Source organism: Rhipicephalus microplus, unplaced genomic scaffold (genome assembly GCF_043290135.1).
Source record: "Rhipicephalus microplus isolate Deutch F79 unplaced genomic scaffold, USDA_Rmic scaffold_16, whole genome shotgun sequence".
NCBI classification, from domain to species: Eukaryota; Metazoa; Arthropoda; class Arachnida; order Ixodida; family Ixodidae; genus Rhipicephalus; species Rhipicephalus microplus.
This window is the reverse complement of record NW_027464589.1, coordinates 6,416,478-7,555,703: the sequence shown is the minus strand read 5'-3', so window position 1 is coordinate 7,555,703 and position 1,139,226 is coordinate 6,416,478. Positions and strand designations below refer to the sequence as shown.

General features: G+C 46.1%; 4 protein-coding genes and 1 long non-coding RNA gene across 13 annotated transcripts; 3 read left to right on the top strand and 2 right to left on the bottom strand.

Moving 5' to 3' along the window:
- The first annotated feature begins 202,772 nt into the window (after nt 1-202,772).
- LOC142784928 (uncharacterized) lies at nt 202,773-206,235 on the top strand. Its single transcript, XM_075883290.1, has 4 exons — nt 202,773-202,886; nt 203,710-203,850; nt 204,004-204,132; nt 204,617-206,235. Exons 2-4 carry the CDS (start codon nt 203,761-203,763, stop codon nt 205,655-205,657), a joined length of 1,260 nt encoding a protein of 419 aa, XP_075739405.1. The 5' UTR covers nt 202,773-202,886; nt 203,710-203,760; the 3' UTR covers nt 205,658-206,235.
- Nucleotides 206,236-214,613: 8,378 nt separating this feature from the next.
- Hel89B (histone acetyltransferase 1) lies at nt 214,614-1,128,494 on the top strand. Of its 9 annotated transcripts, none has more exons than XM_037419311.2 (39): nt 214,614-215,173; nt 243,723-243,846; nt 245,721-245,841; nt 266,547-266,699; nt 313,896-314,113; nt 345,495-345,710; nt 363,705-363,869; nt 382,352-382,447; nt 412,268-412,495; nt 422,710-422,850; nt 443,801-443,931; nt 453,169-453,379; nt 470,407-470,511; nt 486,525-486,632; nt 500,399-500,446; nt 514,476-514,666; nt 560,152-560,329; nt 596,824-596,993; nt 619,535-619,628; nt 658,919-658,995; nt 697,358-697,475; nt 727,969-728,154; nt 746,694-746,810; nt 770,037-770,193; nt 785,334-785,443; nt 796,897-797,098; nt 811,922-812,070; nt 829,426-829,584; nt 919,700-919,837; nt 921,455-921,606; nt 921,669-921,810; nt 954,191-954,398; nt 973,041-973,171; nt 986,978-987,094; nt 1,012,010-1,012,176; nt 1,047,454-1,047,585; nt 1,058,126-1,058,333; nt 1,065,006-1,065,097; nt 1,123,673-1,128,494. In XM_037419311.2, exons 1-39 carry the CDS (start codon nt 215,163-215,165, stop codon nt 1,123,935-1,123,937), a joined length of 5,736 nt encoding a protein of 1,911 aa, XP_037275208.2. In that variant the 5' UTR covers nt 214,614-215,162; the 3' UTR covers nt 1,123,938-1,128,494. The 9 variants fall into 9 exon arrangements, 7 of the variants coding, with proteins under 7 accessions (XP_037275208.2, XP_075739455.1, XP_075739454.1 ...); XM_075883340.1 differs by having other exon boundaries at nt 243,720-243,846; nt 363,708-363,869; XM_075883339.1 differs by having other exon boundaries at nt 243,720-243,846.
- Nucleotides 225,997-392,745, top strand: LOC142784951 (uncharacterized). Its single transcript, XM_075883345.1, has 2 exons — nt 225,997-226,416; nt 388,355-392,745. Exon 2 carries the CDS (start codon nt 388,925-388,927, stop codon nt 391,088-391,090), a length of 2,166 nt encoding a protein of 721 aa, XP_075739460.1. The 5' UTR covers nt 225,997-226,416; nt 388,355-388,924; the 3' UTR covers nt 391,091-392,745.
- On the bottom strand, nt 331,407-339,565 carry LOC142784953 (uncharacterized). Its single transcript, XR_012888775.1, has 3 exons — nt 333,672-339,565; nt 332,872-333,575; nt 331,407-332,670 (listed from the first exon to the last, which is right to left on the bottom strand). It is a non-coding gene; the product is annotated as an uncharacterized LOC142784953 (long non-coding RNA).
- LOC142784952 (uncharacterized) lies at nt 1,022,660-1,025,402 on the bottom strand. The gene has a single exon (XM_075883346.1). The coding sequence runs from the start codon at nt 1,024,481-1,024,483 to the stop codon at nt 1,022,693-1,022,695; it is 1,791 nt and encodes a 596-aa protein (XP_075739461.1). The 5' UTR covers nt 1,024,484-1,025,402; the 3' UTR covers nt 1,022,660-1,022,692.
- Nucleotides 1,128,495-1,139,226: the final 10,732 nt, after the last annotated feature.

The window sequence follows — 1,139,226 nt, the reverse complement described above, 5'->3', positions numbered from 1 at the left end:
GACCAGCACTATATAAAGAAAAAGTGGGGTGAAAATTACAGACACAGCATGTGCGTCCATCGCCTTCTCTTTATTTCATTGACAGCGCTGTTGTTCCCTCCTGAAAAATTCAGCAGATCCCACGTACCTGAGAATCAACTTCATGCGAAGCATGCGGAGGGAAGGTGACTGTGTTGCATTTTTTTGAGCGACACGTCATGAAATGAGGCTAAATATATGTACAAATGTTGCACGCAGAGATATATGTTGAAGCGTTGCAGATGTTTATATAGCCAGTTTTTCACTTGCACAACGATGTCAGCTGGAAATGTGTTTTATCAACACCAGAAGCTGAGATGAAGAGCTGATGCTCGCGAAGATGCTGGCCCTTGACACTGCTACCTAAATCAATTTCGGCACATGGCACGTCACCACATTTGACGTTAACCCGATGTGACGGCTGTATGAAAGGAGTACATATGTAATGTTTATAAAATTGGGTAGGCAGCACTGCAACCACTATTGACGTTTCCCGAAGATTAGTGACTATTTGAAAAGTAGTTCCGAGACCTAGCGTAGCTCTGTGGTAAAATGCTTGACTGCCACGCAGAATGTTTGGGTTCAATTTCGGCTGGGATCATGTGCATTCGTCGGGTGGCCAACGCTGCCTATGTAAGGTTTTCCTTAACAATGAAATTTATTCTATGCCTTCATAGGGTCGACGCTACCGATGTCGGGCACTGCTTAACGCTCAAGCGTTAAAATTGCCCATGTGTGTTCTCGTCGTTCCTGGGTAGATACTAAGTGTCAATCACCTGTGGCACATACCATCTTACCAGCGACACATGCCCGCCCGTGAGTATGTGGCTCTGTCTGACGGGAAGTGTTTGACGATGTACGCAATGAGATTGTGACAATATTCATGTCTTGACCAGCGCTTCATATTCGCCAAACCATCTTACCCTCCCATGCTAATTTTGGTTCACGCCAAGTTAAGGGGGTGACAACGAGAGCATCCAAACGTAAGTGGTTAGATAGATAGATAGATAGATAGATAGATAGATAGATAGATAGATAGATAGATAGATAGATAGATAGATAGATAGATAGATAGATAGATAGATAGATAGATAGATAGATAGATAGATAGATAGATAGATAGATATGCTCAAAGTCGCCGAAGTTCACCAAGAAATGCTTCGCATTTAAAAGTGGTATTCAATACTACACCTGCATACACATGTGCATGTGCCACCAAGCACATTCCAAACAAGTGATTCAGAAAAATTACGTAAGTCATTCCTTTCGGAGCCAAATACATCTAGTATGTAATAAGTATGTCACTTTTGCCAAAAAGTTATAAAAGCATATGCCAGCAATTGTAAAGCTGGACGGAAAGGACTTGTATTTCAAATGCTAAGTATTTATTTGGTGAAAAACTTTGAATATAGTTTTCTGAAAGGACCATACTTGCAAGGATTTGCAAATTTGCAAGATTTGCAAAATTAGTAATGTTTAGTTAGTACTGCAGAAGACTTCAAGTACCCATGGTCACATATCGCTTATAAAGTGTACTGGGCACATAACGTACATCGTCACTGCACAACAAAAATCATTGCAGTTGGTGAATCACGGAATCGTTTTCAAGGCTAAGCATTTCTTAGCGAACTTCGGCGACATTGAGGGTATCTATCTATCTATCTATCTATCTATCTATCTATCTATCTATCTATCTATCTATCTATCTATCTATCTATCTATCTATCTATCTATCTATCTATCACTCTATCTATCTATATATCTATCTATCTATCTATCTATCTATCTATCTATCTATCTATCTATCTATCTATCTATCTATCTATCTATCTATCTATCTATCTATCTATCTATCTATCTATCTATCTATCTATCTATCTATCTATCTATCTATCTATCTGTCTATCTATCTATCTATCTATCTATCTGTCTGTCTGTCTGTCTGTCTGTCTGTCTGTCTGTCTGTCTGTCTGTCTGTCTGTCTGTCTGTCTGTCTGTCTGTCTGTCTGTCTGTCTGTCTATCTGTCTATCTATCTATCTATCTATCTATCTATCTATCTATCTATCTATCTATCTATCTATCTATCTATCTATCTATCTATCTATCTATCTATCTATCTATCTATCTATCTATCTATCTATCTATCTATCTATCTATCTATCTATCTATCTATCTATCTATCTATCTATCTATCTATCTATCTATCTATCCAGCCGCTTACGACTTTTAGCTCTCCTAGCCGTTTCGATACCAAATTTGGTCAATACCAAATTTGGTATGGCATAGCATGACTGTATGAAGAACATATTTGACTAGTCATAACATGTAAATCATGACATGTGTGTCATGTAGCAACATGGCTACATGCCATGCTCATGATGTGCTCGCGGCCGTTTCGCTACCGTCACATATACCAAATTTGGTATTACGGTACGTGAATGGATGACGAAGGTATGTGACTGGTGGAAACATCATAATCATGAGATGCCTGTCATGTAACAACGTGACTACATGCCATGCTCATGATGCGCTGGCAGCCGTGTCGCTAGCTTCACTTATACCAAATTCGGTCTTACGGGACGTGAATGGATGACGAAGGTATGATACTGGTGCAAGCATGATAATCATGAGATGCGTGTCATGTGAGAACGTGACTACATGCCACAGACAAGGCGCCAATACATTTCGACGTTACGCGGTGCGCGTGCTCGCCGGCGTTCATTTCGCCGCGTCACGCCGGCGTTGTCACACCAGGAGCCGCTCCTGCCATATTCTCTAAGGCGCGCGCCGCACTGCATTACTTTGACGCATGCGCGTTTCATGGCGTCCAGCGTCCATCCATCACGAAAAGAGGGAGATGCAGTGTAGTCTGAGTAACCCATCGGTGTGAAATGCAGCATGTCGCATTTCGCGCCGGTTGCCGTCGGGCAGCGCCGACGGGCGCTGGTCACGCCGGTCGTGCCTGGCGTCAGACTACAGAGTGCTCGCGTTTTGCTAACGTAGCGTCGCGGTGCCCGGCGTGCGCACCCGTCGAGGCTACATAGGAGTATATTGGGTCGTTCGTGATGCTCTCGCGGCCATTTTGCTAGCTCCACATATACCAAATTTGGTGTTACATGACATCAATGGATGGCGAAAGTATATGACTGGTGCAAACATGATAATCCTGACACGCGTGTCATGTAAAACATGACAAGATACCACGCTCATAACGTGGTCGCGACCGTTTGGCTAGCTACACATTAACTAAATTTGGTACCGCGTGACGTGAATGGGTGACGAAGGCAAACGACACACCCAAACATGATAATAATGACACGGAAGTCATGTACAACATCACTTACCTCCACCTCGTGACTTTGTGCGGATCCTAAAGTGACATATCAACATTTCTCATTCGTGCTTCGCATATAATCAATTCCCGCTGTACGTGGGATCTGCCATTCTTTTTATTATTGCAGTCACCTAAACTGCTTAGTTCATCTTGGGTTCCAAAAGATACACTTTGCACCCAGACATATATATTGTTGCAAGAAATACTTGTACTGCGAATGAAACAAGTCGTGTGAGGAATACGTACAGGGTATAATTAACAACATGATGTTGTAAAACCAACATGACTATCATAACTGTATTAGTTATAACAGCCGAGTTTATTGTATGACTTAGTTTTTATGGTTGATTTTTTTCAGTGGGTGTAGAATTGTGAGTGAGTCGTTGAAAGAGATTTAAGTGATTGATTGATATGTGGGGTTTAAGATACCAAAAACATCATATGATTATGAGAGACGCTGTAGTGGACGGCTCTGGAAGTTTCAACCACCTAAGGTTCTTTAACGTGCGCCCAAATCTGAGCACACGCACCTACAATTTTTCTGCCTCCATCGGAAATGCAGCAGCTGCAGCCGGGATTCGATTCCGTGATCTGCGGGTCAGCAGCCGAGTACCTTAGCCACTATACCACCAAGGAGGGGCGAAAGAGATTTGGTTGTATACAGTATAGCGGTGATATTCCCCGCTCACTCATTTCTTTTTTTATATGATCATGTTGGTGCCATGAAAAATTGATCGGTGCAGGCCGCGCCAGAATGTTTTAGAAACTTCTAGATTGTTTTAGACGATTTGCTTGTACGATGCTTAGTAGAGGTTACTAACTAAGCTTTTATTACTGTGCTCCCAACGCGAGCCTCCACGATAACGTTCGTTCCACCGATGGTTAGATTATTGGTGGCCGTGAGCTACTGCGAGTGTACGTGTGATCGGGTGAACTTAGTTTTCCGGGCACAAGTCAACTCGATTTAAAAGTTTCTTCTATAAACACCTCGTGACCGAACGGCATGTCGTCATAAACACACATGACAATAGATACGGCACTATTTAGATCGTCAGACGAGAAGCGGCTCTGAATGCCTGACGAATGATGTAGTACATTGAACTACGTACTGGATGCAAAGCACGTGAGCTGAAGTGCGTTGGCAGGCTAGTTTGTTTATCATACTTGTATGCTTGATAGCTTGAGATAACCACGCCATGTCATCACGAATCTGGCCTCTAGAGATAATGTTGACTCTGAGCTACTCGTTCGAGTAAAAATTGCGATGTTGTGACCAGAGTTGGAATAGGTGGAAATGAAAACATGTGCGTTACTTAGCCTTCAATTGTCATGTTACCATGCGTGAATTTGTGTGTGTATTCATGCCCGTAAAAGTGCATGGAGATATAATTTGATGCGCAAGAGGTGCTAATTCTTATTAGTCTGCTTGTCATGAGCAACCCAAGAGGTTCTGTACCTTCGGTTACATAGAATTTTGACAGGCACCACTGCGATCAATGATGGTGCACTAAAGATGTTTTTTCGGTGTTGGTGTATGTGCGTGTTCTCTTCTGTCCGCATTCAATCGCGCTGTTCAAACTTAGTGGGAGCTTGCGCACGAAGCTTCTAAAAGTTGTATACATCAGGGATTGCCGCTCTCGGTATGCTCACAACAAACATGCTTTACCGCAAAACAAATATGCTTCACCGTGTGACATTTTTGTCCTGCAGTTAAGCCATACAAGCGCTACGTTGGTTTTGGGTGCATATACGATCAGCCCTTCCCCATGCATGAGGATATGTATGTGTTTAGAGATCACGGTCATATTCTATGATTGCGACAATACATGTATCTCCATCCCCATTTTCTATCTCGATAAGGGAAGTTTATTTTGAATTTAAATTGAGAGATATTTTGCATGCGTTGCGTGCACCTTTGTTACATCCAGCGTTTAAATTATGACTGCCGTTTTATTAATTTAATTTACACCTAGAAGCGAGCAGCTAATACTGGTCGGCTAGACAGTGAGTAGATAACGTCATGAAAAACTAATTAGACCATAGCGGGTAACATGTGCAGAGAAAAAAACGCACGCAAATACGCAACAACAAAAAACAACAAAAAACTTGATACGTCTATGTGAAAATAAAAGAATACTCTGATAAATGAAACTGATACACACATATATGTTTAAATTATATATAGTTCATATATGCCCAATAATTAAAATAATAGGTACACACCACAACTGCACTAGGGAACAAAAATTATGCACAATGACGAATAATCATGTGAATCTGTGCCAGCACACGTGCATTAAATATTCATTGTGAAACATTGCAGCACGTGAATTCCTTAATAAATGCGAAGGAAATTTATTTTTGCGCGAATGCTGCATGCAAATGACGCGTAACTTGATCATATTACGTATTGATGAAAGTTAATGCCAATATGATTGAGTGCATGCTAGCACTCAGTTATAAACAACTAAGGCGAATATATTTTATTTTAGATCTTGGAAGTTAAGCATGTTGTGGAAGAGAACCTAAACAATTGCGGGTTAGACTGTGGCTGGTGCGAAATTCTAAACAAACTGCATGCACGAGCATTGATCGAAGCTGTGGTTAACTAGATATGACAAAATCATTGTCGGACCTCTGTGATGTGGCTCTCGACAAGCATGCCAATAAGAATTATCACCTCGTGCACATCAAACTGATATTTTCATGCGCTTTTATACAGGTATAGTTGTACAGCACTCTGAATTGAAACAGGATAATTTAGGGTTAAGTAACGCACATACTTTCGTTTCAACCGTTTTCACCTCGGGTTAAATCTGCTGTAACGGGGTTTATTTGCAGAGCATAACGCAGAAAGCGTAGCAGTCAGCAGCGTCCGGCCAAGCGCAGCAAGCACGAGCTTATGCTGATGGCGATGCCCCTGATGCGCCGAGAAATGCCGCTGAAGCTCCTCTTCTTCACTACAATCGCCCTCCGCACAAAAAGACGCCATCCTGGCGGATTAGGGAGAAGAAACGACTAATGGGTCGTAATATGGCTTGAGACGAGAGACGTGGACAGTGTCGCGGCCGCGGTAGCGTAGGTCTGTGGATGGGATGATGGGCTCCACGATATAGTTGACGAGTGACGTTTGCTCTACTACGCGGTATGGCCCGATGTATTTGGGAAGAAGTTTTGCGGAGCGGCCAGGCGCGGTAGCAGGTGCCCGAAGCCATACCAATGAACCAGGTGGAAAGTTTGGAGCCAAACGGTCCTCAGTCTGGCGGGATTGCTGCTGCCACTGGTCCTCAGTAGAAAAAGAGCGGGCAAGCTGGCGGCATTATTCAGTATGTCATGTCGGGCAGCTTCGGACAGAGTTGTACTTTCGGACTCATAAGGTTTATATGGAAGAATAGTGTCTACTGTATTTGAAGGTTCTCGTCCGTACAGAAGAAAGTATGGCGAAAACCCAGTAGTAGCTTGTACGGCAGTATTATACGCGTAGGTGACGAACGGGAGAACTTGGTCCCAATTTGAATGATCAGAGGCGACGTACATCGACAGCATACTGCCAAGAGTATGGTTGAAGCGATCCGTCATGCCATTCGTTTGAGGGTGGTAGACTGTACTTGTGCGGTGCACGATTCGGCATTCGTTGAGTAATGCCTTCAAGGCGTCAGAAAAAAAGGCACGGCCTTTGTCACTTAAGAGCTCGTGAGGGGCACCATGACGCAGAATGAAACGTTGCAACAGAAACGTTCCAACGTCACGGGCTGTGGCAGTCGGCAGCGCGGCTGTTTCGGCATAGCGTGTCAGATGGTCTATCGCAACAATAATCCAGCGATTACCAGCTAGAGTTGATGGTAGTGGTCCGTAAATGTCAATGCTGACGCGATCAAAAGGTCGACTAGGACAAGGAAGAGATTGTGACGGGTAGAGTTGCCCGGGAGGTAACTTTTGTCGTTGGCACTGAGCACACGAGTGAATGAATTTTCGCACGTAGTTATACATGCCACGCCAATAAAATCTGAGTCGAAGCCTAGCGTATGTCTTGAAGAGGCCTGCGTGGGCGCACTGTGGGTCCGCGTGAAAAGCTTCGCAGATAACAGCTCGAAGATGGCGGGGAGACACTTGCGACCGTCAGAAAGGTAGTTGCGTCGATTAAGAAGATCATCCCCTAGGCAAAAGTTGCTAGCCTGGCGGCGGAGAGCGCGAGACGGCGAAGGAGTGAGAGGATCAGAAAGAATGCTTATGAGGCCACTGATCCGGGGATCCCTTCGTTGTTCCACGGCCATGTTGCGCAAGGCGGATGACGCAAGTGCAGGCTCGAGGGAAGAGAGGCAAACACCTTCATCCGATATGGGTGAGCGAAAAAGGGCGTCGGCGCCCATGTGCTTACGACCAGATCTGTAAATAACGCGGATGTCGTATTCCTGAAGTTTGAGCGCCCAGCGAGCAAGTCGTCCGGAGGAGTCTTTAAGTGTGGATAGCTAACAAAGGGCGTGGTGGTCAGTGACGACGTCGAATGCGTGACCATACAGGTAGGGGCGAAATTTTCCAAGGGCCCAAATAATAGCTAAACACTCTTTCTCGGTCACGGAGTAGTTAGCCTCGGCTTTCTTCAAAGTTCAACTTGCGTAGGCGACGACATATTCATCAAACCCTGCCTTTCGTCGCGCGAGCACAGCGCCAAGTCCAGCACCGCTGGCATCAGTATGAACCTCCGTGGGAGCGGCAGGATCGTAGTGGCGAAGGATGGGTGGTGAAGTCAGCAGGTGGCGTAATTTGGTGAATGTATTGTCGCATGCTGGTGACCAGGTGGAAAGGTCGTTGTTGCCGCTAAGAAGGTCCGTAAGGGGCGCACATACGGAAGCAAAATTTCTAATAAAGCGTCGGAAGTATGACGACAAACCGACAAAACTTCTAAGTTCCTTCAAGTTCTTTGGCTTCGGAAAATCGGCGACTGCTCGAAGCTTGGCGGGGTCGGGAAGTATGCCGTCCCGCGATACGACGTGGCCAAGAATGGTGAGCTGCCGGGCACCAAAACGACACTTCTTGAGGTTGAGTTGAAGGCCGGCGTCGGTGAAATGTGTGAGGACGTGCTCGAGACGATTTGAATGGGTGCCGAAATCGGTGGAAAAGACAACTACGTCATCGAGGTAGCATAAACATGTGTTCCACTTGAGGCCTCGTAAAATAGTGTCCATCATTCTTTCAAAAGTGGCTGGAGCGTTACAAAGGCCGAAAGGCATAACGGTAAACTCGTATAATACATCAGGTGTGACAAATGCTGTTTTCGGTTGGTCAGATGCTTCCACAGGAACTTGCCAGTATCCAGACTGTAAATCCAGCGAAGAGAAGTATTCTGCTCCCTGCAAACAGTCATGGGCGTCGTCTATTCGCGGTAACGGGTAAACGTCCTTGCGGGTGATCTTGTTTAAACTTCGATAGTCCACACAGAACCGAATGGAGCCGTCCTTCTTCTTAACAAGAACGACTGGTGACGCCCAGGGACTGTTAAAAGGCTGTACAATACCCCGCTGGAGCATGTCAGCAACCTGGTCGTCAATAACACGGCGCACCGACGCTGAGGTTCGGTAGGGGCGCTGCCGTAGAGGCGTATGGCTTCCTGTGTCAATCTTGTGAGATATGTTCGATGTGCGACTGAGGTCAGTAATTTTGACTCCAGCCTGTAGATGGTAGTCAGCATTTTCTTCGGGGACCGAATTCGTGGTGATGTGACGTGGTTACCTCGAGCTACAGCGCATATAAGTATGATAAACAAACTAGCCCACCAACGCGTCCAGTCCCTGTACTATGTTTAAGAAGTGGTGACAGTACCTAGCCCATGCACCGAGTTGACTGATTTGGACCTCTTGGAAAACACGTCGTCATCGCGGAAGCTCACGCTAAGACTACTCGTGCAGTGGCCGCAAATAGCCTAAAACGATTCAGTAGAAGTTTTTTAAGGATTGTGGTACAACCATGGTTGTCAAATGCCTAAAAATGAGCATGCCCAGTTCTTGCAGCAGAAGCAATGATAAAAATTATACAATGAACTCAGTTGTTATAAACTACAGTTGAGGCTCTCACGTGGGCTCTACAGCAATTCATAATATATTATGCAGTGAATTATCATCTGTATGTCTTGAAGCTTCGTTCACGCTTTCACGTAAACGCCATTAATTACTTTGCACAACTCGTTTCTCTTGCAGCGGGAATCTACACCTTAAGTAACATATTTCTAGGTTCAAAAAAAAAAAAACTCGTGGCAAGCCGTGTTTCTGTAGCTGCCACAAATATGTACAGAAAATTTTGTTGGCTGAATTTATTGCAACAACTTATGGTGTGAAGTGCAGATGTGCATGCACAATATGTAAACCGAGATATCTGACGTACCATACTTTCAGATCATCAGCAGCACAAATTAAAAAGTTCCTATAGCCTTGCAGTTCCCGAGAATCTGTTTCTCTCAGAAAGATGTGTTTGAAGTTTCCCACCAATACATATAGCACTGGGAACCCTTGTCCTTACTTTCCAACTCTAGAATTACTGACATTTTTTTGATCTTCTCGCAAGTGTAGTTTACTCATTTTATTTTTCAATGATGCAACCCATACATGTCAGATGTGTTGCTTATACTCCAGTACTTTTAAATGAATTCCTCCAAATTTTGGAGGAATTTCAAATATTTAAACTGTGCCATGGAATGTTTGATTAAGAAATCAAACTGTTCATGGCAGCCCACACTGCAGGTGTACTACTGAATATGAATTTTTAGGAGGGTATCAAACAGCGCAGTAGATGAATTTTAGAGAAGGCAAAAAACACATATGTTGTGTCTGTCATTTTCACCCACCTTTCCTTTATGGCGCTAATAAACTTCCTCCCCATCAAGTAATGCACAACTCAATCCAGTTCAATGCGAATGCAGCCTACACACCAGCTAAGTTAATGTTCCCAAGAAAACACAGCCCTAACTTGACATAGAACATTTTGGCACTATTTTGCATCATAAGATTGCCTGGCTGTAATAACTGGATAGTCCTGGGCCATGCCGGTCGCTGGACCGAATTACACACACGTACGTTGGCGGGTTCCACACTGACTGGCTGGTCATGTGCACCGTATTTATTTATTTATTTATTTACTTATTTATTATACCTCAAAAACCCCAGGGAGGGGTGTTACATGAGGGGTGGGCAATACAGGGTTTCTTCCATGTGCGCTTTGAAAAGAATGGGGCTGGAGTGGCGCACGACGTGGGACGGAAGGTCATTCCAATCCTTCGCTGTCTGAACGAAGAATGACCGAAGGTGAGCAGTTGTACGGGCATACGCAGGGTAAACTGGGTTGTTGTGGTTAGTGCGGGAAGATATGCGATGCGCGGGCATGATAACAGATGCGTCGGACAGTGAGTGAAAAAATTTATGAAAAAGAGCTAATCTAGCGACTTTGCGTCGCAGTTCAAGGCTGGGAAGATGGGCTTTAATCTTTAAGTTAGTAACGCTTGTGTGGCGCGAGTAATCGGAATATATAAACCTAGATGCTCTATTTTGGACAGATTCTAATGTTTTGGATAGATTAGGTTGGTGGGGATCCCAGACGGCGCAAGCGTATTCAAGCTTCGGACGGACTAGTGTTTGATATGCTAAAAGTTTAACAGAAGGGGGAGCAAGTCGTAAATTTCTTCTTAGGTAACCAAGGACTTTGTTTGCTTCGTTAGAAATGTTTGTTATGTGGGAGGACCAAGTAAGATCTGGCGTAATGTTTATACCTAAATATTTGTAGGAATTCACCAGGGATATTTCGCAACCAGAAAAAAAGTATGAAGTAGCCGGGTGAGATTTCCTGCGATGAAAAGAGATGACGGAGGTTTTCCTAATGTCCAAAGTCATGAGCCATTTTTTGCACCAAATTTCTATAGTTATTAGATCATTTTGAACGATCTGGGAGTCATTAGGGCAGTTAATAGGACGATAAATCACGCAATCGTCAGCGAATAGACGGATTTGGGATGATATATTGCTAGGTAGGTCGTTAACATAAATTAAATATAGAAGGTGATCGAGCACCGTACCCTGAGGTACACCTGAAAGCACAGGACGCGTGGTAGATGATGTCTGGTTGGAGTAAGCGAACTGTTCCCGGTTTGACGAAAAATTTCGTATCCATTTTAGAACTGCTAGGTCAATGTTTAAGCGGGAAAGTTTAAAAAAAAGGCGTTTATGGGGTACTTTATCGAAAGCTTTTTCAAAATCTAGGAAAAGGGCATCTACAGGAACATTCTGATCTATACTTGAGCTGATGTCGTTAATAAAGAGCGCTAGTTGTGTGTCACAGGAGAGGCCTTTCTGAAATCCGTGCTGACTGGGATGGAAAAAGTTTACAGAGATCAGGAATTTGACTGTTTGAGAATAAATTATATGTTCCATTATTTTACAGCACACGCATGTTAGTGATATGGGCCGGTAGTTTGAAGGTGAGGATGACGGACCTTTTTTGGGTATCGGAATGACCTTGCCAACCTTCCAGTCCCGTGGCACCACTCCAGATGACAGTGATTGCTGGAAGATGTGCGACAATGTGACAGCACAGAAATGTTTGGTATTTTTTAAAACTTTAGAATTTTTACAATCAATACCAGCTGATGACGTCACTTTTAAGGAATCAATGACTTGTATAATGGTATTTCGTTCGAAAATGACACTGGGCATAGCAGGGCAATCATGGGATGGCACACATGGAGATACATTGGGAACACATGAAAATGCATTGTCAAGTTCATCAGTAAACACTGAGCAAAACGTGGAGTTTAGTGTTTCGGCGACCTTGAACTCCGGGATGGGAATATTATCTTCATCTAGTAAAGAAATGGGTTTAGCATGGGTTGGGTTGATAGTGTTCCAGAACTTTTTGGGGTTTGTGCGTAGCATGTCTGGTAGGGTTGACGAGAAGAACGTCCGCTTAGCGTCCGAGGTCATGGATGCGTAAAGTTTTTCAGTCTCACAATATTTTTCCCAAGCGTTACTGGATTTTGAACTTTTGGCTGACCGAAATTGTCTTTTCTTTTTGTTGCTAAGTCGTTTCAAAGTATTATTGTACCATGGCGAAGTAGGCCGTTATGTGATGGTAACTGTGGGGATGTACATGTTTATTAATTGCTGCATTTTGTTTTTGAAGAGCTCCCAGTTCTCGTCAACAGAACGTTTGGAAAAATTCACGAGGAACCAATCGAAAAAGGAAGCTAGTTCATCATTCATTCCTTGATAATCTGCTTTGTTGTATAGGGTTATCGTCTTTTTTACTTTTTTTTGGATTAGGCAAGTTGCATTGAAAAGTGGCATGAATGACGGCATAATCACTGAAGCTGCTCGGACTAGAAACGGACGAAACTTTATCTGGTTGGGTCGTGAGAAATAAATCCAGTAAGCTTGATGAATTAAAAGTCGTTCACGTAGGAAAGCTAATCATTTGAGATAAGTTGAAAGTAAGGCAAGTATCTATGAAGTCACTTTCAGTGTTCGGTTTTGACATTGCTAATGCTAGATCAGACCAAGTTATCACCGGAAAGTTAAAATCACCAAGGAGGAGAATAGGGGCGTTATCCGATGCTGACGTTAATAGTTGTAGAGCATCATGAAGCTCACCAACGAAAGAAGGATCGGAATCAGTGGGGCGATAGCAGATGCCAATGACAACGGGTGGAACGGCAGCTTTGCAGTGAATAAAGACTACTTCAAGACTCGAAGGAATGTCGACAGCGCAGCATTGTAAACTGTGGTGAGCGGCGATTAACACTCCACCACCCCGCTTGTTTTTGCAATCGCAACGGAAAATATCGAAGTTGTTGAACAGAGGAAGCAATTCAGAGTCCAAGATAGATGCATTAAGCCACGTTTCGGTTAGGAGAACTAAGTTACAGTCACTTGCTTGAATTAGGCTGTGCAAGGCATCGCGTTTGGGCAGTAGACTCCTAATATTAGTATAAATGAGCGAAATAAGGTTTACATTAGACTCGGTACGGACTTTAGCAGATAGCTACGGGGCACGTGGGACTACCGTTTGCGTAGTCGGATCAAGAATGTAGGTGACCTTATCGATGGTTAATTTTCGGTATGCAAGTTTATAGGGTCGGGACATCGACGCCCCCGGGCGCCGGAACAGCAAACTAATCTCATCACATCCCTCCGCCCTTTATTAATGGTTGCAAACAATTGTTTAGGGTGCGTAGCGCGATACTGGTCGTTAAATTCTGGTACTTCGACGCAGGACAGGAGTACTGGGTGCTGTGACAGCAAGTTCCGGTTCCCTCGCCACGTCTTCCCTGGGATCTTGCCTAGACTCTGTGTCGTAAAGACCATCCGGAGATAGCTGCCTCTGACCTACGTCCAAGCCTGGAGCAAGACCAGTTAGCTGCGTCTGACCCACGTCCAAGCTTGGAGCAAGACCGGTAGATACTGGGCTGCCTGACTTTTGGTTGTCTGCACTCAGTTCCTCAGGGGCCTGGCGGATGTGATCCATATGTCGAGTTAACCATCGTCCGTATTCCAGTAGAACATCCATGGACGAAGTGCGTTGTTTGGTGACGACTGCAGGGAGCCACGCAGGTCCTGGACGGAAGTTCCTTGCGAACACCTGGTCACCCGGGTGGCCCAAAACCCTGGGTCTTGTTCCTTGGTCACATCTGATTTTCTGCTTAAGTTGCTTCTGTAGCACCTTGGTCCTGAGGTATGGGTGTAGCAGGTCCAACGCAGTCCTCAGCTTCCGCCCCAACAACAGCTCCGACGGACAGCAACCCGTGACCTCGTGAGGCGTTGACCTGTATGTCAGGAGCATGCGGGCAATTTGAGTCCGAATATCTCCAGGGCCAGCCTTCCGCAACTTGTTTTTGACAGTCTGCACGGCCCGCTCTGCAGCCCCGTTTGACGCTGGGTGATACGGCGGCACCAGCATTCGCCTCACCCCGTTTTTCTTGAGGAATGTGGAGTAAAGCTCACTGGTAAATGCTGGCCCATTATCCGACACGACCACATCTGGAAGGCCTTGGTTTGCGAACATAATGCGCATGCAGGAAATAGTTGCTTCAGCTGAGGGTGTAGAGACCGGGAACACTTCAACCCACTTCGAAAACGCATCGACTGCGATAAAAAAATAGGTGTTCCTGTAAGGACCGGCATAGTCCACATGCAACCGTGACCACGGTTTCTCCGGGAACGGCCAGGGCATGACAGGCACTGGTCGTGACACTCTTTGATGCTCCCGGCAAATACGGCACCTTTGAATGGTTATCGCTATATCATTATCCAAGCTAGGCCACTACTAATGACTACGCGGAACTGCCTTCATTTTGGACAGTCCTGAATGACTCTCGTGCAGCAGCTGGAGGACTTCCTTTTGCAAGGATTTTGGAAGAATGACTCTTTTGCCCCACAATAGACAGTTCCCTTGCACGCTCATCTCATGAAAGCGCGTCTCGTAGGATCTTTCCTCTGACCCTAGGTTTATCTGGCAGCCTGACCACAACGCTGCTCTTACTTGTGACAGCACCGCGTCTCTGGAGGCGGCTGCCGCAACAGCATTTAACGACAGCACTCCTGGATGTACTCCTTCCAGCATTAACACTTCGGCAGGGCAGTCAACAACAAATTCGGCAGTTGGCAGACGTAGCCGGCTTAACCCATCGGCATGTGCAATTTGTGAACCCGGCCTATACTTCAGGTCGTAACTGTACCCTGACAACAGCAAGGCCCACCTTAGCACTCTCGGAGAACAAGATTCGCGAACTGGTTTGTCTGCTGCGAGCAGGCCGAGCAGCGGTTTGTGATATGTGACGGCTTCGAATTGCCGGCCCCATAAGTACTGCCTGAACTTTGTAACGCCAAATACAAGGCTCAATGCCTCCTTATCTAATTGGCTGTAGTTTTTCTCCGCGGTTGCCAGGCTGCGGGAGGCAAAACCATTGGGGCGCTCTTCTCCAGACGACTCTCGTTGCGCCAGTACCGCTCCAGTCATGAAGGGAGATGCATCAGTGACAAGCACAGTTGGCTTTCCTGGGTCAAACTGTGCCAGTATAGCAGCAGAGGCCAATAGCTCCTTGCTTCTCTGAAATGCCTGCTTTTCATCAGTTTCCCAGCGCCATGGTGTTCCCGACGCCAACAAACTATTGAGAGGCTGTAATACGGCAGAAAGGTTCGGCAAAAACCTTCTGTCAAAATTAACCAACCCGAGGTAACTCTGAAGCTCCTTGACCGCTCGGGGTGCGGGGGCTTCCAGCACTGCTTCAGTCTTAGCCGGGTTTGGACGCAGCCCAGCCGCACTAATGATATGTCCCAAGTACTGGACTTCTGGTTTCATGAGTTCGTATTTGGATATCTTCAGTCGCAGTCCCGCGGTCTTCAGGTGATCCAACACTCGGCTCAAATTTTCCCAATGCTCTTTGTCACTGGTTCCTGTGACCAGAATATCATCAAAGTACACTACGACATGGTCAAGGTCATGCAACAGATTTTCCATCTCTCGCTGAAATATAGCCGGAGCTGATGAAACCCCGAACGGCAGCCTTGTGAATTGGTATAACCCCTCATCTTGCATTGCAAGTCATCTTGCAAGTCATCTTGACTTGCAAGGCATCTTGCAAGTCAAGCTTTGTGAACTTCTTGCCCCCTGTAAGTCGCGCCAAAAAGTTCCTCAATCCTAGGAATAGGGTAGGACTCGACGACTGTCACCGTGTTTATGGTAGTCTTAAAGTCGCCGCAGACCCGAATCCGGCCGTCACGCTTCAATACAGGAACGATGGGCACGGCCCACTGAGAAGTTTTCACCGGTTTGATAACGCCTCCCCGTTCCATCCTCTGTAGTTCTTCAAAAACCCTATCGCGCAAAGCAAATGGTACCGGACGTGCCTTGACAAAACGTGGCTTCGCACCCTATTGTACGGATATAGACTCTGTAACGCCGTGAAACGTGCCAAGCTGCTCCGAAAAAACTTCGTGATATTGGCTTACCAGGTCTTCCGTAGACTTCACGACGTTGACTCCCTCCGTCTGAGCGATGCCTAGCTTGAAGGCCTTTATCCAGCTTCGTCCAAACAGCGTAGAACACGCCCCTTTCACGACAAATAGTGGTAGCTGGCGCTCCTTGTCGCTAAGTTTGACCATTGCTTCCAGCTTTCCCTGGACGCGTTTCATGTCGCGGAAAAAAACTTCTCAGCTGCTCACTCGATGGCTCCAACAGCACCGACGGAAAAAGCTCGGCAAACTTGCCATCATCAATGGTCGACACACTAGCACCGGTGTCCAACTCCATATCGAGCATTATGCCATTAACTTCAACCGCTATGCGCATTGGCTACGAACTAGCCGTGTGAAGCGTCCACAAGTCAAAAACTTCCGGCTCTTCAGCAGAGACAGGCAGGTCGCCCAGGTTGTTCACGCGACTAGACTGGCTCCGGTCGAAATTTCTACTTCCCGGCTGAACTCTGCAAACTCTTGCAAGGTGCCCTTTTTGGCGGCAGTTGTTACAGATCGTGCTGCCGTGCTTACACCGACGCGCAGAATGACCTCCCCCGCAACGGAAGCAACAGCTATCATTTTTCCCCGAGGTGCCAACGTTCGCTTGCTCCGGAGCTTCGTGAGATAGTAGCTGTGCTTGCTGACAGCTCAATGTGCGTGAATCTTTACGCGCAGCCTCCATAGCTACGACGGTGACCTTTGCAGTTTCGAAGGTTAAACACGTCGTTTCCAGCAGCCGTGTTTGCATGGTTACGTCCTTGATTCCACTGACTATCTGGTCGCGCAACATGCGCTCTCGAAATGTTGCGAAATTACAGTCTTCAGCTGATTTCTTCAATGAGGCAATGTAGTCACTTACGGTCTCCCCCTCTTTTCGATGTCTTGAAAAAAACTTGAAACTTGCCACTACTTCTGATACGCGAGGGGCGCAGTGCTTGGCAAGTGTGGCAAAAATTTCGGTCAGTCCTGCTTGGGTGGGCCTGCTTGGTGCTGGGAGGCCACGTAGCAGAGAATAAGTCTCTGGACCGCAGCATGTCAAAAATACGGCTGTATGCTTGTCGCTCAGGATGTCGTTCGCGATGAAGTACAGCTCGGCCCGCTCACGGTATTCCGCCCACTCCGATGTACTCGGGTCGAACGGATCCAACTTCCCGACGACAGGCATGACGACGTGTGATTGTGCTGTGCCCGTCCGGTTCGTCAGTCGACCTCGTCGCCACTTGTAATAACCGGATAGTCCTGGGCCATGCCGGTCGCTGGACCGAATCACACACACGTACGTTGGCGGGTTCCACACTGACTGGCTGGTCATGTGCGCCGTATTTATTTCCTTGCAACATCGACGCCCCCGGGCGCCGGATCGGCAAACTAATCTTATCACACTGGCATAGCCACATATGCTAAAGAATGACTGGAGAAATCAGTCACAAAAAGAAATAATTATATTGAGGATGGTGGAGATGCAATATTGCTTCTCACCTTGGTCTCTGCTGCTTTTATATGCTTCCATGCTGACACAAACGCATAACTCTGCTTTCTCGAGTTAGTAAGAACCTAATTGTAGTTCGAAAGTAGCAGAGGCTGGATGGGAATAGAGGCTCAGCAAAGTGGCCTCATTCTAAGAATCCCCTTAGCAATTTGTCACTCAATCTCTACTCCCGCCTACATGTACCCCCGCCTTGAAAAAGAGCTTTTGTGTGTGTGTTTCATACAACTTGGCTAGAGCTGCACAGGGACTATGAATGCATCCTGGCATCAACAGAGCCATAGAAGAAATCAGGTAATAATATCACTTTATTGTATTACATTTATTCAGTGTGAAATTGACATAATACTGTCACATTCTATTATGAAGCTGACAGGATACAAACCTTTTTAGTACACACTGTGAATGAAATACAAGTAATATTTTCAACGAGCTCATTGAGCAAGAAGGCAAAAAGTGAAGGTGCACCTGTAATTCGGAAGCATAGTAAACAAATAGCCGATTAAGGCGCATCGAAGGTAGGCCAGGCCTATTATAACCCACTTTGTAGGTGGCTTCCAAGCACACACGTGGAATTCCAGATAATGCACCCAGAATCTAAGACGTGAAAGTGTGCACGCAGAAAATGAGAAATAATAAAGAAATGAATCTGTTAATGTAAAAAAAATGACAGATCCCACGTACAGTGGGAATTGATGATATGCAAAGAACGAATGAGGAAGGTTTATATGTTGCTTAATTTCAGAAAAACGTTATGAAGTGGGTGTAAATTATATCAAACATAACTTCCACGTCACGATTATTATGTTTGGACATGTAATTTACCTTCATCGTCTATTCAGGTCACGTGATACCAAATTTGATATATGTGGTGTTAGCGAATTGGCCGCAAGCCCACTATGAGCGTCATGAAGTGATGTTTTAGATGACATGCACATTATGATTATCATGTTTGGACGCGTTATTTACCTTCATTGTCCATTCACGTCACATACTTACCAAACTATATGTGAAGCTAGCGAAATGACCACGATTGCATCATGAGCGTTGTATGCGCTGATAAATCAGTCTAAATAATCATGAACCAACTCGCCCAAGCAGCAGTTTTAGCGGTACGATGTCATGTTTATCATATTCGCACCAGTCATACACCTTCATCACCTATTGATGTCTCGTAACACAAAATTTGGTGCATAAGAAGCTAGCAAAATGACCAAAGAGCACTATGAGCGCAGCATGTAGTCGTGTTTTACATGACATGCATGTCATAATTTCCTCGTTAGGGTCTGTTGCTTATAGTCGCCATTCAGTCATGTCATGCCATACCAGTTTTGCAATATGTCATGTGAACGAAACCGCCACAAGAGCAGCAAGACCATGAAATGTAAATCATGACATTCAGACATACATGTAATGATTTTAATGTTATGACTAGTCGTTTATGCTCGTCATACAGTCGTTTTACGCCATTCCAATTTTGGTGTCGATACCATTATCGAAACGGCCAAGAGAGCTAAAAGTCGTACGCGGCTAGATAGATACGGTCAAAGTCGCTGAAGTTCGCTAAGAAATGAATTGTATTTAATAAACTCAAAGAGTGAAGCGGCAAAGCATTATGGTAATGAGTGGAGCACAATTTATGGTCGTGGTCTTTTCATGCTGTAAAGGAAGGGCAGGATTGGAAACAGCTATGCATGATTGTGGTTCACCAAGCCCAGTGCTATTCAGGTGCACTGGGAACTCTTCAAGGAGAGGACAACGATAAATCTATTTGAGAAAAGATGCATCGGCCTTTCAGTGAATGACGATGTACCTTCTGCTGCTATCCTATTAAAGCAGAGTCATTTATGCACGATCGTGTAAATTACATAGTATAACACTTGCATGGCTTAACCGACCGAGAAAATCGGCCTCGTTGACCGATAAAACGGCAGTAATGCCACTCAATCATTAATTGATACATTTGATGAGCAAGTGGCAAAACAGTCAAAAGCAAGTTGCCGAAACATATGATCAAGCAGAGTGAAAAACATGCTTTCACGCTCAGTAAAATTTGTACAGCGAATGATGCCACCTCACATGAAAAAAAATCAAATATTAGCAATCACAAAAATAACGCTGAAGCACGCAGTGACAGTGCAAGTAAGGTCTCTAGTAGAAGGAACCATAGTGCAACTTCAAGCGCTGCAAACACCATCCGCGTTCGTCAAGCACATGGGCAACGATAAGCACAATCGCAGTACTCGTGTCCACCACAATGACACCACAATCAGCACACGTCCAGTACAACACAAATGTGCAGAGCTCGTGCTCACGTACAGCCACAGAATACCTATACACTCATACCACACACGCACGCATGCCCACAAGCCATGGAGGAAGGAAAGGTAGGAGAGAGCATGCGCAGCCGGCGCGCTACGTGAAAAGTGTGGAGGAAATCACATCATGGCAGCCATATTCATTGGGCATTGCTCTGGTTACAGGTTACGCAGTGGAGCTGGTCTAGCAGTGAGCGGCCACGGCTGGCGGTGGAACATAGAGAAATATGCAATATTAAGAGTGGCCACTGGAGCTTATCGTGGCCCAGCAAGAAAGGGTCTGACCAACCGATAGATGGCGCATCCATCCTTACGCGAATGGCACACCCATCATTACGCAAATATTTTAATAAATACCATGAAAGAATGGATGAGTAGCGTAGTGGTGAAGACACTCGCCTTCGGAGCGTGAGAGTACGGGTTCAAATCCCAATGTCGGAAAGAAAAAAATATTATTTTATTTATGCCAAAGACATCATCGGGTCTGACCAACCACTCGTGGCGCTGAAAGCAGCGCAGTAGCTGGGTCACAGAGCCCTACGGGGGAGTGTCCGCTCTTTTTGTATGTTTCTCTATGGGCGGCATGTGTGGCTCCCCAGGTCTCGTTCTGAGCCGTGGTGGATAATATCCATGCTCTGTGCCGCGTTATTGGTTACACAGTGTTCTCCTGGAAGTTACTGTACTCTTAGTAGCGTTTACAAGTTCTTTTGTCCTTCACGGGGTTTCAACAGCGCGTAGACGAGTGCAAATTCATGTGTCGTGCGGTGGATGACGCGGATGAAGCAAATAGTGTTCAGCGAAATTGCGTTGAGCACCATATTGTCACGTTACAACGTAACTGTAACCTGTAGATAATGGCACACAAGGACGTCAAACTGATTCGAACAACGGCAGTATGACTGTTGGTTTTCTCTGCACGCGCATTTTTGTCCTCTTCTGTACAGCGGCACATACAAGCATGCCAGCATCTGTGGAAATAATACTTTCAGAACTTGTACTAGTGGCATTACCCCCCTTCCCAAAGGACATCGTCCCGATGTCATTACATAATTACCAGATGAAAAGAAAACACGTACGATAAGCAGTACACAAAGGCGTGTTCACAATCACTGTAAGTCTACTCAAGGTCAAGGGAGTGTGACGAATAGTCAGCGTTGGTAAAATGGTTTCATCCTCGAAACATGGACGACGTGTGGTTGTTGTGAACGGCGGGATTGACGAGCCATGTCCTCGTCAAGAACCTCGTAGTTCACTTCGCTGACACAACAGAGAACTCTATAGGGACCAAAATAGCGACGTAACAACTTTTCCGACCAGCCCCGTTGTTGAATGGGAGTCCACAACCATACTCGTTCTCCCGGTAGGTAAGAGACATCGCGATGACGAGCGTTGTACCGCAGCGAGTCGATGCATTGTTGCTTATGGATTCGTTCGACTGCAAGCTTACGAGCCGTGTCTGCCAGTCTGATAAATTCGTTCGTCTTGACACTAATCTGGCGTATGTCTGGTAGAAGCATGGCATCCAGCATTGTAGTGACCTCCCTGCCGTGAAGCAACTGGAGTGGTGTGAATCCAGTTGTTTCTTGCACAGCGGTGTTGTAAGCGAACGTGACGTAAGGGAGAATGTCATCCCAGTTTTTGTGGTCTTGGTCAACGTACATGGATAGCATGTCGGCGATCGTCTTGTTTAGTCGCTCTGTAAGGCCGTTGCTTTGTGGGTGGTATGCAGTAGTTTTTCGATGTACTGTGCCGCTAAGCTGCATGACGTCTTGTATCATCTGGGCGGTAAAAGCTGTGCCACAATCAGTTATGACAACTGCTGGGGCTCCATGTCGGAGAACGATGTTTTTCATAAAAAAGTGGGCAGTCTCAATGGAGGTGCCACGTTGTAATGCCTTCGTTTCGCAGTAGCCCGTGATGTAATCAGTAGCGACTACAATCCAGCGGTTGCCGTCACGAGACTTGGGAAAAGTCCTAGTAGGTCCATGCCAATTTGTTGGAATGGTTGTGTCGGAGGAGCGATGGGCTTGAAAAAGCCGGCTGGGTGCTGATGTGGTGCTTTACGGCGCTGGCACTCGTGACACGTCTTCACGTTATGCTTCACGTCTCGACTGAGTTTAGGCCAGTAGTAGTGTTGGTGAATCCGGGCCAAGCTACGTGTGAATCCCAAGTGGCCTGAGGAAGGCTCATCGTGACAGGCGGACAAGACATCGGCTCGTAACGCTGGCGGGACAACGAGCAGGTACTCAGTCGCGTAAGGGTCGAAGTTTCTTTTATAGAGGATATTTCTGCGGACGCAGAACGATGATGACGAGCGGGCGAATGCTGGTGGTGGATGCGGCGTACGGCCTTCGAGATATTCGATGAATTGTCGAAGCTCGGAATCGTTCTTCTGCTGTTCAGCCAAGTCGGATACACTAACGGCGCAAAGAAAACGGCCGTCGAGATCGTGATCACCTGACGCTGTCTTAAGAGGAGCTCGGGAAAGGCAGTCTGCGTCAGGATGCTTCCGGCCAGACTTGTACACGACTGTCAAATCGAACTCCTGAAGGTGTAAGCTCCACCTGGCCAGACGTCCAGAAGGGTCTTTAAGGTTCGCCAACCAGCAGAGCGCATGATGATCGGTAACAACTCTGAACGGGTGACAATACAGGTACGGTCTGAATTTAGCTATTGCCCAGACAACAGCTAGGCACTCCTTTTCAGTTGTTGTGTAATTCGCCTCCGCAGATGATAAAATCCGAGTCGCATAAGCAATAGGGCGTTCGACGCCGCCTTGCCACTGGACAAGGACTGCACCAAGGCCGATGTTACTGGCGTCTGTGTGTAGTTCAATGTCGGCATATTCGTCGTAGTGTCCGAGTAAGGGCTAAGACTGGAGACGCTGCTGGAGCTCGGAGAAAGCGCGTGTTTGCTCAAGGCCCCACACAAAGGGAACGTCGTCTTTTGTCAGACGAGTGAGGGGTTTGGCAATGTTTGCGAAATTTTGCACAAAGCGTCTGTAGTATGCGCAGAGGCCTAAAAATCGACGCACATCACGTTTGTTGGCAGGTGGCGGAAAATCTGCGACAGCCAATGTTTCGTCTGGGTCCCGCCGAATACCATCAGGGCTAACAAGGTGGCCGAAGAACTTTAATTTGTTGTAACCAAAATAACATTTTTCTGGTTTCAGTGACAGGCCTGCCGTGCGAATTGCAGCAAACACAGATCTAAGTCACTGCAAATGCTGCTCAAACGTTTGGGAGAAGACAACGACGTTGTCTAAGCAAACAAGGCATGCTTCCCACTTGAGACCGGAGAACACTGTATTCATCATCCTCTGGATTGTCGCAGGGACAGAACACAGACCGAAGGGCAGCACCTTGAATTCGTACAGACCATCAGGCGTTATGAATGCTGTTTTCTCTCGGTCGCGTTCATCAACTTCGATCTGCCAGTAGCCACTGCGTAAATCCATAGAGGAGAAGTATCGGGCGCGTCGGAGGCGGTCTAGTGAGTCGTCGATGCGCGGAAGCGGATAAACGTCTTTCTTTGTAACTTTGTTGAGTTTGCGGTAATCGACGCAAAATTGGAAAGTGCCGTCCTTCTTTTTTACTATATAGTACGACGGGGGACGACCATGGACTGTTGAAGGGTTGGATTACGCCATCTTCGAGCATCTGCTTCACTTGAGAACGTATAGCCTCTTGTTCCTTTTGTGATACTCGGTAGGCGTGCTGACGTATGGGTCGCTCAGCATGGTCAGTGACAATGCGGTGCTTTACGGTTGGCGTTTGTTTTATCTTGAATGTAGACGAGAAACAGTTGCTAAACATGCGGATGATACAGCGGATTTGCTATTTCTGCGCACATGACAGCTTCGGATTGACATCGACTGCATCGGCTACCGTGGTGTCACTTTCAACGGCTGCAGAAATTGGGGCTATCGTCGTACACGCTTCATCGTCAAGGGATTCGAAATGAGCGATAGTTGTTCGCTTGGCCAAATGTTGGTATGCTCCACTAAAATTGGTGACCAACAACTCAGTCATCCCACGTTTGAATTGAATTATGCCGTGGGCACGCATATTTGCTGAGACAAGAGCACCGAAAGGTTGGCTTCAGCGATACCACTACTGTCATGGTCTATGTCGCCCTGTACAGTAACGAACATACTGGTGCGTGGCGGAAGTGTGACGGTGTCGTCGACAATGCGAAGCGCAGTCTTCTGCGGATTGGTATTTCTAGGCTTCGGGCCATAGTCGTCAGCAAACGTTACGAGGCAATCTCGAAAATTTATAACAGCGCCGTGTTCACGAAGGAAATCCATGCCAAGGATAACTTTCCGGGAGCATTCGGGAAGCACAACGAAGGAAGCAATGAACGTCGACTCACAGATTTGCAGCCTTGCGGTGCATCTTCCGATTGGTGTCAAGAGATGACCACCGGCTGTCCGAAGGCTTGGTCCATGCCCCCAAGGAGTCGTGACTTTCCTGAGTTCAGCCACAAGTTCAGCGCTGATAACTGAGTAGTCGGCGCTGGTGTCGACCAGAGCAGTCACTGGATGGTTGTCGACACGAACGGCAATGTCAGCAGAAACGGGTTCGTCAGCGATTTGAGGTGTCGGCTGAAAGGAATCGTCGAAGGTCGGCGGATTGGTCGGAGGAGGCTGTTTTGACGATAGCTTAACAGTGGTCCCACCCCCGGAGGCCGCTGATTCTAGTTTCCCCAAGGTGGACTTGGGGACCTAGCGGATCGTCCCGCAACAACATCGGCGAAAGCGAAGTATTGACTCGCGGACGTAGAGCGTCGAGGAGACGGAAAGCGTGATTGGCGTCGCTGAAGATTTGGAGACGGTAGACTTGCCAAGTATTCTGCGATGGCGTGGGATCGTTCGCCGTCCCTGGGCCGACGAGCGTCTGGCCGAAATCCAGGTAGGCCCATCTGTCTGTACGAGCACTCCCGGTACAAGTGACCTGGCTCACCCCAGTGGTAGCATAGTGGCCGATTGTCGGAAGCACGCCACACGCTAGATTTCCGCATATTAGGTCGTGGATTCTCATAGTGTGGCGGGCCCGAGAAGTACTGCGGCATCTGCAGGCAAGTCGGTCGTTGGTTTTCCTATAGTGCGGCAAGCCCGAGAAGTGCTGCGGCGTCGGCAGGCTGGTTGGTCGTTGGTTTTCATAGCGTGGCCCGCCCGAGAAGTGCTGTGGCGTCTGCCGGCTAGTCGGTCGGGGGAAATAGCTGGCTGCCGGTGCAGGAGTACGTACAGCTTCCGCATACGTTAGCAGAGGAGCTTCGGTTGGAGGTGGCGCTAATGGTCGTACCAGCTGCCACACCTCTTCATGGACGACGTCTGTCAGAGCAGCCACTTGAGGCTGTGAAGGCACTGCGTGAAGCTTTTGCAGCTCGTCGCGTACAATGCTACGGACTAGCTCAGCAAGGTTTCTCACGCTCGTGACATCGGGTGTTACCAACACAGTAAATGTTTTACACCCAGAAGGGTGTAAATGAGCTTGTCCCGTGGACGACACCCTAAGGGTGTTAATTCAGCACCTTCCAGAAAGGGTGCCTTACCATGCACCCTTAGAATAGGGTGTACATGTAAAAAAACTGTAGGGTGTTACAGAAACACCCTTAAGGAAGGGTGCCTTCGATGTCCTTCACTTTTTTAGCACCCTCTGAGGAGGGTGCGAGAAGGGTGCACAAGGGTGTTAAGTGCCCATAGCAGGGGTGCCAGTATTCTTTTAGACTGCACTAATAGATATCAGCATGCACTGATTACTGACTACTTGAAGAAAGTGGTCCTGATTATCGATGGTGCGCCACCTGTCGAGCTCCATTCATTGCGTGCGGGCAAAAATATAAACACCTAAAATCGTGTATGAACTTGTGCTGGATCTATATATATTTCTCAGTATATGCATAACCCGCATTACAGAAAATGAAGCTTTGCTGCCCTTGCATATTGCATTTATTTAATGGGCAAATAAAACATAAACTTTTCTTCTGCCACACAACTTTTTCACCAGATATACGTTCACGTATACATACACTACACATGCAACACCTCAAATGTTTATTATATTTTTTCAGTTTCACTTTATTGACAATTCTTTGCAACATACAATTACACTGGTTTCAGTTTAGTGGACTGCTTCAATTACATAGAGACTACAAATGAAATGCACGCTAATATATCCCTAAAATTCTTTCAAGTATCTACAATCCCAGTGGTTTCCAGTTTAATACTCCTTCATGTACACAATCGGTTAAAAGGGATAAAATACAGGCAAATATATACTTATAATTCTTTCAAATATATACAATCACCATGATTTCGCTATATACGCCTTCATGTACACAATCGTTCCCAAGAAGTGATGTACACAAAAATATATATGGATAGTGTTTTCAAATGTATACAATCACAGTGGTTTAAGCTTTGTATTCCTGGATGTATAACAATTGGTTATGAGAAATGATGTACATGCAAACATTTACGCGTTTTCGCACATATAACTTTAGTGAATACTTAGAAACCAATACAATAATCAGAAACACAATAAGCTAAAAACGAACACAAAACTGAGTCAGGACACACAAAAAACAAAAGAGGTAATGCATAATTATGGCTAATGACACAGCTGGGTCACTTTATGCCCAATGTCCCAGCCATTTTGGCAACCATCTCAAATGTATTCGAAAAACTCGTGCTGCATTGGAAATAGTGAACTTCTGGAATATTTAGGAGATGAAAAATATTTAGTCACGTGGCTGCCTTCTGAACTTCCTGGAATGCCGTCTAGGTGTTGTATGTGAAAAATTTTATTTTAAAAGCACCGCTCCTTCTTTCTATACGAAACTTGGTCTACGTGTTACGTAACAGGAGCTTAATTTGGGCGAGTTGGTTCATCGTGGTTGTGTGCTAGTCACAGCGCGACAACTTTAGGAAGAGACAGAAAGGACAGGAAAGAGCACCGACTGTCAACTGAATTTAATGAATGTGCTACGTGCCCTTTTATACGGAGTACAAGAACCGTGTTCATGCGCGACGACACGTGTGAGCACTAAAAAATAATCTTAACTGTGAAAAGTATACTCCCTCTCGGAAAGGATAAGTGAACATGTAATGATGCACTGATCATTGGTTTACCTGATAAAAAAGACTTCTACAAACGCTAAATTGGCATTAAGTAAACCTATTCTCGTGACGAATGGGGCAAGATTGACTATTTCTGTTGCTGTTTAGTACACACACTTTTGAAAGCTTGTAAAGTGTGGAAAACAACACGTTAATATCATATCTGCTGGCTATTTTTTTATTGTGAGACACGTGATGTGGTATAACATGCAAAGGTTTTGGTCATTGTTTTTTGTTGGTCCTGTCTTGTTTAACTTTACTTTCTGCAGGAGGGTTTCGCAAACGGGTGTGATGATTCTGTTGGGATATCCAGCATCTTTTAATCTGGTTTTTAAGCCTGACCTCACCCTTGTGCTAACATGACTTCTGAAGGGTGGTCTGAATACATGTGGTATCAATTCCTCTTTCTACTCATTTTGAATGCCCACTATCAAAAGGCAGAACATTCTTAGCACTCCTGGGCTGATAGCACCAGCCAATACCCCAACAGCATCATCACACTTGTTTGCGAAACCCTCCTGCAGAAAGTAAAGTTAAAGAAAACAGGACCAAAAGAAAAAGAGAATGACCAATGACCTTTGCATGTTACACGGTACTACGTACATAAGGTGTCTAACAATTTTAGAAAAAGAGCCAGCAGATATGACATTGTTGTTTTCCACCCCTTGCAAGCTTTTAAAATTGCATGTACTTACAGCAACAGGAATAGTCAACCTTGCACCATTCGTCCTTAGAATAGGTTTAATGAATGCCAATCTAATGTGTATGAGATACCGCTAACATGTGGAAAAGAAAACATAGGACAACTGGGCAATGCTTCAATGACCAAGCAAAACAGCATGTTTTAAATGTTAAAAAGGGCTATGGTAGTCTCATGGCCGGACACCGTAAAAAATGTAAGTGTAGTCCTAGGTTTCATAAAACACGGTTTTTGAAAAAAAAAAACAGGCAGACAAAATGAAAGATTTTAGAACTCTTTATCAGGAAGGCCAACGATCAATGCATCAGTACACCTCCACTTATCTTTTCCGAAAAAGAGTATTCTTTTCTCGGTTAAAATTACTTTGTCATGGTCACACATGTGTTGTTGCAGATGAGCCCTGTTCTTGTGCTCAGTATAAAAACGCTCGTAGTACCTTCAATAAAATTTAGTTGACAGCGCTCTTTCCTGTCCTTTTTGCGATAAGATTTTTATTATAGAAAGAATTCCATTTTCTTACAATTTAGGTATAATGATGAGTTTTCATTGTATCACAACATGGAGCAAATTGCATCTCAATACGGACAAAAATCACGATTTTGTACAATTCGTAATATTTTCTCGTATATTTCAGCAGCTTGAGAGGTCTAAAGATATTTTTTCCTCAAAATATACCTTCTGTGGAGTGAGTATTCACTGCTCAGGTATTCATACAAAGCGCAATATTGCAATAAAAAATGCAAACAGAACACATTTTGGCTTTATTCTTGGAAGCGAATGTGGCAAAAAAATTGCATTAATATTATTGAGCTTCAAATGCCTTACAAAAGCACATTTATTTAACAGGCAGACCGAGTTTGCTTTAGAAAAAATAAGCGGTACTTTTAAAACGAAATTTTCCACAAACAGCACAGAGACGGCATTATGCCAGGAAGTTATAAGCCAGCCACATGAACAAAACTTTTTTTCTCGCTGAAATATTCTGGCAGTTCACTGTTTTCAACGCAGTAAGTCAGCACATTTTTTTTCAAATACAATTCATATGGTCGCCAAAGTGGCTGGGACGTCTGGCATGGAATGGTCCAGCTATATTTAAGCAAAATAACTTACACAAATAACAATATTTGTTCATCTACCATGACCACACTAGAAAAAGTTGTTCAGGCATTGTGACACTAAAATTTTCAGCGTCGTACTACCTGAACAACTTCTTTGATAAACTCTAAACTCACGCCGAGAAAAAGCCGCTTAATCACGGTGGTTGTTAAAGGCCTTGCGGCCGTAGACAATGTTGAAAATAAAAAAAAAATCAACTCATCAGTGCTGTCACTCCTTCTTCGTCATTACTGACACGGAAGATTTTTAGGTCATCCACGTGGAGGCTCAGGAACTAGGCTTGCTCTAGGCTGGGGCCGGGGTAGACTACGCAGGACATCAGCGGCACCCTCTCATCCTGTAATAAGAGCAAATATGACCTCCCATAAATGGATGTTCATGCTGTTCTGGCAGCACCATATATAAACAATGTGTAGTGTGTATCCTTCGAAATGGCGTGTAATTGACATTACACTGAACTCGAAGCATACAACCCATACATTCGTATGATAAAGATAAGAGTTTTCCAACATACAGCAAATTTCTGAAATGAGGTGAAGTCTAAGACTACAGCTCGAAAATGGAACCTACGAAAGCCTGAACTCACCTAAGAATCAAAGTCCTTCTAAGGTAGTGAGCCAGTGTGAAAAACAATTCTTAAAGTACAACTTTCAGAACATGTAGCATTAATCAAAACGCACAAGAAACGTACCTCTTCATGTACAAACAGTGAAAACATCTCTGCTTTCTCTTTTACATGAGAACAAATGATCTTGGGCGTGGCACTAGCGAAGAGGTCTGCAAAAAAAGTAAAAGATTTACTGACTTTAATCACGCCTCTAACAACCTGAGGAATTGTTACAATTCAGCAATCAGTGCAATTCTGACTGCCTCTATAAGGCCATCAAAAATGAACAATTTTCTCGCTCTTTCTACCCTCAGAAGACGCTCCGTCAGTGGAATCTAATCCAAATTTGACGCTGTGCTTCCTATTTGGCGGCTTTCTAGACGTAGGGCTGCGAACATGTGTTTTGTGAACCTAATCTAGCAGAGAAATTCGTCATCTATAATTCAATCATCTTAATTAATTGTAATTTGATAAAAGATGTGATAGCTCATCCAGTTTTTAAAGAGTTGCGGGCCTGCGATAGGCACTGCCTAGCACGTATGAAAGTATTTCTTTTAAAAAAATTCTTCAAAGCTTGCTTTCAGAAAAAGCGTCTGGCACATTTCGACAACCAAGCCCATCTTCTGATGGCAATCAGGGGCACGCTATTAGCGATTATTGACCGCGGGATTTACAAACGTAACCCGTGCGTAAATACTCAGTTAAACACAATCAAGCAAGTAGGAGCGCTCGAATGACACCAACGCGCGCGGACGCCGTCTACGTTGCAGCAGCCATGGCTTATGCTAGAGCTACCGCACATAGCTCCCACAGTGACGTATACTCTCTCGATTTAGTTGTAACGCCGAACTTTCTCGCAGATGAAAGCAAAGCACGAAAACAGCAAACAGAAACGAGGGAAAACAACGCACGGCGATGGCCACAACAACGCGCCTTTGGAAGTCTGCTAGATCTTTCTCTGTTGCTGGTGACACTTGTCCTAAATATTTTAAAAGACCGACGCGCACGTGCTGGGAACATCGCGGCATATCAGCACCTCAAACTATACCGTCTTTAAGCAAAAAAAAACCATTTCGTACAGTGCGTCTCTGTACATAATTTTTTCTTTTTCTTTCTTTTTTTACGCTTACACCTACAGAAGCACGTTGCACATTTGAGTATTAATAGAAATGTTATTACGATGTAGCCTAAAGCGCATCTTAAAACAATATCAATCACTTTGAGCAGTGTAGAGACAATGTGCGATCAGCAACTAATCCCGCCCTTGTTAAGTCACTCACTCTTTGTTGATACATCACTCACTGTTTGAGTGATGCAGGCACTTACACAACATCGCGCATAGCAGTGTGAACTCGTTAAGTCACACGTTTAATCGGGCATGTGCAACAGACCCGCGAACGCATGCTGTTGTAAATGGCTGGCAGCCTACTTCGGCAGAGCTGCTGCAGGCGCCCAGCTAGCGCTGTATGATTACTACCAACGAAAACAGTACACTCACCGTTAACAGGCCCACGTTGTCCGTGTCCGCCGCTCCATGAATATTCCTTAATCCGAGCGTCACTTCGAACATGGTGTCATGCGTGACCACCATTGAAGATGCGCCTGTTCGCTAGAACTCGCACAGCGACCAAGACCCCAGACCAACGCAACACATTTGAAAGACCGATGAGACAGAGAGAGCGACGTTGAGAGAGAGAAGGAGGAGGCACTGGCGGCAGCCGGCGCCGCAGCTGTCGACGCAGGTGTTCGGTGACGCAACTATTCGCTTATCTACGCCGCTGTTGTGGGGGAAACGCTGGCCGGGGTGAGTGGGGGGGGGGAGCTGGAAACCCGCCAAGACGGCGCCGAAAGGCAAACGCTATGGCGCATACGGCGGACGGCGGTTCGACGCGGAAGGCAATCGAATTGCCCTTCAAGAATGACTCCTTGTAAATGGCAACTCTCCTTCCAGCCAGCCGCACAGTGACGCAGGTTATTTACCAGCCTCGGGTTCTTTGAGTATTTTGACGGAATGCGATTGCAGTGGGCGAAAAATAGTGAAGCAAAACTTGCGGAAAACAAAGTGCACCAATGGCCAGAAACAATAATTATTTCGTCCTTGGTGGCATTAGCGGGAGGGCATCGCTACACCTTTTTCCAGAGGAATTTCTTTTCGCATTGTCTGTATCTGGCTATTCCGCGTATGGTGCCGCAAACACTGAATGCGTAGTCGAAGCTGGAACAAATTAATCCACAGTCGTGGATGTTTAGACGGCTTGTCACGCACCACGAAACGTGCCGAGGTTGTTATAACAAACTTTTTGCTGACCACATGATCAGCACAGAATTCCATATGGTTGCCCAATGAGCTAGCTAAGTACCTGTAGCAAAGGCAGGACACGTTCTTGTTAAACGTTGTTAATATAAACGATGGTTGTGCATAAGTGCAGTGAGAGCTTTCCGTGTGAATTGGTCATAACCCACGTTTTCGAGCGTAGAAGCGCCTCAGCGGACCTAATCAGCTACCACAGCAAGTTCGTAAGCAATGATGAGGTACGAAAATGTGCAGCTGTTTTCCATGTACTGAATAGTCCGCCGGCAGTGCGTTGACCACCACCATTTCTTAAGCCACCTCCCATATAGACTCTCAGTCTGAACAGGTGTGGGACCTTAAACAATAAGAAGCAGTGCTTCCCCCCGCACACACACACACACACGAAATTCGAGGGTGCACGGGCTGATACACACGCATACTTATTCACAGGCGCACACACATACACGCATACAAACATACGGCAACACACACACGCGACCGTAAATGCACGCATGCATGGGCGTACACATGTGCACAGGCACGCTTAACACAAGCACGGACTCGCACATACACGCGCACGCACACATGCACGGGTGTACACACAATCGCGCTTACACGCGAACACATGCGCAGGCTCACGCACACACACCCATGCTCGGGTGAACATTATGTTCCTGTATAAAATCCGTACCAAACATGTAGCTTATAACCAACGCTAAGGTGAGCTTTCGTAACGTGGATTGCAGTTAATTGCCATTATAGATGAAACGCGATTTGCTTCTGCTGGCATTCTGCTGTATTCGGAGAGCCCCTTCACATATTCTAAGTCTAGGCCGTCATTTAACGCAAGGTCCACATATTTGTGCAGTAGCTACGCTGCTCGGCCGCCAATCCGAAGGTCGCGGGTTCGATGCCGGCCGTGGCAGTCGAATTAAGATGGAGGCGAAAGGTAGAAGCCTGTGCACTGTGCGATATCAGCGCCCATTAAAGAACATCAAATGGTCAAAATCTCTAGAGCTTGCCACTACGATGACCCTCATAATCATATCGAGGTTTTTGAGACGTAAAATCCGAAATATTATAATTATGTGTTCTTCTTATTCTGCATGTTCCATCTGATGAATCATCACCTACACCCTTATCAGGCACAAAAGCACCCTTGAAGCCTATTTTAGGGTGCTATCGAGGCAAGCACCCAAACAAATGGGTGCTTTTTTTTTCAATCGACCATTTATGGGTGTTGAAGGGTGTTGCAAAGGGTGCTTTCTCGTAAAAGCACCCTTTTGCACCCTTTTGGGTGTAAGTTTTTTTACTGTGAAGGGTGCTATCAGACATGCAAGGTTGTCGGAGTGCTCATACTGCGAAGACCGCTGTGTTACCATTCGCTCCATTGTCATCGCTCCACGGAGGAATTCTGCCACGGTAGCTTGTTGGTTTCGTACAAGTCCTGCAAACAGCTGCTCCTTGACACCCCGCATCAGAATGCGTACCTTTTTGTCTTCCGTCATTGCAGAATCCGCTCGACGGAACAGACGAGACATCTCCTCAACGAACATGGCCACGCTTTCATTGGTCTTTGATTGCGAGAATTGAGGAGAAGTTCGGCTTGTTCTTTCCGGTCGGCGCTACCATACGTGTTCCGCAGCTGAGTGCAAAACACCGGCCAGGTTGTCAGGGCGGCCTCGTGGTTCTCGAACCAAATACGCGCCGAATCCTCCAGGTAGAAATAGACATACCACAGTTTCCGGTGCTCGTCCCACTCGTTGGCGACGGCGACTCGATCGTATTGGTCCAGCCAGTCTTCAACGTCTTCGTAGGGCTCCCCATGGAAGGGCTTTGGCGTTCGAGAGGCTGGTAGCCATGGAGCTGGCGGAGTCGTGGTCTGTTCAGTCTGGCTTGCAGTTGTCGCATAAGCCATGGTTCTGGAGCATTCCGGGAGGGGGCTGAATTGGGGTGGTAGGCCTAGTTGCTGCCGACTGCATCGAAGGTTGGCTGTTTTTACCAAGGCGTCGATGTTGGGGCCGAGATCTTCTTCGTGGTAACAGTGCATTGACTATTACCCAGCACCTCCACCAGTGTCACGTTACAACGTAACTGTAACCTGTAGATAATGGCACACAAGGACGTCAAACTTATTCGAACAACGGCAGTATGACTATTATTTTTCTCTTTGTTTGTTTGTTTCTATCCTCTAATCCATGGCTCGTACCCACTCTGTGGGACTGGCCAAGAGAACATGTAGTCTCATATGGACGATAACTGCATTATCGCTTACAACGAAAAAAAACGTGGGGGGGGGGGAGTTGTATAGTGAAGACAGTATGTTAAAAAAGAAAGAAAGAAACCAAAGATTTAGATAGTGAGAAAAAAGAATCAACAACAAAGTAGACACTAATAGCTACAACTTGATTTTGGGAGCCGACCAGACAGCTGGTTTTGCCGAACCCGATTAATTTGGTATATCACGGATTTATCCAGAATTGAAAATTACTTTTCGCCCCGGTTTTTTTAAATATCTGTTAACGTGGGCTTTATGTTGAAAAACGTTTAGAGTCTTGAATAAAATTACACACCGCATCGAATGCATCTCTGTGGCAATTGATTGATTGATTTGTAGGGTTTAACGTCCCAAAACCACCATATGATTATGAGAGACGCCGTAGTGGAGGGCTCCGGAAATTTTGACCACCTTGGGTTCTTTAACGTGCACCCAAATCTGAGCACACGGGCCTACAACATTTCCGCCTCCATCGGAAATGCAGCCACCGCAGCCGGGATTCGAACCCGCGACCTGCGGGTCTCTCTGTGGCACTTTCCCAAAACTGAGGCACCAAAACTTAGAACATTTTCTGTGGTTAAATTTAAACCTAGTTTCGCAAATCGAATATTTAAAAGTCGTTTCCTAATTAATGCATAGTTACGACATGAGCCAAAATAATGTTCAATAGTTTCTGATTCTTCGCAGAACGGACAAATGGGGGAAAGTGTCAGACCAGCTCTGTGTAAATAAAAATTTAAGGGGGCGACACGGCACTGGAATCTGGAGATTATAATTCCAAATTTTTTTGACGGACTCCACTGGGCTTTCCATGGAAATTTGAGGTGCTGATAATCTGTCCATTGTGTGATATTTTCTAAAATATCTGTAAAAATAGCGAATTTCTTATATCTAACCCCTGATAAGTATTCTAACTCAGGAAGTACTGAAATTACTGGTCCATCGAGTGATGCTCGTGCCAAAGCATCTGCCAATTCATTTAATTGTAATCCGCAGTGACCTGGGACCCACACTAATTTGAGGAGTTTTAAATGAGGTGGTGCTAATGTGTAGAACGCTGCTAGGGCACGAGATTGTTCAGAGGTTGTCAGAGCTGCACACACCGAAAGTGAGTCTGTTCGGATGATTGCAGTGGTCTCGGTCGTAGGAATTTTACGAAAAGCTAAAATAATAGCTACTAGCTCGGATTCAAATATAGGAGTGAAATCTGGAAGCCTTACTCAAAAAGACCAGCCGAGGAAATCAGACGCAATTCCTACGCCTGCCTTTTCATTGTTGACAGAAGCATCTGTAGCTATTACATTTTTTGTTTCTGCATGTACCAAGTAATCGTTTAATGTAGTGGTCAAAAAACTAAGAGATTGCAACTTGGCTTGTGGGGGGAAGATTTCATCGTACTCTATTCTAATGTTGATGGTTGAGGAATTGGTTTCAATTAGTGTGCTAATGTCTACATTCATGCAATCGAGTTTATTTTTAACGAAAATTATCTGAGGGGTATGAAATGGAGGCCAATGTGCAAGAAAAAAACAGTCAGGGTCGCTGATAAATGCGTACTCTGATCTTCGCGCTGGTAAACTGTAGAACTTTAAGAAGGTTTGAACCGTTAGAATGCGGAGTTGACAGAGGAGTGTTGGCAATCGCGCTTCTTGATACAATACATTCGCCACGAACCTGGGAAGTCCCAGGCATATTCGCAGAGCTTCTCGCTCTAACATTACTAGCGGTTATTTTATAAGCAGCGGCCCCAGAGAATAATACGCACCCAAATTCCAATATTGGTCGCACATACATTTTATATATCATTAACATCGTGTGTCTGCGCAGCCCGTATTTTCTGTTGCTTAACCTGTGTAATAAACCTAACGCCCGTTGTGCCTTTGCTGTTATATATTCAATGTGTGGGCTCCAATTTAGCTTTTCATTATAAATCATTCCTAAGTACTTGACTGAATCTACTTGTGGAATAGGTTCCCGATTATACAATATAGAAATTAAAACTGTATCTGCTATAGGAAACACCAAGAGCGCACTTTTACTGATGTTCAATGACAAAGAAATGGATTGCAACCAAATTTTTAGTGTATTAATATATCTTTGCAGTTTTTGATGTAGTGAGTAAATGTCGCTCTCTGCAGCGAAGAACGCGATATCATCTGCATAAATGTAGACACTGACATCCTGAACAATCAGAATAGAGCTCATCAGTATATTGAATAATGCTGAAGATAGGACGGACCCTTGGGGAACACCTCGTTTCTGTTTGAATTTATGCGAACAACATCCATCCTTCACGCAATACAATTCCCTTGATTTTAGGAATTCTGCTATCCACTCAGTAATATACTGAGGAAACTTTAGACTCTGCAAGGTGGTCAGTAGAATAGGGTGCTCGACCCTGTCGTACGCTTTAGGTATGTCTAGAGTTACTAATGCGGCGTACTGTTTCCTTTTACGAGCAAGCTGTATTCGACTCTCTAAATCCGCATGGGCGCACCAAATTGAGCATTCGCAACAAAAAACAATTTGATTTGGCTTTAATATGACCTTATTTGTCATCCAGGAGTTTATTCGGCCCTTTAGAACCCTCTCTGCACGCGCATCTTTGTCCTCTTCTGAACAGCGGCACATAAAAGCATGCCAGCATCTGTGGAAATAATACTTTCAGAACTTGTACTAGTGGCAATATGACGAAGCGGAACGACGACGAACGCCTTGCAGGTCAGCGACGGTTAGGCAGTGCTCCTGCTTGCGACAACGGACGACGCTTTTGAGTCCAGCAAGATGCAGCGAGGATCATGTGCGCATGCATAGTTTCGTGTTGTGTGTGTACAGTAACAACTTGAATGTGCGTTTTAAAACACCTTTTCTGTTCCGCTTCGTACACTCTGCACCAGCATTGCATGTAATCTCAACGTAACAGCAACCACGTTCAGGTGTCACTTGCACCATGCTCAAAGTCACCACGGTCGCAGAATGCTGGCGCTGGTGAGTTTCACGCGGAACACGGACACAGTGGCCGGACGCTGCGTCGGCCGCGTGGCGGAATGCAACCGTAGAAGGCGCTCGACCGATCGTGTTGTCTGTACAGTTGCTGAAATAATGACGTGAAAACACTCGCCGTTGTCAGTGCATCTAGCACGCGTTCTCTTGTAGTTGCTTCGTTGTCGGCGAGCCGTTACTCGCTGTTATTACTCAGACGAAATGATTTCGCCGAAGGTGTCCCGCTGGCACAGAGTGATGAGCCCAGTTCCATTAGTTTCGGATCGTCACGACACACGCGCTGCGCAGCCCACGTGCTTTTCGAGCCGGAGAGAAAGTCGCGCCTTCTGCTTTATATATGGATGTAAACAAGATAGGAGAATTTGCCTAGGCAATATGGCCGACTTCCGGCTTCATCACGGCTCTACAACGAGTGACGTCAGGGCCTCTCCTACCGTTTCTTCTTCCGTGGAAGCACGCTACTTTGCTGTCTAAACAAGATGGCGGCTAAGTGAATCGCTCAAATAGATCCAAGGAGGTTCTGTCGAACCTCTGGAGTAACTAGTCCCGGCCGCCACCAGCGGGAGCAAGTGAAGCTGCTGGCGGCTGTATTGCTAGATGAAGAACAGGGCAGAACGGCCATAGATCGCAATGAAATACGCGTGTTGCGTGCGTCAGTTCACAGTTCCAGAATAAAAAAATACCATGGAAACCACTTTTAGGTTACACCAAGGAATAGATGCCTCTTCTCGTTTATGGAACAGATTATTTCATAATCTCATTGTCAGCTGCACGCTTTCAGATCAATCTGTTGTCGAGAGATGCTTCGCATATCGAGTTTGCTGACCCATATTGCGCTACAAAAGGGTTGTAGTATATATTGGGTGTTTTAAGAAGTGTGCCTGCAGATACTCAAGATCATGGGGAACGCGACATTTGCTCGCCTCTTTCATACTTGTGCTTGTGTGTGTCGGCAGATTACCGGAGAATATATATAAATAAGTTTAAATAAATAAAGCTAAAGTTGGAAAAGAGAGGTAATTGGGTAAACTGGGAGTCACCAGTAATTTTTCTAGAGTTATCGAATTCGAACCGTCTTACCAATTTACAGGCGGAACCAAAACTGAAGCACCGATGTCGCGTTCAACCAACAAAACTCCAGGAGGCGTGCCCCAAAGGAACCGTTTGTAAGAACGATTGCAGTGGCGTTAGTTATGCAAATTATTTATCAACTTCCGTTCGCGACGTGTGTTGTCATGGCAAGCGCAGCATTCAGAGCCTAGAAATGAGGTAGCTCAATGTTTGATATGATGCCACTCACTCGATCATTGTGGCAACTTCGTCTATCGGCATTTTGGTTTCGATTTCGTCGGCAATATAGAACGGATTTCAAATGGCCCTTATCTTGTTTTAGACGCAATTGCTTATTTTTTCACTAGATTCTATTGAAGCTGCGTCAAAGAGGTAGCAACTAACAGGTTTTTGCAGATGTGCTCGGAAAGCAGGAAAAATCGGAGGTGTACTGCCAGGCCGCAGTCTGGTTGTGTGCCCCGTTCTGTCGAAGCAGCATTCTTCGAAGTGAATAGAACAGAAGTGGTCCCCGTACGTAGCCCTCCAACTATTCCCTCGAACATCACGTACCCAGGCACAACGCAGCACACTCTCTTTCGAAAACCTGTAACACGGATAATCACGGCATGGAATTCTTTTCTACGTTTGCGAATTCCTCGATAAACATGCGCTAAGTTCGATATTCACTCGACAAAAAAAATGAATGCACGCAGTCAGTCTTGCGTTGTAAGACAACACCAGAAAACTTGAAATTAAAAGGGCATTCAGACGTTCTAATCGTTCCAATGTTTGATACGTGCAGCCATAGACCAATACTTCATCCATAAACTTAAAACTCATGGATAACGTCGTGTCAGCGGGCATTTAAAGCTTCAAGTTACCTTCCATTCAGATATACGTTGTGTTACACGCATGCGTACCTTTGATATTGTTTCTAAATTAACAGAATACGCGAAAAAAAAAAGGCGATCGCCAACGAACGAAGCGAGAATACTTACACATGAAAAGTGATTCAAGGCGTCTTCTTGTTGTGATTTGTGCAGCCATGAGAGACGCACGAGCTCACCATGGCCTTGTAAAATATTTAATGCTTTACAAAAGCATGTCACAGTCTCCAAAGGCCACGGCGAGGGCGCAGCTATAAGCGCACTTTGTCGTCTGCTTCCGAGTCTTTCCTTTTCCAATATGGCGGCGACCGGCGTCACTTATTGGGTACAGTGGCTGGAATCGTAGAGTTTCCCAAAATTAACTAGAGGGCAGTCTGGCGCTAAGATCGTTCGGACTGTCGCGGTGGATGGACGCGTTTTTTGAGCAATCCCGATCGACTGCGCAAATAAGTGGTTTATCATGTTTTGAGCTTGTCTTTATAATTAATAAGGCAGCAGTTAAAATCTTTGTAGCACTTATTACATTATACGGCTTTTTCGTGGGTCAGTCATCAGGTATTTATTAGTTCATGCATGTGTGTGTTTGATATTTTGGTTTTTTGTTGTTGTTTTTCTTGCCAACCCGTGGAGGAGGTGCACGTACAATGAACACAAAAATTTTTGTAGTAGAGCTTAGACTTTCTCTTTTTCGTAGGGCAGGGCTCGAGTTTTGTAATTATCGAGTGAGACAACTCATAGGGACAATTGGTGTCAGAAAGACATGGTTAAAAAGACTGCAAAGTGCTCAGGATGCGGGGTGGGTTTGAAAATGAACCCAAGTGCAGAAGCTGATAGAGAAGAGGCTGACGAAGTGTAGGCAATGTGAGGTCGAGGAAAAAATGGAGAAAATGATGGTTGCCCAGAGTGAAGTGCAGATGAGAATCGCCGAGCTCGAGAATGCATTGGCGCCAGAGCAAGAGAAAACGAGGGTAATGGGAGAAAGACTGAAGTCCGCCGAGGAAGCACGAGCCATGGTGAACAGAAGAGCGGCCTACGGAGAGAACACTAGGGAACCGGCAACCATAACGGCGGAGAAGAAAGAGCAAGCAAGTTTGGAAAAACAGGTACAGCCAGTTCGATTGTCGCAAGGCCCAGCTTCAGCGAAGTAGTGGTGGGGCTCGGAGGGGACAAAGCAGCTGGCGTCACAGGTGCAAGTAACCCCCAGATGCAGGACGCTCCAGCTGAAAAGTCACAGCATGTGATAATCGCCGGGGACTCCAATTGAAATCGATGCGCAGAAGCAATCAAAGAGAGGGTAATAGGTGACAAGAGAGTTGTAGTAGAGGCGTTTCCAGGACACAAGCTGGAAGCAGTCATGAGGCAAGCGAGCGCAAAACTCCAAACTACAGCTGATAGACGAAACCTCGTGATAATTACAGGCAGCTTAAACGATGTCTTAAATGAAGATACAGAAGGACTAGCAACCACACTGGTGAAAGGGGTCGATGACATGCGCGCCACTTCTCCTCAGGTACAGGTAGTGATATGCGCGATACCGGAGATACCGGTGCGTGACAGCAATGTGCAAAGAGCGGTTGTCAACGCATACCAAGAGATATGGCGGATGAGTCGAGAGAAAGGCTTTGAGGTGGTAGAAAGAAACAGAGAGGTGCATAGGGGGAGGGGGGGCGGGTTCAACGAGACAGAGTTCACTTCGATGGGCGGCTAGGTCATGAGGTGGGTTGGCGACTTGCAGGACGCGCTGTAGCTTTTATGGGGGCACGCGAGCCCTTCGGGGTGCAGGATAGCTAGTAACGAGAAAAACAACCAGGGAGACTCTTTGACAGCTGGTATGGACAGGTACGATTCCAAAGTGGCACCAGTATCAAAGATAGGTAATGTCCGGGGCAGAAATAGACGTAGCCACGAGCGCCAAGCCAATTCAGACATAGGGTATATTAACATGCAGGGTGGCAGGAGCAGGCTGAAGTGGGAAGAGATAGAAGAACAGCTAAGAGAGGAGAGGCCGATGGTATACGGTTTTGTAGAAACACATCTCAGGGACACGGAACAACCTCCTAACAATCCGTACTACGCCTGGGAATATTGTAATAGAAGTGAAAGCAGCAGAAAGGGTGTTGGTATGGAGCATTCATTCATAAAAGTACAGACTGGCAAAGGGTCAAGCAGGAGTGCAAGGAACATTTATGGCTAAAAGGGAAAGTGGCAGGGCAAACGGCACTCCTTGGTTTCGTGTACTTCTGGACAGGAGCAAAGGCCAGAGAGGAAAACCAGGCAATGGTAGAGTGTATATCAAAGGACATTGAGGAGTTAGGAGAAGAGTGCGAGATAATTATACTAGGAGATATGCTGAATGCGCACATAGGAGATACAGATGGGTATACCGACCCGACAGGCAAAATGATCATGGATATGTGTGAAAGGCATGATATGATCATTTGCAACTGTACCGAAAAGTGTGAAGGGCAAATAACATGGGAGGTAGGAAGGCTGCAGTAGACGATAGATTACGCACTGATGTCACATAAGATGTATGATAAGCTCAGGGGAATGCACATAGATGAAGGTGGCTCGAGAAGTCCGGGTAGTGATCACAAACAAATCAAGCTAAGTTTTGGAAGAGCAGTGAAAGTGGGAAGAAGACAAGATGAACAACTACAGGAAAATTATTTATTCAGAAAGGCAAATAGAAATAGCTACTAAACAAATTGGGAATGTAATCACTTAGGATAATAAAACAGTGTGGACATACTCGAATCTAATTAGACTGTTTGAGCTAGAGCTTGCTAAGGCACGTGACGTGTCACCCCGTAAAAGAAGACACAAACCAAAAGGTTGGTGGGATCAGGAAATTAAGAGAGCCATATCAAAACGTCAGGAAGCCTCTAGGGAAGAGAGACATGCTAAGCAGTGGAGTGAACCGACAGATAATGTTGAAAGAAAATCGGAAATCTTTCTAAGCTGTAGAAGAAATGCATCCCTTCTGATCAATGAAAACATTAGAAGAAAGGGAGATCAGTGGTTGGCAGAAGTACATAAGAAAGATAGAAAGGGAACTGCGAAATTTCGGAAGCATCTAAACTCCCTAACAAATGAGACAAGCCTAGAGCAGAGGTTTATAACTACCGCTCAAGGCTCTAGGCTAGAAGGGGACGAAGCTATTGAATTTATCAGAACAAGGCTGACAGAAAAATTTCAACAAAGAAGTACTTTATGCACCACTATAGACAAGGACGAATCAAGTGGTGCAATGGCTCCATTTTCACAACGAGAGTGGGAAAGGGCTGAGAAAAGGGTTCCTAGAAGTACATCAACTGGCCCAGATGGCATTCCAATTATGCTGATAAAGACGTTAAGTCTGAAGTCTGAGCAGGCTTTGAGAGAAGCAGTGAGCAAAATAATGATCAATGGTGAAGTTCCCGATGGATGGAAACTTAGCAGGATGAGCAAAATTTATAAAGGAAAGAGGGACAAAGCTGACATAAACAACTACCGTCCTATAACATTGACATCAGTGGTCTACAGGCTAGCAATGCAGATTAAAAAGGAAAGACTGCAGGCATGTATAGAGGATGAGGAGGTGCTGGGGGAACTGCATAATGGGTTTCGGAAACACAGGAGGTTGGAAGACATGTAGTCACTAACCTTTTAAAGGATATATATGAAGGTAACAAGGTAGTTATAAAGTGGGAAAAACAGGTATCCAAGCCTGCAGAGGTAAAACGGGGGCTTAGGCAGGGGTGTCCCTTGTCACCCTTATTATTCATGATGTGCCTACAAGGAATGGAGGCCAAATTAGAGGGATGTGGACTGGGCTTCAACTTCTCTTTAGTCAAACAAGGAACACTCATTGATCAGGCACTACCAGCATTAAAGTACGCAGATGATATAGTGCTAATAGCCAACAACAAGGAAGATTTGCAGAGATTGATGGACATCTGTGGCAATGAGGGAGATAGGTTAGATTTTAGATTCAGGAAGGAAAAATCAGCAGTCATGATTTTCAATGACAATGACGGTAGTGAGCTTAGAATACAGGAGGTCACGCTAGAGATAACAGATAAATACAAATATCTGGGCGTAGGATAAGCAATGGGACCGATTACCTGAGGGAACACGAAATATACGTGACAACTAAAGGTAACAGGAATGCAGCAGTGATGAAAAATAGGGCACTGTGGAATTATAATAGGTATGATTTTGTGAGAGGATAATGGAAAGGGGTCGTGGTTCCTGCGCTGTCGTTTGGCAATCCGGTCTTGTGCATGAGATCAGAAGTTGAAGCAAGATTAGAGATTAAGCAACCTGGAATAGGTAGGCTTGCTTTAGGAGCTCACGGGAATACACCAAATCAGGGAGTACAAGGTGATATGGGATAAACATCATTTGAGGGCAGGGAAGCTAGCAGCAAGATAAAATTTGAGAAGCGATTGAGAGAAAAGGGGCAGGAGCGTTGGGCTAGGAAGGTATTCAGTTATTTGTACATGAAGAATGTCGATACAAAATGGAAGAAGCGAACCAGAAAATTCACTTGTAAATACTTGGAAAACAGCAGGGGGCCAAACCAAAAGGAGTTATCGGTTAAGAAGAAGGTGAAGGAAGCTGAGACAGACGTGTGGAGAATCGGCATGACTAAGGAGTCCGCACTAGAGATCTATCAAACTTTTAAGCAGAAAATTGGCCAGGAAAGGATATATGATAATACTCGGGGTAGTTCTCTACTGTTTGAGGCGAGGACGGGAGTATTGCGAACCAAGACATATCGCACCAAATACGAAGAGGTAGACACGGTATGCAGTGCGTGTGGAGAGGAAGAAGAAACTGCCGAACACTTGATAATGTTCTGTAAAGGGCTTCACCCTGTAGTTCAGGTTGATGGCGCAGAGTTTTTCAAAGGACTGGGGTTTAGGGACAGTGAGGGAAAAGTAGACCCTAAGCGGGTAGAATTAATTAGAAGGAGGTTATCTGATTGTGGCTAAAGTCAAAGCCCGAGTGAAAATTGAACCCTTCGCTGCAAAGTACAAATCCTGAACCTCACTATTAAAAAAATCTAGTTTTTGGTTCATTAAGTATAACGGCTTGGTGGCTCTAGCCACCGCCCGATCTAAAGGGTACAGCCATATCCATCCATCCATCCATCCATCCATCCATCCATCCATCCATCCATCCATCCATCCATCCATCCATCCATCCATCCATCCATCCATCCATCCATCCATCCATCCATCCATCCATCCATCCATCCATCCATCCATCCATCCATCCATCCATCCATCCATCCATCCATCCATCCATCCATCCATCCATCCATCCATCCGTTCAGCGACCATGGGATCGATGGGTAGTACACACATTTGCCTAGTCTTCGTACTTTCAGACGGCGAATCGTACTTGCGGCTTCATTTATTGCTGTGTTTCGGTTTTTTTTTTCGGGAGAAAGAATCAACCCTTTTAAAGTTCATGTCCCGATTACGAAAGGTAAGTCTAAAAAAATAGGATGCCGAATCGCAACCGCTGAATCTTTGCTAATATTTGTTTCGTGAAAAAACACCTTCAAGCCACACCAACACACACGGAGCCAGAAGCAGTCCACAAGAACGAATAATTGACAAATTTGTGTACTACCCATCATTCCCATGCCTATGGTGGCTAGAAGGTGAGGTGTCTGAATCAGCGCGCTGGAGAGCGAGCGAGAATTCATCCAGATGCGGCGGCGGTGCGGTCGCTTTCAAGATGCCCCTCCTCGCGACCACGCACGCGTATCATTCATTGTTTTGTTTCAAATATTTCACGCTACCTGCGGATTATAACAAGGTCTACCTGTTCACAATTCCGGCGGTGCGCTGCAAAGCGTGTATTGGCAGTGAAAACTAGTGTTTTGAAGTCACTTCGTAGTATATCAGCTACGAAGTTTAGGAGATAGAGAATCAATTTTAGCTTGACACGAAAAACAAAGTCCGGGCAGTTTTCAAATTTGATGCCGCAGTGTTCTCCGTGATGTCTCAATGCGCGCAAAGGTATCGGCAACCGTTATTTTTATGACTTGCGCAATCAAGGTCTAATTTTACAAGCAAGACATTTATTTTCTTGAGAGCGAAAGACAACATAAAAAATAAACACAGCATATGCATTAGGGTGAAGAAAACTGCAAGTTATATGACACTCAGCTAAAGCAAGTGAATACGGCTACTAAAGAGCCTAACGCAAAGAGCCTAGCGTACATATACGATGATACAATGAGAATACATACACACATGATATTGAGATTTCATTGGCAAACATAGGCACAGTCACAAACCAGTTCACGAAAAAAATGATTTCTGCACATGTGAAACACAGGCAGACAGTGACATCACAATTGTTGATAGGGGATTTATAACAATGTAAACAAGGCTATAGTTGAATCAAAAGAAGCAACAGAGTGTGAGTACTGCACAATAACATAAAATAAAACCTTGCTCACTGAGTTAACACTATGACAGTTAAGTCTTACGTGTCGATTTCAAAACTTTATTTTTTCTCTCTTTTTTTTATTGGACGCATTTTCTCCAGCAACAAAAAATGCATCCTGGTCCATGTTAAGAATCTAATTATCTGATTTGTCACTTCCAGTTTGTGGTGTTCACAGCCGACCATATTTAACCTCTTCACAGAAAGGCAAGAGATAAGTTTTTTTATGATGCCACTTTTCAACTTGCTGAAGCTGAAGAAATAGGTGAATGCATGTTCCATAGCTTTGAGCAGGTCTGTTGAGGACTCGAACGGGTACAGAAAGCATGACTCTGCCGGAAGCAAGCTGGAATTTTTAGTGAAGCAACAACCAGCTACATTCGTTGCACTTCGTCTTTTTCACCATCTTGCAGGCCACATAGCCATGCACTGACCTAATAAGTGATCAGGGAGTCACTTTCGCGTCCAATGAGATCAGTATGGTCAGGGAGGGCTTCACAAGCAATAATAATTTCATGAACCTCATTGAGGTGCCCCACATCTAGCAACTCATCCAGCTAATCCTGCAATTTTATTGAATTATTGTGGATGCCAGGACATAGAAGGCTGCTCGGAACTTCATAAGGTATGTTTCCACTGGAGGGTGACTGTGCCAAACTGTATAATCTGAGGCAATTCACAGAGATCGAAAATTGTGTCGGTGAAGGGTGATCATTCGAGTCAGACATTAGAATTCCAAAAAGATTTTAAGTGCGTTATGGCCTAGGTGAGACGTCATCAAGTATTTATAGCCTCAGGTTTTCGTGAATTAGTGCCGGATAGAAAGGATGCTGGTTAAAATGACGTGGAGTCCTTCGGCAGTTGATTCACTCAGGAACCCACCCTCCTTAGGTACAGCTTCTTCCCAAGCTGCTAAGAGCCCGTTGATAACATGCTTATAGCTACGGATGATGAATCTTTCGTGGAAAGGAGCTTCGTACACAACGCAGTTCTTTTCCAGTGGTTTGTCAGCGTGAGCAATCACACGCTCCCAGGCCTTGCGCTGTTCATCGTCAGTAGGAGCAGAGAAGAAAGACGCTTTCTTCGTTTGTTTGCGGGCCGGAGCATATTCCGCATTGCATCCAGGTGCAAAGCAGTTTCTTTGCTGTTTACTCATCACTGTTGCATGGTCACATTGACACGTATTGATCCCAAACAAATCCAAATAGGCAAAGCGCAGACGTTGTGGCTTGCGAGCACACGAGCAAGCGACTAAATGTGCCGCGCTAGCGGTGGGCAAGCGCTCTCGACCGATCACGGTGGCGACTTGCGCGCCGCTTCATGGCCGAATGAAATGCCAGCACGCCTCCTTTCAAGGCGCGGTTGGGATGATGCTGACACCTCACCTTCTAGCCACCATACCATGCTCGCTGAAACGCCGAGTGTTGCAGCTCCCATAGAAACTAGCGCCGGAGTTTCCTCTAGCGTATAGTATAAGGAAACTCTATGGCTGGAATCAGAGTTATTCAATCATATGAGTTGCGAAACAGCGTTCCGAAACCTGGACGCGACATTACATTCCAGCAGCGTTCCATGAATGGATGGATGGATATGGCTGTACCCTTTAGATCGGGCGGTGGCTTGAGCCACCAAGCCGTTATACTTAATGAACCAAAAACTATATTTCTTTTCTTAAATAGTGAGGTTGAGGATTCGTACTTTGCAGCGAAGGGTTCAATTTTCACTCGGGCCTTGACTTTAGCCACCAATCAGATAACCTCCTTCTAGTTAATTCTACCCGCTTAAAGTCTATTTTGCCCTCACTGTCCCTAAACCCCAGTGCTTTGAAAAACTCTGCGCCATCAACCTGAACTACAGGGTGAAGCCCTTTACAGAACATTATGAAGTGTTCGGCAGTTTCTTCTTCCTCTCCACACGCACTGCATACCGTGTCTACCTCTTCGTATTTGGTCCGATATGTCTTGGTTCGCAATACTTCCGTCCTCGCCTCAAAGAGTAGAGAACTACCCCGAGTATTATCACCATAGATCCTTTCCTTGGCGATTTCCTGCTTAAAAGTTCGATAGATCTCTAGTGCGGACTTCTTAATCATGCCCATTCTCCACATGCCCGTCTCCGTTTCCTTCACTTTCTTCTTAACCAATAGTTCTTTTTGGTTTGGCCCCCTGCTGTTTTCTAAGTATTTACTCATCAATTTTCTGGATCGTTTCCTCCATTTTGTATCGACATTCTTCATGTACAAGTAACTGAATACCTTCCTAGCCCAACGCTTCTCCCCCATTTCTCTCAATCGCTTCTAAATTTTATCTTGCTGCTGGCTTCCCTGCCCTCAAATGATGTCCATTCCATATCACCTTGTACTCCCTGATTTAGTGTATTCCCGTGAGCTCCTAAGGCAAGCCTACCTATTCCACGTTGCTTAATTTCTAATCTTGCTTGAACTTCTGATCTCATGCACAAGACCGCGTTGCCGAACGTCACCCATGAACCATGACCCCTTTTCATATTTCTCTCACAACATCATACATATTGTAATTCCACAGTGCCCTGTTTTTCATTACTGCTGCATTCCTGTTACCTTTAGTCCATGGATGGATGGATAGATATGTTTGTACCCTTTAGATCGGGCGGTGGCTAGCGCCCCCAAGCCGTAATACTTAATGAACTCAAAATTATTTTTATTTATTTTTTCCTTAAAAAGTGAGTTTGAGGATTCGTACTTTGCAGTGAAGAGTTTAATTTTCACTCGTGCCTTGACTTTAGCCACCAATCAGATAACCTCCTTCTAGTTAAGTCTACTTGCGTAAAGTCTATTTTGCCCTCCCGGTCCCTAAACCCCAGTGCTTTGAAAAACTCTGCGCCATCTTCCTGAACTATAGGGTGAAGCTCTTTACAGAACATTATCAAGTGCTCGGAAGTTTCTTCTTTTTCTCCACACGCACTGCATACTGTGTCTACCCCTGGGTATTTGGCCCGATATGTCTTGGTTCGCAGTACTCCCGTCCTTGCCTCAAACAGTAGAGAACTACCCCGAGTATTATCATAGATTCTTTCCTTGGCAATTTCCTGCTTAAAAGTTCGATAGATCTCTAGTGCGGACTTTTTAATCATGCCCATTTTCCACATGTCAGTCTCCGTTTCCCTCACTTTCTTCTTAACCAATAGTTCTTTTTGGTTTATGTACAAGTAGCTGAAAACCTTCCTAGCCCAACGCTCCTCCTTCATTTCTCTCAATCGCTTCTCAAATTTTATCTTGCTGCTAGCTTCCCTGCCCTCAAATGATGTCCATCCCATATCACCTTGTACTCCCTGATTTGGTGTATTCCCGTGAGCTCCTAAAGCAAGCCTACCTATTCCACGTTGCTTAATTTCTAATCTTGCTTGAACTTCTGATCTCATGCACAAGACCGCATTGCCGAACGTCAGCCCAGGAGCCATGACCTCTTTCCATATTCCTCTCACAACATCATACTTATTGTAATTCCACAGTGCCCTAATTTTCATCACTGCTGCATTCCTGTTACCTTTAGTTGTCACGTATATTTCGTGTTCCCTAAGGTACTCGGTCCCATTGCTTATTCATACGCCCAGATATTTGTATTTATCTGTTATCTATAACGTGACGTCCTGTGTCCTAAGCTCACTACCTTCGTTGTCATTGAAAATCATGACTGCTGATTTTTCCTTACTGAATCTAAAATTTAACCTATCTCCCTCATTACCGCAGATATCAATCAATCTCTGCAAATCTTCCTTGTTGTTGGCCATTACCACTATATCATCTGCGTACGTTAATGCTGGTAGTGCCCGATAAATAAATTTTCCTTGTTTGACTAAAGAGAGGTTGAAGCCCAGCCCACTTCCCTCTAATTTTGCCTCTAATCCTTGTAGATGCATCATGAATAATAAGGGTGACAGAGCCACCCCTGCCTAAGACCCCGTCTTACCTCTGCAGGCTTGGATACCTGTTTTTCCCACTTGATAACTACCTTGTTACCTTTATAGATACCCTTTAAAAGATTAGTGACTACATGTTCCACGCTTAGTGTGTCCAGTATTCCCCACAATTTCTCTTGAACTACGCTATCGTACGCTCCCTTTATATCCAAGAATGCTAGCCACAGAGGCCTGTGTTCCTTTTCTGCTATTTCGATGCACTGCGTCAGTGAGAACAGATTGTCCTCCAACCTCCTGTGTTTCCGAAACCCATTCTGCAGTTCCCCCAGCACCCCCTCATCTTCTATCCATGCCTGCAGTCGTTCCTTTTTAATCTGCATTGCTAGCCTGTAGACCACTGATGTCACTGTTATAGGACGGTAGTTGTTTATGTCAGCTTTGTCCCTCTTTCCTTTATAAATTTTGCTCATCCTGCTAAGTTTCCATCCATCGGGAACTTCACCATTGATCATTATTTTGCTCACTGCTTCTCTCAAAGCCTGCTTAGACTTCGAACCTAATGTCTTTATTAGCCTAATTGTAATGCCATCTGGGCCTGTTGATGTACTACTAGGAACCCTTTTCTCAGCCCTTTCCCACTCTCGTAAAAATGAAGCGATTGCACCACTTGACTCGTCCTTGTCTATTGTGGAGCATAAAGTACTTCTTTGTTGAAACTTTTCTGTCACCCTTGTTCTTATATATTCAATAGCTTCGTCCCCTTCTAGCCTAGCACCTTGGGCTGTAGTTATAAAACTCTGCTCTAGGCTCGGCTCATTTCTTAGGGAGTTTAGATGGTTCCAAAATTTCGCAGCTGCCATTTTATCTTTTTTATGTACTTCTACCAACCACTGAGCTTCCTTTCTTCTAATGTTTTCATTGATCAGAAGGGATGCAGCCCTTCTACAGCTTACAAAGGTTTCTCATTTTCTTTCAACATCATCTGTCGGTTTACCCCACTGCTTAGCATGTTTGTGTTCCCTAGAGGCTTCCTGACGTTTTGCTATGGCTCTCTTAACTTCCCCATCCCACCAACTTTTGGGTTTGTGTCTTCTTTTCCGGGGTGACTTGTTACGCGTCTTAGCAAGCTCTAGCTCAAAGAGTCTAATTAGATTCATGTATGTCCACACTGTCTTATTATCCTTCGTGATTACTTTCTCAATTTGTTTAGTGGCTATTTCAATTTGCCTTTCTGAATAAAAGTTTTCCTGTAGTTGCTCAACTTGTCTCCTTCCCACTTTCACTGCTCTTCCAAAACTTAGCTTGCTACGTTTGTGATCACTACCCAGACTTCTGGAGCCACCTTTATCTATGTGCATTTCACTGAGCTTATCATACATCCTATATGACATCAGTGCATAATCTATCGTCAACTGCAGCCTTCCTACCTCCCCTGTTATTTGCCCTTCACTTTTCTCGGTACTGTTGCAAATGATCAAATCAAGCCTTTCACACATATCCATGATCATTTTGCCTGTCGGGTCGGTATACACATCTATATCTTCTATGTGCGCATTCATGTCTACTGGTATAATTATCTCGCACTCTCTTCCTAACTCCTGAATGTTCTTTGATATACACTCTACCATTGCCCTGTTTTCCTCTCTGGCCTTTGCTCCCGTCCACAAGTACACGAAACCAAGGAGTGTCATTTGACCTGCCACTTTCCCTTTTAGCCATAAATGTTCCTTGCACTCCTGCTTGACCCTTTGCCAGTCTGTACTTTTATGAATGAATGCCCCAATACCACCCCCCTTTCTGCTGCCTTCTGTTCTATTACAATATTCCAACGCGTAGTCCGGATCGTTCGGACGTTGTTCCATGTCCCTGAGATGTGTTTCTAGAAAACCGTATACCATCGCCCTCTCTTCTCTTAGCTGTTCTTCTATCTCTTCCCACTTCAGCCTGTTCCTACCACCCTGCATGCTAATATACCCTATGTCTCAATGGGCTCGGCGCTCGTGGCTACGTCTATTTATGCCCCGGACTCTACCTATCTAAGACATTGGTGCCACTTTGGAAACGCATCTGTCCATAACACCTGTCGAAGAGTCTCCCTCGTTGTTTTCCTCGTTACTAGCTATCCTGCTCCCCGAAGGGCTCGTCTCTCCCCAAAAAAGCTACTGCTCGTCCTGCAAGTCGCCAACCCACCTCATGACCTAGTCGCCCATCGAAGTGAATTCTGTCTCGTTGAAAACCACCCCACCTATGCACCTCTCTGTTTATTTCCACCACCTCAAAGCCTTTATCTCGATTCATCCGCCATATCTCTTGGTTTGCGTTGACAACCGCTCTTTGCAGGTTGCTATCACGCACAGGTACCTCCGGTATCGTGCATATTACTGCCTGTACCTTAGGAGAAGTGGCGCGCATGTCATCGACGCCCTTCGCCAGTGTGGCTGCTAGTCCTGCTGTATCTTCATTTAAGACCTCGTTTAAACTACCTGTAATTATCACGAGGTTTCGTCTATCACCTGTAGTTCGGAGTTTCGCGCTCGCTTTCCTCATGACTGCTTCCAGCTTGTGTCCTGGAAACGCCTCTACTACAACTCTCTTGTCACCTCTTACCCTCTCCTTGATTGCTTCTGCGCATCGATTTAAATTGGAGTCCCCGGCGATTATCACATGCTGTGACTTTTCAGCTGGAGCGTCCTGCATCTGGGGGTTACTTGCACCTGTGACGCCAGCTGCTTTGTCCCCTCCGAGCCCCACCACTACTTCGCTGAAGCTGGGCCTTGCGACAATCGAACTGGCTACACCTGTTTTTCCAAACTTGCTTGCTCTTTCTTCTCCGCCATTATGGTTGCCGGTTCCCTAGTGTTCTCTCCGTAGGCCGCTCTTCTGTTCACCATGGCTCGTGCTTCCTCGGCGGACTTCAGTCTTTCTCCCATTACCCTCGTTTTCTCTTGCTCTGGCGCCAATGCATTCTCGAGCTCGGCGATTCTCATCAGCAGTTCACTCTGGGCTACCATCATTTTCTCGATTTTTTTCTCGACCTGACATTGCCTACACTTCGCGTCAGCCTCTTCTCCATCCACTTCAGCACTTGGGTCCAGTTTCAAACCCACTCCACATCCTGAACACTTTACAGTCTTTTTAACCATGTCTTTCTGACACCAATTGTCCCTATACTCGATAATTACTAAACTCGAGCCGTGCACTACAAAAAAAGAAAGTCTAAGCTCTACTACAAAAGTTTGCGTGTTCAATGTACGCGCATCTCCCCCACGGGGTGGCAAAAGAAAAAAAACAACAAAAAAATTTCAAACACACACACCCGCACTAACTTATAAATACCTGGTGGCTGGCCCCCGAAAAAGCCGTACCATAAAATTAGTGCTACGAAGATTTCAACCGCTGCCTTTTAATTATAAAGACAAGTTCAAAACATGCAAAAACCTTATCTTCGCAGTCGATCCGGAGCGCTCGAAAAACACGTCCATCCACCGTGACAGCCCGAACAGACAGGTGACTGCCGCGCCACGGCGGGCCATGGCGCGAACTAATAAGAGTAGCCTCCCCGCTAGGTGCTTTTCTCACGACCACGCACGGCCTAGGTGCCAAATTTCGCGAACATCCCTAGGCATTTTAGTCCTTAGCGGTGCTCCCGCACTGGCTGGAGCGGTGCGGGTATGTAAAGGCGCCGCTGGCTGTGGTATGTGTGTGTCAGCGCTTCCTCTATTTCGGTGTTGTGCGGCGGTTTGTATTATTGCGATATTATTCCTTGCGAATATGGTGATGCATGAGTGCTGACTGTTCTGTATGGACGTTAGTTCTGAATTCGCGGTTCGCTCTGACGTGCTTTAGTGAACTCTGTCACACGGGTACTTGCTGCGTGTGGTAACGCTGCACTGTACTTGATCCGGACCGTGTAGCGGTGACTAATACCAGTTTTCCTCGAGAAATTTTAATCGCGTAACAACTTTATCGCTGCTGCGCTGTACAGCATCAAGTTTGGCGCAGATGCCCTGACCGCGATCACAAGTGTCTGTTTGACACCGGCGGTATGAATATCGCATTATTTCCACTACTCGCACATGTAGTCCAAGTAGCACAGAGAAAAAAAAAGCTGTGACTGCGATATCCCCTGTCGGTGATCACACGTGAATGCTTATACCAAGTTAAACCGTTCAGTTCTGTACACTTTTGTGGCCTCTACTTCTTCGGCTGCTGCTTACATGACAACGCAAGAAAAAAGCAGTCTTCTAATTACATCAAAATTACGCGGAAATGGTGCATCATACTTAGGCAAGTCTCTAGAAAATATAAAACGTCTGCAAAGAAGCCCATGTACATGTTCGGTCTTGCAAACAAGCTTATTGCTCACGCTTTTGGCAAATTTTGTTGTTAGGGTTCTGCTGACATGAGCCACTGTGGACCCCTGCATTATACATATATAGTATGATTGGTGTGTCAAGTGGTCACCTGTAAATTGGGATCTGCATAAAAAGCGAGTGTTTGCCTTCAGCGCAACTTTGGCATGCTCACTTTTTGCTTAACACCTAAATCTAAACGTCGTCGTACATTGAAGGTGTCATCATCATCAGCCTGACTACGCCAACTTCAGGGCAAAGGCATCTCGCATGATCTGCCAATCCACCTGGTCTTGTGCTCTTCGTCGCCATGTTATACCTGCAAACTCTTTAATTTCATGGACCCACCTAACTTTCTGTCTCCCCTTCGTGTATTTGCCTTCGCTGGGAATCCAGTCAATTACCCTTAATGATCAGCGGTTATCCTGCCTGCGTGCAATGTGCCCGGCCCATGTCCATTTATAATTCTTGATTACAACTGTGATATCCTGAACCCTGGTTTGTTTGCTGACCCACTCTGCTCTCTTCTTGTCTTTTAAAGTTAAACCTATCATTTTCCTTTCTTTCGCTCACTGGGTCATCCTCAATTTAAGCTCAACCCTCTTTGTAAGCCTCTAGGTTTCTGCTGCGTAGGTAAATACTGGCAAGATGCAGTTGTTATATACCTTCCTCTTGAGGGTTAGTGGCAGATTATCATTCATGATTAAAGAATGCTTGCTGAATGTGATCAACCCCATCTTTATTCTTCTAGCTACTTCACTCTCATGGTTCGGCTTCGCGGCTCCTACCTGTCCTAAGTAGACATATCCCTTTACAACTTCCAGCGTCTCTCCATCAATCGTAAAAGTGAAAGTGCTGTTTTCTGCCGAGACTGTAGCACATTACTTTAGTTTTGTGGACATTCATTTTCAGACCTACTTTTCTGCTTTCCATGCTCAGTTCTGTAATCGTGAGCTGTAATTCATCTCCTTAGTTACTCATCGAGGCAATGTCATCAGCTAATTGCAGGTTACCAAGATACTTTCCATTAACTCTTATTCCTAACTCTTCCCAAGCTAGGGTCCTGAAAACCACTTGTAAGCACGAGATGAATAGCGCTGGAGAGATTGTATCTATCTGCCTTGCACTCTTCTTTATTGGAATTCTGCCGCTTTCTTTGTGGTGGCTGTGCATCCACTGTAGATTTCTTCCAGTATGTTTATGTAGCGTTCTTCGATGCCCTGATTCAGTAGTGCCTGCGTTACTGCTGATGTATCGACTGAGTCAAACACCTTCTCGTACTGTATGAAGGCTATGTATAGGTGTTGATTGTATGTGAAGGTGTTATTTGATATGTTTATGGCAGACGATAACAATAACATTATGGTACATTCCACAGTGCAGTTAAGTGCGGCGTATTTCAATCGGTGCATCTTCTTTTCATGATCTAGCAGTAATTTATTTTGGGCAAAAAATATCAGTTATGGTCTTGTTGCTTTTTCCCACTTCATAATGCAAATTATTTATTAAAAGGCCACATCTCATACATTATTAAAAGGACCAGGACAGTGGAGGGCCTTGACACTTAGATCATGCACTACCATATTGCAATTTTCAACTGCAACTGAAAGACCACTACTTGGCAGATTTCATGCATAATAAAATATATGGTTGTCACAATTGTCTGTGTAAACTATTGGTTGTGAAAACATGCTCAGACGATTGACAACAGCTGGTTCATTAGTTTTTAAAAAGCACTCAAATGGTACTCCATGCCTACTGACTATAGCACAGCATAATAGTATTTGTCTAAAAATATGTGGTCAATAGGTACGAAACAACAGCTGTGGCACTTTAAGCAAGTTATTTGCAGTTAAATAAAAGCTGGAAGCACTTGATCAAAGCACTATTGTGAGTCTGTTACCATGTACAGATCTTTTGTAAAAAAATCCTTTGCTAGTATTTGGCAATGGAGTTTTAACGCCCCTCGCTAACACCGAGAAATGCCAACTGTTTTTCTAGGTCTTAAGTTCTTTTGCTGGCCTCCGAACAACGTTATACTAAGCTCTTTTTTCCTCTTTATATAGCTTCTTTCCTATCCTTTTATAACAAACTGCTAATACCTGAACATTGAATGTCTAGAAATTCAAATACTTGTGAAGTCAAGGTTGTCACAAATTATTCAGATTTTCTTTAGCGTGTCAGGATGGTGTCATAACATATTGAACTTCACTGTAATGAATAGAGTATTTTTGCTCTGATTTAACAGGTGCTGTTTCAATTGCTACGCATTTTCACAGATTGTCAAACACATCACAAACGATCTAATAACAAATGCCTCAACTTAGTAAACAGAAATTTTGTTTAGTTCAAATGTGGTGTTTTATTGTATCTCATGAAGAGGGCAACATCATTCAGTAAAAGCATTGCTGGTGGTCTCCATAGTCATAGAACTATATGAATTTAAGTAATTAGTATTGAGGTTCCACTTTGTTGCATGTACATGTAGTAGCACCATATTTATCCTCTTCTTTATGTTTCTGCATTTCAATATAAACATTTGAACAAACCGGAAGTGTCGTATTATTATTGCCTGTCTTTGTCATATTTCGCTCTGACTTAGTATAGTATTTGATGCAAGATGCCAAAAAAGAGATTAATATGTCACTTCTCCTATTCACCACGAAGAGGTTTCTTTTTAAGCTATTCTTCAAGGCGGTGATGTTATTCAGCATTCTGCTGTAGAGCCTATGAGCAATACTGTTTGTTTGTACAGGATGCTATACCATTGGTCGCATATACATGCTTTTTCGGTCTACACATGTAGCTTTAAAAATCATCAGTGAAAATGCGGCTGTCTTTATATAATTATGAAATTGTGCATTAAAAGAAAGAAAGTTTGTATCTCTAATCTGACCCTAAGCTGAAAGGAAATGGTACCGTACAATCAGTGGTTGATCCAGCCAATCATTTTACGGGGAGGGGGGTTGCTTAAAGTAATACCGGAGAGAGGGGCCTGGTCATTACGTTTTTTTTACTAGCTCAAAAACTCTTTTATAGCATAAATACTAATGTTGTGTACTTAAAGAATCCCAGTCATTTGTCCTAATTGGTGATAACAGGTGGACGGCAAGCACTGCAGACAGGGGGAGGGGATACTGACAAGCTTTCGGGTGGGGGGCGATCGCCTCTAGCGCCCCCTTGTGGATCCGCCACTGCATGCAGTTCTGCACAGGATCACAGGATTGATTCCGAACCTCAGGAGTCTCATTATAATAGTTGTAATATGTACTAGTGCCCTAGTTCAATGCAATCAGTGAGATTATGAGGTCAAAATAACTAAGATTTAACTTGAAACAGGGTCGCCGCTTGGGGGCCACGGAGTGCGGACGCACGTCGTACCGGCTCCGCAGTTTTTCTATGATTATCGGCACGATATTGAAGTTCCTAGCACCACTTTTCACACCAGTGGACGACGGAAGTTCTGGGGATCTTCTGGACACCACGTTTTGACAGGTGGGCTGCATTTTTTTCGTGCAACAACCATGTTTTCTGGGTCGCCACGTCAACGCGGCAGCTAAGCTCAGCGAACGCGAACTGGACGCTAGTGTGCACCACCGCGGCGGTGTGGAGAGCTCGGCCAAACGCGCCGTCGGAGCTGTTTGGAGTTCCCCGTTCTTCTTCGAAGGCCCGATTTATGCCAAAATGGAGGTCGTAACTGTGGATGGAAAAGATTTATCACCAGAAGAGTTTGAAAAAGGGTCAGGCTGGTGTGAAGTGCAAAAAGGCGCCAAGACGCAGGTCGACCGGGAGCCAGGCTCAGCGGGAAATACGCAGCGAGAGACACCCTTCGCAGAAAAGGCGCCAGGAAACAAATGAAAGAATGAGCGAAACGCTCGACAAATCATCAAGGTGAGTCGACTGCCTAATCTGCCAACGGAAGACTATAAGGCTAATGTGCGTCCGCGTGGTGGACTTAACGTCTCAGAATACAGGTAGCATCGCATATATTGCTGCCTGCGCAACGCTGCGGGGGTCGGCCGGGAGGCGGCTGTGGAAGACAGTATGTGCATCAACAACACGCAGAACATACTCGTCATCAGTACACCGTCCGAGGATCGAGCCCGGCAGTATGGAGCTATTACCAAACTACGAATAGGTCAGCAGGAATTTGAGACCTGTGCGTACAGGGCGACCCCGGAGAACACGTCAAAGGGACTTATACGAGGGGTGTCCAGGGAAGGGAGCCCAGAAGACATCCTCAGCAACTTGGTCACTCCACGTAACACAGGAGTCCTTCATGCAAAAAGAATGTAAAACACGGACAATATTATTGTGCTGTTTGAGGGGTTTCGCGTTCCGAGATATGTGACGTATGGAGCAATGCTCGTTAAGTGCACGCTATACAGAAAACACTTCGATGTCTGCTACGGTTGTGGGGACTTGGACATAGAGCAGATGTGTGTCCCTACCCCAATGACAAGGTGTGCAGGGGATGTGGAAGCGGTAATCCAGCGCAAGATCACCGTTGTGAAGTTAAATGCAAGTTATGTGGCAAAGATCACCCCACTGGAGACAAGAGATGTAGGGCAAGATACAAGATACCGTACCTGGTTAGGAGGCGAGACGAGGAGGAAGCACGGGCAGCGTGCGCTGAAGCCTTCTACCAGTACAAGGTAGTCGGTGTATGCCATGACGAGGACCACAACACAACAACCGGCCTGCAGTCGGACAAGGACACTAACTGGCAAAACAGTGCGAACGGCCACGCACGAGAACACTCCGCATCCTTCTCAAATCTTACTGGGGGAAAGAGTCTAAGACAGCCCAGGTCCCGCTACAAAACGAGATCAAGATCAAGGCCAAGGTCCCCCTCAAGAGCCACTCGAGGGAGCGGCAGTACGCAGGTGAACTTTCCAAGTGTGGTCTCCGGCACTGCTTCTCTAAGTAATGTTATAGGGTCCGCCTTAGAAAAGGAAATGATGCAGATTTAAACAAATGTTAGAACAGATCACTAGAGAGAACCTAACGCTTAAAGAAGAGAATAATCAACTGAAAGAAGAAAACGCAAAGCTTCCGAAGGTGTGCTACGCGGGTGCGACACCTAACACTCCCTCTGATAGCAAAATACCAACGCTTAATCGAGCCCCCACATCTGTTCCCTCGCAAACGAGTGGGGAGTCACCGCCACTAAAAAGGAGGGCGCAAGAAGAGGCAGGAAAAGCCGGTAATTTTTCAATTAGTCAGGTTAAGGGATTGTTCAAAGAAATGTTTCATGAAATACAAAACCAAATTACTTGCATGCACGCCGAAATAAAGCAGAGATTTCATGGACTAGAGCACAGGGTATTAGCGATAGAGAGCACGCCGAAGGACATTAGGTCGTCTGGTGTGGGGCCGGTTAAATTAAAACCGTATAGCAGAACAGCCACAGTAGAAACTAGCAAGACCACCGGGGAGGATTCCATAAATAAGCATGGCGCCACGTAACCAGTATATTATTTGGCAGTGGAATCGCCGCGGGTACCGTAAGAAACGAGGGAACCTGCAGCAATTCGTGATAAACAAGGAGGCACCAGATGTCGTCGCCCTGCAGGAGACCGGGGGGACGGCAAAGTTATCGGGGTACAAGTCGTATAGTACTTCTGGTGAGAAGGCGACTGTCACAACTCTGGTGCATAGAAACCTCACGGCTGTAGAGCATGATACCGGAGTGCACAGCATAGACCACGTCCTTATAGAAATATTACCCTCCCGTAAGAAAGAAGGAAGCCTCTTCGTGCTTAACATTTATAGCCCACCGCGACAGAAGCTCAAGTTTGGTACACTTTTCCACAAAGCATTGAGCATAGCGGAGAGACAGGCTCTCGTCATAGTCGGCGACTTCAACGCACCGCACGCTGCTTGCGGATACACTGTTGAGAATATAAAGGGACGCAACTTATGGGCAGACGCTCAACACGAGGGCCTTACGCTGATAACGAATCCTGAGGAGCCCACAAGAATAGGCAACAGCGTTAGTAATGACACAACACCGGACCTAACTTTTACGAAGAACGTAGCAGACTCGCGATGGGTAAAAAAAATGGCAGCATATCCACCGAGTGAATGATGGAGAGTGGGGCGAAGCATTCGTCCGTCCATGCGTCCGTCTGTGTGACTGTCCACGCGTCTGTTCATGCGCCCGTCCCTGCGTTCGTTCATGCATCCGCCCCTGCGTCCGTTCATGCGTCCATCCATGCATCTGTCTGTGTGTCCGTTCGTCCATCTATTCAACACTTCAAGTCCCACTATTTCGCATATTTTTATCATATATTCCCGATATAGAAGCACCGCCATTCAGTGGACATTCCAAGGACTAAACGAGAGGTGGCACACGCACACTTTCTTACGGCTTGCGCTTCGGGTCTACTTCCCACCTTCAACCACCTTGAGTTCATGGTATATACTAGTTCATTGTATTCATGGCCCTGCGGCTCAACGCTCGCTAAACCTTTCTAAAACTAAGGAGGTTACACCAAGCGAGTATAATGTAGCGAACATTTCTTGTCCGATAGTGCTCAATGTACATGCCAATGGCTGCTAATGGGGATCACAGCGTGCGCGTTGACTAAAAGCCAAATGCTCCCGTCTCTCATTCCCCATTAGCAGCCATTGGCACGTACATTGAGCACTAATTTCTATTGTTAAACAACGCACAGAAGAAATCTCTCACCTGCACCACCTTGGAGGTCAAATGTTATACCTATTTCGGGTATGTGCCACTGCTAGCCTATGTGCCACTGATAGCTGCTAGCCTCCTTTCTAACATGCATTCATGAGAATTGCATTAATTGGCAACTGTAAAAAGTTTCACCCTAGTAGTAAATTTATTATGCACAACCCTTTCAGAAAAAATAACTTCCTAGATATGACGGTATCTATTGAAACATTCGTTAATGTGAGGTATGAAAAAAAAATACAAATCCTCTGCCCACACCATAAACATATAGCAGGCAATGCCAATCAGAAAAGAAAAATGAACAGGGCAGATGCAAGTGAAATTTTGAGGGGGAAGGGTGTGCAGGAGAAGTGGACTCTACCCCAGGTCGAACTGGACAAAAAGAAAGAAAAAAAGATCTTCGTTTGGTTGTACAACGTTGTTCTTGCTGCTAACATGTTTGGCGAAATTTAATCTTCAGGGGTGAATTCTTGTGATGCGCATCTTAATGGGGCTGTCTTGGGGTTCTTTCTTTTACAGAGAAATCAAAGGCTAAGCTCTCCACAAGGCCAACGAATAGCCAACCATAAGACATTGACTATACAAGCCATCATCTATGACATGGCAAAGAAGAAATATTCATCAGACAGGCAAAGCGTTTAAGTAGCGTATGTAGCGACAACGATCACTATGCTCATCAATTAAGCAAGCCAAAGGAGACATTTGGCGAAATGACCTGCACAACACTCTGAACAAAATCCAAAATGAAGCTTGAAAAGGAGGAAATCATCACTAGCTGAACATTTCTCATAGCACAGCCTAACCAGCCGCTAGCCTTTGCAATCAAATACCAAAACGCACTTCCGAACTTAAATATTATCTTTCGCAAGTACTACCTAACATTAACCAGCAACGAGCTGCTTCGGAAAACGTTCCCCGACATGTTAGTGCATGCACAAGTAAACCCGCATTTTTTTTTGTACACATAGTACCTAGTTGTCATCTAAGATTTAAGACCTGCGAATACCTTCAAGATCATGTTAGAATTAAAAGCACTAGAAGTGATTTATGCATAGTATAAAGTCTAGTTTTACCTGAACTAGTTCAAACATTATCTACATGAGTAACTATACATATTGTCACAAACAGGACAACATTTTAACATGGTGTAGTAGCACAACTTTGACAGGGACACAAAGTACAAGAAAACACGCACTTGCTTTTCTTGTCCTTTTTGTCCCCGTCGAAGTTGCGCTACTACACCACATGTTAAAATAATATCTCACCAACTAGCCCAGCTCTCAACCCTACTGAACAAACAGGACAAACTGTTAAAGTTTCATTAAATAGGCATCAAGCAAGCATGGCAAATAACTGCCAGCAATGGCGCAGCATTTTATACTGGCAGGACATATCTTCAACGATCTTTAACCTTAAATACAGTAACCAGCTTTTCGAAAAAGAAAAACTGCCGCACCTTATTCACAAGTCTAATACATTCCAGCCAACAAGTAGAAATGTTTCAAAGGGGGCACTTGAACCAATTTGACATGGCACATACACAACGAAAACCTATAAAATATAAGCCATTCTTCAAGGAATTTCTAACGCTAATTATCCCCATTGTCAGGTGGTGCTTCCTTGAGGCAAAGATAATTCAGCAAAATGTCTTCTCCTTTTCCACCCATTCATACAAAACACTTTCTCCCTCCTGCCCCTCATTTCTTCCTGTTTCATGGGCTTTTGATTGATTGCCCCTTTAACTTTGGCGCAACCAATTACGGGGGATTGGCTTTTAACTAACCCAGTTCAGCATGCCGACTCCTCGTTTTCATCTCCCCGTCTTTGCATGTGGCCTTCCTTGGTTTGTTTAAGTTCGAGGAGAGGGTATGAGAATATACAAAATGCACTAAGGTAGGCAAGGGATGAATTTTGGCCTTGTTGGTACAACATATGTGAAATGTTTTGTGGTGATATGCTGATTGTTAGCACCAGTGTATGTGGGTTCCCTTCATCTTGATAAATCTGCCCTACACAATTCAGATAGGTCGGCAGTTGCAGCCGTTAAGAAGTCTGCATGTTGAGACGATGGCTGTAGTGACAACCCGTGTTCACAAATGTTTCATCTCTTTAAGCTTGTCTTCCTCCCAACTTCTGTGTTTTTTTTTTGGTTTCACAATGTAACACAGCTGGCTTTAAAAATAATAAAATTGGTACTACCTTGTATAATCCAAGTTAATAATAGCTCATTTTTGTCAGTATTTTGGTAGATTTTCAATGAACCCATTCTTTTAGTTACTTTTGAGCAATAATTTGACGGAGTTAGTGAACTAATGATTGCTGTTCATTTATTTCCTGCCATCTTGCGTCTACAGACTATTCCGTACTGTACTAAGACTGAAAATATGAAAGAAGTAAAAAGAATGAAGTTTTTACACTGTAGCACCGAAATTAGGATATCTAGAAATTGCGTCTTTTTATTTTATTACCAGCATGTCAAGTGCCGGAGGTATGACTGCTGGCTAACCACTGAACAGTTCTTTCCTGGGCAAAAATGAACCCCCCCCCCCCGCCGACGCTCATCTGTATTTTTTTCGGTGATTTATTAATTCAAATAGCATAACAATTTGAAAAGTGGGCCAAATGTGACGTATCACTCTAATTTGTTATTCAGCACTGAGCAGCTGACTTGTCCGTCACTCAGTGTCAGCGCAGCCGATTTTACCTGGTTGAAACACTCCCGCTGTAGATCGGGCACAGCAGAAGAGCGACACGTGATTCTAAAACCAGCAACATGTTTAAATTACACATGCAATTAATGTACATCATAAGTGCACGTATCGCAACAAGAGAAGTACGCAACACGTATGGCGGAAGTATGGTGCACAATGAAATTCTTACCTTTATTGTCAAAAACTGTATCAGCCTTTACATTAATCTCATCACACAGCTGTACAAACTGAGCAACTTGCGCAGCGACAACGTTTTTGAATTGTGGTACATTAACACATTGTGCTATTACCATCACTGCCACGAAATTAATGGTGCAAAAGCGCGTTCACCCGGAGATTAGTTAGAGGTTGACAGCTTACCCGTCCTTGACACGAGGTGCACTATGAATCTGTGAACATTTGTGTTCATCACTGTCGTCACTCAAGAGTAGATTTATCGCGAAGAAGAGTGCTTGCCGCAAATAAACACGTAGCTTGAACTTTGCGCTAGTCCAACGACAAAACCGGAAGCCGCCATGAAGTTTCCCTGACAGGAAACACACGCGGTGCCAACGTAGGCCTAAGTTGTAGCAAACAAAGTTCAACGCAGCTACCACCTCAAATACAGCAGCGATGACCGGCGATTCGTGCTTAATACGTTTTCGTTTTTAATCTTTCATTTTAAATGTTTGACAAAAACGATCTCTTCACATGCTTGAATACAATAGTCATCATCATCAGTAATCCTGCAAAAATTGAATGCGGAACATTAAGGTACTCAAAAATGCTATTTATTATTATTATTATTATTATTATTATTATTATTATTATTTTAACTTGCAGAGAAATTGCAAGGCTCCTCTGAAAATGGAGCAGAGCCGCAGTCATAGGCATTCTCAGCACTGCCCTAGAACACTCGTATGCGAGGCCTTAACAAGAAAAAAATTATGACATAGAGGAAATGGACAAAACCTTAACTACATTGAAACACAACTGCAGTTAGGTTAAAGCACTAGGTCAAGAAGTAATCGAACTCTCCCAAATGACAAAAAAAACAATCTACAAAAGCTACCCACTCAAGATCTAAAGTTGAACTAACTGAACTGAGGGGGCTGATTAACAAAAAGAAAATGGCCGACATGGGGATTTATAGCACCAAAGAATTAGATGAAGAATTCAAAGAAAGGCCAGAGTATGACAACAGGAAACTAATTACGAATGCACACTCCAACAAGGAAAGTAACATAATCAGCAGCCTCAACATATATAGTAAGGTGGCAGAAGACTTTTACTACAGCTCACGAATAAGCCACCTAACAGAGAAACAAGCCAAAGCTTAACAAAACACTTAAACTCCGTGAGTAAATATAAACTAACTTAGAAAAAAACATAAAATCAGAAGCCAAACCAGGAACGAATCTCCTTGGATACCCTACCCTGAGAGAATGGAATAGAGCCCTACAATACATGACCAACGAAAAATCGTGCAGCGAAATTGTTGACCCGATGAAAGATGGAGATCTCGTGTTTAACAAGCTTGTGACACTTTCTGCACAGTGCCTCACGTACTGGCGAATCGAATGTACAACCGAACTGTAAAATTGTTAATACCAAACAAACACAGAAAAAAAAGAGATGAAAGATTTGAAGAATTATACACAGATCAACAGATGTCCGACTGTTGATCATAGTCATGCGCGGTCAAACTGAAAAATCTGCGAAACGGAATACATCCATTTACTTAGCTTGCAGAGACTAATGAATGGCATTGGACTCGGTAGAGATATCAGCAGTCTTAGATTAGCTAGTACATAATGCATGCATGAATACCCTAGCCAACATCGACAGACAGACAGACAGACAGACAGACAGACAGACAGACAGACAGACAGACAGACAGACAGACAGACAGACAGACAGACAGACAGACAGACAGACAGACAGACAGACAGACAGACAGACAGACAGACAGACAGACAGACAGACAGACAGACAGACAGACAGACAGACAGACAACGAACTTTATTAAGGTCTTGAGGGGCGACTACAAAAGTCTCTTTATGGAGAAGGAGCTGTCGCAGAGCAGAAAAATTTTATTCATGAAGTGGGACCTTCTCCGTCGGCGACGCCGCCGCTGGGAGGCGGCGCTCAGAAGCTCGGAGCTCAACGACCAGCTCTGGGCTGTCCGGCAGGCCGAAGATGCCGCCCGAGTTCAGGGACTCAGCGCCGCCATCTGAGGCCACCAAGACCAAGCTGCCGGCCAAGTTCTAATAAAGTTTCCTCTCTCTCTCTGAAGTGGATCTGGCAAGGAGACGAAATCTGAGCAATATTTACAGCTTGCTTAGCAGAAGTATTTGAGCCACCATGTTGATAATAAACACGAATAAACATTTACAAGGAATATCTCGGTACTTGCGCTTAGCAAATGACATTTTGCTTTTCAGAAGTGGTGCCGTTGAACTACAATGAACTGAGGGTCCAAACCGAGAAAGTGTTCAAGTAGGGTTACAGATAAATAAGTAAAAGACAAGGATCTAATATTAGGAGGCCAAACAAGAGAGTGAGAGTTCGCAACGGCACACTAGAGTCCTTACAATATATATGTATTTAAGTCAGATATTCACAGGACACACTACTCATGAAAAAAAAATTCACCAAAACAATGTGGATGGGCTAAAGCTTTAATTGCAGACATTCTCAAATCATAAAAGGCAATTTACAACTGTCCCTAAAGCAGAAAGTGGTCAACTATTGTATGCTGTGAGTACTAACATATGGTGCAGAAACTTGAATGATAGTAAAAAAATAAGAAGAAAAGAAAAAAAAGTTCAGAACAGATTAAGAACCATGCAAAAAAGAAACAGAAATTAGTTAGCATAACATAGAGATATTAAAAAAGCAGAGCACGATAGAGAACAAACACGGCTAGATAACATTCTAGCAGACATTAAGAAAAAAAGAGGGTGGACCTGGGAAGGTCAAGCAATGTGAGGGAGAGACAAGCGACCAGTTAGAGAGATTGTGTGGCTACGGAAATATGGGAAAATAACTGAGAAAGGCAGAAGGCTAGATGGGATTTGCATGCATAAGATCGAATAAGCTTGCACAGGGTTGGGAAAATTGTAGGTAACTGGGAGAAGCCTTTGTATAGCATTGGACATAAAAAAAGGCTGATATACAAGAAGAGCATGCGTTATCGAGCTGTTGCACATCGCATGTTGGTTTCAATACCAACAGGTTATTCAACTCGCATCGCAGTGCTACTGCTTACGTATTGTAGTTGTACTACCAACTACTTTTCGACATGTTTCTAGCAACGTTGAAACATATCTGGAAGATTTATCAGAACCATGTACAGCCATGTCTCCGTCTCTGTACAGTACATCTGCAGCCAGGCGTAATCCGCGGAACCTTGCAGAAGTTGTGGGCTGCGACGTGGTGTGGTCAGGAGCACGCGTGACCTAATAGACATGCTGGGCTGCTTTGAACAAGAGAGACAACGTCGAAAGGTGTGCCTGTTTAACCGTAGATGCATGGTTCCTCAGGGTGCTTTCAGCATGTGAATTCTGAGAGATGACGCGTTTCGACTGATAACACATGCCTGACTAGACACTTGCTACTGTGCCTGGTCAAATATGATACGGTTGGCATTGCAAAACTTCTCTAGCACGAACCACTCCAGTTTTAAACTAAAGCACACTGTATGAAGGAAGTGAAACAAGCGCGCCTGCCACGATACTTCGGATTTTAAAATTTTACATATTTGCTAACACAACGAAACGAAGGCATGACTTCCCCGAAAGACCATGTTCTACAAGAAGTGAGTGCACTTTTCGGGGAAGTTGCACCTTCATTTGGTAATGGTACGAAAGCTTGTGAAATCATAATTTGTGGCAGCAGGTGTGCTTTCTTTACCTGCTTCGTTCTATTTGCTTCAGTTTGGACCTGGAGTGGCTGGCACTGAAGAAGTTTCGCGATGCGAAGTGTTCAGCAGCCCACATCACTGAGGCAAACTGGAACCTGAAGATGAAGCATACCCACTGTTTCATACTAAAGAAGCCTGCTCGCACGACCCGGGAGGGCCTCACTGGGCTGGGAAATGTTCACCTTGCAGAAAGTGTACGCTATGTAATCAACAAAGGCCCAAAATTTAGCCACGAACCTCTGTTGCTGACTCACTAATTACTGGCATTGCACCAACGAGTTGCGGCAAAAGTCGATGTCGCAGTTTGGGACTATTGCTTACAAGACAATGTCTAAGCTCTAGCAAGAACAGGGGAAAAACCCGCTTCGTCAGTAGGATACGTTGCTGGGTGTTGTCATTCTTCAAGTGCAACAATTTGTGCCCATTTCAAGTGGATATAAGTAGTGGCTTCGAAGTAATGAATGTAGATTTCGTTAACTTTCAAGGCAATACAAGCAGTCTACATGAACCTCGCCAAGTTAAAAGTCATCAAAACAATAGTTTGAAAAGCAAGGCAGTGGCTCTGAGTAAGGACTTGGAACTTGCACAACTAGCAGAGTCTATAGCATACTACAGCTAGCAAAAAGAACACCCTTTCTGTGTTTGCTACGGCCAAGACGCATAAGCCGGGTGTTTCATTCAGGACAATTGGAGTGATTGAGGTATCTGGCAGAACATGATTCGTCAGTTTTTAATGAAGTGGCTAGACTCAGTTGCCATGAGAGACCCGTTTTAAACTGAGAATTTCTCAGCGCATCATCCAATTTTTTCAAAGAATCCTTCTATGGGTACTTGTTCTTGGTAGATGTTGAGGACTCAATTTATTCTGTCCTGCACGGTGAATTGTTTTTCTACATATGAAGTTGCACAGACGAGAGTGGTGTGGTTGCCTTCAGAAATGCCGCGGGCATGGCAGTATAAGCTTTTATGACCCTTTTAAAGTTTTATGGTAAAGGTAGCTCGTATGTTGCTCCTGTGTTGCGGAATTTCTTATGTTTGACCATAACTGCTTTTATTATGTTCCACCAACATTTTAATTTGTGGGAGCTTTTGGAAGTTCTTACGTATGATCATATTTTTTTATTATTTTAAAGAAACTAACCACCATCTCATATTAGCCCATTGTTAACAATGTTATAGCAGGCTTTCGCAGACTGAAAAAGGATTGGTGTACACATGAGTTGAAGGCTTGTGTCTTTTTGCAGTTTTTGGCTTAGCGCATTGCCTTGCAGAGTCGTCACGGCTGTTGGCTTTTTTTGTCTAGGTGTGCTGAAAAATTGCTTCCATACAAGTTGACGCATTCCAAAACTCTGAAAAGGGCCATAGCTGAACAGTGTCCACAGTATGCATGTGCAGGGTCGTGCTCAGAAGTTATGCAGAAGACTTTTCAAAACCGATTGGACAGGTTGTCTGTGGTTGGTTTCCTTCGCATGCTCTTTAACGCTGTAGCTGAGTTGCTCCACCAGACTATCAAGAGAGGACACCACGGTACTGGGGTAGAGCAAGAGCGCAGAACAGCGAGACCTGAGGGTGTACCGTGTATGCACTTAGCTGCACATGACCTAAAAATGGTTGCAAACAGAGATGGTATGCCGATTCTTTTTTCTGCGCCACGAAACTCATGTCAGTTTTCTCATGTATACTATATGATGGAAGCAAAAAAGGCACACCAATCATGCACAAAATGTGTCAACGTGGTCGTTTATGAATTTGCACTATCCTACGGCAAAAGATGAACGTTGGCCGGGCAAGAATATGCGTGAATGAGCATGCACAGAAACGTGAGCTTTCGTTAAAAGATAAAAATGGGGTACATTTGCTGACACAATGCGATTCTCATAAGTGTGAGCCGTACCTGGATAAGATTTGGATTATTGTGCCCGCATAGTGGTGTGCTGTGTTGAAATATGTTAAAGTACTGTCACCAAGTGGCCCAGCTTTCACTCCTTCTGCGTACAAGTGCTTATTAGCGGACGTCCCATTATTACATACCTAGCTACCCAGTATTATGCACCTTTTCTGCATAAGTTTGATAGAATAGCTTTGTATATGTAGTAAACTGTTTTTCTTGCATGCTCGTCTAGTGACGCAACCAGCAGCCAAGAAGCTAGATACTACAAGAGCGCACAGAAGGGGTTTGCGCACTTGCACATGCGATCATGCCGGTGTCACACGGGCACTTTTGATTGCAATCAGCTAGGGCGTCTGCGCCAAACTCGATCCAGCGCAGCAGCGACAGGCCTGTCGATCTCGATCAAAAGTATTCGAATGACACCAGTATTAGTCACTGCTAACTGCCCAAACTAATCGGATCAAATACAGTGCAGCCGTCATCTAACTGCGATATAAAAGGGTACGACATAGCAAACAAGAACCCGTGTGACAGTGGTGTTGTCAGTACAGTGTGTCAGACCCTAAATCTCATTCGGAACTATGTCTGCACAAACATGATCACGCTTACGCGGGTGTAATTCAACGCCACGGCTCGCATGAACCAGCCCACACAAAAGTATAATCAAATGTGCATGAAACTAAATTTGTCAAACCACCACACAGCACACACAAGACAGCCAGCACTTGAGCATATTACATTGACGCGGGATGTTGGTCATTCAACGCTAGCGCTTGTACGAAACACCCACGGCGCTCGATCTCCCCCCTCTGAAGGATCGGTCGGCCGAGAATCACTGCCACATCACCAGATTCGCTAGGAATAATACCACGATTCGGAAGCCACAGAACACCTGCGCTGGCAGTCGACGTCGGTGCACAACTAGAGACTGAAGCGCCTAGGGATGTTCGCGCGATTTGGGTGCCTAGGCAGCGCGTGCTCACCAGAAAAGCACCTAGGGCGCGGCCACTCGTATTTGTTCGCTCCATGACTCGCCGTGGCGCTGCAGACACTGTTTGCAACGGTGCTGGAATGTAATGTCGCAACCCGGACACGCCAATTGCCGACCTAGCGGGAGTGAGCCGATTATCGCGGCAGCTGGGAGCGACAATACAAAACACTGCATCGCCACTTGTGCTTGCCCCCCCCCCCCTTTTATTTTAGGCGGCTCAGCGCCGCACGCAACGCTGGCGGCGCCTTCCGCCACTGTCAGCTGTTTTCGTTCTGCAAAGGCGTGGTCAAAGCCGGGTGAAAGCGTCAAGGTTTGTTTCGACAAAGGTGGTGCTTGCAACTTCGTGCTACCATGGTGTCAACGCTGCGCCCTGATTATTTCTATTACTCCTCGTTTGCTCGCTGGAAAATGTGCACTTGAGATCAATTGCTCTCGGGAAGTTTGACGAATCATTTTAACTGTTCCACTCTGCGGTTCACGATGTGACTCACTAACACGACGAGAGTGATGGCTGCACAAACAAAACACAGATACGGTATAGAGCAAACCAAAGCATAACAGTACCGATCAGTACTTACCGCGAATTAGCTGCTCTGTCTTGCACGCAGCGGTTGAATTCCACTAATCACGAAATCAATGAGACACCGGCTGGGATACCATATATTTATGAAAGTCCGATGACAAGAAAGTGGGAACATTGAATATTGTTATTTACTTGCAACTAGCACTGCAAGCGTTCTTTTCTTTTCTCTTCAGATGCTAATGTTCGTGGATTCTTTCCAACGGCACCGGCGTTTGCTGTTCGGGCAACGTCGTCTGCTGCAGTCGACAGACTCACAGGTTGGATCCACCCGGATCAACGATGCATCCCACTTGCATCATGCCTTGCCGCTCACTATTTTGCCGAAATGTAAACATCGTGGGCTCTCCACATGAATGTGATGAACTACCAACTTCACTGCACCGTCCATTACACTGTACTAGGTGTGTACCACACGAACATGCCGCTTGTAGTCACGTTACTTCTAGCGCAATGCGGCAAACATGAAAAAAGGACACAACATCAAGGGAACAAGTAGCTCCTCTGTCCTTTATCGCGTCTCCATCACTGCGACACGGTAACATGTTCAGCACCTCTAGGCACCAACTCACCTAAGAACAAGTTCTAGGCGCTGCCATGCTGCTGGGCAGAGAGCGGTGGCACTCACAATAACGCAAAAACACAAAATATTGCGCTTTATAGTTAGTTTTTTTGTCAAGAGATGGCGCTACATTCAACTCCCGTCATTTCAGCCAATGTCGTGTTTGGATTTTGATACATGGAGCCTATGGGGAGTTTCGCAACTCATATGATTGAATAACTCCGGCTAGAATAAGAAAGTGTCATGAGTGGCAAGCGGCGCCTACGGAGCGCACTGAAACCTCTGAGAAGATGCCGCGGGGTGGGGGGTGGGGGGGGGCGCACATCTACTTATACTTTGTTTGCATGTTTTCAACGGCTTCGTCGGGCGCGTTCGTCCTCGTTTTTTTTTTAATTGCGGTGGCACTCTGACACCAATGCTTCTGTATGCACTTTCATGGCGCGAAAAGAAAGTTATTGTTTCGGCCCGGGCTTCACTACAGGCCATACAGGTCAGCTAAAAAGAAGCATGCGTTGTTCGGCGTACCAAAGGAAGAAGCTCTGTTAGTGCAGTGGCTAGTCAATGTATAGTGTCTAGTCAATGTATAGAACAAGCTTGACGACCCCCTCCCAGGTAGCCAGCCCCCTTTTCGCCCCTTGTGCGGACGCCTATGTGTATGCCTTTCGGAGAAGCTTTTCGAATTTGAAGGCGCCCTTGAAATCACTTCTTCAGAGTGGTTTAGCTACAACGAGCTTCACAGCGACCGCTTGGAAAAGTTTGTTTCCTGCCTGAAAAAAAGAAGTCCCGCTGGGCTGCGCACAACATGGTCCGAGCCTCACCAATCAAGTAACCAAGTTTTTTTCTGCTCACCCATCGCAGGCATATGTATGCCTGCGATCGCAGGCATAACACATCGAAGTCCCCATTGAGAGAATGGGAAAACAGCGTGTCCCCCATGAATGGAGGCAGGACTTCATCATCAAACCACTTCCACGCAACATGCATCCTCAGTTCCACGAACATCGACGTCGGGCACGGACAAAAGTTCACGACAACTACTCAGATACTGAGGGCGCCTTCTTTGTCGATGCAGCAGGACCAGTGAACGGCAAATATACAGCAAGCGTCATTCATTGTAGAAAACAGGTTGAATAAATATACGCCCAGGACATCAACACAACTAGTATGGATGAAGCAGGATTCGCCCTCGCTTTACAAAACCAAAGGTCCACTTTCGTTCTAACAGATTCAAAAGCAGCCTACCGAAATTTTCGTAAAGGCTACATTGGCCCCATTGCGCATCGACTTCTTACACAACTCTCGTCCTCACGCTCAGAGGGCGAATGGAAACAGCTGATATGGAAACCTGGCCACTGCGCAGTTAGAGGCAATGAGCTCGCTCATGCATTAGCCCGAGAATAACTATTCCGGACCTCCAACCCCAGCATATCGCACCCAGCCTCGGCTATGCGTATGGATCCGTTCCTAACAGACACAGACATTCTAGAACATCAAAGCCTCGAAAGAAGGAAACTTCCGCCCCCGGCGCCAAAGCTCAGTGAAGAATCTCAGGTAGCGTGGCGTCGCCTGCAGACCTTGTCTTGCGTCCCAATCCATACATACTGGCCAAGATAGATCCCAACACATACACACCACAGGGCATGTTCTGCGTCACTATAACAGCAACCCTGTACCACATGGTATGGAAATGCCCACAAAATCCACCTCTACAACCCAGAGCCCAACACAACACTGTAGGGTGGGAGGCAGCTTTGTCCAGATCGGATCCGAAGACTCTCGTAAGACGATCGAGGACAGCGGCCCGTGCCAATGGGATCCCGGACTAAGGAGCCCACTCTCTGACACTCCTTCCTCGGTCGCAAATAAATGTTTTATTCTCTCTCTCTCTCTCACCCAAGGCAGCGATGCGCTGCGCAGAGACAGGAAGCGAGCACGTGCGCAGGCAATCTGAAACATTTAAAATATATTTTTTGCTCGTGCATGGCCTCAAATGGTGACCGAGAAAATATGTTAATTAGCTTCTGGAAAACAGGATGCCTACGCGGGTGCACGACTGAACTTAAATACCGTAAGGTCGACAGGATACCGAAAGTGAGTGCGTGACGGCACTTAAATATTTTATCAATGTGAAGTGGTAGAAGAGTGGAATGATGAACTCAGTTGTGAGGCATTGCTTGCAACACCTTCCACGGTAAACCATCATTTCCTCAAGTACTAATCTGTAAATAAAGCCCCATCATTCATAACGTCATACTCAGAGACGAGAATCACGAGTGGTATCTGGATGAAAACCTTTTATTTTCTGCACACTGGTCATGCAACGCATTTCTGAGTAGTGACTCACTATCTGTTTAAACAATGCATTCCTAATAATTGGTCGCGCGTGCTTTTGCGGGTAGACTTAACTAAAAGAAGGTTATATGATTGGTAACTAAAGTCAATGCACGAGTGAAAATTAAATCTTTCACTTCAAAGTACCAGTCCTCAGCTTCACTATTTTAAGGGAAAAAAAGATGAATCTAGTGGTTAGTTAACTAAGTATTACGGCTAGGTGACGTTAGCCGCCGCCCGATCTAAAGGATAGAGCCACATCCATCGATCCATCCATCCATCCATCCATCCATCCATCCATCCATCCATCCATCCATCCATCCATCCATCCATCCATCCATCCATCCATCCATCCATCCATCCATCCATCCATCCATCCATCCATCCATCCATCCATCCATCCATAAGTCCAGAAGTGTTTTAATGCTCAGACAGCATGAGCTCGGTGCTGTCTTCTAAGCAGTCTGCGTAGGCTGTCTACGTGCTGTCTAAGAATTGGAACACAGCCACTGTTAATCCCCGTGCTCCAAAGAGGTGTGCGCCGAGGGGTCGGCGGCGGCCACCGACAATTTTTGCTACTGCACCGTCGCCGACGCCAACCAATCAGCGCGCCGCCGCTGCTGACGTGTTCTCTCGGTGCGATTTAAATATTACTTTTTTTTTCAGCTTACCAACGTTTATACTGCACTTCCTGTCACCAGTCTGCTCTTAATTTTGTCCACTTCACAAACGCATCAAAATTTATTCACCTGCGATTTCAAGTTAAATAAGTGGACTATTAAAAAAAACTTCTGTAGTGCTCTTAATCAAGTTGGCTAAAATTTAAACGTGAATTTTAAGATACTTCTGAGTTCACTGTATTTCAGCGAATTTCGGTCAGTGACAGGGCCAACGGTGGTGTGTGACGATGACTGTCGACATGTTCTAGCTGATGAGAATATGTAATATATGAGGCAGGCTTTGAACATTGATGAAAAGTGTGGATGTCAGGTACTGGAATATTCATAATTATGACTGTGCAAGCGAGTCGAAGAACAAAGGCAGTTCAAATGTGAAGGGTGGGGGCCAGATCTGGGGACGTGCAGGGTAGAAGCGCATTGTGTATGGAAGATATTGTTATATCGAGAAAGGGCTAGCGGTTTAGGGCATATCTAGAAAAAAAATCAATTAAGAAACTGGACCACATGCTTGACCTTTAATTAATAAAGAAAGGTAAAATGACAGGTAGAGGTAAATAGCCAGTCATATCAGGGGACCCTACATAACGCCCCGCCGCGGTGGTCTAGTGGCTAAGGTACTCGGCTGTTGACCCGCAGGTCGCGGGTTCAAATCCCGGCTGCGCCGGCTGCATTTCCGATGGAGGCAGAAATGTTGTAGGCCCGTGTGCTCAAATTTTGTTGCACGTTAAAGAACCCCAGGTGGTCAAAATTTCCGGAGCCCTCCACTACGGCGTCTCTCATAATCATATGGTGGTTTTTGGACGTTAAACCCCACATATCAATCAATCAACCCTAGATAACGAAATTCACAGCCGTGAATAAAAATCAAAGGTACGCTAACGCAGTAAGCACCAAATTGTTGAATGTGGAAGGCTTCGCTGATCTCGCGCTCGCGCTGATTTTTATATCGCCCCATAATCACACACTTGTCAAGAATTGGCTGGCAGCCACACTTTTTACAATGGCCTGCCAAGTGGCTGAAAACGGAGCCTTTTAGAGAGTAAGCGTGCTCTCTCAAGCGATCATTATTTCTTTACAGCTGTGAATTTCGTTATCTAGGGTACACTGATATGAATGTCTTTTGAATAGGTAGGCCATTCGGCACATGTATGTCCGATTTTGCTGATGTTGCGTGGTTACGCGCAGCTTATGTTTTCCAATAAATTGCAGTTGGATTGCAATAAAATTTGGTTTTTAGTTCAGCGCTCTGTTCTCGTATCTTCTATCCCCTCCTGTCATTTGCGCTGTTAAGCACTTTCTTCGTCTACCATGCAGCACCAACCAGCCCATCAAGCACCATGCTTCGTACCTTTTGTTGTGTCGCGTGAAGTTGTCGAATGTCTTAATAGCGTAGATGAGCTTTGTTACTAAATGTTTAAGAATAAAACCAGAAGCGATTTTTGTAATGCTCATGTTCGAGAATCATATGGTACGGGGTTTTTGCGCAAAATTTACACAAGTTTTGGTATCTGCTCCTGAAGTGTATAGCACCATCTATTTTCGTTGTGTGCGTGACGTTCTTTGTGAACATTTACGTTCAGACGCGTGTTTAGTGGTGCCTAGGTTATAGAGATATGACCTATTGTTAGGTGTGTTAGTATGCTAGCACTCTTCGGATGAGAGTAAGATGTCGAGCTAGGGTGCATAGCTGAACCCTGTACGTTCTTTAAAAAACACGAGCTGACATGAAGATACATTCAGCAAATGAGCGTGTAGTACGAGGGGTTCATTCCCTTTACTTGTTGTTTTAGTGATTGCTTATAGGGATCATATTGTCACGTGCTGGTCAAAAAGAAAGACAATGACAGTTGTGCATGTGCCATGAAGCACAGAAATGGATAAAAAAGAAGAACTCTCTTGCGCGTTCTAATAAAGGAACCTACCTGCTTCTGGTGTCTCAATTTCTGCGGCAAGACCTCTGTTTTGACGTCGTGACCCTGGTGGAGGTGCTGGAGCCTACAACCTGATGCAGGACAGTCTTGCTCGGACCCATTCACCCAGTCCAGAGACTCAGCTCCTCGTCACCACTCCAGTGCACCGATTCAGTCAGCGCCTACTAGGCCTAAGTCCAGAGTCCGCACCTGTTCCGCCTCTTTCCAGCATGACAGCTCCTATGACATCCACGGTTATCCCGCCATCGCAGACCACTCTTCCCTCGCAGGTAACTCTTGAACATCCTCGCGTTCCTGAAGTTTTCCGTGGGGAAGAGTACGAGGATGTCGAGGACTGGCTCGAACAGTATGAACGGGTCACTGTATCCAACCACTGGAGCGAACAGCACAAACTTGGCCGTGCATATTTCGCACTGGAAGATAGCGCTCGCACGTGGTATGAGAATCGCGAGGCTACATTCCAATCTTGGGAAGACTTCCGTCGAAAGCTCCTCGCTACATTTTTGAACTTGGACCGACGGGATCGCGCACAGCAAGTGATTTAGGCCCGCGTGCAAAAACCCAATGAAACAGCCGCCATGTACGCCGAGAATATGATCCGTCTGTTTCGACGAGCTGACGCTGACATGCCCGAGGCGAAGAAGGTGCGTCACCTAATGCAGGGTGGTAAGGAACAAGTTTTCGCGGGCCTCGTACGAAATCCACCTACAACAGTAGATGAATTCATAAGAGAGGCGACAGTCATCGAGCGCGCACTGCAACAACGACGCCAACACTTTGACCGCCTGCAGAACCGCACGGCAGTAAGTGCTGCAGCACAGAACACTGCCGTATGCGAAAGTTCCCTGCGACAAATGATTAGGAAAATACTGCGTGAGGAACTTTGGGCCCTCCGCGTTCCCCCTGCCCAACCGCCAGTCGCATCTGTTGCCGAAATCATCCGCCAGGAGTTGAGGCAAGCCATCACACCACCACGCCAAGTCCTGAGCCACATCCAGCGAGCTACGCTGATGTGGTCCGTCGCCCTCCACCGACATTTTTGGCGACGCCCTTCCAGTCACGACCCACTGCCGTACCTTGGTGGCAACGAGATTCTACGAGACGACCACCAGTTCGCCGAACTGACTTGTGGCGAATGGCCGACCATCGACCTATTTGCTACCGCTGCGGAGAACCTGGTCAAATTTCCCGCTATTGCCGTCACGGCGATTCTGGGTTCGGGAACTTTTCTCGTGCCGCTTCTTTCCGCTCCGAAGACCGTCGTGCCCAAGATGCCGATCAACTATCGCCCGCCCAAGCAACCCCACCGCGTCACTGGTGATCTACATCACCAGCGCGTCACCGTGACTTCCCTCAGAGCTACGCGGACGTCACGAGAGGCCGTTCGCCTAGCCCACGCCGGGGAAACTAACTGATGCGACCTCGGGGGGCAAGGTTGCACATCATCGAGACACTGAAAAGTTCCCCCAATCGTTGCAAGAAGGTATGACGACAACGACGATGAATACGGCGACGAATAATAATGCCGATGAAGTTGTACGTGCCGATCTGAGCGTTCTCATTGACGGACATCACGTTACAGCACTGGTCGACACTGGCGCCGACTTCTCAATCATGCGACAAGAGCTCGCCGACCGCCTTAGAAAGGTCAAGACACCGTGGACAGGGCTGCACATAAGGAGTGCTCGTGGTCAGCTGATGACACTTACGGGTAAATGCACCACTAGACTTCGCATCGGGGATTCTAGCTCCGTGGCCACTTTCGTCTTGTTGCCAGACTGCTGTAAAGAGTTAATTTTGGGCATGGATTTTTTTCAAGATCATGGCGCTGTTATCAACATCCCTCAACGTATGGTGACGTTTTGCACACATCCTTATGCCGACAACAGCAGTGAAGAACCACGTGGTTGTTTGCGAATAGCCGACGATGTCACACTCCCACCGAGATCCTGCTGCCTTGTGTCGGTGTCCAGTGGGTGTCCTTGCTATAAAGATGTGATAGCAGAGCACATAGTCGCTCTTTTGTTAACGCAAGGCATTTACATCGCAAGGGGCGTCTTGGCGCTTACTGGTGGACAGACAGAAGTGCTCCTCACAAACTTCAGCAACGAGCGCCGTCAAATCCAGAAGGGTACCGCAATCGCCTACTACGACGATGTAGACCAAGCCGGGGATTGTTTTACCTTGCAACCAGATGACGCGGCTGTCCCCGCCTCGACAACTTTGTCGGTGAACATCTGCTCTACGCTACCGCCCTCTGATAGGAAGCGCCTGCTTGAACTTATACACCGATTTGAAGACTACTTTTCGCGTACGTCAAAGGTCTAGCAAACACCATTGACCAAGCGCCGCATTATTACTGAAGAAAACACGCGACCGATTCGGCAAAACCCCTACCGTCTGGCTCCGAAAGAGCGCGAGGAGATTCAGAAGCAAGTACACAAGATGCTCGCGGATGTCGTCATACAACCTTCAAAAAGTCCTTGGGCGTCCCCCGTGGTTTTGGTCAAGAAAAACGACGGCAGCTTGCGCTTCTGTATTGATTATCCCAAGTTCAACCAAGTCACGAAGAAAGACGTCTATCCACTGCCCCGCATAGATGATTCACTCGATCGGCTGCGTCATGCGCGCTATTTCTCTTCAATGGACCCCCGAAGCAGCTACTGGCAGATAGAAGCCGACGAGAGAGATCGTGAAAAAACGGCCTTCGTGACGCCCGATGGCCTATACGAATTTAAGGTGCTTCCTTTTGGGTTGTGCTCGGCACCAGCCACTTTTCAGCGTCTCATGGACACCGTACTATCAGGCCTAAAGTGGCAAACATGCTTGGTCTATCTGAACGATGTTATTGTATTCTCAGCAACATTCGAAAAACATCTCAGCGGTTTATTCACCGTCCTCCAAGCCATACGTTTGGCCGGCCTTATTTTAAAACCGGAAAAATATCATTTTGATTCTAACAAACTCAGCTTCCTAGGCCACGTCATCAGTCACGAGGGTGTTCGACCTCACCCGGCCAAAATAGACGCCGTAGCGCAATTTCCTGCACCACGCGACAAAAAGGCCATGAGACGCTTCTTAGGGTTGTGTGCCTATTACCGGTGATTTATCGAGCACTTCTCGTGTAGTTCGACGCTATTGACACGACTCACACGTGAAGACGTCCCCTTATTTTGGGGTGAACAACAGCAAATGGCGTTCAATGAACTACGACAACGCCTGCAAACACCTCCAGTCCTCGCGCACTTCGACTAGTAAGCCCCTACAGCACTTCACACTGACGCCAGAAACGTAGGTCTGGGTGCCGTTCTGGTGCAGCGGCAAGACGGCTGTGAAAGAGCCTACGCCAGCAGAACTCTCTCTCGCACGGAGGAGAACTACTCGACTACCGGTAAGGAGTGTCTCGCCGTGGTGTGGGCGGTCATCAATTTCGTCCATATTTGTGCGGCCGCTCCTTCAAGGTTGTTAGCGACCATCACTGCTTGTGCTGGCTCACCAACCTTAAAGATCCATTTGGCCGTTTGGCGCGCTGGAGCCTAAGGCTTCAAGAGTTCGACATGACCATCGTCTATAAATCTGGGAAGCGGCACACCGACGCCGACTGTCTCTCACGGTCGCCAGTGGAGACTGTCGCTCGTGATGACGAAAACATCGACGTGGCGTTCTTGGGAGTTGTCAACGCGGCCACTATTGCACGAGAGAAGCGCAGTGACCCTGAGCTGTTACCACTCACTGAATATTTAGAAGGACGACGTAAGGACGTGCTGCGGTTATTTGCCAGAGGACTGCCATCTTTTTGCTTGCGAAACGATGTTCCCTATAAGAAAAACTTCTCACCAACCAGTAACCCGCACTTGCTCGTCGTGCCTGCCTCTCATCGAAAAGAAATTATGGAAGCGTGCCATGATGAAGCAACTTCTGGTCATCTAGGCTACACCCGAACATTGTGCCGACTACGATGCAAGTGTTACTGGCCAAAGTTACCCGCTGCTGTTAACCATCACGTGCGAACTTGCACCAACTGCCAAAGATGCAAAGCACCTCCCAGCAAGCCAGCCGGTCTTTTACATCCAATCGAAGCACCAGCGAAGCCGTTCACCCAGATTGGAATGAACTTCCTGGGCCCCTTTCCAACTTCCACAACAGGGAATAGATGGATAATCGTAGCCGCCAATTACCTCTCCTCTTATGCGGAGACTAAAGCTATGCAGCGCGGCGCAGCAGCAGAGGCCGCTCAGTTCTTCATCAAAAACATCTTCCTTCGGCATGGCGCTCCGACAGCAGTGATCACAGACAGAGGACCTGCCTTCACCGCAGAGCTTTTGGAGTCGGTTCTCAGACTCAGCGGTACAGCTCACCGGAGAACAACTGCATACCATCCGCAGACAAACGGACTGACGGAGCGCCTCAATAGGACCCTCACAGACATGATCAGCATGTACCTTGACACGGAACATAAAAACTGGGATCCGATATTGCCGTACGTGACCTTTGCCTATAATACCGCTCGACAAGAAACCACTGGAATGACGCCGTTCAGTCTGATCTATGGTCGCGAAGTCACAACAACGTTGGGCGCGATGTTGCCGCATAAGTGTGACGACATCCATGTAGATGCCGAAGAGTTCACTCAGCGCGTCGAGGAAGCCAGACAGCTCGCGCGTGTGCCCATCTGTCATCAACAGCATCAAGATGCACAACTGTATGACTCCCGACACAAGTTTATTAGCTACACACCAGGCGACAAGGTCTGGGTCTGGATTCCGATACGTCGCCGTGTACTGTCGGAAAAACTGCTAAGACGATACTTTGGTCCATACAGCGTCACGCGACGCTTGAACGACGTAAACTATGAAGTTGTTCCCGACACTGACTGTATTTCTAAGCGCCAAAATCATTTACCCGAAGTCGGACACGTCATGCGTATGGAACCGTATTTATCCAGTTGACGCGACCACTTCATACGCCTGGTAGAGCACATAAGTGGCGCATCAGGACGATGCCTCTTTCGGGGGGAGGCAAATGTCACGTGCTGGTCAGAAAGAAAGACAATGACAGTTGTGCATGTGCCATGAAGTACAGAAATGGATGAAAAAAAAAGAACTCTCTTGCGCTCTATTAAAAGAACCTACCTGCTTCTGGTGTCTCAATTTCTGCGGCAAGGCCTCTGTTTTGACGTCATGACAATATGATCACTTGAGCTGAGAGCATTGCGTTCACCAATTTTGAGGCTAGAGATACATTTCTTATTTATAGGACGCAGTTTAAGCTGCTGTGAGTGAAGTTTTCGTTGGCATCAGGGTGTCCTACAAGTAGGTACTCTTGACTATGCCTTCAAAAGATGTAATGAGAGAATAGAGACTGAAATACGTGGCACAAGGTTGACCAAGAGAAAAAAAGACGAGACAGAAAGAGCGCCAACTGACAACTAAGTTTACTTTCACGAAGCATTCACAATATATAGGCTCTTGGAGGACATGCGCAGACCATTTCATTCACCGCACGTGCAGGCATGAACATTTTTATGATGTATTAACGGATAATTGCAAACATGATATCTGGGAACCAGCAACAAACAGATATGCCTAATGTAAAGACGCCAAAAAAACAAACACACTCAAGCCTGCGCAATACAAATGCGAGAAAAAACCAGGAAAAAGGACTGACAGACACTTCGTAGCACCCAACTAAAGTACATCCAGATCCAACAGTTGGAATTCCCTGTTATTTAACACAACTGAAGGCACGCTGATGCACAAGTCACCTTTCTTCATTATGTAAAAGGCTTCGAGTAACTCCCGCGCCAGCGCATCCCGGCTCCTTCCAAGTACTCGCGTGCGATCGAACTGCGGCGTGCAGCCACACGAAGCACAGTGAAAGGGCAAATGAGACCCTGTTTCATTCCTAATTGATAAGGCATGCTCCCTTAGACGGTCATATGTACAGCGCCCTGTCTGGCCTATATAGACCTTGCCACAGCTCAGGGGAATTTCATAAACAGTGCCTACAGCACAACGCAGGAACAGCTTTACGTGCTTCTTATTGCACACCGCCTTGGCACCTCCTGAAGAAGTGCGGGCACAGAGCCTTGCAACCTTATTCGGAGTAGAGAAAACCACCGGCACATGGTGCCGATTTGCAACCTTTTTCAGGTTGTGGGAGATTTTGTGCATGTATGGTACAACATGCGGTCTTTTCCTCTGTCCTTGCAATGGCTCTGGCCTTCTGCGTTCCCCCTTCAGCCTCTGAAGCAATGTTTCAGACACACTGACTAAGACCGAATAAGGAAACCCGGCTGCAGTGAGCCGTGATACCTTAATGAAAAAACTATCAAACACTGTGTGCTGGCATGACTTGGACAGCGCAGAACGAAAACACATAGCAGCTATAGACCATACATGCACAAAATCTCCCACAACCTGAAAAAGGTTGCAAATCGGCACTATGTGCCAGTGGTTTTCTCTGCTCCAAATAAGCTTGCAAGGCTCTGTGCCCGCATTTCTTCAAGAGGTGCCAAGGTGGTGTGCGATAAGAAGCACGTAAAGCTGTTCCTGCGTTGTGCTGTAGGCACTGTTTATGAAATTCCCCTGAGCTGTGGCAAGGTCTATATAGGCCAGACAGGGCGCTGTACAAATTACCGTCTAAGGGAGCATGCCTTATCAATTAGGAATGGAACAGGGTCTCATTTGCCCTTTCTCTGTGCTTCGTGTGGCTGCACGCCGCAGTTCGATCGCACGCGAGTACTTGGAAGGAGCCGAGATGCGCTGGCGCGGGAGTTACTCGAAGCCTTTCACATAATGAAGAAAGGTGACTTGTGCGTCAGTGTGCCTTTAGTTGTGTTACATAATAGTGACTTCCAACTGTTCGATCTAGATGTACTTTAGCTGGGTGCTACGAAGTGTCTGTCAGTCCTTTTTCCTGGTTTTTCCTCGCATTTGTTTTGTCCAGGCTTGGGTGTGTTTGGTTTTTTCGACGTCTTTACATTAGACATATCTGTTTGTTGCTGGTTCCCAGATATCATGTTTGCAAGTATCGGTTATTTCATCATAAAAATGTTCATGCCTGCACGTGCGGTGAATGAAATGGTCTGCGCATGTCCTCCAAGAGCCTATATATTGTGAATGCTTCGTGAAAATAAACTTAGTTGTGAGTTGGTGCTCTTTCTGTCTCGTATTTTTTTTTCTTGGTCAACCTTGCGCCACGTATTTCAGCCTATATGTACCAACTGGCCCAACATAACGCACTATTAAGAGAATAGAGAGTGCGCACAGATACCATGTGTATAGGGTCTGGGAGCATTCATGTGAAACCATTGTAGTTGGTTGTGTTTCATGAAGCTAATCATAATGTAAGTTACAACTTAGTAGTGCGGATGGTAGGAGAAAGCTAGTTTTGAAAGAGTGTGATTATGATTATCCGGGGCCAAATTGTATTTGCCTTTGTGTGCTTTTCACGCATGGCAGAGTGTTCCATCTTTAGTAAGCATCTCCACATCCATGATTGTTGTAACTTTGGCGACACGAAATTTTGTCAAAATTGTAGAATAGAATTTGTTGGTGTTTCTTGAGAAGCCTGGAAGGTTTTAAGCGAGTCCAATGTGCTTGACTGCACCATGGTATTGTGTTGTGTGGTTTGTTTTGCTGTGGTCAGTCATTGTGAGGTGGTTTGGGAGTTGGTTGCAAGTTCGCAACTGAAGGTTAAAAGCCAGACCATAATCCTCGTCACCAGCCATTGCCTTCGTGCCCAGCGGTTGGGAGTGCTGGCCAGCCAGCTCTTCCGGGTGGTGGAAGAGCTGTTACGTTTGGCCCCGCAATTCGTCTTGGCAGACGCCATTGTGCGTAAGCCGGTCTACTAGGGAGGCTTTCAACCCCATCGGCGCCCAGTCTGCAAGACGCTGTCCCGTAGATATTCCAGGAAGCAGTCGGGTCTCAACGAAGGCTTCGCGAGACAAGCCTTTTCTTGAACAGCGGGGGGGGGGGGGTGGCGCCACTGTTACGGGTCTCATTAAGTCAACCTCTTGACTACGCTATTGTCATATACGTGATGACATCGCGAAGCACCGACAGCCCAGAAGCGTGGGAAGACGTCGAAGGAGCCGTTCTCAGGGATCGAGCGTTTGGACTGCCTGAAGCTGGAAGCAGCATGGACCGCTGCTGACGTTCGGGTTAGCGGCCATCTCCCCTGAGGAGCTCAACCTTCCCTACCCAGACTCTACCTCATCACCCTGCAGCGCTTTCAAGGTGGGGACCGGGTGCGTCATTGTGTGGTGAGCTCGTGCTCCCATTGGACCATTGAGACTTCGTCACCTGATTTGTGGCGAGAGTGCTCACCGCCTTCTTCGGATCTCGGTGTAAAAAAGACGGTGGGCTATAAAAGCGAAAGAATTTGGTGGAATCATGAGCTGAACCATGAGTGGAATCATGTGATGAATCATGAACTGACTTTCTGTTGTACATAATGTAGGATCTTTTGAATCAATTTACAGTTCCCATCTTTCATCTATATTGTAAATAAATCTTCGTTCTACCTGTCTTCTAACGGCATCTCTGTCTCGTTCTAACGGCATCTCTGTCGCCAATATAAGAAACCACGCAGCTGGATTGTGCACATCAGAGTGGTCCTGGCAGCCGTACTTCTTGTATGCTAAACCGTTTATTTGCGTCATTTCAGGTAGGCAAGTACGCATTTACCCTAATTATCAATTTCTAAAATTTCGTAGCTGCAGAACCGCTCTGAAAAACGCATTTGTTCACTGTCTTTGTTGTGCAATCATGTCGTGTGCAACAGCTAATTTGTCTGAATTCGCAAAGTCCCTAGCTGACAAACCCCCTGGCAGCATCGAGGAAGTCACAAAGGTTTCGATAAAATTGACTGCGCAGTTGTTAAAGCTGTGTCTGACCTTACTGCTACAATCAAGAATCAGGATCCATCCATCAATGCTATGAAGGCCGAATCGACAGCTGTCACAAAGTCGATGGGGCACATAAATGAGTGCTTTGAAGACTTTAGAAACGAAATGAAAAGCATGCACTCGGAACTTTCGGAGGCAAAGACACGCAGCATAGAGTGTCAAAAGGAAATTTCAATGCTAAATAAGGAATCGAAGGAAACTAAGAAGCAACTAATTGAGCTTAAACAGTACAGTCGAAAGGAAAATATTGAACTGAAGGGAATCCCACAGGCATCTAATAAGGACCTATCTCTGACTATCAACAAAATTGCCTTGTCGCTGGATGTAAGGCTTGATGAGAACGCACTTGATGCTGTTCATCGTGTTCCAATGCGTGGTAGTGGCCCTCCAAACGTGGTGGTGAAGTTTTTGTCTAGGTCGACATGAGACAGGATCTTGAAGGCAGCCAAAAAACACAGATTGAACAGATCGACCCTTGGTTTTGAGGGAAATAAGCCGGTGTTCGTAAACGAACAAGTTTGTGTGGGTGGTTGACGGCAGGATTCTGATGCGTAAAAATAAAAATTCGCGCGTGTTTAAAGTGACATGCGAAGACGACCTTGGCAGCGTGGCATAAGTGGTTCTCTGGTGCCTATACCCAGTGCACGTACCCAGTTCAAACAAATTGTCTCGCCTAAATCAACAAGACAGTTCCACTCGTAGATGCATGTCGATATTTCACAGCAACATTCGCAGCATAAGAAAAAACCTTAATCAGCTTCTCGCATTTATTGCCCAGCAGCCACGACGCCCTGACGTAATCGCTGTCACTGAAACTTGGCTAAAAAGGAACGAAAGCATTGGTATTCCTGATTACACAATGCTATCGCAGCCACGTGACTCCCGTTCTCGAGAGGCGGTGTTGCTGTATTTGTAAAAAATGAGCCTTCATATACAATTCTTCCTTCACTATCATGCAGCACACGTGGCGTTGAATCCCTATTCATCAGGTTGGAATTTTCAGTTACAGCGGGCGTAGTTTATCGTCCCCCCAACGCGTGTTTTCTCTCCTTTCTTTAAACGCTTGAAACGATCCTGAGTCAACTAACAAACAATGTCAAATAATCTGCTGTTATTGTTGGTGATATTGTCACGGGCTAAGTAGATGCCTGAGGATGACGACGACGAAGTGCTGTGGGGGAACGTACTCGGACTGCAGCAGCGTTCTACGCATTTGCTCGCCGGTATATTCATTGTGTATACTTTATTACCCCGTAACATCATTGGTGGAAGGTGCGGTGTACAACTCGCTATAGAGCCCCACGAGCTGCATCTTCGCAGCGGACGGCGCATTGCAGCTACCACGATGACTGACCTGGCTACTCAATGTCAACAAGATCCGTCAGCCCCGCAACCGATCGTTGTGGTGCAACCTCGTGACCCAGGCCCATTCAACGGCACAAGTGGCATAGACGTCGATGACTGGCTGGTTCTATATGAGCGCGTCAGCAGCAGCAACCATTGGGATTTGACGCTTATGTTGGCGAACATCATCTTCTACTTGCATGGCACGGCAAAACTCTGGTACGAGACACGTCAAGAAGAGTTGAGCAGCTGGGACGTCTGTAAGCAGAAATCGCGCTATCTATTTGGGAAACTAATCGGAAGTCAAGTGGCCGCAAAGAAAGAGCTTGCGACTCGTGCACAGACATCCACAGAGCCGTAAATCGCGTACATCCAAGACGTGTTGGCTTTGTGCCGCAAGGTCGACAAGGACATGCTCGACGAGGACAAAGTTGGACACATCCTGAAAGGAATTGCCGATGAGGCCTTCAATTTTCTGCTGTGCAAGGACTGCTCGACGGTGGAGTCGGTCATCGAAGCATGTCGTCGATTCGAACAGGCGAAAAGTAGGCGCATAGTTCACCGATATGACCGCCTTCCCAACACGGCGGCTACGTCCTCTTGCGAAGATTTGCCCACACTACATCAACTACCAGCGCCGAAAACGTCACCAGAATAATCCGTCAGGAACTCGAGGCTATGGCACCCGCTATGTCTAGTGTCAGCGCGCCACGACACAACTTCGATGCTGTTTCAATGATACAGGCTGTGGTTCGCCAAGAGATCGCGAATAGGGGCATTTCGCCACCTCATCAAAATGCTTCTGCTACTTCCAGCTCGGCTCCAGTCGTTGTGGCTGCCACTACGAACCGCACGTTCGCACCAAGATGAAACCCAGCTGAATGGCGCACTAATGATGATCGGCCCACATGTTTCACATGCCATCGTGTAGGACACATCACTCGCCATTGCCGCAGCCGTTGGACCTCATCACCTCGACCGAGCTTCTATGATTGGGGACCTCGCTCCGAAAATGCACCTTATGCCCCATCCTGCCGTGCAGAGACAGGTGCAGAGCATAATTCAGAACGTCGGACCAGCCGCTCACCATCGTCCGTGCGTCGTCAGTCCCGCTCGCCCCAACCCCACCGTTGTCGGTCTCCCTACGACCGTCGCTCGGAAAACTAGCCGGTGCAGCCCCCGGAGGTGACGCTGCATACACAACTCGGACTGCAAATTCTCTGATTACTCCCGACCAGCGGTGCAACCTTCTTACAATTCTCGTTGATGGTTTACCTGTAACTGCTCTTATTGATACCGGTGCGCAAATATCTGTGGTGAGCTCAGACTTCCGCCGCCGCCTCCAAAAAGTTTTGACGCCTGCGATTGCACCTACCGTTCGTACAGCGGATGGGAGTACTCCTGCTGTCCTTGGAATGTGCACTGCGCGAATAACGATTTCTGAGCATCAAAATTCAGCTCTGTTTGCTGTACTGGAAAATTGCCCTCATGACCTCATCCTTGGACTCCACTTTCTGACTTCACACGCTGTGCTCATTGACTGTTCCAAAGGTCTTCTTCGGCTCGAACTACCATCCTTCTCAGAGAACGTCTCTACCAGCCCACCTCGTCTACGCTCTGTTGATTTCCTCAGACTTCCACCGCAAGCCGCAGTCCAAGTCCAACTCTCGCCATATCCTCCAGTACCCGATGGTGATTATGTTGCTGCCACAATTTCTGACGTGGCCATGACACGTAATGTTGCACGCCCCAACACGGTGGTTACCGTTAAGGACAACCGAACTTCATTTCCCGTCCTCAAGTTTGGCTTCTCAGCGCAAGTTATTCCTCGCGGCATGCCACTTGCGCATCTGACACCACTGCTTGACCACACAGTTTCCGCCCTAACCACCAATTCACCATCTGATTTTTCATCAACGTTGCTCTCGTCACGTTCCTGTTCCGACCTTTTCAAGTCAATGCTATCTGAAAAGCTCACCTCTGAACAAGTCTCTGCTCTCTGCTCTCTCAATTTTGACTTCGGCGACCGTAATTTGGGCCAGACATCCGTGGTAACCCATCGCATCGACACCGGTGACGCTCGACCCATTCGCCGACGGCCTTACCGTGTGTCAGCCCCGGAGCACGCTATTATACAGCGAGAAGTTAATAAAATGCTTCATAAGGGCATAATCAAACCCTCATCTAGTCCCTGGTCCTCACCCGTTGTACTTGTTAAAAAAAGGACAATAGCTGGAGATTCTGTGTTGAATACCGCCATCTCAACGATATTACCAAGAAAGATGTCTATTTCTTACCGTGCATAGATGATGCACTCGATTGCTTACACGGTGCCAAATATTTCTCTTCAATAGACCTTCGCTCAGGCTACTGGCAGATCACTGTGGACGACAAAGACAGAGAGAAGACGGCCTTCGTGACTCCTGATGGACTTTATCAGTTCAAGATGATGTCTTTTGGATTATGCAATGCCCCCGCCACTTTTGAGTGCATGATGGACTCTCTCCTTCGAGGCATGAAGTGGACCATCTGCCTCTGCTATTTTGACGACGTTAGTGTTTTTTTCGACTACTTTCGACGACCATCTTACTTGCCTGTCCACAGTGCTTGATGTTTTCCGACGTGCCAACTTGCAGGTTAACTCGTTTAAATGTCGCTTTTGGCAACGCCAAATCTGCGTACTCGCCCATCTTGTTGACGCTGCGGGAGTTCAACCAGACCCTGCGAAAGTCCGAGCAGTTCGCGACTACCCCACACCCCGCTCAGCCGAGGACGTCCGAAGTTTTCTGGGACTGTGCTCCTATTTCCGTCGTTTTGTCGAGAAGTTTGCTGAAGTAGCCCGTCCTCTAACCGGCCTCCTCAAAACGGATGTCGCATTCACCTGGGGCCAACAGCAAGCAAACGCCTTCTCGTCACTCGTCGAGATTCTCACTAATCCACCAGTCCTAGCACACTTCGACCCATTTGCCGCCACGGAGCTTCGTACTGACGCCAGTGGCCACGGCATAGGCGCAGTGCTGGCGCAGCGGCAACAAGGAATGCACCGCGTCGTCGCGTACGCAAGCCGACTGTTCTCGCGCTCAGAACAAAATTATTCGATCACAGAACGCGAGTGCTTAGCTCTCGTCTGGGCAATTGCGAAATTCCGACCGTACCTCTATGGCCGACCATTCTCAGTTATTACGGACCATCATGCGCTTTGCTGGCTCTCCTCACTCAAGGACCCTACGGGACGCCTTGGTCACTGGGCACTGCGCTTACAAGAGTACGCATTTTCCGTATCCTATAAATCCGGACAACTTCACAAGGATGCCGACTGCCGTCGATCCCCCTGACATGATGGAAGATGGATAAGAGGTCCTTGTTCTTTCAATTACCGACTTCACCGACATAGCTGCTGAACAACGCCGCGACCCCTCTTTGCGTGCTATTATCAATGGTCTGCACTCCCCCCCCCCCTGACCACTCCTTACAACTGTTCGTTCTTCACAACGACATCTTGCACCGCTACAACGCCCGCCCAGATGGCGCTCAGCTTTTACTCGTTGTTCCTGCGCATCTCCGCTCAGACGTTTTGGCCCAGCTCCGTGATGCCCCCTCTGCTGGACACCTAGGGGTGTCACGCACGTATGACCGCGTTCGCCGACGATTCTTTTGGCCGAACTCTACCGTTCTGTCCGACAGTACGTTGCGGCACGCGACCTCTGCCAGCGCCGCAAGACACCTGCTCTGGGACCTGCTGGTACCCTCCTGGCCATTGAAGTACCAGATGAGCCATTTTTCCGAGTCGACTTCGATCTTCTAGGACCTTTTCCCGTGTCAGCCACCGGTAATAAGTAGATTGCTATTGCTACCGACTACGCAACGCGGTATGCCGTTACATGCGCCCTCCCCACCAGCTGCGCTACTAATGTAGCCGATTTCCTTCTTCATGACATCATTCTGCGTCATGGTGCTCCTCGTCAGTTGATCCCCGACCGCGGCTGCTGTTTTCTATCTAAAGTAGTCGACGAGCTCCTACGATCCTGCTCTACCCACCACAAGTTCACTACAGCGTACCATTCGCAAACCAACAGCCTCACGGAACGCCTCAACCGCACCCTGACGAATATGTTAGCGACGTACGTCTCCAAGGATCACAAAGATTGGAACATCCACTTACCTTTCGTTACCTTCGCATACAACAGTTCACGTCACGATACAGCTGGATTTTCACCTTTTTACCTACTGTTTGGTTATGACCCACCTTTGCCCATGGACACCATGCTCCAAATTTGACGCCCCCTCATCGACTGCTTATGCTCGTGATGCCCTGGCCCAAGCTGACGTCGCCCGCCAAGTCGCCCGGGATCGGTTATGTGCCTCGCAGCTTAACCAAAAGAGTGCTTACGATCGCCGGCACCGCGACGTACAGTACTCTCCGGGGTGGCTCGTGTTGCTGTGGTTACCATCGCGCCGTGTTGGTCTCTGCGAAAAACTGATGTCCCGTTACGTTGGCCCCTACCGCGTCATACGCAAGGTCACCAACGTGACCTATGAGATAGCTCCACTCCATACCACGTCAGTACCAGCTTCAGTTCCGACCGATATAGTGCACGTCTCACGGCTTAAAGCATACTATTCACGCCCCGAGAATTGATCGCACCGGGACGGTGCTTCTGCCGCCGGCGGGTAATGTCACGGGCTAAGTAGATGCCTGAGGATGACGACGACGAAGTGCTGTGGGGAACGTGCTCGGACTGCAGCAGCGTTGTACGCATTTGCTCGCCAGTATATTCATTGTTTATACTTTATTTCCGCGTATCAATATGAACATTGATACCTGTAGTCCAGTGAACGATGAATACATCTACGTGCTAAAATCGTATCACTTTCGCAACCTCATCACTACACCAATTCGAATAACAGCGACGTCTGCTACGTTGACCGATAAAGCACTGACAAATTCCGAGAAATATATTAGTGCCGGATTGTGTGACAAGCCTATCACAGATCATTTCCTAATATTTGTCTCTGTTGATTGCCTAAAGAATAAAAAACGTGACGGGCCGAGGTTTGTAACAAAAATAGACTACTTGGCTTTAAGGAATATTCTTCTTAGATCCAGCGTTAATCAAATATACCATGATGACGTTACTATTGAATTTTCGAACTTGATTACTCTTCATAAAAACGCGATCAAATGAAGCAGCAGAAAAGTTTCGGTTCATTCACGGGAAACGCCAATATGTCCCTGGATGAATAAAAAAATCTTGGAAGTCATAAGAAGCAAAGTTTAATGGCATGACAAATGAAAACGGCGCAAGCATAACGAGTTTTATTTGCGCCAGTTTAAAACAATGCGTAATAAATCAGGTGCATTGATGAGGATGAGTAAAAAGGATTATTATGCACGACAAATAGAGCAGGCGAATGGTAATTCGGTAAAACTTTGGCAAATTGTAAAAGACGTTGTCGGAAACCCTCCCGCTTCTAAGGTGCTTCCTGATGTCATCGACTCCTATACGGTTGAATCGTTTAACACTTATTTTGCCTCCATTGGTCCAAAACTAGCTAAAAAATTCAAGGAACCCAACCAAGAACATGGTCTCGCAGATTCCAATCCCAATTCTTTTATCATGTATGACATCGACGTTGAGGAAATCATATCAATTATGTCAGGAATGCCAATTAATAAATCGGCAGGCCTAGATGGGATAACTGTAAGGCTTCTCAAAGAAAATTTAGACGTCCTCGAACCAGTTTTATGCCGACTATTGTACCATCTGTTAGAGCAGCCATGTGCCCTTCTTGTTAAAAAATTGCAAAAGTTATTCCGATGCATAAAAGTGGCGATCACTCTCAACCGTCAAACTACCGACCAATCTCAATTTTGAGCATAATTACAATATCTTCGAAAAAATTCTTGCCAATCGTCTCTATAAATTCATTGCGAAATATAACTTGCTCTATAATCAGCAACCCGGATTTAGACCAAATTATTCTACCTCCACCGCCATTGCGACCTTTACTCAAGCAATAAACAGTATACATTGAATGCAAATAAATTAGTAACAGTTATCTTTCTGGACCTCAAAAAAGCCTTTGACACCGTAGAACACAGATTACTGCTAAGTAAATTACCACAATATGGTTTCCGTGAGACCATATTTCAGTTTCTTTCAGATTACCTGAAAGATCGTCAACAGGCTGTATTAATTAACGATTTCACATCTTCTATGAGCCACTTGAGTACTGGTGTTCCCCAGGGCTTGGTGCTAGGACCATTGCTCTTCTCCTTGTATATTAATAACCTTCCGCAGATATTACAGCCTTCTAACATACTGATGTATGCTGACGATACTTGTGTCATAGTAACAGGTAAAAATCTAACTGATCTTGAATCGAAGTACAATATAAAACTGGAAAAGGTCGCTCATTGGTTATCAAATAATAAACTATCTATAAATAGCGATAAGACTAAATGCATCACACTTCGCTCTCGGTTAAGATTCATTAATGCTAATGACATACACATAAAAATTGGCGGTTCCGTGATCGAGCAAGTAACCACAAATAAATATCTGGATGTCACTACAGATAACAACTTACATTGGCAGACGCAGATTCAAAATGTTGATTGACTTCAGTTGCCTAGTACATTGTCATAGTTCATCAACTATATACGTCACTGAAACCTGGCTTAATGAATCCATCTCTGAAAACGAATTTCTGTCCTCTGGTTACTCGGTTATTCGAAACGAAAGGTCGAGTGGTCGAGGTGGTGGCGTTGCGCTCTTTATCAAAAACGACATTGAATATACAACACTGCCTGATCTCCTCGAAACAGAGTCTGTCTGGTGCAAGATCACGTATGCGGCGTGTTTTTAGTGATTGGAACTGTTTACCGGCCACCAAGTGAAGATGACCATTGCATATTGGTAATCACGGACTATATCGTTAAGCAGAGACTACTTGACAGCAAACTGATCCTATGCGGGGACTTCAATGTACCCCACAATAACTGGGAGTTCTTCACCACGACCGGCCGTGACAAAGTTCTCTGTAATTCAATGATTGAGACTTCGCTGTATTGATTGATTGATTAAAACTTTATTTTCGTCCTGAGAAGACGCAGGGGAGACCCTGCGCCACCCGGCTAACCCCACGTTGGGACCGTCAAGCCGAGCTTGGCGGCCCGTTCGCGGGCACTCTGGACGGCCAGGGTTTGATCCTTAAGTTCGGGGCTGCGTAAGAGCGCAGCCCACCTGTCCTCGCTGAGGGCGGGGCCGATGGCTTCACGTTCCCACAACACATGATTGAATGTGGTTAACAGTCCACAAGCGGGGCAATCTGCACTTGGATACCGTTCAGGGTAGATGGCATGAAGAACCACAGGGTTAGGATACGCACTGGCTTGCAATAGTCTTAGGGTGACTGCCTGTGCCCTGCACAAGGCCGGGTGTGGGAAAGCGAATACCTTTCTTGACAGATAGAAGTGCTTTGTTATTTCGTTGAACGTAAGTAAGGGTTCCCAACGAGGCAGAGGGACTGTGGAGGCAGCGCGGTCAGTGAGTCCTCGCGCGGCCTCGTGTGCACCCTCGTTCGGGTTAGAGGTAGGGCCCTCAATCGACCCCAGGTGAGCGGGAAACCAAGTGAGAGAATGGGGCGTGATACTCTTGACGCTTTGGAGAATGCGGAGGGCCTGAGGGGCTACCATCCCGGTTTCGTAGGCTTTAATAGCCGCCTTGGAGTCGCTGTATATTGACTCTCTGCGACTATCTAGCATAGCCAGCGCGATTGCAACCTGTTCGGCTATCACGGGCTTCGATGTGCGTACTGTGGCGGAGCAAGTGAGCCTGGAATTTGAGTCGACGATGGAAACACCGAATGCCTCTTGTTGGACATATGGCGCAGCATCCACAAAGCTTGCATCAGTGGGGTTGCTACGGACGTGCTCGAGCAGAGCTCTACCCCTGGCCCTACGCCGACCGACGTTGTGCGCAGGGTGCATATTGCGGGGAATCGGTGCGATGCGCAGCTGAGACCTGATGTTTTTGGGAATCTGCATGGAATCGGGGCACTGGTCAATAGAGTCGAGGCCCAAATCAACGAGTATCTTGCGGCCCGATTGGGTTCCGGAAAGCCTGAGCAGCTGTGAGCGCTCTTGCGCCTCGATTATCTCTTCAAGTGTATTGTGAACACCGAGCTTGAAAAGGTTTTCAGTGCCAGTGCTTACAGGCAAGCCGAGCGCGAGCTTGAAAACCTTTCTTATAAGGGAATTGAGCTTACTTCTTTTTGCAACATGCCAATTATACATGGCCGCCGAGTACGAAAGGTGGCAGAGCACAAACGCATGTATGATGCGGATGAGATTGTCTTCCTTGATTCCGCGGTGTCTATTGGTGATCCTCCGGATGAGGCCGAGAGCACTTTCCGTCTTGGTAGTGATCTGTCTCAGTGCAGCTCCGTTAGCACCGTTGGGTTCGATATACATTCCCAATATTCGGAGCGAATCCACTCTTGGCACTGGGGACCCGTCACTAGTGAAAAGCCGTATTTCACTTTGAGACGCAGGTTTCCAGTCACGGTGGCCGCCGCCTCGGGGTCTTTTCTTGTAGAGTAGAAGTTCAGATTTCTATGGGGAGCACTTAAGACCGGTGGGACGGAGGAAACGATCGGTCACGTCAATTTCGTGCTGCATGGCTTCCTCAACTTTACCGTTGCTCCCGCCGCTGCACCAGATGGTTATATCATCTGCGCAGATGGTATGATTGATTCCTTGAATCTTCGCGAGTTCTTTGGAGAGCCCGATCATCACGATGTTAAATAGTGTTGGTGAAATAACTGAGCCGCGTGAACCGAGGTTGATCTCTCGTGAGCAGTACCCTTCGATCTTGAGCTTGGTAGTTCTCTGGTAAAGAAAGGATCTCACGAAGTCGTAGACCCTGTTCCCTAGCCCTAGGCTGGCAATAGACTGGAGAATGAATTCGTGAGAAACGTTGTCGAAAGCCTTCTCCAGGTCTAATCCAAGGATGGCTCTGGTATCTCCTGTGCTCCGGTCGATGATCTGATGCTTTATCAGCTTCATGGCATCCTGTGTCGAGAGACCAGCTGTGAAACTAATCATATTGTGGGTGTACATGTCATTGGTCTCGAGGTGCACCTTGAGTCGGTTCAGAAGGGCGTGATCTACGACTTTACCGATGCAGGAAGTTAAGAAAATCGGTCTTAGATTATCTATTCCTGGTGCTTTACCAGGTTTCGGGATTAGAACTGTGTAGGCCGTCTTCCATTGTGCGGGAACCTCCCCACTGCGCCACACCTCATTAATCTTTTCCGTAAGGAATTCGATGGAGTCATCATCAAGGTTCTTGAGCACCTTATTGGTTATGCCATCAGGGCCAGGGGCGGATTTGGCGTTTAGGGAAAAGATAGCCTGCCGTATCTTGGCCACAGTATAGTCCTGGTCCAACTCCGGCACGTTGCACCCCGCGTAGTCCGGGAACTGTGTGGGTGCAGAGCTATCCACGACTCGCAAATACCTGTCTATAAGCTTGTTGACAACCAATTCGTCCGGGGTAGAGTCAGTAGCAAGATGGATGGCTCACGCGAGGGATCGCTTCTGACTGGACCTGGTGCTGCCCTGATCGAGAAGGTGCTTGAGAAGACCCCAGCTCTTCCCAGATCTGAGCTGACCCTCGATGCTTTCACAGAGCTCATGCCATTGTTGTTTACACAAGGTTTTGCAGTGCTCCTCGATCACCCTATTAACCTCGGAAACCTTCTTGCGGAGCCTCCTGTTATGCTTCTGCCCCTTCCACCTCGTGAGTAGGGCTTGCTTGGCTTCTAGTAGGTGTGCCAACCTGCTGTCCATGTTTTCAACATCGAGGTCAGTGACGACCTCCTTGGTCGCTGCCGTGGCGTCATCTTTGATTCCTTTGTACCATCCTTCAAAGTCTGTCCCCGCCGTCGGTGCTCTCTCAGTTCTGACTTCGCGAAAAGCGTCCCAGTCGACCACCTTGAATTTTTTCGTCCTAAAGCGGGCAATCGCGAAGGATACCTCGATGATGTAGTGGTCACTTCCGAGGTCTAGAGCCGTGTTGACCCATTTGACCCCATCTATATTCTTCACAAAAGTCAGGTCCGGGGTGGTATCCCTACATATAGAGTTACCTCTCATAGTGGGGAAATCCTTGTCAGTTATAAGCGTTAAGTCAGCTTTTGTCCCAGTCTGCCATAGCTCGCGTCCTTTTGGGGTATCATACATGTATCTACACGCTGTGTGGGGCGTTGAAATCCCCTACAACTACAAGGGGTAACTACTGGCCATGCTCACAGCCCTTTTGAGGAGAGAGTTTTCTCGCGCCCTGTGATAACTGGGACTGCAGTATACGTTGAGAATAAAAAGGCTATTTCTTCGAAGACCCTTCTTGGGTGAATTCATTATAATTTCAGTCTTTACGTACTCAATGCCATCGGCAACTGCACCGAGGTCACGCGATAGGTAATTGTACCTTTTGCTGATTAGTGTGGCAACTCTCCTACTTCCTGAATGTGATGACGCTTAGGTAACCCGGGATTTTGATAGGGGTTCCAGACGCAACTTCCTGAACAGCGATGATTTGGGACTTAAGATCGAGAGTTCTTAAATATTGCTGTAGAATGGGCTTTTTGTGAGTAAACCCGCCACAGTTCCATTGCCAGTTTCTGAAGTTTTCGTCCACACTATCCATGTTTAGGCTGAGGGGATGGTTCAGCAGCTATAGCAGCCCGGATGATCGCGCCCTCAGTCGGTGGCGCTAGTACATTGCGTTGTGCTGGGACCTGCAAAGGAGTCGGACCGGGGTCTCTCCTCGCATCGACCTCTTCTAACTTGCTTATGCGTTCACTCAGTGCTCCTAATCCCATCTTTGGATGCGCCACGGCTTCTTGAATTTTCGCTAAGGTAGCCTGCATGTTCACAAAGCAAACCTTTAGTTCCGACAGTAAGTATACCGCCTCTTCTTGTGTGTTCTCAACCGCTCGGCGCTTAGTTCCGCTAGGCCTATGAAGTGCCTCAGACGTATCCATGGTGTCCGGGGTTTGGGCAGGCTGCGCCGAAGGGGGCGAGGACGCGAGCTTTCTAATCTCCGCCATCTCCGCTGCTAGCCTGCTCATTTCTTGCTTAAGCTGCGCGTTTTCTTTCCTCAGCTGCTCGTTAGCTCGTCGCATCTCGTCGAGCTCACTCGCGTGGGGAGAACCGCGATTCGATTCGTTGCCTCTAGGAGACTCACGTCTTCTTCGGGCTTTGTCGGCCCAGGAGAGCGTCGGCTTCTTGCTGTTAGAGGTGGTGGGCGTGCGGGAGCAGGACCTGGTCGGCCCCGCGAAACGTGCCCCGGCTTTGAGTTGGAGCGAGGCTGAGAAGTGGAACTTCCCCGGGCACGTTCTGTCGACCTGGAGCGCGAGCCGGAACATCCCTTGGAGGCACCACGGCGCCTGGATCCGGAGCGGCCTCCCGAGCGTCCCCTGGAACAGGGGCGTCCTCTGCGCTGAGCATCAGTGGTGGGTGACAAAGACTGGAACTCGTCCGCAGTGTTGAGGTGACGTTACGGGGACGGTGACGCAGCACCAGCCATTCTGGCACGCTCAATGTGATGACGGCACACAATGTACGGGATCTTGAACGTTTGAGCACAGTCTTTGCTAGCCGTGAGATGCTGGCCACCACAGAGTTGGCACTTGGGAGTACACACATGTAGCTTGTCAAGGCTTGCGGCACCACAACCTCGGCAAATTGTGTCACCGGGAGTGGGGCGCACGTCAGCGCGATGACCAAGATGGCCGCACGCATAACACACGTCGATTTGCTTGCGGTAGAGTGAGCACTGCATTAGCACTGGTCCATACCTGACAAAGTTCGGTACACGATACCCGTCGAAAGCGATGATGACCGTGCCAGTTTGGGCTATTCTCTTGGCTGCTAAGGCGAGTGGATTATTTGTGTTGACAATCTTCGCATCGATGACGTCAGGGCCGTCTTGAAGTGGGACGTTGCGAATCACCTCTTTGCAAGTGGAGTGTGGGGCAGTCTCATAGGCACTTAGCTCGTGCACCTTGCCTGAAATAAGTATTTGCTTCATCCGAACGTATCGGTCTGCGTTTTCGCGCTTGGGAGTACTGGCAACCATAATAGTTTGCTGCAGATTCGGGCATAGAGTATCCTGGCACAAATCTTCCTGGCTTATGCCAGCGGCAACAAGTATTGCATCAGCCACCGTAGCTGCGCCAATTTTCGAGATATTGAGTCCACCTCTCGGCCGGATCACAATCTTGATGTCATCTTGAGGAAGGGAGGACATCTTTCCCGCGCGTATTACTTTGGACTTCAGCGCAGCGCCTCTACATTTGCCGTGGCGTGCGCCCGGCTGCGACGATGGCGCGTTAGAGTCAGCAGTGCGTGTTTTGGCGCCAGCTCTTCTGGCCCAAGCGGACTGCCACTCTTTATCTTGAGTGAACTCTTCTTCTGAAATATCCTCTCCGTGCACTTCATACTCCACCGTGAGCAAATATTTCCGCGGACCGGGCCTCCGAAGGGCCGGCCGCAGGCGAGAACAAGCCCAGCAAAAGCGCGGTCTCCCGAGCCACTCGTTAGGGTTAAAGAGGGCACCGCTTCACAGGAAAAGAAATGGTTCCTAACTTGACAAAAACTCACTCACTGTGGTCAAATATGGTATCGGTAGGATCCTGATGACTTCTCGAAACCGATGCGAGCAACAATTCATGAACACTTGAAGAAAAAACTCTAGAAACACAGATTTAGTTGCGCGTCCACAGGAGCCGTACGAACGCAGCCTCCCATTCCGCGTCTCTCCACTTCGCTGTATCCCATGATTTTACTCAAGTTGTTCAAAGTCCCACCAGAGGTGGTTCAATCCTGGACCTTGTTTTCGTTACAGCTGACCTTTTGAATGATGATTCAGAGTGCGAGGTTGTAAAAGGTATCTCGGATCACAATGCAGTCTTTGTCCAATTTTCTATTCACTACGAACTTAAGAAACCAGAATACAAAGTTCTTACGGATTTCTCACGTGCCAACGATGAAGGCATACTTTCCCTGCTAGCAGATTCTTATGCAAATTTTCTTCTTGCCAGCAACAGTTGTGGTGTAAATGAGTTGGCGAAACACTTTGGCACGATTGTGTTCGACTGCATATCTAAATTCGTGCCAAACAAATGCGTGAAGCGCAATCCTAAACACCCATGGTATAACCGAGAAATAATACAGTTTATTCGCCGCATAAAGCGACTGCGTCGCCGATGCCGCTCTAATCCAAACCACCCATTCCCTTTGTGTACGTTAAAGGTAACGCTCAAAAATAAAATGCACGAAGCTAGAGATTTCTATTACAATAACACGCTGTCAACGTTCATTAGGGAAAATCCGATCAAATTTTGGAAGACAATTAATCCACCCTGCAGGAGAACCTCCTCTTTCATTATTGAAAACGAAATATTTTCAGATGCTCAGACAATTTCGGAGGCCTTCAATAGTTATTTTAAGTCAGTTTTTACCGCTGATAACGGTAAAGTTCCTTCTTTTGTCGCACCCTCTGTATCGGTAGCTATTTTGGATATTGAGTTAAGTTGCTCTGGAGTTCGTAATCTCTTACTCATTATAGATATTACTAAAAGTGCTGGCCCGGACGGTATCCCTAACGCTTTTCTGAAAAGGTATTCTGAATGGTGTGCACGGTACCTCATAATTATATTCCAGAAATCGCTTGACTCCGGACAGGTCCCACGAATTTGGAAGATCGCTAATGTTGTTCCTATTTTCAAATCTGGTAAGAGGGAAATAATTTCTAACTACAGACCAATCTCATTATTATCCACGTGCTGCAAGCTACTCGAGCACATCATTCACAAGCACATTATTCAATACCTAACTGACAACAGTATCCTTTCAGAGCATCAGCATGCTTTCCGCAGTGGTTTTTTGACTGTCACACAATTGATCGAATTTACACATGACATCGCCTCATCACTTAATAACCACGAACAAGTCGATGCCATTTTTAGTGATTGATTGATATGTGGAGTTTAACGTCCCAAAACCACCATATGATTATGAGAGACGCCGTAGTGGAGGGCTCCGGAAATTTCGACCACCTGGGGTTCTTTAACGTGCACCCAAATCTGAGAACACGGGCCTACAACATTTCCGCCTCCATCGGAAATGCAGCCGCCGCAGCCGGGATTTGAACCCGCGACCTGCGGGTCAGCAGCCGAGTACCTCAGCCACTAGACCACCGCGGCGGGGCGATTTTTAGTGATTACTGCAAAGCTTTTGACAAGGTATGTCATAAAAAAAAAACTTCTGCTCAAACTTGGTAACCTTCTTACAGGCCCAAATGCTGACAAATTACTTGATTGGATTACAGATTATTTGTACCTGAGGAGTCAGTTTGTTCGCTACAACCATGAACAGTCATCACAAGCTCATATTTCCTCAGGTGTTCCACAAGGCTCTGTCTTGGGACCCCTTTTATTCATAATTTACATTAATGATGTCACTCAGGTTGTTATTAACACTCCAGTTAAGCTTCGCCTATACGCCGATGACTGTGTATTGTATTCCAGTGTACGTAGCGTCACTGACTAAGTTTTGTTGAATGATGTGTTTTCTTCCTTTTGCGAATGAAGTAGAACTTGGCAAATGGAGCTTAATTTTCAGAAAACTGTGACAATAACATTTACAAATAAAAATGAGCCATTGCAATTTAGATATGGCGACTCCAATCACACACTGGAAAAAGTTCAGGAATTTAAGTATCGTGGTGTTGTATTCTCTCCAAACTTGAAGTGGCACAGACACATCAACTTTATTTCTGCCAAATCGCTTAAGAAACTAGGTTACTTAAGAAGAACGCTAAAGGGCGCCACAAGGGAATGCAAGCTTATAGCCTTCAAATCACTGGTCAGGCCTCTTCTTGAATATGCTTCTGTTGTGTGGTCACCACATCTTGCAATTGACATAAATATATTTGAGGCCATCCAGCGAAAAGCGATAAGATTAATTTTTAGCCGTTATGACCGTGATTTCTCCCCTTCTGAGCACTACCGTGCTTTATCGCTAAACTGTTTAGAACACAGACGTATGTGTGATCGGCTTACCATGCTACATAACATCGTGCACAATTCCGTCCGCACAGCCACACCCATTTCGTTCACCAATCATCCTACCCAGGTGACTCGCCGATACAATCCGTTGAACATTGTGCCATTCAGATGTGTTATTGATTGTTATAAATACTCTTTTTTTCCGTGCACAGTTGACACTTGGAATAATCTGGACGCTACTTTGAAACGACTACCGCATGCGCTGTTTGTTGAACAAGTGTCCAATTATGTAAATTGATGTTCTTAATTCTGCCGTGGTTCCTTTTGTTTGATCATTTATTGTTTGTTGAACAAGTGTTTAATTATGCAAATTTTATATTTTTTATTTAATTGTGATGTTTTTGTTCGTTTATTGTAACCACTCCTGCAATGTCTCAAACATGAGCCAGCAGTATCTTTAAATAAAATAAAATAAAATGTGTGTTCCAAATTAGCCTCTGGGTGTCATGCACTTACTCAGGCTCGTCAATATTTTAATACCACTGCTCTACAAATGCTTTATTGTGCTTTCATTCATTGTCCTATCTCATATTGCATTGAGTCTTGGGGCGGCACGTACACAACTTACCTGGACCCGATTAGACGACTGCAAAAACCGGCTGTAAGAATCATTACTCATTCCAAGTATGACGACCCCAGCAAGCCTTTGTTTTCCAGATTACTTAATTTGCCCTTCGACAAGTTATGAAAATTAAAACTAGCCAGATGCGTACACATAGTTAATAATTACAAGCACCCTTTTCATGTGTCGATGTTTTCCGCCCCTTCTTATTCTACTAGACAACTAACCTTTGGTAAATGGAATATTCCACGAACTAACAACGTATATGGTGAACGGCTTTTACAGTTTGTTGGTATTAAAATCTGGAATGTTATTCCTTTTGAAATAAAAAGGTGTTCAAATTTCACTAAGGCACTAGAAAAACACTAATTAGAAGAATGTACTGATTTATTAATGTCCTGTCATAATTAGTATGATGACTGTCTTGATTTCAATATGTAAGTAGGTGTTTATTCCGTTTTCGTTCTCTCGTACATTGTAACGGTTTAGTGCGGTCATTTCATGCACTGTAATGTTTCTTCGCCGATTCTTTATTACATTACATTGTAAAAACTTTAGTTAATTCTTTATTGATATTGTATACCTTTTGTAGTTACACTTTTCCGAAGTGCCTTTATAAAATCCTTCTTTTTTGGACCCAAACAAGCCTATGGCTATGGGTTCACGCAGTGTACGCGACTTTTTTGTAAAAAGTGTGACCAATAATATTCAATTAAATTCAATTAACGCGTCCCCTCTCTGGAGAAGATTGGCTATGCGGACGACGGTGGGAAACCAGCTAGCTTAAAGAGTACCCGTCATACCTGCTCATCGACCTCGAGCCCTTAGCAACTGGTGCCAGTGGTGGGATGCCATCATTCAACTTCCTACCTCTTACAAATGTCATTGGCAAAGGAAAAAAAATATTGACCATGAAACTCGTGAAGCCTTCGAAATAAAAACAAAGCGAAGTGTCATGTGTGAGTGATCCCCCAGCTTTCTTCACAAATAAAAAAGTCGCGCTTCAGATAGCGGGTATACTTGGCGTTGACATTTTGGTGTGCCATGGGAATCGGCTGCTGCATACCACCTTGAAACATTTGTTGGACAAAAATGTACAGTTAATTGTGCAACTGTGGTTTAGATAGCCTTATTAAGCATGCGCTTCTAGTTTATTTTTGTATGGGCTTTTTTTTTACCACATTTAGTTTCAAGTGAAGCACTTGTTTTTCGTGGTTCCTACGCTGCATTCGTGTTTTTTGATAGTTTTTTTCTTACGTAGATCGGTAAAAATCATCCTTATTATCGTCATGTGGGCATAGCAACCACCTTTCTCTCTTCTCTCTTATTTTACCACCGTGAACGTACAAAAAAGGCCTTCATAAGCGCGTAACGTGAACGAGAGATGTATTTCGATTATAACTCGGCAAACTCACTGATCAATCTATCAGAGGAATCAAAAGACTCATGTTGTGCGTGAGTCAGAGTACGAGTGAGCCCGGCGGAGTTTTACCACGGTGAGTCTTAGTTCGATCGAGTTCTTATATAGTTCGATTTAGCAAAGTTTCATTTAGTCTGGGTCCTTGTGAGTCCTATGCGAGAGAAAAACGTGTTTTATGAGGGCGTCTTTTTATTTTGCTGACCTAAGATTAAAAATATATTCCGTCTCATTTTATGGCGTGCCTTGTAATCGTGTATGTGCCGGATTCTAAAGCCACAGAATTCATTGTCCAAATTGTAAATCTGTCTAATTCCTCACAACCTTGGAACTCTTTCCAGGGAAGGTCCTTCATAAAAATTACTTGCTTCTATCTTCGAATAAAAGTGCTAACCTTAATTTAAAGACACGCAATGAAATGGCGACATAAAATGCACCACTGAGATGAGATATCAACATTAAAATGCTAGCATGACTAAGAAGCTAATGTATATGGCCTACTTCCGATGTGCACAGCCATTTGTAAATTTGTTTGCAGTTTATTTGGTCACGGAGCTAATGCCGTTCGCGCCGGCGTGATATCACAATTTGAAGTTAGAATTTTCAACAAGCCGTTAGAAGTTTCTCCTAAAACTTGTGATTTTTGGGGATGTAATAGTCATCTTATGCACCACACTGGCTTCGACTTTAATGCTAATAGGTAATGCATTTTTAGAGTACACCGTTCGCAGACTCTGACAAAGTTTATTGAGAAATTTATGCTCATGCATGCTACGAAACTCTAATGACATTTTCTCAGAGAAGAACGCATATCGGATTGCGATAATAACGAGAGGAAAAAATTGAATATTTATTCGTAACTTTATCATTGTGTATCTAGTGTACTTCACAATTGTTCGAAATAAATGAACATGACTTTAAGAGGGCATGAAAGTGGGTTGTGCAGCATGTTCTCGCTCATGTGCAACTTTCGGGAATTTCATTACGCGACATAGTGATTTACATTGAGTTTGATCTACAATTATGTACCAAATCAACGAAGAATGGACCCTGTACTCCACCTTCATAAACCATGCGGCTTTCAAGGCGACAGAGCAGCACGATTCGCGAGCATCGAGAGTTCCTTCGCTCTCTCCTGCATTGAACTGCTTGTCCTCAAACGCCGCTTCCGCTTTTGCATGAATAAGTGGGGCGATTAGAAAATTACGGAGTGCAAAACAAAATATTCACAAGAACGAGAGAGACGGGACGGGTGCTTGGGAATGTCCTTTCGGTGTATTGTTTTGCGCTAAAAAAGTTAACATCTCGACGAATTTCAAATTTCGTGAATTTAGGGACAACACATGCTACCAGCTTTTAATCATTTCCTGCCATGTGATGCGTTGAAAGCTTTCCGAGTGGATTCTAAGGAGGAAGAGGGCAGGAATTGACACACCGCTCCTTCCGTGCGCGACGCTTAGTTACTCGCAAAAACAAATTCCTTCAAACTGTAATGAGGTCAAACATTTTTGTGACCCCCTGAGAACTTGAGGAGCTTCTAAACATTTGCCAGCACGCCTTCAGTTCAGGACTCTATGCCGAGACAGCATAGCAGCACCCGTTTTTTTTGTTTTTCTTTTTTTATTCAAACTCCTTTCTACTGATAGTCATGTTTGAGACGCTGAAGCAATTTCGGTGGTTGCTCACCCGTAATTGTGTTCACGCAGTCCATTCTGCGAAAAGCTTGACGCCACGGGCTTTTCCCACACTCAAGTTACTCATACCTGAGCTTTTGCGTTCTTTGTACGCCCCAAGGAATGCATACAGGCTACAAAATGCACCAACAAGCTCTCTCTGGTTTTACGGTGCGAAGCACAGATAGGTGTATTATTTCAGAGGTGAGCATTCAGCATATGCCTGCTTGGTCGGAATAACAGAAAAGTAAAAAAACAGAAAACTTCAGTCAATATTGCCGCGAACCATGCATTGGGTTTGTTTATTTGCGTTTTGTTTTTTTGGCCTGGCTGCGCCGGCCTGTGCTATCACTGTTTTCACAGCGTTTCGAACAAACGCTATCACAGCGTTTCGAACAAACGCTATCACAGCGTTTCGAACAAACGCCATCGAACAGCGCTTCGAGCGTTCCGAACGAACAGCGTTTCGAAGAAACGCTATCACGGCGTTCTCAATACAATTCGACTATTCGAGAAACGCTCGCGCCGAGGGATATAAATTCTCGCACAGCCGATGCCGCGACATTCGATCGCCGACGCTCACTAGCGTGCACGTCGTTTTGCCGGCCGCTGCTTCGCCGCCTGTGTATTCTTTCAGTTGTTAGGGGAGCACAGGTTCGCTCCAATAAACTTGTTTTCTTTATAGACAACTTCGTCGTCCTTTGCTGCGTGACATCTGGTGGAGGTGCAGGGTACATGAACCCTAAGCCATTGCCAAGCCGACAAGCAAGCCCAACACGACAAGCACGCCCAACTCGTGTCAGCCGCCGACAGCAAGGCCTTCAGCCAGAGTTTGGACTGCTCCCGGATAAAAAGAGGAAAGAAGACGTAAAAACTACGATGATCAACGCAGGCACCATGACCAGCACTACTAACCCTCCCGTCGTTCTGCAACAACCTCGTGAGCCCCCATCATTCCGAGGATCTCCTGGTGAAGACCCGGAAGAGTGGCTGGAGAAGCTGGAGCGCATCCGCATCTTTAACAGGTGGGATGACGAAGAAACGTTTCGTCATGTCTTCTTCTATTTGGAGGATGCAGCTCGAACGTGGTATGAGAACCATGAAGGCTCCCTAACCGGCTGGATTGTCTCTAAGAGCAAATTCCTCAAAACATTCGCTACGATTGCGCGGAAAGAACGAGCCGCCCTTTTGTTGGAGACGCGAATGCAACACCCTAACGAAGGTGTTGTACTGTTCGCTGAGGAGATGAAGATGCTGTTCCGGAGAGCTGACCCCGAAATGGCAGAAGAGAAGAAGGTGCGCTTTTTGATGCGGGGAGTTAAACAAGAGCTCTTTGCTGGACTCATCCACAACCCCCCTAAGACCATCGCTGAGTTCGTCACTGAGGCTTCGATGATCGAGAGGACCTTGGATATGCGTTCGCGGCAATACGATAGACCATGAAGATAGTTATAGCGCGAGAACAAAACAACGACACAGAGACAAGAAGGACACGAAAGCGGCATTCTTGTCTCTGTGTCGTCGTTTTGTTCTCGCGCTATAACTATCGTCATGCCATACCAACTAGCCCAAGCTGCCACACTTCTACGATAGACCACTCAACACCCTTTCGGTGAACCCGGTAAACGCCCCTGGATTGGCGACGGAAGACTTGCGGGAGACCATCCGCGCCGTCGTTCGCGAGGAACTGAGGAAATTGTTCCCAGCAACGCCGCAGCCCCAAGTCGCCTCCCTCACTGCCGTCGTCCGCGAGGAGGTTCAGCAACCACTGGGGAATTCCACGCCGTCAGAAGCACCTTACGAACCACAAGCGATGAGCTACTTCGCTGCTGCTCGTCGACCCCAACCCGTCCCAACCCGTTATCAAGAGGCCCCGCCGTACCGCCGCCCAATGTCGCCCGCCCGACCCCCTGTAACCCGAAACCAGGCGCCCAGGAAGACCGACGTGTGGCGAACGCCAGATATCGTCCGCTGTGCTACCACTGCGGAGAGGCCGACCACGTCTACCGCCGCTGCCCGTACAAGAGGCTGGGTTTGTTTGCGTGGGTTCTCCGTCGACGCACCCACCCGCGAGCCGGCCAACGCCCATTTGAGATCGAAGAATACCTGTCGAACACCAGCCGTGGACCATCCCGTTTCAACCGTTCGCCGTCGCCCTACCCGTACCAATCCCCCAACCGTCGCAGCAACGCTGACTTCGCCCGTGGAAGGTCCCCCAGCCCACGAGGGGGAAACTAAAAGCAGCGACTTCTGGAGGTGAAGTTGCACACCGGCGAGAAAATGAAAACCCTCCAGCGACGCAAGGCCGCGATTCACGACATGCCCTCATCCCGACGACCCGACGACACCCTGACGAGACCCCCGAAAACAACGACAGCTACGCTGCGTGACGCGTACCCGAAATGACGAAGCCTGTCGCTGAGAAGACGCCGATGACGACGCATAGTGCCCGACCATCAACACGTGCAAGCCGCGATACGACGCCCCGACGCACCCGAAATTCGAGGAAAGTGGCATCCGACGTCCAGTTGTCCATCGACGGCCTTGACGTAGTCGCCCTCATCGACACGGGAGCCGACTACTCGGTCATGAGTGGGTCATTCGCGTCCAAGCTAAAGAAGGTTACGACCAGATGGGACGGTCCGCACATACGCACAGCAGGAGGGCACCTCGTGACCCCAAGTGGAATGTGCACATCGCGCGTCACCATAGACAGCACTTCGTACCCTTCGGAGTTCGTCATTTTGCCTAACTGCTCCCGCGACGTAATTCTCGGAAAGGACTTTTTGACGGACAATGGCGCAATAATTGATCTGCAGACCAGCTCGATAACGTTTTCTTCCGATCACTCCACGATGCCGCAGCCGAACCTCGGACACCGTGCTGCTGTAAGGATCGCCGATGATCACGTCGCCCGGCCACCCCGCGCAAGCTTGATGATCGCCGTCTATTGTGAAGGTGCTGCTCCTGACGTCGACGCTATCGTGGAGACTGACCAAAGGTTCCTTCTAGACCGTGGTGTGTCTGTCGCAAGAGGCATTGCGCGGTTTAAGCAACGCAGATCCCACATTTTGGTCACCAATTTCACCGAGGAGTACCAGCATCTAAACAAGGGCACTGCAATTGCGTTCCTCGAAGAAACGCAAGAAGCGAGTCAAGTGATCGCGGTCGCCACCTTTGAATGCGCACGCGCAGATGCTTCCAGGCTGCCACATCCTTTCGACGTGAACCCGGCGCTGTCGCAAGAAAATCGGGACAGATTACTGGAATTGCTCCGTCGCTACAGCGAGTGTTTTTCCTCGAACTCGAGGTTACGTCAGACACCTTTGGAAAAGCACTGAATAATAACCGAAGATGGAGCCCGACCTACCAGACAGTCACCGTACCGCGTTTCTTCACACGAGCGTGAAGCCATCCGGACTCAAGTAGATGACATGCTCAGCGATGACATAATACAGCCATCGAAAAGTCCGTGGGCTGCGCCAGTTCTACTCGTGAAGAAAAAAGATGGCACTTTAAGATTCTGCGTTGACTACCGGAGACTAAACAAAATCACCAAAAAGGACGTGTACCCCCTGCCACGAATCGACGACGCCCTCGACCACCTATGCCACGCCAAGTACTTCTCATCCATAGATATGAAGACCGGCTACTGGCAAATTGCAGTGGACGAGAGAGACCGAGAGAAGACTGCATTTATAACCCCGGACGGTCTATACGAGTTCAAGGTGATGCCGTTTGGGCTGTGCACGGCGCCCGCAACGTTTCAGAGAGTCATGGACACTGTGCTAGCAGGCCTGAAGTGGCACACTTGCCTCGTATACCTCGACGACGTTGTCGTATTCGCCCGGACTTTCGACGAACACCTCACAAAGTTGGAATCTGTACTCGAGGCCATTCGTACGTCGGGGTTAACGCTGAAGCCTGAGAAGTGCCGTTTCGCGTACGAGGAACTCAAGTTCTTGGGGACGTCGTGAACGCCGCGGGAGTCCTACCTGACCCGGCAAAAACATCAGCCGTTGCGAACTTCCCAAGGCCGGAAGATAAGAAGGGTGTGCGAAGATTTCTCGGACTGTGCGCATACTACAGGCGCTTCGTCGCAAACTTCGCACGCATTGCAGAGCCACTCACGCGCCTGACGAAAAAAAGCACCCCTCTCAGCTGGGAAAACGAACAAGAAAAGGCATTCTGCGAGCTGCAACAACGCCTGCAAAACCCGCCCGTACTCGCTCATTTCGACGAAAACGCCGAAACGGAAATGCACACGGACGCCAGCGATATCGGTTTGGGTGCCGTCCTCGTCCAAAAGCAAAGCGGTTACGAAAAGGTAATCGCCTATGCAAGCCGTGGTCTGTCGAAGGAGGAGAGAAACTACTCTGCCTCCGAGAAAGAGTGCCTGGCTATCATATGGGCCATTTCAAAATTTCGCCCATACGTCTATGGTAGACCGTTTAAGGTTGTGACAGACCATCATGCGCTGTGTTGGCTCGCCAATTTGAAGGACCCCTCTGGCCGTCTTGGGCAGTGGAGCTTGCGCCTGCAAGAGTTCGACGTTACAATATTCTACAAATCCGGCAGGAAACACTCCGACGCCGACTGCCTGTCCCGCGCCCCCGTCGACCCACCACCACAGGACTCCGATGAAGACAGCGCGTTCTTCGGAGTCGTGACAAAAGAGCGACCTAGCCGCCCAGCAGCGTGCCGACCCTGACCTCCACGCCATGATCGACTACCTCGAAGGACGCAACGTCGCCGTGCCTAGGGAGTTCAAGCGCAACTTACCAGCGTTCAGCCTCAAAAACTCCATCCCAGTGAAGAATTTCAACCCCGGAACGAGAACGAATTATCTACTTGTCATCCCCGCAGACCTTCGTGACGAAGTTTTGGAAGCGTGCCACGACGACTGGTCTTCCGGACATCTCGGAACAACTCGCACGATTACAAAAATCAAGGCGAAATACTTCTGGCCCCGCCTTACATCCGATGTCACCCACTACGTCCGGAGCTTCCGTGACTGCCAGCGACGAAAAACACCACCGACGAGACCCACCGCACTTCTGCAGCCGATCGCCGTCCCAACGAGGCCCTTCCAACAGATCGGAATGGACCTTCTGGGCCCGTTCCCTACATCCCGATCCGCGAACAAAGGGATTGTCGTAGCGACAGACTACATGACGCGCTACGCAGAGACCACCGCTCTTCCTAGGGAAACTGCACAAGAAGTTGCAAAGTTCTTTATTAACCAAATTGTGCTGCGACATGGAGCCCCTGAGGTCCTAATCACGGACCGCGGAACGACCTTCACTGCGGAGCTCATGCAAGGAATCTTACGCTACAGCAACACAGATCACCGATCACCACCCCCAAACGAACGGACTAACGGAACAGATCACCACCCCCAAAGGAACGGACTAACGGAACGGCTGAATAAAACAATCGCGGATATGCTGTCTATGTACGTCGACGTTGAACATAAGACGTAGGACGAAGTCCTCCCGTACTTCACGTTTGCGTACAACACGGCTATCCAAGAAACCACGCAGATGACACCGTTCGAGCTCGTCTACGGAAGACGGCCGACTACGATGCTCGACGCCATGCTTCCGCACGTAGAAGACGACGACCTCAACGCCGACGTCCAAGGATACCTCCAACGTGCGGAGGAGGCCCGCCAGCTCGCTCGAGTTCGTATAACGGACCAGCAACTGGTGGATGCCGGACGCTACAATCTCCGACGCCGAGACGCCGAGTACCATCCTGGAGATCGTGTGTGGGTTTGGACTCCCATTCGATGACGTGGACTCAGTGAGAAACTTCTACGACGCTATCTCGAACCCTACCGGATTCTATGACGTGTTGGCGAACTAACGTACGAAGTGATCCCCGATGGTGACTCCCGTACATCACGACGACGCACGCGGCCCGAAGTCGTCCATGTGGTTCGCTTAAAACCTTTCTATGGACGATGACGAACTTTTATTTTAATTTGTTTGGACTGTCCCTTATGTTAGCATCGGGTCGATGCACTCTTAGAGGGGGGGTAATGCCGCGAACCATGCATTGGGTTTGTTTATTTGCGTTTTGTTTTTTCGGCCTGGCTGCGCCGGCCTTTGCTATCACTGTTTTCACAGCGTTTCGAACAAACGCTATCGAACAGCGCTTCGAGCGTTTCGAACGAACAGCGTTTCGAACAAACGCTATCACGGCATTCTCGATACAATTCGACTATTCGAGAAACGCTCGCGCCGAGGGATATAAATTCTCGCACAGCCGATGCCGCGACATTCGATCGCCGACGCTCACTAGCGTGCACGTCGTTTTGCCGGCCGCTGCTTCGCCGCCTGTGTATTCTTTCAGTTGTTAGGGAAGCACAGGTTCGCTCCAATAAACTTGTTTTCTTTATAGACAACTTCGTCGTCCTTTGCTGCGTGACAATATTTATATTGAGTAACCCGGTGTTTTGAAGCCTTATCGACTTTGTTCTTCTGGGATGAGGGCCCGAGATGTTCGCCACGACTCGTTTCAAGCCCTATAAGTATTGGGAGGGCAGTCTCCCCAGAGGACACTTTGGCAGCAGCAGCGGATCTGCGCACAGCCTACTGAACCATTGCATATTGTTTTTACAGCGCATGTCGTCGGTGCACTGCCCCGTGTCAAGGGAAATACGGTGGTCATCGTGGGAGTGACTGCTGACCTTTCAAATAGCCTCGACGCATCGCCCCGTATCATATCAGGGCACGGCTGTGATCATCGTGGTCGTGTTTTTGTTGTGCCCCGCTGTGAGCGCCACCTGGATAGCTGTTCAGCTCGGAGCATCTCCGGGTGTACTGAACCACACTTTGGCAGCAGCAGCGGATCTGCGCACAGCCTACTGAACCATTGCATATTGTTTTTACAGGTACTAAAGTTCTTCACTGCTGTTGCTGTGGGTTCTTGACGGAACGTCCCAGCTGCTTTGGAGGTTGACATCGCTTTTCATCGCTGCGTGTGCTTTTTTCAACGCGCAGCGCATGTCGTCGGTGCACTGCCCCGTGTCAAGGGAAATACGGTGGTCATCGTGGGAGTGACTGCTGACCTTTCAAATAGCCTCGACGCATCGCCCCGTATCATATCAGGGCACGGCTGTGATCATCGTGGTCGTGTTTTTGTTGTGCCCCGCTGTGAGCGCCACCTGGATAGCTGTTCAGCTCGGAGCATCTCCGGGTGTACTGAACCACACTTTGGCAGCAGCAGCGGATCTGCGCAGAGCCTACTGAACCATTGCATATTGTTTTTACAGGTCAGTACTATCGTTGTTTCTTTCCTTAGTGTTCTGTTGCTTTCTGCTGCTGCTGCTGCTGCTGCTGCCATAGTGTTTTTAGTGTTTTTTGATGTCGCCAGCCGAAATGGAAAAACATTTTAAAGAGTTGAAACAAGAGTTTCGCGAAATGCGGACTGCCCTGGAGAGAGAGCTGCGTAAGGAAATACGTGATGTGAAAACAAGTCTAGACTTTTTTAATAAGCAGTTTGAAGAAATTTCGGCTCTGTGCTCGCGGCTTGAAAAAGAAAACGGTGAGCTAAAGGCTCAAAATGATGTTCTGAAGACTGATTGCAGTCAGCTGAAGCAGGTCGTTCTCAACAATGAACGTAGGACTACCGCCCTAGAACAGTACTCGCGAAACCGAAATATTGAAGTGAAAAATGTTCCTTTCGTGGAGGGTGAACGGTTGACCAGGGTCGTTCAGAAGATTGGTGAAGCTGTCGGCGAATCAGTGAAAGAAGATGACATAGAAATTTGCCATCGCGTGACTGCTAAGGATGCATCTTGCCCTCATATTGTTGTGCAGTTCAACAACCGGTCTAAGCGAGACGCAGTTCTGGAAAAGGCGAAAAAGTTGCGCTTAACGACAGCTGATATTGGTTTCCCAGGAAAGACATTTGTCTACGTCAATGAACACCTATGCTCACAGTTAAAAAAACTACTGGGACAAACTGTAGCGCGCAAGAAGGAAGCCGAATGGCGATTTGCCTGGACGAAAGGCGGCAAAATTTTTGCGCGAAAGGATGAGAAGTCGAGGGTGCTTCAGATAACTACTGAGAGCGATCTCGAAAAGATTGTTTAAATTTGTTGAGCTTCATCCTTTAGCAAAAAAAGCTAGAAGAAAAACAGGGCAAAAAGAAAATGGCTGCAGACTGCTTAACGCCACACCAGTTGAGCCTATTGGTATCTGGTAGAAAACACCACATTTCCTACCTTCATATAAATGCGCAATCAGCCAGAAACAAGGCAGATGAGATAGCAATACTGCTTGAATCGTTTGAGTTCTCCTTTGACGTCATCATGGTTACTGAAACCTGGTATCGCCATGAATCCGACGTTCTTCGTATACCTAGCTATGCCACGTATTTCTTGAACCGCAGTGATAAATTAGGTGGTGGTGTTATGCTCCTGGTCAAAGATGTGTTTGAGTGTGAAATACTCGAGGCTTTTTCTGTGGTTACTGACGATTACGAGATTATGACTGTAAAATGTTCTTCGGGTATTTTTTCTGTGGTATACCGCCCCCCCCCCAAATGTAACATGTGCAACTTTTTTACGTTTTTAGACACTTTCCTGTCGTGGGTCAATGAAAATGGTTACAATCTTACTATCGGGGGTGACCTAAACATTGATATGCTAACTTCCAGCCCCCAACGTCTTGAACTTTGCAATATCATGGAATCAAACGCATTTAAAAATGTTATAAAACACCCCACTCGATTTCATGCCCAATCCTGCACACTTATCGACGTCATTATAACAAATAGCACAAGTGCACCTCTTTGCTCGGGTGTCCTTAAGACACATATTAGCGACCATTTGCCTGTTTACTCAATTTTAAGTCAAAAGAAGCTTCAACTTAGGGATGCAAAGCCACCGCCTACCCCATTCCGGTACATATGTCCTAGCACAATTGATATGTTCGCTGCATATATATCCAAGATAAAATGGGACGCTGTTTTCCGTGAAACTGATGCAGACACAGCGTATAATGTTTTCATCGAACGTTTTAGTGAAGCCTACAACAAGTGCTTTCCGCTCAAAGCAAAACGCAGACCACGCAAGGCAAGAAAGCCTTGGATTACTTCGGAATGCCTTCAAGCTATAAAAGTAAAAAATGCACTTTACCAGAAATTTCTAATATCTAGAGACAAAGAAGACTTGAAGACATTTAGAAAACATAGAAATACTACAAACTCCTTATTAAGGAAAAGCAAACTTGAATATTTTAGCAACCTTTTCAGCCCTGAAAAAACCAAAACGTCCGAAGCCATCTGGAAAAAGTTAAACATGTTGCTCCACCCACACTCGGATGATAGCACATACCCGACTAAACTCATTGTAGACAACCGCGTTCTAACTGGTGATGACCTTGCTGAAGCTTTCAATAAATTCTTTACCTCTATTGGAGAGAGCTCACACGACAATAATTTTGCGCGATTCATGGGTTCGCAAGTAGGCGAAAGTGCATTTCTATTTCCAGTGACTACACAGGAGGTTACGGCAGATTTCATGTCACTAAAGAATAGCAGGTGTTGTGACGTAGACGGCCTGGAAATCCGTCCAGTTAAGCATGTTATTCATGTCATATCTCCTATTTTAGAATACATCATTAACTTAATCTTCTCATTGGGCACGTTTCCTAGTCGTCTTCAGATAGCCAAAGTTTCTATTATTTTCAAAGGTGGTGACAAAAATAGCATGACCAATTACAGACCAATTTCTATTTTACCTGTATTTTCTAAAGTAATTGAAAAGTTGTTACATAAACGAATAGTGTCATTCTTAACCAAGCACCACATTATGACGCCTTTTCAATTTGGTTTCACAAAGCAGCGCTCAACAGAAACTGCCCTACTAATGCAAAAAGAAATCATACTCGATGCATTTGAAAAGGAAATATATACACTTGGAATTTTTGTAGATTTCTCAAAAGCATTTGACAGAATCAACCACATTACATTAATTAAAAAACTAGAACACTACGGTTTTCGGGGGAACTTTATAAGTGTCATAAAAACCTATTTGAAATACCGACAGCAAAAAGTAGATATAAATGGCTACGCATCTAGTTTTAAAAAACTGTCACATGGCGTGCCCCAAGGAAGTATTCTGGGTCCCCTGCTTTTTAATCTGTATGTGAACGACTTGACAAACATCGATAACAATACAACATTTATTATTTATGCAGATGATACCAGCTTATTTTTTAAAGACTGCGATTTGCATAAACTAGTTGACAAAGCAAATAGTGTCTTGAAACTGCTGCACATTTGGAGCATAAGAAATTCGCTAATTATAAACACCTCAAAAACAAAATCTGTGCTCTTTCGTCCAATAAATAAGCCCGTAAACTGCGATTTATCATTAGTGATTGGCTCAGAATCTATAAGGATTGAACCGATAGTGAAAACTCTGGGAGTTTTTTTCCACGAAAACATGCTATGGAAGGATCAGGCTGAGTTTGTCCATGCTAAACTTTCTCGTACTGTAGGTATCTTATCGCGCTTACGTTTTCTCTTGCCACAAAAAATTAAACTCTTACTATATAATTCGCTATTTTTATCTACATTAAGCTATTGCTATCTAGTATGGGGCACCACATCGGAAAAGAACTTAGGCCGAATATATAGATTACAGAAAAAGGCTGTGCGCATAATTACAGGTGTTCCTCGCGATGAACATTCCAAACCCATTTTCGAAGCCCTTAATTTACAACCAATGCCTGAGATATACAATACAATTTTAATGAAGCGATATCGTACTTCCTTAAAGAATCACGACTCTTTTCTTACTGATTTAGCGCGTTTGACACCCTATACCTGCCCCTATAGCACACGAGCTACCGATGACTGGAAAATTCCTTACACACGTACTAACTATGGTCGCCAGATGATGAGCTACTTACTGCCACTAACCTTAAACAGTTTCTTACAATAAACCATTTATACTGCTCCGTTCTGTAAATGTTTTTCAACGTGTTAATAAAATGCAAATCGGCATGACCTTGAAGTACATGTTTTGATATTGTATAATAACTGATGATCTCATGCTGCTGTTGCTGTTGCTATGTTGTCAAATGGTGCGAAAGCCTTCGTCAAGCCTTAATGGCTTTTTGCTTTCGCCCCACAGCATCACTGTTGTGACTTTTGTAATGTCTCCTGTGATGTCGGAATAAACTGAATTGAATTGAATTGAGGTGCGGTTGTTGTCTCGCCACTGTCTGCTGACTGTGCTAGAATTCAAAGGGGAGCGGCCGAGGAAGGCTTCTTTCTGTTTAGAAGATCCGTGTACTGTCTGGACTGGTATGGTGGCACCCGCTTGCACTGTTCTGCCTCGGAGCTCCCTTCACTGTTCATTTCATAGAAGTTCTTGGTTTAGCTGGCACACAAATCCTGCACACGATGCCCTGCACTCTTCCCGCAGGTGCAAGGTCTTTGGACTAGCGGATGAAGCTGCCGATGGTGGTGGAAGGCTTGTGTCAACGTCGACACCTGCCTTTTTACCTAGCTGGCGCCCATGATGTAGAGGATCGACACGTAGCGCTGTTGCGGAGTGGTTGGTGTCACATCTTACCCTTCTTTTTTCTTGCGGAGGGCTCTGCGAATAAACGCCTTTGTAAATAACCATTCATGCCGAGGTCATGGATTATTTTCTCCATTTTACCACAGTGGTGACGAGTGGTGATTGTATCATTGGTTATTTTGATTGGAGTTTTCACGTTTGTTAATATTTCTTAATTCATGCCCGAGAAAGGTGATTTCGAACATTTTTGTTCATGTATGTTTTTTTTTCAGGAGAAGCCTGCAGTAACTGATCTGTGAGGCTGGTAGTATTAGCTGAAACTCGCCTCACCCACATTTGGCAAGCACAAAACAAAGTTTAGCTGGGGAGGGGGTCATGAGAAGGCATGGAGATAGCACTGCAAGATGAAAAGAGAGGATCTTTCGCGCAATGAAGCGGTGCTAAAGCCTTTGCGGCAGCCATTTTATCTACGACCATCCCGACTTCCAGTCGTACATTACGTCCTATCCCCCCATCCCCGACACACTGTGATAGGAGATAAGACTGGTGCGCGTCATAAATAGGCCCTATTTTGGGCTCTATGAGCAAAGGAGCACTTACGCGAAAATGTCGCTTTTTTTTTGCAACCCAGGGCCGGAAAGCTTGTTTGCCCGAGCACGCGATGGTAATTGTTGAAGTCTAGGTTCCTCAGAGCGCCGAGTGAGGTGGTACCCAGAGTGATTTTCGCATGGAGAAAAGGAATCCTGAGTTTTCGTGCACAGTTGACTGGCTAGGTGATGCACAAAAGCGCGTGCACAGGAATCACCATGTTGACATGTCTTTTCAACGAGGTTTCTTGGGTGCTCCTGTGATCTCTCCAGCGTTGTAACTATGCGTGATCCCTTCAAAAAACGCCGCTGAAGCTCGAACACCAGCCTTTGTATTCCCGTACTAGTCTGCCCCTCTTTCCTTTGAAATGGTTCGCCAGGAGCAGCCAACCCAATAATCGTGACGTGGGGGGTGGTTGTTTGTTTACCCCAATGACGAATGCATAAATAGGATGCCGTAGGGCGGCACGCGATTGAAAATTAACTTTGAATACGTCCTGGGCGAGAATATTTGTTTACATTCACTACATCATTTGTGTACGTACACAAATCTATTTGACAGGTTATCTCGCTTTCAAAATTTTGTTTTAGTACTCCTTTTAAGGGAAAGAAAAGGGGAGGGTGGATGGGCTAGTATATAGATAAAAGGGAGTCTCACAAACAAACGAGACTCGAGCACTGCTCTCCACTCCACCCCCCTCCCGCACCTCCTTGCGTCTTACAAGGCTGGAGCCTTTGAAAATAGAAACGGAGAAAAAAGCGCGTGTAGTCCTATATTCATTTCGCTCTTATTGTATTCGTTGCGTTGTAGCACTTGCATGGTAAGTCGCTGAGCAGTGTCCCCTCATGGGAAATGAACTAGCGCCTTTCTCGTGTGTTTCATGAATCACTATGTGCCATTGTGACCTACATAAATTGCCCACATGTATGTTACTAAAAAAAGCAGTACGTTACACATGAAGACTGCGAGCTCCACTTCCCCCTACTTACCCGTTGAAAAGAGGATCCTCCATTATTCAATTATTCAATAGTAGCCTCAAGGTCAGAAGGCTTTACAGAGGCAAGTGGTACATTTGATAATAAATAAAATATTAACATTTCTTTTCTAAGTTTTTCTCCTGCCCTATCCTGTTTTCTTGAATAGTTGAGAGAGAGAGAGATAAAGATGAAAGGAAAGGCAGGGAGGTTAACCAGACGCACATCCTGTTTGCTACCCTGCACTGGGGAAGGGATAAAGGGGAGAAAAGAGGTTGCAGAAAGATGAGAAGGTACACACAATCACGAGCACACTCGGGGAGCACACACAGTCTACAGGCGGTCGCTCAGGTTTGTTGACTTAAGGTAAAGTAGCAGTGCTTTAGTTGCTTTCTGCGCAACTGAGGCAGATGCCCAAGGTCCTCGTATCTTCTGCATACAAAATGGTCTGGGGTCAAGTCGATTCAAAACCATCCGGAGCTGGCATCGCTGTGTGTCGTAGCAAGCGCAGCTGCACAGGACGTGTTCGATGGTCTCTTCAGCTCCGCAGTAGTCGCATGTAGGAGTGTCTGCCATACAAATGCGAAAGGAGTACACCTTTGTAAATGCAACACCCAACCAAAGGCGGCATAACAGTGTCGCATCGGAGCGGGAAAGTTGTGATGGTAGCTTTAGCTTGAGCGAAGGATCCAGTTCATAAAATTGACACCTTTGGAAGCTGGTAGACGACCAGAACGTGCGTGTGAGATCTCGAGCCAGCAGGTAAAGTTGTCTTGGTGCATCATTCCTTGATAGAAGAATCAGGACTACACGGGTTTCTTCATGGGCTGAGCGGGCTGCATCATCGGCTAATTGATTTCCGGTAATACCGATATGTCCAGGCAGCCATTGGTATATAATATCATGCCCTCGTGCTAGAGCTTCATGATGGCAATGTCTTATTTCTTGTACCAGTTGGTCATGACTCCTCCTACGCATGGCAGACTGCAAACTCTGAAGCGCGGCCTTCGAATCACAGAATATGACCCATTTTCCTGGACGTTCTTGAACGAGATATTGTAAAGCAGCCCTTATAGCAGCAAGCTCTGATGCCGTAGATGTAGTCATATGCGACAACTTAAACTTGATTGTCATTTCTGCAGCCGGAATTACAGCGGCACCTGATGAGCTGCTGGATGAGACGGACCCATCAGTGTATATCTGCGTTCGGTCTAAGTACAACTCATGTAATAATAGCAGTGTTGCCTGCTTCAATGCTACTCTGGAGTGACTGCTTTTCTTTTTGATTCCCGGAATTTCTAGACGTACTTGCGGCTGGTCGAGGCACCACAAAGGACATGCCGTTCTTGCAGCTGGCGTATATCCTGATGGAATGCTGTTTAGGTGCTTGGCTATGACGTCTGAAAACGTAGCACGTGGCCTTCCGAAAGGTAGAAGGGCCAAGTGGTGGTCGGGGACACGGCTAGCATGTCGAATGTGCGCTCTGAGGCAATCCACAACTATATATGTCCTGACCGGATGGTCTTTGGCAAGCATGATTGTGGCATAAGTAGAAGCGCATCGGGGCAGTCCTAGGCAGATACGCAGTGCCTGACCCTGCAAACTCTCCAATGAATGAGTATTCGATTTGCAAGTGTTAGTCAGTACCGGCAAGCTGTAGCGCAATAGACCCAGAAATATGGCCCTGTACAGCTGTAGCATGGAGGCCACAGAAGTTCCCCATGCTTTACCGCACAAGAATTTCATGATATGCACAATAGATAGCAGTCTCTTCTTCAAGTACGCACAATGTGGGCTCCACGAAAGACTTCTGTCGATTATTATGCCCAGGAAACGATGCGTTCGTGCATATTTGACACTCTGCCCATTGATGTAAACAGAGTATGGCGTCATTGGTTTGCGTGTAAACGCCATCAACGCGCACTTCACAGTTGATATATTTAGGCCTTGTTTTTGAAGGTAGGCTGTTGTGAGGGTTGCTGCCCGCTGTATTCGTGCACACACCTGAGGGCGAGTAACTGCAGCACTCCAGAGGCAAATATCATCGGCGTATATGGATAGGCACACCGACTTTGGCAAAACCTTCACCAGACCAATGAGGGCCACATTGAACAATGTGGGGCTTAAAACACCTCCCTGAGGTACTCCGCAGTAGGTGTAATGTTGGGCAGTTGTACCCTCATATGTTTGTACAAAGAAACCCCTGCCAGTAACCCCTGCCAGTTATATAATCTTTTATCCATTGAAACATTCGTCCACCAATGCCCATTGCTGCGAGAAAAGTGAGGATGGCATCGTGAGCTACATTATCATATGCACCCTTCACGTCAAGAAAGAGTGCCACTGATATGCGCTTGCGACTTTTTTCTTGTTGAACAAATGTCGATAAGTCAAGGACACAGTCAATGGAAGAGCGGCCTCGACGAAAGCCTGCCATGCAAGAAGGGTATTTGGTGTATCGTTCCAAGTACCACTCGAGACGAAATAGAACCATTCTTTCCATCACTTTTCCGAGGCAGCTTGCGAGGGCAAAAGGGCGATACGCTGTCAAGCCCAATGGTGATTTTCCCGATTTCAAAAGTGGTATTAATCGACTTATTTTCCATTCTCGGGGAACACTGCCGCTGAGCCAGGAGTTGTTGAAGCATGTTAAAAGTTCTTTTCTGGCTTTTTGTCCAAGGTGTCCCAACGCACTATAAGTAATACCGTCAGGACCTGGCGATGACATGCGCTTAGAAGCGACTAACGCACCTTCCAGTTCTTCCATGATGAACGGAATGTCCATTTCTGGTAATCGCGTCTCAGGAACGATCACGGCGTCGATGCTCTCGTTCATAATATTCCCGGCAACTCTCGTGCAAAATTCTTCAGCCACCTCGAGTTCTGTTTTTCTATGATGGAGTGCCAAAGCTTTAAAAGGGTGCCGTTGTTGTGGAGAGGAGCGAAGAGCACGAACTGTTCTCCAGATATATGACAGCGGTTTATAAGGGTCTAGAGATTCGCAGAATGCTTTCCAGCATTCGCTCTCCAGTTTGTAAATGCGTCGTTGAATCTTTTTCTGGAGCCGCCTTGCTTCCCTCAGATCGTAAATTGATCTTGTGCGTCTGTATCGTCGTTCAGCACGCCTTCGTATAGCTCGTAATTTTTCCAGTTAATGTCAAACTGTGTTACTTTAGACGAAAATGGTAATTTACATTTGGACGCTTGCATAGCTTCCGCTATGGTATTTTCCAGGCTGCAGGCGAGGCCTTCTTGGCAAGCGTTCTCAACACGCGATGCAAACATCGACCAGTCAGTGCCGATTGCAACACCGGAAGAGAAATTTTTTATGATACCATTGATCGTCACGTAGGTGGGTATGTGATCACTCTCATGAGTCTCAATATCGCAAAACCACTTAACTTTGTGAGAGAAGCACCGTGACACCAATGTCAGGTCAAGGCAACTGCCATACGTGAGACCCCGCAGATATGTGGGGGTACCATCGTTCATGATGGAAAGGTCGTAATCGGAAGCGAATGTAACAATGTTCCGGCCCCTGGCATTCATCCTAGTGCTCCCCCAAAGCATGTGATGGGCGTTGAAGTCACCGGTGATGATCCAAGGCCCATCGGTTCTCATTAGGTTGTCTTTTAATCTGTCGCAGTCAAATCTCGATGACGGAGATATATATCCACCAATAAGCGTGAACGAAACTGCATTCTTCCTCACACGAAGACACACGTACTGATTGTCGTCGTTTGAACTTATTGGGTGCGAAAGATAAGTAAAGTCTGTGCGAATGTAAACAATTACTTTGCTTTGTTCTTCGCAAGCGGCTGAACAAAAAGCTTCATAACCGGACAATCTATAAGGCGTTGTTGATACGTTTGGTTCACATATGACAAGTATAGGAAATTGATTGGCCCGAACAAATTGGCGAAAGTCCGAGATACGGGACTTCATGCCTCTGGCATTCCACTGAAAAATCGACGTACTTTTAACTTCAGTGCGGAAGATGAGATTTTGTTGAGCCATTGTGCTTATACAAAGTTAGCAACAAATGGATTCAGTGCATCCAGTATTTGCAGTGCACTCTTAGCAGACGGAGATTGTATGCTGCTCAGTAGTGTGCGAATCGTGGCAATTAATGATTGTACAATTGCAGCCACTTGCCTGTCTTGGTTGGAAAGATCTCGAACCGGGACGATTGCAGTCACTTGCCTGTCTTGGTTGGAAAGATCTCAAACCGGGAGCGCGGACTGGCCGTCATGAAGCTCCTTCGGTTCGCTTGATGCTGCTTCCCTTTGAAGTGCAGGCCACTCTGTCGCAGTTAGGGTATGCTCACTGGCTTTGTCCTTTACAGCCTTTCCCACGGCATGTGGTCTGGGAGGCAAAGGAGGTGGTACTGATGAGGGATCACGCAAACGCGTCGAGGAGGTTGCGGGCGTCCTCGAAGACCGACGTCGACGTGAACGACGCCTTCTGATTTTAGCTGCGGCTTCTCAATGAGATGAGTGATCGCGCACCATCTCCTTCAAGATGGCAATTTCCTTCTGAATCTGCGGGCAGTCCTTCGATGTGGCTTCATGGGATCCATTGCAATTAGTGCATTTCTTGACAGTTGCGACGCACTTATCCACTTCATGGTGCTCGGCGCAGCGGTGGCATACCACCGAATTCTCGCAGACGCTGCTCACATGTCCAAGTTTCATGCATTTACGGCACTGGAGAGGCTTTGGAATGAAAGGCCGCACAGCATGTCTGAAGTACCCCACCTTCACATGAGAGGGGAGTGATGTGCTCTTAAACGCAATCTTCACACAGCGAGCCTTGCCTAGCCGGGTGACATCAACAATTGGAGTATCAGTTGTTGACTTGACAAGAAATTGTAAGTCCTTATCGGAAATAGCGACATTAATGTCGTAGATCACGCCGGTTACTACATCACATCCCAAGGGAACATGAGAGCGCACCTGGTTGCCGTCCAAGTCAGTTACATTGCGCAGAACGCCCAACGCACTTGCGTGCGAAACGTCCACAGCCAGTATATTCTTTCTGGCGTTCACTCTTATGTCCGTGATCTCATTTGGCACGAGCGTTTTCAGAGACCTCGACACAGACTGTCTGTTAAGGCGTTTCATGCTGACGGTAGGAAGTGCAGGCAGAAACAGGATGGTATAAGTGTTCGATTTTGGCGCTTCACTTACAGTTTCAATAGTTGAGGATGAGGATGTCCTCATGTTCCTTCTCTTCGCCTTGCGGCTAAGCTCAGGTTGGAAACCGTCATCTGAGAAGTCCTCACTGCTAAGATAGTAAGCATGAGTATCTTCACTGTCGCTGTCGCTCGCTTGTCCCATCCGCTTCCTGGAGGCGGCCGCCGCTGACGCCGCTGGTGCCGGCAGGCGCCCGGGATGGTCTACATCCATCCCCTCCAAGGGAGCAGCGAAAACTGATCAACAGACTTAAATTACAACTGAAATACGCCGGAGTTAGCAGAAGTAGGTCCTATTCAAAACACACTTCTTCGTCTTCTTTTTCCTCGAATAGTTGAAAAGCTTAAATAGCTCACACGCATTGGTATGTGCCCGTCGGTGGGGGCGCGGTACTAAAAAGAAAGAAATTAAGCTTCGCCTTTAAGAGCCAACGCGATAGCTAAATCCAGCCCCTAGTGCACCGTTCAATCGCTAAGCGCACACTTATTCATGTTTTCTTACATACACACGCACGCACACAAACATGCACACAGTAGATTGGACCAGCATGCGCTATTATTGCCGAATGGGCTCGTTTTCGTCGTGACGCCTGTCAAACAAAATGCGTTAAAGTGGCCCTGAAACGCTTTTTCAAGTAAATATGAAATGAATTCACTAGAATAGCTAATTGCCTCACGAATTCAACGCCGCAAAAATTTTAAGACTCCGGCCAGTACGATTGGAATTATAAAGGACTGTCGCATACTGCGATTGCTTTATCTATTTTCTCATCCCGACAAAAGCGCTGGAAGCTAAGCAGGGAGGGATGACAGGGAAAAGAAACTACCACGCCTCGTGACCTTAGGCACTTTTTTTTTCCTTCGAAAGCGCGGCTTTGTCAGTGTGATCGCGCGCGCGCGCGTGGACAAGTAACGGCTTCCCACGGCAATCTCAGTAACTTGATTTTTCGGTCACAGACGCACAGGCGATTTTTCGCTCACAACCTACGAGGCTGAAGTCCACGGCGGGTTTTCTGCGACACAAACTCTTTAACGCTATCGAGTTAGAAAAAGCCCCAGGTAATTGGCCTAAGTCTAACATCTCGTTCAATTGGTTTATGATTGGCACCATTGTATGACCATAACACGACTGGACATGTTTCCCTTTTACGCCACCATTAACAATAACAACTCGCAAGGTCATTGTGCTGTCACCTTAGACAGCTCGATAGGAAATACAGGTTGTTTTACTTCAGTCGATAAATTTATTTTACTCCCCCCCCCTCACGAGAGTTTTCAGCATCGAACGTGGTTTTGCACTACCTGTAGGGTCTTAAGTAACTTAATTCAAGCTTCTGCACCTCACTTTGTTTTGCACTGCATTCGTGATTGGTTGGCCGATCACGGAGACGGTGTAAGCGACGATGCCATAATGAGGCGACATGAGGGTGTCACAAACTTTGGCATTGTTTATGTCATGGTGACGTCATCACATGATAATTTTTTGCACCACTCGTATGCACTGGCGTGCTCGCGGAGAGGTGGGGGAGGGGGTGCCTCCCTACTCTTCTAAGAGAGGGGGGGGGGGGGGGCTCAAAGGTAGCCCCAAACGTTGACTCAATAGGGAAGGGGGCATGCTGCGATGAATCTTCACCCCCTGCCCCCTGACGGGGAACAGTACAACCATGTGTGCACGCTTCTGCTCACACGTGCTGTCGCCGCCGAGGCGGGACACCGACACAAATTAATGTCGAATTAGCACATTTTATCAAGTATCCAAGACTTTCGTCTTAAAAAAATGACGTGTGGTCTTGTTTGACTCTACCGGATGATGGAAACATGGTCATCTCCTATCTCGTTTTCAAGTTACCCATAGATTTTGAAGAACTTTGTGCATTCGTAAAATTTCTGCAGAAAAATATTAGGTACGCATAAAAACAAAACAAACTAAATATATAAACGTCATGTTACGAGCAAGCATCAGAAAACAAGCGTACGTGGGGCAGTAATTACTAATACGACTTTCTGTTAAAAAAGCGTAACACTCAGCGAATCTGGACGTGTGAGTAACTTTAGGGATTTATTTCGTATACTCGACGTTTCGGACACGGTAAATATACATTGCTATGAATACTTAAATAGTTGGAGTTATGAAAATGGATGACTAATAACAAGGAAATATTCCTTTCATGTTTTACCTCGTTCGAATATTTCATGCTGATGCGATTCTTTTAGGCAAGGACCATCCCGACACATAAGTGACCCCCGATTGCAGCGAAACATACAGTTGCTATACCTGTTTGAAATTTATGGTAATGCATGGAACATTTTTTTCAAGCTAGGGCATGTGGGAAATAAGTATTTCTGCAATTTCCTAGAGTGACGGAATACCTTTACACCTGTAGTTGCTCAACGTATTTTGTTACAGCAAGTTAACTTCCGCACGCTTCTGAGCGCGAAAACATTACATGAATGAATGGATGGATGAATTGATATGGCTGCAACTTTTAGATCGGGTGATGGCTAACGCCACTAAGCCGTCGAGTGCAGCAGCGGCGCGACGCGGAAGTTCACCGCAAAGGTCCACGTAGAGGCCAATATTCTAGGCTTTCCAGGCTTTGAACAATATTATAGGTCACTCTACTCATGCCTAGCATCTTCAATGAAATTGAATGGGTAGATGGACGTGCCCACTAGATTGGGTGATGGCTTGCGCTACCAAGCCGTAATACTTAGTGAACCAAAAACTAGATTTATCTCTTTTTTCTTTAAATAGTAAAGTTGAGGACTGGTACTTTGCAGTGAAGGGTTTAATGTTCCCTCATGCCTTGATGGTATTCACCAATCAGAGAGCGTCCTTCTAGTTATTTCTACCCGCTTAAAGCCTATTTTATCCTTCATGTCTCTAAACTCCAGGGCTTTGAAAAACTCTGCATTATCATCCTGAACTATAAGGGGAAGCCCTTTACAGAACATTATCAAGTGTTCGGCAGTTTCCTCCTCCTGTGCACACAAACTGCATTCCGTGTCTACCCCTTCGTATTTGGCCCACGCTGCAAGCATTTTTAGGTGAGTGAACGAAGCGGAAAGACCGCTTTGTGGGAAAGACGGATTGTGTACTCCTTCTTCTCAGTGTCGAGAGGTGGCGCGCTAAACTCAAGCCTGTAGTTCAGTTCGGGCTGTCACGGTGGATGAACCTGTTTTTTGAGCGCTCCGGATTCACTGCGCAGATAAGTGTTTTTTCATGTTTTGAGCTTGTCTTTATAATTATAAGGCTGTGGTTGAAGTCTTCGTAGCTCTTATTTTATGGTACGGCTTTTTCGGGGGCCAGTCACCAGGTATTTATTAGTTAGGGCGGGTATGTGTGTTTGAATTTTTGTTGTTGTTTTTTTTGCCAACCCGTGGGGGAGGTGCGCGTATATTGAACACGGAAATTTCTGTAGTAGAGCTTAGACTTTCTTTTTTTTTTTCGTAGTGCAGGGCTCGAGTTTAGTAATTATCGAGTATAGGGACAATTGGTGTCAGAAAGACTAGGTTAAAAAGACTGTAAATTGTTCAGGATGTAGAGTGGGTTTGAAAGTGGACCCAAGCGTAGAAGCGGATGGAGAAGAGGCTGACGCGAAGTGTAGGCAATGTGAGGTCGAGGAAAAAATGGAGAAAATGATGGTTGCCCAGAGTGAACTGCTGATTAGAATCGCCGAGCTCGAGACTGCGTTGGCGACAGAGCAAAAGAAAACCAGGGCAATGGGAGAAAGACTGAAGTCCGCCGAAGAAGCACTAGCGAAGCTGAACAAAGAAGCGGCCTACGGAGAGAACAGTAGGGAACCGGCAACCAGAGTGGTGGAGTAGGAAGAGCAGGCAAGTTTGGAAAAAAACAGGTTCAGCCGGTTCAATTATCGCAAGGCCCAGCTTCAGCGAGGTAGTGGAGGGGCTGGGAGGGGACAAAGCAGCCGGCGTCATAGGTGCAAGTAGCCCCCAGGTGCAGCACGCTCCAGCTGAGAAGTCACAACTTGTGATAATCGCCGGGGACTCGAATTTAAATCGATGCACAGAAGCCACCAAAGAGAGGGTAAACAGTGACAAGAGGGTTGCAGTAGGGGCGTTCTCAGGACGCAAGCTTGAAGCAGTCATGAGGCAAGCGAGCGCAAAACTCTAACTACAGCTGATAGACGAAACCTTGTGATAATTTCAGGCGGTTTAAACAATGTCTCAAATGAAGATACAGCAGGACTAGCAACCAGACTGGCGAAAGGCGTCGATGACATGCGCGCCACTTCTCCTAAGGTACAGGTAGTTATATGCACGATACCGGAGATACCGGTGCGTGATAACAACCAGCAAAGAGCGGTTGTCAACGCAAACCAAGAGATATGGCGGATGAGTCGAGAGAAAGGCTTTGAGGTGGTGGAAATAAACAGAGAGGTGCATAGGTGGGGTGGTTTTCAACGAGACAGAATTCACTTCGATGGGCGGCTAGGTCATGAGGTGGGTTGGCGACTTGCAGGACGCGCAGTAGCTTTTGGGGGGGGGGGGGGGGCAAGCGAGCTCTTCGGGGTACAGGATAGCTAGTAACGAGGAAAACAACCAGGGAGACTCTTCGACAGGTGGTATGGACAGATACGATTCCAAAGTGGCACCGATATCTAAGATAGGTAGAGTCCGGGGCATAAATAGACGTAGCCATGAGCGCCAAGCCAATTCACACATAGGGTATATTAACATGCAGGGTGGTAGTAACAGGCTGAAGTGGGAAGAGATAGAAGAATAGCTAAGAGAAGAGAGGCCGATGGTATACGGTTTTGTAGAAACACATCTCAGGAACATGAAACAACCTCCGAACAATCCGGACTACGCGTGGGAATATTGTAATAGAACAGAAAGCAGCAGAAAGGGGGGTGGTATTGGGGCATTCATTCATAAAAGTACAGACTGGCAAAGCGTCAAGCAGGAGTGCACGGAACATTTATGGCTAAAAGGGGAAGTGGCAGGTCAGATGACACTCCTTGGTTTCGTGTACTTGTGGATAGGAGCAAAGGCCAGAGAGGAAAACCAGGCAATGGTAGAGTGTATATCAAAGGACATTCAGGAGTTAGGAAGATAGTGCGAGATAATTATACTAGGAGACATGAATTCCCACATAGAAGATATTGATGGGTATACCGACGCGACCGGCAAAATGACCATGGATATGTGTGAAAGGCCTGATTTGATTATTTGCAACAGTACTGAGAAGTGTGAAGGGCAAATAACATGGGAGGAAGGAAGGCTGCAGTCGACGATAGATTATGCGCTGATGTCACATAGAATGTATGATAAGTTCAGGGGAATGCACGTAGATGAAGGTGGCTTCAGAAGTCTGGGTAGTGATCACAAACGTATCAAGCTAAGTTTTGGAAGAGCAGTGAAAGTGGGAAGGAGACAAGATGAGCAACTACAAAAAAAATTTATCCAGAAAGGCAAATTGAAATAGCCACTAAACAAATTGAGAAAGTAATCACGGAGGATAATAAGACAGTGTGGACATCATCATCATCATCAGCCTGACTACGTCCACTGCAGGACAAAGGCCTCTCCCGTGTTCAGCCAGTTAACCCGGTCCTGTGCTTGCTGCTGCCAATTTATACCCGCAAACTTATTAATCTCGTCTGCCCACCTAACCTTCTGTCTCCCCCTTAGCCGTTTCCCTTCTCTGGGAATCCAGTTAGTTACCCTTAATGACCAGCGGTTATCCTGTCTACGCGCTACATGCCCGGCTCATGTCCATTTCCTCTTCTTTATTTCAACTATGATATCCTTAACCCCCGTTTGTCCCCTAATCCACTCTGCTCTCTTCTTGTCTCTTAAGGTTACAACTACCATTTTTCTTTCCATTGCTCGCTGCGTCGTCCTCAATTTAAGCTGAACCCTCTTTGTAAGTCTCCAGGTTTCTGCTCCGTAGCTAAGTATCGGCAAGATACAGCTGTTATATACCTTCTTCTTGAGGGATAGTGGCAATCTACCTGTCATAATTTGAGAGTGATTGCCGAATGTGCTCCACCCCATTCTTATTCTTCTAGTTACTTCAATCTCGTGGTTAGGCTTTGCGGTTATTACCTGCCCTAAGTAGACATCGTCTTTTACAACTTCAAGTGCACTAATTTATTTATTTATTTATTTACAGGTACCTCAAAAACCCCAATGAGTGGGGTTTTACATGAGAAGTGTTGAAGCACGAAAATTACACAACTGATCAACAAACACAAAAAAAGAAAACGAAAACTGCACGGGCGTATCACGAAAGGGTATCAAGCACGCTCTGTTAATAAAAAGCGTACAATGCCAACCAACGAAGCATACCAACGAAGCATAAAAAGCATACGATGCCAACCAGCGAAGCAGATAACACCACTAAGGATAATCGCATACATGACACAAAAATAATCCGTACAGAAGTTTTTCAACGGCAGCTTTGAACAGAGTCGGGTTTGTTTTGGTGACGACACTTTCAGGAAGGCTGTTCCATTCGGTGGCTGTCAGAACAGGAAATGAATTTAGATAGGCGGTCGTGCGTGCACGAGGTGGGTATACTGCCTTTGAGTGGTTGTGGCGATTCGATGGGTGGTGAGCAGTTTTTATGTGGAGGCTTTCGCATGATAACAAGTTGTATAATTTGGTGAAGAGGCAAAATCGTGCTACTGTACGTCGTGTTTTGAGACTTGGCAATTTAGCTTTACGTTTAAGAAGTGTTACGCTTGTGTGGTATGAATAATCGGAAAAGATGAATCTGGCCGCACGGTTCTGAACGGATTCAGGGATGGTACTTGAGTTAGCTTGTGGTAAGTCCCAGACTGCACACGCGAATTCCAGCTTTGGGCGAACAAGCGTTTCGTAGGCCAATAATTTAACTGTGGACGGAGCCAGGTTAATGTTACGTCAGAGGAAGCCCAGTGCGCGATTCGCGTCACCGGTATTGCGATTTATGTGGGACGACCATGTAAGGTCATGAGAAATACCTATCTCGAAGCGCTGCTCCTTTCCGAGGTTGTTGTACATTACTTTCGTTTTCTGCAGATTAATTTTAAGACCCACCTTTCTGCTCTCCTTCTCTAACTCCGTAATCATGAGTTGCAATTCGTCCCCTGAGTTACTGAGCAATGAAATGTTATCTTCTAAGCGCAGGTTACAAAGGTATTCTCCATTAACCCTTATCCCTAACTGTTCCCATTCTAGGATTCTGAAAACCTCCTGTAAGCACGCGGTAAATAGCATTGGGGAGATTGTGTCTTCCTGCCTTACACCCTTCTTGATTGGTATTCTGTTGCTTTCTTTACCTGTTGCACACTGTTAAAGAAAGCAACAGGGTTGACATACACGAATCTAATTAGACTCTTTGAGCTAGAGCTTGCTAAGACGCGTGACAAGTCACCCTGTCAAAGAAGACACAAACCCAAAAGTTCGTGGGATGAGGAAGTTAAGAGAGCCATAGCAAAACGTCAGGAAGCCTCTAGGGAACACAGACATGCTAAGCAGTGGGGTGAACCGACAGATGATGTTGAAAGAAGATGGGAAAACTTTCTAAGCTGTAGAAGGGATGCATCCCTTCTTATCAATGAAAAGATTAGAAGAAAGGGAGCTCAGTGGCTGGCAGAAGTACATAAAAAAAATTGCCCGCAGCTTCCCTCGGGGGAACACTGAGGAGGATGCGGAGCATATAATTGGTTAACGGGGTGTTAAAGTGCGACTTACTTGGGTCGATGGCTAAATTGGTTAACGTGGTTGTGAAATGGGGTGTTAAATTGCGACTTACTTGGGTCGATGGCTAAATTGGTTAACGTGGTTGTAGGAGGGGGTGTTAAATGAGTGAACACGTACACACGTATGCGAAAGGGCGGCGCTGGTCGAAGGGACGTCGATCATTGTGTTTGTGGATTCGTTGGAATTCATTTCACCGCAACCTTGGACGTCGACGCGCCGTACAAACCAACCGACGAGCGGCAACTGAGCGAGCGAGCGCCGACCTTGAGTATATATACAGCACGACGGCGCATGCACTGTCAGCTGTTGAATGTTCTCGAAGCGCGACGCCACATGCGCGTCCACTGGAGAATCAGGAGAATTGTAGATGTCGAACGCGGTGTGTAGAGGAGGAAGGGTGCACAGATGGTGGAGGAGTGAAGCGCGCGCGGTGTGTAGAGGAGGAAGGGATGCACAGATGGTGGAAGAGTGGGCGACGGCGCGACGGCGCATGCGCGCGCGTCAGCTGTCGAATGTTCGAGAAGCGGTGCGGACGGCGCACTACAAGGCGCGAGTATAATATGCTTCCGCATCTAAAAAGATAGAAAGGCAGCTTCGAAATTTCGGAACCATCTAAACCCCCTAAGAAATGAGACGAGCCTAGAGCAGAGTTTTATAACTACAGCCCAAGGTGTTAGGCTAGAAGGGGACGAAGCTATTGAATATATAAGAACAAGGGTTACAGAAAAATTTCAACAAAGAAGTACTTTATGCACCACAATAGACAAGGACGAATCAAATGATGCAATGGCTCCATTTTCACAACGAGAGTAGGAAAAGGCTGAGAAAAAGGTTCCTAGTAGTACATCAACAGGCCCAGATGGCATTCCAATTATGCTGATGAAGACATTAGGTCCGAAGTCTAAGCAGGCTTTGAGAGAGGCAGTGAGCAAAATAACAATCGACGGTGAAGTTCCCGATGGCTGGAAACTTAGCAGGATGAACATGATCGATAAAAGAAATGGGGACACAGCTGACATAAACAACTACCGTCCTATAACAGTGACATCAGTGGTCTACAGGCTGGCAAAGCAGATTATAACGGAAAGACTGCAGGCATGGATAGAGGATGAGGGGATGCTGGGGAAACTGCAGAATGGGTTTCGAAAACACAGGAGGTTGGAAGACAATCTGTTCTCACTGACGCAGTGTATCGAAATAGCAGAAAAGGAACACAGGCCCCTGTGGCTAGCATTTTTGGATATCAAAGGGTACGATAGCGTGGTTTGTGGGGAATACTGGACACACTAGGCGTGGAACATGTAGTCACTAATCTTTTAAAGGATATCTATAAAGGTAACAAGGTAGCTATAAAGTGGGGAAAACACGTATCCAAGCCTGCAGAGGTAAAACGGGGGCTTAGGCAGGGGTGTCTCCTGTCACCTTTATTATTCATGATGTACCTACAAGGATTAGAGGCCAAATTAGAGGGAAGTGGACTGGGCTTCAACCTCTCTTTATTCAATAAACAAGGAAAACTCATTGATCAGGCACTACCAGCATTAAGGTACGCAGATGATACGGTGCTAGTGGCCAACAACACGGAATATTTGCAGACATTGACGGACGTCTGCGTTTATGAGGGAGATAGGTTAGATTTTAGATTCAGTAAGGAAAAATCAGCAGTCATGATTTTCAATGACAACGAAGGTAGTGCGCTTAGAATACAGGAGGTCACGCTAGAGGTAACAAATAAATACAAATAGCTGGGCGTATGGATAAGCAATGGTACCGAGTACCTGAGGGAACACGAAATATATGTGACGACTAAAGGTAACAGGAATGCAGCAGTGATGAAAAATAGGGCACTGTGGAATTACAACAGGTATGATGTTGTGAGAGGAATATGGAAAGGGATCATGGTTCTTGGCTGACGTTCGGCAATACGGTATTGTCCATGAGATCAGAAGTTCAAGCAAGATTAGAAATTAAGCAACGTGGAATAGGTAGGCTTGCTTTAGGAGCTCACGGGAATACACCAAATCAGGGAGTACAAGGTGATATGGGATGGACATCATTTGAGGGCAGGGAAGCTAGCAGCAAGATAAAATTTGAAAAGCGATTGAGAGAAATGGGGGAGGAGCGTTGGGCTAGAAAGGTTTTCAGCTACTCGTATATGAAGAATGACAATATACAATGGAGGAAGCCAACCAGAAAATTGACTGGTAAATACTTAGAAAACAGCTGGTGGCCAAACCAAGAAGAACTATCGGTCAAGAAGAAAGTGAAGGAAACGGAGACAGACATGTGGAGAATGGGCGTGATTAAGAAGTCCGCACTATAGATCTATCGAACGTTTAAGCAGGAAATTGCCAAGGAAAGGATCTATGATAATACTCGGGGTAGTTCTCGACTGTTTAAGTCCAGGACGGGAGTACTGCCAACCAAGACATATCGGGCCAAATATGAAGGGGTAGACACAGTATGCAGTGCGTGCGAAGAGGAAGAAGAAACTGCCGAACACTTGATAATGTTCTGTAAAGGGCTTCACCCTGTAGTTCTGGATGATGGCGCAGAGTTTTTCAAAGCACTGGGGTTTAGGGACCGGGAGAGAAAATAGACTTTAAGCGGGTAGACCTAACTAGAAGGAGGTTATCTGATTGGTGGCTATAGTCAAGGCACGAGTGAAAATTAAGCCCTTCACTGCAAAGTACGTACGAATCCTCAAACTCACTTTTTAAAGAAAAAAATTGAATCTATTTTTTGGTTCATTAATTAGGTATTATGGCTTGGTGGCGCTAGCCACCGCCCGATCTAAAGGGTACAGCCATATCCATCCATCCATCCATCCATCCATCCATCCATCCATCCATCCATCCATCCATCCATCCATCCATCCATCCATCCATCCATCCATCCATCCATCCATCCATCCATCCATCCATCCATCCATCCATCCATCCATCCTTCGAAGGACCGGTTCGCCCGCCACAGAAAACTTCGCGCTGCATGATCAATGTGGAGCACGTTCGTTTGCTGCTGTGCTGGTGCTGCGTTTTTTCGTGCTGGTCCTGCTCCTGGTGTTTGTGTGAAGTGGAATAATGGGCAAGTGTTTTGTGCCGTTTTGCAACAGCGGCTACAAATCCTGCAATGAGAAGTACGCTCTTTTCACGCCGCCAGCGAACGAAGAAAGACTTCAGGCGTGGAGGCGTGCGATACCTCGAAAAGACCGCATGTTGCAAAGGAACGACCGTGTGTGTGAAAAGCTCTTCGCTCCCCATTTCGTGCTGAAAACGTGGTCCTCAGAATTTAACAGACATGTTTTAATGTCCGGGAAGAGGAGAGCCGAGCTCACCAAGGATGCTGTGCCATCTATTTTCGATGTTGCTCCTGGCTACCTGTCAAAAAAGATTAAGAACCCTTGAAACAAGACAATACGGCAGACAAGTGGCGAGCTAACCCGCACTTTTACCCGCGCTGAATGCTGTGAAGAGACCGCGGAGCAAGAGAGCCACCTTCGTTCGCTCGCAGAAAATGCAGTGCCGAAGCTAAGTGCTCGTGCAAATGAAGTTGGCGACACCACCGAAGCCGCAATTGTGCATTCTACTCACATTTCTACCCTGTCTGTGTTTGATCAACTGTTCGCGTCAGCTGCAAGCCTTCCCTTGTCATTGTGGGCTGTCCATCGAATTGACAGCGACGGGTTTAAGGATGTCCTGTTCAATGACGCTTCCGTGCCTCGCAACAGCAGTGACGGACCTGGTGTGCCGTTTAACAGAAAGTCTGTGCACATCAGAAGTGACATGACTGTGCAATTGTTTATATTTGGAAAGCCTATTCAACCCAGTGATGTTGGCATAAGATCACTTGCTACACCGGTGCTTGAAGTTGAAGAGATGATACAAGCTGTGGCAAATTTAGACGTTTGCTCTGGAGGGCCAAGCTTGAAAGATTTCGCGAATGTCTCTCCGCAATGCGTGTACATCGATTGTGAAAGGAAATGGCGGCACAACAAATGTCCGTCCACTTGTGCCACCCGGTAATGCCACTTGTCGGTCATGCAGAGCCTTAGTTGACACTGTGAGAATACATAATGACCGGCGGATTGCAAGAGCTCGACAGAGGCAACCACCTAAGTACATCAGGATCTCTGTACTGCCTGATCAGAAGGGGAAGCTGGACGCTTTGCGGAAAGCGAAGTCTGCATTGCGATGATCATGCGCACGACTGGTGAAGCGCAACCAACTGCTTGCGGGGCAGTTTCAGAATACCAGACAAGAATTAATGAAGTTGCAGGATGATGAAATCAGAGAGAAGCTCTGAGGGTTTAACATTCCACCAATGCAGCTTGTTCTCCTGAAAGAGTGTATCTCTGCTGCTAGAGCAACAAGCTCGAAGAACAGAAGGTATTCCGACGACTGGCTGCTGATGTGCCTTTTGATGCATATTAGAAGCACTGCGTCTTTGTCCTTTTTTCTAAATAATGAAGTACTACCTTTGCCAAGTGTCTCCACGATCAGAAAATACATAAACTTGGTGGGACTGAAGTGTGGCCTTGATGATGAGTTTTTCGAAGCCCTAAAGGTTAAAATCTCCAGTAAGGCAGCCTTCCAGTGCAGAGGAATGCTCATCCTTGATGAAATTCAGGTCAGGAAAGAAATGTGTGTAAACTCAAAAACCATGACTTATGCTGGCCTTGTCGATCATGGAGAGGGTATCGGCCAGAAAGACGATTTGGCTGATCATGGGTTGGTGTTCGCATTCGCACTATTCGGTGAGCACTACTTGCAGCCAATAGCTGTGTTCGCTTCCAAAAAAACGACGAAAGGGACACTTTTAGCCCAGTTATTGCTCCAGTGCATTGTACGTTTGGAGCAAGCTGGCGTTATTATTGATGGCGTTGTTGCGATGGTGCATCCACAAATAGGGCTATGTGAAAGACATTAGGTGTCAGTGGTGCCACAGGGCATGTGGTACATTCATTTGAGCATCCATCAAATCCATCAAGAAGAGTATATGGGGTCGCAGACATGCCCCACCTTTTCAAGTGCATTCGGAATTGTTTGCATGACAAGAAAATCCTAAATAGGAAGGGCAAACTGATAAAATGGTCCTGCATGATGCTCTGTTTGTAGCAGACTCGAAAAATGCTGGAGAGATTCGAGTGTGCCCGAAAATTTCATACAATCATGTGAATTCCTCAAATATGCTGCGCATGAGAGTTAAGTTGGCTACTCAAATTTTCAGCAGGTCTGTTGCGAAGGGGCTGCAGTTTTACGCACGTCGAGGAGCACCGCGATTGTATGATGTGGAACCCACTGTGGAATTTGCATTGCTGTTAAATTATACGCTTGATGCCCTCAACGCTTTCCTGCTGAAGGATTAACACCAAGGTGCATAGATTTTGACGTCCTCATCAAGGATTCTGAGCGGCTTGATGATTGGCAGGAAGAAGTGTTGCGGGGTGAAATACACAAAGACCTCTTTCTTACGTAGTCTACAGCCGATGGACTACGGGTTACGTTAAAATCAGTGAGGGATATGTCACTGTAGCTTCTGGAGCACTGTGACATTAAGTATGTGCTTACAGGTAAAATGAACCAGTACCCTTTAGAGTGCTTCTTCGGCATCATCAGACAAGCGGGTGGCCAAAATGAGCATCCCACTTTCCCTACTTTCTTGCAACTCTACCGCATGCTGTCGCTGTTTTCGCTGCTAAAACTACCACGGTTTGAAAACTGTGGGGCACCAGAAAAGAAGTAGTCTGCCTTTATAACTCTTGCCGACTTTAGGGAAATATTTGTCTTGCTCAGCGAAGCACGCTGGAAAGCTTGAAGTGCTGAAGCAGAAGCTTGATGGCTTAGTAAGTACAGGAAAATGGGAGTGTGACGAGGTATTCGAGCATGATTATTCAAATGCCACTGTTGTTGAGTGCATCGTCTATTATGTGACAGGATTTTTCACACGGAAGCTGAGCAAGGAAGCATCTTGTGCTACTTGCAAACAAGCTCTCGAAGGGAAAACTGGCATTTGTGGTGCTCCTGTGGCAGCCTTTGTGAACTGCAAGACAAGAGGCAACCTGAAGCACCCAAACATCCACCTTTATCATCTCTTCAAGGAAGCTGAGGAACATTTCTCGAAGTATGCCAGCGAGAGAGATGTTTATGACAAAACGACAAGTGCTGTTCTGGAAAACTTTAATTTCACGTTTCCGTGTGCTCTCCACAGAGAGGATATGCTAGCCAATGTGCTACATTATTACACATGTCTCCGCATGCGGCAGTATTGCCGACAACTCAAGAATAACCAAGCCAAGAAAAGCCAGGGTTTGCGGAAGATCTCGAAGCTTGTGTGAGAGCTTTGTAACCCAATGAACATTTGAAATCGTAACTTTTGTTCAATTTGTGTTATTCATTACACAACTATATTTTCTGTACATCGCTAATTGTGTTTGGAAATTTCGGTGCCTTTTTGAACGCTTGTTCTCTATAATAAATTTTCATGAGGTCACTAAGTTGTCGGGTACTTGTTTACTTATAACAATTTATCAGGCAGTCATGTATCGCCCACCATCCGCATGAATCTGTAATCTAGTTAGCGCAATCTTTGCCGCACACGTCGAAAAAATTCAGAGATTTATTCTCTCTGGTATAAACAAGCACTGTGTGGAACCGATATGCTTGATGTGAAACCGATCCCTACGCGCAGTGGGTAAATTTAAATTACGAGTTTTAAGGTAATAAAATTCCGAATTTGTAGGTGTCTTACTGTGGGTTTCTGAATTGATTGCGGTCACTTGTGATTCTTACAAAGGTAAGACGTCGAAAGAAACAGTCGTTTCACTATGCCGCTTCTTTAGGAACGCAGTCGCTGCACATGCGAGCGCCTGACAAGGGGATGTCCTTTGCTTCAGCGATTGTACAAAGTGGCTAAACGTGATAACAGCGTGCTAAGTTTTCTGCGAAATAGTTAAGGCACCATTGCATTTAAAGTATTATTCATTTGCATACTTATGAGTGAGCAGAGTTTCAAGTGAACTCCAGGCCACGATGCTTCCGCCCGCCTACCGAAGCGGCCGGAGCATCGTTGGCTGGGCAGCGAGTTTACAAAGGAGAGCGGATAGAGCCCCCCACAATGCACCGCGACTCAGAGCTCTTGGAGGCTATGCATTTCCGCCGGCCTAACTGTGTCATGGCGTCGTCGCTCCCCGCAAATCGCATAGCGTTGCCGGGAGGCTGCTGCACTAGCGGGGGCCTTGTTCGCAAAGCCCTGCCAAGGCGTGGACCTGCGCCGAGTTGAGTTGGATACTCGCGAAGAAATCGTGTGCGCCCACCTGTCGCCTCTCGCAACCGAAAGCCGACTCGTTCATGACGCAAGTGGGCACTGGAACGATGTGATCAAGAAAAGGAAAAGCCTGTACGATTGACATCTCGCAATCAGTTCATGTTTCGAGCAGTGCGCGCGCCTTGTATCGCCGCTGCGCTGCGCTCCTCGCTCTGCCCAAAGTTTTGTCGGCCTGTTATCAACAATGTAAGTTTGGATGTTTACTAAGTCGTATGCAATCAACACAAAACGACGCGATGACGTACTTGTTGGAAGCCTTGCCTCGTCGCTGGTCAGAAAGGGGGTTTCGGAAAAATGACACTCCTCTACGTCGCGGTCGTAACTTCAGCGTTAATTAGCTTTAGCTGATGCTCAGCACTGACTTCTAAGCTACGCATTATGAATGGGGAACATGCCATGCAACACTAAAACCTTCCAAACGCCATTGTGCGGCTTAAAACAAGTAAAGCTTCTGGCCTCGCCCCGTTCAAATAATCAACGCCTTCTTGGTATATTACACGGACAAGATAATACGCCATCATTAAGGCAAAAGAACGCCGCTGCCTAAATATTGCCTATCATCGCAAGTAAGGTTCTAACAAAAACAAAATTTTTTCTGGCGCGTCCTGCAGAAAAAAGCGCCCGTGTTTTCTTTTCTTTTTTGGCGCTTCAGTGCAGCATGCATGTGTAATGCGGTGAAGCTGTGGGGGTACGTGCAACGTTATAATATGCGACCGAGCACCTCGACATGATGTTTTTCTCTTTTTAGATGCGGAAGCATCTTATACTCGCGCCTTGTAGTGCGCCGTCCGCACCGCTTCTCGAACATTCGACAGCTGACGCGCGCGCATGCGCCGTCGCGCCGTCGCCCACTCTTCCACCATCTGTGCATCCCTTCCTCCTCTACACACCACGCGCGCTTCACTCCTCCACCATCTGTGCACCCTTCCTCCTCTACACACCGCGTTCGACATCTACAATTGTCCTGATTCTCCAGTGGACGCGCATGTGGCGTCGCGCTTCGAGAACATTCAACAGCTACAGTTGATGCGCCGTGGCGCTGTATATATACTCAAGGTCGGCGCTCGCTCGCTCAGTTGTCGCTCGTCGGTTGGTTTGTACGGCGCGTCGACGTCCAAGGTCGCGGTGAAATGAATTCCAACGAATCCACAAACACAATGATCGACGTCCCTTCGACCAGCGCCGCCCTTTCGCATACGTGTGTACGTGTTCACTCATTTAACACCCCCTCCTACAACCACGTTAACCAATTTAGCCATCGACCCAAGTAAGTCGCAATTTAACACCCCATTTCACAACCACGTTAACCAATTTAGCCATCGACCCAAGTGAGTCGCACTTTAACACCCCGTTAACCAATTATATGCTCCGCATCCTCCTCAGTGTTCCCCCGAGGGAAGCTGCGGGCAATTTTTTTTTCTACAACCCGCCCTTGTCCAACAAGCAGTCATGCAAACTTGATGGCAAATAAAAAAAACGTACCTGGCCACAAGTGCCACATAGTTGTCACATGAAATTGAAATAAAAGCAGGAGTGCAGACCATGCATAGAGATACACTGGAGGATGTTCTAAAGCATAGACCATGCTCTGAATGAAACATAGAGAACTTTGATGCTAGTGTCTGTGGCAGCTGCAATGCACAGCACTTCAGCTAGCATGGCAGGGATGGGTAGTACACGAATGTGTCTAATGTTCGTTCTTTTAGCTCTGTGTGGCCTGAATTCACTTTGCCACAAGACAAAGTTTAGCAAAGGTTTAAAATCAATGCATTGCTCTAAACACAGCCACAAGTGCATGGAAAGCCTGCAAACACAAAAACTAGGCCAAGCTGTGAAGTACCCATCATTCCCATGGCAACTGAACGACTGCAGAGCCAGAGTTACCTTTAAAAAACTATGAGACCATAAAAGTCACCCAGGATCTTGCAATTACACCTTGTTTTATTTTTGCATCATTTAAAAACAATGCTTTGCTGGGGTGAAAAGCCATTCGAAGTATCACAGGATCATTGCTTGCTCAGACCCCTCATCATCCAACCTTGTATAGGTGAGAGCCAGTCCTTACGCATGTACCTGTTCAAATAAACATCCGTGCATATGACTGCCTGATTTCTGCAAAGATTATAAGATGCAATAAGACTTCACAATTCAATAGTATACACTTTAGAAACAGATATTAAATTCAATGCAGCAAATAGTTCAACTGCCTCTTGCAACACAGCATATGCCAGGTAGAAAATGCTGCAAAGGCAAATGTATTCTGGAAATTGTTTTGCAAAGCCTTCACAGGCATGGTGGCAAATATTTATTTATTTTATTTTTTTATTTATTGATACTGCAGTCTCGAACAGAGACTATAGCAGGTGTGAGACAGAGGTACAGAGTATTCTGAAAGGGCAAAATAATACACACGCAGAAAATGCATAACGCGGACAATATAATGCATACAGTTAAAGCAACACAAATAGGGATGCAAAACAAAATTCGAAGTAATTAGTGAAATGCCAAGTAGGGTATATAGAATATACAGAGGATACATCGCTGGAAAAAAGATTCCGTTTAACTGATAATCGAATTTTACAAGTGACACACAAAAAGGAACAAATGCAACAAAAGATATAATCAGTGGTACTAAAGAACTACTCTAAGCATTTTTCAAACAATGAAAGTGATTCTTGCGTTACAATGTTATTAGTTAGGTTGTTCCAATCAGCAATAGTTCTACAGAAGAAAGAGTATTTAAAGCAATTATTTCGTGCAAATAAAGGAGCTATCATCAAAGAGTGTCTTTGCCTGGTAGCATAACCCTCAGAAAAAGTGATAATGTGGGAGGTATCTATGTTGTAATGTCCTTTCACTATTTGGTACAAAAGTTTCAGTCGACAAATTTTATTTCTCTTCGTAACTGTGGGAAGCCCACTTTGTTTGATGACCTCAGTAACTGATGAACGACCATAAGAATTATAAATATAACGCACTACTTTTTTCTGTATTCTTTCTAATTTGCTGATGTTTGTTTTGGTGTAAGGGTCCCAAATTGGCATGGCATATTCAAGCATGGGGCATATAATGGACTGGTATGCAAGGAAGCGTACAGAAGGAGTTGCTAATTTTAAGGATCGTCGCAAGAAGAATAATTTACGTAACGCTTTATTTGTGATGACATCTATATGTTTTGACCTTGATAGATTATTTGTGAACCATAAACCCAGGTATCTATATTCAGCAACCTCCGAGAGGCCTATTCCATTAGCTCCGTGGTGAAATAAAAGTGGCTCCTTTTTGTGGGTTAATAATAAATAATAATAATAATATTTTATTCATCAAGTGTGAACATGGAAAAGTGCATGGGTACAGATTCACTGGGAGGTCCCAAGGTAAGAACCGCAGGCGGGACCTCCCACGAAAAAAAAAAGGTAATCATCAAGCAACACTGAAATACATTGTCAGCAAATAAACACAGCATAAACACAGCATAAAAAAGAGAAAGATGAAAAAAAACAAAAGAAAACAAAAAAACCATTAGAATATAAGCAGGAACACTAAAAAACAAGGAATACATCGTCAATCTAATTAAAAAAATGTGGATATGAATACCACAATAAAAAAAGACATGATAATACAGTTACAATTCAATCAGACAGAAGGGCCTAACAAGAAAGTCTTTAGTTTGGATTTAAAAACGCAAAGTGATTTAGAAGATTTAATATCAGAGGTAAGTGAATTCCAGAGCGAAATGGCCGAGAATAGAATCATTTGTTTGCCGTAGTTAGTGTGTATACACGGAAGTAAGAGATTCTGGCGTGAGGCAAAGCGCGTCGAATTGAGATTATTAGTGATGCAATGAGGGAGAATATCTAAGACAAGGTGATCGTGCAAGACGTTAAAAAATAAAATACCAATGCTGTACCTAAACAGATGATGAAGGGGCAAAACACGGAGCTGATAGAACAGCGGGGAAGATTCTGCTTGTCGATGGGAAAATGTAATGATGCGTAACGCTTGTTTCTGCAGTGTTATTAATGGGGCGATGTGGGTATGATACGTACCACCCCAGGAAGAAATGCAGTAATTTAGGTGACTGTGGACAAAAGCGTACTACAAAGTTAGGAGAGTTTGCAAGTTGAAGTATGGTCTAGCTCTAATCAAAATTCTTATGCCGAACATAACTTTCTTTGAAATGAAGATTACGTGCTCATGAAATTTAAGGTGAGAATCGACTATTACGCCAAGAAAATTAGTGCTACGACGAAGTTCAATTTTAATACCGGAAATATACAGGGAAGGGAACTCGGAAATTTTTCTTTGCGGGGAACTAAAAAGCAGAAAGCAAGTTTTAAGAACGTTCATAGATAACTTGTTGAAGAGACACCATCGCTCGAAGGAAAATAGGTCAGCTTGGAGCATTTGCGTTAAGGTACACATGTTTCGGTGGGAGTTAAAGATGGTAGTGTCGTCGTTATTCGCATAAAGACCGTTTTGTCATAATTAATGGTCATCTGCCACTGTTCGCACCATGAAATTATTTTTTGAAAGTTTTCATTTAACCTAATCTGGTCCTGAATTGAATTGACTGTTTCATAAATCACGCCGTCGTCTGCATAGAGTTTAATCTTAACAATAATGTTGGTGGTGATGTCATTTATAAAAATTAAAAATAACAGAGGCCCAAGCACGGACCCCTGAGGTACGCCAGAAGCAACTTCAACTCGGTTGGAGCAGGTGCTATTTAGGGAAACGTATTGATACCGGTTTGTCAAGTAAGCTTTAATCCATGCTAATATCGTATGATTTGTTACAATAAGGCCCAACTTGTGAAGTAATTTATTATGAGACACTTTATCAAATGCCTTACTAAAATCCATATAAATAGCGTCTGTTTGTTTTCCTTTGTTTATAGCCTCCGCGAAGTCATGTGTAATTCCAAGTAATTGTGTGTTAGTAGAATACCCACGTCTGAAGCCGTGTTTTGCATCTGTTAGGACTTCATGCTTTTCAAAAAAATCTACTATGTGCTCGAAGATTTTGCATGAAGTAGATGTCAACGAAATAGGCCGATATTTTGCAATGTTGGATTTATCACCAGATTTAAACAGTGGTTGGATTCTGGCGGTTTTCCAGTCCTCCGGCAATGCGCCGTCACTCAGAGATTTTTTAAATAATATGGGCAAATACTTTGCACACCACTCTGAATATCTTTTTAAGAAGGCGTTTGGAATATCGTCCGGGCGAGGAGATTTTTTAGCATCTATATTAAGCAGAAGGTTAAAAATGCCCTGCTCGGAAATTTTTACATCCGGCATAGGTGGAAAAGACATACTAAGCACTGGAAGAAAATTATTATTTGTTGTAAATACAGATTTAAAATGATTATTGAAGGCATTGGACGCCGCTGTGTCATCACTTATGACTTTTCCGTTAAGGGAAAATGAAGTAGTGCCACATGAACTCGGTTTAATAGACCTCCAAAACTTTTCTGGAGACATCTAAATAAAGGAAGGAAGTGATATACCATAGTACCTTGCCTTGTCCTCCTGAGTTTGTAGTTTTAGTATTGTTGCTAATGTAGCAATGGCTTCGTCAAGTAGAGGACAAACCGAATTTCTGGCCTTTTGCTTTTTTAGTCTCCTAAGTTTTCGTTGTAGCTGGAGAGTTTGTCGAGTGATCCAAGCACTTTTACCAGCTGATTTTTTAGTTATTAGTGGTACATAGCATGCTATATATTCCTGAACAATGTCTTTGAAAGTTAGCCATAGATCGTTTATATTGCTGGTGTTTTCTGAGAAAGCATTGAAGGAGAGGTCCAGAAAATTGAGGATTGACTCCTCATCAGCGCGAGAAAAGTTCGGGTACTGGCGCTTGACAGTGGAATCAACATACGAAGCATCAGTTAAGGTTAATATGACAGCTTCATGATCAGATATTCCTGGTACACCATTACACAATACATGATTTTTTTACAGTACTGCTAACAAAGAAGAGATCTACGATTGAAATTGCACTTTGAATTCTAGAAGGTTGAGATACAATCTGTAGCAAATCATAACTAAAAATCATGTCTAGTATTTTAATGTCACTTAGATCTGAAGACTGTGCGGAAAAAGTATTCCAATTTATACTCGGAAAATTGAAATCGCCCGCGAGAATTAACCTGCCATTTGGTTTTATATAAGAGCACATGTAATCATCAAGATTTTCTAGAACCGAGACAGAGGAGTCAGGAGGCCTATAAATAGCTCCGAGAACAAATTGCATTTTATTTATATATTGTGAGCGCGACAAGCGAATGACTCTTTATTCTTTTTGTAATCATCATCATTTGTACATCTTCTTCATCTAAGGATATCATCACCAGCATTATTGAGCTAGAGGCTGGCCGAATAAACCGGTTCCTCACAAGTGGTGGACTGTGCTTTTCGTTCCCTCAAGTCCTCTCGCCCGTTCTCGCTGGAGATCCGCTCGGGTCGTCGCATACAACCCCCTGCCATGGCGGCCCAAGAAAACCCTGGCCCATCTAACGTCGCCGTCTTACTGCAGCCACCGCCACCCGCTCCGCCCAACAACACTCGCCTGCGTGATCGACCTGTGTTTTCCGGTCTCCGAGGTGATGATGTCGAAGACTGGATCAAGAACTACGACCTCGTCAGCGATTTGAACAGGTGGGACAATCCACACAAGTTGCGCAGCGTCCCATTTTACTTGTCCGATGTTGCGAAAACTTGGTTCTGGAACCACCACCCGGATCTTCCCGACTGGGACACTTTCGAGCAGCAAATTCGTCAGGTATTTGGTGCCCCTGCAGTTCGCACTGAGGCAGCAAAGAAGAAACTCGCTCAACGCACGCAGCTGCCGGGTGAATCTTACACCTCTTATATTGAGGATGTCCTTGCACTGTGCAAGCGCGTTAAGACCGGCATGTCTCAAAACGACCAAATGCGCCACATTATTAAAGGCACTAACACCGTCGCCTTTAACGCCTTCGCCACGCAAAATACTGCCACCACCCAGGACGTGATAACCATCTGTCAGTGATTTGACGAGCTTCAGTCTCTTCGCCTTTGCTACGATGCCACCGACGTTCGTTTGCCTGCACCCCTCGACTTGCGTGCGCTTATTCGCGACATCGTTCGTGAAAAGCTGCACGGGCGCTGCTCTTCCTGTGCTGCAGAAGTTACTTTACCTCCTGAAAAAGATAGCTTGCGAGACCTGATTAAACAAGAGATCGCCTCCGCATCGCGTGCGACGTGTTCCAACAGTCACTGCGTGCGCCAGACGCGCACGTACGCCGAAGTTGCCGCGCTCTCTGCCGCACCCACCGTTTCTGTGCCTACAACAGCAGACCATACGCCTGTGGCTTCGTTATCACCGCCAGTGCGTGCACCACCTTACTACGCACCTCAGCGCCCACCTCGACCAATCTGTTACTACTGCGGCTATCGAGGACATATCGCTTGGTTTTGTCGAAGGCGCCCACAAGACGAGCAACGCGGCTACGCTCCCGAAGAACATCGAAGCTTCCGTCCGACCATGAACTACTTACGGCCACCCTCCCGATCGTCCTATTACCGTTCACCGTCACCTACTTAATATACGGACATGCCTGGGAATTCCCGTACGTCTCGCCGCAGGTCGCCTTCGCCAGGTCGCCGTTCAGTGTCGCCTCTACGGCCCGCCTCCCATTCCACGAACGCCCACGCGGAAAACTCCCCAATGCAGTTTTAGGAGGGGAAACTGCATCCCTTGGACAGCTAACAATTCCTCCAGAGCGGCCATCGAATTTGATAGTAGTGTTTGTAGAAGGTGTACGTGTTGAGGCTCTTGTAGACACTGGCGCTGCCGTTTCGATTATTCGTGCTGATTTTTGTTCCCGCCTTCGAAAAGTCACCACACCTTATGGCGGCCCACCTCTACGTGCGGCGACCAAAGCTCTCATTCGTCCATTTGCACAGTGTACCGTTCATGTCTGCGTCGAAGGCATTCGTCACCACATCGTTTTCGCGGTATCGTTTTCGTGAGTGCACCCACGCTCTCATTCTTGGGTGGGATTTCTTGTCTTCTGCGTCCGCTTTCATATCATGTCATCAGCGCCTCCTGCATCTAAACGCCACTGACTCTTCTCCGCTTGAACAAGATGGACGCATCCGCCTTGTCACCAAGTCAGATTATGTACTTCGGCCATACATCGAAGAAATTATAAGTGTTAATTGCACCGACATTGTGGATGGCGACGTACTAATTCTCCCTTACGGTCATACCCTACGTAGGGGCATTGTGATCACACCGGGCCTTATTCGCTTCTTCGATGATTCTACGTACCTAACCGCCATAAATCAAACGCCCGAGTGTGTACTGCTCCCCTGTGGCTGAACAGTATCTTGCGCGGTCGACAGTGAGCCTGTTGCGATTGTTACTCTTCCGAACAACCACAACGATGTTCCGAAGTCGCAATCATTGCCATTCAATGCCTCTGCCACACCTGTGTCGGCTACAATAAGCAATGACTTAACACCTGATCAAACTGAAGATTTGCTCGCCCTGTTAAATAGACACCGTTCTCTATTTGACGTGAACTCGCCCGCCCTAAGCATGACAACCACCGCTACTCACAGCATCCAGACTGACGGCTCTCGTATTGTACATCGGCGTCCATATCGCGTGTCTCGGGCAGAACGCAAGATCATTGAGGAAAACGTCTCAGACATGCTACGACGCAACATCATACGTCCTTCCTTGAGTCCCTGGTCATCCCCAGTTGTTCTCGTTCAAAAGAAAGATGGGACAGTGCGTTTCCGCGTCGATTACCGTGCGCTAAACAAAATAACGCGCAAGGATGTTTATCCCCTCCCTCGGATCGACGATGCACTGGATTCGTTACAGGGCACAGAGTATTTTTCCAGCCTCGACCTTAGGTCAGGCTACTGGCAGATACCAATGTCGGAGTCTGACAAAGAGAAGACCGCCTTTTTAACGCCAGCTGGGTTGTACGAGTTCAATGTGATGCCTTTTGGACTCTGTAATGCGCCCGCCACCTTCGAACACATGATAGACGGCGTATTGCGTGGTTTGAAATGGAAAACATGTCTGTGCTATCTCGATGACATAGTAGTGTTTTCATCCACGTTCTCGCAGCATCTACAACGTCTTGACGAAGTCCTCACATGCCTTGCAAAAGCCGGTCTACAGCTTAACACCAAGAAATGTACCTTTGCTAGCAAGACAATCAAGGTTATCGGCCACCTTGTCAGCAAAGAAGGAATTCGGCCCAACCCCGAGAAGCTTGCCGCTGTCCTCAATTTTCCTCGTCCACTACGTCAGAAGGACCTGCGCAGCTTTCTTGGGTTATCTTCTTACTTCCGGCGCTTCATACGTGGTTTCGCGGAACTTGCGTCTCCGCTCCATCAACTCCTCGCAAAGAACGTCCCCTTCATTTGGTCCGAAGACTGCGAAAGTGCTTTCACGGCATTGAAGCAAGCCCTCACGTCGGATACGGTACTGTGCTACTTCGATTCCACCGCACCCACCATCCTTCACACCGACGCAAGTAGTCATGGCCTTGGTGCGGTACTCTTTCAGCGTAACAAAAACTCACGCGAACGCGTCGTTGCTTACGCAAGTCGTGCTCTTACCGCTCCAGAAAAGAACTACACTATTACCGAGCAGGAGTGCCTTGCTGTTGTTTGGGCAGTGCAAAGATTCTGACCATATCTTCACGGCCGTCATTTTACCGTTGTGACCGACCATAACGCCCTATGCTGGCTTTCATCGCTGAAAAACTTATCGGGTCGCCTTGGCCGCTGGGCGCTTCGCTTACAGGAGTATGATTTCGATGTCGCCTACAGATCTGGGAAGAAGCATCAAGATGCTGATGCTCTATCGCGCTGTCCTTTGCCCAGCGGAAGCAATTCACCATTGATACTCCAAAACAACAGCACCTCTTCAATCGCAGCGCTAAGTTCATCACCTGCCACCCTATCCGTCCTTGTTTCACAACAACGTGTCGACCCATACTGCCGCACCATTGTTGACCGCTTGACCGGCTCTACTACTCCTCCAGACGCCAGACTCCGTCGACAACTTAAACAATTTAAGCTTGTCGGTGATGCTTTATGTCGCTACATTTACCACATCGATGGCAACAAGTGGGTACCCGTCATCTCACGTTCTCTGCAACGTGAAGTTCTGGAAGCCTTTCATAATGATCCAACCGCTGCTCATCTAGGCTACCACAAGACTTACGACAAAATACGAAGTCGTTGTTTTTGGCCTGGCCTCTCTTCAGCCGTCGCTAAGTACGTCGCCTCCTGTGTCCATTGCCAACGGCGAAAACGACCAACAACTGCTCCGGCTGGCTTAATGCAACCTCTTCCTTGTCCCGCCTCACCTTTTGAAGTCGTTGGAATCGACTTGTATGGCCCTCTTCCTATATCATCCAATGGGAATCACTGGATTGTCACGGCAGTCGACCACCTTACCCGCTACGCAGAAACAGCTTCTATACCATCTGGGACTGCCACTGAGATCGCCGATTTCTTTCTTCGCCACATCTTTTTGCGTCATGGAGCTCCACGCGTTCTCCTCAGTGATCGTGGCAAAGCCTTCCTATCTTCCATTGTCGAGCAAGTTTTGCGTGCCTCGAACACTGTTCACAAGACCACTTCTAGCTACCACCCGCAGCCCAACGGATTGACTGAAAGGTTTCATCGGACCCTATCGGACATGATCGCCATGTACATTCACCCCAACCACATGAACTGGGATGCAATTCTACCCTTCGTGACATTCGCCTATAATACGGCTGCTCAACGCACTATCGGCTTTTCTCCATTTTTTCTCGTCCATGGTCGCTCGCCGAGTTTCGCTCTGGATGCCTCTTTCCTTTCGGCCCCTGCACCCTCGACGGCTCCTTTCATTGAAGAATTTCTATCTCGTCTCGCACACTGCCGTCACCAGGCCCGTGTTAACACCGGCCTCTCTCAAGACACTCGAAAATCTCGCTACGACTCGTCTCGCCGTGTTGTGAGTTTTTCCCCTGGTGACGAAGTTCTTCTATGGACTCCACTACGCGTCCCCGGCCTATGCGACAAATTCATCAGTCGCTTCATTGGGCCTTACACGGTGGTCGAACAGACATCTCCTGTCAATTACCGCGTTTCTCCTCTTAGCGCTAGTCCTGATCATCGTTGCCGAGGAACAGAGATAGTGCACGTATCTCGTTTAAAGCCTTATGCGCGACGCATTTCATAATACTGTCAAGCGACCAGGCGGCCGCTTTCACTGCGCAGGGGAATTAGCGTGAGCGCGACAAGCGAATGACTCTTTATTCTCTTTGTAATCATCATCACTTGTACATCTTCTTCATCTAAAGATATCATAACCAGCGTGATTGAACTCGAGGCTGGCCGAATAAACCGGTTCCTCACAATATTTAGTGCAAAAAATGCTTTCAACACCTGGAATATTAGGCATTCTAACGAGTTGTAAATATGCTCTAAATAATATAGCAACCCCGCCACCTCTCTTGTCCCGGTCTTTACGAAAGCAGGCATAGTTTTTCGGAACAAATTCGCTGTCGGATACCTCATCGTTTAACCAAGTCTCTGTAAGCACAGCAATGTCTGGTTCATGAGTAAGAAACAGGACTTCAAGCAGGACAGGTTTATTAACAATGCTACGGCATTTTACATTAAGGATATTTATTTATTTATTTATTTACAGATACTGCAATCACCTTTGGTGATTTTAGCAGGGTGGTACATGAAGTTAGTCATGAACAAATGGCAAGTACAATGTCATATAATATATACAGGTTATACAATGTCTATAGGGCAAATACAAACTTCAACTGGCAATATCATACAATAAAAAATAGAAGACTACAATTATACAAGCATGTACAGTGGTATGTAATACGGGATAGATAGATTACGGGTACTTGCTTTCTGGTGTCATTTGTTACGCTTTGAAATTTTATACCTTTTATTGTTGGTTTCATCCCAACCATACAAAATGTCGTCTACATGCAGCTTATCATATACCAGCTTTACTTTTGAATCATTTGCCTTTTCATGCGTTGCCGTTTGCCACAATTTCTTCCTGGTTTCTCTAATACCGGTAGAAAAGTCCTCAGTGACCGAAACAGGAGATCCCTTTAGCTTGAAACATGCTTCAAGTATTGAGGCTACCCCGCTGCCTTTGCGCGGGCTTTGGCACCTTTTCTGCCGTTCTCATGTCCCGACATGTCTGTCCTCCTTTGCTGTCTGCCGTGGTGGGAGAGCGGAGTGACGTTTAACTCCCTCACCCGGAAGCGGATGTTGACTATGGCGCCGCGCGCGGGGACTCCCGAGAGGTTTTCGCGCGCTGTTCTGTGGCTGCGTCGGGAGCGGTCAGATACTCTCCGGGACAGCAAACGGTGAGCCACGCAATCTTTTCCGTCCGTCAACTCCCGTCACTCGGGGGCTCGTCGGACTTCGCTGACGGCGCCTCGCGCCCGCGGCGAACGCTCACCTTTTGTTGCCCCGCTGCGTACGCACGGCCGAAGAACGGTACGGTGTCCTAGCACGTGGCCTCGCTACGCCGACCCGTCTCCCTTCGAAGCCAACGCGAGCGCCTTTGCCCTCGCTCGAGCAACCGGGCCTTTGTTCCGGTGTCTCCATGGATCACCTTTACCGCGGAGACGTGCTCGTGGAACCCTGTGTAGTACTTTGTGCCCGTGGCGTGGATAAGCCTACTTGCTTTCCCGCCGCGCCTTTTGCAACGGGCTGTACTGCGTTTGGTGTTGCCACAATAAAGTGTTGCGACTTGAGCAGTATCGTGTTCTCACCACGGCGACGGTTAACGCGTGGCCTGCGGCTCGCTAAGACCGGACCCACGCTGGTGGCCGTACTCCTTCGGGATACGTGTACACCACACTGGCGCCCAACGCGGTATCAAAAGCTCTAGCTTTTGACTGCTCTTAGCGAGTCAGTTCGCCTGCGCGATTCGGGCTCGTCGCAACATGGTTGCTTCGCGTGACTTTTGTCCGCTGTCCCTTTTAGCGGATGCCGCGTTGCATAAGGAGGCCATTGCCTCTATTGACGGGAACCCTTCTGCACCCGTCTATGTCGGCACCCCCTATTGCGGTGACGACACGAGGCGCCTAGCCGCTCCCTTTGGAGATGGCACGTCGCTTCGGAATGGGCCTCTTGCCCTACCCGAACGTTACGCACAAGCGCCTCCGACACCCGTCCGTGTCGGCACCCCCTATTGCGGTGGCGACACGAGGCGCCTAGCCGCTCCCTTTCGAGATGGCGCGTCGCTTCGGAATGGGCCTCTTGCCCTACCCGAACGTTACGAACAAGCGCCTCCGACTGCTAATGCGCCCTTCGGCATGCATGGCAGTTTGTCGGCGCAGCGCTCGCAGTCGGTTCCCTGCGGAATTGACGGGGCGCAGGCCTTGGCCCTCGCCGACTTTTGCCCGCCATCAGCCGTGCAACCGACACTTCGACCGCACACTGAGCAGACGCCTGAATTGTCGATGGTAGCTGCACCAAGTGCGCCTTTGACTCGACAACGGGCTAATCCCACAAGGATTCTATTTTGCTCTGGGAATGGCGCGCAGGGCGGTGGTCTGTTTGAAACCGCCCCACTGATCGAGCTGGGCGACTGCTCGCCTTCGCTCGACCGCGCCGCTAACGCACCAACGGCTTCCTACGAAGCCGGTGCGACGACGCAGACCTTGCTGCAAAACGCCGTGCAGATGATTCAAGCACTCTCGGGAGCTGTGCAAACGCTTTCAGCTGGTCCGAAAAGCGGTCACCCCGCTGTTATGTTGCCTTTGCCAACCTACAGCGGATACGGTGATTAGCTCACCGCCCGAGATTACCTCGACTCTCTGTCACGTTATCAGAGAGCGATGGGTTTGGATGAAGAGGTGGTGCTCGAACGTGTTGTTCCAGCTGTACTGACTGACACGGCGGCGAGATGGTATCGGCTTACCAGTTACCGTGCAGCAAACCTCGAGGAATTTTGTGCGGTCTTTTTGCGCGAATTCCTACCCGCTGACTACGGAAGTAGGATGCGGCGAGAGCTCGAGCTCCGTACACAAGCTCCTGACGAGTCTTTACAGGAGTATGTATGTGCGATGGAGGAACTTATTTCTATCGCTGAGCCTCGAACGAGGAACGCGTCGAACGGGTGATACGGCAGGCACATCCGACTTTTTCGGCATACCTGCGCGGCGGCCCCTTCAGTGACTTGGAAGCGTTGGCCGCCGAGGCGAAGCGCATCCAAGGCGACATTCTCGCCGCGCGTGTCTATCGCCCTCCGCCGCCAGCCAGCGATGCCCTTGAGCCGCGCTGCGCTTGGAGAGGGGCCATGACCCTTCCCCAACGGCAATAGCCTCTCGGCGCCGCCTTTGCGGCTGCAACCGGCTGTGCGTGGGAGTTGAGCGATCGCGCTCTTGACCCCTTTACGCATGAAAGGCGAGCAGCCTGCGCTGCTCCGCCTGAAACCTCCACACAGGGACGCTTTCCGACCCCACGTAATGTGGGAGGTACGGCTCGCAGAAACGTATCCTACGATGACGTAGCGAGCCGATCGCGACAGCTCGAAGCTGCTCCGTCTGGGAATACAGACCGTGATGGAGTGCGCTGTTACCGCTGCCCTGAAAGAGGGCACATAGCAAGGGAATGCGCCGGATCCAGGCCTCCTGCGAGGCAGGGAAACGGGCTTCCGGGTCGTTCGTGAATGCACGAGCGACCCAACCTTTGCTTCTTCCCTCTGCGTGCAGGGCAAGCACTTTTCTTGCTGATACGCACGCGCCGTTCATTCCGGTCCCCATTGCCGGTCGTGACTTTTCGGCTTTGCTGGACACGGGCGCTAGCGCCTCGTTGTTTGGCGAACAGGTGTTGTCCCACTTGCAGAAGCACTCAGTGCGCTTGCGGGACAGCCGAACGACATTCACCCTTGCGAAAGGCGTGGCCCATATGCCTGGCGCTGCAAGGCTGACTGTCCGATGGGGAGATCGAATGAGACGCTGCCGTCTTGTTCATCTTCCAGGGCTCAATGTTCCAGTGATTCTCGGTCGGGACTTTCTCCTTAAAACCAGTATCGTTGTGGACATTGTGAATGGCGGCTATCGTGATGGCCCATTTTGCCAACTCAAGCCGTTCATCAGCCCGCCGGCGCTTACCGTCGCCTTTGCGGCAGAAGCGTCGGAAACGTGCCTTGCGCAGAGTTCGGGGCCAAGCCCCCGCTCACCGCATTTGCCCTCTCACAGTCCCCTTCGGGAACGAGAGGCGCGGCACGAACCGTGTCGTGCGCCAACTCCGGGGTCGTACCCTGGCGTTCCGCGCTCGTCGGCTCGAAACCCCTGTGTGGATCGACCGACATGACACGAAGAGGCACTACATTCTTTGGTCGCCTGCGCGACTCAGTTGTATGAAGCACAGAAGGCTCGTCTGTCGACACTGTTACGTAAGTACGACGAGCTCTTCACCGATCAACCTGGCTGCACCGATTTAGTGAGCCATGTGATCGAAACTGGTGACGCGCTTCCTTTGAAGTGTAACCCCAGGCCCGTCAGTCTCGCCAAAAGGCAGATTATCGGTGGGTTGCTAGATGACATGCTTGCGAATGGCATTATTCGCCGCTCGTCTAGCTCCTGGGCGTCTCCAATTGTGCTGGTGCCTAAGAAAGATGGCAGTCATTGCCTGTGCGTCGACTATCGCCGTCTGAATGGAGTGACTCGTAAGGATGCCTCTCCGCTCCCCACGATAAACTCCATCGTAGGTAACCTGGGTGATCCACGGTACTTTACCATTCCTGACGCCTCTAAAGGTTACCTACAGGTCCGGATGGGTAACCGTGACCAGTGTAAAACTGCGTTCACGTCCCACAGAGGGTTGTTCGAGTTTACGCGTATGCCCTTTGGTCTTTGCAATGCTCCTGCGACGTTTCAAAGACTCATGGACCGCGTCCTCGGGGAAGCAAAGTGGTCATACTGCATGTGCTACCTCGACGACATCGTCATTTGTTCACGAACCTTCGACGAGCACTTGGCCCATGTTGCCGATGTACTCGAGAGGGTGAGGACCGCCGGGATGACATTTAACCCCGCTAAGGTCCAATTAGCGCAGACCCGTGTTCAGTTGCTCGGGTTTACGCTGGGCGAAGGCTCCATAGAGCTGGATCGGGAGAAACTTCGAGCTATTCTCGATTTTCCCGTGCCCAAGGACGTACGTGGCCTTCGCCGCTTTTTAGGAATGGTCAACTTTTACCGTTCCTTCATTTCGTCCTGTGCCCGACTGCAGGCGCCCTTGAGCAAACTCTTGGGTAAGTCTGCTGAGTGGCAATGGGGACTTGAGCAGCAGGAGGCGTTTTGCCGACTGTCTAACGCCATAGCGGAGACAGTGCAGCTCAAGCTCCCCGACCTGACCAGACCGTTCGTTGTACAAACTGATGCGAGCGATCTGGGTTTAGGAGCTGTTCTCCTACAAGAATACGATGGCGTGTTGCAGCCGTTGGCCTTTGCCAGCCGCTCCTTGGTCTCTGCGGAGAAAAATTATTCCGTGACCGAAAAGGAGTGCCTCGCCATCGTGTTTGCACTGCGGAAGTTTGACGTCTATCTTGATGGGACGAAATGCGTAGTGCAAACGGATCACAGTGCACTCAGCTGGCTGATGCGGCTCCGTGAGCCTGCCGGCAGGCTGGCGCGCTGGGCTCTCCTGATACAGCACTATGACTTTTCGGTGCAGTATCGAAAGGGGAGCACCAACGTGGTAGCTGACGCGCTATCTCGTGCCCCATTGTCGGCCGAGGACCTTGATCCCGATGCGACAGCCGCTAGCGGTGCCTTAGCACCTGCAAGCGTCGGGGGCGAAACAGCAGCTTCGCCACCATTCGGCGTGAAGGGTGAGTCCCCATGCGAACAAACCTTGGCTGCTAACCAGGTAAGCGGCGCACCGCGAAGCGGCCGAGCGGGGGAGCTTTCCGAAGGCCACGAGGCCGAGAGCGAACCCGTAACGCCGACTCAAGTGGTTGTTGCTGCGGTCCTGAGTGGGCGCGATACCAGACTCTCCCATTTTGGGAGAATGGGCATCGCTTTCAGCAGAGAAGAGCTTCTGAAGGCCCAGCTAAGTGACCCGTTTTGTCGCGAAATATGCGACGGTCTCAGAGAGATGGAGCGCCATGACGCTGCTTGTCCTGCAGCGGGTGCCGATAACGACTGTCTCGACGAGACGGAGCGCCGTGACGCTGCTTGCCCTGCAGCGGGCGCGAATAGGGGGCTCGAACCAGCGTGTGTCGCTGAGTCCCCGGCGGATTCATATTTGCTGGACCATGACGGGCTCCTGCTGAAGTATATAGCCACTGACGACGAGTCCATAGACCCGTTTTAGGTCGTTATGCCCAAAAGTCTGAGAGCCGCACTGTTGCGATCCTCTCACGACGAAGCCATGGCCGGTCACCTGAGTGGCTCGAAAGTTTTTGCAAAACTGAGCCGCGTTGTGACTTGGCCCGGCACGAAGCGAGACATTTTTCGCTATTGCCGTTCTTGCCGCGTCTGGCAAACGGTGAAATCAAGGGGTGGCAAACCACCCGGTCTGATGAAACCGATTGTCAGTGAGCGTCCGTGGCAAGTGGCCACCTGAGATCTAATGGGACCATTTCCAAGAAGTAAGCAGGGGTTCATTCACGTGATGGTAGTCGGTGATCACTTTTCGAAATGGGTGGAACTTTTCGCACTTCGGAAGGTGACAGCGCGAGCGGTGCTTGAGAAGCTGCAGGAAGTGTTTTGCCGGCTCGGCTTCCCGGAAAGGCTCATCACTGACAATGCTTCGTATTTCACCGCTCGGGTGTTTGGTGTCACGTGCCGTTCCCTCGGAATCGATCACTGCACCACTTCACCCGACCATCTCCAGTCCAATTTGACGGAGCGCGTCAATCGTACGCTCAACCCGATGTTGGCAGCCTTTGCCGAAAGTCAAAGGGACTGGGCAGACCATTTGAGTGAGCTCGCGTTCGCTATTCGAACATCCGAGAGTCGCTCAACTGGTTCCTCGCCCGCCTTCTTAAATTTTGGAAGGGAGTTGGCAAGTCCGGTGACCAGCGTCACTCAATGCGAGCTCGAGGACGAGGAGGCGCCGGCAGACTGCTCTGCTTGCGCGTCGGCACTTCGGGACAGGCTTTGTCGAGCTTTCTGCAAAGCAAGGCAAAGTTTGGCGTCGGCCAGGGCTCAGCAGAAGGCCCAATATGACCGCAAGCATCGCGACCTAGTTTTTGAGGTGGGCGATCTTGTCCTGAAGCGCAACCACGCCCTTAGCGATGCCAGTAAGGGGTTCTCAACCTGGCTCGCTCCTAAGTGGCCTGGTCCGTACCGAGTAGAGAAAGCTTGCACTCCACTCGCGTACTTGCTGAAAGATCCCCATACGGGAAAACTCAGCCGTGCCCATATCGCAGACCTGAAACCCTTTGTATCACGGTCTGACGAGCTCGCGCAAGAGCCCTGCGGCACCTCGCGCCAGCAACGAGGCACACCCGGGGCGGCGGACCGCATTGGGACCCCGCACCGGTATAATCTGAGGAAGCGGTCACCTTTGTGATTTCGCGCCGGACGGCGGACTTCTCCGCAACCGAAGGTCCTCAGTTTACTGTCTAGCCTCAGCATATGTTAGCTTCTTTACGGCCTTTTCTCGCAAAGAAGTTGACCCCACCCTGTCTGCTGCCAGTGTTTTTTTAAGTGTTCATGTGTATTTTATGGTTTTTGTCTAATATTAGGTGTTATTTGTGTTTTATGTTTTTTGCCAGATGTTGAGTGTCGTTTTTCTCTGTTTTTACTTCTTTTTTTCGTGTTCGTTTCGTCTACCGCGAAGGGAGCTGTGTGTGACCTTGAGTGTCGGTGCTTGCCGGGAGAGAGAGAGACGAAGGACGCTTCGCCTACGCTCGCGCAGCTGTCGGCGGTGTGTGTGCATGCGTACTTCTGTGCGTGTGTAAGTGCGTGACGCTTCAGTGCGAGCCTGCGAAGAGTGCGTCATGGCTCCCCCCTCCCCCCCCCCCCCATCGACGCGGGCACTGGAGGTGCTGGGGGGCATTGACCCACTGACGTCAGACCATCCGGCTGTGCTCTGCTCTCGGCTGTCGCCGAAGAAGTCGTGCTGCCTTTCCCACCATGGCTCCTGCGTGAGGCCAGCTGAAAGCAGCTATATGCTGCCGGCCAACGCCAGGGCGCCTCGCAGCCAATTTTGGTTCGGCCTCCCTGACCACCGGAGAGGCCCGGCTTCCCGCAACGTCCAGCTCCGTCATCGAGCCAGAAATGCGGGACCTCAGAACAACCGAAGCGGCTTTCGTCGGACTCATGGCTTATCAAGAGCAGCAACAAGCCATCAGTGAGCCCCCTCCCGTACCTCTGACCTCGCACTCGGGCATCGCACCCAGCGGACATTGTCACGCCCTTCCGCTCCTCCGCGCAGTTGACGCTATTCCCGCTTCAGCACCACGAACACTAATCCCACTTTTCTGTGCTCCCTTTCGCAACTGTTTTATAGTGCCGTGTGTTTATTTTGTTATTTATGTTTTTGTTTTTCCTTCGTAATCATTCTTTAGCAGCAATAGAAGGGCTGGACTGAGGTTAGCTGTCGCTCATAGCAATTTTAACTGCATGGGTGACGTCCGGCTGCCATTTGCAGACCGGTAAAGGGCAAATTTAGGAGATGGGGATGTGGGAATTGAGGCTAGCCCGCTGCCTTTGCGCGGGCTTTGCCGCCTTTTCTGCCGTTCTCATGTCCCGACATGTCTGCCCTCCTTTGCTGTCTGCCGTGGTGGGAGAGCGGAGTGACGTTTAACTCCCTCACTCGGAAGCGGATGTTGACTGTGGCGCCGCGGGCGGGGACTCCCGAGAGGTTTTCGCGCGCTGCGTCGGGAGCGGTCAGATACTCTCCGGGACAGCAAACGGTGAGCCACGCAATCTTTTCCGTCCGTCGACTCCCGTCGCTCGGGGGCACGTCGGACTTCGCTGACGGCGCCTCGCGCCCGCGGCGAACGCTCACCTTTTGTTGCCCCGCTGCGTACGCACGGCCGAAGGGCGGTACGGTGTCCTAGCGCGTGGCCTCGCTACGCCGACCCGTCTACCTTCGAAGCCAACGCGAGCGCCTTTGCCCTCGCTCGAGCAACCGGACCTGTGTCCCGGTGTCTCCGTGGGTCACCTTTACCGCGGAGACGTGCTCGTGGCACCCTGTGTAGTACCTTGTGCCCGTGGCGTGGATAAGCCTACTTGCTTTCCCGCCGCGTCTTTTGCAACGGGCTGTACTGCGTTTGGTGTTGCCACAATAAAGTGTTGCGACTTGAGCAGTATCGTGTTCTCGCCACGGCGACGGTTAACGCGAGCCCTGAGGCTCGCTAAAACCGGACCCACGCTGGTGGCTGTACTCCTTTTCATTTCATTTCATTTGATTTCCTTAAAGACCCCTTGCGGGGCGTTACATAAGGGGTGGGTACATAAAAATTGAGCAGAAAACAATCGTTTGTCCTAAAGTGAAAGATGATTAGTGATACTGGTTGTGAAGGTAGAAGTACAAGTAATGGCAGGAATGTCGCCTGAAAGGCCATTCCAGGCAACTGCTGTGCGAGGAAACAATGATGTTGAAAAAGTAACGGTGCGTGCACGTGGGCGTGTGACTTGAAGAGGATGATTAGTTCGGTGAGAGATGTGCGCTAGGGGAACAAAATAAGGTGGCATGCGCATCGAGCTGTGAAAAAACTTATGAAATAACGAAAGACTGGCGATACGGCGGCAGAGGAAAAGGAGGGGCAGTTGAAGTTCTGCCTTTAGTGAAGATACACTGACGTCATGGGAGTAAGAATTATTGATAAACCTAGCGGCACGGTTTTGAATACACTCAAGGGCGTCTTCAAGATAGGCCTGTTGCGGGCTCCAGATTGGGGAAGCATTATCAAGTTTAGTTCTAACAAGGCTTTTGTAAGCTAATAATTTTAAATTTCTAGGTGCGTTACGTAGATGACGTCGCAAGAATGCCAATGTTTTGTTTGCCGGTGATATGACTTTCGTGATATGCAAACCCCATGAAAGATCGTTGCAGAGTGTGACCCCCAGATATTTAAAAGAATTACCAGTTTCAACTGGAACATTACTGATGGAATATGAAAAAACAAGTGGAGAACGGCGGCGGGTGAAGGATAAGGCTTTGCATTTGTGAGGGTTAAGTTCCATTAGCCAATCATCGCACCAGTGTTTTACATTGTTAAGATCACTCTGTAGAGCTAATTGATCAGAAGCGTTACAAACAGTGTGGTAAATAACACAATCGTCGGCAAACATTCGGATTTTACAGGATACATGAGTTGGGAGATCGTTAATAAATATCAGGAATAAAATCGGGCCCAGAACCGACCCCAGCGGGACACCAGATGTTACCGGAAGTGAAGTAGAGGTAGCATTGTTAACAAAGACAGCTTGAGTGTGGTTACTTAAAAATTTACAGATCCACTTTAGGACGTCAGGGTGTAGGTTTAAGCGGGAAAGTTTCAACAGAAGGCGTTTATGGGGTACTTTATCGAATGCTTTCGCAAAGTCCAGGAATATGGCATCAGTCTGTACGTTAGAATCCAAGTTATTATGCAAGTCGTGCGAAAACATAGCCAGTTGAGTCTCGCACGACAAACCTTTGCGAAAGCCTTTGCGAAAGCCTTCGGGATACGTGTACACCACAACGTTTTCTCGCGATAGTCCAACAACATTATTATCTCAAGACGATTTCTAGCGGTTTTTTTACCCAGTCTGTGGCATCACTCTATGCCGTTTACAGTAATTCCAAGTTTTTGTAAGTACAAGCTTTCTTTGATAATAGTTGTTAGACTTTCAGTAGTTTGAGAGACGGCCTCTTCAATGTCATATATAACTAGATTATTTCTCCTGCTCCTATTTTCAAGTTCTTCATTTCTTTGCGCTGCAAGACCTACAGCTTCTTTAAGTTTAGCAACTGTTTTTTTTTTCATTTCGTCCACTTCATAATTAAGTGAAGGTAATGGGGCTAGTTAATGTTCCAAATTTCCAATACGGTCGTTTAATTTGGTAATGTCGGTTTAAATTTTACCCTGTTTATCTAAAATGTTAGATTGACCTGAAAGTAACTGCATCAACAATTCCTTTTCTGTCGGCCCAGGGTTAGGTTCAACGTCACCACATGACAAATGGCTAACTTTAATTGTGTAAATATCTATAACAAATTTTTGAATAATCGGTGGGCATGGCAGCAGCAGCAAAAAGCGGTTATCGCTTCTGAAGCAATGGGTAGGCAAGTATATACTGACCTGAACGATAAAGCAGAAGGTGCTTAGCATTTTGCTGGAAGCGCCTAGTGCGCTGGTGCCATGAACACTGATCGCTGCTTATGGTGTTGGTCTTCTTATAGCAGCAGGCTTGTCCACGTGATGAGATGTTATCCAGCAAAGAGCATGCTGTTACGACTGGCCCCAACGTTGGGATTCTCCGAAGGTTTGCGAACCCATCTGGGAGATCGTCGACGCATTCCCGGGATGGCCTGCACCTGAGACGGCCTTGCAGCCAAGCGAAAACAAAGGTCAACGCACTGGTTTTGCGCTAGGGAACCAAGCAAGAGGAGTTGCGGGGAGAACCGGTTCTTGACCGACTGTGTCGTCAACCCCCACCTCCCCATTCAGGCTCCTCCCTCTCGCCGGGAGAATTCCGGAATCTGCTGTGCGTTCATGACCATGTTTGGGCATCGTTTAGGGCGGCGTGACCATATTTGGGCATCGTGTTAGGTTGTGCCCCTCCATGTGTTGTGAGGTGTATTTCCCCTCCCTCGTGGCCGAGGTGCCGGGGCCACCGTATTGGCTGACGATGCGGACAATGCGCCTAGTGTTGGCAACGTGGCGCTATAAAATGCCGAAGACGTTTTTTATCTCTCTCTCTCTTCTCTTTTTGGATCAGTTGATCACTTCTCAACATGTAAATAAATCTCTGTCGGTCGTGCGGGCACTTCTTCTCACTGAATTGTCGGACGATGGATCCTGCTAGTGGGCCAGCGACCGAAAACGAGACCGGCAGGACCCGGAGTCCCAACAACTGGATGGCAGCGGCGGGATGCCGATAACCCCGAAACCGACCACTGGACGGAGTTAGCCCGAAGTCCAACAACGGGACGACAGGAGAAGGATGACACGAGCTCATCGACTTCCAGAGGGAATCGAACGGCACTTCTGAGAGGCACGACGCCGGAGACATGACTGCGAACTGGGTGAGTGCCGGCTTTCTCTATTAAATTTTACCAGGCATTTACTCTATGTGTTAAGTAAAAGCTGGTAGAGAGGGGCTGTCTTGGTCATTGGGTTAACAGGTAACTTGCGTCAGGCAGAAATTGTGTGATAGCTTGGTTAAGCTCTTTCTGTCAGTTGCGTCAAGGTTAACAGTGACAGGGCAGGATTCCGTGTAAGAGCTTTTTGAAGCTTTATTTGAAGACTAAGTTAACGGAAAACTTGAGGCAAGGCAGCAATCTAGAGCTGTCATTGCCGTCAAGGTTAATTAGTTGCAGAACAGGAATCTTTGTGGAACAGAGACAGCGGTACTGGAGGCAGCCATGATTCTGAAATCCCTGTGAAAGTCCATGTTATTGCTACTTGCAAGGGAGTTGAATCTGGAGGTGCCGGACTCTCAAAGAAAGCCAGAGCTGATAGAGGTGATTCTCGCATTGGGGGCGGAGGATGACGAGCTGTCAGAATGTGTCGAGGAGATTCAGGAGAGGCAAACGGTAGAGGCCGAAAAAAAGGCGGCGGAGGCCGAAAGGAAAGCGACAGAAGCCGAGGCAGATAAGATACGAAAGCACGAGCTTGAAATGAAGCGCCTCGAGCTAGAGATTAGCCATAATAGTAGAACAGGAGGCAGCGAGGCATCCGGTACCGAAGAGTGGGTCAGGTTCAAAATGACGGACCTATTGAGATCGTACAAGCTAGGAGAGGACATTGAGCTGTTCCTCGTCAACTTTGAGAGAACTTGTGAAAGGCAAGGTTTCAGCCAGGATACATGGCCTCAACGCTTGTTGTCCCTACTTCCAGGGGAGGCCTCAGAAGTAATCGCGCGCCTCACGAAAGAGGAGGCTGACGAGTACAGTGAGGTAAAGTCGAGCCTTCTCAAGAAATACAGGTTGTCAGCGGAAGGTTTCAGACAAAAATTTCGCAACGCCGTAAAAGAGAACAATGATTCATACCCGGAGTTTGCTTACAAGTTAATGGCCAACATGGGGGAGTGGCTCAAAGAGGCAAAGGCGTATGGGAATCATGACAAGGTGCTCGAGTGTATCGGTCTGGAACAATTCTATCAAAGGTTAGCAGAAAAGGTTAGGTTCTGGGTGCTGGATATACGAGACGTGAACACCGTAACGAAAGCCGCAGAGCTCGCTGAAGAATTCGCTACGCGCCGCGCCCTAGGGGCAAGCAGCGAGCCTAAAAGGGAAAAATTCCTACGACCAAATAAGGCGCCGTTTAGAAAACAACCGACATGTCTTTCACAAAAGGGTGAGGAAAACAAGGCATCTAACCATAGGGCGTCGGCAGAGGCAAGCAAAAGGAAATTTGAGGCAAAAAAAAACCGGCGGCTTGTTTCAATTGCCACGAAACAGGGCACTTCGCGATACATTGCCCGAAAGAAAAGGTGTCCTTTTTATCTATAAATGAAGCCGACGAGAACATGAAGTTGTTAGAGCCCTATATGTACGACCCTACCGTGAACGGCAAGCAGTGTCGGGTTCTTAGAGACTCCGCAGCCACTATGGACGTAGTTCATCCGTCCTTTGTTCAGTCCGGACAGTATTCAGGAGACTGTGCCTGGATTAGACAAGCCGTAGAAGCAAACAGTCAGTGCCTTCCCGTAGCTAAAGTTGTCCTTAAAGGCGCATTTGGTACGTTGGAAACGGAAGCCGCAATATCGCCATATCTACACCCTCAGTATCCTTACTTATTTTCAAATAAGTCAGATCAAATGCTGAAGGAGAAAGGTCTAACGTTGGGAGAAGGCATAGTGCAGACACTGACTAGATCGAAGGCACGTGCGCTGGCTGCGAGAGCAACATTCACTGAGGCAAACAAGCCTCAAATCGACAATGGGCCTGGTTGCGAGTTGGACACCACGGTAACAAATCGACTTGTGCGAGAACAGGCTGCAGAAGCCGTAGTCGCGGAAGCAACCATTCCTAAAGGCGACGATGAACCTCCTCCCGAATCGGAAGGGGTCAATTAAGCCTCGTTGACCGAGCAAATAGAAAATGCCGTTGCTCCCAAGCCGATTCCTGGTAGTACAGAGGATAGCACAGAGGGTGACACATTCCAGGTACAAGGAACTACAAAAGAGTTGTGTGTCATGCCTACTTCGGATAATTTCAGTCGGCTGCTGCAGGTGAGCCCCGCTTCATTAATAACCGAACAAAAGGGTGACCCGACGCTTAAGCAATTCCAGGACAGTTCGAAAGAGGGAATCGCCAAACGAAATGTGAGATTCCAAGAGAGGAGCGGCATACTCTATCGAAAATATCTAGATAGGCGAGGAGTAGAGTTTGACCAGGTAGTCGTACCCCAGGCGTATCGTCAGGATTTGCTTAGTTTAGTGCATGAAGGATCATGGTCAGGCCACTTAGGCGTAAAGAAGACGAAAAATCGTCTTTTACAGGAATACTACTGGCTTGGATGCTTTAAAAATGTAGAGAGATTTGTAAAATCTTGCGATGGGTGTCAGCGAGTGGGTCAGCCGGGAGATAAGGCGAAATTTCCAATGAAGCTGGTACCCGTAATCACGGAGCCCTTTCGTCGGTTGGTAATTGACACAGTAGGTCCTTTGCCCAAGACAACTTCAGGCTACCGTCACATCCTGACCTTAATCTGCCCAGCTACTAAATTTCCAGAGGCGGTCCCGCTAAAAGAGCTAAGTTCCGTGGAAGTAGTGAACGACTTCTGTCCGTGTTTGCCCGGGTAGGCTTTCCTGCCGAGATACAATCAGACCAGGGCACCATTTTCACGAGTGCCTTAACGACAACCTTTCTAGAGCGGTGTGGCGTGAAATTATTGCATAGTTCAGTCTACCATCCGCAGTCGAACTCGATAGAGAAGCTTCACTCCGTGATGAAGCGAGTGTTAAGAGCCTTATGTTTTGAACAAAAAACTGACTGGGAAATGTGCTTACCTGCAACTATGTTTGCACTAAAAACTGCACCACATGAGACAACAAGGTTTACGCCAGCGGAACTTGTTTACGGCCGCAGACTGCGATCTCCTCTTCGTATGCTCAGAGAGTCGTGCGAAGGTCTGGGTGATGATCCTGTAGTAGTGGAATATGTTCTCACCTTGTTGGATCGTCTAACAAAAGTCCAAGAACTGACCGAGAGTGCGATGACCAAAGCACAGCAGAAGGCTAAGCTTTACTACGATCGAACAGCTAAAGCGTGACACTTTGCTGTAGGAGACAGGGTCATGTTGTTGAGGCCCTCCCAAAAAAATAAGCTTGAAGTGCAATGGGTCGGCCCGGCCGAGGTTACTCGAAAATTGTCTGACACCAACTATGTGGTAAAATTACCAGGAAGTCGTAAGGTACACCAGGTGTATCATAGCAACTTACTCAAGCCCTATAAAGAGAGGGAAGCTATCGTGAACATGACTTTAAATGTTCCAGAAGAGGTTCCGGCAGAAATTCCTGAATTAGCTCCCGAATCGGACGAAGTCCCGATCGAGAAAAGAGTTGAGGATTTAGTATCAAAGTCACAGCTGACAATGAAGCAGAAGCAGGAATTGCGTGATCTTTTGACCGAGTTTCAGGACAGATTTGTAAGCGAGTCAGGCCGGACATCCGTCATCACTCATGACATAGAGCTTACCTCGTCGGAACCGGTAAGATCTAAGACGTATCGGGTGTCACCTCGCCGGCTTGAGCTAATAAAAGCAGAGGTTAATTGGATGCTGGAATTGGGCGTGATTGAGCCGTGTGAAAGTGATTACACTTCCCCGTTAATTCTTGTGGAGGTACCCGGCAAAGATCCGCGTCCTTGCGTAGACTATCGTAAGTTAAACCTCATCACCAGGGATCAGACATACCCAATTCCCCATATTGAGGAACGCGTCGAGAGGTTAAGCAGCGCGGAATTTATCTCAACGCTAGACCTAGTGAGAGGTTACTGGCAGGTGTCGCTCACCGAGAGGGCGAGCCGGTATGCTGCATTTATTTCACCATTGGGGACATTCCGCCCTAAAGTGTTGAGTTTTGGCCTAAAGAACGCGCCTTACTGTTTTTCAAACTTATTGGATAAAGTTTTGCGGGGTCAAGAGGACTTCGCAATGCCTTACTTGGACGACGTCGCCGTGTTTTCCTCGTCCTGGCCAGAACACTTGGCGCATTTGAGAGCAGTACTGACACGCCTACGCGAAGCAGGTTTAACGGTAAATGCGCCCAAGTGTCAGCTAGCACAAGCAGAGGTACTCTATCTCGGGCATAATATCGGTCGAGGGCATCGCCGTCCCTCTGAAATGAAAGTGGCAGCTATCCGAGACTTTCCCCAGCCCCGAACGAAAACCGATATTCGGGCTTTTCTTGGAATAGCTGGTTACTAACGTAGGTACATTCCTAGATATTTCGACATTGCCAGCACTCTTACTGACGCGTCGCGCAAGCCCGAGCCCCAAATGGTCGACTGGGATGAGCAGAAAGAAAAGGCTTTCCGCCTTTTGAAAGCGGCCTTGTCGAGCCAACCTTTGCTTAGTTCACCGGACTACTCGAGGCCTTTCATAGTTCAATGCGACGCTAGTGATAGAGGCATGGGGGCAGTTCTTAGTCAAAGGGATGAGGGGGATGAAGAGCATCCCGTCCTCTATGTTAGCCGGAAACTCACCCTTCGCGAGCAGGTTTACAGCGCTAGCGAAAAGGAATGTGCGTGCTTGGTTTGGGCAGTCCAGAAACTGGCTTGTTATATTGCCGGAAGCAAGTTCATTGTGGAAGTGGACCATTGTCCTCTCACCAGGCTACAGACCATGTCCTCTAAGAACGGCCGCCTGCTGCGTTGGAGCCTCGTTTTGCAACAATATACGTTTGAAATACGCTACAAAAAGGGTGTACTCCATGGCAACGCTGATGGCTTAAGTCGATGCCCCTGACGCGAGAGGATGTCTCGAGAACTCTGGCATTTTTTTCCTGACCTAGACAAGGGCTAGTGATTGTTTTTTTTTACTCTTTTAGGTGTACTTGTTTGAAAACGTTGAAGACACGGATATCCAGGGTTTCGGGTTCGGTGTGCTTCCAGTGTTGTTGTTTCGTGTCACCTTAACGTATGAGTAACATTTTGAATAAATTGCGTATTTCCTTTAATACCAGTTAAAGGGGAAAATTGCCTGGTGGAGTTTGGCGGCATTGTCCGGCGCTCACCGGCTGAGTAGTTGTGTTTTCATGTGCGTATGTGATGTCTGTTGAGCCCACAATGAAGCAGGTGGTGCCCTCTACTTCATCAAAGACGGTCGTCACCAAACCGACTGCCGGCGCTGATCCCTCCGGACAGTGGCTGCAAACCTCAGCTCATCGAGATCTTTACCCCCCCGCGCGAGAGACTGTTACGACCGGCCCCAGCGTTGGGATTCTCCGAAGGTTTGCGAACCCCTCTGGGAGATCGCCGACTCATTCCCGGGATAGCCTGCACCTGAGATGGCCCTGCAGCCAAGCGAAAACAAAGGTCAACGCACTGGTTTTGCGCTAGGGAACCAGGCAAGAGGAGTTGCGGGGAGAACCAGTTCTTGACCGATTGTGTCGTCGACCCTCACCTCCCCATTCAGGCTCCTCCCTCTCGCCGGGAGAATTCCGGAATCTGCTGTGCGTTCATGACCATGTTCGGGCATTTTTTAGGGCAGCGTGACCATATTTGGGCATCGTGTTAGGTTGTGCCCCTCCATGTGTTGTGAGGTGTATTTCCCCTTCCTCGTGGCCGAGGTGCCGGGGCCACCGTATTGGCTGACGATGCGGACAATGCGCCCAGTGTTGGCAACGCGGCGCTATAAAATGCCGAAGACGTTTTGTCTCTCTCTCTTCTCTCTTTGGATCAGTTTATCACTTCTCAACATGTAAATACCACAAAAAAAGAAGTTAACTTCTTTGGCGCAAACAATACGGAAAAAAGGAAAAATCAATCGTCAATCAAGCGTCAATCTGTTTCTTTCCTCGCCTTCTTTTTTCCTTTTTTCCGTATTGTTTGCGCCAAAGAAGTTAACTTCTTTTTTTGTGCTATGTACCAACTAGACCCAACGCAAGTTTTACTGAACATGTAAATAAATCTCTGTCGTTCGTTCGGGCGCTTCTTCTCACTGAATTGTCGGACGATGGATCCTGCTACTGGGCCAGCTACCGAAAACGAGACCGGCAGGACCCGGAGTCCCAACAATGCGCAGATTCCAGTGCGTTCGGCAGAGTGACTTCACATAAAGTGAAGATGCGTGTGTTCGGTGAAACGTTGACGCTGCCACTGTAATCCACGCAGATGTTCAGCATCGGTTGTAGGTAGATCCACGCGGCCGACACCTGAACGATAAAGCAGAAGAGGCTTAGCATTTTGCTGGAAGCGCCTAATGCGCTGCTGCCATGCACACTCAATATATCGGTTAATGCCAGCAATGTCTATTTTCTGCGAAGCTCTGAAAGCTCTTGCACGAGTTGTCTAAAATGCCTATACACCTCTTCAGCTTACGAACTTGGCGTTTCACTGCCATGTAATGTTAAAATCAGAGGAAATAGTAAACCGACTCTAAGATTTATAAGCTGTTGTAAAAAGAAAAAGCAATATATTTCTTAATTTTGAAGAAGCATTCTGAACACAAGTAGACCAACTGAGGCTGCCACAAGTGGCCTTGAAAATGTAAAAATACTTGCCAACGGAAGCTGCTGGTCAAATGAGGAGGCCACGCATTTCAGTCAGCTGTACACATCGATGCTAAGTCTTTGTAATGCTATGAAAATATTCATAATAGCACCTATAGACACAGCATAATACACCCAGTTTATTATGTCTTTTGGCATTGAGAATAAAAGATAGCTTAGTCCTTTGCATACATTTCTAATATTTTTGCAGTTATGAAGATTAGAAGCTTGACGACTGCTGGCATACTAGTTTATGTTCCTCAAAGAGATGTGGACATCCAAATTCAGAAGCCCCAAAATATAAATTTCGACAAGTGAGAGGATATCCAAATGCAGAGCTGTGAAATGTTATGCTCACACCTCTTATTTATTCTCTATACGAAGTGTCGATTCAGCAAGGCATTATACAAGTCTCGATGTTCATATGCCTCATGACTGTCATGTGTCTTTGCACAAGTTTTTCACGGCCATTCAGGGTTGTTGCAAGTATTGTACTGAGCATGTGTTCCTCTCTCCCCCTAAATTATTCCTGGTGACAGCACTGTTGCCAGCACCATAAATGAAGCAATGCAGGCAGTGACTACAGTGCCAAATGCATGAAACACCTCGACATTGAGGTCTCGTCATACAAACTAGCTAATCTCAAACTTTGCGAATGATTGGGCTACGGCCCAAGTGGTGCAAGGGTTTCTTGAGAGAAGAAAAAAAGTAATAAATGTGAACTGCCCTCTTAGCCCTTTCAGATACCACCTATGAAGAACTGTATGTACTTGTGTGAAACTGACATTTCAAGGCACTCGATATTTTATTGCAACAAAAATAGCAGCATAACACAAGGTGCGTTCAAAAAGAAACCAAACTTGTGCTTTGCTGTAGTCTTTGACTTTGTTTCTCGGCCACAAGTATGGCCAAACAAAAAACTTCATCTTGGAAATGCCGCCTGCTGTATTAGTCTATATCAGAACTATGCGATATCTGGTGGAGGTGGTTTTTTTCATGTTCTGGGCGCCCCCATCAAGCCATGAACCCAGCTCCAGTGCCAAAAACGATAGCCGTCGCCAACCTTGTGCCTGACATCATCAACTTCTTCAAACATTAATCTTTTTATATTACTGCGTAATTTTCAATAAAATATTAAATAGTGGTAATGACAGTTCATTCCTCCAATCTTACCTCATCTTTTTTAGATTACTGCATAATTTTCAATAAAGTAAGTAGTGGTAATGGCAGTTCATTTCTCCAATCTTACCTCAACACTGTAGCAGCTTGGTGCAGCACGTGGCAAATAGATTTAAACAGGCGTAAATGTAAGCAAATGTGCGTAAGAAACTATGCAGACATCTTGCTAACATACTAGGTAAATGTCCTACACAATCGGGTCAGCTCATATAAATAATTAGGTGTTCTTATCACATTGAAGTTTTTTCAGGCACCTCACACTGAATATGTTACTAATAATGCCGATTACAAGTTAGGCTACATACATTGCAACTTCTCAAAACCACGATATACACTAAAACTACTCCTATATGAAACATTATTACGTCCCAAACTTGAATATGCCTCTTCTGTGCGAGACCCTTGCCACGACAACTTGATTGACTTGTTTGTACAGAATAACTCCATCCACTTGAAACCTTCTCACTGTAATTGCATTGCTGGTATAACTTCAATGAAATCTAGCCGAAGCCTTGCTTCTTTTGCACCCCCTTGGAAAATATCCTATTTGGCTTCATTTCACGAATTATTCTGTCATACCACCATGCATGACCAACTAATCCTGAATCCTCAGTACATATCCCATTGCAGTGACCTCGACATAAGGTTGGCATCGCATTATGCGACTCCCAGTGTTTTCATCTTGTACATTGATAAATTGAAACCAGCTACCTGAAGACATGTCACTATGAGTAATTGTTTTCTAATAAACTTTACTCAGTATTCTGTAATTATCCAAAATAGACTAACTAATATTCTGTATTTACAGGCTGAATTATGTATTGTGTTTGTCCTTACACAGCTAACATTGTATAATGATGAGTTTATTCTTTGTTGAATAACTTTTTATGCTGCATTTTCCTTGTCTACTTTGTAACCAGTCCCCTCTATTAATGCCGTAAGGACTTTGAGAGTAAATAAAATAAAAATAAATATGCAACTGTATGCTGCAATACGAAGGTAAATGAAGACATTAGAAAGTCAATATATTTTGATGTTTCTTAGCCCTTACAAATACAAATAGAAAAATCAAGTGGTGTACACAATTGCGTACATAGCGTGTCAAACGGTTGACATTCACCCAGAATTCCTTGCAAGCACTGAAAGCCGATGCTTTAGTCTTTTTTATGCCAACTTAGTCAGATTTCAGGGGTTGGCACTCCTGTAAGAAGTGGAGTTCGCTTGTTTGGGATTAAACAAAACCAACTTCATGCTTCAAAAACTAACATTTTTCAGGCAAAGTAACATGAAGTATCAACATTTTCAGGCTTGCTCTTGTAATTGTTACAGTTCATTTATAATTTTAGTGAAGTAAAAGGTTATATTATGTGACAGCTTTGTGTTAGTAACAACAACAAAGCATTCAGAAATACTACACAAAGGCAGCTGCTGTCCCTATCACAGTACATGTCCACAATGAGGAGAACGATAGTATACCTTGTGTAGCACATGTGAGAAAAAGACTCGGCAGGTTTTCACACAACCAATGTTTTCTTTATTTTCTGTCCCCCTTGTGCCAGTATTGCGGCTGCATTGCACGTGATCACGCGCATGCTCTTCTTCCATCACGACGGAATCCCCTCACTGTTGGTGGCACTAGAACCCAGTGGCATTCAAGCCCTTAGCACCGGGGTTCACATTGTTTTTGGTGGCCAGCCTGCAAGTAGGAAAGATACCAAAGTCTTTTTAAGTACCGAGTTCTGCGACCTGCTTTCAAGTCAATTTTTATTCTAGTTTCTCAGAACTTTGCAAGGAAATATGAGGAAATAGAAACAGTCAGCAATCCTAGATGTATCGGAATTATAGTACAAGTCAAAAAGAAGGCAGGAAATTGAACACACAGAGAAGCACACTAGCAGCACAATAAAGAGGACCCCAAGACATAATGCATACAACACTATGAGAAGTGCATTGTCGATGACAGATTTTGATCACTAAGCTTACCAGTTATATTTTCGGCAAGCAGCACACCTATAGAGTACTGCACATGGACATGCATGTCAACTGTGGGCACACAGTATTGAGTTAACATGGCTCACATTTTTCTATGCTTCATGGGCATGTAGGACTGCCTTGTGGGGTACGTGGCAATGGATGGCGGAGCTTGTGCGCCGAGAAACAGGAAAGGTGGCTCAATAAGGAATGGAAGCACCATTTGCAAGAAAAAAAGAGAGAGTTCAATTATTTTGTATTAACAGTGTGTTACTATTATGTCCTTATTGTACCAAACTCATTAAAATGAACATTGGTGATTTTATTATTAACAAGTAAGCAAATACACAAGTGAAATAAAAACTGTCTGTTTGCATCATTTTTCACACACCCCACGGGCATTGAGAGGCTAGACGAGACCATCTGAAGCTTCTGGTGGGTAGGGTACAATGACGATAAATCTATTCTAGCTTTATTTAGTGCTGATAAGTATGTAGGATGACTGCCAGTTGGGCATGTTGGTAAAGGTTCATGATGAAACAAGCGCAAACAAGTGCAGCGTCCTCTCCAAGTCTGGGCTCATAAGTAACTCAGTCATTCAAATGCAAGCTCTGAAGGCCAGAATGCAAGGCAGCACCCCAAGTAAGTCTTTCTCTTTCAAGTGACTATGATAGTCCTCCACTGCTTTGCTGTTTTGTATCGCGATAAAAAGCATACGTCTGAAGTGTCCAACATTCCAACGGCTTCTATGGCAAGTGTGTAGAAATTCTGAGAAATTTTTTTTATTCTGCGTTCAGTCTTCTTCCATCGGAGTGATGAACGCCCAGAACGATGGCTGGTGGACGTGATCACAATGGTGTGAAAGTCTAAAACTGAAACTGTGTGCAGTTTTTTCAAGGCCTTCACCAATAATACTACATACACCGTACTGGTCGTATAAAGCATGGAAATTGTCAGATAATGTATTATTGAAGTTTCTCCAGCTTTGTTTAGTTAGCCTCAAAAACCACCACAGTTTAGGGGAAGTGTTTGTTCCAGCAACACTGGTACGCCAGCATTGTGAAACGAACTGTAGTGGTTTTACTCCTGCCAAGTGTGTATGCAACTAAAACAAACATGAAATGTCCTTCACAAAACAGCAGAAGGTCTCCGCTGTCTTGCAGTTGTGTTTAGGTGTTCTGCGTTGCGTATGGGACACATGATTAAGCGAAACGTGATGGCAAAATGTTCTCCAATGTAGAACTTTGGTAAGTACTGTTGTGTACTTTAAGCACAAAGGCTCGTGCAACATTACTAGATGACATTGGACCCACGGGCAAGGTTTGAAAACTTACTGAAGTCAATTGTGCCAATACTTGCCGAAGACATTTTTTTTGTTGTTGTTGAGAGCGGCGCCAGACGCAGCACTCGCTTTTCTCCGCCGTAGGCAAGCACGCGACCGTCTCGCCGGCAGTGGAACGGTGCCTCTTTGAACGCGTGATAAAACAAGCAAAAATACTCTCTTGTGCAGTCTAAAGTTGCCTCAAGGGAATGAAATGCAATTTCAAGTTAAACATGTTTGTTTTTAAGCAAAATCAGCCTACTTGCGAGCATTTCTGTGTAAATAAATAGAACCACATAGCTGCTGGGTGATGCCAGCAGTTGCTTTGTAGATTTTCAACATCAAAATTACTCCTTTTATATGGTACAAAAACATGCTCATTGGTGCTGATGAGATTAACAATCTTCTCATTTTCACCACAATGAGCAAAAAATTCTTTGCAGTAGACAGTCCCTTTAAAAAATTGTACCAGTACATTACAGCTTCATTGCACTAAAAATGCTGGAAATTGATTACAAATGTCGAGCCCTCCTCACAGCAAATTTCGAATATGCATGAAACCTGACAAGACAGCTTGTATATGCTTGGTAATTTTCAGTTCTACCATTTAACATTTGATTGAAAAATATTGGCCTCCAACAGTTCGCCCTGTCAGAAAACATGCATGTGATTTTCGGCCACAACTTCTTCCACGCACCTGTCCAAAACAGCCAGAAGAAGCAAGAACTGCAAAGTTTAGTGATGGGCAAATAGTTATATGAGGTTGAAAAAGTAGTATTTTAGTTGAATCATTAAAAATCAAGTATTTTTATTATGATCCGATAACCTTAAGAATTTTACGAATAAGAACTAGGCTTGTACGAATATCACATGCACTTGTGTAATTTCCTCGCCTCTTAACAGTGTCCTTTTCGGCTCTTATACCAGGAATGTCTGTTTCTTGTAGATATCAGCGAACTCACTTCAGAGTCTACTCACTCTAACTCGGATCGAGGCGCTAGTCTCAGAATGAGAGAGTCCAGTTTAACATTTCTGTGAGTGTGCGTCCAAATTAGTCCGTCTCTAGAAAATTTTGGCGATTCTGAGTCCGAGCGAGTCCAAAGTGCAAGATACATTTCCTGGGGGAATCTGAGTTCGATTTTTGTTTGCCAAGCTATGGTCATATCTACTCTTCTTCAGCATTACTATCTGCTTTACCTAAATCAGCGTTCATACTCACGTCAGTGCTCACATATTTCAAAGCTGTGTCTTTTATATACCATTTGAATATCTATTGATCAGTGGCATGAATTACATGGTGGAAGGCCTTGATCTTTCCCTTACCGTTGACAACTAAAGGAAGTTGGTGACGAATATATATTGCGCTGTCATCTCTTTCAAGAAAAATGACCTTACTGGTTTACGAGCACTCGTAACTCGTATTCGAAGGCACCATATGAAATGGTGCCAAGAACATCGATTACGTGAATTTTGATGTTAAAAAGCACTGCCATTGTGGTCGAAAAAGACAGTGAGTCCGAGCGAGTCCGGTTGAACAAATTTTCGTGATAGTGAGTACGGCTCCTAAAAAAGTTTATTGAGTCACGAGTCTGAGCAAGCTCCACAAGTTTTTCTGACTTACGCTTTCTTGGGTTGAAGCAAAGTGGAAGCAAGTTTCTATTAAATGTATTATTTAATAATGACTACATTGCAAGTTGTACACAGTAAAATATTTGTGTTTAGAGGTTTCCTACTTGGCCCATATAACAAGCTTTTAAACTTAATAGGGCCCTCCAACACTTCGTAAAGTGCACTGTTGTAGCCAAACACTGTCAGCAGCTAACACGAGAGATTATGGAGGCCAATGAAATGCAAATGCTGGGTGATCGATGTATCAGCCTGCCTTCGCTTGCTCTGACTAGAAAAGAAAGCGAGTTTCTGGCTTTGACACAATTGATTGTGAACTTGCGCTGAGCTGTGGCGTTGTAATCATATAATGAGATGATGATTGTCTTGCTGTGATGCAATACATTGTGTGGTGGTGTTCCGTCATGAGTATATATTTCCAGCATTTTGTTAATTAAATTTCAGTTGAAGTCAGCGCTCTTTCTGTCCTTGTCTCTTCTTCTGTAGTTACGTCGTAACTTCTCGTAGTCTTGCGCTGTACAAATATGTTGATTCCCTATCACCAACTAGCCCAAGCATCTGTCTTATCAAGTTACGAAATAAAAACACTGTATACCCAAAATTTCCAAAACAAAGAAAATTCAGAATATACATTTTGAGAATAGCGATGACCGAAGAACAGTACAACAAATTTATAAATGATGCATATAATGGTTCTATTCAAATGGACGAAGAAAATTGGAAGCGAGGTGCCACCTCATTGCTCGTGCCGTGCGGTATAAAGCATTGCTTGATTTTTTTTGTAACACACATGAACTCAGTTTTCTCAATAAATTTTTGTTCTTATTGCGATAAGAGCCCAAAAGTGTTTTAATGTAGATGGATGATATGATATGATCCCACTATAAATACAAATGTCCAATGAACTTCGCTGTTTAAAATTAACAGGGTTGCAGGCACTATAACCTAACTCAGTCTTGAAAGGTCGCTTCACGGCATTGTGAATATTCCCAAAGTGGTTGGTTTCACCGCACAAGTAACCTATGCGGCAGTGAAACCACCTTTCAAAGCGCTTACACACGGTGAAGTATGTCTCACAGGCGCAGCCACTCAGTGATGTTCCGTGCAGAAAATTTTTGCTTTATCAGGGAAATTTCGCCTGTCATTTTGAGCCAAAAAGAATCTTCGCGATATTGCAGGGTACTTCAGGAATGATTAAATTCTCATATGACGACCGATAATTAGCGGTCACAGTGCGCCTTCATCTGCTGTAATCGGTTCTGGTGCATGCACCACGCTAGCAGAACCCTTGAGATTTGATATACGTGGAGTGATTTCTAGTTCATTATTGGTGTTGGACTTGAAGCCCGGAATGTGCAGTGTACTATCACTATATGAATGCATTTGGTTCTGCACTACTACCTCAGTATCATGCATACAGCCTTGTCAAAGCTGATATTAAAAAATGGTGCCCACTAATCCCACTAGTCCCTTGGATCCACCAGGTGTGGCCCTTACAAGTCACAATCAGATACTCATCAATGTTGTGCAGTAACATTGTGCCATTACACCATGAGTGACTTTTGTTTCGCCTTACCGTCAGGAGTTATGAGGGCTTCAATTGCGTTTTTTAGGGACGGGGGGGGGGGTTAATGTCCCAAAACTACGACACTGACAGTATTGTTATGTGCCGCTTACCTAGAAACCGAAGAAGTGAGAAGACTAGGTGGTGCCTGCCCTGGCCATCGTGGTTGTTTTTACCCGCAGTACTGTTACTGTGAATATTGTAAATACACTCGTTTTCTGTCATCTCTCCGTAACATCTTTGGTGGAGGTGCAGGGCACATCAGGAGCACACAACGGAACTTCGCAGCGGGCGTATTCTTGGACAGTCCATCATGTCGGCAGACAATCCTGCTGATCCAGCCCCCGCTATGCCGAATGCACTCAGTCACGTTGTCGTAACCCACATCCGTGACCCAGGCCCCTTCTGCAGTACTGATAACGGTCACGTGGAGAAGTGGCTGGCCAACTAAGAGTGCAGCAGCCAGACCAATAGCTGGCATTCGACTTTGATGCTTGCAAACGTCAGGTACTACCTCAGGGGTAGGGCCAGTGTGTGGTTCGACACACACGAGGAGAATGTAAACGTACGTAACAAAAAAAGACGTATGTAAACAAAAAAATGAAACACCTTTTTGGAAAGCCCATTGCACGCCAAGAGAAAGAACTCTGATGCCGTGCCCAAACCTCAAAGGAGCTGCACATGGTTTACATAGAAGATGTCTTAGCCTTGTGCCGGCAAGTTGATAGCCAAATGGCCGAAGCCAACAAAGTCACCCACATTAATGAAGGCATCGCTCACGACGCCCTTCACTTGCTCGTGTACAAAGACTGCTCCACCATTTACGACATTATCAGGGAGTGCTGAAGTTTCAAAGAAGCAAAAGGCCGACATGTTACGCAGCAATTCGTTCTGCTCCCTAACACTGCTGTCACGTCGTTGAGCAAAGGCGTCTAGATCCAGCCGCTGCCCTGTACCAAAAACTTCCTGCGTCTCGTGCGGCGTAAGATCGAGGCAGCAACTCCATCTGCTCCCACGAGGAGGCCCACCCGACAGTGTCATTAATTCAGGCCGCCGTGCGCGAAGAACTGGCGAATGCAGGCATCCAGCCTGTATGTGCCCAAAGTCGTTCTACGTCAGCCCTGCTCCATACTAACAGCCACAACTGACTTATTCCTGGTACCATGATTCGAACCAGTGGCGCACGCGAGATGACGAGTCGATATGCTTCAACTGCAATGGCGCCGGTCACATTTCCCTCTATTGTCGCTATCGTCGGCCACCGTCTCCTCGTGCGCCATACCGTCCAGACGACACTTCATCCTCCCCTTTGCACGGCAATCCACTGAACACTAATGCCCGAACATCGACCCCACAATATGACCCGTCAAGTCTCCTTAGACCCAACGACTTTCTCGGTTGCTTATGTCCCGTCGCTCCTCTCGCCGTACCTCCTCGGGAAAGCAGACCAGTGCAGCACCCGGAAGGTGATGCTGCCTTGACTGATCGACTCGGAAATCCTCTGTTAACTCTCGCATCTCGACAAAAGCTTATGGATGTAGATGTAGAGGGCATGCCTGTTCCAGCGCTCATCCACACAAGGGCCCAATCATCATTCATGAGTGCTCACCTTTCTCGTAGTCTTCGTAAAGTCGTTACACGCACCTCATCACCTGTTGTTCGCGTAGCCAATAGCCGTACACCTACCGTCCTTTGACTGTGCTTTGCGCATGTGAGCTTCGATTACCACAACACACGGAGCAAGAATTCTTGAGGAGGCGAAACTGCGCTCGCTCGGGCGTCCTAATAAAGTCAAGGAATCGGGCACAGCGCTCACACGCCCTCTGTCGTGAGATTCCGCTAGCGGAGAAGGAAAAATGGGCGCGTCCCTCTCACCACGCTCTCCGACGAAACTCGTCGATTCAAAGCCATTCGTCGCCGATTCACCGTTCGCGCTTCGCGCCCGAACGGATGTTTTTGTGCGTCCTCGCCGGCTCCAAATTTTAATGCGATAGCGTTAAAGAGCTCGTTTCGCAGAATTACCGGTGTCTGAGTCGGTGAGGCCAGCAATTGAGAAGGCGATGCGCACGGGGCCCGACTACTCTATTGCGTTCTGCTCTAGAAGGCGAAGCTCAAGTGCGCTCCAAGTTTTTTCGGTAAATTAATGAGAAAAAATGGCGTCACATACAGGAAAATTACCAGCGTGATATATATTATACAACGCAAAATCTATAATTTTTGATTACGTGGTTCCAATGAGTTAGGTATAATTTATTTCAACGAATAATGGGACTTAACCTACATTCCATCAATTTCAGATTTGGGAGGTTGTGGCGGCCCGATTTAGATGAAGGCGAAATGCTAAAGACCCGTGTATTTACATTTAGGTGCACGTTACAGAACCCCAGGTCTGCCTGCACTTTTGCTTTCGAATTCGGTGGACTCGTAGTGTGTTGAACAACGTCTTGCACGTGCCGCACTGATCTTCTGAACCATCAAGAAGAATGGCACACCTTCTATGCCGCCAAAATCCGGTCGCGTCGACAAGGCCACATTCTACTTTGATCCCAGGAAACTTTTCCTGTGTCGGACCGCCGCGACATACAAGTTTCTTGTGGAAGACCTCGAGCGTTTGCGTGACGTCAATAGCATGCTGGGTTCCTACGCAAGAGTTCACTATTCTGCTGCTGACCTCTCGCTGTAGAACGCACTCTGTCATTGTTACAAGCTGCCACTCTAGCGTCGCCAGCGCGAAGTCAGCGACGGGAATGACAGCAGGTTGGTCCGCTCCGTACGCAAGCAGAGACAGTGAAGAGATCAGAGACGTGAGAAAACAAAACAAACTTTACTCTAGTGATCTTGCAGCACACGGGATCTAATACAACACTTAAATACAACTAACAAAATACATCGACACTTGATATAACTAAAGAAATATATAACAGAAACAATAAATCAGCTAACGCGAGAGAAATATTACAAGCTACACAAACTAACACAACAGAACTACAGAGGAGAAAGTTCGAAGATAATGTTACGTTCCATTTCCCAAGTTTTTGTTATCGTCCCAAAACACCACACGATTCTCAGCGCAAACCGCGCCTGCAGTTTTCGAGAAGGTTCCGGACTGTAGTAGATCATTTCGATAAGATCACGCCCACTGTGCAAACGGTACAGATTGTTCTGGAACCTACGTTACCGCCAGCGATAACGCTAGAACATTCGACGGCAAGAGTATAAATGCCGACGCGCTTCGCCGCTTGTCAGTTGTTGATCGTAGGCCGACGCTCCGTTCGCCGCTATCAGTCCGAGACTGCTATCTGTGCGAGACTGCTGCTGTAATTGGACTTTCCGTTTACCGGGCACAGGTTCGCCCAAATAAACAGTTATATCCCAACACGAAGTCTCCTGTCTTCGGCCACGTCACGACCCCGTGACATCTGGTAGAGGTGCTGCTTCGTTCATATACCGGACGCCCCCGTCAAGCCGTGAACCCAGCCCACGTCGCGGAGAAGACACCGACGCCAACCAGGAGCAGCGAACAAGCCGCCGACAGCAAGGGCTACCACCGGAGTACGGGCTTCTACAAGACAAGGCGCGAAAGACCAAGGCCATGACCGCGACTGCAGCGACAGTGACAACCACAGCGTCCCAGCCTACGATGGTCATGCATCAACCAAGGGAACCACCAATTTTCCATGGGTCATCGTTCGAAGACCCGGAGTCCTGGATAGAAACATACGACCGTGTGGCCGCCCTCAACCACTGGGACCATGACGAAAAGCTGCGTCGTGTGTTCTTCTATTTGGAAGACACCACAAGGACCTGGCTCGAAAATCGGGAGTCCACGCTCCGAACGTGTGATGTTTTCTGCGGCGCATTCCTGCAAACGTTCGCGAGCGTCGCTCGCAAAGAGAGGGCCGCTGCTTTAGTAGAGACCCGGGTTCAGCTCCCAAATGAAAATGTCGCCATTTTCACAGCAGAAATGACCCGACTATTCCGTCACGCTGACCCAGACATGCCTGAGGAGAAAAAAGTCCGTTTCCTCATGCGAGGGGTCAAACAGGAGCTCTTCGCGGGACTGATGAGAAACCCACCGAAAGCCGTCCAAGAATTTGCAGCCGAAACGACCACTATCGAAAAGACCCTGGACATGCGCACCAGACAGTATAATCGTCGCTGACTGCAGACTGCGCTGCTGCTCAAGCCAGTAACTCCGGAGACCTGCGTGAAACGATCCGAGCGATCGTGCGGGAAGAGCTGCGCAAGCTGTTGCCTTCGGCGCAGCCTCAAGTGGATTCAATCACCGACATTGTGCGAGAAGAAGTTCGGCAATCGCTTCAAATTCCCCACGCACCGCTGCCAGAGCCGGAAGCTATGAGCTACGCCGCTGCACTGCGCCACAACGCTCCTCCCCGTCCACGCCAAAACGCCGCCCGATCGCACTTCCGTCGACAGACGCCACCGCCGCCACCACCCCCACCGACGTCATACCGTTCGCCAGCGGTCCAGCGCAGTGCACCGAGGAAGACTGACGTCTGGCGCACCCCTGACCATCGCCCGCTCTGCTACTACTGCGGCGAGGCCGGACACACATACCACCGTTGCCAATACCGTCAGATGGGACTGCGTGGCTTCGCCGTCAATGCACCGCGTCCACAGCCAGGAGAACAAACTCGTGACATCGCCGACTACCTGACAGGAACTCGGTGGACACCACGAAGCCCTTCGCGTTCGCCGTCGCCCAGCCGCCGCACGTCACCGCACCACCGGCAGTACTCTGGCCCAACGCGGGGCCGGTCTCCTAGCCCGTATCCGGGAAACTAAGGGCAGCAACCGGTGGAGGTGCGGTTGCTGTGCGACGAACTACCGAAGATCCTCCGACGACGATGACGCCGCGACGGAGCTTTCCGAACACAACGCCAACCAGGCAAAGCCCTGACGGCGAAAGCTCACTTACCGAAGGTGGCCTGACGACGCAACATGGAAGCAGCGGAACAAGCCGACGCAGCCGTGACCCGACGCCACGTCCTAACTGTAATGCGAGACGGTGAACTAGCGACCTCGACGTTCTTATCGACGGCCACACTGTGACCGCTCTCGTCGATACTGGAGCCGACTATTCTGTCATCAGTGGGTCGTTCGCCGCGAAGTTAAAGAAAATTAGGACAGCTTGAAAAGGCCCTGAAATGCGCACAGCCGGAGGTCATCTCGTAACGCCTGCAGGAATCTGCACAGCGAGAGTCACCATTAACGGCCGTATTTATCCTACAGACTTCGTAGTCCTACAGCGTTGCTCGAGAGATGTCATCCTTGGCATGGACTTCTTATGCCTCCATGGTGCTGTCATCAACCTAAAAACAAAGTCAATAACGTTATCCACAGAAGAAGCACTACCGCCGCGCACGCCGTCGGGACACCATACCTTGAATGTGCTGGAAGAACAAGTCACCATTCCGCCTCGCTCAAGCGTCTATATTTCAGTCGGCGCTCCTAAATCACCTGACTTGGAAGGCGTCATTGAAGGCAGTCAGCATCTGTTGGTCACCAGAAATATTTGCGTCGCAAGAGGAATAGCAGAGCTGCGGGGAGGCAAAGCAACGGTTATGCTCACCAATTTTAGCAATGAGTACAAACATGTGAACAAAAGAACAACGGTCGCATACATCGAAGAAATTGTCGAAGCCACCAGTGCTTTCGCCCTCGCCGATTCTGCGAACCTGCTCAGAGGAACCAAGCACCTCCCATAGCTTTCGACGTCAATCCCAGACTTCCGAACGATAAGCAAGAACAGCTCCAGGCCCTTTTCCTGCAATACGAAGATTGCTTTTTGTCGTCATCGAAAATTCGGCAGACCCCAATTACGAAACATCGCATCATAACCGAAGAAAATGCCAGACCACTCCGTCAGAGTCCGTACAGGGTTTCGACGCAAGAACGTGAGGCCATAAAGAGACAAGTTGATGAAATGCTGCGGGATGACATTATCCAGCCATCCAAGAGTCCATGGGCATCCCCCAAGGTGTTAGTGAAGAAAAAGGATGGGACCCTACGTTTCTGCGTCGATTATCGCCGCCTGAACAAAATCACAAGAAAGGACGCGTATCCTCTCCCACGAATAGACGACGCACTTGATCGGCTCCATAACGCCAAGTACTTTTCGTCAATGGACCTCAAGACTGGCTATTGGCAAATCGAAGTCGACGAAAGAGACCGAGAGAAGACGGCGTTTATAACACCGGACGGCTTCTTCGAGTTTAAGGTGATGCCCTTCGGCCTTTGCTCAGCGCCTGCAACTTTTCAACGCGTTATGGATACAGTAATGGCAAGATTGAAGTGGCAGACTTGCCTTGTGTACTTGGACGACGTCGTCGTGTTTTCCTCGAGTTTTGACGAGCACATTCGGCGCCTTGAAGCTGTACTTCAAGCCATCAAGACTTCCGGACTCACACTGAAGCCAGAAAAGTGCAGATTTGCGTATGAGGAGCTCTTGTTTCTGGGGCACGTTATCAGCAAGTCTGGTGTTCGTCCCGATCCACGGAAAACAGCCGCCATCGCCGACTTCCCGCCGCCCACTGACAATAAAGCCGTACGCCGATTTCTGGGCCTGTGCGCCTATTATAGGCGGTTCGTGAAAAACTTCGCCCGCATCGCCTATCCTCTCACTAACCTTACCAAGGCCGACGTGGAGTTTAAGTGGGAAACGCCACAGGAACACGCTTTCCAGGAGCTTAAACATCGCCTCCAGATGCCTCCGTTACTTGCCCATTTCGACGAATTCGCCGAGACAGAAATACATACTGACTCAAGCAGCGTAGGTCTTGGCGCCGTTCTTGTGCAGAGGGCTGACGGACTTGAAAGGGTTATTAGTTACGCCAGCCGATCGCTATCCAAAGCAGAAGCAAATTATTCCACAACAGAAAAGGAGTGCCTCGCCATCATCTGGGCTACGTCGAAATTTCGCCCCTACCTCTACGGCAGGCCCTTCAAAGTTATGAGCGACCACCACGCCTTGTGTTGGCTAGCCACCTTGAAGGACCCTTCAGGTCGCCTCGCACGATGGAGCCTGAGAAATCAAGAATATGACATTACTGTCATTTACAAGTCCGGCAAAAAACACTCCAACGCCGACTGTCTCTCTCGTGCGCCTGTCGACCAACCGCTACCCGACGACCCGGATGACGACTACTTCTTGGGAACGATAACTACCGACGACTTCCGATAACTACCGACCCGGAACTTAAGGCCCTAATAGAATACCTTGAAGGCAGGACCGCCGAAGTCCCGAAGGTATTCAAGCGCGCACTTGTGTCGTTCTTTCTACTAAACGGTCTTCTACAGAAGAAAAAAAAAATTCCGCCATATCCACGAAGTGAATGATGATGAGTGGGCGAAGCTCCGGAGGTAAACCTGGTAAACCATGAATCCTCTGTACATTTTGCCCACTCGATTTTATTACATCGCTCCCCCTAGCGTACGTCGCCACACTAAATCGAACGATTGCCTTCAACCAATGACACGCGCCATATGTGACATCATTCCTATTTTATAAGATCTCGCGTCTTTCATCAACTACAAGTACCGCTTTCTAGTTTATAACATCTTGCATCTTTTCATCATCAGCTACAAGTACCACCATCTAGTAAACACTACAAGAACTAAACGAGAGGTGGCTACATAAGGAGATGGTACCGCCATCTAGTGAACACTGCAAGAACTAAACTAGAGGTGGCTACATACAGGGGACCGTACCGCCATCTAGTGAACACTGCAAGAACTAAACTAGAGGTGGCTACATACAGGCTACAGGGGACGCACAGCCCACGCCCTAAGGAGCTTCGCCCCTAAAACTTTTCACCGCTTCGAGCTAAGTACCTCCTTGTGGTGCCTTCAGCTCTGCGACCAGAACTCCTGCAGGCCCTGCACGACGATCCGACGGCAGGGCACCTCAGTGTTTCTCGCACGCTCGCGAGGATACAAGAAAGGTACTACTGGCCACGTCTTACTACCGACGTCACTCGTTATGTGAGGACATGCCGGGACTGTCAGCGACGCAAGACACCGCCGACAGGGCCAGCGGGACTTCTGCAGCCAATTGATCCACCTTGCCGACCTTTCCAGCAGATTGGTATGGACCTACTGGGGCCGTTCCCGACGTCGGCTTTCGGAAGCAAGTGGATCGTGGTAGCTACCGACTACCTCACCCGCTACGCCGAGACAAAAGCCCTGCCAAAAGGCAATGCATCCGAGGTAGCTAAGTTCTTCGTCGAAAATATCGTCCTACGTCACGGCGCCCCGGAGGTCCTTATCACCGACAGAGGAACCGCATTCACTGCCGACTTAACTCAAGGGATCTTGGCATACAGCCAAACAAACCACCGCCGGACGACAGCCTACCACCCACAGACCAACGGCCTCACCGAGCGGCTTAACAAGACGATCGCCGACATGCTGTCAATGTACGTCTATGTCGAACACAAGACGTGGGACGCCATTCTTCAGTATGTGACCTTCGCATACAACACGGCGATGCAGGAGACGATGCAGATATCTCCATACAAATTGGTATACGGAAGGAGCCCGGCAACGACGCTCGATGCCATGTTACCCAACGTCACCGACGAAGAAAACCTCGATGTGAGCGAGTACCTTCAACGCGCCGGAGAAGCCCGACAACTTGCGCGTCTCCGTATCAAGAATCAACAAACGGCCGACAGCCACCGTTACAACCTTCGACGACGCTTCGTGGAATACCAGCCCGGTGAACGTGTTTGGATGTGGACGCCGATACGCCGACGTGGACTAAGTGAAAAGCTTCTGCGACGGTACTTCGGGCCGTACAGGGTGGTTCGACGTCTCGGCCCACTTGATTACGAGGTTGTCCCCGACAGCATCACGAACTCTCAACGACGCCGATCGCGACCTGAAGTCGTGCATGTCGCGCGCCTCAAGCCGTTTCATGCACGTTAACAAACTGAAACAGTGTTTTTTTGTATTATTGTTGTATCGTAATTTATTCATTGTACTTTCTTGCATTATTATTGTACCTTCATCTTTAGTTAAAGCATCGGGACGATGCCTTTTTTTCAGAGGGGGGCAATGCCACGTTCCATTTCCCATGTTTTTGTTATCGTCCCAAAACACCACACGATTCTCAGCGCAAACCGCGCCTGCAGTTTTCGAGAAGGTTCCGGACTGTAGTAGATCATTTCGATAAGATCACGCCCACTGTGCAAACGGTACAGATTGTTCTGGAACCTACGCCACCGCCAGCGATAACGCTAGAACATTCGACGGCAAGAGTATAAATGCCGACGCGCTTCGCCGCTTGTCAGTTGTTGATCGTAGGCCGACGCTCCGTTCGCCGCTATCAGTCCGAGACTGCTATCTGTGCGAGACTACTGCTGTAATTGGACTTTCCGTTTACCGGGCACAGGTTCGCCCAAATAAACAGTTAAATCCCAACACGAAGTCTCCTGTCTTCGGCCACGTCACGACCCCGTGATAATATAAACAGGTGAAGGCATACGTGTGATGACCGGCAGCGTTGCGTCCCCGACGATCGGATGCGAGAAGTCGAAGAGCGCTCTGGCACGACTGCGATGTCGGCGGTGTTGCAACGCTGGTGGCTCCGGGAGGCTAGTGCTTGCAGGTGACTTCGAGCAGGCTGAGCTAACTCGAGGCGAAGTCCCGATGTCTACGTTGCAGACGTTAATATCGCGTCACAACTAGACGAACGGCTAAGTTTAGGTGGCCAGCCGATACAGAGCCACACTAAAAACTTCTAGAAGAGATGCTTGTTGATCTGTTTCTACACCATCTTGGTCAGCGACTAGTCTGCCTAGCAGGGCAAAATCCTGCGCTTAAATCCCCCTCGTGTCTCCTCGCTCTCTTCCTTGCGGACAAGAGACCTCTACCTGGGTCCAATCATGCGCGTTTAATTGATGGGAAACTCCGCCCCAAAAATATTTTGACCCCACCCCTTTTTAATTGGGAGAGGGCCCTCAACTAGCGAGAGTGACAACCTGTCGGGTTGTTGTCATACGGCTTGGCCACCAGAGCGTTTCCCACGCTTTTCCCCGTGAGAACGGTCAAACGTTTGGCTCTCAGCCGGTGTGTCTCGTAGTCTAAACCTTGTTCAGGGTATACCGCGGCCTTCTACGACCTTGCAGACGCCGCCACAGTTACAAAAGGATTAACCTTCGGCGGCGACGTTCTAAGAAGAGCACCCCATTTTGCACTTCTCGGCTCCCTTTCATGCGCCGCCGTTTCTCACGGTCAGTCGGGGAGTACGGCGCCCGTTAATTGCCGTGACGCGGTGTCGCCAAATATGGCCGTCCGTGACAGTCATCTTCACACCTTCTTTGCACATTGTGAACTCGAGGCTCTTATTTACGAAAATCGGTGTTGTCGGTGATGCCTTCTTCAGCTGGATGAAGCAGATGCTCGGAGCTCCTTCCACGACGTCTTGTCGGCTCCAAGCAGCGCTGGGCATGACGATTTCTCGTTGTCCCGTGAACTTGTCCAAGACGCACATCTGAGATTAATTAAGTTGCGAAGACTCTATTTGCATGTTTGTCACTAGCGCGTCAGCGGCACCCGAACTACCGGCACAGAGCGCAGTATTGTATCTTTCAACCTCGAAGACGCCGGTACTTGTTTCTTCGTAGTTCAATGCAGTTAACTCATGCGAAGAGGCCGTTACACGACACACAGTCTCAATTTCCTCACCCTTGCAAGCAGCGGGTTTGTTCGTACCTCGAGCCACCGAAGTATCTGTCCTTGCATGCTTTCCGCACTTCACGTCAGGTCCAGTTCGTTGTCTTTTTTTGGGAACAGCAGACAAGTAGCTGGGACAGCGCGGAAAGATTGAAGGCACGGCGTCTCGTATTAACACTGGCCGTTTCTGTTTGTCGAGAACTTCGCCACCAAGCTCACCATAATAGCGCCGCCTGTCTATGTTACTGTCCGAGAAGTGCTTCTCGCAAATGTAGTCACGAGGCGTCAGCTGTCGGTCTTTTCTTGGTATGGCGCGAGCCCATGCTTCCAACCTCACTGGGTCACTAGGAGCTTTGAAGGTAATTACCTTCTCCTTGCTGGACGCGTACCCGCTGCTGAAGTTCGGCACGAAACATTTGCGCCCCATCCTTGAGAACCACTGGTCGAAATCTGCAAAGCACTCTCCTTTGTCGCGGCGTGAAAAACGCGCGCAAACATCGGAGTTGGCGCCGCCGGGGAAACGCACGGAAGCCACTGAGAGCGCTAAAGAGAAAGAAAACCAGCAAATCGCGAAGGGATGCGCGAACTTGTTCGGAACTCTTCCTCCCAAGGCCACCTATGCATGCGCGCGCAAAATATGCGAGCGAGGAGCGAGGGGTGCGTGCATGCGGCGGCAGACGTCGTCTGCTCAGGGGCCACTATTAGCAGTTCGTTTCAAGCGCTGTACGGCCTATAATTCTGGCAGTATAGATTAGTGACTGCAGCTAAAATATCTGTCATATCTACCGATTGATGTTACAGACAGAAATCTTAGAAATTTTACAATGTACGAGGCGCTATCACGATTTTTATGCGTCCCGTTCATAGAAGAGCATGTAAAAGATGGATGGATGGATGGATGCTATGAGCGTCCCCTTTATAACGGGGTGGTGACAAGTATATTGGGGGCTGGCTGGTCCAGACGAAGCAGAAGAAGACGGCCGACGGAGACGTACGCGGCTGGCGGGGACGCCGACCAGCCCGAACACGCGGGTTGGCGCAAAGCGCCGAAGAGAAGAACAACCGCTCTCTACGGTTACCCAACACACCTGGTTTTATTTTACAGTCGCCTTGAAATCCGGGATGCTAGAGCGGCGCCCCCTGGCATCCTCACATGTCATTCCGAAACCAAAAACCCAGAACACAACAATCATCCCCTCCTCGAAAAAAAGTTCACCTATACACTGTTTATATTTATACATGATCGATACCAAAGTATATACAAGGTATGTACGTTAGAACACATGAAAATTCAGAGCACGGCACACCGAACTCACACACTATGAGTCCTGAAAATGCACTGAAAAATGTATGCAACTCTGTACAATATAGATTTGGATGCATTGGACCTTTGTACAGAACAATAATGTTCACGAACAGTAATGAACAAGAGTTTTACGTCCCGTAGTCTTCGAACCGACGCGGCTTCTGCCGCTTCCGCTTAGGGCGGGCCCTTTTGGGTGTAGAATCAGGTGTCTCTGCACCTTGGTCACTTGTGCTCTGATGTGACACATCAAGAGCAGTAGAAGATTGTGAATGCTCTGAACGAGCGTTAAAATTCACGGTCTCATCAGAGCTCGCAGCATGAGCTTCGGAAGAATTTTGCGGACCGAAGTCTGGTTCAACGATCTCAGCCAAATATGAAGGTTCGAAGTGAACCGTAAGACTTCGTGTACTTGAACCCGCGACACAGACTGGTAACTCCTCCCCCCTTGAAGAAGAAATGCCTGTACATGGAGGCCACATGTAATAATCTGATGGATAGTTGAAAGGCGCGGACGGAACGTGATGGGGAAGACTTTTAGGTGTTGAAGGCGAATCCGTATGAAAAATAACAAGGCGCGAAGCATTCCAGATGTTACCATCACTTAAGCGAAACGAAGTGGGGCTAACCTGGCCCAAGACTTTGTAAGGACCCCGATACTTAAGGCGCTTGCCTGGCACACAAACCTTGACTAGATCGCCAGTGAGAACTTTGGACTGCTTTGCACCTCGACGCGTGTCGACATACTTTTTCATTGCTTGTTGATGGGAAAAAACTCTGGTACGGATTTGATCAGGAGAAGACACTGCTATGTTACGAGGCAAAGAGACTATGTCCAGAGCAACTCGCGGTTGCCTACCATGGAGAAGTTGAGCAGGAGACACTCCAGTGGTGCCTTGTGGTGTGAACTTGTACGAAGCTCAACATTTAGTCAAGACTTGCTTGAGGGGACGGTGCTCTAATTGGGCGATCTGGATATGTTCCTTCAGAACACGATTAAAGCGCTCGATTTGCCCATTTGATTGGGGATAGAAAACTGATGACCTCAAGTGCTGAATTCCTCGTTGGGAAAGAAAAGCCTCGAAATGTTGGGACTGAAACTGTGGACCATTGTCCGTAACTATGGCATCAGGAAAACCTTCCCGGCTGAAGATTGAAGACAGAAACTCAATGATGACCTCAGAAGTAACCGTATGTGTGAAACAAAGCTCTGGCCATTTGGAATGGTAGTCGATGAGAGAAACAATGAACCGGGCATTTTGCGGAACATTATGCAAAGGACCGATGATGTCCATGCCGAGTTTCTGCCAACGCCGATCAGGCCACTGGACTGGCTGCAATGGAGAAAATGCAGGTTTGGCAGACTTGTCAGCTGCCTGACATATATGGCAGTTGCAAACTGCATGCTCGACCTGCTTGTCTAAGGCTGGCCACCAGTACCTGTCTCGGAGATTCTCTTTGGTGCGGACAATGCCTGGATGGGCCTCATGGGCAAGCTGTATTAGCTTGTTACGGAAAAAAGCAGGGGGAATCACGCGGTCATCGCGGAAAAGCAAGTCCTCGACACAAGACAGTTCCTGTCAGACTGCGAAGTAAGGCAAGAATTCAGAAGCAAGAGCACATTTGGAAGGCCATCCTTCACGTAAATATTTGAGAACTTGAGACAAAGTGGAATCTGCAGCTGTAGCTGCCTGAAGCTCAGCTTTAGTAATGCAGGAAGTAACTAATGAAACAACTTCCTCATCCCGCTATTCAGTAATCGGTATCTGAAGAGGAAGGCGCGACAGTGCATCAGCAACCACGTTATTAGAACCTTTACAATATTGAACACTGAAATTATAATACATGAGTTTGTCACACCAACGGGAAATGCGAATGGGGCGGCGGCCTTCGGATCCTGCAGAAAGAAGAGCAACTAGTGCTTGGTGATCTGTACGTAATGTGAAGTGCCGGCCCCACAAGTTAACATGCCATTTCTCACAGGCAAAAAGACACGCGAGAGCTTCACGCTCTCCTACTGAATATCTGCGTTCAGCAGGGGTCAATGTACGAGATGCAAAAGCAATAGTGATCAGCTGATCATCTCTGAGTTGTTGAAACACTGCTCCCAGTCCAACATCGGACGCATCCGTCATGATGACGATGGGAAGCTTCTCATTGAAAATACTAACAGCTGGCTTTGAGGCCAGTATTGACTTAACTCGAAGGAAGCTCTGCTCAGCTTCAGCTGACCAGCTAAAAGGCTGTGCTTGACGAAGTAGAGTACGCAGTGGTTCAACAACATCAGCATAGTGAGGGACAAACTTGGCATAATAACCAACAAAACCTAAAAAAAGATTGCAAGGTTTTGGCATCAGTAGGCCGTGGGGCATTGACAATGGCCTGAACTTTAGATTCAACAGGTGTCAAACCGCGGGAACTGACATTATGTCCTAGAAATTGTTACTCATTCACAGAAAAAAATGCCCTTGTTATTAAGTTTCATACCACATTCACTGATGCGGTTGAGAACAGTGTGCAAGTTAGCATCGTGCTCTTCACGAGTACGTCCCCACACCAAAATGTCATCTAAGTAACAGAGGGCGCCATTACAACCCTTAAGATTAATTGACATCATTTTTTGAAACACTGCAGGGGCAGATGCAAGCCCGAAACACACGCGGTGAAACCGAAACAAGCCTTCGTGCGATACAAATGTGGTTAAACCTCTACTACACTCAGAAAGTTCAACTTGGTGATAAGCAGACGCGAGGTCCAGCTTGGAGAAACATACCGCTCCGGAGAGCTGATGAAGCAGTTCCTGAATGTGAGGAAGTGGAAACACGTCTACGACGATCGCCTTGTTCAGTTCTCGTAAGTCGACGCATAGTCGAAGGGATCCATCTTTTTTCTTGACGACGACCAGTGGAGAAACCCAGTCGGAAGCAGAGACAGGCTCGATGATTCCGCTGGCTTGAAGGCGAGACAGTTCCGCAGAGACTTGCTCACGGAGAGGAAGAGGAATGCGGCACAGCTTGGCACGCACAGGGCACACACCTGGTCGACGCATCACTTTATGCACAAAACCGCGCACACAACCCAGTTCACAGGTGAACATGTGGTGAAATTCAGAAGGCGCGTTGGCCGGAAGATGATCTTGGACGTCGACTTGAGCACACGTCATAGACGCACTGACGATGTTGATGGACGAAGCCCTGATGGCATCACGTCCCAAAAGCGAGCTGCCATTGGCAGTTACATAAAAAGTAATGAAAGCAGTGCGACTGCGATAGGAGACCTGAGCTGTAAAATGATCTAAATTATCAATCGTTTCCTTGGAATATGTTTGTAGAACGACGTGTGAAGGCAAAAGCCGAATGTTGGAAAAATGACTATGAAAGTCAGCGGAACTGATTAAAGAGACGGGCACCAGTGTCCACGAGAAATGACAAGGGCACATGGCCCACTGAAGCTACGATGCTGGGCTCGGACGTAGTGTGGAGGCCATCCACATTTAAAACGGTGACCGTATTGGTCTCGAAGTGCTCGAAGGAGTGGACGAAGAAACTGGTTCAGGAAGATTTGCTGGACGGGAATTGCATACGGACTGAAAATGTCCGATTTTTCCGCACGGAAGACAAGTGCGGTTTCTCGCGGGACACTGCGCGAAATTGGCTAAATGCCGAGCCGATCCGCAATGAAAGCAATGCGCGGTAGCGCTTGGAGAAGATAATTGCGAACGCGAGTTAGGAGCTCGGTGCTGTTCCTGAAAACCAGAATTTGGCGGAATGGGGTCGCCATATTGCCGGCTTCCTCACCCCCGCGACGGGTGCGACTGTTCTCACAACAAATCCATGCAGGGCGGGGCGTTGCCGCGATGACGTAGCCACCATTTCCTTTTTCCTCTCTCTCTCCCTCCCTCTCTGTTTAGCAGAGCGTTCGCTCAACACGACCTAGACTTGGTTCGCTGTGTGCTGTTCTGTGGCTGTACACTGTGCGCGGCGTCTTCCTGTTCTGTGGCGGCGTGCGCTGTCTTGTCATATTAAGCTGTTGAATATTAAGCTGTTGAGAGGTCCTTGGCTGTTGTCAACGGGAGGTATGCTGTGCGGACATCAAGAGACCTACATGTAAGAATGTCTCGATTGCTTCCTAATGTTTTGCTCTGCACGTAGATTTAGCATTGAAACACGTAGATGAAGGGACTCAACACGGCAGGACAGGCTTGTTTGCAGTTGCGGTTAGTGCAACACTAGACAATTGATTGGTTTTCGCCTTTTTGAAGGTCGGGTTATCATTGTTCTAGTTGCCGGTTCAGTTTCCCTGGCACCGATTCATTTCGGTTTGAGTGGAGTACCGGGTCCGGGACATGACCCGATCTTCAGAAATTTTAAGAAACGTTATTGGAAGTGAACTGTTTTAGTTTCGGGCTCCAGTCATGATTAGAACAGCGCATGCAAGCTAGTCATGACTTTAAAAAAATTAAAGGTCTGCCATAGGGTCACATACCTTATCTATTCTGCTCCTGTGCTCTTTAGATAATTGCCTTGAATTCGAGGCAGAGCTGCGCTTGGGCGTTTATTTTGTTTCCATTTGTGCGTTTCAGAATTAACATTTATGTTATTTTCAACACCGAAAAAGCAATCGAGCACAACACGAGACACGAATTGTGGTTGGGTTATTCGTGACACATCCGTATGTGCCATCCCTGGTCCTGCTAAAAGTGTGAATTACACGTTAGAGCGAGGCAGGCCCGATGTTGAACTCATATGAGAAGCTGAAGCGTCAGCGTCGAGCTTTTTTGTAGTGTTGTATTAAGAACCCAAGGCCCAACCAAACTGTAACGTGTTGGTGCTGCTTGTAAGCTATAACTTAAACGCCATACGAAAAACGTCTGGGTAATTATTAATAATAATGATAATTATATTTATTATTCTGGTTGAAGAAAGCCAGCCAGAATTTCTTGCCAGAGGCAGCGCATCTTAAAGTTTTTTGCTGCCATTACACAAAAACTAAAACGAGGTTTGATATTGCCCTCTGCCATGCATAAAACTAGGTGCCTTCATTAAATCCTCTTTATTGTTTATTCTCAGCCAATGTCGTCTTCTCCGTGATCCACTGCAGATTTCAAATCCCTCTGGACAATGTGCCATTTCCAGTTGTCAAGGGAACCGTCAAAGTATGCATATCTGAAATGGAATACTAGCAGAAGACACAGGAGAAAAAGAAGACCACATATGTTACATCGTTATGCACTTGCAAACGTTTCAATCTCATTCAGATATGCAGTAGCCTTCCAGTTCAAAGATTGTGTGCATTCCGTGTAAGGTGCATACTTTGCGGCAGCTGTATTTAACGTATTTTCTCTTATACATATGCCCCTTTTGGGGCCCTTAGGGTATTTCTAGCCAATGAATACATTTAGGAAAAGCCCAAGAGCATTATGACTGTGAACAAGACACATAGCCGGGGGTTGCTGCACACCGAAATGCTCAGTTTTGCTGGGACCTCTTGTACCTCCTCTCCCACCTTTGACGTTTTGCCATGCCTTCCCTCCATCAGTAGTTGCGAGCGAAAGAAAATCATGGCTACATCCCTGGTGTTAACTATAAAAACATGGGCTTGTTTTTTTTTTCACTTATCAAAGCCGACGTGTGTGTCTGTTACCATGCAAAACACCAGAAATGAATATTCTTCATTTCATTTACAGCATGCAAGTACCGCTGATTGGCCGAAGGAGTGTACGGAAAAAGTGAACAAACCTCCAAGGCACAAAGAAAAGGGTTCGTGAGGCTTCTCTCCTTTGCATGGAAAGGCGATGTAGTATGCACCATACATTGGGTTGCATGTTTTGTATACATGATGGGCAAAAACTAGGCAGCTCTACGTTGACCATTTCTATTTTCACGACACTAAATGTACATGTTAAAGATTTTAGTTCAAAAATACTAGCTGATAAATGCTAACTTGACACGATCACCTTCCGGTAATATTTTCTTGTGCGTTCGTGTTCCTTATGCAACCCCTTTTTATATCCCCATTCCCATATGGTGCCATTTAAAAAGTTTTCAGATCGAATAATTAAGCAGCTCGCCCAAGTCAGTAGTATCAATATGGACCAGATTTAGGGGAAACCCCCAAGGTGGATTAAGATTCTGCAAAGAAAAGTTTGACATCCACATTTAGGTGGACGCCAAACTTTCCTTTGCAGTATCAATATGTATACCTAAAGCGTTTCACTGAGGGGGTAGTTCCCATAGTTGCCCTAAAAAAAAGGCCAGTTTGTTTGCCCACCCTCTACATCAACCGGTCACAGCTGTTGCAGCAGTCTTGATGAAATTGCTCTGCTGTGTAGGTAACCATACTTCACATTTTCACAGTAAACTTTCTGTGCACAATACGCATTCTCTCACATTTGGTTTATTTACAGTCTATGGATATTACAAGCACGCTATGAATACATCTTGAAATGACCACCCAAAAAAATGTACCAGCATGCTTTCACATAAAACAGGTACTATATCAAAATGTCAAAAGGAAAGTATAAAAGCAAGCACGTCCGTAGCAAGTACAGAAAGAATGCAACTTTACAAACAGTTTTATACACATAGATTGAAAGCAGAAGCCTAAAAACATACTTTCACACACTCTCTGAATTGAGAGTATCACCAACACAAAAAATTACGGCTGCATTTATACACATACACAGTCGTTGCCAATGTCACAATTGCATGACTATAATGAAGTCTAGTATAAAACTTACCATATTAATCTTAAAAGCTCTAAACATTCTAAAAATTATTCACAAAGATGTCCAAACACTGTGTTTAGGCCAAAGTTATGAATGGTAAAATAGTCTTGCAACAATTGCAATTTTTCAAAAAATAATGAAAAAAAAATCACCGAGTGGTCCATCTCTACCGTTTCCCCCGATCCTTTCCTAGCAGTCAAATCTCCCGTCAATGGCAGAGTGACAGCACACTATAGGCGTCTTCTTTTCGGAAGAGGCTTCAAAGACGAGCATCCTTTTGTCGGTGAGCCCCGAATGTAAAGGCCAGAACTCTGTGGCACAGATTCAGCCAGCTTACGGAAGGTGGCTTGCAATAAGCCCCTAGCCTCCACCAGTGTTTGAACGTCATGGCAGCAGTAAATGAGGGAACTGCACTTTTCCAATTCCTCGGTTATACTTTTGTGTAGCTCTGACACTGAGAGGGCTGCTGTCCCAGGAAACATAGTAACCCCAGGCTGTAAAGGCACTTCACAAAAGCTGGTCTCATTGACAAAGGGAATGTCTGACTCTGATGCTGCTGTACCAAGATCCTGTGAAGACACTTCAGAAGGGCTGGGCTGATTGACAAGGGGAATCTCGGAACTTGTTTCGGAGTCTGGACAGCTTCCAAGAGTAATTTGCGGTCGATTCAGGTAACTCTGCGGAAGAGAGGAAAAGCCCCACCTGTCGCTGTACTTAAAAACAACACAAAAGTGCTTGCATGGGTACTTGTGCTTCCTGAAATCAGGGCAGGTACACGATGGCTTGGTGAAGTCGACAGTGTACAGATCGTCATCACTTCTTTCAGAATGAACCGTAAACACACCTTCAACGGGGAGCTCTTCCATGTCTGTGGGGGTGTATTCCTTTGCGTTAACGAGCCGTCTCAGCATATGCTTAACGAACCCATGAGGCCGGTTGTGCAGGTATGCAGGAACATTTTCACTGTACTGTCTGTACAGTGAAAATGTATGAATGTACGAAAATGTATGAATGTATGAAAATGAATGTTTCACTGTACTGTCTGTACAGTGTACTGTCTGTACAGTGAAAAAATGTGGCGGAAATGACATCATGGCGGCCATATTCACTAGGCACAATGGTGGCGTTGCTATGGTTACGTGTTGCGCAGTGGAGCTGGTCTAGCAGTGAGCGGCCGCGGCTGGTGGCGGAATGGGTGCCTCCCCAGCTCTCGTGCTGAGCCGTGGCGGATATCTGTGCTCGGCGCCGCGTTTTTGGTTACGCAGTGTTCTCCTGGCTGTTACATTACTCTTAGCAACGTTTACAAATCCCTTTGTCCATCACGGGGTTTCAACAGTGCGTAGAACAAGTGCATATCCATGTATCGTGCGGCAGATGACGCGGATGAAGCAGTTAGTGTTCAGCGAAATTGCGTTGGGTACCATGACGAAGCTGAATGACGATGAACGCCTTGCAGGTCAGTGACGGTTGAGCAGTGCTCCTGCTTGTGACAACGGACGACGTTGTTGAGCCCAGCAAGATGCCGTGAGGACCATGTGCACATACGTAGTTTCGTGTTGTGTGTGTACAGTAACAACTTGCATGTGCGTATTAAAACACCTTTTCTGTTCCGCTTGGTACACTCTCCACCAGCATTGCATGTAATCTCAACGTAACAGCAACCACGTTCAACTGTCACTAGCACCGTGCTCAAAGTCACCACGGTCGCAGAATGCTGACGCTGGTGAGTTTCACGCGGAACACGGACACAGTGGCAGGACGCTGCGTCGGCCGCGTGGCGGAATACAACCGTAAAAAGCGCATGACCGATCGTGTTGTCTGTACAGTTGCTGAATTAATGACGTGAAAGCACTCGCCGTTGTCACTGCATCTAGCGCGCGTTCTCTCGTAGTTGCTTCGTTGTCGGCGAGCTGTTACTCCCTGTTAATACTCGGACGAAGCGATTTCGCCGAAGGTGTCCCGCTGAAGGTGTCCCGCTGGATGAGCCCAGTTCCATTAGTTTCGGATCGTCACGACACACGCGCTGCGCAGCCCACGTGCTTTCCGAGCCGGAGAGGGAGTCACGCCTTCTGCTTCGCATTCATATGTAAACAAGAGAGAAGAATTTGTCTAGTCAATATGGCCGACTTCTGGCTTCATCGCGGCTTCACAACGAGTGACGTCAGGACCTCTCCTTACCTTTCCTTCCTCCGTGCGCTCGCCTTTGTAAACTCGCGGCTGGACAGTAGTTGGTAGCGCCATCTGTGAGGGCTATTGAGAAGGAGAACTTTACGGGGACGGCGAAAGTGGCGCCGTTCTCTCACCTAAGTATTCTTGCACCGTGATTTGGCCCGATGTGTCTTGGTTTGCAATACTTCCGTCTTGGCCTCAAACAGTAGAGAACTACAAATTATTATCATAAATTTTTTCCTTAATAATTTTCTGCTTAAAAGTTGGATATATCTCTAGTGCGGACTTCTAAATCATGTCGATTCTCCACATAATGGTCACTATAGAGTTTTTCTTGTGTACATTTAAAAAACTTTAAGTATTACATATTTGCCTTTAAGATTGCAAACACGCCACACGTTTGTAATTTCGGAGGCCGTGATTGCACTTTATGATGTAGACATTAGTAGAGCGTTCTAGAAATGTTGAGTGGCGTGACCACGCTCACCGCATGCCCGCAGCGGCAGCGCTGCAGTCGAATAGTACTGAAAGAGCCGCGCGCCGCGTGCAGGTACTGCTATGCGCTTCGGCTCCTCCGTCGCGCTTTCTTGATGCAGATTTCTTTGAACCTGCCCATAATTCATGTCTAGCACATGATGACATAGCCCTTGAAGTATGACACGCCAATATACCGAATTAGAACTCCGTAAAAGCCCTTGCGAGATATTGAAAATGATTTAGACAGGGTGTGCATTAACCTGATTTTGTCTCTCTTAACTCTTTCTTCGTTGGTTAGGAGTCTACAATATTCAGGAGTCTACAATAATATTCAGGAGTCTACAATAACTGAGCGGATTTATTGGAAGTTAGCTGTGCTCAGAAAGCTGCGACATTAAAAAACAAATAGTGTGTTACACGCACGCAGAACCAGAAAGCCATAAGTAAAGAGGAGAGAAGACGGGAATCTGAACACCACGAAATGTTTCCGTAATTTAACTTTTCAGGGTATACTAAAATATATACACGCATTCACAGTGACCACCAATTGCCAAAGTTAGGCATTCTGCTGCCCACCCCACCCCCTAAGAAAATCCTGGGTAGCCTTGCGCTAATAGTTTACAGTTGGCGAAGCTGAATATAGCTTGTCTCTACAAATTAGCACTGTAGATTCCACCTTTTCGACAGTATGAGGTCTGAAAACTAGTTCAAGTCTAACGTAGTCGGACAAGAAATGCACCAGCTAAAATTAGTAGCTGTGCTAAGGGGCATTGCGCGAATATATATATATATATATATATATATATATATATATATATATATATATATATATATATATATATATATATATATATATATATATATATATATATATATATATATATATATATATATATATATATATATATATATATATATATATATATATATATATATATATATATATATATATATTTATATATATATAGGCAGGCATGGTGGTTGAGTGGCCGTAGCGTTGCATATAGTCCAGTAGATCCTCCGTGAGCGGTCACAACGTGGTTTATTTCGACGTTTCGGCCTAGAGTCTGGCCTTCATCAGGATTAAAGATACAGTTTGTTGGTGCTCAGCTTTATACAATCTCAAATTAGAGGGCGAGGAAAGAGGAAAAAAGTCAAAAAAGGAAAAAACGAAAAAGCAAAAAAAAGAAAAAAAAGAAAGAAAAAGAAGAAAAAGAGAAGAAGACGAGAAAAATGATATACGGTGGACGCCCCTCGGGTGCCCCCCTTCCACTCTTCCTTCCACTTCCCCCTTCATCTCTCTCCCCCTTCTCCCCTTCACCTTTCTGATGTCAGCGGTCTGCGTATGTTTCCGTTCACTAATGCATTCCTCCCGATCAGACGGCCCCTCCGTGCACTGACGGTTCAGTGTGGGGCAAAAAAGAGCTTTTCAGGAAGTCCTAAGCCTTTCACTACTCGGAGTCCCGTAAACAATTCGTCGTAGAAGGAGGGGTGCCGCGTATTGTGGCAGAGGCTGGTAAGCGGGCATTTTAGGAAGTTCTAAGCCTTTAACTACTCCGCGCCCTATATATATATATATATATATATATATATATATATATATATATATATATATATATATATATATATATATATATATAAAGTAAGGGAGAGAAATGTATACCTAAGGGCTCGTATTTCCGTGTTTTAACACAATATTAATGAGATATAACAGACAGTAATGCCAAGGAATGTACAGGGGAAGTTATTAGAACCAATGGAATGTAAATAAGATAAAGAAGAAAAAAAAGTGGAAGAAAAAATTACCAGCTGTGAGCAGGAATCGAACCTACGACCTCTCTCTCTCTCGATATATATATATATATATATATATATATATATATATATATATATATATATATATATATATATATATATATATATATATATATATATATATATATATGTGTGTGTGTGTGTGTGTGTGTGTGTGTGTGTGTGTGTGTGTGTGTGTGTGTGTGTGTTGTGTGTTTACTGTGTACATATACAAGGAAGGTACATTTCTCAAAACAAGATGCACCACTGCCTGCCTACACTTTTGAAACTTAATAATAGAACTACGCTTATAATACAAAACGAGAACTGGCTGCAATGAATTTACGTAGCGTACCAGGCAGGCTATATATACATTTGGCACTTTTTAGTATGTTTGTGTGTTGTTTTTAATAAGCTTAATATTTTTTAATAAGCTCAATATGTAATAGGCCTTTCAGAAAGCAATAATTATTGTCTTCTACAATAATGGCATTATAAAACAGCGTCACCGATTATTATGGCAATGTTACTTATACTCGAGATTCTCGTGAAACAATCGAGTGCATGTAGGCTCATAAGAGAAACACTGTGCTCTGCATGTCGTAGAGACTGCCGACCAAACGAGCGTATGATTTATTCACGGTTCTGATACTGTTGTGTTCTGGGTTTTCGGTTTCGGAATGACATGTGAGGATGCCAGGGAGGCCGCTCTGGCATCCCGGATTTCAAGGCGACTGTAAAATAAAACCAGGTGTGTTGGGTAACCGTGGAGAGCGGTTGTGGTTCTTCTCTTCGGCGCTTTGCGCCAACCCGCGTGTTCGGGCTGGTCGGCGTCCCCGCCGGCCGCGTACGTCTCCGTCGGCCGTCTTCTTCTGCTTCGTTGGGACCAGCCAGCCCCCAACACAGCAATAACGACGAGGATGGGATAGAACCCATTTCGTTCTCCGTGTTCGTCCTTTTTCTTGCTTCTAATGGACCCACCCTGCTAACCCTAGACGCTCTTTGTTCCCAGCAAGGTGGCTACTGCGTGCTGCGTCGCTTCATTCCTTCTTCATTCAGCTACGCTGCCTTTGTCGTCTTCTTCAAACAGTGTATTGGCGTCATTGTCTTCTCGTCTGCACCTCTCCATTCTTGTTGCTTGAAATGGCGTCTCCTATTCCACCTCCCCTATTTCTTCATTCGCCCGGAGACCCGCCACTTCCATGGGCGGACTGGAAATTGGTGTTTCAGGCCTACGCAGACGCGGCCGGGGAGGACGCCAGCAAGCCCGAGCTTCATAAAGCCCTGCTGCTCAATGCGTTGGGCCCTGCCGGGTTAAAGCTCTTCTATACTTTGGAAGCCACCAACGCGTCGCCGACGCCAGCGTCGGGCGATGCCTTCAAGAATGCTGTTGCTCTTTTCGATGAGCATTTTAAAGATGTCTCGTGCGATTATCTCGCACGCGTAAAATTCCAAGAAAAGCGACAATTGCCGGGCGAGCCAGTCGCCGAGTTCATTTCTTCTCTTCGAACTCTCGCCGCGTCGTGCGGCTTCGGCGCGCTCGAGGATGATATGATCCGCCATCAGCTTTTCACCGGGGTAGCCTCGCAAAACGTCCGCTGCCGCATGCTCCAAAAGGGCTCCTCGATTTCATTATCCAAAGCCCTCTCGATTGCGCGAGAGGACGAGCTTATTCGCTCCCAGTTGGAGCAATTCGCTCCGCATTCAGTGCAGCAACTTTCTGCTGTGGGGGGGCCAAGGCGGCGGCTCTTTGTTTCACGGGACGCGTCAACATGGCGGCCCTTCATCTTCGTTTCGGCGCGGCGGCCAACATGGACGCCCGCCTGCACAGTCCTTCCGTGGCGGCCAACATGGCGGCCTCTCTGCGTCGCGGGGGGGTGCGACTGTTCTCACAACAAATCCGTGCAGGGCGGGGCCTCGCAGCGATAACGTCTTTTTTTTTTCTTTCTGTCTCTCTTTCTCTCCGTTTGACGGCGCGGTACGCGGTCGCTGTGGTTTATTTTATGCGGACGATATCGTCTTATTTGCGGACAGTCGAGATGATATACAACAGCAGCTGGCGAATATATGCGGAACGGAAGGTGAAGCTCTTGGACTAGGATTCAGTGTAACGAAGTGTGGTTTGATGGTATTCAATGATCCCTGTGATCAGACGGTGTCCCTACAAGGCCAAGAAATACCGAGGGTAAGTGAATACAAGTACCTTGGAGTATGGGTAAATGAGAGTGATAGATACATGGAGGTACAGGAAAAAGCCTCGGCAGCAAAAGGAAAGAGGAATGCGGCAATAATGAAGCACAGAGCGTTGTGGGGATACAATAGGTATGAGGTGCTTCGAGGTCTGTGGAAGGGTGTAATGGTTCCAGGGCTTACTTTTGGGAACTCAGTGGTGTGCATGAGGGCAGAGGTGCAATCGGGAATGGATGTAAATGAAAGGACTGTGGGACGCCTCGCGTTGGGTGCTCACGGGAAGACGACAAACGAGGCTGTAAAGGGCGATATGGGGTGGGCAGGTTTTGAGGCGAGGGAAGCGCAGAGCAAAATAAGGTTCGAAGAAAGGCTAAGAAATATGAAGGAGAGTAGATGGGCAGAGAAGGTGTTCCGTTATTTGTATAGGAAGAGCGTGGACACACAGTGGAGAAAAAGAACTAAAAGACTCACTAGTAAATATACGGCTGGTATTGTGAGCCATATGTCAACAAAGAGCGTTAAGGGAAAAGTCAGGGAGGCGGAGAGGATTTACTAGATGGCAGCTATGGAGAAAAAACCGGCTTTGAGTAACTACCGAAAGGGCAAAAATGAAATAAGGAGGGAGGCATTTTACGATAATTCAAGGGGAAGCGCTTTACTGTTTGAAGCGAGATCGGGTTGCCTTAGAACGCGTAGTTATAAAGCAAGATTCAGTAAAGAAGAAGAACAATGCACATGCTGCGGGAAAGATAAGGAAACGGTGGAGCATGTTCTGATTGAATGTGGAGATATCCACCCAGGTGTACGTTTGGGCACGAGCCTACAGGAAGCCTTGGGTTTTAGGGACAACAATGGAAAGCTGAACACACCCGCGATTGAAATAAGTAAGAGACGGTTAGAGTATTGGTGGCAGAAAATTAGAGAGAAAGGACAAAAATAAATATTGGAAAAATAAAATATGGACAGTGTGCCGTAAATGGCAGAGAACTTAAGCTGAAAATTTACCTTTTTTCCATTAAGATAGAATTTATCGAAGTAGAGGCATTAGGCCAACATAAAAAAAAGAAAAAAGGTTTTTTTTTTGTCGAGCCTGGTGGCATACTTGTCACCACCCCGTTATAAAGGGGACGCTCATAGCATCCATCCATCCATTCGTGGTGGCGTGCACTCCACGTGAGTGAGAAGCGTGCACTGTCTTGTTAAGTAGCCGGAAAATCGGAACGCAACGATGAGCGAGCCTCCTGACCGACAGAAGGTGATCGAAAAGTACTTCCAAGGATTACGTCATGACGACGGTTACTCTCATGGTTACCTGAAGTCAGACGAAGAGCTAAAGCTTTTTGAGAGGTCCCTGGCTGCCGTCAACGAGAGGTATGCTGTGCGGACATCAAGAGACCTGAGCAAGTCGTCTAAATGTGAGGATGTCTCGATTGCTCTTAATGTATTGATCTGCGCGTAGATCTAGCATTGAAACACGCAGTAGTAATTTAAACCAGCTAGGGACACGACTGGACAGGCTTCTTCTCAGTTGCGGTTATTGGTTTTCGCCTTTTTGAAGTTAGGGTTAGGTATCATTGTTTTCGTTACCGGTTCACAGTTCCCCTGGAACCGATTCATTTCGGTGTGAGTGAAGTATTGTTCGGATTACCGGGACATGACCCCATCTTCAGAGATTCTCTAAGTATTATTGGAGCTGTAATTGGCGCCTTGTCTGTGTCTGCGTGTTTCTTTGGTCCCCGTTGCTTAGCGCCCCAAATTTTTCAGTTGTAACTGAACTGTATTTTTTCGGTTTTAGTCATGACTAGCACCGCGCTAGAAAGCTAATTGTGACACGGCCGTGCGTGCCATCCGTGGTCCTCCAGGAAGTGTGAATTAGACGTCTAGAGCAAGGCGGGCCTGATGTTGAACGCTGTATATGAGAAGCTGAAGGGTCAGGGTGGAGTTTTTTTGCCCAATTAAATTAAAATCCCAAGACCCAACCAAACTGTAACGTGTTTGTACTGCTTGTAAGTTGGAACATAAAAACCGCATAAAATGTCTGGGTAATTGTAAATAATAATAATGATAATTATATTTATTACTCTGGTTGACGAAAGCCAGAATTTCTTGCCAGAGGCAGCGCATCTTAAAGTTTTTTTTGCTGCCATTACACAAAAACTAAAACAAGATTTGATATTGCCCTCTGCCATGCATAAAACTAGGTGCCTTCATTAAATCATCATTATTGTTTATTTTCAGCCAATGTCGTCTTCTCCATGATCCACTGCGGATCTCGAATCTCTCTGGACAATGTGCCGTTCCAAGTTGTCAAGGAAACCGTCAAAGTGTGCATATTTGGAACGGAGTACTACAAGAAAACTCAGGAGAAAAAAAAAACAGGTATGATACCTGGTGATGCACTTCCAAAAGTTTCGATCTCATGCACATATCCAGCAGTCTTCCAGTTCAAAGATTGTGTGTAGGCAGTGTAAAGAAGATTTACTTTAAGTTACTACAAGTTTACACGAGAAATATTGTTAACTTCATTTACAGAGTTCAAGTACCACTGACTGGCAGAAGGAGGTGTACGAGAAGAAGCGGGTGAACCTCCAAGGCACAAAGAAGAAGCGGTGCGCAGCAACAATGAATTTGAAGTGGATTGAGTTGTACCCAGATTTCCAGGTATGTAATGTGCAATGAGAAGTAAAAAATAATTCCAGATTAATTTCTCGGAATCTTTATCATGTCATTTATGATTGTGCAATCCGACACAACACAGTTGGTTGAAGATCATTATGGTTTCAAGCAGCGCAACAAGATGAGGGCAAAGTCAAGATGAGACAGGATGAGACAGAAGACAGCGCTTTATATTTCCACCATTGCCAGTATGTATATACCTGGGAAATAGCAAGATAAACAGAGTGTGAAAGATAAAATGAGCACAACGCATACAGTCTCGGCATCTAATTCAAGACTGTATGTGTTTTGTGCTTTGCGCTCTTATTTTGCTATTTCCCACATGTATACATACTGGCAATAGTGGAAATATACTTCAAGCTATTAGTTCAGCGCTGTCTTATGTCTCATCTTGACTTCGCCGTCATCTTGTCGCACTGTTTGAAACCATTAAATATGATCGGTGTACTTAACAGTGCCTGCTTTCTAGGTGGATGTGCCCCAGCCATGCGGCCAGACAAGAGAGGGTCGTCTGAAAGCCAACAAGGCCAAGGAGCTGCAGGAGGCACTTGACGCACAGCAGCAGACTGTGGCCAAAGAGACGCGGGTATATGTTAGGATTGCCGACTGCAGTTCCCATCAAAACCATGGTTTCGAGGACATGGAAGCTTTCAGCCAAAACATGGACAAGAGCGTTGCTGAGCGAATTCAGATGATGGCAGGAGACGGAATTACTTCTGTATCAGATGTGAAAAAGTGCCTTCACTATTTTGTGCAAGACGTACTTTTTGCGAACAAGGAGAAGCCTGATAGCAGCTGCAGGGCCTTTTTCCCAACACATCGTGACATCAGCAACCAGATCCAAGCTGTGCTTAAGAAAGACCGCTTCAGCACAGTTGATAAAGAGATTGCTATAATCCTAATTGAAAAGATCTGGGGTGAGCAAACCGAATCCTCCGTTGTCTATCGGCCGTATGCAGCACGCAGCTTCGTGAGTAGCAGCGACTCGGACAACGTGGAAGAGGGCGTTGCCAGCGAGTGTGAAGACACGTTGCTGTTTTGCTTCCAAACAAAATTCATAAGGAGCATGCTTAAAAAGTACGGAGGCTCAGTAGTTTCCCTGGACGCAACGCACAAGACGAGTGACTATGCCCTACTACTTTTCTTGCTTGTCGTGAAAACACCGTCGGGATACACACCAGCTGGTGTGTTTATCATACAGTTCAAGACGGCCCACTGTATCGCTGAGGCTTTAGACGTTTTCAAGCAGTGGTGTGACAACTACTCCCCTCAATACTGGATGGTGGATTATAGCAAGGCAGAAATAAGTGCCATCAAGCAAGTGTTTCCAGAGAGTCAAATCTCCATCTGTGACTTCCAAAGACTACAGGTATGGCAGAGGAGGCTGCGCAGAAAGGAAAACAACATATCCCATCCAGATGAGGCCCTGAGACTCATGAAACACGTAGCCAGTGCTTCAAATCAGCATGACTTTGACAAGGCGGTTGAAGTCCTTGTTGACTCTGAGTAATTGAAAAACGAAAGATTCCGCAGTTACTTTGAAGAAGTGTGGCTGTCAGTAAAGGAGCTGTGGGTCATGTCTTACAGGCTGGAGTTTGACGTTGTGTTGACCAAAAATAACGGCATTGAGGCCCAAAACCGCGTGTTGAAGGCACAGTACGTGAAAAGTTCCAGCGGGAAACGGTTGTTAACATCCCTGATCATGACTGTCGTTCATGGCTACCTTCACCACAAAGAAGCGAAATTCCATGAGGCAGCAAGGAGGCAGTTATCAGCGTACAGACAGTACAGTGAAAATGTTCCTGCATACCTGCACAACCGGCCTCATGGGTTCGTTAAGCATATGCTGAGACGGCTCGTTAACGCAGAGGAATACACCCCCACAGACATGGAAGAGCTCCCCGTTGAAGGTGTGTTTACGGTTCATTCTGAAAGAAGTGATGACGATCTGTACACTGTCGACTTCACCAAGCCATCGTGTACCTGCCCTGATTTCAGGAAGCACAAGTACCCATGCAAGCACTTTTGTGTTGTTTTTAAGTACAGCGACAGGTGGGGCTTTTCCTCTCTTCCGCAGAGTTACCTGAATCGACCGCAAATTGCTCTTGGAAGCTGTCCAGACTCCGAAACAAGTTCCGAGATTCCCCTTGTCAATCAGCCCAGCCCTTCTGAAGTGTCTTCACAGGATCTTGGTACAGCAGCATCAGAGTCAGACATTCCCTTTGTCAATGAGACCAGCTTTTGTGAAGTGCCTTTACAGCCTGGGGTTACTATGTTTCCTGGGACAGCAGCCCTCTCAGTGTCAGAGCTACACAAAAGTATAACCGAGGAATTGGAAAAGTGCAGTTCCCTCATTTACTGCTGCCATGACGTTCAAACACTGGTGGAGGCTAGGGGCTTATTGCAAGCCACCTTCCGTAAGCTGGCTGAATCTGTGCCACAGAGTTCTGGCCTTTACATTCGGGGCTCACCGACAAAAGGATGCTCGTCTTTGAAGCCTCTTCCGAAAAGAAGACGCCTATAGTGTGCTGTCACTCTGCCATTGACGGGAGATTTGACTGCTAGGAAAGGATCGGGGGAAACGGTAGAGATGGACCACTCGGTGATTTTTTTTTCATTATTTTTTGAAAAATTGCAATTGTTGCAAGACTATTTTACCATTCATAACTTTGGCCTAAACACAGTGTTTGGACATCTTTGTGAATAATTTTTAGAATGTTTAGAGCTTTTAAGATTAATATGGTAAGTTTTATACTAGACTTCATTATAGTCATGCAATTGTGACATTGGCAACGACTGTGTATGTGTATAAATGCAGCCGTATTTTTTTGTGTTGGTGATACTCTCAATTCAGAGAGTGTGTGAAAGTATGTTTTTAGGCTTCTGCTTTCAATATATGTGTATAAAACTGTTTGTAAAGTTGCATTCTTTCTGTACTTGCTACGGACGTGCTTGCTTTTATACTTTCCTTTTGACATTTTGATATAGTACCTGTTTTATGTGAAAGCATGCTGGTACATTTTTTTGGGTGGTCATTTCAAGATGTATTCATAGCGTGCTTGTAATATCCATAGACTGTAAATAAACCAAATGTGAGAGAATGCGTACTGTGCACAGAAAGTTTACTGTGAAAATGTGAAGTATGGTTACCTACACAGCAGAGCAATTTCATCAAGACTGCTGCAACAGCTGTGACCGGTTGATGTAGAGGGTGGGCAAACAAACTGGCCTTTTTTTTAGGGCAACTATGGGAACTACCCCCTCAGTGAAACGCTTTAGGTATACATATTGATACTGCAAAGGAAAGTTTGGCGTCCACCTAAATGTGGATGTCAAACTTTTCTTTGCAGAATCTTACTCCACCTTGGGGGTTTCCCCTAAATCTGGTCCATATTGATACTACTGACTTGGGCGAGCTGCTTAATTATTCAATCTGAAACTTTTTAAATGGCACCATATGGGAATGGGGATATAAAAAGGGGTTGCATAAGGAACACGAACGCACAAGAAAATATTACCGGAAGGTGATCGTGTCAAGTTAGCATTTATCAGCTAGTATTTTTGAACCAAAATCTTTAACATGTACATTTAGTGTCGTGAAAATAGAAATGGTCAACGTAGAGCTGCCTAGTTTTTGCCCATCATGTATACAAAACATGCAACCCAATGTATGGTGCATACTACATAGCCTTTCCATGCAAAGGAGAGAAGCCTCATGAACCCTCTTCTTTGTGCCTTGGAGGTTTGTTCACTTTTTCCGTACACTCCTTCGGCCAATCAGCGGTACTTGCATGCTGTAAATGAAATGAAGAATATTCATTTCTGGTGTTTTGCATGGTAACAGACACACAGGTCGGCTTTGATAAGTGAAAAAAAAAAACAAGCCCATGTTTTTATAGTTCACACCAGGGATGTAGCCATGATTTTCTTTCGCTCGCAACTACTGATGGAGGGAAGGCATGGCAAAACGTCAAAGGTGGGAGAGGAGGTACAGGAGGTCCCAGCAAAACTGAGCATTTCGGTGTGCAGCAACCCCCGGCTATGTGTCTTGTTCACAGTCATAATGCTCTTGGGCTTTTCCAAAATGTATTCATTGGCTAGAAATACCCTAAGGGCCCCAAAAGGGGCATATGTATAAGGGAAAATACGTTAAATACAGCTGCCGCAAAGTATACACCTTACACTGCCTGCACACAATCTTTGAACTGGAAGGCTACTGCATATCTGAATGAGATTGAAACGTTTGCAAGTGCATCACGATGTAACATATGTGGTCTTCTTTTTCTCCTGTGTCTTCTGCTAGTATTCCATTTCAGATATGCATACTTTGACGGTTCCCTTGACAACTGGAAATGGCACATTGTCCAGAGGGATTTGAAATCTGCAGTGGATCACGGAGAAGACGACATTGGCTGAGAATAAACAATAAAGAGGATTTAATGAAGGCACCTAGTTTTATGCATGGCAGAGGGCAATATCAAACCTCGTTTTAGTTTTTGTGTAATGGCAGCAAAAAACTTTAAGATGCGCTGCCCCTGGCAAGAAATTCTGGCTGGCTTTCTTCAACCAGAATAATAAATATAATTATCATTATTATTATTAATTACCCAGACTTTTTTCGTATGGCATTTAAGTTATAGCTTACAAGCAGCACCAACACGTTACAGTTTGGTTGGGCCTTGGGTTTTTAATACAACACTACAAAAAAGCTCGACGCTGACGCTTCAGCTTCTCATATGAGTTCAACATCGGGCCTACCTCGCTCTAACGTGTAATTCACACTTTTAGCAGGACCAGGGATGGCACATACGGATGTGTCACGAATAACCCAACCACAATTCGTGTCTCGTGTTGTGCTCGATTGCTTTTTCGGTGTTGAAAATAACATAAATGTTAATTCTGAAACGCACAAATGGAAACAAAATAAACGCCCAAGCGCAGCTCTGCCTCGAATTCAAGGCAATTATCTAAAGAGCACAGGAGCAGAATAGATAAGGTATGTGACCCTATGGCAGACCTTTAATTTTTTTAAAGTCATGATTAGCTTGCATGCACTGTTCTATTCATGACTGGAACCCGAAACTAAAACAGTTCACTTCCAATAACGTTTCTTAAAATTTCTGAAGATCGGGTCATGTCCCGGACCCGGTACTCCACTCAAACCGAAATGAATCGGTGCCAGGGAAACTGAACCGGCAACCAGAACAATGATAACCCGACCTTCAAAAAGGCGAAAACCAATCAATTGTCTAGTGTTGCACTAACCGCAACTGCAAACAAGCCTGTCCTGCCGTGTTGAGTCCCTTCATCTACGTGTTTCAATGCTAAATCTACGTGCACAGCAAAACATTAGGAAGCAATCGAGACATTCTTACATGTAGGTCTCTTGATGTCCGCACAGCATACCTCCCGTTGACAACAGCCAAGGACCTCTCAACAGCTTAATATTCAACAGCTTAATATGACAAGACAGCGCACGCCGCCACAGAACAGGAAGACGCCGCGCACAGTGTACAGCCACAGAACAGCACACAGCGAACCAAGTCTAGGTCGTGTTGAGCGAACGCTCTGCTAAACAGAGAGGGAGGGAGAGAGAGGAAAAAGGAAATGGTGGCTACGTCCTCGCGGCAACGCCCCGCCCTGCATGGATTTGTTGTGAGAACAGTCGCACCCGTCGCGGGGGTGAGGAAGCCGGCAATATGGCGACCCCATTCCGCCAAATTCTGGTTTTCAGGAACAGCACCGAGCTCCTAACTCGCGTTCGCAATTTTCTTCTCCAAGCGCTACCGCGCATTGCTTTCGTTGCGGATCGGCTCGGCATTTAGCCAATTTCGCGCAGTGTCCCGCGAGAAACCGCACTTGTCTTCCGTGCGGAAAAATCGGACATTTTCAGTCCGTATGCAATTCCCGTCCAGCAAATCTTCCTGAACCAGTTTCTTCGTCCACTCCTTCGAGCACTTCGAGACCAATACGGTCACCGTTTTAAATGTGGATGGCCTCCACACTACGTCCGAGCCCAGCATCGTAGCTTCAGTGGGCCATGTGCCCTTGTCATTTCTCGTGGACACTGGTGCCCGTCTCTTTAATCAGTTCCGCTGACTTTCATAGTCATTTTTCCAACATTCGGCTTTTGCCTTCACACGTCGTTCTACAAACATATTCCAAGGAAACGATTGATAATTTAGATCATTTTACAGCTCAGGTCTCCTATCGCAGTGGCACTGCTTTCATTACTTTTTATGTAACTGCCAATGGCAGCTCGCTTTTGGGACGTGATGCCATCAGGGCTTCGTCCATCAACATCGTCAGTGCGTCTATGACGTGTGCTCAAGTCGACGTCCAAGATCATCTTCCGGCCAACGCGCCTTCTGAATTTCACCACATGTTCACCCGTGAACTGGGTTGTGTGCGCGGTTTTGTGCATAAAGTGATGCGTCGACCAGGTGTGTGCCCTGTGCGTGCCAAGCTGTGCCGCATTCCTCTTCTTCTCCGTGAGCAAGTCTCTGCGGAACTGTCTCGCCTTCAAGCCAGCGGAATCATCGAGCCTGTCTCTGCTTCCGACTGGGTTTCTCCACTGGTCGTCGTCAAGAAAAAAGATGGATCCCTTCGACTATGCGTCGACTTACGAGAACTGAACAAGGCGATCGTCGTAGACGTGTTTCCACTTCCTCACATTCAAGAACTGCTTCATCAGCTCTCCGGAGCGGTATGTTTCTCCAAGCTGGACCTCGCGTCTGCTTATCACCAAGTTGAACTTTCTGAGTGCAGTAGAGACCTAACCACATTTGTATCGCACGAAGGCTTGTTTCGGTTTCACCGCGTGTGTTTCGGGCTTGCATCTGCCCCTGCAGTGTTTCAGAAAATGATGTCAATTATTTTTAAGGGTTGTAATGGCGCCCTTTGTTACTTGGATGACATTTTGGTGTGGGGACGTACTCGCGAAGAGCACGATGCTAACTTGCACACTGTTCTCAACCGCATCAGTGAATGTGGTATGAAACTTAATAACAAGGGCATTTTTTCTGTGAATGAGTAACAATTTCTAGGACATAATGTCAGTTCCCGCGGTTTGACACCTGTTGAATCTAAAGTTCAGGCCATTGTCAATGCCCCACGGCCTACTGATGCCAAAACCTTGCAATCTTTTTTAGGTCTTGTTGGTTATTATGCCAAGTTTGTCCCTCACTATGCTGATGTTGTTGAACCACTGCGTACTCTACTTCGTCAAGCACAGCCTTTTAGCTGGTCAGCTGAAGCTGAGCAGAGCTTCATTCGAGTTAAGTCAATACTGGCCTCAAAGCCAGCTGTTAGTATTTTCAATGAGAAGCTTCCCATCGTCATCATGACGGATGCGTCCGATGTTGGACTGGGAGCAGTGTTTCAACAACTCAGAGATGATCAGCTGATCACTATTGCTTTTGCATCTCGTACATTGACCCCTGCTGAACGCAGATATTCAGTAGGAGAGCGTGAAGCTCTCGCGTGTCTTTTTGCCTGTAAGAAATGGCATGTTTACTTGTGGGGCCGGCACTTCACATTACGTACAGATCACCAAGCACTAGTTGCTCTTCTTTCTGCAGGATCCGAAGGCCGCCGCCCCATTCGCATTTCCCGTTGGTGTGACAAACTCATGTATTATAATTTCAGTGTTCAATATTGTAAGGGTTCTAATAATGTGGTTGTGATGCACTGTCGCGCCTTCCTCTTTAGATACCGGTTACTGAAGAGCGGGATGAGAAAGTTGTTTCATTAGTTACTTCCTGCATTACTAAAGCTGAGCTTCAGGCAGCTACAGCTGCAGATTCCACTTTGTCTCAAGTTTTCAAAAATTTACGTGAAGGATGGCCTTCCAAAGGTGCTCTTGCTTCTGAATTCTTGCCTTACTTCGCAGTCTGACAGGAACTGTCTTGTGTCGAGGACTTGCTTTTCCGCGATGACCGCGTGATTCCCCCTGCTTTTTTCCGTAACAAGCTAATACAGCTTGCCCATGAGGCCCATCCAGGCATTGTCCGCACCAAAGAGAATCTCCGAGACAGGTACTGGTGGCCAGCCTTAGACAAGCAGGTCGAGCATGCAGTTTGCAACTGCCATATATGTCAGGCAGCTGACAAGTCTGCCAAACCTGCATTTTCTCCATTGCAGCCAGTCCAGTGGCCTGATCGGCGTTGGCAGAAACTCGGCATGGACATCATCGGTCCTTTGCATAATGTTCCGCAAAATGCCCGGTTCATTGTTTCTCTCATCGACTACCATTCCAAATGGCCAGAGCTTTGTTTCACACATACGGTTACTTCTGAGGTCATCATTGAGTTTCTGTCTTCAATCTTCAGCCGGGAAGGTTTTCCTGATGCCATAGTTACGGACAATGGTCCACAGTTTCAGTCCCAACATTTCGAGGCTTTTCTTTCCCAACGAGGAATTCAGCACTTGAGGTCATCAGTTTTCTATGCCCCATCAAATGGGCAAATCGAGCGCTTTAATCGTGTTCTGAAGGAACATATCCAGATCGCCCAATTAGAGCACCGTCCCCTCAAGCAAGTCTTGACTAAATGTTTAGCTTCGTACAGGTTCACACCACAAGGCACCACTGGAGTGTCTCCTGCTCAACTTCTCCATGGTAGGCAACCGCGAGTTGCTCTGGACATAGTCTCTTTGCCTCGTAACATAGCAGTGTCTTCTCCTGATCAAATCCGTACCAGAGTTTTTTCCCATCAACAAGCAATGAAAAAGTATGTCGACACGCGTCGAGGTGCAAAGCAGTCCAAAGTTCTCACTGGCGATCTAGTCAAGATTTGTGTGCCAGGCAAGCGCCTTAAGTATCGGGGTCCTTACAAAGTCTTGGGCCAGGTTAGCCCCACTTCGTTTCGCTTAAGTGATGGTAACATCTGGAATGCTTCGCGCCTTGTTATTTTCCATACGGATTCGCCTTCAACACCTAAAAGTCTTCCCCATCACGTTCCGTCCGCGCCTTTCAACTATCCATCAGATTATTACATGTGGCCTCCATGTACAGGCATTTCTTCTTCAAGAAGGGAGGAGTTACCAGTCTGTGTCGCGGGTTCAAGTACACGAAGTCTTACGGTTCACTTCGAACCTTCATATTTGGCTGAGATCGTTGAACCAGACTTCGGTCCGCAAAATTCTTCCGAAGCTCATGCTGCGAGCTCTGATGAGACCGCGAATTTTAACGCTCGTTCAGAGCATTCACAATCTTCTACTGCTCTTGATGTGTCACATCAGAGCACAAGTGACCAAGGTGCAGAGACACCTGATTCTACACCCAAAAGGGCCCGCCCTAAGCGGAAGCGGCAGAAGCCGCGTCGGTTCGAAGACTACGGGATGTAAAACTCTTGTTCATTACTGTTCGTGAACATTATTGTTCTGTACAAAGGTCCAATGCATCCAAATCTATATTGTACAGAGTTGCATACATTTTTTCAGTGCATTTTCAGGACTCATAGTGTGTGAGTTCGGTGTGCCGTGCTCTGAATTTTCATGTGTTCTAACGTACATACCTTGTATATACTTTGGTATCGATCATGTATAAATATAAACAGTGTATAGGTGAACTTTTTTTCGAGGAGGGGATGATTGTTGTGTTCTGGGTTTTTGGTTTCGGAATGACATGTGAGGATGCCAGGGGGCGCCGCTCTAGCATCCCGGATTTCAAGGCGACTGTAAAATAAAACCAGGTGTGTTGGGTAACCGTAGAGAGCGGTTGTTCTTCTCTTCGGCGCTTTGCGCCAACCCGCGTGTTCGGGCTGGTCGGCGTCCCCGCCAGCCGCGTACGTCTCCGTCGGCCGTCTTCTTCTGCTTCGTCTGGACCAGCCAGCCCCCAACACAGCAGATACTTCTCCTCTCTTTGTTGTTTCCGAGTAGCCACTTATGATGTCGTGCAGCTCAAAGCGCTGATTGAGTAAAAAGCTAGGCGGATCGGTGCAAACTTTGATTGGCGTTTTTTTTTTTTCTGAGTGCAGGCTTTTGAAACAGTAAATGTATCGACGCAATTTCGGTGTGCATGCATATTCACTCTGCCACTATGGCGCGTAGCAGGTGCGTCCACTTATAAAGGTTCAGAAACGCTTTAAACGCGCTAAAAACTAGCAATTACACGCTTTCGCAGGGTCGGGCGCGCGCGCTCCCATCGCAGATGCTCCTGAGATTTTTAGTACCATGGGACTGCAGCGCCGCCGCTACTATCACCTGCTGGAGAATCAGCCAAGATGTGGCGCGGTCGCCTCGTTCACTCTACTGCCCCTTTTAGTACACTGTAACTCTGACTAGCGTCATATTGCTCTCTAGGCATTATCGGATAAAATTTTACGCTTGTAATTTACATGGCAGATGTTTGGTTTGTTTTTTTGAAAACGTTTACTCTATCACTTTATTTTGTTGGAAGTATGTTTAGCGCCACCTACAAGGCTGTCTCTTGTTCTCCTGTTTTGAGGCTACGCCTGGCACGGACCAATGGGAGTGCCCTCTCCTGGTATATCTGGCATTTGAAGCAAGATGGCTCTCAGTATAAATATAAGATCGGTTATTTCCACATCAGCCCCGATTAATTACCAGGCTGATGAGTTTTCTCTGTGTTTACTTACCGCATACATCGTCCACTCGCAGTGGGACGTTGGTTAGGCCCGTTCAGGGCATGAGGACGTGACCCGAACGCCCCAAAATCCGCGCATCTCGAAGTAGACGACGAAAGCGAACAGCAGGTCTCCAATTGCACGAGGCAGGCACGCGTTTTGTCTGGAACAGAGGCACCACTGGAATTCGGCTTCTTGTGGCAGTGCTCCGTTCTAGTGACCCTTGAAACGATGGCGGCGTGAAGTGTTTTCGTGCGCGGCGATCGCTTTTTGACACCCGGCCGAGCGGGTGCCAAGGCGACCGAACAAGAGCAACACCAAAGGAACACGTGAACCGCACCAGTGGACGACTTCAACGCCGACGCGCTCGAGTTGTGCGCATGATTCGACACAGTCGCTTCCATTCTGCATCGGTTTTCAACAGGCATCATGACGAGCAGGTATCGTAATACCGGATATATGCACATCATGATGGCGTTGATGCCAAGCGAAAATGCCGGGTGTTTTTTGGCTGCAGCTACGCTGATTGTCTTGGCGATGCTAAACCAGTTATTTTCGGTACAGTTATACTCGCCAGTATTTAATGAGGTAAAGTGTGGTGAACTGTGCGGTGGGATTCGTTTGCACCGCTTCGCCTATTTATCCTTCGATCGTTTCCCGCACCAGCAGTGATCGCGTGCGATGAGAAAATACGCGTGATGCATCGGGAAATGCTACGTACGCTGATTTGCATCGTCAACAGCAGTTAGCGAATGAAATAGTTCTTCCGTCATGCTTCAGTGGCGAGTTATTTGTCAAGCGTTATGCTGTTTAGGTAGTTGCAAGAACGCCGGAATTTAGAAGGTGGAGAGGGGAAGTTGAGACAATAGCAAGTCTGGATAGCAAGCATCAGCTCTTTCACACGATCGTCCTATAGTCTAGGTTTCCTTGGCACTCTATAAACCTATTACATTAGAAAACTCATCAAATTTTTTTTAGGGGGGGGGGGGGGCATGAGGTACTGTAATCTCTAGCCAAATTACACTTGGAACCAAAGGCATTGCTGACTCTTGCATTGAGCTTTCATTCATGAGAGAAGTATGTATAATATTGGATGTACAAACATGACATACATTTGAGCAGTGCTGAGATTGTTCTGTTTGCAGAAAAAAAAATGGTGCAAACAAAAATATGGTTATTTGAAGTTTGAGGAATGAATACAACACAGACGAAAAGAAAGCACACACACACGTATTCGTACTCACGCCTTAAGCTTCAAAATGTTAAACCAACAAGCCTAGTCTTACACCAACATCTGCCATTCTTACACAAACATTGCAGTCACTGTTCCTTATAAAGCGTGCATACCAGGTAATCTAAAGCTGGGTGTTTCAATTGCACCTGGCTAAGAGCGCTAGAAGGGCTGTGTTTCACACAGCTCTTCACAAACTTTCACATAAGTTTTTCAAAGCTAAGCAATTTAGGGGCATGGCTTGTCTAACCACTGTCACGTGGTCACGCTGTGGTCAATACAGGGATTGCTTCCTAGACTAGATACCTGCCACATAAGAAAAAAAAAAAAAAACAGCTGCCACACCCTTTTTCTCTTTCTTTTTTGATTAGTGTTGGTCGCTGGCGAACAATGCAACAAATCGACATTTTTCATGGCCTCCGAAATGGTGGTGTACAGTCGCAGGTCTCTAATAATTCTGGACTGATGCGCGCCTACGGGCCGCAAAGTAAAGAACTCCGTAATGATAGTGTTGGTCGCGTGTGCCACCGCACGATGCTTGCTCAGAACTGAAGGCAAGCCGACTCAGCTGGGAGTACAAGCCATTCATCAGGCATCTTGATAAAGGAGGCAGTGGCCAAGGCTAACAGGACTCAAAACCAGTGCAAGGTCCAACACAGTAAAAGCTGCAGAAATAACCAAGATTTCTTATAATTCTCCTGAAATGGAAAGAACAAAAAAAAAAAAACATACAGCCGGAGTGGACAAGAATTCGATTTGCTATGGGAATAGCAGGGCTACCCATGCCATGCATTTCCTCTAGTTTCATGCTTGTGGATTTAGAAGTACACCAACGGCATTATTATGCAATTTGGAACAACGTCAGGGCCTGCACAACAAGAATAATTTTCGCTAGTCATTACGTAGCTGGGTGGAAAGAGGAGTAACAAAGGACACGCCATAACATGAATGGCATGGTTGGAAGATCATGTGATAAAATGAATGGGAGAGGTAATATGGTTGCGGTCATTGATATAGCAGCTGTATTATCACTGCTGCTGTAATTATGGATGCTGCTCTAATTATTTAGGTGTCAATATTCTAAGCATTAAAAAGTATCTTTTAGATGCTGAAAATGGGCTGACCAAAGGGAATTTTTGGCATCTGTTCTAAATATAGGCACAATAAATTTTTGCATGAATGCCCCTAATTTCAAACCAAGACGGGCCCAACCTGCATCTATGATCGAAAAAAAGTATTGTTGAGAGTACTCAAAGGACGATGCAACATTTGGCTGGACTGGCAACTAAGAGCCTGGCAGAGTTTTATGATACTGTACATAAGGGCTACTTAATTCACCTACACTGGTTAATGGCGCATTACAACACAATCCTCGATTATTGGGTGCACTGCACCGCAGTCCCCAATTGCAGCGTCGTGCCAGGAGGGGTGATGTTGCGGTGCAGCTCAGAAGCTGACATGTTTCACTTATGCTCGTTTGAACATGGCGTAGGTTGTAGGTGCAAATGGTGTGCAAAAGAAATGATTTCCTGTTGTTGATGAAAATGGTTTGATACACGTAGACGGCAGTGCCGAGATACGTGAAAAGCTGATGAGTGAATTTATGCATTTTTGACCGAATGCGGGCGTAGGGGAAGCAACGTACAGGTTATGCATGAGCGCCCTCGATGAAATAGAGAGAAGAAAAAAAAAAAGAACGCGATGACATTGCACCTGCATCATCTGCACCGAGCTTGCACTGCAGCGGCTCTACCTGAACTTTTGCAGCACTTGTAGCAGGCCATACCGAAATTGATTACACCTATATACACATCTCTAATGCTTTAGTGGTGCCCTCTTTTAGTGGGTTAGTGTAAGTGGTACCACCTAGAATTTGCATGACAAAATACAACACTACATCTCCCTTTCATTGATCTACAAATTCAGTCAAATTCTAAATTACTACAAGTTCACTCTTTTGGGTGGGATTGCACGCCTACTGGTAACCTTGTGGGGTATACTGTCAGGGTCTGGCCTGATACTCGTACCGTGCTGGCCACTTGAAGGTTCCTCCTGGCTTGACCCTGGGCTCTGAAAGGACACTGGGGATGGCACACGGGGATCCAAGAAAAAAGGCTTGAGATGCTGTCAGTTTTTGTGTAAACTCTAGTGGGAGTTTTCACCATGTACAATCATGGAAGCTGGGCCCCATAAACTTCAGCCGGGCTCTCGGCATCAGTTACCTGCACTTCATCTCCTGAAGAGGGGTCACGGAGCTTTGTCACCAAATACTGATGGTCCAAGTCCCGAGTTTGCCTCTTCTTGGTGGTGGTGTCTTTTTGAAAGATTATGTCTGGTCGCGGAAGTCTGGTGACAGCTTGCCCTGGTCTCTGGGAATGCATGTCCGTAACCATTGTCCCATGTTGGGACGGACTGTACCTGGTGACGCCAGGTGTGTCATAATACGGCAGGAACCGGTCATTGCTCTTGCGGTAAGGATCTTTTACAGTCTAAAAAGCCCGTTCCACTGCACCATTCAATTGAGGGTAACCAGGACTGTTAGTTACGTGACTAAAGCCATAGTTTTGAACAAAGCTTGTTCACCACAATCTATCAATCAGGTAATACAGAAATGCTCAGAATATAGTCAACCACTATACATAGCCTTCATAGATTACGAGAAGGCGTTTGATTCTGTAGAAATATCAGCCATCATGCAGACACTGCGGAATCAGGGTGTAGATGAAGTATATATAAACATTCTGGAAGAAATCTACAGGGGATCAACTGCTACCATAGTGCTTCATAAAGAAAGCAACAGAATACCAATCAAGAAGAGTGTAAGGCAGGGAGATACAATCTCCCCAATGCTATTTACCGCGTGCTTACAGGAGGTTTTCAGAGGCCTAGAATGAGAACAGTTAGGGATAAGAGTTAGTGGAGAATACCTTAGTAACCTGCACTTCGCCGATGGCATTGCATTGCTGAGTAACTCAGGGGACGAACTGCAACTCATGATTACGGAGTTAGACAAGGAGAGCAGAAAAGTAGGTCTTAATATTAATCTGCAAAAAACGAAAGTAATGTACAATAACCTCGGAAGAGAACAGCGCTTCGAGATAGGTAATAATGCACTTGAAGTTGTAAAAGACCTGAAGCGTGGAAACTTAGGCAAGTTGGTAGGACATAACTGAATGTAGAAACAGTGCAACCTAGAAGTAGTTACTTCATAACTACGGAAGCAAAAAAAAACAAGAACAGAAAAGAGCGCTGACTTTCAACAAAGATTCAATATCGGAACATATATAAGCGAAAAAAAAGGAGAAAATTGGGCATGCATAGAAGGGTGCAGGAACAACCACTGTAATACAATGTCAGCAAAACTCTTGTTTCTTGTTGAATTAGCTGAAAACGAATACACATGTAGCTTAAAAAAAATCGAGATACGCAATCTCTTTTTGCAACTACGCAACCGGTGGGCAACTTACACATCTACCTTCAAACCTATTTATTTGATAAGCTTCAAATATCTCACATGTGGCCTGCGAGTTGTGCTTGCTTAATACTTCGCAACGCTCAAAAACTGGCATGCAGTCGCAGTCTCCACAGTGGATTCCGAGGTGTCCTTGAACTACATTGTGCACATTATTATTGTGCTCTCTTAAACGGTCATTGAGGCACCTTCCGGCTTGCCCTATGTATACCATTCCGCACTATTTATTTATTTATTTATTAGAATACCCTCAGGGCCCGTAGGGCATAACAGAGGGGGTGGGTACAACATTTGATAACACACAAGAAAAAAAGACAAAGAAAAGAAACAAGTGTCAGATGCGCAAATCACGAAGGCAACATAAATCAACTAAAAATGTATAAGTAAGAATTCAAGCACATACAAGACAAAGATAGATAATGGAAACTGCGTATAGTTACAAACATTGCTGAGAAATTGCAGTCTTGAATAACAAAGGGTCTGTTATTGTTACAACGGAAGAGGGAAGGTGGTTCCAATCGACGGCTGTTTTCGGTAAGAAGGCTGCTGAAAAGAATTTGGTGCGGCAAAACGGAATGGCAACCTTATGCTGGTGATCAATGCGCGATGAGTGGTATGACGGTTGTGAAATGAGGTCTCGCTTTATTGATGGATTGTGAAAAAATATCTTACTAAAAAAATGCAGTCGCACCAGTTTCCTCCGGACAGTTAAATTGGGCAGGTCAAGGTTAGATTTCATTTCTGATATGCTAGCAGTACGGGAATAATTAGAACAAATGAACCGAGCTGTGCGGTTCTGAACAGATTCTAACGCGTTGATTAAATTTTGCTGCACGGGATCCCATATAGCGGACGCGTACTCAAGCTTTGGGCGAATTAGTGATCGGTATAGTAGAATTTTGAGGGACAGCGGAGCGCGAGAAAAGTTGCGGCGTAAGTATCCTAGCGTTCGGTTAGCGTTATTACAGATGTAGGGAATTATTCCACTATAGTGGAATAAGATATACGACACCAATAACACTAGGTACAAAGTGCGTTCTGTGTTTCACAGTGCATCTTCCTCTAATAGCAGCTGGATTATTCACCAGTTTACAAAGCTTTGAAAGCTTTTCTGGGGCGGAAAATACAACAGTGACACCAGCACGTTTACGGATTTTTTTTCAGCCGATGCGACACGTTATGCAGATAAGGAACTGCAACACATTTCATGGGAACTGACACGTTTAAAGGTTGAGATCGCCCTCCTTGATTTTTAATTTGCTTCAGTAGTTTTGCTTTCAAAAGATCATTTGCAACAGTAGCTGAGAAGTTTGAAAGGCAAAGAACATGGTTGGTAGGAAGGCTGCAGTTGACGATAGATTACATACTGATGTCACATAGGATGTATGATAGGCCCAGGGGAATGCACATAGATGAATGTGGCTCCAGAAGTCTGGGTAGTGATCAGAAACGTATCAAGCCAAGTGTTGAAAGAGCAGTGAAAATGGGAAGGAGACAAGATGAGCTACTACAGGAAAAGTTGTATTCAGAAAGGCAAATAGAAATAGCTACTAAACAAATTGAGAAAGTAATCGCTGAGGATAATAAAACAGTGTGGACGTACACGAATCTAATTAGGCTATTTGAGCTAGAGCTTGCTAAGGAACGTGAAGTCACCCCGAAAAAGAAGACACAAACCCAAAAGTTTGTGGGATGAGGAAGTTAAGAGAGCCATAGCAAAACGTCGGGAAGCCTCTAGGGAACACAGACATCTAAGCAGCGGGGTGAACCGACAGATGATGTTGGAAAGAAAATGGGAAATCTTTCTAAGCTGTAGAAGGGATGCATCCCTTCTGATCAATGAAAAGATTAGAAGAAAGGGAGCCCAGTGGCTGGCAGAAGTACATAAAAAGGATAGAAAGGCAGCTGCGAAATTTTGGAACCATCTAAACTCCCTAAGAAATGGGATGAACCTAGAGCAGAGGTTTATAACTACAGCTCAAGGCGCTAGACTAGAAGGGGACGAAGCTATTGAATATATAAGAACAAGGGTGACAGAAAAATTTCAACACAGAAGTGCCTTATGCACCACAATAGATAAGGATGAATCAAGTGGCATAATGGCTCCATTTTCACAACGAGCTTGGGAAAGGGCTGAGAAGAGGGTTCCTAGTAGTACATCAACAGGTCCCAGATGGCTTTCCAATCATGCTGATAGACATTGGGTCTGAAGTCTAAGCAGACTTTGAGAGAGGCAGTGAGCAAAATAATAATCGATGGTGAAGTCCTCGATGGAGGGAAACTGAGCAGGATGAGCATGAGCTATGAAGCAAAGGGGACAAAGCTGACATAAACAACCACCGTCCTATAACAGTGACATCAGTGGTCTACAGGCTGGCGATGCAGACTATAAAGGAAAGACTGCAGGCATGAATAGAGGATCAGGGGTTGCTGGGGAACTGCAGAATGGGTTTCGGAAACACAGGAGGCTGGAAGACAATCTGTTCTCACTGACGCAGTGCATCGAAATAGCAGAAAAGGAACACAGACCTCTGTGGCTATGATTTTTGGATATCAAGGAAGCGTAGGGTAGCGTGGTTTAAGAGGAATTGTGGGGAATACTGGACACACTAGGTGTGGAAGATGGAGTCGCTAATCTTTTAAAGGATATCTATAAAGGTAGCAAGGTAGTTATAAAGTGGGAAAAACAGGTATCCAAGCTCGCGGAGGTAAAACGGGCGCTTAGGCAGGGCTGTCCTCTGTCACCCTTGTTGTTCATGATGTACCTATAAGGATTAGAGGCCAAATTAGGGGCAAGTGGACTTGGCTTCAACCTCTCTTTCGTCAAACAAGGAAAACTCATTGCAGAGGCACTACCAGAATTGATCTAAGCAGATGATATAGTGCTAATGGCCGACAAAAAGCAAGATTTGCAAAGATTGAAGATCTGCGATAATGAGGGAGATAGGTTAGATTTCAGATTCAGTAAGAAAAAATCAGCAGTCATGATTTTTAATGATAATGAAGGTAGTGAGCCTAGAATACAGGAGGTTACGCTAGAGATAACAGATAAATACAAATATCTGGGCGTAGGGATAAGCAATGGGGCCGAGTACCTAAGGGAACACGAAATATACGTGACGACTAAAAGTAACAGGAATGCAGCAGTGATGAAAAATAGGGCACTGTGGAATTACAATAGATATGAGATTGTGTGAGGAATATGTAAAAAGGTAATGGTTCCTGGTCTGACGTTCAACAATGTGGTCTTGTGCATGAGATCAGAAGTTCAAGCAAGATCAGAAATTAAGCAACGTGGAATAGGTAGGCCTGCCTTAGGAGTTCACGGGAATACACCAAATCAGGGAGTACAAGGTGATATGGGATGGTCATCATTTGAGGGCAGGGGAGCGAGCAGCAAGATAAATTTTGAGATGCGATTGAGAGAAATGGGGGAGGAGCGTTGGTCTAGGGAGGTTTTCAGCCACTTGTACATGAAGAATGTTTATAAAATGGAGGAAACGATCCAGAAAATTGATGAGTAAATACTTAGAAAACAGCAGGGGGCGAAGCCAAAAACAATCATCGTTTAATAAGAAGGTGAAGGAAACGGAGACTGACATGTGGAGAATCGGCATGATTAAGAAGTCCGCACTAGAGATCTATTGAACTTTTAAGCAGGAAATCGCCAAGGAAAGGATCTATGGTGATAATACTAGGGGTAGTTCTCTACTGTTTGAGGCGAGGATGGGAGTATTGCGAACCAAGACATATCGGGCCAAATGCGAAGGTGTAGACACGGTATGCAGTGCGTGTGAGGAGGAAGAGGAAGCTGCCGAACATTTGATAATGTTCTGTGAAGGGCTTCACCCTTTAATTCAGGATGAATGCGCAGAGTTTTTCAAAGCCTTGGGGTTTAGCTACAGGGAGGGCAAAATTGACTTTAAACGGGTAGAATTAACTAGAAGGAGGTTATCTGATTTGTGGCTATAGTCAACTCACGAGTGAAAATTCAACCCTTCACTGCAAAGTACCATTCCTCAACCTCACTATTTAAAGGAAAAAAAAAAAGATAAATCAAGTTTTTGGTTCAATAAGTATTAAGGCTTTGTGGCGTTAGCCACCCCCCGATCTAAAAGGTACAGCCACATCAATCAATCCATCCATTCTATCGTGGTGCTTGTGTACATAAAAATGGAGTTCCTGTTCGGCTAGCGGCTGCTGCGTACTTGTCGGTCGGCCGACAATAATGTCACTACAATAGTGCCACTACAACAAGGTGCTTGATTGGGCTGGTGGGTGCTGCATGGTAGACGAAGAAAGTGCTTAACAGGGGAAATGACAGGAGAAGACTTCCTACAGTCTTCTGCTCAGCGCTCTGTTCTCGTCTCTTCTATCGCCTCCTGTCGTTTGAGCTGTTAAGCACTTTCTTCGTCTGCCAGTGCCACTACCATAATCAAGCAAACCATGACACTTTCGATAGCTGATATCCCCGCATAGCTGAAAGTGTTGCATAGTTTGATAAGTTCTGGCAGCAGAAAGTTTGGTCCCTCCATGTGGAACAAATCTGAAACTTGTTGCCATGGGTATCCATTGAAGGTGTTGGCAGCAGAGGCTTGGCCTTGGTAGTTACTTATTGTTCACATGATTTCACCATAGGCACGATATGTTTGCCTATATGAGGCCACCAAACAGCATCACACTTACGTGCTTTGCATCAGTTCACATCCTGATGACCCTCGTGTAAAGTGAATCCAATGTCTCTCTGCAGAGCCTCTGTAATCGTCACATGCCCTCTTTTAAAGGCCCTTCACCAGGATTGACAATTTGGAGCTGACCAGCGTAATGCATACACTGGGCGTTCACGATCACATCTGCCAAAATTCGCGATGCCAAGCGTCGCAGAAATGAGTCTAATTTCAAATTGAATGCCCCTTGCCCTTCTCATGTGCTCGTGCCTAAAGATTGAGGGGAGGACGTAGGTATGGAATTGCCCTACGTAGAATGTGCTTTGATGTTGCCAACAGTAGCCTGTGACGTGGTGAAAATTATTTGACACGTCATGTGTAGCGTGTGCAATTAGTTGCTTGAATAGATCAATGAGACACAAAGAGAATGTGTGCGTCTCTTTCATTTTGTTCCAGTGAATTGCATCGATATGCGGGGCTTGTGTGCTTCTGTTTTACATGTGTTTGTTTCTCCACGGGTAATGCATCGAGCAGACGCCAGTCCTGGAAACAAAAGTAATCTTCTTGCGCATTTCAGCAATCATTATGCCTATTTATTCTTTTGCATCTAAGTAAACGTTAATGTGGTACTGGCTCACCATACCGCTTCTCTTGTGCCAATGAAATGTATAGTTGTCATCACGGTATTAGGTAGCAAGCCGGATGATGGGCGAGGCAGTATAACACAAAATAACGCTGGTCAGCAAAACATGACCGCACGCGTGTTATGGAGCTGTGTTTGCTTGGGCTCGTAATGCACACGTGCCCTGACGTGCTGCCCATTACGTGTCCCTTTCGCTCGGATTCCAGAAAGAGATATCGCTTGCTAAGACTATGTGGGCTGTGTGGCTATCAATTTGAGCTCGCCTTCTCACATTGTGCTTTCGTGTCGCTTCAGAATGATGGTTTTCTCAGCTTCTAATGAACTGATCAAAAAAATTCTTGTGGGCCCGTAATGCACACGTGCCCTGACGTGCTGCCCATCATGTGTCCCTTTCGCTCGGATTCCAGAAAGATATATCGCTTGCTAAGACTATGTGGGCTGTGTGGCTATCAATTTGAGCTCGCCTTCTCACATTGTGCTTTCGTGTCGCTTCAAAATGATGGTTTTCTCAGCTTGTAATGAACTGATCAAAAAAATTCTTGTGGTATAATGCACTTCATCGGAAATAAGGGTGTCTACCAATCTGGAAAACCTGAAAAAGTCGGAGAATTCGTACCCTTCCTGAAAAGTTCGGGAATTTCTGGAAAATCTGGCCTTGTCATGGAAACTATATGGCAGTCTGTGGGATCGACACAAAAATAAACATCACCATTGACCAAAGCCTAAAAAGCCACTCCTTTGGCTACAACTACAGTGAAAAGCAAGAAGACGCGTGAAAAAATAAAAAAAGCAGTGTGTAACTGTTGCTTCTTAGTGTGGACTAGAAAGGATACGCCTACCAAAAAAATACCAAGTTTACTGATGTTTCGACACCCGCTATGGGAGCCTTGTTATCAATAATAGCCATAAGAAAGGCACAGGGTATTTAAGTACGCCTAAGTACGTGACTTCAGCACCAGGACTATATTTTTATAAGTGTCCCATCACTCCTGTGCAGTTGTGTGTATGTGCTGGTATTCTAGGTGCAGGCAGATGCAAGCTTTTCTTTGGCCAGAATGCACGCGCTTGACCAGTCAGTTTTGGTGGCCTGTAGATTCCACGTGTTCAGCGGAGGTATATGAGGCCACGCATTGTTTCCTGATGTCATATTCGTGTTGTTTAACTTTTTTTCTTGAAATCAGTGGTCTCATTGATGTACTGGTTGTCACAATTTTAGCAGCCTAAAGCAAAAAAAAAAAAAAAAAAAAAACGCGGAAATTTTTGCTCGGCAACTTGTCCTTCACATTGTCTAAAACGTTCCTTAGCTTCCATGTAGGTGCATTCACTATTTTGATGTGTGTTGCTTTAACATCATCAGCATCATCCTGACTACGTCCACAGCAGGACAAAGGCCTCTCCCATGTTTCGCCAGTTAACTCGGTTTTGTGCTTGCTGCTGCCAATTTATACCCGCAAACTTCTTAATATCATCTGCCCGCCTAACCTTCTGTCTCCTCCTAACCCGCTTGTCTTGTCTGGGAATCCAGTTAGTTGACCCTTAATGACCAGCGGTTATCCTGTCTACGCGCTACATGCCCGGCCCATGTCCATTTTCTCTTCTTTATTTCAACTATGATATCCTTAACCCCCGTTTGTCCCCTAATCCACTCTGCTCTCTTCTTGTCTCTTAAGGTTACACCTACCATTTTTATTTCCATCGCTCGCTGCGTCGTCCTCAATTTAAGCTGAACCCTCTTTGTAAGTCTCCAGGTTTCTGCTCCGTAGCTAAGTACTGGCAAGATACAGCTGTTATATACCTTCCTCTTGAGGGATAGTGGCAATCTACCTGTCATAATTTGAGAGTGCTTGTCAAATGTGCTCCACCCCATTCCTATTCTTCTAGTTACTTCAATCTCGTGGTTCGGCTCCACTGTTATCACCTGCCCTAAGTAGACATAGTCTTTTACAACATATCGCACAGCATATCTGACTTTCCAACCAACATCATTACACACGTTGCTAAATTTGTGCATGTTTGTCTTGACCATTCTTTTGGCTCAGTTTGAAGGCCTTCTAGTTTGGATAGAACTATCATTAGCAGAGGCTTACTGGGATATGTGATGCCATTTATTATTATTATTATTATTATTATTATTATTATTACTACTACTACTACTACTACTACTACTACTACTACTACTACTACTACTACTACAACTACTACTACTACTACTACTACTACTACTACTTTCATTATTCTTGTACCGCCGCGGTGGTCTAGTGGCTAAGGCTGCTGACCTCAGGTAGCGGGATCGAATCCTGGCTGCTGTGGTTGCATTTTTGATGGAGGTGGAAATGCTGTAGGTCCATGTGCTCAGATTTGGGCGTACGTTAAAGAACTCCAGGTGGTCAAAATTTCCGGAGCCCTCCACTACGGCGTCTCTCATAATCATATAGTGGTTTTGGGACGTTAAACCCCACATATCTGCTATCATTATTTTTATTGTGATTCAACATCAAATGTCCTCAGCTATGCACTTATTGCTGGTAGCTCGCATTTCAAGGGTAGAGTTGGGTGACTTCATCTAAATTTCTCTTTTGAGTTCTTGAGATGGCATTAATAAATTTGTGACTAATTTTTAGCATTATGTCCATAGAAGAGTATACAAATGAAGGTAACCTACCCGCATGTGTGATGAATCTGTGGAGTCGAGGGAGCTGTTGTGACCAGACAGATTCCTTCTTGGCAGCACACATTTGAACGTTATTGCTTTAAACCCTACCCCTCGCTTTCATTGCAGGCATCTGAGGACTTTTTCGAACTCTAAGCGTCAGAGCCCAGAGAAATAAAACATCAACATGCATGTGCTCATCGTAGAAAAAGAAAAAAGAATGATATGCAGTGCGGCTCTGTTCTTGCGATGTTGTTAGACATTGTCAATGCAAAGTGCACAGAATACACAAGTAGTATATAGTTATTATTATTATTTTACTGAAAAGTATATTTTTGAGGTGTACAATTTAGAAGGGAAGGCAAATCAATAGTAAATACAGCAATCTAAGTTAATCAGATCCAATCCAATCCACATCCTAAATAGTAAAGTTGGTAAATACAGGTTGATCCAATCCATATCCTAAGTAGCCTGGGTTCTAACCATTATAGTGAACTAGAATATACTCCAGTGGCAGAACCGGCCGGGCTCAGGCATCCTCCTTTTACACAGATGCCACGAGATGGTGCCACTTCTTCATTTCTTAGCAGTTTTGGCAGCGTTTTAGGACCATCGTGGTATTCTTCAAACTCTCAGCTGAAGTTAACCTTAGCTCATATGTTTGCACTCTCCCAAACAGCCATCTTACTGACTCTCTGGCTCGGACGTATCATTTTGGCCATACTTACATATTCTTTCATATTTACCGCAGGCGCTCGGAACATTCTGAGCACGTGCATTACATTTATTCACTTACTCTAAAGGATTGCCTGATTTTTTTATCACTCGTAGGTCTGTTTCGAAATGTCGAAAAGCAATTTTCAAATGTCAGGGAATATTGAAAAAGCAAATTGGTAGACACCCTGGGCACACATCTGCCACCGTCTAACAAAAATTTGTTATGCGGCCTGGTGAGGGGCCCTTTAAGAAGCAGTCCATGGAACATTGTTTTTTTGAGGCCAACCATGCCGGCAGCACTTCACGAGAGCAATGCACTCACCATTCTTCAAATGGTGCTGACAGACGCTTTAGGGCTAACTGGGGTGCATGCCTTAATGTTGCTGACGACCTCGTTGTCGTGCAACTCCACTTGGTTTTCTTCTGCTGGGGACGCTGATGCGACGGGGTCTCTCGAGAGAGTATCAACTGTTGGCAGCAGCTTTCCCAGAAGGAACAATACGTCGTACTGGTACCTCGTGAATTTCGGTCAAAGCCTTTGGATCCTTGGTGGTAAAGCATTGACGTCCATGGAATCAAGCAAGGACGTCAGCAGTAAGTGATTGGTTTTTGTGGTGAAAAGTAAGCCCCTGACATACTTGTCAAACAGCTTGACAGCCCATGTAACTGCCAAGCCCTCCTTTTTCTACTCATTCAGAAACTCCCATTGTTTCGGTGCGCAGTTAAAACACTTGTGAACGAGCACCCAAAGGTTTTTGGGCGTTTAGTACTTATGAGAATGGAATGAAATGGAATGTTAAAACTTATGACAATGAAGCACAATATTACCAATGAGCTGTATTACATAATTAATGCAACGAAAACCGCCAGGCCTGCACGCCTAGTGCAGCACAGTTACAGTGAGAACTGCAACGGTGGCCTTTAAGAACTCTTAGGGAGACTAGCAACAGTACACATGCATTGTATCTACTACGCCATAAATCATCATAATTTTCGTTTAAGGTATTGACAAATTGCACATTTCCTTTTGGAAGAGCGCTGAATAGGATGGATGTGTAGCAATGATACATTGCAGGAGCTAATCACAGAAGTTAGTGTTATGATGCATTACTTCACGTCTCCAAGATGCCGACAGCACCATGCTGATCAAGATCCATGTGAGAGCAAAGTGTGGTATATAAGAGACTCGTTGCTGAAACGTCCAATGTATCGTGCATTGGATAGCATGCCCGGCACCTGTTCTTGCTGACTGAGAGGTCAAGAGTTTGACTCCCTATTATAACTTTTCTGGCGCACACAAAAAACAGCACAAGGAAGAGACAGACGAGCACTAACTCTCGGCTAATTTATTTTTGAAAGGAACAAAAACATAGTACCTGGGTACCAGCACAGCGCATGTGTAAGTCATGTGACTGGTAAACATGAAAAGATATGTCTAAACAGAGTTTAAAAAACTGTACTTCCTATCTGTTAGAGCCACCAAAGGTTGACTAAGGCAAGGTTCCTTTTGGCGTTGCATAAGTGGTTGCCAGACTGGAAGGGTGGTTGTTGCCAGACTGCCGCTAAATTTGGCTAACATTTTTTCTTCTTTAATTGTGGCTTCTCCGTAAGAGTTTGGTGCTATCCACAGTGCATTTTGCGAGTGCATGAGCGACGCTGGCCCTTTTAATTAACGGAATGGACCGAGCCTAGCAGAAGTCGAGCGCGGCGCTGCCATGTAATTAAGAGGCCGTTTTAATTCCGTTTTAATTAATGGAATGAACCATGCATTAGAGAATTCGTTTTATTTACGGAATGAACCGCGCCTAGCAGAAGTCGAGCGCGGCGCTGCTGCGCAATTAAGAGGCCGTTTTAATTAAAGGAATGAACCGCGCCTAGCAGAAGTCGAGCGCGGCGCTGCTGCGCAATTTAGAGGCCGTTTTAATCAACGGATTGAACCGTCCATTACAGAGGCCGAGGCGCGTTCTCTTGCTGTGTGCGCAGATGTGCGATTAAGATATCGCGTCTCCGTATTAGGGATGACGGGGAAAACTGAATAGAGTCGCAGGAGGTGATGCGCTGCCCCCCTCCCCCTTACTTTTCTTTTTTTTCCTCTCAGCTGATCGTGTCGCGTCGACCGCGCGCTACGACGGGGGACGCTACGCTTCGCCTAGCTGTGTCAGCACAAGACATATCGTTCGGACTCGTATATACATGTGATGAATAAGCGTTCCAAGGCTGGTTAATTAGGGTATGTCGGATATGCTACAGCTATGTACGCCTGGACTCGCGAAATGCACCGCGGATAGCACCAAACTCTTACGGAGAAGCCACAACTACAGGAGAAAAATTTTCAGCCAAATTTAGCGGCAGTCTGGCAACAACCACCCCAAAGTCTGGCAACAAACTTATGCAACGCCAAAAGGAACCTTGCCCCAATTGCCGTTGACTAATACATTTGTTTGTACAACTATTTATATGGAAGGCTTCCGTAAGTTCACATGTTAGGTTATCTTTGTATGAGAAGTACCGTGATAAAGCCTTCGAACAGCAAAGAGTAGAAAAAAAGGACTTCATGGAATTAGTTATTCCAAAAGCACATGCACGTCCTCACCCGCTGAAAGCAAATGGTGCATGTGCCATAGCGCAGGCCAAGGGTAACACAAATTAAAAACCTGATTTCCCTTGAAGTCCTTGAACCTAATCTTATCTTAAAAGAAATAAAAAAACAATCTCAGTATTGTGGAAATTATGTTTAATGATGTTTCTGTTAACTATATACATTGTTATTTTTGTATGTTGATAGATGTATATACTTTTCAAGGTTGCCTGGCACTTTATACACTCTAGATGTGTTATTCTACACATGATTTTCATCCCGCTCCTTCGACATGCATTGTATGAGCCAAGCCGAATCAAATATTGCTAAGATTTAATTCGTGCATGGCTGGTTGAGGAAAGGTTTGGTCAGTCTGCAAGTCCGAGTGAGTTCGTGTCAGGAAAATTTTGGTGAGCCGGAGTCTGAGTGAGTCCGATTGACAAATATTTTGTTGAGTGTGAGTATGGCTGAGTTATATTTTCATTATATTTTTGCAACTCTGAGGTTATGTGAGCCTCGGGAAGCAATATTTTCGAGAGTCTGAGTCCAAGTGAGTCGGGCTAACTTATAATTTAGTGAGTTTGAATCTGAGTGAGTCCACCTGAGGAAAATTTAGGCGAGTCTGAGTTCGAGTCAGTTAGGTGTACGAAAATATTCCGGAGTCTGAATCCGAGTGAGTATGCTTCAGAAAATGTTTAGTGAGTCGAAATGACAAAAAAATTGTTGAATCGGGGTCGGACTGAGTTTCATTAGAGATAAATTTCGCAAGTCTTAGTCCGAGTGCGTCTTGAGCAAAAAATTAATTTACTGAGAGAGTCTGGGTGAGCTCCATTTGTTTTGCCTACCTATGGTCACTATCGGTGGCATCTGTCGCCCAGGTTTTATCCATTGCGCGACGTTGAAAAGAAAGTTTGAGGGCCCTTTCACTCGCTCGTAGAGATTCTGAGGCTTGATTGACGATGATAGTCAGTAAGATTGACTTACGTTCTTATCAAACTATCTCTTACAGTTGAGTTCAGCGGAAACCTGCAAGGTGGTGGAAGGGTTAGTAAAGGGAAAGAAGACGATCTCCCATTTGTAGCACGAAGCCACAAGGAAATCAGTAAATTTCTCCGTAAAAAAACCTCTTAGTTGCCAAAATATTCGTCGTGGTCTGGGGTTCAAAACTGGGACCTATGCCTCTTCGAGGTGGTCTCTCTACCAATTGAGCTAGCCAGGAAGCTAGCAAATAACAGCGCAAGGACGAATTCATAAACAACTCAGTCTGTTGCTAGCTTCCTGGTTAGCTCAATTACATACTGCCGGTCTATCGCAAGAGGGCAACCAAAATACACAAAAGATACACATACATTGAAAAGTGATAAATGCACGACTACAGAAATACTATATTACATGAAGTGTAGGCAACAAAAGCTATGACATGGATGTCGGCATTCTTCCAAACACACTCGGTGCTGCTGCCAACTCGATTCTGTGCCATTTTTTACCCATTGCCATTCTTTAAAAATGGTGTACATCTATATCATCTCTTTTGTCATTGAATGGAGCCACTAGCGTCCGCGGACAGATGCTATAGAAAGCTCCCACTTGACAGAAGCAGATGGTCTAGTGTCATCGTCTCTTGCGTAAGATGTTCCAGCTAAGGGAGACTTTAAGATGAGTATCTTCTTCTCGGCTTCATGTGCCTCGCGAACTTCCTTTTCTGTGCTCTCGAACAATGTGACTTCTCTCAACTGAGTCTCAGTGCAGTCACGATTCCCAACAATTTTTCGTAATCGATGATCCTGGGTCGTGAAAGACCAGTTGGAAAGATAAATAATCCTGGCACACTCCAATATTGCCGTATGTTGTTAGACACCAGCCGAAGTCTTGCGCCGCTTCCTGCTCTTATAAATTCCGCCACACCAACTGACAAGCCAAACGCGCCATGCAACGCTGACTGCACGTGTCACCACACCACGGGCTGGAAAAAGAAGGCTGGTGGCTTTTCGAAGGAGCGGCACGCGGCGAGACACAGAAAGAAGAAGTTGACGAGGTTTTCACTATTGAGATCAGGACCTCCTCTGTGTATTCGGTTGACGGGCACTAGTTTGCCCCAAATAAATAGTTGTTTTAGCTTCCAGCGTTGTATTTGTTCGTTACAAACTGGTGGAGGTGCTGGGTATGATTCCAAGCCCATCTCAGGTTAGGGAACATAGCCCAGAACCTCGAAGGTTGGAGTCGGCGCAGTTGACTCCTGTACACCAACGCACGAGTCACCACCTGCGAGGCGAGCAGCTCGAGTTTGGTGCCGTCTTCGATTCTTTGAGACCAGTGGAGACTAAGTTCCGGAGACTCTGCAATGGCCACCCAAGCGACTTCATTTCCATCTCATATCGTCATGGATTCACCCCGAATACGAGAGGTCTTCCACTGTGATATTTTCGAGGATTCCAAGGACTGGCTCGACGGTTTCGAACGCGTCGCCAAACTGAACGGTTGGAACGAAGGCACGAAACTGTGTTACGTCTACGTCGCACTGCAAGATTCTGCGCGTACATGGTTCAAGAACCATGAAGCGTCCTTGTTGTTGTGGAACGACTTTCAAAAAAGGTTCCTTACTACGTACTCAAACACGGACCGCAAAGAAAAAGCAGATGCCGCTCTTCAGACGCGAAGCAAACGAAACAACGAGAGGGTTGCCATGTACATTGAAGACATGTCCCGACTGTTTCGCCGGGCCGACCTGAACATGACTGAGGAAAAGAAGTTGCGGTACCTGATGCCTGAAGTGAAGGAGGAGCTTTTTGCAGGCCTGGTGCGTAATTCACCCCACTCCATTGCCGAGTTCAGAACAGAGTTGACAATGATAGAAAAGACTGCAGCAGGGCGTGCGGCAATACAACAGGGAAGTAAGCGTCTCATCTGTTGCCCGGTGCCGACAACCCCCACAAGCAACATTGACCTCTTGCATGAAATAGTGAGGGTTGTGGTAAGGGAAGAGCTTCAGAAAATGCAAATGACTCAAGGTCATCCAGTGATGTCCTCGCTTGTCGACGTTGTGCGCGAAGAAGTGCGGCAAGCGGTTCTTTAACTACAACCTGAGGTACTACAGCGCGCACAACCGGAGCCTCCGCCTCAGTTGTCGTACGCGCAAGTTTTACAACAGGACCTCGGACGCATGAACCGGACGGCTACGACTGCTGTGATGCCTCCGACGTTTTCTCCGAGTACGCCGCTACCCATGCCAGAAGCAAGACCACGTAGGAGTGATGTATGGTGCAGTGTAGACCGGGGCCCCTCTGCTACTACTGCGGAGAAGCAGGTCACCTTTACCCGGCGTGCCAGTATTGTCGAGCAGGACTGCGTGGTTTTCCAGTCAATGCACCGTGCCCGCGGTGCGGTGACCGACCCTACGAAATCGAAAAGTATTTGTCTTCACGCAATTCACCTCAAGACACGCAACAATGGGAGTCACGTTTGACAGCATCGATGCGCTATTGGTGGCTGAGTCCTCGTCCGTCATCGAATCTCCGAACCGAAGACCACGCGCACCTAGCCCGCGGCGGGAAAACTACGGCCAACGACCTTTGAAGGTGAGGCCACTGATATACTGACAACTAAAAACCCTCCATTGTTAGCCCGACAGGACAGCAGCAGTTATGCAATGTCGGACAAGTGCAGTAGTAGTGACGTCATCTCCGAACTGTTAGTCACGATCGACGACGTCGAAGCCATTGCGCAAATAGACACTCGGGCACACTGTTCTGTTGTCATTAGTGCTCTCGCAAAGAAGGTGAAAAAAGGTGATGAATGAATGAATGAACCAGACCTCAGATACGTACCGCTGGAGGGCACTTAGCCCCGTAAGATCATGCACCGCAACGATAGGAATAAGAAGATTCATGTATGTCAGAAGCTTCATTCTGCTTCCTGAATGCTCCCGTGAACTGATTATAGCATGGACTTTTTGTAAACAAGCAATGCAGTCATCGACTTGCAAGAATCTTAGGTTTCGTTTTCTACAGAGAATGCCGTCGCCATCTGTCATGCGGAGAACCTAATCGTTCTATCTCTCCACATTGTGGACGAAGATGTAACCCTGCCGCCACATTTCAGTGTGACCGCTCTTGTGAGGAGTGAAGCTCTCCGTGACTGTGACGGATTAGCGGTTGGAAACATCGGGCTGCTACTAGAAAAAGAACTATGCATGGCAAGAAGCCTGTGAGCCTTTGTGATGGATGTGCGTAAATCTAATGAACTAACTTTGGAAATGAGCTGCGGCATGTCACGAAAGAAACATCTGTAGCATCGCTGCATGAGTACGGTTAAGTCTCAGATGTTTGCATTCTTCATAAAGCTTCAGAGACAGTAGATAATGTACTCCAATCAGTAGACATTGACAGAGAGCTCTCGTCATCTCAGAAACAACAGATTGCTGACCTCATCAGAGAGTTTGCCGAGTGCTTCTCTACCTCGTCGAAAGTCGGACGTACTCCCGTCGTAAAGCACCGCATCGTGGTTGAAGAACATGTGACACCTGTGCATCAGCCCCCATACAGAGAAGCGCCAGAAGAAAGAGAAGCCATCAAGAACCAAGTGCAGAAAATGCTCAGCGATGACGTGATCCAGCCATCCAACAGTCTGTGGGCATTACCGGTAGTGCTTGTCAAAAATAAGGACAACACTCTGTGATTTTGTGTTGACTACAGAAAGCTGAACCAAGTCAAAAAGCGTGATGCTTACCCGCTTCTGCGAATCGATGATGCCTTGGATAAGTTACGCAATACTCACTTCTTTTACTGATTGGACTTAAAAAAATGGATATTGGCAGATCGAGGTGGACGAATGAGATCACGAGAAGACTGCGTTGGTGACCCCAGACGGGATTATAAGAGTTCAAAGTTCTTGCTTTCAGTTTGTGCTCTGCTCCCACTACTTTCCAGAGGATGATGGACACTGTGCTCTCCGGACTCAAGTGGCGATTGTGTCTTGTCTACCCCGACGATGTAGTGGTTTTTTTCCTCTACCTTCGAGCAGCACATTCACCGACTGAGAACGGTACTGGATGCCATTCGTGTGGCAGCACTGACCATCAAACCAGAAAAGTGTCACTTTGGATTTCGTCAGCTTCGGTTCCTCAGGCACATAGTTAGTGCGGAAGGCGTCCGCCCGGACCCGGAAAAGATCGTAGCAATTGAAAATTTTCCGAAACCGCAAGACAGAAAGGCTGTCAGACGAATCCTGGGACTCTGTGCCTACAACAGATGCTTCATCGAAAACTTTGCTAAGGTCGCTGAACTTTTCACAAGGCTAACGAAAGAAAGCATACCATTCTCCCCATTTTGATCAAGAAGCCGATACAGACATACATACCGATGTGAGTACTGTTGGTCTCGGTGCCATCTTCGTTCAGTGGCAGAATGGAGAAGAATGTATCAGCGAACAACACTTGCGTACCTGTCCTGAGCTTTGGACGCTGTCAAGGCATTGTGAAGTTGCCAGAGTTAACAGTGAACTTCTGGGTCGATAGGTAAATGCAGCATTACTTCCAGGAGCTGCAATGGTCAGTTTTCTGAGGAGTGATGACGTGGGAAAGGCGAAGGGGAGTGATGAGACATAGGTGACCGAGAATGTTGCTGCTTATGGCGAGCGGTCGTAACGTGGGGTAGATTTCGAGCATTAGGGTTCGGTGGATCCTCATGGCCGTGAAAAGAGGAGGATCAAGTGTTGTCTGGACGGTATGGTGCACAGGGACCTGATGGCCAATGATAACAACAATAGTGGTAAATGTGGCCAACACCGTTGCAGTTGAAGCATATCGGCCTGTCTTCACACGTGCGCCACTGCTTCGGATCAAGGTACCTGTAATAGGTCAGTTGTAACTGGTAGTATGAAACAAGGCTAACTGAGGGACGACTTAGGGCACATACAGGCTGGATAGCTGCATTAGTCAGTTCTTCGTGCACAACGGCCTGGATTAGTGACACTGTCGGGCGGGCCTCCTCGTCGAAATGAGCCTGGGGAGCAGATGGAGTTGCTGCCTCGATCTCTTGCCTCACAAGACGTAGAAAGTTTTCGGTACTGGGCGGCGACTGAATCTGGACGCCTTCGCACGACGACTTGGCGGCAGTGTTAAGGAGCCGAACAATATGCTGCATAACTCATCGGCTCTTTGCTTCTTCGAACCTTCGGCACTCCCTGATGATGTTGTGGCATACTTTTCTTCTTCTTCTGGCACGACACACTTGGGACGTAAGCTAGCAGAGGGTAGTCTGCTGAGGAGAAAGAAGTAGTACTTCGAACAATGACTGAGATGCATTAATAAACTCCGCTCTCTTTTCGGAACCGCGTTTCAGAGTGCTATATTTATTGGTGACCCGGACTACGAACGCGACCTTTCATGGAGCAGCGTGAGCATCTCGACAGCCTCAGCCCTGGTACCGCTGCCACTGCACCTGGCCATGTACCCTCCTCGGGTGTTGTTGGAGGTAGTACTACCATGACGCTACCACAGCTGTGGCTTGCCGATCCCTCCTTACGGTTCATTCAAGTCGAGAACAAGTTCCGCATTCATCTCATCACGTCAGAAGTTCGCAAGCATGAGCTCCTTGTTGAAGCCTTGCCGCCACAGGCAATGGCCGAAATACGTGACATCCTCGTGGGCCCGCCTAGTGACACTCCATATACGACAGTCAAACAGGCTCTTCTTCACCGACTCGTTCCGCCTTAGCATTGGCGCATTCAGCAACTTCTGTGCAACGAAGAGCTCGGGCACCGTCGTCCCACACAGTTTCTTTGTCACCTGCAGCACCTGCTTGGGGACCAGCCGGACAGCTCGGAAACATCCATACTACGTGAGTTGTTTCTACAGCGTCTTCCACCTACCATGCGAATGGCTCTTGTCCCAGCTCAGGATATGCCGCTGTTGGAGCTGGCAGAAATGGCCGATGACATGAAGGACGTTGCTCCGGCAGTCATAAACGCTGCCCACACCTCTCCGATTTCCGAAGCGGATTCTCTCCGAGAAAGGGTAAAAGATCTCGCAGCTGAAGTCGCCAAGTTGCGTCTGCAATTGCTGAGCATTCGCAACTTATATGACCACCCTCGTCCACATCGACCATCTCTCACGTCGGCTGCTCCGCAATGGCCCCTCCACCAGCCCGAGCACTGCTTTTCTCCGCAGAACACATGCTATTATCACCGGCGTTTTCGTGCCGCGGCTCGCAGATGTGTGCCACCTTGCTCATGGTGCATGGGAAACGCTCCGGCCGATCGTCAATAACAGTGGCGGGCGATCAAGGCCAAGCATCAAGCCGCCTGTTCTACATCACTGACAGAACCACAGGTCTGCGCTTGCTGGTGGACACTGGAGCAGAAGTCAGCATAATTCCAGCGTCCAAAACTGACTGGCGTCTTCGCGAGAAGTCAACTCCTTTACAAGCGATCAATTCTTCGGTCATCGCAACTTACGGACAGAAGCCTCTGACCCCCGATCTCGATCTTAAGAGGAAACTGCAATGGTTATTTTGGATAGCAGACGTACACTACGCAATCTTAGGCGCCGATTTCTTAAGGCATTTTCATTTGCTCGTGGATATGAACCGCTGTCGCCTGGTGGATAGCTATACCGGCTTATCGGTCAATGGTTTTCTGTCCCGCGCAACGGCCCTAAACCCCACTTTCGTTAAACCGCCCACGTCACCATATACAGCTCTGCTCAACGAGTTTCCGGAGATTGCAACGCAGTCTCCCATGAATAAGACCCCCAAGCACACTGTGACCCACTGCATCGTTACCACAGGCCCACCGGTTCACTGCCGCCCTCGCCGACTTGGCCCTGATAAACTTCGAATTGCTCGCAACGAGTTTGAGCGTATGTTACAGTTGAAAATCATTTGTTCTTTATCAAGCTCGTGGTCGTCGGCGCTACACATGGTTCCCAAGAAGAACAATGACTGGCGGCCCTGTGGTGATTGTCGGGCTGTCAATGCAGTCACCGTTCCAGATCGATACCCGTTACCCAATATTCAGGATTGTACTGCCTTTTTAACCGGCACAACTGTATACTTGAAGATTGATCTTGTGAAAGCTTATCACCAGATCCCCGTTGAGCCTTCTGACATTCCCAAAACTGCAATAATTACCCCATTTGGGCTCTATGAGTATTTACGAATGCCTTTCGGTTTGAGAAATGCAGCTCAGACATTTCAGCATTTTATAAACGAAGTCACAAGAGACTTACCGTTTTGTTTCGCCTATATTGACGATCTTCTCGTTGCCAGCGAGGATGCTGAAACGCACAAGGCACATCTACGTCAGCTTTTCGCTCGATTGCGTGATTGCGACCTTGTCATCAATGTAGAAAAGTGTCAGTTTGGAGTCTCGGAGATAGCATTCCTCGGACATCAGATCACTAAAGATGGCATCACTCCTCTACCTGACAAGGTTCAAGCTACGTCCTCGAGTACCCGCCTCCCACGTCCATACGCAGTCTACGACGTTTTCTCGGACTCGTGAATTTTTATCGCCGCTTCTTACCTACATGCTCTACAATGCTGCAGCCTCTGGAAGCACTACTCTCGACTTCGCAAGCCGAGTCAGCCGCACTTCCCTGGGACACGGTCGCGGATCAAGCTTTTGCCGCCGTTAAGACCAAGCTCGCCCAGGCCACCCTCCTGCACCACCCTTCACCAACGGCTCCCACTAGCCTCATGGTGGACGCTTCTTCAGAAGCAGTTGGGGCCGCTCTTCATCAATGGATCAATGGTGCATGGGCTCCAATTTCCTTCTTTTCTCGCAAGTTACGTGACACTAAGCGCCGGTATAGTACTTTCGGACGGGAGCTCCTCGCGGCCTACCTTGTGGTGAAGCATTTCAGGTACTTCCCTGAAGGGCGACAATTTGCCATTCTTACCGACCACAAGCCCCTTGTTTCGGCTTTACGTTCCTGCAGCGCCAAGCACACTCCTAAAGAACTTCGACACCTTTATTTCATTGCCGAACTCACCACAGACATACGTTATGTAAAAGGCAGCTTTAACAGTGCAGCGGACGCTCTCAGTCGTATTATCATCAATGCTATGTCAGGCACCACCGGCCTTTCATTGTCCTCGCTCGCGCAGGCACAGGCATTAGGCATTGAGCTTCCACGACTCCGATCCTCTACTTCCCTCCGACTGGAACAAGTCAACTTCCCCGACGACGACGTTACGCTCTGGTGCGATGCTTCACACAACTGCACTCGAATCTATGTTCCTTCACAGCTTCGTCGTGCTGTTTTTGACACCCTCCACTTCATGTGCCATCCAAACGTAAGAGCTCCGCAACATCTGGTCACTGAACGCTATGTCTGGCCGCGCATACACGCTAACATTCGTGACTGAGTTCGCACTTGCAGAGCATGTCAGCCTATTAAGGTGCAACGCCACACCAAGCCTCCACGGGGAAAATTCTCTCTCCCTGATGCACGTTTCGACACCATTCATTTGGACATTGTCGGGCCATTACTTTCATTCGGGGAAATACGTATTTGCTTACGTCTATTGACAGGTACGCTAGGTGGCCTGAAGCAGCTCCAATGCCTGACATCACGGCAGAAACAGTTGCTCGTACCTTTCTTGCTACTTGGATAAGCCGTTTTGGTGTACCATCAACGGTGACTACTGATCGAGCCAGACAGTTTGAGTCAGCGCTTTTCACCTCTGTCACATCTCTACTTGGTTGTGCGCGTATTCGCACAACTGCGTATTATCCAGCATCAAATGGCTTAGTGGAGAGACTCCGCCGTCATCTAAAAGCAGCACTCTCCTCGCAGCCTCACGCCGAAGATTGGGTATCACACCTCCCCATCGTGCTTCTCGGCCTGCGTTCAACACTTCGGCCAGAACTTGCTTGCTCTGTAGCCGAAATGGTTTATGGCTGCACACTCCGTTTGCCTGGTGACCTCGTCAGCCCCTTTACTGCGCAGAGTGTTTCAGATCCATCTTTTTTCGTCCAGCGTCTGCGGATCTTCATGCAAAACTTGTGCCTATCGCCAACTTCAGCCCACCCTAAGAACGACGTTTTTTTGCCGGCAAACCTACATACATCTTCACATGTTTTTGTTCGTGTCCATGCGTCTCGCCGTGCTCTTCAGCTTCGCTATGACAGTCCTTTCCCAGTCATCAAGCGTTCTGAACATCATTTTACAATCCTGCGTAATGGGCATGAAGACAAAGTCAGCATTGAATGGATCAAGCCAGCACTTATTCTGACAAGCTCCGTCTGATCATTTTTTTTTCTTCAAGTGCCCACGGCTACTTGTCTGCAGGGGGGCCTATTTGTGGCATACTTTTCTTCTTCTTCTGGCACGACACTCTTGGGACATAAGCTAGTAGTGTGTAGTCTGCTGAGGAGAAAGAAGTAGTTGGAACAATGGCGGAGATGCATTAATAAACCGTGCTGTGTTTTCGGAACCGCGTTTCTGAGTGCTATAATGTCATCAATGGTGGAGCAGTCTTTGTACAGAAACAAGCAAAAGGCGTCGTCAGCGGTGCCTTTCAGAATGTGGCTGACTTTGTCGGCTTTCGGCATTTGGCTATCAACTTGCCGGTACAAGGCTAAGACATCTTGTATGTGCCTCATGTACGGCTCCGTTGGGGTTTGGGCACGGCATGAGAGCTCTTTCTGGGCGGCTCCTTGGCGTGCTGTAAATAAACTTTACTGTTAACAGCTTCGGCTAGTCTGCTCGACTTCTTCCTGAGAGACTTGACCAGTTTCGGTCCTACGAGCCGACCCCCCACTACATTTTTTTTTTATTCACATACTGCAGCCCATTAAGGGCTATAGCAGGAGTGGGTGAAAAAAAAACAGCAGTGAATTACAAAAGTATCACTTCCGGGAACACACTACAATATAACACACGAACAAAATACAATATACATGGCAATTCCATTCAGTACAAAAATAAACATCCAATGAATGGGCACTGCGGGGCGTACATATTACCAGAACAAAGCAAGGAACTATTGGTTAGATACGACTTCCAAGAGAAGGCAGGAATTGATTTATCGATGCACTCCTAATCTCACCCGGCAGTAAATTCCATTGTTCTATCGTTCTAGGAAAAAAGCTAAATTTGAAATATTGGTGTGTGCGTAAAAAGGGGCGAGGTTTAGGGCATGATTATTTCGAGTAACGGTTGGCATAGCATACGTAAGATAGCTGTTATCGGAGAGACGGTTAACTGAGTGAACGATGGCATGCAAGAATTTGAGCGACTCGATATCGCATCGAATAGAGAGTGAGGTTAGATTTAAAGTAGTAATGGCGGATGTAGGCGAAAAATGGTGGTCATAGCGTCGACAAATGAAACGGATTGCTTTTTTTTGCACAGATTCAATTTGTTTTATTTCTCTTTTTTTTGTACGGACACCAAACGATAGAGGCGTAATCAAGAACTGGACGAATTAGTGTTTTGTACATTAGTAATTTAGTTTCATGTGGGGAAGTTCTGAGGGTACGTCTTAGGTAGCCTAGTTTTTTTAAGAGATTTGGTGCAGACTGAATTGATATGATTAGACCAGGAGAGATTAGTGGTGAAAATCACGCCAAGGTATTTATAATCTGAAACCCTTTGGAGCATTAGGTCATTGAAAGAGTAGTTGAAAACGGAAGTCTGCGTTTTGGTAGTGAACGACATCGAGACAGTTTTACGGAAATTGATATTCATTTGCCATGTGTCCCACCAAGAGCAAAAGGCACTAAACGAATCATTGAGAAGATAGTGATCTTGAACGGAGTTAATGGTGTTATATAGAACGCAGTCATTGGCGTAGAGACGTAATTTACAGGTAATAGATTGTGGTAAATCATTAATAAAAATCAAAAATAATAAAGGGCCAAGAACGGACCCTTGTGGTACCCCTGATGTGACTTTGATTTGAGATGAATTGCCAGAGTTAAAGCTAACGTATTGGGAGTGATTAAACAGAACACATCAACACTATTGTTCAAAAAAAGTCACAGCTTTGCCGCAAAGGTGGAGCAATGAACTTGAAAGCAACAAATTGGAAGGTCGTGCAAAGAATGACAAGAAGATCGAAATGTGCCCCGCGTTTCTCACACGCATATGATGCACGAAACGGGCTCACAGGTACATATGAACGCGAGTACGTGTCTCAGTTGTTACTTTGCTGTGTCTGAAAAGCACGCCCATTTCGCAAACGAAGACTGTGCAATGAGTGCAGTGACCTTTGTGCATCTGGTGGCTACAACAGAATCGTTCTGGTGAAAGCCCAAGGCGTACACTTGTCTCCACCGCGAGATAAGCGAACGCACGCGTGAGCGTCCTCTTTCCGCGGAGCAAAGTACGCGTGGGAGATGAAATTTAGACCATTTGTTCTTTCAGAAACCTGAAATGTGAGAGCGGAGATTATTTTGTGGATAGATAATCGCAAAGCTCATCTTGTTCGCGTTTAAAGTGAAAAGGGCAATCGAGAAAAAGAGCGGGGGGCAGTTGCGGAGAAGGTGCTTTGCGATGGAAAAACAGTTCCGGCACAGCGTCTATGTTTTGGGCTTGAGTCATGCTTTGCATCTGCCGCAAAAAGAGCGGGGGGCAGTTGCGGAGAAGGTGCTTTGCGATGGAAGAACAGTTCCGGCACAGCGTCTATGTTTTGGGCTTGATTCAGGCTTTGCATCTGCCACGTCCGATAGAAAGCTTTGTAGCCCAAGCCCGGCGCGGGCCCAATAGGAGAAGACGTCTGCGCACCCAAATCCGGTCAGCGGGCTGGGCTTTTAGGCTACCTGAAGCCTGTGCACATCTCTAGGGCAAATCTCTGCAACTTCGCTTGTATTTGATGTATTCTAAATGTTTTCTGGTGGTTGATTCCTGAGGCAATGAACTCTTTTAATGAAATCATGCGATAGTTACTTGGAAAAGTGTTGCCGGGCCTCTTTAGCTTATGAAGTCACATTTAGGCCATTCTCCAGACACAGCTCCTCTTTTATTAGTCTTTGTGTGTCATGAGGGGATGCCACTGGAACGTGTGCTTCATCTTTCTTGCCAGCAGGCTGGACCGTTTGTTCCTCCTTTTGGACACTGGCTCCTCACCTGTGACGCGGCGAGCAGCGGCTGTCCAGCTGGGCGAGGTGCAGAAGCTGCATCCACATGAACTGCACAACCTCCTGGCCAAGGTTCGTTATGCATGAAATGGTATTTCATAAAACAGTAAGGAAAACTGAAGATACAGTAAAAATATCAGAAATCTGCTGAATTGTGTACATTCAACTCTTGTTTTCAGATGCGAAATTGAATAACCGATGACAGATATCGGTTATTGGTAGTTGCTTCTGCTGGCCGAATCTTGATGCAGAAAACAAATTCTGCAGGCTGTGTGCCTGAGTGGTTCGCCAGCCTTGCTCTATGCAGCAAGAAACCACTGCGTAAGGGCAAGGCCACTGCTGTAATGTGCTGACACGGGCTACTTAGCAGTGTTTGCTTTTTTAAGGCGCTATTGATGCCTGTACCCAAGTTCGGTGCCACACATATATCTATTGATAAAGGGAAGAAGTGAACATTCTAAGGGCTCGTTTTTTTGTTGGACACAATATTAATGAGAACTAACAGACGACACTGACAAGGAAAGTGCAGGGGAGGGGGTTATTAGTAAATGAAATCTAAGTATGAAGAAAGAAAACTGGACAACTTTCCGCGGGCAGTCACTGAACCTGCAACTTTTGAATAACATGTCCGATGCTCTGCCAACAGAGCTGCCTTGGCTGCTAGCCTTCTGTCCACTTAATGGGGTATATATGTAGCGGTAGGTAGTGTTGTGCTCGCGAGCGTGTATCACCACCATCATCATCATGGTTAGAACGGTAACGCCGGCGAATGCACCTGGCGGCAAGCCTGCGGGACGACTGATGAGAGAGAAGCGGGCCTCTTTGGCGCTTGGTGGTTGGCACAAACGGTTGTCTCTCGCAATGGGTCCCCGGTGCACGGCAGCGCGGGTTGTCTGCCGTGGGCCCTCGTGTTGAGCCAAGCGTTTGTCGCTTGTGTTTGTCATGTTGTTGAGTGTTGTGGAATATTGTGTAAGGACGTTTTAGCGTGGGGATCACAATTGATGTATATTAACTCAGCTGATATCGTCCATCTAAAAGCAGTTAAATAAATGTGTGTTGTTTGGTTCGTTCCGACCCTGTCAACTGTGTCCGTTCACTCCAAGAACGTGGCGCTTTCTCTATTTCAAGACCCCACAGAGTGTAGAGCACTCCTCTAACTGTTGGTGTTCCGTAGCAACCCTGACTACGTAACTAAGCGAGTGGATCATGACTTAAATGTAAAAGAAGTATCCTGTAAAAGTACCAGCAAATCCTTTTTCCCCAATACAATTATAGCCTCGAATCGGTTACTGGCACACATTGTTAGCATAAATACAAATGCAGCATTTGTCCAGTCGCTACGAGGTGATAGGCATAATCATGTTATGTTGTGATGTACTATTATAGTTATGATCAGGTTTCAACGTTTTCTCCGTGTAACCCATGCTTTGTGTAATGTCCTTTATTTACCTTCCCCACCCACTTTTCCCCCATTGCAATGCCTATGAAAGTGCTGTATGTATTCGATAAATAAATGAATAAAGTAAAGCCCAAGGGAATGTGCTAAACTATTTTGGCATTTCCCCAGGGCACTGCACAGTGCAGGGTCTATGCACCCTTGAACTGCCTTGACAGTACTGTGCTGAATGTGGTAATTCAGAATAGTACTTTTATTCAAATAGCAGTGCTCATGTTCACTCTGCATGATTTTGGTTGGTTGAATGTTTTTTACATGTGTGTATAAGCCTTATTTTTTTACTGCCCTAAATTTTGTTTTTTTTTTCATGATAAAAAAATTTGTTTTTTTGTATAAGCTATTTGAAATTGGGATTTTAATGCTCCAAAAGTAGCAATTTGCTGCTTCGAATTTCATTTTGGCTGTTGCACCCCTGGCCTTGTAAAAAGAAAAAGTGTTTTTTGTCCATTTTTATTTTCTAATGGCCAAGCCCTTTCTTGTGGTGTTACAGGTGCGAAGATACCTGCACAGCTCATCATGGGACACACGCATCGCAGCCAGCCAAGCTGTGGAGGCCATCATATCCCATGTGCCTCAGTGGGATCCCCCAGGATTGTCCAAGGTGGAACAAGGTGATCTTCATTTACATGTGCTATTATTATGTAGTGATCTATAGGGATCATATGGATCTGTTGAGGTATGTTTGACTGTGGCACTAGATATTTTCTTTAGGCGCAAATTAGGGTGCACTAGATACTGTCATCAGACTTCAAAAGTGCAGGGGTTAACCACGGTGTAGCCAGCTCTCAAAAAGCATGTCGGTCACGGGTGGCTTTCGAGCGAAGAAGGCGCACGCAATCTTCTTTTTTTTTCTCTTGCCCTCGAACTTGCTCATAACATTATTCACCCTTCAGCAAAAAAGACAAGAAACCAAAGAGAGAACAAGAAAAGAATGTAGTGCCGCCATGATTCTATAACATAGGTGCGTGAAGGAAAAAAAAGGAAATTAAAACTCTGATTAAGGGAAAGTAGAAAATGAACGTGAGAAAAAAGTCAATGAACAAACAAGCAAGTTTGCAAAAATAAATGAAAACACAAAGACCATTGAAGGAAGACAAAATGTTACCAACACGCAATGAACGGCTCATGCACTCAACATGAACTATGTCTGAGCTTGGTATTGCGTGGTTTGTGCCTGTGGTGTTAAGTCCGGGACCACTTTGTAGTTCACGTCACTAACGCGGCGTAGCACTTTATACAAATCAAAATATCGGCTGAGTAACGTTTCACTGAGGCATCAGCGCCGAACGGGCGTCCACACCCAAACTTGGTTGGTCTCCGGAGTTGCAGACCTTCCCCGTGGCGGGTGTTATAGCGTCGTGCGTCTATCTGCTCCTGCTGGCTGACGTGTAGTCTCGCAAACTGTCAAGCTTCCTCGCTACGTTCTACAAATTCCTCGGTGTCGGTTGCCAACTCGTCATCTTGACAAGGAAGCATAGAGTCCACTGTCTGCACTTTGAGGCTATGGAGAAGCCGAAATGGCGTAACTCGCGTGGTCTCTTGCTCGGCGGTGTTACGCGAAGGTCACGGCAAGATTCGGTCGTGTGTTTTGTGTTTCACAGCGATATACATTGCAATAATGTCTGCAAGCGTCTCATTCAGTCACTCGGTAAGCCCGTTGGTTTACGGATGGTACGTGGTTGTCTTTGGATGCCTGGTGTTGCTTAGTTGAAAAACTTGGACCATAAGCTGTACCGTGAAGGCTGTCCCTCTGTCTGTTATCACGCTAAAAGGTGCACCGTGATGCAATACGATGTGGTGCATGAAAAATTGCACTGCCTCGAAAGCCGTAGCTCGCGGGCATGTCTGCGTCGCAGTGTAGCGTGGTAAGTAGTCAGTGACTGCGATCACTTATTTGTTGCCATCAGCTGACAGGGGAAATGGCCTGCGAATGTCTATGCCGACTTGGTCGAATAGATGGTTGCTTTTGGCACTGGCATTCCCGAGAGCCCTTGATCTACTGTTTGATGCTTGATGAAATCCGGATCAATAGTATCTCTCACTCACTCTAGCAAGTGCTCTTGAGTAGCCCACGTGACCAGATGTGGGTTCACCATGACAAGCGAAGGAAACTTCGTCTTGCATGTGTTGAGGAACCACCAGGAGGTAAGCACAGTCGTTGAAAGGGGCGTTCTTCTTGTGTAGCACGCTGTCTCTCAGTCAACGAGCGAGACAGATGATGTGGTACGGTTGTGTCGTGGCTCTCTTAATGATCGATGATTGATCGAATCTCTTCGTCATAGCGCTGTTATCCGCTCAATTCTCATGAGCTAATGGCAGCCAGGAAACCTTTGTCATCCTCTGCTCCCTGACTGACGACACAAAGGGGAGTGTGCAACAGTGTGCGAGTGTCTTCATGCTCACGGTCGGACTTACAAACTATGGTGATGTCGAATTCCTGCAGCCGCAAGCTCCACCATGCTTGTCTTCCCGAAAGGTTGTGCATGTTTGCCAACCAACAGAGGGCATGGTAGTCTGTCACTATTTTGAAGGGACGACCATAAAGGTACTGGCAAATCTTGTTGATTGCCCACACAACTGCAACACACTCTTTTTTCGTAGTGGAATGATTTGCATCAGCATGGAATAGAGAGTGGCTGGCACAGACTATGACTCTTCCGATGCCATCTTCAAACTGAACGAGCAGTTTACAGAGACCAATGTTTCTAGCGTCAATATGCACATCTGTGTCAGCATAATGGTCGAAATTAGCGAAAATGAACACTGATTGCATTTGCTGTCACAGTTCAGCAAAAACTGCTTGTTGGGCATTCTCCCAAACAAATGGTGTGTCGTTTCTTGTGAGGCGAATCAACGGTTTCGCTGTCTGTGAATAGCTGTGCATGAACCTGCAATTGTAGGCACACAAACCAAGAAAGCGCCAGATGGCAATCTTATCGACAAAAGATGGTATTTTGGCAACAGCAACAAACTTGTTTGGATCAAGCCAGACCCTCTCGTCGTCAACTACATGTCAAAGAAATTTTGAGTCCCTCATAATCGAAGTGGCACTTTTGGGGTTTTAGTGTGAGGTCTGCCTCCAGCAATTGTGCGCAGGTCGTGAAGGTGCTGCTCGAACGTGGCAGAAGAGACCGGCAAATCATCAAGGTACACAAGACAAGACTTCAGCCTTGTGAGGACAGTGTCCATCATTCGCTGGAAAGTTGCAAGCGCTGAACACTAGCCAAAACTAAGTGCTCGAAATTGGTAGAGGCCGCCTGTAGTTACGAAGGCTGCTTTCTCGTGGTCTCGCTCATCTACCTTGATTTGCCAGTACTCACTTTTCAGATCGAGAGAATAGAAATAGTGGGCACAATGAAAACTATTCAACAAGTCGATACACGGCAGTGGGTTCACGTCCTTTTTGGTCACGTTCTTAAGCTTCCGGTAGTCGACGCAGAAGCGTAATGTCCAGTCTTGCTTTTTGACAAGGGTGACCGGAGACAATCTCGGACTGACTGTTGGATGGTTCGATGACGCCATTGTCAAGCATCTCTCGGACTTGCGTACGAATTGCTTGGCGTTCTTGTGTCGACACGTGGTAAGGGTGCTGCTGGTTGATCGGGTGTGTGTTGTCGTGCGTGATTATCCTGTGCCGAGTGATCGATGTCTGGTGCACTTTTGAGGAACTTGCGAAGCAGGACCTGAATTAAAGCAAGAGCATGCACAGCGCAGTCTGTGGTGCAATTTTGTATGCATTTCAAATTCAGTGTTGAAAAAACAGGTCACTGACCAATGTCAAATAAAAACAAAGACGTTTCGGGATCCGTACGGATCCCTTGTTCACAATGGGATGACGGCTGAGCACCAGGTTCTTATGTAACGCTGAGCGCATGACGCAAAGTCCGGGAGTACACGTGGTTTAGTGTGCCAGATGATCTATTGATTGTGTTACTTGTCGTTTGAATGATTAGTGAAATCATTCAAACGACAAGTAACACAATCAATAGATCATCTGGCACACTAAACCACGTGTACTCCCGGACTTTGCGTCATGCGCTCAGCGTTACATAAGAACCTGGTGCTCAGCCGTCATCCCATTGTGAACAAGGGATCCGTACGGATCCCGAAACGTCTTTGTTTTTATTTGACATTGGTCAGTGACCTGTTTTTTCAACAATGCCTTTACCTGACCAGACGGCATTCCGTCGAACTCTCGACTACATTTCAAATTCAGGTAGAGGCGTGCCGTTCGTGAAGTCAAAAAGGGGACAGTCCGCATGGGTTGCGAGGACGAGGGGAAGCAAGCAGCCGATGAGGCAAATGGAGGTCTGCGTCACTGTTTTGACGTCGGCTTGGGGACAGTATAGCAAGTTGAGAAGTGTTTCTAACATGTTGAGGAATGTTTAACTATTATTGCTCACTTCACTAGTAAAATGTGTAGATACTAATTTTCAAATGTTGAATATGGAATCTGGCCCAATTGCAACATATTTTTCCTGTTATTGTTTTGAAATGACGCTAGGTGATGCCGCTATTTAGCGGAACATTTAGTGATGGCATTAGGTACTACCCCGTTTCAAGCACTTGCTGTAGTCAGTTCTCCACCACTATTTAAATTCAAACAACACGACTTTTGAAGTAATTGGCTCAGTCGATCAAAATCATGACGGAGGGCACCTCAACCAGTAGCCAAAAAGAGCGTCTCCTCTGCTTTTCCGAAGCTCGGCCCGCGATGGCACTCGCCTTCATGGAGGAGCATCCCCAGCTTGCAGCGAAATCCATCGAGCTGGAGCACGGCTTCATCGTCACCGACTGGCGGCGGTTGTGGCAGGAGCTAAGTGACGTGCTTAATTATGTCGGGTTTGGCCAGAAAAAAAAATAATAAATTGCAGCATATCCATGGAGTGAAGATATGAGTGGGGCGAAGCCTAAATGGGTTTCATTGGTGACCGTCTTTCCGTCTGTTAGTCTGTCCATCCATCCGTCCGTCTGTCTGTCCGGACAATGGAGGAGGGACTGAGCCACAGCGTAAGTGCATCAGGCCCGCTGCAACGCCGCCGCTATCAAAGAGGCACAAACGTGAGTGATCGTCTAATGGTCTGGGCGATTCGTTTCACATTGGTGTATATTTTCAGGCCACTGGCTCGCTGGCATCTAATGATAGGGCCAAGTTCGTCGCACAAGATATGTACTGTTCGTTTCGACAGATGAAAACATTGTCTGAATTCCTTTTTAGTAAACTATTCAAATGCATCATTTACCTCGCTTTGTCGTTTCTGCTTGGCTGTAGAAGCTGCACAGGCGAGACGAAGAACTGTGGGAGAGAAAATATACGGCATGTTCTCAAAGTGCCCGGATAGGATACTGAAAAGGCACGAAGGACTTTTTTTTCAATCCACTTCATACCACCTCGCAGCCATTTCAATCCATCCGTTTCGTTTCGGACGGTGTCTCCGGCCGTTTCCTTGCCTCTGTTAGAAAAATGGACGAAAACAGATACGTGACACCTTGGCTCACATGCCATAGAACGTCATGGCATTCGTCACGGCTCAAATGGGCCGATTGCATACAACTCGATGGAACAGAATGCCTCTGCCCGAATTCGGAATGCGTACAGTATTGCACCACTGGTTATCGGTTGATGGCGCAAGATTGATGCTGATATTGTCACGACGTCTTGCCACAGAGATTGAGACACCAGAAGCAGGTCGGTCTTTTAATAGAACGCACAAGCGAGTTCTTCTTTTTCGTTCATTTCATAGTCCTTCATGGCACATGCACAACTGCCATCGTCTTTCTTGAGCAAGCACGTGACATTTGCCTCTCTCTGAAAGAGGCATCGTCCCGATGCGCAACTTGGGCACTCTACCAGGCATATAAAGTGGTCGCAGCAACACAGTAACCGGGAGCTAATTAACTCGATAAATACGGTTTCATATGCACGATGTGCACGACTTCGGGTAAATGCTTTTGGCGCTTAGAACTACAATCAGTGTCGGGAACAACTTCGTAGTTCACGTCATTCAAGCGTCGCATGACGCTGTATGGGCCAAAGTACTGTCTTAGCAGTTTTTCAGACAGTCCATGTCGACGTATCGGAATCCAGACCCAGACCTTGTCGCCTGGTGTGTAGCTAATGAGCTTGTGTCGGGGGCCATACCGTTGTGCATCTTGATGCTGCTGACGACAGATGCGCACGCACGCACGCGAGCTGTCTGGCTTTCTTAGCGCACTGAGTGAATTCTTCGTGGTCTACGTGGATGTCGTCGCACTCGTGGGGCAACATGGCGTCCAACATGGTCGTGACTTCGCGACCATAGATCAAACTGAACGGTGTCATTTCAGTGGTTTCTTGTCGAGCGGTATTCCAAAAGCTCTGCGGTGAAGGTAGGTCCTTTGTCTGCGATTACTGCTGTCGGAGTACCATGCTGAAGGACAATGCTTTCAATGAAGAACTGAGCAGATTCTGCTGGTGCGCCTCGCTGCATAGCTTTAGTCTCCGCATAACGGGAGAGGTAGTCGGTGGCCACAATAATCCATCTGTTCCCTGTTGTGGAAGTTGGAAAGGGACCCAGGAAATCCATTCTAATCTGGGTGAACGGCTTTGCTGGTGCTTTGACTGGATGTAAAATGCCGGCTGGCTTGCTAGGAGGCGCTTTGTGTCTTTAGTAGTGGGTGCAAGTTCGCACGTGATGGTTAACAGTTGCAGGTAACTTTGGCCAGTAGTACTTTCATCGTAGTCGGCACAGTGTTCAGGTGTAGCCTAGATGGCCAGAAGTTGCTTCATCATGGCACACTTCCACAATTTCTTTTCGAAGAGAGGCAGGCACGACGAGCAAGTGCGGGTTGCTGGTTAGTGAAAAGTTTTTCTTATAGAGAAAATCGTTTCACAAGCAAAAGATGGCAGTCCTCTGGCAAATAACTGCGGCACGTCTTTACGTCATTCTTCTAAATATTCAATGAGTGGTAACAGCTCAGGGTCACTGTGGTCGTGTTGACAACCCCTAAAAATGCCGCGTCGATGTTTTCGTCATGAGGAGCGACAGTCTCTACTGGCGACCGTGAGAGACAGTCTGCTTCAATGTGTCTCTTCCCAGATTTATAGATGATGGTCATGTCGAACTCTTGAAGCCTTAGGCTCCAGTGCGCCAAATGGCCAGATGGATCTTTAAGGTTAGTGAGCCAGAACAAAGAGTGATGGTCGCTAATAACCTTGAAGGAGCAGCCATACAAATATGGACGAAATTTGATGACCCTTCACACCATGGCGAGACACTCCCTCTCTGTAGTCGAGTAGTTCTCCTCTGTGCGCGGGAGAGTTTTGCTGTCGTAGGCTATTACTCTTTCACAGCCGTCTTGCCACTGCACCAGAACGGCACCCAGACCTACATTGCTGGTGTCAGTGTGAAGTGCTATAGGGACTTCCTGGTTGAAGTGCGCAAGGACTGGAGGTGTTTGCAGCCATTGTCATAGTTCATTGAATGCCGTTTGTTCTTGTTCACCCCAAAAGAAGGAGACGTCCTGTGTGTGAGTCGTGTCAATGGTGCTGCAATAGACTAAAAGTCCTCGATAAATCGCCGGTAATAGGCACACAGCCCTAAGAAGCGTCTCACTGCCTTTTTGTGGCGTGGTGCGAGAAATCGCGCTACGGTGTATATTTTAGCCGGGTCAGGTCGAACACCCTCGTGACTCACAACGTGGCCTAGGAAGTTTGGTTCGTTGAAACCAATATGACGTTTCAGGTTTTAAAGTAAGGGTTTGGGAGTATGCGTGCGACCAGCGCACGCACTGCCTTCTACTGTGTGCATGGTTGTTGTTGCCACAATCGCTGTGGACGAAACTGCGGTTGTTTAACTCGATCATGTATGGTGACGACGTTACTGACAGAACTCCGAAAGTGTTTGCGCGGCCAACGCTCGACCAGTCTAAGCAATGCAGCTTTCCATAAACTCTGTGGACAAAACCGTGGTAGTTGCGATCATAGATAGCCTAAAACGACTTAGTTTTCAAGGCTCGTGGATTACCATTTGCCGCAACTGCCGCGCACTAAACCGCGGTTGCGGCGATGCGATACGAGCTCAAAGGGCACGTAGCTCACGCAGCGGTAGATTGAAGGCGATAAAGACGTAAAAAAGGCTAGAAGCGTTCTGGCCTTTCTGTCCAAAGAATCTAGTAGAGAGCGAAGCCAAAGCTGTGACCCGTGCTTTTGCGGCAGCCAGCTGCGCTGTCCCGTCCGTTCACGTCTGAAGACATACACAAGTTTTGATGGAAATCTATTTTTTTGCTACAGTCGAGCCCGACTATATCGAACCCGTTTATATCAAATTATTCCGTATATCGAATCATTCCTAAACACGGTAAGTTTACATTGAGAATATATAGCCAAACTTACTGTTTTATCGAACGAAAATAGCAACGTTGCTGATATATCAAACTTCAGGTGCCTCAAAAGTGCCCCAGCAAGTTGGCTTTTCCTCGCGGTGGCGGGAAAAACTGCCGGCGCCACTCTAGAAAAAGTTGGTTAGACCCGGTTGTGTGTGGGCGAACACCCCCCTCCAACAAATGATCCTGGCCCGCTCGCAGCGCTTACAGCCAATCGGAGGCCATCGTGCTTTCTCCGAGGCGCGGAGGCGGTAGAAGTGAGCGCCATTTTTTTCTTTCTTTATACTTGTGTGCCTGCTGCTGCCGATTCAGCATGATCTGTGCTGTTGCCTGTTGGTGCTCTGTGAACTGTTGGCACGCTGTCATCATGGCTTGCGCAAAGCGGCAAAATTTGCCGTTTGCCATGAAACTCGAAATCATCAATCGGGTTGAGCGCGGTGAAGAGAAGTCCGACGTCGCTGCCGCGTACAAAATTCCAAGGAGCACCTTGAGTACTATCCTGAAGAACAAGGCAGACATCAGGGCCAAGTCGGACAAAAGGCCAGGTGCCCGTGGCGCCCGACGTGTGCGCGCTGTTGTGTACGAAGATGTTGAAGCGGCCATTTACAAGTGGTTTGTAGACGTTCGTTCGCGAAACATCCCGATGTCCGGCCCTATGATCGAGCAGAAAGCCAAGGACCTTGCTTTTCTGCTTGGCAGAAATGATTTCCAAGGCGGTTCAGGCTGCCTTCAGCGGTTTAAAGAACGGCACAACATCGTTGGCAAAGCTGTTACGGGTGAAAGCAGAGCAGCGGACCTGGACAGCGTAGAAAAATGGCCCGAGGAAAACTGGCGAGATATCGCAGCAAGATATAGAGCCCAAGATATCTTCAATGCGAATGAAACTGCTCTATTTTGTCAAATGTTGCCAAACAAGACACCGGCAAGGCAAACAAAGCTTGTGTGTTCGTGCTGTTGGCAGCTAATTAGGCGGATCGAAAAAGCTTCGACCTCTGGTTATCGGGAAAAGCGCGGCATTGCGGTGTTTTTGAAATGCGCTGTCGCTTCCAGTTACCTACCGAGCAAACTCAAAAGCGTGGATGACCGGGGAGCTTTTCAGCAGATGGCTATTGTCGTGGAATGATGAATTGGTAGGCGAAAATCGCAAGATGTGCCTGCTCGTGTACAATTGTTCATCGCACCACTGCAGTACGACCTTCAGCAACATCGAGCTGCGTTTTTTTGCCCCCGAACACTACCTCTGTACTGCAACCACGGGATCAAGGCGTTATACGCGCAATGAAAGCCGGCTATCGGAAGCGCCTGGTGGAGAGGCTGTTGCAGAACCTTCGTGTTGGCAGGGAGCTTAAGATCGACTTGCTCGGAGCTATTTCTATGTTGAGTAGATCGTGGGCTGATGTCAAGGAGACGATCCAGAACTGCTTTAGGCATGCCGGCTTCCGCATGCCTGGTGATGGCACCCCGAATTCTGACACCACTGAAGACACCGCAGGTGTTTCCGTCGAAGTTTGGAACGAGCTGGCAGAGTTCCCGGTTGCTATCGACGGATCGACATTCGACGAGTTCGTCAGTGCGGACGATGATGTCCCCATCATGGGCCAATTACAGGATGAGGATTACATTGCAGACGTCATGCCGACCACGAGCCAAAGTAACAGCAACATGGAAATCGACGACAACTTATTGCCTACATCCTCTGAAGTGATTAGTGCACTTGCGTTGGTCCGGCGCTATTGCTTGGATGTGGAAGGTTGCGGCCTCAGCTGCTCCGACTCGTTGGACAACGTGGAGGCGTGCGTGCTGTCGCAAGCAGCGAAGTCGTTGACACAGAAAAAAATCAGCGACTATTTTGTTCCACAGTAGGGCACGCAAGTAAGCCAACATATTAATAAAGTACTTTTCTTCTAGTTTGTGATGTGCCTTTGTGTCAAGACCTATACCAAGCCTATATCGAAATATGCCATATATCGAACTAATAAACGTTTTTTGGTAAGTTTGATAAACCCGCATTTGACTGCAGTTGTTTTCATGACGCTGAATTACGGGAGCATTTGCACGCCGCTCTTCCTTGAGAGTCTCACATTAGTGGGAAACTCTACTCTCCTGTTTCGGCCACTCTAAGCCATTATGAGACTGCAACTGCAACACCTACGTTTGCGCTTGTGTGTGGGACCCCCTCCCCCCCTTCTCGTTCCGTGATTTTTTTCGTTCTTTTGGAACCATAAATAGGGGAAAATAATTCAGCCCGTCAGTTTGACTTATGATGGCAAAACATTATTATGCTTGTCGCTAAAGGCAAATCCATAAACTCATCACAGCTACAAACTGAAAAAAGTCTGTAACCCCCTCCCCCCTCTACCCCACTTGAGAGTTTTACAAGTGTTTCTGCTCTCTGGTTGGCATGTATGATTGCTGGTATGTTTAGTCAAAGCCCACGTGATTATGTAAAAATAGGTGGTTTTCAAAGGAAGTGGCTTTCTATTCTTGAATTAATCTGTAATGAAAATGTAGAAAAAAGAAGGATACAAAGATTCAGAAATTGATGCAGTCTCTTTTTCGATATTTTGATTCAACAACAGAGCTACAAGTAAGCAAGCTTTGGCTGCAGGAATGCCATTGATGCACTCGGAACTTTAGATGGAGAGGGTGAGGGCAGAGAGAGAACTTTGAAGAGGGTGAGGGCACTCAAAATGGCTGGATTGGATTATACCTTTACTTATGGCCAGCAGAAGTGTCAGTATTGTAACAATATTGATTGTTGGCCTATTTGGTGCTGCTTGTGCTTGTCTTTGTGTGTTTCTTTACTTTGTGTTTGTGTTATTTGAGGCCAAAGCATGTCATTAAGTCAGTAGTGGAGTATGCATATATCGCTTACTGTCGCACCATTCTGTTCACTCATTTTGAGATTCTGGTGATATGAAGGCCACTAGTATTGTCATGTGGTTGTTACGTTCACGAAGGGAGCAGTTGGAGTATTCTTGGTGAAGCTCTTTATATGGCCGAGCTTGTAGCCACGAAACAGAAATTCAAATTAATTACAGCAAGCAATGCACGGGATGCGGCGTACGGCCTTCGAGATATTCGATGAATTGTTGAAGCTCGGAATCGTTCTTCTGCTGTTCAGCCAAGTCGGATAAACTAACGGCGCAGAGAAAACGGCCGTCGAGATCGTGATCACCTGACGCTGTCTTAAGAGGAGCTCGGGAACGGCAGTCCGCGTCAGTATGCTTCCGGCCAGACTTGTACACGACTGTCAAATCGAACTCCTGAAGGTGTAAGCTGGTACTCGTGACACGTCTTCACGTAATGCTTCACGTCTCGATTGAGCTTAGGCCAGTAATAGTGTATTAGGCCAGTAAAGTATTCTGCGATGGCGTGGGGTCGTTCCCCGTCTCTGGGCCGACGAGCGTCTGGCCGAAATCCAGGTAGGCCCATCTGTCTGTACGAGCACTCTCGGTACAAGTGACCTGGCTCACCACAGTGGTAGCATAGTGGCCGATTGTTGGAAGCGCGCCACACGCTACATTTCCACAAATGAGGTCGCACATTCCCATAATGTGGCGGGCCCGAGAAGTACTGCGGCATCTGCAGACAACTGGTCGTTGGTTTTCATAGTGTGGCAGGCCCGAAAAGTGCTGCGGCGTCTGCAGGCTAGCCGGTCGGGGGAAATAGCTGGCTGCCGGTGCAGGAGGGCGTACAGCTTCGCTGTACGTTAGCAGAGGAGCTTCGGTTGGAGGTGGCACTAATAGTCGTATCAGCTGTCGCACCTCTTCACGGACGACGGCTGTCAGAGCAGCCACTTGAGGCTGTGAAGGCACTGCGTGAAGCTTTTGCAGCTCGTGGCGTACAATGCTATGGACTAGCTCGGCAAGGTTTCTCACGCTCGTGACATCGGGTGTTACCAAGGGTGCTGACAGACATGCAAGGTTGTCGGACCGCTCATACTGCGAAGACCGCTGTCTTACCATTCGCTCCATTGTCGTCGCTCCACGGAGGAATTCTGCCACGGTAGCTGGTGGGTTTCGTACAAGTCCTGCAAACAGCCGCTCCTTGACACCCCGCATCAGAATGCGTACCTTTTTGTCTTCCGTCATTGCAGAATCCGCTCGACGGAACAGACGAGACATCTCCTCAACGAACATGGCCACGCTTTCATTGGGTCTTTGATTGCGAGAATTGAGGAGACGTTCGGCTTGTTCTTTCTGGTCGGCGCCTCCATACGTGTTCCGCAGCTGAGTGCAAAACACCGGCCAGGTTGTCAGGGCGGCCTCGTGGTTCTCAAACCAAATACGCGCCGAATCCTCCAGGTAGAAATAGACTTACCGCAGTTTCCGGTGCTCGTCCCGCTCGTTGGCAACGGTGACTCGATCGTATTGGTCCAGCTAGTCTTCAACGTCTTCGTAGGGCTCCCCATCGAAGGGCTTTGGCGTTAGAGAGGCTGGTAGCCATGGAGCTGGCGCAGTCGCGGTCTGTTCAGTCTGGCTTGCAGTTGTCGCATATGCCATGGTTCTGGAGCGTTCCGGAAAAGGGCTGAATTGGGGTGGTAGGCCTAGTTGCCGCCGACTGCGTCGAAGGTTGGCTGTGTCTACCAAGGCGTCGATGCTGGGGCCGAGATCTTGCTCGTGGTAACAGTGCATAGACTATTACCCAGTGCGTCCCCCAGTTGTCTTGTTACAACGTAACTGTAACCTGTAGATAATGGCACACAAGGACGTCAAACTGATTCGAACAACGGCAATAGGACTTTATCCTCTGCACGCGCATCTTCGTCCTCTTCTGAACAGCGGCACATACAAGCCTGCCAGCATGTATGGAAATAATACTTTCAGAACTTGTACTAGTGGCAATATTACTACAAGTTACTTTTGTACATAAAAAATAACCAACTATACCCCATGTTAGATTATTTTCGGTGTGTTGAGTATTGTCTTTGAACACCTGGCATTAGAACACAGAGAACTAGGACCACCTATGGTCAGCAACATACTATCTAATACCCAGTCTCCTCAACAAGCTTGAAAATGTTGTTGACCGAAATAAAAAAAAAATTCCAAAAATACATTCAAGAAAATTCTTCTTCATGACTGCATTGAATATGTTTAATATACTATTTCGATTAGTGCATTGAATATGTTTAATATACTATTTCGATTAGTTATAACTTTAACTGTAGAGTTTCAATGCTAGTTTGCTTTTGAAATGTATATGTCTGTAAATGTGTTTTTGATCTCACTTATTTTACATATTGCAATAATGATGTTTTTCTTTAATGGTATTTTGTCTTTTGTTATGCATATTGTTCTGCTCTTTTTCACATTGTAGCGTTTATTTGTCTGATTATGATTTGCTAATGGTTAGTCTTTGTGTAAAAAGTTGTTTTTTATCCGTGTCTAAGTTGTGTACCAGACTGTATTTCGGAGCGAAAGCCTCCGCCAGGTTTTACAGCCTTTTGCTTTGTTTTTTCCCATGCACAGAAAAAAGAAATAAACCTCAAACCTCAAATCAGTTCTCGAGGTGAAAGACAGTTTGTTGTTTATTTCGAAACAAAACCAAAACACAGCAAATTACAAGTGCGTTGTCGCTCGCAAGCTTGTAAGACTAGGCAAATCCGTGTCATGCCCATAATTCCCATGGTTGCTTAATGATCACAGGAACTCTATGCCACAAACATACCTGCCAAGTCTCCCGTATTGTCCAGGACTCCCAGATGTGGACAGTTTCTTCCCGTTGGTACAGTTGCCATGAAAAATTCCTGGAAATCTCAATTTCTGTGCTTGATTTGGTCGCATTGACAAAATTGCAGGCCTCCACTCTAGGCTTTTGCGAACCCACCACACTTTATTATAAACGAATTTAAAGAGGCATTCATCTAAATTTACAGTAGAATCTCAGTGATGCGAAACTGCGGCCGATACGAAATCGTGTAATTCCTAAGCGAAATTTCACTGTGTCCGTTAGGCCAAGACTTGAATGTTCCATACAGTTTTCTTAATTGTGGCGGGTCATATATACTTTAGTAGGGATATTGTCGCATGAAAGCCGAGAGCAGCGTGCTCGAAGCTTTAGAAGTACACGAGCGTTCAGCGCACGCACTGTCATCTACAGTGCGTGTGGTTGTCGTTGCCTCAACTTCTGGGGACAAAACCACGGTAGTTCTTCACACGATCATGTATGGCGACCCGTTCGATGCCAACAGTGTTGTCTGACATGTTAGTTGTTTCCCATCTAATGAAAATAAAAAGACATATCGTTTGTTGGATCCGCATAAGTCCGCTATATACGTTCTGTCCAAACAATTTTTGTCCTAAATTTAGTCTGTTCTAATCGATAGTCTGCTATAGGAGGGTCTGTTGTGAGCGGAGTGGATGCAATTTAAAATGCATGGTGAGTAAACAAACATACGGATGTGGTTTATTGTAAGCGGAAGTCTGTTGTAGCCAGATCCAGTGTAACGGGTGTAGATTATATTATTTTGTAGTTCTTGATCTCACGGCCACGATTGCAAACTTCCTATCACGCACGCTGCTCTTGGTTTTGTGCTTGAGTACTATCTTTTCGACACCTGATCCTCATGTTGCCTTAGACAAACTTCCCATAACAACAAGCTGAATGGCAGGCTAGGTCTAATCAGCATTGGTTGCGTTTTTGTAGTGGTCGAAGGCAATCAAAATTGTGGTTTGGTATGGAATAAATCAACCTCTTTGCGGTGGCTGCACTTGAAGAGAAGGGACACATATAATTTTGAGTATGAGGCTATGGGTGGCACTTGTTGGACAGAATTTGACATAGTTTCTGTTTAATGCACATCATCGATTCGGTCTGAGAGGCAGCTGTGGAATTTATGCTGCGTTGCTTGTTTTTGTTAGTCCCCCCCCCCCCTCGCTCATGTTTGTTTCGTTGGCAATGCATCGATTTAGACATTAATGTATTAAAATGAGGAAATTTAAATGGTTGTTAGCATTATGCATTCCTTGCTTCAATTCTCTTACATGTGAGGATGCATGCTCAACGTGCTTTGCATGTACTTGCCTAGTCTTCAGGGTCTCCCGGATTTTCCCCGTTTCTTCCGTTTGTAATGTCATAAAAATCTCCCGGAAATTGAAATTTCTGTGCGTGATCTGGCCGCATTGACAAAAATGCAGGTCTGTCTGCTCCAGGCTTTTTGGGAACCCACCGCATTATATTATGAACATATTTAGGAGGCGTTCACCTAAACATTCAGCAGTCTCAGTGATGCACAACCGTGGCAAATATGAATTTGTGAAATTCGCCAACCAAATTCCATTTTGTCCGTTGGGCCGAAATTCGCATGTTCCGAATACTTTTCCTAATCGTGGGGTGTGATATTAACTTTATTACCGAAACCGTCGAACGAAGGCCGATCGAGAGCAGTGTGCTTGAAGCTTCAGTAGTATGCGTGCGACCAGTGCATGCACTCTCTTCTACAGTGTGTGTGGTTATTGCCACAACCGCTGTCATGGATGACAATCATGGATCAAGACGATGTTACTGATAGAGCTCCGAAAGTGTACATGGAGCCAACGCTCGACCAGTCAAAACAGTGCTGCTTTCTGCAAACTTTGTGGACAAGACCTTGGTAGATACATGAAACGACTTTTAAAGGCACATGTGCAATCAATGCACGCGGATTTAAAATGGAACCACAGTCATGCTGCAACTGCCACGCACAAAACCGCGATCACGGCGACGTAATAGCGATCTACGAGCTCCGAGGGCACTTGGCTAATGCAGCGGTAGGTTAAAGGCTGTAAAGACACAAAAAAAGGCTAGAAGCCTCATCAATATGCTCGAGAATACTCATCAATACTTAACGTATTTTTCTTCAGGTCATTCATCCCGCCACCGTCACTCGCTGAACTTAACCCCCTTCCAGCCGAGGATCAATGTCTTTAAGTATTCTTTTTTTCCAAGAACAGTGAATGAATGGAATAGCCTTGAAAGTCATGTTGTCGAGCATACTGATATTAACAAATTTGAAAGCCTACTTGACTTTTAAACTTTTCTGTCTTGTTGATCACTTGATACGCGTTCTGGTTCTCTGTGTATATTGCACTCGCCGGACAATAATGTGTACTCTTCTTTTTGCAGTGTGTGTTGTTGCAATGCATGTATCGGTTTCTTCTTTTCTTTTTTGTGCCCTTCGCAAGATCTTATTCACGCGCCACTGTGAATTGGCAATCAGTTCAATCAGTTTTTTTTTTATGTATGTTATGCGTTCGTTTTGTCTGTTTTATTGTGAAATGTAGCACACGTTTCTTTCCACCCTGCTACGACCCCTTAACTGGGGTCAGCAGTATTGTAAATAAATAAATAAATAAAGCGTTTTCGCGTTCCTGTCCAAAGAACCTAGTAGTGAGCAAAGCCAAAGGTCTGACCAGTGCTTTCGTGGCAGCCAGCTGCGCTACCCCGTTCGTTCACGTGTGTGTCAGAGGACGACATACACGAGTTGCTTTGATGGAAATAGCATTTGCTAGTTGTTTTCATGACGTGAAATTTCGGCAGTATTTGCGCTCCTCCTTTCAGACTCTCACCTTAGTGGGAAAACCTACCTCGTGTGGTCGGCCTTTCGAAGCCTGCAAAAGCCGATTTTGGCGCTTGTGATAGGGACACCCCCCCCCCCTTTTCTCTTGTTTTTGCGCAATGTTTTTTCCTTCTTTTGGTGCCAAAAAAATGGAAGATAATCTAGCGCATCGACCCCCCCCTCCCCCCCACTCCCACCTTCGTTTGCGGAAATCTCCTTGATTCAGAATTCTTGAACTTCGCAGGTATGTTTGTGCAACTGCGGTCTTTGAAAAAGCCATTATGATTATAGTGTGGCACCCTTATAGTGCAGATATTCGCAACTCCTGTGAGTTATGCTATAAGCAGTCTATGCATTATTTTTTGACCTGAGCTTATCACTGGCGAATATTGTGAATGAAGGTGTGCCTTCGTGCGTTGTGTTATAGGGGATGGCAGCATGCACAGTGATTGCTCATTACATGTGCGACATGCTTGAAAAAAGTATGAATTTACTACAGAGAAATGTATCCTTGAAGAAATAATTGCTGGGCTTGTTGGTTGTTCATAACTGATTGAGCGCAAATAAAAACCGACACATATTGGAAATGTTGGAAATAAAATAAATACTAAAATTTTGGGTGCAAGGGAGGATCAAACCCAAGCTATCTGCGTGGCAAGCAGTTGTTCCAGCACAGAGCCACAATATTTGCTGTATCTGCCTTTGAAAAAGAAAGAAAGATGTACTATATGAATGTCATGTAGGGGGAGGAGTCTCCTTACTGCTTTATGTTGTTACGTCTACGAGAGGGGTTTATTCAGAGGCGACGTTACGGTCGAATCGAAGGTATATAGTTACCGTGCACCAGGGACCTCTTGCCAAAAGTTGAACGTCCTCTTCTTCTGCCACCACCCTGTTCCCCGCTACACAGATGCACATACCTAAATTACATACGTGGTAACATTTCCCTCCGCGCAGATGAAGCCCACCGGGCGAGTCAAACATTCTCTTGAGGAATAAGGTGCTTCAAACGCCCAACATGGGCAAGTTCAGTTTGAGCAGACTGTCGGCCGTTCGAATGGAGACGCGCTACGTGGTAAACTAAATCACTGATATGGTCTATAAGTAGATAAGGTCCCGCATAGTGCGCTAGCAGTTGCTCGCTCAAACCGCATTTTCTAGTTGGTGTCCACAGCAACACTAGGTCGCCGCGATTGTACGTCACGCATCGACGTCGGTGGTCAAAATGTGCCTTCGAGCGGTCTTGCGAAGCAAGAGTGCGCAAATAAGCAAGGTGTCTGGCTTCTTCTGCCCGACAGATGATCTCGGATATGCAGGGATCATGGTGGTCCATACACGGGAAGATGGTACTCAGGGTATGAGGAGGCGGTCGAGCAAATAGAAGAAAGAAAGGACTGTAGCCGGTAGTTTCATGCTGTGCAGTGTTGAATGCATAAGTGATAAAAGGTAGAATACTGTCCCAGTCCTTGTGATCTGATGTGACATACATAGACGGCATGTTTGTGAGAGTTCTGTTTATTCGTTCAGTTAGACCGTTCGCTTGGGGATGATATGGTGTAGAGTGCCGAAACCTTGAAGAGCAGACACGAAGCATTTTTTTTCCACTATGTCTGCTGTGAATTGTCGGCCACGGTCACTGATTACAATTTTGAGAGGTCCATGTCGTAGAATTACGAAGCGTAGCATGAAGAAAGACACATCAGCTGCAGTTGCCGATGGTATGGCAGCTGTCTCGCAGTTCGTGTTAAATGGTCGGTGCAGACGACTCTCCAGAGATTTCCATGGGAAGACCGGAGAAAGGGCCCAAGAAGGTCAATGCCGACTTGCTCGTATGGAGTTTTAGGGGGCGGCACCAGGTGTAATCGCCCTAGAGGAGCACTTGCTGGGTGCTTATGACATTGACACTCGTTACAACCAGACATGTATTGTTCCGTCGTCTGGCTCATCTTGGGCCAGTAGAATCTTTCTTGAAGATTGCAAAGAGTTTTCGCTGTGTCTAGATGACTGGATGTTGGGTTATCATGCATAGCCTGCAAGACATAAACGTGAAGACTCTTCGGAACCATCAGAAGATCGTGAGCCGGTGCTGGTGTAGTTCTCTTTGTAAACTAGCCCGTCTTGGATGAAGAAGCGCGTAGGCGATGATTTTGGTTTGGTAGCAAGAAGTTGCTGTATGGTGCTGTCCCTTTGTTGCTCAGCCTTGCACGTCTTGGTATCGGGAAATGGTTGATCCAGTGATGCGATGTAGGTGTCGGAAGTTGTCCGCGTCACATTCCGTGTTGGAAGTGGTAGTCGCGAAAGACAATCTGCTTCAGCGTGGCGTCCGCTGATTTTATAGGAAACCGTGAAGTCATATTCTTGTAGACGAAGTGCCCAGAGCACGAGCCGACCAGACGGGTCACGCAGATTGACCAACCAGCGAAGAGAATCATGGTCGGTCACACATACCGACAGTGGCAAAGGAGCTAATGGTGCAGCCGTGTAGTAGGATGGACTGATAGACGGATGAGGAATGGTTTCTTCAACACAACCACCTTGTCGCTGCAGTTCTTCACGCACTATTGCCCGAATAGTAACGGCAAGGTCGGTGAGCGGGCTCGGTGGCGACCGTGGATTTCGGGGCAGTGTGCCGGGTCTTCAGTTTTTCAAATGTGCGGCAGTGATGTTGGACGTCGGCAACAGAGGTGAGGTCATTTCTGTCTATCAGAAAAGTATAAACGTCTTCCGCAATGCCTTTTAGGAGGTGTCCGACCCTGTCTTCTTGTGACACCTGCGGGCTTATAATCTTGCAAAGCTTAAGAACGTCCTCTATATAAGCAGTGCACATTTCTCCAGGAGTCTGAGCTCTTCCAGTAAGAGTCCGCTCCGCGCTTTTCCTTTTTTGAATCAGAGTCGCCAAAACACTTCTTCATTTCTTCAGCAAGAAGAGCCCATGTTGTCAAGGACTCTTCGTGGTTTTGATACCACACCAGGGCAGTGTCCGTGAGAAACAGCACGATGTTATCCAGTTGATCGATAGAGTTCCAGTGGTTGTACCGGCTCACCCTTTTGTAGTGCGTTAGCCATGCGTCCACATCTTCTCCTGCCATTCCTGCGAACGGGCGAGGTTCCATGTAGTGATGCCTAGGTGTAGCCAGTGTAGACCTGCGCGTAGTTAAGGCGGTTGATTCCTGATCTTCGCTCTGGGCCATGACGACTGTTGTCGGTGGCAGACCGGCAATACGACGGCTCCGGCGAACTCCGAGCAGCTGTGGCTCCGTGGTAGGTCGAGGCGCCCTACCCAGCACCTCCACCACTCTGTTACGTCTACGAGAGGGGTTTATTCAGAGGCGACATAATGGTCAACTCGAAGGTATATAGCGAACGCGCACCAGAGACCTCTTGCCAAAAGCCGAACGTCCTCTTCTTCTGCCACCACCCTGCTCCCCGCTACACAAGTGCACATACCTAATTACAAATGTGGTAACAATATATTTCATGGCAGAAGCATAGAATCATGCCAGGTGTCAAAATATGGGAACTGAGCTAAGAGGGGGTGTTTTAAAGGCCCACCCATTACCCACCCATTACCCACCCATAATCATTATTAGCATCAGAACCATCAAACGATGTGAGTAGCTGTATGCGTGTTGCTCTATGGACGCGTCGTAGGCCCTTCTCTTATTCACAGAAAGAATAATGGGCATTCAATGATAGTTTGAAACGGCCAATTTCATGGACAGCATGGCATGCCCCGAGAGCTGAAGCAGGCTAGCAGTTGTGTGTTGATTACAGGCGCGCAGGGAGGATGTTCGAGGTCATCGCCAAAGAGGCAATGAAGGCATAAGCGCCCTGTCGCTGTTTTTAAAAAAAAAAAAGCTCGTGACCAAAAGCTTTTTTTTTATTGTACTGTAAAAAAACCAGTTGGCAGTTAGTGCCTGTCCTTGTGTCACTTTCCTTCGTCCCATTGTTGCGCTGTTTTTAAGTTTACAGTTATGTACTTTATCGAGCTCATTGCAATAGCCACACATTGTCATATTAAGGGTGATGCACTTATTTTAAAGGAGAAAATTGACCACACGTTATCGTTGCTGCGGTGTCCAGCTCTGGTGGCATGACGTCATGAAGCTGCTACCAGTCTTAGGCTGCAGAGGGATTCTCGGTGCTGCCTGACTCATGTGAGGCATGTTTTAGCCAAGATATGGTTATTCACTCTAGTTTTTTCAAGTTGTCTAAGTGTTCTTTGAGCTTGCCCTACGTGGTTGCTGCATGGCTCGGTGGTCACAACGTTCTATTTGAATGTGGCCAAAATGTCGCAACAATATTACATAATGTGACACCACAACTTCCTTTTCAGTGAAAAGTGCTAGATTTTTCCTTTGAGAGGCCCATTGGAGTGTTTCTTAAGGCCTACTTGTTTGCTTGCTGCAGACAATGAGCTGGCCAAGCGAGGAGCAGCAAATGCAAGGGCTGCATCGCACTGGATGCGCTTTGAGAATTTCGACCTCCACCAAGTGTTGAAACACGGTGGTGACCTCCTTGCATCCGAGGGTACCGAGTTTGATCTCGAGGATGGACTACTAGGTAAGTGCTTCTGCTCTCCCAGTCATGTGATAGCATCCAGATCTGTAACGTGCGACGAGCACAGTGAGCATAGACTTGAGCCCTCTACGTGCCACTGTACACCTTTAGAAATGAGTTTATGTATTAATAGTAAGTTATAACTTACACGAAGCAGCACACAAAGGGCTCAATTATGCACAAAAAAAATGACGCAGTTTTTATGTGTGTGTGATTAGATCCTTTGTGCACTCCTTTATCAAAACTGAGGGTTACCTGGTCTAAACACAGACAGCGAAGTTTTACTTGTCATTCACTGTGACAGCTGGCACATGCAAGCAATCATGCCTAAAGCAGCTATCTGGCATGACCTCCAGCTTGGATATTTCGTGTGCCCAATCTAGAGATCACACCAATGTTTTGTTTGCTATATTGTAGCTTGTATTGCTATTTGAGTGTACAGCACTAAAGGTCACATGCGCCGAGGGGTGGGCACGTTCCACATATATGCCCTTATTTTTTAATTTTGATGTGATTGATTTTTACTCGATAACTACCGTGTTTACTCGAATCTATGCCGACCCCAATTGTTAGCCGACCCCCCTTATGTCAGTAGCCCGGGAAAAAAAAAAAGAAAGATTACCTCGAGTGTAGGCCGTGTGGCAGCATTCACAGAGGAAAAAAAAAACATTTATTGAAAATATGAAGATGAAATGAAGCAGTTGGTTCATCAAGATGCCGCGCTCATTCGTTCGTCATTCGAGTCGTCGTTGCTGATCTCTTTGTTGCTGTCCTCAAACAGTGGGCAACTCTTGGTGCCATCAAGCGCATTTGATATGTCGCTCTTCTTGAAAGAAGGTTATCAATCAAAGTTCCTAGGATGTCATTCCACGCTACAGCCACTCAGCCTGCCAACGGAGACTGTGATGCCCTCTTGATGCAGCCCGTCGGCATCAGCTGGTGGTCCTCAGTGCTTAACCAGTCTGTGTATGATCCCCGCAGGCTATCCTTAAATGGCTTGTTAATGCCAACATAAAGTGGCTGCAATTGGCCACTTCCATTCCACCTGGTGTCATGGCGAGGTCAGTGTCCGCGGTACGAGTTTAGCACAAAGAGAGAATGCCTGCACAGATGGGCACCTGGATGCCGCCGCCATACGGTGCCACTCCTCGACCTGGCGCGGGTCATCCAGCCATACTCGTTAACCCACTCAGTGATGTTTTGCTGGGAGGCGTCTGTGGCGGGCATCGCCTTTCTCTTAAAAGCAATATTCGCAACTCTCACGACTTATAGGTGGCGCGACTGTACATCCAACATGGCGGTTGTTGAGATGGTCGCCTAGAGTAATGCAAGGAGGTTTAAAAAAAACTTCTGGAGTGGAGGTCCCCTATTCACGCCTACGCAAGCGGGTGAAGCAGGGGAAACCAGTTGGCGGCCATCTTGCTCCAGGCAAGAGAGAGCGCAGACAACGTATCCAGCGCGCTTCCGTGGCGGCTTTTTCGAATGAAACGGGGCACTTAGTGTAATTAATTTCACTCGCATTTTTTTCTTCGTGTTAGATAAACAAGATCTGTACAAAGCCGTCAGTTACGATATTACACGTGAGCCGTACGCGATTACGTATTAGCGAATATGCATTACAACGGTTAGCTGCTGTAAGTGCGGATTCGCTTGCAATTCTCGAAATGAGGCTCACGGTGGAAGCAACACAGGGGTATATGAGTTTTTATTCATTCAAGGCTTTATACAATTTCCAAAAGCACATACAATAAAACAGAAACAATTCACACGAAAACGGCCTGATTCCCAAAACGCAGGTTATATCAGGCAACTCTATAACAACACACTAAAATTGCAAAAAATATAGAATATACCAGCTGCTCCGCTTTGTTCAACGCTGGTTCTCATCTGTACCTTACAGATTTTTAAATATAATAGTCCTTGTCAGCTGGGTTCGTACCCCACTGCGCGAGTTCTTGCGGTTGATTTCTTTGGAAATGTGGTGAAGCCTGATTGTTATATACAGGTTGGCAATCTTTCTCGCCAAAACGTAGATGTGATTGTCGAGTGGATCGCAGTCCAACAGATGAGGCTCTAACTCAGAAAATAATGCTTGTTCAAACACCTCCGTTAACACCTCTACCATGAGGCGATCACTGTTTGCATGCAACGATTTTAGGTCCTTACATTGAACCTGTAGGGCACGAAGCCCTTTCTCCACAGTGTGGCAGATCTTCAAGACGTCTTTCGATGGCGCCACCAGACCACCGTTTGTTTTCACAGCTGTTAGTGGTGGCAGCTCACTAGAGAGCAGTGCAGAGCAGCATTCATCGCAAGATGTGCCACCATAGACTTTCCGTGCCACAAATCCTGCTATATATGGCACTACTGCGCCGACAACAGGCGAAAGGCTTGCGGGGAAGTCCACTCGCTGGGTGCAATCGTTATCATCGTCGGGTGGCTGCAACAGTGATGATCGTCTTAATGACGCCAGAGACGTTGGTGACTCAACAAGGCTTACGTCGCTTGAGGGACAGAGAACAGTCACAATATCCCGAGAACAGTTTCCAGCCTCTGATGATGCGACCTCTGTTCTAATAAGAAGACGCTTGTAGGCAGCTGTAAACTGGCAGGCAGTGGGGTTGTTGTTATAGCCGCCCTTTCCTCTTACGCAACCAAAAAATGTTTCCAGGTGGTCTTGAGACATTTTGTGGGTGAGCATGTACTGCAGCTTCCCTGTTGCCACAAGCCTATCGTAGAGTGCTGTGACACTGCGTATACAGATCAGGAGTCCCACAAATCCGGTTTTCTTGAGGCTCTCGATCACTGGTTTTTCTTTTGCGTCCTTGAGTTTTGTTATGTACAATTCAGCCTTCTCAAAAAAGGTCCTCATGGACGCCTCATTTGCCTTTCGCAGAGCTGCGTTGTACGACCTGCCAAACCGGTTTCTTGAGTTGAGGACATCAAAAAGACGGTCAAACATTCGTATGAATTCAGCCGTAGCATGTGCGCCTTTGAATTGCGGAAGCTTTAACGTGGACTCGCAAAAGTCGAGTGCGTCTGCCACAGATGAACTGAGCGTTTGCACGGCAAGGCGAACTTTCATCTTTTGTTTTGCTCACTCAATATGCTCTTGTCAGCCTGTTCCCTAAGTGTAGTCCCTCATCCCGTTGCAACTTCTCGAGTTCTTCAATAAAGGACCACCTGACTTCTGATCCATTCAGGTCAACAAGGTGGTCTACAGACCCTAGGCAGTTTCGGATAAGCTTTAGCATGTGACATGCATCTAGAATTACAGACACCTTGTTTGGAGAATCTGTTTGTTCTGTTGAACTGTTAAAGCTTGTGTCAAATTTAGGGGAGCTGTACTTGAGATCAGCCCCTAGGCACCGAGCCATAGTGAAGTTCGAGGCGGCACCATCAAATGTTAATGATGCTACTTCAACATCTGTTGACGAGAGTCTCGACAGACATTCTTGTGTTAGTGCAGCTCTTTCAGATCCAGAAAGAGACTCGATGAAGAAATACCCCAGAGGTATTTTTAGTCGCATATTCATGCCGACCAGCATAAAAACGCAGACATTTGTCGCTTCGGGAGGGCTATCATCGGAGATACCTGTTCCAAGATCTATGTAGCCTACCGCTTTCTTCCCAACAAGCTGAACATGTTTTTTGATGGCCATGTCATCCATCATGAGTGCTGCGATCAGAGGCTTGTCCTGGCTTTTGGCTAAATTTTTAATAAAATCAAAAGCCTCAGAGGTAAAACCCGGATCGCCATTTACAGATTTGTACCACTCACGCAACGTACGTTGCGAAGGCAAAGCGTTGTTAAATTTCGACCGCACATACTCATATGCTGCCGCAGAGTAGTAGTGCAGAGTGAGTGCGAATGCACGTAGCTCTGGGGGGTACATCTTGTTTGTTTTTTCATGGGCTCGGACAAGAAGCTGTTGAATTTCAGGCGAGAAAGTTGCTTCAAAGACCTCAAGGCCTTTTTCTGACAAAAGTTTCCTCTCTTTTAGCTCCTTGATCAAATTTTCTGACGCATCACACTGCTTGCTTAGCCTTCTTTTGGATTGCTGCAGTGTCTTAACTTTCTTCTTTAGTTGGAGAACCTCTTGTGCAGACTCCTCTGCCTTGGAACGGTACCAATCCTTCGCCGGCGAAGAAGGCTCAGATGGCATTTCAACCACTGCCTCAGCACTGACGACAGGTGACAGCGCAGTCCGACACTTAGGGGCCTCTCGCTTTCTTTTCGCCTGCAAGAAAAAAAAAATCAGTTATGCTCCAAAGTTCAGAAGCCGGGTATAATGGTCCCACCCACTGCTTAGACTGACTAGAAACGGGATTACTACCTCGGGGATCTTTTTATAGTTTCGGTGCGGAAGTTTAGCGTGCCAGCGTGCCCGTATTTATGCACGCACAGTGAAAAAAAAAAAAAAGTTGGACAAGTAAGTGTACGTGACGTGCGCTTTGTCAGAGAGTGGTGTGATTTTGAATAGCACGTAGGAAACGAGAAACTGTGCCTACACATTTGGAAATCTATAGCCTATTTACCGTAACGAAAATGTACATTCGTGATGGTACTCACTGGTTTCTGGAGATGCGCAGGGAACGCAGGAAAAATGGTAGGAATGCTCCCTGGTCGCAGTCTGGTCGTTTGGCCCGTCCTGTCAAAGCAGTTGGCTTCAAAGTGCTCCGAGCAGAGAACGTCCGCATTCTTAGGCTCCCAGCCATCCCTCCGAACAGCACACTGCCATGCGTCACGCAGCGTCTTGTTTTTCGGAAACCTGCGGTATCACACGCACAAAATAGGTTATTCAACTTCTACTCGCCAGCTGAAAAATGCTAATGAAAGTAAGTTTTCAGCTGAAACCGCGCTTCTCGAATGAGGTAGCGCGCCGAAGGAGACAAGCGATTGAAAGCGCTTTTTCCCGCGTACTTACACGTGAAAAGTGATTCCTGGCTTCTGCTTCGCACGATTAGTGCAGCCGAAGGCGACACACGAGCTCACCATAACGTCCGGAATCGTGTCAACTTCCTTTAGAACTGCACAAAATCCGCACAGAACAAAAGAACGAGGGACAAACGCGACAACTGTTGTTCAGTGGCGCGAACGGCGGGGGCCCAAACGACCGACGGCACGTTTTTTGCCTGGAGCAACATGACGGCCGTCGGCGTTACCAGAGGGCAGGCGCTTCCACTCCAGAAGTTTTTTTTAAACCTCCTTGGAGTAATGCCCCGTGAGAGACAATACCCGAAAGTACACATTTGGTAGAGAGTGCAATTTTTCCTGCTCGGTGGCCCTTCGATTGATGTTTTTGAAAATAGAGAAGCGCTAACATACTGTATTAAGTGAATGATAGCCGAGTAGCATGTTCGGTAGATAAATATGCACAAAATTGTAAGTAAGGCATACACATATTCTTTTCACATTGCTGGCTGTGTGTAATCACGCACAATGCTTGGTGTCATGTTGAAAAAGTATAATGGGAGCCTCGGTGCAGATTTTTCAGTAATATAAGAAACATTTCTGGAGACACGCTTTATCTTATAAATTTACTAGCATTGCATTCTACGCGAAGCTTGTACAGCTCACCCAAAAAGCACGAAGTAGAATAAGCAGACGAAAAAAAAATTGTTTTTCAATACTGAAGCTCAAGCACTAACAGAGGCATGTCATACTACTGGCGTTATGATTTTTTTCTTTATTAAAAAAAACAAAACAACAGAGTATGAGAAGTCTGCAAGCAGTGAACAAAACTAGTGGTAATATGAAATTCTCACGTTTGAGAGGTGACGTTCTCATTACTACTCTATGTTTCGGTGTTTGAAAAGTACAAAAAGATAGCATCGTGTGGGGCAGAAACAACAACAAAAAAAAGCGCCATCCGCAAGTAAGACCGAACACAAGTAGCTGCAGATTTGAAGGACGGGTCATTTAATTTTATGCTAGAGGTGGAACGCATTCTTAAGGGGAGATGCTGGTCGAAAAATCGCGTTTTTTGCGAAAATTTCCATTTTTGAGATAATGTTTCTAAAATCACTTTTGATCATTCAACTATCATTTCCCCAAAGGTCATAGCTGAATTTAAGTGAGATAGTGGTAAAAAGTCTATCTGCACTAGCGAAGGTAGCTCCCGAAGTCGTGAATTCACGCATCCGACGGCTATTTTTGAAAATCCGCCACTCGGCAACACGATGACGTCCGTCATCTGGGTTTGTTCGGTGACGTAGATCAAGGCTCCTTCTAGTGTACAGGCATCCCCTTAGTTTCGTATTTTAGTGAGGAATATCAGAAAACAGTCGTTTACAAGTCGGTTTTCAGCCAAGTTGTAGCCGCTTCGGGCATCTCTACTGGTCACATGGTATGGTACCGAGGCCGCCATTGGCTGCATCTGATCGGCCTCGCTCCCTGAGCGCTTGCGACGATCGGCACTTGCCGTGCGTTTCTACGTTTTTCCGAGTTCACCATGGATAACTCGAAGAAGCGAGACTTCCGAGCACGAAAGTTTGCAAGCAAGAACAGTACCGAGGGCGTCGGCGTAAGCCGAATCGCAAAGCAGCGGTAGAAGAATGCGAGCCGCCGGTTACTAGGCCTAATCAAGGCAGCGGTAATACGGCGGCTTGTGGGAACTTTGCAGCGGGAATACGGCGGCTTGTGGGAACTTTGACGAAATCGACGCCGTAATCAAGTTCATCAGCGCATCGGAAAAAAAGATTGAACAGTTCGAAAGCGAGAGAACGAAGAGTGTTGGTGGCTCTGTGAGCGGAGTATTTTGTGACATCGGCGCACTGACATCGATGGTAAGCCGTGCTGTTTGTCCAACATGCCACACCGCTGGACTCGTCGCTCGCGACACCACAAGTAAACGTAAGGGCCTCTCTTCGTTCTTCGAGCTGCACTGTTAGAACAGTGAGTGTCCTGAGTCAGTGGTTTCTGCCGCGCATAGTTCGCGGCGTGTTCTGCCGGAAGGACAGCCCACTGATGCCGGTGATGACTGGAGCTACCGAAGCGGCAGCTCGCGCGACAGCTTCGCCGTCAATGTGAAGGTAGTTGTGGCTGCGTATGCAATAGGCATTGGGCATGAACAGCTGTTGCGTTTTTGCGCTATTCTTAGATACATCATAAGACTTTTACTGCAATCGGCAAAAAAGTTCATGCTGAAGCTACCAAAGCTGTGCAAGAAAACCTGGCGAAGGCACGGATGATGACTAAAGAGAAAGTGGAAGGGGCTGATGTTGCTGTCATGTATGATGGCACATGGCAAAAAAGAGGGCACAAGAGCCACAATGGCATCGGCACCTCTGTGTCTGTGGACACTGGTTTGTGCCTAGATTTTGAAGTGCCATCGAATTACTGCCTCGCCTGTAGCCGGCACCAGGACTTGGGTGATGAGGAAGAAATATGGCAAGCATTCCACACACCTGTCCGCGAAAAAAATACAGCATGTTCCTCTCATGCCATGGAGACTGAGGCAGCTTTGCGCATATGGGGCAGGACATCCTCATACACAACACCATTGCGCTTCACCAAGTTCCTCAGTGATGGGGACAGCAAAGCTTATACCGCTGTCGCTGAGGCCAAGGTATATGGTGAAGTTGTTGTGGACAAGGAGGAGTGCACAAACCATGTGGCCAAGCATCTAGGCACTGCACTTCGGAAACTGCCAACATTACTTCCACGAGGGCGAAAGCTGACAGATGGCACAATTCAGAAGCTGCAGAACTATTACCATATTGCAATCATAACAGAGGTGATATTCTGAAAATGCATCGTGCCATCTGGGCCTCATATTTCCATTCATCATCGAGCAACACAGCAGGCAGCCACCGATACTGTCCAGAAGGGGCGACTTCCTGGTGCAAGCATAGGCGAGCCGAAGCGCTTAGGGAGGCCCTACCTGACCACACACCAATCTTCACCAAGGCTCAAGGATTGGCTGTGCTTCCCATTTACAAGCGCCTCACAGATGAACAGTTGCTGGTACGTTGTATTCAAGGGAAGACCCAAAACACTGCAGAATCTTTGAACAGCAAAATTTGGTTGTTGTGTCCGAAGTTTGCCTCCCGGACAACAGTGGAAACTGCAGCTGCTATGGCCGTGCTGTGGTTCAATAAAGGACATTCAAGCTTTGTACATGCGCTAGAAGAGCTTGGTGTAGTCCCACCAGATCAACTGATCACCCTGGGCCAATCTCGCGACCAGAGGAGAATCGAAAGAATCTCTGCGTGTGAAACAGCTGAGGCAAGGGCTTAGCGGGGGAACGTGGCGAAGAAAGCACGCCTTGATGACTCCCTTCTCAAGCGGCGAGAAGGATCCAGATATGGAGCAGGATAATTTTAGGTGCTCTAGCTGTGTCCCTTCTATGATCTCACCAAGTTTTGTGCAAATCGCACTGTGTAATCATGAGTAAACATATTTATAACTCTCAAGTTTCATTTAGAGGTAATTCTCTCATCTTGTGCACAATCATTTTTACACATAAAATAGTCCTATCTTGATGAAAGTTTGCACAGAGCTGAATCAGCCACTCTGGAATACAAGTATCTACTTCAGGTTGCAATATACATCACAGATTTTTTTGTTGTACAACTTGATTCACTGATAGAGAAATGTAAAATATGCATTTAGTACTTTTAATTTTTTTAATGTAGCAAATAAATTTCCTACTCGAGGTACTTTTCTGCATTGTACTGCTCAAGTGCAGCAGAATGAGCCATTTTGCAATTTGTGTGAAAATTTTTGGTAAGCTTTATTATGCGTACAAAAAACCCTATATTTTTATATCAAAGTTGTAGTAACTCCGGAACTACTATAGCTATCAAAAAAATAATTGCAGTTATGAAATCAGCACTGCAATCTTTACTAACAACTAAAATTTCAAGGAGCTGAGTCATGAAATAAAAAAAACGCTTTTTCGAGTAGCATCTCCCTTTAATTTAGTTCTGGTACTGTTTGTACAGCCACTGTGTCGAGCAGAAGAACTAAGTGGTGTAACTACAAACCTGGCACTTGCTGTACTTGTACACAAAATAGGTGCTACATACATTCACGTGCCTTGGTTATTTGCCTGCCAAATTTAATCCTCTTAACCTCTGACGGCTTTGTGAGGAGCTAATTTGATTGGGAAGCTTGCTTTTTTCCTGCTGTATATAGGATGCGAGAATCGAGGCTTGCAGCGAAATCAGTCAGCTTTTTTTTCTCTCTCTCTACTTTCGCTCAAACCTGAGAAACTAAAAGAGTTAAGGTAATATCAAGGCCATTCACATTGTAGAAAAACCACCACAAACGCGGGAAAACAAGCAACGACATCTGCTGTTTGAAGCAGGTCCAAAACTTTAATAATCTCAATAGAGCTTCCCGCCGCCATTGCTCAGCGGCGCCAAGGTTCCTGGAAGTTGCGAATAAAGAGGGAGCTTGCGCCTGTCTGCTGTGCAGCACAGTTGCACGCTGCTTTTCATAGCCTGCACCTTCTCTTTCTTGGCCACTTTTTCTGAGTCGCCACTGGCATATCGAACTACACCTGGTCTGCGTTGCCGACTTGGCCTAGCAGACAAGCTCTTGCTTCTTTCTTCCGAAGCATGAAACACTGGAACTCCAGCTGTCAGCCGGTAACTTTTGGGTGATTGAGGAGCAACGAGGGAGGCTGAAGCGCTTCTTGAATTTTTTGAGCCAGCCTCGGCTGGTTTTGAAGTCTGCCACCAAAACACCTTGCTCCCTTGACAGCTTCCTCGCCTCTGCCGGAAGCACTTCTGTTGTCACTGGAAGGGACATTGCTCGCTGTGTTCTAACGAAGCCTGCTAATGCCATCTCCATTTCAGGGTGATGGCCTTTCCGTGGACGGGTAAAAGCCATCCTCATTGCGGCGCACGCAAAGAGCTTTTCTCGTTGGCCCCTCCAGTGAGGAGCATTCTTTTCGTCCACTCTAAAATTATGCCCGGCTTGAACATTGGAGGATGACGTATACGCTGTAATACATTGACTACGCTTGTTTGGCACCATTGAGCTATGCCACACACAGCCCACTCGAGCAAGACTCGTACAGATGAAGGGCTCACCTGAACACTTGCCACAAAGATGAAAATGGCTGCCTCACGTGCATACTCAAGCCAGGTGTTGACTCGGCTACTAACGACTACAGTACTGTCTAGGTGGCGCTGGTTTTCCATCACTTTTCTCGATGAAAAATGGTGCGTTTCTCAAAATCCTCGAATCTAAGCTGACCCTGGAGTGTGATACAAATATATTCCAAAAAAACTATTGGTCTAGATTCGAATAAATACGGTATTAGCAGTGCTTGCTGGAGGCCACATAGCATTGTTTGGAAAGCTTTGTAACTGTTTTGAATTGTTCTTTTGAGGTAACATGCAGGATGCGACCGGTCAAGTTTATTTGAGAGCTTATGTGAGCAACAGCAACAACACGGGAAGGTTCAATCACTAATGTATAAAAGACTACGTGTTCTACGAGTGATTAGGGGGTTTATGAGTGATGAGGCTAACAGCGTGTATTGCCTGTTCTCATCAGTACAAGTGGGTGTTCTGCATACTTTACCATCACAACCACATGATTGCCACTGCCAGTGTGCCGTTATTTCTATCTCCAGCAGTGGCGCTCGGATTGGCAGCGGCGGGAAGGGTAGGTTCAAGAAGCAGTGGCCGGTGCGTCTTGCATGCCGCTTTCACACAGAGAAAACTCTTGCACCGCTCAGACGTGACGTCGTGCCGTAATTATGGTGGCACCATATACTGCAGGTTATGTGCCATAATTCGCTGAACAAGCACATGACCTGCAGTATGTGGCTGTGTGCCGCCTTATTGGCCTCTCCTCAGCCGGACTTGTCCGGCTGCTTATCTGATTTCGCATGCTTGGCTGATTTCGGAAGTTTACGTTTCGTCATCTGTTTATTGTTTTTTTTACTTCCGTGCGACTATATATACGGCAAAAGTGAAGCTTGCTGTTATGAAGTTTGCTGAAGACTGGAACTGTGCCACCACCAAGCACTTCAGGGTGAGGCTCTTGAATATGTGACATTCAGAATGGACGAAGCAGAAGAGTGTACGCTTGGTAATAAAAGCTTTCTGTCGTGAAAGAAGACCCTTTCAGTTATGTGCGAAAGCTTGTGTCGTGGACCTGGTTTTTGTTCGCACTGGTGAGAGAAGCTTCAAGGAAATAGAGCATTCGAACGTTTTTTACCAAATTGAGGACGATGTGCTTTGGGAGTGCAGTGACATTGGCTGGAACGATGATTCGCAGTGAGACCGCTTGGCCAGTGATTTGAACTAGGCTGTGCCTGATTGGACCTGGCTGGTTAAAGTTTGTGCGAATTTGGGTTCCAGTTTATTATTTGCTTTTTAAAATGTATATCCTGCATGTGGGAGGACTATATAATGTTACACATAATTTGAATGTGTTTGTGAAATTATTGCATAATTTTTATTTATATTTTTTAATTTACAGTATACTGCGGTCACAAAGGACCATGCAAAGGGAAAATATACAGTTTCAAATTTACAAGCACAAATGGCGCCGTAAGGCACACAAGCTCACAGAAAAGGGAAACAAGGCAATCTTACGGCATATCTAGAAGTGTTACCAGCGCAGCCTGTCAAGATAAAAAAAATAATACATTTCTTAGGAGAGTGACGCACTCTATAAGAAGTATAAAAGTGAACAAAAAAGAACTCTTCCCAGAATACGTCGGGTGCGTAAATGCGGTATTCTCAAATTATGAAGTAACACTGCATCAATAAAACACGTAGTGAAAAAAACAACGAAATGCAAAAGTGAGAGCGGTGAACATTCACTGGTTTACTGCATTTCCAAATCAATAAGTAGCGCACTTTCAAATGCACTTGCAGATTTTAAAGAAACAATATTTTCAGGCAGCGAATTCCAATCAGAAATGGTTGGCGGAAAAAAAGTGTACTTAAAAAGATTAGTGTGCGTTTGATAAGGAAGTAGATTATGTGCGGGTCGATTTCTCTATGTACGTGGCAAAAATGGCTGAATAAATGCACGTGCATTCACATTAAGTCTGTTGTGATAAAGTATAAATAAAAATTTAAGTTGATATTTTCCTGCGCTGCTCTAAGGTTGAAATCTTATTTGCTAGCATTAAAGACGATGGTGAATCTGTTCTCTTATATTTGTTGAGTTTGAAGCATACTGCCCGCCTCTGAAACCATCTCGAGCCTATGCTTATCTTTTTTGTAGTGGGGATGCCAAATTACGCTAGTGTATTCAACTTTAGGCAAAACAAAAGTTGTGTAGGCGAGAAGCTTTGCATTGGGGGGCGCGTTTTTCAGTCTGTGCCTAAGTAGGCCAAGTTTGCGAGTAGCTGCTGTTTAGATGTTTTCAATGTGGGAGGACCATGTGAGTTTGTTGGAGATCGTCAATCCCAAATATTTGTACTCCATGGCTTCTGCGACGGTGTCAGTATTAATTTTATACGTGTATAAAAAAGGTTCTTTTATTGCTTACGCGTAGCAGTACAGTTTTCTCGGAATTCAGGGACATTGACCATGTTGTGCACCATTCATGGATTTTAGCTAGACTAGAGTTTAAAGAAATTTGATCATTTTTGCATGTTACCTTTTTGAAAATCAAACAATCATCGGCAAACAGCCTAATTTGCACATCAGGACACACAGCCGCGGTTATATCGTTCACATACATGAGAAAAAGAATTGGTCCCAAGACGCTTCCCTGAGCCACACCAGACATAACTGGCAAGTGCGTGGATGAGTATCCATCAACATCAACAAACCGAGTTCGGTTGGATAAATACTGTTTTATCGAAATTATAATAAAAGATGGTAGGCCAAATCTTTGAAGTTTGTTTAGATGTTTACTGTGGCATACACTGTCAAAGGCTTTGCTAAAATTCAAAAAGATTAAATCAATCTGACAGGCCAAATCAAGGGTTAAAGCAACCTCGTGAATAGTGGTAGTAAGCTATGTGATTGTTGAAAGGTTTTTACGAAATCCATGTTGGTGATCAGATAGCAACTTATTGTGTTCAAGAAAATCGGTTATGGAATGTACGAGTATGTGTTCAAGTATTTTGCAGCAGGAAGATGTCAGGGATATCGGGCGATAATTTTCTTTGTTTTAAGCGGCCTCCTTTTTTGTGAACTGCCGCTACCTGGGCGACACGCCAATCATTTGGAATAATGGCTAGCTTCAAACAGGAATGAAAAATCGCAGTGAGAATGTATGATGCAGGCTCGGCATACCTGCGCAAAAAAGCATTGGGAATGTTGTCTGCGCCACCTGAAGATCTTACTTTAAGGTTCAGTAAGAGAGAAAGGACACCTTCTACAGATATAAAGTTATCGTCAAAATCTGATGGCCCGAATGACTGGACGCTGCTGTCGGCTGAAGAGAATACAGAATGGAAGTATTCGTTCAACACGTCAGCTATGCCACTAGGTTCTGTTATAAGCACATCCGCTTCTTTTATTTTATCTATTTGTTTAGATTTTGAGCGGAAAAAACGCCAGGAGTTTTGAGGATTTGTTTTCAATAAAAGTAGGCAAAGTAACCTTAAAATATTTGTTTTTTGCGCAAGACAGCACACGGTGTAATTCTTCTCGAAGTTTACGCAGCGATTAATTATTGGTGACCTTTTTTTTTTCTTTTCTCATTTAAGCGTGCGCTTCAAATGAATAATGTTTCTATCAACCCAGGGGTTGTGTTGATCTGACTTAATACGCCTTGTAGGAACAAAATTTTCAATGCACTTTTGAACAGTTGCTTTAAACTTATTCCGCAAAGTAATACCATCATGGTCGCGCAAATTATCTGCTAGTTCCCACAGCTCGTCGAGAATAGTGTCATCATTCGCCTGATGAAAGTTTTTGACAGTTTTGCTCTTTGGCCGAGTTTTCTCGCAGTTATTTAGGGTGCAAGAAAAAAGAACTAACTTATGGTCCGATATACCATCCTCTACACAAACAGCATAATCAGCAATGCTTCTGCTGACAAATATAAGATCTAGAATTGCGCCACCCCCTTCAGATTCACGAGTGGTTTTATGAACAACTTGAACCAAGTCGCTTGTCAGCATTGTATCTTGTAATGCATTGTCGAGCAAGTGAAACGTAGTGCTACAAGCCCAATTGATTGATGGCAGATTAAAATCTCCAGCCATAATTAGTGTTGCGCAAACATTCGTCGTCATGTAGTCTGATAAGGACATCAAGAATTCAGGGGGCGAAGACAGAGGTCTGTAGACCGCACACAGTGTAAGTGCATGTCCCCAGCAGTTTATCTTGAAAAAAAGACTTTCATGATTTTCTACTTGTGGTAGTAATGCAGCTGATAGTGTGTTTTTCAAGATAACTGCGTCACCACCTCCCCGTGACGTGCGATCACGAGGGAAAATATGGTGTGATTTGTCAACTATTACTTCGTCTGGCACGCCATCATGCAGCCAAGTTTCCGTTATTATCATGATATGGGGATTGTGGCTAAAAACGAGGCACTCGATTTCATTTGTTTTGTTCACTATGCTACGAGCATCAAGGTTAAGTATTCTAAGACATTTCGGCCTCGCGCATGCATGGTTTCATAGAGCATTTGACCTTGTGTTCTGGCTGAGTTTCACGGATTTGCTCCTTGCCTCTGCGCTATCGCGCATAATTGCCTTCGGTGCAAGAACTGCTCGATCGTTTCTGTCTTCATCCCACATGCAAAGTACGTCATCTACTTTTAGTTTGTCATGATTAAGAGTCACCTTCTTGCCGTTTGCCCTGTCTTCTTTCCTGGACTGCCACAGAAGCCGTCGCTTATGTCATATCGAAGAACTGTAGTCATTACTAATCGATATATTAGTTCCTTTCAATTTTCTTGCATTCCGAATTATGGTCTCCTTGTCTATGAAGTCTTGGAAATAGACAATGACTGGCCTATATTGGTGACTCCTTCTAAGACGATGAATTATTGCCACCGATTTGCAATTGTGTCCTAATTTTCTGCCAAAAAGATCCGAAATCACCTTCTCTCATAACATTTGTTCATCCTCTCCGCTTTGTTCCTGAATGCCATAAATTACGAGGTTAGATCTTCGACTACGGTCCTCGAAATCAGTAATTTTTTCATCCTGTTGGTTTAGCTTTTGCTCAAGTGAAATTATTTTGTTCTGAAAAGTTTCGATTTGCGAAGATTTGTCACGAATGTCTGCCATCATTTTGTCAAACTCATTCCAGCGATTGCTGAGGGCATTTACTGTGGTTTCGATAACTACTAGTCTACTCCTTATATCGGAAAATTCTCGAAGTATTGCGGATTGGCTAATTTGAAGTTCCTTAAACATTTCCTCGACAGTATGTCCGAGATTTTCCTCAACATAGCTACATAAAATTAGTTTACAAGCACACAAGCAACTATTCGCCATCAGAACACATGTCCGTGGGCACGGCACAATCAATAACGTACGTTCGTCACTTCGCATGCTAAATGAATTTGAACAAACCTGGACAAAAAACAGTGTCTACTTTGTTAGCAGCATTGCTCCTGCCGTATCGCCATGCCCACTGCCGAAGAACCGTTGCAGACTTTCTTTTATTAGCAGATCTTGTGACGTCGTTGATGACGGGAAGGGCAAGTGAGTGCTGGTGATTCTGCGCAGAACGGTCTCATCCGGACGCAAGGGACAGCGCTGAAAGCCGGAGCCATCCACGCTATCACCCATGTTGAGCTCTGAGCATGTGCCGGCAGTCGATGATGCGACGGCGGGGACGAGCAGAAAGGCCTGGACAAAAAACAGCGTCGACTTTGTTAGCAGCATTGCTCCTGCCGTATCGCCGTGCCCACTGCCCCAATTTAAGCACCCTCCTTCCAAAGCTCCAAAATTGGGAAAAAAGAGCCTAAGCAATGCGTGTAAATATGGGAATACGGCCCCGTGCGCCGTATTACTTCTTTGCAGACTAGTGTAAGTTTTGTACGGGGTCCGTTTTATGTACGGCTGATGCAGAAGCCTAACTAATGTTCCAGCCGCACACAGTCGTACCGTGCACGATTAACGTCGCCTATCCATAGCTCGTCTCACTGCAGCTACACGGGTTCGGGCGAATAAGGCAACAGGCTAGGTCAACATAATGGCATTTTATTGCTAGGCGTTAGCAATAGCGCGCGAATGTCGCGAGGAGAAAGTACAGAAAACAACGGTAGACGCTTACTCCTTGGTCGTTGATGTCCTAGGCTCGCAAAGGGGGGGTGGGGGGGTGGGGGGTGCGAGTCTGACCTTCTTGGTTTCCTGGCCGGTGTCAGAGAGACTGCGCGGCCGTCCGCACGCCAGTTTTGGCCCCCGTTTCGCGCGCCGGGTAAGGGGGAATCGCAAGCGCCGGCCGTGCGGGTATTTCCGCAGCTAGGCTTTCGCGCTGCCGTAAAAAGGAATAGGGAGGCTGGGCACGCGTGATCCCCCACGGTTTGCAGACTATACTTCTTTGCAGACTAGTTGGTTGATACTTGAAAACTCGACTTGCAGCGCAAGATGAAGGAAACCAAGAAGGGAGATGGGAAAAAGCACAGACTACCAACTGTTTATTGTTGGTCATGTGGGAGAGTGCGTAAGGGCGATACCTCGACGAAGGCATGCATGAGCAAAGTCTGGCCGTAAAGGGAAAAAATGATGGTCGCTTGGATTTTCATTGTAGGACATGTGGATGCACCGCCCAATTTGAGAATGTGACAGTCATGTCTAAGGCATGTGAAAAGACTCATTTTCACTTCAGGACAGAGAATTGGTGATCCTACATGGCCATGTTTAATTTTGTGGGTAATGCTTTGCAAGGTTTTCTTCTGCTTTGTTGTTCTTTGGTGTGTGGGCATTCGCTCTTCTTGTTTTTTTGTTCATGGGATGCTTAGAAATCTTTCATAAGGTTTTATGTTTTTGACTCTCTCGGCGTAGCGCTTCACTGTTTTTGCTCGCTTGTTGCTGGCTTAGAGTGATTTGAAAGGATAGGCATCCTGAACAATAGCAGTGTCTAAGCGGCGATAGTCTACGCACAAACGTGCGGTGCCATCTGTTATCGATGCTAGAACGATAGGTGACACCCAAGGGCTCTGTGACAGTCTCATCACACTGGTTTCGATCATCTCATGTAGGACGACATCCAGTAGTGCCTGCTTGTGAACGCTCGGGGGCCTGGAGTTGAAACTCCAAGGGCGCGTGTCGCCTGTGTTGATGCGATGGCACCAGACGGGAGGGTGGCCAGGTTACTTAGTGAACATGACCGCAAATGGCTCCAGTGTGCGCATGAGCTGGTATTTCTGGGTATCCTAAATAGGACTTTTTTTCTGCAGCTTCAAGTTTCTTGAATGGCAATGTAGTTTTACCGACACGATTGAGGTATGCACGTGATGAAAGAAAAATGAAGCTATGAGAAAATGATGCAATGCCCCTGTGCAGGTAATTCGGAAGCCGCCATTTGCCAAGTCCAAAATGACATTTGCACGCACGATGAAGTCCCGACCGAGTAGTATAGCAACTGCTTATTTCGGGCAGTAAATCAAACGCTGTTTGCAGGTTGTGCCCGCTGTGAGACCTCACGGAATCTGGCAGCCCTGTGCTCCATATTGAGGTAGTCGGGACGCGGTTTCGTAGTCGTTCCTCGGCACGTGCGTGCTCAATGACTGCATTGATGCCGTAGCTCCAGTTTATTTAAGTCGCTTTTGCCTTATCGCCGCCTTGTCTACGTTGCCGAGCCCTCACATTTGGCGCAGTCTTCGAAAAACCGTGCGGCGGAAGCCCGAGCCACTCGTTTATTTTGTGTGAGTTGGTGTTTGGGAACAGCGGCCCGCATCTCTGTCATTTGCCTGCGTTAAGCCTTATTCCAGCTTTGCCGCCTGTCAGTCGACCGCAATGCCGCTGATTAACTGGAATGAGGCCACTGTGGAAGACCTCCACAGGTTCACAGCGGACATCATACGTCATGAACTTTCGCGCCGTAACCTGGAGACGACTGGCTCGAAGGAAGACATGATCGAACGCTTGCTTCATGACAGCGCCCGGGACTGTCAACCGTCTGGTGAGCTTGACTCGACAGCTGCGTAGTCCGTTTTAAGTACGAAAGTGCTGAGTGATCTACTGCAGCAGTTTTTGATGTTATCACAACGGCCGACGTTTCCAATTCAAGCCACTATGTTGCTCGACCTTTCCGCTTCGCTGCCAACCTTTAGTGGGGACTGTAGCATCTCAGCTCACCAGTGGCTTGAACAACTTGAGCGTACTCAAGGCTTAGCGTCATGGACACCATCTACTCTCCTAGCTGTAGCGCTTGGTAAGCTCCGTGGTACTGCTGCAGATTGGGAAAGCGTGGAAGAAAACCATTTGGACACGTGGGAGAATTTCAAAGCTGCATTTGAGAACCAGTTTGGAGACAAACTTATGCTTTTACAGTGGCAGCACATAGTCACCAGACGCGTCCAGTCACCCAGTGAGAGCCCAGTTGACTACTGTTTGGCAAAACTGCATGTGATTTCAAGATGTCTGGTCCAACTAACAGATCCTCAGCGCATTGAATATGCTATACAGGGCGTGCGCGATGCACACATGACAACAACTATCGCTGCACAGCGGCCACTAACTGTGAGCGCATTTCTAGCCATCCCCACCCAACTCGACAGCACTATAGAGCATGCCTATGTTTTCCCAAGTCAGCCGCCCTTTGCAGCCAGATCGTGAACGTTATGAGTGCCACCCTTGCCAGTGCTGCAGATTGGTTCTAGGAACGACGGAGCATCTTCACAAGTCAATCTGCCTGCTTCATCAGCACCACATCAAATTTCATCATTACCCCTGGATCAACAAGACACTAGTAGTTATTTTGCAATTAGTTCCCGAAATGGCGCCCCTGCTTATCGCCCCAGGGAAGATATAAGCAAGGCCATATGTTACAACTGTCGCCAACAGGGTCATCTTGCATCGAAGTGCCCCCGTTCCAGAACCAGTGTCCCGCTATCCAGCCAGCAAACAATTTTTCCCTTCCTGGCGTGTCTTCAACCTTCAGAACCACTCGAAGGATCCCTTGTATAGTGCACTGTGATTCAAGCAGACTTTCCACTTATCGGCACTGTAGACGCATTTCCGGACAGTGATTAAAAGCATACCATATTATCGCTAGACATCATTGGTTCTGCCAACCTGCTATTATGGACAAAACCTCCTATATCTGTAGTAGGTGGTGGTACTGCCATGCCAGCTGGTACACTTTGGACTCGTATCACTGTGAAGCCTATTTCGGCAATACTTGAATGTCTCGTTCTGGCTAGAAACCCCTAGCCTTTAATCATCGGAGAAGACTGGTTTGAGGCCACCCGCGTTGAGCTCCTTGTCCGACCGCTTCATCCAACAGAAATCCACCATCTTGGCACGGGTATTGTCATGCGATGCCTGGAAAACGTACTACCATGGATCTCCAATGCTGTTGTGTTGCCCAATAGTTCTATGTCTTTTTTTACACAGACGACGTCTTCAACAGCCTGTTCGCCGTTTTCGCCGTTGCCGCACAAACTCCAGCCCACATGGTTATTTCTCGAATCAAATGAACGGTTACCGGATGTGCTGCCACATGAACCAAACACGGTGCGACTTTACTCGAATGATACGGCGTTGGAATTGCCATGGCTGCAGCTACGTGATGCCCATGCAAGTCCCCAGTTACAACAAGAAGACACTGCAGTTCAACACATATTGCACCAGCATGTAAACGTTCCTGCCACTGGTGACAATTATTTTGGGCTTTACAAAGGTACTGACCACTCCATTGCATTTTTTCAGGATATATTATCATACATATGTCGCCTATACAGATCCAGCAAGGAGGATGATGATTTCATTCAAAGCCATTGTCAAGAGCTTCATGCTAAGAACTCAAACGTCAATATGGGACGACTGGACTCAAAACATTTCCAGAGAGTTAGCCGGCCACTGCAAGCTAATGAATTGAAAACGGAGACACAAAAAGAAGCCGATGGAAGCATGCACTCGGCCCTACTAAAGCGTGTCAGTTTTCTGGATGAGCCCCGACGGCATCTCAGCTGTAAGATAGAGGCTCTCAGAGATGAGGGACCAGCAAGTGGTGAGCGCAAGGCAAAAAAGCAAGCCACCAAGCCAGCTGCTAAGCCAACACAGAATAAGCGACCCAAGCCAAGTCAAGGAGGCCTAGCTGCTGCACGCTACGTGAAAGAGGAAAAGACATCACACGAGGCTGCTGCCTTCTGCCGTGACAGCTGTGCAGAAGAAGCTCAAAAAAAGCAGAAATGTCACTGGGCTCTGGACAAGAAAGAAAAGATCAAGTATCAAGGTCAGAGGTGTCCATATTTTTGATGAAGACATCGCTGAAACGGTGCGAGAAGAGGCAGCAGACCAGCGCAAAATGTGGGATTCAAGCACTGAGCAAGTGGAACGTCGGATAGAGCACCAGCAGAAACTTCGGGACTACATTAAGGCACGCAGAAAGACCAAGCCTCAGACAAAGATGAAGAGTTTCAAGAAGGAGGACCACATTGTTCTAAGATGCTGGGATGATATTGGTATTTTGGTTGCTGCTAGTCTTTGAGACAGGAAAAAAAAAAAAAAAAAAAGGTGGGTTGTAACTTAAAAAGCTCATCGACTATTAAAAAAGAAAAAAAGAAAAAGTGGTCGGATGTGAAACCTCACGGAATCTGGCAGCCCTGTGCTCCATGTTTAGCTAGTCAGGACACGGTTTCGTAGTCGTTCCAAGGCGGGTGCATGCTCCATGACTGCATTGATGCCGTAGCTCCGGTTTATTAGTCATTTTCACCTTATCGCCGCCTTGTCTATGTTGCTGAGCCCTCACACCGCAAAGAAAAGCTGGAGACGCACCGCAGCTCGCGTCGTTATTAATCCTCCGTTAGCAGTTCTCAAGCGTGTGCTGCAGTAGGCAAGCTTTGCGCGTATCTGGCACAGACAAAAAATGTCATCACTAATGAGAGAGACGCTGCCACCAGTGTCCAAGAGTGCAGGTATTTTCGTGCACTAAGTGTCCACCCTGATGAAATGTACTTGACAAGAGCTAGCATGTTCGACACGGCAACAGCAAACGGATAAGAGATCGCTTTGCTCACCGTCAGTAGATTTGGTCTTGGGTGATGTGGGGGAGCTGATTACCACCGCAGACCAAACGGCACGGTGGCCACATGGACTGTCTTAGATTCTGCGGACTGCCCCGTGGCCTGGTCATCACACCTCTCGTAGGAACTACAGCTTTGCCTTCTCTTTGGCGACCCACCCCTCAAAGCTCTGGAGCCGTTCTGCGCACTCCTCCTTTCGGACCGCCACCAGATCGAGCCTCCACAGCCCTATGCAGGCGAACAGTCACGGATCCTCTGTCCCATCTTCCACGTGTCGTAAATCTCCTGCCACACACATCAAGACAGTATCCTCCACCGCAGCCGTCTCCTTGCTGTAGCTCTTCGGGACGCTATCCTACGATTACCTTGACCGCCGCCACTTCCAACAACGGTCAAGGCCACCGTCGCCCTTTTTCGATCGGCCCGCCCAGACCTCATGGCACAGGGTACCCTGTCCGTGCCACTCCCCCAACCCACCACAACCTCCAGTCGTCAACCTCCTCGACTTTGAAGAATTAGCTGCCGCTCACAGAGGGGGATGGGGTAGTGTGGGTAGCACCCTAGGTGGTTTGGTGCTCGAGCACATGAGCTCACGTTCACATGGGGAACGATCACCAGGCAGTTGAGCTTGGGCCTGCGGTCAGTAAAGGCCATTTTCCTTGCGCTGCCTCTGTCTGCTTTTCAAGCACTTCAGCCGACCCTTAGCCCTGAGCTTACATTTTGTGCCCGCGAACCCCTACAATCTACAGAACTCTCTTCTTACTGCGAGCGAATCAAACTAATACTGACTGGGGATTTTAGTATGCCAGGAATAAACTGGGACACTTTTGCTTATCGGAAATACTGCTATTAAAGGTTCAAATATACTTTTTGACATACTGTTCAGTTTCTCGTTGACACAGCTAGTGAGGTAACCAATGCGCATACACGGGTTGGCATGTTCAGTGTTTCATCTTGCATTTGTGTCTGGCTCATTCTGTTAAAATTTTATGGCATGGGTAGCCACGTATCACATGCAACGACGTGCATATTAGTTAAAGATTACTACAGAGCAAATGACAAAAGTGTTATAGACTTACTTGAAGCATTACAAGACGATTTCTTTAATACATCATTGGGTGTCGTAGATCTATGGAACAAACGAAAATCTGGAATTGTGCATGATGAATCAATTTAAGCTAAAGAAAACTAAGCGCGAGACATCGTGGATTATGTGAAGCATAATCCACCTAAGAAAAAGAAGTACAAGGAATCCGCAAACACAAAAATAAGCCCGTTGAGCTCAGTGAGCTTTTTTGCCGAAATAAAGATGGCAAGAGAACTTTTTTTCAAGCACTCAGACTGAGTTTATGACAAACCAACCACCTAAGTTTTGGAAGTACTTATCCAAGCCACATAGCTCAGCCTCTAAAATTGAACATGCACACATTATTGCAGATGCTTTCAATATGTAATGAGAATGCAAACAGGTTGTAAGGAATGGACACAAAAGTGCTGTGTTTAGGTACGATTTGTGGCTAAAAGGACTTGCAAGCGCCGAGGAACGCCAAACCGAAACTAAAGAAGACGAGCGGAGGGCAGGTGGCACGAAGGCGATAACAAGAAATGAAAAAGAAGAGGAGAAGAGGAAGGAACGTGGAAAAAGCGAGCTCGAGCGTGGAGGCCTCGAAGGCAGACGAAGCAGTGCGCCGCTCGAGCTGGACGAGTTCCTGGGAGCGTTCCTGAGCCGGACGTGGGACCCGTACGTGTCGGCTAGGTCGAGCTCCGGCGTGTTCGCTCGGGGTCGAGTCCGCCGGCCGGTACAAGGTGCAAGGACGGGGCCTGCTGAACGGCTCCTGCCTGGGTGCAGTGGCCGGGAGCAGGTTCGTGGCGAGGCCTACCGGGCGTGGTCCTCGTGAGCCGGGGCCTGACCCTGAACCTCAGGAGTTGCGACCCTGACTGCTGGCCGCGACGTCTGACTAAACGGCGCTGCACACGGTAGCGCATCCGTGTGCCGTCAGCCGTTCCAGCCGCTCCAGCCGTGCCACCTTTGCCCTCGCGCACGTCGACGATCGCATCATGTCGGGACGACGGGGACCCAAACTGTGAGGCAGCGTTTTTCTCTTGCGAACTGAGAACTCTACGCGCTGGACTCGGAGTAAGCGTAGCCGCGAGCTCCCCGCATGCTAGAGGTCTGACTCTCGTACATGTTGCGTGACGCGTGGCGTGTAGGGTTGGACATATAGTTTTATTTTCACCTGCCACTTCGTTCTCTAGTGTATAATATAACGCTTCTTTTGTTCGCATCCATTGTTGATGTGAATCCTTTCTCGTCCGCTGTCAACAAACACAGTGACGAACGTCCTTAACCATCACAATTTCTGGCGTCCGCGAGACAGGACTAAGCTCTCGCGTTAGATCTGAGAGCCTCACGTTGTTTGTGTGTGGCGGACGAGGATGGACGATAAGAGAAAGCTAGTTGAGCTAGGGAAGGAGATGGGGCTGAGTGGTGAGGCTTTGCTGGCATGGGTGAGCACGGAGGAAAAAGAAATGAGGGACCAGAGAGCGAAAGATCGAGAGGAGGCACGGCTAGCAGCACAGGTGGAGCATGAGCGTGAAATAGCTCGCATGGAGGCTGAAAGGCTCCTGCTCGAGGAGCAACGTCGTGTCGCAGAAGCGCAGCGGCCGAGCACGAGTTCTGCGGACGATAGTATGGGTGGTGGTCAGAGTTTTCGCAGCCCGCACAAAATGATTCCGCCCTACAATGAGAGTAGGGACGAACTGGATGCGTACATCCAGAGATTTGAGAGGGTTGCCATGAGCCAAGGCTGGCCAACCGACAAATGGGCCCTATCACTGAGCTTGTGTCTAACGGGAGAAGCCTTGACCGTGGTAGGACGGATGTCTGCTGAAGACTCTACGGACTACGCAAAGCTCAAGCAGACGCTCCTCCAGCGGTTCCGTTATACAGAGGAGGGATACCGCACGAAGTTTAGGGATGCCCGGCCCGAGAATACTGAGACAGGTCGACAGTTCGCGGGACGTCTCTGTGGATACTTCGACCATTGGCAGGAGCTGGCGAAGACTCCCAAAACATATGATGCACTGCGAGACAAGATGGTGTCCGAGCAATTCCTCAGGCGGTGCGACGAGAAGTTGGCTGTCTTCTTGAAGGAGCGAGGATGTCATAACCTGGACACGTTGGCAACGACGGCTGATCAATATTTGGAAGCTCAGGGAATTGTGAATCTCGCTAGAGGAAAAGACGAAAAAGGGAAACCGATGGCTACAGCTAAAGTTGACACTGTCAGCGAAAACAAAGGAAAACCGCTTTGTTTTCTGTGCAACAAGCCGGGTCATCGAGCTTCCGATTGCTGGACAAAGTCTCGAGCGCCCAAGTCGACGTCGTGCTGGATCTGTAAGAAGTCAGGGCACAGATCCGATAGTTGTCCCTCAAACTCGGGAAAACGTAGAGGCATCATGTTCCGTCTTGGGGTACCAGAAAGCGCAGCATGAGAAATCAATGGAAGATGCGCCTGACAATCAGGATGAGAAACATCGTCATGACATGTGTGATGGGACCCAAAGCAACGCAACTTGCGACAACGGGTCAAAACAAATGCCAACTGTAAAGGGCTATCTCGAAGGGAAGCGGGTTACCGTATTGCGGGATACCGGTTGCAATACAGTAGTGGTGAAACGATCGCTAGTTCCTGACTGCAACTTGACTGGCAACACCCGTACCGTTCGCTTATTGGACCGATCTGCAAAAGTCTTACCAGAAGCAGAGGTGTACATAGATTCTCCGTTTTTCAGAGGTCAGGTGCTTGCTGTTTGTATGGAGAATCCATTGTATGAAGTCGTGCTTGGCAACATTGCGGGTGTACTGTCAGCTGCCCGACCAGCCCCGAAGCAGCCAGCAGGACGTCCAAAACTAGCACAGATTCACCATGATCCAGTATGCACTGAAGAAGAACCTGAAGATGCAACCTCATCAGATAGAAGACGACAAGATGACATGTCGGCGGCTGCAGGAAAAGAAAGGAAAAAGCCCAGTGAACTGATTGTTCCTCGGATCCAACCCCTGGATATCAGCCGGGAAGCGCTAAAGAATTTACAGCACGCAGATCCCACGCTGGAAACCTGCTTCGCCGCATTGGGGAAGGTCATATCTAAGAAGCCAGCAGTCACTGAGTTTGTGCTGGTACGCGACATTCTTTTCCGGCGCCACCGCACGGCAGAAAGGCGAGACTTGGAGCAACTTGTAGTACCCAAGGATCTTCGAAACACCGTAATGAAGATGGCTCATGAAGGCCTTCTGTCTGGTCACCAAGGGCAAAGAAGGACAACAGACCGTGTCCTTACAGAGTTTTATTGGCCGGGTGTACGGGCTGATGTGATACGGTTCGTGAAGTCGTGCGACGTATGTCAGAGGACCGTGCCTAAACACCTCGTCGGACGAGTTCCATTGGGAAATATGCCTATCATAGACACACCCTTTCAGCGGGTCGCCATCGATATTATTGGCCCGCTGTCACCAACGTCATCCAAGGGCAACAAGTATGTCTTAACGATGGTAGACTTCGCTACGCGTTACCCGGATGCGGTGGCACTACCGAGCATCGAGACAGAGCGCATAGCGGAAGCACTAGTAGAGATGTTCTCCCGCGTTGGGGTGCCCCGTGAGATAGTGAGCGACCGTGGAAAGTCGTTCACCTCGAGTCTCATGCAGGAACTCGGTCGGCTACTTTCATTTCGTCAGCTACCCACAACGCCTTATCACCCCATGGCCAACGGACTTGTGGAGAGATTTAATGGAACTCTCAAACAAATGGTTCGCCGCATGTGTCAAGAACGGCCGCGACATTGGGACAGGTACTTGGCTCCCCTGCTCTTTGCATACCGTGAAGTTCCCCAGACGAGCCTGGGATTCGCGCCGTTCGACCTCCTCTACGGCAGATTTGTACGCGGGCCAATGTCGATCCTTAAGGAACTGTGGACAGGTGCCAACATCGATCCTGAAACGAAAACAACATACGAGTATGTTATAGATCTCCGGGAGCGACTGCAAGACACCTGCAAGGTAGCGCATGAAGAACTCCTGAAGACGAAAATGACACAGAAGAAATATTACGATAGGAAAGCAAGAGTTCGACACCTATCACCCGGCGACAAAGTATTGCTGTTGCTACCATCAGATAAGAATAAATTGATCTTGACATGGAAGGGACCCTTCGCAGTGCTTGAGAAACGCAGTGACTATGACTACGAGATAGATCTCGGAACTCGGAGAAGTCTTTTTCACATTAACCTTCTCAAGAAATACCACGAAAGGGAGCCTTTTAATGCAGCGTCACGACGGCATGTTGCATCCAGTAGCCTACGCAAGCCGTAAACTGCTCGAACGGGAGTCACGGTACACAACAATCGAAAGAGAGGCGCTGGCTCTTGTGTGGGCTATCCAAAAGTTTCATGTGTACCTCTTCGGAAACCGATTCGTGCTGCAAACTGACCACCAGCCTCTTGCTTACATAAATTCCGCAAAACACATCAACAGTCGAATACTCCGCTGGAGCCTATTGCTTACTGAGTATGACTTTGTGGTTGAGTACATTAAGGGCTCCGACAACGTAGGTGCCGACTACCTCAGCCGCATTTGACTTCTCCGCTGGTTAGCGTTTACTGGTGGCACAATTTCTTTTCATGTCAATTCACCCTTTCCCTAACAGAATGAACTTCTGTAAATAATGTTTTTTTTTGCTATGTTTTCGCTTTTGGGTACTCCACCTCGCGCGCTTGTGAAAAGTTGTTTTCCCCCTAAACAACTTTCTTGAGCAGGGGGATATTTGTAAGGAATGGACACAAAAGTGCTGTGTTTAGGTACGATTTGTGGCTAAAAGGACTTGCAAGCGCCGAGGAACGCCAAACCGAAACTAAAAAAGACGAGCGGAGGGCAGGTGGCACGAAGGCGATAACAAGAAATGAAAAAGAAGAGGAGAAGAGGAAGGAACGTGGAAAAAGCGAGCTCGAGCGTGGAGGCCTCGAAGGCAGACGAAGCAGTGCGCCGCTCGAGCTGGACGAGTTCCTGGGAGCGTTCCTGAGCCGGACGTGGGACCCGTACGTGTCGGCTAGGTCGAGCTCCGGCGTGTTCGCTCGGGGTCGAGTCCGCCGGCCGGTACAAGGTGCAAGGACGGGGCCTGCTGAACGGCTCCTGCCTGGGTGCAGTGGCCGGGAGCAGGTTCGTGGCGAGGCCTACCGGGCGTGGTCCTCGTGAGCCGGGGCCTGACCCTGAACCTCAGGAGTTGCGACCCTGACTGCTGGCCGCGACGTCTGACTAAACGGCGCTGCACACGGTAGCGCATCCGTGTGCCGTCAGCCGTTCCAGCCGCTCCAGCCGTGCCACCTTTGCCCTCGCGCACGTCGACGATCGCATCATGTCGGGACGACGGGGACCCAAACTGTGAGGCAGCGTTTTTCTCTTGCGAACTGAGAACTCTACGCGCTGGACTCGGAGTAAGCGTAGCCGCGAGCTCCCCGCATGCTAGAGGTCTGACTCTCGTACATGTTGCGTGACGCGTGGCGTGTAGGGTTGGACATATAGTTTTATTTTCACCTGCCACTTCGTTCTCTAGTGTATAATATAACGCTTCTTTTGTTCGCATCCATTGTTGATGTGAATCCTTTCTCGTCCGCTGTCAACAAACACAGTGACGAACGTCCTTAACCATCACACAGGTGTTTCGGGAGCAGTAGCCGGAGCGCATGCTGGAAACATAATCAGCTTAAAAACATAACTAGGGCAAAGTTTACGGCTTATCTTTCTTCCTTAAGCATGCCGAGTTTCTCTCTGTGTGCAGCAAGGGACACAGAAATACGCACCTCACGTGGATACGCCTTATGTATTCGTATACGTAAACACACGCGGACTGTGCGGACTGGGCCGCGTTCGAGCATCTAACATGGCGGCATGCACATGACGGCCGACAGATGGCAGCAATTTCGCATAAGGTCTGTTGGCTTTGTCAAGGCAGCGGTAGGCAACGTAGGCATATCCAAAAGTGATAGCAAAGCCAGTAAAACAGCCTCTGCTGGCAAACAGCCAAAAGAACAACCTTTCCATTCTTTGAAGGAAAATTGTTCTTGTCTCCCCCCTTTTATCTTTTTCTAATCGTCAAAATAGGGTTGCGCTACAGTTTTGTAGTTAGAATGTGGTAGCAATTCATGAGCTTATTTATTATGAACTCGTAAAATCAAGTACTCGTCAGATTAGTCTACTCTACTCTACTTAAAAGCGTATTTTCTATCAAGCTGAGCCAAATAAATGCTTTTAAATGCGAAGCATTTCTTAGCGAACTTCGGCGACTTTGAGCGTATCTATCTATCTATCTAGCCGCCTACGACTTTTAGCTCTCCTGGCCGTTTCAATAATGATATCGATACTTAACTTGGTATCGCATAAGATGACTGTATGAAGAACATATTTGGCTAGTCATAACATGAAAATCACGACATGTATGTCATGATTGTCATTATTTACATTTCATGGTCCTACAGCTCTTGCAGTGGTTTTGCTCACATGGCATGTTGCAAAACTGATATGGTATGACATGATTACATGGCAAACACAAGAGACAGACCCTAACCTGAAAATCATGACATGCGTGTCATGTAACATGACTACATGCTACGCTCATGATGCGCTCGTGGCCATTTCGCTAGCTTCACATGTACCAAACTCGGTATTACGCGACGCCAATGGATTACGAAGGTATGTGACTAGTGCGAACATGATAATCATGAGATGCGTGTCATGTAACTGCATTACTTCATGCCACGCTCAAGATGCGCTGGCGGCCGTTTTGCTAGCTTCAATTATACCAAATTTGGTATTACAGCACGTGAATGGATGGAGATGGTATGATACTGGTGCAAACATGATAAACCTGAGCTGCGTGTTATGTAACGTCATGACTACATGCTGCGCTCATGATGCGCTCGCGGCCGTTTCCCTAGCTTCACAAGTACCAAACTCGATATTACGCAACACGAACGTTCGAGATAGGTAAATGGCACATACAACAAACATGATAATCACGACATGTGAGTCATGTAACAACATGACTACATGCCACACTGACGATTCGCTTGCGGCCGTCTCGCTAGCTTTACATATGCCCAATTTGGTATTACGTGACGTCAGTGGATGACGAAGTTATGTGACTGGTGCAAACATGATAATCATGAGGTACGTGTTATTTGGGAACATGACTACATGCCACAGTCAAGGCGCATATACATTTAGACGTGACGCGGTGCGCCTGCTCGCCGGCGTTCATTTTCTCGAGTCATGACGGCGTTGCCACACCATGCGCTGATCCGGTCATATACTCGCAGGGGTGCGACGCGCTGCGTTGCTTTGATGTATGCGCGTTTCAGCGCGCCCAGCGTTCCTTTGTTACCAAAAGAGAGAGACGCAGTGTTGTCTGGGTAATGCATCGGCGCCAAATGCAGCATGTCGCATTTCGCACCGGTTGCCGTTGGGCCGCGCCGACAGACGCTGGTCACACCTGGCATCAGACTATGGAGTGCTCGCGTTTTGCTAACGTAGCGTCGCTGTGCCAGCGTGCGCTACGCTGTGCCAGCGTAGCGCACGCTGTAATTATACCCCCCTTTGTAATTATACTTTCTTCAGTGTTTCTGAGCAACATATTTGGGTGTACTTAGCATATTAGCATTTGGTTTTGGGGCACACTTTTGATAAGACAAACTTCTGATAAGACGAACAAATTATCATGGTCTCTTGGAGCTTTTCTTAAATAGAGTCTGCTGTCCTTTTTAAATTACACGCTGTCTTAGGCTGTTATTAGTTCTAGTCATTCTAGTTCCTAAGACTTCCCATTTTAGACCTCTGAAAACCTCCTGTAAGCACGTGGTAAATAGTATTGGCCCCCTGCCTTACACTCTTCTTTAATGATATTCTGTTGTTTTCTTTATGAACCACTATGGTAGTAGTTGATCCCCTATAGATTTCTTCCAGGATGTTTATATTTGCTTCCTCAACGCCCTGATACCGCAGTGTCTGCATGACTGCTGATATTTTTACTGAATTGAACACCTTCTTGTAATCTATGAAGGCTATGTATAGTGGTTGACGGTATTCTGAGCATTTCTCTATTACCTGATTCATTGTATGAATGTGGTCGATTGTTGAGTAGCCTGTTCGAAATACTACTTGTTCCTTGGGTTGAAATAATTCTAATGTCTCAATTCTATTGGCAAATACCTTTGTAAATAGCTTGTATACTACTAAGAGTAAGTTGATCCGTCTGTAATTCTTCAAGTCCTTGTCATCTTCTTTCTTATGTATTAAGATGATGTTAGCATTCTTCCAAGACTCTAGTACTTTTTCCGTCAGGAGACGCCTTGTAAACAGGGTGGCTAATTTTTCTAACTCAATCTGTCCTCCATCTCTCAGCAGATATGATGTTAGCTGATCCTTGCCAGCAGCTTTGCCTCATTGCATGCTCTCCAAGGCTTTTCTGTCTTCTTCTGGGGGGGGGGGTGGCATCATCTTGACAGATAGATTGCCACTATCCCTCAAAAGAAACGTATATAACAGCTGCATCTTGCCCGTACTTAGCTACGGAGCAGAGACCTGGAGACTTGCAAAGAGCGTTGAGCTATAATTGAGGACGACGCAGCGAGCAATGGAAGAGAAATAGTAGGCGCGACCTTAAGAGACAAGAAGAGAGCAGAGTGAATCAGGGAAGCAACCGGGGTTAAGGATATCATAGTTGAAATCAAGAAGAGGAAATGGACATGGGCCAGGCATGTAACACGTAGAAAGGATAACCGCTGGTTATTAAGGGTAACTAACTGGATTCCCAGAGGAGACAAGGGGATAAGGGGAAACGGAACGTTAAGTGGGCAGATGAGATTAAGGAGTTTGTGCGTATAAAATGGCAGCAGCAGGCATAGGACCGAGTTGACTAGTGGAACATGGGAGAGGCCTCTGTCTTGCAGTGGATATAGTCAAGCTGATGATGATGATAATGATGAGTGAACCGTCTGGCATTATTGCTGAAGGTTGCATTAGATAGCCAGTAAGTATCAACCTGCATGTAATCTTCATAGAAAAATTATGAAACAATAATAGTTGAGCTTACCAAACATTTCGGCGCTGCAAACGCTGAGAATTGCTCTCAGTTTTTTGCTAGCTGACGCCCATTGATTCATAAAACAGTGATGCTACAGCTGCACTGATTGCCCCAAACTGCGCCGAATTGTCCTGGCTGCTACATGCTGCATTTCCTCAAAATTTAGTGAGTCTGCGCCCAGCCTGTGCCAATGGGCATGCCCCGACTTGCAGAAACGAAACTACTTGAGGTTCTCCTATTCAAAATGACATCGTGGTGCACCTGCATAAGATTCAACCCGAGCCAAACCAAGCCAAACTGGGCCAAATGTCACTGTCAGGGCTAGAGTGACCTTGAATAGGGGGAGCGTGTAAAGCGTTCCGCAAATACATAGGAGGAGTTAGGGTCTTTCTCTGTGAACTCGCGCGGCACGGCGCTGCAGTGCTGGACCCATGGGCTTTCTGAGCGGTGAAAGCCGCGTCCGAGCGGTGAGCCTCGGCTACGTGTGCGGTATTTCGGTCGTTATTAGCTAGCTTTGCAGCAATATGAACAAGATTTATTATTGTGTAATTCCAACGCTATACTATAATGACTCACGACACAGATAACACGTTTGGTAACTCTGGAGTGGGGATCCTATATATATTTTCTTTCAGCTCTTTTGTCACAACAATCATTGACATTTACGCGCCCGCTTGAAAAACGCATTCTGCGCGCACCCATCGCGAGCGAAGGTACCTGATTTAGTTTCATGTGGAATGACGAATGGGAACGTGCTGCAGAAGAGAATAAGCTGCAGATCGCAAAGATAACCAAAACGTATGATGCGGTACGATGTGGGTTCGGTAGCCGTCCGGCCTGTTCTGACCGTATTCCGAACTGTCTTGTCTGTGCGAGCCCCTCCCCCCCCCCTCCCCTTCGTTTTTGGTCTCTGAAAAACGAGCTCGCTCTTCTTTCTCGTGTTCCAGTGATCGGCTGCTCCAATTCGTATGCTCTCACTGGCTCGCATTAGCGCGCATATCTTCACACAATCATATGCACGTAATAAATGTATATCTCATGATAATGTGCTTACACACTTCATATAATTTACTTTACTTCATGCAATTGATTTGCTTAAGTGGCAGCGAGTGTTCTGTGTGTGCTCTGCTGTTTCAAGCCTTTTCATGCGAAGGGGAAAGTCCTTGTCGGCGTCACCGCAGTACCAAAAGTAAAAATTATCTCACATAACTCTCGAGTCTCCTTCACTTGATAAGGTTATGGCATTACTGAATTGACATGCTTGTGGTTCGCTTAACGACTAATGGTTATAATATGGTGTTTGGCGTGCCAACTACTTTCTTCGGCCAAAAATCATTCAGACGATGCGTCTGATGATTCTTTTCCGCCAGGGTTAAAATTGTGGTGATCAGCAACACCAATCTCCAGATTTAGGACTCCCATAGAATTTGCAAAAATGACCGTGTACGTAAAACATTCGAAAGAAATGAAACTCTCAAGGTCCCTATGCATTCGCCTGAAACAACTCGACGGCGAAAGCCGCATTCATATTTGTCTTCATCCGAAGCCTCGAACTTACCCTTCCCCCTTCCCTTTGAAAGCTTTCTGCACCTAATGTGGTTTCGCCAAGCCTTCATGATCAAAGGCATTGCAAGGTTTGTGCATATCACCTGGTTTAGCATGACCTCCGTGATTGAGCCATGGAGGTAACGCAAAGTGACTGTCAGGTGATGACGCCATCATATGACCCACGCTGAATGACGACATGATGCCATCACGAATTTTATCTATCTGAGATGTCATCATGTGATATTTTTCTTGCCTCATTCGTGTTGATGACACGGGTCGTCAGCACTCAATTCGCCTTTTTCATGGGGCAGCGAAGGATATTTCCTTGAAAAAAAAAAACAAAAAAAAACAGAACTAACCAAAGTAATTTAATTGACAACAGTGCATAACCACGTATACGCTTCAGTTCATGTTACGAGTGACCACCCAGAAACAAACGGGATGGTTAGCTCTACAGCCGTCACACACAAGAGGTTTGATCTACCTCTCAGGTCTTCTCTCTATATCTATTGAAGAGATGACAGGCACACTGCGTCGGTTAATGGCAAAATTTAGAGCTGTTTCGTAGTATTACGAAGCCTAAGAAAAAAAAGTTTGTATACACTATATTGAACTTATCAGAAAAAAAGAGTACGCATCACTCAGGTGCCCTGTTAATGTACAGTTAATTACCGCGAGAACAACTGCATATCATGTAACTTTGCCACATCTTTTTTTTTTAATCTCTGAGCCGGGTCAACCATAACCACCAAGCACTCGCGTAATGCACTCAAACCTTGTCATAACGGGATGGGATATAACGAAATAATGAATATACCGAAGTAAATGGAATTTCCTTTGAAAGGTTCATTGAGAACCATGCATTTTAAAACTAGTTGTAACGAAGTAAAATTGACCGGTAAATGGATATAACTAAATTGACTGGGACGGCGGCACCGAAAGAATACGGTTCGCTGACAAACCTCTGCTTTTTGCTGTGCAGTTCCTCGGCCTCCTGCGCACTGCGTACTGCAGTGAGCATACCATTGTCGAGGCGGCTAGGCATCAGTCCGGGGATTTCTACTGTCATGACGCTGGGTATCAGCGTTTGACACCGCCCATCAGACCACCACTTCATTCTACGTCACCAAGCGCAGAAGCTGGCACGCAACCTTCGCATGGAGCGACACCATGCGGAACTAGTATAAAGGGTCATCCTTTGGAATGCGCTACCACTGGGCACGGCGGCACCGAAAGAATGCGGTTTGCTGACAAACCTTTGCTTTTTGCTGTGCAGTTCCTCGGCCTCCTGCGCACTGCATACTGCAGTGAGCATACCGTTGTCGAGGCGGCTAGTCATCAGTCCTGGGATTTCTACTGTCATGACGCTGGGTATCAGCGTTTGACACCGCCCATCAGACCACCACTTCATTCTAGGTCACCAAGCGCAGAAGCCGGCACGCAGCCTTCGCATGGAGCGACACCATGCGGAACCAGTATAAAGGGTCATCCTTTGGAATGCGCTACCACTGGGCATGGCGGCACCGAAAGAATGCGGTTCGCTGACAAACCTCTGCTTTTTGCTGTGCAGGGGAGGAAATGTTACAACAAGTGTTTCCGTTCAAGCGATCCTTTTCTGCTAGTGTTGCCGTGCCCATGGCTGTGTTGCTTGCTTGATATTGCTGTTATCTGCCTCAGGAAATTACTGCTTTTAGGGGGGGACATTGAAACTAACCCCGGTCCCGACACTGCACTAATATTAAAGCAGCTTAGGGAAATTGCAGCTGATATTAAAGATATAAAGGAAAACTGCTTGGTAGAAATTGAAAAAAAGGTGGACGCTTTGTCAAACCTTGAAGAAAAAGTCACTTCATGTCAGGACCGGCTCACGCATATGAACCAAGTTGTTCTAACGCTTGAAAGGAAGATAGACGATTTAGAGAACCGCAGTAAAAGACCTAATTTGGTCATTTTCGGGCTACCAGAACCAGAGGGTGAAAACGGTGGATCCCTGGGAACAGCCGTAAATAAAGGTATCTTTCAAGACCTTCTCGAACTGGAACCAGTAGCGATAGAACGCATTCACCGATTAGGTCGTCCATCTCCGAATAAGAAACGACCGGTCATCCTGAGACTGCTCGATACGAGAGATAAAACATTAATTTTTAAACAATGCCACAAACTGAAGAACTCTCCTATATCAATAATCTTAATTAATAAACCTAAAGTACTTCAATTCAATGCATAATCTTAAAGTAACTTCTCCTTGACTGGACGGAATTCACTCGTCCTACATTAAGCTAATTGCCAACCATATTGCCGTCTCTCTATCCCGCATTATCAATCTAATATTCAAGACAGGTACATTCCCATCTCAACTAAAACAGGCCAAAATAATACCAGTGTTCAAAAAAGGCGAGAGAACTTTCATATCTAATTATCGCCCCATACCTATCCTATCATCTTTTAGTAAAATAATAGAAAAGTGTATTGAGAAACGTATAACTAATTACTTGTCTAAGTTTTCCATTTTAACCCCTAGTCAGTTTGGTTTTCGACCTGCTTTCTCGACTAATCTTGCATTGTTATCTTTCACTGATAAAATTAAAAAAGCTATTGATTCTGGTGAATTAGCTGGAGCATTGTTCATTGACCTAACCAAAGCTTTCGACTCACTTAATCACAGCATCCTGGAAACCAAACTCACGGCCATTGGTATTGTTGGACCTGCCCTTACACTCATTAAAAGTTACCTCTGTAATAGACAGCAGGCTGTTTATGTTCGCTCTACTTTATCAGATTTTCTTACTACTAATCAGGGTGTTCCTCAAGGGTCTATTCTTGGCCCGCTTTTATTTTTAATTTACATGAATGACCTTCCCCTCTCAGTTACTAACTCTCTGCCTTTTCTTTATGCCGATGACACTACAATACTTGCCACTGGTAAATCAATTGACTCTTTAACGCAAAATTTACAAAAAGACCTAAATAACATCTTAAGCTGGTGTCTCACGAATTCCCTCAGTATTAACCCTAAGAAAACTATGTTCATGATATTCCACTCAGCTAACAAAGTTCTTCCCTCCCAAATTTCTATTAAACTAAATGGCTCACTCATTAACCCTGACAATGAATGCTCTTTCTTAGGAATCGTTCTCGACAGCAACCTAAAATACTCTAATCATGTTATTCATTTGCACAAAAAACTAGCATTTGGTGTCAGGATTCTAATCAGAGCACGTTACTATTTTAACATTTCAACTCTAATCAAGTTATATTATGCTTTTATTCACAGCCATATTAAATATTGCATAACCACTTGGGGAAATACATACCTCACCCACTTATCTCCCATTCAGCACATTCAAAACCAAGCCATCAGACTAATGACTTTCAGTTCATATCGTTCTAGTGCATCATAATTACTTCGTAACTTCGAAATACTTTCTACTGTTAGTTTATTTAAATATCACCTCATTATCATGCTGTTCAAATCCTTGCACCATCTTGTCCCATCAAGCGTCTGTTATCCTAATGCTTTGTCTAACTTAAACCGTACTAGATTCGCTTCAAATGGAAATTTTCTACTTCCTACTATCCGCACTAATTTTGGTCGTCACACTGCATATTTCTCAGCATTATCATTATGGAATTCATTGCCATCTCACATCAAACAATGCTCGACTATTGGCACATTTAAAAAACAATTGTATTCGTACTTAATAAACTACTAGATGTTTTTATCTTGATATATTGTTTATTCCACTCTTCTTTTTACTTGTTTCTTAGTTAGTGTTGGTTTTATCAATTTACTCATCTCTCTGTTTTCACTGCTACTGCTAAATTGAGTAAATTTTGTAATCCCATTTTGAACAGGAGGTCCCCCTGCAGCCTTGTGCTTTCGGACCTCCTCCTGTATATATACTTTGTATACTGTTCCTTTTTCTGTACTAATAACTGAAATAAACTGAAACTGAAATAAACTGAATAAGTGAGGACTATTCGCAGAAAGTTCGTGAAGTTAGGCGGAAGCTTTGGGCAAGTGGGAAGGAAAACCGGGAGAGAGGGGACAAAGTTTCCTTAGCTTTTGACAAATTGTACATCAATAAAGTGGCATATGTTTGGAACGAGGAAATAAATGATAGAGTTGCTGCTCAAAAAAACGACGAAGAAAATTTACGCCGCCAATGACCCGTCGTCACGTGCAAAAGCTAAGGTAGACGCTAGTTTCGCTGACTGCCAAGACAATGTAACCTAGAAGTGTGGCAGCTTGGGCTAGTTGGTATGGCAAGACGATAGTTATAGCACGAGAAGAAAACGACGACACAGAGACAAGAAGGACACGAAAGACAAGAAAGCTCGTGTCTTTCGTGTCCTTCTTGTCTCTGTGTTGTCGTTTTGTTCTCGCGCTATAACTATCGTCATGCCAAGGCAATGTTTTAAAGATTCCGTGTTTAGAAATCAACCATCCATCCTACATAAATTCGATTTCAGCTAAAGAAAAACACCTGCGTATCGTCAATTTCAACGCTCGTAGCGTAGTAAACAAGACAGATATACTTGAAATTCAACTGCTACGGCATGATCCACACATTGCAATCATAACAGAAACTTGGCTACGTAGTGATATAACAAATGAACTAGTCTTTCCACCCAATTACGTAGTGTTTCGCAAAGATAGAATGCACAGAGGCGGGGGTGTGGCCGTTCTAGTGAAAGATCAGATAGATGCGATGCTTATCGGTGACACTTCCGACCTGGAGTGCTTATGCGTCAAGTTATCATGTTGGGGCCATTGCTTCGTGTTGTACGCATGTTACAGGCCACCTGACGCTACTCCAGATTATTTTATTAAACTTCAAGAGCACATGTCTTCTTACGAGAATAAGAAAATTTTATTGATTGGTGATCTGAACCTGCCTGGTGTCAATTGGGAGCTCCTCCAAGCAAACAATAAGAGTGATGAAAACGCTAACATTATTTTCAACATTATGCTGACACATGATCTAATCCAAGTGGTTAATGAACCCACCCGTGTGCAAGGGTCATCCTGTTCTGTATTAGATGTTGTATTTCTAAACCGTGCATTTACTGAGCATATTGTGTCAATTGAGGATGGTTTGTCGGATCATTCACTCGTTGCGGTTTCTGTACCCATTGTCAAGATTGCTGTTCGCAAAATTCCCAAAACGATATCTATTAAAGATTATTCGAGAGCTGATGACGCCAGCGTCGTTGACTACATGGAAACCTGTCTTACGGGCTTTTCTGACAGTGGCGGTGAAGTGAGTGCTCTGTGGGCAACCTTTACTACAATGTGCAAGCATTGCATAGATACATTCATACTTACTAAATCTAAAAAAGTCAATAAAAGTACACCATGGATGACGCGTGGCATAATTCAATTGAAGCGCAAAATCAAACGAATAAAGAAGAAACATGCGCGTACAAGGATTATTAGTGCGCGTACGAATGTTATCAGTGAACTACAAGACAAGCTAGCATGCGCTGTACGTGATTCGAAACACCTATATTTCACTGCAACATTGCCGAACTTTGGAAAGAATGCACCGGGATAGGTTTTGGGAATACCTAAGCGAAAGCAAGAAGTCTGTCACGGAAATCACAATTAATGGAACCATTGTTAACAACTTGAATGCTATTGCACAACATTTTAACGATTTTTTTTATAGCGTATTTACCAGTGGTAGTTCAGGGTTATCTTTAGACTCTGTAGTGTTTCAACGCCATGAGGCGAACTTCATCTCGTACAATGGCATTGTGTCTATGTTGTTAAACTTAAAAACCAAAACAACTCCTGGCCCTGACGACATACCAAATGTGTTCCTTAGGCGATACGCTGAAACTATTGCTAAATTCCTGGTTGTGTTATTCGGTGAATCTTTGCTATATGCAAAAGTACCTAGTGATTGGAGGATGGCTCGAGTTGTCCCAGTCTTTAAGAAAGGCGATCGATCGTTAATACAGAATTACCGCGCCATATCACTGACGTCATCATGCTGCAAAACTTTCGAGCACATAATCGCAAGCCGCATTAATGAATTCTTAGAAGAAAAGTCGATACTAACCACTTGTCAACATGGCTTCAGGAAAGGCTGCTCGACTATCACACAATTAGTTATAGTAATCGATTCATTTGCTAAAGCTTTGGATGCTAACGGTCAAATTGATGCTGTATTTTTGGATTTTAGTAAAGCTTTCGATAGGGTCATTCACGAAAAATTTATTCTAAAGCTAAAAACATTAAGCTTCCTGATATCTTAATTTCCTGGATCGCAGACTATCTGAATAACCGTAAACAGTATGTTTCAGTTGATGGACACAACTCGGGCTGTCTACCAGTTACTTCAGGTGTGCCCCAGGGCAGTGTCTTGGGTCCATTACTCTTTCTTTTATATATTAATGACATCATCACCGTCGTCACACCTGGAACACAAATAAGACTGTTTGCAGACGACTGCGTCGTGTTTCGTACAATTAAATCTGTGGATGATCAGAAGGAACTAGATTTCAGCTTGAATAACGTATCCTTGTGGTGCGAAAAATAGGGCATGGCTGCAAATACCGACAAAACAGTCTCTCTTCGCATAACGCATAAAAAGAATCCCCTCGATCACGTGTACAAATGGGGTCTGTCCCATTAAAACAAGTTGATAGCTATAAATACCTTGGCGTAACCTTCACTGCCAATTTATCTTGGAACATTCATGTAGAGAACACATGCTCTGCTGCATTCCGCAAACTAGGTTAGCTGCGACACAAACTTAGAAATTCTCCTTCAAACGTTAAGTTACTCGCCTACCTAACATATATCCGCCTAAAACTAGAATATGCCTGCGTAGCATGGGACCCGTATACTAAGCTCAATATCAACAAACTTGAGAGAATACAAAGAAAGTCGGTTCGTTTTATTTATTCTAAATACAAATGTTCGGACTCCCCGTCACAGCTAATGTTGGCTAATGAGATTCCTTCTCTTGAATCAAGAAGACAGAAGTACCGCTTGGATTTTTTACATAACCTAATTGACCACAAATTCACCCTCAACTCTTCGCTTTATGTAAGCCCTCTTTCCACAAGGCAAACACGGCACCATCACTCTGATGCATTAACACCTATCTATGCTAGGACAGACACATATAAGTTTTCCTTTTTTCCACGGACCATTTCAGAATGGAATTCTCTGCCTGCCCTGTAGAACTTGTGACGATGGGTGACATGTACTTTTCTGTACCTTTTTATGTGCGTACTATCACAATTTTGTTAAGTTCTTTTGAATATGTTTGTATAGGCATTTATATTGTCACGACGCAGACACAGCAGGAGTTCGATATAGAAGAGCTCACTTTAATTAAAAATGAAAGGCGCTCGTAAAGAGGACCGGGCAAGAGCTTCGTCTTCTTCTCTGGCTGTGCGAGCTCTCCTCTGCAGGTTGAATGCGGCATTTGCCTCCCTCCAGGAAGAGCATCGACCCGATGCTCGGCTACAGAATACGCGGTGTATGTAGTTGACGTATTATGCAACTGGCTCACTGCAATATGGCTTCAATATATTAGTGTATATATATATGTGTGTGTATGTGTGTGTATATGTGTATATATATGTGTATGTATGTATGTATATGTGTGTATATTTGTGTATATATATGTGTGTATGTATATATGTGTACGTGTGTATATTTGTGTATATATATGTGTATATATATAGTGTACATATATGTGTACGTGTGTGTGTATGTGTATGTATATGGATATAGATTTGTATGTTTATTTGTGTATGTATATACATATATATGCTTTAGTTTTGTGTACAATTATGTATGCCTTAAACGTAAACATTTTGACAGCAATCTGTCTGGCTGGGTAGAAAAGTTTAGAAAATTGAAATAGCTCCAGCCACAGTTCAAATAGAGTCCGACGTTTCGAGACCGACTCGGTCCCTTCCTCAGGGGGTGACTGTCTTGGTCATGGAAGTGTCGTCGCGTCGTGTTCTCTCACCGCGGCTCCGGCTTTCCCTTTCCACCACGTTTCGGAGACCGTGAACGTACACCGAAGGCATTGTTCCCAGCGAGCGGTTCACGTTGGCAGGCGTATGCTGAATGTGCCAAGACTCGAGCAAGAGCCTCTTTCCCAAATTCCGTTCTGTTTCAATAACAGAAGCGCCGTCTAAGTCAATTTTATGGTCGTGCTTCTCGCAGTGCTCCGCCAGAGCGCTACGTTGCACTTCCATCTTCCTGACGTCGTTCTTGTGTTGGCGCATTCTTTCCGGGAAACACTTGCTCTCGCCTATGTAGCAGGCTGGACACCCAGAACACGACACTTTGTAGACAACGCCCGGGTGTAGCTCCCTCGGAGGTCGGTCTTTCGGCCGCGGTAGCAAGCGAGCGAGCGTCGAAACAGGTTTATGGATTATCCTGGTCCTGCAAGGACCACGTCGTGGTCTGCAGTATGTTCTAAATAAAAAAAAAAAAATTGTCTATCAAATAGTCCATCAAAAAAAAAAAAAAAACGACCGTAGTGTGTTAAGTATATAATTTTTTGCAGAGTTTGACGCTTGTTCTGCGCTGCTCTATCAAAACTACCGTGCCGACCTTACAGCCGCGCCTCGCACGACCGAGAGAGCTGTTCTTCTCACACAGTCAGCGAAGAGGATATAGGAAGCGCTCAGCGGGTCACATGACTGAGAATCGGCGCTGCGGTGCAAAGCGATTTTCCTCTCTAGACGCCAATGACTGTGTCTCCGCTGCTACCCTCTGCACCGAGAAAAAAGGACTCTCCACGACAGCTTTTTTTTTCCTTTCTCTTCGTGCGCAGCCTTGAATGGAGAAGGGTCTCTACGTGCAGAGACGAAAAAAGGAGAAGCGTGGCACAGGCGCTTTGCAGATCGGTATTTGAGAGAGAGCACACGATCCGCCACAGTCTTTTCTTTCTCCTTCTTTGTGCACAACGTTGAGAGCTGCCGTCGCGGGATTGGGCATGGTGCTGAGAGCATTTTCAGAGCGTGGTATGTTCGAATCAACCGTCGCAAGTGCTTGTGCGATCGAATTACAGGGTGTTTTTGCCCATTGGAATACACATAGCTTTGATGGGACCTCAGCGTAAGTTCTAATTAACCAAAAGTTCGAATTAAGCAAGCTCGAATTAAGCGTGCTTGAATGAATAAGGTTTGACTATGTTTATTTTCCATCGCACGCGTGGTCGCGTAGGGGTACATCGTGCCTCAATGTGATTCCCTTCTTTGCATGCTTATAGGTGTGCGCCCATCTGAGCATTTATTGCAACAAACTGTTATAATCAATATAACGAAATAGTGAATATAACGAAATAATTGTGGCTCTCCTTCAACTTCATTATAACGAGGTTTGAGTGTATCTGGAGTTAAAAATGGGTTGTTTGAAGCTGCTTACATTTCGTATGTTGAAGACTTGAAGCAATACACACACATTTCACGAAAACATTCAGTGAAGTCTGTTGATAAAAACATGCCCAATGCATGACGCATGAGTGATCACTGCTGGTTTTCTCAAACAGCTTCTTTCTCTCTCTGTATATATATCTAAAAGTCTCCTCTTGCATTATTCAAGTTCAAGTACATAAACGACCTCAATATTTGAGCCATTTTTATACTGGTTTAGATATTACACTACCAAACTTGCTAAATTTTTTTTCAGACAGGTATTCAGCTTGTACATCAAGAAAGGGGTATTTGAAACTTTCATGGTACTTGGATATTGGTAGCGCAATAATACGTCTTTCATGCACAAGCTTGTCAAGTATTGTAACTTTACCTCGCATTCGTTTTCTTTCAAACTGTGTCAGAACTTAACTTAGACTTTGCGCTTGGTAAGCCTTGCAGGCTACCTCAGAAGCAAAAATAAGACACCGTTATTGTGTTCTAACTCTTTATTTTGTTTCCATTACAACTTCGCAATCTGCTCTGTTCATAATATTTAGCGCTAGTCGAGGCTAACAAATTGTCAAGTAAAGTGGCTTGCATATGGCTAGTAAACCAATCGTATGAGCTCTGGTGCTAGTATATAATGTCGAGCGATGTAATCACTGCGCGTAGCTGTTTCAGCTGACTGTGCATGTAATTTCTTGTTTTCATTACTCCTAATTCTTGCATGTGCAACACCATTTCTCCATTATCTGTGCGAACAAGTTTCCTTTCGTTCTTTTCTTGTGTTTGTTCATTTGTTGCATTTTTACGCGGGCACTAAAATTCTCAAGCTTTATCACTAGATCCTGGCCATGCTGATGCCGCTTGTCACTTGAGTTTTTGCATTCTCTTGTTGCCTCAGGCACAATGCTTAAAAGGTTAATAAGCTTCATCACACATGGCATTATTAAAGCTAAGTAGACTTCAAGTACCGTTTGTCGGAACCGAGCGCAAAAAACTACAGCCCGTAGCGGACACCCCTGGCTTTGTGCGCGCCCGAGCGCGAAAAGCCCACGGGTCCGGCTAGCAGCGGCGCGGCGCAGGAGTTCACCGCAAAAGGACCACGTGGGAGGCGGCGCTTTGGACACTGGCCCTATTATAGGTCACTCTAGTTAGGAACATGGATGGTTGGGACGCAGTGAATGCCCGATTTTTCAGATTTTCCAGGGACATGTAAATCGTCCGAAAAAAGATTCATGACTTCTTATTCCACTCAAGTAATCGAATCGCCACAGCTCTGTCTGAAATAGCTTCGATGCCTCCTAGAGTACACTTATCAGGCATTTCGGTGCACGCCCAGGCTGTCGTAAATACATTGAGAACCTGCCGACGTCCATTTATAAATATCCGTCATGTGATGAGCGCCGCCGATACTAGCAAAGTGCGGAATAATTTGAGGATTTATCGCATGAAGCCTGTGGAAACGATGATGCAAAACATATAGGATGTGGCAGAACAGAGAAATAAATATACGGACCTCTGCGATGCATGTGCGCACTTAGAAGTTGTGCCACTGTGTGAAAATCTCCGCTGACGCATAGCACTTGTTGCCACACGAGACCGATCGTTCCTAGTTGTGTGCAGTGCATTGCCTACTCAGCCGACACGTTCTTACTGGGGCGCTTTCGTACGCACATGTTTGTCATACAAAATGTGTTCTTGATGCCCACTCTGTTCCTGATCGCACACGGGCGCGGCGATAACGAGCTGCTTTTGTTCATGAAGGTGTGTGTGGCGCACTCAGCCGATTCGCACAGAAAGCCAGCGTGGACGGCAGTGTGCGTGTGTGATTAAAAGCGTGCAGTACAAAAACAACTGTACCTCATACAGTAACAAGAAGTTAGCTGTAGGTGCTTATCATAAAGCAATTAAGTCTTACTGGCATGTTTTACGCACCTCCGCCATCACGCCTCCGAGCATTTCTGGTGCTTATCTGTTAGACATCACCTCACTCCGTGGTGATACTGGCGCCCTTCGAATTTTTTTTTTATCTGCTTCACCCCATAGCGCTTGGGCAATGTGGCAAAAGCCAATTGTCAGACATTTTTGTGACGCCTAATGACACTTGAAAGCACTCGTTTTAGCCTAGGAGGTCATAGACCTAGCAAAGGTAGGGACTTTAAAGTAATGCTGTTTCATACTCGGAATGTCGGCTGAAAGCTCCAAAAAATCGGATGCTGAAGAGTTTCAGCGTCGAAAACTTCAGATGTTTTTATCCATAGATGTCGATAGGTCTTGTGATGCTGTCATGAAATCGTCTGAATTTTCAAGCATGTCTGAAAGATCTGGCTTCTGAAAAATTGGCAGTCAACTGATCTTCAGTCACGTTTTAATAAAGTGCTATGGTTTTAAATTTTATCATTGGCTTTGTCTATTAAATACGGTCAGTGTATCTGTCAGTGATACACTTTTCTTTCTTACTTTATTAGGCTTGAACAAGGTGCAGCTTATTGTAATTTTACCATTCATGTGTCATGAACACAATATTAAAAAAAACGGCAGGAAGGGGTGCATGAGATGAAAAAATCCGTAATCAGGGGTAGGGGGGGGGGGGGGGGGTGTTGGGTTGACGTTTCGACAAGCAGACTTGTCTTTCTCAAGGCTAGAACAGAACACTTTTGTTCAAAGGAAGACAAGGCCACTTATTGGAACGTCGGCTCGACACAACCCCTGTATACAGATTTCTTCTTGAGCCCAATAGGTGTCTTAAAATTGACTCTAGCAATATCTGCTCCAAAAACCAGTTTTGCTGCTCCAAAAGCTACTCCAAAGCAGCCTAAGCCAGTAGATAAAAAGATTGAAGCTAGGTTACACAAGCCTTGAGACAGGGAAACTAGGCGATTCTGAAGACTGATATGATTGCTTCAATGGTCAGACACAACTTAGGAGGTCTAGAGAGGCTTCGCTTGGCAGCGGGAGAAAGAGTGCCGCTTATGCACTTAGTGGTTTTCTGCAAAGGTGGGTTCACCGGCCGCCCGGCTCATTACAGATGGCGCTTGTTGATGCAGGCTTGCATGCATCTGCCCTTGAGGAAGAAATGTCGTGGAACATTCTACCAGATTGTAGGTTTTTTTCAGGCCTTAGCTAGGTGATTCAGGTTGCTTATAGCTTGCTTCTATAGATTGTTGTTAGGCTTTAGCTAGGTGATGTGAAGTTGTTCCTGTGCAGAGAGGTTCTAGTTAAACCATGGACTGTCACAGACGTGACACGGGTACATTATTGTTTCACGAGTTTTTCATCCCTTCAAAGTCTCCACGCAGCTGCTGTTTATTTTGTTTATTTTTGCCGCAATAAGTACAAAACTTCAAAAATGGTTTAGAAGTGAGAAAGAAGCTACCTATATGTAGCCTGACTGGCCCCAGCAGTGAACACTTTAGCAGAAGCAAATTAAAGCATGTATACTAAGGCTGTTTGAATTGCAAACAAAGGTAATAAAATGTGCATATATAGCAGAAACTTTTGGAGAAATAAACAAAACATGCACACAAAAGGGAACAACAGTTTTTGAAAATTACAAGTCAGATAGTGGCTACATCATAACCAGAAAGTGCCTTTCCTTCTCGTGTGTATCTATGCAAATAAATAAATAAATAAAATCTTCAGCTTGCCGATGTCAGCCATTTGTTGGGCTAACCGCTGCATGCGTATTGGTAATGACCTTATTTCTGTGGGGCATACACGTTTAAAATGATATTTTTTATGATATTTTTTTGAAAGTGCACACAATATTCTGTGGCACGTGGTAATCATTTGGTGAACTAGTGTTCTTTTTGTTTTGGCTGTGGTGAGTAGCTGGGCTTTCTGTAGCTCGTGCTCATCTTTTTTTTTATTTACAAGATACTGCAGGCATGGAGCCCAAGCAGGAATGGTACAGGCAGTAAGGCAATCAAGCCAAGCATCACACAGCATACAATAATCCAATCATCACACACATACAACAATAATGCAACCAAGCTTATCATAACAGCAATGAATTAAGTGGGATTGCGAGAATCGCATTTGCGAGAATCGCAAAGGGAAAGCAACATGGCACTGAAAGTAAGCAATCTACAAAAAGGATCAGTGGATAATAAAACTGCAAAACATTTTTACATCCTCAGGAAAACATGTGCGTCAATAGAATCTGTCGACAGCAGGGCGGCAAACGGTAAATTGTTGCACTCACAGATTGTGCGTGGGAAAAACGAAAATTTGAAGAGATTAGTTTTGGAGAAATACGGAGTTAAGGCAAGGGAGTGTGAATGACGACCGCGCCGTGTTTCCAGGCGACTAATGTAGGGGCTGTCGTCAAATAAGAGCTTCCGGTTAACTAATTGGTAAAGTAATTTTAGCCTAAATGATTTACGTCGTGATTCTAATGTTGGGATACCATGTCTTTCCATCAGGGCAGAAACGGAGTCTATTAAACCGTACATACCATAAATAAAGCGGACGGCCCTTCTTTGAATTCCTTCGAGGCAGTCGATATTGGTTTTAGTGTGAGGATCCCAAATAACGCAGGCATATTCATGGTCTAATTTTTTAGAAGTATATGCAAGTTTCGGTCTAATTTTAGAAGTATATGCTAAGTATTTAACCTCAGAGGGAGCGGTTTTGAGTTTGTGTCGTAATAAACAAAGTTTACGGAAAGCGGCAGCGCATATGTTAGTAATGTGAGAGTTCCAACTTAAGGTACTGGTTAATGTTCCTTGGTGAACAAGGAATGATTTGCTAAACAGTATGGCCGTTGAAAACAAACTAAGCATGCATGGCAATATATCTCCACTTTAGTGAGACGAGGCTACTGCCAGGAATCATAGGGAGCTTTACGAACAATAACGCACACTTTCCTACCTCCTCATGACTATATTACACTCTAGCCTAGAAAATTTTGACAAAAAAAGGAATGAGGAGAACACATGTGGCTTCCTCTGATTTCTCAATCAGATGTTTCACATAAAGCGCTGTGTTTGAGTGCTGCAAGTCTGTCATGTGTGCTCTGCGCAACAGGTGGCTCACAGTCCAAGGAGGTGCTACTGCAGCAGCGGCGGCTGCTTAATCGACGTTTGGGCCTCGAGATGGCTGAACGCATTGGCTTGGACACCTCCAATCTCTTCTCTGCCGAGGATCTCAGCCTGAACTGTAGCAGTGGTAAGGCAGAGCTGCAGACGATGCCACGTGGGACTGCGCCCCAATCACATGCCAAGCTGGAGTGCAACACTACATCAGTAAGTTGCTTGTCCAGACCTGCCAAGTCTTCCGAATTTCCCTACAATGTATGGATACGGTGCACTTAGCACGCTTGGGCGATGACATTTCCTGGGAGGCATGGAAAAACATACAGTGAAATCTCGATACAACGAATTTGAAGGGACCGCGGAAAATAGTTCGTTATTTTGAAATATCGTTATAGTGAAAACATCGAAAATTCGCATTAAAAATCGTAAATGCAACAAAAGGAGTCGCCTACCTTTGCTGTGTACACATCCGCAAACGCTTGATTTTATGACGAGCGTGAAAAGAAACAAAACGCGAAGTATTCCGGAATGAGCGCACGTTTATTTGAAAAAGTCGGTGATCTTGGCCTGGCGGGTGCCGCTCAACTGCCGCAGGACGAACGCTTCGAAGTTGTCCACATTCTTATGCTCCGCTTCGGTGGCATTGCTGCACCTGCCAAGGTAAGTGCGCACCTTTCGCACGCATTCCATGATGTCGGCGTTGGAAAGCGATTCTTCTGGTTGGCTAACGGGCGCGGTCTCAGCGTCGTCTTCGCCATTGGCATCCTCGTCGCTGTTATCACCACGAACAGCACTGACGATGTCATCGGTCGTCAGTTCGGCTGACGTGCATGCTTCGTCGTCGCACTGCACATAGTCCTCGAACGTCACCGAGGCATCCATCGCGAGTCTTTCGACGACTTCTTGCCACATGCCACTCGCGTCGCTTTCTTCGCTGCCTTGTTCAGATTCAGATGGCATTACTACCAAGCCTGCCTTCCTCCAGCAGTTCTGGATGGTGGTTGATGTAACGCTCCACCAGGCCCCGGTAACCATTTCTGTGGCCTGTCGCACATTGATGGAGGTAGGCAGCTTCATCCGAAGATTTATCAGCAATCGCTGAACCAGGCGTGTCCGGTAATGGGCCTTGACACTTTTTATGATGCCTTGGTCCAGTGGCTGGAGCAAGGACATACAGTTCGGAGGCAAGAATTCCAGCTGTACATTTGTCAGCCTGACATTAACAAGATGCGCCGAGCAGTTGTTGGCGATAATCAGGATTTTCCTACCTGCGCTCCTCATCTCATCGTCCACCTTTAGTAGCCACTCAGAGAATAATTCTCGTGTCATCCACGCGTGTGAATTAGCCCGATAATCGCACGGCAATGAAACAACGTTCCTCATGCAGCGAGGCTTCTTGTATTTGCCGATCACCAAGGGCTTCAGCTTCTTGGTGCCTGTGGAATTGCAGCATAACAATACCGTAATCCGGACTTTGGACTGCTTGCCGCCTTTGCAGCTGTTCCCTTTAAAATGCATGGTTTTATCAGGAAGCGTTTGATAGAAGAACGCCATTTCGTCCGCATTGAATATATCATCTTCGGAGTATGAAGCGACGATTTCGCGGAACTTCTCGTCCCTCCATGCAGCAGCGCTTGCTGCGTCTGCCGCCTTCTCTTCACCAGACACCACTTGCCAGGTGATTCCATTCCTTTCACGGAAACGATGAAGCCACCCCGTGCTTGCTTCGAAGCCTGTGATGTCCAAAGCATCAGCGAATTGCCGGGCTTTTTCCTGCAGCATGGGTCCCGACACCGGCACATTTTGAGAACGTGCGTCCTTGAACCAAGTCAGTACTGCAGCATCCACTTCTTGGAAATTCCCAAGTCGGAGCCGTTTTCTTGACGGTGCAAGTTGGGACCCTCGGTGCAGCTCGAGGATCTTTTGTCGGTCCTTCAGGATGGTTGCGACAGTTGATGGTGCAACCCCCATCTCGTTCGCAACGTGGATTTGTTTTTTACCGGCGTCCACTTGAGAAAGAATATCCACTTTTTCTTTCAAAGAAAACTGCCTCCGTTTCTTTTTCGCGCTGCTTCCGGAGCTCATCGCGAACGCAGAAACGAATCACTCTAACCTTTAAAACGAGAAAGCCGTACGACAATCGTGCGACGTTGCCGGTCGACGTAACAAAACAAAGGCGGCGAGGTTAGGCTCAACCAGGCTCAACGAGCATGCAAAAAAAAAAAAAAACATCGAAAACAAGGTACTGGCGATGGCGATAGGGCTAGCCAGGCTAGTGCGCGTTTAGCATAAGGCAACGCATAGAGAAATAGCAGGAGCTCTGATGATGATGATAGTGCCACATATGGCGCTGGGCATTTAGACCGCCGCACGTAATTTTTACGCTAGAAATTCGTTATTTTGAAGTGCTCTTAAGGTACCAGGGTGATAAAATTTGATACGTTATTCTGAAACATTCGTTATATAGTGAAATATTTTACATTGAACCAATGGACATTTGGAAGGGGATTTCCAAAATATTCGTTAATCTGAAAAAATCGTTAATCTGAGGTTCGTTATAACGGGATTTCACTGTAGTTTCAGGAAATCTTTCAGCAGTTTTTAAAACAAAATTTTGAGTGAGCTTGGTCATGTTGAAATGTATGCCCTAAAGGCTGACTGGCAACAGTATTGTAGCGTTCTCGTAAAATCGTGTTCCAATACTTGGCAGGCTTTCTTTCCATTGATGGCACTGAATAAGGTTAGTTGATTCTTGATCGCAAAATAACAGCGAAGAAACAACAAACAAGCACAGAGACCAGTGAGCACTGGTTCCAGCTGGTTTATTTCTGAAGAGACCCTGACACATCACAAGAAATGAACAATCACAACATGCGCACGAACACCTTTTCTTGATGAAGAAGAGCTATTGAGGCAGTGCTAACACACTGATCACCAAGCTTATCAATCAAGTCTGCTTCTGCATTGTCACGTGTGATCTGTTCCCAGTTTTCAGAGACCACACATGAATTGACATACAATGCAATGCACTGTCAGTGAGAACAGTGATGAGCTAGGTTGCCTTGCTTTTATTTTTCTACATTATACTTGAACTCGGATAACTTAGAATTGAGTTGCCGGCCCGTTTAAGCTATGTAAAGTTTTCCACACGATAATGGTATACGATATACAACATTTATGAGGTACGGAACAAACTTGATCTTATGTTAAAAAAAGAGAGAGAAGAAACTTTAGTAAAGTGTCGCTGCTGAGGTTAAAGGTGGCGAGGGGCCGGGGGATGGGCCATGGTGATTGTGAATGTAGGGTTCGTGTTGTATTTTATGGCATTAGAAGCTGTGGGGCCAGCTCATATGAAAGGTCGAGCTCGGCGTGAGGTGCATTGCATGCCTTGCATTGTGGTGGTGGACAGCAGGGTAAATGCAGCTGTACAGTGACGGACAGGGGAAATTGCGTGTCTGTAATACATGCCAGGTAGTGGATTGCTGCTTACTAAGGAACTTGTGTGTGTGTTGGGGGGAAGGGTGTTTAAGTCAGGTCTTACGGTAATACATTATGACTTCTCCAAAGGTAACCATTCTGTCCTTCGCAAAGTCCATTGTCTCTTGCTCAGCTGCATCGGGTCGTGAGGGGTGCTGCTCTGTTGTATGAGGCACCCGGTGGACGAGAGCTCCGGCGGTTTCATGAGTGTGTTCGTTCCCCGCGAGCCCCGAGTGGCTCGGAGCCCAGGTGATCTCAATGCAGTGGTGACCTAAAAGAGGTGTACTTGATTACAGGCAGCAACGTTTCTGTGATTAGGAGAAGTGGTCCTGCATATCTTAATAATACGACAGTAGACTCTTAGTCAAGAGAAATATAATAAACAAAACTGCTGCTTAAATAAACTGGTTGTCTTTGGATGCCTGGTGTTGTCTGACTCCAAAGACAACAAATAGGCACCCAAAGACAACCAAATAAACTGACTTAGATCCGCTGTGAAGACCCTACCTCTATCGGTAATGAGGATCTCTGGGGCATCATGATGCAGGACAATGTTCTCCCCAAAGAACTTTGCTGCATTGGTGGCAATGCCTTTGGGCAGCGCCTTTACTTGGCATAGCGGGCGAGGTAGTCAGAAATGTGACGATGCATTTGTTTCCGGAATTTGACGTCGAGAAGGGTCCCAGTAGGTTCATGCCGATTTGCTGGAATGGCGGGCGAGGGGGCTCGATGGGCTGCAGAAGTCCAGCTGGACAAGTTACTAGTGTCTTCTGGCGCAGCAGTCTCGGCAGGTTTTTACGTAGTGGCTGACGTCGGCAGTGAGGCGGGGCCAGTGGTACTTTTTTTGTATCGTCGCTAGCGTATAGAAAAATCCAAGGTGGCCAGCCATAAGGTCGTCATGCAAGGCATCCAGAACTTCTGTATGTAATGCCAAAGGGACTACGGTGACGTAGTCGGCGCGATGTGGCGAGAAGTTTTCGTTACGAGGATGCCGTTACGCAAGAAATCGCTGGAATACTTTTGGAACAAAGGCAGCCTTGCCCTCAAGGCATTCCACAAGGCTCCTAATTTCAGGGTCAGCTCGCTGGTGTTCTGCAGTCATTGACGCTTAAGGTTCCCATTAAACGGTTGCCGTCCTCGTTGTCCTGTGGCATTGTGTCAATAGGGGCGTGGGACAGGCAGTCAGCATCAAAGTGCCTTCGTTCCTACTTGTAAACCACCGTATTGTCGAAATCCTGAAGTTGCAGACTCCACCTTGCAATACGACCTGAAGGGCCCTGTTAGATAAGAAACACAAGGTGTGATGGTTGCTTACAACTTTGAAAGGCAGGGGTGTAGCAATTTTTTTTCGCCATGGCATAGAGAGTGAAAAATGGTCATTTTAAGGGGGTGCATCCCCTGAAAGCAAGGTGGTGCTCCCCCCCCTCTCGAAAAAAAATTTCTGGCTACGCGCCTGTTTGAGAGGCCTGCCGTAGAAGTAGGGGCATAACTTGGAGGTAGCCCAGATGATGGCAAGGCCAGGGGAATAACAGCTGCGCCAATTGCGTCAATTTTATATGAATTCCGATTGTTGCACCGAGGTGCGCCAATACCGTGAAATTCGCTGAAATTGCACCACGCTGCACAAAATGCCCAGCCAGGCTCAAAATTTTTTTAGGTGCGCTAATTTCGGTGAAAAATGCGGGCCACGTCGGCCACTTGCAGTTTGCGCCATCCGTCGGAGCGTGCAGACCCCAACTTTTTAAGTGCCTAGAATTTACTTAAAATAAAAGCAGACAAAGTGACATCGCTGCGAGCCCATCGGTCCATTGACCGTACCAGGTGCCTATTGGCAGGACGACGGAACTTCAAAAATGCATTGCTGTATCCACCAGCGCTTTGCAGGAAATGTAAATTTAGCCTGAAAACAGCTATGGCTTGCTAGGAACCAAAGCTGGAAGCGTACGCTGCGTTTTTCTCACGCAAACAAGCTCGACGTGCTGTGAACGCCGGAGTTGCCAGCAACCATATTGATTGCCTTAGCAGTGGCCCATGAAGCAGTTTTTTTTTGTCCTGAAGTTGCGTTGATCCGGCTACGGTCCTGGCAATAAATATTCGGAAACGTTGCTGGGCAAAGTGGCACCTAAGTTCACAGTGAAATGAAAAAAAAAAGGGGAGGGGGAGGGGGGGGTATAGCCGTTAGAAAATTGCTTCACTTTGGTTCTAACGCTGCTTGAGCCACACCACCCTCACTGCAGTACACTGGTGCACTGCGGAAAAGTGTATTGAGATATAGAAGGGGTTGTTAGCGCTAGTGGGAATTTGCACATTTCGCTCTGTTACTCATGCCTTCATACGCTGCACAATTCTGAGTACCAGTATGATGACTGACATCTAAATAAGGTAACGGCGACCATTTGAAGCAGAGTATGACATTTTTGCTGCCCTGAAACAACAAACTAATTTGTTTGCCAGTTTTTTTTTCCCACCCATACTGCTCGGTTTTACGAATCTCCCAAATTTCTAGGTCGCAAGCTTGGCAGCTTGATATTTCAATTCGCGAAGTCTGTCAAATGATTTGACAGGTGCAGCAAATGCTAATATTGATTTTATCATTGTTTGCTCTGTGAGGTAGTTCAAAATACTGTTTTCATTGAAATAGCAGTGCTCGTGTTCACATTGCACGATTTAGGTGATGTTGAATGGTTTATATATATATATATATATATATATATATATATATATATATATATATATATATATATATATATATATATATATATATATATATTTCTTCAAATGTAAGCCTTCTTATTTTTACTGCTCCAAGTTTGGTATTTCATGATAAAAAAATGTATGATTTCTTCCACATAAACTGCTTCAAATTTGGATTTTAGTGCTGCAAAAGTAACATTTTGCTGCTCCAAAAAAAATAGTTTCAAATTGTATTTTGGCTGTTTCACCCCTGCAAGGCACTTCTTTTTTGTTGTGGAATAGTTGACTTTCGCCTTAGCGACTGGCTCGCATAACTGATGACTCTTTCAAGTCCGTCAATCTTCTGCACCAGGATGGCTCCGAGGCATACGCTGCTTGCATCGGTGTGGATTTGCATGTTGGCAGAGTCCTTCAATACTTTTACTGGTCATGAAGCTTTGGTGAAAGTTGGTTATAGAGACAGGAGCAAATGCTAGGGGCGTCAGAGTGGCCGTGGTGCTGCAATTGTACTGTACGCGCTTAAGCTGTGAAACGTTATTAAACGTAGCCGTGTAGGTTGAATACATCTTCAGAGTGATGTTAGCTTCAAGGAAATTCGGGAAAGTTCTAATACAGTGAAATTTAGCGTCGAATCAGGCCTTGAAGCTAGAAATTTGACGGCATGCTGATTCCTCTGTAAGACATGCTTCCGCTATAAAAACATGCTTATCTTGTTTTCCTGAAGCATCTAGTGAACATTCGTGTAATATCTAGAGTCCTTCAACGATTGGTAGTTCTTAACGCATCGCGGAAATGCAGCGGTTGCAACTTTTGACAGCGCATGTCCAATCTTCCAAGCCATATATACATTCGGTGTTTCTATATACGAAGATATACAGCTTAAAATTGCCTCATGCTTATTAAACCAACGGCCAATTTGAGTGAATCAATGTTTTTAATTGAGCGAGTGATGAGGATCAAGCAATACTTTATATGACGTTTGCCTCGTTTTCGTATTTTGTTTTGCGTTAATTTATCTAGTGCGTTCAGTCGCCATGCAATGTTCGGTCGATCATACAATGTTTAGTGCATTCGGTCGCCATGCAAGTTCGGTCGGCCATGCAACGTAGTGCGTTCGGTTCTTTACTCTGCTGTGTAGCTTACTCATGCTGTGTTTTCCCTGTCCTTCTTTATTGTGTTTACTGCAAAGGCGGAAGCCTTATATGCCTCCTCAAATGTGCAAATTGACCGACTACGTCCCGCTTCGGAGGCGTCAACATGTGACACAAAAAGTTATCTTCTCGAGCTCATGACGCATTGATATAGAGAATTAACTTTTCACGCTTTTGCAGGTTACGCAAGTTTAGTACAGCATTGTGGTGCAACCTCTCTTGTGTCGTCACTCTAGCAAACTTTTATTGGTAGCGTTGAAGCCTCTGTTGCATGCAACATATGTGTGCTATGATTTTTTGAAGCTGTGAGGAGCTGCATTTAGCTCCGCCATTTCGGCATAGCACCTCTACATTTTTGGTCATCTCAGTGCCTGTATAAAGGAAAACTGCGAGCATTTCACTCATCGGGTTTCTGTATTACCTACTGGCAGGAAATGAGGAAGAGGCAGCTAGTATGCTCACTTTCATTAAATACGTCATTATTCATTGCAACTATGTCAGAAGGGCTCATCCACGATGTTAATGCAGTCACAGTATCCAGCTCAGCTGATGGTTCTCGTCAACGCTTGCTATGTGAGCGAGCTCTGCATCTTTTAGCACTATGCAAATACATTGTCAGGCCATGGAAAATTCTTGGCACAGTGTTGGCAAGGTTTCAGAATGTCGCAGTGGCTTCACAACAACGATTAGCCACTGGTCAATGCGAACGATGTCACTCTTATCGAAGTGCTTTTCCCACACACGCACATTAGGGAAAACACATGTGAAATCGCCAGTTTCTTGTCGTAGCACTGTGCACTTCAACTTTTCCCACCGATCACTGTAGGCAGCGAGAACTCGGAAACTTTTTCGTCAATTCTTTTGTAACCGCATTGACTACCACATACCCAGCAGATATACGGTATCTTTCCCGATCTTCAGGCACAGCACACTACGCCACAATAATAATCATATGGTTAAAAACTACGGCATGGCACGCCACGATATTATGCATCGACCCCATAGCGGCACCAGCAGCTAGCTTCCCTCCGATCTGCCTGATGCCCCCGCAATGATGCAGCGCCGCCTTATGGCCTCAGCTCGCAGCGCACAAAGCTCTTCCATAGAGTTACAGCGAAGCTTCACAACCAGTAAAAGTATTGAAGGACTCTAGTGTCTGCATATTAGTCGAAGTGCGCAAGTGTCAGTGAACTTCTGGAAGTGGCATTTGATTTCTTTAAATGCTTCCTCCTGCAGCGTATTTCATCTGAACTCGACGTCGGTGTTTGCAAGGTTAGCAAGTGGCTTGGCGATGCAGGCAAAGTTTTTGATGAAACACTTGTAATAGGCACACAGGCTGAGAAATTGACGCACGGCCTTCTTTTCGGTGGTTTATTTATTTTTTTATTTATCAATACTGCAACCCTCAAAGAGGGTTTTAGCAGAGTGGGTATACATGTCCTAATTTTATAAATTGGCAACACTATAAAAATAAAACGGAAAGTATGTACAGACTTTCAGAAAATGAAAAAGACACAAAAAATGACAATTTGCTATAAACGGGCACTAGGGTATCTAATAAAACTTATAAACACTGTATTCAAGATTACCACCAGCGCAGAATAAACACTGCAGTGATTAAAATAAACAGTTCTACTACATGTAAAAGAGTATACACAGCTATTGCTGAAACTGCTTAGTATAAAAGATACAAAGATGACTGTGAAACATCGTTATTAAGATTATTCCATCCAGTAATTGTCCTAGGGAAAAACGAATATTTGAATGTGTTATTACGGTTGGTGAATGGACTCACTGTGAACATGTGTGTTTGCCTTGTGGCATATCCAGTCGAAAAATTAAGCATGTGCGCAAGTCTACCTTAAAGCGACCTTTAACTACCTGAAACAAAAATTTCAATCTCAATACAGTGTTTCTCTGTGTTGGAGTTTGGAGGTGGGCTTTTGCAAATAAACAAGTTATTGAAGTACAGTCGAAACTGTTCTAAATAAATCTAATACCTCTCTTATAATAAATTTTTTCCGTTTCTTTGATATCGGTTTTAGTGTGAGCGTACCAAATTATTGATACTTAATCTAGTGTAGGTTAAACAATAGCCTTGAGTGGAATAAGGTGAACGGCGGGAGTGAGAAGCTTGCGAGTCTTTTGCGGGTATGGGCGTTTTCTGGACTTGCTTATCGTGTGGCCCATGAACAAGAGTTTCTCATATGAAAAGCGGCACTTTTCTGAATTCAGAGCGAGTCCAGGGGTCTTGATTTGCTTGGAGTACAGCTTCAAGGCACCAGAGATGCTCGTCCAAGCACATGAGGCAAGCCTTCCACTTCAATCCAGTTGGCAGAGTGTCCATAACACACTGGAATGTCGCAGGCACTGAGCTAAGACTAAAGGGCATGTCCCTGAACTTAGAGAGGCCGTCTGATGTTATGAAGACAGTCTTTTTTCGGTCTCTCTCGTCTAATTCTATTTTCCAGCAACCTGTCTTGAGGCCCATTGATGAAAAGTATTTCGTATTGTGTAGTCTATTCGGGGAGAGGACATACGTCCTTCTTGGTGATCTTGTTCGGGAGGCGATAGTCAATGCAGAAGCGTAGTGTTTCATTCTATTTCTTCACTTACACCACAGGAGTTGCACACGAGCTCTAGGATGGCTGAATAATGTCATCATGTAGTATTTCGTCAACTTTTTCCCTTGGAGCCTTGCACTCTGATGTCAAAACTTTGTACAGGCTTTGACAAAGTGGTTTCTCACTTTCCTTTGTTATGATGTGATGTTTGGCAGCTGGGGTCTGCCGAATTTCTTATGACGACGAAAAACAGTTGTTGAATCGCAGAAGCAGGGCTTTAAACTTGTCCTGCTTGCAGTTCGGAAGGGCCGAGTTTACGCTGAAACTTGGTTGAAGAGCTTGGTTTTTACAGTGAAAGCTGGTATGAGATCACAACTCGGGTCTCGCGCAGCGCCTTGGCCGTAAGCACTGTTGCCCAAATTATGAAAAAAAAAAAAAGTTGTTATTAAGGACACAGCGATGGCTCGAAGCTGCATGCCAGCCTAGTATTCTACCACTGAGGCACGCCGGTGCATGGGACTTGTTCGCAAACTTGCCTAAGGCAGGCTTTATGTCAGGAAATGAGTCGTGTTAATATGAGTAATCAAGCATTCTAGAACAGCAAAAGGACAACCACGCGTCACACAATGCGAATAGCACAACGAGTGGGTCGTCCAATGCTTCAACCCATTACAAAAGCTTGTTCTTGATCACCTATTAACTGTGGTGCCTACCCACTTCAGGCATAATTCCTCATTGCCCCGCCACGGTGGTCTAGTGGCTAAGGTACTCTGCTGCTGACCCGCAGGTCGCGGGAACAAATCCCGGCTGTGGCGGCTGCATTTCCGATGGAGGCGGAAATGTTGTAGGCCCGTGTACTCAGATTTGGGTGCACGTTAAAGAACCCCAGGTGGTCAAAATTTCCGGAGCCCTCCACTACGGCGTCTGTCATAATCAAATAGTGGTTTTGGGACGTTAAACCCCACAAATCAATCAATCAAATCAATCAATAATTTCTCATCTTCGTCAGCTACTGCATGAACAATTGGCACGAAATTCCTTGCAAGTGTTTAGCGGGTACTACGCTTCTTAGAAGAATGATGAAGGATAACACAGTGAGTGCCGGCCTACTACCCAGAAATTATTATTAATAATACCGTAATGGGTACCCAGCAAGTGTGCTTGTAGGAGTTACCCAATGAATGTTCAGAAAAGCTTCTGAAAGGCCACCCTTCTAGCTTTCGCTGTGACTGTGCTGCGCCTTCTGTGCAGGCCTGGCTTTTTGGAGTCTGATTTGTAGATTCACTGAGTGTGAAAATATTGGTGGCTCCCAAAATTTTCTCTATGCAAGCGACTGTCGTGCATTTGTGGACTTGCTTGTACTCATTGCTTAAATTCGTGAGCATCACTGTTGCTTTTCTTCTACAAAGCTTGGTGATTCCTCTTGCAACGCAAGTATCGCGGTGGACCAACAGGTGCTCTTTGCCTTCAATGATGACCTCGAAGTCTTCTGGTTTTGTAGTGCCGACAGAAATTTCGATGCTTGCGCGAGGCAGAATGGTGACTTGTTTTTCCAGCACATTCAAGGCTTGGCTTCGTGGTTGCCTACTCAGCAGTAGTGCTTTTTCTGTGGATAGTGTTATTGACTTTGTTCTCTGGACTATGATGGCACTATAGCACTCTGAAACGCGGTTCCGAAAACACAGCGCGGTTTATTAATGCATCTCCGCCATTGTTCCAACTACTTCTTCTTTCTCCTCAGCAGACTACCCACTACTAGCTTATGTCCCAAGTGTGTCGTGCCAGAAGAAGAAGAAAAGTATGCCACAGATAGGCCCCCTTGCAGACAAGTGGCCGTGGGCACTTGAAGAAAAAAAAAATGATCAAATGGAGCTTGTCAGAATGGGTGCCGGCTTGATCCTTTCAATGCTGTGTCTTCAAGCCCATTACGCAGGATTGTAAAATGATGTTCAGAACGCTTGATGACGGACGAATGATTTGCAACTGTAACATATGCTCAAACTCGTTGTGAGCAATTCGAAGTTTATCAGGGCCAAGTCGGCGAGGGCGGCAGGGAACCGGTGGTCCTGTGGTAATGATGCAGTGGGTCACAGTGTTCTTTGGGGTCTTATTCATGGGAGACTGCGTTGTAATCTCCGGAAACTCGTTGAGCAGAGCTGTATATGGTGACGTGGGCGGTTTAACGAAAGTGGGGTTTAGGGCCGTTGCGCGGGACAGAAAACCATTGACCGATAAGCCGGTATAGCTATCCACCAGGCGACAGCGGTTCATATCCACGAGCAAATGAAAATGCCTTAAGAAATCGGCGCCTAAGATTGCGTAGCGTACGTCTGCTATCCAAAATAACCATTGCAGTTTCCTCTTAAGATCGAGATCGGGGGTCAGAGGCTTCTGTCCGTAAGTTGCGATGACCGAAGAATTGATCACTTGTAAAGGAGTTGACTTCTCGCGAAGACGCCAGTCAGTTTTGGACGCTGGAATTATGCTGACTTCTGCTCCAGTGTCCACCAGCAAGCGCAGACCTGTGGTTCTGTCGGTGATGTGGAAGAGGCGGCTTGATGCTTGGCCTTGATCGCCCGCCGCTGTTATTGACGATCGGCCGGAGTGTTTCCCATGCGCCATGAGCAAAATGGCACACATCTGCGAGCCGTGGCACGAAAACGCCAGTGATAATATTATGCATGTGTTCTGCGGTGAAAAGCAGTGCTCGGGCTGGTGGAGGGACTGTTGCGGAGCAGCCGACGTGAGAGATGGTCGATGTGGACGAGGCTGGTCATTTAAGTTGCGAATGCTTAGCAATATCAGACGCAAGTTGGCGACTTCAGCTGTGAGATCTGTTACCGTTACTCGAAGGGAGTCTGCTTCGGAAATCGGAGAGGTGTGGGCAGCGTTTTTGACTGCCGGAGCAACGTTCATCATGTCATCGGCCGTTTCTGCCAGCTCCGACAGCGGCTTATCCTGAGCTGGGACAAGAACCATTCGCATGGTAGGTGGAAGACACTGTAGAAACAACTCACGTAGTATGGATGTTTCCGAGCCGTCCGGCTGGTCCCCAAGCAGGTGCTGCAGGTGACATGGAAACTGTGTGGGACGGCGGTCCCCGAGCTCTTCGTTGCACAGAAGTTGCTGAATGCGCTGATGCTTAGGCAGAACGAGTCAGTGAAGAAGAGCCTGTTTGACTGTCGTATATGGAGTGTCACCAGGCGTGCCCATGAGGATGTCGGGTATTTCGGCCATTGCCTGTGGCGGCAACGCTTCAACGAGGAGCTCATGCTTGCGAACTTCTGACGTGATGCGATGAATGCAGAACTTGTTCTCGACTTGAATGAACCATAAGGAGGGATCGGCAAGCCACAGCTGTGGTAGCGTCATGGTAGTAGTACCTCCAACAACACCCGAAGAGGGTACATGGCCGGGTGCAGTGGCAGCGGTACCAGGGCTGAGGCTGTCGAGATGCTCACGCTGCTCCATGAAAGGTCGCGTTCGTAGTCCGGGTCACCAATAAATATAGCACTCTGAAACGCGGTTCCGAAAACACAGCACGGTTTATTAATGCATCTCCGCCATTGTTCCAACTACTTCTTCTTTCCCCTCAGCAGACTACCCGCTACTATCTTATGTTCCAAGTGTGTCGTGCCAGAAGAAGAAGAAAAGTATGCCACAGCACCATGGAGGCTGACGAGGTTCATGCCCAGGATGAAATCTCCCGAGCAATTCTGCAGCATGACAAAGCTTGCGGGATCAATCTGGCTGTTAATGGTGACCCTGCCTGTGCAGATTTCTGCTGGTGTAACTAGGTCACCTCCAGCTGTTCGAATTTTGGGGCCTTCCCAAGCAGTCTTAATCTGGCTGTTAATGGTGACCCTGCCTGTGCAGATTTCTGCTGGTGTAACTAGGTCACCTCAAACTGTACGGATTTTGGGCCCTTCCCAAGCAGTCTTAACTTTCTTCAACTTTTTGGCAAATGTCCCACTGATGAGGAAATAGTCGGCTCTGGTGTGGACGAGAGTTGTGACGCCGTGGCCGTCGATGAGAACGTTGAGGTCGCTAGTTCATTGCCATGCGTTGCAATCAGGTTGTGGCATCGGATGATGGCCACGACAGTTTGTACAGCTGCTTCGACGTTACGTGATGAGGCCTTCTTCTGGCCACGGAAGTTTGACATCGGGACTACGTTGACGTTGCGGCGGGCTCTTGAAGTTACATCGTGGCGGCGTCGTTAGCAGCGGAGGTTTTTCGGTAATTCGTTGTACAGCAACTGCACTTCGATTGGTTGCTGCTTTTAGTTTTCCGAGCACGGACTAGGCGACCGGCTTGAGTTGGGCTAGGGTATGGCCATTGGTGAGGCAACATGTAGCGGCGTGGTGATACTGAAGGGGAAAATTCTCCGGGTGTCCATTGCGCTGCTGCGAGGTAGTCTGCCCTGTCGCGCGGTCTTTAACCCGACTACATACGCGGTGTGTCGATGGCGAAACCACGCAGTCCCATCTGGCGGTACTGGCAGTGGTGGTAGGTGTGGCCGGCCTCCTTGCAGTAGTAGCAGAGTGGGCAGTTGTCAGAGGCGCGCCAGAATATCGTTTCTTTTTTTGTGGTGTGTAGCGCTGCCCTACAGGTGGGTGCTGGGGATGATGGTGGCGGTGGTGTCTGGCGGTGAAACTGTGGGGGGCAGAGTCCTGACGTGGTTGTGGAGGAGCGTTGCGGCACACTGCAGCATCGTAGCTCATAGCTTCCGGCTGAGGCAGCGGTGCTTCGGGAATTAGAAGCAAATGCGGAATCTTCTCATTGACAATGTCGGTGATTGAATCCACTTGAGGCTGCGCCGTAGGTAACAGCTTGTGCAGCTCCTCCCACATTATCGCTTGGATGGTCTCGCGCAGGTCCTCGAAGCAGAATGCTTGAACTTCTACGCAGCGATTGAATTGGCGCGTGCACATCTCAAGCGTCTTTTCAATAGACGTTGCTTCGGAGATGAATGCCTCGACAGCGCACCGTTAGTTTCGCATCAGACCCGCAAACAGCTTTTGCTTTACTCCTCGCATGAGGAAGTGGACTTTCTTGTCTTGAGGCATCTCAGGGTCGGCGTGGCGAAAGAGTTTGGTCCTCTCTTCGGTGAAGAGCATCACGTTTCCATTTGGAAGTGGCGAACGGGTTTCGATCCTCTTGGTTTTCTCCTTGCGGATGATGGTCATGAATTTAGCGAGAAAACTGGTGCAGATTATGTCCCAGGTTGTCAGGGTTCACTCCTGGTCTTCGAACCAGGTACGAGCGGCGTATTGCAAGGCAAAGTACACATGACAAAGCTTGTCCTTGCTTGTCCAGGTATTCAAAATGGCGACTCGGTCATATACTTCCAGCCAGCTTTCTGGGTATTCAAGGGCTGAGCCATGGAAGATCGGTGGCTGCGGCCGAGGTCGGGGTCTTAGTCTGCTGGGTCTTCTCAGGTAGAGGCTGGTGGTAGACCTTGTTGCCTGCGGTATGTTTGCTGGTAGAGGTTCTTGTCGATGTCTTCACGACTGGCTCTGGGTTCATGGCTTGGCGGGGTTGGCTGGTAGACCTTGTTGCCTGCGGTATGTTTGCTGATAGCGGTTCTTGTTGATGTCTTCACGACTGGCTCTCGGTTCACGGCTTGGCGGGTATGGCTGGTACATGAAAGGAGCAGCACCTCCTTTAGATGTCACAGGGCTGTGATGTCGACGAAGGAAGCAAGCAAGCTGTAGGTCCAAGATGAAACTGTTTATTTGGCAGAACTTGTTATTACCGCGATACACACTGGCACTGATAGCGGCGAACAGAGCGTCAGCCGTTGGTCAACTAACAAATGGGGATGTGCTTCGGCATTTATACATGTGCGGTCAAGTGTTCCAGAGCTATCGCTAGCAGTCACGTATGTTGCAGAACAATCTGTATTGTTCACGCTGTGGGCATAATCGCATTGGAAGGTTCTGCTATTATCTTGGTGGTCTTAGTCCATTGGCGCGGTTTGCACTAGGAAGCATTCACATGTGTAATGGGGTGATAACAAAACATGGCAAGAGAGTGTGGCAATATTTTAGACAACTTGTCCGGTTCAGGAACTGCAACATGCCACTATTCGCTCAGGTCAGCAATTTTAAATGCAGAGCATTTTATAGTCTCATCTACTTGCAAATCTGGCGGCGACACCCTCGACGTAGACTGCGCATGCTAGCGTCTTGTACCACATGCTTGCGTCTTGTGCCAACTGCCCCTCCCTCGCCTCATCGATGCAGGCAGCATCTGCTAGTAAAAAACAGACTGCTCGCGCTGCACGACCGTTCTCTGACCACCTCGTACATGTAGGCACTGGATCGCGTGTTCGGAATTCAGTGAAGGGCGTTATAAAGACAATAGTCTTTCTTGGGGACTTTCAATCAACAGAAAAATTTTGGTCCGTCTGTCTGTCTGCCTGTCTGTCTGTCTGTCTGTACATTTGTCTGTTTGTCCGTCCCAACGATACTTTTATTGGCACCAAATGGCCGAACCCATCCGCAGCGCCCACCAATATTGCTCAAGGTTTAGCGTTCATAGTTGTGCGATTGTCAATTAAAAAAGCAAATATTGCGCATATTTGAGATGCCATAACAACATGTCTATGTTTTGTATGTCTGCCTTTATACTAGAAGAGGCGCATACAAGTAACTCTAAGCGCGTTTGACACGCTGCGCTGACAGTGCAACGCGATGCTCAAGAAGGTGTTTCCAACGCTTTGCTACGACGGCACGGTGGTGGCACCTGCTTGTCATCATAGTCCTTCAAAACTTTTTTCTGGTCACGAAACTGCCACCTTAGTTTAATATAGAGCTACCGCCGGCCGCTAGAGGCGCTACAGTCAAAGAAAGGCCATCTCGCCGAGCGGCCGCAGCAGGCTATGCTTGCATTTTTTTTCTTCTCGGGTACATCGCAGCCGAAAGTCCGGCTCCTTCTAGACATTATTTACATAATATTTTCTCGCTGAAGTTATACCAACATACTAACTAAACTTGAACTTCTGAGAAAGTTTTCTTACCGAAGACAAGACGCATACAGAAAAGTAAACAATCTCAGTCAACTGGCGGCTCCGTGTGCCAGGAGACGTCGCGCACGGACCTATTCCTACTGCGAATTCTGAGTTTTGTTGGCCCAACAGGCCTCGAAGAAAAACATTTGACGCGACTGTGATACGCTCAGAGTATAAGACATCAGCAGCGCTGTCAGTAAATGAAACCTGGGCTTAATGTCGTGCACTGTTATTTTCAGGACTCTGACTGCATGCGAGTCCTTGCAGCAGTGGTGACGGGCTCTAATTTTACTCAACATAAGCGTCTCTAAGACGTGAGCTTGCACTTGACGGCACGCTGTTTGAAACAGCTCGGTTGACGGCTTGTAGCCCTCAATGAAACGCTTGCTTGACGGCAACTATTGTCGTATTCAGGCCTCGCAAGCTTTGCTAACTTTCGTGCGTATCAGTCCAAGTGTGCGACAAAGTTTTCTCGCGATTTTTTTTTTTAATGTCCCCGATAAAAACCTCATCAATCGGAGTGACACAGGGGCATATTAATGCCCCCTGTCTCAGCAGTGCGCTTTTTTTTATCTCCAACTCATTCCGAGCAGGAGCCTCTGTCAGGCTGTGGTGCCTTTTGCTCTTGCCACCTTAATGTAATGTTACAGAAGAAATAAAGTATTTTTCTTTCTTTCTAACTCGCTCGAGCAGGGTGACGAGGATTGACGCGTGATTGCATACAGTACCATATTTTCTTGGTGAACGAAGACGCATAATGGGATTGTAATTGCGAGCTTATTTATTTATTTATTTATTTATTTTTGAAGGAAATGAGGCTGTGCAGATGCTTGAGAATTAGCATTTAATTTTCGCCTTCACTCGGCACTTGGTTAGTGTAAAGCCAACAGCAATGGTAAAGGAGTATTGACACAGAAGTCTTATATCTTGTTTTTTTTCCTGTTGCCATAAGTTACGAACGGCCCATTTATCACGGCTGGAAGCATACTTTGCCTAGGAAACGAAGTCACTTCCGTGGGAGGGCCTCTTTTGCAAGCAGCGCAGAGCTGCAGTAGCAAACTTAAGGAAATGTTAAAATTGTCAATAGCTTTTGATGTCAGCATACAAGATGCATATGCAGGAACTGAAAATTATTGGTTATGCAAATAATTTTACTGTCTATAAATACTGACACACAGAGAATGCATTCAAGGTTACAGGACGAAAATATTTTATTGCTCAAACAGCAAAGCCGAGTATTTTTGTTTGTGTTCGGGGGTGTTTCTATTCGCAATATTCACGCAAAAACAAGTTACGTAGGCAGTGCAGGGCCGACATGTGCCTGCTGCTTTGGACAAACAGATTTTTTGCCTCCGCTTGCTGGACAGGCTGTTCGCACTGATGCTCACATGCGCTTATTTTTTTCTCTAGTAAAGAAATGCAGGCGAGTCCTAAGAAAAGAATGAAAGATATCACAGTGATGCTAATGAAATGCAGTGTGCAACCAACTGCTGCCGAAGCTGTGCGGCCGTCCAGCAAAACGCCCTCAAGAATGCTCATGTATGCATTGGCACATGCCACTTTTTCAATTGTTAACAGTTCCAGGTGATGTTCCACAATTTTCAGGAGCGTAAGCAGCTGGTAAGAGGGCACTTGAAGATGACCTTTGGATCTTGGAAGTATTAGGCGAGCTGGCACTCGTTCAGACTTTAGCGTTGCGACACAGCCGGAGCATTTCAGAGAAGAAAACTTTTTCACCACGTAGCCTGCAAGATATCCCAGAATGTGCTCTTTTGGCGATTCTTGGGAACACAAATCTGAACCTTCCTCCACACTGTTGTCAGGCTCCATTAGGACATCGTCTAAGAGAACTGCCAGAGAGTCGGCCTGTAATGTAAACTGCAATTTTGTTAGAAATGCACCAATGAGAGAAATGCACATTTGGTGCTCTATAGGTAGGACAATATTGTTTGACGTGCCTGAGTTTTTTAGATTTCAATTAAAGCAATTTTTGGGTGCCCATAATTGGTAACAATTATGCACTCATGTATCACCCAACAACCAACTTGTTAACAAAGCTTTGCTCACATGATTTATGGGTGCTTTTGCTCGGTTGAAAATGTCCTGGAGCTTGAGCAGCAACTTGGCCCATCTCCAGCCACTGACGCTCGTTTAGGTGGTTGTACCAGGTTGTTAACGGACAGCATTCTGTATATAAACAGAAACTGCTGCACCGTCGGCTGCCCTCCATCACCAGCAACATGTCTCACTATGCCGAAGGATCTCTGGAAGAATGGGCATGTGTTACGAGTGAAAGCTTGTGAAAAAACGGTTATTTACCTCCGATGGATCCTGCCCGAAGTTTCCAACCAGCACATAATGAAAACCATATGAAAGCAGGCTTTCAACAAGAGAAATGGTGCTGAGGAGAGTTATGTGCAGAGCTTCACACGTAGGTTTGCTTAGGAAGCAACTTCTTCTCTGCTTTGGCAGTTAATCCAGATATTTGCAGCAGCTATCGAGCCACATCAAGTTTTGTTTCAGTGGCTGCAAATTGGTCACTTTTCAGCCTCGAGTACAAAATGTTTACCAAATGAAAAGAACCGATTTTTTACAGCAATATGCTCGGCTTCTTTATATTGTACCTGCTCTGGCCGTTGAGAGTTTAGGCAGTCAAAAAGGCTGTTCATTCGTCTTGTGAACTGCCATGTTGCAGAGGAATTGCGGAGTTTCTTGCAGCCATCCTGTGTACTGTAAAATTCCATTGCTGCAGCAGTGCATTCACTGCATAGCTGAAACATGGAAATGCCCTTCTGATGAAATTGTTCTTAGCTAAAATATCATTATCAAAAACATCCTCGGCTGAACAAAATTTTAATGTTTCTTACCTGAACTGCAAGCTTCACACTCAATTTCTGAAAGGCGTTTGGTGATACATGTCCCTTTGTAAGCTTTGGCACTGCACGAAGACCACCCTGTTCCTCTTCATATTCAAGAAGATCTCCATAATCAGAGTGGTACGCTTCTTGTCCCTGTGGAAGCTACACACAAATTTCATTAGCACTAAATAGTCATTGAAAGTTCATTTCAAACAGGCAAAACTTATTTCTAGCTTACCAAAAACTTCCCAACCTTCTGTAGATTGTTTCGTATACGCCTGAATATGTGGGGTGGGTGTATCACTGAATAGATCGCTCTGGAAGGGTCACATGGATGTTCGAATGATGTTCTTGTGTTTTCTATTTCACCGCGTATGCCTAAAAATGATATATCATATGAGGTTAGGCAGTTTATTTTATCACGAATACTCTAGATACACATATGCACTTTAGTAATTGCCCTACCCAATGATCTCAAAGCTGACCAGTTGCTTGTTGAGTTGTCACACGTCACCGCATCAACGATAGCTCCGGAATTGAACAAGTTCACAATGCACTGCAGCAGCAATTTTGCAATGATTGAACCTGGAGCAGAACTTGAAGTACAGAATGTGCCTACTGTCTGAAACCAACCGGCAAGGAAAAGTCGGAATAGGAAAGCTAGCACGTGGTCAGCATCTCGCTCGTTATCTGATGGTCTGGTGTGCTCCCCAAAATCCACTTTTCCCATAAGTTTCATGTCAGACTCCTTTAGATGCAGACTTTTCCGTGCACTGATTTCGTCGAACATTAACACTCCTACAGAAGGGAAAAAAAAAAATGAAATCAACTTGTTGAAGGAATATAAGGAAAGCAAAATGAAGTGATGGAGACACTGGTTACAAACCTTGTCGTTCTCTTACGGGCAAGCAAGCAGCTTTTTCTTTAGCATAGAAAATAAATCTGAATCAAACCCAAAGTCCACTTTAAGGTTCTTCATGTAGGTGTACAATGTACGCACATTTGGTAAAGGCAGGTAGTCATTCGCATGAAGAAATGTGTACACTGCAGTCGACTTAATCTTCGAAAGAAGGCAGTCATACAGCCAATTTTCGTTGTACCTGATGGGAAAAGGCTGCAAAATTGTTTTGCATTAAAAAACATGTTGAAATGTGTTTGGAAGCATACAGCCTTACCATAATAGTGCTTCTCACGCTTACTGAACCATGCAGCTTTGCTGTAAATGTAAAGACACCTTGCATATAGTAAAAATCGCTAAAATGCCACAATGCCCGATTATATACACACTCACAGGTATGTGCATGGATCACACGCCTGTAAACAGGCTGCCAAACGTGCAAGAATCACAAAAATCCATCAAGCCATTGGTCCAGTCACGAGAAATTTATTGCTTTCAATGCTGAGTAAAGCAGTTCTGTTGTGATCCTTGTTATGAACACAGATAGGTGTTAAAGTGCGTAGGTGTCAGACCAATGACGTCCTAATGTAGGATACAATTTCTAGTAAGCAAACAATTAGAACAGTCACCGGCATAACTTACAGTATAGGCTGTAAAAGGGTCCCCCGTTTGGGGAATGGTTAACAACCTTTAAGGTGTATAAAGGCACACTATATTTAAATATTTAGATAAATTCCTTACCGCACAGCTTTAGCAGACTTCGCATTTCCTTTCATCACTCATTGATCTAGGACAAGCCTCCTGCTATCAGTAAGTTTCTGAAGGTTCTGCTTCAGCATTTTTTGTCTGCCAGCCTGCACCCTCAACCTCGTGAGCATTGTTTGGCACCGTGCAAGCTGCTCTTTGACGGCCCGAAGCTGACACCGCAGAGCTGCCTTTTCCGCTGCACAGCAACAGCTGAGTTCGTTATTCGTTCGACAGGCGGAGTCATAACTCTGGTCACTGCTGGTAATATTACAGGCTGCTGCATGTGTGAAAATGTTGAAAACAGCAACAGTAAGTACATACTTCATACCAAACACCATGTATACACGCCATGCAAAGTAAATCGCACGCACAAGAAATGCAAACAGCCGCCTTAGCGCAAACGCGCAAATTACGTATCGTCATCTGCCGGCGCAGTACCCAACGTGCTCGTAGGCAGCGCAGGAACTTCGACTGCTTCCCTTGCAGGCGACGGCTCCCTAGGCCGCTTCCGTGGCGGTCGAGCTGTTCGTGGTTGGGGCTTCGGCGTCGTGAAGTATGCTGGTAGGCCGTCGAAAACAAAGGGAATGGCGTTAGGCCTGAGGCGCTGCTTGTCCCCTGGCAACGACACGGCATCGCCGTATATCATGAAATCATCCGTACGGATGATGTCCGATGAGTCATAGTGCTTTGCGCACACACGCACATGCTTAGAATCGAAGCTGAAGTTGTCCGTTTCTTGCCGCGGTATGGCTCGCTTCCAGTGCTCGAACTGCTCGCGAACACTCGGCATGCCAAACAGCGATACCTTTTCGCTAATGCCATTGTAACCGGAACGGCACCCCTGTACACAGCACCTGAAAGGCATTGTCACGCGAACGTGCCGCTTCGACTGTACAATACTAGAAGTGGGCTTTCATCTAAAAAGAAATCACAAACACAAAGTTCCCGTGCAGACTTTCCGCTCGCGCCTGCTGCATGTGCGGTCTCTCTAGAACACGGACAACCCGCGAAGTGTGGCCTCTACGCTGCAGTGGCGCCGCGGTGCGGCATCTTTGGGGGACATATGAAGCTCCCTCATAGCGTGACGGAGAAGTTTCGTGACCAGAAAAAGTATTGAGGGACTATGCCGTCGCTTTGGATTCTACACCTTATCACTGCCGTGACTGGCACGCATCTTTCTCCGCGGTCGCGCACACCTTCGATTTTGAAGATAACTGCCAGATGGCGCTCATGTATAACGTGCCTCGATGCACTTGTTCGCCTCCGTTACACGCTCGAGGCACTCTAAGTTGGATATTCGCTCTCTGTGTCTTTGGTTAGCTTGTCTTTGAACTCTTGCCTTCCTTATTAGAAACTATCTTAACGCTTTGAGGTGCTATAAAAGTTCTTTTGCAGTAAATAATAATAATAATATAAGAAGACAGAACTGCATCACACTGCAAGCTGCAGCACATTTTTTGGGAAACCCGTATGGCTGGACTTCCTAGTCCTGAATGCCACAAACGTGTAAACAAGCCTAAACTGCACACAAAGTTGTCAATAACCAATGACGCTGACTAGGATTGTTAAGTAGGCTTCTCAATACAGTATTTACAATTATTCCACTTCTGCTCCAACTGCACCAAAGTGTGCCAAATTAAATTTGCTGCACCATCCTGACAGAACCAACGTAAATTGGGCCAAACTGCGCCAGAGTCTTTGGTGTCTATTACGGGCAATCACACGGCTGCGGAATGATCTTCGGGTCGTCAAAGTCACAACTATGAACAATTATTATTCTGCTGAATAAACAGCGCTCACGTGTGCGTCCGGTCCATGACACCATGACTGGTCCTGACACTGCTTCTGTTGTTGAAGTTGGCTTGATGATAAAATTAATACTCCATTGAGACTCATGACACGTAGGCCATTCACTAGAGAAAAAGTGTTTTGGAAACTTATGAGCGGATGTAGTCTCTTCTAGAAATGCTGCTGATAGCTCATTTTAGGAACAGCACAAGACGTAAATAAGCAATGTTCAGCTGTAACCATGCGCATGCTGCTAATAGGTCTGTTACTTCTGTTTTTAGACATCGCCAAACAAAATTTGGAAACCTAAGAAATGTGTATCAGTATTAGGTTTTCCCTGCATTATGTCCATTGAAGAGCACATAAATGGTGGGAACGTGTTGAAATCTCCTACCCATGCATCTTCATCGAGAAGAGCTGTTTGTAATTTGATTCCATTAGCATATCTGGGTTAGTAGTTACTCTCTGAAAGGCCCTGCCTTTTTGAGCTCATGAGTATTCAGACACCAGTTTGTATACTTTGCGATTTTTTCTTTTTATAATGACATTTCATTAAAGAGACCCTGAAACTATTTTGATGATTTTGTACAAACACATTGGACAGGTAGACCAAGTCCAAACGGTCATTGACAAACCAATTTGTACACATTTGTACAATTTGTACGCAATTTACAAACCAATTTACAAACCATTTAAAACCCTTTAAAGCTGCGAATCGCTGCATATTGCTGCGACTCGGCAAAACAAGTTTTCAACCGCCCGCTCACTGAGTGACATGCTCTGCCCCATAGACATCACCGGGGCTGCTGATCTTATTGGCTGTAGACCGCGGGGCACATGCCCCGTGAAGACAAGAGCTTAGTCTCGAGCGCTCGAAAAAAGAGTTGAGGTAGTTGCAGGTGAAAGGCGGAGCAGAGGAGAAGGGTACCTGGTTATTACTCGTAGCTCCGTTAATAAGGGGTGTTTCGATTGAAAGGGGTATTTCGATTGACTTATGGTGCCAAACATTTGCCCCAGTAGTGGTCTAATCTAAAACGGAATGTGAAAAAATTGTTTCAAGGACCCTTTAATATGTGTATGCCTCTTGGTTGGAGCAGCCTTAATTATGGTTTAATATGCGCGACTGTAAGTAGGGGACCCGTCGCTGACAGCCTTGGCGTTGGAAGGCCTACCGTTGAGCAGTCACCCTGTGTTGGTTTTGAGGGTCAATAACTGACAGTAAAAAAAAAAAAAGGGTCACTTGAAGGCGGAACAGTAAATGCGATAGCAACAATTTGTAACTAACACTTTTGGACCTGATCTCGTGTAACTCTATGAAATGCACGGCCGCTTGGAAGCCTGCAGCAGTGCTTTTCATAGTATCAGTTTTCTGTACACGCACATCAAGTTTAGGACCTGTCTGCTGATGCCTCTTGAGATAGAGCGTGTACCAGCGACACCCTTTAAGCTACGCTGCACGTTCCTGCCTCCACTCCCGTCACTTCAGCCTCCTGATGAAAGATGGGCAATGTGCTTTATTTCTTTCATGAGTGATCGACAATAGGTCTCAAGGACAGGGGGATGTTATCGCATGCGCTTTTTGTGCGATGGGCATAGTCGGCCCATTTGATCTCCACTTCAGCCATGTTCGTAGCCAATGAATCGCGAGCTTTTACTTGCAGGTAAAACATACAATGCGTGGAGAGATGTTATCATGCGCATTGTCATGTTAACGATTTGAACATAAACCTGCTGAGTATCCATATGCAGAGGTGGAAGTGCTGCGCCAATTGCGCAATTCTGCACCACGCTGTGCATACACTGCAATTTTTGCGATAATTGGTAATTAGAAGTGTAAACTGCCAAATCTAGCTGAATATTATTCTCGACCGAGCAACACTGAGTGTTAGTTACACCAAAGACGCGACTGCATCCATATCCAGTGGAGTTCAATCACGTAATTCAGTTCATTCATGGGCATGAGTATCTGTTCATTATTTAGTAATAGAGTGAAACCTCGATAATTTGTACCAGCGGGGAACATAGCACGATCGTGCACTAAATGACAGTGCACGTTTACAAGTACAAATACGCGTATCCTGACGTGCCCCATCCCCACCAATAAAGAAATACAGTACCACAGCAGATGTCCAAAACTATTACAGGGTCCCGGATATGCAGCGACTGAAATAGCAATGAAATGGACGCTATCAGCTTTCTGCAATGAAATGGACGCTATCAGATTTCTGCAGTACATATATGGGCTTTTCCAACATGATCTGATACTAAGCGAGAACTGATAGTTTCATTGAAACGTAAAGGGGTCACATGGACTCTGATCGTCTCCTGGCTAGTTGCGTGCAGCGCGGCACCTATGCTGCCCACGCAGTCTCGACCGGGCGGCTTGCTGTACTGTATGCGTGGATTTGCTGCCCGAATTGCTCGTCACCACTTCGCTCTGGATCGAGCATAGATGAGCAGAATAGCGTGTTTAATTAGCGTGGGGCAGGGGAGTAGCAAGCGGGTGGCACACCGGGCACGTGCCTCCTCCCTCCCCCCCTGAAATTTTTTTTCGCCATGGCACAGAGAGCAAGAAATGGCCATTTTAAATGGGTGCCGTCCCCCCCCCAAATTTCTGGCTACACGCCTGGCCAAGGGTAGCAAACTTCTGCCAAGTGAAGTGCGTACCTGCGAAGTTTCCCGCATTGGCCGGGAGACTCCTGGATTTTGTTCGGTGTACGGTTGTCATAAAAATCTCCTGGAAATCTAAATTTCTGTGCCTGATCTGGCCGCATTGACAAAAAAAGCAGCTAAGTCCGCCCCAGGCTTTTCGAACCTACCCCATTTTATTGTGAAGGAGTTTAAGAGGCGTTCATGTAAACGTACAGTATAATCTCAGTGAAGCAGAACCGCGGCAGATACGAATTCCTAATTCCCCAGCCAAATTTTACTATCTTCATTGGGCCTCATTTCGTATGTTCCGAACACATATTCTATTCACGGCGGTTGATATGAACTTTAGTACGGAAACCGTCGAACGAAGGTTGAGAGCAGCGTACTCGAAGCTTCGGAAGTACGCGTGCGACCGGCGCACTACAGTGCGTGTGATTGTCGTTGCTACAACCGCTGACGACAAAACAGCGGTCGCTCTTGACACGATCATGTATGGTGACGACGTAACTGAGAGAACCTCCAAAGTGTGCGCTCAACCAGTCAAAGCAACGCTGCTTTCCTCAAACTATGCGGAGAAACCTGCGGCAGATGCTATCGTAGATAGCATAAAACGACTTAGTTTTGAAGGCGCGTGCGCAGCCAAGTGCATGGGGATTGTAAAATGAACCACCGTTTGCTGCAACTGCCGCACACAAAACCGCGGTCGCGGCGACGCGATAGCAATCTCTGAGCTCCAAAGGCTTGCAGAGGTACAGTTCCGCCGCAATAAATGCGACAGCAACTTGGAATGTAATGCTGAGAATGGCAAGCAGATCAAAACGTACAGCGCGCTGCTCACACACAAATGACGCACGAAAACGATACTCGCGGGACGAGAACGAACTAACGGCGTTTACTGCTCGACACGTAACGTGCTGTTTAAACAAAACGATGCACGATAGGTAATCACAGGTACAGATGATTACAAACTAACAAGTGTCCCAGTTGTTATACCTCGCTGTGTATGAAAAGCGCGCTGTTTTCGTAAAAGGGGCCTGTGCAGAACCGAAGTGACCTTTGTGGGCCCGGCAACTAACGCTTTCGTTTCAGAGAAAGCCGAAGGCACACGATTCCCCTACTAAAGGATAAGCGCGTGTGCACAGGCATTCATTTATGGGGCAAAGTACGCATCAGAGATAAGCACGCGTCGGCGCATCGGGATGAGCTCGTCGCCGAGCGTGGGTGGCTTTTTTTCTTTGAGTGTTCATGTATATAGATATGTACATATACGGTGAAGGACGGCGGCAGTGGCGACGGCAAAAAAAACAGCCTGGACTGTCCATATAATTGCTATCCCAATAAAAAGGGGCTAGAGGCGTTTAGGCATTTCTGTTCATAGAATCTAGCAGGGAGCAGAGCTTTGACCCGCGCTTTTGCGGCAGCCAGCTGCGCTGTCCCGTCCGTTCACGTGTGTCCCAGAAAGACGCACGCAAGTTGTTTTGACTGAAATAGATTCTGCTAGTTGTGTTCATCCTTTGAGACTCTCACCTTAGTGAAAAACTCTACCCTCGTGTGTTCGGCCACTCCTAGCCACTATGACACCGGAATGCTGATGTTGACGCTTGTGATTGAAACCCCCCCTTCCACCCCCTTTTGTTTTTCACAATGTTTTTTGTTTGTTTATTCTTTTCCAAGTTTTTTTAATGCCCTCCTCCCCCTCCCCCTCGTTGCGGAAATCTTCCGGATTCAGAATCCTTGAACTTGGCAGGTATGGAAGTGTATCGTGATTATCTATACTCCGTTTCACACATCAGGTGGGATATCAGGTGGAATGCTGCGGAGGCCAGCGAGACTCCTTGTAATCTGGTGCCATATTTTTACCACCCAGAACATATATATATATTTTTTCATTTCAGCTGAGTGTTTGAAAGGGCATGTTTTGTCTCTCTCTTTTCTGTCGCTCACAAACACACACACGATACGCACACTTGTAGGTGGTAATGTGGTAAGCCGATTAATACTGAACGCATAGAGTTTCTCAGAAAATTACCTAGAGGGTAATCTGGCATTAGTGAGCTACTGGATGTAAAGGAATGCCAGGATATGTGATCTTCGAACTTGTCTCGGATTTGTATACCTCTAAGACTCTCTTGGCGTCACGTTAAAATGGTTCATTTCTTATTAAAAAAAAAGCACGCACTAAGCTATTGATGTGATCTTCGAACTTGACTCGGATTTGTATACCTCTAAGACTCTCTTGGCGTCACGTTAAAATGGTTCATTTCTTACTAAAAAAAAGCACGTACTAAGCTATTGATGTTTTGCCATTGCACAGAAACGTGTTTTGTTTAACACTGGAACCTTCTACGTCGATGTACAAGAAGTAACCTACGGCCACTAAACTTGGCAGGCAGATGGCAGTACGAGTGTTTTCTCTACCACTTTATATCATCTGCTTCTTTCTTTCGCTGCTGTGTCGTCAAGGGGAATGGACTTTTTTTTTAGATTATAATACGTGGGGATAAGATCCGCTTAGAAACGTTCTGTTTTAGAGAAGCTTTATTTACCAGTCGTATTCCCTTTTGAGCTGAAGGCTCACTCAACACAAGCCAACTCAAGCCTCGTAGACACATATAACGTCATCCCCTGGACTGTGTGACACCATAATTCCCTCTAGGTATTTTTGTGAGAAACTCTATGACTCAACGTTTAGGCAGACCTATCGGAATTTTTTTTTTCACCAGAAATAAATAATTTTGATTGACGATGAGGTTTGACCCTAGGAAACTATACCAAAACTAACTTGCACTGCTCCAAAACGCACCTTTTGGTGCTCCTAATCTGCCCCAAAGCTTCCATTTTACTGCACCAAAGCTGCTTCAAAACAGCATTATTCTTGCTCCCTGAGCTTCTCCAAAACACTGAAGTCCACCTCCAACCCAGCATATGTTTAATTTCTTTAAACAAAGTAAAAAAAGCAGCTGAATGCAGATCGTAACTGATGGGTGTCTCTTCTTTTTTTCTTGTTTCTTTATTTTGCATATTCTATTTAATTTTTTTCTCCCTTTCTCTTTTGCACGGTGTTTATCTTTCTTTGACTTCTCTTTGTCTCTCCATTACCTCTTTTTGTCTTCTCTATTTTTCTTTTTCTGGCTTTCTATATTCTATGTCTTTGTCTCTCCCTTTTCTTCTGTTGCTTTGTCTCCCTCTCTTTTTTACGTGCCCCGTTTTGGCACGCATACTTTTCATTTAACATTAGTACCTGTTCTACCCAGTAGTAAGGCTTGCCCAGTTTCTCTGGCACAAACCTACCTGAAAGGTTTTGCACTACGGAGTACAATTTACCAATAGTTTAAACAGCTGCACTATTTGGAGCCACTTCAGTTTATACGCTGGACAGTCAGTGCAGCCCTTCAGCACTTGGCACAGATGATGTGGCCGAGGCCTGCTTGGTATGGAAGGGTAAGTTGTTAAGGACAGGGCTGTTAACATTCTGTACACATTATTTTTTGCACTGCCTCTTTGGAGAGAACCCATTGCACTTCAGGATTGGAAATGAGTTGCTATTGAGCGCTTTAATATGCAAAATGAGCTGCTCCAGAGTGTATGTGTAACTTGACATTAAAAGTAATAAGCAAAGAGGAGCATGAAAAAGCCAGATCTTTGCTGGCCGCACGTGTTGCCCATTTTTACAATGAAAGCAGCACTCAACTGTAAGTGAAAGCTCGGACTTTTAAGTTTGTGGCAGCTAGCGGTCAGGAGTCTCTTAGTGAAATTTAGATGGAGAAGAAAATTCGGTAAGAATTGCCACAGATATGGCACCTGGGATACAAAGGGTTAAGCACATCAGTGAAACATAAGTTGCAATATAAGCTGGACTATAGGCCGAGTTGGAATGTGGCTTATAAGTTAATCCGAAATTGACGAAACATTTATTTGCTGATCGGGCGCACCGCCCACCTATCGTCTCAGACCTCCCCCCAACCACTATTGCAGCCGTTCTCAATCGTCAGTTGAAGCATCACTGCCTTCTGAAGACGAAAGCTTGTCGCTGGTTGCCTTCTACAGTGCGTTGTCTTCGCTGCCATCCAGAGAGTTGCTGACGCAGCATTTCCTAAAAGCATTTTTCATAATGGAATCAGGCAAGGAAGGCCAAGTGAAAGAACTCAGCAGCAGACACTTGAAAGCGGAGGCCTCTGTAGGTAGGCTGTTGGCATCTTCGGGTTGTCGCTGGGCATCCACTCTTAATACTCCAGCAACACTCGATCCTTAAACGGCTTGTTCGGAACAACGTCAAGTGGCTGGAGGATGTGCAGGATACCACTTGATATTGCATCAAGGTCAGTCTTTTCGATTGCCAACTATGCAGTTCATAGTGTCGGCCAAGTGACTACGAAACGCATCCAACACAAGCATGCTGCGAGGACGCAGCAGTGCACCTGGCCAATGGTTTCAGACTTCTGGTATCCATTCGAGCATCAGGGCCTCATCTATGTATCCTCTTTAATAGACACAAAAGATAACTCCGGGTGGGAACGCTTCCTTCAGCATTATTTTTCATTCGAAAATGAGGAAGGGTGCCAGCTTTCTATTGTCTGCCGTGCAAGCCAACGTCATTGTGAAGTTCGAGTGCTTGTTGCCTGTGGACAAGGGAACAGCTGCCTTAATGTGTGATTGTGGTCGACGAAGGCAGGCCAAACCTAATGAGAATCTCAATGGCATTGCCAATTGCATCATCACATAGTTCTGTTCCTGAAGCCGGTTCACAAAGTGGTGGAAGTTCATGAGTTTGTCCTCAAACTCCTTTGGCAACTATTGGCAGATGGATGAGTGTGGTGGAAAGAAGAAAAAAAACTCTACTCTCGTGAGCCCAGCTTCTTGAGCGAGCTCCACGGCTTTGTTGGGATAGTATCTTTGGTCATTAGCAGCGGGCGCGCTTGAACTTCCCGCACTAAGTTTGCGAGAATATCCTCCAGCTGCAGAGGAGCTGCACTTCGCCCATGAAATGACGTTTTTCTAAGGTTGCACTTATGTACCTTTCCTTGCTCCGCTTCGGATAGCACATGTTCCTTTTCCGAAATGCCAAAGCAGGGCTGAGAAGCCATGTTGCCGTTCACTTCAGCAAACTCAACAACATTCAGTTTAAACGCAGCTGTGAACTGCGTCTTTGTGTTGCTACTGAACACAAAGACGCTTTGTGTTGTGTTGAACGGAAAAAACAAAAAAAAACACTAAAAATCAAATGCAAAGTCAATTGGAACGGAAAACTCGGAACAGATTGAAAGCACAACATGAACACAACGAAAACGGAGCAACTAAAATATAAATGCTTGCTATTTGATTCGGATGTTAATATGGCTGTGTGTGGCTTTTCACACGCATGCAAACCACATGTTCAGAAACGGCGACACACTTTTGGCTAAACAGTGCTACATAAGGTGAGGGGCTACTTTAGCTCCTTGCTTTATTGAAAATATCTCGACTTACATTTCAATGTATATGGTAGCTAAGCTTTGCTTGACGAGTTTAGTAGAATTCGTGGGGTCATACTAAAGCAAAGGTTTGTTTGTGTGCGGTTCATTTATCCAACACGTGCGTTCATCAGTAAAATTGAACGTCGAAAAACATTGTTTGTCTCTGTTTGTCAGTCGTTCTTTGTGTTGTTATTTTACGATTTTTACTCTGTGAAGAATCGCGCGAGCTGAGCATCATGATGACACTTTTTTTGCATGGCGAGCTGGAGTTTACTTTCTTTACTTTCCTTGCAGGGAGGTCATTGGGAATGTGGCACAGCTGTTGGCCATGTGTCTACACCCTTACTGCCTTGTCCTTCGACGGGCATGTTCCGTGGCCTTAAGCGGCGTGTAAGCAAGGATGGGTCTAGCCTGTCCAAGAAGCTCTGCACAGCTGGGCCCAATGCTGTTAGCATCAAGGAAGACGCACCATTTGATGCTGTGGTAGAGGAAAACCTCTGGGAGCATGAGGTGAGACTTCTTCAAGCCAGTTCTCGTAAAAACAGCAGCGATAGTACCGTAGAGGCCCACTTATACACTTGGTGCATGGCGACTGGCGTGATGCCCCGCGGCCGTCGGAACTAACAGCCGTTGAAAGCCCGAGCAGAACCAAACGCTCTCCCGCTAGCACGCAGTTGATCGTAATCAAGAACTGCTGCATAGTCTATTGAACCAACAGTTGCACGTTGTGTTCTGCGAGAACCATGTTTTACAGTTTCTCGACTCATCTCTGCTTTATTTGGCAGCCTAATAAGCAGATAACAACTGTGTGACGTAAAAAGTGTCTGGTTCCCACTCCTTCTGTCATCTCTCCTTCTGCCGCATGTTAGCTTCGTAGGGCTTTCTTGAAGTAAACGAGACTTGTAATAAAAAAATAATTTACTTTCGCATAATAAACACACGCTACACAGGCTATACTCAAACGCCACACAGGCCGAAATTGCTCGTGCGTCTCTCTGAATGTCATCCTCTTCCTTCACTATCTACAAAAAGGTAGGGGCATTTCTAACATTTGGCCATCTTGCAATGCTTAACGTCCTCTTTAAGGCTGTCCTGACAATGTTCGTGACTGAGTTAGCATACAAATGTTCAGCCATCCTCATAATTAAATACCTAATAAATGACACACGAATGTAAATGTGTTTTCTGTATAAACTGCGTGTGTTCATGGTTCGTGTTATTTATTGCTGTGTTTGCCTAATTCAGTATTTCACACATGCTATTGGTGATGTTGTCATTCTTTATGCTTTAATGGAGCGTATGCTTGTAGTAAGCTAGATTGAATTTTATTATACTCTTGTGACTCCTTGTTTCCTTCCATGTTTAGATCAATTTTATTATATTTTTTATAGTTTCATTATTGTTTGACTCATATTATTTATTCTGATTATTTAAGATTATGCAGTAAGAATATTGACCTTATATTTACTCTAATCTATTCAGCAGCTGTGTAGTGTTTAGTTTGCATGTTTTCTAACACTAATAATAATTTCACGTACATGTATGTGTTGTAGCCTCCCCTATGTAATACCCCCCTGTGAGAGGGCCCTTAGGGGTATTCTGAATGAATAAATAAATAAATAAAAATAAATAAGATAAGTAAGAAACAAACAACACAGTAAAACAGCTACACCTTATACACTTGAGCGTCAAGTTTTTTATGGCACGCAAAAGTTCGCCCGTTTGTAGCGTGAGACATGCAAGGAGATGTCGTAGTTTGCGGTCATTTTGACTGGCTTGACCTTGGGGAAATTCACAACACGCCCGATGCTGGTGTCTTCTTGCGTAGACTTCGGCTTCGACGCTTGGTCCAGCTCGGGCTTCAGCTTTTGGCCCGTCTACGGTGAATCTTCTTGAGGATTTGCTCTGACGTTTCCCATTTTCTCAGTGTTATCTGGTTCTGTTGTTTTCGCCTCAGTATCTTCCTTCGTTTCAGTCCGGGACTGTTCATTATCCTTGCTTTCCATCTGCTCTACGCGCCCCGCCGCGGTGGTCTAGTGGCTAAGGTACTCGGCTGCTGACCCGCAGGTCGCGGGTTCAAATCCCGGCTGCGGCGGCTGCATTTCCGATGGAGGCGGAAATGTCGAGGCCCGTGTGCTCAGATTTGGGTGCACGTTAAAGAACCCCAGGTGGTCAAAATTTCCGGAGCCCTCCACTACGGCGTCTCTCATAATCATATGGTGGTTTTGGGACGTTAAACCCCACAAATCAATCAATCTGCTCTACGGCAATTTTTTCTGATTCTTCCGGTTGCTTGTCTTCCGTATGGTCGTCTTGGATTAGTTGGTCTTCTGGCTTTGTGTCTTCTGTAACCTCGCCTTCCTCCTGCTTATTCTTATGTGTTGCCTTTTGTCCCTGGGCTGCTTCTTCGTCATCTTTTTTCTTTACTTCTTAGCCGCAATGTCCTTCTGTTTTTTTTCATGGTTTCAAGTTTTTTCTCGATGTTGTTTTCCGTAGCACTGAGTTGGCAGTTAGTGAGTGAGTGAGCAAACTTTATTTAATCAGCTGATTGAAGGCGTGGGCCTAAGCCGCGCCAGGGGCGGTGGAGAGACCCTGTCTCTCAGCCGCCTCCCGTGCTCGCTGGATGGCCCATATTTTATCTGTCCGATCTGAGCTGATCAGCGCGGCGCTCCACCGCGCCCCAAACTGTTTTGGGGAGACTGAATTGGCGTCCTGTATGTGTGTGCATTCCCATAACATATGCTCTAGGGTGGCGCGTCTCATGCTACATAGCTTACACGAGTCATCTGGGTATAGTTCGGGGTAGATGCAATTTAGGTGCTTCGGGTTGGGAAATGTTCTAGTTTGAAGTCGCTTCCAATCAACCTCCTGAGATCTGTCTAATGTGGAGCTAGGTGGTGGAAATCTGCGCCTCGACTTTTGGTAGAATTGGATAATGTCGCAGAACCTAAACATTCTGTCCCTCTCCCACAACACTACTCCTCCCAGTACCTCATGTGAAGCTCCATCGCGAGTGCGGTAAGTGAGACCTCGCGCTACGCGGTGAGCCTCCTCGTTGAGGTTGGGAATGAGGGACGCACACGGGGTGTGGGCTGGGAACCATATAATATACCTTTCTTCGAATTCCTCGGATGATATGAGATTTGCCTTGCGGAAGAGTATGTTGGCTGCCTCGGGAGATATTCTTCCTCGTGCATAGTTACGAATTGCCGACTGCGAGTCGCTGATGAAATACCTACACTTTGGGGAAATTATGGCCTGTGCAATAGCCACCTCTTCCGCGATTTTGAATTATCCGAGCGTATGGAGCACATCTTTATGCATTTGCGGTCGGTGTTTATTACTGCCACAACGTAGGATTTGTGACTAGGGTACTCCGCTGCGTCTACCAACTGCGCCTCCTTGTCTCTGCCGTAGGCCTTAAGTAAAGTTCTAGCGCGGCTTTCTCTTCTGCCCTGGTTAAGTTCGGGGTGCATGTTTTTGGGCAGATTGGGGACCTGGATCTTTTCGCTGACCACCTTTAAAACCGACACTTTACTTCCTTGTTGCCTATGGGTATTTATCCCCAACTTGTCAAGGATACACTGTCCTGTGCGCGTGCTGGCTAGTCTCTCCAACTGTGCAATCTGTTGCGCTTCTATCAGCTCCTCTAAAGTGTTATGTAAGCCCAGTTGAAACAGTTTTTCGTTGCTGGTGCTATCTGGAAGGCCTAAAGCTTGTTTGTACGTCTTTCGTATGAGTGCGTTTATTTTGAGTTTTTCGGCTGTATACCAGTTTAGATATGCCGCTACGTATGTAATATGACTTATGGCGAATGAATAAATAAGCCTGATGACGTTAGCCTCTTTTATGCCCTGGTGTTTGTTTGTGACTCTTGATTAGCCGTATTTCGTTGGTGACTTTGGTTACTAACCTCTCGACCGTTTCACCATTTGTATTCTTAGACTCAATGATGAGTCCAAGGACTCTGATTTGTTGCACCATATGAATAGTCCTGCCGTTTTTGGTGTGAATTTGGATCTCTTTGTAGCACGGTCCCGGTTGTATCCCTTGGGTGGTCTGCCTTTAAGCGTGGGGCGATAGAGGAGAAGTTAGGATTTATCTGGCGAGCACTCGAGGCCAGTACCTTCAAGATACTCCTCAATAGTGGTGACGGCCTCCTGTAGTCTCTGCTCTATCTCTCCGTCACTACCTTCACACGCCCAGATGGTGATATCATCTGCATATATAGAATGATGTATTCCGTATATTGAGTTCAACCGCGCCGGGAGTCCTATCATTATGAGATTAAACAGCATTGGCGATATGACCGAACCCTGCGGGGTACCAGCACTGCCCATAAGCCTTTCCTCAGATCTCAGTTCTCCCGTTACGATGGATGCCGTTCTGTCTGTTAGGAAGTTTTTGACATAGTTATACGCTCTCGATCCTAAGCTTAATTGGCAGATCTGATGTAATATTGCCGTATGCGATGCTTTGTCGAAGGCTTTTTTAAGGTCTAATCCTAAGATCGCCCAAGTAGCCCTTGTATTGTTGTCTAGAGTCTACTGCTTAATTTGCAGCATGGCGTCTCGCGTGGAGAGCCGTGTGCGGAACCCCAACATGGAATCTGGGTAGATTTCCTTCTCCTCAACATAAGTGTTGATTCTGTCTAGAAAAGTGTGTTCCATCAGCTTCCCAGCACAAGACGTTAGGGATATGGGGCGTAAATTCAATAGATCGGGAGGTTTCCCGGGCTTGGGAATGAGGATTACTTTAGCTTTTTTCCACTGTTCTGGTATAGTGCTTTTTTTTCCACTGCTTGGTCGTCAAGGTTCTGTAGTGTTCTGTTAGTGATCCCGTCTGGTCCCGGTGCAGATTTGGTGTTTAGCTTCTGTAGTGCAGCCCTGATTTCAGCCACAGTAAACTCTTCATCTAAAAGCTCGTTCGGGCCTTCGGAATATGGTCCGTGCTCTATGACAGGCATGGCGGTAATGTACGTGTTTCTAGCCTCAGCAATAAAGTCCTCCTCACTGCCGTTATACTGCCCGCAGGGGCGCCTGCGCAAGTAGGCGTTCGGTGTGTAGCGACACCACGGACCCGAGCTAACGGGGGAGTTTCTACTCCCTCCCATGCCTAGCCGTGCGTGGCTTTGCCGTGTCCGGGGAAAAGGGGATCCTGGGGGTTGAGCCGACGCTGGGTGATTGGACCTTTCAGGCCCCCCGGCAGAGGCAACACACCCCTTTGGCCCCGGCTTCACGTAGACGGCACCCCTGGGCTGACCCACCCAGGGGAAATCGGCAGTCGCCTTTTCCTATCTCTCTCTCCCTATATCTTCGTCTTTTGTTCTCACTTTACATCTTTCCTGTCTCCTCCTCACTTCATTTTACTTCCAATTTTTCCTGGCGGCAAGGGTTAACCTTGTGTGGCTATCCAAACTAGGGTAAACCATATTGGGTTATAGTAACTGCGTACTGCTGGCGTTGCGCAGACATGCCCACATGCTCTGCCACGTCCCCTTGTTGGACTCCATGGTGGGTGGTAGGCGCCGTTACCGAAAAATCCACATTTTCCCATGGGATCCTCGACCCCCTCGCTAACTGATCGTGCCTCGAAAAGGGTACGCACCGACGCAACTTTACTACTTTGGCCTAAAAACAGAGAAACTTTCCCAAAATACCATGTCCTTCACTGCGAACAATCGTCTACAAAAGCTAGAGCAATCTCACCCTTCCTTGTAGCCAAGTGCTTGAGAGAGACTATTGGAACCGGTTATAAGGCCACAAAGATGGCAAGTGGTGATCTGCTTCTTGAATTAAAAGACAAAGAACAGTACAATAAACTCTCGCACCTTGTAGCCTTTGGCAACATCCCCGTCTCGGTGAGCGCACATCGTACCATGAATACAGTGAAGGGCGTGGTATCGGACGAAGATTTGATGACGCTGAGTGAAGAAGAGCTTCTTGATGGATGGAAGGACCAAGGTGTGATACATGTCCAGCGCATCAAAATCAGACGTAACAACAATGAAATAGCAACAAAGCACTTGATACTCACCTTCAATTCAACCACTTTACCTGAAACTCTCGAAACTGGCTATGTAAAACTCCATGTCCGACCTTTCATTCCAAACCCGAGGCGTTGTTTCAAATGCCAGCGATTTGGTCATGCATCCCAGAGCTGCCGAGGGCAGCTGATCTGTGCTAAGTGTGGCACAACCGGCCACAATGCTGATGAATGTAGACATGATGAGGTCCTCTGTGCTAACTGCGAAGGTAGTCACCCCGCATACTCCAGAGCGTGCCCAGCCTGGAAAAAAGAAAAAGAAATAATAGCTATAAAAGTAAAGGAAAATATCACATTCAGGGAAGCAAGACAACGGATGTCGTTAACATTGGCACTAAAAACACCTTTCGCCGAAGTGGTGCAACGAGGGGTGGCACCACAAAGGCCCTTGGCAGTTGCCCGGACCGCGCCTAGCGTGCCGAGGCCAACGCCACAAGCCCCTACGGCGGGAGCAGCCAGCGCTGCCCTGCCCACATTCACCCTGTCCACACCAGTGGCCTCTACAAGCTCTGGCAGCAGCCAGGGCAATCACGAGGCCAAGGGGGCTTCATCAACCCCCAGCTCGGTGGGGACAAAGACTTCGTCGATCGAGGCGAAGTCTAAGCGACGCACAGATCGCTCTTTAGAGCGGGTGTCCAGAGCCTCGCAAGAGGCTATGGACACCAGTTCAAGCCAAACGGCGCAGGAAGCGCCGAAGGAGCGGCGAGCTTCGCTCGACCGCCCCAAAAAGGACAGAACGCCGATTACAGGGCCTGACAAAGGCCCTGTAAAATGAGTTAATCCCCGTCTTCTTTGCACACAGCACTTTTTCCTTTTTTATTTCCACAATGGACAAAATCATACAGTGGAACGTAAGGGGAATGCTTAGAAATTTAGATGACATCCAAGAGCTTCTGTGTAAGTTTAACGCGAAAGTGCTATGTGTGCAAGAAACGCACTTAACTCCTAAGCACAAGGACTTTCTACGACAATATATTATTTTCCGGAAAGACCGGGAGGATCCTGTCGTACCATCTGGCGGTGTAGCCATTATAGTCGATCGTAGTATAGCATGCCAGCATTTGAAGCTCCAAACGGCCCTGGAAGCAGTGGCCATTCGAGCTGTACTTTTTAACAAACTCATTACCATATGTTCTGTGTACATACCACCGCATCAACAGCTACGCAGACGTGATCTGGAATCATTAATAGATGAACTCCCAGAGCCATTTCTGGTTCTAGGTGATTTTAATGCACACAATGTCCTGTGGGGCGATGCTCACTGTGATGCGCGAGGACGTCTCATTGAGCAGCTCCTTTTCTCTTCTAGTTTATGTCTTTTAAATATGAAGGAGCCTACATATTTTAGCCTTGCAAACAACACATACTCCTCCATAGATCTTAGCATTTCATCACCGTCCCTTTTACCTGTTTTTAAGTGGAACGTTCTTAAAAACCCTTATGGGAGTGATCACTTCCCAATCATCCTGAGTGCGCCGAACAAAGATCAACTACCCCCGCAGGTTCCTCGATGGAAGATTGACTCAGCTGACTGGGAAGGGTATAGAACTCTTACACACATGACATGGACTGAGCTGTCTGCCCTGACCATAGATGACGCTGTCACGTATTTTACAGCTTTTATACTTGATGCCGCATCTAAATGTATTGCCAAAACGACTGGCATGTGTTCTAAACGGCGAGTCCCATGGTGGAACGACGCATGCAGGAAAGCGCGGACCACTCAGAACAAAGCATGGGCGTTGCTTCGCGATTCCCCTACAGCATAAAACCTGGAAAATTTCAAGCGGGTCAAATCGCAGGCAAGGAGAACGCGTCGACAAGCTAGACGAGAGAGCTGGACAAAGTTTATATCGAGTATCAACTCGTACACAGACGAGGGAAAAGTGTGGAATAAGATAAAGAAAATTAAGGGCCAACAAACGTATTCTCTTCCACTAGTTAATAGCCTCGGGGAAAGCTTGGAGGATCAAGCCAACTTTCTTGGCACACATTTCGAACACATATCGAGCTCCTCAAAGTACTCCGAATACTTTCAGAATTACAAGGCACGAACAGAAAAACAAAAGTTAGAAAGAAAGTCCGCAAGAAATGAGGCATATAATGCACCATTCTGCTTAGCAGAACTGCGAACAGCACTCAGCTGCTGTAATACATCTACCCCAGGTTCTGACAACGTAATGTAAGCGATGCTGAAGGAACTACCCTCCGAAACTAAAGAAACCCTCCTCTCTCTTTACAATCGCATATGGTTTTCGGGTGTGATCCCCTCCTCCTGGAAGGAGGCTGTTATAATTCCAATTTTGAAGCAGGGAAAAGATCCCTCTACTGTATCAAGTTACAGACCTATAGCGTTAACAAGCTGCCTCTGCAAGCTATTTGAAAAAATGATTAATTGCCGCTTACTCCACTACTTAGAAACAAACAATTTGCTCGACCCATACCAATGTGGGTTTCGAGAGGGTAGATCCACCACCGACCATCTGGTGCGTATCGAGGCACAGATCCGAGACGCTTTCGCCCACAAACAATACTTCCTCTCTGTGTTTCTCGATATCGAGAAGGCCTACGACACAACATGGCGTTTCGGCATATTAAGAGACTTGTCTCACCTGGGTGTGCGCGGTAGAATGCTTTCCATAATTGAGAGTTACTTGTCCAATCGGAAATTCCGTGTCCGTGTGGGCAGTATTCTCTCCCAAACATTTGTGCAAGAAACGGGGGTACCACAAGGTGGTGTACTTAGTTGTACACTTTTTATTATCAAAATGAATTCCTTGCACCTGTCCATCCCCCGCAACATGTTCTATTCCACATATGTCGATGACGTCCAGCTTGGCTTTAAGTCATGCAACCTAGCAATGTGTGAGCGGCAGGTTCAGTTAGGTTTAAACAAGGTGTCCAAATGGGCAGAGGAAAACGGATTCCGGCTGAACCCAGAAAAAAGTACCTGTGTCTTGTTCTCCCGAAAGAGAGGCGTGTACTCAGAACCTGACATTGAACTGAACGGTCAACGTCTGTCTGTCAATGCGGAGCATAAATTCTTAGGCTTAATCTTGGACAACAAGTTGACCTTCGTACCGCACATCAAGTATTTAAAAACAAAATGTTTAAAAGCCATGAATGTTATAAAAGTGTTGTCACGTACTACGTGGGGTAGTGATAGGCAATGCCTCATGAACCTCTATAAAAGCCTCATTCGCACCCGCTTAGATTATGGGGCCGTTGTCTATCAGTCTGCTACTCAAAGTGCCTTGAAGATGCTGGACCCCGTGCACCATTTGGGCATCCGCCTTTCTACGGGTGCTTTTCGCACCAGCCCCGTAGAAAGCCTTTATGTTGAGTCAAATGAGTGGTCGCTTCATCTGCAAAGAACCTACATGTCCTTTGTATACTTCCTTAAGGTGAAAGCAGACAAGAGGCACCCCTCATACTCTACTATTAATGACTTGCCGAGCTCCATTCTTTTTCAAAACAGGCCTTCAATGAGGCAGCCCTTCTGAGTTCGCCTGAAGGGTCTAGCTGAGGACACTGGAGTGTCACTCGAACACAGTTTAATGGCTCCTGTAGCATACCCGCCACCGTGGCAGTGGCAGACTATAGACTGCGATGTGTCTTTTCTAGAGGTTACAAAACATGCGCCCATTGCCCATATCCGAACATATTTCCTGGAACTTCAACAGAAATACACACGTCCTGAGTTTTTTACAGATGCCTCCAAGTCTAACTCCTCTGTGTCCTACGCTGCTGTTGGCCCTTCCTTTTCGGATGCTGGCCTTCTACATCCAGGCACAAGTATCTTCACAGCGGAAGCTTACGCGATACTTGTGGCAGCTAAACACATTAAACAATTACAAATACAAAAAGCAGTAATTTATACAGACTCCCTCAGTGTGGTAACGGCTCTGCACAGTCTTAAAAAACAAAAAAACCCTGTCCTCGTTTCACTTTACTCCATTTTATGCACACTCTACACACTCAACCAACATGTTGTAGTGTGCTGGGTGCCAGGGCACCGTGAGATCCTAGGCAACGAGAGGGCGGATCAGCTCGCTGCATCCGTCCATGAGAGCACCGCCATTACATCCATATCAATCCCGGCCCTTGATCTTAAGCCGTCTCTCAAACGAAACCTCAGGGACTACTGGCAGAGCAAATGGGATACACACACACAAAACAAACTACACGTTATCAAGCCACACCTTGGCCATTGGCCACCAGTATCAAAATCACGTCATACAGAGGTAATACTAACGAGACTCAGGATAGGACACACATACACGACACACTCATATCTTTTGTCCAATGGCGACCCACCATTGTGTGACAGATGTGGTGAAGCACTAACAGTTCTTCACATTTTAATTCAGTGCAAGCAATTGGACAGTATAAGAAAACAACACTTTCCATTACCCTACCGACAACATATACCTTTACACCCTGCAATGTTCGTCGGTAGGGAACCTCTTTTTAGTTATAAATCATTGCTAGCGTTTTTAAAAGAAACTCATAGTTTTCATATCATATACCCCGGCATTCCGTAGCACGACCTCTCCTGAGAGGTTTTTGCTGCGGTGGCTACACAAGAAAGCACGTGCCTCACGGCCCTTGGACGCAAGGGTATGAACGAGTGAGGCACTTGTGCTAATGCCATACGTATCCACCATCGTCTTTTATTATCACCAACTTTGTTCATCTATTCGCACCACACACACCTTTCACGGCATGGTCATGATTTTATCACTTGTATGTTTTTACCCGCATTACCGTGAGGAATTCTATGGCCCTTATACAGCCGCTAATCACAATCATTGTCCACATTCCTGTCTCATGAACTGGCGCTCTTTGGCCATCAAATGGCCCTTGCGCCAAAAAACACCATATATCATCATCATCATCATCATCATGCCGTTATACTGGTGTGCCAGTTTACACAAGGTTTGCTTGTGTGCTGATTTGGTGTTATCTGGGTCTAGCAGGTGTTTGAGCATGCACCATTTGAGCATGCACCAGAAACCAACGGCCGTACGAATGTGTATCCATATTTGTCGAGGACATGCTTCGGCTCTTCAAGCGTGCGGACCCTGCCATGCCCGAGGAAAAGAAGGTGCGGCGTTTGATGCGCGGAGTAAAAGAACAGTTTTTCGCTGGGCTCGTGCGCAATCCACGGACGACAGTCGCCCAGTTCATCAGTGAGGCAGCCACGATGGAACGTACGCTGCAGCAGCGGTCGTCACAATACGAACGCCAGATCCCGGCCACCACATGCTCTATCGGCTCTGACAGCGAGAAACAGGCCCTCGCAGACTTCATTTGAAGTATCGATCGGGACGAATCGCGACAGCTTCAGACAGTGGGATCCCATCCACCTGTGTCAGCCCTCGCGGATGTAATCAGACAAGAAGTCCGGCAGGCCGTCACACCCCTGGCCTCAATCGCACCACCGATTCCCGAGGCCCCAGTCCTGACATAAGCAGCGGCATTGCGATCCCCTGCGCCACCGGCTACAGATACTGCTATGCGGCCAAGGTACCAGGCTATGCAGCCATTCCACGACACTGCTTCGAGCCCGCCTCTCGGCTCAAGGTTTTCGAGCACACCCACCTATCTGCTGTCTACCTCAAGACAAAGTGGTAGCAAGTCAAGCACGTGGCGCACCTCGGATAACCGTCCGCTCTGCTATCACTGTGGTGAAGTGGGTCACGTATACCGGAACTGTCAATACCGGCAACTAGGCCTCCGTGGCTTCCACCCTGATGCTCGATGCCCGCGCTACGGTGAGCGCCCCCGCGAAATCGAAGCCTATCTCACGGGCCAACATACTCCTTCGACTATTCAGCACCGTCTTCCGCTCCTTTCAGGAGCCGGTTACCAAGTCCCCACAAGGGAGACTAGGAACGGGGACTTCTGGGGGTGAAGTCGCGGCCCGGCGAACTGTAAAAGACCCTCGTTCGACGCAACCACCGGACGAGAACGATTCCGGTTTTGCAGTGATCTCCGACAGCAAAAAGATTGTTTCTGCCGAAATCGCCTTCTTCGTCGACAATCATGCTGTTAACGCCCTCGTTGACACCAGTGCCGGCTATTCAGTAATGAGCGCCACACTGGCATCTGAACTGAGAAAGGTTACCACGCCATGGCAAGGACCCCAGTTGCGCATGGCAGGTGGCCATCTGGTGACGCCTACTGGTATGTGCATGGCACGCATTCGAATACGTACGTCGACATTTGCGGGCTCTTTCCTCGTATTGCGCGTCTGCTCTCAGCCAGTCATTCTAGGAATGGACTTTTTTCGTAAATACGGCGCCGTCATCGACATCAGTGAATTACTTGTGTCGTTCGAGGATCCTTTTTGCGCTGCAACTGATAGTACGCAATTCCGGAAAAGAGCACTCCGTGTTACCGACGATTCACTGACTCTCCCACCTCGAAGCAGCCTCTTTGTCAAAGTAGAATTGGGACAGGACGTGTCTGACGCGGTAATTGCAGAGGCCAGTTTGTCTCTCCTTATTTCACGACAAATCTGTGTTGCCCGAGGAATCATTCAGCCTAGCAATAGGCATGCTCACCTGCTGGTCACGAACTTCAGGGACGAATATCGCCACCTAACGAGACACACTGCCATTGCATATTGTGAAGAACTTGTCGATGACGATGGTCCGTCCACATTAGCTTCATTTTCATCGAATCGCCACCCTGACGAGGCCTTCGCGAGCACTCCCGACGTAAACGAGAGACTACCTTCAGCTCAACGAGAAAGCCTTTTGCGTATACTCAGCTCATTTCAAGACTGCTTTGCCACTACGTCAAAAGTTAAACAGACACCATTTGCTCAGCATCGTATCATCACGGAACCCACCGAGAGACCCATCCGACAACTTGCCTATAGGGTGTCGCAAAAAGAGCAAGACGCTATACGTGACCAAGTCCAGCAGATGCTTCAGGACGACGTCATTCAGTCATCGACCAGTCCCTGGGCTTCGCCAGTTGTGCTAGCAAAGAAGAAGGACGGTATGTTGCGTTTTTGCGTTGATTACCGTAAACTGAACAAGGTCACCAAAAAGGACGTTTATTTTCTACCCCGGAGTGATGACTCATTGGACCGTATACGCAACGTTAAATATTTTTCCTCCATGGATTTGCGTAGCGGCTACTGGCAAATCGCAGTGGACGAGTGCGACCGCGAAAAGACGGCGTTTATTACTCCCGACGGCCTGTACGAGTTTGGAGTGTTGCCTTTTGGTCTATGCTCAGCGCCAGCTACTTTCCAAAGAATGATGGATACGGTTCTCACGGGGCTCAAATGGCAATCATGTCTTGTTTACCTTGATGACGTCGTGGTCTTTGCAGACACGTTTGAACAACACACCCAACGCCTTCATGCAGTTCTTCAGGCAATCAGAACAGCGGGGTTGTCTCTCAAACCCGACAAATGTCATTTTGGATTTCAAGAACTGAAGTTCCTTGGTCACATTGTGAGCCATGCCGGCATCCGCCCAGATCCGGAGAAAACCCGTGCCGTTGCTGCCTTCCCTGTGCCCACAAATAAGCGCGACCTACGCCAATTTCTGGGGCTTTGTGCGTATTACAGGCGCTTTGTCAAAAACTTCTCGAACATTGCTGAACCCCTCAACAAGCTAACAAAAGACGGTGTCTCGTTTGTTTGGGGTCCCGATCAGTGCCATGCATTCGACACCCTCCGAAACCTCCTCCAGGCTCCGCCTGTACTGGGTCATTTTGACGAAAGCGCTGACACAGAATTACACACTGACGCCAGCAACGTTGGGCCAGGAGCGGTATTAGTTCAGTGGCGTAATGGCGTAGAGCGCGTGATCGCTTATGCGAGCAGAACCTTATCCCCAGCGGAGAAAAACTATTCTGCTACCGAAAAGGAATGCCTCGCTGTTGTCTGGGCCATAACAAAGTTCCGCCCATACTTGTATGGACGCCCATTCAGGGTAGTTAGAGACCACCATTCCCTTTGTTGGCTCGCAAATCTCAAAGATCCCTCAGGTCGTCTAGCACGATGGAGCCTTCGGCTACAAGATTTCGATGTCACCATCGTCCACAAATCTGGGCGGAAACACACCGACGCCGACTGTCTCTCACGTGCACCGGTCGAAAATGCTAACACTGACATTGAAGACGACGACACTTTTTTTTCTGCCGTATCAGCAACCCGCTTAGCTGAGCAACAGCGTCACGACTCGGAGCTCATCCCGCTCATTGACTACCTAGAACGACGCAATTCCCACCTTTCTCGAAGCTTTGCACGCTCACTATCCTCCTTTTGTTTCCTTGATAGAGTGCTTTATAAAAAGAACTTTCATCCTACATAAGCTATGTATCTGCTTGTTGTGCCAACTACGCTTCATGGTGACATTTTACGTGCGTGTCATGATGAGGCATCATCCGGACACCTCGGCTATATGCGCACGTATAGCACGTATAGCACGTAGCTGCAACGTATTTAATGCTCCTACTACTGGCCACGTCTCGCAAAGACTGTGAAGCACTACGTTTGCACAGGTCGCGACTGTCAGCGACGTAAGATTCCACCTTTACGACCAATAGGCCCACCAAAGGCGCCCTTTCATCAGATTGGCATGGACTTGCTGGGGTCATTCGCCACGTCTTCGTCTGGAAACAAGTGGATTGTGGTCGCTACAGACTACTTAACACGCTACTGTGAAACCAAGGCACTTCCAAAAGCCACCGCAGCAGGTGTCGCCCATTTTTTCGTTAACAGCATCGTCTTACGTCCCGATGCTGCAGCTGTCGTCATAACTGATCGTGGGACAGCTTTCACCGCAGAGATGCTGCAGGAAGTCTTGCGATTAAGTGGCACGGAACATCGTAAAACAACGGCTTACCACCCGCAAGCAAATGGGCTGACTGAACGACTCAATAAGACAATAGCAGACATGCTGTCAATGTATGTGGACATCGATCACAAGAACTGGGACGCCATACTTCCCTATGTAACTTTTGCGTATAACACTGCTGCTCAAGAAAGTACCGGTCTCACACCTTTTCGCTTAGTCCACGGTCGCAACGTCACGACGATGCTCGACGCCATGCTTCTGCCCGACAACTTAGGAATATACCACACGGATGCCGCCAAATTCGCGCAGTGCGCAGAAGAGGCCCGTCAACTTGCTCGTCACCGTATTCAACATCACCAAACCGCAGACGCGCGCCGCTACAAGCTTCGCCACCGTGAAGTTATTTTTAAGCCAGGTGATGAAGTCTGGGTGTGGACCCCTATCCGACAGCGTGGACGTTCAGAAAAGCTTCTTCGCCGCTACTTCGGCCCTTACAAAGTCGTACGACGTCTCAGCGACGTCACTTACGAGGTTCTCTCACAAGGCAATTCGAGTCGTTCCCGTTTCACCCCGCAAACTGAAATCGTTCACGTTTCACGTCTCAAACCATACTTTTCGTGCTGTGAATCGCCAGTGAGTGACTAACTTTATTGGTAACTTCGCGTCTTTCTTTTCGTTTCGTCTTTTCCTTACATTTTTCCTATTTTTCTTATTTCTCATTTAACTTTTGTCCCCACAAGCAACTACGTTATTCCGCCTTAGGCCATTCATTTTGCTCGCATGCTAATTTTCATCTTATTTTCTTTTCTTTTGTTTTGCCTTCATGTACAGCATCGAGACGATGCTTCTTGGGAGAGGTGGTAATGCCACCATTGATGAACGAGCCTCTGTGGCTCATACTCGTTTTTGGGCTGTGAAGAAGAAGAGAACATCTTCCTTGCTCTGGTTCAAGTGAACTCCTGGCTGCAGGTCTTGTTTTGCTCGTGACAATATGGTATAACCTGTATATAACTTGATAAACTGTCAGAAAAACTTATGAAGAGAATTTTGTTATATGCAAGTTCGGTACAAAATTTAAAAAAAAATGAACGTGCAAATTAAGCAAAAGGAACTGAAAGCAGAGCTAAACCAAAACAGATATTTTATAGTACGAAATTGTGTTAATACTGCGATAGAAATTATATGGACACTTTCCGTGGGTTTTTGGCGTCGCCACCACTTTCCGTAACAAGTCCAAATTGATAGCACGTCCCCACGCATCAAAACTTTCACAAGCGCGTAAAAGTGCGCAAGCGCTGCTGAAGCAGACATCAAATGAGTTCGTTCATCCCTATCGCCTGGAAAGTGCATAAGATAACATCTCCCGTCTGGTAGAACTACTGCCGTCGAACGCTCAAACAGAAAGTAAACCACCCGTTTTGATCGAGCACGAAACAAGGGGGGGGGGGGGGGGAATTGGTTGAGTAGCAATAATGAACTTTGATTTTAAGGGCGGTCGCGATCGCTGGTGCGCTTGCTATTTCGGCGAGCATCAGTGCAGTTTCTACGCGAAGGGCCTGTGTGAAAAGAGAAGTTCTTCCTGGAGCGGCTGTATCCGCTCATACCAGCGTTTTGTAGGAGTTCCGTGATATCGGATACAAAAGAGTTGGCTGCTAGCCTTAGATCTTCTAACATTACAATTTTTTGATATCGCATTTATTGCATTGCATTCATTGTGCGGCCGTGTTGACAGAACTAATCGGCTAATCGCGAAAGCTATCAACCTGCAAACTTTAGGTGCGGCGCAAGACGGAAGCGCATGACGAGTTGACCTTCGAAGATTCGTCGTCACCATGGTCTTGGAGAGTTTACACCAGCGCCTAATCTAACATCCCCTCAGTGATGATGACACGGTTTTTCTAAGTTAAAGGAGCACTGACATCAAATTTCAAGATTGAGATGTGCCCATCATTCAATCACTTGGTATGCATAGGTCTTCTTGGCCAAATTTGAATGGCCTCCGTCGTGTCGAAGTTATTTTATTTGAACATCAAACAGCGTAAAAAAGCTAAGCAGAAAAAACGAAAAATCGGCTGCCCTGCGACATCGACACTAGTGCTACGTGTTCGGTGTGATACATTACACAAATACCATTCTGAGTGACGATGCCTTAGTAGCGATGATGTGTACGATCCGAGTGTTCTTATCGTGGCGCGCCGAAGCGCAGAAACGCACTCGCTAGTCACATCTGATCTTCGTCGCATTGGTTTGAATGGTTTCGTGAAATTATCGAGATAAAATCTACCTTTAAAAGAACGCCAAAAGAAAAGAGCATGGTTAAACGTGTGCTTGTCGCTCAGCAAGTCGGGGAATCGTTGCGAGTTGCTGGTGAGTTGCAGTCGTTTAGTTTGAAGCACGGAAAAAGTGCAGTGAGGGTGTCTTCATATCCTGTATGTGTTACACATCAACACGACCACAAGCTATGAAAAATGGAAACGCGTATAGTCAAATATCATCGCTAACAAGTAACACGTAGGTGTCGTTGAATTTTAGTTTATCTGTAGACTTTGCGTCCATGTTAAAGTGGTAACCGCGTTAACCGCGTGAGGCAGAATAAGTGGGGCCATCTGGAGGCGCAAAAAGGAACCTGGCAAGCAGGAAACGTATTCTATTTCTCCGCTGATGCTCATTCGCAATAACTATATTGCACTGACCGCTCTGCGTATACCTGAATGATTTGCACGTCAAAACACACCTATGTAGCTAACTGAGATACACGAGCGAACATGGCTGAAGCGTGCATCCTCGGGCACCTCTGCAATGCGGCTTGGAACGGCATCCATTTCGGAATCAATGTTCTGCAAAAGGTCGATCGAAGCAAAAATAATTCGCGACGTCCCGATTCCCGGGGATTCCAAGCTCCAGACTATCGTATAGAAGTGCACACTTTGTAGGGCGACGACACCAACCCAGGTGACAAGGCATGACTGAATGTGTCCGTCTAGTAGATGAAATGTTTGCAAAGCAGCTGAGCCTGACGTCATTCTTTTTCATGCTGATACCCACTGCCACTGCTGATACTTCCAGCACTAGAAATGGCGGGATTGCCGGCCGTTTTGAATAGTGCTAGATACCAGTGATATAAATCCATAAAAGTGATAGTTATTCATCCCTCAGTTGCGTTTTAGGTCACGAGTCACTGCTACGGGGTCTATAGTTAATCGCTCAACATATTTTCATGTTCTGAAAATGCATCAAAATGTTAAAGATTAGGTTTGCTGTATGCAATAAATATCTGAGCCCGAAATCATATCGTGAAATATCGTTGAAGCGGGATGGCAGAAGAAAAGGTCTTCGTTGGGACGATAATATTTGTGCATTGACTCCTACGGACTGCTGACGGGGAACCGTGAATTTTTCGTTGTAGCAGGAATTTTGTTGAAACTGCATTCGTTGTAGCATGGTTCGACTGCATATATGTATTTTGTTTTTTTTGTTTAATAGATTCATTATGAATGAATGCTTGTGGCGTGTATGTCCTTTGTCCTGTGTTGTTTATTTGCATTCACAGTTTCATATGAGAAAGTTGTGCCGACTAAGCAAGCTACCTGTTCTTCTCTACGAGCGATTTCAAATTATCTTTTTCTTGCTGCAGCAGTGTTCGGATGAATGGCCCCTGGAGGCTTTTGTGGAGGCTCTCTGCCAGGACCTGTTCAGTGCTGCCTGGGAAGTGAGGCACGGTGCAGCCACAGCCCTTCGTGAGGTCATCCGGCTGCATGGCCGAGGAGGTGGACGCTCCTCCAGCACACCTGCGGGACAGGTGCTGCTTACTTGATTTTCTGGCGGCGATAAAAAAAAAAATTGGATCTATAATGTAAATGTTTTCAATCCAATGTGTTTGCACAAATCAGGGCTCATACAAGTCTTTCAAAACCTGGGAAGCCGTTGAGTTTGAGAAGCCTCTAAGGTCCTGGAATTGTATAGTGTGCTTGAAAATCCTTGAATTTCAAGTCTAGGGCTGCGTGAAGCTCACGGTACAATGTGCATTCTATTGTCTGTTAGCGTCAATGTGGCGAACTTTTTATTTACGAAGCAATACACTTTTGTATTATGTATTGGCAGGGGGCGCGATGTAGGCGTGACCCACCGATGGAGAGGCCTAGCGACGAAAGTATGCGTAGAGTGACACACAAACAGGCTTCGGGCCAGACTGGCGAGTCTTTTTTTCAAAGTTCATTCATCAGTTTTTAAAGAGGGGGAAAAGGAGTAATTGATTGTCGTGACAGGGGTCACATGACCTACGTGGAGCAGCTGGGTTGGCTACAGAAAATACATCATTGGAAACCTAGCCCCATCCAGTGGTTTGGACAGATAATGTTAACACGTTAGTTTTTTTCATATGACACCGAAAGTCACATGACACAACATACACCATCCAAGTTTGCATGTATTCTTTGGAGTACAAATAGTTTCATATATTTCTACATAAAGCTCACAGGAATGCATGTAAATTCTTGTTTCTGTATGGCCAATCATCACTGACTGATCTATTATTTCTGTTTGCTGTTGTAACAGCAAACAGAAATTTGTAACAAGCACCATGAGCTTGTTACAAAATCACCTGATGCAAATGTGTTTGCAGCACCTAATTCCTGGTAACGAGCCAAGAGTTCTTGGGTTCAAGAGTTCTATCAAGTCAAGTCGAAAGTTTCAATGAGTCAAGTTTAGAGTTCTAATGAGTCAAGAGTTTCTTGATTCTGCTTACGCAGTGTGGCACGCTGTTCATTCATTTTGTAGCCTGGCTGCAAATTCGAACTCCACTTAATTCAAACAGTTTTATAGTCCCGTTCGAGTTTGAATTCACGAGCTTTTACTGTAGTTTTCAATCCAGACTAAAAATTCACATTCTTCGGCAGGTACTCATGAGGAACATTCAACGCAATTGGCAACATGAATTTAGAACAAAGACTGATTTAACAAAGCTTTTTCAAAGATAAATTAAGAAAAGAAGCAAATTTCAATTTTTCTCTCATAGATGGCTTTTTTCTTCAAGCGCGGCTACTTATGCTATTGCGGTAAAACATCGCTAATTCATATTGTGTGCATATCATTCTTTACTCTTTCATGTTTTGTTTTATGCATCAGGACAATGCCTTTTTAGAGGGAGGCCTGTTTCTTGCTTAGTATTTTATGTATTCCAGTTTCCGGCGCAATAGGAAGCCAAAGCAACGCATGGTGGCGCTGCGACTCTGGACAGGCAGCGTCATCTTTGATAGAAAGGTAGAAATCGGGGATATATACCCTGCGTTTTTTCTTCCCGCCAACGCGCTGCCGCTTGCTTACGTTCTTGTGCAGAGAGCGCGCGGTGAGTTTGAGTCACATCTCCGCAGGGGCGTCAGCGAAAGCAGGCGTTTGGTGTGTAGCTCAGCATGGACAAGAGCTAACGGGGGGGGGGGGGGGGGGGGGGCGGCTTTCGATTCTCTCCCACGCCTAGCCGTTCGTGGCTGAGCCGTGTCCAGGGAGAAGGAAATCCTGGGGGTTGAGCCGACATCGGGTGATCGAACCTTTAAGGCCCCCTGGCAGAGGCAACACACCCCCTTGGCCCCGGCTTCACGTAGACGGCACCCCTGGGCTGACCCACCCAAGGGCAATTGGCAGTCGCATTATCCTATATCTCTCTTCCCTGATCTTCGTCTTTCTCTCACATTTTTTATCTGTCCTGTCGTCTTCTTTCTTCCATTTACTTTCTGATTGCCTGGCGGCGTGGGTTAACCTTGTTTGGGTATCCAACCTTGGGTAAATACATTATGTTATAGCAGCGATGCATGGCTGGCGTCTCCAAGTGTTTGTGAATCAACCTTGTAGCGTCCCCTAGTTAGGCTTGGTGGTGGGTGGCCATCATCGCTGCCCAATATTACATATCCTGCATGGAACACTTTTTCCCCGCATTCGCTGCTTCACACACCTAGAACCAAGGCAGTCGTTCCCAAAACACCATGTTGTGTGCTGCTAAAAAGAAAACAAAATAGTCCGATCAATCTCGGTTTTCCTTGTTTCGAAAACGCTCACAGAAGCCATTGGCCCAGGCTACAATGTAACCAAGTTGTGAAGCGGCAACCTCCTCCTGGAGGTATGCAACAAGCTCCAATATGATAACCTATCTAAACTTGTAGCATTCGGAGACGTCCCAGTTTCAGTAGGCCCGCACAGGTCTATGAATACAGTGGGCGGTGTGGTGTCTGATGATGACCTCCTCCAACTATCTGAAAGTGAATTATTAGAAGGCTGGCAAGACCATAATGTAGTCAAGGTCCAGAGAATGATTATGTGACGAGACAAAAAGGGAATACCCACCAAACACTTGATTATCACCTCTGGTACTAGTGACTTGCCCGATACCATTGAAGCCGGCTACTGTAAGCTTCGTGTCAGGCCCTACGAGCCAAATCCCCGTCTATGTTTCAATTTCAAATGCCAGTGCTTTGGGCATGGATCGCAAAGCTGCAAAGGGTTTGCAACTTGCGCAAATTATAGCTCCAACGAACACTTATCAGACAAACGTACTGCAGCAGCCCGCTGTGCAAACTGTGAAAGAGATCATCCCACCTACTCACGATAGTGCCCATCCTGGAAAAAAGAAAAACAAATCCTCGAGCTTAAAGTGAAATTCAATCTATCCTTTCAAGAGGCATGCAAATGGCTTGCACTCCATCAGTTCATTCCCTCCGTTGCTGATGTGACGCGCTGAGGCGCTGCGCCACACTTTTCCGTGCCCGCAAGTGTCACACAGAGCGTGACTGCGGTCGCGCTATGAGCATCCCCGGCTGGAACAGTCTGTACTGCTCCGCCACTTGACAAACAGGGCCATCAGATTCCTGTTCCCATGTCTGCCGCACCCTGGGCCACTAAAAGCGCAGTTAGGTCCAAAACTACTGTGAAGGTGCCTGCTGGACAGGCAGCATCCGCCTCCTCACAAGAGTTGATGGATACAAGTCCACCTACTCCGGCGCCTCAGGCGCCAAAAGATAGGTACAATTGAGCACGCCAAAAAAGAAAAACCCTGAATTATAGGGCCCCCAAAAGGCCCTGTAACATAAAGCAATCACTTTACACAGCACCACACAACAGTAAAATGACGCAAATACTACAGTGGAACGTCAGAGGACTGCTGAAAAGCCTCGATGATATCCAAGAACTTCTACACAAACATACACCAAAAGTGCTGTGTGTGCAAGAAACACACTTAAAATTCAAGCACACAAATTTCTTATGCAGTTACACTATTTTTTGAAAGGATCGGGATGATGCTGTCTGGCAGTATTGCCATCGTAGTTGATCAAAGAACAGGTTGTGCACATTTACCGCTTCAAACACCCCTTGAGGCAGTGGCCGTCCGAGCTGTTCTCTTCAACAAACTGGTCACAATTTGCCCTCTTTATATACCTCCAAACCCAAGTTCTGAAAAAAAAAAAACAAAACATGAATTTCAGTCATTCATAGATCAACTTCCAGAACCCGATGTTGTCCTAGGATACTATAATGCGCATAATAGCTTATGGGGCGACACTCGCTGCAATGCGCAAGGTCGCCTGATTGAACAGTTCCTTTTTTTTTTTCCGGCGTGAACCTCCTGAATCGCAAAAAGCCCACATATCGCAATATATTTAACAATACCTAGTCGTCAATAGATCTCAGCATAACATTTCTATCACTCCTACCTCTACTTAAATAAAAAATCATCAATAATCTATACGGTAGTGACCATTTTCCTATAGTCCGCAGCACATCAATATCAAATGCATGTTTTCCACAGGTTTCCAAATAGCTCACCATTAAAGCCGATTGGGAACAGTTTCAAAAAATGACTCCCCTAACTTGGACTGACATGGGATGTTAAGCATAGAAATTGCTGTGAGCTACTCGACAGCTTTCTTGATTGATGGTGCAACGAAATGTATACCACAAACATGCGGTTCGTCAGCCAAACGATGAGTCCCATGGTGGAATAATAATGAGTGCTGTAATGCGCGCAAATAACAAAATAAAGCATGGAAGTACTCAGAGACTCACCGATGTCGCAGAATCTTATAAACTTTAAAGGGGCACTGCAACACTTTTTTAGCATGGTCAGAAAATGCTACCGATCGGTAGTAGAGGCTTCCGACAACTTGCGAGCCAAATATTATAGTGCAGCACGTGGCCTTGACTTCACAATAAATTATCAAGGTCAGCTAAAAATAGCCTTCTCTTACCTCGACAGATGACGGAAGACGCTCGAAAATTACACATAGATTGCCTATCTATTAGCCATTGGCTGATTTGAACATGGCGCGCTCGGTTGTTACAGAGGTCGCCGCGAGAGGCCGTCACTTGTCCACGCGTGTGCGCTCGATCGCACTGAAAAAGCGGCGTGTTCGAAGAAAAAAAAAAGAAAAAAAATGCTCAAAGTCACGAGGTGGGTGTGACGTTATTTGTTTGTTTGCCTCTCTCATCCATCCCTGCTTAGCTTCCAGCACTTTCGTTGGGACGAGAGAAGAGAGAATGCGATATCAGCGTGTGACAAATCTTTGTAACTCTGCTCGTACTGGACGGATTCTTAAAATTTTTGCGTCGTATTTATGAGGTAATACGCTTTTCCAGTGAATTAATTTTATGGTTACTCAAAGAGTGTTTCAGGGCCTCTTCTACAACATTAAATCGCAAGGCAGGAGAACGCGTCGACAGGCAAGAAGGGAAAGTTGGCACAAATTTTTATCGGGAATCAACCCATACACAGATGAGGCGAGAGTCTGAAAGATGGTCAGTAAGGGGGCAGGATGACAAGCACACTCACTTGCCCTAGTGAACACACAAGGGAAGAGTTTGGAAGACCAGGGAAACACTCCCAGGGCACATTTCGAGCAGGTCTCTAGCTCATTCCATTACAGTGCAGCGTTTCAAAGGTACAAAGGAAGAATGGAAAAACAAAAAATAGAACGCAAATCCACAAACACTGAGGCATACAATGAACCATTTGTCTTAGCTGAGCTACAACCATTGCTAAGCTGTTGCAACAAAACCGCTCCAGGCTCTGACCGCATAGTACACGAAATGCTGAAACGTCTGCCCCCTGAAACCCAAAAAGCACTCCTTTCCTTGTACAGCACCATTTGGCTTTCCGGTGAGATCCCTTCTACCTGGAAAGAAGCCTTCATTATTCAGCTTCTCAAACAGGGCAAAGACCCGTCTTCAGTTTCCAGCTACAGACCAATAGCGTTACCTAGTTGCCTTTGCGAGGTATTGTAACTAGTTGCCTTTGCAAGACAACTGGATGCGCTTCCTTGAAACTAATGGCCTACTTGACCCATGCTAGTGTGGGTTGCAAAACAATTATTTCTTTATGTGTTCCTCGATATGGAGAAGGCATATGACACTACATGGCGCTTTGGCATACTCCGAGACCTGTCACACTTAAGAGTGCGGGGTAGAATGTTCTCAATAATCAAAAGCTACCTGTCCAATCGGACATTTTGTGTTCGAGTGGGCGCTGCTTTGTCCGGTACATTTGTCCAAAAAACAGGAGTGCCACAAGGAGGTGTGTTGAGTTGTACACTATTTATAGTTAAAATGAACTCCTTGCGCCTCGCTAACCCACGAAATGAGTTTTACTGCACATTAGTTGCAATGTATAGGTCGTTTTCAAATCGTGCAACCTCTCCATGTGTTAATGCCAGGTACAATTAGGTTTGAATAAGATAGGTGATTGACCGTTACTATCAAAATCGCAACACACAGAAGTAACACAAGGCTAAGAACAGGACACACATACTCTGCCCATTCTTATCTTTTATCTGCCAGCGATCCACCATTGTGTGAAAGATGTGAAGAACCACTTCTCCACATCCTCGTTCACTGCAATGAGTTGGATGCTCTAAGAAAAAAGCACTTTTTACTGCCCTACTGACAGCAGCTCCAACTACACCCTGTAATGCTCATCGGTAGGGATCCGCTTTTCAAATTTCAATCACTTCTCAGGTTTTTAAAAAAATGTCCATAGTTTTCACGCCATGTTTCGAGGCGATCCGTAGCTCGACCTCTGTACAGAGATCGCGGCTGCGACGGCCCTCTCCACGAACATTGTCATTTATTCCACCTTCATGCATTTCACGTCACCGCCATGATTTTATCATTTTTTTTTTTTTAGTTTGAACCTGTCCAGGGCATTGAATTTTAGGCCCTTTTACAGCCGCGCAACACTATCATTGTTCATATTCTGTTGACATTACTTCAATAACGCACCATTGCTTTTCGCTGATCATTGTTCATGGCGCTCTTTGGCCATCACATGGCCCTTGTGCCAATAAACACCATACATCATCATCATCGAGTTTGAGCCACCTCACAATGTACCGCCTGCAGTGCGGTTTCATAAAGATCTCCGAGCTGGGCAAGCCCTTCCGAGGAGCGAATCTAACAAAAGGAGTAAAGCTTGTTGGTAGAGCTTATAATCTGGAGTAGATGACGGAAGACGAAGACGCCAAGTCAAATGTATTTCTCAGGTCCGTGACAATACTGTGTACGACGCATGCCTCAAAGTAAGTCTCATTCTGCCGACATGAAACCGCGTACTCTATCGATGTGCTGCGTCAATGTTTATGAAAACCATATAAATATTGTGTTGATGTATTATCGAGCAATAGCAGCCGTGTACTGTCAGTTGCAAACATTTGCGGCGTGCTAAATAAATAAATAAATAAAAACTAAAGTTATACGGTCATGGCATTAAAATATCCAAGAAGTTTTAGAGTTATGTCCTTCGTGCCGCGGTAGCATGACCCGCTGACTTCGCTGTGAAGCAGCAAGCTGAGCTCTAACTGCAGCGAGTCAAGTTGAAGTGTTCGTCTGTTTTTTTTTTTTCCAACTATTTTGTCATGCTTGCTCTATCTTTCACGAACGCGGCTGTGTTTGCGGGCTTTGACTTGCTGGGAAACTGATACAACTTTACATGTGGAAAGCGTCCCTCGGTGTTGTCTGCATTGTTGTGGCAGCCGCGGACCTCGCCGACGCTTCCATGGGGCCGGTTCTTCCATCGTCGAAAGGCAACTTCGCACAGCGAGCGTCTCGTTGTAACGTGCCAAGCTGAGGGCACGGCGCTGAAGTTCTGCACACCAACTGCAGAACGCATTTTGCGTGTGTTGCATGCGTTCCCATTTCGGCGAAACACACTGACTCACCTGTGCCCTCTCCCGCGCCTATCCTTAAGTTTTCCTGAGCTTGCCGCCAGAGCCAGGCGCGGCATTGTCGTCGCTTCGCAAACTTGAGCTTCGGTTCCCTATAACGAATATCAACGCTCAGCACTAACCGCTCTGCAATGTTTGTGAAGCTTCACAATAATCTGAGATCACCGTGTTAAGATTATGCACGGGATGCAAATAGTCAAGCTCTTTCGAGAGTTCTCATAAGCCATCAACGTCGCCAGTATACATACTGATGCGCCTTACCGCTGATCTGTTCTATCGATGGCCAATGCTGTGTTCACTGTTATCAGTGTACAGCGTGCACTGCTTGCTTGCAGCCTGACGATCCAGTGCCCGGCCACAAGTTTGGCCAAATGAAGAGCTTCGTCTTGAAGCCGCCGACTGCCGACAATCCTGTGCCGACAATCCTGTGATGTCCCCTGACAATCATGTGCAGTAAACGTTGAGTTGTTAGTCAGCGCTGTGTCCTTTTTTGCTTTCGCTGTCTCGGTGATTTGTGCACTACTGCCTGAATTATGAAGCTTATACAATTTAGAGGTGAGTGAATAGCAAGATTTTTGGTGCGGAGCAAGTTTTAGTGGGATTTGAATTTTTGGAATAGTTAGCAAATATTTATTTAATATTTTTCGAGTACATGAACAGGGGTGAAACAGCTGCACCCTTTGCGCCAAACTGTCTTGCCTTCGCTATCCTGTGCCGAACCAACCCTGCTGTGCCAAACTAGCTTATCAGAGCCATACTGTGCCGCAGCACCTAACTTTAGTTTGCAGGTGCCACCATACCTGAAAACGTGGCTTAAATATCATGCTTTCAGCTTTATAGAAACAGTCATATCAACGGTTTTGTCAAGGCTGTGATCACTCGAGCAGCAGCTGTGAACTCTACAATTAAAGTTGACATTGATGGCACGCGCGTTATCTCTGCAAGCATCAGCACGAATGGTCCATAAACCCTTAACGTGTTGCGCTCTTAGCGCAAAGAGACCGCTAGAAGAGCACCTCTCAGTGATGTTTAGAGTTGCGCAATATTGGATCTAACAGAGTTAGCTGCCAGCTGTACTTCGTATAACATAATACATTCTTGTTGCGCGGTATTGGATCTAACAGAGTTAGCTGCCTGCCGTACTGTGGGGGTGTTGACACTTCCTGTATTGTTGTTTGCGCTGTGTGGCGCACGTGCCTCACCCAGAAGCCGCATTTCGGGTTACAACTACCGGGTGGTAGGTGGCGTTGATTACCACTGTCATTATCATCATGGTTGTCACAGTGGTAGCGCCAGTAGTGACCCCTGATGGAAAGCAAGCCTTGCTGGCGGGCGAGAGTTGAGCGAGCCTCTTCTGCGCGTGGCCGCTGCCGCGAACGATTGTCTCTAGCGTGGGTCCTCGGCGCGTGGCACCGCGGGCCTGCGCGCGGGGGGCCCACGTGGTAAGTCAAGCGTTGGCGACGCCGCCTTGGGTGTGTTGTTTTGTGTTTGTCATGTTTTGGAGTGTATGGTAATATTGTGTATGGATGTCATAGCGTGTTATTTACTATTGATGTATCAATCAGCGGACAATATTGTCGTTATAAATTAGTTAAACAAATGTATCTGTATGTTGTTTAGTTCGTACTGACCGCGTCTGCTGTGTCCGTTCACTCCAAGAGCGTGGCGTGGCGGGCGCTTGCCAATTTGAGACCCCACAATGGCGCCCAACGTGGGGCTCTTGGAGTACCGGACGACAGTTTTTGCGGTTCGGTACAAGCTTTTGTTAGAGCCGGGGTGGAGTAGGCCTCATTGCTAGCAAGGGCGGTGTGCTTTGTTGAGAAGTGAGGAGATTGGTTTTGTGACATGTTTGAACTTGTCGGCAGGTTGAGTTTTTATTTTTTTCTGCTCGCAAGTGGCTTTTTTTTCTCATTTGTGTTATTTTTCAATACCGTTGTTGAATTGGGACAAGAGCCATGTCGTCTGCATCCTGAGGTGAGCAAGGCCTAGAGCACGTGGTTTGTAGGCCACGCCCGAAGCGAATGAGTGCGGAAGCCTCGTGGGTGGTCCGATTTTCCGTAAATAGCTTCTTCTATTTTTTTGGGCTCAGGGAGCCGGGCGTCGTTGCTGGCTTCTATTGCGGCCGGACGCTGGGGCGTTGTGACACGGCCCGGGGCGGTGGACGTCGATCGCTCGGTAAGCTGCTGTGTGCAGCGAGCGATAGGGCCCCCTCACAGAGTGGATGTCTCCTCGCGGCTGCCTCTTCTGCGCCTAGGCTGGATGCTGGGTGGATGCCGGTTGTTGTTGAGCGACTCATTAGGCCTAAGGCTCTGTGCAGCCGCCTGTTGCACGGGGCACAACTAGGTGGATCGTGGCGTTGTGGTGCTGCGTTCTGCTTCTCTCATTTTTTTTATCTTGCCATGCACGAGTTAGGAAAAGTGATTTTTGTTTTATATTGATGGGCGTCTCGGCCGCCGCCGATGTATTAGCTAGCAGTACTGACCATCGTACCATGTGGCCGAAAAGCCCGAAGCTCCCGTCCCCAGGCACTGCTCCATTTTCTTAGAGGTTTTTTTTTGTTCATGTATTCAGCGGCAGGGATGTATGCTCCCAAATCTATGTGCCCTGTTCCACCCTCGGATGCCTCGAAGTGAAATTACAGTAAAAAAAGTTGCAGAGGATGTCTAAGCACAATCTTTTGAGATGGGAACATGGAAGTGTTCCTTTTGGCTAGGTTGGTGAAATGCTGAAGTGGTGGTTTTTAATCAAGGATGAGGCATTGCAGAAACCAATTTGTATTTAGATGATTTGGTGCAACCAATCTGGTGTTGACAACACTTTTCATGCAAAAACAAAAGACTTGACTTTCTCCACCTATTCAACTTCTATGGAGGGCGTAGCTGATTTGGCGGGCAAGTGTGTGCTTTTTACAAATTTGGAGTTGCTAATCTGCCCTGTAAATGTCAATGTATAAAGACATCTGGAATTTTGGATGCTGAAAATTTTTGTCCGATTTTGTTCGGACTTTCTGGTTGAAAACAACATTAATTAAAGCCCTTGCTTCTGCCGTGTAGGTTTGAACCATCGCTTTCGTGAGTCTATTCGTTTACGGCCACAGCGGAGCCTTAAAGGCAGCTTTGGCCCAATCCTTTTGTGGGATGCGGTTACGAAGCAAATAAAAATTTGAAGGGGCCGCTGTAATAACGTAGTGCATCTTCATGTTGGAGCCAGCACTTTTTAATCAATACATTCTCGAATGTAGCAGAGTCTAAAAGGCAGCTTTGGCGCAGTTCGAGAGTGTGATGGTGTTAAACATGTGAAAAGTTTGTAGGGGTCACTGCCAATAGACCCTTTTCAAAACTCAGCGCGGCCTATCGGACGGAATCGAAAACAAATTTTTTCCACAATGTCTTGTTCACCAAAGAAACGCTCATTGTGTACCGTCTAAACGCGGTACACGTCCTGCAAAAACGCAAGTGGTGTTCATGTGCGCTGCAGGGAAGACTCATTGGCGTCGCTGGAACACACAGCTCGCCAGCTCCCACGAGTGAACAAAAAATGGCGGAAGAGCCATGTTGCCAGATTGAATTTTTAAAGGGTCTATTTCACATTGACTGTATTTGTCTTCGAAAGTGTATTGGGGTCTCGAAGTAGAGAGCACTACACTCTTGAAGTGAATGGACACAGTAGACGCGGTCGGACCAAACCAAATAGCACACGTTCAAACCATATCTCTAAAAAAACATGAAAGAAGTCGGCTACACAAGCTCTAATAAAAGATTACCACACATGTTCTTGAATAATGTCCGCGCACCACGGTACCGCCGCCAGCCAACACTGCTGTACTGTCCGGCTCGACGACTTCACCTCAGTAGTGGTCCCGTGACGGCAACGTTGCCATTGGCGTAAGAAACCGTCACTCATGCCGACACGGCTTCTGGTTGCGACCAGCGCAAGTGTGGGGTCTCAAAGTAGAGAGCGCCACGCTGTTGGAGTGGACGGACACAGCAGACGAGGTCGGAACGAACCAAACAACACACATTTATTTAACTACTTTTAGATTGACAATATTGTCAGCCGAAGTATTACATCATTCGTGATCAACACGCTGAAACAACGTTACACAATCATATGCAGCACTAAACAGCATAACAAACACAAGAACACACACGAGGCGGCGTCGCTAACGCTCGACTTGCCACGAGGGCCCACGGCAGACGACCCGCGGTGCCATCTACTGCAGACACGCCGCAAGAGACAACCACTCGCTCCAACCACCACATGCTAAAGAGGCTCGCTCATCTCTCATGCGCCCCCACCCAAGCTTGCCAGGCATCACTGCTAGCGCGGCCGCGTGCACCTTGGTGATGATGGTGGTGATAAACATTGAGAGCACGACGCCATCTACCGCTCAATAGTTTCGACCCCTGAATGCGGCTTGAGCCTGAGACACGTGCGCCTCAAAGCGCAAACAACTTTACAATGGGTGTTAGCACCCCAACAAGCGTAAATACCTAGTTATAATAATAAAATTACGGTATGAATTGAATAAACACTGCTAGAAAAATATTTGAAAGCTTGAGTGTTTGCGCGTTCCTGTAATCAATGCACAATTCACAATTGGGGCAGTTTGGGCATGTTAGTAAGACATGACTAGACACCGGATTATAGGCAAATGCTTATTTTCTTCCTTGAGTACCTATCGTGCCATTTTGCCTTGCGGGAGAACTTGGGCTGAAATACTAAAGTTCAGAAGCGGAAGCTGAACGTAGTTGTCCACGATAGTCGCGATGGTGTGCGACACAGCAACACTTCGGGCCAAGAGCACATCCACTAATGGAGACACTATGTAGTCACCGTCAGGAAGAGCTGGTGATATCGTTAAGGCCACAAACGTGGTGGCTTGCGGTGACAGCCGAACATAATCAACAGCGCACAAGCGGTGTGACGGTGAGGACGCCACAGCCCCAAGTTGAGGCAGTTCAAGTTGGAGAACGCCGGTCGCACAGTCGATGAGGGCGGCATGAGTAGACAAGAAACCCAACCAAGAATCAGGTCATTGGGGCACTGCTCAATAACTGCAAAGAGAACAGATGTGGGGTGATAGGCGATTGTGATGCATGCTGTACACATTCCTGTGATGGCAAGACTTCTTCCGTCGGCGACACGAATAATGCCAGGGGCAGCCAGTGTGAGAACTTTCTTCAGGCGGTGAAGAAGTTGGGCACTCATCACAGAAATATGCGCCCCGATGTCGATAAGTGCAGAAACAGTCAGGCCGTTAACGTCGACGTCAATCGAATTTCGTCGTGTCGGCAGTACAAGGAGAGTTTTTGAGGTCGGTATCGAGGATGCAACTTCACCTCTAAAAGCTGCACCGCTTAGTTTTCCTGATGAGAATTGAGCGGGAAGGTCGGGGGTCATCGTAGAGAAGGAAGACAACGGGCGACGTCCAGGTGGCGAATGAGACTGATGATGTCGAGGCGACGGTGAGCGGCTGTGCTGCGTATCAGGGGCATCGAAGGCATTGGAATCGAAAGGTGTAAGGCGGCGGTAGTTGTCGGGGATCGGCGCAGGAGGCTGGAAGAGGCGGTAGCTGTCGGTGCGGCGAGCAGTGTTATACTGTGTTTGGGACGAAGACCAATGGTTGTGGCAATACCGTGCGACGTGCCTTATGCGGTGGCAGTTAAAGCATATTGGCCAATCATCCGCAGATCTTCATTCGGCCGGATTGCGAGAGCGTGAATAAGACCGTTCCTGGGGCGGTGACCTTGAACGGAAGCCAATTGGTCGAGACTGAGCAACGGCGCTGACATCGAAGCCCTAATTGCTGAGTTGTTCCCGCACAATCGACTGTACCAAGCAAACCTGAGATGCTTGCGAATCGACGTGGCCGTTGGTGGGAAGAACAAGTGTAATTGCTTTGATTTCCCGCCGGACGATTCGCGTATTTTCAGACGCAGGGGAAGACTGCCGGTGAGAGGTCAGTCAATCTTCGCAGGAGGACGTCGCAGCGGTGTTCGGCAGTCGAGTGAATGATCTTGAAATACGCCTGCTTTTGGCCAGTTCAAAACGCCGGCATTCCTGAATAATTTCCTCGACGGTCGCGCAGTTCTGGCACATTAGCAGGTTGAACGCATCGTCTGCTATTCCTTTGAGGACATGGCCAGCCTTATCAGACTCGGACATGTCGTTGTCGACTTTACGACTTAGAGCCACCACGTCCTATATATACGAGATATATGGCTCTGTAGACGTCTGAGCATGTATAGACAACTCATTTTTTGCAGCCGCTTTTTGACCGATGGGCTTCCCAAATAGGTCGCGAAGCTTCTCCTTGAATGTGTCCCAACTGCCGATCTACTCCTCATGGTTCTCGTACCAGACTTTGGCTGTGTCTTTCAAACAGCACGTTGGCCAGCATGAGAGTTGGGTCATACTGGTTGAGCGCACTAGTACGTTCATAGTCAGCTATCCAGTCGTCAACGTCAACTTCGTCCGTACCACAGAACGTTCCTGGATGCTTCCGATGCATCAGCACGTACATGGGTGGGGGTGGGGCCGGTAGAGGCGTTGCCATGGATGGTGCAGGCGTTGCCGAGGCCATTGGAGAGGTGGCCGTGGGATCAGTTTTGTGTTTCATCACGGAAACTTCGATTTGACGACCACTGCGGAGCTCCGTTGTATGGCGATTCGTCACCCAGCACGTCCACCAACTTGTTACGGGGATTACAAACACACGGAAAAAAGAAACGAGTGTATTTGCAATATTTACAGGAATGTGTGACACCCCAGGGCTGCTAGCATCTCGCGCTTTGAGTCCGCTTCTTCTTCATCGATTCGTCTACGACGGCGGAGCCATGACCACTGCCTGGTAACAATATAATCAGGAGATGGAGTATTTCCAGTCATTTGTTTCGAGATATAGCTAGCATTTATCCAAGTTCTGATGAAGAGTCTACAGTGGGCGACGTCAGATCACCAATGTCAACGTGAAGGAGTGACGTAAAAGCAGGACCATTCGTTTCTGTACATCACTCCTTACATCTTGGGGCGCACGCCCGCGAGAAGAGCGAGTGGCAGTCAGTAGAAATTTAGCGTTTTTTCGCGACATGTAGCGTTGCAAATTTTAACAGGCATGGTCATGCATGCCCAGTGCATGCATCACGCTTGTTAGTTCGAAATGGCCATACTTAGCGAGGGGCCCTCTAAGGTGTTCACTGACAGGGAACAAATTGATCCTACGCAATTAGACCTAGCATTTATCTCTTCTGGGGTATGAGTGGCATGTATTTGCTCCTGCACTGCCCTTTCCAGCCATGACGAAATGAAATTGACCTAAAAGAGGGTTGATTTCACTGTGGACACTTGACTTGCAATGCTAGAAAATAGAACAAAAGAACGTAATCCGCTAATTGCATGGAAAATGCATGCCCATGTTCAACCGTTGGTGCCTTTGTGTTATCTTAAACAATATCTTTTCGTTTTGCTTCTTGTCGTAGATACAAGTCACCGACATCTTCTTTTTATACTATTTCAATTTTTTAGCAATTTATTGTGCCAATATTTATTATTTTTAAGGCCTAAATTGTGTTTTACCTGCCTGTCTTTGGTGCCTAGAACTCACTATTTAGTGCCTAAAAATCTGGCCTCTAGACATGACCAATGAAGCCTACAATCAGACAAAGACAGCAAAGAACACTGAAGAGTAATGAGCATTAACCATCAACACTGAAATGAGGCTGGCAGAATGGAATATATAAAGGCACACCTGACTGTACATCACACAGATGGAGGAGGCAAAGTATGACACAATTAATTTTTATTTGTAAATACCTGCAATACCAGTGGGCATTATTATAGGGCGGGCGAAAAACAAAAATAGAATAGTTAGCTAGTGCAGCGGAACAAACACAAAGAGGCACGTAAACAGGATGGAAATACACTACAGCATAATACAACATAAAGTTGCTTCTTGCCATAATGGTGCATTTCTTAAGGATTCTTTCTCGCATGGTGATCTACATTTTAGTCAGCATTGGAAATAACACCAGGATCAACAGTTTGGCCACACTGTCTACACTGTAGTACATATAGGAAGCCACTGCACTTCTTCCTCACAGTATTTCCACACACACCGTTCGCACACCTCCTACTTTTTTACGTGTTCGAAATGAGCAAACTGTACACGACTGAATCTGCACAAACGACAAATTTCTGTATGTGCTTATGGGAACTTGTTGTTTGGCTAGTTGGCAACCCATCATATTTAGGTACTCTGCGCTGCTTGGTACCCATGAAAAACACACTCACATTCGCACACGCATCTAATAAAAAATTCACCTCACACACAGCTCTCACTTTAACTGGTGTGATGGCTTTTCAGATGCAAAAGGCATATATCCCTACTTTGCAGGCTGCAGTCTCAGCTACAGGATAGTCGTGTTGAATAAAGCTTGTAAGAATGCGTTGCTGGGCTTGTTGGTTCATAATCTCTAAGCTTGGAAGTGCAAAAGTGACGAGGACAGGATACACCCCTATCCTGTGGGCCCTGTCCCGTGTTCTTTCCTGTCCTTGTCGATTTTGCACATCCAAGTTTTAAGATACCTTGAATGTCTTCAAAGAAGGAGGGCTTTGTCTGAAATTTTTTTAAACTTCCAAGGACCAGACTATTTAGTTCCTCGACCTGCAGCTCGTGCTAGGCTGTTTGCACATGTCATGTCCCATGCATCAGAAGCCCTGCATGACTGGCGGTCTGCGCAATCCAAGCTGGTTAAAAAAGTGGGATTGGTTTTTCTTGTGCCCATTCAGCGGTGACCGAGTCATGCTGGCATTCAATGCGTGGGAGCGCATAGGCCATGTAGAAAACCTGTGTGAGGCTGGCTACCCTGAAGGCATCATCACCATCGCAAGCTAAAAATGTCTGAGGCTTATTAACGCACAAACGAATGGCAAATCCGCTATTTGCACAGGTAGAGATGAGAAAGAAGTACGCCGTCGTAGCTTGAATAAGCCCTGTTGTATATGTCTAGCTGCTCTTCACAAAGGCCAAAGTAACAACATACATGTATTGCTGAGTAAGACGTATAACACTAACATCGATTTCCGGCGCGTGCAATGGGGTTTACCTCATTCCTTTCTCGTGTGTCAAAGCAGCATCTGCCTGAATATTAGGCTTAAGGCCCCCTTAAAGGTTCACACCAGCCACAACAATGAAATATGTGAAATCCTTTCAAACCGGCACCAAAACAAGATAAGAGAAAGAATCGGAGCCTTCCATATTCGCACAAATGCTTCCGCTTATCTTAAACCATCAGCCGCAGCCATTCGCACGTTTCACCACAGTTGTTTTGGGAGCACAAGAGGTAGTTCTTGGTTTTTTGGTATGTTTTTATCTTTGAGGTTCTTCTGTTATTAGAATGCGATTTACGTATGCGTTCCCCGATTTCTGTTGCTGTTTGGTGAAAGATAAAACCTGACATTTTTCTGTGAATAAGCTTCAGTTGGAAGTGAGCGCTTGTCTAGTCTAGTCCTTCTCGTGTATGTTGTCTATTTTGTGTTTTCAAGTACCATCATGCCATATGCTGCACTTCTTGAAGGAACGCACGATCAAAGTTCTTCTAATGTCGTCCCACGCTGCAGCCACCCAGCCTGCCACCTGCGACAACAATGCCCGATTTTTGTGGCCCGTTGCTGTCAGCTGGTGGGTCTCTTCGTTCAGCCACTCCGTGTAGAATACCCACGGGCAATTTTTGAATGGTAGATTGATGCAACTCTGCTGGCTTTGAAATCTGCCAGTGATAAGCCTCACTCCCTCGAAAGCTTTTGCTTGGAGCTCTTGTGTCCTTACTGGAAAAACAGCCGCTCGATGTCTCTGAAAGAAGTCGGCCAATATCATATTCTTTTCGTGGTGACAGCCTCTCTATGGTCTGATGAATGCCATTCTCCTTGCGTAACATGCAAAGTTGATTCCTCCAATGATGGACATTTTGTTGATCTACTCTGAAGTCTCGCTCGGCTTGAACTTTGACGATGACTTAGTGGCTGCAACAACTTTTCTTGTAAAAGCAACACTGTAATGGCATCGCCTGTTTAGTGCCATTGCACTGTCAATAAACTCCACGGTGCACAAAGACCACTGACAAACTGGTCAAAATGGCCGCCTTGCGTATAAGTCACATGCTGACTGGGCTAGTAACAACTACAACACCATCTTTCTTGGGTGGGGGCTAGTTATGCACCCCTTTTCAAAATCCTTGACTCCAAGCCAACCCTAGGGTTTGATGCACGAGAATTTGGGGGGGAAAAAAGCAACTTCATTGGCCTAGATGCGAGAATGTATGTATGGTAATGCGCATTACTTATGTATTCCTATGGCTCCGTAATCTGTAGTAGTCAGTTGTTGTTTGTCTCTGGAGCAATGCACCAACAAACGCTACTTATAATATTCATATAATCTGATTAGAAAGCTTTATTGGGCAAGTATGTGCCTCCTTCTTGAATGAATAAACAGGAAAAATTAAACTTTCGCATGCTACAATGTAAGAAAATTGAAGAAAATAAGAAACTGCAAAATACAACAGTTGTGAGTTCGCGCTTGTGTTTTCCCATTTCTTACTTTCTTCATCGATTTTTTTTTCATTGTACTGTACAAAAGTTTACACTATGTACAACCAACTGGCCCTTACCCTTGCTCTTGAAACAGCTAAAGTTTCCTTTGCACGTCCTCATATTTTTGCGCTGTTTATTTGTTCAAGGTGCATATAATCACACCCTGCCAATCATTACATTTCTGTAAAATAGGCTTCTATGCTCTAACATGAGGGCAGACGTTACTTCAGATGTTAAACTGCCCTTTAGGCGTCGGCGTTATTGATATGTTTGGTAAGCCCTAGGTATGCACCCAACTAACCTAAATAAACAAGGATCTCAATCTACTTACTGTAGAGAGAGAGAGAAAAAAAAAGCATGGTGTAGGTGGTTTACTGCTTCGCATGACATTGACTTTCTAAATGCGTGACATCTACTGTAATTTTCCTGCCAACACATACATACCTCTTGGTGGATTGTGACATGGGACTTATTGGGCCACCCATTTCTGCAGATGGAAGCAGCCAACCAGCTGTTTCTGGAAGACTTGTCTCTGCGGCTGCTGTGTGTGCTTGCACTGGACAAGTTTGGCGACTTCATTTCTGACCAGGTGAGCTCTGACCTGTGACAGTGGATGAATTGCTTGCAAATGAGTGTGCGAGCATTTTATTGCAATAGTTTTTGTGAACTCTTGCTTGATTTGTCACGATATGTGCCTAGAGGCAACTGAGCCCCTTATGCAGTGCTGATATGTGCTACTGCACTTTGGTAATTCGTGAAATTGCATCCAGGAGTCTATGCCGGTAATTTTAATGGGGTCACCCAAAAACATGTAATGGTGAAAGCTGTTATGAAATCGAAACACAGGTTACGTGCAGCGCCGCCGTAGTTGTTCGCCACCTCCGGGGCCCGTTACTAATATCGCAAGAAATAAAAAAAGAAAAAAAGCTCAGTAAATGAAAAACACCAAGGACACAATGGGATTCGAACCCGGGTCCGCTGTGTGCCAGCCCAGTATTCTACCACTGAGCCACGCCGACGCTTGAAACTCATTTCAAAACTGGCCTTAGGCAGGCTTGATGTCAGGGAAGGAATCGCACTAATATGAGTAATAAAGCGGTTTAGAACATCAAAGGAACAACCAGGCATCACAATGCGTATTGCATAAAGAGTGGGTCGTCCAATGATCCAACCCAATACAAAAGCTTGTTCGTGTTCACCTATCAATTGTGGCAAGTACCCACTTCAGGCATACTTCCTCAACGTCATCAGCCACTGCATGAAAATATTTAACAATATTCCTAGCAAGTGTGTAGTGGATACCATGCTTCTCCAAAGAATGAGGAAGGATAGCGCAGTGCATGCCAGCCTACTACACAAAAATACGATTTTTATGGCCGAGTGGGTACCCAGCAAGTGTGCTTGTAGCAGTTATTCAGAGTGTCAAAAAAAGGCTCTGAATGGCAGCTCTTCAAGCTTTTGCTGTCACAGTGCTGTGCGTTCTGCGCATGCCCGGCATTATTTATTTATTTAGAGAAACTGTCAACCCTCAATGCGTCATTACTGAAGTGGAATAAGTAAAAAAAAAAAAAGGCACACAAGAGTGCTACAATCCACACAAAATAATGTGCTGTAAAGATGAAACATTGGTTACAGTATTTTTCAACGTGAACTTCAATAAAACTGCTGATCCTTGGTGCACATAGCAAAAGAAAAGCTTTGCGCACAAAGACATGCAAGAGATATGAAAAAGTGATTATAACAAACACATAAAATGTTGGATTTCTTGCCAGTAATTAAATAGTAAGTGGTCATACAAGTGAAACACCAGTGCAAACAATAGCTCCTGAACATAGCAGTCAGTGCACTAAAATGTAAAATGAATAATATTTTTACAGCAAGTTGTAATGATATGATTTCATTTACAAGAGGTGAACGATGGTTGTACACGGTAGTGCACTGGGGGCTTGTCAAACTCTTCGTCTTCCTCTTCTTCTCAGGCTTTCGCATGTTCATTTCATTCCTTGCAAGCAGACAAAGCTCGAAGGGTGAGTCATGCTGAACAAGGAGGGTAGAAAGGCGAGCAATGTGAATGAGCGACATTCTGCTCGATCGTCGACCATTGGACAGGAGGCCAACTATTACGTAGGTGAGCTGGCTGAGATGCTCCAAAACTACAAATGGGCCTGAATATCGTGACAAAAGCTTTTGACACAATCCACGCTTGCGTTGCTGTGTCCGAAGCAACACCAAGTCACCTTTCTCGAACTGTACTTGTTCGCAATAGTAGTCGCATTGTTCCTTAGAACAATGTTGGGAGGCCAGAGTCCAAAGAGCAATTTGATGGGCTCGCGAAGCACAAGGTGTTCGATACTGAATCATCATTGTGTAGAATGAACAGTAAGAAAGTGTCCAGAAGGCTTAGTGGAAACCCGGCGTACACCAGATGAAATGGGCGAAAGTTCGTTGTTTGATGTTTCGCCTTGTTGTACGCGTGCGTGATAAAAGGGAGCACGTCATTCCAGTTCTTGTGATTGGTGAAAACGTACATAGCAAGCATGTTAGCGTTCTGTTCATTTGTTCAACGAGGCCATTCGTCTGGGGATGGTACGGTGTTGAATGATGGAACTGTGTTGTGCTCATGCGAAGTAATTCTTCAACGGCATCAGCAGTGATCTGGCGGCCACGGTCCCTGATAAGAACGTGTGGTGGGCCATGGCAAAGGTCCGCCGATCGCAGCAAGAAGGTCGCCATAAAAACAGTAGTAGAAGAAAACACAGCTGTGGTTTCGGCATACTGCGAAAAATGGTCTATGCTTACGATTATGATATCGGAAGAGTTCCTGTCGTTGGATCACTAAAATGGACCTAGAATGACAATTTTCACTTGTTCGAAAGGCGAGCTGGGTGTGTCGATTGCTGAAGGGGACCTGGTGCTGCGGTGGCAAGACGCTTGTGACATTGGCACGTCTCATAGCTAGCGATGCCACGCCTTGCTGTTTCGTACATCTTGGGCCAGTAAAAGCGTTCCTGCATGCGGTGCAGCGTTCATATGAAGCTGAAATGACTGGATGCCGCATGGCACGTAGAACATCAGAGCGAAGGCTCCTGGAGACAACTAGCAGAAAACGTGCTCCAGGTCTGGACAGAGTCTTATAGAGCAAGCAGCTTGTCTCGAATCGTCAAGCAACCGCTCTCTTAGGTATGGGTGGCGGCGAAAAGCGGATCCAGGTTGAGCTCATTGTGTTCTCGCTTAAAGTCAGCTGCATCGAGAAACGGGCTTGTAACAGCAGCAAGGCAGTTGTCGAAGTTCTCAGCATCGCAGTCAGTAGTCGCAAGAAAAATCCGAGAGAAGCAGTCTCCGTCAGCGTGACAATGACCACTTTTGTACGACACCGTAAAGTCGTATTGCTGAAGGCGCAGCGCCCAACGTGCGAAGCGGCCAGAGGGATCGCGTAAGCTGACTAGCCAGCAAAAGGAATAGTGATTTGTTGTTATCTTGATTTGCCTTCTGTAAAGATAGCAACGAAACTTCTGTATGGCGAAAACAGCTGCCACACATTCCTGTTCCGTGACTGCATAATTGCGTTCAGATTTGCTTAGGCAACATCTGGCAAATGTGACGACATGCTCTGCATTACTGTGACGTTGTACAAGCACGGCTCTTATGTCGATATCACTAGGGCCAGTGTGGACCTCAGTCGGGCAAGATGTATCGAAGTGACCCAACAGTAGTGCAAACGCTAATACAAAATTAAGTTGGGAGAATGAGGCATCACACTCTGGTGTCAAACTGAAGGCCACATTCTCTTGCAAGATGTTTGTAAGTGGGTACACAATCTCCGCAAATCAGGGAACAAAACGGCGGAAGTACGAGCATAGACCGACAAATAAGCAAAGTTCTCGTGTGGACTGCAGTGGTTTGAAAGAGCTCACTGCTTCTATTTTGCGAGGATCGGGTCTCATGTCATCGTTGTCGACTAAGTGCCCCTGCACCAGTGTTTGGCATTCTCCAAAGCAACATTTTTTGCAATTCAGAACTAGCCTGGCTTTTTCGATGCAGACGAGAACAAGACTGGAGCCGGTTGTTATGTTCTTCAAATGTACGACCAAAGATCACAAAATCGTCAAGGTAGCACATGCATATCTCCCACTATAGACTAGTGCACATAATACATGTCCATAAATCTTTCAAAAGTGGCAGGAGCATCATAAAGGCCAAAAGACATGACATTAAATTTGAATTGGCCACCCAGAGTTACGAAAGCAGTCTTTTTTTTGTCGCCTAATTCCATAAGTATTTGCCCATAATCGGATAGCAAATCAAGTGTTGAAAAATAGGAGGCGGCATGCAAGCGATTCATGACGTCATCAATTCGCGGTAAGGGATACATATTCGTCTTCTTCGCAGTGTTTAGACACCTGTAGTCATGGCATAACCTCCAGGAACCATTTTTTTTTCTGACGAGGATTACCCCTTCTGGCCACAGACTGGACGACTCTGGCACGGCACCTTTGTTCAGCATCTTCTCTACTTATTCAACAATAACGTTGCACTCGGAGCATTATACTCGATATGGCTTTTGGCTGATGGGGTGTGTTGAGCCGGAGTCTATTCTGTGACGACCATGGGATGAGGGTGGTGCATCTCCATGTTTGAAGTCTAAAGCAGCAACATGCCGGCAAAGGACCTGTACCAGTGCTTGCCGTTTCATTGTGCTGAGAGCCTTGCTGATTATCATCATCATCATCAGCCTGACTATGTCCACTGCAGGACAAAGGCCTCTCCCATGTTCCGCCAGTTAACTTAGTCCTGTGCTTGCTGCTGCCAATTTATACCCGCAAACTTCTTAATCTGATCTGTCCACCTAACCTTCTGTCTCCCCCCTAACCCACTTGCCTTCTCTAGGAATCTAGTTAGTTACCCTTAACGACCAGCGGTTATCCTGTCTACGCGCTACATGCCCGGCCCATGTCCATTTCTTATTCTTGATTTCAGCTATGATATCCTTAACCCCCGTTTGTTCCCTAATCCACTCTGCTCTCTTCTTGTCTCTTAAGGTTACACCTACCATTTTTCTTTCCATTGCGCGCTGCGTCGTCCTCAATTTAAGCTGAACCCTCTTTGTAAGTTTCCAGGTTTCTGCTCCGTAGCTAAGTACTGGCAAGATACAGCTGTTATATACCTTCCTCTTGAGGGATAGTGGCAATCTACCTGTCATAATTTGAGAGTGCTTGCCAAATGTGCTCCACCCCATTCTTATTCTTCTAGTTACTTCAATCTCGTGGTTCGGCTCTGCGGTTATTACCTGCCCTAAGTAGACATAGTCTTTCACAACTTGAAGTGCACTATTACCTATCTCAAAGCGCTGCTCTTTTCTGAGGTTGTTGTACATTACTTTCGTTTTCTGCAGATTCATTTTAAGACCCACCTTTCTGCTCTCCTTGTCTGACTCCATAATCATGAGTTGCAATTCGTCCCTTAAGTTACTCAGCAATGCAATGTCATCGGCGAAGCGCAGGTTACTAAGGTACTCTCTATTAACTCTTATCCCCAACTGTTCCCATTCTAGGCATCTGAAAACCTCCTGTAAGCACGCGGTAAATAGCATTGGGGAGATTGTGTCCCCCTGCCTTACACCCTTCTTGATTGGTATTCTGTTGCTTTCTTTATGAAGCACTATGGTAGCAGCTGATCCCCTGTAGATTTCTTCCAGGATGTTTATATATACTTCATCGACGCCCTGATTCCGCAGTATCTGCATGACGGCTGATATTTCTACTGAATCAAACACCTTCTCGTAATTTATGAAGCCTATGTATAGTGGTTGGTTATATTCTGAGCATTTCTCTATTACCTGATTGATGTACGAATGTGGTCGATTATTGAGTAGCCTGTTCGAAATCCTGCTTGTTCCTTTGGTTGATTGAATTCTAATGTTTTCTTTATTCTGTTAGCAATTACCTTTGTAAATAGCTTGTATACTACAGAGAGCAAGCTAATCGGCCTGTAATTCTTCAAGTTCTTGTCATCTCCTTTCTTATGTATTAGGATGATGTTAGCGTTCTTCCAAGACTCTGGTACTCTTCCCGTCAGGAGACACCTCGTAAACAGGGTGGCGAGTTTTTCTAACACAATCTGAACCTCCATCTTTCAGCAGATCTGATGTTACCTGATCCTCACCAGCAGCTTTGCCTCTTTGCATGCTCTCCAAAGCTTTTCTGACTTCTATCATTACTGGGGGGGGGGTGTCATCGGGGTTACTGCTAGTTATTATAGTATTGAGGTCATGGTTGTCCCAGCTACTGTACAGATCTCTGTAAAACTCCTCCGCTATTTTAACTATCCTATCCATATTGGTAGTTATTTTGCCTTCTTTGTCCCTTAGTGCATACATCCGATTTTTGCCTATCCCAAGTTTCATATTCACTGCTTTGACGCTTCCTCCGTTTTTCAGAGTGTGTACAATTCTCTCCATGGTATACCTTCTTACATCGGATACCTTACGCCTATTAAGGGGGGACGCGGGGATCAAATCGCGAAATTCTCGCAAAAAAACGAATTTTGGATAAGGGCAGATTTGGATTCTGCATCACCATTTCTATCATATCTAAAAATATTTCCGCCGAAAACGATCTCAAAGTAAGCTTAAAAAATGTTTTTCTGACCGCGGATCGCAAAAAGCTGGCTGAAATCTGCGCGAAAATGGCCCATTTCCGAGCGCGATACTTCCGCGCCTTCGCCGCCGCTCGCGGAAAGCTTGGTGTCACTGGAAAGCTTGCTTCACCGCCGTACTTCTCCCGGTGAAACCTTGACTCTACGAGCTAAGATAAACGCACAAACAGAAAAAATGCGAAGGCATCCGCGACGCCTTAGACGCGCACCCATTGGTCGCTCCTGTCACGTGGTACTGAGCGCGCTCTGTGAGTGGCTGCTGGGACGCGCTTGCTTGCGCTGGTCGTCTGCTCCGCGCACGCACGTCTGCTACGCACACGCTGGCGCACTATAGTTTGCGAATCCCCTGCCGATACGCCGATACGGTCGCCGATACGCCAACTCTTCTCTAGCGCGAGGCTTAGCACCCGCAATGGATCGTCGCGTGGACCGGAAGCGCAGGACGAAGTACCGGACGAAGTACGCTTACGGGAAGCGTAAACGCAAGCCTCCTGTTGGGAAAACGAAGCAGTCAGCAGCGATTGAATCAGACGAACCGAGTACCGCGTCGCCACCAAGCTACGTGTCGTCGGAAGCCGACACCTGCTCGCTGCCGATGCTCGGCAGTGAGGCCTATGACGCGGGGCCGTCAACTAGCCGCGACGTTGCGGTGCGGCCCGAACGCGAAAGAAGTTTCGTTTTCGCTGCGGCGGGTGACGATGCGGTGCCGGCTGTTCAAAGTGACGGTGAATCGACGCCTGGCAGTGACACTGAAGACCCGGGGCCATCAACTAGCCGCCGCATCACGGTGCGGTGTGAACGCGAGAAAAGTTTCGTTTTCGCGGCGGCGGACGACGACGTGGTGCCAGCTGTCCAGGATGTCGGCGATCGTTTGCCTCAGCGGAAGCGCACCGTTCAAATACACCTGGAACCTCGTTTCGTGTCCTCGGAAGGCGCCGAGAAGCAAGCCAGCAGTGTCCGCGATGCACTTCGCGAGGTGTCGGCAACGGAGCGGAAGTTCGGGTTCGCGCAGCAAACGGAGCAAACATCGGCAACAAGAGAGGATGAGTTCACCCTAATTCAGGTTTCTGCCATGAATTCCCTAATAGGACCTGCACTCTGCCCAAAATGTTGTAAGAAGACTTTGTCAGTGCAGCATGGGACAAAATTGGGCCTGGAAGTAAAACTTGTACTTTTGTGTGCTTCCTGTGGCCCTATTCATTCACCTTGGTCATCCAGTAGAAAATCCGAAGGAAGGGCTTTTGAAGTCAACCTAAGAGCCATGCAAGCAATCAAGTCCATTGGAAAAGGGCCCACTGCCCTGAATGACTTCTGGGCTACAACGAATGTCTCTCATCGGGGCATTCATCAAAAAACCTATCAGGAACACCTAAAAAAAACATTCAAACCAGGAGCAGAGGAAGCTGCACAAAACATCTTTGCAGATGCTGTGCTTGCGGTAAAAGACGTGTACAGTAAGATGCAGCCATCAAGCCCAAACAACATCACAGTTGTGTATGACGGCACGTGGCTTACAAGAGGCCACAGCTCACACATTGGGGTAGGATGTATTATTGAGTCTTACACGGGGCTTGTGCTGGATTGCACAGTCCTTTCCAACTTCTGTCTTGGGTGTTGTCAACAACCAGCAGAGAGCGACCCCAACTTCGTCACTTGGGCTGAGAAACATCAATGTCAGAAGAATACTGATGTTGGCTCCGGACAGATGGAAGTGGAGGCTGCTCTGACACTTTTCAGGCGCTCTGTCAGCAGGTATGGCCTCCGCTACACCAACATTATATGTGATGGTGACAGCCAAACCTATCGTGCTCTGTGCAGAGATGAGGTGTACGGCTTCATACCACTGACCAAAGAAGACTGCGTGAACCATGTGCAGAAGAGAATGGGCACCGCTCTCCGCACACTGGTGACAAGAGCTAAGAAAGGGGAGCCATTGGGTGGGAGAGGTGGACTGACGCAGGAGTTGATTAAAAAACTGACCAGCTACTACGGGTTAGCCTTGCGAAAACACACAAGTGTCCCTGACATGCAAAGGGCCGTGATGGCCACTTTTTATCACGTCACGTCCACCGACGACGAGCCTCACCATGAGCTCTGCCCACCTGGCCCTGATAGCTGGTGCAAACATCGTTCAGCACAGGCCAAAATGGAGCCAGCACCACCTCACAGGTATAACCTGTCGAAACATGTAGCGGAGGCTCTGCTGCCTGTATACCAACGTCTCTCTGACCCGCAACTGTTGGAGCGATGCAAAGGCAACAAAACTCAGAATGCGGCGGAAAGCTTGCATTCAGTTATTTGGTCGCTGACTTCAAAGGACCAACACGCTTCATTGTTCGCAGTGGAGACAACAGTACATGAAGCAGTTGCACGCTACAATTTTGGGAATTTGCGAGCCTACACTGAAATGTGCAAGTCCGTGGGCATCAAACCTGCTAGCCTCGCCCTTCAAAGAGCTGAAGAAAAAGACCAGCAAAGAAAACGAAAAGCACGCAGTGCAGAAAAAATGAAAGAGAAAGGACGTAAGAAGACCCTCGCAAGCAAAGACACAAAGTATTACAGTCCCGGGGCATTTTGATGGACCTTTACTGACTGTTCAACTTTAACGCCAGTTTTCTCAGAAACGTGTTTTGACCCGACTGTCCAGCTTGCCACGATGCTTGCATGACTATGGCTTGACGGATTTTCATGTGGTTTTTTGCATTGTGTTCCTTAGTGAATTTTCTATGTCGTGACGTTTTCATATTTGTTAATTACTACCTCAGTATTTTTACTCCTAAGCTAATTTCACATTATGATAACGACCACATTTACAAGCATGTATACAATGTTCTCTGTAAAATAAAAACAGAGTCATAAAAATATTTGCAGAATGTCACGACATCAACCATCCCAATGGCTAAAATATAAGAGCAACTATAGGCTTCTACCATGTTTTTTTGTCACACCAGGCTTTGGGCAAGTTTGGTAGTACACTGATGGATAAAAAAATTTATAATGCCAGAACTACTGGAGATAGCTGAATGAAACTTTGTCATTTATCATTTAGCGCAGTTTCCAGTAAGCATGCCGAATTTCATTGCTCTACGACAAAAACTAAAGAATTTCACTTTCGATCCCCACCTCCCCTCTTAATTAACTTCGAAAGCTCTGCCAGTTCTATTTTGTCTGTTGCACTTGAGACTTTCATGATTTGACGCTTCCTAATTAGATTCTTCGTTTCCTGGGTAAGCTTGCCAGTGTCCGGTCTAACTACCCTGCCTCCAACTTCCACTGCACACTTCGTAATGATATTCGTCAGATTATCATTCATTGTATTTATGCTAAGGTTGGTTTCCTCATTAAGAGCCGAGTACCTGTTCTGAAGCGAGACTCTGAATTCCTGTGCTTTCCCTCTCAGTGCTAGCTCATTGAATGGCTTCTTGCGTATCAGTTTCTGTCGTTCCTTTCTCAAGTCTAGGCGAATTCGAGACCGTACCATTCTATGGTCACTGCATCGTACCATGCCAACCACTTCCACATCCTGCACGATGCCTGGGTGTGCACTCATTATAAAGTCTATTTCGTTCTTATTTTCGCCATTAGGGCTCCTCCATGTCCACTTGCGGTTTTCTCGTTTTCGGTAGAAGGTATTCAAAATCCGTAAATTATTGCGTTCTGTGAATTCTACTAGTAGCTCTCCTCTGGCGTTTCTAGTGCCGATGCCATGATCTCCTACTGCCTGGTCTCCAGCCTGCTTCTTCACTACCTTTGCATTAAAGTCTCCCATCAGTATTGTATACTGTGTTTTCACCTTACTCATATCCGATTCCACGTCTTCATAAAAGCTTTCAACTGAAGCGTCGTCATGGCGTGTAAGCGTGTATGCGTGTAAGCCTGTACCACCTTCACCTTGTATCTCCTATTCAGTTTAATTACGATACCTACCACCCTTTCATTAATGCTATAATATTCCTCTATGTTGCCAGCTATGTTTCTGTGAATTAGGAGCCCCACTCCCAGTTCTCTTCTGTCAGCCAGGCCCCGATAGCAAAGGACGTGCCCATTCTGTAGCACCGTATAGGCCTCATCTGTCCTCCTAACCTCACTGAGCCCTATTATGTCCCATTTAACACCCTCTAGCTCCTCGAATAGTACAGCTAGACTTCCATCACTAGATAAGGTTTTAGCGTTAAACCTTGCCAAGTTTAGGTTCCAATGGCGGCCTGTTCGAAGGTTTTAGCGTTAAACCTTGCCAAGTTCAGGTTCCAATGGCGGCCTCTCCGGATCCAGAGATTCTTAGCACCCTCTGCTGCGTTGCAGGTCTGACCGCCGCCGTGGTCAGTTGCTTCGCAGCTGCTGGGGACTCAGGGCCGTGAGTTATTTGACGCATGCATGTGGGAGGTAGTGGCCAGATGCTGCACCAGGGTGGCCAATCCTTCTCTGGTGAGGGAGCGCGTTCCCGGCGGTGGTTACCGGTGAGGCCGCACCCCAGGCCTCGTAATGCAGTTCCATCACTACGCGGATTTTTTTTTGACCTGTTGGGAACTGCGCGGCACCGGGATTTGAACCATGGACCCTTTGCATGTGAGGCAGATGCTCTAACCACTATGCCATCGCTGCTCATTACCTTGCTGATTATATCGAGCATTAAATCTTCATATGGCAAATATCGCGAGGAGAGGAAGAGGTGGTGCGGTCTATAATTAGTGTCGCTATCGAGCTGCATGAGGCTTCATCGAAGAGAGCTCTTCTTGCCCCGAGGACGCACAAGTGGTATGGCAGAACCGTTGAGTGCCCACACTGTTTCCACTTTTTTGTCATGCAAACAACAGAACAGGGCGCAAGTATGTCCTTCTTAGAACAGTTCTTAATAGAGGCCCCACTACAAGGTCAACACAAGCAGCATCAACCGCTGCGGAAGAGACTTGAACAGTTGTCACGCACCAAGATGGTGCTATTACTTCGTCAATCACACTGTGTTACTGTCTTCGCCACCAGAGCCTTGTTCGGAAAGCGACAGTAGAAACAAACTATTTAACAATATTGATACGTGTATGGAACTGTCACATACAATAACAATTATTTTGTAACAATATTTTCCCACTACTACAGTCAATGGAAGCACCGCATTGCTTAAAAAAATTGATACCAAATATGGCATCGTGCGAACAACAAGGAAGAACCAGGAATTCTGACACGAGCACTTTCCCAGCCAACGAAACACTCACAAGACATACACCAAGAGGATAAAGCCACTCGCCACCTACACCACGAAAGGTAATGGTATTGTTCCATGAAAACGTAACTTCGGGACCTAAGCGGTTTCTGAAGGCGAGGCACATCAGACACAGTCACTCCACTGTCTGTTAACACCATCGTCGGTATTCTGTCATTCAGCACATTCACTTTGTTTTTGAGCATAATAACAGGCAGAGGTGTATCTTGAAAAGACCACACGGCGACTTTACCTCCATTGGCTGTGGATGCCAGTTTCTCAGCGGCGGAGAGAAAGCAGAACGCACAGGAGACGGCGAGCGAAGGACGGTTGGATGGTGGTGTTAAACTGTGCTCGGATGTTGGCGAATCGCTCCGTGTGGTCTGGCGCGATAAGTGTTCCTTTGGAAATGAGTCGGTCGTCCGTAGGTCATATCATGCACCAAGTCTTGGTGGCAAAGACATGGCTGATGACCTTTGTGGCATTGTTGATGGCAGTACCGAGGGATGTACCCAGTGAAACCACAGTTGTAGCACATGGGAGGGTCGTGGCTCATACTATATTCATCGGATCTTAGGCCATTGCTGTCGGTAAGTTCGTTATCATGTGAATAACGGGTCTCTGCCTGCCACTCTCTGGAATCCACTGTATTGGTCGTAAGTCGCATCTTGGTAATTGGGTCAGTGCTGTTGTCACAGCGGGACGTAGTCAGGCTCAGGGTCATGAGTATGAGGAGGCGGCTGTCCTCGTTGTGGTCGAGCTTCGTAGGTAGGGCCTCTATCGTCGAGGCATGAAATCACAATCCTCAATGCCCTCCGCCGCTCGGTGTAAGGAGAAGGAAGCACTGTTTCCCTCAAACTGTGGTGGCAGGAAGGAGGAATGAGTGCTTGTGTGGTGTGCCACTTGCATGGACAGGCCGAGCTCTTCACGTACTATTTGCCAACTCGTAGACGCAAGATAAAGCGACTCGTTGCTCTCTATACTTGAAACAGTCATGACATTGGCTAGCCTGCTGAAATTCGTCGTGGTGTGCCTAGTCTTTAGTTGCTCAAAAGTGGAATAGTGCCAAATGACATTGGCGACGGAAGTCAAGGTGTCTTTCGTGATGAAGAAACTGTAAACATCCTCGGCGATTCCTTTTAGGATGTGCCTGTCTTTTTATAACTTCCTCAATGTAGGTTTTGCGGGTTTCGCGTGGCACTTGCGCGCATTGCATCAGCGTCTGTACTGCTCTTTTGTTTTTCATTGTGAAGCTGCTGAAACTCTCTTTGATCTCAGACACAAATCTGTCCCACGTCGTTAGTGTTTCCTCACGATTCTCATACCACACGAACATGGTATCCGTTAAAAAAACATGATTTTAAAAGCTGAGGAGCAGCATTCCATTTGTTGGCAGCGCTCACTCGTTTGTAATGGATGAGCCAAGCCGTTCTGAGGACTTCATCTGGTCTGCCGGCGAAATGACGGGCATCCCTCAGTTGTGGAGCCGAACTGGTGGGCGCAGAAGTGGAGAGAGGTTGATGTTCATCTGCGTTGTGGGACAAGTCAAGCCCAGATAAATGTGCCGGAAATCCAGCAAGGCGACGGCTCCGTCGGAGAACTTGCGGTTCAACCTCCGTCTTTGGGGTATCAAGTACCCAGCACCTTCCGCCACAACTGTTACGCGAGTTCTGATGAAATGGTCTTACACTCAAACCTTGTTTTACTGAAATCGGATACAGCCGAACACGGACATATCAAACTCGAAGGAGATCACGAATTAGATCCATAATGTAAAATTCAATATAAAAAAATATAGGCTCTGAGAGCTTACCTGTAGCGGATCATCACCTACAGCGGGCACATTAAAGAATGACAACTAATTCCACACAGACGTCGCAACAGAATGATTTATTTGCGTGATTTATCGCTTATCTTGGCCTGCTTCGTATTTGAAGTGTTGAAGACGCTAGTCTCGATCTTATCAAGGCTGTCCAGGTGTGACAACCCCATTCCCTCCATGTGGCTGATATAATGGTGAATGATGTTGAATGCTGCTGCCACTTAAGCGGAGTACGCGGGTGTAGCCAGCGCTTCGTCCGGACGATCCTCCTCCTCACATGAGCTGTCGGCCTCGGCATCCCGGGTCCCTGCGACTGCAGCTGCTATGTCCTCGTCAGCGAGGATCGCAACGGCCCGGACATTGCAGTCAACTTCCACAAAGTTGTCTGCAGACACTTCGTGTGGAACTGCTGCCGGGAAGTAGGACCACAACTCGCGAAACGTTTATGCGCTCGCCGTCGTCGTCTTCACCGGTTTTCGCATGTTTCGCCGTTTCGAAGCTTGCCTTGCGAAAGCAGTTGACCACTTTGTCTGTCTTCACGTCTCGCCAGGCATTGAAGATCTTTTATTTATTTATTTGAATATACTGCAGCCCTAATGCGGGGCTATAGCAGGAGTGGATGAGTTATACAAAACTAATACAAACAGAGCAAGAACAATAAAACAACAATAGAACTGAGATACAAAAGAAAGCGTCACTATGGTATTGTAAACACGATCTTTACCTATTTTCTAAATGGGCAATAGTGGCATCAATGAAATTTTGTAAAGATAGTGAACGAATACTGCCTGGTAGGGAATTCCAGAGGTCTATAGTACGTGGGAAAAAACTATATTTGAATGTGTTAGTATGAGCAAATAAAGGCTTCATGTTCAAGATGTGGGAGCTGCGGGTGCAAGATTCTTCCATAAATGCGATGTAGTTACCACCAAAGATGCCAGAAGAGGAGTTGATGACTGTATATAATAGTTTTAAAGATTCGATGCAATAACGAGAATGTAATGGTACAATGTTCAGTGATTGTAGAGCCTGTGTTGGTGAGAAGTTGTGGCTGTAGTTACGGCATATGAAGCGGATGGCCTTACGTTGAACGCTATCGAGGATTTTTAGGTCACCTTGTTTGTGAGGGTACCAAACGACACATGTGTATTCTAGAACAGGGCGAATCAATGTTTTATACAGAAGTAATTGGGTATCACGGGGGGATTTAGCCAAAGTACGGCGCAAATAACCTATCTTTTTTAGAGCTTTCGCGCTGATATATTCAATGTGGTTGGTCCAGGAAAGATTTTTTGTCAGAATCACACCCAAATATTTATATTGTGAGACCCTTTAGGGTTGTATATCATCCGAGTAATAATCAAACAAAAACGTATTCTGTGCATTGGTAAATGACATGACGACTGTCTTAATGCAATTGACATTTATCTGCCATGTTTCACACCAAGAGCTGAAAGAAATGAGCGATTGTCAAAGACGGTGATGATCTTCCGCAGAATTAATGGGTTCGTATAATACGCAATCATCAGCATAAAGTCTTATTTTAGATGATCTGCAGTCAGGTAAATCATTAATGTATATGAGGAATAATAATGGGCCTAGTACAGATCCCTGAGGAACACCTGACGTGACGTCAACAAGGGATGAATCCACTGAGTTGAAGGAAACAAATTGTGAGCGATAATGAAGGAAACTGGCGATCCAAGAAACAAGATGGGAATTATTGAGTATGGTATCTAATTTCACTAGCAACTTAGAATGAAGAACAGAGTCATAAGCTTTAGAGAAGTCAATGGAAATGGCACCTATTTGATTTTCTATGTCTAGGTTAAAGGCGACGTCATGAACAAAATCGACTAATTGTGTAACCGTGCTGAGCAGACGTTAGAATTTCATTGGAGTCGAGGAATTCAATGATATGCTTGTGAATAATGTGTTCCAACATCTTGCATGACTGTGGTGTAAGAGATATTGGCCTGTAAATAGATAACAGTTGTTTATTACCAGATTTATACAAAGGCAGAACTTTAGCTGTTTTTCATGAAGCTTCACAGTCTAGAGATTTCTGGAAAATTACAGTGAGGTAACGGGCTGTCCATGCGGAGTATCTCACAAGAAAGGAATTCGGTATACCGTCAGAACCGGAACATTTCTTGGTGTCGAGATTCAAGATTAAGTTCAATACACCTTCAGTGCTTATTACAATATCACCTATTTTATTGGTTTGTACGTCATGATTAAAAATTGGAACAACTGACTGAAAATAAAAGTTAAATGCATTAGAAACTATATGGGGTCGTTTGTAATGGTGTCATTAATCTTGAAAGAGGAACTGGTTGTTGTACGAGGCAAGACTGAAGTCTAGAACCTGCGAGGATTGGATTTAAGTAATAAAGGAAGTTGTACAGAAAAATAGAAGTCTTTTGCATTTTTCGTGCAAGCGCGAAGTTCTGCTTTGGCCTTCTCAAAGGAAGCTTGAAGCTCAGGGTTAGCATGTCTGGTTTTACGCAGTCTGGCAACACGGCGAGATAAATGCAATATATCCCCGTTAATCAAAGACAGATTGTTATTCACCTTTTTTGTTTTTAATGGCATGTAATTATTGATGCAGAATTTCACTAATGTCTCAAAATAACCAACAACATTGTTGACAGGAGACACAGTGCTAAGTGACAAGAAATGGTCAAAGTTATCCGCAGGAGTATCATAGATAGACGTATCATCAGCTTTGTTGAATCCCGAAATGTAGAGTAGCTGTAACGTTCATGCGGGATAGGACAATTTATGTGTACAAGGACGGCGTCATGGTCCGAAATTCCTTCTAATATATCGTATTTAAAGCCTAAGTTAGCAAGACTGTCACTGATAAACTGTCTTCGGGAGAAACTTCAAGACTGTCTTCGGGAGAAAACTTCACGAAGATTTCCGGCCACTACGTCATCCACTGCTGGGAGTCCTGGCTGCTGACAGCTTTGATTTTGCGAGAATTGGTTTTGCCTATGATGTTGTAGCACTGCTTAAATCCGTGATGCAACCCGCTGTTGTCGGCGAAGTTGTTTCACTGAGTGCAGGGGCAGACCATTTGGCCTTGGCAATCAGCATCAGGCTATCCACCAGAATATTCTTCGCGCGCACTTCTAAAAACCAGGCATAGAGTGCCTTTTCTACATTCCCATGGGCAGGAGCGCACACATGACAGGCTTATGAAGTTCGCTGCTCCAGCGTCTTTGCCTCAGAGGTACTAGGAGTGCTCTATGGTATCCCGAAATCATCCGCGACGGTCAAACATTTCTTGCCCGCCTCAACACAATGAATTGCCTTCAACTTTGTCGCAAAGTCAGTCTTGCATTTCTTGACGCTGGTCATAGCTACACCAAAAGTTGACAATTCAAGGAGTCAGCAGCGGCTTCGCACACCATGCACGCACAAGAGAAATGCTGCACATGCGGTCGTACGTAGGCGACGCCCTAACGGAAGCAACACAGTGCTTGCTAGGTGATGGCCATTTGCTAGGGCAACAGTAAAAGGCACAAGCTGTGGTTGGCTGATCAAAACTCGCAAGACAGCAACAAAAAAGTAAAAAAAGGCAAAAGGAGGAGGACATTGTCTCCTTCATTTCTGTCGATGGGTATGCGAAGAAAGAATGAGAAAGAGGAACAAAAAAAAAAAAAAAGCCGTTCCTCAAGTTAGAGATTGTGCAGTCCAAGCCCTCTCGCCCTTACCTTTTTTATGAGCGTTTCGGGTTTTGGCGGAGGCGTGGGGCCGCGCAAAGGTCGCCGAGGGCCGCAAGTGCCGAAGCGCATCTTTTAGCTCGCGCGGCATTTGATATATCCGAAGGTGGGTAAAAATATCGTTGAATATAAACATGCGAATTTCTATACTTTTACAAAGGAATTTCAAGGGGATAACTTACGAGTTTGATATACCCAAAAATTTGATATATGTGGGTTCGATATATCCGTGTTCGTCTGTATAACGAAATATCTGTTGTAAAGAAAGAAATGAAGACTTGTGTTGCGATAGATATAGTGTTAAAAATTAACCTTTATCACGAATTTTCGGATATAACAAACTGATTTTGTGTAAGATGCAAGTTTGTTATAATGAGGTTTGAGTGTATTTACAAAAAGTGAATGATGGTCGTTCGTGGTAGTGCACCGCGACCTTGTCAAACTCATCATCTTTCTCTCCTTCTCTTCTCTGGCTCTCGCGTGTCTGTTACAATATACAGTATAGACTGCTTATAACTTAAGTCGCGAGAGTTGCGAATATCCGCACTATATATAAGCGGTACTGCACTATAACCAAAACAACCTTTTTCAAGAGCTGCAATCGCGTAAAACGTGTTGAGCATGCAGCTTCGCATGTCCGAGAATCGAAACATGCGATGCATGCTTGCTAACATTTGAATTCCTGAATGTTAATATAACGTCCAAAGACATGCGTTGCCAATAAAATGAACGCGAAAGGGGGGGGGGGGGGCAGTGTCTAACAAAAAAAAAGTACCATCGCAGAAATTCGCCGACTACCAGACCATCTCAATTGTGCGCATTACACAGAAACTATGTCGAATCACGTTCAAAATTTGATGCCTTGAAAGATGCCAATCATTTGATTTCACGGGCGCGCACCTGATTTAAGACTTCACGATCGAATCGCGAACCACTATTTGAGCGCTACACGAGCCGCACTCGTTTTTATTAACTGTATGTTCCCCTTCTCGTCAAGTGTGGCCACTGCGAAGAGTTTTGTTGATTCGCCACCAAACCGCAACTTAGATTGATGCGACTACTACCAATCGAAGCTCAACCAATGCCGATTAGGCCTAGCTTGCCGTTTGGTATGTTGTCGCGTATCGTTTGTGCAAAACATGAAGATTCAGCTTCAAAACGTTCGCACTAGCAGTAAACGAAGCATGATACTAAGTTCGCGGTCGCGGCCTTGAGATCAGCAACGATAACAACTCGCAAAGCTTACGTGAGACAGTGCCCTGGCAGCAAAATTGAAAGCTCGCGTCATAAAACCGTAAAAGGTTTTTAATTCAGGGACGAAAAAGCAAGCGCAATATTTGTTGCAAGCGACATAACGACGACGTATTTCCTGACAGGAAACTGTTAAGCGCATGTTGTTGATAAGGACGGAATCGCAAGTGCCTTGTTTAGCGGCGCGGGGCCGAAGCCACGCTAGCGACAGTGCACTGGCAGCAAAAGTGAAAGCTCGCGTCATAAAACCGCAAAAATGTTTTCAATTTAGGGATGAGAAAGCAAGCATAATATTTGTTGCAAGCGAGATAATGACGTTGTCTTTCCTGACAGGAAACTGTTAAGTGCATGTTGTTGATAAGGATGGCATCGCAAGTGCCACGTTTAGCAGTGCGTGGCCGAAGTCACGCTAGCGGCCTAGTACGCTGTAGTTGAATCAGCGCTGGTGCAAAGGCTTATCGGTCACCGAGGCAACCGTCCTCCTCCCTTACTCGGTGAGCCCATGCAGTGTGCCTCTGTCTTTTTCATTTTCTTTTCCTTCCCTCCACCCTTCGTGCGTTCACCCTGTGTCCCCTCCTGATGCAGTTCACACCAGACCGCAATAACCTTCCTTTTCACCGTGTTGTCACGTTTTTCAAAGAGAATTCACTAGCTTTGTTGACTGCGGATAAGGATGGGGGTTTTGCTGTGGTGCCGAATGAAGTGCTCCACTCAAAAGCCAGCAATGCTATAAGTTTTATGTTCGAATGATGAAGGGACTTAATGCTGACAAAAGTAAAAACTGAAGCCAATAAGTTGCGCAACGCACTGAAAATAAGTAAGCTTGCAAGATCCGCTGATAAAAGCAAGCTTAGTTTAGATTTATTTTTTACGGTCAAGACTCACAAAATAGACTGACTGGCCGCTTTGAGTCATTGTTTCGGAAAATAAGACGTGGCAGAAGGAAGTGGTCTTGTTTTTACAAGATAGATAAGCTAAACTTGCTGACCATCAATGACCCTTTTCTGGTGAAAGATTCTAATGACATCATTTCATTTCTTTCATGTAACAACAGTGGCTTAAGTGCCTGCTCCGTTGACATCAAGGATCTTTACTACTCTTTACCACATGACTCGCTGCTACGGTGCATTGAGGACTGCATTGACAACTTCGGTTCAATTGCGTTCCAGAATGCTGCGGGTATAACGGTCAGTGGCTTTCTTGAGCTCGTTGGCTTTCACTTAAAGACAACGTTCGTATCATGGAACGAAGGCGCTTTTATTCAAAAAAGAGGAGTGTGCATCGGTTCATGCATAGCACCTGTTTTAAGTGACATTTAAGTGAATAACCTCGTCGTTCGCTTTCCAGCAGCGCACCCAGCGCGCCTCTTTTCAGAAGCGCACTCGCTACCACGTTTGTCACAAACAATTTCCGGCAACCGCATTATAACCAGTCTTTCATAAGACAGATGCTTGGGCTAGGTGGTGATTGGGAATCAACATATTTACACAGCGCAAGACTCACCACGTGAACATCACCGCGCGAACGTATTTGCACATCACTGTGCAAATATGTTCAGTCTTTCATCTTGGGGGAACTGCACAATAAGCGGTATGCGTATACATGGGTTCTACGGTAGGGTTAATGGGAGTATAAAAAAACCGCATGGTAAGGGGTTCTGCACTATAAGCAGTTATGTTATAAGTGGTCTACACTGTATATAGACTTGACTTTTTGCAGAATTTCATCTAATGAGGATATTTGCACAATAGCATCAGGGAGTTCGTTCAATTTATTGATGGCTGTAGGGAAAGTACTGAACTTGAAACAACAACCCATAAAGGCAGAACGTGGAGAAATGTATGTATTGTGTCTATGCCTGAAATTTTATTTTTGTTTATTTTTTTAACGATACTGTCAATCCCGTCAGAGATTTTTACAGGAGTGGGTTTACAAAATTATAAACATTGTGACATTGTGAAACATACTCATTAAAGTTTACATAACAGAATTACAATGTTAACAATAAGACTTTATAGTCTTTGTCGACCTATATGTTAAAGAATGCAAAAAGGTAACACAATAATTTTGTATCTGTTTCATAAAAGAAGAAGGAAGAAGAGAGAGATAAGTAGAGATGAAAGGCAGGGAGGTTAACCAAGCTTGGCTCGGTTGGCTACCCTACACTTGGGGTGGGGGAAAAGGAGAATAATAGAACGTAAAGAGATAGAAAAGAAGAGGAGTAAGAAAGAGAAGCATGAATAGTCAACTCGAGACTACACAGCACGATCTCGCACAGTTCTTTCACAAGCGGTCGTGAAGTCTGGTGGTCCTTAAAAAGTACAAGAGGGCTTTCGTGGCTTTGCACGTATGGGAAGCCGTCGGCCAAGGTCCCAGGATCTTCTCTTCTGTAAGGGGCCGTGAATCCAGCTGACAGAGCTTGGCTTCCATAATACGTCGTTCGGTCTGGTATGCTGGGCAATGACATAGAATGTGCTCAAGCGTTTCCTCGCAGGCGCAGATGTTGCATGCCGAAGTGCTCGCCATTCCAAGGAGACGAGAATACGAATTCGTAAATGACATGCCCAACCTCATGCGACACAGTAAAGTTTCAGCGCATCGTGGGAGCCCGGATGGCAAACGAAGTTGCAAGTTTGGGTGGATCGAATACAGGTGCGTGTTGGAGAAACCCTGCGTATTCCATTGTAGGAGAGATATACGGCGAGCAAGTGATCGTAGTAGCCTTGCAGCGTCCGTTCTCAAGAGTGGTATGGGCGTGCGCTGGTCTTGGTCATGAGCCGATCGAGCAGCTTCATCTGCGCGGTCATTGCCGACGATTCCGCAATGACTCGGCAACCACTGAAATACAATATCATGACCTTCCGTGAGCGCTTCGTGGTAGTCGTGCCTTATCTGATATACTGATTGTTCATGTAACCCGTGCTGCATAACACACCGTAGTGACTGTAAGGCTGACCTGGAGTCGCAAAAGATGGCCCATTGGTTAGGTTTCTGGCGAAGAATGTACTTTACTGCACCTTGAAGTGCTGCGAGCTCTGCTGCTGTCGACGTCGTGGTGTGAGAAAACTTGTACTGAAGCAACACATTTTCAGATGGAACAACCACTGCTCCTGTAGAGCTGTTGGAATTAGTGGAGCCATCAGTGTAAACATGTATGCGGTCGAAGTACCTTTCGTCCAACACACGCAAAATCAATTGCCTCAGGGCTACTGTTGACATGCGTGCCTTCTTAAAGATTCCAGGAACTGACGGGCGCACGTCAGGTTGACGAAGGCTCCATGGCGCAGTTGCTGGATGCGTCGCAAGTTTGAAGCCAGGCGGTAGTATGTCCTGATATTTTGTCACGATACGGCAGTACGAAGAATGGGGCCTCCGAGCTGTCAAACACGCTAAATGATGTGACGGTAGCCGTGATAAATGCCGAATGTGCGCTCTCAGCGTCATAAAAAGTTTCATAAAAAGTGCAGCAATAGAACATAACTTGAAAAGGAAGGCAAACATACGATACAAAATTGATAACTTTATCAGGTTGCATCACCAACATCAAACACACAATGATAAATGCAATAGTTGTAGCGTTGTTAACGTGTTGGTGATAACACTGCTTGGCTAGCAAATTTTGCAAATTTTTTCACAGTGGGCTGAGTGACCACCGTTTCCGATAAGGCGTTCCACTGCCGAGCAGCCAGTGGAAAGAACGAGAAACTAAACGCATTGTTGGAGCAAAAGTATTCTGGAAGTGTGAGGTGGTTTTTCGGGTTTTTCTGGAAGTGTTGTAGGAAATGTAGGCATTTTTTTATTTTAGTTTTGTTATGCACGATGAGGTACAAAAATTTGAGTCTGAATAGCATTGCACGAACAGCTGATGTATGAAGACCGAACTTTGATAGCATATAAGTGTCTCCTTGAATGTTAAAGTAATCAGTTTTGTTTATTATAATGAGATTATGAATATAAAAAAAAGTATCCTTCAAGTGATGTTTAAGATTCTAGTGTGGGCAGATTGGCAATTTTAAGTTCGGTGGGGGAGTCATGCCTCGGATATTTTTTGATAGAAAAACCTTAATTCAATGCATTCAATTTGATCAAGCTTAAATTTATTTGTTGCCCTGTAAGGGTTCTATATTGTTTTGATATACTCCCAAATGGGTCTGATTAATGTTTCGTAAGCCAGAATATTTATTTTAGGAGGTGTGCTGTAAGCTTGTATACTTAAGGACATTTCGTGCTATTCGTGATTTGATACTTGTGTCATCAATATGAATATTCCATCTTAAGTTGGACGCAAAGGTCACTTCAAGATATTTATGCGCAGGCACTCTTTTTAAAGGGAGATGCTACTCGAAGACACTTTTTTTTAAATATTCACGCTAGAGCAATAATACTTGAGTTGTTTATGGAACTTTTTATGCTGATTTCTAATATATAGTTAGTTTTCTTGCTAGTTGCACACTTTTAGCTCTGCAACATGACAAAGTGAAAACCTTAACCCTTTTGCCCCCCCTCTTTTCATCCCTAAACTTCTGTAATTTTTTACATTCAGAGCTCATAATGCTTCAGATAAAGTATAGAGTGCAAATAACAAATTGGGAAGCACATACAGAATATGTAATACGCGTGAAAAATTATAGACGTAAAAAGTCCATATTTCACCTATCCTAGTAAAGGTATACACACATTTTCTTTATTGTACAATAAAATATTGAAATTTAAACTAAATAATTGCATTTGTCATACTTTGGAAAAATTTTTAGCAAAATTTCATGCAGATTCGAGCACTAGAAGTGCCCCAAAAAGGAGGGGCACATTGGAAAAAATGGTAAAATATGTGTTTTGAGAAAAACGAATTTTAAAGTTAAAAATGAGTTTTTATTTATGAAAGATATCGTTAAATCAGATGAAATTTGCACACCAAAAGGAACAATCCTTCTTGTAGTGGCCACTGCGACTAAAATACGCCAGCACCACGAGTTTGCCCTTCTCGGCTTTTTCGAGCCGACTTTTCGCAGACATTTCGTTCACAGACAGGGCCATGAAACGCTTGCCAAACTTCCGCTTCATCTGGCAGAGCCTTGTGCCAACTGCAAGCTAGGAAGAAGTTCGACAGGACTTTGAAATCAAAGCTAAGTCTAGTGTTATGCCATTTTGCAGCCATGCTTGTGCCACATACCGTCCTACATAATGGCATTGTCGTCCCTGCTAAGTTTTCTCACTGCGAGCTCTTTCGACCTCTCAAGATTGGCACTGACGTCATCCATTGCCGCAGCAAGAACTTTCTGGCTGATGGGTATGAATGACTTTTGATGCATTGGCTTTTGCAAGCCAAGAACTGCCGCAAATTGGACCAGCTGCTCGTAGCCTATTCATACAGAGCGTGCCACACAACGGCTTTCACTTGCAAGCAATGTTTTTTTTTTTTTTCATTCATAATAGAGATAATTACACGAGAAAAGCATTGTTCGACTGCGCTGCTCGACAAAACACGGACACCGCAAATAGGTTTCACAGCACATACACGCGCGCAGCGGCCAATGGCGGTTTCGGATTCGTACCATGTGATAAGATAAGCCAGTCGCAGCGCACGAAGAACACGCAGAAGAGTGCTTCTTTTTCTTATTTCTTGCACTGCATCAGCGAGAAAAACTGTTGGTATTTGAAGAGTGAGGCTCGACTCTTCGACTCATGCGATCAACAATGGCGAACGGCGGCGCATTATCGGTGGCAAGGTGCTCGAAGACTGCACATTTTCGAACTTTTAACAGGCACCTTTGCTCTTTAGATGCAATTTTAAACCATTTCCAGTCAAGTCTTGACCTGTATTAGTTTTTTCATAACAGTAGAGGTACTAATCTTATTAAAACAGGCGAAAATAAAAAATCGGTAATTTTGAAAAAAAAAAAACTCGTTTTTCGACCCGCATCTCCCCTTAAGACGGTGTCATCAATGTAGTACGAATGAACGATAGCTTTATTTCTTTTCATTATCAGCATAACAGTTTTTTGTGTGTTTAATTCCATTTGGCAGCTATAGCACAATGTTTTAATTCTTTGCAAATTTAATGGTGTCATCGCTTGGCAGATTCGGAGTGGCCGATAAACTCTCAGCTGGAGCACTCCACTCTCGCGGAAGGCAACAGAAGGGAATCCACCAATGGAACACACGCGCTCCCTCTGGAGCAAATGGCAGGGTCCGAATGGAATGCGATGCGCATGTCTCTCTTCTTGCACGAGTGGGCACGCTGGGCACAGCGATGATACACTAGTAAAACGCGAGCTCCGATGGGAGCTGAGACTGACACGACCGGCGTCCGTCGCCTCGCCCAAAATCAGCACTGATGCACAAAATGCACAATTTAACGAATGCGGGATGAGGATATAAGTAATAAAAGTGCTCAATACATGTAACGTTAGCAGGATGTCTCGGTTGCTTGACAAACGCAAGTTACAACGCATCATGATGCGTGAAATGCGGTCAGGAAGTTTTACTGGCATCATTCGAATAAAAGAAGCCGTGCAACTGGCGCTCTAGCATCAGCGTAAAATTTCTGCTCGTAAAATTATGTCGAGAAATCTAGTTTTGTTAACATTAAAAAATGCTTAGAAACAAAAATATCATATGCGTGCAATGGCTCAAACTAGTTACATCAGTTAAACTGATATTTCATGCTTTAAGCATGAGCAGTGTTGCACAGCAAGTGATCGCATATACAGTAAAACCTCATTAAATCAAACTCGGTTATTTCAAAATAATGCTTAATTCGAAGTATTGCAACGGTCCCATATTTTGCAATTTAAGTATGAGTGGATAATTTAAAGTGGCCGCCAGCACCAGTCCCGATTCCCGATACTGATTTACCACAAAATCGTGGAAACAACAGCCCTTAAGAGCCACTAGGCAATGTACTGTAGTAATATACTGAGTGGCAGCTTAAGTACACCGGCCTCTATTCTCCTGGCACGAAAGAAAAAAGAAAATTGTTAAAAAAAGAATGGTGTGGTAATCAGCTGAAACAGGCGCCTGCAGAAAACAAGATGTGCTTCGCTGCAACACAGCAGTGACGCGCAGGCAGCATGTTGCATGCTTCTGGCAACGTCAGCGCATCATGGTTTACCCATTCTCTGCAGGAATATAAAAAAATCAATAAAGAACAGTCTGGTAGAATTCGTGATGTAGGTGAACTGCCGAATGCTGCTAGGCTTACTTCGGAAATTCCGTTCGAAAGCTTTATTAATGATGTTTTTCAGCCAAAACATTGTGAATTTCATCTCACTGTTCATTGTTAAATTCTGTGTTTTACTAGCAAGAATGGGTGAAGGGTCACATCATGACGAGCCGACGCAGCGAGGAGCTGGTGATATGCTGCCGGCGTGGTACTACTGTGTTGCAGTGAAGATGTCTTATTTTTCGCAGGCGTGCATTTCAGCTGATTACGATGTCTTTTTTTTTTTTGGGATCGCAGCAGCGAGGCTTGACGTTCCCCTCCCCCGCCCCCTTTTTTTGCTGTAAAACTGTGATTTTGTATTGCTGGAAAACGTAACTCTTGGAGCCACAAACTAACCAGCACAGCGAACGGGCAGCCCTGATTATACTTTGAAGAAATTCATGTTCTTTGCATCCCATTTTTTGTATGTTCTGTCAATTCGAAAATCCGCCTAATGCGAACATTTCTCACAGTCCCAGTGACTTCGAATTAACGAGGTTTTACTGTACATGCAGGTCAAATATGCATGTTTATCTCTATCGAGCCTTATTGGGTTGAGCATTCCCAAATGCAATTTAGCCCCTCCCACAATTAGCGCACGGGAGCCAAATGCAATGGAGAGATACCATGATATTTTGGCACGATGGTAAACTAAAGAGTAAAGATAAAAGTTGTTTATGATTTATAGCACCTGTGTTTGTTTGTCACATGGGCTATTTGGGGCAATAATTACATACTAGAAGCATCAGCGTGAAATCACGGCTGGTAAATTGAGCCAACTGTTCTAGTTTTACTAGCATTAGAAAGAATTAAAAAAAAAAAACGTACTCGCAACGTTCTGTGAGCATGGCTTCTACGTAGACGGAAAGTAGCTTTCCCCCATTTTGACGGAGCCCAACATGGCGTACCTTGGCGCAACTCTGCTACCTAGGTCGCATATATAGTAACAATAATGCAGCACCTCTAGACAGAAGACTTTTCATCTGTCGACGTCCTTGGCAGTAAGCCATGCAGATACGGGACCAATTTATTTTCTTTCCTTTTCCTCGCTCCAGTCAACATAGAGGACACCAAATTGCATCCGTGAAAATTGGGTACACAACTACTACTGATCCTGGCCAACTTCGTAGTGCATCTATTATGCTCGAAAATGAAAAAAAATTATTTCTTGCGACCATACTGTGCATGCGCCTATTATGCGAGTATCTATGGTATATCATACAGAACTAAATGGGCCACTGAGCATGTTTGCACATTCAGATAAGGCACATTTTGGCCTAGTGTTCACGAAAGGCAGCATTGGACAGATATTTTTTTTCAAGTGAGACGGTGATACATCTGCTCTTAACACTCTTTCCGATTGCTCCAAGCTTGTTAGAAAAGGTGTTTCTGGTTGCTCCAATCCTACTCCAAAACTTCTTTCTTTATGCTTCAGTCTGCTACAAAAGACACTTTGCCTGTGCCTAGGGCGGCTCCCGAACCTATGTGCCCTATTTCACCACTGAGATTATTTAATGGGTAGAGAAGAGAGGACGACGACGAAGCACATGAGCAAGCTAGCAAGCCTTAGTGCCAGCAGTAGCGCTGGTCACGAGCTTGCGCTTGCCCTGATTTAGGCTGCTTGATGCTTGCCGCTCTTTGACGTTCCACACTCTTCGCCGCTTGACGTCTCCAGACTTTCGCTAGGTCAACTCATCAATAAACCATTTGGTAGAAGCTTCCCAGTACCAACCTGGACCATTGCTCTCTGAAACTACCTCGATTACCGACATAGCCAAAGACGCCTCTCTCCAATCATGACCTTTGGCAGTCCACGTCTTATGCCGCGTCGTGTATCGCCGGTAAGGTCCGCGAATCTTAACTGGCTCAGGAGACTGAGACTTTGATGATTGGCTGTCCAAATATGAATGTGTCGGTGCCAGCAATAAATGGAATGACCAAATGAAACTTGACTACGTCCAGTTCTACTTGGTAAAAATGATCCAACTGTGGTATAACAACCATGTGAGCAACATTCCCACTTGGTCCATCTTTAAGGCTCATTACGGACATCTTTGGTAGGCCGGCGACCCTTTGGCTCCGGGCAGAGCAGGGCTTGCGTCAACAGGCACTGCAACCAGGTGTACACTTCATGAGCTACATTCCTTTCGTTCCTTCATGAGCCATTCTGTCTGTTCCTTCCAAGAGTGCGGATTTTTCGTTTCGAGACACCCTAACTGGACAGCGTGCTGAGCTGTTCACTGTGAGCGCTTGGTTCGATTATCTCTGCTTCTTAAACTTGTTGCATTTTTGCTGATTACTTTACCTGTCCATTTACGAACAAAAACTTGCACATTGGCATTTGCAGCCTTCGAATATATGTGACATAATTAATGAAGTGCTGGTTGGCATTTTGAAAGACTTGTTTGGTCGTGGAAGCCTCCGTTTTTCAATGACTGCCGCAGCTAAATCGAAGACGTCAGCATGGCTACAGATAGCTTACAGAAATTGAGGTTGCAGACTTTAAAAACAAGGAAGCAAGGATCAAGATGAGATGCGATGCGAAGGCAGTGAAATGAGGTGACAGTTGAGTCGAGAGAGAACAAGAGCAATGAGTCGCTGCTCAAGAGATCTGAACTCTTGGACCGAACAAGCACAGCAGATGCAGTCGAACCAAATGTTGTGTTCATTTATTTAACTGCTTTTACTGACGACGATATCGCCAGCCAAATAAAAAATGTCACTAGTGGCACGCTTAATCAAACTTATACAATATTCTCATACACTCGATCAACAAAGCCAATACTAGATAACACCGATATGCCATCGCTGATGTTCGACTCGCTGTGGGGGACGTTACCTGAGGTTGCTGCATCTCGCGGGACCTTGTCAGGAGACGACCATCCACACTAGGTGCCACATGCCAAAAAGAGAGAGAGAAATTTTCCATTCTTTTCTGTCTGGCCAGCGTTACTGCCAGCGCTACTGCGCCAAACGTGATGATGATGATGATAAATGAGCGCGTGCACAATACCACTTCTTGTTCGAGAGTTGAACCTAAATGCGGCCCATCTGCAAGACACGTACACGCCAACTTTCAGAACAAGTCGACGCAGTCAATCCAAAGATTGTGTACCTTTATTCAACTACTTTTACAAGCAACGAAATTGTCACCTGAATAAAAAAACATCACTAGTGACACGCTAAATCAACCTTATACAATATTATGGTACACTCTATCAACATAACTAATACAAGAAGGAAACTAGTGTACATTTAAGGGCTTGTTATTTTTTGTTAGACTATATTAATGAATCATAACAAGTAATCATGCCAAAAAAAGTGTGGGGATGGAGGTAATTGTAATGTAAATGTTAAAAAAAAAAGTGGATGAAAAGATAATGTGCAGTGGGAAGGGACTGAGCCTGCGACCTTCAAATAACGCATCCGATGCTCTACCAACTGAGCTACCACGGCGGCTATCCCCCTATGCACTTTATTGGGTATATGTGTGAATGAAACTTGGAAGTGTTGGTCAGCGCCGCCTGTAGTTATGACCCGGCATGAGCACTTTTTTCTGTCCGGCCACTTAGCCTCATCGACAAGTGTCACTGCCGGCCCTGCTGCACCGTTCATGATTATAATGATAAACGTGTGCGAGCACAATACTGCTTCTCGCTTGGTGATTAAACCCAAATGGAGTCCGTCCACGAGACATGTACGTGCCACGAGGCATGAACGATTTTACTGGGGGTGATTGCATAACCCAAAAAATGCAGTTAAAAATTAGTGTTAGTGGCAGGTGAGCAGGTGGAATACATTTTTATTGATGGGAAAACAATTGAAATAAGTGGCATATGAATATCTTGTATGATCAGTTGTTGACTGTTCTAAGAGTTCTGCTGTCATGACCTTCCCATACACCAAAGTGTAACAGTTTCTTTCTGTGAAAGTTATTGAAAACAACAGCCAGTTTTGGTGGCGTAATTGTTTATCGCTACCACAAAGGTCTGAAACCACTGTCGTGCACAGTATTAAAATAAATACCCAGTATGAGGCTCGATATAAATCCTTGCCCTTTCTATGGTAGTTCATTATTTTACCACAAAGCCATGACGGTGCTTGAATCTCCTTCACGGAAAGACCTTGTGCAGGTATCATGTTGGGTTCTTCTCTTATAAGGGCAAGCCACAGCATCACCATAGTGCACATGATGCTTTACACATGCATAGTGGGTTCTTTACTTTAGCACTGAAGTGTAAACAGTGGCATAATGAGTTCTTCTTTCATTCAAAGAATCATGGTTAATTATGGCGGAGGGGCTACCTTGCCACTAAGAAAGTTTAGAACAGGCTCTAGGAAAGCTGCTTCTCCGGCTTTTACTGTGACTGTGCTGCATCTTCTGTGCATGCCTGGCATTTCTTTTCTTCTAAATTTGTGTGTGGCCATAGTAGACACTAAATATAACAGTTATTTTTGTGTATGATGGGACTTCGTTATAGTGACATTTGTTTGTTAGGAAATCAGCCAGTTGCCCTTGCTATATGTGTAACATGCATGTTCTGCCATTGCAGGTAGTGGCTCCTGTGCGTGAGACCTGTGCCCAAACCCTGGGCCATGTTCTCAACTTCATGACGAGTGACAAGCTGAATTCTGACGTAGATGGTGCAGAACATTCTTCTGCTTTAGGGGAAGGCATCTGTGGTGTGTTGCGGGTGCTTCTGCAGTTGCTGCAGCGGCCCGAATGGGAGGCTCGTCACGGGGGCCTACTGGGCATCAAATACCTGCTGGCCGTACGCAAGGTGGGTGATCATGTGTCACTAAATAACGAAACGACGTGAAAGCGACTCTGCAATATTTTCAAATGTATTATTTTTTTATTTATTACATACTGCAGACCCTTAGGTCCAAGCAGGTGGGCAGTTTCAATAGGACATGGGTAATACAAAAAGTGACATCACAGATTGTTTATGGTTACTTTGAGATGCAGTCATAGCAAACAGAAAGAGCGACATGAAAAACTTTTTCACAACAATATGAATAATGGGCTTAATGAACAAAAAAGAAAGAGAAAACACATGTCAATACTATATTATGTTTTGGGATTACTGTAGGAATAAATACATCATTAAGGGGAGACGCGGGTCGAAAAGTCACGGTTTTCCGGAAAATTTTCGCTTTTTTTTTTTCCGGCTGTATTGGCATCCTTGGACTATAATCTATTACTTCTGAAAATATCAAGCTGAAATTCGCACGAGAAATTATCAAAAAATGCTTCCAAGTGGGCAGCGGTGACGCGAGAAATGCGCGAAAGTCGCGAAAAACGGCGAAGTTCGCGTCGTCCTGTTGCGAAAACGACGCGTTGGCCGCCATTTGCAATCGTGCACGCATGCTGCGAAGGCCGTATCCTTCATAATCCACTAGTAGCCAGTCTCGTGCCTTCACGCAGAATAAACAAAAAACGAGAAAAACAATGCGTACGTCACGCGTTTTGAATATCGCGGCACACAGCGCGAGGCCGCCATTGGACGGCGGTGCGCTCCACGCTCCTCCCCCTCCTATCTCTCCGGCAAAAGAGCGAAGCCTCGGACGTCGCGATCGAGTTTTTCTGCGTTTCTCTGCATTTTTGCGTCATGGCAAGCCCGAAGAAGTGCAGTTCAGATAATCGAAAGTTCAGAACTCGCCACAAGTATCGAGGGAAACGGCGTCGGACGCTTCGCAAAGCGACAGCGAACGACGATGTCGCCCCCGACCAACGCCCCGACGCTCCGACTTCGGATAGGCCTAACACCGTCACCGAACCCTGCGACAGTGGTTGTGAAATAGCCGCTGCCGTGGAATTCGTCAGTGCATCCCAAAGGAAGATTGGATTCTTCGAGAGTGAACGTAGACCGGTAGATGCTGCTACTGCGAACATGCTGCTTTGCGAAATCGATGCTCTGACGGCACTTGTGGCGGGTGCGCAATGCCCAACCTGCCGCTAACGGACGCTCGGCGTGCGAGAGGCAGCTGGAAAGCGCAAAGGACTTTCGGCATTCCTCGAACTGTGCTGTCAAAATTCTGATTGCCCTGAATCTGCACTTTCGTTCACGCACACGTCGAGACGTACTGCTTCGGCCAGGGACCAAGGAACGAGCGCTCGTTTTGACAGCGGCAGCTCGCGTGACAGCTTTGCTGTAAACGTGAAGGCAGTTCTGGCAGCACGCGCTATAGGCGCAGGCCACAACCAACTTTCACGATTTTGTGCGATTATCGGTCTTCCGAGCCCGATGCATCACAAGACATTCAACGGCATTTGCAAGAAGCTCCATGGTGCGGCGATGACGGCAGTGAGCAAAAACTTGCACCAGGCACGAAACATCACGAAGGACGCAGTCGGCGGCAGATATGTGCCAGTCATGTTTGATGGCACCTGGCAGAAAAGAGGTCATAAAAGCCACAATGGAGTGGGCACAGTCGTGTCCCTGGACATGGGGCTCTGCCTCGATTTTGAAGTTCTTTCGAACTACTGCCATGCTTGCAGTATACACAGGGACCTTGGGGAGGATGAAGAGATATGGTGAGCTTTTCATCTTCCAGTTTGCCAAAAAAACACTGACTGCTCATCCCATGCAATGGAACCTGCGGCAGCTGTCAATATATGGCAGAGGACCTTGTCTTATGAAACTCCACTGCGATTCACCAGCTTCCTAAGTGATGGTGACAGCAAGGCCTACACTGCAGTCTGCGAGGCAAATGTATACTGTAGAAGAGTGCACGAACCACGTTGCAAAGCGCTTGGGAACTGCCCTACGGAAATTGGCAACGCCACTGCCACGAGGCGAAAAACTGAAAGATGCGACAATAATAAAACTACAAACATATTACAAGATCGCCATCACGAGCAACAAGGACAGTGTCCGAAATATGTACACCGCCATATGGGCATCGTATTTTCATTGCTGCTCCAGTGATGGTGCCAGTAGCCACAACTTTTGCCCCGCGTGACCAAATTCGTGGTGCAAGCACAAGCGTGCGGAAGCACTGGGGGAGCCTGCACCACGCCACACCCCACTGTTGACGAAGGCTCAAGGATTGGCAATTATGCCTATCTACAAGCGCCTTACAGAGGAGAAACTCCTTATTCGGTGCCTTCATGGCAGGACACAGAATGCAGCCGAATCGCTGAACAGCAAGATATGGCTGCTATGTCCAAAAACAAAGTTCGCCTCCAGAACAACTGTGGAGACAGCCACCGCTCTTGCTGTACTCTGGTACAACAAAGGCCACAGGGGCTTTGAAGAAGTGCTCGAAGGCATTGGAATTCTCCCCTCACAAGATCTGGCCACACATGGTGACCACTGTGACGTCATGCGCATCAGGAAGATGAACCTGAAGCAAACTGCAGAAGCGAGGGCACACCGTCGCAACACAGCGAAGAGAGCTCGTGTTGAGGACACTGACCGCAAGAGCCGTGAAGGACCAAGCTATGGTGCAGGGGACTTCTAGACACTTGCAGTGCATTCAAGGCAAGGTACTTTTCATTGTGCCCCAATTTGATGCAAAAAGAATGATTTCCTAATAAATGCCAACTTTGCGAACTTTCAAACTTGTTTTTCTCATTTTCATTTTTTCTGACAGTTTCACGTTTTCCGGGCAGCCTTTTAGAAACTTATATTCATTGTATAGTAACGAAACTTGGCACACATATTCTTCAACACATGCAGAATGCAAATATCTACTCTAAATTGCAATGCCTACCAGCATTAGTTGTGAGAATATTAGCTTATTGTTTCAAGGGAGATTGAAAATAATAAGTCATTCAATACAATTTTTTTTTTCTTGGTTCCAATATTTCTGTGACATATCTATATAGATATTTGCACTTTTCAATCTACCAAGAGTCAAATAAGATCAGACACAGTGCTTTTACTGAAAGTTTAGTACATAAAAGAGTGCCCGCAAAAAAAGTAACTTTTTGCTATTGTTTATGGCATAACTCAATAATTATAGCAGCTACACAAAAAATGATTGCATATTTGAAATCTGCATAAAAAACTATACTAATAACAAACTTTTCAAGTCTCTATTACTAGAAATAAAAAAAAAACTTTTTCGAGGAGCGTCTCCCCTTAAATGCAAAACAACACGATCATTTTCACTCTTCAGGGTAAAAAAATAATACATATGCATAGAATAAAGACAATACATATAAGACAACAAGAAAACACTGTAATGAAAAAGATCTGAAACCTGAATTGGCGAGCAGTGCTATTTTGATGCAAAGGAAGAATAGATGCTATGAGGATGCCTGGGTTATTTCATTCTAATCTGAGATCGTGCATGCAAAATATGAGAACTTATGAGCATCTGTTCTGCAGAAATAAGGTTTTAAGGATATAATGTGATGATTCCTTGTGGGTCTGGTTCATAAGGTTGTCGGATACGGAAAAGTGTCCATCACAAGTTTGCGGTTCAGAAGAAGAGAAAGAAGGCAAATGCTTATATGTTTGTCATCATGTTCTTATCATGTTTGTCAAGCGGAGATGCTACTCGAAGACACTTTCTTTTTAATATTCACCCTAGAGCAATGAAACTTGCACTGTTTATGGAACTTTTTTGCTGATTTCAAATATATAATTGGTTTTTTTGCAAGTTGCTTACTTTTAGCTCTGCGAAATGAAAAATTGAAAACCTTACCCTTTTTGCCCCCCTCTTTTCATTCCTGAACTTCTGTAATTTTTTACTGTTCATAGTTCATAATCTTTGAAATAAAGGGTAGAATGCAAATAACTAATTAGAAAGCACATACAAAATATGTAATAGGCATGAAAAATAATAGACGTAAAAAGCCCATATTTCACCTACCCCAGTAAAGGTTTACATAGAAGTTCTTGTTATTATACAATTAAATATTTAAATTTAAAGTAGGCTATTGCATTTGTCATACTTTGGAAAAAATTTGGGCAATATTTCATGCAGATCCGAGCACTAGAAGTGCCCAAAAAAAGGAGGGGCACATTGAAAAAAAATGGCGAAATTTGTGTTTTGAGAAAAACGACTTTTAAAGTTAAAATTGAGTTTTTATTTATGAAAGATATCATTAAATATGATGAAATTTCCACACCAAAAAGAACAACCCTTCTTGTAGTGGCCACAGCGACTAAAATACGCCAGCCCCATGAGTTTCTCCCTCTCGGCTTTTTTGAGCCGACTCTTCACAGACATTTCGCTCACAGACAGGGCCATGAAACGCTTGCCAAACTTCCGCTCCATCTGGCAGAGCCTCGTGCCAACCGCAAGCTAGGAAGAAGTGCGACAGGACTGTGAAATCCAAACTAAGTCCAGTGTCATGTCATTTTGCGGCCATGTTTGTGCCGCATACTGTCGTACATAATGGCAATGTCGTCCCTGCTAAGTTCTCTCACTGCGAGCTCTTTCAACCTCGCAAGATTGGTGCTGACATGATCCAATTGCCGCATCACGAACTTTCCGGCTGACCGGTGTGAATGACTTTTGATGCATTGGTTTTGATTTCGATGCATTGATCGCAAGTTTGGCATTGGTCGCAAGATGGTTTACTGTGCATTGCTCGCAAGTGCATTGCTCGCAAGTGAAAGCCGCACAACGGCTTTCACTTGCGAGCAATGCTTTTTTCCTTCATAACGGAGATAATTACACGAGAAAAGCAATGTTCAGCTGCGCTGCTGGACAAGACATGGACCCTGCAAATAAGTTTCACAGCACATACAGGTGCGCAGCGGCCAATGGAGGTCCCCGATCCGTACCATGTGCTAAGTCAGTCGCAATGCTCGAAAAGCGCGCAGAAGCGTGCTTCTTTTTATTATTTCTCGCGCTGCATCTGCAAGGGAAACTGTTGTTGCTTGAAGAGTGAGGCCCGACTCTTCGACTCATGCGATCAACAATGGCGAGCGGCGGCGCATCATCGGTAGCAAGGTGCTCAAAGGCTGCACACTTCTGACCTTTTAACAGGCGCCTTGTGCTGTTTAGGTGCAATTTCAAAGCATTTCCAGTTAAGTCTCGACCTGTATTTTTTTTATAACAATACAGGGACTAATCTCATCAAAACAGGCAAAAATTAAAAATCGGTAATTTTGAAAAAAAAACTCGCGTTTTTCGACCCACATTTCCCCTTAAGAAGGAATATGCTATTGGCTTTCATTATTTCAGAAGGAGGGTTAAGCTCGTGAGAACTTGTTAGAAATGAACCAGGCTGCTTTCCTCTGTATTCTGTCCAGGTACTTGATGTAGGTTTGAGTGTGTGGGCCCCATAATGCTTTGGTGTATTCTAATTTAGGTGTAATTAAAGAATAATAGGACAGTAATTTAACATTGCATGGGGCATCGGGAAGCTTGTTTTAGAAAGCAGAGCTTTCTGAGTGCTGATGAGCAAATGATATTGATATGTGTATTCCAAGATAAGATAGTTGTTATTGCAACACCTAAGTACCATATTTATTCACATAATGAATGCACTTTTTTTCAAAAAAAAAAAAAAATCTGAGCAAAGTTTGGGGTGTATTTATTATGCGGGGCAAGTTTTATGAAAACTTCTTTGGGATGAGCACAAATGCCGTAATGAAAAAAAAAAAAAGTCAGGTAACTGAGCCTTTCGCTATTGACCTACGCATACAGTGTTAGCGAACAGCTTCCTTTTTGCACTTCACTCATCTTCGGTGGTTGATGGCACTATCTTTAACAAGCTGTCCCTGCGCTGCCTGCGCATGCCATAAAAGCGTTTTGCGGCTATCTTTTCTCGCAATTGTATAACCTCAACAGTGGTATCTGCTGCAATCTCGAGGGGCGCCCAGAAGCTTGCGCTAAGACGCACTTTGCCAACTTTGCCGCAACCTCGCACGATGACTGCGCCACTGTCGTTGACATTGTAGTAAGTGACCAACATTGCAGCAAGCTACCCCTGAATCATCAAAACGAACTGGCGATAACAAGATTAATCACAGAATATGGCCGTTGCCTTGCTGTCCACATGACAGGTACTGTGGATAGAAAAGGTAGCCTATGTCTTGTGTTCGTTGAAGTATGTGCGGGTAACAAGCACAAAAAGCAAACTGCAACCAAAGTGAAAGTCGGGGGTGCTATCATGTTACGATATTCGTCATGATCCTTTCTAGATGACTAGTGACTTTCTTCTGGTTTTCCAGAAACCTGGAATGCGATGGCAACCCAGGGCCCTTTGCGACAGCCATGGTGACAGCGAATGCTGTCGTTGCCGTTCAAAAATTGTGTGCATGTGGTTGGGCCTTGAAGCTTTGTAATTGCAAGAAGCGACCCTCGGTTGGCGCAGGCAGTTTCTTGACCTTCGCTCGCTGTGTGCTTATCAGCTGCGATGTCTCTACACTTGCACCGTTCGTGAGCCCCGCTGTGGTGCATAGATAATTAAAAAAGACTAAGGACGTGCTGCGCGCAGATAGAAAGATAAACAATATGGTGTGCGGCAGCGTGCAAAGATTGGGAGGGGCGAGCCGAGGTGGCCGGAGGAGGTCGGCATAATAATAAAAAAAATGGAAGAGATCTCGCTGGCAAGGAGCCGCCATGTTTTGGTTAACAGGACCGCTGTGGATGAAGGTAGGGGGTGCGTTTATTATGCTAGTGCGCATAATAGGGTATTTATAACTGTCGACTTGTCTAAGTGGCGAAGAAACAAGCCGATGTGTTGTTTTACACGTTATAGGGGAATGCAGTTTTATGGCCGTTGAGAACCATCCCCATTTTTCACACCACTGGAATACGTTATTTAAATTGTTGTTTAGCTCAACTTGATTGTTGGGATGAAAAATGTGTGAATAATATGCAGTCATCTGCAAAAAATCAAATTAGAACACCAGGCGTCAATATGTTTACTATATCATTATTTTAAACTAACAAAAGCTGAAAGTTTAGGACACCGGCTTGTGGCACCCCTGATGTGGCTGGTAAACTTTAGGAAAGTCGACCTCTAATGTCAATATATTGCTTTCTGTTAGTCAGGTACGCCGAAATTCATCTGATGTGTTCAGGGATGCTGAGAATTCCAAGTTTTATAATTAGTTTATCATGCAGAACCTTGTCAAAAGCTTTGGTAAAATCAGGAAATATTAAGTTTTCTTGGCCGTTAATATCAAGAGATGAAGTGAAATAATGAACCACGATTATTAGTTGGGTTATCGTTGAATACCCTTTCTGAAAGCCACGCTAAAATGCATGTTAATGCAGCGTTATTTTACTGCGAAAGCTGTTATGAGATGACAACTCGGGTAACGCGCAGTTGTCCGCCACCGCCGCCGGCGTCCGTAACCGCATCGCGTGAAATAAGAAAAAAAGAAACCTAGCACTAAAGACTCAGTGGGGCTCGAAACCCGGGTTTACTAGATGCCAGCCCAGTATTCTACCACTGAGATACGCCGGTGCTTGTGACTTGTTGGCAAACCTAGCACCAAAGACACAGTGGGGCTCAAAATCCAGGTCTGCTGGGTGCCAGCCCTATTTTCTACCACTTAGCCGCGCCGGTGCTTGTGACTTGTTGACAAACTTGCCTTAGGCAGGCTTGATGTCGGTAAAGCAATCGCGGTAACACGACCTATAAAGCGGTTCAAAACAGCGAAAGCACAACTAGTTGTCGCGCAAAGGGAATACTATAACGAGTGGGCCGTCCAATGCTCCAACCCATTACAAAAGAATGTTTTTTCGTTCTTCTATAAACCGCGGCACATACCCACTTCAGGCATAATTCCTCAGCGCCGTCAGCCACTGCATGAACAATTGGCACGAAATTCCTTGCAAGTGTTTAGAGGATACCACGCTTCTCAGAAGAATGAGGAAAATAGCATAGCAAATGCCGGCCTACTACCCAAAATTTTATTAATAATGCCCTTGTGGGTATCAAGCAAGTGTGCTTGCAGTAGTTACCCAATGAATGTTTTGAAAAGCTCTGAAAAGCCGCTCTTCTAGCTTTTGCTGTGACTGTGCTGCGCCTTCCGCGCAGGCGTGGAGTTTTTTTCACAAATTTAGGCACACAATTAGCTATAATATGCTCTACAAGTTTGGAGCATTGGGATGCTAATGGAATTGGGTGATAGTTTTGTATAAGTGATCTGTCACCTTTTTTGAAGACACGGACAACCTGGGCTATCTTCCACTGATTTAGCTATTGTGCAGTCATGAGTGAGACATGAAACAAAATGAAGAGAAATTTGACAAGAAGCTCGCCATATCGCTCGAGAAATAAGGTACGGATTTCATCGGAACCACAAGAACGCTTTGTTTTCAAGCAGAGAGGGGTGAAAGTTGGAGCATGCGCAGTAAGGGTGGTCAGGCTGGACACCGCATCTAAAAAGCAAAGCAGAGCGTTGTCCGGGGCTACACCATGTGGGCGCAGTAAAATAACACGGATAACACAGAAAGATATGCGGTAAAGTGCCCTCTGTATGCATCGCGGCCCCACATATGTTATGCTAACTACATAAAAGCATGGCACTGCCAATGCAAAAGTGTTTTTTTTTTTTTTCGGTTTGGAGGGAGGAAAAGGGCACATACGCACGTGTGCCTGCGATGGCAAAAATGGCGGCAACGCCGGCTCAAGGGGTGCAGGCCTGCGTGCCCGCTTCGTGCACAATCACGTACAATGAGTGCTCACTCTCGCTTGGGAGTTCTCAGGAACACGAGCGTGCTCTGTGCGCCGCCATTACTTCATGCTTCGTCTGCGGAAGGGCAACCGCGGAAAATGCATGCTCGTGCCACAGTGACGAAATCCCGGGCAAAATTTCAATATTGTCCGTGACAAAATTCGTTATATCAAGGATGAGGTGCAACAGCTATGCCACTTGTGCGAATTTAATACAATTTCCGACTGTTGCACCGAGCTGTGCCAAAACCTTGAAATTTGCTGAAATTGCGCTAGACTGCGCCAAAATGCCGAGCCAGCCTCAAAACTTTCTCAGGTGCGCTAGTTTCGGCGAGAAATGCAGGCCACATCAGCCACCTGCAGTTTCCATCCGTCAAAACACACTGACCCCAACTGGCGTGCTTAAATTATGATCAAGGTGACGTGCTTAAATTATGATCAGATAAAGTAACAATGCTGCGCGCTCATCGGTCCATTGACCGCAGGGGATACCCATTGGCGGGAAGACGGAACTGCAATACAAAAATTCATTGCTGTAGCCACCAACGCTTCGTGAGAAATGCAAATTTCTTACCTTGAAAACGCGGTTATGGCTTGTGAGGAACTAAAGCTGGTAGCGTATGCTGCGTTTTTTTTTTTTTTTGCGCGAACAAGCTCGACGGGCTGTGAACGCTGGTGTTGTCAGCGACCACGTCGATTGTCGTAGCAGTGGCACATAAAACATTTTTTTGTTTTGAAGTTGCATCCTGCCGACCGCGGTCCTAGCGATAGATGTCCGGTACTGTCGCTGGGTCAATGGGTGCGCGCCGTTGTTACTTCACCTGATCGAACATGCTTTTCAAGGGAGCCGAAGCAGCAGCACGTAGCCCCTCTGCCCCCCCCCCCCCTCCCCGTGAAAGAAGAAAAAAAAAAAAGGTGGGAAAGGAGGGGTGGGGAGGTGTGGCGGTTAGCGAATTTCTTGCATCTGGCGCAGTAAACTTTTGCCCAGTGGAAAAACGTATTGAGATTTAGAAGGGGCTCTCAGCGCTATTGACGGGACACTGCTCGTTTTGCTAGGTTGGTTACTCAGTCTGCCTGCCAAATGATTGACAGGCGCAGCAAATGCTAATAAAGACATCGCTCCTTGCACAGTGGAGGGGTTATAAATACTACTTTCATTGAAATAGCAGCGCTCATATTCACACTACACAATTTAGGTGATGTTGAATGGTTCGTTATAAGCAGGTTTTACTGTAACAATAGCTTCTAGTCATAGTGTATCTTTCAAACGCCAGGGCCAGCTGGCCGCTTGTTATCTGATATATACATGCTTAGGAAATCTATCATCATTGATAGTAAACTCTCGCAGTTGAATATCGGAGACTAAACGTTTGCCTCGACTCTGCTTCTTTGCAGGATCTGACATCTGTTCTGATCCCAGTCGTGTTTGAGCCAGTGTTTCAGGGGCTTCAAGACCAAAATGATGACGTGAGTGCTGTGGCAGCCGCGGCATTAGTGCCAGTCACTGAAGACTTGGTCAAGATTCTGCCCCAACAGGTGGGTCCTTAAAATTTTGAGCGTGAACCGAATTTGAATTCTGAAGTGTGAATATAAATCGAATAGAATACAGTCGATACCGGATATACCGTATTTACTCACATAATCCTCGCACCCCCCACATCGCCCCAAAAAAATACGATTTTTTTTTTCCTCGAGTAATTATAGCACCCCCGAAAACTGCCGCAATGATGTCGTCTGCTCGTTCCAGCCATTGATCATGATAGCGCGCACCATCTCGCGCCATCTCTTAAACATCAAACGTATTGCACGGAGATCCAATCAAATCCAAGCCAAGCCGAAGTGGTCAGTGCGCGTTGCGGCGTGTTTTGTGTGTTGTGTCGGTAATCTTGGTACGTTATGGGGCGATACTGAAGCCACACGGCAGCTTCAAGTTGCAAGTGATAGATCATGCGCTAAACAACGGCAACAGGGCCGCCGGTAGGCCCTTCGGAGCCTACGAGTTTTGTGTTCGCTACTGGTGACGGCAGCTGAAAGCCACCAAGATGCGTTGGGCCTGCCGTGTGCCTAAAACTTGGATTGATAATAAACTTTATTTCTTCAGAAGGGAACTGCGGACGATTCTGTTAAATAGCCATCAGCCCAATACTGACGTCCTAGGCTTATTTTTTGAGGGCTCCTGTTGAGCGCCGACCATTACCTCTATGCCCGCAACGCCCACAAGCTTCGCGTATGGTATTCTAATTCTCGACTATTTGCTTCCATTTTTGTGTCTCAAATAAATCTTGCCTTGTGTTGAACCTCTGCTTTTATTGTTGAGTTAAGTTCTAATTAGTACTTCTTAAACCTTGCTGTAAGGTGTTTTTGTGAGAATTCCGATTTGCAGCCACTTCGTTTTCTTTTTCGCTCTCCGAGTTTTCGTAGGAAGCTTTCCCCGCGTAATTCTCGCACCCCCCAACTTTGCATCCGTTTTCCGGCAAAAAAAGTGCGAAGATTATGCGAGTAAATACGGTATATGGAACTCGAAGGGATTGCAAAATATATCGAAATATCGATAATTTGAAGTACAAAATATGTGCATTTAAAGCCTAAATTGAAGCATTTCATTCAGGTTTCAGAAATCGTGAAAAGTACGAATATAAAACGATTCGCTCATTGTAAAACGAAGAGCAAGGTGTTAACAGCAAGTTCCTGCGCTTTATTTCACATAAAAATAGTCCGTAATTTTGTCTTGCTTCTTGTAAGCGGTCAAGTTCCTGCCATCCTCAATATCATTGAAGCTTTTCAAATAAGTGAATTCAGCTCCTTCAGCCACAACAGCGTTGATTGATCTAAGATGCTGATGAAAATTTTGTAGCATGGCGAAACGGTTGGTTTGTGGCGGCAGCAAAGGCGTTGGCATATTCATAACCGCGCGGGTACACTTCCAGGGCACGGGCTACGACAACTATTATTTCAGCATCGATGCAGTCAGAAACAGCTATATCATCATCTGCACCGATGAAGTTGCTGACTGTCTGGGATCGTGCCCGGATAAGTCGCAGAATTCTCCTGTGCTGCTTCCTACACCCATTCACACTACTGGCCGGTGCGACAAATTTCAGTTACGCTTCATGGGCCCCTTACACTGTCTTGGAGAGAACGACTCTGGTTCATCATCATGTGGCACTGGTTTTTCCAACGGACCACTGCTGCCGGGCAGCAGAGATATTCCACGTATCACGCATGAAGCCTTTCACAAGACCTTCGCTTTAAACTGCGTCAGGATGATTGTTTTTGCATGGGAGGGGGAGAGCTAGTCTAGGAATTTATTTGGCACATCTACTTTCTTCATACATGTTCATCATCACGAGTGTTCATGTAAGTTGTCTTCATCGGTTGTGGGAACTGTGCTTGCTTGTGATCTCTGCCTTGGATTTGGTCCCTTAAGCAGCAGAATGATTTATTTGCATGTAAGAAATCGCTAATTTCCGCCAGCGTCTTCCTTTTTGAAATGTTGAAGACCCTAGTCTCGATCTTATCAAGGCTGTCTAGGTGCGACAGCTCGGTTTCTTCCATGTTGCCGATACAACGGCAAATGATGTCAACGCTGCCGCCACCTCAGCAGCGGAGTACACACATGTAGCTAGCGCCTCGTCTGGACGATCCTCCTCATCACATGAGAAGTCCGCCTGAACATTGCAGCCCGCTTCTGCGAAGTCATCCGCAGTGTGGAATTGCTGCCAGGAAGCGGGACGTCAACTCGCGAAATGCATATGCGCTCGTCGTCGTCGTCTTCACCGGTTTCTGCAAGTTCCGTCGTCTTGAAGCCTGTCTTGCGGAGCAGTTGACCACTGTGTCCCTCTTCACGTCACGCCACATATTGAAGATCTCAGCGGGAAAAAACTTTGCGGAGATTTCCGGCCACTCCTTCGTCATCTACTATTGGGTGTCCTGGCTGCTGACAGCTTTGTTTTCGCCAGAATTGGTTTTGCCAACAATGTTGTACCGCTGCTTAAATGGGTGAAGCCACCCTCTGTTGTCGGCGAAGTTGTTTTCTTGAGTGCAGCGGCAAACCATTTGGCCTTGGCGATCAGCATCGGGCCATTCACCAGAATGTTCTTCACGCGCACTACTAAAAACCAGGCATAGAAAGCCTTTTCTATATTCCCGTGCCACGGCTACTGGATGAAAGAATGCACGAGTACGGCCCGCCGTGTGCTCCAAAACAGGCGTGACAGGTCTAGTTCCCGAACCACCGCTGCGGCGCCACCAGGGCGAGACAGTTTTCGCTAGTGCCCATGGAATCGCATGCGCAGCGCGCTTGCGGTAGTTATGATTGAGCGTGTGCATCTTTGTGTGACGCGCGAAATCTTCTTTTAATATTTGTCTTGCGTAAGCCCACCAGGTAATTACCGACCTTTCTTTTAGATACCTGCAGTCCTTGCAAATTTTTTGGTATTGTATTACCCGAGATGGAACCTTGTGCACCGACGAGTTTTCGCGGAAGTAAGAATTGGGAGCACATTTTACTCGGATCCTATAAGATCACATCAACAGATCTGGAAGAGCTACACCTTTCTAATGCATCTAAATTGATGATTGTAGCTGTGAGTATGTCGCTTCAGAAAATGTTGCTTCAGATTTAATCATTTCATTTAGAATAAGTAACCTCAGCAATTGCAGTTGCCACTGTTCCTTTAACACAAAATCAGATCGACTTTTTACTTCCTTCAAACAGGTCTATAAGTATTCATACAGTACAGTATGAGATGCAACAGCCACGAAATATACTTAGTATGTATGTGTACTCATAACAGTGGACTCGAGTCTCCGAAATTTCAGTGACAGTAACTTCAATGGTGGCAATTGAGAGAGCAGTTATGAAGTTAATAATATTAAAACTTGACATGAAAAGAGCAATTAAATTCTGCAAAATGCAAACACAACTGCTTGTGTTCCTGCACTTTTGAATGTTTTCGTCTTTTTCCGTCCTGACGTTCTTACGATAATGCAACTAATTCAACAGTGAACACATACTCTTAAACCTCGTTTTAATGAAGTTGAAGGGGAGCCACAGTTATTTCGATATATATATTATTTTGTTAAATCGATAATAACGGTTTGTGGCAATGTTTGCTCATATGGGCGCACACCTGTATGCATGCAAAGAAGGAAACCGCCTCGCGGCCTGATGTACCACTACGCGGCCACGCATGCTACGAAAAATAAACTTAGTCGAATCTCATTAATTCAAACTTTCGGGTAATTCGAACTCACGCTGAGGTCCGCTCAAAGCTATGTGTATTTAAATGGGTGAAAACGCCCTGTAATTCGAACGTGCAAGCACTTGCGACGGTTAATTCGAACATACCGCGCTTCGAAAATGCTCTCAGCACCATGCCCAATCCCGCAGCGGCATATCTCAATGCTGCGCACAAAGAAGGAAAAGAAGAAAAGGAAAGAAAAGACTGTGGCGGATTGTTTGCTCTCTCTCAAATGCTGATCTGCGACACGCCTGTGCTACGCTTCTCTCTTTTCTGTCTCTGCACGTAGAGACCGTTCTCCTTTCAAGGCCGCACGCGGAGAGCAAGGAAAAAAAAAGAGAGAAAGCTGTCGCGGAGAGTTCTTCTTTCTCGGTGCTGAAGCTAGCAGCTATGGTAGCAGGAGAGACTCAGTCATTGCCGTCATGAGTGGGAAATCGCTTTGCACCGCGGCGCCGCTTCTTCGGTCATGTGACCCGCTGAGCGCTGTGTGAGAAGGACGGCTCTCTCGGCCACACGAGACGTGGCTGTAAGGTAGGCGCGGAAGTTTTGAAAGAACCGCGCCAAACGAGTGTCAAACTCTGCAGAAATTGATATACTCAACACACTACGGTCTGTTTGTTTTTTGATAAACTAATTTGGTTCATTATATCCATTGACTGGTCCGACTTACTAACGTTATGAGCTTTCTTTGCTAGTGAATTGTCAAACCACTGAGTTGAAAAGCACTCTTGTGCCTATGCCTGATTGCAGCTCACAAAAGCCACCATAATCAGATCTCAACATTCAGGTGTTGGGCTGCTAAATATGCTTTCCAAATATGCCAGCAACAATGCAATTGGTGATGGAGAGATTTGCTTGAAGAAATAAAGAAGCGTAGAAAGAATTATACCAAGCAGGATTTGGCAGCATGCTGTCTTCTGAAATGCAATTTTCCTTTGGCACCTAGTCAAATGTAACTTGTAGACAGCTTATCTGAAAGCACGTTTCTTTTCATTCTCTTGACCGTGTCTGGCAAGCTAACCTCACCAAATTTTTTTCAACGTGTTTTCTGTTGTAGCAATAAAACACAACACTTGCAGAGAGAGGTGACATGCTAGTGCATAAATTGATCCTCACCTAATTTTTTCAGCGTGTTTTCTGTAATAGCAACAAAACACAACACTTGTAGAGAGAGGTCACATGCTAGTGCATAAATTGATCCTCACCAAATTTTTTCTATTGTGTTTTCTGTAAGAGCAACAAAACACAACACTTGCAGAGAAAGGTGACATGCTAGTGCATAAATTGATCCTCACCAAATTTTTTCCAACTTGTTTTCTGTAATAGCAACAAAACACAACACTTGCAGAGAGAGGTAACATGCTAGTGCATAAATTGATCCTCACCAAATTTTTTCCAATGTGTTTTCTGTAATAGCAACAAAACACAACACTTGCAGAGAGAGGTGACATGCTGGCGCATAAATTGATCCTCACCAAATTTTTTCCGTGTTTTCTGTAGTAGCAACAACACACAACACTTGCAAAGAGAGGTGACATGCTAGTGTATCAATTGATCCTCACCAAATTTTTTTCCACCTTGTTTTCTGTAGTAGCAAAAAAAACACAACACTTGCAGAGAGAGGTGACATGCTAGTGCATAAATTGATCCTCACCAAATTTTTTCCAATGTGTTTTCTGTAATAGCAACAAAGCACAACACTTGCAGAGAGAGGTGACATGCTAGTGCATAAATTGATCCTCACCCAATTTTTTCCAACTTGTTTTCTGTAATAGCAACAAAACACAACACTTGCAGAGAGAGGCGACATGCTAGTGCATAAATTGATCCTCACCAAATTTTTTCCAACGTGTTTTCTGTAATAGCAACAAAACACAACACTTGCAGAGAGAGGTCACATGCTAGTGCATAAATTGATCTACACCAAATTTTTTCCAGCATGTCTTCTGTAATAGCAACAAAACACAACACTTGCAGAGAGAGGTGACATGTATAAATTGATCCTCACCAAATTTTTTCCAATGTGTTTTCTGTAGTAGCAACAAAACATTGCATCATTGCATAAATTGATCTTCACCAAATTTTTTCAGTGTTTTCTGTAGTAGCAACAAAACACAACACTTGCAGAGAGAGGTGACATGATATTGCATAAATTGATCCTCACCAAACTTTTCCCAACGTGTTTTCTGTAATAGCAACAAAACACAACACTTGCAGAGAGAGGTGACATGCTAGTGCATAAATTGATCCTCACCAAATTTTTTTCATCGTGTTTTCTGTAGTAGCAACAAAACACAAGCACTTGCAGAGAGAGGTGACATGCTGGCGCATAAATTGATCCTCACCAAATTTTTTTCATCGTGTTTTCTGTAGTAGCAACAAAACACAACACTTGCAGAGAGAGGTGACATGATATTGCATAAATTGATCCTCACCAAACTTTTCCCAACGTGTTTTCTGTAATAGCAACAAAACACAACACTTGCAGAGAGAGGTGACATGCTAGTGCATAAATTGATCCTCACCAAATTTTTTTCATCGTGTTTTCTGTAGTAGCAACAAAACACAACACTTGCAGAGAGAGGTGACATGCTAGTGCATAAATTGATCCTCACCAAATTTTTTTCATCGTGTTTTCTGTAGTAGCAACAAAACACAAGCACTTGCAGAGAGAGGTGACATGCTAGTGCATAAATTGATCCTCACCAAATTTTTTCAGTGTTTTCTGTAGTAGCAACAAAACACAACACTTGCAGAGAGAGGTGACATGATATTGCATAAATTGATCCTCACCAAACTTTTCCGAACGTGTTTTCTGTAATAGCAACAAAACACAACACTTGCAGAGAGAGGTGACATGCTAGTGCATAAATTGATCCTCACCAAATTTTTTTCATTGTGTTTTCTGTAGTAGCAACAAAAACACAAGCACTTGCAGAGAGAGGTGACATGCTGGCGCATAAATTGATCTTCACCAAATTTTTTCAGTGTTTTCTGTAGTAGCAACAAAACACAACACTTGCAGAGAGAGGTGACATGATATTGCATAAATTCATCCTCACCAAACTTTTCCCAACGTGTTTTCTGTAATAGCAACAAAACACAACACTTCCAGAGAGAGGTGACATGCTAGTGCATAAATTGATCCTCACCAAACTTTTCCCAACGTGTTTTCTGTAATAGCAACAAAACACAACACTTGCAGAGAGAGGTGACATGCTAGTGCATAAATTGATCCTCACCAAATTTTTTTCATCGTGTTTTCTGTAGTAGCAACAAAACACAACACTTGCAGAGAGAGGTGACATGATATTGCATAAATTGATCCTCACCAAACTTTTCCCAACGTGTTTTCTGTAATAGCAACAAAACACAACACTTCCAGAGAGAGGTGACATGCTAGTGCATAAATTGATCCTCACCAAACTTTTCCCAACGTGTTTTCTGTAATAGCAACAAAACACAACACTTGCAGAGAGAGGTGACATGCTAATGCATAAATTGAGCCTCACCAATTTTTTTTCGTGTTTTCTGTAGTAGCAACAAAACACAACACTTGCAGAGAGAGGTGACATGCTAGTGCATAAATTGATCCTCACCAAATTTTTTCCATCGTGTTTTCTGTAGTAGCAACAAAACACAACATTTGCACAGAGAGGTCAGAGGCTAGTGCATAAATTGATCCTCACCAAATTTTTTCCAACGTGTTTTCTGTAACAGCAACAAAATGCAACACTTGAGAGAGAGGTCACATGCTAGTGCACGAATTGATCCAGCCAGAAAATTACACAAATAGATTTCAGAGCTAGAATTTTAAATGATTTAGATCCGCACGTCTGTTAGTCATTATAGGATTGGGTGCTGAAAGTCGCAGCAATTTGAGACTTAATTTGTGGAACTTTATCCACTACTTGACAGAAACAGTCCCCTCCCCTTACTTCCCTAAACGGCAAAAAGTGATATTAGGTTTTCCTACTTTTTTTAAAACTCTTCCTCACACGTTCCTCAGCGCCAGTCACAAAAAACATTAAAATAAAAGCCTGTTAGTTTGACTGTCATGGTACCAGCAAAGTTATTCAAATTAAACTAATTGCTGAATTACCCAAAGTAATTAATGAATTACCCAAAGAACACAACAAACAACGCTATTACAGATTGCATTTTCATTTCCTCGATGAACACGTAAATCCAGTGCCTACTTGCATAAGAGCAATGTAAAGCTGCCACTTTTGTCATTCACAACATTAATCTCGCGAGTGCAGCTGAAGACTGCTGTCCACAGCTAAAACATGATCTAACCTGCACCACAATCAAGCACATGAAACACTTTTTCGCCGCAATGATTGCTGCACACTTATTTTAAATCCAGATGAATTCTCTACAACAGCAGAGAACACCTACTACTTGACAACAGCCGTAGTACCCGAGGAGAGCGTCAATATCGCGAGGCTGTCTGCGACACCTCTAACATGGCACCGATACGAACAGGCCCACGAAACACCTGCCGGTATCTCGTATTGGCGCATTCTAAACACTGTACCACAAGTTCGAAGGCGATTAACATACCTCTGTATCCGCTCTGAGGCCTTTCAGAGTTCTCAAGGCCCACAGTATCGCTATACAGAAGATAAGCCACAAAACTCAGGCCATGATGGGGGTAGGAATCAGGTGGGTCACTCTCGCGTACACAGCTGCTTTGAATAAAAAGGGCGAAACAACACAACTATGGCAAATTGTTTTGCTAAAGTTAATTAAGTGCGAAGTTCATATGTTTTATTTAAAAACAAAAATCTTATCAGTTAATTACTAAAAGCAAGTAACACGTTTTTTTCACAATGTTTCAGCTTTTGAAAGATTTATGAAATGGCGCAGTGTTTAAACTAACAGAGTTGATCGTAATTTCTGTCATTCACTAACGCGCACAGCTTTCCCATTTTCAAGACAGGAAATTTCAAATAAATAAGTAATCTGTATGCTGAAAATATACCTCTTCCTTATTGTTTATTCATTTTCACGATATTTATATTTTCCTCACTTCTTTTTTTGCTTCCCTCGATGATCATCTACGAGTAAAGCAAAGTTTAGCTAGTTTTATTTTGCGTGCGATAGGCGCAAAGCCGCAGCCAGAATTACTAAAACTGGTTGAAAACGCAAAACGTGCACGGGACTATATGTTTTTTACGGATTCATGAGAAGGATATTTTTAGGATATTCCTTTTGGGAAATTATATACTCAAATAATGATGAATGTCCATTTGCTATCCTTCACAGGTCCGTTGATGCCCACAGATGTTCGGAATTGTTTCAAATGTCTAACGAATATTGTGTTTTCATTGGGTACCGAAAAGACAAGAACTAAATAAGGTGGGAGAAGTTTTATGATGATTCAAGGAGAAGCGCTTTACAGTTTGAAGCTAGATTGGCTTGCCTTAGAACACGTAGCGAGATTCAATAAAAAGGAAGAACAATGTACATGCTGTGGAGGAAGCTAAGGAAATGGTGGAACATGTTCTGATTGAATGTGGAGATATCCACCCAGGTATACGTGTGGGTACACGCCGACATGAGGCTTTGGGTTTTAGGGACAAATACGGAAAGCTGAACACGTCCAGGATACAAACAAGTAAGAGACGGTTAGAGTATTGGTGGCAGAGAAGTAGAGATATAGGACGCTCATAGCATCCATCCATTCATGAATTTGTTCTTGTTCGTGCTGCTCACAACTGTTTACCATGGTTATTAAACAGCTTTGACATTTATTGCGTCATTATTTCATGATATAATGACTTGATTTAAGATTGTTTCGATTGTAAACAGCACTGGGTATCGCATCAAAATAAAATGAACAGATACATTGAAAAAACTTTTTCGTTTTTCAAGGACCAAGGGCGGGGGGGGGCGGGGGGTTACGCGAGTAAATACGGTATTCCATATTCCTTTCCAAGCCATCTGTTGTTTGCAAATCACACATTGGCGAGTGTTGAGTGGCGCTATCGTGGGGATTTCTCGCTGTTCAGACTCCATAACAAGCTGTGTGGGGCTTCATTATGTCTAAACTGCAAAAAAAAAAAAGAAAAAAAAAACTAAATTAAGTTTAGTTGCACTACTCCTTGGCACTTGCTGCACCCTAAAATTTTTATCCTATTCCCCATCTAAACTGGCTGAAAATTTAGTTGAGTTTTGTTGGCTAGCTTGAGGAGGGTACGGCAGGATGATGTTTCATAGTTGTCTTATCAAGACTGAGGCAATGCAGAGGCTGTATTGTACTTATGCAATTGTTTTGATGCAACCAGAGTGTTGTCGACAATGCTTTACACATAAAAGGGAAAGATGTTATTTCCTGAGCCTCTCCTTCTTCTTCAACTTCTGTGAAGCTCGGCTGATGTCGGGAACAAGGGTATAGGCCGTTCCATTTGGCGAGAAGAATTGGACTGGCAACCAGTGCTTGCCTCCTTTCTGGAGCGTGCTGACGGCTCGGAGTGTATGGGCTGGTGATTAGATGAGCAGCATTGTTGAACAATTCAGCATGTTTCAGGCCGAACTGCGGATTTTCTTTTTTTATAGCGAAATGTCTGCCAGCGAGAGGTCATTCGAAACTGTGCAATGTTTGGTTGTTCTAAGAACTGCAGTAAAAAAAAAAAAAAGGAAACAGCTGTCTGAATAAGTATGCAGCAAGCATCAGTAAGCACGCAGCATTTGCGGCTGTTTCGGGGTACATTGTTTGTGGTACGTGTTAAGTGCTGCAATATATCCAAATTATGCAGTTTTCCACTCGGCCTAATGACCATCGGATATGGTTAGACTGACGACCAAACATCAGCGAACAAGTACGGCCCTGTCCGTTAAAGTGTGAAACACCTAAGCACCACTCAAATAGCCACCTATGTTGTTTTTCCTGTGTTTAATTACAATATTATTTTAGTATGACGCACTTGGTAAAAAAAGTTAGCCTGGTAGCTCAGCTCAACAAGGTGATCATCGTAGTTGATGTGGCTGTATTAACACGATTGAGAAAGCCCTCACTGACATGACTCGTTTTAATTTGGGTTGTGCACCAGCCTTGTGCAACCCGAATTGACATGAAAATGATGAGGCGGAATCCTTGTCGGGAGTGTACAACTGAAGTAAGACGGCTGGATATATCGTGCAGGTTGTGCGATATGATAGCCGAATGGTGACAAAAAAAAAAAAAGGGCGGGGGGGGGGGGGAGGGGGAGTTCTTTTACTTCGTGTTTGGAATAACTACCTGAGGAAAACCAGTAATCAAGAACCGTTTCTGAGAATACGCGCAATAATAAATTCATTATAGGTAATTTTCTAAGAGCAAGACGAAATTAAACTACGTTGTTGCTGTTGTCTATTGTTTTTATAACTGTCAATTTCACTGCTTATCTTTGCGAATTACAGCCAAGATTTCGCAGGAGCTGTACAACTGGTAGACAAATCTTTTTAAAAAAGTAAACACAAAATTAAAGTGCCAATCATAGGCTTGAGCCCATGTGCACTTGGTGCCCTATGGCGAAGCAACTCTATCTTCACTTCATCGCCACTGCAGTCTAATCAAACGCCACGACTCTAAAAATAAAAAGAAACGTGCTGGCATGTAAACACCAGCATCGCTTTTTGTGCACCAGCACTTCCCTGTAAACAGTTCTAATTTCGTCCACACCGGTGAGAAATAAACGAGCAAGTAATAAGGGTTCATTAAAAGTTTGTGAGCAACAAACAAATGCTCTCATTGCCAAAAAATTTCAACTACGTGCTCTCGGACAATCACATGTACGTTTATTAGTCGCTGTGACAGCATATACAAACCGGGGATGAAAAAACAAACTTGAATAGTACAGTCCCGAAAAAAATACATTCTATTCTCAAAGGATGCCAGTACTTGCTTGCCTTGCTAGAACGGGTCGAAGAATTTACTTTTTCTAACAGAAAGAGTGCTGCTGAAAACTACGACACTGGCCACTTGTGACATGCTCGTGTCATCGCATATTGTGATATTTCACCTCGAACAAATCAAAACCTTTGAAGGCGCCCCAGAGACTCGTTTCCTACCTATATGTATCATTTGAGACGTAATTCAGTGGACCAGGATTAAAAAAAAGAAAGACTGCAACTGCAACCATACGGTTACCTTCCATAAAAACGCAGAGCTTCTCGTGGTGTACATGCGCTAGTGGGTTGTCAGGCTAGAGACGGCACCACCCGCTAAGCAATTTGTTGGTGCCTACGTTAAAAATGCTTTTAAGAACATCTGAAGTTTTGGAAATCTTTAAATATCTTTGATATTGACTATATAAGTTCAAGGTTCCTTGAAACTCCTTGAACTGGTGAACTCTTTGTAATTCTTGAAAATTCTGTAGAATTGGTCCCATTAAAGGAACTTAATCGTGTATCTCTGTAAGTCATGCTCATTTCAAAGTCCCTTTCACTTATGATTGTCCATGAAAACAAGCTGTGTTGACTAGCGGTGTCAGGGAGTATTGGTTTTAAATTGCACCGCCGTTACAGTGTCTCGCAGGGGTGCAACAGCTGCACCAATCGCGCCAATTTGATATAATTCCCCATTTTACGCCGAGCTGCGTCAAAACCATGAAATTTGCTGAAATTGCACCACGCTGCTCTGAAACGCCTGACCACCCTCAAAATTTTTCAGTTAAGCTAATTGCAACGAAAAATGAAAGCCACGTTGCCCATCTGCAGTTTTCGTCATCAATAAGTTTGCGTCGTCAAAGATTCCAGGCGGGAGGTGCAGGTTTCAGCCTGCGTGGCTGCAAAATACAGAATATCGTAACTGGGTGCGACTGGAACTAAGCGGTCCTTATCGAGCAATAAGTATGCAATATGCCAGAAGATGGTCGACATTGCAATGATAAGGAAATCTGCTTTGAAGAGCCATCAGAAAGCTGCGAAGCACTAATTCAAAGCAGCAGCAAGTGAGAACTGCTCATCTGTCGGCAGTTTTATGCAATTGGCAAATCTGATGTCTGAGGCTACTTGTCGGCGGGAAAGCATGGCAACTTCCTCTCGAACTGCGGCACTTGCTGAATGCAGAAAGCACAATTCTGTAATCAAAGTAAAAATATTGTGGACGATGAAAATTGTGTCGTCGCATTACTCATATAAGTTCAGTATGCCCATTTCGTACTAACCTGTGCAGAGCGCCCCTTACACCACCTTTGCTGCAGAACACCGGTAGGTGCTTTAGCCACTGGTCTCGGGGCACATCGAAGTTTTTCAATTACTCATGCATGTATACACAATATAATTGTGAGTACTAAAAAATATGATTGCTGATGTCTAAAAAGACTACTGGCCAACATTTAGAGCACTGTATGACATTTCTGCAACCCTAAAAAATCAATCTAAACTGTGTGCCAGTTACTTTTTTTTGCCACTCCTACACCTTATTTAGCTAATCTCCTGAATCTCAAGGTCACTAGCTTGGCTGATCCACATTTCAATTCTCAGAGTCTGTCAAAAGATTTGAGAGGCATGGCAATAGCTAATGCGGACTTTATCATGGTTTGCTGAGTCGGGTGGTTTGAAATACTACATTTATTGTAACAGAAGTGCTCCTATTCACTCTGCATGATTCAGGAGATGTTGAATGGTTTGTACATATTTTCTTTTCCTAAATGTAAGCCTTTTTTATGCTGCTCAAAATTCGTTCTTTAATGATAGAAAATGTTTTTTTCCCTTGTAACATGTTCCAAATTTGTATTTTAGCACTCCAAAAGTGACATTTTGCTGCCCCAAAAATTTCTACAAATTCTATTTAGGCTGTTGCACTCCTGCTTGTACTACTGGAATAGGCGCTCCCCTGTAGTGTTAAGAACGAGAAGCGTCTACAGTTTAGATTGCATGTCATTCACTAGATGGTAGCACTTGCTCAACGATTCAGTTAGTATGGAAAAATGGCGTGCGGTGGTGGCGAGCTATGCATAACTGGCCCTTCAACAAGAAAGAGAAACTTTTTATTATGAGTGCAGCTCCTTAAGGCACCACCCGTTCGTCCCCGTTATCGTTTGTAACCACCCGTAGCACACACCCGCTCACTCGGGCACATATCCGCATGTCCACATGTTACGGAAAACGTAGCATAGTGTCGTTATCATGCTCTCGGTGTTAACAAAGTGCTGACAGCAGAAACGTGGTACATACTATCGTTTAGTCCTAAGATTGTCTGCTGAATGGGGGTACTTGTATATGATGAATATATGATAAAGAGAAGCGAGGTGCCGGTTCTTGATGTTCACTAGATGGTCGGACGGACAAACAGACAAGCAGACAGACAGACAGATACACAGGCGGGCGGATGGACAGACGGATGGACGGACGAATGCACGCACGTATGGGCGGCTGATGCACGGATGGAAGCACGAACGCATTGGCGAACGCTTCGCCCCACTCATTGTCATTCATTCCGTGGATATCCTGTGATTTTTTCGTTGTATTCTTCGAGCGATGTCAATTTGGACACAGATGTTTATCTTGTGTCGAGAAGGGAAGACAGCGATGATAGTGAATTGCGCAGTTCCTCCGGTGGTGATGAAGACAGCTGAAAAACGAACACCGTGAGTGCTCGCCAGTAAAGCTGCCATGCTTTATTCTGAATTTTGGAATTTTCCATGCAATCCTGATTCAATCTCAAGAGAAATAGCCCATCGTTGCTGAGCCTACACAAAAATGTAAACATTGACTACCTACTTTTTAGTTCAAGCCGACTTGAAATCAGTAGTAAAAATGGGCACTTTTGTCGGTAAATTTTCAAAAAAAAATTGAGTACTTAAGTGGTTAAGTGGCTTGTAGGCCCGTGTGCTCAGATTTGGGTGCACGTTAAAGAACCCCAGGTGGTCGAAATTTCCGGAGCCCTCCACTACGGCGCCTCTCATAATCATATGGTGGTTTTGGGACGTTAAACTCCACAAATCAATCAATCAAGTGGTTAAGTGGCTGTTGGGTAGTCTGTAGTTCATCAGCTCCCAACTGGTGCTTCATTTATTTTAGATTAGTGTTCTTAAAGGGGCTCTGTAACACTTTTTGAGTATGGGCAGAAAACACTGCCGATTGGTAGTAGATACTTCCGAGAACACGCGAGCCAAATGTTGTAGCACAGCACGTGGCTGGGAATTCGCAATAAATTATCAAAGTGAGCTAAAGATTGCTTTCTCTTTCCTCAAAGAATCACAGAATATGCCCAAAAATCAAACTTAGATGACCAATCTATCAGTCATTAACTTATTTGAACATGGCACGCTCAGTTGTTACAGAAACCGCCATTAAAGGCTGTCACTTGTCCACACGCGCGTGCACGATAGCACTGAAAAAGTTGCATATTTCATGGAAAAAAAAAAGTGCTCAGGGTGAGAAGGCGAGCGTGAAGTTTTTTGTTGGCACCTCCCTGATTAGCTTCCGGCACTTTCCTCGAGAGAAGAGAGAATGCGATTGCAGCATGTGGCAAATATTTGTAACTCCGCTCGTACTGAACTGATTCTTAAAATTTTTGCGGCGTTCAATTTGTGAGAAAATACGCTTTTCCAGTGAATTAATTCCATGATTACTCAAAACAGTGTTTCAGGACCCCTTTAAGCTTCCACATCAAAATAATCATGTTGATTCAGCACTGTAGGCTTTGCGATTAGTTTTGCGCGCTTTTGGGGTCTTGGAGAACATAGAATACGTGTTTTAAGTTGTTTCCAGGGGTGCAACAGCTGCGACAATTGCGCGAATTCAATACAATGCCCCGTTTTTGAGCCAAACTGTGTTATAACCATCAAATTTGCTGAAATTGGCCACGCTGTGCCAAAATGCCCGACCAGCCTCAAAATTTTTTCAATTGCACTAATTTCAACGAGAAATGGAGGCCACATACGCCACTTGCAGTTTGCGTCATCAGTCAATCCAAGCGCACCGACTCTAACCTTAAACCACGGTAACCTAACCGAGCTAATCTCAAACGACCTTAAAGGGCCTCTGTGGTGTAATATCTGGATTTGGGCCCAGGAGCACTCACCATGGGACTAAGTTGAGCCATGGGTGTGCACACACAAACATATATTTACAGAGAAAGATGATCTTATAACGCGTAACGCGATAGGTATTCTGATATATGCCGTCCCAACTGCGCGGATTGACTTAGAAGGGGCTCGCCGTGTTTGAAGTCGTTGAAGGGCGTCGATGCTTGTGGCTGCAAGATGATGTCCCGCCTGGCTGGTTGACATCGCTAGCGCGCACCAGCCCTCTCTACGGCACAGATCTCTGCTGCAGCAGTCTGGTAGCTCGGCCTCCACGTTCCTCTCGGCCACGCTCAAGTTGTCTCAGCGACTCGGAACGACATCGGCAGCACTGGTCCACCGCCTATAGAACACGATTGATCGCCATGAACGACAGCGAGGACAAGGGCACCTCGCCATACCGCTGGGCAAGCTGCCCAGCGGGATTGCAGGTTTTGCTCCTCATGGTTGCCCTGCAGCAGTCAGGAACGTTAGCCGAAACCCCTGCACATCACTTGGTTCCTGGGTCACTTCCCAGCCGTAGTACAGAAACTATAGCGCCTGGAGGACGTCGCTTAATTCTCCGGACCAGATGTATAGCTGAGAGCCGTCGGTCCTTGACCGCTGCGCTGTCTCGACCGTCAACGTGTGCACCGTGACACGCATCGTTCGCACGCAAACTTCGTTTTCCTTTTTATCGGCCCTGCACGACGACCACGTATTTGTTTTTAGCACGCCTCTCTTATGCATGCCTCTATCCTGACATCCACTCATTAGGCACCATTACAAATTTTAGTTAACCATGTGGAGATAAATTTGCTAACAGCTTAATATACAAAGGGACCGGGAAGAGACGCGCAATCTCCACTGCCGTCGCGCACCAACACGCAACGGCCGGGTTTGCTGACTCTCTGACACAACGCAGAGCAGGCACCCGAGGCAGGTCGTCAACAAATACGTGTTTATTTACCTAAAATACAACACAGTGTGGCAATCACGAGCTTGCGTCGAGCAGGGAACTTCGCAAGACCGATGGATGGCATTTGTTTTTTCAAAGAGGCATTTGTTTTTTCAAAGAGGGCCCACTAGGTTTGGCGAACGTGAGCTATGGCTGCCTGCTAAAATGGAAGATGTTCTGAGGTAGTGTGTGCTCTTGCTAGTTGTTGCGCAGACAGCATCTTGCCAGTTATCAGTGCGTCTCTCCGCCTGCTCAGTTCTTCCGAATTGAAGATGTTCTTCAATTGCTATTGAAGAACATAGTCTTCAACGTGCTATTAACGGCAGCACACGAGCGGTGCAACACAGCTTGTCTGTGGGAGGGAGGTCCGTTCCCACTTGGCTTCAAAGGAGCGAACGCGCCAAAACTCACCAAAATTTTCCCCATTTTGTGCCGGGAGGCCAAAGCACGGCACGAGGCCGAGGTGAAAAAATTGGTCCAAGTCTAAGACCAATTTTTTCGCCACATGATAGGAGATTGCTTCTTGCTTCACTGGTTTAGCTACATCAGCAGCACTAGCTCTCAAACCACGTGATCTAAACAAGCAGCCGAAAATTCAACGTGGCTTGCGCTGGTGCAGTTGCGAACTATCTGCGCAGCACGCAATGCTCCTGGCATCGACAAGGACGTCTTCATCGAAAGTCTGGTTTGGATTACTATCGCTGTGAACACCGGAAGCTGAAAAAGGTGCAGCAGGGAGATGGCATGCCCTAAAGGGGTGAATCCACCAAATTTCGAAGCTATCCCAAGCCTGCTGTGGGTTTCCTCTGTATGCAAAGACTCTCCACACGAAAGATCGGACATAACAAACGCGTAGAATATATTTTAATTCTCTTTTAAAAGTGTAACTGAATACCCACTTTCACGATCTAGACCCATCGCTTGCGCAGCAACACTGAGGTTTCAGAATAGGAGAAGCAATGGCAGTTGTCTTGACGTCACACCACATCTGTAGTGACGAGTGCGATGGCATCTCTTTCAGAGAAATTGTGTGCGTCTGTCAAGGACACTGGGTGCTTTCGAAGAGACACTCGACGCGTCCTTGTCTGTCAAAGACGCCGCGCGCGTCCAACATTGGGGCTGCATCTATCGTCAGCTGGCTTCCTCGTCCATGTTCTGTACATACGTTGTAAATATAAACGCTTTGTTTCTTCCTGGTTGCCTTGTGCCTTGCAGCTGCCTGGATGCTACTGCAGCTGGCCATGGCGACTGTCAGCATGCTTGTTTTGCTGGCGCATGTGTGGCACGTGCATATGAGAGCAGACAAAACTCAGGACGATGTGTGTCACAGCTTTATGTGGTCACATGACCAAGCCACCTACGCATCAATGTCACTGCCTAACTCGGTGCCGCGAAACCGAAACCGAAAATGGTCCACAAAAGTAGAGCAATATTAAACTATTTAGCGAAAATACAGAAATCTTGGTGCATGGTTCATGCTTCCTGGAGCTGAAAAGAATGCTTACAGCAAAGAACGCGCATTCCACAAATTTGGTTGGTGTCACCACCCCTTTAATGTGACTCTCGTTTGGACTGCTGGCAGAATACGTCGCTGCAGCTGCTGGTTCGTCTGCTTGTGTTGTTTCTTCTCGCGTATCTCGCGAAGCAACATTGTAAATGTGTAAACTGTTTCTTTTCAGTGCTTTACATACATAACTAGAACTTGTTACGAGTTTTAATGCTCAAAAAATGGGCAATATTGAAATAATTTTCTGGCGGAAAAGACAGCGCCAGTCGAATGCAAACGTTTTCTACAGGCGCGGACATGTTTTGCGGCTGCCCTGGCACTTTCGCTTAAATTTTTTAGTGTGAATTCTCGAGGACTGATTTTTCTTTAGTCGACTTTGCAGCGCATTTTTCAGGCCACTTAAGGGGGGACACTGTACTTGAGACGAAGTGCCATATATTTTCATGTGTTTATAAAGAAAATTCAAAGTGTGCTTGAGTTTTTGATGCTGATTTCAAAAATGTAATTACTGTTTGTCTGAATCAATTAGTTGTTGAGATATCCTAAAATTACCTATTGTTTGCCCGTATAATTACACAAAAAACTTGTATTGCAGGGCAACTATTTTCACATGCCTGTGTACTAATGAACATAAGCTACACAAAGGTAGGAGTGCTTTCTTGATTTCATAATTTTAGCAAGGTTTGTCGCTCTTAGCATTTCAGTGTTGCAGACACACCCACTTTATGCTCCAATTTCTGGCAAAATTTTGAAGATCTCAATAAAAAATTCACACCTACCATTGTTTAAGCTAAAGATACAGCTACAGGTCGCAACAAAAATGACAGTCCTAGCTGCTGTAGAGGCAGAGATATCTCTCTGACAAGTATGCAACTGCAGCGAAATTTGAATCCTGAGAAATCATGCAAAAACACAAGTCCATTCTGGGCAGTCAGTAGCATTGAAAAGCTGTTTATTTACAATGATTTGCAAATTCAGCTTTCTCAGATGGCACCAGGCATCTTCCTTCTGTTTTGCGTTACCTAAATGGCGTTTTTTTCAATGCCTGCTGCATGTTTTCCGCAGAGGCACGCTTGCGAGCTGATGCGGTCGCCGTGTGCTCGTCTGCCGACTAGGCCGCTTATCAGTTCAGTGACGCCTATGTGTGACGAATGTGTGCGCGTCATCCGCGATCCGTCGTATGATAAAGCTGTTCCGTTTGTTCAGATTGAATTGTTGATGTCGCAGACCGAACTCGTGCACTTGGTCATCAATTTCAAGGCTCCAAGCGCAGCGAGGTGTTAGTTTCCTTTTCACGTGAAGATTGCCACATTTTCGAGTGGAGGCCACGGTGCAATATGTTCATCGTTGCAGATGCGTCGTTTAAGCTCTCTTCCTTAGTTTCCTTTCCACGTGAAGATTGCCACATTTTCGAGTGGAGGCCACGGTGCAATATGTTCATCGTTGCGGATGCGTCGTTACAAGCTCTCTTCCTGTTGCCTTGCAGCCTTCATTGCGCGGGCGGCGAGCACATTAACCGTAAATGAATTGATTTTCTGTTGTTTGTCGATGCGCGGCGAACTCCACTCTGACGACCCGTCATGCAGTTCACGTCAGACGGGGGAAAGCCGCGGCATCTGCGCATTTAGCGATAAGACTGCGCTTTCGTTCCATAGTTGCAAAGTTTGCTATCTCTCGTAGCTTCACTTCTGCTTTTTTACTTGCCATCCTGTAACTGTTAAGGCTCAAAAACACTGCCGCTTTCAGCAACGTTGTTGACAACATACGGGCTCGTACGTGAGTTAGGCCTACACCGGTGACTCGGCGACCGCCGTTGATCGGCGCGAGTTTGCCATCCTCCCTGTTCTGAGTGATAGCGGGGCTCTTTCTGAAGTTCACAGCGAACGAACGATCGCCACACCCGCTTCACAAATTAGTGCGGCGACGAACTTCCTTACTGCTGCAGGCAGTCGACAGCACCATGATAAATTGGTGCATGTTGTTGCACATCATGACAAGAAGCAGACGCCGGAAATGCCACTTGGTCAATCGGGTGCCCAGGTTTTGTCACGTGCCCCAAGCAGCCAATAGAATCGCGCGGTAGTGCTTCTTAATGACTCGTTTTTGCTGAAAAACTAATGAGCAAGGCGAGCCACTGGTGTCGGGAAATCGAAGATGAAGAACGACCCTTCCAAACGTGACCAAGATAACCACGATAACTCGGGTGTAACAGCAACGGTTCGGCGTAGAAAAAGCGCGACTTGAGAGTCTATTTGTGCTCAGATTCATCTCACAGGGGTGTTATAAATTGATTTTGTGCTAGAAATAATGATGCGAGAAGCTAGAAACTTCTCAGAAAAGTGCAAAAGTAGTTGCAGATTCCGAAAATGTCAACTTCAAAAAGTCGGTTTTTTTCGCGATTTTCGGCCTTTCAAGACCCATGTCTCCCCTTAAGCAGCAAAGCGAGTGAATTTTCAATAAGTTTTGCCACTTTCGCTCTGTTTGATGCCAAGTGTGAGCCCGCCTTAACCGCAGGCAGGACAAGTGAGGGAGCCGTGGCACTTTATTATGAGAGGCAGTGAAAGCAGGAAAGTTGAAAACAACATCATGGACTTCTTTTCAGCAAGAAGCGGTTGACCCAAATTAAGTTGTTTTTGGTTCATACAAATTCCGGATGACACAAATATCTTGCACGCTCCCTTCGAGTTCATATGATAGAGATTTTACTGTACTTTTATTTTTTGAATTGTGTTAAATGTATAGCATACATATTACACATGCCCTCATTCTTCACTTCCAGGTTCCCCGAGTGGTGCGAACGCTGTGGGATGCACTGCTCGAGCTGGACGACCTGACCTCCTCGACGAGCAGCATTCTCATGCTTTTGGCTGCACTTCTGTCACACTCCACTTCAGTTCATCCCATTCAAGGGTAACCACCCTCATGTCCCTTCGCTGTTGCTGACGTACCTTCTTCACACAAATGTGTAGAAAAAGCTGACTTAAGTGCAATTCCATCATTAAAACAGCTGAACTCTTTCATTACCACGCCTACTAAAATAGATCGCTGGTGATCGATGCTTTGCATCGTCGATTTTTGGCATGTTGAATTTGTTTATCGTGCAGCCAGCACTTTCTAGTAGTTAGCCCAGCCACTCAGCCCCGCAGTGGTGGTCTAGTGGCTAAGGTACTCGGCTGCTGACCCTCCGGTCGCGGGATGGAATCCCGGCTGCGGCGGCTGCATTTCTGATGGAGGCGAAAATGTTGTGGGCCCGTGTGCTCAGGTTCGTGTGCACGTTAAAGAACCCCAGGTGGTTGAAATTTCTGGAGCCCTCCACTACGGTGTCTCTCATAATCATATGGGGGTTTTGGGACGTTAAACCCCACAAATCAATCAGGCCCAGCAACTCAGCTTTCAAAATTGATTTTAATTTGTCCATTTTGGCAACACAGTGCTTTTTGGCAGACGTTTGCGCGAGCAATGTTCGTGTGTTGTTGGAAATATGCACTAGGCTGGCAAACTTGACAAAAGTGTGTGCCCCTCGTGGTTATGTTACAGTAACATCAAAGTTCTGTATTTAAAAGAAGCTTTGCAAGTCGAATATAGATTAAGGTGTCAGGTTCCCAACCTGACAGTGTTTAGCAGTAATTTTTGCCAGATATTTATGCCAGCTATTCAATTGAGAGCTCTTGCGAGGAGTCGTGGAAAATTCATTCTATAGAAAAGTATTTTTGAAGTTCCGTGGCATGTATAAAGTGTGGAGGAAGCTTTTTTAGCCAGTTTCCAGCAGCTTTGGTTTCGCTTGCATTGTTATATCGTACACAGGACCGCACCTAGTGTCACTAGTATCTCCTTGGCACCGTTGTCACGCATGCACATTTGTGCACCTGTGCTGCAAAAAACATGCGCCGCTCGAAACTGTCTTGCAACTGCAGCTGCATTGAGTAAGGACGAGCTTAGAGTCTGAGGATGACAGCTCCTCAGGTTCAAGATTTATGGCGACGGTGTTTTTCGTCAGCCTGGGACATTTGCAGCCGTTCATGGGTGTGTTTTGTTTACAGCTTGAAATTGTCTCCTCCGCAGCAAATGCGTAGCTGCTAACCTTTGGGCACAATCTTAGAGCTACTCTGGTTACGTGCGAGGGCTACATATCGCTGGGGTATGGTGTACTGGCACCGGCTGCAGAGATTCTCTTCAGGACAAGACGTCTACCGGAGCACATCTTGGTCCTGACTGCGGAGCAGTGTGAAACGTTTTATGGCTGCGCGTTATACCATTCTTTTTTTTTTCTTTTTAATACAATGTGCAAAAATGCGAAATATGTTTGGACAAATAAATTGGAATGCCAACCTATGCAGAGTGAGGTGGGTGGGAGAAAGAGAGGATGCTAGACGAAATAGCGAAGTTCATTGGACATCTGATTTATAGAGGGATTATTCACATCACGGGCATCTATCTATATTGGAACACCTGCTCGCATGGCACACAGAAAAAATTTACTGAGAAAAAAGCACAAGTTCACTTGTGTCTCATGAAGAAGCAAGCAATGTATCACCGCAAGGCAAGAGCAATGAAGCGGCACTTCGGTTCTGATTTTCTTTGTCTATGTGAATAAAAACATTTTGTACAACATTGTTATTTTTATACACTTCCTGTGTCATTTATCTGAAAATAGTATATTGATAAGAAGTGTCACTACTAGGAAAAACAAGGGAAGCGCGGGTAAAGAAGGAAGACGACGTTGCTTCTACTGCGATCCCCCTGAGTGGGTACGAGCCATGGCTGTGGAATGATCATCATCATAATACTGTGATCGCGGACTCAGGGCCTATTAAAAACCCTCCTTAAGTTACCTTGCCTTGCGTAATAATTTGGTGGAAGGTGCTGGGTAGGACGAACCCAAAGACGGGAGCTGCACTACCAGGACTTCGTCACAGCCGCCGCCTCGCCGAACTTCCACCTTCGCCGATCGTAATGGCCCAAGAGCAGCCATCTAACGCTTCGGGGCCAACTCTGATGGGTTCCGTGCCGTACTACAGAGTGCCACCAAACTTTGGCGGGACCTCGGGAGAAGACGCCGATGTGTGGCTCAAGAACTACAAGTGGGTGAGCAAAAGCAACGGCTGGGACTCGAACGAACAGCTCAATCATGTTGTATTCTCGTTAACTGACACCGCCCTCATGGGGTACGAGAACCAAGAGGACATGTCAACGGCTTGGGAACGTTTTGTTGAAGAAGTGCAGAAGTGCTTCGAGGATTCGGACGCGAAGAAGAAACGCGCGGAGCAGACATTGTCTCAGAGGGCACAGCTTCCAGGAGAAACATGTACGACGTACATTGAAAAAATCTTGAAGCTGTGCAAGATTGTGAATGCAAGGATGTCTGAAGAAGACAAGGTTGGACACATTCTTATGGATATAGCCGAAGATGTGTACAATTTCTTAATTGGGAAAGACTGCTTAACTCCGTGTCCGACGTGATGAAGCACTGTAGTACCTTTGAATCCCTCAAGATGTGACGAATTTCTCCGAAATTCGGCCGCCTGTCCAACGTCCCCACTGTGGCTAGTGTTGAAACAGTGCCGCCTAACGACCTTGCTTTGACCATACGGCAGATCGTCAGAGAAGAGCTGTTTCGATGTCAGCAGACCTATCATCGCCCCAGCGATTTTCATGATGTGTACGTAAACGAACCAGAACGTGTGCGGACTCCTGTTTCTCTTCCACCATGGCAACCATCGATCAACGCAGCAGACGCTTATGAATATCAAGCCACACGGCAGGCTGGTTTCCCCCGTCAACCAACTGCCAACTACAAACGAAGTTTTCGCCCACCTGTTTACGCAACATCGCCTCCCTACAGTGCCCCTGAAGGGCGGCACCACTATCCCATGCCTTCCGAGAGGAGTCGTTACTCTGCGCTGCCACGTGCCCTTCGATCAATTCTGGTATGCTACAACTGTGGCGTCCCGGGATATAATGCACGTTTTTGTGATCACCGCCCATATCAGCGATAATCTTGGCACATGCCTCACCAATCTTTCGACCATCCGCACTCCACGTCACGGAAACCACGCGCACCTGCCGGGTCACGCTACCCCTCGCCGGCCTCTGATCGAAGTTCGACGCCACCACCAGCTAGCTCCCCGTGCTCCACCATCGCCATCGTCACGGCGACGTGCACGTACACCGCCGCTCGAAAACTAGTTGGCGCGGCCAGTGGGGATGAGGCCGCGAGATCACAGATGCTATCTACAGATATACCCCCGTCAGCGTTGATGTTGAAAAACAAAGTTCATGTAGTTGTCGATGGAGTGGCTACTATGGCACTTGTGGATACAGGCGCGACATTCTCGGCGATGTGTGAAAATTTTAAGAACCTGCTAGGACCAAAAGTGATGTTTTGCCTGAACCACGGGGTGATATTTCGGGGTGTAAGTGGTGACGTGTTGTGTCCGGTGGGATATTGTACTGTGGACGTCTCGCTGTGTGGCAGAGTGGTTTGCACCGAGTTTGCGGTTATTCTGCGGTCTACACATGGTCTTATCTTGGTTATCGACTTCTTGTGTGAGTGTGGCACAACTGTAGACTGCAGAAGTGGGCACCTTTCTATACATGGTACTTTCCCAACGACGCTCTTGGAAAATTCCTGTCTGGAGAAATGCATCTTTTTCATCTCCGTGGACACAGTCGTTCCTGCATTTTCTGCTGTGTGTGTTCTCGTGACATGTTCCAGTAACAACTGTGGCACGTACGATGCCACGCTCGAACCGATTCCCTTGGCATGCTTGAAAAAGAACATCCTCATTCTTCATTGTATAGCGTCAGACGTTGATGGACGAGCAGGTGTGTAAACAATGAACAGTTTCATGGAGCCTGCAGTTCTGACAGGTGGCATGAAACTTGCAGTATTTAGACCCGAGTCATCTACGACGTTGGTTGCGCTTGTTGATGCTACAAGCCAAAACGAACATCTAGGCTTAGAAGGTTCAGAGGATGCCCAATCGCTACAAATGGTCAGCAAGTCACTTGACCAAAAGGAACGTCATACACTGCTCGACGTTATATCTAAGCCCTGGAAAGTGTTAGATTTTTCTAAAAACAGCCAAAGTCCCTTAATCCCAGCGTCCCGGATACGTCGTCAGATCCAAACCGAGTCGGCGCATCCCATTAGGCAGAAACCTTATCGAGTGGCACCATTAGAGCGCAAGATCAGCAACGAGCAAGTCCAAGAAATGCTGGAAAAGCAAATAGTACAGGAATCGGAAAGTCCGTGGGCTGATCCCGCCATTCTTGTTAGGAAGAAGGATGGTACGTGGAGATTTTGCGTTGACTACCACTGACTGAATTCTGTTACCAAGACAGACATCTATCCACTGCTGTGCATCGATGATGCTCTAGGCTGCCTGCATTCCGCGTCCTACTTTTCATCTGCTGACCTGAGATCAGGCTACTGGCAAATTCCGATGCACGCAGCTGACAAAGAAAAGACTGCATTCGTTACGACCGACAGACTTTACGAGTTCAACGTTATGCCATTCGGAATATGTAATGCTCCTGCAACATTCGAAAGTTTTTTGGACTCTAAATTGCGTGGTTTAAAATGACATATATGCATGTTTCTAGACCTCGTGCTCAACTGCATTGAAAAAGCTGGCCTTGTATTGAATTCAAAAAAGTGCCTCTTTGGCGAGCGACAGACATTGGTGCTGGAACATCTCGTCGACAAGGATGGCATAAGACCTGACCCACAAAAGGCAGCGGCCGTTGAATCGTTCGAGCGTCCTAAATCTGTGAAACCACTGCGTAGCTTCATCGGGCTCTGCTCGCATTTCCGCTGGTGGGTACCCAAGTTTGCGGATGCCGTTCACCCCCTGACGCAAGAACAGCCCGTTTCAGTGAACCTCCAAGTGTGCTGCCGCTTTTCACCAGCTGAAGTGTTTGTTAACTTCGCAGCCAATACTTCGGCACTTCAATCCTTCGTCGCCCACGAAAATTCATGCAGATGCAAGTGGCATCGGTATCGGTGCCATTCTCGTTCTGCGATGTGGCAAGAAGGAACACGTTGTGCCGTATGCAAGTCGTTCTTTACGCAAGCCTGAATGCAACTACATAGTGACCGAGCAGGAATGCCTAGCGGTAGTCTTTGCCGTGCAACGGTTTCGCTCATACATCTATGGTTGCCTGTTCACTATCGTCACTGATCACCATTCCCTTTGTTGGCTGGTCAACCTTCGTGACCCATCCGGCCACCTCGCACGATGGGCCATTCGTTTGCAAGAATATGTCTTCAGCATTTCATACAAGACTGGCCGTGTACACGCTGATGCGGATTGCCTCTCCAGGATGCCGCTACCGACGACAGATTGTGAAGCCGATAATTTTGACCACCTTAACGCTTCTCTGTCGTCTGGCTTTCCCGATGCCGTGACTTTCGCCGCTGAGCAGCGTAATGACCCAAGCTTGAAAGCTCTCTTCCCTGGAGCAAGAAAGTCATTAAGCGAAGGTCGATTCTGCGTCCCAAATGTTCTTCTTTACCAGAGAAACTTGTCCACAATGGGCGTCCGCTTTCTGCTGGTTGTTCCTGCATCCCTCCAAATGCCTGTTCTGCGTCTCACACATGATGACCCCACCTCTGGCCATCTAGGAACCGCGCGAACACTTAGTCGCATGAAAGAGCGGTTCTATTGGCCGAAAATGAGCAAGACATTTCAAAACTATGTGGCCAGCTGTGCGCAGTGCCAGAGCCACAAGCGGCCCACCTCGGGTCCAGTTGGTCACCTGCAACCCATAAAGCCTCCCGGTTCCCCTTTTGGAAAGGTCAGCATTGATCTGATGGGACCAGTTCCACGCTCCTTAAAAGGTAACCTGTGGATAATTGTATGCGCCGACTTTCTGACGCGGTACTGCGAGACGGCTGCCTTATCCTCCGCCACGGCAGTCCAGGTTTCGTCCAGGTTGCATTCAGTCATCCTCCGACACGGGCCACTTCACGTGATAATAAGTGACCATGGACGACAATTTACCGCTGATATTGTCGAATCATTGCTTCGTTTGTGTGCCTCAGTGTTCTGACACTCAATTGCGTATCATCCACAAACTAACGGCCTCACCGAGCGCACAAACCGTACGTTCATCAACATGTTGTCAATGTTCGTCCCCTCTGACCACAAAAACTGGGATGAAGTATTACCATTCGTCATGTACGCCTTCAACACGGTGAAACACGAAACGACAGGCTACAGCCCTTTCTATCTGCTCTACGCTCACTCACCTCGACATACGCTGGACACTATCTTTCCTTTTGTCGTCCATGACGATTTAACAATTGTGGATACTTTGGGTCGTGCGGAAGAGACACGCTGACTTGCCTACTTACATACACTGGCAGCTCAAGATTCCTCCAAAACTCGCGACAACAGTCTACACCGGCGTGTAACCTATGCCCTCGGTGATCTAGTTTTGGTGTGGACCCCAATACGCAGACGTGGCTTAAGCCAAAAGCTACTGGCACACTACGCTGGTCCGTTCGTGATACTCCATCGTCTCAGCGAGGTCAACTATGAAATTGCACGTGTCACCACTAGTGGCCGATGTTCATGCAAGACAGAGGTGACGCATGTTGTCCGCCTAAAGCCGTTTACACGAAGGATACAAGAATGACTTGCCCAGAGGGCTTCATCTGAGAGAGGAGGAATGATACGAAGTGTCACTACCAGGAGAAACAAGGGAAGCGCGGGTAGAGAAAAAAGATGGCGTTGCTTCTACGGCGATCCCCCTGAGTGGGTACGAGCCATGGCTGTAAAATGATCGTCATTATCATACTGTGATCGTGGACTCGGGGCCCATTAAAAACCCCCCTTAAGGTACCTTACCTTGTGTAACAACATTATGAAATTTCTTTGTCTCGAATTATTTTGCATTTATAATTGTATTTATTGCACTGTTTACTAGCTGGCAACCAAAAATTATACTTTTCACATTTTTGTTCATTCTAAAATATTTTTGTGTCTCTACAACATATATTTTTGGAAAGAGGATTTCATTGTGCAACATTTGCTATGCTGCAATGCGGGCTGGCAAAAACTTCAAATGGGCAAAAACTATCTTCCCTAGACAATACGGAAAATATTCATTTACATGCAGATAGGAAAGAGTTAAATTGAAACACAGACAGGCAGGCGCAGGACTAGCACTGCTTGTCTGTTTCATTTTTTTCTGTTTTAACTGTGGATACACACCTACTGACTTGAATTAGAATTAAGTGTTTTTTTCATGTAGTGTAGAATATGCAACTAGCCCACTCTTGCAGCTCACCTAGGTGGGTAAATACCAGCTTGAAGTCGTGAAAGCACTCAAGATGACTGAAAACACACAGAAACAGCTGTTTCCATCTGTTTTCGTTGTGCCATTTTCATAATGATGAATTCGTGCCAACTCTACCAATGGACCACTACCAGTGTTGGGTTACGCTGTTTATATTCTTTTCACTTTTTAGAGCATGGTAACTGCATGAGAAGGTCGCTACGTGTAGGTAGATTATAATTCCCTTAGTAACTTTGCCTTTTCTGAATCTGCCAATATACAGCAGTAGTTAGATTATACATCCGCGGTTACGGGACAACCTTCTTGTTACGACGAATTACAGTGCAGTCCACTTATAACGATATCGAGAAAACCTAAAAATATGATCGTTATAACCGGTGATCGTTATATCTGGACTGCCGCCAAAAAATCGTCGCCGGACGTACCTTTTGTAGCTCCAGGCTTCATTTCGCTATTTTCACCAATTAATAAATATTGTAGATAGTAGGATGTCAAAAACAGGACTTTATTTCTTACTCCGAAGAACGCATCACGGGTTCGCTGAGGAAGAGAGACTGACCGACGGCGGGGTGGGAGCAGTGGGAGGAAGAAAGCACAGCCAGAGGTACACAGCCGGAATGCCAACGAGGCCCCGCCCCGATGCCGCCGCGCCGCTTTGCTTTTCGCTTTTTTTATTTTCTCTCTCTTTCCCGCTTTCGTTCGGCAAGCTACGAGTAGCTTGCCGGCTTGCCGCTGTAGAAGGCGGGGAGCCGCGGAGCGCGGCGCTTTGCTTTTCGCATTTTTTTTTTTAAATTCTCTCAGCCTCTCCGCGGTCGACGTGCAGCGAGGCGCAAAACGTGACACAGCTGGCGCCATCTGTAGCGCGTCGCGCCAACTCGCGATGCTATCCTCGGCTTTCTGAACGGCCGGGACGCGCTGCCGGCGCTGTGCTGCAGTGGCGGCAAATACGTACTCGCCTACGCTAACTTTTCGTCTTGTCTCGGCATAGTTCGTTTCAGAGGAATTTATCAATCTAAATGTTACGATTATTCTGAATGAAACATGCCGTCCACGGCAAACTTTTCATCGTTGTATCCGATATGCGGTGGATAACATATCGTTATATATGGTTTTTTTCCCCATAGCCCCAATGCATAAAATGAGACTGCTAAGTCGACCCATCGTTATAACCGATATATCGTTATATGTGGTATCGTTATAAGTGGACTGCACTGTAGTTTGGTCCCGGCAAAATCCCCATAGAGATACTGTATTGAAAACCTTTATTATACGACACAGATTTACTTTAGCCCCGCATCTTGGAACGACTTTCCGATTCCGTCCAAAGTGAAAAACCACCTTTAGCCAACTCATGTGACTCTCCCGCTCGCAACCTCCCTGAAATGGCCGACGAAAGAGCTCAGATGACATTGTTCTGGTTTGCTACCGTCTGCTATTGCGACATATTTGATTGGCTGTCGTCACAAACGTCTCAGCATCACAAAGCGTTTTCTGGCTCTGCTATGTCAGCAGTTATAGTGTACAAGCATCCTCATTTCTTCTTATGCTTGCTAATATTTCCCTGATTTAATGGTTGAAAAATCATGGTGGGGTCATTATTGAAGTATTGTTTATAGAGTAAACTTAGTGGCAAGTGTAGTGAGTGTCATGCCTCTTTTGTTCCCTTTGCCCTCGTTGAAAGTTTGCTACTGGATCATATGGTATAATGTTTCTCTTTGGCAAATCTCGTAGGATGAAATGGATATACAGATGTGTAAAAAGGTATATGGACGTACCTTTCTGGGTGGCCACATTTGTGTGGATTCATGCAAAATCTTTGGCCGATGCACTAATGACATGCAGGTCTGATGGCTGCTTGCGTGACAAGAAGCAGGGGGTGGTGCAACATCCTGGTAACTTGATGTGTGCAGACAGTGGCAGCAGTGATGCCAGCGCACCCTTAGCCCAATGGGTGCCTCGACTGTGGCCCTTTCTGGGCCATAATGCGATTGCCGTGCGACTGTCCGTGCTGCGTTCGCTCCTCATTCTTTGCTCAGACAAGGGAGCACCACTGGTGGGTAATGCTGTTTTTGTTGTTTTTGTTTTTAGAGCATGGTAACTGCACGAGAAGGTCACTACATTTAGGTATATTGCCTTAGCGACGTTGCCTTTTCTGAATCTACCCATATACAGCGAAACTTGGATTATACGTCCCCGGTTACGCGATGACCTGCTTGTTACGACGGATCAGTTTGTTCTTGACAAAATCCCCGTAGAGATAGTGCATTAGAAAACTTTGGTATACGATGCAGTTTTATGCCAACCCGGCATCTAGCCACGCCTTTTCGATTCCGTCCAAAGTAAAGAACCACCTTTAGTCACATCAAACGTTGACCAAATACTCACGAAAGCAAAATATGAACTTGCACTCCCCTCGATTGGTGATTAAAAAAGTAAAAATTTAAACAGGATGTTATCTCAGCAGCATAAAGGGGGCTTAGCAACGCAAACGACAGGGCAGGAGGGGACAGGAGAAGAGACGAGACAGAGCACTGAACTGCCAACAATTTATTTCTTGTGAAGGTATTCACTTTTATACAGTTACCAGTCGCACTAGTCATGCGCGAAACACGATGACAATGCATAAGTACATCACACTGACAAGTAAAGGAACAACTTTTCCTTATTGGTGAGCGCGACAGAAGGTGTGCTAACACAAGCATCTTTCAATGAGCAAATCTTTTCTGCCTCTATAATCTCGCGTGTGGTGCGATCCCTGTATCTAGAAACAATAGAACACTCTGAAAATATTGGCCGGGAGCCACACGTGCTGCAGTGAACGGACAGCCATGCTTGTTTATAGTGATCCACATATGTTCCCTCAGCCTCTCATTTATACAACGACCTGTTTGACCAACGTAATACCTTCCACACGATAACAGCAGCTGATACACCACAATACAGATGCAATCTCTGAATTTATTTGCATGTTTTGTTGTGCAACCGAGGCTAGGTCTGGATGGAGGAACGGACAGCTTGCACAGGCGACTCAATTTTTGAGAGGCCGTAAAGACCACCTTCATGTTAACTCGCTGTGCCACTTTCTTAAGATTGTGCGCTATCTTGTGCATATATGGAACCTTATTTATTTATTTCTTGTGAATACCTTCACAAGAAATAAATTGTTGGCAGTTCAGCGCTCTGTCTCGTCCCTTCTCCTGTCCCCTCCTGCCCTGTCGTTTGCGCTGGAAGCACCCTTTATGATGTTATACCAACACGCCCAATCCCACTGTCTCTTGAGTTTATCTTAGCAGGAAAAATTTATTCTCCTGGCAGTTCATGCACTTCTGCATACACCTCGATACTTAGGATTGTTACCTAGAGAAGCTCTGTCCAGATAGCTTTAGCTGGCCAAAAGGCTCATTTCTCAGCTCCTGATGTTTTCATATTTTCGGTCTGTGTAAACTCTTTGTGATCGCTGAATAGCTGATCTCCTAAGTTTGTTTGTGGCACTCACGGTCACGAGCTTAAGCATGTAAAAGGGCGAGATGCAGCTATTTTCACCGTGCAAAATAACAGTAACTTGACGTCAATGTTAATTATAACAGTGCGACATCACTAGTTGTGTTTCATAAGGCAACAAATTATAATAGCTTAGTTTAGCACGAAGGCATTTAACGCAACCTCGTAAACTCGTGGTTCAACGCTAAACTCATTGTTCGTCACCATTATGTGATGGTGATGACACTGTGTGTAACTCTTCGGACAGGAACATCTTGGCAACGCCTGTTCGGTTTTCTTTTTACGGGGAGGCACTTTTCAGATTCAATTTATCAGGAGAAAGAAGCACGGTGGATTCGATTTTTAAAGTTGAAAATAAAAATTCTCTCACGCCTACTTTAGCTAAGTAATGCTGCCATTGGCAAGAATAATTTAATCTATCTTCCTTGGATAAGCACAAAGTCTTGTCGTGGGCTTATTCAGGTGGTATGTACCCGTTTTTTGTGCTGTGTTAAGTTGCACTGTCTGTATTCTTAGTTTATCGATTACACGACACCCGGATTATACAATGGCACGATAACTGTCTCTCATGTGAGAACACTTCAACCGATGCACTCTCGGGGGAACAGGCAATGTAGGTACAGTGAGAGTGAAGGAAAAAACGTAAGGTAAATTAAAAAAATATATGAAAGGACAGAAAAAAAACTATGCGAAAAAAATAAACCCGCGTGATGGGGATGGGAGGAAAAACACCCAGAAAGGCACTTGGCAAAAGGGCAAAGCCGCTTTGGGAGAGGATACCATGGACATAGCTCGGCACACTCACTAATGAGTGCACTCACTCACACTTACTCATACTCATTTGAATGTGGTGATTGTGAGTATGAGTGAGTATTCGTGAGTGTAAGTAGGAGTGAGTATGAACATGAGTGAGTATTCATGAGTGTGAGTTGGAGTGAGTGTTCGTGAGTGTGAGTAGGAGTGAGTATGAGCCTGAGTGAGTATTCATGAGCGTGAGTGAGTATTCATGAGTGTGAGTAGGAGCGAGTATAAATGTGAGTGAGGACGGATGAGTGTGAGCAGGAGTTAGTATGAACGTGAGTGAGTACTCCGAAGGTGAGTAGAAGGGAGTATGAAAGTGAAAGTGAGTGAGTATTCATGAGTGTGAATAGGAGTAAGCATGAGTGAGTATTTGTGAGTGTGAGTAGGAGTATGAACATGAGTGAGTACTCTGACTGTGAGTAAGAGTGAGTATGAATCAGTGACTACTCCAAGGGTGAGTAGAAGTATGAAAGTGAGTGAGTTCTTCGAGTGTGAGTAGGAGTGAATATGAATGAGTGAGTACTCATGAGTTTGAGTAATAGCGAGCATGAACACGTGAGCACTCCAAGTGTGAGTAGAAGTGAGTATGAACGTGGGTGAATACTCTGTGAGTAGAAAAGAGTATGAACGTGACTACTGATGAGTGTGAGTAATAGTGAGCATGAACATGAGTGAGTACTCATAAGTGTGTGTGTAGGAATGAGTATGAACTTGAGTGAGTACTCATGAGTATCAATAGAAGTGAGTATCAATGTGAGTCAGTTCTCTGAGTGTGAGTAATGTTAGCATGAACGTGAGTGAGTAGTCCGACTGTGAGAAGTGAGCATCACCATGTGTGAGCTATGTGCTATTACAGCACCATAACGAAAAATGCTCATGGAATACAAGGATAAAGAGCTCATTTCGCCTAGACTCAGGCGTCGGCGTATTTGGTTGTGAGCATAAAATTATCGTCATTATCGTTTGCATTTTCTCAAAAAATTGAGAAAAATGCAAATAAAATGAAATATAAAAATTCTGGGTTCGATTGGGGATCGAACTTGGGTCATTTGTGTGGCAAGCAGGTGTTCAACCACACAGTCACGCGTCCGCTTGTGATTGCAGTGAAAATAAATTCCTCTGCTTGGAAATGCAGTGAAGGCAACATTCATGTTTTAGAAACACCCGCGTCCTGTATACATGCTTCACAATATAACGTGAAATATGGCAGTGATAATGCGTGGTACAAGCATACATTACCATTGGGCGTCAGAACATAGGATTATATAATGACTTCTTAGTTTAAATTTAAAGCCAGTCATCCACTACAAAAGGCACACACGTTACGCACCTGTTTTCTTAAGGCCACGTAGTGGGTGCACAGCAAGTTCGAAAAGATTTCATGCACTAAGCGTTTGAAGTATGCACTAAAGGCAGCTAAGGAAGGTCTCAGCTGGTAGTTTTTAGTGTTGTTCGACGCTTGGAAGACTTCTTTCTTGTTTTTCTCGCAATTTCATCTTGACCTATTTTTTTATTCCATGAGAAGTCATAACTTTTAAATGATCCAGTATTTTTCAATAAAACTTCACATGCTTCCTTATGGACCACTAATCTTTGCAATGAACTACAATAATCGAAAACCACTAACAAGTTTTGATATGCTGAGGTTTCAACTGGGGCGCAACCATCTGAAACTACAGAATTTTTGTTTTTTTGGCCATAGTACGCTCACATTTGATGACAGCACAAAGATTTTAGTTCACAGCTTTACTGTACATCTAGATTTCTGCCAAACAATTTTCATTTTGTATCAAGGGATCAGTACTTATTCTTTGTGTGGGGGTCATATTTTGGGTAATTTTCATAATTAAATTGTGATTAGTTGCACTTTTTTGCCCAACATTGTGGAAGTGTGTTTTTGAATAACCCTTTCTAAGACAAACACGAGGCAATCAGTTCTGGGTCAAACTCTAAGAAGATTTATAGAAATATGGGAACATACTTTAAAAAATACATATTGCCACAGCTTGACTATCGCAGAAGACGTGTGCCACAATTAGCGTTCGCAAAAGCGGCCACGCAAGTAGCAAGAAAGCCGCGCCATGGAACGCCATCCTGCACGCGCCACGATGCTACGCTACGGGACCGGCACGACACTTGAGTGGCAGATGAAGAGACCGACGAAGTTCAAGTCAGCGAGCAAGAAACATTTTGGCTGACCATTTTTAGTTTTGAGTTTACGGGCACAAGTTCGCCCTAAATAAAGAGTTTATATAGTACCAGGCGCTATATTTATTCGTAACAATCTGGTGGAGGAGCTGGGTATGATTCCAAACCCACCACCGGCAAGGTAGAGAAGCCCAGATCCCAGAAGATTGGAGCCAGCAGAATTAACACCTGTGCACCAACGCACGAGTCGCCGACTACGAGGTGAGCGGCCCGAGTTTGGCCCCCTAATTGACCCATCAGGACCTGTCGAGACCTCAAGCACAAGCGCCACTGCGATGGCCACCCAGTCAATGCCATCTCCATCTCACCTCATTGTGGATTCACCACGTACACCAGAGGTCTTCCACGGTGAGACCTTTGAAGACGCCGAGGACTGGCTTGAAGGCTTCGAGCGCGTTGCACGTTTGAAAGGTTGGGACGAAACCCGTAAACTTCGTCGCCCTGCAAGATTCGGCACGTACGTGGTTTGAGAACCACGAAGCGTCTTTGCTGTCGTGGGATGACTTCCGACAAGAGCTAATCACAACCTGTCCGAACACTGACCGCAAAGAGAAGGCAGAGGCTGCTCTTCAGGCGAGAAACCAACGGAATAACGAGAGCGTGGCCATGTACATAGAAGACATGTCGCCGCTCTTCCGCCGAGCCGACCAAAACATGGCCGAGGAGAAGAAGTTGTGGCACCTAATGCGCGGAGTAAAAGAAGAAATTTTTGCAGGCCTGGTGCGTAATCCACCGCGAACAGTGGCGGAGTTCCGGTCCGAGGCAACGACCATGGAAAGAACACTACAACAACGTACGCGACTGTACAACAGAGACTTCAGCGTCTCTTCAGTCAGGGCGGAGTCAACAGCCCTCCCCTCCAACGTTGACGTCCTCCGGGAAATGGTGAGGGCTATCGTTAAGGAGGAGCTCCAGAAACTGCAACTGCTCCAAAGTCCTCCAGCGATGCCCTCAATCGTGGACGTTGTACGTGAAGAAGTGCGGCAAGCAATTATTCAACCGCAGCCTCAGGTGCCCCACCACACGCAACCGGAACCTCAGCCACAGCTGTCGTACTCGCAAGTCGTACGGAAAGACATCAGACGCCTGAACTTTGCACAAGCTCCCGTTATGCTACCGACCTTTCCTTGCAGTGCGCCACTGCTGATGCCAGAAGCGAGACCCCGCAAAAATGATGTATGGCGCACGGCAGACCGGCGGCCCCTCTGCTACCACTGTGGGGGGGCAGGTCATCTTTATCGGACGTGCCACTATCGTCGGGTCGGGCTACGTGGCTTTCAGTGAATGCACCCTGCCCTCGTAACGGTGAGCGCCCTTACGAAATCGAAGAATTTTTATCTTCGCGCTATGCCTCTCCAAACACTCAGCGACATGAATCACGGTCGATTACACCAATGCGCAATAGGTCGCCAAGTCCACACCCATCATGTACTTTCCCGAGGCGTCGTTCACCAAGCCCGCGACGGGAAAACTAGAATCACCGACTTGTGGAGGCAGGGCTGCTGAGTTTCGGAAAACTGAAAACCCTCCATCGTTAACCGGATCAGACGACAACACTGACACAATGACAGACAAGCGCAGTAATGGTGACGTGACATCCGAGCTACAAGTCAGAATCAACGACGTCGAAACCATAGCGTTAATAGACACAGGTGCAGACTACTCAGTAATAAGTAGCATGCTCGCAAAGAAGCTGAAGAAAGTGCTCACTCATTTGACTGGACCGCAGATACCGTATTTACTCGCGTAATCCTCGCACTCGCACGCTTCTACTTCAGTGGGCACGGCGATGTGAAATCAACTATGCTCACCAAGCCCGTCCTGTTTATTGCCCAGGTTGGTAGTTCCTACTGCTCGGTACGATCTAACAACAGGTTCCTTATTATCCTGCCGTGCCCACGGACATGTATGACTATGGTGTATGACTGCCTTCTGGTTTGTAAACTCTTGCTCTGCCGAGATATTGAGACTAACCCTGGCCCGCATGCTGATACTTTAAAGCTCATTCTAGAAGGACAGGAAAAAATCTTTAACTCGATATCTGAATTGAATGCACAGTTGTTTGCATCAAACGAAGCTATAGCCGCATTTAACTCTCAAGTCGCCGAAATAGCCAAGTCTCTTCAGAGCATGAAGTCTATACCCTCAAACAATGTTGCCTTGGATGACATGCTAACGCTTCTACGTTCATCTGTTACCCAACACTCTGAAAAGCTTGTTGATCTTGAAGATCGCAGTCGGCGTTCAAACCTTGTGGTGTTTGGCATATCTGAAGTAGAGAATGAATCCGACGCTGATCTTCATACTCGAGTAATCAGCGAAGTATTTGATAAAAAGTTGGGTGTGAAATGTACCTCAACTGGCAGAATTCACAGACTTGGAAAAAAAGGTGTAAATCGTCCAGAGGGTGTAAGTCGTCCCGTAATTTTGTACTTGCAAGACTTTAACAAAAAAATGAATATCCTCAAAAACGCAAAGAAATTGAAAGGCACCAAGATATTCATAGAAAACGACTACTCTCTGCAAACGCTCCGAAAAAGGAAGTTGCTGCGGGAAAGTGCCAAACCAGATAAAGACAGCGGCAAAAACGTGTACCTTCTCAACGATAAGCTTCACATTGACAATGACGTGTACATTTGGGATGATGTGAAAAACGCGCATGTCAAAATTTATTCCACTGTTGGCCCCGAAGTCAGTACATGACAATCTACTGCCATCCCCCCGAATAATTTTTGTCTTTTGAACATCAATGCAAGAAGCATTGTAAATAAAGCTAGTGAACTCGAATTTGTCCTGCTAACCCATGATCCTGACGTGACCGTAATATCGGAGACTTGGCTTCATGATGGAATACCCGATTCTGATATTGTTCCCCCTTCCCACCATATTCATAGGCGGGACAGGCCTTCGCACGGCGGAGGCGTTGCTGTTGTTCTTAGGTGTAACGTAAGTGCTGATCCGTTAGATCAGATTGACGGCCATGAAAGTTTATGCCTGCGTATGAGCTGTAATGGCAAGTCATTTATTTTAATTGCGGTTTACAGGGCGCCTTGTGCTGATTCCTCCTTCTTGACTAAACTATATGATCATAATCAGATTCTCTAAAAGTAACATTATTATTGCCGGAGATTTCAACCTTCCAAATATTATCTGGCCCTCTTTATCTTCCCCCTCTTCCGATGACCACTTGGTTTTCGACATTATGCTTGCATGCAATCTTAACCAAGCCGTAAACATTCCTACGCGAGTACAAGGAAATTCTTCTTCAATTCTTGACCTTGTGTTTTACAGTGCCACCTTGTCTGAAACAGATGTTGCAGTGGTAGACGGTTCGTCTGATCATAAAATTGTAATTTTTACGTGTCAACTGGGTGGACGATTAGGGCATGATTCTGACAAAAAAACTGTAAAAGACTTCAGTAGGTCTAACGACGAAAGTGTTCTTGATTATTTAGACTTTGAACTCGACAGCTTCGCCGATAACGATGTTAACTTACTATGGGACAAGTTCCAAACAATTTGTCATTTCTGCATCGATAACTTTATTCCCGTGAAAATGAAGAAGGTGCGCCGCGCAAACCCGTGGATCAATCGCGATATCATTCATTTAGTACGCAAGATTAAAAGGTTGAAAAAACGTTAGGTAAACAATTCCTTATCCAGAACCCTGCGCCAAACACTAGTGGATAAAATTCGTGCGAGTAAGCAATTTTTCTATTCCACCACCTTGTCTAATTTTATTAAAACTAATCCTTCAAAATTCTGGCGTCACCTAAATGCGAGAGGGCGTGACGACATTAATACCATAATAATAGGAAATCAAACTATAACTGATGAACAGCTGATTGCGAATGAATTTAAATGTTTCTTTCAATCCGTTTATTCTGATTCAGTGCCTTGTAATGATATTGGAGAGATACGTAATGCAACCGGACTGAACTCTGACTTTATCAGTTATGAAGGAATAGTTGCAATGTTACTTAATCTTAAATTGAAATCCTCTGTAGGCCCTGATAAGATTCCAAACATGTTTATCTATCGGTATGCCGAATCCATAGCTAAATTTCTAGTTGTTATATTCCGTCTTTCCTTTTCTGAAGGTGTTGTCCCCGCCAAGGGGCGTATTGCACGTACAGTTCCTGTTTTTAAAACTGGCGATCAAGCCATCGTTACTAACTATCGCCCTATTTCGCTTCTCAATTCCTTCAGCAAACTCATGGAGCATATTATTTCCAACTATCTGGTCGACTTTTTAAATTCCCGCAATATTTTAACACCCTTCCAGCATGGTTTCCGTAAGGGCCTATCTACTACCACTCAACTCGTTTCTATTGTGCATACCTTTTCTTCAGTTCTCGACAAGTCCGGCCAAGTTGACGCAGTATTCCTAGATCTAAGCAAAGCATTCGACAGGGTTTCGCATTCAGGTGTTCTCTATAAACCTAATACACTTAATGTCCCGCATCTTCTAATAAAGTGGATTGCCTCATACCTTAAACATAGAAAACAATTTATTGATGTCAGTGGTCACGTTTCAGATCTTGGATCAGTTAACTCCGGAGTGCGTCAGGGAAGTGTCCTGGGGCCTTTATTATTTCTGGTATATATAAACAACATAACCTCTTGTGTGCACGAAAGCGTTGCTATTCGTTTATTTGCGGACGACTGTCTTCTGTACAGAGCTGTTGAATCAACTAATGACCAACTTACCCTCAACGACAGCCTGAATTTAATATCTAATTGGTGCGACACTTGGGGAATGAAGCTTAACCAAACTAAAACGGTGTACATGCGCATAACTAATGAAAAATGTCCTCTTATGTTCAATTACTCTGTGAAGGGAGTCGAAATTTCTCAAACCAATAGCTTTAAATATCTCGGCTCAACATTTACAAATAATCTAACCTGGTCAATGCATATCGACAAAATCTGTGCATCAACGTAAGCTCGGCCTCTTACGTCACAAACTAAAAAAATCCCCCTCCCATGTTAAACTTCTTGCATATAACACGCTAATCAGGCCTCGTCTTGAATACACGTGTGTCGTTTGGGACCCGTTCACTAAAAAAGACATTAACAAACTTGAACAAATTCAGAGGCTGGCTGTACGGTTCATATATAATCCTTACCGCGGACATGACTCGCCTACCTCTTTAATGCAAACAAACAACATCATGACCTTACAGAGCCGCCGTAAAATAACAAGACTAAAATTTCTTTATCAGCTTTGGAACCGTAAACTTGCACTCGACCCCGCTCCTTATCTAAACCTTTTGCCCCCATAGACCCACCAGGAACTTTCACCCTTTTAAATTTAACTCGATTTTTGCATGTGCAAACATATTCAAACATTCCTTTTTCCCGCGCACCATAAGTGATTGGAATGCCTTACCATCTGAAACCTTCTTATCAAATAATGTGCTTCAGTTATTTAACCAGCTCGCAGAATAAATTTGTAACGGTGCCTTTATCCTGTGATTGGTTTCCCATATCTAGTTGTGTAAAATCTGTGCTAGGCTACTGTTATGATCATTGCTGCCTTGCTTCGTTTTTTTTTTCTTTTTTTTTTCTGTTTTGGTTTTTACCTTCTTATGTGCCATATGTCTGAAATATGCACTGATTAGTCCTCTCCTGTTCTCTGGTGTTTTCTTCGATTGTTCATTGCTTATTTCTTCTTGCTCTCAATTTGTATTTCTTTTTTTTTGTTTAAATCTGGTTTTCATCATTGATATACAAACAAACCACTCCTGCTTGGGCCGCCCTAGGCCTGTAGTATTGTATAAATAAATAAATAAATAAAATAAAAATTCTCGCACCCCCCACATCGCCCAAGAAAAATACGATTTCTTTTTTTTCCTCGGGTAATTATCGCACCCCCGAAAATTGCCGCAATAGTGTCGTCTGCTCGTTCCAGCCACTGATGATGATAGCGCACGCCATTTGGAGTTATCTCTTAAGCATCAAGAGTACTACTGCACGCAGATTCAATCCAATCCAAGCCAAGCCGAAGTGGCCAGTGCGCGTTGCGGCGTATTTTGTATGCTGTGTCCGTAATCTATGCACGTTATGGTGTGATACTGAAGCTACACAGCTGCTTCAAGTTGCAAGTGATAGATGACAACGGCACTAAAGGACGGCAACAGGGCCACCGGTAGGCCCTTCGGAACCAAGACACGTTGGGGCTGCCGTGTGCCTAAAACTGGGATTGATGGTAAACTTTATTTCGTCAGAAGGAAACTGGGGACGATTCTGTTAAATAGCCATAAGCCCAATACTGACGTCCTACGCTTACCTTTTGAGGGCTCCTGTTCAGCGACGAACGCTAGCGTTACGCCCGCAGCGCCCACAAGCTTTGCGTATGCTATTCTAAATCTCGACTATTTGCTTGCACTTTTTGTGTCTCAAATAAATCTTGCCTTGTGTTGAACCTCTGCTTTTATTGTTGAGGTAACGCTTAATTAGTACTTCTCAAAGCTTGCTGTTAGTTGCTGGTGTGAGAATCCCAATTTGCGGCCACTTCGTTTTTTTTTTTTTGCTCTGTACGTTCTCAGGGAAAGTTTTCCCCCCGTAATTCTCGCACCCCCCAACTAAGCATCGGTTTTTCGGCAAAAAAAGTGCGAGGATTATGCGAGTAAATACAGCACGCACCGCCGGAGGGCACTTAGCCAGCCCCGTAGGATTGTGCACAGCGAGAATGGGAATTAGAGGCCATGTGTACGTCTGCAGTTTTATTGTTCTCCCCGAATGTTCCCATGAGGCAATTCTGGGCATGGACTTGCTGCTATTAAACAGTGCCATCATCGACTTGCAGAAATCCCAAGTTTATTTCTCTACAGAGAACGCTGTTGCCGTGTGTCTTGCGGAGCAACCAATTGTTTCGTCTCTTCGTATTGTGGATGAAGGTGTGACAGTGCCGCCACGTAGCAGCATGACAGTTTCTGCGAAAAGCGACGTTTTTCGTGAATATGCCGGACTAGCTGATGAAAATATCGAACTGCTACTCACAAAGGGGATACGCGTGGCGAGAGGTCTAGTGAACTTGTGGAACGGATATACTGATGTGCTATTGACTAACTTTACCAACGAGGTAGAGCATGTGGCGAAGGGAACAGTCATAGCATCGCTTCATGACTTCGTACAAGTCTCAGATGTTTGCACAATAGAAAAAGTGCCCACAACGCCCTCAACAGTGGACAGTGTCGTCGAGAAAATAGATATTGACTGAGAGCTTTCATCTCTGCAGAAAGACCAGATTGTGGAGTTGATCAAGGCGATAGGAAGCAAGTACAGGAGATGCTCGACGACGATGTCATACAGCCCTCCAAAAGCCCATGGGCATCGCCGGTAGTACTTGTGAAGAAGAAGGACAAGACCATGGGGTTCTGTGTTGATTACAGAAAAGTCAACCTCATCACGAAGCGGGACGTGTACCCACTCTCACGAGTTGACGATACGTTGGATAAACTGCGCAGTGCTCACTTTTTTTCATCGTTTGACCTAAAGAACAGGTACTGGCAAATAGAAGTCGACGAATGAGATCGTGAGAAGGCGGCATTTGTGACACCCGATGGACTCTACGAGTTCAAAGTACTCCCATTTGGTTTGTGTTCTGCTCCCGCTACCTTCCAGAGGATGATGGACACTGTGCTCTCCGGCCTCAAATGGCAGTCATGCCTTGTCTATCTTGATGATGTAGTAATTTTTTCCACTACGTTCAAGCAGCACGTGCAGAGATCGAGAACGGTACTAGACGCTATTCGCATGGCTGCACTTACGATCAAACCCGAAAAGTGCCACTTTGGGTTCCGGGAGCTTCGGTTCCTCGGGCACATTGTCAGTTTTCACGGTGTCCGCCCAGACCCGGATAAGATCAGTGCGGTTGAAAATTTCCCAAGATCAAGAGACAAAAAAGCTATGCGACGTTTCCTAGGGCTTCGTGCCTACTATAGGCGCTTCGTTGAAAACTTCTCCAAGATTGCGGAACCACTGACACGGCTTACGAAGGAAGGTGTGCCATTCATCTGGCACCAAGAGCAAGAAGACGCCTTCTCTGAGTTTCGACGGCATTTGCAGTCACCTCCCATACTCGCTCATTTTGATGAAGAGGCCGAAACAGACATTCATACGGACGGCAGCAACGTTGGCCTCGGTGCTATTCTTGTTCAGTGGCAAAACGGGGAAGAAAAAGTTATTGCTTGTGCAAGCCGCACTCTGTCGAAAGCTGAGTATAATTATTCAGCTACGGAAAAGGAATGTCTCGCAGTTATATGGGCCATCAGTAAGTTCCGTCCATATTTATACGGTAGACCATTCCGAGCCGTCAGTGACCATCATTCATTGTGCTGGCTTGCGAACCTCGAGGATCCTTCCGGAAGACTTGCTAGATGCAGCCTGCGTCTACAAGAATATGACATCACCATAGTCTACAAGTTTGGCCACAAGCACAATGACACGGATTGCTTGTCACGTGCACCAGTCCAGACCTCGTCTCCTGAGCATGAACAAGACTCCGCATTTCTTGGAGCTGTGAATGTGTCGGAGATGGCTCATGATCAGTGAATGGACCCAGAATTACTTGTGCTCATTCAATACTTAGAGGGGCAGCAAGTCGAAGTACCGCGAGTTTTCGTCTATGGACTACATTCCTACGTCCTCCGCTACAACGTTCTCTACAAGAGAAACTTTTAACACACCGGTAAAACGATCCTACTGCTGATACCATCGTCACTGCAAACGGAAATTTTAGAAGCGTGTCATGATGACCCATCGGCAGGTCACTTGGGCATTAGTAGGACTTTGGCAAGAATTCGCCAGAGATATTACTGGCCAAATTTGATGGATTCAGTACAGCATTATGTAAGATCATGCCGAGAATCCCAACGACGCAAAGTACCACACCTAAAGCCAGCAGGTCTTTTGAAACCGATAGAGCCACCGAAAGTCTCGTTTGAGCAGGTCGGAATAGATTTGCTAGGACCGTTTCCTGTGTCATCGTTCGGCAAGCGCTGGATAGTCGTAGCAACCGACTACATGACCCGGTATGCCGAGACGTCATCTCTCACAAAAGGAACGGCAAATGAAGTGGCTCAGTTTTTGTGACCCAGATAGTGCTGCGACAGGGCTCACCTAAAGTCCTTATAACTGACAAAGGAACTGCATTCACTGCCAGGCTAGTACAGTCTGTCATGAAACTAACGCACACCGATCACAAAAGAACTACCGGGTACCATCCGCAAACTAACGGTTTAACTGAAAAGCTGAACAGGACGCTTGCTGACATGATCGCGATGTGTGTAAACGTCGAGCATCGGACTTGGGACACCATATTACCATATGCTACGTTTGCATACAATACCGCAGTACAAGAGACAACCCACTTCACGCCATTTCAACTTGTTTATGGTCGGACAGTAATAACGACATTCGACGCGATTCTGCCTGTCAACAGCACGAATGAAGAGGACTCTGACATAAGCGAATATGTAGAAAGGGCAGAAGAACCGCATCATTCAACAGCAGGACGTCGACGTGCACCGTTACAATCTAAGACGAAGGGACATGCAGTACCGTATTTTTCTGTGTATAAGTCGCGTTTTTTTTCTGAATTTTTCGTCGGTGTGACTTATACAACGGTGCGACTTATGTACAGTCAAAATCGGGTTTGATGCCGCGGCTTCGGCCGCTTCGGCGCTTCGGCAGCCTGGATATTGCCGTGCGCCCGCTTTTGCCATGCACAGAAACCGCATTTTACAAGAAAATAAAAATAGTGGTAAATTAACTCTCTAGAAATAACACAGCTGATATAGCTTAGCACAGAAAATAAATAATCAAAGAGGGGTGAAAATGTGCAGGGATTTTAAAATTTTTAAATGATGAAAGGCGAGTTTGGGTTTCCGAGCCGCTTACTTCGCTGTCACTTCCGTCCGCACTCGCGGCTGCTTTGGTGCGTGCGTCGCGTGTGTTGTGCCAGTCGTAGCGTGTGGTGTAGGCTCAGCGGCCTCGCTCATCTGACAACCGCACCATGGCTCCATATGGAAGGCAAAGTCGGCTAAGTTTCGATGCCAAGTTCAAGCTGCGCGCAGTTAAATTTGCCGAAGAACATAAAAATCGTGCTGCAGGGAGGGAATTTGATGTCGCCGAAAAAATGATCCGGGACTGGCGCAAAGCCCACAGCGTCCTCCGGACAGTGACGTCTACAAAGAAGGCCAACCACGGCAAGAAGGCACGCTGGCCGCACCTAGAGTGTAGCCTGCGAACGTGGGTGCTGCAACAGAGAGCCGAAGGAAGAGGCTCATCAACAGTGCAGCTGCGCCTGAAGGCGAAGGCTCTGGCAGCGGAGACAAACGCTGTGGGATTCAATGGTGGTCCGTCGTGGTGCTTCCGCTTTATGCGGCAGAATCAGCTTGTGATGAGAGCCCGCACTAGTGTGTCAGAAGCTTCCTGACGACTTCCAGGTGCAGCTGGAACGCTTTAGCTCATTCGTGCGGGAGGAAGTAGTGAAGAACATCAGCGCGAGCCACATTATCAACATAGATGATGTACCGTTGATTTTCGACACCCCGCTTGGGAGAAGGGTCGCCGAGAAAGGCCAAAAGACTGTCACGGTGAAGACAACAGGCCACGAGAAGTCTCACTTCACCGTTGTGCTCGCCTGCTGCAGAGAGGGCACCAAGCTGCCTCCCATGCTTATTTTTAAGAGAAAAACCTTGCCGAAAGGTATTTTTCTTTCTACAGTGGTGGTTCAGGCGAACACAAAGGGTTGAACGGACGAAGAAATGATGAGTGTGTGGCTTGACCTCTGTTTTTCACGTCGACCCGACGGATTCTTCCACATGAAGCCAGGAATGCTGGTGATGGATAGTATGCGGGCACATATCACCGACGTTGTCAAAAAAAAAGATCGGTTTGAAGAATTGTATGTCTGTAATCATACCCGGCGGCATGACAAAGATGCTTCAGCCACTCGATATTTCGGTTAATCGCAGCTTTAAGGCCGGCTTGCGACGTTTGTGGGAATCATGGATGTTGGAGGGTGAACACAGCTTCCTTAAAACGGGGCGCATGAGACGCGCTGAGTTAGGGGATGTGGCGAAATGGGTGAGTGAAGCATGGAATTCAATATCTGACAAGATCATTGTGGCGGGCTTTCGCAAGGCCGGTTTGATCCCCTGCGTGACCGATGTTGAGTCCGAATCGAGCGAGTCGGAGGACGACAGTGATGTGCCGGAGGGCGTGCCCGGAGTACAACCGAAAAAGTTGCGCTATTTGTCAGCGACTCAGAAGAAGAAGACTTCGATGGATTTGAATAAATGCTGCTAGTCATCGCAATAAAGATACTTCAGACTGAAAATATTGTGTTTATGTATGTTGGGAAGAGCTTGCACGCGTGTGTGCAAACAGCTGGAAACTTGCAAGCACGACGGCCGCCTCTAGCATGAATTTTCGTAGTGCTTTTTCATGACGCGGCACTCGATGGCCGGGTGAGCAGGTGCGACTTGTACACCGGTGCGACTTATATACGTTTTTTTCTGGATAAACTGCTATTTTGAGGGGGGTGCGACTTATACAAGGGTGCGACTTATAGACCGGAAAATACGGTACTCCCCTGGAGACCAAGTGTGGGTCTGGACGCCTTTACGTGCACGTGGCTTATCAGAAAAGCTTATGCGGCGCTATTTTGGCCCTTACAGGGTTCTTTGTCAGTTAGGCCCATTAAACTACGAAGTGATCCCTTAAGGTCAAGTATGCACAACACGACGCAGGAATCTCCCTGAAGTTGTTTATGTAGTACGTATGAAACCGAACTATGACAGGAACTGAACAAATGAACTGACTCACGTCGTCTAACACAAGGACAAGTCCTATCGTTTAGAAACTGTCAGCCGGCTCTACGCATAGGGGCGATGCGTGCTAGGAGGGGGACTAATGCCACAGCTCGACTATCGCAGGAGACGCGTGCCACAATTCGTGTTCGTAAAAGCCGCCACACAAGTAGCAAGAAAGCTGCGCCATGGAACGCCGTCCTGCATGCGCCACGATACTACGCCACGGGACCTGCTTTCAGACTCGAGGGGCAGATGAAGAGACCGACGAAGTTCAAGTCAGCGAGCAAGAGACATTTTGGCTGACCATTTTTAGTTTTGAGTTTGCGGGCACAAGTTCGCCCTAAATAAAGAGTTTATATAGTACCAGGTGCTATATTTATTCGTAACAATATTTGCGTATTATGCTTGGAGGCACTAAAGCACAAGTTGAAAGACATCGTGCACGATGGGTTTCGAAAAGGCATGTTGCAAGAATATTTTCATGCACACTACATCTCAGTCAATTTCGTACTTCTGATGCATCATTGTTCTTAAGCAGTCTTGCTGTGTGCTAGCTTGGATGAAATGTTTCTAGTATTCTGGGAAAAGGTTCCTGTGAATAAATGCAGTTGAATTTTGTTGCTCACACTACATTTATTTTCACTTTTCCACTGTTTGCAGTGTACATTATTATAATTAGGCCAAACCCCCCCACCCAAGTTTACTTTCTCTGTTGGTAGGCTTAATCTGATCTCTCTTCTTGCAGCCACTTAGCGAATGGGTTCCACCTCTGTTGCCTTGTTTGCTGCGCCTGCTATACCAGCGTTGCCTGCTGGAGACTGCACCAGAAGTGCTTGACCTCATCTACCAGGTGCGTTTTTGTCACATGCTCAACCTGAGGGTCAGGTTGTTCTTCAATCCTTTTGTGCGCTCGTGACGAAAAGCTTTTGAATAGTCGCACACGCCAGAAAAATCACGGACCAGTACCCCTAGTTTCCGTGGCATTATTGCATTGCATTGATCGAACATGTCTTTCTAGTCTATTTATTTGAATACTATACCCGGGCCACACAGGCAGAAGAAATAGCATTTACTTCTTTCAGATGGAATGCCATTTACGAGGTGACACATGGACGAACGAAATGGCGTTTGCCCAAATGCCATTGTTTACTGCCTAATGCAGAACTCGTTTGAATGGGAAATGCATACTCTTGATGGCACAGCTGATGAAATGCATAGATTATATAAAACGACATTCTGCTCAGGTGGAAACAATCTTTTCACGTTTTGTATTTGCACTTATCACGCATCGAAAATCTTCAGCTAGCAGGCACTGTATTTTGGATGTGACGGCGCCATTTTATTTTTACACTCATGATCCAAGTAGCGTTAGCTTAGTTTTTTGCGGTCGATTGCAATGTCGTGAAACAAATCAACGAGGTAGTGACAGCATAATATACTTCTTTCTATGTTTAATTATTAACGCAACAGTGTTAAAGAGCTCGTTTTGCAGAAATTCTGCCATCCGTGTCGGTGTCGGTGTTGTTGGTTGTGAGTGAAAAATCATCTTATGCGCGACTGAAAAATTGAAACGATGCAAATAAAATAAACAGCTGATAAAAAAACCTGGAGCAAAGTGGGGAACGAACCAGGGTTGTTTGGGTCCAACTAGGTATTGAACCCGGGTCGTTTGCGTGGCAAGCGGATGTTTTACCACACGGCCACGTGTCTGCTTGTGAAAACAGTGAAAAGAACTTCCTCTGCTTGAAATACAGTGAAAGTAGTTTTCATCTTCACAATGCAACATGAAATATTGCAGTAATAATGGGTGGTAGCGTCCATTGACGACGGGCATCAGAATGTGATTATCATAATGGCTTCATGGTTTAAAGCCGGTACCCCACTACAAAAGACACGCACACTACTGCACTTATTCTCTTAAAGCCATGTAGTGGGTGCATAGTGAATTTGAAAAGGTTTTATGCACTAAGGGTTTGAAGTACACACTAAGAACTGGATGTCACTTTGGCATTCAACTCCTAAAGGCGAAGCTTTAAGGTCCCCTAATTTTTCTCAGAGGTGTATCAAGCTTGTAAGTGCATATTTACTTTTTATTACTACTTTACAATTGCTCAATACAGATTATGTTGTGATCGACATCATGAAGTCAAATGTAATCTATTTTGGACGTGTAACAGCTCCACTGAAGAAATTGTCATTTGGGAACTGAATGCCTTCACTACCAAATGCAAACCTAAGGGCTTGTGTTTTCGTTAGACACAAAATTGGTGAGAAGTAACAGACCATAATGCTAGAGAAAGTATAGGGGATGTTATTAGAAGTAATTGGAATGTAAATGTGAAAAAAGAAAACTGGACGAAAAGATATCTTCCTACCAGCTGGATTTAAACCTGCGACCTTCGAAAAACACCTATGATGGCGGTCATCTCCTCGTCCACTTTCTGTGTGTGTGGCACCGGTGTTAGTCACTCTTTTTTTTGTAAATATTTTTATCTCGAATAAGCCGTCGACTTATAATCAGCAGTGATGATTTTTCACTTCTATTTGAAAGCGAATTCAAGCTAGTGAAGTTCGTGCATTGATGTGTTGAGCATCTATCGCCGGTCGCTTGTTTGTGCATCCATGGACACTAAATGTAGAGCAATGAGACGGGATCGCAGCTGCCAAGGCCGTTCTATGGTTGCAGCTTTATTGGGACGCTGGCCTAGACAGAAGCAATTGCAGGTGCCGTGTCCAGCCTAGCCATGGCCGAGAATGTTCTGTCTTGCACGTGGCTGACACATTACTCGCTTCTTTCTCCGTGTGTAACGCGGCACTACACTTGCAAAGAAAACAGCTTGATGGTGTTCACACGAAATTATGGAACTCCGAGGTGAGAACCAGATGCAGTGCAACTTCGATTATACGTCCCCTGGTTTCACAACGACTTGCATTTTACGACAAATTGATTTGGTCCGGGCAAATTTCTCATAGAAATAATGTACTAAAAACCTTGGTTATACAACAGTTTTACTCCGACACCGCATCTCACAACGACTTTCAGGTTTTGTCGAAAAGAAAAAAAAAGCACCTTCACTCAAACCAAACGTCGACCAAATATCCACGCGGGCAAAAGATGAATTTGCGTAATCCAAGTTTGACGACAGGAAAAGTAGGAAGGGATTTTCATTGAATAGAAAATATATTCTCCCAATGGTTCATGTGCTTCTACATACACCTCATTTGGGTGCGTACTTGTCTGGATTCGTTACCTATTCAAGCACTATCTACATAGAGTAGCTTCAGCAGGCCAAAAACCTATTTTCACGTTTTAGGTCCGTGAAATCTCTTTCTGGTCGACATGCAGGTGATCTCCTGCCTCTGTTACACTCGCAATCACTGGCTTGCACACCCATAAGGGCGCGACGCAGCTGTTTGCACCGTGCAAAATTACTTTCACTTGACGTCAACCTTCATAATAACAGCGGGATGTCACTAGTTACACTTCACAAGCCAACAAATTACAACGCGCTCAGCTCAGTCGTGCACGAAGACATTCTATGCAAACTTGTAGTCTGTCGCATTATGTGATAGCGATCACACTGCGTCTGACTCTTCTGACGGGAGGCTGTTGTCAACGCGGTTTCAAGTTCATTTTCATGCGCAGGCAATTTTTGGATTCTATTTATCGGTAGAGAGGTGCGCGTTGCATTCGATTTTATTTGAGGTTGAGAATAAAGATTCATCATCATCAGCCTGACTACGTCCACTGCAGGACAAAGGCCTCTCCCATGTTCCGCCAGTTAACCCGGTCCTGTGCTTGCTGCTGCCAATTTATACCCGCAAACTTCTTAATCTCATCTGCCCACCTAATCTTCTGTCTCCCCCTAACCCGCTTCCCTTCTCTGGGAATCCAGTCAGTTACCTTTAATGACCAGCGGTACATGCCCTGCCCATGTCCATTTCTTCTTCTTGATTTCAGCTATGATATCCTTAACCCCCGTTTGTTCCCTAATCCATTCTGCTCTCTTCTTGTCTCTTAAGGTTACACCTACCATTTTTCTTTCCATTGCTCGCTGCGTCGTCCTCAATTTAAGCTGAACCCTCTTTGTAAGTCTCCAGGTTTCTGCTCCGTAGCTAAGTACCGGCAAGATACAGCTGTTATATACCTTCCTCTTGAGGGATAGTGGCAATCTACCTGTCATAATTTGAGAGTGCTTGCCGAATGTGCTCCACCTCATTCTTATTTTTCTAGTTACTTCAATCTCGTGGTTAGGCTCTGCGGTTATTACCTGCCCTAAGTAGACATAGTCTTTTACAACTTCAAGTGCACTATTACCTATCTCGAAGCGCTGCTCCTTTCCGAGGTTGTTGTACATTACTTTCGTTTTCTGCAGATTAATTTTAAGACCCACCTTTCTGCTCTCCTTGTCTAACTCCGTAATCATGAGTTGCAATTCGTCCCCTGAGTTACTCAGCAATGCAATGTTATCGGCGAAGCGCAAGTTACTAAGGTATTCTCCATTAACTCTTATCCCTAACTGTTCCCATTCTAGGCTTCTGAAAACCTCCTGTAAGCACGCGGTAAATAGCATTGGGGAAATTGTGTCCCCCTGCCTTACACCCTTCTTGATTGGTATTGTGTTGCTTTCTTTATGAAGCACTACTGTAGCAGTTGATCCCCTGTAGATTTCTTCCAGAATGTTTATATATACTTCATCTACGCCCTGATTCCGCAGTGTTTGCATGACGGCTGATATTTCTACTGAATCAAACGCCTTCTCGTAATCTATGAAGGCTATGTATAGTGGTTGGTTATACTCTGAGCATTTCTCTATTACCTGATTGATAGTATGAATGTGGTCAATTGTTGAGTAGCCTGTTCGAAATCCTGCTTGTTCCTTTGGTTGATTGAATTCTAATGTTTTCTTTACTCTGTTAGCAATTACCTTTGTAAATAGCTTGTATACTACAGAGAGCAAGCTGATTAGCCTGTAATTCTTCAAGTCCTTGTCATCTCCTTTCTTATGTATTAAGATGATGTTAGCGTTCTTCCAAGACTTTGGTACTCTTCCCGTCAGGGGACACCTCGTAAACAGGGTGGTTAGTTTTTCTAACACAATCTGTCCTCCATCTTTCAGCAGATCTGATGTTACCTGATCCTCACCAGCAGCTTTGCCTCTTTGCATGCTCTCCAAAGCTTTTCTGACTTCTTCTATCATTACTGGTGGGGTGTAATCTGGGTTACTGCTAGTTCTTATAGTATTAAGGTCGTGGTTGTCTCGGCTACTCTACAGATCTCTGTAAAACTCCTCCGCTATTTTAACTATCCTATCCATATTGGTAGTTATTTTGCCTTCTTTGTCCCTTAGTGCATACATCCGACTTTTGCCTATCCCAAGTTTCCTCTTCAATGCTTTGACACTTCCTCCGTTTTTCAGAGCGTGTTCAATTCTCTCCATGTTATACCTTCTTACATCGCATACCTTACGTCTATTAATCAACTTCGAAAGCTCTGCCAGTTCTATTTTGTCTGTTGTACTTGACACTTTCATGATTTGACGCTTCTTAATTAGGTTCTTCGTTTCCTGGGAAAGCTTGCCAGTGTCCTGTCTTACTACCCTGCCTCCAACTTCCACTGCACACTCCGTAATGATACTCGTCAGATTATCATTCATTGTATCTACGCTATGGTTGGTTTCCTCACTAAGAGCCGAGTACCTGTTCTGCAGCAACACTCTGAATTCCTGTACTTTCCCTCTCAGTGCTAGCTGATTGATTGGCTTCTTGCGTATCAGTTTCTGTCGTTCCTTCTTCAAGTCTAGGCGAATTCGAGACCGTACCATTCTATGGTCACTGCATCGTACCTTGCCAATCACTTCCACATCCTGCACGATTCCAGGGTGTGCACTCATTATAAAGTCTATTTCGTTCTTATTTTCGCCATTAGGGCTCCTCCATGTCCACTTGCGGTTTCCTCGTTTTCGGTAGAAGGTATTCAAAGTCCGTAAATTATTGCATTCTGCGAATTCTACTAGTAGCTCTCCTCTGGCGTTTCTAGTACCGATGCCATAATCTCCTACTGCCTGGTCTCCAGCCTGCTTCTTCCCTACCTTTGCATTAAAGTCGCCCATCACTATAGTATACTGTGTTTTTACGTTACTCATAGCCGATTCCACGTCTTCATAGAAGCTTTCAACTGAAGCGTCATCATGGCTGGATGTAGGCGCGTAAGCCTGTACTACCTTCATCTTGTATCTTTTATTCAGTTTAATTACGATACCTAGCACCCTTTCATTAATGCTATAGTATTCCTCTATGTTGCCAGCTATGTTTCTGTGAATTAGGAACCCCACTCTCAGTTCTCTTCCGTCAGCCAAGCCCCGATAGCAAAGGACGTGCCCATTCTGTAGCACCGTATAGGCCTCATCTGTCCTCCTATCCTCACTGAGCCCTATTATATCCCATTTAACACTCTCTAGCTCCTCGAATAGTACAGCTAGACTTCCCTCACTAGATAAGGTTCTAGCGTTAAACGTTGCCAAGTTCAGGTTCCAATGGCGGCCTGTCCGGATCCAGAGATTCTTAGCACCCTCTGCTGCGTTGCAGATCTGACCGCCGCCGTGGTCAGTTGCTTCGCAGCTGCTGGGGACTCCAGCTCCAAACTGTGGCAAAGTTAGATGTGGAAGCGTCTATCACCGGCAATATTCTTGTCGGCGCGTCAAAACATGTGCACCTTTTTCTCGGGGTCACCAAAGTCACAGTTATGTACCCAAAGTTATTCTGCTGAATAAACAGTAGTCGAGCGTGCATCCTCAATAATCAATGGTGCTATGTTTAGTGCTGACGCAACTTGTGTTGTGCAAATCTGCCTAACGGCAAAAGGCGCTCTCTGCATCGACTCGTGACGGCTAGTCCAATTGGTAGCATGAAACTGTGGTGGGGATTCATCAGCAGACGTTGTCCGTTCCAAGAACGCTGGTAATAGCTCGTTGGAAGAGTTACGCGGCGCGTAATTGAAGGATTTTCACCAATAACTTCCCGCGTGCTGCCAGAATATCTGTCTCTACTACTTCTGGACATCGCGATCAAATTTTTTGTGCTTCTGTCATGGTCTCTAGATGTTAAGCACACGACAAGGACGAAAAGAATACGAGAAACTTTTATGAGAAAAACAAACATTCATGAAAGAACTCCAAGTGCCAGAAAACATGAAAAGTAAGCTATAGTTTAACGGTCTTTTAAACACTATGTACCAGTGATGGAAGGGCTACTCCAATGGCTCCAAACTGCTTTAAAAGAAAATGGCTGCTCCATGCTGCTGCAAACAGTGATTTCTGTTAGTAATTGCTCCTGCTCTGAAATGATGCGGAGAGAATGAGAATGATTGAACTTTTGCTGTTTGACTGACTCATAGGTCCTAAAAAAACTGAAAAGAATCTGTGTACTATCATCCCAGTGTGATTCTAGTGCGCAGCATTATCTACTCTGATCTCATTTGTGCGACAAAAACATATTTAGCTCATGTGTTTGTGTTTTTTTTCTCAGCTAGACAAGCAGGCTAATTTGGTGAAATGTAAAAATTAGCAGGATTGCTTTTATCTCATACCGATTACTGCTTATTTGGCAACAGTTACATGGGGCTGTGGTAACTTTCAGAATCGTACTCAGCTTTTTCGGTATGATTGATTTCTGCCGTAAGTACTAGTATTTCAAATTGTAGCTCATTTTACAGCACATCTTGACAACCTGCCATTGTATGCTACATGAAATTTACATTGATTGTTGTCTGTTAAATGTATATTTTAAGAAATAATAATATTTATGGGATGCTTCGATAATGCTCTGAACTCCTATTAATGTATAGCAAACATAATATCTGCTCCTAAAACACCAATTGTTTCTCTAAATTATCATTATTCTTTAGCTCCTGAAACGCTTATGGCTGCTCCAAAATACTACTTTTCCTGCTCCAAAGTATGCTCCAAAAAGTAAAAAGGCACTGCCATCACTGCTCCCAGGAATACATAGCGGAAATAATTTTTGAAAGGCAAAAGTAGAACCGTAGATTCAGCTATCACTATATTTGACCCCTCGGATCGTTTCATTTTGCAAGAGAGGGCAGCGTACTGCCTAGTCCATTACGTCACCTTGCTTCCTTTCCAAGTAACGTGGTATTACTGATGGCTGCTGCTGGCAACTCGTAGTTCTGGTTGGCTGCTTCCCTCTGCTCAACCTGCTGTAGCTGTGTGGTTCAGCTCAGTGTATACTACATGGATCGCACAGCCCCTTAAAATCCTTGAATACCCTTCATATTGACAACATTAGTTCCCCAGGCTGCTTCACGCGGAATGTCAAAACTTGGTGTGACCAAGCGATTCATCCAAATGTGCATTATGCCAAAAAGAGCCATCATAAAGGTGCAAAGCATCGATCCAAAGCAGCAGCAGGTGAGGGCTGCTCATTCGTTGTAAGTATTATGCATGCGGCAAATCTGACGTCCGAGGCTACGTGTCAGTGTGAAAGCACGGCAACTTTCTCTCGAACTGCGATACTTGGTGAAAAATGCAGAAAGCACGATTCCGTGATTGAAGCAGAATTATTGTGGACGATGAAAGTTGCTCCAGTGCATCCATTTCACATTTATTTCAAAAGACGTTTTGAGGCAGTGAAATTGCACAAAGCTTGGCCTGTCTTGAGAAAGAAGTGTGCCTTGATCGCGTGCAATGGTGTGCGCCAATATTTTTTATTTATGACAAAGGATGGAAAAGTTTGAGTATTCTGTAGTGCGAGTACTTTTTGACAAAACGTTGAATATATACCTACAAAAGAAGCAACTTAATGTTCACGTCAGATCGTGGAACAACTGTGAGATGACAATCTGACTTGGATATTCTTGAGTCACTGTTCAGCAGACGACCTTTTGCAAAAGTCTATGGAAACGCTTGTGTTTTTTCCTCAGAGCAAGATCGTACAGCTTTCATTAAACGGTCCAAATGTCAACTTGTGGGGTCTCGTTGTGAGAGAGAGCACCACCACGCTATTTGAGTGAACGGACACAGCAGATGCAGTCGATCCGAACCAAACAAGAAAAGCATTTATTTCACTAGTTTTGAGCGACGATATCATCAACCAAGTTATTATAACATCGATTGGGATGTGCACGCTAAACAACCTTACACAAAATTACACAACACTCAACAAAATAACAAACACAATAACACACCCAAGGCGGCATCGCCAACGTTTTACTGAGCTTCATCGATTTACACGTCCTGGACAGCTCTGGACGGGCCCAGACGCCGGCGCCGCATTAGTTTTTCCCGGGGACCAACTGGAAGCTCTGCCCACTGGTTCGGGATCTCTCGGACGCATGTTCGTTTTTCACCTGCCTGGTGGTCTGCGGGCGGCCCGGGACCTTCCGAACAATTTCTTTCGGGCAGCTGGCAGACGACAGGGCGGTGCGCATGCTGTGCGGTCATCTTATGTTAGACACGAGAAATTTTCGTGGCGCTCTTGCTCTCTCTTTGCTTTTCTGTCCGCTTCTCGCATGTTTCTGTATTTCGAATTCTTTGCACACCCAGTTCTTGTCATTGGTGTTCTGAGCCACGTCGAGCATGTGCGTATTCCCAAAGGTCGGGCAAACACGTGTTATACTCGCTAGAAAAAACAGCGATGGGACGACTGCGCCAATTTACGATGCACACGCGCTCGAGTAGTTCACTTACAGTAAGTTGCATCACAACAGAAATAGATATAATTCACTACCTAACTGCTGTTTAGGTTAGAACTTGGTCAGCGTTGTGGCCTGTGTCACAGCTATGGGGGGAGCAGACGGCATAGCCTGGCCTAGCAGGCGCCACAACGGGTGCAGTCAGCATCAGGCGCGCAGATGGCCTGAGGCCGCTCGGGCTGGCTCGGGACTTTTCGATCACGTGCATGTGACGTAGCCGCCTGGGAGCCGAGGCGTCCGCGGGTCGTCCATGAGTGATCCGGGACTTGGTAAATCGATGAAGCTCACTTACCACAAGGGCCCACTGCAGACAATCCGCAGTATCGTCTACGGCAGACCCACGCTTGAGACAATTGTTCGCGCCAACCGCCACCAGCCGAAGAGAGACCAGCTTATTTCTTGCACGCCGCCACCAAGGCTTCCCTCCAAGGGTCGCCGCCGGCACTAACGTTTTCTAACCATGATGATGATGGTGCCGATAAATGCTCACGAGCACACCAGCACCTACCGCCCAGTAGTTGTAACCCGAAATGCGGCTTCTGCACGAGACATGTGCGCAATGCGGCGCAAACAACTAAGGGTGTTACAGCACCCCTGCAAACTGGGACTGGAAGTTGTTCTTAGCAGTTTAATTGACAACAAGCTTCTTTCTGAGCACAAGGAAGATATGGCATGAGCACATTCTATTCGCCTTTGCTAAGAAAAACTGCATGAGCTAAACTAAAAAACAAACCATGAACGCTTGACATTCTCTTCGTGCACCTTGTGAACAGGCGTGATACAGCTGCGCATATCGCGCATTTTTGATGCGTTTCTGTTTTATTGTGCCAAGCTGCTTCAAAAGCATGAAAATCTTGAAAACTGCACTGAACTGCTCCAAAACAGCCTCAAAAGCAAGAATTTTGATGCCAACCTCAGCTTAAGTGGTGAAAACAGGCTGAATGATAGTGATAGAATGAGCTGAGTTGGCTACATGATTTTCCGAGTAGGGCCAGGAATACCAAGAAAATAAGCTGTGCCCAAGCGTGTTTTTTACTTTGCATGGTGATGCCATAATCTCCTCTGTACTGTTGTAAATATGGGTGACCCCGCAAAAATATGCTGCCGTGCGTAGAGCGCGCCGCTGCTTCTAGCTGGGTTGTGTGTTCTGGCGCTACTTCCGCGTAGCGGAAACGACCAAGTTAGACACCTTAACCGAGTTACATGTGTTGCGGGGTCGACTTTCAATTTTTTTGTTGTGCGCAGCTCGTTCTTTCAGTTGCTGTGACTTTCATGTTGACACTGCTGTATGCGATAACCTATGCATGTACGTTTGCCGTGAGCAAGTACCTTGTTGCGGAAACGTGAAGTGATCCCCCTGCATGCGAAGCGTATGCCTCCTGGACACTCGGGCGTGTCGGTTCTCAAACAGGGTTTTGTGAGCGAAAAAATGCATGCAACCTGCTCCCGGTTTAACCCTATTAGCGACTAATTTATTTATACAAGTTAGTTTTCATTGCATTTTAAAAAGCCATCGCATGTCTCATCCGCACATTGGTGTCTGCAGGTGGCGAGAGACCCATTAAAGACATGATAATAAGGGTTGCAGCGCGAGCACGAATGTGCTAGAAGAAACAGACGAAAGTCGAGGTTCGAAAGGCAAAGAGGACAACACGAGCGCAACGCCGATTAAAGACAAACTTGCACAATTTGAGAGTGCATGGTGATAGAACAAGCATTCAAATTAGTTTAAATGATATTAACGGGCACCTTGGTGCTTTATTCGTGACTCATGACGTGTCGGCGATCATGTGGCACAGTTTTCATAAACTGTGATTTACCACTGCTTCGTTTTGTAATCGAAACTCGCAACAAGCACTTTGAAAAGTGTTGCTGCGCACCTGCGCTGGGCTACATGAGCTTTCAGGCTTAGCTGTACGGTCCAAATGGTGTGAAGGACGGCGGCCGTTCCGCAGTGTAACTGCCATACCTCTTTTTTTTTCGTTTTCTTCTTTTTCTTCAACAGTCTGGTTTGTTTGAGTGAGGCCTTACGCTATTCGCGGAGCGGCGCTGGTGGCAATCGCAAGCAGTTCTACATGAATGGTGCTAGAACAGGCCAACGTAGGCAGTATCAATGATGCGTAGTTGTGTGTGTCGAGCGACGTTATCATCTAGTACCATATTGGCTTACCACTTTGTGCCATAGGCACAAGCTTTACGAGATAGTTGGTGCGGCGAGGTTTCTTGGCTCCCGCACTGCGCTCTTGAAAATGGTCAAGTGTGAGGTGGCCCCGAACAGCGATGCAGCACACTTTTGTTGTCTGTTAAAAGCTTGCAGTGCACTGCGGAGGCGCGGGGGGGCGTTATGCCAACCGCGCAGCTCAGCAGATAGAAAAACAAGCGTACCAAAAGTCAATGCAGGAATATGCTAAATCATGTCACAGTTCTTAAGCGAAGGCCCATAGTTATGTAACTATGATTCTTGTGCAATCGAAACTTTTCAAATTATTTCTTAGGGTGATCCCTTTTTTTTTAATCAAGTATCTACGTAGAAACTAGTTTTCAAAACTTTTTTTTTATCATTTCACATGTTTGGCATTAATCTGTTCAAAAACTTTCTTCAAAGTCTGTTTCAGAGCTATGTGTATTATAAGGCAACTAAAATATGCACTTGTGCCCCCACGCTGCTAAAATTTTGTTTTTCGAGCTCCTAGAAAACATATCTAATGCGGCATTAGATAAGAGTCAAAGCCAAAGCCAAAAGGCATTGACTTCGCGGATAGTGGAAATGTGCTCGACTTTCTTTGTTACCATGCGCTGCGGGAGGTGCCTTGCACATGTTTTTGCGGAGCGGTAGCGTATGGTTCAGCCCTAGCAGCTCACGAGATGTCTGAGAAGAAATACTTTCAAGTTTTTATTCCCAGCTGTTCGACTGACTTTCCATTTATTAAGAGGTCGCGTAAAGGTGAGCGGTACGCATTTTGTAGTTTGTGCTGCTGTGATGTGAACATTTCGCACGCTGGTCGCCGGGATATTCTGCTACATGTGAATACGAAGAAACACAAAGACTCGGCGAAACTTGTGGACTCTTACGGGAAACTTGGAGGGTACTTCAGCAAAGCGGATCTCGATACTACAACTCGAGCGAGTGCCTTTTTACTGCGTTCCTGATTGAACACAACGTGCCGTTCACGGCTGCTGATCACGCTGGAGACCTCTTTTGAAAAATGTTTCCGGACTCGAAGGAAGCTAAGAACTACGCCTGCGCCCGTACGAAGACTACGGCGATTGTGAAGGAAATGGCCAATAAAGCTATCGACGAAGTGATAAGTCACTTGCAGCACGCTCCGTTCTCAGTCGCCACAGACGGGAGCAATGACGCCGGCAATGATGCAAAACTGTATCCAATCATGGTGACGTTCTGTGATAGTACTGTTCGCACTGCCTTGCTCGCGATGCCCTCCCTCGAAGGTAACTCCACGGGATGAAACATCGGTGCGCTTGTTGTGGACACGCTAACGAGCAAAAAGATACCGCTCCAGAACTGCATCGGCATGGCGTGTGATAACGCGCCAGTCATGATTGGATTAAAAAACGGAGTGGCTGCTGTGCTGAAAGAAAGCCATGAGAACATTGCCATCATGGGCTGCTGTTGCCATTTGATCAATCTGGCGGCACAGAAAGGCTCAGCATGCCTTCCACTGAATGTGGATGAGGTGCTAGTTGACATTTTCTACTACCTCGAGAAAAGCTCAAAAAGGAAGGACAAGCTGAAAGCTTTTCAGTCTCTCCACGATGTAGAGGCCAAGAAAATTTTAAAGCATGTCAGCACCAGGTGGCTCTCTCTTGGAAGGAGCCTGAAACGGCTTGTGGACCAGTGGCAGCCACTGCTTAGTTTCTTCCATAGTGAAGTAAGGCCCTCTGGGCAAGTTTCCAAGTTTCTCAGCAAGCCATGTAACCTTCGCACTGACCTTCAGAAGCATGCAAAGGAAGCGGAGAGCAGTCATCAGAGCAAAAGACCAAGACTGGACACAAATATCCCCGTGTCGGATACAGCTCCCAAGCGAACCCAAAACCGTCCAGGAAAGGTCTTAAACAGAGAAGAAAGGCTATTCATGTTTCTTTCATCAGATGCAAATAGAGCATACTGTGACTTCTTGCTGTCTGTAATCCCAGAGTTTGAAAAGGTGAACGTGTTCCTGCAGTCTGGAGCCCCTCAAGTGCACTTGCTGCGTGAAGTGCTTAGTAACTTGCTAAGAGAGATCATGTTGCGTTTTGTAAAACCTTCAGTGATCAAAAAAGCTGATGTGTTGGCTGACGTTGACTACAAATCTTCCGTCAGCCAAAGAGATAGTGAAGATATTGTAATTGGTAGTCGGACCACACAGACCTTGGAAGGCCTTAAAAAAGAAGCAAGGGAAGAGTTTTTTACACATATAAGAAGGTTCTTCGTTGCGGCAACGGAGTACATGATCCTGAAATTTCCACTGAAGTGTGAGCTGTTGAAGAGTGCAGAAGTAGCAAGGCTTGCATCCATTGAACACGCCAGGTTTTCTGATGTCAAGTACTTAATCAACCGCTTCCCAGTGCTGCTACCACTTCAAGAGGGGCAAGATGTGAATTCTGCTCTGGACGACATTCAGGCAGAGTTCACGCGTCTTCAGTTGGAAGAATTACCCGCTGAAGTACCTAAGGAGCAGCAGATTGATGAGCAATGGCGGGCGGTGTCCGGTTTACGAGAAGTGGATGGCAGCTTTAAGTATGCCAGACTTTCAAAATTTATGTTGGGGGTCCTAACACTCCCGCATAGTAATGCGGAGTGTTAAAGAGTCTTCAGCAAAGTGAAAAAGGCGCACACCCAGTTCCGTGCCTCCATGTCGAAAAAGACTGTGGAGCAGTTGCTTGTCGCAAGATGTGCCCAGTCACACTCGGGAAAGTGCCACGAACAGGTCTTTGACAAGGACTTTCTGAGGAAGGCCAAGGCTGCCACGGCCTCTATGCTAGCCCACCCCTCCACTTCCGAAACTTGAGAACTTTTTGTGCCTCTTTTGTGAAATGTTTCTTTTGTATTCCATTCATCTAAGCCAGTTCTTAGAAAATAAAGCGCTATTTTAGTATTTTTGTACTTGGTTTTAGTATTTTTTGTCATCTCCTGTAGTACTTTAAGAACTGTGGGGTTGGCACGTCTGAATGCCGCTAGCTGCTCCAAAGCAAGGTTCGTTTGCTCAAAAATCGGAATTATCGGAATTTTGCTGCTCCCGAATCTGCTCCCAAATCTGCTCCCAATTCAGTCTCGGCCGTCTCACTCTTGTAATGCCCTTCTTTTGCTTAGCCATGAGCTGGCTTCAGTAGAATGAGGTTTCAATGTGAACAAGCAGATCTTGGTGGAAAATATGGCAGAGCTCTTGTATTAATTTGAATGAGTCATCTGCAAGGTCGTGAAAACCCACGGCCTAACATTCCAAGTGGAGTCATCAGTGTGCCAAGATAGGCATACATACCATCTTTGCCTTTTCTGTCTTGTAAATGAAGACGGTGGCCTCGATCTTATCGAGACTGCCTAGGTGTGACAGCTCGATTCCTTTCATGTCGCTGCAACATCAGCAAATCAAGCCGAACGCTATTGCCACTTGTGCGGCAAAGTACAAGTGTGTAGCTACCTCTTGTCTCTGTGTTGTCACTCGAGCTGTCAGCCCTGTCAGAACAAGAAGACTTCTTTTTGGTGCTGTAGTGTTGTCTGTTTACAGGGACATTTACCTAGGCACCTGAGGAGCCTGTAGTGGGACAACTGGTTGACACTTAAATCAAACAACTCTCTTTATTCTTCACAGCTAAAACCAACGTAACAGTAGCAAGCTTTCCCCTCTTACCGCAGGTTCATAAGTTCAGATGGTCAGATGGGGCCATGCATCTGCCACAACAGCATCGCAAGCACCAACAGCACCAGTCGGTTTGGAGTCGTAAAAAAATTAGATGATTCAAACTATCGTGGAAGAATAAGCAAAAATAAAAGATATTCTTTCATGGTGGTTCGCATTTTCTAATAATTTTGCACCCCAAAAACAAGTTTTACTTAGGTCCCGTGTCACTCGTTGTTACCGTGGTACTCGAGCGACCTGGTGTTGGGTGCGCTACTTGCAGCTGTGGCTGGGTTTCTTCTGATGAAGCTTGAGCTGTTAGTGATGCAGGAACAAAAGGGACCTGTTGTGATGTAAGATATTGCCTTGTCCTGTTTCTGTTATATAGCTCCTGGGTCTCTGTGCAAGGCTCAACACAGCCCCTTTTACATTTTCTGGCCACACCCAGACATGCTGTTCTTTATGAAGCTGCATTTGATGTGTGGCCTGATGATGCTGCTTGTAGGTTTTGCTTTCTTTGGTAGGGTGCATTTCTCGATGCTACTGTGTCTTTCGGTGGCATGTTTGGGTGTAGCATTTCTTCCATCCTGGGCACTTGGTTCTTAGCTGAGGACCCATAAGGAGCTGCGCTGGGCTAAAACCATGCTGCTAAGAGTGAATAAAGTGAGAGAAAGGCAGGGAGGTCAATCAGAAATTGTAGCATCTGGTTTGCTACTCTGCAATAAGGGGAGGGCTAAAATGCAAACCCGTGCGGTGGCTTATGAAAACGGGCGACACCATACAAGGTTCATTCAACATGTAGAAGAACTGAAAGCTGGGCCAGTTGGAGCCAGTACTTGAAGGCTCTTTCAGGAAAGATTGAGGTAGGGCTGAGCACACACGAGTGCTCTCTGTCCTTGTTTGAATTTTTCCTGCAAGATTTTCATCACAAGAAAAGGGTTTCCTTTAAGAATTCATTTTTATTTATTACACAATATTTTTGCTCATGTACAACTTACATTTTCGGAAAGTGCAGCTCATTGTGTATAATTTGGTGTGCTGCAATGAGTGCTGGAATACTTTTCAAACTGGCAAAAGCTTTCTCACCGAGACTTATAAAAAATAAGCTTTTTTTTTTGCAGCAACAAAGGGGTTAATTACTGTCAAGCCTGCGTAGTAGTGTTTGTTTATTGGTAAACGTGCCCTGACTAGACCCTACAAGAAATGAGTCACTGGGCTCAGTTTTCTTCTTCTTGTTTTTTGGTCTGCTTAGAGTCCACTTAGCACAACTTTTAATAACGATGTTGTGTTTGTGACACTCCCTGTGTCCTACAGGTATGGGAAAACTTGGTGCATGGAGCCCCCCTGGGTTCCCTGCTCACTGCGACCTGCCCTTACCTCAGTTCCTGGCTGTGCTTGCTCATGCACCCGGCCCACTTGCAGGTATGCTTACAGCGCCATTTTCTTTTGACTAGCATAGCATTGTAAGTTTGTTTGTTTTGCACTTTGACTGAGTTTTTTATAGTGAAGAGGCTGTACGACTATCGGTAGTTAGGTAACATGCTGTCAGGCTCCTGATAAGACATAATCTTTAAAGGATAAAAAGTAATGTCAAGAAAGCTAAATCAGTCCCCTTATAGGGACACTAAAGAGTAAGACTTACTTGGTATAGACTGATCACCTGCACTCTGAGAAACCGAATGGCTTAATTCTCGCATTCACAAATTAATTATTAGCAAAAAAATCAAGGGGGAAGTTCTATTGTAAGATATTTAGCGCAATCTCGACTTTCGGAAACACTTTTAAATTTTGGGCCGAAATCTCTGCACGTGACATAACAAGTGACGAAATGTATTTTTTCATATTTTCGATACATTGGCTTGATGAAACTTTACGAAACTTCGTATGCTAGGGGTATGGCACCCACAGATGACAATGTACTTCATTTTTATTGAGTGGAAGCTATACAGGACCCAGTAGAGTCGTTCAAAATTTACTACATCGCGGTGTTTGGTGGAGGAATCTCATGGTGGTGCCTCGACCTGCATTTTTTTTTTTGCACGTTTTCTTGCTTACAAAGCGTTGTGTTGCTGTAAGAGTAGTGTTTTTCGGTTGTGGAATTGTACCTTACTAATACGCAAAAATCTTTTTGCTCTTTATTGTTCCTTTCAAATAGTGTTATTTTCTAAATGAAAACATGTAAGAAAGTGATTGTTTTTCGAGCTATTATTTCAGGGAAAGGCACCGGGCAAATCCCTGCTTCTAGTTTTTTGCAGAACTGCTTAACCTTGACAAGTACTGCAGAATGGGCAAGTCGGTGCATTGCAATAGCACAGCTTAGTTTAAGCTTAGAGAGGCAAAAGTGAAGAGGGATCGCTCATCCCCTCTTCAGTTTTGCCTCTTTTCTTTATGCTGCGCTATTGCAATGCGATATATTGTAATGCCTAACTTCACTAAGTTTTTCAGACACTTTCCACGTGTGCGATTCTCAGGCACTTGTTCAGTTTTTCCCTCACTCAGGCTTCGAAAGCTTTTAGCATGGATATCAAAAACTTTATGGCTCCTTGCCACGTGTGGGATTATTAAAATGTGTTACAATTGGTTAATAAGGAACAAGTACAAAAAGCTGTTTTTACTGATAGGTGTAGTGTGTTAATGGAGGCTTTTCTAAAAATTCTTTCCATGTATATGAAGTCAGCACTGGTAAGCTGGAAGGAAGGCATTTGTGTGCGAATTGGGAGTTTGCCTTGGTTCTAAGGGTGCTTCGATTCTTAGTGACTTTTTTCTAGCAAGATAGAAAAAGGTTTACCCCCGAATTCCGAGATGTTACTTGGCTCGCGCATTCGACTTGACTTGAGTAAGTCGGTGTGAAGCAAGCAGCGGAATTCAAAACCCCCAAGTCAGCCTTCAGCCTCCGCATTTCATAGATGCTCAGGCTGTCTTGCTTGGTCAAGTCAAGAACAAGCTTCAAAGCAGAAACACGCTGCTCGCCTGCTAACGAGGGTAATAATTAAGCTGTTCACGTAAGGCACATGTTACAGCAAAAAAAGACCATATGTTTTAAAATAACTATAAAAACGAAGTGCCACAAGCATATTTTTGTCATTTTACGGCCAACGAGCGGCACGTGATGCCTGCTGCCACAGCGATACACAGTGTTGCTTCTGTAACGCGTTCGTGGCCCGCTGGTTTCAGTGGCCGCCCAAATGCGGCGCGTTTCTCCACGGTTGCTTGTTTGGAGGCGAAGCAAGCATCGCGTTAGGTTCTTTCGTACTTTTTTTTTTTTTTTCAATCGAACGCCACGACATGTATTTGTGCTTACCCGGCTCACGAGGTGACGCGATTTTCACGGTATTTGCCTTTCTATTCGCCTGTGTGCATGCCTGTAGTGGGCTAGGTCGCAGTTATATATGAAAAAAAAAAGAAAAAACAAGTTCTGGGAACAAATGTGATTCGTATCCTTTTGTTGAGCTTAGTAAACAAGAGAAAAAGCGGGGGTCAGGACATTGCCTTCAGCAGAACTCTGTCTCCCGGGGTGCAGCAGTGTCTCGCTGCATGATGGTGAAGCGGATAAAAAAACCCGTGATAGATGCACCTCTTTTTTATGTGTGTGGAATTCTACGTAGCGTTGTGCTACAAGCAATGCCTTTCTGAGCGAGAAACAGCGCCCTAGACGGGACGAAAAGATAGACGAGGCACACAGGCACAGCACCGAGTCAATTTTGTACCGAAAGAGGCGGAAATCGTCGTTGTGTTTAAGAAAAACAGAAATGGCCTTTGCGCTTACAAAACGCTTTGGCGGCTTCCCCACCGAAGCAATTAATACGCACATGTGTGTGGTCGACACAGCCCGTAACACCAGGGGACTCGGCCACTTTATGAAAGTCCCGTATAACTATAGAAAGTGCCGCCGGCTCCGGAAAGTGCACCAGTATCGCGTACAGGTGCTTTGCGATGAGTAGCGTAACTTTTCCGACTGCACAGCACACTGTTGACTATGGAATGCGGACGAGATTCCGGTGACTGGAATGTGCCTGAGCTGTAAAACCTGAGAGCCATCAGTAGCTGTAACACTGTATGCACAGGCTGTCTTCGGTTGTCCCCACTTTCACGGAGCGGCAACATAGCGAGCAGCTGCTGCACGGCATTCTTTGTGAATCTTTACAGAGTGTGGAATTGTTGCTCGTCGTACAACTCCATCAGATTTCCTCAGTCACGTAAAGCGGGTCCAGGAATCTTCAACAGGCAGTGTGCCTCAGAAAATGCTACGCTTATGGCGATGCGAGCAAAGTCAAAAGCGGCCACCCTCCGCGCGACGTCCATTCGAGAGGTGGCCATGTTGGAATAACGCATGAAGTCGCTTTCAAGCTAGCCTCGCAGCTGACTTAAAACTTATCCTGACTTCGACCGAGCCAAGTCGCCTTCAAGTAGTCCGCAAGTTCGAGAACGATTTATGGCGACCGGCAAGACTGTCTTGAGTCAAGAACGAGTCAAGTACGAGTCAAGTAACATCTCTTACTTCGGGGGCTAGGTAATTCTATTAAAGGGACTGAGAACTATTTAGAAAATAAGATGACTCTACTGATAGAAATGTTGTCTGTCGCATTAACCTAAACCAACCCTGTATATCGTGAGAGGGAGATTTATATCTTTACTTCTTCATTGTAAGTTTCGACAAATGACAGGGCAGGCACCACGTACCCGCACAAGGTGCCTTGCTTCAGCTGTGTACACAAGGAGGCCCTGTTGAAATATTAAATGGTTCACACACTTGACCTGTATGTACATTGGACAATGAGACTAATTTTGTACTACCAAACGTGACGTTGGACGTAATACTTTCCGTTTTGTCAATTCCCAGAAAATCACCAAGCCTATATTCGGCTACAAAGCACAAAACATGGCTCATGTCTACTGGGCACACGAAGGACTCCACAGGGAGTGGTCCTGTCATCAGGATAATTTAATCTCGCCATGATGAAGCTGCCTACCTAGTTAGCTGAGGTCACCGACGTACAGCACGCGCTGTATGCGGACATCACCATCTGGGCAACACAACGCTCAATTGGAGAGATTCAGACAAACCTGCAACAAACGACAGCTACTATAGAAATATATGCTTGTTGCTGAGGTCTTGAATGCTTCTCGAGCTAATCGGAATTCGAGCATTTTTGCCCAAACTTTATGTGCATAACCAAAATTGCCCTCTCTCTTTTAAGGGGATTAATACCTGAACGCAAAGAAATCAACATGCTGGGGATTTTGATTCATCAAAGGCACAAGATTGACTTTATCTTGCACAAGATGCTTAAGGTGGGTTAGCAGATGGGCCGAATGATTCGTCGTGTATCCAATAGTTGCGAAGATGCCCCACAGCTGCCTAATGCATTCATCACCAGCCGAATTTTATATTCGGTTCCCTACCTACACCTACACAAATGCAAGGAGAATGGGGTAGATGCAGCTCTCTGCATGGTCCACAAGCAAGCCCTCAACCTCCTCATAATGATGTCCAATGAGCATCTCTTCAGTCCGGGCGGGTATGGCCAATATGTTCGGGGAGCTTCGACAAGCTCATCTTACTAATCAGTACTTGTGTCTGAGCGAAACACCTGCGGGGAGCTGCTTTGTGAGCTAATTAATTTGTTCTTGTTTATCTTGAAATCTTGCTTAATTCAAAATATTTCTGCAGTTTTGTAATTTGCAAGAGCGGGTAATTTGCAGCACTGGTTAGTACAAGTTCGGTTAATTCGAAAACTTTGGATGCCACGTCTCGATTCCTGGTCCCGATTTCGCCGCAAATCCGCAAAAACGATGGCCCTTAAGAGCCATAAGCCAGTCAACCTACCGATACTAATGAGTGGTGGCTCAAGCACCTCCTCTTTGTTATTTCCTGCGGGGAGGGGAGGGGGGTTAAAATGTGCGCTTACGTGAAACAAGACGTGCTTTACTGCAACACAGTAGTGACGCATGGGAAGCATATCGCATGTTTCTCGTAACATTAGTGGTTCATGATTCAACCGTTTTTTTGGGGATTGTATAGAAATAATGAAATTGACAGTTGGCAGAATTCGCGATGTGTGCGAACCTCGTATGGTTGTTGCTTGAGCAATTAGTGTGCGCAGTTGCAATGCTGGCAGAGTTTTTGGCTGCAACGCCTACTCCAAAAGTTTTATTGAACATGTTTATCAACCAAAACACATCGCGAATTTCATCACACTGGCCATTACTACATTCTTTATTGTACAAGAAAGAACGGGCAAATGGTTGCATCATGCCATAATGTGTAAATATCTGATCGCACAAGGCAGAAGGAAGGAAGCACTTGACAGGAAAGACTACTCATCAACTGGCCCAAAGTTCCTTTATTTTGAGCATCATGACATGTTGACGCAGAGAGGAGCAGGCGACATGCTGCCCGCGGGTCACTATGGTGTTGCTGTAAATGTTTTCTGCAGGTGCACAATTCAGTTGACTATGAGAGTTGTTTTTTTTATGGCAGCAGCGAGGCCCGTTATTCCTCCTTGTCTGTGGCAAAATTGCGAAACCTAATTCTTGGAACCACAAACTAGCCGGCACTGCAAACGACCAGCCCTGATTACAGTGAAACCGCGTGTGCTGCGGAATGGGCTGTGTTTATCACAGCCCATAGACAGCGATAGAGGCAACAAGCGCAGAGAAGGTGCGTCAGATATATAGGCACCTTGGATGTGCCCTAGAGAACACATACATCATCTACGATGGCACATGGATGACAAGGGGCCACACAAGCCACATCGGTGTTGGCTGTGTCATCGAGTTATACTGGCCTTGTCTTGAACCACTGTGTGCTCTCCAACTACTGCCAAGGCTGTGCTCTTGGACCAAAGCCTCAAGACAGGGGATGCTTGGAGTGGTATGAAAAACATGAACAACAGTGCCGAAAAACACGAAGGCAAATGCAGGGCAGATGGAAACAATTGCGACAAAGACCACGTTTCAGCGATCACTTCAAAAACATCAGCTCCGCTATACAAATATCCTTTGCGATGGCGATAGCCGCACGTATAGTGCAATCAGTGAGGATAAGGTGTATGGCTTCATAGCCATACAAAAGCAAGAATGTGTGAACTATGTAAAAAAAAAGAATGGGCACGGGTTTGCGCAACCTTGTTGAGAAAAACAAGAGCAAGGACTGAGAGCTCAGCATGAGTGGAGGAGGCCGCTTCACACATGGCTTAATTAAAAAGCTCACCAACTGTTATGGATGGGCCATCAAAAGTAACCCAAACGATGTGCCAGCCATGGAAAAGGTCATCATGGCTACTTTTTACCATGTTACATCCACTGATTATGAGACAGGCCATGAGCGCTGCCCGACTGGAGTGAACTCGTGGCGCAAGTTTAATGCTGCGGCAGCCTCAGGGGAACCAGCACGTGCACACAAGCTGCAGCTTCCTGCACATGTTCGGGCAGCACTCCTATATATATATAAGCGTCTTTCAGCAAGGGAACTTCTGGAAAGATGCCAGCAAGGCAGAACTCAAAATGCCATTGAGTTTCTCGACAATGTGATTTTGTCACTCCAATTCAAAACACAGTTTGCCTCTCTCCTTACTGTTGAGAGTTCTGTGGCAGATGCAGTTTGCCATTTTAAAGCTGCTGTGGAAAAGCACTACAAGAAATCACACCACAACTTGGGTACACTCCAGGATCGTGCTCCGTGTGCGCGCGCTGCTGAAAACGACACACGGCGGAAGAAAAAGACGACCAAAGTGCACGAAACTGCTTCAAAGAAGAAAAAAACTGAATTGAAATCAAAACCAAATGTCTCTGCAGAGGCAAAGGACTACTTCCCAGGTGGGTTTTAGGTGTTCAAAGTTAATATTTAACTGCTTTTATGAAATAAAAGTTTGAGCTCCGTTTTCTCAGCTTCCATTTTTTGTGAAGTTGTTGTCAGTCATCCCAGTGCTACTTCATAGCTAATGATGATAAAATCATTCTGTGTTTTGCACTTAGATCCTGAAACATTGGTGAGCGCTGTAACGCTATTTATTTTTATCTGGCCATCATAAAAAATTTTTATAATCTTATTTTTGCAAAAGTTGTCATTAAGAAAATATCTATAGGACATTTCAAAAACTTTTTCCGTGCTCGTGTGGACAAAAAAACAAAAACGAATAGCTTTACAGCACCCAGTGGGCCTTGCTGAATATTCTCGATCAAAAATTTTGACGAACTTTTGTCTAATTCATTGATTAATTTTGTGATGACAATGAGATTATGTCAAGTATCGTAACTCAAAAACTACAAGAGACAGCTCAAAACTGATTTCAGTTATGATATCAGCATAACAAATCACATCGGTGTGCCTGATTTCATCATTCTAGCCCCATAAATAACAAAGATAGTTTTCATTTGCACATCCCCCCTTAAGAACTCGAGGTAGTGGGCACTCGTGAAGGCAGGACCGTTGTCGGAAAGTATGACATCGGGCAGGCCATGCTGAGTGAATGCAATTCTCAAGGCAGAAATGGTAGCTTCTGCAGATGTGGAAGACACAGGAAAGACTTCTATCCAATTTGAGAACGCATCCACTATAACCAAGAATGTGTGACCTAGAAATGATCCCCCAAAATCAATGTGAAGCCTTGACCAGGGTCGCTGTGGAAAAGGCCACAGCGTCTGCTGAACCGACTGTGCAGCTCGATGTTGAGTCTGGCACGTAGCGCAGCTCTTCACGCTGTTGGCAATGTCATTGTCAATGCTTGGCCACCAAACATGGCTCCTGGCAGTCATCTCGCTCTTCTCGGTACCCGGGTGGCTGGCATGAAGAACACCAAGAACTTGGGCCTGAAATGACTTTGTGATCACTACTCTTGATCCCAAAGTAGGCAACCCTCATGGAGACTGAGTTCTGAGCTTCTGGTATTCAAAGGGTTCTACTTTGGTCCTAGTGGGAGGCTTTCTTCATTCAGAACAGCAAGAACAACATGGCCCAGAACTGGATCATTTCGTGTGGCTTGGGCCACAACACCTGGTGAATGGAGTCTCGGATATGCCTCCTCTAGCAAGAAGATTTCAGCAGGTCGTGGTAATGCAGTAGTGTCAGTTAGGAGAGGCAGTCTACTAAGAGCATCAGCGTGGCCGAGCTCTTCGCCAGGCTTGTATACAAGTTCAATTTTGTAAGCAGAAAGCTTGAGAGCCCACCTGACCACTCGAGGCAAAGCTTGCACGGGAATGGGCTTGTTGACACCCAGCAGTCGAAGAAGTGGCTTGTGGTCAGTGTGTGCTTCGAATGAGATGCCCCAAAAGTACTGGTAGTACCGATACACTCCAAACACTAAAGCCAGTGCCTCCTTGTCGAGTTGTCTGTAGTTTTGTTCTGCTTTTTACAAGCTCCTTGAGGCAAAAGCAATAGGATGTTCCCGGCCATCAGCATCTTTGTACGCTAGAACTGCACCTGTACCATGAGACGATGCGTCACAGCTGAGGCAAACAGGCCTGGCAGGGTTGAAATGCACAAGAACTGGAGCTGATGTCACCAAGTGCTTGCAGGCAGTGAATGCATCTTGTTGTTCTTGTCCCTGCTCCCACTTCTTCCCTTCACAAAGAAGCAAGTGCAGTGGACGAAGGAGTGACGAAACATTGGGTAAGAAGCACCTGTAGAAGTTGACAAGTCCCAAGAAACTCAAGTTCGCTGACATCCTGAGGCACAGGAGCATGCAGAACGGCTGCTACCTTGTCTACATTTGAGGAAAGGCCTTCTTTGCTGATGATGTGCCCGAGATACTCAACTTGTGGCATGAAGAAATGGCATTTTTCAAGTTTCAGCTTGAGGCCAGATTCCTGAAGCTTGCTAAGTACAGCACAAAGGTTGCGAAGGTGCGCAGCATCATTTGGGCCAGTCACAAGAATGTCGTCGAAATAGACTGCTACATGTGGCAGTCCCCTGAGCAAGTTCTCCATCTCGTGCTGAAATATTGCAGGAGCAGATGAGATGCCAAAAGGCAACCGGTAGTACTGAAATAACCCCATATGCGTCGAAATGGTGACATACTTCCTAGATGCCTCGTCAAGGACAACTTGCTGGTACGCATCTCGCAAATCCAATTTTGTGAATTTCTCACCTCCAGCAAGCACAGTCCACAGGTCCTCAATCCTCGGAATGGGGTACTGCTCCACTGTTGCCACTGGGTTTAGGGGGACACCAAAGTGTCCACAGATTCTGATGCGTCCATTCCTTTTGGTCGCAGGAACAACACGTGCAGCCCACTTTGCTGTCTTGACTAGAACAAGAATGGAATCTCTTCTTAGTCTATGGATTTCTTGAGTTACTTCATCTGTCAAGGCATACGGCAGTGGACGTGGCTTGAAGAACCGGGGCGGAGCATATGAGGGAACATGTAGAGAAGCCTTAGCTCCCTTGAATGTACCCAGGCCTTCTTCAAACACTTCGGCGTAGTCTTGGACTAGGTGTTTGACGCCGGAAAGTGCGTGGATGTTCACTTCAACGTCAGAGATGCCGATGCCCAGCTCACGCATCCAGTTGCGTCCAAGAAGAGTGGGCTATTGGTCTCTGGTCACAAAAATAGGTAGGTTGGCCTCCTTGCCATGAAACTTCACGCTGACGTCAGCTTTGCCCTGAACCTTCCTTAGTTCCCCGAAATAGCTTCGCAGAAGCACTTGTGACGGCTGCTCAGGAACCGAAGGCAATAGCTGAAGAAGACGCGACTTGGCCATGACATAGACCTTTGCCCTCATGTCCACTTCCATGCGGAGTGGCTTGCTGCAAACGTCAACAGTGACTGTGAAAGGCGAAGGCGGCGTGGCGTTGTCGACCGGCCACATGTCAAAAACTTCGTAAGATAAAGTGGTAGTGGTGTCTTGTTTGCGTACATTATTAACACGATGACGGTTACTCGACGACGGTGAACTGCAAGCTGAGAACGAACGTGATTTGGCAGGGCTGTTGCTTTGGGCTTGGCTGTCCCTTCGTCTCAAATTGCACACCTTTGCCAAATGACCTCGTTTGTGGCAGTAATTGCAGATTGTCTTCACATGCTTGCATTTTGATGCAAGATGTCCGTCCCCGCAGCGGTAGCAGGTGACGCCCCCAGAACCTGACGAGACATGGTTAGTCGAGAAAGCGCTGCTTGTGTTCGCTTGTGCTATCTCACCTGCGTCCTTTTTTGCTGCTTCCATTGCCAGGGCAATCTGCAAGGCATCTTCGAAGGTGAGGTCTGGTTTTTCCAGAAGTTTTGTCTGGACATCCACGTTGTTTATGCCACACACGATGTGGTCACGGTGCATGTTTTCGAGTTCAGCCCCAAAGTCGCAGTTCTCGGACAGGCTCTTTAGTGCTGCGATGAAATTGCTGACCAATTCCCCTTCCGCGCGAACGCGCGAGTTGAAACGAAAACGCTGCACGATGGCAGAGGGCTTCGGACAGTAATGGCTTCAAAGAACTTGAATAATGTTGTCCAGCGACTTGTCACTGGGCTTAGCGGGCTTGACCAAATTGCGGAGCAAAGCATACTTTTTCTGCTCGCAGCAGCTGATGAACACAACCGTATGCTTCTCTGGGGCGACATCATTCCCCAGGAAAAATGCTTGGAGCCGGTCCACGTAACTCGGCCAGTCATCTCCTCCCCCCTTGAACAGCTCGATGTTGCTGAAAGCATGGTGAAAGGTGCGGGAACGAAGACTTACATGGAACTTCCTTTCATCCTCGTGGCCAGTTGTTACATGTGTAGATTAACGGATGGCTGGGCGGTAGTGCCTACCGTGAACAGTAGGCCATCAGGCCCGCGAAAAACATGAGAACATGTTGAGCCCTTTGCCCAGAACAAACTGTCTTTATTTTTTCCAAAACTGCCACCCCCCGCTGTGCCAGGCTTGCACAGCTCAACACAACTATCAGTGCCGCGTGGGGGCACTGCATTTGAGCTAACATTGTAACACTCCGTTAATACCTGCCAGGGACAACGGCGTAACTAAGCACTAAACATACTACGCATTAACTACCAGCTACAAATTTGCATCTCGTGGCATGCGGCATCGCCGCCGACAATGAAAGAAACTCGGTGCCATTGGAAATATTGCCTGAAATGCCCCCCGCAAAGCCAATGCTTTCTTTTAGCCAAAGTACAGAAAAGTGTGATTTTTACACAGCAGCCCAATAGCACGCGGTGGCGACACCGAGGAGCATTTCGAAACTGCCGTGGGATTCGGGATCCGCAGCGTGGTACAGCGACAGAACGAACACAATCAGCTGTCCGTGATACACGTGTTCCGCGGTCTGCTTCTAAGCAAAAACTGATGTCGTTTTCTTTTTCTAACCACTGTACAGTCACAGAGAGCGAAACCTTTTACTGCATGGCTAGTTGCGTGCAGCGCTTCGCTCACTCTGCGCACACCGTGACTGCCGATCCGCTTGCTGTTGAGTACACCCTCTCCACTTCAGGCCGTGCACAGATTGGGCGAGTAGCCTGCTGGGTTAATGTGGCGACGAAGAGCTTTCCGCAAGTAATGTGCTCTGTGCAATGCTCTAGCAGTCCTAGCAGCCGACGAAGGCCCATTTGGGTTGTCGCTAAATAAAAGCATGCAGCATGGTAACAACAGCGCTTCGCTCGCTGTACGGTGGTGGTTTAGGCATAATTCAGCAAGGTTTTTCGGTGCCTGTGATCCGCAATGCTAAACTCCGCGACAGTGAGCTGCTTGCTTTTCTGTAAAGCGGTGTGCGCTTGAGCACTGTCCCACAAAACAAAGCGGCAGTGATCGGCGGCCCAGCGCGTTGAAGTAGTCGCCTACTAAAAGCGTGCAGTAGGCCTAAAGTGACGGTACGCCACACGCATGCTTGAGCAGATAACAGGGGATGTTTACTGTGATACGGCTTTTCGTCGTAGATAAGTCATACGGCGCATTTGTCGGTCGTCGCTACCTCGCCTTCGTTTTTTCCTGGATGGTTACTCGCAATGTCATCGCCTCGCTCGGAAGTCGAAATAATTTATCGGCTGATCTCCGCACTTATCAAAATGACTGAAAACCGTTCACGGCACATTGTAGCGTCTGCGAATTTCAGCGGAGCAGTAAACTTTTGTTACACAAAATGTTATCGCTGTTCGCAGTTAGTATGCTTTAACCGGTAGGCATAGGCCAAACACTACAGCCTAAGCGGTCTGCGAATGAATTAGTCTCTATGAGACTCGGTCGGTGATTTGTCACAACCACGTTTTAACTGTTAGTACGCTTAAAATGGGTACGCACTGAGGAGGTTTGACTGTACTTTGAATAATTCCAAGTTTATTGCATCCAACTTTTTGAATGTTCTGTTAATTCGAAAACCCATCTAATCGAAATATTTCTTGTGACTTTGAGCTAACGAGGTTTTATTTTGATTGTTACGCAGACGAAAGAGCGGGTCTGCATTCCTGAAGTTTGGCGCTTTGCACTCTTAAGTGTGATCTTTCCGAACAACATGACTAAGGACACCCGTGATAGTCACTGCTTAGCACGGGCAGAGGCTATCTCAAAGCTATAGGGCCAGGTGTCTTCTATGTAGATGTTGCCGTCCTGCACCATGGGTGTGGAAGGTGCTATCCACCGAAACACTACAGATCAAGGCCTCACTTTCTAATAACTCGCGTTGCGTTGTTGGGATAGTAGGTGCATTGCTTCAGAAAAGACTTCCAACCAATAAAATATCGAACACAAGAAACGAAGAAGGAGCCGCTTTCCTGTCTCCTTCTTTGTTGCCGTTGTTCGTCATTTTATTGGCTGGAAGTTTTTTTGAAGCCTCACTTTCTGTGCCTCAAACCATCACATTTGCGGACGAGATTGCCATTGTTTTTGCTGCTGCAGATCCAGACTCCTTGGTCATTATCAGGGACTCTAAGGGTGGCTACCGCAATATAGAAGCAGGGTATATTTCGTACTGTGCATTGAAAATTTTTCATGCTTGTGAGTACTCTGGTTATCATCGTATGGACTCTGGCTCATGCGGATCTCAAAGGAAACCAGACAGCTGATACTGCTACCCGTGTGCTTACTTACCGGGCATTACCTCATCCGCAGGCAGCTCCGGAACCCGATTTCAATCTGGCCATATTTTTAGAGAGATCACTTTTCTTCTATAATCCTCTCATCCCATGGTCTCTATAAAGGCCTCACCAGGGCAGAAGGGCGCTGGCTTCTCCGCCTCTTCACCAATACTGTACTATGCTTGGCAGTACTGAAGTACTGTCGAACATGGATATATCGAACTCAAAAGATATCGTGGATTAGTTCGATATATGAAAAATTCGAGTTTGCACTGAGCATTCCTGACAGTCTTTATGTGTGAAAATCGAATGAAACAAAATTGAAAATAAAAAACGCACGTGGCAATATGATATATCATGTCAGGTGTATGATATCAAAAAATACTTCCATGCAGAAATATACTTATTTGGGCTTACCGAAAAACTGACCCCTTTTGCATGGGATTTTGTTCCGGCAATTATAGATTGACTAAAAGCACAGTGTCCCAAAAACACTTTGTGACAAGGTCTTCAAATCGCCTTTTAAAGAATAGGGCAAACTGGATAATTAGCTAACATTTTGAATGGCTCTGTTGCATTTATTTCTTTATTTACTTATTTAATTCTGGAGCCCTTTCTTTTTTGAAGTAGCTTGTGTCACTACTGCCACCTTTTGAAAGCACGATGAAAATATTCTTCTGGAGGTTATTAAGACATGGGTAACATAGCAGCCTCTTAGCATTGTGAAAGATTCCTACAAAAAAGTGCTCAGGCATTATCAGTAATTATCAGCAGCAATACCATCAACAAGGCATGTAGTTGTATATCTGTGCGTGTAGCTTTATCGACATGTAGTTCGTCCTTTGCGAAGTTGTAAGATTTTAAATTATGCCATAATAGGTACTTTGTAGCTGCAGTTGCAGTAGGCATTGTATGATAGCTTTAAACAGCCGCTGTTACAGTCCAGACATTCTTTTCACTGAGGCAAGTTTGAGGTGCCCACTGGGTAAGGGGGAATGGTTGGTTGGGGAATGAGGAACAACGAAGCCCAGTTACATTGCCACATTCTAATTTTGCAAGTGCAACTCAAGCGTCCTTGAAGTTTTTGTTGCTGCTCCCTGAGGAGACTGTTTTGTAGAGTCATGGCACACTTTTTTGAGATTAGTCCAACGCATTGTGGTTCTGACCTTCATTGCTTGGCACTCGCAGGTTGATGTTGGGGCACTGCAGTGGTTGGTTCTTCCACCAAATCTCAAGGTATGTGTGTTTAATAGAAAACTGCATTCTCCACTGCTGAAAGCATAATACTGTTAAACCTGCTTATAACGAACCTCCATATAACGAATTCTCGATATAACAAAGTTTTTCTATTCCCCACCGTTGCTCCATAGAAGCACATGTATTTGCGACCTCTATGTAACAAAGTAACTGCGGGAGACAATCTTGATATAACGAACTTTTCAAAGGGCAACCTAGGAATTTCGCTCCGCATTTTGCCATTTTGCTACGAGGATGCATCTTCCGCGGGGTGCCCTGCCACCGAAAAAGCGCGAAGCGGCGGGAGCGCGCACAGCGCACAAGGCGAGAGCGAGCGCTCGTTATTGCGCGCGGGTGAGCGTGAGGCGGGCAGGCAGACTTACACCCTACGAGTCGGCGTTGCCGCCGTTCTTGCCACCGCGGCAGCACGCGTGGATGTGCTTCCCTCCCTCCATGTCGGTGTCTCTCTCTGTGTCATTCGCATTTAGTTTTCGACGCAGTGCGCACGTGCATAGTTTCACTGCGCGTGCATGGTGTGTCCCCTGACAACGTTCAGCTTTGCTTTTTTTATTTCTTTTTTATTGCAATTATGTATATGGACAGTCTTGGGTGTTTGTTTTTCCCTTCACTCACCCTATATGTATACGTACTTATATACTTGAAAACTGAAGAGAGAAAGAAAAAAAGCCACCCACACTCGGTGCCCAGCTCGTTATGATGTGTCGACGTGTCTTATTTCTCACGTGTACTTTGCCCCGTGAATGCGGGGGGGGGGGGGGGGGTAGATGCTTGTGCGCGCGCGTTTATCCTTCGATGGGGAGAAGAATCGCCTTCGACTTTGTCTGAAACGATTGCGCTTGCCAGTTGCACGAAGATCACTTCGCTCTTTTCACACAGTTCCTTCGCATTAACACTGCACTCATACTCGCCGAGATAGCAAGTGCCCCAGTGATCGCGACCGCCCTTAAAGTCCAAGTTCATTAATGCTACTCGAGCTATCCCCCCCCCTCCCTTTGTTGTTTCACGCTCATTTAAGACAAGTGGTTTACTTTCTGTTTGAGCATTCGACGGTAGTTCTAACACGCGAGAGTTATGTGCTTTTCAGTTGATAGGGATGGACTGAATTATTTCATCTGTGCTTCAGCAGCGCTCGCGCACTTTTACCCGCTCGTGAAAGTTACATTGCGCGAGGGCATGTTATCCACTGGGACTTGGTATGGAACATGGCAGCGACAGCAAAAACCCACCAAGAGTGTTCATATAAATGCTATCGCAATAATAACGCAGTTTTTTACTGTAAAATAAATGTCTTAGGTTAACTCTGCCTTCAGTTCGCCTTTTGTTTAATTTGTGGGTTTATTTTTTGAATTTTTGTACCAAACCTGCATATAACGAAATCCTCTTGATAACAAATTTTTTAGGGAATTTATCAATTCCGTTACATTTAGGTTTAACTGTATGATTGCATTGCATCCTTGTTTGTTATTTGTTTTTGCAAGCGTAGAGTGGTCATTGTTTTTTGCTCTGTGTTTTATGAGGTAGGCCGCATCACGATTTTTATCACAACGATCATGAAGCATGCTAGCCAAGGAATAAATCTTTCGAACTTGGCAACTTTAGTTTACAGCCAACGTCGGTGAGCCTCCGGTGAAGCTGCGGTGGTGCTGTTCGTTATCAGAGGCATGTGGCAGCATGTGGCAGTGTCACGCACGACTAGCTGGTGATGAGGCAGAGGCTGCACCGGTTTGTGTGCAGTGTGTCGCCACAAAGACTGGGTCTGGAAAAAAAAAGTATGCCAAGGCTACATTAAAGCAGTATGAGCTGTGATGCAAGCTAGGCAGACACCATCCTGTTGCCACATCTCATGAGAAGTCTTAATAGCTGCTATTCCGACCGTGTTCCCGACATCCAGCGGATCGTCACAGTAGTTGACTTTGAAGGAGCCTTTGCAACGGGGAAATCACATTGAAAATGGTGTATTATTGCCCAACAAAGCTTGTTTGGATAATTTTATTATGGTGTGCTGATTGGATGAATACATTCTTTTTCTAGGCCCTGCAGGGGCGTCTGCGTAAGCAGGCGTTTGGTGTGTAGCGACACTAGGTACCCGAGCTAACGGGGGCTTTTCTACTCCCTCCCACGCCTAGCCGTGTGTGGCTTTGCCGTGTCCAGGGAAAAGGGAATCCTGGTGGTTGAGCCGCCGCCGGGTGATTGGACTAAAGCTTTAAGGCCCCCCGGCAAAGACAACACACCCCTTTAGACCCGGCTTTACATGGACTGCACCCCTGGGCTGACCCATCCAGGGAAAAATGGCAGTCGCCTTTTCCTATCTCTTTCTCTCTACATCTTCGTCTTTATCTCTCACTTTTTGCCTGTCCTGTCTACTTCTTTTTTTTGTTTATGTACTTCCGGTTCGTCCTGGCAGCAAGGGTTAACCTCGTGTGTTCACTCCACCTTGGAATGCATCACATCAGGTTGTAGTGGCCGTGTACAGCTGGCGTATGCAAGCAATTTTCTTTACGTCTTGCAGCATCCCCTTGTTGGGCTCGGTGGTGGGTGGCTAACACTGCCAGTGAACACAATCTATATATTATGGCGAAAAACTTCCAACTCTCTATTGATGGCTCCCTGAAGAGGGCGCGCACCAAAGCAAGCTTTCAACTATTCCAACTTAACAAAAACAACTTTCCACGCTACCACGTTATCCATAGTGACACATCGGCAAAACCTGTCAGAAAACTTTCCCCAATTCTAGTTTCAAGTGGCCTAATAAGCACAATTGGAACAGGCTACAAAGCAATGAAAATGGCCAGTGGAGACCTCTTTATTGAAGTCTGAGACAAGGAACAATATGAAAAACTATCCAGCTTGAATACTTTTGGTGATGTCCCCGTCACTGTTTCAGCACATCGTTCGATGAACACTGTCCAAGGAGCCGTGTCGGAGGATGACCTACTTGACTTGACAGATGCTGAACTTCTTGACCACGGGAAAGAAGAGAATGGAATCAATGTCCAGAGAATTAAGATGAAGCAAGATGGTGAAGAGATTCTAATAAAGCATATTATGAAGTCTTGGTTGCGACAGCGTTTATTCTAGGCGAGACCTCGCAAAACGAACGGGCAGAGCCTGCACATGATGACGATGATGATGACATAGAGTGGCCATGAGGACAAAGAGACAAGGCGATGATGGTGATTATGATCATGCAGGGTTTAGGACGATGTAACTAACAAACACCCAGCACTAATTCGCCCTGCATGGGAAGCGGACACCCTGGCCGCCGTAATTCAAAGTGACGAGGAATGTCGCGTGAATGGTTTCATGCGAGAAACATGGGCAATCGGTGCTGCAGTGACGGTGGTCTCTTGGGGTGAGAAGTGGTGTCGCACGATAATTGAACGGCGGAGTCAGATCTAAACCTATGTATTGCCTGATGAAGCGCGGTTGGAATTTGTCACATAGACCAGCAGTGCAAATTGGTGTCGAAAGCAGCACCTCTTCACGAGGGGGAAGACGCAACGTGATTGGATGCATCATAGATTATCTTCCGCTCATGCTGTCTCGCTTCAGTATTGATGCCAGCTTGATGGCGAGACTGGGCCAGGCGGGAAATGTATTCTTCCCTAGAAGACTAGCATGAATTGCCATGGCTGTTTATTCATTCATTCACAAAACTTTATTTGTGTCCTGAAGCCCGGTCTTTTCAGACCGAGGCGGGCCGTGTCCAGGTCGGTACCATTAGGCTGAGCCTTGTGGCGTCATCGTGGACCTTCTGACTGTCCGTAGTTGGTCTTGATAAGATGCGCTTCGCACCATCATCTTCCAGTAAAGCCATTGTTCTTCGGGGTCGGCGAGAGTCGCGGGACAGCCCGCCAGCATGTGTCTGATCCCAATGATGCCATCGCACTCGTTACACTTGTCTTCAATTTCACTGTCAGGAAGAATTTTTCGTAGAAAATACGGAGTTTGGTAAGTTTCGGGTTGCAGTAAACGTAGCGTGACTGCCTGAGCCCTGTTCAATTTTGCATGTGGTAGTTGGAATTGCGTATGCCTCAAGTAATAATAATTTGTGATGTCGTTGTAAGTGATTAACTTATCTTTATAGCCCCCGGAATGGTAGTGGGCATCGGATCGGGTCTGACCGGCATGGCAAGCGAGTCCTCGTGCCAGGTCATTCGTCACCTCATTGAGGTTGACCTGAGTTTCGTCCACTTGTCCCATATGAGCAGGAAACCATCGAATTTCAGTATTGATAGTATCGATATGATAGGACAGTACATTTAAATGACAGCTCGTCACGACCACTCCAAGTGTTCTCGAGTGTTCCCCAGAGTTCGGTATTGGGCCCTTTGTTATTTCTGATATACCGTATATCAATGATATCTTTTCAGTGGTTGAACACCCTGTACAAGTAAAACTTTTTGCAGATGACTGCTTAATTTATTTTACTGTAACGAGCAAGCACGATCAAGTTAGAATTAGTAATTGTTCGGAAAAATTCAGCCGATGGTGCGACTTATAGGGGATGAAAGTAAACTACAAGAAATCGACATATACACGTATGACTAAAAAACAGGTGTTATACTCCTTCAATATTGTATTGACGGGAAGTTACCCCTCCATGCTAACAAATTTGAATAGTTAGGAGTCACTCTTACTCAAAATTTGGCATGGCATACACACATAGACAATGTGTGCTTGTTGAAAGCGAACCAGAGACTAGGTTTCTTAAGACAAGGTTTCTTAAGACTAGCTTCTTAAAACCGGCTGGGTACACAAAGCTCCAGGTTCGACCATACATACCTAACCCTCGACGGTGTTTTCAATGTCAAAGATATGGCCACAGCTCGCAAAGATGCCGTGGCCGACATACTTTTGCACATAGTGGAGTTTCGGGTCCCACTTAAGACACCTGCAAAGGACTGGTGCACTGCGTCAACTGTGATGGAAATCATGCCTCATACTCACGGTCCTGTTTATTCTGGAACAAAGAAAAAGAGATCATCACGTTGAAGTGGAGGAAAACATCTCATTTAAAGAAGCAAGAAGAAGGGTCTCGTCATTCGATGGTTCAACATCTTATGCTGATTCGGCACGACAGGGGGTAGCGTCGCACCAGCCCTCGCCACTGCTTCAGCCTATGCAGAGCGAGCCTTTGGCTGTGGCGCCTGCCCCCAAGGCGGCAGTAGTTCAGTCTACTCTGCCTACTCACGAACAGAGATCAAAGACTTAAGGGTTTTGGAGTCTCAAGTCCTCACCTCGCCAGGCGAGGCCTAAACTTCGAACAACCAGCTCGCACGTGCGGGCATCCAGTGCCTCCGAGGAGGCAATAGACACAGCGGTACCCTTGGTGCCGAAAAATCCGCATGGCTCCTTGGAGCGCGCCAAGAGAACCAAAAAGCAGATAACGGGGCCTACGGCCCTGTTATTTGAATTCCTACTTCCTGCCTAAACAGTAGCTTCCTCTCTGTATACACAGCACGACATTACTTTCATTATGAACCCAGAAATGATACAATGGAACGTCAGGGGCCTTCTTAGGAACATTGACGATGTCCTAGAACTTCTACATGAACATTCACCAAGAGTGCTGTGTATGCAGGAAAACACTTAAAATCCCAGAACACCAATTTTCTGCATCATTATGTTATATGTTCAGAGAGGACTTGGAAGATGCTGTGGCATCATTCGGTGGTGTCGCCATTATAGTTAATCAAATTGTAGCATGTGCACCTCTTGAAGCAGTGGCAGTTCGAGCAGTTCTTTTGAACAAACTTGTCACCATCTGCTCTCTTTACATACCTCCACACTACCGCCTTCAAAAACATTAATTCCAGTCCTTAATAGGTGAACTGCCAGAACCATACCTGGTCCTCGGGCACCCAATTGCACTTAGCAGTATGTAGGGTGATCCTTGCTGTGATGCGCGAAATTGCCTAATCGAACGGTCTTTGTTTTCTTCTGGTGCATGTCTGTTGAATAGAAGAGAAGCAATATACTATTTCCTTGCAAACCAAACAAACTCTGCTATAGACCTCACCTTTGCATCACCAGCTCTTTTTCTCCTACTTAATTAGAAAGTTATTGCAAATCTCTAGAGAAGTGACCACTTTGCAATAGTCCTGTGCGTACTAAAAGGAAATGAAGTTTTTCTACAGGCTCCAAAGTGGCAGATTGAGAAAGTGGATTGGGAACAATATAAAAAAGATGCACTTTAAAAGTGGAGTGACTTGTGGGCCTTAAGCTTAGGTGCAGCTGTTGACTACTTCACAAAATTTTTGATTGATTCTGGCACAGATTGTATTCCACAAACTGGGCTGTCCGCCAAACGACGTGTGCCTTGGTAGAACAATGATTGTCGAAATGCTCGAAAAAAGCAAAATAAAGCATGGAGGTTGCTTTGGAACTCACCGACAGCCGAGAACCTTGACAATTTTAAAAACATAAAATCCCAAGGCAGAAGAACGCACAGACAGGTGAGACGGAAAAACTGTCATAAGTTTTTATCCAGAATCGATTCATATAAACAAGAGGTGAGAGTCTGGAACATGATAGGAAACGTAGCAGAACGGCAATCTCGTTTACTTCCTCTGGTAAGCACACAATGCGACAGCTTGGAAGACCAGGCAAACACCCTGGGTGCCCGCTTCGAACAGATCTCCAGCTCGCTGCACTACACCACATTGTTCCTGTGATACTCCTATTATTATTGTTCCTATGATTCCTATAATAATCAAAAACAGAAACTACAGCACAAGTTCACAAAACACGAAGGATACAATAAACCGTTCGTGTTAGCCAAGCTAGAGGCGTCAATAAATTGCTGCAACAACTCATTCCCAGGCCCAGACCGTGTAGTATATGAAATGTTAAAACACCTGCCCTTTGGAACTCAAAAAGCTCTTCTCTCCCTGCATAATGCTATTTGGTTTTCTGGCGAGATTTCATCAGCATGGAAAGAAGCCATTGTCATTCCGATTCTAAAGCAAGGCAAGGATTCATCCTTCGTTAACAGCTACAGACTGATCGCACTTACAAGTTGTCTCGCAAACTTTTCGAAAAATTATTAACTGCCGGCTTTAACATTACCTGGAATCAAACAATCTACTCGATCCACACCAGTGCGGATTTCGTGATGGTAGATCCACCACTCACCACCTGTTACGCGTCGACACACAAATTCGCGACGTTTTCATTGATAAACAGTTTTCTTTCAGTATTTATAAATATGGAAAAGGCATACTACACGACATGGCATTTTGGCATACTGCGAGATATCTCATACTTAGGTGTCCGAGGTGAAATGCTGACCATAATCGAAAGTTGCTTGTCAAACTGCACTTTCCTTGTTCGAGTGGGGAATGTCTAGTCATGAACATTTGTCCAGGAAATTGAAGTGCCGCAAGGTGGCGTGTTGAGTTGCACATTTTTTATCATAAAAACCACTGCACTGCATTCTTACACTCCATGCAATATGTTTAATTTCACATACGTCGACGATGTTCAAATCAGTTTTAAATCCTGCAGTCTCCCAATCTGTGAGCGGCAGCTTTAGCTTAGTTTGAATGAGGTTACCAAATGAACGGACTAAAATGGTTTCATCCTCAATCCGCAAAAAAAAAAGCACATGGGTTTTATTTACAAGAGAAGTCTTCATCCTGATCTGATCATTGACCTTCACGGCGAGCGACATGCTGTTAAAACTGAACACAAATTTTTAAGCATAATTTTAGGCATGAGGTTGACACATTCGTACCCTACATAAAAAAAAAATCTCAAAAACAAATGCCTCAATGCCATGAATGTACTAAAGGTTTTGTCGCAGACATCGTGGGGCAGTGATAGAAAATGCCTGATGAACCTTTATAAAAGCCTTATGTGCACATGCCTAGATTATGGGGCGATCGCCTATCAGTCTGCAGCACCAAGCACATTGAAAATGCTTGACCCGGTGCGTCATTTGGGCATCCGTCTTTCTACGGGTGTTTTTTCTACTAGTCCCATGGAAAGCCTGTATGTCCACTCGAACGAGTTGTCATTACTAGGCTTGTGCCAATATTGGAATGCTTCGAATATTTGAGCGATTCGAATATTTGAACGGAATTTGATTCTATTCAAATTTTAATTATGGAATATTTTCGAAGTATTCACAATGAACGAATAAGTGTACTATATTAAGCCACATGTTAACACCTGAAAAGATGCTTTCACTACAATGTGGAAATGCTAAGCTGTGAAAGCACCTATCCAGGAGAAATCCACTGTGCCGCGAAGCCCCTGTTCAAATTTAAAGGGGCCCTGCAACACTTACTGAACATGGCTAGAAAACGCTGCCGATCGGTAGTCGAGGCAACCGAGAACACGCGAGGCAAATATTGTAGCGCAGCACACGGCCTGTAATTCACAATAAATTTTCAAAGCTAAACATTGCTTTCTTTTCTCGGCGAATGACACTACAAGCTAAAAAATCACTTGTCACAGCCAAGAAAGAATATATGGCTCTGGTCACAGCCATTGGCTGATTTGAGCATGGCCCGCTCGTCATTACCGGTGCCGCCGCTTGTCCACGAGTATGTGCGCGATCGCACTGAAAAGTCGCGTAATCGAAGAAAAAAAAAAGGTTCCCAAGGTCACGAGGTGCGTGGGACGTATTTTCTTTGGGTCGGTAAATTTGTGAGGCAACAAGCATGTTTGCTGGCTCCATGGCTACTTGAAAAAGTGTTGCACGGGCCATTTGAAGAAACATGTTACCTTCAAATCAATTCTTCATTTTAATAAGCTTGTTATGAGGAATTACATGCTCCAAGTATAGTAAATTATAAAACGTTAAGTTTCTTACAGGTTATCACTCGCATCCTACCAAAACTATTACCCAAGGTTTTTTGGACTTACTTTGACCGAAAAAAAAAAGGCATTTGCAGCCCCTGTTTCAATTAAAAAAAAATATTGTGCAGGTTAGTTAGGTCATAATAAATCTTGCCTTTTTTTGTATGTCATACATACCATTCGAATTCGATTCGAACCTAAAAATCCTTATTCGCACAAGCCTAGTCATCACATCTCCAGAGGTGCTACCTATCTTTATTGTACTTTGTCAAAGTGAACGCAAACAGCAAGCACTCCTTACACTACACTGCCAGTGATATGTTTAGTTCTGGCCTGTTTGACAACCACCCTGCCATGAGACAGCCCTGCGCGCTTCGTGTGAGGGGTCTGGCTGAAGAAACGGGTGTGCCCCTTGAACACCGTTTGGCTGCTGCATATGTCCTGCCTTGGCAGTGGCAGCTCATAGATTGCAATATATCATTTGCTGAAGTTACCAAGCATGCGCCCATTGCACATATCCTTACACATTTCCTTGAACTCCAACATAAATACTCATGTCCTGAATTCTGTGGGCTCTCGGCGAGGCGAACGAGCGCATCGCCACGCCAAGCTCTTGGAGTGAACGGACACAGTGAACACGGTCGGAACAAAGCACACAACATACATACATTTATTAACTAATTTAGACGACGATATCGTCCGCCGAATGATACACCAATTTCAATTAACACTAAACCATACAAACAACATAACGCAGGGACACACTAAACACACAATAACATAATAAACCCACACTAACACACCCAACACACTAGCACATACCCAAGGCGGCGTCGCCAACGCCTGACCTTACACGCGGGACCCCGGCGCGAAGCCCGCGGTGCCGAGCACCGGGGACTCGCGCTACAGACAACCGTTCGCGGCAGCCGCCACGCGCAGAAGAGCTCGCTCAACGCTCGCCCACCGCCAAGGCCTGCCTTCCGCCAGGGGCCACTGCCGGCGCTACCGCTCTACCAACAGTGGTACTCAAAAAGCGAACACAACGCCATCTATCGCCCGGCGGTGGTCACCACCGAAACGAAGCCTTGGGGCGAGACACGTGCGCCACGCGGCGCAGACAACTTTACAGGGGGGGGGGTGTCAGCACCCCCACATTCCCCCAACCTTAAATCAAACCATATCCCGAAATCAGAAATTAGCTACACAAGCTTTAACAAAAAAATGATATCGCACGACCATAATGTCCTTGCACCACGACACCGCCGCTGGTTGACACTGCTGCACTCTCCGGCTAGACTTCACCACAGTACCGGCCCCGCAACAGCAACGTTGCCGTCGGCGCGACGATCCGTCGCTAGCGCCGACACGTCTTCCAGTTGCGACCAGCACTCACGAGGGCGCCGGACTGCAGGCAGTTGCGCAGGTCCCAGGCATCTTCATCGCCCGAACTCACGACCGCATTCCTGGCCAGCGACGCTGACGATGCGCAGGACAGCCGGCCGTGGATGACACCCCTCCCGCTGAATACATCAACAAAAAACAAAACTCGAAAGAAACAAAGGAGCGCGGCCCAGGGGAGGAAGCTTCAGGCTTTTCGACCACGTGGTACGGTGGTTAGTACTGCTAGCTAATACATCGGTGGCGGGCGAGACGCCCATCAAAATAAAAACAAAAATCACTTTTCCTAACTCTTGCATCGCAAGGTAAAAAAAAAGTGAGGGAAGCAGAGCGCAACACCTCAACGCTACGATCCACCTAGTTGTGCCACGTGCGACAGGCGGCTGCGCAGAGCCTTAGGCCTAATGAGTCGCTCGGCAACAACCGGCATCCACCCAGCCTAGGCGCAGAAGAGGCAGCCGCGAGGAGACGTCCACTCTGTGAGGTGGCCCTATCGCTCGCCGCACACAGCAGCTTACCGAGCGATCGGCGTCCACCGCTCAGGGCGGTGTCACGACGCCCCGGCGTCGAGCCGCAATACAAGTCAGCAACGACGCCCGGCTCCCTGAGCCCAAAGAGATAGAAGAAGCTATTTACAGAAAATCGGACCACCCACGAGGCTTCCGTACTCACTCGCTTCGGGCCTGGCCTACAAACCACGTGCTCTAGGCCTTGCTCACCCCAGGATGCGGACCGCATGGCTCTCGTCCTAATTCAACAACGTTTTTGAAAACTAACAACAAAAAATAAGAACACTTGCGAGCAAAAAAAAAAGAAAGTCAACCTGCCGACAAATTGAAACACGTTACAAAACCAATCCCCTCGCTTCTCAACAAAGCACACCACCGACGCTAGCAAAGAAGTCCCCCCTAGGCCTACTCTACTCCGGCTCTAACAAAATCCCTGTACCGAACCGCAAGAACCGTCGTCCGACACTCCAAGAGCTCCACGTTGGGCAGCCAGTGTGGGCTCTCGGCGAGGCGAACGAGCGCATCGCCACGCCAAGCTCTTGGAGTGAACGGACACAGTGAACACGGTCGGAACAAAGCACACAACATACATACATTTATTAACTAATTTAGACGACGATATCGTCCGCCGAATGATACACCAATTTCAATTAACACTAAACCATACAAACAACATAACGCAGGGACACACTAAACACACAATAACATGATAAACCCACACTAACACACCCAACACACTAGCACATACCCAAGGCGGCGTCGCCAACGCCTGACCTTACACGCGGGACCCCGGCGCGAAGCCCGCGGTGCCGAGCACCGGGGACTCGCGCTACAGACAACCGTTCGCGGCAGCCGCCACGCGCAGAAGAGCTCGCTCAACGCTCGCCCACCGCCAAGGCCTGCCTTCCGCCAGGGGCCACTGCCGGCGCTACCGCTCTACCAACAGTGGTACTCAAAAAGCGAACACAACGCCATCTATCGCCCGGCGGTGGTCACCACCGAAACGAAGCCTTGGGGCGAGACACGTGCGCCACGCGGCGCAGACAACTTTACAGGGGGGGGGGTGTCAGCACCCCCACAATTCTTAAATCAAAAACCCACACTTCACTGAGCTACGCATCAGTCGGTCTATCCTTTACAGATGCCGGCACTTTGCATCCTAACACCAGCATCTTTACAGCAAAAGCCTACGCGATACTTGCGTCCATAAAACACATAAAACAAATAAATATACAAAGTGCTGTGATATACACAGACTCCCTGAGCATTGTAAAAGCCCCCAAAACTTTCAAAAGACACAAAAACCTTGTCCTTGCCTTGCTCTAGTCACTTTTGTGGATAGTTTACTCACTTGAAAAACATGTCGTTGTGTGCTGGGTGCCAGGGCACCACGAGATACAAGGAAACGTGTTGTGGACCGGCTAGCTGCATCCACCAACAAAAACATTAATATGTTCGTAGCTATCCCTGCGCTTGACTTAAAACCTTTCCTGAGACAGAAGCTCGGAGGTTACTGGCACAGAACATGGAATTTACACACACAAAACAAACTACAGGTTACCAAGCTGCTGCTTGGTAACTGGCGGCCAGTGTCTAAGTCATGCCATACAGATGTTACACTTAACACTTATAGTACACATTCATTCAGGGGGACACAATTTCCCCAATGCTATTTACCGCGTGCTTACAGGAGGTTTTCAGAAGCCTAGAATGGGAACAGTTAGGGATAAGAGTCAATGGAGAATACCTTAGTAACCTGCGCTTCGCCGATGACATTGCATTGCTGAGTAACTCGGGGGACGAATTGCAACTCATGATTACGGAGTTAGACAAGGAGAGCAGAAAGGTGGGTCTTAAAATTAATCTGCAGAAAACGAAAGTAATCTACAACAACCTCGGCAAGGAGCAGCGCTTCGAGATAGGTAATAGTGCACTTGAAGTTGTAAAAGACTATGTCTACTTAGGGCAGGTAATAACCGCAGAGCCGAACCACGAGATTGAAGTAACTAGAAGAATAAGAATGGGGTGGAGCACATTCGGCAAGCACTCTCAAATTATGACAGGTAGATTGCCACTATCCCTCAAGAGGAAGGTATATAACAGCTGTATCTTGCCGGTACTTAGCTACGGAGCAGAAACCTGGAGACTTACAAAGAGGGTTCAGCTTAAATTGAGGACGACGCAGCGAGCAATGGAAAGAAAAATGGTAGGTGTAACCTTAAGAGACAAGAAGAAAGCAGAGTGGATTAGGGAACAAACGGGGGTTAAGGATATCATAGCTGAAATCAAGAAGAAGAAACGGACGTGGGCAGGGCATGTAGCGCGTAGACAGGATAACCGCTGGTCATTAAGGGTAACTGACTGGATTCCCAGAGAAGGGAAGCGGGTCAGGGGGAGACAGAAGGTTAGGTGGGCAGATGAGATTAAGAAGTTTGCGGGTATAAATTGGCAGCAGCAAGCACAGGACCGGGTTAACTGGCGGAACATGGGAGAGGCCTTTGTCCTGCAGTGGACGTAGTAAGGCTGATGATGATGATGATGATGATGATGACACATTCATACCTTTTGTCCGGAGGTGACCCTCCCAAGCATGAGAAATGTGGCAAACCACTGACCGTGCTTCATATTTTAACACAATGCAGTGAACTCGACCATATGAGAGAAAAAAAATCGTTACTACACTGAGAGCAAATGCCTCTTATCCGGCGATGTTTATTGGTAAAGATCTGCTTTTTAACCTCAATTCACTATTCTCGTTTTTAAATGATGTTCATTGGTTTCTCATCATCTACCCTGGCATTCCGCAGCATTACATCTGAACAGAGGTCGCTCTTGCAGTGGTTACATTACAGGAAGCACTGGCCTCCCCGCCTTTGGCCACAAAAGCTTTGAGGAGATACCCGTGCTCTTGTACATTCCGTCATGATTTTACTATCATAACAGTTTGCCGCTCATTTTCAAAGCATACATTATGTCTCATTCTAATGATTCTATTACTTATATATTTTACCCACCATTATGGCGAGGAATTGAGGCCTCTATACAACCGCTTAACATAACCATTCTTCGTACTCTTAATCATGCACTGGTGCTCTTTGGCCATCAAATGGTCCTTGTGCCAGTAAACATCACATATTATTCTTTTCCCTAGGCCTAATCTCATTATCTTACAAATGTCTCTTTGCGTAAACGCCAAGAGGTCTTATTTGGAACTAACAATTCCAGTAAGTGTGCAGTTTTCACTATCATCATTTACTAATTATCAAAAAAATTGTTGAATGCCGTCTGTGCAGCCGGACAAGAGGATGCGACGCCTCGGCAGTATTGGGGGTATTGGGCCATCACACTGTTCGACTGAGGGCGGCCCCTGTGTGATCCCAGTGCTAGGCGGGGGGGAAGTGTACCTGGCAGGTGCAGAATCACTGAATGAGAGCCCTGCAGAACGAGAGCGCCTGGTCCTGCAGTGCCGCTACATGGCAGCCAAGTGAGTCATATTTATTGTTGAAGTGGAAATTTTAAGGGTTCGTTCTTCTTTGTTAGACACAATAATAATAACTAACAGATAACACCATCAAGGAAAGTGTAGAGGGTGTTATTAGTAATAAGTGTAATGTGAATGGAAAGAAACAAAAGTGAACGAAAAGATAACTTGCCGTGGGCAGAGACCGTACTTGCAATCTTTGAATAATGCGTCCAATGCTCTACTAGCGGAGCTAGTATGACCGCTATCCCCTTGTCCACTTTATGGGGCAGATACTACAGTCTACTCTCATTACAATGGACTGTCATAATCCGGCAAAATGAGTGCGTATTATCTGAAGTTCGTAATATTCAATCATTGCATAGGGGGGGGGGGGGGGGAAGGAGTGACAACCATTTTGACTTCGCTAGCAGTATGTGGCAGGCCAGTACTGCTAATGTATGCTGAATATATTGGATAGCATGGTTCCAAAAAATTTCGATAGCATTAACGAAATCGCAATGAAAAACCTAATTAATGAGAGAGTGCTGTTGCAGTAGGGGCAGGAACTCTATATGGCTTCGTGCATCAGCACAGCTTAGTCCGACAATAAAGTGTTTGTGCGAGCTTTTTCAGCCACTTCTTTTGATGGGCTTAGATGATGATGATGATGAACAAACTTTATTTAATTAGCAGAAAGTTCCTCCTCCCCTTTTAGGCAAGGGAGGGGAAGGACCAAACTTATACTTTGCGACAACTTACTGTGGCAGCACGGCCAAAGCTACGTGGGCGGAGCTTATGCACATGTGTTGCTATGCCAAGTAGTATGTTTGTGGGTGACTTAGATTTCGGCTTCGCAAGCGCAATCGGTAGCGCAAGCACCATACAATAAACGTTAAATTTTTGAGAGGAAATCAATAAAAGTTAGTTTTTTTCAAGGAGAAGAACAAGAATTAAGCTTTAGTGAAGAGTTCCGATTTGTTTGAGAAAAACAAAAGGCATGGCTGAGTAGGAACTAGGTGATGGGAAAACTAACGCAAAGGCAAAAAACTGTTTACTGAATTCCAGTGCATACTGCGCCGGCATTATTGTTTTCATTCCTTTGGAGACGCAAAAACTTTTGGGAGACGCTCACATTTTCTTTTCAGGAGACGCAAAGAAATCTCGACTATCACCGGTCATGAGCGGGCGTCTCAAGTTCATGAATCCAAGTGGATGACACGCTGTTTTGCACAGTCAACAGTATAATACACATGAACGCATCTGTTGCCCAGCAAAACTTTGCACTGGTAATTTTATCCTCGCAAATCACATGTCATCATAAAGCGCAAACAAGCACTCCCTCTGTATAGACGCCGACGGGTGCATTGTTAGAGTACGCAATCTTCAGCTTGATCGTATGAACAATATTAGGCAACCGAAATGTTCATCAAGTATGCAACGCAATTTAGCAAAAGAGTCATTGCTTTTCGTACAGTTTCCAATGGCACTTTTGCTTCCAAGCAGCTGGTGTTGCTGAAGACTGGCACGTCACGGGTTTCACTTTTGAGGTGGTTATACCGACTAGAGTTTTACTTAAAGTGACGATATCTCTCACAGACTTCTTCTTTCTCGGTGATTGCACATGCGGAAAACAAAATATTTCACGATGCATCACTGTCTTCGTTTCTCCCTGCACGATCAACGAAGATCACCTAACGAACACGCACTCATGCTCGCTCACAAGCTTCGATGTGAACATGCTGCAACCAAGCGACGCCATCATTGTTTACCGGGGTGGGAAAAGAGGTGAAATGACACGAGAACATCTGAAAAATAGCAATGGAAAAGAACGAAAATTCTGCATGGTATAAGATTTCTAATGACAATGCGAACAATGTTTAACACAACATTTATATCTTTTCTTTTTGTATTTTACTATGTGCTACCCAGTATACAAAAGTGAGCGTTCATGGACTACTTGCAGCGGCGTAGTGAAAAAGGACTTGCGTGGGCTTCATAGCTTTCACTCTGCTGCCACTGAAAGTTGTCGTCAAGTATAGACGACAGCCTTAATCCCGTGGGCCTTGGCGGCGTCTTCAGCCTGCCGTCGGGCTTGTAATTGAGAGTCAGAGCTGAGGAGCGCGGTACTCCATCCACTCCCGTCTGGGAATTTGCCTCTCATGCGGGCCTGTGGGCATGCCCATAAAATTTGGCTCAAGTCGCTCTGTTTTTGCAAAATTTACACTTGTCCGAATGAAGTTCGGGCACCCAGCGGTTCATTTTTGCCGGAGTAGGGAATGTATTAGTCTGAAGTAAGCGCCACGCCACCGCTTGTCCTTTGTTCTACAACAAGTGTGCGGGAGGATAAATTTCTCTGCTTAGCCTGTAATACTGCATAATATCTCTGTAAGTGGTCATCTGCTCAAATCTCTCATTGTCCTCCCAGTTATCGGAAGTCCGATCGCATGTTTGAAAAGTCGTCTAATGATTCTCTCAGTCCTTTCTCTCGCGGCCACTTGCAGTCTAAGGTACGGAATCACATATACACTATGACTTAAGACAAAAGCCTGTACCAGTCTTATCATATTGTTTTCCTTCATACCATAGTGTATTTTGCAATTAGTTTGAGTAGATGCATGGTTTGCTGCGCATTTGTTTCAAGTAATCTAATCGCCTCTCCGTTATGCCCATTCGAGCTGATTCAGAATCCCAGAATTCTTATGCTTTCAACTGTAGGTATTTTGCGTTTTTCCAACAAAACTTTAATGTTAGGCTTTTCCTGGATACTTTTTCGACCTCTACGTGTCGGGTTGTAGAAAAGTAGTTGCGATTTTTCTGGTGAGCATTGTAACCCTGTATGGGTGGCATATTCTTCTACAATATTGTTACGGAAAAGAAGAGATGCCGTATCGACGAGGCTATGGATTAGATGATTAGATGTAAACCAGTGGTAATGGCGTGACCAGTTCACCAACGATCGAGCGGAGACAACTCTGTCTTCCTCGTCAGGCACACACGCGCGTCGCCCCCTAGAATCTCAGTATGCATGCATGTAGCATAATCCCCGGCGGCAGAAGCGCTGTCTCGGCGCATCTAAATGTTAACGTCACTAGGAGAGTGGTAGGGCTTCAAGCGCGCAACATGTACAATATCGGTAGGCTGTTGGGCACACGAAGGCATTGGGGCGACAGGACCGATTTTATGTATCACAGAAGTAACCACACGAAGGACTCGGTATGGACCTGTGTAGCGAGTAAGCAGTTTTTCTGACAAGCCAACTTGACGGGTCAGAGACCAGAGCAGGACCAAAGAACCGGGCGGAAAGTGTACGTTGCGGTGAGGACTCTGTATGAACCTGTGTAGCGAGTAAGCAGTTTTTCTGACAAGCCAACTTGACGGGTCAGAGACCAGAGCAGCACAAACGAGCCAGGCGGAAAGTGTACGTCGCGGTGTCCTTGGTCATACAAACGTCGTTGCTTCTCTTGAGAGATCAGAAGGCGAGTACAGGTGATTTTGCGTGCGTGAGCGGCCCGAGTGATAGCGTTCATGGCATATTCACTGGTCGGTACTGCAGGGGACGGTATGACGGTTTCTAGAGGCAATGTTAATTCTCAGCCAAACAGCAGAAAAAATGGGGAGTAACCGGCAGTGTCATGTTGCGAAGAAATATAGGCAAATGCGACGTACGGCGACGCAAGATCCCAGTCGGTGTGGTTGGTAAAAACATACTTAGCGAGCATGTCTGTAAGAGTTTGATTTAGACGCTCCGTGAGTTCGTTGGTTTGCGGATAGTATGACGTAGTCAGCTTGTGTCTTGTTTGACAGGACTGCAAGAGTCGGCTATGACCTTTGACAAAAAGGTGTGGCCGCGGTCTGTAAGCAGCTGCCGTGGGGCTCCGTGTTGCAAAATCACGTCCTTGAGGAGGAATTCGGCTACGTCTGTGGTGCAGCTTGTTGGAAGAGCTCGTGTGATGGCATAACGCGTGGCATAGTCGGTGGCCACAACTATCTACATGTTACCCAAGGAAGACAAAGGGAAAGGGCCAGGTAGGTCCAAGCCAACGCGGAAGAACGGTTCTGACGAAATGTCAAGTGGTTGAAAGCGTCTGGCGGGAAGTGTCGATGCCGTTTTGCGGCGCTGACATTTCTCACAAGCCGCAACGTATCTTCTGACTGAGCGTGCAAGCTCTGGCCAGAAGCGTTGGCGTATTCGGTCGTAAGTGCGTGACTCACCAAGGAGCCCTGCAGTCGGAAGGTCATGAAGTAAATTTAGAACTTCCGAGCGAAGGTGTTTCGGAATGATAAGCAGCAGGGCCGGTCCATCCGGCTCAAAACTTTGGCGGTATAATACACCATCGTGGAGCACGAATGAGTGATGGGACTGATTGGAAGATGGTGATTCAAGGTGCTCAATGATAGCACGCAAGGACGCATCATGGGGCTGCTCGTCACCGATGGATGTCATTTATGAAAGGGAAAAGATGCAAGGCTCGGTGTCGGTGTCAGGCATAGTGCTCGACTCAGCAACTGGGTAGCGGGACAGGCAGTCTGCGTCCTGTTGTAGGCGTCCGGACTTGTACGTTACCGTGTAGGTATACTTTTGCAGTCGCAGAGCCCAGGGCCTGAGCCGGCCAGTAGGATCCTTCAGTGACGTAAGCCAACATAGCGCATGATGGTCGGTTTATACAGAGAAATTTGTGCCATGTAAATGTGGGCGGAACTTTGAGACTGCCCAAACAAGAGCAAGACACTCATGCTCTGTAATGGAATAGTTGCGCTCAGCAGCTGTGAGGAGGCGGCTAGCGTAGGCGACAACTCGGTCGTGTCCCCGTTGGCGCTGGGCTAACACGGCTCCGATTCCGTGACCACTAGCATCGGTTCGAACTTCCGTCGGAGCGAATGGGTCAAAGTGAGCCAATATGGGTGGAGTCGTCAATAGCGTGATTCGGTGAGAAAAAGCAGCAGCTTGGTCGGTACCCCACGTAAATGTGACGCCTTTCTTTAGAAGCTCAGTGAGAGGTTGAGCGATGGTTGCAAAACCTTTCACAAACCGTCTAAAATAGGAACAAAGTCCTACAAAACTTCGGACGTCTTTGGCTGACCGGGGTACAGGAAAACTGGTGACTGCATTAATTTTCTCCAGGTCCGGCTGCACATAAGAGGCTTCGAAAAGGTGGCCCAACACTAGTTTGCCGGCGTCTGAAGTAGCACTTTGACAAGTTTAATTGAAGGCCTGCAGTGCGGAATATGTCGAGAACAGCTGACAAACGCTGAAGGTGGGTCTCAAATGTTGGGGAATATACAGCGACATTGTCAAGATATCAAAGACATGTTGACCATTTGAACCTTTGTGGCAGAGAGTCCATCATGTGCTCGAACGTGGCTGGGGCGTTGCGTAGCCCAAACGGCATAACCTTGAACTGGTATAGGCTGTCTGGAGTTACAAACGCAGTCTTACCTTCGTTTTTTTGTTGTCAGCAATCTGCCAGTAGCCGGAACGCAGGTCTATTGAAGAAAAGTATCAGGCGCCGTGGAGACAGGCGCCGTGGAGATGCGGGGTAAAGGGTAAACGTCCTTTTTCGTGATTCTATTCAGATGGCGGTAATCCACGCAGAAGCGCCACGTGCGATCTTTCTTTTTAACTAGCATAACGGGGGACGCCCAAGGGCTCGAAGATGGTTCAATGATTTTTTGGATAGCATCTTGGTGACTTCTTGTTGAATAACTTTGCGCTCGGTGGCAGACACCCGGTACGGTCGCCGATGAATGGGATGAGAATCACCTGTGTTAATGTGGTGCTTGACGAGTGATGTCTGGCCGAGTGGACGGCTGTCTATGTCGAATATGTCGAGGTATGAAGCCAGAAGGCGGTAGAGTGCAGCTGACTTCTCAGGTTTGAGGTCCGATCATGGAGTGTAAGGTTGCATCGAGGCGCGTGGCATCCTGCGAGTGACATGGGTGATTGAGACATGCGTCTGCCGCAAAACAGGTGACATGGTCGTCAATCAAGGGTCTTAGCGTGACGACCGATATTCCTTGAGGTAGCACTTGTTTTATGAAACCAAAATTGATAACAGATAAATATGTTCTGTTAGAGGCCATGGTTACGACGGAGTGTGGGACAGTAATGTCGCGCGCCAGGGGAACATAAGGAATCGGCGTCACGATATAATCACCGTCGAGCACGGGAGAGGGTGTTGCCAATTCAACGAATGTGAGAGCTTTAGGTCATATCTGGAAGAAATCAGTGGTGCACAGGCTGTGTGAGATTTCAGGGTGAGAATCCGGTAGAATAGGAAGTTCTAGGCAGAGAGTACTGGTGGCACAATCGATCAGGGCAGAATGCGTCGATAGAAAGTCCATGCCGAAGATTAGGTTGTGAAGGCGATTTTCAAGCACCGTGAATAAAACGGGGACATGGCGGCCGGCAATACTAACGCGAGTGATACACATTCCAGTGATGGCCACAGTTCCACCACCAGCGGCACGAAGGGCTGTAGTTGCTGCAGGCGTGAGGACTTTTTTGAGCAGGCGACACAGATGAGCACTCATTATGGGCACTTGAGCTCCGGTATCAACTATTGCCGTCAAAAAAATACCATCCACATACACCTCAATCAAGTTCGTATTAGTGGGGAGCGTCAACGGAGGATTTGGATCAGTCGTAATTGATGCAGCACTACCTCCCGAAGCTGCATGATCTAGTTTTCCGTCCGAGAGGATTCATAGTGTACTGGCGACGGATAGCGGCGTGGTTGGAGCGATGGGGAACGGCGGCGTTGGGGTGACGGCGGTGGAGTGGCTGTTTGGGACGTCAGAAAAAGGGCACATACCGACGGGAGTCCTCGTATGGTCGAGTAGAGGAAAATGGGCTCCAGTTTGAGGGCGTCTAAGTGCTGCGACAGTAGCGGGAGATAAAGCCAACTCGGTGGCAGCAGAAGCGGATCGGTCTGTCGTCTGCAGTTCTCCATTCAGTCGGCTTGGGGGGTCGCGGAATAAAATGTAAGTCATGGTGTGATGCATTTATTGTCATTGGTATGGAGGTGAGTCCGGATGCAGAACAGGCCACAGGAACACCGAGCTTTGCAATTTCCTGCCTCACGGCGGCTTGCATACTGGAGTCCGCCGGAGGCGTTTGTGCGGCGCCCTGGTCGGAGACTGAACGGTGTGGCCACTGCGAAGCTTCGTGGTGAGGACGGGGAACATTCCACCTCTACCAAATATGTTACGGAAAAGAAGAGATGCCGTATCGACGAGGCTATGGGTTAGATGTATTTGAAACCAGCGGTAATGGCGTGACCAGTTCACCAGCGAACGAGCGGAGACAACCCTTTGTCTTCCTCGTCAGGCACACACGCGCGTCGCCCCCTAAAATCTCAGTGTGCATGCATGCAGCGATATTCACTGTGGTTTGTAAGGCTTCTTCTATGCATCCGTCACTACGTATCCATAAAGTAATGTCATCTGCATAGAGGCTATGGTGGAGTGCTGAAATTTCCTTCAGTCAGGTAGGGAGACCTATCATGGCCACGTTAAAAAGAAAGGGGGATAGGATTGAGGCTTTCGGCGTTCCTTTGCTGCCCAGACTTAACTCTTAGGATTCTGCTTTGCCTAGTAATATTCTTGCAGTCCGGTCAGTTGAAAAGCCTTCTATATAATCGTATACTCTTTTTCCTACTCCTAACGCTCGAAGATTGGTAAGTACAGTAAAAGCTTGTTTATCCGGACCTCATTAACTCGGAAATTCGGTTAACTCGGACTCGCGGCGCAATCCTGGCAAAACTGTGTATATTTCAATGAGGTCAAATGCTCAATAATTTGGAGGGATTTAGCCACGCACCGGTTATCTTGGACAACTCCAGAGAGGGCTACCAGGACTCCAGGGTCACGTGATCTCAGCGGCTTGGAGGCTCAAGCACTGCTTGCCGTAACCGATGGCAGAACCGGAGTTTTGGAAAAACTGAAACCGAGCAAACTGCGGCAGATTATGACCATGATGATGGTGAATGAGGGGGAGGTGGCTGGGTGGCGCTAGTCAAGACCCCGCGGAAGCGCTTGGGCCACCGGCGCATCCAGTGTCTACTAACAGCTGCTCCCTACGCCCATGCTACGCCTACTGGTGTACTTCGTGTCTTGGTTCTTTGTGTTGTGACTTCGTGTGTTGCAGCTGTGCTTGTGCGCGTTGCTGCCGCAGCCGCGCTTCATGGCGACCGTCACAGCAGTTAAACGACCACAGCAGCCAGCAAATGATCTTGAAAGAAAGGTTATGATATTGAAAGACGAGAACACAGGTGTTTCTCGACAGGAGATAATGAAAAAGTACGATGTTAAGAGAAGCACCTTAAGCAACTACGTGAAGAACAAAGAAAAAATTTTCGAGGCGTTTGACAGCGGCAAATTCACCGTAAAATGAAAACGTCTAAGGACGGCAGCACACCCGAAGCTGGAAGACGTACTGCTGCGGTGGATAACAGACATGCGGAACAGCCAGCTTCCCTTGAGTGGACCGTATCTGTCAGCCAACTGAAAAGTACGCACCGAGAATGAACATCGAATCTTTCAGTGCATCTGAAGGGTGGTTTGCCCGCTTTACAGAAAAGCATGGGTTGGTCTTTCAAAATGTGTGCGGAGAAAAAGCAGCAGTGGATGAATGGCGTATTCCTGACTGGAAGACAACTGAGCTTCCCCAGTACCTGGCTCGTTATGAGCCTGCCAACGTCTTCAATGCCGATGAAACGGCTCTCTTTTTTAAAGCCTTGCCGGACAAAACGATCACTTTCAAGGGTGACCCGTGTGTTGGAGGGAAGAGGAGCAAAGAAAGGATCACTGGGCTTCTCGCTTCAAATATGTTGGGCACCAAGCGCCTGCCACTACTAGTCATCGGTAAGGCACGTAACCCAAGTTGTTCTAAGAACATTCACCACTTTCCTGTGCATTATCGCGCCAACAGAAAGGCCTGGATGACTTCGGATATTTTCCAAGCTTGGTTGCGCCAACTCGATCGTCGCTTCTCCGCTAACAAGCGCAAGGTTTTACTTCTAGTTGACAACTGCAGTGCTCATACCAGAGTGTCAGGGCTGGAGTGCATCAAACTTGTATTTCTACCTGCAAACACGACGGCTGCACTGCAACCGCTTGATCAAGGGATAATTCAGCACGTAAAAAGCAGGTACAGAAAGCATGTGCTGGAATGGATCCTGCTGTGCAAGGAAGCAGGGCAAAAATATGACGTGACTCTCCTGACAGCAATTCACATTTTGGCTAATGTCTGGAGCGAAACGCCGCCCGCGTTCATTGCAAATTCTTTTAGGCACAGCGGCTTTGTTCACCTTGACGACTCGGATATTCTTCCGCAGGCCACTCCAGAGGACACCTGCGAGCCCATTGGAAATATGGACGACGAGGTGAATGACACGTGTTTTGACTCTTTCCTTCCTAGTAGCATCCAGATTTTAGACTACGTCGCTATAGACTATCATGTTGTCATTGCTGGTTCGCTGACTGACGATGATATATTATTAATCACTGTTCCGATGATGACAGCCTGGATGAGCCGACGTGACGTCGTCGCACCGTGCAGGAGGCCGCCGAAACCCTCGCTGTCCTCGAGGAGTTCTGCGTTTGTTTTCGCGCAGTGAACTTGCGCACCACCACCTGATGGGATTAAATAAGATCGTTCTGTGAGAAATTCCGACAGTGAGGCAAGCAAAAATATCGCACTTTTTTAAAGAAATGAAGGTTTGTCTGTGTTGTGTACATTTTTCTTTTGTTTTCATGGTCCATTCGATAACTCGGAATTTAGTTAACTTGGACATTTTTTCCGGTCCGGTCATATCCGAGTTAACGAGCTTTTACTGTATATCTTTACGTGATGTTTTATCGAAAGTCTTTTCAGATCTAAGCCAACTACCACTTTCCCAGGTGAAAATTTCCTGCTGGTTGGCTATTGGTTCCAGCAGTGCTGGTTTATTAACACATTTCTAGTAGGTAATGGAACCAGCAGGTGATGGAACCAGTAGCTGATGGTTCCAGCAGGTGTTGAAACCAGCAGCTGATAGAACCAGTAGCTGGTGGTTCCAGCGCAGTGTTGCAGGCACTCGGCCAACTTGTAACTTGCCGACATGGAGCACACCTCCAAGCAACAGAGCAGGCAATAAGCCTGATTCGAGCTGCATATTGTCACCTGCAAGCTTTATTGCAGCTCGAACCAGCTGAAATACAGGCTGTTTCTAACAGTTAGTCCCTTCACAGCTGAACAATCACCACATTTCATCTATCATCACAGTTCATTTTCGTAATACTTAGTAATATGAGTTAGTAATACGAGTTACAGTGGTGCGAATGAGCAGATTAAGTTTGCTCCCCTCAATAGCATGTAGTTAGTTCTAAAGGGGCTGCTTTTCTAAAGTCCGTTAAATACACCCACAACACACCAGCGTTGATCTATTACATTTTATTAAAAATCTATTTACACTTGAAAAAGGTAATCTGCCAGCTTAGGCACCCGCTCAAATTGTTCCGAATTAAAATCCACAAGAGACCTTGATCCACACCACAGATGTTTGTATTGTCGAGGCCAGCCAAGTGATGCTGGCAATCTATAACAAATTAAAATTTTTTGTTGTCAATGCAGTTTGTGACTGCAGATTATTAATTTTTAAAAATGCTACTTAACGTCTATTCGCGAAAAGCAGTGTGCACGACAACATACATATCAAGCGAATAACTTTTACATTTATACAGCATCATTAGTTCACTCAGCAAACTTGAATTAACCCTTTATGCGACAACAAGACAAACCCTGTCTCACCTACAAGGCAGCAGCAAAATGATGATTCTGAGCTCTGTAAAAATAGCTGGGTCTTTTGAAAATGTCTAGCGCCATCTAGGACACATGTGTGCAACTATTTCATTCCTTTTTTTTTTCTACTGGGTGGCGCAAGGACGCTGTGCGTGTTTTGCTTTGTTGATTTTTTTTCGAAGGACGCAGCTGCGACCGCACGTTTTTCGAAGAGCGACATTCTTCTTTCAAAATGTCAGGTAAGATGGCTAATGTGTTCTCCATGCTTGTAAATATGTGAGGTGCGTATGAGTGAAATTGTATGCTTGGTACTTTTGTATAAGCTGTTTCGTGTTCAAAAATTTACACATCTGCACAACTTTATTAGACTTAGGCTTCAGAAGCACAGCGTCGTATGTCGTACATGTTATAATAAATCGTATTCATTTATTGCGTATTCCTTAAACTTTGTAGGGCAACGAAGTCTCACCGCTGAAGAGGCATTACAGGTGTTCTTTGGCCTGCCTGACGGTTCGAAAGTGATATGTCGAGCGACTCGGGTGACGAGTTTGCTGTACCGTCAACCTCCGCATTGGCCCTGATGGATTTTTCAGAGAGCGATGAAAACATCGAGCCTCCATGCAAGAAAAAATGCAGGAAGGCATACACTCGGAAAAAGAAAGCTAAGAAAATGTGTCCTGTGCCCTTTGCGGATGACAGCGACCAGGAAGAGCAAGAAGATGATTCTCACTCCGCGGCGTGGATAGGCGGGCAGCCTTCCGATATTCCATTGAGCATCGCTGAAAATCCACCGACATACTTGGGACAACTAAATGCGGACTGCAGTGCCTGCGACGCGTTTTCTCTGTAGTTTGATGAAGAAGTGTGGCAGATGATTGTCAAAGAAGCGAACCTCTATGCACCTCAAGAAATGATGCCAAACTGGCAGATGCTGATGGTGAGCGAGCTGAAGGCTTACATAGGGATGCTCATTCTAATGAGAATTCATAACTTGCCTCAGGTGTATCTGTACTGGAGTTCAGACAAGTTATTCAATGTGCAAGAAATATCCAATGTAATATCGTTTAGACGTTTTCAGCAGATCACTCGTTGCCTGCACCTGAATGACAATTCCAAGATACCGGACAAGACCTCCCTGAATTTTGACAGGTGCTACAGGGTGCGGCCTCTTATGGAAATGGTGAATACAAATTTCCAGAGCGAATACAAGCCTTCCTCCCACGTCGCAGTCGACGAATTCATGATCCTCTTCAAGGGAAGGTCGGCGATGAAGCAATATATGCCGCTCAAGACAAAGATCAAGCGAGGATATGAAGTGTGGAGCGTCGCTGATAGCGACACGGGTACCTTTGCAAGTTTGACCTTTAGCAAAGCTGCACAGAGCGTCGACCGACTGACATGGGGCTTGGAGAGCACGTTGTACTTTCGCTAACAGAAGGTGTGGTGGAAGCAGGTTCACAAGTTTTTTTTAATAATTTTTTTCGTCAACAAAGCTTCTGCTCTGCCTCCGAGATCGAGGTGTTTTTGCTTGTGAAACTTTCAGATCGAACAAAAAGGATCTACCCCCAGAGGTGAAAGTGGATAACAAATTACAGCGCAGATCATTTCTGTATATATCCAAGGGTCCAGTTTCCGTCCACAAGTGGCGAGACTCGAAGAACGTCTATGTGATGTCGAATTATCATGACCCTGAAGATGAAGCCACTGTGGAAAGAAGATTGGAGTGACGTGCCCCAAGGCAGTAAAAGAATACAATCAGTGGATGGGCGGAGTTTGTCGGTTCGATCAGAAAAAAAAAATGCCTACGTGATTGAGAGGCGATCAAAAAAAGTATGGCACCGCATTTTTTATTTTATGATTGATGCTGCGATCGTAAATACATTCATTCAGCACGCAGGTGTTCGCGGTGCTGGCAGCACGAACTTGTTCCTCTTCAAGCTAATTCTTGGAAGGCAACTTATCGAACGGCAAAGCTTCGGCATCGGACGGTGCCAGGCAGACTACCGTCGAAAAAATAGATGCCACATTGGCTCTGTTTTTAGTGGAGTTCCTGACGAAGTCCGTTTCCAGGGGAACAACCAATTTCCTAAGCCATCCAACACGAGAAGAAGATGTTGCTGGTGCTTTACCAGGCGCACCGAAGTGCGCACAAAGCTCAAGTGTGCAGGTTGTGAAGTGCCATTGTGCATGAAATGCTTCTCTACTTTTCATTTAGCAAAACGAGGCTAAAATAATGATGTAAATTCTTTTGGTCCTACCCCCTCGTGGGCGTTGGGACATATGCTGTCCCACCTCCTTTTTTTCCGTCTCGTGTGCAGTGGGACACACGTCCCACCTTTAGTGTCCAGGCCATTGTGTATAAAGTAATAAAAACTGGTTTTACCCACTTTTCTTAGTGTAAATAAAATGTTTTTGGACAAAAATACAACTCATAAAGGTTTTAGCAGTGTGTTAATACTTCATTACATAAAGACAAAGGATCATGGCTTACTTACAGCAACCGGCATGCATATGCAAATAATTAACATCAGAAACACCAATGTACGACGACAGTGAGCTTAATAAAGCACAGAAGCATTTGGGATATACACGGTTTACTTATATTTGAAATAAATATGCAACTTGCCTGCATGAGATCGATCGCTGACATACAAGGTGGGCCTTGATCTGCACTCACAAAATCAAGACACCGCATAGCATAGCACCAAAAACAGCTCAAATAGGCTGGTATTCACTTATACACTTTCCACGGATGTAACTGACCCAAAAATAAACTATTACACGTTCATGTCACTCAGATTCCAGAGGAAACTTGCAACTAACACACTGAACATACAAATGCAAAGACAGACAAGTGACGACAAGAGCACAACATGTGTTGTACTAAACTACGGCGCTAAGACGTCATAATATTTTATACATTATATAAAACTGCTATTTTTTATGCTTTTACCTGTAAATAAACAATAGAATTTTTTATTGTACACTATCTTTATTAATAAATAGCTAACTGCGTAGTATTAGTTTGGAAAAAACGCCAACAATACTAGTGCTACTCAGGGGTAGCTGGTACCAGTATAGCCAGCAGGCAGCTTGCTGGGACCACCAGCAGGTCAGTAGGCAGTGTACTGGTCCCAGTAAAGAGCCAGTAGGCATCCTGCTGGAACCAGCAGAAACCCAATGGGCACACTTCAGGAACACGTAAAACCAGCACGTAGCTTGCTGGGAACATCAGCAAGCTAGTAGGCAGCGTGCTGAAGCCAATAAAGAACCAGTGGGCACCCTGCTGCAACCAGCAGAAAACCAGTAGGCACACTGCTGAAACTAGTACATCAAGCAAGAAACCAGCAGCCTAACTGCTGGTTCCATCAAAAACCAGCAACTACCAGTAGGGAACCAGCAGAAAATTTTCATCTGGGTTTGTAACGTGGGTATTGAGACCCGAATGAATAATTTGATGTTTAATATATAGTAGGTCTTGGGTGAACAGTTTTGCCCTTAAGCCTACCATTGTATGAGGAAAGAGCACATTGTCTTCCATATAGTTCGGCAGGCGAGTGAGGATGACATGCTCTAATGACTTTCCTATACAGGATGTCAGGGAAATAGGCCTAATGTTATCAACATCTAATTTCTTGCCTGGCTTGGGAATCATTATGATTGTTGCTGTTTTTCATTGTTTGGGTATCTTACCTTTTTCCCAACACTTGTTCATATATTCAGTGCCCGCAGGGGCGCCTGCGCAAGTAGGTGTTTGGTGTGTAGCGACACCACGGACCCGAGCTTACAGGGTAGTTTCGGCTCCCTCCCACGCCTAGCCGTGCGTGGCTTTGCCGTGTCCGGGGAAAAGGGGATCCTGGGGGTTGAGCCAATGCTGGGTGATTGGACCTTTAGGGCCCCCCAGTGGCGGCAACACACCCCTTTGGCCCCGGCTTCACGTAGACGGCACCCCTGGGCTGACCCACCCAGGGGAAACCGGCAGTCGCCTTTTCCTGTCTCTCCCTCTCTTCATCTTCGTCTTTCCCTCTTACTTTCAATCTTTCCTGTTCTCTCCTCTCTTCAATTTACTTCTGTTTTTCCTGGCGGCAAGGGTTAACCTTGTGTGGCTATCCAAACTAGGGTAAACCATATTGGGTTTTAGTAACTGCGTACTGCTGGCGTTGCGCAGACATGCCCACATGCTCTGCCATGTCCCCTTGTTGGACTCCGTGGTGGGTGGTAGGCGCCGTTACCGAAAAAATACACATTTTCCCATGGGATCCTCGACCCCCTCTCTAACTGATCGTGCCTCGAAAAGGGTACGCACCGACGCAACTTCACTACTTTGGCCTAAAAACAGAGAAACATTCCCAAAATACCATGTCCTCCACTGCGAACAATCATCTACAAAAGCTAGAGCAATCTCACCCTTCCTTGTGGCCAAGTGCTTGAGAGAGACCATTGGAACCGGTTATAAGGCCACGAAGATGGCAAGTGGAGATCTGCTGCTCGAATTAAAAGACAAGGAACAGTACAATAAACTCTCGCACCTTGTAGCCTTTGGTAACATCCCCGTCTCTGTGAGCGCACATCGTACCATGAATACAGTGAAGGGCGTGGTATCGGACGAAGATTTGATGACACTGAGTGAAGAAGAGCTTCTTGATGGATGGAAGGACCAAGGTGTAACACATGTCCAGCGCACCAAATCAGACGCAACAACAACGAAATAGCAACAAAGCACTTAATACTCACTTGCAACTCAACCACTTTACCTGAGACTCTCGAAACTGGCTATATAAAACTCCATGTCCGACCCTTTATTCCAAACCCGAGGTGTTGTTTCAAATGCCAGCGATTTGGTCATGCATCCCAGAGCTGCCGAGGGCAGCTGATCTGTGCTAAGTGTGGCACAACCGGCCACAGTGCTGATGAATGTAGTCATGATGCGGTCCTCTGTGCTAACTGCGAAGGTAGTCACCCCGCATACTCCAGAGCGTGCCCAGCCTGGAAAAAAGAAAAAGAAATAATAACTATAAAAGTAAAGGAAAATATCACATTCAGGGAAGCAAGGCAACGGATGTCGTTAACATTGGCACTAAAAACACCTTTCGCCGAAGTGGTGCAACGAGGGGCGGCACCACAAAGGCCCTTGGCATTTGCCCGGACCTTGCCTAGCGTGCCGAGGTCAATGCCACAAGCCCCTACGGCGGGAACAGCCAGCGCTGCCCTGTCCACATTCAGCCTGTCCACACCAGTGACCTCTACAAGCTCTGGCAGCAGCCAGGGCAAGCACGAGGCCAAGGGGGCTTTATCGACCCCCAGCTCGGTGGGGACAAAGACTTCGTTGATCGAGGCGAAGTCTAAGCGACGCACAGATCGCTCTGTAGAGCGGGCGTCCAGTGCCTCGCAAGAGGCTATGGACACCAGTCCAAGCCAAACGGCGCAGGAAGCGCCGAAGGAGCGGCGAGCTTCTCTCGACCGCCCCAAAAAGGACAGAACGCCGATTACAGGGCCTGACAAAGGCCCTGTAAAATGAGCTAATCTCCGTCTTCGCTGCACACAACACTTTTTTTTTTTCCACTATGGACAACATCATACAGTGGAACCTAAGGGGAATACTTAGAAATTTAGATGACGTCCAAGAACTTCTGAGTAAGTTCAACGCGAAAGTGCTATGTGTGCAAGAAAGGCACTTAACTCCTAAGCACAAGGACTTTCTACGACAATATATTATTTTCCGAAGAGACCGGGAGGATGCTGTCGTACCATCTGGCGGTGTAGCCATTATAGCTGATCGTAGTAAAGCATGCCAGCATTTGAAGCTCCAAGCGGCCCTTGAGGCAGTGGCCATTCGAGCTGTACTTTTTAACAAACCCATTACCATATGTTCTGTGTACATACCACCGCATCAACAGCTACACAGACATGATCTAGAATCATTAATAGACGAACTCCCAGAGTCGTTTCTGGTTCTAGATGATTTTAATGCACACAATGTCCTGTGGGGCGATGCTCACTGTGATGCGCGAGGACGTCTCATTGAGCAGCTCCTTTTCTCTTCTAGTTTATGTCTTTTAAATATAAAGGAGCCTACGTATTTTAGCCTTGCAAACAACACGTACTCCTCCATAGATCTTAGCATTTCATCACCATCCCTTTTACCTGTTTTTAAGTGGAACGTTCTGAAAAACCCTTATTGGAGTGACCACTTCCCAATCATCCTGAGTGCGCCGAACAAAGATCAACTACCGCCGCAGGTTCCTCGATGGAAGATTGACTCAGCTGACTGAGAAGGGTATAGAACTCTTACACACATGACATGGACTGAGCTGTCTGCCCTGACCATAGATGACGCTGTCACGTATTTTACAGCTTTTATACTTGATGCCGCATCTAAATGTATTGCCAAAACGAGCGGTATGTCTTCTAAACGGCGAGTCCCATGGTGGAACGACGCATGCAGGAAAGCACGGACCACTCAGAATAAAGCATGGGCGTTGCTTCCCGATTTTCCCACGGCAGAAAACCTGGAAAATTTCAAGCGGGTCAAATCGCAGGCAAGGAGAACGCGTCGACAAGCTAGACGAGAGAGCTGGACAAAGTTTATATCGAGTATCAACTCGTACACAGATGAGGGAAAAGTGTGGAATAAGGTAAAGAAAATTAAGGGCCAACAAACGTATTCCCTTCCACTAGTAAATAGCCTCGGGGAAAGCTTGGAGGATCAAGCCAACTTTTTTGGCACACATTTCGAACACATATCGAGCTCCTCACACTACTCCGAATCCTTCCAGAATTATAAGGCACGAATAGAAAAACAAAAGTTAGAAAGAAAATCCGCAAGAAATGAGGCATATAATGCACCATTCTGCTTAGCAGAACTGCGAACAGTACTTAGTTGCTGTAATACATCTACCCCAAGTTCTGACAACGTAATGTACGTGATGCTGAAGGAACTACCCTCTGAAACTAAAGAAACCCTCCTCTCTCTTTATAATCGCATATGGTTTTCAGGTGTGATCTCCTCCTCCTGGAAGGAGGCTGTTATAATTCCAATTTTGAAGCAGGGAAAGGATCCCTCTACTGTATCAAGTTACAGACCTATAGCGTTAACAAGCTGCCTCTGCAAACTATTTGAAAAAATGATCAATTGCCGCTTACTCCACTACTTAGAAACAAAAAAATTGCTCGACCCATTCCAGTGCGGGTTTAGAGAGGGCCGATCTACCACCGACCATCTTATACGTATCGAGGCACACATACGTGAGGCTTTTGTTCATAATCAGTTTTTCTTATCTGTGTTCCTCGACATGGAGAAGGCCTACGATACTACGTGGAGGTTTGGAATATTTAGAGACCTCTCACACATAGGTATACACGGTAATATGTTCAGTGTCATTGAAAGCTATCTGTCTGATCGTACCTTCCGCGTTAGAGTGAGCAATGTTCTGTCCCGAACATTTGTACAGGAAACCGGAGTGCCACAGGGTGGGGTGCTCAGCTGTACGCTCTTTATAATAAAAATGAATTCTCTCCGTCTGTACATTCCACGTAATATTTTTTATTCAACATATGTCGACGATGTGCAGATAGGTTTTCAATCGTGTTCTCTTGGGATCTGTGAGCGACAGGTTCAGCTCACCCTTAACAAGATATCCAAATGAGCTGATGAAAACGGGTTCAAACTGAACCCACAGAAAAGCACCTGTGTTCTTTTTTCACGAAAAAGAGGCTTGCACCCTGATCCTAAACTGGTCGTTAAGGGTGAGCGTCTACCCGGAAACACAGAACATAAGTTCCTAGGTTTAATTTTAGATGCGAAGTTAACCTTTGTACCGCACATAAAACATCTTAAAAATAAATGCTTGAAAACAATGAATATCCTGAAGGTGCTGTCACGAACTTCGTGGGGCAGCGACAGAAAGTGCCTCATGAATCTGTATAGAAGCCTTATAGGCACACGTCTTGAGTATGGGGCAATAGTCTATCACTCTGCCACGCCAAGCGCTCTGAAAATGTTGGACCCTGTTCATCATCAAGGCATCCGCCTGTCCACAGGCGCCTTTAGAACAAGCCCAGTTGAAAGCCTTTATGTAGAATCGGACGAGTGGTCACTCCATCTGCAGAGAACATATTCTTCCTTCATATATTTCCTTAAAGTAAATGCGAACAGTGAGCAACCTGCATATTCCACCATCAACGACCTGTCCAGCTCTCAACTTTTTTACAATCGACCCCCAATGGCACGCCTTTTCTCGCTGCGTTTTAGAGACCTAGCTGAAGAAACAGATGTCCCACTGCTTGAATACCACCTCAGTCCCCCGCTCTGCGGCTCCCGCCATGGCAGTGGCAGGTTATAGACTGTCACACATCTTTCGTAGCTGTCACAAAGCATGCCTCCCCCATACACATTCGGATGTATTTCTTAGAGCTGCAACATAAATATGACTGTCCAGAATATTATACTGATGCATCCAAGTCCCATACTGGCGTGTCCTATGCGGCGGTCGGCCCATCCTTTTCGGATGCCGGCGTTCTGTCCACCAGCACAAGCATTTTTACAGCCGAGGCTTACGCGTTATTCGTAGCCGTTAAACACATCAAAGAATTGAATACGCCAAGGGTAGTTATATACACAGACTCCCTGAGTGTGGTAAAAGCATTGAAAAATCTTAAAAAACACAGAAACCTTATAATTATATCCCTCTATTCAATACTCTGCGCCGCTTATACTTCCAAGCAACATATCGTCGTGTGCTGGGTGCCAGGACATCGCGAAATCGAAGGAAATATGTTGGCCGACCAGCTCGCCAGGTCAATTAACGGAAGCTCTGCCAACTCCTCAGTTGCTGTCCCTATAATGGACCTAAAACCAAACATACGAAAAAAGCTCAGGGCTTACTGGCAGAAGTTATGGGATCAACAAACTCATAACAAGTTACACTTGATTAAACCATACCTCGGTAACTGGCCACCCACGTCGAAAACACGCCGTACAGAGGCCAGTCTCTGTCGGCTTAGAATAGGACACACACACAGCACGCACACACACCTTTTGTCTGGTGGTGACCCACCCAGCTGTCACAGATGTGGCCGTCCACTTACCGTACTTCACATACTCCTTGGATGCTCTGAGCTAGAGGCTTACAGGAAAAAACATTTTCCACTAGCGTACAAGGAACACATACCCCTTCACCCAGCTATGTTTATTGGTCGCGAACCTCTTTTTAAATATAATGCACTGAATGCATTCTTAAAAAAAGTAAATACTTTCCATGTTATCTACTCAAGTGATCGGTAGCACGGCCTCTGAAAAGAGGCTGCTGCTGCGGATGCTACATCTAAAACAGCACCTGTCTCCCGGCCCTTGGAACCAAGGGCACTGGCGAGAAATCGGTGCTAATATAACGCTCCTATTTTATGATGTCATGATAACTAAAGACTCATTCTCACCAGGCATGCTTCACTTCACTTTCATGATTTTAATAAATATATGTCTTACGCATCTTTAGAGCACAGAATTTTAGGCCCTTTTACAGCCATTTACCATATTCATTGCTCCCATCCGATATCATTTCCTGGCGCTCTTTGGCCATCAATGGCCCTTGCGCCATTAAACAACATATATCATCATCATATCATCATGTTCATATATTCAGTGAGGGCTGTAATGGATTTGGCGTCCTATTTGTGATCCAATTGAGGCCCGGGCCGATGTTGTGTTCAGTTTCATTAGTTCAGAACATACCTCGGCCTCTATTATGGGTCGGTCTAGGGAATCATTTGCTTCACTTTTGTACGAGCTTAATTGCTCTTTGGTTGTACTCCCAATGTATCTCTCTTCCTCTGTACCTTCTCTGCTCTTCCTCTGTACCAGCTCTTCCTCTGTACCTTTGTATTTATGAACAAGTCTAATAAAGTTTTGTCATTGTGCTGTCTTCCTATTTGCTGTCTTCCTAGAAACTTGTTTGTTTTTCCATCACATCACATTTCCCCTCCCATTGTTGCCTGCATAGTTGCTCCACGTGCTTCTCAATATCTTTACTAAGGGTGTCTATCTTTTTTTTAAAGCATTTGTTGTGTTGTGTTTTTCACCGTTTATCTTGGCTCTTTTTTGCCTCCCACATATGTAGAAGCTTACTGTGTGCTTTCTAGTCCTACTGTTTTTGGTATGGTCTTAGTTGCCATTTGAATATTTTGCTTAAGGTTTCCTAGCCATTCATCTAAGTCTTCGATGACATCACATGTTTCCTTCTCTCTGATTTTTTTAAAACTATCCCATTCTACCATGTTTAATTCTTTGCCTCCTCGTTTACGTGGACCCGCTTTAAACGTGGTCTCAGTAATATAGTGATATAAGTCACTGCCCATATTTTCTTGTGTGTCGAGCCAGTAAGCTTCAATTATATTTTTAAAAAATGTGAGGTCAGGAGACGTGTCTTCGGATACGCTATTTCCAATCTTATTTGGGAAAAGGAAGTGGGTTATTAATGTAAGGCCCTCCTCTTGGGCATCAATCCAGATATTTCTACCTTTGATATTTTCTTTGTCATAACTCCACGCTGCATGCGATGCATTGAAATCTCCTACTATATAGAGTGCTCGGATGTTCGCAATGCTGATCCTTTTTTTTGAAAGCAACCTAAATTTGGTCTTTTGTCTAGGGCTGCTATAGATGATTAATATGAATAGACTATCAGCACTCTTCTGCAATGGAACTAACTCAACAATCACATGATTGACATCACAGATTTCTGTATCTGGTTCTATCACCGTGAGATTTCTTCCCATGAGGGCTGTTACGGACGTTTTTTTATCAGGGGAACGATAAGATTTCTAGTTCGACAATTTAGCAATTCCTCCAGTTACCTGTAAGGCGATGACATCTGGGGCCTCCTTTCCGTTGAGGAACTGCTGTAAGTTACCCTGATTTTGGTGATACGACAGTTACACTGCCAAATTTTATACTGATTACGTCATGTCATGTTTAGGAACAGTCCCTTCCCCTGTGACTTTGATTACTTCTGTCGTAGTCGGCCGGTTATAGGGTTTAGTAGTAGTTTTTACCGGGCCTGCTCCTATAGACCTCAAGGTTGTTTGTGTGTTCTCCGCAGTTAGTCGATTTTCTATGCTATCTATTTTTCGTTTTATTTCTCTGAGCTGCAACTGCAATCCTGTGAATTATTGTTGCATTATCTTAATTATTTCTCTGAGCATATTCTCGGCTTTCTTTTCCAGGGGTTTTGAGAAGTCTTTATGTTCTACAGGAGATATTTCCTCTGCTCTTCGTTTTGCTGCATGCGCTCCTGACAACTGCGCAGGAGCATGAGTTAAAATTCGACTAGACGATGCTATGGGGCTGGTTGACTCGCGCAGCTGATTTTGCCTGAGCTTAGCGTTCTCTTCCTTTTGTTGTTTGATTTCGTCCCTTTGTTTTTTGTTCTCCCGGGTGAGTTGCTCTAGCATTTTCTTAATATCAAACTTCCAGACTGGAGAGACTCCCCGTATACCTTGCCCGCCTCGCTTGCCGTATGTCAGCTGCTCCAACCGCGGTTGGGACCCTCGTGGGACTCTCCTCAAGGTGACGTCGTTGCCCTTGTCTTGAATTTGGCCCGTGACCTGGATCTGTGTTGACGTGTGGACCTTAATCTGGATGGAGATCTGGGTTCGTGTCGGGTCTTTTCTTTTTCCCCTTCGGCGAGTCGCGGGAAGGAGCCGGAACGATCTTTGCGTCGTCCTCCAATGTCCCGAGTGTTGTTGCCACTCTCCTCTGTTTTAATTCCTGATGTTTTAATTCCTCCCTCCAGGTCTGTGTTGCACTAATGTTTGACAAAGTCTTCATTTCTTGTTGTTCATCGCCTCGTCGTCGTTGTTTCTCCCACCATCTTTTCTTTAAAAGATTCGGGGTCCTAAACCGTTTTTTTTTTTAAATTTTTTTTGTCCCCTGTAAGATGACCTTTCCTGCAAAGGCTGCATCTTGGGTCGCACTGGTGAATTTCAGTTGGATTGAGCGCCCCACAACCACGTCATTTCCTGCTATCAGGCTGTGGGCAAACATCCGCCTGATGTTCGATTCGTCCACAAGTAGTGCATGTTTCATATTGCTTCTTGTAAAAGAAGCACCTATATTTGGCACCATGGTAGTACACAAATTTCGCCACAAGAATGCTTAGAAAACAATGACAACTGAGTCCGTAAGTCTCATACGTCGTGCATAAAAGAAGCGTCGGGTTCATCTGATTGACCAAGTTTTTCTCTATGTCTTCTTGATTATTATAAGTCTGTAATTTTGTGGATAACCCCTTTGAATGTGTTTTCTGGTACTGTTTTATAGGCGGCTGTAGCGTAGCTCTTGTCATGGATCTTAATTTCCTTGATGTTGCTGTAGTCCTTTGCATTGGCCAGACTAGGGGTGCTCATTATCATGGTATTCTGTTGCATGTTGATTCTGAGAGTATCTTCCCCAGCATTGTCAGGCTGTACTTTTGCCGCTCGTAGAACACCATCTCTTATGAGCGCTAGATTCTGTCGCGTCAAGTCCAGACTGCCTCCAAGTATTACTACCTTGTAATCGTTTTCTGGAAGTTGCGGTTCTTTCGGCACTTGCCGGCACTGCAGAAAATCCTTTAGTCTCCGAGACGCCTCCTTGGACGCACCTCCATCATTCGTGGCTGGTACCGTGTTTGTCTTGTTTTTTGCCTTTCTGCGTCGTTCATAGGCCACAACCCATCCTTCAGTGTTGTTGTACTCTTCAGGAGACGTCTCGCTCTCAGTTCCCACAACATTCATTTCATAGGCTTTGAGCAAGCCAAGGGCCTGGCTTGTCGCCTAGTTGCCAGCGCATCGATGGCCCTGCGTTGGCGTAGCTAGGGCGATGCCATTGAAAGAAGTGTCACGGCTCAAAAAATAAGGCTCTCCTGGTATATCCTGGCATCTAACGAATCGGGTGACCGTCTGGCGACAGCTCTGATGGTCTTGAATCCCGTGGTTGTCTTTATTGAGCCGCAAAAATGAAAAACTGTCAGAGGCCATACGGGAGGCGTCCGAGGGGCTCGGCCCTGTACCAGCTCTCCCCTGATGGGCTTAGAATAAATTTTTTATTTGTGCAGATGGGAAGGCATATCGGCCTAAATGGTGTCGCCTATCTGGGCTCCCGCGCGTCCGCCACAGCTCACTCGACAGTCCAAGGTTGGTCTGAGAACTGCGAGTCGGGCACCTCTCCCATCAGTATAGAGTCGAATCCCACTACAACGGAACTGACGGAGCGTGTAAAAAATTCGTTGAGGCAAAAATTTCGTTGTAGTGAAATAGAAAAAAATATAGCTGATCTAAGCTAGCAAAACAAAGGAACGTTTATTCTCAAAATTTAAAAAAATGTCCGCTGCTTTCTATTCTTTTTCCAGCAACATCGCGACGTGATTGTCACCCATGCATAGCGGCGTCATGGCGAAAAGCACGCTGAAACAACGCCTGAAACCGGCTTCGTGAACAAACCAAATAGTTGAATTAACACGTTGACACCAGCAGCTGTCCGCTGTCAAAAATATCAGACAACGCCGAGATGAAGGCAGGGTATCGTGGAGCAGCGACTTTTGGATTATTTTATGCGATTCTTATCAACCATCACTCGTGGTTAGCTGATTTTGTTGATGATGCGGACGAACAGCCTCTCTGATTAGTTACCACACTGGCGAAGGGCGAACCTAATGGTAAGCATCGAAATCCGAAAACGCATCGTTTCGCAGTTACACCCATCAGCTGCGTGACGGAAACCATGAACTAGGTGACTGAGCTTTAGCTTCGGATCGTCTGCGGCTCAAAACAAGCCAGTGGCAAAAGCAGGGCAGTCTCATTGCCATTGCTATCAAGCAATGGCGGTGCCCATGCTTGCTGAACAGCGGTGGTATAGGGGTAGTTTCTGGTGGTGCCAACGCGTGTTTTAGACTTTGTTGACACATTTTCAGGCTCTGAACTTGCATCGAAATGTTTAAAATTTGGTTTACTGCATAAAAATAAGTGTCTGAGCCTGGAATGGCATCGTAAAACTTGGTTGAAGTGAGACGATCGAAGAAAAAGTGTTTGTTGTGGCGACAATATTTATGCATTGACTCCTATGGACTGCTGACGGGGAATCGTGAATTTTTTGTTGTAGCGGAAATTTATTTGAAGCGGCATTCGTAGATGCGGAGTTCGGCTGTATTAGTTTGTTAGTGGAGCTCACCTGCTTGGAGCGCGAGAACATTTTACTTTCAAAAGTTTGGCTGCAATGCCTAACAGCATTACTGCAATGAGTGACAAAGTTGAAAGCAAAGCACAAAGAGCAACTATTTTTTTACACTTGGCTCAAATATAAATTTGTTATAAGAGATTGGCGGGCACCCTTGAGCAATGATGCAATCAATATGCACCACATTTCAGTCAGTTGGAACACCTGCGCCATCTGTGTGACCAACACACTCTCACACTGGTTTGGCTGGAAGCTTGGCTTGGCCGGGAGCCACCACTATTGCGAGCTGCAGTTTAGAATTAGAGCGGCTTCAGTTGGCAGAGAGCAGCCCGATCAAGTCTGTTGTCAGACTGCATCAATGTGGCAAAAGTATGCTTTATGCACCCAGTTTTAACAAAAAATATCGCAGATTTCGTCCACTGTAGGGCATAGGTCATTGTATCGTGGTCCATTAAAAGTGAGCTTCCCTCTGTCAATATTGTTACGAGAAAGATTTAACAATTTAACAGTGGTTGGGTTTACACTGCACACAGTGCACAGGAAGGCAGGACAACAGGTCAGCTCAGACTCAGCCCCACAACAACAACGTCGTTGTCTTCATTCATTCGGTGTCATTTCACGTCCATGCCCAAGGTACTTTTCTATACTTGTCACATTACCCCGGTAGGCAAAGCACCGTTCCGGTGCCTGCTAAGGTAAGATGGACGTGTCACTTTTATGGAGCTTCAGGCGAAAAACATGCACAGTGTCAGTTTTAGATGTAATAGTCGAGTTCGTAGTAGGGAAAATCCCACAAATGCCACTTTACGCAGAACTTGGTAGGGCCCAATGTATCGCAAGAAGAGTTTCTCACAGAGGCCAATGAGATGGGAGCCACAATAGCAAGAGAGAGCTCGGAAAACGATGGCATCTCTATGTCGACTGGCATAAGGCGACTTTTTTGTACTCTGGAACTCTGAAAACTGAGTGCGGGCTACTCTATGTGCGATGAGAGATGGGGAGATGGCGTCTTGAGTGTATGAAAGGGTAGATGGCGGGCTACTGTATGTGCGATGAGAGATGGGGAGATGGCGTCTTGAGTGTATGAAAGGGTGGATGGAGGGACAGGCGGAAGCACGGTATCGAAAGATGGTATGGGATCACGGCCAAAGAGAAGATAAAATGGTGGGCAGTTTCATGACGTGACGAGTTGTAGGCGAAGGTTATGAACAGGAGGGAGTTGTCCCAATCAGTGTGGTCATCAGAAATGTACGTTGAAAGCATGTCCATCAGTATGCAATTGAGGGGTTCCGTAAATTCGTCAGTCTGGGGATGGTAAGAAGTCGTAAAGTTGGGTCGCGTAGCACAAGATCAAAGGAGGTCGTCAACCACACGAGACGGGAAGCAGCGGCCACGGTCCATGAGCAGATGAGAAGGAGCGTCACGCTGAAGAATGTTGTTGTAGAGAAGAAAACCTGCTCTGTCCGTCATGCACTGCTCGAGTAATTGCACGCCGAATCGCATAATCGATATCTAATGCTAATTCATTTGTTTCCCATTGCCGAACTTGGGAAGGGACCTAGCAAGTTCAAGCCCACTCGATGGCTCAGACTTGATAGGCTGAAGGTGACCAGCAGGGAGAGACTTGGGCTTTTCTCCAGCACTGGCACAGGTCACATGCTTCAATATAGTGGTGAACAGAATGATGAAGGTCCTTTCATGATACCCATCACAAATCGTGGTCATAGGTTCTGGAGACACCAAAGTGTCCAAAAATTGGGGCATTGTGAAGTTCTTGGAGAATGTCTTTGCGCAGATGACGTGGAATGACGAGCTAAAGTTCCGCGCCATCGGGATGCAAGTTGTGGCAGTTCAGAATATTGTCTTGATGCAAGAACTGGCTCGGCAAAGGGTCTTTGTGACCAAATTGAAGATGGTCAATGATGGAAAGCAAGGATGGATCTCAGTGTTGTTAGTCTGCCACGTGGAGAAAGTCAGTGATGGCTAGGATGTTGTTCAACTCAGTGGAGTTGGATGGATCAATGGGATGTCGAAATAAGCATTTGGCATTGTTGTGTAGATTGCTAGATTTGTACACTACCAAGAACGTGTACTCCTGCAATCGTAATGCCCATCGCCCGAGTCTTCCTGTAGGATCCTTAAGTGTTGACAGCAAGCAGAGCGCATGGTTGTCTGTGATGACTACGAATGAGTGTTCATATAGGTAGGCACAGAATAGCCCAGACGAGAGCCAGTCACTTTTGCTCGGTGATGAAGTTATTCCTTTTCGACTGTGAAAGAACGTGGCTAGTGTACGCTATTACACAGTTTGTGCCATTCTGTATTTGAGCGAGTATTGCCAAATGCCATGGCCATTTGCGTCGATGTGAACCTGTGACAATATTTCTATACCCATGAAAATATTAATGCACAGACCAAACTTGGGCTGCATAATGGTCTGTTGTATCCAAAATTTTCTTTTATGCGGATCTGGAATAATCGACGTAGACTGTATGTGCAATTGGTCAGTTGCCAGCCCTCAATAAGATCACGTGCTATATGACGCCAACAGGCAGAAAGAAAAAAAATATTGTCCAAGCACTTTTCACTGCTAGGGGGTCGGAGCTAGCAGATGCACTGCTTGAGAGCTCCGTCAACTTTCAAGGATAGTAGCGAAACTGCGAACCTTTGGAAAGTTAAATTATCAGCAACGACTGAGAAGGTCAGGAATTATTACCGACATCTACAGTTTATTCAAGTGATCCATTTCTTGGCCGCTACACCTACTTTCTGTTCTTGCAACATCGACGGCAGTGCTAACCCTAATAACAACGAGGCGACGCCATTACTGCAACCACAACCGTGGCCTCAGCTCAAGCTTCACCGAGGATAGTGCGAGCTTCCCGACTCACCTCGCAGCCTAATGCGATGGACGTCGAATAAAAGGGCAGAGACGAGATCTCTGGAAAGGAAATTTCAGATGAACAAGGCTGGATAATGATCCATGCTTGTAAGAAGAATAATAGGGCAACAGACGCGGACATTAACACAGGCAAGCAAGGGGATGCTGCATCAGCAGACACGGAGGACATAAGAGACGAGCGTCTCTTATGGCCACCGATCGGACGTTTGCACACAGCCGCAAGCAAAAAGGTGTTGTGGATATGGCAGCATTGAGCCCACCGCCCATCATCGGTGCGAGCCTAGATGCCTTCTCTGCGGCAGGGACCATCGGACTGGTGACAGGAAATGCAATGCCAGGCTCAAGACCCGGTACTTAGTCAAGAAGAGACAGTAGGAAAGACAGCTACAAGAAAATGCCTCGAGTGAATGTGGACCCACGAAGAACGATGAGCGCGTCCATGACATCGCTGCGTTGGACGACAGACACAAGAATAAGTCGAGCTTACGTTCCTGCTCCTGCACCCGTTCCCGATCGAGAAGCCGCAGGAAGGATGACAGAGATCAGCCGAGGGCCAGTTCTAAAGCCCGAAGCTTGTCAACCCCCAGATCTGGAACAACACCGCTGCAGAAAGAGGAACGAGAAACCGGCAGCGGACACCCGGGACCATTCGAGGTGAGCTGGGCAGATGCCGTCTCCAGCAGACGCGTGAAGGTCGGGGCTGCCCCCTCCAGTGCTAACGCCGAGACTAACAGAGTTGGTACAGATTAAGAAGATGCTTATGAAGCTTACTAAAGACAACACTACACTTCGTGACGAGATTAGCATTCTTAAGGAAGAAAACGCTAGATTGAGAAACGCAGGAGGCAAGGACAGTAAAGACCTAGCACAAATAGCCAATGTTCCGGAGAAAACAATTGATAGTGGTGTAGAGGTGACTGTGCCCACAAAAAGAAGGGCTATATATGTAGATTCAGATTGCAGTGAAAGAAGAACATACAGGCGAGAGAGTCAGACAAAACTGGTGCAGGAAGAGGTAGAACTCCGAATGGAGCAAGATAAGCAAGCACTTGAAAAGAAAATGGAGGACATGTTCGTTCAGATTAATAAATTGATGCAGCAGCTGTTTGCCACAATGCAACAGTAGATACTGCAATAGTTAGACATCATGCAAATGAGGCTAGGTGAGCTTGAAGCGAAATTATCGGGGGCAGTCAGTCTACTTAGCAGAGGTTCGCAAGCAAGCATTTGGGAGCCTATTAAAACTACTACAAAACCTTACAGAAGGCCTGCGGTAACAGAGATGAGCGAGATCACTGGAAAGCCGTAATTCCACAACGGCTACTCACAACAGGTATTTGATCTGGCAATTGAATTGCAGCGGTTACACTAAGAAACGATATCATTTACAGCAACACCTGATCAACAAAGAAAATCCGGATAATATAATATGACAAGAAACTAACGAGAAGGCACAATTTTTGGGCTACAGGCCTTAAAGTGGCGCCACGGCAGAGAGATCGGCCGCTACCACGCTGGTCAGATGAAATCTTACGGCCGTCCAGCACAATACAGAAATTAACGAAATTGAACACACTTTTATAAAAGTCATACCGAATCAAAGGTAGCTAGCAGCCTGTTCGCTCTGAATGTTTACAGCACTCCGTGACGCAAGCAAAGATTTGGCACGCTGATTCGAAAAACGATCGCAATCGCGAACAAACTGGAGGTCCTAATTGCCGGGGACTTTAACGCTCAACACACTGCCTGGGGTTACAAATTCGAAAATGTCAAGGGCAGGAACCTGTGGCTCCACACGTAGCAAGAGAGGCTGACCCTCATTACCGACCCCTCCTTGCCAATGCAAAGAGGTAACAGCGTTGGCATAAACACCACACCGGACTTGATCTTTACGAAAAACATTGTCGATTCACAGTGTATGAACACGTAGCATGATCTGGTAGTTATCATTTCATAGTAGAGATTAAAGTCAGAGCAGGTTCGGGCAAGAATAGAGGCAAACAGCTTAAATTGGTCGAGTGGGAGAAATTCAGAAGAATTCAGAAGAGTCGAGAAAATCGGAGGAATCAATTACCGATATTGGTGCATGGACCGACTCACTGAAGCGGGACATTGCCGCGGCAATGCAATTAGTCCCACCGGAGGCAGAACTTGAAATTTTAGACAGCAGACTCTTACATATCTGGGAGGCCAAACGCAGTTTGCAGGCAAGATCGAAAAGGCAGAGGCACGACAGACCACTTATGAAAGCGATCGCAAAGCTCAATAGGGACATTGAGAGTTACGCACAGCAGCTGTGCAAGCAACAGTAGGAGAATACCTGCAGTAGCATGGAGAACCTACTAGGGTTCGCAAAGATGTGGAACTTACTTAGATACCTTCTGGATCCGAATGAGACGAAAACCACTCTCAGACAGAGCATGACAGAATCATACATGCATATGAAGGCTCCGAACAGGACAAATTATGGGAGATTACGGAACGGTACATCAGTTCTGCTCGGTCGCAAGTGCATCTTGATTACAAAGGGGCAGTCAACGAAGTCTTAGACAGACCGATCTGCGAGTCAGAGATCAGGGCAGTATTACAAAAATTTAACACCACATGGGTGCCCGGGCTTGTCGGTATTACAAACAAAACGCTTGGGAATCTACACGATAAATCAATAAACAAACTTACAGCGCTGGGAAATAGGAAAGGTGCCCCAACAATGGAAGACTGCTCACACCGTGCTGATACCGAAGCCGCGTAAGCGACGGCAGCTAGAGAACCTCAGACCAATCTCACTGACTTCATGCTTGGGAAAAGTAATGGAGCACGTAGTTCTTACCAGGCTGACCAACTACCCCGAGGACCGCGACCTGCTTCTCCACACAATGTTGGGGTTCAGGCGAAACCTCTCCACGCAGGACGCGATGCTACAGATAAAACACCAAGTAATAGATAGCCCTACGAAGTCCACCAAGGCCATACTTGGCCTGGACTTGAAAAGGGCCTTTAATAACGTAACTCAGGCAACCGTACTGGGTAAATGCAGGAACTAGATCTTTGGGAACGAACGTACAACTAGGTGTGAGATTTTTTGACGGATAAAAAAGCCAAGCTTACTTTCGGGCAGCTTAGTTCCGAGGAAATAGAATTGGGTAGTGCCGGTACATAGCAGGGATGGGTTATATCACCAATGCTCTTCAACATAGCTCTCGTGGAGTTGCCAGCCAAGCTACAAGAAATCGAAGGGCTCCATCACAGGTTTTACGTTGACGACATTACTAGGTTACGGAGGGCTGCGATGGGCACAGAGAACAGACGTTGCAACGAGGGAGCGATACTTACAGAAGACCGGCTTGAGCTGCTCTGCTGAAAAATCTGAACATTTAGTATACAAACCCACGCGAAGGGGCCGCAAGCAGAACAGTGAGGTAAATGACGATCCGGGTAGAGACATACGTCTAACGACATCCGATGGGCGACCCCTTCCTAAGGTAGATAATATACATGTTCTCGACTTACACATCGCGGCGAATGGCCACAATTAAGAGACAATCAGGAGACTAGAAGATGCAGTTGCTCAGAACATCCGACAACTATTACGCATAGAAAACCGACAAAGCAGGATGAAAGAGGTCAGTATGATAAGGCTAGTTCAAGCCTTCGTAATGAGTCGAATGAGGTATGTAGCATCCTATCTCAAGTGGCAGTTAGAGGAAAAACAAAGATGGAGGGCTTACTCAGGAAGGCATACAAACAGGTGATAGGACTACTGATGAACACGAGCCCGAGTAAATTACCCGATCTGGGTCTCCAGAACACGCTGGAGGAATCGATAGAGGCACAGACCATAGCGCAGTACGAGCGCCTTTAGAAAAGCACAACGGGCAGGCACATACTGGTGAGTTTAGGAATTAGATATCACGCTCAGCACGGTGTCACACTCCACGTACCATGCAACATGAAGGATCGGCTGGTCGTCCTTCATTCGCAGAAGAACATGCACCCCGAATACCACAGGTGTAGACGGGGAAAGAGAGCACAGTACATACAGAAGAAGTATGGGAACTGTAAAGAGGCGGTGTTCATGGACGCGGCCAGGTATGTGTGCAGGCGTGGCTTCGCATCCGCTGTAATAGATCCCCAGAATGTTTGCAAGGCTAGCGTACGGTACGCACGGAGCACGTGGAGACAGCAGAGGATGTGGCTATCGCGCTCGCAGTGCCCACCACCACCGCCGAAGTGGTTATCAACGACTGTAAGACCGCAGTCTGCAACTTCACCAACGGCCACGTCTCTCTTGAGGCATTACGAATTTTCCTTGCGGGCAAAATTGAAAATAGAGATGTTTACGTAGTATGGGCTCCCGCCCACACTTCCTCGCTTACCGGCAATGAGGCAGCGCACGGGGGGGGGGGGGGGGGCTTCAGGGCTTACGGATTGAGCCGGCACTATCACCACCGCCCGCCGCCCCGGCTGTGACGCCAGTTGAGGAATGACAGTGGCAGGATCGCCTCACCAGTTTTAAAGATATTACCCAGCATTACAGATTGGCCAGGTGCAAATTTCCGCCACCACGCCAAAAACTGAACAAAAGACGTGGTGACAGCTGCAGACCAAGAGGTTTCCAAACCCGGTGATCTTGAATCTCTGTTACCCAGAGCTTTATGCGTCGCGCTGCAAGTTTTGCGAGGCCAGGGCAACTCTGGAACACATGCTATAGGAGTGTAGCAGAGGTGGGGCTCCAGAGAGGGACGCAGCCTCGAACGCATCGCGCTGGGAGATTGCTCTGCTCAGCCATGCCCTCGAAGACTAACTGTGGGCTGTATAATAGGCCGAGGCTGCCGTCAGAGCTCAAGGGCTCGTGGCAGATACCTAGGTGGGGATATCTGCCCAGATCCCTGAACAACTCGCCGGCTTTTTTTTTTTTACTGAAGTTGTTTTCTCTATCTCTTCACAAGCACTTCTTACAGATGGTTAACCAGCGAAGCTGAAATTGGAGCCACAGGCAGCTGTAAACGTCGCAGTCAAAGCTGCTCGAGAAACTCCCGCTGACAGTGTGCTTCTGCCACGGCAAATGCATTTCAGTCATTACTTCGTTAATTTTTCTTTGCCTGTAACGCGGTTTCTTCAGTTTGCCGTTGTCACTTGCATTAGTCTCACAAGGCTACCAGATCTCCAGTGCTTGCGCTTTGCCACTTGGGCAGTTCTTGTGCCCAGATTGGCGCGGTGTTCTCTCACTAATCTGCACGATCCTTGGAAAGTTGCCTGCTGTTCCTACAATCTGTGCCTCCCCATGTGGAAGTTGCAAGTTGAACCATCCTGTGATGCTGAACTCCTCATGCACGTGAACCCTTCTTGTGATATTTGTTTACATCCCTCTTATGCCTGTTGACCTGATTAGCAGCTTTTCTTGGGTCGCAGACTGTGGGGCTCCATTACCTCCTTTGCCATCATCTCATTCCTTTTTTCCTTCATTCCTTTCTTTCCCACTCCCCATCTCTGTGCAGCGCTGTTGAAATGACCTCTGCTGAAAGAAGGTGCCGCACTTTTTTTTTTTCATTTCTCTCTCCTTCACGTAGTGTTGTCTGTTCACAGGGGGCAGTAACAGCTGGGCATCTCACAGCTGGGCATCTCAGCAGCCTGTAGTGCGAAAATCAGTGCACTGAACCCAAACAACAACTGTCTTTATTATCCTAGCATGAACGCTCACAGCTAGGAGGGGGAACCACAAACCAACAACATAGTATGATGCGACCTCTACATCTTCCCCCTCTGCAGACGTTCGACAGTCATAAGTTCAGACGGTTCGGATGGAACCTTGCATCGGTCATTATGTGTGCGCACAAAACTATCACGACCACCAACACTATCATCAGTATCATTAGTAATACAACCATCGATGGTATCGGACGTATAGCACATCTATGACGCGACGGAGAAGAAGACACATACACAAACACAGCACTGGTATTGTCACGGGCTAAGTAGATGCCTGAGGATGATGACGACGAAGTGCTGAACGTGAACGTGCTCGGACTGCAGCAGCATTGTACGCATTTGCTCGCCAGTATATTCGCCAGTACGCATTTGCTCGCCAGTGTATACTTAATATTCCCTGTAATATCATTGGTGGAAGGTGCGGGGTACCACTCGCTATACAGCCCAACGAGCTGGATCTTCGCAGCAGACGGCGCATTGCAGCTACCACGATGACTCACCAGGCTACTCAATGTCAACAAGATCCGTCAGCCCCGCAACCGATCGTTGTGGTGCAACCTCGTGACCCAGGCCCATTCAACGGCACAAGTGGCATAGACGTCGATGACTGGCTGGTTCTATATGAGCGCGTCAGCAGCAGCAACCATTGGGATCTGACACTTATGTTGGCGAACATCATCTCCTACTTGCATGGCACGGCAAAACTCTGGTACGAGACACATCAAGAAGAGTTGACTAGCTGGAACGTCTGTAAGCAGAAATTGCGCTATCTATTTGGGAAACCCATCGGACGTCAAGTGGCCGCAAAGAAAGAGCTTTCGACTCGTGCCCAGACATCCACAGAGCCGTACATCGCATACATCCAGGACGTGTTGGCTTTGTGCCGCAAGGTCGACGAGGACATGCTCGACGAGGACAAAGTGGGACACATCCTGAAAGGAATTGCCGATGACGCCTTCAATTTTCTCCTGTGCAAGAACTGCTCGACGGTGGAGTCGGTCATCGAAGCATGTGGTCGCTTCGAACAGGCAAAAAGTAGGCGCATAGTTCACCGATTTGACCGCCTTCCCAACACGGCTGCTACGTCCTCTTGCGACGATTTGCCCACACTACATCAGTCACCAGCGCCGGAAAACGTCACCAGAATAGTCCGTCGGGAACTCGAGGCTATGGCACCCGCTATGTCTACCGTCAGCGCGCCAGGACACAACCTCGATGCTGTTTCAATGATACAGGCCGTGGTTCGCCAAGAGATCGCGAATATGGACATTTCGCCACCTCATCAAAATGCCCCAGCTACTTCCAGCTCGGCTCCAGTCGTTGCGGCTGCCACTCCGAACTGCACGTTCGCGCCACGACGAAACCCAGCTGAATGGGGCACTCATGACGATCAGCCCAGATGTTTCACGTGCCATCGGATAGGACACATCGCTCGCCATTGCCGCAGCCGTTGGACCTCATCACCTCGACCGAGCTTCTGTGATTGGGGGCCTCGCTCCGAATGTGCACCTTATGCCCCGTCCTACCGTGCTGAGACAGGTGCAGAGCATAATCCAGAACGTCGGACCAGCCGCTCGCAATCGCCCGTGCGTCGTCAGTCCCGCTCGCCCCAACCCCGCCGTTCTCGGTCTCCCACGACCATCGCTCGGAAAACTAGCCGGTGCAGCCCCCGGAGGTGACGCTGCATACACGACTCGGACTGCAAATCCTCTGATTACTTCCGACCAGCGGTGCAACCTTCTTACAATTCTCGTTGATGGTTTACCTGTAACTGCTCTTATTGATACCGGTGCACAAATATATGTGATGAGCTCAGACCTCCGCCACCGCCTCCAAAAAGTTCTGACGCCTGCGATTGCACCTACCGTTTGTACAGCGGATGGGAGTACTCCTGCTGTGCTTGGAATGTGCACTGCGCGATTAACGATTTCTGAGCATCAAACTTCAGTTCTGTTTGCTGTACTGGAAAATTGCTGTTCTAAAGCAAACCAAAATTGATTGCTCCAAAATTGCTGTTCCAAAATTGATTGTTCCAAAGGTCTTCTTCAGCTCGAACTACCATCCTTCTCAGAGACCGTCTCTACCAGCCCACCTCGTCTACGCTCTGTCGATTTCCTCAGACTTCCGCCGCAAGCCGCAGTCCAAGTGCAACTCTCGCCATATCCTCCAGTACCCGATGGTGATTATGTTGCTGCCCCAATTTCTGACGTCGCCATGGCACGTAATGTTGCACTCCCCAACATGGTGGTTACCTGTAAGGACTACCGAACTTCATTTCCCGTCCTCAATTTTGGCTTCTCAGCGCAAGTTATTCCTTGCGGCATGTCTCTTGCACATCTGACATCATTGCTTGACCACACAGTTTCCGCCCTAACCACCGATTTGCCACCCGATTTTTCGTCAACGTCGCTCTCGTCATGTTCCTGTTCCGACCTTTTCAAGCCAATGCTATCCGACAAGCTCACCCCTGAACAAGTCTCTGCTTTCTGCCGTGTGCTTGCTTCTTATCAGGACATCTTTGACTTCGGCGACCGTAATTTGGGCCAGACATCTGTGCTGACCCATCACATCGACACCGGTGACGCTCGATCCATTCGCCGACGACCCTACCGTGTGTCAGCCCCGGAGCGCGCTATTATACAGCGAGAAGTCGATAAAATGCTTCATAAGGGCTTAATCGAACCCTCATCTAGTCCCTGGTCCTCACCCGTTGTACTTGTTAAAAAGAAGGACAATATTTATTTATTTATTTATTTATTCAGTTACCCTCAAGGCCCGAGGGCATTACAGAGGGGAGTGGGTACATACATACATGTACAGCATACAAAGCAAAATACAACAACTGAAAAATTGCAATCATCACTTGCTACAGGGTTGAACTGAGGCTACGTACAAATAAAATTAGTGACGGCAGTTTTAAATAAAGCGGCATCTTTTATACCAACACTATCACAAGGAAGATGATTCCAACATACAGATGTTTTTGGCACAAATGAATCATGAAAACACTTGGTGTGCGCTAAAGGAAGTCCTACTTTATGGCGATGATCAATGCGAGTGGAAACGTAAGTTGGTTGGGCCAATAATCTGCTTCTGAGTAACGGATTGGTGAAGTAAATTTTATGGAATATACACAGCCGGACACTTTCCTGCGAAGAGACAGTAGGGGTAATGCTAGTGTAGTTTTCATTGATGTGACGCTCGAGGTGCGATGGTAATTTGAAAGGATGAAGCGCGCTGCCCGATTCTGCACTTGTTCTAATTCATAGATAAGCGAGTCATGACCAGGGTCCCAAACAGATGCTGCATACTCTAATCTGCTACGTACCAATACTTTGTAGAATAAGAGTTTCAAGGAAACGGGTGCCTGATTAAAATTTCTTCGAAGGTAACCCAACGTGCTATTAGCTTTACCTGCAATATATTCAATGTGTGTCTTCCAAGACAATGTAGAAGTTATGTGGATACCCAGATACTTATAAGAATTTACTACTTCGAGAAGAACATTATTAATACGATACGACCTGATACTAGTGCTGTGTCGGTTAACATGCATGTACTTGCATTTGTTAATGTTTAACGCCATGCCCCAAGTCTCACACCATTCCTGAACCCGATCCATATCAGCCTGCAATTCTAGAACGTCTGAATGACCCTTATTTGCCCGATAAATTACGCAGTCATCTGCGAAAAGACTCACTGAAGAAGTAATGTTTAGAGGCAAATCATTTATATAGACCAGAAAGAGCAATGGTCCCAACACAGAGCCCTGTGGGACCCCTGAGCCAACCGGGACCCTGGGCGAATCAAAGTTATTAACAGTTACAAATTGGGAACGGTTACTGAGAAAAGCAATCACCCACGCGAGGACGTTATCATCTATATTGAGGCTCCGTAATTTTAAAATGAGTAAATCATGAGGTACTTTGTCAAACGCTTTTGAGAAATCTAAAAAGATACAGTCAATGGGTGTGCCGTTGTCGAGAATAGAATGCAAATCATGTATAAAACATATTAGTTGCGTTTCACAGAAAAAGTTTTTACGAAATCCATGCTGCGAATCAGTAAAGAAAGAATTGCCCTCTAAAAATTTTACAAGCTGCGAATAAATTACGTGTTCCATAATTTTGCATGGTATCGAAGTGATTGATACTGGTCTGTAATTTTGCGGACAAAGTTTATCACCTGACTTAAAGAATGGAATAATTCTTCCCACACTCCAATCATCCGGAAGACAGCCTGCTTCCAGAGATTGCTCAAATATTTTTGTTAAATCGGCAGCAGCGTAATCTCTAATGCGCTTAGTATAATTTTCATGGTGAGGAACGCAAACATCCATAGTGAAATGGAGCAAAGAATGATCACTTAATTGAGGCAAACAAAGTGGAGGCAGGAACAGGTCAGGCACGTTGGTTAACACGAGATCTAAAACACTCGAAGTAGTAGGTGTAATGCGGGTTGGTTGGGTGACAATTTGCGTAAAGTTGAAATCAGAACAAAAGCTCAAAAAATTATAACTGTCAGTAGAGAACGGACTTAACTCAGGTACATCACTGGACCAAAATATATTTGGGTAGTTAAAGTCTCCGGCTAAAAGGACTGGTACATTAGGAAAACGTTCCATAACTAAGTTAACCACATCATGAAGGCTATTAACAAAGCTCGGATCGCAGGACGGTGGACGGTAGCAGATACCCAAGATAATCTTTTTATAACATGTGCAAATTTCAACAAATATGATCTCTAAATTGGTTACAACAGGCACAAAAGACAAAGAAATATGATCCGCTACAGCAACGAGTACACCACCGCCGCATCTATCACCTCTATCACGACGATACACATTGAAACGCTTTGTAGAATCAAACAATTCACTGCTGTTAATTTTAGAAGTAAGCCACGTTTCAGTTAGCAATACAACGTCAGCGTCACATGAGTCGACCGCCGCATTTAGCTCATCGCGTTTCGATAAGACACTCCTGATGTTCGTGAAAAGAAAAGAAAGCGAATTATTTGGGCACCGTCCCCCACCCCTCGCGTGTCGCTACTGCGGCGAGTTTGCAGCTGATAACGGTGCTCTGGATACTGAGGGTTCGCCTGAAAGCTGCCGATTAACGAATTCCCCAGAGGCGCCGCCAAGTTCGTACACACTGTCGTCAGAAAAATTGTAACTGTAACGTTTATCACCTATGTGCAACCTATTGTACCGAAGCTTGAAAGAAACGTCCCGTTGTTTGGCAAATTCTACAAGCTTCTTTCGCGCCTGCCGTGTTTGAAGGGAATAATCCTCACTTACAGTGATGCCATTCTCTTTGAATTTTCCGCTGAGCGATAGTAATTCCTGCTTTAACTTAAAAGATGCAAACTTAGCAATAACTGGTCTATTTTGGTTGGGCCTGTATGTTCCTAGCCTGTGTACTCGCTCAAGAGCTTCGCTCGGCACTGGTGACTTAAAAACGGTACTGATCTCTTTAACCAGTTTTTCTTCAGTTTGGTTCCATTTCTCCTGCGGACAGTCTGTCAAACCGTAAAACAAGAGGTTACTGCGTCTCATTCTATCCTCAAGCTGAGAATGTTCATCGTGTAACCTAGCGTTTTCTCTGCTCAGATGGTTGGTTAGCTGCCTTAGCTGCAAAAGTTCATCCCCGACCTCGGCGTTGTCACACGCTTTTGCTTCGACAGCGGCGAGCCTACGGTCGATGTCGTTAACTTTGCGCTCGATTGCTTTCTGGTTGTTTTTAATTTCATTCACGCTAGATATTAACTTCACTTGGTCCTGTTCCATTTTTTCGGTTCGAGAGTTCACGCTCTGCAGAAGAGCAAACATGTCACTAAATTTTGGCTCATGAGCCCTGTTCGATACGTCAGACTCAGGAACCTTTTTATTGGGCCCTGGGTTTTCTTCAACGTCGCCAGATAGCAAAACAAGCATAGATATAACATCTACACATTCACTTAACAGAGACAACAAGACTCCCGGGCGTGGGAACAGCATCAAGCACACATTGTTGGACTTCTTTGCATATAAAGGAGTATTGTTACTAACCTGTGTGAACAAGCGAGCAAAGTTACGGTGCCGCATTTCTGCGCTGTTCCCACGCCCACTGGAGAGGCCAGGTTCGTGCGATCCGTTTTTATCCTGGGCTTGCGATGACGTCACGACCGATAAAGTGGCCGCCTGGCTCGGAAAGATGTTGCAGGGGTGTTCCCGGCCAAATCCTGGACTGGCCGAAAACTGGTCGCTATCAGGCAGAAGCACTGTCCGTGGCTCATGCCCAGCAGTCGGTGATAGCCACGAGCAGAAGTGAAGAAGTGAAGCAACCTGTGTGAACAAGCGAGCAAAGTTACTGTGCCGCATTTCTGCGCTGTTCCCACGCCCACTGTTAGCTGGAGATTCTGTGTTGATTACCGCCATCTCAACCATATTACCAAGAAAGATGTCTATTTCCTACCGCGCATAGATGATGCACTCGATTGCTTACACGATGCCAAATATTTCTCTTCAATAGACTTTCGCTCAGGCTACTGGCAGATCACTGTGGACGACAAAGACAGAGAGAAGACGGCCTTCGTGACTCCTGATGGACTTTATCAGTTCAAGATGATGTCTTTTGGATTATGCAATGCCCCCGCCACTTTTGAGTGCATGATGGACTCTCTCCTTTGAGGCATGAAGTGGACCATCTGCCTCTGCTATCTTGACGACGTTAGTGTTTTTTTCGACTACTTTCGACGACCATCTTACTTGTCTGTCCACAGTGCTTGATGTTTTCCGACGTGCCAACTTGCAAGTTAACTCGTTTAAAAGTCGCTTTGGGCAACGCCAAATCTGCGTACTCGGCCATCTTGTTGACGCTGCGGGCGTTCAACCAGACCCTGCGAAAGTCCGAGCAGTTCGCGACTACCGCACACCCCGCTCAGCCGAGGACGTCCGAAGTTTTCTGGGACTGTGCTCCTATTTCCGTCGTTTTGTCGAGAAGTTTGCTGAAGTAGCCCGTCCTCTAACCGGCCTCCTCAAAACAGATGTCGCATAAACCTGGGGCCAACAGCAAGCAAACGCCTTCTCGTCGCTCGTTCAAATTCTCACCAATCCACCAGTCCTAGCACACTTCGACCCATCTGCCGCCACGGAGCTTCGTACTGACGCCAGTGGCCACGGCATAGGCGCAGTGCTGGCGCAGCGGCAACAAGGCATGCACCGCGCCGTCGCGTATGCAAGCTGACTGTTGTCGCGCTCCGAACAAAATTATTCCATCACAGAACGCGAGTGCTTAGCTCTTGTCTGGGCCGTTGCGAAATTCCGACCGTACCTGTATGGCCGACCATTCTCAGTTATTATGGACCACCATGCATTTTGCTGGCTCTCCTCACTCAAGGACACTACGGGACGCCTTGGTCGCTGGGCGCTGCGCTTACAAGAGTACACTTTTTCTGCATCCTATAAATCCGGACAACTTCACAAGGATGCTGACTGCTTGTCCCCTTACCCAGTCGATCCCCTTGACACGGTGGAAGATGGACAAGAGGCCCTCGTTCTTTCAGTTACCGACTTCACCGACATAGCTGCTGAACAACGCCGCGACCCCTCTTTGCGTGCTATTATTAATGGTCTGCACTCTCCCCACCCTGACCACTCCTTATAACTGTTCGTTCTTCACAACGACATCTTGCACTGCTACAACACCCGCCCTGATGGTGCTGAGCTTTTACTCGTTGTTCCTGTGCATCTTCTCTCAGACGTTTTGGCCCAGCTCCATGATGCCCCCTCTGCTGGACACCTAGGGGTGTTACGCACGTATGACTGCATTCGCCGCCGATTCTTTTGGCCTGGCCTCTACCGTTCTGTGCGACAGTAAGTTGCGGCATGCGACCTCTGCCAGCGTCGCAAGACACCTGCTCTGGCACCTGCTGGTACCCTCCAGCCCATTGAAGTACCAGATGAGCCATTTTTCCGAGTCGGCCTCGATCTTCTAGGACCTTTTCCTGTGTCGGCCACCGGTAATAAGTGGATTGCTATTGCTACCGACTACGCAACGCGGTATGCCGTTACACGCGCCCTCCCCACCAGCTGTGCTACTGATGTAGCCGATTTTCTTCTTCATGACATCAATCTGCGTCATGGTGCTCCTCGTCAGTTAATCACCGACCGTGGCAGCTGTTTTTTATCTAAAGTAGTCGACGAGCTCCTGCGATCCTGTTTTACCCAACACAAGTTCACTACAGCGTACCATCCGCAAACCAACGGCCTCACGGAACGCCTCAACCGTACCCTGAGGAATATGTTAGCGATGTACGTCTCCAAGGATCACAAAGATTGGGACATCCACTTACCTTTCGTTACCTTCGCATACAACAGTTCACCTCATAATACAGCTGGATTTTCACCTTTTTACCTACTGTTTGGTTATGACCCGCCTTTGCCCATGGACACCATGCTCCAATCTGACGTCCCCTCATTGACTGCTTATGCTCGTGATGCCCTGGCCGAGCTTACATCGCCCGCCAAGTCGCCCGGGATCGTTTATGTGCCTCGCAGCTTAACCAAAAGAGTGCTTACGATCGCCGACACCGCGTCGTACAGTACTCTCCGGGGTCGCTCGTCTTGCTGTGGTTACCATCACGTCGTGTTGGTCTCTGCGAAAAACTGATGTCCCGTTACGTTGGTTCCTACCGCGTCATGCGCAAGGTCACCAGCGTGACCTATGAGATAGCTCCACTCCATACTACGTCAGTACCAGCTTCAGTCCCGACCGATATAGTTCACGTCTCACGGCTTAAACCATACTACTCACGCCTCGAGAATTGATCGCACCGGGACGGTGCTTCTGCCGCCGGCGGGTAATGTCACGGGCTAAGTAGATGCCTGAGGATGACGACGACGAAGTGCTGAACGTGAACGTGCTCGGACTGCAGCAGTGTTGTACGCATTTGCTTGCCAGTATATTTGCCAGTACGCATTTGCTCGCCAGTGTATACTTTATTCCCCGTAACGTCATGTGTCTTTTTCTCTGTCCTGTCCTAGATGTGCTATACGTCGGATACTATAGATAACCAGCCAACAAGCCCGCCGTGCAACCTTAGTTGACCACTATCAACATCAGCACGATCACCAGCTGGTTCCAAGTCACTTGTCCTTACCGTGGTACTCGAAGGCGCTTAGCGATGTGTGTGTGTGTGTACGTCTCTCTTTTTTTGTCCTTGTCGTGGTGCGCTGTACCCTTATACTGTAGACTTCTTTTAAACGAAACCTGAAGGGACCAGGAAAATGTCTTTCCTTAAAGAGGACTTTTGTTTACTGAGAGATAAACAGGGGTACAATATCCAAGTAGGAAACCAAACATATTAGTGGCAGTTGTTTCATTTAAGCAGTAATTTCATTTAAGAGAGTTTCGTTTAAAAGGAGTCTACTGTAAATGATGTACTCGAAGGACCTGTAGTTGGGTGAGCTACTTGCAGCTGCGGCTGGGTTTCTCTTGATGAAGCTTAAGGTTTGTAAAAACAGTGCAAAAAATATAGACAAGGACAGAGGAGGAGAACACATCGCGCTGAACTCGTAACTAAACTTTATTGGAAGACGCACGCACATATTCGAAGACGCTCGTAACTAAACTTTATTGGAAGACGCATGCACGTGACAAACCAAAGGTGTCTTTACAGCTAGCAAACAAGGTACAAGACATGCCTAATCATAGTGAACAGGAACACGTTTGTAATAACTGTGAAAAAGCAAAAAAACACACCTTCATACTTGCCAAAAAGATACGCCACAGTCCATAACAAACTAATAATCACTTTAACATGGCAGCGCTGAACCCAGGTACTGAACCTCCTTTTCACCAAGGGCCACAGACAGCTTACTTACACACCTTTTCCTCTCTCTTTCAATGAAAAAAGCCTCCATCACTTCCCTAGTGCACTTGTCCCAATGTCCAAACCAACAAGTGGCTTTATCTGCCATAGGTTGGCAGCCACACTCCCTACAATGAGCTGGTAGGTGCAACCTGTCAGCAGCCGGTAAAGAGGTTGTTTCCTTAGTCTCATGTTAATGCACCGCCCGGTTTGTCTTATATAAACCCTCCCTGCATGACAATGGCAACATATATACAACACACGATTTACTCTGAACATATCGATTTTTTCTCTTTTCCGTACAGAATGAGCACGCCTTTCGTAAACCCGAACTTCTTTTATGCACGCGGGAGCGAATAGAGGACAACTTTTTGGGAGGGGACATTACTACGACCATTGAATAAACACGCTCCTGGGTCTCTTTTTTTCTTTGGCATGGCTGAAAAAAGCATCATAGGAGGAGCAAATAGCCAGACCGCTATTAGGTCACAAGGTTCTTTTAGCCTTGTGTTAACCGGGAATAATCGCACAGGGTCAATTGCTCCTCAGTCTGTGAACACTTAAGGGGCCTGTCACCTGGTTTGAGCATTTTTCGAACTGGCAAGAGAAAATGCATGCACTGGGTGTTCATGATCTACCATATTTACTAGCGTAATGAATGCACTTTTTTTTTAAAAAATCAGAGCAAAGTTGGGGATGCGTTTATTATGCGGGGCAAATTTTATGAAAACTTTTTCAGGATGAGCGAAAATGCGGTAATGCAAAAAAAAAAAAAGTTAGCTCGCTTAGCCTTTCACAATTGACGTACGCGTGCAGTGTTTGGAAACAGCTTCGTTGATGCATATAACTCATCTTCCGTGGCTGATCGCACTATCTTCTTCAAGCTGTCCCCGGGTCGCCCGCGCACGCCATAAAAGCGTTTTGCGGCTATCTTTTCTCGCAATCCTCTAACCGCAACAGTGGTTTGCTGTGATTTCGAGGGGCACCCAAAAGCGTGCGCTATGACACTATGAAGCACTTTGCCAACTTTGCAGCAATCTCGCACAACGACCGTGACGCCTCTGTTAGCATTGTAGGAAAGTAATCAACATTGCAGCAAGCTACCCCCGAAACATCAAAACAAACTGTCGATAACAGGGTTAATGACAAAATATGGATGCCGCCTCGCTTTTCTTTATATTTGCATATTTGCGTTGGCAAAGCATATATGCAGGTTTAACAAGGCTAAAACGTGCTGATTGCTCATATGTAGTTATGTAGTCGTATCTTTGAGTCCAGAGACCATGAATTTTTTTTCCTGCACGCAGTGAAAATGCTGAGGTGTAAAACTTGTAGATGCTAGCATCATATGCATTTTTACCTTGACTAACATGTCGAATCTTCGATGTTCCATGGACAACGGGTCGCCTCCACCGACCCACAACGAGTATCAATGTTTTCCAAACAAGATGCATTGTTATTCGCACAGCACACACCACACACAATATTCTCAGTTTCACTGTCTGTGAAGGTGAACTAATATTTTTGATGCCTTTTAATGCACGCTACATGCCTCAATAAACACTGCACATTTTTGAAGACGATGCCGCTGTTCTTCGCGCAGGTTACTACGTGTCTTCACTTTTGTAAGATAAACAGCCAGCCAGCATAGCAAGTTCTTCGTGAGGATGTTTACCACACACCTGGAGGTTCTCCGACACATACCACAGCTAATCTTGCAAGAGTAAGATGAAGTTTAAGCTTTAAAAAAATTCCCAAGCATCACATGATTGTAACCATGCTGTGCCACCAGCAGGGGTGTTTTGCTATTAGTTGCTCTGCACGCGTGCCAGTGACATCATGCCGTACCCTGGGAGAGGTGTACTAGCATCTGGTAAGAGGGTGAGCACTTGCCCCTCCAGTGGCTTCTCTCACAACACCTTTGCTTTGGCTGTCCTATCATTTTTCTTCGTGCTAACCAGTTGCAACAATTATTTGTTAGGTTTAACAAACTTCAAGTGCACTCAATGTTGTGGGTCACATTCAATGGTTCTGATGAGTTTTGTGTTATCTTGCAGGCTGCTTGGCCTGCTGTCTGGCTTTGTGACACGCCCTATGCCTGGCCTGGAGGTGCCACCAGTGGAGAGTCCAGTGGAGAGCTTTGCTCGTCTTGTGCTCTTTCACCTAGCCTCCAAAAGTGCCCTTCAGCGCATGATGACCGCTGCAGTCATGGCACACTGGGTCAGCCTACACCCGGTCAGTGCAGTGACCACGATGGGCCACCACTTCTAATGGAAAGAAAAAACACTCATGCAATGCTCGCACTTACTTTTTTTTTTGCAGGGTTTATAGTTGGTGCTAAACGGACAGTTGGGTTGTGATGAATTATGGGAAAAACAGTGCCCACAGAGACAGGATGAAGACAAGGTAACACAACACAAGTGCTGTGTTGTTTTACCTTAGAAAACTCGCGTCTCTCATAATCATATGGTGGTTTTGGGACATTAAACCCCACATATCAATCAATCAAAAACCTTAGAAAAGTTGCACCAGTTGTACCATCTTGTTCTTCATAATAGAGCTGTGCTGATCTGCACAACGCATTATGTTTAACTATAGAATTATACCGTCTCAACTGGTACATTCATATCTTTAAAAATCAGCTGTGTCCAACTTTTTCTCGCCATTGAAACTTTTTTATATGTGTTGCGCAAAAAAAATTTGATTGCCCCTTTATTTTGATGTCTTCAAATTGTTTCTGAGAGGGGAACAAAAGCTTTTTCACCAGAGCATTTCTCAAGCTTTGCGCTAGGCTGCCGCACCTGTAATACAGCAGATGCAGTCCCCAAATGTCAATTCAAATACAGTTAAACCTGGATATAACGAAATTAATAAATTCCCCGAAAATTTTGTTATAAAGGGAATTTTGTTATATGCAGGTTTAGTACGAAAATTCAGAAAATAAACGTGCAGATTAAACAAAAGGGGGACTGAAGACAGGGCTAAACCAAAACACTTATTTTGCAGTAACAAACAGCGTTATTATTGCAATAGCAGTTATATGGACACTCTCCGCGGGTTTTTTCTGTCGCCGCCATGTTTCATAATAGGTCCAAATTAATAACACGCCCTAGCGCAATGTAACTTTCATGAAGTAGTAAAAGCGTGCGAGCGCTCCTGAAGCAGAGATCGAATCAGTCGGCCCATCCCTATTTCCTGGAAATCGCATAACATCTCTCGCGTGTTAGAACTGCTGCCGAATGCTCAAACAGAAAGTAAACCACTTGTTTTTAACGAGAATGAAACATTGCGGCGGGGGGGTGGGGCGGGGATTGCTCAAGTAGCAATAATGAACCTGAATTTTAAGGGCGATCGCGATCGCTGGCGCGCTTGCTATCTCGGCAAGTATCAGTGAGGTTTCAACGCGAAGGGACTGTGTGAAAAGAGCGAAGTGATCTTTGTGCGGCCGGCAAGCGCAATCGCTCCGGTCAAAGTCAAAGGTGATTCTCGCCACCTGATGATAAGCGCGTGCGCACAAGCATCTACCCCCCCCCCCTCCCCCCCCCGTATTCGCTGGGCAAAGTATACGTGGTAGATAAGCGCGCATCGGCGCATAGTGCTGAGCTGCGGCTTTTTTTTTTTCTCTTTCTTGAGTTTTCAGTATATATGTAGGTACGTATAAATATAAGGTGAATGAAGGTGGCGGCAAAAAAAAAGAACCGCCTAGACTGTCCTTTAAAGTAATTGCTATTTCAATAAAAAAAAAAGCAAAGTTGGACGTTGCTGGGGGACACACCATGTGCACGCAGTGAAACTAAGCACACGTGCATGGCATTGAAAACGAAATGCGAACAACACAGAGACAGGCACGTATATCACCGAAAACTCCTAGTTAAAGCGCCCTCCACATGCAGCGTGGCCCCACATATGTGACGCTAACTAAAAGCGGGGCACTTTTTGAGTGGGGAGGGTACACTCGCCCGTGCGACCGCGGCGGCGTAAACGGGGGCAACTCCTGCTCGTGGGGTGCAGGCCCGCTTCACGCGCACGTGGGGCGCGTGCTCGCCGCCGCCGCTTTGATGGAGGGGCAGCCGCGGAAGATGTATGCTTGTAGCAAAATGCTGAAATGTAGAGCAAAATTTCTAGATTGTCTTTGGGGAAAATTCGTTATATCAAGGTTGTCTTCTGCAGTTACATTGTTACATAGAGGTCGCAAATACATCTGCTTCTATGGAGCAACGGGGGGGAATAGAAAAACTTCGTCAGATCGAGGAATTCCTTATATGGAGGTTCATTGTAAGCAGGTTTAACTGTATCACACATGAGGGCAATTTTTTGGTACTCTGTGGTCTTGCTGCTGTTAGGCTGTGGACATAAACAGATGCTAGGTTTTCTTCTAATACCCGTGCCACACAGGCATAGAAAGTGACATTCGGTGGCGAAGGCCTTCAGTTCCCTTTTTTCGGCGGCGCTGCTACACCTCCAAAGCGAATGACATTTGACTTGATGATGTCGATCGCAGCACCTTCCAAGTGAGTATAGGGTGAATAGCAACAAAAAATAAACAAGCATTTACAAGCTTCATACATCAGATAATCATTAAATGTAGAAATAAGCATATTACGCTGCCCTAAGTTTTAGTTTCTTGCTTTGTTTTACGACGTTGCAGCCGACCGTAGCAACCTAAGCCAACACTAGTCAGATCCACAGTGTAAATAGAAAATGGCGCCTGTCGCATAGCACCTGTCGCATCCCTCAGAAGATGTTCGCAGAGTTCATTTTTTCACGGCAGCACTTGTGTGTTTCCGTGCAAAGCATCGTGCTCAAGAGCGAATAATTATGGAGCAGAGACGAGTTATTATACGCCAGCTTCAGGACATTTAACTTCAATAGTTTCAAACCATTTCAACATGATCTTCGTATAATGTTCAAAGCACTTTTTAAGAGTTTAGTGCAAACAGAAGACGGGAAATTTTAATTTTAGCTGAATATGATTTGTTTTATTTACTTTAAGGTAAATCGCACTTCGCGAGCTGTGTCGTCGAGAGTAGGCATTTCTCAGTCAACTGAGTTCTGGCGAAGGCATTTGGTGGCGAATGGCATTCGGACGAATGCCATTTCGTTCGCCCGTGTGGCACCGCGCGAATGGCAATAAATCTGAAGGCATTCGGGGGTAAATGCCATTTTCTCTGCCCATGTAACACGGGTATTAATGGTCTAAGGTGTTTTCAGTGCTTTGGGTGTTCCACCAACAGTAATTTTTGCTGGTTTGTTTTTGTTGTCAGGATGCCGGTTTTCTCAAAGGCAATATTATGGTCGGCATTTTTAGAGTGTTCTGCAAAAGGATTTCAATGACTTGAGAATGTCCTCACGTCATTTTTGTGTTGCCTGATTCTTTCGATCAAATTTTTGTTTCGCCAGTGTATGTAGCCTGGCAATCCGAACATTTGATTTTGTATACGACGCCTTGTGCTTTCTCCCTCGATGGACGGTCCTTGGGTTTTGGCAGAAGGAGACCCATTGAGTGTTTTGGCTTGTGTGCAACCATTATGGCTTCTTTCTTTAAGATTCTGCAAATGGCTTCACAGACACCTTATACACAGCGTAGGGGAATTTGCTTCTGGAAAGAAGGGGGTGCATAACATGGAATATGAACATCGATTGTTTGACTTGGATGAAAGAAAGACTGCCAAGAATCTTGTGCTGGGGAGTGTCAAAGGTGCTGATACAATGTCACTTAAGCTCAACCAATTTTGCTCAAGTACGAGTCATATGTTGCGTGCCGATATATTGGAGCATTTCTTGCTCAGTATTAGCACGATAAAATGTTGCTTCGGGCGTCGAGGTTGATTCTTTCAATTATATTTTTTTAGTTAAGGTATCACGTCGGAAGTCCTATCCAAAGTTCACGTAAATATGCGTAAGCCGTGTGCTACCAGGTAATCTTTGTTGTATATGACGCGGTTGCTATTTTGTTTTGTCATTGTTGTCTTTGTTATATTTGTTGAATTGATACAACTTACATGTTAAGATGTGCAAGTGGCACAATGCAGTTCAACCACTTACTATGATTCTGAAGATTATCTTGGCATGACTAGGCTTCCCTGTTATTCATTTAAGTACTGATAATTGGTAATTTAGATACTCTCTAAAATATATAAGTTTTCTTGCAACCAGCACATGCGCAGTTCTGAAACCTCCTCTGCACACTTTCACATGCATCACCAGTGGTCCAGTGGTGACGCATGTGAAAAACTGTACCAGTGGCAAACCACTGGTCCAGTGTTCAGAAACGGAATATAAAACAACTGAAGGCTTGTCCCCTTCTCTCACAATTTGGAGGCCATGAATGTATACCAGTGGCACTGTTTCCAGCGAGCGATTCATGTTTTTCGGTGTGTTCTGATTATTCCGAAACTCCGGTAACAGCCTTGGTCCCGAATTTTATTTTGTTTCTATCACAGAAGAGCCATCAAAGTTCATTCTGTGGTCGCACCCTCGCGTCTCGGAGACAACCTGGAGAGTGCGTATGGGAGCAACACTAGTGCACCGTGCACCTGCCGTGTAGTGCCGTACCAACAAAGCTAACAATAAGCCCCCCTCCCCCCAAAAGGATCGTTACAGACGTCAGTGTTCAAGCTTCCCGTGCAGCCAATGAGACGTAAACTTTTGATTTGCTGGTGTGTGCTCGTTATTACGACGATGTCCGTGTCTTAGAGTTTTCTGGAATTTGGTGACCACAGGGCAAGACAGAGAAGAGAGTGGACCCCAACCTGCTTTTTAAATCCGGTGCCTCAGTGAGCACCCTACTTGTTCACTGAAATCTGAATAATGTAAGCGCATGCATGAAGTTTTTCATCCTCTATCAACTTGCCCTGATGAACACCCTGGAGCAACCTATGTTGGCAATAGACACGCACTCTCATTACGAATAAAGGTTTAGTGCAGCAAAACTTGCCTATATCTAAAGTGTGATAGCCGGTAATTTGTTTTAATTTGTCTAATTTATTACAAATAAAAAACTGATTAGAGCAATTTATTGTGGTCGTTGTTCACATAAATTAACAGTAGTCTGTGATGGGGTCCTTGTAATTATGTGAACTACTGAAAAACAAGTGAGAAACCCCTTCCTTCTCTTCACCAATACTGCTTCAAGCGACCCCCTAAAATGAGTGGCTGGGTACGTCCCTGCAAGCAACTCTGTGCGATTACGAAGCTCGTGGGATAAATGTGGTTGTAAAATGTGACTCTGGGCTCTGTGAGTGTGCAGGTTCCTGAAGGCGTTACTAAGAGACCTCCAGCTATTCAGATTCCAGGGTCTTTCCAGACAGTCTTGACTCACTTCAATGTCGTGGCAAACGTTTCATTGATGGCAAAGTAATAGGCTTCATTGTGAACCCTAGCAACAATGTTATGGCCGTTGATAAGCACATTGATGTCAGTAGGTTGTCATATGTTTAGGTGGTGGCATTGACTCACGGCTGTCTCAATTTTCCGCAATGCTGCTATGTTGGTTGTCCGGTCTTGTGGTGGAGAAGGGCTCTCATGAATGCACCGTAGTCTGGAGGTCTGGGTGTAGCAGTTCCAACGCAGTCCTCAGCTTCCACCCCTACAACAGCTTTGACGGACAGCAACCCAACCTGTGACCTCGTAAGGCGCGGACCTGTAAGTCAGGAGCATGCGGGCAATTTGTGTGTGAATATCTCTAGGGCCAGCCTTCCGCAACTTGTTTTTGAAGTCAGCACTGCTCGCTCTGCAGACCGTTTAACGCTGGATAATACGGCGGAGTAGAGCTCACTGGCAAATGCCGGCCCATTATCCGATACGACCACATCTGGAAGGCCTTGGTTTGTGAACATAATTTGCATGCAAGAAATAGTTGCTTCAGCCGAGGGTGTGGAGGCCGGGAATACTTCGATCCACTTTGAGAACGCATCTACTGCGATAACGAAAATTGGCCCCGTATCTGCATGTTACAGTGCAAATGTCCTCAAAAGATAATAGCCTTGCGCCTGGAGAGAGTGAACAAAATGTTTATTTGATGTTCTGCACAAGAAAAATCGGTGAATGGTATTCTGGAGGCGCTGTGTTAGAGTGCCTCGAGCGTGCAGCATAGGTGAACGAGCGCATTAAGCCACGTCACACGTGAGACATGAGTGCTACCTGGAAGTTATCCCGGAAAATGAAGCCCGTAGCGTGCGCGCCCATCTCTTATGTGATAAGGTGTAGAACGGCAAGGCGAAGGGTAGGTGCCACTACCACGCCGTCTTAGCAAAGCGTTGGAAACACTTGTCTTTTTGTGGAAGCGTTGCATGGTCAGCGCAGCGTGATAAACGCTACGGTCCTTAGAATTACTTATGTATGCCTTTTCTAATAAAAATACACACAGTAAAACCTCGTTAATTCGAAGTCACTGGGGCCGTGTGAAAGCTTTGAATTAAGCGGGTTTTCGAATTAACAGAACATACAAGAAGTGGCACACAAAGAATTTGGAACTATTCAAAGTAATCAAAGCTCGTCGTTTGCTTTGCGGGCTAGCTTATGTCTTCAAAGGTGGTGTTTTCCAGCAACACCTGGTCTTTATTTTACCGTGAACATGCAGGAACGTTGGGCCTTGTGCCACCGGTAAAAAAAGAAACTAAAAAAAAGGAGGTTGTGATCGCCTGAAATGTACGCCTGCAGAAAACAAGACATCTTCACAGCTACACAGTAGTGACATGCGGGGAGCATGTCGCCGGCTCCTCGCTTCAACAGCACGTCATAATGCAACCATTCGCACATTTTTTTAATTATAATTATGACTTTAATAATGGCCTGTATGACGAAGCTGACGATGTATTTTGGCTGAAAAAAATGATCTTTGAAACTGTTGAACTTGGTTTTCAAAGTAGGTGCTGCTGGCAAGAACTCCGCAAGCTGTGCAAAGGCGCGAATTGCTAGAGCAATCGAAAGTTCGCATACATAGCGATTTCCGCTAAACTGTCCTTTATAAATTTCTTCACAATTCCAGTCAGAATGGGTAAACCATGATTTGCTGACGTTGCGAAAAACATGCAATAAGCTGTCCGCGTGTCACTGCCGTGTTCCAGTGAAGCACGACTCGCTTTCCGCAAGGGCACGTTTCGGTTGACCACGAGGCCTTTTTTTTGTTTTTTGCACTGGAAGTAGTGAGGCTGGAGTGCTTTAGCTGCCACTTGTTAGTATCGATACGTTGCATTGCCATGTGGCTATTATTATCCGTCGTTCCACGGATTCGCGACTAAATCGGGATCGAACTGGCACATGGCACACAAAGTTTTCGAATTAACCGGACTGGTGCCAGCTGCCGCTTTAAATTATCCATTCAATCTTACATTGCAAAATGTGGGACCATGGAAATCCTTCGAATAACCGGAATTTGGAAATAACTGAGTTCAAATTAACGAGGTTTTACTGTACATAATATTGACGTGTTGTTGTGGTGCCTCAGATATGTGCAATAATTGCTTTTTAAAGGACAATCACACAGGTATGAACGCTGAATCTTGAGCAATAATATTGGAGGGCGCTGCGGATGAGGTTGGATGTTTGGAGTATCAGTTGGTCACTTTGGTGTCATTTAGTGTACTATTAAGGATAGACAAACAGACAAACATACAAAAAGACTGACCAAAATTTTTGCGTCGAAGGTCCCCTGAAAAAATTATCGTCGTTAAAATAGGTGTTTCTGTAAGGACCAGCAATAGTCCACATGCAGCCATGACCACGGTTTCTCTGGAAACGGCCAGGGCATGACAGGCTCTGGTCGTGACACTCTATGATGCTCCTGGAAAATATGGCACCTTTGAATGGTTATTGCTATATCGTTATTCAATCTAGGCCACCATACATGGCTACGCGTTACTGCCTTCATTTTAGATAGTCATGGATGACTCTCATGCAGCAACAGGAGGACCTCCCCTCTTAAGGATTTCTGAACAATGAGCCTGTTGCCCCAATTTAGGCAGTTTTCTTGCACACTCATCTCCTGAAAGTGCATCTCGTAGGGTCTTCTCTCTGACCCTAGGTGTATCTGGCAGCCTGACCACAATGCTGCTCTTACTTGCGATAGCACTGGGTGGTCTCTTGAGGTGGCTGCTGCAACAGCATTTGTCGACAGCACCCCTGGGTATACTCCTTCCAGCATTAGCACTTTGGCAGGATAGTCAACAACAAAATCGGCACTTGGCAGAGGTAGCTGGCTTAACCCATCGGCATGTGCAGTTTGTGAACCCAGCCTATACTTCAGGTCGTAACTGTACCCCAACAACAGCAAGGCCCACCTTGGCACTCTCAGAGATAAGGATTCGGGAACTGGTTTGTCTGCCGCGAGCAGGCCAAGCAGTGGTTTGTGATTTGTGACGGCCTCTAAATGCTGGTCCCATACTGCCTGAACTTTGTAACACCAAATACAAAGTTAAGCTCCTTATCTAATTGGCTGTAGTTTTTCTCCGCAGTTTCCAGGCTCCGAGAAGCAAAATCAATGGAGTGCTCTTCTCCAGATGACTCTCGTTGCGCCTGTACTGCTCCAATACCGAAGGGAGATGCATCAGTGACAAGCACTGTTGGCTTTCCTGGGTCAAAGTGTGCGACTATTGCAGCAGATGCCAATAGCTCCTTGCTTCTCCGAAATGCCAGCTCTTTCCCAGTTTCCCAGCGCCGTTGTGTTCCCGATGCCAACAAACTATTGAGTGGCTGTAACACGGCTGAAAGGTTAGGCAAAAACCTTTTCAGAAAGCTTCTAGAAGATTGCTTTCTTTAAAAAACAATGGATATTCTCATCACAATATAAAACATTCTCTCACGTTCTCATGATGAGTGGTATAACATAAAAGATGCAGTGGCAACCATTCCAACTTTTCAAGCACAATCCGAAAGAGGTCACCAACCTAGGGTATTTGTGGAAACCCTCTTGACAGTTTTCCTAATTGCTTTTAATGTGAAAACGAGGCCGCATAAGGGATGGTATAAGCAGCCTTGAAAACACCTAATCTGAATGAGTGAGTGCACTTTGATTTCGTTTGGGTGCACCTGCTCCAGAGGTACTTGTGCGAGATTATAGAGGCCATCTTTGCACGTTGTCACTTATTCAATTTTTTACGAAGCTATCCACAAATACAGTGCACTCATAGTGTGCTAGTTCCTAGTGCACTTTGCTGCACCGAGAAGTGACTCTGACATGTGCCACCGTTGCCTGCTCTAAGGTTGAGAAATGAGAACACTGCTATTGCGAAAAATATTGATACACAACGGCCACAGTCTTGCTTCATGAAAGAGAAAGACGACGTCGGTTGCTGATTAATGATGAACTGTCGCCATCTTGTTCGCCGAGCACGGTTCATCGTATATGATTTAATTAATAAGTTACTCGTGACATTATTGGTGGAGGTGGATGACTCCAGTGCCTCGATGGAATCGCGCAGCGGTCGCAACACCGGGGACTCTTTGACTACTTCAACTGCCAGTGCCTCATCACCACCATCCTCTTCAGCCGAGTCCACAACCTACGTCACCCTGCCACCCCTGCGGAATCCTGGCACTTTCTCCGCTGACGGTACCATCGACGTTGACTACTGGCTACACCGGTATGAGCGTGTCGGTGCTACCCACCGCTCATGCTCGCCAATGTTGTGTTCTACCTCGACGGCACACCACCGACATGGTTCGAAATCAATGAAGCCGAAATCACTAGCTGGGATCTCTGCAAAACGAAGACCCGTGATCTTTTCGGCGATTCATCTGGTCGTCAGCGCGCTGCCAAGAAGACTCTCGCCACTCGCGCCCAGACTTCTACTGAATCGTACGTCTCATACATTCTTGACGTCTTGGCGCTTTGTAGCAAGCTCGACTGGCGCATGCCGGTCGACCAGCATGCGCTGTCCTCAAAACGACTGCTGACGATGCCTTCAACCTGCTGGTTTTTAATAATGTCACGAGCATCGACACGATCCTGACAGAATGCCGCCGTCTAGAACACGCTAAAGCCCGCCGCGTCACCCACAGCATCAGGTGCCTGCCGAACACAGCTGCCAATTCCTCTTGCGATGACGGCGTCCGCCAAGTTCCCCGATGTGACAACCTCACCCGCATCAGTCGCGAGGTCGAGACAGCTCAACTAGTAGTCGCTCCATTCCCAACGCCTGATCCTTCATCGACCACGATCTCACTGATACAAGCCGTCGTTCGTCAAGAATTATCGAACGTCGGCCTACACCCCGTTCAACCAGTATACTCTGCCGAGCCTTTTTATTGTCTTCCCTCCGCTCCTCGCTTTGGTTCCAACTACTCTTGACAGCGTAATTTGTCCAAATGGCGTACACTGGATGACAAGCCTCTATGCTTCAAATGCCGACGCGTCGGTCATATTGCTCACCACTGCCGCAATCACTGGGCTCCGCCGGCACACTACGGGCCTCCTACCCAGGCCAATTCTGTCTACCAGTCGTCCTCAGCATTTGATTTTGATTCCACTATGTCGACCACATCCTCTAATTCTGCTGCACCTCTGACGAGGCCTCGCTACGCCCGCTCACCATCCCCTGCTCGCCCTCATTCTCATTGGTCCCCACAACGCCGTCCTGCCTCTCCGACCTATTCGCAGCGCCCCTGATCGGAAAACTAGGCAGTGCAGCTTCTGGAGGTGGAGCTGCATTGACGACGACCTCTGCAAGAAATCCTCGTGTAACATTACCGACCAACCGGAATCTGTTGAACATTACTTTAGACAATGTACCTGTGCGCGCGTTGATCGATACCGGCACGCATGTGTTCATAATGAGTGCTGCTCTTCGTCGCCGCCTAAAGAAAGTAGTCACACCCGCCTTGAACCGTGCCGTTCGAGTCGCCGACGGGGTAACTGCCACCATTATTGGCATGTGCTCTGCCCATGTGACTATCGCCGATAGAAGCACTGTGATTCTTTTCACTGTTATAGAAAATTGCCCTTATGATCTAATTCTTGGTATGGATTTTCTAACCGCTCACTCGGCCCTTATAGATTGTTCAGCCGGCTGTCATGGCCTTGAGATGCCTCTACTTTCCGATCCGACCAACCCACCCCAAATTTGCTTTTGCTGCATTGATTTCGTACGCCTTCCGCTTAACTGTGTTACACACATCGACCTCTTCTCTACGCCACCTGTACCTGACAGTGATTACATGGTGGCACCAATTCTTGCCGTGATGTTTACGCAAGGCCCCGCTGTTCTGCACACGATTTTGACAATTGTTGAAAATAGCACACGCCTTCCTATTGTCGATTTTGCCCTCACTGCCCAGATTCTTCCCAAAGGTATCTCCCTGGCCAAAATTACTGCCCCACAAGACCATACAATTGAGCCCTTCAGAGTGGATAATTGCTGCACCTCAGACCATGACCCAACTCTATCACGTTCATCGGACGTCGACGTTGGCCGCATGGTACCATCAGACCTCGCTCCTGATCAAGCGGAAGCCCTTCGTCATCTCCTGGAGTCCTATAGCGACATTTTTTACTTCGCCAGCACGGCCTTAAGCCGAACAAGTGTCGTTACTCATCGCATCAATACTGGTGATGCTAGTCCCATTCACCGACGTCCATACCGTGTTTCTACGTCGGAACGCAGAGTCATACAACAGGAAGTCGAAAAGATGCTTGCAAAAGACATAATCGAGCTCTCGTGTAGCTCTGGGCTTCTCCTGTCCTGATCAGAAAGAAGGATGGAACATGGCGCTTTTGTGTAGATTATCGGTATCCCAACAATACTCGGAAGAAAGATGTTTTTTCGTTGCCTAGAATCGGCGATGCCTTAGACTGCCTTTACGATGCTACGTATTTTTCCAATCTGTCTTCGATCTGTCTATTGGCAGATCGCTCTAGGTGAAATAGACTGTAAGAAGACCGCATTCGTCACTCCTGATGGTCTTTATCACTTCAAAGTTCTGCAATGCGCCGGCCACATTTGAAAGAATGATGGACGCATTGCTCCAAGGGTTTAAATGGTCAACCTGCTTATGTTATTTAGACGACGTTATCATTTTCTCGCCCACATTCGACTCCCATCTTGATTGTTTTGAAATTTTTCGTCGAGCTGGACTTCAATTGAACTCTTCGAAATGCCATTTCGCTCGTCGTCAAATAACCGTACTTGTCGTACTTGGCCACCTTGTCGATGCCTCGGGAGTCCACCCGGATCCCAAGAAAATTCGCGCCGTCACGGACTTTCCTGTTCCGAAGTCAACAAAGGATGTTCGCAGTTTTGTGGGCTTGTGCTCGTATATTCGACGCTTTGTTAAGGACTTCGCGATCATTGCACACCCACTCACAAACCTCCTGAAGGAGGACGCCCTGTTTTACTGAGGTGCTGATCAAGCCTCATTCTTTTCCTAGCTCATGACCCTCCTTACAACACTGCTGATTTTAACTTATTTTCATTCATCAGCTTCAACTGAGGTTCGCACTGACACTAGGGGGCACGGTATAGGAGCAATGCTAATGCAACACCAAGGCGGACATGATCATGTTATAGCATATGCAAGCCGACTGCTATCTACCGCCAAGCGCAACTATTCAATCACGGAGCGTGAGTGTTTCGCTCTTGTGTGGGCAGTTGCCAAGTTTCGCCCATACTTATACGGGCGTTCATTCCGAGTGGTCACCAATCACCACGCGCTCTGCTGGCTGGCCTTATTCAAGGATCCCACAGGACACCTCGCTCGTTGGTCCCTACTTTTACAAAAATACACGTTCACCGTAACGAACAAAACAGGGCGGTTGCATCAAGATGCGGATTGTTTATCACGCTACCCTGTGGAAGAAGCTGCCCATACTGACACCTTTCCAGACCTTCTGTCTGTGACGCAGCTACTCAACCTTGGCCACGAACAACGCCGGGATGCTTCCCTGCAAACCATCATTGACAAGCTTGAGTCAATGCCTTGCGACGCATCTTTACAAATGTTCCTGGTCAAAGACGGGATCCTGAATCGCTGTAACCTCGATCCATATGGCCATGACTTACTCTCGTCATACCAGCACATCTTCGTGTGACTATCCTCAACCAAGTTCTTGACGCTGTGGCGGGCCACTTGGGCGTCTCGCACATACGACCGTGTACATCGTCATTTCTTTTGGCTTGCCAGTTTCGTTCTACGCTACGTCGCCGCTTGTGAGCCCTGCCAGCGCCGCAAAAAGCCATCCTCCCTACCAGCTGGGTTCTTCCAGCCGATTGACATTCCCAATGACCCTTTTTTTCGAGTGGGCCTCGACCTACTTGGTTCATTCCTGATCTCCAGCTCAGGCAACAAATAGATTGCTGTCGCCATTGACTATGTGACACGCTACGCTATCACACGAGCACTTCTGCTGAGCTGTGTAACCGATGTGGCAGACTTTCTGGTATATATTATTTTAGTTACATGTAGCTCCACGCCTACTTTTCACTGACTGAGGCCCGACCTTCCTATCAGCTGTCGTTGATGAAATCCTGCGCAAGTTTGCCTCTTCGTACCATCCACAAACGAACGGTCTTACGGAGCGCCTCAACTGCACCATAACCGACATGCTTTCTGAATACAAGGCAGTCGACCACCATGACTGGGACGTTCATTTGCCATTTGTGATGTTCGCATATAATTCGTCACGTCACGACACTGCCGGCTGTTCCCCATTCTATCTTCGACACGGCCGAGAACCCGCCCTACCATTTGACACCTTGCTGCCCTCGGTCACTGAGTATGCCGGCCAAGCCATCGCGCGAGCCGACCACGCACTCCAACTCGCCCGCAGCCGCCTGCAGGCCTCACAGGAGCACCAAAGACAGCTCTACGATTCCCATCATCGAAACGTGTACTTTTCACCGGGTTCACTTGTCCTTCTCTGGTCCCCCCACTCGTCGTGTATGTCTTTCTGAAAAACTGCTGTCATGCTACACTGGACCATACCGCGTCGTTCGCCAGGTGACTGACGTTACATACGAGATCGTTCCAGCCGATCCAACGTCATCAACGTCAGCTTCGAGCGACATTGTGCACATAGCTCGACTCAAGCCTTATCACCCTCTGTTTCAGAAGGACGAGAGAGACCGCAGAACCGATACGTCTTCGGTTTATTGTTGACAGAACAGGAAAATAAAAAAAAATACGCAGAGCGTGACCCTGGCTACTTCTTCTTCCTCGCCTCCGAGCTCCATCTTCAATCTATTTTCTACATCTTCCCGCCGGCCAGATTCAACCGAAGCCACCTTCGAGCGAATACAACAGTCGAATTGGCCTCTTGACTAATTTTCCTTCAGGTGTACGAAGCAAGCATGTTCTCACTAGTCCATCCTTGCCTGGGAAAATCTTTTCGACCTTGCAGAGTTTCCATTGAGTTCTTTTTCGCGCTTCTCCAAGCAGAAGTACATCTCCTTCTTGTACATTTGTGTGACGCTCTGTTTTTCTGCTGGCACACTTAAGCTCCCTCAGGTACTCCTTTTTTCATCTGGTCCACCATGTTATCATTGCCCGTTTTCTTGCACTCCAGTAATTCAGCAAACTGTATTCTCCGAGTCTGTTTTCTTTCTGCTTGTTCATTGCTTGCCTGCCTCCTATAACGTCCGCCGGTGGGATGGGTTGTGGCTCGTTAGGATCGTCATACACATAAGTAAGAGGCCGGTTGTTAAGTACTCCTTCTGCTTCAACAACCGCAGTCCGTAGTTCATCTTCATCCAAAAGTCGAGCACCTATAGTTTTTGCCATGGATGTCTTAAACTTCTGATCAGTCTTTCATGAAATCCTCCCCACCATGGAGCTAACTCTACAATAAACATCCATTTTATTTTCAGGTTACTGGTATACTGTTGAACCCTTTCACCTTCCATCTTTAATATCTTGTGCATCTCTTTCTCAGATTTCTTGAATGCTCTTGCATTATCACTGTAAATAGTCGTACACAATCCTCTTCTAGCTACGAATCTTCGGAATGCTTGTCTAAACGCTTCTGATGACATCCTCTTGACCAACTCCAGTTGTATGGCTCTTGTTACTGCACACATAAATATCACAATGTAAAACTTTGTAATTTTTTCGCCTTTCTCCTCTCGAGCATTTAGCTGTCCAGCAGTCTATGCCAACTGTGTCGAATGGCCTCGTCTGTCTTATCATGTCGGCTGGTAGTGGTGGAATTTCTTGAGCCATTGGTCTAGAATTAAATCTCCTACATGTGTTGCATTTCTTTATCACATATTTCACCATCTGTCGGGCACGCACAATTCAAAACTTCGTTCTTAGATGTGTCAGTGTTGCCGCAATGCCACTGTGCATTGTTACTTGATGCGCGTTCAGAACTAGGAGTTCCGAAAAGCGACTTTCTCTTGGTAAAATAATAGGATGCTTCTCATCAAAGCTCAAATCACTCCACTGAAGCCTCCCTTTTACTCTTAGGACACCTTGATCATCTTCGAAGATGTTCGTGCCGTACAGATTCATGTTGTCATATATTCGTGTCACTGCATTTTATAGCGTTTTCTGCTCCTGCTTTATCAGCACAAACTCTGCCTTGTCGAATTCTTCTCCTGTCAGCGAACCTGTTTTCCTTTCTTTTCGTCGGTTTCCTATATAACGCATAACCCACGCGGTAACTCATAACGCTTTTTTGTATGATCCAAATCTGCTCACATCAATTATCTTTTCTTCGCTCGTGGTGGTAGTTAAGCATGCCACTGTCTTTTCTTCGTCTTTGTTGTCATCACTGTCCGATTCTTGCGTGATGTCATAATCAGGCCTTTGTTTTTCATTCGTGATCCACGTGGGGCCTTTCCACCATAATTCACTGTCCAGCAAAGGTTTCATCTTCATCTCCCTTGTCATCAAATCCGCAGGATTTTCATCACATTTAACATAACCCCATTGACTCTCATTGGACTTGCTCTTAATTTCTGCTGCACGATTGCGAACAAACAGATATTTCATCTTGTTTGACTTTATCCATCATAACACAATTTGAGAGTCAGTCCAGAATTTCGCACACCTCAGTTTCCTGATAAAATTCTCAGTTATATGACTGGCCAATCTGACTGATATTGTGGCCCCCAACTACTCCAATCTTGCTAGTGTGATCTTTTTGATTGGAGCGACTCTACCCTTTGCAATGATTAAATTGGCTTCATTGCTTCCATCGGAGTATTCTGTTATCCATTGGACTCGCATCGGAGAACACGTGTAGAGTCGATGCTTTCACTTTAGCTTGTCTGTTGTCATAGCATCTGTTAACGGTGAAGTCATCTAAGTGCTGAAGCTCCTCCGACCAGTCCTTCCAAGCTGATCTATGCTGGCTTGGTAATGAGTCAACCCATTTCAGTTTATCCATCCAAATTTTTTGCAGCAATATTTTGCTCTGACTGAAAATGGTGTCAAAAAACCTAAAGGGTCATATAGCTTTGCCGTGTCCTGCAAAACTTTTCTTTCTGAGAGTTGTCTCATGTCCTTGTCATTTCGCCATGTAGTGTCGGGAAAGGTCAACACGTCGTCTACGAAATTCCATTTCAGTCCCAAAATCTTGATTTGTCCCTCTTTTCTTATCCCTCGATCCAGATCTTCTCCTTCTTCATCAAAGAGTTTTCTTAGGTCGGCGTCATTTGAAATCCATTTTCTTAAATTCATTCCTGCATAGCGAAAAATATCTCGTGCTTCTTTGTATATCTTTGTCGATGTCGAGTATTCGTCGGCTCATAGTAAAACGTCATCGACGTAGATTCCTTTCCGGAGTTGCGCCACAACTGCAGGATATTTTTCTTCGAATTTATCCAAATGTCGATGAATCGTGGCCGCTAGAAGAAAACTACTTGGTGTAGTTCCGAAAGTAACCCTCGTCCTCCTCCACGTTTTTATCTTCGAGGTTCGTATATCTTCGCTGGGTATTCTTTACCACCACATAAATCAGAGTGCGTCTCGGTCATTTTCATGTATCTTGATCTGCAAGAATGCTTTTTCCACGTCGGCTGACATGGCGATCTTGTGATGTCGAAAGTTCATCAGCAAGCTTGTGATGTCGGGGTTTAGGTTTGGCCCTTTTTCCAAGTTGTCATTCAAGGATTCACCTGGATTCTGGCTTGACAATGCGTCAAAGACGATCCGTATTTTTGTCGTTGTTCGGTTCTTCTTAATTACTGCTTGATGTGGCATGTAGTATACAAATTTGTTCTGTATATCGGATCCAGCATCTTCTTCGACGTTTTCTGCTATTTCTTGCTCAAAGCACTCTCGAATAGCTTTGTCGTAGGCTAGGAGTTCATCTTTATCCTTGCATAATTTTTTGGTCACCTGGATAAGCCTCTTCTCTGCAATGGTGTTGTTGTCGTCCAATGTCACGTTTTCCTTCCATGGTAAGCGCACTTGGTATCTTCCTGCCTTGAACTCCATTGTTTGTCGGACGTAGTCTAGCACAAGTTCATCGTTCATCTTTGTTGCTGGTTTCCCCTTGATGCCCATGTTTTCCAAGTCCCAGAATTTCTGCAGTTCGTCCACAGTCGTGTCCGACTTGGCACTGACCTTGAGTACCATAACCGTTGATGATTTCATCGGCATACAATGAAGTCCTACAGGACCTTGGACCGTCCATCCCAATAGTGTTTCTAGTGCCATTACTATTGGATGGATCTCGCGAATGCGACCAGTGACTACAGTCCAGTAATAATCTGCTCCAATTAATATAGAAGTTTCCATATTTTTCTTTCTTTCTCCGTCTTCTCGTTGTCATCAGCCAAACAAATTTCCATCGCTCTTGCTCTTTCGTGTATTGTCAACGGTGGCGATGGTAGGACGTCACAGGATATAACTTCTATCTCCAGTGCCTCAATCGTGACTGGCTCCGAGATGGGATCCTTCCTCACGCTGACCTCGATGACTTTCATGTCTAGTTTCATCTCTCCTCCTCCAAATGATCCTACAGTTATCCTTTTGGATCTTTTTACCTTGCACGCTAGTTTTCTTGACAATCTTTTGAGGATGAATGTCCTCTGACTCCCGTTGTCCAGCAGAATTCGTGCGTAGCACCCGCTGTCTTCTCCCTTCGTCCACGAAAAGGCTGTCTGCAGTAGTATGCACTTGTGTTCATCAGACTGCTGTGTGTGCATGTTGCAGGACTTGCTGGTGTCTAACCGGTCAGGTTGCGCGCTTTTACGCACTCGCTCAACATCATTACCGCTTTGCTGCTGTGCTGACTTTCCTGCAGGCGTACGTGGTCGACACATGGATGTCGCGTGCCTTCCCTTGCATGTTTTGCAGCGTATGTTAGCGCAGCATATCTTCGCCGTGTGGTGAGGTCTGGTGCATCTGAAGCAACTTCGTTCCCGTTGCAAGGCTTCTTTCTTCTATTGCATACTAATGCTTCTTCTGCAATCTTCCGTGTAGTGTCCAGTCATCTCACAAAAGATGCATTTTTTTATCGTGGTGCTTTGAAGCGCAGATGTTCTAGTCCGCCTCATACTGTGCAGTGACTAGGTAACGTCGTATTTTTCCTCTCGAGTTTCTTCTCTGCTGCGTATATATGTTTAAAAACTCCATAATTTCTTTCAAACTGCTCGTGCTGTCTCTTGACGCTGAGTCCGATTCCGTAGTTGCTGGTCTGTTGTCACCTTTCTTTAACTCCTTTATCTTCATCTCAATCCTCATATCCACCGGTAGCGCAGATTTTACAACAGGAGCTATCACTGTGGCGTAACTACTCATTTCCACTCCTAATGACTGCAATGCTCGTGTATTCACTTGCAACTTTTAGAAGAGTTTCTTCAACCCATCTACATTTTTAGGACTCTTCACTGCTTTCAAGTTTGCAAGCTCTTTTATGTATGTCTCTTTTAAATCATCTTCTCGTCCGAAGGTTTCTTTCAAAAGAGCGACTGCATGCTCGTAATTTTGATTAGAAAACTGCAAACCTTCTATGAGGGACACAGCCTCCCTGCTCAGAGACGCCAGAAGGTAATTAAATTTTTGATTCTTTGGCATGGTCGCTCTGTTATGCACCGATGTCTCGAACTGATGCCAAAACCTTGGCCATGCTGTTTTTTCCCCATTAAACTTGATCATTTCAAGGCGTGGCAACTTAACAAGCTCTTGCGTCTCTGAGATTTGGTTAGTACCTTGCACTGAACTCACCTGTTCTGTTACTATTCTCGTAGTCAGTTGCGTCGCTTATTCTAACTTGCGTAATCGCTCCTCTATTTTTGTCTTTGCAGCGACGATCTTCATCTCATAATGCAAAACTCTTTCAAATTCTGCCTCCGCGTCGTTTTCTTCAATGAACGGTTCTATCTGTTCGTTAACTTGTCTTAGCGTCTGTGACACGCTCTTCATCTGGTTCAGAAGCGTCATAAGTTGCGCTCGATCAGCGTCTTCTTCTATCTTCTTATCGATTTCGCTCGTAAGCGTCGTCACATTTGCTCAAAGCGTCTTCCGCTTCTTCGATAGGACCTCTTTATTCATGCTTAAAACGTGTTGAAAGAGCACTTGCCTGTTTATGTGCGTCGCCAACAGTCGTCAATCGTGGTCCTTCTCTCGACAGTTCGTCCTTGAGCCAGACGCCGCTGCTTCGTTCTTCAACTCGTTGTTGCGAATGGGGTTGAAGTCTGTGCGTCTGTCTTCAAATCTTCCTGGTCACGGCACCATGTTTCAGAAGGACCAGAGAGACCGCAGAACCGATACGTCTTCGGTTTATTGTTGACAGAACAGGAAAATAAAAAAAAATATGCAGAGCGTGTCCCTGGCTACTTCTTCTTTCTCGCCTCCGAGCTCCATCTTCAATCTGTTTTCTACACCCTCCTTATATCGCATGCGAGTAGTTCAAGCACCAAGACGGTGCTTCTACCGCTGGGGGGTTATGATACACAACAGCCGCCACAGCCTTGCTGCATGAAAGAAAAAGACGACGTCGGTTGCTGGATGTTGATGAACTATCGCCATCTTGTTTGCTGAGCACGGTCCATCGTATATAATTTAATAAATAAGTTGCTAGTAACATTATCTATTGCTGTAACATGGAGAAAATCTAACAAAACCTGGTCACCGGCAAAACACAACTGCCTACATACGTTTGTGTTGCTTAACAAGAGAAATTTTTTTAAAGCAAAAATATCCACTGACTTTAAGGTAGCCAGACAGTGGACAATCGATCAAATGTCACTGTGATGCAACAAAGTAATGAAAGTGTTGCTCGTCGAGGGGCGCCATGCATTGGGGGGGAGGGGGGGGGGATCGGCGCCTTGGTTATGAACATTTGGCTTCAATATATGGGGTAGAATATTTTGGAACAAGCGCAGATGGGTACCGGGTGCGAGCTCTTACTTTCCACGGAATATCAAAACGGGTCCAGCAAAGCGTGATGTGGTGCGTTATGATACTGTCATTCTCACATTGAACGCCATAGATCTTGAGTTTGGCAGTGAGCTTTCTATCTGTGTGACACAAAGCTTGGTATCACTTTTTGAATTTCACCGGATTTCTTTGGAGGTCTGTTACGGTCAACATTAATTGGTTTATACCCCATTCAAGACTAAATGATGGTATGCAAGTGATTCACTTTATTATGGCTGATTTAAAAGTAACATGTTCTCAAACTTTTTCTATTGTCTGGTCACTCTGTCGGGTTATTTTTGTTGGACGTTAGAACTACCTTTCAGTGGGTGCTTTCATTATGCTCTCAAATTAAATTGTTGGATAAACGACTGTCTATTCAACTATACTTATATTCATAATTTTTATGCTTTGTATATTATTTGATTGTGATAGCTTCAACCAGCTTGTTTCACTGAAATTATGGTGTTGGCGTCGCTGTCACTGTCTCCACTTGTGAGCGAGAAGACATCATCATGTCTATGACAAAGAAAAAAAAATCAAGAAACCTGCCAATAAAGAAAAACACTTCAGTACGAGTGAGAATCGATCTCAGGCTGTCTACATGGCAATCAGGTGTTAGGCTACAGAGGCACACCAATGTTCAAAACTCATTTGAAAAAAAAAAAAATGAATTTCATGTAGTATAAGCTCTCATTAATATTATGTTGAGCCAGAAAGAGCGAGGCCTTATGTTTATACTTCTTTTGTTCATGTAGTAAAAGGAATTTCTTCAATCCACACAATATTAATAGGTAGAAGCGTAGAATCTCATCAAGCGTCCTCCAAGTTATGTATTTGTTGCGATTGTAACTGTTGTGTATTGTTGTCACACCATATACATAATCAATGGCGTCACTTCTGCCATATTTGCCAACTGCAACCACATATATAGTAATGATAATAATAATAATAATAATAATAATAATAATAATAATAATAATAATAATAATTTTTTTATTTTTATTTGTGCTACAATATGAATTCTTTCAGGTAACGTGCAAGGCTGGACCACAAAATTGCTTACAATTGTTCGTCTGCTAGCCTGTACGCTGGGCAAAAGAAATCGGAGGCTACATATATAAAATTCTCAAGCTGCTTACAGCAGCTTTTTTGTTGGCCCACGCCACTGTGTAACCATGTTTATGGCGAAAATAAATTAATGAATAAACAACTAAACAAACAAACATGTTGCTAGAGGCGGGGAGTCGTAATTGTCGTCGCTGCTGTGGGAGCTTGACGCAAAGCTAGTCCACGTACTTGAATGTAGACAAATCAGCTCCCCCCTGCTATGACATACACGACATACATCTGACATGACAAACATATGACATACATATGACATGACAAACGCGTTTTCGTAAAGAAACTCTGCAGTGCCAAAAACAGTCCGAGAAGTGATGTGGGAATACAGCGCACCATTCGCGGTAGCTGCTTGCACGTCGCCGCCGCTACTGGAGTAAAATTATATTGCAGCATTACTAGTTCTCCTGACCGCCACGCGGCCCGTTTTTCCGGCAAAGCTTTCAAACTGAGTAAAATTCTAGTAACATTGTTTCGAACCATGTTTCAGTGATGACATATGCCAGGTAAGATCAAGAGGGGCACTTCAGAAGGAGGACAAAGCAGTTTTGGGGCAGGAGGGTAGCTTTTTTTTAGGAGGGAGCTTAAGGAGCAATCGCCGCATTTCTATCATGAAAGGCATCTGATTCTGCTAATATGGCATAATTTTGGAAAATTCTCATGGCTGGCTACGTGTTCATTGCAGACTCGTGCTCAACCCCCCCCCCCCCCCCCCCTACTCCTCAAAACACACACAACTACGTTTTAACCTCTGGGTGGTCTAGGGGGGCCTCATGCAGGTGGTCTAAGTGCTCACGAACCTGGTGTCAAGAGGCAATTAAATTGCCAGGTGTGCATTTCCGCCTCTACGCAACTGCTGCTGTCTGTAATGCCCTGAGTGGTACTATGTAATAACAAAGAGCTGAGCTAGTTTGTAAGTACTAATTGCTAAAGGCAGCGTGCAGGCCCTGATAGAAATCGAGATGCTAGGAATGCTGAAGATTGGTGTAAAAGAAAAAAGACACAGCTGCGCCTGCTCAAGTGAACCTATCACTTGGCCACACGTGGGGATAACTGTTAGTGCATTTCATTTCTTCTTACGGATCTTGAATACCTTCTTCAAAAAACGAGCTAACCGTAAGTGGATGTGGCGAAGCCCTAACGGCGAAAGCAAAAATGAAATAAACTTCATTTTGTGTGCACATCCTGCCACTGTGCAGGTTGTAGAAGTAGTGACCGTAGAATGGCAAGCGCTCGTATTCACCTAGATTTAAAAAAGCGAAGACAAAAACTGATGTGCAAGAACCCAATTAATGAACCAGCGGTGAGAGGGAAAGTACAGGAATTTATAATTTTGCTTAAGAATTGATTCAAGGTTCTAAACGAGGTAACCTATGTTACCGTTGACACAATAAACAATAATCTTACTGGTATCAATAACGAGTGTAGAGTGGAGGTCGGAAGTACAGTAACTCCCACCGCCCGCCAATCAACCTGGTCTTGTGCTTTCTGCTTCCACTTTATAGCTGCAAACTTTTTAATCTCATCAGCCCACCTAGCTTTCTGTTTCCCCCTCGTGCGTTTGCCTTCTCTGGGCATCTAGTTAGTTACCCTTAATGACCAGCAGTTATCCTGTCTATGTGCTGCGTGCCAGGCTCATGTCCATTTCTTCTTGATATCCTTAACCCGGGCTTGTTCCCTGGCCCACCCTGCTCTCTTCTTGTCTCTTAAGGTTACACCTATCATTTTCGTTTCCACCGCTTACTATGTCGTCCTCAATTTAAGCTGAACCCTCTTTGTAAGTCTCCAGGTTTCTGCTCCATAGCTAAGTACCGGCAAGATGCAGCTGTTATATACCTTCCTCTTGAGGAATAGTGGCAATCTACCTGTAATGATTTGAGAGTGCTTGCCAAATGTGTTCCACCCCATTCCTATTCTTCTGGTTACTTTAGTCTCATGGTTCGGCTCCGCGGCTATTACCTGTCCTAAGTAGACATATTCCTTTACAACTTGCAGCGTGTTTCCACCTATCTTAAACCACTGTTGCCCATTTCTTTAGTTTGGTGCATAATAATTTTTGGATCTTCTTTTCTACTTTTCGTGCCCAGTTCTGTAATCATGAGCTGTAATCCATCCCCTAAGTTACTCATCAAGACAATGTCATGAGGGAATCGCAGGTTACTAAGATGCTCTCTATTAACTCTTATCCCTAACTCTTCCCAATCTATCATCCTGAAAACCTCCTGTAGACACGCGGTGAATGGTATTGGAGAGATCGTGTCTTCCTACCTTACACCCTTCTTTATTGGGATTCTGTCACTTTTTTTATGGGGCACTCTGGTGGCTGTGAATCCTCTGTAGATTTCTTCCAGTATGTTTATGTAGGGTTTTTCAATACCCTGGTTTCAATAGTGCCTGCATTACTGCTCATGTCTCGACTGAGTCAAATGACTTCTTGTAATTATGAAGGCTATGTATAGCAGTTGGTTGTATTCCGCACATTTCTCTATGATTGACAGAATGATTATGATCTATTGTGGAGTAGCCTGTACGAAATCCTGCTTGGTCCTTTGGTTGATTGAACTCTAATATTGCCTTAATTCTATTATCTATTATTTTTGTAAATAGTTTGTAGAGAACGGACAGTAAGCTGATCGGCCTGTAATTTTTGAAGTCCTTGACGTTTTCCTTTCTTATGGATTAAGCTAATGTTGGCGTTCTTCCAAGATTCTGGTACCCTTCCTGTAAAGAGGCACTTCGCATATAGTGTGGCCTGTTTTTCTAACACTCTGCCATCTTTCAGGAGGTCCGTTGATACTTTATCCTCAGCAGCGGCTTTGCCTATTTGCATTCCTTCGAGAACTTTCCTTACTTCCCCCTTTCTTACTGGTAGGATGTGAAATTAGCCTGGGCTATTATTGTTTCTCACAGTATCATCCTGGTTGTTTTGGGTTCTTTGTAGAACTCCTCCGTCACCTTGACTATCCTATCCATATTGGTAATGATATTGCCTTCCTTTTTTCTTAATGCATACATCCGATATTTGCCTATGCACAAGTTTGCCTTCACAGCTTTTAGACTTCTGCCGCTTTTTACAGCCTGCTTAATTTTCTCAATGTTGTACATTCTGATGTTGGCTACCTTGACCCTATTGATTAACTTCGAAAGTTCCAGTACCTCTATTTTATGGATTGCATTTGTGGCTTTCATGGTTTGTCGTTTCTTAAGATTTGTCAACTCCTGAGATAGTGTGCCACTGTCCCACCTCCGACTTCCATGTACAGTCTTTGATGATACTAGTAAGATTATTGTTCATTGTGTCAACGCTAATGTCGGTTACCTTGTTTGGTGCCTCGAATCTATTCTGAAACAAAACTCTGAAATCCCGTACTTTCCTTCTTACCGCTTGTTGATTTATTGGCTTCTTGCGTATCAGTTTTTGTCTTTGCTTTTTTTAATATCAAGGTGAATACGAGCTCTTACCATTCTATGGTTGCTGCATTGGATCTTGCCAACTACTTCTGCGTCCTGTACAATACTTGGGTGTGTTCACAGAATGAAGTCTATTTCATTTTTAGTTTCGCCATTAGGACTTAGCCACGTTCACTTACGGTTAGGCTGTTTTCTGAAGAAGTTATTCAAGATCAGTAAGTTAGTACGTTCTGCAACCTCTACTGATAATCTCCCTCTGGGATTTCTAGAGCTGATGCCACGTTCACCCACTGCATGGTTTCCGGCCAGTTTCTTGCCTACTTTGGCATCAAAGTCGCACATCACAATAGTACACTGTGACTTTACTTTATTAAGGGCTGATTTTTCGTCTTCATAGAAGCGTTCAACTTACTGATCGTCATGGCTCAATGTAGGCACGTAGGCCTGTACCACGTGCATCTTTTAACTTTTGTTAAATGTAATTATGATACTTGCCACCCTCTCACTAATGCTGTAGTATTCTTCTGAGTTGCCAGCGATATTCTTGTGTATAAGAAACCCCACCCTTATTTCCTTTTCTGTCAATTGATCCACAGTAGCATAGGATGTGTGTTTTTCAGCAAAGTATAAGCCTCATGTGTCCTCCTAAGTTCGTTGAGCTCTATTATATCCCATTTAACACCCTCTCATTCCTGGAATAGCACAGCTGGACTAGCCTCACTAGGTAGCGTTCTAGCGTTAAAGGTGGCCAAGTTCAGATTCCAGTGGCATTCTGTCCAGGCCCAGATACTTGGCACCCTCCGCTGCGCCGCAGGTTGGACCCCCGCCTTCTACAGTTGCTTCGCAGCCGCTGGGGACTGAGGGCGAAGGGTTAATTGCTGTAGCCATAGGAGGTAGTGGCCAAGTACTGCAACAGGGTGGCCAATCCTGCCCGGGTGAGGGAGTGCATTACCAGCAGCTGGTCGCCAGTGAGGCCGCACCCAAGACCTCTTTTTTTTTTTCTTTCAAATGATTTCTTCATCATGCATTTTAGGTAAATATACGATTGGGAATGATCCGGCATCTGCATTCGAACCGAATTTCGTCATTCCATACTAGGCTGTTGAACTATGTCCAAGTAGAGGGCTCTGTCGCACTTTTTTAGCACTGTAGAATACCATCTGACATTCTAGCAGCTGTCAACTTCACCTGACACGTAGCTTGCCTGGCCTTCTTTTCTTACCTGCTTAAAAGTCCATTTGCCCTCAAAAAAAAAAGAAAAAGAAAAAAAACACCCCATCCGCTTTAGAACTTCTGACCTTGCGATTTTAGGCCAGCTCAGTGCCCTGGATGACCATTCTTTTCGCACGTTTATTCTGTCCTAACTTCTACCTATCTCGCTCAAATTTGACATTGTTAGTTTCAAAGTGTCCGCAATGTTGGAGTTTTGCTGATTTCGAGTGGTCGCACTCCTACTTTGACGTTTCCTGTCAAATGACGAGTTACGCGCATCTGTTTTGCAAATAAATCGGCTGCTTATATGTGATTGCGACATTGAGCGTATACGTCACAGGCAGTGGGAGTGCAAGAAAATTAAACACGAATAGTTTCTAACTGCTAAAGAATAGACAGGCACTGCTTTTAAGGCTGTATCCTATTTTGTTGGCATTCTGGAGCGGTAATTTGGTAAATAGATATTAAAGTAGACCATGGCCTTTAGTCAGGAGTCAGATATACGTACTAGTAATTACATCTACGATTAGCCTAAATACGTAAAATAGTGTATGAAAAGTAATGGAGCGTATTATTTCCAGCTCAAGAAAGCGGCGAAAGGCAATGAACTTCGTATGAAACCAATAACGTGTTTGCATCACTCACCCCAAGGCGTCAGCATGAATTGCTAGACCCTGACGACTCTCAGCACAACACTCATACACAACGATAAGTTCAAGCGACACATTCGGTTAGTAAGTGCTTCTAGGCATTGTCCTAAGTTTGGGGATCGCAACTGGATCTGGTGGGCGACTATGTTTAAGATAAATATTGCTACGATACTGAGGGGACGCGTGGAAGAAGAGGAGAACAAGGTTGGCATGAGCGGTGATCGGCCAGATCTCTGGACTCTCGCATTCATCCTTTTTCTTTAAATAAAGGCATCTCACCGTAACAAGATCGGTGGAAGGTGCGGGGTACTGCGGAACGATCCCAAGCCAACGATCACGGAAGCGCTACCTCAAGAACTACGCCGAAGCCGCCGACTGGCTGGTCTACCACTGCTCTCTATGGATCCGATTGCTGACGGCGACACCATGCACTCTTCATCTGGCGCTACGTGGCCCCGACACATGGCACCACAAAGCTTCTCTGGGAGAGTCGGAGAAGATGTCGACGAATGGCTGAAACACTTCAACCGTGTGAGTAAGTACAATTGTTGGGATGCGGCCTCCCGGTTGTCCAACGTTTGATTATTTCTTCAAGGGACAGCGTTCGTGTGGTTTGAAAACCACGAAGAAACAATACGGATCTGAGAAGCGTTTGAGAAAGAAATAGCGAGCTGCTTCGGAGACCCATTGATGAAGAAGAAGCGCGCTGAGCAAACTTTGATGCAGCGTGCTCAAGTCCCCGGTGAAACATGCACAACGTACATTGAAGAGATTCTGAAATTGTGCAAGTCTGTAGACCCATGCATGAAAGAAGATGACAAGGTAGGGCATTTCCTCAAAGGGTTCGCTGAGGATGTCTATAATTTCCTCATCGGCAAGGACACCTTGGCGTCTGTAGCAGACGTAATACAACACTGCCGCACGTTTGAGATCCTGAAGGCTAGGGGCATCACTCCCAAATTTGGTAGATTTGCCAACGTCACCACCGTTGCAAGTGTTGACGTCCCTCCAACATCCTCCTGTGATCTTGCCTCAATGATCAGGCAAATCGTACGCGAAGAACTTGGACGATGTGATGCTGTCAACCCGCCGAGGGCACCTGCTATCAACACCTCCCCGCCATACTACGCAATGTGTGTTGTCGTTGATGCCACGCTATATGATGTGCCCCAATCAAGAGCACCAGAGCCCCCAACCGACAACTTACATCATTGCCGTGGTTTCCAGGACGCCTCCCGCCAACCACCTACAATGGTGTCTTCGTGGGACGATCATGGGCACATGGCACCTCGTGGAAGGTTTGGTGACGTGCGTGAGGCCCCTGTGTGCTATAACTGCGGTTTTAATGGACATGTGGCTCGATTCTGGGGTCAAAGGCGTCATGCCAGCAGCGCTACTACGAGGGATCATCAGCTTCTTCTCGACGAAACCGCTGGCGCGGTGGTATGCGCTTAATGCGGGACGCGTACGTTGGGGACGGCTTCCAGCAAACGACCCACAGTGATACACATGTAGGATGCAATTTCCACCAAAATTTACGCAACGACTCGCCTTCTTCCATGCAAAGCTTGACGCCCCCCACAACACGCCGGTTCCGTTCCCCATCTCCTGGTCGACACGTCACCTCCCCACCTCCGGGAAACTAGGTGGTGCGGCCAATGGAGGTGAGGTCGCCGAACATTTTTCACTACATCCGCCTATGCCTCCACCCATTTTTATGACGCAAAATAGGGTTCCCGTGCTTATTGATGGACTTCCTACGATGGCTTTGATAGATACTGGAGCAGCTGTTTCAGTGATGAGTTTTAACTTCAAATTGCGGCTAGGACATAAAGTGATGTTTCGCTGGGGCAGTTGTGCATCATTTCGTGCAGTGAGCGGGGAGACACTGTTCCCGATCGGTGTGTGTTGTTTGTGTCACTTTGGGTGACAAGGTCTTCGAGGCTGAATTCGCTGTCCTGACCAGCTCCACCCATGAAATCATCTTGGGGATCGATTTTCTACGCGAGTGCGGGGCTACTGTCAATTGCGGTGCTGGCGAGATTACGCTATCGGCATTTACTGACGATCCTAGGCACTGTGAAGGATCTATAACCGTCATTGAGGATGCTGTCTTGCCGCCCAACTTGATGAAGACCGTACGCGTTGACGCCTCTGCCTCGGACGCCAGAAAATTTGATGTTCTTGTGGAGCCCATTCCTCTCAATTGCGCCAAGAAAAATGTGCTCGTTCCACATTGTGTTCTGTCGATCAGTGATAGGCATCGGCCTTATGGGTGTTGAACTATTAAAATGAACCTGTCATGCTACCCTGCGGAATGCGACTCGCCCTCTTTGAACAAAATGCGACCAGTTTTATTGCATCTTTAAGCGACGAGAGTGTAGATCCTATTCGTGCAACGTACCATACAGAAGCCAACTTTCTGAGTATGGTAAACAAGTCGCTATCATCAGGAAAACGTCAAGCTTTGGTAGAAGTACTTGCGAAGCACGCTACTATATTTGACTTTGCGCAGAATGAAGAGCAATAACTGTACCCGAGTCGCGTACCCGCCATTGGATTATGGATTGACACAGGATCCGCTCACCCTATCCGCAGAAACTATTCCGTGTCTCATCTGCGGAACGCAAGGTCATTGCTCAACAGGAAGAAGAAATGTTAAAGAAAAGGGTCATCCAACAGTCGTGTAGCCCTTGGGCTGCCCCTGTGATTCTTTGAAAGAAGGATGGTACATGGCGATTCTGCGTGGATTACAGACGGCTCAACTCTGTTACTAAATAGGATGTATACCCACTTCCCAGGATTGATGACGTCATCGATTGTTTGCATTTGGCATCGTACTTCTCCTCCGTGGATTTGAGATCTGGTTATTGGCAAATCCCCATGCACCCGAATGACAAAGAGAAAACGGCCTTCATAACCCCAGATGGTCTATTTGAATTCAATGTAATGCCGTTTGGCCTATGCAATGCTCCAGACACGTTTGAGCGCTTCATGGACTCTGTGGTACGTGGACTAAAGTGGGAAGTTTGTCTTTGCTACCTGGATGACATTATAATTTTTGGCCGTACATTCGATGAACACAACCATCACCTAGACATTCTTCTGACCTGCCTTGAGAGAGCTAAGCTCACCCTGAACTTTAAGAAGTGTCACTTTATCAGCCGTGAGACTCTCGTTCTCGGTCACCTGGTGGACAAGCATGGTGTTCGACCCGACCCCCAGAATGTCGCTGCAGTCAGCAGCTTCAAACAACCTCAGTCGGTACAAGAGTTGCGAAGCTTTTTGGGCCTATGCTCATACTTCCGTCGCTTCGTGCCCAGATTCGCCGACCTCGCTTACCCTTTGACGTCCCTACTCAACAAGAACGCACCTTTTCGGTGGTCAGCGGAATGCGAGTCATCTTTTTCGCAACTGAAGTTTGTTCTTACGCCAGGGCCCGTACTTCGCCACTATGACCCATCTGCTGCCACAGAAGTTCATACCGACGCCAGTGGTGTAGGTATCGGTGCCGTCTTGGTCCAATGCCATGGAGCTGCTGAACACGTCGTTGCCTATGCCAGTCGCTGTTAAACCAGAGCGAAACTATACTGTCGCAGAGCAAGAATGTCTCGCGGTCATATTCGCTGTGCACAAGTTTCGCCCTCATATCTATGGATGCCGATTCTCGATTGTCACGGACCACCATTCTTTATGTTGGCTCACTGGACTACGGGACCCATCTGGTCGTCTTGCTCGTTGGGCGTTACGATTGCAAGAACACGACTTTGAAGTCTGTTACAAGAGCCGTCGTCGTCATTCCAACGCCGATTGCCTTTCACGACTTCCCCTTCCGACAACCGAGTGCGACGCTGACAACTTTGATGAATATTTGGCTGTAGTGGATACTCCGTTTCCTGACCTAACAACTTTTCAAGCAGAGCAATGCAATGACAACAGTCTCGCTTATTTCTTTATTTCCGGAACGAACGGTCAACGTGGTTTCGTCGTAAAGGATGGTGTTCTTTACAAAAAGAATTATTCCGGCGTAGGCCCTCGCCTACTTCTAATTGTACCTACAACTCTACGACAACACGTACTTCGAGCAATGCACGACGACCCAACATCTGGCCATATGGGTTTTTCTAGGACATTTTATCACACGCAAGAACGCTTCTTCTGGCCGAAGATGCGTAAAAGTGTGACTGTATAGGTTGCGAGCTGTGAGCAATGTCAACGCCACAAGCGTCCTACAACTCCGCCAGCCAGACTACTTCATCCCATAGCACCCCCGAGTTCACCATTTGACGTCGTAGGTGTTGACCTGCTCTGCCCTTTTCCGCGATCAACGAACGGCAACTGATGGATTATTGTAGGCGTTGACCACCTCACACGTTACGTCGAAACTGCGGCGATTCCTGCGGCAACGGCCACTCAAGTTTCACAGTTCATGCTGTCACACGTTATATTACGCCATGGATGCCCCCGTGTCATCATCAGTGATCGCGGGCGGCAATTTGTGGCCGATGTAGTTGAAGACCTCCTTCGTCTTGCTTCGTGCCATTTTCGTCACACTACCCCGTATCACCCGCAGCAGGCTAATGGTTTGACAGAACGAACTAATAGGACTCTCGTCAACATGCATTCTATGTATGTAGATTCTGGACACAAAACATGGGACGCGATTTCGCCATTTATAACTTTTGCCTACAACACTGCACAGCACGAAACAACGAGATACAGTCCATTTTATCTGCTCTACGCTCGCCAACCCCGCACAGCTCTTGACACTATTCTTCCTTTTTTTTCCCGAGACTGATCAACCTACTCTCGTCGAAACCATTTGCCGCGCAGAAGAGGCCCGGCGCATAGCCTGTCTTCGAACTTTCGTCTCCCAGAAACGCTCCAAGAACCGTTACGACAGAAGTCATCGGCACGTATTGTTTGCGAAAGGGGATTTGGTGTGGCTTTGGACGCCGCTTCGCAAGCGCGGCCTCTGCCAAAAGTTTCTGGCCAACTACACCGGTCCGTTTGTTGTCCTGGAAAGTCTCAGCGATGTCACGTACATGATATCTCGGCTGTTGTCAACTGGCCCCCGCTCAAGCAAGACCAACGTCGTTCATGTGGCCCGTTTAAAATGCTATCATCATCGCAACGAAGCCTCACTCGCCCGGTGGGCATCGTCTGCAAAGGGGGAATTGCTACGATACTGAGGGGACTCGTGGAAGAAGAGGAGAACGAAGTTGGCATGAGCGGTGATCGCCAGATCCCTGGACTTTCGCATTCATCATTTTCCTGTAAATAAAGGCATCTCACCGTAACAATATTTTAAATTTTCCTGTTTGTTTTAACAGTCTACAATTACGTTAGGCTCTGAATGTAACGTAGCATAGGATATTTATGAAATATTTTTACAAGGAATATGTTATGTATACTTAGCATAATACTGCCTTGTTAAAGAGGTGCATGGCAAAAAGTTAGGAACAGTGCGCAAAAAAAACGTTGCAACCTTTAAGTTTCTGAAATCCTATGTAGTAAGAAGGTCACAAAAGATGGTAAGTACCCAAGAAAGTTAGTAACAGCTCCTGTTTCTAAATCTAATCTTGTGGTTAAAGCTTTCTACTATTTTTGTACAGTGCACACATAAGGTACGGTGATTCGACCGTGAACAGACATGGATTTGTTCGAATGCAGTTCAAGTTTAAAGAACTTCTCAAAATGCAAGAGTGCAGGCTGCAACAGTCAAAACCTGTGTTGCGAGTAAATGAAAGTGCCAACTCGAATTTCACGCACCGGGCTGCGCGAACACCTTAAGATAAATTCAAGGTTTGCGAGCGTTACATAAAACAAAGCAACCTACTGCAGCACGTAACAACTCCAGTGTAACGACAGATGCGCGCCTTCGCAGATGCATACATCGGCACACGTTAGGTCACCCGCAAGGAAAACATATCTGGTAGTGGTCTTATAGATGTCTAAGAATACTAAGAGTGCTCAGAAAAAAAATTAGTAATTAATGTGACTTGTTGAAAATAAGTGATGCAATGGTCACGTAAAAAAAAAAATTTAGAAATGCACATAGTATTAGCACTTACAAAAACTTACGTTAGGTAACCCGCAAGGAAAACACATGTGGTAGTAGTCAGATAGCAGTCTAAGAATACTGAGAGTGCTCAGAAAAAAAAAGTAAATAAATTGACTTGTTGAAAAGAAGTGGTGGAATGGTCACGTAAAAAAAGTTTAGAAATGCACATAGTATTAGCACTTACAAAAGCATCACAGCTTAAACTAAAGAAGACTGCAAAGCAGTGCTAAAGTTAAGAGAGATAATATAATGATGCTGAGAACTAACGAGACAAGACAAATGGTAGCACACAGCTTGACACAAGAGTTGGAAAAAAAAACTACATTTCTAATGTATTTACAAAACGGGAGTGTAAATATTATGAATGTGAATATTATTGTGATAAGAACTGTGAAGTTTGGAATTCCCTAAATCTGTGTTTGATTGTTTGGGAAACAGCGTTGTGAAACAGTAGCAACAATGAACTTTGATTTTAAGGGTGGTCGCGATTGCTGGCGCGCGTGAAATCTCAGCAAGTATTATCTGTGTGCTTTCAATGTGAAGAGACTGTGTGAAAAGAGCGCTTCTTCCTGGAGCAACTGTGCTTGCTCACACCAGCGTTTTGTAGGAGTTCCTCGATGTCGGATTGGAAAAAGTTGGCTGCCAGCCTTACTTCGTGTAACAATAGAATAAGTTGCTATTGCGTTCATTGCATTGCATTCAATGTGCTGTAGTGTTGTTGCCAGAACTAATCTGCTAATCGCCAAAGCTACGAGCCTGCGAACTCACGGCACGGCACAAGAAGAAAGCGCATGACGAGTTGACCTCCGAAGATCCGTCGGCACCGTGGTCTTGCACAGTTTCCATCAGCGCCTAATCCAACATCTCGGTGGTGATGACACGGCTGTCTGTATTTAAAAAAAAAAAAAAAAGCAAAGCTGAACGTTGTTGGGGAGCCACACCATGCATGTATGCAGTGAAACCACGCATGTTGACACGACATCGTAAACGAAGAGTGAACGACATGGACACAGATACAGGTACCGCGGAAAACTATTCATTAACGAACCCTCCATATGCAGCGCGGCCCCACATATGTGACACTAACTAAAAGCGTGTCATTGGCAATGAAGAAGTATTTTCTTTTTGGTTTGTAGGGGGTAGGGAGGCACATCTGCGCGTGCTGCCGCAGTGGCGAGAACGACGGCAACGCCGACTCGTAGAGTGTAGGCCTGCCTGCCGGCCTTGCGCTCACCCGCACGCAATAATGAGAGCTCTCTCTCTCCTTGTGCGCTGTGCGCGCCGTCGCCGCGTCACGCTTTTTCGGTGGCAGGGCACCCGCGGAAGATGCATGCTTGTACCAAAATGCCAAAATTGGGGGAAAAATTCCTAGATTGTCTGGGGGGAAAATTTGTCAGATAGAGGTTGTCTCCAATTGTACCCTTGTTACATAGAGGTCGCAAATACCTGTGCTTCTGCGGAGCAATGGCGGGAAATAGAAAATCTTCGTTATATCGATAAATCCGTTATATTGAGGTTCCTCACAAGCAGGTTTAACTCTAATACGAAAAGTTATGATTTGAAGTTTTACGTGAGAATGCCTTTATTTTACATTTACATGAGTTGAGTCTCATTTGCCAGGCCTCACACAAATTTGCCAGGCCTCACATGATTTGAAGGTCATGTTGTAAATTAAGATGATCATTGGGGCTTCTAATTGGTTGATATAATATACAAACATCTCCGAATACACACATGTAGAATGAAATGTTATTAGGCAGATAATTGATGCAAATGTGAAAGAGCAATGATCTTAGCACACTACCTCGTGGTACACTGGAAGTGTCATATGTGAATTATGAGGTAGAATTATAAACGATGGTGAACTGTTGACGGCTTATTTGAAAGTTGTGGATCCAGAAGAGCATCAAGTTATCTAATTTTAGAACCTAGAATTTGGAAACTAGGCAGCAGTGGACTGGGCAGTCGAAGGCTTTTAGAGAAATCAAGACAAATTCAATTTGTTTGAAAACTATGATTCATGTTAAAATGTATGTCTGTAGTAAATTTTAGTAACTGAGTCTCACATGACAAACCCTTCAAAAACCAATGCTGGTTTGCAAAAAAACATGATTAAACTCTAGATGGTGATGTATGTAGGAAGCAATGAGATGTTCAAGCATATCGGAACAAGTGCGTGTCAATGAAATAGGATGATAGTTTTACGGGGGAATTCTTATCGACACTTTTGTGTACTGTTACCACTTTTAATGTTTTCTAGTCTGAGGGGAGTTAGTAATGACTGGCATAAAATATGACACATAGTTTTTCGAGACATCCTCACTCTATTTTCTAAAATATTGGAGTGGATATTATCAGGGCCACATGCACTAGATAACTTGAGGTTATTAATGATACCTGGGATACCATCTTTTATTAAATCAATTACTGATAATTTAGATAAGTGACTTGCGGAATGTTTGAATGGTGTTTTGTAGGGTATATGGATGAAAAAAGATGTATTAAAGGCAACTGTGCACTCCTTGTCACTAATAGGAACTTCGTTACTATCGCATAGTGATATGTCACTTGGTGAACCAAGGGTTCTACATATCACCTGATATCTTGATTAGCAGGATACATATGTAATATACAAACACTAAAGAAGAATGTTTGCTGATGATTGAATACTGTACAAAAATATGAAGTCACCAAGTAACCAGTCTGAATCTAATCTTAACTTACAGAAAATTAAGAACTGGTGCGATCAGTGGCAAATGCAGCTTACCCAACAAAAACGTTTTTATGCCCTTTTCCAGAAAAAAGAACAATCTGAGTTACCCTTACAGTATGAACGGTCCCGAACTCTCTCAAGCTTTATCAGTACAGATACCTAGGCCTGATATTTACATCCGACTTGTCCTGGAATTTTAACATAGAGAAACGTTCCAAGGCTAACAAAGTGTTACAGGGCCCGAGATGTAATCTTTACTGTGCCTCTCCTGAAATAAAACTTTAGCTTATAAAACCTTGGTAAGACTGATAATCGAATACGCCAAAGTAGTTTGGAATCCCTATAGCCAAACTAACTGTTCAAAATTTGAGAGAATACAACTCCTTAGATCTAGGCTCATACTTATTACCACCGACTAATACCGAATTATGTAAACTTGTAGAGCTCTCACCACTCCAAAAATGAACAGAATTTGAAAGGCTAGAATTCCTTTCCTTAATAATTCATAATCATGTTAAAGTAAGCTATAACAAGTCCTTTGAGATCAAAACACAAGAAACATCAAGACACACTATGTAGATATCGCCTCACATAATGACTGCTTCAGGTACAGTTTCTTCTCTAGGGTGATTCAGCAATGGAATTTGTGTCCAGATCAGGTTGTGAAAACTGAATCCCTTACCGAGTTTTCAGAAGCCATAAACTCCATAGTGTTTGCTGATTCTATCTATTAAGAATGTGATTCCATGTGAAAATTACGTACATTGTAATTAAACTATGATATTCATTGTGTGCTGATAAGTTGTTTATAATAAGTTTTTCAGCAGTGATGTTTTCTTCTTTTGTTTCACTGAATAATTTGCAAATATAATAGATTTCTTATATCTATTTCGGCGCATGCTGTGAAACAATGTGTTCCGGTAGCCCTTTTTCTGTGCACATTTTTGTTTGAATATGATTTATTTCCACTCCTGTGATAGCCATTCAAAAAGTATTAATAAAGGAAATGAAATGAATGTGCGTGAGTCAACCAATTATTGACGTGCATAAGAAATCGAATGCATGAGTAGTTATTTTCCATGCAGACACCCATGCATGCCGGATTGACAATTTGGGCACGTGGAGATAAGTGCCTTGTTTTCTTTCTGCCAGTCAGCACTTTCGGAATCCTGACTTGTTCTTCCTTGCATCCTTGTTTGCACAGCCAGTCCCGGTGAACTAATGAGATGAATGAAAGTGGGGGAATTTGATGCAGGACCATCTGTGCCCATCATCAGTACGTGAACGAGTGCTGGAGTGTCTTGGGGAGACGCTCTATTTCGATGAAATGGCCAGCAGCTTCACCCGCCTGCAGCAGGATGCACGGGATTTCATTGCACTCTTGCGACACTTTCAGATACCTCTTGGTTCGGAATTCCCGGCAAAGTGAGTAGCTTAACTTGCTTGCTGATTGTTCTGGCAGATTTATTGAACTGCTTGTTTAGCTACTCATAGCTGAGATATCTTCAAGGATGGGGAGCCAACATACGCAGCTAATAATAGCCTGTGCAGACGTGTCATCGTGCACTTATTTTGTGTGAAATAGTAAAGCTAAAGTTTGTACCTGTATGCATAGACTTACGTTTGTCTGATCTTGCATATTTTATTTCTCTGGCAGAATTGTGAACATACTTGATCAGAAGCAAGTTTTATTGAATTGTGTTTGCTTGTTAGTACAGTCAAGCCTCATTACAATGAAATTGACGGGATAAGTGAAAAGGTTTGTTGCGGAATTTTAAGTATAGACCACGAAAGTAGGGAAAATCGGATGATTTTGGCTTGCCTTCTTATCCTGACAAGTGTGTGCATTATATTTCTTATTGAACTCTAGATAGCAAAGATGCATTCAGCTACATAAAAAACTAACACGTTTTCTTGGATGTAATATGCAAAAAAAAAAAACATGTTGGAGCTCAAGTTATGGTGTAGATTATGCGCTAATTTTGATTTGAAGAAATATGACTTGAGGATAATATATAACATCCGTCGTTTGTAGTATGGTCCTGTAGTCGTAGTGTGTGTTGCCCCTGAATAAGGATTGGTCAAGTAGCCAACACAACAATTCGTTTTTTCCTATGTACATATGTTTATATATACATAACATGACACTGGTGCCATTGGCAGTGGTCACCAGACCAAGTGTCCTTACAAGAACAACTGCATGGAATTGTAAGGTAGTTGTAAGTTGCCAGGACTACACAAAATTTTGTTTATCTGAAAAACAGTATGACAACATACAGAAAAAAAAACTATGAAACAGGGGTGCAAGCACTGGCTTGCAACTAATAAGTTTATTAGAAACAACACATAGTTTTCTACAGGATGTGTCATGTGCACACAGATAAACATGAACAAGAATGAAACCATGTGGCGGATACTTGCGCATATTCACAGATCTCGGGGGCGTTTCTTTGACGATGGATTGAAAGGACGCTATGAGGCACAATAAACATAATTGAACTACAATCACGGAAAGAAAAAGCGAGAAAATCGAACACTCCAAAAACCAAAAACTCTGAAAAAACCTTACAAAAAATGCACAAAGCAAATATACAAAAATGGACTAATACAATTCCATTATAGTTGCTAAATTTGACTCGAGTCCCTAACTAGAGTCTGGGCACTTTGACCTTGCTGTCGGGTCGTAGCCCAAATGGAAGACTTCTATTTTAGAAGTATGTTCAAGCACTTTTATTATGTTCCATCAATTGCTGAACGTCTAAATGTTGTAGTGTTGGGTCCACGACCGATGTAGCTGACGATCCCGTTCAAATCACCACTCCGATGTGGAATGGAGAGCCACATTGGCTTAAGCCTGTTCTTGGTTAGTGTCTTTGACCTGGCAAGGTGTCTTTATCTGTTAGGTGCGAACTCTGTCTCTGCTCGAAGTGATGTCATGACATCCCAGAGATTGCTGCTGGTGGACGGTGGGGAGTCTCGAATGAAGCATATGCTCTCGGAATGAACAGACACAGTAGATGCGGTCAGACGAAACTCAAACACATTTATTTAATTACTTTTGGAATGGCAATATTGCCAGCCGAATCAAAATACATCAGTTCTGATCAACAGGCTAAAACAACCTTACACAATACTTTAATACACCTAATCAACCTAACAACAAACAAGGTGATGCGAAAGGTGGCGTCGCTGGCGCTCGATCACCACAAGGGCCCATGGGAAACAGCTCGCAGCGCCGTCCCCACGAACCTGCCACGGGAGCGACGGTTTGCGCCAGCCACCACTCGCCAAAGAGAACCGCTCACGTCTCATATGCTGCCAGCCAAGATCGCCGCCAGGTGTCACTGCCGACGCTACCGTGCTAACCATGATGATGATAACGGTGAGAAACGCTTGCAAACACTATGCTATCTATCACTCGATAGTTGCGAACCCTAAATGCAGCCTATGCGCGAAACATGTGCGCCACAAGGTGCAAAGGACTTTACAGGGAGTGTTAGCACCCTCACATCAGTCAAGGGGGGACTGCTGTTAGTGCGTCTGGAACTACCGCAGGTAGTTACAGCATCTGTGAGGAGCCCCACCAGAGCGTCGTAGAAGTCAATGGTCATGCGACGGAGTTTTGGCGTCACAGCCTTCGTAACCAAACACCCCCTGCTTCCATCGACAGAACGAAGCTGCTGATGTGGCCTTCTTCTAGCATAGCCACACAGACAACTCTGACCCATTAAACCAGGCCTCAGAAAGTCTCAAGTTCCACCTATCGCCGAACAGTAACAAAGAAATCGACAGCTAAAAAAAGAACCTTAGTGGCTCTGTTCAAATCTGCCCTCGAGGACGCCGAAAAATCGGCTAAAGGCACCATAGTAAGCTCAAAATTTAAAGCGAAGAGAGCCACTATTTTTTGTGAAAAAGGGCTCTTTTCTACAGAACTAAAGGGTAACATTTGAATTCTACGTTGTGTGTAGTACTTTTGAGCACTAAATTTGTTTAGCGATCGTGGCACCAAGCGAGTTCTACTATGGATTCTCTTATTGATGATGGTCACAAAGCAAAAAACATGCGCTGTCGCTGTTCGACCGGGGCAGCCGATCCACATATTATTTATTTATTTACTTACAGAATACTGCAGGCTCATATTAGAGCCCTCGCAGGAGTGGAAACAAGCACTTGTCAAGAAAAAAAATTCACAATCAATCAGTAGTCTATGCACACAATGTACACACAAAATTAATACTCTCATGCAAACAAGTGTACATATATCATTCATAATCAACAGCATTTTCATCGCATAAATTAGTAGCGATTCGTGGGCAGAATAAATATATGTACATAAAGGTATTTACATGAATACACAGTCGCAATATAACACATGGCACAGCAATAGGGGTATTATTACGTTTACACATACTTCTAAACGGCTGGGATTACTTGTGCACGCATGTTCCTGTACATACGAACCAAGAAAGGGATATTGCTTAGGGTTATGGTGTGATGAAGTCGAGCTATTCATTGTGTTGTACCGACTCAAACGGCAGGGCATTCCAGTCTGCAATGGTTCTATGAAAAATAGGCGGACTTAAATGTGTTGGTACGTGTCTGGAATCATGTTATCGGGGAGGATGCAGCATGGCGATTTCTAGTTTGTTGCGACGTCTGTGGCTGAATAAATGTAGAGGCATCTAGTGCAAAATGTTTGTTTTTTAAATGACAAAAAAATTTTAATCCCAGAATTTTGCGACGAAGCTTAAGTTCCTGTATATTCTTTTCTTGTTTGATAGCTGTGGGAGAGTCTATCATGCAGTATTTATAAAATATAAACCTAATGCATTTGCATTGAATCATTTTTATGGCATGAATGTTTTTTAAAGATGGTAGTCTTTTTTGGGGACCTTCGACGGAACAATTTTAGTCTGTCTGTACATTTGTCTGTGTGTTTGCCCTTAACGATACCTCAAACGACCCAAACGGCCAACCCCATCCACAGTGTCCACCAATATTGCTCAAGATTTAGCGTTCATAGTTGTGCAATTGTCAATTAAAAAGCAATCATTGCACATATCTGAGGCGCCATAACAACACGTCTATGTTCTGTATGTCGGCCTTAATACTAGAAGAGGCACACACAAGTGACTCTAAGGACTGTAGTGTTTATCACGCTGCGCTGACAGTGCAACGCGATGCTTAAAAAGGTGTTTTTAACGCTTTGCTATGACGACACGGTGATGGCACCTGCCTGTCGCTTTGCGTTCTACACCTTCTCACCTCCGAGACAGGCGCGCATCTTTCTCCGCGGGCGCGCACGCCTTGGTTTTAGAAGTGTGTAACGTGCCTCAAAACGCTCGTTCGCCTCTGCTGCACGCTCGAGGTACTCTAACGCAGCGCCTCCAGAATACCATTCACCGATTTTCTTGCGCAGAACATCAAATAAATGTTTTGTTCACTCTCTCCAGATGCAAGACTATCATCTTTCAAAGACATTTGCAGTGTAATATGCACATTCGAGCCAATTTTTTTAGTGTATGGGTCCCAAATAACGCACACATATTCGAGAGTAGGTCTAATGGTGGCATTATAGGCTAACAGCTTAACAGATGGTGGGGCAAGACTCAAGTTTGTACTTGAGAAAGCACAGCTTACGGAAGGCGAATACGCAAATGTTAGATACATGCGTGTTTCAATTTAGATTTTTGGTTATCATTACGCCAAGGTACTTACACTCACTGACATCTTTGAGTATGTGAGTTTGTAGCGCATATAGAAAAGTAGAAAAGTTTTTCTTTCTCGTGATGTTCATTTACACTGTTTTGTCTGAGTTTAGTTTCATATTCCACTGCTTACACCACTGGAAAATGATATCAAGGCAGGTATTTAAAAGCTGTTGAGCATTCATGGTAACTATTTCCTTATATAATACACAATCATCAGTGAATAGCCTTATTTCGACATGTTAAAGGACATCTTCAACAATATCATTTATATATACAGTAAAACCTCATTAATTCGAACTTGGTTATTTTGAAATGTTGTTTAATTTGAAGGATTTCCACGGTCCCATATTTTGCAATGTAAGTTTCAGTGGATAATTTGAAGCGGCAGCCAGCCCCAGTTCGGTTAATTCGAAAACTTTGGGTGCTATGTGCCCGTTCCAGATCCCGATTTTGCCACAAATCGGCAAAAACGACAGCCCTTAATAGACACAAGGCAATTCAACGTAGCGATATTAGACTAATCAGTGGCAGCTGAAGCACTCCAGCCTCTCTACTTCCAGCGCACACACACACACACACACACACACACACACACACACACACACACACACACACACACACACACGCACGCACACACACACACACGCACACACACGTGCGCACACACACACACACACACACACGTGGTTAATCAAAACGTGTGCTTGTGGAAAATGAGACGTGCTTTACTGCAGCACAACGGTAATGCGCGAGCAGCATATTGCATGTTTCTCGTAATGCCAGCAGGCAATGGTTTGTTTACCCATCCTTCCTGGAATTGCAAAGAAATTAATAAAGGACAATTTGGCAAAATTCGCGATGTACGCAAACCTCCGATCAGGACGTGCGGGCGCAGCGAGGAGCAGGCGACAAGCTGCTCGCGTGTCACTACTGGGTTGCAGTGAAGATGTCTTGTTTTGCGCAGGCGCACATTTCAGTCGATCACGACACCTTTTATTTCTTTTTTTTTTTTCGATAGCAGCAGTGGGGCCTACCATTTCTCAATGTTCAAGGCAAAATTAAGCCCGGGTATTACTGGAAAATGTAACCCTTGGAGCCGCAAGCTAGCCGGCACACCAATTGACGAGCACTGATTATTTGAATAGTTCTAAATTTTCTGCATCCCACTTTTTGTATGTTCTGTTGATTCGAAAACCCACTTAATTCGAAGATTTTTTGTGGCCCCAGTGACTTCGAAATAACGAGGTTTTACTGTATATTATATAAAGTAAGGGTCTCAAGACACTTCTCTGGAGGGCACCTGGCGTAACCTAGAGTTTGGATGAACAGTGACCATTTATATCGCTACGTGCCAGTGCAGGGAGTTGAAGAAGACAAAGCATATAGACTGGCGCGAGCTAATCTGTGTGGCTGGCACTGCTCGCTTAACCGGCTGAAAATACATTTCTGACTACCCCTCCGAGTCGGTCTCCTTCTCGTAGCATATTTGGTGGAGTTGTGCGATCCCCGTCCTTGTCACAGAACTCCGAAGTGCACGCTCCCTCGCGGCTTACAACATGACCACCCAAGACTCGGCTACATCCTCTATGGTCGCTCCCCCTTCTGCCCAACCTGTCAACCCAGCGCCTGCAACAACTTTCGTGACGCTTCCCGCGCTCAAAGACCCCGGCGTGTTCTCAGGCAGTGAGGGTTCTGACGCCGACCAGTGGCTACGCCTCTACGAACGCGTCTGTGCCACTTACAGGTGGGATCCCACACTTATACTCGCAAACGTCATCTTTTATCTCGACGGAACCCCTCGTGTTTGGTTTGACAACCACGAGCATGACATAACAAGCTGGGAAAGCTTCAAGGAAAAGATCCGTGAGCTTTTTGGCAACACCTCTGGTCGTCGTGAAGCTGCGAAAAATGAGTTGTTGACTCGCGCACAATCTTCCGCGGAGCACTACATCGGTTACGCTCAGGCTGTCTTCTCACTACGCCGCCAAGCTGACGAAAACATGTCGGAGCCTGAGAAAGTTGCGCATATTCTAAAGGGTATCGCCAACAATGTCTTCAGCCTGTTGGCATTCAACAATGTGTCATCTGTTGATGCAATCATTCAAGAATGCCGCCGGTTCCAAGAAGCTAAAAGCAGGTGCGTCTCCCATCATTTCTAGCGCCTTCCGAACACGGCTGCGGCGTCCTCGTGTCTCGACACATATCCTCCACCAGACACTTATGACAACTTGACGCGACTCGTCAGGCGCGAACTTGAAGTGGCTGCTCCAGATAAGGTAATACCAACATCCCCTGATCCCTCTCCTCCAATTACGTTGTCCCTCATTCAAGCAGTCGTCCGGTAAAAATCGCCAGCTTGGGAATTTACACTATCTCACCGCCTCCCCGCACCGACTACCAGCCCCAATACATGCCTGCATGTCCCTTCCTGACCGGCTCTCCCTCAACGTTTCGTAATCCGACAAGCCGATCTGCTTCTCGTGTCACCGAATCGAACACATTTCTCGCTATTGCAGAAGTCGCTGGGGTACTCCTGCACAAGCCTCCTCTCGTCCCATCTATGCACGTCCTGCCTATCGCCTTGAGACCAGCCGCGACCATTTTGCCTAGGCACCTGCTACTGAACACCGCTACTCCCGCTCTCCATCCCCCCAACGTTGCCAGTCTCGTTCTCCACAGCCCCGCCGACCGTCTTTCCTCGCCTTCCCACGAGGTTCCCCGACGGAAAACTAAGTGTTGCAGCCCCCGGAGGTGGCGCTGCATCGCTCGGACTGACCGAAAATCCTCTCTTGACGATACCGACAAAACGGAACCTTATAGACGTACAAGTAGACGGCGTACCTGACACTGCTCTTGTCGACAACAGCGCTCAACTTTCCGTGATGACGAGTGATTTTCGCCGCAAGCTCAAGAAGGTTCTCACACCTGCGACCACTCAGCTTGTCCGTGTACCGAATGGCGGAATAGTATCTATCGTTCGAATGTGCTGTGCTTGTGTGAGTATTGGGGATCGATCAATTCATTTGTGGGGTTTAACGTCCCAAAACCACCATATGATTATGAGAGACACCGTAGTGGAGGGCTCCGGAAATTTTGACCACCTGGGGTTCTTTAACGTGCAGTGGGGATCGACACACAGTTGTCTCTTCACTGTCCTTGATAAATGCCCCCACGACGTAACCTTAGGCCTCGACTTCATGTCCGCGGATTCTGCCCTCATAGACTGTTCGACCAGCACGCTCCGTCTACACTTGCCCGCAACAGAACCTCTTGCACAATGGCCGAGTCACCTCTGCACAACAGGACACACGTGCCTCCCTCCACAGACACTGACCTGCATAGAGCTAGTCTCAATACCACCAGTTCCCGACGGTGACTATGTTCTGACCCCTATCACCAATGTCCTCATAAACCGTGGCATTACATTACCGCACAACATTCTGCTTGTTGCAGGAAATTCTACGTGCCTCCCAGTTGTGAACTTTAGCTTGACACCTCAAGTGCTGCCACATGGGATCTTGTTGGCGTTGCTCTGCACCTTAGAAGACAATGCGGTAAATGTTTTCACGATGGCCGCTCCTTCTGGCCCCTGCTCAACATCAATCTGCCACTTACTCCGACAGGTTTATTAAGTCGATGATTGCTTCTAACTTAACCCTGCAGCAGACTGATGAGCTCCACCGGGTTCTGCTGTCCTACATCGACGTTTTTGACCTTAGCGGCCGCCCGTTGGGGAAAGCTACTGGTATGACTCACCGCATAAACACTGGTAATGAGCATCCTATTGATAGGCGTCCATATCGGGTGTTGGCGGCCGTGCGTCACATTATCCAAAGTGAAGTCGATAAAACGCTCGGCAAGGACATCATTGAGCCATCCTGCAGTCCTTGGGCTTCTCCTGTAGTGCTAGTCTGCAAGAAAGACGGTGCATGGCATTTCTGCATTGATTATCGACACCTTAACAAAATTACCAAAAAAGACGTGTACCCTCTGCCACGAATAGATGATGCGCTTGATTGCCTCTATGGGTCCCACTATTTTTCATCCATAGACCTTCGTTCCGGCTACTGGCAGATACAGGTAGATGAAATGGACCGTGAAAAGACGGCATTCATCACCCCCGATGGCCTATATCAGTTCAAGGTCATGCTCTTCGGCCTTTGTAACGCTCCCGCCACCTTCGAACGAATGATGGACTCCCTGTTCAGAGGATTCAAATGGTCCACCTGTTCGGGCTACTTAGACGACGTCATCGTCTTTTCACCAACATTTGAAACTCATATAGAGCGCCTCTCGGCCATCTTGGGAATCTTTCGTCGCGCTGGCCTGCAGCTCAACTCGTCAAAATGTCACTTTGGACGCCATCAAATCACAGTACTTGGCCATTTAGTAGACGCCAACGGCGTACAACCAGACCCGGCAAAAATCAGTGCCGTCAAAAACTTTCCTTTACCACGATCTGGGAAGGATGTACGCAGCTTTATCGGACTATGTTTCTACTTATGACGCTTCGTGAAAAATTTTGCGCACATAGCGAGGCCGCTTACGCAGCTCCTCAAGAAAGACGTCCCGTTTTCATGGGGCTCCGAAGAGGCTTCTGCGTTCTCGACTCTCATCGCTCTTCTCACTACTCCTCCGATTCTGGCACACTTCAACCTCGCTGCCCCTATGGGAATCCGTACAGATTCAAGGGGACATGGCATTTGTGCAGTGCTGGCTCAGAAACAACATGGCCATGATTGCGTTATTGCATATGCCAGCCGCCTCCTATCCGCCCCTGAACGTAACTATTCGATCACAAAGCATGAGTGCTTGGCCCTTGTATGGGCAGTGGCGAAATTTCGACCTTATCTATACGGACGCCCATTTTCGGTAGTTACCGACCACCACGCGCTCTGCTGGCTCAACTCTCTGAAAGATCCATCAGGCCGCCTTGATCACTGGGCTTCGCGCCGGCAAGAGTTCTCCTATTCGGTGGTGTACAAACCTGGCCGCCTGCACCATGATGCCGGTTGCCTCTCCAGATACCCTGTCGACGATCCTGAGGACACTGACGAGCCCACGGAGAACTCTATCTTGTCAGTGTCAGACTTCCTTAATATTGGGGCAGAACAGAAGTGTGATCCAGTGCTGCTTGATATCATCAGCCGTATGGAATCCTCCCCAAATGACGCTTCCGAAGGCTACTTTGTAATTCAAAAGGGTGTGCTATACCGTCCCAATTTCCGACCAGATGGGCTTGACCTTCTCATTGTTGTGTCTAAGCATTTGCGCCGCTGTGTTCTCACCGAACTTCATGACGCTCCCACGGCAGGACACCTTGGTGTATCCCAAACGTACGAGCGCGTCCGGTGCCGTTTCTTCTGGCCAGGCCTTGCTCGCTCGGTACGCCCATACGTCGGCACGTGTGACCTATGCCAACGTCTTAAAACACCGTCGCTGCTACCCGCTGGCCATCTTCAACCAATTGACATACCCGTGGAACCACTTTACCGTGTTGGATTAGACCTGCTTGGTCCTTTTGCCACATCAACATTGGGAAACAAATGGATAGCCGTTATTACAGACTACGCTACACGCTACGCTATTACGCGAGCTCTACCGACCAGCTGTGCAACCGACGTTGCTGACTTCTTGTTACGGGACGTTATATTGATTCACGGTGCTCCGAGACAGCTTCTCACAGACCGTGGCCGTACATTTCTATCCCAAGTCATCGCCGACATGCTGTGTTCTTGGTCCACGCGACACACACTGACAACCACTTACCACCCTCAAACAAATGGCCTCACGGAACGATGGAACTGCACTCTAACAAATATGCTCGCTATGTTAGTGTCGCCCGACCACCGAGACTGGTACCTTGCTTTACCCTACACAACTTTCGCGTATAATTCCTCCCGTCACAACACAGCGGGCTTTTCGCCGTTCTAGTTATTGTACGGAAGAGAGCCGACTTTACTACTGGACACTGTCATCTCAGCTCACACCTCGTCCACCAGCGAGTATGCCCGCGACGCGATTGCGCGAGTCGATCATGCCTGTCTGCTCGCTCGCACTCGGCTGATGGCGTCGCAAACCAACCAATGCCGTCAGTACGATGCGAAACATAGAGACGTACATTTCGCTCCCTGTACCCTCGTTTTACTCTGGTCCCCTCATCGTCGGCTGGGCCTATCAGAAAAACTTCTGTCTCATTACAAGGGACCCTACCGTATATTACGTCAAGTAACACCTGTTACCTGCGAGATCAGCCCCATCTATCCATCGTCATCTGCTGTGCGGCCCAGTGATATTGTACACGTCTCGCGGATCAAGCCCTACAAGAATGCGTCAGATAATGGCCTTTAAATCACCGGGACGGTGCCTCTGCCGCTGGGGGTCATGCTACGTGCCAGTGCAGGGAGTTCAAGAAGACAAAGCATATAAACTGGCGCGAGCTAATATGTGTGGCTGGCGCTGCTCGCTTAACCGGCTGAAAATACATCTCTGACTACCCCTCCGAGTCGGTCTCCTTCTCGTAACAATATCAACAAATTGTGTTCGATTTGACGAGTATGCAGAGACTCAATTACTATAAAATCTGGAAGGCCCATATTTTTAAGTTTGAAAATGAATTTATTGTGGAGAGCTAAATCAAAAACCTTTCTAAAGTCTAAGGAAATAACATCAATATGCCCGGATTTATCAAGAATAGATGCGTAAATATGTATAACTGGGACCAGTTAAGTGACAACGGGCAAACCCTTTCTGAACCCATGGTGAAATTGGTTTAGTATATTGTTGTGATTAAAAAAAACTAGTGATGTAGTTAGCCATTATGTGCTCGAGAAGCTTTTAACATCAAGTAATAGATATGGGGCAATAATTTGTAACCAATAATTCATTTCCAGACTTCAATATTGAGACAATTCACCTGTTTTCCAATTTATCAAGACAGAAGATGAAGACAGGGTGGCACGGAAAATGATCACAAGGAATTTAGCAACCATCTCAGCGTATCGAGGCAGAAACGCATTCTGAATGTTATCGGGACCAGGCGAGGCTTTAGTCTTTAAATTCAGAAGCATATATACAGCACCAGATAGGGACACGGATGTCTGTGTCGAGGTAAGGAGAAGTAGTATAAGCGCGCGTGCTATTGCAATCTTTTTAGAAAACGCTTTGAAAGTACTCATTGAAATGCATCGCTATGCTTGTTTTATCTCTAATGATTGTATCATTGTGAATTATTTGAGCAGTATCTTCTTTCTTGCGACATAATTGCGACCAGAATTTATCAGGAGCTGTCGGTGTGAAGTTGGTAGAGCATGTTGAAAATAAAATTGCTTAGCACATCGAATAGACTGGTTTAGGAGTGTCTGGTTTGTTCAAATAGGTTTTGAGGTGCACGATGGCGTCGGAATTATTTTAGTTTTCTTTTTTGATGCAAAATGTCACGGGTAATCCACGAGTATTTTTCACGATCCTTTTCTTTTTATTTGGTACAAAGTGATCTATACAGTGTAGACATAACTTTTTAAATGTCTCTCATAGCAAACATCAGACCCACTAAAATTGCTCAAGTTTGTGTTAAGAAAGTCTAAGACACTTTCATCCGCTGCATGAAGGTAATCTTTAACTGTTTTAGAAGGAGCCCTTTTCTTTATCGAAAAGTGACATACACACTTCACCATCTGAAAGACCAGGTGTCACAGAAAAGTCTGTCATGCATCGGCTTAAAAAAACAAGATCTAATATAGAAGAGGAACTTTAATGAACGCGAGTAGGTTGTCTAACCACCTGTTCCAAATTACTGCACATACAGTATACTGCAAACAAGGGCACTGGATTCATTAGAAGTAAATGGATTCTACCAATTAACACCAGAAAGGTAGAAATCACAAGCAAAAATTAATTTCTGTTTTCTAAAACCCGAGACGTGATCACATAAATTGTGCAAAAACTGCGACGGAGCATCTGGAGGGTGATACCCGCCTACAAGTAATAAGGAAAAGCCCCAGCATGATAATTTCAAGGTAATAATTTCAGGGTTATCGATTTGTTTTGTAAGTGTTGCTAATGTTTTGTTTAATCAAAACGGCAATGCCACCACTTTTTGAATTTCTGTTCCGACGAAATACTTGGTACGAAGGCGGGAAAACACTCTTGGGAGGTCGTTAACTTCACTTCGAAGCCAAGTTTCCATTATCACAACATGAGGACTGTATCCCAAGATTATGGCTTCAAGATGATCACTTTTGTTCACAATTTTGTGCACATTGATATTTACGAGGTGCAGTTCCTCACGGCGTGAAAGTATCTGTTAATCCTTGGAGGGAATTTTTCGTCGGGTAACCAGCTCTACCCTGGAATTTGTGGCATCATTTCATAAGTATAGTTCGTTATCTATTCGCAGTTTATCATGCAAAAGAATCACTTTCTTGGCCTCTTGTTTTTCCTGTTTAGGTACGCAAGCTTGTGTTTCCTCAGAGTATCTACCGAATAGTCATTCTGAATGGAAATTTTTGTGCCTTTTAACTTTCGTGCATTTTTAGGAACTTCCTCCTATTCGTTGTACTTTTGGAAGGATACAATTACTGGCCTCTTTTTACCAGGCTTTTCAATGCGGTGTATTCTTGCGACAGAGCTGCATCTTACGTGTAGCTTATCCCAAAAAAGGTTGTCAATCACTTCAGTGTGAACTGTTGCCTCAGTTTTTGCGCTTCCCTCCTGAATGCCAAACAAAACCAGATTTGAACACCTGCTCCTATCTTCAAGGTGAGCTACCGTCGCTTGAAACGATTTGACCGCCTGCACGAGGCCCCCTACTCGCGCGACATGTGTTCTTAATTGAGTAAAACGCTTGTTAAAGTCTGAAATCATTTTTTTCATGTTGGACTGCTGATCCCTTAAAGGGACCAACTTATTTTGGCCTTTAAGCAGTTTGGTCAATATGGCTTCAGTGTTCAGCCCGGGGTTCACTTCAATATCCCCACAAAACGAAAGTTTCCATTCACAAAAAAATCGCATAAAATTTGAAGACACTGGCATGGGCATGGCAGGACCATGAGGCTGCGATTGTTACTTTTGATTGAGCTATAATAAATACTAACCTGCATAACACAGAGGAATGGCTCATTAGGCAACATCGCGAGGCCTTGTGTGCCACACCCACTGAAGTTGAAGCGATGCGGCATGACCCTTATGAAGGTATCTGATGAGGTCGCGTGGTATGGTGCGTTGATAACATGAAGCCCGGAGCACTGACGATGTGGTGCAGTGTGTGCTGTTGGATCCACGCATGCGTCGAGTTGAGTTCCGTCCAGCTGAATCTTGACTGGCTGAAGAGCTGCCAACCATGTCAGTAGAACCTGCATAACGCAAAGGAGTGGCTTATTAGCCAACATCGTGAGACCTGGTCCGCCGCACCGACTCTGCAGTTAGTTTTCATCATCCATGCGCAGTTAGTTTTCATCTGACGGTTGGCGTGGTCCTCGGCATTCTGTTTTCTTTCTAGCACTTTGTTATTCGCTTCTGTAAGTCACTGTACTGCTGCATGGTGCTGTAGATGCAGCGTGTGCTTTTGGATCCACTCATGCGTTGAGTTGAGTTTCGTTCAGCTGAATCCCGACCGGCTGATGAGCTGCCAACTGTGTCAGTACTGGGGTAAAGGTCGTCTTCACAGGAAAAAGCAAGCTGAGCTCTCTTTGTAAAAGAGTTAACTATGAAGGATCTTTAAGTGTTGGGTGCAATACGAAGTATGCAAAGATGTTTGAAGAATGTATTATAGGCGTTGTGTATCTGATTTATTTATCATGTGGTTGATACTACATCGGTCAGACGGGGCGCTGTCTGAATGATCGCCTTAGGGAGCACGCAAATCTGATGTGCGAATCAGTGGGCAGCCACTTGGCAAGTCACTGTGCGAATTGTGGGTGGATGCCAAAATTTGATGAGTGCCAAGTAATGGCAAAATGAGGGCACATAAAATTGAAATATATGAAGCTTTTTTGATTCGCAAATCAGGAACTGAGTGTGTAAGTGCCCCATCCATCAATCTGTCGGATAATGAATACGATTATCTTTTCAGTTAAGTTGTCATTTCAAGGTTGAAATAAGTTGGTCTGGTGCATGTGCCATAATTTGTCCTTTCATCTGTGTGTGATCTCTTCGCCCTCTTGACTGTATAAAATTAGTTGTAAGTATGCGCTCTGTCTTATCTCTCTGCTCTATCTTCCTTCTGAAAACGTTCTCTGGGCAATAAGAAGGTATCTTTCTTTCAAAAATGGAAAGCCAACCAGCCCAAGTAGCCGCTCTTTTGTGCCGCAGGAACTGTCATACTGGTAAAAGCACCGATTTCTGCAAGTTTCACAGCGATGACAAGTAGATCTTTTTTTGCCAATGTGCACATATTAATTTTTTGTCGGTGATTTCACTCTCAGACCTTGTTACCGCTACCAGTGTTGCGTACTTGTGTACTACGTACATTTGCACTGATCCTGCACGTGTTAGAATGTTTGCACTTCTTTCGACTTTCGCTCCACCGTGATTTTCTTGCGAAAAACTCCACCTCCTTGTGTCCTCAGGTTGACCGCACTGTCCTAAAGCGGAAAATGTCCACTATGTCCTAATGCTAGAAAGCATACAGAGGAAAGCCGCTAGGTTCATCTTTTCAAAATTTTCCTCAAATAAATAGGTAACAGAAATGGTTAGTCTTCTGGCCAGGCTAAAGTTCTTTTTCCTTCTGTCATAAAATAAACTAAACGTTGATACAGATCACTGCTTAAAACTGCGTAAAGTAAGGAGTCTGAGAGGAATCAACGAATATACATATGAAGAACCTCAGCAACACCTCAATGTTAATGCTAAATCCTTCTTCCCAAAAATATTCAGCAGTGTAATTCACTACCTTCATCACTGTTCCGATGCACTTCAGTGAAGAACTTCGAGGAAGGGCTCAAACAATATTTTGCTCAGCCTGAACTAAAAATACAAAATGTATTGTAAAATTTTGAAACTTGTACTTTTCTAAGGTTAATTTTGCTATGTTCTAAGTTCAACTATGTTAGTCCTGGGAAAAAAGGTTGTAAACAGTGCACAGCTGTGTTATAATATACTGTATTATTTGTATTTTGTCTTATGATGTATTGCTTGAAAAAAAAAAGAAAAAAAAACAATTTGACATGTCATGCATATTCCTTAGATGTTAGTATGATTTTGTATAGCATGACAACTGTAACCCACCCCTGTAACGGCCCGAGGGCCAACAATATTCTGAAATAAATAAATGAATAAATAAAATGAAAAGTGGGGTTGTTAAGCCGTGCTCGGCAAAAGCAGGAGCTGTAATTAGAAGCTGTAACTGAAGCACCTCATGCTGATTTTTACAACTGTTTCGTAATGATACAGTAGTTCCTACAAACGAGATGCACTTTTCTGTTCATTTTGGCTCTGAAACCAAAAGCGTGCCGTTTGCAAACTCTCAATTATGCTTCTAACAGGATAAGTTTATTATTATTAATTTTTTGCTTTCAAACACGATTGCTGGTTTGCTCTCAATTAATAATAATATTGTTGTACTCACACGTGAATTGTTTTTATTGGTGCCAGCTGCCGATGAATGCCTTTTGTTCCATGTAGCCTTTGTACACACAGGTACAGTGTTCCGAATGGCGCTTTGGTGTGCTGCTGGGCGTATCGGCGCGCTTATAACAAGGGGGCGAAAGATACGAGACACCCATAGTCCGGCACGAGACCCGGTCTCTTTCGTCCACTTGTGTTTAAAAAGGATAGCCACAGAATAAAGAATTAGTCCAGGCAACAGCGTAGGCGCATATGCACTAGGTAAAAAATAAAAAGGGCGGCCATTTGTTGTTATTTTTTTTACATAAAAAACAAAAAAAGAAGATTTTTTTTCAGATTCCTGTTTACACAGTGCCATCCCTTGTGTGCCCTCGGCAGTTCCATGCACTACTGCTGCTTATCTTACATACTGTTGTCAAGGCTACAGTTTCCCTTCTCTAAATTGGTTCTTTGTTTTATGATTGAACTGCCACCTTCGTGTATGGCTCGTGTCACGCATGTCGAGCCGATTTCAACTCCATACACGCCGCTTCTTTTTGTCATCGTCGTTTACATATGCGTTCTCCTTACTCATGCCACACTCTTTTATGTTTATCAGTTTTCATGTGACTATTCTTGTATAAATCTATGTGTTATTGCTAATAAACTTCTTAGTCAAGAGTTGGAGCCTGCATCGTTTCCTTGTTCTTCGTCCTCGTGTTGTTGTGCGATTTTCAAGATTATTGCCCAAATCTCCGTTCTGCTCAACGAAATTGTGTGTGCCTTGACAGCAATATTTTTGTGCTACAGTTGAATCACGCAAGAATTAAGTTGGTGGGGAATGCAAAACATTTCTCTGTTGCAGCAATTTTGTGGTGCGAGAATGCGGTAGAATACTGCTGTTTTGCTAGAATGCAGCCCGTTCGTGCAAGAATATTGTGAGAATGCTGCCCTTTTACCTTCCAGGGTAATGAATATCTACTTTTTATTGGAGACAGCGCCTGTGCGGGCGGACAAATGAGACTGCAACACACACTTCACGTCTCACTAAGCACAAACAAGTGTGTTGTGATGACCAGTGAGTGAACGCAAGTGTGAACACAATGCAATTAAAAGCAAGTTCAAAGTTGCAGATCAAGCTTATGGCGAGCTTGAAATGGCAAGAAGCTTTTTGAGAAAAAACTTTTCAAAGGGGGTCACGAATAAGTTCCCTTTGAAAGATGAAGGAGATACAGACAATGCTTGGAATGGAACGAGCGCTTATCATAACATAGAGAATCATGTAGCTCGTGACCCGAGCTGCGATTGGTATGCAAGCAAGGGTACATTGCCATTGTCTGTGTGAGCTGAGCAAGAGGAGGTTGTCTTGCCAGCAAATACAATGGTGGTGGGAGTGACAGGAGTTTGATTTGGCAGCCTGCGACACAGGCATCCCGAGTGGTGGCCGGAGACCTTGGCTCGGTTTTAGTGAGGCTGCTTGGCGAAACAGCGTCTGCACACAGCGATCACCAACGTTCCTGGCTCAAGCTACCTTCTAAGGAAGCCACCAGTCGGCCCTTGCAAAATGAGAGACATCTTTTTTGAATGTCGTTATTTTTCAGACAGGAATCTAAGCAGATAAGCTGCAATAATATTGCCCTTCTTTATAAGAATTGATATAGTAAGTTGTGTGAAAATACTGGGAGCTACATTTAATAAAATATGCTTTGGAATCCACACATCGAATCAGTTTTAGGCAAGTTATTCCGTGTGGTCAGTATGATGAAGCTTCTTGTTTACATTACTCTTTTTCTTCCTTATAATATTGTTTTTTAGCATAGGGTACAACGACATATACAAATCATGAAAGAATTTGTGTACAGTAGACTCTCAATAAACGAAAATCTGTTAAACTGAACCACTGCTTAAACGGAACTATTGCCTCTGCAATGCTTGGTTTCAGACTTGTATTCTGCACCCATGTTCACCTATCAAAAACGGAACTTCTGCTGAATGGAACATATTTTTCCGGTCCCATCAGGTTCTGTTTACTGAGAGGCTACTGTATTCCAAAATAAGTTTGTGCATTGAGGTCTCGTTAATTCGCAGTCACTGGCACCATGGGAAAACTTCGAATTGAGCGAGTTTTGAATTAACGAAGCATACAAAAAGTGGGATGAAAGAAACTTGTAATTATTCAAGGCAATAAGGGCTGGTCATTTGTCGTGCTGGCTAGTTTGGGACTCCAAGGGTCATATTTTTCAGCAGCACCTAGTTCTAATTTTGCCGCAAACACGAGGTAATGGCGGGCCTCGCTGCTGCCACTGAGGGGGGGGGGGGGGGGGGAATGGAGAAAAAGTGGTTGGGATCAACTGAAATGCGTGCCTGCAGAAAACAAGACATGTTCACTGCAACACCGTATTGACATGCAGGCAGCATGTGACATGCTCTTCGCTGCATCAGCCTGCAATGATGCGACATTCGTCCATTCTTTTTAGTGAAATAAAGAATCTAATAATGGCCTGTGGGACGAAATTCGCTTGTGGTTTGGGTTGGAAACATCATCATTGAAACTTTAAGGATTGGTTTTCAAAATAGGCTTTGCAGGCGAAAACTTCGCCAGTAGTGCAGTGCGCAAATTCTGCGAATCATATGTTCCAGCTAGCCCAATTCGCTACTTGATGACAAATTGCACAAGCTGTCCTTTATTAGTTATTTTATGTTTCCTGAAAGAGTGGATAAAATGAAGATGCCTTGATGTGGCAGGAAACATGCGGCACGCTGCCCGTGCGTCGCCGCTGCATTGAAGCAATGTACATCTTTTTTCCGCCGGGGCACGTTTCAGTTAATCACGAAACCGTTTTCTTCTTCTTTTTTTTTTTTTTGTGCTGGAAGTAGTGAGGCTGGGGTGCTTCAGCTGCCACTCATTAGTATTGGTAAATTGCATTGCCTTGTGTCTAATAAGGGCCGTCGTTTCCGTAAATTTGCGGTGAAATCGAGATCTGGAACTGGCTCATAGCACCCAAACTTTTCGAATTAACTGGACTGATGCTGGCTACTGCTTTCAATTATCTGGTCAGACTTACATTGCCAAGTACAAGACCGCATAAATATTTTGAATTAAGTGGAATCTCGAAATTGCTGAGTTCAAAATATTGGCGTTTCACGGTACATTCTCTTTTCAATATACCACATTATTCATACAAACCAGATGAACTCTCCTGCCACTTGTAGTTCAATGTTTGTAACAACTGCCTTTTTGTGCGGCTACCTTCCGTGTAGATGACCTGGGCGATGTCGAAGTTGATGCAATGTTCTATTTTTTTGTGATTTTCTGCGAGAGTGTTTCAGGCAGTATTGAAGCTACGTGTGTTGCTGCGATGCTGCTGTATCCTTTTTGGAAAGTTTTTTTATTTCACCGATGTAAGTGGTGTGACAACCAGTGCATGGAACCTGGTAGACTAGCCCAGGCAATCTTTCTTTTGGCTGCTGGTGTTTTGGCTGCGGCAAGAGTCACCCAATCGTTGATGCAAGTTTGTGCGTCACCTGGATAACCTCCTTCTCTAGCACCGTGGCCAGTTGCTCACTGATTCCCGGAGTGTATGGAACCATGATGCAGTAGGAATGTTTGTGGTAGGCTTCATTGTTACGGTCACTCTTTGCAGAAGAAAGCAGGTGAGGGGGCACTTGCCCAGCCATCGCGTCGCGGGCACACTCGGCAAATAAAGCTCTTCAGGTATTCATCGTCCAGGTGGTGATCGCCTCTTCTTTTCCTTGCCTTTATTTGGAGCTGTAGATGTTCCTTGCACGGTTCAAGAGCGTCTCCACAACCGATACCTTTTGGATGATCACGAGGCTAGAACTGAACTTTAGATATCGTTCGTTGTGTGTGGGTTTTTGGTGCACCCAAAAGCTCAAGCGCCTTTTCACCTCTGCTTTTAGTTGCTGTCTCATTAGCACATCCAGAAAAGGAAGAACACTGTTCTTTTCACGCTCCACAGTGAATTGAATTACCAGCTCGATTGAATTTACGTCTGCCAAAAAACTGTCGGTTGTTATGCTCCTTGCTCTTCAAAAGACAGCATAAACATACCTCAAAAACATTTTTGGTGGTTTGGTGAACGTGTCCAAAGCTCGTTTTTCAATGTGCTCTATTGCTAAGTTTTCCAGTGTGGCTGAAATGGTGGCTCTCAAGGTGGTTCCAGTCAATTGCCTATAGAATTCACCTCTTAAAGAAAACTATGTGCATTGAGGGAGAACTCTATATGACTGAATTGTGCTGAGGTTCGTCCTTTCGCAGAGGTCCTCATCCTTCTCCAGGGCGGTTTGGGCAACTGAGACCGTGAGGGGTACGGGAACACTCATGAACAAAGAAATGAGATCGAATGATACGAGGCTCTTGTCACTGCAGATTGTCACCTCCAACATATGCTGAACAGAATAGGTGGCATTTCTCACAAGCCCCTGAATAAAATAAAAGTAACGACAAATCCTCTTTGTACCTCGTGCACCGGCGTTTTCTCTCTTCTTCTACAATGAATCCACCTACACGGTGCATAGCTGGCATTCACTTTCCACATCCGACGATGTTGCCGCGAAGCGATCACGCTGGTCAGCTGGTATTTCAGTGAGATTTTTTTTCCATGTGATGTTATTACTGACTACCGAAACACAAGAGGACATCGACAGACGGAAAGACGGAAAGACTGGAAAACTTTCTTGGCAAGTGTGTTTGGACCCCCTCAGGTCCTCGGACCACCGCGCGGTCTCACACGGCCACGCATGCTACACGGCCACACGTCTACACGGCCATGCATGCTATTCGCAACAATGACATCGGCAGCCGGAGTCACCGCAGCAAGCTGTAAGGTGTGTTGAGAGGACATCGAAGTTTTGTTGCACTTGGGTGGCGGGGAGAAACAACCGAGCTTCACGGTGGCCTTTATCGGACTGCTGACGGCTGTGGATATTTGTCGGCCGGGTGACGTGCAGAAAAAAACGCTTCCTCGAAGCAACCGGCATTGCGAACAAAATCTGACTTTATTAGTCAAAGGACACAGGGATTGCACACCAGCACCTAAAGATGAAAGTGCACACCTTGTTCTTCGCACACAAAATGTGGGGCATGCAGTGGACGTTCGTGTTGCCATGGAACGCATCTTGAGTGCAAGCAGAGAAGCGTCCCCAGTTAAAAAGCATGGATTCTACACTGTGGTTAACAAAAACACATTTGAGAAGTACTTCAAGGAAGCCGCGGACGAACATTTCGAATAAATGCAAAAATAAATATGCGGCCCTTAAAAGGACGAAAACCTAATGATGTTAGCGAAACGCCAAGAGGCGCTCGTGTACCTTACAGAGTTGATACGGTTTGAACTCATCCCGGCAATTCTTCTACCATAGCGTGTCTCTCTCTTCATTGGAATCCAAAATGTAGCTTCCAGTCAGATTAACGTATGCTTTAACTGCAGGTGCAGCAAAGGGGAATCGCAAACACATACCAACTTGAACCACGCTGCTGAAGTCCAAAAAGAGGCACAAAACATGCTGCACACATGTGAAGCTTGTCGTGTTGGGCACCGCTATGGAGATAAGCCCAAGAAAAACAAAAAAACAAGCAAGAGAAAATGGGTGCGAGAGGCACGTGATGGCGTTCGGCTAATGGGAGCACCGAGCGTCGGGGGAAGCACAGGAAAGGAGGACAGAAGGAAATAACAATAATTGCAGTTACTTTTATTTCATTCAGGGGCTCTAGCATAGCTGTCTTCCACACTAGTGGTGACAAAGTCCTGTGCAGATGGTCGGAAAGTAAGCGAAGTGGGCATGTGCTAAAGTCAACTGTCGGGCAAAGCGGGGCCTCCGGTTTGTTTGGAAGGCCATGGAATTTCGGCTCGTGTGGAAGGCCATGGAATCCCAGTTTGTGCATACACTCAAGCCTCGTTAGAACAGGGTTGCATCTTGCACGAAATTAAGTTTGTTATATTTAAAAATCAATTTTAATGGTTTATTTCTGACACTGTACCGATTCAAGATTATTTTTCATTTAATTCATTATAACCAATATTTGGCCATATTCGGGTTCATTATATTGAGATCAGAGTGTATAAAGGTTAAGTAGAGCGTTTTTGACTCAGGGTGGTTTCTAAAAATGTCGGCAGGTACTTGTTTAGCTCCTGTTGGATTTTGGTTGTGGCATTTTTCGTGTGTTTCACATATTCAGTGTTGTTCAGAATGTTTTTGATCTTGTCTTTATGAGATTTTCAATCAGGTATAACGGGTGAATTACATTTGTCTCATATGATTGATTGTCTCAACATTCATACATTTTGAGGGTGCTGCAAGTTGGCCAACCACATCAATAGTAGCCTCTTCATTCTCAGCATCTATTCTTGTGTGACTCGATACAGTTCAGTTCTGATTGTACATTATTGTGGTATGCTAAAATACTTGATAGCTTTCTTAACTTAGTCATTTTTTTCTCTAGTTCTCTCTCCTCTTATCTCCCCTTTCCCACAGTGTAGGGTAGCTAACCGAACCTAGCTTGGCTAAGCTCCCTACCTTTCTCCTTTGTTTCTTTCTTTCTCTCTTGGTGTAAAAAAATCTTGCTTCTCAAAAGACACATGAAATATTGGATATTTTAAAAAGTATGTCTTATACTATAAAAATAATTGCATACTTTAAATGGCAAGCAAATATGCATAACTTGGCCACTTATTCCTGTACTATTTTCAGTGTCGTGCTGACAGTGGACCAGGTCATGGAGCTAGTCACCACGGTGTTCCAGGGATTGGTGCAAGATGTTCGTGTCAAGCCTAAGGTGCTGGAGGTGGGTTTGTTTTGCTTTGTGAAGACAACTGCAGTGGCTTGCCCCAATGCCTACTTTCTAAGTGGGGAGGGGAGGCAAAAGAACATGGCGAGGATGCGTAGCCACATTTCTTTGCTACAGCTCACCGTTCTTGAGAAATGCGTGCATGAACAACTTTTTTAGAACTCCCACAGACTGCCTTTTCTTTTTTATAAGTGTTTTCAAGTCGCTAGAAAATCTTTTTTCTACTCTTGGAAGTGTTACGAAGAGTAATTTAAGCTTGGAGTGCCCTTTGTGATGCTGTGTGCGGCCCCCAACGGCTGAGGATCGAAAGATGTGGGATGCACACAGCCTCTAGTTGTGTGGCACTGGCTTCACCAGTCTCGCTATGGTGCACACGAAACACAGTTTTAATGTCACTGCTTTCCGGAATACACATATCAGGGTGTCTACCAACCGGGAAATCCGGGAAATCTCGGGGATTTTGGTTAGTCCTGAAAATCTCAGGGAAAGCTTGGGGAATTCTGGCTTCTCTCAAAAAAAATCAGCTGTAACTTCATCAAGGAAACTAAATATGCAGTAATGCTGGCTCTAACTATGCACCTTGTGAACGAAGGCCGCCTGTGCGCTGCTGAAGTCCGCTTTGGGTTGTTACCGTATGTCACAAAACGAGCGCTTAATAAGGAGTGCGCGCCGCCTTTGCGCTGCCAGCGGGTTCTCCTTCAAAAGGTGCAACGAAGAAACAACCATTAAAGGCAGCATGACAGCGTTCCTTCGAAGGATGGAAGGCAGCTGCATTGCCAGCGGGTTCCCCTTCAAAGTGCGCAATGGAAAAACAATCATTAAAGACAGCGCGAGAATGCGTCAGACACTAAGCGGCGGCATGTCAACCTCCTTACCACCTGAACATAGCTGGTAGCATTGCTTAGAAAGACGAAGGAGGATCGAGAAAGAAAGAGTGATGCCACAGCTTGCGATGCCACCGTCGGCGCAAAGTACCAGAAAATCTTGAAGCGTCTATATCCTCCGCTGTGCTGCATGCAAGCGAAGGCCCCAGAATCGTCTGAAATCCGGGCGTGTGGCTATAAAAGCGTGCAGCAGAGGGAAGCAGTCAGTCTCAGTCAGATGCTTCGCTTGCGTGCAGCACAGTGGAAGCTACGGATGCTTCCCATCTTTTCTGTTACATCTTGCTGACGGTGGCGTCACAAGCTGCGGCGTTCCTTCTCTCTCAATCCTTCTCTATTTTTCTAAGCGATGCCGGCAGCTGTTTCCAGGTGATAAGAAGATTGACACGCTACCGCTCGATGTCTGACGCATTGTCGTGGGCAGTCTTTCGTGGTTGTTTTTTGTTGCGCGCTTTGAGGGAAAACCCACTGGCAGCAAGGTTGCTTTCCGTCATTCGAAGGTGGTGCTCGCGCCTAATGGAGCGCTCGTTTTCTGATAATGACAGAGCTGCAAAGTGACGAACTGTCTCTTGTTTTTGTGTCATCAATTGAAGCTGACTGTTTTTTAAATACGGCAGTGGTGCCGCAGCCAACTTTCGTTTGAGAAGTATGACGGCATTCAAGTGTACTTTCGTCCAGGACTGGGCGAATCCCAAACATTCCGGGTGGTCAGCTTGTATAAGGCTCGTTGAAAAGATTGTGAATGCAGCGTACTGTGTGCTGTGCAGAAAACACTTTTCACTTTGTTACATGGGAAAAAGAGCTGTGACAAGCCACACAAATAGTAAAAGCATTGACTTGTTGTGAGTGGAGCCGGGACACCCTCTGTAGCATCATTTCTGACGCCACCGGCAAGTGGACGGTCGGTCGCCGGTTTGACCAAGATGGGGCCAGTGACATCAGGATCTGCGCAGCCTTCACCTGCTAAAACTACGCCAACAGACTTCCAGCTCCCAAGCGCAGCAAAAGATTTGTTTAGACATGACAAATTGGTCAGTAATGCACAAGCCATTTGGTGCCTCAATGCTGTCATGATGAACTTATCATGGCGTGCTGCTGTGGCATCGGCGTCTGTGTTTTCGCTCATGTTTCCATCGTCAGTAACAGCCCAGAAAATGCAACTTAGCAAAGACAAGGTGGGATATACCATTGTCTATGGTCTCGCACCTTTTTTTAAGGAGAGCCTTGTGTCCTCCTAAGTGAGCCAAGCGTGCTACCTTGCCATAGTGTTTGATGAATCATAGAAAAAAAGACGGAGCAAATGGATGTGTTGGTTTGCTTCTGGTCAGGTGCAGAGGAACATGTGAAAACTCACTACATGACGTCACGTTTTTTCGGGCGCACTCTAGCTGAAGAATTGGTGTCTGCATTTAAAAGGACCTCGGAAGGACTCTGACGATTGAAAATCTTACACATATCATTGGACGGGCCAAATGTCAACATAAAAGTTTCATTGCAAGATCAAGCAAGAGCTTTGTGAAGCGAATGATGGCCTCCGGATCCTCGACCTTGGTAGCTGTGGCTTTCCCGTTGTAAACAGTGCATTTAAAATGGGACATGCGGCAACAGGGTGGCAAGTCGTGGAATTTCTGCGGGCTATGTACAATTTGTTCAATTGCGTACTTGCCTGACATGCTTAATATGCACGCATCACTGGGAGCAACATTTACCCGCTGAAGTTTTGCACCATCCGGTGAATTGTAAATCTTCATGTGCTTTCAAGGGCCCTTGAGGCAGGGATGGAGCAGCGGCACCATTTGCGCCATTGTGCAGCAAACTTGCTTGCCTGCACCATCCTGTGCCAAACTCACCTATCAGCGCCGTACTGCGCCTCAGCACCAGAATTTAACCGCAAAATATGAAAGCCATCATGCTCTGTGCTCAAAACGTCTTTTTGGTTTAATCAAAACGGTTCTGGTCTTGGTTTCGCAAAGCTTGTAATCACTCCAGGAGCAGCTGTGAACTTTGATCCTTAGAGCATGGTTGCGATCGCTATGCGCGTGCGATCATGGCAGGCATCAGCTCGATGGCTTGTTACACTTCTACGTGCTGCGCTCTCAACGCAAAGAGCATCTCTCTTTGGCATGGCTATAGTTTCTTACAGCAGCGTTTTGTAGGGTTACGCGATATCGCATCTTAAAGTAGGCTTGTTCGAATAGAGAATTTGAGGCTCAGAGTGAATTCGTATGGTGTATATAACATATAAAGAAAAATAGGCATATTTATCATGACCTAACTAACCTGCCCAATATTTTTTTAATTCGAATAAGGCCTGAAAGAACTTTCAGCTGCAGCAGCAGGATCTGACTTTGGGTATTATGCGAGTGATAACCTGTAAAATATGTAACATTGTAATGTTTTTATTCTTAGAGCATATAAGTCACATAACAAGCTTTTAAGCTTAAAAAATGATGAATCGATATGAGGGTAATATGCTCATTTGAAAAAGCCCTGCAACATTTTGTAAAGTAGCCATGAAATGGATTCACCAAAGAACCTTATTGCATCACGAATTGCACCGCTGCAAAAATAATTAGAATCCGTTCAGTACAAGCTGAGTTGCAAAGATTTGTTGCACACCGCAATTGCATTCTCTCTTCTTGGCCCGACGAAAGCGCTGGAAGCTAAGCAGGTAGGGATTACACGAGGAAAAAAATATATGTCAAGCGCGCCTCGTGATTTTGAACACTTTTAAAGACGATAGTCTTTCTTGGGGACTTCGACGAAAAAATTTTGGTTTGTCTGTCTGTCTGTACATTTGTCTGTTTGTACTCTTAACGATACCTGAAACGGTCGACCTTATCCGCAGTGCCCACCAATATTGCTCAAGTTTCAGCTTTCATACTTGTGTCTTTGTCAATTAAAAAGCAATTATCGTGCATATCTGAGGCACTATAACAACACTTCGATGTTTTGTATGTGTGCCTTTATACTAGAGAAGGCACACACAAGTAATTTTAAGGGCCGTAGCGTTTATCACACTGCGCTCACATAGCAACGTGATGCTCAAAAAGGCAAGTGTTACCAACGCTTTGCTAAGACGACACCGTGGTGGAACCTGTTCATCACTTTGCGTTCTACAGCTTATCGCCTCCGAGAATGGCACGCATCTGTCTCCAAGCGCGCGCCTTCCTTCATTTTCGAAGATAACTTTCTGATGACGCTTGTGTCTAACGTGCCTCGATATGTTCGTTCGCTTCTGCTGCACGCTCAAGGCACTCTAACGCAGCGCCTTCAGAATACCATTCACCGATTTTCTTGCGTAAAACATCAAATAAACACTTTGTTCACTCTCTCCAGATGCAGGACTATCATTTTTCGACGACATTTGCAGTGTAACATGCAGATCTGGGGCCAATTTTTTCCTCCTTGTTTTTTTTTTTCGAATGCACGGCTTTTCAGTGCGATCATGCACATACGCATGGACAAGGGGCGGCCTCCCGCGGCGGCACCAGTAATGCACGAGTGCGCCATTCTCAAATCAGCCAATGGCTGATACAATGGCTGTGAATGAGTGAATTTTGAGCATGTGGCATCATTTGCCGAATTTGACAATTTATTCTGAATTTCAGGCCACATCATCATCATCATCATCATCATCATCATCAGCCTGACTACGTCCACTGCAGGACAAAGGCCTCTCCCATGTTCCGCCAGTTAACTCGGTCCTGTGCTTGCTGCTGCCAATTTATGCCCGCAAACTTCTTAATCTCATCTGCCCACCTAACCTTCTGTCTCCCCCTAACCCACTTCCCTTCTCTGGGAATCCAGTTAGTTACCTTCAATGACCAGCGGTTATCCTGTCTACGCGCTACATGCCCGGCCCTTGTCCATTTCGTCTTCTTTATTTCAACTATTTCGTCTTCTTTATTTCCTTAACCCCCGTTTCTCCCCTAATCCACTCTGCTCCTTTCTTGTCTCTTAAGGTTACACCCACCATTTTTCTTTCCATTGCTCGCTGCGTCGTCCTCAATTTAAGTTGAACCCTCTTTGTAAGTCTCCAGGTTTCTGCTCCGTAGCTAAGTACTGGCAAGATACAGCTGTTATATACCTTCCTCTTGAGGGATAGTGGCAATCTACCTGTCATAATTTGAGAGTGCTTGCCGAATGTGCTCCACCTCATTCTTATTTTTCTAGTTACTTCAATCTCGTGGTTAGGCTCTGCGGTTATTACCTGCCCTAAGTAGACATAGTCTTTTACAACTTCAAGTGCACTATTACCTATCTCGAAGCGCTGCTCCTTTCCAAGGTTGTTGTACATTACTTTCGTTTTCTGCAGATTAATTTTAAGACCCACCTTTCTGCTCTCCTTGTCTAACTCCGTAATCATGAGTTGCAATTCGTCCCCTGAGTTACTCAGCAATGCAATGTCATCGGCGAAGCGCAAGTTACTAAGGTATTCTCCATTAACTCTTATCCCTAACTGTTCCCATTCTAGGCTTCTGAAAACCTCCTGTAAGCACGCGGTAAATAGCATTGGGGAAATTGTGTCCCCCTGCCTTACACCCTTCTTGATTGGTATTCTGTTGCTTTCTTTATAAAGCACTATGGTAGCAGTTGATCCCCTGTAGATTTCTTCCAGAATGTTTATATATACTCCATCTACGCCCTGATTCCGCAGTGTCTGCATGACGGCTGATATTTCTACTGAATCAAACGCCGTCTCGTAATCTATGAAGGCTATGTATAGTGGCGCGGTGATGGCGTAGTGGTTAGAGCATTCGCCTCGCATGCAAGAGGTCCGTGGTTCAAATCTCGGTGCCGCGCAGTTCCCAACCGGATTAAAAAAAAAAAAAAAAATCCGCGTGTTGATGGAACTGCATTAAGAGGCCTGGGGTGCGGCCTCACCGGCAACCACCGCCGGGAACGCACTCCCTCACCAGAGAAGGATTGGCCACCCTGGTGCAGTATCTGGCCACTACCTCCCTAATGCATACGTGAAATAACCCACGGCCCTCAGTCCCCAGCAGCTGCGAAGCAACTGACCACGGCGGCGGTCAGATCTGCAACGCAGCAGAGGGTGCTAAGAATCTCTGGATCCGGACAGGCCGCCATTGGAACCTGAACTTGGCCACATTTAACGCTAGAACTTTATCTAGTGAGGGAAGTCTAGCTGTACTATTCGAGGAGCTAGAGGGTGTTAAATGGGATATAATAGGGCTCAGTGAGGTTGGGAGGACAGATGAGGCCTATGCTGTGCTACAGAATGGGCACGTCCTTTGCTATCGGGGCTTGGCAGACAGAAGAGAACTGGGAGTGGGGTTCCAAATTCACAGAAACATAGCTGGCAACATAGAGGAATACTATAGCAATAATGAAAGGGTGGTAGGTATTGTAATTAAACTGAATAAAAAATACAAGATGAAGGTAGTACAGGCTTACGCGCCTACATCCAGCCATGATGACGCTTCAGTTGAAAGCTTCTATGAAGACGTGGAATCGGCAATGAGTAAGGTAAAAACACAGTATACTATAGTGATGGGCGACTTTAATGCAAAGGTAGGGAAGAAGCAGGCTGGAGACCATGCAGTAGGAGATTATGGCATCGGCACTAGAAACGCCAGAGGAGAGCTACTAGTAGAATTCGCAGAACGCAATAATTTGCGGATTATGAATACCTTCTACCGAAAACGAGAAAACCGCAAGTGGACATGGAGGAGCCCTAATGGCGAAAATAAGAACGAAATAGACTTTATATTGAGTGCACACCCTGGAATCGTGCAGGATGTGGAAATGATTGGCAAGGTACGATGCAGTGACCATAGAATGGTACGGTCTCGAATTCGCCTAGACTTGAAGAAGGAACGACAGAAACTGATACGCAAGAAGCCAATCAATCAGCTAGCACTGAGAGGGAAAGTACAGGAATTCAGAGTGTCGCTGCAGAACAGGTACTCGGCTCTTAGCGAGGAAACCAACCTTAGCGTAGATACAATGAATGATAATCTGACGAGTATCATTACGGAGTGTGCAGTGGAAGTTGGAGGCAGGGTAGTTAGACAGGACACTGGAAAGCTTTCCCAGGAAACCAAGAACCTAATTAAGAAGCATCAAATCATGAAAGTGTCAAGTACAACAGACAAAATAGAACTGGCAGAGCTTTCAAAGTTGATTAATAGACGTAAGGTATGCGATGTAAGAAGGTATAACATGGAGAGAATTGAACACGCTCTGAAAAACGGAGGAAGTGTCAAAGCATTGAAGAGGAAACTTGGGATAGGCAAAAATCGGATGTATGCACTAAGGAGCAAAGAAGGCAAAATAACTACCAATATGGATAGGATAGTTAAAATAGCGGAGGAGTTTTACAGAGATCTGTACAGTAGCCGAGACAACCACGACCTTAATACTATAAGAACTAGCAGTAACCCAGATGACACATCACCAGTAATGATATAAGAAGTCAGAAAAGCTTTGGAGTGCATGCAAAGAGGCAAAGCTGCTGGTGAGGATCAGGTAACATCAGACCTGCTGAAACATGGAGGACAGATTGTGTTAGAAAAACTAGCCACCCTGTTTACGAGGTGTCTCCTGACGGGAAGGGTACCAGAGTCTTGGAAGAACGCTAACATCATCTTAATACACAAGAAAGGAAATGACAAGGACTTGAAGAATTACAGGCCGATCAGCTTGCTCTCTGTAGTATACAAGCTATTTACAAAGGTAATTTCTAACAGAGTAAAGAAAACATTAGAATTCAATCAACCAAAGGAACAAGCAGGATTTCGAACAGGCTACTCAACAATTGACCACATTCATACTATCAATCAGGCCACATACTGCACTATAATATTTGGCTCATGTGTTCTTGATAGCCTCGACTACCGACCAGCAGTGTTTTCTGACCACGCTCAAAAAGTGTTGCAAAGCCCATTTAAATTTGAAGTAGGGCTTTGCGGCAGAGCAGATTCTCTCTGGACAAGTTTTTCACGGCTCGGCACTTTTACACTGTAGGGAAACCATATTTACAAATGGTTACATGCAGAATAATATACACCTATTCGTTCATTGAAAATACTTCTAAATTTTTAATAATTCGAATTGGAATTGAAGCGAATTCGAATACTCTACTATTCATGTGAGTATTTGAAGCATTCGATTATGTGCACAAGTCTATCCAAAAAAGTTTGCTGGCAGCCTTACAATTTGTTGCTGTCTCATTTATTGTTTCACCGTTCTAGGACACTGCTTTTTTTTTTTAACTTTTCCAAACAGATGGCAGTATAGGTGCTCAAAAGAAGGGAGGTGTCTGGTTACCAGTACAGCCTAGCAGAGTTTTGTGCACATTATTGCTCAAAGAGCGCATGCGCGAATTCTCGTTCATTTAGCCGTTTCACTTCGCGCTTATAGACTTGGTAGTCAACATTCACTCGTTCAGGCAAAAAGAAATACATGGGCGGCTGTACATAACTAAGGCACTGTTTCACCGCAAGGGTGAAACAAGGAATGTGATACAGTCGAACTCCGCTACAACGAACGCCCCTTCAACCAAATTTCCACTACAACGAAAAATTCACGATTCCCCGTGAGTAGTCCATAGGAGTCAATGCATAAATATTGTCACCACAACGAACACCTTTTCTTCGATTGTCTCACTTGAACAAAGTTTTAGGATGCCATTCCAGGCTCAGACACTTATTTTTATGCAGTTAACCCAGTCTTCAACATTTCGATGCATTTTCAGAGCCTGAAAATGCGTCAACAAAGTCTAAAACATGTGTTGGCACTACCAAAAACTGCTGCTATACCACCGTTGTTCAGCAAACATGGGTGCCGCCATTGCTCGATAGCGATGGCAATGAGACTGCCCTGCTTTTGTCATTGGCTTGCTTTGAGCCGCAGAGAATTCAAAGCTGAAGCTCAGTCGCTCAGTTCATAGCTTCCGTCACTCAGCTCCTGGGTGCTATTGCGGAACGATGCCTTTTCCGATTCCGATGCTAATCCTTAGGTTCGCGCTTGGCCAGTGTGGTAACTAATCAGAGGAGCTGCTCATTTGCATTATCAACAAAATCAGCTAACCACGATTGATGGATGATAAGATTGCCATAGAATAATGCGAAAGTCGCCGCTCCACTATAATACCCTGCCTCCATCTCGGCGTTGTCGGATACTTTTGGTGGCGGACAGCTGCTGGTGTTAACGTGTTAATGCAATTGTTTGGTTCGTTTACAAAGGTGATTTTAGGCATTGTTTCAGTGTGCTTTTCACCATGGCATCACTACGCATGGGTGACAATCACGTCGTGACGTTGGTGGGAAAGAATAGGAAGCAGCGGACAATTTTTGAATTTTGAGAATAAACGTTCTTTTGTTTTGCTAGCTCAGATCAGCTATCTTTTTTTATTTCACTACGATGAAATTTTCGCTTCAACAAAATTTTTTCCACGCCCCGTCAGTTTCGTTGTAGTGGGGTTTAAGGGGGGACGCGGGTCCTAGAAAAGTAAAAAATGGCCAAAAAATCGATTTTGAGAAAAACGCATTTTTGGAATCTTCGAACCTATAAGCACCTCTCCTCAAATTATTAACGCTAAATTCGATAAAAAAATAGGTTAAAATCTATTTTCAAACCATCACGGGAGTCGCAAAACAACCCGCAAAAAAGAAAATTTGTTCGAACTTCTCGCGCGCGCCGCCAGCGAAGCAGCCGGCAGATCGGCGCCATCTTGGACTTGTTTTGAAGCTGGTTCCTTTGTGCGCGTTTTGCGGGCTCTCAAAATGGCGTAGCTCCAACACAACGACTGCCCTTCCCCGTTTTGCGAAGCCGTCTGCCGAACCGCTGATTGGCTAGAGCGCGCGCGCGCCGGCGAGCCCCCCCGTCTCGCGCTTACCATTGGCTGGCGCGGCGGCGCGGCCACGGTTGCTCGCTCTTTTTTTTTTTGTTTGGTTTTGCTCCGTCGGCGCCTGCTCTCGTGCGTGTTATCTCGTCTGCTACCCGCTCGTGTACCGACGTCGCCGACGTATACGTCTTTCTGCATTTCGCCGGCATGGCTTGGGAAGCTCGCCTGAAGAAGAACACTCGTCAAGCTTTTGGCAGGAAACGAAAGCGAGCGTGGAATGCGCGGCAGAATGGACCGGCCTGCGCGCCGCCGAGAACGCCGGAGACGGCTGAGGCAGCGCATTCTGACGACAACGGGCTGTCGGAAATGCCTGTTATTGCGGAGGCAGCACATTCAGACGACGACTCGCTGGAGCAAGTGCCTGTTATTGCCGAGGCAGCACATTCAGACGACGATTCGCTGGCGCGAATGCCTGCCGAAGCGGTGCACTCTATTCGGCCCAGCTGCAGCACTTCGTCGGATCATCACGTCAGCGGATCGTCATCCGGCACTACTGGAACCATTCAAGGTCGTGTCGACACGACGTTTTACTCTGCGGACGAGTTCGCCAAGTGCTCCATACGTGCGGCGAATTTAAAAGAGTCCCTGGCATTGCAGTGCGCGACAGCACGAAAGTTTGAGCTGCTGGACGTTCAGCTGGAGGGCGACGACAAAGAAAACGGCACGCAATTTGCCATTGTTGATATAGAAGCGATAGACTCGCTATTTGGACGACTCCCCTGCCCCGAGTGCGGCTCAAAAAGTATGACTTTCTCCAAGGGAAAAAGAGACTATGGGCTGTGCTCAAAACTCGTGCTCGCATGCAGCAGTTGCAACTTTCGCGAAGAACGGTTTTCTTCACCGAGAGTTGCCGAAAATAGCCAGGCCAAAGTAAGGCCTTTTGAAGTGAATTTGCGTGCCATGAAAGCGATGAATACTACCGGCAAAGTGGCAACAGCTCTGACGGACTTTTTTGCCGCGATGAATATTTCGCATCGAGGGCTTCACCAGAAAACATATCAAAGCCACATGAAAATCATGCGGGAAGCCTGCGGTGCGACTGCTGCCGAATGCGAATCCACTAGCGTTGCCCGCGTCAAAGAACTCTATGCGGAGTTTGGCAATCCACCGGGCAACGTCGACGTCATTTATGATGGCACGTGGCTTACCCGTGGACACAGCTCCCATATCTGTGTTGGTTGTATAATTGAAATGTACACTGGTTTAGTTATTGATCACGTTGTACTTTCAAACTTTTGCCTGGGCTGCGCCACTGGACCAAAGGAAGATGAGGAGGGACACGCTGCTTGGCTCGTCCAGCACGCCCCTGTGTGCCAGAAAAATGTTGACTGCAAGGCTGGCCAGATGGAAGTAGAAGCAGCCCTACGCCTCTTCCGACGCTCCTTAGAAAAGCATAAGCTTCGGTACACAACAATGCTTTCAGATGGTGATAGCCGAACCTTTCATGCCCTCACTGAAGATGAAGTTTACGGATACATAAAAGTTGAAAAAAAAAAAAAAGACTGCATCAACCATGTCCACAAACGAATGGGGGCTGCCTTACGAACGCTCATCGAAAAGAAAAATGCTCAAGGTGGGTCACTTGGCGGAAAAGGTAGGCTCACTCAAGACAAAATAAAGAAAATTACCTCTTACTATGGCTATGCCTTGAGGAGCCACAAGAGTGATGTGCCAGGCATGAAAAAGGCTGTGCTGGCCACACTAAGGCACATGTCATCAACAGACGAGGCACCCAAATATGACCTCTGCCCTGAGGGAACAGATTCATGGTGCAAGTTCAACAGGGCCATAGCCAATAGTGAGGTGCCTCCACCACACAAGAAGTCTGTGAGGCACTAGAGCCTGTGTTTATGAGGCTTAGCGACAAAGCATTGTTGGAAAGGTGCAGTGATGGGATCACCCAGAATCCTAGTGAGAGCTTACACGCTTTAATTTGGCAACAAGTCCCCAAGACCACCCATGCCTCACTGCGCAGCGTAGAAAGAGCAGTGGCTGAAGCCATCAGCCGCTTTAATCAGGGGGCCACGAAGAGCAATGAAGCAATTGTTGAGAAGCTAGGCTACAGTGCAGGAAATCTCTTCATGTGTCGTAGCCTTGAAAAGGATAAAACCAGGCTTCACAAATCGCGGAGGGAGCACCTGCAGGGCAGTTCAACAAAGGCAACACTTGCAAAGCGACATAAGCCTGCAAGAGACACTGCATACAGCCCTGGCATGCTGTAGAATTGTAAGGTTGTCTGGGACAAAAATGTGTGTTTTACTTGAAATAGTGTTTTATGTATAAAAGGGTGATGTTTTTATATATAACATGTGTCTTCCTTTGGTTTTCAGTGCACTAGAACAGCCACAAAGTTGTAGACTGGGTTCCTTATACTGACTCAACGGCCAGTACACAGTTTTTAAATGAGCTGTGGCAAATATTTTGGGAAGGTGCATTGACACATTTGGTACAGCCATACTCACATAATGTAGAGCTATACAACGGTGCCATTTTTATTGCTCTAGCTTCACTTAAGTAAAAGTTACAGTTATTAGAAACTTTAAATGCGTTTTTCTCAGTTCGATGTTTTTGTGCACCACACTAAACCTTAGGGGTTTTTCTTATATGTTACTGTTGATTGAGAATGACAAACTTGGTATCATTTTATTTGTAATAACATTACCTATGGGGTGATGCTATTTTGATTACTCTAGAAGCATACTGTTAATTACAATTATGGATAGTAATGAGCGAAAATTGAACAGAATATCCATTGTAAGTGCTGGTCTGTTTTCTTATCTATATAATGCCTAAAAATTATTAAAAATAGCATCACCCCATAGAGAAAGCCCTCAGCATTGGGGCTATGCATTTATTTTTTGGATCTGGCTTGATTAAGTTGCCAAAAAGCCCCCAATGAAGTGCATAATTAATTAAATTACAGATGTTAATATCTTTTTATCCACAGAAGCTATTTCAGAAACAATTACATATTTGAAATTAGCATGAAAAACTGTCTAAGATGGTGAGGTTTGGTCAAGATTGAGCCAAAAACAGAAAAAAAATTTTAAAGACCCATGTCCCCCCTTAAGTGTAGCAGCAAATTTTAATGTTCTATGAAATGAGGCTGGCTGCTAACTTTTTTGGATTTGTTCTCACGTAACAGTACAAAATGCTGGTGTACGAGAATGTGGTCACTTCTTCAAGGAAAGCAACACTTTTTGCACAGCCTCTTCGCAAAGAGAGTGCAGGACGTAAAATCGTAGGCTAGCCGCCCGCTGATGGCTGCCGAGAAAGCGTGCGCACCAGCGATCGTGACCACGCTCTCAGAAGCAAAGTTCATAGTGTTTGCTCGGGTGACACATGCAATGCCCCCCTCCCGCGCCTTTTTTTTAAAGCCCTTTAAAACGAGTGGAGCGTTTCCTCTCTGCTTCGACAACAGACCTCCTGGGGGAGGGGGGGGGAGCACTTGTGAGGCAACATTGAACAAATGTTGCCTCACAAGTGCTTTGAACAGGGCTGCATCTGCTCTGATTGTTCCTACTGCTCTAAACTTGCTCGAAAAGGTCTTTCTAAGTGCTCCGGTCTGCTCCAAAACGTCAGTATGGCTGCTCCAAGCCTGCGACAAAAAGCACCTTTGCCTGCTTCCAAAACTGCTCCCAAAACCATGTATTCTGTTCCACCCCTATTGAGGTACTGCCGTACATGGTGTTCATCAAGTCGTGTCAAAACGAGAACAAGCGGCCGACCAGCGCCAGTTATGCCATGGTCGAGAAAGCCACCCGAGACCCTGTGCTGTGCCCGAAGTTAACCTTCATGCTTAGTGTTGTGAAGAACTGCAGCCATCCCTAATCCAGTTCCAGAGCGATACACCGATGCTTCCATTTTTCGGAAAAATCCTTGTAGATTCCTAATGAGCAGAATTGTAAAGAAAGAGGTGATGATGACAGCGAATAGTCCATTGAAGTTGATGATGATTGATATGGACCAGCCTGCAAACATTATTCCAGCACCAGAGATAGACCTTGACTTTGCTACAAGAAATGTGCTCAGAAAGGCCTCCAAACTTTCTGACTTGATTATCGTTCAAGTTAGAAGTGACTGCGCCTCATTTTTGAAGAATTGTGCCAGAATAATTGTGGGAAGGTCGCCGCTGTAGTTTCAGCTGACGAGGGAGTCTTAAGCTCTAGATTCTGCGTGCATGCTGATTCCAGAGCTTGGAGAAAGGTGTTTGAAGTGTTAATAAAACACCAGTAGATGACTGGAACAGAGGCTGATCGGGCAATGCGGGCCTACAAGCATGTATGTTCTATGGCACCGACGCAAGCAGCGTTGAGACATTTTGATAGGAGCACGAATCGGCTGGATGCCCTTTGGTTGCAAATTTGTGGTCCAAACAAAAAACTGCTCACTTTTACTTAATGATCCTCACCCTTTTGCACGGAAATGCATCTCTCTAGCGGGGATTTTTTATCAAAAATGATTGCCTGGTAAGAAATCGAAAGGAACAATCTCTGGTTGCCCAACGAATTGTCTTTGATGTCCTGTCGTCAGCTGAAGGAGTTGCCCTTGCACAACTGACCAAGCGGGTGTTTCAAATGATCTGCGGGGCGAACGCGCGTGGGAAAGAAGAGTTGTAGAAGACTAGAACAGATAGGGCTGACGCGTTATGAGAGGAGCGTGAAAAGATGCGTGCCGTTGCTTCTATGAAGGAGGTGCAAGCAAAAAAAGAAAAAGTTTTGGCGAACACCGAGAAGCGGGTTTCCGTCTTACAAACAGAAATCGACTCTCTACGGCGGTGACACAGTATTGTGGTTGACTTTTACCAGGACAGTGTAAAATCCGGCTGTTGAGACAGATGTTCGAATCTCAAGTTGATGAGGTTGCAATGATATGATGAAAGGTCCATGTTCAAAAAAGGTTTGTCATGTTGCACCTACTTTTCATTGTTACTGTGGACTTCTCTTAAAGGGCCAGTGGACTCCTCCTAAAGGAATCTGTTTATTCAGCTGAACTTGTGGCCCATAAACACAAGGTCAAAGTACAGCGAGACACTGGCACTGGTAGCTGCGAGCAGAGCGTCGGCCGTCGATCAACTGACAAGTGGCGAATCTTGTCGGCATTTATACACTTGACATCAAATATTCTAGCCTTATCACTAGAGGTTCCAGAATAATCTGCAATGTTCACAAAGTGCATGTAATCTTATCAAAATGATCTACTGCAGTCCTGAAGCTTCTCGAATCCTGTAGGTGCTGTGTGCACCGAGAATTGCTGACAGTGAAATGGGGCGATAACAAGAACTTGAGGCAGGATTGTGGCAATATTCCTGCGCTTTGCTGCGCACATTTGAGTTAAGCGTGCACCAACTGCACCCAAGTTCACTAGTCCACCTATGTACACAGCATCGGCATGTTTATGCCCCAAAACTATTTTTGGTCGCAACAAACACAGCTAGAGCCTTTCCATAAAGGCCAAACCCCATTAATGCGAAGATGCACGGGACAGCGACCAGCGATGCTATCAGCGACAAAACAGTGCGTTCGCGCGACATTTCCTGTGCTAATTTTCGTACGATCACTTGGTTCTCCAGATTCGGAAATCGTCGCCCATCGCCCGAAGTGCTGTGCTAAAAGCGCCAGAACAGGATGTACATGACTGGCATACTGCCGGTTCTCTCTATGTGCCGCGAAACCACCACCTCCTCTCATGCTCCTCTCTGCCCGAATCACATGGGCACAATGAAGAAATAATGTAATGTTTATGCACGTTCATATAAAATAAGTGGTGCAATGCAGTAATAAATCCCTTTCATTTTACTATAGAACACATTTTATTTTTACATTGAATATTCCTAACTACACGAAATCTTACGTACGAGTAGACGGCCCCACGACAGCAACAGTAGAGTTCGCTCGCCGAAGCCGTCGCGAGAATGAGTTTTGCCTGCGGAAGTCACTCTATGTCTCTCTAGTCACTCTATGTAGGACCCTAGTCACTCTGGTCACTCTATGTAAAGTCACTTTATGTAGTGCGGAAGTCACTCTAGTCACTGTTCGCGTGAAGTCACTCTATGTCTCGTCGCTGTCGCAAGCATTTTCGCGGTTATGGGGTTTGGCCTTAATGCACGCCACCAATGCCCTCACTTTATTCCAGTGATGCGCTTCTCGCCATTATATTCAGCCTAACCAAAGTCTCTGCATTGACGCATGTGTCTGTAGAGAGTTTAGCATGTCGTTCTCTTTTATTTGTTAGGCAGCTTGCAATAGACTTCGTGGACTAAGACTGGCACGCCGCCATGCGGCCGTCAGAGAAGACAAACGTTGAGAGCCCGAGCAGAAGAAAACACTCCCCCAACGTCTGCTAGCACATAGTTTATCTGAATCATGAAATGCTGTGTAGTCGATTGAACCAACAGGTACACGTGGGGTCCTGCGGGAAGGAAGTTGCAGAGTTTCTCGACTTGTCCCGGCTTTATTGGGCAGCGAAATAAGTGGATCACGGCTGTGGAACATAAAAAAATGTTTAGTTCTCGTTCCCTCTGCTGTCTCGCGTTCCTCCGCTGCGTGTTTGAATTCGTCTGTGACACCCCCTCTGCAGGTGCGATGATCTCGCTTGATGTTCCTGCTGTCATAGAGCTGGTGAGAAAAGAAATGGCTTGCAAGAAATTTTACTTTAGATCAAGGCTGATGCGACATTTTAATGGACCTTAATAATTACTACCTCGTCGTATGCCGTTCGCAGTTTTGAGGAATGCAATGCAAGGTCAATTAGTGCTTTCCTGACTTGATGGGTTCATCAGTGAAGGGGCAAACTGAGTTACATAGCATTTTACTGTAAACACAAGTAGCCACCCGGCAGCGTATGTGCACTCGATAGGATCAAGCTAATATGTTAGTTGGTTGGTTGGTACTTATTAAACTGGCGCAAGGCACCATGGGGGATTGCCCATGAAAGGGGCGGTGCCTTGTTATATATATGATTTTCTTCATAAAACTGAAAATCTTCAGCAATAGATCATTTGCTAAATAACTAATTAGCTTAATTCACAAAAAAAGCGTAATGTCGTTGAAGAATAAGTTTCACTTACAGAACCTTACAATTCAATTCGTTTCGTCTCGCGTAGCAAATCACATATGGCATCGCAAACGCTCCTGTGTCCAAAACCAAGTCCTGTAGCTACAAAGAAAATAACCGCCGGAAGTGATGAATCGAATCCCATTCTTCGGATTTGGTTCATTCAAAAGGCTTTTTCTTTGATAGTAAAGCAGTTAAAGCAAAGACGGAACAGAGCATGCGCCGTCCTCTCTGGACTAAATCTTCTCGCTTTCTCCTTCTCACTCGCGCCTCAAGCTTCGCATAAGCTGCACAAGCGGCGAGGTAAAACTATGATCATGATGAGCAACGATGATATCACGACAATTTCAAGCAAAGCACTTCGCGAGACTCGGTGGCTGAAAATCGCCGTGGTACAACGCCGCAACGAACAAACACGCCAATTTTTACGGCGAGGGGCCATGGAGCCTTCTATATTTCTAAACGCTCCAAGTATTTTGAAAGTACGCTGGCAGTGGCCAAGCACCAATAATAATCTAAGTTCAAAAAAATGACAGCTTGCCGCGATAGTTAGGCAGCAAGCCTCATGCATTACACACACCTGACACAAGCGTTTAGCCATCATTCTTGCCGACGGGAGCAAGGTGCTCACTAAAGCTGAAAACGTGGCCGCTTGCGGGCAGGTTGTCTTACTTATTCATGGTGGCATCGCGGAAGATTGTCCCCCTGTGATATCGTTATATTCTGCTCGGAATACGCGCTAACATGCCTGGCACGGGCGCTTGTGCCACCATAGCTATCAAAGAAATTAGGTGCTGCTATCTGCTACAACTCTCAACGTTGCGCGCTTGCAAAACCACAAGTGGCACTGCCCGCTCCTTTCAAGGCGCCCATTATAGGTCCCGCACGGAGTGTATAACTTGTAGAAAACACCTTTTCATGTGCAAGTCATTCCAAACACCTTTAGGTAGCGCAGAGTCCTAGTGAGAACAGTTATTGGCACTGGGTGCTGTAAACGGCGTCTGTCATCACGCAAGGGGAAATGATATTTCATAAATAGTTCACGCCTCTTCATCGCCCTTTGATTTGCCTATCGTAACTCCCAGAGTCTTTGTGGTGCGGCTCGCACACGTCCGAAACTGTGGCTAGCCAGTGCGAAACCGTGGCTAGCCAGCGCTCATACAAACTCACCTGTGCAGACAGCTCCAAATAAAGAGCAACTGCTCCCCAAGCTCTGTTAGAGCCATAAGCTATTATTACCGTCAACTGACAAAAAAGATCAGTCTTCCTGGCTTGCAAATCTTCCCAACTCTCTCCCGTGCTTTTTGAATACTATACGCATGAAGGCGAGCTCAGTGTGGCTACAGTTTGTTCGCAAATCGCAAATGGACGAGCATTGAGTGACACTGCCGCAGGAATTTCTCACTTTTAACTGTGGAATGTGGTGAGTTAATTAAGTTCAGACTGCATTGCAAAACTGTGAACTCGAGAAACAGACTGAATGCAGTAGCATTATTTCTCAACGCTTGCTGAGCCCTGAAACGTCCTGCCGGGCCCAGTCTAGGGACCCCTGTCAACGGTTGATCCAAGGGGTGGGGGATCGTAGGGGACAGGGGGAAGGCTTAACTTTCCTCTCCCACCCCTAAAAAAAAGAGAAAGAGTGACTCCTCACCAATCGGTTGTCAGGTGGCCTGTTACATACCCCCATCCGAGTGAGTAGCACAGGAACTCATACTTGCCAATTGCACCTGCATAGCATATAGAGTCGAGCCCGCTTATAACGAACCTGAGCATGACGCGGCATCTGTTCGCTGTATCCTTAAGTTTCTAGTAAATGAAACAGCTTTTGTGATGTCTTGAAATGACGAGCACCACGCTCTTGAAGTGAACGAAAACAGTAGACACGGTCGGAAGAAACCCAAACAACAACATACATTTATTTAACTAATTTTAGAATGACGATATCGTCCGCTGAATTTTTATAACATCAATCGTGATCACTCGCTAAGACATCTTTCCACAATATTACCGTACACTCTATAAAACAGGATAAACGCAATAACACAACCAAGGCGGCGTCGCCAACACTAGACTTATCACGAGGGCCCCCGGCGCCCAACCCGCGGTGCCACACACCGAGGACCCACGTTAGAGACAACTGTTAGCGGCAACCGCCACGTGCAGAAGAGACTCGCTAAACTCTCGCCCACCACCAAGGCTTGCCTTCAGCCATGGGTCACCGCCGGCGCCACCACTCTACGAACCATGATGATGATAGTGGTGATCACCGCTCGCGAATACACCACCACTTATCGCTCAGTAGTTGTCACCTCGAAATAGGGCTTCTGTGCGAGACATGTGCGCCACACGGCACAAATAACTTTACAGGGGGTGTCAGCACCCCCACATTTTCTAATCCTTAATTCAAACCATATCCCGAAAAACTAAGAAATCGGCTACAGAAGCTCTAACAAAAAAAAAATGACTACACATGTCCCTTCATAATATCCTTGCACCACGACACCGCTGCCGGTCGATACTGCTGCATTGTCCAGCTCGACGACTTCACCTCAGTACCGGTCTCACAACAGCAATGTTGTCGTCAGCGCGATGATCCGTCACTCGCGCCGACACGTCTTCTGGTTGCAACCAGTGCTCACGATGGCGCCGGACTGCAGGCAGCTACGCAGGTCCCAGGCATGTCCATCGCCCGACCTTACGACCGAATTCCTGGTCAGCGGTGCTGACGATGTTGAGAAGACAGCCAGCCGTGGATTACATCACTCCCGCTGTGTATATTCCAAAACACTCGAAAGAACAATGCAGTAGGTTAAAGGGAAGAGAGCTTTCGGCTCCTCGCCAACGTGGTACAATGGTCAGTACTGCTAGCTAATACATCGGCGGCGGCCGAGACGCCCCTCAAAATAATACAAAAATCACTTTTCCTAACTCGTGCATCGCGAGATAAAAAAAAAAAGTGAGGGAAGCAGAGTGCAACACCTCAATGCCACGATCCACCTAGTTGTGCCACGTGCGACAGGCGGCTGCGCAGAGCCTTAGGCCTAATGAGTCGCTCGACAACTACCGGCATCCACCCAGCGCCCAGCCTAGACGTAGAAGAGGCAGCCGCAAGGAGACATCCACTCTGTAAGGTGGCCCTATCGCTCGCTGCACACAGCGACTTACCGAGCGATCAGCGACGGTGTCCCGACGCCTCGGTGTCGAGCTGCATTACCAGACACAAACGATGCCCGGCTCCCTGAGCCCAAAAGAGATAGAAGAAGCTATTTACAGAAAATCGGACCACCCACGAGGCTTCCGTACTCACTCGCTTCGGGCCTGGCCTACATTCCACGTGCTCTAAACTTTGCTCACTCCGGAATACAGACCCTGTGGCTCTCGTCCCAACTGAACAACGTTCTTGAAAACCACCTACAATATAGTAAAGAAAAAAAACTCAACGTGCCAACAATTGCAAACACATCACAAATGCCGATCTCCTCGCTCTCAACAAAGCAGACCGCCAACGCTAGCAAAGAGGTCCCCCTAGGCCTACTCTACCTCTGCTCCAACAAAAGCTTGTACCGAACCGTAAAAACTGTCGTCTGATACTCCAAGAGCCCCACGTTAGGTGCCACTGTGAGGTTTCGAAATGGCGAGCACCATGCTGTTAGAGTGAACGGACACAGTAGACACGGTCAGAACAAACCCAAACTACAACATACAGTTATTTAACTAATTTTAGAAGGGCGATATTGTCCGCCGAATTATTATAACATCAATCGTGATCACCCGCTAGGACATCCTTATACAATGTTACCATACACTCCAAAACATGACAAACGCAATAACACACCCAAGGTGACGTCGCGAACGCTTGACTTACCACATGGGCCCCCGACATGCAACCAGCGGTGCCATGCAGCGAGGACTCACGCTAGAGACAGCCGTTTGCGGCAGCCGCCACGTGCAGTAGAGACTCTTGCCCACCACCAAGGCTTTCCTTCCGCCAGGGGTCACTGGCGGCGTCACCACTGTACCAACCATGATGATGATAGTGGTGATGGATGGATGGATGGATGGAGGGATAGATGGATATGGCTGTACCCTTTAGATCAGGCGGTGGCTAGCGCCACCAAGCCTTTATACCTAATGAACCAAAAACTATATTTATTTTTTTTTCCCTTAAAAAGTGAGTTTGAGGATTCGTACTTTGCAGTGAAGTATTTTCACTCGTGCCTTGACTTTAGCCACCAATCAGATAACCTCCTTCTAGTTAAGACTACCCGCTTAAAGTTTATTTTGCCCTCCCGGTCTCTAAACCGCAGTGCTTTGAAAAACTCTGCTCCATCATCCTGAACTATAGGGTGAAGCCCTTTACAGAACATTATCAAGTGTTCGGCAGTTTCTTCTTCCTCTCCACACGCACTGCATACTGTGTCTACCCCTTCGTATTTGGCCCGATATGTCTTGGTTCGCAGTACTCCCGTCCTGGCCTCAAACAGTAGAGATTGGATTGGATAAACTTTTATTTCAAACAGTAGAGAACTACCCCGAGTATTATCATAGATCCTTTCCTTGGCAATTTCCTGCTTAAAAGTTCGATACATCTCTAGTGCGGACTTCTTAATCATGCCCATTCTCCACATGTCAACCTCCGTTTCCTTTACTTTCTATTGATCACCGGTCGCGAAAACGCCACCTATCGCTCAATAGTTGCCATTTCCGAAATAGGGCTTTTGTGTGAGACACGTGCGCGACGCGGCGCAAACAACTCTACAGGGGGTGTCAGCACCCCCACAAAATTTTTTGCCCAAAAAAGTTCATGACGCACGTGTTTCGAAAAGCAGAGGCGATAAGGGTGGTCTTGAGTTTACTTTAAATGGCAGCATGTTTTTCGCCGGGGCCTGTGGCGTAAGCTTCATGATGCACTGGTTCCAAAGTTTTGTTGTTCTCACAATCCGATTCCTCCAAATCGCTCTTGACACGTACTTCATTCACATGGCTCTAATCCGTGCACAGTTCTGTGGTGTTGGCATCATCATCGGCCGTAATGAAACCATCGCACAGATGTCCCACTTGATCTCCTATGTCGGAGTCGACAACGCGCTGCCACAAATCGCCGCCGCAGTGGCCTTGTTCGGAAGCTTCAAGATTGGCATTGGGTCCAACGTTGATGAAGTCGGCCTCGCGAAAAGAGTTTCGCGCAGTAATCATCACCGCCGCCCATGAAATATTCACTATCTCCACAGCTGAACACCGGGATGCCTGAAGCAGCAAGTTGGCTGCCAGGTAATCGTCAGCTACGAGCAAGCGCTCGGCAACGCAGCACCTAATGTGCTGATTACGCCCAAGCCAAGTGGCCACACTTTCGACGTTTTGTTGAGTGGCAGGAAAAAGCGTGCAAGGCCTCTCGTCAGCCATCCTGAACACACACGCACACACTAAGAGCGAACAAGACGTGCTCATGCGACACACATGCCAGAATGCGTGGTACAGTGTTGGGCCTGTTTCTAGTCAGAAAACGAAACTTCCGAATTCGAGCCAGCATGGCTATCATCGCGAAACGGTGGAGACAGGCGAAAGAGTTGTTATTAATAGAGGAGAGCAGATTTCCGAGAGAAGGGCAACGAGTTGCGATTGAGTGAAGAGAGGGGGGAGGATACGGAGGGAAGGCGACCTTGAAAACCAAAACATGCAGGAAGGAGGCAGGTTGAGCAGCTTGCTTGAAAAATCCGCGAATCGCACAACTTGCGCATAGAAAAGTTTGAAAGAGTGCCTGCGCACGCAGAGGTCAACACGGCTGCCTGAATTGGCGCGCGCGATGTTCAATTAATTGGCGGCCGTGGTCAAAGAATCGCTTTCTTGCGCCATCAGGATTGTGTGTCTTCACCGATTTGATATTTCACGATTTGTTCAGCGCAAATTAACAGCTGTTTTTACGCTTCCGCACACGTGCGGAGGACATGCTGTGCCGAGTGTGAAGTGAGTGAGAACAGGTCCTAAACATTAAAAGAATTCCGAATTATCAGAGTGGGTGGGGTAGCATACGCGTGTGCACTAAAACGATACGATAAGACAAGACACAGACGATCGGATACTGACAATGTTGGCAAACGGTCTGGTCACTCTAGGCTGGCGACATCAACGACAGTACCGGTGATTAAAGACAGGGCAGATGGCCAACTACAGGTTTTCCCGCTCAATTTAATCCAAGCGCCAGCCAAATTAATCTAGGCGCCAGTCAATTTAATCCAGCCGCCACTGAAATTAATCCAGGTGCCATTCATTTTAATCCAAGTGCCACTGAAATTAATCCAACCGCCAGCCGATTTAATCCGGACGCCAGCGAATTTAATCCTGATGACATTGTGACTTCAAAACGACCCAGAATTTTCAGGAATGCGTGGAGTGAATAGCTTTGGAGTGAAATTAACAGGGAAAATCCATGAATGAGTGACACAATGTAACTCACGCGACTTTATCACGCCTATCACCCGCGTAAGCACGATTCACACCTTCGACATGCATATCAAAGGCAACGCCGTCCACACAGTAATAACTTGATAATTATTAACCAGGCCAATGATCTCATCACGAGTGACTTAGGTGACGTCCTCACGCATATCACCCACGCACGCACTGTCTTAACCTTCCGTCATGCATATCAAATGAAACGTCTTTGAAAGGGCGGGATCTTGATACCTAAAACTCGGCCAAGTCACCTGATAACCAGTTCCTCAGGGGACGTCATCACAAATATCACCCGCACACGTAATTTACTCGCCTACCGACATGCATACCAAACGAAATGTCTTTGAGAGAGCGATAACGTGTTACCTATGACTCGGCCAACTGACTTGATCACTTGTGATTTAGGTGACGTCATCAAGCCTATCACCCACGCACGCAATGTCTAACCTGCCATCATGTATACCAAACGAAACGTCTTCGAGAGGCGAATAAATTGAACGCTGTCAATCGGTAGAGTGACGTGATCACTAGTGACTCGTGTGACGTCATCGCGTTTGACAACCACGCACGCAGCGTCTAACCTGAGTTCATACATATCAAATGAAACGTGTTTGAGAGAGTAATAACTTGAACGCTGTCACAAGGCCCAGTGACGTCATCACTAGTGACTGCCGTGACGTCATCTCGCCTAAGACTCTCGCAAGCACTCTATAATGTGCCTTCATGCATATCAAACAAAACGTCTTTGAAAGGGTAATAACTTGAATGCTGGCACTAGGCCGCGTGACATCATCACTAGTGACTCACGTGGCGTCATTACGCCTATCACACGCACACGCAGTGTCCAAACCTGTTTTCATGCATATCAAACGAAATGTCTTTGAGAGAGTAATAACTTGAACGCTGTCACAAGGCCCAGTGACGTCATCACTAGTGACTTGCGTGACGTCATCACGCCTATCCCACACGCACGCAGTGTCCAAACCTGTCTTCATGCATATCAAACGAAATGTCTTTGAGAGAGTAATAACTTGAACACTGTCACAAGGCCCAGTGACGTCATAACTAGTGACTGGCGTGACGTCATCACGCCTATTCCACACGCACGCAGTGTCCAAACCTGTCTTCATGCATATCAAACGAAATGTCTTTGAGAGAGTAATAACTTGAACGCTGTCACAAGGCCCAGTGACGTCATAACTAGTGACTGGCGTGACGTCATCACGCCTGACACCCACGCACGCGGTGTCCTAACCTGTCTTCATGTATATCAAACGAAATGTCTTTGAGAGAGTAATAACTTGAACGCTGTCACAAGGCCCAGTGACCTCATCACTAGTGACTGGCGTGACGTCATCACGCCTGACACCCACGCACGCGGTGTCTTAACCTGTCTTCATGCATATCAAACGAATTGTCTTTGAGAGAGTATTAACCTGAACGCTGTCACAAGGCCCAGTGACGTCATCACTAGTGACTGGCGTGACGTCATCATGCCTGACACCCACGCAAGCACTCTGTAACCTGCCTTCATGTATATCAAACGAAACGTCTTAGAGAGAGTAATAACTTGAACGCTGTTACAAGGCCCAGTGACGTCATCACTAGTGACTGGCGTGACGTCGTCATGCCTGACACCCACGCAAGCACTCTGTAACCTGCCTTCATGTATATCAAATGAAACGTCTTAGAGAGAGTAATAACTTGAATGCTATCGCTAGGCCTAGCGACGTGAATACTAGTGACTCATGTGACGTCATCACGTCTATCACACACGCACGCGCTGTCCTAATTTGTTTTCATGCATATCGAACGAAACGTCTGTGAGAGAGCAATAATGTTATACTTATGACTCGGCCAACCGACTTGATCACTATTGACTCACGTGACGTCATCACGACTAACAGTCATGCAAGCACTCTCTAACGTGCTTTCATGAATATCAAACGAAACGTCATTGAGAGAACATTAACTTGAAGGTCGTTGCAGGCAGCGTCTGCTAGTAAAAAACTAACTTCTCGCGCTGCAAAGCTGTTCACCAGCTAACCGGTATACGTAGGCACCAGATCGCGCGTTTCGAATTCAGTCAAAGGCGTCTTTACATGGCTTTTGTTTGACTTGACGCTTTTCTTGACTCGCGTAGATGCGATGGAAGCAACAGTACCTTCAAGCAGCAGTGTGGTACAACCCAACAACAGTGTCACATCGCTCGTTGAGGGCAGCGCTTCTCCTTCATTCAATAAATGGAAACAATGAAGTCGAAATGACAATTAAGCATTTTACAAACCGTACTCAATTGCGCAACATTCAACCGATACCCTCACCTCCCTGCGACACGTTTACTCCAGCTCGTCGTGTGGGTAGATGTACGCGTCTTTTTTGTTGCTTCTCGTGTTTCGTAGAATGCCTTGAAAATGCGGGCAGCCAGGCCGCAATACTGTGAACGGACAGGCGTTCTACACTAAACAGGCACGCTTATTTCAAGCACACTAACCTATAAGAAACGGCGTGGCGTAGAATGTAGAAAGGAAGGCACGAGTCAGCCACAGCATTGAATGGCGCATCAGCAAATGGCCAGTTGCAAATAGCAGTAGTATGTATCTCAAGTATGCGGACTGCCCTCTATTACAACGGATTTGTTTCACAGGATAACCGGATGAATTCATTGTTGAGCCGAAGGAGTGGTAGACAAATCTTTTTGTAGCAAGCTTTGGAGCAGGCAGACCGTGCGTCTTATGCTTGATTAAGGATATACAGTGTTATGACTATAGCCGAATTATATGCAAACGCCTGTTTCGTTTCTTGTGCTCATATCGTGTCATTTTGACACGTGAGCACAAATTAGAGGGCGAGGAGAGCTTTTATAGTGCTTTTATAGTGCCTATATATACCTATTTCGGGCGTTGTAGCCTCAATTCGTATAGGTGCCTGTAAATGTCTGTTTTCAAAATCGATGCCTATATAAACGCTATTTAACCTGAAATTTTGCTTTCAAGTACCACTGAGCCCGGTATTCATGTTACCGGGCAAAATATAGGTTTCGGGACACTGTGTGGTGCAAACTACTCTTTATTTCACTAGTTACGTTTAGAACTGTTAAACTCAGAAGGCATTTTAGCCAAGAGGGAGGTAGACTAGCCTCTACACATGTATACCATCCATGTCGCGTCGTCTGCTCAGCCTCTTTCCAGTGTGCGCTCAGATGCGTAGGGAGCAGGAGGTGCCTCTGTGCAGCGGCAGGAAGATGAAGAATGAATGCGAAACTGTGGAGAGTCATCAGGGGAAGTAAGGAAGTAGAGTGCAGATAAAAAAAGCAATATCTATGTAGTTTTTGTTTTTTGTTTGTCATTTACATGTGGTGCTTCACTGGGTCACCTGAAAATATTTATTTAGGCAGTGGAAAATGTTGCCTGCCCAATGAAAAGGTTTGTGTCACTAGAAATTTTAATTTGATCATTAGAAGCGGCGAAAGCATAATCTCAGGAGGTGAGCTTGAAACCTTCGCCACTATCTCTAAGAAGACTTCGTAAGTCCAATTCCTTCCCCGCTATTGGTATGAAATTCACTCGGAGCTGGAGCATCACACGACGTGCATGAGCACGTCATGCGCGCGTAACCTACACTCGCATGAGATGCCCATGTCAGCCCGTGCGTGCAAGCGCTGTTCTGCCGTCTCGATGTTCTTTTGTATTGTACTGCGAGTTTTTGTGGGATGGATCCCTATCTGTGCGCACGTTTGGAGAGGCTGGCTTGGATAACGTATCCTTACCCCGATACACAGCGTCACACCGCTGCATCTTCTGCTAGGGACGATACACCAAAACCACGCCCAGCGTTGTGAATGCTGGCCCCGACACAATGCGCAAACTGCGAGAACACCAACGCCAACAAAATGGAGGCACCTTAGTCTCACGTCTCTCTCGATATGAAATTAAATAAATAAGGCGAATAGATTTCGCCTGTGTGTTCTAACATTTTTGTAAACTTTCATTCTTCTATTTAGGCAACAATTTGTACAAATTACACACGCTGTCTCAAATAGTTCTCGCAGTGTCACGTACTACTTTGACATAGGCAGGACCATTCTATCACCTTCACCATGTTGGGGCGCACGCCCATGAGATGAAGGTGAAGCCGTGTTCAGTTTGGCCTATCACCTCTTGATGCCACGCGTAGTACTGGAAATCTTGGTAAATGAGATCTTGAGCGCTCAGTGCATTCATTCCTTTACGCTTCTCAAAACTCTTAAGTTTGTGTAACGACCCTGAAAGTGTTCACAGACAGAAGAAAAATTGAGCCTGTGTGGTTAGGCCAAGTTAATACGCCGCAAAAAAAAAAATCCTTCTGGCGCCTGGCACTCCGACTATTTGCGCATGTATAGCCCTTCTTAGCTATGGCACACAGAAAGAGACCCAGAAGCATATTTCTACGATGGTGCACACTTAATTGACCATGCTGAACTAGAAATGGAGAGACCGTATTCTGCGAACCCCGCGGAAAAACGCATGTTTATGCTAAATCATTACCCGTTTGTACAATTATAAACTAGAACATTTTTGCTTGCTTTCATGTCGTAGAGACAGATACCACACCTGTTTATTGGAAAATTTGAGTTTTGTCAAAGATTATTCTGCCTATATTCACAATTTTGGAAGCCTGAAAGACTGTTTTGGCCACCTATTATTGGTGCCTAAATCCTGGTTTTTCAGTGCCTATAGAGCTGGCCTCTATAGTTACGACCTACCTGACATGTTTTCGCAACACCGAAGCAAAGATGATGCCCGTTTAAAACATCTACCGTACCTCAAGAAAAAAATTGTTGTTGTGATAACGTCGAGCTCGTCAAATCGGTTATGAAATGGGTGATGAAAGAGAACTGGGGCAAGTCCGTGAGAAACAAAATTTATTATTATACAGGCAAAGCAATTTTCATAAACACGCACCCATAGATGTGCTGCTGAGCAGTGTTCTACATATCAAGGCAGTCGAGGGCAGCTTGTACAAAAGTGTAATTGTGCCTATCATAAGCGGCACAGTCCACACGCTGGAAGTGCTGCATAGAGCGCCCCGCGGCCTCAACCAGCAGAGCACGGCGATGTTCTTTCTTGGAGATCCCTTCCGGTGTCGGGAAAAGATCATCCCTCCGCTCGCTTAGAAATCCCTTTACACCTGCCTTGAACTTTGAGAAGAGCTCCTCAAGCGGATTGAAGAAAGGGCTGTATGGCGGTAGCCACTTGACTGTGTGGTCGCTTACCGCGAGGACAGCCTGTTCGGCGCGGCGGTGCGCTGGTGCGTTGTCAAACAGGAACACTGCCTGTATTCCTGGTTCCTGCTGTGAAACTTTACTCGACACTTCTGCAAGATAGTCGTTGAAGACAGCCCAGTGGACCTTGTCGGCAATTGTCCAGTGGAGAAGGCCATTTGCTGACATGCAGGCTATAACATTTACATTCGCCCCTTTCGCACTAGTTGACAAACGGCATGCTGGAGCACCTCGTTTCGCCCTACCGAAGCTGCGCGAGCACCATACGTTGAGTTGTTCTCGTAGATGTAGTATCGTGTTAGCGCAGTTCCCTCGCTCTGATTCCACTGGGCATATCGGCACCGCAGCTGTTTTACGTCGGCGCGCTTTCAATCTACTGGGCTCGGGGTCAGCAGCTTCACCGAATAACCATGGCCATCGAGAAGCCGATCAATCGTCGACATGCTCACTTCAATGTTAGACATCTCATCTTTGAGAGCTCTCTTTATTTGTTCCAGTGTGAAGGATTGGTTTCCCTGTACGATTCGTTGCAGGGCGTCCACCACGTTCGGTCCAAATTTCCTCAACGAACCACCACGTGTTTTAGTTGTGTCACGATCACTAGCGGCAATAGAACGCACGGTCTTTATATTGATTTTGAGTGTTTTGGAGAGCACTTTTAAATCACCTCCGCGCCTGTGAACATCTATTACACGGCAACTATCTACAGGAGAAACGCGAGCATACTTTTTCTTCGGTTCATCAGGCGCCTTCCGTGGCCTTCCGGGCCGCCGAGAGTCTCGGTCTTCCATAGCACCAGTGGTCGAAGCGCAAACTTTCACTTATTCTCAGGACTGCAAAAGTGCTCACCTAACGATGACTTGGCCGGAAACTTGAAACTACGCCGTCTTGTCTCTTGCGTCGCACAACGTCGTCCTGTCGTCTGCGCGAAAGAGACTCGCCGAAAACAGCTGCGACACAATGTCGTCTGCTTCAGTTTTACTTAGAGCAATTGCTTTAATTCATAAATAACCAGCATTAGGGTATTCTAACACGAATTAAAACGTATCTTCAATTCTTCGATTCATTATTTCGTGGGATTGTCATCTGCATTGTAGAACGTCAGCCCGTCGTCTGCATGACGACGGGCAGCCATGCAGACGACGGTGCAGACGACAAGATCAACTTCAACGTATGGTGCTCGCGCAGTTTCGGTAGGGCGAAACGAGGTGCTCCAGCATGCCGTTTGTCAACTAGTGCGAAAGGGGCGAATGTAAATGTTATAGCCTGCATGTCAGCAAATGGCCTTCTCCACTGGACAATTGCCGACAAGGTCCACTGGGCTGTCTTCAACGACTTTCTTGCAGAAGTGTCGAGTAAATTTTCACAGCAGGAACCAGGAATACAGGCAGTGATCCTGTTTGACAACGCACCAGCGCACCGCCGCGCCGAACAGGCTGTCCTCGCGGCAAGCGACCACACAGTCAAGTGGCTACCGCCATACAGCCCTTTCTTAAATCCGATTGAGGAGCTCTTCTCAAAGTTCAAGGCAGGTGTAAAGGGATTCCTAAGCGAGCGGAGGGATGATCTCCTCCCGACACCGGAAGGGATCTCCAAGAAAGAACATCGCCGTGCTCTGCTGGTTGAGGCCGCGGGGCGCTCTATGCAGCACATCCAGCGTGTGGACTGTGCCGCTTATGATAGGCACAATTACACTTTTGTACAAGCTGCCCTCAACTGCCTTGATATGTAGAACACTTCTCAGCAGCACATCTATGGGTGCGTGTTTATGAAAATTGCTTTGCCTGTATAATAATAAATTTTGTTTCTCACGGACTTGCCCCAGTTCTCTTTCATCACCCATTTCATAACAAATTTGACGAGCTCGACGTTATCAGAACAACAATTTTTTTCTTGAGGTACGGTAGATGTTTTAAACGGGCTTCATCTTTGCTTCGGCGTTGCGAAAACATGTCAGGTAGGTCGTAACTATAGAGGCCAGCTCTATAGGCACTGAAAAACCGGGATTTAGGCACCAATAATAGGTGGCCAAAACACTCTTTCAGGCTTCCAAAATTGTGAATATAGGCAGAATAATCTTTGACAAAACTCAAATTTTCCAATAAACAGGTGTGGTATCTGTCTCTACGACATGAAAGCAAGCAAAAATGTTCTAGTTTATAATTGTACAAACGGGTAATGATTTAGCATAAACATGCGTTTTTCCGCGGGGTTCGCAGAATACGGTCTCTCCATTTCTAGTTCAGCATGGTCAATTAAGTGTGCACCATCGTAGAAATATGCTTCTGGGTCTCTTTCTGTGTGCCATAGCTAAGAAGGGCTATACATGCGCAAATAGTCGGAGTGCCAGGCGCCAGAAGGATTTTTTTTTTTGCGGCGTATTAACTTGGCCTAACCACACAGGCTCAATTTTTCTTCTGTCTGTGAACACTTTAAGGGTCGTTACACAAACTTAAGAGTTTTGAGAAGCGTAAAGGAATGAATGCACTGAGCGCTCAAGATCTCATTTACCAAGATTTCCAGTACTACGCGTGGCATCAAGAGGTGATAGGCCAAACTGAACACGGCTTCACCTTCATCTCATGGGCGTGCGCCCCAACATGGTGAAGGTGATAGAATGGTCCTGCCTATGTCAAAGTAGTACGTGACACTGCGAGAACTATTTGAGACAGCGTGTGTAATTTGTACAAATTGTTGCCTAAATAGAAGCATGAAAGTTTACAAAAATGTTAGAACACACAGGCGAAATCTATTCGCCTTATTTATTTAATTTCATATCGAGAGAGACGTGAGACTAAGGTGCCTCCATTTTGTTGGCGTTGGTGTTCTCGCAGTTTGCGCATTGTGTCGGGGTCAGCATTCACAACGCTGGGCGTCGTTTTGGTGTATCGTCCCTAGCAGAAGATGCAGCGGTGTGACGCTGTGTATCGGGGTAAGGATACGTTATCCAAGCCAGCCTCTCCAAACGTGCGCACAGATAGGGATCCATCCCACAAAAACTCGCAGTACAATACAAAAGAACATCGAGACGGCAGAACAGCGCTTGCACGCACGGGCTGACATGGGCATCTCATGCGAGTGTAGGTTACGCGCGCATGACGTGCTCATGCACGTCGTGTGATGCTCCAGCTCCGAGTGAATTTCATACCAATAGCGGGGAAGGAATTGGACTTACGAAGTCTTCTTAGAGATAGTGGCGAAGGTTTCAAGCTCACCTCCTGAGATTATGCTTTCGCCGCTTCTAATGATCAAATTAAAATTTCTAGTGACACAAACCTTTTCATTGGGCAGGCAACATTTTCCACTGCCTAAATAAATATTTTCAGGTGACCCAGTGAAGCACCACATGTAAATGACAAACAAAAAACAAAAACTACATAGATATTGCTTTTTTTATCTGCACTCTACTTCCTTACTTCCCCTGATGACTCTCCACAGTTTCGCATTCATTCTTCATCTTCCTGCCGCTGCACAGAGGCACCTCCTGCTCCCTACGCATCTGAGCGCACACTGGAAAGAGGCTGAGCAGACGACGCGACATGGATGGTATACATGTGTAGAGGCTAGTCTACCTCCCTCTTGGCTAAAATGCCTTCTGAGTTTAACAGTTCTAAACGTAACTAGTGAAATAAAGAGTAGTTTGCACCACACAGTGTCCCGAAACCTATATTTTGCCCGGTAACATGAATACCGGGCTCAGTGGTACTTGAAAGCAAAATTTCAGGTTAAATAGCGTTTATATAGGCATCGATTTTGAAAACAGACATTTACAGGCACCTATACGAATTGAGGCTACAACGCCCGAAATAGGTATATATAGGCACTATAAAAGCACTATAAAAGCTCTCCTCGCCCTCTAATTTGTGCTCACGTGTCAAAATGACACGATATGAGCACAAGAAACGAAACAGGCGTTTGCATATAATTCGGCTATAGTCATAACACTGTATATCCTTAATCAAGCATAAGACGCACGGTCTGCCTGCTCCAAAGCTTGCTACAAAAAGATTTGTCTACCCTCCTTCGGCTCAACAATGATTTCATCCGGTTATCCTGTGAAACAAATCCGTTGTAATAGAGGGCAGTCCGCATACTTGAGATACATACTATTGCTATTTGCAACTGGCCATTTGCTGATGCGCCATTCAATGCTGTGGCTGACTCGTGCCTTCCTTTCTACATTCTACGCCACGCCGTTTCTTATAGGTTAGTGTGCTTGAAATAAGCGTGCCTGTTTAGTGTAGAACGCCTGTCCGTTCACAGTATTGCGGCCTGGCTGCCCGCATTTTCAAGGCATTCTACGAAACACGAGAAGCAACAAAAAAGACGCGTACATCTACCCACACGACGAGCTGGAGTAAACGTGTCGCAGGGAGGTGAGGGTATCGGTTGAATGTTGCGTAATTGAGTACGGTTTGTAAAATGCTTAATTGTCATTTCGACTTCATTGTTTCTATTTATTGAATGAAGGAGAAGCGCTGCCCTCAACGAGCGATGTGACACTGTTGTTGGGTTGTACCACACTGCTGCTTGAAGGTACTGTTGCTTCCATCGCATCTACGCGAGTCAAGAAGAGCGTCAAGTCAAACAAAAGCCATGTAAAGACGCCTTTGACTGAATTCGAAACGCGCGATCTGGTGCCTACGTATACCGGTTAGCTGGTGAACAGTTTTGCAGCGCGAGAAGTTAGTTTTTTACTAGCAGACGCTGCCTGCAACGACTTTCAAGTTAATGTTCTCTCAATGACGTTTCGTTTGATATTCATGAAAGCACGTTAGAGAGTGCTTGCATGACTGTTAGTCGTGATGACGTCACGTGAGTCAATAGTGATCAAGTCGGTTGGCCGAGTCATAAGTATAACATTATTGCTCTCTCACAGACGTTTCGTTCGATATGCATGAAAACAGGTTAGGACAGCGCGTGCGTGTGTGATAGACGTGATGACGTCACATGAGTCACTAGTATTCACGTCGCTAGGCCTAGTGATAGCATTCAAGTTATTACTCTCTCTAAGACGTTTCATTTGATATACATGAAGGCAGGTTACAGAGTGCTTGCGTGGGTGTCAGGCATGATGACGTCACGCAAGTCACAAGTGATGACGTCACTGGGCCTTGTGACGGCGTTCAAGTTATTACTCTCTCTAAGACGTTTCGTTTGATATACATGAAGGCAGGTTACAGAGTGCTTGCGTGGGTGTCAGGCATGATGACGTCACGCCAGTCACTAGTGATGACGTCACTGGGCCTTGTGACAGCGTTCAGGTTAATACTCTCTCAAAGACAATTCGTTTGATATGCATGAAGACAGGTTAAGACACCGCGTGCGTGGGTGTCAGGCGTGATGACGTCACGCCAGTCACTAGTGATGAGGTCACTGGGCCTTGTGACAGCGTTCAAGTTATTACTCTCTCAAAGACATTTCGTTTGATATACATGAAGACAGGTTAGGACACCGCGTGCGTGGGTGTCAGGCCTGATGACGTCACGCCAGTCACTAGTTATGACGTCACTGGGCCTTGTGACAGCGTTCAAGTTTTTATTCTCTCAAAGACATTTCGTTTGATATGCATGAAGACAGGTTAGGACTCCGCCTGCGTGGGTGTCAGGCGTGATGACGTCACGCCAGTCACTAGTGATGACGTCACTGGGCCTTGTGACAGCGTTCAAGTTATTACTCTCTCAAAGACATTTCGTTTGATATGCATGAAGGCAGGTTTGGACACCGCGTGCGTGGGTGTCAGGCATGATGACGTCACGCCAGTCAATAGTGATGACGTCACTGGGCCTTGTGACAGCGTTCAAGTTATTACTCTCTCAAAGACATTTCGTTTGATATGCATGAAGACAGGTTTGGACACTGCGTGCGTGTGGGATAGGCGTGATGACGTCACGCCAGTCACTAGTGATGACGTCACTGGGCCTCGTGACAGCGTTCAAGTTATTACTCTCTCAAAGACATTTCGTTTGATATGCATGAAGACAGGTTTGGACACTGCGTGCGTGTGTGATAGGCGTGATGACGTCACGCCAGTCACTAGTGATGACGTCACTGGGCCTTGTGGCAGCGTTCAAGTTATTACTCTCTCAAAGACATTTCGTTTGATATGCATGAAGACAGGTTTGGACACTGCGTGTGCGTGTGATAGGCGTAATGACGTCACGTGAGTCACTAGTGATGACGTCACGCGGCCTAGTGCCAGCATTCAAGTTATTACCCTTTCAAAGACGTTTTGTTTGATATGCATGAAGGCACATTATAGAGTGCTTGCGAGAGTCTTAGGCGAGATGACGTCACGGCAGTCACTAGTGATGACGTCACTGGGCCTTGTGACAGCGTTCAAGTTATTACTCTCTCAAACACGTTTCATTTGATATGTATGAACTCAGGTTAGACGCTGCGTGCGTGGTTGTCAAACGCGATGACGTCACACGAGTCACTAGTGATCACGTCACTCTACCGATTGACAGCGTTCAATTTATTCGCCTCTCGAAGACGTTTCGTTTGGTATACATGATGGCAGGTTAGACATTGCGTGCGTGGGTGATAGGCTTGATGACGTCACCTAAATCACAAGTGATCAAGTCAGTTGGCCGAGTCATAGGTAACACGTTATCGCTCTCTCAAAGACATTTCGTTTGGTATGCATGTCGGTAGGCGAGTAAATTACGTGTGCGGGTGATATTTGTGATGACGTCGCCTGAGGAACTTGTTATCAGGTGACTTGGCCGAGTTTTAGGTATCAAAATCCCGCCCTTTCAAAGACGTTTCATTTGATATGCATGACGGAAGGTTAAGACAGTGCGTGCGTGGGTGATATGCGTGAGGACGTCACCTAAGTCACTCGTGATGAGATCATTGGCCTGGTTAATAATTATCAAGTTATTACTGTGTGGACGGCGTTGCCTTTGATATGCATGTCGAAGGTGTGAATAGTGCTTACGCGGGTGATAGGCGAGATAATGTCGCGCGAGTCACATTGTGTCACGAGTGACTCATTCATGGCTTTTCCCTGTTAAATTCACTCCAAAGCTATTCAGTCCACGCATTCATGAAAATTCTGGGTCGTTTTGAAGTCACAATGTCATCAGGATTAAATTCGCTGGCGTCCGGATTAAATCGGCTGGCGGTTGGATTAATTTCAGTGGCACTTGGATTAAAATGAATGGCACCTGGATTAATTTCAGTGGCGGCTGGATTAAATTGACTGGCGCCTAGATTAATTTGGCTGGCGCTTGGATTAAATTGAGCGGGAAAACCTGTAGTCTTTGAAAGATCGGTGGCAGTGTGAGAACACGAGCCGCGTCTGCAATGCAGGGTGCTCAGGGTAGCGGGGGCTCAAAGGACGGACGGGTGGCGTAACAAAAAGTTGTCGGGGAGAGCGGCAACTAAAGGGGCGTGGAGGCAGGGTCAGCGTTTAACAATAAGAATCTATGGGCACCTCACCGATTCCTGATCGGTGGTCGAAAGTGCTTTCCCGATAGTCGGCGGAGTGCGAACTCTATTCGCTGTAACCGATCGTTGGTGCTTGGAGACGTTCGTTGTAAGTGCGATTTTGTGCTATTGAAACAATGTATATTTTCACGGTCACACGAATATTGTTTGTTTTAACTGAAAGTTCCTTTTAAGTGGCGCCGCTATATGTGGGCTCGATTGTATTAAGAGAAAAAAATGTTGTGTACACGGGGGGTCACTAATGCCAGCGCTTCAACAAGCAAGTTTTTCCTTAAAGCTGTCTTGGTGGAGTGCCTCTCTCCACCCCTCCCCTTTTTTTAAATGTAAAGCATTTCTTAGTGAAGTTCGATGTGTTTGACAGTATCTATCCATCTAGCCGCCTACAACTTCTAGCTTTGCTGGCTGTTTGGATAACAAGATCTATACCGAAATTGGTAAGGCATAATATGACTTTATGATGAGCACAAATGACTAGTCATAACATGAAAATCATGATTAGTATGTCGTGAATGTCAGAATATACATGTCGTGGTCTTGCTGCTGCAGCGGTGATTTCATTCACACGACATATTGCAAAACTCGTGTGGTATGTCATGACTGCGTGGCGAACATGAGTGACGTCTTCACGTGAAAATCATGACGTGCATCTCATGTAAGAACATGACTACACACCACGCTGATGATGCGTTCATGGCCATTTTGCTAGCTTCACAAATACCAAATATGGTATTACATGACATGGATGTATGACAAAGGTATATGACTGGTGCAAACATGATGATCAGGACATGTGTGTCGTGTAAAACATCACTACATGCTATGTTCATAGTACGCTCGCAGCCATTTCGCTAGCTCCACGTATATAAATTTGGTATCAGGTGACATGAATAGACAATGAAGGTAAATGACACGTCCAAACATGATAATCATGATATACATGTCATGTAAAACATGAATGCTACGCTCATAGCATGCTCGCAGTCGTTTCGCTAGCTCCACATATACGAAATTTGGTATTACGTGACGTGAATGGACTGGGAAGGTAAATGACACGTCCAAGCATGATAATCATTACATGTGTGTCTTGTGAAAATATCACAACATGCCAGGCTTTGATACGCTCATGGCTGATCGGCGAGATTCACATTTACTAAATTTGGTATTAATACGTGACGCGAACAGATGACGAAGGCAAACGACACATCCATATGTGATAATCATGACATGCGTGTCATGTAAGAACATGACTGCATGCCACGCTCATGATGCGCTCGTGGTCGTTTTGCCAGCTTCACATATACCAAATCGGGTATTACGTAATGCGAATGAATGATGAAGATGCATGACTGGTGCAAACTTGATAATCATGACATGCGTGTCATGTAAAAAACATGGCTACGTACCGCGCTCATGATGCCCTTGCGACTGTTTCGCTAGCTTCACATATACCAAATTGGTGTTACGTGACGTAAATATACGACAAAGGTAAATGCTATGCCAAAACATGATAATAATGACAAGCATGTCATGTAAACATCACTACATGTCATGTTTATAGCACGCTCGTGGCCCTTTTCACTAGCTTCACATATACCAAATTGGGTATTACAGGATGTGAATGGACGATGAACACAAATGTCAGGCACAAACATGATAATGATGACTTGAAGGTCATGTACGGCATAATTCACGTTCGTTTCATAACATTGTGCTTATTTATTGTGACGTATTAACCTTGCTCATTCGAGCTTTGCATATCAGCAATTCCCACTATAGGTGGGATCTGCCATTTTTTTATTCTTGGTTTAATCACAGTCTGGGCCTTTTTGTACAAGTTTACTTCATACCAGTATATTACTATTTAGGTGACTCTCTCTGAATATTTGAAAACCGGAAGTAAGTGCTCTGCCGAAAGCTGTTGAAAGGGAAAGGTAATGCCGCTCGGTGCTCATGCCACCAATAATTATTGAGCACGATGGATCCATAGGGAGTTCTGGTGAATATTGAGTGCACTATCTATTCAGGCGATTTCAAACAGTGTGTTCCGATTGGCCACGAGTTTTCATCGTCTTCTATATTTTTATTGTTAGACCGCTGTTTTTATGATCAAGAATGATTTTTTTTTTGCTGACCTTATGACACCTGTCATTCGCAGGAACGGTATGCGCCATGGTTGCCTCGTTACAAGGATTGCACCTCACTTCAGTGCATGCCTTGTGCTGTGCAGTGAAGCCAGAATGTGACACTCTTTCCTGCTAAAAACTTGGGCTTTGTCTGCTTGTTGACATTGTAGCACCATTTCTCGCATGCACCCTAACAAGAACATTTACCAAAAATGTTGGCATGTGCTGCTCCAATTGATCCTGAATCTCGTTGTCACTGCTCTAAAACACATTTATTCCTGCTCCAAATCTGCTCCATAACAAACTTTTTATGGCCCTAAAAATTGCATCAAAATAGAAACTGGCTGAGCCACATATACTATGTTGCATTGTGGCAATATAATCTTGAAAAAAGTAATATAAAAGTAATCAACTACATTTCTGTATGTGTTCAGCTGCTTGTTTGGGGCGGGAATCGACCGCTGTAATTCGCTACTTTTTTCTGTAGAAGTCTGCCAGCAACCTGGTTATACGGGCTGAAATGTGGGAGCAGAGACCGAAGTGTCCTCGTAACACTTGCTACATAGGTGTAAATAAATACATAAAACTGCAAAATATTGTGTATTCACACTTCATTTTTTTTTTTATTTCTCACCTCAATCATTACCTTAGATCTTTAACTCCACCATTGGGGCCTTTGACACCTAGTTCACAGCTACTGATTGACTTTAGAGTCCTCTTTTCAGGAAAAACATAGCCTTCTCTTGTTTTTTTTTTAATTTTTATTTTACTCATCTAGCTTTGGAATGAAGCAAAATATTTTTTTTACTATTTATGTGTAGGGTACGTTGATTTGTGGTATCTTAGCATAAGTAGGGCTGTGAAAACTTGTTCACACCTATGACGAGCTTCAGTTGTGCAACAATGTTAGTTGCAGGACAACTGGTTGCAAATGGCAGATTTTGGAGAAAAGCTACTGCTTTGTATCAGTCGCTCTCTGCATGACTTTTTGGCTGTATGAGGCCAGCCGCCAACTCCTGAATGACTTGCACAGAGAGAAGCTTATTTAACAAGGCAGTCACCATGGGAGCATACACAAATTTGATGTGATGGCGGGTGTGAACATTTAGGCCGGTGCTAGTTGCTAGTGTCCTCCACATGCTTTGAGGCTGCTGCTGACAGACATGTCATGGTGTATGCAGAGCCTGGAGGAAAAACGCAGGTGCCTGCTACGTACTGCTCAGCAGATGCAGAAGGACCAGCTATTATTAACCACCAGGTGAGCACATTTTTTTCATTTGTTCCTGGTAGAATGTTCGTACGAAGCTTTGATTCGCTCGTTATTTTAGGGATCAAAATCCACTTTTTGCGTCACACTGTATAGTGGTGTTTCAACTGCGCCAGTGGTGCCATTTTGCTATTATTCCACATTCCTGCGCCTTGCTGTCGACATTCGAGCCTGCAGCAACAGTGCCAAAATTCATAAGTCCACCGGGCATCGAACTATTTATGTCTCCAATTTTCTGTATTTACTCCTGTAATGAACATACTTTTTTAATCGCTTTTAAGCGTGCGAGCAAAGTTGGGGGTGCATATCTTATGCGGGGCAAATTTTATAAAAACATTTTCGAGATGAGCAAAACAGGCAGCAATGCAAAAAAAAGTAAGGTCATTTAGTCTTTTGCAATTTACATACGTGTACACTGTTTAGAAACGGCATCTTTGTTGCATTTTACTCATCTTCGGTGGTTGATAGCGCTATCTTCTGCAAGCTGTCCCCACGTCTCCCGGCAACGTCATAAAAGCGTTTTGTGCCTATTTTTTCTCACAATCGTTTAACCGCAACAGAGGTATCTGCTGTGATCTTGAGGGGCGCCCGGAAGCGTGCGCTACGACGCACTTTGCCAACTTCGTCGCAACCTTGCACGATGATCGCGCCGCCCCCGTTGACATTGTAGCAAGTAACCAACATTGCAGCAAGCTATCCTGAAGCATCAAAACAAACCGTTAATAACAAGATTAACAACAAAAAATGGCCGCCGCCTTGCTTCCACTTGAGAAATTCCTGTATGTTCAGAGAACAAGCGAAGCGAGAATTGGGGGTGCAACCATGTTACGGAAATCATCACGGTCTTTTCTGGGTGACAAGCTATTTTCTATGGTTTTCCGGAAACTTGCGACTTGATAGTGATGAGTGACCCTTTGCGACAGGAAATCCTGCTGTCGTGGTTCGAAAATCGCGTGCACGTCCTTGGGCCTTACAGTTTCGTATTTGTGGGAAGCGAGCATCAATTTGCGCAGGCAGTTTCATGACCTTCGCTCGCTGTGTGTATATCAGCTGCAACTTCTCTACGCTCGCACTGTTCGTGAGCTTCGCTGTGGCGCACAAATAAAAAAGACAGGGGACATGCCGCACACAGATAGAAAGAAAAGCAATAAGCATGCGGCAACGGGCGAAGGGGGAGCGAGCTGAGGTGGCCAAAGGGGGTCAGCATAATAATAAAAAAAAGTGAAAGAGATCCGACGGTTAAGGAGGCGCTAAGTGTCGGTTAGCGGGAGTGCAGTGCAAGAATGTAGGGTGTGCGTTCATTTCGCGGGAAAAAAAATCAAAATTTTGACGACTGAAGTTGGGGGCACATTTACCTATTATGCGAATGCGTTCATTATGTGAGTAAATACAGTATTTTTTGTTGCAATAAACACAACTAGAGCCTTCCCGTAATGCTTCTGATTACCTCTGCTTGCTCGATTCCAGTGCAGCACTTGTAATCCTTGGAGTGTCAAATTTTTTTTTGCGAAATGCAGTCCAAAAATGTGTAAATTTTTATTGCAGAAATAAGTTCTTGAGACGATTCTGTTGAAGAAAAAATTGTCAATATTTTTTGTTCTTGACAGTAAAGTGACAAAAAAAGTTATTTTTGTTGTTACAGACACATGGTTCCATCATAGTAACATCAAGCGAAATACTAAAAAGAAACAAATATATATATGTGACATATGAAGCGATGGTTCGTAGAGGCAGAGAAGGAAGAAGATCAGAATGGAATAAACACGGGGTATGAGCCAGGCCACGTCTGCCATTCATCATAGCGTCACATATATAACATTTGTGCATTGTAATAAACATAACTCACATGTAACTTGATTGAAAAAAATAGGCACACCAAAGTAAATTTTTGGTAAAAAATGCTTGTGTTCTAATACTAAAACACCAAGAAACTAACGCTCAACACTAAGGAATAGCACCTTTGAACTGATTTGGATTGTGTAGTTGCGCACGCTTTCGAGATGTCGCTCCTTGATTATCAATCAAGTGTAAACACTTAGGTTAATCCTCGTCTGACGAAGTGACATCCAGTGAATCAGATTCTGATACAGCGCATCGGAAAAATCACCGCTCGACCCACTAGCAGCAGAGCTACGAGCACTCACTTCCGTATCATGAACTATGTGAGTGAGCACATGAAATAAAACTGTGGTTATGCCCTGGTGGAGAAAGCAAAATGAGTGAAAACTGATCCTTTTTCTTACTGACTGCCAATGAGACAGAGTTAGTTTTTCTGAGTCGCCAAAACAGGAAATACAACCATGGCAGGGTACCTTCTGTAATTTAGCGCCACATGGGAGCGATCTAATCGGACCCCAAGGAGCAATAAAAAAGCAAGTCACAGGCAGTTACCCTTTCAGACAACCAGGCAGCTATCAGCTTTGCAGACGCAAGGAGGTTTCATTTCATCATTCATGTAAATGAATAAATGAAACTAGCCAAATGAGAAAATGTGGGCATTTGGATGCACAAGCAAAAGCTGCCTCGTCGCTTCAAAAAGCAAACAAAAATTGGAGTGACATCGGTAGTTGAAAAAAATTCCACGTATTTCCAAGCGTGCGAGCACATGCCAAGCAAAAGAAGGGATGGAAAAAAGTCAAGCAGGGCCGCTTTGCGAATAAAACAAAATGGAGAGCTGTCAGCCCATGAAAAAAATCAGAAATATTCCTGAAGCATGGCAGCACATACCACGCAAGAAATATCAAAAGCACGTGTTTTAAACCAGCTGCACCGCAAACATGCTCGAACATAGAGATGACAGCCGGTGCGCCACTTTGAAAAAAATATAGTTATATTACGATTAGGAGACATTGGTGCATGAACAAATTTTAACAGTGAGGACTCGGCAACGTAGACAAGGCGATGATATAACAAAAATGACTTTAATAAGCAGGAGCTACGGCATCAGTGCAATGATGGTGCACGTGTGCTTAGGAACAGCTACAAAACGGCATCACGACTAGATGAACTTGTCACACAAAGTTGCCAGATTATGTGCAGTCTTCCATCTGGCTGCTCTTTTTTTGTGTGTGTGAAATGGTACACGAGCTTTTGATGTCACACCCGCCCCTGTTTTTTTTTTGTCTAAGTCTTGCAGTCACCAAAACCTTCATATCTTCCTCGCATCCTGGAACAATGCACTCCTTTTTCTTGAGCCGCTTCATCTCGGTGTGAAGTCTGGCCTGTTTGTGTCTTGATCTTGTCCTGACTTTTCTGCTGGCGTTCTGTCTGACGTTGCTTAGCGTGCCCAGTGCGTGAATTCTACTTCTTGTGCCACTTCTGCCTCGTCTTCTTGCACTGTTTCAGCGATGTGTTCATCAAAATATGGTCACCTTTGACCTTGATAGCTTCTTTCTTGTCCAGAGCTCAGTGGCATTTCCGCTTATCCTGAACCCCTTTCGCATAGCAATTTCACATTCCTTAAGGTGCTTCATTTTTGCTGCTTCCAGTTGCCAGACAACCTCTTCCTTTTCAACATTGGGCCATGCATCTGTACCAGCTGACATGTCAGACAGTTCAAGCTTACTGTAGACGACGTGGTTGCTGCGTTAGAAGGCAGCAGCACTCTTGTGTGTTTTTCCTGCTTTCGTGTATCTATCAATGGCAAGGTTGTCTGGACTTGGCTTGTGTCACTTTACTTGTGTGGTTTAGCAGCTAGCTTCACGGCTTGATTTTTGTCCTTGCGCTCACCCCCTGTTGGTTTGTTATTTCGGAAAGCCTCAATCTTACGGCTGAGATGCTGAAGCTTATCCAGAGATTTGACATATTTCCTTGGCACTGAGCGGATACTTGTCTTGGCGTCCCGTTGTTTCTTTGTATTCAATTCTTTAGCCTTCAGCAGCTGGCTTACTGTCTGGTAAAGTCCTTGTTCTAGCTGTGACGTCTTGGTGACCGAGCCTTCAGCATGAGTCACTTGACATCAACACTCCATGAAATTGCGATTCTTTTTGCAGTCTCTTCATGGTTAACGTGCATTTAGCAAAAGGTCGGTGAAATGCTCAGCATCTTTGCAGAGCCTTAAGTCATCACCATTTGTGGTGAACAGCTCAATAGGCTGATGCGAGACGTCGTTAACTGCAATAACTTTTTGTTGCTGTGGGCCTATCTGAGTACAACGCAGCCATGGCATGTCCAACATAGCGTCCCTCATGCGAAGTGCTGTGTTCTTCGGTTCTTGTGGCTTCTGCTAAGGGCAACTATTCATTCTGGTCGAGAGGTAAGCATGGGGTTTGGGTGTTGTCCGGCAACTGCGAATGCGGCGAATAGGCTGCAGAAGACGTAGCTTGTGTAAAAAAAAAAAACACGTGGAGCTATTCGAGAGCACAACAGCATTAGACATTCTTGGCAGCGGCTTCTCCAGACATCACATAACAACACCCGTGCTGGGATGGCGTATTTCTGTTAGATGAGGTGGCCTTACAATTAGTGCAGCGTGAGCGGCCTCAAACCAGTCCTTCCCAGGATCAAAGGCAAGGGGTTTCTAGCCAGAACTAGAACCTCAAGCACTGCAGAAATAGACGCCACAGTAATACGAGTACATAATGTACCAACTGGCGTGACGGAACTACCACCTACAACAGATATGAGAGGCTTGGATTATGGTAACAGGTTTAAAGATCCTACAACACTCAGCGAGCGCATTGTGTGTTTGGAACTACTGTCTAGAAACGCATCAACAGGGCCCACAAGTGGAATGTATGCTAGAATTACGGCACGTGGAAGGAAGACTCATTTGTTGGCTTTGGGTGTTGCATCTGGAATGAGGACACCTGGTTACAAGATGGCCAGTCTGCCGACAATAATAGTACGTGGCCTTGCTTAGGTCGTCCTCAGGTGTGCCATTTCTAGAGCTGATTGCAGAGTAACGACTCTCTTGCTCTTCTAATGGTAATTAGTAAAGGCTACACGAGACTGATGACTGAGCCGGATCGATTGGTGATGAAGAGTTGTCGTTCATATTACCAATCTTCTGCACAGACATAGGAAGCACTCGTGACATTGATCTTCTGGCTGCAATTGGCGACTGACTTGGGAGAACAGAAACATGCTCTAAAGTTTGGTCTAGTTGGGTCACGATGGCAAAAAATGCACTCACAGTTGGTGGCTGTTGTGCAGCGATAGTTGTTGCTAAGTGTGCATCGCGCACACCCTGTAGTGCATATTTAGTGTGCTGAGGATCTGCCAGTTGAGCGGGGCATTTTGAAATTACGTGCTGTTTCGCTAACGAGAAGTCAACAAGGCTCTAAATGGGTGACTAGACGTGCCTGGTAACTATGTACTGCCACTGCAAGAGCTTAAGCGTGTCCCTAAAGTGGTCCTAGAACACAGCTTTGAAATTCTCCTGCATGTCCAACTGGTTTCCTGCGACACTTTCCAAATCTGCAGCAGGGCCACGGAGCTTACCAAGCGCGACGGCAAGGAGAGTAGACGGTGTCCTTGACGCCAAGCTTTCATTACACTCGAGTTCTTCAAGCTACTGGTGAGCTGAGGTGCTACCGTCACTATTAAAGGTTGGCAGCGAAGCCAAAACGTCTGGCAACGTAGTGACTTTGACTCAAAACATTTGCCGTTGTGACGTCAAAAACTGCTGTAGTAGGTCACTCAGCACTTTGGTACTTAAAACCGACTGCTCAGCTGTTGAGTCGGGACCACCAGACGATAGACGATTCCGGGCGATGTCATGAAGCAACAGTTCAATCATGCCTTCCTTCGAGCCAGTTGTCTCCACCTTACGGCCTGAAAGTTCATGGCGTATTAAAAAAATCGCGTCAGCCGGGGCGGCACGGAAAAACGAAAGCCGCGTCAGCCGGGGCGGCATCAAAATCATCATCATCATCATCATCAGCCTGACTACGTCCACTGCAGGACAAAGGCCTCTCCCATGTTCCGCCAGTTAACCCGGTCCTGTGCTTGCTGCTGCCAATTTATACCCGCAAACTTCTTAATCTCATCTGCCCACCTAACCTTCTGTCTCCCCCTGACCCGCTTCCCTTCTCTGGGAATCCAGTCAGTTACCCTTAACGACCAGCGGTTATCCTGTCTACACGCTACATGCCCTGCCCATGTCCATTTCTTCTTCTTGATTTCAGCTATGATATCCTTAACCCCCGTTTGTTCCCTAATCCACTCTGCTCTCTTCTTGTCTCTTAAGGTTACACCTACCATTTTTCTTTCCATTGCTCGCTGCGTCGTCCTCAATTTAAGCTGAACCCTCCTTGTAAGTCTCCAGGTTTCTGCTCCGTAGCTAAGTACCGGCAAGATACAGCTGTTATATACCTTCCTCTTGAGGGATAGTGGCAGTCTACCTGTCATAATTTGAGAGTGCTTGCCGAATGTGCTCCACCCCATTCTTATTCTTCTAGTTACTTCGATCTCGTGGTTCGGCTCTGCGGTTATTACCTGCCCTAAGTAGACATAGTCTTTTACAACTTCAAGTGCACTATTACCTATCTCAAAGCGCTGCTCCTTGCCGAGGTTGTTGTACATTACGTTCGTTTTCTGCAGATTAATTTTAAGACCCACTTTTCTGCTCTCCTTGTCTAACTCCGTAATCATGAGTTGCGATTCGTCCCCCGAGTTACTCAGCAATGCAATGTCATCGGCGAAGCGCAGGTTACTAAGGTATTCTCCATTGACTCTTATCCCTAACTGTTCCCATTCTAGGCTTCTGAAAACCTCCTGTAAGCACGCGGTAAATAGCATTGGGGAAATTGTGTCCCCCTGCCTTACACCCTTCTTGATTGGTATTCTGTTGCTTTCTTTATGAAGCACTATGGTAGCAGTTGATCCCCTGTAGATTTCTTCCAGAATATTTATATATACTTCATCTACGCCCTGATTCCGCAGTGTTTGCATGACGGCTAATATTTCTACTGAATCAAACGCCTTCTCGTAATCTATGAAGGCTATGTATAGTGGTTGGCTATACTCTGAGCATTTCTCTATTACCTGATTGATAGTATGAATGTGGTCAATAGTTGAGTAGCCTGCTCGAAATCCTGCTTGTTCCTTTGGTTGATTGAATTCTAATGTTTTCTTTACTCTGTTAGAAATTACCTTTGTAAATAGCTTGTATACTACAGAGAGCAAGCTGATCGGCCTGTAATTCTTCAAGTCCTTGTCATCTCCTTTCTTATGTATTAAGATGATGTTAGCGTTCTTCCAAGACTCTGGTACTCTCCCCGTCAGGAGGCACCTCGTAAACAGGGTGGCTAGTTTTTCTAACACAATCTGTCCTCCATCTTTCAGCAGATCTGATGTTACCTGATCCCCACCAGCAGCTTTGCCCCTTTGCATGTTCTCCAAAGCTTTTCTGACTTCTTCTATCATTACTGGTGGGGTGTAATCTGGGTTACTGCTAGTTCTTATAGTATTAAGGTCGTGGTTGTCTCGGCTACTGTACAGATCTCTGTAAAACTCCTCCGCTATTTTAACTATCCTATCCATATTGGTAGTTATTTTGCCTTCTTTGTCCTTTAGTGCATACATCCGATTTTTGGCTATCCCAAGTTTCCTCTTCAATGCTTTGACACTTCCTCCGTTTTGCAGAGCGTGTTCAATTTTCTCCATGTTATGCCTTCTTACATCGCATACCTTACGTCTATTAATGAACTTTGAAAGCTCTGCCAGTTCTATTTTGTCTGTTGTACTTGGCACTTTCATGATTTGACGCTTCTTAATTAGGTTCTTCGTTTCCTGGGAAAGCTTTCCAGTGTCCTGTCTAACTACCCTGCCTCCAACTTCCACTGCACACTCCGTAATGATACTCGTCAGATTATCATTCATTGTATCTACGCTAAGGTTGGTTTCCTCACTAAGAGCCGAGTACCTGTTCTGCAGCGACACTCTGAATTCCTGTACTTTCCCTCTCAGTGCTAGCTGATTGATTGGCTTCTTGCGTATCAGTTTCTGTCGTTCCTTCTTCAAGTCTAGGCGAATTAGAGACCGTACCATTCTATGGTCACTGCATCGTACCTTGCCAATCATTTCCACATCCTGCACGATTCCAGGGTGTGCACTCATTATAAAGTCTATTTCGTTCTTATTTTCGCCATTAGGGCTCCTCCATGTCCACGTGCGGTTTTCCGCAAGTGGTCATGGAGGAGCCCTAATGGCAAGTGGCATCAAAATGAGGAGGGAAAAAAAAAACTGGTCCACTGTTAACCTGTGGAGGTCTTCCACAGTGGCCTCATTTCGGTTTATAAGCGGCATTGCGTTTGATGGACGGGCGGGCAAGATCGAAGAAAGCTTAGGGCAGGCAAAGGCAGGGAGGCTGGCAGCTAGCAAAAAACACCAGCCCACACAAATCGGATGAGTGGCTCCGGTTTTCTCGGCATGATTCGTCGACGACTGCGCCAAATGTGAGGACTCGGCAACGTAGACAAGGTGATGATGTATTGATAATGACTTTAATAAGCAGAAGCTATGGCATCAACACAGTCATGGTGGACACGCGCACCTAGGAACAACTACAAAACAGTGCACGACTAGATCAACATGTCGCACAATGTTGCGAGATAACGTGCAGTCCCACGTCACATATTCTTTAAATGTGGCACTGCATGCCAAGCAAGAGAAGTTTTTGAAAAACATACAGGCAATGCCATACCTATATGGAGATAACACCTTGAGTCTATGTTAGGAGATCTCGTACATGTATGGTGAAAACCCTCACAAGGTTTAATGCATGTGGCCCACTTGAGTGGGCTACATGCTGCCCTATGCTATCGTTTTTACTTAACATGACTCTGCACGTGTAAATATGATGTTGAGTGCATTCTCGTACCTTGGAGGAGTCTTTTTCTTCTTGTACTTCTTGCACCTCGATGATGATCATTCATCACGAGCAGCTAAGAACCAACTAGTGTGTTGGGCATAGTGCAGGTGAAGCCACGTGTCAAAATATGTATAAAAAGAAAGAAATGAAATAGGAAAAAGCAGTGGTGGGAAAGCTGTGCCCATTGCGCCAACCTGTGCCAGTTGAAAATGACATCACCATACTGCTCCAAAACGTTAATTTTTGTCTAATTTGCACCATTGCTGCGCCACAAGGTGGTTTTGAAAGCGAAAGGATTGTTGACAGCACTCATCGTGAGCGGATATTCGCACTGTCCAATAGGCGGCGCGCAAAGTAAACAAACATGGCGAATGATGACCAGCAAGTAGGAGGGCATATACGTGTGCTGGAGAACTGGTTTTCTCAAATATAATCACGCCAAGCCACCTTCATGACTGAGTATTGTGTTTCACATTGAAATGTAGATTGCAAATACCATATTTACTCGATTCTACCACGCCCTCGATTGTAACGCGCACTCGGTTTCCATGACGAAAAAAAAGAAAGTAAGTCATTGATTGTTAACGCGCATCCATTTTTCTCGTTGGCCCGCACGATCGCACCACTTGGGAAAACGACTCCTTTCGGGAGCGTCTTCCGTTTAAATATGAGGTACGGGGGAAGCTTGTGCCTATCTGACGTGCAACAGAGCATTGCCGTCACTCTAGTTTTTTCGTGGCCCGATGTCAGCACGCGAACTTTCTTCGCCCCCTTCTTCTCAACGGTTGTGGTGCCAGGAATGTCGAAGTAAAGAGGCGCCTGATCGGTATGCCCGATTTGCCCTAGCAGGCAGCTGTTGTTGTGCCGCAAGTTCAGGACGAACCTCTGAAAACTGTGAAGCTTTTCTTCGTACTCCTCCGGAAACTTTTCGCATATGCCCGTTCGCCTTCAGAGGGAAAAGCCTTTCCGCTTCCTTAAGTTAGTTAGCCAGCACCTGCTCGCTTTAAACTGGCTCCGCGTTAGCCCTTTTTCTAAGGCTAACTGCATAGCCCGCACCAACGCTTTTTAGATTTCCCGTGCCTGCCGAATGAGCGCGAAACGCCGGTCATCTATGGCGGCGCTGCCTACGTAGGGGTAAAGGTCTTTGTACTTGGCCTTTGAAATTGGCAATTTCGGCGTTTGGTTCTAATTTCAGAGGATGCCTTGTAATAAAAGATATGCTTGCTGAATGATGGTGTCACTTACATCGGGTTAGTTATAATTACGTTTACTCCTTTTAAAAACTTTTTTACGTTATTTTTGTTGCATATAAGCTCCAAAAACGTAAAAACCTATTTGTATACAGCCCTACTTGATTGGCGCCACCACCGTAGTTCTGACGACCGCCGCTTCCCAAGTGACCACTGATTATCCGGCAAACACGGGAAATCTAGGAGGCGTTGCCTGCACTTGGAGCAGTTATGTCGTCACGGGCCGCTGTACCGCTCGCTTTTCAAGCACATACTCAGCGAGCAGCGCTCTAATTTGCGAAAACCGACCCTGCAGTGGTCCGCTGAAGCCTTTGCGTGGAGCTTTGCTGTCGACAATCTTCGGCTTTTCTTTCCGCTAGTCCCGCACGCACGTTTCGGGAACTCCGAACGACCGCGATGCAGCCCGATTTCCGTCCGTTTCTGGACATGCGATGCCTTTTCTTTTAAAAGCGGCTTCGTGGGGCACTCGTTGAGTTTTTGGAGTCGGCCCTTCTATGCTGTCGATGCTAATCAATCAATCAATCAATCAATCAATCATTTATTTTCTACTTCAGGAAGTAGAGGGCATGGGAAGAAAAAGCTGTTGCGAGCTTGACTAGGCTTCTCAGCCGATTACAGTTCAGCATGCAGTGATGGCATACAGAAAGCAGTGTACATAAGTATAAGCACACAGAAGGCATACATTATTCTACACACAATAAAAAACATCAAAAATAAGTTCAAAGCTGGCATTTTAGACATCAGCTCACCAAAAAAGCATGAAGTGCAGACTTGCAACAATAAATGTCAAAATCATTCTGTGATAGCAAGTTTAACACAGAGGGCAAGGTTGTTCTTAGCATCTGGGCCCCGTAATTTGTGCGCCATGTTCTTGTTTCGTACTTTCTCAAGAACCGGAAGGGATACGAAGAAGAATATTCAACTAATTCTGCCAAATCTGGAAGCATTTAAATGTTGTTGTTTACTTCATATTTATATCTAAGAACAAGGCGTAAGTTATACGTGTTAAACCGTAGGAATATCAGCAGCTTGGAAGAGCTTTGCAGAATGGTGATCTCTGGCTAAGTTATAAATGATGCGTAAAGCTTTCTTTTGTAGGACGTAGAGCTTCATTAAGGATGTGCGCGTGCTAGTGCCCCATACAAGTTGGCAATAATTCACTTGAGACGAGAACAATGATTTGAAAAGCAACAATTTGATATTAGTTGGAAGAACACAGTTATTGCGGTATAAGAGGCCAACAAAACACGAGACAGCTAAACACACGTGGTTGACATGCACATCCCACAGCAACTTTTCCGTAAACCAAACACCAAGGGTTTTAAAAGCTGCTACGATTTCTATGTTTTTGGAGCTATAAGTCAAAGATTCACAAAATGATACAGTTTTACCCTTAGGGTGAAAACTGATCACTTTCGTTTTGGCTGCATTAATTTCTAGTGCATTTAGTAATGCGCTACAAGATGACGAACTCCTCAGCACATGTACGAAGTGCTGCACATGGGAAACACATTGGCAGAAATGGCCGACGCGCCATGCTGACGCACGTAGGGGGCGGCCATTTTGGAAATGCCGATGGCAATAGAATGACCGTATTCATTTTTTTCGTAATCGATTCTAACATGCATGCGATTTATGAACTCGCTTGACCGGAAAAAAGGTGCGCGTTAGATTCGAGTAATTACAGTACACAGAAAATAAATGGTAAATGATAAAAATTCGCGAAACAACTATTTATATAGCGGTGAAAATGAAAGAGACTCAGCACAATTTGCGAGCATTGATTACCACTTCATTCTGCGCTGCACTGACATGCTTCTGTCCACAGATGTTGTGTTGTTTTTCGATGAATAGATTCTGCAACGCTACACACCATTTGCGACTGCCATGCCACTCTCTATCAATTAAACAGTGGTCGCAATATATTATGTAGTGTGACCCAGCTCGTGCACTTGGTGTCTTGAAAGGCCTCACGGGCAACAAGTTTTGACCATCGATAAGCAAGTGGCAAGGTGCCCATAGATTTTTATTGCTAAACTCCGACACTGCCTCCGTCTTGCTGACATCCAGGTATGCTCGACCGGAGCCACCCAAGCCAACCACGTGCACGCTTCAGGCACCAATCTCCTTCCTTCTCTTCTCCCAGTGAATTGCGCGCTCCAATTTTACCCCTATAACGTGCTGATCACAATCATCACACTCCTCTCTCTTCACTTTATCGCAACCCCTTCGCCCATCTCCACCGCTCTGTGATGCCAGCCACACTGGCCCAAATTTAGAAGTTGTGCATGACATGCCGAAGCTTAGCCAGGTTGTGCACTCATGCGGTGTTCTGGCGCTTCAGAATTCTCTTTATGTAGTGCCAGTTTCCGTGGGGTGTATCCCTCTATGAGCGCACATTTGGATGGGCTGGCATGGATCACATAATTTTACCACGATAAACAGCGTCGCATCGCTGGAGCTGCTATAAGTGACAATGCACTGCAAATGCGCCAAGCATTGGCAGAGCTGGTGACAGCACGACACGTGTGAAAGGCGAGAACACGAACGCAAACGAAATGGAGCCAGCTTATTCTCGCATCTTACTCGATTAGAAGTAAAAAAAAAAAGAACGAAAAAATATGCACAGACTATTTTTGTACTTTGTAACAATTTTATCAACTTCTATTCTTATACTCAAGCAACCGGCTGCTCAAGTTACACATGTCACCTTGAACAATTCTTGCAGTGCCAGGACTGTGATGTAGGCAGGACTATTCCTTGCTGTAAACAACCTCCTCTGTGTTGGGGCGCATGTTCGTAATATGAAAGGCAAGCTGCGTTTAGTTCGATATTTCACCTCTTTCAGGATCAAGTAGCATTGCAAATCTTGGCTTACATGATCGTGTGCGTTCATTGCATCCATGACACTTTGCAGCTTTTAATGCTCAAACCTGGTGAGGGGCCCTTCAAAGACACAGGAGAAATGGACCCTGCTTTGAAATAATAGACCCTCTTAGTACGATGCAAAAAGACCCTTCTGGCCTTTTAGTGGTCTGGCTATTTGATTCTGTGTTTCCCTTCTTAGCCATGCAAAAAAGAAAGAGACCCAGGAGCAAGTTTATTCGACAGTGAGTGCATAATTCACCATCTATGAAGCAGCGCACAGAGATAAGACACAGAAAGAAAAATGAACTCAATAAAGTATGTGCCAGGCCGGATAGAAAACTGTCTGCAAAAAAAAAAAGAATAGATTTTGGTGTTCCATTAAGCATGTTTCTACGTTTGTACAGTGTATATATTGTGTGCTCATGTCATGTGGGAAGATGTACATAGGCTGAACTGTTCGGTGCGTGAATACAAGGGATCATTAGCAAGTAATGCTTACTCTCACATTAGATGGCATTGCTTAGGTTGTGACTGCGCTCTGATGCTCCCTGAGACTTAAATACTTTCCAGTCACAGGGATCAGGTGACCAAGTTCCATGCCACATCGCTAATAGAAAAGCATCAGTTAGTCTAAGCAATTGCGAAATGTTCTTTTAGGAAAATATGCTGTAACTTGAATGCCATTGTCATGTTGTATGTTAACCATGTTTTTTTATTGTGAAATTAACTTGTTGCGAGTGCAGCGGTGTCCCTTTCGTTATTTTTTTGCCTTGTCTCCATGCGCTGCTTCATAAGTAAACATGAACTATCACTAACTCGGCAAACCTTCAACATTACATAACTCACCATGCTGGGTGACAAAAAAGAGAAACCACATTTTGCAAACTGTGCTGGTAAAAGGACAATTGTATGGTTGTGTTAAACCATTGGCACCTTTGTGTAATCATAAACTGTAAATTATTTTTTCTTTTCCTGTCATATACACAGGTTGTGCACATCTCTCTTTGGAAATTTTGATTTTTGTAACCTTTCATTGCACCAATATTTATTATTTCAATAAATTATGTTCTGCCTGTTTATTTCTAGCACCTAAAATACAATTTTTTAGTGCCCAAAAATTTGACCTGTAGTCAGACTCATCACCCATTGAGTCTTCCATCAAACTGTTTGCTAGCGATCATGTCCTGTACTGTAGAATAACCAATGAAAATGGCAACTTCATTCTTCAAGCTTATGGTGATCACATCTCTGATTGCAACAGTATTTGGGTAATGACTCTTAATGTAACTAAATGTAAAAAAATGACAATCATATCATTTCGGACACTTTAAAACATCTTTAGTACAACTTAAACAAAGAAAAATTAGAGCAAGTAAGTACTTGCACATTACTTGGTGTTTACATAACAAATCATTTATCATGGCATTATAAAGGGTCAACTTATTGGGTAATTGGTTTAACACATCTGAAGAAAACAGCGCGAAAGAGCAGGACAATACTAAAACCACGCGAACAAAACCGCACGTGTTGCCAGTTTGTGGGGTGGTGTGTAGTCCATTGTTGTCCGGATTTTTGCACTGTTTCTCTAAGATCTATCATGGCATTCTCTTATTACCTACATTATAAGTTTGCCAGGATTTTTTCGGTACTCCTCCACACTAAATACTTGGATTTTTTTGTTGTTGTTTTTTGTATGCTATTCAAAATTTTGTGCTTGCAATGCAGAATGATGCTCTGCAGAAAATGTAAACATTTTATTGAGCATTATCTGGTCAAATAAAAAAGTTGCATGCATTTTAGGCAATTAACAGAATAGTTAGCCACTAAAGAGCATAAAAGTCCAGAGCCACAGCTATCTACTTTCGTGAGTCTGAATTCAAGTTCCTCTACTTCTTCGTTCACCAAAGTGCACGCAACGCTGACTTGCCATGGCTGTACAGATGACCTGCAGCGGTTGTAGAAACACCTGTCCCATAGAGTTTTGCACAATAACACTGGAGAGGAATCTAGCGCTGGGATCATTCTACCCCCATGGGAGTGATGGGAAGTACAGGCTTCAGATTGATTTGCACTAACTAGCGAACTACCTACAGATCTTTTTCTACTATTTCAGTCTGTCCTTCGTGCAGTATGGGTTGTGGGCTGCAGCGTAAAGCACTGAACAGCGCCTTTGTTACTCAAAGAGGCTGAAGACAACTAGCTCTCTTGACTTGCTGCGATGTTGGAGCATTAAAAGTAACAGTTGAAGCATCAAGACTGTTTGTTGGTCTGGTTGGTACTTGCCCAATGACATACTTTAGCCACCAAATAACACACAGACAGAGTAAAGAAACACACAAAGACAAGGACAGGTGGCACTTCCTACTAAATTAGACTGAGCGCAAACCCAGAAATAAATGATGTAGTACAACATACAGACATGTGCAGTCTTCACACAGCCTTACACTATCCACCTATCGAACATCTTTTCCAGTGCGTACAACGTCACCAACGAGTCACTAATACATCTTTCTCCTTTCTTTTTTATGTAATAGGCTTCCATCAACTCACGGGCAGTCTGATACCAGGTTTCGCTTCTACCGCCTGGTCAAGGAAACTTTTTGCAATAAGGTTTACATACAAAAGAAGTTAGCTTCAATTGAATATACAGTGAAACTTCATTAATACGTACCTGCTGGGGACGGTGGCATAACCGTGCACTAAATGTACTACGGATTAACCACCAGCTACAAATTTGCATCTCTTGACATGCGCCATCGCCGCCAACAAAAAAAGAAACTCAGTGCCACAGGAAATACTGCCTAAAGTGCCCACGGCAAAGCCATGTCTTTCTTTTTGTCGAAGTACAGAAAAGTTTCTGACTCTCGCACAACTGCCCGATAGTGCGGGGTGGGGACTCTGATGAGCATTTAGAAACTACAGCAGGATCTGGGCTATGCAGCGTGGTACAGCAACAGAACACACACAATTGGGTGTCTGTGATACAGTTTCGCAGCGGTCTGCTTCTTAGCGAAAACTGACACAGTTTTCTTTTTAAAACGCGGTACAGTTGCAAAGAGCCGAATCGTTTACTGCAGGGTTAGTTGCGTGCAACGCTTCCCTCACTCTGCGCACGCCACGACTGCCGATCCTCTTGCTGTACAGTACACCCTCTTCCCTTCAGGCCATGCATAGCCTTGCAGAGGCGTCTGCACAAGCCGACATTTGGTGCTTAGCGACACCATAGACCCGAGCAAACGGAGAGGTTTCGACTCCATCTTATGCCTAGCCGTGCGTGGCTGAGCAGTGTTCGATGAAAAGGGGATCCTAGGATTAAGCCGGCACTGGGTGCTTGGACCTTTAAGGCCCCCCAGCAGAGGCAACACATTCCTTTTGACCTGGCTTCACGTAGACTGCACCCCTAGATTGACCCACCTAGGGGAAATCGTCAGTCGCCTTTTCCTATCTCTCTCTCCCTAAATCTTCGTCTTTATCTCTCCCTTTTTATCTGTCCTGTCATATTCTCTCTTCCGTTTACTTCCAAATTTCCTGGTTAACCTTGTTTGGGTATCCAACCTTGGGTAAATACATTATGTTATAGCAGCGATGCATGGCTGGCGTCTCCAAGTGTTTGTGAATCAACCTTGTAGCGTCCCCTAGTTAGGCTTGGTGGTGGGTGGCCATCATCGCTGCCCAATATTACATATCCTGCATGGAACACTTTTTCCCCGCATTCCCTGCTTCACACACCTAGAACCAAGGCAGTCGTTCCCAAAACACCATGTTGTGTGCTGCTAAAAAGAAAACAAAATAGTCCGATCAATCTCGGTTTTCCTTGTTTCGAAAACGCTCACAGAAGCCATTGGCCCAGGCTACAATGTAATCAAGTTGGGAAGCGGCGACCTCTTCTTAGAGGTATGCAACAAGCTCCAATATGATAACCTATCTAAAATTGTAGCATTTGCAGACGTCCCAGTTTCAGTAGGCCCGCACAGGTCTATGAATACAGTGGGCGGTGTGGTGTCTGATGATGACCTCCTCCAACTATCTCAAAGTGAATTATTAGAAGGCCGGCAAGACCATAATGTAGTCAAAGTCCAGAGAATGATTATGCGACGAGATAAAAAGGGAATACCCACCAAACACTTGATTATCACCTTTGGTACTAGTGACTTGCCCGATACCATTGAAGGCGGCTACTGTTAGCTACCTGTCAGGCCCTACGAGCCAAGTCCCCGTCTATGTTTCAAATGCCAGTGCTTTGGGTATGGATCGCAAAGCTGCAGAGGGCGTGCAACTTGCTCAAATTGTAGCTCCAACGAACACTCATCGGACAAATGTACTGCAGCAGCCCGCCATGCGAACTGTGAAGGAGACCATCCCGCCTACTTGGGATCGTGCCCATCCTGGAAAAAAAAAAAACTAATCCTTGAGCTTAAAGTGAAATTAAATCTATCCTTTCAAGAGGCACGCAAACTGTTTGCACTCCATCAGTTCATTCCCTCCTTTGCCGATGTGACGCGCCGGGGTGCCACGCCACACTTTTCCATGCTCGCAAGTGTCACACAGAGCGTGACCGCGGTCGCACCATCAGCGCCCCCGGCTGGAGCAGCCTGTACTGCTCCGCCACCTGAGAAACAGAGCCAGCAGACTCCCATGTTTGCGGGACCCTGAACCACTGCAAGCGCAGTTATGTCCAAAACCACTGCAGATGTGCCTGCTGGGCAGGCGCCATCTGCCACCTCACAAGAGGTGATAGATAAAAGTTCCCCTCCTCCGGCCCTTCAGGCCCCGAAGGATAGGTGCAACTTTTTGGAACGCACCAAAAAAGAAATCCACGAATGGCAGGGCCCCCAAAAGGCCTTGTAACCTAAGGCAACACTTTTGTACACACAGCACCACACAACAATAAAATGGCACAAAGAAAGTCAGAGGACTGCTGAGAAACCTTGATGATATCCAGGAACTTTTACACAAACATACACCAAAAGTGTTTTGCGTACAAGAAACACACCTGAAACCTAAACGAAGCAACTTTTTACGTTGTTACGTTATTTTTCGAAACGATAGAGATAATGCTGCTGTGTCATCTAGTTGTGTTGCCATTATAGTCAATCAAGAGATTGCATGTATACACCTACGACTACAAACATTTTTAGAGGCGGTGGCTATTCGAACAGTTCTTTTGAATAAGCTCGTGACCATGTTCTCTCTTTATATACCTCCATACCAACATTTCGAAAAACATGAATTTCAGTCATTTATAGATCAACTTCCACAACTCTATGTTGTCCTAGGATACTATAATGCGCATAATAGCTTATGGGGCGACACTCGCTGCAATGTGCGAGGTCGCCTGATTGAGCAGTTCCTTTTTTCTTCCGGCGCGAACCTCCTGAATCGCAAAAAACCCACATATTACAATATAATTAACATTACCTACTTTTCAATAGATCTCAGCATATCATTTCCATCACTCCTCTATTTAAGTGGAAAGTCATCAATAATCCATAGGGTAGTGACCATTTTCCTTAGTTCTTAGCACATCAATATCAAATGCATGTCTTCCACAGGTTTTCAAGTGGCTGATTAATCAAGCTGATTGGGAATAGTTTCCAAAAATGACTCCCCTAACTTGGACTGACATGGGGGTGTTATGCATAGAAGCTGCTGTGAGCTACTTGACAGCTTTCTTGATTGACGCTGCAACAAAATGTATACAAGAAACATGTGGACCGCCAGGCAAACGACTAGTCCCATGGTGGAATAATAAGTGGCGTAATGCATGCAAAAAACAAACTAAGGCATGGAAGTTTCTTCGAGACTCATTGACAGCTGAGCACCTTATAAACTTTAAGAACATTAAGTGATAAGGCAGGAGAACGCGCCGACAAGCAAGAAGAGAAAGTTGGCACAAATATTTATCAAGAATCAATTCATACATAGATGAGGCGAGAGTCTGGAACATGGTTGGTAAGGTAGCAGGACGACAAGCATACTCACTTCCTCTATTGAACACACAAGGGGAGAGTTTGGAAGACCAGGCGAAAACTCTTGGGGCACACTTTGAGCAGGTCTCCAGCTCATCTCTTTACAGTGCAGTGTTCCAAAGATACAAAGAGAGAATACAAAAACAAGAAATTAATTGCAAATCCAGAAACACTGAGGCATACAATGATCCATTTCTCTTAGCTGAGCTACAAGCCTCGCTAAGCTGCTGCAATAAATCTACCCCAGGCCCTGACCGGGTGGCATATGAAATGTTAAAACACCTGCCAACTAAAACCCAAAAAGCTCGCCTCTCCTTTTATAATGCCGTATGGTTTTCTGGTGAGCTACCCTTAGCCCAGAAGAAAGCTATCGTTATCCCAATTCTAAAACAAGGCAAGGACTTGTCCTCAGTTTCCAGCTACAGGCCAATAGCGTTAACCAGCTGTCTCTGCAAGGTCTGTGAGAAAATGATAAACAGGCGCCTGACGCACTTCCTTGACACTAATGGTCTACTTAACCCATACCAGTGTTCGTTTCGAAAAGCTCAGTCTACCACTGACCACCTTGTCCGTATCGAGGTGCAAATTTGCAGCGCTTCTGTTCATAAGCAGTTTTTTTTTTTTTGTGTTCCTCTATATGGAAAAGGCGTATAATACTACGTACATGGCACTTTGGCATATTGTGAGACCTGTCACATTTAGGTGTGTGTGGTAGAATGCTGACAATCATTAAAAGCTACTTCTCTTACCGGACATTCCGTGTCCGAGTTCTCACTTTCTTATCTTGAATATTTGTCCATGAAATAGTAGTGCCACAAGGAGGTGTATTTAGCTGCACACTTTTCATAGTTAAAAGGAATTCCTTGCACCTGTCTCTCTCACATATTATTTTTTAGTGTATATATGTCGATGATGTACAGATTGGTTTCAAATCCTGCAACATCTCAATGTGACAACGTCAGGTTAAACTAGAGTAGATCAAGGTATCTCAATGGGCAGATGAGAATGGTTTTATACTCAACGTGCATAAGAGCTCTTGCGTCTTGTTCTGCCGAAAGAGGGGCCTCCATCCTGACCCCGACATTGACTTGCATGGTCGACCTCTGTCAGTGAAGACCGAGCACAAGTTTCTTGGCCTAATATTAGACACTAAACTAACCTTCATCCCACACATCAAGTATTTAAAAGACAGGTGCCTAAAAACCATGAATATTTCGAATGTGTTGTCACGCACCACGGAAGGGTAGTGACAGTAAATGTCTGATGACTTTATATCAAGACCTCGTACGCAGGTGCCTAGATTACAGTGCTATAATCTATCAGCCTGCGACACCATCAGCCTTAAAGATTCTCGACCCTGTCCACCATCTAGGCATTCGCCTCTCTACGGATGCTTTTCGAACTAGCCCTCTTGTATGTGGAATCAAATGAATGTTCGCTCCATCTGCAAAGATGTTACATGTCTTTTACATACTATCTCTAGGTTAACACAGACGAGAAACATCCCACTCACTCCACAATTGATGATCTGTCCGATTCTACCTTGTGCTATAACCGTCCTTCGCTGAGACAGCCCTACTCACCCTGTGTCAGGAGGCTTGCTGAGAAAACAGTCGGGCCATTTGTAGAACATTGTTTGGTTGCTCCAGCAGTATATCTGCCACGGTAGAAGTGGCAGGTTATAGACTGCTATCTGTCTCTCGAGGAAGTCACTAAACATGCACCTATTGCACATATCCGCACACATTTGCTCGAACTCCAACACAAGTTTACTTGCCAAGAATTTTTCCCAGATGCTTCAAAGTCCCACACTGGGGTGTCCTATGCAGCTGTTGGTCCATCCTTTTCTAATTCTGGTTTTCTGCACTCCAAAACAATCATCTTCACCGCAGAAGCTTATGTTGTATCTGTGACCGTCAAGCATATTAAGAAACTGCTACTACAACCCGCAGTAGTATACACAGATTCGCTGAGCATTGTAACAGCTTTGAAAATTCTGCGTAAACATAAAACTCCTGTCCTTGTGTCTTTGTACTCTTTGTTATGCATGATCTATGCTCTAAAACGACATGTTGTAGTGTGCTGGGTGCGAGGGCACCGCGAGATTGCTGGAAACGTGTTGGCAGATCAACTAGCCGCATCTGCTCAAAACAACGCTGCCCCCAATACATCCGTAGCTGTCTCTGTACTTGATTTGAAACCTTTTCTTCGACGGGAGCTCAGGGCGCGCTGTCAGCGCCTATAGAATAGGCACACTGAAAACAAACATGTTGTCAAACCGAGAATTGGAAATTCGCCAACAGTATCTAGATCATGCTACACGAAAGTCACACTTACGAGACTACAGATAACACACACACACTCGACACATTCATACCTTTTGTCTGGTGGCGATACACCATTCTGTGAGAGATTTATTTATTTATTAGAATACCCTCAGGGCCCGTAGGGCATTACAGATGCGGAGAATCACTCATGGTTTTCCACAAATTTCTGCAGAGCAGTGATTTTGATGCTCTCAGATAAAAGCACTTTTTATTGCCCTACTGACAACAGATATTCTTGCACCCATCAATGTTCATCGGTGGAGAACGCCTTTTCACATTATTAATTGCTGACATTTTTAAGAGACATACATACTTTTAACGTCATATACCCAGACGCTTCGTAGCACGACCTCTGAAGAGAGGTTGCTGCCGCAGTGGCATCTCTATCATTGTCTCACTATCACATTTTGCCATTCAGTTTTGCTGAACATATTTCACGTCAATGTCGTTATTTTATTATTTTTACGTTTTTACCAGCGTTATGGCAAGGAACTTTAAGGCCCTTTTACAGCCACCTGTATACTACGGAGAGCAAGCTGATCGAATTACAAGCCGATTACATCGCATTGCAGAGTAACTCAGGGGACGAATTGCAACTAATGATTACAGAGTTAGATAAGGAGAGCAGAAAGGTAGGTCTTAAAATTAATCTGCACAGAACGAAAGTAATGTACAACAACCTCAGAAGAGAGCAGTGCTTCGAGATAAGTAATAGTGCACTTGAAGTTGTAAAAGACTATGTCTACTTAGGACAGGTAATAACTGCAGAGCCGTACCACGAGAATGAAGTAACTAGAAAAATAAGAATGGGGTGGAGCACATTTGGTTAGCACTCTCAAATTATGACAGGTAGATTGCCACTATCCCTCAAGAGGAAGGTATATAACAGTTGTATCTTGCCGGTACTTAGCTACGGAGCAGAAACCTGGAGACTTACAGAGAGGGTTCAGCTTGAGGACGACGCAGCGAGCGATTGAAAGGAAAATTGTAGGTGTAACCTCAAGAGACAAGAACAGAGCAGAATGGATTAGGGAACAAACCGGAGTTAAGGATATTATAATTGAAATCAAGAAGAGGAAATGGACATGGGCCGGGCATGTAGCGCGTAGATAGGATAACCGCTGGTCATTGAGGGTAACTAACTGGATTCCCAGAGAAGGGAAGTGGGTTAGGGGGAGACAGAAGGTTAGGTGGGCAGATAAGATTAAGAAGTTTATGGGTATAAATTTGCAGCAGCAAGCACAGGACCGAGTTGACTGGCGGAACATGACAGAGGCCTTTGTCTGGCAGTGGACGTAGTCAGGCTGATGATGATGATGACATTCATTTATCATATTCATTGTTTGCATCACGTGTCTATGGACCTGGCGCTCTTTGGCCATCAAATGGCCCTTGCACAGATTCGGCGAGTAGCCTGCTTGGTTAACACGTCAACGAAGAGCTTTGCCTAAGCAATGCGCTCTCAGCGATTACGCTCTAGTAGTCCTCGGAGAGGACGGAGCCACATTTCGGCTGTCACTAACTAGGAAGTTTCGAATAGAAGCCCCGAAATTTTGGGATCAAAGCCTTTTGCATACGAACGCTTTGGGTGAAGCAGGAGCGATGAGTTTTCTAATAGGGTCTGCCGTGCTTTGGACATTCCCCCTATGATGTGTCACTCTAGTTTTGGCCGAGAGCCGTCACTTCAGTGTGTGCCGTCACCTTTGTGTGACCCAAAACTTTTGGGGCAAGCTTTGGGGCTCCTGCTAATTTCGAGAAGTAGCGTCCCCAACCCAAAACCCATACACAGCCTTATATGCCCTGATTATTATGATTAGACATCCCACTTTTTTTGCCGTCCATTAACGTCACGTGATGCCAACAGTTTGGGTTTTGTGCATGCGCAGTGGCCTTGACGCTATTTCTTCAGGGCACCAAGTTTTTGGGGCCTCTATTTGAAAACTTCCTAATAAAAGCGGTAACAACATGGTAGCAACAATGCTACGCTCGCTGTAGGACGCGCATTTTGGCATAATATTTATTGTTTATTTATTTATTGGTACTGCATTCCCCTGGAGGGATTTTAGCAGGTGGGTACAAAAGATGTAAACATCAGCATATAACACCAGGCAGACAGATAGAACAGCCTATCACATTTCACATAGTAGGCAGCGATATAACACAAAGCAAAAAAATAACTATCACGTAAACAAACGTAACAAAATTTTACCGATGACACATCACTCTCATTTTAAGAAAAGAAAACAGAGCTAGCACACAAGTAAAATTATTTTCTCTGTTGTTCCAGACCAGCGGCAAAGGATGTTAAAGACTGTGTTGTGACTTGATGGTTATTTAATATATTCCAGACCTGCACAGTTCTGGGGAAACAAGAATATTTGAAGCAAATATTGCGGGTACGAAAGGGAGCTATTGTATGATCATGGCGTTGTCTGGTGGCGTAACCTGAAGAAAATGAAATAATTTTTCCAATATCTATCTTGTAATGCCCATTAATTATTTGATATAAATATTTTAATCGAGATATGCGGTTTCATTCTGAAAGTGAAAGTAAGTTAGCTCCTACTAACAGTTCATTTACCGAGGTTCGTCCATAACTGTTATATATGAAGAGAACGGCTCTTCTTTGTACTTTTTCGACTTTATGAATGTTAGTTTGAGTAAATGGATGCCAGATCACTGCAGCATAATTATGGGGAGGACTATCGATTTGTAAGCAAGAACACGGACAGATGGAGGGGAGAGTTTCAAAGTCCTTTGTAAAAAGAACAGTTTCTGATTAGCCTTGGAAGTTACTATGTCAGTGTGTTTTGTCCAGTTAAGATCATTTGTTATCCATAACCCAAGATACTTCTAAAATTTAACCTCGGAAAGAATGGCATTGTTTGTAAAGTATTGAAAATTTAATTTCTTTTTCTTATGAGAAATGGGCATGTACACTGTTTTTTCAAAATTGATGGACATTTGCCAAGCCTCGCACCAGGAAACAACCCTGTTAAACGACTCCTTTAACAAAACTTGGTCCTTTGAGGATTCTATCTCAGAATAAATAAGGCAATCATCCGCGTAGAGCCTTATATTTACAGGTATACCGTTTACTATGTCGTTAATATACAAAATAAATAGAAGGGGACCCAGCACGGACCCTTGGGGGACGCCAGAGTCAACGGAAGCCCTGTGAGAGGAATGATTGTTAAAATCTACAAACTGTTTTCTGTTTTTCAAGTAGGCCGATATCCATTTAATAAGTTGATCATTCCCGAGAATTTTTTCTAATTTGTATACTAATTTATTGTGCGAAACCTTGTCAAAAGCTTTTGAAAAATCCATAAATGTTGCATCTGTTTGTTTTCCATTATTAATTGAAGTACCAAAGTCGTGTATTGTTGATACCAATTGTGTCGTTGAAAATTCCTTCCTGAAGCCATGCTGATGTTGGCTTAAGATACTATGTTCGTCCAGAAAACATGAAATACTATTGTGTATAATGTGTTCCAAAAGTTTACAAACGGTTGAAGTTAGCGAGGTGGGGCGATAATTTTTGACACTCTGCTTGTTGCCCGATTTATGGATAGGCTTGACTCTAGCTGTTTTCCAGTCGTCTGGAACCTGGCCCTCACGCAGTGATTTTGTAAAAAGAACATGGAGGTATTTCGACATCCATTCAGCGTATCTCTTTAAGAACGCGTTAGGGATATTGTCCGGTCCAGAGGACTTTCTGATATTAAGGTTCACAAGCATGTTCAATATGCCCTGTTCACTAACAACAATATCGGGCATTCGCGGCGAAACAGTTTCAAAGATTGGTAATACAGAGTTGTCACAAGAAAAAACCGATTTGAAGTGATCGTTGAAAGCATTTGCAATTCGAGCAATATCGCGCGTAAGAATACCATCGACATAAAAACGTCACACTCTTTCGAAGCGGGCGAAATGCTCCTCCAAAATTTCTCGGAACACGAGGTTAAGTAATGCGGCAAGGATTCCCCAAAATAACGCTGCTTATCTGTTTGAATTTGATTTTTCAGTTTTACTGAAAGCTTAGCTATTTGTTCTGAATACGCTACGTTCAGACTTCCTTTTTTCTTTAGACGCTTTATTTGCCTTCTTAACCTCAGTGTTATCCAAGAAATCCACGAATTTTTTCGCTTCGATTTTTTAATTACCAGAGGCACAAATGATTCAATGCATTCTTTGACAATGTCCTTAAACCAGTTCTATAAATTATGTATATCAGTTTCATTATTCGCAAAGTTATCAAAGTTGAATGAAAGGAGAACTATAATAGCAGTATCAGCTGCACGATCGAAATTAGGGAAAGATAAACAGGGCAATGTATTATCGAACACTGTGTCACTTAGAGTAAATAGCACTGCATGATGATCGGAAATTCCCGGATATATCTGAGTCGTTGCTTTAAGTGTAATTGCCTGGTTAACAAAGAAAAGGTCTAGGCTTGACTGAGTGGTCCCTTGAATTCTTGTGTAGTCTTCAACTAGCTGGAGGAGGTAAAAAATGTAGCAAATATCAAGCATAGCTTCACCCGAAGGGTCGCACTGCTTCAGGGCAAATTTTTTCCAATCTACATTAGGTAAATTATAATCACCTGTCATTATAATCCGGTCATCATGCTTAATATTCAGTTTCAAATAGTTTTTCAATTCATTCAGTACGTCAACAGGAGCGTTTAAGGGCCTATAAACACCTCCTATAATGTAACGGACATCGTTGTGATAAGCCTTACAAAAAATACCTTCTACTCCTGGCACATCAGCCATTCTACATATTTTAAGGTTATCCTTGAAAAGTACACAAACGCCGTCGCCTTTACTAGCCCAGTCATTTCTGTATGCGCTGTAGCCAGACGGAACAAATTCACTATCAAAAACCGAGTCGCTCAGCCACGTTTCCGTCAAGACAGCAATAGCAGGATCATGAGAAAGTATTAATGCCTCTAATTCAGTAACCTTATTAAGAACGCTCCTACAATTTACATTTAGTATTTTTAGTGCACTATAGTGCTTGTTTTTGTGTCAATTAGATTTTTTCTTCAGCCGATAGCGTGACCCCTTTCCTTCATCCCATGCAAACAAGACGTCATCGACCTTAAGCTTATCATAAACTAGCTTTGCCTTACAGCCATACAGCCTTTCTTCCTCTGAACTTTTCCACAATTGCTTCCGTATTTCTCGAACTCGTTTGGAAAAGTCTTCAGACAGGGACAATGTGCTTCCCTTTAATTTAAATGCACGCGACAAAACGTTAGTTTTTTCCTGGTAATCAAAAAATTTTATGATCACAGGTCGTGGCCCGGCCTTTGTTTTTTTGCCAAACCTGTGACATCTTTCAATGCCTGTTACCGTTATTTCCAACTTCTGCTGAAAAATATCTTCCTCTATTTTAGCTTTCAGGTCCTCATACTTCTCGTCAGGGGGCTCCTCTAACCCGTAAATGATTAAGTTATTTCTGTGGCTTCTATTCTCAAGGTCATCTACTTTGTCAATAGGTGTTGATACCTGCTCTTCAAGCTTTGATGTTGACACCTTCATATTCTTAACGTCGGTAGACAAACTGCTAAGTTCATTCAATTTCTGTTCGAGGCTGTCTATACGATCTGCTAAACCTGAAATTCTTTTTTTCAATCTTTACTTGCGATTCCTGAACGCATTCAACGACACAAGTAAGCTTCTTTTGTCCTTCCAACAGTTCCTTCAACATATCTTTGTTAGGAGGCCCTGGGTTTGATTCAATATTCCCACATGCCAAAAGATCCCTTGATAACAGAACAACACTGTTAAGAAAGCAATGAACACACAGTGGGCAGGGCAGCAGCACTAAAAATCGGTCATCGCTACGTATACAATAAGCAAGATGGTGATGACTAACCTGAAGCACAAAGCAAAAAGAATTGCTCAGCATGTTGCTTGTTGTGCTGCAGCCATGCCCACTGGCGAACGACGGAACCGGGGGAGCTTTTATAGCCCTTGAATACGGTACGTGAAGTGACGTCACAGTCGCAGATAGCCACGCTGGCACGATGAAGCGAAGTTCAACCATGTCACACGTGTTGTTCTTGACATCCGCCGTCCATTGCAGAGCAAGCCCCGGTCCGTGTTGTGGGCATGTCCTTTGGAGATAGTCTGGTGCCAGATGGATACCCAGAAAAACCTGAAGCACAAAGCAAAAAGGATTGCTCAGCATGTTGCCATTGTGCTGCAGCCATGCCCACTGGCGAACGACGGAAACGGGGGAGCTTTTATAGCCCTTGAATACGACACGTGAAGTGACGTCACAGTCGTAGATAGCCACGCTGGCACGATGAAGCGAAGTTCAACCCTGTCACACGTGTTGTTCTTGACATCCGCCGTCCATTGCAGAGCAGGCCCCGGTCCGTGTTGTGCGCATGTCCTTTGGAGATAGTCTGGTGCCAGATGGATACCCAGAAAAACCTGAAGCACAAAGCAAAAAGGATTGGCCAGCATGTTGCCCGTTGTGCTGCAGCCATGCCCACTCTGCAGCCATGCCCACTGGCGAACGACGGAACCGGGGGTACTTTTATAGCCCTTGAATACGGCCCATGAAGTGACGTCACAGTCGTAGATAGCCACGCTGGCATAATGAAGCAAGGTATCTCGGTGCTCGTGACCCGCATCGCTAAACTCCACAACAGTAAGCTGCTTGGGTTTCTGTAAAGTGGTGCGTGCTTGAACACGATCCCGCAAAACGAAGCGGCAGGGATCGGCGGTTCAGCGTGTTCAGGTCTAGTAAAAGCGTGCAGTAGGCCTAAAGTGGCACTACGCCACACATGTGCCTGAACAGATAACCGGGGATGCTTACTGTGGCCGGCACTATGTCGTACCGGCACGTTTGTCGGTGGTCGCCACTTTGCCTTTGTGTTTTCTCCGATGATTGCTCGCAATGTCATTGCTGCGATTGCACGAAAGTTGAAATAACTTGTTAGCTGATCTCCACACTTATCAACATGATGAAAAACTGTTCAACTGTTCATGGCACATTGTGGCATCTGCAAGTTCAGCAGTGCAGTAAAATTTTTTGGCGCAAAATCTTATTGTAGTACACAGTTAGTCCTCACTAACTGGTAGGCATAAGCCGAACACTATGACTTAAGCGAACCGCGAATGCATTAATCTCTATGAGACTCGGGTGGGAATTCGTCACAACATCTTAACCAGCAGTACGCTTAAAGCGAATACGCACTAATGAGTCGACTAAGGTTGCACGGCGGGCTTGTTGGTTATTCATGTTGTTCGAGGTATAGCGCATCCAGGACGGGACAGAGAAGAAAACACAGAACACTTACACGGCACTAACTTTCAACAATGCAGTTTAATCCGAGAAACAGCAATACTTATACCCAAACATGGCGCGTCACAACCACGTGCTAGAACCAGAAAACTGATCTACTGCAACTCATGCGACATCCAAATAATGCAATTCTTTCAATGATAATGACATCGATGACTTGCTTATACATGCGTCCCCAAACTTAGCAATGAATCTTGCTTCTATGATGAGCTTTGTCATTTGGTTAGTGCTTCTTCCGATTATGCTGGTGCGATTAAAGATGGGTTGGCACCCGCATTCTTTGCAGTGAATTGCAAAAAAACCCTCAGGCTGTGCCTTGGCCACGTTGTTCTTGTGTTCATTCAGCCTATCATTGATGCATCTACCAGTTTGGCCTATATAGCTTGCATCACACGTTAATGGGATCCGGTAGATGACTCCTGTGATGCACGCGACAAACCTAATACGGTGGTTCTTTTCGCACAGACCTTTCTCTGGGCGCTCCGGTTTCGTCTTTCGGCAAAGACTGTTTAGCTTGATAGGTGCCGAGAAAACTACTCGCACGTTGCAATGTTCTGCTAACTTTTTCAGGTTATGTGAAACACCATGAATATATGGGATTACAGCCAATCCTTTCCTTGCAGGCGTAGCACGCGTTTCCGCGGCTTCGTCGCAGCGGATTTGCCTCAGAAGGCTTTCCGCGTCAGATGTCAGGACGTGTTGTGGGTACCCTGAGTCAGCTAAACGTTTTGTTTGCTCTCTCATTCTTAAAGGCAAACAATGCTGGCAGGATTTCTTCAAGGCGTTAGTAAGGCACATCTTGACAATCCCTCGCTTGACGAGCTTGGAGTGCGCCGAGTTATATGGCAGTATAGGTTTGTTAGCATGAGGGTGATAATACCAGAATGTCTGATCATCATTAAAAACAAATCGGACATCTAAAAACCGAATCGCATTATCACATGGCATTTCAAAGGACACTTTGAGGGGTTCAAGGCTCCTTTTAACAGCGGCTTGAATGCTGGAGCACACTTCCTCAAACTGTTTGGTTGAGCTGTCAACAAATAAAATAAAATCGTCTACGAAACGAAAAATTTTTAGAACATTTGACCTTTGTAGTACATTGTTGAGGTCTCTGTCTAACTTAGCTAAGTACAAATTGCTTAAAACCGGAGCGAGACAGGAACCAATACACACACTATTATTCTGAAGATGGCCTGATCCTTTCCAAGTAACAAAAGTAGACGACAGGTAAAAACTAAGAAGCTCAATTAAGCTCGCTGCTGAAACACCTACTTCATTCTGAAATTTGACAGTTCTGAATTCTTCAATGGATTCGGGAATGGACGTCATTACTTGGGAGTGGGGCAGTGAATAATAAAGGTCCTTTATATCGGCCGAGAAAGCTTGTATTTCTTTATCAGCATGCTGACCAACAAATTCTAATATCTTTTCAGAATTCACAACAAGAAAAGGGTCGTTGATGGGAAGAATGTTAAGCTTATTCATTAAAAACGATGCCAGGCACTTTTGCCAAGTACCCCTTTCTGATATGATAACCCTTAACGGGACGTCAAGTTTATGTGTCTTCGCGCTAAAAAACACGTCGAGGCTAAGCTTCTTTGTCTTTTCAACGCTTTTTTGCAAGCCTGTTAAGTTCATCTGCTTGCATAACTTAATAGCCTTTGCTCAAACCTTATTGAGCGAAACACGAGAATGTTCACTGAAAACTGATTCGATGGCGTCACATGCCTTTTTGTCAAATGATTGGTGTGAAAGAACGGTAAGACCACCTTCTTTGTCTGCGGGAACGACACATAACGAATTGTCACGTAAAAAACTGACAGCGCGATTCACAGGAAGTTTGGAACCAGAATGTTTACAACGCATTAACACATCCACGCTTGCAGAATTCATTCTAGAAGCTTTGTCCTCGGGTGTTCGTTGAGAAACCTGACGTACAATGGATAGCAGCTCACATTTGTTCCTCCTGGCATCCACGGCGAACTTTGGTCCTAAACCAAGGAGATGCTGTACATCGTCATGTAGATAAACACCGTCAGGATTGTGGAGAACACAAGAAGTCATCTGATGCGTCTTCGCAACGTGTTGCCGAAGAAGCCGCAACTGAGGCTGCCACAGGAACTCGGTGAACTGGTCCGCAATTTGCATGTGTTGTCGGAACTGTGATCTTGCCGTGTGAAACTCGAAGCTGTTGTGCAACTGGACGTCAAGGTGGCAACGCAAGATCCGAGCATGCCTGAGTGACTCAGCTCTGAGGATCTTCATGATGCGCATCCCGTGTCCTATGGAGGGCTTGAAACCACTGAAGAGAGCAGTGATGGCCTCTGGAAGCACATGATTGCGGATGCAAATGCCAAGAGATCGGGCTTTACACACGGTTGCAGCGATGAGGGCAACTGTATTGCACGGGTTCTAGCACGTGGTTGTGACACGCCATGTTTGGGTAGAAGTATTGCTGTTTCTCGGATTAAACCGCAGTGTTGAAAGTTAGCGCCGTGTATGTGTTCTGTGTTTTCTTCTCTGTCCCGTCCTGGATGCGCTATACCTTGAACAACATGAATAACCAACTAGCCCGCCTCAACCTTAGTCAACTACATTTCTAGTTGAACGGGCTCTTTTCTACATGTCTCCGCGAACCCGTGCAATACAGTTGCACGGGTTCGCAGACGATGCGGTCAGTACAAACCAAAGAACATACATTTATTTAACTAATTTAGACGACGATATCGTCCGCCGAATCGATACATAACTTGTTAGTAATACGCTAGGACATTGTTACACAATAACACAACAAACACACAACATAATAGCACACAAAAGACGGCGTCGCCAACGCTTCACTCACCACGTTGGCCTACCGCAGGTGGCCTGCGGTGTCGTTGACGGCAGACCCACCACGAGAGACAACTGTTCGCGGCAACCGGCTTGCGCAGAAGAGACTCGCTGAACTCTCGCCCGCCACCAAAGCCTGCCTTCCGCCAGGGGTCACCGCTGGCGCTACCACTCTACCAACAGTGGTACTCAACGCGAACACAATGCCATCTAACGTCCGGCGATTGTCCCCCCTGAAATACGGCTTCAATGCGGAGCACGTGCGCCACGCGGCGCAAACAACTTTACAGAAGGTGTCAGCACCCCCACATTCTCCCAACCTTAAATCAAACCACATCCCGAAACAAAAAAATAAGCTACACAAACTTTAATAAAAAAAATGACATCACATGCCCATAATGTCCTTGCACCACGACACCGCTTCCGCAGGGGCGGCGCCAGGATGTTTTTACTGGGGGGGCAACCACGAAAAGTGAGTTCCTCCGGGGGGGCAAGCTAGCTCTGCTCCTACTAGGTTTTCACTATATGCTTCCGGGCACTTGAGTGGGCATAGGGGGGGCAGGCGAGAATTTTGGGGGGGCTCCAGCCCACCTTTGCCCCCCCCTGGCGCCGCCCCTGCGCTTCCGGTCGACACTGCTGCACTGTCCTGCTCGACTTCACCTTAGTACCGGCCCCGAAACAGCAACGTTGCCGTCGCCGCGACGAACCGTCACTAGTGCCGACACGTCTTCCAGTTGCGACCAGCACTCACGAGGGCGCCGGACTGGAGGTAGTTGCGCAAGTCCCAGGCACCCTTATCGCCCGTCCTCACGACCGTATTTCTGGCCAGCGACGCCGACGATGTGCAAAAGACAGCCGGCCGTGGATGACATTCCTCCTGCTGAATACATGAAAAACTCGAAAGAAACAATGGAGCGGAAAAGGGAGCTTTGGGCTTTTCGGCCACGTGGTACGACGGTCAGTACTGCTAGCTAATACATCGGCGGCGGCCGAGACGCCCATCAAAATAAAATAAAAATCACTTTTCCTAACACGTGCATCGCGAGATTAAAAAAAAGTGAGGGAAGCAGAGTGCAACACCTCAACGCTACGATCCACCTAGTTGTGCCACGTGCGACAGGCGGCTGCGCAGAGCCTTAGGCCTAAAGAGTCGCTCGACAACAACCGGCATCCACCCAGCTCCCAGCCTAGGCGCAGAAGAGGCAGCTGCGAGGAGACATCCACTTTGTGAGGTGGCCCTATCGCTCGCTGCACGCAGCAGCTTACCGAGCGATCGGCGTCCACTGCCCCGGGCGGTGTCACGACACCCCTGCGTTTAGCCGCAATACAAGTCAGCAACGGCGCTCCGGCTCCCTGAGCCCAAAGAGATCATCATCATCACCATCATCAGCCTGACTACGTCTACTGCAGGACAAAGGCCTCTCCCATGTTCCGCCAGTTAACCCGGTCCTGTGCTTGCTGCTGCCAATTTATACCCGCAAACTTCTTAATCTCATCTGCCCACCTAACCTTCTGTCTCCCCCTAACCCGCTTCCCTTCTCTGGGAATCCAGTTAGTCACCCTTAATGACCAGCGGTTATCCTGTCTACGTGCTACATGCCCGGCCCATGTCCATTTCCTCTTCTTTATTTCAACTATGATATCCTTAACCCCCGTTTGTCCCCTAATCCACTCTGCTCTCTTCTTGTCTCTTAAGGTTACACCTACCACTTTTCATTCCAACGCTCGCTGGGTCGTCCTCAATTTAAGCTGAACCCTCTTTGTAAGTCTCCAAGTTTCTGCTCCGTAGCTAAGTACCGGCAAGATACAACTGTTATATACCTTCCTCTTGAGGGATAGTGGCAATCTACCTGTCATAATTTGAGAGTGCTTGCCGAATGTGCTCCACCCCATTCTTATTCTTCTAGTTACTTCCATCTCGTGGTTAGGTTCTGCGGTTATTACCTGCCCTAAGTAGACATGGTCTTTTACAACTTCAAGTGCACTATTACCTATCTCAAAGCGCTGCTTCTTGCCGAGGTTGTTGTACATTACTTTCGTTTTCTGCAGAATAATTTTAAGACCCACCTTTCTGCTCTCCTTGTCTAACTCCGTAATCATGAGTTGCAATTCGTCCCCTGAGTTACTCAGCAATGAAATGTCATCGGCGAAGCGCAAGTTACTAAGGTATTCTCCATTAACTCTTATCCCTAACTTTTCCCATTCTAGGCTTCTGAAAACCTCCTGTAAGCACGCGGTAAATAGCATTGGGGAGATTGTGTCCCCCTGCCTTACACCCTTCTTGATTGGTATTCTGTTGCTTTCTTTATGAAGCACTATGGTAGCATTTGATCCCCTGTAGATTTCTTTCAGAATGTTTATATATACTTCATCTACGCCCTGATTCCGCAGTGTCTGCATGACGGCTGATATTTCTACTGAGTCAAACGCCTTCTCGTAATCTATGAAGGCTATGTATAGTGGTTGGTTATACTCTGAGCATTTCTCTATTACCTGATTGATAGTATGAATGTGGTCAATTATTGAGTAGCCTGTTCTAAATCCTGCTTGTTCCTTTGGTTGATTGAATTCTAATGTTTTCTTTACTCTGTTAGCAATTACCTTTGTAAATAGCTTGTATACTACAGAGAGCAAGCTGATCGGCCGGTAATTCTTCAAGTCTTTGTCATCTCCTTTCTTATGTATTAAGATGATGTTAGCGTTCTTCCACGACTCTGGTACTCTTCCTGTCTGGAGACACCTCGTAAACAGGGTGGCTAGTTTTTCTAACACAATCTGTCCTCCATCTTTCAGCAGGTCTGATGTTACGTGATCTTCACCAGCAGCTTTGCCTCTTTGCATGCTCTCCAAAGCTTTTCTGACTTCTTCTATCATTACTGGTGGGGTGTAATCTGGGTTACTGCTAGTTCTTATAGTATTAAGGTCGTGGTTGTCTCGGCTACTGTACAGATCTCTGTAAAACTCCTCCGCTATTTTAACTATCCTATCCATATTGGTAGTTATTTTGCCTTCTTTGTCCCTTAGTGCATACATCCGACTTTTGCTTATCCCAAGTTTCCTCTTCACTGCTTTGACGCTTCCTCCGTTTTTCAGAGCGTGTTCAATTCTCTCCATGTTATACCTTCTTACATCGCATACCTTACGCCTATTAATCAACTTCGAAAGCTCTGCCAGTTCTATTTTGTCTGTTGTACTCGAGACTTTCATGATTTGACGCTTCTTAATTAGGTTCTTCGTTTCATGGGAAAGCTTGCCAGTGTCCTGTCTAACTACCCTGCCTCCAAGTTTCACTGCACACTCCGTAATGATATTCGTCAGATTATCATTCATTTTATCTACGCTAAGGTTGGTTTTCTCACTAAGAGTCGAGTACCTGTTCTGCAGCGACACTCTGAATTCCTGTACTTTCCCTCTCAGTGCTAGTTCATTGATTGGCTTCTTGTGTATCATTTTCTGTTGTTCCTTCTTCAAGTCTAGGCGAATTCGAGATCGTACCATTCTATGGTCACTGCATCGTACCTTGCCAATCACTTCCACATCCTTCACGATTCCTGGGTGTGCAGTCATTATAAAGTCTATTTCGTTCTTATTTTCGCCATTAGGGCTCCTCCATGTCCACTTGCGGTTTTCTCGTTTTCGGTAGAAGGTATTCAAAATCCGCAAATTATTGCGTTCTGCGAATTCTACTAGTAGCTCTCCTCTGGCGTTTCTAGTGCCGATGCCATAATCTCCTACTGCCTGGTCTCCAGCCTGTTTCTTCCCTACCTTTGCATTAAAGTCGCCCATCACTATAGTATACTGTGTTTTTGCCTTACTCATTGCCGATTCCACGTCTTCATAGAAGCTTTCAACTGAAGCGTCATCATGGCTGGATGTAGGCACGTAAGCCTGTACTACCTTCATCTTGTATCTTTTATTCAGTTAAATTACAATACCTACCACCCTTTCATTAATGCTATAATATTCCTCTATGTTGCCAGCTATGTTTCTGTGAATTAGGAACCCCACTCCCAGTTCTCTTCTGTCAGCCAGGCCCCGATAGCAAAGGACGTGCCCATTCTGTAGCACCGTATAGGCCTCATCTGTCCTCCTAACCTCACTGAGCCCTATTATGTCCCATTTAACACCCTCTAGCTCCTCGAATAGTACAGCTAGACTTCCATCACTAGATAAGGTTTTAGCGTTAAACCTTGCCAAGTTCAGCTTTCAATGGCGGCCTGTCCGAAGGTTTTAGCGTTAAACCTTGCCAAGTTCAGGTTCCAATGGCGGCCTGTCCGGATCCAGAGATTCTTAGCACCCTCTGCTGCGTTGCAGGTCTGACCGCCGCCGTGGTCAGTTGCTTCGCAGCTGCTGGGGACTGAGGGCCGTGAGTTATTTGACGTATGCATGTGGGAGGTAGTGGCCAGATACTGCACCAGGGTGGCCAATCCTTCTCTGGTGAGGGAGTGCGTTCCCGGCGGTGGTTACCGGTGAGGCCGCACCCCAGGCATCTTAATGCAGTTCCATCAACACGCGGATTTTTTTTTTTAATCCAGTTGGGAACTGCGCGGCACCGGGATTTGAACCACGGACCTCTTGCATGCGAGGCGGATGCTCTAACCACTACGCCATCGCTGCAGCCAAAGAGATAGAAGAAGCTATTTACAGAAAATTGGACCACCCACGAGGCTTCTGTACTCAGTCGTTTCGGGCCTGGCCTACAAACCACGTGCTCTAGGCCTTGCTCACCCCAGGATGCAGACCGCATAGCTCTCGTCCCAATTCAACAACGGTTTTGAAAACTAACACCACCAAAAAGGAACAACACTTGCGAGCAAAAAAAAATACTCAACATGCCGACAAATTCAAACACGTCACAAAACCAATACCCTCGCTTCTCAAGAAAAGCTAGCAAAGAAGCACCCCTAGGCCTACTCTACGCCCGCTCTTACAAAAGCTTATACCGAACCGCAAAAAACTGTCGTCCGATACTCCAAGAGCTCCACGTTGGGCAGGCAGTGTGGGGTCTCGAATTGGCGAGCGAGCGCCATGCTACGCTTTTGGAGTGAACGGACACAGACGACGCGGTCGGTACAAACCAAAGAACATACATTTGTTTAACTAATTTAGACGACAATATCGTCCGCCAAATCGATACATAACTCGTTAGTAATATGCTAGGTAATAATACAACAGACACACAGCATGAGAGCACACAAAAGGCGGCGTCGCCAACGCTTCACTCACCACGTTGGCCTATCGCAGGCGGCCTGCGGTGCCGTCCACCGCAGACCCACCGCAAGAGACAACCGTTCGCGGCAGCCGCCATGTGCAGTAGACACTTGCTCAACTCTCGCCCGCCATCAAGGCCTGCCTTCCTCCAAGGGTCACCGCCGGCGCTACCACTCTACCAACAGTGGTACTCAACGCGAACACAACGCCATCTATCGTCCGGCAGTTGTCTTCCCCGAATTACAGCTTCTGTGCGAGACACGTCTGCCACGTGGTGCAAACAACTTTACAGGGGGTGTCAGCACCTCTCACACGCTAAAAGCCGTCAGTTTTTTAAAATCACCTAGAAGGGACTCTGGCAATGCGATCATTCCGCAACATTTGAAATAATTCGTAATACACGAATTTGTCTAGTTTTTGTGTTTGTGGGTGTAATGTAGTTGTGCCTTTGTTTATTGCAGTGCTTAAGTTTTGTTTCGAAATAAAGAACAAACAGTTGTGAACTTGTGATCCGATTCGAATTGGTGAGCCTGAAAGATTAAGGTGGGGAAGCGTAACTGATCAACTGTTGCCGATTGTTGTTTTGTGACAAAAAAGCTTCAAGCCATGTGAAGCCAAACGATGCATGAAGTACGAAGATTAGGCAAATCCATGTACTACCCATCATTCACATATTCACTGAAGCGCCATGTGTGTCAGCTCCCATAGACACTAACTTCAGATTTTCTTCTAGGTATTATTGTATGAAACTCTATGATGGGCCCCATCTGATGTTGAAAGTTTACTAAGAGCTGATCTGTTTATATGCTCTCCACATACGTGACACACACACATTGTCTTCTTGTGCAAGAGTTGTCTCCTGTGTGCCAGGGAATCATTTAGAGAGGCACAACGAATGCACTTGGGGTTTTTCAGGGCTTGCACACGTGTAGTCACCCAAGTTATCTCAGGATTATCAGTAAAAGGATCAACATTGTTAACAGTTCTATTGTTTTTGCAAAAACTTTCACTGAGCACGAACTCGTCTTAAACTGCCAAACAAGACTAAACAACAGTCCACACAAAACCTTAGTGCATTTATGTCACATGGAATCCAGCTCAGTCGCTTTTAGTAGAAAGCATGTTTGAAATAACTCGCGTTAACACCTGGAAGCTAGAAGAACAGCTTTTCAGTTGTTGCTCATTCTTAAAATTTTCTTCAGTACTTTCTAGAGGTAATGTCATTCTTCAGTACTTTCTAGAAAAATTAATGTCAGAAGCTGCTTATTTTTCATCTTGTGCTAACGGCCCAAATAATGTAGCCGCTCCTTTCTGCCACACCAACCTCTTTCTTTCCTTCCTATGACAACAAGCAGAGGCTGTAATCACCTTCCCTCCTCTGCCATAAGAACGAAGCGCTTTGATAGCCGGCATTTTTCGGAACACTTTGCAGTGTGATTGCACACTGTTGGTGTTTTTCTTTCTCACATTTTTTTTCAACGATGGCTAATTTTGAGCCTGCTTCACTATTGCTATATTTCTGTGCTTGTTTTGTACCCTTCCCTTCTTAAGGCCCTCTATCTTCTGATGGTAAACTAGTGAAAAAAATTGTGTCCTAAATGTAGGTATTCTGAATTTTATTTGTCTTTGCTGTTGGGCTAATACCTTTTTTTTTTTACTTTGACGAGCATGTGCCTACAAAGCACAGCAAGAGAGAAGCGATTCTGTAGAGCAAGCAAGCTATTTCTGCTTACAAAAGAGCCCACTTTGCAGGGTGCAGTCTCTACTGTCGATGTTCCTTGTTCGCCTGGACCAGCTCCCGGAAAAGCTCAACCCAGTCATTCGTCCTCTCATGGAGTCTATACGCCGGGAAGAGAGTGTCCTCCTGCAGGTGGGCGTACAACACAATAAGCATGGCTGAGTTTTGTTACGTAGAGGGGCCTCCATGCAGTACTTCACACTGAAAGGATGCTGCCCAGAAGGCTTGCAAAAGTAGACAGGGCTTGATACCGACACTGAAAATCATTACTGCTCTCTGGAATGATGCATCACTTTTACAATGTGCATTCTGGACACGACCTTCAAAACTGAGCTCCCACACACACATGGTGTGTTGTAAGTTTCTTGAGACAGCGTTTTGAGACTTATCAAATTTTTCTTTCTCAAAACTAACCTCAGATTTATTGTTCTGGTTTGAAAAATTGCAACTAAAGTGAGCATAATTAAAATGGAGACCACAACCATCTTTTCTTTCTTATCTTTTTGCACTATATCTAGTAGGCTTTTTGTAGACCTATGTAAATAGCATAATTTTGAGTGTGAAGGGAATACAAATATTAAGCTTCAATGCCATTTGAATAATTTTTTATTACTCCTAAGGACTTCACTAAAGTTCTGTGTCTGTCTGTCTGTCTGTCTGTCTGTCTGTCTGTCTGTCTGTCTGTCTGTCCGTCCGTCCGTCCGTCCGTCCGTCCGTCCGTCCTACACACTGACAGAAAGAGGGGAAAAAAAAGCACTAGCAGAAGTTTTGGGCAATCTAGTTCATGTTCAAACTTTTGAGAGAACTTTATGGATTATTTCATCTTGGCTATTGCAGTCTTTTCCATTTTTTTATTTAGCACCTTTTCACTTGAAGCGTCCATCACTTGCTATGTTTTTCTTCGTGTGCCCCTAGTTGATTTTCACACGCAGGCTCCATGCGAATTTTTGGCTATTGCTTTTAAACATGCTTGTTAATCCTGGTAGAGCGTGACTTGTGGCAACCTTTTCTGTGCACCTATGGAACATATATTTGTCCTAGTGACGGCAGTAACAGGTCTGTTATGGACTTTTATTGGTTAGTTTTGTTTTAGCACTTCATGTACTCCACCCCATAAGTTTTATGCAGAAAAAACAAGTTACTCAGGGTTCATTGGCATATTCTTATGACATGAAAGTGTCTTGGTGCAGAAGACTGAGGCGCAGAAAACATATTGTGAAGCAGGAAGAGCGGGAGAGAAGAAAGAACGAACTCCCTGCTCTTCCTGCTTCACGATATGTTTTTTGCGCCTCAGTCTTCTGCACCAAGTATGTACCTACTAGCCCAAAAACAAGTCCTTTTGAAAGTGTCTTGGTTGATGAAACACATGCAATTAAGTTGTGTTTTTTAGGTATCTCATAATAATTCAGGCAATGCAGAGGCTGAATTGTGTTTGTTTACATGATAGTAAGGGGGGAGGCTACCTGAAGACCACAATTTATTTTTTAAGACATTGGGATGAAACTTTGAGGGCATGTTCACTACACTAAAGCTAGGGAAACTGCAAATTTTTATGAAGGTGTGTTTTTTAGTTGCAGAGTTATTGAGGTTTAACTTTACATGAGTGCCAGCTGAGGAAGAGTCATGAGAAATTTCAGGACATAATAGAAAGCTGCAAATCATTGTGGTCATCTCTGATCCCATGGTATTACAATGTTTTTTTTTTTTAATTTCCCCTCCAAAAAAATGTTCTGATTTAGATGGTAGTTATCAGATTCACCTAGAATGAATTTAAACAGAAAGGACCTTGTGGCACCCTGGAAAATTCATTGAGAAACAGAATAAAAAAAAAAAATGGTACACAGATTTAATGAGCTGTCTTTGAGTTTCAGCTTTCTTCAGCACCACAACTAGCATAAAAATCTAGGCTTGTGCGAATAGTGAATTTTAGGTTTGAAGTGAGTTCGAAAAGAAGAGTCACCTTGGTCAAATAATTTGGAATCGAATTCGAATAGCATATATCGTATATTATAAAGAAAAATTGGTATATTTGTCATGACCTAACGAACCTGCACAATATTTTTAGAAAATTAAGACAAGGCCAGTGCAAATACAATTTTTTTGCATCAAAGAAAGCGGTAAATAGGTAGCAGAATTTGACTTTCGGTAGATAGCCTGTAAAATATGTTATATTAAAAATTTGCTATACTTAGAGCAAGCAAGTCAGTTTACCAACATTTTTAACTTGAAATAAAATGAATTGATGGGAGGTAACATCTTTGCTTAAGCCCCGCCGCGGTGGTATGGTGGCTAAGGTACTTGGCTGCTGACCCTCAGGTCGCGGGATCACATCCCGGCTGCGGCGGCTGCATTTTCGATGGAGGGGAAAGTAGTGTAGGTCCGTGCGCTCAGATTTGGATGCATGTTAAAGAACCCAGGTGGTCGAAATTTCTGGAGCCCTCCACTATGGCGTCTCTCATAATCATATAGCGGTTTTAGGGCGTTAAACCCCACAAATCTTTACTTAACTTTGCAGTGGGGCTTCGTGGCAGTGCGAATTGCTCTTGGGTATGCGTTTTCACGGTTTAGCACCACTCCACTGCAGTGAAATTGTCTTTATAGGGTGCCACATGCAGACTACTATGCAACTATTCGTTTGTTTCAAATAATTCAAATTTTTCAATAATTTAACTCGATTCAAAGCAAATTAGAATCCTGCAATGTTCATTTGAACATTCGAGGCATTCAATTATTTGCACAAGCCTATAAAAATCTATTTCGAGAAAATATGCCTAGAAAGTTCAACACTTGCGTTTTCTTCAGAACGCTCTAGAATAATAAATAGAAGTGTCTTTATGCACTCTTTAACTTCTTTAGCCTTGTTTTCATTGTCTTTTGGGGTCGTTTATAATTTCTTTTTCGGCATAAGGCATGGAAGTGCCAGATCCGGTGATCGAAACACTTGGTGTCACGCTGTGGGGTCTCGGCGAGGCGAACGAGCGCATCACCACGCCACGCTCTTGGAGTGAATGGACACAGCAGACGCGGTCGGTACAAAGCACACAACATACATACATTAATAACTAATTTAGACGACGATATCGTTCGCTGAATGTTACATCAATTTTAATTAACACGCTACCATACAAACAACATAACGCAATGACACACTAAACACACAATAACAGGATAAACACACACTAACAAACCCAACACACTAACACATACCTAAGGCGGCTTCGCCAACGCCTGACTTTTCACGTGGGACCCCGGCGCGAAGCCCGCGGTGCCGAGCACCGGGGACCCACGCTACAGACAACGGTTCGCGGCAGCCGCCACGCGCAGCAGAGGCTCGCTCAACTCTCGCCCACCACCAAGGCCCGCCTTCCGCCAGGGGCCACCGCCGGCACTACCACTCTACCAAAAGTGGTACTCAAAGCGAACACAACGCCATCTATCGCCCGGCGGTGGTCACCACCGAAATAAAGCCTTGGCGCAGACAACTTTACAGGGGGGCTGTCAGCACCCCCCACATTCCCCCAACCTTAAATCAAACCATATCCCGAAATCAAAAATTAGCTACACAAGCTTTAAAAAAAAATGATATCGCACGACCATAATGTCCTTGCACCACGACACCGCCGTTGGTCGACACTGCTGCACTGTCCGGCTAGACTTCACCTCAGTACCGGCCCCACAACAGCAACGTTGCCGTCGGCGCGACGATCCGTCGCTAGCGCTGACACGTCTTCCAGTTGCGACCAGCACTCGCGAGGGCGCCGAACTGCAGGCAGTTGGGCAGGTCCCAGGCATCTCCATCGCCCGACCTCACGATTGCATTCCTGGCCAGCGACGCTGACGATGTGTAGGACAGCCGGCCGTGGATGACATCCCTCCCACTGAATACATCAATAACAACAACAAAAAAACTTGAAAGAAAACAATCGAGCAGGTCCTCGGGAAGGGAGCTTCGAGCTTTTCGTCCACGTGGTACATGGTCAGTACTGCTAGCTAAAACATCGGTGGCGGCCGAGACACCCATCAAAATAAAACAAAAATCACTTTTTCTAACTCGTGCTCACAAGAAAAAAAAAAAGTGAGGGAAGCAGAGCGCAACACCTCAACGCCACGATCCACCTAGTTGTGCCACGTGTGACAGGCGGCTGCGCAGAGCCTTAGGCCTAATGAGTCGCTCGGCAACAACCGGCATCCACCCAGCACCCAGCCTAGGCGCAGAAGAGGCAGCCGCGAGGAGACGTCCACTCTGTTAGGTGGCCCTATCGCTCGCCGCACACAGCAGCTTACCGAGCGATCGGCGTCCACCGCCCCGGGCGGTGTCACGACGCCTCGGCGTCGAGCCGCAATACCAGACAGCAACGACGCCTGGCTCCCTGAACCAAAAGATATAGAAGAAGCTATTTAAAGAAATTCAGTAGGGTTGAGAGCTGGGCTAGTTGGTGAGACATCATTTAACCATATGGTGTAGTAGCGCAATTTTCACGGGGACGAAGAGGACAAGAACACACGACACTCGCTACACTCGCAACTAATTTTATTTCAGAAGCAGCACATCATATATAACCCATAACCCTAGCGACACAGAAAAGAACTACGAACATTGAATCAATGCCAACAGAAGCTTTTGCGCAGACTCAAGCGATAGTACACGGCAGTTACGCTTACACTTCAAAATGACATAACTAAAAACAGCCCTGGATAACATCAAATAAAAAAAAACAAAAAAGTTTGCGGGAATTCACACGTGTTTGAAACAAAATTTTGAAACGACAAAAAGGAGAGTATGACACGTGCAAACACTGATCTCAATTAAGTCCTTCGAGGTAGCTGGCTTCTCGGTCACTTAACGAAACCGATGACTGACTAATGCATCCTTCTTTTCTTTTTTTAATGTGGAAGGCTTCGACAATTTCTCTGGTTAGTTGGTTTCCATGACGAAAGACTACGGTCGTGTCACTGAACAGTGGTGAGCAGCCACACTGGGAACAGTGTCTCTTTATGTGAGAATGAATGTCAGTTCTTAATGATCGCTTGTGTTCTAAAAGTCGGGTATTCAAACATCGACCCGTCTGGCCGATGTATACCTTTCCACACGTTATGATGTGCTGCTTCTGAAATAAAATTAGTTGCGAGTGTAGCGAGTGTCGTGTGTTCTTGTCCTCTTCGTCCCCGTGAAAATTGCGCTACTATTTAAAGAAAATCGGACCACCCACGAGACTTCCGTACTCACTCGCTTCGGGCCTGGCCTACAAACCACGTGCTCTAGGCCTTGCTCACCCCAGGACGCGGACCGCATCACTCTCGTCCTAATTCAACAACGTTTTTGAAAACTAACAACAAAAATAACAACACCTGCGAGCAAAAAAATAAATAGAAAGTTGACCTGCCGACAAATTCAAACACGTTGCAAAACCAATCTCCTCGCTTCTCAACAAAGCACACCACGGACGCTAGCAAAGAAGTCCCCCTAGGCCTACTCTACTCCGGCTCTAACAAAATCCCTGTATTGAACCGCAAAAACTGTCGGCCGATACCCCAAGAGCCCCACGTTGGGCGCCAGTGTGGGGTCTCGGCGAGGCGAACGAGCGCATCGCCACGCCACGCTCTTGGAGTGAACGGACACAGCAGACGCGGTCGGTACAAAGCACACAACATACATACATTTATTAACTAATTTAGACGACGATATCGTCTGCCGAATGTTACATCAATTTTAATGAACACGCTACCATACAAACAACATAACGCAATGGCACACTAAACACACAATAACATAATAAACACACACTAACACACCCAGCACACTAACACATACCCAAGGCGGCGTCGCCAACGCCTGATTTTCCACGTGGGACCCCGGCGCAAAGCCCGCGGTGCCGAGCACCGGGGACCCACGCTATAGACAACGGTTCGCGGCAGCCGCCACGCCCAGAAGAGGCTCGCTCAACTCTCGCCCACCACCAAGGCCCGCCTTCCGCCAGGGGCCACCGCTGGCGCTGCCACTCTACCAACAGTGGTACTCAAAGCGAACACAACGCCATCTATCGCCCGGCGGTGGTCACCACCGAAATAAAGCCTTGGCGCATACAACTTTACAGGGGGGTGTCAGCGCCCCCCACACGCTTGATAGCATCGATTTGGAGCACGTACTGAGTCTGATGATCTCGAAAACACTCGGTGATTTTGCGGCGCCAGCCACACTCAATGTGTCTGATTCTTGACTGGCGACCCGCTGCAGCAAGCATCTACGCAGTCGGCACTCGCAGCAGAATAGCAGAATCCCCACGTTCGTACAAACCGTATCGTACCCTCTGCGCACAGCACCTTCGCACTGTCTTTGCCTTCATTACCGACATCGCCCGCAGCAACTAAGACGAAGAACGCAGAACTAGTGCAAAGAGAAATAAAAAGAGAAAATAATCGAAAAGAGAGCACAAGGCAACGAGTGGCTCAAAAGATGTCGCCCGAGGCTAGCATAGCAGAGAGCAACAACATGGTAAGCGTGCCCCATGGAAGGGAGGGACCACCGCCGCTGCTGCGCAGCAGGCTATTGCAGGCGCGCTTTCTCCTGCGAGATATGATTGCGCTGCTCTAGCCAATCAGCCCTCCACTTTGCTTTGCAGGAAAACACCAATAGCGTCTCAACCATACCGCTGATGCCATTTTGTAAGACAGCATACTAGAGAGAAAGATTAGACTTATACTGTGGTTCTTCACAGTGTAACATCACCGGCGCATGTGCATTGCGGTGGTTGGCAAAACGCTAGTGCGTCAGCGTTTTACACCTGTGCAGTGCTTGAAACAAGTTTTTTTTTTTTTTTAAGGCTCAAACTTCAGCTTACTCTAGCAAGACTGGATGTGGTATGTGCCAGGGAACATCTAGGTGTGTGGTAAACAGCCTGTAAAAATACCACGCTGGCTGGCTGTTTATCTTCGAGAAGTGAACACACGTGGTGGCCTATGCAACGAACAGGGGCATCTTCTACTAAAATGTGCAGTGTTTATTGTGGTGTGTAATGTGCGTTGAAAAGCATCGACAATGTTGGTTCATCTTTAAGCACGATGAAATGGAGAATATTGTGCGCAATGTGCGGCGTGTGAATAATGGTGTGTCTTGTTTGGGAAAACATTCCCACCCGTTGCAGGCCGGTGGCAGTAACCGGTTGTCGATGGAACTTCACATTTCAACATTTTAATCAAAGTGAAAATGCATTTTATGTAATCATCTGCGGGTGGGTACATCTCGGCATTTGTGCTGCATGCAGAAAAAGACACTTCATGATTTCCAGGCTGAAAGATACGAAAATGCATGAGCTATTAGCATGTTTTAGCATTGTCTAAGCTGCATATATGCTGTGCCTCAGCGAATGCACAAACACAATAAATGTATAACTCCTATTATTGGAGACCTCATACATCCTAATGGAAACAGCTCAGTCTTTATGAAGTGACAATAAACATTACAAGTTGTGTATCAGGTTTAAAGAGTGCTGCAGATATCAGATGCAGTAAGGTAACTGCTCAAGAGATCAGCTATATAATTAAGTTATTTAGTTTAAAATCGCATAAACTTTTAACTTTCATTCAGTTATGCAGGGATCCCATTCCTGCACCAACTGCGTCAAAGTGTGCCAAACCGTTTATCTTGGGAGTCCCCAACATGAGGCTCACGGGCCACATGCCGCTCGCAGCGCATTTTCATGTTGCTCCTGGAACGACTCCTTGAAATCTCCTTGAAATCGCCAGACACTATAATTGTGGCAGTATTTAAATAACATTATTTAATATTTTAATTACCGGAGACAGCGGTCCAATTTAATGTGAGAATTCTTTACCTTCCTGCGAACAGGTCATTGACGCTTTCGAAAATAGGCCGCCAGTAGTTCTCCGGAGCAATGAAATTCAACCTCAATCAGCGACGGGACCGCAACCAAAGCTCCAATGAGTGCAACTATAGCAGAAGGCTAAAGATATGTCACTTTTCATGACAGTGACTGTAGGGGTGTCAGTTCTGCATTGGATTAATCACGTATGCCAACGCCATATATATGTGCTTTAATTGCAAATTAAACTCGTTTGCAAACGAAACCCGGTTGCACCAAAGAATACCGTATTTACTCTCGCAATGAACGCACTTTTTTCTTGAGAAATCGTAGCAAAGTTGGGGGTGTGTTTACTAAGCGGGGCAAATTTTTTGAAAACTTTTTCAGCATGAGCAAAAAGTGCTGTAGGGTAAAAGAAATCACAGCGTCTCCACGGAGTTAATGATCATGAGTGGGGCGAAGCGTTCGTCAGCTCGTCCGTGCTTCCATTCGTTCGTCCGTTAGTTTTTGCTTCTGTCTGTCCACGGGACCATCCGTGCGACCATTCATGCGTCAGTCCATCTGTCTGTGCATTCATCCGTTTGTCCGTCCATTCATTTGTCTGTATGTCTGTCTGTTCGTGTGTCCATCCGTCTGTTTATCCGCACGTCTATCCATCTGTTCGTCCGTCTGCTACTCTATCTGTCCGTCCGTACGTGCATCCATCTCGTGAACATTCCAAGTACCGCCATCTTCCATCTCATATCCCCTGTGGCGTATGCCTATTCTAGAGCGGGTATGTGCTACCAGTGGCTACGTACTACTACATGCATACAAGGTATGAACAGACACGCGCTTTAAGAAGCTTCGCCACTAAAAAAAATTAGGTCGCTTAGCTTTTCGCAAGCACGTCGACTTTTTGGAAAACAAGTTCTTTGGTTGCACGTTGGTCATCTTCGGTGGTTCATGGCGCTGTCTTCTGCAAGCTGTTCCCGCGCTGTCCATGCATGCCATAAAAGCGTTTTGTGGCTATCTGTTCTTGCAATTGTTTAACTGCAACAGTGGTATCTGCATGCTGTGATCTCGAGGGGGGTGCAGAAGCGTGCGCTATGATGCACTTTTCCAGCTTCCTGGCAACCTCGCACAATGAGGCCATTGTCATTGTAGCAAGCTGCCCCCGAAACATCAAAACAAACCGTTGATAACGAGATTAACGACAAAATATGGCTGTCACCTCACTTCCACTTGAGAAATTTCTGTAGCGCAGCAAACAAGCGAGGCGAGTATCGGGGGTGCTACTATGTTGTGGAAATTGTCATGATCTTTTCTGGGTGACAAGCTATTCTTTCAGGTTTTCCAGAAACCTGAGACGCGATAGCGACAAATGACACTTTGCGACAGCAAATCTTCTCGTCGTTGCTGGAAAACAGCATGCACGTCATTGTACCTTTTTGGATTAGCAGGAAGTGATGGTCAATCTGCGCTGGCAGATTCATAACCTTCGCTTGCTCTCGCTCGCCGTGTGCTTATCAGCTGCGGTGTCTCTACACTCACATTCATGAACCCCGCTGTGTAGCACAGATAAAAAATACAGGTGACGTGCTGCACACAGATAGAAAAACAATACGGCACGCGGCAACGGGAAAAGGGGGAATGGAGCGAGCCACGGTGGTCTAGGGGGGTCAGCATAATAATTAAGAAATGAAAGAGATCCAAAGGGTAAGTAGGCACCAGGTGTTGGCTAGCGGGACTATAGGGTATGAATGTAGATGGTGCGTTTAATATGGAGAAAAAAAAATGAAAATTTCGACGATTGAAATTGTGGGTGCATTTATTATGCGTGTGCGCTGATTACACGAGTATATACAGTTTTACACGTAGGAGCAAAACCAACATGTAACAAGCACGAGATATTGTAACGATGTTGAAGGACTCGGGGTATAATAAAACGTATTTATTAAAGGGCAAACCTGTGCCCACAACTCAAAGGCACTATGGTCGTAGCACGTTACAGCAGAACACCAAAGATGTCTTTTTCTTCTACTTCTTCAAGAAGAGTCCCAAGCGCGTGGCGCACATCAGCAGGGGCCAGCTGGGTTCTCGTGCTATCATCATCATCTCTGTGCAACGCTAGATGGCGCGCATGTGCCCCTGCGCGCGTGGTGATGGGCGCGTTGTTTGAATGCAGGCACTATGTCGCGGCATAATCCCCCTCCTCATACACATCGTCCCGATGCGTCAGACAATGAATAGATTCCTGGTTAGCGTCACTGGTCTTCCGGTGATCTTTCATAGTAAGGCTTCATCCGGACTACATGTACAACCTCTGTAGGGTTAGCGGACCTGACTTGGTAAGTTACATAGCTTACACGATGGAGTACTTCGGAAGGCCCGAAGTAGCGGCTAAAAAGTTTTTCTAAAAGTCCACGGCGACACACTGGGGTCCGTATCCATACTTTGTCGCCTGTTTGAAAATGCGCTTTGGTACGACGCTGATTGTTCCGGTAGGAGTCGATACGCTGTTGGCGGCGTATTCTGTATCTCGCCATCTGTCGTGCTTCCTCGGCTCTTTGCAGGAAGTCGTATAGGCCAGGTGGATCGCTGCTTTCATCATTCAGTGGTAACATGGCATCCAGTGGAGTGGTGACTCTTCGGCCGAATACAAGTTCAGATGGTGTCACTCGCGTTGTTTCTCATCCGCGAACGTGATGCGAACGTGATGTAGGGCAATATTTCATCCCACAGTTTATGTTCGACGTCGATATACATTGAAAGCATATCAGTCAGAGTTTTGTTCAAGTGCTCCGTTAGACCATTTGTTTGAGGATGGTATGCTGTAGTTCTTCTCTGGTCTGTATGGGTCATTCGCACCAGACATTTCATTAGGTCTGCAGTAAAAGCTGGGCCTCGATCTGTAATTACGACGCTGGGTGCACCATGTCTGAGGACTATGTTGTTGATGAAAAACTTGGCAACTTCAAGAGCTGTTGCAGTGTACAGCGAGACAGTCTCAGCGTAGCGAGTGAGATAGTCCGTGGCTACGACTATCCACTTCTTGTGTGCAGTCGATGTCGGAAACGGGCCTAGCAGATCCATACCGACTTGTTGGAATGGGACATGCGGTGGTTCTATTGGCTGGAGGAGGCCTGCAGGCTTCACGGATGGAGTTTTGCGTCTTTGACACTCACGGCAAGTTTTCACATAGCGCTGAACTGATGATAACAGTTTTGGCCAGTAGTATTTTAGGTGAATTCTGGCGAATGTACGGCTGACACCCATGTGTCCAGATGTTGGCTCATCATGACATGCGTGCAGAATCTCGTTTCGTAAAGGTGCAGGTACAACGAGTAAAAACTTGTCACCATGAGGCTTGAAGTTCCTCTTGTAAAGGACCCCTTCTCGAAGACAGAACGAAGGGAGCCCTCTGGATAAAGTGCGCGGGACTTTAACGTTGAGTCCTTGGAGACGCTGTATAAGCGGCAGCAAATCGGGGTCATTTTGTTGTTGTTGAGCGATTTCTGATGCCTGGACGTCGCCTAGAAACGGGAAGTCTTCTTCCTCCGGCTCACTCGTCTCCACTGGTGCGCGTGACAGGCAGTCGGCATCGCTGTGCTTTTTCCCAGATTTGTATACCACAGTAACATTGTACTCTTGTAGCCTGTGGGGTCTCGGCGAGGCGAACGCGCGCACCGCCACGCCACGCTCTTGGAGTGACGGACACAGTGAACACCGGTCGGAACAAACCACACAACATACATACATTTATTAACTAATTTAGACGACGATATCGTCCGCCGAATGATACACCAATTTCAACTAACACGCTACCATACAAACAACATAACGCAGGGACACACTAAACACACAATAACATGATAAACCCACACTAACACACCCAACACACTAGCACATACCCAAGGCGGCGTCGCCAACGCCTGACCTTACACGCGGGACCCCGGCGCGAATCCCGCGGTGCCGAGCACCGGGGACCCGCGCCACAGACAACCGTTCGCGGCAGCCGCCACGCGCAGAAGAGGCTCACTGAACGCTCGCCCACCACCAAGGCCCGTCTTCCGCCAGGGGCCACCACCGGCGCTACCACTCTACCAACAGTGGTACTCAAAAAGCGAACACAACGCCATCTATCGCCCGACCGTGGTCACCACCGAAACGAAGCCTTGGGGCGAGACACGTGCGCCACGCGGCGCAGACAACTTTACAGGGGGGGGGGGTGTCAGCACCCCCACATTCCCCCAACCTTAAATCAAACCATACCCCGAAATCAAAAAATAGCTACACAAGCTTTAACAAAAAAATAATATCGCACGACCACAATGTCCTTGCACCACGACACCGCCGCCGGTCGACACTGCTGCACTGTCCGGCTAGACTTCACCTCAGTACCGGCCCCGCAACAGCAACGTTGCCGTCGGCGCGACGATCTGTCGCTAGCGCCGACACGTCTTCCAGTTGCGACCAGCACTCGCGAGGGCGCCGGACTGCAGGCAGTTGCGCAGGTCCCAGGCATCTCCATCGCCCGACCTCACGACCGCATTCCTGGCCAACGACGCTGACGATGTGCAGGACAGCCGGCCGTGGATGACATCCCTCCCACTGAATACATCGACAAAAAACAAAACTCGAAAGAAACAAAGGAGCGCGGCCCAGGGGAGGGAGCTTCAGGCTTTTCGGCCACGTGGTACGGTGGTCAGTACTGCTATCTAATACATCGGTGGCGGCCGAGACGCCCATCAAAATAAAACAAACATCACTTTTCCTAACCCTTGCATCACAAGATAAAAAAAAAGTGAGGGAAGCAGAGCGCAACACCTCAACGCTACGATCCACCTAGTTGTGCCACGTGCGACAGGCGGCTGCGCAGAGCCTTAGGCCTAATGAGTCGCTCGGCAACAACCGGCATCCACCCAGCACCCAGCCTAGGCGCAGAAGAGGCAGCCGCGAGGAGACGTCCACTCTGTAAGGTGGCCCTATCGCTCGCCGCACACAGCAGCTTACCGAGCGATCGGCGTCCACCGCCCCGGGCGGTGTCACGACGCCCCGGCGTCGAGCCGCAATACAAGTCAGCAACGACGCCCGGCTCCCTGAGCCCCAAAGAGATAGAAGAAGCTATTTACAGAAAATCGGACCACCCACGAGGCTTCCGTACTCACTCGCTTCGGGCCTGGCCTACAAACCACGTGCTCTAGGCCTTGCTCACCCCAGGATGCGGACCGCATGGCTCTCGTCCTAATTCAACAACGTTTTTGAAAACTAACAACAAAAAATAAGAACACTTGCGAGCAAAAAAAAAAAAGAAAGTCAACCTGCCGACAAATTGAAACACGTTACAAAACCAATCCCCTCGCTTCTCAACAAAGCACACCACCGACGCTAGCAAAGAAGTCCCCCCTAGGCCTACTCTACTCCGGCTCTAACAAAATCCCTGTACCGAACCGCAAGAACTGTCGTCCGACACTCCAAGAGCCCCACGTTGGGCGCCAGTGTGGGGTCTCGGCGAGGCGAACGCGCGCACCGCCACGCCACGCTCTTGGAGTGACGGACACAGTGAACACGGTCGGAACAAAGCACACAACATACATACATTTATTAACTAATTTAGACGACGATATCGTCCGCCGAATGATACACCAATTTCAACTAACACGCTACCATACAAACAACATAACGCAGGGACACACTAAACACACAATAACATGATAAACCCACACTAACACACCCAACACACTAGCACATACCCAAGGCGGCGTCGCCAACGCCTGACCTTACACGCGGGACCCCGGCGCGAAGCCCGCGGTGCCGAGCACCGGGGACCCGCGCCACAGACAACCGTTCGCGGCAGCCGCCACGCGCAGAAGAGGCTCACTGAACGCTCGCCCACCACCAAGGCCCGTCTTCCGCCAGGGGCCACCACCGGCGCTACCACTCTACCAACAGTGGTACTCAAAAAGCGAACACAACGCCATCTATCGCCCGGCCGTGGTCACCACCGAAACGAAGCCTTGGGGCGAGACACGTGCGCCACGCGGCGCAGACAACTTTACAGGGGGGGGGGGGTGTCAGCACCCCCACAAGCCTAAGGCTTCATCTTGCTAGTCGGCCAGAGTGATCCTTAAGATTCGCCAGCCAACACAGGCAATGGTGGTCACTGACTGCTCGGAATGGTCTACCATAGAGGTACGGCCGAAATTTACTTATGGCCCAAATGACCGCGAGACAGTCTTTTTGGTTCCAGAGTAATTTGTCTCAGCTTTCGAAAGCTTGCGGCTGGCATACGCTAGCACTTTTTCTTGGCCGTTTTGCCGCTGGACTAGAATGGCTCCGAGGCCGACGTTACTCGCATCAGTGTGAACTTCAGTTTCGGCAGTATCATCGAAGTGGGCGAGGATTGGAGAGGCTTGCAGGCGTGTTCTTAACTCATGAAATGCTTCCTGTTGTTCACTTTCCCACATTAGATTAGTAAGTAGTTCAGCAATGTTCGAAAAATTTTCCACAAATCGCCGATAGTACGCGCATAAACCCAGCAAGCGACGTACTGACTTCTTGTCTTTGGGTGTCGGGAAATTCGCGATGGCAGCTGTTTTTTCGGGATCTGGCCAAACGCCTGTCGGAGCTGACGACGTGTCCGAGGAATCGAAGCTCTTCAAAAGCGAAGTGGCATTTTTCTGGCTTGATGGTCAAGTCTGCTGAACGAATGGCTTCTAATACTGTGCGGAGTCGCTCTAGATGTTGGTCGAATGTAGCGAAAAATACGACAACGTCATCCAAGTACACCAAGCAGGACTGCCATTTCAGTCTGGCGAGGACAGCGTCCATCATTCTCTGAAACGTAGCTGGCGCTGTGCAAAGGCCGAATGGAAGCGCTTTAAATTCCTAGAGGCCGTCTGGGGTTATGAATGCCGTCTTTTCACGGTCACGCTCATTCACCTCAATTTGCTAATATCCGCTCTTGAGATCAAGGGAGGAGAAGTATTTTGCACTACGTAGTCGATCGAGTGTATCATCGATACGCGGCAGAGGGTATACATCTCGTTTCGTTACGCTGTTCAGTTTCCGATAGTCGACGCAGAATTGAAGGCTGTTATCTTTCTTTTTAACAAGCACTACGGGAGACGCCCATGGACTGCTGGAAGGCTGGATCACGTCATCTGAAAGCATCTCCTCCACTTGTTTCTTGATGACGTCTCTTTCCTTTTGCGATACTCGATATGGGTGTTGGTAAATCGGTCTCGTGGCTTCTTCTATTATAATCCTGTGTTTTGCAATAGCCGTGCGTCGCACCTTAGAGGACGTTGAAAAGCAGTCGGAAAACTCTTTTATAAGGGCGAACAATCGTTTCTTTTGATATTCTGGAAGCCTATGGTTCACGTTAACTGATGCGTCGACGTTGCAGGTCTCTTGTAGAGTGGTTGGCGTTGTCGCTAAACTGCATAGTTCAGTAGCCATGCAGAACTCGTGGAAATAGGCGATAGCCATACCTTGCACGATGGGCTGACATTCATTCCCGAAATTCGTAAGGAGGACAACTGAGCGGCCATTCCTTAAGTGAAGAACACCCCTCGCGACGCAAATTCCTTTGTTTAAAAAGAGCTCTACGTTTCCATCCGCTATTCCTTCGTGGTCACAAAATGCCTTATTTTCAACAAGCACCATTACACTACAGCGTGGTGGCACTGTGACGTCATCATCAACAACGCGCAGAGCAGTAAGACGTCGCTTTTCCGATTCCTCCACCAACATAGCTTGTTCGGTCGAAAACGTTACACTGGATCTGTGCAGAATAATCATGGCTCCATTGGCTTGCAGAAAATCCATTCCTAGTATAAGCTCCCTTGAACAGTCCGGCAGCACGATGAAGTCAGCAACGTAAGTAAAGCCTCTTATTTCGAGCCTTGAGGTGCATCTGCCGAGCGGTGTAATAGTGTGGCCACCTGCCGTGCGTATCTGTGCCCCACTCCATTTTGTCACAACCTTTTTCAGTTTCTTTGCCAATTTGTGACTCATTACCGAATAATCAGCGCCGGTGTCAACTAAAATCATTTAGCTCGTATCCGTTTATTTTCAACCGCAAATTTGAAGTAATCTTCGCACTGCTGTGCTTATCCTCTGTAAACATAGCATCGTCACCTTGAAACCGTAATGGAGGATCTTCGCAATTGTAGTTATCAGCTGCCTCACCTCCACAGGTCGCTTGCTTCAGTTTTCCTGGTGTAGGCTTGTAGAACGGTGCCCAGACCGTGCGGAAGAAGCACGCGGGCTGGGTGATCGGTAACGCCTGGGCGACGGCGATCGTGGCTGATGTTGGCGTGGAGTGAGTGGACTCTGGCGCGTGGACAGGTACTCTTCGATCTCCGTTGGCCGTTCACCGTTTCGAGGGCATGGTGCGTACAACGGAAAGCCCCTTAATCCTACCTGTCGGTAAAGGCAGAACCTATACAGGTGACCTGCTTTCCCACAATGGAAACACAAAGGCCTGCGCTCATGGTCACGCCAGATGTCACTTTTCCGGGGCCTTTGATCCACGTAGCGAGCTACACCACGGGCTCGTGGCAGGTAGGTAGGCGTCGGTTTGTGGGGATCTGAGGCGCGCCTGCGACCATTTCGCGGGCATTCCGCCGCACGGCCACACCCTTTTGCTTCCCTGCTCTGTTGACATGACGTGGCGATAGATGGCGCCACGCGTGGGCATGGCGCGCGCCACTGTGCGCGCCGAGGAAGCGCTCTCTTGTTCCGTGGACAGCGCCGGGTAAGCACGTGTTTTCCTTCGTCCGCGTCCCCTTTGGGAATCGCGGACGGTAGCCTGCCTGGGGTGACCTTGGGCACCCCGGCAGGCGTGTTTACTTGAGTGCTAGCTTCGGTAGCGTACGCTAAGCCCAGAGCGGTGCCTAGTGGTCGTACCACAACGAGCCGCACTTGCGTTAGGCCTACGTGTACGAGGTTTGTCCTAACACTCGCGACCAGGCCCAGTGGCCATCGTGAGAGTGCGCAGCATAGCCGCGAGGGACCTTTTCCCGACCGGCGTGTCAAAGCTCGCCATTGCCAGCTGCGACGTGCTCGCGGTTTTCCCCTTATTGTGAACGTCCGCGTGCGGGTGCCTTTGCTACCCGCGTCCCGGGAGCGGACGTTGTACTGTTGTTCGGGGTGCCGCCAGAGGCAATAAAGTGTTGTGTACTGTTACATTAGAACACTGTCTATTTGCCGCGCCGCGCTAAACGCCTTATCAGTTGAGCGCGCGCGGAGCGGTGCGCTACACGCGAGTAAACGGAGTAGCGGCCCTGTGGCTCGCTAAGCGTGAACCCGCGGTGATCGTCCGTTGCAGTTAGAGCGGGGTCACCATACTGGCGCCCAACACTAAAACTCCCTATTACGTGACGCTGCCCCTCCGAGCCGTGAACGCGCTCTTGCGTGAGCATCATGAACTCCTGTTACCCCTCTTCCGCGGAGCCCTTGTATTTGTCAAGTGTATTCTTGTGTTGTTTATTTTTTTTTCTTCAGCAGCAGTTGCAGAGCGAGGCTGAGGCTAGCTGTTGCCCATTGCATGACGCCTTTGCATGCATGGGCGACGACCGGCTGCCTTTGCAGACCGGTATATAGGGTGAATTAAGGAGAGGAGGATGTGGGGATCTGAGGCGCGCCTGCGACCATTTCGCAGGCATTCCGCCGCACGGCCACACCCTTTTGCTTCCCTGCTCTGTTGACATGACGTGGCGATAGATGGCGCCACGCGCGGGCATGGCGCGCGCCACTGTGCGCGCCGAGGAAGCGCTCTCTTGTTCCGTGGACAGCGCCGGGTAAGCACGTGTTTTCCTTCGTCCGCGTCCCCTTTGGGAATCGCGGACGGTAGCCTGCCTGGGGTGACCTTGGGCACCCCGGCAGGCGTGTTTACTTGAGTGCTAGCTTCGGTAGCGTACGCTAAGCCCAGAGCGGTGCCTAGTGCTTGAAGTGGTCGTACCACAACGAGCCGCACTTGCGTTAGGCCTACGTGTACGAGGTTTGTCCTAACACTCGCGACCAGACCCAGTGGCCATCGTGAGAGTGCGCAGCATAGCCGCGAGGGACCTTTTCCCGACCGGCGTGTCAAAGCTCGCCATTGCCAGCTGCGACGTGCTCGCGGTTTTCCCCTTATTGTGAACGTCCGCGTGCGGGTGCCTTTGCTACCCGCGTCCCGGGAGCGGACGTTGTACTGTTGTTCGGGGTGCCGCCAGAGGCAATAAAGTGTTGTGTACTGTTACATTAGAACACTGTCTATTTGCCGCGCCGCGCTAAACGCCTTATCAGTTGAGCGCGCGCGGAGCGGTGCGCTACACGCGAGTAAACGGAGTAGCGGCCCTGTGGCTCGCTAAGCGTGAACCCGCGGTGATCGTCCGTTGCAGTTAGAGCGGGGTCACCATAGGTTCCAGTGGACAAGGTGCGCTGCGTACCGTTTGTGGGCAAGGAGAGGCCATCGCAACTGCTGCATTGGTGTGCGCCGCGGGTTGTCTGAGTACTTCAGAGTACGTTGGGATGCGATGAATCGGCTGTGGCGCACGCTCCGGCTCACGTATCATCTGCCTCAGTTCATCTCGTACTACGTCGACGACAGACAGTGTTGCTGTAGTGTGAGGTGCTTGCAACTTGCTGAGCTCTTCCCTGATCACCGACCTGATGAGTTCTCGCAGGGCGTCCATGTCACTTCGCTGGCATCCAGAGAAGACATTGGCAGGTGCATAGTTTATGTCTCGATTGTACTGTCGAGCCCGCTGTTCTAGCGTTTTTTCGATGGCTGTCGCTTCCGTATGAAACTTCGCAACTGTTCGTGGTGGGTTGCGGACGAGGACAGCGAATAGCTCTTGCTTCACCCCACGCATGAGGTGGCGTAGCTTCTTGTTTTCAGTCATATGGGAATCTGCGCGCTTGAACAGGCGGATCATGTCCTCGATATTCTTTATTCTTTATTCGAAGTATACCTGCAGCGGCCGAAGGCGTTATAGCAGGGGGGTTACAGATTCGAAAGAAATAAATTTTCATTTACAGCAGACACTTGTACAGTTGTGAGCCCATTCCACTCATGTATTGTTCTGACAAAAAAAGAATTTGCGAAAATTCCAGTCCTGGGATGGTATTCCCTCAGTTTAAAAGGATGATCAATTCGATTCGACAAATAATACGGCGTCTGTAAATACATATCCTTACTGATTCCAGTTTTATTATTAAATATTAGATATAAAAGTTTTAATCGCAATTTTCTTCTACGCGATGAAAGCAGCTCCCAATTCAATTCTTGTTTCATAGCAGTAGAGCTTTCCCGCCATTGATACCGTCCCAGGACGAACCTTGCCCCCCTGTTCTGTATTTTTTCTATCTTATCACTAAGATATACCTGCGCCGGATCCCACACAGCGCAGGCGTACTCTAAGACTGGTCGTACACACATCAAATACGCACATTCTTTAAGTCGCTGATGCAAACATCGTAAGTTATGCTGAATAAAATTTAACACCCTCGCAGCTTTTGCGACAACATAATCAACATGTACATTCCATGAACAGTCAGAAGAAAAGAAGACACCCAGTTTGTAAGTTGTCTTCGTGGTAACTGGCACACTATTTTGAATTCAATCTTCTTTGTCTTTGAAAAACAAAGGTTAATGCACTATTAAAATTTAAAGACATTTTCTACGTTGTACACCAGTCATGAATACGCGCCAAGTCATTTTGAAGTTGGGAGGAATCCTGCTCACTCCTAATTTTCCTGTAAACTATACAGTCATCGGCAAAAAGCCGGATAGACGATGAGATACCAACCGAAATATCATTGATATAAATTAAAAACAACAAAGGACCCAAAACGGAGCCCTGTGGCACACCTGATGTCACGTCAACATAACAGGATGCTTTTCCATTCAAAACAACACACTGGCGACGATGCTTTAAATAATTTTCTATCCAGATTATCACATTTAGGTCTAAATTAAGTAACTTAAGTTTTTGCAAAAGGAGCGCATGCGAAACCGAATCAAAAGCTTTTTGGAAATCAAGAAAAATACAGTCAATTTGCCCATTTTCGTCAATACTAGAGGATAAATCATGATAAAATTCAACCAGCTGCGTGGTACAAGATATTCCTTTACGGAATCCATGCTGATTTTCTATTAACAATTTGTGGTGCGTTATATGTCGCATTATTTTCTTGTACAAGATGTGCTCAAGTACTTTGCAGGCAATTGATGGTAATGAAATTGGTCTATAGTTGACAGCTTCCTTTTTGGGTCCACCTTTGTGGATCGGCACAACGTGGGCCATCTTCCAGTCATCTGGTAAGACACCAGTAGATAAAGACTTCGAGTAAATTAAATGAAGATACATGGAAACAGGAGAAGCACAATGTTTGTAAACACGCAGAGGAATCCCGTCAGTACCATTCGCTTTTGTTTCATCGAGATATACATTGCGACACTTTGGTTGGTGAGTTGGTTCCTGGATTCGAGCGCAGCCTGCGCTTTTTCTTTGCGATCCGCGCTGACATAAGTCGCCAGAGCTTGTCGCCGAAATTCATCCCAGGTCGTAAAGGAGGTTTCGTGGTTCTCATACCACGTCTTTGCGAAGTCCTCCAAAGCAAAGTATACGCGGCGGAGCTTCTCTCTTTCGTCCCAACCGTTCAAACGTGCCACTCTTTCAAAGAGGTTCAGCCAATCTTCTACGTCTTCATACAAGTCGCCATGAAATACTGGCCGCTTGTGAGGCTGATTTATCACCACTTGGGCTGGTTTTACATGACTTGTCATGGTGGCGGCGTCCATTGACTGAGTTCCCCTAGGCGTGAAGTGGAGTGGACTGAATTCTGGTGAATCACCTCGAAGATGGCCACTGGTCTTCTGATGCACAGGTGTCGGCTTTCCAGGATCAACTCGCTGGTGGTCGGGGCTACGCTGTCTTGCGTTCGTCGGGCTTTGATTCATTACCCAGCACCTCCAACAGAAATGTAACGATGTTGAAGGACTCGGGGTATAATAAAACGTATTTATTAAAGGGCGAACCTGTGCCCACAACTCAAAGGGACTATCGTCGTAGCACGTTACAGCAGAACACCAAAAATGTCTTCTTCTTCTACTTCTTCAAGAAGAGTCTCAAGCGCGGGGCGCACATCAGCAGGGGCCAGCTGGGTTCTCGTGTGATCATCATCGTCTCTGTGCAACACTAGACGGCGCGCATGTGTCCCTGTGCGCATGGTGATGGGCGCGTTGTTTGAATGCAGGCACTATGTCGCGGCAATATTGTTTATTTTGTAAAATAAAAGGGCTACAAACCGCAAAAGGCCTCATGTACTGGTTTGATAACCAGATTTTTGCGTTCCAAGGAGATCATGCTGCAGTTGAAGCTAAAATACCATACGACGACATCCAGGGCATCCAATCAAGTGCACACGCATGTGCACTTGACTTCATGTTAGGAGCACCACTGTCGAGCAGTGGTAGAGCCCATGTTAATTTCTCGAGCTGTTTCCTGTTAAGTAGAACCTCGTTATAATAAAGTGGGATATGACGAACTAATGTGTTTACCGAAGCAATTGTATTTCACCTTGAAATTTTTATAGACGCCTATATATTGCCACGTTCCATTTCCCAAGCTTTTGTTATCGTCCCAAAACACCACACGGTTCTCAGCGCAAACCGCGCCTGCAGTTTTCGAGAAGGTTCTGGACTGTAGTAGATCATTTTGGTAAGATCACGCCCACTGTGCGAACGGTACAGATTGTTCTGGAACCTACGCCACCGCCAGCGATAACGCTAGAACATTCGACGGCAAGAGTATAAATGCTGACGCGCTTCGTCGCTTGTGAGTTGTTGATCGAAGGCCGACGCTCCGTTCGCCGCTATCAGTCCGAGACTGCTATCTGTGCAAGACTGCTGCTGTAGTTGGACTTTCCATTTACCAGGCACAGGTTCGCCCAAATAAACAGTTAAATTCCAACACGAAGTCTCCAGCAACCGGTGGAGGTGGGGTTGCTGTGCGACGAAAGAGACCGAGAGAAGACGCCGTTTATAGCACCGGACGGCCTCCTCGAGTTTAAGGTGTTGCTCTTCGGCCTTTGCTCAGCGCCTGCAACTTTTCAACGCATTATGGATACAGTACTGGCAGGACTGAAGTGGCAGACTTGCCTTGTGAACTTGGACAACGTCGTCGTGTTTTCCTCGAGTTTCGACGAGCATCTTTGGCGCCTTGCAGCTGTACTTCAAGCCATCAAGACGTCCGGACTCACACTGAAGCCAGGAAAGTGCAGATTTGCGTATGAGGAGCTCTTGTTTCTGGGGCACGTTATCAGCAAGTCTGGAGTTCGTCCCGATCCACGGAAACAGCCGCCATCGTCGACTTCCCGCCGCCCACTGACGAGGAGGCCGTGCGCCGATTTCTGGGCCTGTGCGCCTATTATAGGCGGTTCGTCAAAAACTTCGCCCGATTCGCCGATTATCTCACTAACCTTACCAAGGCCGACGCGGAGTTCAAGTGGGAAACGCCACAGGAACACGCTTTCCAGGAGCTTAAACATCGCCTCCAGACGCCTCCGTTACTTGCCCATTTCGACGAATTCGCCGAGACAGAAATACATACTGACGCAAGCAGAGTAGGTCTTGGCGCCGTTCTTGTGCAGAGGGCTGACGGACTTGAAAGGGTTATTAGTTACGCCAGCCGATCGCTATCCAAAGCAGAAGCAAATTATTCCACAACAGAAAAGGAGTGCCTCGCCATCATCTGGGCTACGTCGAAATTTCGCCCCTACCTCTACGGCAGGCCCTTCAAAGTTGTGAGCAACCACCACGCCTTGTGTTGGCTAGCCACCTTGAAGGACCCTTCAGGTCGCCTCGCACGATGGAGCCTGAGACTTCAAGAATATGACATTACTGTCATTTACAAGTCCGGCAAAAAACACTCCGACGCTGACTGTCTCTCTCGTGCGCCTGTCGACCAACTGCTACCCGATGACCCGGATTACGACTACTTCTTGGGAACGATAACTACCGACGACTTCGCTGAACGACAGCGGGCCGACCCAGAACTTAAGGCCCTAATAGAATACCTCGAAGGCAGGACCGCCGAAGTCCCGAAGGTATTCAAGCGCGCACTTGCGTCGTTCTTTCTACGAAACGGTCTTCTACAAAAGAAAAACTTTTCACCGCTTCGAGCTAAGTACCTCCTTATGGTGTCTTCAGCTCTGCGACCAGAACTCCTGCAGGCCCTGCACGACGATCCGACGGCAGGACATCTCGGTGTGTCTCGTACGCTCGCGAGGATACAAGAAAGGTACTACTGGCCACGTCTTACCATCGACGTCACTCGTTATGTGAGGACATGCCGGGACTGTCAGCGACGCAAGACACCGCCGACAAGGCCAGCGGGACTTCTGCAGCCAATTGATCCACCTTGCCGACCTTTCCAGCAGATTGGTATGGACCTACTGGGGCCGTTCCCGACATCGGCTTTCGGAAACAACTGGATCGTGGTAGCTACCGACTACCTCAGCCGCTACGCCGAGACAAAAGCCCTGCCAAAAGGCAGTGCATCCGAGGTAGCTAAGTTCTTCGTCGAAAATACCGTCCTACGTCACGGCGCCCCGGAGGTCCTTATCACCGACAGAGGAACGGCATTCACTGCCGACTTAACTCAAGCGATCTTGGCACAAAGCCAAACAAACCACCGCCGGACGACAGCATACCACCCACAGACCAACGGCCTCACCGAGCGGCTTAACAAGACGATCGCTGACATGCTGTCAATGTACGTCGATGTCGAACACAAGACGTGGGACGCCATTCTTCCGTATGTGACCTTTGCATACAACACGGCGGTGCAGGAGACGACGCAGATATCTCCATAGAAATTGGTCTACAAAAGGAGCCCTGCAGCGACGCTCGATGCCATGTTACCCAACGTCACCGACGAAGAAAACCTCGATGTGAGCGAGTACCTTCAACGCGCCGAAGAAGCCCGACAACTTGCGCGTCTCCGTATCAAGAATCAACAGACGACCGACAGCCACGGTTACAACCTTCAACGACGCTTCGTGGAATACCAGCCCGGTGAACGTGTTTGGGTGTGGACGCCGATACGCCGACGTGGACTAAGTGAAAAGCTTCTGCGACGGTACTTCGGACCGTACAGGGTGGTTCGACGTCTCGGCTCACTTGTTTACGAGGTTGTCCCTGACGGCATCACGAACTCTCAACGACGCCGATCGCGACCTGAAGTCGTCCATGTCGCGCGCCTCAAGCCGTTTCATGCGCGTTAACAAACTGAAACAGTGTTTTTTGTATTATTGTTGTATCGTAATTCATTCATTGTACTTTCTTGCATTATAATTGTACCTTCATCTTTAGTTAAAGCATCGGTACGATGCCTTTTTTTCAGAGGGGGGCAATGCCACGTTCCATTTCCCAAGCTTTTGTTATCGTCCCAAAACACCACATGGTTCTCAGCGCAAACTGCGCCTGCAGTTTTCGAGAAGGTTCCAGACTGTAGTAGATAATTTCGATAAGATCACGCCCACTGTGGGAACAGTACAGATTGTTCTGGAATCTACGCCACCGCCAGCGATAACGCTAGAACATTCGATGGCAAGAGTATAAATGCTGACGTGCTTCGCCGCTTGTGAGTTGTTGATCGAAGGCCGACGCTCCGTTCGCCGCTATCAGTCCGAGACTGCTATCTGTGCAAGACTGCTGCTGTAATTGGACTTTCCGTTTACCAGGCACAGGTTCGCCCAAATAAACAGTTAAATCCCAACACGAAGTCTCCTGTCTTCGGCCACGTCATGACTCGTGACAATATTTAAAATCTAATAAGCGAAGTGGAAATTTCCTCACAATGGGTATAACAAAGTATCCTTCGTCTACAGCGAGCATTTACTGATTATTTTGGTATACGTCAATTCAATATCTTATAGCCCACGACGGTTTACGTATCATCATGGCTGCGGTAATCCATAACTCGCGCCTTGCGCTCGCCAGGAGCTGCCTGCCAACACGCACAAGGGGTGTTTCCTTTTCTCCCGTTTTCTCACGAACTAATGGACTTGCCCGCGCAGCAGCTCGTGCTAGCATGCGGGTAACCCAGCTTCCCCTCTCCTGTAGAACTCATTGACCTGCCCGTACATCTGACTTCCTGCTCCCCTTCAGCTCCTCACTGGGACGGCGGAGATTGCGGCTATGTTTTTTGTCCGCTGTGGAAGAGCAATACCACCTCTATTAGTTTCGCCGTCCGACGCGAGATGGACTACAGGGGCAGTAAACGTAAGCGCAAAAATATAACAATCAAGCAGAAGTCGGCAATGTTGAAAGCCGTTGAGAAGGGCGTCGAGAAAAAAAAAAGAAAAGAAAGTAGTTGAAGATTTTGGCGTTGTTGTCGCCAGTAAGGGTGCCGCAGGCAACCAGAACCAGATGTCGTGGGACGCTCTCATTGACGGTGGCGTTGTGCTTAACTTTCCGCACGTACGTTAGTGCTGATGCTGGTGCGGTGACAACGAAAGAGCTGTCAGATGGGGTTTTTGTGCGCGGTGAAGGGGGTGCATGATGACGGTGACGAATGTGTCGACACCCCGGAGCCTAATGTTAGCGAACTCGACGTACCAATGCTCGTGGAAGCGCTGGATGGATGCGAGAGACTTGCTGCGATGCTTCTTTGGTGCTTACAATGACCACAAGCACGGGCTGGAATTAGCTGCTGAAGCTTAAAAAGCAGTCATCCGTGTGAAGAAGAGTCGCTAAATGTCTATTATGTACTATTTTCTTCGAAGTCATCTTCCAGCTGGTGTGCCGAATTTGGTGGAAATAAAGGTGCACTGTTCTTTATTATTTCGCTTGTTTTTTGCCTTCCGATGGCCTCTCTTCTCTGCGCGGTGGGCTGCTGTGATATTCGGTAGTGAATGTGTTCTTTCTCGCTGGCTAATTGTCTGTAGAAATGGATATTGGCTATATCGAACTAGTGGTTATAATGAAGTACTGTAAAACCTGCTTATAACGAACCTCCATATGATAAATTCCTCAACATAATGAAGTTTCTCTATTATCCGCTGTTGCTTCATTGAAGCATATGTAGTTGCAACCTCTGTTTAACAAAGTAACAGAGGGAGACGACTTTGATATAATAAATTTTCCAAACGGACAATTTAGGAATTTCGCTCCGCATTAGGACACTTTGGTACAAGCATGCATCTTCTGTGTCTGCCCCGCCGCTGCCGATGGGCAAAGTGGCGGCGGCGCGCACGGTGCACCGGGCAAGAGCGAGCACGGGACGGGCAGGCGGGCCTGCTCGCCACGAGCCGGCGGTGCCGCAGTTCTCGCTGCCGCGAGCACATGCGCCAGTGTGCCCCCCCCCTCACACTTTAAACAAGAAAAAAAAGATAACTACTTTTGTGCATAGTCAGTGCCACGCTTTTTGTTAGTGTAACATATGTGGGGCTGGGCTGCATATGGACGGTGCTTTACCGAACAGTTTTCCGCAATATCCATTTCTGTGTCCGTATCGTTCGCTCTTTGTTTTCAACGCCGTGCGACCATGCATATTCTCACTGCTCATGCATGGTGTAGTTCCCAATGGCGTTCAGCTTTTGCTTTTTTTTATTGTGATTTGATGGAGTATCAGCTTTTGCTTTTTTTTTTGCTGTCAGCGCTGTCATTATTCACTGTATATGTATACGTATCTATATAGATAAGAACTCAAGAAAGAAGAAAAAAACCCCTCCCGCTCTTGGCACCCAGCTTGTCACGATGCGCGAACGTGCACTTATCCGTCGGTGGAGAGAATCGCCCCCTTCTACTTTCACCAGTACGATTCCGTTTAGTTGTTGGGCGCAGAAAGATCACTGTGCTCACTCGACAGGCACCGTTTGCGAAAAGGGTGCAGTTTTCTAGCACAGCGAAGTAACAACTGCTGTACTTGTTAGTTTGCACTCATATTTGTACTTGTGATTACACTTTGTGCCTCGTTTTTGTTTTAAGTGTCGTTAAGTGTCGAGCAGTAAATGTTGTTGGTTTGCTCTCGTCCTGTGTAATGTTGTTTTCGTGCATCATTTGTGTGTGAGCAGCGTGCTGTACGTTTGGATCTGCTTGCTGTTCTCGGAGGTACATTCCAAGTTGTTGTTCCACATTTATTGCTTCGCCCTTACGGCAAAATTGTAACTTTTCCTAATTTCGGACAACCGTATTGTCACCACAGAGGGAGTGTCAGATTAGGCACTGATGGATACTGTCGGAGATCTCGGGTGGTGACGACGCATCTTCGGAGGTCGACTCGTCGAGTGCTTCTCTCTTGCGCAGCGCCACGAGTTCGCAGGCTGGTAGCTTTTGCGATTAGCCGATTAGTTCTGGCAACACGACGGCCCGCTGAATGCAATGCAATAGCAAAAATTGTAATGTCATAAAAAGTAAGGCTGGCAGCCAAGCCAACTCTTTTGCATTCGATATCGCAGAACACCTACAAAACTATGGTGTGAGCAAATATGGCCACTCTAGGGAGACGTGCTCTTTTCACACACTCCCTTCGTGTTGAAATTGGACTGATACTCGCCGAGATAACAAGCGTGCGAGCGATCGGGACCGCCAATAAAATCCAAGTTCATTATTGCTACTCAAGCGATCCTCCCCTCCCCATATTGTTTTATGCTCGTTCGAGATGGGGGTTTACTTTCTGTTTGAGCATTTGGCAGTTCTAACACGCGGGAGATGTGCACTTTCCAGGCGATAGGGATGGGGCGACTCTATTGATCTCTGCTTCAGCAGCACTCCCGCGCATTTGCCCACTCGTGAAAGTTGCAATGCATGGGGGCGTGTTATCAATTTGCACTAGTTACAGAACATGGCAGCGACAGCAAGAACTCACCAAGAGTGTCCATATAATTTCTATCGCAATAATAACGCAGTTTTTGGATGTAAAATGACTGTTTGGGGTTAGCTCTGTCTTCAGTCGTTCTTTTGTTTTATTTGCTCATTTATATTCAAAATTTCAGTACCGAACCAGCTTATAACGAAATCCTGTTTATAAATATTTGTTCTGGGAATTTATCATTTTTGTTATATCCAGGTTTAACTAATTTGGACTCCCCTTCAACTTTGTTATAACGAGGTTTGACTGTATACCCATGCCGAAGTGCTCCTTATAGTAAGATTACTTGCTCCAGAACTGAATTTTTACTGCTGTAAAATTCTAATACAAGATTACCTGCTCCAAAATGCTCCAGAACTAAAATTTTACTACTCCAAATTGCTCCTAATTAAAAGAGAACCTGCTCTAAAATTCTCCAAAAGTAAAATTTTAGTGCCCCAAGATGCTCCTAATCGCAAGATTACTTGCTCCAAATTGCTCCAAAACTAAAATTTTGCTGCTAGAAAGTGCTCCAAAACTAATATTTTACTGCTCTAAAGCGCTCGAAAACTAAAAGTTGACAGCTCCAAAAATTGCTCCAAATTGGCTGTCACCAGTGGGATCACTGGGTTATGAGGAAAGCCGGTGCGGAAAACTCCGCTTTAATCTAATGGATATTTGTTAACCACAGCCTAACGCTTGGACGGCGAAATGTATTTCTTGTTTTTTTTTTTTTTTTTCATTTATCTCCGATCAGAATTTATCACATTGAGTTAGAATCTTATCAGTGACCTCATGTAGAGCAGCTCAAACCTTACTGTCGTCAATTCTATGCCTCGCTTAGAACTGCACTGCACATTTCACGAGGGAAATTGAATTCGTTCAAAATCATGTCATGCAAATATTTCTTAAAGCGCTAGTCACTGTGAACACGGAGAATGTTCACTTTCTAAAAGGCTAAGATTTATTTTATGGCTGCCATCTTTGACGTGAAAATCGCCACATGTTAACCTAACAGAATCGTGAACTAGTAGTGACCCTTCCTTACAAACGTTGGGAGTTGAAAAAATAGTGATTCATTCACAGAAGTTTCTGGCGAAGGAATGTTGACACACGCAGAGCTGCTATGCAAAAAAAACCCTGCCGGTCGAACTTCTTGCCAACCAGTACCTGCTCCTAGGGAGAGGTTGGTGGGCGGGTTTTGCAGTGACGTCACACTGTTTGCAAGCAGGGAGAGGTCTATTCACACTCAAAACAATAGCAACATGGCGTGGGTTGACTACAATGGTGCACGCGCGAAGTTTGGTTTGATTTTAGGTGTTTTGGGCGTTTGCACATTTTGAACGCTGTCCCGGCCTCAAAAATGACATTTTTTTCTTCACTTTGCGGTTGAATCAAGTGCTGATCATTTAGAATAGGTAGTTTATAGGACATACAACCCAAAAGTACAAGTTTTAAAAAGTAGATTTTTTCACGATTTCTTAGTTTTCAAGGGCCGTGACCCCCCTTAAACAACCAAAGTGTTGTGAGCAACTGTGTAAGGAAACGGCACTGTTTTTTCCAAATTGTGTGGAGGTTGGCCTTCGAACAGGAGTTTCTCACCTGCTAGTTTCTGCGCCACTGGTTGACAATATTCTGGTGGCATGTGTTCTCTGCACACGCTGGACAAGTGCACGCTTTCACAAACATGGCTATTGCATGGAGGTTTTCTGTAAAACATGACTAAAAAAGATATCTGCGCAAAAACCTGTAGTCCAGGCAGCAGCATGCTGCTTGCTGCATGAAAACGATACTGTGCTGCCGTGTAGGGACACTGATTACTTAACTTGCGATACTAATGAATTTCATGTGGGAAGTTGATTTTTCGGTGCTACGACATTACTCAAAAAACCAGTTTTGTAGAATGAGTCAGCTGAGTGCGAAACCAAATTCATGTTTGCCGTATTACGAATAGCCCACCACCAGTGGCAGATGTTGTGACAATGGTTACATCACCATCATAAAAATCCCAAGGAAGCACACTTTCAAATCTAATTCGCAGAGGCTTATTTCATGCTCGATTACAGTGGGTCTCTGAAAAATCTGTTTTTAGCGAAGTGAATGCACCCCTTTCTATATGAAAGGTCATATAAAGGAAAGTTATATAGCGCACTGAGGAAATACATTGCACACTGATTGTGCATGTCCGAAGATTGTGCGTGTCTTTGAGGGGTACAAACAAAAGGTGGAAATTTTTAGCTGCATGTTGACTACGATAGCTACCAGGAAAATGTCTTCATCTTGATGACGAGCTTGAAGGCATGCAGTTCTATGGAGACAGAGCTTGTCAAGGTTTGAGTGGGCACATCATGGAGGCATATCCTGAAGTGACCATAAAGACAGCAAAGCTGGTCAGTGAATGAGCCAGTAGAATAGCTTCATTAGCTAAAAGTGTTCACTGTGCTTGCCGCCTTTTTTTTTCTAATTGTGAACATAAAAATCCACCCAAATTTTAAAAGATGTCAAACTTCACAAGAAGATGCTTTTTTATATAAAATTAAAATTTATAAGCTCGGTTCCCGTTACATGTGATCATCTACCGTATAAGGAGTAGCTCTGCTTTGCACCTTCACACTGCACTCTTTCTAGTCTGTTTGCAGGGATCGCCTTGTCTGAAATATCCACAGTGGGGTGACAGCTCCCCAGGTGAACTGGCTTTGCGCTCATTGTTTACACGCACTTTGATTTGATGTCAAGCTAATGTAACCGTCATTTTTGTTTTACAGAATTCAGAATTCTTCGAATTCTGGTGCAAATCAATTTGAATTCCAGACATTACTTTCTAGCCAGGCAGCAATGCATGTGGCTGAACCCCCCCTCCCCCCCCCCCCCCCCCCCCCCCCAAAAAAAAGGAAGTGGCCCATCACCTTTTGTCTATCGCGCTGTAGCTACAATGAGGCACGTATTGATTGACGTCTTGCCCATTTCGTGACCCAGGAGGAGTCAGCAGACAGCCTGGTGCATCTGATGAGCAGCTGTGTGACTCGTAACCCGTGCCCAAATGGCAAAATTATGCGCAACCTGCTTATGTACCTCTGCTCAGACTCAAACGTAGCGACACCTGCCATGGCACAGGGTAACTCACCAACGGGAGCCATTCTTACCCTGTTCAACATGCAAAAGGCAAGTACTTTTTTTAAGCTCTCCAAGACTCCAGCTGTTCGCAGTTGTGCTACAGCTTTTTCCTGCATCTTGTGCCCATCCAATTGCAAAATGTACCATCTGTGCAAAGTTTATGTATTTCGGTCTGTTTAGCGGTCGAGTGTTTCTGGCTTGCAGTGTTGTTCATCAGATGTTGACTACCATGTATCCACAGGACGCTTCCCCTCCGCAGATATGCATTTAGGGGTTGATGCTCTCAGTGTACTTAACCACAGTGTATATGAGCACAACAGCGTCTATGCGGTACCTTTATTAGCCACCATTAGGATTGGTGATGTGGGAAAATCTCTCTGCAGCCTTTATTGGTGCTCAGCGCAATTTGTCCACAACAAGGCGTACATTCCAACTGACAAACAAGTATTGTCCTTTTTTTGTCTCTCTAGTTCGTCTTGCGTGCAATTTTTGACATCCTCTGCTCCGGCAATTTCACTAACCTTTCCTTAATATACTCCCCAAGCAGCCTTTTTTACAGTTTGTATATCATCTTTCCACAAATCCTTCTCACAACGAATTATGCTCAGCTACAATTTTCTTGTTATTTGCATGAGTGTAGAGAAGTTCTAAAATAATGTAGTGTATTTACTCACGTAATCCCCACACTTGCATAATTCTGGCCTCTCCTTTCCATTGCACAAGAAAAACACGATTTTTTTTTCTGTGAGTAATTATCGCACCCCCATAAATTGCTGCTGGAACGTCCTTTGGTCCTTCCAACCACTGATGATGATAGAGTACAACAGCCTTGCGCCATCTCTTAAGGAGAGATGTGATTAAAAAAAGAAGTTGCATTAATATGTAGCCTAGGGGAAGGAAATGTTTGCTGTATATAGGCTCTTATGCTGATTCCAAATATGTATTTAGTTTTATCGTAAGTTATGCAGTTTTAGTTTTATGTCATGACAGTGTGACATATCGTTGGTTTTGGACAAACTTTTTATGCCAATAAACACTTACGGTGCTCAGCCGTTAATGGCTCATATTGCTCTAGATTAAGGGGGGACACGGGTCTTAGAAGGCCAAAAATCACAAAAAAATCGACTTTTTGAAGCTGACATTTTTGAAATCTGTGCCTATTTTTGCACTTATCTGAGAAGTTTCTAGCTTCTCGCGCCATTATTTCTGGCGCAAAATCAATTTATAACATCCCTGTGAGATGAATGTGGGTGCAGATTGACGCTAAAATCGCGCTTTTTCCGCACCAAACTGTTGCCGTTACGCACGAGCTATCGTGTTCATCTTGGTCTCGTTTGGAAGGGTCGTTCTTCATCTTCAATTTCCGCCACCGCTGGCTCAACTTGCTCATTGGTTTTTTAGCAAAAACGTGTCATTGAGAAGGACTAGCGCGCGATTCAATTGGCTGCTTAGGGCACGTGAACAAATTTAGGCATCCGATTGGCCAAAGGGCGCTTTCGGCGTCTGCTTCACCATAGTGACGCGCACGGACATGCGCCATTTTGTCATGGTGCTACTGACTGCTTGCGGCAGTGAAGAAGTTCCTTGTTACAGTAATTTATGAAGCGGGTGTGGCAGTCGTTCGTTCACTGTGAACTTCAGGAAGATCCCCGCTATGGCTCAGGACAAGGAGGATAACAAACTCGACGAGGTCGACAGCGGTCGCCGAGTCACCAGTGTAGGCCTAACTCACGTACGAGCCCGTTGGTTGCCAACAACATTACTGAGAACGGCTGTGTTTTGCAGCCTCATCAGTTAGAGGACGGCAAGTAAAAAGCAGAAGTGAAGCTACCAGAGATATCAATCTTTGTAATGACGGAACGGAAGTGCAGTCTTATCGCTAAACCAGCCGATGCTGTGGTTCCCCTCACCTGACAAAAGGACCTTGAACTGCGCGACGGGTTGTCAGAGTGGAGTACGCCGCGCATTGACCAACAACAGCAAGTCAATCCATTCACAATGAACATGCTCGCGTTCCTCGCAATGGAGGCTACTAGCAACAGGTAGACTGCTTTCAACGACGTGTTTGCAACGTTGTCGCGATCTCCGCTTGAAAATGCGGCAGTCTTACGTGAAAAGCAAACTAACACCTCGGCACTCGTGTAGCCTCGAAATTGATGAGCGAGGGAGCAACTTTGCTTCGCGACACTTACGGGTAACTTATTCTGCACAAGCCGGAAAACATCGCCGCGTTATTCGACGGATCGTGGATGACGCACGCACATTTGTCGCACATCGCCATCAGTACAGTCACGGAACTGATAAGCGGCCTCGCGGCAGACGAGCACACGGCGACAACTTGCTACGAGACTAGAGTAAACGACACGCTCGTACAAACAATCAGTCCTATTACATTCCCGGTGCATATTAACTGACTAAAAGTATGTGTGCCATGATATTTTTCTCTCGGAATGGCGAAATTAAGTTTTAACAGCATTGTTCTCGAAGCACAGATTTTGACTACTTTCTTTTGCTTGTTCGGCAAAAGTGGACCTAGGACAGCTAGAGCCGCAATTATTTTTGCACATTGTAGCTAAATGTGCACAACAACAATGCCGGGAGTCTATTTTTAATGGGTGGCTTCATTTTTTTTTATTTTGATATAAAAATTTTTATATTTAGTTACATGCAATGAACTTTACCGTGCTGTAATTCGAGAAGTACTCGTTTAATTTTCGATCAGCTTGCAGCATTGCACTCCTTAGACTTTCTAGCATTCGTTTATATGTCAATGGCTGTGTAATTATATGGGTATAAATTTTTACAGTTAAAAATTGTTAGAATTCTTTTTCTTCATTTTCCGAAAATGGCAATTTTGTACACCCTGCATGAAAATTACTGCAATATGTCTGAAACTATTACAGATAGCAGAATATTTTATTTTGCAGCATGAAGCTATATGTTTGGAGCACACGACATAGGAAGTAGATTTTGATTGCTCTAGATGCAAGTTTTTCAAACTAGTCTTTTGTGTGACCACACAAAAGACTAGTGGCCACGCTCAGGGCTGGGAAGTTTAGTGTACTGTAAAGTAAGAAATTATGACTCATTTCAAAAAGTGCTTCTTATGTTGCATGTCTTATACTTTCTGCTGTCAATCCCTATGTTATTTATAAATTTTTGACCGGTGGTTATTTTTCTAGTATGGTAAGAACAATAGAAATTGTTATATTGATTATTTAATTAACTATTGAAGCTACAGAAAAAATAACTACATTTTTAGAATCCAGAGAACAAACTAAGTAAGCATGCCAACTTTTGTCACACTTGGTTCAAAAATAATTGAGAGAGCCCTAAGAACTATGTCCCCCGTTAACTTTAAAGTGCAAATAACTATCAAGAAAGTGCGTATGACTAGTTTTAATGGACAAGAAAAATTTTAATGTAAAAATTTTTAGAAACCTTAGCCCATATTAATTGTTTATTTTACATTATGGGTAGTACCAGCGCACAAACTCACAGGACGAAGAGAAGAGACACAAACAAGCGCTGACTCTCAACTGAAGAATTTATTGAAATATACAAGTTATCTGAACACATAATATAAAAACGCACAGAACATGCGCAGAGGGCAAGCGAAGGATTGTGTCGACACCATTAAAAATTTTGCACTACGGGTAACTGCACAGGCGCGGCTTATTCCATTCAAACAAACATGCTGCTGATTAGGATTTCTTCTTTTTCATGTAAAGATATTGATGTCTGACTGACGCAGGACTCTTCCTCTTTTTGATATAGAATGCTTCCACTAGTTCTCGTGATCTGATCGCTATGTTAGAAGAGCACTGTGGTTTCATTGAACAAGGGCCTGCATCCACACGTGTGGCAGTACGAAAGCAAATTCGCATACGTGTTGGTCTTGAAGGTTCTGGAGTGTTTCTTTAATCGTACATAGAGACAACGCCCTGTTTGCCCAATATAAACCCTTCCGCATGATAAGGGAATTCTGTACACCATCCCTAGTTCACAGAGTAGTGAGGCGTCCCTGTGTTTTACACCGCATTTATTTTGGCTAGAGCTCTTTTTATTATGCTTTTTGTTCACCATAGGGCACAATTTGCCTAATTTGGTTTTTGCTGAGAATAGAACCTGTATATTGTATCGGATGCCACATTTTTTAGTCGATGGGCTAATCTATGCTTGTAGGGCATGGTGGCACATTTCTTTGACCTCTCTTGTTTTTTAACACTTTTTTCACCCTTCTTGATCAGATGTATCAGAACTTCACAAACAGAAGTGATAATGGGCGTCGGGAAGCCGGCTACCTGAAGGTGACACACCTGTTCGTAGAAGCTTTGTTCCGCCTGGTGCCAACACGACTTCAGGATCGCAGCCCCGAGGCTAGACGTAGCGATGCCCTTCTTCACTAATTTTCAATGACCGGGCTTGTAATTAAGCAAAGGTTTTACAGATCTTGGGTTTTACGCCCAACAAGGGTGGTGGTTGACTAGAGTCAGTAAGGCATGCTGTGAAGGTATTTCGATGGTGAATTTCAGCCCATCCCTGTTTCTTGAAAGACCTGCAGAACCTTTTCAACACTCATGCACTCCTCATTTTGGGCACTGCTATTAAGTAATCATCCACGTAACGGGCGACACGAACCACCTTCCCCTAACTTCTTTTCTAGTCTGGAATCAACTTTCCCGAGAAAGATGTCGCTGAGAACTGGGGCCACCTTAGACCCAACACAGACCCTCGCTTTTTGAACCATCGTTTTCCCTTCCCAAACGATGAAGGTTGATTGCAAATAGAACATTAATAACTCTAGAAATGTTTCCACCTTTAAACCGCATTCGTTTCGGAAATTCTGCTCGTCGTTGTCCTCTGTAATGCATTCTTTTACACATTTCATTAGCTCCTACTGTGGAAGGGAATAATATAGATCCACTACGTCTACACTGAATTTCGTGCATCCGTCAAACTTAGCACAATGCAGTTCTTCAACGATTATTTGCGAGTTCTTTATATTGAATGAATCCTTCACTTTTAGTTTTTATAGTTGCTTCTCCAGAAAAAGTTGAAACGATCAATTGCCATGTGCCTCTTTCGAAAACGACCCTGCCAGGCAAAGCTAGACTTGCAGAGTTACTCAAGGAGTTAGATGGGGATGTCATCGGCCTTAGATTACAAGAACTGGAAAACACATGTGGTTTTAATGCCTTCTGTTACCGAGGGCACCCTGAAAGAAAAGTATGCTGGGGGCAGCATTTATATATCTATTAGTTTCAGACAACCATAAATATTTCTGCTGTCAGCATAAGGATAGCAAGTGTCGTTATGAAAAACCAAGCATAAGATATCGTTTTTATAGCATATCTGGTGCGCTCAATCCTATCTGTCTTCTTTTTGAAACACACTAAGAAAGTATATTTTTTTCAAAGATGCAATACCTCCAGGCGTTAATTGATTAACTTCTAGAACCGTATCTTCTCCTTGGAGATTTTAACCCACATAGTAGTCTGTGGAGTGACTCGCACTTCAATGCACGAGGTCGTGTGATTGAACAGTTTTTTTTTCTCCTCTGGCAAATGTCTCCTCAATAGGAAAGAAGCAACATAATATAGCTTCACTAACCATACCCACTCGTCAATCGACCTAAGCATTGTATCTCCATCGCTTCTTCCACTACTTCACTGGAAAGTCATTAACAATCCTTTTGGAAGTGACCACTATCCTGTAGTTCTGAGCTCAGCAGTACCAAATGAAAATCCTCCACAGGTTCCCAAATGGCTGATAGAAAAAGCCGATTGGGACCAGTTTTACAAGGCAGCTAGCTCAAGTTGGACTGACATGAGGTTCTAGCTTAGATGCAGCTGTACAATACTTTACTGCTTTTGTTATTGAAGCTGTAACTAAGTGCATTCCGCAAACATCTGGACCGGGCAGAAAACGACGAGTGCGCTGGTGGAACAGTGAGTGCCAAAATGCTCGAAAACATCAAAACAAAGCATGGAGACTGCTTGGAGACTCACTGACTGCTCAAAATCTTGTCAATCTTGACAGAATCCAACTGGCTTCTTTTTAAATCAGAGATGCAACGCCTAATACGCCTTTATACTCCTACTAAAACGATATCGGAACTCCCGAGTTCTCCATGGTTTAATTCATCCCTTAAACGCTTAAACAATAAGAAAAAGCGATTATTCCGGGCAGCTAAAAATTCTAACACGAATCAAGCCTGGCAAAAATATTACACCGCTGAAAACGATTACAGATCCTCAGCCGCCCACGCTAAACAAAGTTTCTTCTCTGTCACATTACCCTCTATGCTACGCACTGATCCAAAGCGCTTCTGGAAAACGATTAATCCCAGTGCATCTAACTCTGTTTCCCTGTGCGATAGCTCTGAACTCCCTATTCCGGACCGTGAAGTACCAGATATATTAAACAGCGCATTTAGCGCTGTTTTTACACGTGAACCCCTGAATGACCTTCCTACTGTCTCTTCTTGTGATAACCCCCTCATGCCGAGTATTATGTTTTAACCACAAGGCATAGTGAAAGTAATTGACTCGCTGAAAAATTCATCATGTGTTGGTATTGATGGTATCAATGCTAAAGTGCTAAAAAACACCAAACGCATGAGCAGCTTGTTTCTCTCACTCATTTTTCAACAGTCTCTGAACACAGGATCGGTTCCCTATGACTGGCGCATCGGCAAGGTCATACCAGTATTTAAAAAGGGAAATCGTTTGAGTCTCAATAATTACCGACCTATTTCAATTACCAGTGTCTGCTCTAAATTCATGGAACATGTATTGTATTCGCACATTGCCAAATTCTTGCATTCCGTTAATTTCTTCAATCCTAATCAGCATGGTTTCCATAAAGATCATTCCTGTGACACTCAGCTTTCCATGTTTCTTCATGACGTACATTCATACCTAGACCGCAACATTCCAACTGATGCAATCTTTATTGATTTTGAAAAAGCATTTGATAAAGTTCCACACAATCGCCTACTGCTAAAATTGTCTCGCCTTAATCTGGACCCATTTGTGTTGAACTGGATAAGCGCATTTCTAAATGACCGCCAGCAATTTGTCCACGCCAATTCACATACATCATCACTCACGCACTTGCTCTCCGGTGTTCCACAAGGAACCGTTCTGGGGCCACTTCTTTTTCTCATATATATAAATGATCTCCCCGCAAATCTTACGTCGAACGTCCGTCTTTTCGCAGACGACTCCGTCATTTATCGCTCTATAAGTAGCACCTGTGACATATCCGCACTACAAGAAGACTTATTTCGCGTACAGGTTTGGTGCAATAACTGGCTGATGTCGTTAAATGTCCAAAAGACTGTGCACGTTTCTTTCCACTGCCGCCACAATTTTGTGCAGCCTAAGTATACTATTAACAATATTGCTATTGATTCTGCCGACTCGGTCAAATACTTAGGTGTCCATATATCCCACGACTTAAACTGGTCTTGTCACATTAACCACATAACGAACTCAGCTAATCGTGCTCTTGGCTACCTGCGCCATAATCTTGGCCTAACCCCTCCCTCAATAAAATTACTTGCATACGAAACTTTCGTGCGGCCCAAATTAAAATATGCAAACGCTATCTTCGATCCTTACCAAACTTATTTGATCAACACCCTGGAATCTGTCCAAAATCGCGCCGCTCGATTTGTTTTGTCTGATTACTCTCATTATTCAAGTGTTTCAGCGTTAAAAGCAAACCTTAACCTTCCTTCACTTCAATCTCGCCGCAAAATAGCTCGACTGTGTCTTTACCACAAATTCTTCCACTCGCAACAACTTAGAAATCAGTACATCCTACTAGCCCACCGTATTTCCCGTACTAGCCACGCCAACGCAGTCTATCCGGAACGTGCCCATACTAATACATTCCAACAATCATTTTTCATACGCACATCCCGAGTCTGGAATGACCTACCTGCTGAAGTTGCTACCATCATGAACCAATCTCGTTTCAAGCACGCCATTGTAGTGCCCCCATAATTAATGTACCCATTCTGTTGCTGTCGCTACGATATTGTAACCCTCCTTTCTAGTATTGTGCCGCACCCCTTATATAGAAGTGCCGCCATAACATACATAGTCTGTTGCCGTTACCATGTTGTTACCCTTCTTTCAAGTGCCGTGTCATGCCCACCCCTCATGTAATGTCCCTATGGGACCTTTGAGGAATCAATAAATAAATTTTAAAAACATCAAGTCCCCGGCCAGGAGAAGCCATCTACAGGCGAGGTGGGAGAGCTAGCAGAGGTTTTTATTGGGAACCAATACATATACACATGAAGCAAGAGTCTGAAGAATGGTCAGTAAGGTAGTAGGACGAGAACCAAATCCTCTTCCTCTAGTAAGCACACAAGGCAATGGTTTGAAAGACCAAGCGAACTCTCTTGGTGCACACTTCGAACAGGTCTCCAGCTCGTACCATTACAGTCCAACGTTCCAACGGTACAAAGCAAGAACAGAAAAACAGAAAATATAACGCAAATCCACAAACAATGAGGCATACAATGAAACTTTTGTTTAAGCTGAGTTACAAGCATCATTAAACTGCTGTAACACAGCCGCCCCGGGCTCTGACCGTATAATATACGAAATGCTCAAACGTCTGCCTCCTAAAACCCAAATAGCTCTCCTTTCTTTGTATAATGCCGTTTGGTTTTTCGGTGAGATTCCTTTCACCTAGAAAGAAGCAGTCATTATTCCGATTTTTAAACAGGGCAAGGACCCATGTTCAGCATCAAGCTACAGGCCCATAGCATTGATGAGTTGCCTATGCAAGGTTTTTGAAAAAATGCTGAACAAACGATTGAGGCATTTCCTTGAGACAAATAGCCTGCTTGACCCTTACCAGTGCGGGTTCCGAGAGGCTAAGTCCTCTACTGACCACCTTGACCGTATCGAGGCACAAATTCGTGATGCTTTCATTCATAAACAATTCTTTCTTTCAGTGTTCCTCAATATGGAGAAGGCCTACGACACTACGTGGCTCTTTGGCATACTTCGATTCCTGTCACACCTAGGTGTGCAGGGCAGAATGTTGAAAACAATCGAAAGCTACCTGTCTAATCGGACATTCCGTGTTGGAGTGGGCACAGTGTTGTCCCGTACATTTGTTCAAGAAACAGGAGTACCGCAAGGAGGGGTATTGAGTTATACACTTTTTATAGTCAAAATGAACTCTTTGCGCCTTGTTATCCCACAAAGTATGTCGTACTGTACGTATGTTGAGAATGTACAAGTCGGTTTCAACTCCTGTAATCTCTCAGTGTGTGAACGTCAGGTTCAATTACGTTTGAACAAGGTCTCTCAATGGGCAGATGAGAATGGTTTTAAACTTAACCCTCAATAGAGTAGCTGCATCTTGTTCTGCCGAAAGAGGGGCATTCATCCTGATCCCAAGATTGACCTGCATGGTCAGCGTCTGTCCATGAAGACACAGCATAAGTTTCTGGGCCTAATATTAGACACAAAACTAACCTTCATCCTATACATCAAGTATTTAAAAAACAGGTGTTAAAAACCATGAATATTTTGAAAGTGTTATCAAGAACTACGTTGGGCAGTGACAGGAAATGTCTGATTAATTTATATAAAAGCCTTCTACGCACGCGCCTAGATTATGGTGCTATAATCTATCAGTCAGCGACACCATCAGCCTTAAAGATTCTCGACCCTGTCCACCATCTAGGCATCCGCCTCTTTACGGGTACTTTTCGAACTAGCCCCGTAGAGAGTCTGTCGTAGAATCAAATGAATTGTCGCTCCACCTGCGGAGATGTTACCTGTCTTTTACATACTATTTCAAGGTTAATGCTGATGAGGAACATCCCACTCACTTCACAATTAATGATCTGTCCAACTGTACCTTTTTCAATAACCGTCCTTCGCTAAGACAGCCCCTCACTTCGTGTCAGGAGGCTCGCTGAGGAAACAGCTGTGCCACTTTTAGAACGTTTGATGGCTCCAGCAGTATATCTGCCACCATGGAAGTGGCAAGTTATAGACTGCGATCTATCTTTCATTGAAGTCACTAAACATGCACTTTCGGTACATATCCGCACGCACTTCCTCGACCTCCAACACAAGTACACTTGCCCAGAATTTTTCCCAGTAGCTTCGAAGTCTCACACTGGTGTGTCCTCTGCAGCTGTTGGCCCATCTTTCTCCAACTCCGGTATTCTGCACTTCGAAACAAGCATCTTCGCAGCAGAGGCTCACGCGGTATCTGTGGCTGTCAAGCGTATTAAGAACCTGCAACTACAACTCGCGGTAATATACACAGATTCGCTGAGTGTAGTGATGGCTCTGAAAACTCTGCAAAAACATAAAAATCCTGTCCTTGTGTTCGTGTACTCTCTGTTATGCACGATCTACGCTCTTAAACGACATGTCGTTGTCTGCTGGGTGCCGGGGCACCGCTAAATTGCTGGAAATGTGTTGGCAGATCAGCTGGCCACATCTTCTCAAGACAACACTGGTGCCAAAACATCTGTAGCTGTCCCTGCACTTGATCTGAAACCTTTTCTTCGACGGGAGCTCAGGGCGTGCTGTCAGCGCCTATGGAATTTATTTATTTATTTATTTATTCATTTTACCTGCAGCGCCAACAAGGCATTACAGCAGGGGGGTATATGCAAATACATGAATACGATTCATCATATGGGAAAAAAAAAGAAAAGGAAAAAGAGAACTGACATGAGAATAAGTGGTACAAATCTGCACAATAGCGCGTCAAATGTACAAGCAGTGCCACAATGAAAAATTTACATTTACATGTGCAGGAATAGGCACACTGAAAACAAACATGTTGTCAAACCGAGAATTGGAAATTCGCCAACAGTATCTAGATCACGCTACACGCAAGTCACTTACGGGACTACAGATAACACACACACACTCGACACATTCATACCTTTTGTCTGGTGGCGATGCACCATTGTGTGAGAGATGTGGAGAACCGCTCACGGTTCTCCACATCCTCATCCAGTGCAGTGATTTAGATTCTCTCAGAAAAAAGCACTTTTTATATCTCTACCGACAACAGATACCCTTGCACCCATCAATGATTATCGGTAGAGACCCCCTTTTTCCTCATAAATCATTGCTGGCATTTTTAACATATGTATGCACTTTTAATGTCATATATCCAGGCGCTTCGTAGCACGATATCTGAAGAAAGGTCGCTGTCGCGGTGGCTACATCTCCGTCATTGTCTCACTATCACGACGTTTTGTCATTTAGTATTTTTGCACATATTTCACGTCAACGTCATGGTTTTATTGCTATGTTTTTACCCGCGTTAGCGTGAGGAATTTTAAGGCCCTTTTACAGCCACCTATCATGATCATTGTTCGCATCACTTGTCGACTGACCTGGCACTCTTTGGCCATCAAATGGCCCTTGCGCCATAAAACACCACACATCATCAAAGCTGCAATACCAACCAGCCCAAGTACCCACTGTTTTGTGGAAGATATTAGTTGAAACTAGTACAGGGTCACAATCATAGGTCAGCAAACTCACTTATGAGTCAACTAACTCAGATTGAGCCATGAGTCTGAGTAAGTCTAGGCGAGTCCAAGTGAGTGTGTTGAAGGAAAATTCTAGAGTCTGAGTGAGCCCAGTTGAAGAAAACGCTGTTCAGTGCGAGTGACCCTGAAGTGCAAAATATATTTCTTGAGTGAGTCTGAGTGAGCTGCATCTTTTATTGCTGGCCTATGGTTTTAACTGTCATATTTACTCAAATGCACTTTTTTATAGGCCTTTTTTTATTGGCGTTATAGGCCACCAGACAGAAACTTTGATGGCCTCTTTTGTTTCTATGAGATGCTTTTACATTTTTCATTAGATAATGCGTATTTTTTTTGTATCGGGAGGGGACTTTAATATTGATATGCTATGCAACTCTACACCACAAGAAACTATGAATGCAATTATTGCATCAAACGGCTTTAAAAATGCCATTAGTTCTCTGACCAGGATTACAGAAAACAGTGCAACTTTACTAGACATGTTCATTACGAATGCCCACGATAATAACATTCTTGCAGGAGTTTTGTCTGAGGATATTAGTAGCGACCATCTTCCTATCATCCTCTTTATTGAAAAAAGCACCTTACAAGAACGTAAGAAGCAGACGGTAACTATTCAAGGTATCCCTGAATCTAGCCTAACAGCTTTTAGAAACGAACTGCTTGGTAGTAGCCTTACTGAGATCCTTTCGATGAAAAATGGGAACCAAGCTTACAATACATTCTTAGACAAAATCTTTTATATTTATATACGTCACTTTCCCGTAAAACAAGTTCGTTTGAACAAGAGAACCCGTAAGCCATGGATGACCCCGGACTTGCTCAACAAAATTAAGCATAAAAAGGAACTTTATCACAAATTTCATGTGAAAGCATATGAAGTATACAGAAATAGATTAAATAAGAAAATCAGTAAGTGCAGATTGCACTACATACATACCGAATTAGAAACCAGTGCAGATAAGATTCACGTCTTATGGACGAAGCTGAACTTATTTTTGAACCGTGGTACGACACGGGCAAGTGTGCAGAATCTGACTATAGATGGGCGCAGCGTATAAGGAGCTGAACGTGCAAATATATTCGTTCACCACTTAGTCAATTATACATATAATGAAATGTCTTGTGATTTTATTCAATTTCTACCAGATGCAAATTCATCCTTCATATTTTTTGAGCCTGTAGTGGATGAAGATGTTTATTCCGTTTTCTCGAAACTTCGAAATACTTCATCTTGTGATGTAGAAATACTTCATCTTGTGATGTTGATGGTATGCAGATTAGACCCATTAAATATGCACTAAATATTCTTGTTCCTTATGTCACTCTCTGTTTGTTATTCATTCTCTGTTTTTCAAGTGCAACGTTTCCCAAAAGGATGCAGATAGCAGAAGTCAGTGTTTTGTTTAAAAAAGGCGGCAAAAGTGATATTCAAAACTACAGACCCAAGTCTATTCTTCCGGTGTTTTCGAAAGGGTTAGAAAAGTTTATGCACCGTCAACTGTACCAATTCTTAGAAAAACACAACGTGATTTCCCCAACTCAGTTTGGTTTCAGGAAACATCGATCTACGGAAATGGCATTATTAGAACAAAAAGAGTTCCTAATATTTGAACTTGAAAACAAACGTGCTGTTCTCGGTATGTTTGTTGATTTTAGTAAAGCCTTCGACAACATTCAGCATTCCACGTTGTTTGAAAAGTTGCAATGCTATGGAATTGGTGGTCTTTCACTAGACCTAATAAAGAGTTACCTTAAATATCGCAAACAGGCGGTTGAAATAGATAGAAAATTCTCAGAGCTGGAGCCTATTACTAAGGGAAGTACCTCAGGGAAGCATTCTTGGACCCCTTCTTTTTATAGCCTATATAAATTATATAACTCGTATTTATCCAGATGCTAAATACATGTTATATGCTGAAAATGTTAGCATGTTTGTTTCAGCTGAAAATAGTATCGCGCTTGAGGAAAAAATGAGCCAGTTTCTTGTGAAACTAAAGCTCTGGTCATGCTGTAATAATTTAAACATAAACACTAGTAAAACAAAGGCGGTACTATTCCGTCTTAAAAATAAGCCCGCTAATGAAAACATACGTCTCAAGTATGGCGATACCTATAATGAGCTAGTAAATAGTAAAAAAGTTCTTGGAGCTACATTTTCGAGCAATATGCTTTGGAGTGAACACATTGACAGTGTGCTGAGTCAGTTATCTCGCGTAGTGGGTATGGTGTACAGTGGCAAAACTGTTCTACCATACAAGGTAAAACTCTTACTTTATAAATCACTTTTCTATTCACATCTTACCTAATGTTTCTTCATACGGAGAACTACAACTTACACGAACCTGTAAAAACTGTACCTGATGCAAAAGAAATATATTAGATTCATTTTTAACTTGCCGTATGATGCTCACACAAGCGAATTGTTTTAACGTGCTGGAATACTACCCGTACATCGTCTCTACAATCTTAAGTTAGCTTTGGCAATCGGGCGTGAATTGAAAGAAAGTCGACATTTTTTGTATGACTTATGAAAATTGCAGCCACATATTGCATTGTTTCAAACACCAAATAAAGAAACATGGAAAATAAAAACTTTGGGAACAAGCTACTCTACAAATAACTTATCCTACATTGTTCCTACGTTATTTAATAAATATGTGAAAGCTGGCATAGATTTTTTACACTGTACACAGTTTCAATTGAGCGATATATATCTGTTTAGTTTTTAAGATTTCTTTGCAGTTGCTGTATTATCATGGTTGCTATTTTTATTTTTGGAATTTGGACTTGATTTTTATATCTTTATTATTTATTTGTTTATCTGTTTGGTGTTGTTATTGTTGTTGACTTCACATTGCTGATTGTTTGCCACTGCTGTTGTGCTAAAAGGTGGCTATGGGCCGTTGTCAAGCTGCCTTTTTTGGAGAGCAGCTTTTACCTGCAGCTGTCCTTCATAAAACTATTGATGAAAAATAAACACTATTATTATTAATATTAGTATATTATTATTATTATTATTATTATTATTATTATTATTATTATTATTATTATTATTATTTCTCAAAAAATTCTAGCGAAGTTGGGGGTGCGTTTGTTATGCGGAGAAAATTTTATTAAAACTTTTTCGGTATGAACGAAAAAATGCTGTAAAGCAAAAAAAAAAAGTTAGTTTGCTCAGCTTTTTTGTTGCACTTCAGTCATCTTGGGAAAGCTGTTCCCACACTGCTTGTGCACACCATAAAAGCATTTCATGGCTATCGTTTCTCCCAATCGTTTATCCGCAACATTGATATCTACTGTGATCTCGAGGGGCGCCCAGAAGTGTGCGCTACGACGCATTTTGCCAACTTCGCGGCAACCTCGCACGACGACCGCGCCACCGCCGTTGACATTGTAGCAAGTTACCAACATTGCAGCAAGTTACCCCCGAAGCATCAAAACAAACCGTCAGTAAGAAGATTAACAACAAAATACAAATAAGGTCACTGCCTTGCTTCTACATGAGAAGTTCTTTTACGTGCGGAGAACAAGCGAAGTAAGAATCGAGGGTGCTATCATGTTGCGAAAATAGTCACGATGTTTTCTGGGGGTCAAGAGATTTGCTGATTTTCCAGAAGCCTGTGACGGGATAGCAACGAATGACTCTTCATGACAGCACATCCTGTCATCGTCGCTCGAAAATCGCGTGCACCTGGTTGGGCCTAGAAGTTTTGTATTTGCAAGAATAGACCGCCAGATGGCGCCGGTGGTTTTGTGACCATCTCTCGCTGTGTGCTTGTGAGCTGTGATGTCTCTACACTTGCACCGTTTGTGAACCCCGCTGTGGCAAATAAATATTTTAAAAAGACCAGCTATGTGCCGGGCACAGATAGAGAAACTATACGGCACGCGGCAACAGGTGAAGGGGTGGGGATGGAGCGAGCCGAAGTGGCTGAGGGAGGTCAGCACAGTAATAAAAAACAGAAGAGATCCAACGGGCAAGGAAACACCAGGTGTCGGTTAGCGGGACTGCAGCAGATGTAGGGGGTGCATTTATTATGCGTGTGCGTTCATTACGCTTGTAAATACGGTATTCAATTGCTATCACTTTAAGTGCTACCTCTAGCTCTCATTGCGGGCATCTGAGGACTTTGTCAGACTCTGAGCGTCAGAGCCTGAAAAAATAAAACAATGAAGCATCAACATGCATGTGATCGTCGTAGAAAAAAGAAAGAGAGAAGAAAAGTATGTGGGTGCAGTTCCGTTCTTGCGACGTTGTTAGTCATTCTCAATGCATGGTGCGCAGAATACAGGAGTAGTATATAATAATTATTATTTTTTCGTTGAAAGGTAATATAAAAGGTGTACAGTTTAGGTGGGGATGCAAATCAATAGTAAATACAGCAATTCAGGTTGCATCAGATACAATGCAATCAACATCCCAAATAGTAAAGTCAATAAATAGAGGTCAATCTAACCCAATCCAATTCAGATCCTAAGTGGCCTGGGCTGTAGCCAATATAGTGAACTAGAATATACTCGAGTGGTGGAACCGGCCGGGCCCAGGCGTCCTTATTTTTATACAGATGCCACGAGATTGTGTCACTTCTACATTTCCTAGCAGCTTTGACTATGTTGTTGGACGACTGTAGGTTCCTTCAAACTTTCAGCTGCGGTTAATTTTAACTCGTGTGTTTGCACTCTGCCAAACAGCCAACTTGTTGATTCTCTTGCTCGAAGGTATCATTTTGGCCAGATGTACATATTTTTTTATATTTGCCACACGTGCTCAGAACATTCTGAGCATATGCGGTACGTTTATGTACGCATTCTATGAAATCGCCTTAGTTTTTTCTTCTACTCGTGGGTCTGTTTCCAGCGCATGGAGTTTTCTAAGCAGACTTAATGGTCATGGAATTTGCTTTAAATCATCATGGAAAACCTGGAAAAGTCAGGGAATTTCGCAAAAGTAAATTGGTAGGCCCTTTGATAACACACTTGTTGTGATACTTTCTTTGCCGATACAGTTGCCAGCATCTGATCATTCATCCATCACGATGTCAGCATGCAGACCATGGCTCAAAGCTCTTTGTTATCCACAGCCTCTGCAATGTTTGAATTTTGTGATGTTGCACGCACATGGAGTGGGCAAAATGTCATGTTAGAACTTCGTGAATGCTGCATCTGCTGTGGACAGAACTGTGATGGCTAACAACATGATCATGAGGAGCACTGCACATTTCTGAAGACACATGCACAACGTGTGTGCACACAGTCAGAACAAAACTACGCAGCTGCTGCAGAGGAATAACTACACAGTTCTGAAGACATGTGGCAAAAGCGAAGCTATAGCTTGTTGCAGCCACTGCAAACAAAAATACAGTTTCTATTGACTGGATTATAAATGGAACCTATCCACCAAGTGAAAATGGAAAACAAAACAAATAGACAGTATTTTCACTAAAACTTTGTTCACCAAGTACCCAGTCATGACCTTGCCTTTGTAAAGACCTGTGGCCAGCATGACGTGACGTGTGGTAAATGCTAGTAGGCAATGCTAGTAGGCAAATGCTAGTAGGCATTAAGTGTTCTGGCTTTCCTGTCATTACCGTATGGTTTGTACTGATTGTGCAGTAGTGTGGACTGTGCCACCTCGTTTCAGTCATTTCCAATGCGGTCATTGCTTTTTTGCATCCCATACTTACAGTGCCGCGCACTGTGTATGTTGTAAGGATCTTGCGAATTCACCAGGTTGCACCATTATAATGAAATATTGGTTATACTAAATAATTAAGTGAATTATAGTCTGGCAATAGATGTAGGGTTAGTAATATCCCTTCATAACAAATTTTCTGTTGTAACGAACATATTTTCATATAAGATTCTAGTTTGTTATAATAAGGTTTGAGTGTATGACTAAATTGACTAGATTTTGAGGTCATTAAACGCTACGTATGCTTGCTGAGATCACAATATGTAGCTGAATTATGAAAACGTTGTACCTGATGAAGACTAAATGAACAAGATTTTACTCTGCTTATAAAAGAACGAAATACACAAGGAAATATCAAGTGGTGCAAGTGACATGCACCTATATGCATAGTTGTATGGTTGTGTTTTGCTTATTCAACTTCTGTTTACTTGATTTTTGGCTCTTAGGCATGGTGTTTTTTATATTTTTATGCTTGGCCGTACAATTAGTTTTCACGTCATAGTTTGAACTTCACCGCTCGGCATGAATGTGCCCAACTCCTCAGGAACGTACATAATGCTGCTACTCATTCATGTGAAACAACTGCCTTTAGAGCTGCAGTACGAAGGCAAGCAAGGATTTCACAGGAAAAGGGAGGACAGCAAGCAAAGAACCATGAAAATGGAGGCATCGTTTGTGTCACAGCACCCACATTTGCAATGTGAAATCAGTTGATTAGGTTCAAACATTTCAGAATGTTCAAAGGTGCAGTCAAAAAGCATTGAACCGACTTGGTTGGATATGTGCCTTTAGGAAACAGGACAATTCAGGTCCCATCGGCAGTGACATTCACCTAAAGAGGCTGCCTGTGGGCCTTATGTGCGCACATCAGTGGGAGGCAGGGAGTAGCACAGTGTCTCTTGTGCCTGCAGGATACATATGTGAATGTGTACATCAGATTTAAAACATAACTTCTGTTTCTTGACTGTCTAACTGCATTGATGATATTAGTGATCCATAAATTGTTCAAGTAACTAAGCAGTTCATCACTGGGGCTGCCAGGAAATCTTGAACCAAAGATCATTCTATACAGCCCAGCCCCTGATCTAATTGTTCATGTGCATAAGCCACAGTTGCTTTTAAATAGGTTGGCATGCCTCTGTATACTTCTTAACAAAGCCAAAAAAGTTGAAGGCAAGCTATAAATTCTGAAAGGGGCCCTGGCATATTGGTAGCAAGGACAGTGCAAAAGAAAATCTCAAACAATGTGCAAACCTAGTATTGCAAGAGGAAGGATTTCTCAACGCTAGGGCCCCATGTGTTTAACAGACACCTTCCCTCCTTCTCCAGTCTGCTGAAAGGGCACCGGTGCGGCGCTCTGGGTCGGTGTCGGGTGGTCGCAAGGGATCCCTGCAGGCTTCACAGTCGGTTGAGAGCGTCGATGACTACAATGGTGCTGATGATGAGGTTTGTTTTCTGTTGGCAATGCGCTTGGAGTGTTCGCTGTGTGCATGAAAATGGATGCTCCGTCTTTCCGATATGAGTGTCAACGGCAGCAAGGCTGCGTCTTTTTTGTGTATAAGGGCCATGCCTGGTTCCTTACAAGCAGCTTTCTTTAAAATTTTTTTTAGGTGGAGTCATAATATAGACATACCACCGATCTCGTGGGCATGTGTTCGGGAGGTTAGAATCAGTAACTCGAAACAGCAAACACTATTTTGGAGGGGTGTAACATCTGCGTCAATTGTGCCAATTTTATGAGATTCTTCATTTTTCGTCGAGCTGTGCCAAAACCATGAACTTTGGAGAAATTGCTTCACGCTGTGTCAAAATGCTCGACCAGCCTCAAAATTTTCTTAGTTGCACTAATTTCAACAAAATATGTAGACCACATTGGCCACCTGTTGTTATGATATAAGCTGTGTTCAGCGTATTGATCACTAGTGATTTATTTGATTCAGCTGGTGATATTGTTGATGTAATATAATTGAATGAATGTACATGATGTTTTGGTTTGGTTCGGCCGCATGTGCTGTGTTGATTCGTTCTGAGAGCTTGCTTCATTTCTAGAGCCCACGGCACTTAACCCCTAAGTTGTGTCCTTAAAAGCAAGGAGGGTTGCTTTTGTGCTTCAGCCAAAAATCGACACGAAGTGGACAAACTGGTACAGCCGAACATTCTGAAGCCGGTTGATCATGCTCATTGGTAAACCCCCGTTGTTACGCCACTGACAGCAAATGGAGACGTCCGCATCCGTAAAGACTACAATTGCACAATCAACGAAGTCTTGTAGCAGCACTCATGCCAGTGATCAGCCACCTGCTGCCATCTCTCTCGGATGGAACTGTTTTTGCGAAACTCAACTTGGCACAAGCTTGTCAACAGCTGCCTGTGACTGATGAATCTGCAAATGCACCGACCGTTTTGACTCATCGGGGTGGTTTTCATGTTCGCCAACTACAATTGGGTGTCAGTGTCGCGCCTGGCACTTTCCAGAGCTTAATGGAGAACCTGCTGCGGGGACTACCAGGTGTCATTTTATATTTGATGTTGTCCTCATCTCTGGATCCTGGCATTAGGAATTGCTTAGCCGCCTTCGAGAGGTCCTTCGGCAGTTTTGCGATGCACAGCCTTAAGGTCAAGAAACAAAATATCTCCTATGAGTGACTCAAGAGGAGTTTTGGGGTTTCCGAGTAGATGCTGAAGGTATCTGTGTTGAAGGTATACACAGGCTAAGACACAATTGAAAAAACAAACAGCAGGAAAAACAAGAGACCAGATGAAGAATTATACATACAGACTGCTGACTTACAACAAAAACTTTATTCTTCAAACCATGCATATATACCTATGCAGTGGATTAAAAAAGAGAAACAAAAGTGATAGTCGAAGAAAAATCATAAAATCATTCTCATAGCTCATGCAATCAACAAGATAAAAAGACAACTTCCTTTCCTGAGAGCCCCGCCGCGACGGTCTAGTGGCTAAGGTACTCGGCTGCTGACCCGCAGGTCGCAGGTTCGAATCCCGGCTGCGGCAGCTGCATTTCTGATGGAGGCGGAAATGTTGTAGGCCTGTGTGCTCAGGTTTAGGTGCACGATGAAGAACCCGAGGTGGTCAAAATTTCCGGAGCCCTCCACTACAGCGTCTCTCATAATCAAATGGTGGTTTTGGGACGTTAAACCCCACATATCATTCAATCCTTTCCTGAGAGGGCAAACAAGGGCCTACTCACACATGGATCCCCCTGTTTAGCAATCTCAAGGCCTCCAGTATTTCACGGGTAAGCTGGCCCTGATGACGCTTGATAACCGCTCATGACTTAAAATCAGGAGTACACTCACAATCTCGGCAATGCATGCCCAGGTGCCCAAACACCGTAGAGGAAACACTGTAAGCAAGTTCCTTGAGACGTTCATTCAGACATCGCCTAGTTTGTTCTATGTACAGTTTACCACAAGAAAATGGTATAGAATACACGTCATGAATGCACAGAATGAACTTATTCTGATGCTTAGTTTGACAGGTGGTGGTCTCTCTAGCTCCTGTGTTGTGCTAACCAGTCTCCCTAGCTCCTGGGTTGTGCTTACCAGCCGGAGAAGCTGGCTAGCATGTGTAGGGCCATCAACCCAGGAGCTAGGGGGACCACCACCTGCCGAAGAATAAATTTTTTGTTGTAAGTCAGCGCTCTGTATGGGCACTTCTTCGTCTGGTGTCTTGTTTTTCGCGCTGTTTGTTTCTTCAACTATGTCGTACCAACTCGCCCAAGCAACCGCTTTAGCTAAGACACAAGCCACCCTTGATGCACTGCTGCCTTTGAACAAGCCAAGCTGCAGACCATCCTGGGTCTTCTCAGTTTTTGTGATGAATTCCTGCCTGTCTACACAAGACCACCACTGCAGAACCCTTGCACCGGTTATTAGATAAGAAGGTGCCCTGGGTGTGGAAAACCCCACAATAGGTAGCGTTCAATGATGTGAAAAAACTGCTAACGTCACTCGGGTGCTAACACATTTCGAGGAGAAGCTCATCATCCTTCCCTGTGATGGCTCTCCACATGGAATAGGAGCAGTGTTGAGCCAACAATTTTCAAACGGTAAAGAAGCACTTATCGCATTTTATTCATGTACTTTATCTTCTGCGGAACAGAATTATGCCCAGAAAGAAAAATTGGCCCCCTATCTGCATGTAATCTGCAAGTGTCGTTGAAAGATGATAGTCTTGCGTGCAGAGAGACTGAACAAAACATTTATTTGATGTTCTGCGGAAGAAAATCGGTAAATGGTATTCCGGAGGCACTGTGTTAGAGTGTTTCGAGCGTGCAGCAGAGGCGAACGAGCGCATCAAGTCACGTCACACGGGAGACATGAGTGCCATCTGGCAGTTCTTTTTGGAAAACAAAGCGTGGGGCCCTGAGGCGGGTATGCGCGCTCGTCTCAGAGGTGATAAGGTGTAGAACGCAAGGCCACGGGTAGGTGCCACCACCGTCTCGTCTTAGCAAAGCGTTGGAAACACTCCCCATTCCGTGCAAGCGTTGCATGGTCAGCGCATCGTGATAAGCGCTACGTTCCTTAAAATTACCTATGTATGCCTTTTCTAGTAAAAGACGAACATGCAGAATATATATGTGTTGTTATGGTGCCTCAGTTATGTACAATAATTGCTTTTAAATTGACAATTGTACACATATGAACACTGATTTTTGAGCAACATTGGTGGGCGCTGCGGTTGGGGTCGGCCATTCGGGGTATCGGCTGGGGCTGTTTAAAATACCCGGTTTGCGGTAACGGTGGACAAACAGACAAATGTACAGACAGACAGACCAAAGTTTTTTGCGTGAAAGGTCGCTAAAAGGAGGCACTTTTCGTGGTTGCCGGAATAAAGAAGTTTCATGACTATGCGCTTGGCTACCCTTTCTAGATGTACAAAGACTATAAGCCACTACTTGGGCTGTTCACGTCGGACAGGAAAACTCGACAGAGATGCTTCCACCACGAATGCTGCAATGGTCCATCTTTCTAAGCGGAAGCCACGTCGATGGTCTCAGCCGACTTCCCCTAATGCACCAGCGCTAAGACGACCTTTCTGCATCAGAGGTAGTGATGCTCCCAGAATTTCCTGTCTATAAAGATGATGTGGCTCAATACTCTGCTAAGGCTGGTGTTCTCTTCCGTGTCCTTCACTGGGTCTGGAGAGGGTGGCCAATGTGTGCTCCAAGTTCCCAATTCACATTGTTTGTGCCCAGGTAACGTGCATGGTCTGCCCATAAGGGATGCTTACTGTGGGGTGATCGTGTGGTGATTCCTAAGATGTTGCGTGTCTATGTCCTTAAAGCCTTGCACACTGGTCATCCTGTTATCGTCAGGATGACGGTGCTTGCTCGCAGCTATGTGTGGTGGGCGCAAATGAATGCAGCCATTTAAGACTGGATCTGGCAGTACTTTCTCTGCCAGGAAACATGGGTAGGGATGCCCCGGGCACTGGTTCAGTCTTGGGAGATGACCCGAACTCCATAGTCGCTCCTGCACACAGGCTTTGCTGGCCCCTTCCTAGGACAGACCGTCTTGATTGTGGTGGATTGTTATGCCAAATGGCTTGAGGTCATACCAATGCCGTCAATGACATCAAGTGTTGTAATCAGTGCCTTCCAAAAGTTGTTCGCAACACGTGGCATACAGATACAGGGGTATCAGACTAGCCCAAATTTTTATTCACAGAATTTCGTGGGTTAAAGCCCGAAACATGTGCAGCGTTTTTCTGGCATTTTGTCGGCGCCGCTTCCCTTGGCGTCATCGCGTCCACCCCGCCAGAGAGGGTGGCATACCATATGAGGAGCGGCCCGTGTGCTCAGATTTGGGTGCACGTTAAAGAACCCCAGGTTGTCAAAATTTTCGGAGCCCTCCACTACGGCGTCTCTCATAATCAAATAGTGATTTTGGGACGTTAAACCCCACAAATCAATCAATCAATCAATCAATCAACCATATGAGGAGCGCCAAGGCCAGCGTCAGCTCAGCGTCGCCGACTGTGTCGAAGAGAATGAACCCGAGACATCGCAAAGCAGTGTGCAGTGTCCGTCAATGCAGCAACAAGAAATGTTCCTGAAAATAGGTTTAATGTCTTATATGCAGGTCTGAGCTGAGAAAAACAAATCACAGTACCACCAAAAAGTTTTTTCTGTGTTTTACTCCTAGCGCCAGCTGCTGGGGACAGGAAGAATCAGAAACTCGCAATACACGGCCCCAAAGCTTGGCAGTTGTATATCTTTGAGGCCACGTATTCAGCCAATACACTCAGGCCTGCTAACCCTACCGATGGACTTGAGTATGGCGTTCGAAAAGGATTCCAAGAAATCCCGACCGCTTTCTGTTGAAGCTTCTGAGGAGCAAGCTAAGTCAAATACAAGCATCGGTTGAGAACTTTCGGGTCACGCAGAGCACGGCGACAACTTAACAGATCTGAGGCAGGCGGCAGCCATTTTGACAGCAGGAACAATGCTGTTACGTGGCAGAAGTCACTGGCAGCCGTGCGCTGATTGGTTCTCCAATTATCGACTCGCTTTCAGCGTTGGGGCCGGCGCTGCAGATATCTGAATCGTTCAGAAAGGGACGTTTCGACCACCGTCACCGGCAGTGTCGACACTGAGTGATGCCGGCGTATGAAACACCAAGAAAACACTGCATATGTTTCGGGCTTTCTGTCTCTTTATTTCCCAGAATAAAACGAAAACATTACATTCTGGATGGTCTCTTAAGCTAAAAGCTTAGCAGCCGCCAACCTCATTCAACATGTAAAGTTGCCACCATTCCGTCTATCTACGAATGGGCAGCCCAAGAGGCACCATCTCAAATAATCAAAGGGAGCTGGGTTGGGCCCCTGGCAGATATCACTCTTCAGCACACGGGACGCTCTCCGTCAGAATTATTGATGGGTCGTGCTAGACTAGCTGCACCCAAGCGAGCCCCTGAAAGGTGCCCCTGAAGCTCTGCCTGCACCATTCCAGCCAGAGAACCCTCTCTTTGCACAGAACTACACCCAGGGCCTGCCCTATGTCTCCAGAGCAACTGGCCTGATCTCATATGAAGTTCTTTCGGACGGCCACATGTATCGCGGACACGAGGACCAGCATGTTGTCGGAGTAGTTCACTAATTACGGCAGAAGAGACTGACCCAGAAGGAGAGCCTGAAGTCTGGCCCCGTGTCACGCTCCTCCTTGTGGCGAAATGAGTAGTAGCGAGACAGAAAACAACAGTCAGCTCAAGGAGCAACCAACAGCCATGCTGCCCTCGGACAATGTAGCTACACCTCAGCCAGCACTGCCTGAGGAGATTATAAAACCGCCAGGCACACGCCACTCGCAGCATTCCCGAAAAACACCCCAACATCTTCGGGACTTCGTGCTCGCTTTGGCTGACTGTTGAAGTTAGATGCACTTTCTAGAAGTACATGCTGTTGGGTTAGTCGGTTCGTGTTCAATTAGAATCCACAGATGCGGTTATTTTGCAAAAAGAAATAACGAGTAAAAGGTTAAACGAGGGCAGAACCCTTCCTTCGTTATATCTTTGCACGAAATACAGTCAAAGTTCATTGTAACGAAGTTGAAAGGGAAGTTGTGATTACTTCATTATGTCCATTAGTTTGTTATAGCCAATATCCATTTATACCGACAATTCGCCTGCAATAGAGAATGTACTGACCTCCGAATATCACAGCAGACTGCCAGGCAGAGAGAAAAGGCTGTCGAAAACAAAAAACTAGCAAAACAATAAAGAACAATGCACTTTATTTCCGCCGAATTCGGCACACCAGCTAGTAGATCACTTTCAAGAAAGATAGTCCTTAATAGGCTTTGCCGATTCTTCCTCACATGGATGACTGCTCCTTCAGCTGCAGCAGCTATTTCGAGTCTGTCCTCGTTGTCATTGTAAGCACCGAAATATCCAGCGCTTGCGCGAGTGTCAATACGTCAAGTTCGCCAACAATAGGCTCTGGGTTGTCGACACATTCGTCACTGTCATCATGCACCCCCGTCACCGCGGACACAATTTCCACATATGACAATGTAGTGTTGTGCGTTTACACCAGATGGCCTTCTGAGTCATTGGACTCACAACAGATGGCGCCACTGCGCTCGTGTGTATATAAACGATACTCGCTGATTAAACTGGGTTATTGTCATGGATCGTACAGTGGTGTAGCGTGGTTACTTTCACGTGTCGCCGTGCCGGCTACAGGACATTCTGGCGACGAGGGTGGCTTCCACGGGCATTTTGCCACCTCCTTCTTTTCTGGCCACCCCCGGCACGCCCGATGTGCCATGGGCCCGATGGTTACGACTGTTTGAAAGGTTTCTGCTGGCGTCCGGAGTGAACGAGCTACTGCACCCCGTCGCCGAGCCCTCCTGCTGCACTGTCTTGGGACGGAAGGACAGCGCATTTTTGACGCGCTTCCACCTAGTAAGACGCAAACCAAGGCAGAGGCAACGAGTGCTGCACCCGGTGTCACGGCAACGCCAGATGCCGCCGCTGGAATTATCGGAACCACTGCACCTACTGGAACGCAAGACATGACCACGCAAGCGCTACGCCCACCCGACGAGTACGATGTAGCCGTTGAGATGCTTTCGAAGCATTTCGCCGCCCCTTGCAACGTCCGCCTTCAACGCCATCGATTCCGGGAGCGTCGTCTACTGCAGGGTGAGCCCATCACTGATTTCGCCGTAGGGCTTCGGGAGTTAGCAGCTCTTTGCAATTTCGCCACTCAAGCGGACGAAAACCTGTGTGAACAGTTCGTAGCAGGCGTCACGTGCCCGCGGCTACGAGAGCGATTGCTGCTGGAGGGCGATAACCTTACGTTCGATCATGCTGTCGAGGTAGCACGGCTTCGTGAGCAAACCCAGCGTGAATCCAAAGCCTTCGCCAATCCTGTGCAGCGCATTCAGCAGCAGTTGCGAGACAGCTCAGCCAGGCACGATCGACGAGATAACGGCGATAATGGCACACGCCTCCCGGGTCGTCGCCACTTCAGCTGCTCACGCGCTTACAGCGCACCTTCACCTGATATGAATGCCGCCGCCGCTGCTGTCCCCGGGCCTAGAAATGTAAATGCCTGCGGAAACTACGGCGCAGCACGGTGTTCGCCTACGGAATGTCCCACGCGCGGTCGCACATGTTTTGCCTGCGGACGCCGCGGCCATTTTAAGAGAGCATGTCGCAGCTACCGTCGCAGCCAAGAAGGGTATTCTGCAGAGGTTCAGAAAATCGTTCCGGAAGAGGATGCTACCAGTGTCTTAGCATCTTGGCGGTCCGTACTGATAAGAGCACAGGCGTCTACGTGGATGTCAATGTCGCGTCAGTTACCGCGACGACACGGGTGCATACCATGAACTTTTTGGGGGACACAGGCTCGGCCGTGTCTATTATGGGTGAGCACCAATTCCAAGGCTTGTTCGCAAACACAGTACAACTGACAAGTTCCCATCTTACATTGCTGGATTTTTCGCGCAGGAAGATTCCCGTTCTCGGGTCATTTCACGCCATAGTCACATACAAAGGGAAGGAAGCCATTGTAACTTTTCATGTTACGCCATGTGGTACATCTCTCCTTGGCCTGGATGCTGTTCAAGCCCTTGGCCTTCGCACCATGGGAGAGGGATTGAGCTGCCTGCAAATGTCCACGCAGGAATGCCGAGGGCTTCCAGCAATGAGTTCAGGCCTTCCCCAAAGCCCCAGGCATGAAAAACCCCTTGGCCCTCCCAAGTTTTGAATGCCGCCAACACTGTGGACCAAGTTTGGCCACTTGTTTTTGCCTGGCCTGGGACTTGTAAGATGTGTGCAACACAAAGTTAAGATGAAAACTTCCATCGCGCCAGTCGCACAGAAGCTGAGACCCCTACCATTTTCAGTCCGCCAGCCGGTCTTTGATGAGATTGAGAAGCTACTTGCTGCTGATGTCATTGAGAGAGTCAATGCTTCCGAGTGAGTATCTCCTATTGTAGCAGCCCGCAAAGCAGATGGTAGCATTCGACTGTGTGCCGATCTCCGGGAACCCAACAAAGCTATAGTAGCAGACAACTTCCCTTTGCCTCATATGGAGGAGCTGCTTCATGCCCTCAATGGAGCCCGCTGCTTCTTCAAGGTGGACCTGGCATCAGCCTACTACCAGGTTGTGCTGCACCCAGACAGCAAGGACCTAACTTCATTTATAACTCACGATGGCCTCTTTAGATTCAAGAGGGTCTGCTTCTGGTTGGCATCGGCACCAGCTGCGTTTCAGCAGATCATGACAAAAATTCTTGGAGGTTGCAAAGGGGTCTTATGCTACTTGGATGACATAATCATTTTTGGCAAGACGGAGAGCGAACACAGGCAAAACCTGGAGCAAGTGCTGGAACGAATAGCAGAAGCTGGGCTCAAGCTCAACGAAAAATGCGTCTTCAACACGTCGGAGCTGTCGTTCTTAGGACCTCGCGTCAGCGCAGAGGGTATAGCATTGCTCCAGACCAAGATTGATGGAATCATCAATGCTCCTGCGCCTAGAGATGCAGCCACGCTACGCTTCTTTTTGGGGCTAGTTGAATACTATTCCGAATTCGTGCCGCGACTGGCAGAGCAAGTAGAGCCAATGCGTCGCCTACTTCGCAAAGACGTGCACTTCGACTGGGATGACGCTGCGAAAGAGAGCTTCGCGGGAGTAAAAAGACTTCTTGCATCCCACAAGGTCCTCCGAATGTTTGACCCGACGCTACTTGTCATTGTCGCAACAGATGCCTCTACGTACGGTCTCGGTGCCGTACTGCAGCAAGTGGAGGAGTCCCATGTGCGTACTGTGGCATTTGCTTCGCGGACATTAACAGAGACAGAACGAAAATACTCGGCCAGAGAGCGCGAGGCCCTTGCCTGTCGGTGGGCCTGCGAGAAGTGGCACGTTTACCTCTGGGGCAGATCATTTACTCTACTGACGGATCACCAGGCTTTGGTGGCACTGCTCTCATCCCGTAGCACAGGACAGCAGCCACTTTGTATTGCAAGGTGGATCGCACGACTGCTGCGCTACAACTTCAAAATACAGTACCACAGCAGAGTCCACAACCAGGTAGCAGATGCCTTGTCCAGACTGCCCGTGCCAGACACAGAAGGGGGCTTCCATGTTGATGAAAAGGTTGTGTCCTTGGTTACATCGTCTGTACATCGGGAGAATCTTCAGGTTGCTACCGCGGAGGATGACATACTACGGCAGGTAATGCAATTTATCCAGTCATCATGGCCAACAAGGAAAAGACTTGCCGCAGAACTGACTCCGTACTACGAAATACAAGACGAGCTCTCGGTAGTAGATGGGTTGCTTCTGCGCACAGAACGCGTTGTAGTGCCTGCCAAGCTAAGGCATACATTCATCCAGTTAGCTCATGAGTCACACCCGGGAATTGTGAAGACTAAGCAGCGCATCAGGGAGAAGTACTGGTGGCCTTGCCTTGACAAGCATGTGGAGGCCGCCGTCCGGAGTTGCAGCGCCTGTCAAGCCTCGGACAAGAGTGTCAAGAACTGGCAAGCCCCACTACAGCCTGTCCCGCTTCCTGACAGGCCTTGGGACAAAATATCAATAGACATCATGGGCCCCTTTGAACGTGCACCAGCCGACTGTCGATTTGTCATCGTGGTAGTGGACTACTTCTCCAGATGGCCAGAGATTGCGTTCTGCAGTGACATCACTTCTCGCACGGTGATCAACTTTCTGCTTGCTGTCTTTGCGCGAGAGGGTTACCCGACTAAACTAGTCTCAGATCACGGCCGACAGTTTACGTCGAGTGAATTCGAGTGCTTCCTTGCAGACAGGGGCATCAAGCATTTCGTCTCGGCAGTTTACCACCCTCAAGCCAATGGCTTAGTGGAAAGATTCAACAGGGTCTTGAAATCGTATATACAACTAGCTCTCCTAGAGCAGCGACCAAACAAGACCACAGTTATAGAGTACCTGGGTATTTACCGAGCCACACCCCACAGCGCCACTGGCATCTCTCCAGCAGTGTTGCTTCATGGCCGCCACATGAGGACATCATTAGATGTTGTTGGCCAGCCATCAGCGGATTTCGACACCCATCCCGCCCGTGAACTGCGTAGACTTCGGCGTCGTGTCTGCGAATACCAACAAAGAAATAAGGCGTATGCAGACAAGCGAAGAGCAGCCCGGGAGCCCAAATTTAAAGTGCGGGCCTACGTGCGGGTGAAACGCCCTGTACCTGGAATAAAAGGCACCCCTAGTTTTGGGGCTCCACTCAAAATACGGAGGCGGGGAGGACGATGGTCATTCCACTTGGAGAACGGCCGTACCTGGAATGCCTCCCAACTGTCGGCTGTACCCCATGAAGCTGTTCACGAAGAAACGGGGGCAAGACAAGAACCGCTGTGGGCGGACATGGAGACAGAGGCGTCGGCAGCAAACGCCACAGCACGAAAACCGTCCTCGAAGGCAAAGAGCCACACGACCCAAAATATCCCAATACAGGAAGCTGCACAGTCTCCGGGGGGGTCAGCACTGCCTCCTCATACGCCAAGCCCACCACGGCCTCCACCAACGGGGAACACGACCGCAGGACTGGGTGCTGATCGTGCCAACGAACCAGAGGTCGTCCATCAGCCAGAAGAGCAGCCGCTGCCCCTCCATCGCTCTACACGGGAGCGAAGACCACCAGAGAGACTCGGGGACTATGTGCAGTGGCTTGTTTACAGTGGAGACTTACTATAGTTTTCTGTCACGGGTAGTGACTGTTTCTTTTCTATGCACATAATCTGTGTTCTATTATCAAGGGAGGGGGTAGATGTAGTGTTGTGCGTTTACACCAGTGGCCTTCTGAGTCATTGGACTCACAATAGATGGCGCCACTGCGCTCGTGTGTATATAAATGATACTCGCTGATTAAACTGGGTTATTGTCATGGATCGTACAGTGGTGTAGCGTGGTTACTTTCACCTGTCGCCGTGCCGGCTACACGACAGACAACTTTTCAGTTGTCATCGCCTCAGCATAGGCACCGACGTACGTGCGGAAAATGTTGCAGTGAGGCACAATGCCGGCATGCATTCAGCGACGTCGGGGCCTGGTTGCTTGTGGCAGCCACTGGCGACATCAATGAAATCTTCGGCCACTTTTTTTTTCTTGACTCTGGACTCAACGTTTTCAACATTGCCGACTTCAGCTCGATTGGTAATTTTCGCGCTTACCTACGTTTGCTGCTGCCGTTTTCCATCTCGTGGGTAGAGGCGGAAACTGATAGAGGTGGTGTTGCTCTTCCTCAGCGAACAACAAGGAAAAAAGTTGCAATCTCCGCCCTCCCGTCGCAGTGCTAAAGCGAAGAAGGAGGTCAGATGCGTGGGCAAATCAACGAGTTCTACAGGAGAGGGGAGGCTGGCTGACGGGCACGCTCGCGTGAGTTGCTGCGTGGCAAGTCCATTAGTTCCTGAGGAAAGGGGAGGCAGGGAGACATGCACCCACGGGCGTCTTGGCAACCGGCTCCCCGGGAGTGCAAGGCGCGAGTTTCGGATTACCGCAGCCATGATGAGGCGTAAACCGTTGCACGCTATGAGATGTTGAATTGACGTATATCAAAATAATGAGTAAATTATCATTGTGGACAAAGAATGGTTCATAATACTCATTGTGAGAAAATTCTGGCTTCGTTAAAATGAGGTTTTAAATACATGACCATCTATGGGAATATTAATGGAAATTACAATTGCTTCATTATATCCATTAGTTCGTTATATCCCACTTCGTTATAATGAGGTTCTACTGTAGCCAAATTTGTGGTTTCAAATTAGACGCACTTTTGCCTGGGTAATGCCAGCGATGCTGCAATAGCACCGATTGCACCAAACTGTTCCTACGTGCCCTGGCTGCAACATCCTGCTACATTTCCTAAAAACTTCGAGAGCCTGCGCCCTATCTGCACACAAGGGTATGCTTCGACTATCAGAAATGAAGCAATCTACTTTAGGTTTCATTGATTGCGACATCAAGGCGCAGGTACGTATGATGCAATCCAAGCTAAGCCAAGTCAAACTAGGTCTTTTGTGGCAATATTTCAGACTGCCTAGTGACCGCAAAATCATATAGAAAATCAGGCAGTTGGAACGAAAGAAGTTAGTTCTTTTTATTGCACTCAAGCAGTAATATTGCCACTGCCACGTATAAAATAATTTTGCACCTATAATGAAATTAGACATTTTAAGGCACACTCAGGCTCTCGTGAACATATTCAAGTCCTTCCGCGAACCTCGCTTAACTACAGTCTCCTCTCCTTACAATGGAATGTTATGGTGTGGCAAAATGAGTCCGTATTATCCGAAGTTCGTAATATCCAAACTCCGCGCGAGTAGGGGGGTAGCGTGGCTGTGCGACAATGATTTCAGTTTCACTCAACATTATGGGGCAGGCTAGTTTTGCTGATACATGCTGAATGCAATTGAATTAATTGCTACGAAACACTTCAATCACCAGCAGCGGTTATTAAGAAATGGCTGCGTAGGTTACAAGAAATGAGTGAGTGCTGTTACAGTAGGTGCAGGGACGCTATATCACAGCTGCAAAGTTTAGCCCAATAATAAAGCGTTTCTAGCATACTTTTTCAGCCACATTTGTGTTGATCGGCTTGGAATAAATTCCTACTTATTTGTGCCAACGGTAAGGCATATCTGCTTAAATGGGGCCACCTACTGGCCGCTGTTCCCACGCAGCCTTCACAGCTCGCTAGATGGTGCACAGTTAGTCTGAGAATTGTGAAATTATGAACACCAAGGCACCTCTGAAGGACCGGTTTTCGCAGCCGTTGCGAGCGGACGTGCGGCACATGCGCCTCTGCCTGAAGTTTCACCAAATCCTGATAATTCGACTGGATCCTCCCGATTCTCGCTGTATCACATTCTGGAAGGTGAGCCCTCACTTTGATCCCACCCGACTGTCGCTAGCCTGGCAGGGACGGTACTACGGTCCGTGCTCTATTCCTGTGCCCCCGTCGGAGCTAGGCCTGCCGCAGGCCTTGCCTCCGTGTGGCCACCACTCACCCTGCCATGGAGTACTCGGTAGAAGACACGGAAATCTATCCAACCGAACTCGAAAACGGAAAATGCGAGACCGTCCTAAATCTTCGAAACAAATACCACCCATGAATGTCGGACAATTCTCAGCAATGCACAGCAGGCCTCATCGGTCAATCGGAATGCAGTGGCAGTGACGGCCGCTGAAACGCAGGAGCATGGCAGGATGGGACGCAGATGCCTTCAAGGCTATCTCCTCCCCGTCGTTTTGCACTATCACCCCCTTTTCCTAACACCAGCCTGTACCCTCTGCCCTGAATCTTATGCTTCTGCTATATACTTCCTTTCTCACTGCCTGGCGGATCCTTCCCATGGGCCCTAGAACATCTCAAGACCTGGGAGGACTGGGAGACCCTACTGCGTTCAAAGGACCCGGTTGAGCAAACAATGGCTGCCAACCGGGCTGCCAGCGTCATAGAGCACCACCAAATGAACGCTTGAGTGCAGCGGGATCGTGCGGGGGCCCAGGAGCCTGTGTGCTCCAAACTCCTTTGTTGAAATAGTTTTCTCCTCCTCCAAGGCACCTGTCACATTAATATTCTAATTTGACATCAGAGCTCGCCTGCTTGGAGCACCGGAACTTTCGAAACTTCAATCACGATGTCTAACAAAGAAGTGACAATTGTTCGATGCATAACGTAAACAAAAGCTTTCTATTTACACTTGGAGCGAAAATAAATTTGTGGTAAGAGATTTGTGAACACCTCATCTCAATCCGCTGCAACACATTCGCAGGACCATTGTGCTCTCAGACTGGCTTGGCTGGAGGCTTGGCTTAGCCAAAATTATAACTATCATAGCTTTAGTGCGCACAGGGTGGTGTGATCAAGTCTGTTGCGAGCCCCCTTCAATATGGTAAAAGTACGCCTTATGCCTGCTCAATTTCGTTGAAAAATTGCCACTTATTTAGTTCAATATATTTGATAGCACATTGTGTTCATGGTTTGCTAAAGGCGTACTTTGCTTCATTAATTGAGTACACAGACCAAACTTGGGCTGAATAATGGTCCGTTGTATCTTCAAGTCTGTTGTATGTTGGTTTGTAGACTCTACCTTTCAATTGCAAATTTTTATCTTGTAACGAGTGCTGCCGATACCAGAAAAGTTGGGGATCAATTACGGCTCTCTCGCATGGAGTGTTTAGAAGGTATGATGCCGAGCAACAAGGCTGTGGTAGAAGAGGAACGACTTATTCAGATTTGCCCAGTGTGTGCAAGCACATAAATGACTCGCTACTTTATGAAAATATCTGCAGACATTTGCTGTGCAAATCGCTCATCTTTCCTTGGTTCCAGACAGAGTGCAGATGAGCAGAGTAAAGGGTGTAATTAGTGTGGGGAAAACAAAGGTCTGCCAACCACTTGTGCCACGATTATCTATACTACGTTTCAGGCATGAGGTAAAGTCCCTAGAAATAAAAATAAGGCGATCCTAAAGCTTCATCTTTAGGAGTTAACGCGATAGCGACATCCTGTTCGTAGTGCACTCTTGAAACACCTAGTGCATGAAACTTTTTAGAATTTGCTATGTGCCACTACGTGGCCTGAAGGGAATAGGCGTAGTAGCGTGTGTGCCTTTTCTAGTGGGGTACCGGCTTTCAATCATGAAGCCATTATGATAGTCACATATTAGTACGCTTGTTGACAATGGACGCTTAAACACGCTTTATTACTGCAATATTTCGCGTTGCATTGTGAAGCATATATATACACATGACATGTGTGTTTGTGAAGCATAAAAGCTACTTTCACTGCATTTCCAAGCAGAGGAAGTTCTCTTCACTGTTTTCACAAGCAAAGCTGTGGCTGTGTGGTAGGACATCCGCCTGCCATGCAAACGATGCGAGTTTGATCTCCACTTGGACCCCAAACACCCTTGTTCGGTCCTCACTCTGCTCCAGGGTTTTCTTATCATTTATTTATTTTATTTGCATCGTTCTCAATTTTTCGGTCACGCATAAGATGATAATTTTTCATTCACAACCAATGACACTGACACGGGAATTTCTGAGAAATGAGCTCATTAAATCGCGTTAATAAATTTAGGGACATCAGCTGCATTGCTGCAAACTGGGGTGAGACTCTTTGCAGTGCCGTAATTAATCACGTAATCCTCACTTTCATGTAATTCTCTCACCCCCCACATTGCCCAACAAAAACTACATGATTTTTTTTCCCTCTAGTAGCTATCGCATTCCTGAAAATTGCCACCAGAATGTCGTCTGCTCCCTCCAACCACTGATGATGATAGCACACGACAGCCTGGCACCATCTCTTAATTGAGCATTACGGTGTGTACTATTATAGTGTACTAGAATATTCTAGTACACTATAGTACTATCAACGCACGGTGCTCCGATTCACTGAAAGCCCAGTCAATGTGGTAAATGTGAATTGTGGCGTGTGCATAGGTTGTGTCCGTCCTGTGGTTATGCTATCAGGCCATACGAAAGTTACAAACCTGCTTTCATGTTGAAAGTGATTGATCACGCATTAACCAACAGAAACAGGGTCACCGGTAGGCATTTGGGAGTGAAGGAGTTTTTTTGTTTGCTACTCGCAACAGCAGCACGGATAGGTGAATTTTTTTTTTATTTTTTCAGATTGTTTATTGGTACGAACACAAGAATGTGACATGTGTTTATTATACAAAAGGAGGTCCCAAAGTCATAGCTGCAAAGGCCGGCTGGTCCTTCCGTGCGCCTAAGATGGATCGTAAGAAGTAGGTAACTGCGATCGATTCGAAATGGCCATCAGCCCGATGTGGACATCACATGTTTTACGGGACCCGTTCAGTGAGAAACACTTATGTTACGCTCGCAAGCTTTGTGTACGGTATTCCTATACTCTATTTGCTTGCTGCCTTTGTGTGTCAAATAAATCTTGCCTTGGGTTGAACCTGTGTTTTATTGTTTAGGTAAGTCTTGATTAGTACTTCTCAAAGTTTAAACTAAGTTGATGATGTGGAAATCCTAATTTGCTGCTACTTCACTTTTTTTTCATGCGATACGTTGTTCTGGAATATTGTCACGAGGTCGTGACGTGGACGAAGGGACCAAGCTCAATGTTCAGATGAAACTCTACATTCGATCGAACTTGTGGCTCAGAAACTAAAAGTCAGATTACAGAAACACACATGCACTGATAGCGGCGAACAGAACGTTGGCCGGTGATCACCTGACAAGCAGTGAAGCGCGTTGGCATTTATACACTTGGCGTCGAACATTGTAGCGTTATCGCTAGGGGCCACGTACGTTCCAGAATAATCTGTCACTACCGCCTGGCCAGGCGGTAGTGACAACCATGAACAGTAGGCTGTCAGGCCCGCGAAGACCACGAGAACATCTTGAGCCCTTAGCCCAGAACGAACTGTTTTATTATTTCCCAAAACGGCCACCCCGTTGCTGTGCCAGGCTTGCACAGCTCAACACAACTATCAGTGCCGCGTGGGGGCGCTGCATTTGAACCAACATTGTAACAGTTACGTGTATGTGCATGCAGGTAACGCACATATTGCCGCTGTAGAACGCTTCGGTTCTTCTAAGGAAGCGCTGCGATTTTACATCGTCATGTAAAGGAATATTGCTCATGTCAAAGGCTCAAGATTGTATGGAGCAAAAAGTTTTGTGTAACGGTTTCTCTATGGAAACAGTGGCTTTCATTCTACACAATCCAACCTCTCAGATAATTTTATAATTTCACAATTTCAAGGCATTGTTTTCACCTGCAGGGGCCATTTTCACGCATGCCAGTTACATGTGCCTGAGCTATACACAGCCTTGATTACTATAGATTATTTTGAACATTACGTGTAAACTAAGTGAATGAAAGAACACAGACAAGGCATTAAACTCAGAAGTAATGAAAAGATACATGAACATACTTGGCAGCTCTGAAATAGCATATTTACAATCCTTGCATTCATTTGCGATGTTTCTTTTAAAGATAAGCTTACAAGAGCCATGCCTTTTGCCTAGCGCTGTGTAACTACCTACTGCAGCTCCGAGATAAAAATAGACGTGGTCAGTGCAGTGCTGACCTCACTGCTTATAAGCAAGTGCATGAAGGTATTCAATATTCACTTACGGTTCAATAATGTGCTACTACACAAAATTTGTTTAGGATGAATTTATCAATCAATCAATTAATCAATCAATCTCTGTCATGGAAAATTGTTTTGTTGCACTATCTTAAATACCTTTTTGTCGTGAGTTACCAACAAACCCCGTGTTAATGCAGATGTATTTCAATAACCTCAGGCTAGAATTGAAGGCAGAAATGAATACACACTTTTACAGATGTCACCTCCTAATAAAAGGTTCACTTGTCCTCATTGTTTGACTGAGAAGCTCTTCAAAGAAATTAAGTTGCTTTGCCTGTACACAGCAAAAAGCAAACTATGTTGGTGTTTATGGCACTTAACAGGGAACCCAGAGGTCCCGGGATCAAATCCTGGCTATATTTTGGTGTAAGCAAAATGTCAGGGGGCTTATGTACTACTTAGGTGACCATTGAATAACATCCAGATGGTATTTGAAGCTGTGGCTGCCTTTTTTTCTCATTCTTTTGTTCCCTTGTCCTCGGCAAAGACTGGAGAAAATAGTCTCTTCCTTGCCACAATCTCGATCAATGTAAGTGCTGACCAAGTGTTTTCACAGGTACTCTAAAGCTCTCAAATAACGAGATTGAGACATTCACTTCATTTGCAAGCGATAGAACATTTGGTGGGCAAGGCTGGTTTTTTAGCTGGCACTAGACTCGCTACTCCTAAGATACAAAACTTAAGAAGTGCTCACATTTTCTAATCATTACATCATATCCTGTAAATAATCAAGATGAACATAGAACAATTGCCTTCCGATATACTTATTTATTTATTTTAGGTATTTATTTATTCATTTATATTAAATACTGCGATCTGTTCCCAGATTTTAGCGGGGCGGCTATACATAAAAAATACAAACAAATAAATTGCATGCTTTTTTCAAACATTTGTTAGCATTCAAAAGGAAAAAACACTGGTAACAAAAAATGAAATAACACAAAGAAATTCATAACATATTCAGATGCTTTTGAAACATGGCTAAAGGCTTTTGAGAAACTACATTGGCATTAAGATTATTCCAGTCCGTTATAGTCCGGAAAAAAAAAAGAATATTTAAAACAGTTAATCCTTGTGGTAAAGGAAACTATGGTTAAAGCATGCCTTTGCCTTGTTTCATAACCTGTTGAGAAAGAAAAATAATTTAATGTGTTGGTGTTATAATGGCCGTTTACGAGCTAATATGAAAATTTGAATCGGCAGACACGGTTGCTCTCTGTCAGGGGGGGGTAGTTCACTGCGTTTAATTAGCTCAGTCACAGATGTGCAGCAATAGGAAATAAAAATAAATTGAAATACTTTATGCAGTACACGTTCAGGTTTTTTTACCATTCGTTGAAGTGAATAGGTTCCAGATAATCACTGAATATTCCAACAACGGTCGAATGTATTTCCACGTTCCGTTTCTCAAGTTTTGTTATCGCCCCAAAACACCACACAATTCTCAGCGCAAAACGCGCGTGCAGTTTTCGAGAAGCTTCCGGACTTTAGTAGATCATTTCGGTAAGGTCACGCCCACTCTTCAAACTGTACAGATTATTCTGGAACCTACGCCACAGCCAGCGATAACACTAGAACATTGGATGGCAAGAGTATAAATGCCGACACACTTCTATGGAGCAGCAGTATGGAGCAGTAGTAGCAGCAGTATGGAGCAGCAGTATTCTCATACATTAGCAGTTTACAGTTTTGCGAGTTCAGACGAAAAAGAGTTAATTGCAGCCTAAATTCATTATCGCGATGCGAGCTCCTATCGCACGATGTAAAATGTGAAGTTGAGGAAGGGTTTTCTGACCATAATGCTGTTTAAGTTACCTCAAACACAGCGTGTTCTTCTCAAAGACCTGAGATCGAAACTTCTTTTCTATTCTGCTCTTAATGTTCTATTTTGCCATATTTGCACAAAGCTTTTGCAACCGTGCTCATTCACGCATTTTGTTATAATAAGTGTATACAACCTGTACTGCCTCCATTTAAAATGTCTCCATTACATGAGTGTCCATATATATATGTGTAACAAAAGTGAGTCATTGCGACCATTCCATGTATTCTGTCGCCACCACTACCTCTGCCTGATGTAATTGGGAGTCGGGAACTTAGTAAATTGCCACTTTTTTTCCCCACTCCCTTCATGAACATTGTATTCATGGGAATGAAATTATTATTGTTATTATTATTTTTACTGTTGAAATTTCTTAAAGGTGATGGCACTTTTGTACTGACACTTCAGCATCATATTTAGGGAAACTTGAATGTTGTATTGAATTTTGTTATGTAGATGCACTCCTTTTTAAGTTTCGTGATAATCCCTTTCAAAGTTGTGCCACACAAGTATGTTAAATCGAACCGCAGACATCCATGTTATCATAAAGATATAATCCAGCTCACTTGTTGCATGTAGCGCTAACGTGAGAATCGTCATTATAAGTTTACTAATGATGTTTTTTGAGTTAATGCATTGCCCCACCACGGTGGTCTAGTGGCTAAGGTACTCGGCTGCTGAACCGCAGGTGGTGGGACCAAATCCCGGCTGCCGCGGCTGCATTTCCGACAAAGGCGGAAATGTTGTAGGCCCGTGTGCTCAGATGTGGGTGTCCGTTAAAAAACCCCAGGTGATCAACATTTCCGGAGCCCTCCACTACGGCATCTCTCATAATCATATGGTGGTTTTGGGATGTTAAACTTCATATATCAATCAATCAGTTAATGGGTTGAAAAGTTAATAGAACCTAAATTCAAAAGGCTAACAACTACTAACTTAGCGATGCCTGTGCTACACTTATGAAAAAAAAAGAAATCCATCCAAGTTCTAGAGGTCGATTACTCCTGCATCGCCTATTACCTCATTGTTTATTCTTGATGGCCAATCCTCCTCCAGTTTGAAAGCTATGGCAAATACCTTCAATAATTTCTTCAAATCTTTTTTTTTTCTACTGCTAACGTCATCACTACTTCATTTTCTGCATGCATCACACTACTTGCTCTTTCTAATCTTGAATTGAGCTCATCTGAAGTGCATAACCTAATAGTAATATTAGGTTATGCACTATTAGGTTATGTAAGTTATGATACACTCTCGCCCAGATGGTATGCCAAACATATTTTTAAAGTCGTACTCAGTATGGTGTGCTAATTTTTTACTGCAACATTTAAAAAAGTAAATCTCTGCAACAGTTACTCAACTGCGAAAATTAGTAAACGTCATGCCCTGAAGTCTGGAAACAAGCAAATACCAAATTATAGGCCAATATCTTTGCTTTCTATAGCAGCTCCCCACTTTTGGACTATATGTTCAACAAATACTATATAAACCCCAAACACACACAACCTATATTCCTGACGGCTACACAGTTGCTTGAATTTACGTTCAGTACTTTTGCTTCTCTTAACGACCGAAGACAGATTTATGCCATATTTATTGTCTATTCTAAGGACTTTGACATGGTTTGCCATGCCAATCTTTTACCTTCCCTATTTTGGCGACGACAAGCTGGTTGATTGGATAACAAATCACTTGCGATCGCGCTCAAAATTTGTTACCATGCACAGTCATCTGACGAACAGATCACGTTAGGGGTGCCTGGAGGCTCAGAGCTGGGGCTGCTTTTATTCAATATTTTTATGGGGACCAGCGGAGATTATCAGTCACACCCAAATAAACTTGAAATGTATGCAGACGACTGTGTTATATGTAAAATCATCTCTAATACTCAAGATCAGGATGCCCTGATTACTGTTTTTTTCGTCGTTTTGTAACAGGAGTGAAACATGGCAATCGCCTACTAGTTACTGTGAAAATCCCATAGTCACGGCATTTTCAAATAGGAAATGGCCTCTTCATTTTGCTTATACTAATGATGGTGTAAGTCTAGTACGTTTCGCAGAGTGTAAATACATTGGTGTAACTCTTCCAACAAATTTAAAACGACACAGTATTTCGAAGCAGTACAATGCCTTCGAAAACATTTGCAACTCCGACACACAGTAAGCAACTAGAGGAAAGGATGCAGACTGATAGCACATAAAATTTTGGCCATACTCAAATAAGCGTTGGAGTTCGGTGACCTGACCACAGACATGACATAACTATGTAAGAATCTGTTGAAAAGCAATACTGATCATCTTTCGTCGCTTTGGCAAGTGTTTGTCCTTAATGCGCGTGCACATGTTTTATCGCCGCAGCCCCTGTCGAACATCAGCGCCTTTGCAATCGTGTCATCCTCCTACATAAATAAGGTGGTTCGCAGTAGTTCTAGTGTTCTCACCCCTATGTTCTTTGTTGCATCTTCTGCACACCTTACCAGGTGATTTGATTCTACAAATGTTGGGCTTGTTAGATCGATTAAGAATTGCTTTTGTATTTTTTCTTTGTTGTTTGCTTTTCTGCAGAACATGTATTTTCGGATGAGCTTCATGGGTATACTTGCGCCCACTTGGTTTTGAGCAATCCGGAAAAAAAAAAAAAAAAATTGTGTGAAAATCATTATCATCATCATCAGCCTGACTACACCCACTGCAGGGCAAAGGCCTCTCCCGTGATCCGCCAATCAACCCGGTCTTGTGCTTTCTGCTGCCACGTTATACCTGCGAACTTTTTAATCTTATCGGCCCACCTAATTTTCTGTCTCCTCTCACCCACGTGCCTTCTCTGGGAATCCAGTCAGTTACCCTTATGGACCAGCGGTTATCATGCCTACGTGCCCGGCCCATGTCAATTTTTTTTCCTTTATTTGAACTATGATATTCTTAGCCCCAGTTTGTTACCTGATCCACTCCGCTCTCGTCTCGTCTCTTAAGGTTACACCTATGATTTTACTTTCTATCGCTCACTGCGTCATCTTTAATTTAAGCTGAACCCTCCTTGTAAATCTCCAGGTTTCCACCATAGGTGACGACCGGCAAGGTGCAACTGTTATATACCTTTCTCTTGAGGGTTAGAGGCAGATAGCCATTTAACATGTATTTATAGTTAAACATGTATTTTGTTAATTTGTATTTTTGAAGGTAATAAGCATTTGTATTTACCCCTGCTACGTCTCGAAAACTGAAAGAGCAGTTATGTAAATAAATAACATTGGCATGCTGCTGTCACTTCAAAAGCTTGACCTTTCAAGGAAACAGATTTTTTTTTTTCAAAATTAGAAGAACAAGTTGCTATCCTCACCAACTCTTAAATCTTGAGCCCGCCCGCGCTGCGCCGCCGATACGATGAACCCCGCGGTGTTGGCACGCCGCCATTGAAGGTGGAAACACCAACACCCCGTTGCCGACAATTTCGGTACCGGCGCACAGGTCTAGGCTCAGGCTGGTCCTCCAAGTCGTAGTGATTACCAAAGCGAGTCTTCTATAGTGCTGTATTTGACATAAGCTCCTTTATCATAGAATGGTGGCTGAGCCATAATACTTACAAGAAGCGTACACACTACTACCACTTGTGTTTTCATGTCTTTCTTGTGTGCATGCTACAGTGTAAATGTCCTTTTCTTTGTTGTGCACGCAGAATGTCCAGCGACAGAACGAAGTCCAGCGAAAGGGAGCTGCTCAGGTTTTGTTGGTTGCAACCAAGCATTTTGGGGCGTCCCTGCCCAACCAGCTGCCCAGCCTCTGGGAGGCTACAATGGATCCACTACTCCAGAGGGCCAACATGGTTTTTTCAGGTGGCACTTGGGTTTTGGCTTGATTAGGTGCTATCGATTTCGTAGATTCTTTTAATTTAGCGAGGCCTCTAACTACAGATTTTCTCTCTCACTTTAATGTAAATGCCGGCCTTAGTAATCTGCACGCCATTCAAATAAATCTAAGGGCCCAGCTATTTAATTCATGTGCCAAACATTTAATGCAAGCGCCAACATATTTAATCTAAGCGCCAACTCAGTGAGGCCGCGTGCCAGTGAGTTTAATCCGAGTGCCACCGTGTTTATTCCAGTTGCCAATGACTTCAATTCAGGCGCTAGTCAGTTTAATCCATTCACTAGAAACACATAGTTAGCCACTTTATATAGGATAAATGTCAGAATAATGTAAACATAACAACACAGGAAGAACTTTTCCCTCGTCTGTACATGGTAGCACAAATGAAATGAAGTGCACAGTACTACATCCCCTGAACGTTTTGGTGTCATAGCTTCAAAATAAAAAAGTGAGTGCATTTATGGGTACTTAAATGTATTTGCTCGTAAAGTCCATGTTAGTCTTTATTTCATCGCTACTGGATCATTCCGGCTAACCATGTACACCATCGCATACGCATAGATTCGTATCGTCTGCTCGGCAGACGGCATTTGGCTGCTTATTCGCTGAGGCTATCGCAGTCGTCTGCTCAGCCCAGTGAGAACAGTGATCGACAGATAATATTCATTTATTCTTAAAATCAGATATAACCACTTAAAAGTACTAAACTTGCATTTATTCGGGTTCATGTGGAACGAAGTTGTTATAAAAGCATCAAAAAAGATACTCCGGTTTTCATGTAACAGACAACGCTTAGTGTAGCTGAAGCATGTTTGCTTGAAACACGTCTTTTCATACGGGCACATTTGCAGACGAAGAGAGAGCTTTGCTTGAAGTCATGGCTGGACGCAAACGAGGACCACACTTTAAGAATCCCGGCGAACCTCGTCGAAAAAACATCAGAGTACCAGTGGTCGACAAGGCTAGGATCGTGGATGTCTACAGGCGTTGTGGTGACTTAAAGCAACTGGTCGACGCTCTAGGCATTAACATTAAAACAGCAAGATCGATTGCCGCTACCGACAGAGAAACATCGAAGCATGGTGGGGGTTCAAAAAGGAAGTTTGCAGATGACCCGTGAGTACTTTGAGACGAATTGTCGACGAAAATTTTTAAAGCAAATAAAAACATTAAAGCAAATAAAGGAGGCCCTGGAGGAAGAAATGCCATGAGTAACAATCAGGGCAAGCACAGTCGATCGCTTGCTGGATGCCCACTGCGACTCGATGAAGCTAGTGATGCGGAGGCCTACAGATCCCAACCGTGATGATATCAAGCACAGCCACATGCTGTACGCCCAATGGCTGCAGTCTGATGGACCGCGTGTTTGCCACTTTTACTTGGATGGGACTAACTTCAATATCTGGTGTTCCAGGAACTTCGGCATGGCAGCTAAAGGAGAACCAGCTGATCACATGACCACAATGACAAAGGGAGCAAACGAACATTATAGCATGCATGTCCGCAAATGGAGTTATTCGCTGGGCTGTGGTGGACAAAGTTCATTGGGTTGTTTTTAATGATTTCCTCAGCGATGTTTTGGCCCGCGTAGAATGTGATGAGCCAAATATCGAAGCTGTATTCATTTTTGATAATGCATCTGCTCGCACTCGAGCAGAACAGGCGGCTTTGGCTAACTCCCTGCACTCTATTAAGTGCCTGCCAGTGTACAGTCCCTTCTTTAACCCTATAGAAGAAGCCTTCTCGAAATTCAAGTCGCACGTGAAGGCCTACCTGAGTGAACGTCGTAATTTAGTTTTAGTGACACCGCAAGGCATGACGAAAAAGGAGCACAGGCGTTCCTTACTGCTGGATGCGGGTCACCACTCTATCAAACAAATACAGCGCGTGGACCTGCGCGGCCTTTGATCGGCACAATTTCTCTTTCGTGCCTGCCTCTTTGAGTGAAGATAACCTGTGAACGTTTGTCTCTGAGCCCTATGAGACAGTTCTGTTTTAATGAATTCATTCACCTGTGGCTATGTTGCATTTCTTGAATAATTAGTATTAAGCACTCTTGCTTTCCTTTCATATATATATATATATATATGTGTGTGTGTGTGTGTGTGTGTGTGTGTGTGTGTGTGTGTGTGTGTGTGTGTGTGACGCTATGAAGAATGGGCGACGTGGCCTGGCACATACCCCATGTTTATTCTACTCTGACTTCTTCCTTCTCTGCCTCTACCAACTATCGCTTCATACGTCACACGATTCCCCCTCCCTTGAAAGATGGCACTGGTTACAAAATACAACAAATTAAAGAAGTGAACGAACAAAACAATGCCCAAATTCACAGTTTCACACCCAGACGGAGTTCCACAATCTAACTAAATCATCAAGGCCGATTGAGCAGTCCGATGAATTTTATGACAACTCTGGTGGGCTAGGTTGACTATTGCGTTTTGGCCAACAGAAGCACGCCTTGAACGTAGAAATTACTGATGACACAGCAATTCTTGTCATGAATGAACAAGGGTCGAAGTACTTGTAGCATTTGAGAGTCGGATGTCGTAGGCACGAAGTTCTCCGTCGTAGACGCTGCTTTCTGTGTCGTGGCTGAGACAGAACGAGTGCTTGCAGCCTGCATGTGCGAGAACCGAAGCTGATGGTATGATGCCTTTGTTCCTTCATTGTACACGTGGTAGCTGCACGTCTCTTTCTTAGCTTTCTGTGGTCTTCTCTCAGTTTGTTGAATGGTAGACACGGCGTTGAGAACTGGTGCAGGAAACTTTGTCGACGTTGCTTTCTGCGAAGATGGCTTAGGCATCGACTTCGTCTTTGCTTCTTTAATTGATGTTGTCTCTGATGATCTTGCGGCCACAAGTGTACTCGTGAGGAGGTTTCACTTGATCGTTGTTCTTGTTCGAGTAGCCGTTGCAGTTCTTGGAGTTCATGGAGTTGCCTTTGCTGAAATTGCTCGTCTTCTTGTGAAAGTTCGTCAGATGGGCCTCTTTCAGGAACATGAGTCTGCTTTTCTTTAGATGGTGATGTGATCAGTAGATTGTCGGTAGTCGACACTGTATTGCTAGGCTTGTCCTGCGATGAAAGCAGCGTGACAGGCTGATGAGAACGCTCCCAAGATGGTTGTGAGTCATCCTTGATTGTAAATGCTTCTGTCAGTTGACAATGCGCCGGCGTTGGTGGATTCGAAATTCCTGCAGTGCTTTGACTCACATGTGTGTTGTCACTTGACGATGAGAGCACAACAGACATGGCTTCAGGTGGTTCTGATGGCGTATGTTTTTTTTTTTTGCAGCGTAGTTAGGCTGACAATGTCTCTCGAACGACCCTGGTCGGGAACGTCAGGGTGGGGGCTGGTATTGCGAGGATTCACCAGCTCGTCACACGTAAATTCCGTCACACACTCGAAACCGTTTGGCCCTTGTGTGTGACACAATACATCAAGGCATTTGGGTGGTTCTGTAAAATCTGAAGTGTTGTGGTGCAGTGAACACGTTGAAAATGCCGATTTCATTGCTCTTGAGAAAGGCGGGCTTAGGTTCAGTTTTTTGGCGAAATTTTCTAGATTCCTTTCGGTATACGGACGCTTTACCTTGTCTGTTGCGACGTGCACGTGACCAGTCCGTGTTCGAATGCGTGACGTTTTTTCGGAAGAGTCACATGATGGTACAATGGTGGTATATTTTCTCTGAGATCTCGTTTGGAAAACAGGCTTACTGCGGGAAGACTTGGCGTAACTGTGATGGGTCAGTTGAAAAGCCTTCCGCTGATGAGGTATGAACAGGTCTTCATCGTATTCTTTGAAACGGGTAATCATCTCTTCCCAGATCTTTTGCCATGATTTGTCGTTTTCGAATATGTGTGTGAGATAAAACTTGAATGCCTCACCAGAGACGTAGTCGGTAAAGTTGGTGACCATCTCCCGTTCCGACCATGATGCAGCGGTTGCGTGGTGCTCGAACAGGTCGAACCAGTCCTGTACAGGTCCATCGTCCGCTGCTCCGGTGTACTTGGGAATGGGAAGGTCATCTGATGCTGCTGTCATGATGCTTGGTGGTCTTGGTGGTCCGCGTTCTTCTGTGGTCCGCGTTCGGTCACTGCGTCTCGCTGAGGTCTTCGATGATGATGGCCGGGCGAGGAAGTGGTTGCGAGGTCTTCATCCTGTCGACTCGTGTGACTCTATGAAGAATGGGTGACGTGGCCTGGCGCATACCCCATGTTTATTCTACTCTGACTTCTTCCTTCTCTGCCTCTACCAACTATCACTTCATACGTCACATATATATTATATATATTGTGAAGAAGAAAACGCATCATTGGCAAGCAACATCGCCACCGCTTGGGTACTGGGTGCTGGGCTGCTCTCGCTCGGCTCGTGCTGGTCATCGCCGGCATCTGCTTGACCGTTGCTCTTGCCCGATCGTGTTTCATCGTAGGACTACCGTCGCAACAGTTGCCAATAAACGCTTTTTTAATTGGTGGAGGGTGCTGACATTCCCCGTCGCCTGAACCTGGGTGCTGCCATTCGCCGTCGCCTAAACCTGGAGCTGCGCAACCGAACGCTACCTCCCATCATGGCTACCAACAACGCGCAACCTGGCTCTTCCACTCCATCCCCCAGCAACCCCGGCGTTCTTCGTTTGTGAGAGCCCAAAGTCTTTAGCGGAGCTGATGAGACCGACGTAGAAGACTGGTTCGCTAACTACGAACTGGTAAGCGCAAAAAACAAGTGGGATGACGCGGACAAACTGACTAACGTCATCTTTTACCTCACTGACGTGGTCGAAATGTGGTATAACAACCACAAAAACGACATTACGACGTGGTCCATCTTCAAAACGTTGTTTGCTGACGTTTTCGGCCGACCTGCTGTCCGCAAGTCCAGAGCCGAACAACGCTTGCGGACTCGCGTACAGAAGCCATCTGAATCGTTCACCAGTTACATTGAAGACATTATTGGTCTTTGCAACCGTGTGAACAACGCCATGCCCGAGTCGGAGAAGATTCAACACATCCTCAAAGGGATAAATGACGGCGCATTTGAGATGCTCCTGGTGCGCAATCCTGCCACCGTTGCGGAACTTGACACTTTATGTCAAAGTTTCGACGAGTTGAGGAAGCAGCACGCCCTGACTCGGCCATTTTCCTCACACGCGGACTCACTATCTAGTCTTACTTCTGTTCCTGATTACTCAACAACCCTGCAAGAGATCAAAGACTTTGTGCGTGAAGAAGTAGCTCGGCAGCTGTCGTTGATTCCCTTCACGCAGCAGCCACCGTCCTCTCGTCTGCCCTCACCACTCCGCGACGTTATTGCCGAAGAGGTAGCTCAGGCTGTTCCCGCCGCTGCCCACCAGCAGCCTGTTGTCATGCCTGTTCCCCATGGGCCGGCTATGCAGCCCGTGGCCGCGCCTCTTACTTATGCCCAGGTGGTACGCAGCAGACCCCGCCAGCAGCTTATGCCACCCATGCCTGCAGTTGCTCCCCACTCTACCCCTCTTTCGACACCTTGGGCCGCACCGCGAGTCACCAATTCCTGGCGCACTGCTGACAATCGACCGATCTGCTACGCCTGCGGTACTCCAGGACACCAGGCACGATATTGCCGTCGTCGCTTCCAATCGCAACACAACGCTACTTGGCCGTTACCGTATGACCCGCAGCCCACGCACCTACCTGCTCCCTATCCTTCACCGCAGTATGGCTTTACTAATCTTCCCGAGCCTCAGTCACCCCAGCCCCCAGCTCCGACTCACTCTCCCCGCTCGCCGTCTCCTCGCAGGCGATCTCTGTCCCCAATGCGTCCCCGACCAGCTTCCTCCAACCGGGAAAACTGTACGCCGCAGTTCCAGAGGCAAGAACTGCGCCGTCATCGAAATGCCCAAGTCCTCGCACTTCACCTGCTAACGTCGTCGCCATATCTGTCGATGGTGTTTCTACCTTTGCCCTCATCGACACAGGTGCTGCCGTTTCTGTTATAGCCGCCCAGCTCTGCCGCTCCCTACGCAAAGTGACCACGCCACTCTCTGAACTATCGCTTCGTACGGCTAGCGCACAACTAGTTCAACCTCTCGGCACCTGTACAGCCCGCATTTTCATCCAAGGCTCTATGTACGTTGTCGAGTTCGTCTTTTCAGTGTGCTCGCATGACGTTATCCTCGGGTGGGACTTCCTGTCACATCATCATGCCGTCATCGACTGCGCACGCGCTGAAGTTCAATTTTCGCACCTGTCTGACGAACCTTTGCACGAAACTCTTGAGCGGTTCCCAAAACTCGTCGTACGTGAAGACACTGAAATTCCGCCAGCCTCTCTTGCCGTTGTCCCTGTTTGCTGCGATGACCATAACGATGCTACAGTAATGTTTACACCTTCCGACATTTTCATGAGCCGCAGAGCCGTTTTCTTGCCTTTCGCTACACTCGACGTCACTGCGGGCCGAAGCAATATTTTCGTCCACAACCCCCTTTCTGCACCGCTTACGCTACTTGCCGGCGAATGTCTCGGTCGAGTGGAGTACCTCGATTCCTCTTTATTCCTTAACATGCCAGACGAATCGTGCTGTAGCGCCTCGACCGAACTTCATGCCCTTTCCCCACTGGTATGCTCATCGAGTGACACCTTCTCGAGTTCCATGGCCGACACCTTAAGTGCCCATGAACGCTCCGAGCTTCTTAATCTCCTCCAGCACTTCGCGAATTCATTTGACGTTTCTCAGCTGCAATTGGGTCGGACTTCCGCAGTGCACCACTACATTGACACCGGTTCGCACCAGCCATTGCGTCAAAGACCGTACCGTGTCTCTGCTGCAGAACGTCACGTCATCAACGACCAGGTCGAAGAGATGCTACACCGTCGCGTTATTCAACCATCGCACAGTTTTTGGGCATCTCCTGTCGTTCTAGTTCGAAGAAGGATAGATCGATTCGATTTTGCGTCGACTACTGGCTATTAAACAAGGTGACACGGAAAGATGTCTATCCATTACTGCGCATCGACGACGCCCTTGACAGCCTCTAAGGAGCCGAATTCTTCTCCTCCTTAGACTTACGATCTGGATACTGGCAGGTTCCTATGGCAGAAGCTGATCGCCAGAAAACTGCGTTCATTACACCAGATGGCCTGTACGAATTTAACGTAATGTCATTTGGGCTTTGCAATGCTCCTGCCACGTTTGAACGACTCATGGACAACACACTGGGTGGGCTGAAGTGGTCTGTGTGTCTATGCTACCTCGACAACATTGTCGTTTTCTCTCCCGATTTTCCTACACATCTGCTTCGGCTCCAACTGGTTCTGACGTGTTTAACCAACACTGGGCTCCAACTGAACCTTAAAAAGTGCCGCTTCGCCGCCCGAGAGCTGTCCATCTTAGGGCACATCGTGTCCAAGCATGGTGTTCGACCCGACCCTGCAAAACTGCGAGCAGTCGCTGAGTTCCCGAAACCTACTACACTGAAAGAATTACGCAGTTTTGTCGGACTATGGTCGTACTTCCGGTGCTTCGTGCGAAATTTTGCGTCGATCATGTCACCACTGACCAACCTCCTACGCGGTGACGCAGACCTTTCATCCTGGTCTTCTGACTGCGACGTCGCGTTTGCCACGCTCCATAGTCTGCTAACATCTCCTCCAATTCTTTGGCATTTCGACCGAACAGCTGCAACGGAAGTTCACACAGACGCTAGTGGGGTTGGTCTAGGCGCCGTCCTCGCCCAACGCGAGCCGGGCTACTCCGAATACGTCGTCGCTTATGCGAGTCGCACACTTACTAAAGATGAGGCCAATTACAGCGTCACTGAAAAAGAGTGCTTGGCGCTAGTGTGGGCGCTTCGCAAGTTCCGCCCTTATTTGTACGGTCGCCCATTCGACCTGGTAACGGACCACCATGCACTTTGTTGGCTCGCCACATTGAAAGATCCTTCTGGCCGCCTAGCTCGATGGGCACTGCAAATCCAGGAGTACGACATTCATGTCATCTATCGCAGTGGACGCGAGCATTCTGACGCCGACGCCCTGTCGCGTTCGCCTTTACCTCCCGACTCGGCCTGCGGAACCACTAGTACCAACTCCGTCGCATCTCTCGACCTCGACTCCTTTACCAGTGAACAACACAAGGACCCGTGGATCGCTTCCCTTTTTAACTGTCTCTCTGGATCGTCAACCACTGCAGTACCACGATCTCTCCGACGTCAAGCTGCTCATTTCGCCATTCGTGATCGGCTGCTACACCGACGCAACTACGCCCCCGAAGGTCGTAAGTGGCTCTTGGTTGTCCTGCGCAGCTTGCGATCACAAATCTGCGCCTCCTTTCACGACGATCCCCAATGTGGTCATGCCGGAGTTTTCAAAACTTACGAATGCATTCGCCATCGCTTCTACTGGCGCGGAATGTCTAATTTCGTTCGAAAATTCGTTATGGGCTGCCCTGACTGTCAACACCACAAATCACCGCCTTTCCACTCGTCCGGTGCGCTTCAATCGCTTCCATGCCCTGCCAAACCTTTCGATTGGATTGGAATTGATCTCTATGGCCCTCTACCGACAACATCAGATGAAAATTGGTGGATCATAGTAGCTGTGGACCATTTAACACGCTACGCTGAGACCGCCGCCCTTCCAAGTGCCACTGCGCGGGACGTAGCATCCTTCATCCTTCATCGCTTCATACTACGACATGGTGCACCTCGAGAACTACTGAGCGACCGAGGTCGAGCCTTCCTAATAGAAGTCGTCACGTCTCTGCTTTCTGAATGCCATGTTGTTCATCGCAAGACCACGGCATACCACCCGCAGACTAACGGGCTCACAGAAAGATTTAACCGCACCCTTGGCGATATGCTCGCCATGTATGTGACATCCGATCATACTAACTGGGATCGCATTCTTCCATTCATCACGTTCGCATATAACACCGCGGCACAGTCTACCACTGGATTTTCACCTTTCTTTCTTCTTTATGGACGCGAACCATCCCACACCATCGACACTCTCCTTCCATACCATCCTGACGCATCCAAATGCCCATCTGTGTCCGAAGCTGCCCGAAATGCGGAAGAGTGCTGTGAACTCGCACGCACCTTTACGTCACAAGAACAACAGCCCCAGAAAGAAAACAACGTCGACTCTTCACAAAGCCCCAGCTATTCCCCGAAATCACTTGTATGGCTGGCTGTTCCTTACCAAACCCCCGGCATTTCCTCAAAACTCGTTCCAAAATACGAGGGCCCATACCGCGTTTTGGAGCGAACCTCGCCGGTGAATTTTCTCATTGAGCCACTTTCCCCACCTGACGACATGCGCCGGCGTGGACGTGACATCGTCCACGTCGCCCGCCTTAAGCCATATCATAGCCCTCTGCCTCCAGACTCTTAGGTCGCCAGGATGGCTCTTTTTCGGCGGGGGCAAATTGTGAAGAAAAAAACGCATCGTTGGCAAGCAACATTGCCACCGCTTGGGTACTGGGTGCTGGGCTGCTCTCGCTCGGCTCGTGCTGATCATCGCCGACATCTGCTTGATCGTTGCTCTTGCCCGATCGTGTTTTATCGTAGGACTACCGTCGCAACAGTCGCCAATAAACGCTTTTTCAATATATATATATGAGAGAGAGAGATTTAGTGATTGCGCTGAATCCGCAAGCTTCCAATGTGCTATGAGAGGCGCAATGCCGCGTAAAAAAACATGTACAGAAAAAGAAAAGAAAGCTAGGCCCATGGTCAATTGCGCGTTATTACCGTTTTCTTTCCTCTGTGTTCGTTTTATCACGTTGGTCAAGTACGTCACAAAACTACAAAGCTAAATGAACAATCAGTACTGTTCATATCATTGAAGACATTTAATTTTGTTTGAATTAAACAATGAAAAAAAAACAATAATTTAAGATAAAACTTCCATTGCCACATCAGGATGATCAGTTTACGTTTTATATGCACTGCAGGACAAAAACATATTGTAATTATCTATAGTTCACAGTGCCGTGCAACGGCCTCCTAATTTTTTTATTATGTAGCTGCCTTTGACCCATCACTGCCCATGGCCAAGTTTTCTATTTTTTGTTATGCATTCTGGCACTCCAATAAACATATTGCGTCCTTCGCATTACATGACCTGTCCTGGTCATGTAATGTTGTAGTTTGTGCCAAAGCCAATTATGAGCTTTGGTGACAGACACTGAATTTCATTGCACTGTAAAATATTCAGTAATATGTTCCTGTGTTATTTTCATTTCCATTAAAATTATTTCACCTGTGCCAAGCACTCACTATACAAACTTGCACATAGCAAAGTATAAGCACTCCAAACACGACTCAAGCGAACCACGACAGTAATTTTTAGTATTCGTGAATACAAGTAATAATGATTGATTTTCCTTCCGACTATTGTCTTTATACTGTAGGAACTGCATTTCAATCGCACTGCCATTTTTACTCCCCGTATTCTGGTTTTCGTGCTTGGATTAAACTGACTGGCACCTTAATTAAAGTCATTGGCAATTGGATTAAGCACGGTGGCACTTGGATAAAACTTAATGGCACGCGCCCTGAGTGAGTTGGCGCTTGGATTAAATACGTTGGCGCTTGGAATAAATGTTTGGCACAAGGATTAAATAGCTCGGCACTCAGAATATTTCAATGGCTTGCAGATTATTTAAGCTGGCACTTGGATTAAAGTGAGAGGGAAAACCTGTAGAGGAAATGCGCCAGGGCAACAAGCGATTTTGAACACATCCACTTTGTTATTCTGCAGTTAATCACCCACCTTTAATCTCGCTCTCTTGAAGGAGAGTATGCAAGTGATATTTGGCATGCCCAATGGGAAGACATAATTTTTTTTTCTTCCACTCGCTTAGTTTTCAGGCCTTTAATGCCCTTTTCCCCCTTACTTGCACAAACTGTAAAAGCTCTAATAGTATAGCAGAAGAGTTGCTTTTAAAAATAGGGACCATTTCCCTCATACAAAGTACTTTTCAACTACGCCATTGAAGGGAGTGAATATCTGGCTACTGTAAAGATTGCACAGTTTTTGAATTCTGGGAAATACATAAGGCTGTGTCAGTTGTAAACACGTTTTGAAGAAGTAACCGTTGCTTGAGTTTTGCCTTCACGACTAAAATGCGATAGCGTAATTGGACCGTTTTTTGCATTACCTTCTCAAGTGCTAGCCATGCTGCCATGAACTTCAGTGCACCTGTAAATTGGCCTTTGCAAACTATCCTGCAAGAGTACTGTTGTGAAGTTCCCACTGCTTGTTCCTAAGGCAGTATGTGAGCCTGTACAGCTGCACACGTTGTAAATGCTGTTGTTGAATGTAATAATTATGCCAGTGAACCTTTGAACAAATCATTCATTATGCAGTTGACAATGGTGTGTTTCTATGCTTTCGTCATGAAATATTCGGTTTTAATGAGACTCTTTCCACTTCATACAGCCAAATCCCAATAATTCGAACTTCAAGGGGCTCGAGAATTTCTTCGAATCAAAAGAAGTTCAAAATAATGAAAGCTAAGTAAAGAGGGGGCTCTCCATGCAGTGGCGCATGTGCATTGAGCTAACACACGTTGGGGAAGTTTCAGAAGACTTACATTTATTCACAAATCACAGGACATCCGTTATTAATTAATAACTAGTAATAGGTGATGCGCGACTGTACAAGTTTGCCTTGCAGCGAGTCAATCAATTTTGCACGTAGCTTGCGAAGCATTTCTACTTCGGCTTTAGCATTCTCCTGGCAAGAGAAGTTGCGCGCGACAATGTCCAGCGCCGACACTACCTTAAGACGAGGACAACAACAAATGCATACCGTAGTGGGGCCTCCCCACTACGCAGCCGCAGCATGGCCAACACGTGACGAGAAAGGGGGAGCGTCTCCACGCGGAAAGCAGCAGATCGGCATTTGAGAGAAAACCAACACTTCCCAGCAGCTTTTTTTTTCTTTGCTCTCTTCGCACTCGTTGAAGGAGAAGGGTTACGTGGCAGGGAGGGGAATGGGGGAAGCATGGCACCAACACATGAGAGACCCCCCTCCTCAAGGCGCAGAGCCGCGCTCCCTCTAAGGGCAAGGGCTGCAGAAGATAGTGCCTTTTTTTTTCTTTCAACCACGCATTCATCCAACCCCGCGACAGCTTCTCTTTTTTTTGCCTCTCTCTCTTCGCGCACAGCGTTAAAAGGAGAAGGGTTTTTACATGGCAGGGACGGAAAAAGGAGAAGCATGACACGGGTGCGTCGCCAATCGGTATTTGAGAGAGAGCAAGCATTCCACCGCAGCCTTTTCTTTCCTTTTCATTTCCTGCGCGGGCAGCGTTGAGGTGTCGCAGGTGGCGCCGTGGGATTGGGCGGCGTGCTGATAGCATTTTTGAAGTGCAGTATGTTCGAATTAACCGTCGGAAGTGCTTGCACGTTCGAATTTCCGGGCGTTTTCGCTTATTAGAATACACATAGCTTTGACGGAACCTCATAGTGAGTTCGAATTAATCGAAAGTTTGAATTAAGTGTGTTGGAGTTAATGAGATTCAACCGTAGTAACATTGTTACAGTGTTCTTTTCCGAAGTAATATCGATCACGGGCATGACTTTGTAGCAGAACATCTGCTTGCCATGCACAAGTCCTGGGTTTTATTCCCACTTGAAGTGAAAATCTTATTATTTATTTATTCGCATCTTTTTCGAATTTTTTCTTCTGAATAACGCAGGTTTTTCGCTTGAAATAAATGACACCGTCGCTGACACCAGCATTTTCATAAAATGGCCTCTTTGACTTGGTCTCAAAGCTCTGCTTAGTTTTTTCCTACCAAATTTGATAAAAGTTGATGTGCTTGTTTAGTTTGTTCTAACAAGTGTAGATTTGCAGTTATTTTTTCTGTGGGTTCAGCATTTAATCATATAATTAAGAAAACTGTACCTTTTGTTCTTACTACAATAGGTAAACAACTACCTCACACAAATATGCTAATGGCATATGCATCAATGGCAGGAAGCACAAGGCTCACAATGAAAAAAGCACTTTTATGATTGTGTCCTCCTTTTTTAAGTTCATTGAATTCTACTGCTTTGAACATTGCTTATCTACCATAACACTGCTGGCTTTTTTTTTTCAACAACCCTCTTTTTTTTTTTTTTTTTTCAGAAAAGTTGATGTCGATCAAGGGGGGAGGGTTCGTCATGTGGGAGAAAAAGTCAAGGAAGTTATAAAAGCAAAAATTTCGCATGACAGTATTAAAAAACTTGCTGTCCAATCACTACTGGCCTTCGATTTTGTGGCAGGACTACGGAGCCCCTATTTGAGAACTTTGCTTTCCAGATAATGAAGTTGTCCTTGTATTGGCCAGCAAGATGCGGGGTATATCTTTTTTGTAGCCGAAAGCTGTACACGCACTACATCAACAGCCACGCCGCACGTGCTGGGGCACTAGGTGCACGCAAGTGGAGGGCGAAAGAGTGTATCAGTGGCACTCTTTTCTCTTCAACATGAGTGCAGTGTGGCTATGCAGACAGTGCATGTACAGGCCAACGTGCACAGATCGACGATGCTACAGTCCAGCCCCTCGGTTCTCATGCTCTAGGGCGATAAGATATATTATAGCTTTTTTTAATTTTAAAACAGGAAACATGATCTCCATGTTTCCTGTTTCCTGATCCAAAACAGAAAATGCAATCACAGCAGCGTCGTTTGTTTAAATTAGCACTGCGCAGAAACATGTACATGCATCCCAGAAAGCAATAAATGAGAATAATAATAATATAATAAATAATCACTATAAGTAATCACAAGTCATTCAGAGATTAGAAACCAAACAGCAATCAGCTTGCGGGCACAAGAAGCCATAACTACTCGAAGGACGAAACCCGAACCACTCACACCGTATGAATGCATTCAGATGGGCAAGTGAAAGCCACTGCACCCGAAGTGTGGCAGCAGATGCCAAGCAAGAGAAATGATCAAAAATGCATTAAGCATGGAGGCAGTGCTGTACATGTACGGTGAAAACCCCAAAAAGGTTACACTCCAGTAATACAGCTATAGTTGAAGTTGCTCAAATAATATCCAGCTCTGTAATTTATTCCATTCTATGAAAAACTTTTCAATATTGACTCAAGTCAGACGCTATAAGAGCCTGTGCATCTTGTAACGGGGCAATGGCACACAAGCAAAGGCTGTGTCACATTTTTTGCAGAAGGGAGCAGGAGTAGCATGCGTCACTTGAAAACTCTTGAGGGATCCGCAATTAATATGGACTTGGTGAGCTTTATGGTACACGGCCTTGTGATCACAAACAGAAAAGGACAACACCTGTGCTTGTGTTGATCCCTCCACCACTTCATATGCCATAGGGATCTTTTGCAAGGAACGAGATGGGCACTCGGACCAGAAGCCAGCAATGCACCTTATGTGCTTATGATTGAGCACTAATGCCCAGCTTTTTACATTCTTGTTCTAGAGATCGCCTCCGCTATCGGCCTGCCACTACAAGATTAGTCTCCCGCAAGGGCCGCGGCTAAAGGGGGCAAATTATCAAAGGAGGCCCTTCACATTCCTGAAAGGGATTTTGCATCACACATCGATACTGATCTCCTAACTGATTGAAATCAGGATGCCAATTCTGAAATCGGGTTTTTCTTTCATGGGGGGGGGGGGGGGGGGCATGTTAGCCAAGTGGGGACCACTGGGAATGACTCACGAAAGAAATGTTTGAAATGAGTTGCGTCTGAGTAGCTCAAAAATGTACTTATTGAAAAAGAAAAAGCAAAAGTATGGGACAGTGTGGTACATGTGGGGAGCAGCAACATTATTATTGGTGCCCCTTCAAGAATGCAGACAAGCTCATGGAACCCGAAGGCTTTAATGAATGGGCAAGCAACTCATCCCTCATCCTTGAGGCAGCATTGCAAAACAGTTTGGTACTAGACCAAACTGTTAGCAGGTAACAGTATGAAGTTGGGTGTGTTGTAAGACATAACTAATGACGTAGTGCGTTAAACTTGTGAGACACAGGACAAAGGCGAGAGCCCCCCTTCGTCCCTTTTTTTGTACTGTGTCTCACATATTTTACATGCTACATCATTAGTTGTATTAGCAGGCATTGTTGATGGCACACTCTCTGCTTTGCCAGGTGGTGGTACACATAATGGGGAACCGGTGGCTGAAGAACAGGAGCTCACAACAAGTCTGCAAGCCTTGGAAGTCATTGGACCACACCTACACTCGGGGCTTTACTCCAAGGTTAGTGCATTAGCTATCTTTTTTTTCCATCTGTGACAAAGGTTAGCAAGTTGCGGGAGGGGGGGGGGCAGTGGCGATAAAGAGACCTAGTGCGAGGCAGTGAAACTGCAGGGAATTTCAACAAAAGAAAGCGTCACTAGCACAGATCATCAAAACAATTCAAAATACACTCAAACCACGTTATAACGAAGTTGAAGAGGAGCCGCAATTATTTCATTATATTTGTTATTTTGTTATATTGATTATACCAGTTTGTTGCAATGTATGCTCAGAAACCACCTCGCGGCCCGATGTACCGCTACGTGACCACGCGTGCGACGGAAAATAAACACAGTTGAATTTCATTAATTCGAACACGCTTTACTCAAACTTCCGGTTAATTTGAACTCGCGCTGAGGTCAAAGCTAAGTGTATTCCAATGGGCGAAAACGCCCTGTAATTCAAACGGGTAAGCACTTGCGATGATTAATTTGAACATACCGCGCTCGGAAAATGCTCTCAGCACCATGCCCAATCTCGCGGCGGCACCTCTCAGCGCTCCGCGCGAAGAAAGAAAAGAAGAAAAGGAAAGAAAAGACTGTGGAGGATTGTTTGCTCTCTCTGAAGTGCCGGTCTGCGACGCGCCTCTACCACGCTTCTTCTTTTTCCGTCTCTGCACGTGGAGACCCTTCTCCTTTCAAGGCCGAGCGCGAAAAGAGAGGAAAAAAAAGAAGAAAGCTGCCACGGAGAGTCTTCCTTTCTCGATGCTGAAGGTAGCAGCAGATACGCTGTCGTTGTCATCGTGTTTAAGGCTGTTCTACGTGCTACCCGCACCGCCGCAACGCACGTGCCAGGACCCCTGCCTCAAGCAAGCGGGGGGCGAATAAGCCGATTGGCAGTGCTCTTTCACCCTCGGCTTGGGTGCGGCAGGTGTGCCGGCATGTGTGTTGCGGCTGTGTGGCTTAGCCGCCTGCTACTATGCTATGCAAACTACGTGCGAAATTGATTGACTCGCTGCAAGGCAAACATGTGCAGATGCGCATCACCGATTACTGCAATTAATGACCTGCCTCAATCCTCTCCGCTGGCCGTGTGAGGAGGACGGCTCTCTCAGCCTCGCGTGGCGTGGCTGTAAGGTCAGCGTGGGAGTTTTGAAAGAGCACACCCAACGAGCGGTAAACTCCACAGAAAACGATTTACTTAACACACTACGGTCGTTTTTTTTATAGACGATTTAATAGACTAATTTAGTTCATTATATCCATTGACTGGTCAATTTTACTTCGTTACAACAAGGTAAAAATGCATGGTTCTCAATGTAGCTTTCAAGGGGAATTTTATTTACTTCGTTATATCCATTATTTAATTATATTCAGTTACGTTATAATGAGGTTTGAGTGTAGACCAAAATATATAGTGCTGCAGGAAACTCTCGCGGATGAGATCAGGCTGTCCGGTTTTAACGTGGTCAGGAAAGGCAAAGATCAGGGCAGGATATTCGCTGCCCTAATTGACGAGAAAATTCTCTTCATAGAGCATGTTTTAAAATTAGGTTTGAGAAAAATTGGATATATATTGGTAAAAATGGTTCAAAAGAGGCAAAGAGGTAAAGTGCAGAGTTTGTTCTGCCTCAATGTCTATAGCAGTCGCAGCAAAATGGGATAAAGGTTCAGGGCAATCTTTAATAAGGCTGTGAGGGTAGCAAAACAGCTCCCATCTTGATAGGCAGAGATTTCAATGCCCCACGCCAATCTCGGGGTTACCACTGGAATACTAAAAAAGGGGAAGGCATTTGGCACCCTGCTATCGAGATAAGCCTCTCTCTTATCACGAGCCCTGCCATCCTCACTAAGTGTAGTACCTCCCTTTGTAGGGACACTAATCAAGATTTAACTTTCACTTTTACTTTGTAACGGCCACTTAAATCAACTTTGGCGCAGATCTGGAGAGGGACCACTATATTCTACACATAACAGTGGAAATGATGGGGTGGAAGTAAAAGGAGTTACATACATACATTGGGATTAGTTTAAGATAAATCGAACAAGACCAAGCGGAAACAGGACAGAAGCAGATCAGATTACCAGAGTAGGTAGCTCAGCTTGGGGATGATATGAATGCTGCAACTAAGGCTGTTCCTAACTCCAGAGAACGCTCCTTGTGCTGGTGACACTGGTTGAAAAAACTAAGATGGCTATGTTTAACTGGGTCAATGCGGCACTCTCGCTTGGTGCTTTGCTGAAGTTTCTTGATTGGGTTGTGGGACCGCGGTGCCTCGTCGAAAGAGAAAGGGTGCTGGCCACAAACAGTCTCATTCTTATTGGCATAAAGGATTTCACTATCGAAACAGCGGAAATGGTTGCACTGTGCACGTAAATATCTACCTTCTTCAGCGAACCGTATCAGGCTTACTTGAAGAACCTGTCTAGCGAGCCCAAGGTTGAATGCAACTGCTTAGATGGGCCTCTCGGAAAGGTGCTAGCACTTTTGCGTTGCGTTGCTACACTGGTACCAGGCAAGGCAAGGCCTTAACAATTTTTGAGGTAACTACGCTGTGACTCGTGCTGCCAGTTGCATATCCCATTGATTTCTTTTGTCTTATAAAAAGTTGAATACGCATGTCATTGACTTGATTGCGGTATGGAGCTATGTCTTTGCCAACGTATCTTCACTTTAGTTAAGGCAAATCGTAGTTATGACTGTCGTAGGAGTGCTCCTTTCTTTTATGTCACCAATGTATGTTATTAGGTTTCAAATAAATAATGTTGCAAGTTTTAATCACTCGCTTATTTGTGTTGGCAGCAGTTGATATTCAAAGAAGATTATGCATGCACAGTGCGCATTCTACGAATGCACGGGCATGATATATATATGCTCAAACATACACACACGCTACACATGCACAACCTTGACGCACGTGTGTCCGCACATGTATATACACACATGCAAAATAAAAAATGTCTGGGAGGAAGGATTACAGCAGCTCAATTTGAGAATGGATAGCTCTACTACTTGCGCAGAAAACAAGCATATGCGAAAAATAATCACACACGTGATGCATCCACCTTCCTAAAGTGCTTGCTTATATAAACGAAACTATACTTTGCATTTAGATATGCCAGAATATTGAACAGAAAGCACACACTCTTAAATAATGGTGTACTAACTGAGAAGAATCAAGTCGTTGTGAGTAAATTGATTGGAACAAACTACCATAATGTCCATCACCTTCTTTCCATTGCGTAAGTTTCCATTTCGCACCATTCTCTATCGCGCATCGCCTGCATTCTTTGGGAAGCGATTCAACGATACCTTAATTGCCATTTTTCCACCGTGATCTCACACATTGTGGCACACTGCAATGGTCTTTGGGCATTGCTTTCTTTTTTTTTCGGGCTTGCAAGTGCGGCATAGCGTGTGTTTTCAGTGTGTTTTACTGATAGTTCGGATACACGAGGAGGAGGTGCTTTCGTAGCTGTCAGCTAGGAGTTATTGTGTTCCGTTCTTAGTACAGTGAAATTTCGTTAGAGCTAACCCCTCATGAACGAACTTTTCAGAATAACAAACTTTTAAAAAATTCCGTGCCAACTGCTAATAGTTTCAATGTAAAATATTTCACTACTACATACTTCAAAATACCAAACTTTTCAGAATAACGAGCGTTAATTTAGTTTCGCGTTATATTAACAACGCCTCAGTACTACGAACTTGTGTTCTGAAATCCATCACGACCAACGGAGCGGTATGCAAGAAGACGACAAAGCGAACGAACGCCTTGCTTTTCAAAAGACGTGCGACAGTGTGTAGGGGAAAAAAAAAAACACGAAAGGGTGACTTTCTTTTCTTTTCTCTTTGTTGAAACGCCGACACTGCACGTGTACAAGTGAGCGCAGAGGCAAGGGCAACACGAGATGGAAAGGTCAGCGAGGCAGAGTGGGAGTTGCGGAGCAGGAAGCATGGGCGCGGAAAACCTGAGATACCTGGAGAGCAGAAAAGAAAATGCGAGGAATTTTCTTCTTTAGCACTTTTTTTTTCTTCGGAAGAGGCGATGACAGCCGTGATGCTTCGGGTTTTTCTTTGGGGGCCTTGTTTTTTCGGTCGTGTTAATCTCTTTTCAGTGATTACTTATTGGGTTCGCAAAGCAAGTCTGCGTTCGCGCTGCGGTGATACTACAAATGAGTTCATCTCTGCTTGCGACGAAGAAGCGGAAGCAGTTTTCGCTAAGTGAGACAATGGATACTCTTCGGCAACTGTAAGGCAAAAAGCAGGCTCTTGGGACCAAAGAACAGAATCGCACCACAGGAATGTGGATGAGCTGGAGTCCTTCGCGCTGCAAAGTTTGTGCTGCTCGCATCAGACTTTTTTAAAGTAAGTGTGCATTTTTTGGTGTTTACTTGTGCATTTGTTTTTTTTTCGTGAAAAACGAACTCAAGGACCCATCGTTGTAAAGGTAAGTCGTTTTGGTCGATGAAAAGTTAGTATTTATGGCTAATTTTCGAGCTTTCACTGTAACGACCTTTCAAAGTAACGAACAAATGTCCGCAGTCCCCTGAAGTTCGTTATACCAAGATTTCACTGTATCAGGTCAAACTTAGACTTTTCATTCATTGTCATGCGGCCTCACAGTCAGTACTTGCGGGCGTTTGCTATAGGCCCCTTCGCTACGGTAACCTAGTTTTCGCCATTGAGCTAAACAATGCACTCTGCATATAACATGGTAGCACACCAAGGATATCTTTATCCTTTTTGGGGACTTCAATTTTCCAGACATCTATTGGCAGAACTTAGCTCCCCAAATAGTAAATCAGACGGAGGTAAAAAACTTTCTGGACGTTTGCCTTGATTTTAATCTTACTCCACAAGTGCCATAACCAATGCATATCACACAAGATGTAGTTAACGTATTAGTTTTAATACTAACAAACCAACCCGAGAAATTATCGTCACTCACCTACCTAAAAGAAATCAGCGATTATAAGGTCATTTACATGTTCTTTAACTTTAGTGCAGTTTCGCGCTTGAGAGTAAGAAAGCTGTACATCTTTACAAGCAAGGAGCAAGCTATGTACGATAACCTGTGTGAATTCTTAGCTTCATATTAAACATTCTTCATTGAACATAGCATCTATACAAATTGACAAATGTTTAAAGAAAAAATGAACAGCCTAGCAGACAGGTACATCCTAAGATAGCACTACAAAAGCTACCAAAAAAACGGCGGTTCAGCAGTTCTTTAAAAATTTTGGATAACAAAAAGAAATGTCTATACAGAGCAGCAAGACGTACCACAAATGTATGCGTATAGGATAAATAATACACAGCGGGAACGCGCATACTTAAGAGCTCTCCGGGAAGGAAAAAAATTGTACTTTCACGACCTACCCAAGATGTTGGTCAACTATTCAAGGAAATTCTGGCAGTTGATTAATTACCGAGATAAAAGCAGCGGCATGCTATTGAATGAAGACAGGGAAACAGTTGACAACATGGTGTGTGCTAACGTTTTCAATGCAGCTTTTGTTTTCTCCGAAGATAACTGTTTGCTTCTCCATTCCAGCGATAATTTATGTGGATGGTATTTCCTCTTTAATTCAATCTTCAGCCAGAGTCGTTAACACAAACTAAAAAATACTAAAGATATCAGTGCTGTCTATTTATGTCTATTGTTTTCTCAGTCACTTTCCACAGTCATCATACCTCATGATTAGACAGTGAGAAGGGTTGTTCATACTTAACTATCGCCCTATCTCAATTACAAGTACACCTTGCAAAATCATGGAACATGTTATTTATACAGAAACCGTAAAATTTTTAGACTCAAATAAATTTTTGCATGCTTAACAGCACGTATTTTGCAAAGGGTTTTTTTGTGAAACGCAATTTACAGCGTTTCTGCAGATCTTCACACAAATCTCGATACTACCGTATAGGCAGACTCATATATTCAGACTTCACTAAAGTGTTCTATAAAGTACGACATCAACGATTGCTACTAAAGCTATTTTAGGCAAGTGTACACCCCGACATCTTACGATGAGTCAAAGCATTCTTTAGAAGGCCCATAAACCATCCAGTAGATGAAATTCAGTTGTGGTAGGGAAATTGTGCACAAGTGTATGACGAACACTGAGGCTTGAAAATTTTTTGAATCGGTGCAGTAATAGCAGAGTTGGACGCGTTGGATTATCGAAACTGTGACGATCACTCCATTCGCCATTTCCTGCATTCCCCTCCGCTGGTACCTCTCCCAAGCTCCTTTGCCCTATCGCCAAGTGTCCTTCCCAATCTTGCATGGCATACATCATCGCTGACAGCCTGCTTGAAACACCGTCTACTTTCGGTTGTCGTGACAACGGCCGTCGACTTCGTCATTTGCATTGTAGCTGCATGCTTGTTGGCAAACTGTGGCTGCCGTAATCTTGCTAGTATGGACTCTTCGTTGCGCACACGTCTTTGAAAGATCGCCAATGCGATAGACCCGTATGGGAACACGCCGTGCCCCATACGTGTTACACGCACACGGGCAACACGACAAACAACAAGAAGCGCGGACAGCTGCTTGCAGACTGACTGGAAGACGTAGGCTCTTGCTCGATTAATCAGCGCATATTTGGCTTGGCGCGTCAGAGATATGGAACGGCGTATCACGCAGAGGCCCGAAAGGCCCGGAAAGGAGGGATCGTTTTTTGGGATTTGTGACGCACAGGCAGCTCGTAGCGCTGCCATATGTAGAATCGTTGACCGCGATGGCAATGTGCATATGGTGCGTGCGTCTACTTGAAATGTTTCAAAAATATAACGGAGGTGGTTTGCGGGCCCTTTAATAACCGCTCACAATTTGTCTTTATTAACAATAGCACCTCTGATTTTCTGCGAGTAATTTCCGGAGTTCCTCAGAGATCTGTTTTTGGGCCTCTTCTCTTTTTAATATTGTCGCGACATGAAGACAGAGGTCGCATTTGAAAAAGCTGACAAAGCAGCTGCAGGTCGGTCTTTTTATTTACCGTGCGCCAGACAGTTTCTCGTCTTCCTCGTTGTTGCGTTCTGCACAAAAGCGTGCAAATGCGCGTATGCAGCGCTGCTTTCGTCTTTCTTGCAGGACCACATGACATTAGCCTCCCTCTGAAAATAGCACCCTCCCCATGCACCGCCAAGGCGCTCTACTTATAGAAACACACATATGCACTGCCACCCACAGGACAAGCGAGAGTTAGCTGGAAAAGCAGGGCTTCATTCGAGTGACATGCACGATTTTGGGTGAGCGGTTTCGGCGACTGGAACAGTTATCGCCATTGGGAATAACTTCGTTTGACGTCATTCAAGCATCGGGGGACTCGATATGGGCCGAAGTATCGTAATAGATTCCCTGAAAATCCGCGTTGACGTATTGGGGTTTAGACCCATACCTTGTTGCTTGGTGTGTAGGTTACTAATTTATGTTGTACGTCGTACCGTTTTACATCTTTGTGTTGCTGGTGACAAATACGTACCCAAACTAGCTGTCGGGCTTGTTCGGCACGCTGACCAAATTCTTCGGTGTCAGCATGAGCGTCGTTACAACTTGTGCGGCAGCATAGCGTCCAACGTTGTAGTGACCATGTATTAAACTAAACGCTGTCATTTTAGTAGCTCCCTGCCGGGCGGTATTATAGGCTAAGGTCTTAAAGGCAAGATTTCATCCTAGTTCTTGTGTTATGTGTCGACATACATACAGAGCATGTCGGCGAGGGTCTTATTAAAACACTCCATTAGTCCGTTCGTTTCGGGATGGTAATACGTTTTTCTCTGGTGAGCTGTACCGCTGAGCCTTACAACCGATTCCAAAAGTTCTGCCATGAACGCAGTTGCTCTATCCGTGATGGAAACTGTTGGAGCACCGTGGCGAAGGACCACGTTTTCAATGATGAAGTGAACCGCTTCTGCTGAAGTGGCCCTCGGCATGGCTTTAGTCTCTGCGTAGCGCTCTTGGTAACCGCCATTTGCAATGAAATGACAATACCCGACTTGGCGAGAAAGTCTCAACCCAAGATTAGGGACATTGACAGCCCAGGAAGATGCACGAAATGTTTTCGCCTCATGTGTCTGTCCTAGCGGATCACTAGCCTAGCCGCACCGCTTGATTGTGCTTGTGCCCGTAGCAAGGCGGAAGATGGTGTTGCTTTGTCTCACAGAGATGGTGCAACACAACGTCACTGAATAAAGAAGTGCTTGTCGCAGTATCCAAAAGTGCTATGAACTTCTTTCGAGCTATCGTTGACTCGATTAGCGATGCGGGCGTGTCTACGCATCACCTGCGCGACACACTGAGGGTGCCAGTGATCTGAACGCAGCGGTGGAATTACTGATTACAGCGCGGTGTGCGATGTGGTTCAGTGGCCGCACCGTCCGTTTTCCAAATGCCGCGTTTGCTTTTGACCTGGTGTGCAGTCGCATTCACAGGTGATGTGCCCCGACGCACCGCACCGATAGCAAGGACCGTGGAAACCACGCTGGCTCAATCGTAAGTCACCTCGATCAGGTGGTGCTTGCTCTGGGTGTCACCACTCGTTAGGCCTCGTGTTGACCACACACTCCCGCAATAGAATGTCACGCGCTGGAGCGGTATGGGCCATACGGAGTGCGTAAGCGTAGTGGTTTAAAGCGGGGTCTGACAGTTCCCAATCGCGTGGTACGTGCTCATCAGCAAACGATGCTGACGTGTTACTACCCCTAAACGCTTCTGAAGCTACTGTTCCACTATCCCACTCACGGCAAGGCTCGATTGACTGCACTGCGAGCAGAGGCGGGCGATACACTCGCACAGCAAAGATGTCCCATTGTATGCGCTTCGCCTCGGTGGCGAGCTCTTCTAGGTCTGCGAACTTGCATCCGCTGAAGCGCATGGCAAAAGTCGGTGTCACTTGCTGCGTAACGCGCTAGGCTTTTTCTGCGTTGGTGGCGTGAGGGTCAGCGTGAGGGTTGGTGGCGTGAGGGACGATACAGTTCTTCCATCGCCCATACATACTCCAGCAAGGATTCGTCAGGATGCTGGGTGCATAGCTCCAATTCTCTCCGCAAACGCCACTCATAATTAGCTGGTAGGCATTCGCTTCAGAAGCTGTCGCAGAACTCTTCTACCGTGTGGGTGCGATATCCGGTCAGTTGGAACCATCGAGCCACTTGCTTTGTGAGCGACACCAGTACCACGCACTCGAGAAATTCGGCGTCAGAAAGCCCCGTCGCCTGCTGATAATGGAGCAACTGGTCGAGATACTTGTTGGTGCTTTTGCAGTCTTGGTAACCCGTGTAGGTAGGCATGTCTACCTTGACACGTGGTCGCACAGTCTGAATGGGGGCCTGTGCAGTGTCCTGCAGGGCGCTCACCAGGCTTCACATAACTGACAGCGCATTCTGTAAGAGTACCTCGCTCGAGGGCAAACTGTTGCCCACAGACTTGTCTACAGTTGCGGCATGTGTCGGTGCAACTTGTGGCGGCTCCTCTCTGTTCGCGTCGTGAGGTGACACAGTGCCTTGTGTGGCACTCTTCGTCGTAGGCCTAATTTCGGCTAACGCGGTCTCTGCACCCTCTTGATCGTCCCGCGTGAATTTACCAAAATCTATGCTGTCAGAAAGTCCTAACACGGCCCCCGCGTTAGCCAAAGGATCACCACTCTGCGACGCGACATCAGACAATATTGACAAACCTTGGGATTCCGACATGCCTGTTGTCCTACGTTTGGAAGAGCGTCGTAGTTGTTCACGTTCACAAAACTAGTCACGCTGCCAAATTCATTACATTGGGCGCCAGATGTCGTGGGTCTGTCCTATGTACGGCTGACACAGAAGCCTAGCTAATGTTCCAGTCTATAACACAGTCGTACCGTGCACGATCAACGTCTCCTATCGGTTGCTTGAATCATCGCAGCTACACGTGTTCAGGGGAATAAGGCAACAGGCTAGGTCAACAAACAACACTTTATTGCTATATATTAGCAATAGCGCATAAATGTAGCGTAGAGACTTCAGATGACAAAAGTGTTGACACTTACACATCGGTCGTTGTCGTCCTTGGCTCGCAAGGGGTTTTGGGTTCGACCTTCTTCTTTTGTCACCGGTGCCAGAGAAAGCATCCGGCTATCGACACGCTGCTTTTCTTCACCGTCCCGCTTTCCCTTCTTTGAAGAGACTGTGTTCCTTCGCTGAGAAAGGAGATACTCGTTTTGTGCGCCGAAAAAGGGCGATCGCAAGCGCCGGCCGCAGGGGTGTTCCATTCTTTCCAAGAGGCTCTATCGACTCGTGTCTCGAAGGGACAGTCATGTCCCACAACTATGCTGTGGGCTGCCGTAAAAAGGAAAGGGTAGATGGGTGCACGTGCTCCCCCACAATACGTAAGTATTATGGATCTTTTCATTCTATATATTCTTTTTCCTAGTACCACATTTTTCAGTGCTTGTTTACCTGCTGGTAGATTTACTTTGTTGTTGCTTCTTTTTCTATGTTATTCTTTATACCTGCACACTTTGTACTGCTTGTTTGTACATTCCCTTCCTGCCTGGGCATTTTCAAAGCCTTCGGTATTCCTAAATAAAATAAAGAAGGTTGCTGAACATTACATCTTGAGGAAACCGAAACGTTGCAATGAAGCTCATGTATGTGGCGAAGATATGCTCTATAAAATTATTTCTTCCATCATGAAATTTATGGAACCATGATGATCTTACGAATGTGGCGTTGGTGAACTCCTCATTCGAAATAAAATGGCAAGCAGCCAAGTGACAATTTCCAGGGGACTTCAAAAAATGAGCTTTACTTAGTTTTCAACAGCCACATTGTGGTGTTATAAATTGATTTCAAATTACTGTGAGTTTAATTACAACCTTGATTTGTTTTGTCATTAAAGTAGAGAAACTAAACATAGGAAGAACAGCTGCATGTTGAAATAGAAGGAAAGCGCAAGCACAAAAGTGCTGAAGGAAAAGCGTATTGAAGAACAAGGCGAGGAACCGAGAGCAAACAATGCTCATGTAGTCCTTCTTTGTCTTCCGTTCTTTGCCTTATTTTTGGTTATGCTTTTCTTTCAGCACTTTCGTGCAACCCCTTTCAAGACGAGGTTATGAAAGAGAGAAGAACAAAAAAAGACATCTAAAAAAAAAAACTTGTGTTTTTTTACTAGCATTTCTCCTAAATGCAACTATGACAGTAGGTTGATAAGACAGATGCTTTGGCTAGTTGGTGATTGGGATTCAACATATTTGAACAGCGCAAGACTACAAGTAGTTATGATATAACTACAGAAGAAGAGACAAGGACAGAAAAAGTGCTGAAAGAAAGAAAGAGCGCTCTTTCTGTCTTTGTCTTTTCTTCTGTAGTTACGTCGTAACTACTCGTAGTCTTGCGCTGTGCAAATATATATGACAGTAGGCTCATGATGTGCTTTCAAAATAGTGCAAATATGCAGTTTTGTTGCTAGAGTTGCCATCTGTTTTTTCGTGCAGCTTGAAGCCACACTGCCACCACTGTGTGCTGCCCTGGACCATAATTCTCCAGTGGTGCGTCACCTGGTATCCCGTTGCTTTGGCATGATGGCCCGCATTCGAACAGAGCCAACAATGGCAGTCATCGTTGACAAAGTCTTGGCCAAGCTAGGGGCTTCAGATGATGACATTCAGCGGCGGGGAGCTATCGAAGCCATTGCCTGTATCCTTTGAAAATTTGGTTGCGTGGAGTTTTTTTGGTACGAGTTGTGGGGTCTCGAAATGAAGCATGCTCTGGGAGTGCACGCAGGCAGTAGATGTAGTCAGACCAAATCAAACATTTATTGAACTACTTTTGCCTCGACGATATCGTCAACTGAATCAAAATACATCACTAGTGATCAACATGCTAAAACACAATCTCATGCAGTGCAAATACGCTCAATATAAATAACAACAAACAAGGTTACGCGAAGGCGGCGACGCCGATGTTTGACTCGCTGTGAGGGACACACGAGATGCGACCCGTGGTCGCCGCACCCCTCGATAGTTGTAAACCATAACTGCAGCCTATGCGCAAAATATGTGCATAAAAAAGTGCAAACGAATTTACAGGGAGTTTAGCACCCCCACAAAATTTGACTTTTATCCACCTAGAAGGCACTGGCCATGCAGGCATGATAAAGAAAACTGGGCAAGCGAAAAAATCTCAGACTTACAACTAGCTTTAGTTCAATGAAAAATTGTGTATATATGCAATGAGGGAAAGAGAAACTTGTGGAATTTTGATTGAGCATCTCACGTAGGGCATCTACCAACCAACATATTTGCACAGCGCAAGACTACGAGTAATTACGACGTAGCTACAGAAGAAGAGACAAGGAAAGAAAGAGCGCCGACTTCAACCGAAATTTTATTAGTGAAAACGCTGAAAGTATACTCGTGACAGAACATCACCGCGCAATCGTGCAACCTACTGCATCACAGCCCTGCGCTGTGCAAATATGTTGATTCCCAATCACCAACTAGCCTAATCATCTGTCTTATCAATCTACCAACCAAAAAAACCAGGAATTCGCCGAGATTTTGTAGTGTCTGGAAAAACTCAGTGAAGTTGTGCTCCCGTCAGGGAAATGCGCTGTCACTTCATTTTAAGGGAACAAAAGCTGCGGTAAATGCTGGCTTAATAATTTGTGAACGAATTTTTCAAATCACGCAGCCCCTGCGGCTGCAGGGAAAGGCCTTACCTCGTTGCTCTCCTCTACTTTGAGCGTCAAAATCGGAGGGCATGCTCCTGAATCATGGCACACGGGAACCATGAACCATGGCACTGTATTGTGCGCTGTTATGTAGGTGTTCAGGGACTACGCAGTGTAGTCAAGCATATGTTGTAACGGATGACATGCATTGGCATCTGATAGGGTGTTTTTGCTATCGTCTCACTCTGTTGAAAAGTCACAGCCTGTTGAAGTTTCTTCTCAAGGGGAGACATGCCCTGAGAGGAAATCTTCTGTTCAGTGAATGCCAGTTCTTGGACATCAAAGACACACTTGTCATTTAACTTTAACCTTGAAGAAGCAATTCGAGTAAGAGCTTTTGCCAGATTGTCATCATGTTCCTTTTGAGTGCTGCTGAAAACGATGATGTCGTCAATGGAATACTTGACACCAGAACAGTCCGACAGAATTTGGTGCAGTAGTTGGAGCCTAATCCAAAATTCACTCGCTTAAAATGAAAAAGGCCTTCATGCATTATAAGGGTCGTCAAGTCGCAACTATCTTTGTTTAGTGTTACATGGTGATAGGCCGAGGCAAGGTCTAACATTGAGAACCATTTAGCACCTTGAAGAGACTGTAGCAGGTCTTCTGCATGAGGCAACAGGAAGCAGGTGATGGGCAAGGAAGACCTTACATGCAGCAACGGCTGGCTTGAACGTTTCAAGAGACGGCAAGGCGTGTCTTTAAATTAAATCGTAGGTGAAAGTGCAGCTGTGTACCACGGCGTTGTGGACGGATGGCGCAAGCATCGGCTGAGCTTCTTAATTCAAAATAATGGAGACAGAGACCTGGGAGATGATTTAGACTCTAACCAAAAGTTTTCAAGAAACCCGACGTTTTGGAACCGACTTTGTTCCTTCCTCAGGGGTGACTGCGGAGGCTACTAGCAGCGTCATCTTCAAAGCACTCGCGGGATGGCTAACGACCCCCCCCTCTCTCTCGTTTTTCCGTGGAGCGCTGTCCGTGTGAATACACTGGGGGAAGGGTTCCGAGAGAGCAGTTGATCGTGTACGCTGGGCCGCCTCTTCCCCAACCCGAAAAACCAGCCGACGATGGACAGGCGCCCCGGTGTCGTTAACGAAATTCCGTGTGCCGAGTGTCTCTCGTCATATATCGGCGAGACGGAAAACCTACTGGAATGACTGAAGCAACATGCCAATGATGTGCAGAATTTCAACAAAGAGTGCAGCGCAGTCACCGAACATGCTGAGAAGTTGGATCACAAAATAAATTTCGAAGCGACGGCCATCTTTGAAAGCGAGCGGAACTGGAGGAGAAGGTTGTTACTCGAGTCGGGTCTGGTTGCACACCGCTCGCGTCTACTAAATGGTCAAGTACTGTGATTTGATGGCATTTAAAGTGACATTTCAGTGAGTTGAGCTGCAGGTCAGCGCAACGGAAGATTCCTAAGATGGCTGAGAGGCGCTCTATGCGAGTTTCAAATATTGGTGAAAAGACGATGACTTCGTCCAAGTAGCAGGAACAGGTGGACCATTTGAATCCTCTGAGCAGGGAGTCCATCATTCGTTCGAAGGTGGTTGGAGCATTACAAAGGCCGAAGGGCATGACCTTGAACTGATATAGGCCATCAGGGGTGATGAATGCCATCTTTTCACGGTCCATTTCATCTACCTCTATCTGCCAGTAGCCGGAACGAAGGTCTATGGAGGAAAAATAGTAGGACCCATAGAGGCAATCAAGCGCATCATCTATTCAAGGCAGAGGGTAGACGTCTTTTTTGGTAATTTTGTTTAGGTGTCGATAATCCACGCAGAAACGCCATGCACCGTCTTTCTTGCGGACTAACACTACAGGAGAAGCCCAACGACTGCAGGATGGCTCAATGATGTCTTTGGCGAGCATTTTGTCGACGTCACTTTGGATAATGTGACGCTCGGCCGCCGACACCCGATATCGACGCCTATGAATAGGATGCTCATTACCAGTGTTTATGCGGTGGGTCATACCAGTAGCTTTCCCCAACGGACGGCCGCTGAGGTCAAAAACGTCAATGTAGGACAGCAGAACTCGGTAGATCTCATCAGTCTGCTGCGGCGTTAAGTTGGAAGCGATCATCGACGTAATAGCGCTGTTGGAGCAAGTGTTGAGCGTTGGGGTCAGAAGGAGCGGCCATCGCTAAAACATCTACCGCATTGTCATCTAAGGTGCAGAGCAACGCCAAAGAGATTTTTCTGACAGTGTATCGCAGTTGTTGTTCCCGCACCCTTCTACGCATGCCCATTTTTCTCATTTTTCGCCTATATATGTACATCACTCCAATATTAAATCTTTGTTGAAAGTCAGCGCTCTTTTCTGTCCTTGTTTTTTCGCTTCTGTAGTTACGAAGTAACTACTTGTAGGTTGTGCTGTTCCCGAATTCAGCAAAGAGATTCCTTGTGGCAGAACTTGAGGTGTCAAGCTAAAATTGACAACTGGGAGGCACGTAAAATTTTCTGCGACAGACAGAATGGTGTGCGGTAATGTAATGCCGCGGTTTCTGAGGACATCGGTGATAGGGGTCAGAACATAGTCACCGTCGAGAACTGGTGGTATTGAGACGAGCTCTATGTATGTGCCTGTGGAGGGAGGGGCACGTGTCCCGTTGTGCAGAGGCAACTCGGCCGTTGTGCAAGAGGTTCTGTTGCGAACAAGTGTAGACTGAGCGTGCTGGTCGAACAGTCTATGAGGGCAGAATGAGCAGACAGGAAGTCGGGGCCTAAGGTTACGTCATGGGACCATTTATCAAGGACGGTGAAGAGAACAACTGTGTGTCGATCCGCAATACTCACACAAGCAGAGCACATTCCAACGATAGATACTATTCCGCCATCCACAACACGGACGAACTGAGTGGTCGCAGGTGTGAGAACCTTCTTGAGCTTGCAACGAAAATCACTCGTCATCACGGAAAGTTGAGCACCGGTGTCGACAAGAGCAGTGACACGTACTCCGTCTACTTGTACGTCTATAAGGTTCCGTTTTGTCGGTATTGTCAAGAAAGGATTTTCGGTCAGTCCGAGCGATGCAGCGCCACCTCCGGGGGCTGCAACACTTAGTTTTCCATCGGGGAACCTTGTGGGAAGGCGAGCGAAGACGGTCGGCGGGGCTGTGGAGAACGAGACTGGCGACGTTGGGGGGATGGAGAGCGGGAGTAGCGGTGTTCAGTAGCAGGTGCCTAGGCAAAATGGTCGAGGCTGGTCTCAAGGCGATAGGCAGGACGTGCATAGATGGGACGAGAGGAGGTTTGTGCAGGAGGACCCCAGCGACTTCTGCAATAGCGAGAAATGTGCCCAATTCGGTGACACGAGAAGCAGATCGGCTTGTCATCGTGTGTTCGCCATCCGGACGGATTACGAAACGTTGAGGGAGAGCGGGTCGGGAAGGGACGTGCAGGCGTGTATTGGGGCTGGTAGTCGGTGCGGGGGTGCGGTGAGATAAAGTGAATTCCCAAGCTGGCGATTTCCTGCCGGACGACTGCTTGAATGAGAGGCAACGTAATTGTAGGAGAGGGGTCAGGGGACGTTGGTCCCACCTTAGCTGGAGCAGCCGCTTCAAGTTCCCGCCTGACCGTTCGCGACAAGTTGTCACAGGTGTCTGGTGGATGATATTGTCAAGACGTCAAAACAGAGGTCTTGCCGCAGAGATTGAGACACCAGAAGAGGTCGGTTCTTTTAATAGAATGCGCAAGAGAGTTCTTTTTTTTTTTCATCCATTTCCTTGTACTTCATGGCACATGCACAACTGCCATTGTCTTTCTTTTTGACAAGCACGTGACATTTGCCCCCCTCCGAAAGAGGCATCGTCCCGATGCGCAACTTAGGCACTCTACCAGGCGTATGAAGTGGTCGCGTCAACTGGATAAATACGGTTTCATACGCATGACGTGTACGACTTCGGGTAAATGCTTTTGGCGCTTACAACTGTAGTCAGTGTTGGGAACAACTTCATAGTTCACATCGTTCAAGCGTCGAGTGACGCTGTATGGGCCAAAGTACCGTCTTAGCAGTTTTTCCGACAGTCCACGTCGAAGTATCGGAATCCAGACCCAGACCTTGTCGCCTGGTGTGAAGCTTATAAACTTGTGTCGGGGGTTGTACCGTTGTGCATCTTTATGCTGTTGATGACAGATGCGCACACGCGCGAGCTGTCTGGCTTCCTCGGCGCGCTGAGTGAACTCTTCGGCGTCTACATGGATGTTGTCAAACTCATGCGGCAACATGACGTCCAACGTTGTCGTGACTTCGCGACCATAGATCAGCCTGAACGGCGTCATTCCAGTGGTTTCTTGTCGAGCGGTATTATAGGCAAAGGTCACGTACAGCAATATCTTATCCCAGTTTTTATGTTCCGTGTCAACGTACATGCTGATCATATCTGTGAGGGTCCTATTGAGGCGCTCCGTCAGTCCGTTTGTCTGCGGATGGTATGCAGTTGTTCTCCGGTGAGCTGTATTGCTGAGTCTGAGAACTGACGCCAAAAGCTCTGCGGTGAAGGCAGGTCCTCTGTCTGTGATCACTGCTGTCGGAGCGCCATGCCGAAGGAAGATGTTTTTAATGAAGAACTGAGCGGCTTCTGCTGCTGTGACGCGCTGCATAGCTTTAGTCTCCGCATAACGGGAGAGGTAATCGGTGGCCACGATTATCCATCTGTTCCCTGTTGTGGAAGTTATAAAGGGACTCAGGAAATCCATTCCAATCTAGGTGAACGGCTTCGCTGGTGCTTCGACTGGATCTAAAAGACCGGCTGGCTTGCTGGGAGGTGCTTTGCGTCTTTGGCAGTCGGTGCAAGTTCGCACGTGATGGTTAACAGCAGCGGGTAACTTTGGCCAGTAGTACTTGCATCGTAGTCGGCACAATGTTCGGGTGTAGCCTAGATGACCAGAAGTTGCTTCATCATGGCACACTTCCATAATTTCTTTTCGAAAAGAAGCAGGCACGACAAGCAAGTGCGGGTTGCCAGTTGGTAAGAAGTTTTTCTCATAGAGAACATCGTTTCGCAAGCAAAAAGATGGCAGTCCTCTGGCAAATAATCGCGGCACATCCTTGCGTCGTACTTCTAAATATTCAATGAGTGGTAACAGCTCGGGGTCACTGCGCTGCTCCTGTGCAATAGTGGCCGTGTTGACAACTCCCAAGAATGCCGCGTCAATGTTTTCGACATCAAGAGCGACAGTCTCCACTGGCGACCATGAGAGACAGTCGGCGTCGGTGTGCTGCTTCACAAATTTATAGGCGATGGTCACGTCGAACTTTTGAAGCTTTAGGCTCTAGCGCGCCTAACAGCCAGATGGATCTTTCAGGTTGGTGAGCCAGCACAAAGAGTGATGGTCGCTAACAACCTTGAAGGAGCGGCCGTACAAATATGGACAAAATTCGATGACCGCCCACACCACGGCCAGACACTCCTTCTCGGTGGTTGAGTAGTTCTCCTCGGTGCGAGAGAGAGTTCTGCTGGTGTAGACTATTAATTACTCTTTCACAGCCGTCTTGCCACTTCACCAGAACGGCACCCAGACCTACATTGCTGGCGTCAGTGTGAAGTGCTGTAGGGGCTTCCTGGTCGAAGTGTGCGAGAACTGGAGGTGTTTGCAGGCGTTGTCGTAGTTCATTGAATGCCAATTGCTTTTGTTCACCCCAAAAGAAGGGGACGTCCTCACATGTGAGTTGTGTCAATGGCGCCGCAATAGACGAAAAGTCCTCGAAAAATCGCCGGTAATAGGCGCACAACCCTAAGAAGCATCTTATGGCCTTTTTGTCGCGTGGTGCAGGAAATTGCGCAACGGCGTCTATTTTGGCTGGGTCAAGTCGAACACCCTCGTGACTGACGACGTGGCCTAGGAAGCTGAGTTCGTTAGCACGAAAATGGCATTTTTCCGGTTTTAAAGTAAGGCCGGCCGAACATATGGCTTGGAGGACGGTGAATAAGCGGCTGAGATGTTCCTCAAATGTTGCTGAGAATACAACATCGTCCAGATAGACCAAGCATGTTTGCCACTTCAAGCCTGATAGTACGGTGTCCATCAAACGCTGAAAAGTGGTTGGCGCCGAGCACAACCCAAAAGGAAGCACCTTAAATTCGTATAGACCATCGGGCGTCACGAAGGCTGTTTTTTCACGATCTCTTTCGTTGACTTCTATCTGCCAGTAGCCGCTTCGGAGGTCCATTGAAGAGAAATAGCGCGCATGACGCAGCTGATCGAGTGAATTGTCTATGCGGGGCAGTGGATAGACGTCTTTCTTTGTGACTTGGTTCAACTTGCGATAATCAATACAAAAGCGCAAGCTGCCGTCTTTTTTCTTGACCAAAACCACGGGGGACGCCCAAGGACTTTTCGAAGGTTGTATGACGTCATCTGCGAGCATCTTGTGTACTTGCTTCTGAATCTCCTCGCGCTCTTTCGAAGCCACATGGTAGGGGTTCTGCCGAATCGGTCGCGTGTTGTCTTCAGTAATAATGCGGTGCTTGGTCAATGGTGTTTGCTGGACCTTTGACGTACGCGAAAAGCAGTCTTCAAATCGGTGTATAAGTTCAAGCAGGCGCTTTCTATCAGAGGGCGGTAGCGTAGAGCAGATGTCCACCGACAAAGTTGTCGAGGCGGGGACCCGCGTCATCTGGTTGCAAGGTAAAACAATCCCCGGCTTGGTCTACATCGTCGTAGTAGGCAATTGCGGTACCCTTCTGGATTTGACGGCGCTCGTTGCTGAAGTTTGTGAGGAGCACTTCTGCCTGTTCACCAGTAAGCGCCAGGACGCCCCTCGCGATGGAAATACCTTGTGTGAACAAAAGAGCGACTATGTGCTCGGCTATCACATCTTTATAGCGAGGACACCCACTTGACACCGCACAGGGCAGCAGGATCTCGGTGGGAGTGTGACATCGTCGGCTATTCACAAACGGCCACGTGGTTCTTCACTGCTGCTGTCGGCAAAAGGATGTGTGAAAATGTCACCATACATTGAGGGATGTTGATAACAGTGCCATGATCTTGAAGAAAATCCATGCCCAAAATTAACTCTTCACGGCAGTCTGGCAACAGGACGAAAGTGGCCACGAAGCTAGAATCCCCGATGCGAAGTCTAGTGGTGCATTTACCCATGGGAGTCATCAGCTGACCACCAGCACTCCTTATGTGCGGCCCTGTCCACGGTGTCTTGACCTTTCTAAGGCGGTCGGCGAGCTCTTGTCGCATGATTGAGAAGTCGGCGCCAGTGTCGACCAGTGCTGTAACGTGATGTCCGTCAATGAGAACGCTCAGATCGGCACGTACAACTTCATCGGCATTAGTATTCGTCGACGTATTCGTCGTCGCAGTGGTCATACCTTGTTGCGATGATTGGGGGAACTTTTCAGTGTCTCGACCATTGGCAACCTTGCCCTCTGAGGTCGCGTCAGTTAGTTTCCTCGGCACTTGCTAGGCGAACGGCCTCTGGTGACGTCCGCCTAGCTCTGAGGGAAGTCACGGTGACGCGCAGGTGATGGAAATCGCCAGCGACGCGGTGGGGTTGCTTGGGCAGGCGATAGTTGATCAGCATCGTGGGCACGACGGTCTTCGGAGCGGAAAGAAGCGGGACGAGAAAAGTTCCCGAACCCGGAATCGCCATGACGGCAATAGCGGGCAATCTGACCGGGTTCTCCGCAGCGGAAGCAAATAGGTCGACGGTCGGCCATGCGCCATAAGTCAGTTCGGCAAACTTGTGGTCGTCTCGTAGAATCCCGTTGCCACCAAGGTACGGCAGCGGGTCGTGGCTGGAAGGGCGGCACCACAAATGTCGGTGGAGGGCGACGGACCACATCAGCGTAGCTCACTGGATGTGGCTCAGGACTTGGCGCAGGTGGTGTAATAGCTTGCCTCAACTCCTGGCGGACGATTTCGGCAACAGATGCGACTGGCGGTTGAGCAAGGGGAACGTAGAGGGCCCGAAGTTCCTCACGCAGTATTTCCCTAATCATTTGTCGCAGGGAACTTTCGCATATGGCAGTGTTCTGAGCTGCAGCACTTACTGCTGTGTGGTTCTGCAGGTGGTCAAAGTGTTGGTGTCGTTGCTGCAGTGCGCGCTCGATGACAGTCGCCTCTCTTATGAATTCATCTACTGTGGTAGGTGGATTTCGTACGAGGCCCGCAAACACTTGTTCTTTAACACCCTGCATTAGGTGATGCACCTTCTTCGCCTCGGGCATGTCAGGGTCAGCTCGTTGGAACAGACGGATCATACCCTCTGCGTACATGGCGGCTGTTTCATTGGGTTTTTGCAGGCGGGCCTCAATCACTTGCTGTGCGCGATCCCGTCAGTCCGAGTTCAAATTGTAGCGAGGAGCTTTCGACGGAAGTCTTCCCAAGATTGGAATGTAGCCTCGCGGTTCTCATACCACGTGCGAGCGCTATCTTCTAGTGCGAAATATGCACGGCCAAGTTTGTGCTGTTCGCTCCAGTGGTTGGATACAGCGACCCATTTGAACTGTTCGAGCCAGTCCTCGACATCCTCGTACTCTTCCCCACGGAAAACTTCTGGAACGCGAGGATGTTCAAGAGTTACCTGCGAGGGAGCTGCCGTGCTGGAAAGAGGCGGAACAGGTGTGGACTCGGGACTTAGGCTTAGTAGGCGCCGACTGAATCGGTGCACTGGAGTCGTGACGAGGGGCTGAGTATCTGGACTAGATGAACGGGTCCGAGCAAGACTGTCCTGCGTCAGGTTGTAGGCTCCAGCACCTCCACCAGTGTCAAGACGTCAGAACAGAGGTCTTGCCGCAAAGATTGAGACACCAGAAGCAGGTCGGTTCTTTTAATAAAACGCGAAAGAGATTTATTTTTCATCCATTTCTTTGTACTTCATGGCACATGCACAACTGCCATTGTCTTTCTTTTTGACAAGCGCGTGACAATATGTGTCGAGACACGAGGACGTGGCAGTGGTGTTCGGAAGGCGCTGCAACTGATGGGAGATGCGCCTGCTTTTAGCTTGTTGGAACCGGCGGCATTCTTGAATGATCAAATCAACAGATGATACATTGTTGAATACCAACAAGTTGAACGCATCGTTGGCAATACCCTTTGCAATTTTTTCTGGTTCCGACATGTTTTCATTAGCATGGCGGCATAGTGAGAGGACAGCCTGAATGTAACCGATGTAGGGTTCCGTGGAAGATTGTGCACGAGTCGACAACTCATTTTTCGCAGCTTCACGATGACCAGAGATGTTGCCAAAAAGCTCACAGATCTTTTCCTTGAAGCTGTCCCAGCTTGTTATGTCATGCTCGTGGTTCTCAAACCAAACACGAGAGGTTCTGTCGAGATAAAAGATGACGTTTGCGAGCATAAAAGTGGAATCCCACCTGTAAGTGGCGCTGGCGCGTTCGTTGAAGTGTAGCCACTGGTCGACGTCGGAACCCTCCCTGCTCGAAAACACGCCGGGGTCTTTGAGCACGGGAAGCATCACGAAAGTTGTTGCGGGCGCCTGGTTTACAGGCCGGGCAGAAGGGCGGGCGACTGGAGAGGATGTAGCCGAGTCTTGAGTGGTCATGTTGTAAGCCGCGAGGGAGCGTCCACTTCGGAGTTCAGTGGCGAGGACGGGGATCGCAGAACTCCACCAAATATGTTACAAGAAGGAGACCGACTCGGGGGGTAGTCACCGATGTATTTGCAGCCGGTTAAGGGAGCAGCGCCAGCCACACAGATTAGCTCGCGCCAGTCTATCTGCTTTGTCTTCTTCACCTCCATGCACATGCGCGTAGCAATATCAACCGCTCTCTCAGAACCCTTCCCCCAGTGTATTCACACTGACTGCGATCCACGACCAAGCGAGAGAGAGAGTTAGAGAGAGGGGTCATTAGCCAACCCGCGAGTGCTTTGAAGACAACGCTGCTAGTAGCCTCCGCAGTCACCCCTGAAGAAGGAACCAAGTCAATTCCGAAACGTCGGGTTTCTTCCAAACTTTTGGTTTGAGTGTAAATCATCTCCCAGTTTCATACCCAACCAGACAGACTTCTGTGGAATGTTTAATTTCAAGATAGAGACATTTACAACTTGGACGAGGCAGTATTCTTTTACAAACTATTGCCAAAGCGCACGTGCACTACACAGGGCGGAACCTCCTCAGGATGTAAACAAAGCAGTGAACGGATGATAGTGCTGTTCCGGACTAACGCAACGGGGGACAACAAGCTTCCTTTGCCGATACTGGGGAAGGTGGCGAAACCCCGGTCTACTAGCGGACTTCGATTGTCGGCTTGCTTGAAGGTCCCGACAAGGAAGATGAGCCGCTAAAGTAACAGACTCGTGAAATATCAACAGTGGCACAAATGCAGGAAAGCTTCTGTCTGTTGTGTAATAGAGTGGAGTGTGCGGGCGGCAACCACGACCTTGTAATTAGCCTGAACGAACTGGAGCAGGCACTCTTCGCGCCCAGCCGAAGCATCCGACAAAGCCAGCTGACACACTTTTTTTGTGCATGAATAAAGGTTTGTTTCATTGAATACCACTTCTGCGAAGTTGTCATAGCTAATCAAGCTGTACTTGCTGAGCTTTTACGGGGCAGTCGCATATATCAAATTACCGCTTATAGCGAATTTTTTTTTGTCCTGCTGACTTCGTTATACTGAGGGTTTACTGCATTTGAACACCCTTAGTTGTAACCAATAATGTGGCACCATTGCACCTTAAGAAACACGGAAAACTTGACATTGCACCAGAGTTCATTGTCATAAGCTATCTGTGGCTAAAACCAATATCTCCAGAGATATGGTTCATTGAGCGGCTGCTTTGTCATGTTATCTTTTATGGGCTGCTGATGGGGCATTGATAGTTGTTTGCTGTCACAGAAATTTTATTGTGTTGGTTATTTTAGCAAGCTTTGATGGGGTTAACCTGCACCTGGTTCCGCAAGAGAGATGCTGATACTCATCTCAGCTGTTGAAGCGGTTCCAAAAAAGTTGCAGTTCTGGCACAAGGCCAAAGAAATGAGGGAAATAGCAACACGTCGACAGTCTTAAGACGTATGGCTAGGAGATTTTGGAAATGTAGTGAACACGGTCAGTAGTGCTCGTATTGACAGTAATGCAGTAACCCCTGTATCTAAGCAGGTGGTGTTGTGAGTAGGTGTCTGCATGATGTCCGACAGGAGGCGAAGTCCAAGTTCAGCATCGAGAAACGCAACTAGCCACTGTTTTTCACATCGAAGTACATTTGCGTTGAACTCTCCAGTGACTATCACCGGCACATTTTGTAGTCACACCGCACGGAAGTTGTGTATCAAGAAGTTTATGATGTCAGTCTGCAAGGTTCCTGGTGAGATGCACACTGTTGCAACGACGAAGCTGGCGATGTTTTCATAGAGCAAACTTTACCACAAGTCGTCTGGGGTTGCGAGTTGAGTTTGTCCGTCTAAAGTGATAACGGCGCTGCGCATTAGGATGAGAACCGAATGCACAGGCACGATAGGACCAGCAACTTCTCGAATAGTCCTGGACTTTATGCGAGCAATTTTCGCTGTCGCTTCTGAGTGAAAGTGCAGCCAGAGGCGTCTTGGAATTCCCCTTTTATCCAACTGTATGTGCTTCAGTGAATCCACCCCTCCATTAAACAAGCCAACACACACATCAATGTTTAGGGAAACCTTGTATGGCTCGTCCAAAAAAAAAATTGGCAAATCCCACGTACAGTTCGAATCGATGATATGCGAAGCACAATTGCAGAAGGTTCATATGTTCCTTTAAAATCACCACAGCGTTACGAGGCACATAGATGTAGTACACAGTAAACACAAGTGGAAATGTTATGCGTACTCGGGTATCTGGACAAGATGCAAGTACCGTATTTACTCGCATAATGAAGCCACCTTTAAATCTCGTGTAATGGCTTTGCTTGTTCTGGCCCAAAAAATGCACAAAAATTTTTTTTTGTAGTGAGAAGCTCTTTTTGCTGCCTCCCGTAATGAAAGCACGTGAATCGATGCCGAGGTGTCGTCCAGCCGCTTGGTTCCCATGCTACAGCGCATGCTGTTTGTAATTCGCCGTGTAGCTAGCGATCCGGCCGAACGCACCTTGCACAGCAAGTGTCCTAAGAAAGTTCACAATGACAAACCCGCAAACAAAAACACGGCATCTAATGGTGGCACACAAACCTTGCGGTAGAAGTTGCAGGTGCACGACGCACCGTTGTCGCGGTTCCACTTCACATGGGCTTCAAGATGGCGGGTGCATGGTCTGTTTTTATGCCGTGAGCCCACCATTTTGGAGGCAACACACTGTTTTAGTTTGTTTTTGTGCCGCTGTGCTTGCATGGTGCTATCAGCAAAGAGGTTTCTCCTGCTTTCGACAGATGGCGTTTTGCCGCAAAAGGCGCGACTTTCAAATTTTGATTGACGTCGTCTACGCTCGCGCTGCTCGCAACTGTTTAGCATGGTTGCTAAACTATGTTTTGACTTTTATTGCATTGTTATTTTGTGGTATAAAGGCTCCATTTAACATTGTATTGATCATCATTGGCACTGGCTGTTATGTCGAAATAAAATGAACAAATACATTAAAAAAAGTTTTTTTTCAAAGGACCAAGGTGGGGGATGGGTTCATGTGCGAGTGGGTTTAATACATGAGTAAATACGGTATGTTGTTAGAGTCGCGCAAATACGTTTGCAATAACAGCCCCAGCAGGGGTACACATGTAAATTATGCCATACATGACTTCCATGGCATGATTATCACGTTTGCGCCTGGCATTTGGGTTCGTCATCCATTCACGTCACGTAATAACAAATTTGGTATATGTGAAGCTAGCGAAATGGTCGTGAGCGCATCGTAGGCATGGTATATAGTCAAGTTTCTTCATGACACGAATATCATGATTATCATATTTGCACCAGTCATATACCTTCGTAATCTATTCACGTCATGGAACACCCAATTTGGTATGCGTGAAGCTAGCGAAAGGGCCGCAAGCGCACTATGAGCATAGCATGTAGTCATGTTTTACATGACATACATGTCATGATTATCATGTTAGAATGTGTCATTACCTTCGTCATCCGTTCATGTCATGTAATACCAAGTTTTATATATGTTAAGCTGGCGAAATGGCCGCAAGCGCATCATGAGCTTTAGCATATATAGTCATGTTCTTACATGACACGCATGTCGTGGTTTCCACGTTAGGGCCCCGTCACTTATGTTCCCCACGCAGTCATGTCATACCATACCAGCTTTGCGATATGTCATGTGAAGGAAACCTCCACCAGAGCAGCAAGATCCTGACATGTAAGTCATTACATTCATGACATGCATGTCATTATTTTCTTGTTATGACTAGCCACCTATATTTGTCATACAGTGATGTTATGCCACAAAAATTTTGTTATAGGCAAGGCAGGCACGCATGCTCAAAATCGTCGAAGTTCGCTAAGAAATGCTTTGCATTTAAGAAGTACACATCCTTTGTTCAAAAATGTTTCTTTCAAGTCCATTGACATTAAGGCAGTGGTAAATGGTGTATATACATAGCTTGCCTTTAGTGATATGGCAGTATGAGCAGGGCAGCCTAGTGGTTAACACAGCGTGCTGAGGAGCGAGGGATCGCTAGTTCGAATACCTGTTAGGTTGCCGTGGAACTTTTTCTTCTGATTTATTTTTCTTTGTGCGTTTCATTTGAACATATATATGCATAAAAATACATATCCGGGGAAATTATAAGGACGATCAAAATCAGCCGAGAGTGCCCATATAATTACTGTCCCAATAAAATGGTGGGTGTATGGTGTTGGCCTTGATGCACGTATTGTCAGGTGTCATTGAAGGGCTGTCCCTGGGCGTTGTGCCGTACCTGGTGTTCTTGGTGGTGCCTGTTCTGGGCCGCATGAGCGATCAGGATGAAGCTGTCCGGCTCATGGCCACCCACTGCTTTGCTGCCTTGGTTCGCCTGATGCCCCTCGATGTGAGTACGCACAACTGAATGTTTTCAATTTGTCAAATGCATGTGGCACTAGGCTGGTTGACATATCTGTTTGATTCAGTGCGAGCATTTAACAGCACAGCTTTAATTGGTAAACACCTCAAAAGGTGACAACGTATCTGAATTTGAGCTTTCCAGCAGCATAACGGCAGCTGTTCATGTGCCAGGTGTCACAACCACGCCGGTAGTAACGTCACACATTTGCCTTACTTGGTGCAAAACTGAAATTCCTCTTAATTGCTGACTTCATAGGTGCCGTTCTTAATATGCAACATTATTGTACCTTGTGGCTCTCATGTGGGAGAGAAAAGAAACAATAAAAAATTAAGACTGAGGAAGCAAAGTTGTTTTATTAGCCAAATAACACACTGACAATATGCACAAAAAAACTTGGCCGAAGCAATTGTGAGACAACTGTTCATGAGCACAACGGCATAATAGTTCGAAAAGTCACGTTGCCCAATCCTCGAAAACCACTGCAGCGAAACAGCAGGTTTGAAAATATAGCTTTGGCAGCCGTAGGGTACAGTGTCTCGTTGTTCAGCTTTGTCACGTTCATCGTCACCAAAATCGAGGGCACTCTGGCCGTGTGCCAGCGAAAGCAGTCAGCAGTCACAGGATCGGCTATCTGCACATAGTGTGAGCTAGTTGATCTCTGAAATGTCGCACCAGTAAACAGCACATAAAAAATGAATAAACTAGCTACTTAAGATGCGTACGAAACCACCACTGTAAAGGGAACGATGCCTCGTTCACCTGGAAATGCACCGAACCAAAAAACACACCGATGAACGCAAGCTCCGATGGCGAACTGCCTGGATACGCCCCTACCCATTTATAGCCTTGACGAAAAATTGAGGCAATCAACCATTTAGCCAGGTGTGAGATACACAGTAAAGTAAGTTTATGGCTAATTTTGACATATATAATATAATGACGATTTGAAGAAACAATTATATAAAGTTTTCAATTTTGGTTGTTTGTCCCCTCCTCGCCTAGTCGCGCTTCAATCGTCGGTGGGCGTTGAGGCCTGTGGCAATGTGTTTCCGACACTTTTCGTTCCAAGTTTCGCAATTCATGTAATTTGGCCATGGAGCAACCATGACAACAATAGCGAACATATGACGCACACGACGGCTCACACTTGGCACACCACCAACACGACCACGTGCACAATGTCGACCAGAAAAACAAACGCCCAAAAAATAAAAACTACATACCGGTGTGTTGATGACCTTCATAAGGCTGACAGGAAAAGAAAAGTTTTGCTGTTTTGCTAGCCAAAGAAGATCACACATGGCCTCCAAAACTAGAGGATTGTGCACGTTTTCAATCTTGGAGGCCATGCAACTAGCCACTGCAAGCCAAACTCGACCAAGCCAACGAAAAATCCAACATGGCTGTTTTCAAAATCGAGTTGCCTAGCTCAAAACAAACGGTTTAGTCCGGAAAATCAAACATTGGAATATAAGATTGTCCAAAAAATTAGTTGTGAAGCTTGCATTAGGGCAATGGGAAGCTTGACGGTGCATTAGTGAAGCCCAAAATATCCAGAAAGTTAGAATCTTTGGAGTTCGAAAAATTTTTCGGCCACTATAGAATATATTGGTTTCCAATTAGTTCACACTTTCGTGACTGCAAGAAATTTGGCTGTTTATAGGTAGTCCAGGAAAGGTAATTTTTTATGGCACGCAAAGTGTTCGATGTTAATGTTTATGGTAGCAAATTGTACAACAAGGTGTTGAGTTTCAAACAAGGTCAGTTTGAAACCACAAGTTTTTTTAACAATATGACGAAAAAAATTATCATATGAAAAGAATTGCAACGTAAACAAAAAAAAATTTATGAAACAATCAATACTGCTTCTAGCAGGCAAAGTTTAAAAAAATTCGAAATATAAGTTTTAAACACAAGGAACTCACACAGCTATCCTCTAAAAACAAGTGCTCCAAATGCACAAGTTTTGATGTACACGGAATAATATTACATGTGGGGTCCTTCATGCCACCGTGTGAAGCAGTTTCACGACCGAATGCCAAACCACGCACGCCAAGAGCTTTTCGCTTACCGGTATAGACATTGAACCCCGTTTTGAATCTACAAAAACCCACAATTTGTAACCTCCTTTGACCACTTTATCCCACAGATATTGCGGGATCCTAGAGCCTCCTGTTGATTTTACCATCCTCTCGTCGACGGAGGGGTTTTAACTCGGTTGGAAAAAGAGTGTGGATGAATCGTTGATATGCTGAAGCCACGAAGACATGCGGTGAAGCTTGCCATATGCAAAGCGACGGTCGTTATCTCTGAATTCGAGACACTCAGGAAGGCAAGCAATGCCTTGAACCTTTTTCTGGGCATCACACTTGAAGGGAGGAGTCTTGAAAATAATTTTCATGTACTCCAGTAGCAATGCAGGCGTGGTACTTGCACGATTCTCATGTACACTAGAAGCCAAATGAGCTTGAACATTTCTTATTTGGTAACTTCCCTCTAAGAACCATCCCTGTCAGTGGAGGTGGGCTTCTCAAGAATATGCATCCAAGAATATTTATTTGTGCTTCTGCATAGCTCTCCAATAGCTTCAGCAGTAAAAAGAAAAAGTCAAGCTCTCACGAAGTGCCGTGCGGCACTACGGAGCACAGTACCATGATTCACTCCCGGCTGCCTCCACAGACGAAACTGCACTCTCTGCGCTGCCACCGGCAAATGGTACCGCCTGAAGGAAGGGGACACCCTGCAAATATGATCTCTAACCTTCAGAACAGATCGGATCAACTTATACCGATGCGCGCTGGCGATAAAGCAGCCCGAGCACTAAGCTAAACTCACCCGCGGACGACCACTAATGTTCCCGGGCGGTTTGCTCAATTCTCGTCGTACGTCTGAGCTAAAGTCAGAAGTGTTGATGGCGTCTTCCGAGCCTGAGCTGGTGCTGCCATGTGAAGATTCCAGCCCAGATGCAGGTGAATCTTCCGAAATTCGCCATTTTCGTGGAGCGGTCACACGCGATGTCGACGCCATCATTTAAACTATGCAGGATAACCTACACGTATAGAAAGGTGCTTTTTAAAATCTTTGCGTGGGGGAAAAAAAAGAAACAGAAACAAAACTGATGAAATACTTCTTTTTTTACACGTTAGATAGCTTCAATATCCACTAGTGCTCGGAACGGGGCAAATATTGAAGTGGAAAACTTTAAAAGCGTACTATCGATGGGGGATAGGTGCGGTCATGAAAGTGTTAACCATCTTAACGCAAATGGTCATCCAATTCAAGTGAACAGGTACGTTAGGTATGTTAGTGGTGTAACGCAACTTAACGTGTAGAGTAGTTCCCATGCATCATTTACTGCACCCGTGCAGCGCAACCGCTGCAGTCGCAAGCCAGCACTGGGTAGTGTAACAAACGAAATCTGCAAAAGGTGTTAATTATGCAACACTTACAGTGGTTTAAAAGTAAATTACTTGCCTCCATTGTAAAGAAACAGAGCTGGATCTACAGATTATGCCAACATGAATACTGCAAGAACGCTGGTTGTAAAACACGCCAGTAAACCTGGTGACCTGTGTCTGTTATGGCTGGCTGACATGTTAACAAAGAATCGCGGTCCAATCGCAATGACCGTACCACAGTGCATGCACCAAAGAACTATACAAAATGTTCTAATGAGAAATTATCTCCTTTTTTAAAGCTTATTTTGACCTTACTTTATCACCACCAGGGGAAATTTTTTAGAAGTGTTTTCGTACTAAATTAACGCAGTCGCTTTCTCACTGTGTTCTCGTATGAATGAAGTGAAAGAGATGTGAAGAGATATGAATGAAATGAAAGAGATGTGAAGGGATGTACAATCAAGGGCTTGTTTTTCTTTGTTAGGTGCAATACTATTGTGACCTAAAAGATAATCTCGTCAAGGAAAGTATAGGGAATGGTATTAGAAGTAATTCTAACGTAAGTACGAAGAAAAGTGGATGAAAAGTTGACACATCGTGGGCAGGGACTGAAGGTCTATGAACTGAGCTACTAAGGGGGCTACCTTCCCCCCATCCACTTAATGGGGTATATATATGCTTTGAAAGTGGGTGCGTCAATGAGTTCTGCCTGTAGCCGTGATGGTGAGTGTAGAACACTCTTTCATCTTCCTGTTTTGGCATTACATAGCATGTGACATGTTCATGTCTATTACCTGCAAACGTAGCTTTTCCCTGGTTTACGAACCAGCTTCAGCGACTTGATAACAAAAAGAAAAAACCGTACCGGCAGGCCAAACTGAATGGATTAGCGAGTATATATGCGAAATGCATGACGCGCGAAAAGGAATATCGAGCACTGCTTAAATCCACTTGTTGCAATTTTTTTTCTCATCACTTGACATCCCTTTTCAAAAAATGATCCTTGTCGATTCTGGCAAGTTGTGAACCCAATAAGCGGTCAGATGAGCCCTAATGGTGATTCCATACCTGACTCACAATGCGCTCTAATTCTCAATGACACGTTTGTAATTGTCTTCACTTGTGAAAATGTAAACTCACTGTCTACATTCAGGCAATTGAAGTGGATCACTATGCACGAGGTTGTCGTCAGTGAGCCTGGTGCTTTATCTCTTCTAATGAAACCTGAAACGTGATTTAGTTTCAACTATTCAGGTTCTGATAACAAAATATTAAGAAACACTTCGCAAAGTATATGCTCAATGTTAACAGCCTTATTTTCCCAATCGCTAACAAGCGGTTGCATCCCTGATGACTGGTGCATAGCCAAAAACATACTCATCTTCAAATAGGTAGATCGTGCTTCTCCTCTTAATTATCGTCCAATCTCATTGACTTTGTACCTGTAAATTACTCGAGCATGCGGAAGTCATCACCTACATTGAAGATCAAAGTGAAACGGGGTTTATTGGCACAAGTAGTACTTGCAGGTCTATTGATGCGGAAAGCGGGCGGCAGCAACGGACTCAGGAATCACAGCACTCAGGGCAAACGCTTGCGCTTGGCTCCTCTCGCTAAAGGCGTGACCCACTGCGGCACATAATCTTCTTCCTCTCTACAATACCCCGGTGACGAAGACGAGCCATCCTGGCAAGTCAAGGTGACGAAAGTAGGAGTGGGTCGTGATAGGGCTTGAGATGACTAACGTGGACAGTCTCACGAACAAGGCGTTGCCTGTCTGTAGATGGCGTGACCGGCTCGATCACGTATGTTACATGAGATCGACGTTCGACCACGCGATAAGGACCGGGAAACTTGGGGCCAAACTTAGAGGACAGACCTGGGGAGTGGAAGGGCAGTCGGAGCAAGACGAGCGAGTCCACGGCAAAAGTCTCGACTTGCTGGTCGCGGTCGTGGCGGTCTTTTTCGAGTGCTTGCTTGTCCGAGGTGAATGATCGGGCCAACTGACGACACTCTTCAGCGGGGTGCACAATTTCAGAGAGAGGGTTGAACTCTGAGACGTCTGGACGATACGGCAAAATGGTGTCGAGGGTGGAGCATGGCTCACGCCCATATAAAAGAAAGAAAGGCGAGAAGCCTGTGGTTGACTGCGTCGCGGTGTTGTACGCACAAGTCACAAATGGAAGAATAACATCCCAGTTCGATTGGTCGGAACTGACATACATGGCGAACATGTCTCCTAGTGTTCGGTTGAAGCGCTCAGACCGTTGGTCTGCGGGTGGTAGGCTGTAGATGTGCGGTGCACCGTGCGGCATGCCCGAAGGAGTTGTTGTACAACTTCGGATAAAAAAACACGCCCTCGATCACTCAGCAGTTCACGTGGTGCCCCGTGACGCAGTACGAAGCGTCGCAAGACGAAATTGGCTACGTCACGTGCACCAGCCGTAGGTAGTGGAGCTGTTTCAGCATACCTCGTCAGATGGTCGACCGCGACAATGATCCATTGATTTCCAGTGGCAGTGTACAGAAGGGACCATATAAATCGATTCCAACGCGGTCGAAAGGGCGTGCCGGACACGGTAGAGGCTGTAATAATCCGGGTGAATGGGCCGCTGTCTTTCGTCGTTGGCATAATGAACAGGACCGAATGTATTTTTGTACAAAGGTGTACATACCACACCAGTAGTAACGCTGGCGGATCCGGTGATATGTTTTTAACACACCAGCATGAGCATGTTGTGGGTTGGCATGAAAATACGCACAGATATCAGATCGCATGTGGCGTGGTATAACCAAGAGCCATTTACGGCCATCCGCATGGTAGTTTCTGCGGTATAGTTGCGCATCCCATATCGAAATGTGTGGCTTGGCGGCGAAGAGCTCGTGGGTACGCAGACGATGAGGAGTCGGGAACAATGTTGAGGAGAGATTTTATTCACGGGTCTTTCGGCTGTTCAGACGATATGCTTGAGACGGAAATGGGAGCGATGGGAAAGTTGGCATCCGAATGCAGGTCTGCGCTGGATCTCACTGGTGATCGTGAGAGGGCGTCCGCATCAGAGTGTTTTCATCCTGAGCGGTAGACGACACGAATGTCGAATTCTTGTAGGCGAAGAGCCCAACGTCCAAGGCGACTTGAAGGATCTTTTAGCGACGCCAACCAACAAAGTGCGTAGTGGTCTGTCACAACGTCGAAACTCTGTCCGTACAAGTAAGGACGAAACTTGCTCGATGCCCAAACGATTGGGAGGCATTCTTTTTCAGTTACAGAGTAGTTCATTTTCGCTTTCGTGAGTGCGCGGCTTGCATATGCGACGACGTACTCTGGAATACCGGGCTTTCGTTGCGCGAGTACGGCTCCCAGACTAACGTCGCTGGCGTCTGTGTGCACTTCAGTGGGGGCACTTGGATCGTAATGGCATAAAATGGGTGCTGACGTAAGCAGGCGGCGCAGTGCAAGGAAGGCTTCGTCACATGCCGGGGTCCAGTTAGAAAGATTAGCTGGACCATTCAGTAGTTGTGTAAGTGGGGCTATTATTGATGCAAAGTTGTGTACGAAACGGCGAAAATACGAGCACAAGCCGATGAAGCTCCTAAGTTCTTTGAGTGAAGTCGGCTTCGGAAAGTTGGCTACGGCTCGAAGTTTGTCCGGGTCGGGGCAGATTCCATCCTTTGGCACAACGTGACCAAGTATAGTAAGTTGGCGAGCCCGGAAGCGGCACTTCTTTAGGCATTATTTTAAACCACCAGCACGGTTTTCGCAGGGGCAACTCATGCGACACCCAACTCGCCGGCTTTATTAACGACGATCATGAACTGATAGACGCCGGTTTTCGAGTTTACACCATATTTTTTTATTTTTCAAAGGCATTTGATCGCGTTCCACACTAGAGGATGTAGCTCAAACTTTCCCGACTTAACATTCACTTTCAAATAATCGCATGGATCACAAATTTTCTCTCTTCATGAATTCAGTTTGCATTGATTAACGATTCTGACTCATGTTTTGTTGATGTATCATCTGGAGTTCCTCAGAGCAGTGTGCTTGGACCTTTACTTTTTCTAATATACATTAATGATTTACCCAGTTGCGTAACGTCACAAGTTGAATTATTTGCTGTTGATTGTGTGCTTAACAGACGAGTAACACGTCAATCAGATTTCCAATTTTTACAGACCGATTTAGATGCAGTAAAAGCATGGTGTTCAGACTGGTTAATGCCATTGAACATTTCAAAAACTAACCTCATGTCTTTTACTAATAAGCAATGCATACCAACTACCTACTCCCTTGATAACAGTACCATTGAACTCGCCACCACATACAAATACCTTGGCATCAATCTCCAGTCAAACTTACCATGAATCAACCACATGTATGACCATACCAAATGGTCATCTAATTCAAGTGAACAGGTACTCAACACTACGAGCCTTTTTAACAACGAAAATGGATCATACAAAGCGGGTTTCGTAGAACAGCTCTCATTTTCTGTTGTCAAGGATATTCTTAGTCAAACTTTCTCTCTTCACGATTCAGTTTGCATCAATTAACGGCTCTGACTCATGTTTTGCTGATGTATCGTCTGGAGTTCCTCAGAGCAGTGTGCTTGGACCTTTATTTTTTCTAATATATATTGATTTACCCAGTTGCGTGACGTCACTAGTCAGATTATTTGCCGTTCATTGTGTGCTTTACCGACGAGTAACATGTCAATCAGATTGCCAATTTTTACAGACTGATTTAGATGCCGTAAAAGCATGGTGTTCAGACTGGTTAATGGCATTGAATGCCACAAAATTGCTAACCATCTTAACGCAAATGGCCATCCAGTTCAAGTGAACAGGTACTCAACACAACGAGCCTTTCTAACACAAGAATAGTTAGGCGAAAATGTATCGTACAATGCGAGTTTCGTTGAACAGCTCTAATTTTCTGTTGTCAAGGGTATTCATAGTCAAACTGCTGCCGGTTCTGCTGCAGCTTCTGAAAACGAGGTCGCTGATATATTCTTGTTGCTCAGGGTTCATCTGGGGCCAACAACAAATATATATTATCAATATTATAGAAGCCCTGCTGAACTGTGCAGTACAATAATTTTTTTCTGATTATTCACATTACAGTAGCGTGACCTCATTAAAAAAGAAAGCTTGGTTGATGAACCTAGCAGTTAGCCAAAAATTTCTCGATTAACACTGTTTCATAAACTTTATCATGATCATTCTCTTCAAGATGAATTGTTTCAGTCACCACTAGCTCTCTTCTCCCGTCGTGATAATGCATATGATCACGACATACATATAAACTGCCAGTCTTCACATTATGCTAATTCATTTTTGCCATGCACAATAACCGAGTGGAACACATTACCATCAGACATTGCCATGGAACACAATCTTAGCAAATTTCAGGATCTTCTTCATGCTCAACTTACCACCTAATCATAGTATGTTATTTTCCTTTTCTTGTCATTTGAGGTGGCTTTCTGGTGAACCTGGTTGCTGTATCCTTATGTTTGTATTTGAAAATGGTTTTGTTACATTTGCTTTTCTCTGTTTCTTTTACGGAAAAAAAAATCCAACTTCTGAAATGCTTAACAAAATTATGTCTATCCCTCCAATGTAATACTCTCATTATGAGGGCCTTTTAGGGTCCTTTTGAAATAAATAAATAACTTATAAGCTGACAGCTCATAAATAATCCCGGATTTTTCATCGCAACCTTTCATCTTTTCTTTCTTACAATTTTTTGGATTAGGACATTTGTGGGTGACTGGATGCCCATGTAACACTCTGGTCGTCTTGCGGAACATAACTAGTCTAAACTGACATTCAAGCAGTTGCCTTTCATGCTGCTGTTCCTTTAGTATAGCCTGCTTATTGTGCTTGTTTTGAGCATTGTCAAAAAAACCTTCTCCTCGTTCATTCTATCTATCTCTGCACTTTGGCAGAGGTTCGTCAATGGTGGTCACAGATTTTATGTGCTTTGATGATAGATTGAGAGGATACTGGGAGGCTCTGCAAACATTAATCACAAACAAGAAAACAACACTCATTAAAGTAACAACCAATAGTGAACAATTTTACAAAAAGTACTCTAAACAAATCCCAAAAATGAACTAACAAGGTTGTGGTGTTTTCACTACAACTGGACACTATGACCTCGCGGTCATGACGTCCCCGAACGGAACATACTAGAAAGTGTTGTTGGCCTAGTTAGTTCATTCTGAAACAATATTCGCATTCTTGGGAGGAGCGAAAAACACTGTGGCACATCAACTTTTGAACGCGTATTTTATCAGTGTTAAACAAGATGTGGGAAAAAGTATTTTAACTCCAACCAAGGTAAAGTATGTGAAGACACGTGAAAACCCAATGTTTTTGAACCGACTTGGCTCCTTCCTTGGGGAGGACTGTGGCTACATTGCAGCGGCATCTTAAAGGGGGACATGGAACCCGATAGTAAAGTATATTAGTATTAGGCCTAGAGGCATGATTTTTTCAGAGAATATTCGGCTTTGTACACTGATCGAAAATATGTAATTACATCTTCTTTACATTAATCTAAAAAAAGTTACAACTATTCTTATTTGATGAATTCGGGATGTGACTTGCATAAAAAGTAATGCATCAAAAGAGGTCTAATTGAACTGTATATTGCTGCATATTCAAATAGTGCAAATATGCAATTTCATGCTAGTATCTAAATTTTATCCAAAGTTATGAAGTTTTTAAGTCGCGGTCTCTTATCTTTGAATTTTCACTGGTGATTTATGGAAAGTTTCAAAGATTTACAATGTCTTCAAACATTTGATCAAGGTTTTCTTGCACACTTCAGTACCCTAGCATCTAAACAAAAAAAAAAAATCAAGAAAATTGAATTAGTATTAGCGACACAGTGCTCATCCCAAAATTCAAAACTTGCATAAATCTGTATTTGAGAAAAATGCAAAAAACTGAAAAAGTTGTGAAAATGAAAATTTCATGCATGAAAGCCACAGCACTTGTATTCATAATCACTCAGAAAGCCCCTGCGGAGTAATCTGAATCAGGCTCTTGCTTGTGCTTCTTTGCGGCTGCCTGGAACGCCGCTGAAGATGCACGTTTCCTCTCCGAGCCGACAGCACGGTGATAGTCTTTCTCAACCGCTTGCAGGTTACCTGTGCGTGTTTGATCTAGCTGCAGTTCACGCAGAATAAGCGAACTAGATTCCTTGTTTCCTAAGTTGAAATGCATAACAGCTAACAATGACGCGTTCTTGTCCTTCAGTGAGAGGCTCCAAATGACCAAATGCAAGGCCTCATTCACATTCTGCGTCTTCCCTCAGGTGCATCTCTGCAGGAGGTTCTTGTCGGACAAGCGTTCATAAACAGGACGCAATGCATTGCTCACAGCCTCTGCCAAATTGTACTTGCTTTTTGGGATGGGCTCATTTCTTGCCATAGCTGGATTATGCTCGCACCAAGACTCGGGGCCGTTTGTACAGAAGCTGTGGTTTGATTTGTCGCCAGTGGATGTCACATAATGATACGTAGCCCACACAGCCTTGTGCATCTTATCCACATTCCCAGAATGGGATTTTAAAGCCCAGCCATAATAACTTGTCAATTTTGTGATAAGGTCACCCGTGAGGCGGCCCTTGCCACTGATGCGCTCGCTGCTGTCCTCTTTGTGCTTCTGCACGAGGTTCCGAAGCGGCGTTCCCATGCGTTTCTGCACATTGTTCAAGCAATCTTCTTTTTCAACATTTATGAAACCGTACACCTTGGCTTTTTTGACCGCACTGTACGACCGGATGTCACCATCACAAAGCATGGCGGTGTACCTGAGGCCATGAAGCGAAAGGGAGCGCTGAAATAAATTCATTGCTGCCTCTACTTCCATTTTTCCAGCCTTGCATGAGGTATTTTTCTGGCATAAATGTTTGGATTTCCAGAGTATTCTGGGCTCTCGTGTTTTGGGCCACATTCACAGCCGAGGCAAAAATTAGAAAGCACAACATAGTCTAGCACATAACCTGAAAAAACTTCTATCACAATGGCTAGTCCGATGTGAGAGGTGTGTCCTCTTGTGTGCCAGCTTCCATCAAAAGAGCCGGCAATATTTCCGGGGTTGCCGAAATGGAGGTCCTTGTAGAGGCACTTTACCACTGTGGAACGCTTAGTCAAATGTTCGGCACAAGCTCTCGTTGCTGCTGGATGAAGATTCATTTTTAAGTACTTTTTGTACGTTTTCGTGTGAAGGCCCCGATGTGAAACACCGATAGCGGCAAAGATGTCATTCAGAGCTGTCTGACTATTCCCAGTGCTCTGAACAGCACGTGCCGTGCGAACGTTAATTTCGAATGGGTTGCAGTTACTGCTGCCACCAACCCGTCGCGAGCTCCATTTCGAACCAACTTCTCCGCAGTTGCAGCAGTGAAGCTTCAGCTTAACGGCTACGCCGTATTCATGCCCGTCGTGTTCGATGGTCAACTGACCACGGCACACTCGGCAAGCAGAATGTTCGTTTAGCAAACTGTTCATGATATAGAGGTCAACCATGGTATACGTCAGGGCCGATGAACTTTCGGTGCCGCGCTGACTCGCGAGAACACTCATTTTGTGATCAGTTGCCGAGAATGAGGAAAATTCTGCTGCTTTTTGCTAGGTGCGACGCTCAATGAGTTCTCGGTCAGTCAATGTCAAAAATGTCGTGTCTATCCTCGCAGCTCAATCGGGCATACTTGAAGTACTGCAGGCAGCGGTCACAGTTGCCGCCACGCTTTCTTTCGCTGCGAGATCTGCTGCAGCAGCATTCTCTGCTGTCTTAATCACAAGCGGCGGCATTGTTTCCTGGCGCCTTGTTGAAGTATCACCGCAATCAGCTGATTCTGATGGCACCGTGGTCGCCGTCGCGATCGCTTGTGTTGCAACGCCGCTTCGTCGAGGAATCTGTAGCGCTCTTCCACCGAGGTCTGCAGACATCTTCGTCAGCAGTGGCGATGATTTATGGCACTCTGAGCGCGTGTCGCCACTGGTAGAAGTTGTAGCGATCGAAGACTACCTTTGTGTCGGGCTGCTGCATCGCAGTGACTACCGGTCTCCTGTCCCGCTTGGCTGTGCCGATGTAGTTTGCGCTGGTTGCGATGACTCCTTGGGCTGCATAGCACATTTTTTCTATCACTTGCCGAATTTGTGAAGTGTACGGAACTTTCGAGCATGGTTCGGCATCTCGATTTCGATCGCAAAACTACAAAACTTTCGAAATAGCGGTGACAATGCGCGTGTTTGAGATTGCGTGCGCCTGATCACTCGTGTTGTTAGTCCCCGAGCTCCAATCACAAGCTGCTGTTCACTCACCTGACTGCTATGGACCAATGATACCGCACGGTTTTGTCGCTTGTTTTTGCCTGGTAGCACAGACAGGCTGCAGCATTGAAGGTTCGTTCCTGGCCGGAAAGCGAGCTCAACAGAAGCTCTTTCAAACGAGACTAAGATATCCGCAATTCGACGAGTGGTTAGCGCACGGAGGAACTTCTTCCGTGGGTTAGCGCGATCCTAGCAACGCAAAAGGGGGCTGTTTTCGGCGATTTCGTAAGCGAAACCAAGTGCTGGGAGGAATAAACACTACATTTTTTGGCTCAAGGACGTGTCCTTTGGAATTAATTTTTTGCTGGCAGGTGCGGGGTGATATGAAGATAACGAAAATCACCAAACTGAAAAATCGATTTTTTTGCCGTTTTTTCGTCGCCAAGACCCGTGTCCCTCCTTAAAAGCACTCGGGCCGCAGTTGATGACCCTATGTTTTGCTGCGAAGCGTAGTCCGTGTGCATACACCGGCGGAAGGGTTGGAAAGGAACGATTGATGTTTTGGGCCGTTCGCTGTATATGCATGACTCGAGTACTACAGTAGTAATCTTCTCCTCCAGTTAGTCTCGCTTTCCAAGGTGGTCATTTTGTTGAAATTCATCTTATGGTCAAACGTCTCACAACGTTTGGCGACAGCGCTGCGCTCTTTGTTCAACTTCCAGACGTTGTAGATGTGTTGTTCGAGTTGTTTCAGTAGGTTTTTTGTCTCCGTAATATACAAGGAGGGGCACTCGACGCGCAGAATTTTGTAAACGACGCCAGCATCTTTGTGAATTGTTGGGTGGCCTTTCAAGGAGGGGGAGGAGGCAGCCCAGCATGCATGAAGGCGCACCTCTTCTTTTTTTACGATCCGGGCCATCGCCTTTCTGGTTTCTTTGACATATGGGACCGGTACGTATTTCAGGGAGCTGCCAATTAATGCTGATTGGGGTTTGTGTAGCCTCTCTTGCTCTACGCGACGGGTCACAGACTGAATGAAGTTTTTTTGGGTGTGCATTTTTTCTGAGGTCCGCAATCACGCAAGCCTCTTCTTTCCTGCACTACGTGTCATCGGAACATGTGTTCTTGGCTCTCTGAAGTAACGTGGCCTCAACCGTGTCCTTGTGTGTGGCGGGACAAGATGAACCATATTGAAGGTATCAGCCGGTGCATGTCAGTTTCCTGCGAATGGAGAACTCCAAGACAGTCTTGACACGTGTACCTCGAGAAAGGGCAGGCTACGGCCGCTTTCACACTTGGCCGTAAATTGTATGGCTGGGTGCATGGAATTTAAGTACTGTCTTAAGTTTACAATTTCAGATATCGTCATTACGCAAAAACAATCGTCCATGTAATGAAAAAAGAGCTTGGGCCATGGCAAAAAAGAGCTGAGTGTTTTCATTCTATATGCTCCATGGTCAGGTTGACCGTTGTGACAAATATGGAGGCTTCCATTGTGGTTCCACTGTTCTCCCTGAAAACAGTTCACTTGTAGAAGAAGTGCGTACTGGACTGGCAGAATTCCAATAGATGGCAGAGCTCGTCAGCAGCTAAAGAAGTTTTTTCACCCAGGCTTGCGTCATTCTCAAGCGCAGCACAGGTAGAGGATACTGAGGGACGACTTTCCTTGCAGGTGCGGTTGAAGTCAGGATTAGTATTGAAGACTGAGATGCCTTACTTGATGCGTATGTAGCACTTGACTAGCTGCATGTTATCCTGGCCAAAGTCTTGGCTGCTTGACTTGAATGTAAAAAAGTTTAAATAGTTTTTCGCAGTTTACCACCCAACCATACAAACTTCTGCCTTGTAATTTTGTGTGTTTTGCTTTCATGATATCTTAAAATTGAAAGGGCTCCTAAACGAGCTCTGATATTTTTTCAGACATTTCAAGTAAATACGCACATCGTGTGAAGAATGCCGTTGTGATCAAGGATTCTACACGAGGCAGCACTATGAGCTGTTGGCGCACCACAAATTTCAAGAAGCAATGCCTTCATCTTTCCGGGCCTTTTGGACTTCTGCATGACCCTATACAAGACGCGCCGTTCAAATATCTGCAACGCGCCGTTCAGATATCCACGCTAGCCACAAATATGCTGTGACTGGTTGAGCAAGAACCTAAGACTTCCGGATAGTCTTCAAGCAGCTGTCTGCACTGCTTTTTGTTGTTCGTCATGTTGCTCCTGCACTGCGTATGGGTCCTTCATGTTAGTAACCCTTTGAAGGCGTACATGCAACGCAGGGTACATACTGGTACGATTCATATAAGCACGGGCTGGAATGGCAGCCGCGGTTCCCCAACAAACAGGCAGTTGACAGAGTCAAAAGAGGGACGAAGTCGTGGTTACCGGAAGTAGACAGTGTTTCAAACAGCGATGAAGTATGCCACGCAAGATCGGTAGGGGCGCTCAGCGAGAGGGCAAAGCGATTTTGGGAGCGCATACCATGAAGGGTAGCGCAGGAGAGAGCAAAAGGAGGGATCATCGCGGTTTCGATAATCAAATGCATATAACTCCGCTATATAATTGCACGGGCTGATTCTCACGGCTGTGTGTTCATTGTACACTCATGCACAATTTCTCCACCACAACTGAATTTCGACCTCTGAGTGGTTTACGAGCCCTTTGCATATTATTATTCGCCCATGTCCTGCAGAACTGTAACTGTACACATGTGTGCATGGTTATAAAAAAGGGGCTTTTTTCAAATAAAGTTATTAGCAAGTTGATTTGTTGACATGGAAGGTTGACATGGAAGGTTGACATTTGCAATCGTCTAGACGCCCATATTTCGGAAGGACTCTCCTTCATTTCAGCGCTTCAAACACGCGGCAGTGTCTCCTTAGGTCAGAAGGTGTGTGTAGGTTTTCTTTCAGGATGAGGAAATTGTATACGTCTCTTGCGATTCCTTTGAGGAGATGACCTACCTTATCTTTGTCAGGCATGGTGGCACTCACTATTCAACAAAGTTTCGAAACAGCCTCAATGTAGGTGGTGCAAGTTTCGCCAGGTAACTAAGCTCTGCGCGAAAGCGTTTGCTCAGCCTGCTTGACCTTAGCAGTCGACTCCCCAAAACACTTCTTCAATTCGTCCGTAAAAATGTCTCATGTTGTTAATGCACTCTCATGGTTGTCAAACCAGAGAGACGCGGTGCCGACGAGAACAAACACCTCGTTCTCAAGCTGCTTAGTAGTGCTCCAGCAGTTGCTACGACTTACTCTTTGGTGGTGTTTGAGCCAGTCTTCCACATCGTCATCTGGCTGCTCTGAGAAGGCGCTTGGTTGACGTTACGGCGTGCTGTAACCAGCTTGTCCTGTAGGAGGAGAACGTTGCTCATCAGCGGCGAGGTTGTTATGGCATTCTCCTAAGTTTTGTATGTCTGGCAGCTGCGATGGCAAGCCTGCCAAGCATCTGCTCCGTTGCGAAATTGGTAGAGCGGGGTCGTCCAAATCGATGCACCAAGCATCTTCCACCAAACTATTGCAAATGAATGGGTTTATTTACTGGTGAGGTGAAATGTCGTGGAAAAAAAGCAGCGTACTTGCGCAAGACAAGCCCAGTCCGGTTCAATCAACCACACACTACAAGCGCCGGCTTCACTACTCTTCTTCTTTTTCTGCCCCCCATATTCACCCGCATCTTCGTTGCAATATTATCCAAGACTATGAAATGGCTGTGCTCGGTAATAAAATGACAATTATTCTCGCAAGATTTACTGATAGCGCTACACTTAACACCTTATGCAGAGTAAGACCACTTAATGCCGCACGAACCGCAGCCAACACAGCTTCACTCACCAATGTCGTGACAGCTTGTGATTGTGTGCTGAATTCTTCTGGAAGTTAGAAAAGTAATATTCTATTTCATTCGCTGTAAAAGTACCAGTAAGAGCCCAGTTCTGCTGTCACGCTATCTGATATGAGTTGAAAGCTCTATAATAATATCGAATTGCTTTTAAAGGACATTGGCTTGTACAAGGAGAGAAACAATGAGTTGTTCATAAAAACGTATAATGCAATCTGGTATTGACAAGCTTTCCCAGTTCATTGTGGGCCTTGATCACAAGGAAACAGAAAACAACAAAAAGCAGATGAATCTTGCCAAAAGTGTGCACCATATCTTGTGCTTACTGTTTATTTGAAATTTTCGTCATGGGTTGCATCATGAAAAAAGATCTGCATAACTTTGCATCATGTTTTCCTAGTCTCTAAGCGATATTAGCCCACCCCGCCACGGTGGTCTAGTGGCTAAGGTACTTGGCTGCTGATTCACAGGTCGCAGTATTGAAGCCCGGCTGCGGAGGCTGCATTTTCAATGGAAGTGGAAATGCTGTAGGCCCATGTGCTCAGATTTGGGTGCATGTTACATAATCCCAGGTGGTCGAAATTACCAAAGCTCTCCAGTACGGTGTGTCTCATAATCATATGGTGGTTTCAGAATATTAAACCCCACATATCAGTCAAGGAGAAATTAACCCAAACTATACTAATCAATTCTTAAAAAAATTAGGGGCCACAGAGTTTGGGGTTCCACTGTGTGCTTTGCCACTTTTGTTGCAGTTTGGTGCACCTGAAGTGGCATTGACAGTTTGTGCATTTCTTGTGCTGTTTGCAGAGTGGAGTCATTGACAAAGCCGGAGAACCCTTGTCGGCAGACCTGTGTGAGCGCCGAGCAAGTGAGCGCCATTTCTTGGAGCAGCTGATGGATGCACGGCACGCCGACAACTATGAACTCTGTGTACCCATCAATGCGCAGCTGCGCTCCTATCAACAGGCAAGACATTTGTTGAACACTTCATTATTAGTGCACAGAGATGGTTTCTTGCACAAAGTGATTCGCTCTATTTGCTCACTTAATGAACCCACCTTTCTTCAGAAAAGCTGACTCTAATTGGGGGGGAGGGCTTGTTACTTAAGAAAAAAAAGAAGTCATGGGAGGTATAACAGCAAAAATGTCACATGATAGCATTAAAAAACTCGCTGTCTAACTGTTGCTGGCTTTCAATTCATTGGCAGGATCACAGAGCCTCTATTCGAGAACTTTGCTCTCTGCAAGGGACACTGTTTCTGTTTTTGGCTGTGAAATGCTGACGGTTTTTTTCTAGTAACGAATGTCCACTGATTGTAGGTGAGGTCTCATCTACCTACTCAGTTTCCATGCTCCAGCGCATGCTCGACCAAATTTAAGACCGGCCGTGTAGCTAGCGTACCAGCCGATTGTGCCCTGCGCAGCAGGTGTCCAACAAAGTTTTCTACGACAAACCTGACAATAAAAATGCACCTGGGATGTTGGGTGTACGCACGTTGCGGGTGCACGTCACACGTTTGTGCCGGGGTCGTGCTTTGTTTTTTTGACACCGCGATGTTCGAATGGCACTATAAGTAAACAGGTTTCCTCTGCGTTCGAGAAGTGACGCAAATGGCATGACATGTAAATTTCGGAGGAACGCCATTCATGCTCCCCCTGCTCGTGACTGTTTAGCATGTAACTGTGTATAGTCAGTTCTTGTTATGGCAAACCTCAGATCAATGGTTTTTTCAGAATAACAACTATATTAACAACTATTTGAATAATTCCCCTCGAGATGTCCGTCAGTTTAATGTAAAAATATTTCACTACTACGAATTTCAGAATACTGAACCCAGTAATGCCACTCCTACGCCAACTGCACTAAGTCAGATTTACTGCGCCATTCTGATAATAATGTTGGTTGCTGATCCCCAGCCAATGTCGTCCTCTTCTTTCTCCCTCGCTTCAATATAGTAATAACTGCAACATCGCAACAATACCACCGAAAATTTCACCAAACTGCACCAAAGTCACATATGGGGGCTTCTATCATTGGCTATTGCCACGCTGGTACGTCAAGATGTTTGCACCTTGTTCTCGGAGCCACCAAAATCACTATCACGTACCTACAATTATTCCGCTGAAAAAACAGGGGTCGCCTGTGCATTCTAAGTAATCCAAGATTCCATGATTGGTGCCGCCGCAACTTCTGTTGTGCAAGTCCGCTTAACGGTGAAACGCTCTGTCCGCATGAGCTCGTGACATCTATTCCAATCTGTATCGTGAAACTGTTCGACAGGCGTCAAATTCATCGACGGGCGTCGTCCATTTCAGAAATGCTGCTGATAGCTCGTTTGGGGAGTTGCATGGCACGTAATTAAAGCAATCTTTACCAACAATTGCACGGGTCCGCATCGTCAGAGTGTGTGCCATGTCTACTTCTGGACATCGCGGGTGATCTCATTTCCCGTGCTTCGCATCCACAGGAGACCACCTGAACTGTGGGAATGTGTTCACACTTTTTCTTTATTATAATTTATTCATGAATCTTTTTTTCAAAAGTGCTTTTTGTAATTCCTTCCACCAGCACGTCTGTGTTTGTAATCGCTGTTGCGGTAAAAACTCCCTTAAGAGAATGCTCGAAAATACTAGGGTCCGAATTAAAAATTTTCATGAGCTTTTTTTTAATGTCATCTCATCAATAAAAGCATGCCTCTTATTCGGAGCAGCCACAATTTGGCTTTAATAGGCGGTTTCCGTAATGAGGCCAATGCTGGCGGCTCTGGTGTAATAAGGAAGCCCACTGTGAAGCCGCTACGCCTTGTTACACATCCGCCTCTTCTCGCTTGGCAGAGTCAATAGCTGGCGATTGAAAAAAAAAAAAAAAGTTAACATCATGGCATTGCATTAATTGCCTTGTTTTGCGGGGCGGGAGGCTGCATTGCTTGAAGGGCATGGTCTCTGGTGCTAGAGAGCCTACATGACCGCCTGTTTTAAGGTGCCAGCCTTTGATTCACTAAATGCCGCCAACGCTGCTGCGCCCCCCAAAACACAATATTGCCAGACGAGGATGCTGTGCTACCGCGCCATATTGTAGCCCGCACTGTGAGTACACATGGCTCCTTTCATCTCGAAGAATACGGCCCGGCGTCGGTGTCAACACGAAACAGTAGATTCATCAAGCATGAATTTAGTCCGTCCGTGGCGTCCAGCATTAACGTCAACACGAAGCGTTAGGTGCATCCAGCTTGAAATGTGTTCGTCAGTGGCATCCAGCGTCAGCGTCAACACGAAACAGTAGATGCATCAAGCGTAAAAGTAACCACCGGTGTCGTTCAACGTCGGCATCACCACGAAGCATTAGATACATCAAAGTCCCAGGTAGCACGAGAAAATCACAGCATATCCACGAGGTGAATGATGACAAGTGGGGCGAAGCTGACGGACGAACGCACAAACAGATGCACGGACGGTCTTGACGCTTGTAAAGTGTTGGTGCTGACACTGGACGACACCACCGACAGTTATGTTTCGAGCTTTGCATGTAATGTGTTGATGCCGATGCTGTGCTCTACCAATGGTTACATTTCACGCTTGATGCACCGAAGGATTAGTGTTGACGCCGAAGCTGGACGACGCTACCAACGGTTACGTTTCAAGCTTGATGCATGTAACGTGTTGACTCCGATGCTGTACACTACCGACAGTTACGTTCGATCGAGCTTGATGCATGTAACGGTAGGCGTTGGTAACGTGTTGATGCCGATGCTGGACGATGCCACCGACGATTACATTTACCACTTGATGCATCTAATACTTTGTGTTGACACTAGATGCTGACGCTGGACGCCACTGACACTTCACGCCTGATGTATCGAAAGCTTTTGCCTTAATAAGGTTTTAGTCATAAAAGAAGGCCTTTGAAAATACACTGCAAGTCCCTAGTAATTTTGCAGATCGCGAGTAGCGGATGAGGGGGGGAATAAAACGGCTGGCGCCAAAATGGCAGCTCACAAAAAATTATGCTAAGTTTGGTGAAAGCTGGCAACAGCATGCCCGATTGCCTACTGAGCTTGGCTGAGTTTTTTTTAAGGCACTTTTTTATATGTCTCCACCCTAAAAAAGTGTTCATGTAGGTTCCCTATACTCCACTTCATACATCAGGTGCAACACTGTGGAGACTAGCGAGATTTTTTGCAATGAATGCATGCTTCATCTCTTGCGCTTGTGCTTGTCTCGCACGAGCGTTTACAACAACAAAAGCCAAGCACGAGGCGCGTGTAGTCACACACCTTGCTGACCGAACTTCTTGCATAGCCTCCACAGTGTTGCACCTTATGTATGAAATGAAGTATAGCTGGTGCGTGTATCTCAAGGCATAATGAGACTGCTCGAAAACTTTGTGTGCTACTAACCTCTGCTTCGCGTTTATATAAATGACAGCACGAAAACCGCTACTGGACCCAAGTAACCGTGGATATTCGGTAACTTACATTTAGGATATTCCGGACATTCTTCAAATATCCACGAATGTACAGTACATCAGATGTACAAAGATAACAAATTAGTACGTTAGCTCGACATCCCTCTAGGACAGCCAACATGAACATTGACAGGCCCTTCTATATATTCATTATATATATATATATATATATTGTAATGAATCTGAATAACGAACGCTCTGCTGGCAATGAAGAAGACGATGATGATCGGTGGCTGTAGTAGTAGCTCGCGCATGCCGCTCGCCATTAGCCAGACCTGCCTGATAAAGCACATTTTGCGAAGCTGCATCTGAACCTTTCTCGGTGTACAACACCTCTATTTTAAGTGGTGGAGGAGCCGGGGTTCCCATCAACCTGGAACTTCGCAATCGGACGCTACCCTCACCGTTCACCATGACTGCTCCTGGCCTTTCTCAAGCTGCCTTACCAACGACAGTCTACTGTACTGGCGTGCCTCGGCAACGCGACCCACCAATTTTTCGGGGCAACGACGAACAAGACGTCGAGGACTGGCTCGTCGAGTACGAAATCGTAAGCGCTTCCAACATGCGGAACGCCTGCGACCAGCTCACAAACCTGCGCTTTTACCTCACTGATGTGGCCAGCCTCTGGATCTATAACCACGAAGGCGAAGTCACCAACTGGTCCACCTTCAAGACCACCATCGCCGCGGTCTTCGGTCGTCCCGCCGTGCGCCGGCATCGCGCGGAACAGCGTCTCCGTAGTCGAGTCCAGCGGAGGGACGAGACCTTTACAAGTTACATTGAAGATGTCTTGTCTCTTTGCAAGCGCGTCTATGAATCTCTAACCGAATGCCACAAACTCAAGCACATCATCAAAGGAGTTGACATCGATACCTTCCAGATGCTCGTCGCTAGGAATCCGCAGACCGTCACCGATGTTCTCCAGCTCTGTCAGGAGTACGACGAGTTGCGTAAGCAGCGTGTCTCGACGCGCAGGGCCACTGAAGATACGGCTGAAGTTTCCGCCCTCGTGCACGACGTCGCTGCTGAGCACACCGTCTTACTGCCCCACATCAAACAATTCATTCGTGAAAAAGTTGCGCGTCAGCTTTCTCTTGTGGCCGAAGCATCTGCGCCAGTGACCCCGTTAGACCCACGTCTACGCCAGGTCATTGAGACACAGGTCACGCAGGCACTGCCTCCATCGCCATCTGTCCCTACGCCGCTGACCTACGCTGTCGTCGTTGCTAGACCTCCAGCCCCACCTGTCTCTGGCGCATACCGGGGCACCGGGTCCTCCTACCCTACGACACTGCCTACATACATGGCGCCCCATCCCGTTTCGCCCCCTGCACCTGCTGTCGTTAACCCATGGCGCACCTTGGATAATCAACCCATCTGTTTCGCATGCGGTGTCGGGGGACATATAGCACGCTAATGTCGCCGTCGCAACTTCCAGCCTCCAGACCATGGTAATTCTGCAAATCACCAGGCTGCCCAGAATCCCCAGCGACCATCTTCTCCTATCACCGACTCATTGTCCCCACGTCACCCTGTCGATTCTCGCCGGTCATTACCACCCCGTCGCCGATCTGTTTCTGCGATGCTTCGACGCACGAACTCCGCTCGAGAGGAAAACTGACAGCCGCAGTTCCGGAGGCAAGAACTGTGTCGTCGTCGAACTTTCTAAGACCTCCTCTTTGTCCGGCCAACGAAATTGATGTGCTAGTAGAAGGTGTTGCTGTACGTGCACTTGTCGACACAGGTGCCGTCGTTTCTGTAATTAGTGAAAAACTATGTCGCGATTTGAGAAAAGTTACAACGCGCTTACGAATCTTGCTCTGCGTACAGCCACCTCCCATTTCATCGCGCCGACAGCTCAGTGCACAGCACGCGTTCTTATTCAAGATGTTTGGTACGCCGTCAACTTTGTTGTTCTCCCACGTTCATCTTACGACGTCATACTAGGATGGGATTTCCTTTCTACCCATCAGGTCCTCGTCGACTGCGCTCGTGCTAAACTCACGTTGACGAATCCGTGCCTTGATATCGACCACCACAGTCCCTCGAAAGTGTTTGCCGCAGCTGACGTCCGCATCGCGCCGTTGTCTGCCGTCCTAGTGCCTGTGTTTTTCCCTGCTGCCACTAACTCGACGCTCCTGTTCCAACCAACTATAGCTAGTGTGCAACACCGAACCATCATCCTCCCGTTTGCCGTCATCAACTTTTCCAATGGTTCGGCATTACTTTATGCGTGCAACGTTTCTTCTTGCCCGTACATTCTGCTACGCGGCGAGTGTCTGGGAAGCCTCGAGAGCTTAAATTGTATTTTCGAAGACCCGATCTATCCAGACAAGCCATTTTTACCGACTTGTGCCATTACACCCGCAACTGACGCTAATGAACCTATGGATGTATTCCGCAAGTCCATTGATTGCAACCTCACGCCTGGGCAGCAGGAACAGCTGATCAAGCTCCTACAGCGTTTTCGAGCCTCGTTTGACCACAATCAGCCTTCCTTAGGTCAAGTGTCATCTGTTGTCCACCGTGTAGATACCGGTCAAGAGACACCATTACGGCAGCGTCCATATCGTGTGTCAACTACCGAACGCCGTGCCATCAATGAACAGGTTGACGACATGCTGACACGTGGCATAATTGAACCGTCAAGCAGTCCCTGGGCCTCTCCAGTTGTGTTGGCGAAGAAGAAGGACGGATCCATCAGGTTTTGCGTGGACTACCGACATCTCAACCGAATCACGCGCAAGGATGTCTATTCACTGCCATGCATTGACGATGCCTTGGACTGCCTATAGGGAGCCGAATTTTTCTCTTCTTTACATCTGCGCTCTGGATACTGGCAGGTACCCATGGCAGAGGCCGATCGCGAGAAAACAGTTTTCATCATGCCCGACGGGCTTTACGAATTCACAGTCATGCCCTTCGGCCTCTGCAACGCGCCAGCTACTTTCGAGCGAATGATGGCCTCTATCCTTCGAGGCCTCAAATGGAACGTTAGCCTTTGTTATTTAGATGACATTGTCGTCTTTTCAACTGATTTCGCAACCCATTTAACCCGCCTCGAGAAAGTCATCGCGTGTATTTCTCCCGTGGGGCTGCAATTGAATCTGAAAAAGTGTCATTTCACCGCTCGAAAGCTTACGATCCTTGGCTACGTGGTTTCAAAAGACGGCATTCTTTCTGACCCTGCCAAACTTACAGCCGTTTCAACATTTCCCAAACCGACCACCATGAAAGAGCTCCGAAGCTTCATAGGCCTGTGCTCTTACTTCCGGCGCTTCGTCCGCAATTTCGCGACGATCATCGCTCCTTTAACCAAGCTCCTCGCCGGCTCTAGAGACCTTTCAGCCTGGTCTGCCACCTGTGACGATTCTTTCAAAGAACTGCGCCGCCTCCTCACGTCGCCGCCTATTCTGCGACACTACGACCCATCGGCACCCACAGAGATCCACACCGACGCTAGTGGTGTCGGGCTAGGCGCTATTCTTGCACAGAAGAAAGACGGCTTCCAAGAGTACGTGGTTGCCTACGCAAGCCAAACTCTTACCAAAGACGAAATCAACTATTCCGTCACTGAAAAGGAATGCCTCACCATTATTTGGGCGATATAGAAATTTCGACCTTACGTGTACGGGCGCCCTTTTCACGTCGTGACGGACCACCACGCCCTCTGCTGGTTGTCGTCACTGAAGGATCCAAGCGGTCGCCTCGCCCGATGGGCATTACGCCTCCAAGAATACAATATTTGCATGGTCTATCACTCCGGCCGGAAACATTCGGACGCAGACGCCCTATCGCGTTCGCCCCTACCCCCTTACCCGGACTGCTGTGAAAGTCTAACCTGTGATGCCACTGCCGTCACCATCGCCGACATGCTATCTGAGCTACGCAAGGACCCTTGGGTTGCTTCGATTCTAGACATCCTGGCTGGGCGGACGGCTTCCCCCCCTTCTTGTACGTTGCGTCGGCAAGTCGAGCACTTCGCCACTCACGACGACGTTCTGTACCGACACAACTACGCACCCGGTGGACGTCAGTGGCTACTCGTGGTTCTACGTCATCTGCGATCCAAAATTTGTTCCACGTTTCATGACGACCCCCAATGTGGCCACGCAGGTTTCCTGAAGACTTATGCTCGCATACGTCTCCGATATGACTGGCGTGGCATGTACCGTATTATACGACAATACGTTTGGGCCTGCTCGACGTGACAGAGACGAAAAAGTCCCCCTTATCACGGTAGCGGTACCTTGTTACCCTTACCATGCCCATCCCGACCTTTCGACCGCGTCGGCATCGATGTCTATGGTCCCCTTCCCAACACTGCTGACGGTAACCGCTGGATCATAGTTGCCGTCGACCATCTCAGGCGGTATGCCGAAACTTCATCTTTTCCCTCGTCTAAAGCAAAAGACGTTGCGACTTTCGTACTTCAGAACATCTTATTACGTCATGGAGCACCTCGGGAGTTACGATCGTGGTCGCGTATTCTTGTCAGACGTCATCACAGCATTGCTGCGTGAGTGCCACGTCGTTCACCGCACTACAAGCGCCTATCATCCCCAGACCAATGGAATGACAGAGCGCTTCAACCGCACCCTTGGTGACATGCTGTCTATGTATATCTCGTCAGACCACTCCAATTGGGACCGAGTGCTTCCGTTTATCACGTTCGCCTATAATACCGCCATTCAAAGCACTACTGGGTTCTCTCCTTTTTTCCTTCTTTACGGATGCGAACCTTCTTGCACTATGAACACCATTCTTTCAGAGTCCACGACTTTGTCTCAAGCCGCTACATACGCTGCAGAATGCCGCCAACTGGCAAGATCATTCACAACCCAAGACCAAGGACGCCAAAAGCACCACCATGACGCATCAAATAACACTACTTCCTACGATCTAGGTTCACTCGTCTGGCTGCATGTCCCTTCTGCTACACCTGGCCTTTCTACCAAGTTGGTCCCCAAGTATCACGGCCCTTATCGTGTGCTACAAAAAACGTCACCAGTGAATTACCTCATTGAGCCACTGGAACCATCTTCTGACCAACGTCGTTGTGGCCAGGAAATCGTCCACGTCTCGAGACTTAAGCCCTGCTACGACCTTCTCGTGTTTACTTGTCCATAGGTCGCCAGGATGGCTCCTTATTTCGCGGGGAGTAATTGTAATGAATCTGAATAACGGACGCTCTGCTGGCAATGAAGAAGACGATGATGATTGGTGGCTGTAGTAGTAGCTCGCGCACGCCGCTCGCCATTAGCCAGACCTGCCTGATAAAGCACATTTTGCCAAGCTGCGTCTGAACCTTTCTCGACGTACAACACCTCTATTTTAATATATATATATATATATATATATATATATATATATATATATATATATATATATATATATATTGGAACCTGAACTTTGCAACGTTTTACGCTAAAACCTTATCTAGTGAAGGAAGTCTAGCTGTACTGTTCGAGGATCTAGAGGGTGTTAAATGGGATATAATAGGGCTTAGTGAGATTAGGAGGACAGATGAGGCCTATACGGTGCTACAGGATGGGCACGTCCTTTGCTATCGGGGCTTGGCAGACAGAAGAGAACTGGGAGTGGGGTTCCTAATTCACATAAACATAGCTGGCAACATAGAGGAATACTATAGCAATAATGAAAGGGTGGTAGGTATCGTAATTAAACTGAATAAAAGATACAAGATGAAGGTAGTACAGGCTTATGCGCCTACATCCAGCCATGATGACGCTTCAGTTGAAAGCTTCTATGAAGACGTGGAATCGCAATGAGTAAAGTAAAAACACAGTATACTATAGTGATAGGCGACTTTAATGCAAAGGTAGGGAAGAAGCAGGCTGGAGACCAGGCTTTCGGAGATTATGGCATCGGTACTAAAAATGCCAGAGGGGAGCTACTAGTAGAATTCGCAGACCGCAATAATTTATGGATTTTGAATACCTTATACCGAATGCAAGGGAACTGTAAGTGGACATGAAAGAGCCCTAATGGCGAAAATAAGGACGAAATAGACTTTATAATGAGTGCACACCCAGGAATCGTGCAGGATGTGGAAGTGGTTGGCCAGGTACGATGCAGTGACCATAAAATGGTACGGTCTCGAATTCGCCTAGACTTGAAGAAGGAACGACAGAAACTGATACGCAAGAAGCCAATCAATGAGCTAGCACTGAGAGGGAAAGTACAGGAATTCAGAGTGTCGCTGCAGAACAGGTACTCGGCTCTTAGTGAGGAAACCAATCTTAGCGTAGATACAATGAATGATAATCTGACGAGTATCATTACGGAGTGTGCAGTGGAAGTCGGAGGCAGGGTAGCTAGACAGGACACTGGCAAGCTTTCCCAGGCAACGAAGAACCTAATTAAGAAGCGTCAAATCATGAAAGTGTCAAGTACAACAGACAAAATAGAACTGGCAGAGCTTTCAAAGTTGATTAATAGACGTAAGGTATGCGATGTAAGAAGGTATAACATGGAGAGAATTGAACACGCTCTGAAAAACGGAGGAAGTGTCAAAGCATTGAAGAGGAAACTTGGGATAGGCAAAAATCGGATGTATGCACTAAGGGACAAAGAAGGCAAAATAACTACCAATATGGATAGGATAGTTAAAATAGCGGAGGAGTTTTACAGAGATCTGTACAGTAGCCGAGACAACCACGACCTTAATACTATAAGAACTAGCAGTAACCCAGATGACACATCACCAGTAATGATATAAGAAGTCAGAAAAGCTTTGGAGTGCATGCAAAGAGGCAAAGCTGCTGGTGAGGATCAGGTAACATCAGACCTGCTGAAACATGGAGGACAGATGGTGTTAGAAAAACTAGCCACCCTGTTTACGAGGTGTCTCCTGACGGGAAGAGTACCAGAGTCTTGGAAGAACGCTAACATCATCTTAATACATAAGAAAGGAGATGACAGGGACTTGGAGAATCACAGGCCGATCAGCTTGCTCTCTGTAGTATACAAGCTATTTACAAAGGTAATTGCTAACAGAGTAAAGAAAACATTAGAATTCAATCAACCAAAGGAACAAGCAGGATTTCGATCAGGCTACTCAACAATTGACCACATTCATACTATCAATCAGGTAATATAGAAATGCTCAGAGTATAACCAACCACTATACATAGCCTTCATAGATTACGAGAAGGCGTTTGATTCAGTAGAGATATCAGCCGTCATGCAGACACTGCGGAATCAGGGCATAGATGAAGTATATATAAACATTCTGGAAGAAATCTACAGGGGATCAACTGCTACCATAGTGCTTCATAAAGAAAGCAACAGAATAACAATCAAGAAGGGTGTTAGGCAGGGGGACACAATCTCCCCAATGCTATTTACCGCGTGCCTACAGGAGGTTTTCAGAAGCCTAGAATGGGAACAGTTAGGAATAAGAGTCAATGGAGAATACCTTAGTAACCTGCGCTTCGCCGATGAAATTGCATTGCTGAGTAACTCAGGGGACGAATCGGAATTGCAACTCATGATTACGGAGTTAGACAAGGATAGCAGAAAGGTGGGTCTTAAAATTGATCTGCAGAAAACGAAAGTAATGTACAACAACCTCGGAAAGGAGCAGCGCTTCGAGATAGGTAATATTTCACTTGAAGTTGTAAAAGACTATGTCTACTTAGGGCAGGTAATAACTGCAGAGCCGAACCACGAGATTGAAGTAACTAGAAGAGTAAGAATGGGGTGGAGCACATTCGGCAAGCACTCTCAAATTATGACAGGTAGATTGCCACTATCCCTCCAGAGGAAGGTATATAACAGCTGTATCTTGCCGGTACTTAGCTACAAAGCAGAAACATGGAGACTTACAAAGAGGGTTCAACTTAAATTAAAGACGACGCAGCGAGCAATGGAAAGAAAAATGGTAGGCGTGACCTTAAGAGACAAGAAGAGAGCAGAGTGGATTAGGGGACAAACGCAAGTTAAGGATATCATAGTTGAAATAAAGAAGAGGAAATGGACCTGGGCCGGGCATGTAGTGTGTAGACAAGATAACCGCTGGTCATTAAGGGTAACTAACTGGATTCCCAGAGAAGGGAAGCGGGTTAGGGGGAGACGGAAGGTTAGGTGGGCAGATGAGATCAAGAAGTTTGCGGGTATAAATTGGCAGCAGCAAGCACAGGACCAGGTTAACTGGCGGAACATGGGAGAGGCCTTTGTCTTGCAGTGGACGTAGTCAGGCTGATGATGATGTTAATATATATATATATATATATATATATATATATATATATATATATATATATATATATATATGTATATGGTAGGAGTAATAATTCAATGGGCCAGTTAGTCTTCGTGAAGGTATGGGATATATATATATATACATATATATATAGAAGAGATGAAACACAACTTAGCGGTTGTCTTAATTTTATTACCAATGGTTTCGACCGGTGGGCCGGTCTTCGTCAGGGTTTGCGGCGAACAAGTGCGACGCTATGCGAACATGCCGCATCGACATGGTGGTGCAAGAAGGAAACGGAAGAGAGCGGAAAATTCGTGGTGTTTTACAGTGGTGACATTTGCTGTGCCGAACAGTTTCTTCTTCGTCTCATTCGCTGGAGCAAACCAAAAAGAACAAAAAAAGAAAAAGGAAAAAAGAAAAGAAAAGGAAACGGGTAGGAGAAGAAAGAAAGAGGGGGATAGGGCGGCTTACCGCGAGGCCTCTTTGAAGGTCACGGAGGGACATTGTGAGTGAGCTTAGATGGCAGGCAATTACCTGTAGCAAAACGAGGGACTCCGGCAGGGAGAGTGCCTGATTCGGCCCTTTCTGTGGTCAGTTAGAAAAAGGGAAGGACAACCACGTGTTTCGTTTTCACTGAAACCATACTGACACATTCCATAAGGAAGGGAAGGGGGGCAGATTTCGGGGAAAGATGGTGAAAGCACAAAAGGCGGTTTGGAAAGTAAAGCCGACATCCATGGCGGAAAGGCACACGTTGTCAATATGACTGCGTGCGTGTCTTCAGCCCTTTTGTAGCATTCCCCGAAGCATCTGTGGTTGAAATCAGCTGGTGCTGGTTAGGCTCTCCCACTTACAGATTATAAGGCAAGCATAAGTTAAACAGAATGGCAAAGAATATGTAAAGAAAGGTGAACAGTGAAAATGAAACAATTAATGACAAACACAATGGTATGGGTTATATTGTGCGAGAGGTACGTGCACAAATCTAGGAACTCAGAGACAGACAAGAAGTAACACAAAAATTAAATAAATATGATAAGATTATTAATCTAATAATAAAGGAATAAAAATCACACAACAAAGGTACATATACGAATAATACATGGAAAAAAATTTTTCGGTTGGTTCATTCCCCCGATAACTATTGGGAAAAATGCAAATTTTTAAAAAAATTTAAAAGTTATTAAAAACATTTAAAAAGCTCAAAAAATAAAAAAAATGAAATCTATGCCAGACTCGGTTTCTGTCCCATCTCACCGCTGCACGACCTAAGGAACGATAGGTTGCCGATGCTTTTGTAGCGGGCGATGACGCCGGTGATCGCGATAATTTTATTTGTGTGCGCATACCAATTCGTATGCCAAGGCGCACGGCGCAGACGCGGCCAACACGCCTCACGTAATCTCCGAAGGGCCGCGGAAGATACGCAGCCGCGCCTCTTTTGGTTGTCGCTTTCGAAGCCTGTTTTTCTTGGAAAATAAACTAGTCTTGTTCCAAACTTCAAGGAGTGTAGGTGCCTTCTTATCGCGCCTCCGTGGGGCAACTACGCTACAAAGTGGTGACCCGGACGTTTGGAAAAACAGCAGCCATGTCACACGAAGAAGGCACATTAAGCTCACCCCCAACCAACTCTTCGGAGTTAAAACTTCCTCATTTCTGGCCCAAAAACCCCAGGGTGTGGTTCAGCCAAATCGAGGCCCGCTTCGAGCTTCGACGCATCACATCGCAGCAGTCGAAATACCTGCACGTCGTTTCAGCACTGCCACCTGACATCGCTGACGCCGTAGACGGTGTGCTCGCCTCCACTCCATCGGAGAAGCCCTACGAAGAACTAAAAAGCACCGTCCTGAAACGTCTTGAGGTGTCCGAACAGAGCAGGCTGCAACAACTTCCGTCTCATGAAGAGCTCGGTGACCAGCGTCTTTCACAACTACTCCACCGAATGCATCAGCTGCTGGGCCAACAAGCGTCAGAGGAGCGTCACAATTCATTGCTTCGCGAGTTGTTTTTACAGCGACTGCCACAGTCAACGCGGATGATACTCTCTGGCTCGGATGCTGTGACTCTCGAACGTCTGGCTCAACTCGCCGACCCCATCACCGACTGCACTGAGCCACCAAAGATGTCTATTACTGCAACGGGAAGGCCCGAACATGCAGACCGGTTAGGTCGCTTAGAGGACAGAGTTGATCGACTGGCTGCAGCAGTTGAAAACCTTGCCCTGTCCAACAAACACCGACGTGCATGGCATCGTTCGCCATCCCGTGCTCGAAGCCCGCAGCACAGCGGACACTCAAGCGAAGCAAAGCAGAACACCTGCTGGTACCACCGTCGTTTCAGAGAGCAAGCAACTTGCTGCACCCATCCATGCTCGTGGACGGGAAACGCACTGGCCAGTCGCTAACGGTGGAAAGCGACACGGGCCATGGTTCAAGCCGCCTCTTCTTTGTTGTCGATCTCATCACCGGCACACGCCTCCTTGTCGATACTGGAGCGGAGCTATCTATCTTACCAGCAGCAGCTCAACATCGTCGGGGCGGCAAGTCCATTTTGAGCTTAATTGCAGTCAATAATACTGCTATTGCAGCATATGGAGTCCAGTCAATGACGATAGACATCAGACTCAGGCGTACATATCGATGGCTCTTCGTTGTGGCCGACGTCAGAATTGCCATCCTGGGAGCGGACTTTCTGAGCCACTTCAATCTTGACGTCAGCGTTCGCAATCGTTGTCTCAAGGATGACGTCACTTCGCTCGCTGTTATCGGACTGAAGTCTGACCTGTCCTCATGCGGCATTTGCACTTTCAACCCAGAGTCAAACTTTCAAAAGATTCTGGCTGAATTCCCTGAAATCACCAGACCTCGGAAGACCGAATTGCCAATCAAACACAAGGTGACGCATCACATTGTCACCACCGGACCGCCCGTCACCGCTAGACCTAGGAGACTCGCTGAACATGAAGTCATCCGCCGTGAGTTCGACCACATGCTCCAACTCGGCATTATTCGACCTTCTTCCAGCAACTGGTCTTCCGCGCTGCACATGGTGCCAAAACAAGAGTCTGGTGACTGGCGGCCTTGTGGTGATTATCGGGCACTCAATGCTGTGACAACGGCAGACCAATATCCTCTCCCCCACATCCATGATTTCAGCGCTCGTCTTTCGGGAACGACCATCTTCTCTAAGCTGGATCTGGTGGTCGCTTATCACCAGATTCCAGTAGAACCAAGCGACATCCCAAAGACGGTCTTGACAACGCCTTTCGGCCTCTTTGAATTTGTTCGTATGCCGTACGGACTGAAGGACACGGCACAAACTTTCCAGCTTTTCATGAATGAGGTCACTCGCGGACTGCTCTTTGTTTTTGTCTACTTAGACGACATTTTGGTCGCCAGCGAAACGCCGGAGGAGCATGAAAATCACCTGCGCCTTCTCTTCAAGCGTCTTTACGAGCACGGTCTGGTTTTGAAGCCCCAAAAGTGCATCCTTGGTGTTGAAGCACTAGATTTCCTAGGTCATTGAGTCAGCCCACAAGGCATCTTGCCGCTCGAATCACGGGTACAAGCAGTCAGGGAATTCCTCACGCCTACCTCTTTCCGCAAGTTGCGCGAGTTTCTTGGGCTAATCAACTTCCATAGGCGCTTCATCGTCCTGTGCACACATTCTACAGCCGCTAACTGACTTGCTGCGCCGGGACGGCAAGAAAACGCTCGGGTTTCACTGGTCAGCGGAGCACGAAAGAGCCTTGCAGGACACGAAAACTCAGCTTGCCTTCGCAACACTTCTGATTCACCCGCTTTCCGACGCGCCAACGCGGCTCATGGTTGACGCTTCAACGACGGCAGTGGGAGCAGTGTAGCAACATTACGATGGCAAGGACTGGAAACCGATAGGTTTCTTTTCTAAACGTCTGAAACAGGCGCAAGTGTGCTACAGCACCTTTGGAAGAGAGATGCTGGCCATTTATTCCTCCGTAAAGCATTTCCGTTTCTTCCTAGGAGGCCGCTGGCGTCGAGCGTATCGGACGCATTCGTCTCGCCTTCTAAAAATTTTGCCTGTTTTTGCGTTAAACTTCGTGGCTTCTTTAAAGCAAACGTAGAGTGTGTCGGGAAGTATGACGGGATCATTTTGAGACCAAGTTATTGGGACAACGACACCGATTTCTTCCCTTCTGAAGTGACCAAGGACCTGGCATGCCCGGCCGCCAGGCTAGGACTAGCGGCGGACTGGGGAGCTGTGCATCAACTGCCAGCAACTCTCCTGGGCGTGCCAATGCAGCAGCCAATAAACCAACGAACGACGACCAGGTAACGGCAAAGGAAGCCATGGACACGGACGATCAAGATTTGAGCACAGAACTGGGCTCTGCAGAAGATTTCGTCAAATACTCCCCATCGTCTGACGAGGCGATACAAGTGGAGGCAGCCAGCGGCGACGCCCGCGAACACCATGAAGCATCAAAGGGAGCTGATGACGAGGCGAAAGACGGTCAGTGGCAGCTTGCTCTTTCATTACGCGAACGTAAGAGACTAAGGAAGCAAGCGCGGGCCATGGAAGATCCCAGGCAAATTGGTGATTTTCAGCAAACTTTATCACTAAATCTTACAAAAAGAACAACTAATGACTTAGCGTCTCTGGCAGACAGCAGCTTCAGAGACAGCGAGAGGAACGTGGGTGGCAGTTACGGAACGCCTGAGCGGGCGCACGGCAGTAGACGCGGCGCGTCGGGTGCCATGAGAGGCCGCCAACACTCACGTGCGACGCCTCTACCCAAGAATGATATGAAAATTATTATACGACCCAAACCAAGGCTCGTGGTGAGAGACCTAAAAAACATATGAAGTGGCACGAGCGATTGCACGTGCATGTGGAGACGTGGAAATATGCGGAGGTGACAAATTCCTGCTGCGCCTCCGGAATGGATCCAACATTATCATTGCAAGTACTCGCACGAGCACGTCGCCGAGCAAATTTTGAAAATCAAGGCGCTCGACCTCAGGAACACCAGACATCTCGTGAATACCTACATTTCTACACCCGAGGGGTTTCTCAAGGGAGTTGTGGACGGACTGGAACGTGAAACACCGGAAGAAGAACTTCTCAACAACCTTAGAGTACGCACACAGGGCGTCACAATCGTGCAAGCACGCATGTTGGGAAAATCTGAGACGGCAATAATAACCTTTGATGGACCCATTGTGCCGCGTTTTGTGTATTACTTTGGTGGTGAGATGCCATGTCTACCATACCAACCCACAAGACAATACTGTAAACTGTGTAAAAGCCAACGCCACAAGACGGACGTCTGTCCAACACCCACTGTGAATGTGTGTGGCGGCTGCAGGCTTAAAGACCCTCCAAACAACCACGAGTGCGTTCCCAAGTGTGCACTATGTGGTGGGGATCATCCAACGGCGGCAAAAGAATGCACTAAAAGGCTTAAGAAAGTCCCCCAACGGGGAAAAGAACAGGTACAGCAGCTTAGACACGAAAATAGACAACGATCTCCAGGATTACTGAAGCGTCGGTGGTTGAGCACAGAAAGGCAGGATATGGATTTAACGGAGGGGTCCGACGCGGGATCACGCTCCGGATCTCGATCCAGTTCCCACTCGAGATCAAGGTCCAGATCGAATTCCAGAAACCACTTCAGCCCCAAAGGCAATCGGCAAGAAGAAAAAAAGACGAACAAGAACAAGAAGCTCAAGAAGACATCGCAGCAACAGCAGCGGCACCACCACCAACAGCAGCAACAGCAGCAGCAGCAGCATCAGCAGCAGCAGCAGCACTACCACCACCACCACCACCACCACCACCACCACCAGAAACTCAGGGTAAGCTGGGCAGCGGCAGCCTCCCAACCTCCTCCAAACCAAGCGCAATCAACACACACACAGCTCGCGCGACTCGAGCGAGAACTAGAGTTAATGCGTGTAAGAATGGTGGATTTATAAAGCGAAAATAGGCATCTTAGAAGCCAACAAAAGCAGCAGCAACAACCACAAGAGAAACCCACTCAATCTTCCTTGGCAGGACAGCAGCAGCAACAGCAACAAAGCGTATCAATATTGAATGGCGACACTGTGGTGACGATAGCTATTCTGAAAGAAGCCGTAAAAAAATTAGTTCCCTCCATCGTTGAACAGGTCATGGGGCAGGTAGACAGAAAACTCGACGTGTTGTGAAAGAAAAATTCAAGCGCAACAGATAGAAGTCACGAAGGCGTTGAGAAAGCATACCAATGGCAGCCACATAAGGGAAAAAGCAGATAAGGCATACAACAGGCCGGGCCTACTTAATATTACACAAGAAGATACTGACAATGCATAAGCGACTTAGAAAAACTACGGAAGAGTGTGACATATGGCAGTGGAACTGCCGGGGATTCCGACGAAAAAAGGAACAGCTTTCACAGCTGGTGGCCATGCAGCCAAGGCCACCTGCTGTGATAGCTCTCCAAGAGGTGGGAATAAGGCCAAGCATGCAGAGCTATGACACTCATGGTAAAGCTGTGAATAATAACAACGAATGGAGAGTGGCGACATTAGTCCACAAATCCATAACCGCAATACAGCATAAACCAATAAAAGGAATCGAAATCCCACATATCATTACGGAAATCCTATATAAAGAGAAGAAAAACAAAAGCATTTTCATCCTGAACATTTATAGCCCACCTCGACAAAGAAAGGCAACTTTCGACAAACTATTTGAAGATTCAGCAAAACTAGCGAAGCAGAACACGCTCATAGTGGTGGGGGACTTCAATGCAAAAAACCCAAGCTGGGGATTCCTCACTTAGGATGCCAAAGGCAGAAACATAGCCCAGCAAATTGAAATTACAGGTATGACACTCCTGACGGATCCAGCAATGCCAACAAGACTAGGAAACAGTAACTCCAGAGACACGAAACCGGATCTAACTATATGCAAAAATTGTCAAGAGGTGGAATGGCATAACACTCTAGAAAATCTAGGCAGTGATCATTACATATTATGCACCACTATACACACAGATCAGATACGTAAAAAGATTGGCGTTGCCAAAATAACTAATTGGCATGCGTTCAGAAAATCACTGGAACAAAGGTTGACTGCCTCAGATATAACAAACTTGAGTGATTGGTGTGACGAAATAAGGCGTCAAAAAGAAAGGTACAGTAAAGAAATAACGCGATCAAGCAATGCCCCTGAGGCCGACTCACACCTACTACATCTTTGGGAAGCAAGAAGAAGCCTTACGAAAAGATGGAAAAGACAGAAACGTAACGGTGAATTGAAAGAAAAAATCAAAGATATCACCCAGCGCGCAAAGGCATACGCCAATCAACTAGCTGCAACTAATTGGGCCAATTTCTGTGATTCACTCAATGGAACGCTGAGTACGGCCAAAACATGGAACAACTGAAAGCCATGATAGATTTCATTTCATTTCATTTATTTCATTTATTCCACCTTAAAGGCCCGGAGGCATTACATAAGGGGGGGCGGCGTACAAGGTATGTCGAACAACTCAACAAAACTCGAAGGGTTCCAAAACGTAAACATTCAAAGAACAATGAAAAAAAAAAAAAAAAAGGTACAATATGCAAAGTAAAACGCCAATATTACCAAATGCAAATAAAAAAGTAATGGTACAAAGGTAAGCTTCCAGAGAAAAGTGACGACAGTTTATACATTAGTTAAAAAAAAGTATTTAAACATTGGCAGGGAAAACAGCACATTCAGTTAGATTGCGACATGTGACATTTTAGCTTACTGCGGAAAATTTGGCGGTTATTACACGTGACTATATTATCAGGTAGTTTATTCCACAGTGTTATCCCATTGGGAAAGAAGGAAGTAATCATTGCAGAAGTGTGTCCATTTATTGGCGCGATAGGGTGACTGTGGTTTATGCGGGATGAAGTTCTGTGTGATGGTTGAAGGAGGACGTGCCGTGATTGAGGGTGATAATAGAAAGCATGCATCAGACACAATCGAGAAATGATACGACGAGATTCGAGGGACGGCAGTTTCAATGATTCTTTTAGTGCAGTAACGCTGATATCGTTAGAGTATTGGGAGTAAATAAAACGGGCAGCGCGGTTCTGAATCCTTTCTAAATCGTTAGTTAGATATGTTTGTGAGGGTTGCCAAATTGAGCAAGCATATTCTAGTTTCGGTCGGACGTACGTTTCATAAGCTAATTTTTTAATGTCTGGTGAGGCTAATTTTAGGTTGCGGCGCAGGTATCCGAGAGTGCGTGAAGCTTCTGAACAGATTATTTGAATATGGGTTGACCAGGATAGCGACGATGACAGATGCACTCCTAGGTATTTGTATGATAGGGTAGGGCTAATGGGAACAGACTTTATGCTATAGGTAAATTTTTCTGGGCTCTTTTTGCGGGTGAATGACATAATTTTACACTTAGTTAGGTTTAACGGCATTAGTGACTTATCACACCAAGTTACAATTAAATTTAAGGGGGGACGTGGCAAGTAAAACTAATTTTTTTATTAATGTACTGTTTGTGATGAAATTTGGTGTGTGTATGTGGATGATTGTGAGGATTCCAAATATGAAAACCGTTTTGAAATACCTCTTGTACTTTTTGAGTTACAAGCATAATTATACTAATTAATGCTCTTCACACTTAAAGAGATAATTATTGCTAAATTAAATTATTTTTTCATATTATTATGTTCCCAAAGCATCAACTTGTGCAAAGAAGCTATTAGTTGATTTTTCTAGTTCTTGTAACCATAAATAAAATTTCCAAAACATGGATGTTGTTTTGCGCACACATCGCAGTAATTATAAAATGTGTTCTAAAAATTTTAAATGATGAGTAAGAAGAGAGATAAAGCTTTATTGCACTGCTAAAGGCTTCCTGGGTCTAGTGCAAAAAACAGAACGACTCTATCAGTCTTTGTTAGAAAATGACAGATGTTCTAGCGAAGGCACATAGGCGAAAATCAAGAGTTGAGAAAACTGACTTTGAAAGTTCACTCTTGTTTGGAAGTTCACAAAATGCCTAAAACACTCAGAATCCTCCTGGGCAGTAATCCTGAGATGCTGTGGCCTTGGCCTCTGTAGAGCGCAACCCAGTTTTGCGCTTCTTTGTCGTGGAACAATGCGCCTTTTGAGCCCTCTTTACCCTTTTGGCATCCTTTTCGGCTGCTCGCCGCAAAGAGCAGTCTCCTGGATTGAAGACCAGTTGAGCAGTGATCTCTTGCAGCGCACTCTTGCAGCCACCATTGAAACGGCAGACTGCATCTGCAACTGCACTTTCCACACTTCGAAGGGAGGCGAACTGGCTCTTGGACTGGAGTGACCAAATGAGGCTGTTCATACTCTCCACAGCGTTCTGGGTTTTTCCCTGCGCACACCTTTCAAGGAGCTCTTTGTTCGAGAGGCGCTTGTAGATTGGCAGCAGTGCCACTCGCACGTGAGGGGGCAGTTTATGTTTGTGAGGCGGCAGCGGCTCTCCCTTGGCCAATGCCTGATTGTGCGGGCACCAGGAGTCAGTCCCACTTGGGCACAGGTCGTGGTGTGGATCCTGGTCTGTGGATGTTACATGGTAATAAGTGGCCATGATGGCCCTCTCCATGCCAGGAACATCGTTGGGATGGCTCTTAATGGCCCAGCCATAATAATTCATCAACTTCTTTATCAGGCCCTGCGTCAGCCGGCCTTTGCCACCCATGCTCAGTCCTCGGCCTTTGGATTTGTGCTCATCAAGAAGGTTGCGCAAGGAAGTGCCCATTCTTTTTTTCACATGGTTCACACACTCCTGTTTCTTAATCACCATGTAGCCATACACCTTGTCTTGCGTGAGGGCAAGGTACGTACGGCTGTCACCGTCGCAGAGCACATTGATGTATCGAAGCTTGTACTTGATAAACGATCTTTCAAACATGATCCTAGCTGCTTCTACTTCCATTTGGCCTGCATTAGCATCGGTGTTCTTTTGGCACTGTGGCTTTTGTTTCTCAAGCCACTCCTCATAGTTGTCGTCACCAGGCTTGGGGCCAACCGCACAGCCTTGGCAGTAGTTGGACAGGACACAGTGGTCCAAGACCAAGCCTGTGTACAGCTCGATTACACAGCCCACGCCAATATGACTTCTGTGCCCCCTCGTCATCCACGTGCCGTCGTAAATGACGTCAATGTTGCCTGGCACTCCTCCTAGGTCCTTGTAAATGTCATGCACCTTCTGTGCACTTTCTGCTTCAATGCGGGAGGCAGCTGATGTGGTGGCAGGGTGGCTGTACTTCCTTTGCAGTCTCTGGTAGGACTTGTGGTGCAGTGCTCGATGCGAAATGTCCATCGCAGAAAAAATGTCATTTATGGCAGATTGTTTTCTGCCAACTGACTGCACAGCCCTCAAAGCACGCACGTTTACCTCAAAGGGGTTCGTTTTTTGTTGCCCGGAGCACCTCGGGGACGACCACGCACTGTTCACTATGCCACAATTGTCACAAAAAAGTTCCATCCTCGCCGCGAGTCCAAGGCAGTGCGTAGTCTCGAGGCGTATCGACCCTTCGTCGCACTTGTTGCACTTTACTGACGAAAGCAGACCGTTCAGCATCTTCTTATTTACAATGAAAAATGTGGAGTCCTTACCGCCGTCATTTTCGTCGCAGCCTTCGTTCAGAAGCTCGAGCTTCCGCTTTGAAGCGGACTTCGATGCTACGGCATCCAAAACATCCCGCCTTGTCTGCGCCCGCTGCGCGATTTCTTCACTGCTCGGAATCTGGGCCGAAACTCGCGATAGAATGTTCGACGCGCGCACGCCCGGAGTTGCAACGGCTGCCGACGCGGTGCCACCGCAATCGGGTTCGCGAGAGCGTCCATCACGGTCGACGGCATCCGGCGGTCTGACATACGACGATGTGGCACCTTCCACACTCTCGGCCTCACAACAATCAGCGAAGGGTCTGAGTAGAGGCTCCGTGACGCTTGAAGAGCATGCTCCGTCCGGAACTGCGACTGGGACGGCAGCCGCAGTCGTCTGCCCTTTGTTCCAAGCTTTCCGACGCTTGCCGTACTTGTGGACGCTCCGGAACTTTTTTTGCGGCAACATAGCACCGCAGTATGAGCAAGCACTCAGAAGAGACCACCGATGTAAACAAAGCTTGGTAAAAAAAGCACGCGAACTATCACAAAAACAGCAAACTGGCAAAAAACGAAGCGCACGCCGGATGATTCTCGACACGGCGGCCGCAGATGCGCTCGCGCTTCCAAGGTTGCCAAGGTGCGCGGCGCAGCTTTGACCAGTAAGAGTAGAGTGTACTAGTACACTCTAGTAAGAGGTCGCGCCTGCTACCACGTGACCCGCGCAGCCAATTGCCGTTCTTCGTTTTCGTTTTTTTACTTGCTCCTCGCGCTTTTATTTTCACTCGGCGAAATACGAGACCGCGACCATCGGGAAGCCGGCTTTCTCCTCTTTCCAGAAAAAAAAAAAAAAAAGATTCGCTCGGAGGATTTCAAGCTGGACGGTTGTGCCCTCGCGATCTCCGACGGAGGATTTCAAGCTGGACGGTTGTGCCCTCGCGATCTCCGACTTCAGCGTAGCTCCCGCCGACTGGTTCGCCCTCCGCGGTCTCCTGATGCCGTGCAGCTCTCGCATTGTGGCACCCCGCCCTTGGACTGCTTCGACCGGATCTCCACTTTCCTATCTCCTTCTTTTTTCCTCTCGCTGGCTGGCGGCTTCTTATCCATCTATTTTCCTTCTATTCTTTTTATTCCTTCTCTCTATATCTTTTATTCCCCATATCCCACTCCTCTGCTGACCTGTTGAGGTGTCCTCGTAAGGAGAGACAGTTACGGGTCGGCACCTTTCTTTTCTTTTCTTCTGATATAACCACAATCTCTCTCTTTCCAAAGCTACCAAAATGGCGGCCCCCGGTCAACAACTTGGCGCGTTTGTGCGGCGTGAACAACACCGTTTCAGGGGCTTTTTTTTCGCACTTTTCGGCGACTAGCCTCGGCAAAAACACTATTTGCGGGATTTGTAGCGCACGTTTCGCTGTAATATTTTAGAACAAGGAAGTTGAAGGTCTGAAGATTACGAAAAAAAATAAATCAGAAAATCGCATATTTTGACCAAAATCGGCACTTTACTTGCCGCGCCCCCCCTTAAATCATGTTGAAGTTTAATGCTGTCGTCTGGTGTACAGATTGGAGAGTATAAAACGCAGTCATCGGCAAAAAGTCTTAATTTGGTTAGCACATTGGTGGGTAAGATCCCACGAATACAAAAAATCAAAACACTAAAGCCATTGAACGATTGCTGCATTTATACCCAGGTACAAAAGAGGACCTCATTCAAGCTATGCATAAAAAATGCTTTGGGGGGAGACGGAGCGACGCCTTCATATCAAGGAAGGTATAAGGATCACTGCAACCTGATTTAGACAAGCCTTTTACGGACGCTGAGATAAGAGCAGCCATATTTAGTAACAAGAAGAACACAGCCGCGGGTGCAGATAAAATCACCATTGGTATGATCAGGAACCTAAATGACGAAGCCATTGAAGCTCTCACTAAATACATAAACAAACATTGGCTGGCTGGAACTGTCAGAATGGAAACATGCGATTGTGGTCATGGTGCCTAAACCAGGAAAAAAACTTGCCATTGAGAACATGAGACCTATCTCGCTCACGTCCTGCTTAGGAAAAATCTTTGAAAAACTGGTGAACACCAGGCTCCTCAACCATCTCGAGAAGAACAACCTCATGCCCGAAACTATGTTTGGCTTTTGCTCACACCTTTCTACGCAAGATGTTCTACTACTTTTAAAAGAACAAGTATTAATGGACATCTCTAAGGTTGGGGAAAACCTCGTTATGGCAGTTGACATGAAGGGAGCCTTTGATAACATCAGTCACAAAGCAATACTAGAAGGTCTGGAGGAAGCTAACTATGGAGAACGAATGTTCGACTACGTCAAAAGTTTTCTTAGTAACAGGACTGCTACAATCAAGCTGGGAGATTACAAATCCGACATCATTAAACCTCCAAACAAAGGAACACCCCAAGGAGCGGTCATTTCACCGACACTTTTCAATGTCGCCATGACAGGCCTTGCAGGAAAACTCAAAGATATTGCCGGTCTACAACATGCGATATATGCAGACGATATTACGGTATGGACAACCACAGGCAGCCTAGCAGAGAAAGAAGATAGGTTACAACAGGCAGCTAACACCATAGAAGAGTACGCAAGGATAAAGGGTCTTCAGTGCTCAGCCGAAAAGTCGGAGCTCATTCGCTTCACGAAAAGAAAAGCACGGAGGATCGACCCGAATCTAAAGCTGGAAGTCAAGCTCGACGGAAATGTCATTCCGGAGAAAGATACCGTACGCATACTAGGAATGTGGCTTCAAGCTAATCAGATATGTCTGCACACACTAAATCAACTCAAAACATCAGTACAGCAGATCTCACGCATGATCTCGCAAATAACAAACAACCATAAAGGCATGAGAGAACAAGATACCCTAAAATTGGTCAAAAGCCTCGTCATCAGTTGCATTACATACTCGCTTCCATATCAAATTATGAACAGGGAAGAGAAGGAAAAAGCAAACCAAATAATTAGAGTGGCCTACAAGACAGCCCTGAGATTACCGTGGAATACTTCAAACGACAAGCTGCTGGCGCTTGGTCTTCATAACACAATTGAAGAATTATCCGAGGCCCAGTTACTAGCGCAAGAAAATCGCCTTCTCCAGACCCCAACGGGCAGAGCAGTCCTAACAAAACTAGGGCGCGATACTTTATTACAAACACACCAAGAAACTAAAGAAGTACCAAGTGAATTCAGAAAATGGTACACCGTATTGCCAATACCAAGCAACATGGATCCTATTCTGCATGCTGGAAGAAGAAAGGCAAGGGCTGACTACATAGACAAAAAGACAAGATTTTTGAACACGGCCAGATTCACTGACGCCGCGCCTTGTCAGACCAATGCAAAGAGATATGTGTGTGTAGCCACCGACCATAGAGGGAAAATTACAGCCTGCGCTTCAATAGATCAGGCGTCGACAACACAAGCAGAAGAAGTTGCCATAGCACTCGGAATAAAAGAGGGATGGACGCGAAACGCTTCATTAACAATCATTTCAGATTCGCAAAAAGCTTGCAGAAACTATATAAAGGGCAAAATTGAAGTACAAGCGCTCCGTATATTGGTTGGGACAGGATGGGACCCCACAGTGAAATATGTACAGGCTGTGACTTGGGCACGAGGGCATGACAGGGAACCTGCGCGCGGATGAGGCGGCTCGAGGCTTCACAAATCACCGAGCCACTCAAGCCAATGCAAGTGATGACCCTACACCCCTGGACCCTTGCTTCGCAACAATTTTAAAGTACTATAGGGAAAATAGCAGCTGTATCTACGTCCTCACAGCAAGCTCAGCGCTGCGGAGGCAACAGCGCTAAGAAAAATACAGACTAACACTTACATAAATCTGCACACTCTTCACCTGATCTACCCCACGGCGTACAGAGATATGTGCCCGTGGTGTGGAGCCACCCCAACACTCTTTCACATCACGTGGGAGTGTGCAGAGCACGACAAAGAGCACGACACCACTGGCACGTCGGAGGAATGGGAGGCGCTGCTGTCTAGCCCAGCCCTAGTGGATCAGCTGCGACTGATCCAAAGAGCTGAACGGATGGCTCGCGCCAGTGGGGCCCTGGAATAGGGGCACCACCCTGCCGGACAGACTTCACTCTCCACCCCATATATTCTTCGGGGCACTAGAGTTCAAGCCTGTCTGGATTACGTATATAATAAAGTTTTCTACTACTACTACTAGGAGGCCGCATTTTCTACATTTTAACGGACCACAAGCCGCTGACGTATGCGTTCAAGAACAACAGTTCTTCATATTCGGAAAGAGAACTGCGCCAACTTTCTTTCATTTCCGAATTTTTCACGGACATCCGCCACAAAGCGGGGAGCGAGAACCAAGCAGCCGACGCACTCTCCCGTATTGACACCGTTTCAGCGTCCGTCGAATTTGAGACATTAGTCGCCGCCCAGCGGGAAGACCCAGAGCTAACCGAGATGAGGCAGAATCCACTGTCACTGGTCATCGAAGAGATCCCACTACCATACACAATGACTATGATCACATGCGACTCATTGCAGAAATCTCCAGGACCTTTCGTCACCGTCCAGTTTCGGCGTGCAGTGTTTCACAGCCTTCACGACCTCAGCCACCCAGGAATCCGCGCGATGCAGAGGCTCGTCACTCACCGCTTTGTGTGGCCCGGAATTAACGCCGACGTTCGACGCTGGGCGAAGACGTGGCGAACATGTCAAGCAATCAAGGTGACTCGTCACACGCGCATAGCACTCCAAGCATTTCGGCCACCAGACTGTCGTTTCGACCACGTGCACTTGGACTTGGTGGGACCTTTTCCTCCTTCCTAGGGTTACAGATACCTGCTCACTTGTGTAGACCGCTACTCACGGTGGCCCGAGGCGACGCCGATTCTGGACATGGCAGCCGGGACCCTCGCACAGGCGTTTGTGGCCATATAGGTTTCACGCTATGGCTGCCCACTGCGCATAACGACCGATCGTGGACGACAATTCCAGAGCAACCTATTCTCTGCGCTGGCAAGGCTTCTGGGAACACGGCTCCAGTACACCACGGCTTACCATCCAGCGAGCAATGGAATGGTGGAGCGGCTACACCGTCAACTGAAGGCATCTTTAACGGCCAAATTGGATACAGAGGATAACGGCCAAATTGGATACAGAACGAGAGGGTCCCTCTCGTTCTTCTGGGCCTGCGTACGACGATAAAAGAAGACCTCAAATTCTATGCAGCAGAAATGATGCACGGCTCTACAATCCGACTACCGGGAGAATTCTTCGGTGAGAAACCAAGCGCTACGCCGACGCCTTCAGAACATATGGAAAGGCTACATTCCTGGTTGGAGCACCTGCAACCCAGCGCGCCACGCGTCAGCCGCAACCAAAGAGTGTTTTCTTTCCCAGACATGAATGAGGAACTCATGTGTTCGTGGGACGTGACACATTGAAAGCGCGTTGACTCCGGCGTACGACGGGCCCTTCCGTGTGCTTTTGCCGTCGCATAAAACTGTGACCATTCGTGTTCGCGACAGAGAGGACGTCGTTTCTCTTGATCGCGTGAAACCGGCTCACCTCATGGACTAACTCACACATTTGCTCGTTTTTTTTTTTCCCAGGCTCCACGGTCTAGGGGAGGACCCCTTGTAGCGGGCGATGACGCCGGTGATCGCGATAATTTTATTTGTGTGCGCATACCAGTTCGTATGCCGAGGCACACGGCGCAGACGCGGCCAACATGCCTCATGTTATCTCCAGAGGACGCCCCTTTTGGTTGTCGCTTTCGAAGCCTGTTTTTCTTGGAAAATAAACGTCTTGTCTCAAAATTCAAGGAGTGTAGGTGCCTTCTTTTCGCGCCTCCGTGGAGCGACTATGCTACACTTTCATTGATACCTAGTGTTAGTGTTTGGAATTTGTGGATGAAGTATGACTCCCTTTGTTCCCGTTCACTAGTCACGCGGAAGCCTGACTGGAGGAGGGTGACTCGTATTTCTCGAATGAGTGCCGTGGCAAGTTCAGATGCTTGGAAAAAGGCAGATTTGGCAGACTGCGTGTGTGGGCTCTGTGGTTATTGAACCGCAGTCTGAATGCCGTAACAGTCTGACCAATAAACTGGTATCCACAGACATTGCAATGCAGCATATATATTACGTTCTGGCGGTCATAATTCAGCGTGTCCTCAATTTTGAATGTGAAGTCTGAGGACGAAGCCTCGGCAACAGAGGTTGTAGTCGTGTGTTTGCAGACTTGGCAGTGTTGTTCCCCGCATGGCTTACAACTCCATTCACTACTTTCAGACTCGGTCGTCTTAGCTCAAACTAGGACATCTTTTATGTTCTTTCTGATGTGGTAGACCAGTCGCGGCGGCTCCGGGAAAATTGAGGATAGACGCGTACTATTCTCTATAATGTTAAAATGCGTTGAAAAGATATTGTTGAGGTGCGGTTGTGTGGACGAGTATGTGATGACAAGGTTACTTTGGTTTTTTAAATGGCAAGGTTTCGAGCCAGACAAAACTTCATTCCTATCTAGCTCAGTGTCCGTAATACGAATTAGAGGCCGACGACACGAAATTGCGGCAGACGCAGCTGACGAGAAGTCCCACCCTAAGATTACCCGATGAGCGCACGAAGACAGCACAGCCAATTGTATGTGATGACGGATTCCATCGATGAGAACACGAGCAGTGCACAACCCGGTCGGGCAAATCGGACTGTCATTAGCGTGGCATAACATAGGACCGGCATAAGGAGTTTGCGCTTTACGCAGGCGAAAACACAATTCACCGTGAATTACTGAAATGGCGACTCCAGTGTCTATATAAGGGCGTCAACAAAAACACCTTCCACACAAACAGGCAGTAAATTAGCTGGACGAGACGGAGGAGTTGTACCAATCCGACAACAAGCAGTTTCCCTTCCAAAAACTGCACCTTCTATTTTTCCGAGTCCAGAGAGATTGGCGCGGGACGCTGGGGTGATGACGTACGCCGAAACGGTGACGAAGAACGGCGGCGAGATGAACGAGAAGGATGAGGCCCAGCTTGAGACCGTGGAGGGGAGGGCGACCGACGGGAGGTGGACGGATACGGTGCGGGATCATATTCATCGGGTCTCAGGGCAAAGTCTCTTTCGTAAACTGGATAATCACGTCGTTTATCCTGCTGACGGCGGCGACAGAAACGGAATATATGACCCCTTATGCCACAGTAGAAGCAGATGGGGCGCGGAGGACGCCATGTAGAATAGCGGCGTGGCCTTGGCACTTGCGTTGCCATCGCAGCCAAACGGTCGCATCGGATGTCCGCAGGCACGGTTAGAACTGGTGCAGGGGCCCGTGATGCAACTTCTGCGTACGAAGGCGCCGGAAAGCGCACAGGAAACGGGGTATGTGCAGCGCTTGTCATTCATGCCAGTTCGTCCATGATTATCTCACGCAGGTTGGGAGGAGGTGTGCAGACAGACGCAATGGTTGGGTTGCCTGGAATAAGGCCGTGGAGTTTTTCTCTGAGGATTGTGCGGATCAGGGCCCACAATTCATGCGCCCCGTTGAAGCGAGCGTCGCAGGAGGCATGTGAAAGGCGTATGGAATGAAGCGCGTCCAGGCGTTGGCATGTAGTGATGACGTCCCGGACGGTAGTTGGATTCTGGATCACGAGAGCATTGAAGATCACAGAGTTGATACCTTTCAGTAGATGTCGGATGCGATCGGCCTCAGTCATGTCATTTTGTGCTCGGGGACAGAGAGCCAGAATATCTTCAATGTAGGACATATCGGATTCGTCGTCCTTCTGGATGCGAGTTGCGAGCTTCTGTTTCGCTACCGCAGAGCATCCTGCAGACGTGCCAATTACCTGACGGAGATGCCCCGTGAAGGCCGACCAATTGGAAAAGTCGCTCTAGTAGTTGTAATACCAGGTTTTAGCGACGCCATCGAGGTAAAAAGGAACGTAGTGCAGTTTGTGCGCCTCATCTCAATAATTACAAATGCTAGTTCGATCATAACTGTCCAGCCATTCTTCGACGTCTTCGTTGCGAAGGCAGGAAAATACCGGAGGGTCTTGGTGAGAGGTACTCACGATGCAGTGAAGCCTAAGTGGCTGAGAAGGAGCGGTTGCAGCAGCGGACGCATTGGGTTCTGCCATCGCTGTTGCTTGAGGGCACAACCGTCGACCAGACTGGAGCTCCAGGAGTGACGGCTAGAGCCGGAGGATGTGGGAACCAAAGGATGCTCCACCACTTATGAGACCACGTCCGGTACGGCTGTAACCAGGTTATCTTTGTAATGCAGACGCACGAGCCAGAGACCCAGCCCACGTGACATATGATGATGATCGCAACAATGGTTTGGTCATACAGATGAAGATGAAGTACATAGTCAGTGCTCACAATATATATATATAGGGAAAGAAGTGTATACTCAAGGGCTTGTTTTTCCGTGTTTTGACACAATATTAGTGAGATCTAACTGACAATAATACCCAGGCAAGTATATGTGAAGTTATTAGACCGAATTGTAACACAAATGTCAAGAAAGAAAAGTGAGTGGACAGATAACTTGCCGTGGGTAGGAACCGAACCTGCGACCTTCGAATAACTTCTTCGATGCTCTACCACTGAGCTACCACGGCAGCTATTCTTCCAGTCACTTCATTGGATTTATATGTGAGTTTAAACGCGCGAGTGTCAATCAGCGCCACCAGTAGCCATGGCATCGAGTATGGTACACTCTTTATGAGCTTGCTTGGCGTCACGTAGCACGTGAACTTATTGTGCGTGGACAGATGACTAATAGTCCCTCGTATACAACCTAAAGGCGCCAAATCTGCCAGCACAAGACCCTCGTTAATGAATGGGGAAAAAAGTATATACTTAAGGGCCCGTTTTTCTGTGGTTTAACATCATATTAATGAGATCTAACTGACAATAATGCCCAGGAAAATATAGGGGAAGTTATTAGACCGAATTGTAATGCAAATGTGAAAGTGGGTGAAGGCAGGAACCGAATATATATATATATATATATATATATATATATATATATATATATATATATATATATATTGTCGCAACGTGCAAAGAACAGGACACAAGGCTTCCTTTCGACGTTAACAGCAAGGCTCTATTGACACACAAAAACAAAGCGCAAGAGCAGACGCGCAACGTCGTCTTCCTCGAAAACGCCAGAGACCCGACACGTGATGCTGACTTCCTCCTTTTGTGCTTACGGCCAATAACCGTGACATTAGCCTCCCTCTCCAGAAGGCGTCGTCCCGATGCTTCGTCATCATGGCGGAAGGTTTTGTAGTCACTGGCAGCCCACGAGTTCATTCGGACAAATAAGGTTTCATCCGAACCACGTGCACAATTTTTAGTGCATGTCTTTGACGTCTTGAACAATGTGGACTGTCAGGAATCACCTCATAGTTAACATCACTGAGATGACGGAGGACTTTATACGGCCCAAAGTACCGTCTCAAGAGCTTCTCCGAGAGGCCACAATGGTGAACTGGGGTCCAGATCCAAATTTTCTGTCCTGGTTCATAAAAGACAGGTCGGTGACGAAGAGTATAGCGCCTTGTATCATAGTCCTGGTGGCGACGAATACGTACGCGGGCAACTTGGCGAGCTTCTTCAGCTAGCTGAGTTATGTAAACTGCACTTGTGTTAACGCCATCACTTTCATGCGGCAACATAGCGTCGAGCATGGTTGTGACATCACAGCCATAGAGAAGGCGGAATGGTGTCATGCGTGTTGTCTCTTGCTGTGCCGCATTGTAAGCGAAAGTGACGTAAGGCAGTATCTCGTCCCAGTTTTTATGTTCCACATCGACGTACATGCAAAGCATATCTGCAATTGTTTTGTTCAGCCGTTCCGTCAGACCATGTCTTTGTGGATGGTATGCCGTTGTGCGCCGGTGAGATGTCCCACTTAGACTTAAAACTGTGCCTAATAGCTCGGCTGTGAACGCTTTTCCTCTGTCAGTTATTACTACAGATGGAGTGCCATGCCTCAGGACTATATTCTCAATGAAAAACTGTGCTGCTTCACTTGCTGTGCCCCACTCCAAAGCCTTGGTTTCGGCGTAGCGAGTAAGGTAGTCTGTGGCTACAATTATCCATTTGCAGCCAGCAGCTGAAGTTGGAAATGGTCCTAGAAGATCCATTCTGGCTTGAGTGAATGGAGTTTTCGGCACATCAATTGGATGGAGGAGCCCTGCTGGTTTGACGGCTGGCACTTTCCTACATTGGCACTCAAGAGAAGTCCGAACGTGCTGTTGAATGGTTGCCGACAGTTTCGGCCAGTAATACTTCTGTCTCACTCGGCATAGCGTTCGTGTGTGGCCTAAATGACCGGATGTCGGTTTGTCATGGCACGCCTCTAGTACTTCTTTCCTGAGTGGTGTTGGGAGAACAAGTAAGTAATTGTTGCCGCTTGGAGAAAAGTTCACTTTATAAAGAACCTCGTTGCGCAAACAAAATGATTCTACCCCTCTTGCGAAGAGCTTTGGCATAGCAGATGTGCGTCCCTCTAAGAAATCAATAAGGGGTTGCAACTCGAGATCGTCGCGTTGCTGCTGTGCGATTGTAGACGTGTTGACTACACCGACAAACGCCGCATAGTCATCATCTTCAGCATTTACGTCTTCTAATGGGGCGCGAGAAAGACAATCGGCGTCTGTATGTCGCTTTCCGGATTTATAAACTATAGCCATATCGGATTCTTGAAGCTTGAGGCTCCAGAGGGCCAATCGCCCTGACGGGTCCTTCATGTTCGTCAACTAGCAAAGCGAGTGGTGATCACTGATGACTTTAAATGGGCGGCCGTATAAATATCGACTAAACTTCATGACCTCCCACACCACCGCAAGACACTCTTTTTCCGTGGTAGAGTAATTCTCCTCTGTACGGGAGAGAGTCCGACTTGCATAAGTAATTACTCGTTCGGCGCCATCTTGCCACTGAACGAGCACAGCTCCTAAGCCGACATTGCTGGCGTCGGTGGGAACCACTGTCGGAGCGTCATCGTCGAAGTGTCCTAGAACTGGCGGGCTTTGAAGACGTTGTCGCAGCTCGTTGAACGCTTCCTGCTGCTCTTCACCCCACACAAACGTGACGTCTTCTTTGGTGAGTTGTGTTAAAGGTGATGCGATACGCGAAAAATTCTCAATGAAGCGTCGGTAATAGGTGCACAGGCCTAAAAATCGCCGCACTGCCTTCTTGTCTGATGGCGTAGGAAAACTTGCAACAGCGGCTATTTTGTCTGGGTCAGGCCGTACACCTTCACTGCTGACAAGGTGTCCCAAGAAAAGAAGCTCTTCGAAGCCAAAGTGACATTTTTCTGGCTTGAGTGTTAGTCCGGCCGATCGTATCGCTTGAAATACTGTGTGTAGTCGCTTCAAATGCTCGTCAAATGTCGCTGAAAATACAATTACATCGTCCAAATATACTAGGCATGTTTTCCACTTTAGGCCTGACAGGACTGTGTTTATGAGCCGCTGAAACGTTGCCGGTGCTGCGCACAAGCCGAACGGGAGAACTTTAAACTCATAAAGACCATCGTGTGTCACAAATGCTGTTTTTTCTCTATCTCTTTCGTCAACTTCTATTTGCCAATATCCGCTTCGTAAATTCATCGACGAAAAATACCGTGCATGGCATAGTCGATCGAGAGAGTTGTCTATACGAGGCAGCGGGTAAACGTCCTTTTTCGTAACCAGATTGAGCTTGCGGTAATCAACGCAGAAATGTAAGGTGTCATCTTTTTTCTTCACCAATAATACCGGTGATGCCCAAGGACTTTTTGACGGCTGATTAACGTCATCCTGAAGCATCTTTCGCACCTGACTTTCTATGGCCTCACGTTCCCGCGGAGCTACTCGGTATGGGTTCTGCTGTATGGGTCTGGCCGTTTCATCCGTACTTATGCGATGTTTCGTCAACGGCGTTTGGCGAACTCTGGACGTTGAAGAAAAACAGCCCTGAAATTCATTAATAAGCTTCAGAAGGCTTTGCTTCTGCGGGGGCAGTAAACTTGGGCCAACGTCGACGGATAGAGGGGCTGACCCAGTGACATCGGCTTTCTCCACAGTCAAGCAGCTTGCAACCTCAATGAGCTCCTCGACGTACGCGACTGCCATACCTTTTGCAAGATGTCGTCGCTCAGTACTGAAGTTCGTAACCAGAACGTGCGTGTGTCCACAATTGAGGCTTACGACGGCCCTTGCAACAGATAAGCCATGGCTGAATAGCAATGCTGGAATTTGTTCAGCGATGTGGTCAAACTTGCCTGGGTGGTCGCATGTTACAGCTACGAGAGCACTTGAACGGGGTGGAAGGGTCGCATGACCTTCAAAGATGCGCAGATGTTTACGCCGCTGGTCGTTACATCTCATATCTGGAACTTGATCTGGGGCCATCAAAAATGTAACTGACCTGTCTGGATTGTCTATGACGGCGCCGTATTCACAAAGGAAGTCCATCCTCAAGATCAGGTCTTTGCAGCACTCGGACAAAATCACAAACGTGGCAACGAAAGCTGGATCACCAATACTAATTCTGGCAGTGCACTTTCCAGTTGGCGTCATCAGTTGGCTCCCCGCGGTTCTTATGTTAGGCCCCGTCCATGACGTTTTAACTTTTTTAAGCCAATCAGTTGAGTGGGCCCGGCGAAACCGCAGCCGGCAGAGCTCTGAACATGCGTTCTTTATTGTGCTTTCAGGCACTACTGCTATCCGTCGTATCGGCGGCACCAACTTCGGACACGCAACGACCAGCTACAGAGGCTATCACGACAGCGACTGACAGTGCAGATTACAGCTACCGCCGCATAACACTGGATCCAGTCAGCGCCACCACGGGAGCCTGGGGAGTGACGTCACCAGTGAAGCTGCTTATATACCCGACGCTGATGACCGAAAACTTCAGTGGGCCCGGCGAAACCGCAGTCAGCAGAGCTCTGAACATGCGTTCTTTATTGTGCTTTCAGGCACTACTGCTATCCGTCGTATCGGCGGCACCAACTTCGGACACGCAACGACCAGCTACAGAGGCTATCACGACAGCGACTGACAGTGCAGATTACAGCTACCGCCGCATAACACTGGATCCAGTCAGCGCCACCACGGGAGCCTGGGGAGTGACGTCACCAGTGAAGCTGCTTATATACCCGACGCTGATGACCGAAAACTTCAGTGGGCCCGGCGAAACCGCAGTCAGCAGAGCTCTGAACATGCGTTCTTTATTGTGCTTTCAGGCACTACTGCTATCCGTCGTATCGGCGGCACCAACTTCGGACACGCAACGACCAGCTACAGAGGCTATCACGACAGCGACTGACGGTGCAGATTACAGCTACCGCCGCATAACACTGGATCCAGTCAGCGCCACCACGGGAGCCTGGGGAGTGACGTCACCAGTGAAGCTGCTTATATACCCGACGCTGATGACCGAAAACTTCAGTGGGCCCGGCGAAACCGCAGTCGGCAGAGCTCTGAACATGCGTTCTTTATTGTGCATTCAGGTTAGTTATTACTGTTCATACAAGAGTGACGATCGATGCATTTTGATTGTGCCGTGCCCACATAGACTTCCGAGAATTTTATTGCAGTGTTTTCATGTCTGTAAACTTTTGCTCTGCGGGGACGTTGAAGAAAACCCTGGTCCTGATGTCGCTAAGATGCTTCAAACGCTTATAGACGGACAGAAGGCTATACGAAACGACTTGGCTGACGTCATAAAAAGACTAGATGAAACCGATAAAAACATAGAGTCCCTGACGGACAGAATGTCGCAAGTGCAAAAAGAAATTAAGGAAGTAACAAAGAAGACTAATGCTATGGCTAGCTCCAATGTAAACCTAGGGGAAATTCAAGAAACTATGAGAGCGCACCAAAAAAAGTTGGTGGAACTGGAAGACCGGAGTAGAAGATCTAATCTTGTAGTGTTTGGAATTAAAGAAACCAAAGACGAAACACCCGAGACGCTCAGGCAGAAAGTTATTAAGGAAATAATTGAAGACAAGCTTGGGGTTTGCTGTTCGTCTGTCGCGCGAATACATAGACTAGGAAAGGCGTCATCAAACCGTTCAGTCATCTTGTACTTTCAAAATTACTTGGAAAAACAAGAAGTCTTACGTAAATCAGGGAAGTTGAAAGGAAGTCGTATATTCCTTCAAAACGACTTCTCTGTTGAAACGCGAAGGAAACGAAAGAACTTGTGGCAAAGTGCTAAAACAGATAAAGAGAACGGAAAGAAGGTTTCCTTAGTGAACGACAGGCTGCGTATTGATAATTCATTCTATGTCTGGAGCGATGCCTCAAACGGACGTGTTTTGTTAAAGCAAATGGCTGATGTACAAGATGACAGATAGCTATGCCAGGTGCCACAGCAACTGCGCATCCTCTCTCTGAATGCAAGAAGTATTGTAAATAAAATAGATGAACTAGAATTGCTGCTGCTTAGTTACAATGCACAACTTGTTGTAATCTCTGAAACGTGGCTTTCAGACAAAATAAGTAGTGACAAAATTGTACCACCAGGTTACAAGTTGTACAGACGAGATCGAGTTTCAAGAGGTGGTGGTGTTGCGGTTGTAGCGAAAGAAAATATAGCTGTTACTTTCATGGACCAGATTCCAAACCATGAAAGTTTATTTTTAAAAGTAAAAATATTGGGTTTCACATTCCTGCTTTGCGCAGTTTATCGGCCACCTGATGCCGCTGATTCGTATCTTGAAGAATTGTATGATTTCCTGTTGCCGCATCGAAATCGTAATGTTATTATTACTGGTGATTTCAATCTGCCCGACATAGATTGGAAGCAATTTAGATCGGAAAAATATGCAACCTGCAATGTTGTATTAGATATACTTTTAGCAATGAACCTCGACCAAGTTGTACAGGAACCAACTCGAGAAAACGCAGTACTAGATCTTTTCTTTATTAGTCAAAAGTTTTCAAACGGAACACTTACCATAGAGCCCGGAATTTCAGACCATAGGTTACTGTTATTTTCCTGGAGTGCTCCACATGCTGCTAGTGCTAGAATTGCCTCATTAGCGTACATACGTGACTATGTACGTGCTGATGGTGAAAGTATTATTGATTATATGGAAAGAAAGTTAGTATATCATGGCTTTGAAGATGTTCATTTTTTGTGGAAGAGGTTTAAGGAAGTTGTAAATCATTGTACGGAACACTTTGTACCCATGAAAAGAGTCAGAAAAGGGCGTCGCAACCCTTGGATCAGCCGCGAGATCATTCAGATCAAACGAAAATTAAAAAGACTCTGTAAGCAGCATAAGACCGGAACACAAACATTTCGAGAGCTTAAACATTCCTTAACCGCTAAGATTGCCCTAGCAAAGGGAAAGTATTTCAAGACCACACTCCCAGAGTACATTAAGAACGATCCACAGAAGTTCTGGCGTTTTCTTTCCAACCGTAAAGATTGCATAAAAGAAGTTAAACTTGATGGAGAACTAGTGACGGATGAGGCGGTAATAGCCAAGTGCTTGAACGAATATTTTCAGAGCGTATTTATTAACGATAGCGACACTACAGCGACATCTGTGTCCAATTCTTCTATCGGAGATGTTCCCGTGGTGTCGGTGGAGGGTGTTCTGAAAATGCTACGTAATCTAAAAATTAGAAAAAGTGCTGGACCAGATGGTCTTTCTAATGTATTTCTAAACCGTTATGCTGATCAAATAGCAGAATACATGACGAGAATATTCCAAGTGTCATTACAGTCTGGGGATGTACCAGAGGATTGGCACAATGCCAGAGTAGTGCCTATCCACAAAAAAGGTGACAAATGCATTGTAGGAAACTATCGACCAGTGTCTGTCACATGTACATCATGCAAGTTTCTTGAGCACATTGTAGCCGGTGAAATTCTTGATTTTTTAACAATGAATAACATTCTGTCTCAGCATCAGCACGGTTTTAGGCGAGGAATGTCGACTGCTACTCAGCTCGTAACTACAGTCCACGAATTCGCAGCAATACTAGACAGATCTGGACAGGTAGATGTGCTCCTACTAGATTTCTGTAAGGCATTCGATAAAGTTTCACATGTGAAGTTGCTTCACAACCTAAGTGTTCTTGGGCTTCCTCAATACCTTGTTAACTGGATTACTGCATATCTGCGAAAAAGATCACAATTTGTAGACATAAATGGCTGTTTATCACCTACTTTGGCAGTTCTGTCTGGAGTACCACAGGGCAGTGTGCTCGGTCCGTTGCTATTTCTTATTTTCATAAACGATATAACAGAAATATTACCAGAATCAGTTAGCATAAGGTTATTTGCAGATGACTGCATTATATTCAAAGAAATAAATTCAATTAACGATCACGAAGTTCTCCAGGAATCACTGTTGAAAATAGATCAGTGGTGTGGGGACTCTAAAATGCAATTAAATGCTTCAAAGTCAGTGCTACTCCGCATCTCAAGAAAACAGCAACCAAGCGTATTCGAATACCGCCTAAATCAGTCAGTGATTCCGCAGGTTACGCAATACCGGTATTTAGGCGTCACACTGACCAACGATTTAACGTGGACGGCTCATATAACAGATATTAGCTCCTCGGCGTTTCGTAAACTATGCGTTCTTAGACGCAAAATTAAGGACACGCCTTCTAATGTCAAGCTTTTGGCGTATTTAGCGTTAGTAAGGCCAAAACTGGAATACGCATGTGCGCTTTGGGACCCATATACAAAAAAAGACATTCACCAGCTCGAGAGAATTCAAAGGAAAGCAGTTCGCTTTATTTTTGGAAAGTATAGGAGACACGAGGCTATCTCAGAGCTAATGCAGAATAATCAGATTACGCCCCTGGAAACACGTAGGAAGATAGCCCGTTTATTTTTCCTGCAGAGCATTCTGTGCAAAAGGATGAATATAACGCCACCGTCATTTCTAGGGCAGTTGACATCAAGAAGGACGCGTCACACGTCGACCCATGCATTGAAGCCTATATTTGCTCGTACTGTTGCTTTTTATAATAGTTTTTTTCCGAGAACTATATCGGAATGGAATAGTCTACCAGAGTTCGTCGTTCAAGCACACGATTTTCATCACTGTCTAGAGGAATATTTGTTAGTGAATATATGATTCCAGTGGTTTTTTTTTTTTTATTGTCTGATGTGTTGGTTGTTTTATGCGCCTTTTCATTTGCGTCCACTTTGTAACCTTACCTATGAACGCGTTATTGTAGTGCCGCTTGCACATGCAATTGTTCGTCTGTCTATTCAACCTTTTTTTGAGTGTGTAAATTCTGGATACGCTTGTTCACGTTGATGTCGGTGATATGTATGCCCCTCCTGCTTTGGGCCGGCACTCGGCCCGCAGTATGATGAAATAAATAAATGAATAAATAAATCAGCAAGCTTTCTGCTCATGATAGAGAAATCTGCGCCACTGTCTACTAGCGCTGTCACAGGGCGTCCGTCTATGTAAACAGCTATGTCGGCGCTTACGATTTTCTGTGGGGTCGGCGGCGTTGCATGGTTTGTCGTATCGTTGTATCGTACTGGTACTGGAGGTATTGCAGCATCTCGACGTGTGGCAACCTTCCCTCCAAAGGTCGCAGCTGTTAGTTTCCCCGATGAGGGCTTGGGGACCTGCCCCGGACAGCGTCGGCGTAACTACGACGATTGGGCGAAGAGCTCGGCGAAGAGCTCGGCGAAGGTGACGGAGAGTGGGGTCGATGATAGAGAGCGGATGGCTGTCCTTGCGGGTGCGCGCTGTCACGTCGGGTGTCGAAACGAGGTCGTGAAAAAGTCGGCGCATAAGTCAGGTATCTTTCTTCACGATATGGGCAGATGCGGTAGACATGTCCAGCTTCTCCACAATTGAAACACAGTAGACGGCGGTCGACGGTGTGCCACAGACTTGTCTTCCGAACGAATGGTCGACTGGCAGGCACCCTCGGCGACCAAGTTGCAGGTGTCGGCGGAGGGTAGAACGGCGGGTAAAACGGAGTTTCAGTAGGTGCGTTATATTGCGGAGTCGTCGTCGTTGGTGGTGGTGGCGGCGGCGGCGGCGGGTTGTAGACTGGTGGCCCCGGCGTGTTATAGGAATGAACCAATGCAGACGAGTTGTGCGGCACTGGCGACGGACGACGTGTGGCTGCCGCATAGTTAATAGATCGCTGGGCTAGTAGTGATTCGGGCTGGGAAAATGCTTGCCTGATTTCCTGCCGCACAACTTCTCCAACTGAAGCCATCACCCATTGTTGCGGAGTCACAAGGAAGTTGCGGATCTCTTCACTAACAACCTCGCGAATAAGCTCACGAAGAGAACCGTCACTGCCAGCGGTCAGAGCAGAGATGCTGATTGAGGCACCGGTTGGTCGGTCGTAATAGCGAAAAAGTTGCTCCAGTGCGTGCTCGATAGCTGTAGCCTCTTTGATGAATTCCGCAACGGTCGTCGATGGATTGCAGAGAAGGCCGGCAAACAGCTGTTCTTTGACGCCTCGCATCAGCTGGCGGAGTTTCTTGGCTTCAGGCATATCAGGGTCAGCCCATCCAAATAGGCGCGTCATGTCCTCCGGGAACATGGCGACACTCTCATTCGGTTTCTGTACCTGAGACTTGATGAGTTGCTGAGCAAAGTCACGGCGGTCGTTGTTTGCGAAGGTGCTGAAAATCTGGCGGCGAAATTCATCCCATGAAGACAGCGTTGCTTCGTGGTTCTCATACCTCGTACAAGCGCTGTCTGCTAAAGCAAAGCAAGCGCGTGAAAGCTTTAGCTCGGTGGTCTAGCGGTTTGCCTTAGCGACTCGCTCATACTGGGCTAACTAGTCCTCAACGTCTTCATACGCCTCACTATGGAATGTTTCTGGAATCTGAAGCTGCTCAAAAGTCAGCTGGGAAGCACCTGCAGTTGCCATTTCTCCAGGCGGAGTGCTATGCTGGGAAAGTTCCAGGGGAATCGCCTCAGGACTAAAGCCTCGCTGTCGGCGACTGTAGCGGTGGACAGGGGTATTCACTGAAGGAACGGGTTCCGGTGTCGGACTTGAAGTGCCGGACCGCGGAGGAGTCCCGAGCATCAGTCGTAGAAGCCCAGCACCTCCACCAGTGTCGCAACGTGCAAAGAAAGGACACAAGGCTTCCTTTCGACGTTAACAGCAAGGCTCTATTGGCACACAGAAACAAAGCGCAAGAGCAGACACGCAACGTCGTCTTCCTCGAAAATGCCAGAGACCACCACACGTGATCCTGGCTTCTTCCTCCTTTTGTGCTTACGACTAATAACCGTGACTATATATATATATATATATATATATATATATATATGTACATATATATATATATATCGCATCGAACGCGTTATATATATATAGAGCATCGAACGCGTTATTCGAAGGTCGTGGGTTCGATTCCTGCTCACAGCTGGTAATTTTTTCATCCACTTTTCTTTCTTCTTATTTACATTCCATTGGTTCTAATAACTTCCCCTGTACATTCCTTGGCATTACTGTCTGTTATATCTCATTAATATTGTGTTAAAACACGGAAATACGAGCCCTTAGGTATACACTTCTCTCTCTTATATATATATATATATATATATATATATATATATATATATATATATATATTTATAGACACACACACTATACCCACACAGCTACTCGAAGGCCTGTCCTTTTTCCGTGGGGGCTTTTCTGCTGCAAACGAATTCTAAAAAAAAAATGGAATCGAAGCGAGCTTTCAAGAACAAACGAACCTTTAAAGATATATCAAGGCTAAGAGGCACATAACTCACAGCCGGCCGCGCGATTGTGAAAGTGTGTACATAATCTTACAAGATTTCAGTGTTCAATGCCCTTTTGCCTTCTAGAGCGATGACTTCTTTGGCAGCAGCGATTGCTTCCTTATGAATTTATTAAATTAGGTTTTAGCAAAAAACCCAACTTGCACATGTTTATTGCAATGTTATTCTTGTAACCGCAATACGTACATACAGACAAGAACAGAAGGAATGGGTGTAGCACATGCTTTTAAAGAAGGTTCACAGGCACTGACCACGTGCTTGTCCTAAATAACTTAATAGCAAGGAATATACGAGCAAATGAAGAGCTGGGAACATGTCACATATTAGCAGGGCTTATACAAACGATGGACTATAGTTCATGTGTCAGAACAGATAAATGTCCGATATGAGACGTTAAGAACAGATATTTAACACGTGGCCTTATCTGTGCGGTACGAGTGAGCGGGGTTCTGGCTGCTTGCCGCGGTAATCTCTGCCTCTGCTGAAAACAATGGTAGGCCAGTGCCACATTTCGATGTTTCTTGTAAAAAATTCATCCTTTGTAACTTCATATGTTGCTGTTGATGTCCACACAGGCGCACTTGAGAAAAAAATCCGCCTTCTACTGCTCGAAGACCGTCTCAGCGTACGTACGTGCGACGCGACACAAACACCCTCTTTTCGCATGCTCCTTCCCTCAGTGCGCACTGCGGGTCAAGCAGGTTTCGGGACAATAGACACAATGGCACGTGTTTTCTCCCAACACATCGAGAGGGGCATGGCTGGCATGACGTTTATCTTCAAGCAATCTCAACAACTGTGGTGCTTGTTCAGAAGTGTCGAGGCTGGCACATGAATGTTTGCCTACACGATCACTGCTATGATGTGCTCGATCTACATTTTCGTCATTTCACATATGATAATAATAACACTAAATACATTCTTTCTTATTACATACGATACACATATTGAATCAACCGGATAGTTTTGCCTCGGTAAACAGAATAATTTGGCATCCTGGGATCAAAGGCATGAGCCGAAATGTGAATAAAGTTTGTAGTGGTGTTTTTAATAAAATTTTACAAGATTTTCACTCGGGATTCTGCAGATACATATATATTTTCACTACATATTGATTTTACAATTATTGATAAAAAAATGCACATATCCTTGACATGTTCTTATATGGACAGCCAATCAACGTTCGAAAGTTTATGTCCTGCCGGGCATCCAGTTCGGAAATCCAGGAAACAGCCACATGGGACATGAATTTTCTCGGTATGTTCATTGACTATCCGGTGTTGGATATTCATACGGCCGAACATTTGTATTCAGAATGGACAGCCAGAGGGTATCCGTGGTTACTTGGGGAATGATTATTGTCCCTTTAGCCAGCGATCTTTCCAGTTACACGATACCGGGTCCAAAAGAGACAGTTGTTAGTTTCGCTTAAGCTCTTAGCAATGAATGTGATACCAACAAATGGCATTAGTATACCAAATAATAAGGCTTGATCTCATCCGCAAGGAGCACTAGCGGCAGAGTTGCCATTTCAAAGGCCTGCGCGCTCACAAAAACTAGCTGCACGCGTAGTGTTCGATATCCGTACAGTGACTTGCATGACTAGAGACCCCCGAAACTCCTTGCACACCAATGCACGTACAGATGGAATTGGACTTCTCTATAGTGCCCAGCCGCTGCTCTAGATAACTGGGCTTCTATTTGTTCAGATCTCCAAAGTGGCACGATGATGATATAGCCGCCTTGCGATCAGGGCTCAGTGCATACCCTTATATGGCAGCCTCAAGAAATCGAAGCACTTTTCGCACAGTCTGTTCACGTTTAGAGTACAAGGTAGAAGGGCATACCAGCCGTCTTTAATGCCAGTTGAAATAGCACGCGCACTGGCGATCACACCCTTAAAGTCAAGCTTCAGAACAATGCTCCCCCCCTCTTTGTGTTCCTTGTTCCTTCCTGCTCCTTGAAGACAAGCGGCGTGTTCCTCTCTGCTTGAGTAACAATTAATGGCAAGCCTGGCAGGCGGTGTGATATCTCATGTACTCTCCATGCAAAAGGAGAAGGAGATATATTGGCTCTTTTCATCTCTGATTTAGCCGCGTTCAATGCCTCTGCTCTCACGCTTCTACCCGCATGTAAAACACACAATGCAGGGGTTTTCGATTAGGACATTACACAAAACATGAAGGGGACGGCCAGCCGAAGGGTAGGGGCACAGCCTGAATTTGACATAAGAATCTGCATTTAATGCCGATGCTTCGCAGTGCTTAAGAAAGATGCACACACATAAGAGTTAGTTTTTCAGCCGTCGAGCTGCCCACATCAGGATAGATTGCACTCTTCCTGAAATAAATGTGCACCGATTCCGTAATATTACATGTTTGTTTTCTTGCACTCATTTGAGCATAGCGCAGTCACAAATCTATACACAGCACAGGTAGGCTACTCATGAGGTTAGGTTACTGATTTTCGCACAAATTTCTGATATGTGGTCCCTTCAGATTTGTTGCATCGAGATTTTACGGTATTTTTGCTTTTATTGCGTCTTTATTTTGTGAAATAATGGTGTGATTTAACGTTGTTTCAATCGTGAACGACACTGGCTATCAGACTGAAATAAATTGCAAAGACACATTAAAAAATAGTTTTTCTTTTTGTTTTAAAGACCAAAGTGGGGTATTCAAGTAGAAGTTTTTGTTGGTCTGGTTGGTGCATATTTAATGGAAGGAATAAGGCGCAAACGAAACAGACACAAGAGCGTTCATCTAGTCTCGTCTTGTGTGTGTCTTGTTGTGCCATGTTCCTTCCATTAAATATGCACCAAAGTGAGGTTAGGGTTCATTAGGTGAGTGGGTACATTATGCAAGTAAAATACGGTATGTGAAGTGTACTCACCCGTGCTTTCAAATATATTGGTACTGCTTAGTATCTAAGAGATGGAGTGTGGCACAGGCAAAGAAACTTTTTACGAAGAAAGGCGAGGAAGCAACAGCTTTGGTGCTAAAGTGCATGTGGCAGCGGCAGAGTACTCTTGTACTACCACAACCACTGAATGAAAAAAAGCGCATGAGTACAGCCTGTTGCGTGTTTCGAAACTGGCACAGCAGGCCCAGACCACCGGCGTGGTGCGACCGAGGGAGATACGCCGGCTCTCCTATCTCTGCTTCAGCTACGTTTGTCACGCCCGCTCGCATGCTTTTACCCGTGTGCAAAACAAGACGTGCGGGAAAATGCTATTAATTAGGACAGTACTCAAAACTTGATGCGGACAGCCAAGCCAGTACTCAAACATGATGTTGAAGGGGGGGGGGGCATCGGGAACCCTTCTCCTTTCCCCAAAAATTTGTTTTTCATTATGGCACATATTTATTGCACAAAATAGCCATTTGCCTACCTGCCCACCCCTCCTAAACATCAAGGTGCCTCCTCCCCCCTTAAAAAATGAAAAATATTTCTGCCTACGTCACAGGCGACAAAAAATAGAGTCAAGAATGTCGATTTGATTGCTATCGCAATAACAGCAAAATAACTCTCGCCTTCAAGTTGTCTTAGGCAAATGCAAGAGGTCCCTTCGAGGTTTTTTTTTTCTCTGCTTTCTAGAGGACACTATTGGGGGTTCTTGGTGTACAGACAGAACACCCTAGCCACATAAAACACCGCTGCAAAAGGAAAACGAAGTTTGTTTAATCGTTCAGTTTCCGCACAGAGAGACGAGTGCCGGAAGAGGTTGGCTTCATGAGACCAGCTTAATGACATCATGTTACTCCCATCAATATAATGTGAAGAAAAAGACCCTTTTTTTTTATCCTGAGTTGAGCGAAAAAATTTGAATTACAAAAGGAAGACACCTGGACACAGCGCATTTTAATTAAGGAAATGTGGTTGGGACTGTGCGAGTCTCTAGTGTTTGTCTACCAAATTTGGTCATAACCACATTGATTTATTTATTTGACTACACAGTTAAACCTGGATATAACGAAATTGTTGAATTCCCGGAAAAGTTTGTTATAAGGAGGATTTCTTTATATGCAGGTTCGTTACAAAAATTTGGAAAATAAGTGCACAAATTAAACAAAAGAGGGACTGAAGGCAGAGCTAACCTAAAACACTGATTTTACAGAAAAAACTGCGTTATTATTGCGATGACAATTATATGGACACTCTCGGTGGGTTTTTGCTGTTGCCGCCATGTTCCATAACAAGTCCAAATTGATAACATGCCCTCACGCATTGTAACTTTTACGAGAGGGTAAAAGTGCGCGAGCGCTGCTGAAGCACAGATGAAATGATTTAGTCCATCCCTATCGACTGGAAAGCGCATAACAACTCTCGCATGTTAGAACTGCCGTCTAATGCTCAAACATAAAGTAAACCTCTTGTCTCAAATGAGCGTGAACCAACACAAGGGGGGGGGGGGGGGGAATAGCTCGAGTAGGAATAATGAACAGCGTCGAAAACGAAGAGCGAACGACAGGGACACAGACACGAATACTGTGAAAAACTATTCAATAAAGTGCCCTCCATATGCAGCGCCGCCCCACTATGTGACGCTAAGAAAAAGCGTGGCACTGCCAACACACAAAAGTAGTTTTGTTTTATTTTGGTTCAGAGTAGGAGGGGTGGCGGGGCACACCCGTGCATGCATCTGCGGCGACGAGAACGGCGGCAACGCTGGCTCGTGGGGTGCAGGCCTGCCAGTGCCTGCCCAGCTCTGGGGGCGCGGCCCGCGTGCTCATCGTCGCCGCTTCGCACTTTGTTGGTAGCGAAGCAACTGGGGAAGATGGATGTTCGTACCAAAATGCCAAAATGCGGAGAAAAATTCTTAGATTGCCCATTGGGAAAGTTTCTTATATAAAGGTTGTCACCTGCTGTTACTTTGTTACATAGAGGTCGCAAATACATGTGCTTCTATGGAGCAACGACAGGGAAGAGAAAAACTTCATTATATCGAGGAATTTGTTTTATGGGGGTTCATTACAAGCAGGTGTAACTGTACTGCTAACTCAGGGTGGAGTCGTTGCAGAGTGGGGTTACAATCAATTATGATCAATAGAACTTATTAGGGAAAACAGTAGTGAAAAAATGAAGACAATATAAAATGAGGAACTAACACAATTTATGAAACAAAACAGGAGCACAATGTATATTGACAAAAAAAGCAAAATAAAAAAAGACCAAAAACAGACACAGGCAACCCATTCAAGTTGAAATATTAGGTGATAGACATGTAATGCATAAGAATGGAACTTCACATAATCAACTGGCAAGTAAAGAGTGGAACAATTCTATACTGTTGGTTTCAACAGTTGGTGCATCTAGGGCATCCCGCTCAATGATCATTGGCGAAAAAAAAGAATGCCTAAAAACATTAATGGCAGTTTGATATGGAGTGACTGAATAACAGTGTCACAGTCTGGTGTCGTAATTTCTTGAAAAATGCACGTAATTGAATATACTATCGTTGAGATTACCTTTAACTATTTTAAATATAAATCGTAATCATGCAGTTTTATTCCTCTCTGAAGTGTGCTTCAGATCAGACTCGGCCACTAAGCCTGAGACCAAGACCCTACCGTAGCGATTAAAAATAAATCTTCCAACTTTGTTTTGGACCCTTTCTAGCTTATTGATATTCGATTGGGCAAAAGGATCCCAAACAGTATTAGCGCTCTCTAGAATAGGTAAGACGAGTGTTTTAAATGCTATAAGCTTTGTATCACACAGAGAATAATGAAGGAAGCGTTTTAAGTAATGCAGTTTGGACATTGCTCTGCTAGTGATCTCAGTTATCTGATCATTTCACCGCAAGTTGCTGCTAATGTGAAGACCAAGGGACTTGTAGCGCTCGACGCGAGATAAATTAGTACTGTCAATTGCATAGTGATATGAGTTTATATGTGTTTCACTTGTGATAGACATGACAACAGTTTTCTTTAGGTTTACTGACATTTGCCATGTATTGCACCATTGAAAAAGCTGATGAAGTTCTTTGTTCATTTGCAGTTGATAATTAATGGATTTAATAACAAAGTAAATTACACACTCATCTGCGTCCAACCTAATTTTTCCAATACAATCCGCAGCAATATCATTGATTTAGAGTAACAACAATATATTAGTCCTAACACCGATCCCTGGGTACTGCTCTTAGTTTTAACACCGAACCCTGGGTACTGCTCATGAAACCGGAAGCATGGTTGAAGTAGCTTAATTGATTAAACAAGACACACTGTTTTTTAGAAGTTAAGTGAGACTCTATACATTTACAAATTGTACTATTTTTTGAATATGGGCAAGACTTTAAGTAGTAGTTTTGGATGTGGCAGTTCATTGAAGCCTTGATGAAATCCAGAAAAATACGGTCGATTTGAGAATGATTGTTCATCGTCGAAGCAAAATCATGAATTACCTCAACTAGCTGTGTGACAGTGGGAAACCCATGCCTGAAACCATCCTTTGCCAATGATCAAACTGAGTGTCACATAGGTGCATTCCGAATGTTATTTCATGAAGTACTATTTTATTCAATCAGTATTCTGTTCATTTGCTACGAAAATAATCACTGAACAAAATTTTTTAGAATGCTCAAAAGCATGATGACATTATTTTTGCATCATTAACTGAAATAGGGAGCGCTTCTAAGACTTTGGTGTCATGAGGTCTGCAATTAATCAGAATATTTCTAGCTCCTCACAAGAGGACCAAAATAATTATTCATGCCTTTGAATGTAAATACCACTTGCTTCTTCTTCAGGATGTTAAGTCAGCAGCTCGGGATTGCTCCAAAGTTAAAAATTTTGCTGCTCTAAAGTGCTCTAAAATGCAAATTTTGTTGCTCCAAAAATTGTGCTAAATCAGCAGACCTCGGTATTATCACTGGGTTTCAGATTTATCATTTCATTTAAAATAAATAACCTCAAAAATTGCAATAGCCACTGTAAACAAAAATAAATATAGACTCCTTCTAAGCGTGTCTATAGTATACATACAATAGAGTACCAGATGCAACAGCCATGAAATACTGAGCATGTGTGCGATTTCATAAAAGTGGATTCGAGCCACTTTGAAGTTTTACTGTTGCAGCTTCAATGCTGGTGATCGGGCGTGCTGTTATGAAGTCAGTAATATGAAAACTGCAAGACGGAAAGACAGGAACACAACTACTTGCATTCCAGTGTTTTTGAATCTTTTCGTCTCCTTCCATTAGGACGTTTTTATGATAATGTAACGAATTGAACGTTGCATTCAACAGTGAACACATTGCAATAAAATGTGTGAAAATATTTTATTTATTCCTAGTTCAGGCCTGATTCTGGCATTTATTTTTTTATTACTTACTTTTTAAACATTTGCATAACAAAACCAGATGATGATTTTTCAGGAAAAGTATTCGAGAGCGCATACAAGTTGGAGGCTGGCAAATATACAGTTACAGTGCGACACATTGGCAGCAGCCACGAACGGGGTCATTCAATGACAGCCGATCTTCAGTTTGTGCCATCTGTGTTCTACTATCTATTGTGTAATCCAAGTGTGCGCCAAGAAATAGCAGGCACACACATGCACGCGTACGCACACAAAAAAGGGTGCTCTATCTCGCACCCAACAAGCATTACATTACCATGGCCGCTGGCTGCAAACGTTGTTGTATGCAGGAGTAGTGGCATCATTTTCCCATTTTCTCTTATCTAGTTTTTTTCTAATGCCCGTCTTTTAGGCCGCGGCACCTTTCTCATTAGTTTTGGTTATTTTTTAACACTGTCGTGTTGTGGTGCCGTGTGTTCTCCCGTAATGCCAATGCGGTATCGATGTTCTTTTTCGTAAAAAGCATGTGCATCCCTTTTATTGAGAAAGTTTGGCTGTTTGAGGGCATTTGCGGAATAGCACCCAGACTCAAACTTACGTCAGCAATACACGCAGAGACAAAGATTTGACGAAAAGTGACTAGTGGGCGGCAAGGGTTTATTTGAAACAAATATACATGGCAGCCATCACACATGTTCAGAGACCACTCACCAGGAGAAAGGGAGGATGGTCACTTGTAAAAAAAGCTACGGTAGAGAAAAAGATGGGTTAAACGCTTTGCTATACTCGCCTCTGTTTACTTGTGATGTTATTTGTTATTGTTTTGTTATGCACCCAGCTTGAACACCCAACTTTTGGCTTTCCTGTGTATTCACCATAAAACCACCCGTCTTGGTCCTTAATTGTCAGCCACTTCACAGGCACTGGTGAATCTCGGTAGCAGGCCAACACGCTGGCAGTCTCCATCCTGTGGTTCTGTTGTCTATTACTGTTTATTTTTTCTACTATGTATTGTTGACAAATTGCCACCTGTGCTCCCTCTAACGAAAGCACGTTTACTCAACTGCCCTACAGTAGCCCTGGTTTCGCATGCTACTACGTGTGTAAACATGAAAATGTGGTTCTCACTTGACCCGCCCATATCGAGAAAAAGACTGAGAAAGTGAATGTCACTCATAAATAAGTATAGCTCGATTTTATATATATATATATATATATATATATATATATATATATATATATATATATATATATATATATATATATATATATATATACACTAAGGATTATCAATAAATTTGCATGCTGCTTTTAATGACTATGTACTTCTGCAGCCTCGTCTACAAAGTTATGAGGAGCGCATCACCATGTTTGTAGAATTTACTTGTATTCAGCATTTGAAGCCAAATTACTTTTTGGCACGCTATCGTATACTGGATAACATGAAAGAGAATCAAATTACGTTTTCTCTTACGCTTTCAGCGTATAAAGAGTACGAACGTGAATTGTGAGATGTTTAAAAAAAATACTTGTTTAGCATTCCGGCTGAAAAAACGCAAAGGTGCTGAAGAAATGTCACAGAAATTGAAATAGCTTGATATAACAAACGATGAATTACATACTCATAAATAAAACAACCACACTGTCGCACATTGAGCATCATATACTGCTGTTACATGCACTGTTGATTTTTCTTTGAGGCACAAAGCTAGTTCACAAAAAAAAAAAATATCAGGTGCTTGGCACGCACATGAGAATTCAATGGGCTTTTTATCTAGATAACACCAACGTACCCAACCAAATATGTGTTATCTCATCACTGTAATAATTGAGGTTTGAAAATTCTGATTATAAAAACTCAGTAGGGTCATTGTTGTGACAACTTCGGCCCCAGGGGGCCACCGCCACCTGTCCCTCTCGTTCCCGCCCCATCGCACTGCAGCGGCCGCAACTGCAACTGCTGCCAACATTGAAAGCTGCTCAATGCGGCAGGCTGTACCCTGCGCTTTTTCATCCAGCAGTACTATCACCCTAGAGTAGCGTGCTCCTGTAATTCACGTGGGCCAGCCGCAGATGTATCTCTACTAGGGGAGTGTGAATATCAAAATTTTCGAATACGAATTAAATATGAATACATAGTTTCGAATACAAATCAACTATCCAATAATGAAGAAATGCAATTTTTTTCCACCAGTGATCTTTTACTCGATCATATATTTATGTTGGAAACAGTAGATTTGTTATTATAGTAAGTTATTGTACACACAAATAAAAAAGAAATGTCACCTTCTGTATTTGCCAGAAAGCATAAGACTGTTATGGTTGAGCTTGTGACAGTGATGTCTTGGGTTCAATCTACTTGTTGAACAAACCTTTTGTATCTTCTTTATTGTACAAGAAAAAAAGCTTTCGTATCTGCTATGATAACTAGTGAGCATGAGGCCATTTTGATTGTGTAACAGTTAAGAGCCGTGCACTTAAGTCCAAGCAATTATGAAAGCAGCCTAGGTGGGCACTATTCACCCAGGTTCCCACACTATCAGTTTTGGCTCGAAAGACCCCATTTTTATAGTTTTAGTTCAATTTCTCTCCTGTTCTCACGGGTCAAGCCACTAAGGGAAATAGGAGCACTTGGAGTGTTTTTCAACTACAGAGCAATACTCATTATCTCGATTGCTTCTGTTGCCTTTCTCGAGGACTGCATGCTCGCCTTTTTCCGATGAAGAATGCTGTGTCAATTGCAATGATCCTTGCACGATCCTGACCAGGGTGTACCGTATTGCACGCAGCGATGACGCGAGGTAAGCGTGAGAGATAGATGATTGCGATATGATTGCGGATGTATGATAGAAAGACGTCCCAAATATGCCTTTTTGGTAAAAGAGCCACAACTCCTGGCGGCGAGGGCACTATTTTGCTGCATCGAGACCCTCTTCTGTGCACTGGCTGCCGACGGCAGTAAACTGACATTGGCAGCAAGATCGCAGCAATGGTGTAACGGAGGATTGATTGCAGAAGAAGTTGTTGTTGTTGAATTTTCAAAGGCGCTGTCGGGAAAGCAGCAGAACTATGCATTAATCCGTTTGTTACCTTATGTGCGCCGTCGTTAGTAACGAACAACTGTACGTGATGATGCCATTGGAACGTTACTGAAAGTGCGTGGCTTTTTCTATGTTTGCCATTGCGCGGAAAACACTTCAGCTCATTCACATGACCATATCCACTAATTGACTTGAATGTAAACATTCGACAGATATCTGTCTGGTTGCGAATGAGAAGGTTACTACTCGAGCCGTGGATATACAGCGAATGGCCCAAAACATAACTGCTCTCTCGGAACCCTTTTCCTAGTGTATACACACTGACTGCGCTCCACGGCAAAACGGGAGAGAGAGAGATCATTAACCGTCCAGGAGTGCTTTGAAAACGCCGCTGCTATGTAGTCCCAGTCTCCCCTAAGAAGGAGCAAAGTCGGTTCCGTAACATCAGATTTCTTCACATACTTTTGGTTGGAGTTTAAATCATTTTTCATATCAGCAACCATAAAAACATTCCGGAGCTATACAGAGATTATACATGCTGAAGCAGCGGTACATCTGACGGACAACTGGTCAGGCTTCGACAGGGGCACGTACGTTTGCACAGCGATCCATTAGCGAAAACTGGTGTGGCTGTACATGAAACGCGCCACCATCGTACATCAAGCTGAGCGCGCCCCTAGGTATTTGCATGCTGTTCATTGCCTACTAAGCCCACTTTATCAGCGCCACACCTTGTAATGAGTACGTGTGCATTTGCTCTTGCGTAGAGACATTTTTTTTTCTTCTTGCTCGCTCGGCACGAGACCGAGTAAAGGTGGGAAGACTATTTTGTGGAGCCAATGCGGCGGCGGCGAGTTGCTTTTCTTTCCAGGAGTGATATGCACTTGCAGTCCCGCACACAAGGGCGTGGCAGCAGACTGCGTAGTTATCCTTACATGAACCGTAACAGCGCTAAAACGCTAAGCTACACGTACTGCCTAGCAGGCAGTACATGATTTAGATTGAGTTGTTTACCGTTGATAGGTTTGTCGTGATGACGTGCCCCCGCATTCGTCGATAGCCGTCAGCACGCTCCTGTGAATTTCCATGCAGGCATCACCGCACTCGCGCCGAAGTTCGTAAGTTCTGAATAGTGACATATGCGAACGAATATTTAGGAACATCAAATATTCGAGGAATGTTGGAGTTAGTTTGAATATTCGAAATTTTTCAATGTATAGTTATCGAATACGAATATTACAAATGCAATATTTGGTAAATATTCCAAACTTTCATATATTCACACTCCTCTAATTTCTACCCATTGAAACTTGCACCATCACAGTGTGTTAGGTTACACACGAGTGTCGTGAATGCTGATGCAGTAGGGTTTTCCGTGTCAATAGGAGGCCAAGCACATTGGTATTAGTAGTAGTTGCTTAGACGCTAAAAGATATTGCACTCTTCTATAATCCAGTCTACTTGTAGGCAATGCGCATCAAACATGAGCATCCACATCTTGCAGGAGGCCTGCGACTGGAGAAGTTGCAACTTTTTGTGATGAGAGAGCATTCTGCACACAGTTTCTGTGAACGCTGCGTGAGAGCACTTTCACAAAATTAACACTACAAGGGTTTACATCAAGAGCTTTCTTTCATTGTTTATGAAGGTATTGCATAGGTTCTACTACTTGAGTATTAATTATGTACTGTGAGCATAAGCCAGCAAAATACATAAAATAAAAGAGCTCACTCCAAGTACTAATGCTTTTGCGTTGAAATGTAGTGCACAACATGGCCAAACAAAAAACAATTTCTTTTGGACATGTCAGCAGTGCCGCTGTGCAAACAAAGCAATTGCATAGTTAACTTAGCATCACAGCATTTTTCTGATAAATATGCCAACATTAATGAATCTTGCTGCTAATGTAGTAATGAGTCTTATATGGCAAATTGATTTCATGCTGCCAAGACATTATTTAAGAAGTACATTTCGCAAAACAAGTCGATCGAATATAACATATATGATGTCCTTGAATGTCCTTGAATGTCCTTGATGTCCTTGATCGAATATAACATGATGTCCTTGAATTGCAGGCTGATCTTGCACGTATTCATCAATGGTGCCTTAAGTGGCAAATGAAGTTAAACACAAATAAGTGCGTTCATGTGTGTTTTACAAAGAAGAAAAAAATATTTGATGCAAATTTTTGTCTAGGAGGAAATAAATTAGATAAAAAATACTCGTACAAATATTTGGGTGTATTGCTGTCGCATGATTGTTCCTGGAATGCACATGTGGATTATGTGGTTTCCAAAGCCGCGATAGCGTTGAATTATATTCAAAGGAATTTGAGATGTGCAGATCCTAACCTTAGAAGCACGGCCTACCTCACTTGTATTCGTCCAATCTTGGAGTATGCCTGTACTCTTTGGGACCCAACACAAACAGGTTTGATAAATAAATTAGAAAAAATACAAAACAGAGCAGCCAGGTTTGTTTTGGGTCGGTACGGACAAAAGCAGAGTTGTACCGAAATGAAAAAGGAGTTAAACTGGGAGTTACTGTCGTCCCGTCGCAAAAAATTGCGTTTGAAGCTTTTATACCAGATATTTCATAAAAAAACGGGACTAGACAGCGACACTTACTTAAAAAGACCAGATTACATATCTCAACGTACAGACCACATACACAAAATAAAGCCGTGCCGGGCCAGGACGAACCTGTATTCAAACTCATTTTTTGTTAAAACTATTAACGAATGGAATTGTTTGACATCTAAGCAAGTGTGCAGTGTTAATGAGGATGTGTTTTTTTCAACTTTGTAACCCCCCTGCTGTAGCGCCTCTGGCAAAGCGGGGATATGTATGAATAAAGAATAAAGAAAAAAAGTCGAAGCCATGTTTGAAGCATTAGCTGCAGCTGAATGGGAGCATCACTGCAGAATGTCGGTCGTAGGCAGTGTCAGCGCAGGCTCTTATGTGAGCATGGATTTGTCATTTTCTCTTTTTGAGTGCATTTCTATTTCTTGAGTACGCAACTGATTCTTCTGCATGGAAACCTGCCCACATCCTTATCCCATTACAGTGAAACTCGTTAATACGTACCTGCTGGGGACGAGGGTGTAACTTCACACTAAACGTACTACGCATTAACTGCCAGCTACAAATTTGCATTTTTTGGCTTGCGCTATCGCGCCAACAAAGGCAGAAACTCGGTGCCACTGGAAATATTGCCTGAAATGCCCATCGCAAAGCCAATTTTTTTCTTCAGCCAAAGTACAAAAAAGCTTTTGACCTTCGCACAACCGCCCGATAGCACGTGGTGGGGACGCTGATAAGCATTTCGAAACTGCCGCAGGATACTGGATACGTAGCGTCGTACACCGGCAGAACGGACACAATCGGCTGCCCGTGATACAGTTGTTCCGTGGTCTGCTTCTGATCGAAAACTGACATAGGTTGAAACGCGGTACAGTCGCAGAGAGCCAAACCTTTTATTGCGTGGCTTAGTTGTGCACAGCGCTTCGCTCACTCTGTGCGCACCGTGGCTGCCGATCCCCTTGCTCTTAAGTACACTCTCTCTGCTTCAGGCCATGCACAGCTTCAGCCAGTAGCCTGCTGGGTTAACGTGGCGACGAAGAGCTTTCCGCAAGCAATGTGCTCTCCGAGATGCTCTAGCAGTCCTGGCAGCGGACAGAGGCCCATTTGGGCTGTCGCTAAATAAAACCGTGCAGCATGGTAACAGCGGTGCTACGCTCGCTGTGCGATGCGGGTGTTGGCACAATACAGCAAGGTTTCTCAGTGCCGGCAAAGCGCAATGCAAAACTCCGCTACAGCGAGCTGCTTGCTAAGGAAGACAGGTTTCTATGACCTCATAAGGTGTAGCGCCATCATACATGATTATATAGGCTCGAACGATAGGCTCAAATCCAAGATCTGTCAATTCCTTTCCTTTGTCAGCTCAACTTCAGGCCATTCCCCTATTCCCTAAATACTTTAGTTATGCCTGTTGCCATCCCGTTATAACCACTACTAGGAAAAAACACCACATAGTCATCGACAATCCCTGCTTAATTTTTAAGATGGTCCTGTTGAAGTTTTTATTAACACGGCTCAAGTACATCTCACTGAGGACAAACGCAACTCTGGAACCAATACAGACACCAGTTTTTTTCAACACGCACTGTGGAGTGTGTTGGAAGCCTACAAGAAGCATTCATCTCCACCGTTGGAAATTATGTTCATATTGCTTGCGGTAAAAAAGCGGTTGTTTTTGAAGCCAGCGACCACTTCTCCACAAATCGTTGGCCCTGCAGGTTCGGTGCTTTCTTTTTATATCGCACTGTTGCATGCATCAGCGATGGAAGGCTATAATTCCAAGAGGAGAACTGCAGCTACTACGGCTCTTAATGTAAGAGGCGACGCTACCTGTCTCGTGACCGACAGTCACAAATATCGAGTAGTGGCCCAGTGTGCTCACCGAAGCTTTCAGATTCAAGAATTACAGATGTGCTTGACCCAGTAGTGTTTGACAAAGTAAGGTGATTCATTGTTCGAGCTACTGAATTCTGTTTACGTTTTACTGCGCTAACCTCATCTGTGACAAAGTTTTCTTCGGTATGGTCACAGTAGGCCGACTTGCACTGCTGCGAACGTACGACACACACGGTCAAAGATTAATTCTTCTTGTTAAATAGCAAGACCAAATAAGATTTCACTGTTACATCATATCATGAACATACTGTATCTGCAGAAAGATAATGGCCTCTCTGTGGCGATTATCTGGCTGAGTCACTCTCTTTCATTCAGTGGATTAAACACTAAGTGCAAAGCTGCAAGTTTATTGTAGATGCGCAATATGGGCTTAATGAGGCAGTGAGTCTGCTCAGCTGGCAGTGGCACTGCCGCATGGCGTGTCTGACATCGGCTCGCCTCCCTCTCACCAGTGCCAGTTTCGCATGCGTAAGTGCACCGTAGCATGACCAGCCGTGCAAGAAAGAGCCTTGTACTTTTCCCTACTTCTGGCTTCACAAATGGTGGCGTTAGGACCTCTCCTTAATATATATTCCTTCATGCTTGCTTGTTATGTTGACTCGTAATCGCGGATTACATAGCCAAATCTGCATCCACACGGAATTTTATTCATTGGCATAGTTAGCTGGTTTTGCAAGCCATTACTGCTTTACATGGCTGCGTTTGCGAAGTAGTGGCAGTCGCTGCGTGTGCTTGGCGCGACGTGAACTGTAATCGTACAGTCTGATTTGTCCGCCTTGGACACCATTTGCTCGTTTTTTGGTGAGCAGAGTGTTGGGTTCGAACTTAGTGCGTTTGCCGAATACTGTTACCTGCCCCGCTGACGGTGAGCACAGGCCCTGAAGGAAGTGGTGGCACTGAATTGGCGGAATGGCTGTCTGTTGGTGACAAAGGACACAAAGGCCCACGTCACCAAAGGAGCTTAGTGTTGGCGCCTGCTGCAGACAACAGTCGAGTCCGGCTGCAAGGGTGGAAGGTGCACTTGCACTCCGCTGTAGCAACTAAACCCAGCGGCAGCAACGGCATCGTTACACGGGTCAAATATACTGATGGCCTGTCAGCCCAGCGTTGCAGGCACATGCCCGGAAGGTGTGTTCCCATGGCTCGACGAGGCCGGACGTCGAACATTCCGCGAACCAGAGTGTGCGAAGTTGGGCGGCGGCGAGAGGCGGTGGTTCTTCGAGGAAGATCCGAGGAGGGAGGACTCCGTGCCTGTCATCTTCAATGGCAGTCATCCGAGATTCGAGGAGAGAGACATTCCTGTGTTTCTATTGTATTGTGAGAATGTTTGGATGATGAGTTAGCGTATAAAATCGGGATAGCAGGGGCAAAAAGAGAAATGAATAAACATCTTTATCAAAATAATGTCTGAGCGGTTCTTTCCTCAAGGTGCCAGCAGATGAAAAATCTCGTCTTCGGCTTCCTTGGCGGCACCAGCAAATGTCACGCAACCAGTGAGGCGAGTAGAAGAATGCAAACGGAGCTTAACTGGTGCAGTCGAGCAGGATCCGCATAACTGAACTGAGAAGAACTGTGGGGACCAATATCAGCTGAGACCGATGACAACCACGTTCAACTGACTACCGCACTGCGGGATTAACGAAGCAAGGCCAGTCCACTAGATTCCGAGGAGTAAGAGCCTGCCGCAAAAGCTACTTGAGGCGGGTACCTTTTGATTTTCTGTTGGGCGCAAGATATGACAAAGCGTTACAACTTGCGAGACAGAGAAAGGTATAACTCGGAAATTAATGGGGATGGGGCAGAAAACTTGCAAGCGTTGGGAGTTGCCAACAGCGGCACGGGGGGCCCATGGTAATGCATCAGATACGGCGTCTGAACAGGAGCTAGCGCTGCTTCAGCTACAATTGAAAATTTCCGAGGCGGAAACGGAGAAGCAGCGCTTGATGCTAGAAAGCTAGCGGCTACAAGCTTATGATAGGGCAGAGTCCAACCAGGGCGGTGACAGCATATCGCTTGGCGGAAGATTACAATAAGACAGGCGACTAAAATTTGCAAGCTTGTTAAAGGGTGTACTGGCACCAATGCTGAACCAAGAGGCACTTGTGCCAATGTGATTCGAGGAAGTTGAGGCAACGCTTGAGTCGTACGAAGTTCCGAGCGAATGATGGGCTGAGTGCAGGCCGACTGCAGACGAACGAAAAACTTGCGTTAAGCTTAAGTCGAGCATTTTGGAGGGTCTCAGGCTTTTGGCGGCGAAGTACAAGAGGCTATTTGCAGGATCGAAAAAGGAAGAAAAAGAGTCCTGGTGATCAGTTTGCCGCGCGCCTTGGTAATTGTTTCGACTATTATGTCAGAGTTCAAAGGTAGGCACGTTCGAGGAACTTGAGCAGCTAGTTGTCGCCGATCGCTTGAAAGAATGTTTGAGCCCAGAAGCGAGAGCGCATGTTGTTTGTAATTAACAGGAGGCCTTTTTGTTACCCTGTGGGGTGGCTAGGCAAACGGAGCACTTTGAGGAGAGTGAAAAGTGTAAGGCAGCACAAAAGAAGAGAAATGTCGCGGAGTGGCAAAAAAAAGCTAAAACACCTGTAGAAGCACCCGCGGACGGAAAATGGAAAAAGCGATGTTTTGAGTGCAAGGGAACTGACCGCACTGCCAAGAATTGCCCCAATAAAGACTTAGGAGCAAGGCAAGGCACTAGGCCAGCAGTACGACAACAAAACAGCCCAGTGGTCGCGAGAATGACGGCTTTGGCATTCGGATCAGGAATAGCAGCAACAGAGAGGTTGTGGCAGTGCAGGGAGCAGAAACAATCTGCACTGAAAAGGGTAACACTTAAGAGCTCAGGTCGGCCAATAAACGCTGTTGTAGACCCGGGAGCAGAAGTTAGCATGATTAGAAAGGCAGTGGTACCTCATTACAAATGGTACAGGGTCGCAGATAAACTTGACAGGAGCGTTCGGGCAACAGGTAACCACAGAGTTGGCTTATGTGCCACTCACAGCTACTGAAGGGAGTCCTCCCGTGATGTCGGAGGCGGTACAGTCGGCCGTGCTTTGTGCAATCACAGATAAGCTGCTAGACGGCACAGATGCGCTGATCACGCCTAACGATTACGCACAGCTTCTCGAGGAAAGGGTTAAACAGGACATAATGTCAGAGGAGTGTTCAGCAGTCGAGGAGACCGAAGCCATGGTAGAGCTGTCAGATGAGGCATGCGAGGAGCAAGAAGTGATTGCACGCATTATAACCACGGAGAGCAACAGTGAAGGTTTTGAGCCGGTCAAAAGCAATCTACAGGAGTTTCGTGAGGCTCAGGAAGCAGACCCGGCTTTGCAAGATGCTTGGGCACAAGAAAAAGCCGGAACGCATGGTATGTTTGTTCAAGACGAAATATTATATCATGAAGAACACCTCACGGATTGCACCTGCAGACAGCTAGTGCTACCATCGCACGAGAAAAAAGAACTGCTGACAATGGCTCACGATTCACCATGGGCAGGTCATTTATGAGAGCGGGAAATGCTACAACGGGTGAAAATAGCATTTTACTGGCCGCAGATGTCGCAAAACATAAAAGAGTACTGTATATCGTGCCATTAATGCAAGGTTAAATCTCCGGCGTGGCAGATAGATAGGATTCCGATAACGCCGCTGGCGAGGCCCAGTGCACCGTTTCAGATAATAAACATGGACTGCATTGGTCCTATGGTACCTCTTCAGCTAGAGGTCACCGCTACGCTCTTTGTGTCGTAGACTTACACAGCAGATGGTCAGAAGCAGTATGCCTCCGTCCACTAATGACAAAAACTGCATGTGACGCGCTACTGCAGATATTTTCTCAACATGGGGTGCCAGAGACAATTTGCTCGCGTCAGGGCACCAATTTTACGTCAAAATTGACACAGGAGATGTTGCAAAAACTGGGGGAAACACTGAGGTTTTCAGCACCTGATCACTCGCAAAGCAACGGCTTAGTGGAGTGCAGGAACGGCACATTGAAAAGAATGCTTTCTCACATAGCCAGCGAACATAGACGTGAGTGGGATAGAATGATTCCGTTTTTGCTATGGCCATATCAGGAGGTTCCACATGCGACCACAGGGCGGTCACCGTTCGAGCTCATGTACGGGCGAGTGCCAAACAGGCCCCTATCCATTCTCAAAAAGACTTGGTCAGGAGACTGGGAAATTTCGGAAGCACTGGGTATGCCAGCAGCGGAATATCTTGCGAAGCTCCGAAGTAGATTGGAAGAAGCTAGTGAAGGAGCCACCCGACAGAGTGAAGTCAGTCAGAAGGAGATTCTGGCTCCCGAAACAAAGGGACAACTTCGTAGTTTCCTTTGGCTAGCCAACTATTATAGGGACTACGTGCCCGAGTACTCCAATGTCTTTATGCCTCTGACCAACCTAACTTGCCGACGTATTCCGCAGAAATTACCGTGAAATGCAGAGCCGCAAGAAGCTTTTGACAAAGTGAAAAACTGTTTAGTGCAGGCGTCGGCATTTCAGGCCTCAGATCGGAGGAAGGAATTTATCCTCGCCACAGATGCATCTGATTACGCCATTGGTGCGGGTCTGGCACAGCAACATCTGGAGGGCAAGGAGCGCCCTATCGCTTTTCTGAGCAAGAAGCTTAGCCCGGCTCAAACCGATGAGCCACAATAGAAAAGGACGCTTATGCAATTATTTGGGCACCGGGGACACTGGACGCTTGGCTGTTCAGCGCTTAACTCACGGTGATTACCAATCATAGGCCGCTCCAATTTCTGACTCCAACCACTCCGCAGAGCGCGAGGCTGACACGCTTTTCACGGGCGTTGGCACAGAAGTATAACGTGGAAAGTGAAGACGAAAAAGGTTTTCTAAACGCTTATGCAGACACAATGTTGTGGTTGGTGACCCCCAACGATGATGTATGAAAGGGACAGCGAGATAAGGGGGTTGTATGCTTTGTCAGTGCATGCACGCGACTGATTCAAAGGGGTACGAGTGACGAGTGGTGCCTCACGTACCGAGCCAGTAAACATATGTTAATGTGTAGTTAGGTTAGTGTGGCATGTCAAAAATACAGTGAAACACAGTTGGAGGGGAGGTGTTGGGCTCGAACTTGGTGGCACCTACTGCAGACAAGAGTCCAGTCCTGCTGCAAGGGTGGAGGGTGCACTTGCACTTCGCTGTAGCAACCAAACCCAGCGGCAGTGGGGGCATTAATACACGGGTCAAGTATACTGATTGCCCGTCAGCCCAACGTGTTAGGCACAAGCCCAGAAGGTGCGTTCCCATGGCTCGGCGACGCCGGACGTCGAACGTTCCTGGAACCGGAGGTTGTGAAGTTGGGCCGCGACAAGAAGCGGTGGTTCTTCGAGGAAGATCCGAGGAGAGAGGACTCGGTGCCTTTCATCTTCAATGGCAGCCAACCAGGAGTCGAGGAGAGAGACATTCCTGTGTTCCGATTGTATTGTGGGAATGTTTGCACGGGAAGTTGGGGTATAAAACCACAGTTGCAGGGACAAGAGACGAAGAGAAACGAATAAACGTCTCTATCGAAATGATGTCTGAGTGGTCGTTTCCTCAAGGTGCCAGCAGTCTTCGGCTTCCTTGGCGGCAGCAGCAAATGTCGTGCAACCAGCAAGGCTAGTAGAAGAACGAAAACGGAACCTAACTCACGGTGACCATGTAGCAATGGACCACTTACAATGCGAGTCAGCAGCTATGAAATCGCTGCAGCGAAAGGCTAGGAAAAGTAAGGTTATTGTTTTTTGGCAATAAGGTGTGTGTTTAGTTAATGCCCTGTCTCGCTTGCTGGATTCTCACGCCAACATAACTCCCGCAAGAGCAAAATTTTTGGATTTCTTGTCCATTTTGTTATTGCGGGCTTGAACTGTACAATAAACTCTCCTTAAAACAAACTCTGTTAAGACAAATTCTTGCTTAAGACGAATAACACAAGAATGTTTGTTTGGTTTCCCATAGATTCAATGCAAAAAGAAAAAAATTCTGCTTGAGATGTACCACGTAACGGGGCTCTTCTGTTAAAGACGAACTCTCGCAGCGACCTACAATGACAGGAATTCTGCGCAATAAAAAAGTCTTGACTGGGGCATTGAAACGAACAAAATAAAGGGAAAAAAAACATCCTGGTGAAAAGACTCAAACCGAATTGAAAGCAAACTGGGATGTTGAGGGAGAAAGCGAGACAAGTGGAAAAAAAAAAGGTTAGTGCATAAGCCTAGTATCTCCCTCACCCCTAGCCTGTAGTTGGAAAAAGGGCAAGGTTTATTAGTAACGAAAGCAACAAAAAGCAGTCGTCCTTTTATATTCTCCTCACGTTTTTTAGTTCCCCAACTGGAGTACAGTGGAAAGCGAAAGAACACAACAGCTTCGCTAGAGGGGAAAATGCAAGGGAAAGTGCGGCGAGAAAAAAATCCAAATGAAAGTGAGAACAGGAACAAAGATTGTGCATTTTAATCACATGAAACAGAAACCACATATGTGGCACTAGCACTCCCATCACAGGAGTCAGATGCATTGTCTTCGCCATCACACAATGGCGCCTGATCACATGTTGTGGTCAGTTTGCATTGTTTTGCATAGGGCCTGTGTGCGAGATACCTGTTCCCAGTGAAATGCAGCAGATAGTGATGTGTCATTTTCATTATGAAAGTGCAAGACAAAGGAAAATCATTTTGCACACTATATATAGCTGCATCGTGTTTTTTTTTCCTGTGCCCGAGGCTTGTGATTATGAGTATCATAAATAGAGATCTTCAGCAGCATGTCGTTCAGGAAATGTTACTGCTGGCTAAAAGTGAAAAAATATTCAAACCTCAAAGAAAAGCTTCCAGACTTCCATAAGCAACTTGGCATATATTGGCTTTACAACCTCCTCTGTAAGCTTAAGACCTGGTCATGTCACCGCTCCCTGCGTAGCCATATTTGCTTTTGCTTGTTTATTTTTAGTTCTCTACAGCGCCACAGCACGCCATGATGCCACAACTTACCCCCATCGCTGCAGCCGTCAAACTGCTTTTCTGCAGGTACATGCGCATTCCCATGTTGTTGTTTTTTTTTCTACTTTTGAAGGTTAGCGCTTGTCACCACTAGTCATCAGTGTCACACGCCTGCATTGATAATCTTGGCAAGTTGTTGGTTATCTGAAAGATTTTGTACGATCCCAAAAGTGGTGTTTACTGGATTCAAGGTCAGTGTATTGCTAATTGAGTGTGACTGAATTTTAGTTCTGCCAGTAGTTACCTTAGATGGGATGCTGATGGGCTCTTGGTAAAAAGTGGTGCTAGGTAGTTTTCATATTTAGATATACCTGATCGTACCGTTCACCTTTTTCACTAGAGATATTATGGATATGGCACTGTAAACGATTTTGTGCAATGAACTGCCTCTCGCAAGTAACAACATTTTTGTGGCAGATTAGATTTTTCTGTATTGATTAGCACCCAAACATTGCTTCAAAAGCAATGTTGGACTGGAATATTGACAGCTGCAGTGCTTCGACGTACCATTGATTCTGGGAAGAAAACATATACCCATGAGCTTACTTATTTTTTCCTTCCATTTTAAAGTGTGAATATACAGCCTCCTAAAAATGCTTTAGTGCATTAAACTGGTATTAAGACTCCAATTTTCGTCACTGCAGCAGGAAATCTATGCACATAAGTAGCAATCAGGGATCTGAGGGTGCATGCAGAGTGAATTATAGCAGTGACGTGGCCAAGCAGTGCCACACAGGGCCCCGTCTACTCCGATTTTTTTTTTTTTTTTTTTTCCATGGCATACAGAACGCAAAATGACAGTTCGCCTGACTGGCCGCCACTTCAGGTCAAGAGATGCCCCTCTTATCCCCTCCCGAAAAAAATTTCTTCGTAAGCACCCTGCATGCCACTGAGGCTTTCAGTGTGCGTCTATCAGTACTTGACATCATGCATGACACGGATGATGTGAACGAAATGTTTCGCAGCTTAAGCCTCGGGAAGCATCCGGAATAGTGCATTAATTATTGGTAGAAAGTACTATCTAGGTTAGTGCTAAAAGCTCGTGGAATAGATCAAGGGCCGTCTAAATGATTTACTTAGCTGGTAAGAACACGATTCAAATTATAAATGACTTAAGTTTCAAAATACAATTATTCTCATTGTGGAAGTAGAGCGCGCAAGAGCAATTGTCTCATATGGTTTATCTGTCGCCGTATGCTCCACTGATAAAACCGTGGTCGCATATCGCCGGTGTGAGACTCGTGACCGTGACGATCGAACAGTGGCCATAACTGCAATAAACTGTGATACTTGTAGGTGCAACAAATCGCTGTGACAGCATTGCAGTGATTGTGCCAGTTTTGTCGCACGCTTCCATCAGTCAGATGTTCTCTACATTCAAAAGAACCCAGACGGTCGACTGCACAACTTTTCCCTTTTATTGTTATCTGTGGACAGTATGACAAGAATATGCTTGAATAGCAATGGGCGGGTCATGAAAACTTACATGGAAACTTACACGGGGCGTCGCATGCGTCGTTTGTAATGTACATCTTTTTTTTCTGTTTCTGTATCGTAGAAACTCTGTTTTAAATTTGAACTTGTTACAAAATATATTGTACTGTTTCGCCCGCTAATGAATTATTTTTGCAGCTGCTAGGCAGTAGGGAGGTTGGGCGCTGCTGCACAAGATTAAATAAGAAGTAAGGCCTGCGTTCTCCTGGATATGTGACGAATATTGCTTTCATATGCCTGTTAAGGCGCACGCGCAGAGATTTAGACCCAGTAGGGAAGACCCCGGAGCCAGCCACCACGGTTCTTGTCACAGTCAGAATGTTCCTTCGATACATTTAATCTGTTAGTTGCCTGATCCACGCATCATAAACTGGATAAACAATGAAAGGAACATGCACGTACGAGTGCACCAGGATGTTCGTGCGACGTCTGCTAAGGCAGTAAGTCGTGGTGGCACCTGGCAGCATTTCTGGTCCCTATGTGCCAAATTGTTAGACCCAAATGCCTCCATAGGAGTGGTGCCAGGTTGCAAGTTGTAAGTTCATAGAGGAGGTCGTGATTGGCTTTGTAAAAGTAGCGGTATGCAATGGAGGTGTATCTAAAAGTGATAGCAAAGGCAGTAAAACAGCCTCTCAGAAAACAAACAGTCAGAAGAATAAATTTTCTATTCTATGAAGGAAAATTGTTAGGCTTGTGCAAATATTTGAATGAATAGTACCGTATTTTAGTTCACTTCAATTTGAATTTAAGTTATTGAAAATCTCGAAGTATTCGTAATGAACAAATAGGTGTATATTAATCTGCATGTAATCATAAAGGTGGTTTCACTGCAGTGAAGGGCTGCTATGCTGTGAAAGCAACTGTTCATATACTAGTTCACATGTAAATTTTTGTAAAGATGGTTTCAATGCCATAAAGGGTTTCTAAGCCGTGAAAACACATAGTTATTGAAAATGCGCACTTCCAGGATGCCCCATTTTGAGGGTAAATGAGCAAATCACCCTTCACATCAACTCATCATTCTTGACCTTTAAAAGCTTTTTAACCGGCTTATATGCTCTAAGTGTAGTAAATAATAAAACAATACATATTTTGGAGGTTGTCACTTTTATTCTACTAAAAGTGAAATCCTGCTACTATTCAAAGTTGTTTCTACTTCTTTTGAACAACAACAAAAAAGAAAGGCATTTTCACAGGCTTTGTATCAATTTAAAAACTATATATATTGCGTTGGTTATGTCACGAGACAGGTATGCCCACTTTCTTTTATAACGTGTGATATATACTATTCGATCCAAAATTATTTGACCAACATCACTAATCGTTTCGAATTCGCTTCGAATCTGAAATTCATCATTTTCACAAGCCTGAAAATTGTGATTGTCTCTCCCTTTTTATCTTTTCTTAATCCTCAAAATAGGGTCATGCTAAGTTTTATTGTTAAAATGTGGTAGCAATTTATTTATGAGCATATTTATTATGAACGTGAAATGGAGTACTTGTTAGATTCGTCTAAATACTGTACTCGAAAGCATGGTTTTCATCATGCTGAGCCAAATAAAGGCTTTTTCTTGTTCTTTTCCTCCCCCTTATAAGTATACTTCATTCAACAACATATTTGGGCGTACTTCGCATGTTAGCATTTGATTTTGGGGACGCTTCTGATAAGACGAACTCCTTATAAGACGAACAAATGATCGTTGTTCTTTTGAGTTCATCTTAAAGGGAGTGTACTGTATTTCCATCTTATCTCAAATTTTTGCTCACAGGCGTCGCTGATTTTTTGCTCACAGTAAATGACACAGACACTAGAATTTCTCTGAAACAAGCTCATCATTGCTGTCACATTAAAAAGCAACAAAAGACGGGATTTTCTGGTTTCATAAGCGTAGCTGTCTTAACTTATTGTTTCACTGGTTTGCATGTTCAGCAGAAAGCGAGGAAGTGTCATGAAAGCTCCCAGCATTGCATATCTAGAGGATGATGTAAAGGAAGCAAGTGTGGGGAGGAGAAGAAGAGGCCAAACCAGCTACTATGTCCTTAGGGAATGGCTTGTGTTTGTCTAGCAGCTCCTACCTAGCACACATAGCTATGGATATTGCCACATTCCTTTCTCAAGTTTTGTTATGGCTCGTTTACACTGTAGGTATTTCTCAGTGCAAACCACGCCTGCAGTATTCGAGAAACTTCAGGACTGTAGTGGATAATTTATTTAAAATTACTCCCACTTCACGAACTTCACAGATTATTCTGGAACCTGCTTGGCCGCTAGCGATAACACTAGAATATTCAACAGTACGTGTATAAATGTTGACGCGCTTCACCGCTTGTAAGTTGATCGACGACCGACGCTCTGTTCACCACTATCAGTGCCAGTGTCTTGCTGTAATCTGACTTTCCTTTTACCTCGCCACAAGTCCGGCCCAAATAAATGGTTTCATCTTCGACCTGCAGTCTGCTCCCTTCGTCCACGTCACGATGCTGTGACATGTGGTGGAGGTACTGCTTCTTTCATGTACAGGATGCTCCCTTCAAGTCGTAAACTCAGCCCCCATCACATAGAAGACACCGACGCCAGCCACGAGCAGCAAACAAGCCGCAGGTAGCAAGGTTTAGAGCCAGAGTACGGGCCTCTGCAAGACAAGGCTCAGAAGACAATGCAATGACCTCGACTGTGGCAACGATGACGACCACTGCACCACACAGCCAGGGATCGTGATGCAGCAGCCAAGGGCGCCACCAACTTTCCGTGGGTTATCGTTTGAAAACCCGGAGACCTGGCTGGAGACCTGCGACTGTGTGGCCACCCTCAACCATTGGGACATGCAAGAACAGCTTTGTCCCATCTACATCTATCTGGAAGATGCGACAAGGATCTGGTTCAAGAATATAGAGTCTGCCCTTTAAGGGGAGACGCTACTCGAAGACACTTTTTCTAGAGCAATGAGCAATGAAACGTGAGCTTTTATGTAACTTTTTATGCTGATTTCAAATATATTGTGGGCATTTAGTATACCAATCCTCTTCATCTGTACATTATCATAATTATCATGTGTTGCTCATGCATCCTCATCGTTGTCACGTAGCATCATCATCTTGGTTTGTTCATCTCAGCTGTCGGCTGCCTGTTCCTCGGGCCTAATAAAGGTCTTCCAAACCAAGACTTCATACGTGGTGGAGCGTGCTGTTAGATCCCCCGTCATCCTCTCGACCACTCTATCCCCTGGAGCTACGTTCAGGTCGCCGCTTGGGCCAGGTGTCCGGAAATATGTCGCACCAAGAAGAGGTCAGTGCTGCAACCGTTCCCACTCCGCCACCGCGTGCCGCGCCTTTTCACGTCATTAGCAGCCTCCAGCGTGAGCACCATCCCTTCGCTGGTATGCGTGGAGAAGATGTGGAGGAATGGCTGGACGATTTCGAACGTGTCGGCGCTGCTAACCGGTGGGATAACACCTACAAACTCGCTTACGTGTCATTCTACCTCACGGGTGTTGTGAAGACGTGGTTCCTCAACCACTTCATCGACATCCCCGACTGGTCAGCCTTCAAAGATCAGCTTCGCCATGTCTTTGGCACACCGGCTGTTCGTTCAGCTCTCGCAAAGAAATAGCGACTCGGAAACAGCACATCGGGGAGTCGTATACATCCTACATCGAGGATGTCCTTTCACTTTGCTGCCGGGTTGACACCCCAATGACAGAGTCAGACAAGGTACGCCAGCTTCTTAAGGGGATTGCACCTGTCGCATTCAATGCCGTTGCAATCCAGAATCCGGCTACCGTTGCTGACGTTGCGACAACCTGTCAGCGCCTCGAAGAACTTGAGTCTATGCGCCTACAACCGGACAGTGACGTGGCCCGTATTAAGGCGAATCCAAACCTACAAGACAGAATAAGGGTGATTATACGCGAAGAATTAGAATCAATGGGATTCACACTACCTTCAGTGTGTCCCATTCAGTCTTCTTCAATGTCATTGCGGGATGTCATCAGGGAGAAGCTCACGTCCATGACCGACATGGCCCACCTGCAGCCCACTGTCGCTCGTACTCTCCCATCGTTCACGCATGCCGTCGCCGCACCATCAGGCACCGTCAGCTCGACGTCGCCGCCACGAACCTACGCATCGGTTGCTGCCGCACCTCCCAGAAGCTTTCCCACAAGCTTTTCATCACCACCGCCTGAGCCATCATCTGTCCCTCTCACTGCTCTCTCTCCCGGTGCATCTAACACAAGCTACTACCCTCCTTATCGATCGACTCGCCCTACGTGCTATTGTTGCAGCTATTGTGGTCACATTTCACACTTTTGCCGCAAGCGCCAGCAAGATGAGCGCCGAGGGTACGACATACACGAACGAGACTATACCGCAGGAGCCTTGTACCAGGGTCGTCGTTATTCGTCACCGCCACGTCGGTCTCCATCTCCGCCAGCATCCGGTGAACTGCACAGTAGTCATCGATCAACCCGACGCCGTTCACCATCGCCCTACCGTCGCTCCTTTTCTCCTCTTCAGCCTGCTTCCCTCGCTTCTGATCGGCGTCCGGAAAACTAAGCGATGCAGTTTTTGGAGGACATACTGCATTCCAACACAGTACTCCGATTCCTCCAGCGCGCCCTTACAATATGATTGCAGTCACAGTTGAGGGAGTGGACGTTGATGCTTTGGTGGACACTGGGGCTGGGTTTTCTATTATTCGTGCTGATCTGTGTACCCGTCTTCGAAAAGTCACGACGCCTTATGATGGACCAACACTGGTTACAGCTCAAGGAACAATGATTCGCCCTTCCGCTCTCTGTACTGCCCTTGTGCTAATTGACGACATTCTTCATCATATACAATTCGCTGTGCTATCCCCGTGCTCTCACGAACTCATTTTAAGTTGGGACTTTCTTTCATCTGCTTCCGCAGCTATTTGTTGTGCACAACGTGTCGTCCATCTTACTAACACAGACCACTTGCTTAGTGACGAAACCTACAGGCCACTTCGACTCATCGCTGCTGTAGACATCGAGTTACCCCCAAACGAACATCGATTAGTCACAGTTTTGTCCAACGACGTCGACTCTGGTGACATTTTGGTCACTCCATCGCCCCGTTGCCTTAATAAAGGCATAGCTCTCGCATCTGGTCTGGCTCGCTTCAACAATGGATCAGCTGTCCTCGCTGCTAGGAACACCACACCATATAATATTTTACTGCCGCGGGGCACTACTGTCGTCTGCGTTGCCGATCTGGAGCCTGTGTGCGTCGTGCCTCTTACCCCTGCCTCCTATAAAGGCCATCCTGGAGATCATTCTGCTTCTTCGGCCTTTACAGCAGCCATCAACAAGGACTTGACAGACTCGCAGAAGCAGCAGCTGCTTGATTTGTTGCAAAAGCATGCAAACTCTTTTGACGTTCATTCATCTAGCCTGGGTCAGACAACTGCTACAGCACATCATATTCAGACCGACGGAACATCGATTGTGCATCGTCATCCGTACCGCGTCTCCCTAGCCGAATGAAAAATCATTGAGGAAAACGTAGACGATATGCTGCAACGGAAGATAATCCGACCCTCAACCAGTCCTTGGTCGTCTCCAGTGGTTCTGGTGCGTAAAAAAGACGGTTCCGTACGATTTTGTGCCGATTACCGAGCACTCAATAAGATCACTAGGAAGGACGTATACCCCATGCCACGTATCGACGACGCCCTCAATTCCTTACAACGTGCTGAATTCTTTTCAAGCCTCGACTTGCGTTCCGGCTATTGGCAAATCCCCATGCACGAAGATGACAAAGAAAAAACTGCGTTTGCAACACCGGACGGCCTATATGAATTCAATGTTATGCCGTTTGGTCTATGCAATGCGCCCACAACTTTTGAGCGCTTGATTGACACCGTGCTGCGTGGCCTGAAATGGAAGACTTCCCTATGTTACCTCGATGACATTGTTGTCTTTTCATCGACGTTTCCTCAACATCTGCAACGCTTGGACGAGGTCCTGACTTGCCTTGTGGGTGCTGGTCTTCAAATTAACACCAAAAAGTGCCATTTTGCCAGCAGATCTATCAAGGTCCTCGGTCATGTTGTGAGCAAGGACGGAATTCGTCCAGACCCTGACAAAACTGCTGCGGTGCTTCGCTTCCCGCGCCCTGACAAGCCGAAAGATTTGCGAAGTTTTCTTGGTCCCGCCTCTTACTTTCGGTGATTCATACAAAACATTGCCTCCATAGCCACACCACTTCATAAGCTACTTGCTTCTGGTACGCCCTTTCAGTGGTCTCAGGAATGTGAAGCGGCTTTCGACAGGTTAAAGAGTGCCCTCACGACCGATCCTGTATTTTCTCATTTTCACGATGGTGCACCAACCTTCCTCCATACAGATGCTAGCGGCCACGGTTTAGGAGCCCTGCTCCTCCAGCACGACAACTCTTCGCGAGAGCGAGTTGTTGAGTACGCCAGCCGCGTCCTCTCCGCAGCCGAGAGGAACTACACGATCACCGAGAAGGAGTGCCTCGCCATCGTTTGGTCAGTGCAGAAATTTCGTCCGTATCTTCACGGCCGCCATTTCATCATTGTGACCAACCACCATGCTTTATGTTGGCTTTCGACACTCAAGAACTTGTCGGGACGCCTCGGCCACTGGATTCTACGCCTACAAGAGTATGATTTTGACATCGTATACAAGTGTGGCAGAAAGCATAGCGACGCCGATGCTCTTTCTCGCTGCCCACTACCAGCAGCTCCCATCAGCGTTTCCGCAATCACTTTGCACAACACACCCTCGGAGTCCACGTCTACGGCGGTTTCCTCTCTCGCCTCTATGAACCAGCTGCCTTCGGACGACCTGCACGATTTTTCTTCTCGACAGCTGGCTGACCCATACTGTCGACGTATTATAGGCTACCTCACTGCCAGTTCCCGTCCACCTAATGTGAGGCTCCGTCGCCAACTCTCGCAGTTTAAGCTGGACAACTCTGTGCTGTAACGCAAAATTTACCATCCTGACGGTCAGCGCTGGGTTCCCGTTCTACCTCGATCGCTTGGGTCCTCAGAGCACTTCATGACCATCCGACGGCTGGTCACCTTGGTTACCACAAAACCTACGATCGCCTTCGAAGTTGGTTTCATTGGCCAGGTATTACCACTAGTGTAGCTCGGTACGTTGGGTTCTGCACTACCTGCCAATGTAGAAAACTACTCACATCTGCTCCAGCCGGTACACTACAGCCTCTTCCGTGCCCAGCCACACCATTCGAAGTTGTAGGCATCAATCTTTATGGCCCCCTTCCAGTCAGTGCTGCTGGAAACCGATGGATAGTAACAGCCGTTGATCATTTGACGCGCTACGCTGAGACGGCATCCGTCACTACCAATTCAGCTTCTGAAATTGCTGACTTCATCCTCCGAGCCATTATACTGCGTCATGGTGCTCCACGTGTATTGCTCAGTGACCGTGGAAGGGCCTTACTTTCACAACTAGTGAACGAACTTCTTGGCGCCTCTGGCACAACTCACAAGACTGCCTCAAGTTATCATCCCCAAGCTAACGGCCTCACTGAGCGATTCCACCCCACTCTTGCTGACATGATCGCCGCCTACATTCAACCAGACCACAAGAACTGGGATAGAGTTCTACCATTCGTCACTTTCGCCTACAATACGACTATTCAGCGGACAACCGGCTACTCACCATTTTACCTAGTTTATGGATGCTCCCCTACTTCTTTCCTGGACGTCTCTTTCTTTACCTGCCATGCGGATTCATCTCCATCCTTTTCAGAAGAATACGTTTTACGGCTCGCAGAGAGCCGCCAACGTGCTCGTATAAACACTGAAGCCCGACAGCAAGACAGAAAGCTGGTTTATGATGAATCGCATCATGCTGTATCCTTTCAACCTGGAGACTAAGTGCTTCTTTTGACGCCTATTCGCACACCTGGTTTGTGCGACAAATTCCAGCCACGGTTTATCGAGCCGTACACAGTTCTTGAAGAAACTTCACCAGTGAATTATCGCGTGACGCCACTTGTAGCCCCAGCAGATCGCCGTTATCGAACTACTGTGGTCGTTCATGTCTCCCGTATGAAGCCCTTCATGCGACGTTCTTTGTCCCCTTGAGTTGTCGCGGCCAGGCTGGCCGCTTTCACGTGGGGCGAATCAGTGTGGGCATTTAGTATACCAATCCTCTTCATCTGTACATTATCATCATTATTATGTGTAACTCATGCATCCTCATCGTTGTCACGTAGCATCATCATCTTGGTTCGTTCATCTCAGCTGTCAGTTTTTCGGGCCTAATAAAGGTCTTGCAAACCAAGACTTCATAATATAATTAGTTTTCTTGCAAGTTACACACTTTTAGCTCTGCAACATTACAAAGTGAAAACCTTAACCCTTTTGCCCCCCCTCTTTTCATCCCTAAAATTCTGTAATTTTTTACCATTCATAGTTATAATGCTTCATATAAAGTGTGGAGTGCAAATAACTAATTATAAAGCACATACAAAATATGTAATACGCGTGAAAAATAATAGACATCAAAAGTCCACATTTCACCTATCCTAGTCAAAGTATACATACAATTTTTTTATAATAGAATAAAATATTGAAATTTAAAGTAGATAATTGCATTTGTCATACTTTAGTAAATATTTGGGCAACATTTCGTGCAGATCCGAGGATTAGAAGTGCCCGAAAAAGAAGGGGCACATTGGAAAAAATGGCAAAATTTGTGTTTTGAGAAAAACAAGTTTTTAAGTTGAAATTGAGTTTTTATTTGTGAAATGTATTATTAAATAAGATTAAATTAGCACACCAAAAAGAACAATCCTTCTTGTAGCGGCCACTGCGACTAAAATACGCCAGTACCATGAGTTTGTCCCTCTCGGCGTTTTCGAGCCGACTCCTCACAGACATTTCACTCACAGACAAGGCCATGAAACAGTTGCCAAACTTCTGCTCCATCTGGCAGAGCCTTGTGCCAACTGCAAGCTAGGGAGAAGTTCGACAGGACTGCGAAATCCAAACTAAGTCTAGTATCATGCCATTTTGCAGCCATGTTTGTGCCACATACCGTCGTACATAATGGCAATGTCGTCCCTTATAAGTTCCCTCACTGCTCACTGCGAGCTTTTTCGACCTCTCAAGATTGGCGCTGACGTCATCCCTAATTGCATCACGAACTTTCCGGCTGAAGGGTGTGAATGACTTTGATGCATTGGCTTTTGCAAGCCAAGAACTGCCGCAAATCGGACCAGCTGCTCGTAGCCAATTCCTACAGAGTGCACCGCACAACTGCTTTCACTTTATTTATTTATTTATTCATTTACAGATACTGCATCTTGCACAGCAAGATATTGCAGGAGTGAGTACAACACAAGATAAAATAAAATACATTAAGTCACACTAAATCACATTTAGTCGCATTAAATATAACACAAATAAAGTATACACATTGAGTATACACACAGAAGTATACACACTGAATGGGCAGAGCATCAGGAAAGTATACACAGCTGATCAGTGAAGAAAGTTTAGCAATTGTTCAACGAATTCATTGTTTGACAGCTCGCGCAGGGAACCCGGGAGATCATTTCAAGTATCAATAGTGTGAGGAAAAAAAGAAAACTTGAAGCAATCAATGGATGATTTTAAAGGAGCTATGTTAAGGTGGTGACTTCTCCTTGTGATTAGAGAAGAAGGATTAGTGAAGCTTATGGGTGCATCAATAAATGTTTCCCCATGAGCGATCTTATGCAACAGGACAAGACGGTCATAAGTGTGTCGGAGAGGTCAAACTTTCTAGCTGTAATTCATTAGCATATATTGTAGGTGAAAAATGGCGATCATAACGCTTACATATAAATCTAATGGCTTTTTTCTGAATAGAATCGAGCATATTTATGTCATTGGCATGATGCGGTGCCCATACGACAGATGCATACTCTAGGAGAGGCCTTATTAGAGATATGTATGCTACTAGTTTACATTCCCTAGTTGCATCTCGAAGGTTTCTCTTTAGGTAACCCAGCTTTCTTAACGCCTTATTTGATATATATTCAGAATGTAAGCATGCCATTTCAAGTCCGGGGTGAAAGTAACACAGAGGTATTTGAAAGTGTCTACACTTTCGAGCTTGTGGTTACAACTAAAATATGAAAACTTTAACGGATGCTTTTTATTTGAGAAAGTCATTGAGACTGTTTTTCTGTAGTTCACTGACATCTGCCATGTCTTACTCCACTCGCAGGAACGGTCGAAAACTTTATTTAAGTGCAACTCATCTTAAGTGCTAGTCACATCAGACTATATTACACAGTCATCAGCATAAAGTTTCAATTTCACAGAAGTCCAAGCAGTTACTTTAACGACGTCGTTTATATAGATGATGAAGAGTAATGGACCCAGTACCGATCCTTGTGGCACACCGGATGTGACACTGACCTGAGATGACTGAGCACGATTAAATGCAACAAATTGTGTTCTTTAGCTCAGATAGTCCTGTATCCAGTCTGTAAGTTTAGTGTCAGGAATTAGTTCCTTGATTTTAATGAGAAGCTTATTATGGCATACTGTATCAAAGGCTTTCCTTTAGTCAATCAAGATGGCATCAAGCTGTCTTCTGGCATTAAGTTTGGATGCAATATCGTGGGAGAATTCTAATAATTGTGTCACCGTCGAAAAGCCAGGACGAAAGCCATGTTGAGCATGTGAGAGAATATTCTGTTCAGACAAGTATATGATGATATGTTTATAGATGATGTGTTCCAGTAATTTACAGGACGTTGATATTAATGAAATTGGCCTATAGTTGCACACCACCTGTTTATTACCATCCTTATGTATGGGAACAACCTTGGTGCACTTCCAGAGTAATGGGACAGTAGATGACTCAACATACTTTGAAAAAATGACTGATAAATACCGAGAGGTCCATTCAGAATAACGTTTCAAAAACATATCAGGTATACCATCTGGCCCGGCGCTTTTCGTTGTATCAATTTTGAGTACAAGGTTATGAACGCCCACAGTAGTAATTAGCATGCTTGGGAAAGGTTGTGGAGATGAGTTAGTAAAAAATGTGGGACTACGCCCATCATCATGTGTGAACACTGATTTAAAATAGTCATTAAATGCTTCAGAAATGCTAAGATTGTCAGAGAATGGTTTATCGAAAATAATAAATGAGGAAAGATGGCTCTGACTTGGGGGATTGATGGCTTTCCAAAACTTTGACGGCTTATCTTTCATGAACGACGACAAAGTATTATTAAAATAGAAGCTTTTCGCATTTGACATAGCAGATTTTAAACTACTTTTCAGTTTAGGTAACACAGATGATTTTATTAGATTGCCAGATTTGGAATGTTTACGAAGACGCCTGATACGGCGAATCAGATGTATAATGTCGCCAGTAAACCAAGGATGCTTGGGATTGTGTTTTATACACTCTGTTGGAATGTAATTATCAATACATCGGCCAACAATTTCATTAAGGCGGTTCACTAGTACATCGACATGGTAATGGCTGGTGCTGTTTAAAAACTCATCAAAAGGGGATGCAAGTATCTTGATTATGGAGTTATCATCAGCATGCTCGTAGTTCACAACAGTCTGGTGTAAAGGAAAGTTAGATACAGTCGTTAAGTTAAAATCAACTACGACACCCTTGTGATCCGACAGGCCTTCGACAATCTCACAATGATAGCCATATTTTTTACTATGCTCATTAATGAAAACAAGATCAAGAATTGCATTTTCGCGGGTTGCAGAAGAAACAATTTGCGTCTGGTCTAAAGAAATAGTTAAGTCAATCAAATAGTCACAGGTGAGCTTGTGTTGGCCATGTGCTGATAGAGTTTTCCAGTCTATGGCAGGGGTATTGAAGTCCCCAGTGATTAACATTTTGCAACCATTTAATTTTTGTTTGACTATATAATCCATGAGATCAGAAAAGATACCAACACCCGCATCAGGTGGACGATAGACAGCTCCAATAGCCAGCGTGAGACCACAAATCCTAATTTTACACCAAATAGATTCACAGTTGGTTACATCGGGGAGTAAAGTGAATTCAATGTCTTTTTTCACGAAGAGCGCAACGCCACCACCACGACGGCCACATGTATCTTTTCTCAGAACATTGTAACCTGGTGGTAAAATTTCTGAGTCTATGATGTGTTCATTAAGCCAAGTTTCTGTTACGCATATTACAGAAGGATGATAGCATGCAACGAAGTGATGAAAGTCGGGAATCTTGTTAAGATTGTTGCGAGAAGTGCCTTTTTTTCTTCATGACGGAGATAATTACATGATAAAAGCATTGCTCAGCTGCGCTGCTCGACAAGACATGGACCCCGCAAACAGGTTTCACAGCACATACAGGCGCGAAGCGGCCAATGGCGTTCCTGTAAGGTGTGAGGAAGAAGGAAGTTGCAGATGATGGCATCCCACCGCTGCCACCAGTTGTTAAAGTCGAAAGGAAGGAAGGTCACTGGAGGATACGGAAACAAAACAATATTTATGGGACTATTTACACATATTTACAGAAAAGAAGGGATAGTGGTTTCACAAACCACGAGCGTGGTGGTTGAACGTCACATAGCTCAGAGCGACGTCCAGCACTCTTCCGCGTCGTTTTATGCCCTGTCGGGCTCCTCCTCTCCGAGTCGAACACCAATCACGCACACACAGGTGAGGGGGGCGAGCATGCAAGGTCCACGCGAACACTACACTGTGGTGGCGCCAGCAGGGCCCTTCCTCGTCGTGTGTGTGCCGTTAGCCGAGAGTTCCCACGATCCTGGCCGCATACTTCAAAGGGTCCACCGCACAGCTCGCCCAATTAGCGGGACGCCACGACGTCTCCTCCTCAGGCCAGCAGGGACAATGCCTGGCGGGCATAGGCAGTCGGCCGGTCGGCTACTTGACTGAGGATTAAAGAAGCGCCGGCCACGCCAGCTTTCCTGTCGCCCGATGAGTCGACGAGGCCATCAGTCACGCTGCTGCTTGAAGGGACGACAAAAGGGTTCGCATTTGAAGGACGGGAACTCGCCTTTGCTTGCTGCTTGGTCCGGATAATAGCTCAAATTTTTGACAGCGTCTGTCAGACTGGACGCCGAAGGGATTAAGAGCCTCTCCAGTGGACCAGCTTACGCCCCATGGCGTCTGCCCAGATGAATTTCCAGGCCAAACTTAACAGCTCCTCCGCCGCCCGGAAAATCTCGGCTGGCCAGCGCTCCCAACCGCTGGGCATGAAGAGAATGGTTGGTGACGAGGACGATGGCCTGGCTTTCTCCCTCCAGCTGCGAACTCGAAACCAACTCCCAAACCAGCTCACAATGGTCGACAACAGCAAGGCCAACCACACAATGCCATGCCGAAGTCAAGCACATTGGACCCACTTAAAACCCTCCAGGCTTCTCAAGAAACGCAAACCAAACCAATTCTACTCTGAAATTTTGACAAGATTTCGTACCGCCAAAGTTACAACAATCATGGATGTGGAGACGCTTACTAAAGATGAAACAAATTGCCGTGCGAGAAAAGCACACAAAGGCAAATACAATTTGGCCCCATATAACCATAATTACACTCTTTGAAAACTAGCTTTCTACTATCATCCATCCTACTAAGTTGTAACGTCCTCTGCTAGTTTCATACTAACTTCATGAAATACAACTACCTAAATTCCACGCAAATGCAGCCTGAACCCACGAAAGGTAAATGTGCGCATTCTTCATTCTCTAATACTTAACGTAGTCGTGAGTGCCTACTTGTAGGATGCCCTGACGCCAATGAAAACTTACTCGCAGCAGATCAAACTGCGTCCTATAAATCCTAGAACTGTATGTCTAGCCTCAAAATTTGGTTAACGCCATGCTCTCAGCTCAAGTGATCATATGACCCTTATAAACAATCACTAACCAAAACCTTGTGTACTAACATGCTCATTTGCTGGATGTAGTTTTATGTCAGCCCATGTTTTTAAAGAACGCACATTGCTGTGCGCTCTAGCACGACATCTTACTCTCATCCAAAGAGCGCTAGCATACCAACACGCACCTAACCATAGGCGATATCTCTCTCACCTAGGTATCCTTAAACCCGCATCTGAACGTAAATTTTCTCAAGATATCGAACTGTGTAAATCCTTAAAACGCATCTCTAATCTCAACGTTCGATATAACATAACGCTCAGCTAAAGAATTTTACCTGATCCTTGAGCACATACTAAAATCACAAAGGGAAATGCAACTCGTGTACTAACACGCTCATTTGTTGAATGTAGTTTCATGTCAGCCCATGTTTTTAAAAGACGCACAAGACTTTGCTGTGCGCCCTAGCATGACATCATACTCTCATTCAAAGAGCGTCAGCACACCAATCGCACCCCTAACCGTAGGCTATTTCCCAGTAACTCAACTAAAAACGCTTACAATGCCTTTAAAAAGTCTAGAAGGGAAAACCTCCTGCTACACGAACTAGCTGGGGAGATGACAAAGGAATATTACTTTAAAACCAAAAATAAGCAAACAAACATGCTTCTAAGAAAATTCCTTTGTCACTCTCTCCAGCTTACAGCTGTCCCTCATCTCAATCGCACACGCGACGGTCGCGGTCTTGCCGGATTGCGAGGACGCCCGAGGCAACAACGTGCACGTGCTATCAGCTGAACAGCAGCGTTACGCCTCATTTGCGATTTCGGCCGACTTCTGTCCGTTTGGCTGAGGGGACCCGAGCAATGCAAGGGAAAGAGTGACGGTGTCCTATTTGGTCTAGCTTCCGAGCGGTGTTTAGCTATTGTCGCTTTTCTTGTAGGACCCCTTCGACACTCCCGTCCCCGCAAAGCTCTTAATCTCCGGCGTGCATTCCGTCGCGGGGATGCGCGCTGTGGCCTACCCTTTCGCCGCTGGCACCTTACTTCCCGCCACAAAGGCCTCTTCACTGAACTGGCCGATTCACCCACGCTAACGCCGTACTCAGGCGCGTTCCGAAACGTTCTGTGGATAGAACGGAAAGACCAGCGCTCTCCGCGCAATTCCATTCGCGAACCTGCTTTCCTTTTACTTTTCGTCCGGTTGCTCGGACGCATGCAACGCAGTTTTGACGCATTTGCTACGCTGACAGGTTTCGCGCCTTCTTTTAACCGCGTAGTACCTTCTGTCTCTCTCGCGGCCTTCCGACGTCTCCTGCGTCTGTGCCGCTTCCTGCGACTTGTCTCGGAGCCTACTGCTCGCAGCTCAAGGTCGCTAACATTCTCACTGCACTCGTCAGCTGTCGACGCCGCGCCGTCTAAATGATTTTTCAAAAAATCACCTATTTCACACTCTAGACTGGCGGACAGCTTGACGCGCTTAGGAACAGTGCAGCTGCTTTCCTTCAAACACTCTAGCTCGCATTGCTGAGAGCTGTCTGCGACTGCACTGATATCCCCGCTACCTACTTTCGCTGCTTCTGAGCTTTCTTCGGTGTCCTTGCATACCTCCACACTGTTTGTAAGTTCCACCGTTGCGACAAACACAGTTGAGGTCTCTACCAGCTTTTCTACCGCTATCCTAGCTGTTTCGCTTGCATTAAACTGGCACAGCACCTCGTTGCACGGGCTCTGACCTTCGTCGGCCTCTCTACGCAGCGCAGCATCTTTAGCAGCACTCAAATTTGGTTCTTTACGAACCTGCTGCTCTCTTTAAATGTGCTAGCCTTCTCTACAACTCTGGGCTGCACCTCACTCACTTAATTATCGCACTTCTCTTGCGCTACAGTTGCGGATGGCTGAATCTTCTGCCTCATTGCCTCAATTTTCTGTTGCAATTGTTCGAGCACCAAGGCGCGTGCTCGATCACGCTCTTTTTTATCCCTTTCCCATGCCTCTCTTTCGCGTTCCTCTCTTTCGTTTCTACCTCTCCTTTCCTTTTCTTGCCTTTCTTTTCTATCCCGTAATTCCTTTTCTTCTCTTTCTTATTTCTGCTTTCGTTCCTCCATTTTCTGTTTTTGTTCTGCCAACCTTTTGAAAACCTTTAACGCGTATCCAAGATTCTTCTCACTGGCGTTTTGCAAAATTAGCTCTAAAATTTCAGACCTGCCCGTTCCTTCCTTCACCTTAATACCCAGGTCTTCGCAAATATACAAAAGACCATCTTTTAGCAGTGTCTTCATCTCCATGATTGCCGTTATACTTTGATCCTGCATCTCACACAAATGTAGGGGATGCCTCTAACACACAAATAGGTGATCTCCCTACATCACACACAATCCAGCTTCTAATCAGCTCACACTCAAAAAATGAAGCCTGGAAAGTTATAGCAAAGACCAAGCACTCACCACAGCACAGCACCACGTCGTGAAGTCCATCCCACCGCTGCCATCAGTTGTAAGGTGTGAGGATGAAGGAAGTTGCAGATGATGGCATCCCACCGCTGCCACCAGTTGTTAAAGTCGAAAGGAAGGAAGGTCACTGGAGGATGCGGACACAAAACAATGTTTATGGGACTATTTACACATATTTACAGAAAAGAAGGGATAGTGGTTTCACAAACCACGAGCGTGGTGGTTGAACGTTACATAGTTCAGAGCGACGTCCAGCACTCTGCTGCGTCGTTTTTTGCCCTGTCGGGCTCCTCCTCTCCGAGTCGAACACCAATCACGCACACACAGGTGAGGGGAGCGAGCATGCAAGGTCCACGTGAACACTGCACTGTGGTGGCGCCAGCAGGGCCCTTCCTCGTCGTGTGTGTGCCGTTAGCCGAGAGTTCCCACGATCCTGGCCGCATACTTCAAAGGGTCCACCGCACAGCTTGCCCAATTAGCAGGACGCCACGACGTCTCCTCCTCAGGCCAGCAGAGACAATGCCTGGCGGGCATAGGCAGTCGGCCGGTCGGCTACTTGACTGAGGATTAAAGAAGCGCCGCTTCGCGGTCAGCTCTGGCGCCGGCCACGCCAGCTTTCCTGTCGCCCGATGAGTCGACGACGCCATCAGTCACGCTGCTGCTTGAAGGGACGACAAAAGGGTCCGCATTTGAAGGACGGGAACTCGCCTTTGCTTGCTGCTTGGTCCGGATAATAGCTCAAATCTTTGACAGCGTCTGTCAGACTGGGCGCCGAAGGGATTAAGAGCCTCTCCAGTGGACCAGCTTACGCCCCATGGCGTCTGCCCAGATGAATTTCCAGGCCAAACTTAACAGTCCCCAATTCCTACCATGTGATAAGCCAGTCGCGACGCTCGAAAAACATGCAGAAGAGTGATTTTTTTAATATTTCCTGCGCTGCATCAGCGAGTGAAACTGTTGTTATTTGAAGAGTGAGGCTCGACCCTTCGACTCATGCGATCAACAATAGCGAGCGGCGGCGCATTATCGGCGGCATGGTGCTCGAAGACTGCACACTTTCGACCTTTTAACAGGCACCTTGTGCTCTTTAAATGAAATTTTTAAACATTTCCAGTTAAGTCTCGACCTGTATTATTTTTTTTATAACAATAGAGGTATTAATTTTATCAAAACAGGCGAAAAAATATTGGTAATTTTGAAAAAAACTCTTGTTTTTCGACCCGCATCTCCCCTTAAACCTGTGATCTCTTCTTTGGCACATTTCTGGGCACATTCACGAGCATCGTCCTCAAGGAAAGAACTGCGTTGTTGCTGGAGACGAGGGGGCGGCTCCCGAATGAATGCGACTATCTTCATAGAAAAGATTACGTGACTCTTCCGTCACCCTGACCCCGAAATGTCTGAAAACAAAAAAATTGACCCGAATCTACGTGTTACACTGTAAATGTTGTCGAAAAATGATAGTTTTGCGTCTGAAGAGGGTAAACAAAATGTTTATTTGATGTTCTGCGCAAGAAAATTGGTAAATGGTATTCTGAAGGCTAGAGTGCCTCGAGCGTATAACGGAGGCGAACAAGTGCATCTAGGCACATCAGGCACAAGCGCCATCTTTAAAAACGAAGGCGTGCGCGACCGCGGAGAAAGATGCGGGCCAGTCTCGGAGGTGATAAGGTGTAGAATGCAAAGCGACGGGCAGGTGCCACCACCGTGCCGTTGTAGCAAAGCATTGGAAACACCTCCTTGAGTACCTCGTTACACTGTTAGTGCAGCGCTTCAAACGCTACAGTCCTTAGAGTTACCTGTGTGTGCCTCTTCTAAGGCAGACATACAATACATAGACATGTTGTTATTGCGCCTCAGATATGCACAATATTTGCTTTTTTAATTGACAATCGCACAACTATGGATGCTAAACCTTGAGCAATATTCGTGGATGCTGCAGGTGGGGTTGGCCGTTTGGTGCCGTTGAGGTATCGTAAATGTGGACAAACAGACAAATGTACAGACAGACAATAAAGACCAAAATTTTTTTGTCAAAGGTCTCCAAGAAAGACTATCGTTATTAAAAAGTAGCCTCCTCATGCGAGGAATTAAGCAAGAGCTTTTCATGGGACTGATGCGTAATCCACCGAACAGCGTCGAAGAATTTGTGTCAGAATTGACAACTATCAAAAACACCCTGTAAATGCGAACACAATTGAAGCATCCCTCGACTACAGACTGTGCATAGATATAACCACCATGCTCCAACGATCTGCTTAAGACCGTAAAGGCTGTAGTGTGCAAAAAACTTCGTCGAATGTTCCCGTCGTGCCAGTCTCAAGTTTTGTCATCGCAGACATTATCATAGAGGAAATCCAGCAAATGCTGGGTATCCCATAGACATTGCAGCTGCAACCCCAAGCCGTGAGCTACGCTGCCGCTGCGCGACACTACACTCCACCCCCACTTTCACGGCAAGAGGCCGCGCTACCGCATTTTTGTCGCGAGACACCACCACTGCCAATGCTTTACCGTCCACATGCCGGCCAACGCAACGCTCCGAAAAAAACCAACATGTGGCGTGCTCCGACCACCGATCTCTGTGCTACTACTGCAGAGAAGCTGGCCATTTCTACCGCCGCTGCTAGTACCGCTAAATAGGACTGCGTGGTTTCGCCATCGACGCGCCACGTCCAGGGTGGGGTGAAAAAACCACGCGATATCGCTGACTACCTCGCAGCAGCGCAATGGACGCCCTGAGGATCTTCCTGTTCACCATCACCCGGCCACTACATGTTACCTCATGGCCAGTCGTGCACTGGTGTGCAGCAACCGACAAAGGTGCGGTTGCTGTACGATGAACTGCCGAAGGTCCTCCGCGGCCAACGCCGCGAGGAAACCTTAAGAACCTAATACCATGTCAACGTAGTCCCAAAGTCGAAAATTCGCCGCCAGAAGACAACTTGATGTTTCAACGTCGAAGCAGCGGTACAAACAGTCGTGGCCGTGATTAGGCCCCACGACCCAACTGCAACGCGAGGCGACGATCTAGTGACCTCAACATTCTCATTGACAGCCACAGCTGCACAGCTGTCGTTGGCACCCGAGCCGACTATTCCATCATCAGTGGGACGTTCGCTGCAAAGTTGAACAAAGTTAAGACCGCCTGGAAAGGCCCCAAAATTCATACAGCTGGAGGTCACCTAGTTACGCCGGCGGAAATCTGCACAGCCAGAGTAACCATTAACAGCCAGATTTATCCCGCAAGTTTAGTCGTAGTGCAGCATTGCTCGCGAGATGTCATTCTTGGAATGGACTTCTTAAGCCGCCATGATGCCGTCATCGACCTGAGAACAAAGTCGATAACACTATCCAAAGAAAAAGCACTACCGCCGCACACGCCACCAGGAAGCCACATCTTGAATGTGCTGGGAGTCACCATTCCACTTTACTCGAGCATCATCATTTCCATCGGCACTTCAAAACCAGAAGACTTCAAAGGTGTCGTTGAAGGCAAGGAGCAGCTGTTAGTCGACCGAGATATTTGCATTGCAAGAGAAATCACCGAGCTGTGTAGAGGTAAAGCAGCAGTGAGGCTCACAAATTTTAGCAATAAGTACCAGCAGCTTGGCAAAGACACAACAGTTGCCTACATTAAAGAAATACTGAAAGCCAGCAATGCTTTCGTCCTCACCGATTCTGCTGAATCTACTCCGACGACTCAAACCCTCCAACCAGCTTTTGACGTTAATCTGAGCTTTCCCATGCATAATTAAGAGCAGCTCAGAAATCTGCTTCTGAAATACAAGAACTGCTTTTGATTGTCATCAAGGATTCAACAGAACCCTGTTGTGAAACAAAGAATCACAACAGAAGAAAATGCCAGGCCACCCTGCTGTCAGAGTCCGTACAGAGTTTCGACACTTGAATAAGAGGCTATAAAAAAATAAGTTGACGAAAGGCTACGCGATGACATCATCCAGTTTTCAAAAAGTTCATGGGCTAATATCACCAGTGTTGTTAGGAAATAAAAAGGATGAAACACTACGCTTTTGCGTTGAATATCGGCACCCCAACAGAATCACGAAGAAGGACGTATATTCTCTCCCACGAATCGACTACGTCCTTGATCGACTCCATAATGAAAAATACTTTTTATCGATGGACCTCAAAACAGGCTACTGGCAAATCGAATTAGACAAGCGAGACCGAGAAAAGACACCCTTCGTTACACCAGTCAGCCTCTTTCAGTTCAAGGTCATGCCCTCTGGTTTTTGCCCTGCGCCTGTGACGTTCCAGCAAGTTATGGACATCCTGCTGCCTGTATTGAAGTGGCAGACCTGCCTCGTGCACTTGAACGATGTCCTCGTGTTTTCCTCAAGCTTTGACAAGCATCTCCGGCGCATTGAAGTTGCACTTCAAGCAATCAAGACCTCCGCACTCACTCTGACGCCAGAAAAGTGCCGCTTTGCATAAGAGAAACTCTTGTTCTTGGGACCCATGATAAGCAAGTCTGGAGTACGCCCTGACCCACAGAAAACGACAGCCATCGCTGCATTCCCGCCACCCGCCAACAAGAAGGTCGCGTATCGATTCCTTAGCCTGTGCACCTATCGCAGGCGTTTCATCAAAAGTTTTGCCTGCATCGCCAAGCCATTCGCTAACCTTACAAAGACAGACGTCGACTTCAAGCGGGAAACGTCACAGGAGGAAGCATTTCAAGAACTAAAACAGCACCTGCAGACACCACCGATACTTGAACATTTCAACCAAGATGCCGACACGGAAACCCATACCAATGTAAGCAGTGTAGGGCTCGAGCCGTCCTGGTGCAGAAGATTGATGGACTTGAAAGGGTCATCAGTTATGCAAGCCGGTTGCTATCTAAGGCAGAAGTCAACTATTCCACAATAAGAAAGGAGTGTCTTGCCATCATCTGGGCCATCTTCAAGTTTCGCCCCTACCCCCACAGCAGGCCTCTCAAAGTTTTGAGCGACCAGCACACCCTCTGGTGGCTATAGCTAACTTGAAGGACCCTTCAGGTCGGTCGCACGTTGGAGTCTGTGACTTCAGCAATTCGATATCACCGTCGTTTACAAGTCAGGGCGAAGGCACTCTGACGCCGACTGCCTGTCCCGTGCCTCCGTTGACCCATCGCCGCAGGACAGCAAGACGGCGACTGCTTCTTGGGAACCCTAAGCATCAATGACTTTGTAGAACGACAGTGAGCCGACTCTGCAATCAAGGACCTTGTGGAATACCTCAAGGGCAAAACTGTCGTTGTTTCAGAGGTATTCAAGTGAGGACTGGCGTCATTTTTCTTGCGTGATGGCATCCCCGTCAGCAAAAACCTCGTCATCTTGGGCCTAGCTAATCATAGTACCTTCGGCGTTTCATCCAGTAGTTCTGGATGCTCTGCATGACGACCCTACAACTGGACACCTTGGATTGGATATTCCTGCACGCTAGCGAGGATACATGAAAAGTACTACTGGCTCCATCTCTCTGCTGATGTCATCCACTACGTAAGAACCTGCCGAGACTGCCAGCGACGGAAGACACCACTAACTAGATCAGCTGGACTCTTGCAGCCCATCAAGCCACCTCGCCGGCCGTTCCAGTAAATCGGCATGGACTTACCGGGGTCGTTACCAATGTTAAATTCTAAAAATAAATGGATCGTCGTCACTACTGACTACCCCTACTGCTGCGTCGAGACAAGAGCCCTTTCCTAAGGCGTCGCTGCCGAGGTATCAAAGTTCTTCGTCGAGAACATAATCCTGCATCATGATGTCCCAGAGGTCCTCGTTACTGGCAGAAGTACGGCCTTCACCGCGGAGTTAACTCAGTTGATCTTCGCACACGGCCAGACAGGCCACTGCCAGACGACAGCGTACCACCCACAGACCAATGACCTCACCAAGCAGCTAAACAAGACAATCGCCAACATGCTGGCCATGTACGTCGAACACAAGACGAGGGACACCATTCTTTTGTATGTGACTTTTGCATACAACACCATTGTACAAGACATTACACAGATAACACTATACAAGTTGATCTACGAAAGGACCCTGACATTGACGCTCTACTGCATTTACCGAACATTGAAAACCTCTATGTGAGGGAGTACCTTCAGCGCGCCGAAGAAGCACGACAGTTTGCTCGCTTCCAAATCAAGAACCAACACACGAGAAACAGCTGTTCTTACCATCTTCGACGGCGCTTCCTGGAGTACCAGCCCGGCGAACGTTTTTGGGTATAGACGCCAATACACTGATGTGGATTCAGTAAAAAACTTCTGTGATGGTACTTCGAACTATACAGGGTAGTTCGATGTCTTGGCTCACTCGACTAGAAGGTTGCTCCTGACAGCATCACAAACTCTCAACGGCATCTATCGCGACCTGAAGTCATCCATGTCACATGCCTCATGTCGTTTCATGTGCGTTAACGAACTGGAATAGTGTGTTTTGTTGTGGTTGTTATTGCTGTATCATAACTTTTTGCTTGTACTTTTTCGCATTAATATTGTGTTTTCATCTTCATTTAAAGCATCAGGACGATCCCTTTTTCAGAAGGGGGCAATGCCACGTTCCTTCCTGAAGTTTTGTTATCGCCCTATCACACTGTACGTATTTGTCAGTGTAAGCCACGTCTGTAGTGTTCGAGGTGCATCACGACTGTATTAGATCGTTTCGTTAAGATTATGCCCACTTGGCGAGCATTGAAGATTATTCTGGAACCTACGTGGCCGCTAGCGATAATGCTAATATATTCGACAGCACGTGTATGTAGGCTGATGCGCTTCACTGCTGTTTGCCAGTTGATCGACGGCCGACGCTCTGTTCGCCACTATCAGTGCCAGAGTCTTGCTGAAATCTGACTTTCCTCTTATGTGGCCGTAAGTACGACCGATATAAGCGACCTGCAATCTGCTCCCTTTGTTCACTCTACAACTCTGTGACAAATCGAAAGAGTGCGGTGAACTGGGCTAGATTGTAACGATTCGTTATGTGACAGCACAATGGAGAAAACACAGAAAGTTAAGGACACATTGCTGAGTATCAGCTGTAAGAAACATGTTTATGTAGAGAGGGCAAACTTGTGCGCCTTGCATGCTTATAAAAATTACAAACTTAAAAAATGAGAAATGCTTCCCACAGATAATTCCTTTTGCTATTTATCCAAAGTTTGGAATTGCTATTTCAGTGTTATGGAGGTGGCCAGCTAATGCACTTGCTTCATTCGTTCTTGTGCTAGAAAATTCTTGTGTTTGTACATAACAGTGGCTTGTTCAAACAGGGGATAACATGGGCTGCTCCTGCGATTTCTGCAGTGCCCTACCAAATGAAAGCATTCAGCGACTCTTTTCAGGTTGTACTGGCGCTCGCTTAATCTTTCGCAAAGAGACCACCCTGTAGTTCCTATGTACATTTGTCAACATGACATAGGGTAGCTTGCAAATCAGTCAATAAACCTCTGTTTGTGTTTTACCGTGCATGTTGACTGGTCCTTTCCCCTGATCATTCATACATTTAGCACCTGTCCCAGAAGCGGTGGATGCGCTGCTGTGTTTTACTGGTAAAATACGCCCAGCAAGAAGAAAGAAGAAAGTCGTTACAGTTCCATTCTTGAAAGCCAGAAAGAGCCTATCTTACAAAGCAGTTGCAAACTAATGGCATTTACAAGTTATCTGGTAAAATCTTATGAAGACATCGTAAACAACAAACTAAGGTGGGACTTTCTCAGAACAGACAACTTGCTCTATGACCCTCACTTGGGTCAACGAGAAAGGTCAATTATCTTGTTAGCCCTGAACACTACATACGAGAAATATATTCATGAAAACCGCTATATCTAGCAGTGTTTCCTGGCATCAAAAGAGTTGTACATTACTCAAACATGGCAGGTATAGGAATCTATCTATGGTAGGAGGCTCAGTTGCTCATCTGATTTGCTGTTGAACCAAACATTCGAAATGACCTGTGCATTCATTCAAGAAAATGGGCACGATAGGACAGTATCTTTAAAGTTCGGGGGAACCAAGCAGATACTGTAATGCCAGGTATTCGCTATACATTGCCAATCTTCAAATGGGATGTTATGCTTTGGTCATGTTGATGTGTGAAGACTGCTTACAGTAAAAACTGTGCCGATAAAAATGGGTTCTGAATTTTCACAAAGGAAACACACTCTCAAAAGCATGGCTTGTTTCCTGATGCAGTGCCCATCTAAATTTGTTCACCAAGGAAGGATTGAAATAGTGCCATAAAAGTATATGGGATTAGTTTGGTTGGGTTTTGCCATCAGCAGCACTTTGTGTGGATGGCACTGCTTTTCTCATTCATCATTCTCCCCTTTTCAGGAGGGTGTAAACTGGTTGGCGTTCCTGAATAAATACAGCCTGCATGGCATCTTGTGTGATGACATGGGACTGGGCAAGACCCTCCAGTCCATCTGCATTCTTGCCTCGGACCACCATAAAAGAGAGCAGCTCTACAAGGTACCATCTTGCACTTCAACATCACCACCATGCCTCCTACTATGGCTGTTTCGTACATACCTATGTGAATGAGCAGTGCTTTTGAGTGTGACAAAGAAGCAAAAGTTTGTACTAGCAGCCGAGGTGCTTATTTAAACACTCAATGCATGACATGTTCAATACTCGCAGCCAAGATTATTATTTTCTAGAACTAGGAAACAGAAAGTTTAGTGGCATGAGTATTAATTACTGTGGTAGATACATTTTTGAAAAAAAAAAGACTAAAAATTACTGCAGGTCCAGGAAAATCTACAATCTAATTCTAATAAAATTTGAGGCTTACAAGCTCACAATAGTTGCAATAGCAAAAAACATTTATTTCTCAAAAAAGATCTTCCGTATCCTGAAAAAGAAGAAGAGCTTGCGTAAACAAATGCTGCAGCCATGAAGGCAAACAGAACTTTGCACCACAAGAGTGTTGGTTCTTTCTACATTGCTCATTTGGAGAAAGCAGCTCAAGTTTCTTCACCAACGCCAGCACTTTCCCAAAAATCTAAAATACCCAACTGGCTTTTGACCCCTCTGCACCCTTCGTTGCCTGATCTTCGTATAGTGCACCCGGCTTCTCTTTGTGTGTGTGCAGTTGTGCTCACTTTAAAAAACTAGTGCGAATTAAGAATGTTCGGTAAGAAGAAAACATTGCTTTTGGTTGAATAATTCCAAATTGAATTTTAATAGTACCTATATCGCATATGATTATAACAAAAAATGGGTAAATCCTATTTACTTGGGTATTTAACACAGTTTTTTTATCGAAAAATTGGAGCAAAGTTAGGGGGTGCATTTATTACACGGGCTAAATTTTTTGATAACTTTTTCGGGGGAGTGAGAAATGCAGTAACACAAAAAAGTTAGGTTGCTTAGCTTTTCACAATTGACATACGTCTACACTGTTCGGAAACAGCTTTTTTGTTGCACTTTATTCATCTTCAGTGGTTGACGGCACAATCTTCTGCAAGCTGTCCCTGAGATGCCTGCACATGCCATAAAAGCGTTTTGCGGCTATCTTTTCTCGCAATCCTTTATTTCTTTTTTTGCTTACTATTCCAGAAGGGAATAAGTTGGATGCGCGTGTTGTTGATCTTCCAGCCGATGCCTTTTGTTCGTCGCTACAAAATGGATGCTGTTTGTGAATGCGCAGGTGCAGTTGCAGAAATGTATGCCATTTCTGACTTTGCAAATGTCTGCCTTTTTCGGCTGTAAAACTGTGCCAACAAATTTTGGAATGCCTAGAATGCATTCAAAATGCATAGAAATGGCAAGATGGCATGTCCGTCTAAGCTAGTGTTATTAAAACAAGAATCCATTTGGCCTGTTGTATAGCAGCTGCCATGTAACAAGTAAACAACTTCTTTGACACTTGTGTGCAAGTGTGCTTCTGGTCTTGTATATCTCCTAGTGTTACTAGGCAAGTCTTTGTTGTTTCCCTTTTTTTGCCCCATTAACAAGTTCTGTTCCTTCACAACGTCAGTTATAATTGGTGAGGTATCATAGGTAGCAGAATAGCCTTGTAAGATTGTGCAATTTATTCGGAGAAATGATTGTCTGTACCCATGTGATGCCTGCATGTCATTGCAGGAAACACAGCGTGCAGATGTCAAGCCTCTTCCCTCATTGGTCGTGTGCCCACCAACGTTAACAGGGCACTGGGTGTACGAGGTGGAGAAGTTTGTCTCCAGCAAATACCTGCAACCACTGCATTACACGGGTCCTCCAATGGAGCGTGCCAGGTAGCTTCACTCGCTAGCCCTTGTTTCTGCATAGTGATCACGTTTCTCCGTCCCCCTTTTAGGCTGCAGGAGAAAGCACACAAGCACAACCTGGTGGTGGCCTCATACGACATTGTGCGCAACGACATTGATTTTTTTGCTACCATCAAGTGGAACTACTGCATCCTTGATGAGGGGCACATTATCAAGAATGGACGAACCAAGGTGAGGTTGTATAGCAGGATGCTTACTTACCTCGGAACGCTTCAGCAGGCATTTCATGTGTAGCGTCACTGAGACTTCTCACCATGCACTCTCTTACGCCTTGCCGTGTCCGAGAGACATTGGGACTTGAGCTGGAGCCGGGTAAGGCCCATTTGCCCAAGGCTTCGTGTCAGTGGCAACGCTGAGCTGACCCACCTAGGAGAAATGGGTGGGTCACACTTCTTCACACTCTTTCATTCTTCACACTCTTCCATTTAGACCTAGTTTTCTTTGCCGCAAAGGTTAGCTTTGTGTGGCTATTCAACCAGTTATGGCTAACCAGCCATATCTGGTTGTAGCAGCCAGGAGCGTCTGTGTTTCCTTATTGTCAGACAGCCCCGTGGTGGGTACCTCATGAATTTCTTTTCCGCTTATTGCCCCGATAAACGAGGCCAGTGCAGCCTTTTTATTGTTGAACAGAAAAGAGAACTACTACCCAGCTTACATGTAATCCATTCCAAAGGCAGAAAAGCAGCCAATATCTCGTCATTTCCAGTGTCTAAACTCCTCACAGAAAACATTGGCAATGTTTACACGACCACCAAGGAGGCAAGTGGATGGTGACTCATTTAATAAACTGGAATTCAATTGTCTTGTAGCTTTGGCTATTGGCCTATATCTGCTAACACTTATCAAAGCATGAACATCGTCAACGGTGTTTCAGACACCATCATCGTGTACCTCAACGGTGAAAAACTGTTCGATGGGTGGGTGGAAAGGTAAAAAAATTGTACACGTACGATGCATCAAGACCAGGTGCAGTAACTAGGAACTTCCTACCAGGCACTTAGTTTAGTATACTCCCAGAAACATTTGCAACACCCTACGTGCTTCTCAGAGCATATGTGCTGTGGAAGCTGCCAAGGTTCGAAGTGCACCACTCTGGGCCACTGCATGAATGGCTGCATATTTCATATTATGCACAACCTGTAAGAGGAAGAAAGAAATCCTCGCAATCAAGGCAACTCGTCATCTGTTTCCAAGAAGCCAGGCAGTGTGTCTTATCATATTTTGTCGACATTCTATCCTTCGCCAAAGTAGTGCCACAAAACAGCAGCACTACAACAGTCCCAGATGGGGCCACAAGCAAGGTGCCGCGTATTTACTCGAGTATTCAACCCACCTTTTCTTTAGTCCTTGAAAAAAAAAAAGAGAAAAAACTTTTTTTAGTGTATCTGTTCATTTTATTTTGGTTATGATAGCCAGTGTCATTGACGATCGAAACAAGTTTAAATCAAGCCATTCATATTACAAAATAACAATGCAATAAAAGTCAAAACATAGTTTCACCACCATGCTAAACAGTTGCAAGCAGCGCTAGCGCGAACGACTTCAATCAAAATTTGAATGTCAACCTTTTGCGACAAAGCGCCCTCTGTCAAATACAGGACTAACCTCACTGCTGATAGCATGGCCTTCGAGATGGCGGGCGCGCAGCGGGTTTCTCTCTGGCCGTCCCAATCGCCCGGAGAGATCATGTTTCCAGAGCTGGGCGTGGCCCGCTCTTTTCTCCGCACCGCGGCGCTCCTTCATATGGTCGAAAAGCAGCAGCGCTGTTGGTGAAGCTTGCATGTGGCCAGAAAAAAAAAATGGTTTTATGCTTTTATATAACTTCACACTCATTTGGGAATGTTGTGCTGAAGTATACGAGAGGCAAAGTCAATGCTTGGGCGTAAATATTCCCAAATGGGCTTTTTTGCTGTATATTCACACTGCTCATATTAGAGCACCTATAATTGCGATGCCTTTGCAAGAGATCCGCTTATGCTAGAAACTTACGGTACTTCGAAGTTTGTAGCCTGTAGTATGGAGGTCAATGGCGAAGAAAAAAAAATGACAGCCCAATCAACAAGCAAAGTCAGAAGAGTGCCGTGTTTTACGCTCACAGGTTACACTCGTTTAAAATGGTGGCTTTTTCTTTCATGGCACTAGCGCTGCTTTTCATTGTAATGCCGTTTCAAGAATCCTCCCGTCTAACCGCAGAAGCAGGATACAGGGAGGAGGGTGCAGGCGGTCGCCATGCGTCTAGATGGAACGTCACTTGTTCTGTGACGCCCACAGGCTGGTTACAGGCACGTTTTGGTCATTTATGGTCGCCCATTCGCACCGCGAATTTTTCGGTGTTCATAAATGTTCAGCAATGTAAGAATGAACATCTAAATGTTATGTTTGTCCAAGAAGTACGCAACACACATTCAGAGTTTGATGTACCTGGTATGAAGCACTGTGGTGTTACATAGCAGTGACAGTTTGCACTTTTTAAAGGCAAAGCTCTTGAGGCCGTATGTATGTATGTATGTATGTATGTATGTATGTATGTATGTATGTATGTAGCCACCTCTAGTTTAGTTTATGAGTAGCTCAGTAGATGGCATTGTGTGTCGAGGCTGAAATCAGTTTCCGGAAGAAAAAAATGACAGCATATCTATGGAGTGAACGATGATGAGTGGAGCGAAGCGTCCGTCCATGTGTCTATCCATACGGACAGACGGAAGCATGCACAGAGAGACAAATGGACAGGCTCACGGACAGAAGAACGAACGGATAGAGACATAGACGGACGCTTCGCCCCATTCATCATTATTCACTTCTTGGACATGCTGTGATATTTTTTCTTTAGTAGCCTACCTCTGCGATTATGCCGTTATGCTACTTCTGCGACCCTTTGATTTGGATAAGTACAGTGAATGAACACAACACTGATATTGCCAAACATAATCAAAATTCAGATGACGAAAAAGGAGACGATGACAGCTCGGGTCCTTTCATTGTCGAAGACATGGGAAGTGAATGTAGATCGGTTTATCAAAGCCTTTATTCCGGCAAAATCACTCCTCACCGATCTTACTTCAATGACATGACTAGGGCACTCAGTTATCTAGAGCGTAACTGCGCTTCCATTGATGACCTAATAAATATCTGTTCGCGTATAATAGTAAAATATTAGTCAGGATACGAGAACAATACGATTCAACGACCATAATTAGCCTAGCTTCCCTCTGTACAAATCTCCAGAAAGGAGGAGCTAGAATGCCTCTATGTTTTTCAAATTTAGGTAATTAGCTTTGAGACAAAACAGACTGTAATAAGAAAAAAATAGTGATACTACTACAGATGAATTGATACCTTCTTACAATTACTTATAAGGAAAATACAGCAGTTTACATGCTTTTCTTTATCAGTTGAACCAAAATAAATTCAGTAACAGAAAAAAATACTTTCCTTCAGTTCAGCCAGAATGTCCTGGCGGGTATTCTTGCTCATAGGTCCAAAAAAGAAAACATGCATATGCTGGAATCCCGTGCGCTCTGCTGCATGCCATGGTCGCAGCCGCTGCCAGCACCCTCACTCAATGCGCCCTCTCGCGGCAGCTGGGTGCGAGGCGATACTCATTTGTTTTGCTGGAGAGCACGGCGATTGGGACGGCCGGAGAGAAACATGTCACGCAGCCGCCATTTCGGAAGCCATGCTGATAGCGCCACGCAAGCACAGCGGCACTAAAACAAACAAAAAGAAGGCGGGTGGCCTCCGAAATGGCGGGCACGCGGCATAGAAACACGTCGCGCGACCGTCATATCGGAGGCCATGCGAAGCGCAACCGTACCCACCGTGCTGACGGTGCATTGTGCACCCGCAACTTCTGCCACAACGTTTGTGTGCCACCATCCAACGCTGCGTTTTTGTTGTCAGGTATATCCTTCTGAACTTTTTTCGGACAGCTGCTGCGCAGGGTGCGTTCGGCCGATACGCTAGCTATATGGCTGGTTACAAACAGCATACACTGGAGCATTGGAACCAAGCGGCAGGACGACACTTCGGCGTCGATCCGTACACTTTGTTACGAGAGGAAACAAAAAAAGAGCTTTGGGCTACAAAAAATATTTGTCATGCATTTCACGAGCCAAAACAAGCAAAGCCGTCATGAGAAATGTTCGCTGTTATAACTCTCCGTGACTTTTTTCTCATGCGTAATGAACCCTTCCCCCAAGTTAGTGCCAACTTTATTTAAAAGAAGGTGGGTTCATTACGTGTTTAATTGCAGTAGCTTCATCTGTACTGCGTTGTACAGTCAAAACCCGTAATAACGAAACCCCGCAAGTACGAAATCCCCGCGACAACGAAATATTTCCGGATCCCCGGCGAACGTTCATAGAAGCCCATGTATTGCGTATCTCGCGGCAAAAAAATGTTTTTGGGCAGCGATCCCGCATTAAAGAATTTTTTACCACGGTGTGGGCCTTATTTGACCCTCCCGCCAAAGGTTAACTGTCGAAAATATGCTCATATGCAGGTTATGCGCACTCAAAATTTGTAAACGTCTGCTTTTGCCGCGCTAGCGTGGGTACCGCCATTTTTGTTTACTTAAGGGGCGACGTGGCTTTGGCATCGCAAAAAATGGCAGAAAAATTGATTTCTTGAAAATCAACTTTTCAGTTTCTAGAACCCTTTTTCTATCTGATTCCAAAATATCTACACTGAAAACCGCGCAGAAGTGCTTCGGAAAATTCATTTCACACACCTAGGTAGCGAAACTTTTTCTGGAAATCGCGAGAAAACAGCGATTTTCAAAAAATTATGGCTTCGCGAAGGCGGGGCCGGGAGCTGGCTTCTTGGGCTCATCGGAAAGAGCATTTATCCGTGTTTAACTTTCCCGCCTCAGCTGGCTCCTCCCTTTAAAAGCAAGCGCACAAAAAGCAAATGTTTTAAAGTTGTTTCGAGGCCCTTGATTGGCTGTGGCCGCCATGTTGCCTCAGCTCGCCTTGCCATTGGCGCGATGCTCGCTCCGGAAGGTCGTCGTCTTCTGCTTGTGTGTCGCAAGGACATGGCTCCGGAAAATTGCTACATCGTGACGTGTTCACGGCTGGATGATCACTTAAGATATAATTATGTTTTAGTTGGGAGCAATAGGCGGATGTGCGATAAGGTCACTACGAGCGCGGCGCGTCATCGGAGTCGTCTCTAGCCCTCACTCCGCCGACAGCGATACTGCGGGCAGGAACGACGCACTAGCGCACTCTTGGCGACGTGCTTCGTCGCAAGCAACGAAGCTGTAAGCGGCGGCATGATCAGATTACTACCAGTAGCCGCACCAGATGCATAATCAGATTACTACGAGCGGGTGCGCGGTCTACGAGCGCGGCGCATCATCGGAGTCGGCCTTAGCCCTAACTTCGCTGACAGCGAGACTGCGGGCAGGAACAACGCGCTAGTGCATCCGAAACAACCCGCGGGTTGTTTTGGATGCGCTGGACACCCTTCGTTCCTTCGGCACACATGTCGACGACGTAGCCATGGACCACTTTTTCCAGTGCGAAGGCAGAGCTCTGAAGTTGTTGCATGGCAAGGGGTGGCAAAGTAAGTTGACCGACTTCTGGCAATAAATTTTTGTTCTGCTGGCCGTATCACTGTTCTTATGTCTCATACTCGGGGCAACGAAATTCTTGCAAAAACGAAATTTTTCGGTTTTCCTGGTGTTTTCGTTATTGGGCGTTTCGACTGTATATGGATAGTACTCCTGCTGCAACTCCAGGAAGTTTTTCTAAATTTGTATATTTCAATTGTATGCAATAGACGCTAAACGTTTGTTTGGTATGTTTCAAGAAGCACAAGCATCTCACAAGTATGTGTTGCTTTTGAGGAAAAAACTTTCGAAACACATTGTCAGGGTTTATTATATAATATACTTCATATCTACACCAGAAAGACCATGTGAATATCTTATGAAACCATGGAACCAATTTCTTTTTTTCAAAAACTTGGTGCAGATAGGGAGAGACAGAATGGTAGGTAAATCTCTGGATTTAGTCAGATGATATTGGTGAAAAACTGCCTCACTAAGATGCGACGAGACAATAAAAAGAGAGAGGCACAGCCAGCTTTGTACATACCTATGAACTAACAATAATGCTATCAGTGATTTTGATCTGTCAACGTCCAACACATTCAGCTATCGCTGCAGCAAGAGCTACTGCGTACAGAAATCAGGTTTATGTACTTACTCCAATGAATTGCTCAACCTCCGTATGAAAAATGTTTTTTAGAACATTTTTGCCATTTCAAGAGTTTCTTTTGTAACCAGCTGAAAGCTGAATCATTGAAGTTGATAAATATCTGGCAGTGGTGGGAAACCTGCACCGATTCCGCCAACCTGCGTCAACGGGAATTTACTGCGCCATACTGCTTTAAAAGGGTATTTTTTGTCTAATTTGCATCATTGCTGCACCACAATCTGGTTTTGGAACTAAAAGTAATAATAACAGCACTCATCCTGAGCGGATATCACGTGATGGTCGCCACCTTGTACACTTGCACTGCTGCAAAAGCACGAAATAGGCTGATCAATTATATCCACTTCCTCGCGATTGCTGCGGTACCTTTTTTGGCAACCATTGGCAAAGAACGAAGGTGATGTGCCGACTACCGAAAAGTGTACCAGTATGACGTATCGACACCAAAAAGCTTACGTGTTTGTTGTAGCATTGCTTCAAACCTTACTGCACGCTTTGAATAGCTGGTGACTACCTGAGAGTGCTGAGGCGCCGATTGCTGTCGCTTAAATCGTTTCGCGGGGTTGTGTTCAGCGGGCATTGCTTTTCAGAAACGAAACAGCGCTTTGTCGTAAAGTTGAGCATTGCCAATCGCGGGCACCGTGAGACAGCAAGCATATACGCATTTTTCATGAGGCGACAGCCCAAAATGCACCTCCTTCCACCGCCAGGACCGCTAGAGCATCGCATGTTCTAGCGGAAAGCCTGTTGCGTAAACGAACAGGTGTGGGATAACATAGCTTTAATGTTTCCGCACTGAAGGTTCTACAACAACTGCCTCCTGAATCAGGGCACACACACAGTTTTCTTGCTTCTTTCGGGCAAGAATGTTCTTATCGCCGGCGCCCGTGTTTGGAGGCATCGCCACGACGCGTAGGCGCAGACTGTTTCGCCGCACCACCCCCCCCACGCAGATAGGAGCTGTCAGGGTTGAAAAGGTTTGGGGACCCGCACCTGGCGTCCAAAGCGGATGGTGTAAGGTGCGGGCCTAGGCGTTGCGGGCTGTTGTCGGTGAATTATGGGAGGCGTGCGGGGGTTGGTAGGCTCCTGGGAAAGGATGTATGATGGCTTTAGACGGTCGATGGAAACACGTACATTCTTTCCACTGATTCGCAGGGTGAATGTTTTGTCGACGCGACAGATGACTTTGTAAGGTCCAGAGTAAGGCGGCTAGAAAGGTGCGCGTACGGTGTCGTCGCCAAGGAAGGCATGCGAGCATGTTGCCAGGTCCTTAAACACGAACGGGGTCGGCTTGGTGTGGCGAGCCACTGGTGAGGGGCGCAGCGTGCCCATTGTGTGACAAAGTCAAGCGATGAAGCCTGCAGGGTCCGAACTGGTTACATCAGAAGTCGGAGCGGAGAAGAGTTCTCCAAGTAGGCGAAGCGGCTCCCCATAGACCAGTTCCACGGGCGTGGCTTGAATGTCTGGCTTTAAAGTTTCGCGCAGACCAAGAGCGACGGTGGGGAGAGCTTCGAGCCAGGTTGAGTGAGGGTGGCTCATGATGGCTGTCTTGAACTGCCGGTGAAATCGTTCAATCATCCCATTGGCGCAAGGGTGGTAGCTAGTTGTCCATGAAAGCTCGAACCCGGTAGAGAGCCCGAGGAGCCTGAAGAGTTGAGACTCGAATTGCCTTTCTTGATCGGTTGTGACTCGACGAAGAGTGCCGAAGCGTGGAACCCAGCTGGAGAAGAAGGCTGATGCGACGTCTTCTGCGGTGCTCCTTTCGAGCGGCTACACCTCGGGCTAACGATTGTAGCGATCGATAGCCGTGAGGCAGTAGCGGTAAGGGCCGGCTGGTGGGAGGGGGCCAGTGATGTCGATGTGGACGTGCTGGAACCGTTCCGTCGGGAGGGGAATTCTCCGAGTGACGACGTGACGTGCCGGGTGATTTTGGCACGCTGACATTGAATGCATGTGCGTGCCCAGGTGTGGCAGTCCCGTTGCATTGAGAGCCACGCGTACCGGTCAGTCACGAGGCGTGTAGAACCTCGAATGCCAGGATGACTAAGGTTGTGTAACTGGTTGAAGAGGCTTTGACGATGCAAAGAAGGGACGTATGGTCTCACTCGTCCTGTTAATATGTCACAGTAGAGAGCGTCTGTTGACCCAGGGATGGTAACTTTTTGAAGTTGAAGGGAAGAGCCATCCTCGAGGAGCTGCTGCAGTTCGGTGTCCATTTTCTGAGCTTCGGCGAGGGCATCGGTTGTAACGTTTGGTAGCTCGACAGCCGAGACACGAGAGAGTGCGTCGGCGACCACGTTTTCCTTTCCGGTGATGTGGTGGATATCTGTGGTGAATTGAGCAATGAAGGACAGCTGGTTCTGCTGGACCAGTGGAAGTTTTTCGCGGCATTGGGAGAAGGCGCAAGTGATAGGTTTATGGTCGGTGTATATGGTGCAGTGCTGTGCCTCGAGGATGTGGCGAAAGTGTTGGATTGCTTCGTAGATGGCAAGGAGCTCTCTGTGTAGGCTGACCAGGTCGTCTCTGCAGGGGGCGAGGTTGCATCGCCGATGCTGCCGGAAGATGGGGGCGGCTACGGGGAAGAGAGTTTCTTCGAGAACGCCAAGGGGCGCCAGTTGTTGCCCACACGCTGCATGAGAGAGGCTCCGACGGCAGTGAAAAGACCCGGGGGCGCCTCTGGCTTGGGATGGGAAAGCAGTGTAGCGTTGCAGAGGGCAGTTTTGCGGTCTTTGAACGCTTGTGTTAAGGCTGGGGTCCAAGTCACGGGATGGTTGCCGCGTTGGCCGGCCAAAGCATCATGGAGAGGGGCCTGATATGTGGCCGCTTTAGGCACGAAGCGCCTGTAAAAGTTGAACATGTCCAGGAAACGGCGGAGGTCTTTCGCTGTGGCAGGCAGTGCGTAATTTTGAAGGGCCAGAATGTGGTCAGGCAAGGGCCTAGTTCCTTCTGAAGAGATTTCATGGCTACGGAACATGACGACGGGGGCGCCGAGCATGCTCTTCTGAACGTTTATGAGTAAGCCATGTTCGTCAAGACGCTGGAACAGTAGACGAAGGTGTTGGCGATGTTCTGTTTCGTTGCAGGAGAAGATCAAGATGTTGTCTAGGTAGACGAAACAGAAGTCCAGGCCGCGGACGGCGTCGTCGATGAAGCATTGAAAGGTTGGCCCCGCGTTGCAGAGACCAAAACTCATGAAAGGGAATTCGAATAGGCCGAGAGGCGTGATAATTGTGGTCTTCGGGACGTCATCCGGGTTTACAGGAATTTGTGTGTAGGCCTTTACGAGGTCCACAACTCAGAAGATAGTGCTGCCGTCTAAGCGGTGAGCAAAGTCCTGTATATGACGGACGGGGTACCAGTCGGGGACGGTGTGGGCGTTGAGGGCGTGATGATCTCCGCAGGGGCGCCAGCCATTGGTCTTCTTTGGTACCAGATGAAGAGGTGAGGCATAAGGTTCCTCCGAGGGGCAGGCAGTACCTTTGCGGAGCATGGCTTCGAATTCGGCCTGTGCGATTCGTAGGCGGTCCGGGGCTAGCCGACGGGCACGGCATTCGTACTACATTCGTACTACTCCCGACCGGGGGGCCGGGAGTAGTACGAATGTGGTGCACAGTTCATTTCATTTTATTTATTTACTCTCAAGGCACTGGGCATTACAGAGAGGAGTGGGACATCAAATATCAATAAGAAGTAGAACAAAACAGCAGGATTAGAATAAATTATAATGCACTTTCAAAAATGATTTATTTGAATGCGTTGGCATCTGCGATTGAAGCGATCGATGCGGGAGGGTGGTTCCAGTCAGTACATGTTCTAGAGATGAAAGAGTTGAAGTGCTGGTTCGTATAGCAGAAGGGAACCCCAACCTTGTATTGATGGTCATTGCGTGCTGATATGTAGGCTGGTGGAAAAAACAGTGAACCATAGAGGGTTCTGTTAGTGTGATAGATCTTATGAAAGAGACAGAGACGTGAATTTTTGCGTCGTATTGAGAGGTTATACAAATTTAGTTGAGCCTTCATTAATGTGACACTTGCAGTTAGAAAGTAATTGGACAATATGAAACGTGCTGAGCGATTCTGAATGGATTCAATGTTGTCTATGAGCATGTGAATATGAGGATCCCAGATAGACAACGCATATTCGAGTTTTGGCCGCACTAATGATTTATACAGGAGAAGGTTTAGGTTAATTGGAGCAAGGGAAAAATTTCAACGTAAATAGCCAAGAGTTCGATTAGCGTTGCATGTTATGTAGTCAACATGAGCCTGCCATGACAGGTTGTTAGAAATGTTAACACCGAGGTACTTGTAAGAAGAAACGTTGTTTAGGGGGGTGTTATTAAGTAGGTACGAGGGGGACGCAACTTTCGAAGGGTTACGAGCTATCCTCATTGATTTGCATTTATTTGTGTTAAGTTTCATTAGCCAATTATTACACCACGAAGAAATATTGTCTAGGTCATATTGCAGGGTGTCAGGGTCGTTAGAGGTCAAAATTTCACGGTAAATAACACAATCGTCAGCAAATAACCTAATGGAGAAGGAAATGTTATGAGGCAAATCATTAATATATATTAAAAAAAGTAAGGGACCCAAAACAGAGCCTTGAGGCACACCTGAGATTACGGCAGTAGGAGGAGAGTTACATTCATTAGCAGTCACAAATTGCTCGCGGTTACATAAGAAGCACTAGATTCATTTTAAGATGTGTGGGTCAAGATTTTGTTTACTTAATTTTAAATGTAGTGTTTCGTGACAAACTGTGTCAAATGGTTTAGAAAAGTCGATAAATACACAACTAATAAAAGTACCACGATCAATAGCAGAGAACAAATCATTAGTAAAGCATAAGAGCTGAGTTTCACACGAGTAACTTTTTCTAAAACCATGTTGAAAGTTAGTAAAAAAAGAATTATTCTCAAAAAAGTTGACTAAGTTGCAGTAAATGACATGTTCTAATAGCTTACATGGCACACTAGTTAGTAAGATGGGTCTATAATTGTGGGGATCGTTGGTGTTACCTGACTTGTGAAGAGGAACCACCTTCCTCACTTTCCAGTCGTTTGGCAGGGTACTGGATTCCAAAGACTGTGAAAAAATTCTGCACAGTACTAAGGACGAAAACAATGCGGTGTTTTTGAAAAACTTGGCGTTAATTTAGTCATCTCCGGGGGAAGAAGAAGGCTTGAGACTTTCAATTAATGTCCTTATGCCCTCCCAATCAAGGCGTACTGGCTCCATTAGATCGTTGTTGTGAGTAGACAAGTTAGGAACAGTGGTAGGCCCCCCGTTTACAAATGAAGATGCGAATACACTGTTAAGAGCTAGGCAACAATTTTCTCTTGGAATAAATGATTCGCTCCCTGAAACTAGGTCGATTTGTTTTTTGTTATTTCCACCAATTATCTGCCAAAATCTACGAGGGTTAGTTACTAACAAAGAAGGCAACGTTTGTTCAAAATATGAGCGCTTGGCAAGTGAGAGTGTACATGCGTACTCGTCGGCTATACTACGATAATAATTCCATCTTTTGATGTTGCCCGAGAGCTTTGCACTTCAAAAGATGCGCTTCTTTTTATTAATTAGCCACCTTAAAGTAGGCATGAACCAAGCAGACCGATTGTTATCGATTATTTTACGGCGCGGTATGAAGCGGTCGGTAAGTTCTTCGATTTTAGCTCTAAAACGTAGCCAGTTTTCATTTACCGAGTGAAAAATTTCTGTGAAAATGTCTCCAGTTCAGCATTAATTAACGTGTAGTCAGCTCTCCTGTAATCTCTGACTATTTTTGTAGTTTTACTGATTTTTGACGGCGTGTTCGGTACGAGAAAGTGAATGGCAGAGTGATCGCTGAGACCTGGCACGACTGACAGAAACTGGATGAGATCAGGGTTATTTGTGAACACCAGGTCCAATATGGTAGAACTAGTAGACGTGATACGGGTTGGGTAGTTAACCAACTGGCTAAGGTAACCAACTGGCTACTGGCTCTAAGCATGTATTAATAAAAGAGGTGGATTCGGAATTACTGGAGCCAGGTAAGGTACAAGGCAAATTCCAATGGATGTCGGGGAAATTAAAATCGTCTAAAAGAATAATATGCAAGGTGGGAAACCGAACATGAAGCATGTTAAGGGCATCGTACAACTCTGAAGAAAAACCAGCAGGTACATTAGGAGGTCGATAGCACGCAGAAACGAGAGCGTCTTTATTGTGTAGGCAAACACTAACGCACACTAGTTCTAGAGGGCAAACGAGAGCTACGTGCGATGAAACCAGATCGTCTGCAACAGCTATGAGGACACCGCCTCCGGAACGCGATCCACGATCGCATCGATAAAACTTGTATTTTTTTTTTCACAATTTAGAATTTCGGAGCTGTCCACTTCCGCGGAAAGCCAAAAGCCACGTCTCTGTCAATACGACGACGTCTGCAAGACAGGTGTCAATCAGAGATGACAGGGCGTCTCGCTTGCCCATTACACTTCTTACATTACTAAGCAGAAAGGAACAATTGTGTTTGACAGTACCACGTCGTGGATTTGTTTTTTGCTACGAAGGCGCTTTGACAGACGAGCTAGGAGGACTTAGGCTAGTGTCGTTTTTTTTTTTGTTATCGTCAACTGGAACAACAGACAAGACACGATCAGTGACTGTGCAGTACACATAACTGTTCTTGTTAATAACAACCTTGTATTTTAGTGAATACTTTTGACCGCTGGCTTTACCGAAATCAGTTTTTTCCTGGCTGTCCGTGTGGCTTTACAGAAATCTTTGTTAATGTTAATGTTCGTACCGCACAACTTTGCTTTTTGGGAGAAGATGTTATCCATAACTTAGAATGACGCAAACCGTACGACAACAGGGCGGCACTTGTTTGTTACAAATGCTCCTAGTCTGTGGGCTCGAGATGTCGCGTCGTCTGAAAGCTGCATCTCGAAAGAACTTGAAAGAATTGCCCTAACCTTTGCTTCTGTGTCTGACCATGTTTCGGCTGCAGCATCAGTAATTCAGTGGAAGATTAAGTTGTCTCGTCGCGATCGGTCTTCGTAATCGTCAAGTCGGGCGCGAAGAGTAGCATTCTCATTACGAACCGCTGACGCAATCCAAACAGAACAATTCGAACACGATCCCTCAGATACGTTTTCCAAAGCGTTCACCTTTTCTTCAAGGTTTGCCAAATCCGTTGTAAGGTCGGACACTTTGTTGTCAAGAAGCTTTTGGTTATTTTTGGCTATTTTAATGGATGCTAGAAGATTGTCGTGCCGCTCATCGAGGTGCTCAGTTAGGCGACCTATAGCTAATAGGACTGCATTATCCTGTACTTTGGGGTCTGGCTTTGGGGGACCAGGATTCAATTCAACGTCACCTCCTAACAAAAGCAATTTCACAACATGAACACATTCACCAGCAGTAACTATTAAAACGTGTGGGCATGGGAATAGCAGCAAACATACGTTATTACATCTCCTACAGTGAATAGAACTACAACCAACCTGGGTGAAAAGACAGAAGTGGTTTTTAGCGACCATTGTGTCTGCTGCCATCCCATGCCCACTGAACGGGTGATGCTTCGAGGATGAGCTTATGTAGTCCACCGTTGTCGCTGTCGATGTCGTTGCGGCCTTCCTCAAACGCTCTGGTGTCGCATCACACAGTAGGTGAAAGGGTCCCAGGAAATCAGCGCCGATATCGCTGCAAGCCTCCGGAAGAGGGCACGTGCCAGACCTGGGTTTATGTGCGGCACAATCCACGCAGACAGTGATGCACGTTCCGATGACAAGAGCCAACTGGGTGAAAAGACAGAAGTGGTTTTTAGCGACCATTGTCGCTGCTGCCATCCCATGCCCACTGAGTGGCGCACCTCTCGCAGATGCCTGCTAGGTCGAGTCAGGTCGGGAAATTCTGCGAGGATGTCTTGGTATGGCAACTGGTTCCCAATGGTGAGTGTCTTGACGTTAGGCTGTTGGTTAGTCGCACGTTGGCCCGGCATGGAGAGGCCTGTTGTAGGGTCGATAAGTCGGTCATATCGGCAGTCAGGTAGAAAATTGTAGTACGCCAAGAAGTCAGCTCTGCGACATCGACGATGACGAAATTATCTCGACACAGATTTTTGAAGTTGATGTTAAGGCGGAGCGAGCCATAGATCTTGATGGTCGAATGGTTCGCCGCGCTGAGCTCAAAGGACGTGCAAGGACGCTTGTCACGCAGGAAGGTTCGAGGAAAGCAACAGATGTCGGAGCCACAGACGACGAGAAACCGCCGCTTTGTCACTTGGTCAATGACAAATATGCGGCGACCTCTAAGGTGGCAGCTCGCGGCCGTCTCTATGGGCTGCCGTTGAAGTATCCCTGACGCCCAGCTGAGCAAAGTGGTTGACATTTCCGGGCTTTGTCCCCGAAGCGGCGATAGTAGTAGCAGGGGCTGTTATCATTTCCGTGCGATGAAGCGGCGTTATTGTCTTGGCTTTGGGAGTGTTTTCGTGGACGCAGCTTCGGGCTTTGATCCAGGCACCTTTGAATTGAGTCCAGCTGACGGGTGATTTCGTCGACACGGCGTGCGAGCTCGCTGCTGGACTGTCGGGTGTTAACGGCGTTGACGGTGAGAGGCGATGCTGGCAACAAAATCTCGACAAATTGATCGGCGATTTGAGAGAGCTGGTCCAGCGGCAGATTCGGCTGCACCTGGAGGATGGCCTGCGCATGTGAGAGTAGACGCTGAAGCCAGATGATACGGAGGAGGGAGTCGTCAACCGGGGTGTTGCCCAAGAGGTCACGCATGTAACGCAGGAGCTGCGATGGCTTGCGGTCACCGAGTTCTACGTGCTGGAGTAGGTGACGCACCTTCTCTTCTTGTGAAAGTGAAAGCCGGCGAGTCAGTTCCCTCTTAAGGTGTAGGTAACGGTCATCAGACGGGGGATTGGCAAGTATATCGTGAACCTCATCCGCATAGCGAGAGTCTAAGATAGGCGACGCTGTAGTCGTAGCGCGTCCGATCCTGGGTGATGCGTGCTGTAGAAAACTGCGCCTCGACTTGAGCGAACCACATATCAGGCGCCTCTGCCCAAAACGGTGGAAGCTTTACGGTGACGCGACAGATGTCCATGTCGGTGGCGGCCGCAGAAATAGAGGCGCCCGAGATGGCAGGGACCGCTGGAACGAAGTTTTGGGTGGCGTGGCCAAAGTGGGGCAGTGCACGGTCGTCGGACGAGAGCGCTTCATTTTCATTGCACTGTTGCTGTTCCCGCAGCTCCTGCTCTTGGTTCTAGATCACTTGCTGCTGGGCCTGCAGTTGTTGTTGCACTTGTTGTTGCAGTTGTTGTACTTGTTGTTGAAGGGCAACAAGGGTTTCCTCGTCCGCCATGGTGGTGCGGTACGTTCGTTTTCCGGGTCACCCGATGTGGGATAACATAGCTTTAATGTTTCTGCACCGAAGGTTCTACAACAACTGCCTCCTGAATCGGGGCACACACACAGTTTTCTTGCTTCTTTCGGGGGAGAGTGTTCTTGTCGCCGGCGCCCGTGTTTGGAGGGATCCCCGCGACGCGCAGGCGGAGAAGCGGCGCAGAACCGTTTCGCCACACAGGCTTCTCGCCACATCTGTGCACGGTCTTTAACGGAGTGGGTGCAAGCGGCTCGGTACACTATGTACACCAAGTACGGAAGCGCTGCATGCAATCAGCCACTAGACAATAGGCTCCCTGTGACCGTAGCGCATCTCAAAAAAAGAAAACTGTCGGTTTCCGCTGAGTAGCAGCTTCGCGGTACACCTTTATCAGGAACAGCCGATTATGTTCGTTCCTGGCTATGTCAGTCGCTGCGTTGCTACGTATCCCGGACTCCGTCATAGTTTCAAAATGCTCTTCAATGTTGTCACCGTGTGTCATCGGACATTCATCTGAGAATGCCAATCATTTTTAAGAATTGGCAAAAAGAGTGAAATGACTTCGATGCGGACACTTTGGGCAGTATTCGCCTATCTATGCTTTGCTTAGTGGTGGTCTTGCGCTTAAAAAAATGGAATTTAGTTCTTGGTCGTAGCCTCCTCAGACCTGAGAGTAATGGCACGGAGAAATAACTTTGACCAAGTTCTTATACTTACTTTTGTGTTACATAGAACCCCCAAAAAATTACTTTGAATGTGCACAGAGCCTAACAACAAGTAATTGTTTGTCCCCCTGCAGGGACACTGGGTCTATCCTTAGGCATTGCTAGGAATACGTATGCATTTTTGTGTATTTGGAAAGGGCCGCAAATAACTGTTTGGAGGATGAACTTTAGAGAAAGAAAGACTAAATTGATTTTTATTAGTTCTGGTGACACATTTAGAGCACAAAAAAATAAAAAAAATCCTTTCTCGGGTCATTTGTGAAATGGGCCTCTTTTGGCATTCTGTTCTTCATCAGAGTGCCGGTGCCAAAAATGCCCTTCTTCATGAGCTCATCCATCAAACCGACCGAAGAAAACCAACGGTCACAGTAAAGCGTGGAGCATGCAGGCACTGTCTCAACCAGCTTCAAGACTGAGTTGCCCGATATGCCAAGGCCAAAGTCTGGAAACGTCTCTTTGCCTTTGTAAATTGCAAAATAATAAATCAACCCGTCCTTTCCTGCGAGAACAAAGTTTTTCAGGCCCACAGGATTTGGTTTGTTAGGGATATACTGCTTCATAGGACAGCGCCCGGAAAATGGGATGACTTGTTCATCCACACAGAAGCAGTTGGGTCTTTCCAAGCCCAAGCAGCCCTTTCGCACCATCTCAACGAAAGGCGCAACCTTCCAAAGTCTCTCGCTCTTCTTGTCGTCATCACTGATGTCGTCGTCAAGTTGGCAGCACAGGTTAGATCGCAGTAAGAAGAAACGATCTCGTGGCATGGTGTCAGCTACTGAGCTAACAGCCAGGCCCTTCTTCCAAAAAAATCGTATTCTTAGATAGCCAATCACTCCCATCAGCATGGAACAACCCAGAAACTGTTTAACTTCCTGACCTGTGATTTCAGATATGATTCCACGCTTTCTCAGAATTCTCTGGTTTGTTTTCTCGGCCATTTTTTCGAGCATGTTGTCATCTACGTACTGCATGTTGTAGTCGGCAGGCGAGAACTCTAATCTAGCTTTTGAAAAAACACACGCCGTCTCGAGAACAGGCACATTGTTTGCTGGTGAAGAATCGGCTGCCTTCCACAGAGGATGCCTTTGCGAAATTCCTGCGCCGCTGAAGCCGTCGTCGTCACTATCAGAAGATGAACCAGCATACTCCTCAGTGTCGGAATCATACGCGGCATTCACGTCGTCAACGTCGTCTTCATTCTCGGAGTTCGAAATATCGGAAGTTTCCCGGTCCCAAATTGATTGCAATACTTCGTCTGCCTTCTTGGTGGATAAGCCTGAAATTACAAAGCAACGGGAAGCTAGACTTGAATTCCCACTGGTAAACTTTCATAAAAATGAATGTGCTAGTCGGCCATCTGACTTCAATATAAACACGCACATGAACCCAATGTCCCTTTGCGAGGACACTAAACTTGGTAAGCTGCGAAGGTCCCAATAAAGTCAATGGTTTTTTCTAAACGGTGTCAACGTGTTCTCCAGGCATTAAACCTTTGCACGCCGTTGCAATTTTTTTTAAATGGAAAGCGTTAAGACCAACGATAAAGCGACTTACCTGGCCGTCTCGCATAAAACGTGCTGGTGCAGATTGCCGCCATGTTTTTTCCGAGCGGGAAAGAGAAATTTCGCCGAGCTCAAGGTAGATGGCACCACAGACCTTGTCCTCCTAGAGGAACATTGGTTCTCTCCGCTGCAACAGCTGTTGTAGTTTTCGTCGCCTGTGAACCAATGTCCCTGTGGGGGGACAAAAGGTCTGAGGAGGGTAGGCGTGCACACGGGAGGAGGCAAGGCATAGGACGCAAAATCAGCCCCATACATGAAGGGGTGCTTTGATGAACTGTCATCCCCCCCTTGTCCCTAAAGGGGAACACTGTGCACACTTATGCACTTGTGGTTAATGCACACTACGTTTAGTGCGTATATAGCTAGCTGCATTCCCGGCAGGTTCTTGGCGTCTTTGAATGTGTGTCAGTGTGTGTGTGCATGCGTGCACTGCTATGCTATGCTATGCTATGCTATGCTATGCTATGCTATGCTATGCTATGCTATGCTATGCTATGCTATGCTACGGCTAGCTTGTTAGTGCAATATCCTTCACTATCTCTTGTCACCGCCTCTGTACATGATCTTGCTTTTGTTTATCTTTTGCATTTATTTTGTGGACTTGCTAAATTTATTTTGTGGACTTGCTTTAATTTAGGCTAAATTAAAGCTAAATTTTTTCTTCTGTATGTGTCATGGATAGCCCATGCGTGCTCCAAACACAGTGGTAGCTACTCCAAAAGCTGATTTTGCCGGCTCCTATGGCTGCTCCAAAGTGCTTGAAGGTGTTCCCACTACTGCCCCGAAAATATACCAATTGATGCGATAGTTTCATTGCAAATCACTTTCTAGTGGCCTGAATAGCCTCCAAAAGCTAAACATCTCTATAGAGCAGTGGCAGAACCAGATCGGGGAGGTGGTAGGGCATATGGCTCCTCCCCCCCTCCCCAAAGCCTATGCTAGCACCCCCATCTCTTTCTCTCGCTCCTCTGGGCTTGTGATCTACCTGTAGTCACCAATTGGGACAAATGAGTAGGACCACTGGGAATACACATGACGAGTACTTATGGTATGATGGGGTTTTTTTGCTAGTAAAAACACAAATGTTATGGCTCCCTCCCCTTTCTGATGTTTTAAGCAATTGAATGGCCATTCCTGCCATACACTCCCAGGCTTCAAACTTCGATCACGATTTGGAACTGGTTTGTCAGTAAATAGTGGTCCTCACTCCATGAGATATCAGGATATATCACATAGAGGAACTTATGACCACAGGAATATTTTGAAAAATGGCGTCTTTTTTATTCACGAAAACAATGCTCCCTCATTATAATGTGCATCTTTACAGAGCCGCTGTTCGGTGATGTGTCTGATCCATAGACATAAAAATTATTATGTAACACCAAAGAGACTAAACATCCAGCCTTGCAGAGGGCTTTTTCTCATGCGCCTGCGTGACCAGAGCACCATGTCCCATTCAGGCTAACTACGCTAATTAGGACACATGGGTGCCAATAACGACTTTAAAGGGTCACCTCTGCATCTCCCCTCGCAACCTTAAGTCAACATGTTCTCCAGCTTCAATCAGCTATGGAAGCTCTATGAAAAAAAAAATGTGATACATGTAGCCTAAATTTTCTGACTGAATGTTCATGTACCACAACACTCTGCTCAGGCAGCTTGAAAGCGTGAACCTAGTCTCAGTGCCGTCAAGGCTGTGTGGCAAGTGCAAGTAAGTGTTAATCGCGCCGATGCATTTTCTGGGTGACATTTGCAAGCAGGATTCACAAGGGCCTGAATTTGAGGCAAAGCCAACTGTGGGTACAGTCAGCTCAGATAAAAACAGAGAAGTAAGCACTGCAAAAGTTGTCTTGTATTCCCAGCTAAATTTGCAGTCAACTCTACACAATGTTCCACAATAAGCCTTTGTGAGAAATGCGGAGTTGTTTCAGGCTTCAGGGCTCACAAAGGCATGATACCAACTGGTACACCAGTGTGACCTATTGTTGACAACTTTATCATCATAATGTTTGACTATCTGCCATGTTGATAGGGCTGTTGGCATTGTCGTAAACATACACTCTAACCTTGATATAACAAACATGGATGTAACGAAGTATTGATTACAACGAAGTAAATGAAGAATGGTCTTGCAACAGATACAATGTCAGAAATATATATTTATAAAAAATTTTCTGGTAAAATGAATTTATTTTGGTGCCAGATGTGACTTTGTTATAATGAGGTCCAAGTGTATAGAACACATTTTATTTTGCGGGCATAATGTTTTCTGTGGCCTCCTTGTGTGGGACGGTTTAACATGGAGTGCTTATCGTAACAAGAACAAGTTTTGTCTTGGTGTCTGCTCAGCTGGAGGAGTGTGCCATTCATGTTCTAGGCTAGCCAGACGCTACTAAAGGATGAGACAAGAAAAAGTATTGATTGCTGCTTTTATCATCTAGTTTTTTTTTTTTTTTTTTGCTTGATCTTTTAAGCACTTTGAGGAACCTGATGTGCAAATTCACACAAATTCACACTTTTGTTCGAGTTTCTGTGGAAATCATGGGTCGCTTTTAAGAATCTTGTTCAGTGAAGCTTAAAGAAGATCGTGCTAATGGAAACCAGCAGTGGATAGGTGGCCCACTGACAAAGAGCACCTGGCGAAGAGTCGCGACACTCGCGCCCAGACGACCAGCCCAGTATTCTCTGACTGGCCCCAAAAGACTGCGATGACAGCACGCTCGTGCGCCGCAGCCGTGCTTTGTTTTGAAAGCTCGAAAAGCATTGCTCAAAAAGCCTTTGTACGAGTAATACTGCACCATGCTTTAGAAAAAAAAAGCTTTGTTCAAAGGCTCATCATCAGCCTGACTACGCCCACTGCAGGAAAAAGGCGGCTCCCATGGTCTGCCAATCAAACCGGTCTTGTGCTTTCTGTTGCCACATTACAGTAGTAAACTTTTAAATTTCATCGGCTCACCTAAGTTTTCGTCTCCCCTTCGTGCATTTGCCTTCTCTGGGAATCCATTCAGTTAAGCTTAAGACCAGCGGTTATCCTGCATATGCGCTACGTGCCCGGCTCATGTCCATTACTTCTTGATTTCAACTATGATACCCTTAACCCCGGTTTGTTTCTTGACCCACTCTGCTCTCTTTTTTTCTCTTAAGGTTACACCTATCATTTTTCTTCTCATCGCTCGCTGCCTTGTCGTCAATTTAAGATGAACCCTCTTTGTAAGCCTCCACGTTTCTGCTCTCTAGGCAAGTGCTAGCAAGATGCAGGTTAGTGGCAGATTACCATTTATGATTTGAGAATGCTTGTCGAATTTGATCCACCCCATTCTTATTCTTCTTGTTATTTCACTCTCATGGTTCTGCTCAGGTATTACAACCTGTCCTAAATCATCATAATCATCATCATCATCAGCCTGATTACGTCCACTGCAGGACAAAGGCCTCTCCCATGTTCCGCCAGTAAACCCGGTCCTGTGCTTGCTGCTGCTAATTTATACCCGCAAACTTCTTAATTTCATCTGCCCACCTAACCTTCTGTCTCCCCCTAACCCGCTTCCCTTCTCTGGGAATCCAGTTAGTTACCCTTAATGACCAGCGGTTATCCTGTCTACGCGCTACATGCCCGGCCCATGTCCATTTCTTCTTCTTTATTTCAACTATGATATCCTTAACCCCCGTTTGTCCCCTAATCCACTCTGCTCTCTTCTTGTCTCTTAAGGTTACACCTACCATTTTTCTTTCCATTGTTCGCTGCGTCGTCCTCAATTTAAGCTGAACCCTCTTTGTAAGTCTCCAGGTTTCTGCTCCGTAGCTAAGTACCGGCAAGATACAGCTGTTATATACCTTCCTCTTGAGGGATAGTGGCAATCTACCTGTCATAATTTGAGAGTGCTTGCCGAATGTGCTCCACCCCATTCTTATTCTTCTAGTTGCTTCAATCTCGTGCTAGTTACTTCAATCTCGTGGTTAGGCTCTGCGGTTATTACCTGCCCTAAGTAGACATAGTCTTTTACAACTTCAAGTGCACTATTACCTATCTCGAAGCGCTGCTCCTTTCCGAGGTTGTTGTACATTACTTTCGTTTTCTGCAGATTAATTTTAAGACCCACCTTTCTGCTCTCCTTGTCTAACTCCGTAATCATGAGTTGCAATTCGTCCCCTGAGTTACTCAGCAATGCAATGTCATCGGCGAAGCGCAGGTTACTAAGGTACTCTCCATTAACTCTTATCCCTAACTGTTCCCATTCTAGGCTTCTGAAAACCTCCTGTAAGCACACGGTAAATAGCATTGGGGAGATTGTGTCCCCCTGCCTTACACCCTTCTTGATTGGTATTCTGTTGCTTTCTTTATGAAGCACTATGGTAGCAGTTAATCCCCTGTAGATTTCTTCCAGAATGTTTATATATACTTTATCTACGCCCTGATTCCGCAGTGTCTGCATGACGGCTGATATTTCTACTGAATCAAACGCCTTCTCATAATCTATGAAGGCTATGTATAGTGGTTGGTTATACTCTGAGCATTTCTCTATTACCTGATTGATAGTATGAATGTGGTCAATTGTTGAGTAGCCTGTTCGAAATCCTGCTTGTTCCTTTGGTTGATTGAATTGTAACGTTTTCTTTACTCTGTTAGCAATTACCTTTGTAAATAGCTTGTATACTACAGAGAGCAAGCTGATCGGCCTGTAATTCTTATTTATTTATTTATTTATTTGAATACTTTCCATGCCCGAAGGCTTTACAGAAAGGAGTGGGGGTTATACAACAAAAAGTAAGCGAAATGTTACAATTGCTGCAAAATGGAGAGTTTGAAGTTTGCAGCGTCGATGAGGGATGCGGTGGCAGCGGAAAGGCAGTTCCAGTCTTTGCTTGTTCTGGGAATGAAGGAATCACTGTAGTGGTTTGTTCGGCAAAATGCCACACCTACTTTAAAGCAATGATCGAAACGAGGTGAAATGTAAGAGGGGGAAGAGAGAAGGCTCTTTTTTAAAGATGGATTGTAATGATAAATTTTATGAAAAAGAGAGAGGCGAGAGCATTTTCGACGGAACGATAAGTCGGTTAGGTTCAGAGTTTTTTTTCATGGCTGTGACGCTGGCATGACGGGAATAATTGCACAAAATGAAACGGGCTGCGCGGTTTTGAACGGCTTCTAGAGTGAGAGTTAGGGTTACTTGACCGGGATCTCAGATGGCGCATGCGTATTCCAGTTTAGAGTGTACTAACGTTTTGTAAAGGTTTAGTTTCACTGACATGGGTACGGAAGAAAAGTTTCGTCGCAAATATCCGAGCATGCGGTTAGCATTATTAGTGACATATTCGACGTGTTTCTGCCAGAATAGATTGTTCGTAATGTTAAGCCCAAGATATTTATGCGAGTGCACTGAGGATAAGGGAGCATCATTAAGAAGATAAATACAAGTGTTAGAAGCTGAAGTTTTTCGAGATACACGCATGCTTTTACATTTTGTTGAATTAAGTTTCATCCGCCAGTCACGACACCAAAGAGACACGTTATCTAGGTCATTCTGAAGTCTGATAGAATCAGTTGGGTTACTGATTTTGGAATACAGCACACAATCATCAGCAAATAATTTAATGGTTGAAAACTTAACACAGTTAGGAAGGTCGTTTATATAAATCAAAAATAACAATGGACCTAACACAGAGCCCTGCGGCACCCCTGATGTTACGGCAGAGGTATTGGAAGAACAGTGTTTAGCAGTGACATATTGCGACCTGTTAGAGAGAAAGGACTTAATCCAGCCAAGCACATTAGGGTCAAGGTTCAATTGATTTATTTTAACGAGGAGAAGTTCATGAGAAACGGTATCGAACGCCTTATGAAAATCAAGAAAAATGCAATGAGTGTCGTAACCTTCATCAGAATTGGCAGAGAGATCGTTAGTGAAAGATACTAGTTGAGTTTCGCATGAAAATGTTCTCCTGAAGCCGTGTTGGGAAGGATGAAAAAAGGAAATTGTTTCAAGGAAGTCCATTAAATGAGAGAAAATAATACGTTCGAGTAGCTTACAGGAAATGCTTGTGAGAGATATTGGTTGATAGTTTTCTGGAAGATGCGGGTTACCTGACTTATAGACGGGAACCACCTTTCCGGAATTCCTATCAGCGGGTAGCGATGAACACTGTAATGACTGATGAAAAAGCTTCGCAAGGACAATGGATGAATACCCTTTTGTTAATTTCAACATTTTAGAGCAAATTTCATGGGGGCCTGCAGAAGAAGACATTTTTAAACTCTGAATTAGCCTAGTTAAGCCCACCCAGCCAACAAAAATAGGTTCCATGGGCGGAAAATCGGCATGGGGTACATGGGAATATAATGAAGGGGCTGTTGTTTGAAACACTGAAGAAAAAGCATTATTTAGAACCGTGCAGCATTGGTCAGGTGGTACAACCAGGTCAGAACATGTTAATTGAATATTAGATCGAGATTCACCTCTCATTATGCTCCAAAATTTGCGGGGATTAGTCTAAGGAAGAGCAGGCAGTGTGGAATTAAAAAATGTTGTTTTTGCGTTGCTAACAGTGTTAATTGAATATTAGATCGAGATTCACCTCTCATTATGCTCCGAAATTTGCGGGGATTAGTCTAAGGAAGAGCAGGCAGTGTGGAACTAAAAAATGTTGTTTTTGCGTTGCTAACAGTGTTGTTATATTCCTTGTTTATGCTATAGTACTCAGACTAACGGCTGGGGAGGTTAGAACGTTTAGCGCTTCGGAACAGACGCTTCTTTTTGTTGCGGAATCGGCGTAAAGTGGAACTAAACCAAGGAGGGCGGGGTTTAGTGTAAATCCTTCTGGTGGGTACATGTTCGTTGAGCAAACATAATAATTTGTTTTTGAAAAGCAACCAGTTATCATTGACAGATCGTTCTTCAAAGTTAGTTATGAATTCCTCGGTAAAACGTTCTATTTCTGCTGTAATTAGTGCCGTGTTGGCACGCGAATAATCCCTAATAATTTTGAAAACCTTAGATCTCGAGGGGCGATGAGCTTGCGCGGTGAAATGTAGTAACATATGATCACTTAGTCCATCGAGATAAGTTATCGAAGAAACGAGATCAGGTGAAGTTGTAAGTACGAGGTCTAGAGTGTTAGAACAGGTTGATGTTGACCGCGTGGGCTCAAGAACAAGCTGAGTGAGGTTAAAGTCCGTACACAAATTCAAAAATTTTATATTTTCTGGTAAGTTTTGTTTTACGCTAACGGAGTCTGCACGCCATACAATACCGGGGAAATTGAAATCACCCATAAGGATCAAGGGGGAATTGGGATAGCGTACAATCAGCAGATTCAGAACATCATGAAGTTCAGAACAAAAGGAGGGGGAAGGAGCTGGGGATTGATAACATGCACACAAAATATAGTCACGACAGAAAAAAATGATTCGCACCCATACTATTTCTAAGGATGACCTGATCGGAACCATAGAGGAATTAAACGCTTCATTGACAGCAACGAGCACGCCCCCACCGATACGGACGTCACGGTCATAACGATATGTTCTGTACGCCTTATCGCAGTCAAATACTTCACTACTTTTAATTTTTGCTGAGAGCCACATTTCTGTTAATACGATAATATCGGCTGAGCAAGAATCGATGGCTGAAGAGAAGGTGGCACGCTTATTCATGACGCTTCGAATGTTGGTGAAAAAAACGATACGTTGCTTAGATTGGATTTGGGAAGAGATTGCTAGGATGATTCCGGAGAGGTACTGCTCGCGGAAGCGCCGCCACTATCAGGAGGCTGTGTACCACAAGGAACGCCTGTCTGACGGGAGCTATCAAGCGCGTGAACGCTGTTAGTTATTGCGCAGTATCCATATTGCTTCTTCTTCATCACAAGTCCTTGTCATCTCTTTTCTTATGTATTAAGATGATGTTTGCGTTCTTCCAAGACTCTGGTACTCTTCCCGTCAGGAGACACCTCGTAAACAGGGTGGCTAATTTTTCTAACACAATCTTTCCTCCATCTTTCAGCAGATCTGATGTTACCTGATCCTCACCAGCAGCTTTTCCTCTTTGCATGCTCTCCAAAGCTTTTCTGACTTCTTCTATCATTACTGGTGGGGTGTCATCTGGGTTACTGCTAGTTCTTATAGTATTAAGGTCGTTGTAGTCTCGGCTACTGTACAGATCTCTGTAAAACTCCTCCGCTATTTTAACTATCCTATCCATATTGGTGTTTATTTTGCCTTCTTTGCCCCTAGTGCATACGTCCGATTTTTGCCTATCCCAAGTTTCCTCTTCACTGCTTTGACGCTTTCTCCGTTTTTCAGAGCGTGTTCAATTCTCTCCATGTTATACCTTCTTACATCGGATACCTTACGCCTATTAATCAACTTCGAAAGCTCTGCCAGTTCTATTTTGTCTGTTGTACTTGAGACTTTCATGATTTGGCGCTTCTTAATGAGATTCTTCGTTTCCTGCGAAAGCTTGCCAGTGTCCTGTCTAACTACCCTGCCTCCAACTTCCCCTGCACACTCCGTAATGATACTCGTCAGATTATTATTCATTGTATCTATGCTAAGGTTCGTTTCCTCACTAAGAGCCGAGTACCTGTTCTAAAGCGAGACTCTGAATTCCAGTACTTTCCCTCTCAGTGCTTCCTCATTGATTGGCTTCTTGCGTATTAGTTTCTGTCGTTCCTTTCTCAAGTCTAGGCGAATTCGAGACCGTACCATTCTGTGGTCACTGCATCGTACCTTGCCAACCGCTTCCACATCCTGCACGATGCCTGGGTGTGCAGTCATTATAAAGTCTATTTCATTCTTATTTTCGCCATTAGGGCTCCTTTATGTCCACTTGCGGTTTTCTCGTTTTGAGTAGAAGGTATTCAAAATCCGTAAAAGATTGCGTTCTGCGAATTCTACTTGTAAGTAGCTCTCCTCTGGCGTTTCTAGTGCCGATGCCATAATCTCCTACTGCCTGGTCTCCAGCCTCCTTCTTCACTACCTTTGCATTAAAGTCTCCCATCAGTATAGTGTACTGTGTTTTTACCTTACTCATTGCCGATTCCACGTCTTCATAGAAGCTTTCAACTGAAGCGTCATCATGGCTGGATGTAGGCGCGTAAGCCTGTACTACCTTCATCTTGTACCTTTTATTCAGTTTAATTACGATACCTACCACCCTTTCATTATTGCTATAGTATTCCTCTATGTTGCCAGCTATGTTTCTGTGAATTAAGAACCCCACTCCCAGTTCTCTTCTGTCTGCCAAGCCCCGATAGCAAAGGACGTGCTCATTCTGTAGCACCGTATAGGCCTCATCTGTCCTCCTAACCTCACTGAGCCCTATTATATCCCATTTAACACCCTCTAGCTCCTCGAATAGTACAGCTAGACTTCCTTCACTAGATGAGGTTCTAGTGTTAAACGTTGCCAAGTTCAGGTTCCAATGGCGGCCTGTCCGGATCCAGAGATTCTTAGCACCCTCTGCTGCGTTGCAGATCTGACCGCCGCCGTGGTCAGTTGCTTCGCAGCTGCTGGGGACTGAGGGTCGCAAGTTATTTGACGTATGCATGTGGGAGGTAGTGGCCAGATACTGCACCAGGGTGGCCAATCCTTCTCTGTCCTAAATAGACATATTCTTTTACAACTTCTAGCATCTCTCCACCTATCCCAAAGTGCGGTTTTGTTCTGAGACTGTTTCATATTACTTTAGTTGTTCAAAGGCTACTTTCATACAAAAAGCACTACAAAACGAATGGAAGCTTTGCAAAGCAAACTGCGTGTATGCATTTGGCATCGAAAGGACAGTGCTGTGTCATGATGGCGACTTTCTTGTCATCATTTTTTGGTTGCGTTCTGGGTTTTGTGTTAAGCTAGTGCAGGCTTATGTATACTCATGGATAAGTCCACGCTGCAACAGTACCACACTGCCCAATTCAGTAGTAAAAAAGAAAAAAAGAACAGGAAGTAATAGCTGCATGAATTTTTTTTTTTCTGGCGTGGTATGTACACTCTGTCTGCGGTACGTGTGCACGTGGACATTGATCAAGCAAGCCATCGGGGCAGCACTGCATGTGTAGCATCACGCTGCTATGCTGGAAGACACGGGATAGATTTGTGACCACGGCTGCCATATATCAATACGGGCCCTATACAAAGAACGCTTCTGAACCAAGATACCGTATTTACTCGTGTAATGAATGCACTCGCATAATAAATGCACTTACAACTTCAGTCATCAAAATTTGGATTCTTTTCCCCACATAATTAATGTACCCCCTGCATTCATTCGCTGCAGTCCCGCTAACCAACACCTGGTGCCTCCTCACCCGTTGAATCTCTTCCGTTTTTTATTACTTAGTCGACCCCCTTCAACCACCTCGGTTTGCTCCCTCTCTCCCTTCGTCTGTTGCCACGTGGCTATTGCTTTTCTTTCTATCCTTGCGCGTCATGTCCCCGGTCTTATCTGTGAGCCACAGCGGGGTTCACGAGCGGTGCGAGTGTACAGACATCGCACCTAGTAAGCACACAGCGAGCGAAAGTCACCAAACTGCCTGCGCCAACCAATGTCGGCCGCTTCCTGCGTACTCCACCTTTTTCCTTTTTTAGTATGCTTACTTTTTTTCTTCACTCCGACTGTCCCTTCATTCCCAGTTCCCCCGTGAGTGTATCGGTTAAGGTGTCCTCACATGAGAGACAGTTATCGTGCACTCCACACCCCGTTTTCTTACCTTTTCACCTTTTTCTAAATATCACCCCCCCTCTTCCCCCCCCCAAAAAAAAAGCCTAAACACGTGTACGCGATTTTAGAGCGACGACGACAAGATGTGCTGTTGCAAAGGGTCATTCTTCACTATCACGTCGCAGGTTTCTGGAAAATCAGAAAAAAAAATAGCTTCTCACCCAGAAAAGATCGGTCATGACGATTTCCGCAACATGGTAGCACCCCCGATTCTCACTTTGCTGGTTATTCACACGTGGAGGCACTTCTTATTTAGAAGTGAGACGGCGGCAGTAATTTGTCGTTAATCTTGATATCGGCAGTTTGTTTTGATGATTCAAGGGTAGCTTGTTGCAATGTTGGTTACTTGCTACCACGACCTCGTCATGCTTGCTACATTGTTAACAGCGACGTCACGGTCGTCATGCAAGGTTGCCGCGAAGTTAGCAAAGTGCGTCGTAGTGCACGCTTCCGGGCGCCCCTTGAGATCACAGCAGATACCACTGTTGCGGTTAAACAATTGCGAGAAAAGATAGCGGCAAAACGCTTGTGTGGAGTGCGCAGGTGTCGTGGAGGCAGCTTGCACAGGATAGTGCCATCAACCACCCAAGATGGGTAAAGTGCAACAGAAAGCTGTTTCCAAACAGTGTATGGGTATGTCAATTGCGAAAGGCTAAGCAAGCAAACTTTTTTTTGCGCTACTGCATTTTTTGCTCCTCTGGAAAAAATTTTCATAAAATTTACCCCATCTAATAAATGCACCCTCCAACTTCGCTCTGATTTTTCAAGAAAAAAAGTGCGTTCATAACGCGAGTAAATACGGTATATGTGCGCATTGAAGAACCCCGAGCTGTGACAATTAATCCTGATGCCCATACTACAGCGTGCCTCAAAACGATATCTTGTTTAGTACATGAAAGCCTAGATATTATCGATGTTGAACAGACAGCTTTATTTTAAGCAAACGCAGGCAAGCTGAAAAACTGAAATTGTGCATAGGGCGAACTAAACCAGTAAAAATCGATGACATTTTATACTTCTCTAGTCAGGCGTAATTTCCCATGTTACTTAGCCACAGCAGCCAGTGAAAACGAAACTTACCGCATCGGAAGACTCCAAAAAGCTAAGCTCCAAGTAGTCTGCTGCTTTATTTATAGCAAGAACCCTGTCTTTAGCACAAATTAAGTTAAACAGAGGCATCTCAGCATCGAGTATTGATCACGAGCATCTTTTATAACAGTTCAGCGGCTTAGGCGAACGTGCCCCCGCATAAATCATGTGTACAAGGCAGCTTTCCTTCTACGTAACTGTTTGCAAACAGTGTAGACTACCCACCTATCATATCATTCACTTCATGCAGGGGCATCAGATGGAGTTTGATTGTGATGGTCAGATAACGTTTTTTTTACATATTCCGTATGCTGCATAATACGCTCGTTTTGTTTCCGACAAAACGCCGTTGAAATTTGACAGTTTGGCCCTGGTTTCTACTGGTGGCCGTTTTCACTATTTATTAAATCTAGCAGGCGTGGCAGCTCGTCTATACTAGGCAGGAGAGCAAGAGCTTAACATACTTTGCTCGCCCTAGCGCTTAGATACAGTGCGTCTCCTTGCTTATTGCTATGAAAAACCTGCAGCGATGCGTCCTCTCTCATTTCTACATATTGTGGCACTTTAATACGCAGCACTACTGCCAGCGCCCTTTGGTGCGTGCCTGCACCGCCTCTACCAGCCGCCACTCTCGCCTACGAAACAGACTGAGAAGTGCGCGCTTTGACCGCCGCATTGTGGAAACTCCAGCGCTGGTTCCCTAATTCTGAATGGTTTGCACGTTGAGCGTGAAAAGTGTGTCAAGATGAGACATCACTGTGTACGACAGGTACACAGTGCCGTGTGCATGTGTCACTCCCGATCCCTTGTTTTCACTGCTACTGTTTTAATAAACCTTCATCTACTCTTCTTTCGGTGGTCAAGCTAACTGGGACTTCAATTTTTCTTAGTTTTTTACAAATTGACTTCCCTGAACATAATGTGATTTTGTCTGTACTCAGTGCAGTGTTTCTTCTATCTGAATCGCTCATGCTTCAAACAGCATACACGAATGCCTGATAATGTAAGCATTGGTGTTGGCCCACAAGCAACTCAGTTCACTGTATTTGTGATAGGCAAGCGACCTGAAGAGGAGGAATTTTTCTGAATTACAAGTACAGTCGAACATGGATATATCGAACTTGAAGGGGATCGCAAATCAGATAAATATGTGAAAAATTCAATACAAAAAAAGTAGAGGCCCCTTAAACTTACCTGTAGCGGATCATCACCAGCATCAGGCGCATTCAAGAATGGCAAATAATTCCGCACACACGCTGCAACAGAATGATTTATTTTCGTGGCAAAAATCGCTAATCTTGGCCTGCTTCTTCGTTTTTGAAATGTCGGAGACGCTAGTCTCGATTCTATCAAGGCTGTCCAGGTGCAATAGCCCCATTCCCTCCATGTGGCTGATATAACGGTAAATGATGTTGAATGCTGCTGCCACCTCAGCGGAGTAGGCGTGTGTAGCTAGCGCCTCTTCCGGACGATCCTCCTCGTCACATGAGCTGTCGGCATAGGCATCCCGGGTTCCTGTGACTGCAGCTGCTATGTCCTCGACAGCGAGGCTCGCAACAGCCCGGACATTGCAGTCCACTTCCACAATGTCGTTCGCATACACTTCGTGTAAAACTGCTGCCGGGAAACAGTTGACCACTATGTCTGTCTTCAAGTCTCACCAGGCATTGAAGATCTCTGCGGGAGAAAACTTCGCGAAGATTTCCGGCCACTTCATCATTTACTGCTGGGTGTCCTGGCTGCTGACAACTTTGCTTTCGCCAGAATCGCTTTTGCCACTGATATTGTAGCACTGCTTAAATCGGCGAAGCCACCTGCTGTTGTTGGCGAAGTTGTTTCACAGAGTGCAGCGGCAGACAATTTGGCCTTGGTGATCAGCATCGGGCCATCCACCAGAATGTTCTTCGCGTGCACTTTTAGAAACCAGGCATGGAGTGCCTTTTCTACATTCCCATGGGCAGAAGCGCACAAGAGAAAGGCTCCCAATGTTTGCTGCTCTGCCGCCTTTGCCTTGATATCTGCCTTGTGTTTCAACAAGGTACTCTGAGTGCTCAATGATATCCCGAAGGCATCTGCGACGGTTGAACATTTTTCGCCCGCCTCAACACACCGAATAGCCTTCAACTTCACCGCAAAGTCAAGGGTCTTGCGTGTCTTGACACTGGCCATAGCTACACGAGAAGTCGACAATTCAAGAAGTCTGCAGCAGCTTTGCACACCGTGCACACAAAAGAGAAATAAATGCTGCACATGGGGTGGTATGTAGGAGACGCGACAGCAGAAGCAACTAAGCACTCGCGGAGCGATGGCCACTTGCGAGGGAAACAGCAAAAAGCAGCAACAAAAAATTTGAAAAAGGCAAAAGGAGAAGGACGACGGCTTTTTTGTGGCTGCTCTCCAACTCGACGGGTGGGTGGAGAAAGCATGAAAGAGAGGAAGACAACTGAAAAAAAAAAAAAGTACCGCAACTTTCAGATTGTGCAGTCCAAGCCCTCTTGCCCTTACCTTTTTTTTGAGCGTTTTAGGTTTTGGCGGAGGCGTGGTGCCGCGCAGAGGCAGTGGAGGTCACCGGGCGCTACGGGTGCCAAAACGCACCTTCCAACTCACAGGCGAAGCCGCGCTGCCGCATAGGTCGTGAGGAGGGCAGAGGGAGTGCCAAAGCACACTTTCCAGCTCGCGCGCAGTTCGATATATCCGAAGGTGGATAAAAATACCGTTTGATATAAACGTGGAAATTTCTACTTTTTTTTACAAAGGAATTTCAAGGGGATAACTTACAAGTTTAATATACCCGAAAATTCGATATATGTGGGTTCGATATAACTGTGTTTGGCTGTAGTACTCTTGTCTGTGCAGCTGGCACGTGCCCTGAAGCAGTTGCAGGCCAACCACCGGCTTATTCTGACGGGCACGCCCATCCAGAACCAAGTGTTGGACCTGTGGTCCCTATTTGACTTTCTCATGCCGGGATTCCTGGGCACAGAGCGGCAGTTTTCTCAACGTTTCAGCCGCCCTATCTTGCAGTCACGTGACGCCAAGTCTTCCTCCAGGGAGCAAGAAGCCGGTACGTCTCTTTGTACACACCCAGTTTCTTTTTACCTGTACTTGAAAGTTCTAAACATGAAAGGGGCAAAAAAAGGACCCAACTTACTCACATTAAGATAACCCCAGCCATTGCATAGTCACGGCATACCCACCTAGCCATTCTCTTTGAGCCTACTTTGGCAATTATGGCCAAGGATGGGCACCCTAAGGTCAATAGCTGTCATGCAGCCTCTGGGCTTGAATAAAATATTTTTGCAAAGCACACCTCGCGTTAGCAGTCAGCACAGTGCATAGCCAAGCATGTTAGTGGTCTTTTTCAGCAAGGATGATTGCTGTTTTCTTAATTATTCGCACCAGTCTGGCCGCCATATACACATGACTACACAACATTGTACAGTGTTATCGTATCAACCTAAATTGGCGGTCAAGGTTGCAACTTTTTGCAACAATGCTGTCAAATGACCTTTGAATGCAGCCTAGCTAGCTTGTTCCTACGCAAGAAAATACCCTCATACCAAATAATTGAGCTCTTTCCTTCACCCGACGTGCATGTACATATGGCATCGCTGTATTTACTTGCGTGATGAACGCACTTTTTTTTTTTTTGAAAAATCAGAGCAAAGTTGGGGGGTGCATTTATTAGGTGGGGTAAATTTTATAAAAAATTTTTCCAGAGGAGCAAAAAATGCAGTAGCGCAAAAAAAGTTTGCTTGCTTAGCCTTTCGCAATTGACATACCCATACACTGTTTGGAAACAGTGTATGTTGCACTTTACCCATCTTGGGTGGTTGATGGCCCTATCTTGTGCAAGCTGCCTTCACGACACCTGCGCACTCCACACAAGCGTTTTGCCGCTATCTTTTCTCGCAATTGTTTAACCGCAACAGTGGTATCTGCTGTGATCTCAAGGGGCGCCCGGAAGCGTGCACTGCGATGCACTTTGCCAACTTTGCGGCAACCTCGCATGACAACCACGACGATGCTGTAGGCGTTGTAGCAAGTTACCTCGAAGCATAAAAACAAACCTTCTATAACAAAATTAACAACAAAATACAAATAAGGCCACTGCCTCCCTTCCACATGAGAAGTACGTGCAGAGAACAAATGAAGCTAGAATTGGGGCTGCTATCATGTTGCAAAAGTCCTCACAATCTTTTCTGGGCGACAAGCGATTTTCTGGTTTTCCAGAAACCTGCGACATAATAGCGTCGAATGACCCTTTGCCCTAGCACATCCTGTCATTCTCGCTCGAAAATCGCGCGCACGTGATTGAGCCTTAAAATTTCGTATTTATAGAAAGCAACCGCCAGATGGCGCGGGCAGTTTCGTGACTTTTGCTCGTTGTGTGTTTGTCAGCTGTCATGTCTCTACAGTTGCACCGTTCGTGAACCTCGCTATGGCGCACAGGTAGAAAGACGGAGGATGTGCCGTGCACAGATTACTACTCGCAGTAACGGGCGAAGGGTGGAGAGAGAGTGAGCCGAGTTGGCCAAGGTGAATCGGGATAATACTAAATTACGGAAGAGATTCAACAGGTCAGGAGGCGCAAAGTGTCGGTTAGCGGGACTGGAGCGAATGTATGTAGGGAGCGCGTTTATTAAGCGGAAAAAAAAATCTAAGTTTTGAGGACTAAAGTTGGAAATGCGTTTATTATGTGAGTGCTTTCATTGCGCAAGTAAATACAGTAACTGCAGTGATAAGAAACCTGCACTAACTGGAAATTACTGCGCCATACAGCTCCAAAAGGGTTTTATTTATTTTTTTTGTTTGATTCGCATCATTACTGCGCCTCAAGGTGGTTTTGTAACCGAAAGTAATGTTGACAGCACGCATCGTGAGCAGATATTACATGATAGTCACCATTTTGTTCACTTGCGGCACTGCAAAAGCACTGAATCGGCCATTCAATTATTCTGACTTCCGGGCGAATGCGGCGGTGCCTTTTCTGGCAACCATTTGCAAGGAATGAAGGCGATGTTGCTACTACCGAAAAGCACGCCAGTATGATTTGTCACGGACGAAAAGCCTACGTGTGTGGTACTGTGCCATTTGAAGCCTACTGCGCGCTTTTAAAAGCTGCCGACTACGTGACAGTGCTGTAGCACTGATCACTCCCGCTCACTCTTCGTGCGGGGCCGTGTTCAGCATGCACTGCCTTGCATTGTTTGCAGAAAGCTCGCACCGTTGTGTTAACGCAACGTGCTTCTTGGCCCATCTGTGCATGGTCTAAACGGGAATGGGCCAAAGGGGCTCTGCACGGTGTGTATGCCTAGTAGGTGAAGCGCTGGATTTAACTAGCCACTAAATTGGTTCTCCGTGACCGCATCGCGTGTAAAAAAAATTAATAATAATCACAACAAAATAAAAATAAATAAGAAAAAACTGTCGGTTTTCGCTAAGTAGCAAATCGCGATGCACATTTATTCCGGACAGCCAGATTATGTTCGTTTTGCGATTATGGCAGTCACTGAATTGGCTGTGTATCCTGGACTCAGCGCTAGTTTCGAAATGCGCCACTGCATGCCATCGGACGCGCGTGCAAGAATGCCAAAACATTGAATGCCAAACATTTCTGAACATTGCCAAAAAAAAAATGGTTTCCTGTTAGGTTCCTTAGGCAATGTTTGCTTTGGCTCTGTATTCCTTCATTAGCGGTGATCGCACAGGTGAATAAATGCTAATAGGTAGTCACAGGTGTGCACACAGGGGATGAGGGGGGGGAGCACAGAGCCAGCCCAATTCATCACATCACAGAAAGACACTGCGATGAACCTCTCCCCCACCCCCTCCTGAAGGGGAACCCAGCACGCGCTTATGTACTTGGGGGTTAATTCATTCTACGTTTAGTATAGTTAGCTGCATTTCCAGCAGGTTCTCAGTATGTGTGTACGTAATAAGGAGGCTTTATAACGAGCTTTGAGAGTGTGTGTGTGTGTGTGCGCATATTCACTGCTATGATCTACATGCTGCCGCTATTGTTAGTGCAATATCCTAGCTTCACGATCTTATGTCACTGCTTTTGTACAGAATCCTACTTTTGTGCTTATTTTGTGGGCTTGCTGTTTCTGTATAGTAAAAGATTATGCAAACTGAAAGAACGTTTAAGTAAATTAAAGCTAAATTTTTTTCCTCTGTGTGTGTCATGGAAAGCCCGGGCATGCTACAGAGGTAGCTGCTTCAAAAGCAGAATTTTCCTGCTCTGAAATTCTGGAAGGCATTCCTACCACTGCATTAACCGCCACTTTGATCCAGACTTGACGACGTGCAGGGCTGCCTGAGGTAGGCTGTCCACTTAAGCTTCACGAAGGGGCATATTGACATGACCTAGGGAAGGCTGACTTCTGATGTGACAGAGTCATTCTGCTCTTTATGCCCTCTAGATGGCAGCTCACTAGACTGGGGTGCAAACATCGAGCACACACATTGTTGAAAAAAGTGCAGAAATAGGTCAAGTGGTCTTAAGGTGTTATTACCAATGCCTCTTTCGATTAGAGTGCAATATCTGTGATTAGTGCTGCTTGCTACACTAAGAGGTCATCCACATACATTTATTGCTTGCAACTCAATCCGCAAGTCTGTATAAACCTTGTTTAAGAAAACGCTGCTTTCTTCAAAGCAACCCTCCACCCTTTGCACACACCTAATTTTTCTAAAAAGATCTTGTCTCTAAACCATACGTAAGTGTTGCTCAAGTAGAAGCTTAACATCTTCAAGAAGGCCTCTACCGTGGTTTCACAGCCATTTGCTTCTTCATCATTGAAAGCAATATGTAAATACAGTAAATACACTAACGGCTCATTCATTCAAACTCAAAGGGGACTATAAATGCGTTCGAATGACATGGAGTTGGAATAAGTGGGTGGACGCCACAATGAACAGTTATCGTATAACAGAGCATCGGTAGAATGAAAAGATCCAACCTCTAAACTCATTATCGCAAACTAGGCACATTGTTGCAAATGATTTTGCAAATTAAGTTTATGGAGCTCCAACCACCAACAGAGTTAATTGGTCATTCAGTGATATGCCAGAAAAGAGCCCTGACAATATTAATAGGAAGTCTTAAGAGAAGGACCTCTGTTACGTAACTAAGATTCTTGTGCAATCACAATTTTGAATTTATTTTTGTGTGTAATGCATTTTTTTGAAATGTTTCTGAGAAACCCAGTTTTCAACCAAACCCTTTTTTTAAGTATTATATCGCATGTTTGTTACGAGAGCTAGATAGGTCACGTGGTATGTAAAAAAGGTAGTGCAGTACATACCTGGCAATAATTCGTTTAAAAACTTCCTTCAGAATCTGTTTGTCTTATGTGTATTAAAAGACAAATAAATATGCTCTGGCGCCCCCACGTTGCTTACAATTTGTATTTTCAAGCTCTCAAAACGACATATTAAATGCTGCCAACTGCTCTGAAGCGAAATTCTCCTGCTCTAAAATTGAAATATTGCTGCTCCAAAAACTGCTCCCAATTTAGCCTCGGCCGTCTCACCCCTGGTAGCGTGTAGGCAGGATAACCGCTGGTCATTCAGGGTAACTGACTGTATTCCCAGAGAAGGCAAGCACATTAGGGGAAAACAAAAAGTTAGTTAGGCAGATGAGATTAGGAAGTGTGGGGCTATAAAGTGGCAGCAGCAAGCACAGGACCGAGTTGAATCGCGGAACATGGGAGAGGCCTTTGTCCTGCAGTGGACGCAGCCATGCTGCAGGTGATGACTCCTCAGTTTTACAAATATCCTGAATTTCAAAGTCGCCAGCTTTGCAGAGCCACATTTGAATTCGCAGAGTTTGGCAAAGAATTCAGTGGGTGTGACACTTGCTAAGGTGGACTTCATTGTTTGCTCAGTGAGGTAATTCAGAATACTACCTTTATTGAAATTACAGGGCTCGTGTTCACTGCACTTTTAGGTGGGTTGAATGTTTTGCACATATATTTCCTTCCTAAATATTAGCGTTCTTCTTTATAGTGCTCAAAATTTGGTCTTTCATGATAAAAATTAGCTTTTTTTTTCATAACTTGCTCCAAACTTGGATTTTATTGCACGAAAAGTAACATTTTCCTGCTCTGAAGATTGCTCCAACTTCTATTTTGGCTGTTGCACCTCTTGTTTCAGAACATGCCAGAGGCCTATAATATGAGCACTCTGATGAAGTTTTTCCATTTGGCTATCTGATCTTGCATCATACATCATCGCAAGTGCCGCCACCAAGATCAGGCGCAGAACAAGAAGGCAAACTATCACAATTTCTATCATTCCTAAAGCAGGTGTAGCAGCTTGCGAAAGCCTCGGTTTCTGTTACGTCAGCATCTAGCCATGATTCAGTACCTAGCACTATGCTTGTTTTTATTATGCACAAGAGTCTATGGAAATCTTTCACTTTGTTTTTGACGCTACGGCAATTGACAAACAGACAAGCTACATCTGTTATAGAGCTGTGCATGCGTCATGTGGTTTGCACAACCTGGCCACATCTTTCATCGTACACATATATTCGCCTATTCAAAAACGGTTTGTCATATTTTAGATTTACACAAGCACCATGAAAAGCATTCTTTTTGCCGAATTTTCAGAGAAACTTTCTTTTCCTGCGCACTGCGTCTGAGAAGTACGGACGAGTGTCCTAAACCGGATGCGATTTTTCGTACTTTTTTCTCAGAAGCGGTGGGCAGTTCACGACTTTCACTCAGCGACACCATAAAATATCAAGTTACATCACCTGCTGCGGTCTTTCAAGTAATTCACTTTAGTGGATAAATCTTTTACAATACTATGCATATCTTCAGTTTTTTTTCTACATTCTGTCAAAGCTTTTAGGTGTGCGAACTGTGCTATTGCGCTTTCTATTGAAATTATTCGTGACCTTGGTTCTTGTATAGCTGTATTACTTTGATTCTGCTACCGTATAAACCAGAACATTAGTCAAGGTATTTTCAATAAAACAACGAGCTAAAATTGCCTCTCGTTTTATATAGCGGTGTCTAGCCGACAGTGCACCGCTGTCTGGCAACATGTGGCTTGCATGTGCATGAAAAAGTTGGACACGGCCATGTTCGCATTCAAATACAATAGCAGGTTGTTTTTTTCGTTCTTCTCTCTTTTTTCGTGTTCGTGATTTGCCTCCGATCTGTTCTAAGTTCTCGCTTCGCTTGACATTGTGTTTAATTTTTAGTGGTCTTTTTTTCGTTCACTGAATATGAGTAGCGGTACGAGAAGGCCGTACTCAGCTGTGTTTAAACTCGAGGTTGTTGAGTTCGCAGAAGCAAATGGGAATATGGCTGCTCAGCGCCGCTTTGGTGTATCAGAAAAAAGCGTGCGCTATTGGAAGGTGCAGAAAGGGAAGCTGCAGATGTACAATCTTTGGAAAATGTCAATATGTGGGCAAAGTGCAGTTCATTCGCAGCTGGAGGATACGCTAGGGAACTTTGTGTGGGATGTTCATGCGTGCTCGCTGCCAGTGACTGTGGATACCATTCACAAAAAAGCTGTGGAACTCGCTCAAGAAGCTCGGCTCACGAAAGAAGAGTTTCGTGCACCAAACCTTTGGGTGCGTCGATTTATGAGACGCAAAGGATTTCCTTTCTGGTGGCACACATCCATCTGTCAGAAGTTTTCAGTGGAGTTCAAAGATAAGCTTATAAACTTTCAAAGCATCGTGAACTGGCTTCGGGAGCAGAACAACTACATGATGGGGCAGATTGACAATGCCGATGAGACCCCCGGGTACTTTGGCATGCCTTCATCGACCATGATCACGCAGCGTGGCACCAAGGATATGAAGCTGTTGTCCACTGGCAACAAGCACTCGTGCTTCACCATCATGCTGGCATGCATGGCAGATGGTAGAAAGATTCCGCCCTTTATCATTTTCAAACATAAGACAATGCCGAAGGAAGTGTTCCCGTGCGGTGTTGTCGTTCGCGCCAACAAAAAGGGATACATGGACGAGGCCATGATGCTCGGATGGATACGAATAGTCTGGAACCATCAGCCAGGTGCACTGCTGCGTCTTTGCAGCCCGCTGGTGTTAGATGCGTTTTGTGGTCACGTAACCGATGTTGTCAAGCGCGCACTGGACGATGGAAAAATTGACCTCGCTGGGATACCAAGTACTATGACGTCGACCCTCCAGCCGGTTGATGTTGTGCTAAACAAGCCGTTCAAGGACCGAGTGCGGCTGGAGTACCAAAAATTGATGTCTGGCGGCAACCCAAAGACACCTACAAGCTGCCTACAGAGCCCTCCGCTTGTGACTGTTTGTGGCTAGGTGCTTTCCACCTGGCGTTCCTTGCCAGATTCGATGGTAGAAAAAGCCTTTAAGAAATGTTCCATCAGCAACTCGCTGTATGGCACGGAAGACAACGCACTGTGGGAGGCGGCCAGCGACAAACTCTCGTCTTCACAAGACAATGGTGCTTTGTCTGACGAATAGGAGCAGTTGCAATGGTGGTTGAGGGGAGCACCGATGATCGGGGTGCGGTGCCCCCAATTCGCAAATAAATGTCTTTCGGCAATTTTGGGTTATTTTCCTTTTTTTTTTTCGGTAACCTGAACTTGGGGGGTCGACCTATATTCCCACTCGACCTATAGTTCGGTTTATACGGTACTTCTCAATAGCCTCTAATTTGGCCTTATTGTCTTTCTGACCATCCAAAATTCGATTTAGGGCCTCTGCTGTAGAAGGACCATGGTTTAACAAAATTTCACCACACAGAAACAAAAGCAAGAAATAAAATGCGTATCTGTGTAGTAAAGCAAAGAAACGTCTAGTATAACAACACACAGCATGACTTTTTAAACCCATGCTTTAACTACGGCTCTGATCAGCACCATGAATGCATAAAAGATGAAACCTCATATGAACAACCACCAGCCTGTATTAGCAGAAAAAAAATGTGTCAGTGGCACGGCCATGTTGGTGCTGACCTCATGGGCACTGGCTCCAAAGTTTTCTCGTTGTCATCATTCAGTTCCTCTAAATTGCTCTTGCTGCACACTTCATTCACAATGCCTTCATCCATGCACTGTTTAGCACTGTTGGCATCATATTAGGCCATAATGAAATCATTCCAGCCAATTTCTCGCTCTCTCATGCAGTCCACGATGCACTGCCACAAATTGTCGCTGGAATGGTCCTGTATGAAAGCTAGGCATCGGGTCTGACGTCAACGAAGTCAGCCTCACAGAAACAGTTTTGCACACATGTAGTCGTTAACTGCGCCCACGAAGTCTTCACCATCTCCACTGCTGAATACAGGGACACCCAACGCGGCAAGTTTGTTGCTGCACTGTCAACAGCCATGAACAAGCACTCCACAATGCAGTACCTATAATAAGTCTTAAATGCACAGATTACGCCCAAGCCAAGTTGTTGCGCTTTTGACGTTGTGTTGAGTGTCTTGGGGGCTAACACACCCTGTAGAGTCGTTTGCGCCTCGTGGCACACGTGGTTCATGCACTGGCCGCATATCAAGTTCAGAACTACCGAGCAGTAGGTGGTGTTGTGCTGGCGAGCATTTATCACCATCATCATTATAATGGTTAGAACAGAACGTTGGTGCCAGCAGTGACGCCTGGTTGAAAGCCTTGGTGGTGGCACGGGAGAGATGACTGGGCCTCTTTGGCGTGTGAGGATTAAAGCAAATTCCTCAGTGCCCGGTGCATGGCACCCCGGGTCCTCTGCCGGGGCCCTCGGGGTGAGTCAAGCGTTCGCCGCCTTGTGTATGTTATGTTGTTGAGTGTATCGTAATATTGTGTAAGGTTGTTTTAGCCAGCTGATCACGATTGATGTATATTAATTCGGCTGATGATATTGTCGATCTAAAAGTAGTTAAATAACTGTGTGTTGTTTTGTTTGTTTCGACCAAATTTAGTGTGTTCGTTGACTCCAAGAGCGTAGCACCCTCCACTTCGAGACCCAACAATGGCGCCCAACATGGGGCTCTTGGAGCATCGTATGTCAGTTCTCGCGGTTCGGAACGGCAGAGTAGGCCTAGGGGTACTTGAGCTGCTAGCGTCCGGGGTGTGCTTTGTTGAGAGAGGGGCGATTTGTTGTTGGGAGGTGTTTGAACTTGTCGGCACGTTGAGTTTTTTTTCTCTGCTCGCAAATGTTTTTTTTTTTGTGCGTGTGTGTGGTTGGTTTTCAAGAACATTGTTCAGTTGGGACGAGAGCCATGCGATCTGCATCCTGGGGTGAGCAAAGCTTAGAGCACTAGGACTGTAGGCCAAGCCCAAAGCGAGTGAGTACGGAAGCCTCGTAGGTTGTCTTATTTTCTGTGAATAGCTTTTTTTCTATCTCTTTGAGGCTCATGGAGTCTGGCATCGTTGCTGTCTTTTCTTGCGGCTCGACGCCGGGGCGTCGTGATACCGTCTGGGGCAGTGGGTGCCGATTGCTCAGTAAGCTGCTCTGTGCGGCATGCCAGTAGGGCCACCTTACAGAGTGGATGTCTCCTTGCGGCTGCCTCTCCTGCGCCTATAGGCTGCGTGCTGGGTGGATGCCGATTGTTGTTGAGGGACTCATTAGGCATAAGGCTTTGCGCAGCCGCCTGTCGCACGTGGCACAATTAGGTGGATCGTAGAGGGAAAAGGGTTGGAAAACTTCCATCTCCTATCCTCATTACACATGCATACAAACAGTGAGCAAGACGTGCACACTGGTGTACATGCAACATACAAGCCAAGATGCGAGGAACTACTCCGGGATTGCTTCCAGCTACAAAAAGAAACTTCTTAATTCGAGCCATGCGGAGCAGTGGAGACGGGCGAAGGAGTTGCGATAAAGAGAGGAGAGCAGACTTGTGAGAGACGGGCCAAGTTGGGATAGAGCGAAGTTAGGGGTGCGTACATCGTGGGAAGGTGACTTTCAAAACCAATACACGCGGGAAGAAGGCAAGTTGGGTAGCTTGCTTGAAAGGTCCACGAAATGTGCAACTCACGCATAGGAAAACTTGGGAGAATGCCTGCACACGCAGAGATCAAAGAATTGTATTGTGCCACGAGCGGGATTTCGCAGCCTTACTGACTTCATTATTCACAATTCGTTCCATGTAACAGCTGTTTTAACACTTGTGGAGGGCATGCTGAGCAGAGTGCTAAGTGAGCGAAAACAGCTCCCAAACATGAAACGAATCACGGAGGATGAAAGTCATTGAAGCATGTAGAGCAAGCGCATCCACAGGAACGATAAAATATACCGATTGAGACATGACACAGTTGAAATATATTTTTATATACATAGACACAGACGTATACGATCGGGTACAGTTGGGGGCCGACAATCTTGCAGATGGTCTGGTCACTCTAGGCCGGCGACACCAGTGATAGGGTAACATCAGCTATCAAAAACTGAGGGGAACTAGTCAGCCGACCGGTCTTCGAAAGATCGGTGGCAGTCTGAAAACACGGGCCTCGTGTGGAGATGTGCTCAAAGTAGAAGGGAGACGAAGGACGAAGTGGGGAGAGGAACAATTGGAGGGCTGCAGAGATAAGGTCAGTGTTTAAACAATAAGAACCGATGGGCACTTCTTCAATGGCTTATTGGTAGTCAAAAGTGGTGTTTAGGCAAGTCGCCGGAGCGCTGACTCTATTCTGTAACCGATCGGCGGCTCTCATAGACGGATCATCAGGAGTGCGGTTTTCTGCCATTTAAATATTGTATATTTTCAAGGTCACATACATATCGTTTTTTTTTTTTTTTATCGAAGTTCATTGTAAGTGAGGTTGTTATATGTGCACTCAACTGTAATATGTCTTACATCCAACGAGGTGGGGTTAGGAAATCACAGCAGCGGTGTTTGTGTAATTTAGCGTCGCACGGAAACATTTAATTGCATCTCAGGGAGCAATATTTGAAGAAGGCACAAGTGGTCTTCCTTCCAGAGATTAGAAACCAGGCTGCAATCAGCTTTGCGGACATGAGAAGTGATGACCACGCAAAGGACAAGACCAAAACCAGCTGCACTGTATGCTTGTGTTCCGATGCGCAAGCAAAAGCGGCTGTGCTGCTTTCGATAGCAAAAAATAATAATAATACACAATAGAGAGATATTAGTGCCTGAAAAAAAAAATGTGCATCTTAAGCAACAAAAACTATCGATAAAGCGTGCATTTTAAACCAGCCGCACTGCGGGCACACTCGGATGCAAAAGCAACTTATGGTGCGCCACTTTGGGAAGCATAAAAAAAAAAGGAAGAACGGAGAGGTATCGGCACATGAAACAAATTTCAGTTTCCCGAAGCATGGTAGCACATGCCAAGCAAGAGAAGTGGTCTAAAAAAGAGTGTGTGTTAGACATAGAAGCAGTGCGGTACAAGCACAGCAAGAACCCTGAAAAGGTTAATCTTCCGCTATGTTAGCGGCATTCCTTGGGAGCTTATTCACAATCAATAATTATGATGATGGCGAGCACATTTTCCTGTGCAGTGGTTGCAGAAAACGGTAGTTCTGTTTTCAGTTGATTTTCCCTGGCTGTGCAAGTGCCTTCAGTGCCTTCAGAACTGTGTAGTTATGTTATCGCATCCATCTACCGCAGTTTTGTTCCCAGCATTGCGTCAAGCAGCATTGGTTTGAGTCATTGCGCGCATACTTTTGGGGTCACTCATAATTGTTTCAAAACAAGACCATATTTGGATTCACAATGGTTAGGATAGATTGTAATCACGACACATCACTTTATTTTCTTAAAGACCACTCAAGGGGGTATTATATAAGGAGTGGGTATACAGTGTAGCCAGGTGACTTCACTCGGTAAGAAAGTTTGTTACATTGTCGAAGAAGTTTGATAAATTAGTAATGGCTGCAATGGTGTGGGAAACGCCATTTCGATCTGTTGCTGCTCGGGGAGAAAATGAAGAGGAAAATGTGAGAATGCGAGCACGTGGGCGTGACACTTGCAGTTCATGTCCCCGGCAATGAGGTATGCGCATAAGGTGAACAATGTAAGGTGGATGACAGAGATCACTGTAATAAAATTTGTGGAATAAAGATAGCGTGGCAATACGATGACGAAGACAGAGATTAGACAAACCGAATTCCGCTTTCAATGATGATACGCTAGCTCGGTTATAATAAGTAGAATGAATGAATCTAGCAGCATGGTTTTGGACTGCTTTCAGGGCAGATGCAAGGTAGGACTGGTGTGGGCCTCCAGATAGGGCATGCGTACTCCAGTTTTGGTCTGACGAGTGGTTTGAATTCCATTTCGGTGCGTGGAGGCATGATGAAGGTTGCGTTTCAGGAATCCTAGTGTTTTATTGGCAGATGCTACGATATTTGTAATATGAGTGCGCCAAGATTGGTCATTGCATAAGGTCACCCCCAAATATTTAAACAAGTTATTGGCCTCGATACGAACACCAGCAATTGAATATGGTAAAGAAAGGGGAGCAGAACATCGAGAGAAAGTTACAGATTTACATTTACTAAAATTTAGAGTCATTAGCTATTGCTGGTACCAGTCTATGACATGGTTAAGATTAGTCTGTAAAGCTTGTTGGTTGAGAGGGTTATTTATAGTTGAATAGATTACGTAGTCGTCTGCAAACTTTCTAAAGGGAACTTTCGGAAAGTTTTAATTTTTTTCTTGTAAACAGGGGCACATCCAGCGCATGTGGTTAAAATCACTGAGGTTGTGGCAGTCTGGACAAAGTTCTGAAACATCGGAGTAATGGCTATAGGTTACAAGGCTAGAGTATGTACCCATCTGAAGCATGCGAAGAGAGATTGCCTGTGGCCTAGACAACTTTTCGTGTGGCAATGAAAAGAACCTACGGCCTGATTGATAGTGCTTCGTGATCTCGTTGAAGGTAGTCAAAATGTCCCTAAAGTGAAGGTTGGGGGCCGATTCCTCTGTCTGAGAAGCACTAGTCCTGGCGTGGTAAGTGAAGCCTCGCGCCTTGCAGTGAACTATCTAGTTGAGATTGGGATGGCCGCCGACCTTCAAGCCAAGGTGAGCAGGGAACCAAATAGTGTGGTGGATGAGTTCCTTGTGAGTGAGAGTTCTAAAAACTTCCTTCCACATGGAACCAGAAGCGAAGGCCCTAGCAGCGGATTTAGAGTCCGTACAAATATGAGTCTTTTGTGGATCAAAGAGAGCTGGTGCAATGGCCATATATTCTGCTTTTTAAAGAGAAGTGGTTCGAACCGACGCTGAGGATAAAATCTGAACCTTAGTATCTACGAATACTACTGCAAAGTGAGCGGAAACGCCGTACTGGGCGGCATCAACAAAGCATGAAACAGATGAGTCGGTGTGAGCTTGAGCTAAAAGAGAGGAGGCTCGAGCGACACGCCTGCCCACATTGTACTGTGGATGCATATTTGGTGGAAGCGGACACACTTTGATGCGAGAGGCTATATATTCATCAAGTGGCTTATTTTGCACTTCGAGCGTCAGGGGGTTGACTCCAGTGTCCAGCAGAATCTTTCCCCCCTGGTGTGATCTAAAGCCTGGTAACCTGTGCCGTTTGTTGAGCCTTGATAACTTCTTCAAGGGTGTTGTGGACTCCAAGTTTTACAAGGTTCTCAGTGCTTGTGCGCATAGGAATTCCAAGAACTTTCTTCATGCTTTTCCTTATGAGCATGTTCAATTTATTTCTCTCATGGAGTTGCCTCCTGTGCATAGATGCGACATAGCTTATATGGCTCATCAAGAATGCATGGAACAATCTGAGAAGGTTGTGCTCTCGAAGACCACCCCGACTGTTGGAAATGCGTGAGATTAGTCGGATGACCCCTTCCGCCTTGGAAGTCAGACGGTCGATCATGTGGCTGTTCTGTCCATCAGGCTCCATAATCATGCCTAGAACGCGTATGAAGTCCTCGCTTGGAATATGCTGCCCTGATGCCGTGTGCAGCCTAATGTCGATGTCGACCAGTGGTTGCCAATTTTTGGGTTTGAGTCCCCGTCTCGTGGGTCGATATAAAAGAAGTTCGGACTTTGACGGCGAGAGCTTGAGGCCCATTTCCTTTATGTAGACTTCAACACAGTCGACAGCCTCTTGAAGAGATCTCTCCACAGAGTGCTCTCTTCAACAGAGCTCTCAGGGGAAAACAGTGGGGAGACGATATCACCATATAGACGATATTACCACCTGGACGATATCATCATATGGTGATATCGTCCGTGCAGATGGCGAACTTGATGCCTTCTCGATTTGAGAGCTTGGCAGCAAGGCCGCGCATTGCACTTTTAAACAGCAGTAGGGAGACGACTGAGCCCTGTGGGGTGCCGAAGGTAACGAGATCATAGGGCTTAGACTTGAGATCCCCAAGCTGTATAGTGGTTTTTTTATTCCTGAGGAACGAGCTGGTGAACTTGTGAAAGTTTGCTCCCAAGTTGAGAGAAGAGATTGAAGCAAGTATTTGGAAGTGCAAGACATTGTTAAAGGCCTTTTTATTTATTTATTTATTTATTTATTTATTTATCACATACTGCGGACCAAGTATGGTCCATGCAGGAGAGGGCAATACAGTACAAAATTCTTCTACATACATACACTTCCGCTGCAGTATACATTCACTGCAGAACAAAATTCATGTACATTAAAAACTCATGAAAAACAAAGGACAAATACAGGCAAAGAAGCAGACTTAAGCAACAAAAAAAGGGTATAGTTTCATCTCGGCGTGTTGAGCATAGGGGAATCATGGGGCAGAGCATTCCAATCAGAGACAGTTCTCGGGAAAAATGAATACTTGTAAATGTTAGTGCGTGCAAATATAGGTGTAATGCTACGACTATGTTTATGACGTGAAGACCTGGTTGTGTCCTGTGTTATGTAATCTGGTGCGTGCAATCCTGATCTGGAAAAGTATAAAAGGCGGAAAAAGTTAAGCCGTGCAGTTTTCCTTCGATCGGCCAAAAGTTGGAGGTTCGCATCCTGCAACAGGGCTGACGGCGAATCGCGATATCTATACCGGTTGTATATAAATCGAGCAGCTAATCGTTGTATTTTTTCTATTTTCTGTATATTACCAGCTGTGTGGGGGTCCCACACAATGCTGGCATATTCAAGAGAAGGACGAACTATGACTTTATAGGCTCTAAGTTTTAGTGAACTAGAAGAACGACCCAATTTATATTTTAGAAAGCCTAATTTTCTCCTGGCAGCAGAACATATATCATCAATATGTGCTGTCCAGGTAAGCTTCGATGTAATCGTTACGCCCAAGTACTTGAATTCTTCTACTTGCCTGATAGCGTATCCACCTACATTATAAGTAAACTCCAGTTTTCGGATTTTGTTACTCAGACATAAATATACAGTTTTCTCAAAATTAATTACCATTTCCCACTTTTTACACCATTCTTTTATGTAGATTAAGTTCTCACACAAGTCATGCTGGTCAGAGATAGAATTTATGGTATTAAAAATTATGCAATCGTCTGCAAATAACTTAACAGACACGCCAGGTCGGATGGCTTGAACTAAATCGTTAATATAAATATTAAATAGTATAGGCCCGAGAACTGACCCTTGCGGGACTCCAGATAACACCCCCAAATACCCAGAGGTGAAACCGTTTATATCTACGTACTGTTTTCTGTTCGTTAAGTATGCTATGACCCAGTTAATTATTTCCGGAGGAATGCCAATAACCTTCATCTTATCTATTAGCTTGATATGCGGGACCTTGTCGAAGGCCTTGGAAAAGTCCATAAAGATGACATCAACCTGTCCAGACTTGTCCAGAACTTTGGAGAACTCGTTAACAGTTGCTAATAATTGTGTGGTGGTAGATAATCCCCGTCGGAAGCCATGTTGCGCGCTGTGAATTACTTTATTTTGTTCAAGAAAAGTATTTAAATATTTCGCTATAATATGTTCAAGTAATTTGCAACAAATACAGGTAAGGGAGATTGGTCGATAATTACTGACTAATAATCTGTTGCCTTTCTTAAATACCGGAATTACACGTGCTAGCAGCCAATCGTCGGGCACTGAACTAGTTTTAATCGAAACATCAAATATTATTACTAGGAATCTAGCTATAATTTCAGCATACCTCTTTAGAAAAACAGCTGGGATACCGTCAGGGCCGGTCGATTTTTTTACGTCTAGCCGCAATAATAGTTCTGTCACCCCTTCCAAGGATATATTTATTAGGCTTGAAGGACCTGGCACCGTCATAATACTCAAGTTTTGTGGTCTTGAGAAAACGCTCTGAAAGTAGGAATTAAATGCGTTTGCTATTTCGTTTTTATTTGTGACAGTGGTTTCTCCGTTCATTATTTCATCAGGGATACGGTTGTCTTTGTTTTGCAAGAACTGGTAAAATTTTCGTGGACTCTCTGCCGCAAAGCGGCCTAGTGTCTCGGTGTAATAATGTTCCCTAGCCTCCTTCAACTTGGATGCTAAAGTATCTCTTAGATCGTGCAGAACTACATCATTAGCTATTTTTTGCTTTCTACGCCTTTTAATTTTGCGTTTTAGGTGAATTAGATCGCGCGTTATCCAGGGGTTTGTACGGCCAACTTTTTTAAGTTTATCTGGAACGAAATTGCGAATGCAGAAGTGGCAATAAAATTTGAATTGTGTCCATAGCGAGTTAACACTGCCGTCGCAAAATGATAGCAAAGCTTCTTCTAGGTAGTGAACAATCTGGAAATCGTCTGCAGCAGAATACTGTTTTACAACTACGGGCTCAGGTCTAGATGACCTTGTTCTACGTGGTAAAGAACAATTGAAATTGACCAATTTGTGATCAGAAATGCCATCTAAAACTGTTGCCATACAGGATTCAAAACTTGAGGAACAGAAAACGAGATCTAGTATTGAAGAAGCTTTTTTGTCGACACGCATTCTATTTTAAGATCGAGTCCGAGAATGGATTCAACGTCTTTCGTCTCCTGATCTATGGTGTGATGCTCGAGCATTTTTATGACGTCCTGAGTAGGTGGGTGTGGTCTAAATTCTATCATGTTGTACGGGAACAGGTTAGTCTTCTCTATGTGTTTTGATATCCGATCGATGATGACATGCTCCGCGACCTTGTCTATACGAGACGTCAGTGAAATGGGTCGCAAGTTGCCAATACTGCTACTCTGGCCAGGTTTAGGTATGAAAATAACCGACGCCATTTTCCAATGCTCGGGGAAAGTCCTTGTCTCCCAAATACGATTGATTTCTTTGTTGAGGTAGGTGACAAGTCATCGTCTAAGTTGCGTAGTGTCTTGTTTGTAATGCCGTCCGGGCCCAGGCCGGATTTCCCATCAAGATTGTTTAAGGTGGTGCGAACCTCTGCTTCCTGAAAGGGCTTGTCCTATTCGAAGGCTGGTGATCCCGTGTATTGCGCGAAGCCAGAAAGAGGCTGGGCTGTATCTAAAGGGAGGCATCTCTGTGCCAGACGCTCCATTATTTCTGTGTCTGATTTATTTTTCCTTTTTGGGTAGAGAAAAACGAAGAAAGTGCTCAAGGTCACGAAGCTCACGTGACGTCTTTCTTTGCCCCTGCCATCCCTCCTTGCTTGGCTAGTAACGGTTTTGTCAAGACGAGCGAAAAGAGAATGCGATTGCAGCTTGTGACGAATCTTTGTAACTTCATTCGCACTGGACGGATTCTTTAAATTTTTGCTGCATTGTACTCTAAGACAATAAGCTCTTCCAGTGAATTAATTCTATGGTTAGTTGAAAAAGTGTTTCAGGTCCCCTTTAAGACACAACCACGTTGCCTGATTTTATTGGTGTTGATTCTCGAATGCTTTTCCAGGTTGTCGCTGTACAGGAAAATCAAATAAGATTGGCTGGTAGTGTGGGGGCACCTGTCGGAGCAGATATCAACCACTCCGCAGTCTTCGTTTCTATTGCCAGGCGGTGTGCGTGCTGCTGGGTGCACTGGGCACATAGGCCTACAATTTCGCGGACAACCTGTCGACACGCAATCTAGGAGGCCATGACTAGGCAAAGCTCAAACCGTTCCATGCACTCAAGAGAGCATTGGGTGGAATGTCAGCACGTCTCATGAATTGAGAAGGCAAGGCAGGAGTAAGAAAAAAGGTGCAGATATAATTGTCAGTAGCGGCCTCGGTACATGTCATGTCAAATGATTTTACGATGCTCTAGCCTTCGAAAAAGGGTTTAAGAATCACTTTCATGAACGACATCACCTGCCACAAATGTGTAGTAGCGCCTACTTCACGATAAGGGATCCAGAGGTCGCTTTTTTAGGTTCTGTCCATGTCGTGTGGAACTAATTGGTGGGTGCTAAAATTTGTACATTTTAGCACCCATTTAAATATTCGAACTCTGCTTATTGCCAACAATTTCATAGCCCCCTCGAGCTTGAATGAACAAGCCCACAGGGCTAGCATAAAGCTTGAGGGGGTGTCAGAGCCTCTATCATTTCGAAAACGCAATGGTGGAGGCTCTGAAATGCCCTGCTTTTGTGTGTTTATGTGTTCAGGCATAAACTCATATCTCTCGCATTTTATGCAAGTTGAGCGCATGTCCTGTGCGCTACTTTTCTCATCCTCTATTGAATTGCTTGCTTTTTCATAAAAAATTAACTTCAACCCAACACAACTTGCCATCTTGCTTCAAATCTCCAACCCACTGGCTGCTTTTCTTTGTTTCAGTGGCATGTATGTTGAAGACAATGCACAGGTAACATTTTTCTACAAGAGCTCGTGTGGAGTTGGAGCGTTTTTGCATTGCCCTTGCAGGAGTGCTGGCCATGGAAAGCTTGCATCGACAAGTCCTTCCATTCTTGCTGCGTCGAGTCAAGGATGACGTCCTGCAGGATCTGCCCCCAAAGATAATCCAGGACTACTACTGTGAGCTGAGCCCACTACAGGCATGTATTCACTGGGACCATAAGCACTTGCAGTAAATATCAGCAAATTGCACACCGAAAAGGCATGGCTCGAAATGCTGCTTATAATCCTGCTTGTAAATTGATGCCTTAGGTAGCATGCAAGGGCTTATTGGTCAGCAGCCACCTCGTGTAAAGTTCAAATAGCTTGAGACACCCTCTGGCAGAAAAAGTGCTCTACACTAGCTGCCTAGACTCTGAATGGTGCTGGCTAATACGATGAAGTATCAAGCTGATGTAAATACCCGACAGAAGTGGGTGTTGTACGGGGTCCGTCCTATGTACGGCTGATGCAGAAGCCTAGCTAATGTTCCAGCCGCACTAGTCGTACGGTGCACAATTAGCGTCCCCTATCCGTAGCTCATCTCACTGCAGCTACACAGGTTCGGGCGAACAAGGCAACAGGCTAGGTCAACATAACGACACTTTATTGCTAGGCGTTAGCAATAGCGTACAAATGTTGCGAGGAGAAAGTACAGAAAACAAGGGTAGATGCTTACTCCTTGGTCATTAACGTCCTAGGCTCGCAGGGGAGTTGTGGGTCCGACCTCTTTGGTTCCTGGCCGGTGTCAGAGAAGCCGTGCGGCCATCCGCACGCCATTTTTGTCCTCTGTCCCTGTTTCCCTCTCCCTGACGAGAATAATACCTTTTCTCGCTGAGGGAGAGGAGACCCGTTCCGCGTGCCAGGACAGGGGGGAATCACGAGCGCTGGCCGTGCGGGTATTTCCACAACACGGCTTTCGCGCTGCCGTAAAAAGAGAAAGGGAGGCGGGGTGCACATGCTCCCCCACATCTCCCCCCCACCTTTAAGAAGGCCCCCCGTACGACAGAGACTGCAACATGAGAATATTTTGTTATTCATCATCGAGGACGGTTAGGACGGTGGGTCCCAATCCGTGCCCTCCTGCAGTTGGCCCTCTGCCGTAGGTGCAGCTGGTGACCCCACTTGTCGCCGCTGCATCCAAAGTAACCACCACCACTGCTGCCGTGCCCACTTGCGTCATGACCAGTCATTGCCACCGCTGTCATCTCCTCCACCGCCACTGCCACTGCTGTCGCCTTCCCCGCCGTTACTGCTGCCCTGGACCCGGTGCCGGTATCACTCTGGTCTGGAACACACCCCGTTGTCCCCAGCAACTCAGGGTGCTGGTGGCCATTGAGAGTTGCCTGTTAATGACAGTCCCGTTCAGCACTGGCTCAGGCTGCTCTCTCCAGCATGGTCTGGGCTGCCGCATAGGGTCACAACTCCACTGGTCTGGCAGGCTCGGGAGTCTCATTTTCAGCGTGCCACGTCATGAACTCGAGGTAGCAGAGGCCAAGGGGTGCCTGGAGAACCATGGGTCGGCTTGGTAGGCTTGTCGTCATGACAGTGGCTCTGAGGCAGCTGGCTCTCTTGGCTGGGCTGGCGGCTGGTCACCCTGGCGCCTTGGCGCCTCTTGCATAAAGGCCCGATGGGGTAGGTTGAGAGTGGCATTGTTTGGTTGGGTGGGGCTGCGATGACGACATCGATGACGTTAGGGGTGATCCGGCGAGAGGAGTGGTTTCCTCTCCGAGCTGTTCCGGCGGCACCTCTTTCTCTTTCGACTCTCCATCTGCTCGGTGAAAGTCGACACAGAAAAAAGAACAGGTTGACAATTGCACATGTATTGCGCGCGAACCCTTGCGCCCCACGTCGAACTTATCAAACGCGGCCTACCATGCATAGTTGGCTCTGCCTGACACACAAGAAGTACTGCGGTTCTGGGCTCCTCATTCAGTGTCAAGCGATATTACCCGTCGCGCGCGGCTTGGAGGGGGACTGGCCATAGTCCTCATGCTCCTCCCGGGCCACGTGGCGTTTCAAATCACATAGGTGCACCGGTCCGCCGCTCGGTTTGCTTTTTATGTTCGCGAGCCGATAAACGAGCGAAGAAACTTTCTCTCGCACTCGGTACGGTCCGGACTATTTCGCTGCCAGCGAGGCAGCTAACTGTTTACTAGCATCGCTGAGAACATGATGGCGCTGTGCAGCACCAAATCGCGTACTTCGTAGCGTACATTCCGATTCATGCAGTCGTACTGCGCCTTTTGCTGTGCCCTAGCATTGCTGAGATTATGCCGAGCCTTATGTAAAGCTTCCGCTAGCGCCTCCCGCAGCTGCGTTGCGTATTCAGCGCGTGCTGATGTCGCCACTAGCACTCCTCTGCGATCCGCAAGTACGGTCCCCATCGACTTCGGCAGTTCTCTCTCCAGATTCAGAGAAGAAGGCGCATACCCAGTTGATTGGTTCACAGTCGATCGCAATGCAAAACCGATCTCTGGAAGGTAGGTATCCCAGTCGCTATGGCTCTCAGAGATCGCAACAAGCATCTGCTTGATGCTGCAATTAACTCACTCCGTGGGGTTCGACTGAGCGTGGTAGGCGGTTGTTTTCTTATACTTAATGCCCAAGGCGGTGCATGTGTGAACAAACACCTTCGCAGTGAATTAAGACGCGTTGTGTGTAATCAGCTGAACGAGATGAACTCCATGAGCTTGAAACTACTCCACAATGCAAGCATACTAGCTCAATCTTTGCAGCAAGTCCAAGTTGGGTGCCTCCTCGTACCTTCATCCCAATCGCGGTGCACCGGTGGCACGGGGTCCGAGATAGCAGGTCGTCTAGGGCATCCATTTGCACAAGGAAAAATTTTTCGCCTTCACTTGTAGCGGTGGCAGCTTCATGATTGCGCTCCATTGCCTGAAATTTCCGCTCCGTCGCTGGCATAGCGCCAAGTTCTCTTTGCACAGCAGCGCGTTGTTGATCCGCCGCCTTTTTCTCCTCACACGTCAGGAAACTTGTTCGCAAATGCACAGTTGAGGACGCGATCGCACTTGAGGCCAATGAAAGAGAAGATGCGGAAGCCACTGTCGATGAGCACGAGACACCAGGCGCACTTGTAACGACAAATTCTTGTACCGGCGGAGCAGGAGTCCCGTTGCTAGGCGCGTCGATGCGGCCACTTTCTTGCGTAGATGAAGCAGAAGCTGCCCCACAGGTATCGTTGGCGCGATCACCGTCGGCGCACGTGCGAGCGGAGAGCCTCGCCGCGCAAACAAGCTTCATAGCTCGCTTCCTTGCACCGAACGATTGTAGCGTCTTCTTTTTCGTTGGGCGCATCGTGAGCGAACAAAACAACGGTCTCGTATAGACGGTTGAAAATCGTCTCGTAAAGACGGTTGAAAATCGTTTCGAAGACAGTTGAAACGTGCAGAGTATGCGAACGGCTGCAATGATACACGGAAGCGAGCGGAACACAAAGACGCCGGACGGAGGAGCAGCAGACGAGCGGCCGCATCGGCCGCATTATGCGCAAGAGCGCTACGTCATCGCGCGCAGCAGCCAATGGCAGTCGCGGGCTCCCCCGCGTCCTTGGGGAGCGCGCGCTTCGCCCAATCAAAGCTGCGCGCCTCAGCCGCGTGAAGCTTGAAAGCTCTCGCGAGCCCTCCAATCATGAGCGGCTTGCTCCTCTCCTGCGCTGCCACCGGCGACGCAGGTGGCGGGGAAAGAAAGAGCAAGAATTCACAAACAAAACAACACCAAAATGGCGGCGCTCCATCGAGCGGTCGAGAAACTGCGATCACGCCAAGTTGGGGTATTTTGAGCGCTCGCGCGCCGCTCAAGGGCCCCCGTGGCATGTTCTAAACTTTATTTCAAATGGTTTCGCGACGAATTAGACGTTGATATTTACAGAAAAGGTAGTTTATGACACATACTGCCCGAATATGTGGTTTGCCAAAAATCGACTTTTTCGCGATTTTTCGGTTTTCAAAGGCCGCGTCCCCCCTTAAGCTGCACGGTTGTGCCCTCGCGATCTCCGACGCCAGCGTAGCTCCCGCCGACTGGTTCGCCCTCCGTGGTCTCCTGACGCCGTGCAGCTCTCGCTTTGTGGTGCTCCGCCTTTGGACTGCTTCGACCGGATCCCCACTTTCCTATCTCCTTCTTTTTTGCGTGGCTTGCCTGTCTATTTCTTCATCTATTTCCTTCTATTCTTTTTATCCCTCCTTCCCCCCACCCCTATAAGGCACTGCGCCGTGTCACCTGAAAGCAGACAGAAATTAGGTGCCTTTTTCTTCTTTCTTACAACCACTACCACCACCACTTGTTGCAAGCTCCTCCCCCGTAGCGTCGGCAGGCATCGATCGTTGTGCTCGCAGTGTTCGTGCATTTGGAGTTAGGCCTGTCACGCGCTGTGGTGCGCGACAGGCCAAACTCCGAACAGTGCGCGACAGGCCTAACTCCGAACGGCGGAGCTCACGGATGTGGAGATTGTCGCCGAAGCTACTGCTGAGCAGCCAAATGTAGACTCTGCCGAGGTGGATCCTGCAAGCGCTGATGGTGCCCCGCTCCCGACATTAGCTGAGGTCGTAGCTGCCTTGGCCCTTGTGCGCCGCCACTGTGGCGCGATTGAAGGCACCGGCCAATCACTTATGGATTGCCTGGACTATATTGAGGACGCAGTCGTCAAACACGCCCTGGCCAACAAAAAGCAGGCTACTCTTTTTCAATATTTTAAACCAACACAATAAATACTATGTTTGAATCCTCAAGTGAGTATTTACTGCACCACGCTTGAACGGTTCGTTGGTTGTTTTCAGCAAGCTGTTGACGCATTTTTTCCGTGATTTTTTTTTATATGGAATTCTGGCTATATCGAACTATTTCGCGGTCGCCGCGCCGTTCGATATATCGAGGTTTGACTGTAATTGGTTGCATGAGGCTTGGCGGACGTCTGCCTCGTGGCTTGACACTTTGGCACACACTACATGAATGGGCGACGCGAATCACATTGCGCTCCATACCTGGCCAGGTAGCGAGGCGACACAACTTAGCGTAAGTTTTGGGGCCGCTCGCATGTTCAGCAATGCTCGAGTCTTGAAAGTAGCAAAGAAGTGCTCCCCTCAATGTGCGCGGTATCACGACTTTAAATGAATCACTTCTGTCATCTTCAGATGGTATGTACCTCACCAGGACGTCGTCATAATCCAGCAGATATGAATCCAGCATGCTCACAGTACTACCGGCAGTTACCGAGCGCTCCGCACCGACAGCAATACCAGCTGCCCCCTTGTGCGCGGTGGCCTCACTACCACCCGGCTCCTGGAGCCCGTCGAACACCTTTCAACAAAATGGATCTTTCTGCTGAGCTTCTAACAGTTCCCTTCTGCTGAAAACAATCCCTGCCCTAACGACAGCCTCAACGTGGTTCACGCTATTACCTCGAATTAACGTTTACTCCGCTGTTTGCGTTAGCGCAAGTGCTCTCAGTTCGTTCCGAATCAGTCGCATGACTTGCCTCGTGTCGGACTGGAGCACGCGATAGTGCGTCGGCCGCGGCATTGTTCTTACCCTTGCGGTAGTGAACAGTGAAGTCATAACACTGCAGTAGCACTGCCCAACGCGCCAGGCGGCCACTCGATTAATTCAAGCGCCTCAACCACGTGAGCGCCATGTGGTCAGTCTCAATCACAAACGCAACTCCCTCTATGTGAAAGTCACATTTAAGGAGAACAAAATTTATCGCCAGACACTCTTTCTCGGTTACCGAGCAGTTCCTCTCCGCCGGCATCAACGTACGGCTCGCGAACGCAATCGGTCGGAGAGAACCTCCATGCTCCTGAAGCAGAATTGCTCCTAAGCCCCGGTCGCTTCCATCTGAGGAATCACATACTCCCTGTTCAAATCGGGTAGCTGCAGCTGAGCAGTGTTGGCCAGCAGCTTCGTGAGGCGATGCAATACGGCCTCCGGCTCTTGGCTCTAAGCCGAACGCCCACCTTTCCTCAAGAGCTTCGTCAAAGGTGCCAGCACTGCCGCCCAGTCTGGAATGAATTGGCGTTAAAAATTCACCATCCCCAGAAAGTGCCTCAGCTCACTATTATCCGTCGATGAATAGCAGACTATCGCTTCAAGCTTACCCTTATCCGGCAAAATGCGACCCTCGTCAAGCGTAAATCCCAATAATGTTATTCGGGTCGCCGCTATCTGAGCTTTGTTTGTGTTCAGAGCGATGCCCGCAGACCTCAGCCTTTATAGAACGTCTCTCAAGTGGTGCAAAGGCTCATTGAACGTTTTCGAGTAAACCACTATGTCGTATAGATATGCGAGTGCGTTCTGCCACTTTGCATCTCCCAAAACACGGTCCATTAGCCTCTGATATGTAGCGGGAGCGCCCTCTAAGCCGAAAGCCATTCTCCTGAATCGGAAAAGTCCCCTGTGGCACGTGAAAGTTGACTTCTTTTTATCCCGCTCGTCCATCTCAACCTGAAAATATCCACGGCTAGCATCGAGCGTAGTGAAGTACTTCGCCCTGCCTAGGTTGGGTACTAGCAATGAAATGGAGGGAAGAGAATACGCATCCTTCTTTGTAACCTCATTCCGCCTGCGGTAGTCTACACAAAGGCGATATGTATCATCTTTCTTTGAAGCTAGAACTACCGGAAAACCCCATGGGCCGTTTGACCTCTCAACTACGCCTGTATCGATGAGTTCCCCCAAAGCAGCATCAAGAGCTTTCTGCTCAGCCAAGCTGATCGGTCGGGGATCGCACTTCCAAGGTCGTGCATCACCGTGTCAATTCTATGCTTGACCACCGTTGTGTGACCGGGGCGGTCAGTAAACATCGCGTCGTACTCTTACAACAGCAACGACAGCTGCGCTCGTTCCTCGTTCCCCTTCTAGTAGGCTCTGTGCTTCTACCAAAAGCGGGTGCACTGCCCTTCTCTGCAGCACAGCACATTGTTCCGGCGGGGTGGTTACTCGTTTTCTCGGCGTGCTTCTCTCTTCGCGTACTCGCGCCATCCCTGCGATTGGCATGCATTTGTCAATGCGGGGGCCTTCAAGAAAAGGTCTAGCGCGTCTCCGTCGCGCTTGCGGTAACCGTCGTTTGCAATGTCAATTACAATACCTGACTTGGCGAGAAAGTCTCAACCCAGTATTAGAGACATTGACAGCCCAGGAAGAGGCACGAAACGCTGTTGCCTCACGCGTCTATCCCAGCGGATAACTAGCCTAGCCACACCACTCGATTGTCCTGTGGCCGTAGCAAGGCGGAAAATGGTGTTGGTTTTTTTTAAGCGGGTATTGTTCTCGCAGCGGGTATTGTTCTGCAGTGGGCACGGCAGCAGCACAAACGGCAACATGTCAAGGAATCCGTTCTGCTTTGTTCTACAGGTGACGGCGATTCTTCTTGGAAGCGCGCTCACACCGCCCGGCTGCAGTGCAGAAGCAGCAAGTGCCGATCAGATTGCAGGAGCTGGTATCCGGCTATCATCAAGCGGCTATCACCTCGTCAGCAACACGAGCCTGTTCCTCGTTCAAAAGTATGCATGGATGCCGACAGGAGGAGCGTCACATCAGATGACGTCACAACTCGTCCAGCCCGCAACCAGTATAAGAAGAGAAGGAGCACCGTCGTCCTTCAGTGGGCACGGCAGCAGCACAAATGGCAACATGTTAAGGAACCCATTCTGCTTTGTTCTACAGGTGACGGCGATTCTTCTCGGAAGCGCACTCACACCGCCCGGCTGCAGTGCAGAAGCAGCAAGTGCCGATCAGATTGCAGGAGCTGGTATCCGGCTATCATCAAGCGGCTATCACCTCGTCAGCAACACGAGCCTGTTCCTCGTTCAAAAGTATGCATGGATGCCGACAGGAGGAGCGTCACATCAGATGAAGTCACAACTCGTCCAGCCCGCAACCAGTATAAGAAGAGAAGGAGCACCGTCGTCCTTCAGTGGGCACGGCAGCAGCACAAACGGCAACATGTTAAGAAACCCGTTCTGCTTTGTTTTTCAGGTGACGGCGATTCTTCTTGGAAGCGCGCTCACACCGCCCGGCTGCAGTGCAGAAGCAGCAAGTGCCGATCAGATTGCAGGAGCTGGTATCCGGCTATCATCAAGCGGCTATCACCTCATCAGCAACACGAGCCTGTTCCTCGTTCAAAAGTATGCATGGATGCCGACAGGAGGAGCGTCACATCAGATGACGTCACAACTCGTCCAGCCCGCAACCAGTATAAGAGAAGGAGCACCGTCGTCCTTCAGTGGGCACGGCAGCAGCACAAACGGCAACATGTTAAGGAACCCGTTCTGCTTTGTTCTACAGGTGACGGCGATTCTTCTTGGAAGCGCGCTCACACCGCCCGGCTGCAGTGCAGAAGCAGCAAGTGCCGATCAGATTGCAGGAGCTGGTATCTGGCTATCATCAAGCGGCTATCACCTCATCAGCAACACGAGCCTGTTCCTCGTTCAAAAGTATGCATGGATGCCGACAGGAGGAGCGTCACATCAGATGACGTCACAACTCGTCCAGCCCGCAACTAGTATAAGAAGAGAAGGAGCACCGTCGTCCTTCAGTGGGCACGGCAGCAGCACAAACGGCAACATGTTAAGGAATCCGTTCTACTTTGTTCTACAGGTTTGTAAACATTTGCCTACGCATCGAAACCGCAGCGATGACCGTTTTTTAGTGCTGTTGCCTTGTCCCACAATGATAAAATGTGCACTTAGTTGTATTTGTTCTTTACCAACGAACTTGTTAGTGTGTGGCGATATTGAATCAAATCCTGGTCCCACGGAAAAGGAGATGTTGGAAGCACTCCTCGCTGGTCAAGCCAAAACAAATGAAAATACATAATAGGAGATTCAAAAAAATTGCAGAACACTAAAGGATGCTCGAGTCAAACAAAATTATCTGCCGCAATTAATTGATGACGCAATAAAACGTGCCGACATGCATAATCGTAGAACGCTATTGTGCGCTGCTAAAAACTCGACTCCCTCACCGCAGACAAACTTAGTCCTTACCCATTCTGCGTCAGTTCCGCGTGTTTCAAATGTGCAGAGAAAGCACCACAATATTCTAATGCAAAGTGAACGCTTAAGAACCATTTTCCTCGAACCACCTAAAGCAGTGTATCGCAAAGCTAAATCTATTCGAGACATACTCTCATCGTCATCATCGTCGAAAGCAGACAGTCCTGACACGATCGGGTGCCATCCTTGCCAAAAACCGCAATGCAAAGTATGCCCATACATGCGCACGTGCCAACGGGTCACCAGTACTGGTTCCAACTTTTCCTTAAAAGTCAAAGGCAATCTTGACTGCGATTCTAAGAACGTGATATGCATGATAGAATGTGCGGTATGTGAATTACAGTACATTGGTCAAACAGAAGGGCCTTTTAGACCGCGTTTTAACAACCATAAATCTCATGCTAACACCTTGCTCCACTTGCCCATTTCAAGACACGTGCACCTCCCTGGCCACTCTTTTGAAAATCTACAGGTCACATTACTAGAATCTGGTTTCCGCACAAATTATGATAGAGAAGCCCGTGAATCATTCCTCATCTATAAGTTCGACGCCGTCGCATCTGGTCTGAATGAAAACGTAGGAAAACTTAGTTGCCTATCTGCGTAACCTGTATCACCCTGTCCATCTTTTTTCAACCTTGCTCAGCAAGTCGCACTACATTGTCTGTATCCGTTGATTACGTAGCAGCTTTGTAACGTCTTTGTCATCTTTATTAGTAATTTATAGTTTTTTTCTTTTTCCCTTGCTTTTACCGGTCGGACTACTCTTCATGTTATGTGCTTTATCTTTTATGCGTTTTATCTTTTATTTGTGAACAACGTGCTCGCCATGTGCTCGCGCATGGAAGCAATATCTTTTTACTCGTAGATTAGGTGCTCTTTATATTGTGTGACTTGCATATATATATATATGCCCATATATAGCCTTTCATGTCGGTTTTCACATTTGTATCTTACTGATATGCACATGTATATAAACAGCACTCGTGCCATAAACTGTATTCTGATGAAGGCCGGACCCACGGCCGAAACGTCAATAAAATCACTTCGTACGTGCGTCTTCTTTCCTATACGGATAATTTTACCCGAACCCAGCATCACTTTTGTTTTTGGTATATATATATATATATATATATATATATATATGAGAAAGAAGTGTATACCTCAGGACTCGTTTTTTCATGTTTTGAGTCAATGTTATTGAGATCTAACAGACAATACTGCCAAGAAATGTATAGGGGAAGTTATTGGAATAAGAAGAAAGAAAAGTAAGTGCAAAAAAGACTTGCCGTGAGTAGGAATCGAACCTACGACCTTCGAATAATGCGTTCAATGCTCTACCACTGAGCTATCCTGGTGGCTATTCCCCAGCCACATTATTGGGTTTATATGTAAATTTAAACGTGGGAGTGTCAGACAGCGCCATCTTTAGCCACGGCAACGAGTGTGGTACACTCTCTTTATGAGCCTGTATGTCATCACATAGCACGTGAACTTATTACGAGCTGGCAGCTGATCAATAGTCCCTCGTGTACAACTTAACGGCACCAAGTCTGGCTGTACGAGACCCTCGTTAATAAGGGAAAAAAGTGTATACCTCAGGGCTTGTTTTTCCGTGTTTTGACACAATATTAATGAGATGTAACAGACAATAATGCCAAGAAAAGTATAGGGGAAGTTATTAGGCCAATTTTAATGTAAATGAGAAGAAAGAAAAGTGGGTGAAAAAATTACTTTCTGCGAGCAGGAATCGAACCTACGACCTTCGAATATCGTGTTCGATGCTCTACCACTGAGCTATCATGGCGGCTACCTCCCGGCCACTGACACTAATATATACATATATATATATATATATATATATATATATATATATATATATATATATATATATATATATATATATATATGCCAAGGTGTAGTGCACAATCTGCATACATTGCTCAATTGACTTGAGGAAGGCATCAGTTTTTTTTGGGGTGGGGGAGAGCGGCGTGGGTAGAGAGCTGCATCGCAACACCTATACGACAATTTTGTTTGCTCATAGAATCAGACAAAATGGCACTTGGTTCATTTTCCTTAGTTTGCACATATTTATTTACATGAATAAATGCTAAGGGAATAAAGCGTACGAATCCATAGATATATTTATCTGCCTAAACAAGTGATGAAAGGGCTCATATAGAAGCATTGTAGAAAACAATGTCGTTTAAAGGATACCATGATATGCGAAAAATAGCACTTACTACAATAAATAAACATAAAACTTTCCACACCTCCACACCGCCTGTGGATCGAGAATAACCATTGTGATTAACGCAATCCAAAAGTATTTATTGCTAATTACACTCTTCCATGACCGTAATCATGTGAGGCACAATGTGAAGCATGTGAAATAAACACTGTAGTAAACCAAGTGAAACGTGTGCCTAACCTTATTGAAAAGCAAGAGCATGTAACCAATAATTGCGAAAAGCTTCTGTGCAGCGTTGGCTTCAACCCGCTGCTGAACACCGGGGCCACACGTTTCAGCTTTCACTGGTTAACCATTTGTACTGAGTGCTTGGGCGGTAGTTTTTTCTTCCTCCTGTCGCTTGCTGAAGCTCATACAGATTCGTACTATAACCTTGAGGAAAATCGGCGGGCGCGGTCGTTCAACTATTGTGGGAATGATGGTAAGTACACAGTTAGGATCAAATTGTGTTAGTGAACTATCTACGGGTGTTCTCTTAGGATCTAATTGCGTTAGTTAGCGAACTACCTACGCTTGTTCTCAGTTTCAGTTCGGTTCTGCGCGCAGCAGCTTCACTTGGCCTGCAGCGTTCACAGGCATGCGTATATGTATGTGTCGGGGAGCGGCGCGAGGATTGTTGTCTTCCTGAAAGTGACAGCAGCATGCCAGCTTTCCTGGCTTAGGCAACGTTTCATATTTGTGGTTCGTATTCGATACTTTTGAAGAGTCATTCAATTACCAATCTCCATTATTATGTAATTAGAAATTTACCAATCAATTGGTAATCAATTTACCAATCAATTCACTTAATTGTCAATATAATTACGTCTTTCCTACACGCACTCAACGTGGCTACAAAACAATGATGAAGCGACGTGAACGCCCCTAAATGATCCACTGAAGATCCCCGCGTTAAAGAGGTCTCTTCTGTTCTGCACTGAATGGTCTTTACAGCGGAGTGAGAGATCCATTGCATATGAACCACTGCTTTCACGATATTTCTGCACATGAGCACACGTGCCTGCCATTGGTACAAACAAATCTGTTTATTACTGTTCTGTACAATATTTTTATTTCCATAAATTGATTATGCATATTCCAAGTTCAAAATGCATGTTTATTTTCACGATTTCAAAAACACTCTTCATTATTTGCTAGCACCAAATCACGAGAAAAATTTATAGCATGGTATAATACCCTAGTTCAGGTGAAATTTGTCCCAGTTTTGTGTCAATATCGAGGTCACGCAGAGTTCCTGCGATCAGCTTTATATTAGGAAGAATGAAGCAAGTCTTTATTGAGAATAGGTTCATGTCACTGTTTTATTCTTGGTGAATGAGCGCCGCGAATGCCAAGAACGAAATTCACTCGAAGCAGACACGGAGCTTTTACACTCCATCAATCTCTTTGTGGTTGGAGAGTCTGGTGTCTAGCCTGCTGGTACATAGCTTGGAATCTAGGAACCCTGCATTTGTAAAACACATACACAAGAAGACAAATAAGACAACCGCACACGCTGGGGCTGGCGGTGGTCATGTGTTTTTTGGAGGCTGGGTTTTTTGATTCTATGCCATGGTGGTCAAAGCGCAGCTTAATCAGGCTTGCGTGCCCCACGTAGACATTTCAAAAAATTAATTTGAGCGCAAACACACGACACATTGACGCAAACACTCACCCAGGCATAAACACGCACTGTGCTATGTGTGTGCGCGTGTGAATGTGTCGTGTGCGCTCAAATAGTTTTTTTCAATGATCTACTAACTAGCCCAACAACAAGTTTTCCTACTATCATAGACACTCGCTCTAGATTCCACTCAATGTTTTGTGTTATGAAATTTTACGCTAAAACTGTGGGCTTCTCAATCAGCTTCAGCAGTGCACTTGCTGATCACTGAGGACACTGGGATGTGAAAACACTCGCTGACTTTTGTCGTTTTGTTAAAAGCGGGGACGACCGCTGTGGCCATGCCTTCAGTACTGTACGACGTTGTGGGACTTTACCGCGTTGGGTTAGCACATTCGCCGCGGCATCGTAATATATATAATTATAAAAAAATGACTAATTGTGGTGCGCAGCGCGACGACAGCATGCCCGCCCTGAAAAATTTCGGCGGCAGCACCAAGCTGCATGAGGTAACCAGGCCCCGTCGCACAGCTCTACACTGAGTTACATCGATGCCTGTGGCTTGTTCTCAAACTTGCCTTAGGCAGGCTTGATGTCGGGAAAGCAACCTCATTAATATGACTTATAAAGCGTTTTACAACAGCAAAAGAACAACCAGTCATCGCACAATGCGAATAGCGAAACAAGTGGGTCATCCAATGCTTTAAACTAGCACAAAAGCGTGTTCTTGTTTCCCTATTAACTGTGGCGCATACCCACTTCAGCCATGATTTCTCATCGTTGTCAGTTACTGCATGGACAATCAACACAAAATTCCTAGCAAGTGTTTAGCGGATACCATGCTTCTCAGAAGAATAACGAAAAATAGCATAGCAAATGCTGGCCTACTGCCCAAAAGTTTATTATTAATGCCCTAGTGGGTACCAAGCAAGTATGCTTGCAGTAGTTACCCAATGAGTGTTTTGAAAAGGCTCTGAAAGGCCGCTCGTCTAGCTTTCGCTGTGACTGTGTTGTGCCTACCATGCAGGCCTGGCATTTTTTGTTATAAGGGGGTAACCCAAAGTTGGTGTTCTTGACATTTGCCTTTTTTATGCCTCAGGTGGAGCTTTACGAGGACTTTGCTAGAAGCCGTGCAAAGAAGTCAGTGGATGAATCAGTTGCAGGAACTTCTGAGGACCAGTCAGTCAACCCACATGCCACAGCTCACGTGTTCCAGGTTTGTCTTTTGCATTGTTGTCATGCATTTAAGATCTCTAGTGTGTTTATTAAGTGTAGTTTTTCTCTAGTTCAAATAGTAGCAGCCTTAAAATTCAAAGGCCATTTATTGGCACAATGTTCCTGGACGATTTTCAGAGCTCTCAAAAGGAGAGACGACTTGATAGCACACAATTGAGACAGTATCACCAAGAATGACATGAACAACGAAAGCAAAATGGGAAACAGCAGTTGCCGGCTATGTGACCTTTGCACTATAGTGCTAGAATTGTGTTTTAATCTGAAAACTTGGGCAGAGATTAAGCAGCTTGGCATCTTTATTGCTGTTGTTGTTCAAACGCAGCTCATAATCAACATTATTGTCTTATGAATGGAAGGTCATCAAAAATTTTAAAATTTTTGCATTGTTTACGAAATGTGCAACAGTGGTGTGCTTTCATAATCACGAGGGAAAAAAAAAGGAAAAGGACCCAAGACGCACAGAGCACTGCCTATCAACATAAAAAGACTCTAAAGAGAAACTTGGTTTAGATTGATGAACTGCACTTCGAGACTAATGCCTTATCTTTCACTATTGTTACCGCATTTTCCGGTTTATAAGTCGCACCCTTGTATAAGTCGCATTCCCCTCAAAATTGCAGTTTTTCTGAAAAAAAACGTATATAAGTCGCACCGGTGCATAAGTCGCACCGGTGTAGAAGACGCACTTGCTCATCCGACCACCGACATTTAAGTATCTCGTCGTGACAATGCATTGCAAAAATGCATGCTTGCGGCGGCCGACGCTTTTAAACACACATATAAACAATACTTTCAGAAGTACCTTTATTATTCGGATAGCTTGGTGACGTTTATTCAAAGCCATCGAAGTCGTCTTCCTCCGAGTCGCTCACGAACAATGCAGTTACTTCTGGTTGCAGTACTACTGGCACATCACTGTTGTCCTCCGACTCGCTCGAATCCGACTCTTCAACGTCGCCATCGGCCGCGCAGGGGATCAAACCGGCCTTGCGAAAGCCCGCCACAATGGTCTTCGCAGAAATTGGCTCCCAAGCGTCACTCACCCATTTCGCCAAACTCTGCGCGTCTCATGCGCCCCGTTTTTGTGAAGCTGTGTTCTCCCTCCGACATCCACGTTTCCCACGAACGTCGCAGAACTGCCTTGAAGCTGCGGTTGACAGAAATGTCAAGCGGCTGAAGCATCTTTGTCATGCCGCCGGGAATAATCACTGGCATACAGTTCTTTGAACTGATCTTTTTCTTGACAATGTCGGTGATATGTGCCCGCATACTATCCATTACCAGCATTCCTGGCTTCACGTGGAAGAATCCGTCTGGTCGACGGGAAAAACAGCGGTCAAGCCACACACTCGTCATTCCCTCGTCCATCCAACCTTTTGTGTTCGCCTGAATCACCACTGTAGGAGGGAAATTATCCTTCGGCAAGGTTTTCCGCTTAAATATTAGCATGGGAAGCAGCTTTGTGCCGTCCGCGCAGCAGGTGAGCACAACGGTGAAGTGGGACTTCTCGTGGCCTGTTGTCCTCACCGTGACAGTTTTCTGGCCTTTTTCGGCGATGCTTCTCCCAAGCGGGATGTCGAATGTCAGCGGCACTTCATCCATGTTAACGATGTGGCTCGCGCTGACATTCTTCTTCACAACTTCCTCCCTCACGAATGAGCTGAAGTTGTCCAGTTGCGCCTGAAAGTCGTCGTGCAGCTTCTGGCACATTGTCGTCCAAGCTCTCATAACCAGCTGATTCCGTCGCATAAAGCGGAAACACCACAACGGACCACCATTGAATCCCGTAACATTGCTCTCCGCTGCCAGAGCCTTCGCCTTCAGGCGCAGCTGCACTGTTGACAGCCCTCTTCCTTCGGCTCGTTGTTGCAGTACCCACGTGCGCAAGCTACGCTCGAGGTCCGGCCAGCGCGCCTTCTTGCCGCGGTTGGCCTTCTTTTTCGACTTCATCATCCGGAGGACGCTGTGGGCCTTGCGCCAGTCACGGATTATTTTTTCACTGACGTCGAATTGCCTCCCTGCTTCTCTGTTCCCGTGGTTTTCGGCGAATTTAGCAGCGCGCAGCTTGAATTTGGCGTCATAGCTTCGCCGACTTTGCTTTCCAAGCGGCGCCATGGTTCGCGAGGTTCTACGGCGCTACCGGCTCTATGCTACGACGCACAACACAACACACGAGACACGCGCAGCAACAGCGACTCTAGAGTGTACTAGAATAGCGACACAGCGAGTGTAGAGTGTACTAGAACTTTTGAGTGGCGCGACCTAAACGCTTTCCCCTTGCTTTCTCCATCCCCAATTTGTGGCGAAAGTAGCGGCGGCGCTGCCATCGCCCAATCTTCCCACTTGGTTTACTCGTCTGGCTCGGCGGCATGGCCGGCATCTCGGTTTTAGTCGCGAAATGACAAAGAAGTAGCGTCTAAACCATTGTTAGGCGCTAGGTTGCACAACTGGATATCCGCGTGTGCAACAAAGTCGGAAGTTATCATTTTTCAAGGCCCCGAAAGACGCAGAACGGCGACTTTTTTGGGAGCGGAACCTCCATCAGCTTGACAAGCCGCTTGACGCCGGTTGTGCTGTGTGGGAGTTACATTTCAAACCGCATTTCATTGTTAGAGACTACGTACACGTTATCAATGGTGTTCAAGTCCAAATTGCTAGGGGAACGCCGACACTTGCCCCTGATGCAGTGCCGACGATCTTGCCCAACCTGCCTGCATATTTGACGCTCAAAACTCCGGCTCCGCGGACCCAAACAAAGCGGCGTCATCATTGTGTGCCAGCTGAGAATGACAACAGAAAACGGCGACGCATTAGCACTGCTGCACGGCTCCTTGTGGATACCAACGGTGCAACTTCTGCAGATGGCGACAAAGCTGACGAGGCAAGCTCAAGTCCCTCGTCTGACGTGGTTGTCACTCTCGGTGACCTTCGTGGTCTTGTCCTACCATCAAAGTCATGGGCGCTGCACGAGTTTCCTGGATTTGCCGGCGTGTCGTACGTAGCGTGCTCACTGAATCCTAGCACTCGTGAACTTTGCATTCAACGAGACGTATACTTCACCTGTGCAGACAATGGAATCGTGCAATGCGAAGCATTCATGCAAGAGAAACTATTCTGCAAGTTCAGTTTAGTAACTGTTCGAGAAGCCTCAGATGCTCTGCAGCTTGTTGCAAGCGTCCCACTCTGTTGTGGAGCAGCAGAAACTTCATTTTTGCCGCCATCGGACCTTACCCACGGTCTACACGCGCAAATGAAGTCAAGATGAGAAATCTTCTACAGTGTCAAAAGTGCACAAAAGCACCTAAAACTGAGTAGGCTATAAATTGCTACAGTGGCGTAAAAAGGATGTCATTTTTCGTGCATATTTTCTTACACTCTTAATTTTTTGACGGTACACCAAGAAGAAGAACAATTTGTCCTAGAAGAGGCTTGTAAGCGAGAGAACGTGCAAATAATGACGCGAAATCTCAAAATAAATCTTTGATCTTGAATCTTTTTTTATTAAACCTGTGATGGTAAATTTAGCAGCACTAGGGATCTCGGTGCATAATCCATCGATCTAAGCCAATTCATTGTTGCACTTCAGTGTCCCTTCAAAAGATCTTTCGACCATAACATCTTTTTTTTTAAAATGCATTTTGGAAAGACAACCTTAACTCTGTCGTTCTGTTTGCTTTGCTTTATGTTATCTTTTGTATCCTGGCTCTATATTTTACGTTTTTTACAATTTACCTAATTGCAAATGTATTGTTTTATAAATATGTAAACCTTGCATTTTATGTTATCAATTATGATTAACATTAGTTACGACTCTGCTTTGCAGTGTTGTTCCGTTTTTTAAACTTTCAAAATCTTCCACTACTATGTTTCACCTAAGACATTCTTTTGCAGTATTACGTATTTGCATTTCTGTGGGTCCTACAACAATGAATCTATTCCCATATTTCAAAACCAAAGGGAGGTTTGGAAAAACTCAACTGTTCTTCAAATAATATCAATAAAGCCTACTTTTTTGTCGTGTGTGCACGCAGCCACAAGCAATGAGCCTTTTATTTGAGTCCAGCTTTGGTGTTTTACGTGGAATGGACCAAGAGTTCTTCGTTTTGTGTGCACCATATTCCTTTTTTTTTGGGGGGGGGCTTCTGGTGTGTACCGGCCAGCTGGTTTCTCGTCTAAAATGTGTACACTTTAAAAATTAAAAAAAAAAAACGCGCTCGTTATATTGTACAATGTTCTATGCTGCTTCGGGCTGCAGTGCGGTCAGCGGCAACTTTAATAACAATAATGTCAAATAACCTTTATTTGCGCGAAAAAGGGGAGGTATGTGAATAAAAAAAAAAGAGGGAGATCATCTTCACACTAGGCGCGACAGAGAGGTACCAACACGTACGCGGAACGCCTGCCAGCCATCCGCCCGGGCAGATTGGTCGACGTCAGCGCCACCGCATCATTCCACGCCGAAACGGCCGCTCCCAGGCAGCTGCTCGCGCCACTCAAAAGCTTCTAGTACACTCTAGCGAGTGCAATGAAGACGTTATGGCGGACATAAGTGACGGTAACGGAAGTAGCTCGGAAATCCAAACTTGCTTTCCATAATTTATAATTTAAAAAATACTTGCACATTTTCACCCCTCTGATTATTTTTTTGTGCAAAACTACATAGCTGCGTTATCTTTAGGGTGTTAACTTACCGTTAATCTTACTTTTTTTTTTAAATGTGGTTTCTGTGCATCGCAGAAAGCGATGAAGCTAGAGGGTACTTCTAGTACACTCTAGTGAAGCGCCGTAGACGCCATTTCGATGCCCGCTTGACGTAAACAGCGCCACCCAAGCCGTGGCATCCAACTCGATTTTGAATGTATATAAGTCGCATCGTTGTATAAGATGCACCCACGAAAAATTCAGAAAAAAAACGCGACTTATACACCGAAAAATACGGTAGTTCATTATTAGCAAAGAAAATGAAGGTTGAAGCTTCATTTTTTAATTTTCTGCCAAGATTTCCACATATAATGTAAAAACTTTCAGAACGTATTTTTTGTAATATCGCAACAATGGCTGGATGAAATTTTTTTAAATTTCATATGCTAGGTCTATGGCATCCACATATGACAATGTAGCTCATTTTTATTAATCGGATGCTACGCAAAGCCTAAAAGAGCCATTCAAAATCTAAGATGTTATGGTGTTTGGTGAGGGCATATCAAGGTGGCGTCTCTAGCTGTGTGTGTGTGTGTGTAGAGAGAGAGAAAGATCTAACAGACATTAATGCCTATACAAATGGGAAGAAAGAACAGTGGGTTGAAAGATAACTTACCGTGGGCAGGAACCAAATCTGCGACCTTCGAATAACATGTTCGATGCTCTACCAACTGAGCTGCCACTGCGGCTATCCCCCCAGCCACTTTATTGGGTATATCAGGAGGGCCTTCGTCAAGCCAAAAAGCGACGAAGGCTCTCCTGAAGTTTCTGTGATCGACCCGCCTCGTCGAACGTTTGCGACATTTTAGTGTGTTTGTGTGTTTTCGCTTTCATCCTGCTCTTTCTCTCATTCCCGTTTCCTTACTTTTCTGTCTCCCATTTCCCCTTTCCCAGTGCAGGGTAGCAAACCAGGCACTAGATTTCTGGTTAACCTCCCTGCCTTTTTTCATACCATATCTCTCTCTCTCTCTCTCTCTCTCTCTCTCTCTCTCTAGGTGAATTAAACGTGGGAGTGTCAGTCAGCGCCACTAGTAGCCATGGTGGAGAGTGTGGCACACTCTTTACGAGCCTATTTGGAGTCGCATAACACTTGAACTCATACCAAGCTGGCAGCTGACCAATAGTTCCTCGTATACAACCTAAAGGCACCAATTCTGCCATTACAAGACCGTCGTTATTAAATTAAGGAAAGAAGCATATACTTAATTAATGGCTCGTTATGACAGAATAATGATTAGATGTAACTGTTGAAAAACACCCCAAGTACTCCTATTTCCTTGAGTGGCTTGACCTGTGAGAACAGGAGAGAAAATGAAAGAAAACTATAAAATTGGGGTCTTTCGATCCAAAACTGATAGTGTGGGAACCTGGATGAATTGTGACCACCTAGGCTGCTTTCATAATTGCTTAGACGTAAGTGCACAGCTGTTAACTGTTACACAATCAAAATGGCCTCATCATCATCATTATCAGCCTGACTACGTCCACTGCAGGACAAAGGTCTCTCCCATGTTCCGCCAGTTAACCCGGTCCTGTGCTTGCTGCTGCCAATTTATACCCGCAAACTTCTTAATCTCATCTGCCCACCTACCGTATTTACTCGATTCTACCGCGCCCTCGATTGTAACGCGCACCCGATTTCCACCGCGAAAAAAAAAATACGTAAGACATCGATTGCAACGCGCACCCATTTTTCTCGCTGGCCCGCACGATCACACCACTCGAAAAAACGACTCCTTTCGTGAGCGTCTTCCATTTAATAATGAGGTACGGGCGAAGCTTGTGCTCATCTGACGTGTAACAGAGCATTGCCGTCACTGTAGTTTTACCGTGGACCGATGTCAGCACATGAACTTGCTTCGCCCCCTTCTTCTCGATGGTTGTGGTGCCAAGCATGTCGAAGTAAAGAGGTGTCTGATCGGCATTCCCAATTTGCCCAAGCAGGTAGCCGTTGTTACGCCGCAAGTTTAGGACGAACCTCTGAAAACTGTGAAGCTTTTCATCGTATCCCTCCGCAAAACTTTTCGGAGGAAAAAGCCTTTCCTCTTCATAAAGTTAATTAGCCAGCACCTGCTCGCTTGAAACTGGCTCCGCATTAGACTTTTTTCTAAGACTAATTGCATAGCCCGCACTTGGAGCAGTTCCGTCGTCACAAGCCGCTGTGCCGCTCGCTGCTCTAGCACATACTCGCCGAGCAGCTCTTTAATTTGCGGAAACCGACCCTGCTGTGGTCCACTGAAGCCTTTGCGTGAAGCTTTGCTGTCGACAATCTTTTGCTTTTGTTTCCGCCGGTCTCGCACGCAAGTTTCGGGAACTCCGGACGGCCGCGATGCGGCTCGATTTCCGTCCGTTTCTGGACACGCGATGACTTTTCTTTTAAAAGCGGCATCGTGGTGCACTCGAGTTTTTGGAGTCAGCCCTTCCACGCCGTCGATGCTAATGCACTACTAGATGACAAACTCCTCGGCACACGTACGAAGTGCCGCACATGGGAAACACATAGGCACAAATGGCCGACGCGCCATGCCGACGCATTTAGGAGGCGCCCATTTTGGATTTGCCGATGGCAATAGATTGACCGAAATTTTTTGTTCGTACTCGATTCTAACGCGCATGCGATTTATGAACTCGCTTACCCCAAAAAAAAGTGCGCGTTAGATTCGAGTAATTACGGTAACCTTCTGTCTTCCCCTAACCCGCTTCCCTTCTCTGGGAATCCAGTTAGTTACCCTTAATGACCAGCGGTTATCCTGTCTACGCGCTACTTGCCCGGCCCATGTCCATTTCCTCTTCTTTATTTCAACTATGATATCCTTAACCCCCGTTTGTCCCCTAATCCACTCTGCTCTCTTCTTGTCTCTTAAGGTTACACCTACCATTTTTCTTTCCATTGCTCGCTGCGTCGTCCTCAATTTAAGCTGAACCCTCTTTGTAAGTCTCCAGGTTTCTGCTCCGTAGCTAAGTACTGGCAAGATACAGCTGTTATATACCTTTCTCTTGAGGGATAGTGGCAATCTACCTGTCATAACTTGAGAGTGCTTGCCAAATGTGCTCCACTCCATTCTTATTCTTCTAGTTACTTCAATCTTGTGGTTCGGCTCCGCGGTTATTACTTGCCCTAAGTAGACATAGTCTTTTACAACTTGAAGTGCACTATTACCTTTCTCGAAGCGCTGCTCTTTTCCGAGGTTGTTGTACATTACTTTCGTTTTCTGCAGATTAATTTTAAGACCCACCTTTCTGCTCTCCTTGTCTTACTCCGTAATCATGAGTTGCAATTTGTCCCCTGAGTTACTCAGCAATGCAATGTCATCGGCGAAGCGCAGGTTACTAAGGTATTCTCCATTAACTCTTATCCCTAACTGTTCCCATTCTAGGCTTCTGAAAACCTCCTGTAAGCACACGGTAAATAGCATTGGGGAGATTGTGTCCCCCTGCCTTACACCCTTCTTGATTGGTATTCTGTTGCTTTCTTTATGAAGCACTATGGTGGCAGTTGATCCCCTGTAGATTTCTTCCAGAATGTTTATATATACTTCATCTACGCCCTGATTCCACTGTGTCTGCATGACGGCTGATATTTCTACTGAATCAAACGCCTTCTCGTAATCTATGAAGGCTATGTATAGTGGTTGGTTATACTCTGAACATTTCTCTATTACCTGATTGTTAGTATGATTGTGGTCAATTGTTGAGTAGGCTGTTCGAAATCCTGCTTGTTCCTTTGGTTGATTGAGTTCTAATGTTTTCTTTACTCTGTTAGCAATTACCTTTGTAAATAGCTTGTATACTATAGAGAGCAAGCTGATCGGCCTGTAATTCTTTTCAAGTCCTTGTCATCTCCTTTCTTATGTATTAAGATGATGTTAGCGTTCTTTCAAGACTGTGGTACCCTTCCCGTCAGGAGACACCCTGAAACAGGGTGGCTAGTTTTTCTAACACAATCTGTCCTCCATCTTTCAGCAGGTCTGATGTTACCTGATCCTCACCAGCAGCTTTGCCTCTTTGCATGCTCTCCAAAGCTTTTCTGACTTCTTCTATCATTACTGGTGGGGTGTCATCAGGGTTACTGCTAGTAACCCAGATGACCTCATGCTCACTGGCCTCATGCTCACTAGTTATCATAGCAAATACGAAAGCTTTTTTTTTTGTTATATAAAAAAGATACAAAAGGTTTGTTCAACATGTAGATTGAACCCAAGACATCACTGTCACAAGCTCAACCATTACAGTCCTGTGCTTTCTGGCAAGTATAGAAGGTGACATTTCTTTTTTATTTGTGTGTACAATAACTTACTATAAGAACAAATCAACTGTTTCCAACATAAATATATGATCGAGTAAAAGATCACTGGTGGAAAAATATTGCACCTCTTCATTATTTGGCATTTGATTCGTATCTAACGTATTTACTCCTGTAATGAACGCTCTCGCATAATAAACAGCACCCCCAACTTCAGTCATCAAAATTTGGATTTTTTGTTTCTCTGCGTAATAAATGCATCCCCTACATTCATCCCCTGCAGTCCTGCTAACTGACACCTGTCGCCTCCTCATCCCTTGGCTCTCTTCTGTTTTTTGTTACTTAGCCGTCCCCCCTCATCCACTTTGGCTCACTCCCTCCCTTCCCCCCTCGCCAGTTGCTGTGTGCCTATTGCTTTTTTTTTTTTCTATCTGTGCTGCACAGCACATGTCCCCTGTCTTATCTGTGGGCCACAGCAGGGTTCAGGAGCAGTGGGAGTGTCACAGCTGATAAGCAGGCAGCAAGCAAAGTCACCCACCTGCCCACGCCAACCAACCTCCATCCCTCCCAGCCCTCACCTTTCTTTTTTTTAGTCTACTTTCTTTTTTCTTCTCTCTAACTGTCCATTCATTCCCCTTGCCCCCTGGGTGCATGCTTTTAGGCACCCCTCCCCACTGAGTGCACTGCTTTTGGGTGGCCCTCGAGATCACAAGCAGATACCGCTGTTTCCCTTAAACAATTGGGAGAAAAGATAGTGCCAAAACGTTTTTATGGTGTGCCTGGGGAGCCCAGGGACAGCTTGCAGAAAATAGTGCTGTGCTATCACCGTATCGCGAAGCGCCGAGTGATAAGTCGGACCGATCCATGGACGGGGAACCACTGCCTTTTATTTTGATGGCAATCGCTTATATACAGATGATAGCATTGACAGCGCCCCCTATACACTACACAACACATTCCCCCCTCATAAAAATTAACAACACAACTAAAGTCAGTCTACTTTCGCGCACTCACTTCACAGCACACGTTCACTTCACCACACTTGATGTTCTTGTAGTCAGGTCAGCTCGTAGTCTTGATACCGTGTTGGCATTCTTCTTGTTCGTTCCGGCCTGGTGCGTGATGGTGCTGTGGCTGTGGCCAACTGCGACCGAGATGTGTCCTGCTGATCGGGAACCTCTAATATGGGCTCCGTTACCGTGGTTTGTGCACTGTCAGAATGGTTAGCGCTTCCCTGGGTGTCTTCTGATGGACCCACTTCCGATTCATTCACGACTATAGGGTTTTGTGGCTGAGCCATCTTTCCTATGTGAAGATCCATGTCGTAGGAAAACCCCGAAGATGCATTGCGTCGCGCTGTAACCGCGTCAGCTAGTGCCTGTGCCTGTCCTGTCCTTCCTTTACTAATTACTGTTAACTTTGATGCGTTCCATTTCGTCCCGTTTGCCAGTAGAAACGAATTCGTGCCCACACGTCTCTTCACCTGGATCGGCAAAGAAAACTTGTGTTTCGTCTTCGGTCCGCCTTGTTTTACTTTTACGAAATCTCCTGGCTCAATGACAGACGCTCTGGCACCTCGTTTTTCATCGACGTACTTTTTTGTTCGTTGTTGCTGCTCCTTAACGCGCTGTTTCAACTTTTCCATGACGACACGCGGCTCCTCAAAAAATTCCCTTTCTGGGAGGCCAACAACATCCAATCTCGTTCTGGGTTTTCTTCCATGCAGCAGGTAAGCCGGCGACGCTCCTGTAGTTGCATGCGGGGTGGCCCTATAAACACCCAGGTAGTCCCAAATTGCCTCCTTCAGTGGTCTTCGCTCCAATGCCGCAACCTGCATATACTCCTTGAGAACGCGGTTGAACCGCTCAATTTGCCCATTGCATTGCGGGTAGTACAATGTTGTAACACAGTGCTGAATTCCCCGGTCTCGTAAAAACTGCTCAAAACATGTCGACATGAACTGACGCCCATTGTCAGTCACAATGCTTTTCGGGTACCCTTCTCTCGAAAAAATTTCCACGAGTACTTTCACTACTGCCTGTGCAGTTATTGTGGACACAAATGCCACCTCAGGCCACTTGCTGTGGTAATCAATAATAGTGATTGCAAACCTGCACTCTGGAGGGGCTCGTTCCATCGGCCCAACGATGTCAATTCCAAGCTTTTCCCACGGCTTCTCGGGCCACTGCACTGGCTCCAACGGGGCCCTTACAGTTTTTGCAGATTTATCTGATGCTTTGCAGACAGCACAATTCCTAACCAAAGATTCAACATCACTGTCCATTCCGGGCCACCAGTACTGTTCCCTCAACCGTTGTTTGGTCCTTACAATGCCTGGATGCGATTCGTGTGCCATCATGACCAGCCTGGAAGCAAGTGCTGCTGGGGGAACGACCCGTTCAGCGCGAAACAATAGTCCGTCTATAACCGACAGTTCTTCTTGCATACGAAAAAACAATTTTATGTTTTCAGCTAAACAGCCCTTTTCCGGCCATCTGGACATAACATACTGTGCCACCTCATTTAACACTGAATCCTCAGCTGTCGCTGCCTGCAACTCGCTCTTTGTGATCATGCTGGAAACCACAGCAACTACTTCCTCCACAGGGTCGTCCTCTGCAGGGGTCAACGGTAGCCTAGAAAGCGCATCCGCAACGACATTGGTGCTCCCCTTTGTGTACTGCACCGTGAAGTTGTATCTCAGAAGTCTAGCAGACCAGCGTTCAATACGCAGTGGCCGTCTTCCAACCCCATTTGTGGACAGCAGTGTCACCAAAGCCTGATGGTCAGTTCGTAAGACAAACTTGCGGCCCCACAGATAAACATGCCAATGTTCGCACGCCCATAAACATGCCAGCGCCTCTCGTTCCCCGGTAGAGTACTTGCGTTCTGGTGGCGTTAGTGTCCTCGAAGCGAATGCCACTGTACGTACTTCTCCGTCGACTACCTGCTGTAGCACAGCTCCCAGTCCATATGCCGAGGCGTCAGTGGTCACTTGTACAGGCAAAGACTCGTTGAACATGGCCACCACCCCACATGACGACAGCATCTTCTTGACCCTGCAAAAACTCTCCTCGGTGCTCTGGTCCCACACGAACTTCTGTCCTTTACGAAGAAGCCGTCGCAGCGGCTCCACCACCTCTGCATAATTGGGGAGAAAATGAGAGTAATAGCCTATGAGCCCAAGGAAAGACCGCAGCGAGACTACATCGGCAGGCGTTTGTGCTTTCATCACAGCATCCACCTTTGACTTAAGTGGGGCCAGACCTCTTGCACTCACGTGATGACCCAAAAAGGAGAGTTCCTTGACAGCGAATAAGCATTTCTGATTCAGCTGCAGCCCCGCCTCAGCGATCCGATGCAATACCTCGCGAAGGTTACGGTTGTGCTCGTGCTTAGTCTTTCCAAAGACTATAATGTCGTCGATATAAAACAACACGCCCTTGCAGCCCTTCAATATTTCTTGCATCATTCGCTGAAACGCGGCAGGTGCCGATGCGAGGCCAAAACAAACTCTGCAGAACCTAAATAAGCCTTCGTGCGTAATAAACGTCGTTATTTCGCGACTCTCTTCGGCTAATTCCACTTGATGGTAGGCTGCAGCAAGATCCAGTTTCGAGAACCATGCTGCTCCGCTCAGCGCATGTAACAGTTCCTCCGTGTGCGGCAAAGGGAATCCATCAATGACTACTGCTTTGTTTGGCTCGCGCAAATCGACGCATAGGCGAATAGTTCCATCTTTCTTCTGCACAACCACTATAGGAGACACCCATTCCGCAGCGCTAACCCTTTCTATAATGCCTGCATCCAATAATCTTGTCAGTTCAGCCGCTACTTTATCTCGCAGCGTCAGGGGCAAGCGTCGAACTTTCGCTGCTACTGGTTTTATGTCTGCGCGCAGCTTTACAGAATGTACAAAGTTTTTCGCTAAGCCCAACTTATCAGCGAAAAGAAAAGAAAACTCACACAATTCAGAAGGGAGCGACTGGGAGCTGGCCGTGACTTGTAGACATTCCAATGTAGAACCGATGATGTTCAACTGTAGCTGGTGCACCGCGTCTAGTCCCAGTAATGCCACGCCCTGGGGAACAACGTAAAAGCGGAGGCAAGCCGAGTTTTTCCCGCGTACAACTCTGGCTGTGAACCATCCCAAGACTGGAATTTTCTTCTGTGAAAAATCACGCAGCGTCGCTGTAGCCGCAGTCAAAGGAAACCTGTTGGCGAACTTGTCTCGGTAGACGTGGTCGGGCAAAATAGACACCGACGACCCAGTATCCACCAGCAACTGAAGTGGCTCGTTCTCAACAACGACGTCAACTACCAAAGTCCGTCGTTCCACTTGTCTGACCGCCAGCACAGTGAGCACGCCTTCTTCGCTAGCGCCGTCGTTCCGGACCGTCCGTACGTTCTGCTCCCTCCTCATGCCACAGACCGCTTGAAAATGTCCCATCTTGTGGCATTTGGAGCAACGTTTCCCCCGTGCTTTACATTCCTGTGAATTAGCGAGGTGCCTTGTAGAGCCGCACCGGTAACACTTGCGCACCGACGTCGCTGTCGAGTCGCCGTCTGGGCCTCTGCCTTGGAATACGTGCTGTACTATGTCCGTTTGTGGCGACCCTTGGTCATAGACCGCAGCGCCCTCCGCTGCCTGCTCGTACGTCTGCAGCATTTCTACAGCCTCTGCCAGCGTAAGTTGGGACCCCTTCACGAGCAGTTTCTGTCGCAACTCAGTGCTCCGTATTCCATCAACAACCCTGTCTCGCAGAGCCGCCTCCAAGAAATCCCCGAAGTCACACGTCTTCGCTAACTGTCTGAGGTTACTGACGAACTCCCGTATAGGCTCATTCGGCAGTTGCCGACGTAAAGTGAATCGACGTCGCTCTACCAGTACGTTGACGGTGCTTGAGAACTGACGCTCCAATAGGCCCAACGCCTCGATGTAACTATCTCTTCCACTTGCCTCCGTCTTATCTTCTGTCGTGCCTGGCGTCCGCGCCGGCTCTGGGCCCAGTGTGCGAAAAATACGGCGTCCCTCGACCCCGAGACATTGCAGTAGAATGGCCTTTTTCCGTGGTGGCGGTTGCGCGTCCATCCCCGTTGCTTCAAGGAAATTTGTGAAATCATCGCGCCACTGCTCCCATGGGATTGTCGCATCTCCAGGAGTCTCCAGAAAAGGCGGTAATGGCGGTAGTCCGTACGTTGCCATCTCGTAGGCGACGCCCCTTAAAACGGCAGGAAACGGTTCGTCGCTAGCTCGCTAGCTTCGCCGACTGCGCCAGAATGTGCTATCACCGTATCGCGAAGCGCCGAGTGATAAGTCGGACCGATCCATGGACGGGGAACCACTGCCTTTTATTTTGATGGCAATCGCTTATATACAGATGATAGCATTGACAGCGCCCCCTATACACTACACAACAAGTGCCATCAACTATCGAAGATTAGTACAGTGCATCAAAGAAGCGGTTTCCAAACAGTGTACGCATATGTAAATTGCAAAAGGCTAGGTGACCTAACTTTCTTTTGAAAAAGCTTTCATAAAATTTACCCTGCGTAATAAACGCACCCCCCAACTTTGCTCTGATTTTCCTAGAAAAAAATTCCGTTGTTACGTGAGTAAATATGGTATGTAGTCGTATTCAATTCGTGTTCGAAAATTTTGATATTCACACACCCCTACATAAAACGTAAAATAAGTCTCCCCAGCTAGTAAACAAGTCCCTGAGAACTACGCTTGCGAGTGGGTACAGCGCGGCCGCTGCTTGTTTGGGTATCTCATTGACTCCCCCCTGCCCCCCAAAAAAATGGGAGCACTCCTCCTACCTAACCAGTGGGTTTGCCATCTGTCATCTTGCCTGCTCACAGATTGCCATAGTTATTCCCCATTCGTGTCAGTAGCACTGGGCTCATGCCCACCCATTGCACCTTGACAGCATATTTAGGTGAAAAATTTGTGAACAAGTGGTGTCGCAAAAGTCAACATTTCGACAGATGGACTCGTCTTCTTCATGGTTGCCTTGCCCCCCCCCCCCCCTTCATGTTTTAATTGATCACTGACCCCACCGCCTTTATACCAGCCGATTACATTGTGTCTTTAGAATGGGACATTGCTGAATTCACCTGCTTGCACAGTACGAACGTTCTCAATGTAAAGGTGTACGATTCACCTGGCAGTTGAATGCGCTCAGCCAGCTTATTCTTTGCCACACCAGTGCCAACTGTGGGGGCACGGAAAATCTGGTGAAGCTGGTGTGTAAACGTGTCCCAGTTGGGAAGATCTGGTTGATGGTTCCAAAACCAGGTTTTTGCGACTGCAGGCAGGTAGAAGGGGATGTTACGCAACTTTTTGGGATTCTTTCTTCTGTTCAAGTCGCTGGGAAGGTGTCAAACTTTTGTAGCCAGTCTTTATTGTCATTCTCTCGTAGACCAGAGAACACTGGCGGATCCTGCTGGCAGCTGTTGATGGGCAAACTGTAGAGGATGCCACCTGTTGCTTCTAGTAACTGAGAGGTGGCGCCCCCACTCTGTATAAAAGGCATCGGTGGGCATTAAACGGGGCTTTTTGCTGTTTGTGAACTACGCGATGCCGGGTCAATCTTCGCGGGCTTCACGCCCACTTTTGGCTCGGCTAGCCGCGTCCGCGCTACTCAGAAGTGGGATCCTGCGACAACCGTGCAACATGCAGGATAACCCAGCCGCCGCCTCCGCCGTGACCGCCAGCTTCACATTGCGAACTCCGCCGCAGTTCACTTTTGACAACCCAGCCCAATGGACGGCGTGGCTTCAACAATTCGACGATTACTCCTTCGCCTCAGGACTGTCCTTCGCCCCCGAAGAAACCAAGGTACGCACGCTCCTCTACTGTATGGGTCCCCAAGGTCGCGAGGTGCTTTCGTCTCTCATGTCAGACGCCGAGGCCTATCGCTCGTACTCCGGCGTGACAACAAGTTTTTCGGGATATTTTGTACACTCCGTCAACGAGGTATACGAGTCGAGCAGGTTCCACAAGCGCACGCAAGCGGTAGGCGAGTCAGTCGAGGCGTTTTTCACAGCGCTCCGAAATCTCGTGAAGAAGTGCAACTACGCTTCTCGGGAAATTGACGACCGGCTGATTCGGGACAGATTTATTGTACGTTTGCTTGACTCTCGCTTGACCGACCAGCTCTGCCGCAATACAAAGCTTACACTGGACGAGGCGCTCATTCAAGCGCGTCAGTACGAAGACGCTGAAAATGAGAAATTGCAGCGTCAAGGGACAGGCCTTTCACCAGACGCACTGAACGTCGACGCTGTTGCGAACAACCAGTACCGAATGGCCGACGCCCCAGCATGCGAAGCTGCCCGAAGTAAAAGTAACGTCTGTCAGCCTCCCGAGTACCGCGCCGGCCCAAAGTCGGCATGCGATTTTTGCGGCCACGCCCCTCATCCGCGATCTGAGTGCCCAGCACGGTAGGCCACATGCAACCAATGTCGCAAGAAGGGACACTTTGCGGTGGTTTGCCGCTCGAATAATACTAGGCGTTTAAACCAAATCCAGCTCTGCACCGTGGATGCCTTGCAAACAGAACGCCGGCACCTTGTTGTTCGTGTCAACAGACGCCCCCTTCAATTCAAAGTGGATACTGGGGCGGACGTTTCGGTCGTACCTCCGAGGTTCGCCGGGTGCCCAGTAGACCTTGACAAACCCGATAATGAACAGTTGATGTGGCCGGGCCGCTGCCGCCTAAGGTTGCTTGGGACGTTTCCTGCTACCCTGTCGTGGCGAGGCCGGTCGGTATGCAAAATGTTGTACGTTGTAGCAGACATTGACTCTCCTCTGCTGGGGTACTCGGCGGTAGTGGACCTGGGAGTCGTCCAGTTTGTTGACACCGTGGAAGATGCGGAAGCTCTGAATAGGCCCCCAACGTCTGACAAGGCCGCAGCTTCGCTGTTCTCAGGCCTTGGGGAGATGCCTGAAGAATAAAGAATACCACATTCGTATCAAGCCGGGAGCGATTCCATTTTCTCTCAGCGTTCCTAGGCACATCCCTATTCCCCTCGAAGGCGTAGTCAAGAAGGACTTAGATGCCATGGAAAGGGACGGGGTCATCCGGCGAGTCACAGTGCCAACCCCGTGGTGTGCTGGTATTGTGCTGGTACCCAAAGCCGATGGCGAATACAGAATTTGTGTTGACCTCACGAAGTTGAACCAAGTAGTTCTTCGGGAGAGACACCTTATGCCCACAGTGGACCAGGTACTTGGCCGTCTTGGCAATGCCGCGTTCTTCTCGAAACTTGATGCAAAATCGGGGTTTCATCAAGTAAGGCTATCGGAAAGCTATCAGGAGCTGACTATCTTCATAACATCGTTTGGACGCTACTGCTACCGCCGCCTGCCCTTCGGCATCACGTCCGCTCCCGAAGTATTTCAGCGCCAAATGTCTCGGATTCTAGAGGGCCTTGAAGGGTGTGTGAACATGGTAGATGACATTCTAGTATTCGGCAGGAGCCGTTCCGAGCACGACAGCAGACTCCAAGCAGTCCTTCGCAAGTTAGAACAAGCGGGCGTTACGTTGAATGCCTCGAAATGCTCCTTCGGGGTATCTTCCGTCAAGCTCCTTGGTGTAGTGGTGAGCGCCGGTGGCATTTCGGCTGACCCTGATAAGGTATCTGCTATTGTGAACATGAAGCCGCCGACAGGTACGCATGGCGTCCGTCGTTTCCTGGGCATGCTGAACCACATTGGAAGATTTTTACTGAACCTGTCTGCCGTCACTACACCGATACGGCTCCTGTTGAACAAGAACGCGGTCTGGACCTGGGACCATGCGCAAGCAACCGCTTTCGAGACATTGAAGGGAATGGTGGCATCTAATGCTTGTATGGCCAGCTACAATCCAGAGCTACCCACCCTTGTGTCGGCAGATGCCAGTTCGTTTGGGCTAGGCGCGGTTCTCTTGCAGGAGCAACAGACGGGAGAGCGACGAGCTGTCGCGTTCGCGTCAAGAGCACTGACTACCGCTGAGCAGCGGTACAGTCAGATTGAGAAAGAAGCGCTTGGTGTCTCTTGGGCTATCGAGAGGTTTGAAGAGTTCCTGCGTGGACTCAGCTTTGTCGTTGAAACCAACCATCAGCCACTCGTCAGGTTGCTTGGTTCCGCCGATCTGGACCTCATGCCTCCTCGCATCCAAAGATTTTGCATAAGGCTCATGTGATATCAGTTCACAGTCAAGTATGTTCCAGGAAAGTATCTGGCCATGGCAGACACCCTCTCTAGGGATCCCGAAGGCTCTTCCACGTCCGAAGAGGACAGCACAGAAATTTTTGTGTCTCTGGTCGTGGCAGCCCTTCTTTCAACCCTGGCCGTACGTCTTGAAGACTTCAGGTCTCACCAAACTTCAGACGGCGAGTGCTCAATGCTGAAAGCATACTGCATGAAAGGGTGGCCTCGACGAAACCGTCTGCCGCTCAACATGACGCGTTACTGGGACCACCGTGGAGACTTCACTGTATGCGAAACATGCTGTTCATGGGCGGACGCCTAGTTGTGCCCGCAGCACTACGCAGAGACATCGTGAACCTGCTGCACGATGGTCACCAAGGCGTCAATCGGTGCTTGGCGGTGGCTCGAGGCTCTGTGTGGTGGCCCAGTCTCAACAGCCAGGTTAAAGCAGTCGTAGAGAACTGCCCAGCATGTGCTTCTATACGCGTTCAACGTTGTGAGCTCATGATTGCGACCGAGACACCATCAGCTCCGTGGGAAAGGGTGGCCATTGACTTGTTTCATTTGGCTAATTAAGAGTTCCTGGTGGTTGTCGACTATCGTTCTCGGTACCCTGAGGTCCTCACACTCCGGTCCACTTCTGCGGGAGTCGTTATTTCTGCGATCAAGAGCACATTTGCCCGACACGGCATCCCGGTGACTGTTGTCAGCGACAATGGGCCACAGTTTTCCTGCAAAGCTTTTGAGGACTTTGGGAAGACATACGGTTTCACGCATGTCACGAGCAGTCCACGCTACCCGCAGTCAAACGGCGAAGCAGAGCGCATGGTTCGCACGATCAAGGAGTTGTTTCTGAAGGCCACAGACCCGTTTCTGGCTCTGCTAGCATACCGTAACACTCCCGGTGTGTCTGGCTACAGCCCGGCCCAACTGCTCATGGGACGCTCTCTGCGAACTCGTGTGCCAGCCACGGCTCAAAGCCTTGTTCCAGATTGGCCCCAGGTGAAAGAATTCAATGACAGAGATGCTGCCCAGAGACGAAGACAACAGAGAGACTACAATAACCGACACGCAGCGCATGACCTTCGTGCTCTCGACGATGGGGAGGAAGTCTGGGTGCGTGACACACGGGCAAGGGCGACGGTCCTAAGCCCGGCTCAGAGACCCCGCTCGTACATCGTCCAGACGCCAAGTGGCATACTAGTGAGAAACCGCAGACACCTTGTCCCCTGCAGCAATCCTCAGTCGGCCCCTTCAGATGAGACGGGAATCCCCAACCCTGCGGCCCCGACATCGGCGCCGTCTCCCGGACCACAGCGGGCAGCAACCGGTAATGCATCGGACACTCCAGCTCCTGCACCTGCTGCAGGATCGCCAGGTCACCATTACACACGATACGGCTGGCGCGTGGTGCTATCTCGGAGACTGAATTTGTGAGACTGCTGCAAGGACTGTTTCTTGGTGGTGCTCTTTTGGAACACTTGTGTTTGAGAGCTCCGGAAGGAGGGATGTAGAGGACGCCACCTGTTGCTTCTAGTAACTGAGAGGTGGCGCCCCCACATTGTATAAAAGGCATCGGTGGGCATTAAACGGGGCTTTTTGCTGTTGTGAACGTGCCCGGCTAGCGGCGTCCGCGCTACCCGGGCACGTCACTACACAAACCAGAAAGCGGAAGCTGCAGTAGGGTGGTGGTTATTGGATCGGTGGCGTCCAATCCAAGGTTGTCTTGAGAGGCCATAACAAGCAGTAGTACGCGACAACCCGAGTGGAGCACTAGTGAAAGCGTTCGAAAGGACTGGGGAATCGAAAAGCAGTTCCACCACTTGTGAGGCACGGCTTTATTCAAGTGGAGCTCAGGCTCACACAAAACACACGATGATGATATCTACAGATGAGGAAGTTGTAATATATATATATATATATATATAATATATATATATATATATATAAATGTACACATTGTAATAAAGAAGATCGGCGCTATTTTGAAATGCAGAGGGTACCACACTCAAACAGGAAGACAGCGATGTTCATGGTTGGTGCATCGCTACGCTTGCACCTATATATATTTTTTTTGTGTGTGTGGAGGAAGGAAGTGTATGCTAAAAGGTTGGAATAACACGTTCATTGGTCGAGCATTCAACAAGTTATTTGAAAATCGCAGGTTCGGTTCCTCCTGCCCACGGCAAGTTATCTTTTCATCCACTTTTTTCTTGGCATTATTGTCTGTTAGATCTGGGTGTGTGTCTATATATATACAGTCGAGCACACATATAACGGCCCCACTTAAAACGAACTTTCGCCTAAAATGAACAATATCCACGTGACGATGAAAATAAACATTGGTTCAATGGCACAAGATTGCACTTACAACAAACGTCTCCAAGCGCCACTGATCGGTTACAGCAAACGGAGTCAGCGGTCTGCCGACTTCCCAGGAAACCGATTTCGACCACCGATCAGGCATCGGGGAGGTGCCCATACATTTTTATTGTTAAACGCCGACCTTGCCTCTGCGATCCTCTAGTTGCCGCTCTCCCCGACCGCTTTTTGTTATGCACCCCTCCGTCCTTTGTCCCCCTGCTACTCTGAGCACCCCGCATCGACAGATGAGGCTCGTGTTTTCACACTGCCACCGATCTTTCGAAAACCGGTCGGCCATCTACCCTGTTTTGATCGCTGGTACTGTCGTTGGCGTCGCCGGCTTGAAGTGACCAGACCATTTGCCAACATCGTCGGCCACCGACTGTATCCGATAGTCTGCGTCTAGTGCACACACGTACGCTAACCCACCGACTCTGATAATTTGCGATTCTTTTCATGTTTAGGAATTGTTCTCGCTCACTTCGCACTTACATCAGCATGCCTCCCGCGCGTGTGCTGAAGCGCGAAAACGGCTGTTAATTTGCGCGGAACGAGTCACAAAATATCGAAGTTCTTGAAGCCACGCAAACCCGCCGGCGCAACGAAACGATTTTTCGACCACGGCCGCCGATTTTTCCAACACCGCCGCGCGCACCGATTCAGGCGGTCATGCACTCTTTCCAAGTTTTTCTGCATGCGAGTTTCCTGGACCTTTCGAGCAAGCTACTTAACCTGCCTCCTCGTGTATTTTGGTTTTCAAGGTTGCCCTCCCGCTGCATTTTCCCCTCTTTTTATTGCAACTTTTTGCCCTTCTCTCACAAGTCTGCTCTTCTCTCTTGATCACAATCCCTTCGCCTGTCTCCACCGCTCCGTGACGCCTGCCACGCTGGCTTAAATTAGTTTTGTTTTCTGACTGGAAACGGGTCAGAGCTGTTCCACGCGCTCTGGCATGTGTGTCGCGTGTACACGTCTTGCTCGCTCTTGGTGTGCGTTTGTGATCATGATGGCCGACAGCAGGACTAGCACGCTTTTTCGTGCCTCTCAACAAAACGTCGAAAGCGTGACGACTTGGCTTAAGTGTTATCAGCGCGTTAGGTTCCGCTTTGCGGAGCGCTTGCTCATAGCTGTTGACCACCTGGTAACCAACTTGCCGCTTCGGGCGTCCCGGTATTCAGTTGTGGAGTTGGTGAATATTTCCTGGGCGGCGGTGACGGCTACATGCGCGAAACTGTTTTTGGGAGGCCGACTTCGTCGACGTCGGGCCCGATGCCGAGCCCGAACAGGATCACTGCGGCGGCGAATTGTGGCAGCGCGTCGACTGCGACCTGGGAGAGCGGGTGGGACATCTGTTGCGATGGTTTAATTATGGCCGATGATGGTGCCGACACTGCGGAACCGTGCACAGAAGGGCATAGTGAATGAAGTACGTGGCGAGAGCGATTTGGAGGAATTTGATTCCGAAAACGACGGAACTTTGGAACCAGTGCCTTATGCAGCTTATGCCATGGGCCTCGGCGTACGAGCACCCTGCTGTTTTAAATGAACTCGAGACTGCCCTTATCGCTTATGTTCTTCGAAACACGTGCATCACGGACTTTTTGGGGCAAAAAAGTTTGTGTTTTCACTCGCAACTTTTTTTAAAGGCTGTGTTTCATTTACTACAAACTTCGGGATACAGCGAACGGATGCCGCATTATATACATATTATATATATAATTATATAATAAAATGATAATAGACCATCTAGTTCACTTAAATAAATAATTTTGATATTGTGCGGAATAAGTAATGTTTTTTGTTAAAAACATTGATCGCTAACTAACTGACTGCACATTCATAAGTACTGCCTGCAAGCATTAGGAGGAAGATAAAATTCTTCAGCATTGACTGCCACATTGTACAAACCTCAGTATATGGTAGTGGCTTCAGGAAAGTTGCAGAATGTGACGACAGTATTTTCCAAGATGAATTGACAGTTAAGTCACATTGAGCAGGCATGAGTAATTTTCCTATGGTTGGTGTCTCCAAATTGCCGTATTTATTCTCGTAATGAACCCACCTTTATGATGAACCCACCCCTCAACTTGTTCGTCGAAAAAGGAAGAAAATATTTTAATGTATCTATATATTTTATTATCAGTATATATATATATATATATATATATATATATATATATATATATATATGCACACACACACACGGAGTTCAGCATACCATGTATTATCTTGAGCTAATCATTGAGCTAATCAGAACCACAATAGTTTCCAAGTAAAGAAAAGTGAAGTAGAGTACATACAATGAAAGTGACACGCTAAAATTTGCAGTACAGAATTGACATTACCTTATTTCACAGCCCTGCCGACTCCAAGGAGCTAACGTTGCAGAATGGTCCCATCTAGTCCACTTAAATAAATACTTTTGATATTGTGCAGATAAGTAATCTGACTTTATTTTTCGTTAAAAACACTGATCGCCAACTAACTAACTGCACATTCATAAGTACTGCCTGCAAGCATTAGGAGGAAGATATAATTCTTCAGCATTGACAATATAAACTGCCACATTATACAAACCTCCGAATATGTTAGTGGCTTCAGGAAAGTAGCAATATGGGACAACAGTATTTGCCAAGATGAACTGACAGTAAGTCACATTGTGCAGGCATGACCAATTGCCCTATGGTTGGTGTTTCTAAATTGCCGTATTTATTCGCATAATGAACCCACCCTTATCATGAACCCACCCCTCAACTTGTTCGTCAAAAAAAGAAGAAAATGTTTTAATGTATCTATTCATTTTATTTCGGTTCGTTAACCAGTGCCGTTGATGATTGAAACAACGTTAACTCAAGCCATTATGTCACAAGATAATGATGAAATAAAAGTCAAAACATGGTTTAACAACCATGCTAAATAGTTGTGAGCAATGCGAGCTCGGACGGCGGCAGTCAAAGTTTAAAAGTCGCGCCTTTTGTGAAAGAGCGCCATCTGTAAAATGCAGGGGAAACCTCTTTGCTTATAGCGCCACGAAAACACAATGGCAAGAAAAGAAAGCAAAAAACAAAGCGCATGGGCTCCAAGATGGCAGGCGTGCAAGGTAGAAACACGCCACATGCTCGCCTTCTCGGAGGTCATGCAAAGCGCAACCGCACTGATGGTGTGTTGTGCTCCCGCAACATTTGTGCACCGCTATGGGACGCTGCGTTTTTGTTGTCGAGTTTGTCGAAGTGAACTTAGTTGTACACCTGCTGCGCAGGGCACGCTTGGCTAGTATCGCTATATACATGGCTGGTTTTAATGAAAATAGACAACCACTTGTTCACAGCACAAAGGCACAAGGAAACCTGCATGGATTTCTTAGAAAGAAAAGCTTCTTTGTTGCTGAAAAATTCATCCTGGTCCACAGTTCGAACCCAGGACCAATGCCTCTCTGGGGCGGTTGCTCTACAAATTGAGCTAACCAGGAAGATAGCGATTAGTAGCGCGAGGGCGACACAAGAAGGAATTCTAGGATTTCTTTCCTTGCAGATTTCCTTCATGCTTCCCTTTTAGTACTAATTTTCTTAACAAGACTCCTCGCCCTCCTTAGTACACTTTGTACACTTCTTTCAGCAGTTTGATCACTGGCATGACTCTACGGTTGCCACATGGAAAGCTGTTGTTGGAATGTGCGTCGTATCCTTTTTTTTTCTTTACATTCATCAGCACTTTTCACTTGCAGACAAGGCTGGTACGTAGGGACTTCTAGTGAAACGGGCTTTTTCGCCACCAAGATGTAGCTCAAAGCTTCAGTGCTGAGACATGGCATTGTTTTCAGGTAGAAACAGGTGGAGAACCATAAGCTTTTTTTGGAAAATTAGATGCGGTGCCGGCACTACAACTGGTAATGTTTAACTCTCCGCAAGCGGGCATGATAACCATGACCCCCTTCTCAACCGACTCCACCCGCACTAAGGTCCTGAAAATTAGTACAAACGGCATGGGCAGGCACATTGAAGCGCATTTGTGTGAGAAAAAGAAGGGCTGTTTTGCTAGGACTTCTATTGCCACGTGCTCACAATCATCCAAAGATCCGTTCAAAAATACGAGAAATCCAAGCAATTGTGTCTTCCAAGTGGAACTTTGACAATTTTCTTCTTCTTTTTTTCAAATTTTATTTAGTGTTCCTTCAAAATATACTTTTGTGTAAAACTGTATGAACACCAAGGTATAAATAAATTGCTACTCACATCATTGCGGAGTGGAGGACTGAAAGCAAGCAGACAACAGTGGTAAACCATCTGCACTAACGCATTGACGTCAGTACACTGGCCTATGTGTTTCATCACTGTATTTTTTAAAGTAGTTATGCGTCACACACAGTCCACTCATGGTGTAAAATGCAGACACTGTTTTTCTTCCAGGCCCTGCAGTACTTGCGCAAGGTATGCAACCACCCAAAGCTGGTTCTGAGCCCCCAGCACCCTGAGTACAATCGCATCATGGCTGGCCTCCAGCAGTCAGAGTCCTCCCTCTCCGACATCAACCATGCTGCCAAGCTGCGTTCACTCAGGTCAGGCCATTCGGAGGGCATTCTATCAGATTGCCAATATACTAGTTGTGATTTTAGAACTTGGGCTATTCACACTGTGATAATTAAGTCGGTAAAATGAGCACAATAATCTGCAGAGAAAATATCCCTTTCCTGCCCAAGAAAAATATAAAAAAAAAGAATGCAAATATGCTAAAAAGTTATTACTATTCACTTTATTTCATTGAATTTTTCAAAAGTTAAACTAAAAATATCTGAGTAGTTGGCTGATGAAACAGACCCGCACACATGTGTGGACTGGGCCCTACAAACGATCTAGCAGATTTAGGTATAACTCTAATAAGTGGCTGCATCGGATCGCTCAGGAATTCCGTACATCACCTAAGCGGAAAACCATCGAAAAGTGCAAATAATCTTTCACAAGATCAATCTACAGAGAAGTCTCCTGGAGTGAAAAAGTTATCTGGGTCACAGACAAATGACTTTAGTCACCTGACCACTGCCATCACTGTACAGCTTGACATCTGCACATCACTCCAGGTCACACTTCGTCATCAAAAGAGCAAGTGATACAATGTTCCCCTAAAGTGGCAAACAATTCTCTCAAATATTTCATGCGCAGTGCTGAAAGCGTACTTTTTGTTTTCTACTAGCTGTTCATAGTGTACTCGCTGCAGATATGAAAATTTCCATATCTGGACCTGAGACTCACAGGTCAGCAGCAATTTTAAAAATCGTTGCAATAATTTCAGATTTTTCTGCAACAAAAAGAACGTCGGATCACTAGCAGCTCTGGGCTGGTAAAGCTCTGTAACCAAATGTTTTTAGGGTTGAAGCTTCTTATGGCGTGGTTTGTGCGTTTCTCGTAGTACGTAACCACCAGTGGCACGTACCCGAAATAGCGGTCTTTACAATGTCGCTGGATGGGGGCACTTGTATATGATAATACATAATGAAAAGATGTGAGATGGCTGTGCTTGGAGTTTTCTCTAGGCATATGGACGGACGAACGGACTGACACACGCACGGACGGACAGACAGAGGGGCACACGGACGGATGGACAGACAGAGGGATGGCCGCAAAAAGAGATGGACGGACAGACAGATGAATGAACAAACGGACGGATGCACCAAAGATCACACAGATAGGCGGACGCAAGAACGAATGGGCAGACAGACTGACGAACGCTGCGCCCCACCAATCATCATTCACTCTGTGGATATGCTGTGATTTTTTTTTTTCTTCCAAACGGCAGTACCTGTACTTTAGCTGGCTGGAAATGGCAAGTGGCCACTTGACCATGTTTCCTTGGAGGCAGACTGCTCAACAACTCCTCCTCGTCAGTGCAGTTTTCATCATTCACTTCGCTCAAACTATGAATTTGAATCTGTGTCAATTTGTCTTCGTTGTAGCTACGTCATTGTTACTCAAAAAATAAAGAGCCTAAATGTTTTATTTTTTCGAGAAAATTCTTACATGTTAAAATGAAAAAATTACTGTCACGATGAGTCACGAGTACTGGGGGATTTATTGAACGACCGGGTAGCTAGCTCTAGGACGATGCGTCAGTCGTGGCTGGCTCTCGAGCAGAGAAGAAAGCACGCGATCATCTTTTTCCTCCAGATTGAGAGCCGCTCTTGCTGTCGACCCACTACGTGCTGGTGACATTATCCCCCCTTCCGAAAAGAAAAATAAAACAAGTCCCAAAAAGAGGAAAGAAAAGTACATAGCATCAACGCGATGCTACTACAAAGGCACGTGAAAAAGAAATTTGAAATTCGGATAATGTGAAAGTAAAAATTGAAGAGCGTGCCAATATAAGAAATGTCAATGAACGAGAAAGCAAGTTCACACAAATAAACAAAAAACACAAAGAATGCTGTACGGTTAAGGAAAAGTTACGAGCAACGCGCAATAAATGGTTTCATGCGCAACACATGAACGACGTCCGGCCTCAGCCGTGTCCTGCTCCGTGCATGGGGTGTTGAGTCCGGAACCACTTCGTAGTTCACGTCACTGACGCGGCGTAACACTTTATATGGGCCAAAGTACCGGCTCAGCAACTTTTCGCTAAGGCCACGGCGGCGGACGGGCGTCCACACCCAAACTTGATCTCCGGGGCTGTAAAACACTTCTCTGTGGCGGGTATTATAGCGTCGTGCGTCTGCCTGCTGTTGCTGGCCGATGTGCAGTCGCGCGAGCTGCCGGGCTTTCTCAGCACGCTCTGCGAATTCTTCGGCGTCAGTTGCCAACTCGTTTTCGTCTTGACACGGTAGCATAGAGTCTAGCATGGTCTGCACTTCGCGGCCGTAGAGAAGCCGAAATGGCGTGAATCGCGTGGTCTCTTGCACGGCGGTATTATACGCGAAGGTCACGTAAGGTAAGATCCGGTCTCATGTTTTGTGCTGTACGTCGATGTACATTGAGATCATGTCTGCGAGGGTCTTATTCAGTCGCTCGGTAAGTCCGTTGGTTTGCGGGTGGTACGCAGTTGTTCTTCGGTGTCTGGTGTTGCTCAGTTTGAAAACTTCGTCCGTAAGCTGCGCCGTGAATGCCGTCCCTCTGTCCGTTATTACACTGGAAGGAGCACCGTGTCGTAACACGATGTGGCGCATGAAAAATTGTGCACGTCAGAAGCCGTGGCTCGTGGGATCGCCTGGGTTTCAGCGTAGCGTGTCAAATAGTCGGTCGCGACGATCACCCATTTGTTGCTGTCCGCAGACAGGGGAAATGGCCCGAGAATGTCCATGCCGACTTGGTCGAATGGCGTGCAAGGTGCTTCAATGGGCTGAAGCAAACCAGCTGGCTTAACAGATGGTTGCTTTCGGCGCTGACATTCCCGACAGCTCTTCACGTACTTCTTGACGCTTGCCGAAAGTCCTGGCCAATAGTACCTCTCACTCACTCTGGCAAGTGTTCGTGAGTAGCCCAGATGACCGGATGTGGGTTCGTCATGGCAAGCGAAGAGGACGTCGTCTCGCATGTCTCGAGGAACCACCAGGAGGTAGGCACGGTTGTTCGAACGAGCGTTCTTCTTGTACAGCACACCATCTCGAAGGCAGAACGACGGCAACAAGTGGAATAAATGACGTGGTATGATTGTGCCCTGGACCTCTAAATGATCGATGATCGGACGAATCTCTGCGTCATCCCGCTGCCGTTTACTCAAGTCTGATGAGCTAATGGCGCCCAGGAAGCCTTCGTCTTCCTCTGCTTCCTGACTGACGACATGAAGGGGCGCGCGTGACAGTGTGTCAGCGTCTTCATGCTTACGGCCGGACTTATGGACGATGGTGACGTCAAATTCCTGCAGCCGCAAGCTCCACCGTGCTAGCCGTCCTGAAGGGTCGCGCAGGCTTGCCAACCAGCAGAGGGCGTGGTGGTCCGTCACTATCTTGAAGGGACGACCATAAAGGTACGGGCGGAACTTGGTGATTGCCCACACGACTGCGAGGCACTCTTTCTCCGTAGTGGAATGATTCGCCTCAGCACGCGATAGAGAGCGGCTGGCGTAGGCTATCGCTCTTTCGATGTCTTCTTGACGCTGAACGAGCACTGCACCGAGCCCAATGTTACTAGCGTCGGTATGGACCTCCGTGTCAGCATCATCGTCGAAATGAGCGAGAACGGGCGCTGATTGCATGCGCTGTCGCAGCTCATCAAAAGCTGCTTGTTGCTCGTTTTCCCAGACAAACGGTGTGTCGTCCCTTGTGAGACGAGTCAGAGGTTCTGCTATCTGTGAAAAGCCATGAATGAATCGGCGATAGTAGGCGCACAAACCAAGGAAGCGCCGGACGGCTTTCTTATCGACAGGAGCTGGTAATTCGGCAACAGCGGCAAGCTTGTCCGGATCGGGACGGATTCCTTCGGCGCTAACTACATGTCCAAGAAACTTTAGTTCTTTATAGCCGAAGTGGCACTTCTGTGGCTTTAGTGTTAGGTCCGCCGATCGGATAGCCTCCAGCACGCTGCGCAGGCGCTGAAGGTGCTGCTCGAACGTGGCAGAGAAGACCACCACATCGTCAAGGTAGACAAGACAAGTCTGCCACTTCAGCCCTGTGAGGACAGTGTCCATCATTCGCTGGAAAGTCGCCGGCGCTGAACAGAAGCCGAAAGGGAGTACTCGAAATTGGTATAGGCCGTCTGGAGTCACGAAGGCTGTCTTTTCGCGGTCTCGCTGATCTACCTCGATTTGCCAGTACTCGCTTTTGAGATCGAGAGAAGTGAAATAATGGGCACGACGAAGTCTATCTAGCGAATCGTGGATACGCGGTAGCGGGTACACATCCTTTTGGGTCACGTTGTTAAGCTTTCGGTAATCGACGCAGAAGCGTAGCGACCCGTCCTTCTTTTTGACAAGCACGACTGGAGATGACCACGGGCTGTTGGATGGTTCGATAACGCCATCGTGAAGCATCTCGCGAACTTGCGTACGTATCGCTTCACGTTCTTTACCCGACACGCGGTAGGGGTGCTGGTGTATTGGGCGTGCGTCCTCGTACGTGATGATCCTGTGTTGAGTGATGGACGTCTGGCGGATCTTCGAGCAACTTGCGAAGCAAGACCTGTACTCAAACAAGAGCGCTCGCAGCGCAGTCTGGTTATCGGTGGACAGATCAGGATTGATGTCAATGTTGCTCATTGATGTGTCTGCGTTATCCACTACTTCTGACGTGAGACAGTTGGTTACGTTTGCTACTTCGTGGGCAAACGCTATCGAAGTGCCACGGAAAAGGTGTCGATGCTCGTTGCTAAAGTTGGTAACGAGCAATTCAGATCGGCCGTCACGAACGTGTATAACACTTCTCGCTACACATATGCCTTGCTGCAGGAGGTGTTCTAAATTTGTCTCGGCCACCACATCGCCATCGCTCAAACCACAGCATGTTACGTCGACTATAACATTGGCTCGGGGAGGAAGCGTCACGCTCTGTTCAGAAATACGGAGTACATCGACACGCATTCCGTCATCCTGCACGTTGATTGCTCGCTGGGCTGAGAACGTGACGCAGCGCTCTTGCAGATCAATGATAGCTCCATTTTCCTGTAGAAAATCAACTCCCAGAATGACGTCACGGGAGCATTCACGTAGAACAAGGCAGCTTGCTACGAATGTGTACCCTTGAATCTGTACTCTAGTTGTGCAGGCACCCAGTGGAGTAACGACATGGCCACCAGCTGTCCGAATCTGCGAGTTATGCCATGGTGTGATTACTTTCTTCAGCTGCGTTGTCAGTTTCCCGCTCAGTATGGAATAGTCTGCGCCGGTGTCCACTAACGCATTAACTACACAACCATCAATTGTTACTGCTATGTCGAGTGAAAGCCGGCTATCCTTTGCAGCAGCAGGTGATGTCGGACCAGTTTCTGTACAGTTCTGCGTCAATGGGAGGTCTTCAGCGCTTCGACGTTCAGCGACCCCGCCCCCAGAGGTCGCTTCGGCTAGTTTTCCCGGCGGGGGCTGGGAGATCGTGCGGTAGAATACCGCTGGGGCGTTGATGAAAATCGCCTCGGAGATGGCGAGCGCGACTGGCGCCCGGCAGTTGGTGGTGCATGCTGCTGGGAGAGGTAGTTTTGGATGTCGCGTGGTCTCTGACCGTAACGGGGTGGCGGCGAGTACGCAGAGAAGCCGCGAAGCCCAAGACGGCGATATGGGCACTGGCGGTACAAGTGATCAGCTTCTCCGCAGTGAAAGCACAGAGGCCGGCGATCAGGTGTGCGCCAAACATCAGACTTTCGAGGAAACGTGCGCCGATCGTCGATGTACTGAACTGGTTGCACTGAACGATGGGCGACAGAAGCACCAGGGACAAAGGGCAGGGGCGGTGGCGTGTACGTGCCTTCGTAGTACGGTATGTGCTGCGCTGACTGTAGTGAAACAGCAGGAACAGGATGGACGAATAATGGCGGCGTTGCAGCAGGGCGTTTCAAGGCTTCCGCGTAGGTTGTCTCACGGCGGTATTCAGCAGGAGCTGGCACAGCTGTATCATGAGGCAAGGTGTCCCGGAGGGCCTGGTGTAGCTCATCCTTGATCACAGTTGCAATAGAGTTGACTGTAGGATGAGGTGTTACACCAGCCTTTTGTAACTCTTCACGTACTATATCACGGATGAGTTCACGTAGACAGTCGTTGTTGGTTCTAGTGGCGGCGAAAATGTCGGCAGTAGACATGCCACTGACTTGCCTGTCGTATTGGTTGGATTGCTGCTGCAGCATTTTTTCCATTGTCACGGCCTCGGACAAGAACTCCGCGACCGTCTTCGGAGGACTTCGCACGAGGCCGGCAAAAAGCTGGTCCTTGACACCGCGCATCAAGTGACGCAACTTCTTGTCCTCCGTCATTCTTGAATCGGCCCGTCGGAAGAGGCGCGTCATGTCTTCGACGTACGCGGTCACAGTTTCGTTTGGCGACTGGACGCGGGCAAGAATAGCTCGTTCAGCTCTTTCTTGGCGGTCAGTGCTGGCATATGTCTGCAGAAGTCTACGAGAGAATTCGGGCCACGTCGTCAGCTGCTCCTCCCGATTTTGATACCACGTGCGAGCCACGTCTTCGAGATAGAAGTAGACACGACCCAGTTTCGCCGCGTCGTCCCACTGATTCAAGTTGGCTACGCGCTCGAAGTCCGCCAACCAGTCCTCAACGTCTTCGCGCTCCGTACCATGGAACGTCGGCGGTGCCCGTGGGCTTTCCAACGTATAGCGGTTCGGTGACGTGCTTCCTGTGCCGGTTGCCAAGGTTTGTACCGAAGTGCTGGTCATGTTTGTTGACGTGGTGGGAGCAGTATCGTTGACTTCCGGAGGCAATCCCCTGATTCGGCGGCTGGTCCGATGCACGGGAGTGTTGACTGGCACTGGACTCGTATTACGGCTTCCTGGGGGGGTCTGCAGCATCCGTGAGGCTACCCAGCACCTTCCACCAGTTTGTCACGATGAGTCACGAGTACTGGGGGATTTATTGAACGACCGGGTAGCTAGCTCTAGGACGATGCGTCAGTCGTGGCTGGCTCTCGAGCAGAGAAGAAAGCACGCGATCATCTTTTTCCTCCAGATTGAGAGCCGCTCTTGCTGTCGACCCACTACGTGCTGGTGGCAATACAGTTGAACCTCTCTACAACAAACACCGCTTCAATAAAATTTTTGCTACAGCAAAAAATTCTTGGTTTCCCATCAGCAGTCCATAGGAGCCAATGCATAAGTACTCTTGCCACAACGAACACTTTTTTCTCTGCCATTCCATTTCAACGAAATTCGAAGATGCAATTCCAGGCTCATATATTTAACGCCGTGCTGTAAGCACAATTTTGAACATTTTGATGCATTTTCAAAACATGAAAATACAGTGGACTCCTCTTAAATGGAACTCCAAGGGGCAAGAAAATTTGTTCCATTTACGAAAAGTTTCATTTGAGCAAACCCCACAAAATGAATGAAATATGACTTTATTTCAAAATCACCAACTGTGGCTGACCGGACAAAAACTTGTTGAAGTACACAATACTACCGTAATTACTCGATTCTAACGCGCACCTTTTTTTCGGTTAAGCTAGTTCATAAATCGCATGCGCGTTAGAATCGAGTACAAAAAAAAAATAGATACGGTCATTTTATTGCCATCGGCATTTCCAAAATGGCTGCCCTCTACGTGCGTCGGCATGGCGCGTCGACAATTTCTGCCTTTGTGTTTCCCATGTGCGGCACTTCGTACGTGTTCTTGTAGTACATTAGCATCGACGGCGTGGAAGGACCGACTCTAAAAACTGGACGAGTGCACCATGATGCCGCTTTTAAAAGAGAAGTCATCGCGTGTGCCGAAACGAACGGAAATCAGGCCGCATCGCGGTCGTTCGGAGTTTCCGAAATGTGCGTGCGGGACTGGCAGAAATAAAAGCAGAAGATTATCGACAGCAAAGATAAAGGCTTCAGTGGACCACAGCAAGATCGGTTTCCGCAAATTGAAGAGCTGCTCGGCGAGTATGTGATTGAGCAGTGAGTGGCACAGCGGCCCGTGATGACGGAACTGCTTCAAGTGCAGGCTATGCTGTTAGCCTTAGAAAAAGGGCTAATGCGGAGCTAGTTTAAAGCGAGCAGGTGCTGGATAACTAACTTCATGAAGAGAAAAGGCTTTTCCCTCCGAAGGCGAACGGGCATATGCGAAAAGTTTCCGGAGGAGTACGATGAAAAGCTTCAGAGTTTTCAGACATTCGTCCTAAACTTGCGGCACAACAAGGGCTACCTGCTTGGGCAAATCGGGAATGCTGATCAGACACCTCTTTACTTCAACATGCCTGGCACCACGATCATCGAGAAGAAGGAGGCGAAGCAAGTTCGCGTGATGACATCGAGCCACGGTAAAACTAGAGTGACAGCAATGCTCTGTTGCACGTCAGATAGGCACAAGCTTCGCCTGTACCTCATATTTAAACGGAAGATGCTCCCGAAAGTAGTCGATTTTTCTAGTGGTGTTATCGTGCGGGCCAACGAGAAAAATGGGTGTGCGTGTGAGTAAATACGGTGCTATAGTTGATTAGAAAGAAGAGTGTTTCTTATATTGGTGACTCAGAAAAAAGGAGGTGATAACAATTTGCTTGGCCTTGTTCAAGCACTTTCTCACATAGTAGGAGCCCATTGCTTAAAGACTGGGCGGGAACTCTTTGCCACCATCGTATTCAGAGTAGCGCTGCAACAAGATGACAGCATCTCTTGCTGCACTGTCAGCCACAGAAATGGGCTCAGGATCACACACCATCTCATCACCACTTCAGCACAGGCCCTCATCTTGAACTTCAGCTATAGGTTCCTCAAGGCCGTGTCCTCAAGTTCATGACAAAACATCGATTGCAGCTCAACGTGCGTGGATATGTACAATCGCTGGATTGGCTTGGCTAGGCTGCTTTGGCATTTGTTATACGATTCTAGACTGTTCCGCTGTTCATGGATCTTGCCTATTTTAGTTTTAATAATGAATGTAAGCTTAGAAAAATGTTCCGATTGCCCGAAACTTTTTATAATAAATATATAAAAGACCAACAAAATGTGCCTAGATAGTTTTGTTTATGTGGCTTTTGCGTTTAACCGAGTTTCGTTTAATGGGAGTCCACTGTACGGCGATGAAATTTAAAACATGCATTATCACCACCGAAAATCACCGCTGTTTACTAACCATGTGGGCTGCCATTGCTCGATGGCGATGAGATTGCCCTGCTTTTTTTCACTGGCTTGCTTCTTCAAAAAAGAGCTAAATGTGAAGCTGAAACTCAGTTGCTCTATTTATATAGTTTCTTGCACGCAGCTGCTGGATGCAATCGCGGAACGATGCCTTTTCCGATTGGCAACCCTGCTGGTTCTTTTCATACTTGGCCAGTGTGGTCACTGGTCAAAGCGGCTGTTTATCTGCGTTTTAAACAAAATCAAGCAGCCGCGATTGATAGATGATGACTGTTGTATAGGGCAGGAGCATGGCAGGCCAGTAGAGAGGGCGAGGGATCGGCAATTCTTTTCTGGGGACTAACCTCCTGTACAGACGCTTGCCGTTTACGGCAAATTGCTGCAAAGCTGCCTTTGATACGGCAGAATTGGCAGATTTTGTTCCTGGCCAAGCAATTTCGTAAAGTTGCTAAGTGTCCAAATTGGCCGCAGCGGAAACAGGGTCCCAATAGAGGCTTGAACGAAGGCTGACCCGCTTGTTGTTCGCAAACCCCGGGCAGGCTCGCTGACGAGCCAGTGGGGCCGTGTTGAGGCCAGAATGTGCAGGGTGTCTACCAACCGGGAAAACCTGGAAAAGCTAGGGAATTTAGACCCTTTTGGAAAAGTCAGGGAAAAGTCGAGGACTTTCTAAAAAACTTGGCCAGGTCATGGAAACTGGCGGCAGTCTGTGCGATCATCACAGAAATAAGCATTACTATTGATCAAAGCTTAAAAAGTTGCAACTTCGACTGCAACTTCTAATCATGAATCTTGATATTTTGAATGAATAATAATAAACTGAACTCAACAGCTAGTAGAGACCTGAAATAAAACAGAAAGGCAGTGCATAAATGTTAGTTCTTGGTGTAAATGTCAAAGTATACAAATATTAAAAGAACTCAGTTTACTGACGTTTCGCCTCTTGATACGGGAGCCTTGTTTACAATAAAAGCCATAGGAAAGACACAGCCTATTTATGTACGCCTAAGTATGTGATGTAAGCTCTGAGAGTATGTAGCGACGAGAGAAGGAGAGACGTGAGATGACGTCGAAGGCGGCCGATGGGGCTGTGCCGATCTCGCCACTTTATTGCAGGCCTGAAGCGGAGCCACGTCGGCTACCAGCGTCCAAACCGCCAGGCCAGAAGCTCGTTCTAATTCTCGCGCAGCTCGAGCTCGCGGCAGCTGCGCGAGAGGCGCGGCGCGGTGATCAAGTAATGATGATGGTGATCATGTGCTACAGGGCTTTCCCCTAGCGCTTTGCGCGATTTGAAGTGTATATAACAAAGAAAGGGAAAGAGACTATATACATGAACGACAATCCGCAAGGTGTCCATTTGGGAAGTCCAGTTTGTCAACGTGTAGTGACCATCGGGAACCAGTGGGTCTCTGGTGGGCGACACTGGGAGTTGCGCAGTGGACGAAGAAGGTAGGAAGGGCTGGGATTCGAGTGGTAGGGGCCAGCTTGGGAGGAGGGGGTGGCATGAGGGGGGTAGCCTGGGTAGGCCTGTGACACGGGCGGGGCGCCACCATATGGAGGCTGTGGTTGTGCGGGCTGTGGAGGGGGGCCCTGAGGCATGCCCTGTTGGGGAGGGCCGGGTTGCGGTGGTCTCTGTGCCCCGGTGAGGGCAGCGCCTGGCGGAAAGGGCTGCCCATGTGGCATGCTCTGGCCGACCGATGCCTGAGGAAATGTAGCCTGACCGTAGGGCCCCTGAGGTGGCTGGCCGGGCATCCCAGGAGTTGGGGTGGGGCCAGGCCTGGCTGTCGGCATTGGTGCACCTGCATATCCACCAGGAACTACCGGTTGCTGCTGTGCAGGAGGCAGTGGCTGCTGCTGCTGCTGTTGTGGTGGAGGATGTCCTTGAGGTGCGTAAGGCTGTTGAGGTCCTGGTTGACCCATGTATCCGACTCCGGTCTGTCCAGTGTGCTGAGGGTAGTGATGCTGCTGCATTTGGTGCTGTTGCATTGCGTGAAGTTGCTGCTGAGTGGCGGCGGCCGCATCTAGGCTCGAGAAGCTGTCAGGAGTGCCTACCCGGCCGTTTTCACCTTTGGGTTTTATCTGTGCATTGGGCTCGTCACCTCCCGCCTGCTTTGAAGCGAGCGGGTCAAACTCCTTCGGCGCTACAGCATTTGTGGCCTTCTGTGGGGCACTTCCCGCGCTGTCCTCTGGCTCCGAGTTGTTGGAGACAAAGTGAAGGGGCTCGAATCTGTCCAGCAGGCGGTTTACAACATTCCTAATTTCCTGCAGCTCCTTCCTGAGATGCTTAATTTCATCCGGTTCCAATGGAGCTGGTTGTTGGTTCACGAATATTGTTAGCTTCAGTATCCGGCTGCACTGGATCGCAAAAGACAAATCCGAGCTGTCGAAAATAGTGCTCAGGTCACCATCTTCGTCCTTGTACTTCACCGTGACCTCGTCGTTAGAGGAAAGCTCGCCTCGGAACACTCGCTGCATCATCTGAATCAGCTCATCGTAGGTAATGTCTTCGTTGTGGATCGGAATGCGGCGTATGTCGTCGCCCAACTGCGCCTTGATGATCAGTTTGCCGCTCAAATTCAACTGAGCAAACGTGCTCGTTTCCTCATTCGCGGTAGACTGTTGTGCTCCCAATATTGGACTGCATTCTTTGGGGAAACTGTCCAATTGATTGAGGAGAGCCACCGAGTTCTCCGGGGTCAAGTTCTTGTCGTCGCCTGGTTTTTGAAAGGAGTCTTCGCGTGGCGAAGGCATAGAGACACCGTCAGAGACCAGACTGTCGAGGTGTATATCGGAGCTGCTTGTGAGCGTCTCGGCGTAGGATGCCGTAGAAATTATCTCCTCACCTTCAGAGAGAGGCTCCGGTACGTGTTCCGCACGCTGCGACGCAGGGGAAACCTGGAAGTCGCGGGTGAACGGAAGCGGGCGGTAGGTGAGGCCGTTGCGGGCGAGCACCGCAGTGCAGAGGGCATCGTAAGGCTGCGGGCTGGTGCTTGAAGTGGCAGCGAGATGACGCAACTCTGCCGGAAGCGCGTCTTGAAGAATGGCGTGCATCAGCGGCTGGTCCGTGACGCCATTCACCGCAAGAACGGCGTCGAGTTGCATAAACCATACCTTTGGGTAGGTCGATTGGAACGGCGGCACTGGCGGGCAGAGTTGCGGGAACATGGCAGCGGGCCGTTCGGCGAAGGGCGTGTTCTCCGGGTCACCAATGTAGCGACGAGAGAAGGAGAGACGTGAGATGACGTCGAAGGCGGCCGATGGGGCCGTGCCGATCTCGCCACTTTATTGCAGGCCTGAAGCGGAGCCACGTCGGCTACCAGCGTCCAAACTGCCAGGCCAGAAGCTCGTTCTAATTCTCGCGCAGCTCGAGCTCGCGGCAGCTGCGCGAGAGGCGCGGCGCGGTGATCAAGTAATGATGATGGTGATCATGCGCTACAAGTACATTGTCAAAAGCGTGCTATCACTCATGTTGAGCCGATGTGCAGTCATCTGTATGTACAGGGATTCGAGTTGCAGGCATGATGCAACCTTTTCTTTGGCTAGAACACGTGCGCTTGACCAGTCAATTCAGTGGCCTGTATTTTTTAGCGAGGGCATTCAAGGCCATGCGTGGTTTCATGACGTCATATTCATGTCGTTTAACACTTTATTTTGAAATCACTGGTCTCGCCGATGTTTTGGTTGTCACAAATGTGGCAGCCTATGGCGTAAACAAGACCGGGAAAATTTCCACTCAGCAACTTCCCTTTCATGTTGACTAAAGCATTCCTTAGCTTCCATGTTGGTACATGCATGCTTTTGATACCTGTTGCTTCTACATATCGTACAGCATATCTGACATTCGAACCACAACATTACTCACTAGTTGGTAAATTTGTGCATGTTTGTCTTGGTCACGATTTTGACCTGGCTCGGGTTAAGCCAGAACTGCCATCAGCAGAGGCTTGCTGGGGGCTATGTCATGCCTTTAATATTAGCGGTATAGTGAAACCCCTTTATGAGAGACACTCATGTAAGAGCCAAATGGGTATAGGAAACACCAGTATGCCTACAGTAAAATACGGGGGATAGGAAAATGCATACAAAGTCCCCTGCTTGTAAGAGACATTTCATATAGAAGACGAGAATCGCTGCCCGAAGCATGCCTCTTACAAAGGGATTAAACTGTACTACTGTCGACTTCCGTTACTACGAAGTTCAACGAAACCACAAAAGGCTTCTAACTAAATGAACTTCTAATTCTGCAAAATGCACAAAAAGCTGCACACTTATTGCTTCAAACCTGACAGTACTCTAAGAAAATTGTCTGTCATCTTCTTTTGCCGAACCTGGCTGCAGCTAGCGTGTTTTCCAAGCACTACACATGTCTTGGGCTTCTTCAGCATTGTTCTCTTCAACGAAACATAAAATGCAGCGCAAGAGCAAGACCCGCAGCAACATCGGTAGTGCTCGGTGGTGGTTCGTCCACTAGCCGAACGATCTGCACAATTTTTCTGTTCATTAGTGGACCATATGTACCGACGTTGCTCATTGCAGTAACAAATTTTTCATAACAAGAATGGCTCCAAAGCTACCATTGTCGAGTTCACCTGTTTGCACTTGATGAAATTAGACAGTGAGTTAGGCATAACGCCGTACTTTCGTGCAATGTCTTGCTTGGTGGTGCCTTCTTGGTCAACTTCTTTCAAGACTTTTGACTTTCGTCGTCAGCTCAAGCTTTCGGTAAGGGCCACGAGCTGCCATTATCAAGTGTCGCCACCACAACACTCACAATTAGCTGTGTAAACACGTGCGGAATCAAGCCACACTGCTTTGGCGGGCTGGTCGGCTCATCATGCCATGCTTTAACAGTGCAACTAAGTGCAGATGAAGTGGAACATGCAAACACACACACAGCACTGTTTGTGAGTTTGAGTCTTCTCTTCCACCAGTGTCCAGTCGCGCTGTTCCAACTTCTTCAACCCAGCATGCAGCTGTAGCACTCGACACAATACAGTGAAAGACCTAGTTAGCCGATGCGATCAATGCGATGCCCTGGCGTTGGCTGAATAAGATGGCGACCTCATAAACCATGGCGCTGCGAGCAGTGGCGATGGCGATAAGAGCACGGTCCATGGAGGAAGGCTGTCCTGGTGGTCTTGGCACTAGAGAAATTGCCAATTTCATAGAAAAATTACGGTCGCCTAGAGGCTCTTGACTGAAAAACTTCTAATTAACCATTACGAGATTTTAACTTCAAATTACAGAGCATTTTTTCTATAGGCCATCTTGCTAAATTTATGAGACCACTTGCTGACTTTTAATTAACCAAAAATTCCAATTATGTGACTTTAAATTACCGGGAATGGAGTGTACTATTATTATTATTATTATTGCTGAAGCAACGGCAAGCATCCTTAGCTACACACTTATTGCTGGTAGCTCGCGTTTCAAAAGTAGCAATGTGTAACTTCAGGTAAAGTTCTCATTTCTTTTTGTTGGGATGGTGTTTTAAATCTGTGATTATTTTTTAGTGTCGCATCCATAGAAAAGCACGTAAACGAAGGTAACATGCTGGCATCCGTGATTCATCAATGAGTTGAGGAAGCTGTTGCGACCTGACAGATTCCTTCTTGCCATTACATATTCAGACGTTAGCGCTTTAAACGCTACCCCCAGCTTTTCTTGAAGGCATGAGGACTTTGGTTGCTCTCCAAGCATCAGAGCCCAGTGAAATGAAAACACCAGCATGCATCTGCTCGATGTAAAAAAAAAGTGCATTACAGCTTTGTTCTTGCGTCATTCTCATTAGTTGTCAAAATACACGGTTTCGGACAGTATAAGTACACCATTATAGAGTGGATATGATTAAATCTAATCCACATCCTGAATAGTAAAATCACTTCAGTAAATACAATATTCCAGGTTGATCTCATTCAATCTAATCCACATCCTCAGTGGTCTGGGCATTTACTGCTGTGGCGGAATCGGTCGCGGGCTCCCGCGTTTTTTTTTTACACAGATGGCATGAAATGACAGCACCTCTAAATGGTCTGACCACATGTACATCTTGCAGCCTGTTTGGCTTATTGATGCGGCGCTGCGACCCCATCGCTCTTTCTAGTACATTCTACCGCCACAGTGGTCTAGTAGCTAAGACACTCGGCTGCTGCGGCTGCATTTTCAATGTTGGCGAAGATGCTGTAGATCCATGTGCTCAGATTTGGGTGCTCATTAGAGAACTCTAAGTGGTCGAAATTTCTAGAGTCCTCCACTCTGGTGTCTCTCATAATCATATGGTGGTTTTGGGACGTTAAACTCTGTGTATTGATTGATGCGGCCCTGCATCTTCTCCCAGTGAAGGGAGAAGGGAGCGCAGCTTCGCATAGCAACGTGTACTTGCTCTCTCTATAAGGAAAGGGCGCAGCACAGCGTCAAAAAGCCATGCGCTGAGAAGCTATACGCATGTGTGGTCAGGCTTCAAGTTTCCTCTTTGGCTGCGTTGCACTATCACGGGCTCCCTCAAACTTTCAGTTGCGACTAATTTCAACTCGTGCATTCTTATGCTTCTTCCAAACATTAAACAGCCAACTAGCTCACTTCGTGTCTCGGAGGTTTTATTTTGGCCAGATATACATATTTTTTTCATCTTTATTGCACATGCTGAGAACATTTTCAGTGCATGTGGTAAATAGTATATTTGCTTATTTTATATGAGCACCTGATTTGTTTTCCCACTCGAGGGTTTGTTTCTAGTGCACAGAGTTTTCCAAGCAGACGTGATGGTCATTGAATTTGCTTTAAGTCATCACGGAAAACCTGAAAAAGTCAGGGAATTCGAAAAAATCAAATTGATAGACACCCTGAATACAGCATAAGCCACTGCTTCATAATAACACGCCTCCATCTCAGCATTGTTGAATATGTCGAGTGGATCGGGGGAGTATGTGAACGTGACAGTCAAGCATCCTGGTGTACAAGTGATCTCATGTTTTATTAGCAGCCGTTAATATAGGTACGTGCTATGCTGTAGAACATTACAAGAGATAGCCATCTACTGTTACTGCTGTGCAGTAGATCCTCCCCCATGGTAAACAAGGACATGCGCATGCAGTAAAACTCTTGAGCTGAAGGAGAACAATGTTCACAGGTCTTTTCAGCCTGCGGATCTTCCTGAAGAACTGCGAGATGCGTGGCATAGCAGCACCACCCCGAAGCTCCTCTGTAGTGGAGGTGCTTCGGTTAGGTGATGCAGTTCATTAGTTTTGGGTCAGCCCCCGGTCGCCTCAGTTCATCTGCAGGTCTTTAAGGTGTAATCATCTTGGTTGGGGCCACCATGGTAGTTGCAGGTGGGCTGGCCATGTGATCTCCAGGACATCCTGTCGTTGGCACCTGGTGCTTCCGGTTGCGTTGAAGTACCCCTGTCGGAGTCTCCACCACAAAATAGCGCGGGCATCGGGCTATTTTGTGGTGCGGGCATCGGGCTCTGGTTGTCTTGGTCTCATTGAGTGAATGGGACCAAAGGAGGCCAAGCCGGATCAAGCAGTTGTGACATTTTCAGCAGTTAGGTCGGCAGGCGCCTACTCATGAGCAGCTGAGCAGGACTTACTTTATATCGTCTGAAGTGTCTCAGTATGTGACAAGTGCCAGGTACGGGTCATCCGCTTTCCGCATAAGGTCCTTGACCGCCTTCATCATTCGTTCCACCTCCCTGTTTTACTGCGAAAAATGGGGGCTCCTAGTGGTGTGGCAGTAGCCATAGGACTCTGCAAAGGTGGAGAATTTTTTCGCAGCAAGTGGCGAACCATTGTCACTGCACACCAGTTTCGGAATCTCATGTCATGCGAAAACACTCTTGATGGCTTAGTGACAGCAGGTGCTGCGGTCGAACGCAGGCTAATGATTTCTGGGAAGCGGGACCGGTAATCAACCCAAAAGACGTATTCTTGGCCATTCGGGTGAAAAAAATCGAAGCCGACCTCATGCCAGGGCAGAGTTGGGGTTCTGGCATGGGATGGGATGAGAAGGCACAACAGCCAGCGATGGCAACCAACAGCAACATCGTTGTTGTGTGACAAGGAAGGACAAGTACATATCTGTAAAACAGATTCGTCTCACACCACCGAGTCCACGCCGGCAGTTGCGAGCGACTCTAAACAAACAAACGCTGCGAGCTATTGAAGGCCCTGCCCTAATGCCACCATGCTGCTTCGCTTTTTTTCCTTTTTTTTTTTGTCTTCTCTTTCCTTTCTCGCTTGCGTTCGACATGCTTTAGAAAGAAGCAGTGAGCCCAGGAGCATGCAGCATTGCTTTTCACATTTTTTTTTCTTTAATTCATCAGTTGACGTGCGGTGAGGCACAAAATGCAACACTTCTGGCACCATCTAGTAACCCGTCGTGCCAAGTCTCGATGCTCTCCTCAGCTTTTAGAATGGCTTGGACCTGCTGCTGGCACTCTGCTGCAATGGCAGTAGATACCAACTCAATTACACTAACTTATCATCTTGTCTCGGCATAGTTAGTTTCAAAGGAACTTATCAATGCAAATGTAAAGATTATTCTGCATGGAACGTGTCATCCAGACGACGAACTTTTGATCGTTGTAACCAATATGCGGTGGATAATGTATCGTTGTATATGGGTTTTAGGACTTATTGCACAAGATGACCCATCGCTGCATTTATATTTGGTGTCGCTATAAATGGATGGCACTGTGCCACTTTACGCATCAGGAAACACTAGCAAACACCTGCGAATGAAATGCTAATAAGGTATCAAAAAGGGTTCTATTTGCAGTGAAATAATAGTTGGCACAGGCACAACGGCACTCGAACGTGCCAACCTGTGCTGCTCCGTATGCTTTGCACGAGGACAGAAGCCCAGCCTGCACAAAAATTTGTGTAACTTTCTCACGCGTGAGTAAGCAGGGCATGTGGTACATGTTTTTCAAAATCTTATTATTACTTTCAAATGCATATATTACTGAAAAAACATGTATAACATGGAAGACCATTGACTTAGAAATGGGAGGGAGCCGCATGTGCTCCAATGCCATTTTTGGTGGGTGATTACTTGCCCCGTGGTGACAAACTTCATCAACTGCCGAATCAGATGTATTCCTGTAAACATTCACGTGAGTAGTATGTAGTTATAAGACCAAAAGAGAAGCACATATGATCACTGAGCACCTTTATATACCCGCACGTTTGTGCATGTCAGGCCATAAAGAGACATAGGCATTATCCCAGTTGATCAGTTCATGCACATGCTCGCCAATGGCGTTCGTTGTTGGCGTTCTTTGATGAGTTAGAATAACTTCCTTGAAACCCGATTATACGACTTTCAGGGGACGGTCGTACTATCGAAAAACCAAGAATATAAGCAGTGACTCTCAGCTTTGCCCAAAATATGGGCACAGACTGCCTGAATAAGCCCACAACACGACCTCGTGCCTCTGCTAGGAAGGTAGATTAAATTATTCTTGCCAGCTGCAGCTAATGGCAGCGTTACTTGTTGAAGGAGGTGCGAATGTATCTTTATGCTCAACCTTAATAAAAAATGAATCCAGCATGCATCTTTCTACCAATGAATATAGTAGTCTGAAAATTTCCAGCGCGTGAAAACGAAACCAAAACTGCATTGCGGATAGTATCCCAATAAGAAGAGCCAGACACAGTGTCATTGTTATCACAAAATGGCGACCACCATGATGGCAACGATCCATGAGTTTCTTAGACTCTCTTCTTGCGCAACTGAGCTGCATGCGTTGTATTTTGTTGCCTTGTGAAGTTCAACTAATGATGTCCAACTGTTATTATGAACTTTGACATCAAATTAAAGTAATTTTGCCCAATGAAAACAGCTGTGCAAGCTCATGAATGCGAGTTGGACTAAGGCAAAAAATCAGCTGTATGTTTGAAAGTTTGAAAGTTTATTGAAATTGATTGGTTACAAATGGTGGTTACAATGGGGTTTACTACTGATACAGAGGGAGGTCCCAAAGTCAAGAGACTGTACAGGGGACCTCCCATAAGAGCTGAGTAAACAAAAGTACTTTAACGCAACAAAGATGTGTACACAAAATAAACACTCAAAAAGAAGCAATTAACACTGAAACATCGTGGATTATTTAAAAATTACAAAAGAAAGCAGAGATGATGAAATGATGAAATGACTATGCTGAATGCAGATAATTCCGAAGGTTGATTTTGAATGCGTGGAAATTGGAGATATTTTTAACATGGCATGGTAATGAGTTCCATAGTTGTGTGGCTGAAAAGTTAGTAGTGAATTTACCATAATTAGTTCTGGGTTTCGGTAATAAGAAGCTATTGCTGGATGCGAAACGTGTTGACAAAGAGTAAGGATACTGGCTTTTGATGATTATAGGGAACGGGAGCTTTCCGCTGATGGATTTGTGGATTAGTATTGCGAGGGAATATTTATGTAGTTTTCCCACCGACAGGATACCGTTAGAGGTGAGCAAAGGCAATGCTTCTGATGTGTAGGTGCTATGTGTCATGATGCGAATAGCCTGATTTTGAGTGTGTTGCAATGGAGATAAATGGACTGGATACGTGTTTCCCCATGATGATATGCAATAATTAATATATGTATGAATGAAAGCGTAATAAAGGGATATTAGTGTGTTCATATGGAAAAAATTGCGAACTTTAATTAATATCCTAATGCCATAAGCTGTCTTCTTTGTTAACGATGAAACATGCTCATCAAATTTTAGGTGCTTATCTAATGTGACTCCGAGAAACATGACACTGTCAGTAGGATAAAGTGTGTTTGAAGCGAAAGTTAAAGATGGTGAACCTGAATAAATCCTATGCTTAGAAGAAAAGATGACGAACTGAGATTTTGTAGCATTTATCTGTAGTTTATTTTGCCGGCACCAGGTAACTATGCTGTCCGCGTCGTGGTTAAGCTTGTAGATTAATGAATCAAGGTGGTTAACTGAGCAGAAAATAGTAGTGTCGTCAGCGTAAAGAATACAGTCAGATGATTTTAGGCATTGTGAAAGATCATTGATGTATATTAAAAATAAGAGAGGTCCTAATATTGATCCCTGCGGTACCCCAATGTTACTTGTTTTAGGGTGTGAGTAAGTGTTAGATATAGACACAATATATTCTCTATCTTTTAAGTAGTTACGTAGTAATTTCAGTGGCGGGCCTGCTATTCCAATAGACTCTAATTTAGCAAATAGTATATTGTGAACAAGTGAATCGAATGCTTTAGACAAATCAATAAAGAGCGCCCCCGTCAAATTACCTGCATCAATTGCCTGCCGGATTTTATCTGTCAAGTAAATTAATGCTAAATCAGTTGAGTATCCCTCCCTAAATCCAAATTGATTAGTTGATAAGACATGAAATTTTGAAAAATAGGAAGACAAGCGTGTTACTATTAGTTTTTCAACAACTTTGCTAAAGAATGAGAGTATAGCTATAGGTCGATAATTAGATGTGAGACGCTTATCTCCCTTCTTGAAAACAGGAATTATTTTGGCTTTCTTCAAGGAGCTTGGAAAAATTCCCGTGGTAAAAATAAGGTTTACTATGTGACAAAATGTTTCAGATATTAAACTTGCTATGAGTTTTATGAGAGAGGGCCGGAAATTATCAATACCGGGCCCGGTATTTTTTAGACTAGAAATGATAGTGACTGTTTCTTCAGGTGTCACGGGGTGAAGGAAAAAGCTGTGAGGCATGTGTGGGTAAGGCTGGGTCAGAGGATCGTCTTCCCGTTGCTTGTCTGTACAGAAGAAGTTAATAAAAGAGTTAGCAATGTCTAAGGGATTATCGAGAAGTAGGTCTCCCGATTTTATCATTGTTATTTCGCTATGCTGGTTGGATCTACCCAAAAACGAGTTTAAAATTTCCCACTGTTTTTTTACATCATTACCGGCACACTTAATTTTATTTTCATAGTACTGTGTTTTGGCATGTTTGAGTAGTTTTCCTAAACGATTAGAATATTTTTTATACCTATCATGAAGCGCAGTATTGAACGGTTGTTTTTTTGTTTTTCTGTAAAGGTTATCTTTTTTCTTCAGGCAATCAAGCAAACTGCTAGATAGCCATGGGTTACGAGGAGCTGAGAACGGTTTTTTACAGTTCATTATTTCGGTAGAATCTGCAAGGGCATTGGAAATTATCTTTGAAAATGTATCGTAGGCAGTTTCAGGGTTATCGCACGCGATGACTGGGTTCCAGTCTGTAGCAGATATTAACTCAAAGAACTTTGTTGAATTGAGCTTCTTTCTGGTTAGGCCTGTGACAATAGCGCAAGGAGTGTAATTTAAACGCACAAATATTGGATAGTGATCGGTAACAGAGGCTTCGACAACGGCGCAGTCAGGGTTAGTAAGGAGATTTGATAAAACGTGGTCAATAAGTGTACCTTGTTTATTTGCGGGACATCGAGTTGGAAGCGTAACTAGGTTTTCATACCCAAAGCCATTTAGGCAGTTAACGTATTCATTGAACAGTGTGTTGGATGGATCTAGGAGGTTAATATTGATATCGCCCATGATAATGACATTTTTCTGCTCCAGTGATAATTTGTGCAACAAATTACCAAGGGCCGAGCAATAAGCACTTCCACATGATGACGGTGAACGATAGATGCAACCAACTATAAGGTTTTTTTTGTCCTGTGAAAAAAATGAATCGTGAAATTCAACCCAAACAGATTCGCAGTTAGCCACTTTGAGTGTCAAATCAAGTCGTCTATGAAAACGCAGTTCCGAGGACACGAAAATAGCCGCACCACCATGATTACTATTATCGCGGTGACAGTATTCAGCAGAGTATGAGGGGAAGGTATACAAGTGATTATGAGATGCGGGAAGCCACGTTTCGCTAATACAAATCACAGAAAACCTGTGACTAGTTGATGATAAGAAAGTTGTGATACCATCCATGTTTTTTTGCAGACTGCGTGCATTAAAATGAATTAGTGAACGGCAGGGCAAGGAAAAATAGGTCTGAAGTTCGTGAGGTCAAATGTACGAAGCCATTTCACGTAACTGAAAGATTGACTACTAGACTGATTGCAAAATGTTAGGCAATATTGCATAAATCAGAATCGGAAGCAATGCGAATTACCCGACTGTCGGGAGACTTCCGCACCTTAATCTGGCAATTTTCCGTCCAGATGAACTGCCATCCTTTTTCTTTCTTTAAGGCAAGTGCCCTAGAGAACAAGCGCTTATTGTCTGGTGATAGGTGCTCATTCACAAATATTGCCTGTGCGTTCTCTCCTGAATACCCTATACTTCGAGTGTTCAGCCGCGCCCTTCTGGCTTTCTTCATGAACTCGTTCTTTTTTTCACGAGAGCAAAACCGCACAATTATATTCCTTTGACCGGACTTTGCAGGTACACGATGTACCGTGTCGACATCGCTAGCCGAGACCTTACAGTTGATTTTGTCGCCAATGGCAGTCAGGATTGCGGAACAATCCTCTCCTTGGGTAGAGGGCACCCCTTTTATTTCCAAGTTATTTAACCTTGAGTACTGCTCGAGGTTGGCGACTTTACATTGAAGGGCCTCATTTTCTGCTTTTAGAGCACGATTTGCGGCAGTCAGCTCGAGCTGCTGGGAGCGTGTCGACTCGACCACCTCGTTCGAGAGTTTTAAACTGTCATCCATACGACCAACTTCAGCTCTCAATTCACCGACGTCTAAGCCTGCGTCCTGAAGCTTGGTTTGTATATTAACAACAAGCCGGTCAACCAATTCGTTCAATCTAAGTTTGAATAAATCTTCTAGCTCGTCTAAGCGCTTGCAGAGTTCGGCATTCGTCGGCATCGTGTAAAATGGCTAAACACGTGAGTACAAAGTGAGTATACAAGCCGTAACACCAACAGTAGCAGCAGCAGTTGCTAGACTAAGAAATTCTAAGGAAATGTCAAAAATGAAGCAACCAACCTGTGAAACCAAGGAAGTTCGCTTAGATGCGTGCTTGTGAATGCAACTGCTGCTGCTACAACAGTGATGCTTCCGCTGGGACGGCTTTTATGACAGAGGAACGGGCCGCGTAGAAGCAGCTTGGGGGCGGCTTCAGCGCAATCTGCGCCAAGGCCAGATGAGTGGTCCTTTTCGCGCAGGCACGTGTACGATGCACGGATGAGAACCCAGGTAGTCGCCGCGGCTATCTGTGAAACCAAGGAAGTTCGCTTAGATGCGTGCTTGTGAATGCAACTGCTGCTGCTACAACAGTGATGCTTCCGCTGGGACGGCTTTTATGACAGAGGAACGGGCCGCGTAGAAGCAGCTTGGGGGCGGCTTCAGCGCAATCTGCGCCAAGGCCAGATGAGTGGTCCTTTTCGCGCAGGCACGTGTACGATGCACGGATGAGAACCCAGGTAGTCGCCGCGGCTATCTGTGAAACCAAGGAAGTTCGCTTAGATGCGTGCTTGTGAATGCAACTGCTGCTGCTACAACAGTGATGCTTCCGCTGGGACGGCTTTTATGACAGAGGAACGGGCCGCGTAGAAGCAGCTTGGGGGCGGCTTCAGCGCAATCTGCGCCAAGGCCAGATGAGTGGTCCTTTTCGCGCAGGCACGTGTACGATGCACGGATGAGAACCCAGGTAGTCGCCGCGGCTATCTGTGAAACCAAGGAAGTTCGCTTAGATGCGTGCTTGTGAATGCAACTGCTGCTGCTACAACCAGGAAATCTTCCTATAGAGTGAAAATGCTAAAATAACAGCTTTCGGCCAACTGAAACTACTCTGTGTGGACAGAGCTTAATGAGGTAACGACCCCTGATACGTACACATGCAAGCGAAATGTATGTAGAAGTGCATGAACTTCCAGTGAAATACACTTCCATTCGAAGAAGACTCTCTACTTTTCTAATCGTCAACCTAGCAGAACGCAAGTTATCTTTTGCACTCGTGAATATTTGGTCGACGTTTGATTCAAGTAAAGGTGTTTTCTTTTTTCTTTCGGATGGTATCTGAATGTTGTCATAAGATAAGAGGTCGATAGAAAACTGCGATGTATAACCAAGGTATTTAATACATTATTTTTATGGGTATCATGCCAGGACCAAATCGATTCTTGGTACAATGCAAGTCGTCGGGAAACAGGGGACGTATAATCTAATTGTAAGATGTCACAAGATACAAGATAGAATCAAAATGAAATGCGCTTACTGAATGTGTAAGAGCAGTGCTATTAGAGTATGTGTCTCACTATGGGATTCATCGGAAGCCATTGTGACTTCTCGGATAAAGATTATTCTAAACAGAGCGGCCAGGTACGTCCTGGGCAGGTACCGTAGAACAGACAGTGATGAAAGAAGAATTGAAATGGGAGTTGTATTCTTTGCACCGGTAGAAGTTAAGGGTGACACCGTTTTTTTTTTTTTCTTTTTGAAGTAAACAAGGTAGGCATATACAAGGATACTTATGCAAAGACATCTTTTTACCCTTCTAAACGTAACAATCACAAACTCGAAACGCGTGCATACTAGCCCAGGATGTGCATGCTCGCAATTTTTTTTTTTTTCGAAGTGTGTAGCAGAATGGAATAAGGTTTCTGAAAAACAAGGATGTTGTACAAATGGAGATATATTTGTATCCCTGTTGTAAACCTCTCTGCTGTAATGCTCAAGGGCAGTGGAGGATAATTCTTGAATAAAAATAATAATAAAGTACACAGGGTCCATACTAGCACATTTCATGTAAGCACGGGCCAGCACAGCAGCAGTGATTTGCCAACAAGCATGGAGTAGACGGAGTCACAGAAACCGAAAGCAGACGGTGTTTTAAGCAGCACGTTGGTGAGGACGTATGCCGCACGAGATTGGGAGGGGGCGCTCGGCGAGAGGGCAAACCTGCCTTGGGAGAGGACACCAAAAGAGGGTATCGAAGGAAAAGGTTAAAGGAGTGGTGGCCGCGCTTCGATAATCAAACGCGTGTAGCTACGTTACTATGGCACCATTTCGAAAAATTCTCACAGCTCCGTGTTTGATGTACATTCATGTACAACTTCCCCACCACCACTGAATTTCGACCTCTGGGTGATTTAGGGGCACATTTTGAAAACTGCTCATGTGGCAAAGAGTGATGGGGGTCTCTAGTATTTATAATAAAAGCTTTGAAACCGCTGAGAATGTTCTATGAGAGTGCCTGAGAACTTTCAAGAGGCTCTGCAATTTGTATTTGCACATTTACGTAATGAACCAACTAGCTCAGCTCTCTGTTATTTCCAGAATGATGCTGTATTTTCTTGTGGCTCTCCATTTGTTTCCAGTTGTTTTGTTCCTTGAAACTTAGGTACTGTATCACAACAGTAGTGTCTGCTTGACACACAATATCGTGCTCTGGTCACTACACTTGAGTACTGGCAAAACATTTGCAAAAGCGCACTAGGAAGCTTAATGGGGCATACGAAACTAACTTCAGTGATGTTACCGCTGCGCCAAACTGTAGAAGTGCTCTGGTTGCTACATTCGGCTAAATATCCTCAAAGTTTGGCGAGTCTGCACCAGACCTGCTCCAAAAGGCGTTTGCTGACTTTCAGAAACAAAACTATTTGTGGTTCCTCTATTGAAAATGACGTCGTGGTGGACCCTGTGTACAACGCATCCTGAGCCAAGTTAAACTGAGCAAGAGGTCACTGTTGCAATACACCTAATGTCCGATTTCACAAATTACCTAAGGACTAGCTACGTTATTTCTATCCTGCTCAAGCGGTCAGATCACCACAGCCACGGCTGAAGTAGTTTCAGTGCTTTCCAGTAGACTTATCAGCCATTTGGTACACAGCCATGCTCTCGTAAATGCATTCAGGACTTGCCGCGAACCCCTTAATCATGTACCAACCGCCAGTTACAAACTTGCATTTTGTGACGAGCGCTGCCGATGCCAGCAAGTCGTGAATTAAATTATGGCGATCGCCCGTGGAGCATGAGGAAATGATGACTCGGCAAACAAACAAAAAAAGCTGACGACCCGTTTGAATTGTTTGACTTCCCTGATGCATGTGTGCCAGTTAACAATGCAAAATCTCCACTGACAAGCAGCACTAGGCTGCTGGGGGAAGCCGGCTGTTTCCAGTTAAGCACTGCACAACGCAAACTCAGTTGACTGCATTCCTGCCCGCTGTGCGTACTCTGGCATTTGTCATTATAGTTTTCTTGATGCCTACTTCGTTCCTAGAGCACACGAATGTGGTCATGACAACCCACTTTCTTAGGTAGTGCAAAGGGACAGCGTGAACTGGGGTGCGGCGCCTTTGGCTTCTCACTCAATAAAAGCGTGCCGTATGCTTACAACTGCGCCAGCTCACATGCGCTACCGAGCAGTTAACTGAAGATGCTTATTGAAAAGGGATGTTAGCTATTAAATCGCACTGGCAGGTTTCCTGTGTTCCCACCATCTCGCTTCTGTGCGGCTCCAGTGCTTATCAGTGAGCTTCATCGATTTAGACGTCCTGGACTGCGATGCTGCATTAGTTTTTCTCGGGGACCAACTGTAAGCTCCGCCAACTGGTCCGAGATCGCTCGGATGAGTGTTCATTTTTCGCGTGCCTGGCGGCCTGCAGGCAGCTCGGGACTGTCCGAACGATTTCTTTCGGGCAGATGGCAGACGACAGCGCGGAGCGCATGCCTGTGCGGCCATCTTAAGTTAGACACGGGAAATTTTCCCCAGGCTCTTGCTCTCTGTTTGCTTTTCTGTCCGCTTCTCGCATATTTCTAGATTTCGCATTGTTTGCACATCCCAGTTCTTGTCGTCGGTGTCCTGAGCTTTGTCGAGCTAGTGCATATTCCTGAAGGTCGAGCAAACACACGTTATACTTGCTTGGTGAAACAGGGGTGGAACGACTGCGCAGGTGTACAATGCATGCTTACTGGAGTAGTTCACTTAAAGTAAATTTCATCACAACAGAAATAGGTATAATTCACTAACTACTGTTGAGGCCATGGAGGGAGCAGACGGCATAGCAAACGCCACAGCGGATGGTGACAGCATCCAGCGCACCAATGGCCCGAGGCCGCTCGGGCTGGCTCGGAACATTTGAATCACGTGCATGTGATGTAGCCGCTATGAGCATAGGCGTCCGTGCGCAACCGGCGAGTGGTTCGGGACTTGGTAAATCGATGAAGCTCAGTAAACACCTCCGCACTGTGCCGTGACAGTGGTCCTTTTTGGTCTTCGGTCTGCTTCTCCCCGTACCATTAAAGGAGCACTGACATCAAATTTCAAGATCGAGATGTGCCCATAATTTAATCACTTGATATGCATAGGTCTTCTTGGCCAAATTTGAACGCATCCATCCCGAAGTAATTTTAATTCGATGTCAAACAGAGTAGAAAAGCTAAGGAGGAAAAACAGAAAATTGACTGCCCTGCGACATCAACACTAGTGCTACGTGTTCGGTGTGATACATTCCACAAATACCATCCTGAGTGACGATGCCCTAGTAGCGATGAGGTGTACGATCCGAGTGTTCTAATCGTGGCGCTGACTGGCGCCGAAGCCCAGAAACTCGCTCGTCGCGTCTGATCTTTGTCACACTAGTTTGAATAATTTGGTGAAATTATCAAAATAAAAACCACCTTTAAAAGATTGGCGAAAGAAAAGAGCAGGATTAAACGTGTGCTTGGCAGTCAGCATGTCGGGGAATCGTTGCGAGTTGCTGGTGAGTTGCAGTCGTCTAGTTCAAAGCACGAAAAAAGCGCAATGAGGGTGTCCTTTCATATCACGTATGTGTTACAAATCAACACCACCACAAGCTTTCAAAAGTGGAAGAGCCTATAGTCAGATATTTTCGCTAAGAATGAGCACGCAGGTATTTTTGAATTTTAGTTTATCTGTAGACTTTGCGTCCACGTAAAAGTGATAGTATTGTGTTAACTGCGAGACGTTAGATAGGTGGGGACATCTGGAGGCGCAAAAAAGAACCTGGAAAGCAGGAAACATAATCTATTTCTCCGCCGATGCTCATTGGCGATAGCTATATCACATTGACCCCTCTGTGTATACCTGAATGCTTTGCACGCCAAAACACACCAATGTAGCTAACTGAGACACACGAGCGAACATGGCTGAAGCGTGCATTCTCGGGCACCTCTGGAGTGCTGCTTGGAACGGTGCCCATTTCGGAATCACTGTTCTGCAAAAGGTTGATCAAAGCAAAAATAATTCGCAACGTCTTCAATCGTGGGGATTCTAAACTCCAGACTATCCTATTGAACCCGAGTCGACACTTTGTACGGCCACGACAGCAATGCAGGTGATAAGGCATGACTTAATGTGTCTGCCTAGCAGATAAAATGTTTGCGAGGCAGCTGAGCCTGACGTCACTCTTTTCTATAGAGAAATGGTCAGCTGTGGCGTGATCTGGAGGTGACCACGAGGTAGCGCCACTGCTGGTGCTTCCAGCGCTGAAAATGGCGAGATTGTCGGCCGTTTTGAATAGTGCTAGATACCAGTGATATAAATCAATAAAAGTGATTGTTATTTATCGCTTAGTTGCGTTTTGGGTCTCGAATCGCTGCTACGGGGTATATAGCTACTCGCTGATGCAGAAATCTTGGAATGAGTAAATTTGATGTCAGTGCTCATTTAAGCATTGTAGCAAAGCTGACTTTCGGGCATTGCTGTGGTGGCAAGAAAGAATTGATTCAAGCCCATGAAGTGGTACATGTAGTGGAGGTGTGGCTTTAGATTAATGCTATTTTGGACCTTAAATATGAGTGTAGAGTCCTTAAAACTGGGCACTGAAGTGATTTGGCATGTGAAATTTCAGACGTTCTCGTACACTGCCATCTGTTGGGCTTGCAACTGTGGTACGAAAGCATATGAATTTTGAAGTGCGGCTAAAAATTTTTTTTTCAGAAAATTGCCACTCGTTTATATTTGCGAATACAGTTAAACCTCGTTATAACGAGATGGGCTATAACGAAATAATGGATATAACGAACAAATCCTAATTCCCCTTAAAAGTCCCCATACAAACCAATGTATTCAAAACCTCATTTTAACGAGGCAAAATTTGCCTGTTATGGGATATAACGAGCAAATTTTGTTAGGAAGTACAATTTCGAGCCGATGTCACGACAGTGCACAACGCGAATTTGAGACGGCGCGCAACGCGAGAACTGTATTTAGCAGTTCAAAACTCCCGCCACGCGCCCTCCAACAACGCGCGCAAAGCAGACGGCACGCGCTGTTTCCGGAGGAGAGGTCGCTGCACGTGCGCCGCTTGGCTACCACCGACAGGGGAGCGCTCCACAGCTCTGGGAACGTTTCACCCTTTTCTTTTCTTTTGTGTCTTCTTTACATTTTCCATCTCCCCTTTCTCATGGCACTGAGGCACGCTTCCTAATCTTACATACCCCCTTCCCCTTGAGTAACCGGTTCCTAGAGGGCAGCGCAAAAAAACGCCCCTTCTGCCCCTTCTCTTCACAGTCACTAGGGAGTTTTAGTGCTGGGTACGCATTCCCTTGGGGCGATGCGGGCTTGGGAGCGCGGCGTTGCGTGCCCAACCCATAACCAACCAGAATGCTTTTTAGTTGACACGCACGCAAATGCAAGCCGCACGAAGTTCACACGTGCTCGCAGAGCGGTAACGTCTTTTCGTGTAAGTATTATTTAGGTCTTTTTATGATTTAAAATGTTAAATTAAACATACATAGTGATCAGGACACTTTTTTATTGTGTACAGTAATCTGGTATACGCAAAAAAGTGAAAAATACAAGGTTACTGTAATGACAGTGTCGACATCTTGTGACACTTCGTGCAACCGCAGTCATGAACATGTTAGCTTACGCGTAATGTTTTTGAGGTGAAAATGAATAAAAAGGTTACTCATTTGTAATATTGCCGCTGCGCAGTTTTTGCACCAGATGTACAATGCACTATGTTTCTGCAATAACAAAGTTGTGGTTGTCTGTTTCACTATGGCCGCGCTAGATGGCGCCACCTATTCACCTGGTCGGGGGCTGGCATATGTCTTTTAGTTTCTATGTTCCAGGCCATTCTAGCTTTAGAAATCTGGCTGAAACTGTGTAATCGCTATAAGTGCTCGCACTTTGGCTTATTTTAACTCGACGGCTAGAGTATCCGCAGTGCGGGTACCGTGAGCTCTTGCGAAGGTGGACCGCGCGGACGCATGGCCCCATCGCCCCAGCGATCTTGCGACGCATGTGTTTGGGGTTTCGCGCATGCGCAATACCGCCGCCCCAACGTCCTGCGTACGCAAGCCGCTTGGGTACCCAGCACTAAAACTCCCTACTTTCTCTACAAGTGTTGTCGCTCGCCGACGTGAGCCGCTTTGCTTTTGCGTGCGTGTTTCTTCTCTTTATCGACCGCTTCCGCCTTATCTTTTATCGTGCTGCGCTCCTGATTCCAGCAACATGAATGCGCCAGGCAGGACGCGAAAGCACATAACGCTAGATCAGAAGGCGGCTATGATAAGAGCCGTCGAATCGGGGACCAAGAAAGGCAATGAGGCAAGAGACTTTGGCGTATCGACGAGCACATTGTCAACCATCTTGAGCAAGCAGAAGTCCATCATCGACGCTATTGCACGTGGCGTGAAAGAAAGCACTAAGAGGATGAGGGCACCTGCCTTTGAAGCGGTCGAAAACGCCATTTTTAAATGGTTCTTGGACACGCGAGCCGCGAATCTGCCGGTGAGCGGCGCCTTGCTGCAAATAAAAGCGAGAGACTTTGCCTGCATCATGGGCTATGACAACTTCGTAGCAAGTTCGGGTTGGCTCCAACGCTTCAAGGAGGGCCCCGACATTGTCAGCAGAGCGGTCTGCAGCGAATCGCAATCTGTCGACAAAGCAGAGGCTACCAAGTGGGCGAAAGAAAACATCGTGCGGCTGCTAGAAAAATACAGTGCGGAGGATATTTTTAACGCGGACGAAACCGCTCTCTTTTTCAAGATGTTGCCGCACAAGACGTTAGCCCTCAAAGGCGAGCCGTGCCATGGCGGCAAACAAAGTAAGCTGCGGATCACTGCGCTACTTTGTGCGAACATGAGCGGCTCTGAAAAGCTGCCAATTTTCGTAATTGGCAAAAGTGCATCCCCTCGCTGCTTTAAGGGGAAGAGGCAGCTCCCAGTCAAGTACGTAGCCAATCGCAAAACCTGGATGACCAGGGAGATTTTTTCAAAATGGCTTTGCGAGTGGGACGAGAAGCTGGCAAAGGCGAACCGCAAGGTGTGCCTTGTTTTAGATAACTGCACCGCCCACCATACCGCTGCCGTGCTTCGAAACATTGAGCTGCTGTTCCTTCCTGCCAATTGCACAGCAAAAATACAGCCGCTTGACCAAGACCTGATTATGTCGCTGAAGGCAGGTTATCGCAAGCGTGTGATAGACAAGCTCCTGCTCAACATGAGGATGAAGCGAGACACCGATGTTGACTTGTACGCTGCGCTCTAAATGCTTCAGGCGGCGTGGACGAGTGTGACGGCGACCACGATCGCAAACTGCTTTCGACACGCCTCATTTGCCGCCGCACCAGACGCCAGCGATGAGCCATCAGGCGAGTTCACTGTGCCGGACGGTTTTGCCACATCAGACGAAGTCGCTGCATCATGGACGGCACTTCGTGTCGCCGATGTCGTGCCCGACAGCGAGTCGTTTTGCGACTATGTGAGTGCGGACTCGAAAGTGGTGGTAACGGAGCAGCCCCTGGATGACAATATTGTGCGCGCTGTCAGTAATCGTAACGAAACCAGTGATGATGACTCTGTCGACGAACAGGAGACGAACGTGCCGACGGCGTCGGAGGCATTAGAAGCGGTGGACGTACTGCGCCGCTACTTCGGCGTTCACGAGGGCGGCGAAGATGGCTTGAACATTGCGGCCGCAGCTGAGCGAGCCATTGTTTGCATCAGGAAGATGCATCAACGTTTAGTTACGGACTCCTTTGCAGCTAAGTCTGCCTGAAATGCAAGCTGTGTATTTTGAAGTGCATTAAAACAGGTGCATGACTTTTTTCCTTTTTATTTGGGAATGCGGTTATTTTGTTGCATACCACCGTGCGGCAGGATGCTATTTTGCCTGCTATTTTTTGGGGGTAAGTACAGTGCATGATATTTGCGGTAAATGCCCGCTACGGCTATAACGAAATATTGTTTTTTTTTTTTTTAAGTTTATTCAGAAAGTCATGGTCTGGGATGAAGGGGCTAAAGGCAGATGCAACTGCCTGACAAAGGCCCCCCTACCTAGCAAAGGCCCCCCTAACGAGCAAATAGCGGCGGCCCTCCAATTTCCTTATAACAAGGTTTAACTGTATTTAGGTGTCTGGCATGCATGTTGCTGGGTGCACACTGAGGCGGCTACTAAACATCACCAAAGCTCTTCACGCATGCTGCAGCGATCACAGTCAACCCAACAAAATTTGGAATTTATTAGTTCAGGAAACTTTCAGCTTGGTGTCATGCGTAAAATACAGCGACTCTTTTTGTGCTTGTGGTGATGTTTAAGGGCATTGCTTACTCTTGGACTGATACAGTAACTGCCCTGTGTCTGAGAATGTTTATTCTGAAGGGGTCATTCAAAAGATCCAGAACGGGTAGCATTCAAAATGCTGAAAATCAAAGTGACAAACTATTGAAATGCCAAAATTTAGAACACCGAGAATTCAAAAAGCCGACTATATAAGAAACCGAAAGTTTAAATGCCGAGAAATCGAAACACTGAAACATCCAAATGTTGCAACATCGAAATTTCTGCATTACTTATAGCTATAGTGGAAGATGAAGTACCTTGCCAAAATATAGGTTCCGCCACTTTTGTGCACTGTGCACACATTTTCATCTTCATTTCACACTGCATGCACATGACGTCACTATTGCTACGGTTCTGTTGCGGTAGCCATATTTTTGAACAACTACAGAAATGAGCCATATTTATAGCAGCCGGACGACTACAGTTGTCAGTAAGACGGAGCATTGACACGGTCACTCCTTTTCGCGAGCAGTGTAAGGCATATCATGCTGTCAGTTGGCACAATGTAGTTGTTAAATGCAGTGCACTACACTCAAACCTCATTATAACGAAGTTGAAGGGGAGCCTCAATTATATAGTTATATCTATTATTTTGTTATATTGATTATAACAGTTTGTGGCAATGTATGCTCAGATGGGTGCACACTTATAAGCATGCAAAGAAGGAAACCACCTCGCAGCTCGATGTACCCCAACCACGAGTGCGACAGAAAATAAACACAGTCGAACCTCACTAATTCGAACACGCTTTTGAACCGCTGGTTAATTCAAACTTACGCTGTGGTCCCTTCAAAGCTATGTCTATTCCAATGGGTGAAAACGCCCTGTAATTCGACTGCGCAAGCACTTGCGACGGTTAATTCATACATACTGCACTCTGAAAATGCTCTCAGCATCATGCCCAATCCCTCGGCAGCACCTATCAACGCTGCGTGCGAAGAAGAAAAAAAAAAAAGGTAAGAAAAGACTGGCGGATTGTTCGCCCTCTCTCAAATGCCGATCTGCGATGCGCCTGTGCCACGCTTCTCCTTTTTCCGTCTCCGCACGTAGAGACCCTTCTCCTTTCAAGGCCGTGCGCAGAGAGAGGGAAAAAAAAAGAAAGCTGTCGTGGAGTGTCCTCTTTTCTCGATGCAGAGGGTAGCAGCGGAGACGCAGTCGTTGCCGTTGTACATACTTTGCAAAGTATAGTAGCCGCGCGCTACTATGATTTGCAAACTACGTGCGAAGTTGATTCATTTGCCGCAAGGCAAACGTGTGCAAACAATGTGGGGGTGTCGACATCTCCTGTAAAGTTGTTTGCGCTGTGTTGCGCTTGTGTCTTGCCCACAAGCCGCATTCCGGGTTACAACTACTGGGCGGTGGGTGGCATTGGGTTCGCGAGCGGTAATCACCGCTACTATCATCATCATAGTGTAGCGCCGGTGGTGACCCCTGGCGGAAGGCAAGCCTTGGTGGTGGGCGAGAGTTGAGCGAGTCTCTTCTGTGCGTGGCTGTTGCCACGAACGGTTGTCTCTAGTGTGGGTCCCCGGTGCGTGGCACCGCGGGCTGCGCGTCGGGGGCCCTCAAGGTAAGTCAAGCGTTGGCGACGCTGCCTTGGGTGTGTTATTGTGTTTGTCATGTTATTGTGTATTTGTCGTGCTATTGTGTTTGTTTTGGAGTGTACAGTAATATTGTGTAAGGATGTCCTAGCTTGTTGATAACGATTGATGTATTGATTAGGCTGACAATGACGTCGTTCTAAATTAGTAGTTAAATAAAGGTGTGTTGTATTGGGTTTGTACCGACCGTGTCTGCTGTGTCCGTTCACTCTAAGAGCTTGGCGCTCGCTATATCGAGACCCCACAACGCGCATCACCTATTACTTCAAATAATGACGGATGTCCTCTAATTTGTGAATAAATGTTAGTCTTCTGAAGCTTCCCCATCATGTGTTTTTATAAGGGAGAGGGAAATCGCTTAGCGCCGTGGCACTGCTTCTCGGTCATGTGACCCGCTGAGCGCTTCCTCAATCCTTCCCGCTGGCTGTGTGAGGAGAACGGCTTTCTCAGCCACGTGTGGCGTGGCTGTAAGGTCGGCGCAAGGGTTATGAAAGAGCCGCACCAAACGAGCGTCAAACTTCGTAGAAAACTACACACTTAACACACAATAGTCGGTTTTTTGTATAGACTATTTGATAGACTAATTTAGTTTGTTATGTTCACTTACCAGTCAATTTTACTTCGTTAGCACGTGTAAAACGTGCTAACGAAGTAAAACGTTAGCACGTGTTCGTTAAACGTGTAAAATGCATGGTTCTCAATGGAGCTTTCAAGGAGAATTTCATTTACTTCGTTATATCCCGTTACATTATAAGGAAGTTTGAGTGTATGATATTTGTGCACCTCTAATTTTTAAAAACAACATCAGCTATTTGTTTTCTTGTTAAAATAATTACGTAACTGTTGTGCTCACTACATAGTTGAGCCATCGATAGCAATGAAATCCGAACAATGCTTCTCTATTTCAATTTACATTGAAAAAAGCTCAAAATTAAATTTGTCGTCTATTATAATTGGCTCCATTTGGAACAGTCCGAAGTACAACATCAGCATATACGGAGAAAGCATGCTTGAGGATTCATGGCTTCATTCACTGAGCAGCTGTTTTTATTGCAGGCAGCTGCTGCTGGATTGTGGCATTGGCACGGCTACTCAGCCTGAGCAGGAAAGTGTCGTACACGCCCACAGAGCCCTCATCTTCTGCCAGCTGAAGGGCATGCTGGACATTGTAGAGAAGGACCTTCTCACGTGAGTAGTGTAGACTGAGAACACCTCACAGTAAAATGGGAAAATTTACCGTTCAGTCATTCATGTCTCTATGCAAGTAGCCACGGATGTCGTAGTCATTAGTGATCATTTGGTCAAATTGGTGTATCTTTCTTTCCTTGTTTCTTTTTCAAATAAACATTTTGATATATGGTGATTCATTATCGAGGAGATATATGGATGAAGGGAGGCCGCATGAACTAGCATGGACAATGGCTAGACCGTGTCGCCACTCTTTGTTCATTTATCCTTTTTTCATGAGGCGAATTTTTCATGACTATTTTGGACATCTACTAGATTTCTGCGAATGGCCACTGCATTTGTTTGGTCAGACATCTCAAGGAAAGAGATACGCTTGTACACACATTATATAGGTCGACAGAACCTTCATTGAATATAGTATAATCTGTATGTATATATATATATATATATATTCTATGCACTGGCAATATATATATATTATCATCATCATCAGCCTGACTACGTCCACTGCAGGACAAAGGCCTCTCCCATGTTCTGCCAGTTAACCCGGTCCTGTGCTTGCTGATGCCAATTTATACCCGCAAACTTCTTAATCTCATCTGCCCACCTAACCTTCTGTCTCCCCCTAACCCGCTTGCCTTCTCTGGGAATCCAGTTAGTTACCCTTAATGACCAGTGGTTATCCTGTCTACGCGCTACATGCCCGGCCCATGTCCATTTCTTCTTCTTGATTTCAGCTATGATACCCTTAACCCCCATTTGTTCCCTAATCCACTCTGCTCTCTTCTTGTCTCTTAAGGTTACACCCACCATTTTTCTTTCCATTGCTCGTTGCGTCGTCCTATATTTAAGCTGAACCCTCTTTGTAAGTCTCCAGGTTTCTGCTCCATAGCTAAGTACCGGCAAGATACAGCTGTTATGTACCTTCCTCTTGAGGGATAGTGGCAATCTACCTGTCATAATTTGAGAGTGCTTGCCAAATGTGCTCCACTCCATTCTTATTCTTCTAGTTACTTCAATCTTGTGGTTCGGCTCCGCGGTTATTACTTGCCCTAAGTAGACATAGTCTTTTACAACTTGAAGTGCACTATTACCTTTCTCGAAGTGCTGCTCTTTTCCGAGGTTGTTGTACATTACTTTCGTTTTCTGCATATTCATTTTAAGACCCACCTTTCTGCTCTCCTTCTCTAACCCCGTAATCATGAGTTGCAATTCGTCCCCTGAGTTACTCAGCAATGCAATGTCATCGGCGAAGCGCAGGTTACTAAGGTACGCTCCATTAAATCTTATCCCTAACTCTTCCCATTCTAGGCATCTGAAAACCTCCTGTAAGCACGCGGTAAATAGCATTGGGGAGATTGTGCCCCCTGCCTTACACCCTTCTTGATTGGTATTCTGTTGCTTTCTTTATGAAGCACTATGGTAGCAGTTGATCCCCTGTAGATTTCTTCCAGGATGTTTATATAAACTTCATCAACGCCCTGATTCCGCAGTGTCTGCATGACGGCTGATATTTCTACTGAATCAAACGCCTTCTCGTAATCTATGAAGGCTATGTATAGTGGTTGGTTATATTCTGAGCATTTCTCTATTACCTGATTGATAGTATGAATGTGGTCGATTGTTGAGTAGCCTGTTCGAAATCCTGCTTGTTCCTTTGGTTGATTGAATTCTAGTTTTCTTTACTCTGTTAGCAATCACCTTTGTAAATAGCTTGTATACTACAGAGAGCAAGCTAATCGGCCTGTAATTCTTCAAGTCCTTGTCATCTCTTTTCTTATGTATTAGGATGATGTTAGCGTTCATCCAAGACTCTGGTACTCTTCCCGTCAGGAGACAACTGGTAAACAGGGTGGCTAGTTTTTCTAACACGATATGTTCTCCATCTTTCAGCAGATCTGATGTTACTTGATCCTCACCAGCAGCTTTGCCTCTTTGCATGCTCTCCAAAGCTTTTCTGACTTCTTCTATCACGATGGAGGCGGAAATGTTGTAGGCCCGTGTGCTCAGATTTGGGTGCACGTTAAAGAACTCCAGGTGGTCAAAATTTCCGGAGCCCTCCACTACGGCGTCTGTCATAATCATATGGTGGTTTTGGGACGTTAAACCCCACAAATCAATCAAATCATCATGACTTCTATCATTACTGGTGGGGTGTCATCTGGGTTCATTGATATGTGGGGTTTAACGTCCCAAAGCCACTATATAATTATGAGAGACGCCGTAGTGGAGGGCTCCGGAAATTTAGACCACCTGGGGTTCTTTAACGTGCGCCCAAATCTGAGCACACGGGCCTACAACATTTCCGCCTCCATCGGAAATGCAGCCGCCGCAGCCGGGATTTGAACCCGCGACCTGCGGGTCAGCAGCCGAGTACCTTAGCCACTAGACCACCGCGGCGGGGCGTGTCATCTGGGTTACTGCTAGTTATTATAGTATTAAAGTCGTGGTTGTCCCGGCTACTGTACAGATTTCTGTAGAACTCCTCGGCTATTTTAACTATCCTATCCATATTGGTAGTTATTTTGCCTTCTTTGTCCCTTAGTGCATACATCCGAATTTTGCCTATCCCAAGTTTCCTCTTCATTTCATTTCATTTATTTATACTGTTAGCCCAGAAGTGGGCCGTTACAGGGTGGAAGTACAAACAATTATTTGCAAAAAAGAAGTACCGTACAGGTCTCGAGATAATTTCTCGGTATTATTGTGACCAGCAACTCGAAGTTATACATAACATACATAAATGGAACACACATGCGATGCAATACATACGCGCAGAACAGCACATGACGCATTTGAGGCGGCACTTTTGCACCGCGCTGAAGATTTGAAAGACAACTACTGCAGAATCATGCAACCAACAAAAATTACACACACACGCCAAAAAAAAACATATGTCACTGTTATTCGGAAAATAAACGTTTTAGATTCTGTTCAAATGATGTAAGCGAGGAACAACCAATTATAGACTCTGGCAGCATATTCCAATCTTCAATAGCACGTGGAAAGTAACTTAACTTAAAGCAATCGTTACGTGGGACTAGGGGTGGTATATACATATTATGGCGATGTCTGGAATGTTCTTGTGTGTTGACCTGGAAGTAATCTGAATAGTTTAGTTTAAAATGATTATGAATTAACTGGAAGAGGAATTTCAGACGCTCAATCCTCGTCCTAAGTTCAGGACTACCCAGTCCAGCTTTTTTACAGAGTTCAGTAGGAGAATGATGTCGGCGATATTTATTAAAAATAAATCTCGCACCAAGTCGCTGTATTTTTGTTATTTTATTGCAGTTTGTCTTTGTGTAAGGGTCCCAGACAATTTTAGAATATTCGATAATAGGTCTGACAAGAGTTTTGTAAGCAAGACACTTTATATCAGATGGGGCGGTATAAAGGTTACGTCTAAGGCTATACAATGCCTTGGTAGCCCTGGAGCATACATTATCAATATGAGTGTTCCACCGGAGGTCGGGCGTGAACCATAACCCAAGATATTTATAGTTTTGTACACGCTTGAGGAAAGCATTGCCAATCTGGTAGTTGTAATCTAGAGGTGCTTTCTTTCTAGTTATAGTCATAAAGACTGTTTTTTCTGTGTTCAAACTCATTTGCCATTCTTCGCACCAATCCTTTATTCTTTGAAGATTGTTGTTTAGATTAACTTGGTCATGTTCAGTCTCGATTCTGCTATAAACAACACAGTCATCGGCAAACAACCTTATCGGGACCGTAACGCGGTTTGGTAGGTCATTTATATATAACAAAAATAAAAGGGGACCCAGCACGCTCCCCTGGGGAACTCCAGAATTCACTGCAACTGCTCTAGACTGTTTATTTTTTATTTGAACAAACTGCTGACGGCAGCTGAGATAGGATGAAAACCATTTTGTCAAGTGTATATTTTGAAACGTTTTGTCAATTTTAAACAGTAGCTTTGAGTGCGATACTTTATCAAATGCCTTTGCGAAATCCAAATATACCACATCAGTTTGACCACGCAAATTGATTGTTTTTGAAAGATCATGAACAAATTCGATTAACTGAGTTGTTGTAGATAAGCCTCGGCGGAAGCCATGCTGCTTCAAAGATAATAGATTGTGCGTATCAAGATAGGACATCAAGTGTTTGTTAATAATGTGCTCGAGTATCTTTGAACATGTACTGATAAGCGAAATAGGACGGTAGTTGCGCTCGTCCCGAGAGGAGCCACTTTTGTGAATAGGGGTAATTTTAGCCTGCTTCCACGCTAGTGGGAAAGAGCCACTGCGCAGGGACGACTGAAATATTTTTGTAAGGAAGCGAGCCGCCCATTCAGCGTATCTGTACAGAAATTCGTTTGGTATACCATCAGGGCCGGGGGTTTTTCTTGTATTTATATTAAGTAAAAGATTTAGGACACCCTCTTCGCTAATTACCACATCATCGATCGGCCGCTGCAATGGTGACGTAGAAAACTCGGGCAAAATGTCATTATCATGAGTAAACACAGAAGCAAAAAAAGAATTGAAATCATCAACACGTTGTTGAGTAATTTCAGGTGGCCTCGGAGAGCTTGCTGGGGGAGTTACAAAGCGCCAAAACCTTGAGGGGGCTTCCTTCAAGTATTTCGTCAATGTCACATTGAAAAACCGATCCTTGGACTGCTTGATCAGACGTTTCAGTTCTTGTCTCATTGAAGAAATGCAAGCTGTTCCTTCAGGGGTACAATTTTTTGCACAAGATTTCCATTTCCGTTTTAGTTTTCTTTTTGTGTGAATGATTTCTCTGGTAATCCAGGGATTGGTTTTACAAATGCGTTTTCTAATCCTAGGTACATAGCTGTCTATGCACTTCCCTACAACAATTGAAAAGAAATGCCATAGCCTATCAGTGCTGCAGTCAGTGTTGTAAAGGACCTGAAATTCATCAAAGGACCTTTCAAGATAGTCCAAAATAGACACATCATCAGCCGCCATAAAATTCAATACAGTGCTAAGTGTGGGTTTACCCAAGGTGTCTGGGGACAATGCTAGGTGCGTTACTACCATTCTGTGGTCGGATAGGCCTTCTACAACTTCACAACGGCTGAGTAACGGCAACAGCTTTGGGGACACAAAAACCAAATCAAGGATAGATGACCTTGTAGTCCCTATCCGAGTCCCTCTTCACTGCTTTGACGCTTCCTCCGTTTTTTCAGAGCGTGTTCAATTCTCTCCATGTTATACCTTCTTACATCGGATACCTTACGCCTATTAATCAACTTGGAAAGCTCTGCCAGTTCTATTTTGTCTGTTGTACTTGAGACTTTCATGATTTGGCGCTTCTTAATGAGATTTTTCGTTTCCTGGGTAAGCTTGCCAGTGTCCTGTCTAACTGCCCTGCCTCCAACTTCCACTGCACACTCCGTAATGATACCCGTCATATTCTCATTCATTGTATCTATGCTAAGGTTGGTTTCCTCATTAAGAGCCGAGTACCTGTTCTGAAGCGAGACTCTGAATTCCTGTACTTTCCCTCTCAGTGCTAGCTCATTGATTGGCTTCTTGCGTATCAGTTTCTGTCGTTCCTTTCTGAAGTCTAGGCGAATTCGAGACCGTATTATTCTATGGTCACGGCATCGTACCTTGCCAACCACTTCCGCATCCTGCATGATGCCTGGGTGTGCACTCATTATAAAGTCTATTTCGTTCTTATTTTCGCCATTAGGGCTCCTCCATGTCCACTTGCGGTTTCCTCGTTTTCAGTAGAAGGTATTCAAAATCCGTAAATTATTGCGTTCTGCGAATTCTACTAATAGCTCTCCTCTGGCGTTTCTAGTACCGATGCCATAATCTCCTACTGCCTGGTCTCCAGCTTGCTTCTTCTCTACCTTTGCATTAAAGTCTCCCATCAGTATTGTATACTGTGTTTTTACCTTGCCCATTGCCGATTCCACGTCTTCATAGAAGCTTTCAACTGAAGCGTCATCATAGCTGGATGTCGGCGCGTAGGCCTGTACCACCTTCATCTTGTATCTGTTATTCAGTTTAATTACAATACCTACCACCCTTTCATTAATGCTATAATATTCCTCTATGTTGCCAGCTATGTTTCTGTGAATTAGGAACCCCACTCTCAGTTCTCTTCCGTCAGCCAAGCCCCGATAGCAAAGGACGTGCCCATTCTGTAGCACCGTATAGGCCTCATCTGTCCTCCTAACCTCACTGAGGCCTATTATATCCCATTTAACACTCTCTAGCTCCTCGAATAGTACAGCTAGACTTCCCTCGCTAGATAAGGTTCTAGCGTTAAACGTTGCCAAGTTCAGGTTCCAATGGCGGCCTGTCCGGATACAGAGATTCTTAGCACCCTCTGCTGCGTTGCAGGTCTGACCGCCGCCGTGGTCAGTTGCTTCGCAGCTGGTGGGGACTGAGGGCCGTGAGTTATTTGACGTAAGCATGTGGGAGGTAGTGGCCAGATACTGCACTAGGGTGGCCAATCCTTCTCTGGTGAGGGAGTGCGTTTTTGGCGGTGGTTACCGGTGAGGCCGCACCCCAGGCCTCGTATTGCAGTTTCATCACCAGGCGGATTTTTTTTTTTTTATCCGGTTGGGAACTGCGCGGCATTGGGATTTGAACCACGGACCTTTTGCATGCGAGGCGGAGGCTCTAACCACTACGCCATCGCTGCCCCTTGAATGACTATGCAGCGTGAATTATTATATATATATAGCCAGTGCATATTTAATAAACGCATACATTATGCATCTACACACACATGGAGCCTGCTCGAAGGCCTGCCCCTCGCCAGGTTTGAAAGCTTTAGGCTGACGAGCGCAATGCATACACGGGGCATTCACGATCCCGTCTGCCAAAATCTGCAAAGCTACGTGCTGCAGAAATGGATAAAATTTCAAGATAAACGCTGCTTGCCCTTCCTCTCATGGGCGCACACCCAGAGAATGAAGGCATAACGTAGAAGTAGGAATCGCTCTACATAGAGTGTAGTGCTGTAAAATCAGTTCTCTACATAGATGACTGTGCTCTGATGTCCCCAACAGAAGCACGTGACAGGGTTAAAATTATTTCACATGACATGTGTACTTTGTGTAATTTGTTACTGGAATAAATGAATAAAACTAGAGATAAATAATGATACAGAAAAAGGGAATGTGCGCAACTTTTTCAATTTTTTGCCCTATGATTGCAACGGGATACGAGTGTAGTGTGCTTGTGTTTCACTTGCGTTCGTGTCACTGTGGTTAGTGCATCTAGCATACGCGAGCCCTGCAAATGAAGTTGATGATCCTGCACGTTTGAGCACTTAGTGTGCTCATTTATTCTACCGCGTCTAAGCCAGAGTTTCCAAACCATCCCGCAGGCAGTAGATAACGCTGGTCAACAAAACAAGTGTGCCGCTCGCGTCCTTGGTGGTCATGCGCACGTGACCATTTGCTTGGATGCCGGAGGGGATAGGGAAGAGATTTGGCTTGCGAAGGCTATGTAGGGCGAATGGCAAGAGTTTCAAGTTCGCCTCCTCTCATTATTGTTTCACGCCATTTGAATATACCGGTTTTCTCAGCTCCTAACAAACTGATAGAAAAAATTCTAGTGGCATGATGCTCTTCTTGAGCACACAACAATTTATTTATTTATTTCAATATCCTCAGTGCCCGAGGGCATTACAGAGGGTAGTGGGTTACACAACATAATGAAAAAGCGGAAAATTGGTGGTTACATGGATCAGTGAGGGAAGCCAACGAGAAATAATGCACATTATAAGAACAAAAACAGGTATCAAATAACTACAAAGCTTAACAGGTCTACCGAAAAATGGAAATACTATATTCCTAAAAATTATGCCGACAGGTTAGCTATAGCAGCCTTAAACATAGAGGTATTAGACATCTCGACTACAGATCGGGGAAGGTGATTCCAACTTGCTTACGTACGGGGGATGAATGAATTGTAAAAATGGTTGGTGTGGCATGTGGGAATGCCAACCTTATGACGAGGGTCGATGCGAGCGGATACGTAAGAAGAAGGGGTTATCAATTTATTCTTAAGGACTGAATTGTAGTAATATATCTTGTGAAACAGGCAGAGGCGAGATATTTCTCTACGTTGTGAGAGCAGAGGTAATGATAAAGTTGTTTTCCTGGAAGTGACGCTGGAGGTGCGATGATAGTTGGAAAGAATGGAACGAGCAGCTCGATACTGGATGGATTCAAGCTGATGAATGAGTGTTTCTTGGTTGGGGTCCCACACAGATGCAGCATATTCCATTTTGGAACGTACTGATGATTTATACGGAAGTAATTTTACTGGAAAGGAAGAAAGATGAAAATTATGGCGTATAAAGCCCAGCGTGCGATTAGCGTTATTGGTTACATGTGTTACATGAATCTTCCAGGAAAGATCAGAAGTGATGAGTACGCCTAGATATTTGTAACATAACACAGGTTCTAGGTTAGTATTATTAAGATGATAAGAGGGCAATGTTGTATTGCGACGTGAAACGCGCATGTGCTTGCATTTGTTAGTGTTTAATTCCATGTTCCACATGTTAGTCCAGTCACGAACACGGTTTATATCTGATTGAAGAAGATAGACGTCAGAGTGGCTGTTAATAACACGGTATATAACACAGTCATCAGCGAACATTTAATTGCCAGCATTTAACTAGAATTTGTTATGAGGCCTGATGAGGGGCCCTTTAATGAGAGCCATTCTTTTCCATGGATGCCGTTCTATTAAAAATTGACTTAAAATATAGGGGTAGCCTGCTTTCAGATGCAACTAAACATTCATTTTCAACTTATGTAGAACAAAATCTTCTCATTTGAATTTCATGGGACTCGAAAAAATATCTGAATAAAATTTATGCCAAACTACCTATGCTGGAAAACAATAAACAAATGTCAATTTTATCAATACATCTTTATTATCCTAATGAATTCATAAACCTGGTACTCATTCTGCATAAGAGCAGTACAAAAGTCTCAATTTCTGTCATTCATGACTTTGTTCACAATGTGACCGGGACTCAAGACCTCTGTGTCTTAAGGTAGTGGTCCCACAGTAGCAACTACTCCCCATTTTAGGCATTGTTTGCTGACACATTGCACTCTGTGAAAAAATTTGAATTGTGTGAATTAGGAAAGCATGCGATGTTTGCTTTCCAATGACACCTGGCATTTTTGCCTGGTCTGAACCGTTACCTAATGTAACGCCGAAGTTGGAGTAGTGATTTCACTACTCCAACTGCGCCAAAGTGCGCCAAATCAGATTTACTGCATCATCCAGATCTACAATTGTAATGCATGTCGTGTGTTATTTCATATATACTCATTCGCAAGCATGATGCTGCACAATTATCCAGTGTGTTACTTTGCTTAAGAAGCAGTTGCTCTAATTCTTTCTTTTTTCCTTTACACCTTTTCACTTTCAATTTTTGTAAATATTGCATAATGCTTGTAACTATTGCTTATATGCTTTGTTGTTTCTAATCTTATATGCACATTGTTTTTTGTCCTGTCATACCTCTTAGGCCATAAGATACAATCTTGTAACGCTGTCTGCCAGGCTCTGCCACTCAAGCCACCAATTGGCTTTGGCAGGCCTAGTCATATGTACTGTTTTATTTGAAGAAATAAAAGGTATTATTATTATTATTATTATTATTATTATTATTATCCAGATATTATGAATGGGAATTGCACCAAACTGTGCCAAAGTCTGATTTGGGAGCGTCTATCACCGGCAGTTCGCACAAGATCTAGCGAAGGTGCCGCCCGGTAGCTATGGGCCGAAGCGGGCCTAGTGTGGATTGCTCCCTGTGTCATCTGCTAGCCACATAAGGCTAGCATATGCAGATACCTCATGCTCATCCTCAAAAGGTGGTTGGGCCAGCTCGGTTAGCACAAGTTTAAGTGGTTGTATGTTTGCCTAACACGATCTAGAGACACATTAGGCCTTGCTTAGCTCTGTCAGCTCGGGCACTTGCCGAGAGGGCTGTGTATCGTCGTAGTCGTACCCTCTCTTCGCCAGGATCATTTCGGTGTAGTGCCACTTTGTAGTTGAAGCACATTGTAATGCGCACTTGGCATCATCCCAAACATGAGGAGTAATAAATAGTGTGTGAATGCAGCATTTTCGAGACTCAGTGGTAAACGTAGTTCTGCGTTGTTCATTGCATAACTGCTGTACTGTCACTTATCAGACGAGCTTTAATTTTACTTGAGATAAGCTTTTAATATATACGGTCCTGGTCCCATTACAGCAAAATATTTCTGTCTAGCAAACTCTGACACTTTTTTACTTGAATTGCTCTTGTCAAAGAACAGAAAATGGAACTGTACGGTAGTGATCAAACTTGAGTCGCCGTGCGCAACTCTAACATTGGGCGAAATTAATACAGAGACATCCGTGTGCCCCGATGGTAAAAAGTTAATAAAAACGACGGCATGGCTCTCACTTGTTTTCTTGCACCACTTCTCTAATTCAGCCCTGCCCATGTGGTACCCATGCATGTCTGTCAAGAGTATTTACACCTATCTGGTGGATTTGTGGCTGTGCAGGACCCACATGAGCAGTGTCAGCTACCTTCGCCTCGATGGCAGCGTGCCCCCAGGCCAGCGTCAGGCCCTGGTTCAGCGTTTCAATGCAGACCCTTCCATTGATGTGCTGCTGCTCACAACTCAGGTCGGTGGGCTGGGACTCAACCTGACTGGTGCCGACACAGTCATCTTCGTTGAGCATGACTGGAACCCCATGAAAGACCTACAGGTGGGCAAATTTCATTGCTCCTCAAGTACCCCATGTTGGCGTGGAAGAGAAACAGCCAAGAAGACTTTTACACAAGTGTAGGCTGGCCCCGTTCTTAGTTGATTCCCTCCAGTGTTTAAGATTGGGTGAGTTGGTTTGTTGTACTTGAACTGGTACAGTGCATTACAGGAGAGAAGAAACGGCCAAGCAGACCGACAGAGCGCTAACTTCCAACTGTGCTTTATTGGAAAATTGCGTCAAATGTTTACAATTTCGCAAGCATATGAATACAGTCGAACCTTGATACAGTCGACGACCGATAATTCGGACTCCACGGGGAATGCAAATAAGTCCGAAAAAAAGTCCGAAATCAAAAGTTCGAAAAAACGAATGCGTCAGAAAAAAAAAACTTTTATTGACACTTCAGTCTACCGGTGGCCTAAAAAAAGTCGTTAATGCGTTGCTGCATGCACTTCCGCTTACGTGCACGCAAGTCCGCCTGTATCCCTGCCAGTGTGATACGATCGCTGTACGACGATGAAAGAACAGCGAGGGCTCGAGACAGGTCCGCATGCGACGGCTCCGGAGCACACAGCGCATCATCATCGTCAGAGTCTGAACCGCTGTTTGACGGTTGCAGAACCTGCTCAATTATGTCCTCATTCAATTCGGCACACGACGACACTGCACTGTCGACGTTTGCAAAGTCTTCAAACGTAACAGTGTCGTGAAACGGCACACCGCAGCCTCGCAAGTCGTCGATAACGTCCGCACCTGAGCTCGATGCGCTGGGCAGCAGGTCCGGCTCTTCAGTTGCATTGTCGGGTTCTTCGGCTGCAGTGTCGGCGGTGTCGGGCTCACTACGCAACAGAAATCCTGTGTGCCGGAAACAGTAGCTGATCGTGCCTGCCGACACTGCCTTCCAGGCATCAGCAAGCATGCTCATGGCTGACATCAAATCAACGTTGTATTTTATCTGGCTCTCTAAGCATAGCAACACGCGTTGCAGCAAGCGTGAACAATACAGCACCTTCAAATTCTTAATAATACCTTGGTCCATAGGTTGCAGAATACCGGTCGTATTCAACGGCAGGTATTCTAGCTCGATGGCTTTCAGACAGCTGATCGGCGCATTAGCAATACAGTTATCTACGAACAAAAGGACCTTGCACTTTTGCCATTCAAACTTTCGGTCCAATTTTCCGACATACTCTGCGAACAGCTTCTGCGTGACCCACGCCTTCGTATTGGCTTCGTACCAGACAGGCAGATTTTTTTTCCCCTTAAAACATCGAGGGTTTTTCGATTTCCCGATTACCAGCAGCGGGAGCTTTTCCGTGCCAGAAGCGTTGCAGCCGACAACGACAGTGACTCGTTCCTTGCTGAGTTTACCTCCGTGGCAAGGTTCTCCAGAACAGGCGAGTGTCTTCTCCGGTAGTAGCTTATAGAAAAACCCGGTTTCATCGAGGTTGAAGGTGTCGTCAGCCGAGTAGCGCCGAAGCAGCTCCACCAACTTTCCACCGCGGTAGTTCGCTACCAGTGTGCTATCCACGGCACCGCTCTGACCACACATTTTTTTTTAAAGTGAGGTCGTACCGCTTTTTAAAGTTCCGGAGCCAGCCATCGCTGAACTTAAATCATCAATGCCAAGGCGAAGTGCCAATGTCTCGGCCTTTTGCTTCAATAGGTGGCCGGAAACGGGAACCCGTTGAGCGACGGTAGCGTTAAGCCAAATGCTCATCGCTTCTTCCAACTGCGGATGAACACCTTGGTGCACCCTCTTTTGTTCACTTCCGGATGATGTCTCCGTTGCGCCTAAACTCTTGTCCTTATTCTTCATGTAGTCCGATATGGTTTGCTTCGAAATGTTGAACTCTCGAGCAACTTCCGACTTGCGGACGACCACTGAGCACTTGCTGAATGATGGCTGCTTTCTTTGCCATGGTTAGCGTTGTATATCTGCCGCGTTTCGTCGGCGCGGCCTTCGGCGCTGGCTATGAGGGCACCGTTGGTGCCATTTAACTTCAGATCTTGTGAGACAGCTGGACGTAAAATAAAGCAAGTCTCAAAATAAATATGAACGCGCGCAGAATTCAGCGAAACACTGTACCGCACACACATGTGACAGAATGGTGGCGATAGCTGCACAGCCGTGCCGCACAGCGAGGGTATAGAGGGTATATAGGAACCGGAATGTGGGATGATCGTGATGTCGATACGATCCCCCACAGTTGAGCCGTGCCTCCAAGATCGGCATTTTTAAGTACAAATCTCTGAGGCAGAAAGTTGCGATCGAAATAAAGCCTCATAGATTACCAATTATGTAGCTTTCGTTTTGATCTCTGAGGCCATACTTTGTATGGTTTAAGTGTCGGAGGAGATAACGGCTGCTGATTCGGCGTGCGCGACCGTGGGGTAGGGTCCGAATTATTGAATGTAGATCTGGCAGCTGTCCGAAATATCGGTCGTCTTTACACATTACTTCTATTGGACCATCGGCGGTGCCGCGCGACTGTCTGAATTACCGAGCATGTCCGAATTATCGGTGTCCGATTTATTGGTCAGCGACTGTATATCGAATGCCGCGGCGATCGCAAAATAGTTCGATACATCCAGAATTCGATATAAAAAATTCACGAAAAAAATGCGTCAAAAGCTTGCTGAAAACGACCAACAAACCGTTCAAGCATGGTGCAGTAAATACTCACTTGAAGATTCAAACATAGTATTTATTGTGTTGTTTTAAAATATTGAAAAAGAGTAGCCTGCTTTTTGTTGGCCATGGCGTGTTTGACGACTGCGTCCTCAATATAGTTCAGGCGATCCATAAGTGATAGGCCGGTGCCTTCAATCGCGCCGCAGTGGCAGCGCACAAGGGCCAAGGCAGCTACGACCTCAGCTGATGTCGGAAGCGGGGCACCATCAGCGCTTGCGGGATCCACCTCGGCAGAGTCTTCATTTGGCTGCTCAGCAGTAGCTTCGGCGACAATCTCCACATCCGTGAGCTCTGCCGTTCGGAGTTAGGCCTGTCGCGCACGACAGGCCTAACTCCGAATGCACGAACACTGCGAGCACGACCGATGCCTGCCGATGTTATGGGGGAGGAGCTTGCAACAAGTGCGCAGTGTGCCGTTGACACCATAGAGACTGTAACGACTGCGAGCTGCAAGGCTGCGGCGTGAGTCTGTGTGTAAAGCGCGCACATGGCGCACCCTTGCCGGCTCGCCTGACTGCTTTCCCTTTTCTGGCGGCAGCGCAGGCCGCGTCCGAGACAGTCGTCTGTGTCCTTTTTCTCCTATACTTTCCTCCTCAATCTTTACCTCCCACTCCCCCTTCCCCGGCGCGAAGCCGTGTCGGTGCCTTCGTATTGAAAGAAAATAACGGCTCCGCGCTTTTCTCTTCACTTTCCTCATTCAAGAACCTCTACCGCAAGGCTGCGGCGCGCGTACGCCGCTATGTTAAAGGGGCGCTCTCGGCGCCATCAATGTGTGCAGCATTCGTAAACGCCCGCCGCTCTACCGCTACTTTCGAGAGTTGCGGGAAAGCTCAGCGCCTGTCAACGAAGCGCGAGCGGTTTGGGGTGGCTGAGTTCGATATATCCATTATATGTCAAACTTTGTTCGAAATAAAAAATCAATAATGCATGCAATTTCCCGCGTGATATAGGAACCGTTCAATATAGGCAATAATTCGATATATCCGTGTTCGATATATTGAGGTTTGACTGTATACCTGAACATTGCATAGATTAGGCTACACCATCAGACCAAAGTTTTATAGATGATTTGCCTGAAGGATGCTTCCTGTTCCGATAAAGCCAATGAAAGGCACTCTACATGTGATCGTTATATACATTCCACTTGTATTATTTCTCGGGTAATTTGTGATTCATGCTTTTTTATCACTTCACATTGATGAAACTAAAGTGAACATACACAATCGCAGCAATCGATTCCAATGTGTCTTTGGATTGCTTTGTGCACATTTTAGGGTTGCTCTTTTAGCCTTTCATTATGGCAATGCCCTGTTTGGCTGATATTACCATGTGAGAGCAGTATTGAGTAAAGAACCCTCATGGTACAAACGGCATTTTGTGCTTGGTTGAGCAAAATGACGGGTGACTTGAGGGGATGGACTGCTTTGTAAAGCCGCTGTAACTGGTGCAACCACTTTCATGCTACGTTTCCTATCTCAGTGGGAAGTGAGCACATATGGTTTTTCGGTCGTTTGGCTCTAGCTGAGCATCATAGTCTTTACTTTTTTAATAGCTTTTCAGTTATAAATGACACTAGGATAGCTGGGTAGCCAGCATTTAAAAGCTGTTTAGCTTGAGCTGCTTGACATGATTTCTTGGGGAAGTTGATGAGACAAAAATCAGTAATACCTCAGTTAAGTGAGAATGGGAGGAGTCAAAGAGTAAAAGAGGTTTCCCAGTTCTAGGTTCATACAGTCAGCACACATGGTCAGATGAAAGGATCAAATTTACTGTATTTACTCGCGTAATTCTCGCAACCTTCGCATTGAGCAACAAAAACAAGATTTTTTTTTTTTCTGAGACTAATTTTCGCATTGCCTAAAATCGCCACTGATGATGATAGTGTACAACAGCCTAGTGCTGTCTCTTAAGCATTATGCATACTATCAACACACACAGCCCTGATCCAATTCAAGCCAAGCCACAAGTAGCAAGTACGCGTTGCGGCGTGTTAGTTCCTGTACCATACGTCGTCGTGTTCGTTCTGTGTTTACGCTAAGGGGCAATAGGGAACTGCACAGCTATCATCAAGTTAAAAGGCGTTGATCATGCATTAGAGAATGGCAACAGAGCTGCGGGCAGGCACTTCGAAGTTGACGAGCTTTGTGTTCGCTAGCGGCAGCGGCAGCAGGCTGCACTTCTTGATTACGTCAAGGGTCTCCATGTGGAGACCCTAAAGACACCATTCCCTAGTGGCTTTACTGTCTACAAATAAATCTTGCTTTGTGTTGAACCTATGTTTATTGTTTAGGCAAGTCTTAATTAGTACTTCTCAAAGCTTGTTGGTTGGTGATGTGGGAACCCCGATCCACGGCCGCTTCGCTTTCTTTTTCGCTTTATACATTTTAGCTGAAAAATTTACCCCCTCCGCAATTCTCGCACCTCCCAACTTTTCATCTGTATTTCGCTAAAAAGAGTACGAGGATTATGCAAATAAATGCAGTAAATCTAAAAAGTGTAAGCTGTTGTCAAATGGTATCTCGTGAGTCAATAAAATCAATTTAAAACATTCTTTAATGTCTTCACAATATAGGCAGTTTTGTGCTGGCAGGCAGTGTCGTTCCACTCGGTAAAAACCAGAAAGTTGTGTACGTAACAACATACCTCAAAAACAAAACTTAGGTCGAGCATTCTTAGCACCTTATTTATTTATTTATTTATTTATTTATTTATTTATTTATTTATTTATTTATTTATTCAAAATACCTTACAGACCCAACAGGGCATTGTGTAAGGGGAGCATAAAAGAAATACATACACGCATTCGTACAATTTTCATACAAACAATAACATGAACTGATTGTCAATTATTATACAAGTCCTAACAGGAATAACAATGAGAAAATATTAATAATAATTTTAATAGGAATACAACGGCAATGAACATCAGATGAGTATACGCGTGAGATAATGACGTAAAACAAGTTAAAAAAAAAACAAGCACAAATTGTGAAATGACTACATTATTCAAATTAAAACATCACTGAATAAAACACAACAGAACTGAATGGCATGTTAGTATTCAAACCATTGAACAAAATAAGTTTAAAGTAAGAGAAAAAAAAAGCGAGATACAAAAAAAGATCAGCAATCAGTCCTGATATACAAGGTATAGTACGTCGTTAAGGATTGTGGCGAGGCATGATGAAGGAAAGTCACTCCTGATATGCAAGTTATAGTACGCTGTTAAAGATTGGGGCGAGACATGATGAAGGAAAGTCACCTTGATAAAAAAGACTCTAAAAGGCTTTTGTTATGAACACCTGGGATATTCTGGAAGGCACCAAATGAGTCACTGATAACTTCCCAGCCTTGAACAAAAGGACAAGAGCTTAAAAGCATTTTCTGTTGATATCAAAGATCTGTAGAGCATTTCTGTAGATTACAAGTTCTGCGAGGACTTACTCTACAAGTTCTCACTCACCATTCAAAACTTGAACCAGTGTGGCACTATAATAAAAAAATAAAACTAGACACTCTGAGGTAGAACTTGCTGGTGGAGTTATGGAGGGGGAAGAGGGGTGATTAGCCAGCAAAACAGGAGTCATGTGACCGGCATGGCCACACCGGGTTGGTTGCAGGACACAGGCATAGCCTTGCTCCACTCGTTGGTATCTAAAAGAACCTTACTGCACTGGTGTGTTTACAAAGCACCAGGGGTTGGTTGACACAATATTCAGTATACATCAGAGGCCTGCATAAAGCATCTGAAACAAAAAGATAACAGGATAAGGCAGACATAGGTAGGGTATGTGCAGAGACCAACAAGCTCTAAATGATAGGCAGAGAATTGTAAATGCATTTTAAAACTATAGCTGAGTAAAAACATTGCCTTCTGACATCTGAGGGACATACCAAGCATGTGTGATTCTGTGTGTGTTGCCTTGTAGCTTGACGTTGAACTGACATGCTGAGTTTTTGTTGTAATTTTCTTTCAGGCTATGGATCGTGCCCATCGCATTGGTCAAAAGAAAGTGGTGAATGTTTACAGGCTGATCACCAGGGGCACCCTTGAAGAGAAAATTATGGGGTGAGTGGCCATGCATGTCAGCAGGCAAGAAACTTGGAGCTGCTTTGCAGTTTTGCTTATTGTTTGAAGTGTTTATGAGGCATATGTTTGACAAAGCCTGCACAGAAATGTGGAAACACACAGCTATTCAGATGCAATAACCTGCTTTTTCTTCCACTCATAATGGCTGGGTGATTATTCAAGGCCGAATGCGATGGCAGTGCATCACAAATACCTTCCCTTTCATTGCACAGTCAAGCCCACATTTCATATTTGAACAAGATAAGATATTTCACTGTTATAACTCACAGTTGTTATGCAGTAAAACCTCATTACAGGGAACATTCAAGAGACTAGGGAAACATGTATCTTATGACCATACATTGCAATAACATTGAGGAGTCGGACTGGGTCACTATTTATGAGCATCAATATGTGTTTCAGCTATGGCTTCCCAGATTGCGCAGTAGCAGGTTCTTTTGCGCCCGCTCTATTGAAGCGTCTAAATGTCGCATGTAACCTCAGTACTGCGAGACGGCGTCGTTAGTTGAGGCGTCTAGACGCTAGTGGAGGCTACATTATAAAGCAGACCACATGACATCTCTGCTTGTGCTTTAGATCCGTTTTCACATCTGACAGGGCACTTCCGCATCAAAAGGAAAAAGCGGCACCCGTACCTTCCAAATACACCAAAGACAGATTTTTTTTACTGTGCTTGTTTTTTTCCCAATTTATCAAGGAAAGCACAGCATTCTGGTAAATTTTTTATGTGTAGATCACTGTAAAAAAGAATATCTTTTCGTCCAGGATAACAAACATTCTTTCATTATTTCTCATTTTTTCACACCGTTCACATATTGAGAGTCAAATTTTTCCCATAAATTTACTCTAAACTTGTGTAATACAGTCGAACCCACATATAACAGCCTCACTTAAAACGAACTTTCGCTTAAAACAAACAATATCCACGTGACCGTGAAAATATACATTGGTTGAATGGCACAAAATTGCACTTATAACGAACGTCTCCGAGCGCCGCTGATCAGTTACAGCGAACGAAGTCAGCGGTCTGCCGACTTCCCAAGAAACCAATTTCGACCACCGATCAGGCATCGGCGAGGTGTCCATACATTCTTATTGTTAAACGCCTCCGCGCCCCTCTATTTGCCGCCTTTTCCGACTGCTTTTGTTACGCACCCCTCTGTCCTTTGTCCCCCCCGCTACTCTTGAGCACCCCACATCGCCAGACGAGGCCCGTGTTTTCACAATGCCACCGATCTTTCGAAGACTGGTCGGCCATCTACCCCGTTTTTGATCGCTGGTGCTGTCGTTGACGTCGCCTGCCTGGAGTAACCAGACCATTTGCTAACATCGTCAGGCACCAACTGTATTCGATAGTCTGCATCTAGTGCATGCGTGTACGCTACCCCACTGACTCTGATAATTGGCGATTGGTTTCGTGTTTAGGAATTGCTCTCGCTCACTTCGCACTCAACTCAGGATGCCTTCCGCGCGCAAGCGGAAGCGCGAAAACGGCTGTTAATTTGCACGGAATGAATCGCAAAATATAGAAGTCTGTGAGGCCACGCAAACCCGCTGGCGCAATAAAACGATTTTTTGAGCACAACCGTGGTTTCTTCGAACACCGTCGCGCACACCGGTTCAGGTGACCATGCACTCTTTCCAAGTTTTTTTGCGTGCGAGTTTCGCGCACCTTTCGAGCAAGCTACCCACCCTGCCTCCTTCGCAAGTGTTTTGGTTTTCAAGGTCGCCCTCGCGCCGCATTTTCTCCCTCTCTTTAACGCAACTTCTTGCCCTTCTCTCACAAGTCTGCTCTTCTCCCTTGATCACAATCCCTTCGCCCGTCTCCACCGCTCCACGATGCTTGCCACGCTGCTCGAATTAGTTTCGTTTTCTGTCTGGAAACGGGCCCAGAGCTGTTCCACGCGTTTTGGCATGTGTGTCGCGTGTGCGCGTCTTGCACGCTCTTGCTGTGCGTGTGGTCATGATGGCCGACGGGAGGACTAGCACGTTTTTTCCTGCCGCTCAACAAAACATCGAAAGTGTGACCGCTTGGCTTGAGCGTAATCCGCGCGTTAGGTGCCGCGTTGCGGAGCGTTTGCTTATAAATGTTGACCACCTGGCAGCCAACTTGCCGCTTCTGGCTTCCCGGTATTCAGCTGTGGAGATGGTGAATATTTCGTGGGCGGCGGTGACGGCTACATGCGCGCGAAACTGTTTTCGCGAGGCCGACTTCGTCAATGCCGGGCCCGATGCCGAGCCTGAAGCTTCCGAACAGAATCACTGTGGCGGCAGATTGTGGCAGCGCGTCGTCGACTCGGACCTGGGAGAGCGGGTGGGACATCTGTTGCGTTGGTTTAATTACGGCCGATGATGATGCCGACACTGCGGAACCGTGCACAGATTAGGGCATTGTGAATGAAGTACGTGGCAAAAGCGATTTGGAGGAATCGAATTGCGAGAACAACGATACTTTGGAGTCAGTGCGTCATGCAGCTTATGCCACGAGCCTCGGCAAACGAGCACCCTGCCGTTTTAAATGAACTCGAGACCGCCCTTATCGCTGCTGCTCTTTTAAACACGTGCATCGCGGACTTTTGGGGGCAAAAGTGTTTGTGTTTTCACTCGCAACTTTCTTAAAAAGCTGTGTTTCATTTACTACGAACTTCGGGATACAGGGAATGGATGCCGCATCACGCTCAGGTTTGTTATAAGCGGGCTCGACTGTATTGGTATTGCTTAAGTGAATTCTTCAAACGATTCAGTTTCACAAAAAGATTGTCTAACATATTTTGTGTGACCGTAAAGTGACAAATAGAAAAATGCCAGGCATGCCCAAAAAGCCAAGCATAATCACAGCTATAAAAGCATCATGTATAGAACCTGTAGCAAACTCTTTTGGAGCTACTAATACAAGCATGCTTGCAAGGTACCCACTGCTTCAATAATTGATCAGGTGGCTGATAACGATGAAAAATTATGGCTGAGGCTTTTGTAATGGGCTGGAAGCATTCAACGACCCACTCGTAATGCAATTCGCATTCTGGGATGCCTGGTGATTATTTTATTCTTCTGCCATATTATGTACAGCCGTTTCGAGCAGAGGAATTTCAAGCACCGGTGACAGCACACTGGGCTTTGGCGTAAGACGCAGTTTCCAACACTGTTCCGTCTTGAATATTCTTTCTCTTTTTTCTTATTTTGCGTGATATTGATTATAAAAACCAGCGGCGACGGTGAACTGCGGCACCCTTGTTGTGATCTCACAACCGCTTTCGCACTCAAAATCATTCTTGTTGTTATAAACACATGGTTTATTCCTAGTAACAGCTAGCGAAAACCTTAAAAAAATAATCTGTGCATATTTTTGTTTTAATTGCTTCCACAAGTTTAGTTTTTCTATTTTCATGACAAAAAAATAAAGGCTATAATTTACCTCAATGTAGGCTAAAATCGCTTCAAAAAGCACATGGTGGCAAAAAAAAAAAAAACTCATTGTCTAGATTTCCCTGGGAATTGTTCCCTGGTTGCCTACCATTGCATTTCGCATGAGGAGTTCACCTCGGCCACATGCTCAAAGTAACCATTATTTCAAATTTTTCATAATGGAAGAAGTCCCTTTAAAAATACGCCAGGCCTGTGCGGAAAGCACAGCACTGTCACAGCGTAAGCTCGAAGAGCGGCCTTTTAGAGCCTTTTCTTGTCATCCTTTTCTTTATGACACCCTTGGTCGTAGGTCAAGAACAGATGTTTACTCCATCAGGGCTAGCTCCACATTCTTCTACATTGTTCTTCTTTTTCTCTACGTGCCCCACTTCTTTATTTTCAACATCCTCCAAGGGGAACGCATGACACAATTCATGATGTCAGTTACAGCATGTACAACTCCGGTTCACCTCGTGGTAAGATGGCAAATGGAACAAGCTTTGACCACCTCGTCTCATCCTTAAGGGGGGAGGCTACCATGGAAAGGCGACTTTTTTGTTTGTTGACATATCCAAATGAAATTTACAGGGTTGGCTTATTGTAAAGTCATTTGAATAACCACGAAATTTCATGCGTTTACGTTCACTGTTTCTCAAGTTACAGACATTTATTGGAATAGTCCACATAGGTTTGTTAGTCAGGCTGTGGTGAATTTAATAAATGTTATAGCACCGTGAAATTCACTGTGGTGATTTCTGGATGGGTGCCTTACACTAGGACAGAGCCCTTTTTTTAATTCCCTTGCTGAAATTTTTAGCCGAGCACTGGATTTGAAGTTTGCCATTGAGATGTTATTAATTAAATTGTAATTATCACAAATTACCGACGCAGTAAATTTAAAAAAATGGCTCTGTCAGTGTGTGGGTTATTTATTAGAGTACATAATAAAACAAATCTGATAAAAATCAGATGAACAGTTGCAGAGATATCACCAGACGACTAAACAGCCTCACTAGCCAAAAAAGTCATTCTGAGAAAATGAACTTTGAAAGTTTCGAACACATTCCTTGGTCTAAAATGACCCTGCAAAGTAGCTAGAAATGTTCTTTAGGACTCTTTTCCTTTTCCTCTTTTACTGCTTGTGTTGAGGCCGTTCCTGAGCCTTTCTCGCATGGAGAGGGTCTTTCTCTGCTGCCCGTTGGGTGCTGGCATAGCGCCGTCAGTTGTCGACATAGCGCTGAGCTTTGGTTGCACAGCAACACGTTTGCTATCCTCTGCTGCTAACTAATCACACGTCCTAAAACGTGTTGGCAAATACACAGTCAACGATGCGGTCGCACTGTTCGGGGCCGTAATCACTACAGTTAGCGAGCGCGACGCATCCGGCGCACTTGAACACGAAACGCCAACACCAGCGGCACTTGTGACCACGGAGCGTTGCGCCGATGGTGTAGCAATCTCAACGTCGAATAAGCATCAGTGCAGTCGTCATTCTAAAGAGACAAAGGCAAAGCTCCTCCGCATCGATGCGACTGTTTCCCACGCGTTGGCACGTGAACGAGCCTCACCATGCGTACAAGCTTCATCCAAAGCTTTCTTGAACAGAACGCATGCCGAGTCCCAAACTTTGCCCTGCCCATCATTAGCGACAGAACAACAATCAGCATCTCGTGGACGTGGTGAAAGATCATCTCGTAAAGGTAGTGAAAGATTTGAAAAGCATGTGTGAGAACCGAGCAGAATGATGGCAAAGGGGACACACAAAGCACGCCCAGAAAACACCGGCGCTTGCAAAGCTGCGCCGAGCGAGCACCGGTGCCGGAGCCACCGGAGCAGATGGCGAGCCAGGGGAACAGATACGTCATCACGCGCAGCAGCCAGTAAAAGCTGCGTGATCACCCACTCCTTTGAGAGGCGCGCATTTCCTCCAATCGCAGCTTCGCATCCGAGCCACGAGAGACATCAAAACTTCAAGAGCCCCCAAATCATGAGCAATTCCTGCCTTGGCCATGCTGCTGCTGCCGCGGGTGGCAAAAAAAAAGGAACAAGAATTCACAAGCAAAACAAGACCAAGATGGCGGTGCTGGGCCACGTGGTTGGGGAATCGCAAGCACACGAAGTTGGGGTATATTCAGTGCTCGCTAGCCACTCGCCGGCTGTAGCGGCATTTTATATAATTTATTTGACGCACTTGTGCAAAGAATTAGATATTGATATTTACAAAACAGGTAGTTTATAAGACATACTACCTGAATATATGGTTTTTGAAAAATCGACTTTTTCGCGATTTCTCGGTTTTCAAAAGGTGCGCCCCCCCTTAATGCAGTTACGTCATTTTAACAGCTGTTCTTGTACAGTCACCACGTCTGTGACACCAATTTCAAATAAAGTCTGCTGATATGACAAATAAATAAATAATGTGCACGCTTCCCTTTCCGTCATTTTCATCTCGGTGCAGCATTGTGACTATACTGCACAATCAGGTGCTGCTGTAGACCATTCAGTGCAGCATTTTGGAGTCTTCTCGATGAGGTTCCTGGATTCCTGCAGCGATGGTTCTTGCTGTCGCCCAAACTCTCTGCCTTACTCTACTGCTGCTCCGTAGGAATATACTTATGGGGTTGGTTTGCGTGGTGATGGTTCTGCATTGGATACTTTTGCAGGACCCTCAACTTCACTTTCAGAGGCACAAGCAGCGTGTTCACCTTCGCTTTTAGGCAAACATTCTCTTGTTTTGTCACAGCATCGTCCGATTCCTAGTAGCTGAGTGGAACCTATTCCGGAGGTCCAGGCTTTGCATCCAATGATGAAGAGACCGTGGGGGAAACGGAGCTCTAGCTTCATCGCCAAGAAAATCGAAGGAGCCATCGTTGTCAGTGGGCAAGCTGTCGGCAGGCTCTTCTTTGGCATGCTTCATCAGTTGGTTATTGACAGAAACCTGTTCAGTATCATCTTGCTTGTCGGTTCTTCCTCCAACTTCGGAGTACTGTGAGAATTCCCCAATAACTGTTCTTTTCCTGTTGAATTCACAGCGTCAAACGTTTTCTGAGAAGTATCTTCCATGCACGTCATCTTCGCTTTTTTTTTGCCAAAAGTGGCCAGAAGCATCGAACTCTGCAGTGAGGGTTCCTCGCTCTTGCATGCCGTCACGCCCAGTGCTGTGTTACTTCCTTCAACTTCAATCGAACTGTTTTTATATACTTCTTGACCTGCTAACAGACTGCTTTCTTTGTCCAAATCTGAGCTTTCAAAACATCTCGTGTCCTTTCCATTGCCTTCGGAGATGCTTTCATAGGCATCAGCGTTTTGACAGAAACCAGCTCGCTCGTAGTTTCTGCTGGTATTTATGATGAAATCAAGAGGTGGATAGCGCGTGCCATGTAGTTTAAGAGACTGTCCGTGCTCAGTGAGGAAAGACTGCCCCTCAGCGATTGCATACACGGTCTTCTCGCGGTAGCATGCAGCATCCTCGAGTTCCTAGTCAACTGCCTCGTGTTCAGTTACGTCAAGGATCTGCTTGTCCAACTGGTAGAGCTGAGCTTTTCTAGCCATCAAAACTGTCACTTGCCTGTTCGCCTCGTGTGCCTCGGTGTCGGAGTCCTGCAGTAGTCCTTTCAGGAGCGTAATATTTCGTGAGAAGCTGACCCTGACAGTCCCACACACCTTCCGAAGAAGCTCGGCTACTGACATTGTAGTCCTGAAACAACCAGTCCCTGGTTTCACAGCACCAAATGTTAAAAACGAGGACCCATGGTCGTAGATCAAGAACACCATGCTGGTTGGTTGGTTGGTTGGTTGGTTGGTTCCTCAACAACTTGGCACAACCCACCTAGGGGGATAGGCCATGAATGGGATGGTGCCTTGCTTTTTAAATTATTTCACTTCTTAAAAGGAAGGGTTGAATTCATTAGGTAATATAAGTAATAATTTAAAGGTTTTGGATTTCTAAACAAACAAACAAAAAAACCTTGAAAAGGATAACATAATGAACACACACAAAAAAGAAAAAATATATACATAAAACAACTGATTTTATCTATGTTTAGCATTCTATTCTTTTAGATTCTCGTAAGAAATTTGTAACATTGGTAAAAACGCTCCTGTGGCTTAATCCAAATACCACTGTGCCAAATGAAAGAATCACCGGAAGTGTCAAGTTTAGGTCCAACTTTTGTAGGGGTTCCACTAAATTTTTCTTTTGACTTTTGAATTTTCGGCATGACAAAAAGAAGTGCTCCAGAGATTCTCTTTTATTATGATAAAGGCACAAAGGCGACTGTGCCAGACCGTACCTGTGAAGGTAAAAGTTCAATGAAGGGACTCGACAACACAGCCTGGTAATTACTATTTCTTCCTTTCTTGATGAGCACCACTTGTTCTTCCAAGGGAACTTTAGCTGTGGGTAGTCTGATACAAACAAAAGAGATTTTTTTGAAGTTATTGGCCGTTGTGTGTTTTTCAAAGCGTGCTGCTGTGATATATTTCGAAGTAGGCAAAATAGGTAAAACAGGACAATCAAGGGAAGATACAGCTAGTGCATCTGCATGCTCATTCAGAGCTAAACCTCTATGACCTGGTACCCAAACTAGTCGAACGAGCCGCACATGTCTAGGATTGAGCGAGTAGAAAGTTTCGAAGGTACGCGAAAAAGTTGGTCAGCTTAAGGTAGTACAGACGAGAGACAGCCTGTTAGAACAATCACCGCTGATAGATCTTGTGGCACTTTACTCAATGCTAGGACTATTGCCAGTAGCTCAGTTTGGTAAATAGGTGTAAAGTCGGGTAATCGAATTGAGAAAGCCCAATCTAGAGAGGATGATACGATTCCTATGTCAGCTTTCTCTTCATAAACACAAGCGTCAATCGCTATCACAATGGATGTTTTTAGATTGGCCAAATGATCTTCCAAAATGCCATTTATATATTGATATGGTGAATTTTTTGTATTCTTGGGGTATATATCGTCAAATTCAATCCTAATTGCATCTACAGTGTTGAGCACAAGTATTTCCTATAGGGTAACTCTCAAGGGCTCCAAAAGTTCCTGTGTAAATATTACTTGAGGGCACCGTAGTTTAGACCGCTGGTGGTTCAAAAATGAGGTCTGCTGGTTAATGAACACATACTGTGACCTCCGCTGAGGTGGTGCATCAATTTTAAAGAATTTATGTACTGTAAGAATATGAAATCTTTTGATAAGAGAAGGCAGATGGGAGTCTTTGTATAGGATATTGTTGGCAACATATTTAGGTAACCCTAGGCATAAGCGTAAAGATTCGCGTTCTAGCAGAATCAGTGGTCGAACCTTGATAGCTGGAGTGCCAGAAAACAAAACACAGCCGAATTCTAATATCGATCGAATGTACATGCAATATATCATGATGAGCATGTCTCTACGCAAATGGGCACGATAATTACTGAGCCTGCGCAGCATCTCTACAGCATGTGCTCCTTTAGCAGCCATGTTTTCTATATGGGGACTCCAGTTAAGTATTTCGGTGTAGGATACCCCCAAGTACCTAACTCGACCTGAGGTATGACTTCTTGTTGGTACATTAGTGGAATTCGCACTGGGGCATTTTGTGCGAAAACAATGTTCTTTTGTTAATATTGAGGCATCGGTTGATATTCTCTAGCCACGTTTCCAGGCTATTCATGTCTGCAGAATCACGTACAGTGTGCAAATGTCCGCTGACGCAGCAAAAATTGTGATATTACAGTCAACTGCCGATTTTTCGGACCCTTTAGAGAGCGAAAACCATCCGAAAATTCGGGCAGTCTGAAAAAATGCATGCAAGCAAAAAAAAAAAAAACGCATTGTTTTACTGATAATTTTCAATGCAAGAAAAAAAAACCGCACCATTTTGCTAATATTTCTCAATGCAAGCAAAAAACGCACCATTTCATTGATATTTCTCGGATCAAGACGGTAAAGGTCGAAGTACCAGACTTCCGGAACTCTGCCAAAGCATCAGTGGGATGGCTCTGAAAAGAGCCGTTAAAAAAAGAAAATGCATGCAGCCAACAGCGGGTGCCGTCAGGGCAGCTGGTGTTAGAGCTGCAGTGGTTTGAAAAACTTGTTGATCCTTGTTTGAACATCGTTCCGCTTGCATGTGATCACATTCACCTCGATCTAGGGTCATGTCATCACTGTACACCGATGACAGCGTCATCAATGCTCGCATCAATTCAGCGGTCGTAGGTGGCACAGGCATTGGAACCTCTTTTTCAACATCGGAGTCGTCTGAATCCGCCATAACCTGACTGACTATTTCGTCGTTGGTTAGCTCTGTGCAGAAGTCGAACTCGTCAGCATCGACAAATTGCTCAAAAGTTATTTCCGTGGGCATGGAAGCACCAGCAGAGCGGAGGTCGTATTGTCCATGAGAGGGCACAAGTCAGTCACGCTGTCACTTTCTTCAGGCAAGTCTGCTGCCTCTGTGTCGAGTACGAAGCCCGTGTGAAGAAAGCAGTTGTGAAGCATGTCTTGCGTTACTGCCTTCCATGCGTCCGCAAGCCTTCCGACAGCAGACCGAAGGTCAACGCTGTAGCCTTTCCAGTTTTCCGAGCACAGCACCATGCGGTTGAGTATACGTGAACGGTACAAAAGTTTCAGATTACAGATAACGCCTTGGTTCATCGGTTGGAGGATCGCAGTCGTGTTGGGCGGCATGAATTCCAGCTGGATAGCCTTCAAGTTACTGATGTGACCATGAGCAGCGCAATTGTCAACGAAGGGCAGAACACGTCTGTTCTGTTGTTCAAACTTCCTGTCCAACCTGCGAACGTAACTCTCGAACAACTGCTGCTTTACCCATGCCTTTATGTTGGCTTCGTATAACACTGGCAGCGTTGCCTCTTTAAAACACCTCGGACTCTTGGACTTCCCGATTACTAAAAAAGCAAGTTTTTCGCTGCCAGACATGTTGCTGCCGACAAAAACAGTCAGCTGTTCTTTGCTATGCTTGCCACCATGGCATGCGTCACCAGCAGAAGGGAGTGTTCTTTCCGGCAGCAGCTTGTAAAACAAGCCAGTTTCGTCGCAGTTGAAAATGTTGTCAGCAGAGAACTGCTGCAACAAAGATTGGATTTTTCTACTGCGGTACTGCGCAATAACTGCACTGTCGACGGCGCTGCTTTTGCCACACATCTTCTTGAACTTGAGGTCATTCCGATGCAAGTCTCTCAGCCATCTATCACTGAACTTGAAATACGTGATGTCCATTCGAAGCGTGAGAGTTTCCCCTTTTTGTTTCAAGATTCAGACCAAGACTGGAAACCGCTTGGCAATCATTAAGCCACACGACGAGAGCGTCCTCAAGCTATGGGTGAACACCTTGGCTTGCATTCATCTTTTGGGCACCAGATCGTTTTTCGGCCGCTTCCAAGGTCTTGTCTTTGTTCCTCAGGAAATTTGAAACTGTTTGCTTGGAAATGCCAAACTCCTTGCTCACGTCAGCCTGCGATCGGCCACTCTTCACTAACTTAATAATGGCGGCTTTCTTCTCCATCGTTAATCAACGGTACTGTTTTCCGCGCTTTGATGCCATCGGCGAGGGCAACGAAGGCGGAGTGGGGGCCATCGCAGGCAAGCGAAATCCTCACGATGTGAACAAAGTAGTTTGCTGATGAGCGTCAAAGCACCTAGGCTTAGAATTGCAGAGCGCACTTCACACGATCACACAACGACGCACTAGGCTAGCCAAACACCATGTGGGCTGCGTAAACAAAACGACGCGACGGCAGGCGACGGTGCCTCGGGTTCTCCGGAGGTGGCGCTGGTAAACATTCAAGACAGCCAGCGTGGCCAGACCAAATCAGTTTGTGACAGTTAGTTCTAGTTCGAATGGGTGAAACGCTTTGCGAAAGCGCTGCGCGGGAAGCCAGAGTGGCACGCACGAGCACAAGCACTAAAGCGAAAGGAACTTTATTGGCACCAAAAAATTTCCGGATGGATAGTTTCGATTGTCAGCGAAACACCCTTGCACCATAAACACAGCCAGTGTTAGGAATCTCAAAGGCCGTGTGTGCTTCTTCGCTAACGATCAACAAGTCCAAGTAACAGATGCTGCTACAGTAGACCAGCGGGCTCATTTATGTGATCGAGATCGCGTGTGACGCAGTTGTGGTGGTTTCCACTGGAAGCCAGTGGTGGTTTTCGACCTTCCGTCGCGTCAAAAAGTTCGTAAAATTAGACTCCAGGGGGTTCGAGCGTCCGAAATTTCAGACTTTTTTATACATTGATTCTATGGAGCTCGTGGCGGTGCCGCGAAGATGTCCGAATTATCGGGCATGTCCGAAAACTCGGGTGTCCGAAAAATCGACAGTTGACTGTATCGGCATACACATAGACCTGTACATCTTGCTGTATGGGAATAGTACATAGTAGTGCATTAAATAATAAGGGCGATAGTCCTGACCCTTTTGGTAGACCTTTCGTTTGCCTATATATTGAAGAGTTGACACCAGATTGCGAGCAGTAAAATTCGCTATCGCTTAAGAAAGCATGGATCCAGGCCACAAAGTATTGAGGCAGTCCTAAGTGCTGAAGCGAATCTAGCAGTTTCACATGCTCCTTGCTATCATGAGCGTTTGTGATATCTAAGGTTACTAAAGTGTAATATTGTTTTTCATGCCGAGAAAATTGAATTCTGCTTTCAAGATTCACATGCGCACATCAAATGGAGCAACCACGTCTGAATCCAATTCGACATGGGCTCTGTGTCATTTTTTCTGACATCCATCGATCTATACGTCTATATAAAGCTGTTTCATCCAGTTTTACTAGGTTTGATGTAAGTGCAATGGGCCTGATATTACCTAAGGTAAACCCAGTGCCTTGCTTTTTTAATAATGGAATCACTTTCATTTCATTTTCATTTATTGATACTGTCAGCCCTTCGTGGGCTATTACAGGAGTGGAGTTGACTCATATAAAACAGAAATGTGCATAAGAGAAACATAAGAAAAAGAACCTTCACTACTGGAACAAATCATTTCAGAGCACATACAACAATATATCATAATGGCTAAGCATATAGTTTACAGAGAAGTTAGTGAAAAATAAGAAAAGAGAGCATCACTGCCGAAATACACATCATATTTTGCGCATAATAAAACACACAATAAATATCATAGCCTTGTTACAAAGCACGTAATTCACACATATTCACAATCTTAGCGCATGGTATCAGAGTGCACTATATGTTTTATTGCCTCTAAAAAGTCAGTAAGCGATTTGATTTTCACAACCGAATCTGGTAACGAATTCCACTGCTGAATCGCCCTGGGGAAGAAGCTGTACCTGAAACAGTCATTATGAACTTTAGGGGCGGTATGTACATACTGTGTCTGTGTCTTGACGTTTCTTGTGTTTTGATTTCAAAGTACCTGTCGTAGCTTATTTTAACGTGATTATGAACTATTATGAAAAGGAATTTCAGCCTTTCATACCCGGTGCGTTTTTGTAGAGGTAGGAGCTATGCAAGTTCGCATAATTCGGTAGGTGAATGGAAACGACAGTATTTATTAAATGTAAACCTAGAACTAAGTCGCTGTATTTTGTCAAGTTTCAAACAGTTAGTTTGGGTATAGGGATCCCACACTGCTTTAGCATATTCGATTATGGGTCTTAGCAAAGTTTTATAAGCTAAAGTTTTAACTTCGGGAGAGGCACAGTGGAAGTTACGTCTCAGGCCCCATAACACCTTGTTAGCTTTGGAACAAAGTTCCTCAACATGAAGGTTCCAACGCAAGTCGGGTGTAAATATGAGACCCAGGTATTTATATTGCTTAGCCTGAGCAAGTTCGTGACCGTTAATACTGTACGGATAACTAAGAATGTTTTTTTTTTTCTAGAAATGGACATAAAAACAGTTTTTGTGGGGTTAAGCTGCATTTGCCACTGATCACACCAGTTTTTAATTCTCTCTAAGTTAAGATTAAGTTCGGCCTGGTCGCTCAATGACTGTACATTTTTGTATCGTATGCAATCGTCAGCAAACATTCTTATTTGGGTAGTAATATTTTTTGGCAGATCGTCTATAAACACCAGGAACAAGAGGGGCCCCAAGACACTACTCTGGGGCACCCCGGATACCATAGGCGATAAACCATATTAGTGGTGCCCAAGTTGGACATATTGTTCTCGGCGTGCAAGATAGGAACTGAACCACCGGGTGAGGGCAGAATTTATAAAGGTACTATCGATTTTAAGTAAGAGCTTATTGTGCGACACCTTATCAAAAGCCTTTGCGAAGTCTAAAAGTATTATGTCAGTTTGACGACAGGTATTAACTGTGCTAGATAAGTCGTGTACAAGCTCAATAAGCTGAGTAACGGTGGATAACCCTTTCCTAAAACCATGCTGACAGGAAACAATCAAATTATGTTCATCGAGATAGGTTAGCAAGTGCTTTCATACAATGTGCTCTAATATTTTTGAACAGGTGCTTGTAAGCGATATAGGTCGGTAGTTGCTAGCGTGAGATGCGGAACCCATTTTGTGTATGGGCACGATTTTTGCACGTTTCCAAACACTGGGAAAAGAGCCACTATTAACCGATGATTGAAAAATAAATGTTAAAAATTTCGATGACCATTCGGCATATATATAAAGGAATTCATTGGGAATATCGTCAGGACCAGGGCTTTTTTTGGTATTTATATGAAGCAAGAGGTTTAGAACGCCCTCTTCAGTGATGCTTATATCCTGGATAGGAATCCTATCTAAGGAATCGCTGATGTTGTGTACAATACCATCGTCGATTGTAAAAACTGACGAGAAGAAGGAATTAAACGCCTCTGCCTGATCCTTGCTACTTCTATGATTAGGCATACTACTCGGCCTGGTCAAAGGATTCACGTACCTCCAAAATTTGTCTGGGGATTCTTTCAGAAATAGTTTCAACGTTGAGTTATAAAACTTATTTTTAGAAGTCTTCACACTTTGCCGGAGGCTTTTACTTAAAACCTGGATGTTCTTCTTTTTTTCAATGCTTGGATTGACAGAGCACACCTTTCGCTTGCGTTTAAGCTTTCTTTTATAGCGTGTATTATATTGCGCGTAATCCAAGGATTGCGTTTTCTAACATTTTTACGACGTTTTGGAATGAATTGTTGGATGCAAAACATTATCGTAGAATGAAAAAACCGCCACAGTTCTCCTGTTGAACGAGATGTTCGGTACATTTTCAGAAATGAATAAGATGACTGCTCCAGATGTTCTAGTATGGCTAAGTCATTTGCGACACTAAAATTTGGTATCATAAGTTTTTCATCATTGTGCATGACATTGACATACAGATCTAAAGACAATAAAACCATTTTATGATAATAAAGACCGTCCTCAATTTCACACATACCAAGAAACGGGAGCAGTGATCCAGATAAGAACACCAAATCAAGCACTGAAGAAGCGGTTGGACCCACACGTGTACAAGATGAGATGACCTGAGTCAGATCGTAGCAGAAAGCGAGCTCTAGCAGCTGATCACCTTTAATGACTTCGCTTCCCTCTGAAGTGAGCGTCGACCAATTAATTCCAGGGAGATTAAAGTCTCCTATAAGGATAATATTATCATCATGCTTCAGGTGGGAATCCATAAAGCTTCTTAAGTTATCAAGTGCATTCGCTGGAGAGTTCGGAGGTCTATACATAGCATCAATGTATACCGAGCGATTACTGAGCGTGGTTTTAATCCAAAGAGCTTTGACATCAATAGCATGCGGAAGAACACTAACTAATATATTATCTTTATTTAAAGTGGCCACACCTCCTCCTTTTGTTTCACGGTCTCTTCTCACGATTTTGTATCTGAGGGGGAGTAACCTCGGCATCCAGTACATCTTTCTTCAACCATGTTTCGGTCGTTACTAAAAAGTCGGGATCGTGTTCTAGTACCACAGCCTCAAGATCAGCCATTTTATTCATAATACTTCTGACATTAATATTTATTAACTTTAACCGGTTAAAACTACTCTGACACTGTCAGTTGCCGTTACGACGCCTGTCAGTTGTTTCGGGAGGTGTCTTACATATGTACCTCATATTAGTATCCCCGTTCCAACCGTACACCACATTATTTATTTTCATTTTGTCAAAAATAAGCTTAACCTTGGCCCCCGTTTTTCTCTCCTCAGCACTAGACTCCCACAGCCTTCTGCGTATCTCAACAACTCGTTTAGAAAAGTCTTCGTTTATGCTGACCTCCTTACCACGCAGTTTAAAGCAGTTTCCTAGGATACTAGTCTTATCTCTGAAATCTGAAACTCTCAAGATAATGGGCCTATCTTTGCCCCCCTGTTTTGCTCCTAAGCGATGAATTCGTTCAACTGAGTTAATTTTAAGGTTTAGCAGCTTATCAAAAACGTCGACGTTAACCTTCTCACGTAAAACGTCTCCAGTTTCATTCATGTCTTCTTTTATTCCTCTGATAATAAGATTATTTCGCCGAGAGCGGTTTTCGAGATCGTCAGGTCGCTTGAGGAGGGCATTCCTGTCGGTGCACGACTTAGTAACGAACTCATCAACTTTTTGACTAACACTTGCTATTGAGGTTTCGGCTTCACTGGCAAACTTCTCAAGGCTAGCAAGCCTGAGTGGGGCTTCGCCCATTATTTCTAGCCTTTCCTCTATTTTCGAAAGCCTGCCTTCTATCTGAGCCTCAAAAGATGCTTGGTTTTTTTCTATTTTGGTTACTTTCTCCAGGACCGCCTTTTGTGTCTTACTTATTTCGTTAAGCTTTTCTTCAGTGATAGGCCCGGGATTTTCTTCAACATCACCCGAATGTGACACTAGCAAGCTAGCAACAGCAAAACATTCAGATAAATAACAAAGAAGAGTATGTGCACACGGCAACACCACTAAGCACAGGTAATCACTACGAAAACAGTATTTTCGATCAACAACCTGCACAAGGAACAGGAAAGTCTGTGACAATGTCACAGCGGTGCCGTTGTGTCCACTGATGCTTGCAGAAGCCAGCGTTCCTTTTAAAGCATGAAAGCCAGCGGGTCCGGGATGTGCTGGTGACGTCATGATGCGTGAAGATGATGCGCTGTAGCCATACTTCACGTGTGGCAGCCGCCGCAGAAGATTGTCATCCAAGATTGCGCCTAGGACGTCGTTTGGCAGAAGCGAAGGCGATGCAGGCTGGCAGCGTCCATTTGCCGTGAAAGTTTCAGCAGCGCTGATCCAAAAGCACCCAGCTAGAGCCTGCACAAAGAACGGGAAAGTCGGTGACATTGTCAAAGCGGTGCCGCCATGTCCACTCCCCACTTTTGCCATTCCCCAGTGGTGTGGAATCCAAGAGCTTTTAAGTGAGTGATTAATAATTTCGAGTAGGTTTTATGTACTGATTTTATCACCGACGTCGTCATGCCATCGGGACCAGGAGCAGAATGGGGTAGTGTTCTGACTACGTTTGCTGGTTCTGCAGGTGTGACCTCTTCAAAATCCTCAGCTCTATGGTGGGGCTGGGCTTGGTATGAGAGAATTGTCGTAAAGCGACCTTTTAGGACATGAATTGAAGTCACCTACTAATGCAATATCTTCTAGAAAAGCCTTCAGTTGAACTGGTGATGATACTGCATATTCTATATTTTTTAGTACCAAAAGAACTTTCTTATTTCTGAGAAAGCGAAAAAGTGCTTTTCTATTGACCAACTTTGAGAGGAACTCATATTGTCTGTTGTTAAATTTGTCCTTCGCATTAGCAATGGTTCTCTTAAAAATAGTGGCTGCATACTTATAATCACTCCAGTTCCTGGGACACTGGTTGAAAATTAGTTTTTTTCATGCAGCATTTCTTAGTCTATAAGCTCCTGAACAGTCTGCATTCCACCAAGGGTTGGTAGAAGGATGAGAGCTTTCAATGGTGAATTTTGAATTATTCAGTGATTCTTTTAAAATGTTGCTTATTTTGATGGCGTCTAGTTCCGCATCATTCGTTCGGTTAGATAAAGCGCCTCGTAATGATTTCTCGAATGTATTAAGGTTTACACGCGTAACCGATGATCCATTCTTGAAGGTTATTGGACACACCACATCGAACAATACGGGCATATGGTCACTACTTGTTTCCAAGTTGATCGCAGACCATGAGAAGATGCACAGGTTAGCGTTAGAAAAAGTTAGATCAAGCACCAAGGAGGACTGATTACACATAAAAGTAGGAGTTTCTGTGTTTATGCATATAAAGTTATTCTTGTCCACCCAATCCTACAAACGTTTGCCATTCAGATCAGTTTTAAAACCCCACGAAATATGATGAGAATTGAAGTCACCTAATACAACATTTTTGGTAATAGTAAACTGCAGTATCTAGAACGAAAGAATTTAGAACACCCCCAGAAAAATAAGCATTAATGAATGAGAATGGGAGGAACCCAGGAATAGTAATGCCTAATGCTAAAATCTTGCTTTCTGAAGTCATTGACTGATATGTAATTTCAGCTCCATGGGCGATCTTGGATGAGTTAAATATTGCCAAACCTCCACCTCGAGTTGGGCTGTCTAGACGAAATGTGCAGTAATTTTTCAATCCTAAAGTACTTATTTTCTGCAAGCGAAGTTTCTTGTAAAGCAACAATACCAGCGGAATAATGATTGCAAAGATGAAGTAAGTCTGTAGCGACTGAAAAATTGGAGCGGCAATTCACTGTAGTACCTTTAAATTCCCTATTTTGAAAAGATACCAGCAGCACTCATTGCTTTCTCTAAAATTGCTATCCTTTAAAAAATCCTTTTTTGATGGATTTTCCTTCTGATATATCTTATTTCTTGATTTAGGACTAACGAAGGAGCGCTGTGCTTCAGGATAAGCACGTCTTTTCATATTTCTTGAGCCGGAGTCCATTTGTTGTGGTTGTGAGACATGGGAATCGGAGTCCGAGCTCCAATCTAAGTCTTGCACAAGAGGCTTAATTATTCTATGGCCAGTGTTCGGCGTGTCTGGCTTTGACTTCAAAGGGCCTGGTTCCGATAGAATATCAGTAACCTTAACTGGTGAAGGGGGCACGGTAGGTTGGTTACCTCCCTGCAATATTTGATTCAACTGAGTGCTCACTATTTGTGCCAATGACTCCGTTAGGCTCACGAATAGAGATTCCATAAGTTTCGTCATGGCCTTTTCCACCGTTGATCAGGCAACGATGACTCAAGCATCTGGTTTGCCCGGTTGGCAACGGAGGCATAGCCACGTGAGCGCTCAGAGAGAATACATCGGGCCTCATGCCGGGAGCATCATTGTTGTTCAATGATCTCTAGTAATTGCAACCTATATGTCCTGATGGGGCAACTTTCATCGTCAGCTGCGTCATTTCCTCTGCATAGACAGCATCTCACCTCTTGGGTTGAACATTTATCGTATTTATGTTGAGCAGTACATGTGTGACACTTCACATCCGATCTACATCTTTTGAGGGTATGCCCATACCTCCAGCATTTTTGCACTGCAGTGGGTGAGGGGATAGCGCATCAACACGATAAATTAATGGCCATGCCGTAACTTCGGTTGGTCGAGCCGTGCCGGCAAAAGTTGCGATCACTGACTCTGTGGGGACCTTTTTATTCTCAGGGTTTCGCAAGCATCGAAATACAGAGACTGCTCCTGCAGCCGCAACCATTTCAAATATTTCAGGTAGTGTAAGGCTCCAGTCCACCACTTTAACCAGTCCCTTCACACAGGCCAAATGGACAAGCACGAAACAGCTCACCAGATTTGAGGCAAACGTTGTGCATTTTAGGAGATCTGTGATGCAGGCCAGGTCTGGCGAGCAGCACAGGATGCCTCCACATCCAAATTGACGCACCTCGGTCATCATTTGGTAATAATCGGAAATCTTTCGAAGTTCTCCTGAATTAGTTTCAGATTTTTCGTGCAAATGGACTCGCCATTGGTTGGTACCAGGGCCCACGAACGCTCTTCAGACCACTGCGCAAAAACAGGTAGATTGGCAAATCACTGTTAGGAAGGGAAGCCAACCAGGCAGAATATGCCTGGCCGGGGGAGGAGAGAGACATCAGGTTGATACGCTTAACAGCACCGCCCGATCTGGCCACTCTCCCACAAGAGGAAGCACCAAGGCGCCCTTGAAGTAGCAGCGGAGGTAGATCCCGAATGGTCTTGGTCGTAAGGACAGGCAGACCGGACTTCAGCATGCCGCTCGCAAGGAGATCTCCAATAACCATATTGTGCAATATTTTTATGCAGGGGCTGTGGATAAGGAAGAATTATATGCACCACAGTTAATAGGTGAACAAGAACAAGCTTTTGTAATGAGTTGAATCATAGGACAACCCACTCATTACGCAAATCGCATGGTGTGACGCCTGGTTGTTCCTTTGATGTTATAAAATCCTGAATTACTCATATCAACGTGATTATTTTCCTGAGATCAAGCCTGCTTAAGGCCAGTTTTGAAATGAGTTTCAAGCACTGGCATGGCTCAGTGTTAGAATACTTGGCTGGCACTCAGTTGATCCTGGTTGAAATTCCATTGTGTCCTTGGTGTTCTTTATTCACTGAGTTTTGTTTTCTTATTTCTTGCGATATCTGTTATGGTCATCGGTGGGGGCGGACAGCTACCTTGCCGCACATGGCCTGTGTTCCGATTTCATAGCAGGTTTCGCTGGATGGATAGATGCTATGAGCGTTCCCTTTATAATGGGGCGGTAACATGGGTGCCGCCAGGCTCACAAGGAAAAAAAAAGAAGAATACTGTCTTTTTATGTTGGTCTAATACTTCATCTACTGTGATTAAATCGATCTTTAATAACAAAGAAAAATATAAATTTGTGTTCCATCTCTCTGCCCCTTCAGGCAGAATGACCTCATTTTCCCACTATTTCTCATCTTTATTTTTACTTTCCTGCCACCAATACTCTAACCGTCTGTTGCTTCTATCGCCGACTGTACAGCTTTCCATGCTCGTCCCTAAAACACAAAGCCTCATGTAGGCTTGTGCCCACACGTATGCCTGGGTGGATATCCCCGCATTCAATCAGCACAAGCTCAATCATTTCCTTTGCTCCCCCAAGGCATGTACATTGCTCCTCTTTTGTGCTCGAAGGCAACCTGATCTCGCTTCGAACAGTAAAGCGCTTCCCCTAGAAATATCATGAAACCTCTCCGGCCTTATTTTGTTCTTGTCCTTTTGGCAGTTACTCAGAGCTGGCTCCTTTTTCATCGCTGTCATCCAATAAATCTGCTCCACCTCTCTGACTTTTCGCTTAATGCTCCTCATCGCCATACCGCCACACTGCCAGCCGTATATTTACTGGTGAGCCTCCTATTTCTTCTCTACTTTGTGTCCACATTCTTCCTTTACAAATACCGGAACAGTTTGCCTGCCCATCTAGTCTTCTTCATTTTCTTAAGCGTCTCTTCAAATTTCATTTTGATATGAGCTTCTTTTACTTCAAAGCCCGTCCATCCCATATCTCTGTTTACAGCCTCATTCGTCGTCTTCCCATAAGCTCCCACGGCAAGGTGTCCCACAGTCCTTTGATTTATACATTCATTCTTGATGGCACCTCTGACTTCATACACATCACTGAGTTCCCAAACGTAAGCCCTGAAACCATAACGCCTTTCCATAGACCTTGAAGCACTTCGTGCCTATTGTATTTTCATAACTTTCTGTGCTTCACTATTGCACTATTCCTCTTTCCATTTGCTGCCGCTGTTTTTTTCTGTACCTCCATATATCTGGCTCCCTCATTTACCCATACTCTGAGGTACTTGTAATCACTTACCCCCAATATTTCTTGTCCCTGTATTGAGACCGCTTAGTCTTCATTATCACTGCATACCATCAATCCGCTTTTTGTTGTACTAAATCCTAGCCCTAGAGCCTCACCTTCCTTCCATATATATCTGCCAGCCGCTGTATATCGTCTGGACTGTCTGCAAATAGGACAATATAGTTGGCATAAAATATACCTGAATGCTTCTGCTCAACCATCGCACCAGCTTTTTTGTGTGACAGATTAAATCCAAAGTTGCTACCTTTAAGCGCTTTCTTCATCCTCACCATGTACAGCATGAACAACAGCGGGGACAAAGGATATCTCTGTCTCAGCCCCTTATTTCAATTCTGTCATTGCTAGCTTTTCCTTACCATTTTATGCAAACTGTATTTTCTCAGTATATTTCTCCTATTTACAGTTCTCATTTATGCCCACTTCCTTCAATATGTCCCACAAAATTTCTTAATAACATTGTCATACACCCCAGTGATGTCCAGATAGGCCACGTATAAGGGCCTGTTTTCTATTTTAGATATTTTTATACCCTTAGTAAGAACAAACAGGTTATCGTCTAACTGCCTGTCGAATCAGAATCATTTCTGAAGTTCTCCCAAAATATTATTTGACTCTGCCCACGTTTCTATTTTTAATTTTACTGCCTGCATTGCCAACCTGTATAGCACAGGAGTAATGGTTAGCAGTTTATACGAGCGAATGTTGACCTTTTTTCTCTTACCTTTATAAATTAAGTTCATTCTACTTTTCCGCCAAGTGTCTGGTATTTACTTTTTCTGTAAGCACTTTTCTACAGATTTCATCAGTGCTTCTTTAGTGCTATGTCCTAGTTTGTTAATGAGGTGGACAGAAGCACCATATAAGCTGGGAGTAGTGCGTTTAGGAATTCTTCCTTCGGCCTTCTTCCAATTGAAATTCTCAAGTACTACCGTTTCCTCAGTTGCTCCCTTTTTTATACTTTTACTCACCAAAAAAGTCTCCTGGATGAACTTTTTAAACTACTCTGCTGTTACCTTTCGGATATAACCTATTGCTTTGTACCCTTTCAATTTATTTCCTCATTCATCTACCATATGTTGTTGCATTGTGACAGACTTCCGACCTAGCGCTTTTAGGTGGATCCAAAGTTTTCTAGGTGCGGCCTTATTCTTTCGCGAATCTGTGTCATCTAGCGTTCACTTTGTGGCGACACAAAACGGCGCTTTTGTGTGCAGGGCAGAGAGCGCATGCGGCCGCACGAGAAAGTTATCTTCGAGACGAAGTGGTAATAAATGTTCAGTTGTTTGGCACGCGAGTTGTTCACTTGTGCAGCTTTGCCGAGCGCCGTGTCTCAACATTGGTGACCCGGAATACAGACACAGCGACCGGAGTGTCGAACCAGCTGCAATATGGATTCAACGTCCACGACCGATGCCCCTCGGACAGTCTCCTCAGTTGACAGTAAGCTGCCCTCTTTTTGAACTGCGGACCCCGCACTTTGATTCATACTAGTGGAATCGCAGTTTGCAGCCAGACAAATCACCGCAGACCTTACGAAATACCACTACGTAGTCAGCAGTCTGCCGCCTGCCATAGCCACTGAAATCGGGGATCTGTTGCTTGCATCGCCTGTCGAAAACGCATATGCAACGCTAAAAGAAACCCTTGTTCGCTGAGTTACGCCCTCCAAACCGAAAGGACTGCAGCAATCGTTTCGCGGCACGGAACTTGGCGACCATACTCTTAGTCAGCTTCTGCGGCACATGCAACAGTTGCTGGGTGAGGCATCAACCACGACAGATGGCGCATTGCTCCGAGAACTTTTTTTGCAAAAGTTGCCTTCAGGCGTCCACATGGTCTTCATGGCCTCAGAGCACAAGGATTTAACCGCAGCCGCCGAACTTGCTGACAAACTGGCAGCGATGACCCCACTCACACCCATGGCTGCTGTGCAAGCGCAACAGCCTCTAAATGAACTTCAAGAGATGCATAAGGAGATTTCACGACTTTCCGAAACAATATCAGCTTTGCACGCAAACAGGAGGGCGCAAACGATAACTAAGCCTAACACGCCGCTATCGCAAAAGCAGCACGAGCATATCTGCTGGTATTATCGGAGGTTCGGAAGTAGTGTGCGTAAATGTGTCCCACCGTACGTGCACTCGGGAAACAGCCGCCACAGACACTGAGGGCGACCAGTGCTACTACGTTGCCTCCAAGTCGTCCCTCGGTATTCTTTATTACAGACCGCAACAACGGAATACGTTTCTTAGTTGGCAAAGGCGTCGAGGTGAGCATTATACTGGCGTCACAAGCTGAAAGAAAGAAACCTAGTGCATCACCCTTGCAAGCTGTCGATAACGCGGTGATAACAACATATGGCCATTGTTCACTGTCGCTGAACTTCTGTTTCGGCAGAACGTTTAGCTGGGTGGTCATAGATGCTGATTTCAAATTCACCATACTAGGCGCAGGCTTTCTCCATTTCTTCGGTCTGTTGGTCGGCGTCCGCAACAAACGGCTTCAAGATCCTGTTTCTCGGGGAGCGGTACAAGACACGCCGTGTTGGCACCCCCCTATCAGCCCGGCCTTGCTTAGTCCAACTGGAGAAGCGTACTTCACCGCAATACTACAAGAGTTCTCAGAGCTGACGTGACAGCAACAGGCATTTCCAGAAGTAAAGCACGGTGTCCTGCATCACATAGAAACCACAAGCCCACTGGTCTATGCGCGACCACGGTGCCTGTCACCCGAGAAGCTGCGGTTGGCTCGACAGGCATTTGTCCACATGATGGAACTCAGAATAGTACGACCTTCATCCAGCCCATATGCGTCATCCAGCCCATATGCGTCACCAAATAAACAGACGGTGATTGGCGTCCTTGCGGGGACTATCGAGCGCTGAACCGGGTAACCGTGCTAGACCGTTACCCAGTCCTGCACATTCATGACATGACCTCCTTCCTGCATGGTGCTACCATTTTCTCTAAAATAGATCTAGTAGGAGCATATCATCAGATACCCGTAGCACCGGAGGATATTGCCAAGACCGCAATAACAAGGCCGTTCGGAATGTTCAAGTTCTTACGCATGCCTTTCGGCTTGAGCAACACTGGCCGAACTTTTCAACGATTTGTGAATGGCGTTGTCCGTGGCCTCGACTTTTGCAAGGTATACCTCGATGATCTGATTGGTAGCAGCACTCCTGAAGAGCACGAGCGGCATCTGCGCTACGTACTTCAGCGACTGACAGAGAATGGCATCGTTATCAATACGGCAAAATGCACGCTTGGGGTACCGACACCATTATTTTTGGGCCACAGCATTTTAAGTGCCGTAGTACAGCCCCAGAAGGACAAGGTAGAAGCAGTACGGCAGTTTCCACAGCCGAAAAACCTCTGCCAGCTTCGAGAGTTCCTAGGACTCTTGAATTTCTACCGTAGGTTTATGCCGATATGCGCCAACATCCTTCACCCTTTCCACAGCCTACTTGCGGCATCTGGATCTAAGGCAACTGCCATTCAGTGGTACGACCAATCCACACAAGCATTCAGGATAATTAAGGAAGCTCTCGCAAATGCTACCATGCTCAGGTACCCACAGCCGGGTGTTCCTCAATGTGTCATGGTGGACCCCTCCAATGCAGCGATTGAAGCCATGTTGCAACAGAGGGTGAGCGGAGTGTGGTGACCAATCTCCTTCTTCTCCAGAAAACTGAGCCCGTCCGAACAAAGGTACAGCACTTTTGGTAGGGAACTCCTGGTCATATGCGCGGCTATTCAGCATTTCCGGCATTGTATGGAAAGACAAGAATTTTTTGTGCTCACAGATCAGAAGCCACTCACCTAGGCATTGCGTGCAATCTCCAATTTGGGTGCGCACGTGGCATGGGAGCTCCGCCAAATGTCGTACATCACAGAATTCACAACAGATATACGGCATGTCAGTTGCACGGGTAATGCTGCTGCCAACACTCTTTCGCGCGGTCCAGTAATTGTCATTAGCCTGCTGAGCGGTGTGGACTTCACCACACTTACGGCGGCTCAACGCAGTGATGGAGAGTTGAAGCATCTACTGACGTCTTCAACCAGCGCCTTAAAGCTGCAATGGTTGGCAGAACCTACAGGATTCATATGCTGCAACATGTCTACAGGCAGGGCCCGACCGTTCGTCCCCTCCAACCTCTGTCGCAGCATTTTTGACTTGCTGCACAGTCTGGCGCACCCCGGGATTCAAGCCACGCAACGGCTATGCACAGCGAGGTTCGTGTGGCCAGGAATAAACCGGGATGTTCGACACTGGACACGAGAGTGCCTCGCATGCCAGCGCTCCAAAGTTCAGCGACAAACTGTGACCCCCTTGTGTTCCTTCCCTCTGCTGGACTGTCGATTTGCCCTTGTGCATGTTGAAATTGTGGAACCACTGCCGTTGTGTCAGGGGCAAAGCTACTTGCTAACCTGCATCGATTGCTTCATGCGATAGCCAGAGGTCGTACCCATTCCAGACATGACTGCTGATACCGTCCCCCGCGCATTTATCTTCTACTGGGTGGCCTGCTTCGAAGTGCTGGCAACTGTGACTATGGATCCCGGAACACAGTTTGAGTCCACCCTGTTTGCAAGCGTCACACGTCTTTTGGTACTTACCGCATCAGAACAACGGCTTACCATTTGATAAGCAACGGTATAGTAGAAAGGTTCCATCGTCATCTGAAGGCGAGCCTGATGGCTACTGCGGGTCACAGTGTGGTAGAGGCACTGCCGTTTGTTCTGTTGGGCGTTAGGACGGCTCTGAAAGTAGATATTAGATGCTGGTGTACGGAACAACGCGTCGCCTCCCAGGAGAGTTTTTTGCCACCAGTAAGGATTAGAACGTGTACGCAAACGCGGAGTACACCATGTGACTGCGAGACATCATGAGCAAGCTACGCGCTGTTCCTCTGCATTCGCCCACAGCCCGGCCAGTCTACATGGACCGGGAACTCTTATCCTGCTCTCACGTGTTTGTGAGGCACGACACCATACAGCGTCCACTCCGGCCCCCGTACGACTGGCCTTCCAAGGTGCTGCGATGGGCAGACAAGCGCATTACAATCGACAGAGGTGGTCGTCACGATGTGGTTTCTCTAGATCGCGTAAAATCAGCACACGTGGACTCTGACAGCGAAGCACCTGCACCACCTCGAGCTCCATTTTCGCAGGCACCCTTGGCAGACCATGTTGCGCAGCCCCAACAAGTCCTCAAACGGTTCACGTGGAGTGGACGGTGTACGAGACCCCCGGTGCGCATGAACCTATGAACCGCAGTGGGTCGTCCGAGTGCGGCCGTTGTGCGAGCACCTACTAGGGGGGAGTCCTGTGGTGACGCAAGCGGCGCTTCTGTGTGCAGGGCAGAGAGAGCATGCGCCCGCACGAGAAAGTTATCTTTGAGACGAAGGGTGATAATAAAAGTTCAGTTGTTCTTTAGGACACGATTTGTTCACTGGTGCAGCTCTGCTGAGCGCCTCGTCTCAACAACTTACTTCTTCAATTTTAGCCTCGACCGATATCTGCATAATAGCTTTTTTTTCTAAATATATTTCCCATATTTGGCTGACTTCATCCTGTGGGCGCTTCTCCCTTTTTGCCTGTCTGTGCTCCCGTGATGCCTCACGTCACTTCTCAATCACTTTCTGGATCTCTCTGTTCCACCAACTTTTTGGTTTTTCTTTTCTTTCCAGCTAGTAGTCGTCTTCTCTTTTTCAATCTCCCTCATCATTACATGTGTAAAGGGGGTTTATTGAAGGACTGAGCGAGCGGGTGGTAGCTCTAAAGGAACGCAGGCGGACCCAGATGACGGTGCTTGATCGCCGATCTCGTGCCTTTTTCTTGTGTTGATGATAGCTGACCTGATGGTATCAACATCTTTCTTATTCACTACAATTACCCCCGGCGAAAAAGTTGAAGCCATCCTGGCAATCTAACACGTGGGGACAAGCGGGTCAAAGTAGGGCTTCAGACGGTTTACGTGAACGATATCACGTTCACACCGACGACGGTCGCTCGGTGGCGTGAGGGTTTCAATGGCGTAGTTCACAGGTGAAGTACGCTCGACCACGCGGTAGGGACCATGATAATTAGAGAGTAGCTTGGGTGATGCACCAGGGGCGCAGGGTGGTACATGAAGCCATACAAGTGCTCCAAGAACGAACGTTGGTGCAGAACGATAGTCGTCGTCACGGGTCTCTTTCTGGCGCTGTTGGTCGGATGTAGTAAGCCGCTTGGCTAGCTTGCGGCGCTCTTCTGCGTAACGAGTGGCTTCCGAGACAGGCTTGCATTCGGAGGGATCTGGCAAGTATGGCAGTAAAGTGTCGATGGTGTGCGATGGTTGGCGACTGTACAGGAGAAAAAATGGGGAAAACACGGTAGTGACTTGCGTAGCGGTGTTATACGCATATGTCACAAATTGGAGAACGAGGTCCCAGTTTGTTTGATCAGAAGTGACATGCGTAGCGAGCATGTCCGCCAGAGTACGATTAAACCGCTCAGTCAAGCCCTTCGTCTGTGGGTGGTAGGCTGTACTCTTCCGGTGTACAATATGGCACTGTTGAAGAAGTGCTTGGATTACATCGGAGAGGAAAACATGCTCTCGGTCACTGAGGAGTTCTCGAGGAGGACCATGACGAAGCACAAAACGATTGAGTATGAAAGTTGCCACGTCTTGTGCTGCCGCTGTGGGGAGAGCAGCAGTTTCACCGTATCGTGTTAGATGATCCACTGCCACGATAGCCCATCGGTTGCCTGCCGTTGTTAATGTTAGTGGTCCGTAGTGGTCAATTCCTACACGGTCGAATGGGCGGTCTGGGCATTGAAGTGGCTGCAATGAACCTATTGCAGGATGTGGCGGGCTTTTCCGCCGCTGACATTCGTAGCAGCCGCGAATGAACTGGCGGACGAAGGTAAACATTCGGCGCCAGTAATACCTTTTTCGTAGGCGCTCGTAGGTCTTGAAAACACCGGCGTGAGCAAATTGTGGGTCGGAATGAAACGACGCGCAGATGGTAGAGCGCAGCATTTGGGGAATGACTAGTAGCCATTTCCTACCATCTGCTGAATAGTTGCGCCGGTACAAAAGGCCATCCCGAATACTGAAGTGCGGAGCCTGGCGGCGCAGTGTTCGAGTGGTTGGAAGTGTCGATGCCTCGGATAACGCGTCAAGAAGCGAAGCGATCCATGGGTCATTGCTGTCACACACAGGTCCCGTTAATTAGGGAGGCGATCGCCGGGCTAAGTCCAAGGGCCGAAGTATTGGCCCCCGAACCGCACCACGAAAGCGTGGACAATTTAGAAGTGGTCCTTTTTTGACGCGCCAGCGGACGCCGGCTGTGGCCCAAAGAACAGGTCAGAGCCGAGAGTTGATAAACAAAACAAATATTATATTCTCAAAAATGGCAGATCGAAAACAATACACAAGAAATGCACACTCCACAATAGTTACATATAACACGTCACCAATCAAACAACGTACTACACAGTACAATCAGCCACACTCAAAACAACGGACACAGACAACGATACGCACTACAATGCAGTCGCATGCATTGAACGACCAAGACACTTAAAGACTAAAGAGATAGAAAACCTATCCAGTCCAAAGTTTTTAGAACAAAAGTCTGGATGATACTCTTCCGAGAATCACTCACTCAAAGTACAGCGTTGTTGTCGTTCCGCGCCCTCGAAGTTTCTCTTCCAGGAAACCTCGCGTCTTCAATTGGCCACTCCCCAAGCTTCAAACTTCTTCGCCCGAACACGTCGGCTTCACACACGCAGCGGTTGCCACGCGTCTTCGCTCGATAGCGGTAAACACACACTCTTGCCTGTAGCTCGAGTCGTCACCCCTCAGGTGGAAATCATCTTCATCTCCCGCTTTGTCGCTACGAACAAAACCTTTGCCGACTACACGGCGGAATCCCTATGCACTCTGGCGCTAACTTCCGTCTTCTCCTGATCTCTCGTCTCGGCTGCTCGATTAAATACCTTCCGTGCGAGATTCCAGAAGGTTCTCGTCATTTCGTCGGCGCGATACGCAGCGAAGCCTGGGAAGAGGGCGAGATGGTTCGAATGCCCTCCACGTTGGATGACTCAACCCGGCGTGACCCCGCCTCTTTCGTTCTAGAAATTTCGCGACCTTGCCCGGCCGCCGATGTGGGGTGCGGAGGTTCGTCGGCAAAGCCACGCTTCCGAGGGGAGAGCGCGCGCCCGGGGAGCCTTTAGATGTATGTTTTCTTTTTCTTTTGACCTCGCGGCGTCACTCCAGCGTTTCGTCGCGACAATTTGGCGGCGCGCCCGTTTTTAGCGCTCGTTCTGTGACACTGCCCCCCACTTTAAGAATATTATCTCATAATATTCAAAACCACACAAACGAGCGCGAACAGTCACCACACACTCTGAAAGACTGTAACACAAACCGTCGCTCATGACACTTCACATTCGGAATAGATCCTCAATACCACCGTACATTGTAGTTCATTTCCACAACACATGAAATATAGCCACAGGTACATGATTACAACACTTCATCACACATTCCAAACAATACAAACGTACAAAGTTCTCTCATCACAACAATTATACAACACTATACATCACATCACAGCACAGACACTTCGACACTTGTGATACAGGATAACAAGAACATTAACACAACATATGTCACTCAGCACTGCCGAACACATTCAGATTCGACCTCGACACCTTTCCGGTGCATTCCGAGCGGCGCTTGCATCCTTTCTTGCGGTGCTCGCTCGATCTCTTCTTGTGTTTCCACGTTCTTTTTCGGCGAGCCCTTTCCAACGACGATATCTGAGGCGTCGTCTCAACCATCGTTGTCACTTCCGACACCGTTAACGGGTCATAACATTCGACGGGTCCTGTCTGTTTATTTACCAGCTTGATCATGTCCCTACATTTTGCCCGGCTGGCCAACTCCGTCTCCTTTACACTGTCGATCGGTTGAGGTCGTGCCGACGTAAGTCCAGTTGTTCGGCCCGTGAACTCATTCAACACGATAATCTTCTCATTCGCTGTCTCTTGGGCCGCGGCTTCACCTTGGGCTCTAGTGAGATCCGTCACGGGCTGCTCCTCCACTGTATCTCGCGGTCGCTGGGTTGGCGAGAGCTCTGTCTTAGGGTCTTCTCCCAAACATTCCGGATCATTCGGTCCTCGCGCCCCGTCGATGTTTCCGATGACAAGGTCGTAAAGGGGGGTCGTCATACATAGAGCGGTAACCTTCCCGCTGAAGTACGGGGTTTCCACCTCGATCTCTGCTTCGGGAAGCATCCGAACCGTACGGTCGATTAGGCAAACCGGTTTCGTTCTGCCTGTCAACTCACTTTCCCGTGCCAAATTTCTCCGCACGATAACCGTGGAGCTACCGGTGTCTCTTAGAACCGTAATCTTCTTGCCGGCCACCTTTCCAGGCAGCGTTGGCATTTCCTTCGTAACACCGGTTGGCTGCTTTGACATTACAGCACCCATAATAGGAATTTTCTCCCCACTTTTCAACTCTACGAATCCATCTGTGACGGCCTTATCATCGGATTTCGGGGCTGCTAGCACACAGGACACCTGGTGAGTTTGACTCACTCTTTTTCTGTCTTCTTTCTTCACTTCTTTTCTGTCTCTTTTCGTTCTATTATTCCCCTTTTCCCTCAGCCCAAGTGTAGGGTAGCCAACCGAGCCAAGCTTGGTTAACCTCCCTGCCTTTCCTCTCTATTTATCTCTCTCTCTCTCTCTTGACTCACTCCGTTTCGACATGCGTCTGCTTTGTGCCCAGTCTGACCACACTTAAAACATTTTACTGCTGTAGGGCTCGTAAAGATCGTTCGACAGTTTTTCGCACGATGACCCACTCGGTTGCACAGAAAACATCGCGGAATGCTCTCTGGTGCACGCTTCTTCTCTTCGGGAGCCAATTTCTTCGAATCATCGGGACAATCCTTCTTGACCTTGGCCAAATTAGTTCCACCTTGCGCTTCCAAGAATTGATCAGCCAATTCAAGCATTCCTTCAAGTGACTCAGCCTTCCTCTCTTTCAAATACAGCGACAGGCTTGGGTGGCAACTAGTAAGAAATTGTTCTCTAATTAGGAGCTCTCTAAGCTCATCGTACTCTTGCGCTGTCCCTGAAAGTTCAATCCATCTGTCGAAATATTGGCAAATTCGGGCGGCATACTGCGTAGCCGTCTCACCATCAGCTGGCTTTCCTGTCCAAAATCTGTCCCGGAATCCTTCCACTGTAAATCTAAATCGCTTCAGCAAAGCAGCTTTCACCTTTGCATAGTTGACTGCATCGGTCGGCGTCAGCCTACCGTACACACTGAGCGCTTCACCACTCAAGCAAGTACTCAAAGCAGTTGCCCATTGATGTTCCGGCCAATTCTGGCTCCTCGCAATTGTCTCAAATCGGTGAAGGTACGCGTCAAGGTCGTCCTTCCTTTCATCAAACGCTATGAGCAGCTTGCTTGGGTTCAAGTGGAAGCCGTGATCTCCCCGTTCGCTGCTTTCAACTCTAGCTTGGAGCGGAGTTTCACTTCGCTGTGGCAAACGGAGGCGCTCGAGTTCCATCTCGTGCTGCCGCTGCCGTTCCCTTTCAGCCATCTCGCTTCTCTTTCTTCTTTCAGCTGTCGCTCCCTCGCTTCTCTTTCTTCTTTCGCCCTTTCTGCTGCTAACTTCTCTCTCTCCAACTTCAATTGTTGCTCTCTTTCTTCCTTCGCCCTTTCAGCGGCCAGCCTTTCTCTCTCCAACTCAGTTGCTTTTTCTTCCTTGGCCCTCTCAGCTGCCAACCTCTCTCGTTCCCCCACCTCTTTCTCCTTCTGGCTTACTCACTTCCGTAGTTCGGCGCCAGAAAGACCCATCTTCTCACCAAGAGCTACTAACTTTTCGAGATCCATTGAGTCTCGCAAATGAAGTCTTGCCACGTGCAAAAAGTATCTGCCTAAATCAGTCTATCGGAACACTCTACTGCACTCGTTAACGAGAACACTGGACAACACACAAAATCGTTCCGATAGCACTATCAACACTCGAGGCTCTTTCTCACTACTTTGGACACACTGTGCACCAAAAGGTCCTGTCGCGGACGACAGAATAATTGTCACACACAGGTCCCGTTAATTAGGGAGGCGATCGCCGGGCTAAGTCCAAGGGCCGAAGTATTGGCCCCCCGAACCGCACCACGAAAGCGTGGACAATTTAGAAGTGGTCCTTTTTTGGCGCGCCAGCAGTCGCCGGTTGTGGCCCAAAGAACAAGTCAGAGCCGAGAGTTGATAAACAAAACAAATATTATATTCTCAAAAATGGCAGATCGAAAACAATACACAAGAATGCACACTCCACAATAGTTCCATACAATACGTCACCAATCAAACAACGTACTACACAGTACAATCAGCCACACTCAAAACAACGGACACAGACAACGATACGCACTACAATGCAGTCGCATGCATTGAACGACCAAGACACTTAAAGACTAAAGAGATAGAAAGGCTATCCAGTCCAAAGTTCTTGGAACAAAAGTCTGGATGATACTCTTCCGAGAATCACTCACTCAAAGTCCAGCGTTGTTGTCGTTCCGCGCCCTCGAAGTTTCTCTTCCAGGAAACCTCGCGTCTTCAATTGGCCACTCCCCAAGCTTCAAACTTCTTCGCCCGAACACGTCGGCTTTACACACGCAGCGGTTGCCACGCGTCTTCGCTCGATAGCGGTAAACACACACTCTTGCCTGTAGCTCGAGTCGTCACCCCTCAGGTGGAAATCATCTTCTTCTCCCGCTTTGTCGCTACGGACAAAACCTTCGCCGACTACACGACGGAATCCCTACGCACTCTGGCGCTAACTTCCGTCTTCTCCTGATCTCTCGTCTCGGCTGCTCGATTAAATACCTTCCGTGCGAGATTCCAGAAGGTTCTCGTCATTTCGTCGGCGCGATACGCAGCGAAGCCTGGGAAGAGGGCGAGACGGTTTGAATGCCCTCCGCGTTGGATGACTCAACCCGGCGTGACCCCGCCTCTTTCGTTCTAGAAATTTCGCGGCCTTGCCCGGCCGCCGATGTGGGGTGCGGAGGTTCGTCGGCGAAGCCACGCTTCCGAGGGGAGAGCGCGCGCGCCCGGGGAGCCTTTAGATGTATGTTTTCTTTTTCTTTTGACCTCGCAGCGTCACTCCGGCGTTTCGTCGCGACAATTTGGTGGCGCGCCCGTTTTTAGCGCTCGTTCTGTGACAATTGCGTTGTGCAGAAGAGATGGTGTCCTCGTCAAGAGCTGACTAGGTGTTGTCCGAGGAAACAGATGCAATGTCCGGGGATAGGGGAGATCGTGACAGTGCATCAGCATCGGTATGCTTGTGCCGGAACGATATACAACGCGAATGTCATATCCTTCAAGCCGAAGAGCCCAACGGGCAAGACAACCCAGTGGGTTCTTAAGCGAAGATAACCAGCACAATGCGTGGTGGTCCGTTACTACATCAAAAGCACGGCCATAAAGGCATGGGCGGAACTTGACAAGCGCCCAAACGATCGCCAAGCATTCCTTCTCGGTGATGCTGTAGTTTGATTCAGCTTTAGTGAGAGTTCTGTTGGCATAAGCGACGACATACTCGGTGAATCCAGGCTTGCGTTGTGCGAGAACCGCACCGAGGCCGACAACACTGGCGTCGGTGTGGACCTCAGTTGCTGCCGTAGGATCGTAGTGACGCGGTATTGGTGGCAAAGTGAGGAGATGACGAAGGGTACAGAAGGCTTGGTCACACTCAGAAGACCATGACGAAATATCAGTGGTGCTGCCTATAAGTTCGGTCAAAGGCGCAATGATAGAGGTGAAGTTGCGCACGAACTGGCGAAAGTAGGAGCATAACCCCACGAAGCTCCGTAACTGCTTCATAGTCGTTGGTTTGGGGAAGTCGGCGACAGCACGTAACTTAGCCGGGTCTGGAAGTATACCGTCCTTTGAAACGACGTGCCCGAGAATCGTAAGTTGCCGAGCAGCGAAGTGACCTTCTTGAGGTTGAGTTGGAGCTGAGGATTCTTCAGGCACGTGAGGACGTGTTTGAGGCACTCGAGATGTGTTCCAAAGTCTGGCGCAAAGACGACAATATCGTCGAGATAGCAGAGACAGATTTGCCATTTCGAACCCCGAAGAACCGAGTCCATTATGCGCTCGAAGGTGGCAGGCACATTGCAGAGGCCGAAGGGCATGACATTAAACTCATATGGACCGTCCGGTGTCACGAAGGCTGTTTTCGGTCGATCGGCATCTGCAAGGGGGGCCTGCCAGTACCCTGAGCGCAAATCTAATGATGAAAAAAACTCGGCACCTTGTAAAGTATCAAGGGCATCGTCAATCCTGGGTAAAGGATACACGTCTTTTCTAGTGATCTTATTTAGGCGCCGGTAATCAACGCAGAAGCAAATGGAACCATTCTTTTTTTTAACGAGCACTACAGGTGAGGCCCATGGGCTTTGTGAAGGTTGAATGACGCCTCGTTGCAGCATATCGTTCACCTGTTCGGTAATAACTTGGCGTTCCGCCGCAGAAACACGATATGGTCGCTGTCGTAGTGGCGCATGAGAGCCGGTATCGATGTAATGTAGAGTGGTAGAAGTGCGGCCAAGTGAAGGTTGAACAACATCGAAAGATTCGCGGTACTGGTACAGCAGTTGGAGGAGTTCAGATCGTTCAGATGGTGACAGTTCGTCTGCGATCGCCGAATCGAACACTTTTGAAGCCTGTAGATCAGAGTGGTTAAGAGCACTGACGGCGACGAGGTCACTTTGGGATGATTCTTGGGGCACGGTGAAAATTTGTTCGTTATCAATGGGCTGTACGCATCCAAGAGACTTGCCTTTAAACAGTTTGATGGTATGTGGAAAGGGATTGGTAAGGCAGAGAGCACTGGCTCTATTAGAAATTGAGAGGGCTGAATAAGGGAGCAGAAGTGGTTTCCGACTTAGAAAGAGGCTTGATGGCTCAAAAAATGCTACTTCATCACGCATGCCGTTGGAGACCGCAGGGAGCGAAACAGCTGTTGTCGGTGGAATGTCAGTGTCCTCTTTGACAACTAGCTTGTGCGCGGCATGATTAGGGTGGTCGTAGGGCTGGTCGAACAACGGAAGCAGTTCAAGTTCGGAACGGACACAATCTATAACGGCACGATTACGCGATAGGAAATCCCAGCCAAGTATGATGTCATGAGAGCACGAGGAAAGGACGATAAACTCAACAATGTAGTGGTCCTCCGCAATTGTGAGTCGGGCAGTGCAGGCGGCTATAGGTCGAACAGGTTCTCCATTTGCTGCATGTAAGGATATCATATCAAGTGGCGTGGTCACCTTCCGGAGCTTGCGGCAAAGTTTGGCGTCTATGACAGACACAGCGGCACTGGTATTCACAAGAGCGTATGCATGGGCGCCGTTTACAAAAACTTCGATGATATTTGACGGCAAGGTGCGAGGACTTGAACATTTCGATAGTGCAGTTCTTGCCCCTTGAACTGCGACGGCTAGTTTTCCTCATTTTGAGGGGCTGGTCGTGGACGCATGGGTGACAAGAAGCGTCGATTGGGTGAAGGTGAGCGATGAGACGAAGTTGCCGGATAGTCACGGGAAGACGTGTTTGACTGACTATCCGAACTTTCATAACTAAAAGGGGGTCGGTCCATGTAGTTGCTTCGTGGTCAGACGTCTGTGTAGGCGGGCACGTGAGGACGGCAGTATCGGGAGATATGGCCAGGGCCGCCGCACGCAAAACAGATCGGCCGGTTATCGCGCGTTCGCCAGGCATTTGCAGCGAGGGGCGCCGTCCACGCGGCATACGGCTGAGTCGAGGCTGTGGTAGCGAGGGGAGGAGCCCATGCGACGGAAGACTGAGTAGGAGCGGTGACATGCGGCAGTCCATTGAACGGCGAGGGCTGGTGTGGCTGCTGCCTCTTTACTGCGTCAGCATAAGTAAGAGGCACGGCGACAACTTGCTGCTGAAAGGGCACTGGCATAGCCTCGGCAATCTGGTCCTGAAGTGCATGTCGGAGCATGGGAGCTAACGGTGTCGGTGGTTGCTCTTGCTGCTGCTAAGGGAGCTCTTGGCGCTGACAAAACGGCAGGAGGGAAAGCTGACGCGCAACCTCCTCACGCACAAAGTCTTTCATTTGTGCTAGAAGGTGGGAGTGGTCAGGTAGGACGTCCAGTGCAGCGAGTGGTTGGTTAGGCTGAAATGGACGACGGGTGAGAGCTCGTTGCCGTTGCAAGTCGTCGTAGTTCTGGCACAGAGTTACCACTCCAGACACCGTGCCAGGAGACTTCGCAAGGAGCATTTGAAATACATCGTCATCAACACCTTTCATAATGTGCTGGATCTTGGCACTTTCGCTCATTGCGGCATCGACGTGCCTGCAGAGATCGAGTATGTTTTCGATATAGGCGGTAAACGTTTCACCAGGTTCTTGTGCCTGTGAGCGCAGGCATTGTTCGGCGCGCAACTTCCGCACGGCAGGGCGACTGAAAACCGAGGATATTGCCTGCTTGAAAGTGGCCCAGTTTTCGAACTCGTATTCGTGATTTGTGTACCACAGTTTCGCCACATTAGCCAAATAAAAGTTGACGGTGCTCAACTTAGCAGCGTCATCCCACCTGTTTGGTCCTCTGACTCTTTTATAGGACGACAGCCAGTCCTCGACGTCCTGGTCTTCGGCGCCCGAAAAGATCGGGGGGTCTCGCTGGTGAACCGGGCCGGGGCAAGTAGCGGCCGCGGGAGGTGCTGTCGTTGGGCAGCGTCAACTTGCATGGTCGACGGCAGGTTGCGGGATCGGAGTTCGAGGGTGTAGGTGATGTAGTTACCCAGCACGATCCACCAAATTTAAAGGGGGCTTATTGAAGGACTGAGCAAGCGGGTGGTAGCTCTAAAGGAACGCAGGCGGACCCAGATGATGGTGCTTGGTCGCCGATCTCGTGCCTTTTTCTTGTGTTGACGAGTAACAGCTCACTATACTCCCAGTCTTTGCCCAGTAGTTTTTCTACTTCGTCCTCTATTCTTGTGGCTATATTTGTTATTTGTGTGTCATTTAAATACGAGCTTCCAAAAACTTTGATCCTATGTTCTGATTTTCAGTCTTATATCCCATTCGTACTGCTAAGCATTTATGATCACTATCCAAGCTGTTAATGCCTTCCTCGTCTATTCTCATCTCTCTAAGTTTGCCATAGATTCCCTCTGTCATAAGGGAATAATCAATGCTCGATCGCTTGTGTCCAACTTCCCACGTGATGAGCCCCTCACACTTAGGCCCCACGTTAACTATCTCAAGACTATGTTGCTTGCAGAGATCTAGCAATAGCCTGCCATTGGTGTCTGAATATCCGTCAAGGCCCTGTATGTGAGCATTCATGTCCCCTAGAAGGATTATTTCGGCCCCATGACCAAATTCTTTGATATCGGTACGTATGCAGTTCATTATCTCTAAATCCTTTTCCCTGCAGTTATTCCCCGTCCACAAGTAAGCTACACCTAGCCAGGTTTTCTTTCTTCCTACTGTGCCCGAAACCCAGAGGTGCTTTAAAAATGTTTGCTTCACTTTGTTTCATATGGCTTTGCTATGGATTAGCATTCCAACACCCCCACCTTTTCTTTCTGGTATTCTCCTGTCGCATCCTTCTCAAGTATAATTCAGAATCTGTGGTTGCTCTTCTAAGTCTGTAATGGCGTAATCGGTTGGCCGGTCTGGTCCTCTGGCTCAAAGTCCCCAGATGCAGAGGCAGCTCAAAATCGGAGCGCGAGAGGCAGCGCATCAAACGAATACATCGGCAACCTCAGAGCGAGCCCAGAGCAGCGCGCCTGTAGCGCCTCCGTGCAGCCAGCGCAGGAAGCCGCCGGGTAAACAGTGCTGCGCCTGCGCCGCGCCAACAAATGGTGCCGATCAGTTCAGTGGATATCTCTGACATGTTTGACCTTTCTTATATTCTTTCTTTTGTTCTCTTTGACATGTCTGGATGTAGCGAAAGCCTTCTGAGCTCAGCACATAAATCTGGTGATTGTGCTCGTCCGAACTGCTATCTTCAAGGCAAAGCATGGGGCTATGTGCAAGCTGGTGTAACGACAGCATTGACGTTTCCACTGTCTTCGCTAGCCGTCTCGTTAATCGACATGGTGCATTTATGGATTCGTAGATGTGATTTCACCCCACACACGCTCAAAAACGCCACTAACAACGCATTTGCACAAAGTACTACGCGCCCGGCCATGCCCCTTCCAAAATGCACGCTCGCGCTCCTCACCTGGTTCACCTGCCGGCAGCTGGGTGATTGGTCGACTTGTGTCACGTGATCCGTCCTCCCGGTCAGATTGTGCCTCGCTCTCACTTCGATGTCAGAGCGATTGTGAGCGCTCTGAGTCAGAGGCCAACCCTCTGAAAGAACCAGCTGAAGGTAGTCTGAGTGCTCGAATTCTACCAACCGAAGATGCAGCCATTTTTCAGAGCCCCCCAGAGCGCTTGAAAACGCCCAACGGAGTACGCCAAAAGATGTGTAACCACATACACAGCTATCTGTTCCTTGTTTACTGCTCCTCAATCTCTAACCATTGTGCTTTTTTTTTCTTCCACCATGCGTGAGTGTCCCGCACCTGGTAATTACTTGCGCTTGTAACGCCAGCTGCTTTGTCCCCTCCCACCCCCACCACTACTTTGCGAAATCTGGGTCGGGTGACCACTGAACCGATTGAACCTATTTTTTTCCAATTCTGTTTCCCCTTTCTTCTCCGCCGTTCTGGATGTAGGTGCCCTACCGTTTTCGCCATCGGCTGATCCTTTGTTCATCTTGCTTATCTTCGCTGATGTCTCCTCGTCTGTTCGAAGCCTTTCACCCATAGCCCTCGTTTTTTTTTTTTTTCGCTATGTCGCCAAGCAGTTTCCAGCCCGTCGATTCTCATCATCAGTTCACTCTGAGGAACCATCATTTTCACATTTCTTCCTTGACCTCACATTGTCTACGCTTGGCATTGACCTCTTCTGCATTGACATCCGCACTTGCCTCCATTTTCAATCCCACCCCACATCCTGAACATTTACAGTCTTTTTAACCATGTCTTTTTGACACCAATTCACCACTGTCCACGTGTAGCTGAATTTTTTCACTCAATAATTACAAGACACTGTGTACAATGAACACTGCCCTAAGCAAAAAAGGTCTAAGCTCTACTGCAAAAGCTTACAAAGTCAGTGTACTTGCACCCCCATTACCTGGTGGCAGGAGAAAAAAAACACACACGCAAACAAGAAAAATATCAGGTGACTGACCCCCCCGACAGCCATACAATGTAATGAGTGCTATAAAGTTTTACACTGCTGCCGTAATAATTAATAAAAGCAAGCTCGAAGAATGCAAAAACACTTATCTGCACAGTAAATCCAGAGCCCTCACAAAACACATTCATTCGCCGCCAAACCAACTCGCCGACCTATAGAACATGATTTATGAAAACTAATCGCACTCTACTCATATTAAGAAAAATATGGCAAAAATTAATCTAGATCTAGCCATCAGAAGTACCAAAAACATGATGTTCAATCAAGATGTGGCACTCAAAATGTGTTGCGGTGATGTGCGGTAAAAGCACATCACTGTACACATTTCTACGTCTAAAATTCTTTTTTTTTTTTTTTTCAAAGTATACTTTTGGGCAACATCTTGAGTTTACTTCTGATGACCAGATCTAGATGAAATTTTTGCCAAATCTTTCCTACTATGTGAAGAGTGCAATTATTTTTCATAAATCATGTTTATTATAAATATTACCTTTAAGGAAGCAATTAGAGTGAGCTGAGCATGCAGAGCTTCTTACATTAAAATTTTCCCTATTAGATTAAATTGATTATTCACACTTTTTATTGCTATTTACATTTTACAGATAATGCAGAGCAATACGAGCCAATAATGGTTCATAATTACACAAGTTTAGTGGCAGGAAATGTCTGTCAAAAAAGAGCAATATTTTACACATTGTTATGGAACAAAACACAAACGATAGAACTTACTATAACACTGGTTACATATTTAAAATCAGCATAAACGGATATGTTAACAGTAAAAACTTCATTCTCTTAGGCAACAAAGTAAAGAATCATTTTTTTTTTTAATCGCATTTGAGAAGTTGGAGCACTTGGTATGGCTCGGAATGCCACCCAACAAGTTTTTCACCGAGTCCACAATAAAGTATCGGCGCCCAGACTTAAACACAGTGATCAGGTTAATATTGTATGTTCCATCTCAAACTACCTTGCAACACTGCCAAAGCTACGTAGAGTACACATGCTTGTTCAGCACAAAATATAGTGTAGGCCACTTATATTGTAACTTCTTATTGTGGAAAAATGGTTACAACGAGGCCTTTTGCGACTACCGTTTACCCTCTTATAAAACCCCATGTATGCGCATACTGCTTATTGGTTAGTCCACTAGGATGAAAAAAAAAAGGCAGATCAGTGGGAATCGATGATATGCGAAGCACAATTGAGGAAGGTTGATATGTCACTTTGAAATCAGCACGACATTACGAGGCGGACGTAAATTATGCTGTACAAGACCTCATGTCATGATTATCACGGTTGGACATGTCGTCTTCGTCGTCTATTCACGTCACGTGATACCAAATTTGGTAAATGCGGTGCTAGCGAAACTGCCGTGAGCACACTATTGAGCGTAGCATGTAGTCATGTTTTATATCACACGCATATTATGATTATCATGTTTTGACGTGTCACTTACCTTTGTTGTTTATTAACATTACGTGATACCAAATTTGGTATATGTGGAGCTAGCAAAACGGCTGTGAGCACGCTATGAGCATAACACGTAGTGATGCATTATATGACACAAATATGATTATCGTTGTGACGAAGCACGTGCACCCATGAATCCTGTTCCTTTGAGAAACAAGTCAATGAAGCCTCTTGCGAAGGGATGAGGCACCCCAGGGCCGGCGTATACTATTCCTCTTTCAAAGATCATGGAACGGGTTCGTCTTCCCTCAACAAAAGAACAAACCCTCGTCAGGCACCTGTGTTGCTGCGATGACTTGAGCTACAGAAAGGGGACGTTAATCATGTACGGTACCACTGTGTGCCGCTTGAACATTGGACCTACACTTGACGCCCAACAATGTGAATTTGGCAACGTGGCTAGTTTTGTGGACGCAAACGTAGGACAACAGGCATGTCAGAATTCCAAGATTTGTCCATGATGTTAAATGTCGCATCGCAGAGTGTCAATCCTATTGCTGATGCGGGGGCACTGTTCGGAGTTTCAAACAGCGTAGATTTTGGTAGTTTCACGCAAGACGACCAGAAGGTCACAGACACTGCGTTAGAAGAGACTAGGCCTACAATGGAGAGCGCCACACCGGGTGCTCCGTCACCTCGCGACGCAAACAGGGAGGCACCACAACAAGTTGCTCCAACACACGCCGAAACTGTAGGTATATGTGGAGCTAGCAAAACAGCTGTGAGCTAGCTATGAGCATAGCACGTAGTCATGTATTATATGACACACATAATATTATCGTTGTGACGAAGCACGTGCGCCCATGAATCCTTTCCCTTTTACGGCAGCGCGGCACACACACACGCCGAAACTCAAGGGTAACAGTTTGCCCTCAAGCAAGGTTCTCTTGCAGAATGTGCTGTCAGTTTTGCAAAGCCTGAAGGGCCGTGCAGAACACAGCGAAAACCCTTGTGCAGAATGTATGACCACGTGTTAAGGTAGACATGCCTATTTACACTGGCTACCACGACTGCAACAGCGCCAACGAGTATCTTGACAGGTTGCTCCACTATCAGCAGGTAACAGTGCTTTCTGACGCCGAACTTCTCGAGCTCACAGAGCAAGCGGCTTGATGGTTTGACTTACCGAGCATCGCTCCCGCACGGTAGAAGGGTTCCTCGACAAATTCAGCGGCAAATACTTTTCAGCTAATTAAGAGTGGCGTTTGCAGAGAGAGTTGGAGTTATGCACCCAGCATCCAGACGAATCCTTGATGGATTATATATGGGCGATGAACGAACTGTACCGTCTCTCTAACCCTCACACTAGCAACGCAGAAAAAGTCGAGCACGTTACGCGACAAGTGCACCCAACTTTTGTGGCGCACTTCAGGGTATGCAAGTTCGCAGACCTAGAAGAGCTCGCCACCGAGACGAAGCCCATACAAGGGGACATCCTCGCAGCACGAGCGTATCGCCCACATCCGCCTGCAGGGCATGCAATCGAGCCTCGCTGTGTGTGGAATGGCAGCGCAGTAGCTTCAGAGGCGTTTAGGTGTAACGCGTCAGCATCGTTCGCTGCTGAGCACGTACCACACGGTTGGGAGCTGCCAGACCGCACTTTAAACTCCTACGCTTACGGGCTCTGTACAGCCCACGCCGTGACATTCCAGAGCACGATCGTGCGGTTGGCACAAGGCCTAACGAGCGGCGCAACCCAGGGCGAGGACCACTGGATCGAGCCAGCATGGTTTCCAGAGTCCTTCCTATCAATGTGGTGCACCGAAGCACATCGCCCGCGAATGCGACTGCACAGTGGGTCAGGAGCAAATGTACACTTAGCGAAACGGACGGGGCCACTAGTGAACCGCATCAGACACCGGGCGGTGATCAATAATTACATTGCTGCGTTCGGTTCACTTGCACCCTCAGTTTGTCACGCCGGCGCGGTCGCAAACTCGCCCACGCCGTTAATTGACTTAACGATAGCTCTGAAGAAGTTCGTAGCACTTTTGGATACTGGAACAAGCGCTTCTTTATTCGGTGATGCTGTGTTGCACCATCTCCATGAGAATAATAGCCACTTGAGACAAAACAACATCATGTTGCGCCCTGCTAAGGGCACAGCACAATCGAGCGGCGCGACTAGGCTAGTGATCCACTGGGAAAGACGCGGGAGGTTACAACGTTTCATGAATTTGCTTGAGTGTGATCTTTTCAATGTTACACCACATCTTCATGTCCTGGACAAACTTCCGGTGACAACATACCGAACATCACGCTAGGCCTAATTGACGTTGCTTGCATTTTGTTGCGGTCGCGTGCCAGTGGCAAGTTCAGTCGCTACAACGATACATTTATTTCTGCAAGACAGCGTTGGCAAAGGCTCCAGTAGGTTCATCTCAACTTGTTAGAATGGTTGGCAAGGAGGTTCGATCGACGAAAGAAAGTCTGCTGCTTTTATCAGTGGTATTTTGCGTTGCTGACAGTCTCGGCTTGTACCTATGACAATCACAACTTGTTCTGCCAGTAGCGCTTTTTCTGTACTTTTGCGAGAGTGCAGGAAGCATCAAAGTGTCCATTTATTCAATCGTATTGCAGGGCCTGAAAGACTTCAGATTGAAACACTGGGAGCACCATGAGAAGATAAGTAGCTTGCGAGAAGTCTTTCTTCAGGAAAATGCTGTTTTGCAAGAAAAACTGCACCATTGCTCACTTGAATGCCTTCGTAAATATGGCAGTTTTGCCTTCAAGTTTTCTACCAGGCCCTCGAGTCGCGACCCGGCTTGATGTCGCTCAGTGAAGTCATCTGCACTGAACGTTTCCAAAAACCAGTCTGATCATCGTGCGGCAAAGTCTACTGTGTTCCTGCGCTGTAGACAGCAATGTCGTGTGGTCATTGAACTTGCAGTGAACACGATGCGTTGACAAAGAAATCGTGTTGCCCTGTCTTTTGATACTGGCTGCAGCGCTATGAGTGGCTGGCTTCACCGCAGTGGTCGAACACCGGGCGGTGGTAATAGGTGCGCCAAATGTTGGTCTTTCTTTGTGCATAGTATAGCTGAGTAAGGTAGGCGGTATGGTGTAGGTGGTGGTGGTGGCATCTGGTGACAGTACTGTGTGCATGGCTCATGGCTCTGCGGCGGAGGCTGTACCCATTGACTGATTGATTTCTTCTCCAACAATATTTTCTATTAAGCCACTTGAGGCTGGGGACAACGGGAACATTCAATGAATCTCTACGGCCCTGATAGTTTTGCTTAGGTCATCTGAGCCGAGTGATTGAATGTCTGTAGCTTGTCATCAAGTGGCGATTGAATTGCCATGTGAGCATTCCCACTGTTCTTTCAGTTGTTGCCTCCACTCGCCTCCAAGAGAAATTCCTAGAGTCTTGGATGGGTCTCCCATAAGTCAAGTGAAGAGCTCCTGCTTTCCTTCACACATAAGGAAACGAACTTCTTTCTTTTCCAGCACAGCAAGGTTTTCGTGAAGAATGCCACATTCTCATTTAAAAGTAGTAGATTGCTTTCGAGAAAAGCCTCGACCTTCTCCTTGCAGACGATGCACGTAAAGTTGGCCAAGAACCTGGAGTGGGAAATGTCCTTGAAGGTAAAGAATGGGCATATGTTTCAAGGGCACTCACTCCGACAGAAGCCTGTTGGACAGAAGGAATGTCGCACAGTGACTTCGGCCATTTTGCGGTACTGTTGATTTCTTTACAGCCTAAGCTTTGAGGTAGTGACATATCCCTCTGGTCATGCTTTTGGTAACAAAAACCTAGAACTCTTGCCACCTCACATGCACCGAATATGAATGAAACTAATGCATTATCAGCATGTAGAGGAGAAATGTGGGCCTGAAAAGCACTTAGCTTCAACAGACACTTTGTCGCGAACTTTCTCTAATATGCCAGCCTGCATGGTGCACACATTGGAGCTTTTTATCAGGGAAGTGTTGAAAACATTACCACCTCTGGTGGCAAGACCGTCATAGATGTCCACAAGCATTAAACCTAAGATAGAGTCTGCTCTGCAGTTAAGGCCTACTGCATGAAAAGATGGCCAGACAAGGTGCTTCTGCAGGTCACTCTATTTTGGAAGGAGGGACAGGTTAAGCATATGAGACAGAATTTTTCTGCTAGACTGACGATTCGTCATTTCTTCAGCTTTGCACCATGACACTCTTGCACTCCTACACGAAGGGCATAAGGGGGTTCGCTGTTGTCAAGAACAAACCAAGGAGTCTGTTTGGCAGCCTAACTTAACACACATGTCGAGCCTATGGTGACCCAATGTGCACCAAAACTTGAGTTCAGCACTCTGAGCCTGTGCATCTATGGTTACACCTGGGTCATGGCAGCACCTTGACATCAATCTGTTTCACTTGAAAGTGTGCAATTAAATCCTTGTCATTGATTGAGGTTCTGCGAAGTAATCTCTGTGGGGGCCGATGAGGGTGACGATTTGGGTTTGTTGATATGGTATCATGATAATTATGGTAGCACAAACTAAGGACAGAGATAAAAGAAGGCACATTCAAGACAAAACAACAGCAGCTTTCAGTAACAGTTTATAAGCTATTGACCCCAATTTTTTTCAAGTTTATTACTTGCTGATCCCACTAGAATATGTATCCTTATGTCACATGTGCATAGCTCTCACAACCACAAATTGTAGCCTATGCACATACATCAACACATGACAAAACTGTATCATTGTTATGAGGTTCTTTGGAATATTTGAGTTAGATGGAGTTCGTTGCATCATTGACTACAACGTTCGTATGAAAGACGGCAAAGCTGTTTTTTCTTTCCCTCACTTTATCGAAACAACACACGAACATAAGACACACGACATGCACTAATGTGAACAAAAGATCTTGCAACCTATGTAAAGAGCTCTAAGCAGTCGCAGAAACAAGTCTAGTCCAACCGTGACCCGAAACAGTCTCATCATTAAGTGCTTGTATACTGAAGTGTCGCATATGTCTACGGCGAGCAGGTACGTGTACGGGGATGCTGTCGTTGTAAGGATCAGTCAAAGAGCAAGGTGACGCTCAGATGTAGGCATGACGGAGCAGGTAGGTGCCAAAGACAGGGCAGACAAAGGCAGACAGTTTTCTCAGACGCGCGGACCTGGGACCCCAGCCAAACACTCGAGGCAAACCATGTCCGTGACCTGGTGGCTGCAGTAGCTTCCCGAAGGCTCCGTGGACTGGCGAAGCTTGAGGTCAAGCGAAGCAGGCTGGTCTAACTCTTGACCTCTCCCAGGCACTTGGGGCAAACCACGACCGTGACGCTGGTGAACTGCCTCCCACCTATTTCCACCCGAAGAGACATCACGTTGCTAACACCCATGCCACTCCTCGGGTCGACTCGGGTGCTTCTCATTGAAGGTTTCTGGGTTATCGCGTCCACAAAAGATTGGCCACGCTGACCTCTATGGCAACTGCTGATTGAGCCACTTTGCTCTTCTGTTGTTGGCATAGCACCCTCATGCCTTTGTTCATCGTCGTCGCCTACGCTGGATTTTCTCTTTGCACATGTACCAGCGTCCTCGTCATTCTCTTTCATGACCGCACACGCCGGAGTACTACAGATCTCTTGTTTTGCATCTACACATCACATGGGCCCCCATTTAAGTATTTTGTTCGGCAGGCAGCACGAATAGAAGGCAATAGATGTACACGCAGCACTTTTCAGGCAAAATAAACACATTGTGCAATAAGTCTCACTTTATGTTCACACACTATGTTTGTTTCGTTCAGATGTGGGTGAAATACTATAGAAAACATTTAACATTTCAGGTCACATGCATCATGGTAAAAGCTTCGGTAACAAAATTTCCACTCCGTCTTCTTGAGGCAAAAGCCGAAAACAGCAATCGGTTAATGACCTAAATTCTCAGGCTATAGCGTCCCACAAGAAACAGTGGTCACGTCCTACCTGCTTTGCTGCTAGACTCATCACAGATGCACGTCTTCGCTTCCAAATGAACGGGTTCGGAAAGACGGTTAACCCAGACGCCTTGCCTTCTTTGGACGCTAAAGCAGTCTTTTCATGCTCGTGATTACTCTTGGCGTGAATACGGTCAAACAGCAAGCACCGATGCGAACCCGCCTGAGTGATCCCTTCTATCACACTAATAGACTCTCTCGACAGGTCCCCGCAGGGGTGTCTGCTTCGGCAGGCGTTTGGTGCGTAGCGACACCACGGACCTGAGCTACCCGCAAGGTTATTTTGAGCTATCAAGGTAATGGTGCTTGGCGCCACCTCGGAACCTTTAGCCCCCAAACTGACGCTGTTACTCGCACCATGGCTACAGGTTGCAAAGGTGGAGGGTTAGAAACCGTGAACGGTGGCAGTGGGGGTCTTGGTCAAACCCTGGCCGACGGGCCTCCACCTCTTTATGAAATCGGAGGCTCCAGGACCTTGCTCAGAGAATGAGGGTGAACCTCAGCTGACATACCTGGAACCCTTTGTTTATACATAATGCATGGTGTCTATTCACTCTAAGAAAAATTATCGGCCTCGGAAAAGAAGCCGCACCGAAGTCTTACGGAAAGATAAGTTCACGGACTACAAGGTAAAAAAACCTTTCATCAGGCGACCTCTAAATTGAAGTACAGACAAAAGACAAATTGAAGCTCTCCAAAAGCACAAAGACATTGCCGAACAAACAGTCACTGTGACACCGCACCGCAGCTTGAATAGTGTGCAAGGGGTAATTTCTGAAAAACAATTGATAAATGAAACAGACAAAGATATTCGGGAAAGTTGGCAAAATTAAGGAGCCAGTGATATCTGAAAGATTACTATCAGAAGAGCCAAGGAGGAGATAAAGACCAAACACATAGTTATCACATTTGACCGCCACAATCTACCAGAAAGGGTAAATGTAGCATACTTAAGTTGTCCTGTCCAGGGATATGTCCCCAATCCAAGGAGATGCTTTGAGTGCCAACGATATGGCCATGGTTCGCAGGCCTGCCGAGGAACGACCACTTGTGTGAAATGTGGAGACAAGAACCACCCATCAGAGGATTGTGACTCAACAGTCACAAAATGCCCCAACTGTGACGAACCACACCCCGCGTACTCAAGATCATGCGAGATCTTCAAGAAAGAGAAAGAGATCATGCAACTTAAAGTAAACGAGAATCTCACATACCTCGAGGCACGCCGAAAGCACGCGATGTTTTTAGGCTCACGCTATGCGGATGCAGCTCGTCAGGGAGAAGAGTGGCGTATAGTATCTACAGGCTGCCAGTACAGGTTTGCTGATCTGGCACTGCCTTCGCTTCCTCGTGAGGTGCCATCAGGTGCTCAAAAGGCCTCGGCTCTTGATGCAAAGCCCACATTGACAACTAACACACCACAAGTGGATTCTGCTGTGGAATCCATTGCGACGTGCGCTATCCCTACAGTATCCTTACCTACGGATAAAGCACCACCAAAAAATGCTGCGTCTACAGGGCAAGCAGCTTGAACGAATACCTTCAGTGTCTAAGCTTCCCGATGAAGCAATGGGCACAACGACTACTACATCAGAAACACCTGCCCCCGAAACAACCTGGTTTGCCTCTTGGCCAAGGTAAATCAGGTCGTCAACCAGTTGCTGCCCTGGAAAAGGAAAGTGACTAGAACTGTGTTTCAGCTCTATTCTGAAACCAACAAAAGGGCAAAACATAAATTTTATATCAAATATTGCATATCTCAGTGTACAACAAAACAGTGACGATGCTATGCCTAACAAAAAAATGACACTCATTGTTCACTGGAACTGACGTGGACTCCTGCACAAATTAGGTGATATAAAAGACATTTTAAATCTCTTCTCTTCTTTAGCTTTATGCATTCAGGAAACAAATCTGGGTCTTAAAAACACGAACTTTCTTGGGCAGTACAAAAACAGTACAAGCTGAGACCGTGAAACCATCGGTCGCCTATCCGGCAGTGTTGCAATCATCATGAAATGCAATACTACATCACGAGACATCCGGTTACAAACCGTTTTGGAAGCAGTTGCGGTTAGTGTAGTATCATTCAGAACAGTAACCATTTGTTCTATATACCTTCCTCCTCATACGCAGGTAACTATTAGAGACCTGGAAGAACTCATTGAAGAACTTCCAAAACCTTTTATCTTGGTTGGCGACTTTAATGCACAAAGCTCGATCTGGGGCGACATTACAACAGACACCAGGGGGCAAATCATAGAAGACTTCATTCTGATTAACGACATTTGCATCCTTAACACAAATGCTCCAACATACTGCACACCAAGCACAGGAAAGATGAGTTGTCTTGACTTAGCTCTCTGCTCATCGGATCTCTATGTGTACCTAAGTTGGGAAATTCATGATAATCCATTCGGGAGCGACCACCTGCCATGCCTCATACATCTGACCTATCCAACCTCACTACCCACCAAACCGCAAAGGTGGAAGCTACAATTAGCAAACTGGACCATCTACACTAGTTATGCTTCTCTAGAAGAAGAATACGATGAGCATCTGAGCGTAGACAAAGTAAATGAAAAGTTGACTGTCTGTCTCCTAGCAGCGGCATTCATATCAATACCGCAGACACCGGCACTAGCTCGAAAACATAGGAAACCATGGTGGACCGAAGAGATCTGTGCTGTGTAGAAAAAACAAAACAAAGCCTGGAGTGCTTTCAGGAGATAACCGACGTAAGCAAATTTAGTAAACTTCAAACGGGCTTGATCGCAGGCATGCTACATTCGCAAACAAGCAGAAAAAGTGTCTTGGAAAAAATATGTCTTCCATAAATAGCTCATCGCCAAGCAAAAAAGTATGGGAGGGTGTCCGAAAAATGAACGGGGATTACACGGCCTATACTATTTCTCTGCTCACCCCTCCTGGTGTTCAAACCACAATCGAAGACCAGGCAAACATTTTAGGAGAACATTTTGCAGCCGGATGGTAGTTTGGCAAACTACAATCCGGCTTTCGTTTCATACAAAACAAAAATAGAAGAGCAGAAACTTCTTACCAAAGGTGGTACAAAGGAAGAATATAACAGCCTAATCACTATGGACGAATGGAAAAATGCACTCTAAACACAAAAGCAAACTGCCCCAGACCTTGATAATGTTCATTACACAATGATCCAATACCTATCTGAAAGCGCAACGTATGCGTTACTCAAGTTCTTCAACAAGGTGTGGGTTACAGGCAAAATACCTCTGGCATGGAAGAAGGCTGTTGTCATACTTTTCCTTAAGACAGGGAAACCACACACTCTACCCAAAAGCCACTGCCCTATAGCGTTAACAAGTTGCTTAGCAAATTCATTCGAAAGTATAATAAATGTCAGGCTCATGTTCATCCTCGAGCAACGTAACCTTCTAGACACTAACCAGTGTGGTTTTAAGCAAACGAGATCAACATTAGACCACCTTTTCTGCTTGACTGTTTATCATCAACATTGGACCACCTTGACTGTTTATCGGACTTTCTCGCAAATCGCACTTTTCAGGTTCGCATTGGCACTACCCTCTCGCGTACTTTCACTCAGGAGAGTGGGGTATGACAGGGCTGTATTTTAAGCACAGCCCTTTTTATTGTGAAGATGAATTCGGTTGCAAAAGAAATACCCTGTACTGTAGAGCATTTCGTATATGTGGATGACCTACAAATTGCATGTTGCTCTTCCAACATACACACCTGCAAAAGACAGATGCAACAAACTATAATTAAACTATCTGAATGGGCAGATAAAAATGGCTTAAGATTTTTAAATGACAAAACGGCACTTGTGCTGTTTTCATGCAAAAGAGGACTCCAATCTGACCCAAATTTATGGCTTAACAAGCAGAATCTGCTCGTAAGAAAAGAACACAAGTTTTTTGGTGTTATATTTGATAAATCAATCAATAAGTTTTATACCTCATATAAATGCTCTGAAGACAAAAGCAAATAAATCTCTCAACATTCTAAAGGTGCTATCTAGAAAGAGCTGGGGCTCCGATAGAGCATGCATTTTTTATCTGTATCGATCATTGGTACGCAGCATCCTTGATTACGGTTGTACTGTATACGGATCAGCAAGACCGTCGTACCCCCGAAAACTAGACCCCATTTGTAACCATGCTCCACGACTAGCCACGGGAGCATACAGAGCATCCCCAGTAGAAAGCCTACAAGTAGAAACTAACGAACCATGTCTAGACGCCAGACGGTGTTTACTTTTAGCAACATACGCACTAAATATTCACTCATTACCCTCACATCCATGTTTGAACATTGTTACACAATGCAGGGAAAGACTCCTGTATACTAATAAGCCTTCCGCTGTAAAACCGCTCTGCCTCAGATTAAAAGAGGTTTGTCAAAAATTTAATATTCCAGGAAACTATCTGTATGTCTGGAAAAAACCACAAGCTATTCCGCCATGGAAAAGTCTTCACGCCATCTGCGACTTCAGGCTTACAAAGCTCAAAAAGAGTGAAACGCCGAGAGAACACGTCATACAGCAGTTCTACTCTATACAGGAAACTTACCAAGGCTTCACAGAATTTTACACTGACGGATTGAAAACACAGGAACATGTCGGCTGTAGAGTTATTGGAGTGGAGTGGGAAGAGAGCATACACTTACCGAATTACGCTTCAATTTTTACTGCTGAACTCTTCACGATATACACAGCTGTAAAAAAAATCAATAGAAGACAACTGCCACAACACAGTTATATATAGTGATTCTCTGATTGCACTTCAATCACTCCATCCAAAAAAATGGCTCCCCATTGTAGCAGATATATTGAGACTCGTCGCAGAGGCAAATGAAACCGGGAAAGCTATAAAATTCTGCTGGATCCCAAGTCATTTCGGTATTAAAGGAAATGAAAGGGAAGATAACAGTGCAAACATGGCAACAAAATTGCCCATAAAAAACCTAGAAATACCTTCTATCGACTGTGTAGCAGCATTTAGGCGATCACTCAACAAACAATGGCAACTAAAGTGGGATAAAAATTCAACAAACAAACTCCGTATTATTCAACCAGCGATTGGAGAAGGGAAGTCATTCAGACACCAGGAGCGTTTTATAGAACTAATTCTGTGCAGACTACGAATCGGGCATACACACCTGACCTGCATAAGTAGCAACAACCGACTTGTCAGAGGTGTGAAGAAATTTTGACAGTAAACCATCTTTTGATCTCTTGTACAAAACTAGAGCAGGAACGGAAACTTTTTTTTCAACCCCTATACCATCGACAAACACCATTTTATTACACTTTTTTTATTGGCGAAGATCTTGCAATAGAACTTGAAGATCTCATGAGATTCCTAAAAGCTATAAATGTACTGAAACTACTCTGACCCTTGTTACTGAAAAAATAGGGCCTGTTTTTAATATTTCTCTTGTACACAAAAAATACCTTGTCTTTGGCGCAATATAGCCATAGTAGCTTTTGCGCCACAAAACCCGACACAACACAAACACTCTCTCGAAAGGTAAAGTAGACACACATTCAAGTTCACAGCGGACGCAGCTCCTTGCTCAACTGATGCGACAGAAGACTCGTCAACTTCTTTGCTGCTCGAATAGTGTTTCGAGAGCTGTATTGACGTTTGAATTTTGCACACAGTTCATGCTCCATTCTGCCTAAATACTTTCTCAACTCTGCATCAAGTACTTTTGTACTCACTTCCTCCTCACGATGCCGAACGCTGCTCTCTTGTGCCACTTTCACTACAACTGTTTGAAAGCAAGATTACCTCAGTAATAAATGTGCTAGGGCTCTCAGGGGCTCTGAAGCACAAATGATTTTTTATGGGATTGTCTAGTGTCTTGCCCTCAATATTTTCCTGCTCTTTCAGCGGCTCATCTAGGCTTTTCCTAGTTTCTTGTTGGCAAAACTGAAATACTAATGCTCGAGCAGCCAACTTATGCTCGGGTGAGGGCTGCCGTGTTGGCGCGTCTTTGAGCAGTGTGGACGTATCCTTAAGATCGCCTTGTTTTTCTTCGAAGCCAAGCTTTTCATGCGCAAAGTATACTTGCGATGGCACGGATTGAGGGAAATAGGAAACTGCCTAGCTATTTTTAGTGCGAGCGCTGCTGTCCTCAACGCAACGTGCTCTTAAATCGGTCTATTTATTGTCAAGAAGCTCATTACAATTGCACCCATCGTTGGCCGAGGCTGGTTGCAGGGTTGAACTGGTAAAATAAACTTGGATATAGGTGAGCGGAGTATTACGGAAGAGAAGCTAGGCCTCAGAGTAGAGGAACTGAAGCAGTGGACGCGAGAGGAGGAAGCTCGGGAGAGAGAGGATCACGTCGCTGAGCAGGTGGCCTAACGCGAGCAGGCGAGGTGCATGCACTTCGCGAGCAAGCGGAGTGTGATGCGCGTGCACGTCGGGAGCAGGAAGAACGCGCTGCGCATGCACAACATGACACGGTGCTGGGCGTTCGGCAGAGTGAGGTTACCAGACCGAGCCTGAGAATCGACATTTGGCACGCAATCCACGCGCTGTTGCGACGAGCTCAATGCGGCTGCTGATGTCCCCTGTCTGCCACACCCCTCTTCATCAAGGCTCCAAGTTCGTTGGTAGCCTCAGCAAGCCACCAGTGGCCTCTTCAAGCCAGTCTGCAGCACTCGTGTTGGCGCTACGTCATTGCGTCGCCCAAAGTGCTCGAATCCCCAATGGTTGAGCCTGTGTCGGCTTAGAGACGCTTTCGGTTAAGGCGCGGTGCTTGTGAGGAACTCTCGTTAGCTCCTTTATTTGTATTTGCTTAGTTTGTTGTCTAGTTTGTGTGCTCGTTAATTTTTTCATATTTTTATGAAGTATAGTTTTAAACCTCAAAACAGCCTCCCCATTTTCTTGCGGACGTTGTCGTCACTGGCGCATCGAAGTCCTATCCTCATCCTCACACCCTTTCTTTAGTGCTTCTCTATGCAAGCCTTCAACTGATTCCACGGGGCTTTTGGGGTAACCAGCATTGCTTAACTGTGAAAGCTTCAGATCCACAGGGCTCTCACCCCTGAAGCGCTTTGAAAGTCTTGCTCTCCAATGATCTTTACTCGTTACGCTATGCCTGCTTGCCACAGACTAATGGCCTCTCGGAGCACTTGAATAGAGCCATTGCTGGCATGTTGGCAATATACATTGACCTAGAACTCAAGGATTGAGTTCGCATTGTACCATATGCGACTTTTGCTGACAACACGGCCGTGCATTTAAGCTGGTCTGTGGAAGGAGTCCAATAACCAGGCTTTGTGCCATACTGCCAACAGTCGCCAATAAAGAAAATGTGCAAGTTTCTATGTACTTTCAATGCACCGAAGAAGCAAGACAACTTGCTCATCTGTGCACAAAATACCATCAGACAGACAGCATTACAACCTGAACAGCAACCAAGTCTGTGTTTGGACTAGTATACATTTATTTCTTCACACTTTTGCAGCACAGGACGATCCTTTTTCAAGGGAGGACATTTCCAGATGTCCTCATTTATTTATTCTGGTCTGATTTGGTTTCACTCACAAAGCCTAGCTTTGCTCAGCACAGGGCACGCTGCAATAGCTTCGCAGTAATTTCAAATTGTTTTAAAATTACTTGCAAGACTCAACCAATCAAGTTGTCTTTCTACGTGATCGAACATTAGGTTCGACCATCTAGAAAGACAGCTCATTCTGCCAGCAATCAGATTATAAACGATCGTCGTCAATGTACAGCAAGCATTGCTGTAACTTGGAAACTTGGACTTTTAATTTCCTGAGCACTAGTTTGTCCAATAAAATGCTTAACAGCCTGACAGTTGCCTTCTTCACTATTGCAACTACGTGACAATATGTTGCACATATGGGTACCTCCGATACCATTTATTTTGCCTTGGTGCACCATTACATGGTTATCACATGAATTAGCTTATCATCATAAAAGTTATACATTATGGTCATCCACAAAGTCCTTTTTTTTTCTTGTGCAGTAGTTACAAGAACAACTCGAAACTGCAACTGGAAGCCATGAGCACATTGTAGTATGCAACCAGATAATCACATATGCTACAGGCAATGTTTTGTGTATAAATAATAACCAATTTTTGAAGCTAATAAAGCTTTGTTCTGCTTCTCAGCTACAGTGAAATCTTGGTATAATGAACTTCATGGGGCTGTGGCAATTTCTTCGTTATTTTAAAAGGTTGTTATAGTGCAAGCTCAGAAATTAACCATAAATATGTATTTTCTTCTGACCAAAACGACTTATTTTTACAACGGTAGATCCTTGAACTCATTTTTCACGAGAAAAAGCAAATGCACAAGTGAACACCAAAAAATGCACGTTTGAAGAAGTCTGATTTCTTTTTTTTTTTATTGACGCGTGCAGCACAATTTCTGCAGCGCGAAGGCATCCAGCTCATGCACATTCCTGTGATGGGGTTCGGTTCTTTGGTCACAACAGCCAGCTTTCAGCCTTCCAGTTGCCGAAAAATATGCACTTTCTCTCTTAGCGAAAACTGCTTAAGCTGCTCGAACGCTGACTTGCCTTGCGGAGGCAATGAGTAATCATTGAAAGGAGATGAACACGACTGACAAACAGGGCCTCCTAGAGCACACGTAGAAGTGACAAAGAGAGAAAAACTCGAAGCCCCCCGGCTGTCATCGCCTCTTCCGAAGAAAAAAAAAAAGTATTAAAAAAATTATAACATATTCACGGAGTGAATGATGATGAGTGGGGCGAAGCCTTCATCCGCCCGTACGTTTGCTCGTCCTTCCATCTCTCCTTCCATGTTCTAGTCTGTCTGTCCGTTCGTCCGTGCATCCATCTAGTGAACACTCCAGGTACCGCCATCTCGCATCCCCTGTGGCAAATAACCGCTTCGCGCGTCCGTCCATCTGTCCGTCCATCTGCTAGTCTGTCTGTCTGTCCATCCATGCATCCGTCCGTGCGTCCATCTAGTGAACACTCCAAGTGCCGCCGTCTCCCATCTCGCATCCTCTGTGCCTACGTACGACAACGAACTTCACCTCTAAAACAAAATTCATAGCGTTTCGTTTTTTGCTCCCTTGCTGTCTCAGGTTTTCCGCACCCATGCTTTCTGCTCCGCAACTCCCACTCTGCCTCGCTCACTTTGCCCTTCCGTGTTGCTCTCGCCTCTGTGCTTGTAAACCTGCAGCTTCGACATTTCAACAAAAAGAAAAAGAAAGTCGCCCTTTCATTTTTTTTTTTCTCTGCACTGTCGCATGTCTTCCGAGAAGCAAGGCATCCGTTCGCTTTGTCGTCTTCTTGCATACCGCTCTGGTGCTCGCGACAGATTTCAGAACATGAGTTTGTAGTACTGAAGCATTATTAACATAACTTGGAACTAAATTGACGCTCGTTATTCTGAAAAGTTTAGTATTCTAAAGTACGTAGTAGTGAAATACTTTTACATTTGAAGCTATTAGCCGTCGGTGCGGGATTTTTAAAAGTTTGTTAATCTGAAAAGTTTGTTAATGTAGGGTTAGTTCTATGGAGATTTCACTGTATAGTTCAACATTTTTACACAAGGCGGCAAGGAAGACATGAACCATTCTCATCCTCCTTCTCTTTCTGTAGTACAGTCGAGCCCGCTTATAAAAAACCTCAGCCTGAGGCAGCATCCGTTCGCTGTATCCCGAAGTTTGTAGTAAATGAAACACAGTTTTTTAAAAAGTTGCGAGGGAAGGCACAGACCTTTTTGCTCAAAAAAAGTCTGTAATGCACGTTTCGAAGAGCAGAAGCGATAAGGGCGGTCTCTAGTTTATTTCAAACAGCAGCATGCTTGTTCGCCAAGACCCGTGGCATAAGCTGCATGAGGGACTGGCTCCAAAGTTTGATCGTTCTCGCAATTCGATTCCTCTAAATCGCTCTTGCCACATACTCTATTCACAATGTCCTAATCCAAGCGCGGTTCCGCGGTGTCGGCATCATCACCGGCCGCAATGAAACTATCGCAATAGATGTTTCACCCGCTGTGCCATGTCGAAGTTGACGGCACGCTGCCACAAATTGCCGCCGAAATAATCCTGTTCGAAAGCTTCCAGCTGGTCATCGGGCCCAACGTCGACGAAGTCGGCCTTGAGAGAACAGCTTCCCGTGCATGTAGCCGTCACCGCCGCCCACGAAATATTCATCATCTCCACAACCGAATACCGGGACGCCCGAAGCGGCAAGTTCGCTGCCAGGTGGTCAACAGCCATGAGCAAGCGCTCAGCAACGCGGCAATTAACACGCGGATTACGCTCAAGCCAAGCGGTCACACTTTCAACGATTTGTTGAGCAGCAGGAAAAAGATTGCAAGTCCTCTCGTCTGCCATCCTGATCACACACGCACACCAAGAGCGAGCAAGACACGCACAAGCGACACACAAGCCAGAACACGCGGAACAGCTCTGGGCCCGTTTCTAGTCAGAAAACGAAACTCACTTGAGCCAGCGTGGCTGGCGTCACGAAGCGGAGGAGATGGGTGAAGAGGTTGTGATCAAGAGAGGAAAGCAGATTTGCGAGAGAAGGGCAACGAGTTGCGATAAAGAGAGAGGAGGACACGGCGGGAGGGTGACCTTGAAAACCTAAACACGCGGGAACGAGGTAGCTCAGGTAGCTTGCTTGAAAGGTCCGCGAAACGCACAACTCGGAAGTGCAGCAGTTCGGGCTAGTTGGTATGGCATGAGCGCTCGTGTCCTTCTTGTCTCTTTGTCGCCGTTCTGTTTTAGTGCAACTCGCGCGTAGAAACACTTGAAAGAGTGCCTCGGCACGCAGAAGACAAAGCACGGCCGCCTGGATTGGCGCGCACGGCGGTGTTCAAAGAATTGGCGGTCGTGGTCAAAAAATCGTTTTGTTGTGCCGGCGGGTTTGCGTGGCCTCACTTACTTCGATATTTCGCGATTCCTTCTGCACAAATTAACAGCTGTTTTCACGCTTCCACTCGCGTGCGGAAGGCATGCTGTATCGAGTGCGAAGTGAGCGAGAACACGTCCTACACGAAAAGAATCGCGAATTATCAGAGTTGGTGGGGTAGTGTATGCGCGTGTACTAGACGCAGACGATCAAATACAGTCTGTGGTCGACAATGTTGGCAAATCGTATGGTCACTCCAGGCTGGCTACCCCAACGACAGTACCAGGGATCAAAAACAGAGGAGATGGCCGACCGATCTTCGGAAGGTCAGTGGCAGTGTGAAAACACAGGCCACGGCTAGCAATGTGGGGTGCTCAGAGAAGCAGGGGGGGGGGCAAAGGACGGTGGGGTGCTTAACAAAAAGCGGTCGTAGAGAGCGGCAACTAGAGCGGTGCTGAGGCAGGGTTGGCGTTTAACAATAAGAATCTATGGGCCCCTGGCTGATGCCTGATCGGTGGTTGAACGTGGTTTCCCGGGAAGTCAGCAGAGCTCCCACTTCATTCGCTGTAACCGATCAGTGTCGCTCGCAGACGTTTGTTGTAAGTGCCATTTTGTGCCATTGAACCAATGTATATTTTCATGGTCATGCGGATATTGCTCGTTTTAAGCGGAAGTTCATTTTAAGTGGCATGTTATATGTGGGCTCGATTGTATTAAGATGTGCTTTGCCAAACTTACTTTTTAACCTTTATAAAGCTACTCACACTGCAATGAATATTTGTTTGCTGCAGGCTGCAGAAGTTCAAGATGACCATTGCCAACACAGTAATCACACAAGAGAACAGCAACCTGAGCACCATGGGCACCGACCAGCTGCTTGACCTGTTCACACTGGACAGCTCCAAGGGGGGCAGAGACCCCGCACAGCAGCATGCTGGTCCATCACGCGCTGGCATCAAGGGGGTGCTGGAAAGCCTCCCTGAACTGTGGGACTCCTCCAAGTACGACTCCGAGTATGACCTCGAAAACTTCCTCAGCACATTGAGGCCAAAGTGATGGGACGCACTTGTTGCAAAAACTGCTGTGTATTGAGACACATGTGTGTACAGTGGTGGCTCAGCAATTTATTGTGTGTACTATCAGTGTCAAATGAATGGCAAACAGCTTCAGAAACTGCATAGTGTGCACCATCTGCATAGTCATCGCCTTTGACCGGTGCACAGCACTTTCTTTCTGTAAGCACTGTGGATAGCCATGGTGATGACTGGATGGCATGCACTATACCATTGCTAATGCTTGTCACTGTTTGGCTTCCATCTGACACCAATAGTATGGTCACTGTATGACAAGTCTGCAGAACAGCAAGTGACAACACACAGTGTGCATCACTATAATGGCTGTGTGGTAACGAGGACAAAAGAAAGTACTGTATTTACACGTGTAACGAACCCACGCCCCACTTTCGTCCTCGTAAAATGAAGAAAACTTTTTAATGTATTTGTTCATTTTATTTCGGTACAATTGCCAGTGCCGTTGATGATTGAAACAACGCTAAAGCAAGCCATGATATCACAAAATAACAACGCAATAAAAGTCAAAACATAGTTTAGCAACCATGCTAAACAGTTGCGAGCAGCGCGAGCGCGGACAACGTCAATCAAAATTTGAAAGTCACGCCTTTTGCGGCTAAGCGCCATCTGTTGAAGACAGGAGAAACCTTTTTGCTGATAGCGCCATGCAAGTACAGTGGCACAAAAATCAACTAAAAACTGTTTGTGGCCTTCGAAATGGCAGGCTACGAGGCCCTGAATTCTCGGAGGTCGTGCAAAGCGCAACCGCAACCACCGCGCTGACGACGCGTCATCCACCCACATTGTTTAGCGCAATGTTTGCGCGGGCAATTTGACCCTGTGTTTTTGTTGCCGAGTTTGTCGTTTCACACTTTATTGGGAGACCTGCTGCGCAGGATGGGTTCGGCCGGTAAGTTAGCGACATGGCTGATTACAAGCGACATGCACTGGAGCATGGGAACTGAGCGGCTAGATGACACTTCTGCATCGGTCCGTGCACTTTCATTATGGGAGGAAACAACATGTGCTTCATGCTACAAAAAAGATTTGTCGCACATTTCACGGGCCAAAACTCGCAAAGCCGTCTCGCAAAATTTTCGCTGTTGTACCTCCCGTCACTATTTTCTCCCACATAATGAATCCTCCCCCCAAATTGGCGTCAACGTTTTTGAAAAAAAAGGTGAGTTCATTACATCAGTAAATATGGTAGTCTTTTTGTGTAAACAGAGTTTCACTTTGACGGTCCAGCATTACTTTGGTTCGACCAGTACGCTAGCTACACGGCTGATTACAAACGGTGTGCGTTAGAGCATGAGAACCCAGCGGCTGGATGACACTTCGGCGTCGATCCGTGCGCTTTTATTAGAGGAGGAAACAACAAGAGCTTTGGGAGCTGGACTGTCGTTTCTTAGTTGTGAAGTAGTTACGCAGGGCTAGGTGATGTACCAAAGCAGGTAACTGTAAATGGTAATTGGATAGCATGTGTTGTGAGAGAATGAAGAGATTTGAACGCCTTTTCATTTCTGTCTGGTGCTGACACTTTTTAACACAAACACTTTACTAACCATTTTGGTGCTTTGGATGATAATTGTCAGGCACTAAACAAGTGAACATGGGAAGTCCATGCAAGAGGGCTCAGCATCTTCACTTTAGGGCTGATCATGAAATTGCCACATTGCATCTTGGAAACGCTGGCTTCCTTCTTCAAGATTGTAGTCTGTAGATCTGTGGAGACATTTATACTGTGTGTGCATGCACTTTTTGTTGCGATAGTACCTACGTGGTCATAATCCACATCTATTGTGCTACAGTCCAACTCACCTATAGCAACACCTAAGTGCCACATAAGTTTTATTTATAACTGATAATTGCTATATACGGGTTGCACAAAAACAAAGAAAAATAGGCGGATGGTAGGCTGTCATGAGGAAGCTATAATATCAGATGAGGTATACCAACAGACATCACTGACAAAAATGACAAATTTCCCGATTTTTGGGCATGCTTGAAAATCCTGATGAGAATGCCTGAGGGTTCAGACGCCAGAACTTTTTACTTAGACTGCACGTCCGAAGGTGCATCAACTGAAGCCGTGCGTCCTAGTGAATTTCCAAGGTCAGCCTTGCCGCCATGCCAGACCGCTATGCGATGAGGTGTGCCACGAATCCTAAAGGGCCCTGTGAGATCCTTGAGTTGTGGGTGGGAGAGCTTAAATCTCTCGTCTTCTTTTTTTTTTTCGTGAATTTCACTTTGCACAACCTTTGAGCACCAAATAGCCAGATGCTAGGTTATCAAAAACATACAAAAGTTGATGATGCAGCAGCTAAGTGTTAAAGCCGTTCCAAGTAAGTCCAACTGTGTCTTGATTGATGCTTGTCAGATTATGTGTGGGCACCAGTTGCCTTTGTGACATCATACAACACTAGAAGAGTTCTTTCGCTCAGCAATAATTTATCAAAGTTACAATAGTTTCTTGCCCATGGCAATGCTTCTGAATGCTGCATTTCATGGCAGAACATTATTGATACTGCTTTTTGTGACCCCAAGAAAGCGTAAACTTGGAAACCTAAAATTAGGTATGCATGGTTGGTTAATAACTAATATGTCTGAATCACGATTTGTAAGGGCCATCTTATGGACACAAGGTGAGGTCTGAACCACAAGATTATATATCATAAGGTGTTTGCTGAAAGCTGAATAACTGAGGTTCTCATAAATGATGTTATATAACACTGCTAGCGGTTGTAGTCTCATATGAAACTAAATGTTTTTTTTTAATTATACTGCAGTTGAAGCTTATTATTTGAGTATAGGGGGATTGTTCTAACTGTGGGAGTTCTAAATAGCAGAGAGTGCTGACTAAATAGACATGGTTTCACATTCCATAAGCAGAGCCCAAAGAAGTCACCTCTAGACTTATCGCGAACTAGGTACGACTACACTTCCGTGGCAGGTGATTTCTTAAATTGAGTTCGTGGAGCTCTGACAAAATTAATTTATCAGAAACCAGCAGCGACGTGCATTTGTTTGAGCAGTCAGCCTTAATGTTGAAAGATTTGACATTATTTATGTGCCAAAATGCATTAATTTGCATTGCAGAGATAATGCAATAAAAATTGAAAATGAGCAGTAATTTGCATTTGGTTACATTTCTTTTGTCGTAACTTCCTGAACATCATTTCCAGCTTGCCCGTGTGCAGCTTCGTAATTATCTTCTGCTGGGAAATGCTGCTGTTTCGTTGTTTTGCATCTCTAGTGGATTGGTGTGAATTCGCAACACATTCTGGGCTTTCTTCTGCAAAGATCGGTGAAGGCCAGTAGGCTCGCAGTTGGAATGAACTATTGTGGATGCCTATGCATTTGAATTGGCAGTAGTTTACCCCCTAGAAATACATGGGGCTGTGCCAGGACCAGAGTGTCAGTTTGAATTAACAGGTTTTGTTCAATTTAGAAAGCTTCTAGTAAACAAGTGTAAATGCAAGGAGACAATTAACAGTTCAAAGCTTAATGTTTTGTTTTTCATTGTAAATCTTCATTGTCTAGCAAAGTCAGCTCGTAATAAAACCTGTTCTTTAAGTGTTTTCCCATGCTTGCTATGAGCCTTGGTATGTATAGTTTAGGTTATCTATTTATATCAACAGTTTTTTTTACTTTGTTTAGGCATGTGTCAGTCTTAATGTCTCCAGTATAGCTTCTTCTAATAAGCACAGCATTTAAGTGCTTATTGCAAGCTGTGAATATATGACAATAAGAGGTTTTACCAGCAGAAGTCATTTCATCAAAAATTATTCTAATGGAAGATATTCTCCAAAGTTGCATACATTTTCCTCTGGCTCTTGTTTGTTCTTGCCCCAGCATGTCTGTTACCATTTGTCTGCTGCCGTCATTGCCAAATCATTGGCAGGGAGTTAAACCAGCTGTGTATACTCATCTTCATGTGGTGTATTGTGGTCAAGTTTTTTTCATGTGCAACACTAAATACCCATACTGTGTTCTTACATGCAAAGTGAACTTGTGCCACATCTGTATGTGACATATTGTCTGTGAGTGCATTTTTTTAATCAAATTGGTCACACTTTTGAAACGAATTGCTCGATCTAGTTTATACTACTTGGTAATGTATGTGTGTAAGGCTTCATTGTCATCTCAGCTTTCAGATGTCCAGTTTTGGTGCTTGTTGTTCAGGAACATGTGGGACATAACTTAGCCACTGTATGCATGGTGAGCTAGCTCATATCTAGTGCATGATCTTGCATTTTCAGGGATTTGCTTCTGATGAAGTTAGTTTCATTATTTCTGTCCCTTTGTCGTGTAAACAAAGTGCCATTTTCTGCAAGTAAGTGTGTGTTCATTTGAAATGTGCTTACAGCATTAGACCTTGTGTAATTTGTCAATAAATACATTTAAGGGCCAGTAAACAATGGTGCCGTCAAAATCTGTGATGAAGAGGTAACTGCTCTCTTGTACTATGTGAACATGCTGCTGCAAGGATTTCGAAAATGTTGTTATAAGCAGGATGTAAACTTGCTTCGGCTGGTTCCTATTTCTCAGTCTGTCTTTCGACCCTTCTCGACAGCTGAGGGTAGCTCGCTGTCGGGACTACAAGCACTTTGGCAATGTAACACGACATCAATGAACATGTCAGCAATACGAGGCCAACAACCGACCAAATCTTCATATCCCTATTTCACTCATGTAAGAGCAATGCCTCCTGTAGAAAGGTGTGGGCAACATCACTCTTTTTCGTGTGGGGAAAGGACAGTAAAACCAGAGGAAGCAGCGGAACGAACGAAGTGGCTGTGCCATGTCCCGTCTTAGCTGCGGCGCTGTAGTCCAGAAATTTTCCGTGGGATATATTAAAAGTATGGACATAACTTTATACAGCTTTTCAAAGAAGAAAATAGTTTTCGTAGAATGGGCAGGAATACCGTAAGTAGCAAAAAGAATGTTAATAGCAAGGGCCTGAGAAATATGTCCCCATTAATGCTACATGTACGTGGAAAAAGCATCGCAAGGTTTTTGTCTCTTGCACAAACAGCGACGTGATGATAAAGCAGAAGGATCCTTATGTGCTCATTTTTTCGGACCTGACGGGGGGGGTCACAGGCATCAGCTTTTCTCTGTAATGTGATTATCTGCGGTAGCTTGAGAGGACTGTGCACATGTATATCAAAGTCATGAGACTCCCCTCACCATGCACATATGCTTGTGAAGAGAGTAAATAAAAGTAAAGTAACAGCAGGAAAATACAGTAAACGACAGTATACAGTGGTCGTTTGGAGCATTGGCCTCTCGTCGCTCCATTCAATAGACTTGTCTTCTAAAACGCATCGTTGCGAGTACCCGCCTGATTGGAGAAGACATGGTTAATCTCTGTTAAGCATAGATGGCGTAGCTTTCGTCGAGGTGAAGTGTGTTTCACAAGTCGAGAATGGCTTTGCTTACAACATGGAATGAGAATAACTGCATACCCATGGGAATGATTTTTACATTCAGCTCTGTATGTGAAGCAGCCCTGATCCAGTGATAGCTTTTAGTCAAAGTTTTTTTTAGTCTACTGCGTGCATTCATGCATGCTTGGGATACACAGTAATTTTTGTTGTAATTTATGCTGCACGTTGGCAACACGATTTCACACGCGTTTTCAGGCAAACATTCTCGCAAACATGATTGACGTTGCAGTTAATGGTGTGGGCCGAGGCATCAGCACGTCCCCGTCAATGCAAACTGATCGACGCGCCGCCACCGCCGATGTGTTTTCTGGGCGCATCATTTATTGAGGAATGCATTGTTTTTAGTAAACCTGGCTTTCTTTGGCATTTTATTCTGTAACTAGTAAATTGTCAGTCCTTTCTTAATTCTGCCCTCTAGTAAACGCATTGCCTGCCATTTACAGTTAATTAAGTGGATCAGAAAAACTTGTTCAGTACTCCTGATAACGTAGGAAGCTAGTCTTGGACTCTAGATAAACGTTAATTTTAAGCTACTTTCAAGCTCACTGTAGAAGTAAGTACAGGTCCCTGGCAGCACCAATGGCGGTGTTTCGCGAGGACTATATATTAACATATTCTGGCTGACGATAAAACCTATATACTCCCTTTCACACAATATGTATGAATAAAAGGTGTGGAAAGTAGGTATTGAAATAACAATCGATACGACTGTAAAAGTGAGGGAAGGAACATTTACACTTCAAAGGGGAAGATGGCATGCTAGTTAATGTAGAAGCGCTTCTATGCGTATAGAAGCAACTGCTTATAGTCTAAACGAGCAAGATTCAGCTGTTTGCGGCATGCGTAGTTAGAAAAAGTCTGTTAAGGAATGGAAACACAGCCTTTAATGACAAGAGAAAGAGACAAACACAACAGATAAAGTATGCTCTAATAAACGATCCAGTTGGCAGGTTCAGCAAGGTCAAGAATTGGGTGAGGTTAGGATCACCGTAAACTTCGTGTGTGAAGCACTGCACATGACGTGAATACATGTGGAAAAAACACAAAGTATGTAATGTCTTGTGTTCTCTCCGCTTTGTTATGTACTCGCCAGGCAATCAAACCGAGTAACATGCGCCTTACTTCGCCGGTTTTTTTATCTTCGACTGAATTCTACTAACTAGATGTCGGTTTTTCACGACCTTGTTCGAAACAGTATACATCACTAACGCAGCTTGCTGTGTGAGTTGCTTCATAATATTCGGAGGAGAAATCGTACAAAAGACACAATGACAGCAAAGGAGAACAACCACACGGAAAAAGCGCTGGACTTCAAACACAATGTTTATTGCAGAAAGCCCACCCACACACAATCCAGCAACATGTGCATAAATAGGCTAAGTCATTTCACAGTTGCACACTAACAGTGCACAGGTGTTAAAATGTTACAAACAGCATATTATTACCCTGTATCGACGAGGTTGTGGATGAAATATATTTAAAACCAGCAGTAGCGGCGTGACTGGTTGACCAGCCACCGAGCGGAGACAACTCTTTGTCCTCTTTGTCAGGCACACATGCGCATTGCCCCACAAAATGTCAATATGCATGTAGCAATATTTTCTTAAAACACTAGAGTATCGACGCTACCATGCAATCACTATGAGAAAACGTAAATTCTTTATCTGTAAGGAAAACTGATGGATGATTTACACACGACGCTTTGCCATGTTTTGTTTTATTTAAGGCTTTAAATACTTTATATTCAATCTTATTTTTTACTACTTTGCCAATGACACGTATTAATCTGAGATCTGGGACATAAAGATGAGTTTCTACCAGTACCTGTAGGCAGTATATTATGCGGTGTTTACGCAGTCTGTCAGTGAAGCCATTGGCTCTTCGGACCTTTGTACACACGGCTGCAAGACAAAAAAATTTCGAAACTCGCGTACGTCTGCACTGTGAAAGCTGTAGCAGCACACCTTATTTCAAATCGGGGTGTCATAAAAAATGAATTGAGAAATAACATCTAAAATGAATGCTCCAAAGCCTTTCAAAACAACAAAAAAGACAACATGACATATGTGATGCGAACCTCCGGTTTTAGTCAACAGTTGTTCATTATTTGGCGATTTGTATAAATGCTCTGTTTGCGACACCTTGACATGCATTCTTGGCTTTGTACAGTGAAACCTCGTTAAACCGCACCCGCGTAAACAGTAGTTTCATCTTAAAAGTAGTGAAGTCAAATCCCCGACTTGGCGGCCATCGAACATAATGCATTTTGTATCTGCATAAGCCGTACCAGCTTATTGCGTATGTATCGGTTAATTAGTAGTTTTTCCATTTTTTCTTGCACACTCGCCAAAGCATGTCCCCCCCCCCCCCCCCCCCCCCACTGGGCGTCTTGACAGAACAGCAAGCCCCAGAGATCAAAACACGCCTCGCTTGTTTGTGTTGATGATGATAACTGGATGAATGGATGGATGGATGGATGGATGTGGCTGTACCCTTTAGATCGGGCGGCGGCTAACGCCACCTAGTCGCAATATTTAGTGAACTCACCGTTAGATTTATCTTTTTTTTCTTTTAAATAGTGAGGTTGAGGATTCGTACTTTGCAGTGATGGTTTAATTTTCACTCGTGCCTTGACTTACATCACCAATCAGATAACCTCCTTCTAGTTAAGTCTACCCGCTTAAAGTCTATTTTGCCCTCCCTGTCCCTAAACCCCAGTGCTTTGAAAAATCTGCGCCATCATTCTGAACTATAGGGTGAAGCCCTTTACAAAACATTATAAAGTGTTCGGCAGTTTCTTCTCCCTCTCCACACGCACTGCATATCGTGTCTACCCCTTCGCATTTCACCCGATATGTCTTGGTTCACAATATTCCCGTCCTAGCCTCAAACAGTAGAGAACAACCCCGAGTATTATCATGGATCATTTTCTTGGCAATTTCCTGCTTAAAAGTTTGATAGATCTCTAGTGCAGACTTCTTAATCATGCCCATTCTCCACATGTCAGTCTCCGTTTCCTTCACTTTCTTCTTAACCGATAGTTCTTTTTGGTTTGGCCACCTGCCGTTTTCTAAGTATTTACCAGTCAATTTTCTGGTTCACTTCCTCCATTTTGTATCGACTTTCTTCAAGTACAAATAGCGGAAAACCTTCCTAGCCCGACGCTCCTCCCCCATTTCTCTCAATCGCTTCTCAAATTTTATCTTGCTGCTAGCTTCCCTGCCCTCAAATGATGTCCATCTCATATCACCTTGTACTCCCTGATTTGGTGTATTCCCGTGAGCTCCTAAAGCAAGCCTACCTATTCCACGTTGCTTAAATTCTAATCTTGCTTGAACTTCTGATCTCATGCAGAAGACCGCATTGCCGACCGTCAGCCCAGGAACCATGACCCCTTTCCGTATTCCTCTCACAACATCATACCTATTGTAATTCCACAGTGCCCTATTTTTCATCACTGCTGCATTCCTGTTACCTTTAGTCATCACGTATATTTCGTGTCCCCTTAGGTACTCGGTCCCATTGATTATCCATACACCCAGATATTTGTACTTATCTGTTATCTCTAGTGTGACCTCCTGTATTCTAAGCTCACTACCTTCATTATCATCAAATATCATTTCTGATTTTTCCTTACTGAATCTGAAATCTAACCTATCTCCCGCATTACCGCAGATGTCCATCAATCTCTGCAAATCTTCCTTGTTGTCGGCCATTAGCACTATATCATCTGTGTACATTAATGCTGGTAGTGCCTGATCAATGAGTTTTCCTTGTTTGACTAAAGAGAGGTTGAAGCCAAGTCCACTTTCCTCTTATTTGGCCTCTAATCCTTGTAGGCACATCATGAATAACAAGGGTGACAGTGGACACCCCTGTCTAAGTCCCAATTTTACCTCTGCAGGTTTGGATACCTGTTTTTCCCACTTTATAACTACCTTGTCACCTTTATAGATATCTTTTAAAAGATTAGTGACTACATGTTCCACGCCTAGTGTGTCCAGTATTCCACACAATTCTTCTTGAACCACGCTATCGTACGCTCCCTTGATATCCAAAAATGCTAGCCACAGGGGCCTGTGTTCCTTTTCTGCTATTTCGATGCACTGCGTCAGTGAGAACAGATTGTCTTCCAATCTCCTGTGTTTTCGAAACCCATTCTGCAGTTCCCCCAGCACCCCCTCATCCTCTATCCATGCCTGCAGTCTTTCCTTTATAATCTGCATCGCCAGCCTGTAGACCACTGATGTCACTGTTATAGGATGGTAGTTGTTTATGTCAGCTTTGCCCCCTTTCCTTTATAGACCATCCTCATCCTGCTAAGTTTCCATCCATCGGGAACTTCACCATCGATTATTTGTTGGCTCACTGCCTCTCTGAAAGCCTGCTTAGACTTCGGACCTAATGTCTTTATCAGCATAATTGGAATGCCATCTTGGCCTGTTGATGTACTACTAGGAACCCTTTTCTCAGCCCTTTCCCACTCTCATTGTGAAAATTGAGCCATTGCACCACTTGATTCATCCTTGTCTATTGTGGTGCATAAGGCACTTCATTGTTGAAAATTTTCTGTCACCCTTGTTCTTATATATTCAATAGCTTCGTGTCCTTCTAGCCTAGCACCTTGGGCGGTAGGTATAAACCTCTGCTCTAGGCTCGTATCATTTCTTAGGGAGTTTAGATGGTTCCCAAATTTCGCAGCTGCCTTTCTATCTTTTTTATGTACTTCTGCCAGCCACTGAGCTCCCTTTGTTCTAATCTTTTCATTGATCAGGAGGGATGCATCCCTTCTCCAGCTTAGAAAGTTTTCCCATTTTCTTTCAACATCATCTGTCGGTTCACCCCGCTGCTTAGCATGTCTGCGTTCCCTAGAGGCTTTCTGACGTTTTGCTATGGCTCTCTTAACTTCCTCATCCCACCAACTTTTGGGTATGTGTCTTCTTTTCCGGGGTGACTTGCCACGCGTCTTAGCAAGCTCTAGCTCAAAGAGTCTAATTAGATTCGTGTATGTCCACACTGTCTTATTATCCTCCGTGATTACTTTATCAATTTATTTAGTGGCTATCTCAATTTGCCTTTCTGAATAAAAATTTTCCTGTAGTTGCTCATCTTGCCTCCTTCCCACTTTCACTGCTCTTCCAAAACTTAGCTTGATGCGTTCGTGATCACTACTCAGACTTCTGGATCGAGCCACCTTCATCTATGTGCATTCCCCTGAGCTTATCATACATCCTATGTGACATCAGTGCATTATCTATCGTCGACTGCAGCCTTCCTACCTCCTACGTTATTTGCCCTTCACACTTCTCGGTACTGTTGCAAATGATCAAAGCAAGCCTTTCACACATATCCATGATCATTTTGCCTGTTGGGTCGGTATACCCATCTATATCTTCTTGGTGCACTGCGCATTCATGTCTCCTAGTATAATTATCTCGCACTCTCTTCCCAACTCCTGAATGTCCTTTGATATACACTCTACCATTCCTGGTTTTCCTCTCTGGCCTTTGCTCCCGTCCACAAGTACACGAAACCAAGGAGTGTCATTTGACCTGCCACTTTCTCTTTCAGCCATAAATGTTCCTTGCACTCCTGCTTGACCCTTTGCCAGTCTGTACTTTTATAAATGAATGCCCCAATACCACCCCCCTTTCTGCTGCCTTCTGTTCTATTACGATATTCCCACGCGTAGTCCGGATTGTTCAGAGGTTGTTCCATGTCCTTGAGATGTGTTTCTACAAAACCGTATACCATCAGCCTCTCTTCCCTTAGCTGTTCTTCTATCTCTTCCCACTTCAGCCTGTTCCTACCACCCTGCATGTTAATATACCCTATGTCTGAATGGGCTCGGCGCTCGTGGCTACGTCTATTTATGCCCCGGACTCTACCTATCTAAGACATTGGTGCCGCTTTGGAAAGGCATCTGTCCATAACACCTGTCGAACAGTCTCCCTCTTTGTTTTCCTCGTTACTAGCTATCCTGCACCCCGAAGGGCTCGCTTGTTCCCCAAAAAAGCTACTGCGCGTCCTGCAAGTCGCCAACCCACCTCATGACCTAGTCGCCCATCGAAGTGAATTCTGTCTCGTTGAACACCACCACACCTATGCACCTCTCAGTTTACTTCCACCACCTCAAAACCTTTCTCTCGACTCATCCGCCATATCTCTTGGTTTGCGTTGACAACCGCTCTTTGCAGGTTGCTATCACGCACGGGTACCTCCGGTACCGTGCATATCACTACCTGTACCTTAGGAGAAGTGGCGCGCATGTCATCGACGCCTTTCGCCAGTGTGGCTGCTAGTCCTGCTGTATCTTCATTTAAGACATCATTTAAATCGCCTGAAATTATCACGAGGTTTCGTCTATCAGCTGTAGTTTTGAGTTTTGCGTTCGCTTGCCTCATGACTGCTTCAAGCTTGCATCCTGGGAACGCCCCTACTGCAACCCTCCTGTCACCTCTTACCCTCTCTTTGATGGCTTCTGTGCATCGATTTAAATTCGAGTCCCCGGCGATTATCACATGCTGCGACTTTTCAGCTGGAGCGTCCTGCACCTGGGGGCTACTTGCTCCTGTGACGCCGGCTGTTTTGTCCCCTCCCAGCCCGACTACTACCTTGCTGAAGCTGGGCCTTGCGACAGTTGAACCGGCTAAACTTGTTTTTTCCAAACTTGCTTGTTCTTCCTTCTCCACCGTTCTGGTTGCCGGTTCTCTACTGTTCTCTCCGTAGGCCGCTTCTTTGTTCAGCTTCGCCAGTGCTTCCTCGGTGGACTTCAGTATTTCTCCCATTGCCCTCGTTTTCTCTTGCTCTGTCGCCAACGCAGTCTCGACCTCATCGATTCTCACCAGCAGTTCACTTTGGGCAACCATCATTTTCTCCATTTTTTCCTCGACCTCACATTGCCTACACTTCGCGTCAGCCTCTTCTCCATCCGCTTCTAAGCTTGAGTCCACTTTCAAACCCACTCCACATCCTGAACACTTTACAGTCTTTTTAACCATGTCTTTCTGAGACCAATTGTCCCTATACACAATAATTACTAAACTCGAGCCATGCACTACGAAAAAAAAAAGAAAGTCTAAGCTCTACTACAAAAATTTGCGTGTTCAATGTACGCGCACCTCCCCCACGGGGTGGCAAAATAAAAAAAACAACAAAAAATTTCAAACACACACACCCGCACTAACTAATAAATACCTGGTGACTGGCCCCCGAAAAAGCCGTACCATAAACTCAGTGCTACGAAGATTTCAACCGCTGCCTTATAATTATAAAGACAAGCTCAAAACATGCAAAAACACTTATCTGCGCAGTCGATCCGGAGCGCTCGAAAAACACGTCCTACCACCGTGACAGCCCGAACAGTGGCACCAATATCCAAAGTGGCACCAATATCTAAGATAGGTAGAGTCCGGGGAATAAATAGACGTAGCCACGAGCGCCGAGCCGATTCAGACATAGGGTATATTAACATGCGGGATGGTAGGAACAGGCTGAAGTGGGAAGAGATCGAAGAACAGCTAAGGGAAGAGAGGCCGATGGTATACGGTTTTGTAGAAACGCACCTCAGGGATATGGAACAACCTCCGAACAAACTAATCTGGACTACGCGTGGGAAAATTGTCATAGAACAGAAGGCAGCGGAAAAGGGGATGGTATTGGGGCATTCATTCATAAAAGTACAGACTGGCAAAGGGTCAAGCAGGAGTGCAAGGAACATTTATGGCTAAAAGGGAAAGTGGCAGGTCAAATGACACTCCTTGGTTTCGTGTACTTGTGGACGGGAGCAAAGGCCAGAGAGGAAAACCAGGCAATGGTAGAGTGTATATCAAAGGATATTCAGGAGTTAGGAAGAGAGTGCGAGATAATTATACTAGGAGACATGAATGCGCACAAAGAGAATATAGATGGGTATACCGACCCGACAGGCAACATGATCATGGATTTGTGTGAAAGGCTTAATTTGATCATGTGCAACAGTACCGAGAAGTGTGAAGGGCAAATAACATGGGAGGTTGGAAGGCTGCAGTCGACGAAAGATTATGCACTGATGTCACATAGGATGTATGATAAGCTCAGGGGAATGCACATAGATGAAGGTGGCTCCAGAAGTCTGGGTAGTGATCACAAACGTATGATGCTAAATTTTGGAAGAGCAGTGAAAGTGGGAAGGAGACAAGATAAAGAACTACAGGAAGGTTTTTATCCAGAAAGGCAAATTGAACTAGCCACTAAACAAATTGAGAAAGTAATGACGGAGGATAATAAGACAGTGTGGACATACACGAATCTAATTAGACTCTTTGAGCTAGAGCTTGCTAAGACGCGTGGCAAGTCACCCCGGAAAAGAAGACACATACCCAAAAGTTGGTGGGATGAGGAAGTTAAGAGAGCCATAGCAAAACGTCAGAAAGCCTCTAGGGAACGCAGACATGCTAAGCAGCGGGGTGAACCGACAGATGATGTTGAAAGAAAATGGGAAAACTTTCTAAGCTGGAGAAGGGATGCATCCCTCCTGATCAATGAAAAGATTAGAACAAAGGGAGCTCAGTGGCTGGCAGAAGTACATAAAAAAGATAGAAAGGCAGCTGCGAAATTTGGGAACCATCTAAACTCCCTAAGAAATGATACGAGCCTAGAGCAGAGTTTTATAACTACAGCCCAAAGTGCTAGGCTAGAAGGGGACGAAGCTATTGAATATATTACAGGGGTGGCAGAAAAATTTCAGCAAATAAGTACTTTATGCACAAAAAAAGACAAGGACGAATCAAGTGGTGCATTCGCTCCATTTTCACAGCGAGAGTGGGAAAGGGCTGAGAAAAGGGTTCCTAGTAGTACATCAACAGGCCCAGTTAGGCTGATAAAGACATTAGGTCCGAAGTCTAAGCAGGCTTTGAGAGAGGCAGTGAGCAAAATAATAATCGATGGTGAAGTTCCCGATGGATGGAAACTTAGCAGGATGAGCATTATCTATAAAGGAAAAGGGGACAAAGCTGACATAAACAACTACCGTCCTATAACAGTGACATCAGTGGTCTACAGGCTGGCGATGCAGATTATAAAGACTGCAGGCATGGATAGAGGATGAGGGGGGGGCTGGGGGAACTGCAGAATGGGTTTCGGAAACACAGGAGGTTGGAAGACAATCTGTTCTCACTGACCCAGTGCATCGAAATAGCAGAAAAGGATTAGAGGCCCCTATGGCTAGCATTTTTGGATATCAAGGGAGCGTACGTTAGCGTGGTTCAAGAGGAATTGTGGAGAATACTGGACAAATGAGGCGTGGAACATGTAGTCACTAACCTTTTAAAGGGTATCTATAAAGGTAACAAGGTAGTTATAAAGTGGGAAAAACAGGTATCCAAGCCTGCAGAGGTAAAACGGGGGCATAGGCAGGGGTGCCCCCTGTCACTCTTATTATTCATGATGTACCTACAAGGATTGGAGGCAAAATTAGAGGGAAGTGGACTGGGCTTCAACCTCTCTTTAGTCAAACAAGGAAAACTTATTGATTAGGCACTACCAGCATTAATGTACGCAGATAATATAGTGCTAATGGCCAACAACAAGGAAGATTTGCAGAGATTGATGGACATCTGCGGTAATGAGGGAGATAGGTGAGATTTTAGATTCAGTAAGGAAAAATCAGCAGTCATGAATTTCAATGACAACGAAGATATTGAGCTTAGAATACAGGAGGTCACGCTAGAAATAACAGATAAATACAAATATCTGGGCGTATGGATAAGCAATGAGACCGAGTACCTGAGGGAACACGAAATATACGTGACGACTAAAGGTAACAGGAATGCAGCAGTGATG

Excerpts from the sequence above, each read along its gene's own strand:
- LOC142784928 (XM_075883290.1), top strand. The coding sequence starts at position 203,761 with ATGTGCCGTTCCAAGTTGTCAAGGAAACCGTCAAAGTGTGCATATTTG. Across the intron at positions 203,851-204,003 it reads TCAGGAGAAAAAAAAAACAG|AGTTCAAGTACCACTGACTG; the intron begins GTATGATACCTG and ends CTTCATTTACAG. Across the intron at positions 204,133-204,616 it reads AGTTGTACCCAGATTTCCAG|GTGGATGTGCCCCAGCCATG; the intron begins GTATGTAATGTG and ends CCTGCTTTCTAG.
- Hel89B (XM_075883339.1), top strand. Across the intron at positions 345,711-363,704 it reads AAAACCTCTGGGAGCATGAG|CAGTGTTCGGATGAATGGCC; the intron begins GTGAGACTTCTT and ends TTCTTGCTGCAG. Across the intron at positions 363,870-382,351 it reads CCAGCACACCTGCGGGACAG|ATGGAAGCAGCCAACCAGCT; the intron begins GTGCTGCTTACT and ends CCATTTCTGCAG.
- LOC142784951 (XM_075883345.1), top strand. The coding sequence starts at position 388,925 with ATGGATCGTCGCGTGGACCGGAAGCGCAGGACGAAGTACCGGACGAAG.
- LOC142784952 (XM_075883346.1), bottom strand. The coding sequence starts at position 1,024,483 with ATGTTCCCGCAACTCTGCCCGCCAGTGCCGCCGTTCCAATCGACCTAC.